Source organism: Podarcis cretensis (assembly GCF_951804945.1).
Source record: "Podarcis cretensis genome assembly, chromosome: 5".
NCBI lineage: Eukaryota > Metazoa > Chordata > Lepidosauria > Squamata > Lacertidae > Podarcis > Podarcis cretensis.
The window spans coordinates 98425201-99527700 of record NC_137174.1 but is presented as its reverse complement, the minus strand read 5'-3'; the positions used below and the strand labels follow the sequence as shown (position 1 = coordinate 99527700).

Genomic DNA, 1102500 nt, shown 5'->3' with positions numbered 1-1102500 from the left:
CATTGACGGCTTAGTGGATTAGCGCTATTAGCGGCTTAGTGGCTTTTAGCGGCTTTTAGCGGCTTAGCGGATCAGCTGATAAGCGGCTTAGCGGCTTAGAAAAAGGAGGGGGGAAGGGGAAAAAACCCACAGGAACTCGCAAGACATTTTCGTCTTGCGAAGCAAGCCCATAGGGAAATTCGTTTTGCAAAGCGCCTCCAAAACGGAAAACCCTTTCGTCTAGCGGGTTTTCCGTCTTGCGAGGCGTTCGTCTTGCGGGGCACCACTGTATAAGCAGGCTGGCTGAACCCTTCAGTTCAGTTCTGTTCTGGCCCGTGAATAAACAAGAGCTGTTTGAAGAATCGCTGTGTCGTCTGATATGTTCACCCACAACTCAACAGCCATCTGCCCTGGATGCTTTAGTTGAGATTCCTGCAATTGCAGGGGGTTGGTCTGGATGACCCTCGGGGTCCCACCCACCTCTACAGTTCTATGGTTTAATGAGTTTGTGAGTCCCTGCCTGCCCTCCTGCATCAGAGAACCATTTCTCCTCTGAACCCTGGGCCTTCCCCCCTTCCCAGCCGCCTCGCCAGTCATTCCCCCTTCCCCAAAGAACCCGGGAGAGACCTCTGACAGAAAACTAAACAGAGGGGTCACGCGGCCTGGTTAATGTGTGCTGCCTCCGCTGAGGACTGTATACTTTTTCATAGATCATTTACATCCCGAGTGCCGGCTGGTAATTAAATCTTGGCTGCTTGTTTGGCGGGATTCCCCTCTGGGGTCATTATGTCGACATGTTCACTAGAGAAGATCTCTCCCTGAGGAGGAGCATCAAATACTGGCTGGAGAGAGAGGGAAATGCGTTGCAAAAACACACAGCCCTCTCAAACAACGGCTGTTTCTCTTGGTTGCCGGATTGAAAACAGCCGTGCCAAGGTTTCTCCTCGTTGTTGGGCCAGTCTGAGTACAGTGGTACCTCAGGTTAAGTACAGTGGTACCTCGGGTTACATACGCTTCAGGTTACAAACTCCGCTACCCCAGAAATAGTACCTCGGGTTAAGTATTTCAGTATGTCAGGAGTTCAGCCTACATTTGAGTAGGACGCTGGCAGAGACACATGCCCAACTGGCATGTTCCCTCCCTCCTAGTTGACCCCCACTCCTCCAGAAAAGGGTGCTTCACTGGCTGCCTGCGGAAAGCAGAGCTGAACTGTGGGTGCCCAGCCCCCACAATTATATTATTGTGGGTGCCCAAGCACCCATGGCCCCCTGGAGTTGAGCAGTGAAAGCAGCGATCCCTCTTGCTGTTCTGGCTTCTGGGATAGCTGCGCAGCCTGCATTTGCTCCATAAGACGCACACACATTTCCCCTTAATTTTTAGGAGGGAAAAAGTGAGTCTTATAGAGCAAAATATACGGTATTTGGCACTTGCTTGGCTGCAAGAGTTGCCGGAAGGAGGCATAGAAGGTGCTATCCAGGTTTGTGTAGCCTTTTCTTCTCCCGAAGATATCCCACAAGGTAGCAGAGGTTTTGGGGTGGGTGAATCTGTCCATTTTTAGTTTCTCATTTTTCCAGTCTTGACTTTAGCTCCAAACATTTCCGCATCAGTCTGAGATTTTTTTTTACAAAGGGACTCATGAAAATTCGCCAGCAACTTTTTCCTAATTTCGCATTGCTATGAAATTTTGCCTACACATTTTTGCAAGCAATTTCCCCTAATATGGTGCAAATTTTGCTGTTATTTTCACATATATGTGCATTCCATACCCACTTTATCCTAGTAAATGCATGTTAGCTGGCTGCAGAACTGCGTTGCAAAATTCAGGGACTGCATTTCGGCCACTGAGTTGCTTCGGGAAGTGTGAATCGGATAGGTCCGCCTTTAACTTCAGGGATAATTCTATTTCTCCCCCATTCCCAGCTGGGATGCAAGGAAACAGTGTAAGGATCTGTTTTCGAAAGTGGTTCCTACAATGTCATGGGAACCCTCTCAATGCCAGCGTTCTTCACTGCTGCCCTGAGGCAGGCAGTCAACGGCGGAGGCCGTCAACCTCTCCCTGGCCTGGCCTGGAATGCGCTAATTGGGTTGATGAAGGGAGGATATAATCCATCCCTTGTAACGTATATATAAACTCCTCATTAAAGCAGCAAAATTCCATTTGCAGGAGTGAAAGCATTCTCGGAAATGGAGTGTCAAGAGAGCAGGCAGGCGGCCAGGAAATTTGTGGTGGTGCTGGTGGACTGAGGAGGATGGCCGTTGTGAGGGTGGGTGGCTTAAATCAATGTGAAACAGCAGGAAACCAAAATGCAAAGGTCCCGATCCAGCAAAGGTTTCTTTTTTTATATAAAAAAATAATAATTGGATATTACAAATTGATGTTTACATTCACACTCCAAAAAAACAAAAAAAAACAAAAACAAAACAAGATTCTTCCTAATTTTTTGACTCCTCCCCCCCCCCCCACCTCTCCATCATAGCTGTCAACTTTTCCCTTTTGTTGCGAGGAATCCTATTCGGAATAAGGGAATTTCCCTTTAAAAAAGGGAAACGTTGACAGCTATGCCCTCCATGGGTTCTTTATTTACTCTTTTCTACTGCATATCATATGTCACCCCAGTTTTCCAGATATCCATTTTGTCCAAAGTCTTTGTTACCTTACAAGAGTTATTTTAAACCTGCTTAAGAGTTCAAGTGTTTACAGCAGTCCTTCAAATATAATATAAATCCCTCCCAATCTTTATTAAAGTTTTCATCTACCTGATTTCTGGTTTTCCTGGTCGTTTTTGCCATTTCTGCATAGTCCAGCAATTTGTTCTGCCATTCCACTCTGGTAGGGGACCATGTCCGTCTTTCCAACTCTGGGGTACCAGAATCCTAGCAGCTGTCAGCATTTTCATTCACACTGATTTCAGTGGAAGAGTTGAGTGCATTCTTTAGTTAAGAACATGGAATCACAGAACTGTAGAGTTGGAAGAAGGGACCCCAAGGATCATCTAGCCCAACCCCCTGTGATGCAGGAAACTACTGAATTAGACCGAAGGCCTAAACTCTGTGAGCCATTGTGGTGTAGTGGTTAAGAGCGGTAGTCTCGTAATCTGGGGAACTGGGTTCGCGTCTCCGCTCCTCCATATGCAGCTGCTGGGTGACCTTGGGCCAGTCACACTTCTTTGAAGTCTCTCAGCCCCACTCACCTCACAGAGTGTTTGTTGTGGGGGAGGAAGGGAAAGGAGAATGTTAGCTGCTTTGAGACTCCTTAAAGGGAGTGAAAGGCAGGATATCAAATCCAAACTCTTCTTCTTCTTCTTCTTCTTCCCAAGGGCTGGTATTCAAAGGCCTCTGAGCTTGGAGGTGGCATCTAGTCATCATGACTAATAGGCATTGGTAGCCTTTATCCTACTGGTTGACCGCCTTGAGAACAGAATGCTGGACTAGAGGAGTCATTGGCCTCATTCAATGGGCTCTCCTTACATTCTTAAAGCCATCACTTTGGTAGCCATTGCCACTGTCAGGAGTTCAACCTACACTCGAGTAGGACCCTGGCAGGGACACATGCCCAACTGGCATGTTCCCTCCCTCCTGGTCGATCGTTCGGGAGCTTCCAAAGCTTTCTTCTGCCCAAACATCACAGTGACAGATGCCAACAGACATTGGCACACTTAGGGATCCGCAGAGTTTGCGCACCTTGCAACTCAGCAACTCAGCATTTTGGCTAATCTACTTTATTTATATATAAACACACGGAGAACTGCAACACGGCTCCGTCTCTCTCTAGCATCAGAGAGCAAAGAGAAAGAACAAAGGGCAATAGTCCCACTTCACGGAACACAGGAACACAAACATCCTATCTCCATCACTTCCCACTCAAAACATACACCATCATGGGATAGACAACAATCCCATGACTGCAATCATGGAGCAGGAATTCTAACAGCCACATCTTATGGCAGGGAATCCCACAATTTAATCACAAGCTGCGTGATGAAGTCCTTTACTTAATCTGTCCTGAATCTCAGAATATTCAGCATCACTGGATAACGCTGAGTCCTAATATTTTTTTGGTGGGGAGCACTGCTCCTATGCATTTACACCACGCGTTATAAACCTCTATCCTGTTTCCTCTCACTCATTTTTTCCCCCTAAACTAAAAAGGCCCAACTCAAAGAGTAATAGAATTGTAGACTTGGAAGGGATTACCATACATGGGTCATCTAGTTCAACCCTTTGCAAAGCAGGAATCTTTTTGCCTAATGTGGGGCTCAAATCCATGACTTTGAGATTAAGAGCCTCATGCTCTACCGACTGAGCTATCACACTGTAACTTTTCTTCATAGGGCATCACTGCCTCCCATTGGAGTGAGTTCCATAGTTTAGCTATGTGCTGCAAGAAGACTTTCTTTCTTTCTTTCTTTCTCCTGTGTCAAACAACTTGCTTGACTGCATTCTGCATCCACAAGGGATCTTGCCATCTGTCTTCCTACCCAGGGCTGGATTTCGGTTTGATGAGGCTCTGAGCTACTGAAGGTATTTGGCCCTCTCTATTTCCAGCTGTCTTTTGTCAACAACAAATTGTCGCTGTTCTTTGTGTTGAATATATGGTATATGGTAATTTATAGACCTAATAGGTATCTTGCTTTTGAATTCTGGTGCTGGAGGAGACTCTTGAGAGTCCCATGGACTGCAAGAAGATCCAACCTCTCCATTCTGAAGGAAATCAGCCCTGAGTGCTCACTGGAAGGACAGATCCTGAAGCTGAGGCTCCAGTACTTTGGCCACCTCATGAGAAGAGAAGACTCCCTGGAGAAGACCCTGATGTTGGGAAAGATGGAGGGCACAAGGAGAAGGGGGCGACAGAGGACGAGATGGTTGGATAGTGTTTTCGAGGTTACCAGCATGAGTCTGACCAAGCTGCGGGGGGTAGTGTAGGATAGGAGTGCCTGGCGTTCTCTGGTCCATGGGGTCACGAAGAGTCGGACACGACTAAACGACTAAACAACAACAACGATAGGTATCTAAAAGGCGAAAGATTTACACGATCTGAGGTGAAACCAGTGTATAGACCTAATAGGTATCTAAAGCCATTTGCACATAACAAAATATGTACACCATAGGAGCCTACACAACACAAAACACTGTTCCTGCATGTAGGTTTTATTTTATTTGTTTTTTATCTTATATTTTGGAAATCTACATCCAGGTTTTTTCCTTTAATTTTTTTGGCGCCTCCAAGAGAGTGGGGCCCTAAGCTATAGCTTGTTTAGCTTATACGTAAATCCGGCACCTGGGATATGGGTGGCGCTGTGGGTTAAACCACAGAGCTTAGGACTTGCCGATCATTAGGTTGGTGGTTCGAATCCCCACAATGGGGTGAGCTCCTGTTGCTCTGTCCCTGCTCCTGCCAACCTAGCAGTTCGAAAGCATGTCAAAGTGCAAGTAGATAAATAGGTACTGCTCCAGTGGGAAGGTAAACGGCGTTTCCGTGCGCTGCTCTGGTTCGCCAGAAGCGGCTTAGTCCTGCTGGCCACATGACCCGGAAGCTGTACGCTGGCTCCCTCGGCCAATAAAGCGAGATGAACGACGCAACCCCAGAGTCATCCGCGACTGGACCTAATGGTCAGGGGCCCCTTTAAAGGTAAAGGTAAAGGTACCCCTGCCCGTACGGGCCAGTCTTGACAGACTCTGGGGTTGTGCGCCCATCTCACTTAAGAGGCCAGGGGCCAGCGCTGTCCGGAGACACTTCCGGGCCACGTGGCCAGCGTGACATCGCTGCTCTGGCGAGCCAGAGCCGCACACGGAAACGCCGTTTACCTTCCCGCTGGTAAGCGGTCCCTATTTATCTACTTGCACCTGGAGGTGCTTTCGAACTGCTAGGTTGGCAGGCGCTGGGACCGAGCAGCGGGAGCGCACCCCGCCGCAGGGATTCGAACCGCCGACCTTTCGATCGGCAAGCCCTAGGCGCTGAGGCTTTAACCCACAGCGCCACCTGCGTCCCCTAGGGGCCCCTTTACCTTTACCTAAATCCGGCACTGTTCCTACCTAACCCTTCTATCTATATTGTGAAATCAAAGCCAGAGGCTTTAATTAAGTACTTACTATGCCATGGAGAAATGAATATTGTTTCAAATTAAACCTTAGACCTTATCAGTTTGCAGATGGGGGCATGCACATTTGTCCATTTGTCCCTCATGAGCAAGTAAATACAGTGGTACCTCGGACTAAGTACTTACGGTAATTTGTTCCGGAGGTCCATTCTTAACCTGAAACTGTTCTTAACCTGAAGCACCACTTTAGCTAATGGGGCCTCCTGCTGCTGCCACGCTGCCAGAGCACAATTTCTGTTCTCATCCTGAAGCAAAGTTCTTACTCCGATGTACTATTTAGCGGAGTCTGTAACCTGAAGCATATGTAACCTGAAGCGTAAGTAACTTGAGGTACCACTGTATGACTGAAAAACCCCGATGGAAATACCCACTGCGGTTTTTAAAACCCTTGCCGCTCTGTTGGCTATAGTAGCTCCAGTTGATTGACACGAACTCTGTCCAGCCATGAGCTCAGCTGCCGAAAGATCATGGAACATCTATGAAAATTCTGACTCAGAAGTTTTTTTTAAAAAAAGTGGTCTGCATGGGATCTGTAAGCCAAGGGTAAAAAGAAGGTAGCGATCCACATTCTCAAAGTGCTTTCCAGATGCTTAGCTGTGTCCATGAATATTTCCTGTGTACAATAAGCGTGGTACGTGAATTACATATGAGAGTCATGTTTGAATAAAGCACCCTGTTTGTGTGTGAGAGAGAGACAAAATTCAAGAGATTATGCAACATGACCAAATGAAGTGAAACTTGACAGAGGATAATATATTACCCAAACGAACAAACCCACCAGCAAATGAATGTGGGTTGCTACTTGCCCATAATTTTTCCTTTCTCTTTTGGGAAAAAATAATGTTTCTAATTATTAGTGATGAAGAGAAGCTTCTGTTTAATCTCCCTGTTGCCTTCCTGCCATTGCTCCCCATTTTGTCACTACCCAAAAGACACATTGTTTTAGATGGGCAAGAGCATTAAAGGGATTTGGGGCAGAGTCCAAGGGGCCAAGTCGGACGCAGGTGGCGCTGTGGGTTAAAGCCTCAGCGCCTAGGACTTGCCGATCGAAAGGTCGGCGGTTCGAATCCCTGCGGCGGGGTGCACTCCCACTGCTCGGTCCCAGTGCCTGCCAACCTAGCAGTTCGAAAGCACCTCCGGGTGCAAGTAGATAAATAGGGACCGCTTACCAGCGGGAAGGTAAACGGCGTTTCCGTGTGCGGCTCTGGCTCTGGCTCTGGCCAGAGCAGCGATGTCACGCTGGCCACGTGACCCGGAAGTGTCTCCGGACAGCGCTGGCCCCTGGCCTCTTAAGTGAGATGGGCGCACAACCCCAGAGTCTGTCAAGACTGGCCCGTACGGGCAGGGGTACCTTTACCTTTACTTTACCAAGGGGCCAAACTTCTTAGTTTCAGGGAAAAGCATGTAAGAGGCAACAGCATGGAAGTTTATAAAAATTATGCATGGCATGTGGAAAGTATCCCGTGGAAAGATTTTTTTTTTCTTCTCTTGATACTAGAATTGCTGCATATCCAATGAAGCTGAATGTTGGGCCTTCTTGGTAGTGGCACCCGCCCTGTGGAAGGCCCTCCTGTCAGATGTCAAGGAAATAAACAACTATCTGATGTTTAGAAGGCAGTCCTGTGTAGGGAAGTTTTTAATGTTTGAAGTTTTATTGTGCTTTTAATATTCTGTTGGGAGCAGCCCAGAGTGGCTGGGGACACCCAGCCAGGCGGGCAGGGTATAAATAAATTATTATTATTATTATTATTATTATTATTATTATTATTATTATTAGACATTTTAGGACAGGGGATAGTAAGTACTTCAAGCAGCGGCTACTTAAACTATGGAACTCCCTCCCACAGCAGGCAGTGATGTCCACAACTTAGATGGCTTTAAAAGAGGACCAAACAAATTCATGGAGGAGAGGGCTATTGGTGGTGACTAGATATTATGGCTACGCTCTGCCTTCCTAGTCAGAGGCAGTCATGTTTCTGAATCTGCCCAGACCATTGTTCTGCCTGGACTCTGAGATCCAGCTGCCAGGGCCTTCTGGCGGTTCCCTCATTTCGAGAAGCAAAGCTACAGGGAACCAGGCAGAGGGCCTTCTCGGTAGTGGCACCCGCCCTGTGGAACGCCCTCCCACCAGATGTCAAAGAGAAGAACAACTACCAAACTTTTAGAAGACATCTGAAGGCAGCCCAGTTCAGGGAAGCTTTTAATGTTTAATAGACCATTGTATTTTAATACTTTGTTGGAAGCCGCCCAGCCAGATGGGTGGCATATAAATAAATTATTATTATTATTATTATTATTATTATTATTATTATTATTATTATCAGTTGCTGGAAAGTGCAGGAGGGGAGATCTGCTCTTGTGTTCGAATTCTGCTTACTGCTTTCCCACAGGCATCTGGCTGGCCACTGTGAGAACAGGATGTTGGAGTCAATGGGCCATTGGCCTGATCCTGCAAGCCCCACCCTACATTGTTATGTTCACCGGCTGCTTTGGGCCACGAGTCTTGTCAGCCCCAACCAGCTTGTGGTCTGCGACTAGTGGAAGTTGTAGATCACCCAACACCTGGTGGTCACACCCAGTTGTGTAAGGTTACCTTGGAGTCTTTAGATTCTCAGCTTGGAGATCCAGTGTGGTGTAGTGGTTAGCGTGTTGGACCTGGAGCTGAGAGACCAGCGTTCAAATCCTACACTGGCCATGAAGCTCACTGGGTGACCTTGGGGACTAGTCGCTGCCTCTCACCCCAACCTTCCTCACAGGGTTGTTGTTGTTGTTTAGTCGTTTAGTCGTGTCCGACTCTTCGTGACCCCCTGGACCAGAGCACGCCAGGCACTCCTGTCTTCCACTGCCTCCCGCAGTTTGGTCAAACTCATGCTGGTAGCTTCAAGAACACTGTCCCACCATCTCGTCCTCCGTCGTCCCCTTCTCCTTGTGCCCTCCCTCTTTCCCAACATCAGGGTCTTTTCCAGGGAGTCTTCTCTTCTCAGGAGGTGGCCAAGGTATTGGAGCTTCAGCTTCAGGATCTGTCCTTCCAGTGAGCACTCAGGGCTGATTTCCTTCAGAATGGATAAGTTTGATCTTATTGCAGTCCATGGGACTCTCAAGAGTCTCCTCCAGCACCAGAATTCAAAAGCATCCTTTCTTCGGTGATCAGCCTTCTTTATGATCCAGCTCTCACTTCTATACATCACTACTGGGAAAACCATAGCTTTTACTATATGGACCTTTGTCGGCAAGGTGATGTCTCTGCTTTTTAAGATGCTGTCTAGGTTTGTCATCGCTTTTCTCCCAAGAAGCAGGCGTCTTTTAATTTCGTGACTGCTGTCACCATCTGCAGTGATCATGGAGCCCAAGAAAGTAAAATCTCTCACTGCCTCCATTTCTTCCCCTTGTATTTGCCAGGAGGTGATGGGACCAGTGGCCATGATCTTCGGGGGTTTTTATGTTGAGCTTCAGACCATATTTTGCGCTCTCCTCTTTCACCCTCATTAAAAGGTTGTTGTAGGGATTAATTAAACGAAGAGGGAGAGAACCACCTTCAGCTCCCTGGAGAAAAAAATTAGACAGAAATGCAGTGAAATAATAAACAATAGATGCAATGAAATACTAAACAAACTTGATATCCCTTTTCTCTGAAGGATGAGAGCTCGGAGACCCACCCATCTAATCTCCCTGGTTTGCCGTGAGAGTTTGAGGTGCTTGCATCTCTGAAATGAAAAGGGCCTCCCTTGCCTCTCTCAAGCCCCCCCCCAAAAAAAGAGAAAGGACATATTCATATTCAAATCATTCCATTAGGAATGCAGACAGGGTCCCTGTCTGGGGAAGGTTATCCCATCCAGACCAAACCTTAGAGGGGACGGAGTCTCTAAGCACTGGGAAGGCATTTGACTAATATAGGGACACTGGTGGGGGGGGGGCAGACGATGGCACCAAGCCAGAAAGTGAAAGAATTTGCACCCAGGATGCCAGGAGGGAGACGGGCCCCTCTGCATTTGTCTCAGGAAATCCCCATTGCTTTCTTTTAAAGGGCTTCAGGGGAAAGCGATGAGGCGAGGGGAGACGGACCCAGCCAACAAGGGGAGCTTTGTCCTCACTGCTGTGGCTGCAACCAGCTACTTAACTTTTTATTTACAATACGCTTTGTGACTGTACAGAACCCAGGAGCGGCAGACTCCCTGCCCAAAGAGATGGCTGCATCACTTTGAGGTTGGGGTCATTTAAAAATGCTGCCATGTGTTGTAAGTTGCCCAGAGTGGATGGGGAAACCTAGCCAGATTGGTGGGGTATAAACAATAAAAATATTTATCTTTACAGTGGTACCTTGGGTTACATATGCTTCAGGTTACATACGTTTCAGGTTGCAGACTCCGCTAACCCAGAAACAGTGCTTCAGGTTAAGAACTTTGCTTCAGGATGAGAACAGAAATTGTGCTCCAGCGGCACGGCAGCAGCAGGAGGCCCCATTAGCTAAAGTGGTGCTTCAGGTTAAGAACAGTTTCAGGTTAAGAACGGACCTCCGGAACGAATTAAGTACTTAACCCGAGGTACCACTGTATTATTATTATTATTATTAATTAAAAATCTTAACTTTATATTTCAGTTTCTAAAAAGGCATTAACCAAATACTCCATAAACCCCCAAGAAACAGTCCGTGCATGTACAGAGCGCAAACGACACAGTCAGAATTAAGTAGATTTGGAAATAGTTTAGAGCTGATTACGTTAGTTAGGCGTCTTGTACTCTGTTATGATTCTATGTCTATTTTGTACGCATTATTTGGGATGGGGAATGGCATTGCAGAATTCAGAAAGGCCTGGATGGATTTCATAGGATTTGCTGTGTTTTGGAAAGTGTGAATTAGGCAGGTTCAGCTCGTTCTGTCCCACCCCTATCATCAGATACCAGAAAAAGTTTCAAATTCAAGAGCTGGCAGCCCTACAGGAGGGGCTGTTTCTTGCTCCACCAGGAATCACATTTCTGTCGGCTCCTTCCAGCACCTTCTCCTTTATCCTTTCTTGCCTTGAAACCGGCATGTGTATTTCTCATGCCCCAATCTAGCCAATCATTGCCCATTTAGGTTGGGACATGATGAACTTTCGTCTAATCCAGGAAAGCAATTTGTGCAAACATGCCAGGAAACAGTTTGTAGAAGCAAGGAGGAGACCGTTGCACTGTGCCTCTAACTGGCTAAAGGTTAAGAACTGTTGCAACATTGGACTTCTGGGTTTCTGCAACATCTTTGGCTTCTGGTCTGCCTGGGACAGAAGCTTCACCTGAGCTGCTCTTTAGTTCTGCCTGTGCTGACAATCCCCGGAAAACAGGAGTGAGACTTTAAAGAAGAGTTTGGATTTGATATCCCGCCTTTCACTCCCCTTCAGGAGTCTCAAAGCGGCTAACATTCCCCTTTCCCTTCCGCCCCCACAACAAACACTCTGTGAGGTGAGTGGGGCTGAGAGACTTCAGAGAAGTGTGACTGGTCCAAGGTCACCCAGCAGCTGCAGGTGGAGGAGCGAAGACGCGAACCCGGTTCACCAGATTACGAAACTACCGCTCTTAACCACTACACCACACTGGCTCTCAAAGTGAGATTGGTAGGGAGAACGTAAGAAAAGTTTGCTTGATCGGGCCAATAGCTCATCGAATCCTGCTACCAGATGCCTCTGAGAAGCCCATCACCAGGACCAAGAGTGCAACAGTGCACCAGTGTGGTGTAGTGGTTCAGAGCGGTGGACTCGTAATCTGGTGAACCGGGTTCGCATCTCCACTCCTCCACATGCAGCTGCTGGGTGACCTTGGGCCAGTCCCACTTCTCTGGAGTCTCTCAGCCCCACTCACCTCACAGAGTGTTTGTTGTGGGGGAGGAAGGGAAAGGAGATTGTTAGCCGCTTTGAGACTCCTTAGGGTAGTGATAAAGACGGATATCAAATCCAAACTTCTTCTTCTCCTCCTCTTTCCCCACTACCAGTGTTGTAAACCAAAATCTGCCCTTTTCACTTATGGGGTATCCAAGAGCCCATATAGAGTCCTTACATAGGTTCCCTATTGGTAGGAGAAAATAACAGAGGCCAACCAGAGAATACACAGGAAAGGAGGAGGAACCCAGAACCAAGGTATGCCCGCCCTTATATAGACATTTTAAATTCCCTGCCCTGGAGCTCAAGACCACCCCTCCATACATCATACATACATCACGGAAAAGGCGGTCTACAGCAGAAATCTGAGTGGGTTACCTGTTAATGCTCACTTGATTGGATACCCTGGGGAGCCTGGCCTGTCTTTTGTAATAATAAATACTTCGTTCCTGAGCCAGGTCACAGGCTCACCCTATTCAAACACAGACATACCCTTAAGACAGGATTTGTGAAGGAAAAGACAATGGGGAGGCTTTTCCATTTTCCTCTGACCTTGCAGAGAAAACATTTGGTCAGTTTGGAATCAAAAAATGGTTTCAGGGCGGTCTTCCTGTGTTGATCTATGTACGTGCTTGGTTGGTACATTTATGAACATTTATTATATATCTAAGACTTTAAAATTCTTTGCAGAGCTTTGAAAAATTAAAAAACAAAGTGCGAGATTGGCTCCATTATTACCAAATAATGGAGGCATATAACTTGGATGAAAAAGTTGGCTTCCAGGTGGAAAAATAAAAATTGGAAACAGAATTGTTAGATCCTAAAATTAAGAATTTGTCAAGAATGTATAACTTGCTGTTGAAATGGAACACTCAGGATGAAACGGTGAAATCTGCTATGATTAAATGGGCACAAGATTATGTTTGTTGACTGGGAACAGTTATGGACCACAGGTATTAAATTCACGGCATGTAATGCCCTAAGAGAGAATTTAATGAAAATGATTTACAGGTGGTACATGACACCAGTCAAGCTTGCAAAAATTTACCATTTGCCCGAAAATAAATGTTGGAAATGTAATGAGACTGAAGGTACATTTTTTCACCTTTGGTGGACATGCCCAAGGATTAAGACATTCTGGGAGATGATTTATAATGAAATGAAAAAGATATTTAAATATACATTTCTGAAGAAACCAGAGGCCTTTCTCCTGGGCACCAGGAATAGTGATTAGAGCATGGGTAGGCAACCTAAGGCCCGGGGGCCGGATCTGGCCCAATCCACTTCTAAATCCAGCCTGTGGACGGTCTGGGAATCAGTGTGTTTGTACATGAGTAGAATGTGTGCTTTTATTTAAAGTGCATCTCTGGGTTATTTGTAGGGCATAGCAATTCATTCATTACTATTTTTTCAAAATATAGTCCAGCCCCCCACAAGGTCTGAGGGACAGTGGACTGGCCCCCCTGCTGAAAACGTTTGCTGACCCCTGGGTTAGAGTGCCACACCTGGGAAACCAGGGTTCAAATCCCTGCTTGGAGATGGAGCTGACTGAGTGACCTTGGGCCAGTCACTGCCAATCAGTCTAACCTACCTGACAAGAACAATAAACAGCACCTTGAGCTCCCCGGAGAAACAGGTGGGATATAAATCTTTAGTTGGAATCTCCTTTCTTTTAACTTGAATCCATTAGGTAGGGACCTCTCCTCTGGAGCAAGAGAAAACTGGCTTGCTCCATCTTCTGTGTGACAGCCCTTTAGCTATCCAAAGATGGCTATCACATCTCTTTTCAGTCTCTTATCCAGGCTCAACATCCCCAGTTTCCTCAACCGTTTCTCATCAGGCTTGGTTTCCAGACCCTTGATCATCTTGGTCGCCCTTCCAGCTTGTCCATATCCTTCTTAAATTGTGATGTCCAGAACTGGACACAGTATTCCAGGCATGGTCTGACCAAAGGTGAATAAAGGTAAAGGTAAAGGGACCCCTGACCACTAGGTCCAGTTGTGACCGACTCTGGGGTTGCGGTGCTCATCTCACTTTATTGACCGAGGGAGCCGGTGTACAGCTTCCAGGTCATGTGGCCAGCATGACTAAGCCGCTTCTGGCGAACCAGAGCAGTGCACGGAAACGCCGTTTACCTTCCCGCTGGAGCGGCACCTATTTTCCTACTTGCACTTTGATGTGCTTTCAAACTTGCTAGGGACCGAGCAATGGGAGCTCACCCCATCATGGGGATTCGAACTGCCAACCTTCTGATCGGCAAGTCCTAGGCTCTGTGGTTTAACCCACAGTGTGGTACTATAAAATAGAGTGGTACTATAATTTCCCTTGATCTGGACACTATACTTCTGTTGATGCAGCCTAGAATTGCATTAGCTTGTTGACTCATGTTAAGCTTGTGGTCCACTAAGACCCCTAGATCCTTTTCACACGTACGCCAGATGTCTCCCATCTTATATTTGTGCAGCTGGTTCTTCCTGCCTAAGTGCCGAACCTTACATTTGTCCCTATTGAAATTCATTTTGTTAGCTTGGGCCCAGTTCTCCAACTGGTTACGGTCATCTAAAATCCCGATTTGGTCTTCTGCAGCAGTAGCTATGCCTCCCAATTCGGTGTCATCTGCAAATTTGACAAGCTTCCCCTCTATTCCTTTATCTAAGTTGTTTAAAAAGATGTTGAACAACAGGCCCAGGACAGAACCCCATGAGCTCTGTAAATAAGTACTTTCTCCGATACCAGATATAAGACTCATTCAGTACCCATCAAAAGCCTTTTCCTCCATGAGGTTCTCTAATCATCTGATATCACACATTGCTTTTGTGAGTCAGAGGTAAAATCAAATAACAAGGGGTATTGCTGAGCATAGTTGTGTTTGGTTTTTGCAAAGAGTGTGGGAATTCTCTGGCGTATGGTTTGTTTCTTTTTCTTTTTCTGTGTCTTTTTGGCCTGACATTTCATGTGACAGATGACAGAATGAGACGGAGACAGCAACAGAAGGGGACTTTGTGAAAATGAAAGCATTTGTGGGTTGAGATGTGAAAGTTTGGTGCAAGCGGGAAAGCGAGTGAATACCAGAGCCCTTTCGGTATAAAATGAAAAACATACTTTGCTGTGAGAGTGCATCTTCTCACACATTTTTAAAATCGTGGTGCTGGAGGAGAGATGCAGAAGGGCTTTGTGCATGTGGGAGAGAAATGGCCATCTCTGGGTCACACTTTACGTGGCTGGGATTGTAAAGCTGTAATTGCAGACATGATAGTATGAAGTGAGAAAGGAAAATCCATATTGGGGACCCAGTGTGTGGTGCAATGGTTAGAGCAGGGCTGGTGAGCCTCAGACTGGGGCCAGGAAAGTGTGTGTCTCTGACTCTCTGCCTGGCCCTCAGAACAGATGGAATAGAAGATTTGTGGAGCTGGAAGGGAACCCAAAGGCCATCCATTCCAGCCCCCTGCAATGCAGGAATCTCAGTTAAATAACCCCTAGCAGATGGCTATCCAACCTCCACTTAAAATCCTCCAAGGATTTTAAAATCCTCCACCACATTCCTAGGTAGTCCATTCCATTGCTGAACAGCTTTCATTCCTGATGTTTCGTCAGAATCTCTTTTCTTGTCATTTGAATTCCTTGGTTCAGCTCCTGCCGTCCGGAACAGCACGAAACAAGCTTGCTCCATCTTCCATATGATATTTGATATTTGAAGACAGCTCACCAACTCCCTCATCCCATCCCCATCAGGCTTGGTTTTCCAGACCCTTTTTCTGTTGACCCGCTAGCAAATTTGCAGCCAGATCAAATTTTGCAAGCAAGGTGTTGCGTGCTGGCAGTAGTTTGACCACACACACAAACTCGCTGGCACCTTCTGCACCAGCCGCAGCCTCCAGACCAGGGGGTCAGCAAACTTTTTCAGCAGGGGGCCGGTCCACTGTCCCTCAAACCTTGTGGGGGGGGCGGGACTATATATTTTTTGGGGGTGGGAATGAACGAATTCCTATGCCCCACAAATAACCCAGAGATGCATTTTAAATAAAAGCACACATTCTACTCATGTAAAAACACCAGGCAGGCTCCACAAATAACCCAGAGATGCATTTTAAATAAAAGGACACATTCTACTCATGTAAAAACACGCTGATTCCTGGACCGTCTGCGGGCTGGATTTAGAAGGTGATTGGACCCCAGGGGCAGCCCCACCTAGAGTTGGCTGGCAACTGTTCTCCTCGCCCGTAAGCAATCTCAGCTCATCTACCTGTGACTCTTTCAAGTGCAGATGGCAGGGTAGGGGGTTGAGCTGGGAAATATGAGCTGCGTCTCCCCCCCCCCCCCCCCCGGTAATAAAGAGGCCTCAAACATACACCTACTCGCCCCCGAATTGTCTCCGTCGACTATTTTGCAAGCCCTCGGCTCCTTGCCGTGCAGCTATTTTTAAAGATAATCTTCCAACGGAGTGGAAACAATTTTTGCCTACATCCTGAGCGCGTTTGTCTTCATCTGTTCCTAAGCTGTGATAATTAAGACAACCTGATGGAAAGTTCCCAGTGGCTGAATGACTTCATGGTCTTTTGGTGCCACAATACACTTGGATTTCGCTCTCCGAGTCTTGTGGCAAAAAGGTTTACATACTTTCTGGAAGGGCAGGGTGTGGCAGAGAGCCTAGGAAGGCTGTGGGCTTGGCGCGTCTCAGAATACGGGTCTGCTTTTTGGAAAAGCTACGCTGCAGATCACCCACATGTTATTGGCCTTGGTGCTGTTTAACTTACCCAGAGAGGATCCTTTCCTTCCAGGAAACTGTAGGGTCCTACTGTGATTGATTAGCTGGACTTGGGGCGCGTTTTGCCTTGTGGGTTCGGGGTGGCTGGCAGTGCTTTGAAAACGATCGCTGTGTATGAAAGCAGGATTTGAAAGCCATCCCGAAAATGCAAAAGAGGTTCCGTCCCTCTTCTGTCATGACTTACAGACCAGCCTGGTTTCCAAACGATGTTCAGACTCCAGGAAGAGGGTTGGGTAGGAGATCAGAGGAGAAAAAACATCGACACCAGCCCTACATTGGTTTGATAATGGATATGTTCCATTTGGCCTGCCTAATTTTGGGGAAAGTTTCAGGCTCCATTCCACACACAAACGCCATCTGGGGCAATTGTGAGCCTCTGTTTCACTGCTGGTGGATGTGGGTGCAAAATGCAGAAATGCAATTTTATTTTTTTAAAAAAAATCCATTCAGGAAGGTGGGTTTATACAGTCATACGCTGTGAGTTAAACCACAGAGCCTAGGACTTGCCGATCAGAAGGTCGGCGGTTCAAATCCCCGCAAAGGGGTGAGCTCCCATTGCTCAGTCCCTGCTCCTGCCAACCTGGCAGTTCGAAAGCACATCAAAGTGCAAGTAGATAAATAGGTACCGCTCCAGCGGGAAGGTAAATGGTGTTTCCATGCACTGCTCTGGTTCACCAGAAGCGGCTTAGTCATGCTGGCCACATGACCTGGAAGCTGTACACCGGCTCCCTCAGCCAGTAAAGCGAGATGAGCGCTGCAACCCCAGAGTCGGCCACGACTGGATCTAATGGTCAGGGGTCCCTTTACCTTTTACCTCATGTTACGTTTGCTTCATGTTACGTTTTTTCAGGTTGCATCCTGCAGCAACCTGGAAGTACCGGAAAGGGTTACTTCCGGGTTTTGCCGCATGCACATGCGCAGACACGCAAAAATGACGTCACGCACATGCACCAAAGCGGCAAATCGCAACCCGCGCATGCATAGACGCGCCGCTGTGGGTTGTATTCCTTTCATGTTGCGAACGGGCCTCCGGAACAGAACCCGTTCACAACCAGAGGTACCACTGTAATTGTGTTTTAACATTGCTGTGTCGTGCATGACGCCTGAACACACAGACAAAAGAATGTCAGACCAATGTTGGATCAGACCAATGAGCCAACCAGATGCCCTGACGGGAAACCAGCAAACAGGATCCGAGCACAAGAGTCCTCTTTCCTCCTGCTGCCAGTTCCAGAAACTGGTGTTCAGAAGCATTGGAGTCAGAGCAGAGCAATTGTGGCTATTAGCCATCGATAGCCCTTTCCTCCTCCCTGAATTTGCCCAATCCTGTTTAAAAGCCACCCAAGCTGGTGGCCGCTGCTGCTTCCTGTCAGAGCAAGTTCCACAATTTATGAGCTGTGCAAAGATGCACTTTCTTTTATCACATACAGCCTGTGCTTGTATTTGTTTTACTGTACTGTATTTGTAAAGGTAAAGGTAAAGGTACCCCTGCCCGTACGGGCCAGTCTTGATAGACTCTGGGGTTGTGCGCCCATCTCACTTAAGAGGCCAGGGGCCAGTGCTGTCCGGAGACACTTCCGGGTCACGTGGCCAGCGTGACATCGCTGCTCTGGCGAGCCAGAGCCGCACACGGAAACGCCGTTTACCTTCCCACTGGTAAGCGGTCCCTATTTATCTACTTGCACCCGGAGGTGCTTTCGAACTGCTAGGTTGGCAGGCGCTGGGACCGAGCAGCGGGAGCGCACCCCGCCGCAGGGATTCGAACCGCCAACCTTTCGATCGGCAAGCCCTAGGCGCTGAGGCTTTAACCCACAGCGCCACCTGCGTCCCACTGTATTTGTACTGTATTGTATATTGTATGGCTCAGGACCACAATACCTCAAGGACTGCCTCTTTCCATATGAACCTACCTGGTCCCTGAGATCATCATCTGATGCCCTCCTTCGTGTGCCTCCTCCTTGAAAGGTCCGGAGAGTGGCAACACGAGAACGGGGCCTTCTCTGCAGTGGCTCCCCATCTGTGGAATGATCTCCCCAGGGAGGCTTGCCTGGCGCCTTCATTGTACACCTTTAGGCACCAGGCAAAAACGTTCCTTTTTAACCAGGAGGCCTTTGGACATCCTATACCCTTTTAAAATGTGGCTCTTTTGGGCGGGGGGCATGTTATTGAGTTGCTGTTTTTATTCTGATTTTATATGTTGTCATCTTTTCTGTGAACCGCCCTGAGACCTCTGGATGTAGGGTGGTATATAAACTCAAAAAATAACAATAATAAATAACAATAGTATTTTTTTCTGTCGATTTTGTTTTTAATTGATAATCAAGTTTAGTGTTTTGTGGATTTGTAAGACACTCTGAAGCATCTTTTTTCTGTAAAAACAACATATTATTATTATTATTATTATTATTATTATTATTATTATTACTATTATTATTATTATTATTATTCCCCCCCCTTCTTCCTCCCCTAACTACTTGGTTTTGACTGTGAATCTTACTGGCGGTATCACCTGCAGTAGAATCACCCTTATTTCCTCTTCTTCTTGTGGAAAAACCAGGTCTGGAAAGGCATGTTGCTGCAACAGACAGTGAAAGAACAATATATTACCCTTATTTCTTACCTGGCAGGCGAGACACCTTGATCATGAAGGAGGTTTTCCCAGGCTGAGGCTCATCCATTGCACTGTGGGTGTGCTGACCCCTTGAATTTCCCCAAATGCGGGAAACTCGACTGCATAATTTGTGGTAGTTCAGGGAAGTTTTTAATGTGTGACATCTTACTACATGGAACTGGCGGAAATGACTGGCAGAATCCGAGACCAGGGAGAAGAGTCGGTGGAAGAAGATTGGAAGGAATTTAAAGATTATCTACAGAAACATTGTAAAATTAAGGAATGTTAGAAGGATGTTGGAATGAAGTTATGTGGTTTTAGCAGAAATGTTATAAAGGAGTATGTAAAAATGGATTGTTAACAGGTGAGAATGTAAAATTATAATATATTAAGATAAATTATTAAGATAAAAACAAAGATGGAAAGGATTTGCTGAATTAACTAACTGAACTAGAATAGAAAAGAGGGAGGTGTGAGAAGGTCAAGGAAATAAGTAAATGAAAGATAAGATATGGAAAAATTGATTTGTTTTTAATTGTTTTTATTTTTTGTATTTTGTATTTTTTGTTTTATTTTTCTTTATTTTTGTAATTTTGTTGAAACTTCAATAAATATTATTTTAAAAAATAATAATGTGTGACATCTTAGTGTATTTTTGGTCTTTGTGGAAGCCGCCCAGTGTGACTGGGGAAACCCAGCCAGATGGGCGGGGAGCAAATAAATTATTGTTGTTGTTGTTGTTGTTGTTGTTGTTGTTGTTGTTGTTGTTTCCTCTTCTTGTCCTGCAAAGCCCAGATCTGGAGATGTATGTATCTGTTGGTGTTGCTGCAACAATATATTTCCACCTTGAAGCTGACGGTTCTTTTTCTTTCCTGTTGGGCCTGGAACAGGTGGAGTCTGAGGACCAAGTCCTGGCAAATTTCTGCGGGAGGGAAGCCACGGACACAGAGCAGACCCCAGGGCAGCAGGCCATTGTCTCCCCGGGGTCTTTCATGAGCCTCACTTTCCGATCGGACTTCTCCAACGAGGAACGTTTCACAGGGTTTGACGCCCATTACACAGCCGTGGGTGAGTAGCTGCTTGGCCACAATATGGGTTGCCCAGGCCACTGGACTCCAAAGTACCTGCAGTTGACAACAGCTAAAATACATCAAAAGTGTGTGTTTTTTAAATACCGTATTTTTTGCTCTATAAGACGCACCAGACCATAAGACACACCTAGTTTTTGGAGGAGGAAAACAAGAAAAAAAAATATTCTGAATCTCAGAAGCCAGAACAGCAAGAGGGATCGCTGTGCAGTGAAAGCAGCAATCCCTCTTGCTGTTCTGGCTTCTGGGATAGCTGCGCAGCCTGCATTCGCTCCATAAGACGCACACACATTTCCCCTTACTTTTTAGGAGGGAAAAAGTGAGTCTTATACAGCAAAAAATATGGTACTACACAACTAAAACCCACAACAAAGCAGTCTAAAACCCAGTGGACTATATGCTGGCAAAAAGGGTGGCGCTAAAGAAACTCTAATTGAAAGGTTTGTTTGTCCCCAGTAAATAGTATTTGTTGCACTTGGATGGGTTTTTTAAAAAAATGATATTGCTGTATAATTTTTTTTCAGTGACTTACACACTTGCTGAAGCCTCTGGACAGTCTCCGGGGGCAGTCACCAATATAGTATGTTGCAGTAGTCAAGCTTTGACGTTGCAGAAGCCACGTCATAAAGGATAGCAGCCAGGTCAAAATGGAAGGGAAACTGAGTGTTTGCTTTAGTAAATGTGTAGCAAACAAGACTCACATGGCATTCTAATAATTCAACAAAAGAGAAAAAAGAATTCGCATGGTCAGGTATAAGATAAAGAGGTTTAAGACAATGAGTGTCTTTTGGGGGGCAGTTATTGGTTTGTTTTTTTCGTTCTTGTGTTCATCATGTATTTTGTGTTTCTATGTTGGAATTTTTGTGTGTGTGAACCACCCTGAGGTCTGTGGATGGAGGGTGGCATACAAATTTAAGAAATAAAATGATGATATAAAGGAAAATGGGAAGGTAAACGTGTACCAAAGAAGACTATTCCAAGTATTATGGCATCTTTCCAAGATAAGCAATAAGCAGCTGATCCAAAAAAATCATACAATAAAAAACGGCGCCATATGAAATAATATTTGGATGGAATTTGCCATCTGTGCAACCATGTCGTTAAACTAGCTACAATAAACCACCGTGCAGATGTAAAGTCCAGCGGGTCAACTTCCCCTCTGAGAGCCCAGAGTTGGTGGGCCAATTTCTCTGGTTTGGCTACAAATAAGGCTTTTAAAAACCAGTTTGTTGTAGAGTACACAGAAGCATCCTTCAATAATAATAATAATAATAATAATAATAATAATAATAATAATTATTATTATTTATACCCTGCCCTCCCCGTCAGGAGCCGGGCTCAGGGCGGCTAACACCAGTAAAATTACAATAAAAACATAATGGGGGGGGGGACCAATTTAAAATACAGGTTAAAATACAATTTAAAATGCAGCCTCATTTTAAAAGTGGCCCATAGATCAAAACCATAAGGGGAGGGAAACATAAGGGTCAGACTGAGTCCAAACTAAAGGCCAGGCGGAACAGCTCTGTCTTGCAGGCCCTATGGAAAGATGTCAAGTCCCGCAGGGCCCTAGTCTCTTGTGAAAAAGCGTTCCACCAAGTCGGGGCCAGTACTGAAAAGGCCCTGACCCTGGATGAGACCATTCTAACCACCTTGTGACTTGAGACCTCCAAAATGTTGTCATTTGTGGACCTTAAGGTCCTCCGTGGGACATACCAGGAGAGGCGGTCCCATAGGTACGTGGGTCCTAGGCCGCATAGGGCTTTAAAGGTCAAAACCAGCACCTAGCCTTCTAGCCTTGAGATGCGACGGAATGGGAAGCTGTTAGCAAATGAGGTATTCGTATCTTGGTCAACTGAAGTTACCTCCCACCAAACTTGGAAAGTAAGCACAACCTGGGGTCCATATAGATCTTTTGCCTGTTGACGGTGCCGAGTTCGAAAACCGCGGAATGCTAAAGGGTTTGCTTTACGAGTCTGCCGCTCCCTCTTGTTCTATAACAGATATCGATGAGTGTCTGGAGAAGAGCGACGAAGAGCTGGCCTGTGACCACCACTGCCACAACTATATTGGCGGGTACTACTGCTCCTGCCGGTTTGGCTACATCCTCCACTCTGACAACAGGACTTGCAAAGGTATTGCCTGTATCGCAGTGCTGGGAGGGAACTGGGCTGGTTGCTCTGAAACTTGAGAGCAGGAGTGGGGAATAGGTGCTTTAAAAAGGTAAAGGTACCCCTGACCGTTAAGTCTAGTCGTGGATGACTCTGGGGTTGTGGCACTCATCTCATTTTACTGGCCGAGGGAGCTGGCATTTGTCTGCAGACAGCTTCCGGGTCATGTGGCCAGCATGACTAAGCTGCTTCTGGCGAACCAGAGCAGCGCACGGAAACACCGTTTACCTTCCCACTGGAGCGGTACCTATTTATCTACTTGTACTTTTATGTGCTTTTGAACTGCTAGGTTGGCAGGAGCAGGGACCGAGCAACGGGAGCTCACCCCGTCGTGGGGATTCAAACCACTGACCTTCCGATCAGCAAGTCCTAGGCTCTGTGGTTTAGACCACAGTGCCACTCGTGTCCTTTAATAGGTGCTTTAGTTCCAAGCTTAGCACTTAGTGCATGGATTCAAAAATAATAGAATATATTAATTTGGGTGACTGTCAGGTTGGTGCCAGTTTCTCCGCCCCCCCTTGGGAGTAGAGAAGTAGAACAAAGCAAAAGGAGTCTCTTACCAGTTAGAAATTTTAATGATCACAGAGGGAGAACAAAGCATTCATTCCTAGGACAAAGATGCTCCCAATTAAGGATTTCTCCCCCACCCCCACCCCCATCACTTCCGTGTCTTACAACCTGAACTCGCAACCACTTTGCTTTCTGTTCTGCCACCTGATCTGCTCGCCTTGACCTTGGATGCTTTCCAGCAAAAGAGAGTCTGTTAACTCTGTCTGTCTGTCTCTCTCTCCCTCCCAGTTCTTCTTCTCCTAGCTGTTCACCACTCAGTTCTTCCCAACTTCTGCCTTCTGAACTATGTCCCTCTGCAAACCACTCTTCCAAATCTATACTGTCCCACTGCTCCTGGGAAGATTCAGGATCCTGATCAGGAGCAGAAGGAGGGGGGGTTCCCACCATTCCTTCTCAGTGCAGCCCTCCTCAGCACGGTCCCTGACAGTTGGGGTGGTTGGCCCAAAATGGCCTTACAGGCCAAATGCAGAGGCTTGGCAGGTGCAATTAGAACCATGGGATTGCGGCGACCAATGCGGGTACACCCACATCCCAATCCCCTGCCCCTCCCACCTCTGCCACTGAAGCTGCTGCCTCACCACAGATTTCTACCCCAACTCGTGTTGTTTCTCCACCAGTTTTGCTACCAGGACCTTGTGTCACGAGGTTGAACCAGGATCTCTCCTGCATGCACTTAGCCCCTGAGCTATTACTGCTCGTCCCCTAGAAACATGGGAAGAAGTGGCCTTCTGTGGAGTCAGACCATTGGCCACGGCAATACTGACCCCGGCAGACACAACGTAGCAAAGGTGTTGTGTGTGCTGGGATGCAGCCAAGGAATCGGGGGCAATTGGCAGGCCCCCAGCAGGCCTCAGCCCACCAGCCGGTGTGCCAGCCGATCTCCAGTCCTTGGATCAGCATGAAACTGCGACCCTAGCTTCAGAAGCCTTCAGAAGCTGGGCACACACACTCAGCATAGTAAATAACGCTGCACAACAGAAGTGGCAAGGAGAGGCTGTGTTGAGCATATTTACAAGCAGTTTATTCAGCATACATCAGGACAAGAGGAAAAAACATGTCTTTTCCCTTTCATGTCCAAGCAAGCAGCATAAGCAAAAACTATACACACAGACGGATGTTCCCAGCAAACTGTGCTGGAGTGTAAACAGACATGTGACCTACAACAGTCTCATGCCTGTCCCTTAAGGTGGAACGGAATATTCTAACAGTGTGTTCACCCTTGTCTCCCTTGCAGTGGAGTGCAGCAACAACCTCTTCACTCAGAGGAATGGGGTGATCAACAGCCCAGACTTCCCCAATTCCTACCCCAAGAGCTCCGATTGCTTGTACCGCATTGAGCTGGAAGAGGGTTTCTTCATTACGCTGGAGTTCAACGACAACTTTGACATTGAAGACCACCCGGAGGTCACCTGCCCATATGACTACATCAAGGTGAGCACATCAAGCTGATCTAGCTCTAGTTCCACGGCAACTGGAAAATACCAGGAGGCCAGGGAGAAATCACACACACACACACCCTTGTGTTTTAAGTACAGTACGGTTGCATTCGACTTGCCTGATTTCAACCAGACACAAATGATGGTCTTGCCTTTTCTCTGCTCCTCCTTTGATTGTGTTCCCTGACAGATCAAAGCCGGGCGTCAGGAGTTTGGGCCTTTTTGTGGAGAGAAATCGCCAGGACGCATCGAAACGAAGAGCAACAGCATTCAGATATTGTTCCACAGTGACAACTCTGGAGAGAATGGAGGGTGGAAGCTTTCCTACACGGCAATAGGTAATCTTCCCCGAGGCGACCCTTCTTAGCCCCCACCTGTTCTATACATTTAGACCAGCAGCATCTCACTCCCAGAGAATCATGGGTACTGTAGTCTGTTCAGAGTGCTGAGAGGCTCTTAGTCCCCGCACAGACCAGACTCTACTAGAGGAGAGAGGGCTCGTTTGCTCACATCCTGATATATATATATAATTTTCAATGCAAAATTACAACAAAAATTACAAACATTGAATCCAAAATAAAACAGTACAAACAAGCAAAACAAAACAAAACAAAACACAAAAGAAAAAAGAACACAAAAAACAAAACAAAAACACACATCTACAAATAAAACGATATCATCATTCTAATCTAATCCTTACATACATATACACATATTGACTTCCTTCCTTTGTTCTAAGACCTCAAAATTTTTACTCTTTCTAAGTTGATGTGTCTAATGTAGATTATCTTTATACTTTTTACACCATTTTTCTCTTTCTTTAACCCTGCAAAGCATCATTCATTATATACCAATATACTTACTCTAGAACAATGTTTGTTTGTTTTTAATTTTTGGTCCGATTGTCCCCTTATGAATGCTGTGAGTCTTGCCAGATTTATATATTCACAAAAATTAATTTGCCATTCTTTCATTGATGGAATTTTTCTCCCTTTCCAATTTTTTTGCTATGAGCAGCCTGGCAGCTGTTGTCGCATAGAGGAATACTTTCCTTTGATTGTCAGGAATATCGTTTGTGATTATACCTAAAAGGAACACCTCCGGTTTTTTACTAAAAGATATTTTAAACATCTTGTTGATTTCTTCATATATTTCATTCCAAAATTGTTTAATAGGTCGGCATTCCCACCACATGTGAAACATTGTTCCTATTTCTTTCTTGCATCTCCAACATGTATTTGATTTTAATTTGTAAATTTTAGCCAATTTTACTGGAGTTAAGTACCATCGGTACACCATTTTCATCAAATTTTCTCTGATTGTGTAACATGCCGTAAATTTGATATCACATTTCCACCATTTCTCCCATTGGTCCAGCCGAATTGCGTAACCTGTATCGCATGCCCATTTACCGCATTTTTCGCTCTATTTGACACACTGGACCATAAGACGCACCTAGTTTTTAGGGGAGGAAAACAAGAAATAAGAAAGCAACGCAAAGCATCCTGAGCTAAGAGGGAGTGCTCCTCCATCTTCGCTCAGGAGGCTTTGTGGTGCTATCCCTGAAGCCAGGAGAGCAAGCAGGATCAGTGCACACCGACCCCTCTTGCCCTCCTGGCTTCAGCGAAAGCAAGCCTACTGGCTTTCCCCCCACCTCCCACAAGAGCCACACGCTCTTTAAAGGGAGCGCTGCTCATGGGGGCTTTTCTGGGAGGTGGGGGAAAGGACAGAGCTGCGCACTCGGTCCCTTCCCCCACCTCCCGCAAAAGCCAGGGATAGCCGCAGGGCTCCCCTTTGCCCTGTGGAGGCTTCGCACTGCTAAGGCAGAAGCTAGAACAGCGAGAGGGAGCGCTGCACAGCTTCCCCCGCCAGCCCCAAAGAGCAGCTCAAGAGCGTGCCACACTCAGGCAATTTAGCTCCAGGGACCACACATTCGCTCCATAAAACGCACAGACATTTCCCCTTAGTTTTTAAGAGGGAAAAAGTGCGTCTTATGGAGCGAAAAATACGGTAGTCATAACTCAGATCCTGCCTCCGGGTTTCCCACAGGCATTTGATTGGCCACCGTAAGAACAAGATGCTGGCCTGATCCAGCCAGCTTTTCTTATGTTCTTAATTCCTAAAGTGGTTTAAAGTCAGTCCCTCTTCCCAGGGAACTCTGCTGCTGTGGGAAAGGAACAGGGGTCTCCAAGAAACTCTCAGCACCCTCCACAAACTACAGTTCCCAGGATTCCTTGGGTGCAGCCAAGAGTGTTTAAAGCAGTGGTTCTCAAACTTTTTTCTCTGAGCCACACTTGCAGAATAAAAATTTGCTCACGGCACACTGAATTTTTTTATTGATAAGAAATACATTGGAAAATAACATTGGAACCAGGCAGAGTGCCTTCTCGGTGGTGGCGTCCGCCCTGTGGAATGCCCTCCCATCAGATGTCAAGGAAATAAACAACTATCCAACTTTTAGAAGACATCTGAAGGCAGCCCTGTTTAGGGAAGTTTCAAATGTTTGAAGTTTTATTCTGTTTTTAATGTTCTGTTGAAAGCTACCCAGAGTGACTGGGGAAACCCAGCCAGATGGGCGGGGTAGAGATAATAAATTATTATTATTATTAAACAAAAAGGGAAAGCTCCTAGCAGTGCTTGATTTATAACATAGAACACAACTGCTTTATGATATGATCATGGGACATCCCAAAAATATAAAGCAATGCAGCTACTTGAATGATTCCCAAAATATAATTATAAACTATACCGTAGGTATGTATACAAACCCAGTGAGAAGTGTGAGCTTGCTTTTGCAGGGGTATCTCATTTATAACAGATCTAATTCGAGACAAACAAACTCTCATCTCCTCATCAACACAAAGAAGCCTTTCTCTTTTCCGATCTTTCATATTTCTTTGTTTATCCTTCAATCTTCCAACCACACTTGCCATTCTCTCTTTTTTTCCCCCCCAAAAAATTTTTTAATTTTATAACACAAATAAACAACACAAACAGAAAAACAAACAATACAAACAGATTCTTGTCTTATCCTTATTTTTTCTAAACATTGTTAGGTGAGCTTCTCCAAGTCCCCCCTATCTGATTTTCATTTTACCTCATCTTTAGCAGTTTCATATATCATAATTTCTAACCATTTTTTTATCACACTTACTTTAACCATAAAAATCTTCACATTTTATCACTTACAAATAATTTGTTGTTGTTTAGTCGTTTAGTCGTGTCCGACTCTTCGTGACCCCCTGGACCAGAGCAGGCCAGGCACTCCTGTCCTCCACTGCCCCCCGCAGCTTGGTCAGACTCATGCTGGTAACCTCGAAAACACTATCCAACCATCTCGTCCTCTGTCGCCCCCTTCTCCTTGTGCCCTCCATCTTTCCCAACATCAGGGTCTTCTCCAGGGAGTCTTCTCTTCTCATGAGGTGGCCAAAGTACTGGAGCCTCAGCTTCACAATCTGTCCTTCCAGTGAGCACTCAGGGCTGATTTCCTTCAGAATGGAGAGGTTTGATCTTCTTGCAGTCCATGGGACTCTCAAGAGTCTCCTCCAGCACCATAATTCAATACGCTATCTTCTACTTCTAACCCTACAGCCTAAATCCACTTCCAAAGCTATTCTAAGATTTAAATATTAACATCTTTTTTCAAATATTCCTTAAACTTCTTCCAATCTTATTCCACCGTCTCTTCTCTCTGGTCTCGGAGTCTTCCAGTCAGTTTGGCAAGTTCCATATACAGTGGTACCTCGGGATGCGAACGGGATCTGTTCCGGAGCCCCGTTCACATCCCGAACGGAACGTAAGACGCAACAGCGCATCTGCGCATGTGCGGGTCGCGTTTTGACGCTTCCGCACGTGCGTGTGACATCATTTTGCGTGTCTGCGCATGCGCAAGCGGCAAAACCCGGAAGTGACGCGCTTCGTCACTTCCTGGTCACCGCAGAGTGCAACCCGAACATGCTCAACCTGAAGCACATTCAACTCGAGGTATGACTGTAGTCCATCATCTTCATCTGCCATTCTTCGATAGTTGGTAAATCTTGTTTCTTCCAATTCTTCACTAGCAATATTCTCACAGCTGTTGTGGCATACAGAAAAAAAATAACATCCTTTTCACACTTGACATTCTGTCCTGCCATGGCACACCCTTTGAGAACCATGGGTTTAAAGCAATATGATACTACTTTCAATGTATGGTCCAGGTGGGACCTTAAGCTTGCATGCAAATAATTATTATTATTATTATTATTATTTATTTATTTATTTATTTATACCCCACCCATTGGGCTGGGTTTCCCCAGCCACTCTTTCAATACATCTTCTGGCACTTTATCTCCAAATAAATACTGCATGGGGGCCCAACTTTCCAAATGAAAATGCATTTATTTATTTTATTTTATTTTATTGAAGCTCATTAAACTGCATGCCCGCTAAAATCAAGATGTTGGTTGCTCATCAGCCTCATCCTTCTGTTGCGTTTGCCCACTCAAATCTGCATCAAATTATGGTCTGGCTGAGCATCAGTTGCCTGAATCAAACACAGAGGAATAATTCCCGACCACTCACCACCAGTGCAGAATGTAAAATGTCAGGACCACCAAGGAAAGTGTAAATTTTACACAACATGCAATTATTTGCAGAATGAACCCAATAATATAATAGCTACTGGGCACAGCTATACAAATTTTTTTTTTAAAAAAAAATGCAGCTTGACGGCTTAACTCAAACATGCAATTCAATTGCCTAACAATTTGGAAAAAATGGCTTCTAAATGGAATAATAAAATGCATAATGTGCGTTGAAAGAAGGAGATAAATGGATAAATTCCCTGTTATGAATAAACAACACTGCTATTTTTAAATATATACATACACCGCATGTTAACTACCAGACTTTTAGAAGACATCTGAAGGCAGCCCTGTTCAGGGATGCTTTTAATGTTTGATGTATCATAGTATTTTAATATTCTTTTGGAAGCCGCCCAGAGTGGCTGGGGAGGCCTAGCCAGATGGGCGGGGTATAAATAATAAATTATTATTATTATTATTATTATTATTATTGTGTCTCAAATTCATTAAATTAATTGCTTTCTGTGAATAATTGCATGTTGTGTGGAATGTGCAGGGGATCCTGATCTTTTATAACCTATGTCTGAGACATCAATTTCTTGGTGAGAAGCCAAGCCAGGCATTTCACTCCAAGAGAAGCACAATTTTGGCACCGGAGGCCCCATATTCATTCTCAAATGGCACCACAACAAGGTCTCCAACATTCCACCTTTCTACAACGTTGTTGTTGTTGTTTAGTCGTTTAGTCATGTCTGACTCTCCATGACTCCATGGACGAGAGCACGCCAGGCACTCCTGTCTTCCACTGCCTCCCGCAGTTTGGTCAAACGCATGCTGGTAGCTTCGAGAACACTGTCCAACCATCTCGTCCTCTGTCGTCCCCTTCTCCTTGTGCCCTCCCTCTTTCCCAACATCAGGGTCTTTTCCAGGGAGTCTTCTCTTCTCATGAGGTGGCCAAAGTCTTGGAGCCTCAGCTTCAGGATCTGTCCTTCCAGGGAGCACTCAGGGCTGATTTCCTCAAGAATGGAGAGGTTGGATCTTCTTGCAGTCCATGGGACTCTCAAGAGTCTCCTCCAGCACCAGAATTCAAAAACATCCCTTCTTCGGCGATCAGCCTTCTTTATGGTCCAGCTCTCACTTCCATACATCACTACTGGGAAAACCATGGCTTTAACTATACGGACCTTTGTTGGCAAGGTGATGTCTCTGCTTTTTAAGATGCTTGTCTAGGTTTGCCATCACCTTTCTCCCAAGGAGCAGGCATCTTTCAATTTCGTGACTGCTGTCACCATCTGCAGTGATCATGGAACCCAAGAAAGTAAAATCTCTCACTGCCTCCATTTCTTCCCCTTCTATTTGCCAGGAGGTGATGGGACCAGTGGCCACGATCTTAGTTTTTTTGATGTTGAGCTTCAGACCATATTTTGCGCTCTCCTGTTTCACCCTCAATAAAAGGTTCTTTAATTCCTCCTCACTTTCTGCCATCAAGGTTGTGCCATCTTGAGTACCCTTACTCAAAAGGAAGCCCCTCTGTGTTCAGCCGGGCTTTCTCCCAGTGGCTTAGAAGCACCACACTTCTGTTCTGGTTCCTGCCCATTGATCCTTTGGCAGATGGTCGCTGCTGCACCTCTCAGCTTTTCCATGCCGAGAAATCAAGAAGCAATTATTCCATTTCCTCCTTGAGCTGAGTCACAGAGAGTGGTTTGGATGCACCAGTGAAAAGGGCACAGAACTCTACATTTTCAGTCCAAGAGGACAGGAGTCGTTCTTTTCCTCTCCAGAAACATTTGCGCACTTTCACAGAATCACAGAATTGCAGGGTTCGTTGTCCAACCCCTTCCAGTGCAGGAACCACAGTTGTTCCCTCTACAGTGCTTAACATTGCAGCTACATCTTCTGGAGCAGCTTAACATTGCAGCTGCATCTTCTAGAGCCGCTTAACATTGCAGCTGCATCTTCTAGAGCCGCTTAACATTGCAGCTGCATCTTCTGGAGCAGCTTAACATTGCAGCTGCATCTTCTGGAGCAGCTTAACATTGCAGCTGCATCTTCTAGAGCCGCTTAACATTGCAGCTGCATCTTCTAGAGCCGCTTAACATTGCAGCTGAATCTTCTGGAGCGGCTTAACATTGCAGCTGCATCTTCTGGAGCCGCTTAACATTGCAGCTGCATCTTCTGGAGCAGCTTAACATTGCAGCTTCATCTTCTGGAGCCGCTTAACATTGCAGCTGAATCTTCTGGAGCCGCTTAACATTGCAGCTTCATCTTCTGGAGCCGCTTAACATTGCAGCTGCATCTTCTGGAGCAGCTTAACATTGCAGCTGCATCTTCTGGAGCAGCTTAACATTGCAGCTGAATCTTCTGGAGCAGCTTAACATTGCAGCTGCATCTTCTGGAGCCGCTTAACATTGCAGCTGCATCTTCTGGAGCCGCTTAACATTGCAGCTGCATCTTCTGGAGCCGCTTAACATTGCAGCTGAATCTTCTGGAGCCGCTTAACATTGCAGCTGAATCTTCTGGAGCAGCTTAACATTGCAGCTGAATCTTCTGGAGCGGCTTAACATTGCAGCTGCATCTTCTGGAGCCGCTTAACATTGCAGCTGCATCTTCTGGAGCCGCTTAACATTGCAGCTGCATCTTCTGGAGCCGCTTAACATTGCAGCTTCATCTTCTGGAGCCGCTTAACATTGCAGCTTCATCTTCTGGAGCCGCTTAACATTGCAGCTGCATCTTCTGGAGCCGCTTAACATTGCAGCTGCATCTTCTGGAGCCGCTTAACATTGCAGCTGAATCTTCTGGAGCCGCTTAACATTGCAGCTTCATCTTCTGGAGCCGCTTAACATTGCAGCTGCATCTTCTGGAGCAGCTTAACATTGCAGCTGCATCTTCTGGAGCCGCTTAACATTGCAGCTGCATCTTCTGGAGCAGCTTAACATTGCAGCTGCATCTTCTGGAGCCGCTTAACATTGCAGCTGCATCTTCTAGAGCCGCTTAACATTGCAGCTGCATCTTCTGGAGCAGCTTAACATTGCAGCTGCATCTTCTGGAGCCGCTTAACATTGCAGCTGCATCTTCTGGAGCAGCTTAACATTGCAGCTGAATCTTCTGGAGCCGCTTAACATTGCAGCTGAATCTTCTGGAGCAGCTTAACATTGCAGCTGAATCTTCTGGAGCGGCTTAACATTGCAGCTGCATCTTCTGGAGCAGCTTAACATTGCAGCTGCATCTTCTAGAGCCGCTTAACATTGCAGCTGCATCTTCTGGAGCCGCTTAACATTGCAGCTGCATCTTCTGGAGCCGCTTAACATTGCAGCTGAATCTTCTGCAGCAGCTTAACATTGCAGCTGAATCTTCTGGAGCAGCTTAACATTGCAGCTGCATCTTCTGGAGCCACTTAACATTGCAGCTGCATCTTCTAGAGCCGCTTAACATTGCAGCTGCATCTTCTGGAGCCGCTTAACATTGCAGCTGCATCTTCTAGAGCCGCTTAACATTGCAGCTGCATCTTCTGGAGCCGCTTAACATTGCAGCTGCATCTTCTAGAGCCGCTTAACATTGCAGCTGCATCTTCTGGAGCCGCTTAACATTGCAGCTGCATCTTCTAGAGCCGCTTAACATTGCAGCTGAATCTTCTGGAGCAGCTTAACATTGCAGCTGAATCTTCTAGAGCAGACTGCAGCAACATGATGCCCTTTAAGCCCATAAGAAGTGTGCTGCCAGATCAGGCCAATGACCCATCTTGTCCAGCAGCCTGTTCTCACAGGGGCCAACCAGATATCTCTTCTGGAAAACCCACAAGCAGGATTCAAGCACAGGAGTAACTCTTCACCCCACCACCCGGGGTTTCAAGCAACTGGGATTCAGAAGCATGGCTGCCTCTGTCCGTGCATTCATTGTGGCTAGTAGCTCTCCATGAATTTGTCTAACCCAGTGTTTCCCAACCTTGGGCCTCCAGCTGTTTTTGAACTACAACTCCCATCATCCCAGACTAGCAAGACCAGTGGCAAGGGATTATGGGAATTGTAGTCCAAAAACAGCTGGAGGCCCAAGGTTGGGAAACACTGGTCTAACCCGCTCTCTGTTTTTAAACTAAATTTATTTATTTGGTTTTTCAAATTTAAGTTTTACAATCACATATCCAACATACAGTGGATGCTCGGGTTGTGAACGTGATTGGTTGCACGTTCGCAACCCGCAGCATTCGCAACCCGCAGCTGCGCGTCTGCGCACGCATGGGTTGTGATTCACTCAGTATCTGTCAGAAATTCTACTTTTTCCACATAAATTTTGATGTATTCCTTCAAGATAGCCCACTCCTTATTCGCTTTTTGTACCATATCTCCTCCTATCCTCCCTGTTAGTTCGGCAATATGGAAGTATTCCATCATTTTAGATAGATGATAGATGATAGATAGATAGATAGATAGATAGATAGATAGATAGATAGATAGTAGATGGTAGATGGTAGATGGTAGATGGTAGATGATAGATAGATAGATAGATAGATAGATAGATAGATGATAGATAGATAGATAGATAGATAGATAGATAGATAGATGATAGATGACAGATAGATAGATAGATATATGATAGATAGACTTTATTCGCATTAGCCAACGGAAATAGCAACATAAAACAAGCTATATATGCAATTAAAAAGACAACAATGGGTAAACATTTTACATAACCAGCCTGTTTTAGTTGGGACACTGCTGCTTTTCCCATTTTTGGCAATCAGTAACCTTGCCGCCGTAGTTGCGTAGTTTATTTCATTTTCAAAATGTTACGGATGCTGTTATGTCGATCATCACCTGGGGGCTCCTCCCTTTTCTTTCTCTCTGCCTGCATGCGCCCCACAGGGGACCCCTGCCCACTTGTGGAGCCTCCTCCCCACGGCAAGATCGAGCCCTCCCAGGCCACATACACCTTCAAGGACCAGGTGGTCGTCAGCTGCAACACTGGATACAACGTCCTAAAGGTACAATGGGGGGGAGGGCTGTGGCGGCACTTAGAGCAACTTCCACCACTGTCCCAAGTTCCCTTGCACATCCTAGAATTACAGAAGGCATTCCGGCTTCTGATTGGATCCCAGAATGTCCTGTTTCCCCCTTCCAGCGCCGCTGAGCTCATGGGGGAGGATGAGTTTGCAGTGGTACCATGATGGTGATTATTTATTTATTTATTTATTTATTTATTTATTTATTTATTTATTTCCCACCCATCTGGCTGGGTTTCCCCAGCCACTCTGGGCGGCTCCCAACAGAATATTAAAAACACGATAAAACTTCAAGCGTTAAAAACTTCCCTAAACAGGGCTGCCTTCAGATGTCTTCTAAAAGTCAGACAGTTGTTTATTTCCTTGACATCTGGTGACAGGGCGTTCCACAGGGTGGGCGCCGCCACCGAGAAGGCCCTCTGTTCCCTGTATTTTTACTTCTCGCAATGAGGGAACTGCCAGATGACCCTCGGCGCTGGACCTCAGTGTCCAGGCAGAACGATGGGGGTGGAGACGCTCCTTCAGATATACAGGACTGAGACTTTTTAGGGCTTTAAAGGTCAACACCAACACTTAAATAGTGCTCGGAAACGTACTGGGAGCCAATGTAGGTCTTTCAGGGCCGGTGTTTCCATGCTTTCTCGCAGCACCAAAAAACACAGCTGCTGACTCGTGCAAGAGAACAGCACCCAAAGACACGCGTCCCAGTTTACTCCAGTGGAATGTTGGAGAGTATGCTACTGGGAGCCCAGCTGAGGGCTCCGTCACATTTGCCTTGTTGGTCCCAAAATTAACCAGTTGGAAAGGGGCGTTGCCCAGTGATAGAGCATCTGCTTTTCATGGAGAATGTCTCAGGTTTGATTCCTGGTATCATCAGTTGGGCTGGAAAGACCCACCCTGAAACCCTGGAGGACTGCTGCCAGCCAGTGCAGACAGTATCAGTTAGCTGGACCAATGGTCTCACTCAGCATATGGAAACTTCCATTGTTCCACTTTCAATGCTATAAAAAGGTAAAGGGACCCCTGACCATTAGGTCCAGTCGTGACCGACTCTGGGGTTGCGGCGCTCATCTCGCTTTATTGGCCGAGGGAGCCGGCGTACAGCTTCCGGGTCATGTGGCCAGCATGACTAAGCCGCTTCTGGCGCACCAGAGCAGCGCACAGAAATGCCGTTTACCTTCCTGCCGGAGTGGTACCTATTTATCTACTTGCACTTTGACGTGCTTTCGAACTGCTAGGTTGGCAGGAGCAGGGACCGAGCAATGGGAGCTCACCCCGTCGTGGGGATTCGAACCGCTGACCTTCTGATCGGCAAGCCCTAGGCTCTGTGGTTTAACCCACGGCGCCACCTGCGTCCCTACTTCAATGCTATACCTTCTTGCTTAAAACATCTTGTTTTGCATTTTTGGTCATTAGCCTCTTTGGACTATGAACTGGAGGAAAGGCAGGGTTTTTTAAACACAAAAACCTAGAAGGGTCATCTAAAGGACTTCTTTATTGACCACCGACCCTGATGAGTTTGCACAATGCCTGCATGGAGTTCAGATTACATTCAGCCTTTATTGAGCATTTGTTTACAGGGCAGTTATACAACAATGGGAAGCTGCTTTTTAATTACAGCTTCTAATTTTGTCTCATATATTTTAATTATTGCTTTTGACTAGTTCATTTTTGTTACTATCTATTTCGAATCGCAACTGGGCCATAACTGACAAGGAGCATCCATCCTGATTTCATCCTGATTTTTTAACAGGGTGTTTAGATTTCACAGAATCATAGAATTCTGTGGGACCCCCAAGGGACATCTAGTCCAAGCCTGCGCAATGCAAGAATCTCAGCTCAAGCATCCAAGACAGGTGGCCACCCATCCTCTGCTTAAAAACCTCCAAGGATGGAGAGTCTACAACCGCTCAAGAGAGTCTGTTCCACTGTCAAACAGCTCTTGTTGTCGGAAAGTTCTTCCTGATATTTAGTTGGAATGTCTTGTGACCTGAAGCCATGGGTTCGAGTCCTATCTTCCGGAACAGGAGAAAACGAGCTTGTTCCGTCTTCCATGGGACAGCCCTTTGGAGATTTGAAAATGTCTTTCCTATCTCCTTTCAGTCCCCTCTTTTCCAGGCTAAACATCCCCAGATCCTCCAGGCTTAGTTTCTTGAGGGTGCTCCCTCCAGAGCATAGCTGTCAACTTACAGATTTGAAAATAAGGGACCAGCAGCCTCGAAAATAAGGGATCAGCAGCCAAAATAAGGGGTTTTAGTCAACCAGCAGCCAAACGAAGCCTCAAGTGGTGGTTCCCACAGCGCAGCAACCCAGCAAAGGGGATGCAGCAAGGAAAGCCACCGTCACCTCTCCGCTTGGAAGTGCTGAGCAAAGGCGAGTCCCCAGGCAACGCGGCCGATTTGATCAGCACAAGGCATGCAAGCTCCACCCCCCAGTCGTTCTTAGACTCCTTATTGGGTGAGCAACGCAGCCAAGCAACACAGCTGGAGCCTCCCTCCTCCCTGGCCGGCAGGGAGGGAGCGAGGGAGAGGAGCTGCTTCCTTTGAAACCCGGGAAATTTAAGGGACATCATCAATAAGGGACAGCAGCGGGACACAGCACTGGGATAAGGGAGTTTCCCGCCAAATAAGGGACGGTTGACAGCTATGCTCCAGAGGTGTGATCAGGAAGCCTTCATAGCAGTTGCATTTTACCCCTCCCTCTTCCACAACGCTCCCTCGTTGCTTCTTTGCAGGATGGCGTGGAGAGCGAGACGTTCCAGATCGAGTGCATGAAGGATGGCTTGTGGAGCAACAAGGTCCCTATCTGCAAAAGTAAGCCCCTCTTTCCATCGTTTCCTAAGCACTGGCGTAAAGGGACGCTCCTCGGATGAGATCAAAACATCCATCAGCATTCTTCGTGTCTGGATTTGGTTGTCTAAACAAAATATGGTTTTAGCCAGTGCCGAAAAGAGCTCAGGGAAGGTGCGTGCCGGGTGTCAATAGGCGGGGAGTTCCAGAGTTCAGGGGCTGCCACACTAAGCGATCAATTTCATACAAATGCAGAGCAGGTTTTACGTATGTGGCACCCGTAACAGATTAAATTGGGCAAGAGGCAGTATGGACTGCGTATTCAGGAGCCTCTTCCCTCCAGCTGATCCTCAGTGAGGTCTCACTCCAGATAATAATAATAATAATAATAATAATAATAATAATAATAATAATAATTTATTATTCATACCCCGCCCATCTGGCTGGGCTTCCCCAGCCACTCTGGGCGGCTTCCAAAAAAATATTAAATTATAGTAATGCATCAAACATTAAAAGCTTCCCTAAATAGGGCTGCCTTCAGGTGTCTTCTAAAAGTCTGGTAGTTGTTGTTCTCTTTGACATCTGGTGGTAGGGCGTTCCACAGGGCGGGTACCACTACCGAGAAGGCCCTCTGCCTGGTTCCCTGTAACTTGGCTTCTCGCAGTGAGGGAACCGCCAGAAGGCCCTAGGCACTGGACGTCAGTGTCCAGGTAGAACGATGGGGGTGGAGACGCTCCTTCAGATATACTGGGCCGAGGCCATTTAGGGCTTTAAAGGTCAGCACCAACACTTTGAACTGTGCTTGGAAACGTACTGGGAGCCAATGTAGGTCTTTCAAGACCGGTGTTATATGGTCTCGGCGGCCGCTCCCAGTCACCAGTCTAGCTGCCGCATTCTGGATTAGTTGTAGTTTCCAAGTCACCTTCAAAGGTAGCCCCACGTAGAGCGCATTGCAGTAGTCCAAGCGGGAGATAACCAGAGCATGCACCACTCTGGCCAGACAGTCTGCACCAGGGAGGGTCTCATCCTGTGTACCAGGTGGAGCTGGTAAACAGCTGCCCTGGACACGGATTTGACCTGTGCCTCCATGGACAGCTGTGAGTCCAAAATGACTCCCAGGCTGCGCACCTGGTCCTTCAGGGGCACAGTTGCCCCATTCAGGACCAGGAAGTCCTCCACACCCACCCGCCCCCTGTCCCCCCCAAAACAGTACTTCTGTCTTGTCAGGATTCAACCTCAATCTGTTAGGCGCCATCCATCCTCCAACCGCCTCCAGACACTCACAACGGACCTTCACCGCCTTCACTGGTTCTGATTTGAAAGAGAGGTAGAGCTGGGTATCATCCGCTTACTGATGAACACCCAGCCCAATGATTAAGGATTCCAGACTAACGAACACACAAGACCCACTCCCCTCCCCCTGGGTACCATTTAGCATGACTGAGTGTGATCAATAACTTAGTGCCTGCCCTCCTCGCTTGGGGAATTGAGGCTGTGCATCCTTTTATGAATGGCTCCTGGTGTTACTGGCTGCCTCCTGCATGCTCTCCCTCTCGCCACCTGACTACTAATTCCTGCTTTCTCTTTCTCCGCTTCCTGCCCTTCCTGGCCCCTCTCTGGACTTTCCTCCCTCCCTTCCTCTTCTGCCTTCGGAACAGTTGCTGGAGCTGAAACAACAGACAACAGGACGGAGATCAAAGAGGAGGTGGAGCGCGTGGCAGACTGACCAAGGTGTCTTGCGCACGGCACCTTTCAGAGAGCAGGTGGTCCAAAGACCTTACATGGGGGCCACTTCTGCCACCACCCCAGTCACCTTTCACGATTTCAGGAGAGGCGCCAGCTCCCCTATTTCTGCATTCATTTTGCCTGGGACCCTCTTCCTGCTCAGACACGCTCTTGACTCTGGGATTGGCGAGAGAGAAGGCATGACATAGGCATCAATGCACGGCGTGAAACAAAAATGCTCTCCGTAATTGGGGGGAGTAACTCCAGCGATGGCTTCCACAGGGGCATGCATGCGCTGCTTGCCTCTGTTCGGTTCTCTGCTTTGGGACACTCCATGCCTGCATCCACACAATGAAAAAAAAATATTTTTCAAGGACTGGCTGAGCTAACTCTGCTTTTCTTGGTGATGGGCTGTCCCCCCCCCCCCCCTTTGCTCAATGTTAACTCATTTCCTGACTTTTACTCCAGCACTGAGATGGAGGGTCCAAGTCTCTCTCTTTTAACATGGTGTTACTTATATCGTTCCTGAATTCAACCGGCTGAAAAGCAAGTCTGGGGTGAGCGGCAGACGCCTTTAGATGCTTCAAATCCAGCAAGCATCAGTAAACGCATGGGGCGATTAGGATCGTAGCGGCAGGCCCCGCCTCCGACTTCCATGCGCTGACCACGTGCACCTTCAGATCAGCTCATGGAAGCCAAAGTGGGTCCTCTATAGGTCCTATTTGTTGAGCGGTCATCTTGATTTGGTTGCACAAAGCTTATGCAGAAGTTAGACTATGGCCCCATCTCCCCTATGCACTTAAAGCACTGTGATGCCACGTTAAACAGTCACGATTTACCCCAGAGAATCCTGGGCAGTGTAATTTGTTAAGGGTGCTGAGAAGTGGTAGGAGGCCTCTTATTCCCCTCCCAGAGCTGCAATTGCTAGAGCGGTTTAAGAATCAATCCATCTTCCAGGGAACTCTGGCACCCTTAAGAAAGTACAGCTACCAGGACTCTATGTATCGATGAAGTGCGCTGCCCACTTTTAAAACTAGTTCCATTTTACTTTTTGCTAATATGCAAAATTATGCTGACTGAACGGCTGGCACCTTTTCTTTCGCATCGTGCTCTGGTGCCTGACAGGCAGAAATCCAGAAGGCGAAGCTTTTCCTAGCATGAAAACGCAGCGTTGGGGAAAGTGGAACCTCTCTGATTTCTGTTTCTTGGGCAACAATTTTATCTGCGTATCTGGTTTGGGGAGGGGGAGTTGTTAAGTTTGGGTGCTTTGGGGGGGATTTTTAAAGCATTTTTTAAAACAAAAAAACCTGCCCTACTTGCCATACATCTGGGTTTTCACAGACACTTTGCCAATTCAGCAAAAATCCGCCCAGACAGCCATAGCAAACAGTGTACACAAAAAGGCGAAAAAAGAGCAGGTCCACTTATTACTCCCCCAGCTTAGAGACCCAAGCAGATGCCTCCCATTCAAAAGATCCAGCTCCTCTAACTCAAAGAGAAGCATGAAGGAAAAGAAGTAAAGTCCCAAGATTGATCTCCACTGTCATGAGGCCAGCATCCAAATAAAAAAAGGAGATTAAATTTCAGAGGGAACGCACCCTCTCGCCACTAATCACACTCCAATTCCAGAAGGTCGAACACATCAGCATACATTGCAAGGTGGCATAGCTACAATTCCTAGACGAGATGCATTGATTAAGGCAAGGTAACTCTGCTCATCTAGACGTTAGGCATATTAGGTTTATTAGCAACTATAGTAATGGAAGAGCCAGTTCACAAGCAAATGTATTTGCTGGCATTGTTTAGACTAGAGGACCCTCAGGGTCCCTTCAAACTCTACAATTCTGTGATTCTATGCTGTTCGGCAGGCACAGCCCATGTGGTGCCCTTTAGGTGTTGCTGAACTACAACTCCCATCATCCTTGGCAGCTGGCCGGGGTGGCTGGGGCTGATGGTCACTGAAGTTCAATAGAATCTGGAGGGCCTCACATTGACTCTCCCTTATGTATGTATTGAGTCACAGGATCGAAAGCAATGCGAATGTTCAGTGATGTATTTAACTTGTTAAGCCAATTGTGTGCAACACTCCAGGCCTGCTGTATTTGCAGGGGTGCACTTTGAATTGTGGATGGGGGATAAACTCAGTTCAGTTCACATTTAAAGGTGAGCGTACCTAATTCACACTTTCTGAAGCAGTGCGAGAGCCGTTGACACAGCCATCCTTCAAAATTCACGCTTTTCCTCATTTTGCAGCGCAGGTCTCCAGCCAAATAATGTAGACATAAATGCATATACCAGGGTAAAGAGGACACAGCAATGCATACATTCGTTAAAAGAACATACAAGAATGCATTGTATTAGAAGAAACTGGTTTTACAAAAAAAAATTGTGTATACGATGCAAAATCACACAGAAAAAATGTGTATATCCCGTGGAATTTGCACTAAAAATGTTGATGGGTTTTCATGAGGATTAGGATTAGGAAATGGGAAGAATCACTTGGAAGATATTGCATTTGTTCCACTTTGTTGGGGGGGGGGGCCTTTGCAGTTCATCTTGGTTTGCATGCATAGCACTCATGCATCTTCCTGTTACTCATTCGTTCATCCCCCACTTTTTTTAAAAAAAACCAATTTTTATTGGTTTTTTCACAGTTTTATACATTTTAACATAACCATTTCAAACATTAAAGTACAAGGTTCCTTTGAACCTTCGGACCTCCTTCCCTCCTTCCATGGGTTCCATGTTTAAGATTAAGTTTGCTGCAACTTTTACCATTATCCATCTATTCAATATCTATAATTATCCTACAAAATTCCACCTTACAAGTGCCATTACATCCCTGCCAGTGATTTTAACTGTTTACAGTGATAAATTACAAATTTGCTCCAGTCTTTAGAAAATACTTGATCTTCCTGGTTTCGGATCTTCCTCGTCAGTTTCGCCATCTCCACATACTCCATCAGTTTCATCTGCCATTTTTCTTTTGTTGATACCTCTCCTTACCTCCATCTCTGGGCTAGGAGCATTCTCCCTGCTGCTGTTGCATACATAAAAAGTCTTTTGTCTTCTCTTGGTAGCTCTTCGCCTGTTATACCTAGTAAAAAGGCTTCTGGTTTTTTAACAAATGCATTTTTAAACATTTTCTGGGAAATGATACATAATGAGCTAAAGTAAATGCACCCCACACTTTTCAAAGCATTTTCCAGCCAGGGGTTGTGGGCCTTTTTAGTGGCCTTTTGCACAAGGTGACAGAGGGTTTTAATCCACTTTCATTTCATGAGCTTGTATGCCCATGAATTTATCCTGCAAAATACTGACAGTCTTGGGGGCAATATGTGTCCCTTGCCCAACAGCACTTGGAGAGGGTCAAATCTCTTCAAAATGCTGGGGGGGGGGGAATGTTTAAAGCCAAAATAGGACAAATTCATCTCGATATCTACTGCAGATTGAGAAAGGTACCACGAGGGTCAAGAGGATGATTAATGAGTCGAATCAAAGAATCCATTAGAGGCAAGAAGGCTTTCTTCGGGGAAATGGAAACATTTGACCAAATTGGGAGAGCAAAAAGGAATACAAACATGGAAAAAAGAAATACAAGCAGACAGTAAAGAGAGTTAAAAGAAAAGAAAAGAAAGTGAGGAACACACTGCTAAAACCTAAAAACTGCACAGGAACAAAATTCTTTAAATGCATCAGTCTTCTTCTTTGGCGATCACTTATAGCCGAGTAAGATTGTCTTCTATAAACACAGTTTTAACAGTTGGGCTGTAAGTGTCTGTGGAGGCCAATTCTGGATCCACACGTCCTTCCACAGTGGGGACGTAGGTTTCCGGGCAGGAGTTGGCCATAGTGCCTTCCTCTTATCGCATTTCTCCCTTTCATCCTGAGTTTGAGCGTTTTCAAAGCCCATGACACCTTTGGTAAAGTCTGTTCTCCAACTGGAGCACTCGCAGGCCAGTGTTTCCCAGTTGTCAGTGTTTATACTACATTTTTTTAGATTTGCCTTGAGACAGTCTTTAAACCTGCCCCCCCCCCCCCCCGGTTGCAACACCACTGGTTGCAGAGCTCAGATGATGCTGGATTTTGGCATCAATGTTGGCCCTTCTGGAAAGATCCAGCAACTGAAAAATGCTTCAGTAACAAGAGATGAGCTAGTGAGGCAGTTGGATGGCAAGGGAATCTAAACTGTGCTGAAGGAGAATAAGGAGTTTGCAGAGAAGCTGAAAGGATTTTTTGCATGTCTTCGCCTACGGCAAAATCCTGTGCCCGAACTAACTTTCACAGGAAAGGAGTCTGAGGAACAGAGTAGGGTTGGCATATGGACATAGCTGGAATACTGCAGTTGGAAGCAGTGTCAGGGCAGAAATCTCTTAGTTTTACCCAAAAAAATCTTCCACTCAGCTGAGAATGCTTGAAGAACTCAAAAGTGAAATTGCTCACCCACTAACAAAAATTACATATGTAACTTGTCCCTGAGATCAGCCTCTGTCCTGGAGCACTGCAAACTGGCCAGTGCAACACTGATGATTTTTTTTTAAGGTTCCAGGGGGATCTCGGATACTATAGGCTAGTTAGGTTAATGTTATTGCTGCCTCCAACTGTGAAGGCAGAACACAGCCGTTGTGGTTGGAAGCCATTGATTGCCCTCTCCTCTCTGAAGTTGTCTAATCCACTTTGAAAGCTATCCTAGTCAGAGACCACCGCTTTCTCCTGTGGTGGGGAGTTCCATAGTTCTAGGTGGTTGGCCACACTGGGAAGAGGATGTGGGACTATGATGGGCAATTGACCCAGAAGCAGATTTGGGGGACTGGTTCTCCCACACTGGGCACTGAGCTAAGTGGGGCACTGCAACGTGTCACAATGATGATGTAGTAAAGGCAAAGGAAAAGGTAAAGGACCCCTGGACGACTATGGGGTTGCGACGCTCATCTCGCTTTCAGGCCGAGGGAGCCGGTGTTTGTCCACAGACAAGCCCTATACGGCCTAGGACCCTCGTACCTATGGGACCGCCTCTCCTGGTATGTCCCACAGAGGAACTTACGGTCTGCAAATAAAAACATCTTGAAGATCCCAGGCCACAGAGAGGTTAGGCTGGCCTCAACTAGAGCCAGGGCCTTTTCGGCCGCGGCTCCAATCTGGTGGAACGCTCTGTCACAAGAGACCAGGGCCCTGCGGGACTTGACATCTTTCCACAGGGCCTGCAAAACAGAGCTGTTCCACCAGGCCTTTGGTCAGGGCACAGCCTGACACCCCTCCTCTGGCAATCTGCACAGAATTTTGCTTATTGGTTGCCATAAATTTGATTTTAATTAATTTTTATAATGAAATGTTTTTAGAATCATTGGATTATTTTGATTGTTGTTAGCCGCCCTGAGCCCAGTTTCGGCTGGGGAGGGCGGGATATAAATAAAAATTATTATTATTATTATTATTATTATTATTATTATTATTCGGGTCATGTGGCCAGCAGGACTAAACCGCTTCTGGTGCAACGGGACACCGTGACGGAAACCAGAGCGCACGGAAATGCCGTTTACGTTCCTGCCACAGCAGTACCTATTTATCTGCTTGCACTGGAGTGCTTTCGAACTGCTAGTTGGCAGGAGCTGGGACCGAGCAACGGGAGCTCACCCCGTCGCGGGGATTCAAACCGCCAACCTTCCAATCGGCAAACCCAAGAGGCTCAGTGGTTTAGACCACAGCGCCACCCACATCCCTTTTTATGATGCACACGCAAAACAGAAGGTGGGAGGCAGAGGGTGAATTTTGGCCTCGCAGAGGATGCCACCAAAATTTGAAAGACCATTGTTTACCCTGGACTAGCCTCATTCCGCAAGGCTCTTCTCCTTCACCAGGTGAAATATACTCGGAGTCGAGTGTGAATTTCATGCTCTTTATTCAGCTCATAGTAGCAATGAATGAAACTTTCTCCAAAACGTCGCTCTATATATACATCATTTACACAATGGGCCCCAAGTGATTGGCTACTTCCGGGCTGCTCCTGCAGGCCAATCAGGTCGCTGATTCACGTCCACCTGGAGCTGGATTGGGTGGCTCCTGTGGACCAATCAGACTGCTGCATTCTGGATCCTATTGTTCTAGGATTCAGCTCAGTACATAACACCACTTCCACTCAAAATGAGTAAAGCATCACATTTGGCAACGTCAATCATGTGTCTCACAGGGGAAGGTTCCCAAATGATGCTCAAGGCAGTTGTGTGATTTCATCCTTCGTATTTTCCACCAGACATCTGGAGGTGGTGGCGGAGGAGAAGGAAGCACAGGCCATCTGCTTGGCCCACTGTGAAAATCTGTCGCCTCCAGGTTGGCAAAGCAAATCTGTCCCTGGGAGAATACTCTGGGGACAACTCTGAGAAGAAAACACTGCCTCCCCAGCCCCAGCCCCAGCCTTCACCACGGCACATAGCAGCCCATCTGTTTCCCTTGGCTGAGTGATGAGAGCAGCCCTTTGCGTCGAGGAATGCAGAGACACTGGGATTACTCAATGACAAGATCTCTGCTCAAGAAAAGGGGTGGAATCAGCTGTCTCATAAGCACGCAGGACGTAAGTGGGGGAATTTTTGGTCCCTTTGCTTGTTTCCATGGCCACCTACTGCTGCCGTTTTACGCTCAATTTCTTTCCTTAAAAAAATAATAATATTGAAGTAAATGAAACGAATGGATACGGTGAAAATAATAGAGGTACAAAAAAGCAGTGCAGCATATTGAGAATAGACGTCACATTTTGCTGTTAGAGTACAAGATGTTATGATAGCCATCTTCAAATATCTGAAGGGCTGTCCCATGGAAGCAAGCTTCTTTTCTCCTGCTCTGGAAGGTAGGACTCGAACCCATGGCTTCAAGTTGCAGGAAAGGAGATTACGATATGATACAATAATCTTTATTGTCATTGTCCCATACAGAACAACGAAATTGAAAAATCTACATCAGACATTCAAAAACCAACAATCCCAGCTATCCCCACCTGGTTAGCCCCCTAAAAACTCTGATACCCCATTTTTAAATACAATACACTCCCACAAAGACTACCTTACACTGCATTTAAAACCAAAATCGCATTTGGATAGCAACTGTTTCTCAGGCGGCTAGTCCTAGTCTTTATAACCCTGTACCTTCTTCCAGAGGGACGCGGGTGGCGCTGTGGGTTAAACCACAGAGCCTAGGACTTGCCAATCAGAAGGTCAGCAGTTCGAATCCCCATGAAGGGGTGAGCTCCCGTTGTTCGGTCCCTTCTCCTGCCAACCTAGCAGTTCGAAAGCACGTCAAAGTGCAAGTAGATAAATAGGTACCGCTCCAGCGGGAAGGTAAACAGCGTTTCCGTGTGCTGCTCTGGTTCGCCAGAAGCGGCTTAGTCCTGCTGGCCACATGACCCGGAAGCTGTACGCCGGCTCCCTCGGCCAATAAAGCAAGATGAGCGCCGCAACCCCAGAGTCGGCCACGACTGGACCTAATGGTCAGGGGTCCCTTTACCTTTTACCTTACCTTCTTCCAGAAGGCATAAACTGAAAGAGATCATTTCCGGGGTGCGCACTATCCTGCACTATCTCTGCCGCTTTCTTATGACACCTGGAAGCATAGATTTGATGAAAGGTGGGAAGAGTGCACCCAATTATTCTCTCCGCAGTCTTTACATTATGACTGAACATTAGGAATAGCTTTCTGGTGTAAAAGCTGTTGGAAAGTGGAACAGACTCCCTTGGGAGGTGGACAGTTCTCCTTCCTTAGAGACTTTTAAGCAGAGGTTGGATGGCCACCTTTCAGAAGATTCTTTACCTGTGATTCCTGCTTTGCAAGGGGTTGGACTAGATGGCCTTTGGGTCCCTTCCAGCCCTACAATTCTATTATTCTATAAATAGGAAAGCCAAATTTCACATTGTACCATGGAGAGGGAGTCCTGGGTGTCTGCATGTGTTGTATATAAGATAAAATCCTACCAAACAGCATAGATCTACTCTCCCCATGTGTTAGAATCATAGAATCATAGAGTTGGAAGAGACCACAAGGCCCATCGAGTCCAACCCCCTGCCAAGCAGGAAACACCATCAGAGCACTCCTGACATATGGTTGTCAAGCCTCTGCTTAAAGACCTCCAAAGAAGGAGACTCCACCACACTCCTTGGCAGCAAATTCCACTGTCGAACAGCTCTTACTGTCAGGAAGTTCTTCCTAATGTTTAGGTGGAATCTTCTTTCTTGTAGTTTGGAACCATTACTCCATGTCTGCTTCTCTGGAGCAGCAGTTGGGAGATGTGGCTTTATCTGCACTTAGGTGGATTAATTTCTTCCCTAATGATGGGATGGTTCAAATTTATCTTTCTTTGCTGAAGTTTGGGGGAGTTGTTTATGAGCCCATTCCAGGAAGTTCTCTAGGTCTCTCCAGCGAGGAGGTCAGGGAAGAAGTAGCTGTGGGATCTCAGAGCAGGTGATCTTCATAAAAGGGGAGGGGGAGGGAAGAGAAGGGAAGGGAAATAAAAGATCAGGCTGAATTCAGATTAAAGGCCAGGCGGGATAGCTCTGTCTTAGAGGCCCGATGGAAGGAGGTTAAATCCTGCAGGGCGCTAGTCTCATGGGACAGAGCAGTCCACCAGGTCGGAGCCATCACTGAGAAGGCCCTGGCCCTGGTGGAGGATAATCTGACTCCCTTAGGGCCTGGGACCTCTAAACTATGGTTATTGATGGACCTTAAGGTCCTCTGTGGGGCAGACCAGGTCCCATAAATACAAGGTCCCTAAGCCACAAAGGGCTTTAAACACACCCTGAAACCAGAATTCTGTGTGAGCCAATGAAAAACTGAACTGTAGAGTTGGAGGGGACCCCCAAGGACCATCTAGTCCCCCCTCCCCGTGGACCAAGGGCATAGTTTAGTGGGAGAGTATCCACTTTGCATACAGAAGGTCCCTGAACGTTGCATCTCTGGTCAGGCTGGGAAGGAGCCCAGTCTGAAACCCTGGAGAGTTGCTGCAAGCCAGAGTAGATGATGATGATGATAATGATGATGATGATGATGATAATAATAATAATAATAATAATAATAATAATAATAAATTTTATTTATATCCCGCCCTCCCCAGCCGAAGCCGGGCTCAGGGCAGCTAACAATAATCAAATAATCAAACAATCAAATAATCACACATTCTAAAAATATTTCATTATAAAAATTAAAATCAAATTAATGGCAACCGATTAAGCAAGATTCTGTGCAGGTTGCCAGAGGGAGTCAGGCTGCGCCCTGACCAAAGGCCTGGTGGAACAACTCTGTCTTGCAGGCCCTGCAGAAAGATGTCAGGTCCCGCAGGGCCCTAGTCTCTTGTGACAGAGCGTTCCACCAGATTGGAGCCGCAGCCGAGAAGGCCCTGGCTCTAGTTGAGGCCAGCCTAACCTCTCTGAGGCCTGGGACCTTGAGGATGTTATTATTTGCAGACCATAGGTTTCTCTGTGGGGCATACCAGGAGAGGCGGTCCCGAAGGTACGAGGGTCCTAGGCCGTATAGGGCTTTAAAGGTTAAAACCAGCACCTTAAACCTGATCCTGTACTCCACCGGGAGCCAGTGCAGCTGGTATAGTACTGGATGAATGTGATCTCGCAGCGAAGACCCCATAAGGAGTCTCGCCGCGGCATTCTGCACCCGCTGGAGTTTCTGGGTCAGTCTCATGATGATACTGCCCTAGGTGGGCCAATATTATGACACAGCTTCCTATGTGCATATGGTCCAGCATTCCTCCCCCCTATCAGCTAGCAGGCATTAGCTGCTCAGCCAGAAATGGGTTAAAGCTCTGGTTTTCCCAGTAGTGATGTGTGGAAGTGAGAGCTGGACCATAAAGAAAGCTCATCGCTGAAGAATGGATGCTTTTGAATTCTGGTGCTGGAGGAGACTCTTGAGAGTCCCATGGACTGCAAGAAGATCAAACCTCTCCATTCTGAAGGAAATCAGCCCTGAGTGCTCACGGGAAGGACAGATCGTGAAGCTGAGGCTCCAATACATTGGCCACCTCATAAGAAGAGAAGACTACCTGGAAAAGACCCTGATGTTGGGAAAGGTTGAGGGCACAAGGAGAAGGGGACGACAGAGGACGAGATGGTTGGACAGTGTTCTTGAAGCTACCAGCATGAGTTTGACCAAACTGTGGGAGGCAGTGGAAGACAGGAGTGCCTGGAGTGCTCTGGTCCAGGGGGTCACGAAGAGGCGGACACGACTAAACAACAACAGAAATGGGTCCATCAGTGGATCAACTCACCTGTTTTCTCCATCCCTTACGCAGAAATTCCCCCTTGCAATGTCTCCTCCAATGCCTGATTTAAATATGCAACTCCAACTGACTAAAAATAGGCCAAGCTTCTTACTGTGGGCGTTCGTTTCCCATTAATTAACATAATTCTTTGCATCTCACCTCTTCCCTTGCAAATTTCTTCTCTCGCAAGTTTACTGAGTTCCTTGCACCTTCCTTCTCCACACACACCCCCCTTCCCAAGTGATTAAAAGCCTTCTTTTCAAAGTTTTCAGCTTCAGGGAAACCTTTTTGCTGCATAGAGTTCTCTCTTCCTCGCTGACCTGAATTCTGGAGGGTAGGACACCACTGAGAGGAAATTGGACGCTTTCGGGACGGCAGATGCTGAATTCAAATGGTACAGGGGCCAGGCCTTCTTTCCTTCCAGCTGCTCTGCCCCCTGGGGCTAATGCCAGGTGTTAAGTTATGGGTGAACATATCAGACAACACAGCGAGTCCTCAAACAGCTCTTGTTTATTCACAAGCCAGAACAGAACTGAACTGAACTGAAGGGTTCAGCCAGCCTGCTTGTATAGAGCTCCACTAGAACGCAACAGTAACCACTTTCTGTAACTATCCAATCACTGAACGTCACTTTCAATCCCTTATTTGCATATGTGGACCTGAGTGAAAACTATCTACAGTATCCCCCTGCTGGCCCAGGGTGAGAACTTCAGTACATAACACCAGGTATGGCCCAGCCTTTGGCACCACGACCCCAGAGGGACCCAATGTCAGGTACTGGCAGGGCTCTGGTGCTGAGGCAAGTGGGCTGGAGACTGAGCCAGGAGAGGGGGGAGAGTGATTTATGATGATACCCAGCTCTACCTCTCTTTGAAATCGGAACCAGTGAAGGCGGTGAAGGTCCTGTGTGAGTGTCTGGAGGCAGTTGGAGGATGAATGGCGGCTGACAGATTGAGGTTGAATCCTGACAAGACAGAAGTACTGTTCTTGGGGGACAGGAGGCGGGTGGGTGTGGACTCCTCCCTGGTCCTGAATGGGGTAACTGTGCCCCTGATGGACCAGGTGCGCAGCCTGGGAGTCATTTTGGACTCACAGCTGTCCATGGAGGTGCAGGTCCATTCTGTGTCCAGGGCAGCTGCCTACCAGCTCCATCTGGTACGCAGGCTGAGACCCTACCTGCCCACAGACTGTCTCGCCAGAGTGGTGCATTCTCCGGTTATCTCCCGCTTGGACTACTGCAATGAGCTCTACATGGGGCTCCCTTTGAAGGTGACCAGGAAACTACAACTAATCCAGAATGTGCAGCCACCGAGACCATATAACGCTGGTCTTGAAAGACCTACACTGGCTCCCAGTACGTTTCCGAGCACAATTCAAAGTGTTGGTGCTGACCTTTCAAGCCCAAAATGGCCTTGGCCCACTATACCTGAAGGAGCGTCTCCACCTCCATTGTTCTGCCCGGACACTGAGGTCCAGCGCCGAGGGACTTCTGGTGGTTCCCTTGCTACGAGAAGCCAAGTTACAGGGAACCAGGCAGAGGGCCTTCTCAGTAGTGGCACCCGCCCTGTGGAACGCCCTCCCACCAGATGTCAAAGAGAAAAACAACTACCAGACTTTTAGAAGACACCTGAAGGCAGCCCTTTTTAGGGAAGCTTTTAATGTTTAATAGGTTATTGTATTTGAGTATTCTGTTGGAAGCCGCCCAGAGTGGCTGGAGAAACCCAGCTAGATGGGCGGGGGTTTATTTAGTCATTTATTTATTTATTTATTTATTTATTTATTTATTTATTTATTTATGGCGTTCAGTGCCAGCCAGGAGCCAGGGCAAGGAGGAGTGGAAGGGGCAGAGCTGTCAATGACAGATAGGAAGGGGGGGCACAGGACCTGTCAGAGGTGGAGGAAGAGACTGATCAGGCAAGGGAGGGCAAATCCCTGCCATCTCCTGCTGGGCCGCTGTATCCTGAAAAAGGAAAACCAACTCTTATCACCTCCAATGTCCCTGAAGGAAGTTGGTGTCTTGCCAAATGCAAGGCCGTTCTTATCTTTGGAATTTAGAAGCAATACAAAACGCAAGTGAGAAAAAGATTTTATTCCTAACTAGCAAGCAATATATAAGGGAAGGTAAATGGTAAAGTGGCACTGTCGGTTAAACCACAGAGCCTAGGACTTGCCGATCAGAAGGTCGGTGGTTCGAATCCCCGCAACGGGGTGAGCTCCTGGTGCTCGGTCCGTGCTCCTGCCAACCTAGCAGTTCGAAAGCACGTCCAAGTGCAAGTAGATAAATAGGTACCGCTCCGGCAGGAAGGTAAACGGCATTTCCGTCCGCTGCTCTGGTTCGCCAGAAGCGGCTTAGTCATGCTGGCCACATGACCCGGAAGCTGTACACCGGCTCCCTCGGCCAATAAAGCGAGATGAGCACCACAACCCCAGAGTCAGCCACGACTGGACCTAATGGTCAGGGGTCCCTTTAACTTTACCTTTACCTAAAAGGTAAAGGGCCGCTGTATGGTTAAGTCCAGTCAAAGGCGACTATGGGGTTGCAGCGCTCATCTCACTTTCAGGCCGAGGGAGCCGGTGTTTGTCCACAGACAGCTTTCCAGGTCATGTGGCCAACAGGACTAAACCGCTTCTGGTGCAATGGAACACCGTGACGGAAACCAGAGCGCATGGAAATGCCGTTTACCTTCCTGCCACAGCAGTACCTATTTATCCGCTTGCACTGGTGTGCTTTTGAACTGCTAGGTTGGCAGGAGCTGTGACAGAGCAACAGGGGCTCACACCGTTGTGGGGATTCAAACTGCCAACCTTCCAATCAGCAAGCCCAAGAGGTTCAGTGGTTTAGACCACAGCACCACCTGCGTCCCCAGCAAGCAATATATATATACATACCAGGACATGCACTTGGAAGTCCCAAAGAAGTGGCGAAGTGACTCTCCGTGGTAGCTTAGATTGGACAGCCCTGCAACTGAGCAGTCTGTGCATGAGCTTCTAAATCACCCTCTCCAAACCATTTGATTTTATAGATAGCCACCTCCTTTCAATGTCCCCCAATAACAATTTCTAACATTAATTAGGACATCAGAGATTAGGACATCAGAGCAGGTCACCAGGGAAAGGGAAGGAACAGAGGCAGGAAGGGTAACCATGTTTGAATCGCTGCCTCCTCGATATACTATTGGTCTTCCGGTTGGGTTTCCCCCTGTGTTCCTAGACATGGATTCTGGATCCTGCAAACAAGGTGGGGAAACGTTGCACAACCAATTTAGAACAAATTATTTTCTTCTGCAAAAAAGAAAAAAGAAAAAGCACAGCGACACTCAAACAGAGACAGCAGATACTCTTGCGTAACTGGAATCAAGGATGCAAGTTAAACCAATTAAATTAAACCTCTCGGTGTTAAATAAGAACAAATTGCGCAACCCTCGTTTGCTTCATTCTTTCAAAGCACAGCACCGGCCTCTCTGGGGAGTGGGGCCTGGGGAAGTTCAAACTTTCTTCTACGCAAACGGACTTTGCTCTACACGAAGGCTCAGAGGCAGTCATAAAACTATCACTCAAGAATGCAGTATGCAAAGTGCAATCATCTGTGCAAAGTGCAATCATTCCAGACTGCAAAAAGTCAGCCCATCGTATCCAGTAAGCTGCAAGGAACTTCCAATCTTATAACTGGCACCCTCCCCGCAGTGGCGGAGGAACCCTCTCCGGCACCCGGGGCAGGACACTGAGGGATGGGGCAGCCCGTACAGAGTGCGCATGTGTGGCATACCGTACGGAGTGCACACACAGTCACCATACGGGCTGCCGCACATGCGCACTCCATACAGGATGCCACACATGTTAAGTTGTGGGTGAACATATCAGACGACACAGCGATTGTTTATTCACAGGCCAGAACAGAACTGAACTGAAGGGTTCAGTCAGCCTGCTTATATAGAGCTCCAGTACAACGCAACTGTAACAATTTTCTAAAACTATCCAATCACTGAACGTCCCTTATTTGCATAACTATCTACAGTATCCCCCTGCTGGCCCAGGGTGAGAACTTCAGTACATAACAACACATGTGCACTCTGTACGGGCTGCCGCTTGTGCACGGCGGCCATACAGGCTGCGCATGTGCGGCATCCCGTACGGACTGCACATTCTCGGCAGCCCATACGGATGGCGCGCAAGCGGCGCCCATAAGGACTGCACACGCCCTAGGCTGCTCTACAGCTGGGGGGAGGCAGGGGCCATCTTGTGGCACCCGAGGCTGACCACCCCCTCCGCCCCCCACTTTGTACGCCCCTGCCTCCCTGTCCCAGTGCAAGCCTGAGGACCGCATTGCATCCTGGGGTGGGTTTTCTTATGTCACAGCTCCCACCCTTAAGCATCAGACCATAAGAAGAAGAGCCCTGGGACTGGATCAGGCCCATGTCAATAAGGTGGGAAGCCTACAAGCAGGCCTTCAGCGCAGTCGCCTTTTCCCATCCATGCTTCCCAAGAGACCAAGAGAAGGAGCGGCTCTGAAGATCCCAAAAGCTGGGCAGGTTCTTGTAAGGGATACAGTCTTTCAGATAGCCTGGACCTATTCCATGTAGGGTTTTGTAGGTTGTGACTAGCATTTTGAATTGTGCCCAGAAACAGGCAGAGGTGGAGCTACCTGCTCTGGCACCCAGAGCGGCTCGGGGGCGGGGCTAGCCAGCCCACAGGGGTGGAGTTAGCCAGCCGCAACAGCAAGCCTTCCTAGCCTAGCGAGCATCAGGGGGGAGCCACCCGCACAGCGAGTGTCCCTAGCAAGCGTCCAGGGGTGCTGCCCGCATGGTGGGGGGGTGCAGCAATGTCACCCCCCTCAGGGATGACACCCGGAGCAGGCCGCACCCCCCTTCCTCCACCAGTGAAAACAGATGGGCACAGCCAACAGAGCCTTGCTATCGTAGCAAGCAAATTGTCTGCTCTCTATAACCAGCCCCTGTCTGCAGTCTGGCTAGTAGCTGCAATTTCCCTCCTTGACCAGCTGGCATTACGGAGGTGGACACTGGACTTTTTTGAAGGGGGCAGTGAGGCTTAGCAAAACAGGGGATCGCTGGAGAGCCACAAGACTTCAAATTAATTCTCAGAGGCTTTTTTTCCAAACCCTCCCCTCTGCTCGGCTTTCCAGTTGCAGACTGCAAGGCGCCACGAGAGCTGGACCACGGCTTCGTCACCTTCTCCACCCGACACAACCTGACCACGTACCAGTCGGCGATCCAGTATTCCTGCCAGCATCCATACTACGAGATGGTCCCCAACGTCACAGGTGAGAGCGGCTGCCCTGCGGTGGGGGGGGGGTGTCCGGTTTGCATGCTGGGTGGGCAGCAGCGACTGGACAAGGGATAAGCAGCATTCACAGAAGACCACAAAGAGCTAGTAAGATGGTCTAGAAATGTAGCTGGCCCAGGAGCCTGTGCTCAAGAGTTGCCTTCTAAAGGCCACTAGGAAGCCCGCAAGCAGAGTACAATGGCTATTTGTCCGCAATAGGTTATCCAATATTTGCAGGTAGAGTGCCACTGTACATGGAGGGTCCACTAGCTGTTGTGGCTCATAGCCATTGGCAAACAGAGGGTGGGGATTTAAGAGCATGTTAAGTTTGTTGTTGTTTAGTTGTTTAGTTGTTTAGTCGAGTCCGCCTCTTTGTGACCCCCTGGACCAGAGCACGCCAGGCACTCCTGTCTTCCACTGCCTCCCGCAGTTTGGTAAAACTCATGCTGGTAGCTTCGAGAACACTGTCCCACCATTTCGTCCTCCGTTGTCCCCTTCTCCTTGTGCCCTCCATCTTTCCCAACATCAGGGTCTTTTCCAGGGAGTCTTTTCTTCTCATGAGCTGGCCAAAGTACTGGAGCCTCAGCTTCAGGATCTGTCCTTCCAGTGAGCACTCAGGGCTGATTTCCTTCAGAATGGATAGGTTTGATCTTCTTGCAGTCCATGGGACTCTCAAGAGTCTCCTCCAGCACCAGAATTCAAAAGCATCAATTCTTCGGCGATCAGCCTTCTTTATGGTCCAGCTCTCACTACCATACACCACTACTGGGAAAACCATAGCTTTCACTATACGGACCTTTGTCGGCAAGGTGATGCCGACATGTTAAGTAGATATGTTCACAGTTCTGAGAGGAGCTCTAGGAGGGGGAATCCAGCAGCATTTTGGTGTAGTAGTTCACTTTGAACTGGCTTCTGTGGGCATGTACTGGTCAATGCCAGTGTTGTCACTGACACTCAAATCCCCAGTGCAGTTTTTCAATTGTCTTCAAAATGGTTCCGGTTCCACTGAGCAGCAAGCTAATCTCACATTCGATTTGCTTATATGTATGTCGCTGCCAGGCGGAATTCAAGCCCTGGCTCAGAAGCCACTGTAACCACCATTGAGAATTCTCCTCCTGTCTTCGGTTTTTGTGTGAGGAAAGGCAGGAGATGCATTGCATTCTTAGGAAATCACCTTCCTTCCCCTTCAGGGCCATTCCAGCCTCCCCTTCTGACAGCAGCGCTGCAAAAGTATTGATTTTGTCTCCGTGCCTCTGCCTAGCAATATCCTGTGTCAGGCCTGTTGCCTGGGGCTGCTTCCTTGCACTCCTAAAACATCTCTTGTTGTCACAGAAGATAAGCCTACCGATGGTTACTAGTGGGGATGGCTGCACGCAAAGCCTTCTTTTTCAAACAGAGGTTCACCCCAGTTTCCAGCCCATCTCTATTCCTTCCCTCCCTCAGCAGTTTTCTCCATCGCTGGCTATAGATCTCAACCACATTTGGAATATTTTGTAGCGTTCTGGTCGCTTCACCTCACAAAGGAGTTTATAGGGTTGGGAGAAGGTTCGGAAGGGAACAACCAAAACAATCAAGAGAATAGAATTTTAGAATCTTGGATTGAAATACTTTATTGTCACTTGTACAATTTGTATACAGTGAGATTACACGAGCACCCGCCACTCAGCAATCTTAATTCCCCTCGTTTACTGACGCACACTCACCAAACCCGAAAGTCAGTTGCCCTGTTGTTATCTTTTCATTCAGCAGCCCACGGATAGAAGCTGTTCTTTACCTTGTTGGTGCGACTAATCCTGCTTCTATATCTTCTGCCTGAGGGCAGGAGATCAAGAAAGTGCCAGCCAGTGTGGGAATCATCCCTGAGAATTTTCCTCATTCTCCTGAGGCAACGTTCTTCCGCGATGTCATCCAGCAGATTCAGGGGACAGCCCATAATATCTTGTGCTGGATTCACCACCCTCTGTAGGCACTTCCTATCAGTTGATGTCAAACCAGCGTACCAGTATGAAAGGACACTTTCTATTTTTGACCAGTAGAAGGAGATCATCAAATGTTGGTTGACATCGTTCTTTCACAATACTCTGAGAAAATGGAGTCTCTGCTGGGCTTTCTTAACCACGTGGGTTGTATTGATTTTCCAAGTAAGGTCTTCACTGAGATAAACTCCTAGGAATTTAAAGGAAGAGACTCTCTCTCCCCGATGTACAGCAGGACTAGTTCTCCTCTCTTCCTCCGAATGTCCAACAACATCTCCTTTGTCTTGCTGATATTAAGGTGCAAGCTGTTCCCTAGAATGGCCGAGTTGGGGACTAGGGTCATCTAGTCCAACCCCCCTGCAGTGCAGGAATATTTTGCCCAATCTGATTTAGGGCAGATTTTAAAAAGGACTTCTTCACACGACACTTATTTAAACTGTGGAACTCCCTCCCACAGGAGGCAGTGGTGGCCCCCACCTTGAATGGCTTTAAAAGAGCTTTCAAGAAATTCATGGAGGAGGAGTAGCAGATTCAACCTCTTATCACCAATGAATACCTGGCAGACTCACTGCCTCCTGTTAAATGTAGTGCACACACCTTACTGTATGCCAATTAATACGGAATTTTACAAATTTACCATGAGAAATCTAACTCTTCTCCCTCAGAAACGGCACATTTTATTCTCTCCCCCAAAGTGCTGCTCCTCCCCCTTCTGTGGCCAGCTGACTTTGCAGCCAATCAGAGAGAGGCTCCAGCCTTCAAGCGGAATTTCAGGGGAGACTCTGGTCTGGCTCTGCTGTCTGTCACAGATGTCTACTAGCCATGATGGCTCTTCCCTGCGTCCACGGTTGGAGGCAGTGATGCATCTGAATCCCAGTTGCTTGCTGGGAACCACGGGAGGGGGAGCGATGCTCTCTTGCTCACATCCTGCTTGCTGGTTTTCCACAGGAGAACAGGATCCTGGACTGGATGGGCTATTGGCCTGATCCAGCAAATTCTCCTTATAGACTGAAGAAAACCGGTAAGACATTACGACAGCACCACCTAGTGGTATGATTCCTGTGCAGAGCTTGTGCTTTGATCTTCCCCAGGTATCTACACCTGTGATGCCAGGGGGCTATGGAGAAGTGCGGAGCTGGGAACGCGCCTGCCGTCTTGTCAACCAGGTACCTAGACTGCACTGAAATGCAACCTTCATGCCAGCTGGCTTCTTTGAGCTTCTCACTCTCTGGTTTTAGATGCAAACCTTTCACACTATGCAGAGCTCCTCGTGTGGCTAAATCAGAATTGGTGGGGTGCAAGAGGGGTCTGCTTTTGTTGCAAATATGGCATATGGTGCTAATTCGCCCCAGGGCAGATCATTGGTACATTCTGCCTTGTCTAGTAGCGTCGCCTCTCCAGGTTTTAGGGGGGAAATCCTGCCAGCCATCATCATCATCATCATCATAATTTATTATTTATACCCCGCCCATCTGGCTGGGTTTCCCCAGCCACTCTGGGCAGCTTCCAACAGAACACTAAAATGCAATAACCTATTAACCATTAAAAGCTTCCCTAAACAGGGCTGCCTTCAGATGTCTTCTAAAAGTCTGGTAGTTGTTTTTCTCTTTGACATCTGGTGGGAGGGCGTTCCACAGGGCGGGTGCCACTACCAAGAAGGCCCTCTGCCTGGTTCCCTGTAACTTGGTTTCTCATAGTGAGGGAACCACCAGAAGGCCCTCAGCGCTGGACCTCAGTGTCCGAGCAGAACAGTGTCCAGCCAAGTTCCTTTTAACTGGAGAACTGAACCTGGGACTGGGTTGCATGTGCAAAGCATGTGTTCTGCCACTAGTACATGAACTCTGTTTAGAGCCATCCATGAGCTCCCCTGTCACTGGTTAAGCCAGGAGCATCTGCCCAGATTTCTCAGTTGCTGGTGTTAATTCTGGCTAGTAGAAGCCAGGATTGCAAGAGCTCAACCAGGCAGGATTGGTTGGGGAGAGCTTGTTGAGGGAGGGAGAAATCAGATTATTCCATTTGCGTTTAAAGTCAAATTACCTAATTTGATTTTTCCGAAACAACGAAGAAGCAGAGCTCGGCCGTCTTTCAAAACACACGCTTCTCCGAATTTTGCAACAGAGTTCTCCAGACAAGTTAATGGGTCCAAAAATGTATAACCTGGAGGGTGAAGTGTCCACATCAACGCAAATATGAGTGAAAATGACAAGGGGAAAAATGCATATGGGGCGGGGGGTTGTTTTGAAAAAAGATGAGCAAAATTGCACACAAACATTAGGAGAGATTCGCACCAAAAGGCTCATGGGGACTTTTCACAAAGAAATTTGCAAATTGATGTGGAAACACGGAAAGCCAAATTTAAGACTGGGAAAACGAGAAATTGGGAGAAACCAAATTTGTCAGGTTTCTCTGTCCCAGGTTCATACCCACCAAGATACAAAGTCGAACAGGGGGATGCACATCTTTTAAAAGTTTTTTTTTTTTTTTGAGCTTTCAGTGTGTTCTAGCATTGTACAAGCTTCCATTCCCTGCCCCCTTTTAAAAGACTGACTGTTTTTTTAAACATGCTCTTTTTTTGTCTGCTTCTGGTCCTGATGGAATCCAGGCGGGCTGGCAAGTCCCAGGGAAAGTTTTCCAGAGGTCAGAGCAAGTTGGCTAAGAGCTGAGAAATCTCTGCGCTTTGCTCCTCTCTCCGTGGAAAGCCAGTTGCCTGTCACTAGAAAACCCCTCTCTCTTCTCTAGCAGATCACTGGCTTCTGCACACAGGCAGAATAAACATTCTGGCAGTGCCCTGTCCCTTTGTCATGGCTTCCACTGCAATCCTGCACCCACTTGGACCAACCGGGGTTTTCCTCCTGGGTAAACATGCCTTGGCTTGAGCTGCGCTATTTTTAGCCTGTTTGTTTACCATACTTTCTCCCACTTAGAAAAGAAAACCAAATACCCAAAATCATTCCATCTATTTAAGAAAATGGTTCCAAAGCATTTTTGGGCCGCTACTCACTTGGTTGCATAAACTTATCCCCAGTACCACCTACTTTAATCATTATTATTATTGTTATTATTGTTATTATTAACAATGATTTGGCAAGATAATAATGCAATAAAAATCAAAACAAGGCAATTTATTCATAATCCAGTTAAAACTACTTAGCTGATGTAATTCAACAAAACTGATGAGCTTTATCCAGTGATACTGGCTTTTCAAAATCCAGTAGTCATTGACACCTCCAGTGCAGCCCCCTTTCCTCTTAGCGCATCGCCCGCCCCCAGCCAGGTAATCCCTTTGAGGTCTTATCCTGCTGCCCACGAAGCCTTTAAACTGCACACAGAGACACACTACACATTTGGCCATGAGTTGGCGAAAGCAGTTGCGTGGCGAGTTCCCACCCCCCCCACAGTGGAAATAAAGACACATGACACAGATATTTAAGCTTAATGGGCTAAATATGGCCACAACTTTATTGGTTACCAGTGATGAGCGGTATTGGCTTAGGCATTGGTCCTAACCGACTATATCCGGCTTCAGCCTGTTCGCTTGAAGTCCGGGAAGCGTTAACCACCAGTTGGAGGAGTCCTGCTGATGCACATCAACTAGGAACACCCCCGGGGTCACCACTAGGGGGCGTGCCTTAGGCCCTCACCTCCCCAGGCTTCGGACAGGGCCACGCCCCCCGGAATCCTTTATCGGACTACCCTTCAATATGTGGGGCAGGTGATGGCGCTTCCTCCCCTCTTCCATCTACATAACAATACCAATGCCTAACCGCCAATACCAAGAAAGTTGTGACGATTTGCTACGAGGTAGGCGAAAAACCAAGTGGCTGGTGCCAATTTGCAGGCGATTGGTGGCAGCCGCGAGCAGGAGATTGTCTGCGGCGATTGGGCAGGTGATTGGTGGCTACTGGCAGCGAGCAGGCAGATGATATTGGTGTCTCCGGTCAGACGGGTGAGCGATTGTCAGCAATTCCGCCCCCCTAAAAAACGCTTAACAACTCTGGGCAATCTCCCCCCATTTCCTTAATTTGGGGTCTCAAAAAACAGGGGCCGTCTTATACACGGGGGTCGTGTTGTGCACGGAAAAATACGGTACCTTTTTCTCTCTTGAAAGGCCCATAGAGCTGGAAGTTGGATGGGTGGCAGTTTTCTACACTTCCTTGTTCTGCTCTAAATGCCTTTCAAGGCTCAGATGAATTCTACTGCATCCAGCTTTGCCAAATATCTTGGAAAAGTGAACTCTTTGTGGGTGAACTGCCATGCTTTCTGTGTCTTGGGTGGGGGAATGGTCTTGGGTGGGGGGAGGAAAGTGAGCAGAAGGAGCGACGGCAACACCCATGGCTCTCGCCCAAGAAGCCGCATGTGCTCCCAGGCCTAAAAACGGCCGGCGGTCCTTGATGAAGAGCATAGAGGGGCAATGTTCTAATTAATTTCCCTTGCTCTGCCATTTTAGCAGAGCTCCTTCCGTCAAGCTTTCTCTGTCCTTGCCAACCCTTTAATCAGTTTCCATTTTAGCAGAGCCCTAATATTGCCTACTGACAGTTAAGCAAAACAAATAAACACACACTTAATGCATTTCAGTACTCTTGGCTGCTGTTCAATTAACTCCAGTGCAATGTAAATTAAAGTAGGAAGGCTGCCAGATGATGTCCTTGTGTTGCTGATTCCAAAGGGTGTGGAAGGGTGGATGAAGGGGGAGAGAGGTGACAATTCTGCCATGAGGGTGTTCTACCTTGGGATGTGCAGAGATCTCTGCTGGCCATGCACCACACTCTTCAAAATGAACTGATTTTTGTCTCCATGCAAACGTTTATTTTGATTTTCATCTAGCAGTGGTTTATTCTGGCTGGGCACCTGTGCCTTTCACAGTTGCAAGACAAGCAGATATTTCACAGGTGAAGTGTTTTGCCGTTCTGCAGCTGCCCTGAATGAACAAAGAACTCATTGTGTTGATCTCACTTGACAGTTCCGCCCCTTGATGTGCAAGCGTTTGCAACAGACAAAGCTCCAGATCAAGCTCTTCACACTTCTCGGGTTTTGCTAAAGTGTTGCAGTGTATGCTGCTGTCACCCATCTATGGGTGGGGGTTTTTTCGGTTAACTGAGGCAGCTTGTCGATTGCCATCCAATGTTAGCTTTCGCTTGAGAAATTCAGCGCTTGTCGTTTGCACTCATTTATGTAACTAGGGGCTCACAGAAACTATGTTTTCTTGACACTATGGTTATGCCCAAATATAATGGGATTCCAGTATGCTTGGGTACTAAATGGGCAATCCCAAACCCTGGTAGGCAGCCAGAGGAAGGGGTATAGCCACCTCCAGAACCAAAGCCCTACCAATTGTACCAGCCAGGGAAGAAGAGGCGAGCAGAGAAAATTACCGTATTTTTCGCTCCATAAGGCGTACCGGACCATAAGGCGCACCTAGTTTTTAGAGGGGGGAAATCAAGGGGGGAAATGTTGCTTTTCCGCCCAGCCCCAAAGAGCAAAGAAGCCAAGACAGTCCACAGGATCCATCCCATTGGCTGTCTTGGCTTCCTCTTTAGCCGCGTGCAACCTCTCCAGCCAGGAGAGGCTGCGTGCAGCTATGGCAATACCCCCACCTCCCGCAAAAGCCCACAGGAGCCGCGCACCCTTTAAAGAGTGTGCGGCTCCTGCGGGCTTTTCTACGAGGAGGGAGAAGGGACTGACTGGCCGTGTCAGTCCCTTCTCCCTCCTGGGGAAAAGCCCGCAAGAGCCGCAATGAGCTTGTGTGCGGCTCTTGGGGGCTTTTCCTGCCGGCCTCCCCCCTGCATTTGCTCCATAAGACACACACACATTTACCCTTACTTTTTAGGAGGGGGAAAGTGCGTCTTATGGAGCGAAAAATACGGTAAACTTGCCTTTGCCCACTCTTGCACTACCAGCCAAACTCCATGTCCCACTTCCCCAAATGCCCCATTTTAGGACTTTCTGATGCCTTCCTCCCACCCAGCATGTGGGCTGAATCAGTTGGGCATGCCTTGCCAGTGGGGCTGCCAGTCCTGGCAGATATGGGTAGTGCCAGGCGAATCAGAGGTCTGGCTTGCTCTCTCAGGCTATGCATGCTATGATGTTGGGATGACGCCTGGCCCTCTGACCCGCCGACCACACCGGCCTCCGTCGAAATCCCGGAAGGCGTTGGCGCTCCAAAAGAACCCTTCCTCCTCCTTTCCCAAGAGACGCTGGCAAGATCCGCCCGACCGGCCTTCCTTCTGTTTCGTTGCCAGCCCTGGACACCTCCGGAGAGCGGGCAACTTGTCCTGGCCGGCTAGCGACTGGCACAGCCGGCTGCCTCCCTTCACCGTGCATGCTGGTGGGGAGCTCGGCAACTTGCTTTCCTGCCCCGCAAAGGTATTCCGGATCTCTGAGGGTGCAATGATGGACAGCACCAGGGTGTGCGAGGGCATCATTGCCTGTAGATTATGCCACGGGTCTCCTTGAGGGAAGATTCTGTACATATCTGCATCGGGCATTTAAAGTGGCATCGTACTGCTTTAAACATTGCAGGCAGTTGGGCAGGACAACCCTTTGGGTCCCCAACAATCCTGTGATTCTCTGAATCGGTCAAGAATCCTGGGAACTGCAGTTTGTTAAGGGAGCTGAGAGTTGTTAGGATGCCCCCATTCCCCGCCACAGAGCTATGTATGAAGAGCCTGCTGGGTCAGGATGAAGGGGACCCCGCGAGCAGGATTCGAACACAACTCTAGTTGAGATTCCTGTATTGCAGGGGTGACCCTCAGGGTCCCTTCCATCATCATCATCATCATCATCATCATTTATTATTTATACCTGCCCATCTGGCTGTGTTTCCCCAGCCACTCTGGGTGGCTTCCAATCGAGTGTTAAAAACAATACAGCATTAAATATCAAAAACTTCCCTAAACAGGGCTGCCTTCAGATGTCTTTTAAAGATAAGATAGCTGCTTATTTCCTTCACACCTGAAGGGAGGGTGTTCCACAGGGCGGGTGCCACCACCGAGAAGGCCCTCTGCCTGGTTCCCTGTAACCTCACTTCTTGCAATGAGGGAACCGCCAGAAGGCCCTCAGCGCTGGATCTCAGCGTCCGGGCAGAACGATGGGGGTGGAGACGCTCCTTCAGGTATACAGGACCGAGGCCATTTAGGGCTTTAAAGGTCAGCACCAACACTTTGAATTGTGCTCGGAGCCAGGACTGGTGTTATGTGGTCCCAGAGGCCACTCCTAGTTAATTGCAGTTTCCGGGTCACCTTCAAAGGTAGCTCCACATAGAGCACATTGCAGTAGTCCAAGCGGGAGATAACCAGAGCATGCACCACTCTGGAGAGACACTCTGCAGGCAAATAGGGTCTCATCCTGCATACCAGATGGAGCTGGTAGACGGCTGCCCTGGACACAGTATTGACCTGCGCCTCCATGGACAGCTGTGAGTCCAGAATGACTCCCAGGCTGCGCACCTGGTCCTTCAGGGGCACAGTTGCCCCATTCAGGACCAGGGAGTCCCCCACCTCTGCCCACCCCCTGACCCCCCAAAACAGTACTTCTGTCTTGTCAGGATTCAACCTCAATCTAACAACTCTCAGCATCCACAACAGACTACAGGTCCCCGGATTCCATGGGGGGCATGCAAAATGTGTGCTCTACCACTGAGACATAGACATAGGCCATAGAACATAGATGCACTTGTCCAGCAGCAATTGAGGGTCTAATTCCAGGAATTATCAACATATATATATATATCAGATATACTGTATGAAGCCCTAGTGTTTTGCCAGTGACATTTGATGGATTTCCATGTGTATATATATAATCTTGACATGGCCCATTGAGGGGAGGTCTTGGCATGTTAAATTCAAAGCCTCGGGACTGAAAATTTGTAATTTCATAATTTAAAACTCTGCTGGTCAATTTGAAATTTCAATTGTTTGAATTGATACAGCTGAATGCTGCCCAGCTCTAAAATGATAAACGATCCAGCGCACCTTTACACAGAGTAGCCCTGTAGGACTTAATATAGGAAACAAAAGTTGGAAGCAAGGCAGGAACTTTTCTGCCACCCCCCAATGGGGAATCCTGGCATAATCTACTTGGAGTCACAGTTTGGCTACTTTTTGGTGACGGATCCAGCCCTGGTCGTCTAACCATCTGCTCTGTTGTTTTCTTTCCCCAGTTTGTGGGCGGCCGACGCGGTCGCTGCCCACCCTGATCAAGCGCATCATCGGCGGGCGAAACGCAGAGCCCGGGTTTTTCCCTTGGCAAGCCCTGATCGTGGTGGAGGACACGTCCCGAGTGCCGAATGACAGGTGGTTTGGCAGTGGGGCCCTGCTCTCCGAGTCGTGGGTGCTGACCGCCGCCCACGTCCTCCGCTCCCAGCGCCGGGACAACACCATCATCCCCGTCTCCAAAGAGCACGTCACCATCTACCTGGGCCTTCACGACGTGAGGAACAAGGTGGACGCCGTCAACCGGACGGTGGAGAAGATCGTCCTCCATGAGGCCTTTGACATCCAGAACTACAACCACGACATTGCCTTGGTGAAGCTGAAGGAGAAGGTGACGCTGGGACCCCATGTCATGCCCATCTGCCTCCCGCAGTATGAACATGAGTTAGAAGGACCTCAACCCAACACGTTGGGCCTGGTGGCCGGCTGGGGCATCTCCAACCCCAACATCACCGTGGACGAGGTCATCAGCTCTGGCATGAGGACCCTCTCTGACGTTCTCCAGTATGTCAAACTACCGGTGGTCCTGCATGCCGAGTGCAAGATGAGCTACGAATCTCGGTCAGGGAACTACAGCGTCACTGAGAACATGTTCTGTGCCGGCTATTACGAAGGCGGAAAGGACACTTGCCTTGGGGACAGCGGGGGAGCCTTCGTCATCCAAGACCTGGAGAGCCGGAGATGGGTGGCCCAAGGACTGGTCTCGTGGGGAGGCCCTGAAGAGTGCGGGAGCAAGCAAGTCTACGGGGTCTACACCAAGGTCTCCAACTATGTGGACTGGCTTCAGGAGAAGACCGAGTGGACATTCAGGGGGGTCGAGAGGAACAGATGAACCTTTTGAGAGCCTTTATGGGCCGTCAGTTGTTGTTTCCCACAAACACACACACACACACACACACACACAGAGAGAGAGAGAGAGAGAGAGAGAGAGAGAGAGAGAGAGAGATTAAATGTGTACAGCTGTTATTAATTGGAAGGAAGGGGGACCATTCCTCTAAGCAGTGCTCCTGTCAAACAAAATCACATTTTCCAAGAGAAGGAACTCAACCTGTCCAAAAGGGAACCAATTCCAGATCACTGTTTGATTCCCCCCAAAAAGAATTGCCTGGTGTCAATGTGATGTCTGGCGATTGACAGGTAGACATCCTCATCAACCAGACAAACTCCCCCCCCCCACCCCGGGGGCACGGGAGATAATAATCTGGCCTGTCCCTGAGTCTCCTTTACCACCCTGCAAAATGCACAGTTTCCCCCACTTCCAGTTTAACACGAAAGCGTGGAATTAAAATCCCAGGAAGTCACCATTTAAATGCAACCTCTAAGTAGTCGACTTTGTCTGATGGCCAATATGTTGCTTAATTGTGTGGCTAAGAGAAAGAGAAGCCCCCCTCTAGTGGTCACTTTCTGCATTTCTTTCTTTCTTTCTTTAAAAAGTATGACTTTATCGGGAATCCCTCCCCTTGAACGTTTAAAACATTGAATTGCAGAGTTCGTGTCTTTCGAATCCGCCCCCAAACTCCAGTTCTGTGATAGTGATGGGGTTTCCTGTATCCATAAATTCAGGCTTTACAGTCAAACATTGCAGATTTCTTTGAAATCCGAGGCTTGCTAAATTCAGTCTGGAATGTTCGAAAGCGATTTGTGGGAATTGGGCGAATTCCATATTCCATATCACTCGTTTCTGCATAACTTCCTTGAATTCTGGATTCACTGTCAGGTTGATGCTGCCTCTCCCACCCTGCCCCATCCCTTGTGCCCAAGAGAAATGTATTTCGAAATCATGGGATCGGAAGGAGACATTCACGTTTGTCCCTTTTAGAGGGAAAAGATGGCATTGGATCTCACCCTTCGGCCCTCGATTAAAACTGCTTCATTTTTTTATGGCAGGCTTCCTCAAACTCGGCCCTCCAGATGTTTTGAGACTACAATTCCCATCATCCCTGACCACTGATCCTGCTAGCTAGGGATCATGGGAGTTGTAGGCCAAAAACATCTGGAGGGCCAAGTTTGTTTGTTGTTCTTGTCATTTAGTCATTTAGCCGTGTCCAACTCTTCGTGGCCCCATGGACCAGAGCACGCCAGGCACTCCTGTCTTCCACTGCCTCCCGCAGTTTGGTCAAACTCATGCTGGTAGCTTTGAAAACACTGTCCCACCATCTCGTCCTCTGTCGTCCCCTTCTCTTTGTGCCCTCCATCTTTCCCAACATCAGGGTCTTTTCCAGGGAGTCTTCTCTTCTCAAGAGATGGCCAAAATATTGGAGCCTCAGCTTTATGATCTGTCCTTCCAGTGAGCACTCAGGGCTGATTTCCTTAAGAATGGAGAGGTTCGATCTTCTTGCAGTCCATGGGACTCTCAAGAGTCTCCTCCAGCACCAGAATTCAAAAGCATCCATTCTTCGGCGATCAGCCTTCTTTATGGTCCAGCTCTCACTTCCATACATCACGGCTGGGAAAACCATACCTTTTACTATACGGACCTTTGTTGGCAAGGTGATGTCTCTGCTTTTTAAGATGCTGTCTAGGTTTGTCATTGCTTTTCTCCTAAGAAGCAGGCGTCTTTTAATTTCGTGGCTGCTGTCACCATCTGCAGTGATCATGGAGCCCATTAAAGTAAAATCTCTCACTGCCTCCATTTCTTCCCCTTCTATTTGCCAGGAGGTGATGGGACCAGTGGCCATGATCTTCGTTTTTTTTTTGATGTTGAGCTTCAAACCATATTTTGCGCTCTCCTCTTTCACCCTCATTAAAAGGTTCTTTAATTCCTCCTCACTTTCTGCCATCAAGGTTGTGTCATCTGCATATCTGAGGTTGTTGATATTTCTTCCGCCAATCTTAATTCCGGCTACGGAGGGAGCCTGTTTTAGAGGGTCAGTTCTTGTTTAATGCTCAAAGCCAGCCTTGAGCAACCTGTTGCCTCTCCAGATGTTCTGGGCAGCAACAGTTGTGCTAGATGAATCATAGAATCATAGAGTTGGAAGAGACCACAAGGGCCATCGAGTCCAACCCCCTGCCAAGCAGGAAACACCATCAGAGCACTCCTTGGCAGCAAATTCCACTGTCAAACAGCTCTTACTGTCAGGAAGTTCTTCCTAATGTTTAGGTGGAATCTTTTTTCTTGTAGTTTAGAACCATTGCTCCGTGTCCGCTTCTCTGGAGCAGCAGAAAACAACCTTTCTCCCTCCTCTATGTGACATCCTTTTATATATTTGAACATGGCTATCATATCACCCCTTAACCTCCTCTTCCCCAGGCTAAACATGCCCAGCTCCCTTAGCCGTTCCTCATAAGGCATCGTTTCCAGGCCTTTGACCATTTTGGTTGCCCTCCTCTGGACACGTTCCAGTTTGTCAGTGTCCTTCTTGAACTGTGGTGCCCAGAACTGGACACAGTACTCCAGGTGAGGTCTGACCAGAGCAGAATACAGTGGCACTATTACTTCCCTTGATCTAGATGCAATACTCCTATTGATGCAGCCCAGAATTGCATTGGCTTTTTTAGCTGCCGCGTCACACTGTTGGTTCATGTCAAGTTTGTGGTCAACCAAGACTCCTAGATCCTTTTCACATGTACTGCTCTCAAGCCAGGTGTCACCCATCTTGTATTTGTGCCTCTCATTTTTTTGGCCCAAGTGCAATACTTTACATTTCTCCCTGTTAAAATTCATCTTGTTTGTTTTGGCCCAGTTCTCTAATCTGTCAAGGTCGTTTTGAAGTGTGATCCTGTCCTCTGGGGTGTTAGCCACCCCTCCCAGTTTGGTGTCATCTGCAAATTTGATCAGGATGCCCTTGAGTCCATCATCCAAGTCATTGATAAAGATGTTGCATAAGACCGGGCCCAAGACAGAACCCTGTGGCACCCCACTAGTCACTCTTCTCCAGGATGAAGAGGAACCATTGATGAGCACCCTTTGGGTTCGGTCAGTCAGCCAGTTACAAATCCACTGAGTGGTAGCATTTTACCAGCTTCTTTACAAGAATATCATGGGGCACCTTGTCAAATGCCTTGCTGAAATCAAGGTAGGCTACATCCACTGCGTTCCCTTCATCTACCAGGCTTGTAATTCTGTCAAAAAACGCGATCAGGTTAGTCTGACATGACTTATTTTTCAGAAATCCATGCTGACTATTGGTGATCACAGTATTCCTTTCTAGATGAAGCTTATGGCAGTCAAAGTCCAAAACATCCCGCGGGCACCAGGTTAGCAAAGGCTTTTCTTAGCCTTCAAGCCAGGTGAGCATCTTTAACGAAAGGAGGGGACACCTGGTTGTGCATGCTAGCAGGAGGCAGCTGCAATGCTTTAATTCGGGACAGCAAATTTGAATATCTTCAAAAGTTTCCCAATGTGAAAAATCAGTACAATGAAAGATGCTGCCCATCACGGTTTTGGATCGCTGGGGTTTTCTCAGCACTGTAAGGTCAAAGGTCTTTTCCTAATTTGAAAACACTCCATAGACTGATAAACTTTGTTTTAGTAAAAAGTAAAACCAGGCCAAACTACTCAGTCATCCGTCAGGAACTTACCTGAGTACAGTGGTACCTCGGGTTACATACGCTTCAGGTTACAGACTCCGCTAACCCAGAAATATTACCTCGGGTTAAGAACTTTGCTTCAGGATGAGAACAGAAATTGTGCTCTGGCGGCATGGCAGCAGCAGGAGGCCCCATTGGCTAAAGTGGTGCTTCAGGTTAAGAACAGTTTCAATTTAAGAACGGACCTCCGGAACAAATTAAGTACTTAACCCGAGGTACCATTGTAGTGGCACTTCACTGAAGGTGCATGTGCACCTTACGTGTAAAGCACATTTGTAGAGCAAGGAAGGAATGCTGGGAATTATAGTTTGCCCCTCACAAAGCTACAATTCCCAGCACCCGTAGCAAACTACAGTTCGCGAGATCATTGGGGGCAGTGCTTTGAATGCATGGTGTAGAGATGCAACTTTTTCCGCACACAAGTTTTGTGAAGGGTTTACATGACGTTACCCTCACCAAAACACACCATTTAATCCAGATATCTCATTTCCATGGTGTGTTTTACTCCTGGATAGGGAAGTTTTTAATGTTTGGTGTTTTATTATGCTTTTATATTTGTTGGAAGCTGCCCAGAGTGGCTGGGGAAACCCAGTCAGATGGTTGGGGTATTATTATTATTATTATTATTATTATTATTATTATTATTATTATTATTTCTGTGTACATGGTAAATCCGGATTAAAGGGGAAATAATACAGGGTGGCATTTTGGGAGGAGGATGTCATATGGATGCTGCAAAAACCTTGGATATGTGAGTTTCACCAAGTCCATAGGGAACTACTGTGTGGAAGCAATGAGGAAACACTGAAAAAAAATCCAAAGAAACATGTTTTATGTTACTATGATACGTGCTTAGAAAAACATTATTGGCTCTGTTACATATTTAAGAGATGTTACGCTGTTTGCTATGGGTTTTGTATTCTGTTTTGTAGCATTTTTACTATTTTGTATTACATTCCTTAGCAGGAAAGAGAATAAAGTTATTGTACCACATACCAAACTCTGCAAATCGAGAATTCCATTCAGGGCACTTCATGTCAGAAATCAGAGTGTTGCACCACTGAGTAATGCATGGGGTTTTCACAGAATCATAAAAAAAAAAAAATCAAATGCTTTTTATTGACTTTTCACAAACATAAATAAAACTTAATCTTTTACAGTCATCATTTTATATCATCTTAAATACACTGTGCAAGTTCACACCCAGACTTCCTTCCTTCCTTCCTTGCTTCCGTTTTCTTAGTTTATATCTTCTCCTCCAAGTTCTTATTTATCTTCTATATACAGCACAGGATTTATGTTAACCCTGCTACAGTTTTTAGATTTCTACAGTTAATTTTTATGTATGCAACAAATTTACTCCACTCTTCTTCAAACTTTGTCCCTTTTTGGTCTCGAATTTTGTAAGTCATTTTAGCCAATTCACAGAATCATAAAACTGTAGAGCTGTAAGGGAGCATGAGGGTCATTTTAACTAAAGCATCCATCACAGGTGACCACCCATAATGTCCCAAGGGAGTCCATTCCACTGCTGAATGGCTCTTACTATCAGAAAGTTCTTTCTGATGTTTAGTCATAACCTCCTTTCTTGTAACTTGAATCCAGGTCCGTTACACTAACCCACGCTAAGTCTCACCCAGGGCCAAATTTAGGTCTGATGAGGCCCTAAGCTACTGAAGGTCATGGGGCTCTTTATATGTCCAGCTGTCCTTTGCCAACAACAAATTGTCGCTGTTTTTTGTGTTGAATATATGTTATATGGTAATTTATGGACCTCATAGGTATCTCAAGCCATTTGCACATAACAAAATAGGAGCCTGTTGTTGTTGTTTAGTCGTGTCCGACTCTTCGTGACCCCATGGACCAGAGCACGCCAGGCACTCCTGTCTTCCACTGCCTCCTGCAGTTTGGTCAGACTCATGCTGGTAGCTTCCAGAACACTGTCCCACCATCTCGTCCTCTGTCGTCCCCTTAATCTTTCCCAACATCAGGGTCTTTTCCAATGAGTCTTCTCTTAAAATAGGAGCCTACACAACACAAAACACTGTTGTTGTATGTAGGTTTTATTTTGTTTGTTTTTTATCTTATATTTTGGAAATGTATATCCAGGTTTTCTTTCCTTTAAATTTTTTGAGGGCCCCCAGGGCCCTAAGCTGTATTGTTTATCTGATATGTAAATCCGGCACTGGTCTCACCAGCAGAACCAAAATGGCACTCCCAACAGCGCAGCAAATTGTCTCACCCCCCCCCCCACTATCCCCACACATGCCAGGATGCGGGAGAAACTCCCTTTGGGGGTTCAATACGAAGCCTGAAATCAGATTCCCAATTAGTCAGACTTTTTATTCAGCAATGCATTACAGGACAAAAGAGACCGAAAGAATCTCTGAGAGCATTGCATTTACACACACCCTATATAGGAAAAAAATTGTGTCCTCTACTCCCCTACTATGGTCTTGACCTTTAAAGCCCTTTGTGGCTTAGGGCCCTCGTATTTACGGGACCGCCTCTCCTGGTCTGCCCCGCAAAGGACCTTAAGGTCCATGAATAACCATAGTTTAGAGGTCCTGGGGCCCTAAGGAAGCCAGACTATCCTTCACCAGGGCCAGGGCCTTCTCAGTGATGGCTCTGACCTGGTGGAATGCTCTGTCCCAGGAGACCAGGGCCCTGCATATCTGAGGTGGATTTATGTCCAATGCACCGTGCTTCACCTGCCGTGAGCAGAGTAGGGGCGTGTGTGATCCTTCACTTCTTGAGGAAGTCAGACTTTCCTCCACCAGGCCTTTTCAGTGATGGCTCCGACCTGGTGGAATGCTCTGTCCCATGAGACAGATCACCCGCTCTGAGACCCCACAGCTAATTCTCCCCTGGCCTCCTCGCTGGCCCAAGTAGGACCAATTCAGCCAGCTAGCCCTGGGGATTATCTAATTGATTTTTGATTTTTATTGTTATTCATGTTTTTATACTGTACGTTATGCTGCTTTTATAGTTAAGTGTTTTAAAGTGTTTTAAATCTGTTGTTGGCCGCCCTGAGCCCGGTTTTTGAACTGGGAAGGGAGGGGTAAAATTATTATTATTATTATTATTATTATTACTATATCTCATCCAACCACAGTCTTCGAAAACACTTACTCAACCCAAGTATTTTTGCCGTACGTGCAGAGCCCTCCTTGCACCTTATCAAGAATTGTTTTTCAGCCCTTAGGCTCCTCCAAAACTGGGGCTTTGCAGAATTCCTACCTCACTGGCCGTTCAGAAACATCCAGAGGGCGGCACCCCAGAGGAGCTACAGATAATACTCCGTGTTGCACTTGCTTCTGCGTTTTGAACACTTGACAGTCCAATTGTTGCTGTTTCCTTCTTAAAGAGCTGGGTTGGCTACCAAAATGCCGGAAATTACCCAGTTTAAGGAAGAAATGTGGTTTGAGGAAAAGAGGGTGGGAAACGGTTGATCACAGGTGCTCTGCAGGTGGGCAGGGAGGGTGAGACCTGGAAGCAACAACCCCCCACCATAGCTGTCAACCGTCCCTTATTTGGCGGGAAACTCCCTTATCCCAGCGCCGTGTCCCGCTGCTGTCCCTTACTGATGATGTCCCTTAAATTTCCCGGGTTTCAAAGGAAGCAGCTCCTCTACCTCCCTCCCTCCCTCCCTGCCGGCCAGGGAGGAGGGAGGCTCCAACTGTGTTGCTTGGCTGCGTTGCTCACCCAATAAGAAGTCTAAGAACGACTGGGGGGTGGAGCTTGCATGCCTTGTGCTGATCAAATCGGCCGCGTTGCCTGGGGACTCGCCTTTGCTCAGCGCTTCCCAGCAGAGAGGTGACGGTGATTTTCCTTGCTGCATCCCCTTTGCCGGGTTGCTGCGCTATGGGAACCACAGCTTAAGGCTTCGTTTGGCTGCTGGCTGGGCTTTCTGCCTTTGGCTCAGAGGGGTTCAGAAGTTGAACATACCTGTGCCCCTTGGAAAATCCCTTATTTTGGCTGCTGATCCCTTATTTTCGAGGCTGCTGGTCCCTTATTTTCAAATCAGTAAGTTGACAGCTATGCCCCCCACCCCAATAATGTTGAGAGGGAGGAATAATTGGGAAATCACAAGAGCGTTCATCACACCAAGAGGCATCCATTGCCAACCAGCCTTGGAGGAAGAGAGAAGTCAGTGCACCGGGACTTACATATTTATTGCAATTATATCCCATCTTTCTTCCAAGGAGCTCAAGGTGGTGTACATGGTTTTCTCTCCTCCCTGCTAGGCTAGGCTGAGAGGCGTTGACTGACCCAAGGTCACCCAAATGAATTTCATGGCTGCGGGGAGACTAGAACCCCAATCTTCCAGGTCTACAACACCATACTGTCTCTTGCTATTCCGGTTGTGATTTTTAAGGGAGGTACCAGCCACTGAATTATCAGGAGATGAGAATCTCATATATATATATATATATATATATATATATATATATATATATAATAATTCTTATTAAGTTTTCCATTTTAACAATCCAATCGCATCACATTAATTATTTCAAATTATACCAATATGTATTATAAAGTCCAAATATTTTGCCAAATTATAAATTTTTTGTTGGGGGTTCCCATGCTTCGAGTTCTGTAGGGTCCAATCATCTCATATTTCTGCTGCTTTTAGTGTTCAGCAGTCCCATCTTTCAATCTTCTTGTTATTATCCTTCTTCTTCATAATAGCCTCTGAGTTATTTCCACAGGCGAGTTAAAGTAAACAATATTATGCTACTGTGTGAACTTTGTATGACTCTCCCTTTTTTTGAAGCTGGTAAGTTTTTTGTTTGCAATAAATCCTCACGCGCTGTTATTTAAGCCGAGTCCATCCAAAGGGCCTCCTCGGGTGGCAGACGCCATCTTTTTCAGTTCTGATGAAATAGAATCTAGGCGTTTGCTCATTAATTTTTCCAGACAAATTGCACCATACATTAACCTTTCCAGGGAAGATTTGCCAAGTCGAACTTAAAATACAAACATGATAAGAAAGTAATGGCTCACCTCCCCCTATGGCTATTAATCTCTGCAACATTGCCTTAAATACTGCGTCACAGGAGAGCCTTTTATTTCTTTCCGGATATTTTGAAAAACAAAGGCTTTGGATGATTTTTTTATTTCCACACAGTTTATTTTCCAATCTCACTCGCTACAGGTTGTATTGATGGTTCTTCTAGAGGGGGGGTTAGGAGATGAGAATCAGGTATGATAACACCAGGATATTTTAATTTTAAAAAGAAGAAGAAGAAGAAGAAGGTATGCAGCCATTTCTCATTACAGTGGCCCAACCGGAACTCCGGGTACCAGCTGGTAATATGGTCTCCACTTCCTTGCATCTGTGCAAGGGTTAAACCTCAGCCGTCTTCCCCCACCCTTGCCCTCTTTGTCGGGTCCCAGAGGGATGGGGTGGCTGCCAACAGATCAGAAAGACATGAGTTGCAAGGGCTTGGACCTTCCAACTCTGCAGTTCTATGATGGTACGATCTTCTCCTCATTAAATCCATCATTTCCCTTCTCTTTCAGTGTGTGGGAAACCCAGGTTCTCCAGGAGTCTGCTTGCTCGAATTGCCAACGGACGCTACGCCCAGAGGGGGATCTCGCCGTGGGTCGCCATGCTGCAGAGGAACGGGCGCCCTTTCTGCGGGGGCTCCCTCCTAGGTAAGGACCTCTGGAGGGGCGTCCACTCTTGCATGTTGAAATATACTCGAAGTCAAGAGTGGATTTCATGCTCTTTATTCAGCTCATAGTGGTGAGGAGGAATGGAAGTTCCCTCAGAATGTCTGCCTTATATACAGTGGTACCTCGGGATGCAAACGGGATCCGTTCCGGAGCCCTGTTCGCATCCTGAATGGAATGCAAGATGCGACGGTGCGTCTGCGCATGTGCGGGTCGCGTTTCACCGCTACCGTGCATGCGAGTGACATCATTTTGAGCGTCTGCACATGTGCGAGCAGCGAAACCCGGAAGTAATGCGCTCCGTTACTTCCGGGTTGCTGCAGAGCCCAACTCGAGCACACTCAACCCGAAGCACATTCAACTCGAGGTATGACTGTACATTATTTACAAAATGGGCCCCACGTGATTGGCTAATTCCGGGATTCTCCTGTAGGTTGCGGATTCCCTTCCACCTGGAGCTGGATTGGGTGGCTCCTGTGGACCAATCAGACTGCTGCATTCTGAATCCTATTGTTCTAGGACCAATCAGACTGCTGCATTCTGAATCCTATTGTTCTAGGACCAATCAGACTGCTGCCTTTTGGATCCTATTCAACTCAGTACATAACACATGTCTAGACCCCGCAACCACCCCCTCGTTGAAGAATAAAACACACCAGGACACAGATATTAGGTTAATGTTATTGGGCAAATTTTGGCCACAACTTTATTGATTACAGAATGCGAGCGGTAATTGGCTTAGGCACTGAATGGACCAGACTATATCTGACTCCTGCCTGTTGCGCAGGGAGTCCGGTAAGGGTAAACCACCAGAAGGGGGAGCCCCATCGATGCAGACCAACTCGAGCTCCCCCAGGTGTTCCCGTCGGGGGTCGTGTCATGGCCCTAGCCCCACCCCGGGCTTCGGACAAGATCCACGCCCCCAGATTCCTTTAACGGAATACCCTTAAGCTTGGAGCGGCAGGTGATGGCCACACGTCCCCTCCCCCATCACAAGGTCAAACAATGCCTAACCGCAACCCTAACAAAGTTGTGACGATTGCTGCGAGGTAGGTGAAAACCAAATGGCCTGTGCCAGTTTTGCCAAGTGGAAAAATTCCCACCAGGCCCCTCAACGGCGACCAACCGAGGTCCATAGCAAGGCCAATGAAAACCTGCAAAAAGGGAGGGAGGGCAGGAGATTGAGGAAGCGAGCCAAGAGGAAGCCCTCCGGCTCGCGCCCTCACTTAAATGGTCCCGGCCACTCTCCCACCAGCCAGCGGATTGGCTGGCTGAGTGTTGGCGTGGCTGGGATCCCCAGGGCAACGCAGGACTTCGTCCCCCGCCCCTGGGGGAATTGGGTGGCCATGCAGTCCGCCACAACTCCTCCCCACCATGAAGTGGAGCAGATATCCACTTCGCCAGAGCGCTTGAGAAACCGGCTTCCAGGTCTGAGACTTCCTACCTCTTCATTGGGAGGAGGCAGGCTAGGAATTGAGGGCGTTGTTAAGTTGTGGGTGAACATATCAGACGACACAGCGATTCTTCAAACAGCTCTTGTTTATTCACAGGCCAGAACAGAACTGAACTGAAGGGTTCAGCCAGCCTGCTTATATAGAGCTCCAGTACAACGTAACTGTAACAACTTTCTGTAACTATCCAATCACTGAACGTCACTTTCAGTCCCTTATTTGCATATGTGGACCTGAACTATCTACAGTATCCCCCTGCTGGCCCAGGGTGAGAACTTCAGTACATAATAGGCATAATATCATAGAATCACACAACAATGATCCATCCATTTTATGATGTAAATGCTATACTGGCATTCAAAGAACCAGAGAAACTGTACAGGTGAAAGCGACCCCAGGTATCATCCAGACCAGCCCTGTGCAATGCAGGAATCACAGCTAAATAATCCCCGAGAACAAAACGTTGGACCTCCGGCCTAAAACTCCAAGAAGAAGTCAAATGAGGTTTCTCCTGGCAGATCAGGACAAAGATATCACTGCTTTAGTAGCTTCGTTTTTAGCCACACTTTTACCTGAAAGGGTTCCCAACGAACCGTCCTTTCGGGGAACAGACAGGGCGAAGCTGAATATATAAGTGCACACAATCACCATGTGACCTTATATGTAAATAAATATATATATATATGGTTCAGAAAAATGGGCTCAGGGTGGCTAACAACAAATTTAAAACACTTAATTGATGCAACAAAAAACAGCATAATATACAGTATAAAACGTGGACAACAATAAATTCAGAATTCAAAAATCAGTTTAGGGGGAAATCTACCCAATAAACCTTAGATGATCACCAGGGCTAGCTGGCTATTTGGGCCAGTGTGGAGACTAGGGGAGAATTAGCTGTGGGGTCTCAGAGCTGGTAATCTTCATAAAAGGGGAGGGGGATGGAAGGAAGGGGAATAAAAGATCAGGCTGAATTCAAATTAAAGGCCAGGTGGAATAGCTCTGTCTTACAAGCCCAACGGGAGGAGGTTAAATCCTGCAGGGCCCTGGTCTCATGGGACAGAGCATTCCATCAGGTCGGAGCTATCACTGAGAAGGCCCTGGCCCTGGTGGAGGTTAATCTGACTTCCTTAGGACCCGGGACCTCTAAACTATGATTATTCATGGACCTTAAGGTCCTCTGCAAGACCCTTGACAGCTTCACCCTTGTTCCTTTCATTATCCCAGTGACCTGAAATGTTTTATACTGTGATGCCAAGAAAGGTATTTGATTTGATTTGAAATTTAATCCCACCCAACCTCTGCTTAAAAACCTCCAACGAAGGAGAGTCTACCACCTCACAAGGGAGTCTGTTCCACTGCCAAACAGCTCTTTGAAGACAACCATCATGTCACCATCTTAGCCCTTTCTTGTTCCCCAGGGAACAGGTGGATCGTGACGGCCGCTCACTGTCTCCACCATGAACTCGACCTGGAGAATCCTGTCCTCCGAAGCTCCGACGTGATCAGCCCTTCGTCGTTCAAGGTGATCCTAGGTAAGCGAGAGGCAGTTGCCCAGGAGACCAGCATGTGTCTCAGAAATCCTATATTATAAGGACATGAAACGAGTCTGCTGAATCAGGCCAATGGCCCAAGTAGTCCAGCATCCTCTCCTCACAGTGGCTAATTAGATGCCTGTGGGAAACCTGCAACCGGGACCCGAACATAAGAGCTGTCCTCTTGGCTTAGGGCCGTTGTATTTAACGGACCACCTTTCCTGGTCTGCCCTGCAGAGGACCTTAAGGTCCATGAATAACCATAGTTTAGAGGTCCCGGGCCCTAAGGAAGTCAGACTATCCTCCACCAGGGCCAGGGCCTTCTCAGTGATGGCTCCGACCTGGTGGAATGCTCTGTCCCATGAGACCAGGGCCCTACAGGATTTCACCTCCTTCTGCAGGGCCTGCAAGACAGAGCTATTCCACCTGGCCTTTAATTTGAATTCAGCCTGATCTTTTATTTCCCTTCCCTTCCCTTCCCCTCCCCTTTTATGAAGATCACCCGCTCTGAGACCCCACAGCTAATTCTCCCCTGGCCTCCTCGCTGGCCCAAGTAGGACCAATTCAACCAGCTAGCCCTGGGGATTATCTAATGCTTATTTCCCCTAAATTGATTTTTGAATTTTATTATTATTCATGTTTTTATACTATATTTTATGCTGCTTTTATAATTAAGTGTTTTAAATTTGTTGTTAGCCACCCTGAGCCTGGTTTTTGAATCGGGAAGTGCAGGATATAAATAAAAAATTATTATTATTATTATTATTATTATTATTATTATTATTATTATTATTATTCCTGCAGTTTCAGGAAGTGTTCAGAAGCATCACACCCTGCAAACACAGAAACCCTGAAACCTCTCACCAAGAGCAATAGCTCAGTGGCAGAGGTTCTGCTTTCCACACAGAAGATGCCAGGTGCAATCCACAGCATCTCCAGGTGGAACTGAGCACCTGCCCCATCTGAAACCCTGGAGAGCCACTGCCAGCCTGTGTTGGCAAAACTAAACTCGATAATAATAATAATTTTTTACTTATACCCTGCCCATCTGGCCAGGCCTCCCCAGCCACTCTGGGCAGCTTCCAACAGGATATTGAAAACACAATAGAACATCAAACATTAAAAAACTTCCCTAAACATGGCTGCCTTCAGATGTCTTCTAAAAGTCAGGTAGTTGTTTATTTCTTTGACATCTGATGGGAGGATGTTCCACAGGGTGGGTGCCACTACCGAGAAGGCCCTCTGCCTGGTTCCCTGTAACCTCACAGGGAGGGAACCGCCAGAAGGCCCTCGGAGCTGGACCTCAGTGTCCGGGTTGGGTGATGGGGATGGAGATGCTCCTTCAGGTCTACTGGGCCAAGGCCATTTCGGGCTTTAAAGGTCAACACCAACACTTTGAATTGTGCTCGGAAAAGTACTAAGAGCCAATGTAGGTACTTCAGGACGGTGTTATTGTCGGAAATCAAGCCTTTATCAGGAGAAACTGACAACTCTCCCAGGCACCCGGCATGATTCCCTGTTGACCTCCCTGGCTGCATTCCCCAGCAAGATCCAGGCTAGGTCGCAATAGGCGATCTTTCTCAGCGTGAGAAGAACACACCCCTCTTTCCTGCCCCCCCCCCCCCGGGCAGGGGAAAGAGATAGACAGAAACATATTTACGTGCCTTTATTTCTGTCTTTGCAGCATTACAAAAAACATGACTGCTCTCTTCAAGCTCCAGTAGTCAAGAGACAAACACTTCCTGGACAGGAACAAACGGAAGAGCTCATATTACACTCTGAGCTAATTCCGGTGATTCGCACTGTGAATTGACTGTCCCTCTGTTTCCCACGGGCAGTTCCAACATTCCCATCATGTTTACTTTTCAAGCTAGCACTTTGCAGCTGCATTGCATCCATATCGTAACATGTGGTCTCGGCGGACTTAGGGTTATGATTCTGTAGAAGACAGCTTCCTGTTCTGGATACGGTCTCTCACACTTCCAGCCTCTCTTTCTGTCTTTCTTTCTACAGGGAAACACAGAACCCAAAGAACAGATGACACAGAGCAGCAGCTGCAGCCCCAAACAATCTCCATCCACCCATCCTACAAGGCGGCCACCTTTGAGTATGACATCGCCCTGGTGGAACTGTCTGAAGAGGCCAGGCTGAATGATTACGTGATGCCTGTTTGCTTTCCAGATAAAGCCTACCCAAAAGGTGATGATATGGCTCCGTCCATTCACAATAATAATAATAATATAATAATAATTTATTATTTGTACCCCACCCATCTGGCTGGGCCTCCCCAGCCACTCTGGGTGGCTTCCAACAAAGATTAAAAATACATTAAAATGTCACACATTAAAAATTTCCCTGAACAGGGCTGCCTTCAGATGTCTTCTAAATGTCAGGTAGTTGTTTATCTCTTTGACATCTGATGGGAGGGCATTCCACAGGGAGGGCGCCACCACCGAGAAGGCCCTCAGGCTGGTTCCCTGTAGCTTTGTTTCTTGCAGTGAAGGAACTGCCAGAAGGCCCTCGACGCTGGACCTCTGTGTCCGGGCAGAAAGATGGGGGTGGAGACGCTCCTTTAGGTATACTGTGTTACAAAAAAGGAGCAATGCAGCGAGCTGGCTGGAAAGCCAAACAGGATGTTGATGTTTGTGACTGTACCGTGGGATCGAAAGGGACAGTCTATTCACTGTACTGAGCACCGGATGTTAGCTCAGAGTGTCACCTGACATGTACTGGAAGTACAGGGGTGGAGTTTATCTCTCTGCTGTTGGTGTTTGGAGAGTGCAGACATGTTTCTCTGTACTGCTGCATAGACAGAAATAAAGGCATGTAAATACATTTCTGTCTGTCTCTTTCCCCCTCCTGGGGAAGACAGGGAGGAGGGAAGAGTGGTGTGTTTTTCTCACGTTTGAGGAGGATCGCCGATAGAGACCCCGACTGTCTCCTGCCGGGAGTCGCTGACAGGGAGGTCAACAAGTAATCTAAGCCGGGTGCCTGGAGAATGGCAAATTCCTCTGACTAGGCTTGAAGATTACAACATACTGGGCCGAGGCCGTTAGGAGACAATGTCGATTGGAGAAGCAGACAGCCAACCCTTTAATCTGGCTCAGAAGCATTGATTAAGGCAGAACTTTAACCAATGCAGAATTACATTCCCATGGATTCTGAAAGAATCCTATCGGCTTGACTGCCTGTTTGCTCCTGAGCTCAGTTCAAGGAGACATAGAATCATAGAGCTGTCGAGTTGGAAGGGACCCAAAGGGTCAACTACTCCAAACCCCTGCGCTGCAAGAAAGTTCTCCATGGCTCTGGACACTAATGCCGATGCAAGGGTATAGGGGTCTGGGGTCGCAGGAGGTCAAAGATTCATTACTATTTCTGCAGCAGGGTCCCAGTCTCTGTGGGAATGCTCAGGGTGGCAGGAGAGGATATATTTATTATTAATATCCTTCCTAGCTTGAACTAGCAAGTGTCTTTAACTTAGCAGCGTTTACATTCCCCTTCTCACGCACAGCAGAAAACCAGTTGCAAACTTGTGTGAGTTTCTTAAGACAATATGCAATTCCATCTGGCTTGTCCAGATTGAAATGTGTTCTAATATTTTCCTGGTAAGACCCCCTTGAATCCCTCCTAAAAGAATAAAGAAACCACAGTCTTATTCATAAGCAAGAAAAAGAAAGTTTACTCACGACCAGGCAGAGCACAGTGTTGATCCCGGAGGGCAGGATTTAGGCTTACAAACGTATAAAATGTAAGAAATGTATAAAACAGGTTTACTCCATAAGGGAGATGACCTGGGCGACTGCTTGGCTGGCAGCCAGCACTTCATTCCAGGAAGTTCGCAGGACAAAAGGAAGATGGAAAAGAGGGAGAGTGGCAGCATGGCTTGTCCTTTTACCAGGACTGTAAAGGTCATGCCCACCCACTAGTCACATGCAAGGAAAGATGCCAGGCCAGGAGGAACAGGAAGTTTCGACTGGCTGGACCAAACATTCCCTTGCATGTCCACTCTAGCAAAACAAGGAATGTTGTACTTGACTGCTCTCAGTGGATTACAGTGGTACCTCAGGTTACATACGCTTCAGGTTACATACGCTTCAGGTTACAGACTCCGCTAACCCAGAAATAGTGCTTCAGGTTAAGAACTTTGCTTCAGGATGAGAACAGAAATCGTGCTCCGGCGGCATGGCAGCAGCAGGAGGCCCCATTAGCTAAAGTGCTGCTTCAGGTTAAGAACAGTTTCAGGTTAAGTACAGACCTCTGGAACAAATTAAGTACTTAACCTGAGGTACCACCTTACATCCCACAGTCTCCTGGAGGTGCACAATCAGCATGAAAGGTGAGCTTTTTAGCCCCTGTATGCTCCAAAACTTAGGAACCCTGAAAAAACAAGGTACTTCAGTTCCAAGGGAATGGCATGCAAGTTCTGTTTTGGACGATCCAACTTCATGGAAAACGCAACTTAAGCCCTTCCAAAAGGAGGTATCAGAGGTGCACAGATGTGGGAGTCATAAAGCCATGGCAGAGGTTTGTAAATACTGCAGGGTACCTCCGGACCTCGTGACCAGCACTCTGAGCTTTACAAGGTATTGGAATGTAATGACCTTATATGGCATGGGTGCAATAAAAGCTTGACCGGATGAGGTAACGTGAGACATTGGAATGCAGCCATGCGGCTGGACAGAACAAAGGAGAATAAATTGGAGAAGGGCAGACAGAGGGGCTGCTCTCTCTTACTATGGAAATATTGCAGGCTTTCCGTGTCTTTATTTTATACTAAACAAGTGCCACTTGTGACGGCTGGCTCCAACAAGTGGTGCCCTCTCTGAGGCTGAATAAAAGGATATGGCTGAGGTTTTTATAAGAGAAAAAAGAAGCAACTGAACGCAAACAGTCTGAGGCAGACTAAGAGGATTTTAAAAGAAACTGTGAGAGGATTTTCAATCCAAGCAGTGGATATCATCGGCTCACTACGTCCGGCAAGGATTGCAAAGCGCTTTACATCTTTAAAAAAAGATCCCGGTGAGTCGATCCCTTTTATATTGATTTTAGAAAAATGGGCAGCTGTCTGTCTTCTCCACAACAGAAATTTTTAAGAGATTTAAAATTTCTCCTCTCCTCCAACAAATTGGAAGTTCCAGAGGGTGATTTGATACAGCTCATTCTGGCCATCGATGAACATTGTCCCTGGTTCCCTTTGGATGGAAAATGGGAAATAAAACATTGGGATACGATCAGGACTCATTTTCATGGACATCCCAGCATAGGAATTCGAATTTTAAATGCTTGGTGTAAAATTCGATATGCTATGGGTTCTTTATCACCAAAAAATATCTCCATGGCTGTATTGCCAGCACAATCTTCAGCTTCTTTAATTCAGCCTGCTGTCCTGCCATGTGTTCCAGCACTTGCTTTGCCAGCACCCCCAGACCCCAAGCCTCCAGACTTCAGTTCCTCACCAGAGGACCCAATCCTGCAAAAATACAGTGGTCTGGCTGGAAATGACCCTGCTCTTTCAGCAGCAGAACCAGCTACCCCTTTTCAACGTGCAGTACTTGCCTGTTCCTTATCACAGGATACCATGGCTTTCCCTGTTATTGTGCCCCCTGCTGGTGCTCCAGCAGGAACTCAAGCCCAGCACCAACCTTTTGACTTTAAAATCTTGAAAGAGCTCCAATTGTCAGTTAGGACAAATGGACTTCAAGCACCATTCACACAGGCTCTTTTAGAAGCCACATTAGCCCAGCTGTTGGTGCCAGATGACATCAAGCTTTTGGCACGTACAGTTTTACCCCCATCAGCTGGTGTATTGTTTGCCCATGAATGGGAAATCGCCTGTCGTGCTTATGCTCCTGCTTTACTGCAACAAGCAAGAGGGAATAATCCTAATCTTACCCTCGCAGATGTGATGGATGCTATGATGGGGCATGGGCCCTTTGATCAGGCTTCAGTGCAAGCCACACTGCTGCAGATCTTATTGAGGGATACTGCTCTTGCTGCTCAACAAGCAATGAGAAAAATCCCAGAACCCACCAGTATCCAGTCTAGATGGGGTTCAATCAGACAAGAGCCAAGAGAATCATATTCCTCCTTCATGGATAGGCTGCTTACAGCAGTGAGTCGCCAAATTGAAAATCCTGAAGCCAAACAAATAATTACCAAACAATTGGCCTTTGAAAATGCGAATGAGGATTGTAAGGTTGCGTTAAGACCGATAATACACAATCCTGCCACAGACACAGCAGTCATGCTTCGCATTTGTCAGTCTGTTGGTACAGCCACCCACAAGGCCCATCTGCTGGTGGCAGCGCAGAATAAAAACCAGCCTGTAGCCACCGATACAACATATTTCCAGCGTGGCAAACCAGGATCACCGATACCCCAGGGTGGGTAGAACAGCATCTACCAAAAGAAAAATCAGCAGCAGCAGCAGCAGCACCAATTCGTTTCTGAACAGCTTATTTCTAAACAATTGACTTTTGGCCACATTGAACCATCTCTATCCCACTGGCTCCAGCAGACAGGGAACGGTTTGCTTTTACATTGCCAGTATATAACAATTCTCAACCCACCCAGCAATATCAGTGGGTTGTCCTGCCTCACAGCATGCGGAACTCCCCTACACTTTGTCAGCATTTTATGGATGAAGCATCGAAACCTTTCCGCATGCGCCACCTAGAGGTGCTGAACACCAGCTGCATCTGGCAGTGTTTGCTACACCATTGTTGCCAACAGGGATCTTATATGCTCAGACGGACAAGAAGAAGACTATCTGCATTATACCCCTCCAAAGAACATTTATTCAGTAATTGAATCCACATCAGACATTGTGATTAAAGGACGTTCACGTGCTATGGCTTTGAGCGGTTTTGATGTTGCATCAATTTATTTGCCTTTTTCACAGACTGAACAGCAGCATTTATTGATCACAAATGCTGCCGTGCAAATTGCTTTGGCTGATTTTATAGGTGTCACCATTTTTAACCCCCCAAAGGATGACCGTTTGACATTTTTGACACAGGTCACCTATGTTTTGGCTACCCCCTTGTCTCTCACACCTCTCCCCTCTGCACTAACCCTTTTCACGGATGGAACAAGAAGTAGGGGAGTAGTGACGTGGGAGGAGGGAGGAAAATGGAAATGTTTATTTACCCCTCCAGTCTTCTGCCCAGCGAGCTGAACTAGCGGCTGTGATTCTTGCCTTTCAATCCTTTCCTACTCAACCTTTCAACCTTATTGTGGATACTCAGCTTTACTTCAGCACAGAGAGTTCCCTTATTATGTTGCACATCTTCGCTCCTACACATCGCACCCAGGGTATTTAGCAGAAGGCAATGCACGAGCAGATGCAGCGTTGAAGAACATTTCTGCCTTTTCTCTATTTTCTGATCCTATACTATGTCATAACACTTTTCATCTCCCTGCGAAAGAATTGGCTAAGCAGTTTTCTATTCCCTTGGCCCAGGCAAGGGATATAGTTTCCCTATGTGCTACTTGTTCTAAATCTCAGCTGGGCGTTCCTTTTGATGCTGTCAATCCTAGGGGCACCTCTGCATTGGCGTGTTGGCAGATGGATGTCACACACACCTGTGTTGGCTCCACTCTCCAAGGTTCACCTCACGGTGGCCACCCACTCTGGATTCATATGGGCTACGCCCATGAGGGGGGAAACAACTCGTCATGTGATTCAGCACACCATTCGCTGTTTCTCAGTCATGGGTAAACCTGCGCGCATCAAAACTGATAATGGTCCAGCATATATTTCTAAAACATTTTCGGAATTTTGTATGTTGTGGAAAGTGAAATTAACTCATGGTATACCCTTTAACTCCACAGGGCAAGCGATAGTGGAAAGAGCGCACCTGACGTTCAAAACACTATTGCTTAAACAGCTTGGCGGCCGAAGCATACCAACAGCGGATATCCCTTCGGCTGTTCACCAAGTTCTTTTTGTGCTTAACCATCTCTTATATCCACATAATAGGACCCATACGCCCGCGGAATTGCATTTTAGGAAGGAGGAGGCACTCCCTCGCCCCTTGGTGGTGTAACGACGCTTGCCTGATCCCGCGTGGCATGGACCTGTCCCGCTGATTACGTGGGGACGAGGATACACGGCAGTGGACGTAGAGGACAAGCCTTTGTGGGTTCCAGCTTGATGCGTGCGGCCATGGCAAGCATCTTCAACCGTGGAAGTGCCTTTCTAACCATTGCCTTGCCTTCCTTTGCTGCACCGTTATACAAGGAAGAGAAGCAGACGACCCAGTCCAGTTGAAACCACCATATTTCACCTTATCAGCTGGCAAGCCGCTGTCATCAGAATCCTACTCTGGCTGGCAGCATCCACGGCTCAGCCACTCTCGAACTATAAGAACAGCTTTGTTGAATAAGACTTTCAGGGGAGAAAATTATCATAAGATATGGAGGAATAATATTTTTGTACAAGATATGATTATGTTTACCAGTTTATTGCATGCTTCTAGATGCTGGCTGTGTATGCACATGCCCCCTTTTGCCAGCCATTCAGGCTTAATGTTTCATGGTGTGCCTGTCAATGGATCCTTTCAATTTACTAATATTATATCCCCTAAGCAAACCTTTTGGCCTCCAGTACAATTGACCCTCCATGAGCCTGCCCCCATTTGTTTTCAAATTAGAGAGGGGAAAGAATCATGGGGCATATATCCAAACTGTCAATATACATTGAAATTCATGTTTAATAGCTCTTGTTCTCTTACAGGAACATACAGTGACCAATCTCAGTGCTATAGAAGTGACACCAGTGCATGGCTAATAAATTAGAAAGGAAGCCTACCATGCAGCTTGGAATCAGAATTCTTATATTCTTGGCTTCTGGATGGAAGTTGGCTTCAACATTTATTGATTTTAGTGATTATTATAGTAGTTATTTGCATTATTTTGTGTTGCTAAATACAATGTATTCCTTCTTTAATTTCTATGTGTACTGCATGGTTCTCCAGTCCGCGGCCCGCTTCCGGTTTCACAAGAGTCGCTTATCGCACTCGATATAACCATATTGGAACGGACATTTATGACTCTTATTAATAAAATAAAGAAAGAGGGCATGTGGGAGTCATAAAGCCATGGCAGAGGTTTGTAAATACTGCAGGGTACCTCCGGACCTCGTGACCAGCACTCTGAGCTTTACAAGGTATTGGAATGTAATGACCTTATATGGCATGGGTGCAATAAAAGCTTGACCGGATGAGGTAACGTGAGACATTGGAATGCAGCCATGCGGCTGGACAGAACAAAGGAGAATAAATTGGAGAAGGGCAGACAGAGGGGCTGCTCTCTCTTACTATGGAAATATTGCAGGCTTTCCGTGTCTTTATTTTATACTAAACAAGTGCCACTTGTGACGGCTGGCTCCAACACACAGAGAAAGCTAGATCTAACTGAAAGGCAACACGTAGAGATCTTCACTGATAATTTTAATGCATCCAGGGGCGCCAACGATGGGTAGCCCAAGGGGGTGAGGGCCCCCCAAAATTTTCAAGGAGTGTGCCGGGCCTCCTCCAAATTTCACAGCAACCATGGATGCACACGGTGTGATGTGCTCACCTCACTTGCGCACACCCCGGGCCGTGCTCATGTCACACACACAAACCGCACAGCACGTGCACGACAGGTCAGCATGTCACACAGCACGCGCAAGGGACATTGGCGCGCCTTGCGGCATGTGTGCACATGGAGGACCAAAAGTGTTCCACATCTGCCACAGGTGTTTTTGAGCAGTGGGAAGGAAAGATCACCCTGGTTCGCTTCATCAGACTGCAAGGAATGACTCATCCTCTCCAGGTCACCTCTCAAAAGGTAATACAATGTCTGTCTTCTTCTTTTCCCCTCCCACTAGACACCATGGTCATCGTCAGCGGATGGGGGAAGCAGTTCCTGCAACGCCTCCCAGATGCCCTGATGGAGGTGATGCTCCTTGTCGTTCATTACTGTATATGTCTGAGAATGGAATGGAATTGCAGTATAATTAGAGAGCAGGCGTAGAAATCTCAGTCTGAAATATACTTGGAGTCGAGTGTGGATTTCATGCCCTTTATTCAGCTCATTGTAGTGAGGAATGGAATGTTTCCCAGAACTGTCTGCTTTATATACATTATTTCCACAATGGGCCCCACATGATTGGCTAATTCCGGGATTCTCCTGTAGGCCAATCAGGTTGTGGATTCACTTCCACCTGGAGTTGGGTTGGGTGGCTCCAACAGACCAATCAGACTGCTGCATTCTGGATCATATTGTTCTAGGACCAATCAGACTGCTGTATTCTGGATCATATTGTTCTAGGACCAATCAGACTGCTGTATTCTGGATCATATTGTTCTAGGACCAATCAGACTGCTGCATTCTGGATCATATTGTTCTAGGACCAATCAGACTGCTGCATTCTGAATCCTATTGTTCTAGGACCAATCAGACTGCTGTATTCTGAATCCTATTGTTCTAGGACCAATCAGACTGCTGCATTCTGAATCCTATTGTTCTAGGACCAATCAGACTGCTGCATTCTGGATCCTATTGTTCTAGGACCAATCAGACTGCGGCATTCTGGATCCTATTGTTCTAGGACAATATTCCTCATATGGCTCAGTTTCCAGACCCCTGGTCATCTCGGTCACCCTCCTCTGCACCCATTGCAGGTTGCCAATATCCTTCTAAAACTGTGATGCTCAGAACTGGACACAGGGTTCCAGGTGTGGCTTGGCCAAGGCAGAATAGAGTGGCACTGGACCAGAATCCTATGAATTATGGGATTAGTGAATCTATGGAGTCTTTGGAGAAGATCCATTGCTCAGGGGAAGAATATCTGCTTTGCACACAGAAGGTCTCAGGTCCAGTCCCTAGCAGGTGGGGCTGGAAGAGATTCCTGCGTGAAACCTTGCTGAGCCACTGCCAGTCTGTGCAGGCCATACTGAACTAAGTGGACCAACAGTCTGACCTGCTAGAAGGCAGTTTTGTGTGTTTCACAAAGGAGGACCATTCAGGCAAATGAGGCCAGACTCGTCTTTATCCAAGGAGTCAATTTTTTTTGTTCTGTATTGCAGATTGAGATCCCACTGACAGATCACTCCGTGTGCAAAGAAGCCTATCACAAGCTGCAGAAAGTCGTGACGGGAGACATGATCTGCGCTGGAGAAAGACAAGGTGATTCTGAATAAATGTGCAATTAATTGCTGCCGTTTTGAATGTTATTGTGTTATTACATTCCTTGGGTCTTTATACTCTTTTAAAATATATTTTTGAATAACCTTTCTGTTTTATATTTTAGAATATTCATTTAAACAACCTTAAAATACTAATGACTTCCCTTCTTCAATGTTCCGTGGCTCATTTTACATACTGTAAATCCTTGCATATTTTACATAAACTAAACCATTCAGTATTCCATTGTTACATCCGTCAAAACTTATTTACACTGTTGAATTTATCTTAATGCTGCTGACGTTTTCAAGTGTACACAACTTCCACCCCCACCCCATATACTCAATAAGTATTTTCCAGTCGTCCCTAAATATGTTCTTCTTGTTCTCTTATTCTATATGTTGGGTCCGCAAGTTGCGCATATTCCATCAGTTTGAGTTGCCATTCTTCTTTGGTTGGGACCTCGCTCGTTTTCCATTTTGGGGCTAGCAAAACACGGGCCTTTCTTGACACCTGGGAATTTCTCTTTTTTAAAAATAATTTTTTATTAGATTTTCCACCGTGATAACACAAACCACAAAGCAAGATGATACACAAAAACAGAAAAGGAAAAAGAAAAAAGAAGAAAGAGGGGGGGAAGGGGGGAACAATAAACAGCTAGACAATAATAACAAACTTAATTCTTCACAAATCCAGCCTTTTAAACATCATGGTTGAGTTCCTCAAATCCCTCCCTTCTGAGTTTCCTTGTAATTAAAAGTAACAGCTTTCCAGTATCATTATTAAACTAAAACAATTTCCAATTATAGTCCATCTTATTCACTTTTCTTAACATTCTGAATCCCATTTATTTAGTTATAACTTAATTTAATCCTTAATTTGTTTCTTTCAAGAAATTTCTAATTTTTTTATATTACAATATTTATTCAAATAGTCCTTGAATTTCCTCCAGTCCTCTTGAAACTCCTCTTCTTTCTGGTTGCAGATTCTTTCAGTCAGGCCAGCTAGCTCCGAAAAGTCCATCATCTTCATCTGCCAATCTTCCACTGTTGGTAGTTCTTGTGTTTTCCAATTTTTAGCAAGTAATATTTGGGCGGCCGTTGTGGCATACAAAAATAATTCAACATGTTTCTTGGGCAATTCTAAACCTGTTATTCCAAGAAGAAAGGCCTCTGGTTTCTTAATAAATGTAAATTTCAACATTTTTTTTCAGTTCGTTATAAATCTTCTCCCAGAAGTCTTTCACCTTGGGACAAATCCACCACATATGGAAAAAAGTACCTTCTTTTTCTTTACATTTCCAGCATAAATTTCAGTCTGGGAATTTCAGTCTGAATTACCCCCAACAAAAAGGACTTTGTTTTCCCCCAAAAAGTACTTTTAAACATTTTTTTCAATTGATTGCAGATCATTTCCCAATACTCTTTTACTCTTTTACCCTTTTACAAGTCCACCAGGGGTCTTTATACCCTAGGCTCTTTATAGGGTTGGGGGTCACTGGGGATGAGTTCATGGAACCAAGGAGAGTCGATGATCACTGTGCCAGTCGTCCCCTTTGGAGCAGGGAGATAAGTGCCAAGATGCAGGTTGGATGCTAGTCTGTCGTGCATGATTTAGTTGAGATCCCTGCAGTGCAGGGGGCTGGACTAGATAACCCTCAGGGTCCCTTCCAACTCTACCATTTTATTATTCTGATTCTAGCTCCTGTTCTGTACCTTTGCAAACTCCACGTAGAACAGGTGGCTTTTCTGGTCTGAAAGATGCCCCAGCCATTATTGTTTCTCTCTTTCTCACGCAGGAGGAAAAGACGCTTGCCAAGGGGACTCCGGTGGCCCCATGGTCACTCTGAACAACCAGACTGGCCAGTGGCAGCTCATAGGGACAGTGTCTTGGGGCGATGGATGCGGCTTGAATGACCGCTATGGAGTGTATTCCAACGTCCTTCTGACTCTGCCCTGGCTGAAGCAGGTCACGGGAGAGCAATACTGAAGTCTCCCAACCGTATGAAGAACCCAAAGCAAAAAAAAAATTGAGCATCTGCCACATTTCAGAATCTTGCTACCTCCAAAAAGTCTCTCCTTGCTCTCCGTCAAAGGGCGCCCCTGGTATTAGACCAGGGAGAAGCTTGCCCGTTGATTTTTGCCTTGGACACGTGGATGAGAAAGGCCTGGTCTGGATTCTACATCCTGCTGAACTGAACTCTGCTCCAATAGCTGATGCTGACCTGCTTCCCTGGGTTATTTGGTGATGGATTTGACTTTACGGGGACCCCAAAAGCTTGGATCAACGTGGTTTGGGGCGGTTTGGTTTGCGAAAACCTTTTAAAATTGTGCATGTGTCTGTTAATAGGAGTCAAAATAAATCTCAGGGGAAATGCATGGCGTGGCAGCTGGAGACCATAGCTGTCAACCGTCCCTTATTTGATGGGAAAGTCCCTTATTCCAGCGCTGTGTCCCGCTGCTGTCTCTTATTGATGATGTCCCTTAAATTTCCTGGGTTTCAAAGGAAGCAGCTCCTCTCCCTCCCTCCCTGCCAGCCAGGGAGGAAGGAGGTTCCAACTGTGTTGCTTGGCTGCGTTGCTCACCCAATAAGGAGTCTAAGAATGACTGAGAGGTGGAGCTTGCATGCCTTGCGCCGATCAAATCGGCCGCGTTGCCTGGGGATTCGCCTTTGCTCAGCACTTCCCAACGGAGAGGTGACGGTGGTTTTCCTTGCTGCATCCCCTTTGCCGGGTTGCTGCGCTGTGGGAACCACCACTTGAGGCTTCGTTTGGCTGCTGGCTGGATTTATGCCTTTGGCTCGGAGGGGCTCAGAAGTTGAACATACCTGTGCTCTGAAAATCCCTTATTTTGGCTGCTGATCCCTTATTTTCGAGGCTGCTGGTTCCTTATTTTCAAATCTGTAACTTGACAGCTATGCTGGAGATGCATTTGTGGTGGGGAGGGATCGCAGCTAAATGAAAGCGCACGTTGTGCACAGGTGATTTTTAATTCAATCCCCATCATTTCTAGCCAAAAGCACCTTGGGTACCAGGCCTGTAGAAGACTCCTCTACCTGAACCCCCAAAGAGCTCCGGTGAATTGGAGCAAACTGGGATAGATTTGCCCAGGGCCTAACTGGAGAGAAGGCATCCATGATGTCACAGATCTGGGGTGGCGAACCTGTAATGCTGTTGGACTCCAACTCCCATCAGCCCAAGCCATCAAGGCCAAAAGTCAAGGATGTTGGGAGCTGGAACCCAGCAAGGTTCTCCGTGCCTGGAGCAGATATAAGAAGAAGGCAGCACACAAAAATCTCAGAGACTTGTTGGAAATGCCACTGTTTTGTTTTGGTTTTGTTTTAAATCTGTTAAGACCTGCTTTTGATTCACTTCTTTTTTTGCACTGAGTACATACATTCTCAGGGCTTTTTGTAATCCTCTCTAAAAAGTAATTAAACTTCTGCAAAAAGATAAACCAAATTTTGCAGCCTCTGCCAATGATGCAGATGGAGAAAACGTCTGCTTTGCCACCCTCTTGAGTCACATAATGTTTACCACATGGCACTGACACCCCACCCTCCAATGTCTGGAAATGGTGCACTGCAATCCTATGCACGTCTGCTCAGGTGTAGACCCCCCCCCCATTAAATTCAATTCCACAGGTAATTGTGTATGCCTGTTGTCTTTGTCCATGGAGTTTTCTTGGCAGGGATACTGGAGTGGCTTGCCAGTTCTTGCTCCAGGTGGATCACGTTTGATCAAAACTCTCCACTATGACCTGTCCATCTTGGGTGGCCCTGCACAGCACAGCTCATAGCTTCTCTGAGTTAATCAAGCCCCTTCGCCATGGCAAGGCAGTGATGACCATAAAGAAGGCTGATCACCGAAGAACTGATGCTTTTGAATTATGGTGCTGGAGGAGACTCTTGAGAGTCCCATGGACTGCAAGAAGATCAAACTAATCCATTCTTAAGGAAATCAGCCCTGAGTGCTCACTGGAAGGACAGATCCTGAAGCTGAGGCTCCAAGTCTTTGGCCACCTCATGAGAAGAGAAGACTCCCTGGAAAAGACCCTGATGTTGGGAAAGATGGAGAGCACAAGGAGAAGGGGACGGCGGAATGGTTGGACAGTGTTCTCAAAGCTACAAATATGAGTTTGACCAAACTGCAGGAGGCAGTGGAAGACAGGAGTGCCTCACGTGCTCTGGTCCATGGGGACACGAAGAGTCGGACACGACTAAATGGCTAAACAACAACAACAATTGTGTATAGAGTTGCCATTTTATTCAACCACGCATGTGGCTTTTTGAGATTTCACATGGTCATTGCTACTGCCACCACACACTTGTAGACAAGTCTTTGCAAGCTTAAAGTGGAGAAAGAGGCTACGAGTATTTTTTTAAAAAGCAAGCTAGACTCCATGCCATCATCACTTTCTGGAACTTTTCTGCGCTCCTGCTGAACCAGCACACGTCCAGCCAGGTTTGAAATGCAAAATGATCCTCAGAGTCCCTTGCAGCTCTACAATCTTTGGATTAGATTATATATATATTTTTCCAAAAAATTATTGATTTTCAAAAAAAAAAAATTAAGCAAACAAACAAACATACATCTTAACTGTACTTAATCCAATCTTAGTAACCTTGGTGAGTGACTTCCTAGAATCCCCCTGGCTGAGTTCCAGAGTATATCATTGTAACAGTTTTCCAAAACCAATTTTCTCATAAAATTAACTTAATCACTTAACATCTTTCTTTCTTTTCATTTTAACTTTAAACATGTTATTCTCTAACATCACATATTTAAATCCTAAGCCTATCTGGTATTTGCAAGTTTTTCCAATTAAGTTATCTTAGCATATTTAACTAAATAGTCTTTGAAGGCAGCCCTGTTCAGGGAAGTTTTTAATATGTGACATTTTAGTGTATCTTTCATCTTTGTTGGAAGCCGCCCAGAGTGGCTGGGGAAACCCAGCCAGATGGGCGGGGTACAAATAATAAATTATTATTATTATTATTATTATTATTATTATTATTATTATCCATTCCTCCTGGTACTCCTCCTCCTTCTGGTGACGGACTCTTCCAGTCAGGTCGGCTAGCTCCGAAAAGTCCATCATCTTCAATTCCTCCACTGTTGGGACTTCTTGTGTTCTCTGATGCTTAGCTAATAAAATTCTAGCTGCAGTTGTGGCATACAAAAACAGTCTAACATCTTTCTTGGGCAATTCCAAACCTGTTATTCCAAGAAGAAAGGCCTCTGGTTTCTTAATAAACTTATATTTCAACATTTTTTTCAATTCATTATAAATCTTCTCCCAGAAGTCTTTCACCACATATGATAAAAGGTACCTTCTTTTTCTTTACATTTCCAGCATAAATTATCATTTTCATAATATTTTCCTTTAACACCGTACAAGCAGTGAACTTGACCCCTTTCCACCATAACCTCTCCCAATCTTCAAACATTATGTTATGTCCCACATCTCTTGCCCAATCTATCATCACAGATTTAACTTGCTCATCCTTTGTATGCCATCCCAACAATAGATTAGATTATCATTTGGCCCAGGTACACCCTGACCCATTTAAGGAAGGGAGACCAGGCCAAACACAGCATTTGCCCTTCCCTTCCTGTGGTCTTTCCACTGCCACCAGGTGGAAGTTTGTTTTCCCTGCCAAAGGTCCCCTGAGTCTTCTTGAGAACACCTTCAGGTAATGTGCCGTTGGGTTTTTCATAGAATTGTAGAGTTGAAAGGGATCCCTAAAGTCATCTAGTCCAACCCCCTGCGGTGCAGAAATCACAGGTATTTATTCTTATTCCAGTAGACAAGGAATACAAAAATCACAATCACAAGAGCAATGAAACAAAAGCAACATTCCCGGCAAAAACTGGGGTCAGTGTGGTTTGCAAATGCTTGATATGTTGGTGTTGCCAAGGAGCTGTGAGTAGTTGAGCTTGCCTTACTCTCCTGCAGACTGGCCGGGAGATATGTTGGTTTTGGGGGTTCCCTGTGATGACCAGAACCTCTAGACCGCCTATAATGTGCATTGTGTATTCCCAGGTGACAAGCTTCACAATGCTCATGCTTATGAGGGCCCCTGTTCTCATGTACCACCTCAAAGAGTCTGCTGTCATCTAAGTGTTCCCCATAGCATTTCTTTCTGATGCTGAGGATCAAGCACTCAACGATATCAGCAACATCCTCCTCGCTGAACTGTGGCTCTTCGTACTTGTCTGAAGAGCACTGGTAGCATCGCTGCCTGAAGGTCCTCATCCTGACCGACCCTTGTTTCTCGTATCGCTCCAGGTGCATGTAGAACAAGATGACAACTTGATGTGAGGACCAGCTGTGGTAGCATCGTGAACATGTAAAGCTAAAAGAGACAAAGGTGGGAGGAATGGAGAATAACGGCAACAGGTTTAGGGACTTCTCTTTGGGGTTATCCTGGAGAAAGTGCCTCCTTTTGATACTTTGAACCTGCAGTTGATAACCCCAGATGGACGATCCCAGTTAGCAGAGGTGAAATATACTTGGAGTTGAGTGTGAATGTCATGCTCCTTATTCAGCTCATAGTAGCAATGAATGAAACTTTCCCCAAAATGTCTAGCTATATATACATTATTTACACAATGGGCCACAAGTGATTGGCTAATTCCGGGCTGCTCCTGTAGGCTAATCAGGTTGCGGATTCACCTCCTCCAGAAGCCTGATTGGCTGCTCCTGCAGGCCAATCAGGTTGCTGATGCACTTCATCCAGGAGCGTGATTGGTTGGTCCTGCAGGCCAATCAGGTCGCTAATTCACTTCTGTTATGTACTGAGTTGAATAGGATCCAAAATGCAGCAGTCTGATTGGTCCTAGAACAATAGGATCCAGAATGAAGCAGTCTGATTGGTCCACAGGAGCCACCCAATCCAGCTCCAGGTGGAAGTGAATCCGCAACCTGATTGGCCTACAGGAAAATCTCGGAATTAGCCAATCACGTGGGGCCCATTGTGTAAATAATGGATATAAAGCAGACATTCTGGGGGAACTTCCATTCCTCCTCACCACTATGAGCTGAAGAAGAAGAAGAAGAAGAAGAGTTTGGATTTGATATCCTGCCTTTCACTCCCTTTAAGGAGTCTCAAAGCGGCTAACATTCTCCTTTCCCTTCCTGCCCCACAACAAACACTCTGTGAGGTGAGTGGGGCTGAGAGACTTCAAAGAAGTGTGACTGGCCCAAGGTCACCCAGCAGCTGCAGGTGGAGGAGCGGAGATGTGAACCCGGTTCCCCAGATTACGAGACTACTGCTCTTAACCACTACACCTCACTGGCTCTGAATAAAGAGCATGAAATCCACTCTCCACTTCAAGTATATTTCAACTTCCACCTGGAGCTGGATTGGGTGGCTCCTGCACACCAATCAGACTGCTGCATTCTGGACCCTATTGTTCTAGGATTCAGCTCAGTACATAACAAAGGGCTCATCCACACTTGACCTGTGTTTTGATTGTATTGTGTCTTTGGGCCCAAGAGCTTTCCTTGCTGTTCTGCAGCTGTGCCTTGCAAAAATTGAATCTTACTACTGAATCAGATCTTAGAAGACAAGTGGAAAACCCAAAGAGGTTTTGTTTAACTGAGCTGCAGTTCAGTGGGTAGGATCGTGTTTTCGCAAGGTACCGCTGTGGAACCATAAGAAATGGTCTCGGACTTGGGGGGACTAATCAGTACACAATATGCTCAGAAACTGGGATGCGGGTGGTGCTGTGGGTTAAACCACAGAGCCTAGGACTTGCTGATCAGAAGGTCGGCGGTTCGAATCCCCGCAACGGGGTGAGCTCCCGTTGTTCGGCCCCTGCTCCTGCCAACCTAGCAGTTCAAAAGCACGTCAAAGTGCAAGTAGATAAATAGGTACCACTCCGGTGGGAAGGTAAACGGCGTTTCCGTGCGCTGCTCTGGTTCACCAGAAGCAGCTTAGTCATGCTGGCCACATGACCCGGAAGCTGTACACTGGCTCCCTCAGCCAATAAAGCGAGATGAGCGCCGCAACCCCAGAGTCGGCCACGACTGGACCTTTACCTTTATGCTCAGAAAACGAATCAAAAGAAACTGTGTATGAGCCTGAAGTCACATGAAATCCCAGAGCTCCTTTCTGCCCTCCTTTCAAGAGAGGAAGCTGTTGTACTGGTTCTCGAAGGGTTTTTTTTTCCTGGGCCACACTTTCAGAATACAAATTTGCTTGTGCCACACTGAATTTTTCATTGATAAGAAAACACAAAGAAACAACTTCTAGAAGTTCTTGATTTATAGCACAAAACACAACTACTTTATAATAGGACTATGGGACACCCAGAAAGTGTAAAACAATGTGGCTACAGAAGAACATGAATCATTTCGCAGATAGAATTATAAATAAACAAGCCTCTTATATGTGTACCTTAAGTATGTATACAAACTTAATTAGAGGTAATCTCAGGTCTCATTTGAGACAAATAAACACCCATCTCTTCATCAACACAAAGAAACCTTTCTCTTTTCTGATCTTTCATATTTGTCAGAGTTGAAAATCCCTGCGCAACACAATATGTCATGGAGAACTGTAGAAGATTAGCCAATGCTCTTGAAGAGAGGCATAGATACTGTTTCTGGTTGTAAATACCCCCCAAAATTATTTTGGTATTATACTATACTATACTATACTATACTATACTATACTATACTATACTATACTATACTATACTAATACCGGAAACTGCAATTAATCCAGAATGCGGCAGCTAGACTGGTGACTGGGAGTGGTCGCCGGGACCACATACCACCGGTTCTGAGAGATTTGCATTGGCTCCCAGTACGTTTTCGAGCACAATTCAAAGTGCTGGTGCTGATCTTTAAAGCCCTAAACGGCCTCGGTCCAGTATACCTGAAGGAGCGTCTCCACCCCCATCATTCAGCCTGGACACTGAGATCCAGTGCCGAGCGCCTTTTGGCAGTTCCCTCCCTGCGAGAAGTGAGGTTACAGGGAACCAGACAGAGGGCCTTCTCGGTAATGGCGCCCACCCTGTGGAACACCCTCCCTTCAGATGTGAAGGAAATAAGCAGCTATCCTATTTTTAAAAGACATCTGAAGGCAGCCCTGTTCAGGGAAGTTTTTAATATTTAACGCTGTACTGTTTTTAACACTTGATTGGGAGCCGCCCAGAGTGGCTGGGGAAACTCAGCCAGATGGGCGGGGTATAAATAATATATTATTATTATTATTATTATTATTATTATTATTATTATTACACTGAAAACAAACTGGCAAGGTTTGGCTCAGGTGCAGTAAAGGTGTGGTGACAAAAAGTTTTGTGTGCAAAGCTGCTATCCATCTCACGATAACCCCCTGTCTGAGGGGACCTCGACAGATCTTTGAAGCCACTGGTGTGCTGGAGCACATTATGGGAAGAGCTGTAGCTCGGGAGAAGAGATCTAGATCAGTCCCCAATGACAACTCTGGGTAGGGTTAGGAGAGAAGAAGAAGAAGAAGAGTTTGGATTTGATATCCCGCCTTTCACTCCCCTTCAGGAGTCTCAAAGCGGCTCACATTCTCCTTTCCCTTCCTCCCCCACAACAAACACTCTGTGAGGTGAGTGGGGCTGAGAGACTTCAGAGAAGTGTGACTGGCCCAAGGTCACCCAGCAGCTGCATGTGGAGGAGCGGGGAAGCGAACCCGGTTCCCCAGATTACGAGTCCACCGCTCTTAACCACTACACCACACTGGCCCTGAATGAAACCCTGGACGCAGGCATGGCCAAACTTGGCCCTCCAGCTGTTTTGGGACTACAACTCCCATCAACCCGACTAACCAGTGGTCAGGGATGATGGGAACTGTAGTCCCCAAACAGCTGAAGGGCCACGTTTGGCCCTGCCTGCTGGAGAATCGCTGTCAGTCAGGGTAGGCAGTACTGAGCGTCTCACACAGCAAAAGGCAGCTTTTTATGGCTCTGTGCATTGCAAAATTATTGGGTATGCAGTAGCAGCTGATGTTTTACCTTCCGTGAGCGTGTTCCTGCAGCGATTTCCTCCATGGAGATGCCACATTATGGAAGTCAAGGCTCTGATCCATTGTTAGTCTCCAGAAATCTCTCGGTTTCACTGCTTCAATCTGCTCCTTGAAAACCGCTCTCCAAAAGTCCATGTTCATCTTCTTCGTGTATATTTTGGGATCGGTCCTGCTTAATATAAAGCCTATTTTGTTTTTTCAGAGGCCCGTATCGGAGTCCAGTGAAACAGTGGGTAGTTCACCTTCTTGCCAGCTTTCTATTTCCTCGCTCACACAAGCTGCCCAGCCCAAACCTTTGAGAAACGAAACTGAAGTGAGACTTACCAGGAAAAGTTTCTTAACAAACAACATCAGAAGTTGAAAGCCTACCCTGATGGCTTTTGGGCAACACCTTTTGTAGCAATACTTCACTGCGGCCCCTTAGGCTTCCCTACTAGGGTAGCGCTGAACACATTGTTTCTACAGATTTCCTACCCCTTTGGCTCCTGAGTAATAAGAACTTTGAGGATTTGGTTCCTAGCACACGATGACTTCACTGTGCCCTTTTTCGTCAGTTTTAATGAAATAATCAAATAACTAAGTGTTTCCGCGCAGTTTGCTCTCCTTACCTTGACGCTTCCAGCAGCTGGGGCTTCCTGTAGCTTGTGGAGCAGAGATATTGCAAGCAAACGTTGGTTCCTGAGATCGAGGAACAGGCTTTGTCTATGTTCGGTTACAACTGGACTCCATCAAGATGGTGGGTGGAGCCTTTCAAAATGGTGCTGAATTTAACCTCTGATTTCAAAACTGCACTGATTTCTCAGAATTCCCGAGCAATGCCAGGATACGAGGCTGATAGTCCACTATATATTGTTATGGGAATGGGGGTTGGTTTGAATTATATTGGTGGAACCCTTCCAGGGCTGTGAGTCTATATTGTGAGAAATGTAAATGTTATCTTTTCAGTTTGCTCCTGCAGAAGAGAAAAATGCTTTTATCGATCATAAAAATCATAGGGCTATAAGAAAATTGCAACTGAGGTGTGTAAGGTAAAGGTAAAGGTACCCCTGCCCGTACGGGCCAGTCTTGACAGACTCTGGGGTTGTGCGCCCATCTCACTTAAGAGGCCAGGGGCCAGCGCTGTCCGGAGACACTTCCGGGTCACGTGGCCAGCGTGACATCGCTGCTCTGGCCAGAGCCAGAGCCAGAGCCAGAGCCGCACACGGAAACGCCGTTTACCTTCCCGCTGGTAAGCGGTCCCTATTTATCTACTTGCACCCGGAGGTGCTTTCGAACTGCTAGGTTGGCAGGCGCTGGGACCGAGCAGCGGGAGCGCACCCCGCCGCAGGGATTCGAACCGCCGACCTTTCGATCGGCAAGTCCTAGGCGCTGAGGCTTTAACCCACAGCGCCACCTGCGTCCCATAGCGCCACCTGCGTCCCATATTTTTAATATGGGACATTGTTAATAATTTGTCTTATTGATAATTTCATTGCTTTATTCTTTTTGTAAACCCCTATGAAGCTTTTTTTTCCAATCAAGCAGATTATAAATTTTATGAAATAAATAAATCCTGTTGCACAAACACTTTTTGCTGGGGATAGGGGAGTTACCTATTTGACTTCCATTGCTAGCACTACTATTCATTATCATTAGGTATTTTGGAAGTATCCATAACAAATACACAGGATCCGAGAGGGTTTTTTTTTTAATGTAATTTATTTTATTCATTTGAAACAGCTTTCTCCTACCCAATCCTTCAATGTCTTAAAATCTCCAGGAACAAGTAATACCTCAGAAAGAAATAACAACAGACCTCTCTTTTTAAGATCAAACAGAACAGGTAATGAATAATAAAATCAGCTGGTAGCAGAAATATGCAGCCCCATTAAAACAAAATATGTTCTTATTTTAAAATCTTAAAACAAAAACTAGTTTGCCATTGCTGCCCCCCAACCAAATGGCAAATGCAACATGGGAAAACTTTGCAAAAAGGCTTAGGAGGTAGAAATCAGGAACTCCTTAATAATTCACTGTATAGTTAACTTGCAGTACAATGGTATACAGTTTTGAGGCACCCATAGTTAGAGTTAGTAAATGTTAGGAATTTCTAAATGCTTGAAGTCTTCACCTGGGGGAGAGATAGTGTTGCAGTGTATAATAGAAAAAATGCAGTTTAAGCTTGTCTGCCAGAGCAGGGCATCGTCGGATGGGGGGTGGGATTGGCAGAGAGCTGTTAAGACGTACAAAGATGTTGATGGTCAACGCATGAAGGAAGACATTTGAATTTGCTGAAATTCAAAGGTTAAGCTTTCTCTAGTATGAAAATGCAATTATGGGGAAAGTTCACCTGTTCACATTCTATCTGTCGGACACTGTATTACGTGGGTGGCCATTAAAAAGGGGGGGGGCTGGCCATCCACTCCACCTGCAAAAGAATTCACTTCTATATCAACTTGTTCATTCCCCAGGTGAGGGACCACCTGCTAAATAAACCACGGAAGCGAATTCAAGTCCCGTATCCAAGAGGGACCCAGCATTTATTAAAATCATTGCAATAGCACAGCCTTGCCAACCAGCTGCTCAGCTGCTTCTCATGACCTGTAACATTTCCTGATGTATGTAGAAGGGTGTTTATGTTTTAAGAATGTTCAGATGTTTTATGACTCTTTGTTTGAACTACTATAAAAGCTGTGTTCTGATTTGCTGATCACACAACTAGCAGCTGATCACACAACGGTATACTTGATTGATTGATTGATTGATTGATTGATTGAACGACATTCTATTCGAGTAGCAAAGAAAGAAAAGGGAAGAAAAGGTAACTCTTACACCGTCACAATTTGCCACTGGTATAATAGTTTCAGAATACAGAAAGGCATATTCAGACATTCGACAGCTTTTGTACAGGAGGCAGCAGGGCTTCTAAAGTCACGGCAAGCAAAGCCAGCAGGAGTGGGTGTCTGAATCTGCATTGCAGTTTAAATTCCCTGCCTGCTCTGCTATCGCTGGAACCAGTTAGGCAACGAAACCATATAGGCAATGAAAATTATAATTGAAATTATAAATACTGCTATAATTAGAATTACAGACCAAATACAGTAATTGCAACTCTGTGTTGGGGCTGAGGACCCTGTGGATGATGGGGATAAAGACCCTGTGATTGATGGGGCTGAGGGCCTTGGGAATGATGGGGCTGAAGACCAGGGGAATGACGGGGCTGAAGACCCTGTGAATGATGGGGCTGAGGGCCTTGGGAATGACGGGGCTGAAGACCCTGTGAATGACGGGGCTGAGGACCTCGGGAATGATGGACTTGGTGTTTCTATCTGTATAATGGTCGCCGGATACCCTGTGATTTGGGGTTTCCCATGGTGCTCTGCTTGCTTCGACCGTCCTTGTTGCCCTTTGTGGATTCCCAGCTGGCACCCTTCACAAAACTCGCGCTTATGCGGACCACCCTCGTGACAGACCACCTTAGAGAGCTGGCTGCGGTCAACCTGCTCCCCATAGCACTTCTCCCTGATGTCAAGAATCAAGTCTTTCAAGATGTCGGCAACGTCGTCCTCAGAGAACTGTGGCTCTTCGTACGTGTCCAGAGAACATTCGTGGCACCGTTGACCAAAGCGCTTCATCTTGACGTGTCCTCGCCTCTCAGAACTCTCCCATTGCATGTGGAACAGGATAAGAACTTGGTGTGAGGACCAGCTGTGCCAGCATCCGGAACAGGTAAATCTAGCAGGGAGAGAGGGAGAGATGATGGGAGGAGAAGCAGGCAGAATTTGGTACTTTTATTGAAGCTCTCCTGAAGAGTGGACCTCAGGAGAACCCTGAGAACCTACATGGAACCCTGGAGAACCACAGCCAGTCAGGGGAGACAGCCCAGTGCTAGATGGACCAATGCTTTGATTCAGGAAATGGCATCTCTCTGTGTTCCTGGGCATTACAAAAATGTTAGCTATCTGGTAGAAGCTTTGTTGTTGTTGTTTTTACCTTCCATGAGCATGCTCCTGAAATGCTTCTGTCCACCCGGGTTCCACGCTGTGGAATTCAATCCTGCGATCCATTGTCAGCCTCCAGATATCATTTGGCTTCACCTCATTCATCTGCTTCTTAAAAACCCGTCTCCAAAAATCCATCGTGAGCCTATTCATGTTTCTTTTCCGATCGGTGTTGCTTAATGACAAAGGTGACTGTGGTCTTTTTTGCAGAGGCCAGAATGGGATGCAGTGAGAAGGTGGGTGCCGTTTGTGATTCCCTGCTTTGCTTTCCTCACTCTCACAAGCTGACCGGTCCGTATGTTTGCAAAACGAAACTCAGCCAAGAGTTAACAACACCAGAGGTTCAAAGTCAACTGTGAGGACTTTGGGACAACTCTTTCTGTAGTTTCCAGGTGGCATGGATAGCCAACAATAGCTTTTATTACCTGTTTAGTTTACTTGCAATACAATAGTATATAGCGTACTTCCGTAGTGGCCAAGGTAACATTTCTAAGCTTCTTCGTATACTATTTTGTGTTTTAGCTAATAGCTCCAATGAACATTACACTTAAAGGTAAAGGTAAAGGTACCCCTACCCGTACGGGCCAGTCTTGACAGACTCTGGGGTTGTGCGCCCATCTCACTTAAGAGGCCAGGGGCCAGCGCTGTCCGGAGACACTTCCGGGTCACGTGGCCAGCGTGACATCGCTGCTCTGGCGAGCCAGAGCCGCACACGGAAACGCCGTTTACCTTCCCGCTGGAAGCGGTCCCTATTTATCTACTTGCACCTGGAGGTGCTTTCGAACTGCTAGGTTGGCAGGCGCTGGGACCGAGCAGCGGGAGCGCACCCCGCCGCAGGGATTCAAACCGCCGACCTTTCGATCGGCAAGTCCTAGGCGTTGAGGCTTTAACCCACAGCGCCACCTGCGTGGGTTTTACACTTACTGTTTGCTAACTGCCTTAATCCTTCCTCCAAAAATTATCAAGCAGTATGTCACTTGTGGTTTCAATTCTTTCTTGTTATTGTGTTTTAAGAGCTGTGATGGTTGAAGAAATTAATGCTTTCGGGTACCAGTACAGTGGTACCTGGGGTTACAGAGGCTTCAGGTTACAGGCGCTTCAGGTTACAGACTCTGCTAACCCAGAAATAGTACCTCGGGTTAAGAACTTTGCTTCAGGATGAGAACAGAAATCATGCTCCGGCTGCGGAAGGCCCCATTAGCTAAAGTGGTATCTCAATTTAAGAACAGTTTCAAGTTAAGAACGGACCTCCAGAATGAATTAAGTTCTTAACCCGAGGTACCACTGTATACCTGGAAAGTGCAGGAGAGGAGACTTCCCTAGGAAGCTCAAGTCCTGCTTCCTGGTTTCCCATTGGGCCCCCTGGTTGACCACTGTGAGAACAGGATCCTGGACTAGAGGGTTACCCATTTTCCAGATCCAGCACGCTCTTTTTTTATGTTTTTATACTCCTTTCTTTTAAAACGTGCTTTTGTTGCCCTGGGGAGACAGAGAACCTTGCTCCATTTTAATTGCGCAAAACTAAACGTCCTGGTTGGGACACGGGTGACAATGTGGGTTAAACCACAGAGCCTAGGACTTGTCGATCAGAAGGTTGGCAGTTCGAAACCCCACGACGGGGTGAGCTCCCATTGCTCAGTCCCTGCTCCTGCCAACCTAGCAGTTCGAAAGCACGTCAAAGTGCAGGTAGATAAACAGGTACTGCTCTGGCGGGAAGGTAAGCGGTGTTTCCGTGCGCTGCTCTGGTTCACCAGAAGCGGCTTAGTCATGCTGGCCACATGACCCAGAAGCTGTACGCCGGCTCCCTCAGCTAATAAAGCGAGATGAGCGCCACAACCCCAGAGTTGGTCACAACTGGACCTAATGGTCAGGGATCCCTTTACCTTTACCTAAACATCCTGGTTATGTGCTTGAATCCCTGCTCCCCAAACCCTTACAAGTCTGGAGAATGTGTCCAGAAAAATATATTCAGGAGGTGGACTCTCCATCCTTGAAGGATTTTAAGCAGAGGTTGGATGGCCATCTGTCCATTGTCCAATCTGTACAATGCTGTACAGTTTTGGGACACCCATAGTTAGAGTTAGTATATGTTAGGAATTACTAAATGCTCGAAGTCTTCACCTGGGGAGAGACAGTGTTGCAGTGTTAAAAAAATGCAGTTTACCAGGTCTACCAGACCAGGGCATCAACAGGACTGGGGGAGGGGAGAGACAGTTGTTAAGACGTACAAAGATGTTGATGGTCACTGATCAACACATGAAGGAAAACCCGTGAATCTGCTGAAATTCAAAGGTAGTATGGAAATGCAATTATGGGGAAAGTTCACCTGTTCACATTCTGTCTGTCAGGCACTACTGTATTACGTGGGTGGCCATTAAAAAAAATTGGGGGGTGACCATCCACTCCACCTGCAAAAGAAGTCACTTCTATATCACCTTGTTGTTTCCCCAGGTGAGGGATCACCTGCTAAATAAACCACGGAAGCGAATTCAAGTCCCGTATCCAAGAGGGACCCAGCATTTATTAAAACTATTGCAATAGTTTTGCCATCCAGCTGCTCAGCTGCTTCTCATGACCTGTAACATTTCCTTATGTTTGTAGAAAGGTGTCTATGTTTTGAGAATGTTCAGATGTTTTATGACTCTTGTTTTGAACTACTATAAAAGCTGTGTTCTGATTTGCCACTAATGAGCAGCTGATCACACAACGGTTGATTGATTGATTGATTGAACGACATTCTATTTGAGTAGCAAAGAATTAAAAGGGAAGAAAAGGCAAAACATCTTCCACCAGAGATGTTCTGATCCATCACAATTTGCCACTGGCGTAATAGTTTCAGAATACAGAAAAGCCTTTGCAGACATTCGGCAGCTTTTGTACAGGAGGCGGCAGGGCTTATAAAGTCACGGCAGGCAAAGCCACCAAGGGGTGGGTGCCTGAATTTCCATTGCAGTTTAACTATACCGCCTGCTCTGCTATCCCCAGTACCAGACAATGAAAATTATAATTAGAATCAGAATTATAAAACAAAGGCAGCAATTGCAACACTGTATAGGGAATGAGGACCCTGTGAATGATGGGGCTGAGGACCTCGGGAATGATGGACTTGGTGTTTCTATCTGTATAATGGTCGCCGGATACCCTGTGCTTTGGGGTTTCCCATGGTGCTTTGCTTTCTTTGACCGCCCGTGTTGCCCTTTGTGGATTCCCAGCTGGCACCCTTCACAAAACTCGCGCTTATGCGGACCACCCTCGTGACAGACCACCTTAGAGAGCTGGCTGCGGTCAACCTGCTCCCCATAGCACTTCTCCCTGATGTCAAGAATCAAGTCTTTCAAGATGTCGGCAACGTCGTCCTCAGAGAACTGTGGCTCTTCGTACGTGTCCAGAGAACATTCGTGGCACCGTTGACCCAAGGGCTTCATCTTGACGTGTCCTCGCCTCTCAGAACTCTCCCATTGCATGTGGAACAGGATAAGAACTTGGTGTGAGGACCAGCTGTGGAGGCATCTGGAACAGGTAAATCTAGCAGGGAGAGAGATGGGGGGGCGGGAAGCAAGCAGAATTTGGTACTTCTGTTGATGCTCTCCTGAAGCGTGGACCTTGCATATTGTACATTGTAACCTTCAGCTAATTGCCCATAGAGAACAATGGTTTTAAAGTACTCAGTGACTCCTCCTCCCAGTGGTTCTTCCCCAGCCATACCCACTTGGGCACCTGATATCAGGTGAGAAGGAAAGGAGAGCAAAGGTGTTGTGATAGAGAGAACATCCACCAAAACATCATATCACATGAGACAAACTGCCCCCCCCCCATGAGCTAATGAGCTTCCACAGCAGATTATAACGGGTTATTTCTACTTACCGTATTTTTCGCTGTATAGGACGCACTTTTCCCCCTCCAAAAATGAAGGGGAAATGTGTGTGCGTCCTATGGAGCGAATGCAGGCTGCGCACCCCGGGTTTCAGGCAGCTATCTGCCGGGCTCTGAAGGCTTGCGGACAGCAGCCTGAAGCCTGAAGCCCAGGGAGCGCAGCGCCAACTCCTGCTGCGCACCCCGGGCTTCAGGCAGCTATCCGCAAGCCTTCAGAGCCTGGCGAGAGCTCCTGCCAGGCTCAGAAGGCTTGCGGATAGCAGCAAGCTCTGGGAGCGAAGGCGAGGTTGCACACAACCTCGTCCCCGCTCCCGATCCCATTCTGGGGGCTGGGGTCAGAGGAAGCTCGGGCTTCCCAAGCCCTGCGGCTAAAAAGGAAGCCAAGACAGCGAACGGGATCCATCCTGCTCGCTGTCTTGGCTTCTGCCAAAGCTGCACGCAGCATCTCCCGGCTGGAGAGGTTGCGCGCGGCTAAAGAGGAAGCCAAGACAGCGAGCGGGATGGATCCCGCTCGCTGTCTTGGCTTCTTTGCTCTTTGGGGCTGGTGGGGAAATTAAAAAAAAATTCTTTATTTCCCTCCCCCCTAAAATCTAGGTGCGCCCTATGGTCCAGTGCGCCCTATAGAGCGAAAAATATGGTAATGGGTTTTCCATGGGAAGAGGAAACTCAGAGAGAGAGAGAGAGAGAGAGAGAGAGAGAGAGAGAGAGATACCTTGGCATTTTGAAGACGTTGACAAGGTACAGATGCTGCAAAAACCCTGTGTGCATAAGCACTATCAATTCCACAAAAAACTCCCAGCTGGGCTCACTCTGCAGGTGTGCTGGAGCACAATATGGGATGAGACGTAGATCAGGAGAAGAGAGTCTGCACACAGAATGTCCCACTTTCAATCCCCAATGGCATTGCAGGGGGTTGGACTAGATGACTTGGGGTCCCTTCCAACTCTAGTATTCCACGATTCTATTTAGGGCCAAGAGAGAACCCGACATGGAACCCTACATGGAACCCTACATGGAACCGCAGCCGGTCAGGGGAGACAGCCCAGTGCTAGATGGACCAATGCTCTGAATCAGGAAAAGGCAGCTCTCTATGTTCCTGCGCATTACAAAAATATTAGCTATCTGGTAGAAGCTTTGTTTGTTTTTTACCTTCCATGAGCATGCTCCTGAAATGTTACCGTCCATCCGGGTTCCACGCTGTGGAAGTCAAGCCTCAGATCCATTGTCAGCTTCCAGGGATCATTTGGCTTCGCCTCATGCATCTGCTTCTTAAAAACCCATCTCCAAAAATCCATCGTGAGCCTTTTCATGCTTCTTTTCCGATTGGTGTTGCTTAATGACAAAGGTGACTGTGGTCTTTTTTGCAGAGGCCAGAATGGGATACAGTGAGAAGGTGGGTGCCGTTTGTGATTCCCTGCTTTGCATTCCTCACTCTCACAAGCTGACCGTTTGCGAAACCAAACTCAGCCAAGAGTTAACAACACCAGAGGTTCAAAGTCAACTGTGAGGACTTTGGGACAAGTCCACTCACCTCTTTATCGGTGGGCGGCATTGCATTGGGTAAGCCTTTGGTTGGCTTGAGGGGAGGTTATTGCCTTCGCCTTCCCCTCCTCAGTAAGGATGTCCTGTTAAAGGGATCTGGGGTGTGAATACTGTCCGAAGCCTGGGCGTGGGCTAGGGCCATGTCACAGCCCCTATTGGGACCCCTCGGGGTGGTGCCACTATCTCATATAAGTCACAGGGCACCCCCTATCTGTTGTTTATCCTTCTGTGGACTCGGTGCAGATGGGCAGGAGTCAAGATATAGCCTAAGACAAACCGCTCACATCTGTAACCAATAAAACTGTGTCCTATTTCAACCCATAAAGCAAAATAATTTGTGTCAGTGTGTTTTATTGTTCTCCTAGGAACTCTGTGGCTCAGGTGCCTTGGCACGCAACTCCTTCTGTAGTTTCCAGATGACATGGACAACCAACAATCGCTTTTATTCCCTGTTTAGTTTACTTGCAATACAATGGTACGTAGGGTACTTCCGCAGTGGCCAAGGTAACATTTCTAAGTTCTTTGTATACTATTTTGTGTTTTAGCTAATACAGTGGTACCTCAAGTTAAGTACTTAATTCGTTCCAGAGGTCTGTACTTAACCTGAAACTGTTCTTAACCTGAAGCACCACTTTAGCTAATGGGGCCTGAAGCACTATTTCTGGGTTAGCAGAGTCTGTAACCTGAAACGTATGTAACCTGAAGCGAATGTAACCTGAGGTACCACTGTAACTCCAATGAACATTACACTTACTGTTTGTTAACTGCCTTGATCCTTCCTCCAAAAATTATCAAGCGGTATGTCACTGGTGGTTTCAATTCTTTCTTGTTATTGTGTTTTAAAAGCTGTGACCGCTGAAGAAACTAATGCTTTGGGATACCAGTACCTGGAAACTGCAGGAGAGTTCCCTGGTTTCCCACTGGGACACCCGGTTGACCACTGTGAGAACAGGATCCTGGACTAGAGGGTTACCCATTTTCCAGATCCAGCACACTCTTTTTTTATGTTTTTATACTCCTTTCTTTTAAAACGTGCTTTTGTTGCCCTGGGGAGACAGAGAACCTTGCTCCACTTTAATTGTGCAAACCCAAATGTCCGGGTTATGTGCTTGAATCCCTCCTCCACAAACCCTTACAAGTCCGGAGAATGTGTCCAGAGAATTATATTCAGGTGGTGGACTCTCATTCCTTGGAGCCTTTTAAGCAGAAGTTAGATGGCCACCTGTCCTGCTTGCTTTAATTGAGATTTCTGCATTGCAGCGGGCTGGACTAGATGACTCTCGTGGCCCCTTCTAAGTCTACGATTCTATGATTCCCCTTGAATTGGAGCCAGAATTGGAGCCAGAAACGATTCCCCTTGAATTGGAGCCAGAAAGTACGATTCACGTTCCAATGCCTTCTTGCTTTCTAAAAGCAAAGCACGTTGTCTGACCCACAAGGAATCTCATTTCCACACCCACTCAAAACCCACACAAGGCCACATTTGCATGGTCAGGCTCTCCTTGCTCAACGACACGCCAGCAGCCACACTTTGCAGGAAATGCGCACAATTTCCTGTGGTGCAACAGAACAACCCCACTTCCGACCACCAATACCTCAGATGCTGATTGGGCGTCACAGCGACACTTAGTCATGCCCGTGCCAAGAGAGCCAGGTGGCTTGTCTGCTCTCGCAGCTCCCGACGACTGAGGTTTGCCTGCATGGAGTGGTTCATAGTTCTGAGAAGCAGCCAGAGGCCTTTTTTCAAGTCAGCATTTTTCTGCTGCCACAGCTGCGCCTGCCTCCAGAAACGTTCGGCTGCACAAACTCTGGAGGCTGCGAAAAGACACCTTTCGAAGCGTGGGAAAGACTGACAGGCTGCAGGACAGGTGGATAGGTAAATAAGCAAGTAGAGGACCTGAATCTGGCAACACATAAAGCCAAGGGCTTTTTTATATACATTAGTACTGATCAGTGGCGTAGCGTGGGGGGTGCAGGGGGGCCGGCCGCACCGGGCGCAACATCTTTTTTTTTTTATACATATTTATTAAAAATTTTTGAATACAAATGCATAAATATTAATCAACATTACTTATCTCATAACATAATTTCGTCACTTCTTTTGGACTCCCTCGCGTCTCCCGCTCGCACTTGCATCGTTACAAAAAGTTTTTCCAAGCAAATTACCCACTTGTTTGCAATCTTATCTCCGCTCATTTAAATAAAATCTAGCAATTCTCCAAAAAGTTTGTATTTTCCTTAATCTCACTTATCGTCAAATTCAGATCTAATTCAGTGGTGGGCAATTATTTATGATCTAGCATCCTTCTTAACATTCAACCAAATTACAATATTTTTGTAAAAAAATCTTGAATTTCCTCCAGACTTCCTCAACCCTCTCCTCTCCCAGGTCTCGGATTCTACCAGTCATCTCGGCCAGTTGCATATAATCCATCAGTTGCATCTGCCACTCTTCCAGTGTGGCACCGGGCGCAACATCTGGGGGGGGGCGCTCGCTGCCTCCGGAGTCGCCGAAGAGCCTTGGGCGCAGGCTGTAGCAGAGCCCCATGTCTCGCGGAACCGACGAGCTGTGCGCACGTCCGGGCTGAAGGCGTCCGGCAGGCAGCGGCTGTCAGCGCTCGCCGCGGTCCCCGCGCGCCAGGGCTGCGGAGGGCGCGCCAGGCAGCCCCTCCTCACAGCCCCGCCGCTGCTGCTGCAGCTGCTGCGCCATGTTGCATTTTCCTCGCCTCTCTGCCCTCCTCCTCCTCCGGGCAAGCGGCGTCGTTTGGGCGGCAGCGCCAGCGGCAACTCGCCTTACCGTAAATACCCCAGCCCAGGCAGCAGCAAGAAGAAGCTGGCAGCGGCGGCAGGTTAGGGGTTAGGGGCGCAAATTACTTGCCTTGCCCCGGGTTAGGGGGCGCAAATTACTTGCCTTGCCCCGGGTGCTGACAACCCATGCTACGCCGCTGGTACTGATTGGGTAAAAGGGGTAATTCATATTTCAGCGCCCTGTCCAAACAATAGTACAGTTTTCAGAAGTTACGTAAAAGCAGGCCTGGGTGGTTACTGCTGAAGGATTGATAGCTCAGACTATTAATCTCAAAGTACTGGTTTTGAGCCCCATGTTGGGCAAAAAGATTCCTGCATTATAGGGGTTGGACCAACTCTACAGTTCTATGAGATGGTTGGACAGTGTTCTCGAAGCTACCAGCATGAGTTTGAACAAACTGCGGGAGGCAGTGGAAGACAGGAGTGCCTGGCGTGCTCTGGTCCAGGGGGTCACGAAGAGGCGGACATGACTAAAGGACTAAACAACAACAACATGATTCTGCTGGTAGCAAATTCTATAGGGCAGGGCCTCAGCCCCAGTGAAGTTCAGCTGGACCTCATGGGTGCAGAAGTTCTTGGAGATCGAGGTAGAGCATAAGAAGTCAGGTCCTTAAACTACTTTGTCCCCAAGTTGTTTAGGACTTTGTGAATCACCACAAGTGCCTTGAAGCTGTCCTGGCAGCAAACCAGCAGATGCATGCTCATGTTCACAATGAAGGGAGTTTAAGTATTTGTTTTTATCTACTGAAATATACTCGGAGTCGAGAGTGGATTTCCTGCTCTTTATTCAGCTCCTAGTGGTGAGGAGGAATGGAAGTTCCCCCAGAATGTCTGCTTTATACACATTATTTACACAATGGGCCCCATGTGATTGGCTAATTCCGGGATTCTCCTGTAGGCCAATCAGGTTGCGGATACACTTCCACCTGGAGCTGGATTGGGTGGTTCCTGTGGACCAATCAGACTGCTGCATTTTGGATCCTATTCAACTCAGTACATAACATCTACCTACCTATCTTTCTCTTTTGTATTGTTTCAATGGGTTCTGAGGTATGGGCTCAAGTCGGTGATAGAATATGGGGGGGGGGGCAGTAATTTAAAATCAAGTCAAGTACAACATTACCTGCTTTGCTAGAGTGGCCGTGCAGGGGATATTTGGTCCAGCCAGTCGTAACTTCCTGTTCCTTCTGGCCTGGAGCATCTTTCCTTGCATGTGACTAGTAGGTGGTGTGACCTTCCCAGCAGGGGCGTGTTACGGTAAAATCTGGGTGCGAGGCTGCTCTGCCACCCAGCTCGTCGGACTAAGTCCGCGGGTCCCTGCGGAGGAAAATGAGCTCAGCCGGTGACAGGAGCAAGCAGCAGAAGATCCAAGTTTATTGCGCAACAGGTTCAAGGCGAGATTGAACAGTGAGAAAGGGGTGACATGAACTTTTGAAACTTCCCTCCATGTCCCAGAAAACAGTGCAAAATACATCATAGTTACATCATGAATACATTAAAGAGAGGTTGGGTTACAGAGATTAACATACCGAGGAGGGAGGGGGAATATGCAGAGCTGGAGATATGCGCGGATAAGCGCTTCCTGAGTATCGGTGATGAGAGGACAATTGTCCAAATATGTAAAGTCTGGCACCTGGTATTGCCCAGAGGAAAGGCTTGGCAGAGTGATTTGACAGGATTAGGGTCTTGACACCTTGCTTGAGGGATTATGGAAGACAGGGGAGGTGTCATGGAGTCCTAGAGAAATTGAGCAAATTGGCACGTTGATTTTCTATGAATTTTATAGATTTTAGTTCCTTTTGACATTGACAATTGGAAATAAATGGATATATTGTAGCGAAGAAGGTGAAGAAGGCATGCCCCCCCTTCCGTATCAGGTGTATGAAGGGGGTGGGTGCGGTGGGTGCGGTCCACCCCGGGTGTCATCCCTGAGGGGTTGACAAAAAGGCACACCGTGGGAGGCGGCACTTACCACGGGGCCCGGTCTGCAGTGCGCCCGAGCCACACATCTTTCCTGGGAGTGTCACGGTGGCTCAGGAACCCGCGCTGCCCGAAATGGCAGCATGGGGCTTGTGTCCGTCAGGTGGACTCAGTGGGCAGCTCGCCACGCCACCCCCCACCCCCTGGGGGGGGTCACCGTGCCACCCGTGTGTGCGGATTGTCATGCCACCCCTGTGGACGGCTTGGCCCCCCTGCCACCGCCACCGCCGCCGCCACTCCGGGTGCTAGAGCGTAAAGCCGGTTGACTCGGCAGGGAGGATGTGCCAATTCCTGTGACCAATAGGACTTTGCAGGATTGGGGCCTTCCTAAGTTTGTTCTGAAGAGGCAAGGCCTGGCCACACAGGTGAGGCCGATTGGTAACTCACAGCACCTGGTGGCAAGAGCCGGGAAGGGATATAAGGTCAGCATTTCCCTTCGGTTCTTTGCCACAGCAACACGTTCCCTGCATTGCTGCGTTTGGCTTCTTGTATCCATGACTGATGGCCATCCAACTTCTACTTTAAAAATCCCAGTGATTCTACCACCTTCCTGCTCTTTATACATTTATGATAACAGCCGTCCCACAGCATAGTTTCCTAGCCCGGAAACTTTTCATGCTCTTCCCCACTTGCTGCTGGCCTGACATTTGTATCCACATGATGCATTGTAACAGATCGGCATTGCCACGTTCAGAGTTCGCCTTGCGCTTGGTGGCGCAGCGTGGACCGCAGACCGCACGGGCAGCAGCGCTTTGGTTCTCAGAGCTTGCAATGGCAGCAGAGTGGGAAATCTGAACAGCACAAGTCACAGTTTCTGCGTAAGTGTGAATAGCATCACAACAGCCTCCCGGGCGCAGTGTGATACAACCTCGCCCTGAACATGCCCAGCTGTTTCAAAAGCAATCTCACAGACACCTCCTGCTCAACGAACCCAGCGAGAAATTACCAAAAATAAATATAAATTCCCCACATGCAAAACTAGGAACACTTCTAAAGGACAGAAAATGCAAGGTGAGAAGAACTTTGGCAAGTTATCAGGCGCTGAAACAACTATAGGGATCTGACCGATTTATTGATAGAAATTTACGTCTTGCCTCCAAGGCAGCTGATAAAATATATACATGTATTTTATTTATGTGCAGATAGATTCCTATAACAATTCCATTTAAAAGGCCTATAGATGATGATTTAAGTATCTGAAGAAGTGTGCATGCACATGAAAGCTCATACCAAGAACGAACTTAGTTGGTCTCTAAGGTGCTACTGGAAGGACTTTTTTTATTAAGAATCACCATTTGCATGTGAATCAAGCGGATTTACAAGCATAGAATTAAAAACAGCTGAAAATAGCATTAAAACAGGAGGAGGAAGAGGCAGTGGCGTAGCGTGGGTTGTCAGCACCCGGGGCAAGGCAAGTAATTTGCGCCCCCTAACCCGTGGATTTGTGCCCCCTAACCCTAACCCCCAGATGTTGCGCCCGGTGCGGCCAGACCCCCCTACACCCCCCACGCTACGCCACTGGGAGGAGGAGGTTTGAAAACAGTACAAAATGAACATCTGACCATGAAAACATCCCATGATGCAGTATTCAGCAGCAATCCGAATACCCCACCACCACACACAAAAAACCCAACCCTTGTATTGACAAAATAGTTTTCTACACTTTTAGAAATAATGGTCGGGCTCTTTCAGGAGTGAGAGGGGTTCCTAGTATCAAACCAAGTATTACAGCCAGAGAATGATTGATTGACTGCTTGCATTTATAACCTTTTCTTTTTCCCCTCCAAGGAGCTCAAAGTGGCATACATGGTTCCCCCGCTTCTAATTTAATCGCCACAACAATCCTGTGAGGTAGGTTAAGGCCAAGAGGCAGTGACTGTCCCAAGGTCACCCAGTGAGCTTCATGGCCAAGTGGAGCATTCGAACCCTGGTCTGTCCCAGGTCCTAGTCTAGTGGCTCTCTCTCTCTCTCTACGCTCCAGCCTCTCCCTCCGTCCCCTTACCTCTTTCATTTAACCCCCTCCCCACCCTGCTCCAGGCAGTGCGTTGGGCAGAGGGACGGGGGTCTTTCCAGGACCCCCAGGTAAATGAAAGCACCAGGAATTGTGCGCCCAACGGCCATGCTTAGCACCAGATTTAATGGCAATTCTTGCATTGCAGGGGGTTGGACTAGATGACCCAAGGGTCCCTTCCAGCTCTGCAGTTATCGGATTCTATGCACACAAGTCCCAGCTCTGTCGGAAAGTTGCCAGTTGCTTTTTCCACCTGGGCAGGCTGAGGGCAGACTTCCGAAACGAATCAGAAATGGGTTTGCTGCAGTCTTTGGAAATCTCCGTGTCATCAAAAGAGACGCACAATTCCCCAGGAAGTGGATGACTTAGTAAGATCGAGTCAGCAGAGCACCCACTTCTCGGCGTGAGTCACTACAAGTCAAGACTGGCACCTGAGGATATAGGCCAGCTTCCCCCAGGAGCCTGGGTTCGGTCTGTTGCAGGAATTTATGTATAGCTTGTGGGGGGGGGGTTGCCCCTCCAGAAGATATCGTGCACATGCAGCCCACTGCCAAAATCAGCACAATCACTTTTGTGACTTTTGTGATTTGTCCCCACAAAACACTTCATCACAGTTTCTTCCTATCTGTTCAAAGGGCCTCTTGCTGCACGATACCAAATGTAAGAATTCACTGATCAATGTATCTATGTACTGGGAAAACTTCAGAAATTCATATAGACATTTGAGCTCAACTACTCAGCAGCCCCTCTGCCTGAGTGATAGTCCCTGGCATCCTGATACCTGAGTGCCAGACAGGTAGCCATTCCAGAAATAACAAACCCAGATGAAGACTAAAGAGTGTAATTAACTTGGCTGGGAAACAGGGAAATGTAAATATCTTTTTTGTTACACTTGATGGGTGTTTGGTGGAGGGCAAGGAAAACCATGGGGCAGGGTCCAGGATGCTCAGATTACTGCCACCAGACCTCCCCTTTCATGATGTAACCACGATGTATTAGTGATGTAGTTTTTTTTGGGGGGGCGGGTAACATGGGGATTAGCAGCAAATAAAAGTTTGGGTTCTCTTTTGTTTGGGGCTTCCATCTTGTTCCATCTGGTGGCAGGTGGGAGTCCTGTCCGACAGTCTTCAATAAAGACCATGCCTACTGGCTGCTGTTTTGCTCTGGTATTCCTGGCTGCTGTCCTTGTTTTTTGTCCAAGGGAGCCCTCAGATTTCTCCGTTAACAGGTCCTATGACAACAGTGCCTCTGAGCATGTGCAGTGTGGCCTGCGTGCTTCTGCAATGCAGTGGCAAGGGTTGTCGTGCAGAAGATGTGGCTTCCAGGCAGCTTTGAGCCCCGGCATGTTCTGACTTTGCAGATGAATTCCCAGTGCTTGCAGTGTGGTCCCGGGACCTTTGAGCAATTGGGAAGAATGCAAAGTTTTAAAGGTTTCGCTTCCGCCCCTTCAGTGCGGCTCCGCTCTGCAGGGGCAGCTCTTCGGTTTCTTAGTCTTTTTGCCTCCTTTGGCAGCGACCGGCTTTTCCGGGGGGAAGATGATGGTGGCATATTCAGTCTGGTCAGAAGCAAAGCACTCGTGGGGGGCTCTCTGAGCGTTGTCTGCTGCCCGGAATTCCAGCACCCCATAATCCACGGTGAAAACGCTCACGGCGGGAGGGCCTTCTTCCTTCAGGTACAGCAAGAGAGGGAGGGTTAAAAAACAGGCCAGTTTGGAGATGGAAAGAAGATTAAAGTCCCAACCAGAGGAGAATGGCTGATGAAGATGATGGACTACGCCAGAATGGCGAAATGGACCGGGAAAATCAGAAACCAGGAAGAGAAGAACTTGAGGAAGGAATGAGGGAAATTTTACAACGTATCATAGAGAACACTGTAAACAACTAAAAACGTTGGCAGGGTTTGAATAATGCTTGTAGTGTACAGTGGACGCTTGGGTTGCGAACGTGATCCGTACAGGACGCACCGCATCGGCTTGCAATTCGGTGCTTCTGCGCATGTGCAAAACGCGATTGCCGAAACCCGGAAGTAATCCGTTCCGGTACTTCAGGGTTTCGGCGGGTGTGTAACCCGAAAAAACGCAACCTCAAGTGGCTGTAACCCGAGATATGACTGTACTAGAAATCAGGGTATTTTTGAGAAAAATAGAGAAAATAAATGAAGCAGTTGAAAAAAGATGGAATATGGTAACCATGGAAGGGCAGAGGGAGTCAAAGCATTCAGGGAATCCTAAATGACGAGGCTCAATGTTTGAATTTAAATTTGTAAAGTAAAACTTAATAAAAAAAGATTTTACCCCCCCAAATGCCAGTTTTTTGTTATTGTTTTTTAAGAAGCTACTCAGTACTAGGAACATAGTGAAACTATGGAACTCACTTCTGCAGTGACAGCCACCAACTTGGGTGGCGTCAAAGGACTAACCATGTCCATTTATATACACCTAAGGAGGCCTGAGGGACGCGGGTGGCGCTGTGGGTTAAACCACAGAGCCTAGGGCTTGCCGATCAGAAGGTTGGTGGTTCGAATCCCCGCAATGGGATGAGCTCCCGTTGCTCGGTCCCTGCTCCTGCCAAACTAGCAGTTCAAAAGCAGGAAGTGCAAGTAGATAAATAGGTACCGCTCTGGCAGGAAGGTATACGGCATTTCCGTGTGCTGCTCTGCTTCGCCAGAAGCGGCTTAGTCATGCTGGCCACATGACCCGGAAGCTGTACGCCGGCTCCCTCGGCCAGTAAAGCAAGATGAGCGCCGCAACCCCAGAGTCGGCCGCTACTGGACCTAATGGTCAGGGGTCTCTTTACCTTTAAGGAGGCCTGTTCATGTCTTTTTCAAAACCAATGAAGTCGCACCAAACTAAAGAGAATTTGTCTTTCTTACTTTGACCCCTAGCTTTAAGACGGCCTGATCCAGCAGCCTCTTCCTGTGATTTTAATATGACAAATGCATGGATCATTAAATGGAGTCTCCACGTTCAAAGGCAATGCATAATCCTGAATAACAGTCCTTCCATGCACTGCTTGTCGGCTCTTGGGGGACTCTGGCTGTGTGCTGCCAGAAAGAGGATGCTAGGCAGATGGGCAACTTGCATTTAAAAAGCTCCCTGCATGTAGAAAACCAGTGCCACAAGAAACATGCTGGAATGTTTCTCCCTGATGCACTAGTTGTCTACTTGCGTGGAGTTTTAAAATGCCGGCTGGTGAGTAGACAAAAGAGCACATTCCCCTCCTTCGGTTTGAAGTGGGGCTGCCCATTTGGCCACCTCAGGATTCTTGCCACCTGGTTCTGCAGCATGTGGAAGAGAGTGATAGGCAGAGTTCACAAATTGCCCCGGCTGCGGCTGCAGGTACTTCCCCTTATAAACAGGAAAAACCCCGCAGGCAGAAAATTAGCATATCAGGGAGGAAAAATTCTCGTTCTCCCGATGTGAAAGTTTACTACAACTGCAAGGAGCTTTTTATGTGCGGAAGCATTCAGACAGATAAACCCTCTCCTGAGCACAGTCTGAAGTGGAGCAGTACAGAGATAGTGATATACGAAGGAAGGTCATACCATTCTCTCCTGCAGCTGGTTCTGGGTGTTCTATCACTCTAGGCAGACCTCAGTATTAGAAATGAGTTGGACTTGAGTGATCAGGGACGGAGGGGGCCTGTTGAAATGCTTGGTTGAAATTCCTACCCACCCTCTGCACTAGTTCTCCAAAAACATTGTTATAGGATTCGAGGGTCAGTCTGGATAGCATCTAGGGGTCCCCTTAGGCAGCCGCCCTTCCTATACTGCTTCAAATGTCTGCTGAAAACATTTTTATTTCAGCAGGCCAACCCAGACACACAATTTAATTGCTTATATTAGTTTGTCACCCATGGAAGCGAAGGCACAGAAAAAACTCAATATGGAGGCCAAATGGCCGAAATATTGGGAAATTTTGGAACAAGATGGAGACAGAGTAAAACTGCAGAGTTTTGAAAAACTAAAAAACAAAGTGCGAGATTGGCTCCATTATTACCAAATAATGGAGGCATATAATTTGGACAAAAAAGTTGGCTTCCAGGTGGAAAAATCAAAATTGGAAACAGAATTGTCAGATCCTAAAATTAAGAATTTGTCAAGAATGTATAACTTGCTGTTGAAATGGAACACTCAGGATGAAACGGTGAAATCTGCTATGATTAAATGGGCACAAGATGCTGGACATAACATAATGATGGCTGACTGGGAACAGTTATGGACCACAGGTATGAAATTTACGGCATGTAATGCCCTAAGAGAGAACTTAATGAAAATGATTTATAGGTGGTACATGACACCAGTCAAGCTTGCAAAAATTTACCATTTGCCCGAAAATAAATGTTGGAAATGTAATGAGACTGAAGGTACATTCTTTCACCTTTGGTGGACATGCCCAAAGATTAAGACATTCTGGGAGATGATTTATAATGAAATGTAAAAGGTATTTAAATATACCTTTCTGAAGAAACCAGAGGCCTTTTTACTGGGCATGGTCGGCCAATTGGTGCTAAAGAAGGACAGAACTTTCTTTATGTATGCAACAACAGCAGCAAGAATACTCATCGCGAAGTACTGGAAGACACAAAATTTACCAACCCGGGAAGAATGGCAGATGAAGCTGATGGACTATATGGAATTGGCGGAAATGACTGGCAGAATCCGAGACCAGGGAGAAGAGTCGGTGGAAGAAGATTGGAAAAAATTTAAAGATTATTTACAGAAATATTGTAAAATTAATGAGCTTTAGAAAAATGGTGGAATGAAGTTATATGGCTTTGGCAGAAATGTTATAAGGAACTAGGTACAGATAGATTGTTAATGTATTAAAGGGAAAAAAATAAGGTTAGAATATGTTAAGATTAATTACAGGACAGAAAACAGAGGGAGATGGAAAGGAATTGCTGAAACAGTTAATTGAAGTGGAATACAAAAAGGGAGGCGTGAGGAAGTCAATGAAACAAGTGAATGAAAGCTAAGATTGAAAATATTGGAAGTGTTTTTAATTGTTTTTGTTTTGATTTGTTAATTCAATGTTTTACGTAGTGTTTTTGTCTTTGTCTTTGTATTGTATTATATTGATTTGTTTTAATTTTCTTTCTTTCTTTTTGTAATCTTTAAATTCTTAATAAATATTATTTTTAAAAAAAGAAAAGCTTTTTTGTTTTGTTTTATCTGTGTTTCAACGACGATAATTCTACGTGGATCCGTTTGCCAGTTTTGGCTGTGTTTTATCTTTCAAGCTGCCGGTGGAAAGTTGTGTGGCTAAAAACACAGAAAAACGAGCATCTCAGGAAGATACAGTCATACCTTGGAAGTTGAATGGAATCTGTTCCGGAAGTCCGTTCAACTTCTAAAAGGTTTGGAAACCAAAGCGTGGCTTCTGATTGGCTGCAGGCTGAAGTTCCTGCAGCCAATCAGAAGCCGCAGAAGCCCCGTCGGACGTTCGGCTTCCAAAAATCATTCACAAACCAGAACAGTCACTTCCGGGAGCCAAAACGTTTGAGAACTAAGCTGTTCGAAAACCAAGGTACGACTGTAAAGGGCTATTTTTCCAGACAAGCTGGTTTTCTATGTGTAGGTCCCAAACATCCTTTTTATTGCACAGTCATTTGTGCTCAGGAGGCCATCAAGGGCCATACACAATCCCGCTTTCAATGCTTCTTTCCACCAGCAAACATTTCAGGGCAGTCAGACTGCTTCATTTCCAATCCGTGCATATCCTGAAACTTCCTGCTTGCTTTTTAAACAATAAATGTTTTGGTTTATTTCTTGCTCCTCATTTGCTAGCTACAGCACCTCTGTAAAGCAACAACGGATCCATATATTTGAGATGTGGCAAATTGTAAAATCCACTTCTATAATTTTTGGACTCATTCCTGTGTTATTTGCAAACAGATTTATTTCTGGAAGCAGATAACAGGGGAAATTGCGCTGTATTCTGCTGTTTCCATAACTGGCTTCTGTGTCGTGTGAAAGCTAAAGAAAAAAAATTATGTGGAAATTACCAGTTAGGGAAGCATCAGGAAAATGGAACAAACTTAGGGCTGCCATACGTCTGGGAGGAATTGGACTTGAAAATGGTGCCAAGGCAGATTTACACTGAATCGGCAAAATGTCCAGGAAAACCCAGATGTATAGCAAGTAGGGTGATTAAAACAAAAATAAAAACACTTTGAAAAGCCCCCCAAAAAATTGGGGGGGAGATGTTCCCCCAAAATGCCCAACAACTTTGATCCCCCCCAAAAAACTGCTTTGTGAATACAGCCCGGTGCGGTGGGGGGGTGCGAGGTGCATGTCGGGGGCGGCCACGATGGTACCCCCCCTCCCCGATGGTGCCGGGGGTGATACACTCCCCTGCCCCCTCTTCCTCCGCCAGTGCGCCCAGTGCATCGCTCCCCCAAATTTGCCTCTGATGGAGCTACAACTCCCAGAGGGGTTTAACAATTAATCCCACATTCCAGGGAGCTCTGGGAATCGTCATGCCCAGAGGGGAATAGGGATCTCCTAGAAGCTCCTATGGAACAACTGATTGGTTCAAAATTGGGAAAGGAATACGACATGGCTGTATATTGTCTCCCTGCTTATTTAACTTATATGCAGAATTCATCATGCGAAAGGCTGGGCTGGATGAATCCCAAGACGGAATTAAGATTGGCGGAAGAAACATCAACAGCCTCAGATATGCAGATGACACAACCTTGATGGCAGAAAGTGAGGAGGAATTAAAGAACCTTTTATTGAGGGTGAAAGAGGAGAGCGCAAAATATGGTCTGAAGCTCAACATCAAAAAAAACGAAGATCATGGCCACTGGTCCCATCACCTCCTGGCAAATAGAAGGGGAAGAAATGGAAGCAGTGAGAGATTTTACTTTCTTGGGCTCCATGATCACTGCAGATGGTGACAGCAGTCACGAAATTAAAAGACGCCTGCTTCTTGGGAGAAAAGCAATGACAAACCTAGACAGCATCTTAAAAAGTAGAGACATCACCTTGCCAACAAAGGTTAGTATAGTTAAAGCTATGGTTTTCCCAGTAGTGATGTATGGAAGTGAGAGCTGGACCATGGAGAAGGCTGATCGCCGAAGAATGGATGCTTTTGAATTCTGGTGCTGGAGGAGACTCTTGAGAGTCCCATGGACTGCAAGAAGATCAAACCTCTCCATTCTGAAGGAAATCAGCCCTGAGTGCTCACTGGAAGGACAGATCCTGAAGCTGAGGCTCCAAGACTTTGGCCATCTCATGAGAAGAGAAGACTCCCTGGAAAAGACCCTGATGATGGGAAAGATGGAGGGTACAAGGAGAAGGGGGCGACAGAGGACGAGATGGTGGGACAGTGTTCTCGAAGCGACCAGCATGAGTTTGACCAAACTGCGGGAGGCAGTGGAAGACAGGAGTGCCTGGCGTGCTCTGGTCCAGGGGGTCATGACTAAACGACTGAGGAACAACAACAAGCAGCTCTCAGCACCCTTAACAAAGTGCATTTCCCATAATCCTTTTGGTACGCAGCCAGCACTATGTTAAGGGGTATCATAGTGCTTTAAATGTCTGTGTCCAAATAAAACATCTTGCAGAATACCCGTGCAACAGAACAGCTGCCTGGTTGGGCCTGTATCTGTACGAAAGAGCGTTGGGGGCCAAACAGGATGTGGTTTGAATTGCATCAGCCAAGTGCCAGCGTCAGAACAGCAAGCGAAGCTCTCTGAGCAAAAGGGAACTTACCAAGGGAGCATTTTCATCCTGCAGTTTTTCTTCCTCTGCAAAAGGATACAAGCGGTTAGAATTCATGTGTTGAGCATGGGGCTACCTTTGAAGGTGACCCGGAAACTACAACTCATCCAGAATATGGTTGCCAGACTGGTGACTGGGAACGGTTGCCGGGACCATATAACACCAGTCCTAAAAGAACTACATTGGCGCCCAGTACGTTTCCGAGCACAATTCAAAGTGTTGGTGCTGACCTTTAAAGCCTGAAACGGCCTCGGTCTAGTATACCTGAAGGAGCATCTCCACCCCCATTGTTCTGCCTGGACACTTAGGTCCAGCTCTGGGGGCCTTCTGGTGGTTCCCTCATTGCGAGAAGTGAGGTTGCAGAGAATCAGGCAGAGGGCCTTCTCAGTAGTGGCACCTGCCCTGTGGAACACCCTCCCGTCAGATGTCAAGGAAATAAACAACTATCTGACTTTTAGAAGACATCTGAAGGCAGCCCTGTTTAGGGAAGTTTTTAATGTTTGATGTTTTATCGTGTTTTTAATACAGTGGTAGTTCTAGTTACAGACTTAATTCGTTCCAGAGTTCCGTTCTTAACCTGAAACTGTTCTTAACTAGAGGCGGGCTTTTGCTAATCGGGCCTCTTGCTGCCTCTGCGCTGCCGGCACACGATTTCCGTTCTCATCCTGGGGCAAAGTTCTCAACTCGAGGTAACTCTTCCAGGTTAGCGGAGTTTGTAACCTGAGGCGTTTGTAACTCGAGGTACTGCTGTATTCTGTTGGGAGCTGCCCAGATGGGCGGGGTATTATTATTATTATTATTATTATTATTATTATTATTATTATTTAACAGGCACGTCCAATGATCTACCGGCAAATTATTATTATTATTATTATTATTATTATTATTATTATTATTATTATTAATTATTATTATTTATACCCCGCCCATCTGGCTGAGTTTCCCCAGCCACTCTGGGCGGCTCCCAATCAAGTATTAAAAACAATACAGCGTTAAATATTAAAAACGTCCCTGAACAGGGCTGCCTTCAGATGATCACTGAACGTCTGTGAGTTCAATAAATTTGGCTCCCCTAAAAAAAGTACCTAAAAAAAATTTCAACAACTTTGACCTGAACCCCCAAAAGGGGGTAGATCACTGCCAGCCTTTGCGAGTAGATCGCAGTCTCTTGGGACTGCTCAGGTCAGACCTCACCTGGAGTACTGTGTCCAGTTCTGGGCACCACAGTTCAAGAAGGACACTGACAAACTGGAAGGTGTCCAGAGGAGGGCAACCAAAATGGTCAAAGGCCTGGAAACGATGCCTTATGAGGAATGGCTAAGGGAGCTGGGCATGTTTAGCCTGGAGAAGAGGAGGTTAAGGGGTGATATGATAGCCATGTTCAAATATATAAAAGGATGTCACATAGAGGAGGGAGAAAGGTTGTTTTCTGCTGCTCCAGAGAAGCGGACACAGAGCAATGGATCCAAACTACAAGAAAGAAGATTCCACCTAAACATTAGGAAGAACTTCCTGACAGGAAGAGCTGTTTGACAGTGGAATTTGCTGCCAAGGAGTGTGGTGGAGTCTCCTTCTTTGGAGGTCTTTAAGCAGAGGCTTGACAACCATATGTCAGGAGTGCTCTGATGGTGTTTCCTGCTTGGCAGGGGGTTGGACTCGATGGCCCTTGTGGTCTCTTCCAACTCTATGATTCTATGATTCTATGATTCTAGTTGGCCACCCCTCTTATATAAGATGCCCGGGAGAGAGGAAATTGGGCCACGCAGGTGAGACGCCCACCTTGCCTTCTCTGGATGAGGTTAAAGAGGTAGTAACACAAAACTGGGAGCACCAGAAACAGCCCAACTCCGACAACAGCAAGGAGGATCTCTCCGTGATCCTCCCTCTCCTCTGATGGCAATCCAGGCTTCGTCTCCTCCGACGGTAGTCCAGCCTCAAGTTGTTTCTCTGAGGGTTGGAAGCAGAAAAGCAAAGTCACTGACTGGCTCCAAAATTTTGGGTCCATCCCAAGGCTAATCCAGGACCATGCTTAGCACTATTGCAAGAGTCATTGCAGAGAGTGTGGGGCTGACTCTCACCCACATAACAGGGACAGTCTGGGAGCAGCCTTAGTTCCAATAATGTTAATATGATTTACTTCTGAGTCTACGTGACTGCGATCAGGCATGAGGTCAAGGCCACTAAAATAATTGCTCCCGTTTGCCATCTTTTCATGTCCTATATTTGTATTTCCGTATTTTTCGCTCTGTAAGACGCACTTTTTCCCCTTCAAAAATGAAGGGGAAATGTGTGCGCGTCTTATGGAGCGAATGCAGGCTCCTTGGCTTCAGCGATAGCAACGCGAAGCCTCCGAAGCGCAGAGGTAGAGCTCCCCCCATGCTCCAAAGGCTTCCCGTTGCTTTCGCTGAAGCCGCCTGAAGCCCCCGGAGCGCAGCGCAAACTCCCGCTGTGCTCCGGGGGCTTCAGGGAGCTATCCACAAGCCTTCCCGCTGCGCTCCGAAGGCTTACGGATAGTGCACACCGATCCCTCTTGCTCTCCAGGCTTCACTTCGCTGGAGAGGCGCTGCACAGTTTTCCCTCTCTGCACAGCACCTCTTCAGTGAAGCGGGAGGAGAAATGGAAGGGGCGCTGAGCAGAGAGGGGGAGAATTTATTTTTTCCTATCCTCCCCCTCCTATGGTCCAGTGCGCCCTATGGTCCGGTGGGTCCTACAGAGCGAAAAATACGGCATATAGGATAAGCCCATAAACTGAGCCAGTTAATCAATCTACTTGGAAGCTAGCAAGAATCTGCAGGTACATCTTCACTGAGCTATCCACAATGACGCCAAAGTCTCATTCCTGATCAGACACTGTCAGTTCAGACCCGCATGGGAAAATAGGATGACTCAATCTTTTGGTGTGGTACAGTGGTACCTCAGGTTAAGTACTTAATTCATTCCGGAGGTCCGTTCTTAACCTGAAACTGTTCTTAACCTGAAGCACCACTTTAGTCAATGGGGCCTCCTGCTGCTACCACGCCGCCAAAGCACGATTTCTGTTCTCACCCTGAAGCAAAGTTCTTAAGCTGAAGCACTATTTCTGGGTTAGCAGAGTCTGTAACCTGAAGCGTCTGTAACCTGAAGCGTATGTAACCCGAGGTACCACTGTATTACCTACCCTTTTGGAAATCCTTGATTATTGATTTCCATGGTACAATTTTCGGTAAAAACATTTTTGTTTAGGTAAGCCAGTTGGACACGACTAAACAACTAAACAGCAACAACCAAGCAGTTTTAAAAGTTGCTTTGAGGTTTAATCTGTAGATCTTTCAACTCTCAGATTATTGTTGCAAATTTTTCTTACTGGTGATTTTATTGTTTCATCGTTTTTTCCGTAAACCGCTTTGAAGTTTTTGCGTCTTACAATGAAGCGGTGCACGAGTTTTGTTTGAAAAATAAATAAATGTTGTGCATTCCCCAACATACATCAGTTCTGCTCCTGCTGACAATGAATCGCATTTGCCACTCTCTCACCCATTCATACCCATAAAGGACTTGTATCAAACCTGTTACTGTGAGGTTGGCCCTGTTGCTTTCTGTCAACTTCAACGAGGGACAGATGAGGCCACAGAAGTAGGTCCCGCTATCGTTCATCTCTAAGTCCGAGATTTTAATTTCAAAGGTTGTTGCGTTCAGCATGGTGGGGCTATACTTCCTTTTTCCAAGGTCCAGTAATTTCGGCTGCTTGTCATCACCCAATTTGTACCAGTTAAGGGAATAATGTTGAACGGTCTCCGACAAGCGACAGGTGAACCTGGCCGTCGCTCCCATTGGTTTATCTAACTGCGATGGACAAAAGGTTGCTGGCAAAAAGAGACCAAAAGCAAAGTGAATAATCAGCACAGCAAGCTTGGCTCGGTTTAACTGGTAAAGGTAAAGGTAAAGGGACCCCTGACCATTAAGTCCAGACTGGGGTTGCGGCGCTCATCTCGCTTTACTGGCCGAGGGAGCTGGCGTTTGTCCGCAGACAGCTTCCCGGTCATGTGGCCAGCATGACTAAGCTGCTTCTGGCAAACCAGAGCAGCGCACGGAAATGTTATTTACCTTCCCACCAGAGTTGTACCTATTTATCTACTTGCACTTCGTGCTTTCGAACTGCTAGGTTGGCAGGAGCAGGGACCGAGCAACGGGAGCTCACCCCGTCGTGGGGATTCGAAGCAAAGTGTATAATTATTATAAATTATTCTATCTTATCTTTAAAAGACATATGAAGGCAGCCCTGTTTAGGGAAGTTTTTAATATTTAATGCTGCATTGTTTTTAACACTTGATTAGGAGCCGCCCAGAGTGGCTGGGGAAACTCAACCAGATGGGTGGGTATAAATAATATTGATTATCGAAGCGGAGCTGAGAAACCCTGATTCAGTTTGGATACTCCAGTTCTGAGCTCCACACTTTAAGAAAGATATTGACAAGCTGGAAGATGTGTAGAGGAGGGGCCTAAGATGATAAAGGGTCTGGTTGGCCATACAGAGGTGGCCACCTGCATTCTGTGGCTGTTAAATTGTGCTGAGAGTAGTGGCGGCAGCAACATCATGGAGCAATGAGTTCCGCAAGATGATTTTCCACTGTGGCAAACCACCCCCTAGCTTGAGTTCATGAATTTTCTACTTTTCTTTTTCCTCTGTTAATTGAGCACATAATAACGACCTTTCTGGTTCAGATCAGAGGCCCATGCACATCTGCTTTCCTTGGTGCACAACCAGACCCCCCTGGGAAGTCTGCAAAAAGAGCTTGTAGTCGACCCCTACAGTTTCTCCCCAAACAACCGGCATTCAGATCATAGACTTCGACGCCATCATGAATAATAATAATAATAATAATAATAATAATAATAATAATAATAATAATAATAATAATTTATTTATACCCCACCCATCTGGCTGGGTTTCCCCAGCCACTCTGGGTGGCTTCCAGCAAAATATTAAAATACAATAATTAATCAAATATTAAAAGCTTCCCTAAAATGGGCTGCCTTCAGAGGTCTTCTAAAAGTCAGATAGTTGTATATTTCCTTGACATCTGTCGGGAGGGTGTTCCACAGGGCAGGCGCCACCACTGAGAAGGCCCTCTGCCTGGTTCCCTGTAACCTCGCTTCTCGCAGGGAGAGAACCGCCAGAAGGCTCTCGGAGCTGGACCTCAGTGTCTGGGCTGAACAATGGGGGTGGAGATGCTCCTTCAGGTCTACTGGGCCAAGGCTGTTTAGGGCTTTAAAGGTCAGCACCAACACTTTGACTTGTGCTCAGAAATGTACTGGGAGCCAATGTAGGTCTTTCAGGACCAGTGTTATATGGTCTCGGCAGCCGCTCCCAGTCACCAGTCTTGCTGCCGCATTCTGAATTGCAGTTTTTGAGTCACCTTCAAAGGCAGCCCCACGTAGAGCGCATTGCAGTAGTCCAAGCGGGAGATAGCTAGAGCATGCACCACTCTGGTGAGACAGTCCGCAGGCAGGTAGGGTCTCATCCGGCGTATCGGATGGAGCTGGGAGACAGCTGCCCTGGACACAGAATTGACCTGCGCCTCCATGGACAGCTGTGAGTCCAAAATGACTCCCAGGCTGCGCACCTGGTCCTTCAGGGGCACAGTTGCCCCATTCAGGACCAGGGAGCCCTTCTGTCCCCCCCCAAAAGCAGTACTTCTGTCTTGTCAGGCTTCAACCTTAATCCGTTAGCCACCATCCATCCTCCAACCACCTCCAGACACTCACACAGGACCTTCACCACCTTCACTGGTTCTGATTTAAAAGAGAGGTAGAGCTGGGTATCATCCGCATACTGATGAACACCCAGCCCAAACCCTCTGATGATCTCTCCCAGCGGCTTCATATAGATATTAAAAAGCATGGGGGAGAGGACGGAACCCTGAGGCACCCCACAAGTGAGAGCCCAGGGGTCTGAACACTCATCCCCCAACACCGCTTTCTGGACACGGCCCAGGAGGAAGGAGCAGAACCACTGTACAGTGGTACCTCGGGTTTAAGTACTTAATTCGTTCTGGAGGTCCGTTCTTAACCTGAAACTGTTCTTAACCTGAGTTACCACTTTAGCTAATGGGGCCTCGTGCTGCCACCGCACAATTTCTGTTCTCATCCTGAAGCAAAGTTCTTAACCTGAAGCACTATTTCTGGGTTAGTGGAGTCTGTAACCTGAAGCATCTGTAACCCGAGGTACCACTGTATAACCGTGCCCCCAGCTCCCAGCCCCTTGAGACGGTCCATAGACCTGCCTCTGTCTCCCCTGAGAATTCACCTCCTGCCCAATCCTTGGGAGTTACAGCAACAGAAGTCTCATTCGGATGAGCACACCGGTTACATACCAGACTGCTTGGCGAGGAGAGCGGACCGGCAGAAAAGCAGGAATAAGACCATTCCAGCCCACTCCACCTGATGCAGGCTCTCCATTGTCCCCTCGGGAAAGCTGGTCGGAGCTGCTCAGAAATCACACCCCGGTCCCAGGATTCAAGCTGCTGGGAGGCAAGAGCATCAGCGGTCTGTTTCCCAGCCCGCCATCCCTGCAGAGTTGGCAATTGTGGCGCCACCGTTGCTCTGGAAGCCACCTGACGGCGCCAGGAGCAGAACTGAACTGTCCCCATCGCCGCCTGCCGCAGAACCCCAAAGCTCCCCCTCCCACCCATTTTTCCCTCTCTGCCTCCTACCACGGCGGGTTTCAAATGCTGGGTAAGCTTTAAAGGAAACGTCAGAGCGCCAAGCACAAAAGGATTTGATGCACGAGACCACAACAAAAGGGCGGCAGAGCGGGCTGAGAGAATAGACATCCTCCCGCACATTTCGAACCCCACACAATTTTTTGTTTGTTTGCAAACTGCTGCGTTGCCAGAAAGTGACGCCACGAGGGAGGAAGCAGCCTCACATAGGAAAGCAGTAGCAAGAAGAAGAGACACATTTTCCCTCTTGCCGTTCCGTCGTGACCAAAAGCTACCAAGACAGCAGGCCAGAAGTGTCCACTTCTCCAGGGTCTCCCTTCTGGAGTGAACGAATTCAGATTAACAAATTCACTGAGGTAGTTCGCAAATCTCTGAATTGCACCTCTTCTTTCCAGGCACAACCGGACACTTTACTCTGCCCCCGCTGCAACAGAACATGTCCCTCCCATTTCAGCCTCTACAGCCACATCAGGCGCCGCAACCTTCCAACAGTTTGACTTCAGCCCCAAAGGCACCCCTCTTCCACTGTCTTCTGAGACAGATGGATGCCAACAAACCATGCCAAACATTTCCAGGTGATCTGAACATACCTTGAGCTCCTTCTGCGGTGAAAGTTTGGGTGATTTTTTAAAATTCAATTCCCTTTTCATTTTAATCCAATGATTTTTCTATATAGGGCTTTCGTTGCACCTAACTTATGTGATTGATTATGGCCATTTTGCATTTGTTTCTCTCGTGGGAAGGGGTGTTAATGTTCCGCGGTTATATTTTACTTACTTTCATGTTTTTATCCTGCATTCCACTCATGATGAAGAGTGTACATAAATCTAATAAATAAAATAAATAAAAGTTCCTTTCAGGGAAGTGAATAGCTGTTTTTATAGGGCAGGGTAAGGGGCACTGTGGATAAGTTAATGCACCAAGGGATAGGTGGGCCAGAAAGGTTTGGGAATTGATCAACAGCTATGATCCATGATGACAGCTGAATGGAACCCCCCATATACAGTTAATAATAATAATAATAATAATAATAATAATAATAATAATAATTTATTATTCATACCCCGCCCATCTGGTTGGGTTTCCCCAGCCACTCTGGGCGGCTTCCAACCGAATATTAAAAACAACACTGCATCAAACATTAAAAACTTAAGTTTACCACATACCACACCCCCCTCCCAAGCATTCTGCTGATAAAAATCAGGGCACAGGTCTCACGCTTCCTTCCCAAAGCCAGTGCCAGGCTTTGGGAAGGAGGCATGATGCCGTGGCAGGGTGCAAGAGCCCTCCGTCCTGTGCCCCAAAGCCCTGTAAGTGCTTGCCAGGTTTGGGAATGTCACAGGAATTTTGTATAACGATTGGGGGGTTGCCCCTCCAGCACACAGTGTGCAACCACCACCCCCCCTTTCGTTCACACACACAATGTCTCCTCAAAGCACCACATAATGCACAACACCACACCATTTCCAACGTTGTTCTGTCCGGGGGGGGGGGAGCTTGGGACATGAGTGAGGGCGGCCATAACCCCAAAAGCGTGAGCTCAGGTACTCAGCAGTTCCTCTGCCTAGCTGATAATCTACCTGAGTGCCAGACAGGTAGCCATTCCAGAAACAGTAGCAAACCCAGATCAAGATGAAAGGGAGTGATTAACTTGGCTGGGAAACAGGGACATGTCAATATCTCTTTTGCATCGCTTGATGGGTGTATGGTGGAGGTCGAGGGAAGGATTGGGGGCAAGCCTTGATCCTCAAGGTTTCTGTCGCCAGACCCTCCCAATTTGTGATCTATTTGTGATGTATGCATGATGTAATTTTAGGGGTGTTGCGGGTATCTTTGTAAAACTGATAAAGGAGGGAGCCATCCTTTGTTCTGGGCTCCTTCCTGATTCTCCCATGTGGTGGGTGGAACTCCTGTTGCAACAGCCTCTGGAATAAAGACCAGGCCTGCAGGCTGCTGTTTTGCTCCTAATTTATTGGCTGGTGTCTTTGTTTGGTAGTTCAAGTGAACCCGGGAAATTTCCTACAACATTAAGAAGGCAGGAGGACTCCAGCTCTTGTGCCCAGGGCAGATTTAGTTTGATGAGGCCCTCAGCTACTGAAGTTACTGGGGCCCTTTGTATGTCCAGCTATCCTTTGTCAACAACAAACTGTCACCGTTTTTTTTTGTGTGTGTTGAATATATGCTATATGGTAATTGATGGACCTCAAAGTTATCTCAAGCCATTTGCACATGTTGCCATGCGACCAGTCCATGCAGAATGTAGGTACCATATATATAGAAAGGAGCAAACCAGTGATATTTGAGCGAGCAGGCGAGCAGGCGGGGCCCATTGCTTACACCATGGGAGCCAATAATAATACTGTAATAATAATAATAATAATAATAATAATAATAATAATAATAATTTATTTATATCCCACCCTCTCCAGCCAAAGCCGGGCTCAGAGCAGCTAACAACAATAAAAGTAACACAATGTTCTAAAATCAATTCATTTAAAAATCAATTCAGAATCAAATTGGGACGCAGGTGGCGCTGTGGGTTAAAGCCTCAGCGCCTAGGGCTTGCCGATCGAAAGGTCGGCGGTTTGAATCCCTGCGGCGGGGTGCGCTCCCGTTGCTCGGTCCCAGCGTCTGCCAACCTAGCAGTTCGAAAGCACCTCCGGGTGCAAGTAGATAAATAGGGACCACTTACTAGTGGGAAGGTAAACGGCGTTTCCGTGTGCGGCTCTGGCTCGCCTCCGTGTGCGGCTCTGGCTCGCCAGGGCAGCTTTGTCACGCTGGCCACGTGACCCGGAAGTGTCTCCGGACAGCGCTGGCCCCTGGCCTCTTAAGTGAGATGGGCGCACAACCCCAGAGTCTGTCAAGACTGGCCCGAACGGGCAGGGGTACCTTTACCTTTACCTTTATTGGGCTAGAGTTCTGTGAGGATTGCCAAAGGAGGGGGTCAGACTGTGCCTTGGTCAAAGGCCTGGTGGAACAGCTCCGTCTTGCAGACCCTATGGAAAGATGTCAAGTCCCGCAGGGCCTTAGTCTCTTGGGACACAGCATTCCACCAGATCGGGGCCACGGCCAAAAAGGCCCTGGCTCTGGTTGAGGCCAGCCTAACCTCCCTGTGGCCCAGGACTTCCAAGATGTTTTTGTTTGAATACCGTAAGGTCCTCCGTGGGACATACCAGGAGAGGCAGTCTGTTGCAGTTTGTAGGTTTTATTTTATTTGTTTTTTATCTTATATTTTGGAAATGTACCTCCGGTGCTTTATTTCCTTTAATATTTAATTTGTTTAGCTTATATGTAAATCCGGCACTGCACATGCCACCTTCCACTGCAGGGACTGTTTCTGCAGCCCCTGTCCGCAGGCTGCACAAAACTGGGGCGCCCCGGGACAGAGGCAGAGAAAGCGTGGCTGTCCCTCTTAAAAGGGGCTGCCTGGGAGGTATGTGACCGGATGCTCTGGCTTTCAGAGTAAAAGCCCCCCCCCCCCGCACCCTGTCTCCCTTTCCCTTTTCAAAACGAAATCTGTTCGTTCAGCAAGAAAAAGCTAATGGTGCGTTTGACAGGAAATGATTCACAGCCTTCGCCCTGTACATTTAATGATTTCTCAGAAATTAGGAGAATTTGCATAATGCTCCGGTACTAATGGCATCAAGAGGTGTTTACACTTTCACATCAGAACTGTTGACACTTTTGTTTGGCTTAAAACCACCCCGCCAAAAAAAATAAAAAGGAAAAAAACGATGGGGTGGGGAGAACATTTTCAGAAACCATCTGCAAATTCATCCACATCTTCAAAATAAATTTAAAAATGCATGCACATGAAAGGTTATACCCAGAACAAACTTGGTTAGTAGGGTGCTACTGGACTATTTTTGTAATTTTTTTATTTATTTTGACGGCTACCTACCTGAATCCACATCTTCAGTTATCCTTGCAGCAATTAAGAACAGCAAACATACTGTTCATTAAAGGTGTATAATGAGAGGCTTGCCTGGTGCCATCATTATATATCTTTAGGCGCCAGGTGGAAAACTTTCCTCTATAATCATGTCTTTGGCCTTTAGCCTTTTAGAAGTGGGCGAGATGTTTTTGGGTATATTTCATCTTCCTTTTGGTTTTAATAGGAAGACTGGGAGATGTCTGTGTGTTTGGCTGTGAGTCACTTTGGGTTGCCCTGGGCTAGACGAAGCAACGATCAAATTTAATAAATAAAAAAATAAGAAAAACCTGCTGGTTCAGTCCAAAGGCCCATCGAGTCCAGATGCCCTAGTATTCAGAAGCATTGCTCCACAGCGGGAGGCAAAGCAGGCATCATATCCATCGATAGCCCTATCCGAAGACATCTGAATGAGGGGTGCCAACTTGAATAAATTATTATTATTATTATTATTATTATTATTATTATTATTAAATAATTATTATTATTTGAATTTATATTCCACCCTATACCCAAAGGTTCACAGAATAAAATCAAAATATAAAACCACAAAATACACAATCAAAATAACAACAACCCAATAGCACCCCCCAAAGAAAACCCAACACATTTTAAAAGGGCATAGGGTGTCCATCAGGCCAACCAAAGGCCTGGTTAAAAAGGAACGTTTTGCCTGGTGCCTAAAGGTGTATAATGAAGGCACCAGGCGAACTTCCCTGGAGAGAGCATTCCACAGATGGGGGGCCACTGCAGAGAAGGCCCTGTTCTCGTGTTGCCACCCTGCGGACCTTTTGAGGAGGGGACATACGAAGGTCATCAGATGATGATCTCAGGGTCTGGGTAGGTTCATAGGGCCATCCTGAGCCGTTTAAGGCTTTATAGGTCAAATGGGGTAACTGTGCCCCTGAAGGACCAGGTGCGCAGCCTGGGAGTCATTCTGGACTCACAGCTGTCCATGGAGGCGCAGGTCAATTCTGTGTCCAGGGCAGCTGTTTATCAGCTCCATCTGGTACACAGGCTGAGACCCTACCTGCCCGCAGACTGTCTTCCTAGAGTGGTGCATCTCTGGTTATCTCCCGCTTGGACTACTGCCATGCGCTCTATGTGGGGCTACTTTTGAAGGTGACCCGGAAACTACAACTAATCCAGAATATGGCAGCTAGACTGGTGACTGAGAGCGGCTGCTGAGACCACATAACGCTGGTCTTGAAAGACCTACATTGGCTCCCAGTATGTTTCCGAGTACAATTCAAAGTGTTGGTGCTGACCTTTAAGCCCGAAATGGCCTCAGTCCAGTATATCCGAAGGAGCGTCTCCACCCCCATCATTCAGCCCGGACACTGAGGTCCAGCACCGAGGGCCTTCTGGTGGTTCCCTCGCTGCGAGAAGTGAAGTTACAGGGAACCAGGCAGAGGGCCTTCTCGGTAGTGGCACCTGCCCTGTGGAACGCTCTCCCACCAGATGTCAAAGAGAACAACTACCAGACTTTTAGAAGACATATGAAGGCAGCCCTGTTTAGGGAAGCTTTTAATGTTTAATAGATTATTGTATTTTAATATTCTGTTGCAAGCAGCCAAGAGTGGCTGGGGAAGCCCATCCAGATGGGCGGGGTATAAAGAATAAATTATTATATATTATTATTATAAAAACTGGACTTTGAATTGGGCCCAGAAACTAATTGGTAGCCAGTGCAGTAGGACCAGGATCAGTATGGGGTGCTCAAACCGTCTTTCTCCAGTGAGCAACCTGGCCACTGAATTCTGCACTAGCTGAAGTTTCTGAACCAGCTTCAGAGGCAGCCCTACGTATAACGCATTGCAGTAATCTAACCTTGAGATTTCCAGAGCATAGACAACAGGAGTTAAGCTATCCCTGTCCAGAGGCAAAGCAAGGGGGTGTGCAGTGGGGGCAGGCCGCCCTGGGTGTCATCCCTGGGGAGGGGGGTGACAAAATCCCAGCCGGGCCCAATCACGCCCCCCAGCTGGGCCACAACAATGGATAGCATCCTCCAGCCGGGCGCGATCGCCCCACTCCCTGGAGTTGTAGCCGGGTGGCTTGTCTGAGCTCCCAGCTGGAGAAGCACAGGCAGGGAGAGGATGGGAAGGAGGCAGGTGAGCAAACAATGGAGAGGGGAGAGAATGGGTGCTGCGCGTCCCGTCCCTCCCTATGGGGGGTTCACCTCGCCCTATGGGCACTGCCACAGGTGCCCAAGGGGGTTCCTCCACCACTGTCCCTGTCCAGATAGGGGCATAGCTGGGTCTGGGAATGTTCAGGGATGCAGGAGAGGATATATTGTTTGATTATATCCTTTTCCAACTTGTGTTAACAAGTTCCACAATTTAGCAGAGTAACATTCCCCCTTTTTAAACTTGCAGCAGATGCATTTCCTCAGGCTTGCTAAAGCCTCTATAATAACTGTTCTGGTATTTTCCCCTTAAAGGTAAAGGTACCCCTGCCCGTACGGGCCAGTCTTGACAGACTCTGGGGTTGTGCGCCCATCTCACTTAAGAGGCCAGGGGCCAGCGCTGTCCGGAGACACTTCCGGGTCACGTGGCCAGCTGGACATCGCTGCTCTGGCCAGAGCCAGAGCCAGAGCCGCACACGGAAACGCCATTTACCTTCCCGCTGGTAAGTGGTCCCTATTTATCTACTTGCACCCGGAGGTGCTTTCGAACTGCTAGGTTGGCAGGCGCTGGGACCGAGCAGCGGGAGTGCACCCCGCCGCAGGGATTCGAACCGCCGACCTTTCGCCTTATTCCCTCATAAAAGATAGGACACGACACAGTCTTCTATAAAAGTATAAAAATGTTTACTCACACATCATTCTGTTCACAATAGGATCCCAGAAGACAGGCTTAGCTTAGAAAAGTAACATACACCTAGAAACTATCTCATAAGGAGACAGTCCCTTTGTCCTCTCCTAGCTGGAGGCCAAGAGAGCATCTTTGGCTAAGCAGATGTTGCTTCTTCGATGCATGTAGTCAAAGAGAGATGGCTGCCCTGCCCTGTGCTTTTGCCGTTACCTGCACAGGTGAGGCCACACCCACCTCTAGTCACATGCAGAGGAAGTCTGTCCCAGCCCAGAAGCAAACAGGAAGTTTACCTGCTGGCTGGACAAACATTCCTCCCCATGTGTAAACATGTTCACTCTAGGAATGTTGTACTTGCCTGCTCTTGTGTTTCACATCCCACACTGGGCCACCAGCAAAAGCTGACGGAAGGTACTCTGGGCTCGGCCTCCTCAAATATTTTATGGTGGGGGGAAGCAAAGGAAGATGGCCCCTAGTATTTGGTTCCTGTGTCTGAAGGCAGCCCTGTATCAGGAAGTTTTTGCTGTGTGGTGTTCTGCTGTGTTTTTGTATATTCTGTTGGGGCACAAAAATAAATCATCATTATCATCTCCATGAATTTGTGCAATCCTCTTTTAAAAACATCCAAGTTGGTAGCCATCACTGGCTCCTGCGGGAAGAAGTTCCACAGTTTATCTATGTGCTGCATGTAGAAGGACTTTATCTCTCCTGAACCTTCCAGCATTCAGCTTCATTGGCCACACGCTTTAAATAATCTTAATCTTCTACAATATTGGCGGCATATGGTCCTTAAAAAAGCCATTTGGTTCTTGTGTATTACTGAGTTTGGAGATATTCTCTATTTCCAGATTCCCAAGTAGATGAAGAAGTCGCTGTCTTGGATGCATTATTTATTATTGTTAGTTAATTGTTTATTAAATGAGGATAAAATCGAACCCCACATTGAAGTCTCTGTGGGGCTGAAGAACACTCCCCTGGAAACATCCATCCAAGTGGGACCGGAAGCCAACAAATCTGTAATGCCCATCTTCTGTTACTTCAAAACTGCTTGTTTGCTTTATTTATATATCAGCGAGACATTGATCTAACTTGCCCAGTCAAAAATGCAAGGAGCTGTTTCCATCTGAGGCTTTGTGAGAACTCAAAAAGATCATGAAAGATCTTCTTACTTAGATGACAGCTGATAGCATCTATCTAGTCAGCATGGTCAAAGCTCATCTTCCCTCCCCCTGACATTTAAAGTAAAAGGAAAGCCAAAATGATCTGTGATGGGCTGAGTGTCTACAGAACATCTGCAAACTCAGTTGAGATTTCTGCCCCTGATAAAGGATACTGTCTACCTGACTCTTTCCATAGAGCATTTCAGAGTGGGTGTCATCGCAAGAAGTTGTTTGCCACGCTGACAGATCACTTATCTTCCTCGAATATTTTCCGCTAAGGGCACACATTAGCTCACTAAAGACTCAGCGGCCCAAATTCAGGCCACAGTCATTTCAGGACCATTTCAGGACTGAACTACAAGATCTCGCACGGTCAATGTTTCTTAGCTAAGCAAATCAGTCTCTTAAGCTTAAACCAAGAAAGAGTATTCTCTGTAAGATTGAATATCAATACTGTATATGGGCAAGCCATGATGGGATAATTTTTCTAGACATTTGGTTCTTCTAGGGGTAAGCAGACTTTGGACTTATGGGATCTACTTGCAGGTAGGTAGCCGTGTTGCTCTGACACAGTCGAAATTAAAAAATTGTCCAGTAGCACCTTTTTTGTTGTTGCTGTTGTTTAGTCGTTTAGTCGTGTCCGACTTTTCATGACCCCATGGACCAGAGCACGCCAGGCCCTCCTGTCTTCCACTGCCTCCCACAGTTTGGTCAAACTCATGCTGGTAGCTTCGAGAACACCATCCAACCATCTCGTCCTCTGTCGTCCCCTTCTCCTTGTGCCAGTGGCGTAGCGTGGGTTGTCAGCACCCGGGGCAAGGCAAGTAATTTGCGCCCCCTAACCCTGTAGGGGCAGAGAGCTGTGAGTGCGAGCGCGCCCCCCCCCCCCCAGATGTTGCGCCCGGTGCGGCCGGCCCCCCCTGCACCCCCCACGCTACGCCACTGCCTTGTGCCCTCCATCTTTCCCAACATCAGGGTCTTTTCCAGGGAGTCTTCTCTTCTCATCAGGTGGCCAAAGTCTTGGAGCCTCAGCTTCAGGATCTGTCCTTCCAGTGAGCACTCAGGGCTGATTTCCTTCAGAATGGAGAGGTTTGATCTTCTTGCAGTCCATGGGACTCCCAAGAGTCTCCTCCAGCACCAGAATTCAAAAGCATTCAAAAAAAATATGAACGAATTCCTATGCCCCACAAATAACCCAGAGATGCATTTTTTAAAAAAAGCACACATTCTACTCATGTAAAAACACCAGGAAGGCCCCACAAACAACCCAGAAATACATTTTAAATAAAAGCACACATTCTACTCATGTAAAAACATGCTGATTCCCAGACCATCCGTGGGCCGGATTGAGAAGGCGAGTGAGCCGGATTCGGCCCCCAGGCCTTAGTTTGCCTACCCATGAATTAGGAGAATGGAATCATTTTATTTTGCTCTTACTGGGAGTCAATAAAACCTTGTCAATCTAGTGCAAATCACTCAGAGATGTAGATGCAACTTGACCTTCTGCTCAAAATACCAATTTTGCCCAAAAGGTTGATGCTGCAGAAACACCCCTGGGGTCCCTTTGGGTGACTATAATGTGCTCTGTGTGGGGTCATCTTTGAAAATTCTCCAGATGCTGCTGCTGCCCAGGCTGAACTTTCTCATGTTTATATTTATTAGATATTTATTTATACCCCACTTTTTTCCCTGACAGCAACTCAAGGCATCTTCCAGATAAAAAATAAAAACATCTAAAAATACAGGGTAGGGGAATCATTAAAAACAAGTAAACATCCATAGCATTAAAACACACACTCTCTCTCTCTCCCTATACACATACAATCTAGTAAAACCATAAAAATAATTACGATATAAAACAGCATGGCTGACTTCTCGGAAATGAAACTTTGTCACCCTCACAGAAAGGATCTGGAAAGAGATTGAAAGTAAAATGGCAGGCGGTGAATCACAAAGCAATTGCCTGCGTTGAAAATATGACTATGTGTGAGACAATACTAAGTACAGTCCTGTATACCTGAAGGAGCATCTCCACCCCCATCGTTCAGCCCGGACACTGAGGTCCAGCGCTGAGGGCCTTCTGGCGGTTCCCTCCCTGCGAGAAGTGAGGTTACAGGGAACCAGGCAGAGGGCCTTCTTGGTAGTAGCACCTGCCCTGTGGAACGCCCTCCCAGCAGATGTCAAGACAACTGAAGGCGGCCCTGTTTAGGGAAGTTTTTAATGTCTGGCGCTGTATTGTTTTTAATATTTGGTTGGAAGCCGCCCAGAGTGGCTGGGGAAACCCAGCCACATGGGCGGGGTATAAATAATAAATTATTATTATATTATTATTATTAGAGTCACAGAATTGTGGACTTGAAAGGGAGCCATCTGGTCCGTGTCCTTGTGATGCAAGAATCTCAGCTAAAGCATCCCTGACAGATGGCCATCCAATCTCTGCTTAAAAACCTCAAAGGAAGGTCCATTCCACTGGCAAACAGCTCTTACTGTCAGAAAGTTCTCCTTAATATGCAGTTGGAATCACCTTTCCTGTAGTTTGAATCAATTGGTGAAGTTGCCTCGTCTCAAAAAGGATATTGGGGAGCTGGAAAAAGTGAACAAAAGGTTAGCAATGAGTACATTTGCACCATCCATTCAGAGTGTGCATCAAAAAGCACAGTTCTTCTCCCAAAGCATCCTGGAAACTGTTGCTTCCCCCTCACAATGCTATAATTCCCAGCGCCATTAACAAACTGTAGTTCCCGTGGTTCTTTGGGTTGTGTTTTAAATGAATGGTGTGGGTGTTTGGCTAAGAGAATTCCAGGTCTTTTCAGGCAGGGACCAAGAACAGAAGGCTGATCGCCGAAGAATTGATGCTTTTGAATTATGGTGCTGGAGGAGACTCTTGAGAGTCCCATGGACTGCAAGAAGATCAAACCTCTCCATTCTTAAGGAAATCAGCCCTGGAAGGACAGATCGTGAAGCTGAGGCTCCAGTACTTTGGGCACCTCATGAGAAGAGAAGACTCCCTCGAAAAGACCCTGATGTTGGGAAAGATGGAGGGCACAAGGAGAAGGGGATGACAGAGGACGAGATGGTTGGACAGTGTTCTTGAAGCTCAACATCAAAAAAACGTAGATCATGGCCACTGGTCCCATCACCTCCTGGCAAATAGAAGGGGAAGAAATGGAGGCAGTGAGAGATTTTACTTTCTTGGGCTTCATGATCACTGCAGATGGTGACAGCAGTCATGAAATTAAAAGACGCCTGCTCCTTGTGAGAAAGGCGATGGCAAACCTAGACAGCGTCTTAAAAAGCAGAGACATCACCTTGCCAACAAAGGTCTGTATAGTTAAAGCTCTGGTTTTCCCAGTAGTGATGTATGGAAGTGAGAGTTGGACCATAAAGAAGGCTGATCGCCGAAGAATTGATGCTTTTGAATTCTGGTGCTGGAGGAGACTCTTGAGAGTCCCATGGACTGCAAGAAGATCAAACCTATCCATTCTTAAGGAAATCAGCCCTGAGTGCTTACTGGAAGGACAGATCCTGAAGCTGAGGCTCCAAGACTTTGGCCACCTCAGGAGAAGAGAAGACTCCCTGGAAAAGACTCTGATGTTGGGAAAGATGGAGGGCACAAGGAGAAGGGGAGGGCAGAGGACGAGATGGTGGGACAGTGTTCTCGAAGCGACCAGCATGAGTCTGACCAAACTGCGGGAGGCAGTGGAAGAAAGAAGTGCCTGGCGTGCTCTCGTCCAGGGAGTCACAAAGAGTAGGACATGACTGACTGAGTTTCCCAGTTATCTCTGAAGCTGTGACTCAGAGATATGACACGAGTCATGTGGCGGACACGAGTAAACGACTAAACAACAACAAATCTCGAGGTCAAAAACTGGCCGCCTCCTTCCTGGGCCGCGGTGGCCTATGGTGGCGTTGCCGCATTTTCCTATTTCGACCATAGCTCGAAAGGGCGCCTTTCCATCCCTCGGAGGACGGGCGCGGGGAAGGCGGGACCGGGGCAGAGACGGGAATAAAAAGGTAAAGGTACCCCTGCCCGTACGGGCCAGTCTTGCCAGACTCTGGGGTTGTGCGCCCATCTCACTTAAGAGGCCAGGGGCCAGCGCTGTCCGGAGACACTTCCGGGTCACGTGGCCAGCGTGACATCGCTGCTCTGGCGAGCCAGAGCCGCACACGGAAACGCCGTTTACCTTCCCGCTGGTAAGCGGTCCCTATTTATCTACTTGCACCCGGAGGTGCTTTCGAACTGCTAGGTTGGCAGGCACTGGGACCGAGCAGCGGGAGCGCACCCCGCCACAGGGATTCGAACCGCCGACCTTTCGATCGGCAAGTCCTAGGCGCTGAGGCTTTAACCCACAGCGCCACCTGCGTCCCGAGAGACGGGAATAGTTCCAATTTAAAACCGGAAGTCGCATGGCTCTGCATTTCTTAATTCTATGACGCAAAAGTCAGAGGAGTCTTCCATCAGAGAGATGCCGAAGTGTCTTGTCGCTGCACTTCTCTGCTCTCATATAAAACCAGAGCCCTGGTTTCGGCACAGAGGTGGCCAAAAGCCCTTCGCCCTCCCTTTCGCCATGGGTTTTTAAAAGAAGTTCCACTCCAGGCGCTGCTCTATAGCTGTCTAGCTCTGTGGTGCCGGAAGCGGAAGTGACGTGGCGTCAAGGTTTACCGTGGAGCTGACCGTATCTGTGCGGCGCCAGGAGCGGAAATAGGCCGTTGTCGAGACTTCTCTAGGAATTTATTTCGCTCTCCGCTGCTCCGAAAACGGAAATGCGTCAAGATCCCTCTAGGAATTCCTTTGGTTCTCTGCAGCGCCGGAAGCGGAAATGGGCCGTCGTCAAGGCGACGCGCGCCGGCTTCTCCCCAGCGGGCGGCGGGAGCTGCCATGGAGGAGTCTCCGGCGCAGACCCCGTCGTCTCCTCGGGAGGCGACCCGGCGGCGCAGTCCCAGGCCCCACAGCGGCTCGGGTCCGGCCCGCACCTACAGCCTGCGGCCCGCCTTCCAGCACAAGTCAGTGGCCGGGAGGGGGAGGGGCCGGCAAAAACAAAACAGACAAGCCCCTCCCCCCATAGGGGGAAATGGGCCCCTTAGTCGCTCCTGCAGGGAGATCAAGGCGACAAGGCGGGGCTTGCTGGGTCCAACGACGTCTGGATCCCACCAGGTTCTGCCTCCCGCTTTGGAGGCCGACACGCATCACTCTTCTAGGGGATACAAATCCCCCTCGATCCCTTTACAGTGGTACCTCGGGTTACAGACGCTTCAGGTTACATACGCTTCAGGTTACAGACTCCGCTAACCCAGAAATAGTACCTCGGGTTAAGAACTTTGCTTCAGGATGAGAACAGAAATCGGGCTCCGGCGGCGCAGCAGCAGCAGGAGGCCCCATTATCTAAAGTGGTGCTTCAGGTTAAGAACAGTTTCAGGTTAAGTACGGACCTCCGGAATGAATTAAGTACTTAACCCGAGGGACCCCTGTACAGGGGTCCCTTCTTTCTCAAACGCCTTGGTACTCAAACAACTTGGAACCCAAACACTGCAAATATGGAAGAAAGTGTGCGAACTTTTTTCAGAAGCCAAACGTGCCGATTTGAGTGTTAAGCTGAGGTCTTTCTGGTTTTGCTATGTATTTTGCATTTTGCAGGCACGCGGGTGGCGCTGTGGGTTAAACCACTGAGCCTAGGGCTTGCCGATCAGAAGGTCGGCGGTTCGAATCCCCACGACGGGGTGAGCTCCTGTTGCTCGGTCCCTGCTCCTGCCAACCTAACGGTTCAAAAGCACGTCAAAGTGCAAGTAGATAAATAGGTAGGAAGGTAAATGGCGTTTCTGTGCACTGCTCTGGTTTTACCAGAAGCGGCTTAGTCATGCTGGCCACATGACCCGGAAGCTGTACGCCGGCTCCCTCGGCCAATAAAGTGAGATGAGCGCCACAAACCCAGAGTCAGCCACGACTGGACCTAATGGTCAGGGGTCCCTTTACCTTTACCTTTACCATGCATTTTTGTTTTTGCGGCTTTTTTGTTTTGTTTTTGTTACTGTGTAGAACCCAGCTCAGCTACTGATTGATTGATTGTGCAACTGCAGTACATTGTTTATTGCTTTCATTTTATGGATCAGTGGTCTCGCTCAACAGTAAAATTCATGTTAAATGGTTGTTTTAGGGGTTGTTTTTAATGGTCTGGAACGGATTAATCCATTTTGCATTACTTTCTATGGGAAAGTGCACCTTGCTATTGGAACTGACTTCCAGAACGGATTAAGTTTGAGAAGCAAGGTACCACTGTATTTTCAAGAACTTTCAGATCCTTTCTTATGTTGACTTGAAGCTGGCATACATTTAGTTCCCAGTCACTGAACTACTGAGCATCAGCACATATCCTGCATCCTAAGCCTTCCAGCCATGACCTGATACCGTATTTTTTGCTCTATAAGACTCACTTTTTCCCTCCTAAAAAGTAAGAAGAAATGTGTGTGCGTTTTATGGAGTGAATGCAGGCTGCGCAGCTATCCCAGAAGCCAGAACAGCAAGAGGGACCGCTGCTTTCGCTGCGCAGCGATCCCTCTTGCTGTTCTGGCTTCTGGGATTCAGAATATTATTATTTTTTTGTTTTCCTCCTCCAGAAATTGGGTGCGTCTTATGGTTTGGTGTATCTTATAGAGCGAAAAATATGGTAGTTGTTTTCCCATGTGCTGGGTGTCTGTTCATTTGTTGTATAGGAATGCCATCAGTCAAGGCCCTTTTTCACACCTGTATTCTCAAGTGGTACAGCCCCTGAAGGCTTAAACCATGTGAAGATGTAAACTGAGTGTGAATCCTCTCAAAGATGTACGCCTGAAGTTTGGGAGTTGTCACAAATCAGACATCCCAGACTCCAGTTATTTGTTATACTGATGGAGGGGAGATATAACTGTACGCCATTCTTTCCTATTAGATTCCGCCCTTCTACGGTGAAAGATTGTATCCATGAGGTGTTAAAAGAGGAGCTGGCCAGTGTGCAGTACAACCCTGAAGAGATCCCACAGCTCACCAAATCCTTATCAGAGACAATCCTGGAAAAGCTAAAAGGTAAGAGCATGTGCTAAGAGTAATTGCCTTTTTCTTCCTATATCTTCCTGCCCAACTCACCCACCCTTTCTCTCTCTTGGGCACGCACACACACACCCTTGCTGATGTTCTTCCATCTGGCCAAACATATGGTGTGACAATATACAGCTGTGAAATCTTTCAATTTTCCCCAATCCTTTTTCTTCCCCATCTTTCTTTCTAGAGAAAGGTTTTCACCGATATAAAATGGTGGTGCAAGTGGTGATCGGAGAACAGAGAGGCGAAGGAGTTAAGTAAGTTAGGCTTCCCTCCCTTCCCACCAAATCATTCACATTTCCTAATATTTTGCACTGTGGGTTGTTGTTGGGTTGTTGGGGTTTTTTTTTTTTTTTGTATGTGTATGCCTTTGTAAATTGTGAAATCTGAGGGTTCATATTTATCCCAAGCATTCTACAATTGACAAATTTACACAATTCCTCTGGGGACTTAATGTATTCTGACTTGCACAGCACACCCCCAACATTCAGAGCAAATTAAACACCTTTGTAGTGATAGCATGTTTGGTGTGGGTAACTCCCCCTTCCTTCACTTCACCTGGAGGGTTTCCATGCCTGTTCTCACTTTTTTGGTCTCCAGATGGTTCTTCTGGGTTTCACCAGCACATATTTGGAGGCATTGGGTTGCCTGCAGAACAGCTTCCACCCACACAACTGAACTTTCCCTCTCCTCCCCCTGCATGCCCCCCAAATCTATTCTGAGGGATCCCTGCAACCCTCCAGAGTAAATTTTGTAGGCATGCAATGGGGAGGAGAGAGAAGAGAAGTTCTATTGCAGAAGCAAATTTGTTCTGCAAGCCCAATGACCTCATTGCGTTCAACCAAATTGTGCTCTTCTTGCTTGGGATCAACCTTCTATCCCTGTTGGTGTCCCCCCCAGAGGGGGGATGAATTTGGGGAAGCATTTTCAACATATCAAGGGAATTAACAGTCTCGAAATGCGGCTGATTGTCACCAACTGATGTTTTTCTTTGTCAATGGACGGTTGCTCATTTGTTTCTTCAGCATGGCTGCACGGTGCTTCTGGGATTCAGACACAGACAACTACGCTCAGGATATTTTCATGAATGTAAGTGATTTTCTGCTTTTGCCATGCATCACCCATTGAAGGCTGCTTAAAAACCGTGTGTCCTGATGTTCTCATGTGTAAAACCTACAAAAATTGCAGAAGAAAATTTCCATCATGCTTGTTACTGCACCAGATTCCCAAAGTCATGAATTTGTTTGCCTCTGAGGTTGTTTTTGCTCACGGAGGTGTTCTCCTTGTCATTTCCGCAGGACACCCTCTTCTGTGTGGTGGTTGCCTTTGGCTGTTTCTTCTACTGACGCTGGTGAAAAGTTCAAAGAAGATCACTGTTTCAAATATATTTTTGAAGATGGACACTCCGGTTTACAAAATACATTTTCTACTTGATGCTTTTATGATGGATTTCTGCTGCTGCTTTGTACATAGCTAGAGTTTTCTGCACAAGCCCCACTGAAAAAAAATGAGATACTTCTCTTACACAGCCTCTGTTCCTTTCAACAAGGTTTGTACTGGAGAATTTCCTGGCAACTTCAACCCTATATTTACTAGCAACATTTTCTCTGCGATTGGTGGCTAATGAGACCCATCTGGTTACAACCATTACAAACAATTGAAATTTCTGGTTGCAGATTCATTGAGTCTGCTGCGAATGCTAAACTCGTGCTGCATCCCAGTCTATTTGAATGAATATGTTAAAATCTCACTGAGAATTGTATAAATGCACTCTATAATTTTACCGTGGAATTCTGCTCCTAAATTTGTCCTGAAAATCCTTATCTTTTTACAACTTCTATTTACATTCTCATTCCACACCTTCGCTTCTTCCACAAGGAACAAATTTTAAGAAACACCATGTTCTCTAGGTCAGGCTTCCTCAGATTTTGTTGGTAGTTTTCCTAACTGTTTGGTTCAGCACACTTGTAGGAAAAGGCTATGGCAGACCAAGACTGCTACCTACCTGTAAGGAGAAGGCTATTTATGACATTTGTCATGCTGTGTCTCTGCAAAGTACACGTAAATAATATTTAGAACTGGGGCTGTCACTTGAATTATGAAATCTTAATCTATTAATTTATTGAATCTGCAGATAGGTGTAATATGTATTAGTACATACACACACAGTTGTGAAGCAAGCTGTGCTGCAGACACCATTCTGGTGAGAGAAAAGGAAGGCGCCTCATTAGCTTTGGTTTTAGATTGAAAACAATGCTACTTCTCCTTAATCTGCTGCCTGGTTGAGGCCCGTTTTGTCGTTAATCAGAAGGTTATATAATTAAGACTGAAATCCTATGAGAACCTCAGAGGTTTCCTCGGAGTAAGCCATGGTGAACTCTGTGAGACTTGCATCTGAGTAGACACTCATAGGAGTGCACTGTAAATTCTGCAGCCCAACTTAGAAACTAAAGGGACCCCCAACCATTAGGTCCAGTCATGGCCAACTCTGGGCTTGCGGCGCTCATCTCGCTTTATTGGTGAGGTAGCCGGTGTACAGCTTCCGGGTCATGTGGCCAGCATGACTAAGCCGCTTCTGGCACACCAGAGCAGCGCACGGAAACGCTGTTTACCTTCCCGTTGGAGTGGTACCTATTTATCTACTAGCGCTTTGATGTGCTATCAAACTGCTAGGTTGGCAGGAGCAGGGACCGAGCAACGGGAGCTGACCCCGTCGCGGGGATTCGAACCGCCGACCTTCTTATCGGCAAGCCCTAGGCTCTGTGGTTTAACCCACAGCGCCACCCGCGTCCCTTAGAAACTACGTGATACTTTTTATGCACCCAAAGAGCTTTGTATGCATGCTTAGCAGCCCTTACAGCACCACTGTAAGGTAGGCTTGTCTATTTTATTGACACCTTTCTAACAGCAGCACAGTCTCCAGGCATCTGTTTGTAAGTGCTGATCTCTATGCAGGACAAAAAAGGCATAGCAGCTGGGCAGACCACTTATCCCTGGTCAGGTGGCAACTCTTCTGTAACATAGTCCAGGATCAAGGGGACTGAGAGGTAACACAGGTGATCTAGCATGCCTTGGTGTGTGGTTAATATCAGCTTTGAACCTGGGAATGCCCAGCGTCCAAGCTTAGCCGTCGTACCACACCAACTTCTGTACCGGCCAAGTACAGCAGCCTTCCCCAGTCAGGCTTCCTCCAGGAGTTTTGGACTACAATTCCCAGCATGCAGAGCCATGTTGACTGAGGCTGATGGGAGTTGTAGTAGGAAACCACCTGCGGGGCACCCAGTTGGGGAAGGATGCCAGAGGGTCACGCGCCTCTTTACAGGCATTGATCTGTCAGGAGCTCATGGTGGCGTATGTGGTCCCTCCTGCTGCCCCACCTTATCCTCACAAAAACCTTAAGAGGTCAGTTAGATCGAAAGTTGGTGATTGCTCCAAGGGCACCAGCTCAGTGCTTAATAGCAGAAGGTGTTTAAACCCGGGTCTCTCTGTTCCCAAGTCCCACACACGACTCTGCATCATCTGTCTCCTTTTGCATATTTTTACCCTGCCTTTTGCACAACGGCTCCTCCCCAGCTTGCAGTAAACACATACAACTAAGAACACAATAAGACAATAAAAGCAGCAGGGGGCAGCATAAAGCTAGCCGGAAAAGCATGACCAGGAACAGATCTCTTCTATTCATTGGAAAGAGAGGTTTCTTGCGACAAGAATGTCTCCATGTGACAGCTAGCAGGAATCCTGCACCCTTAAGAGCAGGCCAGCATAAGAGGCCATCCATTTCAGCTCCCTGAAGCACAAATGGAAGTGAGACGCACTTAAAAATCCCTAATATATCAAAAGATCTGCCCAGGGCGGTGCTGAAACTACTCAATTTGCAGGGTTCATTTGGTCCTCAGTAACTGACAAGGCAAGAGGTGTGTTATGTCATCTTTGGATAAAGGCCTTCTAGAGAAACGACGATCTCACGGTATCAACAGTTAAGAATTTATCTTGGCTGCTTTTGTGTATGAAGTGGCGGTTCGTGCATTTAATACGTATGTGATCAGAAGATGCAGCTTCCCCTTCTGAGATTTAACTCCTTGAGACCGTTCAGAGGGAGATGCAGCCTGAAGAACGACCATTTTCAGCCAACAGAATTTGCCTTTTGAAACCACACAAAAAAACACCTTTAAAAAATCCCATGTTCAAACAGAAAGAACAATTTAACAGGCCAGGTATTAAACACGGGTCAATCCCCGTTAAATAGGAGCAGTTGGCGTGTATCCCAGGGCCATACTTTTGAGTCGAGCTTCCACCTGGTTCTTTAATGCCCGGTTTGTACTTGAAAATATTTTTAAAAGATGCTTATACTGTGTCAGACCTCCGGACCAAGGCTACAAGTCTGCAGAATCGTTCACAGCCTTGCAAGCTTCTGTTATTTTAATCGAAAGATGGCAAGGACTGAGCCTAGGATGTGTGCAAGAGAATCCCCTTTCGCAACAACCCACCCCGCTTTTTGTCACCATTTCCTTTTTTTAAAAAACAAAGAAAAGGCTATTTCTCAGGGTTTTGCTTCGTATACGCAGAGCTGCTCCCTAGGACCTGTGCAATGGGCCTCCAGCCCAGTAGCCCTGAAGCAGCTACTTCTGCAGCTCACTTCTGTGTAGCAGGAAATGTCTTCCTCTGCAAGTGAGCAATGTCACCCTCTTGTGGTCTGCAAAGGGGGTGCAGCGCCAGGAAGTGGGAGGCCGCAGCATGCTTGGCCCCTCCTCCCGCTTCCTCTGCCCTGTTCCCCTCCGGTTGCTCTTCTGCAGCGTGGGCCCCCCCCTTCCACCCTCTGGCCATGGCAGACAAGCCACTCAAGCACAGCAAGAAGTCCAAGCGGTGCCTGCTGTGCGAGGCGCCCTTCTCTGGGGCGGCCGAGGGGGACCTGTGTCCCAGGTGCTCCCTGACCCCCCTGGCCCCCGTGCACACGGCAGAGCCCGGCACGGAGAGCCGGTGGCGAGACACCAGGGCCCCTTCCCCTGCGGGGAGCTGCGGCTCCGGGGACGACACGCAGGGCCAGGAGCAAGAGGAGGACAAGGAGCAGTCAGGACAGCAGCTCCTGGCCGAGTGGGTAAGTCCCAAGTCTCTCTTGTTTTGCTTTGCTTCTGTTTTATTTTAATTTCTGTTTTTGTTTTTCGAGACCTCCAATCTCAGCCGCGTTGGAGCGGCTTATTAAGAAGGGGGTTGTCTCTGAACATGTACAGAGCGCCATTACCTCTGCCCAGAAATGTGGCAAGAAATGGAGAGACTCCTGGATTTCATTAAGAGCCCACCCCTTGAATCAGACCCTCCAAGTGCCCCCATTTCCCCAAGGGCAGTTCTGGATTTACAGCAGCCATCCCGGTTTCTGATCTGATCCCGGAATGTCCCGCTTTTCCTTAGGACTGCCCTATTTTCTTCTGAGAAACGTTGGAGGGTATGGAGTTATGCGACCCCCAAGCCATGGAGATAAGTAACTACAACTTTAGAAGGCACCGGAAGGCAGCAGGAATTTTAAAATGTTTTATTTTGTTTTTATATATGTTGGAAGCTGCCCAGAGTGGCCGGGGCAACCCAGTCAGATGGGCAGGGGAATAATAATAATAATAATAATAATAATAATAATAATAATGGAATTGGACACCCCTATTTTCATCAGAGAAAGTTGTCGGGTATGATAAATCATTGGCGATTCACCCATTGCAAGCATGTCCTAAGTGTTAGGCCTGGATTCTATTGAAAAAGCATTCAGGCTCTGCAGGATCCAAATCTCCCTTTTTCCAGGATGGTTGTGAACCGCCTGAGATCTACAAATAAAGGGCAGAATTCAGTAATAATTTTCATACATTAGCTGGCGCTCTTTGGTGGAGCTGTTTTGCTGAATCAATTTAGTCCCGTTTGCCAAAGGGCCCTGGCTCTCCGGTGGAGCCCATGGAGCATGTGAAAGGTGCCAGGGTTAGGTCCTTGTCCCCACCAATTGAAAATGATCCCTGTAAGCAGGTAGTGGAAGACCTCTCTCTACCTGAAGCCCTGAAGATCTGCTAGCAGTCAGAGCAGACACCAGCACAGGGTAAGATGTACAAAACAGACTGACCTGCTATGAAGCATAGCCATTTAAGTAGATCTGTATCGCTTTCACGCATTAACCAAGGGTATGCGATAGAGCTATTTAGCCAGATTTTTACTATTACCTTAACTTGGGTAGTATGTTCTGTTCCTCTGGAGTGCAGCTGTCGATCCACTTTAAGGCTAACTCTTTTTTATATTAATAAGTGTGTAAGAATTGCCTTAGGGACACGGGTGGCGCTGTGGGTTAAACCACAGAGCCTAGGACTTGCCGATCAGAAGGTTGGTGGTTCGAATCCCCGTCACGGGGTGAGCTCCCGTTGCTCAGTCCCTGCTCCTGCCCACCTAGCAGTTTGAAAGCACATCAAAGTGCAAGTAGATAAATAGGTACCACTCCGGCGGGAAGGTAAACGGCGTTTCCATGTGCTGCTCTGGCATAGCTGTCAACTTACAGATTTGAAAATAAGGGACCAGCAGCCAAAATAAGGGACCTGCAGCCTCACCTGTTCCAGGCACTCCAGTCTTCCTGTTCTCCTGCAGTCTGGTCAAACTCATGCTGGTGGCTTCGAGAACACTGTCCAACCAACCTTGTAACCATAGGTTCAACTGAATAGAATCTGAATCACATGCACCACAAGGCCTATGCAGCCTCAAGATGGCTCCCCAGCATGGCTTTGCACTGCAAAGTTTGCAGCAGCACGTGCAACAAAATGGCACCCAGCATTCAAAACCCCCTCAGCTTGCATTAACTAGCCACACACAAGGCATGCAAGCTCCACTCCCCAGTCGTTCTTAGACTTCTTATTGGGTGAGCAACACAGCCAAGCAACACAGTTGGAGCCTTCCTCCTCCCTGGCCGGCAGGGAGGGAGAGGAGCTGCTTCCTTTGAAATTTAAGGGACATCATTTAAGGGAAATCCATCAATAAGGGACAGCAGCGGGACATGGCGCTGAAATAAGGGACTGTCCCTTCAAATAAGGGACACTTGACAGCTATGTGCTCTGGTTCGCCAGAAGCAGCTTAGTCATGCTGGCCACGTGACCCGGAAGCTGTATGCCGGCTCCCTCGGCCAATAAAGCGAGATGAGCGCCGCAACCCCAGAGTCGGTCACGACTGGACCTAATGGTCAGGGGTCCCTTTACCTTTAAGAATTGCCTTAGCGTGCAGAAGCTGTGGTTTTTTAGCGAGCTCGAGCTCTTGGAAGGCTTGCTGCAGTTGCTAAGACTGTTATTTAATCTCTATGCACCTAAACCAGAGCATTAAGTTCCATTGAACTTGGTGGGATTTGCTTCTGAGCAGAGTTGCATAGATAGGGGCTGTGGTGTAAACAGACCCAGGGGCACATTTACTATGAAACTACGGACGCTTCAGCTTTAGAGTCCCTAATCCCAGAGGGGCCCCAGAATTGACTTCAGTCCACATTGCTTAGGTTTTTTGGGGTCTAGTAGACGAACGACTCAAACCGATTTATTTTTTGTTGTATATATTTCAACAACCCCAAAGTTTGCGAGTTAGCAGCACAGGTGTTGTAAAGGTGTGGTGATCTGCCGTGGAACAACCCCATGGAAGATAACAGTGGTTACACAAACATCGTTGCTGGTTGCAAAGGGGGCCCCATGACAGCTTCAGGGCCCCCAAAATGTAGGTCCACCACAGAACAGACCACAACCAAAGTAAAGTTGAGGATGATTCATTTCAAAGTAAGAGGAATCGGGAACATCCTGTAAATCAGGAGGGTTGGTGAGCCTAGGTAGCAACACGGGGGGGGGGGGGGACTGTTAATGGAATCCTACATTTTAGTACCTCTATGCTTCTCTTTGCCTTTTGTCTCATACCTTTTTGGGAGATAGGAAGTCTTTAAACATTGTACAGCGCCATATACATAGGCACTTTCAGAAATATGAAATGATTATCCGGTTCAGAGACTGACAGTGCAGTCCTATCACCATCTACTTGGAAATAAATCTCATTGAATGTAATGGGGCCTATTTGTTTACTGTACAGTGGTACCTCGGGTTACAGAGGCTTCAGGTTACAGAGTCCGCTAACCCAGAAATAGTGCTTCAGGTTAAGAACTTTGCTTCAGGATAAGAACAGAAATTGTGCCCCGGCAGCACGGCAGCAGCAGGAGGCCCCATTAGCTAAAGTGGTGCTTCAGGTTAAGAACAGTTTCAGGTTAAAAACAGAGGAGGTAGCATTAGATTTAAAAACTACATCCACATGACTGCAAAGTGGAAACTGAACAATGCTATGCATTGTTAGCATTACACAATGAAAGATCACTGCAGTACTGTATTGTAACAACAACACACTGATATCTTAATATTATGCAGTTAGGCTCAAGCGCATGGCTTTTAACCACAGTGGCACAATGCAATATTTGTTTTAGGAGAATGTTTAATTATGCACTGCTGTGCTGCTATGGTTTCGAAAAGCTAGGCAACAGCAGCGTATTACTGTAGGACTCCGTAATGCAAAGTGTTGCCAGCATCCGCGAAATCCTCCCAATGAAGGGCGGTATAGAAATTTAATAAATAAATGAATGAATGAAAAGGGTGCCCAGAAGGGTCTCACCACACAACCACAGAGGTAAAACTACAGGCCCAGAATTCTTTGAGGTTGGGGGGGGGGGAGAGAGAGAATGTGCTTTAAAGGCATGTGTGTACCCAGCCTTAAAATATGAGAGAATGGGACGGGGGCTGAATGCTAAGCTTTGGGCCTGGTGGCAGGGTTTATTTGCAGCACCTACAACATCCCTTTATTAATAATAATAATATCATTATTATTTATTGACTTTGTTAGTCACCTTTTATCTTGCCTAAGGCAGCCCAAAGTGGCTTATGAGCACATGTGTATGCCTACCGATCACAGAGTCGGAAGGGACCCTGAGGGTCATCTAGCCCAACCCGCTAGGGGCACGGGAGGAATCTTTTTGCCCAATGCTGAACTCGAACCCACAACCCTCGGATTAAGAGCCCAGTGCTCTGCTGACTGGGCTATCAAGGCAAAACACGTCGGGGAGGGAGGGAGAACAGGCCGAAGCCCCCACCAAGCACAAGGCCGCGAAAGGTCTGTCGCTTTCCTAGTGTGACTGGGTGTGGATTGCTGTCCGTAGAGCAAAGTAGGCTCTTCATCTCAAGAGTCGTGTGTTCGAGACACACGTTGGGCAAAAAATGGTGGGGGTGGGGTTGGACTAGATCAGGCACCCCCAAACACAGCTGTCAACTTTTCCCTTTTCTTGCGAGGAATACTATTCCGAATAAGGGAATCTCCCTTTTAAAAAGGGAAACATTGACAGCTATGCCCCCAAACTTGGCCCTCCAGACGTTTTGGGACTACAACTCCCATCATCCCTAGCTAGCAGGACCAGTGGTCAGAGATGATGGGAATTGTAGTCCCAAAACACCTGGAGGGCCGAGTTTGGGGGTGCCTGGACTAGATAACCCCCGGGGGTCCCTCCCGACTCTATCATGTAAAGACTGCAGAGAGAATAATTGGGTGCACTCTTCTCACCTTAGATCAAATCTATGCTGCCAGGTGCCATAAGAAAGCGGCAGAGATAGTGCAGGATAGTACGCATCCCGGAAATGATCTCTTTCAGCTTCTGCCTTCTGGAAGAAGGTACAGGGTTATAAAGACCAGGACTAGCCACCTGAGAAACAGTTTCTACACAAATGCAATTCTGGTTCTAAACGCAGCATAAGGGGGTCTCTATAGTATAGTGTCTTTTAAAATGGGGTTTCAGAGTTTTTAGGGGTTTTTGAATGTTTTATGTAGTTTTTCAATTTCATTGTTCTGCATGGGACACTGATAATAAAGATATCGTATATCATATATATCACGCTACGCTATGGTTCTATTTCTCCCATCCCCGGAACCTTCCGCCTCTGGGTGGCGGTTTCCGGGGGGGAGCAGAAAAGAGAACGGACCGTTTCGGCCGGTCCGTCGCCGGGAGGGTCCGGCCGGAAACACTTCCGGCTCGGCCCCGTTGGCGCTTTGCGAAGGGGAGCCGGAGAGCGGAGACCGAGGGAAGCAGGCGGGTAGGTCAGGGCCGCGCCGGTGGGGGCCGGGGGTCATGGTATTGGGGAGGGGGCTTGTGGCGAGGCCCCCTGACTCCCTCCTGGAGGGGAAAAGGGGGGTCCTAAATCCCTTTCCCCCCCCTGCCTGGTGATGTCTCTCGCCTGAAAGGGAAGGCGGTGGGGCTGGTTGTGGGCGGGGGGAATACAGGAGGGGAGGGGGGCGTTGCTGGGTTTTCTTGGGGGGTGCGATCCCACCCACCCACCCCCCCCAAAAAAAATCTGGTGCTGGAGTGACTTCAGAGCAACGCATCGCAATCTCTCGCAGCCCTAAATAGGGTTGCCAAATTTAGGAGAGAGAGGACGCTATGACGGCCCCTCAAAGGAAATAAAGGCAGTTTATTTAACCCCTGAAGAAGAGGACGTTTTCTTGGATAAAGAGGACACACGGCAGCCCCCAGCAGGAGGGTCCCTCTGGGGCTTGTGGCACATGCATGCGCGCACATGCGGATTTATAAATCTGTCTGCGCTTAGCTGCCCAGAGCTTCAGTGCATGGTATTTTGCCATGTATTGTGTTTTTGATTGTATTGTGTTTTTAAATATTCGGTTGGGAGCCATCCAGAGTGGCTGGGGAAACCCAGCCAGGTGGGTGGGGTATAAATAATAAATTATTATTATTATTATTATTATTATTATTATTATTTGACACACGCACAAGCGTTTGGAGAGGACCCGAGAGACAGGTCAAAGCTGTATCGACGTGGCATTTTGCATTGAAACACGGGGCAGTCCTGTATGTACAGGATAGGCGGATTCAAGCGTCTGGTTGTAAGCATTGGCGTTGACAGGGCTTGGGACAGGGTTGCGATACACCTTGGGGGGGGGGTTGAGGAGGTGCTGCTCTGCAGCTTGGTAGGGACCACGACCATTATGGGAAAGTGACCCCAGGGGTCTGTGTGGGAAGGGGAGGAGGGCTAGGCAATTAGCCCTGCTTTAAGAGAATCTTGTACAAATATTGGTGGGGGGGTGTAGCCAGGAGTGTGTTTTTTAAAAAAGAAATACAGACGGAATGGGAATTTTGTATGTATTTCTTTATTAAACCTATTAGGCTTTTGTCACTAGGCCTCCCAGCGACTTACATTAAATAAAAATATATGCACATAGATAATACCATAGAAAAGGGTGGGGTGTTATATAATATTTCCGGATTCCCTCAGAAGGTGCTGGACTCTCCTTCATTGGAGGTTTTTAAATTGGATGGACATCAAGTGAGGATTCTTCAGCTGTGATTCCTGCATTTCAGGGGGTTGGACTAGATGACCCTCAGAGTCCCTTCCAGCTCTACAATTCTATGATTCTATGGTAACATGCAACATATGTAAAAACAAAAGCCCAATGAACAGTAATAAGCAATTCGAGGCATTAGAAATGGGTATTGTGTTTGCTCAGCTGGAAGCAATGCCTTGGGGTGTGGGGGAGAGACTTATTAGAAATGCAAAAAGCTGATGGTGTTGTTTGGTGGTTAGGGGGATTCCCCCTCTCCCCAAGGAACAGCGTATTCAGCTCTGCCATGTAAATACTTGCAGATTTGGTATGTATCAGTGTCACGGTATGACACTGAAGGTTTGACAGGCATTTAGGATGAGCTGTGTGAAGTGCTTTTTGAAGGAAGGTAGTCACTGTTCAACAGGGACGCAGGTGGCGCTGTGGGTAAAACCTCAGCGCCTAGGACTTGCCGATCGTATGGTCGGCGGTTCGAATCCCCGCGGTGGGGTGAGCTCCCGTCATTCGGTCCCAGCTCCTGCCCACCTAGCAGTTCGAAAGCACCCCCAAGTGCAAGTAGATAAATAGGTACTGCTTTATAGCGGGAAGGTAACGGCGTTTCCGTGCGCTGTGCTGGTGCTGGCTCGCCAGAGCAGCTTCATCACCCTGGCCACATAACCCGGAAGTGTCTTCGGACAGCGCTGGCTCCCGGCCTCTCAAGCGAGATGAGCACGCAACCCCAGAGTCGGACACGACAGGCCCGTACGGGCAGGGGTACCTTTACCTTTAGCCACTGTTCAGACTGTGAACTGCATGAGATGTTTCTTAGGTGCAGTGACTGTAGGGAGGAGGCAGCAGGATTGCAGCAGTCCCAAATAAGTTCATATCTACATCTCTATTGTGCTGCCACAATAGTAGCCCTTGTCCAAGATCTATTTTGCTGTTCTAAGTGTGGGGTTTTTTCTGCCTTGGGCTTTCTTTGCAATGGTCTCAAGTTAGTTTTGTGAGGAGACCGCGGTATAATTTAGATCTTGCAGCACTTATATTGACATCTTTGTGCTTCTATATCCATTGCCTTTATGAGAGCCGAATCTCTGAGGTAGCAAGAAATGATGACAAAAGGTTCTGTGGCAATAAATTTTAATGATATATTATGGCATTAGCTTTTGGGGATCAGAGTCGCCTTTATCAGATGTGTGAAGTGATAACTTCAATGGGCAGGTGAATATACTCTTGGGTTGAGAGGGAATGCATTACAGGCCAAGGCCAAAAGGCAAAGAAAATGCAAGATGGAATGGTCTGTGTGTCACATGGAAAGCCTGTGGGAGAGTGGGTTAGATATCATATGCCAGGCATGTCCAACAGGTCGATCGCGATCTGCTGGTCGATCGCAGGGTGTTCCTGGTCCACCCTCTTCCCACTGCCCACACTGTCTGCTTCCAGTGTTTATTTCTTGCAAAACAGCTGCAGAATAGTTCATTGTGTGCTCGCCTGCTAAGTTGCTTTGCATGTTTTCCTTTGGATAATTCTTACCGCCTCCCACTATAATGCATAAAGCATTAGCCTACACTTTTCCATTTCACCACCGCACAATCATAGAGGTAAATCTCTATGGACACAATTTTCTCTTCAGTCCCTTGAACTGTTTCTGAAACAGCTTGTGGGAGGAAGGCATGTAGAGACGGAAGCAGTTCAGCAAGTGAAGGACAAAGGCTGCTGCTGTCTCTCTTCTCCCCACCCATCTGAGTTGTTCTGGAAACTACAGAGAGAACTTTCACCAGAGAAGCAGTGGCTCGCTGACAACCACTTTGTGACTAAGAGGCTTGAACCCTTCTATCCTTAGTTGCAAAATCCATTCCTGAGCCCAGGATCTCAGAACTAAAGTGTCTGTCTCTCATGACTCACTGTGCTGGGTCAAAGCAGTGGTGACCTTGCAAGGCAAAGCGAGTCAGTGCCTCAGAAAAAGAAAGCAACACATTCCTCTAAACTAAGGAGTGAGTATTCACATTGGTCTGCAACAGCAAAAAGTGGACATCCTGAGAAGAGAGAGTAACCCAGATCCAAGTCTCTTTGGTTTTTATTTTTCTTTGTTGGACTATGCTGGCCTTAGGAACTGCCATTGGAGCATTCCAGCCCTTGCAAATAATTTTATAGGGGCTGATCACACATACATCCCTACTTACACCCCAGCGGTTATGTAGTTCACCTTTCTGTTTTTCTTCCATCTTTAAAGGGCTGCACCATATGTGGTGCTGCTGAAATTTGCAACTTGGGCAATTACACGATGGCAGTTGCAACCTGTTCCAGATGAGTAGTGCATTTAGTATCTTAAGTCTCATCAGGTTCTCCTCTGGATAAAAAAAATGGTGACATGAGTTTCAAATGCAAATATATCCCCAAACTTCAAAAGATGTGATCACAGCATAAGGTTTACATTATCAAGCACAAATCACAGCTGCAAGGAGATTATTTTTGGAGACGAGTGACCTAAAATGAATGAGCATTCCCTTTAGACCTCAAAACCTGATTTTCCTATAATTGTGTGGCTGCAGTTGCTGAATGCTCCAATTGTTTTAATTGTGACGTGGATATTGTGCTGCTTGCCAGAGAATATAGCCACGGTTGGACAACTGCCAAGGAAGTATAAGGGTGTGGAGCTCGTGGTGGTCAGAACGACCTGAATTAAAAGCCTGGTTGCTGCTTTGTCTTGACTGTCCTGAAATACTTCCTGGTGTTGCAGAGGGAAGGTTTAGTTTGCTTTTGCTGTGGTTTTTGTGTTAAATAGAACACAAAGGATGGCAAAGACCTGCAGGATGGCAGAGACATGCAGAAACCAGTTTGGAGAATCTTGCTCATTAACCATAAGATGAACATAAATGAATAGGTTCTTCGCCTACATCAGCAAAGGAGAACCTGTAGCCCTGCAGATGCTGTTGAACTCTTGTTATCACCCATCCCTGCCAGCGTGACTACCAGTCAGGGAAAATGAGAGATGATCATAGCCATTGATAGCCTTATTCCCCATGAATTTGTCTAATCCTCTTTTAAAGCCAAGGCGGAGGTCATCGCTGCATCTTCATATCCATATCTATAAGACCGTTCTAGATGGGAGCCTCGTGTTTATTTATTTCATTTTTGAATCGTTCCACATAAAATATCCCAGAGGGATTTAACAATAAAAACAAGTTCAAGTCCAGCATAGATAGGCTGGGATGAAAATCTCCACTTAAAAGACTTAATGGAAAAGGAAGGTCTTCAGTATGTGCCCAAAATATAATAGAGACAGGGCTTCTCTGATATGTTAGACATGGGAAGGGGTGGAGACTTTAAGGCATTTTAAACATTTGTTTATTGGGAGAGGTGCTGACATTGAGTAAGGACTTTCTTCGGTGTGAGGATGTATAAAAATGTTGCTATATTATTTGTCTTTACTTGCCTTAACTATATCCAGTTCTAGGCCTTTATTGGAAAAAGAAATTATCTTGCCTTGGGAATTTCTCCAGTGAACAGCTGGCGGAATGCAAGATTTGGGTGTGGATTTGCTCAGCAGGCGTGTGAGTCAGCGAAAGAGGCATTACAGTATTGGCAGCAAATCATCGTGCCTGGCACTGCTCGGGTGAGCTGATAACTTAGAAATGCAGAACTATCCTGTCTAAGCTCCGCAGGGTATGCAGATTTTGGGGTTTGACTCTCCTACCTCTGCAATTAGGTCTTTGGATAAAGCTCACTTCTGCCCCCATGAAACCTCCCTCCAGGCAGCTGTCTGTAGGCATTTTCCAGAGGGTCTTTTCTTCATCCTTCACCTCCTACTGATAAGTAGCAAGATTTTTCCACCAGGCTTCCTCTGCTTCCCTTATCTGAACCAGATCCTATCCAACCTACTTTGTGTGGAAAGGCGAGCTATTTCCTCATTCCATTGCTTTGTTGGTACTTTCCCCAGAAGGCTGGATTATCAGGCATTGTTAACAGCGTGCAATTTTTTTCTGGGTGTCAAAACCCACTCTCAGTGCAAAGACCAGCAAACTTTCACTCACTTTGAAAGTTTTGAAACCCGTGGCAAGCATTCTTTAGCAATACAAGAAAACATTCCTTTGATTCAAGACCTGTGAAAGGTCTGCACGGGTTCTGCTTTTCAGTCTGGAACCAGTTTCTGCCTCTGTCTTTCAAACCTTCCGTTTCCCTCTGTTCCAAGGTGTGCAAAGCTCTGCTCTTTTCCAGATATGTTGGGCTTCACTCCAGAAGCATGGACAAAGCCCATGGGTTCCATCTTGTCTATGTACTCTTGCATCCCACTTGGTATGAAATGTTGGGGGCTCTGTGGTGTACATTGGCTGCCAGCAGCTCTCCAGGGTTTTAGGTAGGAGTCTCTCCCCCCCCCAGGCAGTGTTAGAAACACATATACAGTGGTGCCCCGCAAGACGAATGCCTCGCAAGACGGAAAACCCGCTAGACGAAAGGGTTTTCCGTTTTGGAGGTGCTTTGCTAAACAAATTTCTCTATGGGGTTGCTTCGCAAGACAAAAAAATCTTGCGAGTTCCTGCGGGTTTTTTCCGCTTCCCCCCCCTTCCTAAGCCGCTAAGCCGCTTATCAGCTGTTCCGCTGATAAGCCGCTTAACAGCTGATCGCTAAAAGCCGCTAGACCGCTAATAGCGCTAATCCGCTAAGCCGTCAATGGGCTTGCTTCGCAAGACGAAAAAACCGCTAGACGAAGAGAATCGCAGAACGGATTCTTTTCATCTTGCGAGGCACCACTGTACTGTATATAAGCTATGTAGGTGCCAAATGGCTCCTCAAACCAAGGTTACAGTCACCAAAATGGAATTTCTAGTTGGCATTTTTGGGCAAGACGGCTCTAAAGTTTTATTTTTCAAATGATGAACCTACTGTGAATCATTCTCAGTTAAACATCTGGCTAGCTCAGATGATAACCTTGAGGTAAGTTAAGAGCTCTGAGAACTTAAAGAAGAAAAGTCACTTTATCTCGGGACAGTCCATATCATGGGTAGGCAAACTAAGGCCTGGGGCCAGATCTGGCCCAATTGCCTTCTCAATCCAGCCCGCGGATGGTCCGGGAATCGGCATGTTTTTACATGAGTAGAATGTGTCCTTTTATTTAAAATGCATCTCTGGGTTACTTGTGGGGCCTGCCTGGTGTTTTTACATGAATAGAATGTGTGCTTTTATTTAAAATGCATCTCTGGGTTATTTGTGGGGCATAGGAATTTGTTCATTTCTCCCCCAAAAATGTAGTCCGGCCCCCCATGAGGTCTGAGGGACAGTGGAAAAAGTTTGCTCAGCCCTGGTCCATATATATATTGGCCTATTCCGACCTATTTAAAATGCATCTCTGGGTTACTTGTGGGGCCTGCCTGGTGTTTTTACATGAATAGAATGTGTGCTTTTATTTAAAATGCATCTCTGGGTTATTTGTGGGGCATAGGAATTTGTTCATTTCTCCCCCAAAAATGTAGTCCGGCCCCCCACGAGGTCTGAGGGACAGTGGAAAAAGTTTGCTCACCCCTGGTCCATATATATATTGGCCTATTCCGACCTCTTTTACTTAATGGCTCCTGCTCCTGCTCAGGCTGTACAGAAAAAGCATTTTGGTTCCAGAAATCCATTCTGATTGTGCAGATAAAATACAACTGATAGAATTCTACAGGGTGGGGCATTAGTGTGTGAAAACAGTCAAGATCCAATGATCCCCAGGCAAACACCTCCAAAAAGTGGAGATGTTGGGTGCTATCCTGGTGCCCAGGCATCATCACTTGGTTGCAAGTAGCCAAGTAGCAGATGCTCTACCACCGAGCTATGGTCCAGTGAGGAGTGTGGCCAGTTCTGGTGACCAGGCAGAGAGAGCCTGAGGTTCCCTGATCCCTGTCTCATAAAGTGAGGAATGCAGGGGGTGGTTGTGTCACAGTCCCATACACAGCACCGTAAACATGAGATCCAGCAAAAAGAAGTTGGCGTGGGTGTGAACCGGTTCCCAAGTGGTTAATGTACTGGCAAACAAGTTAAGTGGTATACATTAAACACCTTAAAGAGAGCTGGGATGGGCCAAGGCAGAGCGAGATGAGCCAGGCTTGTCTTTCCTGTGTTCTTGTATTTAGCCTCACAAAAAGCCCTGTGTGCTGGTTTTACGAGAGACCCATTTTGGGAATATTCTAAAGACGCTTCCTCTGTAAGTTAAAGAGAAAGTGGTCAAAATTTAGCAGTGCCTCAAAGGTCAGGACGAAACCTTCTATACAAATATTCTGCGGTTGAATTGGTGTGGTTTAGTATTCAGATTTGCACCACTGTTTAGGAAATAAATATTTGAAGACATATAATTTGAATAATTTGAAGACATATTATTGCTTGTTAGCTGCCCTGAGCCCAGCCTTGGCTGGAGAGGGCAGGGTATAAATAAAAATTATTATTATTATTATTATTATTATTATTATTATTATTATTGAAAACTCGATTTAAATCAGTTAATTGGCCTTTTTTCCACTGCTGACTTAAATAGTCAGCATGACTGTTGATATTATATTGCTTGGAGTTAAATCAATATTGAGCTACTGTTGAAAACGGGATGCTGGACTTAGAGGGGCAATCTGGTTCTGCAACGATCTGCATAAGATTCTTGGGTCCATTCTCCTTATGACTGAGGTTGGGTTGGTAGCACTGCCAATTTTTGCAGTCGGGGGGTTAACACCTCTTCTGGGTTTTTGACTGAAGCTGAACTCTGATTATCAGGATGCAGCGTGTCTTGACTGATACTGGTCTGGTACAGACATAACACTAAGCCACTGTTTTTTAAGTTATGGTTTATTAAATCATTACGTGTGAACTCTGCCCAGCAGCTCAACTATGGTTTGTTTATTGCCAACATACCATGACCTGAAGCTATGATTTATTGTTGGCTTGTTTTGTTTTAACCTGCAGGTCCTTGACCTTGGTTTGTTCATCCACCCCACGCAAGCCATTGTTTGATCCTGGCATAATTGTTAATTGTTAATTCATGGTTTGTTGCATTATTTGATGTTAACCAGGCTATTGTAAGTTATGCATAGTAATGAATGCAGGATTCAAATGCCCTTAGGCAATAGGGTCACAGGGCTATTAGCCTTTCCTATCTAAAACAATGGTGTGCCTGCAGTTGTTTCTGGTTTTGCCTCTTCCCAACAGCTCACTGCAGAACCTTTGCACAAAATGAGACATTTAATGAGCAGCTCATGGTTATACGGGGCAGGGAAATTTCTGCCAACAGAATCCAGAAGGAGGAAATGGTTGCATCTCCTCATTTTGGAAGTACTGTTGGGAAACTGAACTAATAGCTTCCAATAGCCCTCTCCTCTGTGTGTTTGTCTAATCCTTTTTTAAAGCCATCCAAGTTGGTGGCCGTCACAGCCCCCTCTGGAACAGTGGCGTAGCGTGGGTTGTCAGCACCCGGGGCAAGGCAAGTAATTTGCGCCCCCTAACCCGTGGATTTGCGCCCCCTAACCCTAACCCCCAGATGTTGCGCCCGGTGCGGCCGGGCGCCCCTGCACCCACCACGCTACGCCACTGCTCTGGAAGCAAGTTCCCTAGTCTGACTATGCACTGCATAATGAAGTACAGTGGTACCTTGGTTCTCGAACTTAATCTGTTCCAAGAGTCGTTTCGACTCCTGAAACCTTTCAAAAACCAAGGCGCAGCTTCTGATTGGCTGCAGGAGCTTCCTGAACTCAAACAGAAGCCATGGAAGCCACGTCGGACGTTCGGCTTCTGAAAAAGATTCGCAGACCGGAACACTTACCGTACTTCGGAGTTTGCGGCGTTCGGGAGCCAATTTGTTTGGCAGCTAAGCAATTCGGGAACCAAGGTACCACTGTACTTTCTTTTACCTCTCCTAAATCTTTCAACAACTAATCTTCCAACTTCTATTATTTATTTATTTTTTTAAAAACCACCAATTTTCATTGGTTTTTAAACAAATACAATAACCATTAAACACTTATCCAGCAGTATAGCTAACGGTGTTCGTTTGATCCCTTGTCTCTGGGCATACGTTTACACATTCAACATTCAAGCAGGTTACTTAGCATAACCTCTCCACTGAGACTGTTAAGTGGTTGGTGTAAGAAGGTCTTGATTTTAGCCATTCACATAGTTCAAGAAAGGGGTCCACGTTTCTTGGAAGCTGCCTCTATCCGTTATGCCTTTAATTGCCTTCTTGTGTCTGGTGAGACACTCAGACATTGCTGCGTCCCAGATACTATTTCCCCATAACTTGAGGGGCATTTCAGTCTGGTTCTTCCATTGCTGGTAAAGGTAAAGGTACCCCTGCCCGTACGGGCCAGTCGTGTCCGACTCTGGGGTTGCGTGCTCATCTCGCTCTAGAGGCCGGGAGCCGGCGCCGGCCGAAGACACTTCCGGGTCACGTGACCAGCGTGACGAAGCTGCAGCTGGCGAGTCAGCACCAGCGCCGCACACGGAAGCGCCATTACCTTCCCGCTATAAAGCGGTCCCTATTTATCTACTTGCACTTAAGAGTGCTTTCGAACTGCTAGGTGGGCAGGAGCAGGGACCGCTGAGCTACCGCTAATCGTGCTGCGGTCAATGAGAAGCCTGCTAATTCACTGTGGTCCCAATGTTCCTATGTAGTTCCTATGAGTCTGTGGAAGCCCCCAGGGAATCCTGCAACTGCAGAGGAAGCTGAAAAGGTTGTGCCATGTCGCTGGGACCTTTGGAAGAGACAGGTCCTTGGCTCATTTTGGTTAAGGTCTCTGCTTTGTGTTCCCCCCCCCCCAACAGCTCAATCTTTTGCCCACTGCTTTTAACCGAGTGCTAAAATAAGCCCTGCCACTGAGTTCTCTCTCTCCACACCCCCTTCTCTCTCTGTTCTTGCATTCCTGCTGGGTCATGGGAGAAAGACCTTCCTGGCTGTCAGCTGGTTTTTACTGCCCTCTTGTCACTATGGCAGATAAGAGGCAGCTCAGAGGAGGAATCAAAACATTCCCACCTTGACCTTCTTCCGCTGAAAGCCTGCTGGCTGTTGGCAGCTCAGACGATCTGCTCCTCTGATCAACCCACAACACACAGAGTCCTTTTCTGGCTGCTGGTTTCCCCCCACCCTTCTTTTTTATATTTTTTTAAAGCAACCACGCCTCATTCGCTCCCGCAGGTCTTTCCAGCCGAGCTGCCGGACGCAATTCTCGGGATGGAACCCCAGGGCTCAGCCAGGCTGAATTCCAGGAAAAGGAGAAAAGAAGGGGTGGGCCCCAACGGGGCGGCCGAAGCGGATGGTATCCCCTCCAAAATGCCACGGAACTGCTTGGTAAGTAAAAGAAAAATGGGAAATTCTGGCAGGAAGTTTCTGCTTAATGTTTAACTTAATGACGCATGCTGAGCTCCGGCCCTTTCAGAGCCAAAAGCAGCCCTCCTCAGCTATCTTAACACTTACCAAGGATAGATTTTAAAGAAGAGTTAAAAAAAAAAAAAAAGCAATTTCAAAGTTGTGGGCATTGCTGTTTTGCTTCCTGCTTCTTTTAGCAGCCAGAGCTATGGATTGCACATTGTGCCAAAGTGATTCAAGGTAAAGGTAAAGGGACCTCTGACCATTAGGTCCAGTCGAGGATGACTGGGGTTGCGGCGCTCATCTCACTTTATTGGCCGAGGGAGCCAGCGTACAGCTTCCGGGTCATGTGGCCAGCATGACTAAGCTGCTCCTGGCGAACCAGAGTAGCGCACGGAAACGCCGTTTACCTTCCCGCTGGAGCGGTACCTATTTATCTACTTGCACTTTGACGTGCTTTTGAACTGCTAGGTTGGCAGGAGCAGGGACCGAGCAACGGGAACAGCTCACCGGGGATTCGAACCGCCGACCTTCTGATTGGCAAGCCCTAGGCTCTGTGGTTTAGACCACAGCGCCACCCACATCCACTAGCAAGGTCTAGTGATTCTAGACCTTGCTTAATGTGCATTATGTCGCGTTTGCCAATCCATTGCCCTCCAGATGCTTTGAACCGCAACTCCCGTCAGCCCCAGCTTTCACGGCCACACTCACGCCAGCCTAGGCATGATATGTCCCTGCTGGCAAGGGCTGATAGGAGTTGTAGTCCAAAACATCAGGATGGCACCAGGTTGGCAAAGGCTGCTGTAACATGATGGCTCCCTACTGTTCCTTCTCAAGAGAAGAATCCCTTATTCTAGCAATCATTCTCTCTAGCTGTCATCTCAGATTAGGACTTCTCAGCTGATGCACCCGGTCACCTTCCTTCCTCATATCGGATTGCAGCGCTTTGCCCTTCTCGGCTGTCTCTCCCCTGCTCACTGGCTGTGCCTCTGACCCAAACTAGAAAGCATGGCTGAGAAGTGGTTGTGGAGCTGGAATCTCTCCAAGTGGACTGGTCCAGCCCCACAGGCAGCATCATTCTCCCCCCCCCCCCCAAAAAAAAATGTTAATTGGTTTTCACAACATTATAAACAAACAAACACATAAGACAAACAAACATAAATCATAGCCTTATTGAAAATTACACTGATTACCATTGTTAAGTGACTTCCTCGCTTCCCCTTGGTTGAATTTCATTGCATGTCCTTTTAACGGTTTTCCAAATCACAGTTCTTATCAAATTTAACTTAAACATTAACATCCTTAAATCTTCACATTATGAAATTAAACATATTAATTCATCACTTAACATAAATAAAATCCTGAGCCAATTAAGTATCTGCAAGCTGTTTTCAGTTAATTTAACTTAACATATTTAACTAAGTAATCATTAAATTTAATCCACTCTTCCTGATACTCCTCCTCCTTCTGGTCGCAGACTCTTCCGGTTAGGTCGGCTAGGTCCGAAAAATCCATCATCTTCATCTGCCATTCTTCTATCATTGGTAATTCTTGGGTTTTTAGCTAACAAAATACAAGCAGCGGTTGTGGCATACAAAAATAATTTAACATCTTTCTTGGGCAATTCCAAACCTGTTATTCCAAGAAGAAAGGCCTCTGGTTTCTTTATAAATGTATATTTCAACATTTTTCTCAGTTCATTATAAATCTTGTTCCAGAAGTCTTTCACCTTGGGGCAGGTCCACCACATATGATAAAAGGTTCCTTCCTTTTCTTTACATTTCCAACATAGATTGTCACAGTTATGATATATCTTTGCTAATTTTACAGGAGTCAGATAAAATCTGTACATCATTTTCATTATATTTTCCTTTAACACAGTACATGCAGTGAACTTGACCCCTTTCTTCCACAATCTTTCCCAGGCAGCATCGTTCTTAACAACTAAGTACTGCAACGAAAGGTTGCATTTCATCCCCGGCCCCCAACAGGATGTGTTGCTGTTCCTGAATGTCAGCCTGCTAGCCGTGGCTTTAGAGAAGGGGTGGAGGTAACCAAAATAGGGCGGCGGCGGTGGCAGCAGCAACTGCCAGAGAGTGAAACCCAACTGCAGGGCTGTTGTGTTGCAATTGGGCAAGGAAGGGGGTGTGAGAGGCTCTCTTCAGCATATTTCCCCCATGCTTTCTCCACAGACATCTCCTCCCTTGGGATGCAATAAGCTGTGAGGGGTTTGAGTGAGTCACTTCACTCTCGGCCTCTCAGATTCCCCATTTTCTTTTCCAGCTTAACAATCAAGATTCCATGGCTCCTGGAACCAGTGAGCCTGCTCAGCCCCATTTTAGAGATCTAATTATTATTATTATTATTATTATTATTATTATTATTACCCCGACATTTATACTCCCATCATCCCTAGCAAGCAGGGATAATAATAATAATAATTTTTATTTATACCCTGCCCTCCCCAGCCAAGGCCGGGCTCAGGGCGGCTAACAAGCAATAATAAAAACAAGTTGAATGAATGCAACTTAAAAACAAGATTAAAATACAACAATTAAAATATTGAAACATTAAAATATTAAAATGCAGCCTCATCACAGGAGGAGAAAGAAAAAAGAAAGAGGGGGAGGGAGTCAAATTGGCTCCAAGCCAAAGGCCAGGTGGAACAACTCTGTCTTACAGGCCCTGCGGAAAGAAATCAGATCCTGCAGGGCTCTGGTCTCATGAGGCAGAGTGTTCCACCAGGCCGGAGCCAGTGTTGAAAAGACCCTGGCTCTGGTCGAAGCCAATCTAACTTCCTCAGGGCCCAGGACCACTAGGGTGTTGCTATTTATGGACCTTGAGGCTCTCCGTGGGGCAGACCGGGAGAGGTGGCCCCCGTAGGTACGAGGGTCCTAGGCTGTGACTTCTGTACACTTGGAGGTCCCCACCCCCAACACACACACAGAAAGAAAAATACGTGATTCCTCCCATCTTCTCTCTCATTGGCTCCATTTTTTTACAGCATGGGGGCACTGAAGGATGATAAACACAGCGCCAGAGAGAGGCCCTTGCGGTGGGTTTTGAGGAAGAATTTGTAGAGAAAATGCATATCAAGCTTATATGCCTACAGCTCCTTAGTTTTTTTTTATCATGATTCCAACTCTGAATGCCGGGACAAGAAAGGGGTAGCAGCGGAGAATGGAGAGAGAGAGAGAGAAAAGAGACGAAAGAGGTTCCTTTGTTTGTTCCAGAAAAAGAAGTAATAAGAAAACAGTGGTATATGAAACCTTCGGAATCTCTGGATTTTATGTGGAATTAGTTCCAATGTTCCACAGCAAGAGAAGCTGAATTGCAAATACAGTGGTGCCTCTGTTTTCAAGTGTCTCGGAAGCCGAACGTTTTGGTTTTTGAACGCTGAAAACCCGGAAGTAATTGCTTCCATTTTCAAACACACCTCAGAAGTCGAAAAGCTTTCGTTGCGCATTTTTCAGTTTTTCCAATTGAACTTGCAGCCAACCCTTTACGCCTCTGTTTCTGAACATTTCGGAAGTTGAACGGTCTTCCGGAATGGATTATATTCAAGAGCCGAGGTACCACTGTATATATATAACCCTGCACTTCAGCAAGTTGGGTTACTGGGCCATCTCATCCTGTGCTCAGACTGACAGTGGCTCTTCAAAACATCGGTCAAATGACTTTCCTACTACCCAGGAACAGAAGAGCCCTGTAGCTGAATCAGGCCCCTCTAGTCCAGCATCCTGTTCTCGCAGGGGCCAGTGAGGTGCTTCTGGAAATCCCCCAAGCAGGGCCTGAGTGCAGCAGCAGCAGCTCCACTCTTGTGAGCAACTGGCGTTCAGAGACACGCTGCCTCCTGACGGTGGAGAGAGAAGGCGTCCGTCTTTGACAGCCGTATCTCCCACCAATTTGTCTCATCTTTTAAAGCCATCTAGGTTGGTGGCCATCGTCACATCCTGGTGGGAGTGAGTTCCGTAGGTTAACTGTGCGCTGTGTGAAGAAGGGCTCTCTGATGTCTGTCCTGAATCTCCCTACAGTCACCTTCATCGGATGAAGTGGACGTGGCGTTCTCTGAAAGCGGGAGCTCTGTGACCCCTCCAGACACTCACTTGCTGCAATCCTTCCATAGCCTTGCGCCTGGTGCCCGTTTGGTCTGTTTTCAGGTCTGATTCAGTGCTGAATCAAGATGCCCTTTCGCCCCTCTATGTTGAAGCTCACCTACTTTCTTGATATCCTTTCATAATTTAGGGTCTCCGGGAGCCAGCTCCATTTTCCGATGAGCTTGAAGTGGACTACAGCAAGCCATACATCCGAGTAACGTTTGATGAAGCATTAAGGGGGACGCCATGTAAGTACCGTATTTTTTGCTCCATAGGGCGCACCTAGTTTTTAGAGGTGGGCTTACTCTTTAGCCGCGCGCAACCCCTCCGGCAGGGAGAGGTTGTGCAGGGCTAAAGAGGCCATAGCCGCGTGCAGCCTCTCCCTGCCGGAGGGGCTGCGCGCAGGTATCCCTGAAGCCTTCTGAGCGCAGCATAAGTTCCCGCTGCGCTCCTCAGGCTTCGGGTTCCTTTTGCTGAAGCCGGGAGAGCAAGACTCTCCTGCCTTCAGTGAAAGGAACCTGAAGCCTCCAGAACACAGCGGGAACTTGTGCTGCGCACCGAAGGCCTTCAGGCGGCTATCCCTGATGCCTGGAGAGCGAGAGGGGTCGGTGCGCACCGACGCCTCTCGCTCTCCAGGCTTCAGCGAAAGCAACGGGAAGCCTCCGGAGCACGGAGGGAGCGCTCCCTCTGCGTTTCGGAGGCTTAGCGTTGCTATCGCTGAAGCCAAGGAGCCTGCATTCACTCCATAGGACGCACACACATTCCCCCTTAATTTTTGGAGGGGAAAAAGTGCGTCCTATAGAGCGAAAAATACGGTAATTCTCAAAACGCCCAGTTTTGAGTAAGTGGGGAGAGGGATTTATTTCAGTCCAGCCCCTCTCAGCAGTGACTTGAAGGGATCTGTGGTTTATGGAAATGGTGATGATTATTTACTGCCTTTATGTTCCACCTCCAAGGAGCTCGGGGGGGGGGGGTTACATAGTTCTCTCCCTCCTCAATTAATCCTCACAACAACCCTGTGAGGTAGTTTAGCCTGAGAGGCAGTGACTGGCACCCAAGATCACCCAGCAAGCTTGATGGCTGAGTGGGGTTTTCATAGAATCATAGAGTTGGAAGAGACCACAAGGGCCATCGAGTCCAACCCCCTGCCAAGCAGGAAACACCATCAGAGCACTCCTGACATATGGTTGTCAAGCCTCTGCTTAAAGACCTCCAAAGAAGGAGACTCCACCACACTCCTTGGCAGCAAATTCCACTGTCGAACAGCTCTTACTGTCAGGAAGTTCTTCCTAATGTGGAATCTTCTTTCTTGTAGTTTGGATCCATTGCTCCGTGTCCGCTTCTCTGGAGCAGCAGAAAACAACCTTTCTCCCTCCTCTATGTGACATCCTTTTATATATTTGAACATGGCTATCATATCACCCCTTAACCTCCTCTTCTCCAGGCTAAACATGCCCAGCTCCCTTAGCCGTTCCTCATAAGGCATCGAAACGATGCCTTATGAGGAACGGCTAAGGGAGCTGGGCATGTTTAGCCTGTAGAAGAGGAGGTTAAGGGGTGATATAAACTACCTGTGAGGTAGTTTAGCCTGAGAGGCAGTGACTGGCACCCAAGATCACCCAGCGAGCTTGATGGCTGAGTGGGGTTTTGAACCCTAGTCTCCAAGGTCCTACTCCAGGGGTCAGCAACCTTTGTCAGCCCTGGGCCGGTCCATTGTCCCTCAGACCTTGTGGGGGGCCGGACTATATTTTTTTTTGGGGGGGGAATGATGAACAAGTTCCTATGCCCCACAAATATCCCAGAGATGCATTTTAAATAAAAGCACACATTCTATTCATGTAAAAACACCAGGCAGGCCCCACAAATAACCCAGAGATGCATTTTAAATAAAAGGACACGTTCTACTCATGTAAAAACACGCTGATTGGCCGGATTGAGAAGGCGATTGGGCCACATCCAGCCCCCGGGCCTTAGGTTGCCTGCCCCTGTCCTACTCCAACCCAAACCACTACATTTATTATAATCCCCTCATCTTTCTCCCCATCCCCTTATCAAGGATGCTGTGGTCTCAAAGGGCTATATTTAATTCTTATCGAAACGCCCTTCTGGATCTATCAAAACTGGAGCAGCCTTTAGCAAAATGGGTTTTTTTCTTTCTTTTCTTTTCTCTGCCCTCCCAGCTTCCTTCTCAGCAGAGATTTGCCCTCCTAATCCCCAGTCAAGAGTTCAGGAAGGCAAAGGGAGGGTTTGCCTCTGGGCTTCCTTCTGTTGGCTTGAGTGCGAAGTGCAGAGCCCCACCTCACAATGCAGCTGCAGAATCCCCTTAATCTTTCTGCTAATACCTGCGAAGTCATGGGAGGTGAGGCTGAGCTTGCCCTTTCAGTCTATCAGATCAGAGAGCGGCTTTGTGGCCTCAGCAGGTGGGCGGTGCCCGGCTCCTGTGTATCCGAGAGCAAGGAAAAGGCCAAGGAAGGGGAGAGAAGGCATAAAGGCAGAAGACGATCCCCAGTTGCTCAGAGAAGCAGCAAGGAAACCTTCCGAAAGGTCATGGCTTGACCTGGCCTAGCTTGTTGGTGAAAGGAATGCTAGCTCCGTACAGTTGGATGAGTCCCCCAAAGGCCATCTAGTCCAACCCCCTGCAGTGCAGGAGGCTTCCTTGGCCAGTTTCCCTCCTGCTCTTTTCTTTGGCTGGTTATCTCCCGCTTGGACTACTGCAATGCGCTCTACGTGGAGCTACCTTTGAAGGTGACCCGGAAACTGCAATTAATCCAGAATGTGGCAGCTAGACTGGTGACTAGGAGTGGCCGCAGAGACCCCATAACACCAGTCCTGAGAGATCTGCATTGGCTCCCAGTACGTTTCCGAGCACAATTCAAAGTGCTGGTGCTGACCTTGAAAGCCCTAAACGGCCTCGGTCCAGTATATCTGAAGGAGCGTCTCCACCCCCATCATTCTGCTTGGACACTGAGGTTCAGCGCCGAGGGCCTTCTGGCAGTTCCCTCACTGCAAGAAGCTAAGTTACAGGGAACCAGACAGAGGGCCTTCTTGGTAGTGGCACCCTCCCTGTGGAACGCCCTCCCACCAGATGTCAAGGAAATAAGCAGCTATCTTATCTTTAAAAGACATCTGAAGGCAGCCCTGTTTAGGGAAGTTTTTAATATTTAATGCAGTATTGTTTTTAACACTCAATTGGGAGCTGCCCAGAGTGGCTGGGGAAACTCAGCCAGATGGGCGGGGTATAAATAATAAATAAATTATTATTATTATTATTATTATTATTATTATTATTATTATTATTATTATTATTCGGCCACAGCTGGGCAATGGCGCACAGGGTGAATCCCTGCCTATCACCCCCAAGGTCCCCTGTTCAAGACCATTTGTAGAGCACAGAGTTAATCTTTGGAACTCACTCCCCCAGGAGGCAGAAATGGCCTCGGGTGGCTTTAAAAGGGGACTCGACCAATTCATGGAGGAGGGTGTGGCTCTCGGTGGCTGCTAGTCACAATGGCTCCAGTCCGCCTGCCCTGTGGGGGTGTCATGGCTCAAAATGACATTTGCCCCTGCTCTCGGATCCTGCTTGTGGGCATCACAAAGGAATCTGACTGGCTACTGCCAGAACAAGCTGCTGGACGAAAGGGGCCGCTGGCCTGACACAGCAGACTTCCCTTACGTCCTTATCTGCAGGCTCCAGGCTTGATAAACAGCCCTGATTTAGCCTTGAACTGGGGGTCACAGGCAGTTTGTCGCTTTGGGCGATGTTCATTTGTACAAACATAAGGAGAACCTGCCAGGTCAGGCCAAAGGCTCAACTAGTCCGGCACTCTTCGGACGGTGCCCAGTCGGGCACCCAACCAACGGCCGAGGAAGAACATAGGCATTGTGGCTACTAGCTCTTGGTAGACTTCACTTGCATGCATTTATTTACCATATTTTTTGCTCTATAAGACGCACCGGACCATAAGACACACCTAGTTTTTGGAAGAGGAAAACAAGGAAAAAAATATTCTGAATCCCAGAAGCCAGGACAGCAAGCGGGATTGCTGTGCTGCGATCCCGCTGGCTGTCCTGGCTTATGGGATAGCCGCGCACAGCCTCTCATTCCCTGCCCGGGAGAGGCTGCATGCGGCTAAGGCTCCCCCAAGAGCTGTGCTCCCTTTAAAGAGCTCACAGAGTGTGTGTGCGGCTCTTGGGGACTTTTCCCTGAGGAGGGAGGAGGGCAGAGCCTCCCGCTTGCATTCGCTCCATAAGATGCACACACATATCCCCTTCCTTTTTAGGAGAGGGAAAGTGTGTTTTATAGAGCAAAAAATACGGTAATCCTCATTTACAGCCGGGTGGCTGTCACTGACTCTATAGGAATTTGGTCAGTCTCCCCCATTTCCTCAAGGCATGGGTCCCTCTTGCACAGGGGTCAGCAAACATTTTCAGCAGGGGGCCAGTCCACTGTCCCCCCTTGTGGGGGGCCAGACTATATTTTGGAAAAAAAATATGAACGAATTCCTATGCCCCACAAAAAACCCAGAGATGCATTTTAAATAAAAGCACACATTCTACTCATGTAAAAAACATGCTGATTCCCGGACTGTCCGCGGGTCGGATTTGGAAGGCGATTGGGCCGGATCTGGTCCCCGGGCCTTAGTTTGCCTTCCCATGCTCTTGCACACGGATATCCTTCCTGAGTATGTTGGAGCCGTGAGACACAGCTGCATATGGAAGGGTTTTGGAGGTTGAGTTTACAGCAGGATGGAGTTGCTCACAATTATGCTGGCTCCCAAAATCCTTGTGCCACATTGAACCTGTTTTTCCAGGTGTATTTCATATGCTGAAATTTCCCTGGAAATTGCCTATTTGAGTGGATCTCTTATGACCAGTGAAAATCTAATGGGTGCCAGAAAGTCATTACAGCCAGGGGCTCCTTATTGCTGATGCACCAAGGAGCTGAAGCCGGAGCTGAAGGAAGTCTCCTTGCTCTCCTGCCCTGATTGATTGCTGCTACTTTTGCAAATGCTCTGGGTCTGATTGTGTCATAAAGTTGGAAGGGACCCCGAGGGTCATCTAGTCCAACCCCCCGCAACTGCAGGAATCTCAGCTAAAGCATCCAAGACCATCCAACCTCTGCTTAAGAACTTCCAAGGAAGAAGAGTCCCAAGGGAGACTATTCCACTGTCAAACAGCTCTTGCTCTCCTTGGGAATCTCCTTTCTTGTAACTTGAAGCCATTATCTTTGTGGATTTGCCTGCAACCAGGAACTCTGAGGACTTGAACAAAGGAAGCTGTGCTTCAAGTCGCTGCAAAGAGAGCCACTCTAGCGTAGCAGGCAGAATATTGGATTTGGGGTTGGAACAGGCTCTTGTGGAAGCCTTAAAGCACCTCACTAACAAGCTTTTCATTTTTCCTCTTCTTAGTGGACAGACCAGTCAGGGTTTACGCCGACGGAATATTTGACCTTTTCCACTCTGGGCACGCACGGGCCTTGATGCAGGCGAAAAACCTATTCCCAAACACGTACCTGATTGTAGGGGGTAAGGCAGAGCTCCTTTGACTCCATAAACATTTTGGAGGAAAGCTACCTGGCTGGGGGAACCACGCATGATATGTAAGAAGCAAGTAGAGGGAATTTTTTCCCTTCCTCTCTCATAATGCTAGGACTTGGTTAGATTCAGCCAGGGATCTTGTTTTTTTTTTGTTTGTTTGTTTGTTTTATAAATATTTATTAAGCATTTTTTAAAACAATCAAAGACATAGGTAATAACATAGTATTTTCAAATATCCATGTTTCATGCACCTCCTTGGACTTCCTCACAGCTCTTGCTCCTGCATTCTAGACTTATAAATTTTGCTAGCAAATTATTAAATTAGTTCCATTCATATGATAAAATTTCCCCAAATTAATTCTCAAATTTCGGAATTTAAAATCACACTTATAAAGTACTTAATTATAAAATACTGTTTAACCAAAATTTATCTTTTCTTCCAATTACGCTTAAATTTATGTTTTTTATGTTTGATTTGTTGAAGCCATGTTGTTACTAATCTTACATCTTTCTTAACATTCATACAATTTACAATATTTTTGTAAATAGTCCTTAAATTTGTTGATTCAGCCAGGGATCTTGATTCAGGAGAAGATTCAGAGCAGACAAGAGAAAGTACTTTTTCCCCTGGAGGAAATACATGGCCCAGAAGACAGCCAAGGAGGCTTGTCTAAAACGTAGGAACCCCAGAGAGTGTTAAGTTGAAACTGATCGAACCCACAGCTGATCTGTATGACCTGTGCAGAAAAAACAAACAAGCCAGTATGTGTTCCATTGACTTTTCAGAGCACTTCAGGTTTCATTCCATTAAAGTGTGTCCAATGCAAAAGTGGGCCCCTCTCCAAGTTGGCCATCATGGCAGTCGTGTGTTGGCTATATTGGCCTGTCTTTATATCCTGCTGCCTTTTGTCTGTTCCATCTGGCCAGATGTCACAAGGGAGGCTGTTCCCTCCCTGGGGTCCAGATGCCAAGCAAAGCTTCCCTCTTCCTTTTCCAGGGATACTGTCTTGACTTTGTAGCGTTTTAGCACAGTTTTATTGTGCAGTTAGCTCTCTGTACAGTTTATTTCTGAGTATTTCTTAAAGTAATGCATGCTGCTATTCCGAAAAGTGCCATTCCTTGTGTACAGGCTTGCGGAGATTTCTGAAAAAGCAAAAATCAGCCCTTTGTCCCAAGAAGTGTTGCGGGGAGGGAAGGTGTTGATGTGAGCGTGTGCACTTTGTTTCAGCCAGAGATGTAGTTTAAGGGGTTAAGCCAAAACCATAGAATTGTAGAGCTGGAAGGGACCCTGAGAGTCATCTAGCCCAGTGTTTCCCAACCTTGTGCCTCCAGCTGTTTTTGGACTACAATTCCCATCATCCCTTGCCACTGGTCTTGCTAGTCAGGGATGATGGGAGTTGTAGTTCAAAAACAGCTGGAGGCACAAGGTTGGGAAACACTGATCTAGCCCAACCCCCGGCAATGAAGGCATCTCAGCTAAAGGATCCAAGAGAGATGGCCACCCGGAGACTTCCGGTCGGCGCCAGCGCTTAATGGCGGTCCGAGCCTCGAGCTCCGAGGCAGGACTGCTCCGTTAGTTCGGGTCTTACCCGCTACGGCAAGCGGGGGACCCCTAAAATCACAGGCGCGGAGCCTGTGAACAAAGGAGATTCGGTGGGCACCCTTTGCGCCCCCCGGTACTGTGAGGGAGCCTTTTTAAAGGCTTCTGAGCGGCATCGGGGTAAGCGCGGTGCTGAGAGTCGTCACCCAGCTAGCGGAGTGAAGCCGCGTCGCCATGAGCGGAGAGCGCCGATTCCTTCCTGCAATTGGAATTTGACCACAACACCCGTGAGTAAGATTGGAAAAGTAACGGGACTTTAAAAAAAAAAAAATTGGCTGAAAACGGGAAAGGCAAAAATTAAGGAAGTCTGCCTCCCCGGAACTGCAGAAGGAATAAAGCAACGAAAATCAAGCTGCACTTAAAGGGAACCTTTCTAATTTTTTTAAGCTGTCAAACTGACATCGGACTTAAAACCTCCCCCCAGATTGGCAGGAGAAGGGGGGAAGGGATTGGAACGTTGTTAACCTGCTGGAAAATTAATGGAAAATTAAGACCTTCCATTGCCAAATCCCCTGGGGTCGGGCTGCCCAAACAAGACACCGGGACGTGGACTGTCAAACTTTGAGAAGTGGGGACTTGTTTGCAAAAAAGTTATCGGACCTTAGATGTACTTTGCTGCATTTTGGCCACATAGAAAAATAGAGACATTACAATTTGGACATTGGAAACTTTTGGCTACTGTTATACTTCCTTGCTTCTTTGTTTTCTTCTATCTCTGCCATTTGGATACAATTGAATGCTCCCTCTAGAGGGCACTATCTGAAACTGTTGCACTTGAAAAAGTAACAGTGGGATTTTCCACTTGGGAATCAACTCTGTGAAAACGACCTTGAGGATATGAGTGCCCCTACAGAAGAGATAGTAACAAGGCAGAAAGCAAAACAATCTCACAAGAAAAGGGCCTCTATATCAGGAACTGCAGCTGTGCAGGAAAAAACACCAGCTTCTATGGATCCTATGACTCAGGCTCTACTTAAAATAAATCAATCCCTGGAAGCATTGACAAAACTTTCGACAGAGAATTCTAAAAAATTAACAGAGCTGACAACAAGGTTGGATGTGAATACGGCTAGTGTTGCATCGAACACAGATTCTATAAATAGATTAATTCAGGAAAGTTCAGAAACACGAAAGATTGCAGAAAGTGCAAAAATAACGGCTGAAGAGACAAGGGAAAAATTTGGGCCTATTATTAAAAAAGTGAATGAGCATGATGCAGCCCTCTCCTTATTGGAACTTCAACGTAAAGAGAAGAATTTAAAATTTAGATTGGTGCCTGAAGGGGAAGGGGACAACCTTGTGAAATTTCTCACAGAGAACATCATAACTTTTTGGCAGGAGGAATGGGAGGAAGATGAGGAACTTGAGATAATATCAGCCTTTCGACTGGGTAGAAGGCAGGACAAAAAACCAAGGGACTGCTTAATTACATTGAGATCAAAAGAAGAAAGAGATAGAATATTGAATTTGCATTATCAAAAGGCATTGGTGATCCAAAATTGTCAGATACAGATTTTTAAGGACATTCCTAAATACATTTTAGAGGTGAGAACATATTACAAGAGTTTAGTAGACCTGCTGAAGAAAAACACTATACCATTCAGATGGGAGTTTCCACAAGGATTGTCCTTTAACTTCAATGGAAGGAAGATTAAAATAAAAACAATTCAGGACAAAGAACTATTTCTAGAGAAGTATCTGGAGGATCTGCAGAAAGGAACCGTGGAGGAGAGGGAACCACCCGATATAGCAAATTTGTCATTTGGACTTTCACTACCACCATCGGAGGAAGAGCAGAAGCTTGGAGCAGTTGGAGGAACAGCTACCTAAATACAAAATGTCTCTGCAACTCCTTAGTTGGAACTGTAATGGTTTGAACCTTCCTCGGAAAAGAAGACAGGTTTTTCACATTTTGAAGAAAGAACAATTAGACATAATATGTTTGCAAGAAACCCATATTGCCAGGATACACAGGAAATTATTAATAAATAAGAGACTCGGTCAAGAATTCATCTCATCAGACAAAGTAAAGAAAAGAGGTGTGGTGATCTATGCAAAGGAAAAGTTGGCTCCAAAATTAATATTTAAAGATGAACAAGGAAGATACCTGGCAATTGAAATACAAATTCAAGGAGAAAAGATATTAATTGTGGGAGTTTATGCCCCAAATGAAGGGAAGGCTGAATTTTTTAGGAAGTTGCATGAGACATTAGTTGACTTTTTAGATTATAAAATCCTAATGATGGGAGATATGAATGGAGTTGTCTCAACAAACATGGACAAAGCACAGAGACAAGTGATCTCGAAAGAAGGGAGACTACCAAGGATCTTTTTTGAAATGACTGAAACAATGGACTTGATTGACATTTGGAGAACAAAGAATCCTTTAGAGAGAGAGGGAACTTTCTTCTCAGAAGCAAAAATGACATGGACAAGAATAGACCAAATTTGGATTTCTAGTAGTCTGGCGTCAAGAACAAAAAAAGTAGAAATCTGCCCAAAAACGTGCTCCGACCATAATGCGGTCAAGATGGAGATGAAACTAACAACAACTGGTTCCTTTAGATGGAGAATGAATGACACCCTATTCAAGGACGAAGAGATCCATAAGAAGGCCCTTAAAACATTAAAAGATTACTTTGAGATCAACAGGAAAACAGATGTGGAAAAAAGAATAATTTGGGACGCAAGCAAAGCCGTGATGCGAGGTTTCCTAATTCAACAAAATTCTATTAAGAGGAAGCAACAAAATGAAAAGAAGGAAAAAATTTTAGAAAAAATAAAAGAAGGAGAGAAGAAGTTGAGGTCCAAACCAAAGTCTCATGAGATTTTGAGAGAAATAAAGTTTCATCAGATGCAATACATGGAACTCATGAACCAACAAATAGAATGGAAGATAAAGCAAATGAGACAAAAAACTTTTGAATCAGCGGATAAATGTGGGAAACTTCTGTCATGGCAATTGAAAAAAAGGCAGAAAATGAATACGGTAACAAGTTTAGAAATGGATGGAAAGATTATCCACAAACCCAACGAGATCAACAATTGTTTTCAAAGCTTTTTTAAGAAATTGTATGCACAAGGGCCAACCAACGAGCAAGAAATAGAAGAATTCATCAGAAAATACGGTTTACCAAAAATCTCAGAACAAAGTAAAAGGATCTTAAACGAGGAAATAACAGAACAAGAAATAGAGGGTGCCATTCAAAATATGAAATTGGGAAAATCACCAGGACCAGATGGCCTGACGGCCAAATACTACAAAATGCTGAAAGAATGGCTGATACAACCATTGAAGGAAGTTTGCAATGAAATTTTGAAGGGGAAAAAGGCACCTGAATCGTGGAAAGAGGCTTTCATCTCACTTATACCGAAAACAGAGACTGAGAAGAACCAGGTTAAAAACTACCGCCCTATATCTTTACTCAATGTGGATTACAAAATTTTTGCAGACATTTTGGCAAAAAGATTGAAAAGAGTGTTGGCAGAAGAGATTCATAAGGACCAAACAGGCTTTCTCCCAGGTAGACATATGTCAGACAATGTGAGGAACATTATAGACATTTTGGAGCTGCTGGACGTTGACATTAATAGGAAAGCAGTTTTGATTTTTGTGGACGCGGAGAAAGCCTTTGACAACATTTGTTGGACTTTTATGAAAAAGAATCTCCAAGGGATGGGGGTAGGACAAGGTTTTGAAAACGGTATAGGTGCAATATACTCTCAACAAAAGGCCAAATTAATTGTAAATAACGTGGTAACAGAAGAAATACCTATAGAAAAAGGTACACGACAGGGCTGCCCAATATCCCCTTTGCTTTTTATATCGGTCCTGGAGGTTCTGTTAAACATGATTAGAAAGGACCAGTTGGTTAAAGGAGTTCAGGTCGGAGTTAGACATTATAAATTAAGAGCATTTGCAGATGACCTAGTATTGACTTTGCAACAGCCAGACACTAGTACTAAAAGAGTATTAGAACTAATTGAAACATTTGGTCGAGTAGCAGGTTTTAAATTGAATAGACAAAAAACGAAAGTGTTGGAAAAAAATTTAACAATGGAAGAAAGAGAGAGTTTTCAGAATGAAACAGGTTTGGAAATTACAAAAAGGGTAAAATACCTGGGGGTAAACTTAACATCCAAGAATGTGAACTTATTTAAGGATAATTATGAAAAATGTTGGTCAGAAGTTAAAAAGGATCTGGAAATATGGTCAAGGCTGAAACTTTCCTTGTTAGGCCGAATCGCTACTATTAAGATGAATGTATTGCCTAGAATGCTGTTTTTATTCCAGACGTTGCAGATTGTGGACAAGATGGACTGTTTCAAGAAGTGGCAGAAAGACATATCAAAATTTGTCTGGCAGGGCAAAAAGCCCAGAATTAAATTTAAGATTTTAACTGATGCAAAGGATAGAGGGGGGTTTGCCCTGCCGGACTTAAGACTTTATTATGAATCAGCAGCTTTCTGCTGGTTGAAACACTGGCTACTTCTTGAGAATACTGACATTTTGGATCTGGAAGGGTATGACAATAGTTTTGGTTGGCATGCATATTTATGGTATGACAAGGTAAAGGTGTATAAAAGTTTTAAAAACCATATTGTAAGGAAAGCATTGTACAACGTTTGGATTAGATACAAAGATTTGTTGGAAAGTAAAACCCCTAGGTGGGTGTCACCAATGGAAGCTAGGGAAGTAAAAAAGCTTAATATGGATTCTAAATGGCCAAAATATCATGAGATCATAGAATACGATGGTGAAAGGGTGAAACTTCAGAGTTATGAGAAACTAAAACCTAAGGTTCGAGATTGGTTGCATTACTATCAGATAAATGAGACGTTTAAACAGGACAGGAAAATAGGATTTCAGAAAGAGAAGTCAAAATTAGAAACAGAATTGTTGGAACCCAATACTAAGAATTTATCAAGAATGTATAACTTGCTGTTAAAATGGAATACACAGGATGAAACGGTGAAATCAGCTATGATCAAATGGGCACAAGATATAGGTCATGATATCATGTTTGCTGACTGGGAACAATTATGGACCACCGGTATTAAATTTACTGCATGTAATGCTTTAAAAGAAAATATTATGAAAATGATCTACCGGTGGTACATGACCCCAGTCAAGCTAGCAAAGATTTATCATTTGCCTAATAATAAGTGTTGGAAATGTAATGAGACTGAAGGCACTTTCTACCACCTTTGGTGGACCTGCCCAAAGGTTAAAGCTTTCTGGGAAATGATCTATAATGAAATTAAGAAGGTCCTTAAGTGGACTTTTCCTAAGAAACCAGAGGCTTTCCTTTTGGGTATGGTGGGCCAAGTGGTGTTAAGAAAGGATAGGACTTTCTTTATGTATGCCACTACAGCAGCAAGAATTCTACTGGCAAAGTATTGGAAGACGCAAGAATTACCTACTCTGGAAGAATGGCAAACAAAGGTGATTGATTTTATGGGACTGGCCGAGATGACGGGCAGAATCCGGGACCAGGGGAAAGAGACAGTGGAAGAGGACTGGAAGAATTTCAAAATATATCTTAAAAATAATTGTAAAATCGAGGAATGTTAAGATGTCAGGGGGTAAGAAGTAAAGAATTGCAGCAGTAAACAAAAAAAACTTAAGAAATATTTACGAAAAGGAATTAAGACAATGGACTTAAGGGTTGCTAAAGAATTATTAAACAAGGATGCAGGGATGGGGAGGTATGGGGAAGTCAAAGAAAAAAGGTTATGAACCGATGAGTATGAAGTTATATTGTGTTATATTGCTGTTTATTATCTGTGTGGAAAATTAATAAAAATTATTATAAAAAAAAAAAAAAGAGAGATGGCCACCCGACCTCTGTGGAAAACCTCCAAGGAAGGAGAGTCCACAATCTCCAGATTAAATCCATTCCACTGCCAAACAGCCCTCACTGCCAGAATGTTCTTCTTCTTACAAGAATCTACTTTCTTGTAACTTGAATCCATTAGGTCAGGTCCTATCCTCCAGAGGGGAGAACAAGCTTCCTCCCTCTTCCGTGTGACAGCCCTTTAGATATTTGAAGACGGCTATCATATCTCCTAGGGGACGCAGGTGGCGCTGTGGGTTAAAGCCTCAGCGCCTAGGGCTTGCCGATCGAAAGGTCGGCGGTTCGAATCCCTGCGGCGGGGTGCGCTCCCGCTGCTCGGTCCCAGCGCCTGCCAACCTAGCAGTTCGAAAGCACCTCCGGGTGCAAGTAGATAAATAGGGACCGCTTACCAGCGGGAAGGTAAACGGCGTTTCCGTGTGCGGCTCTGGCTCGCCAGAGCAGCGATGTCACGCTGGCCACGTGACCCGGAAGTGTCTCCGGACAGCGCTGGCCCCTGGCCTCTTGAGTGAGATGGGCGCACAACCCCAGAGTCTGTCAAGACTGGCCCGTACGGGCAGGGGTACCTTTACCTTTTTATCATATCTCCTCTCCGTCTCCTCTTATCCAGGCTAAACATACCCAGGCTCCCTGGGAAGATGCTATATCCTGAATCAGACCTAGTTTTGGCAGAATTCGTATCTTATCTATTCTCCCAAGTAACTCTTTAGATAGCCAAATGGCATCTATACTACTGGCGGATTTATTTGGTTCTGAAAAAATAAGTATAGTCCCTTTCTGTTAAACGTTTAAATCTCCGTGCATCTTTTATATCCATATTTTCTACCAGTTCGGAAAAACTACGTGGCAGCTTTCCTTCTTTTTCCCCTCTCTGTCCTGTTGTTCTGTCCATCTCAGGGTTTGTTACCCCATTTAAATCTCCCTTGAGGATCATTTTTTTCTTCTGTGTATTCCAGCAACCTTTTTCCTAGTTCTTTGAAGAATTCTCCTTTCTTTCCATTGGGTGCATATATTCCAACTGGGATAATTACTTCTCCTTGATTTTTAATTCTAATTATTATTATTCTCCCATTGGAGTCTTTATGTACATATCCTGAATCAGACCTGTGGTCCATCTAACTCAGTACTGCATACACTGACTGGCAGCGGCTCTGTGGGGTTTTTAGTCAGGGGGTCTCTCCCAGCCCCCTGATGTCAGGGCTTGACCCCGGAGCCTTCTGCATGCAGCACAGATGCTCTGTCCCTGAGCTGCAGCCCTTTCCTAGGTGGCGCTGTGACACCACAGGGAGGTGGGAGCTCCGGGGAGGAGGCGCCCCAGCGAGAGTGGACAGGGTTGCTTAAGAGGCCCAGAGCTCACGTTCTCACCCGTTGCCCTTTCCACGATTGCAGTCTGCAGCGACGAGCTGACGCACAACTTCAAGGGCTTCACGGTGATGAACGAGGCCGAGCGTTACGACGCCGTGCAGCACTGCCGCTACGTGGACGAGGTGGTGAGGAACGCCCCGTGGACCCTGACGCCCGAGTTCTTGGCTGAGCACAGGGTAAAAGAGCCTCTGTGAAAGGTGGTTTGGAGGGAAGGGGGCTGGGTCCCTTGTAGCTTTTCCAGTCCTTAGCCTTACAGCCAGGCGGGATTCTCTGAGCCGTGGCAAAAAGCAGAAGAGTTTGGATTTGATATCCCGCTGTATCACTACCCTAAGGAATCTCAAAGCGGCTCACAATCTCCTTTCCCTTCCTCCCCCACAACAAACACTATGTGAGGTGAGTGGGGCTGAGAGACTTCAGAGAAGTGTGACTAGCCCAAGGTCACCCAGTAGCTACATGTGGAGGAGCGGGGAAGCAAACCCGGTTCACCAGATTATGAGTCCACCGCTCTTAACCACTACACCACACTGGAGCCAGTCTCCATTCTTCCTGCCCTCTGATGGGGGGCACCCTAGAGACCTGGCCAGTGGCAGCACAATGGGCTGAAAGGTCTTCCCTGCTCTGTGTCTCTGTGCCAGTCCCTGCTTGGTGCCCTCATCCACCAGGTCATGGGTTGTGCCGCCCCCTCTTCTCTGCTGCCCAGACTCCGCTGTTTTGCTAATGGTTCTTGCTGTCCGATCCCACAGATCGACTTTGTTGCCCATGATGACATCCCCTACTCCTCTGCCGGCAGTGACGATGTCTATAAGCACATAAAAGAAGCAGGTGAGCTTGTGTCTCTGCAGTAGAACCCCCCAGCCCTTCCGCGATGCCCTCTGGGGAGGCTTGGGGCTGGCTCCCCTCCAGGCCAGGGATGTGCAGAGCCTCTTCATTTCCCTACATGCTTCTAGAGCAGGCTTTCCCAATCCCGAGTCTCCAGCTGTTGTTGGACTAAAACTCCCATCATCCCTAGCAAGCAGGGATAATAATAATAATAATTTTTATTTATACCCTGCCCTCCCCAGCCAAGGCCGGGCTCAAGGCGGCTAACAAGCAATAATAAAAACAAGTTGAATGAATACAACTTAAAAGCAAGATTAAAATACAACAATTAAAATATTGAAACATTAAAATATTAAAATGCAGCCTCATCACAGGAGGAGAAAGAAAAAAGAAAGAGGGGGAGGGAGTCAAATTGGCTCCAAGCCTAAGGCCAGGTGGAACAACTCTGTCTTCCAGGCCCTGCGGAAAGAGATCAGATCCTGCAGGGCCCTGGTCTCATGAGGCAGAGCGTTCCACCAGGCCGGAGCCAGTGTTGAAAAGGCCCTGGCTCTGGTTGAGGCTAATCTGACTTTCTTAGGGCCTGGGACCACGAGGGTGCTGCTATTTATGGACCTTGAGGCTCTCTGTGGGGCAGACCGGGAGAGGCGGTCCCGTAGGTACGAGGGCCCTAGGCCGATGATGGGAACTGTAGTCCAAAAACAGCTGGAGACCCAAGTTTTGGAAACTGCTCTAGAGGATAGGACTGTCAGGGGCTGCTAGCCATGAGGTCAGAAGCAGCGATGCTTCTGAATCCCAGTTGCTGGAAACCACAGGAGGGGAGACTCTTGTGCTGGAATCCTGCTTGCAGCTTTCCATGGAAGCGCAGGTTGCAGCCGCAGGAAAGGTGGCATTTTTCCATCTCCGACGTATTAAGCAGTTGGTCCCTTACCTTTCTTGCCCTGATCTGGCCACAGTGATCCATGTGACGGTCACCTCCAGGCTTGATTATTGTAACTCGCTCTACGTGGGGCTGCCCTTGAAGCTGTTCCAGAAACTCCAGCGGGTGCAGAATGCCGCAGTGAGGCTCCTTACGGGGTCCTTGCCGTGGGATCACATTCATCCAGTGCTTTACCAACTGCACTGGCTCCCGGTGGAGTACAGGGTCAGGTTTAAGGTTCTGGTTTTGACCTTTAAAGCCCTATGTGGCCTAGGACCCACGTACCTATGGGACTGCCTCTCCTGGTATGCCCCGCGGAGAACCTTAAGGTCCACAAATGACAACACTTTGGAGGTCCCAGGTCTCAAGGTGGTTAGATTGGTCTCAACTAGGGCCAGGGCCTTTTCAGCACTGGCCCCGACTTGGTGGAATGCTCGGTCACAAGAGACTAGGGCCCTGCGGGATTTGACATCTTTTCACGGGGCCTGCAAGACGGAGCTTTTCCGCCTGGCCTTTGGTTTGGACTCAGTCTGACCCTTCTGTCCCCCCCCCCCCTTATGGTTTTGATTTATGGGCTACTTGTAAAATGAGGCTGCATTTTAAATTGCATTTTAACCTGTATTTTAAATTGGGGGTTTTCCCTATTATGTTTTTATTGTAATTTTACTGGCGTTAGCAGCCGGCTCTGGCTGGGGAGGGCAGGGTATAAATAAAAATTATTATTATTATTATTATTATTATTATTATTATTATTATTATTGGCGTCTGTTTGGCCAGTGCTGGACTAGATGGGCCATTGGAGAGCAGTGAATTCAGGTGGGAGGAGAACACAGGGGCTGGGGGCTGCGTAGCCCAAACCTGCTTCTTCCTCCTTTGTCCCCCCCCCCCTTTCCCTTCCTCCCCACCCCCCATCCCCAGTCTTTCTCATCATGCTAATTACATGCCTCCAAGAAGGGTACAGGGCCTTTCCAGATTGCATCATGTCGCCATGTGCACGGAACCTTCTGGGGTCAACAGACTGCCCACCCAACCATCTCTCCATCTGTTTGCAGGAATGTTCGCACCGACTCAGAGAACCGAAGGGATTTCCACGTCGGATATCATCACTCGCATCGTCCGCGACTACGACGTCTACGCCCGGCGGAACCTGCAGAGAGGCTACACGGCTAAGGAGCTCAACGTCAGCTTCATCAACGTGAGTCCAGGGACCCCCAAATCCCACGAAATCCAGATCTTGCCACCCATGGAAACACATTTCTGCATCTGCTTTGAGTCTGTCACAGAGCGAGGTGTTTTCTGTGTGCAGAATTCGGCCCTTCTGCCCAGTGCTGTCCCCAAGACTGCCGTTTTGCGAGAATCTCCTGATATGATGTTTTCAGAAAGCAGGGGGCAGAGACTGCTCTTTGCTTCTTCCGCTCCTGCCTGACACTGTGTGGAGTCTGTGTGTTATCTATGTAGTGGCCAGATGGCTAAGTGAGAGCTGTAACACTCGTGCAAGTCAGTAGCCTTTTAATTTTAGTTTACAGTAGCTATTAGAAATAAAAGAAGTTATGCTTCACAGCTTTCTTCCATGTTGTTCCGAGCTTGGTACTCACAATGGACAGTTGTGAGTCCAGTGCACTTGGACCTGCTTTCCGGGAGTGGAAGGTCTCTGGAAGTGCTCTAGTCGCCTAGCCCAGTCGGGGCAGAACCAGTTGTTGAGCCCAGTCGCTGGCACCGGCTCAAAGGCATACTGACAATGGCGGCCTCTCTCTTTTATTGCAGGAGAAGAAGTACCACTTGCAAGAGCGTGTGGACAAAGTGAAGAAGAGGGTGAAGGACGTCGAGGAGAAGTCCAAGGAGTTTGTGCAGAAAGTGGAGGAGAAAAGCATCGACCTCATCCAGAAATGGGAAGAGAAGTCACGCGAGTTCATTGGCAACTTCCTGGAGATGTTTGGCCCCGAAGGAGCTCTGGTAAGGAGGCAGCAGCGACAGACGCCTTCCGCTCCTCTGCCTGCCTTGTCTCAGGGCTTGCATCCTCTGCACGTGTGCCTGCACCCTCTGGGCCAAATGCGCTGAACAAAGACTGTATGTCCTACATAGAACTGTAGACCCCAAGGCCGCAGGTGGAGCTCCTCCTCTGCATCCGCAGCAGCCCAGATTTGGTCTTTGGCACTTGAGGATTGAGCAGCATGGAGGAGCCGTGACCAGCCCCTGGTGGGCAGGGCCAGGGGCAAAAGTGGGCAGGGCAACAGGTGTCACTCAAAGCCAGGACGCGTTCCACCCAGGCACAAAGGAGAACCATTAAGGGGGTGTGGTCTGAGGATCGGGGGTGTGCTGGTCCTGCGGGTTACCCGAGAGGCAAGGTCCAAGTCCGGTCCGTGGTCAAAGGTGCAACGAGGAGGCAGTCCATAGCAGCTGAATCTGGGTGCAGGGCAGGGAGCCAGGTGAAGTCAGGAACAGGCTTGCAAGCAGGGAGCCAGGGCAGGTTAGGAGCTCTGGCAGAAAAGCAGGACAGGGTTCAGGCAGGAACTAGCAACCAACAACATTGCTCCCGCAACTTGGGACTGGGGCGGGCCGGCTTTTATCTGCCCCGAGGCATAGGACGGCCCCGATCCTCTGGTGACTCGCCTCTCCTGGCCTGGAGGCGAGCACTCCTCCTGCGGGAACTTAGTTCCCTCCGCCTCTCTGCCCTGAGCCTCTGCAGCTCAGGAGAGGCTGGAGGGTTACCGGACCCAGAGGCAACCACAGCTTCCTCTGACGGGGCTGAGAGTGGAGCACCTGCAGGCAATGGGTCCTCCATCACCTCCGGAGCCAGAGAAGACTCAGCTGATGCCTGCACCTGAGGACCCAGCACAGGTGAGGACCCTTCAGGCTCAAGCCCCAGCCCCAGCTCAGCTGGCTTTGGCGGCGGGGAATCCTGTGCAGGCTGGGATCCCTCAGGTTCAGCATCCGAGTCTGAATCCCAGGCCATCACAGGGGGTCTGGCTTGGCTGTCTTCAGCCTCTGGGACTGAGGCTCCCCGTCTGCCTTAGTTTGAAGGATCTCAGAGGGGAGAGTGCCCTGGTCAGCAGCTGCTAAGTCAGAGCAGACAATACTGAACTGGGTGGGCCCCAGGTGATCCAGCTCGATAAAGGAAGCCTTGTTGCACATGCTAACAGCTAACCCATGTGGTGAGTTCAGACAGGACAATCCTGCGTTGCAGGGGGTTGGACTAGATGACCCGTGGGGTCCCTGCCTCGCACACTGAAAGTCCCAGGTTCAGTCCCCAACATCATCTCCAGCCAAAGGACTCCTGCCTGAACCTCTGGAGAGCTGCAGCCAGTACAGAGCCAGGTGAACTAATGGTTTGATGCCTGGATAAGTGGCATGGGGCAGGCCTGAAACTTGGAGCCGGTGTGAGTCCTCTGCATGGGAAGGACCCAGACCCAGCAGCAGAACACCTGCCTTGCATGCAGAAGGCCCCAGGTGCAGCCCCTGCTAGCATCACCAGGTAGACTTGGCAGAGACCCCTTCTCTGAAACCCTGGAGAGCCACCGCGGCTGGTCAGTGTGCCAGCGTTTCTCAGAGCGGGTCCTCAGCTGCTGTTGAACTGCAACTCCCATCATCCCTGAGCGCTGTTCCTGCTAGCTAGGGATTCTGGGAGTTGTAGTCCAACAGCAGCAGGGCCCACTGCTGAGCTAGGCGGACCACTGGGTCTGATTCACAAGACAGCTTCCTATTCTTAATTCGAGTATTCTGAATGCGAGTTTTGCGGCAGGTTTCTGACCAGCGCTCTGCCTTTCCTCCCCAGAAGCACATGCTGAAGGAGGGCAAGGGGCGTATGCTTCAGGCCATCAGCCCCAAGCAGAGCCCCAGCAGCAGCCCCACCCACGACCGCTCCCCCTCCCCTTCCTTCCGCTGGCCCTTCACTGCCCGGACGCCCCCCTCGTCTCCGGCCAACGTCCCCAGGAACAAGTCAGCGGTGGCTTACGACATCAGCGAGGACGAGGAGGACTAGAGACCCTGGACCCCGCGGGGATTTCTGCAAATGCTGCTTCCTTGATGAGTCCCGCCTCCAGGCATGAAGAGAACCGCTGACGATGAGCTCCAGAGGGCAAGCGCCTCCCCCTCAACCAGCCGCCCGAGGGCTGAGTCTGCCGTGGCAGCCCACCCGGGCAGCGTCCTCCTCCTCCTCTCGCTGAGGACTAGTGCCTTGGGGAGTGGGGCGCATTGTTGCGTTTGAACGCCTTCCCCACTTCCCCTTTCATTGGTTATTTGCTGTCTTGTTTCTTGGGGGAAACGGGGGGAAGGTGGCTCTTATTTTAAAGCAGGCGTATTCCTTTTAAACTTTTAACCGGCCCGAGCCACTCGTGCAAATGAGCGCTCTGGTTGGCGGGGGAATTATGGGGCTGGCAGAGCCGGGAGGCTGCCCTGTAGGCAAGCATCGTTGCCTACCTGCCCCCAAGCCCCAGGGTGCCCCCTGCCTCCTCACAGGCTGTATCCAGTTCAAGGCCCGCAAGGCCCTTGAGCTGGTGTGAAGTCGAAGTAGTGCAGGAAGTAGTTACAGTAGAAAATCTGTAAAGAGAGAGAGAGAGGTGGCGGCTGGCTGTGGAGTCACAAGATGCTTTTTGGGATGCCGGAGCGGCAGTTGGTCACCTTGCAAGCCCTTCTGTTCCCCCAGTTTGCTGGTCCTCAAGAAGATAAGTGGGAGGGGAGGCTGTGCAAAAAAAAGGGGGGGGAGCATGTCTGCAGATTCCCACTGTAACCGCGGTGAGGTTGTTGGGTCGTCTGCTCAGCCGCCTCTTCCTGCTTCTGGCGCACACAATAATAAAAGAAAAACTTCAGTTCGCTTCCCAAATGGGCAAAGTTGGCTTAAAGTTCCTGTGGATTTGCAGCAGGAGTAGCAACCCCCCAAGGCTTCAAAGGCAAGTTGCTTGCTGCCGAATTGGAGGAGAACATCAGGCTAGCATTGTGCGGCCCTCAGGTGGAATGTACGTTGCGTTGCAAAGCCAGAGCAGGGCTGAATGGGTGGCAGTCGTTCTGTAGCGTCCGGAAAAGCGACCCCAATTCTCCCCATTCTGAGACTTGTTGGGCAGCGAAAACAAGGGAACTTGGGAACCTGTTAAAAGCTTAAATTGTTATCTCTTTTGCGTGTTGTGCTTTAAGCAAAGGTTTGTGACCCCTTTCCTGGCGCCGGGTGTTTGGTCTTTGTTGACGTACCCATCTCGCCTTTGTTGACTTACCCATCTCTTCTCAGAACATCCCTACCTGACCCTAACCCCTTCCTGCCTCCCAGCTTCCAAAGTGCACCATGCAGCTCTGTCTGATCCTGCAACTCTGCTCTCCTGCCTGCCTGTGTCTGTCATACATGCCCAGTGGTCAGGGCTTTGCTGCCCACCCCCCACCCCTTCATGGGGAACAGGGGAACCGCCCCGTTGTGCAACTATGGCTGAGTGTGTGTTCTGTGCTCCCAGGAAAGACCTGCAGCGGCACAGATCTTGCTCAGAGGGTGCGACACATTCGTTGCGTCACCTCCAAATCTCCTGGGTGTTCGAGTGCAAACCCTGCCAACTCTCAGCCCTGCCTTGAGTACGGTGCAAATTAATATCACGCAAAACAGCTGCTCTTTCAGTGAACTGCCCGATGTCTGGGGGTGGTCCTCCTGTTGGCTTTTGTTGTTAACTGTGTAATAAATGTTCAGAGTTAACTGTCAGCTCTGCATGGATTTTCCCTGGATTCAGTCCCTACTTCTGATGTTTCCCTGTAAAGAACGATGCCAGCTGCCCCTTGTCCATGGACGACTGCTCGTCTGGGTTATTTCATGAATTAATGTTTTTCTTAAGAGATTGTCTCTTTGTAGGAAAATCAGCTTGTGAAATGTCTCGGGGGGCGGGGAGGAATTGTTCGTGCTCTGAGAATACAGAGCAGGCAGACAGCCTCTGCCACACTCTGTGAGCTCAGCGGGACAGCTTCAAGGCATCCTGGCGCCCACACATGTTCTGACATGAAGATTGTCCCTGGACAGGAACGGAGGTGTTGGTCAGATTGCCACTGTGGTGGTCAGTCTGGGCCGTACACCGTCAGGATTTTTGGTGGGAGCTCACAAAGCAGACAGCGCCATGCTCTCTCTTCCCTGTGAGTTTCCCCTGGTGTCTTAAAAATCTGAAGGAGAATGCATTTCTGTTCCTCAGCCTACCTTCCCATTCCACAGGGAGAGAGGAGAGTCCTGGAAATGCTGGATTGCCCCGTTTTAACTCTTCAAAAGTGTGTTCAGTTGGATTGTTTTGAGACGCACTTCTGAACATTTGCACACAGTATAAAGTTGATTCACAGACGCAGGAACTGAGTTGCCGCAAGGCAGATTTCCCTTCCATGTTATTCATGCGGTAAAATGTGCTTCTGAAAGGTTTCCCCAGTGCTGTAAAATTGCCGTGGTACACATGGCCTCAGGATAATTTGTGTCTTTTCCTTTGAGGGCGCTCTTCCAAAAGATCATTTTGCCATGAAAACAGCGAGTTGGACGGAGACGGCACCTCAGGGTGGTTCTTTTGCCCCAGAAATTGTCTCCCAAACCGGCTCATCTGGAGACTGCTTTTGGGAACAGGAGTGTCAGCGGCCCTAAAGGAATGACACTTATGGAGCCAGCCATTCCAAAACGATACCTTCAAAGGTCACTACAGAAGCAGATAAATTTGTTGGATGACTTTTAAAAAAACAACTGGATTTGGGGTGCTGAAATAGTGACTGCTACATATTGCATTATACCAGTGGTCCCTCTCTCTAAGATGTAGATTTGTAGAGCAACGGTAGCATTGAAAGATCGCCACCTGTGTGCTTGACTCTGTTTTGTGCCCTTTTCAAAAGAAGCCCAAAGGCCAGTACACTTAACAGTACTTCGGCCCTGCGAAATTACTGTACAAAAGTGGGTTTTGGTTAGGGACGGGCACAAATCTCGCACACCTGTACTTGTAAGTGATGGCCCCTACACGGGTGTTGCTACACAAGGTAGGCTCTTCATAGAACAACTTGCTTGCAGCATTTGTGCAGATTTATTTAGTCATGTGTGAAGCATAGTCCTGTTGCCTCTGAATGAACTCACCTGGGCACTGTGTCATGCACCCCTTTTAAGCAATATTTGGAGACTTCCATACTTCCCAGAGTCAGAGGGAGAAAATAGGCAAGGGTTATTAACTTCTTTGCATCCAGAAGCAAATAGTTTTCCAGGGCCACCACATGCATTTAGCCAGAAATTGCATTTCCTTCCTTCGCAGCTGAGGTGGTGGGAATGTCAATGAACTCTTCCACCCATACAGCTACACTCATTATTCATATAACTATTTAGTCCTCAACACAGGTTGCTGTTTGTTTGTTTTTTAAAAAAAGGGTCGTAATTGGGGAGGAACCGCTACACAGGGCAACCTTTGACTGTCCCAAGTTTCCACCCAGAGCAGAGTCCTTCTGCTCTGGCCGATGACAGTATTGTTATGAGTCCCATAATGGATTTGAAAAGCCACATGGTACTTCACATATGCTAGCGGAACATCGTGGGACCCAAGCCATGTTTGGGCAGCTTTCATGCCACTCCAGTAGTATCCAAACTAACCTTGAATTGGCCATGCGAGAGTTGCAGAATTGAGGCACTTTCTGACAGCCCGTTCATCCTGAAAATACCAGCATTGAAGCATCTTGTACATTTGACCACTTGGAAAATGGGCCTTGTGAAACTCCCTTCTTGCATTGTGGGAAACATAATTTCTGTTCCCTATTACAGCTGCTGCGTTTTCCTAAAAGCCATATGAGATCTGGTCCTATCACTGCATTGTTGCAGGGTTTCTAGCCTAAAGGCTGCCCAGTTCAGGCCTTTGAGACCAGCTCAATTCCTCAGTGACCACCCTGCATCGTAAACTTTCATCCAGGCTAGCTCTCCTGCTTCAGAGAGGAGCAAACATGTCTGTAGCAGAAACAGTTACTAGTTTTTTAGCACTAACAAACCGGAAGAATTAAGGGTTTTTTAGTTTCCCCAACCTTCCTTGCTCGTTGGCTTAGCGAAGACCTGGAAGATCTCTCTTTAAGGAGCCAGGTTTTGACACTAGATGGTTTGAGCTGCATGATGTCAAGATTTCCTGTGCTGGGCAAAGGCCATTCATGGTGTCCTTTGCAGGGAAGCCAACGTAAAAACGCCCAAACAGAAATCTTTAGCTGGTTGCCTCAACAGAGCTCTCTCTAGCCACAGAGACTGGTGGTGATGGACTTTTCTCTCCTAGCCATGCCTCTTTCAATCAGTGTTAAGTGTCCCAGTTTCCTGTTGTCTGTGAATTGCAAGCTCCTGGGATGGGGGTTGTTTTGTGCGTTCTTCCTTTTTTCTTCCACTTATGCGTTTTAGCCAAATAAATGTCATTTTACCCCAAATACTTTTGGGTTGTCCTTAATGTTTCAAAAACCAGCTTTCATCTCCCTGCTTCCATATTGTGGTGCCAAGCTCTCATCTCACAAGCCATGCCAGATTTCCACTGCCACAGGTCCCCATAGCGTTGGGTCACAAGGGCGAGGAGGACCACAAAACGCTCAAATGGGAGATTCCTGCATTGTAGGGGGTTGGACTAGATGACCCCAGGGTCCCATCCAACTCTGTGATTCTGTGACTCCAAAAGACACACTGACAGGATCACCTGTCCCCCCCAAAAAACCAGCAGTGCAGAGAATGCAAAAGGGGGTTCTAATCACACAGGTGTCTCTGAAAAATTTTATACATCACTCGGGAAGACAGGCGAACTAATGCCAGTGTACTGCAAGAAGCAAAGATCGCCAGTGTTGAAGCAGTGATTCTTCAACATCAACTTCGTTGGACTGGCCATGTTGTGCGGATGTCTTCCAAAGCGACTACTCTCTTTCCAACACAAGAATGGAAAGTGAAATACTGGTGGACAACAAAAGAGGTTTAAAGATGCTCTCAAGGCAAATCTTTAAAAATGTAACATAAGCACTGATAAGTGGGAAACACTGGCCTCTAAGCGCTCCAACTGGACTTCAAAGGTGCCATAGACTTCGAAGACACTCGAACTCAGGACAAAAGGGAGAAACAAGCTAAGAGGAAGGCACACTTGGCAAACCCTCACCATGATCAACTCCCGCTCAGAAACCCACCGTAGATCCAGAATTGGCCTCCACAGTCACTTACGGATTCACTTTTAGAGCCATGTTCATGGAAAATCTTACTCAGGATTGCCAAAGAAGAAGAAGATACTCTGGGATTGCTTTTCATAGTAGGAGCGGGCTAGGGATTAATAACCAATACAGCATAAAATAGATTTATTCCATGTGCCCCAGGCATTTTTGACAATAGCTGCACAAATTATAGTTGTCCTGAAGTCATTCTTGAACAAAGGGTCATATGTCCATGTGCCCAAGGCAGAATCAGTCCCTTGTCCCTTCCCCCTGCAAGGAAGGCCACATGTTCTTGAAATCCCGGAGCAAATGTTGGCAAGAGGGTTGGGGGCCTCCGATAGCCCAGCTGGGCACTCCTGTTCCTAGGCAGCCGAGAGACCGATTTCTGCTTTGCTCTCTGGCAAACCTCCGGCCGGGCAACAGCCTGGCTTCTCGTCCGGCTTTCTGTAGTACATCCTGGTCAGCACAGCCATGACGAAGGTTTCCAGGACCAGGAGCTGCGCGTGCATCACTGCAAGCAAAGATGGAGGAGAATGAGTGCGGCCCTTTTCCCCGGGGGAAGGTCACTGGCTTCTCCGCTTCCCACAAATGCAGCCTTTGCCCACCTGGTGCCTTCCAGAGGTTTTCGACTACATCCCCAGTCATCCTGGCTGCAGGATGCCCGGGAAGATGCCTGGCATTAAAAGAGAAGGCAACTGCTGACTCTCTAGTCTAGTGGCAGAGAGTTCCGCAGGACCGTGCTGCTAATACTAAAGGCTCGGTTTCTTTGTCCAGCAGCAGCAAGGCCCTAATAATAATAATAATAATAATAATAATAATTTATTATTTATACCCTGCCCATCTGGCTGGGTCCTCCCAGCCACGCTGGGCGGCTTCCAACAAAACACTAAAATACAATAACCTATTAAACATTAAAAGCCTCCCTAAACAGGGCTGCCTTTAGATGTCTTCTAAAAGTTTGGTACAGTAGTTATTTTTCTCTTTGACATCTGGTGGGAGGGCATTCCACAGGGCGGGTGCCACTACCGAGAAGGCCCTCTGCCTGGTTCCCTGTAACTTGGCTTCTCGCAGCGAGGGAACTGCCAAAAGGCCCTCGGAGCTGGACCTCAGAGTCCGGGCAGAACCATGGAGGTGGAGACGCTCCTTCAGATATACTGGACCGAGGCCGTTTAGGGCTTTCAAGGTCAGCACCAACACTTTGAATTGTGCTCAGAAACATACTGGGAGCCAATGTAGGTCTTTCAGGACCGGTGTTATGTGGTCTCGGCGGCCGCTCCCAGTCCCCAGTCTAGCTGCTGCATTCTGGGTTAATTGTAGTTTCCGGGTCACCTTCAAAGGTAGCCCCACATAGAGCACATTGCAGTAGTCCAAGCGGGAGATAACCAGAGCATGCACCACTAGAATTGTAGAGTTGGAAGGGACTCCCTGGTCATCCAGTCCAACCCCCTTCAATATAGGAATCTCAAATGACCTCTTGCCATCTGACCTCTGCTTAAAAGACCTCCAATGAAAGAGAATCCACTGCCTTCTGAGGGATTCCTTTCCTCTGCGGAATGGCTCTAAGCATAATAAAGTTCTTCCTGATGCTTAGTCGGAATTTCCTTTCTCGTGACTTGAGGCCATGGGTTCGAGTCCTACCCTCCGGAGCAGGTGAATCCAAGCTCGCTCGCTCCCTCTTCCGTGGGGCAGCCCTCTAGATACTTGCAGAGAGCTATCCTTAACCGCTTCCCAATTTTCTTCCTCAAGGGCCATTGCTACCACCCCACAACACAGCCTCAGGATGCTTCCTTTCTTTTTGACACCCCCCCCCCAAGAAAACCATCGGGTTTCCACTCACTCTGGGACCGCACTCTGGAGGAGAATGGTGGGGAGCAGGCAATCTGGCCGCCATTGCCCAGGGTGCTGAAGATGGAGGGCTGCAGCGCCGTCAGAATGAGGAGGACCTGAAAGCACAAGCACAGAATAATAAGCCACTCTGGGTGGCTGCCAATCAAGTGTTAAAAACAGTACAGCATTACATATTAAAAACTTCCCTGAACAGGGCTGCCTTCAGATGTCTTCTGAATGTCAGGTCGTTGTTTATTTCCTTGACATCTGGTGGGAGGGCGTTCCACAGGGAGGGTGCCACTACCGAGAAGGCCCTCTGCCTGGTTCCCTGTAGCTTTGCTTCTAGCAATGAGGGAACCAGAAGGCCCTCAGCGCTGGACCTCAGTGTCCGAGCAGAATGATGGGGGTGGAGACGCTCCTTCAGGTCTACTGGGCCGAGGCCATTTAGGGCTTTAAAGGTCAACACCAACACTTGGAATTGTGCTCGGAAATGTACTGGGAGCCAATGCAGATCTCTCAGGACTGGTGTTATGTGGTCCCGGCGGCCACTCCCAGTCACCAGTCTAGCTGCCGCATTCTGGATTAATTACAGAAGGAAGTGTTCTGAAGCAGCGCTGACAATGAGGACCGGAAGCATGAAGGGGCTGGAGAAGCCTCTGGGGCGTCAGCACCCAGGCTGAGTTGGGCATCTCATTTGGAAAGTCGGCTTGTTTGCTTATAATGTATTTTTAAATAAATAAATATATATCACTATTCATATTTTTTAAAAAAATAAAATAAATCAGAGTGGTTTTATTCTGTGAACCGCACTGAGATCTTCAGACAAAGAGCGGTATACAAATTTTAATAACAACAACAATCGATATTGGTGTTATATTTATTAATACCCTGGTGTTTTTTTTACTCAAGGTGGCTTACACAAATTAAAACGACGCAGACACAATGCAGAAGGCTAAAAGCACATTAAAAATAATGGTTAATTGCACTATCATAGAACTTAAAAGTATATTAAAAGTATAAACGGTACACAAAGCCAGACAACAAAAGTTAAAAACAGAAATCGGGTAACTATTGTGGAGATATGTCTTCTTCATTGCCTACATAAGCTTGGCGAAATAAAAAAAAGTTTGTAGCAGGCATTTAAAAGGTGAAACCGGAGGCGCCTGCTGAATTTCTAGTGGCAGTGAGTTCCACAGGACTGGCCTGGTGACACTAAAGGCTGGGTTTCTCCTTGTTATCAAAGAAGCCTCAACAACTCGACCAGATACTGCAGTTGATCTGAGTGACTGAGCTGGGATAAAAGAGTTCATATATACTGACATATATACTGGACCTAAGTTGATCATGACTTTGTAAATTAATGCAAGGACCGCGAACCTGAGAGGAGAGAGAGAGAGACGAGGTTACCTGGAAGCAGGCGAACTTGCAGCCCATGTTCTGCTCCGACAAGTGGGCTCTGGCTTGCCGAAAGAGGACCGCGTTTGCCCACAGAGCAAATAAGGTCGACACTCCCAGGGAGGTGTTGATCCACAGAGCCACGCTTGTGGCTGATATCTAGAAGGCAAGAAGGCGAGAACGTAAGAGGAGCCGACTGCATCAGGCCAGGGGCCCATCTCCTCCAGCACCCAGTTCTCAAAGTGGCCAACCAGGTGTTTGTTGGAAATTCTCAAGCAGGATTCGAACCCAGGGCAACACTCTCCCCTCCTTTTTTAAAAAAATAATATTTATTCAAATTTTGAAAATTACAAAAAGAAACAATAAAAAAGAAAAATAACAAAGACATAAAAAATACAAACAAACAATTAAAAAAAACCCCGATCAGACCTTTACATAGCTTTCTTTCCTTTACTTATTTCCTTGACCTCCTCACACCTCCCTTTTTTGTATTCTAGTTCAGCTAGATGTTTCAGCAAATCCTTTCCAGCTTTGTTTTTAACCTAATAATTTATCTTAATATACTGTAATCCTCGTCTTTCACCAATTAATAAATCAATTTTAACCTAATCCTTTATATCATTTCTGCTAAAACCATATTACTTCATTCCAACAACCTTCTAACATTCCTTAATTTTGCAATGTTTCTGTAGATAAACTTTGAATTTTTTCCAATCTTCTTCCACCAACTCTTCACCTTGGTCACGGATTCTGCCAGTCATTTCCGCCAGTTCCATATAGTCCATCACTTTCATCTGCCATTCTTCCCGGGTGGGCAAATCTTGTGTCTTCCAATACTTCGCGATGAGTATTCTTGCTGCTGTTGTTGTATACATAAAAAAAGTTCTGTCCTTCTTTAACACCAATTGGCCGACCATGCCCAGGAGAAAGGCCTCTGGTTTCTTAAGGAAGGTATACTTAAATACCTTTTTCATTTCATTATAGATCATCTCCCAGAACACTCTCCCCTCCTGTGGTTTTCAGGAAGTGGCATTCAGAAGCATTGCTGCCTCCAGCTATGGAGACACAGCAGAGCTGTCCTGGTCGGTAGCCACTGATCGCTTTATCCTCCATGAATTGATCTTTCCCTCTTCTGAAGCCATCCAAGTTGGTGGCCACCACTGTCTCCTGTGGCAGGTGTAGCGATCAGGTGGGATTACTAGGAGGAATTATGAAATATGGAGCAAGGCACTGTGTCAGCGATGAAAGCACGGAGTTGACTGGGTTTGAGTCATTGACAATCATTTCTGATCAAATCCCACAAGCCTCTGCATCTCTGTCCATTTTCTCTACTGCCCATTTTCTTTCTCTCTGCCTGACAGGCATGTACCTTGGGTTAAGTACTTAATTCATTCCGGAGGTCCGTACTTAACCTTGGGTTAAATATTTAATTCATTCCGGAGGTCCGTACATAACCTGAAACTGTTCTTAACTTGAAGCACCACTTTAGCTAATGGGGCCTCCTGCTGCTGCCGCGCCGCCAGAGCACGATTTCTGTTCTCATCCTGAAGCAAAGTTATTAACCTGAAGCACCATTTCTGGGTTAGCGGAGTCTGTAACCTGAAGCGTATGTAACCTGAAGCGTATGTAACCTGAAGCGTATGTAACCCGAGGTACCACTGTATCAGCGTTCTAAACACAGGCCAGTTGCTTCATCAGGCATCCTGAGACATAAAGATAGAAGGTAGCTTTGATGGAGTTTAATCTTTAGATAGATCTTAAGGGCCAGGAAGAGAGTTCACAAGGAGATGGTATATACTGCCATCCTGTCTCTCCTGTCCTCTGGGGTTTTGCTAAAAGCATTCCTCCTTCCTCCTTGTTTCCTATGTTATTTACTCTGAACTACATATGCATGCTCAAGGAGGAAATAGTTTCTTTGTAGTTAAAAGAATTTCTTCTGATCTGCCATTGTCCCACGTGGGGGTTTTGAAATGCTCAGAGGAAATCTGATTGGTTCTTACGAACACTGTTTAAAAAGTTCTTTTGTGAATAAAACGACCTGGGTCGAGGGGTGGACAGGATTATTAATATTGGCACTCCTCCCCGAGTCTTGCCGGTCAAGCCTCGTGTGTATTTTATTAATCAGAGTCCAATCCTTCCTTGCTTTTTTAACGCTACAGTAGGGAGTTCCATAGTTTAACTACATGCTGCTTGAAAAAGTCCTTCCTTTAACCTGTCCTGAATCTCCCAGCCTTCCTTGCATGTCCAAGATTTCCAGTATTATGGGGGGGGACGACGACTCTTCTCTCCCCACTTTCTGCAGGTCAAGCATCATTTCATAAACACCTATTCCTCGCATTTCTCAAAACTGAAAAGTTCCAAAGGGAGTGTGAAATGCAGGCATTGTGGAATCTGCTGCTACAGTGGCTTAAAGGTAAAGGTAAAAGGACCCCTGACTGTTAGGTCCAGTCACGGCCAACTCTGGGGTTGCGGCGCTCATCTCGCTTTACTGGCCGAGGGAGCCGGCGTACAGCTTCCGGGTCATGTGGCCAGCAGGACTAAGCCGCTTTTGGCGAACCAGAGCAGCGCACGGAAACGCCGTTTACCTTCCCTCCGGAGCGGTACCTATTTATCTACTTGCACTTTGACGTGCTTTTGAACTGCTAGGTGGACAGGAGCAGGGACCGAGCAACGGGAGCTCACCCTGTCGAGGGGATTCGAACCGCCAACCTTCTGATCGGCAAGCCCTAGGCTCTGTGGTTTAACCCACAGCACCACCCGTGTCCCTACAGTGGCTTAAAGGTAAAGGTACCGCTGCCCATACGGGCCAGTCGTGTCCGACTCTAGGGTTGTGCGCCCATCTCACTTAAGAGGCTGGGGGCCAGCGCTGTCCGGAGACACTTCCGGGTCACGTGGCCAGCGTGACGAAGCTGCTCTGGCGAGCCAGCACCAGTGCCGCACACGGAAACGCTGTCTACCTTCCCACTATAAAGCGGTACCTATTTATCTACTTGCACTTCAGGGTGCTTTCGAACTGCTAGGTGGGCAGGAGCTGGGACCGAAAGACGGGAGCTCACCCCGCCGCGGAGATTCTAACCGCTGACCATGCGATCGGCAAGCCCTAGGCACTGAGGTTTTACCCACAGCGCCACCCGCGTCCCTCTACAGTGGCTTAGATGGCTTTAAAAGGAGGATAACACGTTTATGTATGCGACAACAGCCACACGGATGCTTCTAGCCCAGAGATGGAAGGAAGAAATAACCCCGGCCAGAGAAGAATGGCAAACCAAATTGATGGACTACGCTGAAACGGCAAAATTAACCGGGAAGCTCAGAAATCAAGAGGACAAGAACTTTTTAAAAACAATGGGAAAAGTTTACAATTTATTTAAAAGACCATTGTAAGCAGGTTAAAACATGAGCAGGATTTGAACCACACTTGAAAATTAACGGAATGTATGGATAATTTGGAAGGATAAAATCTGGATAGTGTTGATATGCAGTTGTAAATATTATCACTAGGAGCCATGGAAGGGAGGGGGGATGGAAGTCAGGAGATTCAGAGTAATCTCAAAATTTGGATCTTGAATTGTTTTGTTGTTGTTGTTGCATGTTTATATATTTTTTAATCAAATGAAAAAATGATATAAAATAAATAAATAAAAGGAGGATAATAGATCCAAAGAAATGGCTGTAGAATCATAGAGTTGTAAAGGACCCGAGGGTCATTGATAGTCAACCCTCCCTGCTATGCAGGAATCTTGCGCATCCATGACAGATGGTCATTTAACCATCGTGGCTGAGTGGAGCCTCCATGTGCAGGGAGAATATTATTATTATTATTACTTCTACCCCGCTGGGCTTCCCCATGTGACATCTGCTGAGGAGCAATAGTGTGAGGGGCTGTTTTGCCTTCATGCCTTCCACTTGGGCTCCCCAGAGTCATCTAGCCGGCCAGCTGGGAAGCAGCATGGTGCAGTCAGCGGAAATTTGTGGCCTGATCCAGGCGGGACCACTGCTGGGTGAACAGGGGGAGATCCTCTGCTGGGTGTGAGTGTGTGCCTGGCTGTGTCTTAGGAGAAGTTTCATAGGCGCACGAGGGAGAAGGGGCGGGTGTTGTTGTTGTTGTTTAGTCGTTTAGTCGTGTCCGACTCTTCGTGACCCCATGGACCAGAGAACGCCAGGCACTCCTGTCCTCCACTGCCCCCCGCAGCTTGGTCAGACTCATGCTGGTAACCTCGAATACTCTATCCAACCATCTCGTCCTCTGTCGCCCCCTTCTCCTTGTGCCCTCCATCTTTCCCAACATCAGGGTCTTCTCCAAGGAGTCTTCTCTTCTCATGAGGTGGCCAAAGTACTGGAGCCTCAGCTTCACAATCTGTCCTTCCAGTGAGCACTCAGGGCTGATTTCCTTCAGAATGGAGAGGTTTGATCTTCTTGCAGTCCATGGGACTCTCAAGAGTCTCCTCCAGCACCATAATTCAAAAGCATCAATTCTTCGGCGATCAGCCTTCTTTATGGTCCAGCTCTCACTTCCATACATCACTACTGGGAAAACCATAGCTTTAACTATACGGACCTTTGTTGGCAAGGTGATGTCTCTACTTCTCAAGATGCTGTCTAGGCCTGTCATTGCCCTTCTCCCAAGAAGCAGGCGTCTTTTAATTTCGTGGCTGCTGTCACCATCTGCAGTGATCATGGAGCCCAAGAAAGTAAAATCTCTCACTGCCTCCATTTCTTCCCCTTCTATTTGCCAGGAGGTGATGGGACCAGTAGCCATGATCTTCGTTTTTTTGATGTTGAGCTTCAGACCATATTTTGCACTCTCCTCTTTCACCCTCAATAAAAGGTTCTTTAATTCCTCCTCACTTTCTGCCATCAAGGTTGTGTCATCTGCATATCTGAGGTTGTTGATATTTCTTCCGGCAATCTTAATTCCGGCTAGGGATTCATCCAGCCCAGCCTTTCGCATGATGAATTCTGCATATAAGTTAAATAAGCAGGGAAACAAAATGCAGCCTTGTCGTACTCCTTTCCCAATTTTGAACCAGTCAGTTGTTCCATATCCAGTTCTAACTGTAGCTTCTTGTCCCACATAGAGATTTCTCAGGAGACAGATGAGGTGATCAGGCACTCCCATTTCTTTAAGAACTTGCCATAGTTTGCCATGGTCGACACAGTCAAAGGCTTTTGCATAGTCAATGAAGCAGAAGTAAATGTCTTTCTGGAACTCTCTAGCTTTCTCCATAATCCAGCGCATGTTTGCAATTTGGTCTTTGGTTCCTCTGCCTCTTCTGAATCCAGCTTGCACTTCTGGGAGTTCTCGGTATCAAGCAACAATTCCTTCACTGCACCTGGGGTGGGCTGGAGGACCTCACGAGGTCCCTGTCCGACTTCATCTAAATCTTGGAGGGCAAGGCGGCTGCAGGTGCTGGGACTTACCTCAGAGGTGTCGTACAGGCCCTCCGTGGTCAGAACGAGCCCCAAGAAGATGCAGGCTCCCTTGAGGAAGGCATACTGGAAACTCCCCAACATGATCAGCTTCAGTTTTCGCCTGCGGTTAAGAGAGAGGAGGGAGGAGGAGGAGACGGGTGTTTGTGCCCAGGAAAGGCCCACGTCCTGGTCAAAGTTCAAGCAACCTTTCGCTGTGTTGGAAGAAGAGGCAAGGGGGATTCCTCCCTCTCCCAAAACCACCCACCCCGAAACAACACTGGGGAGAGGGCTGTGCGTCTCAGTGGGTAGAGCATATGTTGTGCTTTTTATATTGTAATTGTATGTTCTGGCAGGAGGACCAACAGCAGGTGGCGCCAGAGCCCAAGAGCACACAGACGTTGCAAAGAAGGAGGCAGGCAGGGGTGGGGATTGTGGCTGCAGGATCAGGCCCAAAGCCCCCATAAGTGGGACCTGAGAACCTTCCACTCACTTGGTCATAGTGATGCGAGGGCAGCAGGGGCAGCAGCAGCAGCAGGGCCCCGTGCTGATCACCATCGGGGTGTCCTTCAAGGCCTTGAGCACAGCCTCCGTGCCCCCAAAACCTTCCACCATGATCAGCATCAGCAGGTAGAAGCATACGGCAAAGTACCTGGAAGAGGAACAGGGAAGGCCATGTTAATAATTGCATTTATTGCTCTGTTTACATTATTAGTCGCTTAAGAACAGAAAACAAATTTTTTTTAATGGCAAAAGGTAAAGTAAAGGTAAAGGGACCCCTGACCATTAGGTCCAGTCATGGCCGACTCGGGTTGCGGTGCTCATCTCGCTTTACTGGCCGAGGGAGCCAGCGTACAGCTTCCGGGTCATGTGGCCAGCAGGACTAAGCCGCTTCTGGCGAACCAGAGCAGGAAACGCCATTTACCGTCCCACTGGAGTGGTACCTATTTATCTACTTGCACTTTGACAAGCTTTCGAACTGCTAGGTTGGCAGGAGCAGGGACTGAGCAACGGGAGCTCACCCCGTCGCGGGGATTCGAACCGCCAACCTTCTGATTGGCAAGTCCTAGGCTCTGTGGTTTAACCCACAGCACCACCTGCGTCCCTAAAGGCAAAAGGTGGGGAATGGAAAAAGTTTGCGGGGTCAGTCTGGATGATACCCAGGGGTCCCCTTCCAAACCTGGGATCCTGTATTGACGAGGTTAGAATGTACAAGGGGAAGCTTGCCAAACTAGTTCCTTTGTCAAGATAATAGTTTTGGCAGCTAGTTAAATGCCACAAGCTGGCACAACCAAAGAAGATGCCCTGTGCCATAGAAGCGAAAGGGTGGACCTTGAAAGACACCTGCCTCACTTAGCTGCTAGGTAGGAAGGAGAATAATAGCCAGTGTTGTGTGTGACTGAGATGGAGGCCGGCTGGAAGCAGGAGACACAGAGACTTGCATGCTGTGTGCTGGACTTTGGGGCTTCTACGGAAACCGAACAGAGAAGCAAGCTCCGTTGGGGTGTTGATGCTGTGAGCCCCTGAATTGTACGTATGTTGTTGTTGTTGTTGTTTAGTCGTTTAGTCGTGTCCGCCTCTTCGTGATCCCATGGACCAGAGCACACCAGGCACTCCTGTCTTCCACTGCCTCCCACAGCTTGGTCAAACTCATGCTGGTAACCTCGAAAACACTATCCAACCATCTCGTCCTCTGTCGCCCCCTTCTCCTTGTGCCCTCCATCTTTCCCAACATCAGGGTCTTTTCCAGGGAGTTTTCTCTTCTCATGAGGTGGCCAAAGTATTCAGCTTCAGGATCTGTCCTTCCAGTCAGCACTCAGGGCTGATTTCCTTCAGAATGGAGAAGTTTGATCTTCTTGCAGTCCATGGGACTCTCAAGAGTCTCCTCCAGCACCAGAATTCAAAAGCATCAATTCTTCGGCGGTCAGCCTTCTTTATGGTCCAGCTCTCGCTTCCATACATCACTACTGGGAAAACCAGAGCTTTTAGTATATGGACCTTTGTTGGCAAGGTGATGTCTCTGCTTTTTAAGATGCTGTCTAGGTTTCTCACTGCTTTTCTCCCAAGAAGCAGGTGTCTTTCAATTTCGTGGCTGCTGTCACCATCTGCAGTGATCATGGAGGTATACGTGCCAATTATGCCATATATCCTAAGGGCAGCACAGTCTTCCTTCATTGCAAGGAAACGGAGACCCAGGTAAGTGCTAGGAACCCCTAGAGTCTCTCTCCGCTTGGAGATTGGGGCTTTACAAAACATTGCGATAGAACTCAATCCAAAAACCCATAGAACAGACACAGCAAAACAGCAAAAAACCACTTTCGGTGGAAACCGTATCATCCAGCCAGTCATCACGATCTGTCAAATGCCTGGGAGATGATGTAAAGTTTCAGCAAAGGATGTTAAGAACAGGGCTATTGTTCTGGCCTGTCACCATCCGGTGGAATTCAAATTTTGTCAAATTAAAATTTGGGTGGAATGGGAGGGTCTCCCAGGGAGGTACTCACGCGCCAATGGCCATCTCCACCACATTCAGGGAGCGGGGAACCCAAAGCCCGAAACAGCAGAACACCGAGACCACCTGGCGGAGAAAGGAGGCAAGGCTGAGAATGCAGAAGGAGCAGCAGCAACTGGATCCAGACCCAAGGCGTCCAGTGGGGGCAGAATCCTGCTCTCACTGCCACCAAAGGGAAGCCCGGGAGCAAGACCTGAGTGCAACAGCAGCTGCTCCCCACTCATCGAATCATAAAAGTTGGCAGGGACCCCCAGGGGTCATCTAGTCCAACCCCCCGCTATGCAGGAATCACAGCTGAAGGAATCCCTCACAGGTGGTCACCCAACACCTGCTTAAAAACCCCCCAACCCAGGAGAGTCTGCCATCTTCCTTTTTCCTTCCTTCCTTTCTCAATTTAAATTACACACATATACAAAGAATTTACAATCTCATACTATAAAAAAGAAAATTAAATAAAAAAGAATTAAGAAAAAAGAAAGGAAGAAAATACAGGAAAAAGAAAGAAGAAAAAGCAGATTTACGTGCATAAAAAAACTTAATCTTCCTAATTAATACTTAAATAAACACTTAAATAAAAAGGACTTCTGACAAAACGAGTCTTCCAATTATTCTCATTGTACTGTTTATACTGCTGTGTTTTTCGCACAGTTTTATATTCTTTAATATTGTTCCCGTCTACTCCACAAACGGTATTTGGTGTGTTTACAAGTATCACTCAAGTTCTGCTAATACGGTGTGGTTGGTACAATATGATCTTATATAATCCTATATAAGATATAAGAGTCTGCCATCTTCCAAGGCGCTACTAATTTTGGTCCAGGATCTCCCCAGCCCAGGATCGCACCCGGCCGCAGTTACTGCTCTGTGTACTAAATGTATTTCCCTGGCTGCCACCAAGGGCAGCCCCAGGGATTGTCATTGCAGTAGTCTAGAAGGGGGGGGGTTACCAGAGACAGGGAACCAAGGGACGGGCACTTACGGTGGGCGCAGAGCTGCTCCAGATGAGGGTTTTCATCTTGACGAAGCAGCGGACCTTTCTAGAGAGATACAGGGCGTCTTCAACGAAGATGATGACTGACAGCAGCGTGAGGAAGGTCGCCATGCCAGTGATGGCAAGGTCCACGAGGTTCAGCTCTGCAAGGAACAGTAAGCCAATGTTTGTGGGAGCTCTTCAGAAACATCTCTAGGTAGAGCATGAGACTCACGAGTCACGGGTTCAAACATCACGTTGAGCAAAAGAGACCTACATTGCAGTGGGTTGGAGGAGATCGGCCTTTCTCAGCCTGTGGGTCCCCAGATGTTGTTGAACTACAACTCCCATCACCTCTAGCTAGCAAGGCCAGTGATGTGTGGAAGTGAGAGCTGGACCATAAAGAAGGCTGATCACCGAAGAATGGATGCTTTTGAATTCTGGTGCTGGAGGAGACTCTTGAGAGTCCCATGGACTGCAAGAAGATCAAACCTCTCCATTCTGAAGGAAATCAGCCCTAAGTGCTCACTGGAAGGACAGATCCTGAAGCTGAGGCTCCAAGACTTTGGCCACCTCATGAGAAGAGAAGACTCCCTGGAAAAGACCCTGATGTTGCGAAAGATGGAGGGCACAAGGAGAAGGGGGCGACAGAGGACGAGATGGTCGGATAGTGTTTTCGAGGTTACCAGCATGAGTCTGACCAAGCTGCGGGGGGCAGTGGAGGACAGGAGTGCCTGGCGTGCTCTGGACCATGGGGTCACAAAGAGGCAGACACGACTAAACGACTGTGGGTTAAGTTCAGATCATGTCCAGTTAAGACAGAGGTCGTTAACCTCGGGCCATGGGCCAAATGCAACCCTGCAAGTTTCTCTGTCTGCCTGTCAACATGCTTCCCAGTCTCCACCCCCTCCCAGGCCAGATCAGAAAGGTGTGAGCTTCTCTAGGAGCCTCTGACCTTATGGACGTGTGAGTGACACCTGTCGCTCTTGTTTGTCTCTGGCTCTGCCCACTTCTGTCATGCGGTCCCCAGAAAATCGCCCAAGGATCCAAGTGGCAAAGGGGCCCCCTCTGCCCATCTGAGCTTCTAGGGATGCTCTCTGCCTTTGCGGGCAAAGATGTTGACTCTTTGACAGACCTGAACCACACTTTATCGAGACAAACCATTGCTCCATCTACCTCAATATTGTCTGCACTGGCTGGCAGTGTCTTTCCGGGTGTCAGTCAAGGGAGCCTTTCCCAGCCTATCTGGAGATGACAAAAATTGAGCCTGGGAGATGCTTCTTCACTAAGCTACAACCCTACCCTTAAAAACAGAACAAGATTCCAGTCCTCATTGTTCTGAGCTCCCTTATACCAAGTCAGACCATTGGGTCCAAATAACTCAGTGCTGTCTACACAGACTGCCAGCAGCTCTCCAATATTTCAGCCCTGGGACCTTCTGCATGCAACTCAGGTGGTCTGCCACTTGCCTACTCTGCACCCTGCAATTTCCGGTCCTCTGGCGCCACAAGGAGGCAGCTGACTCTCTTCCGCAGGATTCTACAAGACACTTCATAGGTTCAAACCTCTCCAGCTTTGCCAACTTACGCTGCAGCAGCTGCAAGGCAGTCGGTGGGTGGGAGAAGCAGGCAACCGGGATGCTGAAATTGTGGATTAGCAGGTGGACCAGTTCAGGGGCAAACCTGTGATGGAGATGAAAGAACCCCCCTCTTGCCGTGAGATAAGGGACTTTGAAAGCTCTGCTCCTCTCCAACAAGCCCCAGAGCCAGTGGCGTAGTATGGGTTGTCAGCACCCGGGGCAAGGCAAGTAATTTGCGCCCCCTAACCCATGGATTTGCGCCCCCTAACCCGTGGATTTGCGCCCCCTAACCCTAACCCCCAGATGTTGCGCCCGGTGCGGCCGGCCCCCCCTGCACCCCCCACGCTACGCCACTGCCCAGAGCAGCACTGAGATGCCTTCAGTGGCGTAGCGTGGGTTGTCAGCACCCAGGGCAAGGCAAGTAATTTGCGCCCCCTAACCCTAACCCCCAGATGTTGCGCCTGGTGCAGCTGGCCCCCCCTGCACCCCCCACGCTACGCCACTGGATGCCTTTGCCAGGTAACGTTCAGAGGCTGGTTCATTAATAATAATAATTTATTATTTATACCCCGCCCATCTGGCTGGGCTTCCCCAGCCACTCTGGGCAGCTTCCAACTAAATATTAAAATACAGTAATCCATCAAACATTAAAAGCTTCCCACCCACTAGATTGTGTCCAAAAAGCAAACACGAAAAAGTGATATTACCATTTTATGCACTCTGTGCATGCACACCATTGCTCTTGCTTTATTATTCAAGTAGCGTGAATGAGTGGAGAAGGAAAATTGCATGCTGGGTGTCACTGGGAAAGCAAATGAAAGCAAAACTGCCAATAACATAACAATGTTCTACAAATCTATGGTGGAATACTGTGTACAGTTCTGGTTGCTTCACCCCAAAAAGGATATTATAGGGTTGGAAAAGGTTCAGAAAAGGGCCACCAAAACCATCAGGGGAATGGAGGGACTCCCCATGCAGCATTTGGGACTTTTCAGTTTTGAGAAATGTCAGGAACAGGTGACATGATAGAAGTTTATGAAATGATGCCTGGCATACAGAAAGTGGGCAGAGAATTATTATTTTTTCTCCTTCTCTCATAGTACTAGTTCTTGTGGACATCCAAGGACGCTGAATGTTGGAAGATTCAGGACAGATAAAATGAAGTCCTTCAGTCACACTTCTCTGAAGTCTCTCAGCCCCACTCACCTCACAGAGTGTTTGTTGTGGGGGAGGAAGGGAAAGAAGAATGTTAGCCACTTTGAGACTCCTTAAAGGGAGTGAAAGGTGGGATATCAAGTCCAAACTACTACTACTACTACTACTACTACTACTACTACTACTACTATTCTTCTTCTTCTTCTTCTTCTTCTTCTTCTTCTTCTTCTTCTTCTTCTTCTTCATGCAGCACAGAGTTAAACTATGGAACTCACTGCCACAGGAGGCAGGGAGGGCCACCAACTTAGATGCCTTTAAGGAAGGATTAGATGAATTTATGGAGGGGAGGGTTATTGGGGGCTACCAGCCAGGACAGCCCTGCTCTGCCTCTGCAGTTGGGACCGCTTTAAACAGAGGGACAAAAATTATGGGCACACTGGTTTGCTTTTCATTCTGAGAGCAGTAACCTTCCCTGATTCAATTTGTCATGATTTATCTCGTGCTTCTTTCAGCATCTTGGAAAGATCACAAGGTTTTAGACACAGAGGAAACTATCCTTGAAAATATTTAACTGATGAGCTGACCAACATTTTGTCAGAGACAGATGATTAATGGGCTACAAATTAGGTTGCTGGTTGACAGACCTAGCAGTTACTTCAGATATTGTCTGCGTCCAAGGAACAGGTTCTGGGGCCAAGCCTGTGTGTACAGACCCCTCTCAAATGAGACCTTCCTTGCCCCCATTCTTGACCAATGCACCTCAAAACTCCAGGCATCATCATGGATGGAATAGCCATACCCTCCAATATTTTTCCGATGAAAATAGGGACATTCTATTTAATAATAATAATAATAATAATACTCCACCCATCTGACTGGATTGCCCCAGCTTTTCTGGGCAGCTTCCAGCATATATAAAAACATAATAAAACACTGAACATTAAAAAATACTTCCCTATACAGGGCTGCCTGCAAGTGTCTTGTAAAGGTTGTATAGTTCCTTATCTCCTTAGCTTGGGGGGGTCGCATAACTCCATACTCTCCAACATTTCTCTGATGAAAACAGAGGTGTCCTAAGGATAAGCGGGACTTTCCAGGATCAAATCGGCTTCTGTAAATGCAGGACTGGCGCTGGAAAAAAGGGACACTTGGAGCGCCTGGAACCCAAAGGTGGCTCCACAGAGAACAAGGTCGCTGGCTGCTTACCGTGGGTCTTCCATGAGGTCCAAAGACTCCATGGTTCCTTCCATATGGGGAGCTTCCTCCGGGGGTCCTGTCAATTGTGGATCAGGCAAGCAGCCGACTCCTTCTGATCCCAAGCCCCAGCATAGCCTCTCCTGCGGCTGTGTTTGCAAAGCGAGGTCAGAGTCCCGCTGCTCAAGGCTGCTTTTTGACCGACTCACACCCTTCTCTTTTCCAGTTCTTCCCTGTCATTTGTACGCCCGCAAGTTCATTGACAGAGAGGCCGCGGCACCAGCAAACATGCCACTCCGGGGTTAATGACCCAGGAAGGGGCAGCGGCAAGCGAAAGGTATGTCCAACGTCACACAGGCAATGTGCCAAGGAAACCACATTTCCATAGGACATCTCTCTCTCTCTCTCTCTCTTTCTCTGCCAGCCTTTGATTCCCAGTCTCGTGTCCTTATTAAAAACCAGGTGCTGAGTCAAACCTTGGACAGGACAAGGAATACAGGGCTTCTTCATGCAGCGAATAGTTAGACTACAATAGTAATAATGTTGTTGTTGTTGTTTAGTCATTTAGTCGTGTCCGACTCTTCGTGACCCCCTGGACCAGAGCACGCCAGGCACTCCTGTCTTCCACTGCCTCCCGCAGTTTGGTCAAACTCATGCTGGTAGCTTCGAGAACACTGTCCCACCATCTCGTCCTCTGTCGTCCCCTTCTCCTTGTGCCCTCCATCTTTCCCAACATCAGGGTCTTTTCCAGGGAGGCTTCTCTTCTCATGAGGTGGCCAAAGTCTTGGAGCCTCAGCTTCACGATCTGTCCTTCCAGTGAGCACTCTGGGCCGATTTCCTTCAGAATGGATAGATTTGATCTTGCAGTCCATGGGACTTTCAAGAGTCTCCTCCAGCACCAGAATTCAAAAGCATCCATTCTTCGGTGATCAGCCTTCTTTATGGTCCAGCTCTCACTTCCATACATCACCACTGGGAAAACCATAGCTTTAACTATACAGGCCTTTGTTGGCAAGGTGATGTCTCTGCTTTTTAAGATGCTGTAATAATAAATTTTATTTATACCCCGCCCTCCCCAGCCGAACAGGCTAACAACAGTAAAAATTACAGTAAAAACATAATGGGGGGGGGCAATTTAAAATACAGGTTTAAAATGCAATTTAAAATGCAACCTCATTTTAAAAGTAGCCCATAAATCAAGGCCATAAGGAGAGGGAAAACATAAGGGTCAGAATGCGTCCAAGCCGAAGGCCAGACGGAACAGCTCTGTTTTGCAGGCCCTGCAGAAAGATGTCAAGTCCCACAAGGCCCTAGTCTTTTGGGACAGAGCGTTCCACCAAGTCGGGGCCAGTACTGAAAAGGCCCTAGCCCTAGTTGAGACCAGTCTAACCACCTTGAGACCTGGGACCTCCAAAATGTTGTCATTTGTGGACCTTAAGGTCCTCTGTGGGACATACCAGGAGAGGCGGTCCAGTAGGTATGTGGGTCCTAGGCCGCATAGGGCTTTAAAGGTCAAAACCAGCACCTTAAACCTGATCCTGTACTCCACCGGGAGCCAGTGCAGCTGGTATTGTAGCACCCTGCTTGTGGTTAACGCTTAGCTGGAATGAAATATTCAACGCAGCAATAGAGAAATTAAAATAGTAATTTATTTGTCAGACAAATAAATATGAGGCACAGTGGTATTTGGTTACCAAGCTCTGGCCTGGCCTCTTGCCATTCTGGCCAGCACTTATATTTCCTTAATCCAGCCCCCTTGCTCCTCCTGTGGCTGCCTCTGTCCAATCAGCCTGGTTGAAATTCCTATTGGCTGTTTGCTAGAACCAATCACAAAAGATACACCCATTTCCTCTTGCCCTATTATGGAAATCAAAAAGCTATATATTCTTCTATCTATAAATGACAAATAAGTAGTAATATATCTTACATGTGTCTCAACAAGGAATCTTAATTACCAGCTCACCTCTTGCCCTCCTTGCCCTATTGCCTTCCAAAACAGATAATTAATCTTGAATTTTTATCTTATGCATATGTCAAAGATTGAGTTCACATCAACATTGAGAGATCTCCTTCATTTGAAGGTTTCTAAACAAAAGGCCTGACAACCATATATCAGGAGTGCTCGATTGGCGTCTTCTGTCTGGCAAGGGGCTTGGCTGGTGCCTGACTTAATTTCAGGATAGTTACAACTCTTACAACTATATGAAATAAGAATCTAGCATTTCTTAAATCCTTTGCATAATTATATTTAAACTAATATATTTTTAATACATAAACAACCTTTTAAAAGGAAAAGAAATCTTAAAAGGATCTTAGTTTAAGAAAGAAACAGCTTTAGAAAAGGCTTCCCCAAAAATGCTCCCTTTCTGCCAGCTCTTCTTCTCTTGTTTCTCAGCCTCAAAAATAGAAAGAAAACCTATTTTCTCCAGCCAAGTCAGTTGTCTTTTTCACTGCTCTTGACCTTCTTAACCTTAGGAAGAAGATATGGCTCATTTTACTATTTATCCACTCTTAATTTGTAGGGTCAGTGTAACCTTGGCTGTCAGCCTGTAATTCCCTTTTTACAACTTTGAGAATTGTTTTCTGCTATAAATCAGGGGGGGCCCTTGTCTAGGAGTAAAACATCTTGCCAAGGTTTTTAGGCAGCTGGTCTTTTGCCTGGCATAAAATATTTGAAAATCATTAAGCTTTTTAAGATACAAGCCCTGATTAAACATATAAGCTTTAATAAAAATGCAGGCTTATGATTAGATGCCTCAGTATAGCACGGGATGAATGTGATCTCGAGGCAAGCATAGGCAGTTGACTTGGGTGGCTTTAAAAGAGGATTAGCCAAATTCATGGAGGGGAGGGCTATCAGTGGCGACTAGCCAGGACGGCTGCGCTCTGCCTACACTGTCAGCGGCAGCGATGCTTCTGAATGCCAGTTGCTGGAAACCACAGGAGCTGAGATTGCTCAGATCCCGCTTCCCACTGTTCAGCCCCTGCGAGAACAGGATGCTGGACTGGATGGGCCATTGGCCTGATCCAGCAGGCTCTTTGTACGTTCTCATTTCAATCTTGCCAAAATATTCTGTTCCGTTCTCCTTGCCTTATCTCAGCTAGCCAATCACGTCTACCTCTCTTTAAAATCGGAACCAGTGAAGGCGGTGAAGGTCCTGTGTGAGTATCTGAAGGCGGTTGGAGGATGGATGGCGGCTAACAGATTGAGGCTGAATTCTGACAAGACAGAAGTACTGTTTTGGGGGGACAGGGGGTGGGCAGGTGTGGAGGACTCCCTGGTCCTGAATGGGGTGACTGTGCCCCTGAAGGACCAGGTGCGCAGCCTGGGAGTCATTTTGGACTCACAGCTGTCCATGGAGGTGCAGGTCAATTCTGTGTGCAGGGCAGCTGTCTACCAGCTCCATCTGGTACGCAGGATGAGACCCTCTCTGCCTGCTGTCTGTCTCACAAGAGTGGTGCACGCTCTGGTTATCTCCCACTTGGACTACTGCAATGCACTCTATGTGGGGCTACCTTTGAAGGTGACCTGGAAACTACAACAAATCCAGAATGCAGCAGCTACATTGGTGACTGGGAGCGGCCGCTGAGACCACATAACACCGGTCTTGAAAGACCTACATTGGCTCCCAGTATGTTTTCGAGCACAATTCAAAGTGCTGGTGCTGACCTTGAAAGCCATAAACGGCCTCAGCCCAGTATTCCTGAAGGAGTGTCTCCACCCCCATCGTTCTACCTGGACACTGAGTTTCAGCGCCGAGGGCCTTCTGGCGGTTCCTTCACTGCGAGAAGCCAAGTTACAGGGAACCAGGCAGAGGGCCTTTTCGGTAGTGGCACCCGCCCCGTGGAACGCCCTCCCACCAGATGTCAAAGAGATAAACAACTACCAGACTTTTAGAAGACATCTGAAGGCAGCCCTGTTTAGGGAAGCTTTTAATGTTTGAGGCATTACTGTATTTTAATATTCTGTTGGAAGCCGCCCAGAGTGGCTGGGGAAACCCAGCCAGATGGGCGGGGTATAAATAATAATAAATTATTATTATTATTATTATTATTATTATTATTATTATTATTACCAAGGTGCTGAATTTGAGGGCTTCCTATTGCACTCTGCCACTGAGCTATGGAAGCTCCTTTGTCAATTGCCATAACTCATTCTGGCTTCGAAGACCTGATCCTCCTCTACGGCCTTCCTTTCCCTTCTCCCCCCCTTCTCCCTGTGTGTCTTAGTAATTTGTAAGCTTGGTGGCAGAACTGCCCCCGTCCCACTCACCCACCCGGTTTTTATTGATGTGTGCTGCTTCAAGAGCCAATAATTGTATTTTATGGTTTGCATTGAAATTGTTTGATTGCTATAAGGAAACAACTCCAAGGTCACTTGTAGCAGAAAGCTATTTGGAAATCCGGGACTCTGAAGGACAAAGTGAGAAGCAGTGAATCCTTTCGTGAAGGTCCCGGCATTTTGGTGGCAACTGGAGGCTCCGCCTTTATGGGGAACCCGCAAACAGGATCCGGGCACAAGAGCAAGTGAGTCCCACAGTTGATGAGCTAGCCATTGGGGGCTGAGCGGATCTGGCAGGTTCAATGGCAAACTGACAAAGCACACCGCCCAAAAAGTCAACCCCGGGAATCCAGTCCCTCCCAGGGTGGCTGGCCAAGAAATACATAAACAAAGAGAGTTCTTACCAAGTCTTTTATTCAATATTCACAGAGAGAGGCTTTGAAAAGTGCCTCTCTTGCAATGATGGCATTGCTCCAAATAAACCCCCACCCCTTCCGCCTCTCCCATTACACGTCTTCCCTACGTTGGCTGATCTCTGCCTTCTGCCTCTGAGCTTTCTGTTCTCCTGCTTTCCATGCCCGCTGGGTTCTGGGAGAAGAGGGGATGCTTTCTAAAGACACAGAGTCTGTCAGCTGCCTCTCCCCTGGCGCTTCTTCCTCCTGCTCCTCTCCCAACATTTCCCAGCTTCTCCCCTCTGCAGCCTCTGATCTATGACCTTCTGCAAACCACTGTTGTAAATCTATACTGTCTCCCTCTTCTCTAGGCAAAGGGAGCCCTGACCATTAGGTCCAGTCGTGGCCGACTCTGGGGTTGCGGCACTCATCTCGCTTTATTGGCCGAGGGAGCCGGCGTACAGCTTCCGGGTCATGTGGCCAGCAGGACTAAGCCGCTCCTGGCGAACCAGAGCAGCACACGGAAACGCCGTTTATCTTCCTGCCGGAGTGGTACCTATTTATCGACTTGCACTTTGACGTGCTTTCGAACTGCTAGGTTGGCAGGAGCAGGGACCGAGCAACGGGAGCTCACTCCGTCGCGGGGATTCGAACCGCCAACCTTCTGATCGGCAAGTCCTAGGCTCTTTAACCCACAGTGTCACCCGCGTCCCTTTCCCCCTCTTCTCTAGGAACTGCTTTATTTGTGATGAATAAATGTAACCCCACCCCCCAAAGGTGGTCTTAGGGTGAGTCTTGTAGGGAGCGCTCCCAAATGAGGGCAGCCTCCAATAAGCCACCTGAGAGGCAGGTGTCAACTCCCAGCATCCTTTGCACCGTGGGCCCATTAATGGACTTCTTCCGCCACCATGGCGACATTCCACAACAGGGGAGACCCCCCGCTTCTGTCCTCTATCTCCTTTGCCACATCACAACATCACCCTGGCAACAGACCAGGGGGGGTTCCATCCAGCTTGGGCCCAGCGACTGCTACAACAGCTTTCCCTGGCTCTTCCCCTCGAGACATGGGGTTTGCCCAAGATGGATGCCAATCTCTCACTTCCAGCCTCTTTGCTTCTTTCCACTTCAGCACCCTGATGGGTCTCAGCTGCCTCTTCTTTACTTTCCCGTAAGTAAGAAGGCTGATCTGGGATGCCCGAGTAAAGGAGCAGCAGTTGGCAATGGCACTCGGCTGGCCATTTTGAACTGAACGATCCCGTCTTAGGGTAGGGTAACAGAGGTAAGGGATGCGAGAAGAGGCCTGCTGCATCAGACCCAAAGGGTCAGCCGGTCTCACTAAGGTAAAGGTAAAGGGACCCCTGACCACTAGGTCCAGTTGTGGTCGACTCTGGGGTTGCGGCGCTCATCTCGCTTTATGGCCGAGGGAGCCGGCGTACAGCTTCTGGGTCATGTGGCCAGCATGACTAAGCCGCTTCTGGCGAACCAGAGCAGCGCACGGAAACGCCATTTACCTTCCCGCCGGAGCAGTACCTATTTATCTACTTGCACTTTGAGGTGCTTTCAAACTGCTAGGTTGGCAGGAGCAGGGACTGAGCACAGTGGCATAACGTGGGTTGTCAGCACCCGGGGCAAGGCAAGTAATTTGTGCCCCCTAACCCGTGGATTTGCACCCTCTAACCCGTGGATTTGTGCCCCCTAACCCTAACCCTCAAATGTTGCGCCTGGTACGGCCGGCCCCCCCTGCACCCCCCACACTACGCCACTGACTGAGCAATGGGAGCTCACCCATTGCAGGGATTCGAACCGCCGACCTTCTGATCGGCAAGTCCTAGGCTCTGTAGTTTAGACCACAGCGCCACCCGCGTCTCACTAGATCCCAACAAATGGTATACCTAGAAGTGCTACGAAACACCTTTTCTGCACTTTTAATATCTTAGTCCCTACAATCTGGAGCAGCAGGATACAAGCTTCCTCCATCTTCCATGGGGCAGCCCTTTAGATCAGGGGCCAGCAAAAAATTTTAGCCGCGGGCTGGTCCACTGTCCCTCAGATCTTGTGGTGGGCTAGAGAAGCAGCACTGGAGGGGGGGGAGCTGGAAGAAGAGGTGAGGGGGGCAAGTAGTCCTCCCCCCCCCCCAGCCGCTGCACTTACCTTCCCAGGGACTGCCACTGCCGCCGCCACCGCAGCTTCTCGTGAGTAGGCAGAGCGAGCTCGTCCACTCTACTCTCTGGCCCACAGGAGCACCAAGCCAGCGGTGGCAGAGAGAAGATGAGCAACGCAAAAGGGCTGACTCCGGAGGAGAGGGGCTGCTGAAAATGGCACCCAGCCAACTCGGCCCAGCCCCTTCCTCCTCTAGGCAGGGCAGGGAGAAGCCAGGAGGAGGGAGGGAGGAGCCGCTGCCACAGTGTGTATGGGGGGGGAACGGCGCAGGGGGGAAAATGTTGCAGCCTGAACAAACAGAATCCCCACACTGATCCACGGACAGTCCGCGGGCCAGATCCAGAAGGCAACTAGGCCTGAGTTTACTTGGGCCTGAGTTTACTTGGTTTGCTGACCCCTGCTTTAGATATTTGAAGATGGCTATCCCATCATCTCTCTGTCTCCTCCAGGCTAAACATGCCAAACTCCTTCAACCGTTCCTCATAAGGCTCGGCTTCCCAACCCTTGGTCATCTTGGTTGTCCTCCTCTGAATACATTCCAGCTTGTCAATACAGTGGCACCTCGGGTTAAGAACTTAATTCGTTCTGGAGGTCCGTTCTTAACCTGAAACTGTTCTTAACCTGAGGTACCACTTTAGCTAATGGGGCCTCCCGCTGCCGCCATGCCGCTGCCATGCAATTTCTGTTCTCATCCTGAAGCAAAGTTCTTAACCCGAGGTACTATTTCTGGGTTAGCAGAGTCTGTAACCTGAAGCGTCTGTAACTTGAAGCGTATGTAACCCGAGGTACCACTGTATCTAAAAGGCTGTCACATGGAAGATGGAAGAAGTTTCCTTTCTCATGGAGGGTAGAACCCGAACCAATGGTTTTGAGTTATGAGAAAGAAGATTATGACTTAACATCAGAAGGAACGTTCGGACAGTGAGAGCTGTTTGACAGTGGAACGGTCTCCTTCGGACGGTGGTGGACTCTCCTTCCTTGGAGGTGTTTTAGCAGATGTTGGATGGCCGCCTGTCATGGATGCTTCAGCTGAGATTCCTGCATTCCAGGAAGTTGGAGGAGATGAGCCGCAGGGTCCCTTCCCATTCCAAGATTCTTAAACTGTGGACACGTTATCAAAAGCTTTTTCAGCGTCTACCAACATAATAGCTGCTGGTTTATCAATAGCTGCTGGTTTATTAATATCCAAATATTCTAATACATTAATCACACATCTAATATTGGATTGCATAAATCGTCCGGGAAGAAATCCGGTTTGATCTTTATGAATTATCTCTTTCAGCACCATTTTTAATCTATTTGCAAGAATGTCTGCGAATATCTTGTAATCGGTATTTAGCAGTGCAATGGGTCTGTAATTGGCCATGTTTGAGGCATCTGTTCCCTGCTTATGGATAAGAGTAATAAAGCTGTTCTTCCAGGTTTTCGGAAATTTTCCATTTGCCAGAATATTATTCATTAGGTCTTTCATGGGAAGAAATAATGCTTGTTCTAACTTTTTATAGTAATTAGCTGGAAGACCATCTGAGTCTTTCCTAATTTTGATATCTGTATAGCTTGTTGCACCTCCATAGCTGTTATTGGCGAGTTCAAGATTTCAGTTTTTTCCTTAGGTATTATTGGTAGTTTATTTTTGCCCAAATAATCAATTATTTTTTCTAGAGTCTCTGGACCTTCTTTATATAGTTTTCCGAAAAAACTAGCAAAGTTTTTACTAATTTCCTTCGGTTCTTGAATCCATTTGTCTTCAATGTTAATTTTATTGATAATTCTATCTTCCTTTTTTTTCTTTAATTGCCAGGCCAGAAGTTTACCAGGTTTATTTGCAAACTGCAGGGTCCCTTCCCATTCTAAGATTCTTAAACTGTGGTGGGCACAGGACCTTTTTCTTCCAAGGTTAGCTTCTTCTGTGGGCCGAAGCCAAGGTCTCGCCCCAACCTCCACCTGCTTCCTCCCACAGGTGCAGCTGGCTGGCCCTCCATGTGTCCTGGGCCTTCCCCACCATCTGCGGCCTCCTCTTCATCCCAACCATTATCTACTTCCTCCTCACCAGTTTCACAGACACTGGAATCCTCCACAAAGGTAAGTGTGCAGGGGCTGCTCCCAACCTGCCACCCTCCGGCCAAGCTGCAAGATCTGGACTCTCTCCATGCAGACGGAAGGTCTAAATAGTAAACTGAGTGAGTGACTGCAGTACATTGTTTGTTGCTTTCATTTTATGGATCAGTGGTCTCGTTAGATAGTAAAATTCATGTTAACTTGCTGTTTTAGGGGTTGTTTTTAAAAGTCTGGAACGGATTAATCCGTTTTGCATTACTTTCTGTGGGAAAGCGCGGCTTGGTTTTGGAACGCTTTGGTTTTGGAACGGACTCCCGGAACAGATTAAGTTTGAGAACCAAGGTACCAGTGTATGTACCATATTTCTTTTTTATATATATATAAAATTTTTATTAGGTTTTCACATTTTATACACACACACACAACAAAAACAAAAACAAAACATATATAATTTCATACTCTTACTTTCTTTACCCTCTTTCCTTGACTTCCCCCCACCCCCTCTTCATACATCCCAATTCCAATAATTAATTCAGCAAGTTCTTATCTCTCATCTTTAACATATTATTATTATTTTTAAAACTTAACTCTTTTTACTTATCCACATTTAACTTATCCAATTCTCTTATAAACATTAAATCTTTTTTCTAAGGTCGACCTAATTTCTCTCCCACGAATTTCTCCCTTTATATTTTAATTAATTATATGTCATAATGGCCAAATACAAAAATCATAAAATTTTAAAATTCTGTTCTCCCCTCCCTCCCTACCCCGGTTTCCATCCCTTATGTCCACAGAAACAGTTCCTAGCCCGGATTCCTCACATCCGAGGCCTTCAAGTCTCTGTCAGTCTCTCTCCGCCGATTTTGTTGGTAACCCTTTTTGTTGGTCCTCAGGTCTCGAAGGAGTTCAGTCGCAGTCACACCAAGTTTTCTTCCATCCAAAATACTTAAAAGCAGTTGCTGCAAAAGGTCAGCTGCTCTCCCATACTCAAAGAGGAAGTCCCAATCATATTTCTTTATTCTTTTAAATTCCAGTATTCCAGGTACTCCAGGGACTTCCTCCTTCATCTTTCTCATCTTTCGCAGATTTGTAATCCGAAGATCTTCTTCTTTATTTCCTGACAATATAGGCTTCTGATTGGTATTTTCCTTTTCCGCTCCTTCTTTCCTCTCCACCTGTTCCAAAAATGTCTCTTCTGGTTCAGCTGCAGATTTCTTATTAGTCAAATCCTTTATGCATTCAGCAGAGTTGTTTGTTTTAGAATTCAAGGTCATAAGTTCTTTGTTCATAGCCGTACTCTGCTCTTGCAGGATTCCCACGAGAAAAAACATTTTTTCTATCTTTGCCAGTAATTTTCCCTCTGCAGCCATTGTAATGTCTCTAGTTCCCCCTAGGGGGATTCCAATTACTTGATAGTCCTTTTCCAACAGTCCGTTACTTATTGTTTATAGCTACGTTGTTTCCAACCACCTCAGTTCAAATGCAACACTTTTAATTCAGAGAGTTATTAAGTAACAAAGTTCTTAACTTTAACCGCCCGTTTGACAGCTCCTTTGACAGCTGTCAAACTCCTTATTCTTTTTCCTCCGGCTTACGCACAGGACACTCCCGGGTTCGGGGGGGGGGGGGGTTTACACAAAAGCTTCCAAAATTCCTCACTTTCTCTCCAGCACAAAGACTTCTTCTGTCAAATTCATTGAAGTATCTTTTATCTGACACCAAAAACAATACTCTCCACCTTAGTTCTCCAATCCTTGCTTTAGATCGTTTGTAGGTAGGGGGGTGCGGACTTCCCTTTAGCACATCCCCCGATTGTACCGAATTCAAAGGTATAAATTTTAAAGTCCAGATTCCAATCTACTCACGGGTTGTTTATTTTCCAGTCCAAATTTTGGGAAAAAAGTCAGCGCTCTCTGGCCATGGCGTATGTACCATATTTCTTAAGGCTACGACAGTCTCCGCTGTGCCTCAACCCTCCAAAGGAACGCAGACCCGGCCTGAGTGCCCTAGAACCCCTTGGAATCTTGCAGAGTGAGGGTGGCACCCAACCTTTGTAATACTATTTCTAAAAATGGAGGACTTTGGATCAAAGATCATCAAGTGAATCGGAGAATTATGCATTGGTACCTTGGTTCTCAAACTTAATCTGTTCCAGGAGTCCGTTCCAAAACCAAAGCGTTCCAAAACCAAGGCACACTTTCCCATAGAAAGCAATGCAAAACGGATTAATCTGTTCCAGACTTTTAAAAACAACCCCTAAAACAGCAATTTAACATGAATTTTACTATCTAACAAGACCAGTGATCCATAAAATGAAAGCAATGAACAATGTACTGCAGTGACACTATCAATCAATCAGTAACTGAACTGGGCTCCATACAGTCACAAAAACAAAACAAAAAGAGCCACGAAAACAAAAATGCAAAATAAATAGCAAAAACAGACAGACCTCAGGGTAACACTCAAAACGGAAGTGTAACACTCAAATCAGCACACGATCGACTTCTGAAAAAAGTTCGCAAACCGGAACACTTACTTCTGGGTTTGCAGTGTTTGGGTTCCAATTTGTTTGAGTACCAAGGCATTTGAGAACCAAGGTACCACTGTAGCTCCGTTAGGAAAATGGGGAAGTCTCCTAACAGCTCCCAGAATCCTTTGGGGGAAGCCATGACTGCTTAAAGTGGTATCACGGCGCTTTGAATGTGTCTTCTTCTTTGGCAATCCCTCGTAGCTGAGTAAGATTGTCTTCCATAAACAGGGTTTTAACAATGAGTCCGTAAGTGACTGTGGAGGCCAATTCTGGATCCACACGTCCTTCCACAGTGGGGACATTGGTTTCCGGGCGGGAGTTGATCACGACGAGGGTTTGCCAAGCGTGCCTTCCTCTTAGCATGTTTCTCCCTTTCATCCTGAGTTCAAGTGTCTTCAAAGCCCATGACACCTTTGGTCAAGGCTGTTCTCCAACTGGAGCGCTCGCAGGCCAGTGTTTCCCAGTTGTTGGTGTTTATACAGTGGTGCCTCGCAAGATGAAAAGAATCCGTTCCGCGAGTCTCTTCGTCTAGCGGTTTTTTCGTCTTGCGAAGCAAGCCCATTGACGGATTAGCGGATTAGCGCTATTAGCGGTTTAGCGGCTTTTAGCGGCTTAGCGGATAAGCGGCTTAGCGGCTTAGAAAAAAGGGGGGGAAGGAAAAAAACCCCGCAGGAACTTGAAAGACATTTTCGTCTTGCGAAGCAAGCCCATAGGAAATTCGTTTTGCGAAGCACCTCCGAAACGGAAAACTCTTTCGTCTAGCGAGTTTTCCGTCTTGCGAGGCATTCGTCTTGCGGGGCACCACTGTACTACAGTTTTAAAAATTTGCCTTGAAATCTCTTTCGTTGACCACCAGCATTACGCTTTCCATTTTAAAGTTCGGAATAGAGTCGTCTTTAAATGTGTGCTGTGTGCGAATGGCCTGACTCTGAAGCTGCTTTCTCCCTCCTCTGCTTCCTTCCACGGCCAGGCATTGAAAAAGAGCTGGTGAACCAGGCCTTCACCATGAAAGACCTCAACCAGCACTGGTGCAACAAATGCCAGCTCTACTGCCTGCAGCACACCTTCCACTGCTCCTGGTGCAACACCTGTGTGGAGGTAAAGAACGACAGCGGCCCCTAGGGGTACAGGAGGAGCTCGACTTGGTTCGCATTTAAAGTAAAACCTGTTACCTAGTTTGCACTTTCTGGAGCACAGTGCAAACTGAAATGCAGCCATGATTCAAAATTTGGCACATCTCAGAATTTTGCAGCGCAGTTCAAGCTCTGTGTGCAACAATGCATATACTGCTGCAAGGTGTGCGGATAACATGCAAAAAGGCAATATATCGGGGGGTATTACTTGCTAAAATATGTATGTTAGTGAAGTTCAAAGGGCCCTGGGGTGTTTCCTGAAGTGCTGCGTCCTAACTCTCCGGCCCCACCTACAGGAATTCTTTTGTTTTATTTTATTCATTTTTCTTTTTCGTTCATTACACACATCTCATATTCATAACATTTGCTATACATTCCTGTCAGGGGCTCAGGAGCAGAGGCACAGGGAAGAGAGGAGATGGAGAGCGAAGGGGAAGAATCCGAGGGGAGCGTAGGAGAAGAGGACAGTGGACAGAGGGATTCCATGAGCCTCTCCAGCGAATCGGAAGATTCACAGAAGGGGGCGCCAGTGGCCAGGGGTAGGGGGTTCCCAAGGGGAACGCCCCAGGAGCAAGGGGGCAGCAGGGACTCCCAGAGCAGTAGTTGGAAATCAGGACCAGCTTCCCCACCAGAGCAGAGTGGGGGGGAAGAGTCCCAAAGATCGGGGCCAGTGCATTCCCCACCAGGGAGAGAAGATAAGGCAGGGCTGACACCACCTCCATCGGAGAGTCAGACAACGGAGGGGAGGTCAGATCCGGCCAGTATCCCGGAAGAGGGAAGCAGTGACAGAAGTAGTGTAACGGTCAGGAGGAAGGTCACTGGGTTGGCGCGAGAGGCAAGTTCAAATGTACAGGAGCGCGGGACAGCAGAGAATGAGGATTGGGAACCGGGTCCTAAAGCCCGCCGGAGGCAGGGGGAGGAGTTAAGCGACTCAGCGTCAGAAGAGTCCAGAAAGGGGGATGCCCCAGCGGGCCGGAGGACCCAGAGGAGGAGAGAGCAGCGTAAAAGGTGGAGCAGGGCTAGGATCTTAAACTGGTGTCAGAGGGGAGGAGATTCAGACGGGACTTCGCCGGTCTAGGCTTTAAGACGTAGAGCTGCGCGCTGCGGCTTTGAAATGGAAACTCAATAAAGACTTTTGTACATAACGACAGCCTCGCGTTGGTCCTCTGTGAGCTGGGACCTAGGGGCAGCTCTGACAATTCCTTTCTCCCTCCCCTCCTGGGCTTCCCCCAACTTCTGCTTCCGGTTTGTTTCACCCACTTTGCTGCCTCCTAAAAGAAAAAAATACTAATAATATATTTATACAATAACATCAAACCTAAAAACATAAAAATAACAGTGAATACACCATAGTATTTCTCTATCTTCTACACATTTTCTAATACTAATAATGTGGAGGTTCATTTAAATCCTACCATCAAGTCTATAGACTTTCTTTGTTTCTGCAAGTTTAATATAAATGGTTCCCATTCTTTTTCAAAGTCTCTGTTGTCTTTTCCTCTTAATCTGTCATTTTTTCCAGTTCTGCATAGTTCATCAACTTCTCTTGCCGTTGTTCTTTAGTTAGTATTTCTCCAGTCTTACAATTTTGTGCAATCAACATTCTCGCTGCTGTAGTGGCATACACGAATATAGTCCTTGTTATGTACTGAAGTTCTCACCCTGGGCCAGCAAGGGGATACTGTAGATAGTTTTCACTCAGGTGCACATATGCAAATAAGGGATTGAAAGTGACGTTCAGTGATTGGATAGTTACAGAAAGTGGTTACAGTTGCGTTGTAGTGGAGCTCTATATAAGCAGGCTGGCTGAACCCTTCAGTTCATTCTGTCCTGGCCTGTGAATAAACAAGAGCTGTTTGAAGAATCTCTGTGTCGTCTGATATGTTCACCCACTACTCAACAGTCCTCTTTTCTTTCGGTATATCTTGGCTTAAAATACCTAATAAAAAGGCTTCTGGTTGTTTTTACAAAGGTTATTTTCAACATTTTCTTCAGTTCATTATACTGTATATCACCTGCAGGAATTCGACCACCACTGCATGTGGGTCAACAACTGCATTGGCTACCACAACCTTCGCTTCTTCATCTTCTTTGTGGCCTTCCTGAGTGGCTACGACCTGGCGGTGCTGGCTTCCTGCCTGGTCTACCTGGCATTCAACTCCCAGCAGGCTTTCAGCGTGGAGAAGATCTGCACGTATCCTTCAGAGAGATGTTCCCCTCCCTCTCCTGTAACGCTGGGATTCAAAGAATCCTGGGAGCTGTAGTTTGCTAAGGGTGCTGAGAGCTGTTAGGAGACCCAGATTCCCCTCCCAGAACTACAATTCTCTGCTTCTTCTTTCGTGATCACTCGTAGCCAAGTAAGATTGTCTTCCATAAACACGGTTTTAACAATGAGTCCATAAGTGACTGTGGAGGCCAATTCTGGATCCACACGTCCTTCCACAGTAGGAACAGAGGTTTCTGGGCAGGAGCTGATCACGGTGTGGATTTGCCAAGCGTACCTTCCTCTTAGCACGTTTCTCCCTTGCGTCCTTGAAAGCCCTAAATGGCCTCAGTCCAGTAGACCTGAGGGAGCGTCTCCACCCCCACCGTTCTGCCGGACATTGAGGTCCAGCGCCGAGGGCCTTCTGGCGGTTCCCTCATTGTGAGAAGCAAAGCTACAGGGAACCTGGCAGAGGGCCTTCTCGGTGGTGGCGCCTGCCCTGTGGAACGCCGTCCCACCAGAAGTCAAAGAGAAAAACAACTACCAGACTTTTAGAAGACATCTGAAGGTTTAGGGAAGTTTTTAATGTGTGATATTTTAATGTATTTTTAATCTTTGTTGGAAGCCACCCAGTGTGGCTGGGGAAACCCAGCCAGGTGGGTGGGGTACAAATAAATTATTATTATTATTATTATTATTATTATTATTATTATTATTATTATTAATATTTATTATTATTATTATTATTATTATTATTATTATTATTATTATTATTATTAATATTTATTATTATTATTATTATTATTATTATTATTATTATTATTATTATTATTAATATTTTTTATTATTATTATTATTATTATTATTATTATTATTATTATTGTTGTTATTGTTATTATTATCATCATCATCATCTGTCCGTCTTCCTTGACTCCGGTGCTTTCAGAGTGCTGGTGACCATCCCCACTGCATTCTACTTGGTGCCTCTGCTCCTCCTGGTTTGCACCCAGATCCGCTACATCTTAGCTGCTCATCACAGCTGCAAATTCCAGGTGCCGCATGGAGATGCAGGGGCGAACATGGCGGAGGCGGGAGGAGAGGGACTGCTCCTTGTGCGTGGAGCCGCCTGGTCTGAGTTCCTAGGGATGCAGAGCACCAAAGGATGGCGGCCAGAGCTGTGTGTGCCGCTGTGCACCATCACATGCGGCCAAGACAGGGTCCCCCCAACCTTGGAGAGCTCCCCGAGCCCTTGACCCCGAGCCCAGCAGAGGCTGCCTGTTGCTGCTGCTGCTGCTGCTGCTTTCCTTTCCATCTCTGACCTCCCTCATCTCTCTCCACAGGCTCTGTCCTTCAAGCAACCTTTGGCCTTGAACTGGCAGGACTCGGGGTGGTGCAAGAGGCACAGAACCAAGTGCGTGACTCGGGGCTCAGGGCTTAGCCATCCTTCCTTGGGGGTGACCTCTGGGTGTGGAGGGTTAGGGGCTCCCATCCAGATAGGGGACATCTTTAGCTGGCGGGTGACGGAATCGCATTCCTTGCTTGCTTTTATTACGGTGGTACTCAGGGCCATCTTAAGCATACCCAGTGCTGTGGTGCAAAGCTCCCTTCTGCCCTCCCCCCGTTTCCCATAGTTTTTTAGGGAGGGAGGAAGTCCAACACCATCTCCTTTGTCTTGCTGATATTAAGGTGCAAGTTGTTCCCTAGGCACCATGTGGATATTTTTGGACCTCCCCTCTATACGCTCACGAGGAGTGGGCAGTGTTAAGTTGTGGGTGAACATATCAGACGACACAGCGATTCTTCAACAGCTCTTGTTTATTCACAGGCCAGGACAGAACTGAACTGAAGGGCTCAGTCAGCCTGCTTATATAGAGCTCCAGTACGTTACTGTAGCAACTTTCTAAAACTATCCAATCACTGAACGTCACTTTCGATCCTTCATTTGCATAACTATCTACAGTATCCCCCTGCTGGCCCAGGGTGAGAACTTCAGTACATAACAGGCAGGCATGGAGGAGGAGGCAGCCGTGTGGCGCACTCGGCAGAGGCTGAATTTCAGAAGACGCGCTCAGTAAATACCGGGTGCAATCTAACCGCCTTCACACAAGCTTTGCGCAAGCAAGTAGGGAGGATGCTCAATGAGCAGGTTGCCTGGAGGAGCTCTTAAGTCAGAAAATAGTCCTTCCCACCACAATGACACACCCATACAACCCTGTTTCATCTGCACCTCCCTCCTTTCCATGCTCTTCTTGCAGGTACAGAGTGAGGTCCTCCAGAGCGATGGCCCTGGGGGCCGCTGATGCCGCTGAGCTCTGCCACGTCCCCTGGGTCTCCAGCATGGGTTCAGCCATCCCCGGCTCCTGCCCTCACAGCTGCTCCCAAGACCTTTCCCGCCAGCAGAAGGTGCTCAAGGCTTGGCGCCACTTCCTGTCCGCCATGGGGAGCCTTCTGCACCGAGAGGGTCCCAGGCTGGGAGGAGCGTCGGCGGAAAAGGCAGAGAAGCAGGTGAGCAGGGGGTGGAAAGATATCTCCGTGGGACTGCCTTTTGCCTGGCGCATGGGCCAGTCCACACCTCAGTTTGATGTGGAATAGGTACCCATTGCATGTCCTTTAATTACCAGGTTCAAGGTGCCATTAACAACTTGGGACCAGTTCACCTAAGAGATTGCCTTGCCCCATATATTTCAGTGGAATTTTCAGGTGCCACTCAGCACCTGTTTCACATTCGTAAGAACTCAAACTTGTAGTGTGGCAGCACCTAGCCTTTGGAACTCCCTGCCTTTTGATATCAGGCAGGCGCCTTCGCTGGGCTCTTTTTGGTGCCTGCTAAAAACATTCTTACTTAGACAAGCCTACCCAAATGTTTAGGAACGCGGGTGGCACTGTGGTCTAAACCACAGAGCCTAGGGCTTGCCGATCAGAAGGTTGGCGGTTCAAATCCCCACGACGGGGTGAGCTCTTGTTGTTCGGTCCCAGCTCCTGCCAACCTAGCAATTCAAAAGCACGTTAAAGTGCAAGTAGATAAATAGGTACCACTCTGGCGGGAAGGCAAATGGCGTTCCTGTGCACTACTCTGGTTTCGCCAGAAGCAGCTTAGTCCTGCTGGCCACATGACCCGGAATATGTAAAGCTGTAAAGCCTCGGCCAGTAAAGCGAGATTAGCGCCGCAACCCCAGAGTCGGCCATGACTGGACCTTATGGTAAGGGGACCCTTTACCTTTACCCAGATGTTTAGGAAGCTGGTGCGACTTTTAATCTGTTTTTAGTCTGCTGTTATTTTGGAAAGTTTAAGATGGTTGTTGTTAATTTTCCTTAGGTGCTGGAGCCGGGGTAGAAGGTTTAGGCGATCCCTTGAGGTACCCTGCTCCTAAGTTGTTCAGAGCTTTGCAAATTAATACAAGGACCTTGAACCTGGCTTGGTAGCAGAGGAGCAACCAGTGCAGCTGTTTTAACACTGGTGCCAAAAGTTTTCGGCCAGATGTCCTCGTCCGCAATGTGGCTGCTGCCCTGAGATCTACACATGAGGAACAGTATACAGTGGTGCCTTACAAGACGAAAAGAATCCATTCCACAATTCTCTTCGTCTAGCGGTTTTTTCGTCTTGCGAAGCAAGCCCATTGACGGCTTAGCGGATTAGCGCTATTAGCGGCTTTTAGCAGCTTATCAGCTTAGCGGATAAGCAGATAAGCGGCTTAGCGGCTTAGAAAAAGGGGGGGAGGAAAAAAAAGTCAGAAAAACTCGCAAGACATTTCGTCTTGCGAAGCAAGCCCATAGGGAAATTCGTTTTGCGAAGCGCCTCCAAAACGGAAAACACTTTCGTCTAGCGGGTTTTCCGTCTTGCGAGGTGTTCGTCTTGCGGGGAACCACTGTACTACTACTACTACTACTACTACTAATAATAATAATAATACAAAACACGCCAGCTGGAGTTTCCAAACCACGCCCAAGGGCAGCCTCACAAATAAAGCATTCCAGTAACCTAGCCTCAATTTTACTAATGCATAGGCCACAGGGGTCAGGATGATCAGGATGAGTGCTGAACACGCTGCCTGGAGGAGCCCTGGCTATGGCCTTTGAGAGTTGCAATGTGCCTAACCCCAACCTGGTGCCCTCTGGCTATTTTGAATGGTATCTCTCTCCCATCAGCCTCTGCTAGTGCAGCCTTTGGGAAAGGCTGCAGCAGACAGGATGGGAGAAGGCCTGAGGTCTTGATAACATGAGGAGAAGCTCCTGCAAACCTGCATTGAAGGTTGGACTACACTAGACGGTCCTTTGGGTCACTTCCAACTTTGCAGTTTTGTGATTCTATGATCCAAGCGCAGGGCAAGCAAGGTTGCAGCCCCTTTGTTGGGGCTAGGGACAAACCGAGGAGGCCCAGCAGAAAACAAAGATTGCTGTGCATTGCGGTGCCTTCCCATTCAGCGATGCTCCTACTTCCAGATTTTCCACATCAGTCTTTAACATCAGCAGTCAGGAGCGTTTCAGCCCTGTTTTTGAGTTTGTTTAAAATCTTAAACGGCTTTTCTCGTATTCCTTTGTAAGTTTTTTTGTTAGTATTGTATTGTAAAGGCAATACTAGAGTTTTTACAGCTGAGTCTTCAATTTCCTAGGGACACGGGTGGCGCTGTGGGTTAAACCACAGAGCCTAGGACTTGCTGATCAGAAGGTCGGCGGTTTGAATCCCCCCGACGGGGTGAGCTCCCGTTGCTCGGTCCCTGCTCCTGCCAACCTAGCAGTTCGAAAGCACGTCAAAGTGCAAGTAGATAAATAGGTACCGCTCCGGTGGGAAGGTAAACAGCGTTTCCGTGCGCTGCTCTGGTTCACCAGAAGTGGCTTAGTCATGCTGGCCACATGACCCGGAAGCCGTACGCCGGCTCCCTCGGCCAATAAAGCGAGGTGAGTGCCGCAACCCCAGAGTCGGCCACAACTGGACCTGATGGTCAGGGGTCCCTTTACCTTTGCCTTACTGATTTGCTTTCTTAAATAGGGCTATGTCTAAAACTTGTCATTGAGGTTTTCATGTCTTTTTTGTAAACTCAGGGAAGCGTTTCAGTCCTGCTTAAAATCATTGAAGGTTAAAATTTCTTTATTTCTTTTGGAGGAAACGGATGAGTTCAGTGAAACGAGTTTTGTAGCCGGCATCTCCTTAAGTCTTTGTTTAATTCTAGGTTAATTTTTTCCCTTAAACTTCTTGATTTTTGTTATTTACGGTAGTTTAACTCTATATCCGATTACTTCTCGTTTCAGGGATTTTTGCGGCATTTCATTTGTTTTTGTGTAATTTCTTGGTAAGGGACGTGGGTGACACTGTGGGTTAAACCACAGAGCCTAGGACTTGCCGATCAGAAGGTCGGCGGTTCAAATCCCTGCGACAGGGTGAGCTCCCGTTGCTCAGTCCCTGCTCCTGCCAACCTAGCAGTTCGAAAGCATGTCAAAGTGCAATCTCTTGTGTAATCTCTTGGTTCCGTGACTGTCTTTTTCCCACTGCCTCCTTCCAGGTTGTCAAGAAGAAATCCAACTGGCAAATGAACAGCCAAGAGAGGATGGTGGAAATCCCTAGTGAGTAGATCTCCTGCTGCGGCTGACAAATCCCAGTGGTCCAGCCAGCCTCTGCAGGGGTCCGCTGAGGGTCAGAGAAGGCTGCTGGGGTGGGTGCTGAACAGGTAAGGCATCAACGTGTGCTTACCTGAGACGAGCGCTGTGTCATGTGACCACTTTTATAGGTGAGTCTTAGATCAGTCGCTCCCTGTATTCCCTCAGCAGAGGTCTGCCACAGCTGTTTCTGGCAGCATTTATGTTCCAACAGCGGCCAGGTCTTCACAATTACATGAAGGGAAACCTGGGACCGCTTCATCCTCACCCAGAAAAAAAAACAAGGACAAATAACTATTCCAAAATCATATATGTACCAACACTTTGGACTGCCTGTCTATCCCATTGTATATTCCTTTTTTCACAAATGGATGTACTCTTATAAATAACCTTTTTTGACACCTGGGAATTTCAGTCTGAATTATCCGCAACACAAAGGACTCTGGTTTGTTTTGGGGTTTTTTGGAAAGTACTTTTAATCATTTTTTTTCAATTCATTAAGGATCATTTCCCAGTACTCTTTTTACCCTTTTACAAGTCCACCACATATGAAGGAACGTTCCTCCACCTCTTTGCACTTATCTGATTCGGACTTATACATCTTAGCAAGTCTACTCAGAGTTAAATACCATCTGTTATTTTCTTTCCCTGCCAGTTCCCGACATGCTGGATTCTGTGGAGCTTCTGGATCCAGATCCGGACCTGCACTGGAAATGCCAGATCCACGGGAGCCGACGACCTGCTTCCTCTCCTACAGCCACCCTCCTCTCTGTGTCCGATATCTGAAGGGGGGGGGGTCTCACAGGCTTCTCCTTTTCTTTCCAGTGAACCTAGTTTTGTGAAGCAAAAACTGGATAAAAGCGTTTGTAAATTCGCCATCCTGCGTGCGAGTTCATTTCTTGTTTGTTCAGGTTGGGTTTGTGGGGGCAGCTAAGACGAGCCCTTGCAGGAGGGTGTTATGTACTGAAGTTCTCATCCTGGGCCAGCAGGGGGATACTGTAGATAGTTTTCACTCTGGTCCACATATGCAAATAGGGGATTGAAAGTGATGTTCAGTGATTGGCTAGTTACAGAAAGTTGCTACTGTAGTGTTGTAGTGGAGCTTTATATAAGCAGGCTGGCTGAACCCTTCAGTTCAGTTCTGTTCTGGCCTGTGAATAAACAAGAGCTGTTTGAAGAATCGCTGTGTCGTCTGATATGTTCACCCACGACTTAACAGAGACCAGCAGAAAAAAGACAATCACGGAACCGAGAAATTGCACAAAACAAATGAAGTACCGTGAAAATCCCTGAAACGAGAAGTAATCGACTAGAAATATTATCTTATGGAAATTATCTTATGGAACGTTTAAGGTAAAAATTAGAAAAACCTAAAATTGAATAAAGCCTTAACGGAATACAGGCTACAAACCTCGTTTCACCAAACTATTCAGTTTCTTCAGAAGGAAATAGAAAAATCATGAACCTTAAATGACCAAAATTCAAAAAAAGGGGTAGAACTCCAAAAAATTATGAAGTATTATAAACCTGGCTTGACTGAGGTGAAGCAAAGCGCAGTAATAAAGGGTTGAGGACTCAAAGGTACAGTTTCTAATACTGAATTTACAAAAAAGGGTTTGAAAACCTCAATGGCAAGTTTTAGACAAAGCCCAACTTAAAGAAAGCAAAGCACAGTAATAAAGCGTTGAGGACTCAGCTGTGAAAATTCTAGTGTTGCCTTTACAAAATGGTTTTAAAACCCTAAATGGCACAAATTCAAAGAAAGGAATACAAGGTAAGCTGTTTTAGATTTTAAACAAAATCAAGAACAGGGCTGAAACGCTCCCATGGTCTAGATGTTACTGCTGATGTTAAAGGCTGATCTTCTCCTTTTCATTCCAGTGAACCTAGTTTTCTGAAGCGAAAACTGGATAAAAGCGTTTGTAAAGTTGCCATGAATTCTCCCCCTCCCCCCCCCCGGTGGCTCCCAACAAAATATTAAAAACACAATAAAGCATCATTAAAAGCTTCCCTAAACAGGGCTGCCTTCAGATGTCTTCTAAAAGTCAGGTAGTTGTTTATTTCCTTGACATCTGATGGGAGGGTGTTCCACAGGGCAGGCGCCACCACAGAGAAGGCCCTCTACCTAGTTCCCTTTAACTTCGCTTCTGGTCTGACTCTGTGTGGCTTCCCCTGCACAGTGAATAACCTCATGCTTGTTTGCAGCTCCAGGTAAATGAAACGGGGGGGCCGAGGGCGCCATCAGGCCAGGGGAGCAAGTCATTTTCCTGTGCTTACAGGTAAAACTTGCCTGGCCTTGTTCCCAGAGCACTTTTATTGTCATTTCTAGGTGTGCCTCTAGGTGGCAGCAATACTCCTCTGTTCCTGTTTTGCTACCAGCTCCCTTTTCTGGGTCCACACTCTGGGTCTAACTAGGCACAGTTGCTAAATCATTACTAAGAATCCCTTCACACCCAGGTTTGTTGGTTTTTGTACATTCAGTGTTGTGGGCTCAACGCTATGGCACTGGCCCTGCTACATTCCAGGCGCCGGGTTAAAAGGGTTCAGGAGGTCTTTGCACCATGAATTGCGCCTCTCATGTTTCTATTTCTGATGCCTCCATCTCTGTTTCAGATTTGATGTATATTGGATGTTTGGGAGGTTACAAACCCTAAGCCTGTTTAGGTCAGTCACAAGGCTTCTTAACCTGACGCGAGTTAAGAAAGCAAAAAGGGTGGTTTAAGTCATACTCTGTTTTCAAGGTTTGTGTAGCCATGCTCTTGAATTTGTATGGGGTGTGTGCCAACTTAAAGGTACAACTTGCTCTGGCTTTCCCTGCTTTTAGGACTGCCCCCCTGACCAGCACCATAGCTCAGTCCATAGAGCACGAGACTCTTAATCGCATGGTTGTGGGTTCAAGTCTCATGTCGGGCAAAAGGATTCCTGCATTACAGGGGGTTAGACTGGATGACCCTCGTGGTCCCTTCCAGTTCTTTGCTGGGTACTGCAGGAGGCGAGAGTGCTGTTGCACTTGTGTCCAACATATCTCTGGTGAGAGCAGGTTGCGTGGCGAATTTTCACACCCCCCCAGTGGAAATAATGACTCATGACACAATTATTAAGGTTAATGGGCTAAAAAAGGCCACAACTTTATTGGTTACAGGTGATGAGCGGTATTGGCTTAGGCATTGGTCCTAACTGACTATATCCGACACCAGCCCATCCACTGGAAGTCTGAGAAGGGTTAACCACCAGTAGGGGGCTCCCCCGGGGTCACTGATAGGGGGCGTGCCTTAGGCCCTCACCTCTCTAGGCTTTGGACAGGGCCACGCCCCCCGGAATCTTTTATTGGACTGCCCTTCAATATGCAGGGCAGGTGATGGCGATACCTCCCCTCTTCCATCTACAGAACAATTGTTGTTTAGTCGTTTATTTGTGTCCGGCTCTTCGTGACCCCCTGGACCAGAGCACGCCAGGCACTCCTGTCTTCCACTGCCTCCCGCAGTTTGGTCAAACTCATGCTGGTAGCTTCGAGAACACTGTCCCACCATCTCGTCCTCTGTTGTCCCCTTCTCCTTGTGCCCTCCATCTTTCCCAACATCAGGGTCTTTTCCAGGGAGTCTTCTCTTCTCATGAGGTGGCCAAAGTATTGGAGCCTCAGCTTCATGATCTGTCCTTCCAGTGAGCACTCAGGGCTGATTTCCTTCAGAATGGAGAGGTTTGATCTTGCAGTCCATGGTCCTCCAGCACCATAATTCAAAAGCATCAATTCTTCGGCGATCAGCCTTCTTTATGGTCCAGCTCTCACTTCCATACATCACTACTGGGAAAACCATAGCTTTAACTATACGGACCTTTGTTGGCAAGGTGATGTCTCTGCTTTTTAAGATGCTTGTCTAGGTTTGTCATTGCTTTTCTCCCAAGAAGCAGGCGTCCTTTTAATTTCGGGACTGCTGTCAATACCCAGAACGTTGTGACGATTTGCTTTGAGGTAGGCGAAAGCTGCTGCCAATTTGCCAAATGGGAAAATTCCTACCAGGCCCCTCAACGGCGACAAACCAAGATCCATAGCAAGGTCAAGGAACGAAAACCTTATGGGGTGGGAGGGTGGAAAACCTGAACAACTGGTGAGCGGCAGAAAGGGGGATCCCCAGCCAGAGTCCTGCCTTTATAGAGCAGGCCACGCCCCCTGAGCCAGCTGACTGGCCGGCCAGGGGGTGACGCGGCCGGGATTCCCCCTAATCACGTGGGGGCTGGCCTCCACCCACCGTGCGCATGGTGGGGCCGTGAAGCCCGCAACTCCACCTCCTCGAAAGGGCGGAAGTGGCTGTGCTGGACTAGATGGGCCATTGGCCTGATCCTGCTGCCTCTTCTTACGTTCTTTTTGCAAGCCCTGACATCAAAACCAAGCTGGGTCTGTGCCCTGGAGACAGATTCTGTTTGTTTCTAAGGCGCCAGGCTAGGATAGATCTGTGGGCAGGGAGCAACACACCCACAAAGTCCCAAACAAATCTGGTTATCTGTCCTGTGTCTGGCGCCATCCTCCAAAAGATATGAACATAACCCTTGCCAGAGGCTACTTCGTTAATGGAACAGGGCCAGGTAGTACAACATGCAGCTCAGGGGTGCATCTTTGAGATTGCAACACCTACATGCACACTGGAATAATAATAGAATTGTAGAGTTGGAAGGGACCCCTGGGGTCATCTAGTCCAACCCCAGCAACGCAGGAATCTCAGCTAGAACATCCATGACAGATGGCCACCCAACCTCTGCTTCAAAGGGTCCACCACCTCCCGAGAGAGTTCTCGGGAGACAGCTCTTACTGTCAGACAGCTCTTACTTCCCGGAAGTCCATCACTTGAATCCATGGTTTGGGTCCTACCCTCTGGGAGCAGGAGAAAACAAGCTTGCTCCCTCTTTCTGTGACAGCTGCTTAGATATTTGGAGGTGACTATTTCAGCCTTTCTCAACATGTGAAAAAAGGACCAAGGGGCCTTAGCAGACCACAAGCTTTAAGAGGAGTCGACAGTGAGGCATCAACAAAACTGTACAGTATAGTGTCTCGGTCAAGGGAAGTAATACAGTCCCACTTTATTCTGCCTTGGTCAGACCACACCTGGAATACGGTGTCCAGTTCTTGGCGCCACAGTTTAAGAAGGATATTGACAAGGTGGAAAGTGAGAGATTTAGGTACGTTTCACCTGGAAGAGTAAAGACTGAGAGGAGATATCAGAGCCATCTTAGAATATCCAGAGCGCTGTCACACGGAAGATGGAGCAAGCTTGTTTTTTGCTGCTCCAGCTGGTGAGTGTGATGGCCTGGGACTCGGACTCGGACCCAGAGGAGTCTCAGTCCACACTAGATCCTTTGCCTCAGGCGGCATCTGAACCAAGTCTGGGGCCTGATCCTGAAGAGTCTGCACAGGTTCCCCTGCAACAAGCACCAGCTGGGCCGAGTCAGGGGCCTGATCCTGCCCTGGCTCCAGATGCGGGGATGACCTCGTTGCCTCCAGCTGGGCCATCACTTACAGCTGCTCCACTACCGGTTGGGTCAGGAGAGGCTGAGGCGGCCCCTGGGTCTAGTAACCCACCGACGTCTCCCGAGCTGCAGAGACTCAGGTTTGAGAGAAGGAGAGACCTGAGTACTCGCAGGAGGGGTGCTTGCCTTCGGGCGAAACAGGGAGGTGAGTCGCCGGGGGATCAGGACCGGTCGCTACCCCGACAAAGATGAAAGGCTGTCGGACCCCGCCCCAGGTTGCGGGAGCAACATTCCTGTATGCCAGATCCTGTACCTGTCCTTGCCTGGTTTCCTGCCTTGGCCCTGTGGGACTGACTCCTAGTGGAACCTTCAATTCCTGCACCAGTCCTGGACTGCATTTTTCGGGTTACCCCCGGGGCCTAGCACAGTGGGACCTGAACTAATGGATTCAAGTGGCAAGGGAGGAGATTATAAACATCAGGAAGAACTTTTTGGAGGTAAAAGCTGTTCAACAATGGAATGGACTCCCTTGGAAGGTGGTTTTTAAGCAGATGTTGGATGGTTACCCCTCACGTATGATCTAGTCGAGATTCCTGTGTTGAAGGGAATTGGACTGATGACGCTCAGGGTCTTGTCCAACTCTATGATTCTATGACCATTTGGAGAGCATCATGTTGGCTACCTCTGCATCAAGCCACCATCTTGCTGAAAAACGCAGTCATAACTGGTAGGAAGAAGGAGGCCTCGCTGGCTCCTGCCTTCCACCTCCTGCTGCATCTTTCCTTTGTTTCCGTGTGCTGAGCTCAGTACATGCTCAGAGAGCAGGTCTTCTCTGTGAGTCCAGCCAGTGCTGCTGCAGCAACAAGCCCTGGTACACTAAAACCAAGCTGGGTCTGTGAGCTGGAAAGTGATTTTGTTTGTTTCCAAGGCACCTGGCAGTGATAGCTCAGTGGGCAGCGAATGACCACTGGATCGCAGAACAGATTTGCTAACTGTTCCGCGTCTGGTTCCATCCTTGAAAACTGTTTACTCCAGAAGATATGAGCTGAGCCCTTGCCAGAGTGGTTTTACAATCCCTCTTTTCGTGGAATCGTGAGAATCCCTTTATTCTCGCCAATATATACAATTTAATAACGAACTATCAGGTCCCTCACATGGCCCCTAAAAACATGCAGACACTTGACCCTTTAATTGTAGGGAATATTCATTTGTTTATTTGCTATTTCTTTTAGCTTACTCTTCAGCTGAAAAAAAAAATGCTTCCTAAGCCTTGTGCTACAAAGGGTAATAAGACGGTCCCAACTGTCAGGCTTACAATGTAAAAGACATGACACAAAAGGAAAGGGGCTTGGGAGGGAGGAGGAAAAAAGCAAACTGGTTCTTCCTTGCAAAAGGGCTCCAACCTCTAATCATGCTGGTTGTCCTTTTCTGCACCATTGCAAGGCCTATAGTTTAGTGTCATGGACTGGCTGGAAGCAGAGGAGGGGTGTGAGGCACCAACTGGGGAACCCCCAGGGGAAGATGACTGGGGAAGAGAGCAGTCAAGAAGCAGAAGCAGAGGCTGGAGAGGAAGGGAGTCCCAAAGGCAGAGATGAGTCGCATTGGTGAAGAAGCCAGGGGGTCTCTCCCTCCTGCTGCAACCAGCTCTCCACCACCCACAGTCACACAGGACCAGGAGAGGTATGAAAAGGGCAGGGCAGAGATAGACAAGTCTACGGAGTCTCAGATTGCTTGGGAAGGACTCAGGGGAAGAGGAGACTTAGACAATTAAGGCAGGGACCTTCAGTCCCCACAGCTGCTTCATTGCGACAAGATCTACTGGGAATAGATCTTGTGCTCTCTAGGCCTGGCCTCCTGAGCTGTCTTGCGTCTTTGGAGAAAGAGTTCACTGAAGCCGTGTGAGTTATTGCTGACCTGGTTCTGACACTTAGTAGTAGAACACATGCATTGCATCCTAAGCTCCCGGGTTCAAGCCTCAGCATCTTCAAACAGGGCCTGGAAATACACCTGTAGCACCAACTGCCAATCACAATAGACAATGCTTGGGGAGTACCAAAGGTCTAACTCTGCATAAGGCAGCTCTACATTCCAAGGCACAATAAGGAATAATTAGAAATCAGTCCTCTTCTGGTCTTTCTAAACGTTGAGGGGGCAGAGGGGAGAGGAGGCCTGCGGACCAGTGGTCTGCGAGCTGCACTCAGGTGAGCTATGGCTTGTCTGTAAAAATACTGTTCAAAACACGACAGTGTCTAGCACAGCGCAGTTACTACAGGAGGCAGAAAAAACATTAGGTGGTCTGCCAAGGCCACAAGCTTAAGCCTGAGTCAACAGTGTGATGCAGCAGCAACAACAACAAAGCTAATGCAATTCTAGGTTGCATCAGCAGAACCATAGTGTCTAGAGATCAAGGGAAGTAATTGTCCCACTCTGTTCTGCCTTGGTCACACCACACCTGGAGTCCTGTGTCCAGTTCTGGGCACCACAATTTAGGAAGGATCTTGACAAGCTGGAAGGTATTAAGAGGAGAGCAACCAAGATGATCAAGGGTCAGGAAACCAAGCCTGATGAGGAACAGTTGAGGGAATTGGGTATGTTTATTGATGCTTTTGAATTATGGTGCTGGAGGAGATTCTTGAGAATCCCATGGACTGCAAGAAGATCAAACCTATCCATTCTGAAGGAAATCAGCCCTGAGTGCTCACTGGAAGGACAGATCCTGAAGCTGAGGCTCCAAGACTTTGGCCACCTCATGAGAAGAGAAGACTCCCTGGAAAAGACCCTGATGTTGGGAAAGATGGAGAGCACAAGGAGAAGGGGACGACGGAGGACAAGATGGTTGGACAGTGTTCTTGAAGATACAAACATGAGTTTGACCAAACTGTGGGAGGCAGTGGAAGACAGGAGTGCCTGACGTGCTCTGGTCCAGGGGGTCACGAAGAGGCGGACATGACTAAACAACTAAACAACAACAAAGCGCAGAAGCCATCTTCAAACATCTGAAGGGCTGTCATATGAAAGAGGGAGCGAGCTTGTTTTCTGATTCTGTGTCTGCCTGCAATTGTCAAGCGTTCCAGGGGGCAAATTGACCAGGAACCCCTGGACTTGGGCTTGCTAGGCCCTTTAAATATAAGGGAGGGAGCTTAGCTCCATGAAAGGGCAGATGCACTGCATGCAGAAGGTCCCGGGTTCAACCCTTGGCCTCTACAGTTTAAAGGATCAAAGTAGCAGAGCCCAATCATTGACCGGGTGCTAAAGAACATGTCAGGGATATTACAAGTTGAGTTGTGACCACTGAATCAGGGAGAATCAGAGAGGAAATATCTGGCAGGTTCTAAACCACTTCCTTATTTCTTTTTCTTTTTGCATGAGGTGGCGGAGACTAAACCACTTCATGGAAACTTTTCAGACAGCTGTATTTTAGGAACACAGCAGGCTCATCTGGGTGGTTAGAGCATTGGAGACAGAGACTGCGCTGTTGAGCAGTGCTGACCCCCACCACCACCTACAGTCCAGATGTGCTGGATTCTTTCTTAAGCCTGCACCTGAAACTTAGTTATATAGAGAAACCAGCACTTAGTTATATAGAGAAACCAAGGTATTCTTGCCATTGCCCTTGGCTGCACTCCATTCACTTGTCAAGAAGACCCTGTTTCACAGAATCTTAGAACTGTAGATTTGGAGGTTTCATCTACTCCGGCACCTTGCAATGCAGGAATCTCAACTAGATCATCCATGACAGATGTCCATCCAACCTCTGCTCAAGAGTCCACCAACTTCTGAGACAGTCCGTTCCACAGTTGAATGGCTCTTACTGTCAGAATGTTCTTCCTACTGTTTAGTCAGAATCTCATTTCTTCTCACTTGAACTCATTGGTTTGGGTCCTACCTTCTGGAGCATCAAAGAACATCTTCCATGAGACAGCCCTTCCGATATCTGAAGATGGTTCTCATCAGTGGTTGCTTTAAAAAAAAAAAAATTGAAATAATACAGTAAAAAACACGATAAAACATCAAGCATTAAAAACTTCCCTGAACAGGGCTGCTGTGCTGGTCCAGGGGGGAGGTTACCGTGGGGCGAGGTCCAGGACCTGAGTTGAGGGTCGGCAGACAGTCCTCCTCGGGCGAAGCGGGGTCCACAGCGAGGATCCGGGCAAGGACAGGAACTCGGGGGGAACAGGACTGGATGCTGGCCGAAACAGCTCATCAACGACGTTGCTCCCGCAACCTGGGACCGGGCTGACTGGCCTTTATCTCCTCTGAGGCCAGGGGCGGTCCCAGCCCCCAGGAGACCCGCCTCTCCTGGCCTTAAGGCGAGCATTCCTCCTGGGAGAAACCAGTTCCCTTCGCCTCTCTGCCCTGAGCCTCTGCAGCTCAGGAGAGGCTGAAGGGTTACTGGACCCAGGGGGAGGCTCACCTGCAGGCACTGAGTCCTCAACCACCTCTGGAGCCAGAGTGGAATCACCTGGTGCCTGCTCCTGAGGATCCGGCACAGGTGCAGGCGCTTCAGAATCAAGGCCCTGCCCCAGTTCAGCCGGCCCTGGAGGCGGGGACTCCTGTACAGGCTGGGATTCCTCTGGTTCAGCCTCTGAATCAGATTCCCAGGCCATCACAGCTGCCTTCAGATGTCTTTTAAAGATAAGATAGCTGCTTATTTCCTTCACATCTGAAGGGAGGGCGTTCCACAGGGCGGGTGCCACCACCGAGAAGGCCCTCTGTCTGGTCCCCTGTAACCTCGCTTCTCACAGTGAGGGAACTGCCAGAAGACCCTCGGCGCTGGACCTCAGTGTCCGGGCAGAACGATGGGGGTGGACCTTCAGGTCTACTGGGCTGAGGCCGTTTGGGGCTTTAAAGGTCAGCACCAACACTTTGAATTGTGCTCAGAAACGTACTGGGAGCCAATGTAGGTCTTTCAGGACCGGTGTTACATGGTCTTGGCAGCTGCTCCCAGTCCCCAGTCTAGCTGCCGCATTCTGCATTAATTGCAGTTTTTGAGTCACCTTCAAAGGTAGCCCCACATAGAGCACATTGCAGTAGTCCAAGCGGGAGATAACCAGAGCATGCACCACTCTGGTGAGACAGACAGCGGGCAGGGAGGGTCTCAGCCTGCGTACCAGATGGAGCTGGTAGACAGCTGCCCTGAACACAGAATTGACCTGCGCCTCCATGGACAGCTGTGAGTCCAAAATGGATCTGGGAGACAGTGGTACAGGAGAGGGGGTCGTCCCTGGCCCTTCCCTTCCCTTCCCTTGCCTGTCCTGCCTCTCCCTCCTCTTCTTCCAAACCATCCTGAGCTCCACCCTTCAGCTCTGAAACTTCTCCTGCTTCCAACCCTCACCTCCAGTTCACTGACCGCCACTCTACCGAGTCAGACCCCAGTCCCACTTCCCCAGGGGCACACTCGACAGCGTCCCACCAGTCCCTGACAGCGATGTTTAATTGATGCCTGCTTTTAACTGATTAAATATAGCTTTTATAGTACAGTTTCATGTATAAACTGGTCACTATAAACCACTTTGATATATTAAATATTTTTATAAATAGATACCGTATTTTTCGCTCTATAAGACGCACTTTTTCCTCTCCAAAAATGGAGGGGAAATGTGTGTGTGTCTTATGGAGCGAATGCAGGCTCCTTGGCTTCAGCAGTAGCAATGCGAAGCCTCCAAAGCGCAGAGGGAGAGCTCCCCCCACGCTCCAGAGGCTTCCCGTTGCTTTCGCTGAAGCCACCTGAAGCCCCCGGAGCGCAGGGAACTCCCGCTACGCTCCGGAGGCTTCAGGCAGCTATCTGCAAGCCTTCAGAGTGCAGCAGGAGTTCCCGCTGTGCTCCGAAGGCTTATGGATAGCCGCCTGAAACCTGGAGAGTGAGAGGGGTCGGTGCACACCGATTACTCTTGCTCTCCAGGCTTCGCTTTGCTGGAGAAGTGCTGCACAGTTTTCCCTCTCTGCGCAGCGCCCCTTCAGCGAAGCGGGAGGAGAAATGGAAGGGGCTCCGTTTCTCCTGCCGCTTCGCTGAAGGGGCGCTGAGCAGAAAGTGGGAGAATTTTTTTTTCCCCTGTTCTCCCCCTTCTATGGTCCAGTGCATCCTATAGAGCGAAAAGTACGGTAAATCAATGCAAAAGGGAGGCAAGAGGGGTGAGGTTTGTGAAGAATCCCAAAGGTCTGTCAGAAGAGGCTCAGGGGCTGTATTTGGCAGCTCCACCCTGTGCTCTATGATAAGTCCAAGGCCCAGGGAAAGGGTCCGTCCGAAGGAGGAGGAATTAGGGGCACAGTCGTTTGTGCCCTTCTGCATCTGATGCCACCCAGCTGGCTAGGGCCAAGCATACCTTGAATGCTTTGGTCTCTAACTTGCAGGGACAAGAGGATCCACTAGCAAGCCATAACCTGATCTAAGGTGAGGAGTCGCAGCAGCACCTACCACCGTACAAATATGTGGTTTTAAAAAAGAAAATTAAGAAGCGGGTCCCCAAATAAAGGTAAAGGTAAAGGTACCCCTGCCCGTACGGGCCAGTCTTGACAGACTCTGGGGTTGTGCGCCCATCTCACTTAAGAGGCCAGGGGCCAGCGCTGTCCGGAGACACTTCCGGGTCACGTGGCCAGCATGACATCGCTGCTCTGCTCGCCGTTTACCTTCCCGCTGGTAAGCGGTCCCTATTTATCTACTTGCACCCGGAGGTGCTTTCGAACTGCTAGGTTGGCAGGCGCTGGGACCGAGCAGCGGGAGCGCACCCCGCCGCAGGGATTCAAACCGCCGACCTTTCGATCGGCAAGCCCTAGGCGCTGAGGCTTTAACCCACAGCGCCACCTGCGTCCCCCGGGTCCCCAAATGCCTGCTTGCATTTAAAGGTGGGTTCCGGGTCTGAAAAGGCTGAAGACTACTGCTTTAATGGAAATATTTCACTAACGGGCGGTCTTTGTTTTCATAAACTTTAAACACCTGGGACTCTGCTGAGCGAATGCTAAGCCTCTAACCAAAGGGGCCTTATATTTTAAAACACAAGAGAGCCTTTCTCCTCTTGCCACTTCAAATATTATGTCCCAAGGAAGGCTGTTATTGCTGGCTTTCTGACTGGTGGAATTTTTAAAAACCCCAAAAAACCAAATGGTCTTCTGCTTTGGTTACCGAAAAGAAATTGTGCATACGTTTCGCCACATTGAGAGACCAAATACGAAAAATGTGGGGAGGCTACACTTTAGGCACAAACGTGGGCAATGAAGTTCTAGGAGGTCTGTTTTAAAATGAAAAACAGCATTTATGGGGCCCCGGGATTTCGAACGGAGGGGCAGGCTGGGTGTGGAGAAAGGGGGTACTTAATTAAGAAGATATGAGGAGCCCCCTGGATCAGGCCCATAGCCCGTCTGGTCCAGCATCCTGTTCTCACAGGGGCCAAGCAGATTATGCCTATTATGGGAAACCCACAAGCAGGATTTGAGCAAAGCACAACTCTCCCTTCCTGTGGTTTTCAACAGCTGCTCCTTGGAAGCGTTGTTGTCAATAATAATAATAATAATAATAATAATAATAATAATAATAATTTATTATTTATACCCCACACATCTGGCTGGGCTTCCCCAGCCACTCTGGGCGGCTTCCAAAAAAATATTTAAATACTTTAATACATCAAACATTAAAAGCTTCCCTAAACAGGGCTGCCTTCAGATGTCTTCTAAAAGTCTGGTAGTTGTTGTTTTCTTTGACATCTGGTGGGAATGCACTCCACAGGGCGGGTGCCACTACCGAGAAGACCCTCTGCCTGGTTCCCTGTAACTTGGCTTCTCGCAGCGAGGGAATAGCCAAAAGGCCCTTGGTGCTGGACCTCAGAGTCCAGGTAGAACGATGGGGGTGGAGACGCTCCTTCAGGTCTACTGGGCCGAGGCTGTTTAGGGCTTTCAAGGTCAGCACCAACACTTTGAATTGTGCTTGGAAACGTACTGGGAGCCAATGTAGGTCTTTCAAGACCAGTGTTATATGGTCTCGGTAGCCGCTCCCAGTCACCAGTCTGGCTCCACAAGCTCTCTTCTCCATGAATTTGTCTAATTCTTCTTCCCCCATTGTCAGTTTCCTTCCACAACATTATTTCCAAGCGTCATTCCCCACCGCGCGGTTCCGGAAGCGTAAATCCCTTTGCAAACAGGCACCTGGACTGCTGGGAAATTTTGACCATAATAAATGAAATCAGCATCACTTACCTACCCTTCCTGTCCATTTTCCTTTTAGGCCCTCAATTGCCCATCCCATCAAATGATTTGGGGGAGGGAACAATAATTGCTTAACGTAGTCCCCCTCGGTTGAAGGTCAAGCCCACTTTGAGCAGTTCTCGCTGCCAGAGTGTGCGTCAGAACATAATTAATGGACATTTAGAACCTGTTGAAGGAATTCTGTCCATCTTTGCAGATCTAAGACCGCTTTTAACTAAACCGGGTCAATCATCCAGCAAATTTTGGAAAATTGGGCTGGTATGATAATGAGTGCAGGCGAGCGAAGAAGAATTTGGCTCAACTAACCAGGACGGGTAAGACAGACACAGACAACAGTTAACCTAAAAACATTGGCTTCTTATTGTTCAAATTATAAGGGACCACTTAAGGGGGGCCAGTAGTGATATATGGAAGTGAGAGCTGGACCATAAAGAAGGCTGATCGCCGAAGAATTGATGCTTTTGAGTGATGGTGCTGGAGGAGACTCTTGAGAGTCCCATGGCCTGCAAGAAGATCTAACCTCTCCATTCTGAAGGAAATCAGCCCTGAGTGCTCACTGGAAGGACAGATCCTGAAGCTGAGGCTCCAATACTTTGGCCACCTCATGAGAAGAGAAGACTCCCTGGAAAAGACCCTGATGTTGGGAAAGATGGCGGGCACAAGGAGAAGGGGACGATAGAGGACGAGATGGTGGGACAGTGTTCTCGAAGCTACCAGCATGAGTTTGACCAAACTGCGGGAGGCAGTGGAAGACAGGAGTGCCTGGCGTGCTCTGGTCCATGGGGTCACGAAGAGCTGGACACAACTAAACGACTAAAGAACAACACTTACGGGGGGGGTGGCGGAGATCATTCATGATCACTCAGTGGAAAGAGTTGGCAATGGCAGCATCATGGAGCAAGACTGGTAGGTGAGAGTGCTCTCCTGGGTTGCCAGGGAAAGAGGTCAGGGCTGTGCAAGAGCCAAGCTATTCTTTCTTTGTTTGTTACATTTGTATACCAATTCTTCCTCCGGTTTGTTTAGGGTGCTGCACATAGATTTCCTCTTCCCCATTTGACCCTCGCAACAATCCTGCAAAGTAGGTTAGGCTGAAAGACAGTGGCTGGCCCTTGTGGGAATGTTCTGGGGTGCAAGAGAGGATATATTGACTAATTATATCCTTATCCAACTTGTGCTAACAAGTTCCCAAAATATCAGCAGAGTTTATAGAGTTTATAGACATTCCCCTTTAAGTTCGCAATGGTAGCGCTTGCACAGGTTCGCTAGAATCTCTATAATAATTACTCTGGTAATTTCCCCTTTTGTTCCCTCTTAAAATACAAGACACGACACAGTCTTTATAAAAGTATAAAAGAGTTTACTCACGTTCTGTTCACAATATGATCCCAGAAGGCAGACAGCTTAAAAAGGTTACATACACTTAGAATCTATCTTATGCGAAGATAGTCCTTATTTCCTCTCTTGGCTGGGAGCCAAGAGAGCATCCTTAGACGTTTCCTCATCAAAGGAAAATGGCAGAGAGAGAGGCAAGAGAGAGAATGGCTGCCTGCCCTGTGCTTTTATCATTACCTGCACAGGTGAGGCCACACCCACCTCTGGTCACATGCGGAGGAAGTCTGTCCCCAGGAAGTTTACCTGCTTGCTGGACAGACATCCCTCCCCATGTTCTAACATGTACACTCTAGGAATGTTGTCATTGACTTCTCCTGTGTTTTACATCCCACAGCCCTCGAGGTCACCCAGTGGACATCATCATCATCATCACCATCACCAGATGTGCGTACAGCCCCCTTCATCCAAGGACCCTTTTAACAGCAGGCTCAAAGTTCTGCTCCTCTAACCACAGTCATTGACTCCTGAGTCCATCTCACATGTTTCTAAATTTCAGCCTGGAATCAGAAAAAAAAAGCCAAGCTGCACAGCTGAAGAAACTGCAAAGGTTGGGGGGTGATTTATCTGCTTAATTTGGACTCCCATATGGAAAGACAGTGTGTGTGAGGGTTTGTTTCAGAGGCCTGAGTGGGCATAATGCTTTCCATCATTCTTCACCGCAGAAAAAGCTTTGCTTCAGCACTTGGGGAAACTGTGAACACCGGGGCAGAAGGAAGAAGGAAGAATCGGGTGGAGAGAGCCCTAATGAGACATCTGATGACTTGGGAGATTTATCTGTTTTTAATCCGGTCCTACGCACTTTGCGATCCTCGCTCATGGCATCGTGCATAGCTTGCAAAAGTCACTTTTAGGCAATAAAGGAGGCACTGTTCATCTACCACAGTCTCTGGCATTCATTAAACAGGGTAAACAGGGGAAGTGTAGCTCTTAATGCTGACGACAACCTTGGAGTCGTAGGAGATAGCTCAATAAAGATGTTGACCCAGTGTGCGCCTGCTGTAAAAAAAAAATAAAGGCAGATTCCTTGCAAGGAATTGGCAATAAAGTCGCCGCTGCTGTAATGCCATTATTCAAGCCTATGCTGAGACCATGCTGCATACATTCTGGTGGCCTCACTTCAGAAAGGATATTGTAGTCTTGGAAAAGGTTCAGAAATGGGCCACGAAAATGACCGAGGGGACGATAGAAGTTTGTAAAATTCTGCATAGCACAGAGAATGTGGATAGAGAAAAGGTTTTCTTCCTCTCTCCTAACACTCGTAACTTGTGGATATCCAGTGTGGCTGAACGTAGGAAGATTCAGGATGGATAAAAGCCTTGTTCCTGTAGCACATAGCATAGGGTGGATCTACACACAGGGGGGAAAAACGCTATACATAAGTCAGAAACTAAATTATTAAAATGAAAGGGGTGAAAGCCCTATGTAAAAATCACAGAGAAATTTTGTTTGCTCTCTGGCACCACCTGGTGTTGCATGCTTGTAACACATTCAAAGCGTTGTTTTTTTGACTACTGTAGCTGAGTCCATAGATAAGCTATGGAAATCTCTCCCACGAGAGGCTGTGATGGCCTTCAACCTACATGGCTTTAAAAGAGGATGATTAGACAATTTCATGGAGAAGGAGAGTTGCTCTCGTGCTTGAATCCGGCTTGCAGGCTCCCCACAGGCACTGGGCTGGCCGTTGGACTAGATGGGACACTGGCCTGATCCAGCGGGCTCTTCTCATGTTCTTACATTAAGGTTACAAAGTTTAGGTTGCTGTTGTAAATGCAAAAGGTCTCGCCTGAAAGTTGTAGCTGACAGTGCAGATTAAAGCCACCTAACGTCTAGGCTGCGGAAGCTGGACTGCAAGGTTGTTGCCAGTCAAGAAAAGAGAAATAAAGTAAAAACGAGTTAGCTTTCTTTTAGTAGCATTACTAAGAGTGTGCCTGGCGTGCTCTGGTCCATGGGGTCACGAAGAGTCAGACACAACTAAACAACAGCAACAAGAGTGTGCAAACAGGCCTTCCTCTAAGGCAGGCAAGCATCTTCCCTTTCAAGTGCTTTTGAGTTTCCTGGCTGGCAGTTGTGCTCTAAGGTGTCCTGGGAGTGGTCATTTGGAGTTTGGGGGGCCAGGGGTGTTATGTACTGAAGTTCTCACCCTGGGCCAGCAGGGGGATACTTTAGATAGTTTTCACTCAGGTCCACATATGCAAATAAGGGATTGAAAGTGACGTTCAGTGATTGGATAGTTACAGAAAGTGGTTACAGTTGTGTTGTAGTGGAACTCTATATAAGCAGGTTGGCTGAACCCTTCAGTTCAGTTCTGTTCTGACCTGTGAATAAACAAGAGCTGTTTGAAGAATCGCTGTGTCATCTGATATGTTCACCCACAACTTAACAAGGTGCACCTATAGCCATCTATCTGGAGGGAGGGGTGTGTTGTTCGTCCCTCCCCTCAGCCACTCCTCCCCCCCCCCAGTATTTTTCTTTTCTTTTCTTGGCACGCATGCTATTGTTTCTACACCTGTGCAAACAAGCACACCTTTTTCTAAGAGGAAACAAAATCCCGGGAATTATGCAAGAGCACAAGAGCAAAGGTTGCAGTCCTCATCTCACCTACCTGAGAGTAAGCCCCCAATGAAGTCAATAGGTACACATGGTTAGAAATGTGCTATTGGTGCTGAGCAAAATAGAGGCTTTTGCTTTTTTTGTTTTTGGAAGGTAGGGGAAATATCTGTTTTGTTTCCATTTGGGTTTTTGAATACCGGGGTCTTGTGCAAACTGGATAAAGAGATCCTGCCCAAACCCCCTGTGTATTAAACAACTTCTTCCTTTTTTTAAGCCTGATGTGCAGCGGAGGTTTGCCCAATTGAGCGAATGGGAGAACTGCCCCACCAACCGCAGTCCGCCCTCATCTGGTTTATTTGGGCTCCATAGCAATTTGAAGATGACATTAGTCACAATCCATTATATAATATCATGTAGTTTGAAGCTCAACATCAAAAAACCTAAAATCATGGCCACTGGTCCCATCACCCCCTGGCAAATAGAAGGGGAAGAAATGGAGGCAGTGAGAGATTTTACTTTCTTGGGCTCCATGATCACTGCAGATGGTGACAGCAGCCACAAAATTAAAAGACGCCTGCTTCTTGGGAGAAAAGCAATGACAAACCTAGACAGCATCTTAAAAAGCAGAGACATCACCTTGCCAACAAAGGTCCGTGTAGTTAAAGCTATGGTTTTCCCAGTAGTGATGTATGGAAGTGAGAGCTGGACCATCAAGAAGGCTGATCGTCAAAGAATTGATGCTTTTGAATTTTGGTGCTGGAGGAGACTCTTGAGAGTCCCATGGACTGCAAGAAGATCAAACCTATCCATTCTGAAGGAAATCAGCCCAGAGTGCTCACTGGAAGGACAGATCCTGAAGCTGAGGCTCCAATACTTTGTCCACCTCATGAGAAGAGAAGACTCCCTGGAAAAGACTCTGATGTTGGGAAAGATGGAGGGCACAAGGAGAAGGGGCCGACAGAGGACGAGATGGTGGGACAGTGTTCTCTTTTTTTTTTAAAAAATAAAATTTTTATTAATTTCCAAATTTTTTAACATAAATAAAAACAACATAAAAACAAACACAAAGAATCATATTTTCTTAACCTTATTTCCATAACCCTCTTTTCCCGGACTTCCCCATACCTTTTCCTTTTTGCATCCTTAATTTTAAACCATTATTCAGCAACCCTTCTTAACCAATTAAATGTAAATTCAATCTCCTTTTCAATTCCACCCTAAAATTAAACACAATTTCCCGCTGCAATTCTACGTCTTCTTTTCCCTCAGCATTTTAGCACTCCTCAATTTTATAGTAGTTCTTAAGATACATCTTAAATTTCTTCCAATCTTCTTCCACAGTCTCTTTCTCTTGGTCGCGGATTCTGCCAGTCATTTCTGCCAATCCCATAAAGTCAATCACTTTCGCCTGCCATTCCTCCAGCGTGGGTAGCTCTTGTGTCTTCCAATACTTTGCTAGAAGAATCCTTGCTGTCATAGTAGCGTACAAAAAAAAATTCTTATCCTTCTTCGGCACCAACTGGCCGACCATACCCAAGAGAAATGCCTCTGGTTTCTTGTTAAAGGTGCACTTAAGCACTTTCTTAATTTCATTATAAATCATTTCCCAGAAGGCCTTAATCTTTGGGCAGGTCCACCAAAGGTGGAAGAAGGTACCTTCAGTCTCTTTACATTTCCAACATTTGTTATTGGGCAGATGATAAAGCGTCGCAAGCTTGGCTGGGGTCATGTACCACCTGTAAATCATTTTCATAATGTTTTCTCGTAGGGCATTACATGCCGTGAACTTAATACCTGTGGTCCATAACTGCTCCCAGTCAGCAAACATAATGTCATGACCTATGTCCTGTGCCCATTTAACCATAGCAGACTTCACTGTCTCATCTAATGTATTCCACTTCAACAGCAAGTTGTACATTCTTGATAAATTCTTAGTGTTGGGTTCTAACAGTTCTGTTTCTAGTTTCGATTTCTCCACCTGGAAACCAATTTTCCTGTCTTGTTTATAGGCCTCCATTATTTGAAAATAATGGAGCCAATCTCGTACCTTGGACAATCTCGTACCTTGGGACAGTGTTCTCAAAGCTTCTAGCATGAGTTTGACCAAACTGCGGGAGGCAGTGGAAGACAGGAGTGCCTGGCGTGCTCTGGTCCAGGGGGTCACGAAGAGGCGGACACGACTAAATGACTAAACAACAACAACAACAACAAAGTTTCTTCTGCTCAATGCACCTCCCTTCAAGCCAACTTCCATCCAATCTGAAAATGCAAGCCATGTTCACTTTGCAAAAAAGGTAGTAACACAATAGAATTCAAAACAGTAGCAACTGATTGCACATTTATTCAAAATCCATGATACCGGCTTTTCAGAGACTGACAGTCACTGACACGTTTGCCCTCCCGCCCTGCCACCTGATTGCCTCCTAGCACCCCCTTGGGGAATCCCACCACAGGGGATGGAACCACCAACTTTGGGAACCACTGGGTTAGCGTCGCACGAGGACCTGGGAGACCAGCGTTCATTTTTATTTCTTTGAATATTTATTGAATTTTATAACAAATAATGATACAAATCTCATTCATCGTGTTATTTAAAATTATTCTCCCTCCCCTCCTCTGGACTTCCCTCAACTCCCCCTCTGCTGAGTTATTTCGTTTTATTTATCATATCCTGCTTTTCCTACACAATAATAAAATCCCTTATCATTTCTTTGAAATATCAGTTACTCAAATGAAATTGTGAAAGTTTATTCAAATCCTGCCAGTGAATCCAGTCCATTACAGTTTATTTGTTTCTGCAAATAAACTGTAAATGGTTCCCAGACTCTTTTGAAGTCCTTTTTTGTCCTTCTCTCGTAGTTTGTCTGTTAGCTTAGCCAATTCTGCACATAGTTCATCAACTTTTCTTGCCATTGTTCCTTTGATGGTATTTCTTCCGTGTTCCAAAATTGTGCAATCAAGATTCTTGCCGCTGTTGTAGCATACATAAATAATGTCCATTTTTCTTTTGGTAGTTCTTGATTTGAGATACCTAACAAAAAGGCTTCAGGGTGTTTGACAAAATTCATTTTAAACGTTTTTTTTCAATTCATTGTATATCATTTCCCAATTTTTTAATGCATTTGCATTCCCACCACATGTGATAAAATGTTCCTTCCTTTTCCTTACATCTCCAACATCTGTTATTTTCTTTCCTAAACATCTTTGCCATTTTCACTGGTGTGATATATGTACCATCTAAACATCATTTTCATGTAATTCTCTCTTAACAGTATGCAATCTGTGAATTTTATATGGGAGACCAGGGTTCAAATCCCCACTCGGTCATGAAGTTTGCTGGGTGACCTGGATCACTGCCTCTCAGCCTAACCCACCTCTCATGGTGGTTGTGGGGATTAAATGAGGAGGGAGGAACCATGTACACCACTTTGAGCTCCTTGGAGGAAAAGGTGGGGAAAAACTGCAAGCGATAAATACCATAAATGCTAATAAGTTTATCTAACCTCCACCCACCCTTTCATGGCTACCAGATATCTGCATAAAGGTAAAGGGACCCCTGACCCCTGACCGTTAGGTCCAGTTGTGGCCGACTCTGGGCGCTCATCTCGCTTTATTGGCCGAGGGAGCCGGCGTACAGCTTCCAGGTCATGTGGCCAGCATGACTAAGCCACTTCTGGCGAACCAGAGCAGCGCACGGAAACGCCGTTTACCTTCCCACCGGAGCGGTACCTATTTATCTACTTGCACTTTGACATGCTTTTGAACTGCTAGGTTGGCAGGAGCAGGGACCGAGGAACGGGAGCTCACCCCGTGGTGGGGATTCGAACCGCCGACCTTCAGGTCGGCAAGCCCTAGGCTCTGTGGTTTAACCCACAGCGCCACCCCGTCCCAGATAGCTGCATACTGGCCTGCATTTTCTAGACCAGCTCTTGGTAGAGGTGCAAATTTAGGAGGTTAAACTAGATCAACGAGCAAACTGGGACATCTGGTAATCCCTGAGATCAGCTCTAAAATTCAGAGAGGATAGGACTGCTGTGTGGCAGGTGAAAAGTCCGGCTTCCCCGCTGCTCTTGGGTGTGTTTGCTTAGGTCCCATTTCTAACCGTGCTGCAGCCACGGCCTCTTCGCTTTGCAAGCCTTGCTTCCTGCCGCCAGCTGGGAAATGAAGCAAGCTTCCTCTCCCCACATGCAGACGTGCTGCGGGGAGCGTCAGAAATGGTGCCTGCATAACTACAGTACTTAGCTTCAAGGCAGGAGGAGGAGCTGTGTGACTTCTTAATTGCAAGCTGTTTTTTTTTTGTTTTGTTTTATTTGCAATCTGGGCTATAATGTGTTGGCTGGGGACCCACCTTCCTGTAAAAGGCAGGAAATCACTGCATCTCTCACCACCCTGTGCACATTTTACGAGGCTGCAAAACTGAACAGGTTGCAAGGCCTTCACGAGATGCAAAATTAACGCGGGGGATTTAGTGCCTCATGATGGCTGCTGGCAAGAGGTTTTCTTAAAAGGAAGCAGGAGGCAAACGAGAAAGGCATTTGCTGTTTCAATGTGCTTTTAAATAGAGCTTAGAGGCTTTTGCTGGATTTAAGCTGAACTGCAAATTGTTTAACTTTCTCAGCTAGAAGGAAAGTTTGGAGTTGGAAAGCCTGGAGAGCAGCTGCCAGTCCGTGTAGACAGTATTGAGTTAAATGGACCAATGGTCTCAGTAAAAACTGTCTCAGGAAGGTCTAGCCACAGCACAGTGTAGAACATCTGCATTGCATGCAGAAGGCTCCAGGGTCATAGAATCATAGAATCGTAAAATCAGAAGGGACCCCAAGGATCATCTAGTCCAACCCCCTGCAATGCAGAAAGCCTTTGCCCAACGTGGGGCTTGAACCCACAGCCCTTGGATTAACAGTCTCATGCTCTAGCAAGCAAATCAATCCCTGGCATCTCCCCGTAGGGCTGGGGAAAATCCTGGTCTGAAACCTTTGAGAGCCACGGCCAGTCAGTCAGTACAGACAATACAGTGGTACCTCAGGTTACATACACTTCAGGTTACAGACTCCGCTAACCCAGGAATATTACCTTGGGTTAAGAACTTTGCTTCAAGATGAGAACAGAAATCGTGCTCCGGCGGTGGAGCGGCAGCGGGAGCCCCATTAGCTAAAGTGGTGCTTCAGGTTAAGAACAGTTTCAGGTTAAGTACGGACCTCCGGAACGAATTAAGTACTTAACCTGAGGTAGCACTGTACTGTGGTGACAGCAATCACGAAATTAAAAGACGCCGGCTCCTTGGGAGAAAGGCGATGGCAAACCTAGACAGCATCTTAAAAAGCAGAGACATCACCTTGCCAACAAAGGTCCGTATAGTTAAAGCCATGGTTTTCCCAGTAGTGATGTATGGAAGTGAGAGCTGGACCATAAAGAAGGCTGATCTCCGAAGAATGGATTCTTTTGAATTATGGTGCTGGAGGAGACTCTTGAGAGTCCCATGGACTGCAAGAAGATCAAACCTCTCCATTCTGAAGGAAATCAGCCCTGAGTGCTCACGGGAAGGACAGATCCTGAAGCTGAGGCTCCAAGACTTTGGCCACCTCAGGAGAAGAGAAGACTCCCTGGAAAAAACCCTGATGTTGGGAAGGATGGAGGGCACAAGGAGAAGAGGACGACAGAGGGCGAGATGGTGGGACAGTGTTCTCGAAGCTACCAGCATGAGTTTGACTAAACTGCGGGAGGCAGTGGAAGACAGGAGTGCCTGGTATGCTCTGGTCCAGGGGGCCACGGAGAGCTGGACACAACTAAACAACAACAACAACAACAAACCTTTGAGAGCCACAGCCAGTCAGTCAGTACAGACAAGACTGAAACAACAGTCTGACATGGTGTTTGAGAACATATGAACGGAGTTGAATATTTATCAGTTGTTTTTTTAATAATAAAAAGACAGCAAGGCAACGTACCTCATGCAAAATTACAATAAGATTCTGCATTACAAGGGGTTGGCCCTTGTGGTCACTTCCAACGTTACAATTCTCTGTGAAATGCTAAAGCAGGAGTAGGCAAACTAAGGCCCGGGGGCCGGATGCGGCCCAATCGCCTTCTCAATCCGGTCCGTGGATGGTCCGGCAATCAGCGTGTTTTTACATGAGCAGAATGTGTCCTTTTATTTAAAATGCATCTCTGGGGTTATTAAGAATCTGCGAAAACTGAAAGATTAATATGAAAGCCTGTTGAAGGGAGGGAGGGAAGTCTGTGCTCGTTAGAGCATTGAGAAAATGAGTGGACATACGACTGTAGAATTTTACTGTATTTATTTTGTTTTGTTTATGTTAAAAGAAAATTCAATAAAAAGCATTTTAAAAAATTAAATGCATCTCTGGGTTATTTGTGGGGCATAGGAATTTGTTCATTTACCCCCAAAAAATATAGTCTGGCGCACCACATGGCATAGCTGTCAAGCGTCCCTTATTTGGAGGGACAGTCCCTTATCCCAGTGCTGTGTCCCGCTGCTGTCCCTTATTGATGGATGTCCCTTAAATTTCCCGGGTTTCAAAGGAAGCAGCTCCTCTCCCTCCCTCCCTCCCTGCCGGCCAGGGAGGAGGGAGGCTCCAACTGTGTTGCTTGGATGCCCGGCCTGCCCCCCTCCGGCCTCTTCTCACCAGCCTCGGCCCCCGGGAGCCCCTCCCCGCCTGGACTGGCAGGAGCCTCGGGCCCTTCTGCCGCCATCCTCCTTGCGGCCGCCAAACTGAGCGTCTCTGCCTGGGGCCTCCCCTCTGCCTGTCGCCGCCACTCCCGCTCCCGCTAGGCCATACTATGCCACCGAAGGATCCGGAGAAACCATAGAGAAAGCAGTTCAGAGAGAGGAGGAGGCGGAGGCGGAGGCATGGGCAGGTGTTCCAAGGGCTACAAGGGAAGGACCGCAAGTGCTTCTCCCATAGATTTGTAGTGGTAGACTAGCATACATGGTCTGATCTGCGGGTTTACTTCGGAGGCTATCCCCCCCCCTTCCTCCTGCCCCACCTGATGGAACTGAGAGCTGCAGATGGAGCATGAGAGAAAAGATACAGAACTGCAGCAGCATCTTCGTAGCTTGGACTTCGTTTTGCGCAAAAAGTGGTTGCTGCTTGTAGTTATTTAATTGTAGTGTTTCATCGGTTGGTGTCTGGAGCAGCAACCTCTGGAAACAAAGGGCTAAAAACCAGCATTGCTCTCCAAAATTATCTGGTCCCTTTTAACTTCGTATTTCCGCTGGTTGACTAAAATCCCTTATTTTGGCTGCTGATCCCTTATTTTCAAGGCTGCTGGTCCCTTATTTTCAAATCTGTAAGTTGACAGCTATGCCACACAGTGGCGTAGCATGGGTTGTCAGCACCCGGGGCAAGGCAAGTAATTTGCGCCCCCTAACTCGTGGATTTGCACCCCCTAACCCGTGGATTTGCCCTAACCCCAGATGTTGCGCCCGGTGCGGCCGGCCCCCCCTGCACCCCCCACGCTACGCCACTGATGCCACATGGTCTGAGGGACGGGGGACCGGTCCACAGCTGAAAAAGGTTCCTGACCCTTGGGCTAGACGAGTGCTCTTGGGGCAGCGTGTTTACCTGCATTCCGGCCCCAGACTGGCGGGGAAGCCAGATTGCAAAATGCAAAAACAGCAGAATAGGGCTGGAACAAAAACATATCCATGTATTTGTCAGGTCCGAAGGCTGCGTTTCCTTTTGCACCATTGCGTAACTCCAGTTGGATGGAGTCTGAAGTGCAGCCCCAGCGTGAGCCTGCGGTGGGGGGGGGCAAGGGGGCGGACGGTGCTGGCAAAAGGAGGGCGAGGTTTCTGCAGTGTGTGGAAAGAGGAGATAAGCACCCCCTTTTCCTCCCCCTCCATATAGGGCAGCAGTGCAGAGAAAACTTTCTCTGCACTCCCTGCCCCCTTCTTTGGGGCAAACTGGCCAGGTGCCTAAGCTCTAGTTTCCAAAAAGCGTCTAAATTGGCCATGCCCCATTCTTAGTGATGAGCAGCTCCGGGGAGTCCCCAGCTCTGGCTGAGGGCGGGGTATTGATTTAACCCTTTCCCCTCCTAAGCCCATTTTCGGTCTCAAAACTGTCCCTTGATGCTGCTATCTTGCCCCAGCGATAAAGAATCGTCATAGGAATTCAAATGAATATTTTAAAACGAGGTATAATTTTGAAATAAAACTGGATTTTAATCTGAGACTGAAGAAACCCCAACTAAAGAATCATGGCAAGAAAAATTGATGGAATATGCAGAACTGGCCAAACTGACATATAAGCTACGGGACAAGGATAACTGTGACTTTAAAGATGAATGGGAACCCTTTACAAAGCATTTGAAGACGCAACAAAGCGAACTGGACTCCTTGGCTGGTTTTGAATAAACATTCACAAACTTTTTATTGATAATAATCAGCTAAATAGTTTGAGGATCTATACAACTGTGTAACATGCAAAAAACAACATTTTTAGAGAAATCAAAGACTGGAACTGAGGGAAGTCGGGGGGTGGGGGGGTTCTGTGGGGGAGGGAGGAAAAATGGGGGGAATAAGGATGATATGTTTCTGGATAATATGTCTTGTTTCAATTTTGAATAAAAAGTTATTTTAAAAATTAATCTGTTTTGACTTTTTTAATGTCTTACAAGTATGGTTTTAATTTTTTCTCGGTTTCCCTGTATTATCTTTTTGTAAACCGCTTTGAGGCATAACATTCTGAGCGTAAGTCTTGAAGAGAGAAAGAGGGAGAGAGAGAAGGAAGCACATTAGCAGATCCATGAATGAAATGGAAATGGATGGGACCTTTTCTTGGCAGTGGAAAATGCAGACACAGGCATTTTCTAAATGATTGGGAGCAAATGGCTAAAATCCCCTAACCATGATGCTAGGGTTCCAATCCAGATTTTGCTGGGTGGCAAGGCATACTGGATACATTCAAGCAAACCATGTTTAGGAAAAGAGGAGACTGAGAGGAGATACGACAGCCATCTTCAAATATCTTAAGTGCTGTCCATGGAAGATGGAGAAAGCTTGTTTTCTCCTGCTCCGGCGAGTAGGGTGGAATCTACACACATATAATAAAAACGCTGTGAAAATGCTTTTTTTAAAAAAAGTTTTGAAAAATACATTGACTTTTGCATAGCTCACTGTCGCCATCTAGTGTCAAATTTGTATACTGCACTTTACAATACATTTAAAATGTTTTATTTGTAGCTGTATAGCTGAGTCCTAAGACCAGAACCGACGCTTCTAATTACAAGAAAGGAGATTCCAATTCAGCATCAGGAAGAACTTTCTGAGAGTAAGGGCTGTTTGGCAGTGGAACGGATTTCCTCGGGAGGTGGTGGACTCTCCTTCCTTGGAGGTTTTCCAGCAGAGGTTGGATGCCTATCTCTCTTGGATGATTTAGCTGAGATTCCTTCATTACAGGGGATTGGACTGGATGACCCTCAGGGTCCCTTCCGCTTTACAATTCTATGATTCTATGAAACCTTGCAGCACTTAAGGGTGGAGTCTTAAGTTGCACATTACTCCCCACTTCACATGTGGACAGAGCAAATCTATGCAGACCTGGGTCTACTGCCGTCATGCGTAACTTCAGGCTTGCTTTCTGCTTATGGATGTTTTGTTCCAGGCATTTCATGTTTCATGAGAAACCATGCATTGTTTCAGTTCCTCGCATCCTCTTTGTGTGAACTTTTGAGAGGTCTTCAAGAACAAGAAGTGAAAATGGTACTCCCAGCACACTCCAGCAGGGGAACATGCCTGGACCTTTCCTTTTTAAAAATAGAAGTAGATGGCTGGTTCCTCTCCCAGCCTGACTTGTCAGATGATTTTTAGAAATTATTTGAATTGCCTATATTTAGTGCATTTTTGTGTAAAACAAAACAACTGAGAAGTGCATTGTCTGCTGTCTGAAACGGTTAAAACGAAAATCAACTGAGGGGGTGGTTGGAAAGCAGAACACTCACTGGTAGGTTGGTGGGTGGGGTGTTGAGTAACACACAAACGTGATTCAGATAGTGTGGTGTTTGCCTCCTAGGATGGGTCATAAGGAAAGGGTTAAAATGGGTGTGATGTGATTGGCCACTGAGAATGCAAGGGGGGAATAAAAGTTAGAGTGGTTAGCGCGATCGGTTAATGGCGGATTCCCTCCGAGCTCCGGAGGGAATCGGCTCTGCTGAAGACGGGTCTTACCGCGCCGGCGACACGGGGACCCTTAGAAACCGCAGGCGCGGAAGCCTGCGGACTTGGTGACTCGGCGGGCACCTTTAAGCGCCCTCCCCGACCCACGAAGAGCCTTTTTAAAGGCTACGGAGAGGGTATGGAGAGTGGCGTGGTACTGGGAGTAGACCGCTACTTCAGTGGAGCGAAGCCGCGAGCCATGGCCGGAGAGCGCTGACTTTTTTTCCCAAAATTTGGACTGGAAAACAAACAACCCGTGAGTAAAATGGAATTTGGACTTTAAAAATTTTTTTTACCTTGGAATTTGGCACGACCGGGGGATGCCCTAAAGGGAAGTCCGCACCCCCCCTACCTACAAATGATTTAAAGCAAGAACCGGAGAACTAAGGTGGAAAGATTATTGTTTTTGTGGTGTTAGACAAAGATATTTCCATGAATTTGACAGAAGAAGTTTTTGTGCTGGAGAGAAAGGGAGGACTCTTGGAAGTGTTTGGGTAACCCCCCCCCCCGAACCTGGGAGCGTCCTGTGTGGGTGCCGGAGGAAAAGAATAAGGAGTTTGACAGCTGTCAAAGGAGCTGTCAAACGGGCGGTTAAAGTTAAGAACTTTGCTACTTAATAACTCTCTGAACTAAAGGTGTTACATTTGAATAGAGGTGGTTGGAAACAAAGTAGTAATAAACAACAAAGTGACGGTTTGTTGGAAAAGGACTATTAAGCAATTGGAACCCCCCTAGGGGGAACTAGAGACATTACAATGGCTGCAGAGGGAAAATTACTGGCAGAGATAGAAAAAATGTTTTTTCTCGTGGGAATTTTGCAAGAGCAGAGCACGGCTATGAACAAAGAACTTTTGACCTTGAATTCTAAAACAAACAACTCTGCTGAATGCATAAAGGATTCAACTGATAAAGAATCTGTGGCTGAACCAGAAATGACATCTTTGGAACCGATGGAGAGGAAAGAAGGAGTGGAGAAAGTACAGGCGGGAAATACCAACCAGAAATTTATATTGTCAGAAAAGAAAGAAGAAGATCTTCGGATTATAAATCTGAGAAAGATGAGAAAGATGAAGAAGGAAGTCCCTGGAGTACTTGGAATACTGGAATTTAAAAGAACAAAGAAACATGATTGGGACTTCCTTTTTGAGTATGGGAGAGTAGCTGACCTTTTGCAGCAACTGCTTCTAAATATTTCGGATGGAAGAAAATTTGTTGTGACTGTGACAGAACTCCTTCGAGACCTGAGGACCAACAAAAAGGATTACCAACAAAATCGGCAGAGAGAGACTAACAGAGAGTTGAGGGCCTCGGATGTGAGGAGTCCGGGCTAGGAACTGTTTTTGTGGACATTTGCTTGGGAAGGGACGGAGACCGGGGTAGGGAGGGAGGGGAGAATTGAATTTCAAAATTTTATGATTTTTGTATTTGGCTATTGTGATCTATAATTAGTATAAGAATGGGAGAAATTCATGGAAGGGAAGTTAGGTCGACCTTAAAAAAAAGGATTTAATGTTTATAAGAGAATTGGATAAGTTAAATGTGGACAACTAAAAAGAGCTAAGTTTTAAAAATAATAACAATATGTTTAAGATGATAGACAAGAACTTGCTGAACTAATTATTGGAATTGGGATGTATGAAGAGGGGGTGGGGGGAAGTCCGGGAAAGAGGGTAAAGAAAGTAAGGGTATGAAAATGTATATGTGTTGTCTTTGTCTTTTTATGTGTGTGTGTCTTTATAAAATGTAAAAACCCAATAAATTTTTTTATTAAAAAATAAATAAATAAATAAAATAAAAGTTAGAGTGGGAGGTTTTGAAAGTCAGTTGAGAGTTGAGTTGAGTTGCGGAGTGGAGGTTTGGGAGTTGAAGAAGGAAGAGGGAGGTTTAGGTGTGGGTTGGTAGAATTGTATTGTGAGAGAGTGAGAGGAATTGTTAGGTGGAGCCAGATAGATAGTTGGGAAGGAACTAAGATTAAGAAACTGTCAAGAAAAACTAACTGAAACCATAAGCTTGTTCCTGCATTTAAAAATAAACTTGATTATTTGTTTATGTTAACAACTCACTGGACTCCGTGTGTCCCCGTGAGAAACGGGGTGGTGGCAGCGGAAAAAGCAATCACAGTGGCGGCACAGGGTCAATAGACCGTCAAACGTCCGGGGGCCCTGTGTGTGATCGCCACAGGTAGGTAGCCGTGTTGGTCTGACGCAGTCGAAATAAATAAATAAATAAATAAATAAATAAATAAATAAATATTGCCACTAGCACCTTAGAGACCAACTAAGTTTGTTCTGGGTATAAGCATTTGTGTGCATGCACACTTCTTCAGATACATGAAAGCTTACACCCAGATAAACTTAGTTGACCTCTAAGGGGCTACTGGACAATTTTTAATGTTTTTTTTTAATTACACAAACTTGAATGTCAGGTAAGGTTAGCAGCCTGGCAATGAGTTTTGCCTTTAACAGCATTGTGACCTGCAGAACTTACCAGGTGATAACATGCTCATCTCTGTGCCTGCTGTTAAAAGAACATAGGCTGGCCACTTTTCCCAGTCAACTGGCAACCCCTGGCCTCTCAAGACCAGCCAAGAATGTGGGTGCTGCCAATGGGCAGAGTTGGGCCTAAAGCTGGAGTGTCAGATGGCATCAAGGCAAGCAATAATCAATGTCAGAGCTGGAAGATTTGGTCCAAGCCGGAAGAGGAACAGAGTATCTCAGTTTGTTTGATGGGTAAGGTAAAGGGACCCCTGACCATTAGGTCCAGTCGTGGCCGACTCTGGGGTTGCGGCGCTCATCTCGCTTTACTGGCCGAGGGAGCCGGCGTACAGCTTCCGGGTCGTGTGGCCAGCAGGACTAAGCCGCTTCTGGCGAACCAGAGCAGCACACAGAAACGCCGTTTACCTTCCCGCCGGAGCAGTACCTGTTTATCTACTTGCACTTCATGCTTTCGATACTAGGTTGGCAGGAGCAAGGACTGAGCCACGGGAGCTCACCCCGTCACGGGGATTCAAACCGCCGACTTTCTGATCGGCAAGCCCTAGGCTCTGTGGTTTAACCCACAGCGCCACACACGTCCCGTTTGATGGGTACCATCAAATCAATATATGCCTTACAATTGGCCAGCCAGGATTCATCTTGTGGAAGGCCTGTTGGGTTGCTCTGAATTATAGCAGCTCTCCTGACTCTGTAACGTTGCTCCTTTGCTACTGCAGCCAAAAGTAGAACTTCCATGTTTAGGAACATTACATCTCTAGCTGCTGGAGACAACAAGGTTCTGGACTAAGATGGACCCTCCACCAGAGCAATTGCTGTGTTCTTTGGACCAGCTCTCAATGATCCTTGGTGGCAGAGAGACTCTTGTGGCTCTGAGCTGCCAGTGGAGGAACGTGGGAGATGTTTGGCAGGATCCAAGCGCTGCACACAAGCCTGCCAACAGCCTACAAATTTGAGCTGCAATATGGATAAGCCCAAAGCAAAGGTGCCTTAAACAGGGCAGGATTTGGACCGTACGGTCAGTTATCACTAGAGGAGCAGATCTCCCAGGATGGAAGGAGGGACTTATCTCCGATGCTGCCAGAGGCTTAATTCCTGGAGGTAGAAAGAGGGTGGGATTTGGCTGCTTCTGTGTGGCAAGATAAGGTGCATGTGCAACACAGCTGCCGCCCCCTTTCACCCTGCCCCCCCCAATGCTTTCTCTGCCTTTCTGAAACTAATCCCAGTATAATTAAAACAAATAAATTCTGGTTGTTGCATTAAAAAAAAAAAAAAACTTGGATCAGGAATAAAAGAGGCTAATCCTTTTTCAAAGAAGATACTTATAGTAAAAGGAATAAAGACCTGTAGCACAGGACTTGGAAGGACCCCCACCCCCGCTTCATGTGGGGAAGCGCAAGAGTAGCAGTTCTGACATGAAGGGGGATTCTCAGGACTTTAACAAATAATGGCACCTCCCAGGTAGAGCAACTGCAGTCTGAATGTGGACATGGGCATGATCAGACCACACGCAAGGCTCACTGTTTTTGGCTCATGTGCAGAGGCAAAGACCATGTGCCCAGGTAGAAAGGGAGCAGTGCGCTTTTAGCATCTGCTGTGCTCCTGTCTCCACCTGTGGGGCTCTTGCAGAGCTGTTTGGCTCTGCCAGAGAGTTTGGCTTGCCAGACTTGGCTCAGTAGTTTCTGATAGCTGGCACCGGTGTCTGCCTTTGCCCTCAGCCCCACAGCCCTCAGGAATGCCGCTGCCTTGGCTGCAAGGAACCAACGGTGCGAAGGTGTTTACGCCCTTAGTAAATCTGTTTGGCTTGTCAATTGTGTTGGCTTCTGTGTGAGAGTCAAGAACAATGCGGAGGATATACATGCGCCTAACCCAAGCACTTGGTGAGACGTCGAGTGCTGGGGAATGGTGACCTGGTGAGAGCATGGAAGCTATTCATGGGCACATATAAAAGGTGGATGATACTGCTATCTGTGTGTTATTTCGGGAGCTTTTTTTATTCAGGGTCCTGGGTTTGGGGAGTATGAAAACCTTAATATGAATCAGGATGTGTCTGAGTAGACGGTGGAGGAGAGGAGGCTGGCTGGTGGTGGATTTGCCTGGTTTGGTGAATTGAAGAGGGGCTGAGTCTGAATATTGGGAGGGTTAATCCTGCAGTCATGATCAGACCACTATCTGGGACGTCTGATCTTACAGTGTCAGACCGCCCCCCCCCCATGTGCATGCAGGGGGGGACCTTTTTAGGAAGGTCTGCCCCCATCCTTTGTCAGAAGTGATTTGGGCATGCTTTGGGGGATTTTCTACAAGTCAGAGCCAGCAATCTCATTGAGTCTTTTGTCCTGCTATGGTAAGGCGAGATGTGCTGGGCTCTGATGCAGTTGCTCCTGAGGACCCTCTCTAAGCCTCTACAGCCAAGCTATGAAACAGGTTGGGCGCAAGTGGTGTAAGACTTGATTAAAAGCTGATCAGATACGTGCTGGAGTGCATGGTTGCGCCTATTGCATGGCAGTGGTGAAACATCTCTGAGCAGCCAGCCAAAAGAGCTATTCCATGTGGCGAGAGGACTGCTGATATCTGTCCCTGATAATAGTTTTTAGGCCTGGTGTGAAAAGTTTGCCAGGGAGATTGAGGATAAAATCACTCATCCCTTTGTTCAATGCCACCACTATTACAGAACCAGGAGACATACTATTTCTTGGAAGGCACTGGCAGACAAATGTCTAATTTGTCTAGTGATCTTCTAAAGCCATCCAAGGTGATGGCCATTACTGCCTCCTGTGGGAGCAGGTTCCATCATTTAACAATATACTGTGTGACGAAGGATTTTCCCGGCACTTCCAACATTCAGCTTTATGGAATGTCCAACTGTTCCAGTCTTACGAGAGAGGGACAAAAATAATTCCCTATCCACTGTCCCCATGCCATGCCCGATTTCATAAACTTCTATCATGTTAGCTTTCAACTGTGAGTGAAGTAGAATGTGCCTCTCCCCGCCAACCAGTTCTTAGCGCAGTATATTCGGATTCTGGAAACACAATTGTCCTCTCAACTAGCAAAACCCCAAATCCAATTTGAGCTCAAGGGAGTGAGTGCATGCGTAAATTTCTTGAGCCACCAAGTTATCCAGCTGCAGAGGCTGGTGTTTAGGTTGCCAGCTGTGGCGATCACACAGGGTCCCCGGATGTTTGATAGTCTATTGATCCCTGTGCCACCACTGTGATTGCTTGCCCGCTGCCACCAACCCGTTTCTCTCGGGGTCTCAAGGAGTCCAGACAGTTGTTAACATTAATCTAAATAAACAAGTTTATTCTATAAGCATTAACAAGTTTATGGTTTCAGATAATTTTTCTTGTCAGTTTCTTAATCTTAGTTTCTTTACCGGCCTATAGTAAAGGTAAAGGGACCCCTGACCATTAGGTCTAGTCGTGACCAACTCTGGGGTTGTGGCGCTCATCTCACTTTATTGGCTGAGGGAGCCGGCGTACAGCTTCCGGGTCATGTGGCCAGCATGACTAAGTCGCTTCTGGCAAACCAGAGCAGCGCACCGAAACGCCATTTACCTTCCCGCCGGAGCGGTACCTATTTATCTACTTGCACTTGACGTGCTTTCAAACTGCTAGGTTGGCAGGAGCAGGGACTGAGCAACGGGAGCTCACCCTGTCGCGGGGATTCGAACCACCGACCTTCTAATTGGCAAGTCCTAGGCTCTGTGGTTTAACCCACAGTGCCACCTGCGTCCCTATACCTTCCAAATAACTTCTAACTGATTATCCCAACTGTCTATCTGACTCCTCTTAACAGATTCTCTCACTCTCTCACATCAAACTATCCTAACCCATAGACTTATCCTCCCTCTCTCTTCTCTAACACCCGACTGACTCCTTAACAACACTAACTCTACCTCTAACTCCTCCCCTTGGGTTCCCACTTGCCAATCACTTCACACTCATTTAACCCTTTCCTTGTGACCTAGCATGATGTCACCTAGGAGGACAAACGCCACACCAGCCATGGGCAGAAGCAACTGGTCTATTGCTCATCTCCCTCCAGTCTAACCCAGGCTGTGCTGTTTTGTGGCTCATTGACAGAGCATCTGCTTTGCATGCAGAAAGTCTTGGGCTCAATCCCTGGCAAATCCAGGTAGGGCTGGGAGGGACCAGTGGCGTAGCGTGGGTTGTCAGCACCCGGGGCAAGGCAAGTAATTTGCGCCCCCTAACTCTAACCCCCAGATGTTGCGCCCGGTGCGCCCGGCCCCCCCTGCACCCCCCACGCTACGCCACTGGGAAGGGACCCCTGCCAGTCACTGTAAACCAGCAATGACTTTTAAATTCTAAATCTGCATGTATACATGCATACATTTTATGTAACATTGTGTCTTATTAGCCTGGGCCCCAAATTTTCTGCAAAGCAAGCAAAGCTCCTGGCCTTAGATCTGGCTATCTAGGCTGGTCCTAAAATGTATGCTTCCCGTGAGTACAGCCTGTACTCCACCCCTTGAGTCCATGGCTGTGGGCCATGGACTCTTAAGCAGGAAAGCTATGACAGTGCAAGTTATCTGATTGTTTTGATTCCAGTGGGTGAGCAGGTGCAGAAAACCGGTTGGGCAGGACATTGTGACCTGCTTGGATTTAAAAGCATGAAAGGCATTCCATCATATTGGAAGGAACAGACCCTCATGGCCACAAGCCTTCAATGGCTTTCAAACGGCTTTCTAGTCTGGATTTTATCAGAAGAAGACAATTTATTGTTAGATGGCTTTCCTTACCATTTCCTATAGCAGCCAGCAGGGTATGTTTTTGGGTATGCTTTAGGGCACACTCTCAGTTCATGTGGGACAATGGAAAAGCCCAAGACGCCCAGCAAGCACCCCTTGTGAGAACCTAGTTCAAGGGTGGGGATCCTTGGGTCCGGAAGTCCCAAAGGGTCCTCCAGTCCTCAGAACTTCCCACAGCCACATCCTCAAAGCCCATGCTTAACATCATCCTTGAGTGCTTTAGCCTGCCTGCAATGTCTACTTGAACGGCAATGTAATTCTTCTCGTTTGCCTGGTTAAGAAATAGGGAGAGATGCGTGTGTGCGTATAGAGACTAACAACCCTGATTCCATGCACCCATTTTTTATTTTCAGACATTACTTGTCTGGAGTGTAGCCTTCTGTACATCTGTATCTGGATTTTTTGCCTCTGGCCATATTCACTTTTCCCTCCCACTAACACAGGTGGCGCTGTGGGTTAAACCACAGAGCCTAGGACTTGCCGATCAGAAGGTCGGCAGTTCGAATCCCCGTGATGGGGTGAGCTCCCATTGCTCGGTCCCTGCTCCTGTCAACCTAGCAGTTCAAAAGCACGTCAAAATGCAAGTAGATAAATAGATACCACTCCGGCGGGAAGGTAAACGGCGTTTCCGTGCGCTGCTCTGGTTCGCCAGAAGCGGCTTAGTCCTGCTGGCCACATGACCCGGAAGCTGTACACCGGCTCCCTCGGCCAATAAAGCGAGATGAGCGCCACAACCCCAGAGTCGGCCACGACTGGACCTAATGGTCAGGGGGCCCTTTACCTTTACCACCCAGTAGAATCATAGAATCATAGGATCATAGAGTTGGAAGAGACCACAAGGGCCATCGAGTCCAACCCCCTGCCAAGCAGGAAACACCATCAGAGCACTCCTGACATATGGTTGTCAAGCCTCTGCTTAAAGACCTCCAAAGAAGGAGACTCCACCACACTCCTTGGCAGCAAATTCCACTGTCGAACAGCTCTTACTGTCAGGAAGTTCTTCCTAATGTTTAGGTGGAATCTTCTTTCTTGTAATATGTGGTCCATATCAGAGGTTTTCAACCTTTTTGAGTCCACGGCTGCCTTGACCAACTACCTTCTTTCTGAGGCACCCCTGTGGGGCTCAGGAGCCCAGTTAAGTCACCCCTTGCCTGCAGAATGGGCAGCCTCTCACCCTTTTTCAAACACCCTCCCTCAGCCTCCTCACCTCTCCCCTCTCCTTGGGAGTCCTCTGGGCAGCCACTGCTGCCGTCCCTGGTCTCTGAGCTGCCCACCCCCACCCCAAAGAGAGGTGATTCCTTACACTGCCCCACAGGGGCCTGGGACTTGACTGTCCATTCCCAAGAGCAAGGGCTGGCGGACTGGCTGGCTAAACTCCCTTGCCCGCTTGCTTACCTACCCTGAGGCTGCCTCAGCTCCTGGCAACCAGCACCCCCTGGCCAGCGCTAGAGACGCCATTCACCTGGGGAGCTTGTAGCCACTGCTCTATATCATAGAATCATGGATGTGGCTCTTGGGCTAAGTCCCCACCTCAGAAAAACTCCTACAGAACTGTTTTGGGCTGTTTGGTTTTGCTTTCATGAATGAAGCTCCAGAATTTGACCAGCTGCGCATCCATTTATCTTTGTTGCCTCTTTATCATTTTCGCTGTCATGATGACTAATGTCCGGATAAGTCAGTATCTCCTCTTAGCCAAGGGTACTTTAGAGAAGGCCAGAGTGTTAAAGGACTCAAGATGTCCTTGGTGAGGCATGATAAGTTCTAGCCTTGGGGCTCATCTCAGGAATGCAGAAGAAAAGCTCAGCTTGCAAAGAAGACTTGTTAGTGATATGGCACAGAAAAGTGCTCCTTCACTCTTTGCTCATTTCCCTTTTCTTTTCTTTTTTATAATAATATTTATTAAATTTTATATAACCAATAAAAAACATACATAATAACATAATATTTTCCATTATCCACATTTCATTCTCAACTTTGGACTTCCTCACATCTCTTGTTCCTGCTTTCTAAACATAAATTTTACCAGCAAATTATTAACTTGATTTAATTCATATAATATAATTTTTCCAATATTTAATGTCTCAAATTTTGGGGTTTAACATACTCTTATTGAAGCTTAATCATAAAATATTACTTATCCCAAATTTATCTTTTCATCTTCCAATTGAATTTAAATTTATATTCTTTATAACTAGTTTGTTGAAGCCATGTTTTTGCTAATCTTACATCTTTCTTAACAATCATACAATTTACAATGTTTTTGTAAATAGTCCTTGAATTTCTTCCAGTCTTCCTCCACCAGTTCTTCTCCCAGGTCTGCTCATTTCCCTTTTCATTGAATTAAATTCTATGCAGCTCACTTCCAGCTGAGATCGGACAAGCCCACACCCTACTGAAGTTTTTCTTTCGTTCCAGCAGGCATTTTAATTGAAGCCTGATTTGATAGTTTTAACTGATTTTTATTTTATAGTTAAGCAGTACAGTGGTGCCTCAGGTTACATACGCTTCAGGTTACATACATTTCAGGTTACAGACTCCGCTAACCCAGAAATAGTGCTTCAGGTTAAGAACTTTGCTTCAGGATGAGAACAAAAATTGTGCTCCGGCGGCGTGGCAGCAGCGGGAGGCCCCATGAGCTAAAGTGGTGCTTCAGGTTAAGAACAGTTTCAGGTTAAGAACAGACCTCCAGAACGAATTAAGTACTTAACCCGAGGTACCACTGTATATGAGTTGTTTAAACAAATCAAGGGCAGCCACAGTAAGGAAAAACCTCACATAACAGCTCCAGAGCCATAGATATTTCATCAGAAGCACTGCTTCTGAACTTCTAAGCCCAAAGGTTTCCACATTCTTCTTTCCCTAACAGGGCTTCCCCTAATAGTTGTATGTCAGGCAGAAATCCAACAGGCACAGCTTCTTTTATCCATGCATGCAGCAATTAATGCTTGCCTGCCATTCTAGCCCTTAGGCCAGGGGTCAGCAAGGTTTATCTTACCTGGGCCGGATCAGTCCTGCAGAGATCCCTCCATGGGCCGGATCATGCACACGCACCTGCGATTTTCAATGTCTACACATGCGCAGACGCGATTTTCAGCGTCACAGAAGCGAGTCCCTGCACCACGCCGTGCCAGTTTAGCGCAACACACAAGCACCAGCTTGGGGGCCGGTCAAACAGCCTCCGCGAGCCGTTTCCAGCCCATGGGCCTTTGGTTGCTGACCCCTGCCTTAGGCCGTGTCTGATTTTCAAGTTAGGCACTTGATCTTTGATGCCACATTTGTCTCTGCCATGGCCCACAGGGGGAATGTCTGAACCATAGATCCATCCAAATGCATGAGAGCTACCCTGTACTCATTCCAGAGATGGTAGACACCTTCTTTACCAATACTGTTAATGGCATGGGAGCCAATTCCCTCTGGTGAAAGCCCTTAACCTCGGGTTAAGAACTTAATTCGTTCTGGAGGTCTGTTCTTAACCTGAAACTGTTCTTAACCTGAAGCACCACTTTAGCTAATGGGGCCTCCTGCTGCTGCCGTGCCACCGTCGTGTGATTTCTGTTCTCATCCTAAAGCAAAGTTCTTAACCCGAGGTACTATTTCTGGGTTCACGGAGTCTGTAACCTGAAGCGTCTGTAACCTGAAGCGTCTGTAACCCGAGGTACCACTGTAATATTATGCCAATGCAGTCACTGGGCAGGCAGAACCTCCAGTGCCACCAACGCAGGCAAAGCCTCAGGAAATTAGACACAAGGCGTGTATGCCAAGACTCAGGTCAAATTAATTTCTCCTTTGGTGAAGTAGGAATCTGAACCTCGAGAACATTTATTCTTCTGTTACAAAACTAATCCTCTTTACAATCATGTGTTATGCTAAACTTTCCAGATCCCCCCTTTTGCAAGCCTCTCTACAACTGGTGCTGGGGGAAGCGTTTAAGCTGTGCATCAAAGATTCAAGTCCACATAGACAGATGATTTTTCTTGGAAGTAGGCATTGAATATATTTTTATTATTATTATTTTTTAAAACCCAAACCCTTATAACTTGAACCGCACAGTCTCTATGTTATGAAAGATTATTTCAGGTCACATTTTATGTAAGAAAATTCATAAAGTAGGTTATTCTAATTTTTCTGGAGCCAGTTGTTTTTATAGGACAGCCTCCCTTAACCTGGTGACCTACAGTTATTCTGAACTTCAATTCTTATTCTTATTCTGTGGTCTAAAACAGCTGGAGGGTACCAGGTTGGGGTGGGTTGCAAGGTAAAGAACAGTCAGAGACGATCATAAACAAGGTCCTCTGTAGCCCCATCTTCTATTTATTATTGTTATTGTCATTATTTCATTAAAAGTATATACTGCTTGATTGTAGAAAAAAACCTCAAAGCCGTTTACAAAAAAGATAAAACAAAATTATCACTAAAAATGCACACCATAATATAAAGCATACAGAAGGATAGAACTGCAATAAAATAGACTAAAAAAATTTAAATGCCCACAAACTTTCTAAACATCTGGGCAGATTTGTCTACATAAGAATGTCTTCAGCAGGTGCCAAACCTTAGCCTGGTTTTCAAAGTAGTAAAACAACTTTAGGCAAGTGCTTGGTTAGATTAGTTGATTACTACTAGTTTCTACTTTTACAATCGACATGTTATGTATAATGAAGTGGTAAATGTGGTAGAATTCTGGGCTGGACTACTACATAACCACCACAGATTTAAATAACATTTTAAATCCCAATCCTCCCCCGCCCCTGAATAATTCTGGCAACTGTAGTTTATCCTTTACAGAGCTACAATTCCCAGCACGCAGCACCCTTAACAAACTACATCTTGCAGGATTCCTGGGGGCGAGGAGAGAAATGTGCCTGAAATGTATGTGTGGAGCAGGTGGGATTCTTTAATGCTTTTTCACACATAGTGAAGCTAGCACAGTCTGCTTCCCACAGAGGCCTCTGGGAAACCTATCAGCTCCCCAGCAAATAGTTCCATGTAGTCATCATGATTGATAGCCATTGATAGAGCATCCTTCATGAGTTTGCCTAATCTCCTTTTAAAGCTACCTAAACATGTAGCCAATGGCAAACTGTGTTCATTATCAGAGGGTGAATTCCTCTACCCTGCCCCACTGAGCTGATAAACTAATCCACTGATTTGTCTCTTTTCCTCCTGACCCTACTTAGACTGCCAAGTCCTCACCAATCCACTCCAATGCTCTCCACGGAACAGTTCGTTCTAAAACATTTAAAGTTCATGCTTGTGATTTTAAATATTTATCTCATATATTTCACTGTACTGTATCTGAGTGGTTATAATCTGCTAGAGAGACTATTTAAACCAATTAATTAATTATTTTAAGCACCCATGGGAAACCAATCAAAATCATATCAAAGGAAAGGAGAAGAGCATAAACCAAACTCTGCATTGGAAAGCCTTACAGTGGGGCAGGCAACACAGTACCCTTCCTGCCCGGAAACCAATGTCCCCACTGCGGAAGGACCTGTGGATCCAGAATTGGCCTCCACAGTCACTTACGGACTCATTGTTAAAACCGTGTTTATGGAAGACTCAGTGGATTTGTAACTGGCTGACTGACCGAACCCAAAGGGTGCTCATCAATGGTTCCTCTTCATCCTGGAGAAGAGTGACTAGTGGGGTGCCACAGGGTTCTGTCTTGGGCCCGGTCTTATTCAACATCTTTATCAATGACTTGGATGGTGGACTCAAGGGCATCCTGATCAAATTTGCAGATGACACCAAACTGGGAGGGGTGGCTAACACCCCAGAGGACAGGATCACACTTCAAAACGACCTTGACAGATTAGAGAACTGGGCCAAAACAAACAAGATGAATTTTAACAGGGAGAAGTGTAAAGTATTGCACTTGGGCAAAAGAAATGAGAGGCACAAATACAAAATGGGTGACACCTGGCTTGAGAGCAGTACATGTGAAAAGGATCTAGGAGTCTTGGTTGACCACAAACTTGACATGAGCCAACAGTGTGACGCGGCAGCTAAAAAAGCCAATGCAATTCTGGGCTGCATCAATAGGAGTATAGCATCTAGATCAAGGGAAGTAATAGTGCCACTGTATTCTGCTCTGGTCAGACCTCACCTGGAGTACTGTGTCCAGTTCTGGGCACCACAGTTCAAGAAGGACACTGACAAACTGGAACGTGTCCAGAGGAGGGCAACCAAAATGGTCAAAGGCCTGGAAACGATGCCTTATGAGGAACGGCTAAGGGAGCTGGGCATGTTTAGCCTGGAGAAGAGGAGGTTAAGGGGTGATATGATAGCCATGTTCAAATATATAAAAGGATGTCACATAGAGGAGGGAGAAAGGTTGTTTTCTGCTGCTCCAGAGAAGCGGACACGGAGCAATGAATCCAAACTACAAGAAAGAAGATTCCACCTAAACATTAGGAAGAACTTCCTGACAGTAAGAGCTGTTTGACAGTGGAATTTGCTGCCAAGGAGTGTGGTGGAGTCTCCTTCTTTGGAGGTCTTTAAGCAGAGGCTTGACAACCATATGTCAGGAGTGCTCTGATGGTGTTTCCTGCTTGGCAGGGGGTTGGACTCGATGGCCCTTGTGGTCTCTTCCAACTCTATGATTCTATGATTCTATGAAGACGATCTTACTCGGCTACGAGGGATCGCCAAAGAAGAAGAAGACCCTCCTCCAGATGATATTGGAATACAACTGCCAGCTTCCATGACCATAGGCCATGTAACGCTGGCTGGGGCTGATGGAAGTTGCAGTTCCAGAAGATCTGGAGGACACCATGCTGCCAACCCCTGTGTGAGGTCAAGCCCTCAAATCTGGTGAATCTCAAGGGGTGATGAATTAATCTGGGGAATCTCAGGCTGGCAACAAAGAATGACAATTTTGAAATTCAATCTAACCCTGCAGCAGAGATTCATTGGGGGTTGGTGAGGTACATATGGGAGTTGGTGGTACTCCCTAAGCCAGAGGTTTTCAACCTTTTTTGAGTCCACAGCTCCCTTAACAAACTACATTATTTCTGTGGCTCTCCTGTGGGACTCAGGAGCCCAATTAGGTCACCCCTTGCCTGCAGAGCTGGCAGCCTCTCACACTTTTTTGAACACCTTCCCTTGTGGATAATAATAATAATAATAATAATAATAATAATAATAATAATATATTTATACCCCACCAATATGGCTGGTGCTTTTGAATTCTGGTGCTGGAGGAGACTCTTGAGAGTCCCATGGACTGCAAGAAGATCGAACCTCTCCATTCTGAAGGAAATCAGCCCTGAGTGCTCACTGGAAGGACAGATCCTGAAGCTGAGGCTCCAATACTTTGGCCACCTCATGAGAAGAGAAGACTCCCTTGAAAAGACCCTGATGTTGGGAAAGATGGAGGGCACAAGGAGAAGGGGACGACAGAGGACAAGATGGTAGGACAGTGTTCTCAAAGCTACCAGCATGAGTTTGACCAAACTGCGGGAGGCAGTGGAAGACAGAAGTGCCTGGCGTGCTCTGATCCATGGGGTCACGAAGAGGCAGACACGTCTAAATGACTAAACAATAACAACACAATATGGCTGGGTTTCCCTCAGCCTCCTCTCCTGTCTCCTCTCCTTGGGAGTCCTCAGGGCAGCTCCTGCTGCCATCCCTGGTCTCTGAGCTGCCCCCTGTGCACCAAGGAGAGGTACCTCCCAGAGGCACCATTTGCCTGTGGAGCTTATAGCCAGGGCTGCTGTAATAAACAGCTGTGCAAGCCTTTGGGAGATGCAAAAGGGCATCAGAAAAAGGAAGGGAAGGGATGAGGGACAGAGGCCAGTGTTGTCCGCGGCACACGGGTTGAAAACCACTGCCCTAAGGTATCCCTGAACCAAAATTTAAAGGCAAGAACCAACCCTTGACATGAGCGCAAAAACATACAGTAATGGTAACCAGCAGCTCTTGGAAGTACAGTGGTACCTTGGGTTACATATGCTTCAGGTTACATACACTTCAAGTTACAGACTCCGCTAACCCAGAAATAGTACCTCGGGTTAAGAACTTTGCTTCAGGATGAGAACCGAAATCATTCTCCAGCGGCGCAGCCACAGCGGGAGGCTCCATTAGCTAAAGTGGTGCTTCAGGTTAAGAACAGTTTCAGGTTAAGAACTGACCTCCGGAACGAATTAAGTACTTAACCCGAGGTACCACTGTACTGATGGTATTTGATATTTGACTTGATAACCATACTCAAGGTGAAAACTCCATATGGGCAGAGAAAATACTTATTGGTTAACTATATATGCATTAATGATAAGCTATCCTTCAGTGTGAATATTTCCAGGGATGCTGACAAGCTAATATAATAAAATAAAAGATGTTGTTAACATACTTAACAGCCTAGACTCTAGGCCCCAGAGTTACGCGGTATTTCAGACACACAAGGAGAGAATTTTAAAGAAAAGCTACAAAGAGAAGCAAAGTACCACCGTGAAAATTGGTACAATTAAAGTGGGGATTTCTGCTAGTCTCAGTTTAATGCTATAACTGCTGTTTACTGTTTCTTTGTGGTCACATGGTAGGTGGTTTCCACACAAAAAAAGGTGGGAGGTCTATGCTTTACAGAGCTCACATCTGGCAATGATGGGGGGCTTAATGCCTTGGAAGGGGGAAGTGGCTTCCATCGCTCCCTCAGCAATAGTCTTTTGTCATTCCAGCATGAAAAACCACACCTGGCAAAACTTCCTCTTTGTTTCTGCTGACTTTATCATTGCTATCAGCAGGGACTTTCATTTCACAAATTCATGCTCGAGTTGCATGAACAGGCCGATTCTGCTATGAGCTGCTGCCCATGGGGGGTGGGGAGGATTCCACCTCAGTGATATCCATGGCTTTGCATGCAGAAGATCCTAGGGTTCAATCCTTGGTTCATCCAGGTAGGGCTGAGCACGACCCTTTTCCTGAAACCCTCAAGAGCCGTTGTCGGTCAAGAAAATACTGAACCTAAGCCTAAGATGTATGGAAGTGAGAGCTGGACCATAAAGAAGGCTGATCGTCGAAGAATGGATGCTTTTGAATTCTGGTGCTGGAGGAGACTCTTGAGAGTCCCATGGACTGCAAGAAGATCAAACCTCTCCATTCTGAAGGAAATCAGCCCTGAGTGCTCACTGGAAGGACAGATCCTGAAGCTGAGGCTCCAAGACTTTGGCCAGCTCATGAGAAGAGAAGACTCCCTGGAAAAGACCCTGATGTTGGGAAAGATGGAGGGCACAAGGAGAAGGGGACGACAGAGGACGAGATGGTGGGACAGTGTTCTTGAAGCTACCAGCATGAGTTTGACCAAACTGCGGGAGGCAGTGGAAGACAGGAGGGTCTGGCATGCTCTGGTCCATGGGGTCACGAAGTCGGACATGACTAAATGACTAAACAACAACAAGCCTAAGAATATCTTCAGCAGGCCCTCCTCCCTCATTGCAACCAGCTGCTGCTATTTTTCCAATTGCTACTGTGCTGTTGTGCACCAGTTGCCATAAACTGCAGGAGGGAGGCCTGCTCTTGCACTCAGCTTCCGCTTATGGGTTTCCCACTGGCATTTGGATCCAGAACAGGACGCTAGACTAGATGGGCCGCTGGCCTGATCTGGCAGGCTCTTCTTGTTTTCTCTTCTCCCCCCTCCCCGTTTGCAAGTTGGCAAGCAAATGAGCAGGCTATGGGGACTCTTCCTCAACCTTCCTCAACACCCCTAACTGTTTGCTCAGCCACCCTCCCTGGGCTAGAGGGAAAGTGCAAATGAGAATCAGAAGCTGTGCCACTATCAGCTGTGCCCCCTGTCTGCCAGTGTGTGGGTTTCAGCAGCTGCCCAACCATGCACACCTGTGGTGCTGGCCCCTCCTTGGGGGATGAATCTGTGGGCTTTTAAGATGCCAGCGACATTTCTAGCACTGTCCATGTTTTGACTTGGGAAAGGAGAAAAAAGTAATAGCTAACATTCCATCCCACACCTGTTTAAGAAAAACTCAGGTTGGGGGAAGGAGTTAAGTTGCTCGTGTTTCTAGAATACTGTAAACCAGTAGTTAATTTTGTGTTTCAAATCATCCCCCAGCCAATTTCTGCCCGGCTTTGGCCCTTATACTCATGGATCTGTATTTAAAAAAATAAACAAATGATGTCCAAATGGGTACAGCAAATGTCCAGATGTTTCCATCCAGCTACAGAAAAATGAAAGCTTTCTAGAAAACCAGACAAGCAAAGACATTAAGAATGACGAATAATGTGTCAGACGTTGATCTATAGATCCACATTTTTTTATTATCAAAATAGGCTGCTAAGATACGCCTCAGTAGTGTACCCCCACATACGGCTCTGGGGCTGCAGAAGCATAAATAAAGGTAAAGGTAAAGGTACCCCTGCCCGTATGGGCCAGTCTTGACAGACTCTGGGGTTGTGTGCCCATCTCACTTAAGAGGCCAGGGGCCAGCGCTGTCCGGAGACACTTCCGGGTCACGTGGCCAGCGTGACATCGCTGCTCTGGCGAGCCAGAGCCACACACGGAAACGCCGTTTACCTTCCCGCTGGTAAGCGGTCCCTATTTATCTACTTGCACCCGGAGGTGCTTTCGAACTGCTAGGTTGGCAGGCGCTGGGACCGAGCAGCGGGAGCGCACCCCGCCGCAGGGATTCGAACCGCCGACCTTTCGATCGGCAAGTCCTAGGCGCTGAGGCTTTAACCCACAGCGCCACCTGCGTCCCTTACAGAAGCATAAATAGTAGTCAATGAATTCACCCTTAATGTAGCAATATAGTCTAATAACCTCTTACATGAAATCTACATTGGAAATGTTTTTAGATCTAGGGTCATTTGCTATTTATTTTTGCTTATTTGTGTTGAATTCTCCAATCATGCAGAGAGAAAGGCTTCTCAACCGTCCATATTAGAATCCTGGATTGTAGGGAACTTCCAGATGGGTAGCTCTTAAGAACATATGAAGAACCCCAAAAGTGGCCCATCTAGTCCAGATCCCACAACTTCCCAATGATTGCTTTTCCACTGTATGCCATAAGAGGAACTGCTGTTGACATTACAGGGGGATAAACCATTTTTGGTGTGTACAGTACATCCCATTATGTTTTGTCCACACTAGTGGGTGTGGCATAGTCATGAAGGTGGAAAATTCACCAAAGCATCCATTAATTATTATTTTTTAATCTTAAAAAAAGTTTTAATTTTCACTTGTACAAGTTAAAATGCTACTGCTTAATCAACCCAAACACTTTTTACTTTCTTTTCTTTTTTTCTTTTTTGCAGAAACCTGAAGTGCAAAAGTGGCTCAAACAGCAGCAACGGAAAAGCCTAGACATGTTTTCTTGCTAATTGAAAGATCAATCAAATATAATAAACATTGGGACAACATAATGCCATTGAAAAGGTCATAGTGAAGGTATCCCAAAGTGGCAATCGGTTCACCAACTCAGTGCAGCGCCTGTCAAAACCCTGTGTCTTGAAAGACAGAAGATTAGCACTAAAGACATTGTGCTACTCTTACATTCTTTTCTTAAGTGAGTTTATGTGGTTTGAGAAAAAGATGGAACAACCACACAGAAGAGAATGAGTTGATCATGACGTAGCTACTATAACACTCTGTTAAGATAGTGCAACGTTTTTTCCACTCTGCATGTGTAGGGTGCTCTCTCAGTCATATATGTAAGCAATGTTTGTCACTCAACAACAGTCTTGTGGGCAATTGTTTTCTCAGTGCAGGTAGGTGGCAAATTATGGGGTCAGGGTTCTGCAGCTCCTGTGGACTGTGGTATCTGAAGAGGGAGAGTTTTCTAGAATTTGTTTTATTTTCTGATTAGCAATCTACATGGATCAATATTTTCCTCTACAAGAGGAAACCCACTTTACAGTATGTAGCAGCCATAGTTCTGTACATAGCTCACCTCTCAACCTAACAACTACTTTAAAAGGCTATGGAACTCCTCTCCATTCAATTAATACATGAGGTAAGAAGCAGCTAATAAAAATTATTAATAACCTTGATAGGGAGTCTTGCCTCCTGGGAAGTTTCTCAGCTTGCCTACCCTGTTTTTCCACTGGCTAACTTCCATGCAAGTCAATGGCCTACAATATTTTCAAAGTGCATCTCCATTTGCAATTGAAAATGATCAACTCTTATTTTCCTGGAAGAGATGGAAAGATTGTAATGATCCAGCTGTTCACGGGAAAGTCACAGGAAAGTTCAGAGGAAACTCCCACTGGTAACCCCGATAGGTCTAAAGAAGCTGGTACTGTCATCTCTTGCAGTTGCCCTTTTCCAGTATTAGTATGACTGAAAAACAGATGTACTTATCTTTAGGGGGGGCTGGACAAAATGTGACTGTTTTAAAAAAAAAAAGATTGTTACAGATTTCTAAAAGCAGATTTAGCATATAAATTAATTTAATAATTTATATGGGTTTTCCCCACCCACTTCCTGTTTGGGGTTTTTCTTTTTCAAGCTCGGGGCCAAGTCACATGTGACATAATTTATTTATTTTTTTGCATTTAACATGAAGGTAGGTGATGTTGTTTTTAATGCAAACAGCACCAGCTGTGTGGGGATGAGGTTGATAATTGCTGTAATCACTGCAGGTGGGAAAGGAGAGTGTAACCCTTTCCTCCCCTGCTAAGGAAAATCATTTGTGTGAAAATGGGTAGTTGCTTTCTGGGGAAAGATTTAATTTGCAAAAACTAGCATCAGGGAAGGACTTCTCCTTAGGACCTCAGCAGGATATTACCATTAAATTTAAGGCTCAGTGGTAGAGTTTATGCTTTGCCTGTAGAAGCTCCCAGACTGGAGTGCTGCTGCCAATCAGTGTGGACAATATTGAGCTAGCTGGGAGCTTCTTATATTCTCCACTCAGCGGTCAGCAAACTTTTTCAGCAGGGGGCCGCTCCACTGTCCCTCAGGCCTTGTGGGGGGCCGGATTATATATATATATATATATTTGGGGGGGGGGGATGAACGAATTCCTATGCCCCACAAATAACCCAGAGATGCATTTTAAATAAAAGCACACATTCTACTCATGTAAAAACACACCGATTCCCAGATCGTCCGCAAGCCAGATTGAGAAGGCAATTGGGCCAGATCCGGCCCCCGGGCCTTAGGTTGCTTACCCATGCTCCACCTGCTGCAATCCTGCTAATTATCAGCCCACCCAAAATGCACTACTGTATTTGCATTTTTAAAGAACCTTCATGGTGAATGCAGATACTGTGCTTCACTTCTAGTTTAGCCTACAGCCCCAGTGTTAAACAACAACTACATTTCGGATATACCAAATGTGAATTAAGACAAAACTTGTGTGAGCCAACTTTCTTCCTTCGCGTCTCTCTTCAAAACCTAGCTTTCATGAAGAAGACATTAGAACCTCTTTCTCCCTGAACCCCACCTGTTGCCAAGCATAAGTAAATAAATATAACGTGCTGTATATGCATTCCCCTGTTTTCCCTCTGATTCCATCTCTCTCCCTTGGGTTGAATTTTAAAATTGTAAGCTCCTCGGGGCAACGGCCAGTTCTCTTACACTTTCGTAAAGTGCCAAACGCCCATGCAGTTATGATGTTATATAACTAGCTAGCTAACTCATAACAGCTGCAAGCGAACATATCCAAGATTTGGAAGACGGCAACCTTTTTGTGGCAAAGATTGGAGAGTCAGAATCTGTGGACATGCAAAGACCTGCTTTATTCGGTCTAGTGCTTGTTCCAAGTAGTTGCTTACAAGGAGGAATATGCACCTCACCTGGACTACACTAGGAGAGAAATGGCTGGGAAAGAATTAAGTACCTACGCTTTCTGGCATTCTTTTGAGACTATATAATATATATGTATATGTCCCTGACTATTTTAAGACTACTTATATATATTAATAAGTATATATCCCTGAGTGCCATCTTAATTAATAGGAACCACTTGCTTCCCCAAGACAGAGAAGTCACTTCTCAAAGATGTAAAAGAGGGAAGCTTTCAGACTTTATAGCTAATAATAAGGGTGATCACTTGATGGATAACACAAGGCTGTGGAGTTGGAGTTGTTGTTTTTGCCTTTGAAGGACTTGGCAACCACCTTCCTCCATAACTTCTTCATCTGTGTTCTTTGCCCTTTGGTTACTGGCAAGTAATAAAAGCTGCTGGCTTCCAAATGCCCTTATATAATGTATGTGGTTGCAGAAACAAGTCTTGCGACACCTTAAAGTCTTAACAAAATTATTTTGTCATAGCGATGTACTTTTCTGCACTCTGCAGGGGGAGGGCGGGATATAAATAATTTTAATAATAATAATATTTATGTTTAGGCGAACCTACCCAGATATGTAGAAAGCTGGTAGGTGTTTAATCTTATCTTTGAATGTTTCAAATAGCTGATTTTATTGATGATTTTATTATCTTTTGTAAGCAGCTCTGACATGTTTTCCCCAGCCCTGACGATCAAGCAGTATATAAAAATTTATGTAGTAAATATTTGGGCCACTTTGTCACGTGCAGCAAAGCGAAAGAGGAATGGCGCGTCTTGTGCTCTGGTTTCAGGGGAAAGGCTTAGAAAATGACTATTAAGTGGTTTCCAGCTGTAATGCTTAAGAGATATGAAAAAAAAGGTCTAGAAATAAGTAAAAACCAATGGTGAGGATTTGCTGAACTAACAATTTGAATTGGAATACAAGAAAGGGAGGTATGAGGAGGTCTGGAAAATAAGTTACAAGAAAATAAGTAATGGAAATTCTATGTGTTTTTAATTGTTTTTGTTTTTGTGTTTTTGTTATTTTTTCTTTTTCTTTTATATTGTATTATTTTTTGAAAACTTTAATAAATATTCTATAAAAAAAAATAGAAAATGACTTAAGTGGCAAGAGGATCGGAGCACCTTCGCTGCGCTGCATAAAACCTATGCCAAGTGCCGAGGAAAGGCATGGCAACTTATGTCCCTCAAACTTCTATGACAAACCTAGACAGCATCTTAAAAAGCAGAGACATCACCTTGCCAACAAAGGGGGTACCTCAGGTTAAGTACTTAATTCGTTCCGGAGGTCCGTTCTTAACCTGAAACTGTTCTTAACCTGAAGCACCATTTTAGCTAATGGGGCCTCCTGCTGCTGCGCGATTTCTGTTCTCATCCTGAAGCAAAGTTCTTAACCCGAGGTACTATTTCTGGGTTAGCGGAGTCTGTAACCTGAAGCGTCTGTAACCTGAGGTACCACTGTATAGTTCAAGCTCTGGTTTTCCCAGTAGTGATGCATGGAAGTGAGAGCTGGACCATCAAGAAGGCTGATCGCCGAAGAATGGATGCTTTTGAATTCTGGTGCTGGAGGAGACTCTTGAGAGTCCCCTGGACTGCAAGAAGATCAAACCTCTCCATTCTGAAGGAAATCAGCCCTGAGTGCTCCCTGGAAGGACAGATCCTGAAGCTGAGGCTCCAATACTTTGGCCACCTCAGGAGAAGAGAAGACTCCCTGGAAAAGACCCTGATGCTGGGAAAGATGGAGGGCACAAGGAGAAGGGGACGACAGAGGACGAGATGGTGGGACAGTGTTCTCGAAGCTACAAACAGGAGTTTGACCAAACTGCGGGAGGCAGTGGAGGACAGGAGGGCCTGGCGTGCTCTGGTCCAGGGGGTCACGAAGAGGCGGACACCACTAAGCAACAACAACTTCTATGAGGAGCGAGGCCATTCCTTCCTCTTTCCCGCCCTTCTCAGGCCGCGCATTTTCTTTTTCCCGCCTTTTTCGCGTCCCTCCCCTCCCCTCCCCCACGGCCGTTTAGCTTCGCTTCCCTCAGAAACTCCCTGCGGGCGACCGGCTCCGCCACCGAACCTGAAACCTGTCAGGTGACCGAGATAACATTGAAATAAAAATAAAAATAAAAAAACCCTCCTTTGTTTTCGTCGCTTTAAAGAAAGCTGTGATTCTCTCTCCGGCGCGAGGGGAGAGGCCGCGGACGGACCTTTGCACTTGTAGTAGTAATCGATGCTGATTCTCCCTCAACCCCCCCCCCCCGTTCTCGCGCTTCCTTTCGTGCCTTTTTAAATTAAATTAAATTTAAATTAAAGCTCTGAGGGGACAGCGACCGGGACCCATTTTTTTTCCTCAGCTACGTTTTTGGGGTTTTTTTGGGGTGGGTGGTATTAACGCCGCCCTCCTGCCTCGGAAGCTGCAGCCACAAGCGACGGTTTCTTGAGGGGGGAAGGAGGGTGGCCTGTTGTCATGGAGGGTAAAATGAGAGCTTCGAGGCGCTTTCAAGGCTGTCATAGAATTGTCGCGTTGGAAGGGACCACAAGGGGTCATCTAGCCCAACCCGGCATGACAAGAATCTGCCATAGACCCGTAGAGCGGGCAGGGATTGCATAAACAGGTTCATTACACGGGGCGAGGGGGACGCCATTTCTGTGCGCTGTCAGAGAAGCCCCTCCAAGACCCAAGCAGCAGGTGCTCCGAGTGTTTGTTATCTCCCGCCTCAGGCCAATTACAGACATGACGAGCGACCCGCGTCTTCGCTAAAGGCGCGCCTGAGGCGGAAGCCCCAGCCTCAGAAAACCATCTCCATCGTACTATTTGCTTAAAAGGCGTTTAAAAGGCTGAAAGCCCGTTTAAGCTGCCTGAGGGCCGACAGCCTCGCTCTTTGCCCGAAGGAGAGGACGTTCAGTTTTATTATTTTCTATGTGTTGGGGGGGGGGAGAGAGGTTCCCACCGCTTCCCGTGCGCGTCGGACCCGCGTCTCAGCATTCCCACGTGCAGCGGCGTGTCGGACGCGGCCTCGGGGCGAGCTCCGCCCAGCCGCTCCTTGAAAAGCGGGTCGCGCGCTCACGCCGCCGGTGGGCGGGGCTCCGGGCTGCCCTTTTTACGCGCCTGCGCGCGACGTTCCTGGACGCCCTTTCCTTGTAGACCGAGCTGGTTGCGCTTGCGAGGGCCTGCCTGGGAAAGGTGATGCGCCGGGGGAGGCGGATGCGTGGCCGCGGGGGAGGCCGCGGGGAGAAGGGCTTTTCCCGGGAGGAGGGGGTCTCGCGTGCGGCAGCCAGCCCCAGAGGGCGCGGGCGCGTGCTCCGTCTGGCTGTGGTCCAGGTCCGTGCAAATGCCGCATGGCAGCTGCACCCTTTGCAAGGCGGCTTCGCACAGCCTCGCGCTCCAGGCACGCTCATTCCCTCTCCTCCCATTCATTTGCCTACAGAGCTCGCTGGCGGGCGGGGGGGGGGGGAAGCTTCTGCGCGAGGCTTTGCATTATGCAATGGGAGAGGCTGGCTCTGGCAACTTGGGGCTGGGCATAGCTATCCCCTTTGCATTGCGGCCCTAAAAGGGCTCTTCGCCTAAAAGGGGCCCTTCGCCCTCGCAAGTCCCTTTCCCCCTTTTTCCCCCTTTGTTAAAAGTCTCCGCGCATTTCTTGCGCCGCGGTCGATCTCCTTGTAAGCTTGCCTACGTGACGTTGCTCGGCTTTGACCTTTTCTTTAGGCCGACCAGGGCTGGAGGCGCCCCTTCTCCGCAGAATGGGCGGCGGGGTCAAGTAAGGGCGGGCGGGCGGGCGGGGAAGATCTCCAGGCTAATGGGTTGTTTGAGGCGGGGGGGGGGGGGAATGCAATTTGTGGCCTTTGTGCTTTGTAGAGCAGAGCTGAAATCGTGCTTCTCGACAGGAGGGAATAGGAAAGGCGCTACAGAAGTCTTGGGGGGGTGTTTTACCGTTTACTAGTGGAAAGTATCCGGGGAGAACGTGGGGCATGTATGCTTTTTGTATAGTTGCAGGATCCTGTTGTTAGGGCTAGGAGCCCTTAGGTGAACCTCCATGGGTTTGGCTGGGGAGGGGAGCTCTACATGTGCTTGGAGCGCATGGCTCCATATTTCCTGACCTTGAAGGGATAACATGCTGGGAAAGGAAGGGGTGAGGCAACAAGCCTGCCCATTGGCTGGTACTGCTTCTCCCTCGCGGTTTCTGCCCCAGCATGCTTATATAAAGAATAACGATGGGTTATTACAGGAGACTCATTTTTCTTGATATTTCTGGGCCCAGGGCCTTTTACTCATCTTCGTTTCAATTCTTTGTTCTGCCCACTCATGTGCTTGTCTGCTGGTGCAGTATGACTTGCTGCTTTTCCATTAATTTTCCTCTTCCTGCCCAGTGCGGAGTTGTTGAGGAAGGCTGCCTTGTTAGGCGTAGTGCCAAATAGAGGGAAACCCTTGGTTCATCTAGTTTACATTGACCAGCCATGGCTCTCCAGGATTTCGGACAGGAGATTCCCCCAAATCTCTACCAGCAAGCTTTATTTGGAGAACACTTTAAATGTATAGTGTGTATGCAGTCCAAGTTAAAAGGAGCTTCAGAAACAAATCTTGCCTAGAAGAGCTTCTGTAGAAGCTTGTGTCACCACCCTAAAGTACATCCTTAGGACATGGTTTGCGTTGCTGTGCAAATGTGGCGGACCCTTGCATCACAGGTTAATTGTGCAGTCGGACCGGTTAAGAATAGAGGAGAGATGGAAGGGAAGTAGATGCAATAGTTGAGTGCCTTTAAATCTACCGTGAGTTCCCACAGAATCCCACCACACATGTAGGGCAGAGATGTTTGACCGTTCTGATGACTTTGTGGCAAGTGGCTGCTACTGCATGCTAGAACATTATTTAATTCAACAGGACTTCTTTTAAGAAGGCAACATTAGGATTCTTCTGTTAAACAATTACTTAAATAGTAATGGCAGCGTGATTGAGGTTTTCATGTTTTCCAGGTTTTTTTTTACTGCATATAAATGTGAAGGCGAAGGGAGGTGACACTAACCTTTGATCAGCAGAGTGCTTAGCAGCTGCATCAGCAGCCATTAAGCAGGGGTGGCAAATTGTTTTAGTGCTGGTAGGATCAGGGGTAAAAGGAGGCACTGAGGGGGGCAGCCTATAAGGGGTTGAGCCTTAGTGTGAGTGGCAGAGGGAGCTCTTATTTGTTTTACTAGCTAGAAATCCTGGTGAGGGGGGACAGCCCATGAAGGGAGGGGTGTTGGGCGGGGCCTCGCTGTGAGAGGTGGGTTGGTTTCATATATGCACTCTTAACCACAAACCTCTTACCTCATGGCTTTAATGGGAGTCTGGGGTGAGAGGCTAAACTGAAGGTGATTGAAGCCATCTATTGCCGACAGTGTCTTCCAGAGAGGATTACTGAGAGGTGATTTTGAGCACTTTATAGTAAATGATCAAGCAGCTAGGAACTGTCTGCACTTTTTAACCTATATGAAAAAAAATGTGCACTTCACTAATTTTTTTAAGCATTTGGCATAGTACTGCCATGTGCTGCCTTCTGATTATATTGTAAAATAACTGCATTGGAAATGTTTTGCATATCTGTCTCTGGTTTATTATTTGCTTTAGCTAACGGATATGCTTTAAGTATGTTATAATGAAATGTTATGTCCCTGTTACCAAAATGAATTATTTGGATTCTATACTATGTTTTGAAATGAATTAGCATTTAGATAGTTATAGTTATGATATATTGATTTGCATTTTTTTTGTACTTGAGATATTTTATGCACTGTAGAAAGCAGGCTAGAAATTGAAATAATAAATACATATTTTATAAATAAAAATGGGGTGTATAGTCTGGTTGACAGTAAAGTTACGCTAAACAGATCAATGCTTCCCATGTACATGAAGGTTCAAGGTGAGTTGACTTGTTTTAGGACAGTTTCAACAAGCAGTTTGTGCCACCTAGTCAGTGGTTTTGCTTTCTGGCACACCTTGGGCTCTGCCATTCATGGTGCCCTGCAGATACTGAAATGAAAACTTAGCCACCAATGGAAAGCCTTGGCAGTGAGCTGGTGACACACCTAGTGCTACTGTAAACATTAGTTTGTGAAGTTATAGGTAAAGTATATCTATTACTTTTGTGCCTTGCCGTGAATGAAAATAAGTTCTAAGAGTTCTAGAACTCTTGACTGCTATAATAGTGCAAGGTATGGTAAGATTAAATCAGGCCAAACTGGCTTGTTTGACTCCTTCATAAACTGTTAGAACAAACTGGTAATTCCAGCATATTGCAACTGCAGTGTTTCTGGCAATCCCAGAACCTACTCAAACAAGCTAAATAAGGCAGTGTGCTGAACCAGTTTGTGAATGAAATAGTGAAGAACTTTATTACTTTACGTTCCAGATTCTTACTGGCTCAACTTCCTGTGGCAGAATATTAAGACAGTAGAGCACAAGTGCAATTAAAATATTAATTATGTGGTCCTCCACATGTTGGACTCAACAGCCCCAGCCAGCCTGGGCAGTTGTCAGGGATAATGGGAGTCGCTATCCAACAATATCCAGAGGACTACAGGTTCATCATCACTACTTATGTAGATGCTTGGAATGTGGATGTGTAATAACTTAAAAGTTTAACCTGAGGTTTGCCACTTCTGTAAGCTGTTTCTGGTTTGGTGTTTAATGGAGCTGTGTGCTTGTTGATCCACTTCAGTAGCTGCAAGCATTTAACACCTACCTAACGAGGCCACAGGTGTAAAAGGTGATTCTGTGTACCCTAGTATTCCTGAAGTTGAAGTTTGAAAGGGACATATCAGTTGCCTCCTTCTGTGGAAGACTCATTGCTTTCTACAGAAAGGTGGAGTTCATTTGCTTGCTATCTAGTGCATAGCAGCTTATCCAGTTTTCCTCGAAGCGGTTATCTTCTCTGGCCAGGCTATGGGATCATTTGCTGGTGTGTAATAGCCAGAGATAGATTGTGGCTAAGCTTGGCTCCTGAGCTTCATGTAACTCCAAACACAGTATATATGTATGCTTGGCACATTTTCACAACTAAGAGACTGGCCATTCTGCCATGTATTGGGACTTCTGGGGGCTGCTTCTTGCTTGATGTGTTGGATACAGCATAAAGACATGCACCTTGCATCAGTTCTGAAGGTGAACGTGAACTCATATTGCTATTAGTTCAAACAAGTAAAATAGCTGCTGCCGAAATCTTATACCTTCTATATTTTGCCAAGAAAAGAAGCTGTTTGAAAACACTATTCAGAACTGGTGCTGGCATTTAGAACTTTAGCATCTACCTAAATATAAAATGTCAAGATCTGAGGAAGCTTGGAAAGTCTGTGTTCAGGGACTGATTGAAGATCAAATCTTGTTGTGAGGATTTGAGGTAATAAACTGTAATCTTGAGCAACTTGATCCAACTGAATGAAGAGCTTGGCCTGATAAGGAAAATCTGTTTGGGTGTAGGTTTGAGTCCTTTTACAGGTAATAGAGCTACAGTTTAGTTTTATGTGCACGCTGCCTTTCCACAGTGGATCATCCAATAGGCATCAAAATACATTGAAACTGTTGGAATTCTGCCCCGGTCAGAGGGATGTGCCAGTCTCCAGGCACCGGCTGAATTCCTTTGACCTCCCTCCCGCGACTCCCAGCAGGAAAAACAGATGAGGTCCGTATCGGCGATTTTTCCCAGGCTGTGAGAAAAACACACCACTGCTTCTCCTCCTCCCTGCTCCCCAGGGAGGGGAATTAGACTCAGACAGAAATGTATCTACATGCTTTTATTCCTGTCTTTAGCAGTCATACAGATAAAGATGTCTGCACTCTTTGAACAACAGAGAAAACTCTCAAACTGACTCCACCCGTGTACATCCTGTACAGATCATATGACACACACTGAGCTCACATCCTGTGCTCAATACGGAGAATGGACTGCCCCTTTATTGCCATGGCAACAGTCACAAACATCCTGTCTGGCTTTCCAGCCAGCAGCAGCTGGCTTAGCTGCTGCTTCTTGCTTCTGCATTGCTTCTTTATGGTAACATACTCCCCCTAAAGAACCAATGCGTGCAGCGTGCAATGCCTGATCCAGAGAAGAAAACAAACAGTTGTTATATGTATAACATTCCCCTGTTGTTTCAGTTCCACCCTTGGAACTACCCGCCATTGGTTTCACCAATGTACCTCTCTGGTTGTGTGACTTCCAAGGAATGAGTGCGTCTGCATTACCTTGGTTTCAGTTCCACCCTTGGAACTACCCGCCATTGGTTTCACCAATGTACCTCTCTGATTGTGTGACTTCCAAGGAATGAGTGCGTCTGCATTACCTTGGTTAGCAACTCTCTGTTGTGCCTTTGTCTCTGACTCAGACACAGCTTCAATTTGACCTTGGTCGTTTACAACAGCAACACATGCAATAGCTAGGTTGGCAAACTCCTTTGAATACCTCTTGGGTGGTACACCCTTCGTTGCTCTCTCAGACCTACGTAAGAGGTGCTGCTCTCCCTTGCTTTCTGGTTCAGCCTCTGAACTCTCTGGAGAACCAGTACTAAGCTTAATCAGTGGTTCATCCTCCTCTTCTGAGGGTCTAGTCATTATGTGAGATTTCCTCTCAATGACTGTGACAACTGAGCTGTCTGAGCTATCGCTGTCATCATCAGTACTACTGAATTCAATAAAATCAACATCATCATCATCATCAGAATCATCATCATCTCCTGTGGGAAATGTGTGAACAATCACTCTCTCCTGTTCAGGAGCACTCTCTAGAAATTTTGTGAGAATCACCTGACCAGATTCAGACAAAATTACTCTGTAGAGACCCTTTTCATAACCCACAAAAATGCCTCTGGCATTCTTTACCCCACCTGGAGCTTCTGTTCTCACATGAGACCCAAAAACCTTGAAATGGGCAACAGAAGGTTTTCCGTGGAACAGTTTCTCAAAAGGAGAACTTCCCAACTCTTTTGAAAACTTTCTCAACCACGTATAACAAAACGACATTAGTGACTCAGCCCAGTACTCATGTGGCAGATGTGAACTAAGCAATTGCGCTTCCATTCCCTTTTGCAATTCTTTGTTCACCCTAACACAGACACATCTCTTCCAAGCTTCGTCGGAAGCTGCAATTTTGTGTCTTATCCCTTTCTTCTTCAGGAACCTCTGGAAATCCTGTAAAAGAAAAATTGGCTTCTCATCTGTGCAAAGACAATTTATGTCAGCATCATGCATATTTTTAACCTTGTCACAAAACTCTTTAAACCTTTCTAAGGCGTCTTTCAGTCTCCAAAAGATAAATCCAGACAAAACCTGTGAAAGAATCAACACATATTAGGTAATACTTTGCATTGCCTCTAGATGGTGCTAGAGGACCAATCACATCAGCATACACCCGCTGAAATGCCCTGTTGACCCTCAAGGTGACCTGCTTGGCGTTCTTCTCAGCTACACCTGCAAAAAAGATCATGTTAGAATTACATTTCATGTAATCACTTTGATCAAAAGTCAACAAATACAGTCCATCTTTCTCTTTGGCAGAAAGATACAGCTCTCCATCTTTGTAGATTTCACAGCACTGATCATCATAGGACAGTTTTAGTCCCTTCTTGGCAATCTGCAAAACGCTGAGCAGATTGTACTTCAACTCTGGAACCAAATAAACATTGTTTATAGTCAAGTTCAGACTTTCAAGATACACAGTCCCAATTCCGGTGGCTTCCAGCTCTTGACCGTTGGCTTGTTGTACAACGAAGCTTTGCTTCTTAAACGACGAAAATAGCTGTCTGTTTGGGGACATATGAACCGTCGCACCCGTGTCTATGACAAAAGCGTTCTCCACTTCTGGCTTGGTTCCTTTCGACATCAAGGCCTTTGCAGGCTTCGCCTTTGAGACGGTATGACTTTTGCCTGACGCCTCAGACTTTGTGGAGCTTCCCTTGGCTCCTTTGTTATGACGTGGCTTCTTGCAGTTCCGCTGAAGATGCCCAGTCTGCCCACAATTGAAACATCGGACAACGTTCAAAGCTACAGCATTTTCTCCAGTAGCAACAGCAGTGGGGGTGTTAGAACTCCGTTCTTCCCTCCCCCTGTCCTTGACCTCCAGTGCAGCAAGTCTGTCCTGTTCGTTCAGAACCACGGCAAAGACCCTCTCCGAAGTTAACTCATTCGCTGGGAGGGACCCCAGCTGACTGGCAACCGTTTTGTAAGTCCGATTCAGGCTGTTTATCACCATGAAGCAAAACACTTCCTCATCCAGACGGAAATTGCGTTCCACCGTCTGTTGACGCAGATATTTCATTTCCGTCAGGTGCGCTTGAACATCTCCATCAGGCGCAAGCCTCAAGTTGGTCAGCTTTTCAAAATACAGCAACGCTGAAGAACCTGCATCTCTCTGATGTGTCCTTCTCAGCGTGTCCCAAACATCTTTCGCGTGCTCTAAATCTTGTATATGGATAAGCTGTGAGTCTGACACACACAGAATTATAGCCGTTCTGGCCTTCACATCCTGTGACTCCCAAGCACGCGTTGGTGCTGCAGGAATGGGGTTCTCAATCACCCCAAACAGTCTCTGGTTTTGCAGCAGGGCCTTCATCTTAATAAACCAAGATGCATAATTGTCATTGGTCAGGAGGGGTGGAGAAGGCAAACCTCCCCCCTTCTTGGCATCCATTTTGAGCCCTTACATTAACTCTCAAACACAAGCCTCTAAAATCCAATAGCTGGCTTGTTTACACTCTTGTGCACCTGGCAGCTATAACACTGGCTGCTTGGAAAGTCCCTATCAAGTGTTCGTAAGGGCCTAGTCAAAACATAGGCTGTTTTTGCCTCTCTGAGGCACAGCCTGACTTCCAGCCCTCTCGAGTAACTGGCCAACGTTGCTTAGCAACAGTGCATTCCTTTCCTTGGACAGGAAAAACCACAAGAGTGTCTGGAATGCAGGCCTCTTCTCTCTCGGAGCTGTTTTTCCAAAACGCTGCTCCCTTGAAGCAGAGAATGAATCAATCTGCATTCACACTTCTAAGCCCGAAAATCTCATACCTTTGGGCTCCGTGGCTTGGCTCAGCTTCGTCTGGTCAGCTTCTGGCTGCAGAGGAACAGCCTCCATTTCAGGCTTCCATGAAGAGAGATGAAAACAGCAGCTCTGCTACTATTTCTGCAGACTTCCATGGATCGTAGAAACCATCCTCTGCTACCAATTGTTGGAATTCTGCCCCGGTCAGAGGGATGTGCCAGTCTCCAGGCACCGGCTGAATTCCTTTGACCTCCCTCCCGCGACTCCCAGCAGGAAAAACAGATGAGGTCCGTATCGGCGATTTTTCCCAGGCTGTGAGAAAAACACACCACTGCTTCTCCTCCTCCCTGCTCCCCAGGGAGGGGAATTAGACTCAGACAGAAATGTATCTACATGCTTTTATTCCTGTCTTTAGCAGTCATACAGATAAAGATGTCTGCACTCTTTGAACAACAGAGAAAACTCTCAAACTGACTCCACCCGTGTACATCCTGTACAGATCATATGACACACACTGAGCTCACATCCTGTGCTCAATACGGAGAATGGGCTGCCCCTTTATTGCCATGGCAACAGTCACAAACATCCTGTCTGGCTTTCCAGCCAGCAGCAGCTGGCTTAGCTGCTGCTTCTTGCTTCTGCATTGCTTCTTTATGGTAACAGAAACATCCCATGTCACAACTACATTGTGTATTACAGTGGTACCTCGGTTTACAGACACTTCAGGTTGCAGACTCCGCTAACCCAGAAATAGTACCTCGGGTTAAGAACTTTGCTTCAGGATGAGAACAGAAATTGAGCGGCAGCGGGAGGCCCCATTAGCTAAAGTGGTACCTCAGGTTAAGAACAGACCTCCGGAACAAATTAAGTTCTTAACCCGAGGTACCACTGTATTACAATTATTTATACCGTGCCACTTGTGATACAATCCTTTCAAAGCAGCTTACAAGAATCAAATACATTTAGTGGCTTTTAAAAAGACTTTCCTACAGGATAGTTGGTGGTAGTAGTAAGAAAAAGTCCAGCTGGATAGGCTCTTGAGATTGTTTACTAACCAATTCACACTTTGTAGCAATCCTTTATTTGTAAGCCACTCATCTGACTGTGTTGCCCTAGCCACTCTGGGCCGCTCCCAACAAAAATATTAAAAACTCAAGACATGACACACTAAAAAGGAAAAACCTTTCAACTCAACCATGACTACAGCTGCAGTTATCGCCGACCAAGAAAATTAGCATGCAAAAGCATAGAAGTGGCATGCAGGATAAAGTAGCTGTGTATTGCTGAACACCAGCAAAAGATTACTAGTTAGGGCTTCTGTGAAGATTTTTCATCCTTAAGCTCCCCTTTCCACCCCTAAAATAACTCAGTGAAATATGCACATAGACTTCAGGCCAAGCTTACATAGGAACTCTAAACAACAGTTTCTAAATGTAGATGTGTTAAAGGTCATCTACTCTGTATGTGACAGGTGAAGCCTGTCACAAAGAAAGTCCTTGAAAGTAGCGGGCATGGCTGCAGAACTGAGCTATTCAGGACAAAATTTCCATCCTGCTTTGTGAATTATACTTGTTATAAATATATATGTATATATTATTAATTTTCCAAAAACAACAATACATATTCAAACATAAAGAAAAGAGTTGACTTCCCCTTAGTCCGTCCCATCCCTGGTTCCGTTGTTTATCATCATACTGCATGTCCATTTTTAAATTAAAAAGTGATTGAAATTAATTGTCCATTCATTAAAAGGGACATGGGTGGCGCTGTGGTCTAAACCACAGCCTCTTGGACTTGCCGATCAGGAGGTCAGCAGTTTGAATCCCCGCAACGGGGTGAGATCCCATTGCTCGGTCCCAGCTTCTGCCAACCTAGCAATTCAAAAGCATGCCAAAAAGTGCAGGTAGAGAAATAGGCACCAATCCAGCGGGAAGGTAAACGGCATTTCTGTGCGCTGCTCTGGTTTTGCCAGAAGTGGCTTAGTCATGCTGGCCACATGACCCGGAAAACTGTGGACAAACGCCAGCTCCCTCGGCCTGTAAAGCAAGATGAGCACCACAACCCCAGAGTCGTCCATGACTGGACTTGCCGTATTTTTTGCCCCATAAGACGCACTTTTTTCCTCCTAAAAAGTAAGGGGAAATGTCTGCGTCTTATGGAGTGAATGCCTTTGGATGGCAGTGGAATCCCGCTGCAGTCGCGAGCGGAGGATCCATGACTCCCCTTCCTTCCCTCCTCCGTGGCTCGCTTTGAAGCAGCAAAGTGGGAGAGGAGCCGCTTACATGTGAGGAGGCTGCTGGGGTTCCTGTGTCGGGTCCATCCGGGGGTGTGCTGCCTCCCCATTCATCGCTCCTTGAGCGCGCACGCTAAAGAAACATACAGATCCTGTCCCTTTCACTCTCTGATATACCGGTAGTTTATTAAATAGTTTAGTACAACAGTTGATTCAGAATATTCCCCCCCCCCCCACACACACACACGTTTTTCTCCTCTAAAAACTAGGTGCGTCTTATGGTCAGGTGCATCTTATGGAGCGAAAAATACAGTAACTGTCAGGGGTCCTTTTAATGTCCTTACAAGTACTTGAATTAGACCTGTAATTCCTGAGTTGCATGTTGCAACTTTTAAGTTCAGATGGCACTGTTGCATGGCTTCAATAGTTGCCTGGTGTCCTTTGGCATCTCTGGTAATGGGTGCTAGCTAGGGCCACTGCTTGTGGCAGCTGCCAGCATGTCCTCTTTCTGCAGGAAGAGCATCACTGACAATGGGGAACAGGTGGTAAGTGAGCCAGGTAGCCATGTTGGAAAGCTACCTACTAGCTGGTGTTTATAAATGCCATTTCCTAATACTATGTGGCTCAATAAAGATAGAATGGAGTACAGTGCACCTGTATATCAAAGTGTTGCAGATAATCTGTCCGTGTGTTTGTAGAGGCCTCTAGTGGTGACTGCAGTTTTTAGTTTTGATGGGAAGAGCTCTTGCGCCTTATAGGTGGGGCTTTTACTGTCCTAATGAAGACCTTGCTTTGCTAAAATGTCTTCAAACATCTGTGTTTCAGTTAAGTACCTGAAGGAGTGACCAGCTATGGATCATGCTAGGAAAGCAATATTTAACATGGTAAGGATGATCAAACTGCATTATCGGGTTTACTCAGATAATAAAAATTCCCTGGCCAAAACCTTGATGCACCACTTAGTCCCTGTCTTTACATGTAGCTTGGTCTGCAAAAGCTGTTCCAGCATGCAGAATTGGACCTGAATGGCACTCTTAATTATGGGGATGCTGTTCTGGCCTCCCAGGTGGTGCTAAGCTGTAGTTCCCACCATTCTTGATGATTGGCCATGCAGGCTGGAGATAATGGGGACAGGGGGGCCACTGGCTATCTACCCCACTTTGTCACAAAGAACTGTAGATAGCCAGTTGTTCAATGGAAACAAGTATTTGTGCTTGTACGTGCCTGAGGTAGCTCCTCAACTGCTGAGCTTAAATCTAAGCCTTCCCATGTAGATTGGTCCTTAGACCTAGAGACACATGGGTTAATTAGGACCACAGTTATGAATGAGCAGGGTCATGTCTATGTAAATGCCTTTGATTGATTATGTCATGTTCGTTAATCTCATAAGCCCAGATAGGTTTATGTTCTGCAGCATCTAACTTGAGAACCGAAAATACTGCATGCTGTCCTACCCCCCCCCCCCCCCAATTTTATTTTTAAGCCAAGTATGTGAGACCTTGCTTTGGATGTCATGTTGTTTTATATATTTCTGCCTCCTTTCCTTGATTCAGTCAAGATATACGGTAGGGAAAGAACAGCCAGACTTACTTTTCCTATTCATATGTACCAGATTTTATTCCAATCTCAGATATTCGATTATTACAAATAATTTGCAGCAAGGCTATAATATTAGCAGGCTGCAGCAAAAGCAATCTTGAAAGTTCAGCAAACTTGTTATGGCATAATTTTTTGTGAACGACATTCCTTTTCATCAGATGAAGTCAACCACAGCCTGCAAATTCTTAGGCCATAATAAATGTGTTAGATTTTAAAGTGCCATAAAGCTGTTTTACAGTCTGAAGTTCTAATGGCGTGAGTGGAATTAAAGGCCTCTCTTGGTGTAATCGGTACCAACAAATAAGCTTGACTTTTTGGTGTCTTTAACATTAGCACTCTTCATTTATCTCTGATGAATTCTTTTTTCTATCTAGTTTGGAGGAGAGCCCCTCTCATACACCCGCTTCAGTCTGTCTCGACAGCCAGATGGCGACAACAGTCATGTGGAAATGAAACTGTCTGCTGAAGATGAGGAAGGTATTGAAAATGGAGGAATTGACCATCTTCACACCCGACCAATAAAACCAAGGAACAACAATCGACACCTCTGCTGTGTACTTACCGGGGCAGCTCTCCTTTTCCTTATAGGTAAGATGAATAGGTGAGAAGCAAAGAGCAATTTGTGGGTTTTTTTGGTATCTTCCAAGGCACACTGAATAATGCATTCCCTCCAGTAGGCACAATTCAGCAGTGTTTCCTAGAAAATAAACTTGGTGTATTAACAGTTAAAATGGTGCCACATGGGTATTAGATCTTCTATGGAAGATTTACTTACTTCTATGGAGGATTTTACATATACAGGAGTATCTTCATTACAGGAAAATAAAGAAAAAATGATGCAGCAATGGTATCAAACCACAGGAATAGTCATAGACTTTAAAAAAAACCCACCCTGATCTCTGCTGGAATTGTAAAAAAAGTAAGAGGGGAATTTTGTCCATTGGTGGTACTCCCGGGAACAAGCTAGAAGTTCCCCTGAATTTTGAATTTCTTGGGTTTGCATATGTAAAGCCAGCATCTATTCATCAACTATTTCAATTTTACAAAGTCTGGAATACTGTACAGTTGTACCTTGGTTTTCAAACTTAATCTGTTCCAGAAGTCCATTTGAAAAGCAAGGTGCGGTTTCCCACAGAAAGTGATGCAAAATGGATTAACCCATTCCAGACTTTTAAAAACAACCCATAAAACAGCAATTTAACATGAATTTTTCTATTTAACGAGACCAGTGATCCATAAAATAAAAGCAAACAATGTACTGCAGTCACACAATCAGTCAGTCAGTAGCTGAACTGGGTTCCACACAATCACACACAAAAAAGAGCCACAAAAAGGGCAAAATAAATAGCAAAAACAGACAGACCTCAGCGTAACACTCAAATGGAAGTGTGGCACTCAAATTGTCAGCATAACACTCAAAATGAAAGTGTAACGCTCAGTGGAGCACGTTTGGTTTCTGAAAAGTTCGCAAACTGAAACACTGCAGTGTTTGGGTTCCAAGTTGTTTGAGTACCAAGGCGTTTGAAAACCAAGTTACCACTGTATTTGTGTATACCATATTGCATTTTATTTTGTACAGTGGTACCTTGGGTTACAGACGCTTCAGGTTACAGACTCTTCTAACCCAGAAATAGTACCTCAGGTTAAGAACTTTGCTTCAGGATGAGAACAGAAATTGTGGTGCGGCGGCAGCAGGAGGCCCCATTAGCTAAAGTGGTACCTCAGGTTAAGAACAGTTTCAGGCTAAGAATGGACCTCCGGAACAAATTTACCCGAGGTACCACTGTATTGGTTTTTTATTTGTAAACCACCTTGAGGTTTGTTTGTTTTTAAGAAAGGTGGTATATAAACTAAGTTCATTGAATAAATCTACACAAACAGGATTCCTGATTGGCTATCTGAGTTTCCGTGGAAGGATGCAGGCAATGAAAAGTGAAGACGGTGTTGAAGCATGCCATGGCTATCGATGCTCAACCGAGCCTGAAGATGACACCCCGGAACCAGAACCTGTGCTATACTGGAGTGACCTTAAAAGCAAGTTGTCGTCCAGGCTGCGCCCTGCAAATTTCAGAGATAAATTTGGGTAAGCTTTTTTAGAAACCTTCTCAAAAATCCTTTCTAAAAGAGCATTTCAGTAGACTCAAAATAATGGCTGGCTGCAATGCTTGGCTTCTGGAAACATAACTTAACTGGAATACCTCTGTGTTCAGGTTTGGTCAGAAAGATGCTGGCAGTCCAGGAGATGAGAACCTAGCCAATATCATTCATCAAGAGTTTGAGAAATCCAAGTTGGATAAAGTCTGGAATGATGAGCACTACGTCAGGCTGCAGATCCCAGGGTATGTGCTTCTTCAGTTCTTCATATCAGAGCTCCTCTGGTCGGTCTCAAACATTAGAGCTGATTCTATATGAAGCTGTCAACAAGGTGTTTGCAGTATAACTTGGTTGGCAGATCTTCTGAGAATTAACCCAATGTGGAAAGCCAAAATACAGGAAGTGAATATTCACATATTAGAAAAGAACAGGCTTCCTGTCTAGTGAGGTCCGGGTTCAAATTGATCTTAAGGCTGTGATTTCTGCTGTTGTCCTCCTGGTCCTAGGGTAGTGGTCACAAGGTTAGCTGTAACCAGTAAAAACTAGCACAGGCTTGCATTTCAAAGAGTGATAGTTAGATGGTCCAGGATATGTGCAGCCCTTAGTTGTGTAACTGGGACCAAAAACATTTTAAAATTCTGTGTTAACGCTCTGATTGACTGCTGTTATTCTTCTTTCTTAGATCTCCGAATGTAGTTTCCCTGGAACAGCCAAGTGAAACTGTGGAGACTCCTCAAGCTTATGTAGCATACAGTGAAAGTACAGAGGTTTCTGTAAGTTGGCTTGGCTTGTTAGGTACCTGAAGTTCTGCTTTCAACATAGTGGCATGCTAGTTTGTACATTAAGTAAAACTTGCTTTGGCCAGTAAGCTGGTTTGCAATGGTCTAGACCAGGCATCCCCAACCTTCGGCCCGCCAGATGTTTTGGACTACAGTTCCCATCATACCTGACCACTGGTCCTGTTACCTAGGGATCATAGGAGTTGTAGGCCAAAACATCTGGAGGGCCGCAGGTTGGGGGTGCCTGGTCCAGACCCATGGCTCCCAATGTGGGGCACATGCCCTACAGGGGGGCAGTTTGATTTTTAAGAAGGGCAATTCGAGAATGAGTTATTTACAGTTAATGGCCTTTTAGGCTTCCTCCACGTGAACCATTCACTTTTTGAATAATAAGAATTATATGTTGGGTGGAGGGCATCAGGATTTTAGAGAAGTTTAGGTGGGGCATGGCCAAAAAAAACGTTTTGGGAAACACTGGTCTAGACTTAACTCGGTGTGTTACCTGAAAACAAAACTTCATCTTTAATGTCGCCTATATAAGTCAGTGGGCATGTGTAGCGTGTAGAACACTAGTCCTAACTCGCGTCAAGAAGTGGATACAATCAAGCAAGGTCTCCAGGCTTTAGGAAATATTCCAAGCACACTGTTACTCTTTCTGTTGGGCCAGGGGTTGGACCTTATGCTCTGCTTAGACAATTGGTTGGCTACATTTTCTCAGTCATGCTGCCTGAGATGCTTTAAGATCAGATCTCTGGGGATGAAACAGGAACCGTTCTTCATCATAGCTCAGGAAGGTGTCTCCAATGTGAAATCTTGTGGTCTGGTTGAAAGGAGGTGCAGCAAGATTAGTTTGCCGCTTAATTGCTCTTTTATAGGGAAAACCTGTTTATGCCAACTATGGGCGCAATGAAGACTTCTATCTACTGCTGCAGAAAAATGTCAACTTAACTGGAACAGTGATCCTTGTGAGAGCTGGAGAAATTGCTTTTTCTGAAAAAGTAAGTTTTCTTCTCTTAAGACAGGACCAGTAAAGATGCTGCATGATAAAGGAATTTGTAGGGAGCCCGTGGTGGCTCTTCCAGTTCCCTGTTCAACTCCCATCTCTTTTGCACGTGTCACGGATGCTCAGGACTCACGAGCTGGCACTGTCTCCAGAATGGACATGCAACAGACACCATCCCCTGAGCCAAATTGAACTCTATGATCTACCTGGTGCTTCCCAGGTCGTTCTTGTGCTCTGCAAAAAAAACAGTCTGGCCACTACTCAATAAAAGCATATGTGCCACTGTGGTTGTGAATGGACAAAAGCATGGAAAAATGACTACATGGTGGGCTGTAGAGCTTTTATAGATACTGGGCATTGGTCACAGTGGAATGGCTCTACTAATTGACCAGTTCCATTTAATATTTTACTGTTTTCTTTGGCACAAACCTGCTAATAAATATGCTAAACGCCCCCTCCCAGGTGGCAAATGCCAAGAAGATGGGTGCTGTAGGAGTCTTGATATATCCAGATCCACCTGAATATGAGAAACTTGGAGAGAGCTATTCCCAATTTGGACACGTGAGTGGTTTCCTATACCTCCTTGGGTGAATGTGGGTGCCTCTTCTGCAGGCTTCCTAGATGGATTCTGGAACCTGCCTAGCACAGCAAATGAAAGACAAAGACAAATAGCTTCCTCTTGAGCAAACAGAGGCGTAATCCCACCCTTTTAACTTGTGAATGCCTGTTTGAACTGCTTTTTGGTCTCCATTTTTCATATAATTCTTGGATTTTGCCTTGGCAGGCTCACCTTGGGACAGGAGACCCTTTTACTCCTGGATTTCCGTCTTTCAACCATACTCAGTTTCCCCCAGTTGAATCCTCAGGCCTCCCACGCATTCCAGTACAAACCATTTCAAGCTCTGCTGCAAAAAAAATATTCAGGTAAACAAACTCTCCCTTCAAGCTAACGATAGAGTCAGTACCCTTTCTCAAGAGCTACTGTTACCAGATTTAAGGGTGATACGCCGTTTTTAAAAAACCCAAATCAGAGCAGCAGCCCCCCCCCCCCAAAAAAAACCCCCTCACTTTCAAAAACAGATGGAAGTTTACTGGATTAAAGCTGCTATAATGCCTGGCAAAAATGTGTTTGCCTGGCACCTGAATGATAGCAATGCCACATATTCCCAGCTAGGAATTCCTACAACATAGCAGCATTTGGAGGAGAGGGATAGCCTCCTTCCTGACAAGTTACTCTTTGCACTCTGCTGGGCAGAAGCTGTAATGCTCTATAGCTGGTTGGAAGTAGGTGCCTCCCTATAGTCCAAAGCTGCTGACTGTGATCTGAGGAAGTTTTGTGCTTTTTAGGAGCTATCTCTGGTTACCTCTACCAGTACAGTGGTGCCCCGCAAGACGAACGCCTCGCAAGACGGAAAACCCGCTAGACGAAAGGGTTTTCCGTTTTGGGGGCGCTTCGCAAAACGAATTTCCCTATGGGCTTGCTTCGCAAGACGAAAATGTCTTGCAAGTTCCTGCGGGTTTCCCCCCTTTTTTCCCCCTTTTTCTAAGCAACTAAGCCGCTTATCAGCTGATCCGCTAAGCTGATAAGCCGCTAAAAACCGCTAATAGCGCTAATCCGCTAAGCTGTCAATGGGCTTGCTTCGCAAGACGAAAAAAACACTATACGAAGAGCCTCACGGAACGGATTAATTTCGTCTTGCGAGGCACCACTGTAGAAATAAACAGTGTGTTAGGCCCAGTAAAGCTGCTTGCTGAATTCCTTTTGTGATTTAAATCACCAAGAGTCCAGAATTTGGCTATTAGGACTGTCATTTCAGGAGGACCTTGGTAGGAGGCGCTGTGTGCTTCCAATAACTAGTTTTCCCTCTTTTCAGCGCTATGAATATGCCAGACTGTCCAGATTCATGGAAAGGAAAACTCGGTGTTTACAAGCTTCGGTCAGATTCTCATGGAAGAAGTGTGACGCTGCGGGTGAACAATGAGCTTGTGGAAAAGAAAATCCTAAACATCTTTGGTGTGATCAAAGGCTTTGAGGATCAAGGTAAAAGCTTTGCCAATCTATTGCAGATGTAAAAGGGAAGGATTGGTGTCCCTTAGTTCATTTCTTACCATTTCATGATTCAGAGCTCCCTCACGGCACTGGGAGGGATCTTGATGGGCATTTGGCCTACTCTGCAAATGATCTACAGCGATGCTGTGGGGCAGCATGCCAGAGTGCTTGCCCAGCCTGTATTCAATAACAGAGCACATTCCAGACTCACAGGATGATGATACCTGTAATGGAAATACTGCAAGATGGCTAACATGAAGCAGCCTAGCAAGATGCTCCAATGAATGCATTATGCCTGTTTGGTAGTGAAATAGGTGGCTAAGAGATACTGAAACGCATCCACACATTGCAGTTTGGTGCTGTTGAGCAGAAGAAGGTTGAGCTGCATAATATACTAGGATAATGGCATTGGCTAGTCCCCAAGTCTTCAGCTGAGCTGACTTAGTTGCAAGGAGCTGGTGTGCACCATAACACAGTGTGTGTTAAGCATACCCTTAGTTCTCCATCCTGCGATTCTGATAGAGGCTCGTAACGGTTGATCCCTGTCTTGCAGATCGGTATGTAGTCATTGGAGCCCAGCGTGATTCCTGGGGGCCTGGAGTTGTAAAGGCTGGTGTAGGAACCAGCCTGCTTCTGCAGCTTGCCAAAGCACTCTCTGACATCGTGAAACTTGGTAAGGAGATTGGCACTGAGCATCTACAAAAGGGATTCTTCGGCATGAATCTAGAGCTGGATACAGTAGTTGTCCCCTCTCCTCTTTGCAGATGGGTACAAGCCCCGCCGGAGTATTGTGTTTGCCAGTTGGAGTGCTGGAGCCTTTGGAGCTGTTGGTGCCACAGAATGGCTGGAGGTAAGTTCGGCTCCAATGCATTGGTCAGTTCAGAACAGCCAAATCACGCAAATAGCTAATTGCTGCTGTTCCTTTACTCTCTTCAGGGCTATTCCTCATCTCTCCACATGAAGGCGGTTGCGTATATCAACTTGGATGCAGCAGTTTCGGGTAACTGTCATTAAAGATTGCATGTGATAGAGGACGTTCCCTGTAAATTTAATACCGTAAATGTGATTTGATGATTAAGTTGGATAATATAAACTGGATAAATGTGTACAACAGATTAGTCCAAAACAATCTTAAGAAGGGTGAGTGTGTTTGCGTTACACATAAAAAATAAACAATCCTGGTCATTTTCTAGACTAGACTGGCGCAAAAGACTGAGGGCACTAAACTCTTGGTTTCTTTTGCTCATTGGACTAAAAATGCACTTTGAGGCTAAACCTCCCTTGGAGATCTTTGCCACTTTGATTTACTGAAATTCAGCCACTTGGGGTAGGGGCTGTGGCCTTTAATTGTTGCATAAAACTAACTTCCATAAGAGCCTAAGAAGAGTGTGCTGGATCAGGCCAGTGTCCCATCTAATCCAGCACCCCATGTAGAGAAAATGTAGGTGGAAAAGGCATTGGAAGTTGCTCCTGCTACAACCTCATTATTATGGGAACATCATGCAAAAATACTGTGGGACATGAATCTTGTCCCTTACAGTCACATCAGAGTTGCACCTCCTTACTTCCTTAAGGTATTAGTTGAGAAGCATTTAGTGTCCTTGTTTCTTAGTTTTTTGCAAAAAGGAAAAAAACTCAGCTTCCTTGCACCTGAGGTATGTAACTAGTGCTTGCAGGTAAACACCACCTCTCCATCCCAAAGGCTGATAATGATGATGTACTTCGTTGAAATTAAAATGGAAGTGAATATGTATAGCCAAAGTCCATTGCTGCACTGCAGATCATCAGTCCATCTCAGTAGGCCTTGAACTAATACTTTTAAATTGTACCCCACAGGCTCGAAGGACTTCAGGTTCTCTGCCAGCCCCATGTTGAAAAGGCTGTTGGAAGATGCAGTCACAGGGGTGAGTATCGTCTCTTGAAAGTTCCAGGCAGTGACCTGGAGAAGCTGAACCATAAACTTGGTACTGGGGCCATGTTCTGTTCCCCCGCACAGAGGGTCTTCATCAAGAGCTCGAGAAACACTCCACAGCCATATGTATGAGTCTTGCTACCTCAAGCTCTTTGATGGCAAAAGTGGCTGGGAATACCTGTTGATAACAAAGCATCCCTCAGAATTTTGCAGAACACTCGAGTCTTTAGACTAGTGTTTTTCAACCTTTTTTGGGCAAAGGCACACTTGTTTCATGAAAAAAATCACGAGGCACACCACTATTAGAAAATGTTAAAAAATTTAACTCTGTGCCTATATTGACTATATATAAAGTAATTCTCTAAAATAGGAATCAAATAAACACAAAGAAAGTATTTTATAATTACTTTATTATGAAATAGTAAGTAAACAGAAATATGAAAAATTATAAAATACTTTATTTTAAAATCTTTCGAATTTTTCAATTTTTCCCACAGCACACCAGGCAACATCTCGTTTTTTTTTTTTTAAATATTTTTATTAAATTTTCACATTTTATAAAGACAAACATACACAGACAAAGACAACACATATAAAAATTTCATAACCTTACTTTCCTAACCCCAGTTCTTGACCTCCCCCCATCCCCCCTTCATACATCCTAGTTCAGTTACATTAACTCAGCAAATTCAAATCTCTCATCCATTGCGTATTATTACTATATCTATATATATATTTTTTTTTTGTTTTTTTTAAAAAAAACCATTTACTTAGCCAGATTTTACTTATCCAATTTTCTTATAAAACATTAAAGCCTTTCCTAAGGTCGTCTCGAGTTCCTTCCACGAATTTCCCTTTAATCTTAAAAATAGGTCATAATAATCAAACACAAAAGTCATAAAGATTTAAAAACAAATTCTCCTTTCCCCCCCCCCCAGCCCCGGTTTCTGTCCCTTCCAAATGTCCCCCCATCCATAACAACAGTTTTTAGCCTGGGTTCCTCACATCTGAGGCCTTTAAGTCCTTGTCAGTCTCTCTTTGCCGATCTTGTTGGTAACCCTCCTCATTGGTCCTCAGGTTTCGGGGAAATTTCAGCTCAGTCTCATCAGAATTTCTTCCATCCAAAGTACTTGACACCAGCTGCTGCAGAAGATCAACCAGTCCATACTCAAATAGGAAGCCCCAGTCGTATTTCTTATTTCTTTTAAAATCAGGTATTCCAGATGTTCCAGGGGCTTCCTCCCTCCTCTTTCGCATCTTTCGCAGATTTGTAGTCCAAGGGTCTTCTTCTTTGTATTCTAACAATGTAGGCTTGTGGTTGGTAGTCTCCTTCTGTACTAACCCTTGCTCGCTCTCCCCCTGTTCCAAAGTTATCTCTTCTGATTCAGCTGCAGACTTTTCCACAGTCAAATCCATTGTACCTTCAGCAGAGTCATTTATTTTAGAGTTCAAGGTTATGAGTTGTTTACTCATGACCGTAGTCTGCTCCTCCAGTTTTCCCACAAGAAAAAACATTCTTTCTAGCTCTGCCTGTAGTTTTCCATCTGCAGCCATTGCAATGTTTCAATGTTTCCCCTAGGGGGATTCTAGTTACTTAGTAATCTTTTCCAATAGTCCTTTACTTTGTTATTTCCCTACTTTGTTTCCAACCACTTTAGTTCGAATATAACAAATTAAGTCCAAAAAGTGTTAAATAATAGAGTTTTTCACTTTCGCTGCCCGTTTGACAGCTCCTTTGACAGCTGTCAAACTCCTCGTTCCTTGTTCTCCAGCTCACATAAAAGGACACCCCCGGGTCTGGGGGGGTTCAAAAAAGACAAACTTCTAAAAAATCACTCTTACTCTCCAGCACACATCTTCTTCTGTCAAATTCATGCAAATCTTATCTTTTACAGAACACCAAGGAAAGAACTCTCCACCTTAGTTCTCCGATCTTTGCTTTAAATTTTCTGTAGGCAGGGGGGTGCGGACTTCCCTTTAGCACATCCCCCGATCGTGCCGAATTCAAGGATAAGCTTTTTAAAGTCCAAATTCCAATCTACTCACGGATTAATTAGAGTCCGAATTTCAGGGAAGAAAGTCAGCGGTCTCCGGCCATGGCTCGCGGCTTCGCTCCACTGCAGTAGCGGTCTACTCACAGCACCACGCCACTCCCCGTACCCTCTCCGCAGCCTTTAAAAAGGCTCTTCGTGGGTCGGGGGGGCGCTTTAGGTGCCCGCCGAGTCACCAGGTCCGCAGGCTTCCGCGCCTGCGGTTTCTAAGGGTCCCCGCGTCGCCGTCGCGGTGAGACCCGTTTGCAATGGAGCCGATTCCCTCCGGAGCTCGGAGGGAATCCGCCATTACTCGGATCGCGCTAACCCGGAAGTCCACCAGGCAACATCTCGCGGCACACTAGTGTGCCGCGGAACAGTGGTTGAAAAACACTGCTTTAGACGAAGGGGTGGAAGACTGTACTTTATCTGGAGAAGGTTTTATTGAAATTTATTGAATTTTTATTCACTTTTAGATTACTGTGTCGTCAACTGATCTTCGTTCCACTTTGGCCAGAAAAGAGTAAGTATCGTTACAGACGGGTAGCTGCAGTGGGAAATCCTTTTGTTCCTGGTAGTATAACATAAGGTTACCAGACATCCCCGTTTCCCAGGAACATTCCCCAGATTTACAAATCAGTCCCCATACAAAATCCATTGAAGTTGAAAAGTGTCCCCGGATTCATTGAAAAATATCTGGTAACCTTAGTATAATGACCTGTAGTACCTGCTTTGTTCCATCCGCAGCAGATGGGCATCAGTTTTGCTTCTTCTGCCCATCTCCAAGGCTGCTTTGAGATCTGGCATAAAAAAAGATGTCAATTTAAATCATCAGAACATTGGTCTTACCTTGCCAGTGCTTTTTCTTGGGTAACAGGGCAGGCATATGACAATAACTTGGTTGTCGAATGCTTTGGTACTTGTATCAAACCTGGTACAAGTGAAACCTGGAAGTGAATGTTCGGGTTTTTGAACTTTTTTTGGAAGCCAAATGTCCGATTGGGCTTCCACAATTGTTTCCGGTGCGCCTGCGCAATCGGAAGCTGTGCCTTGGGTTTCCAAACATTTTGGAAGTCAAACAGACTTCCATGACGCATTCTGTTCAAAAACCAAGGTACAACTGTACAAACTTTTGCAACCCAAAAAGCGAGAAATAGGCTCTTACCAAAAGCTAGAAATGTGCTCTCAGCAAAAGCTGAACTGTGTGCCATGTGTACCTTGCAGTGACCTTGGGCCTTGAGTTTGGCTTTTCTAACCTCAGTTGAAGTATATGACTCTTCAGTGCTGAGCACAGCAGCTGAAAACTTCTCCTTTTGCAGGGTCCCGTTTCGTATTGATGACGCAGCCTTTCCTTTTCTGTCCTACTCGGGGATACCATCTATTTCATTCCAGTTCTATAATGTAAGTTGGTTAATGCTGTTCTGCTTTCCTGGCCCAAGCTCATCTATGTGCTACCTCTTGAAAATTATCTATTGGCCACAGCAGGGCACAATACCTGCTCTTGGGAGAATTTGACTGGAGCAGTCAGTTATGCAGAAGGCCCAGTCAGATTTTAAAATGTAAGCCAAATCATGGAGGCAGGTTGTAGCCACCTCCTGAATTTGACCCTTCACTGGCTTGCATCCTAGACCTCGTTTGTTGAGAGCCACCCTGAGGAATTAGGAAAAAAAGTAATTGTTCAGTACTTTGTGACGCGCCGTTGGACCTAATAAAAATACCCTGCCCCCCTGCAGCTTTTCTTTTACTTTTGCAGTGGTACTTCGGGTTACATACGCTTCAGGTTACAGACGCTTCAGTTTACAGACTCCGTTGTCAGAGTCTGTACCTTGGGTTAAGAACTTTGCTTCATGATGAGAACAGAAATTGTGCTCTGGCAGTGCGGCGGCAGCAGGAGGCCCCATTAGCTAAAGTGGTGCTTCAGGTTAAGAACAGTTTCAGGTTAAGAACGGACCTCCAGAACGAATTAAGTTCTTAACCCGAGGTACCACTATAATTTACAAGAACCTGCAATTTTCTGTCTTCTGAATGTGGAAGACTTGCTAGGACAATGTGAAGTATTTCAAATGCATGAGAGAAACCATTTGGGAAGTGTGGAGCACCAGGCAAAGAATCTTACTCTGTTTACTTCTTGCAGAATGGGAAAGAGTATCCCTTCCTTGACACCCAATTAGACAATCTGGGCAACCTGATGAGGAGTTTCAGCGCCCCCTATGAAGCGGAAAATACAATCCGCAAAGCAGCTGAAATCGCTGGCCGTATAGCTCTGAGGATGACGCATGACCACGAACTGTACCTGGACTACGAGAGCTACAATAACAAGCTGCGTGACTTTATAGGGAAGATAATTCCATACCGGAAAGAGATGCAGGTAGTGCAAAATTCCAAGAGGTGCTGGGGAAGTGGGTTTTTGTTTCAGGTTTGCAGTGGCGTGTCTGGTCTTGCGCCAGCGCTTGTGGTGTTCACAGTGGTTTCTTGCAATGTAAATGCTTCTGGCACTGGGTAGGGTTAATGGAGACAAATGTCTATAGGGATAGATGTTCATCTGTAGTGGATCAGTGGGGACCACCAACAGTAGGTTGTATTGTGTACTTATTTGGGCCCTAACAGGAGAGCTGCTATTTAAGACTCCAGCCTGAATTAAGGCCCTTGTAGTGTTCAGCACAGGAGGGGAGGATTCCTAAAGGAGCATAAGGGAGAAAATTGTTCTTTTACCACCATTTCAAATATTGCATAAAAGTCTTGCCTACTGTCTTCGCTTGCAGAATATGGGCTTGGGCCAACAGTGGCTGATGGTTGCCCGTGGAGACTTCAACCGAGCTACAAGCACCCTGACACAAGATATCAGAAACACCGACCTCACCAACAAGGCTGCTTGTCGTGCTTTGAATGACAGGATCATGAAAGTGAGTTGTTTCCCTTCCTCCCCAAAGGGGTGAGAATCTTAAGGGAGCCTTTTCTGAGAGATTTTGTAAACCCTGATGGAGTGAATAGCAGAAGAACCTGATGACCGGTTGGAATCTGATCAGTCCCTGTGCAAATTACAGTGACAAGGCTAAGAGCCCAAATCCGTGATAACCATAAGCTAGGAGTAGTCAACTCTGTACATGGTCCCTCTGGTCTAATCAGCTAGTAGTCTAGAATCCATTAATATTGATCATCTTTCTTTATGTTGTAGAATGTAGGTAGAAATATAGATATATAAAAGAACACAAATTGTCACTGCATCTTTCTGTTGGTTTGCCTAAGAAGGTAGATTTCCAGCGGGGGCACTGAGTAATTTCTTTTCTGAAAAGGAGGCGGTAGGCCAAATGTTGGGAACCTCTGTGTTAGTGGATCTGTACATATGCATCTTTACTTCAAAGACCAGAATAACTGTCTAGAGTACGATAGTAAAAAGGTAAAGGGACCCCTGACCATTAGGTCCAGTCGCGGACGACTCTGGGGTTGCGGCACTCATCTTGCTTTATTGGCCGAGGGAGCTGGCATACAGCTTCCAGGTCATGTGGCCAGCATGACTAAGCCGCTTCAGGCGAACCAGAGCAGCGCACAGAAACGCCATTTCCCTTCCCGCCTGAGTGGTACCTATTTATCTACTTGCACTTTGATATGCTTTCGAACTGCTAGGTGGACAGGAGCAGGGGCCGAGCAACGGGAGCTCACCCCGTCACCGGGATTCGAACCACCGACCTTCTGATCAGCAAGCCCTAGGCTCTGTGGTTTAGACCACAGTGCCGCCCGCGTCTAGAGACAAACACTTTGAACTGTGTGGGAGAGGAGTTTTTCCCTTACCCAGCGACTTGAAAAAGCTGCTCTGCTGGGAGAAGGAAATGTCTGAAGACTCTGCTGGGGCTCCGCATACTCTGCTGGTTTCCACAAGTCACCAGCAATTCAGAGGGTGTTTCCACTCGTCAGGGTTGCCTAATCCCAGAGCGAGCTCTTTTTCACTTGTGTTTCTCTCTCTCTCTCCTTTTAAGGTGGAGTACAACTTCCTCTCCCCGTACCTCTCTCCAAAAGACACTCCTCTCCGGCACATCTTCTTTGGTTCTGGCTCCCATACTCTCCAGGCGTTGCTGGACCACTTGGCTCTCTTGAAGACAAATAGGAGCGCCTTCAATGAAGATTTGTTCCGGAACCAGCTTGCTCTGGCAACCTGGACAATCCAGAGTGCTGCTAATGCCCTTTCTGGTGACATCTGGAACACAGACAATGAGTTTTGAGAAAGTTGAAAGCTACCATTAATTCTGAAGTACAGCAACAGGGAACCCCTTCCTTTTCAACCAGTAGCACATAACAAAGTCCCCTTAGGCCTTCAGAGGATTTTTAGTTGTCCAGGCTGAAACTTGAGCAATTCCAAGCAAGTTAAAATGTCCTGACCCAGAGAACATAGATGTATGTAGATTCACCTTTTAAAATGTGCTGGCCTCTCTAACCCAAAATTTGAGAGGGCTGATCTTGGGCTGAGTAAAGCATTTCTTCCAAGAAAGGCACACAAAGCAACCACAGCACTGAACTCATAAGAATTGTAAGGGCTCTTGGATTCTTATGAATTCAACCTGACCTCCCAGACTCTTCTAACACAAAGTTGCTGTGTGTCTTGTGAGCCTAAAAGCTCCCACGTCTTTAATCCTATTAGGAAGTATCTCCCCTGGGTACAGAAGCTCTTCCATAGACCCCTTGGCCTCTGGGATACAGCCAACACACCTTGACATAAGATCTGTCTAGCAGGGAATGAAAATGAAACCTTTCGCCTTCCCAATAGGAATTGAGAGAGTCCCAGGTGAAATTCTCCTGTGACTTGCTCCTTTCCGTACTAAGGAAGGCCACACCAAAGAAATGAAGGCTATAGTACCTTGAGTGGTCCTGTGGTACTATTTAAAAACTAAAACGATAACCGTTCCTCCTACGAGGAGACTGGTTGTACTCAAGCCCTTGCTGTGAGGCCTTTTCAGTAAACGAGAAGTCTCTTGGCCCAGTCTTAACTTGCAGCACTTGTTTGAGAGACTGACTCTGCAGACTTGGTATCGAGGTATTTATTTATTTATTTATCAGTGGCAGTGTTCACTATAAATGGTATTTGTTTTTTCTACAGAATATAATTATCGGAAGCAGTGACTTCCATAATTATGACAGTTATACTGTCGTTTTTGATAAAGCAGCATCTGCTAGTACAATCCAACCATGATAACTGGAATTTTTGCCACCAAGCCTTCAGTGTTCTGCAACAGCACCATCCCTTCGGAAGATTATTTGGGATTCCGGAGGGTAGGGACATTGTTTCATCTCTTGGAGCATGCAGTCCAAGCAGGTGAGGGGAAGTCCCGGGAAGTGTTACTCTTGCTTTTCACTCTCAGAAGATAGAGCGAAAGCTGTGAGACGCACCTTCTGCCGGACCCTTTCAATGAAAAGCTTCCTTTGATTGGGTGCAACCAGTATGTGATGGGGATTTCCTTCAGTAGATCTGGAACACCATCATTTGGGCTTTCTATCAGTCCTCTGACTCCTGGTTGTGTTTAGGCTGATGCAAACCATTGCAGGCTTGTGTTGAGCTGTGCTTGACTCCAACAGCAGCTCCTGTGCAGAACTTCCAGCACTGCGATGTATCATGAGAACTTGGGTCACATTATCGGGAGCAGTGTCTCCCATAATGTTAAAGAACAAGGTAGTTTTTGCCTACCACAGTGTTGTATCGGAGGCAGTGACCTCCATATGTTGCACTAAGGGTGTCTTAATTATCGGGAACAGTGTTTCCCATAATTTTTTTGTAAATGCTCACCATGCAATAACACCTGCAGAGCATGATCGTTAGTATCTAACATGTATATTCAAACATCTGCAACTGTCTGTCTTTGTCTGGTCTCACTTTGTGCTGGATGCAATAACTACTTTAGTGGCTCTTGCCACGCTGTGGGCAAGGCCAGGGTAGTAATTGGCTGCCACAACTAGTTTTATATTGCTGAGAACCTTGGAGACGACTGAGCAGTGGGCTTTTGCTGACTCTTGGTGAAGCCTGACCCTTCTTTCTCTTCTTTTTTGTTCAAATCTACTTCTAAGACTTCAAGAAATGGCTGGATGAATGTATATAAGAGTTGCTTATGGCTATAAAGAAATCTGTGTTAAAATGTGGGTGTCAGTTGGGAATGCTTCAAGAGCTTGAGTGGATGATTCTGATTAGTTGCTTGCACTGAAATAACTGAATAACTTCACTTTTTTTTACTTGGCTTCTGGTACAAAAATCTGGTTCATACATCTGTGGGAACATCCCCTTAGATATTCCTCAGCAGAAACAAGTTGTGCATTCTGGCTCTCCAAAGACTCGGGCTGATGTTCTCCATACTATTCATAAGTGCTGCTTTTAAGGCTCTTTGCTTAAATGAGCAGCTTCCGCACACTGGGATTTCATGCTTTGTCCTGGAGAAAGCTTGATGAGCTGGGCACAAGGGTGGAAAGTCATGTGTTCTTGTAAAATCTCTTCCACGTTGTAATTCTGTTTACCCCAGCTTTACCCAACTTGGTAGTGCCTGCAGCTCCAGGGACTCATGGGGATTGTAGTTTAAAAACAGCTGGAGGGCAAGAGCAGGTTGGTTAAAGCTGGTGTAGATAAAGTCAATTACATTTCAAACCTTTTGTGTGTGAAAGTGAAAAAAATCTAGCTTGGTAATTTCCCATGCGTGGTTTTCTTTCCTCCGTTTCATGAGGCCTGTGAATGCCAGGTCATCAAAGTAGTGGCGGTCTTCCCATAGCGCTGCATGCATCTTGGGTGGGTAATAAAGCATAGACATAGTTACTGGGGGGAAAATTGGACTGAATCTCAAATATATAAGCTATGTGTATCTCTGAAATTTGTGTTTTGTGCTGTTGTGCTATGAGATTATTTAGAGTTGGGGGTTGTAATCTTGGTGTTATGGCTGATGAGAACTGCAAGACTTGACTGTCAATAAAGAACAAGGAAGACTTGACTGTGAAGTGCTTTATTAAGCTTCGTTAGTGGACATGCAAGTTCCTAGGAAGCTGCTAATTACCAGCCTGTTCTGTGGCCTGCCCAGAAATAAAAAGTGCAGACCACATTTTGAGTGTGCTTGAGATCTCTACCAGTTAGTTAGTTTGATTAGGAGTTTCCTGTCTAGCCCAAACTGTACTAATGGCACTGTGAATCTGAGAATGCCGTTTCAAAGCCAATTCAGTTCCATTTTTATTTGAGTAGAGTCCCATGTATGAAAAGGCATAACCTCACTGCATATTACAAACTTGCATGTACAGCCATACCAACTCCATTATGTAAAGGCCAATCCTCGGGCTCATCCTTGCATAGATTCCCCACCTCATAGCAGCTTAGAGAGGTTTTTGCATTGTGTATCCACCTTATTGGGGGATATATTAGCAGGACAGACACCTCAGGTTGAAAGTGGGGGAATTTCAAATTTACGTTGCGATGAAAACATGTTATTTCATTTGAAAATACCCATTGGTTCAAGGCTAAGATAACCAAGCCTGATGTATGACATTAGGTGTGGAGCAGTTAAAGAGGCAGCTTGGCAAAAGGTTTTTTGTTACACTCCTGCAAACCTCCAAGCCCTGCATTTTGCAAGGCCGAAGTGTCTGTTCAGCAGGCTCAGTTTTTGTAACTGCAGTCAGGATCCTGTCCTCCCAAGCCCAGGCATAAAGAGGTGAGCAAGGCAGGGGCAGGTCTCCCAGGACTGAGAGCCAAGATGCTTTCCAAATTCTCCATCCTGCAGAGGAAGGCGTGTGAGTCAGTTACTCATGTGCCCCTGGGAGCAAGGGCCCCTGTTTACTAGCCAAATGTTTTAGGGCCTGTATGTGGGCTGAGAGTGTCTAAGCAGGGCTAGGATGATGCTCCTGGCAAGCGAAGTGTTTGGCAGACCCACCTTCTCAAGGCAGCGCCATGATCAGGCAGAGGACGACAGGCCCAGTGTTGCACAACGGCTGGTTGTGCAAAGAACAGGACGTGCCCCCTCTGCCTTCCCTACCTCAGCCTTGTCAACGGCAAACTGATTTCTCTTTTGCAACCTCATGCCAAGGCGGTGTTTGGTTGGGTCAACACAACATGTAAACGAAAAGTCCCTTTTCCGGCTTGCAGTGTGACATTTCCCTCCTTTGCACCGGCATCTGGAGCAGCTGTTGCTATAAAAGGAGCTGTGATCCTGTGTCTCGCACACCAGCAGCACAGACTGCACGTACAACCTTCGCAGCTATCGAACAGACGGTGCAGCAGCCCAGAGCCGTCTCCAGCCTCACAGAGCCCCTTCTGGCAGATTTAGGGTAGTTGCGGCCCAATGTGCCAAGCCGTATTGCTCCTCTGTGGCTTGCTCCAAATCTGAGACCCGACAGGCTAGATCACAGGGCATGGAGACGTCAAAAGGGACTCCTTAGGACTGTAGGGAGGCCAGAGGCAACGTGCATTCAACTTGCAGGACTTGGGTCTGGAAGGTAAAACTAGATTTGCCCCAGCTCTCGGTTTTTACCCTTGAGGGGGAAAGGGATTGTGAAATGTTTGGAACGGAAAGACACCAGTTTGCCTTCCACTGCTGCTCTGCCCCACATCCTGGCATAGCTTCTAAGCCAGGCCCATATACTATTGCTATGATTTATTACTCACCCTTCTTCCCCCTAAGGTCCCAGGGCAGGTTAGAACAATTAAAGCACAGTTCAAAACAGTATTAAAATCAGTTCAAAACAACTTACCCAGGAATCGGGTGGCTCCTAAGAACATACACCTCAAGCAGTAATTAGTTGTATCTTCATCATCCTCTAGGAGCTCTGCCAGATCCACCTCTGGCGGGAGGGAGTTCCACGACTTAGGGGTCACCAGACCCAAACTTCTGAGGATGGTGAAACAATCCAGTGTGCTGTAGTAGTTAAGAGTCTCAGGATTCAAACCCACACTTGGCTAGGAAGCTTGCTGTGTGACCTTGGGCTGATCACTGCTGCTCAGGCTAGCCTACCTCTCAGGGTTGTTGGAAGACACCTTGGAGAAGAAGGTGGGATCAAAATAGAATGACTGAATGAAATGGAAATATTTGAGAGGGCACCCTCTGCTGATCTTAGCACCCAAGAGGGTTCTGTAGGGGAGGGGAGAGTCCCGTATTTGGGGCCTGGGTCATTTAATCTAACATGAGCACTTTAAACTGGGCCTGGAAATGAACTGGCAGCCAGAGCAGCTGTTTTAAAATTGGAGTAAACCCATGCTTATTTTTTTTTGCAGTAACCTTACTAAGTTGATGTCTTGCAAACGCTTTGCACTGTAATTCCCACCAACAAGTCTATATCCTGGGAGTTGTAGTCCAAAATATCTGGAGGGTGTCAGTTTCAGGAATGTCGTCTAGTCTGACGGTACTCCTGGCAGCGACACATTTGAGTCTCACAAAGAGATGAAACTTTGAGAAGAGTTGTCTGTGGAGCGGACTAAGAGGGCACCTGATCTAGGGGCTCCTAGTCTGTTTCCCCGGGACGCAGGTGGCGCTGTGGGTTAAAGCCTCAGCGCCTAGGGCTTGCCGATCGAAAGGTCGGCGGTTCGAATCCCTGCGGCGGGGTGCGCTCCCGCTGCTCGGTCCCAGCGCCTGCAAACTTAGCAGTTCGAAAGCACCTCCGGGTGCAAGTAGATAAATAGGGACCGCTTACCAGCGGGAAGGTAAACGGCGTTTCCGTGTGCGGCTCTGGCTCTGGCTCTGGCCAGAGCAGCGATGTCACGCTGGCCACGTGACCCGGAAGTGTCTCCGGACAGCGCTGGCCCCTGGCCTCTTAAGTGAGATGGGCGCACAACCCCAGAGTCTGTCAAGACTGGCCCGTACGGGCAGGGGTACCTTTACCTTTACTTTTAGTCTGTTTCCCCATTGTAGAAGGTGCTTTGTACAGACGAAAGAGAAAAGAATGCCATGTTCTAACACCTTTTGTCCTGTAGATGGCACTGCAGCACTGCTCACGGGAACATTTCCCCACTTCTAGCAAAAAGTTAAGGCATTTGCAAAGGGGAAATGCTTACTTATTATTATTATTATTATTATTATTATTATTATTATTATTATTACATTTGTATGCCACCTTTAACTTCCAAGTATCTCAAGTATCTCAAGTATCTCAAGTATCTCAAGTATCTCAAGTATCTCAAAGTGGCGTACACGGTTCTGTTGCTCCCCATTTCATCTTCACAACAACCTTGTGAGGTTATTTTCTAGGTGAAAATAAATTATCAGTGGTTGGGTTTGCTAGTGGTGCCTTTGACCCCAAGGCATGGGGGGGAGCCTTTTTAAAATCTGAGGGCCTTCTTCCCTTCTGGACAACTTTCTGGGGGCCACATGCTGGGGGAGGGGGCAAAAAGGAAAGACAGACAGAGAAATGAACACGAAGTTTACATTTGTGCAGTAGGATAGTTTCTACACACATCCACACACCCCTCTCTGTTTTGCTTCCAGGCAAACAGGCATTATCAGAGTTTAATAATATTTTCCAGCCAGGCAAAAATTCTCAAGGTGGGTGCAGAGCAGGTTCATTCAGAAAATAATAATACATCTATCCACAATAGTTAGATGATTTCTGATTTTAACTTGTTAATCATATGTACAATTTGCTGTAAACCAGTCTGAGAATTTTTTTTAATGAGAAGTGGCATATAAATAATTTTATAAATAAAAATACGGATGCAGTATAATAAAACAAAGTTAAACCATCCCAAGTAAAAGAGCAATAAATAAGAATAGAATCTTGGCACCAGCTAAACCAGGCCTGAGAGAAAAGGTTTGACCAGGCAACAGGAGCTCACAAGGGTTATAGCCATCCAAGACTCTGGGAGGAGCAGTGGCGTAGCGTGGGGGTGCAGGGGGGGCGACCGCACCGGGCACAACATGGGGGGGGGGCATGCTCGCACTCGTAGCTCTCTGCCCCTACCTGGCTCACTCAGGGTTAGGGGACGCAAATTACTTGCCTTGCCCCGGGTGCTGACAACCCACGCTACGCCACTGGGGAGGACGGCATTCTGCTGTCAGGATGTGACTATGGAGAAGGAACAGAGGAAACTGCCTAATACAGAGTCAGACCATTGATCCATCTAACTCAGCATTGTCTACCGTGCACTGACCGGCAGCAGCTCAGCAGGATTTTAGGCAGGAGCATTTCCAAGCCTTACCTGGAGAGCTCAGGGGGTTGACCTTCTGCCTTCAAAGAGATGCCCTTCCATTATGCTATGACCTGTCCCCTGGCTCACAAAGAGCACTCAAAACAACTTTGTAGGGCTGGGTCCTAATCAAAGTGATCTTCCTGGTTTGGGGCCAAAATATCTGAAGGATTACCTGCCTGTACTTGGATATCACCGCCAGAGCCCTTTTCGGATTACCCGTGCCATCTGAGCTCCAATGGGTGGTTACCAGGGAAAGGGTCTTTTTGGTGGTGGCCCCTGGATTTGGAAAAATCTCCCCGAACAGGCTCACCTGGCACCCACTCTGATGTCTTCCCAGTGCCAGGTGAGGGCTTCTTAAAACCTTTGTCGATCTGTTTTATTCTCTCTTTGCATGCATTATTTTCATGCTGCTTTAAGAGACATGCTGCACTGAATTTATGTTTATTGTTTAGGTGCCCTGAACCAACTTGTTTGAAAGCTGGATCATAAACCTTAGCAACAGGCAGATAACTTGGGGGGGGTTACCCTATGAAACTGAGGAGCGATAAGCACAGAACAGACAGATTGTAAATAATATATCAGACAAAAACCTTTCGTTAATTTAGCTGCGCTGCTGAAATTGCTCGTGTTTAGTTCGCAGCCCATTTTGTCTTTGTCTCTAAAGAGGGGTGCAGGCGCACAGAGGGGTGCATGCATGCAAACCTAGACAGTTGTGTAAGTGCCACCGAGTGATGTCACACAGAAGAGCTAGAAAGCAGAGACAAGGAGGGCAGAGGAGGAATCTGATACCCTGATTTGCAACGCATAATGATTAAGAGTAGGGGGCAGATTTAGGATGTGGAAGAACACCTGCTGTGCCAGTTTAGCAAAAAAAAAAACACCCCTTCAGCACAGGAGGAGGTGCTTTCCAGGGAATTGGACTGAATTGCAGCCAAACTTCTGGAGCAGCGGGACCAGATTAAGTTATTGAACGAGACGGTTCAGGTTCCATCCGTACAGCAGATGCAAGTCTAGGCACAGAAATGAGATCATTCCTGCTCTGTTTTTCTCCCCCTTATGGAGTCAGAGGCTGTTGCAATAAATAAATAAATTTCTCTTTGTGAGAAATTCCATAACAGAGGCAGAGTGCAACACTCAAGGCTTTTCAATCCACCTGCAGTTCTATGGAAAGCCCTATGGCGTATCACTCAGGCTATGTAAACACTAGTGGCTTAAAACGCAGTGCATTTAAAGTTGCATTTGCAGACCAGGGAAAAGAGGCGGCGGAAGAAGACTGGAAGAAGTTTAAAGACTATTTGCAGAAATATTGTAAAATTAAGGAATGTTAGAATGATATTGGATAGAAATTAAGCGGTTTTCAGCTGTAATGTATAAAAGAGATGGAAAATAAGGTTTTGAAATAATTAAAAGAATCAGTGGTGAGGATTTGCTAAACAAACAAATTGAATTAGAATATAAGAAAGGGAGGTATGAGGAAGTCTGGAAAATAAGTTAAATGGAAATAAGTAAATGGAAACTTTATGTGTTTTTAAATTGTTTTTATTTTTCGTATTTTTGTACTTTTGTATTTTTGTTTTTCTTTTCTTTTTGTTTTACAATGTATTATCTTTGAAAACCTTAATAAATATCTTATAAAAAAAATAAAGTTGCATTTGCAAAATGTTATGCACACTGGAGATCGAGACGGGGATGTCTTCACCTGATGCGCGTGACCTGTTTGGTTTCCCCAAACCTGCAACCCCACCATACTCCTATTCATAAAGCCATCATCTAGGCGTGTGCAACAGCACACACCTCGGCTTAACTGCCAAGGGAATGTGGCTTACCTTTTCAACTCAGAGGCAAGCCAGTTTGAATTCTTCAAGCAACTATAGGACTGATGTGGATTACGGAAAATGTCGTGCGTACTTGGCTTCAAACGCCAGTGATTGGAGCACACTGGAAACAATGCAAAAGTTAATGTGCACACAAGCCTAAGGCTGTGAAGTCTGGGATGTTTTTGTAAAAGCGAAATGGGCATGCTCCAATGGGAAGATCACTTGCACAAGCCTAATTAAAATGAATGAGAGCTGTGCGAGAGCACACTAGTCATTCTGTTCAAGTCCCCTTCATTTCAACCAGGACCGGAGAACGTCTGCTGGACTGTGCCAAAAGCTTCTAGTCATTGTGTCTGTAGAGTCCTTTGGAAATGCCTGGAATAAAATTGGCATTATGGGGCAAGATCTTCTAGATCAAGGATGGGTGACCTTTGACCCTTCCAGTGATGGAGGACCATAACCCCCCCACCATTCCTGGCAATTGGCTCATCCAGATGGGGCTGATGGGAGTCTTGAGCGAGCCCAACCACATCTAGAAGGCAAGAGGATGGCTTGTTCAGTGTAGGACTGTTCCCTGAGTTGGCCAGAGATGCTGGTGTTCTTCAGGAATCATCACATGTGAACTGAGACTGACTATCTACCTACCCACCCATCTATCTATCTATCTATCTATCTATCTATCTATCGATCTATCGACTCCCCCTCTCTAAAGACCTCCCCACCCCCACCTTGAAAACTATTCATGTTTGTGAGATGCTAACTGAAACAGATATCTATGTTTATTTAGCAAGGCTGAGATATTTTCCAGGCTGCTACTGGATTGGAATTGTTTTTTAAAAACGTTTTAAAGATATATATTTTTTTAGTTGCTGTTTGCTGCCCTTAGGGTAGGGGAGCACAGGATATAATGTATCAAATAAATAATATAGTGTTCCATGAAAAACAAACAGCCTCTAAGCAGTTTACCTAAAATACAGCAATATAAAATATCAATTTAAAAAACAGCGATTAAAAGCAAGATGTTAAAAACCGTAGATGTAATAAAATACACAGGGCAGGAAAGGTCATCCTGGGTGAATCGAAACTTTTGCTGTCTGACCGTTGGAGGCCGCCGTTTCACGCCTGGATGGAGAGCTCCCCCAGCCCCTGTTAAGATTCACAGCGCGCCCCCAAACCCCTTAAGGTCTCCCTCAGCCTTTGAAATCTGGATCCAAAACCCAAAGAGCCATTAGCTATTGGCGACCAGTCGGCATCATCCTAGGGGTGGGAGTGGGCGCGGGGGGGGGGGGGGCGAGTTGCCCCAAGTGCGCGTCTCGCTGGGGCCGGAGGATGCGGGGATGCAGGAACGGCTGGACCACTCCGGCCTGGCGGCGCCGCCTCCTCCTCCTCCGGGGGCTCGCCCTTCGCCTGTCCCGACGGTCTGCGCAGTCATCGCCGCCTGTTACATAACCCGGGCAGTGACTTAATGAATGGGGGAGGTTTGCCACCCCACCCCCCTCCTTTTGGGCACAAACTCACGTTAACCCCTTCCTTCCAGCTCTCCCCGGGCCGCCTCGGTGCGCCCTGGGCGCAGAAGAGAGGCGCAGAGAGACCCCTTGAGCCAACCCCTCTCCTTCCTCTCCCTGGCCCTCGATGCCCCCACTTTCCGTGATCGGACCCCCCTCCCTTGCCCGCTCGCCCTGCGGCCCCCCACTTTCCCCTTTCCTTTGTTTTGCAGAGCCGAGGCTCCTTTAAGGGAGGCGGAGCGAAGCGCGAAGGGAACCAGGCGAGCCACGCTCCGGGCGACTTTGGCCAGCCGGGCCGGGCCGGGTGGCGCAGAGGCCGCGGCCGGGCGGGGAGGGCGACGCTCGGGCGCGCCCGGAGAGTGAGGAAGGGGCTGCTGGCACAGGCGATCGAGGGGGAAAAGTTAATTTTTAAAAATTTGGGGGTACTTTTTGGGGAGCAGGAAAGCGGGTGTGTTTTTTTGCGGGGGGGACTCTTAGAAGGGGAGCTTGGGGGAGGGAGGAAGGAGGGCGCTTTGCAGGCGTCAAGGTGGAGAGGAGGGCCGGACGGAGCGCCCGGGGGGCCGGTCGGGGAAAGGAAGAGGTTGGGGAGACTTCGGGGCGCAGGTGACAGAGCAGGAGAGGCAGTGTGTGGGGCTGGAGAAGAAGGGGTCAGGTGTCCCAAGGTGACCATTCGGTGGGGTGAGCCGGCTCCCCCTTGAGCCATCCGGCGGCCGGAGGTGCGGGCCAGGCGAGGGCTTTGCTGCCAGCAGGAGGCGCTGGGACTGGGGCAGGGGGTCCAGGAGGCGTGGGGCTTGGCGGTGGGGGTCCAGGAGGAGGCTTTGGGCGCGGGGGTGCAGGAGGAAGTGCTGCGTTGCGGGGTTCAGGAGCAGAGTCAGGCCAGGGGGAGAGGAGAGCCCCTTGGGGGGTGGGCAGGGGGAGGCCCTTGGCTGGGGGGCCTTGGGGCTGAGCAGGAGGAGGGCGAGGAGTGGCTGCAGAGTGGGGTGGGGGAGAGGCGGGTGAGGACCCCCCAGGAGCCACCGGGGCAGGTCCAGTGGGCAGGCGAGAGGCGGCTGGCAAGGGGCGCTGGAGTGCAGGAAGGGTCAGCTGGCCAGCGGCCGGAGCGCTGTGGGGTGGAAGAGGAGCACCCGCCTTTGGGGGAGGTCTGGGAGGAGAAGGGGGAGCAGGAGGAGCTGCTTGGGGGTCCGCGTGGAGCAGGCTTGCTGGAGGAGCAAGGTCTGGGCCAGGCAGGCCAGGAGGAGGAAGGCCCGAGCCTGGGGGGCCGCCAGGAGCAGGAGGGGCGGGCCGGCTTGGGCCAGGAGGTGGGCCTGTGGGGCCAGCACCAGCCCCATGGCGAGAGGGATGTGAGCCCAGCGCCAGGCCTTGAGCCCGAGGGGCAGGAGGTCCGGCAGGCGGTGCAGCACTCGGCCTCGCAGGAAGGGGGCTTGGGCCAGGGGGTGCAGGAGGTGGGGGGGCTGAGGCGGGGGGTGCAGGAGCAGCGGCAGGAGCTGGGCGGCTTGGGCTGGGGGCTGCAGGAAGGGCAAGGGAACGTGGGCAGGCGGCAGCCCCTGCAGGGCTAGGAAGGGGCTGCCAAGGAAAGGCCCCCCCTTCCCAGAAGATCCAGGCCAGCGGACCCTGAAAGCTCAATCAGGGCCGGTTGGAAAACTGAGGGGCTCTCGGCTTTCCCTGCCAAAAGGACCCTGGATCTGCTGCAAAGGGGGCAGAATCCTTTCCCGTTGTGGCACAGGCTGCTGAGAGGTCCTGCCTGGGCTCAATGACCCTTGCCATCCCCTTTCTCTCATCCACAAGTCTCTTTGCGCAGCTTTCCCCGCCGTTCCTGGCCTTCTGTGCATCCTTTCCGCTCCAAGTCCTGGAAGTTTTAACACTGTGTATTGCAAGCTGTTCTGTGTGTGTTTCTTCCTACTTCTGCATGGACTGAACCTACTGCAGGATCATCTTCCCTGCGGAAACACAAATCCCTGCAAATTCCTAGAAGTTGCATGAAGTCTTAAGCCCTTGCGGTGCATCACAAACGCCTTGTTCACCCCTCTGCTTTTATCTGGATTATCCATTAGCTGCCTCTTTCTCCGCCAGAGATCTTGGCTCTGCAAATTCCCAGCAGTGTGCCATGCAAAAGAGAGCAGGGGGGCCTCACGATGGGCCGTAAACCTCAGCCCTGATGTTCAGCATCCCTGTGTGGTCCTTTGGATTGCCGCAGCTGCTCCTGATGTCCTCCTCACATGGAGTTCTGCGCAGTGTGCGAGTTGCCAGCCTGACCATCTAACAGCTGCCTGTGTCTCTGCCTGCTCTGGAACGCCACAACAATGTTATCTCAGTGTTTGCCGGATTACCTGAGCAGCCGCCTTGGCAGCGTGTGACCACGAGAGAGCGCATTGTCCCTGCCAGTGTGCAGCAGCCAAAGCAACCGAGAGAGGTTGCCTGCGTGTGTCAACAACACTCGCTCGGGCCTCCTGGCGTGTAAGATCAGCAGCGGCGGCAGCTGGCCAGCCCAGCAAAACAGCCCAGCCAGAGTGTGTACACTGCAATTTCTGGAATTCGTTCCTCTCTCTGCTGGAGAGCAGATGTGGGATCCCCATGGCAGGACAAGGAGATAAAGGGCCGCAAGGGAAGGCAGAGGCTTTGGTGGGTAAGTGAAATGCCGGTGGGGAGATTCGGGGGGGGGGGGCTGAATGATCCACCCCCTGTTGTGTAGAGTTCCTTGTCTTGTCTGTTCAGGCAACAGGCAATCGCTCACTATACTCTGATCTGAAGGTTGCGTCGGTCAGATCGGACTGACTGAAGCCATATCTACAGCCTGTTGAGGAAGGAAGTGGGTTCCTGTGGGGTGCTTTTAAATGATATTTTATGAAATGTTGGCTCCACGGCTTGCAACACGAGCGCAAAAACTGCAGACCTTGTAAACCACTTGTAAAAGGAGGGTTTGGAAAACTCTCTGAATTTCTGTGGATTATAACAGTACGGAAGAACATCTCATAGTAACAAATAATCTGCAAGGGGGATGAACAGGCCCTGTATCTCCTCCTAACACCCCCCCCCCATACAAACTGCTTCTCTTCTCTCATAAACAGTTCTGTCTTGGAACGGATAATTGTACTGCTTTGTAGAGGCAGATTCGTGGTGTCCACAGAGGGTGTTGCATGGGTAGCAGAAAGCGGACTGGGGGGAAGTCATAGTCAGAAACATCTGAGGTGGGCACCAGGTTGGGGAAGGGGCACCAGGGTGGGCTTCTTCTGGGCAGGCTGGTAGATGAAGACGCTTGTTTCAAACCTGTCAAGAGCTGCACAAACCGGCCCCTGCAGAATTTGGCTTTTGGCATGAGCTTCCATTTGAAACTGGAATGAGAAAAAAGTTGTTGGTCCTCATTATACACAATTTAACATCGGCAACATGTGGCTGCTTTGCTAAGAGAATTTGGCTGTCTCTGGTACAGGTTTCCTTTTCCTTATGTATCTTAGATTTGGGGTGCGCCAGTCCCTAGTACCCTCCCTGTGTGGCATAAAATGCTGTGATTCCCCCGTTGCATTGGACTAGATAACCATTTGGGTGTCTTCCAAATCTGCAATTCTACGATTCTGTGAAATGCTTGCATATTTCCCCCTGAACAGCGTGTGGCTATACCGGTAGCTCCTTGCTCTGTAGCAAAGGAGGATTCTTGGGTACTGATAGCTCCAGAGCACTCAAGCAAGCGAGCCAAACCACAGGGCCAAACTAGGCCTGATTGCTCTCCACCTGCTTTCCCTGTTCTCCTCCCCAGCAGGGCAGTTTGCCTCCTTCTCTCCAGGCTCCCTTTCCAGTATGAAAACCGGAGACTTCTCTCCCTACTTCACGCGTGAACAGGGATGGCGTTTGAAGAAGCGGTGGTGGGCTGCCTTGTCCTGTGTTTGACTGGGCAAATTGGATCAAGAGGCCCGTTTCAACCCTTGCAATTTAGAGGCGGTCTCAAGATTTCATAGAATTGTAGAGGAGTTGGAAGGGAACCCCCTGAAATGCAGGAATCTCAACTAAAGCACCCCAGTCTTTGTCTCTCTTTTATTTTTTCCAGAGGGAGAGAGAGTTGCCTGAACTGTATTTGCACAAAACCCCTGTCAACTGGCAATCGATAAAGGGCAGTTGGCCTCTTGCTCCTGCGGATTTTGGACTTTGGCATAAGCTTCAGGTTGAAATTAGAAAGGGAGAAAAGTCAAGTGGTTAGTCCCCATTGTTTTGTGCAATTAAAATAACAGCAAGAGCACATGGCTGCTTTGCTAAGAGTTGAGAATTTGGTTGTCCCTGGTACAGATTTTATTTTGGTTTTCTTTAAGAGTCTTAGATTTGGGGTGTCCCAGTCCCAGCCACCCTGCTCTTGTGACTTCCAATGTAGCCTGTCTGGGTCCTGCCTGTGGGGAAGTAAGTTCTGTGTGAGCGAAGGTGGGAGCTGGCGTGAGGTCTTCAGAGCCGCTATGCCCTTGTAAGTGGCTTGGCAGTCACGCTGCCGTCCTGAGAGTTCAGTTGTGGGATGGATTAAATTCCTGCATTTAGCTCCCAGGTTGACCCAGCTGCCTGGTCTCTTGAGCTGCCTTGTGCCCTTGGCGGAAAGGGCAAAGGGAGGATTAGGACCTGTGGCTTGGGGAATAGATTCAGAGAACTTGGGAGGGACCCCAAGGGACATCTAGACCAACCCCCTGTAATGCAGGAATCACAGCTGAAGAATCTCTGGCAGACTGCCACCCAGCCAGTGGCGTAGCATGGGTTGTCAGCACCCGGGGCAAGGCAAGTAATTTGCACCCCCTAACCCATGGATTTGCGCCCCCTAACCCTAACCCCTAGATGTTGCGCCCGGTGCGGCTGGCCCCCCCTGCACCCCCCACGCTACGCCACTGCACCCAGCCTCTGCTTAAAACCCCCCGAGGAAGGACAGGCCACCACCTCTCGTGGGAGTCTGTTCCACTGCCAAGCAGCTCTTACGGCCAGAAAGTTCTGAAGTAGTGCATGTACACGAAAGCTCATACCAATAACAAACTTAGTTGGTCTCTAAGGTGACCCACGCGGGTGGCGCTGTGGGTTAAACCACAGAGCCTAGGGCTTGCCGATCAGAAGGTTGGCGGTTCAAACCAGTAGATAAATAGGTACCGCTCCGGCGGGAAGGTAAACGGCGTTTCCGTGCGCTGCTCTGGTTCTCCAGAAGCGGCTTAGTCATGCTTGCCACATGACCCGGAAGCTGTACGCTGGCTCCCTCGGCCAATAAAGCGAGATGAGTGCTGCAACCCCAGAGTCATCTGCGACTGGACCTAATGGTCAGGGGTCCTTTTACCTTTACCTTTAAGGTGCTACTGGAAGGATTTTTTTTTTGTCAGAAAGTTCTTCCTGATGTTTAGTCTGTATCTCCTTCCTTGCAACTTGAAGCCACGGGTTCGAGTCTTATCCTCCAGAGCAGGAGAAAACAAGCTTCCTCCCTCCTCCATGTGACAGCCCTCAAGATATTTGAAGATGTCTATCGTATCTCCTCTCAGTCTCCTCTTTTCCAGGCTAAACATACCCAGCTCCTTCAACCGTTCCTCATATGGCTTGGTTTCCAGACCCTTGATCATCTTGGTTGCCCTCCTCTGCACACCTTCCAGCTTGTCAGCATCTTAAATTGTGGTGCCCAGAATTGGACACAGGACCCCAGACGTGGTCTGACCAAGGCAGAATAGAGTAGTACTATAACTTCCCTTGATCTGGACACTAGACTTCTGTTGATGCAGCCTAGAATAGCATTAGCCTTTTTTGCTGTTGCATCACACTGTTGACTCACGTTAAGCTTGTGGTCCACCAAGACCCCTAGATCCTTTTCACACATTCTTCTGTCTCCCATCCTATACAGTCATACCTCGGGTTACAGACACTTCGGGTAGCGCACCATGCCGAACCTGGAAGTACCGGAATGGGTTACTTCCGGGTTTCGGCAGTTGCGCATGTGCAGAAGCGCTAAATCACACTTTGTGCATGTACAGAAGCGCCGAATAGCAACCCGCACGTGCGCAGATGCGGCGCTGCGGGTTGCGGACGTGCTTCCTGTACGGATTACGTTCACAACTCGAGTGTCCACTGTATTTGCGCACCTGGTCCTTCCTGCCTAAGTGCAGAACCTGGCATGTGTCTGTATTTAAATCCATTTTGTTACTTGTGGACCAATTCTGCAATCTATTAAGGTCATCCTGATCCTGTTTTCTCAGGTAATAATTTGCCAGCCCTCCCAGTTTGGTGTCATCTGCAAATCTGATGGGCTTCCCCTGAATTCCTTCAGTTATATAACAATGTCGAACAACACCCTGCAGCACCCCCACTTCTCACTTTCTCCCCAGGGTGATGAAGACCCCTTGCTGAGCACGCTTTTGGATGGTCAGCCAGCTACAAATCCTCCTAACAGAACCATTGCCTAGCCTGAATTTTACCAGCCTCCCCGCAAAAATATCATGGGCTTTGTCGCATGGCTTGGTTTCCAGAAAGGTTTGCTGGTTTGTGCTGGAATCCCACCCGTGAAATAGTGAGTGTGGGAATGTTCAGGGATGCGGGAGAGGATATATTGTCTGATTATAGCCGTTCCAACTTGTGTAAACAAGTTCACAATTTAGCAGAGTAACATTCCCCTTTTTAAACTCGCAGCGGATGCATTTGCACAGGCTCGCTAAAGCCTCTATAATAACTGTTCTGGTATTTCCCCCTTATTCCATCATAAAAGATAGGACACGACACAGTCTTCTCTAAAAGTATAAAAAGGTTTACTTACACATCATTCTGTTCACAACAGGATCCCAGAAGGCAGACTTAGCTTAGAAAAGTAACATACACCTGGAAACTATCTCATAAGGAGATAGTCCCTTTGTCCTCTCTTGTCTGGGGCCCAAGAGAGCATCTTTGGCTAAGCAGATGTTGCTTCTTCGATGCATGTAGTCAAAGAGATAGAGGTGGCTGCCCTGCCCTGTGCTTTTGTCCTTACCTGCACAGGTGAGGCCACACCCACCTCTAGTCACATGCAGAGGAAGTCTGTCCCAGCCCAGAAGCAAACAGGAAGTTTACCTGCTGGCTGGACAAACATTCCTCCCCATGTGTAAACATGTTCACTCTAGGAATGTTGTACTTGACTGCTCTTGTGTTTCACATCGCACAGTGAGAAGCCTGGAAGCGGCTCTCCTTCCTCGGAGGTTTTTAAGCAGAGCTCGGATGGCAACCTGCCATGAGCTGAGATTCCTTGCATTGTAGGGGGGTTGGACTGGATGACCTTTGGGGGGCCCTTCCCAGCCTACAACTCTATAATTCTAAGCCTGCTTTTCTTCCCCCCACAGCAATGTGTTTTGGCCTCGCACAAGCCCACATCCCACCCAACGTGGCGCCACTGGAACATGTTGTGTGGGGAGGGGGACGCATGGTTCCTGTTGATCAGAGCCCTTCTGTTCTCCTGGGTCTCCAGATGTTGTGCAGATGGTGCCCCAAAGCATTTCCTCTCCATTCTCTTTTCTTTTCCTCCCTTTGTTTCCCCTTCCGTGCTCTGGGCCACATCCAGGCTGGCGGTTGGGGGCGGCTGTGCCTGAAAAAGTGCTGAGCGACTTTGGTGAGCCTCCAAAGAGAGAGGCAAATTGCTGGCAGGGGAGCTTCTCATTTCAGGGATCCAGAAATGGCACAAAGTGGGAGATATTTTGGGTGCCGTTCTGCCAATGAAAAGTGCAATGCAGGAGGAGCTGTCAGGACAGAGGATCACAACTACCGTATTTTTCGCTCCATAGGATGCACCAGACCATAGGAGGGGGAGAACAGGGGAAAAAAATTATCCCCCTCTCTGCTCAGCGCCCCTTCAGCGAAGCGGCAGGAGAAACGGAGCCCCTTCCATTTCTCCTCCCGCTTCGCTGAAGGGGCGCTGCGCAGAGAGGGAAAACTGTGCTGCGCCTCTCCAGCAAAGCCAAGCCTGGAGAGCAAGAGGGATCGGTGTGCACTGACCCCTCTCGCTCTCCAGGCTTCAGGCGGCTATCCGCAAGCCTTCGGAGCGCAGCGGGAGTTCCCTACGCTCCGGGGGCTTCAGGCGGCTTCAGCGAAAGCAACGGGAAGCCTTCGGAGCATGGAGGGAGCTCTCCCTCTGCGTTTTGGAGGCTTCGCGTTGCTATCGCTGAAGCCAAGGAGCCTGCATTCGCTCCATAAGACGCACACACATTTCCCCTTCATTTTTGGAGGGGAAAAGGTGCATCTTATAGAGCGAAAAATACGGTAAGCCCTGCAAAACCAGAACTTGTCTGTTGGGGTTCGACAAAAGATTGTGGGGTGGATTATGATCTGTGCAAAACCGTGCCATTTGCTGCCCTCGGCATAATTCCCGAAGGCCTTGCAAGAATGTAAGAAGTGCCTTTTGGATCAGGCCATTGGCCTACCGAATAGGGCTAGGAAGGACAATAATAATAATAATAATAATAATAATAATAATAATGTAGAATTTGTACCCTGCCCTTCCTGCCAAAGGAGGCCAGGGCAGCAGGAATGGAAAGGCTCTTTTCCAACGGCGCTAGAGAGCTGTGGTTCGTTGGAGGAGACCAACCAGATGTTGCCCTCCAGATGTAGATGGGCATCAGCCAGGCTGGCCAATGGAGAAGGACGATGGGAGCTGCAGCTGAACAACATCTTGGGGGGCACCAGGTTGGGAAGGCTGGTGCAGATGATATTGGGACAGGTGTTTGAGCTGCGCTCTGTTTTGTGACTCCTAACACATTATCTTGAAATTAATGTTATTATTTATTCAATTTATATACCGCCCTTTATCCAAAGATCCCAGGGCATTGTACAACATTACGAACATACAGTGGTACCTCGGGTTACAGACGCTTCAGGTTACAGATGCTTCAGGTTACAGACTCCGCTAACCCAGAAATAGTACCTCGGGTTAAGAACTTTGCTTCAGGATGAGAACAGAAATTGTGCGGCGGCGGCAGCAGGAAACCCCATTAGCTAAAGTGGTGCTTCAGGTTAAGAACAGTTTCAGGTTAAGAACGGACCCTCGGAACGAATTAAGTTCTTAACCGAGGTACCACTGTATTACAGAGCATGGATAATAAAAGCATGGATATAATGTAATAAAAAGCATAGTAGCGGGCAGAATAATAAAAGAATCATAATAACAGCTTTAACAGCCATAGATTATTCAGTAGCCAAAGGCCTGGGCAAAGAGGAATGTTTTTGCCTGGCGCCTAAAGTCATGTAATGATGGCCCCAGGCGAGCTTCTCTGGGGAGAGCATTTCACAGTCAGGGAGCCACCATTGAAAAGGCCCCGTTCTCTGAAACTCTCTGGGATGGGGGTCATTGAGAAGGGCCCCAGATAACAAGCTCAGGGTCTGAGTCGGTTCGTATGGGGAGGGGCAGTCCTTAAGGTATAGTATTGAGATTCTGAGCCATGTTGCATTTTGTTCCCTATGATGTTGTGAGCCACTCATTGTTCAGCTGTGGAAATGGGCACAACAAAGAATTCTTGATGGCACTCTTCTGAAGAGCCTGAGTTTTTGTTTTTGTTTTTTGATAAATAATATTTATTAAAATTTTAAGGGTTACAAAAAGCAAAAATAAGAGTAATAACACCATATTAAACAAAAGCAAAACAACACATCACAGTAAGAGAAAAAGAAAAAAAACCACAAAAACAAAAACAAAAAACACGACTAATCTTCCCAACTTATCTTTCATTTGCTTGTTTCCTTGACCTCCTCACACCTCCCTTTTTTGTATTCTAATTCGATTAACTATTTCAGCAAATCCTTTCCATCTTTTCCAATTTTTGTTCTGTAATTTATCTCAATATAATGTAACTTTACTTTCCCTCCTTTCACCAATTTTTTTTAACCTTATTTTAACATTAAAACTAAAATACTTATATATGCTTAACTCCTTATAACATTTCTGCTAAATACATAAAATATCAATCTGCCATTTTTCTATCACTCATTAATTTTGCGATATTTCTATATATAAACTTTAAATTTCCCAGTCTTCTTCCATCAACTCCTCTCCCTGGTTTCGGATTCTGCCAGTCCTTTCCGTCAATTACTGTACATATAGTCCATCAACCTGGAGATCTTATGTCCGAGGCCTGAAGAGCCTGAGTTAGCCTTCCCCAACCTGGTGCCCTCCCCATGCTCCTGCAGCATGGCTGCTGTTGTCCCTGACCCATTGGCAGCCCCAACATCTAGAGGGCACCCCCCGGCCTGGGAAGGCTGAGCCCCCGCCGGAAAGCTGGCATCCGAGCCTTATCTTCTGCGGTGCCCATTCTGTCCCCGCCTGGCCCGGATGCTTCGAAAAGAAACAATCAGCGAGGGAGGAAGGCCCTGACGATAACGGCATTTGGTTGTTCTGTTCTGTTCTGTTAATCGCTCTCTCCCACTCTCTGCTGATAACCAAAGTTGCAGGAGGCAGCGATTGGGGCTTAGGGTCACCCCTAAGTGGGGATCTGGTACATTGGCTGGGGGGAGGGGATTTGGCATGGATCGTGGCTCACTGGCAGAAGGTCCCAGTTTCAAATCAGAGTTAGAAATCAGCCAGGTGCGTTTTGCGACTGGCACAGGTCCAGTTACACCCGCATGGAAATCTCTGGATGCTGGGTTGGCAAGCGGGGAAAGCAAAAAGAGAAGGATCTGGAATATTCCCCTTGAAGGATTGTTTTATTTGATGTTTTAATGGGTGCTAAACTGCTTTGGATTTCCCCCCTTCAAATATAAGACGGTATAGAAATGAGATGGATAATAATAATAATAATAATCTCCATTGACAAAAAAGGTGCCTAGACATTCCATTGGGGCAACTGTAACCTAAGTTTAAGGTGCTCTTTAGCAATTGGATTACCGGTATATATATATGAGTTTCTAATGCTGGGTTCACTCCCTGGTAGAGCTGGGAGAGACTTTTGTTTGAAATCCCAGACAGCTGCTGCCAGTCAGTGTAGACAGTACTAAGTTAGATGGGCCAATGATCTGACTCGGTATTAGGCAGCTTCCTATGTTCCTATGAGTTAGCATTCACTCGCTTTTCTCCTGCCCTCAGAAATCCAGCAGAAGCCTCTCTTATTTAATCCCCCCTTGTTCCTCCAAGGAACTCGAGACGGCCTGCAAGCTTCTCCTCCAGCCTGTTTTATTCTCACAACCACCCTGTAAGGTAGGCCAGACTGAGAAGCAGTGACTGGTTGCCCAGTGAGCTTCATGGCTGAGTGGCGATTTGAACCCTGATCTTCCAGGTTCTAGTCTGACACTCTAACCACTGGGCCACACTGCTCACCTGAATTTCTGCCTGCAATGCTGAACCGACAATGAAGAACTGGATCAGGCCAGTGGCCGAGTAGAAGCCCATTTAAAATGCTTTCAGGTTGGGGGAATGATTGGGTTGTTCTTGTTTTTATTTTAATTTTTGTATTTTATGTTTTTATATTGTGATTTTATCTTGTGAACCGCCCTGAGACCTGTGGGTATAGGCGGTATACTACTACTACTACTACCACAGTGGTACCTCGGGTTAAGAACTTAATTCGTTCTGGAGGTCCGTTCTTAACCTGAAACTGTTCTTAACCTGAAGCACCACTTTAGCTAATGGGGTTTCCTGCTGCCGCCACCATGCAATTTCTGTTCTCATCCTGAAGCAAAGTTCTTAACCTGAGGTACTATTTCTGGGTTGGCGGAGTCTGTAACCTGAAGCGTATGTAACCTGAGGTACCACTGTAATAGAAAACTCACAAGAGCAACTCTCCCCGATACTCTGGCGACAGGATATACGATTTACTGCCTCATATACAATTAAAGAAAATTTTGTAAAGGTGTTCTATAGGTGGTACTTATCGCCAGTTAACTTGGCAAAGATATATAAATTGAAATCCAACCTCTGTTGGAGATGTGGTGAAGAAATAGGAACAACAATACATATATGGTGGAGGTGTGAGGAAATCAAGAAATTTTGGATAGTAGTACATGAAGAACTAAAGAAGATGTTGAAAATATCAATAGCAAAGAAACCAGAGACATATCTCCTTGGATTGATAGATGAAGAGAGACCATGGGGTGGGGGGAAGAATTTTTCTATATGCAAGTACAGCTGCTAGAATAGTGATTGCTGCTAGGTGGAAGTCACAAACTATACCCACAAAGGAGGAATGGATTTGTAAACTAAACGAATATTTAATTTTGGCAAAATTAACCTCTATAATAAGAAATCAGTCGAATCAAAAATTAAAAAAGGAGTGGAAATGTGTTGATGAATATATGGCAAAACATTGCTCAAAAAAAGGTATGCTAATATGCCTAGATTAAAATGTGAAGTACTGGATGGAAGAAAAATGAGTAAGGAAAGATAATAAGAATATATAGATGATTTGAGAAGATTGTAGAATGCAAAGATTATTGTAAATTGTATAATGTGGAGGAAATCGAGTGGGAGCGGAGGGACGTGGGAGGAAGGAGAAAAGAATAATACGATGGATTGAGGAAATATAAATGTAAATATATGGGGAAGAAATGGTGTTGGCTTTGGTACATCTGTATTGTAATGTAATATGTGAAAACCAATAAAAAAGAAAAAGAAGAAATAATAAATTACAAGAGCAAATCTCCCCTCCTGTGGTTTCTAGAAACCAGCATTCAGAACCATTTCTGCCTCCAACTGTGGACCAGAGCAGAGCCACCATGACTAACAGCCTTTGATAGCCCTCTCCTCCTCTGTGAATTTGTGTACTCCTCTTTTAAAGCTATCGAGGTTGATGGCCTCCTGTGGCAGGGAGTTCCATAGTTTAACTGTGTTCTGCATGAAGAAGTCCTTGCTTTCACGTGTCCCAAATCTTCCAGCATTCAGCTTCATGAGATGTCCCTGATTTGTAGAGTTAGGAGAGAGGGAGAAAAAGTTTTCTGTATCCAGGGTTCGCGAAGGCAGAGCGAGGGAGAAGAGCTGGAGGCAAACTGTGTGCACTCTTCCCACCTTGGACCCAATCTATGCTTCCAGGTGCCATAAGAAAGCTGCAGAGATAGCACAGGATAGTGCGCACCCTGGAAATTACAGTGGTGCCCCGCAAGACGAATGCCTCGCAAGATGAAAAACTCGCTAGACGAAAGAGTTTTCCGTTTTGGAGGTGCTTCGCAAAACGAATTTCCAATGGGCTTGCTTCGCAAGACGAAAATGTCTTGCGAGTTCCTGCGGTTTTTTTTCCCTCCCCCCCCCTTTTTCTAAGCCACTAAAAGCCGCTAAACCGCTAATAGCGCTCATCCGCTAAGCCGTCAATGGGCTTGCTTCGCAAGACGAAAAAACCGCTAGATGAAGAGACTCGCGGAACGGATTCTTTTCGTCTTGCGAGGCACCACTGTATCTCTTTCAGTTTTTGCCTTCTGGAAGAAGGTAATGTAAAAGGTAAAGGGACCCCTGACCATTAGGTCCAGTCATGGCTGACTCTGTGGTTGTGGTGCTCATCTCGCTTTATTGGCCAAGGGAGCCGGCGTACATGTGGCCAGCATGACTAAGCCGCTTCTGGCGAACCAGAGCAGCGCACGGAAACGCTGTTTACCTTCCCACCGGAGCGGTACCTATTTATCTACTTGCACTTTGACGTGCTTTCGAACTGCTAGGTGGGCAGGAGCAGGGACCGAGCAATGGGAGCTCACCCCGCCGCGGGGATTCGAACCGCCGACCTTCTGATCGGCAAGTCCTAGGCCCTGTGGTTTAATCCACAGCGCCACCCGCGTTCCACAGGGTTATAAAGACTAGGACTAGCTGCCTGAGAACAGTTTCTATCCAAATGCGATTTTGGTTTTAAATGCAGTATAAGGAGTCTTTATGGGAGTATATTGTATTTAAAAATGGGGTATCAGAGTTTTTAGGGGGCTAACCAGGTGGGGATAGCTGGGATAGCAGGCTTGTTGGTTTTTGAATGTCTTATGTAGATTTTTTCAATTTCGTTGTTCTGTATGGGACAATGACAATAAAGATTATCATATCGTATCCTATCGCCCTGGGAATAGCTGTTTTTGCTGGGTGTTGTTCAGAGCGGAGTGCTTTTCTGTTCTCAGATCTCCCGAAATGTTCCCAAGCAGAGCTACTGGCCGGCTGGCCGGAGGAGGAAGGGGATGGAGCGATAGGGTGTGGGAAATATGCCCTCCTACAGGTCTGAGCTGCTCTACTCACGAGAAATCACACAGCAGCATCCCCCATTAGCAACAATAACTGTTGTTCTTCGCAGGCCAAGGAAACACTGGCTTTTCCCTTTAGCTGTAGCCAAGTGCAGGGGGAGGAGGGCCGGATCCTGACCTTGCCTGAGAGTTGGCTGGGGAAGACAGTCGCTAGGCTGGGCATCTGTGTGACTAGGATCAGGCCACCCAAATGACTGAGCGCCTCCCCCACGAGGAAACGCTTGCAGCATTTGGGACCTTGCAATGCAGTGAAATGGTTTTCAACCGGCAAATGGGTATGACATGGCCCTTGTAGCAATGCAAGTTCCATGGACCAGAGTGGCTGAGTGGGCACATATCCTAGAATCTCAGAATTGTAGCGTTGGAAGGGACCCTGACAGTCATCTAGCCCAACCCCCTGCAATGCAGGAATCTCAACATGCAGGTCCCCCACCCAGTTTGAAACCACACCAGACCCTGCTTAGCTTCAGTTGCAGGAATCGCAACGAAAGCATCCCTAGAATCATAGAATCATAGAATCATAGAATCCTAGAGTTGGAAGAGAGCACAAGGGCCATCGAGTCCAACCCCCTGCCAAGCAGGAAACACCATCAGAGCACTCCTGACATATGGTTGTCAAGCCTCTGCTTAAAGACCTCCAAAGAAGGAGACTCCACCACACTCCTTGGCAGCAAATTCCACTGTCGAACAGCACTTGCTGCCAGGAAGTTCTTCCTAATGTTTAGGTGGAATCTTCTTTCTTGTAGTTTGGAGCCATTGCTCCATGTCCGCTTCTCTGGAGCAGCAGAAAACAACCTTTCTCCCTCCTCTATGTGACATCCTTTTATATATTTGAACATGGCTATCATATCACCCCTTAACCTCCTCTTCTCCAGGCTAAACATGCCCAGCTCCCTTAGCCGTTCCTCATAAGGCATCGTTTCCAGGCCTTTGGCCATTTTGGTTGCCCTCCTCTGGACACGTTCCAGTTTGTCAGTGTCCTTCTTGAACTGTGGTGCCCAGAACTGGACACAGTACTCCAGGTGAGGTCTGACCAGAGCAGAATACAGTGGCACTATTACTTCCCTTGATCTAGATGCTATACTCCTATTGATGCAGCCCAGAATTGCATTGGCTTTTTTAGCTGCCGCGTCCCTGACAGATGGCCATTTGTCATGGAAGGGGGAAACAGGGGCCAACTTACCTGTGTAGAAAATAGAAACCAAGACTGGGGAAGAATTATTGGGGAAGGAGAAAACGGAGGACTCGAAGCTTTAAAGTGTCACAGAGCACGGCAGAGAGTCAGGCCTCCGATTCTCTTATTTTATTAAATACAAAACTCCATATTTTGCAGAAGCCTCTTCTTGTTCTGCCTCAAACACTTCCAGCTCCAGACAGGAAATCTCTAGTGACTGACGCCTGTCTTCTCTATCCTCTTGCAGTTTGGGTGTGACTCACCTCCATGGACCACCCTGTGATAACTGGGATCCTCTGCCTGAGGGAGACCCTAACCGTCTGAAGCAGCTGGGTGATTAGATGGCCTCCTCTCAGTAGATCTCCTGCTCCAGGTCGATCCTTTCTTGAGGGAGAAGAAGCAAGTGAACCAAAAGACTGACTCTTCTCTTCCAGAGCCTTCTGGAGAGAAAGGAAACGCTGCGATTGGGAGGCAGAAGATGACCCAAATAACACAGCCTCAGGTAGGTAAACAATCATAGGCGAGTTTACTCAGAAGTAAGCCTTGTTGAGCTTCATAGGCTTCTAAGCAGCTGCACATAGGATTGCATGCTTAGGCTGTCCAGCCTAGGACTGATCAACGTTGACTTTCCAGGTTGTACAAAAAAGACCGGCCGCGTTTAAGAAAAGTCCAGACATGGTTACAGTGGAAACGCATCTTCAGGACCTGATACCTATTTTATTTTATTTTATTTTATTTTTTATTTTATTTATTTTTAATTTTTTAATTTAATTTATTTTTATTTATTTTTTATTTATTTTTTATTTTTTATTTATTTTTATTTTTAATTTATTTTTAAAAGCAGGTTCAGGTGATTGAGTGCCTGTTTGTTTAGCAGGGAGAAGGATTGTAGGCTAAATATCTCCCTGGTGTGCTTTGAGGAGGGGTTCCGCCACACACACCACTCACTCTGAAGTTACACAGCCCGGACACAGGATTTCCACCTCGCTGAGAACCAGGAGCTTATTTCCTCCCTCCCGAGGTTTTAGCGCGTCCTCTGAGTTGAGACCATCGAACCTGGAACTGCTAAGTAGCGTCTAGGTTTTTCTTAATAGAAAAATTCTTTCAATGGCTTTTTTGTGGACGGGATCGGATGGTGCGGAGTTAAGACCTCTAAGGTTTTATTTATTTCTTGTTTTAACTGGCGAATAAGTACATAGGCTGGGAGACGTTGGTGGCGCTGTGTTCTAAAGCACAGAGCCTAGGGCCTGCTGATCAGAAGGTTGGCGGTTCGAATCCCCGCAACGGGGTGAGCTCCCATTGCTCGGTCCCTGCTCCTGCCAACCTAGCAGTTTGAAAGCACATCAAAGTGCAAGTAGATAAATAGGTACCGCTCCGGCGGGAAGGTAAACGGCGTTTCTGTGCGCTGCTCTGGTTCACCAGAAGCGGTTTAGTCATGCTGGCCGCATGACCCGGAAGCCGTCTGCGGACAAACGTAGGCTCCATTGGCCTATAGAGCGAAATGCGCCACAACCCCAGAGTCGTCCGCGACTGGACCTAATGGTCAGGGGTACCTTTACCTTTAAGTACATAGGCTGCTGCATATGTTTCTGAGCATGGCATCTAACTGGGTGGTGAATTGCGCAAGTGGCTTCCTGAGTATGCAAGCCGTTTTCAGGAAACCTGTTATTGAGGCTGGCAGAAAACGAAAGTTCCAGCAGGCTTGCGTGTGGCTTGCTCAAGACTTACCGTATTTTTCGCTCTATAAGACGCACCAGACCATAAGACGCACCTAGTTTTTGGAGGAGGAAAACAAGAAAAAAAATATTCTGACTCTCAGAAGCCAGAACAGCAAGAGGGATCGCTGCGCAGTGAAATCAGCAATCCCTCTTGCTGTTCTGGCTTCTGGGATAGCTGCGCAGCCTGCATTCATGCCATAAGACGCACACACAATTCCCCTTACTTTTTAGGAGGAAAAAAGTGAGTCTTATAGAGCAAAAAATACGGTATTTGATCTCTGCCCAGCAGGGGTGGCATTTGAAACCTGGCCTCCCCAGCTCATTGCTCCATCTCTTGGGAACTTAGTAATTATAGAACTGTAGAATTGGAAGGGACCCCAGGGGTCATCTAGCCCAACCCCCCAAAATGAAGGAGGTGCATTATCTGGTACTCAGTGGCTCAGCATTGCCTACATAAAGGGGGAAGACCTATTTTTGGTTTCGCAAGTCAGTTGCTAATTAGGATCAGCATTATGGGCAGAATGCGACAGGTGGGCGGGACCCATATGGCAGTCACATGCCCTCATTATGATGTCACATAATTGACAGGTGGGTGCCCCACCCACCTGTCCAAAATCCCTTGCATGTTGCGCTGCTCAAGGACATTGTTTCCGTCATTTCCCAAAGCACCAAGCATGGAGCTAGCAAACTGTTTCTTTCTCCCCACCCTATGGGGAGGTGAGGACAAAGAAAGGGGCATTTTAGGGGCATCGCTGCTGCGTGCAAGAGACGGCCCCTCAAAAAGCAGGTTTTATCTCCCCATGTTACGAACATCAGTAGAGGGAGAATAATTCCTATAAAACCCAAGATGCATGGCTTGAAAAGTCACTCTTTCTCCCTGCTCAGACTCAACAGCATCAGGCACAAAGGATGAAGAGGGACAGGCTTACAGAGGGTGGGAGAAAAACCCTTTAGCCGGATCAGGCCAATGGCCTTATTACTCCAGCATCCTGTTTTCTCAGTGGCCAACCAGATGCCCCACAGGGAAGCCCCCAAAAGCAGGATTTGAGCACAAAATCGCTGCTGCAGTTTCCAGCAACTGGTATTCAAAACAATTTCCAGGCGGATGTCCTGCACTTGCTGCTCACTCCAGCTTGCCAGTAGTAAAGGGTAAAGGGAGCCCTGACCATTAGGTCCAGTCGCGGACGACTATGGGGTTGCAGTGCTCATCTCGCTTTATTGGCTGAGGGAGCCGGCATACAGCTTCCGGGTCATGTGGCCAGCATGACTAAGCCGCTTCTGGTGAACCAGAACAGTGCACGGAAACGCCGTTTACCTTCCCACCAGAGCGGTACCTATTTATCTACTTGCACTTTGACGTGCTTTCGAACTGCTAGGTTGGCAGGAGCAGGGACTGAGCAACGGGAGCTCACCCCGTCGTGGGGTTTCGAACCGCCGACCTTCTGATCGGCAAGTCCTAGGCTGTGTGGTTTAACCCACAGCGCCACCCACGCCCCTACCCACTTGCCACTAGAGGGCACTATAGGAATACACATGTTCTTTTTCTTCTTTGGTCATCACTGAGTAACTAAGTACTGAGTAGCTGAGTAAGATTGTCTTCCATAAACACGGTTTTAAGACTGAGTCCATAAGTGACTGTGGAGGCCGATTCTGGATCCACACATTCTTCCACAGTGGGGACATAGGTTTCCGGGCAGGAGTTGATCACGACGAGGGTTTGCCAAGCGTGCCTTCCTCTTAGCACGTTTCTCCCTTTCATCCTGAGTTTGAACATCTTCAAAGCCCATGACATCTTTGGTAAAGGCTGTTTTCCAATTAGAGCTCTCACAGGCCAGTGCTTCTCAATTGTCATACACAGACATTCCCTTAAGACAGGATTTGTGAATGAAAAGACAATGGGGAGGCTTTTCCATTTTCCTTCACCTTGCAGAGAAATCATTTGGTCAGTTTGGGAGTCAAAATGGTTTCAGGGCTGTTTTCCTGTGCTGCTTCAGACATGTGGTTTATATATTTATGTACGTGTTTGCTTGGTACATTTGTGAACATTTATTATATATATAAGACCTTCAATTTTTTATTTCACTGCCAAAATATGAACCTGCCTTATACAAACAGTGAATCTTAACTGCACTTAAGCCAGTGATGGGGAACCTGGTACCCCTCAGCTACTCCTCGCCTCATCCCTGGCCAATGGCCATGCCGGCTGCGGATGATGGGAATTGGAGTCCAACAGTGGAGTCTGCTGGGAGGGCCATATGTCCCCCCCCCCCCAATATCTCCCTCTAGCCAAACTCTCTATCCCCTGGCAGCCTGTGTTGTCAGTTTTCTGGGGAAAGTTGACCCGGAATGTTTTCTGGGAGAACTTGCTATGCAAATTAGACCCATTTTTGGGATGCATTGAGTAAAGGAGGCCGAAAGCTACGAAACGGCCAAGCTTGCGTAATATCTGTTTGCAGCTGGCACCCGTTCACCGTAATTAACGGATGAACTTACGAAACGGGAAATTTTCCACGGGAAAACAAAGCGCTGGAAAATTTCCTGCCCCACTTCTCAGCTGGCAGAAACTCTCTGAAAGGTTTCAGCCCTGCTGGCTGAGAGGCTTTGGACGTTAGCTGCTGGGAAGATCTTCTGTCCTTCTGAGCACCCACAGGTGACCTGTTTATTCAGCATTCATCTTGATTTGCACACAACAAACAGATGCAGAGGTGAAACTATGTCTGATCTTTCTTGAGCATTTGTTCTGATCCAAGCGTTGATCCTGATTTGCTTGTGCAGCGTTTACACGGGATCAGAGAACTGTAGAGTTGGAAAGGGACCCCCAGAGTCATCTAGTCTGACCCCCTGCCGTGCAGGAATCACAGCTACGGAATCCCTGGTGGCCAAACAACTTCTGCTTGTAATCCTCTCAGGAAGGAGAGCCCAGAATCTCCCGAGAGAATCCAGTCCCCTGCTGAACAGTTCTTACTGTCAGAAAGTGCTTCCTGATGTTTCTGGCTCACACGTGAATCCCGCTTGCAAAACGGTCTGGGAGGCAAGCTCTCTCGTACAAACACACAAACGCACACCCACTTCAACCATTAAGCTACTGAGCCTCACCTTAAGGCAAGCGGCAGGGCGATGTTGCTAGGCATTTCCTGGTTAGTAGCAGCGCTTGTTGTTTTTATTAGGGATGAGTGGCCTTTGATTTATGCCAGCTTCCTTTGGAAAAATAAGGGGGGGGTTGGATATCTTAAAAATGGGTAGGGGGCTCTTCCCCACCCTCATGGCAGCTGTGAAAATGGGAAAAGGGTACCCACGATGCGAGAAAGGAGGGGGAGAAGTCAAGCTGCAGTCTGAGAGCACGGCTCAGGGTCGCCCAACTCGAGGCAGAACAGGCGCCTGCTGTTTATCTGCCCAAATCCTCCCCCACTGCAGGGTTGGGGTTTCAGCGGCAGTGGAAGACGGTGGAATTGGCATATGGGAGGGATTTGCAGCGGTGAGGGTAAATATAAGAGCCTAAGAACATTCGGAGAGACCCCATGGATCAGACCAAAGTCCCACTCTGCAGCCACTAATGCCCCATAACTATTGGGCTGGGGTTTGTGTGGAAAGAAGTCTATCCATTGTGAGGTCATTACAGTTATACTTCGGGTTAAAGATGCTTCAGGCTGCGTTTTTTCGGGTTACAGACTGCCGAAACCTGGAAGTACTGGAATGGGTTACTTCTGGGTTTCAGCGGTCGTGCATGCGCAGAAGCGCTAAATTGCGCTTTGCACATGCGCAGAAGCCCCGAGTTGCGACCTGCATGTGCGCAGACGCACCGCTGCGGGTTGCGAACGTGCATCGCGCACGAATCACGTTCGCAACCCAAGCGTCCACTGTACTTTCTTCAGTAGGGCCACTGCATATTATTATTATTATTATTATTATTATTATTATTATATCTATTTATAGATATAAATAGATATATCTATGTGCCTTTTCCCCACAGGCTGCTCACACAGACTAAAACTCCAATTAAAGACAAAAAGGTAATAAAATAATTAGTAGTAATAATAATAATAATTTTATAAATTATACCCCACCCATCTGTTTAGCCCAGCTAAAAAGTAATTAAACTACAATAGAATTGAAATGATATTTTTTTAAAAAAACCCACACCACTATTGGAATATAGATAATAAAAGCAGCACAGCACTTCCTTATCGATAACATCTGGCAATAGTTCATCTCTCGTCCATGACCCCTCCAAAGAATTTGAGAATCAGGTGAAGCCCGAAGTCTGCTGGTGCAGGGTGGGCTTTGGGTGCCAGCAGCTGGCATTCCCGATGGCAGGAGGGTCTTCCTGGTGGAGAATCTTCCTGGTGGCTGAACCTGAGGGATGGGAGATGCACCAGATTCACCTTGGAGCGCCTGCCAGACTCTCCGGAATTTACGGGAGCCTGGAGGCTGCGTGTTGCACGATTCCCTTTTCTTCTTCAACTTCTTAATCTGAGGCTGTCAGCGTGACTTTCCAAGGAAGCCAACCACCCGGACCGGTGCGTCTCCCTGGTGAATGGGAGCCTGTCACTGAAACTCTGACGCCACTGCTAATGAGTGAATGGTCACCTTCCTCTCTGCATGCCAGCGTGGGTGAAGTCATGGTCATGTGACTGGCTGGCCAATTGGGAGAGAGGCAGCCTGGCTGGGAGAGAGGGAGGCAGAGAGAGAGAGAGACAGAGCAAAACTCCTGGCCAGATGTTGGCGATGGGCAACCAGCCACCTGAGCCTTAAGGCATCCCTCCGGAAGAGATGCAGGAGGTGAGTACCGACTCCAGAAGCCGCCCCTGATGCCCCCGCTCCCGGCCCTGGCTGATGTGGGAGGCTGGCAGCAGCGCCCGGGAGTTGCTGGAAGTGCAATTTCAAAGCAGCTGGGGCAGGGAACTTTTGTTTTTCAAGCTCTCCGGTGGGCCCCAGGCCTCTTGCAATGAGGTTGAAACCCCTAAGGCGACTAAATGCAGACCCTGAGACTTCACTGCCTGGGCCCAGAAGGCTGCAAAGCCAAATGCCCGTCTTCAGGGAGGGCAAGACTGAGAACAGTCCATTGGGGCTTGCAAAAGCACCGTTTTGTTCCTTAGTGGGAACTGGGTTGTCTTTTTACAGGTCAATAAGATCTATATTGCATGTGTGTATTGGTTCATTAGCGCAGCGAGCAAAAGGGAGGCGTTAAAGCAACGTTTCCTGTGTTTTTGCTACTCACTTGTTGTAATAACTAGGTGGTTTTAGTGACGGGCTGCATGCTTCCAGGATTTGGACCATCTGAAGTGCAGTTTGACGCTTCAAAAAATCTCGTGTGTGTGTTTGTGTAACAGGAAACATGCGTTTTCTGTTTGAGTGAGTGATACTTCTGTGGAAACGTGATTTATCGCTTATTTGACCCGGTTGGCCTTTTGCTTCTTTCTGTGGAATGTTGCTGAAAACGGTCCCTTGGTGTGTAATGCATTTCTTACGCTTCAGCATCGGAAATTGCGTGCGCCCGGGGTTCCCTCATGGCACATGTGACTGACGGGTGTTTGTTTGCACTGAGAAGGGATGAAGATTAGCAGCTACAAATTTCTCAGCTTCTGTTTCAAAGGTTGCTTGCTCCATAGACCTGCTGTGCACCTTTCAGGACTGTGTCTCCCCCTCCTCTCCCCCTGCTCCCCCTCGGCCAAGTGTGTCATAATAATAATAATAATAATAATAATAATAATAATAATAATAATAATTTATTATTTATACCCCGCCCATCTGGCTGGGCCTCCCCAGCCACTCTGGGCGGCTTCCAACAAAACACTAAAATACAATAACCTGTTAAACATTAAAAGCTTCCCTTTAGATGTCTTCGAAAAGTTTGGTAGTTATTTTTCTCTTTGACATCTGGTGGAAGGGCGTTCCACAGGGCAGGTGCCATCACCGAGAAGGCCCTCTGCCTGGTTCCCTGTAACTTGGCTTCTTGCAGGGAGGGAACCGCCAGAAGGCCCTCGGAGCTGGACCTCAGCGTCCAGGCAGAACAATGGGGGTGGAGACGCTCCTTCAGGTCTACTGGACCGAGGCCATTTAGGGCTTTAAAGGTCAGCACTTTGAATTGTGCTTGGAAACGTACGTTATTAAATGTATTACATGCCATTCACTGGCAGGTCAAAATATGGAAGCAATAGAACTGGCGTACCTTACAGGACTGTTGTAAGAATTAATGAAATTATGTCTCTGTGAACTTACTTAGTTTTATCTATGATTAAATGACCTCTCATCAACAAGGATTCTCTGGGTTGCTTTCAAAACGAGAAGTGAAGCAGAATAGTTTTTTAAAGAAATATATTCAAATGCAGCACTTTGAACACTTGAAGTGTGTTCTGTAAATACAACATGGTTCCTAGGTCAATTTGTCAATGAGAAAGCTGGGGAAGATCTGTAGCTCGGTGGAAGAGCCTCTTTTTAATAATAATAATAATAATAATAATAATAATAATAATAATAATTTATTTATACCCCGCCCATCTGATGGGCTTCCCCAGCCACTCTGGGCGGCTTCCAAAAAAATATTAAAATACTGCAATACATCAAACATTAAAAGCTTCCCTAAACAGGGCTGCCTTCAGATGTCTTCTAAAAGTCTGGTAGTTGTTTTTCTTTTTGACATCTGCTGGGAGGGCATTCCACAGGGTGGGTGCCACTACGGAGAAGGCCCTCTGCCTGGTTCCCTGTAACTTGGCTTCTCGCAGGGAGGGAACTGCCAGAAGGCCCTTGGCGCTGGACCTCAGTGTCTGGGCTGAACGATGGGGGTGGAGACGCTCCTTCAGGTATACTGGACCGAGGCCGTTTAGGGCTTTAAAGGTCAGCACCAACACTTTGAATTGTGCTCGGAAACATACTGAAGGCCCCAGGGCCTTCTCTGGGATCTCCTGGTCGGGCTGGGAATGTCCCCTAGGTCTGAAACCTTGGAGAGCCTCTGCCTTTCAGTGTAGACAATACTGAGCTACATGGAACAATGGTCTGGCTCTGTTTAAGGCAGCTTCCTGTGTTCCTGGAGAGTCTGCCAGTCAGTGTAGACATTACCAAGGGACCAATGGTCTGACTCGGAGTAAGATTGCATTATGCAGGCCTGCTCAGCTGTTGCTCCCATGTCAGAAGCCTCATGCCCTGCCATGTGTGTGATGTGATGACAGTAGAGAGTTTTACGGTTTGTTTTGCAACGGGTACAAATGAGCAGCCCTGCCCTATGAGGCCACAGTGCGAATACACACTTGATCTCCACGTGCTTGTCAGGTGTGGTAATTACTCACATGAGAAGCAGCTACTGGATCAGGCCAATGGCCCATCGAGTCCAGCATCCTGTCCTCACAGGGGCAGAACCAGATGCCTCTTGTGGGAAACCAGAAAGCATATAAAGTGGTACCTCGGTTTTCGAACGACTCCGTTGACGAACATTTCGGTTTCCGAACGCCGTACACCCGGAAGTAAATGCTTCAGTTTCCGAACGTGCTTTGGAAGTTGAACATGCCCCACGGCTTCCTCTGAGTGCAGGATCTTGAGGCCTAGCTGTTGGCTATTGAGTTTTCAGTTTTCGAACGTTTCAGAACTCGAACAGTCTTCCGGAACAGATTACGTTAGAAAACTGAGGTACAGTGGTGCCCCGCAAGACGAACGCCTCGCAAGACGGAAAACCCGCTAGACGAAAGGGTTTTCCATTTTGGAGGTGCTTCGCAAAACGAATTTCCCTATGGGCTTGCTTCGCAAGACGAAATGTCTTGCGAGTTTTTCCGACTTTTTTCCCTCCCCCCCCTTTTTCTAAGCCGCTAAGCTGCTTATCAGCTGATCCGCTAAGCCGCTAAGCCGCTAATAGCGCTAATCCACTAAGCCGTCAATGGGCTTGCTTCGCAAGACGAAGAAAGCGCTAGACGAAGAGACTCGCGGAACGGATTAATTTCGTCTTGCGAGGCACCACTGTACCGCTGTACAGTAAAAAGGTAAAGGAACCCCTGACCATTAGATCCAGTCGTGACCGACTCTGGGATTGCGGCGCTCATCTCGCTTTACTGGCCGAGGGAGCCGGCGTACAGCTTCCGGGTCATGTGGCCAGCAGGACTAAGTCTCTGCTGGCGAACCAGAGCAGCGCACGGAAACGCCGTTTGCCTTCCCGCCAGAGCGGTACCTCTTTATCTACTTGCACTTTGACGTGCTTTTGAACTGCTAGGTTGGCAGGAGCAGGGACCGAGCAACGGGAGCTGACCCCGCCGCAGGGATTCGAACCACTGACCTTCTGATCGGCAAGTCCTAGGCTCTGTGGTTTAACCCACAGCACCACCCGCGTCCCTCCACTGTACAGTAGTCGCATACAATTTCTGACATGGTCATTTCACACCTGTGAAGCAAACCTTTTAATTATTTTATTCGTATTTCCATTTCCATGTATGTATGTTTAATACACACGTCTGCCACTTCATACTTCAACAGAAATCCCTAGGCCGCTTACAGAAAGAGCTCAAGCAATACAATGCAAATTCTACATTCCAATCTCTGATACTCACAATTCCTCACTTTAAGTATATGGAAGGGCCTTTTATAAGAGGGATTTTTGTCATGTCTGCAGCAGCTCTGAATGACAGAATCATAGTGGAGCTGGAAGGGACCCTGGGGGTCATCCAGCCCAACCCCTTGCATTGCAGGATCTCAACATGCAGTCCCCCATCCAATTCGAAACCATACTGGACCCTGCTTAGCTTTGCAAATGTGCTAACCGTTTTTTGTCTCCTGGATGTGCATTTCCCTGCCCACTGCCAGGGGCAGACAGTAGCGTGGAGTGCAGGGCAGGGAATATAGGAAACTGCATTATATCTGGAGTCAGACCGTTGGTCCACCCAGCCCAGTGTTGCCAACACGGACCGGCAGCCGCTCTGCAGGTTTTTGAACTGGGTGTCTCTTATCCTCATCTAGAGGTGCCAGGAATTGGACATGGGACCTTCTGTCTGCAAAGCACATCCTCTTCCACTGAGCCACGGCCTCTGCAATGCTCAGTGACATCAGGGTGCAGAGTTATGTTGCCTTCTGCATCATGGAACAGGATGTGGGGGAAAGTCAGCTCATGACCTGCTTTCTTCATCCGGCTCCCAAGGCGTAGTAGCTCTGGCGAGGTCAATGGCTTGGCTTCTCCTAACATTGCACAGGTCTCAGTTTCCCACTTCCGTTTGAGAAGGAGAATCTGAACTGGGGAGCCTCCGTTGAGGTCTGGGGAGGAGGGGCTGCTGACCAGAAACTGAGCATTTGTTGTGGTTTAGTCGGTGGAGGCAGTGAGAGATTTTACCTTCTTAGGCTCCATGATCACTGCAGATGGTGACAGCAGCCACGAAATTAAAAGATGCCTGCTCCTTGGGAGAAAAGCAATGACAAACCTAGACAGCATCCTAAAAAGCAGAGACATCACCTTGCTAACAAAGGTCTGTATAGTTAAAGCTCTGGTTTTCCCAGTAGTGATGTATGGAAGTGAGAGCTGGACCATGAAGAAGGCTGATCGTCGAAGAATGGATGCTTTTGCATTATGGTGCTGGAGGAGACTCTTGAGAGTCCCATGGACTGCAAGAAGATCAAACCGATCCATCCTTAAGGAAATCAGCCCTGAGTGCTCGCTGGAAGGACAGATCCCGAAGCTGAGGCTCCAAGACTTTGGCCACCTCATGAGAAGAGAAGACTCCCTGGAAAAAACCCTGATGTTGGGAAAGATGGAGGGCACAAGGAGAAGGGGACAACAGAGGACGAGATGGTGGGACAGTGTTCTCAAAGCTACCAGCATGAGTTTGACCAAACTGCGGGAGGAACTGGAAGACAGGAGTGCCTGGTGTGCTCTGGTCCAGGGGGTCACGAAGAGTTGGACACAACTAAACAACAACAAGAAGTCGGTCTCCAGAGGATGGGAAGCTGAATCAATACCCTGCGTAGAGCATAATGGCAGACACATATGGAAAGCCAAAGGTGACTTATCCCTGCCTTAGATGAAACACAGCTTTAGCCCCCTACAATTCCATGATTCTTTGACTTCCAGTTTATTTATTCCAGGCTGAGAAACCTCAAGTCCAGCAGAGCAATTTCACGAATGCTTTCCCTTCCCACACAAAGATGTTCTGAGGACTGAGCAGACATTTCTCATTTATTTATTCATCCACGGCACTTGTCTGTTCCTCGTTCCTCCAGGGCTTGGGAGCCTGGAGCTGGCGGCTTTCCCGTCCCTCCATCCCTCACTTCCGCCTGCCAGGGCCTGGCGTGCTTCCTGGATTCCTGCTCTGCCGGTGCGGTGACAGGCGTGGGTGGGCAGGGCCCCTTTCGCGCGTCTGCTGCCTCAGGGCTCTTCCTGCCTCAGCCCATGAGCTGTGCTCTCTGGTATGACGGAGGAGAGCAGGCCTGTCATCTGGGACCTTTGAGGAGGCCCTGCATGGAATTGGATGCGCACACAAGTGTTCCCCGAGAGCACCTGGAGTCGGTGATGCTTTGCCGGCGTGAGCAGATACTGCACCGCGATCATCAAGGACAGACAAATCTCTTACTGCTCTTCCAAGTGTGGAAAGACAACTGTAGGAGCCGAGGGGGTGAAGAAAGGTCTCATTGCCTGGGACTTTTTAATGCAGAGAAAAGTCGACATGATAGAAGCATATAACACTACGAATGGCATGGATAGGGGGAAAACCCCATTTTTCTTTCACTGTCGTAGCAGTACAGCAGTACTACGGATTACAGATGCTTCAGGTTACAGACTCCGCCAACCCAGAAATAGTACCTCGGGTTAAGAACAGAAATCGCACGGTGGCGGCAGTGGGAGGCCCCATTACCTAAAGTGGTACCTCAGGTTAAGAACACTTTCCAGTTAAGAATGGACCTCCAGAACAAATTAAGTTCTTAACCCGAGGTTGTTGTTGTCGTTTAGTCATTTAGACGTGTTCGCCTCTTCGTGACCCCCTGGACCAGAGCACGCCAGGCACTCCTGTCTTCCACTGCCTCCCGCAGTTTGGTCAAACTCATGCTGGTAGCTTCGAGAACACTGTCCCACCATCTCGTCCTCTGTCGTCCCCTTCTCCTTGTGCCCTCCATCTTTCTCAACATCAGGGTCTTTTCCAGGGAGTCTTCTCTTCTCCTGAGGTGGCCAAAGTATTGGAGCCTCAGCTTCAGGATCTGTCCTTCCAGGGAGCACTCAGGGCTGATTTCCTTCAGAATGGAGAGGTTTGGTCTTCTTGCAGTCCATGGGACTCTCAAGAGTCTCCTCCAGCACCAGAATTCAAAAACATCCATTCTTCGGCGATCAGCCTTCTTCATGGTCCAGCTCTCACTTCCATACATCACTACTGGGAAAACCAGAGCTTTAACTATACGGACCTTTGTTGGCAACTTGAGCATGAAGCTGGAAGGTTGGGGACAGATAAAAAGAAAAGGACTTATTCACGCAGTGCCTTGGGAAACTCCCTTTTGTAGGAGTTTGTGGCAGCCACGAACCTGGATGGCTTTAAAAGAGGAGTAGACAAATTCATGGAGGAGAGGCGTTGTTGATGGCTGATAGTCACAGTCGTGATGCTTTGTCTCCATATTCAGATGTATTAATGGGAAAACCAAACAAGGGGAGAGTGCCTTTGTGTTCGATTCCTGGTTGTGGGTTTCCCATTGAGGGCATGTGGTTGGCCACTGTGAGAGCAGGATGGTGGCCTAGGTGGGACATTGGCCTGATCCAGCAGAAGCTCTTCCTCTGTCCTTAAGAGTCACTCCACTGATGTTTTATGGACTGCGCTGCCTGAGGCTTATGGGATCCACATGTTTCACTCTTGGGCTTGGGCCCCAGTGTTCCTTGGGACCCGGTTCCTGCTTTTCCAGCTGGTGCACACAGCGTGCAATGCCAGCCTCTCTCATCATAAAAGCATCTGCTGGATCAGGCCAGTGCCCAGTCTGGTCCAGCGTCCTGTTCTCATGGAAGATGCCCTCAAGCAGGACATGAGTGTCCCAGACCATGCATGGTATGTTGGAAATGGACAGAGAGGTGTTTTTTCCTCCCTTTCTCATAATACTAGAACCCAGTGGAGGTCATTGAATGGGAGATTAAGGGCAGAAGAAGACTCTTCATAGAATCATAGAATTGTAGAGTTGAAAGGGACCTCCAAGGGTCATCTGGTCCACCCCCTGCAATCCAGGAATCTCAGCCAAAGCTGACAGATGGCCACTCAACCTCTGCTTAAAAACCTCCGACCACCTCCCAAGGGAGACCGTTCCACTGTCAAACGGCTCTTGCCCTCAGAAGGTACTTCCTGATGTTTTGTCGGAATCTCCTTTCTTGCTAACTTGAAGCCATGGGTTCGAGTCCTACCCTTGAAGCAGGAGAAAGGCTTGCTCCATCTTCCATGGAGCAGCCCTTGAGATATTTGAAGATGGCGCTGTGGGTTAAACCACAGAGCCTAGGACTTGCCGATAAGAAGGTCAGCAGTTCGGATCCCCATGATGGGTTCAGCTCCCGTTGCTCCGTCCCTGCTCCTGCCAACCTAGCAGTTCGATAGGACGTCAAAGTGCAAGTAGATAAATAGGTACTGCTCCGGTGGGAAGGTAAACGGTGTTTCCATGCGCTGCTCTGGTTCTTCAGAAGCGGCTTAGTCCTGCTGGCCACATGACCCGGAAGCTGTACGCCAGCTCCCTCGGCCAGTAAAGCGAGATGAGCGCCGCAACCCCAGAGTCAGTCACGACTGGACCTAATGGTCGGGGTCCCTTTACCTTTTACTCATATCTCATCTCAGTCTCCTCTAGACTAAACATACCCAGCTCCTTCAACCGTTCCTCATACGGCTTGGTTTGCAGACCCTTGATCATCTTGGCCGCCCTCCTCTGCACACCTTCCAGCTGGTCTTCTACACACACACACACACACACACACACACACACACACACAGAGGAATTTTCTCCCGCAAGAGGCATTGATGGCCACTATTTTCTTAGGCTTTTGCTTAAGAGGAGGATAAGGCCATGAATGAGCGAGAGAAGTGGTCCATACATTCCGTCCTCTGTGGGGCCGGAGGGAGCGTGCCAGGTTGCCAAAGCCTGATCTAGGCAGACGAAGCCCCCTTTGTACTCCCCAACCCCCCCCCCCCCCCCCGCTTTGAAGAACGCAGCTGGGCCAGGTGGTGTGAGCCGGAAAAAGCCCCTCTCCCTCTCTGGGTCCTTGCTGATTGGATCACCAGGGGAAGGGGAGGGGGAGATGCAGCCACTGCAAGGGGAGGGGGAGAGCACAGCTGCAGGCTGGGGATGTGTTTGGGGGGCTGCTCTTGGTTTCTATTCTGAGCAGCATCACTGCCCCGTCCTTTCTGTGCCACCTTGGTTTCGCACCGGGGCTGGATTTTAAGAGAGCCTTTGCCTGGACCAGTTTCCTCCATCACCTCCCTCCTTGCCCAGTTGCCTGGAAAAAGGACGACTGAATCTTCCGAATCTTCGCCTCTTTGCTGGGAATCCTCCCTCCCTCCCACAATCCGCCACATAGGATTAAGCATCCTCTCTGAGAGGCCTCCCTCCATCTCTCTCTCTCTCTCTCTCTCTCTCTCTCTCTCGCCATGGCGACGGGATGCAGGCGCAGGAGGGAGGGGGTTGGCCAGCGGGATGCCTGAGACCTCCAGGAGAATCCACCTGCCACCCACCTCTGGGAAAGGCTGACTCACTCCTGACCAGAGGCTAAGATGGCCCCCTGATCCCTCAGCCAGGTGAGGTGGGGCCGGTCTCCTCCTCGCATTCTGGGACTGCGGCACAGCACGCCTCCTCGCTCTCTTGGCCAGGATCTGGCCTCCGGATTTGGCACAGCTCCGCTCAGCCATGGGGGAGAAGTCGGATTATCAGCGGCTGTCGACTGGGGAGGAGGAGGAGGTGGAGGGGTTTGCGGCAGCCCCAGAACCCCAGCCTCGGGCGCCCAAGCCGGACCTGCTGGTGGTGCCAGGACAGAGGGTCAGTATGGCTTTGGCAAGGAAGGGGAGTGCTGGAGGAGAGAGGGGGTTCCTATGGCACCCCCCCAATTCACCCCTGTGGGGTCTCAGGATCTGACGGATGGGTTGTGGGGAGTGCGAAGTTTGTGGGGGGGGGGCCTTGGGTTTCCCTTTCCATTCGTCTCTGCAGGGGGGAAGCCCCATCACCTCTCTTATTTTTTTTCTTCCAGAAATGAAAGGGCTCCCCATTTAGGGAATCCTCCTTGTATTTGGAAGGGGCTGCAGGTATGGGGGTTCCAGTGCCCCCCCAGCCATGTTGCAAGCTGATATCTCTCCCCCTTGGTGCCCTGTACATTTGTAGCTGTCTCCCAGGAATTACTACTATTGTGATTACTATTGTGATATTATTATTATTATTATTATTATTATTATTATTATTAGCTAAATAAATTTACAAGCCCACACAGTGCCAACTCCCTCAGCCCCCAGTCCTTCCTTAAAAGACATTTGTGAAATCTCAGCCTTAATCCTTCCCACTACTGAAGTGAAGCATGTGTAAATGCATTTACTCATATTCACCCTCTGTTATTCACTCCTGCCTCATTTCCCATCCTCCCAACACTCTCTCAATGATTCAGATTGTATTCTGAGAAGAGGGAATGGCTGTAAAACCGCTCTGAGAATTGTAGCTCTGTGAGGGGAATAAAGGCCTCCTATCTAGAATTTGCACCCTTTATAAACTACAACTCCCAAAGGTCTTTGGGGGAGGCCATGACTCTTTAAAGTGGTATCGCAGGGCTTTAAATGTGTGGTGTTAGAGTGCTGGACTCGGACCTGGGAGAGCAAAAGGTGGGATATAAATGCAATGGAATAAATAAAGCGATGATGACATGCAGATGTGTCTTCCCAAACCTGGGGCCCGCCAGATGTTTTGGGATGCAGTTCCCAAATGCCCCAGTCAGCACAGCTGTATTTCAAAATGTTTGGAGGACACCAGGTTGGGAAAGACTGGTATAGACATTGATAATATTTACGCACCTTTTTAGTGGCACTCCTGTGATTTAATTACAGGAGATAAAACAATTTAAAATCTACCTTTCATCCGTATAGATCCTAATTTTATTTGCTTGCCAGCTTTCCACAGTCCAGACTATGCTCAAGGTGGCTCACAACATGAAAAACCACCCCTCCTGCAACGTAACGACATTACTCATAAACAAAAAATGAAACACTAAAAAATACTTTCACAGAATTTTTCTCCATGCTTCCCCACATCGCTGAGCCTTGTCTGGCGGTTCCCTCCCTGCGAGAAGCCAAGTTACAGGGAACCAGGCAGAGGGCCTTCTCGGTAGTGGCACCTGCCCTGTGGAACACCCTCCCACCAGATGTCAAAGAGAAAAATAACTACCAAACTTTTAGAAGACATCTGAAGGCAGCCCTGTTTAGGGAAGCTTTTAATGGTTAAAAGGTTATTGCATTTTAGTGTTTTGTTGGAAGCCGCCCAGAGTTTCCCCAGCCAGATGGGCAGGGTATAAATATATTATTATTATTATTATTATTATTATTATTATTATTATTATTATTATTATTATCTCCTTGTGCACGGCTGCATTCGGTTTTGCATCCCTTCAGCCACACATCCCTCCTCCTCTCTTGTGCTTTCGCTCTGCCCCTGAGTTTACGGCCGCCGACTCCAGGTGGTATGAAATCCTGCTTTTGAAAAAGAATTGGACCTGGATCCAAATTTGCCCAGAGGAACTCTGCTTGGTCTGCAATTATGCCAGAGCGATGGCAAGGGCTCCGAAACCAAGCACATGTTTTCGTTCCGGGGGGTTGGGCTAGATGACCCTCAGGGTCCCACCCACCCTGACAACCCTTGTGATTCAATCCCTGGACTCTGCAGTTTAAATAGCTCTTGGGTAGCAGAGGTGGAAAAAACTGGTGTGGAACCTGATGCCCTCCAGATGTTATTGGACCCCAACTCCCATAATTCTCAGGCAGGATGAACAATGTCTCAGGGAATTATGGGTGTTGTAGTCCGGAAGGCTGCAGCTCCTTTTTCTCTCTCACACACACACTTGGCTTTAAGCCCTGGAGAGCTGCTGCCAGTCCGAGCAGGTAACACTGCTCTCTGGAGGGACCAGGGACAGGTTCCTGTGCTCAGTCCAAGGCCAAGGGGTCAGGCACGTACCTTTGGCAATCCCGACTGACTCAACAGAAGAACGCAGCCCCAATGCGGACATGTGGGCTGGTTAGTCCGGATTGTCTTTTTAGAAGAAGTGTAAACAGATCAATTGGGGGGAACAGGACCGTCCAGATTCCAAAGTAGCTGACGATCGGAGGGGAAATGGCGGTGTTGTTGATGTTCAGCAAGGGCAATGGAGAGAGAAAGTGCATTTTGGATAGGGGCCACATGCAGGTAAGTAGACATATTCCTATAAAACGGAGGGGGGGGTGTCTCGCTAATCCAGATCTCGTAGGTCGTTGTGTTTGGGGTTGAGAGAATCCGTTCCTTCAGCTCAGAGGTAGCCCAGCCCTGGAGGAGGACGAGGTGAGTCAGTGGCCACGGGGGGCTCAGAAAACAGGCACCAATATGGGGGGCAGCCTGGGACACAAATGCATCAGACCTCGGAGGCCAAACGGCCTGCTCTTCTTGTTCAGCTCTGGTTTGCTGGGGCTCAGGCATGGGACTTTCTTACTGGTTCATGCCCTGTCTCTGTTACTGGGAAGGAGGGTGCCATCTATGCTGAGCAAGTTCTGGTGGATTTGATGGTCTCCGCCAGGGGGTGTTCACCAGGCGGTGCCAGGGGCGAGGAGGGCATTGAAATGTGGCTCAGCTGATTTGCTCTGCATGGACAGGGGTCTCCTCTTGGTGGAGACGGCCTCTGGATTCTGCGATTCCACAACTCCGGGTTTGTTGTTGTTTAGTCGTTTAGTCGTGTCCGACTCTTTGTGACTCCCTGGACCAGAGCACGCCAGGCACTCCTGTCTTCCACTGCCTCCCGCAGTTTGGTCAAACTCATGCTGGTAGCTTCGAGAACACTGTCCCACCATCTCGTCCTCTGTCTCCCCCTTCTCCTTGTGCCCTCCATCTTTCCCAACATCAGGGTCTTTTCCAGGGAGACTTCTCTTCTCATGAGGTGGCCAAAGTCTTGGAGCCTCAGCTTCAGGATCTGTCCTTCCCGTGAGCACTCAGGGCTGGTTTCCTTCAGAATGGAGAGGCTTGATCTTCTTGCAGTCCATGGGACTCTGAAGAGTCTCCTCCAGCACCATAATTCAAAAGCATCAATTCTTCGGCAATCAGCCTTCTTTATGGTCCAGCTCTCACTTCCATACATCACGACTGGGAAAACCAGAGCTTTTAGTATATGGACCTTTGTTGGCAAGGTGATGTCTCTGCTTTTTAAGATGCTAGACAGATAGACAGACAACTGCAGGTTTACAAACCACCATCTGGCTGACCCCTGAGAGAACAGGATGCTGGACTAGGTAGGCCTCACCCAAAAGGCTTTTCTTCTGTTCTGGACCCTGGGAATCTAGACGTAGGATTGCGTCCTGGGAGAGATTTCCCAAACCAGCTTATTCCAGTCGCTGTTGTTTTGGAGGAAACTTCGCGTCTCGTAGCACAGATTTATTTACTGATTTGTTGCATTTAGATCCCACAGTTTTTCTCCATGGAGCTCAATGTGGCATACATGGTTCTCCCCCCACCCCCAATTTAATCCCCACAACAACCCTGAGAGGTTGGTTAATAATAATAATAATAACAATAATAATAAGAATTTATTATTTGTACCCCGCCCATCTGGCTGGGTCTCCCCAGCCACTCTGGGCGGCTTCCAACAAAGATTAAAAATACATTAAAATGGCACACATTAAAAACTTCCCTAAAGCTGAGAGGCAGTGATTGGCCCAAGGCTACACCCAGTGAGTGGGGATTTGAACCCTGGTCTTCAAGCGCCTAGCACAACTCACTGACCATTACACCACATTGCCCCTGTGGGAGCACGAGGTTTCGTTTAAAAACAAGCAAGTTTCTGGCCCTCGGGACTGGAAGGCGGGCTTGGGAATGGGCGAGCCATTCTCTGCCGATGTCTGAGAAGCAAAAATGGGAGTGGGCTCTCCAGGGGTCAGAGTGCAAAGCAAGGGGTTGAATTAGTTGATCTTTGGGGGTCCCTTTCGACTCTACGGTTCTGTGACGGTGCTTCAGTGCCTAGGACTGAAGCGGTGGTGTTCCTCATGGCTAGCAAAACTAGGATGATTTGTGCCAGGAAGTAAACCTGTAAGGGGGTAAAAGGTCACTGGCAATGCTATAATTCCCAAGATGGGCTGTACTGGGTGCCCTTGGAGGAATTTAGCTATGCCTAGTAGTGCCTGGATAGTAGTAGGGACACGGGTGGCGTTGTGGGTTAAGCCACAGAGCCTAGGACTTGCCGATCAGAAGGTTGGCGGTTCGAATCCCCGCGACGGAGTGAGCTCCCGTTGCTCGGTCCCTGCTCCTGCCAACCTAGCAGTTCGAAAGCACGTCAAAGTGCAAGTAGATAAATAGGTACTGCTCCGGTGGGAAGGTAAACGGCGTTTCCGTGCACTGCTCTGGTTTGCCAGAAGCAGCTTAGTCATGCTGGCCACATGACCCGGAAGCTGTGCGCCGGCTCCCTCGGCCAATAAAGCGAGTTGAGTGCCGCAACCCCAGAGTCGGCCACGACTGGACCTAATGGTCAGAGGTCCCTTTACCTTTACCTTAGTAGTGCCTGGCAAGCATCAAACACCCCCCTGCCCGTTTCTTAGCTCTATAGCGTATGCAGATCAGGTCAGCGCTAATTGTTACCGCACATGCCATTGATTCGCCTCATCACTTTGTAATTGTGCACAGTGTAAGACTTGTTCATTCTCTCAAACTCTGCACATGTTCAGATTTCCCTTTGCCCATTCAGGACTAACTCCTCTAGAACAGAAACTGGCCATCCTGGCCATTTCAGATTGATTTATTTCTTTGAGATTTCAAGAGCAACTCTCTAGCTCTTAGCATGGAAAACTGGGCAGCGAATGTCTCAGCGCCTTTTGTTTCTCTTGCAAAAGATCAAACTCCATTAGCAATGCATTATTTAATGTGTTGATTTGCTCTTGCAAAAGGACAAACTCCATTCGTGATGCTCTGATCACTCCCCCTGTAAATTAAAGAACTGTGAGGGGAGGATCAGAGCCCGTGGCTGGCACTGAATGTCGGACTAGGACCCGGGAGACCCAGATTCGAATCCTCACTCGGCCATGAGACTTACTAGAGCATCTTGGGATGGGTGGTCACTCTCAGCCTATTCCACCTTGCAGGGTTGCAGTGGGGATTAATTGAGGAGGAGGAGAACCATGCATATGAATGTGTGGGATATTTTGTTGTTTAGTCGTTTAGTCGTTTAGTCGTGTCCGACTCTTCGTGACCCCATGGATCAGAGTACGCCAGGCACTCCTGTCTTCCACTGCCTCCCGCAGTTTGGTCCAACTCATGCTGGTAGCTTCAAGAACACTGTCCCACCATCTCGTCCTCTGTCGTCCCCTTCTCCTTGTGCCCTCCATCTTTCCCAACATCAGGGTCTTTTCCAGGGAGTCTTCTCTTCTCATGAGGTGGCCAAAGTATTGGAGCCTCAGCTTCACGATCTGTCCTTCCAGTGAGCACTCAGGACTGATTTCCTTCAGAATGGAGAGGTTTGATCTTCTTGCAGTCTATGGGACTCTCAAGAGTCTCCTCCAGCACCAGAATTCAAAAGCATCCATTCTTCGGCGATCAGCCTTCTTTATGGTCCAGCTCTCACTTCCATACATCACTACTGGGAAAACCATGGCTTTAACTTGTCAGCAAGGTGATGTCTCTACTTTTTAAGATGCTGTCTGGGTTTGTCATTGCTTTTCTCCCAAGAAGCAGGCGTCTTTTAATTTTGTGACTGCTGTCACCATCTGCAGTGATCATGGAGCCCAAGAAAGTAAAATCTCTCACTGCCTCCATTTCTTCCCCTTCTATTTGCCAGCTCTCCAGGGAGTCTTTTCTTGGCTACCAAGAGATGACGCCGGGGATCGAAGCTGGGAACCTTCTGCATGCCAAGCACACGCTCTCCCGCTGAGCGATGGGCCTTTGCATGGACGGCTCTGCATATTTGGGGAAAGGGGGCAAGAGGTTGGGGCAAGGACTTCCTCTGCCCAGTTCCCTGCTTCTGGCGCAGTTCCCCATCCTTGTTCAGAACCATTTGTGGGGCTGAGCCCTGCAAGAATTCTGGCTTGAATTAAGCCCCACACGAAGAATCCCTTTCCCTGACTCTTCTCAGAGGCACGGGAGGCTGCAAAAAATTAGAGGGAGGGAAAACTGAGTCGGGGCACGGATTCAGGACACATGTGAGAGAGTACTTCTTCGCACGACACACTTAAAGGGTGGGGTTTGTTGCCACCAGATGTGGCAGCAGACTCCGGCTTGAAAATGGGATTAAAGAAGTCTATGAAGGAGGAGAGGTCTGGCAACAGCTGGTAGATATAGGAAGCCTTCGTGTTCGGGATGAAGACATTTGATACAGAGCCAGGGCACTGGCCCATAGAGCCTATTGCAGCCTCTTCTGGCTGGCAGCATCTCTCCCAAGGGCCGCTTGGCCTATGCTCTTGTAACCTCTCGGTTAGATGACTGCAGCACATTATACGTAGGGCTGCCTCTGAAGGACGGTATGGAAACATCAGCTGGTGCAGAATTTGGCAGCCAAATTGTCACTGGGGCAAGACAGTTTGCACGTATTACTCTGATCCTGTCTCAACTCCACTGGCTGCCCATTAGTTTCTGGGTCCAATTCAAAGTGCTGGTTTTGACCTATAAAGCCTTAAATGGCTCAGGACTGCAATAAGGAGTGTGTGTCCCCATATGAACTGACCTGGGCACTAGGATCATTATCTGAAATCCTTCTTTGTGTGCCTCCTTCACTAGACCTCTGGACGGCGGCAACACAAGAACAGGCTCTTTTCTTTTCTGCACTGGCTCCCCATTCGTGGGATGCTCTGCCCAGGGAGGTTTGCCTGGTACCCTCCTTATATATTTTTAGACGCCGGGTGAAAACGTCCCTCTTCAGCCTGGATAGCTCAGATGGTTAGAGCATGGTGCTGATAATTCCAAGGTTGTAGGTTCGATCCCCGCATGGGACAACTGCAAATTCCTGCATTGCCGGGGGTTGGACTAGATGACCCTCAGGGTCCCTTCCAGCTCTACAATTCTACGGTGACCAGGCCTTTGACTGATTAATATTCCAAGACCTTTCAAATTTGTTTGCGGGGATGTGGTGGTCATTATTCTGTTTTGCTTTAACTATTTATTTTGTGCTCTTATCTTGTGAACGTCTCCAAGATCTTTGGGTGAAGGGGCAGGGTATGCATCTAACAAAGAAATAATAAATAGGTTCATTCTGCTACATCTCCAGTTCAGGATGGATGAGGCCCCTGTCTGAAAGCTAGGGCAGTTGCTGCCAGTCCCTAGGACACGGGCAGACTGTGGCAATGTCTCTTCTGCGTGTGTGTTTTCGTCCCTGCTGCGCAAAGGGAAAGATGGCCCTGCCCACCCCTGCCATGTGGCCCCTGGCAGGCTCCCCAGAAGCGAACATGGCCCTTGGGTTCTCCGTCTTTGGTGTAGGAAAATCCTCAGGTTGATGGACCAATATCTCGGCATGATTTATTTATTTAATAAAATCTCTCTACCGCTTGATTGTTTAAAAACGCCCTCAAAGCAGCTTGCAAAAAATAAAATAAAAAAATGAGACAATAAAATTATTAATAAAAGCAATTAAAATGTTCCAAAAAAAGAGAAGAAGTAATAAGCTAAAAGCACACCAGCGTTCTAGATACCTGGGTAGGCTTCTCGAAACAAAAATATCTTTAGCAGGTGCTGAAAAGGGTACAGTGAAGGTGCCAGCCTGATATCAAGTGGCAGGGAGTTCCAAAGTGTAGATGCCGCCAAGATGGATTTCTTATGGGTGTGGAGTATAAGGCAGTTTCCTGCTACTCCCAGAGTTTTGGGGAGAGATCTTTGCCAGCTCTTCTGCCTGAGATTCCTTTTTAACTGAGGTTGCTTGCGATTGAACCCAAGACCTGAGCTATGGAGAAGTAGCAGCAGAGGTTTGCTGGCCTTTGCACTTTGCTTGCGATCTTCGTGGAAACACCTGGCTGCAGCCAATGAACCCTCCATCCGATCTGGCACAGTGCTTCTTACATTCCTAGTCCAGTTTTGGGGTCAATAAGGACTCCCTGATTCATTTTGAAACTGGCTAAGGAACAGAGGAGAGGGTCAGGGGGTGGCCCTCCCTAGCTGCTTGTGGCTTGGCTCGCTGTCTCGAGTCACCTGGAACTCTTTCCATTGCAGGCCCCTGGTTGCACCTGCTGTTTTGACGTGAGAGGAAGGCAGCCTACGGATCCTATGCAAGTCTGCAATTTGATCAGAAGCCAGCTGCAAAAATAAGCTTTCCCCTCAATCTTCTGCATGGCTCCCCACCTCTTTCCTTTTCAACAAAAATGCATACTTTTTTGCAAAGTGTGATGCTTCAAACGGCACTTGGTGCTTTTTATTATTATTATTAACTGCCTTGAAAGTGTGGGAATCGTTCCAGGCAAATTGGTAAACAGGAAGGCAAGCCTCCCATTCCCCCCGGGATTTTGCTAACCCCCCCCCACCCGGGAAAAACCGAAACCTGTTGTTTCTCCCTCCTCACGCCTTCAGCATCCCTCTGCAGAGAAAATGTTTAGCTCCAGATCCGGCCAGCTGTTCTCCTTGGGGATGTGCTGGAAGACAAGAAAGCAGTGTTAAGGAGCCAGGGCACCGCAAAGGTCGCACTGTTTTCCTCCTGTTTTCCTCCCCGCTTGGACGAGGGACAAGACCCTAACGCTGGAGGAAGCTCCCTGCTCTTTTGCCTCCCCCCGCAGCCTCCCCACCAGCCATCTGTCAGGTGCACAGGCTGGGAAGCCTTAAAGAAAGGGCTCTGCCCCATCCCCAGCAGGCCCAAGGGGGCTTTGGGGCAGGATGAGACCCTTCCCACATCATTCCCCTGCGGCAGGCCTGGGAAGCAGTTTTGCAGAGGAGGCGACTTCGCTGTTTCCTGCAGTTCCAGGTCTCTCGCATCTCCAGCGTTTTTCCAGGCCTGCCGTCAAATTATCCCCTGTAAATAGTGGCTTTTGCCGCTGAGGACATTCCTCCCAGTTTGGCACTTTCTTATGCTCCAGGCTCAAATTAGGTGGGGTTTTTTTTTGGGGGGGGGGGTTGTACACACTGGAGTAGGAGAGGAAAAACAAAGACTGACATTTTTGCATCAGCCCCAAATTCGACACCAAGGAAAGCGTTAACTGCAAATTAGGATAACGAAGGACGCTTCTCCATTTTTGTCCAGTTCTGGGAATCACAGTTTATCGGCAAGGTAGAATGTGTGCAGAGGAGGGCGGCCAAGATGATCAAGGGTCTGGAAATGAAGCCGTATGAGGAACTGGGGGCGTTTGGAGAAAAGAAGACTTGAGAATTCAGATACAGTCATACCTTGGGTTACAGCTGCCTCAGGTTGAGTTTTTTCGGGTTACGCACACGCCAAAACCCGGATGTACAAGAACAGGTTATTTCTGGGTTTCGGCGGTCACGCATGTGCAGAAGCGCTAAATTGTGCTTTGTGCATATGCAGAAGCACCAAATTGCAACCCGCACAGACGCACCGCTGCGGGTTGCGAACGCTGCGGGTTGCGAACATGCATCCCGCACGGATCACGTTCGCAACCTGAGCGTCCACTGTATTTGAAGATACAATAGGTAAAGGGACCCGTAACAGTTAAGTCCAGTCGTGGCCGACTCTGGGGTTGTGGTGCTCATCTCGCTTTATTGGCCAAGGGAGCCAGCGTACAGCTTCCGGGTCGTGTGGCCAGCATGACTAAGCCGCTTCTGGCGAACCAGAGCAGTGCATGGAAACGCCGTTTACCTTCCCGCCAGAGCGGTATCTATTTATCTACTTGCACTTTGACGTGCTTTCGAACTGCTAGGTGGGCAGGAGCAGGGACTGAGCAACGGGAGCTCACCCCGTCGCGGGGATTCGAACCGTCAACTTTCTGATCAGCAAGTCCTAGGCTCTGTGGAAGGACAGTCACATGGAAAAGGGGGCAAGCTTCTTTTCTCCTGCTCCGGATGGCAGGACTCGAACCGACGGATTCAGAGACGAGAAAGGAGATTCCGACTAAACATAAGGAAGAACTTTCAGACGGTGAGAGCCATCTGACTGTGGGGCAGACTCCCTCGATAGCTGGTGGACTCTCCATCGTTGGATGTTTTTAAACAGCTTGGATAACCATCTGCCAGGGATTCTTTAGCTGTGATTACTGCATTTCAGGGGGTTGGACTAGATGGCCCCTGGGGGTCCCTGGCATCTCCGCAATTCTGTGATAATGTTGCCGGGAAACCTGGGTACCCCAGGATGCTCCCTGGCCAGCAGGGTCTGCCAGCAAGGTCTGAGCCAGACGGCTGGAGGAGAGCCTGAGAAGCGATTTGAAATCCCAGGCAGAGGCCCACAGGAAATTGCCTCTCCAGCCCACAGTTAAAGCTGACCTCTTGGCAGCCGGTCAAACTGCGTTCCCTGCGAATACCATAGAGTCTCTGTTCCAGGCTAGCGGGCAGGCGAGGGAGAGATCCCCTTGGGACCGGCCAGAGAGGAGGAAAGGGGAGGAGAGGAGAAAGAAAACAAGCATGCGCGATTGCAGGCGCAGCGCGCACCAGACTCAACAGTGTCCTGTTGTGGAGAGCTGCACAACAAGTTCCCTCCTGCCCTGGCTGCCCAGAGGAACCCAGATCCCAGACCTGTCAGGATTCGGATAACTTTCGGATGCTGGGAAGTTGGAGCCTGAGCTGGTTTGCTGCCTCTTCTTAGCATCAGAAGCTGAGCATGGAGATTTCAGGCAGGCCGGCACAGGCAGTTTTGACACCTACAACCCTTGCTGAAATCTCCGCTTGGTTTTTCCTGGGGAGACACCAAGGCAGCATGGAGGATGCCTCCCCCCGAAAGGTCAGACGCCTCTGAAATTGACTGCCTGGGACTGCATCAATCTCCGTCATCCACAGAAAACCTTCGGATTTCTCCTTGGGCGCATGCAAGTGTTCCCTGAAGCATCTTGAGGACCCTGGATTGATGGATGCCTTTGCCCTCCAATGGAGTCAGCCTTGGTTGAAGTGTGGTGCAACTCTGGTGGTTTGGGGGACTTTTGCTAGTCGCTGACAGTGCAAGGATCCTGCTGCAGCCTCTGGGAAGCTCCCACCCCCTTCTCCTGTTTATGTTGTGGGTCCCTTTCCCAAAGGTGCGTCGGTCATAGCAAGACGGGAGTAAGGCTGTCAGAGAGCATCCTCTCTGGGTAGCAGAGATGCGACGCTTTGAGGCTCTGCGCCGCTCCTTCCCATTTCTGGCCCGCTTCCGCATGTACACGGTAAGAGAACGATGCGCGCAGACCCGTTTGCAACGAGGAAATGCCCTGCCTCCTCTCCCTTTCGGCGTTGGGCTTCCCCTGCTGCTTTCTACGCGAGCGCGCAGCCTGGCTGGCTTACTAGAGCCACCTCTTTAGCTGCTTGCTCTGTAGGTGCCGTTCCGCTACGCTATGGTCTGGGTTACGAAGGTCCATCTCCAGGAAGCTGAAGCAAGGATAGTCCTGCTTTACTTTGGGGTAGGAGGGTGGGTAGGGAACTTGCAGCCTTCCAGCAGGCAGCAGGGCCAGTATTCTGGGATGGCAGGAGCTGGAGTTCAGCAACACCAGGGGCCCCAAAAGGTAGCCACCCCTGGTCTAGAGACATTGCATAAACCCTGCAGTGTTGGCGCACAGCAGAAAGCGTGTCAGAATCTGGACAAAAGGGACCTGGCTTTTAAATCCTTTCTCAATCATAAACTCACAGGAAAAGCTCCTTGCAAGTTTTTTTCTCTGTTGACCTCAGTTTCCCATCCATGCAGTGTTGGGGGAAAACAGTGGTCCTAATTCGTGTGACATCAACACAGACGCGGCGGCTCATCGCAGTCCTTCCTTTCCAGGTTCCAGCTTTTTGCTCTTCTGAATTTTGTCGGCAAAAAGGGGTTCCCTTTTGCTGCATGCCAGCTTCTAAACTTTCTTCTCCGTTGTTTGTGCTGTGAGAAGCAGATTTCAAAACTGTAACCCTAAACAGGCTTCCCCTAAGGGAAAGACACATCTGTGTGAACGCAAACTAAAGGATTACGTAGTTAGCCTGTACATGGTGCTTTTGAGTGCTCAGAACGCTCCACATACATTGGCAGAGATCTTTACTACAACCCTGCAAGGCGAGCCGCTGTCCTTAGTGCCATAATGAGGATTTTTGGAGAGGTGTGATTCAAATCCAGAGCATTAGCTCAGCACAAGCTTTTGCATGTCTACTCAGAAGCAACTCCCACTGATTTCAGCTGGGCTTACTTCCAGGAAGGTGTACATAGGATTGCAGCCTCTGGTCCTGTAGACACTTACTTGGGAGTAAGTCCGATTGAAATCACTGGGCTTTACTTCTGAGTAGACATGTCCTGGACTGCACTCTATCTTAGCCACTGCTACCTCACCTGTCACGGACTTGACCTGTCAGAGAGATGATGGAACAGCCAGATGGGTGGCAGCAATAATAATAATAATAATAATAATAATAATAATAATAATAATAATAATAATATCAGCTTTGCATGCAGAAGGTCTCAGATTCAGTCTCTGGGGGACATCCTGTTCTGAGAACCTTAGAGAGACGCTGCCAGCCAGTGTAGACAATATTACACTATATGGACCAATGGTTGGGCTCAGGATAAAGCAGTTTCATTACTCCAAAACAGTAGCTGCCAGGTTGCAACTTTGTCTAAGCTGTGCAGTTTATGATAATAATTCTACAGGGATAAGGAGTCCAGGGGAAGTTTGCATACTTTGAACAGGGCCAGACAGGGTTACTATTTTATTATTACTACATTTGTATCCCATTTTTATTTCGTTTCACTTTTGATTTGTCTATCACCTTTCCATATTGCTATACACAAGGCGGTTTGCAAGCTGGAGAAGCAACAAAGTTCACACACCGTATAACCATCTGACTCAGTACAAAGAATTCATAATAAAAACATAACTTAAGAATGAACAACTCGTATCAGATAAAGTAATATTCAACAATCCATTAGAACAGCACACAATACAATTAAATACCACGAGATAATAACCGAACAGAAATCCTTTCTTAACAATTACAAGAAGTAATTAGATTCAGGTAGGTAGCCGTGTTGGTCTGACGCAGTCGAAATAAATTAAAATATTAAAATATTGTCCAGTAGCGCCTTAGAGACCAACTGGGGAATAATTACTAAACGATAATCAACAGAAATAACAGCAACACACAATGCATAAAACACCACAGAACAAAACCATGTGAAAGGATCAAATTGTGAAACAAAGAATCATATTATTATTTATATCCCACCCTCCCCAGCGAAAGCCGGGCTTAGAGCGGCTAACAACAATAAAAGAAACACAGCATCCTAAAATCAATTCATTTTAAAAGATGGGACCCCACGGGTCATCTAGTCCAACCCGCCCAAATGCAGGAACAACTCCAAGGAGTTTAAGGTGGCCTGCATACTTCTTCTCTCATTTTTATCCTCACAACAATCCTGTGAGGTACATTAGGCTGAGAGGCAGGGACTGTCTCCAGGTGGCCCAGTCAGCTTCCTAGCCGAGTAAGGATTTGAACCCGGGTCTCACGCCCTGTCTCAATTGCACCAGGCTGCCTCTCAAATAGTCTCCAAACTTGAATGCTTCTTGACCAGAAACTGCAACTCTCTCTTTCCCTTCTTGCAAAAGGGACGTCCACTTTCTCCCACTGGACGCAGCCCCAAATATTTTTAGCCCGGCCTGCACCACAGAGAATCTGTCTTGTCGTGTGGAAGCTTAAAGTGGCTGCAGTCCAAGAATACCAAGGCAGACTCTCCTTTCCCACCCCACTCCGCCTGGGGAAGCAGGGAGGTTCTTGGGAAAGGCGAGCCAGGAAGGCAGGGAGGGGGGCAGAAAAGAATTGGCATGGCTGCGGGAGGCCCATTGGATTGCAAACACACAAGTTTGTTGCTTTTGTGGGTTGCCTTCCTTCATATCCTCCTTTTCGCTAGACTAGAGGCACCTGAGGACGGTCGCTATTTTCAGGTGGGATTCAAGAACAGGCTTGCAAATTCAGGTCCTGCCATCAAAGGGGGGTTGTGGCACTTGGGCTGCTACCCCCCAATTGTTTTTGCAGCAAGGGAAGTTATGCCGCTGGGATAGCTCAGTCGGCAGAGCACGAGAATCTTTCTTTATATGTATATATCAATTTATATAAATTTTCAGCATATTTTCAACAGTAATTAAACATATTTTGACATCTTCTACAATTTTTTTGACTTCCATCAATCTCATCTGAAATTTTTCCAATCTAATCTCTAAATACACTTTTCCCACTTCTTCAATTAATTCATAACTAATATCACTGTTCTTTCTCTAATTTGCAATGCTTCATAGATTTCTCCTTACACAGCTTCTTGTAGTCCTTCTAGCGTAATTTGTTGGTTACAGTTGCTCTTCAAATAGTTCGTATATTTCTTCCAGTCTTCTGTAAATCTCTGTTCCCGCAGCTTTCAAATCCTTCCTGTTCAATTTTGTCCAATTCGGCATAGTCCATTAATTTTGTTTGCCATTCTTCTTTCGTCGGCATCTCCTCTTGCTTCCCATTTCTGGGCGGCAGAGCATGAGACTCTTAATCTCAAGGTCGTGGGTTTGAGCCCCACGTTGGGCGAAATATTCTTGCATTCCTGGGGGGGGGGGTGGACCATATGACCCCTGTGGTCACTTCCAATTCTACAATTCGAGGCAGAAATGTGCTGTGTGACAGTGATTGCTTTGATGCAGTCGCACAATCGAATCGGAAAGGATGCTCACAAAGAGGTCTGGAGGCAGCCAGAGATATATGCCTTATGGTCTCATCCTCATGGCTGTAAGTCCTTTCGCAGGGGCTTGTAAAACAGCGCTTGTAAAATCTATAGCACAATTGGAGTCCCAGGTAAGCGAGCAGCTGTGTGTCTGCCTCCCCAAAGGTGCCGTGGAAAGAGGTGGAACTGGAACCCAAGGCAGCCAATAGGTTCATAGGGAAAACGTCTCTGCAGCTGAATTAGGTCTCTTTCTCCTATCCGGCCAAGTGGAGAAGAGGCTGTTTGAGCTCTTGTGTTCGAATCCTTGCAGGTTTCTTGCAGGCATCTAGGTTGGCCTCTGTGGGAACAGGATGATGGACTAGAGGGGCCATTGGCCGGATCCAGCAGACTCTTACGAATTCTCTCATGTTCTTGTGGTGTGTTTGCAGCTCTTGTCTTTGCCCCAAAGACCCTCCAGTTATGTTTGCTGCAACCGACTTAGGCTGTACGTTGTTGTTGTTGTTGTTGTTGTTATTACAGTGGCACCTCGGGTTAGGAACTTAATTTGTTCCGGAGGTCCGTTCTTAACTTGAAACTGTTCTTAACCTGAAGCACCACTTTAGCTAATGGGGCCTCTCACTGCTGCTGCGCCGCCGCCACACGATTTCTGTTCTCATCCTGGGGCAAAGTTCTTAATCTGAGGTACTATTTCTGGGTTGGCAGAGTCTGTAACCTGAAGCGTATGTAACCTGAAGCGTATGTAACCCAAGGTACCACTGTATTATTATTAGACAAAGTAATAATCTTAAATAAATAAGAAAAAAAAGTGACCCCATCACTGAGACCATTCCATTGTAACTATCCAAGCTCCCAAAATTTCAACACCTCTTGCGATAGTTTGACCCCTTTCCGTTTTAACAGTACAAATTCTACAAGCACCCTCCCTATCTCCTCAAAATCATTTTTTCCTGCATATTCCCCATCTTACCTTAATGGCACATATTAATTTATCATTAATAGCTGTATCCCACACCTCTTTATACCGTTCTTCCATTTTATATTCTGCTTGCCCCTTCCACTTCCTAGCTACAGTGGTACCTCGGTTTACGAACAGCCCTGTTAACGAACTATTTGGTTTACGAACTCCACAAAATCAGAAGTTAGCGAACTTTACATCGGTCTAGCAACGGAAGCCAAACGGTGGAAGGGCACCGGCGGCGGGAGGCCTCATTAGGGAAAGCTCGCCTCGGTTTGAGAACGGTTTTGGTTTAAGAACGGACTTCCGGAACGGATCAAGTTCATAAACCGAGGTACCACTGTATTACAATTCGTGCAGCTGTCAATAAATTTGTGAGCAAGTCTTTCATAGCCACCCCATCCTAAATTGAGGCCGTACATTTAAACCAGGGAGTTGGCATCACTCCCATTGAGTGCAATGGGATTTACTTCTGAGTCAACATGCACTCCATCCCTCCTGGCCTCCATCTCAGCACAGCGACAGAAAATAACCTACGCATCCTCCTTGTGTCAATGGGTCCTTGGTCTCGGGCTGAGAAGGGCTCTCCACTCCAGCAGAGCGAGGGAGCACAGCTGGGATCAGAAAGCCAAACAAATGCCATTGTTGTTGCTTTCCCCTGAAATCAGGGCCAGATGTTTAACTGGGAGGGCAGTTTACCAGCGACTGGACAGCGAGCCAAGAACGGAGGGAGTAGCTTCGTTGCTCCGCTTGCAGATCAAGCCCAGATGGCCTTTTAAAAAGCAGAGCAGAGTGGAGATCCCACAACAGCGAGTGCTGTAAAAAGGAGATGCTACCCAAGAGAAGGAAAATGTACGGTATTTGTTGTACTTATAGCATGTTTCTGGAGCAGGCCACTCCACATTCATTCATCCTGGAGTTTTTGGGGAATCACTGACCCACTTTTAAACCCATTAGAGCAGTCTTCCCCAAACTGGGACCTCCCCAAATGTTTTGGCCCACACCTGGAGTTTCTTATGATTGCTGAGAGGTGTCAGGTGACTCTTGTTGTTGTTGTTGTTGTTGTTTAGTCGGTTAGTCGTGTCCACCTCTTCGTGACCCCCTGGACCAGAGCATGCCAGACCCTCCTGTCTTCCGCTGCCTCCCGCAGTTTGGTCAAACGCATGCTGGCAGCTTCGAGAACACTGTCCCACCATCTCGTCCTCTGCTGTCCCCTTCTCCTTGTGCCCTCCATCTTTCCCAACATCAGGGTCTTTTCCAGGGAGTCTTCTCTTCTCATGAGGTGGCCAAAGTACTGGAGCCTCAGCTTCACAATCTGTCCTTCCAGTGAGCACTCAGGGCTGATTTCCTTCAGAATGGAGAGGTTGGATCTTCTTGCAGTCCATGGGACTCTCAAGAGTCTCCTCCAGCACCAGAATTCAAAAGCATCAATTCTTTGGCGATCAGCCTTCTTGATGGTCCAGCTCTCACTTCCATACATCACTACTGGGAAAACCATGGCTTTAACTATACGGACCTTTGTTGGTAAGGTCCACAAACTGGGACCTCCCCAAATGTTTTGGCCCACACCTATAGTTTCCTATGATTGCTGAGAAGTGTCAGGTGACTCTTAACCAACTCGTGTCAAAGTGGGATAACAGTGCTTTAAATGTAGGGTGTGCCTGTGGACTTTTGCCAATAAGGCACACAAAAGAATTTGGTCCAAAAGGAGCTCCCTGCCAATGGAAACAGAGAAGGTCAGGGAGGAGGCAAGCCTTGTCGTCACCTTGAAGAGCTAGTTTTCTGTGTGCAGGTGGAGCATTCAAATGCGCCCAGCTCAATCCTGCACCTGTTTGCTTGAACGCAAGTCTTGCTGAATTCAATGGGGCAGCCAGGGCTCACCCACACTTTGGCAAACCCAGACACATTTGCGAAAACCCCATCTCACCTGCTGAATTGAAGCTTGGTTCCTCAAAATCTCTCTTTGGATTTTCCACGCATCTGATAGGATTGCCTTACTATGTATTTTAGTTTTTGGGAAACTGCCCAGGACGGCAGCCCAGTCTGATAGGCAGGGTATTATTATTATTATTATTATTATTATTATTATTATTATTATTATACAGTGGTACCTCAGGTTACAGACACTTCAGGTTACAGACTGCGCTAACCCAGAAATAGTACCTCGGCTTAAGAACTTTGCTTCAGGATGAGAACAGAAATTGTGCAGCAGCAGCAGGAGGAGGCCCCATTAGCTAAAGTGGTGCTTCAGGTTTAAGTTCAGTTTCAGGTTGAGAACGGACCTCCAGAACAAATTAAGTTCTTAACCCGAGGTACCACTGTATTCAGTTTTATGTTCTGTTTCTTCGGTTGATGTTTGGCTGTGAAGATGATCAGTGCGTAAAAAGGAAAAGGCCGCTGGATTTTTGCAAGGTACAGCCATGGAACGATGAGCTACCTATAAGGAAACAAGGCATAAGCATGGATTGTGCAAATACAGTTAAGTGTTGGTTGTTTTCTGCTGCTCCAGAGAAGCGGACATGGAGCAATGGTTCCAAACTACAAGAAAGAAGATTCCACCTAAACATTAGGAAGAACTTCCTGACAGTAAGAGCTGTTCGACAGTGGAATTTGCTGCCAAGGAGTGTGGTGGAGTCTCCTTCTTTGGAGGTCTTTAAGCAGAGGCTTGACAACCATATGTCAGGAGTGCTCTGATGGTGTTTCCTGCTTGGCAGGGGGTTGGACTCGATGGCCCTTGTGGTCTCTTCCAACTCTAGGATTCTATGATTCTATGGAGAGGTGTGTGCACAGAAGCCTCATTGCACAGATCCCCTCTTACCTCCAACCTTCCGTGTGCGTTGGGAGGGCAGTCTGCAGAGCGATGCTCAGTGTGCTCACTTGGACATCTGTAAAACACATGATCAGGGGCCTTGATAAAGCAGTTTCAGCATTTGTGTGCTCAGACAAGCCTCTTAGCTTGCCTCCCTAGTCCCACCTCTCAAATGCACGCCTTTCTCGCGTCCTGCTGTCACCTTCAGCCAAACAGGTTCCGCTGCCTTTTGCAAAACCTCGCAACACCCATTTACCCGAGTCCAGTTTAACTCTAGCTACATGCTGCTTTTCCATGGCAAACTATGCGGGAAATGTCCTGCAGTAAACATTAGCGGGTGTTTACTTAGGGACGCGGGTGGCGCTGTGGGTTAAACCACAGAGCCTAGGACTTGCCGATCAGAAGGTTGGCGGTTCGAATCCCCTCGACAGGGTGAGCTCCCGTTGCTTGGTCCCTGCTCCTGCCAACCTAGCATTTTGAAAGCACGTCAAAGTGCAAGTAGATAAATAGGTACTGCTCCGGCGGGAAGGTAAACGGCGTTTCCGTGCACTGCTCTGGTTTGCTAGAAGCGGCTTAGTCATGCTGGCCACATGACCCGGAAGCTGCACGCCGGCTCCCTCGGCCAACAAAGCGAGATGAGCACCGCAACCCCAGAGTCGGCCACGACTGGACCTAATGGTCAGGGGTCCCTTTACCTTTTTAAACATTAGCTTGCCGTCAAAATGCATCTACACCCGTTGATTTGCCTCGCTTATGCCCTGCCTTTCTCCGTGCAAGGCAGCTCACGACGTACATTAACGCGGATTCATCTGAAAACGAACAACAAACAAATCAAAACAATTAAACGAACCTATTGAAAGCAGTGCCGAAATGACTTAGATCCATTTTTAAAACACACACGAAGAACAGCAACCCAGAAGACCCTCTCACAGCAGCCGCTTAGCCACCAAAGCTCTGTTGGAACAAAAAATGTCTTTGCTGGCTGATTTGTGAGAGCAAAGCAGAGAGGGCAAAATGACTCTTGCCCTAGGTTTTTGAGGCTTCACTTTTGCAGAGGCTGGGAGTTCCACTGTCTAGGAGCAGCCACCGAGAAGGCCCTGTCTTGCGTCCTCACCAAACGTGTCTGTGAAGGTGGCAGTGTTGCAGGCAAACAAGCCCATACAGTGGTACCTCAGGTTACATACGCTTCAGGTTACATACGCTTCAGGTTACAGACTCCGCTAACCCAGAAATAATGCTTCAGGTTAAGAACTTTGCTTCAGGATGAGAACAGAAATCGTGCTCCGGCGGCACGGCGACAGCGGGAGGCCCCATTAGCTAAAGTGGTGCTTCAGGTTAGAAACAGTTTCCGGTTAAGAACGGACCTCCGGAACGAATTAAGTACTTAACCTGAGGTACCACTCTAGTTCCTGGGTCTTGCCAAAAAAAACTCAGGAGCCAGGAAGAGATCGAGTCCAATGATTATATTACTTTGCAAAACAATAAGTTCAGCGGGATCACTTGCACAAAGGCTGAACCCCATCCCATGGCCCTGGGGGGGCCTTTACTTGCAGGTTTCTTACACAAAGCGTTAAATTTTTCTCCAATCATGCATAGAAACCTTTCTCATTACCTCATTCAAGGAAGAAAACTAGCTGTTGTTAACCAAAACTCATTTAGATACATTTTACTTCAAGCATAAGTATAAGCATTTGCTTACATAGCTTTAATTCACTGTGTGGCCTTCACTTAAATACATTATGTTGCAAAAGCTGTTGCGCTTTGCGTTGTGTGTGCTGTGAACCTGCGTGTGTAGCAACTTGTGTTCTCGCAATAAGAGTAAAGGCTTTGCCAGCAGTTTCTGAAAGAGCTGTCATTTTTGAGGCCCTTGGGGTCCGTCTGTCCCCCACAGCAGGAGTGAGAAATGGGGCTTCTCCCTTTGGGGGAATGCAGGGCTTCCGATACACCGACATTTATTATAAAAGTGTATTATAATATGAGGTAGACTTGTGGGGTTCTGTGGGGAACAATATCGGGTGGGGAAGGGTCTTTCTCGAAGGGTCGCCTTCTCACCCTGAAAACTAGCAATAATTCCCTCCCTCAGGATGGGACGGCAACCATTCGCTGCTCAAATTCACCATATTTTTTAAAATGACAATTTATTGAATTTCCAAATATAAGAACAAAAACCATAATTTTGATTGAACATTAACCATCATTTTTTGCTCTGTTACTTCGGTCGCTGTTTGGCTGTGAAGATGCTAAGTGTGAGAAAAGAAAAGGCTTATTCCTTGTTTCCTTATAAATAGCACCTCATTGATAGCCTCAGTCAGGAAATGCCTAGAAACCAATATTTTAGCGAGGCACAAAATTACTGTCATTTGAGCTGGTGAAGAGCTTCATAAGAATTATTTATTTTATTTCTTCAGTTATTCGGCAATATGTATTTAGGAGAACTCTGATGGCTTGGTTGGCAGAGCGTGAGACTCTTCATCTCAGGGTTGTGGGTTCGAGATTCCTGCACTGCAGGGGGTTGGGCTGGATGACCCTCAGGGTCCCTTTGAACTCTATGATTCTATGTCTTTTTTCATTGGCAAATTCTAAACGTGTACTGTGCGGCAGAGCATATTGTGGTTCCTCAGCAGCCAGGAGCTCTGCGCATGCTCAGAGATATCATTCTTGTGCAGACGGTGCGAAAAGAAGCCTCAGATTTATTTATTGTGACAGGGTGCAATGTTTTTAATTCCAGGATGCTGTGCAGACACCGTCGCCACACGAGTGTGGCCATCTAGATCAATTTGAAAGGGGGTGGGGAGGAGATAGACTCTGTAATAAATGAAAATCTGCCCTTATTCCCTTATGGGGGACACAAGAGCCCTTATAGAGTCCTTTGTAGGTTCTCCATCGGTTGGAGAAAATAACAGAGGCCAACCAGAGAATATTGAGAAGCAAAGCAGCTAGTAAGCCTGATCTTTATTGATCTGTTGCAACAGGGTGTTCCCCTCACACGCAGGAAAGGAGGAGGACCCAGAACAAAGGTCTGCCTGCCCTTATATAGACATTTTAAATTGCCCGCTCTGGAGTCCAAAACCACCCCCAGAAACATCATACCTACATCACAGAAGGGGTGTAGCTCAAGACCACCACCCCTAGACACATCATACCAACATCACAGAAAGGGCGGTCTACAACAGAAATCTGAGTGCGTTGTTTATCTCCTGTCTGGCAGGTAACCTGTTAATGCTTACTTGATTGGATGCCCTGGGGAGCCTGGCCAGTCTTTTGTAATGACAAATACTTAGTTCCTGAGCCAGGTCACAGGCTCACCCTATTCATACACAGACATACCCTTAAGACAGGATTTGTGAAGGAAAAGACAATGGGGAGGCTTTTCCATTTTCCTTTGACTTTGCAGAGAAAACATTTGGTCAGTTTGGGAGCCAAAATGGCTTCATGGCTGTTTTCCTGTGCTGCTTCAGACATTTGGTTTATATATTTATGTACGTGTTTGCTTGGTACATTGATGAACATTTATTATATATAGAAGACCTTAATTTTTTTAATTTCAATATATACATATGGAATAGTTGTTGATTTCCAAGCGGAGAAATCTTTCATTTTAAAATGCCTGCAAACACTGAAACTTTTAATGGTGCAGAGGAGAAGTCTGGGCGGGGCAACGGAACCCACGGGATGTGGCGTCACCTCCGGGCACCAGCAAGGCATGGCACCGCTGGGTGCACAAACCGGCAGGAAGAGAGGGTCTGATTTAAGCTTCCTCTGCCTGCAACTCTTCGCTGTAACTTTCATTTGTGACGCCACCTGCATTTGCTGGAATTGCAGCGTTTCTGGCAGCTTCCAACCATTTTTCTTCACCTTGAACCCAGGTACAAGCTGTCTCTGTGTGTGTGCCAGGGTTTGTGCCAAAGAGGGTACCCCTGGCTGCTTTAGAAAGCCCGGCTGTTGTGGGCACGGGATGAGGCATCCCTCAAACACTACGTGCAAAAACTCTTTTCTGGGGAGGTCTTTCACCCTCAAGATACTAGTCCTTCGTGTTTTTGTCTGTTTTCAAGACACAGAAAGAAAAAAGAAAAAGAATTAAACATAACAAAACCATACAATACAATAGAAAAACAAAAATATTACATATACATAACAAAAGCAAAACAAAAACAATTAGAAAAAAGAGAAAAAAGAAACACAACCAATACTTTCAATGTTATTAACTTTCTTTTACTTGTTTCAGCGACCTCCTCACACCTCCCTTTTTTTGTATTCAACTTCGATTAATTGTTTCAGCAAATCCTTTCCATCTTCCTCAAATTTCTGTCCTATCATTTAACTTAACAAATTCTGACATTATTTTTTTCCTTTAATCCAATTACAATCTATTATACTTAATTCTTTATAACATTTCTGCTAAAGCCATGTAACTTCATTCCAACATCTTTCTAACATTCAACAATAATTTATTTATATCCCGCCCTTCCCAGCCAAAGCTGGGCTCAGAGCGGCTAATAACAATAAAAGTAACACAAATATAGTATTTCTGGGTGAAATTGTACCACCCTGCTTAAAAAAAAAAGGGGGGGGAGGAATGCAAGATCTGGAAGTGTGCTGGTGGGCTGGGGGTGTTTGGCGATCACAGCACCTTTAATTCCCCGAAGGGCTGTGTGATATGGAAGTCGGAGCAAGGTTTTCTCTGCTGCTCCAGAGGGTGGTACCTGAACCAACATATTCAGATTGCAAGAATGGAGGTTCTGACTCAACATTCGGAAGGGGTTCTGACACTAAGCCATTCAGTTGTGGAAAGGCCTACTGTGGAAGGTGATCGACTCATTTACGGATTACGGAAAGCTGGATGGCCACCTGCCAAGGATTTTTCAGCCGTGATTCCTGCATTAAAGGGGGTTGGACTAGATGTCCCTTGGGGGACCCTTCCATCTCTACAGTACTGTTCCTGAACGTCGCAGCCTTTGCTTCCTTTGTGGCTCCTGCCTCTCCTCCACCTCCACAATCGTACCTGAGCCTCGTCTTCCCTGCCTGCCCTTTTCGGCCACCATTGCTTCTCCAGATGGTCTGCGGAGAGAGAGACCCCCAAAACCACGGCTTCCTCCCCAGCAGCCCCATTTCCCACCAAGCGCGGCTTGCGGGTCTCTTCTTCCTCCCACCTTGTGATGCGAAATCCAGACTCCTTTTGGCGGGGATTCCTTCCGGCCCCCGACTCCGCTGGCAGACTCCCGGGGACCGTGCCGCAAATGTGGAATCATTCAGAGCGAGAACAGAAGGCCTTTCTGTGAGCCACACGTTCCTCTGGGAAGCTGGCCAGGAGACCTATTACTGTCCATTAAGCAGGGCTGGGGGGCTAATGGGGTTTCGGCTGCCCCCTGGGAAAGGCCAGACCCAGGTCTCTGTCCAACCCGCTTGTGACAACAGTGGGAGATAGTTGGGCGAGGAACCTTGACTCTAAGCTGGCTTGTTCCATGCCTCCTGCAAGGGGCTTCTGGTCTTATCCTCCCCCCAGCTCTCTCCCATCCCTGAACAAAGCCACGCTCTGTTTAAATGATTAACTTCCGCACAAAAAAACAGGGGTGTTTAAACTTCCAGATCGCCTTCGGATCCCTGCGGTGGATGCGCCAAGCAGCGCAGGAAGATGCCTTGCATTGTGGCCACCAGACTCGGTTCCCAAACTTTCTGGGGCCACCCCCCCCCTTGCTTGGTCCCCAGGTGCCCCCTCCCTCACCTATGAAAAAGCATTGCTCAGATTTGTGGGTTTGCACAGCCCACGAAGGAAGATCATAATATTTAATAGGTTATTGTATTTTGGTGTTCTGTTGGAAGCCGCCCAGAGTGGCTGGGGAAACCCAGCCGGATGGGCGGGGTATAAATAATAAATTATTATTATTATTATTATTATTATTATTATTATTATTATTATTACTACTACTACTACTACTACACAATAAGGTTCAATTACAGTAGCAGCTGATGGCCCATTTATCCAAAATCCAGTCAAAACTATTTATAGTTCAATTAATTTGACGGTAGCGGTGAACTGGAGGCAGCTTTTCAAAGTCTTATGGTCATTTACACCTCCGGAGCCCCTCTGCCACCTCCTTGCTGCTTGGGGCCCCCCACCCCAGATAATCGCCATTGTGTACTTCCATAAAAGTTCTCTCCTTTTGCGAGATCTGTTGACTTCGCCGTAGCAGTTATTGATAAGCCTGACAGGCTGTAATTCCCGGATTTGAAGTGTTTAGCAACAGGTCGCTTTGCTTTTGAGGTCAAAATGGCGGATCTATGATTCTATGGTTTCTAAAAGGTTTGCGTACGTCCCTTATAGTTTTAACCTAAGTACTGAATATGACATCTCTCCTTTTTGCCCTTGATGGTAAAGATAGATGGTTCACACATACCCGCCTGCCCAAAATCCATAATTCTGGCTCTCCAAATTTCCTGGGCCTCTGCCTGCTCCCCAGCCGAGGAGAAGTTGGGGGGACTGTTTCCTAAAACCAGGACCCCCACCCTTCGCCTGCCTGACTTTGCTTCCTTCCGTTTCCCTGCAGAAGCTGAGCTGTGGCATGCAAGCAGATGAAGGAACGGACTGGCTGCTGGAACTGTTAACCGAGGTCCAGCTTCAGCAGTACTTCCTGCGCATCCGCGACGACCTCAATGTCACGCGCCTCTCGCACTTCGAATATGTCAAGAACGAGGATCTGGAGAAGATTGGCATGGGGAGGCCTGGTAAGCGAGTCCCTGCCACGTAACGCCGACTCAACCGGCAGCAGCATCACGGGATCGGAAGCGAAAGGGAAGGAGGACGCTTTGGAGCAAATCCGGGTGTCCTTTTTATTGTGCGTTGATGACGATTTGTGCTCACGGATGCTTTAGCTGAGACTCCTGCATGGCAGGGGGTTGGGCTGGATGACCCTGGGGTCCCTTCCGACTCTACAAATCTCTGAATCTGTGAAGATCTCAGGGTAGTTATATGGTTATATACAATCCTGCTATTATTATTATTATTATTATTATTATTATTATTATTATTATTATTTTATTTCCAAAACCAAAAAAAGAAAAATTACAAACATCAAATTCAACATCCATATTCATTTTCTAACACAAACCTATTACATAATTAACTAAATTAAAATATACCTAATCACTCTAAATTCTCTTTGCAATCCTGCTTTCAACCGTTTCGAGGCAAACACACTGGTGTTTGCCTCCCGTAACTTTTTGTACCACAAATGTCCGGCTTTATTTTCTGTCCCACTTTGGTTGCTGTCTAGTGCAGGAGGACGTCTCCAGTTGTTAGATGATCATCCACACACCAGATGTGTGGATGATCCGGCATAGGTAAGGTAAAGGTAAAAAGGTAAAGGAACCCCAGGACGTTTAAGTCCAGTCAAAGATGACTTTGAGGTGCAACAATCATCTCACTTTTCAGGCCAAGGTTGCTGGTGTTTGTCCAAAGACAGCTTTCTGGGTCATGTGGCCTGCATGGCTAAACCGCTTCTGGCGTAATGGGACACCGTGACGGAAGCCAGAGTTGACGGAAATGCCATTTTACCTTCCCGCCGCAGTGGTACCTATTTATCTACTTGCACTGGCATGCTTTCGAACTACTGAGTTGGCAGGAGCTTGGTCAGAGCAACAGAAGCTCACCCCGTCATGCGGATTCAAACCACCGACCTTCTGATCGGCAAGCCCAAGAGGCTCAGTGGTTTAGAGCACAGCACTATAAACCAGCCACTAATTATTCTTACTATTTATTAAATTTGCCCGGAAATCACAGGGCAGTTCACAACATAAAAATACAAAACGGAAACATAATGAAACACAAGCAAAACAAACAAACAAACAAACAAACAGAAAACAGCCTCCCACAGACATTTTTAAAAGGTCACAGAATGTTAATGCTGATATCAATAGGCAGGGAGTTCCAAGGTTATGGAAATTTGGTTATAGAACTAGTGAAGTGGAGGCAGAGAATACGCTGAGCCAGAGGCAATGACAGGTGGAGTTCCCGTTTTGCACCTATCCTGCTGCCTGCTGGGTTTCACAAGGGCAAAACATAGAAAGCAGGGTTGTGTATAACCGCCCCGATACCATCATGAGCATAAATCATCTTCAAATCTCCGAAGGGCTGTCACACGGAAGAGGGAGCCAAGCGTGTTTTCCGCTGCTCCATAGGGATTCAAATTGCAGAATGAAGATTCCAACTAAACAGGAGGAAGAACTTTCTGACGGTAAGAACCGCTTGACAGTGGAACCGACTCTCTTGGGGGTTGGACTAGATGCCCCTCAGGGGTCCCTTCCAACTCTCCAATTCTGTGATTCTATTAAAAAAAAAACCATGTCTGGAAGGAACTCTGAGTAGCACAGAACTCAGCCATGTGTAGGATTGCATCGTCCAAGCGCCACATAAATGTGAAGTGCATTATGAATTTTTATTTCCATGTATTTTTAAAACTAGGGACGTGGGTGGCGCTGTGGGTTAAACCACAGAGCCTAGGACTTGCCGATCAGTAGATCAGCGGTTCGATTCCCCGCGACAGGGTGAGCTCCCGTTGCTCGGTCCCTGCTCCTGCCAACCTAGCAGTTCGAAAGCATGTCAAAGTGCAAGTAGATGAATAGGTACCGCTCCGGCGGGAAGATAAACGGCGTTTCCGTGCGCTGCTCTGGTTTGCCAGAAGCGGCTTAGTCCTGCTGGCCACATGACCCGGAAGCTGTACGCCAGCTCCCTCGGCCAATAAAGCGAGATGAGCACCGCAACCCCAGAGTCGGCCACGACTGGACCTAATGGTCAGGGGTCCCTTTACCTTATTTTTAAAACTAATGCATGACACCTTATTTCCCCTTTTGGAGTCAAGGTTATGAAAAGAAAATTGCCTTTATTTTGAAAGAGGCAGGCCTGAACAACGAACCCAGTCCCCTTTTACTTCTTCCCAAAACTAAATAGCCACCTGCAGTTTGGAATGCCTAGCCAGGAATTTGTTGCACAAACCTTTACACGACGAAACATAGGTGACACACAGATGTATGAAATGAAGACTTTCAGGTTTTGTGGGTTGGGTGTTATTTTAAAAAAAGAGAATTAAATAAAAAGCAGTTCTCTTGGGAGCCTGAGATTGAGTGGGAGAAGAGAGAAGGAAAGGAAGGGCTTATCCCTGTCTCTGCCAGGCATTTTCTTGCTCAAAATGAACCCTCGCCCTTTCCCCACTAGCTCCCCTCTCACAGGGTTCTGGATTTGTGTCTGCAAATCTGGAACCTCAGGGTTGCTTTGAGCGGAAAGCTGACTGGCAGGCTAAGAAACCCCCCCTCCCCCCCTCTGAGTTGATCCGCTACTCAAAATGAGAGTTTCCCCACACTGACTTAGCTGGTATTCATTTATGAAAAACACGCAGAGCCATGTTGCAAATGTTTGTAGCGTGTGCTTTGTCCTGTAGTATCTTGGAGCGAGGTGTGTTTCAGCTACAATATTCGGTAAATTCCCTGCCACAATGAAACATCCAGTCTGGGGATGATTTCCTTGTGGGTCACATGCATGCAATGGGGATTGGGGGTGGTGTGTGTGGATATTTCAGGAACTGACCAGTCCACCCCACCCCCCAACTGGCTGACCCTCGCTTTTTGCTTTCGCAGGTCAGAGGCGCCTCTGGGATGCCGTCAAGAGGAGGAAGGCTGTGTGCAAGCGGAAATCTTGGATGAGCAAAGTAAGGGCAGCTGTACTCAAGAGGGCTAGAAACTTAGTTTTTAAAAATCCCCGCTGGATGGTTGTTTCTTAAGGACTGACTAGAGGCACGTTGCTAGTCTCCCATTACCGATTTTTAAGAAAGAAAGAAAGCTTAAACATTAATGTTTGATGTATTATAGTATTTTAATGTTTTTTTGGAAGCTGCCCAGAGTGGCTGGGGAATCCCAGCCAGATGGGCGGGGTATAAATAATAAATTATTATTATTATTATTATTATTATTATTATTAAGCTGAAATGCAGCAGTAGGAGGTTGTAGCTGTAGCTGCATTTTGAGCTTGAAACTAGGAGACGGATCTGTCCCTTTTCCAGCATGGCCTGCGTTATGTTTCAGCCTACATGCTCTGTTTATTTGCCTATTCATTCCTTTAAAAGATGCACACCCAGCTGTGCACCATGGGGTCTCTAAGGTGGCATATTTACAAAATGTGCAACAAAGCAGTGTGGAGTAGTGGTTAGAGCAGCAGGCTAGGGACCTGGGAGTCCAGGATTTGAATCCCTACTCGGCCATGGTGACTCTGGGCGCCTCTCAGCCTAACCTGCCTCACAGGACCAAGGAGGGGATTAAAATGAGGAGCGGGAGACAGCCCTTCAGATATTCAAAGATGGCTGCCGTATCACTTTTGGGATCTGCGACCAGCGGGTTGGGCTAGATGATGCTTGGGGGTCCCTTCCAACTCTACAGTTCTGTGATTCTAGGACTATTAAGCCTTGAGCTCCTTGGAGGAAAAAGGTGGATATAAATGCAATAAATAACTAACTGATGCAAGAACAAAACACAAGCTAAACCAGACTTAAATCACCAGTAATCAAAGAAAGAAATCTGCATTAAGAGCAGATTAAAAAAAACACGCTTGTGGACAGATGCACCATGCAGACCTCTGTCCTCGGAAGGTTAATTTCCCAAGGCACTTAAGCTAATCGATTGCAGTTTACAGGATTAATTGCAAGCTCAAAATAATTAACCGCCTTCGTTTCTGCTGAGCCGTCAGATGGGAGCCAGGCGCTTTTGGTCCCTCTGGCGCCCCCTTCTGGCTGAGGCTTCCTTGGGAGCAAATTTTCATCGCCAGGCTGCGTTGCTACTGGTGGACCGACTCTGCCACTCTGCTGTTATTAACGTCTGTTTGCATAGGGTGCTGCAGTTGGAAGTGGGGTCCCTGCCCCCCCCCCCGCATGCACACAGACCCACGTACAAGCAGCAAGTGGAAGCGATAAATAGCTGCAATTGGCCGTGATGTCTGTGAGCTCAACGGCTGCAAATTGAATTCACAGTAATTATCAGGAGAGTATTGAATTAACCTTCATGGCTGGCTTGGAGCCAGGCATTTAACTGCTTGCAGATCATTGCAGCGAGAAGCCCTCCTTTTGCTGGAGAGGGTGGGGATCTGAAGGGGCACGTCCCCTGGGATGCCTTAGGAAACCAGGATCAGGCCAGAGACCCGTTGAGGTCCAGTCTTCTGCTGCTTATAGTAGCCAGACAGCTGCTTCTAGGAAACTCCTGAGCGAGACATAGAGGCAATAACCCTGCCCAGGTCTCCCTTCAGGCCCTACATTGAGTATTCAGAGGCACCACTGGGACTGCAGCAAAATGTTGCAGCATGCAGCTCTTCTGTTAAGAGTTCCAGCCACTCTGTTGCCTCAGTTTCCCAGTATCCTGTGGTCACCAAACATGCAGCTCCTGGTGTCTTAACAGCAGCTGAAGCAACCGAGGTTGTCTGTGATTAAGTGGCACATGAATGCTGGTAAATAAAGTAAAATGAATTTGTTGCAGCCAGAGCCTTCCGGCTTCCCTTCTTTACAGCACCCCATGTGAGCCGGTTCCCTGATCGAATTCTGGGCACCATGAGAATCTGTTTGGATTTTTTACAGGTAGATGGGGATCATGAGAGAACCGCCCCTCCCACCCGGAGACTGAGGTCCAGCGCCGAGGGCCTTCTGGCGGTTCCCTCACTGTGAGAAGCAAAGCTACAGGGAACCAGGCAGAGGGCCTTCTCAGTGGTGGCGCCCGCCCTGTGGAACGCCCTCCCACCAGATGTCAAAGAGAAAAATAACTACTAAACTTTAAATTATTATTATTATTATTATTATTATTATTACCCAAAACCTCATGGCCAATAGGCCTTCTCTCTTGCTCAGAGACCCGTTGGGTCCCTCACCAGTCCCTGGGAAGTTGAAGTGTTTGGGAATATGCTGTGAAGCTCAGCCTATGGAGACGGGGAAAGGGCCGTCTTCTCAGGCCCTCAGCTACCATCACCCTCATCCATCTCCCTGTGCGTGTCTATATCTTTCTTATTTATTTATAGTCTGCCCTTTGTTTTTTAAAAAACAAAATGTATCTCGAGGTGGTTAATGATCCTTACACGCCTTTGTTTAATTTACTTCGGACGGTTGCATCTCACCCTTCTTAAAAATGCATCCCAGGGCACCCCAATATAATGGCAATTTTTTAAAGAAATGCATTAGAGGAGAAGGAAAAATCTGATCCTAAACCTCCACTGCTTTGCGGCTGTACTTGTTCGTGAGAAAGGCTTTGGGAGCAAACCCTAAGGGAAAGCCCATTGTAAATTTTACAAAACAAATAAATAATTCCTCTCTCCTTCCGTGCAGGTCTTCAGCGGGAAGCGGCCTGACTCTGACTTCCAGCCCCTGGCACAGTGCGGCCTGGGCAAGCAGTCCACCCCGCCCCCCCTGGAAGAGGGTCAGCAGCAGGCCCTGACATGCCTGGTCAGCGAAAAGGACCTGATGCTCTTTGAGAAGCTGGGCGACGGCTCCTTTGGGGTGGTGCGGCGAGGGGAGTGGTGCACGCCCACCGGCAAGTTGGTAAGGGGGCCACATTCCCCCAGCCTTTCCTCTCTCTGGCTTCCTGCTGTGCTGGCAGTAATGGAGGCGACGGGGGAGTTTAGCCAGTACAGTGGTACCTCGGGTTACATACGCTTCAGGTTACAGACTTCACTAACCCAGAAATGGTACCTCAGGTTAAGAACTTTGCTTCAGGATGAGAACAGACATCGTGCAGCGGCAGCGCAGGGGCAGCAGGAGGCCCCATTAGCTAAAGTGGTGCTTCAGGTTAAGAACAGTTTCAGGTTAAGAACGGACCTCTGGAACAAATTAAGTACTTAACCCGAGGTACCACTGTATGGAAAAGGTAAAGGGACCCCTGACCATTAGGTCCAGTCGTGACCGACTCTGGGGTTGCGGCACTCATCTCACTTTATTGGCCGAGGGAGCCGGCATACAGCTTCCAGGTCATGTGGCCAGCATGACTAAGCCGCTTCTGGCGAACCAGAGCAGCGCACAGAAACGCCGTTTATCTTCCCGCCAGAGCGGTACCTATTTATCTACTTGCACTTTGACGTGCTTTCGAACTGCTAGGTTGGCAGGAGCAGGGACCGAGCAATGGGAGCGCACCCCGTCGCTGGGATTCGAACCGCCGACCTTCTGATCAGCAAGTCCTAGGCTCTGTGGTTTAGACCACAGCGTCACCCACGTCCCACCACTGTATGGTGTTGTTGGGTAAATAAGTAAAGGACCTCTGGACAGGTTAAGTCCAGTCAAAGGCAACTATGGGGTTGTGGCACTCATCTCACTTTCTAGGCCAAGGGAGCCGGCGTTTGTCCACAGAGCTTTCTGGGTCATGTGACCAGCAGGACTAAACTACTTCTTGGGCTTGCTGATCAGAAGGTTGGCGGTTCGAATCCCCGCAACAGGGTGAGCTCCCGTTGCTCTGTCCCAGCTCCTGCCAACCTAGCAGTTTGAAAGCACGTCAAAGTGCAAGTAGATAAATAGGGAAGGTAAACGGCGTTTCCGTGCGCGCTGGTTTCCCTCACAGTGTCCCGTTGCGCCAGAAGCGGTTTAATCCTGCTGGCCACATAACCCAGAAAGCTGTCTCTGGACATTCACCAGCTCCCTCAGCCTGAAAGCGAGATGATCATAATCATAATCATAATAAAATTTTATTTATACCCCGCCCTTCCCGGTTCAGAAAACCGGGCTCAGGGCAGCTAACAAATTTAAAACACTTAATTGTAAAAGCAGCATAAAATACAGTATAAAAACATGAATAACAATAAAATTCAAAATTCAGAAATCAATTTGGGGGAAATTCATCTAATAAGCATTAGATAGTCACCAGGGCTAGCTGGCTAATTGGTCCTACTTGGGCCAACGAGGAGGCCAGGGGAGAATTAGCTGTGGGGTCTCAGAGCGGGGAATCTTCATAAAAGGGGAGGGAGAGGGAAGAGAAGGGAAATAAAAGATCAGGTTGAATTCAAATTAAAGTCCAGGCAGAATAGGTCTGTCTTACAGGCCCGACAGAAGGAGGTGAAATCCTGTAGGGCCCTGGTCTCATGGGACAGAGCATTCCACCAGGTCGGAGCCATCACTGAGAAGGCCCTGGTCCTGGTGGAGGATAGTCTGACTTCCTTAGGGCCCGGGACCTCTAAACTATGGTTATTCATGGACCTTAAGGTCCTCTGTGGGGCAGACCAGGAGAGGCGGTCCCTCAACCCTATAGTCGCCTTTGACTGGACTTGACCATCCAGGGGTCCTTTACCTTTTTTACCATTGGGTAAATATTGGGGTTTGATGCACCTGTGGGCTTATCTAGCCAATAGAATCCAGGCACCAGCTGTCAACCGAACAGAACCTTTATGTAGGTTTTGCAAAGCTGGAACGGCACAACTTCAGCCTCGCTTGGTGGCTTCCAGAAATTAACAATTGGTTCTTCTTCTAATGTCATCCGCAACAACCGCGTTGGCTGCCCTCTGGGTTAAGGATTGCGCTGCAACCTGTATGCCCAAAGCTTAACCGGGCACTGCCCTCTCTTGCTTCTTCCGCCAGTTGAACGTGGCTGTCAAATGCCTCAAGACGGACGTGCTGAGCCAACCGGAAGCCCTTGACGACTTCATCCGTGAGGTCAACGCCATGCACTCCTTAGACCACCTGAACCTCATCCGGCTCTACGGTGTGGTACTCTCCAACCCCATGAAGATGGTGAGAACCAGGCTCTCTTCTGGAGAGGCTGAGGACAGATGCCGCTTCTGGGCTCCAGCCACAGAGGGAAAAGCGGTGTTTGGGGCTGCTGGTGGATAATAATAATAATTTATCATTTATACCCTACCCATCTGGCTGGGTTTCCCCAGCCACTCTGGGCAGCTCTCAACAGAATATTAAAAACACTATAAAACATCAGGCATTAAAAACTTCCCTAAACAGGGCTGCCTTCAGATGTCTTCTAAAAGTCAGATAGTTGTTTATTTTTGAAATATAATCAGAGTCGAGAGTGGATTTCATGCTCTTTATTCAGCTCATAGTAGTGAGGAATGGAAGTTCCCCCAGAATGTCTGCTTTATATGTCACATAGAGGAGGGAGAAAGGTTGTTGCTGCTCCAGAGAAGCGGACACGGAGCAATGGATCCAAACTACAAGAAAGAAGATTCCACCTAAACATTAGGAAGAACTTCCTGGCAGTAAGAGCTGTTTGACAGTGGAATTTGCTGCCAAGGAGTGTGGTGGAGTCTCCTTCTTTGGAGGTCTTTAAGCAGAGGCTTGACAACCATATGTCAGGAGTGCTCTGATGGTGTTTCCTGCTTGGCAGGGGGTTGGACTCGATGGCCCTTGTGGTCTCTTCCAACTCTAGGATTCTATGATTCTATGATATACATTATTTACACAATGTGCCCCACGTGATTGGCTAATTCCGGGATTCTTCTGTAGGCCAATCAGGTTGTGGATTCACTTCCACCTGGAGCTGGATTGGGTGGCTTCTGTGGACCAATCAGAATGCTGCATTCCGGATCCTATTGTTTTAGGACCAATCAGACTGCTGCATTCTGAATCCTATTGTTCTAGGACCAATCAGACTGCTGCATTCTGAATCCTATTGTTCTAGCACCAATCAGACTGCTGCATTTTGGATCCTATTCAACTCAGTACATAGAAATGTTTGAGGGGTTTTTTTGGTGTTTGAATATTTTGTTGGAAGCCGCCCAGACTGGCAACCCAGACAGATGGGTGGCAAATTAATTAATTAATTAATTAATTAATTAATTATTAGCCAGAAGGGACCCTGAGGATCATCTAGTCCAACCCCTTTCAGTGCGGGGGGGGGGGGAATGAACACAGAACGTTGCCGTTAACAGCACCACCCTCTAACTCAGAGTAATTCCTGCGGGGTTGGACTTGATGAGCCTTGGGGGTCCCGTCCCGACTCTACCGTTCTATGAATCAGTTCTGGTCCCTGTAACCGGGCAGCGGCCCTTTTGCCAACCCCGAGTCGAGGGTCCCGGCCTCCGCTGCGCGTGACGTCTTTCTGTCCCGCCTCCAAGGTCACGGAGCTGGCCCCTCTGGGCTCCCTGCTGGACCGGCTGCGCAAGAACCAGGGCCACTTCCTCATCGCCACCCTCTGCCAATATGCCATCCAGATTGCCCGTGGCATGGCCTACCTGGAGTCCAAGCGCTTCATCCACCGGGACCTGGCTGCCCGCAACATCCTGCTGGCCACCAATGACCTGGTCAAGATTGGAGACTTTGGGCTCATGAGGGCTTTGCCCAAGAACGACGACCACTACGTCATGCAGGAGCATCGAAAGGTGCCCTTTGCCTGGTGAGTCAACTGCGCACCATCAAGGCTTTGACCTTTAAAGCCCTTTGTGGCTTAGGGCCCTCGCATTTACGGGACCTGGTCTGCCCCACAGAGGACCTTAAGGTCCATGAATAATCACAGTTTAGAGGTCCTGGGCCCTAAGGAAGTTAGATTATCCTCCACCAGGGCCTTCTCATTGATGGCTCCAACCTGGTGGAATGCTCTGTCCCATGAGACCAGGGCCCTGCAGGATTTAACTTACTTCCGTCGGGCCTGTAAAACAGAGCTATTCCGCCTGGCTTTCAATTTGAACTTAGCCTAATCTTTTATTCCCTTTCCTTCCCTCCCTCTCCCTTTTTTATGAAGATTACCCGCTCTGGGATCCCGCAGCTAATTCTCCCCTGGTCTCCATGCTGGCCCAAATAGGACTAATTTAGCCAGCTAGCCCTGGTGATCATCTAATGTTTATTGGATGGATTTCCCCCCTAGATTTTTGATTTTTGATTTTATTGTTATTCACGTTTTATACCGTATTTTATGCTGTTTTGTTTTTGCAGCATCCATTAAGTGTTTTAAATTTGTTGTTAGCCTCCCTGAGCCTGGTTTTCTGAACTGGTAAGGGCACGTATAAATATATATTTTTATTTTTTATTTTTAAAGGCTGGCTTAGCAGAAACACAGGCTAAAAATTGCAGGATACAGTCGAGCAATGCAACACACACACACACACACACACACACACCACATAACCCAGAAAGGAATCCATAATGAATTGAAAAAATGTTTAAAAGTACTTTCCCCCAAAAAACCAACAGAGTCCTTTTTTGTTGGGAATAAGTCAGACGGAAATTCCCAGGTGTCAGAAAAAGTTATTTATGTATGCCGCTACTATGGCCTGTGTTTTGTTAGCCCCAAATTGGAAAACGAGCGAGGTCCCAACTAAAGAAAAATGGCAGCTTAAACCGATGGAATATCTTGCAGACTTAACATATAGAATAAGAGCCACGCGCCCGCGCGCGGCCTCCCGGTGCGGAGAGCCGTCCCCCCGGGGAGCGGAGCGCGGCCGGAAGGGGGCCGCCTCTCGCCCTTGGCGCACTGCACGTTCGTGGGGAACCCGGTGCTAAATCATTCGTAGACGACCTGATTCTGGGTCAGGGTTTCGTACGTAGCAGAGCAGCTCCCTCGCTGCGATCTATTGAAAGTCATCCCTCGACACAAGCTTTTGTAAAAAAAAAAAAAAAAACATATAGAATAAGAGAACAAGAAGAACATACGTTTAGAGAAGGTTGGAAAATCTTTATTGATTATATGGGTGAAAATTGTGTACACTTGGCAGCGTTAAGATGAATTCAACAGTGTAAACAAGTTTTGATGGATGTAATAATGAAATACTGAACGGTGAAATATGCAGGGATTTATGATATGCAGAATGAACCATGGAAAGAGAAGAACGGAAGTCATTGACGTTTTAAGGTTGTTTAAATGAATATTCTAAATTGTAAAACAGAAAATTTAATAAAATTATATACAGAAAGGAAAACGAAGCCAGGCTGAATTAGCAGCAAAAATATTTCCTTGAAAATGTTTTTTTTTGGGGGGGCCTGGTCCCCCAGCTCCCCGAAATGGTACCCCAGAATCAAATAACTATATAATGGGGGTCCTGAGGAGGGTGACCCAAAGAGTGTCTTTGCATCTCATGTTCCAGTTTACCTGTGAGATTGCCATACTATATGGGCCAGAGGTCTGATGCTGTTCTTGCATTCTTAGGAGTGTTCCTAGCTCAACACAACCCATCTCATTCTCTCCCCTTTTATATTAAATATATATATTTAAACATCCTTAAAATATCAGTGACTTCCCTTCTTCTCTTTCCATGGTTCATTTTGCATATCATAGGTAAAGGTAAAGGGACCCCTGACCATTAGGTCCAGTCGTGGCCGACTCTGGGGTTGCGGCGCTCATCTCGCTTTATTGGCCGAGGGAGCCAGCGTACAGCTTCCAGGTCATGTGACCAGCATGACTAAGCCGCTTCTGGCGAACCAGAGCAGCGCACGGAAACGCCGTTTACCTCCCCACCTATTTATCTACTTGCACTTTGACGTGCTTTCGAACTGCTAGGTTGGCAGGAGCAGGGACCGAGCAACGGGAGCTCACCCCATTGCGGGGATTCGAACTGCCGACCTTCTGATCAGCAAGTCCTAGGCTCTGTGGTTTAACCCACAGCGCCACCCGCATCCCCTTGCATATCATAGATCCCTGCATATTTTACAAAAAACTAAACCATGCAGTATTCCATTATTGCATCCATCAAAACTTATTTACACTGCTGAATATTTCTTAATGCTGCCAACATTTTGAAGTGTACACAATCCCGCCCCCCAATTTAGTCAATAAACATTTTCAAATCTTCTTTAAACCTATGTTCTTCTTGTTCACTTATTCTGTATGTTAAGTCTGCAAGCTGCGCATGTTCTGTCAGCTTAAGTTGCCATTCTTCTTTAGCTGAGACCTCGCTCGTTTTCCATCTTGGGGCTAACCAACCCGTCTCATTCTCCACCCAGCATTGTTCTGAATTGCAATTATACCTGCCCCCCCCTTTCAAATTGCACTGACTCACCTCTCTCTTTCCACCTGCAAATACAGGTGCGCCCCTGAGAGCCTGAAGACCCGCACCTTCTCTCACGCCAGCGACACCTGGATGTTCGGTGTGACGTTGTGGGAGATGTTCACCTACGGACAGGAGCCTTGGATTGGCCTCAACGGCAGTCAGGTACAGTTGCAAGGGCCTGATCTGCACGGTGCCTCACCTTGTTGTTGTTTAGTCGTTTAGTTGTGTCCGACTCTTCGTGACCCCCTGGACCAGAGAACGCCAGGCACTCCTGTCTTCCACTGCCTCCCGCAGTTTGGTCAAACTCATGTTCAGATTTCCCTTTGCCCATTCAGGACTAACTCCTCTAGAACAGAAACTGGCCATCCTGGCCATTTCAGATTGATTTATTTCTTTGAGATTTCAAGAGCAACTCTCTAGCTCTTAGCATGGAAAACTGGGCAGCGAATGTCTCAGCGCCTTTTGTTTCTCTTGCAAAAGATCAAACTCCATTAGCAATGCATTATTTAATGTGTTGATTTGCTCTTGCAAAAGGACAAACTCCATTCGTGATGCTCTGATCATTCCCCCTGCAAATTAAAGAACTGTGAGGGGAGGATCAGAGCCCGTGGCTGGCATTGAATGTCGGACTAGGACCCGGGAGACCCAGATTCGAATCCTCACTCAGCCATGAGACTTACTAGAGCATCTTGGGATGGGTGGTCACTCTCAGCCTATCCCACCTTGCAGGGTTGCAGTGGGGATTAATTGAGGAGGAGGAGAACCATGCATATGAATGTGTGGGATATTTTGTTGTTTAGTCATTTAGTCGTGTCCGACTCTTCGTGACCCCCTGGACCAGAGCACGCCAGGCACTCCTGTCTTCCACTGCCTCCCGCAGTTTGGTCAAACTCATGCTGGTAGCTTCGAGAACACTGTCCAACCATCTCGTCCTCTGTCGTCCCCTTCTCTTTGTGCCCTCCATCTTTCCCAACATCAGGGTCTTTTCCAGGGAGTCTTCTCTTCTCATGAGGTGGCCAAAGTCTTGGAGCCTCAGCTTCAGGATCTGTCCTTCCAGTGAGCACTTAGGGCTGATTTCCTTCAGAATGGAGAAGTTTGATCTCCTTGCAGTCCATGCAGTCCATCTTGCCTCACCTTACCTCGTGAGAAGAGAGCTGAAATCCTCACAAACGAGAGGGTGCTGTTGTTTTTAAATGATGTGCACTGGTCCTCCTGCGTCGCTCTCCGCATTGCCACCAAGCTCCTAGTCCTCACCGAGGAGGCTTGCTGGTGGGCTGGTTCCGGCTTGCTTTCCTGAGCCCTGTTTCCTTTGCCTAGATTTTGCACAAGATCGACAAGGAGGGAGAGCGTTTGCCGCGGCCAGAAGACTGTCCACAGGACATCTACAATGTCATGCTGCAATGCTGGGCACACAAGCCGGAAGACCGACCCACATTTGTGGCCCTGCGTGACTTCCTCCTGGAGGTATTTGCGAGAGGCGTTTTGAGGGGTTTTTTTTTTGGGGGGGGAGGAATACAAAATAATAACAGCTGGGAAAATCAGTGTTAACCTGTGCGCCCAAACTAAATCATGTGTGGAGGAATAATAATAATAATAATAATAATAATAATAATAATAATAATAATTTATTTATACAGTGGTACCTCAGGTTAAGTACTTAATTCATTCCGGAGGTCCGTACTTAACCTGAAGCTGTTCTTAACCTGAAGCACCACTTTAGCTAATGGGGCCTCCTGCTGCTGCCGCGCCGCTGGAGCCCGATTTCCGTTCTCAACCTGAAGCAAAGTTCTTAACCTGAAGCACTATTTCTGGGTTAGCAGAGTCTGTAACCTGAAGCGTATGTAACCTGAGGTACGGCTAACAACAGATTTAAAACACTTAATTGATACAACAAACAGCATGAAATACAGTATAAAACGTGAATAACAATGAATTCAGAATTCAAAATCAATTTAGGGGGAAATCCACGGGGAATGGGGAACCTTGGATGTAAGCGAGCAAACTTGTTTTCTGCTGCTGCAGGGGGTAGGCCCCAAACCAATGGCTTCCGACTAAATATCAGGGGAGACGTGAAGGCTCCCCTCAGAAAGAAGGCGGTGGCTTCTCTTTCCTTGGAGGTTTCTAAGCAGAGGTTGGGCGGTTTCTGCATTGCAGGGGTTGGGCTAGATGACCACTGGGGTCCCTCCCAACTCTACAGTTCTATGATTCTATGACTCAGAAACCCTTGGAGGCATCTCTTATTTGGGTGTCCTCTGTGCTGCCACCTAGTGAGAGAGAGAGAGAGAGAGAGAGGCAACAGCCACAGGTTCTATTTTATTTTACAGTGGTATCTTGGTTCTCAAACTTAATCCATTCCGGAAGTCCGTTCTAAAACCGAGGTGCCCTTTCCCATAGAAAGTAATGCAAAACAGGCTAATCTGTTCCAGACTTTTAAAAACAACCTCTAAAACATCAATTTAACATGAATTTTACTATCTAACGAGACCATTGATCCATAAAATGAAAGCAATAGTCAATGTACTGTGTTATAAAACAAATAAGACAGTATGGTAGATGATAAAAATAACAAATTTCTTTTCTTTCTTGCCTGCACTGATGATAGTTATTGTTTGGATGGAGGGCTTTTATCCATTTCCGCAGTCAATCAATCACACACAGTCAATCAATCAATCCACACAGCCACAAAAACAAAATAACCGAAAAAGCCTCAAAAACAAAAACGCGAAATAAATAGCAAAAACAAAAGCACCAAACCTAATCCGTTCCGGAGGTCTGTTTGACTTCCGAAATGTTCAAAAACCAAGGTGCAGCTTCTGGTTGGTGCAGGCGCCCCGGAAACAATAGCCGACAGCCACATTGGACTTTCAGCTTCCAAAAAAATGTTCACCAACCGGAACACTTACTTCTGGGTTTTCGGCATTTGGGAACCAAGGTACCACTGTGTTGCATTTCGTATTTTCACATCTTTATCTCACCTTTCCCCCAAGATGGCATGTGTGGTTCTCAGTTAGGGCTGAGACTTTGACCCAGTGAGCTGATCGGCAGCTAAGTAGAGATTCGAACTCGGGTCCCTCAAGTCCTTGCCTTCGGCGGGGGGCCAGGGCAGTTTCCCTCCCAGTAGATCTGCAAGCTTTTGGCTGGGTGGTCTCTCTGCTGAGCCTTCACGTCTCCCCTGCTTTCCTCCCCCAGGCGCAGCCCACGGATATGCGGGCGCTGCAAGATTTTGACGAGCCAGACAAGCTCCACATCCAGATGAACGACATCATCACGGTCATCGAGGGCAGGTAGCGTGGGGCGAGGGGAGGACTGGGGAAACTTTGAGAGGGACCCAGGCGGGCGAATTCCGACCTCGCCTAAGAAACCTAATGCACCGAGGGCAGTGTGGCCCTATGCGCTTCTACCGAAAAATGCAACTAATTCTGCAAGACGGTCGCCCAAATCACCTGCTTTGCAAAGGCTGTTTCCGGAGGTTGTTGCGGGATAGCTCAGTCGGTCTCTCAGGAGACTCTTGATCCCAGGGTCGCGGGTTCGAGTGTCACGTTGGGCAGAAAGTGTCCCACATCACAGGGGGGTTGGACTAGATGATTTTTGGGGGTACCTTCCAACTCTAAGATTCTGGGATTCCACCTGCCAAAGAGTCCCTGGGAAGAGAGAGTCTGACCAGGGCATTGGCTCGCTGTCTTGCCTTGGCTGAGATGCTTTGCCACGGTTGTGCCCGCCCGATTTTCAGAATTGGTGGCTTTGAGGGCAAACAGAGATTGTCAAACAGCAACAAAAGCTCCCCTGGATCATCATAAAATGTGAAGGATGGGTTCAGGAATCTCATGGGGGTCTGTGCTTTGGGCGGGAGGGGGAATGTAGCAGGCATAGCATCCAATTACATTTGGTTTTTCTTAACTTAGCTGGGAGGGTCTTTCTGCTCCCCCCTGGAGTCAGGGGCAGGGATCCTGGCCAACCCAGATGCTTAGAAACTGGGTGCGAGTTTAAATAGGTTTTTAGTCTAGTGTTAGGGATGCGGGTGGCGCTGTGGGTTAAACCACAGAGTCTAGGACTTGCCGATCAGAAGGTCGGCGGTGAGAAATCCCTGCGACGGGGTGAGCTCCCGTTGCTCGGTCCCTGCTCCTGCCAACCTAGCAGTTTGAAAGCACGTCAAAGTGCAAGTAGATAAATAGGTACCGCTCCGGCGGGAAGGTAAACGCCGTTTTCGTGCGCTGCTCTGGTTTGCCAGAAGCGGCTTAGTCATGCTGGCCACATGACCCGGAAGCTGTACGCCAGCTCCCTCGGCCAGTAAAGCTCCGCAACCCCAGAGTCGTCTGGGACTGGACCTAATGGTCAGGGGTCCCTTTACCTTTGCTAGTCTAGTGTTGCTTTAACTTTTCAAAAGCCTGACATTATCACTGTTAACTTTTTCACATGGACCATCTTATTGCCTTATCTTTTTTCGTAGACAGCTTTCAGCTCTGTGTGTGTGTGTGTGTGTGTGTGTGTGTGTGTGTGTGTCTGTGTGTGTGTGATGATTTACAGTCAGGTGGTACATAAATTTTATGGAATAAATAGAATGAATTAATGCATAAAGCTTTGTGGGCGGGATGCTCAGAAAGTCTTCGTTTGCTAAAGTTCGGTGTGACTGGGATTATTCTATGTGGGGTTCCTCAGAGGCATTTTAGCAGAGATCGGGCGGCCATCTGCCAGGGGTTCCTCACCCATGATTCCTGCATTCCAGCGGGTTGGACTAGATGACCCCATGGGGTGCCTCCCAACCCTACGAGTCCGTGACGGTGCCCTGCCCTTTGCCAGCCTGCGTGCCATGCCAAAGCAGTGCCGCCCGGGCTCTGGAGCGGCCGGCCTCCCTTGCCAGGGCCCCTCTCTGAGTCACTCCTTTCCCCGGAGTGTGTTTTCTGCCTTGGCTTGCGTACCCTCCAGTGCTCGGCGAGCCACGTTCTCTCGCACGCCCCCGCTCTGGCTGCCGCTCCCTGCCACCCACGCTCACCTGATCCTCATGCCCGCAGAGGAGACGGCACCGGCAGGCTGGCTGGCTACCCCGGGTCGGTTTCCCCAGAAGACCTGGCAACCGCAGAAGGGTTTTCCGAAAGAGGTGATTGTCCTGCCCAGGGTGGCAGCAGCCTGGCATGAGAAGAAGCAGGAAGGGGCGAAGGGGGCACCCCTATCCATCTGGGTGCCAGGCGGCCCTGTAGGTGGGTGTCCCACGGGCACCTGAATGGCCATTGTAAGAACAGGATTTTTAGAGAAAAGGACAATGAGAGAGTTGTATAAATACTATGCGGGGGGGGGGGCTTTTGATATATTTGGATTTGTGGGGAGTGGGCTGAGATTTTTTGGGAGGGACCCATCGGATTTCCATTCTCCAGCCCTCGCGGTGTGTACCAGTCCTGGCATCTCCAGATTGATTCATGCGTTGCCAGGGGTTCGACTAGATGACTCTAGGGTTCCCTTCCGAATCTGCTGTTCTGTGATTCAGTGGCAAGGATATCAGGGGGGCAGGACTAAGAACGGGTCTCTTTCTTCCTAATAATAATAATAATAATAATAATTTATTATTTATACCCCGCCCATCTGGCTGAGTTTCCCCAGCTACTCTGGGCAGCTCCCAATCAAATGTTAAAAACAGTACAGTGTTAAATATTAAAAACTTCCTTGAACAGGGCTGCTTTCAGATGTCTTTTAAAGATAGGATAGCTGCTTATTTCCTTCACATCTGGTGGGAGGGCGTTCCACAGGGTGGGCGCCACTACCGAGAAGGCCCTCTGTCTGGTTCCCTGCAACCTCACTTCTCGCAGGGAGGGAACCGCCAGAAGGCCCTTGGAGCTGGACCTCAGTGTCTCGGCAGAACAATGGGGGTGGAGATGCTCCTTCAGGTATACAGTACCGAGGCCGTTTAGGGCTTTAAAGGCCAGCACCAACACTTTGAATTGTGCTCGGAAACGTACTGGGAGCCAGTGTAGGTCTTTCAAGACCGGTGTTATATGGTCTCGGCAGCCACTCCCAGTCACCAGTCTAGCTGCCGCATTCTGGATTAGTTGTAGTTTCCGGGTCACCTTCAAAGGTAGCCCCACGTAGAGTGCATGGCAGTAGTCCAAGCGGGAGATAACTAGACCAAGGGTTTTGTGAGTAGCTAGGGCTGTCTCCTCTGTCAGCTGGAGGAGATGCTCTTGGTCTGGCCCTCCCATCAGCCCCCACTGATGGGATTTGTGGTCCAGCACATCTGCCTTGCTCAGACGCCCACCTGGAGTCCCGTGTCCAGTTCTGGGCGCCACAGTTTAAGGAGGATGTTGACAAGCTGGAAGGTGTGCAGAGCAGGGCCACCAAGATGATCAAGGGTCTGGAAACCGAGCCTGATGAGGAAGAGTTGAAGGAGCTGGGCATGTTTAGCCTGGGAAAGAGGAAACTGAGAGGAGATATGAGAGCCATCTTCAAATATCTCGTGCAAGAGGGAACAAGCTTGTTATCTCCTGCTCCAGAGGGTAGGACTCGATCCCGTGGCTTCAAGTTATAAGAAAGGAGATTCCAACTAAACATCAGGAAGAACTTTCTGACAGCAAGAGCTGTTTGACAGGGGAATGGAATCGGAAGCTGGTAGACTCTCCTTCCTTGGGAGGTTTTTAAGCAGAGGTTGCCAGGAACTCTTTAGCTGTGACCACTGCGTCCTAGCGGGTTGGACTGCATGATCTTTGGGGGGCTCTCCTCCCTTTGGTGTCCCCTCCCTTTAGGGGGACACCAGGCTGGCAACGGAATGCCAGTGGAAGGACGAAACACAGAGGTTGAGCCCCTTTCCTGCCCCTCTGCGGCTGACTCCGTTGCCCAGCTGCAGGCTCGGTCCATCTCCCCCTCGGAGCAGCGGCCGTGGGCCAGGGCGGGACGGTGCGTCTCCAGGGAACAGCTTTCGCTGCCGCCTGCCTCTCCGTGACTCTTGCTCCTGGGCTGGGCAGCCTTAATTGCAGGGAGTTGGCTGGAAACCAGAGCCAGCGACGAGGGCGTAGCGCTGAGCTTTACGTCACGGCCCTGCTGAGTGACAGGGCTGAGCACATAAACAGCCCTTCCTCCCTGCCTCTCTCTCACACTCGGGACGTGGTGGGGAGAGACTCGGGCTTCCCTGCCGGCTGGGAGGCTCGCCTGAGGATCCGGCGTGGATTTCTCCCGGGGATACCCAGCGCAGGTGATGCTTCTGCCAGGGAGGGGAAACCGAGGCCGGTGGGTGGGTTTAACTGCAGTCCACTGCCGGAGGCAGTGAGAGCTGCTGCTCTCGCACTCGGGTCCTGTTTTGGGGCCTTCTGGAGGAGATGGGCTGCCCAGCTTTGGCCAGCCTCTCCTCATGTTCTCAAGGGACTGCACATGCACAAGGTTTCACTGCCGGTTTGCCAGCCGTCGCTTTGCTGGTGGACGTTTCTCTGCAAGGCAGGCGAGCACGCTTTGGAAGCAGGGGTTGCGGGTTCCAGTTCCGCCATGCCGCTTTATTGCTGCCAGCCCTGCCTTGGCTCAACCTATCGTGTTTGTCACCCCAACCCATTGCTCGGGCGGCGGGGAAATGGAGAACTAATTTGTGACACTCAGACCAAATGCTTTAGCTGAGATTCCTGCATTCCAACGGGTTGGACTGGATGACCTTTGGGGGACCCCTCCCAACTCTGCAATTCTCTGATTCAAATGTGAGACGATCTTTGAACGCTTTGTTTTTTCTTTTAAGTGGACTTCCTTTGCATGTTGTTGGTTTAAGACATAGGAAGCTGCCTTATGCTGTGTGTCAGACCATAGGTCAGTATTGCCCACACGGACTGGCAGCAGTTCTCCAGGGCTTCTTTCTCAACCTGACCTGACAATTGGGGATTGAACCTGGGACGTTCTGCATGTAAGGCAGCTGTCCTGCGCCCTGAGTTGCAGCTCTAGGAAGCACAAACTGCGCATGCCCATTTCCACCCTGCCCTGGTCTCCTGCTCGCCTGCGCAGCAAATGCAGGCAAGAGTTGGCTTAAGACTGTCTGAAGCGGGGAAAATAACTATGAGCAGCTCCTCTTCCATTAACTGACCTGGTGCAGAATCTGCCAGAAAGCTCACGTGCCTGTTGCTTAATTTTGGCCAGTCTTGTCCAGAGTTTCCTGTTGGTTTGCGACTCCTGGAGCAGACCTCAGTCTGCTGTCTGCAGTTTGGCTGCCCTTAAGAGCACATAAGGTAAAGGGTAAAGGGACCCCTGACCATTAGGTCCAGTCGTGGCCGACTCTGGGGTTGCGGCGCTCATCTCGCTTTATTGGCCAAGGGAGCTGGCATACAGCTTCCGGGTCATGTGGCCAGCATGATTAAGCCGCTTCTGGCAAACCGGAGCAGCGCACGGAAATGGCGTTTACCTTCCCACCAGAGCGGTACCTATTTATCTACTTGCACTTTGACGTGCTTTCAAACTGCTAGGTTGGCAGGAGCAGGGACCGAGCAACGGGAGCTCACCCCGTCGCGAGGATTCGAACCGCCAGCCTTCTGATTGGCAAGCCCTAGGCTCTGTGGTTTAACCCACAGCGCCACCCGCTTCCCTTTAAGAGCAGATACATCACTTCTTTTGCATTCAGTACTTGGCTGAGCCTTGGGGGCGGCACGATGGGAGAGCTTTTGCTTTTCAGCTAACCAGAGTCCCCCTTGGAAACTTTGCCTAGTTTAAGCTCTGGTTGGTTCAGAATAAGCCAGGATCAAACTGTGGTTGATAGAATCATAGAATAAGTAGCTATCTTATCTTTAAAAGACATCTGAAGGCAGCCCTGTTTAGGGAAGTTTTTATTAATTAATGCTGTTTTGCTTTTAACACTTGATTGGAAGCTGCCCAGAGTGACAGGGGAAACTCAGCCAGATGGGCGGGGTATAAATAAATTATTATATTATTTGTAGAGGGACCCCAGGGGGTCACCTAGGTCAAGGGTTGGCAAGGTTTACCTCGCTTGGGCTGGTTCCGTGCACCAGATCGCGTTCACGCCCGCGATTTCCAGTGTCTGCGATTTTCCAGATGCGATTTCCAGCACCGCGGAAGCGAGTCCCTGCGCCGGTTTAGCGCAGTGCATGGGGACTCACTAAGCAGGCGGCTCGGTTCGGGGGTGGCTTGGGGGCCGGTTAAAGGACCCCCATGGGCCACTTTTGGCCCATGGGCCTTAGGTTGCCGACCCCTGATCTAGCCCAACCCCCTGGAATGCAGGAATAATGATCCTGGCTTGTACATTAACCACCAACCTGGCTTCTACATTCCACCCAGGCCCGGTTGGAAAGTGAAAGGGATGGTTTCTGATTTCCTTGCAGCCCTGCCAGAGGATGACAGATGGGTGCAAAGAGTTCAGGAGTCCGAGGTTTAAGCATATTAAGGCTTAAAAAAAACCATGGTCATCTTGCCGCTGAAGTCATCTTGCCTTGTTTTTGTCTCCTCTGATGGGCAGAGGGGTCTCAAAACACGAATACCCTTTATTTGGAGATGCAGGGAATTGAATATATGAAGCTGCCTGTTGGGTCCATCTAGCTCAGTATAGCCTACCCTGACTGGCAGTATCTCTCCATCTAGAGATGGAGCCTGCTCTACCACCAAACCACGATCCGTCCATCTCTCTCACGCAAACCCCAGAGCCTCACCAAATTCTGCCTTGGTCAGACCCCACCTGGAGTCCTGTTTCCCGTTCTGGGCAGCACAATTTAAGGAGGGTATCGACAAAGTGGAAGGTGTGCAGAGGAGGGCGACCAAGATGATCAAGGGTCTGGAAAGCAAGCCTGATGAGGAGCGGTTGAAGGAAATGGGTATGTTTAGCCTGAAAAGAGGAGACTGAGAGGAGATAGGAGAGCCATATTCACATATCTCAAGGGCTGCCAAATGGAAGATGGGGAAAGCTTGTTTTCTCCTGCTCCGAAAGGTAGGACTCGAACCCATGGCTTCAAGTTACAAGAAAGGAGATTCAGATATGAAACATTAGCAAGATCTTTCTGACTGCAAGAGCCGTTCGAGAGTGGAATAGGCTCCCTCGGAAGATGGTGGGAACTCATCCATTGGAGGTTTTTAAGCAGAGGGAAAACTGCATTTGACCAGGCCTGCCAGTTAGTGGGTATCTGCCTGGAACCCCAGATTTGGAGCCTATTCGGAACTGGTTTCGCAGATGTAGAGATGAGCAGGAGACGCACAAGAGCCCCGGTGATTAATCTGCCCAGTGTATCAGTTCTCGATTATATAATGTGCTTCGGGTCATTGTCTGCCTGACGTGTCTCAATCTGGCTGTGCTCTTAACTTCTCTTGTTCCCTCTTGTCTCAAGCTCTTATTGTTGTTGTTGCAGTTTCTAATTAATCAAATGCGCTTCCTGCCCTGCCTTCTAAGGAACTCAGGGTGCCCCCCCCCTTTCCCAGTCATATCACCTGTACAGTTTAATGCAGAAGCAGGGAGCCTTTCGCCCTTCAAGTGCTTCTACTTGCAGCTCCCATCAACACCTGCCAGCAGGTACGATGGGCACTGAGACATAGCTGTCAACCGTCCCTTATTTGGTGGGAAACTCCCTTATCCCAGTGCCGTGTCCTGCTGCTGTCCCTTATTGATGATGTCCCTTAAATTTCCCGGCTTTCAAAGGAAGCAGCTCCTCTCCCTCCCTCCTTGCCGGCCAGGGAGGAGGGAGGCTCCAACTGTGTTGCTTGGCTGCGTTGCTCACCCAATAAGGAGTCTAAGAATGACTGGGGGGTGGAGCTTGCATGCCTTGTGCTGATCAAATCGGCCGCGTTGCCTGGGGACTCGCCTTTGCTCAGCGCTTCCCAGCGGAGAGGTGACGGTGGTTTTCCTTGCTGCATCCCCTTTGCCGGGTTGCTGCGCTGTGGGAACCACCGCTTGAGGCTTCGTTCGGCTGCTGGCTGGGCTTTCTGCCTTTGGCTCGGAGGGGCTCAGAAGTTGAACGTACCAGTGCTGGGAAAATCCCTTATTTTGGCTGCTGATCCCTTATTTTCGAGGCTGTTGGTCCCTTATTTTCAAATCTGTAAGTTGACAGCTACGCACTGAGATCCTGCAACACCTAGACAAGCAGGTCCTCCCCTCCCACTTTTGTGGCAGACCCCATCGCCCTGCCTGCCAAATTCAGCCCTTTTTGTGGAAGTGACCATAGCTCAGCCGCAGAGCACACCTGCTTTGCATGCAGAAGGTCAACCACTGGCACCGTTTCCAGGTAGGGCTGGGAGAGGCTCGCTGCCTGAAATCCTGGGAGCCGCTGCTGCCAGCCAGTGTGGGCAACACTAGGTGGACCAATGGTCCGAGTCACGGTGCTCACATTTAAACAAAGCGTCCGTGAGGACTAGGATCTTACGTTGTTTTCATAGGAAGGACTGGCGTTCAGAGGTGGGGCAGCTGCTTTTCGTGGGAAGCAGAAGACTCCCTGCCTGCACTCCTCGAAAGCCGCTGCCAGTCAGAGCAGACAGTATTAAGGTAGATGGACCAAGGGTCTGACTCAGTATAAGGCTATTTGGCTCCGGCTATGGCTCTCTCCACTCTCTTTTCCTCCCTTGCAGCCGCAGGGAACAGGGAATGCAGAATTAGCGCCAAAGGGGGCTTGTATAAGCAGTAAAATAAAATAAAGAATCCAAACCTTTCAATAGCCATCTGGGCTCTCCAGCACCTTAAATAAGGAGGATTGCATTGCATTGGAGAGGTTGGGATTTTCCAGCTGTGGTTCCTGCGTTGCAGGGGGTCAGGCTAGATGGCCTTTGGGGTGTCCCCTTCATCTCTACAGCTCTGTGATTTTATGACTACTGAGCAAAGCAACAGTGAGTCTGAGCTTAAGCGGAGAGGCTTAATCAGATTCCCCAGGGGAACTGTGGCATTTTAAGACGGGAACGCATAAAGACTCCGCTGTGAATTACCGTATTTTTCGCTCTATAAGACGCACCAGACCATAAGACGCACCTAGTTTTTGGAGGAGGAAAACAAGAAAAAAATATTCTGAATCTCAGAAGCCAGAACAACAAGAGAGATCGCTGCACAGTGAAAGCAGCAATCCCTCTTGTTGTGCTAGCTTCTGGGATAGCTGCGCAGCCTGCATTCGCTCTATAAGACGCACACACACATTTCCCCTTACTTTTTAGGAGGGAAAAAGGGAGTCTTATAGAGCAAAAAATACAGTAAGTTCAGCATGCTCAGTCGGGCCGTTTGTTCGCGAAAGCGTTCGCCCTCCGCCCTCTCGCAAAATATCGGGGCGGCACACAGCCCAGTGGAAAACGTTGAAGCCCTTTAAAAAAGCAGCACAGAACCGTGTTGGATTGGGCGACTCTTGGGGTTGCCCTGAGCTCGGCTGCTCTCGGTTCATGCTCGTGCGCTCAAAGCCACCCATGCAGAGCAAACTCCCGGTGACTAAGCGCTGCAGGTGACTTTGCACACTTTTCAGGGACCCCTCCTATCAGCCTCTGTGGGCATGAATCACCCTCGGTAACAACGTGACTGCATGCTTAAAAAGCTAACTTCCTCCATGGCAGATTTCCCCCTCGCATAGAAAGGTTTTGAGCATACGATCTAGTTTTAAAACTCTGCATAGTCTCTTGACGTAAATGGCAATGGACCGGACTTGGTTGGTTGTTAGATATATACCCCAGGAGTTCAGGATGGGGGCTATATTGATCTGTCCCTGCTACACCAGCTTCCAGCTTTAGCCTCACAACAACCCTGTGAGGTAGGTAATAATAATAATAATAATAATAATAATAATAATAATAATAATAATATATTTATACCCTGCCCTCCCCAGCCAAGACCGGGCTGAAGGCGGCTAACACCAGGTATAAAAACAATTGATTGAAATACAACTTAAAAACAAGATTAAAATACAACATTAAAATGCAGCCTCATTTCAGTAGAAACTCAAATCAAAAACTTTGGTTATGCTAAGAGGCATTGAGCTTCCTGGCCAAGTGGTGATTTGAACCTGCTGGGTTCCAGCTCAGTATTCCAACCACTAAACCAAACTGGAGATGAATGGGGTTTTTCAAAAGAAGGAAAGAAACCAGACCCAATATTTATTCTAGAAATAGTTGTGTCATAGCTCATGGGAACTTATGGGAGCTGTTCAAGAGCTCGGGTGTGCAGGAGAAGTTCTCTAGCGGGCAGAAGACCATAAGGCGAGCCCTGAAGCAGCAGGATCAGGCCAAAGAAGAGGCCAGGATACTGTTCCCACAGTGACACAATGCTCCTAAAAAAACACGAGAAGTTTAGATAGAGTGCTTCTGGACCTGCAGTTTCCACAAGAACATCAGGAGAGCATCCCGCCCCAATGGGAAGCCGTCCAAGTTGGTGGCCGTTGTGGCAGGGAGTTCCACAGGTTAACACGGCCGCGCTATGCTTTTTGCTGCGGCCGGAACTCCGAGCAGGTGCTCTCTGGCTGCTAACAGTGCAGGCTGGAGGAGGACGGCTGTCTCCTGAAGTTACCTAGTGAGTCACCCTCTTGCAATCAGGGCTGGCTCACCCCCTTTCCTGTTTACCTTCTCGATGAGTCGTCTTTCTGTGCCAACTTATTACTCAGCGTGGAGGACGGGAGGGCGGCAGCGAGAGGCGGGGCCGGCCCCTCCTCCCTTGTGAGCACGGAGCGGCTCGGTTCTGGGGTAACAGTCTCACACTCGGGGCACCGAGGAACTGAGCAAAGGTTTCCCAATCGTCGAGAGGCTGCTTAATCAGGCTGGATTTCATGGCACGCCGAAAGCAAAACATAAGACTGTATGGCTGTGCACACTCCATATAGTTAAAGGACCCCTGACCATTAGGTTCAGTCGTGGCTGACTCTGGGGTTGCGGCGCTCATCTCGCTTTATTGGCCGAGGGAGCCGGCGTACAGCTTCCAGGTCATGTGGCCAGCAGGAATAAGCCTGGCGAACCAGAGCAGCGCACAGAAACCCTGTTCACCTTCCCGCCAGAGTGGGACCTATTTATCTACTTGCACTTTGACGTGCTTTCGAACTGCTAGGTTGGCAGGAGCAGGGACCGAGCAACGGGAGCTCACCCTGTCGCGGGGATTCAAACTGTCGACCTTCTGATCGGCAAGTCCTAGGCTCTGTGGTTTAGAGCACGCTTAAAGCACCTGGAGAAAAATCCTGGAAACTGTAGTTTATCCTCTCTCAGAGCGACAATTCCCCAAACCGTTGTCAAACTACAGTTCCCAGGATTCTTTGGGTTTCGAATCACTGCAAGCTTCTTCAGTGGGGAAGTTTCCAATGTATTTCAAATTTTAAAGCAGCTGCTGATATTTTTCCTGTCCCATCAGTCAGTTAAGAATGCCTATTTCCATAGTACAGTCGTACCTTGGTTCTGGAACGCCTTGTGACTCAGAACGTTTTGGCTCCCGAACGCCGCAAACCCAGAAGTGAGTGTTTCGGTTTACGAATGTTTTTCAGAAGCCAAATTTACGACGCGGCTTCTGATTGGCTTCAGGAAGCTCCTGCAGCCAATCAGAAGCTGCGCCTTGGAATTCTACCGTTTTTGGAAGTCGAACAGACTCCCGGAACGGATTCCGTTCAAGAACCAAGGTAGGACTGTAGTTGATTTCTGATTCTAACTTTGTTCTTTTTTGTCGTATATGGTTTCATGTATAACTGTTGTAAACATCTCTGTGTTGTTGTTTTTAAAAATGAACACCATATATAAATATTTTTGCAATTAAAAAAATAAACTACTTGGTGAGAGCAATGAGGTACATAGAATCGTAGAATTTTAGAGTTGGAAGGGACTTTGAGGGTCATCTAGTCCAACCCCCGGCAATGCAGGAAACTTTCGTCCAACATGGGTCTCGAACCCAAACCCTCTACCAAGTGGGACGTGGGTGGCGCTGTGGGTTAAACCACAGAGCCTAGGACTTGCCGATCAGAAGGTCGGCGGTTTGAATCCCCACAACGGGGTGAGCTCCCATTGCTCGGTCCCTGCTCCTGCCAACCTAGCACTTTGAAAGCACGTCAAAGTGCAAGTAGATAAATAGGTACCACTCCGGCAGGAAGGTAAACGCCGTTTCCATGCGCTGCTCTGTTTCTCCAGAAGCGGCTTAGTCATGCTGGCCACATGACCCGGAAGCTGTACGCCGGCTCCCTCGGCCAATAAAGTGAGATGAGCGCCACAACCCCAGAGTCGGCCACGACTGGACCTAATGGTCAGGGGTCCCTTTACCTTTACTCTACCAACTGAGCTATTCCATCTCATGGCAGAGGGATTATCCCGGTATCTTGAACAGCTTGGCTCTCATACTTTTACCGAAACGTTGTTCCTCTGTTCCTGAGGTGAGTCTGCCATAATAATATATCATTTAAAATTTGGGAGTGGGTCTGAGAAGCTACAACCCTTAGCAGAATACATTTCATTGCCTTGCCATTCAAGTCCTGTAACAAACAGAAAAGAGGAGCGTTATTTGATTTTCACGCTGTCTGCAGATAGTTTGCGAAATATGACTTGCTTAGTCTGTTCACCCTGCTGTGGTATAATGTTGGGTGTATCCTGCATTTAGGGCTCCTAGTGCTTTCTGCTTTCTGACTTTTCTCGCTTTCTGTATGTTCTACATAGCTTAGTAAAAAAAAAAAAAGATATATATATGTTGAGAAAAGGGCTTGAAAAGTGGGGTGAAGAGCCTGCTTTCAGAATATTCAGTGTCAGCTCACAGAAATCATGAAAAGCGTGCCTCCCGCTTGCACTGATTCCCTTGTTCCTGCCCATTCTGGAACTTTCCCCTCGGAAGCACCAGGAAATTCCACCGTGAAAGGCAGCCGATGTCACAGGGTTGCAAGCCGTAAATTTCTTACTGGAATGGTGACTCAGTGAATGGCTTTTTTCTCGGACTATTTGGCTCATTGCCACTCCTGCTTTGAGTCAGGGAGGAATTCCCCCCTGTTCCCCAGCCAGGTGGGGAAGGGATGCAAGTCGCTCAGCGCTGGAGCATCTGTTTGGATGCAGAAACCCCAGGTTTGCAGCATCTCTGGGTAGGGCTGGGAAAGGCTCCCTGCTGCCAGTCAGAGTTAGAAGGATCAGCTGCCTATATTCCTAAGGTCATGTTGGCTAGTGACTCGGTGCATTGTCCCTCTGTAATGTGTGGCTTGGCTTGCTTGCTCGAGCTTTTGCCCTGTAAGCACCTCTTGAGATTGCTTTGGATAGAGAAAAGCTTTCCTCCCTCTCTCCTAATACTAGAACTCATGAGCGAAGCTGAATGTTGGAAGATTCAGGACAGGCAGTGCACAGTTAAACTATGGAACTCCACAAGGGTCAGAGATAGCCACCAACTTGGGTGGCAATAATAATAATAATAATAATAATAATAATAATAATAATAATATTATTTATACCCCACCCATCTGGCTGGGTTTCCCCAGCCACTCTGGGCGCCTTCCAAAAAAATATTAAAATACTGTAATACATCAAACATTAAAAGCTTCCCTAAACAGGGCTGCCTTCAGGTGTCTTCTAAAAGTCTGGTAGTTGTTGTTCTCTTTGACATCTGGTGGGAGGGTGTTTCACAGGGAGGGCGCCACCACCGAGAAGGCCCTCTGCCTGGTTCCCTGTAACTTGGCTTCTCGCAGTGAGGGAACCGCCAGAAGGCCCTCGGAGGTGGACCTCAGTGTCTGGGCTGAACGATGGGGGTGGAGATTCTCCTTCAGATATACTGGACCGAGGCCATTTAGGGCTTTAAAGGTCAGCACCAACACTTTGAATTGTGCTCGGAAACATACTGGGAGCCAATGTAGGTCTTTCAAGACCGGTGTTATACGGTCTCGGCGTCCGCTCCCAGTCAACTAATCCAGTTTAGCAGCCGCATTCTGGATTAGTTGTAGTTTCTGGGTCACCTTCAAAGGTAGCCCCACATAGAGTGCATTGCAGTAGTCCAAGCGGGAGATAACCAGAGCATGCACCACTCTGGCCAGACAGTCTGCGGCAGAGAGGGTCTCATCCTGTGTACCAGGTGGAGCTGGGATTCAGCTGCCCTGGACACAGAATTGACCTGCGCCTCCATGGACAGCTGTGAGTCCAAAATGACTCCCAGGCTGCGCACCTGGTCCTTCAGGGGCACAGTTACCCCATTCAGGACCAGGGAATACTCCAACTCTTGAAGGAGGAGAGGGCTCTTGATGGCTACTGGCCATAACGGCTATGCTCTGCTGCCAAATTTGGAGGCAGCAATGCTTCTGAATATCTTACGCTCTTCTGCTCAGGTCCTGCTTGCAGAATTCCCACTGGGGCATCTGGTAGGACACTGTGAGACCAGGATGCTGGACTAGATGGGACATTGGCCTGATCCAGAAGGCTCCTCTTATGTTCTTGCGTTCACTTGGTTTGCTACAGGAGGTTGCAGTCTGGATGGCTAGCATCCGTCTGTTGTGTGTGATGGGTCCGTCCGAAAATAGGATTCTTCGCTCAGTGTCTTTGCTGCTTCTTCAGATATTGTCCGATGGATGTTGGACATCTGCAGCACTGGGATTGGGTCATAGGATCATAGAGTTGGAAGGGCCTTCTCGGTAGTGGCACCCTCCCTGTGGAACACCATCCCATCAGATGTCAAGGAAAGCAACAACTATCTGACTTTTAGAAGACGTCAGTAGGCAATCCTGTATCAGGAAGTTTTTAATGTCTAATGCACAATTTTTAATGTGCTGTAATCCGCCCAGAGTGGCTGGGGAAACCCAGCCAGATGGACAGGGTATAAATAATAAAATTATTATTAATTAATTAATTAATTAATTAATTAATTAAAAGCCCTATACGGCCTAGGACCCTCGTACCTACAGGACCGCCTCTCCTGGTATGTCCCATGGAGGACCTTATGGTCTTCAAACAAAAACATCTTGGAGGTCCTGGGCCACAGGAAGATAAGGCTGGCCTCAATCAGAGCCAGGGCTTTTTCAGCTGTGGCCCCAATATGGTGGAACGCTCTGCCACAAGAGACTAGGACCTTGCGGAACTTGACATCTTTCTGCGGGGCCTGCAAGACAGAGCTGTTCCACCAGGCCTTTGGCCAGGGCACAGTCTGACCCCCTCCTTCGGTAATCCTCATAGAACGCTAGCCCATTGGTTGCCATTAATTTGACTCTGAACTGATTTTAGAATGAATTGATTTTAGAATGTATTTTAATTAACTGATTGTGTTTTTATGTAAACTGTGTTACTTTTACTGTTGTTAGCTGCTCTGAGCCCAGCTTCGGCTGGGGAGGGCAGGATATAAATAAAATTTTATTATTATTATTTTATTAACTATCTAAGCAGAGGTTGCCTACCTAACCTCTACTTAAAAAGCTCCAAGGATGAAGAGTCCACCACCTCTGTTCCTCTGTCAAACAGCTCTTCCCGTCAGAAAGTTCTTCCTGATGTTTAGTCGGAATCTCCTTTCTATGATTCCCCATCCCATAATGTACAGGTGCTCTGTCTCTGGGGGGGTAAAAACCTGACCTGCTTTCCTCCTAACCTGTCCCACTTTTGTTCCCCAGGGCTGAGAATTACTGGTGGCGGGGTCAGAACAAACGGACCCTGAAGGTGGGCCAGTTCCCGCGCAACACGGTGACGTCGGTGGCAGGGCTCTCCGCCCACGACATCAGCCAGCCCCTCAAAAACAGCTTCATCCACACGGGCCATGGAGACACCAACCCACAACAGTGCTGGGGCTTCCCCGATAAGATTGACGAGTAAGAACTTTTGTTCTTTTCCCTTTCTCCCCAGTTTCCTTTCCCTGCAGCTGTTCGGGGGATTCCCGGAAGGACCGGCCGTGGCCTCGTGGCTGTGGGGGACGTGGCTGGCCCCAAGGCTGCCTGCCCCGTAAACTAATGCCAGTCTTCGGAGCTCCTCTGGAAAAGCATACATGTGCCCACTCACAGGCACTGGCCAAGGCTTCCTGGCTTCTGTGCCAGTGGCCCAAGTCCCCTTTTGATCAAGAAATGGCCTGGGGAGCTGTTTCAGGGCAAGGGAGGGGTCACCAGTTATGGGCCTGATTAGGGCAGATAGGGGGCTGTTGAATTTGCAGTGTCCCAAGCACAGCAGAATGATGAGGAGTACGTGCCACATACTCTATATTACTTTATTTACACTTCAAAGCTGGTAGATAACAGAAAAACATCTTGCCTCTGCCGGAGCAGAGAAAGCATCCTCTCCCCTCTGAAGCACGGAGAGAAAAAAAGTGAAAAACAGGAAACCAGTGTACGTCACATCCAGTCTCCCTTTCCCGTGGGAAAACCCAACAGCAACTGACTGTGGAATGTAAACACCTGTCTCGTGACAAGCACTTCCGCTGCACAGTGAAGAGAGCAGAAACCAACAGGGGCTGCCCCACCAGGCTCAGTCTGCCCTCACCCTTGCACCTTTGTGGCTTTTGTCTTGCCACACAGTCCTGAGGGTAGCCCACCCTGTCTGCTTGCTCCTCCTCAGCCTCTGTGGGGAGGGGAGCAAAACTAGACTGGCTTGGCTAACCCTGTCGTTGGCTCTCTGGTGCCACCTGCTGCCAGGCTCCCAGCCTTCCACCCTACCAGTCCCAATGGACACTGTTTGCCACCGCTGGCAATGGAGATTTCCTTCGGGGGCTTTGGTTCCTGCGAGCCACGTGGCATGCAAGGACCAAGCCGTGGCCACAGCCCAAGCACTGCTCCTGTGGCAGCCATGCGCTGGTTGTGGATGAGTGGCACAGACCTTGTGGGACAGAAATTTGCAGCTGCATCAACTCATATTTGGTCCACACGCCCCCTCTCTGTAGAATTGTTGTCTTTCCAATGCAGATGTGCTCCAAATTTTGCCCACACTGTAAGGACGCCTTGCATTTTAAATCTTCAGAATGGCAATCCCGTGAGACCTGAATCCTAAATGTCAGGCCATTTTTTTAAAAAAAAAGAATTGTTTGTGCATACTAAAGATTCTGCTGCCTGAATGATACTCCCTCCCCCTAAAACAGCGGTTCTCAACCTGTGGGTCCCCAGATGTTGTTGGACTACAACTCCCATCATCCCTGAGCTCTGGCCTTCCTAGCTAGGGGTGATGGGAGTTGTGGTTCAACAATATCTGGGGACCCACAGGTTGAGAAAGGCAAACAACAACAACCGCACCCCCCATAAAAAATGTGCTTCTAGATTCTCACATCCCCCCGCCCCTGAATTTAGATTTTGGCAATTTTATCGCCAGGAAATCCAGAACTTTTCATTGTTTCAGAATGTTCAGATTCCAGTTTGACATCTGAAAATCATGCTTGTTCGAACCCTGATCCTCTCCGATGGGTCACAAGCACCGTTGCCAGGGGCTTTGCAGATGTTGGGGGCCTGTGGGTTTTTGCTGTGCGGCTTGTGCCTTTCAACAGTGTGACGCAGCAGCAAGAAAAAGCGAATGTTATTCTAGGCTGCATCAATAGAAGTCTAGTGTCCAGATCAAGGGAAGTTATAGTCCCACTCTATTCTGCCTTGGTCAGACCACGTCTGGGGTCCTGTGTCCAGTTCTGGCCACCACAGTTTAAGAAGGATGTTGACAAGCTGGAAGGTGTGCAGAGGAGGGTGACCAAGATGATCAAGGGTCTGGAAACCAAGCCTTATGAGGGCGTTGGGTATGTTTAGCCTGGAGAAGGCTGAGGTGTGATACAGCCGTCATCTCCAAATATCACATGGAAGGTGGAACAAGCTTGTCTTCTCCTGCTCTGGAGGGTAGGACCTGAACCAGTGGCTTCAAGCTACAAGAAAGGAGGTTTTGACTAAACATCAGGAAGAACTTTCTGACAGACCTGAGAACATACTATGACGCTGCATGTTTTAGGTGGATCAGAGACTGGATTACATTAGATAATAATGACATTCTAGACTTGGAGGGATGGAACGACAGATAGGGCTGGCATGCCCACTCTACAATTCTACGACTCTAAGCCATGAGTGTTGTGAGTTTGGCTTGGCATCTCCCTCTCTTAACCAACCGTCTGCCCTTAAGCAAGGCAGGCAAGCTTGTGTTCTGCCTGCTGCCAAGCCTCACACTTTGGGCTGGCATCTTTCCCATGCATGAGCCTCCAGGTCCTTCCTGCAGCTCAAAGGCAAAGAAGGGTCGGTCAGATCAGGAAGCGCACCTGCAAAACCCTGCCGTGCCCCATGTTTACGGGTTGCACCCTCTCTTTCCGAGGAACCGTCTCTGAGCTTCGCGTCTGTGTTTCGTCATCTCTTGTGTGGGCGGCAGATGCAGCAGCGCGTTCAGGTTGTGCCAAGCCCGAGATGTTCCCATTGCAGCCGGCAAGGTGTACCAACGCTGCCCTTGCCCTCTGCTGTGCCAGCCACATTCTGCCTGGCCTTCCCTGCTCCCCACGGCGCTGGTTGGATCGAAACTGGGGTGCCCGGCAACACCCAAAGCTTGGGCTGGGCTTAGCAGGACGACCCGTGGGGCAGGGCGGAGCAGGGTTTTTTAAGTGTCCAGGGACAAACTTGGGTTTAAGTGCAGCAGATTCAAACCGCCGCCCCCAGGTAGCTGTTCTTTTATTGGCCTGGCAGAAAACTTTGCTTTTCGTTCCCTGGGCCAATTGTTTGAATTTCCCTCTAGGAAGGCTTCTGCTACGAACATCACAAGGAGATCTGTAAGCCTTCTGTCCTGGGCTGGCTCGATGTAGGGGAGCGGTGCAAGGCACCAGCCAGGGAACCCCCTGGGGAACCCCCAAGGGAAGAAGGCTCAGAGCCTGGGGATTGGCGGCAGAATGGTGACGAGTGGTCAGAGGGTAAAGAAGGAGCAGGCTGGGAGGTGTCAGGAGCAGAAGAGTCAACAGGGTTTAGTGAGCAGGAAGAGGCGGTGGCAGAGGGCAGTGCAGACTCAGAGGCAGGAGAAGAGGGAGACAGAGTAGAGACAGGCTGCTGAAGAATCCAGGGAGTCTCCCCCTTCTGCTGCAACAAGCTCCCATCCCTGCTGGTCTCCTCGAACCCCTGGAGAAATGAAATGAGCAGAGCAGTGGATGTTTCTGGAGAGGAGTCCTAATGGGCACTGGGAAGGTGGGCACCTTCAATCCTTGCAATTGCTTCATCAGGATCTCCTGGGAAGAGTTGCTGAGACCTGAGCTGTGGTTTGTTTCCTGGAATAAAGATTTAGCTGACTTATTGTTTTGGCTGCTGACCTGCACCTGACGCCAGCCCTGGTGGCTTTGGGGGCGCAGACCACCTTGCAGTTGTGTATTCCCTGCAGCTGATAATGCCTTAAGGGTTCAAAAGGGTTCAGCCACTTATTATTGAGGGGAAGTGTGTGGAACAGGTCTCGATGTTTCGATTTCTGGGAATGGAGCTGAGAGATGACCAAACCTGGGGAGAAAACAGCAAAGACCTGATGACGAGAGCACAGCAGAGGGTTATATTTTCTGAGAATCCTCCGGAAAAACAATCTCTCAAAGGACCTGTTGATGGCATTTTACCATTGTACTGTGGAGAGCGTATTAACTTATGGTCTGTGTGTGTGGTTTGGGAGCTGAACAGTCAGGGAAAAAACAATGCTGTCCAGAGTTGTAAAGACTGCGGAGAGAATAATTGGGTGCACTCTTCCCACCTTGGATCAAATCTACGCTTCTAGGTGTCATAAGAAATCTGCAGAGATAGTGCAGGATAGTGCGCACCCCGGAAATGATCTCTTTTAGCTTCTGCCTTCTGGAAGAAGGTCCAGGGTTATAAAGACTAGGACTAGCCGCCTGAGAAACAGTTTCTATCCAAATGCGGTTTTGGTTTTAAATGCAGTGTAAGGAGTCTCTGTTGGAGTATATTGTATTTAATTATGGGGTATCAGAGTTTTTAGGGGGCTAACCAGGCTGGGATAGCAGGCTGGTTGGTTTTTGAATGTCTGATGTAGATTTTTTCAATTTCGTTGTTCTGTATGGGACAGTGACAATAAAGATTATCGTATCGTAAGGGAAAGTTGTGGCAGTGAGACTGCATTTTTTATCAGCCCTGCAGCTCCCAAAGTGGGGCAGTACTGCCCCCTGGGGTGGGGGGTGGGATTACCTAGGAGGTGTAAATGACCATCAGACTGTAAGAAACTGGTATCCCTGGCTCAGGTTTGTCAGTTTTGCTGATTTAATTCAACTAAATGGCTTTAGCTGGGTTTTGAATGAATGTGCAGCTAGTTGTTACTGTTTGGAATTTCGATGTGTTGGTATCTTCCTTAGTGGGTCCTGTAACAAATAATGTGTTTCATAGGGTAGGGGGCCCTGGAGATGTGTTTATGGAACGAACAGGTCAGTGGCTCTAAAAAGGTCAGGTAAAGGTAAAGGGACCCCTGACCATTAGGTCCAGTCGTGACCGACTCTGGGGTTGCGGCGCTCATCTCGCTTTATTGGCTGAGGGAGCCGGCATACAGCTTCCGGGTCATGTGGCCAGCATGATTAAGCCGCTTCTGGCGAACCAGAGCAGTGCATAGAAACACTGTTTACCTTCCCGCTGGAGCGGTACCTATTTATCTACTTGCACTTTGACATGCTTTTGAACTGCTAGGTTGGCAGGAGCAGGGACCGAGCAATGGGAGCTCACCCCGTCGCGGGGATTTGAACCACCGACCTTCTGATCGGCAAGCTCTAGGCTCTGTGGTTTAAAAAGTTCAGGAGCCGCTGGTTTATATGTTTTTCTCCTTTCTGCCCTTCTCTGCAGGCTGTACCTGGGCAACCCTATGGACCCTCCCGATGTCCTAGGAGTCGACTTGAACGCAGCCAGGCCCACGCAGCTCCCTGGAAGAGCGAAAAGTAAGGAGGTCCCTGTGCCCCCCAAACCCAGTCCCTCACCTATCCCCCCACCACTCCTCTTGCCAGTGCTAGGTCCTGCCCCGCTCAGCCTGAGCCTGGCATAGCTGCAGATAGGGATTTGGATGAATGTACTGTAACTCAGAAGAACTACAAGACCCAGCATGCTTGTCTGTGTCATCGCTCCCTGCACTGCATGCTGGGTGTTGTAGTCCGCGTGTGTGATGTTGCAGAAGCCTGGCTTGCTGGAACCTTTTATCCTTTGACACATGGTGACCTGGAAGATTTAGGAAGGTCTCGTGTTTCCAGGAGATCAAACGGTGGTGGTGTCCTCTGGGCTTTGCAATGGCTTCTTGGCTTTCCAACGTTTCTCCTCTTTTTGTTTTTTCTGGCTCCTCTGCTTCATAGATGCCAATTTCAGAAGGGGGTTGTTGTGGAAGTCTCTAGCAGTATTGGGGGGCGGGGTTGCAAAATCTTTAGACACTTGACTACAGAAAGAACGTTTGCATCAGCCTTCACTTCCTGGGGGGTCTTCCAGATATTTTTTTGCTATGAGTCGCATCAGTCCTCCAGCTGGTCATGGCGCTGGCTGGCGCGTGTGGCCAGGCCCCAGGTTGGCCAAGGCAATAGCTGTCAACTTTTCCCTTTTTTAAAGGGAAATTCCCTTTTTCCAAATAGGATTCCTCGCAAGAAAAGGGAAAGGTTGACAGCTATGGCGAAGGCAGATCTGCATCATCAAGTGTGTCATAGCGTTAGAGTGTTGAACTAAGACCTGGGTTCAAATCACCACTCAGCCCCATGAAGCTCACCGGGTGTGACGTTGGGGGCCAGTCACCGCCTTCTCTCAGGCTGACCTACCTCACAGGGTTGTTGTGAGCATAAAACAGGGAGTGGGGAAGAACCCTGTGGGCCACCTTGAGCTCCTTAGAGGGAAGGATGAAATAAACAATAACTAAACGTAATAAACAAATGCAAGGATGTAAGTGGGTAGTCTTAACCCCCTACGTTTAGAACCACTGACTATCTGTAGGCTACAGTGCCAAAATGTGATGCAGTTCCTCTGTTCAATGGGAAGGCATGGGAAATTTGGTTGATCTTGAAAATTCTGAAAAATCAGTTCTGTGATTCCTGCACTGCAGGGGATTGGACTAAACATCCCTTGAAGTCCCTCCCAACTCTTCAATTCTGTGATTCTTTAACCAGATACTCTTATTTTCTACCCCAAAATGGGTGTCAATTGCAGTGACTTTTCTGCCTTAATGGAGCAGCTTTGCACAACTTGGGCATTTCCGCAATATAACCAAACTTTCACATCCCGTTCCTTCCCATCCAGTCCTTTGGAACGGTGCGTACCTGGATTATTTTCTTACGTTTCCTCGGACTTCAGGGCGAATCCCATGAGGCACCTGCAGCAACCGCCTCCTCTCTCCAATCACCTGGTGGCTTTAAACCAGAGGAGAAGAACTAGTGGCTCTCTGGACCTGACCAATGGCCACGCTACCTGGCGCTGATGGGAGCCCCACAACATTTAGGCAGTGTTTCTCAAACGTGGGTCTGCAGCTGTTGTCGGACTACAACTCCCATCATCCCTAAGCTAGCAGGACTGGTAGTCAGGAATGATGGGAGTTGAGAGCCAGTGTGGTGTAGTGGTTAAGAGCGGTAGTCTTGTAATCTGGGGAACCAGGTTCGAGTCTCCGCTCCTCCACCTGCAGCTGCTGGGTGACCTTGGGCCAGTCACACTTCTTTGAAGTCTCTCAGCCCCACTCACCTCACAGAGTGTTTGTTTTGGGGGAGGAAGGGAAAGGAGAATGTGAGCCGCTTTGAGACTCCTGAAGGGGAGTGAAAGGCGGGATATCAAATCCAAACTCTTCTTCTTCTTCTTCTTCTAGTCTGACAAAAGCTGGAGACCCACGTTTGAGAAACGCCAGGTTCAGAACGGCTTGCTTGCACTGCCCCCTTGCCTCTTCTCTAGCTGCTTCTTGCACCGCCTACCACCCCTCTGCCCCACGCATGATGCTCACTCTTTCTCTTCTGTGGGGTCTCTCTGTTTCTCTCTCTCTCTCTCTTTCTCCTGCAGGGGAGCCTCCGCCTCGGCCACCTCAGCCCTCGATCCTCCTAAAGAGTAAGTGGGGGCGCTTCTCAGGCCGCCCTGCCCCCTGCGCCTGCTCTCTGCGCGCTCTCTTAGCCCTTCTCTTCACAGGTACCTGAGTGTGCATGTGTGTGTGTGTGTGTGTGTGTCCCGGTGTGAGCTCTGCATTCAACCACTGGCTGCACACACAGAACTACCGGGGACATGTGGGGGGCTCCAGAGAGGTGCGCAAGCGAGGACACTGAAATACTTCTAGCTAGGGATGAGTCAGCAGTGCGGTGTGGCGCAGCAGCAAAGAAATCTGATGTGATTCTAGGCTGCAACAATAGAAGTCTAGTGCCAAGGGAATAATAATATTTTTTTAAAAAAAATTATTTATATCCCGCCTTCCCCAGCCAAAGCCAGGGTCAGAGCGGCTAACAAGAGTAAAAGTAAACACAGCATTCTAAAATCAATTCATTCTAAAAGGGCTTGTGAGTTACACTGAGCTGGGCTGCGTCCTTGCATCATGTACTAACCTTGTTACCTGGCCGAGGTAAGAACGGGGGTGGGGTGGGGGAGGAAGCTAGGGCAGGTGGGAGGATGCATGGCTGTGTGGAGTGTGCAGGGAGGAAGCAAGGGGGTTGCATTTCAGGGGGTTGGACTAGATGGCCTTTAGGTCCCTTTCCAACCTTACGATTCCATGGCTCTAAGAAGCATGTGTGTGTTCAATGCATGGATGGTGGAGACAGCAAAGCAGAACAGCGAGTAGTTCGGTGGTTGTGGCTTGGGGGGGGGGGGCGCAGGATTGTTATTTTCAGCTGTTTGCTCCAAACAGATCTTTCTTTGTAACAGGGCTGCTCTCTCTAGATCGGTGTTAGTTTGTTGGAGGGGTGTCTCTTCCGCAACATGTCTCTGATGCAACAATAGTACATCAGTGGTGGGTTTATACGGGGCTGTCCACACACATAATTCCACTGTATTGGCTGTTCTGCGACGCTTCCCCAACGTTACCGCATTATTGCCATCTATAAGAGCACTCTTCCCCTATAGCACAAGAAAAGGGGGACAAAAATTAATGAATTGGGACATTAGTTGTTTAAAAGGTTGCAGGATCTCAGCAGGAAACTATGGGACATGCGCCATTTAGGAACAAAGCAGTACTTCTGCCCCAGAACAAGCTGTGTTGCATATCATTGCATCCTGAGCACAAATCACCACAAGGGCACAATAAAAAATGACCTCTGGAGGGGCCCTGTTTTCTCTCTGCTTGTGGAATATTGTGATTTGGACTTCAGTGGCTGATCTGCGCGGGGTCAGGGGATGAGCCATCCCAAACTGCAGTAGCAAGTTATGGTCAATCCCATCCAACTCTCTGATTCTATCACGGTTTGTTTGTGGAACAAAGGGGATTCCCCACCACTGCCCACCAACATCCCCTTAAAACCAGCTGCTGGCAACATGGCACTTGTAGGCCCAGGTGGGCCCATGGAAACCAACCCTGATGCCCACAGGGTCCTGGCTGAAATTTGGCTTGAAAGAAGTGTTCTGTTGTGGTTAATAGGTTTCCATGTGTGCTTGGTTGTGGGAATGTGTGGTGGCTACAACAGTTTCTCAAGTCTGCGCACGGGCCCAGGGCCACCCTTGCTCTGGAAAAAACCAAAGCTAAAAATCATGACCTCAAATGATCACCTACCCCTAAATCCTTTAGGGATACCAAAGCTCTGTATCATATATTCAGATGTTGGTGAAACAAAAGGGTAGAGGAAGGGTTGGGGGTTGATGAGCAGGGGCAGCAATGGGGCAACCATCAAAGTGTTGAGAGTTGTATAGGATATTATGGAGGTATCAAGCAACCTTTGCCAAGCTGGTGCCCTCCAGATGTTTTGGGTGATGGGCATGGTACTCCAAAACATCTAGAGGGCATCCGCTTGGCAAAGACTCAACTAGAGGTTGCCAGGGTTATTGAGATGACCAGGGTTCCCCATAACCCAACCTTGTGAGTTCTGAGTGGCCTTCGTAGCATCAGACGGTATGATATCAGAAGGACGGGGACTCCTCTTCCTAGCTCAGATAGCCCATGAGCATCAGAGCACCCTCTGCCCCCAGGACCTCACCCAGCCCCCTTTTCCCTTCCAGAGCCCTCGTACGATCCTGTGAGCGAAGAGGACAACCCGCTTTCCTTAGGCCTCAAGCACCTCTGCCTGAAGAAGCCCGGCACGGGGCGAGGTCTGCGCCCGGCCAAGCCATCGGCCCGCATCTCTGGCACCAAAGTGGGCGAGAGGCTCCTACTGCCCCGGACCAAGGGAGGCGCTCTGCCCGGCAGCGAGGTAACGCTGATCGACTTCGGGGACGAACCCGTCCCCACCACCCCCTCGCCCGTCGGGGAGCTCTGTGCCCCATCTCTGGCGAAGCTGGCCATGGAAGCCTTCTCCCTATTGGACAAGACACCCCCTCAGAGCCCCACGCAAGCACTGCCCCGGCCCCTCCACCCGACGCCCATCGTGGACTGGGACGCCCGGCCCCTCCCTCCGCCCCCCGCGTACGACGACGTAGCGCAAGACGAAGACGACTTCGAGGTGTGCTCCATCAACAGCGCAGAAGGGCTGGTGGGGGGCCGGGGCGGCTGCAAAAACTGGGAGAAGGGGGAGACCGGGGATGGCTTTGGGTCCAAGGAAGACACTACGGCTCTTCCGCTGGAGGACAACCTCTTCCTGCCGCCCAAGGAGATCAAGCAGCCTAGCCCTGCCCAGACGACAGAGCTCTTCCAAGAACTCCAACAGGAATGCATGAAGCACCTCAACGTGCCCTTGGGAGCTTCCTCTGTGGCCTCCACGCCCAGCCCAGGGGAGGACAAGCCCCAGATCCCACCTCGCGTCCCAATCCTGCCCCGACCAATCCGCCGGAACGAGCACGGGCGCTGGTCCGGGGAGCTGTCGGCGGGCGAGGAGGACCAGCCTCCCCAGATCCCGCCACGAGAACCGTTGTCCCAGCCTGGTTCCAGAACTCCCAGCCCCATGGCTCTGCAAGGGGGGTCCCCACAGCCGAGGACCAACCTGTGCTCCCCGTTGTCCCTGGGGGCGTTCCTGTCCACGTCACCCGGCAAGCAGCCCATGCCCACCACCCAGAGCTTTGCCCTGGACCCCAAGTACGCCACCCCTAAGGTGATCCAAGCGCAAGGGAAGGAGAGCGCCAAGGGGCCCTGCATCCTGCCCATCGTCAAGGACGGCCGGAAGGTCAGCAACACCCACTACTACCTTCTCCCCGAGCGCCCGCCCTACCTGGACAAGTACGAGAAGTTCTTCAAGGAGGCCAAGAACCCCGAGGAAGCCCCGCCTCCGGCCAGGGTGGTCACCACAGCCACCGTCCGACCCATGGTCCAGCAGCAGCCTGACTACAAAGCCAACTTCTCCTCCAACAACAGCAACGTCCCCTTCAAGGCTTCCTGCGGCCTTCAAAAGATCATCTACGACAGCTCCGAGAGCCCCAGGCCCTCGGAGAAAATACGGCTGGTGAGTCGCTTTCTTGGGTTGGGGTTGGGTGGAACATGTGCTAAAAGTAAACCCCCAAATTCTGTGCCGACGTCCTCCAACGGACTCCTGCGGCAACAAGGGTGCAGGAAGGCCCATGGGCCAAAATGTGGCCCTCCAAGATTATCTGACCCTTGGAACCCTCCCCAGGCCCCCCACCTCCTTGCTCCTTGCCCTCCAGAAGAGCTTTTTCCTGGCTAGATTGTTTCCCTAAATGGCAGTAATGCCTAATGGTTGCTTGGGTGAAGGAACGGCTGTGGGCAGAAACCTCTGACTCTTTTCAGTTGGCTGGAATGTCGCCGGGTTTCCAGTGGTAGGAGTCGTATTGGTTGCTCTGCCCCCATTCCGCCACTGGACCCATACCCACCCCACGGCATCACTAGTTATTATGCTCCTCCTTTTCCAAAGTGCCCTTCGTCAGTTCTGACCCCACGGTGTGACTGGGGGTCACTATTTGGTGATCTGAAAGGCCCGAGAGCCATTGCGCTGTGTTGGATGGGCCAATGTTCTGATTCAGCTTCATGTGTACAAACCTGACTCAGATCTCCCCACTAGCCCTCATGTAGCATTCACACGCGCTCCCTACTCCCCCAGCCAGTTCTCCAAACTCCGGCAGGACCCCGAAGGCCGTGAGACAGGCAATCGAATGGGGTTTTCAAAACACAAATTTAAGCAGTAGTTGCTGGCACCACTTCCTTATCCCAGAACAGCCGCCGAAAAGTAACCTAAGGAAGGGAATAACTCTTCAGTTTTTTCCAGACTGCCCCACTCTATGTCACTTTACCGTGACACAGACAGAAATCCAACAGGTGCTCTGGTAGGCGACTAAGTGGATTAGGCACTGGTTCAGCTTCCCCGACAGAAAGGCACAAAATACAAAGGCAGGAAAAAAATCTTTTTCCAAATTTATTAAAAAGAAAGGTTATTCAGAGCATAAAAGTTGGCACATCTCTTACAAATCCCAAACAGAAAATAAAAACATTATTTAATATCACTGACTATACTCACAACAAGAACAGAAGTACAAGCATAACAGTTCAAAGATGTTTCCAACTGGTCCTGCACCTCAGGCACCAAGGCAGGCATTCAGCATAACAAAGCCTCAGCATGATAGGATGCTCTGCTTGGCAAGATGATCTGTTGCAATTTACCGTATTTTTCACCCTATAGGACGCACTTTTTCCCCTCCAAAAATGAAGGGGAAATGTGTGTGCGTCCTATGGGGCGAATGCAGGCTTTTGCTGAAGCCTGGAGAGCGAGAGGCGTCGGTGCGCACCGACACCTCTCGCTCTCCAGGCTCCAGGAAGCTATCCGCAAGCCTTGCGTGCCCCGGGGAACTCCCCCCAGGCGCGCAAGGCTTGCGGGCGGCAGCCTGCAGCGCAGAGCAAGGGACGCCCCGTGCTTGGCGCAGGTGTCCGCAAGCCTTGCGCGCCCGGGGGAACTCCCCCCGGCGCGCAGGGCTTGCAGGTGGCAGCCGGCAGCGCGGAGCACGGGGCGCCTTTGGAGGACGCCCCGTGCTTCGCGCAGGTGTCTGCAGCCTGCCGCCCGGTGGGCGGGACGCCCTGAAGCAGAGTGCCCCGCGCGCCGGACAGACATCGGCCAGCCCCACAAGCTCGGGGGACAGCGGGGAGGTGCAGCACCGCCACCTCACTGTTCCCCGACCTGGTTTTGGGGGGGAAATAAAGGAAAAAATTTTTTCCTTTATTCCCCCCCCCCCAAAAAAAAGTAGGTGCGTCCTATGGGACGGAGCGTCCTATGGGACGAAAAATACGGTACATCTTAGTTTCTTCAGGTTTCATCCTTCTTGAACCCAAATGGATTCAAACTTAGAAACCAATCAGTTCTTTGGATTAATGAACAATTTGCCAATGGATACATGGAGGAACAGGGACGCGGGTGGCACTGCGGGTTAAACCACAGAGCCTAGGACTTGCCGATCAGAAGGTCGGCGGTTCGAATCCCCGTCACGGGGTGAGCTCCCGTTGCTCAGTCCCTGCTCCTGCCAACCTAGCAGTTTGAAAGCACATCAAAGTGCAAATAGATAAATAGGTACCGCTCTGGCGGGAAGGTAAACGGCGTTTCCATGCGCTGCTCTGGTTCGCCAGAAGCGGCTTAGTCATGCTGGCCACATGACCCAGAAGCTGAACGCCAGCTCCCTCGGCCAATAAAGCGAGATGAGCACCGCAATCCCAGAGTCGGCCACGACTGGACCTAATGGTCAGGGTCCCTTTACCTTTACCTTTACATGGAGGAACAATAACTCAGGCTTGTTAGAAGGCTTGACAGGTGAACTCTGTTTATTCAAAAGGGCCTTGAAGATTAAAGCATTCCCAGAGACACACCAGATTCTTTGAGTTGTAAATTAGCCAGATAACCCTCTCACTCTGAATCTACGGCCCGGACACCCAGGTGTCAAGCCCACAAATCAGCTAGAAACTTCCTTTCTGCTAAGGGAAAAAGATAACCCCGCTCACACTTTTAAAGTCAAAAGTCTGTAATTAAGACCCAAATACACATTCCCAACATTCTACGGTCTTTGGTTCTCCCAGAATGCACCTCTTCTACTTGAACCAAAGTTTTTAAACTACTGAGATTTCCCAATATCGCTACACCTCATTTTTTGTGTTTAGGTCAAGAGTGGGAGAGGGCTGCCGCTCAGGGTCAGAGCTCAGAGCTGCTGTCAGTACTTGGTGACCGTAATCAGCTAGATCAGTGGTTTTCATCCAGTGTGCCGTGGCACCCTGGGGTGCCTTGAATGATGGTCAGGGGTGCCGTTGGCAACACTGGCCTCTGTCCCTCTTTCCTTCCCTCCTTCCTCTGATGCCCTCTCACATCTCTGCCTCCCAAAAGCTTGTACAGCTGTTTATTGCAGCAGTCCTGGCTACAAGCTCCCCAGGACAATGGCGCCTCTAGTGCTGGCCAGGTGGTGCTGGTTGCCAGGAGCTGAGGCGGCCTAGGAGTAAGCAAGCATGCGGGTGAGCAAACCCAGCCAGCCAGTGTCACGGTCCGGCCTACGGGCGATCGAAGTCCCAGCTGAGGACGTCGGGACCGGGGGCAAGATGGTGGGGTGGAATCAGGAACGAGGGATCGAAGTCCCAGCTGAGGACGTCGGGACCGGGGGCAAGATGGCGGGGTGGAATCAGGAACGAGGGTCCAGAAGCCAGGGGTCCGAGGGTCAGGAAGCAGGGAGTCACAAAGTCAAGGGTCTGAGGATCAGGAAGCAAGAAGCCAGACGCAGCAAGAAGCCTTCCCAGCTCTAGCCACCAGGTGCAGTGAGTTACCAGTCGGCCTCACCTGTGCGGCCGTGCCTTGCCTCTCCAGAACAAACTTAGGAAGGCCCCTATCCTGCGAAGCCCTACTGGTCAGAGGGCCCGGCTCCTGCACACACTCCTGACAGCCAGTCTGCCAGCCCTTGCTGTTGGGAATGGACAGACAAGTCCCAGGCCCCTGTGGGGCAGTGTAAGGAATCACCTCTCTTTGAGGGGGGGCACTGTAAGTGTCCTTATTTACAGAAGTAAATAATAATAATAATAATAATAATAATAATAATAAACCAGTCTCTTGCTACATTTGTGCTTTTTGCTGCAGGTCCAAGAGACGGTTCACGGCGTCACCACGGAGGAGTGCCACACGGCACTGCAAAACCACAGCTGGAATGTGCAGAAGGCCATTCAGTACCTGAAGGTAAACGGCAGCCAGGGAGGTGTGCTTTGGGTGGGGAGGGCTGTGGCTCAGCCGTAGGGCATCCTCTCTGCATGCAATAGGCCACAGGCCGGGAGAGAGGGTCCTTACCTGAAATCCTGGAGAACCGCGGCTGGTTGGGGGAGACAGAGGGAGGAATAGTCTGGGTACTGTTGTAAACAAAAAGTGCCCTTTTCCCTTATGGGGTATCCAAGAGCCCATATAGAGTCCTTACGTGGGTTCCCTATTGGTAGGAGAAGATAACAGAGCCCAACCAGAGAATATTGAGAAGCAAAGCAGCTAGTTAGCCTGATCTTTATTGAGCTGTTGCAACAGGGTGCTCCCCTCACCCGCAGGAGAGGAGGAGGAACCCCGGAAAATGGCGCGCAAGGCCTTATAAAGACTTTTGAAATTGCCACCCTGTAGATCAAGACCACCCCCAGAAACATCATACATACATCACAGAAGGGGTGTAACCTAAGACCACCCCTCAGATACATCATACCTACATCACAGAAAAGGCGGTCTACAACAGAAATTTGAGTGCGTTGTTTATCTCCTGTCTGGCAGGTTACTTGATTGGATTGCCTGGGGAGCCTGGCCAGTCTTTTGTAATGATAAATACTTAGTTCCTGGGCCAGGTCACAGGCTCACACCCTATTTATATATTAAATGTTCCCTTAAGACAGGATTTGTGAGGTTAGAGACAATGGAAGGTTTCCCACTTTGACCTTGCAGAGAAAACATTTGCTCAGTTTAGCAATCAAAATGGTTCCAGGTCTGTCTTCCTGTGCTGATCTATGTGTGTGCTTGGTTGGTATACTTATGAACATTACCATATATCTAAGACCATAAAATTCCTATCACAGTACAAGGCCGCTTCCTGTGTTCCTTGACATCCCAATATTGCTTGGCAAAATGGGAAGGAGCTCTTCCACCCAAATGCTGCCCGGACAATGTCTCCTTGTTGCACTGGGCTCACCTGAGCCCCCTCCACTGGCCGGGCTGGGCACAGCCCCAGGACGGGAGCCCAGCGCCCATGAGTCTGCTGCTCAGAGCCTTACCTGCCTGCCTCCCCCCAGCTCAGCCTTGTGCCCTGTCCTTCCCCACAGGTGGAGCAGCTCTTCTGCCTGGGCCTCAAGACACGGCTGGAGTGCCACAAAGTCCTGGAGATGTTCGACTGGAACCTGGAGCAGGCCAGCTCTCACTTGCTGGATCCCTACAGCGCCTTCCGGCTCAAGTAAGAGCAGGACAACGCTTTGTGCCACGGCTGTGGCCTGATTTCTTGGTGGCTGCCTTCTCCGTGGGGCAGAGAAGCCAGGGGGGCCTCAGTAGATCACCTAGAGCAGAGAAGTGGTGGGGCAGGGGACCATTTTCCATCCTGGGGCCATGGGCCAGCACAAAAGTGGATGGGGAAGCAGACCTAAATGCTGACCTTAGGAGCCCAAATGCAACCTTACATTTCCATCCATTCATTTTATTATATTTCCATGCAGCTTTTCACTCACACGAGTAAAAAAGCAGCTACCAAACAAAAAATGCCAACACACAACAGAACATCCCCGTGACAACATAAACCGTATGGAGTAATTTACAGATCGCCAACAAAACCATGACAAACCATCAGTAAAGCAAACCACCTTCTATAAAACGCTATTAACGAAACAACTAAAAAATTGAGCTAAACAGCACAACAAAAGTCAGGTTAAGGAATTGCAAAGCATTGCAGCACTCATAATGCACAAAATAGGATTAATGACATTAACAAATTAATTACCAAAAACAAGCTAAGCACTGTTGAAGTCACACACATACATACACTCTCTCCAACCCCATGATGACTACTACTACTACTACTCATTATTATTATTATTATTATTATTATTATTATTATTATTTCAATTTATATTATATACCACCCTTTATCAAAAGATATCAGGGCAGTGTACAACATTAGAAACCCATTAAGGGGTTGGACTAGATGATGCTTGGGGGTCCCCTCCAACCCTACAATTCTATGATTCTCTGATTACAAAACACCAATAACAAAAACGTAATAAAGGCATAGTAAAAAGCATACTGGCAGACAGCCTAATCTTCCACTCCGTTCAGCAAAAGACAGAGGCACATAATACCCGTACCAGAAACTCCATCCTGAAGCCAAGGCAGGTGAAAAAGGCTGTTGCTTACGGTGGGAAAATTCCTTGGCTGGTGCTCAGATGCAGTATCACATGGAGAGAGAGGATTCAATATGGACAGCTACCGTATTTTTCGCTCCATAAGACGCACCAGACCATAAGACACACCTAGTTTTTGGAAGAGGAAAACAGGGGGGGGGGGGATTCTGAATCCCAGAAGCCAGGACAGCCAGCGGGAATGCTACGCAGCCTCTTCCGGGCAAGGGGAGCCTTCATCCCCTGTCCAGGAGAGGCTGCGTGCGGCTAAGGCTCCCCCAAGAGCCATGCTTCCCTTTAAAGAGCGCACAGAGTGTGTGTGCACGGCTCTTGGGGGCTTTTCCCCAAGGAGGGAGGAGGGCAGCCCTTCTCCCTCCTTGGGGAAAAGCCCCGAAGAACCGCACACACGCTCCATGCGGCTCTTTAAAGGGAGCGCTGAGCAGAGCCTCCCGCCTGCATTCGCTCCATAAGACGCACACACATTTCCCCTTACTTTTTTGGAGGGGAAAAGTGTGTCTTATAGAGCGAAAAATACGGTATATCTCTCTCTCTCTCTCTTTCGTTTTTGGGAAGGTTTGGGGGACTCTCTGCTTCCTTAGAGGCCCACTCCACATTTACTGAATTCTTGCTGTCGTCGTCCACTTACTGAATCTTTCACCTTGCAGGCGGTGAGCTGCAGGAGTACCCCAAAACAGGAGAGGTTGACCCGACGTGGGTTCCCGTGGTTGGTGCTGCTCTGAGGAGCCCTTTCTGAGGAGGTGTACGGACCGAGCCTAAGTTGCCCCGAGGCAGAGGACAGCAGAGCAGAGGCACACAAGACTGTAGCTTGGTCCCGCTGGGCCAAACCTACACGCGTTCCCCCCGCACCAGAGACCGGGCAGCTGACCCTTCCCCCTCCGCCGCCCCCAGGCGGCTTCGTGTTTGCTTGTCGTCGTCGTCCCCGTACCCCCGCTTCCGACCATTATTCCCATTGCTTCGTGTCGGATTTATTTTGTAAAGAGAAGTGTTACATTAATATATAAATATACTATTCTATTTTGGAGAGAAAGGAGTGGCGGTCAAATGGCAATTCATGTCCGCGGGCGAATGGGGCGGGCAGGGGGGTGGACAGTTTTTGGGTGAGAACTTTGTGGAAACTGGTCACATTGGAGTCCAGTAGGAGAAGGTGCAAGCCTAAGAATTCTGAAGATTTCTCTTCCTGGAAATGGAAGCGTCCCTTTTTTCATGCAGTTGCCAGCCCTCAATAGCTAGCATAATGGACCCCTGACCATTAGGTCCAGTTGTGACCGACTCCGGGGTTGCGCACTCATCTCGCTCTATAGGCCAAGGGAGCCAGCGTTTGTCCGCAGACAGCTTCTGGGTCATGCGGCCACCATGACTAAGCCGCTTCTGGCAAACCAGAGCAGCACACGGAAACACCGTTTACCTTCCCACCGGAGTGATACCTATTTGTCTACTTGCACTTTGATGGGCTTTTGAACTGCTAGGTTGGCAGAAGCTGGGACCAAGCAACAGGAGCTCACCCTGTTGCGTGGATCCGAATCGCCGACCTTCTGATTGGCAAGTCCTAGGCTTTGTGTTTTAACCCACAGTGCCACCCGCGTCCAATAGCTAGTATAGTTATACTTTATTATGCATAGCAAACCACACATTATCAAACAGACACCGTATACACATTGTGCAAAATACGGTGCAAAGTACATAACAAGGTTTGTCCCAGTCAGATCTTTAACTCCAGAGAAAATCAGTTTGCATAAATAATACAATACAGCACTACCGAATGCCCAATCAATTAAGAACCACTAATTCTCTTTATAATGACCCAGTCTTTCTACATGGACAGCACTCAAAACTTCAGCCACTATTAAAGTAATTTGATCATTCCTGTCCGAAAGCAGGTCCTGAACAGTTGGTAGCATAGAAATCAGCCTATTGAGTTGTGAGGCCTTTAATAATTGTCTTCTGGATAAATGTCAAAATCACAAGAAAATAAAATATGCTCCAAAGGATCAGGTTCCTGTTTACTACATTTGCAGAGCCGCTCTGATTCTGGGAGAACTAACGATCTTCCTCTTACTATCATCGAGGGAAACATATTAAATCTGGCTAACACAAACAGCCTGCACAATTCATGATTCTTCAGATTTGTCATGTATCCATTTTGAAAATCTCTACGCAAAGGGGGATTTAAATAGAGAGGAAAGCAAGCGCTGTGCTTTGCAACCTCGAGAGTAGAGAGAACACTTTTTTCTGTAAGATTCTTCCTGATAATTTCCCAAGTATCTTTGAGGTCAGTATTTCCAAAGTCAGTTAGATTAAGCCCTACCAAGTTCAGTTTTCTCCTACAAATCAATGATAAATTGAAAATTACATTATCACTTAAGAGGTCGTAAAGGAGAGAATTAGGAGATAGAAGCCCTCAATAGCGTGAAAGAAGGCTCTTCTGTTCTCCAGAGAACTACAGCTCCCAGAGTGCTCTGGGTGTCTGCTTGCACTTTGCATTACTCAAATGCCGTGCTCTTCAACTGTCCCTCTCCCAACCTGGCACACTCCAGAACCTTCAACCCCACCCAGCAGGGCCAGTTATCATGGGTGGCAGGAGTTGCAGTCCAAATGATACGGAGGGCACCAGGTTGGCCAAGCCTGCTCTGTTTGTATGTGCTGGAGCGTTTGCATGTCAGCAGCAGCTGCTGCAAAGTCAAGAGGTGAACATGACACTGATGTGCAAATATCCCACACATCTGGATCGTTGGAGGCACTCCACAGTGCTCCCAGTCAAGACAAGGTGACCCATTGCATGAGAAACAAGTTTGGAAAGGTCCCTTGGATCCCCTTCTAACCTGATGAGGTGGTGAAAGCAGCAGGAAAACAAGAAGGATTGCCGTTGCAGTTTCTTGTACTTGGTGCGCCCGGGGCACTCAGCAATTTTCTGAAGTGACATAAATTCTGCTCTTAAACCATCAGGTTTTTTAAAATAGAAATAATAATTAAACATTTACATTATTATTATTATTATTATTATTATTATTATTATTTAAAATTTATTACACATCCCTAACCTGCAGGTCCCAGAACAGGTTACAACAATTTAAGATTCACAGTCCAAAACGGTTAAAGCAGATTACAATCACAGGAATAGGGTATGCCCAGAAAACACACACAAATCTCAGGTGTCAAAGGTCAGGGTAAAGATTTGTCCAAAAATCAGGGGAACGGACACCCAGAACATTTTATACAGAACACGCAGGAGTTCCTGTATCCTAGCCTAACATAACTAGGGACCTCCTCCAGGCTGTCACCATTTAGCAAGAGGAATTCAATGACATGCCGGCAAATTTAGGTTTGCCCAATTGAAGGTGGATTAAAGCACTTTGGCTCCCTCGCAGTGCAGACCCACATGCTCTGGCTCTCTCTCTTTTTAATGACTTTTTGCGGTAAGGAAAGTGACAGCAAGATGCACTCGTACAAATAGGGTTCCATTAAAATTGGGGTGTTGTTTTATATAACCGTTTTATATCTGCACCAGTAACTTTTCATAATTTGAACCTCCATGAAGCTCTCCAGAGGCAAGATCAGCTTAGGAGGGGAACGTCCGTTGGAGCAGAGCGTTTGATTGTCATGTGTCATTGGTTGCCCGGTTGCCCGGCCATTTCCCTGGCCATTATGACATCAATAACTGCCATGGGCACTTGATCTCAACCGCCACCTTGCCTGGTTCAGTTGCTGGCAGTCCTTGGCTCAAGCCAGTAGTGTCCAGAGCACATCTTCAGTTGCGTTGACCACCAACCCTTTCTAAACTCTTTTTCCTTTTATCTGTTGGCGTACTATGGATTTGAAACAGTGAGACTTTTAAGGGTGAAAAACACCTCTCTAGCCACTGTCCCAGGTTGGCAGCGAAATCATTCCCTCATATTTGCTCAGCAGGTAGGATGCAATCATTTCCCCCCTCCTTTTGTTTTCCATTCTTTTTAAAAGATGGAAGATTGTGGGTAAAACTCTGACTGGGTTGGGGTGGCCTCTTGCAAAATGATTCATTATTTACACAGCTCCGTTAGTGTTCGCTGTGTGTTGCATAGTATCATATTGTTATACTGCACCCCAATTTCTGAGAGATATTTCAGGGTTTCCAATGTGCATTTAAGGTAGGTTTCCTTCAAATGACATCATTGGAGGTTTGTGTCTTTTTTTGATATATGGTATTATTTGCCCAGATCTACAGGCTGAGCATAACTTAACTCCAAGAGATGTCCCAAAGTTTACATATTTCAATAATTTCTATATCATTTCATAATTCCCTCTAAGCAGTTTACAGATTAAACAGAACATTACGAAATACAACATTACAAAAGAAGATCAAATATAGAATACAATAAATATCCTAGTCTAAATAAGTATAATGAACAGGAAGACAATATATTTGTGTAAACATAACTTGGGGAGACGAGATGGTTGGACAGTGTTCTCGAAGCTACCAACATGAGTCTGACCAAACTGCAGGAGGCAGTGGAAGACAGGAGTGCCTGGCGTGCTCTGGTCCAGGGAGTCAGTCTCTCTTGATCGCTGATTTTGTGTGTCCAAAATCTGTCACTCTTTCATCCTCTCTCACACGGACATTATAATGATAAAAAAGGTAGGAATGCATCTTCAATCATTGTCTCCTATGGCAACAAATCACCTACACGACCACCTTCATTCAATGAAATTGAATTTTGGAAGAGTTGGGACAGATTAAAGGAGATACTATCTTTACACGGCACACAGTTCAACTACGAAAGTTGCTACTGCAGTTTCTTTCCCCACTTAGGGCCACATTCCCTTCTAGACAACTTTCTAGGGACCACTTATGAGCTGTATTTGTTGCAGGATTTCAACAGGATGCTCTATTGGGAATCTCAGGTGAGATCCACACACAATGGAAGTTGCTCCCAGTACCAGTCACCACACAGAAACGGCTTAAGGTCTGAATAATTTACTGTTGCAGAAGATAAGGCTCACTAAAACAGTTCTGGACATAGATAGACGCAGCTTGTAGGCTATTGCAGATACAGATATGTACAGATATGTACAAGTGCAAAGTATCTCTGTTGCTCCAAATAAACTCCACCAATTCAAGATGTAACGCTGGACAAGTAACACCAACAGACTGATGTCTCACATACTAACTGCAAGCTAACAGATAGATAACTGAGCCGACACGCATTAATCACAGATACAGTTGTGGCACTGGGTGAATGCCCAGTGCCTGGGCTTGCTAGCATACATGAGCCAATATCAACATTCCCCCAGCAGCGCTTCCTGCTAAACGAATCGGAGAATGTTTTGGACACAGTCGTTGCAAGACCTTAGCAGCTGGGAAGGCTCAGTGTCGGCGCCTAAAAATGCAGGTAAGCTTCTCTCGCTGATGACGCAGTCATAGGGTGGTTCCAGAGGTGGTGATCTTCCTTCACAGCTGGAGGCAGCAATGCTTCTGAATACCAGTTGCTGGAAGCTGCAAGAGAGGAGAGGGCGCTTGCGTTCAATTCCTGCTTGAGGGTTTCCTGTTGGTACATCATGTCCTCATTCTTCAGAAAAGGAAGCATGTTTATGAAAATGCTCTTGAGTCTGCTGCCTGGAGAATAAAGGTATAGGGTAAAGGGACCCCTGACCATTAGGTCCAGTCTTGGCTGACTGGGGTTGCGGCGCTCATCTCCCTTTATTGGCCGAGGGAGCCGGCGTACAGCTTCCGGGTCATGTGGCCAGCATGACTAAGCCGCTACTGGCAAACCAGAGCAGCGCACAGAAATGCCGTTTACGTTCCCGCTGGTGTGGTACCTATTTATCTACTTGCACTTTGACGTGCTTTCGAACTGCTAGGTTGGCAGGAGCAGGAACCAAGCAACGGGAGCTCACCCCGTCATGGGGATTCGAACCGCCAACCTTCTGATCGGCAAGCCCTAGGCTCTGTGGTTTAACCCATAGCGCCACCTGTGTTTAACCTGGTTTAACCTGGAGAATAGGTTTGTCTTAATTGCCAGCACAAATCACAGCTTTGCACATGGAGGCTTCCACTACGTTGGGGTGCAGAACCTCCAGCCTGCCAGAGGTCCATTTTGTCTCATCGGGCCATTTTCCCCAGACCAGTACACCTGCCCTTCAGCTGACAAGACTGGTGGCAGCACAGGTGGGAGGATAAGGTTTAGTTCTGTCTCTGGACAGCTCAGCTGCTTAGAGCGTGGTGCTGATGATACCAAGGTCTCAGGTTCAATCCCCATATGTGGCAGCTGCATATTCCTTTAGAACAGGGGTAGGCAACCTAAGGCCTGGGGGCCAGATGCGGCCCAATCGCCTTCTCAATCTGGCCCACGGACGGTCCGGGAATCAGCGTGTTTTTATATGAGTAGAATGCATGCTTTTATTTAAAATGCGTCTCTGGGTTACCGGTATTTGTGGGGCATAGGAATTCGTTCATATTTTTTTTTCAAAATATAGTCCAGCCCCCCACATTGTTCGAGGGTGGACCAACCCACAGCTGAAAAAGGTTGCTGACCCCTGCTTTAGACGTTTGCTGAAAACTTGTCTGTTGTTTAATTGTGTTTCATTGCTTTTAGATGAGTTTAGCAGTTTTTAAATATTTTAAATTTGTTTTCTTTTGTTTATATTTTTTTTAATAATGAAGGGGTTGTTTTTTTTGTTTTTCCTCCTTTGGGCTCCTCTGGGAGGAAAGGAGCAGTATTTACAGTACTTATTAAATTAATAAATCTGCTTCAGATTCACCAAGCTCAGACTCCTCCCAGACAACATTTAGTTCTGCAGCTTCTGAGGGAGACATGAGGGCTGTCATGCACTTCATGCACCAGTTTCTCCACAAAAGTCACCAGGTATCTGCACCCCAACCCTGCCCTCGCTTTCCCTGCTACAACATGAGTTCCTTAAAAATGGAGGGGGTGCGGGCTTCTTCCTCCAGTCACATAATTCGGGAATACTTTGAATTGGGCTCGAACCCAGCAAAGTAGGCACGGCACTGGAGTAAACATTCCCGGCGGCGTAGCGTGGGTTGTCAGCACCCGGGGCAAGGCAAGTAATTTGCGCCTTTAACCCCTAACCTGCCGCCGCTGCCAGCTTCTTCATGCTGCTGCCTGGGCTGGTCGGGTGTGGTTCTCTCCCGCGCTCAGCGCTGCGCTGGGCGGCCGCTGCACTGTCCCTCCCCCAGATAGTCCCTCCCTTGCTCTCTCTCCGCTCCGCACCGCAACGCACGCCTGGCACCCTCCCCCTCCACAGTGGGTGGCGACCCGGCAGCTCGGATCGGATTCGCACAGCCAGCACTGCAGTGAGTGAGAGAGAGTGAGCCAGGTAGGGGCAGAGAGCTGCGAGTGCGCCCCCCCCAAAAAATGTTGCGCCCAGTGCGGCTGGCCCCCCCTGCACCCCCCACGCTATGCCACTGTTTCCGGGGGCAGCCCCGCAGAGAGCATGTTGCGGTAGTCAAGATGGCTTGCCGCTTTTGCTAATCCTTCTTGAACTCATCTTCCTGTCCTTGGTTGGGGAGGCTAGGAATTACCTGAGAAAGTCAAGTTCCTGGAATGCATAGACCTCATCAGCGCAAACCTCGACAGCAGTAAGGTGGGCTACATTGGGCAACGTCACTACAACCCGACCCTGATACGAGAAACTCTCATGGTGAGTAAGCCAACCCATGTACATGTGAGTGCGAACGATGAAAATAGCCCTAAAAAACTTGAGAGCAGTACATGTGAAAAGGATCTAGGAGTCTTGGTTGACCACAAACTTGACATGAGCCAACAGTGTGACGCGGCAGCTAAAAAAGCCAATGCAATTCTGGGCTGCATCAATAGGAGTATAGCATCTAGATCAAGGGAAGTAATAGTGCCACTGTATTCTGCTCTGGTCAGACCTCACCTGGAGTACTGTGTCCAGTTCTGGGCACCACAGTTCAAGAAGGACACTGACAAACTGGAACGTGTCCAGAGGAGGGCAACCAAAATGGTCAAAGGCCTGGAAACGATGCCTTATGAGGAACGGCTAAGGGAGCTGGGCATGTTTAGCCTGGAGAAGAGGAGGTTAAGGGGTGATATGATAGCCATGTTCAAATATATAAAAGGATGTCACATAGAGGAGGGAGAAAGGTTGTTTTCTGCTGCTCTATAGAAGCGGACACAGAGCAATGGCTCCAAACTACAAGAAAGAAGATTCCACCTAAACATTAGGAAGAACTTCCTGACATTAAGAGCTGTTCGACAGTGGAATTTGCTGCCAAGGAGTGTGGTGGAGTCTCCTTCTTTGGAGGTCTTTAAGCAGAGGCTTGACAACCATATGTCAGGAGTGCTCTGATGGTGTTTCCTGCTTGGCAGGGGGTTGGACTCGATGGCCCTTGTGGTCTCTTCCAACTCTATGATTCTATGATTCTAACTCCTCCTAACGGAGCCCAAGGAAAGATGAAAGATGTATAGTGGGAAAGATGGGCAACAGACACAGCTCTTTTAAGCAACAGCTCTTTAGTACAGCACTTAGCACTAAGTCTCTCTGAACAGTGAAGCTGGCTGCCTTATATAATGCTCAATAACCTGTAACAGTAACAAATTCCAACTAGCTACCCAATCGGTGAAAGCAACTCTCAATCCTTCATTTGCATACTGGTGGACCAGAGTGAGAACTGCAGCCAGTCTGAATACATAACAAGAAGCCCACAGCTTTATCGTTTGCCCGTTCTGACCCTGCCTTGGGCTCTTTAAGAATGACTTTGCCTTGGTAATTGTGTCTCTGTTTGGCTGTGGGAAGACCATCGTAGGAAAACCTCAAAAAGGATATCATTGAGATAGGGCAGAAATGGCCTAGACTGGATGGAGCCGCTCCCTTAGGAGGAAAGGTTACATCACTGGGGGCTCCTTAAACATAAGCTGCTAGCTTAGTCGGTAGTACATGAGACACTTAATCTCAAGGTTGCGGGTTCGAGCCCCACGTTGGGCAAAAGATTCCTGCAATGCAGGGGGTGGGACTGGATGACCCTTGTGGTCCCCTCCGACTCTACAGTTCTTTGATAGTATAAGTATAGGGGGAACATGTGCAGCCAAAACAGCACCACCCATTCATAAAAAGAGATGTGTAGCCAAAACAGCACCACCACTCATAAAGAGAGATGTGTAGCCAAAACAGCACCACCCATTCATAAAGAGAGATGGAAAAGCAGAAACCAAAAAACAGAACTCCCTGAGGGGGAGAAACTCCCGAAAACAGCCCAGAAAGGACTGGGCATGCTCGGGGGCTTTGTAATGCTTGCAGACCTTGTGGAGAGAAATTTGGAAGCAGGTTGGAGGGGGAATAGAACAAAATGCCCTAGAGCACTTCACGCTGCAACTCTGGGTTGCAGCTCCCACTTGTGCTCTACAAGAATGCGTCTCATGAAACCTCCATGGATTCTGCTGCAGTACGACATCCTTATTTTGCCGTTCCAGTTCCTTCTTCCTGAAACGGGATCCCCGTTCGTCGAGGAGCGGATCATGGCCTTGTCCAGAATCACCAAGCTGGTCTGCTGCATCACATCCCATTGCACACCCAAAGTGAGGCTCAGTCGCCCATTCCCAGGGCTGGTTTGGTTTAGCAAACTTCGTGGAAGTAGTTCAGAAAACCTCCAAACTACACCTGAAAGTAGTTCCCATAACTGCTGAACAATTCACCTGCAGTTTTTAGGGTTGCCATATTCTGAAGAGCAAAAAAGAGAGGACCCATTTTCAGATTTTTACTTTTAGCTATGGATCGCTATGGCGAATCATGAAAAAGAGGACAGGTCCTGAAAAAAAAAGGACATATGGCAACCCTAAAAACTGCACATATTGAATTTATGTGAATTAAGTTCCTTTTGGAGGAAGACTTTGAATGATTCCTGGTTTGAAGCTCATTCTCTTGCATTTGTTTCTTACTCTTCAGACTGGTGCTTTCATCTGCTGGGGGGGAAATACTGTAAATGGAGCAATTCACTCTCTGCACGTGTTTTAAGATACTTTCTTGCTGTTCTTAGGTACAATTCTATGCTTCTATGATTTTACACTCCAGCCCAGCAACTTTTAACCTTCTGCATGGTTGGGGTTATTTGAACTTGAACTGTTTGTTGAATCATAGAATCACAGAATCGGAGAGTTTGACATGAACTGAATTTGCTCACTTTGTTAAGGGACGGGCATGTCAAAATTGGATTAGAACTAGTTCCCTTTCAGAATGAGCTTTCCCAGCTCAGCTGACACCAGTCATCAGGGGTAAAATGCCCGTCATGATGACTGTCAATCCCGGGGGGTTGGGGGGGGAGGAATTTATATATGTGTAAGGAGTGAGGACTTGTTTAGTGCAAAGATTGCCTGCGGCACTGAGCTGTACCCCCATTAGGACATGCTGTATTTTTTAACTTTCAAATTCCCCAAATGAGGGGTGCTAAAAAATTGTAACACGACTTGGGAAGTCAAAAGATATTTTGGTTAAGTTAATATAATTTAGTTTTGCTCGGTGAGTAAAATTGCATAGAAATCATTAGAAATGATTGCCAAGTTCTTGCAGTTATACTATATATTAATATTGCATTATTATTATTTTTATTAAGCAATGCCTGGCATTTCCAGAAGGTAAAATTAAAATTCTTTGGTTTTCCGAAAGCCGTTTATGTTCTTCATCCTCAAACGTACTCGCCAAGCTAAATGTTGTCCAGTCACAAAAATAATAGATTTGAATTCTTCATACCCAACCCAAAACCATTTTTTAAAAAGATCCCTCACAGAAGGAATCTGCAAAACATAAGTTTCACCCCTGTAAAATAACACCGTCTAGTAGCCCATGTCAGTGTGCCACCTTCACAGGAAAGAGTAAAGGGGTGCATTTAGCAGCAGGGTCCAAATCCATAGGGAGGTTGAATAAGGCCTGATTCTCTTTGCACCCCACTGCAGCCATGGTGGGTGGCACGACACAAAATGGCTGCTGTGGGGTGCATGGATGGCACAAAATGGCTGCCACGGAGTATGTGGTTGACACAAAATGGCTGCTGTGAGGTGTGACACAAAATGGCTGCAATGGTTGCTGTGGTGTGCAAGGGCTGGCACAAAATTACTGGTGTGGTGTGCGTGGGACAGCACAAAATGGCTGCCGTGGGGTGGGTGGCATGACACAAAATGGTTGCCATGGAATGCATGGCACAACACAAAATGGCTGTTGTGGGGTGTATGGCATGGCACAAAATGGCTGCCATGGAGTATGTGGCATGACACAAAATGGCTGCTGTGAGGTGTGAGGTGTGACACAAAATGGCTGCAATGGTTGCTGTGGTGTGCAAGGGCTGGCACAAAATTACTGCTGTGGTGTGCGTGGGACAGCACAAAATGGCTGCTGTGGGGTGGGTGGCATGACACAAAATGGCTGCCACCCTTGAGGAGGAGGAGGAGAAAATGAGGTACAGTAGAATGATTCTCTCCTGCAGGGAATGAAGGACTTCAAGATGGGGAAGCTGGCAGGGCACCTGGCACTTTGCAGCAAGGACTCCAGCGAGAGCGTGTGCCACTGGGCGGCCGACGCACTCCACTGCCTGTACACCCTGATCCTTCACCAGAAGAGTAAGAGCAAGGACCCACTGGATTTCCCCAAGACCGTTCATGGCGGGGAAAGGGAAATAAATGGGTTGGCATGTTGGCAATAGCTGAGAAGCTGGATGTCCCGCCAGAGGAGATAAAGCAAAAAAGGTTCTTCGCTTAGAGCAGTCTTTCTCAACTTGTGGGCCCCCAGATGTTGTTGAACTACGACTCCCATCACCCCTAGCTAGCAAGGCCAGAGCTCAGGGATGATGTGAGTTGTAGTCCAACAACATCTGGGGACCCACAGGTTGAGAACCGCTGGCTTAGAGCGTCTTCAGATTGACAAGGGTGGCTTCGCCTTCTGAGCCTGCCTGGTGGAGGCTTGTTTCATGGCTGCTCCTGCTATTCTCCCAGGCTGTCTGTCAGCCCAACCCTGCCTTTCTGAGGGCCAGGTGGAGAGCCCTGGAGGGCCACCTTCAGGGTCCGGTCTGAGCTTCCCTGCTGGCCGGCCTGAAGGATCTTGGGCGGCCTCTTTTCGCTCCTCCATCCCCTCCCCGCACCCTGCTTAGGGGTGCCCATGGCCCTTGAGCATAGCTGTCAAGTGTCCCTTATTTGAAGGGACAGTCCCTTATCCCAGCGCCGTGTCCCACTGCTGTCCCTTATTGATGGATGTCCCTTAAATGATGTCCCTTAAATTTCAAAGGAAGCAGCTCCTCTCCCTCCCTCCCTGCCGGCCAGGGAGGAGGGAGGCTCCAACTGTGTTGCTTGGCTGCGTTGCTCACCCAATAAGAAGTCTAAGAATGACTGGGGGGTGGAGCTTGCATGCCTTGTGTGTGGCTAGTTAATGCAAGCTGAGGGGTTTTTTGAATGCTGGGTGCCATTTTGTTGCACGTGCTGCTGCAAACTTTGCAGTGCAAAGCCAGGCCGGGGAGCCATCTTAAGTTGAGGCTGCATAGGCCTTGTGGTGCATGTGATTCAGATTCTATTCAGTTGAACCTCTGGTTACAAAGTTGGTTGGAGAGTGTTCTCGAAGCTACCCAGCATGAGTTTGACCAGACTGCAGGAGGACAGGAAGACTGGAGTGCCTGGAACAGGTGAGGCCGCAGGTCCCTTATTTTGGCTGCTGGCCCCTTATTTTCAAGGCTGCTGGTCCCTTATTTTCAAATCTGTAAGTTGACAGCTATGCCCTTGAGCTGACTCCCAACTCCTCCAGCTCCACTTTCCGTTGGGGTGACCCACTGGGGAAATCCGTGTCGCGTGGTCCTTCAAAACCTCCACTGTCCCACTGTCCCACCACTAATACATTTCATGGTGAGTATTGGCACCTATGTGGGGGGGGGTGCAGCACTGTATATCTATATATCTATATGTATCTATATCTCTCTCTATAGGTATACCGTATATATCTGAGTTTCTTTGCATCTATCTACAGCTATAGCTATACAGTGGTACCTCTGGATGTGAACGGGATCCGTTCCGGAGCCCCATTCGCATCCTGAGTAGAACGTAATACGCGACTGTGCGTCTGCGCTTGCGCGGGTCGCATTTCGTCACTTCCGCGCATGTGCGTGGCGTCATTTTGAGCGTCTGCGCATGCGTGAGCAGCGAAACCCGGAAGTAACGCGTTCCGTTACTTCTGGGTCGCCGCGGAGCGTAACTTGAAAACACTCAACCTGAAACATATTTAGCCCGAGGTATGACTGTATCTATATCTATCTTTCTATCTATCTAATCTCTGGTTTCTTTGTACATTTCTTGAGGCCTGATGAAGCCTGAGAACGACACAGAATTTATGGAGCTTATGCAGGACTGGAAAGAGGAAAAGATCTTCTGGCTGGCCTGGTTCTCTGACATCAGCACCACCACCATGGTAAACCTTTCTCACCAGCTCCAACGTGTGTCTTCTTCACACCTGGCAATTTTGGGCGTGGACCTGTTTTACAGGTGCAACTGAAACGAATGTAACCAACACAGGAGTTTGGAAACCCATCCAGTTAATCTAGATTAATAAAATTATGTTTTGTTTTGTTTTTAAAAAGGAAGCACATCCAGTTGCGCACAGGCACAGGCAGAGAGGCAGGACGGGCTGTGTCTTGGTGTTTACCGTGCAGCCAAGGGCACACCTGGGTTTTGAGCTAGTGATCGTATAACTGAGCCCAGGACTGTGTTTGACTGCCAGTGGCTCTTCAAAGGTTCTTCTCTGCCCCACTGCTGTATCTGAGATCGTTTCAATGAGAGAGTTTAAAAAAAGAATGAATGAATATGAAAAATGCCCAGCACTCAGAAAACAGTGATGGTGGGGGCAGCAGGGATAATAAAAAAAAAGTAGAGGGAGAGGGGATGCAATGGAGTATCCAAGAAATGGCTTGGCTGTCTGGCTGTCAGGTAAAAATCCTGAATAGGACCATTTAATGCAGATTTTTAATTCCTAGTCCCAGTCCCCGCTCAGAGGGCTCATCCACACATCCATTTGCCCCACAACTTTCCCCCAAGTAAAATCAATTTTTACTGCAAAGGTCAATTGGTTGGCCTCCATTTTTAGCACTGGTTAGAAGTGTGGATGAGCCCTAACACTGCACTGTTGTCTTTCCTATGCATAAGGAGAGCACTGCAACCTTTTCTGCAGCATCAGAATCATAGAACTGGAAGGGACCACAAGGATCCTCTTGTCCAGGGTTTCCCAAACGTGGGTCTCCAGCTCTTTTTGGAGTACAACTCCCATGATCCTTGAGCACTGGTCCTGCAAGATAAGGAAGATGGAAGCTGTAGTCCAACAAGAGCTGGAGACCCAAGTTTGGGAAACCCCGTTCTAATCCAATCCCCTACAATGCAAGAAGTTTTGGCCCAAAGTGAGACTCGAATCCATGACCATGGGATTAAGAGCCTCATGCTCTACCGACTGATCTTAAGGAGGGTCTCATAGCAAGTCGGCTGATCCCAATATATGATCCCAACCATGGTGGATCCCAGCTCTTTGGTGTAACCGTCAGCAGGCTTTCAAGGGACCCCCTCCGTTTTCAGAAATTCAAAAAATGCCTGCATGCCGACGAGCAGATGGACTTCCTCCTAGCAGCCATCAAGGGCATGAGGGACGACAACCTTTACAACACGAAGGCTGCCATCCTGATGCTGAAAGCCATGCTGAGGGACCCCCAGCCCGTTTTCATAAAGGTACGCTGCCTTGGAGCCTCCTGTTCCCCCTTCTCCTCTCTCCCCAGTCACCTCTTCCCACCTCTCTTCCCCCCGCAGGTGCCCAAAACCACCAGGTTCATGTATTTCAGTCTGGAGCACATTGGAGACCCTCAGGCCCGCCTGGAAGTCTTCAGGTTCCTCTTGCTTCTGGGGAAGAGCCGCCCTCAGGATGTAGTGAAGACTCTCCTGGCCTGCTCTGTCCAGTGTGACAGGTGAGAGGGATGGACAGGGGGATAAAAATTTTTGATTTAAAATCCTTTTCGTACTGGCTAAATCAGTGGTTCTCAAACTTTTTTCTCTGGGCCACACTTTCAGAATACAGTGGTACCTCGGGTTACATACACTTCAGGTTACATACGCTTCAGGTTACAGACTCCGCTAACCCAGAAATATTACCTCGGGTTAAGAACTTTGCTTCAGGATGAGAACAGAAATTGTGCTCCAGCGGCGCGGCGGCAGCAGGAGGCCCCATTAGCTAAAGTGGTGCTTCAGGTTAAGAACAGTTTCAGGTTAAAAACGGACCTCTGGAACGAATTAAGTACTTAACCTGAGGTACCACTGTACAAATTTGCCTACGCCACACCGAATTTTTGTCAATAAAAATATATTGGGAAACAAAAAGTAATAACTCCTAGCAGTGCTTGATTTATAACACAGAACACAACTACTTTGTAATATGATCATGGGATGTCCAGAAAGTATCAAACAATACAGCTATGTAAGAAGGTGAATCATTTCCAAAATGTAATTATAAACGAGCATGAAACTTAAGTATGTGTACAAACTCAGTGAGAGGTTGCTTTTCCCAGGTAATCTCACTTATACCAGGGTGGAATCTAGACACGCATTAAAAAACACTCTGAAAATGCTTTTTTTAAAAAGCGTTTTGAAAAATATATTGAATTTGCCATAAGCTCATCACTGCCATCTAGTGTCATGATTCAGGTAGGTATTCGTGTTGGTCTGACGCAGTAGAAATATATTTTAAAAATTAAAAAAAAAAAATGTCCAGTGGCACCTTAGAGACCAACTAAATTTGTTCTTGGTATGAGCTTTCGTGTGCATGCATCGTATCTGAAGAAGTGTGCATGCACACGAAAGCTCATACCAAGAACAAACTTAGTAGGTCTCTAAGGTGCTACTTGACTTTTTAATATTTTTTATATATAGTTCTATGTATGATGTACTCAAAACGTTATGTTTGCAGCTGTATAGCTGAGTCCTGGGTCTAATTTGAGACAAGCAAACACTCATCTCATCAACGCAGAGACGCCTTTCTCTTTTCCGCTCTCTCATATTCGTCAGAGCTGAACATCCCTGCTCACAACAATAGGTCGTGGAGAACAGTAGAACAGCCAATGCTCTTTTCCTTTTTAAAAAATTGAAAGCACATTTATTCACAAGTTACGCTCCATCTTTCTCCAATCCCACAGAACGATTCCTCCAGTCCTAAGTCCCATATCACTGCCTAGCCAGTGCTCTTGAAGAGAGGGGCACCACACACATACTGGTCTAAATCGCCTTTCTCTCGTTTCGCCGTAATCTGAACGCATTTTGTGCGCCAACCGAAGCCCCTGCTTCTCCCCCCCTCGCAGCACCGCCTCCGCCATGTGGAGCAGCTTAACCTGCTTCTCTGACACTGCGCAGAAGGCCCTGGGCGTGCTGCAGTCCATCCTGCAAGAGCAGCCGATCTACTGGGATGGCCACAGGGTTAAGGCCTCCTTGCGACCCTTGGCTGTAAGTGCTGGCAGGACTCTGGCCCCCAAGAAAGCACCCAAAGAGCAAAGCGGCCCTGTGCGTGACATCGCCATTGCCCATCCCCGGGGCCAGCCTGCCCACGAGGCAGAGGGAAGCGACCTGCCTCGGGCAGCAGATTTCCATGGGGCAGTGCCACTGCAGGCACAGCACCCATCCCTGCCACGGCTGGGTCACGCAGTGGCAGCAGGTTCCAGCTTCCTCTCCCAAAGCCGCCACACGACCCCGGTAAGGGAGGCAAGGGGGGGGGCGGCACCCTTGCCTCAGGCGGCAAAATGAAACAGAGCCCAGAGATGCCCCTTCGGCGTCCGGGTGACCATTTGAGGCACCTAAGGACGTGGCCGGGAAGGGAAGTGGGCGGGAAATTCCTCTCCTTGCTCAGGTACGATCAGGCGCCTTGACCGACCTCCCAGGCCAACGCAGCGTTTTATGAGATCTTGAGGCGCCCGTCCCCAGCCTGCCGGGAGGTGCTGAGAGAGATGTTCACCACGCTGTCGATAGCAGTCCTCTGCCAGATCTCCTTCGCCGTGTACTTTACACCAGAGGAGACGGATGTCTACACGACCGCCTGCATCCGCCAGGAGATCCCCACCACTCCTGCTCCTTTCAGGTGCGCTTCTTTTGGTTCATCCGATTTTCCCTGTTTGTCACAGGCAGGGTTGACTGATACTGCTGTAGCCAGGGCGGCCGGACGCGTGCACGCAGCTCCCTGCCGAGCCGGACTTCGCTCCTCGTCCGGCCCAAGGTTGTTTTTTGGGAAATTGTCTTTTTAATTTGTGACATGACACACAGAGACAGCCTCCAATTGAAGAATGGCAGCTTCTGCATTGTCACGCCAGGCTGTGCTTTCGCAAGTTTCTGGTCCTCAAGGCTGCATGCAGAAAAAAGCCTGAAAATGCATGGGTGTTTTCTTCGAAATGCTTAGCAGAGTGTGGTTCACATGTGAGTGACGGTAGCCAGGATTGCTGTGATCAAGGGAACAACTTCAGCACAAGTTGGTCTCCGCACCCCAACCCCTGTGAGAGCCAGCTATCTTTTACCAGCATAAACTATGAGGCACAATGGCCTACCCAAATCACTGAGGTAATGCATCCCACCTCTTTGAGGAACTGCTGTAAACCCAGCACAAGAAATCCATTCTAATACGGATTTGGCTCTGTGTGCAGGTCTGCTTTGAAAGCTTTCAAAGGCCTCATCAGGCGAGCAGGAGTTGAGGACCTCGTCCTCATCATGAACAAGAGGAGAGGTTCAGAACTCCTGTTGCATCGCAGGACCCACCTGAAAGGTCTCGCTCTCTTTGCCAGGTAAGCACATCGCTGTTAAAAGGAGCAGCGAGATCTGAAGAGTTTCCAGAAATCTTTGGGGAAGATCCCTAAGGCGTGGAACTTCATATCAGCCCCATAAGGGTCTGGATGGCATTGAATGTGGACTAAGGGGGCAGGGGAGAGTGAATGGAACCAAGCACCTTGAAAGGGAGGAGGGAGATAGAGACTCTGAGGTCTAAAACCATTTCATTGTCCACATAGGTAATTTATAATAATAATAATAATAATTTATTATTTATACCCCGCCCATCTGGCTGGGCTTCCCCAGCCACTCTGGGCGGCTTCCAAAAAAATATTAAAATACTGTAATACATCAAACATTAAAAGCTTCCCTAAACAGGGCTGCCTTCAGATGTCTTCTAAAAGTCTGGTAGTTGTTGTTCTCTTTGACATCTGGTGGGAGGGTGTTCCACAGGGAGGGCGCCACTACCAAGAAGGCCCTCTGTCTGGTTCCCTGTAACTTGGCTTCTCGCAGTGAGGGAACCGCCAGAAGGCCCTCGGTGCTGGACCTCAGTGTCCGGATAGAACAATGGGGGTGGAGATGCTCCTTCAGATATACTGGACTGAGGTCGTTTAGGGCTTTAAAGGTCAGCACCAACACTTTGAATTGTGCTCGGAAACATACTGGGAGCCAATGTAGGTCTTTCAAGACCGATGTTATGTGGTCTCAGCGGCCGCTCCCAGTCACCAGTCTAGCTGCCGCATTCTGGATTAGTTGCGGTTTCTGGGTCACCTTCAAAGGTAGCCCCACGTAGAGCCCATTGCAGTAGTTCATTTCTCAGTTCATACCAAGAAGCCGTTTTCAGGTGTCTCCAAAATAGGAGCTGCCCATAAACTTTGATGGAGAAATCAAATAATTAATCATGGCTGGGATTGGGCCACTAGCATGTCCAGTCCTCCCCGTTACCCATTCAGCGAGAATGGAATCCACTCTGCAGCATTTTGTTGCAGGGCCTTTCTTGTGTATCCCAATAGCTAGCTCAGGTGGTGTGTTATGACAGCTCTGTAGTCAAAGCAGGAGGGCTGAGAAGCAAGAGGGCGGTATGCTCCACATGTTCCCCGAAAATGGAACAGAATATCAGGAAAGAAGACATGGCTGGCTGGATCATGGGAGAAGAACACTCCATTTTGCAATGCTTTGGACACCCAGTGTTTCTGTTTTTCAATGACAAGAGAGATAGTCAGGGGCGAGGGAAGCGAAAGGATGTTGCCTTACCTGCTGGAGATTCTGGAAAGCGAGGGATATCCGAAACACATCACTGTGATGCCTTTCTTAATTGAGGTGAGCCTTGTTTTATGGAGGTAGGTGGGTCTGATTAATTGTACAGCTAATCCGCCCCAGCCCCTCTTAGATTCCCATCTGCTTCCCCCAAGAGCATCATAGCCAAAGCCATTCCCCCAACCCACATTTTTGGCAAATCAAGCTGTGCATAGTTGTTTTCAGCGGACTGCAAAGGCTTCCAGAGCTCAGCGCACTGCACCTCCCAAGCCACAAAACTTAGCTGTGGTCACCTGTGCTTTGCGAACCCTGCGTCTCAGCTGCTTGAAGGAGTTTGCAGAGACCAGTGCAGAGAGCTTTGCAAGCCCTGACGCCACATATTTGGCCCTTGTGGGCCAAACAGGGAGGTCTGGCAAGCAGAGCTGGCCCCCCCATAAGGCATGCTGAGGCAGTCGCCTCAAGATGACACATCCAAGGAGCACGCAGCACGCAATAAATAATACATTTATTGTCATTGTACAACCTGTGTACAATGAAATTAAACGAGCTCCCCCCCCCAACACTCAATCTCTTATCGAACAACACACCACCTCGCAAGTCAATTGCACAGTGTCATTTTCTTTTCAACAGCCTAACAGGCCATGGATAGAAGCTATTTTTTAGCCTGTTGGTATGGCTGATTATACTTCTATATCTCCTGCCCAAGGGTAGAAGATTAAACAGGGGATGGCTGGGGTGTGATTCATCCCTGATAATTTTTCTCGCTCTCCTAAGGCAACAATCCCTTGCGATGTCATCTTGCCACCTCCTGGCCTCCTCCTTCTGCTCCTCTTTGGCCTAATCCAGCAGGCTCTTCTCATGTTTTCATGTTCAAGGCCTGCTGCTGCCAGTTCTGCACATTCTTCTTCTGTTTTAGTTCCTTCATAAGGGAGCCTTAGCACCAGCTATGGAAGATAGCATCATTGAGCAGCTGTGCCGGCAGGTGAAGGCCAGCCGGTTGGAGCTCAGATCCCTAGCTCTCGACGGCATGATTTGCTTTTTGGGCCATCAAGAGAAGGTGAGAGACACACACAGTGATCTACCAGTAGACCAATAGGTCTTCCCAGTGGGTGGGGAGCCTACCATCCTCTAGATCTGGGTTTCCAAAACTTAGGTCTCCAGCTGTTTTGGGACTACAACTCCCATCATCCCTAGCTAGCAGGACCAGTAGTCAGGGATGATGGGAATTGTAGTCCCAAAACAGCTGGAAGCCCCCATTTGGGAAACCTTGCTCTAGATATTGCTGGTTGCCTAATTACACCTGCTGGACAGAGGTTGACCACCACTGTTCTGTATTCTCAATATTATTATAATCATCATCATTATCACCAGTTTTCGATTTATTATAGAACCACAAAGATAAATAAACAATAACAAAAATTCAATCAGATATCCAACTAAAGGCAGGGCATGCAAAACCTAAACGAATTGAATAATAACACACAATCTAAGATCATGACAGCCACATTTCTCTAGAGGGCATGGGAATAAGATACCTGTAAGTCTGAAAATATGCTATATGAAATAAAATCCCTCCACACTGAGTACAAATGACCAGAATATTCCTGCCCATTAGAGACCCATAGCTTATGTGTTACTTTTTTCTGCAGTAACTAAATTCCAAATATTTTTATACCATAATGATATTAGTCTTTGGGGTTGTTGTTTTTTTACGATTTCCATTGTTGTGCCATAGGGATCCCAGCAACATCTGTGTCGGATGTTCCTTCCGGCAAAATGTCTTCATGGTACATGTCCACGTATTTAGTAGGGAAAACAGAGGAGAAATCTGAATATGTGTTTTGATAATATCTGGTATCACCTGATGAATTTTGTTCCAGAATAAAAGCAACCTGTGGGCATTCCCAAAAAAATCCCTTTATTCCTGCAAACTCTCCGACAGTTTGGTGAACAGATGTAGAATTCATAAGGAACATCTGCATGTGCAGATGCTTATTTTTAATGGTGTGGAATCCGAATACTTTCTGGTTCATGTCTTCTACGCCACCATTTTAATCTTTTTGACAAGGGAGGGCGGGGAACCAGCCATGAGGTTTTGGTTCTCTGCAAGCCTTTCCCTCTGTGGCATCTGGTGTTCTGTTCAAAGCTACGTACCTGTCTTTGTTGTTTCTCTGGAGATCTGTGACTCAGCCTTTTGTGTCGCGCAGATGAAAAAACTGAAGCCTGCCTTTCCAGATATCATAGCCAGGGTGCGCGAGGCTGACAGAGACATCAACGTGAAGGCTCTCAGGCTCCTGCCAGACCTCCTGAAGTGTGAGAGCAGGGAAGTCAACTCCCTCACCGTCGAGGTGGCCACCAGTGTGATGCCACTTTTTGACGACGTGAGTCAGGCCAGGTGCAAGTGGGGCAGCACCCGTGGGCACAGGGCAGGCCCCAGTGGTTGGGTGTAGAGTTGTTTGTGTGTGTCTACAGCTTTTCCCTGTCATTTTGTACTGCGCTTTCAACCCAGCACTTTGATCAAGATATGAGCACCATCAACTTTGGTTTTTTTACCCCCGAAATGCATATGTATCTCTATTATCTCTATTATCTCTACTTTGGGGGGCTGGGAGTTAAAGGAGATTGAAATATACTCGGAGTCGAGAGTGGATTTCATGCTCTTTATTCAGCTCATAGTGGTGAGGAGGAATGGAAGTTCCCACAGAATGCCTGCTTTATATACATTATTTACACAATGGGCGCCATGTGATTGGCTAATTCCGGGATTCACCTGTAGGCCAATCAGGTTGCGGATTCACTTCCACCTGGAGCTGGATTGGGTGACTCCTGTGGACCAATCAGACTGCTGCATTCTGGACCCTATTGTTCTAGGACCAATCAGACTGCTGCATTCTGAATCCTATTCAACTCAGTACACAACAGAGATGGAACTGGTTGGGAAAAGTATAACCAAGTGTATCTTCAGAAGGGATGGGAGTTATTTCCTGGTGCAATCCTGTGCCTGGCAATGGCACTGAGAATGGCCAGGGTCTGCTCCATCTGTTCTGCTGCTTGGGATGAAAATTTATGACACCCGACTGAGCTGGATAGCTCAGTCGATATAGCAGGCATAGGCAAACTTGGCCCGCCGGATTTTTTGGGACTACAACTCCCATCATCCCTAGCTAACAGGACCAGTGGTCAGGGATGATGGCAGTTGTAGTCCCAAAACGTCTGGAGGGCCGAGTTTGCCTACGCCTGCAGTACAGCATAACTCTTAATCTCAGGTCCATGGATTTGAGCCCCATGTTGGGCAAAAGATTATTGGATTGCAGGAGTTTGGACTAGATGACCCTCGGGGTCCCTTCAAACTCTACAATTCTACGATTCTCTCCCCACCTTTTCCTCCTCCTCCCGCTGTTGTATGCAAGGCAGGATCAACTATTCTTCCTCATAGATTTCCCTCCCGCACCACAATCCTTTTTCTGTGGTCCATACATATTCTAGCCAGGCAAAAACAATGTGAAGCAGGGCCAGTGGGGGGGTGTATGGCCTGTGGAAGGAGGGTGTGGCCTGCAGAGAGTTCCAAGGGCCGGACAGAGCAGCCTGGAGGGCCAGAGTTCAGGGCCTGCGGTTCCTTAGCCCTTCCCTGGAGATCCGGGAGGAATTGTGTTTCCCTCCTGAGGGCACTCACAGTCCTGACCCTGATCGTTTCATGATCCTGGAGAGCTCATTGACTCTGCCGCTGCATCCTAGCTTGGGCTGGCCCTTGAAGGGGACAGCAGCCCTCCACTTTCCCTGACGGCATTTCTCCGCCCTTCTCGGCACAGGCGTCCAACAAAGTGAGACTGGCTGCCATCTCCACCTTCAGCAACCTGTTTGAGATCGTCCGGTGGGGAGGCAAAGAGCAGATGAAGGAGCTCGCTCTCCAGAGCCTGGTCCCCCTGATGGTCCATCTCCAGGACAGTGTCCCAGTGAAGAAGGTAGGCTGATGCAGTTCATCAAAAAGCAGCAAATCTTAGCTAACACGCCACCAATTACATGCCCTTGACAACCTTCAGAAACCTCCTCCTAACAACAAAATAAGGTAAAGGGACCCCTGACCATTAGGTCCAGTCGTGGCCGACTCTGGGGTTGCGGTGCTCATCTCGCTTTATTGGTTGAGGGAGCCGGCGTACAGCTTCCGGGTCATGTGACCAGCATGACTAAGCCGCTTCTGGTGAACCAGAGCAGCCCACAGAAACGCCATTTACCTTCCTGCCAGAGCGGTACCTATTTATCTACTTGCACTTTGACATGCTTTCAAACAGCTAGGTGGGCAGGAGCAGGGACCGAGCAACGGGAGTTCACCCCGTTGCGGGGATTTGAACCACCAACCTTCTGATTGGCAAGTCCTAGGCTCTGTGGTTTAACCCACAGCGCCACCCGCGTCCCATCTCATAACAACAAAGGGACACGGCAAAGGGATGGTATCTGCAATATACAAAATACTACTACAAAATCCCACAAACCCCCTTTGTTGTTGTTGTTGTTTAGTTGTTTAGTCGTGTCCGACTCTTCGTGACCCCCTGGACCAGAGCGCGCCAGGCACTTCTTTCTTCCACTGCCTCCCGCAGTTTGGTCAAACTCATGCTGGTAGTTTCGAGAACACTGTCCAACCATCTCGTCCTCTGCTGTCCCCTTCTCCTTGTGCCCTCCATCTTTCTCAACATCAGGGTCTTTTCCAGGGAGTCTTCTCTTCTCATGAGGTGGCCAAAGTATTGGAGTCTCAGCTTCAGGATCTGTCCTTCCAGTGAGCATTCAGGGCTGATTTGCTTCAGAATGGATCGGTTTGATCTTCTTGCAGTCCATGGGACTCTCAAGAGTCTCCTCCAGCACCAGAATTCAAAAGCATCAATTCTTCGGCGATCAGCCTTCTTAATGGTCCAGCTCTCGCTTCCATACATCACTACTGGGAAAACCATAGTTTTTACTATAGTGACCTTTGTTGACAAGGTGATGTCTCTACCTTTTAAGATGCTGTCTAGGTTTGTCATTGCTTTTCTCCCAAGAAGCAGGCATTTTTAAATTTTGTGGCTGCTGTCGCCATCTGCAGTGATAAGGGAGCCCAAGAAAGTAAAATCTCTCACTGCCTCCATTTCTTCCCTTTCTATTTGCCAGGAGGTGATGGGACCAGTGGCCATGATCTTCGTTTTTTTGATGTTGAGCTTCAGACCATATTTTGCACTCACAAACCCCCTAGACATAATAAAAAATACCGGTAATAATGGGAGGACGACATAGGCTATGAGATTAACCCCACCCAATGGACTAGAATGTGGTCTAAACCTCCCTTCAAATCCATATCAGTGAAAAGGAAAGAACTCACTTTGAAACTCACAGGTGGTACCTAACACCACGGAAACTAACGCTAATACGCCCAGGAGCCTCACCAAAATGCTGGAGAGGATGCACCTCCACAGGCACATATCTCCACATGTGGTGGGAATGTCCCCAAATCCAACTCTTCTGGACAGCAATCATACAAAAGCTATGCAAAATAACTAAGCAGGTATTAGAAGTCACCCCAGAACTGGCCCTACTAAACATCTTCCAAGACAATAATGCCCACTCACAACACAAAGAACTCATAACCTGCCTACTCTCAGCAGCTAGAAGCATCATAACCAGACACTGGAGAGACCTGTCAGGAATAAGCATAGACCAATGGTACCCAGTAGTATGGGAAACAGCCTTATTAGAAAAACTAACCAACAAACTGAAACTGACATGGGGACAAATAGAAGAAGATGCCTTCACCCTGGTATAGCTCCCCTTTATCACATACACAGCCCAACAAGACAATGACACAAATCCACCAACAGCACACAAATCAATCTGGCTAACCTGATTCAAACACACACACACACACACACACACACACACACACACACCCCACTCACACATAAAAACAAATTTCACTACAGCCAATCAAAGACAACCAACCACACCCTAGGCCACCGCCAACCTCTCTCACCACTAAAGCAATACAAGCGAATAGTAAAGAGAACCCACACAAGTGACGCTGACACAAAACCCCACACATACACTAAGTAGAATAGAAGCATTGCCCCCCGACCCCACCCCACCCACTATTCCCCCCTCCACCTCCTTCCCCCTTTTCTTCCTAATGTAACACTAATGTCTCACAACAAATGAAACTGATCTGTAGAAAACGGAACATGAAAAAAGAGACATTGCACATACTTTTGTAAACCAAGAAATCTTTCATAAAAATATATTTTTAAAAAGGGGGGAAAGAAAGCAGCAAGGCCTCTTGGCTAGGATGTCAGAAACTGGTGTTCAAGCCCTCATTCCATTAGCGCAACGATTTAGGCTTGTCAATGGCGGAGCTAGCCACTCGGGGACCCGGAGCAGAGATCCGCCCATGGGGGCAGGCCGATCCACCCTCGGGGGCAATCCGCGAGGTGGCATGATCCGGTGGGGGGCCAATCGCAGTCCGATCCTCCCGGAGGGGGGCTGATCGCAGTGTGGTTGTGCAATCCTCCCGGCAGGGTGTTTTTTTATATATTTTTTTTGTGGTGAACTGCCCCAAGATTTATGGAAGTAGGGCTGTATATTAGTAATTATTATTATTATTATTATTATCCATATTAATTTATTCTTCAATATTCTGCCTGAGTTTTCAGCAGCTGTTACTCCCACCCTCACTTCTTTTACAGATGTGTTGGATCACTCTGAGAAGAGCTGACAAGTTTCTGAAATCCTTCATCCAGTTTTCCATCCAGGAAAACGAAACCTGGAACTTCTGCAAAAGTCTTGTGAGCGCCTCTTGTTTATGTTGTATTTCAGGGAGTGGGCAGCCAGAGAGCGATGGGGAGGAAATTGGGTTTTGATTTTACTGTTGTTGTTACATTGTGTATTTTGTGTTTTTATACTAAAAACCACCCTGTGATCCTTGGTTGGCATATAAATTGAATGAATAAATAAAAATAAAAATGCACATATTGGTGGAAATAGCCTGCACTATACAGCAAAAAAGTGCTTTGGGGAAAATGTTTGTGTGAGGCAAAATTGCATGCAAATATGTGCCTATTTGGGTTTAGGCTGGGTGTTCATCAGTATGCAGATGACACCCAGCTCTACCTCTCTTTTAAATCGGAACCAATGAAGGCGGTGAAGGTCCTGTGTGAGTGCCTGGAGGCGGTTGGAGGATGGATGGCAGCAAACAGATTGAGGTTGAATCCTGACAAGACAGAAGTACTGTTTTGGGGGGTCAGGGGGTGGGCAGGTGTGGAGGACTCCCTGGTCCTGAATGGGGTAACTGTGCCCCTGAAGGACCAGGTGCGCAGCCTGGGAGTCATTTTGGACTCACAGCTGTCCATGGAGGCACAGGTCAATTCTGTGTCCAGGGCAGCTGTTTACCAGCTCCATCTGGTACATAGGCTGAGACCCTCCCTGCCCGCTATCTGTCTCACCAGAGTGGTGCATGCTCTGGTTATCTCCCACTTGGACTACTGTCATGCGCTCTACATGGGACTACCTTTGAAGGTGACCTGGAAATTGCAACTAATCCAGAATGCGGCAGCTAGACTGCTGACTGGGAGTGGTCACCAAGACCATATAACACTGGCCCTAAAATTCAAAGTGTTGGTGCTGACCTTTAAAGCCCTAAATGGCCTCGGCCCAGTATACCTGAAGGAGCGTCCCCACCTCTATCATCCAGCCTGGACACTGAGGTCCAGCTCTGAGGGCCTTCTGGCGGTTCCCTCACCGCAAGAAGTGAGGTTACAGGGAACCAGGCAGAGGGTCTTATCGGTAGTGGCACCCGCCCTGTGGAACAGCCTCCCATCAGAAGTCAAGGAAATAAACAAGTATCTGACTTTCAGAAGACATCTGAAGGCAGCCCTGTTTAGGGAAGTTTTTAATGTTTGATGTTTTATCATGTTTTTAATATTCTGTTGGGAGAGTGGAAGGGGAAACCCAGCCAGATGGGCAGGTTAGAAATAATAAATTGTTGTTGTTGTTGTTGTTGTTGTGAGAAATACGCACAGCAATACTGCTGAATTTTCATGAAGACTTATTAAAATAATAATAATAATAATAATTTTTATTTATATCCCACCCTCCCCAGCCGAAGCCAAGCTCAGGGCGGCTAACAACAATAATAAAATAATAATAATAATAACAAGCAAACAAACAAACAATAAAAAACAGCTAATAATAGTAATTGCAAACTGATGTGGCAGTGTAGAAAACTGAACTTAAGGGTGGAAGATTGGGAGATTGAGAGGAACCAGAACAGGCAAGTCCACCTTTGCCTCCTACTGCATTCCCTTCTCTCTGCAGAAGACTATCCACGCAGTGCATGGTTAAACTATGGAACTGCCTCCCACAGGAGTTAGTAACGGTCACTGACCTGAGTGTCTTCAAAGAGGATTAGAAGAATTCATGGGGGAGATGGCTGTTGATGGCAACCAACCTTGATGGCTGTGCTCTGCCTCCGTGGTTGGAGGCAGCCACACTTCCAAAACCCAGTTGCTGGAACCCACAGGAGGGGAGAGTTGGTCTTGTGTTCAAATCCTGCTTGCGGGTTTCCCAGAAGAGTCATCTGGTCGGCCTCTGTGAGAACACGATGCTGGACTAGATGGACGGCTGGCCTGGTCCAGTACGTTCTACTGATGTTCTTGTGCAAGACTGGTAGGCTTGGGTCGACCCTGCCCAGGCTCCATCCTTGCTCGTGAGGAATGGCATGCATTGGAAGGAAGGGAGAATTTCCTCACACAGCTCCCTTCTCTTTTGGACCTGCCTCCCAGGTGAAGCGCTACAGAGAACAAGGGGAAGCCATTCTTCTGGATCAGGCCTTTGCTTACCTGGAAAACCCCCGAACCCCTTTGAGAGATGGAGCCATCAGGCTGTTAGGCAAGTTATGTTTATTGTGAAATTATTGAGCAATCATTTACATTAGTTATGCACATGGTGCTTCAGACAATGTCTCTGGGAAACAACAGCAGCAGAGGACAGTTCCCTGCCCTTTAAAACTTCCAGATCTCCTGCTTATTAAGCACGCATGGGGAGTGTGTGGCGCTGCCCAGGGAATTTTTTGAAACCCCAAAATACGGTGCTTTTTAAAAATGGATAGTGTGATTTGTGAGATTGGACCCATCGCATCATAAAGCAGGTGAAGTCACACCAAAGTTGGTCTGCCATCTTTGATTCAAAATGGCGCCTGGGATCCCAGTGTCCACAAAAACTGCCACACCTGCCTCAAGAGCTCTCATGGCGAGTTTGGCGGCAATATCTTGAGAGCTGGCCATACTTATGCCAAACAAGGAGGTACAGTCAAGGCAAAGTCACATTTGGGGCTGCCATCTTGATTCAAAATGGTGCCTAGAACCTAAACCCCTCACCTCAGGAATGCTCTTGTCAGGTTTGGTATCCCAAGAGGCGTCAGAATGCCTAGAAAACAGGCAACGTACAAACCATTTTCCAAAACATACAGTAGATTCATCCTGATATATTTGCAGGACGGAGGCTATTTAATAAGTGCTTGTTCTGATTTGTTTGTGAGGTGGTTAGATGACATTGGGTCAACGCAGCTGATCTCCCACACTTTCCAGTTCACTTTTCCTTACTGCAGAAAGTCCAATATTTTGGGGAGGAGCGTTTGTTGCACAAATACTGTAGCTGCACAGCCTGAATTTACCAAGCACCAGAGGATGAAGGGACAGAAAATGCAGTCTCACATTCTTAGCCTTAGGTTTGAGCTGGAGATGAATGATGGAATCGTAGTGTTGGGAGAAGGCAAGGGGTCATTTGGTTCAACCACCTGCAATGCAGGAATCGCAAGGGCAGGACGAAGATGAAAGAACAAGTTTTCCACAGTCATGTACAGTTTTCATTTGCCCTGTCAGTGGCTATCCTAAATGAATCCATGCTGAGCTGAGCCATTAATTTTTCACTTGCCTCTAGAGCGAGTTAGGGGCAGAATGTGCCAGGGAAGTGGGAAAAGCTCTAACTGTGCTGCCATTTCTGAAATGGCGTGGCTAAGCATTGTGACTTCTCCTAACTGAACCCACTCCCTTTGGCCTGTGGAGACATGTGCTCTGCCATTGGGCTATTGCAATTCCCTTGGTAGTGCTGGAATAGGGAGCAAGGAGTCGGCTCGCCTAAACTGCGTTCACCCTGTAAAAAGGTAAAGGTAAAGGGACCCCTGACCATTAGGTCCAGTCGTGAACGACTCTGGGGTTGCGGCGCTCATCACACTTTATTGGCCGATGGAGCCGGCGTACAGCTTCCAGATCATGTGGCCAGCAGGACTAAGCCACTTCTGGTGAACCAGAGCAGCACACGGAAACGCCATTGACCTTCCCGCTGGAGCGGTACCTATTTATCTACTTGCACTTTGACGTGTTTTTAAACTGCTAGGTTGGCAGGAGCAGGGACTGAGCAATGGGAGCTCACCCCATTGTGGGGATTCGAACCGCTGACCTCCTGATCAGCAAGCCCTAGGCTCTGTGGTTTAACCCACAGCGCCACCCGCGCCCCTGCGTTCACCCTGTAGCTCCTGGCAAAACCTGTTGCTGGCATCTCTCCCTGCTTCAACATTTGTTTGTCATTCGGGAAGTGGCAGCCCTTTCTGACCAGGCACACGGCGGGCATTTCTATCCCTAGAAATCATTGCTCAGGAGTCAAAGCACCAAGGAACAGCAAATGCCATTGCGACCGGTGAGTAGGAATGATGTTTGGGTGCCCCTGCCCTGCCCAATTCTGGCTCTGCCGCCTCCTTCTATTGGGTTTCTGACTCTACCTCTTCTTCCTTTTTTTGCATTGGATTTATACTCCACCTTTTTTTCTCCAAGGAGTTCAAGGGGGCGTTTGTGGTGGCCCCCCTCCTCAATTAATCATGACAACGGCCCTGTGAAGTACAGTAGGTTAGGCTGAGAGTGGCTGGCTGGCCCAAGGTCTCTTGAGCAGAAGATTGGGGGGCGATGACATGTACATAATGTGCACAGGATGTGCTCCCTGTTATGTACTGAGTTGGTATATTTCACTCCCCCAAAAAATTGTATTCGGGGGCCCAAAGGAACCTGACCCCTTAGAGTTGGTATCTATCCTTTGTATGCCATGGTCTTCATTGCAGGAAGTTTCCTTATCCACCTTTTCACGACTAGGTCCCAGGATGGGTTACAGCAATGTAACCAATTAGTTATAAATAAAAGGAAAAGTGTTTCAGTTATAAAACTGCATATTTCTTTAGTGTCTTGATGGAATTATTTTATTGTGCATCTTGGTTATGAGTGTATGTGCATATCTATACAGTGGTACCTCTGGATGCAAACGGGATCCGTTCCGGAGCCCCGTTCGCATCCTGAAGCGAACACAACCCATGTCCGCGCGTCTGTGCATGCGTGGGTCACGATTTACCGCTTCCACACATGTGTGCGACATCATTTTGAGCGTCTGCGCATGCGCAAGTGGCGAAACCCGGAAGTAATGCGTTCTGTTACTTCTGGGTCGCCACGGATCGCAACCCGAAAAGCCTTAACCTGAAGGGACTTCAACCCGAAGTATGACTGTATCTAGATAGATATATCATGGCTTAACGCTTGTAAACTGTTTAGAAGCCACCTTGGCAACCAAGATGTGTGTAAATCAGCAAATAATGCTAATAATTCTAAAAATATATTTAAAAAACAAAAACAAAAAAAGGAAGCAGTGAAAGCGTCTCTCTGTGGCTGTTCTCTGTGTTTTCCTTTCCCCCCTCACTTAGTCCTGGATCTTGTGAAAGTGGAAAATAAATCATCCCACCTCAAAATGGCGGTATCCGACATAACGGAGGCCTTGGGGCAGGAGGAGCAGCCTTCAGGAAACTTCCTGGGAACATGCCTCAGCAGACTCAGAAGGATCTGGAAGAGATAGAAGCTTTTCCTCTGGAAAGGGGTGGGGGGAAAGGTAAATTTGGACTAACTGTTGCTGGCAGCCATCTTTTTTAAAATAAAAACCAAAAAATAATTTTTTTTATTGGTCTTTAGACAAACGCAATAACAATAACCATTAAACATCCAGCAAGTGTTTGTTCTAGCCATTGACTTTAGACACAAGCTCACACATTCAGTGGTCAAACCTATTACTTAAAGTAACCTCCCCACAGAGAAGGCTGAGCAGCTGTTATAGTAAGGTCTTGTTATTCCTTTATTTCCTTGATTTTGTTCCCGCCCTTCTTCCCAAAGGAGCCCAGGAGGGCAAACAGAACAATTTAACAAACGAATATTTTAAAAACAGCCTGGCAGACAGCAAGTGATGAATTCCTGAATGAGCTGCGGAGGAGCACCTAGTCTGGCAAACTGCTCATCTTGGTTTTCGCAGCCTCTCCTTCCGCAGACTTTGGGGAGGGAAGGAGCTTTGTAGACTCCAGTGTAGAAGTTCTCCCCTTCTCCCATGCCTTCAGTGTGGGTTAGGCTGGTTTTGCAGACAGTCCCTCTCGAGGGCTGAACCCCATCAGGACCCGCCCACCGTACAGTTTTGACCACCACCTTTCAACCCAAGCATCCCCTCTCCCCTACAATCCCGGCTTCCCAGCAATCGACTCAAATCGCAGGGGAGCTCAAGGTCTGGAGGGGAAGGGACCTAACGTCCCACGGAATGGTCCACATACAATGTCCTTTTCTCCTGTAAACTCAGGTACCTGTGTCTTCTACTCCTGCTCGCCTGCCCCACCAGACCTTGTTCAGCCATGACTTGTCTCCATCTCAACTTTGACTCACCCAAGCTATCTTCCATCCCAGGCCTGCTCCGCCAGAAGCCAGCTCCATCTCAATCCAGTAGCCACCACCACAGGTTTGTTGCTGTTGGTTTGCCAGGACCGATTCCCTGTTTCCACTCCCTGGGCTTTGACCAGGCCAGTTGTTCCTCGTTGCCTGCCTTGGCGCTTGGGTTTGAATCATGCGTCTGATCCTGCCTACGGCGTCCGGATCCACTTCCACCCCAAATTTCTACTGAGTGTTTTAATCTCTGCCTTCTTTGGGTTCCTCTCTCCAACAACACCTCATAAAACTCCCTGACTTTGCTCTACTTACAGAACAGGTGTCTCTTCAGCTAGCCCAGGAGAGAAATCGGCCATTGTTCCCTCTAAGAACTTTGCTCAGTTCCCCCTAATAATCCATTTGTGCGTTTCGTCCTCTGCGGTGTCTCAATTCCAATGAAATTTCTGGGATATGCTTATTGTGAAGACAAAGCTTTTCATCCTCAAATCCCTCCATTATTTTATGTGTTTATGTGTGTATTGCAGTATTGATGCCCTGACTTTCAGTACCAAGACATGTTCAAGGTGGCCTACAAAATAAATGATGTGAAATTAAGCTGAAGTGTAGTCTCTGGTTTTATGTGCTGGCACATCCCAGCATGTGACCTTTATTGCTCCATCTTCACCACCCAGTGGTCTCCTGCAACCTCAGAAGACTGCCCTCCTTCTCTCTCCACGAGGCCCTTGGCACAACCCCTGTAGCAACGCTTAAGGATGTATAGCTGAAATGGTTATGCGTTCTTCCCATTTACTAGGGATAGTGGAGGAATTCGCTTTGGATTTTAACATGAACCACATATTCACCCTCCACAGAATTGTGTGATGTAGTTCTCTAACCAAATATTTTGGAGGGTGGAATGTATATAACAGGAAAGTGTCTCCCAAAATGCATCTATTAGTGAACATCACATATAAAATGTGTCACACAGGGAGAAAATGCTTGCAAAAATGTGTATATTAGGCAACATTGCATTAGAAATATTAGGGGAAATTCACACTAAGATGTGGACTGGAAATCACAAACTGGCCTGGAAAGGTGGAGTTAAGAATCTAAGACTGGAAAGAACGAGAAACCAAAATTGGCCGCTCTGTCCATCCCTATCCTTGCCCCCAGGTTCTCCACTTGCTAAGGGCCTTGATCCTTCCCAGCATTATGACTGGGATAAATAACTGCAGACAGAAGTAATGAGGTGTTGAAGGCATTTTATTCAGCAAAGTTGATCATTTCAGCCTTAACGGATTTGGAAGCCGTTTCCCCATTCAGCTCCTGCATAAAACAGAGGAGCAAAAAGGAGTCCGGTGGGCGAATCATTGACGTTGATCTGCGGCGAAACAAGGTCTGGAGGAGGAGGAGGAGGAGATCTCAATCTGGAAGGTAAAGAAAGTGGGAGCATCATTATCTGCTTCTAAAGAAACGTCAGCATCTCTGCCTTGTGACAGGTAGCTGGAGAAAGGCAAATTGATTCTATTTCTGGTTCTCAGACCTTTTAGGGAAATCTTTGCCTATTCTGCTGTGTGTTGTTGATGACCCTGGTACGTGCCAATTTGCACAGTTTTGGCAAGGTTTACGGTGCCCCCATGAACCCTGGAATGCTCTTCCCTTTGCAAAAGAAGACCAGGAAGCTGTATTTCAAGAAAGTTTCCCCTCCTCACCCCTCTTTTCACCAAAGAACCCCAGACAAAGTTTCTAAGGAATGGAATATAGACCGAGGTGATTATCTGAGAATAACAACCCTGAGATGTCAACCACTGAGTCCTGTGCCCTTTCACAGTGCAAATCTTAGGTTCTTTGGGAACTGATATACAATGAATGGGGGGGGGGAATGTTTAAAACAACATTTGTCAAAAAACCAGAAGCCTTTGTATTAGGAATTACAGGTGCCAACATCCCAAAAGACCAGAAAAGACTGTTCATGTATGCGACAACAGCTTCAAGGATGCTACTAGCCCAAGGATGGAAGGAACCAACAGTACCGACCAAGGAAGAATGGCAAGCCAAACTGCTGGACTACGCAGAAATGGCAAAACTGACTGGGAGACTCAGGAATCAAGAAGATAATGACTTTAAAAGAGAACGGGGGAAATTCACAACTTATTTAGGAGACCATTGTAAACAAATAAAAACGTTAGCTGGACTTTAAAAATAACTTGTAAAGAAACGAAAGACATGGATAATTTAGAGAGATGAAAACTGTGGAAAAGGTAATGATACGTAGTTTTAGGGGGAAAGTATTTTAAGGACCCATGCAGGGGACGGTGGGGAAGTCACGAGATTCAGAGCACCTCATATATGGATATGTTAAAAGCTTTTTCTTTTCAATATTTTAAATTTGTTCTTGCAAAAACCAATAAAAAATATTTCAAATAAAAGGTTCTTAACAAGCCTAGGTAAAAAGGTGCTTTGCCCTTAAATAAGTTGGACTGCTTTGCTTCTCCATGAAAGCTTTTTCTCACTGAGTGCAAACGTTCTGCATACTTGGAAGCAAGAAAAATGCCATACATGAAGCACAGGTTATGTGCAAACATGTGCACGCACACCAAATCCCCTGTATTGCTGCACACCCCACCCATTCTTACCTCTGTTTTCCTCTGATTTGCTGTCCACCTTCTCTTCCGATGAAGTCGCTGCTGTTAAAAAACAAAACAAAACAAAACACTGGTTTACGCCAACGCCATGCAATATATCCACCTGATTTGTATGTTGGTGACAACAGAGGGTTCACCAACAGGAATAAGAATCAGAAGCTCAGCTGGTGCCCAGGCCCCACATATTGGAGAACGCTGGTCTTCTCTGCAGAGCACACCTGCGGCCCAGTTCATTCAGTAGGGCAGGGCTAGCCAGCATAATGGTGCCCTCCAGTCCATTTGGAGGGCGCCATGTTGACTACCCCTGCATTGGGGCCTTCAACTCATGCAGAGAACCATGTCTGGTTTAGAGGTTGCAAATGAAGGATCAACTTGTCCTTCAGCCATAAAAAATCTCCGGCTTTCAGGGAATGGTCTGGATCTGAAGACTGGGGAATGCAGTTGCAGGCAGATCAACTCCACTCAGAAGAGGAGGGGGAATATTTGTGTGCTCCCCACCCCACCCCGCCTCCAGGGTTTTCAGAAGCAGAGAGAGAGGCAGACACAGACTTAGAAGCTGAACAAATTAGGGAGGAGTTACCCAGCTACGAGATAATGACAAGGGATCCAGAAGGGAGGGGGCAGCTAGGAGACACATCAGTTGATAATATGGGGGAACCCCCCCCTCACCACGGACTCGGAGGTCCAAACGTATCAGAGATCAAAAGAGGGGGAGGAACTTCCCGTTGGAGTGCTCCTTGCGTCAGAATGAGGATTCAGAGTAGGCAACTGATCTCCTTGCGGAGGGTTGTCTGTGCTTGCAACATGATGCTGCAATAAAAGGACTATAAATCTATCAACTGCTCGTTAATTCTTATCTGTGAGCTACTGAAGGGAGAGGGGAACTTCCACGCTTGACACCGGCTGACCTTGGGCAGCTCAGAGTCGCTCAGCCTCCTTGGGCTGTCATGAGGACAAAAGAATGTTGTGCATTGACATGCTTTGTTGATATCCTTTATTTTTATGTCATTGTTCATGCTTGTTCTTTGTATTGGTGCAGGAAAACTTTAAAACTATGCATGAGAGAGAGAGAGCTCCCCTCAAAAAAAAATTGCACACATCTAAATGTGATAGGAATTTTGAGGTCTTTGATATATGTTAAATGTTCATAAGTGTACCAACCAAGCACGTACAGTGGTTCCCCGCAAGACGAATGCCTCGCAAGATGAAAAACTCGCTAGACGAAAGAGTTTTCCGTTTTGGAGGTGCTTCGCAAAACGAATTTCCCTATGGGCTTGCTTCGCAAGACGAGGATGTCTTGCGAGTTCCTGCGGGGGTTTTTCCCCTCCCCCCCCCCTTTTCCTAAGCCTGATCCGCTAAAAGCCGCTAAACCGCTAATAGCGCTAATCCGCTAAACTGTCAATGGGCTTGCTTCGCAAGACAAAAAAACCGCTATACGAAGAGCCTCACGGAACGGATTAATTTCGTCTTGCGAGGCACCACTGTACATAGATCAGCACAGGAAAACTGACCTGGAACCATTTTTTATTCCCAAACTGTCCCAAACTGACCAAATGTTTTCTCTGCAAGGTCAAAGGAAAATGGAAAAGCCTCCCCATTGTCTTTTCCTTCACAAATCCTGTCTTAAGGGTATGTCTGTGTTTGAATAGGGTGTGGGCCTGTGACCTGGCCCAGGAACTAAGTATTTATCATTACAAAAGACTGGCCAGGCTCCCCAGGCAATCCAATCAAGTATCCTGCCAGACAGGAGATAAACAACGACAGGAGAAAAACAACGTTCAAATTTCTGTTTTAGACCGCCTTTTCTGTCATGTAGGTACGATGCCACGAAATTAAAAGACGCCTGCTCCTTGGGAGAAATGCGATGGCAAACCTAGACAGCATCTTAAAAAACAGAGACATCACCTTGCCAACAAAGGTCCGTATAGTTAAAGCCATGATTTTCCCACTAGTGATGTATGGAAGTGAGAGCTGGAACATAAAGAAGGCTGATCGCCGAAGAATTGATGCTTTTGAATTATGGTGCTGGAGGAGACTCTTGAGAGTCCCATGGACTGCAAGAAGATCCAACCTCTCCATTCTGAAGGAAATCAGCCCTGAGTGCTCACTGGAAGGACAGATCCTGAAGCTGAGGCTCCAATACTTTGGCCACCTCATGAGAAGAGAAGACTCCCTGGAAAAGACCCTGATGTTGGGAATGATGGTGGGCACAAGAAGAAGGGGATGACAGAGGACGAGATAGTTGGACAGTGTTCTTGGCCTCTGTTATTATCTCCTACCAATAGGGAACCTAAGTAAGGACTCTATATGGGCTCTTGGATACCCCATAAGGGAAAAGGGCCATTTTTGTTTACAACATAAATATGCGTGCAATCCATTTTGCATCCTGTGGATATGGCAGAATGAATGAACGCCATCTGCTATTGATCCCAAGGACTCTGTTCCTGCCTTGCAAAGATTGAGTGCTCACCCCGGATTGGAGGCCTGTATCCGTCACAGCCGATCTTTGGCCTTTTCTGGCTGTACTTATCACAGAACTGGAGGTTTCCGGACTGGTTACAGCACCAGTCATATAATTTCAACTCTTCGTCTGCAAACAGGAATTGCGAGAAAGAAAGGAAAGGAAAGGAAAATTATCAGAGCCTGATTTGGAAATATTTCAGACCAAGAGCCTGACTTGGACAGAAGGTGGGAGATTCTGCTGGGAGATTCATAAGGTTATCAATGACCACTAGTCACAATGGCCGTTTTCCACCTCACAGTCAGAGGCTCTATGCCACACAATATCTTTTGCTGGAAATGGCAAGAGGGAGGAGTGCCCTTGCGCTCAATTCCTGCTTGCTGGTCTCTCACAAAGATCTGGCTGGCCACTGTGAGAACAGGATGCTAGACTACATGGACCATTGGCCAGATCCAGTAGGGCTTGTGTTCTTTCATTGTCTACTAGAGTTAGGGATACAAACACTTGCTGTGTTCTGCTGTGGGATAACCAGCTTCATGTAACCAACTTGCTAGTGCATGAAGGGGTTAATACTATAGAGTAAGCTGTCCTGTCAGGTTTAGCTAAGTCCACTCCCTCTCACCCAGGAAGGAACTAGACAATCAAGCCTTTGTTTCCCTTCCAGTCTCCCTGATGAACTCAGCTCTCTCAAGCCATTATTGTGTTCCTATGCCCATAATTTAGGAACTTTTACCACTTTCTGACTAGGTCAGGTTTTACTGCCTGTGCAACTTTTCTGACTGATGCATGGAAAAGCACATGAACCTGACCTTTGAAGAGTTTGTAAGTAAAACATTTTTTAAACTTACAAAACGTGTGGTCTTTTTCTACGCTGGGGGAAGAAGGAAGTTTTGGAGCTCACAAAGGCATAGTTTAAAGATCTAACAACCTATAGTTCCACACTTTGTGATTTTAAATCTCTGCTGGGGTTCTCTCACCATAAAGTACTTGCCCTAAACCGGGATCTTGTCACCCAGGGAATTCTCCTTTTTTATATATGTATAATACATTTCCCCCTCCTCCTGCACCAACACCTACAACCTCTTGTTAACTTGATAACTTGTGGGTATCTTGTGGGTAACTTGTGGGTATAACCATTGCACAGCCTCCAAAGTACAGCTTACCACTGTTCGGGGAGCTTCTTGAACCCTTCCAGACTCTTTCCTGGCGACCTTCCACAAGCTGGTTCTTGCTGTTATAAAGACACCGGACCCCAGCACCGTACTTGTTTGAGGCAGAGGAATACAGCATGGTTAAGCGAGAGTCCGGCAAACCTGCAAAGGTTAAGGATGTTAGTTCTGTGTTGCAGATCTTCAGGAGGGGGCGGGTGTGCAAGAAAAGAAAGGCACCGTTCTTAAACCCTTCAAATTTCCCCAGCTGAAAAGACCCCTCTTGTACACCTCTGTCCTTACACCATGGATCACTGCTTCAAACACCCCCCAACTCCATTATTACACAACACTGATAGGCCATACCTTCAGGTATATTGGGCCTCAGCCCAGTATACCTGAAGGAGCGTCTCCACCCCCATCGTTCTGCCTGGACGCTGAGGTCCGGCTCTGAGGGCCTTCTGGTGGTTCCCTCATTGCGAGAAACAAAGCTACAGGGAATCTGGCAGAGGGCCTTCTCGGTAGTGGCTCCCGCCCTGTGGAACGCCCTCCCACCAGACGTCAAAGAGAACAACAACTACCAGACTTTTAGAAGACCTCTGAAGGCAACCTTGTTTAGGGAAGTTTTTAATGTTTGATTCTATTTTGAATCTTCTGTTAGGAACCGCCCAGGGTGGCCGGGGAAACCCAGCCAGATGGGCCAGGTTTAAATAATAAATTATTATTATTATTATTATCTACAAGGCAGGAGGACCCATGTAGGGGCATCAGAAATTATGACAATGCAGAGAGAAATTGATGGCTACGCAAAGCTGCCGTAAAGGTAAAGGGACCCCTGACCATTAGGTCCAGTCGTGGCCGAACTAGGGTTGCGGCGCTCATCTCACTTTACTGGCCGAGGGAGCTGGTGTACAGCTTCCGGGTCATGTGGCCAGCAGGACTAAGCCGCTTCTGGCGAACCAGAGCAGCGCACGCAAACGCCGTTTACCTTCCCACCGGAGTGGTACCTATTTATCTACTTGCACTTTGACATTCTTTTGAGCTGCTAGGTTGGCTGCTAGGAGCAGGGACCGAGCAATGGGAACTCACCCCGTCGCGGGGATTCGAACCGCCAACCTTCTGATCGGCAAGTCCTAGGCTCTGTGATTTAACCCACAGTGCCACCCGCGTCCCTAAAGCTGCCTTACACCAAGCCAAAACACTGGTCCATCTCACTCAGCATTGTCTACAGTGGTTCTCCAAGGTTTCTTGCATTTTGCAGGGGTGGACGCTGCACGAAAACGTGCTTCGTCATGGAGCTATGGGGTCAACGTCATTTGAGCCACACAGCAACCGAACTGGAGAGCTGCTTTCGATGCATTCAGTGGTCCGAGATTGGCTTAAATCCAAGCAGTGTGTCCGAGTCACAGGGCTGGCCACGCACCTTTTTTGCTGCGGGAGAAGCGATCGTCCGACAGCCCCTGTTGCAGAGAGCAAGGGCAGGGTGGCAAGTCCTTGTTCCAGGCAGACGGCTGCCCCTCATGGCTAAGCCAGTCGAGGCACCGCTGCCTGTAATTCACCCGGATGCGGCTGTCCAGCTTGTATACCCAGAGACCACGCACACCTGGAAGGAGGGTGCAAGAAAACAGGAGGGAAATCAAGGGCGTGAAGCTTAATTTACTTACCGTATTTTTTGCTCTATAAGACTCACTTTTTCCCTCCTAAAAAGTAAGGGGAAATGTGTGTGCGTCTTATGGAGCGAATGCAGGCTGTGCAGCTATCCCAGAAGCCAGAACAGCAAGAGGGATTGCTGCTTTCACTGCGCAGCGATCCCTCTTGCTGTTCTGGCTTCTGAGATTCAGAAAAATTTTTTTCTTGTTTTCCCCCTCCAAAAACTAGGCGCATCTTGTGGTCTGGTGCGTCTTATAGAGCGGAAAATATGGTACATCCCTAGGAGTGCTAAAATGCTGAGGGAAAGGAAGACGTAGAATTGCAGCGGTAAACTGTGTTTGATTTTAGGGTGGAATTGAAAAGGAGAATGAATTTATATTTAATTGGCTAAGAAGGGCTGCTGAATAATGGTTTATAATTAAGGATGCAAAAAGGGAAAGGTATGGGGAAGTCCGGGAAAAGAGGGCTATGGAAATAAGGTTAAGAAAATATGATTTTTATGTTTGTTTTTATGTTGTTTTTGTTTATGTTAAAAAATTTGGAAATTAATAAAAATTTTATTTAAAAAAAAAGAAAAGAAAATATGGTACATCCCTGCCTAGCTGCCCTAAGTCTATCGAACTCCTTCCAGATCTCTGCCATCATTCTGGTAACGGAATAACGGAATAATCCAAGTGTGTTTTGGGACTCCCGTCCTGACCTGGACCACGAATTTAGTGAGAAGCTTTTAACCGCTCCGAAAAGTTTCAGAAGACGCCAGCCAAAATGATCAAGGGGGTAAGGAATTCCCCTTCGAGGAACAGTTGCAGCATTTGGGGCTTTGCGGTTTAAAGAAAAAGTGAGTGAAAGAAGACAAAATAGAAGTTCACGAAATGGTGCAAAAGTTTTCCCCCCTCTCACACTGCTAAAATTCGTGGGCACCCAAGGAAGCTGAATGTTGGAAGGACAGATAAAGCTCCTTCACGCAGCTTGAGCATTTCCCTTAGGGGCGTCTTTTGTGGATGCTGGACTAGGTGGGCCATTGGCCTGATCCAGCAGGCCCTCCTTGTGTTCTTAAAGGCCAAAGGTTGCAACTCTGCACCCCAATCCTAGAACCAGAAAACAAAACCACATTTGAAAGAGGCTGTTTAGAACAGGGGTCAGCAACCTTTTTCAGCCGTGGGCCAGTCCACCGTCCCTCAGAGCATGTGGTGGGCCAGACTATATTTGGGGGGCGGGGGGGGGGGAATGAAGGACTTCCTATGCCCCACAAATAACCCGGAGATGCATTTTAAATAAAAGCACACATTCTACTCATGTAAAAACACCAGGCAGGCCCCACAAATAACCCAGAGGTGCATTTTCTGCTCATGTAAAAACACGCTGATTCCTGGACCACCCGCCGGCCAGATTGAGAAGGCGATTGGGCCACATCCGGCCCCCGGACCTTAGGTTGCCTACCCCTGGTTTAGAAGCTTCTAATTTTCAGACCCCCTAAGTGTCCCTTTTTTCCAGGGACAGTCCCGGATTTACAGAAGCCGTTCCAGTTTCTGATTTGGTCCCAGAATGACCCGCTTTTCCTTAGGACATCCCTATTTTCATCTGAGAAAAGTCGGAGGGCACGGAGTTACACGACCCCTGAACCAAGGAGATAAATAACTATGCAACCTTTAGAAGACATCAGAAGCCAGCCCTGTATAGGAATGGTTTTTTTTTTTTTTTAATGTTTAATGTTTTATTATGTTTTTATATGTGTTGGAAGCCACCCAGAGGTGGGTGGGACAATCCAGTCAGTTGGGCAGGATATACAGTGGTGCCCCGCAAGACGAACGCCTCGCAAGACGGAAAACCCGCTAGACGAAAGGGTTTTCCGTTTTGGAGGCGCTTCGCAAAACGAATTTCCCTATGGGCTTGCTTCGCAAGACGAAAATGTCTTGCGAGTTCCTGCGGGTTTTTCCCCCTTTCCCCCCTTCCCCCCCCCCTTTTCCTAAGCCGCTAAGCCGCTTATCAGCTGATCCGCTGATAAGCCGCTTAACAGCTGATCGCTAAAAGCCGCTAAACCGCTAATAGCGCTAATCCGCTAAACTGTCAATGGGCTTGTTTCGCAAGACGAAAAAACCGCTATACAAAGAGCCTCACGGAACGGATTAATTTCATCTTGCGAGGCACCACTGTAAATAATAAAATGGCTATGATGATGTTGATGGAATAGAACATCCCTATTTTCATCAGAGAAATGTTGGAGGGTATGAGTTTTGCTTTCTGCGAGCACAAAGCGGCTTTCAGACCCCTGTCAGGATATCGGGGGTGGGGGGAGCTTTCTGAGCAACCTTCATGGTTCCACATGTCAGTTGTGGTCAGTTGTGATTTATCGGCTACTTTAAAATGAGGCTGTGTTTTAAATTGCATTCTAACCTGTATTTTAAATAGTTTTCCCCCCCTCCCTTCTCTTTTCCCCCTGTTATGTTTTTACTGTGATTTTATTGGTGCTAGCCGCCCTGAGCCCAGCTCTGGCCGGGGAGGGGTATAAATAAAATTTATTTTTATTTTTATTATTATTATTATTGGTGGGGCTGGAGGCATAGGTGTGTGGAGCAATGAAAGTATCTTGCTTCTCCTGAACCCCTTTGCAGCCTCGCAGGCGGACAAGAATCTGGTTTGTTTGTGCTAGTGGGTTTCTTGCGATGCGTTGACCGTACCTGTGTTGTAGCCCTCGGTTTGATCTGGCCGGTATTTCTCAGCTGGTGTTTTAGTTATCAGGTCATCGTTTTTAAAATATCCGTCACCACTGTGGGAGAAAAGAAGAAGAAGAAAGCGGATTTTTTAATCTTTCCAAGGATAAACAATATTTTCCCTTCTCAAACCAGGAGATCGTTCAGATCTCAAGTAGCTGAATGCAAAGAGAAGAGACCACATCTCACAGTAGTCATAACCAACTGATCCATCCCCCTTCGCTGTTTGTAAAGGTGTAAAAAGCAGCAGTTGGGATCAGGGCTGGATTTAGGTTTGATGAAGCCCTAAGATACTGAAGGTAATGGGGCCCTTTCTACGTCCAGCTGTCCTTTGTCAACAACAAACTGTCGCTGTTTTTGTGTTGAATATATGCTATATGGTAATTTATGGATCTAATAGGTATCTAAAGCCATTTGCACATAACAAAATATGTATTTTATCAAAGTAATTGTTGAACTTATCTTATATTTTAGAAATGTACATCCAGCTTTTTTCCCCTTTAAATTTTTTGGGGGCCCCCAAGAGAGAGGGGCCCTAAGCTATAGCTTGTTTAGCTTATACGTAAATCTGGCACTGGTTGGGACTTTTGACAAGAAATTGGTGAATATGTAGTTTGGCCCCATGATTTCAAGTCCATGTGCAGGAGCCAAAGTCTCCCTCTTCATCCATATATATATATATATATATATATATATATATATATATATAAAGGGACCCCTGACCATTAGGTCCAGTCATGACCGACTCTGGGGTTGTGGCACTCATCTCGCTTTATTGGCTGAGGGAGCCGGAGTACAGCTTCCGGGTCATGTGGCCAGCAGGACTAAGCCGCTTCTGGCGAACCAGAGCAGCACACGGAAACGCTGTTTACCTTCCCGCCGGAGCGGTACCTGTTTATCTACTTGCACATTGTGTTTTCGAACTGCTAGGTTGGCAGGAGCAGGGACCGAACAATGGGAGCTCACCCTGTCGCGGGGATTTGAACCACCGACTTTCTGATCAGCAAGTCCTAGGCTCTGTGGTTTAACCCACAGTGCCACCTATATATATAGGCAAATCTGCAAATTTTCCATTCAGTCCAATGGAGGAAGCAGTTCCAGGTGTACATTCCTTTGCTCTCTCAAGTGGCTGCCACTATCCAAAACATGCCCATATTTCAACATGTACAGATCTCTGAATCATGGCAACGGGGGTTTGACCATCAGTGACAAAGTCCTCTTATTCCTGGCTCATCCACCCATGTCCATTTGGTTAAGGAACTGCACATACCTGGTCCACCCGATCAGCACATTTGCAGGAGCGATTCTTCTGTAATCCCATTGCATTCCACCGTTTTGATAAAGGAACAGCGTGTATGTTCTGTATCCATCAGTGGTTAGGATGGCTTGGTAAGTGTTGGTCTGGAAGATACATAAATAAGAGGTGAGACAGTTTTCCTGCCATACTATCCAGGTGCACATTCAAGGCTCAGGAAGCACTTTTCATAAAGTGGCGTTTCTTATTCTACCTTCACAAATAAAAAAGGAATAGGGAAGTCTATGCATATTACGCAGCCACCACAAGCCAAATGCAAATTGCTGCTTCAAAAAAAGTTCTCTCCATCTCCTTCCGACATCTGGAGGGCACCATGTTGGCTAATCCTGCTCAAGAATGACTCTTTTTTTTTTTTTTGCAAAATCTCCAAAAAAAAAAAAAAAAAAAGGAAGAATGAGGTTTTGAGCTATTTTTTTAGGAAATTCCCCAAAGAATCAGCATTGGCTGCCATACGACCAGGTTTCCCCAGACATTTTGACCAATTTTTGAAATTTCTTCCTGCTACATCCAGAAAATCCCAGACAAATGGCAGCCCCATGAAATATAAGCGGTGATATGTCCCATGGAAGAGGGAGCAAGCTTGTTTTCTGCTGCTCCAGAGGGCGGGATCTGAACCAAAGGATTCAAATGACAAGGAAGGGAGATTCAGACTCAACAACAGGCAGAATGTTCTGACTGTAAGAGCTGTTGGACATTAGAATGGTCAGTGGAATGGAGTCTCCTTTGTATAGGAGCCAACTCCTAGGGGCCGAGGTCCCTTTGCAACCCCCAATAAAATATTTGAGGGGCTGCTCCCCCAAGTTGATGGGCATCAGCAAGGAGTACTAGTATTATTGTTGTTGTTATTATTGGTTTTTATTGATTTATTGGTTCGTTTGTTGCTTGTATAGGATACCTTGTTTTTTAATGTTTGGTGTTTTGTTGTGTTTTATATGTTGTAAGCCGCCCAAAGTGCCTTGGGGAAACCCAGCCAGATGGGCAGGATATCACATGGGGACATATAACTAAGGGTAAGACAAGTGGCTATGAATTTGCTGAATTAAATTTAAAATGGAATACAAGGAGGGAGGTGAGAGGAAGTCAGGAAAATAAGTTAAAGAATGTTGAGAATTTGAAAGGAGAGATTTTTATTTTTATTTTTCTTATCTTTTTGTTTTCTGTGTGGAATTTTTGATTTTTGATTATTGTAATTTTTCTTTTTCTGTCTCTGATGTTGTTGTTTTTTTTTTTGTTATCTTTGTGGTCTTTATTTTTGAGAAAACTTAATAAAATATTATTAAAAAAAAAAAAAGATGGGCAGGATATAAATTTAAAATTATTGTTATTATTTTTATTTTTATTATTCAAATGGCATACACACCCACCCCCCAATATTTTATTCAAATTGGCACCCTTGCTCCTTCCTTGGAGATTTTAAAGCAAAGGCTGGAGGGATGCTTTAGATGAGATTCCTGCACTGCAGGGGGCTGGGCTGGATGACCCTTGGAGTCCCTCCCAACTCTGCAATTCTAGGATTCTACAAAATAATGAAAGCCACGGAATATATTTGCAAGGCTCCTTAAAATAAGACACTTCATTAAAAAGCGCTACTTGGATCTTTCTTGGAATACCAAAGTACAGTAATAAAGGTAAAGGTACCGCTGCCCGTACGGGCCAGTCGTGTCCGACTCTAGGGTTGTGTGCCCATCTCACTTAAGAGCCCGGGGGCCAGCGCTGTCCGAAGACACTTCCGGGTCACATGGCCAGCGTGACAAAGTTGCTCTGGCGAGCCGGCACCAGCGCAGCACACGGAAACGCCGTTTACCTTCCCGCTATAAAGCAGTACCTATTTATCTACTTGCACTTAAGGGTGCTTTCGAACTGCTAGGTGGGCAGGAGCTGGGACCGAAAGACGGGAGCTCGCCCCGCCGCAGGGATTCGAACAGCCAACCATGCGATCGGCAAGCCCTAGGTGCTGAGGTTTTACCCACAGCGCCACCCAGTACAGTGATAGCAGTTTTCTATTGCTGGAGACAACTCACTCTGCCGTTCTGTCCCTGTGCGGGGTAAGGCTGTGCTTTCACCCAGGTGATCTTCAGTGTCCAGGTAGCTGAATAGGAATACTTCACATATTGCTGAATCTTTGCTTCCACATCACGGACAACGGGGTGTTTTGCAGAGGTCTGGGTAACATATTCCTGCATGCAACAGAGGAGTGTATTACAAATGGGAATCTCACACACACATTTAAACATATGCCATGGAAATAACACACAAGGACACATGTAGCTCCAGAACCATATCTGAAGTTACAGAATACTTATGAGCATCTTAGTACAGTGGTACCTTGGTTTAAGAACAGCTTCGTTTATGAACAACTTGGATTAAGGACGCTGCAAATCTGGAAGTAGGTGTTTTGGTTTGTGAACTTTGCCTTGGATTAAGAACATGTTCCGCTTCCTGTTGAGTGTGTTCCTTTTGTAAACAGAGTCCCTTGCTGCTATGGGAAAGCACGCCTTGGTTTAAGAACGCTTTGGTTTAAGAACAGACTTCCGGAACGGATTAAGTTCGTAAACCAAGGTACCACTGTATAAATATAACAAACCACCCCAAATACTCACCTGGTAAAAGATGGTTCCTTTGCCTCTGGAGAAATCAGCGTTGTCCCAAAACACGGCTATCATCGGCACTTTCTCACGGCCATTAAATCCTTTCGGAGGTGGGTTAGGATAGCTGGAAATATCTTTATCAGAAGCTGGGAAAATTATTTGTCCGTTGTCTGTGAACTAAATGAAGGAGAGGTGGAAATGAAGATGCAGCAAAGTAGATTAAGTTCTGCTTTCAGAATTGGGTTTTTCTGGCAAATTCTAATTGTAAATGTGTCTCAAATGTAAGCTTCTGCTTTCGTTCTGGTTGTTGCTTACATTTTCCCTGTGAAGCACCACGGGCACTTGTGAAAGTTGCCTGATTGTGGCCTAGTTGATCCAAATAGTGTGGATGTATCAAAAGTATTCCATTAACCAGAGCTTGGACCACAGGAAATCTTGCTTATATAAGTTTGTGCTACTGAGACCAGGGATGCACACAAGCAGTTGCAATGCTAAGAAGCATCTCAGCCTAGAATGCCTCGATTTTTGTGTGTGTTTAGTATGTACTAGTGATTGCCAAGTTTATCCAAACTTGGGTCCACAAACCCCCCTGGTGCTACAAAGGTTAAACGGGCAATATATATCTGACAAGGTAAGCAATCTACCACACCCCTTAAAATATTCTGGCAGTCCTTCCAGGTTCCAAGTGGCAGCCAAGCAAATTTGCCAGAGTGCCAAGGAGTGTGGGGTCATCCGGCTTCCCGTCGGCCCATCCAGACCCTCTGCCTCTTTGAAAGACATGGCAGAAATAAATGGGGAGGGTAGGTGTTATGTACTGAGTTGAATAGGATCCAAAATGCAGCAGTCTGATTGGTCCTAGAACAATAGGATTCAGAATGCAGCAGTCTGATTGGTCCTAGAACAATAGGATTCAGAATGCAGCAGTCTGATTGGTCCTAGAACAATAGGGTCCAGAATGCAGCAGTCTGATTGGTCCTAGAACAATAGGATCCAGAATGCAGCAGTCTGATTGGTCCACAGGAGCCACCCAGTCCAGCTCCAGGTGGAAGTGAATCCGCAACCTGATTAGCCTACAGGTGAATCCCGGAATTAGCCAATCACGTGGGGCCCATTGTGTAAACAATGTATATAAAGCAGACATTCTGGCGGAACTTCCATTCCTCCTCACCACTATGAGCTGAATAAAGAGCATGAAATCCACTCTCAACTCCGAGTATATTTCATAAAGACTCACATAGAGGGAGCTGCGCAGTGTTTTCCCCAGTGGGATTCCAATCTCGGGCTTGAACAGAGGTGAATTGAAATCCACTTTCCTTTGAATGTATTCTTTGTCGTTTGCACTTGCTCCGTATGGGAAGAGGGACGCCGCTGCACATCAAAACACAAGAACATTGCAAGGTGGATCTTTCGATGAGTCCTTCCCATCGTTCCAGGATCTACCTGCATCCTGTATTCTGGCCCTCACCTGCGACTACAACTGTGTCTATGTCTCTGAGACTGAACTAGACAATTGGTAATATCACCCAGACTCTGTGAGCGGACTTCTCCTGCTCCCCCCCACAGATCCACAATGAGAGGGGCCCCCAAGATTTGGGGGAGCCGCAGGAGGGACTGTAAAGTGGGGAAAGGATGCGGGTCTCTCCCTCCTATGGATGGTAGTATATCGTGGTGTTTTTATATTTTGTTAGACGCCGCTCAGAGTGGCAGGGTCAACCCGGTCAGATGGGTGGGGTGCAAATAATAAATTCATTATCATTATAAGTAACAAGATGCCACACACTGTAAGAAGCATGGAACTACCACCAGTCGGGGCGGGGGGTCTTTCCTGTCACCTCTGTTATAAAACAATGCATGTTGGTGACACCATTGCACTGGGCATCTCCCCAATTCTGTGAAATGCATTCAACTAAGTCACACAAGGACTTCTAATTAATAATAATAATAATAATAATAATAATAATAATAATAATAATTTTATTTATACCCCGCCCTCGCCGTCCAGAGCCAGGCTCAGGGTGGGTAACACCAATAAAATTACAATAAAATATAATGGGGGGGGATAAACAAACAAACAAAACTCAGTTTATTAAAATACGGGTTAAAATACAATTTAAAATGCAGCCTCATTTTAATAGTAATGGGGCTTTTCACCCCTCTTTTCCTCCGTCTCCTTCTCCCACACACATGCCCCCCCCCCAATTGACTGGAACAGCATATAGGGGGAGGAGAGGGCAGATAGCTCCATCAGCAGATGCTTATACTGGTGAAGTGTTAGCAAATGCTTATACTCTGTTTAGTGCTCTGTTGAATTCCCCCCCCCCAAGTAGGCTGTTTATCAAATACTTTTTTGTGTATTTTTTTTTTTTTTGGATGTGGTTTATTTATTGTTTATGACTTTTGTAATTATGTAAATCTTGTTATGCTGTAAGCCGCCTTGAGCATTGTTTTTTTAACTGTGGAAAGGCGGCATACAAATAAAAAATGATGAATGATGATGATGATAAATCCATTGAAAATGACAGGTGTGACTTGTGCCCATTAATTTTAATGGATGTACTCTGGGTATAACTCTGTTGACTACAACCCTATGCCTCCTGGAGTTCTGGTCTTCAGCTGGTGAGTTGGGTTGCACAGCTGGATCACACAGCCTGACCTAATTCTACCACTGTGCACATGTACAGAAAAATAAATAAATACATGGCATTAAGAAGAGAGTCCCCAAATTCATGGTTGGGCTAAAGACGAGTCCCTGGTCTTGTAAAGGCTGAAGAAAACTGTCTTAGCTCATCACTGTTTGGCAGAGCCAAGTATTTGCAGGAGGTTGGACTAAATGACTACAGTGGTGCCTCGCAAGACGAAAAGAATCCGTTCCGCGAGTCTCTTCGTCTAGCGGTTTTTTCGTCTTGCAAAGCAAGCCCATTGACGGCTTAGCGGATTAGCGCTATTAGCGGCTTAGCGGCTTAGCGGATAAGTGGCTTAGCGGCTTAGAAAAGGGGGGGAGGGGGGAAAAGTCGGAAAAACTCGCAAGACATTTTCGTCTTGCGAAGCAAGCCCATAGGGAAATTTGTCTTGCGAAGCCCCTCCAAAACGGAAAACCCTTTCGTCTAGCGGGTTTTTCGTCTTGCGAGGCGTTCGTCTTGCGGGGAACCATTGTATTGGGCTCCCTTCCAACTCCTCCGTTCTATGAATTTATGATTCCAGTTTATCACAAGGCGATATTAAATTCACTCACCTGGTGATGGTACAGGAACTGGAACTGCAGAGACACGACCTGATTTTGCTGAGTTTCCATTGGCAGTTCCTGCTTTCCCGTCCTTGGAATTCTGGGGTCTTGCATTGGGCTTCTTTGTCTTGCCTTCTGAAGATTTAGTATCTCCTGCAGCGGCAAGGGGGACCTCTGGTTTTCCTTTGCTATTGACAGGTGCGACTTTGCTCACGCCGACAGCTGGCTTACTCTGGGCGGAGGAAGGAGGCAGGGATGAGATGCCGGAACTGGTTGAAGACCCCGACTTCGTGGGCTTAGAAACTGAAGAGCTGCTGCTGGACGTTCCAAGGGCAGAGCTGGGTGCTTCCCCTGAGGAGGAGGGTTCTTTGCTGTTGCCAGATGTGTCTTTGCCCACACCGACAGCTGGCTTACTCTGGGCGGAGGAAGGAGGCAGGGATGAGATGCCGGAACCAGTGGGAGATGATGGCTTCAAGAGTGGTTTTCCTAAAAGTATGGGCTTAACACTTCCTGTGACTTCAGACTTGGAGGACAGAGGAGACGTCCCTCCTTTGATCTCAGGGCCTGATTCTGCCCCAGAAGGCAGTTTCAGGGTATTCGCTGGACTCAGTTGTGTGCTAGACAGGGAAGGACTTGTTCCACCAGCAGTGGATGTGGTGGCTGGACCCTTGTCAGCTGCCAAAACCGAGCTGTCTGCATCACCTCTCCCTTCGGATGCTGTGGAAGAGCTCAAAAGCCCATTGGGTGAGGGTCTGGATTCTTGGGTCTCTGAATCAGAGGGGAAAGAGTCTGTTTTTCCTGCTTCTACGCCAGCTGGTGCCTCCTCTACCTTCTGAGAAGATGAGCCATCAGCAATGACATTTCCTGTGCCTTTGACATACGAGTTGGCGGGTCCAGAGGGCAGTGTGTTAATAGGGGGCGATAAGGCAGATGGAGATTCCTCACTATTCAAGGACCCAAGACCAGTCCCCAAATCTCCTCTTAGAATCTCTGTGCTGACTTCTGCCCCTGGAGAGGAAGAATCTGACCCACCCAGGACATCACTGTTAGAAGGACCGGGCTGTCCACTTACAGACTTTTCTGAACTTCCTGTGTTATCAAGACTTGCCATGTTGTCACTAACATCTCCACTCCCTGGAGGTGGCTGTGAAGAAGATTCTGTGATGCCAGAGACTTGGTTTGCCCCTACATTGGTGGCCAAGCTCTCATCAGAATATGCAGAAGCAGAAGGCAAGGTTCCTCCTGAAGCTTTGTCGATCACAGAAGAGGGTTGAGGGAAAGATTCTGCACCAGTTATTGACCCAGATTTCTCTTCTAGCTGCTCTGCTACGTTTTCTGGGCTCAGGACTGTCTCTGTGGAAGAGGTGGATCCCTTGGTGGCTGTAGATCCCAAACCGGCAGTTTCCACCCCTCCAGTGGGAAGGGAAGACTCTCCGTCACCAAGTCCTCCAGAAAAATCTTCACTTGTCAATGTTCCCAGGGATTGTGATTCTGTGGACAATGCATTAAATGATGCTTCCTTCCCACTCATGTCCTCCTCAGAAGCTCCTGCTGTAGCTGCACTGTCCACAGATGGTTGAGATCCTGCATTTGTTGCTGTCCCCATGCTGGGCGTTTCTACCTCTTCAGTTGACAGAGAGTCTGATGGTGACTCTGCAGCCAATGGAGCTGAGGATGGTTCCTTCTCATTGGACACTATTGTTGCTGCATCATCTAGTGATGGTTGGGATGCCTTGCTTGCTGCTGACTCTGAGCCGGCTGTTTCCGCCCCTTCAGTGGCGAGGGAGGAATCTCTATCACCAAGTCCTTCAGAAACCTCATTGCTTGCAGATGTTCCAGAAGATTGTGAGGCTGTGGGCAATGCATGCAAAGATGGCTCTTTCCCACTCACAGAAGAAATGTCTTCTGATACTCCTCCCTCCTCAGAAGCTACACCCTCTGCTGCACCATCCGGTGATGATTGAGATCCTGTGTTAGTTGCTGAATCCAAAATAGGTGTTTCCACATCTTCAGGGAGGAGGGGGGATTCTCCAAGCCCTCCAGAAACATCTTCACTTGTAGGTGTTCCAGAGGATTGTGAATCTGTTGACAATGGGGCCAAAGAGGATTTCTTTTCACTTATTATGGATTCTCCTCCCTCCTCAGAAGCTACAGCCCCTGTTTCCACATCTTCAGGGAGGGTGGAAGATTCTCCAAGCCCTCCAGAAACTTCTTCACTTGTTCCAGGGGGTTGTATTTCTGTTGATGTTGGGGCCAAAGAGGATTCTTCTCCCTCCTCAGAAGCTACAGCCCCTGCTGTTGCTCCACTATCTACGGATGGTTGAGATCCTGTGTCAGTTGCTGGCCCCAAACTGGGCATTTCCACCCCTTCAGTTGACAGAGAGTCTGACTGTGGCTCTGCAGCCGATGGAGTCGAAGATGGTTCCTCCCCACTGGACACGCTTGCATTAACTAGTAGTGGTTGAGATCCTTCCCCTGCTGCCTTCTCAAAGCTGGCAGGATCCACCCACTCAGTGGAGAGGGAAGGTCTTCCTTCAACAAGTCCTTCAGAAACCTCTTCACCTGCAGATGTTTTCGGTGATTCTCCAACTGATGAACCCAAAGGTGCTTCCTGCTCACTTGCAGCAGAAGAGTTTTCCCACTGTTCTATACCTTCAGAAGCTCCAGGTCCTGCAGAATCTTGAGATGGTTGAGATCCTGCACTGGCTTCTGATTCAGAGATGGCAGTTTCCACGCCTTCGGTGGAGGCAGTTGCTGATTGTAACTCTGTGGCCAATGGAGACAACGATGGTTCCTTTCCACTTTCAGCGGAGGTGTCTTCTGATTCTTCTCCCTCCTCATAAGTGACAGGTCCTGCTCTCACTGCGTCATCTGGAGACAGAGTAGACTCCTCGCTATCGACTGATGGTGATCCATCAATTTGCACCTCTTCAGCGGAAGAAGAGGAAACTGGTGGCTTTGAGGCTGACGGAGCCAAGTATGTTTCCTTGCTGCCGACACTGGGAGAGCCTTCAGATGGTTCTGCTCCCTTATCTGTTGCTGTTGCAGCATCTTCTGGAGAGAGTTGAGACTCCATACTACCTTCCAAGTCTGAGTCAGTACCCACTATCCCATCATTGGAGGGGGAGGCCGATGGTGACCCCATGTCTATTGGAACCAAATCCAATCCTTTCTTACTAAAAGTATCTTCCAATCCCTGGGCCTCCTCAGAAGTTGCAGAGCCTGGATTTAATGCAACATCTGGAGACAGCTGATAGGAGACTGGAGAGCTAGTGGACCCACTAGGATCAGCTCCTGATGGCTCAAAAACAACGGAAGGGGGGGATTTTTCACTTGGGTTGACTAAGGGAGATTCTTCTCCTGAGGCTGTGTTTCCTACTAATGTCTTGCCATCCTCTACAGGTGGTTGACTTGGGGTTTCCCAATCAGCCGCAGCTCCTGGTGGCCCTGCAGGCAGCTCTGATCTTTCAGTGGGGCCAATTTCTGCATCTGAAAGTGGGAGATCCGTTCCAGCTTGGCCCCCGCTGTTGGTTGTCCCAGCTACTTCATTTTCAACCAATCCAGTGCTGCCCTCACCATCCCTGCTACCTTCTAAAACATCAGTGCCTTGGGGGGAAGGACCAAGGTTGTCAGAAGCTGGGCTTGAGGAGGCTTCGCCTTCTTCGTCTTCCACACTGAAGGACCTAGAAGAAGATGCAGAAGAGGGGGTTTTTTCTGATGACTCTTGAGCTTCCATTGAATTTCCACCACTTTCAGGAAGGTGAGTAAGATCTCCAGATTCTGCATCTGTCACCTCTGCAGGGCTTGGTGGACTGTTCTCTGCTGCACTTCCTGGACCTAGCTGTGGCTCTGGGGGCAGAGTGTTGACTTCGTCCGGAAAGCTGCTGCTATCTGAAGGGGATCCCTCTTCAACTGCTGCCTCTGAGGTGGCTCCTACTGTCTCTTCTCTGGAAGGTAAGGCTGATACCTTGCCTAGGTCTTCAGAAACATTTCCATCCTCAGCGGCCTCTGTTTCTGCAGGAGCCAGTTCAGGCTCTGTGATGGACACTGGGGAAAGAGATGCTTCCTCCCTGTTCACAGCAGCAGAATATCCTAGTTCCTCTGGCCCCGTGGTGACCTCTGAGCCTGCCCCCATGTCATTGTCTGGGGGTAGGTGGGAGAAAGGTGGAGAGCCAGGTGGCCCATTTGATGGAGCTTCCATTGCATCTGTAGCAGAGGGACCAGAAGGTGACTCATCAGGAGATGTGGAGGGGAAGGTGGCTTGTCCTCCCAATGGATCTGTTACCACCATGTCCTCTGCAGGTAACTTGGATTCTTCAGTATCCAAGATCTCTGATCTTCCCACAGGTGGGATAAGCTCCATGCTGGAGAGTGGGGAGTCTGTCTCGCTCTGGCCTTCGCTGCTCGTTTGTGCGACTGCATCAATTGTGGCTGATCCTGATGCAACATCTGGTCCTGTAGCTGCCTCATTTCCTTCAGGAGAAGAACCAACCTTTCCAGGTGTTTCGCTGGGGAAGATCTCTCCCTCCTCCTGCTGAGAAGGTGTAACACTGAGAGACATAGGAGAGGTTGTTTCTTCAGACGACCCCTGAGCTTTGGATGCTGTTTCATCCTCCAGGAGAGAAGGAGGGGATGTATTGGTGTCGGGCAAAGTCCCTGGTACCTTCTCTGCTACCCCAGCTGAATTTATGGTGGTCATATCTGAAGAGGGCTCGCTCTGGGTTGATACTGTGAGCTGCTCATTCTCTGCCACCTCTGAACTATCTGTTTCCACACTAGGATTCAAGGGGGAGGCTGCCCCACTGGCAAGGCCTGCAGAAACTTCTTCTCCAGCAGGGACATCTGTTCCTGAAGAAGCTGGTCCTTGCTCTGGAGACACTGAAGCAAAAGATGCTTCCTTGTTGCTGTCTGGGCTTCCAGAACCTTCCTCTGCCTCTTCGTTAGTTGTGGAAGATGCCTGGGTCTCACTATCCTCAGGTAACTGTGAAGCAGAACCCAACACCAATGGGAGTCCAGCAGGAGAAGACACTTCCATCCTCAGTGAAGGTTCAGAGGGAGCATCACTGGGAGATAAAATGCCGGGTGGACTGTCTAGCGTGGACTCATCTACTGGAAGGGAACTGGACGATTCCGCACTCAGCAGGTCTTCTGATTCTCCAACGGGCACATCGGCCGTGTTTTCAGGGCCAACTTCTGGGCCTGCAGAAGAGGGAACAGCAGTTGCCTCTGTATCACTTTCGGGCTCTCCTGCAGACAGAGAACTATCTGCATCACCCCTTCCTTCTCCAGGAGCAGATTCTACATCCAGAGCAGCTTCATCAGCAGAAGGCAGTTGAGTGGAAACTGCAACAAGCTCACCGGGTTCTGATGACTCCGCAGTTGTGTCATCAGACTGCAATGAACCAGATGTGGGCAATTCTGGCGGTGGCGTCACAGCATCTCCCTCTGGAGGTGGTGGAGGAGAACTTACATCAGCAGGAGCAGCTCCTGCTTCTTCTACAGGCAGCTCTTCTGTGTGGCTGGAAGGGTCTGCTCCTGGGTGCGAGGACGGGGCTGCAGCCTCACTGCCAGCATCTGGAGAAAGATCTGGAGTCTCCTCATCTGCTTCTGGGATGATGTTTGGTGTTTCCTCCCCCGAAGCTACGCTGGGGTTGAGCTGGAAACCCACGTCGCTTCCCCCGGTGTCCACGTCCATTGCCTCCTCGTCTCCAGCAGCTGGTGGCGGAAAACTCATTTCGCCAGAAGCAACGCTGTTAGCCCCTTCTTCGGAGGGGGATGCCCGTATCCCTTCACCGCCGGTTGCGCTGAGAAGAGATGTGCTCGTTGTGCTGGGCTCCAACTCCATGAGAAGCTCTGTTCCTCCAGGCTGCTCAGAGGAAGAAGCAGAAAGCAAGATGGGTGCTGTGGATGTTTCTTCAGTCCTCTCCACGGGGGATTCAGCTTCCTCTTCTTCCTTAGAGAGCAAGATCACAGGTGTGGCTGCTTCTTTAGACACCACTGCAGCTGTTTTAGCTTTCCCTTCTTCCAAAGAAGAGTTCGTCCTAGCCGGGAAGACGGCCTTTCCTTCGACATGGACTTCTGTCGTTTCCTTGGCATTCTCTCCTGGGGGTGTGATTCCTGGGTTCTTGGGACCATCGTTGGAAGAAGCCACGTTTCCTGCAAGAGTGGAGGCCGACGGAGAACCTGACCTTTCTTCCTCCACGGGACTGGAAGAGTTCGCTGAGCTAATAGAACTCAGGTTTTCTTCTGGTTTCCCAAGGAGAGGACTAGGTGTATATAATTCTGTGGCTTGGATTTCCTCCATGAAGACAGGCGCCTCTGTGGACGGAAGCATGGTGGGCTCGAAATAGTCACTGTCTGTGCCCCAGGAAAGGCCATCACTGGTGGTGGTGAAGGCTCCCAGGTCTCCTTCTTCCCATTCTGTGGGAACTGGGACGGCAACTGTTTTCCCAGGCGCTGCAAGGAGTTGACAAAAGTAAGATGGAAAGTTACACGTTTGCATCAGCAAAGGACTTGTCTGTCATTCAAGATTGCTTTGTAAAACACTCAGAGGTTCCAGACCCTACAAGTGTCCCTATTTTCCAGGGACCGTCCTGGATTTACAGAAGCCGTTCTGGTTTCTGATTTAATCCTGGAACGTCCCGCTTTTCCTTAGGACGTCCCTATTTTCATCGGAGAAATGGGAGGGGGTATGGAGTTATGTGACCCCTGAGCTAAGGATTTTTTCAATTATAATCCAATGACAGCCTCATTATAACAATGCCAATTTGCAATACAATTACTAATATCAATCATTCCAATACCAAATTATATAGTTTAGATCAGGTGGTTCCCCCATTGATGATTTTCTTTATTGCTTCATTCCAAAATCTTATTGATTTCAATGACATTCCAGTCATAATAATAAGCCCTTATACAACAGCTGCAATATTTATAACTTCTATTAGTGTTGACACATTAAATGATTTGCAAGACTACAAGTGAGGATCTCGTACTGTATCATTATTCTTCCTGTGTATGACATTTATTCTATCCATGATGTTTCTTCCTGTCCTTGTAAAATGTTATGTCTAACTTTTCCTGGTTGTTGCTGTTGTCCGTCATGCCTTGAGCAGGGCTGATATCCATTTATTATGTTTTTATCCATTGGAAGCTGTGCAGTGTTGCTGGAGCAACCAATTCAGATGGGTGAGGTATAATAATAATAATAATAATAATAATAATAATAATAATTAATAATAATAATTTATATATACCCCCGCCCATCTGGCTGGGTTTCCCCAGCCACTCTGGGCGGCTTCCAACAAAATATTAAAATACAGTAGTCCATCAAACATTAAAAGCTTCCCTAAACAAAAGCAACTATAGTCCACATCGCTTAGAATTTTTGGGCCTAGCATACCCAATTTGAATTGCAACTGTTTGCATCAAATTGATTAATTTTTTGGTTGTATATATTTCGACAATCCCCAAATTTGAGAGTCATCAGCACAGATGATGCACAGGTGTGGCGATCTGTCGTGGGACAACCCCATTGAAGAAGATAACAGTGATATCCCAGAGTCCATTTCTGGTTGCGAAGGTCCCCCATGACAGTCCAAGCTTCAGGGTCCCCCAAATGTAGGTGTGTCACTGGCGGTTCCCAGATTTTTTTCAGGTCAACACCCCCTGGGTTCCATACTCAACCCCAATGTCCCCTACCCTATGAAAATAGCATTATTCCAAACAGCAGTTCGCATGTCCCACTGAAGAAGACAATAACACAATAAAATTAAAGAATTAATTGCATGGCTATTTAAAATTCATTCCAAACCACTGAGTGCAATTAATCCAACAAAACAGATGAACTTGATCCAGAGACACCAGCTTTTCAAAATCTGGTAGTCATTTACACCCCTAGGTAATCCCACTTCCCCCTTTGGGAACCACTTGTTGTCAAAGTCATTTAATGTTACATAAAATGGTGTATAATTGTAACTGCATTTAAGTTTCTGTGAAAAACATGATCATATGATGAAGGCTTGTGTTTTTCCATAGCAACGGTGGGATGGGCTAGCTTTTATGACTGAGTCATGGGTTTTTGGATAGGATTCCCAAGGACACAAAACTGTTTTTTTCCAAGGACACACAATCTCCCTGGACACTGGCCAAAATTCAAGCAAGCTGTGAATAATAATAATAATAATAATAATAATAATAATAATAATATTCTGCTCTTCTTCTGAAGATCTCAGGGTGGTGGTTCACAAGATAAAACTACAGGATAAAAAGAAGTGTCAGATTTCTTTTGATTTTTAGCTGGAATACTGGTTTTGGGCAAAGAGATGTTATTGAGGCTCATACTGGGATCAATCTATGTAAGAATGGAAATAAACAACTGAGACAACATATCATTCATTGTTTTTGCAATGCTTAAACCAAGTATCTGCAAGCAAAGCTGTAAAACGCTTTTCTTTTGTTATGAGAATTTTTTTCTGCACAGAAGGTCATGATCCTTAGTGGCTTGTGCAAAGTGCTTTTATGAATAATTTTTGCTATAGGTTAGGTGGCACAAGGGATGTGTTTATGGCAGTGGCTTGAAAATGTTTGGGGACTCCTGGCTTATACTGAATCAGACCCATGGCCTCACTGGCCCAAATAGGACTGATTTAGCCAGCTAGCCCTGGTGATCATCTAATGTTTATTGGATGGATTTTCCCCCTAAATTGATTTTTGAATTCTGAATTTATTGTTATTCACGTTTTATACTGTATTTTATGCTGTTTTTTGTTGCATCAATTAAGTGTTTTAAATTTGTTGTTAGCTGCCCTGAACCCGGTTTTCTGAACCAGGAAGGGCGGGCTATAAATAAAAATATATTATTATTATTTATTATGGACCAACCAGCTCAGTAGTGTATACCGAGTGTATGATTCGTACTTTGCAGGGGGTTGGACTAGATGACCCTCAGGGTCCCAACTCTGCAATTCTATGAAATCACAAATTATGAAAACTAAAACAGCAGGAGAAAAAACAACAACACACAAACACACAAACACACACAATGAGTACCTGAAGCAACACCAGCACCAAACTCACAATCTTGTTCAGAAAGGAAAGTCTCCAATTGCCAGCAAAACACAGATACAGAGGAAGATTGCCTCCTGTTCTTATTACCTTAACATGGTGGGACGTGGTATAACCTTACTTCATTTTATCTTTGCAATAATCTTAGCTTCCCTTCTGACAGCATATCATCGCAAGAGCTGTTTCCCTGAACAAAGTTGGCGATACACATTCATTTTCAGTTAAAACATTAATCGTCAATTAGACTCTTCCGAACCCTGGAATACGGATGGATGAAACCTGCCAATCTCAGCTTCTCATTTTTCCAATCTTGAATTCCGTTCTCCAGACTTCCACAGTGATTCACTTATTTTTTTAAACCTCATGAAAACTCATCAGTGAAGTTTTCCCTGACATATATGTTATATGCATTTCTATGTACGCTTTCCTCTGATATATGTACTTTTGTGCACATCACGTGGTTGGAGGACGGCATTGTGGAAATCGGAGAAGTGTGTATTCCACAAGATAATCGTGTTTCACTTCGCGTCTTGGTTCGAGAAGTGAAGTTTAGGTGCTTTCTTGTTAAAATGCAAACAGAATCAAGTTTCTTCCTCCAACCCTCCCTCGGGAAGCAATCCCTTGCCTGACCTTCTCCCCAGTCCAAGTCTATTTTCTCCACCTATTTCTATATCAAGTTCGCTAAGTAACTCATAAGGAGTTACTTGGGGGAAGGAGTAGAAGAGAGTGTCGTGCTGTTGCTCTTAGGTATCTTCTGTTTACTACACAGCCACTGGGTTGAACAACTTCCATCCAAACCAGTGCTTTTCCACAGTGATGCAGAACACTGAAGCTGTCAAGAGGAACTTGGATTTGGCACACACATTGCCAAAAGAATACAAATTTAGCAGGAATTAATGAAAATAATTCTGAGGTCCTAGTACATCCCCATACCGCAGCTACGTGTTTTTAATGAAAGCTGGATCCAGACTGCTTTGTAGCAGGGATTCAAGCGGAAAGCAAATATGACTTTTTTATTTTTTAAAAAAACAGACTGTTTGCTGGTAGGAAAGTGACAGTGAATGCACTGGAAAGTGTGGGATGGCGAAACGCAAGCAAACCAGGACGAATGCTCAATGCATTGCTGTATAATCACCCCATAAACAAACCAGAATGAATGTGCAGTAAAGATCGGACATAGTCTAGACTCTGTCCCCTGCATAGGCTTTGTGCAAGCGAATCTAGTGGATGCCGAATAAACAGGAGCCCCAAGAAATTTGGGAGAGAAAGCAGGAAAAGGCAGCACCTGTACAGCAGAACCTGTGGCCTGTTTTTGCTGGTGTGTGGATGCAAGCAGAAAGTTCTCCTCTTCGCCCAGAGGAAAAGGTTTCACTCTGCATCACAGCTTAATATCTTAGGCTGGCTGAGCTTGCCTCCACCTCTTGATCCTAATTGGAGCAGATTCACAGAGAGCAGCCAGAAAAAGAATAAACTTACCGCACAGAAGCCATGCCCAGAAACCTGCCAGGGCCCAAAGCATCCCTCTCTGTCTCCCCATTTGCCCAGCAAATCGAATTTGTTAAAGGGGGCCAAGTCGTTTGGCAGGACTTGCGTGGACTGCCTCTCAGGAGATTCCAGTCATTTATAGGATATGCGTGCGTGGGCTGGAAGCCCCTGACCACTCCCATTCCCTCCCCCCCTTTTGCAGGAGGCTGGAAGGGGCTGAAATTAATAAGCCAACCTCCTCCCCCTCAACCCCCCCCCACCTGCAAGACCTTCACTTCCCAGTCATATGCAATGCATATCAACCAAATGACACTGTGCCACAAACAAAGAGCTGGAACAAACCAGGTGCGCCTTGCTAAAGGTGCCTGCAAGAGACGGAATATGTAATATGAAGTCAGACGACTGAAAGGCAATTGCTCTTAACTGCAAGCCCCTGGGAAATGGGGGAGCAGGAGCACCTCTTTAATTTGGCGAGGTGTCTGAGTAATGCCCAAATAGTGTCTTCAGCTAGCATCTTGGTTTTTTTTTAAGAAAAACACATTATTTTATTATTTTCTCACACGTCGTTTAGTCGTTTAGTCGTGTCCGACTCTTCGTGACCCCCTGGACCAGAGCATGCCAGGCCCTCCTATCTTCCACTGCCTCCCGCAGTTTGGTCCAACTCATGCTGGTAGCTTTGAGAACATTGTCCAACCATCTCATCCTCTGTCGTCCCCTTCTCCTTGTGCCCTCCATCTTTTCCAACATCAGGGTCTTTTCCAGGGAGTCTTCTCTTCTTATGAGGTGGCCAAAGTCTTGGAGCCTCAGCTTCAGGATCTGTCCTTCCAGTGAGCACTCAGGGCTGATTTCCTTCAGAATGGAGAGGTTTGATCTTCTTGCAGTCCATGGGGCTCTCAAGAGTCTCCTCCAGCACCAGAATTCAAAAGCATCAATTCTTTGGCCTTCTTTATGGTCCAGCTCTTTCTCACACGTAATGAACATGATTTAAACTACAATAAACAACAACAGTAGCACACCTAGTCCATTTCTTGGGGAAACGCATAACAGCAGCTTCAAGTTAGACCCACATCAAAGACTCTAATCGAGTAAGTTTCTGCAGAAGTTTCTGTGGATCTGGGGAGTCTGCCTTGGTGGCGTGTCGTGTCTCATACGGGAGATGAATGGATGGCAGGTGTTGTAGAAGGGTCGAGGCCCTGTCCTGAACTGGCAGGTCAGTTTCTCGGCCAGAGCAATGGGCCACATCTGAGCACAGGTGAGTCTATTGACGAGCCTGTGGCAGAGCTGGCGTCTTGGGAATTGGCATGGCACATTTCCTTCTCTCCGCGTGGATTTCTAAGTGCCTCAACATGCGTGGGTTAATGCCTGCTGATATAACAACAATTTGCCTCTCAAGAAGGACTTGGAAGCCTCATAATCTCATGAAGAGAAAAAACTATCATGAAGTTGGTGCAAATATAATCCTTTCAGGAATGCATAGAGGCAGCAATGCTTCGAAATGCCCATTGCTGCAGACCACGAGAAGGAAAGAGTTCTTGTGCTCGGATTGGCCTCTGTGAGAACAGGGTGCTGGACTAGGTGGGCCACTGGCCTGATCCTGCAGGATTGTGACAGAGAAGTCAGTCTGCTCATGGTCCATAAGCACCTAGAAGTGGCAAACACATCCCTCGTTGGTTCTGGAGCCTTCTATCACAGACAGTGTCACTTAGGGACTCTTTGTGCTGGCTTGTGTGTCAAGCGTCACAAGAACAAAGGAAGCTGCCTTATATGCAAGCCATAGAATCACAGAATGGTAGACCTGGAAGGGTCCCTGAGGATCATCTAGCGCAACCCCCTCCAATGCAATAATATGCAGTTGCCCAGTACGGGGATCGAACCTGCAACCTTGGCGTTATCAGCACCACACTCTAACCAACTGAGCTATCCAGGAAGGATATAGTCCCGATGCAGCAATAATCTCACCTGATGTAAAGGTGGAGAAGAAAAAGGTTTGCAATAGTTGCAACCCAGCCAGATGGGTGGCATAGAAATAATAAATTTTTATATTATTGTAATGGACAGCTTTTGTAATTCCGGGATGTCCCAGTTGAAACGGGACAGTTGAGATGGGCTTTTGGTTTTATCCAGCTTCCGGGCTTCTCCAGTGCCTATATTATAGAGACATCTGTATTCGCCTCATCTCCCCACTACTCCATCAGTACCCAGGGCACACAGGACAATTCTATACCTCCTTGCTGCTTTGAGATACCATAGAATCATAGAATCATAGAGTTGGAAGAGACCACAAGGGCCATCGAGTCCAACCCCCTGCCAAGCAGGAAACACCATCAGAGCACTCCTGACATATGGTTGTCAAGCCTCTGCTTAAAGACCTCCAAAGAAGGAGACTCCACCACACTCCTTGGCAGCAAATTCCACTGTCAAACAGCTCTTACTGTCAGGAAGTTCTTCCTAATGTTTAGGTGGAATCTTCTTTCTTGTAGTTTGGAACCATTGCTCCGTGTCCGCTTCTCTGGAGCAGCAGAAAACAACCTTTCTCCCTCCTCTATGTGACATCCTTTTATATATTTGAACATGGCTATCATATCACCCCTTAACCTCCTCTTCTCCAGGCTAAACATGACCAGCTCCCTTAGCCGTTCCTCATAAGGCATCGTTTCCAGGCCTTTGACCATTTTGGTTACCCTCCTCTGGACACGTTCCAGTTTGTCAGTGTCCTTCTTGAACTGTGGTGCCCAGAACTGGACACAGTATCCAGGTGAGGTCTGACCAGAGCAGAATACAGTGGCACTATTACTCCCCTTGATCTAGATGCTATACTCCTATTGATGCAGCCCAGAATCCCAGAAAAACCAACCCTGCTACAATGTACAGAGTTGCCAGGTTCTGCTCAGCAATGTTCAAAACTCATTGGCTGATGACCTGCACCACAAACTAGATTTAATGAACAGTCATATTGGAGTGCTTTGTAAATTGATAGCTATAGACTTTTATATATTAACCTTTTATGCTCTTCCACATCCGTTTAATGCTCCTAACCCTTCTTTTCGCTTCTTTTCGCTTCTTTTCTATTCTAACAGTCTTTTATATATACCTTCTGTTTTAATAATCTTAGCTTTCCAAAACGGTTTACAGATTTTAAATGATTGTACCCCAACCTACTTATGCTGGTCTACGACCATAGAAAAGATTTGATTGATTGCTTATTCCCACAATAACTCAGGTTTTTTTATTTCTTTAATATTTTGCGCCCCCTGAGCCCTGCCCTAAATCTGTCGCTGCCACGAGGTGCTTCCAAGCAATCCAGTAGCCAAAGGTCTCCTAAGGTAAAGGGACCCCTGACCGTTAGGTCCAGTCGTGGCCGACTCTGGGGTTGCGGCGCTCATCTCGCTTTATTGGCCAAGGGAGCCGGCGTACAGCTTCCGGGTCATGTGGCCAGCAGGACTAAGCCGCTTCTGGCAAACCGGAGCAGCGCACGGAAACGCCATTTACCTTCCCACCGGAGTGGTACCTATTTATCTACTTGCACTTTGACGTGCTTTCGAACTGCTAGGTTGGCAGGAGCAGGGACTGAGGAACGGGAGCTCAGCCCGTCGCGGGGATTCAAACCGCCAACCTTCTGATCAGCAAGCTAGGGGTTGGCAAAACCAGTGCCCCAGTCAGGGGCACTAAAATCACCTATCAGACTCTGGGTTGTATGGCACATATGCGTACCCCACTATTATTGAAAGGTCGAATGCAGAAGCTTCTCATCCTTCTTACACCACATTACAAAGGTGTGCAATTTTTCCTCCCTTCCTCCTCACCTTACCCTAACCCGGGACGCTTCAAGTACTTGGGTCTCGTAAAATGTAATAATTTCTAATTTGGCTAGTGGGGAAAAGTGATTTTCTGTGTGTGTGTGTGTGTGTGCCGATACAGCTACTTGCCAAGGGACCCTTGGCGCACCTTTGCCGATAACTCGGGATGTGGTTTCCAAACAGCTAGAACAGGTGTCGCATTTTGCTGCGGGACCCTCGAGAATCCCCAAAACGCAGAAGGGGGTCCGGGAAGACGCAGCTTGGCATGCATGCCAGCCGGCACCCGCTCCTGCTTGCAAGCATCGCCCACTCCAAGAGGGCGAGGAATGTTCAATGGCCCTCTGGTCACACTTGAGGAGCCTCGGAGATATAAACATGCTAATTCCGCCAGTGCCCACACAGCCCATTAACTCTGCTGATGAGGTCACAGACCGTGGGTCATTAAGGGCTCTCCGCTCAGCTGGAACAAACGCCTTGGCCGCGTCTTGCGAAGGGAAAGAGAGGGCATTATGTCACCAGCCAGTAAAAGGCTACATCACTGATAACAGGCACACCTTGTGAGCAGGGCAAACATCACAGCAGAACCTCGCTGCTATCAAAAGAATCTTGCAAGTTTTAGATCGATGGAAATTGTTATGTGCTGAGCTGAATCCTAGAACAATAGGATCCAGAATGCAGCAGTCTGATTGGTCCGCAGGAGCCACCCGATCCAGCTCCAGGCGGAAGTGAGTCAGTGACCTGATTGGCTTGCAGGAGCAGCGAATCAGGCTCCTGGATGAAGTGAATCAGCAACCTGAGCAGCCAAACAGGCTTCTGGAGGAGGTGAATCGCTGCGAGAAGCCAAGTTACAGAGAACCAGGCAGAGGGCCTTCTCGGTAGTGGCACCCGCCCCGTGCAACGCCCTCCCACCAGATATCAAATAATAATAATAACAATAATTTTTATTTATACCCCACCCTCCTCAGCCAAGGCCGGGCTCAGGGTGGCTAACAAGCAATAATAAAATCAAGTTGAATGAATACAACTTAAAAACAAGATTAAAATACAACATTAAAATATTGAAAAGAGAAAAACAACTACCAGACTTTTAGAAGACATCTGAAGGCAGCCCCATTTAGGGAAGCTTTTAATGTTTAATGTTTAATAGACTATTGTAGTTTAATATTCTGTTGGAAGCCGCCCAGAGTGGCTGGGGAAACCCAGCCAGATGGGCAGGGTATGTATGTATGTATGTATAAATATTATTTATACCCCGCCCATCTGGCTGGGTTTGCCCAGTCACTCTGGGTGGCCCCCAACAGAATATTGAAAACATGATAAAACATCAATCATAAAAATCTTCCCTAAACAGGGCTGCCTTCAGATGTCTTCTAAGAGTCAGATAGTTATTTATTTCCTTGACATCTGATGGGAGGGCGTTCCACAGGGCGGGTGCCACCACCAGAAGGCCCTCGGAGCTGGACCAGCAGTGTGCATGTTTTAGAGCCAGACCAGAAGGCTGGGAGAATTCTCCTGAAGGATGGCAGAGAAGATTCTTACTAGGGGACACCTTCATTGGTTAAATGCTAGTCTCCAATTTATTTTCACCTAGCGCCAGATTGGTTGATTTGTTTGTCATATTCTAAGTGGGGTGGAGATTCATAACAACTTACAACAGGAAAATGCACCTGAATGCAATTCATAACCAATATGTCATTTTAAAACAGCAATAGCTAAATGTGCCTCTTTTGCTCTCTTTGATAGAATGTAGCTTTCCAAAATTGGTTCATGAAAGAACTGAATAAATAATGATGATGATGATGATGATGATTTTATTATTTGTACCCTGCCCATCTGACTAGGTTTCTCCAGCTACTCTGGGCAGCTTCCATCGTATAGAAAAACATAATAAAATAGCAAATCTTAAAAACGGCTGCTTTCAGATGTTTCCTAAATGTTATATAATTACTCATCTTCTTGCCATCTGGTGGGAGGGCGTTCCACAGGGTGGGTGCCACTACCAAGAAGGCCCTCTGCCTGGTTCACTGTAGCTTCACATCTTACAGTGAGGTTAATGCCAGAAGGCCCTCAGAGCTCGACCTGAGTGTTCGGGCTGAGCGCTGGGGGTGGAGACACTCCTTCAGGTATACAAGGCCCAGGCTGTTTAGGGCTTTAAAGGTCAGCACCAACACTTTGAATTGTGCTTGGAAATGTATGGGGTGGAAAAGACCCCATAGCTGTTGATTGAGACAATGAATCTAGGTCCACAGACCGCAAGCATGAAGAGTGACTAGTGGGGTGCCACAGGGTTCTGTCTTGGGCCCGGTCTTATTCAACATCTTTATCAACGACTTGGATGGTGGACTCAAGGGCATCCTGATCAAATTTAAAGATGACACCAAACTGGGAGGGGTGGCTAACACCCCAGAGGACAGGATCACACTTCAAAACGACCTTGACAGATTAGAGAACTGGGCCAAAACAAACAAGACAAATTTTAACAGGGAGAAATGTAAAGTATTGCACTTGGGCAAAAAAAATGAGAGGCACAAATACAAGATGGGTGACACCTGGCTTGAGAGCAGTACATGTGAAAAGGATCTAGGAGTCTTGGTTGACCACAAACTTGACATGAGCCAACAGTGTGACGCGGCAGCTAAAAAAGCCAATGCAATTCTGGGCTGCATCAATAGGAGTATAGCATCTAGATCAAGGGAAGTAATAGTGCCATTGTATTCTGCTCTGGTCAGACCTCACCTGGAGTACTGTGTCCAGTTCTGGGCACCACAGTTCAAGAAGGACACTGAGAAACTGGAACGTGTCCAGAGGAGGGCAACCAAAATGGTCAAAGGCCTGGAAACGATGCCTTATGAGGAACGGCTAAGGGAGCTGGGCATGTTTAGCCTGGAGAAGAGGAGGTTAAGGGGTGATATGATAGCCATGTTCAAATATATAAAAGGATGTCACATAGAGGAGGGAGAAAGGTTGTTTTCTGCTGCTCCAGAGAAGCGGACACGGAGCAATGGTTCCAAACTACAAGAAAGAAGATTCCACCTAAACATTAGGAAGAACTTCCTGACAGTAAGAGCTGTTTGACAGTGGAATTTGCTGCCAAGGAGTGTGGTGGAGTCTCCTTCTTTGGAGGTCTTTAAGCAGAGGCTTGACAACCATATGTCAGGAGTGCTCTGATGGTGTTTTCTGCTTGGCAGGGGGTTGGACTCGATGGCCCTTGTGGTCTCTTCCAACTCTATGATTCTATTCTATGATTCTATGAGTTTCCCTATGGAAAATATATCCCATGCAAATATTCCCCTGCCTCTTCCCCATGGAAAACCGTAGGCATCCTGTGAGTTGAGGACCTTCTGTGATGACACTCACTGATTCAGTTTGGGAAGCCTCTCTCAGATATCTTCCCTGAGCTTCTTTTCGAAATCTGGAGCTGCCACCAGAAAGAATTTGACTTTCTTCCAAGGTGACATTTAACCAAATTCAGCTGCACAAAGGTTTATTAGCTTGATTTTACCAAGCTGATTAAAGAGTTAATAGGTGACTAAGCTGTTATGCAACCTGGCATTTGGCGAGGGGGGGCACAGGAGCAGAGGATTGCCTTCAAGCCCTCCAAACAGCTTTCCAAATTAATGAACTGGATACTTGCGGTGGCGTCACAGAGTTAGCAAACTCCTGAAGCGTTAAGAAGGACACTAATGGCCTGAGGTGTTAGAAGGATTTCTAATAAGGAAGAAATTACCAGATGGGACACTGAGCTCTTTGCAGTCCCCCTGAGGCGACTCTTGGGTGGGTTAGCTGGTCCACACCTGCAATTGTCACAAAAACATCTCCCCTTGATGGCTTCTAGGGTTGAGGGAAGAGTTCGATTCAGTTTGAATTTCCACGCGAAACTACCTAATTTGCAGTCCCTGAAATGCGGGGCTGAAATGCAGCTGCCTTTCAAAATCTGCACCGCTCCTAAATTCTCAAACAAAAAAATGTGCACTTTTTATTTTTATTTTTTGTCAAAAGTAAGATTCTGGCGTCTGATATGTGAGGCAACATGTGCAGGCGCTATTTTCCTTGTTAGTTTCGCCAGAAACTAGCTTTCCCTCCCGTTTCAGCATTTTGGCCAATGGAAAGAATCACAGCAGTGACTGACATTTAAGAGAAGGGATCTAGTCAATTCGAGATCTAGCCATTTTAGAAAAAGGATCTAGCCAATTTGAGGCAAGGGTGTGGTTGTTTCTGAAGGACCGGCACAACATAGCACCCAAAACAACCAGTACATTAAAGATAAGGGGCTTGCCTCAGGACCCCTGGTGAATTCATGGAAGGAGTGAAATTTGAGCCAACGACCTTCCGGGTATGTAGCTCAGTCTCTTCACTGCAGTGCTATGCCAACCCTCTGGTCCATTTGCAGATAAGCATAAGGAGCAAACTTTGCAAGCAAGGGGTCTGCACTTAGAGATATCCATTCGCATGTGATGGAAAAACAGAATCAGTTCACACTCTTATGTCAGAACTGGAGCTCAGCTGCTACAGAATCTCTCCTTCTCCTTTCGTGGGGCTCATTCTGCCTTCATTTCTGATCAGCCAGCGGCTGCTGTGAGTCCTTTAGAGCTTTACTTCATCTGCTCTATCCATTTCACACTGAAGGCAGCGCAGGGGAAGTTGGCTCTCAAGTCGTGACTCAGCTGGAGAGGAAAGGACAAACACAGGGGTGGGGGTGGGGAAATGAATAAGATATATGAATTCATGTTAAGGATCAAGTCATACCTCATGTTACGTTTGCTTCATGTTATGTTCTTTCAGGTTACGTCCCGCGGCGAACCGGAAGTACCGGAAAGGGTTGCTTTCGGGTTTCGCTGCTTGCGCATGCACGGAAGCACAAAATGACATCACGCGCATGCGCAGAAGCACCGAATCGCAACCCGCGCATGCACAGACGTGCTGCTGCGGGTTGTGCTCTTTCCATGTTGTGAACTGGCCCCTTGAACGGATCCCATTCGCAACCAGAGGTACTACTGTACAGTGGTGCCTCAGGTTACATACGCTTCAGGTTACAGACTCCGCTAACCCAGAAATGGTGCTTCAGGTTAAGAACTTTGCTTTAGAATGAGAACAGAAATCGTGCTCCGGCGGCGCGGTGGCAGCAGGAGGCCCCTTTAGCTAAAGTGGTGCTTCAGGTTAAGAACAGTTTCAGGTTAAGAACGGACCTCCGGAACGTATTAAGTACTTAACCCGAGGTACCACTGTATCAGCATTTAAAGATGACGTGGTGAGTTCAGGGTGGGGTGGGGTTCAGTCTGGATGAGGCCCTGAATTCTTTCCAGTTACTGGGATCCTATAACCAGGCAGGTTACAATCTAACAGAGGAGTTTACTGAATGGGTCAGACAAATTTCTTTGTAAGACAACGAACTTAGCTGGCCACTTACGAGTCCTCATCAGCATCCCAAAAGAATTAGCTAAATTGAGAGAGCTTCAACTAAGGGCTGATCTTCATGCAGGAAGAGAAATGCTATAAATAAGTCAGAAATTAAATCATTGCAACAAAAGGGGGGAAAACGCTATGTAAAAAACACATTAAAATTTTTTTTGCTCTCTGGTGCTATCTGGTTTTGCATGTTTATAACGCATCCAAGACTTTTTTTGACCAATGTAGCTGAGTCCTAAGTGATGGCTTCTGCCAGGCTATTGAGTGGTCCTTTTCTCCACCCTGCTCAGCCAACTGTTAGGTAAGAGGGCAATAGCCAGAGTGGTATGCAAACAGAGCTGGAAGCAGCCTGGAAGCTGGAGAAACAGCAACCTGCTTGCTCAGTGATAGATCCAAAACTGTCACTAATGGCAAAGCAAGCTCTGTTGGGGTGTTAATACTGCGAGCCCCTCTCTCTGATCACCAGTGTCGAAGCAATGGTTCTTCAACATCAACTTTGTTGGACCGGTCACGTTGTTCAGTTGCCTGATTATCGTCTTCCAAAGCAACTGCTCTATTCCAAACTTAAAAACAGAAAACGAAATGCTGGTGGTCAACAAAAGAGGTTTAAAGACTCTAGCAGGACAAATCTAAAAAACTGTAGTATAAACACCAGTAACTGGGAAACACTGGCCTGCGAGTGCTCCAGTTGTAGAACAGCCTTTACCAAAGGTATCATGGGCTTTGAAGACCCTCGAACTCAGGACGAAAGGGAGAAACGCGCTAAGAGGAAGGCACGCTTGGCAAATCCACACCATGATCAATTCCCACCTGGAAACCTATGTCCCCACTATGGAAGGACGTGTGGATCCAGAATTGGCCTCCACAGGAAGACACAATGGCAGATGAAGGTGATGGACTACATGGAACTGGCGGAAATGACTGGCAGAATCCGAGACCAGGGAGAAGAGTCGGTGGAAGAAGATTGGAAAAAATTTAAAGTTTATCTACAGAAACATTGTAAAATTAAGGAATGTTAGAAGGATGTTGGAATGAAGCTATGTGGTTTTAGCAGAAATGTTATAAAGGATTAAGTAAAAATGGATTGGTAATTAGTGAAAGAGGAGAATGTAAAATTATAGTATATCAAGATAAATTTTTAGGATAAAAACAAAGATGGAAAGGATTTGCTGAAATATCTAATTGAACTAGAATACAAAAAAGGCAGGTGTGAGGAGGTCAGGGAAATAAGCAAAGGAAAGAAAGTTATGTAAAGGTTGGGGTTTATTTATTTATTTTATTTATTTATTTTGTGCTTTGTTTGTTTAACTTTTTCTATTTTTCTTTCTGTAACTTTCAAAACTTTAATAAAATCTATTATAAAAAAAAAAACAGAATTGGCCTCCATAGTCACTTACGGACTCATTGTTAAAACCGTGTTCATGGGAGACAATCTTACTCGGCTACGAGGGATCACCAAAGAAAGAAGAATACATCCTGTAATCTTTTGGCTTGGATGTGATCCCTTACTTCAAAATTGCTTACATCCCACAGATATTTTGAGACTGTTTAATAATAATAATGGCAATAAAAAGCCCTACAAAGTCACTGGCCATTGGCCACTCAGATTCAGACTAAATCTTTCAGAAAACATTATCACATTATTACTAAGAGAAGGAATGATGACTGATCCAAACAGAGCTGATATTATGGTTACCAAGCCCTTAAAATCGCTCCATGTTAAATCAGAAGTTGCCTGGAGGACTCCGTATGATAATAATGAACCCTCACCTTGTTCAAAACCATCTCTTGGGTTGTGGGGTCAGAGATATTCAGGGAAGTGGTCAAGCCCATTGACAAGATGACTTGGGTCCCACCTGCCAGAGGAGAAAATCACACACAAACCACATTGGTTCCTTTTCTGCATAAGTTCAGCCACAAGTCCCAGGATTAGCAGACAGGAAGAAAAACCTTTTCTCCACATCATGTGTCTTTGTATAAATGCCTGTCATTTAATTACTTTATTTATTTATGACATTTATATCCTGCTTTTCACGACGGGAGGCATTCAACTACCCCACGTCCCGTCAGGGCAAGGAAGCAGGAAGAGAAATTGCAAAGTCAGGTGAGATTTAGGAAGATGACAAGAGGATGACAAGAGCTTACCTGTATCTGGAGGTAGAGAAGGGCAGGAAGGCATTGGCGGGGGCCTCTTGGTTCCACCTGGAGCTGCGGAAGGAGCTGAAGGAGCCACAAGAACACAAGTCAGCTCTTTCCTTGCAAAAGATCCAGCCCCTCCCACATAGGTTGGCCCCATCACCCAGCCCAGGCCCTGAGACTAGGGAGAGGGGCTGCTTGTGGGGAACATGAGGAGACCCTTCTCTGTGGTACTGCCCCAGTTGTGAGACTCCCTCCCATGCAGAACTAATATTAATGATGATGATGATGATGATGATGTATGTGTTTGTTAATATATTATAAGTTGCTTTGAGTTACTTACCTTGGTATAAAAGATTAATAATAATAATAATAACAACAACAACAATTTTGATAAAAACCAGATGTAGTCTGACCTCTGTTTATGTTCTGTGCAAGGTGAATGTTCAATAAACCCACTTCTTAGGGTTAGGATAATGCGAGCCTTATTTGTTTGTTTGTTAAATTTATATACCGCAGAGTATATATGATCCCAGGGCAGTTATCTCAGCCTACAGATACTTGCATTCCTTCCAGCTCTGCCGCCTAGCTCAAAATGCATATGCTTCAGGTTACAGACGCTTCAGGTTACAGACTCCGCTAACCCAGAAATTGTACCTCAGGTTAAGAACTTTGCTTCAGGATGAGAACAGAAATCGGTGGCAGGGGGAGGCCCCATTAGCTAAAGTGGTACCTCGGGTTAAGAACAGTTTCAGGTAAAGAACGGACCTCCAGAATGAATTAAGTTCTTAACCTGAGGTGCCACTTCACTTGTGTGCCTAGGAGCCAACTCCCAGGGGCTGAAGTCCCTTCACACACACCCCCCAAATGTTTGAGGGGGCTTCCCCTCCCAAGGGTTGACGGTCACTGCCATTCAAATGGTGGGTGTGAGCCACATCATGTGATCAATTCTGTTGGGCAGAACTTAACAGGCCCCAATATTGTATTCAAGTCGGCACCTCTGCTTGTGTGAGTCTTCCCTGTTCAGATGAATGTCAAAGTCAGTATGCTTACCTGGCGCTGAAATTGGACGCTTAATAATTTTGGTCACCTTTGCTGATGATGTGGTGACGCCAGTTGTCCTTGTGACATTTGTGGTTAGTGTGGTAGCTTGCCGTGAGGCGGTGGGTTTCGCTCTGGAATTTGTCTTTGGTGCTACAGTGGTTCTGAGCAGTGAAATGGTGGAAGAAGCAACTGTTGAAGTGACCCTGGCAGTTTTACTGGTGGTAGATGAAGCTTCACCTCTGGAGGTGGTTGCGAAGGTCATCTGTGGTCTTGAGGTGAGGGCAGGGGAACTTCCAGTTGTGGTTGTGAGCTCAGTTGTGGTTGATGTGGTCTGTTTTGGCGATGTGACAACAGGGATGCCACCTTCACCCTTGGTTGCAGCTAGCGATGGGGAGAGGAGTGCTGTCGAAGTGGCTTGATAACTTTGGATAAAAGTTGTGAGCTCAGAGGTGGTTTCACCAGGATGGGAAGAAGGAGCTGTTGTTGGGATGGAGGTTCCTTCTGCAGATGTGGCTTTTTCTGGACTGTGGGATGCCAGCAGTGTTGACCTATTGTCTTCTACTGCAGTGCTGATGAACATAGTTGGTTGTTGGCTGAGTGTTACGTCTGGAACAGTGCTCCTGGACCTCGCTGTTTGACCTGTGATTTCAGTTGATGGGGTGGTGGAAGAGAGGCCTGTTGACGTGGTCTCTTCTAGCGGTGTGCCAGCAGTGGTGGTACTTTCATCCGTGGTCTTAGCTAGTGATTCTGTTGGAGTGACTGCACTTCGTTGGATAAAAGATGTAGGATCAACGCTCATTTCACCAGGATAAGAAGAAAAATGAACTGTTTTTGGGATGGTGGTTCCTTCTGCAAATGTGGCTTTTTCTGGACTGTGGGATGCCAGCAGTGTTGGCCTATTGTCTTCTACTGCAATGCTGATAAACATTGGTTGGTTTTTGGCTGGTTTTTGGCTGAGTGTTACTTCTGGAACAGTGCTCCTGGACGTCGCTGTTTGACCTGCGATTTCAGTTGATGGGGTGGTGGAAGAGAGGCCTGTTGACGTGGTCTCTTCTGGCGGTGTGCCAGGAGTGGTGGTACTTTCATCCGTGGTCTTAGCTAGTGATTCTGTTGGAGTGACTGCACTTCGTTGGGTAAAAGGTGTGGGCTCAGTGCTCGTTTCACCAGGATAGGATGAAAGATGAACTGTTGTTGGGGTGGTGGTTTCTTCTGCAGGGCTGATGGTCACGTCTGAAAAAGCAGTGGTGGTCTCCTCCGTTGAAGTCATTTCTCTACGCTTTGTGGTTTGGAATGTGGTTATGTCTTGAGGAGCTAGCGATTGGGATCTTGAGCTAGTTTCTACTATCATAGTGCTGGTGGCTTCTGGGATTTCAGGTGTAGGCCTGCTAGCCACATCACCTAAAACACCAGGGCTGGTGGTCATTCCAGATGTTGAACTGCCAGCGGCAACTGTCCGAGGTGAGTTGGTGCGGGGCTGCAGGGCTGCAGAAGGGAATGTGGATGGAGGGGGAACAGTTGAGAGTGTGGATGCAAGGGCTGTGGAGGTGACCTCTACACTGGTGCCGAAGATTTGTGGATGTTCTGTGGAAGAGACAGGTGCCTGCATGGATCTTTCTGCTCCAGTGCTGGGGGTGGCAATGCTTTTGGCTGTGGTTATGGTGTGCAAAGTAGCAACAGAGTCTGTGATGGGCGTGGCTTTGTCTTGAGAGGCTGAAGATAGGAGTGTAGGGCTTGTTTCTTCTTCCAAAGTAGTAGAATCCGTGATTCCAGCTTCTGAAGTGCCAGTGATAGCTGTCGAATCATGCAGCGAAGAGAAGAGGAACGTTGGTTGTTGGCTGAGTGTTGGCTCAGTGCTACTGGACCTCGCTGGGGTGGTGTAAGAGAGGCCTGTTGACGTGATCTTTTCTGGCGGTGTGCCAGGAGTGGTGGTAGTTTCATCCGTGGTCTTAGCTAGTGATGGGGAAATGAACTCTGTTGGAGTGACTGCACTTCTTTGGGTAAAAGGTGTGGGCTCAGTGCTCATTTCACCAGGATAGGATGAAAGATGAACTGTTGTTGGGGTGGTGGTTTCTTCTGCAGGGCTGATGGTCACGTCTGAAAAAGCAGTGGTGGTCTCCTCCGTTGAAGTCATTTCTCTACGCTTTGTGGTTTGGAATGTGGTTATGTCTTGAGGAGCTAGCGATTGGGATCTTGAGCTAGTTTCTACTATCATAGTGCTGGTGGCTTCTGGGATTTCAGGTGTAGGGCTGCTAGCCACATCACCTAAAGCACCAGGGCTGGTGGTCATTCCAGATGTTGAACTGCCAGCGGCAACTGTCCGAGGTGAGTTGGTGCGGGGCTGCAGGGCTGCAGAAGGGAATGTGGATGGAGGGGGAACAGTTGAGAGTGTGGATGCAAGGGCTGTGGAGGTGACTTCTACACTGGTGCCGAAGATTTGTGGATGTTCTGTGGAAGACACAGGTGCCTGCATGGATCTTTCTGCTCCAGTGCTGGGGGTGGCAATGCTTTTGGCTGTGGTTATGGTGTGCAAAGTAGCAACAGAGTCTGTGATGGGCGTGGCTTTGTCTTGAGAGGCTGAAGATAGGAGTGTAGGGCTTGTTTCTTCTTCCAAAGTAGTAGAATCCGTGATTCCAGCTTCTGAAGTGCCAGTGATAGCTGTCGAATCATGCAGCGAAGAGAAGAGGAACGTTGGTTGTTGGCTGAGTGTTGGCTCAGTGCTACTGGACCTCGCTGGGGTGGTGTAAGAGAGGCCTGTTGACGTGATCTTTTCTGGCGGTGTGCCAGGAGTGGTGGTAGTTTCATCCGTGGTCTTAGCTAGTGATGGGGAAATGAACTCTGTTGGAGTGACTGCACTTCTTTGGGTAAAAGGTGTGGGCTCAGTGCTCATTTCACCAGGATAGGATGAAAGATGAACTGTTGTTGGGGTGGTGGTTTCTTCTGCAGGGCTGATGGTCACGTCTGAAAAAGCAGTGGTGGTCTCCTCCGTTGAAGTCATTTCTCTACGCTTTGTGGTTTGGAATGTGGTTATGTCTTGAGGAGCTAGCGATTGGGATCTTGAGCTAGTTTCTACTATCATAGTGCTGGTGGCTTCTGGGATTTCAGGTGTAGGGCTGCTAGCCACATCACCTAAAGCACCAGGGCTGGTGGTCATTCCAGATGTTGAACTGCCAGCGGCAACTGTCCGAGGTGAGTTGGTGCGGGGCTGCAGGGCTGCAGAAGGGAATGTGGATGGAGGGGGAACAGTTGAGAGTGTGGATGCAAGGGCTGTGGAGGTGACTTCTACACTGGTGCCGAAGATTTGTGGATGTTCTGTGGAAGACACAGGTGCCTGCATGGATCTTTCTGCTCCAGTGCTGGGGGTGGCAATGCTTTTGGCTGTGGTTATGGTGTGCAAAGTAGCAACAGAGTCTGTGATGGGCGTGGCTTTGTCTTGAGAGGCTGAAGATAGGAGTGTAGGGCTTGTTTCTTCTTCCAAAGTAGTAGAATCCGTGATTCCAGCTTCTGAAGTGCCAGTGATAGCTGTCGAATCATGCAGCGAAGAGAAGAGGAACGTTGGTTGTTGGCTGAGTGTTGGCTCAGTGCTACTGGACCTCGCTGGGGTGGTGGAAGAGAGGCCTGTTGACATGGTCTTTTTTGGCGGTGTGCCAGGAGTGGTGGTAGTTTCATCCGTGGTCTTAGCTAGTGATGGGGAAATGAACTCTGTTGGAGTGACTGCACTTCGTTGGATAAAAGGTGTGGGCTCAGTGCTCGTTTCACCAGGATAGGATGAAGGATGAACTGTTGCTGGGGTGGCGGTTTTTTCTGCAGATGTGGCTTCTTCTGAACTGTAGGATACTGCCGGCGTTGAGCTACTGTCTTCTACTGCAGTGCTGATGGAGGTGGAGGAGTCAGCTACTGTGGTGACATCCGTGGTTGGCAGTGTCCTTAGCAATGGGACAGTGGTGGATTGAGTTGCCGAGCTTGCCTTTGGTGCTGTACTAGTGAGACTGGGGCTTGTTGTGGTTTGTGAAATGGTGGGAGCAACAGAATTGGAAGTGACTTTGGCCGTAGTGCTGAAGGTAGGAGAGCCTTCACCTGCGAAGGTGGAATGAGAAGCTACCAGGGTGAACCTGGATGGCCTAGTATTGGTAGAATAGCTTCCAGTTGTGGGTACAGCTGGTGAGGGGACTGGTAATTCTTCTGTGGACATTTTTGCTTGGGAATGGGTGGTTTCTTCTGCAGGGCTGACGGTCCCTTCTGAAATAGCAGTGGTGGTCTCCTCAGCTGTGATCTGAACAGCGCTTTTACCTGAAGAGGAGGATGGGTCAGGACCTGGGGCAGTCCCTGTTGTTGAGGGGTGTGTAGTGGAACTGCTTAGCAATGGAACGGTGGATTTCTCTGTTGCATTTGTCTGCGGTGTGGAGGTGAGACTGGAGCTCGTTGTGAAGGCAGAGTGAACTGTGGCTGCACCTGGGGAGGAAGAGTAGTGAGATCGAGTTCTGCACTGTGGCACAGAAAGAGCTCACCTTCTCCAGAAACTGAAAATTTCTTTTAGAATTCCATACTTGGCTAGACAGACAAAAATTCTGGCATGGGATATGGCAACATCCTTCACACAGTTTGCACCCCAGCTCAGCAACCTTTTTTAAAAAGATTGTTTTCTTCTGAAAATATTTATGGATTATAAGCATCCCTTTGTGTCTCTCACTGGGCTCCCCTGTAGTTTAGCACCTCTCTCCCTTCCTTCAAAACTCCCCTTAAAACCCACATTTCCCTGCATGACCTTTGGCTTATCCTCAGAATCATGAATCCCTCAGTTTCTCCCCGTTTGTCTGCCTTAAACTGTGAGCTGCTTCTGAGTAGACAGCTGTTTGTGTACTTCCTATGAAACGCTCATGGTTGTATACTGACTTGTTTAATGCTAATAATAAAGATTTCTGCTAGCATAGCTTGGGAACGAGTGCAGCTCAGGGTTACAGCATCCGCTTTGCATTCAAGAGATCCCAGGTTCAATTGCTGGTGTCCCCAGGAAGATCTCCGAGGGATCCCAATCTGCAACCTGGAGAGCCACTGCCAGCCAGTGTAGACAGTATTGAGTCTCATGGATCAATTGCTCTCTTAATATAAAGAAGCCCCCTATGTTCTTAGTTCAGTTGTGCTACAGCTACTATTGTTCTTAGGCCGTTGCTGGATCCCAAGGTCAGCAACCAGGGGCATGGGTGGTGCTGTGGGTTAAACCACAGACCCTAGGACTTGCTGATCAGAAGGTCGGCGGTTCGAATCCCCGCAACGGGGTGAGCTCCCGTTGCTCAGTCCCTGCTCCTGCCAACCTAGCAGTTCGAAAGCACGTCAAGTGCAAGTAGATAAGTAGGTACTGCTCCGGTGGGAAGGTAAACGGCGTTTCCATGCGCTGCTCTGGTTCGCCAGAAGCGGCTTAGTCATGCTGGCTACATGACCCGGAAGCTGTACGCCGGCTCCCTCGGCCAATAAAGCGAGATGAGCGCCGCAACCCCAGAGTTGGTCACGACTGGACCTAATGGTCAGGGGTCCCTTTACCTTTTAGGTCAGCAACCAGCTGAATGCGAGGGACGCTATTAGGAAGGGATGATAGAGAGCCCATGGACTACACCTGGGTTATCCTGCTTGGATTTCTAGCAAATCCTGGTGTCAGTGACTGCTCCATCCACACACCACACTTGTCTTTGCACTGGCAATTGTGCAGCAGGTGGACAAGTGGACACCTCGTGGGGGCAGATTTGGCCCCGAGGCTTCCAGTGGCTGACCCTCAATTTGCATGCCTTCCCTCCTCGCCAGAGTACAACTAGAGAAGAAACCGATACGAAATTGACATGCATCCAACTATTCAAAAGAGATTCCTGAAGCGAGCCTTAGAGGCAACACTCCAGCGTATTTCAACAGCTCCCAGGAAAAGGGAAAAAAATACAACTCTGGTGCTATTCAGTTCCCAAAGTGGCTAAAATCCGTAGGAACCATAGCACAGTGGAAGTAAAATATGCCACAGACAGAACTGAGCCAGGAAGATGGTTCTGTTGCGAACTGGTTTCTTCTCTGCCTATTTTACTCCATGCTGCATTGCTGTCACTGCAGAAGCATTTCATGCCCCTTCTAGCTGAACGTTATGAGCTACTCCTCGTGGTACAATGGACAAGCTCCCTAGTTTTTCGCTGATCTTGAGTAATTCTGCACCCGTGTTTTTACACGAGCCACAAAATCACACGTTTCCATTCCTACGGTTTTTGCTTTCTTTGGCCAAGGGTTATTAACAGCTGATTCACGTATGAACCAACGCTGATTCTGGAACTCCGGCTTTCCTCCAAAGCCACCTTTCTTTCCCCCCCCCCCCAACACGTTGCTATGCATTAGTCAGTGAGACTTGGCAGCAGTCACTCACCATGGGTCCAGGTGCAGCAGAGGAGACACAATAATAAAAGGGGCGCCACAGGGAAATGATAGCAGCCCATTCCGGCAGTGCTTCTTCCTTGCCCTTCCAATCTGGGACCAGCAGCCCGGTCCGCTCTGGGTGTTGTAAGGCCACAAGTGGAGCTTCTAGAAATCATTGCTGTTGGTTTACTTCCTTGGCATGATTTCCTGGTTTGAAAGACAGTTGGAGGGTGGAGTGCCCAAAACCTGCTCCCTTTTTTTCGCTCCAAAGCCTTTGAATAGCTTTCTCACTGTAAGAGCTGTTTGAGAGTGGAACGGACTCCCATGGAAAGTGGGGGACTCTCCTTCATTGGAGGTTTTTAAGCAGGGGGCTGGGCTGGATGATCCTTAGGGGTCTCTGTCCAACTCTACAATTCTGCGATTCTATCGTAGGGAACTGTCATTTTTAATAATAATAATAATAATAATAATAGTAGTAGTAGTAAATTTTATTTATACCCCACCCTCCCCGGCCAGAGCCGGGCTCAGGGCGGCTAACACCAGTAAAATTACAGTAAAAACATAATGGGGGGGGGATTTAAAATACAGGTTAAAATGCAATTTAAAATGCAGCCTCATTTTAAAAGTAGCCCATAGATCACATAAAGGGAGGGAAACATAAGGGTCAGACTGAGTCCAAACCAAAGGCCAGGCGGAACAGCTCTGTTTTGCAGGCTTTGCGGAAAGATGTCAAGTCCCGCAGGGCCCTAGTCTCTTGGGACAGAGCATTCCACCACGTCGGGGCCAGTGCTGAAAAGGCCCTGGCCCTAGCTGAAACCAATCTAACCTCCTTGAGGCTTGGGACCTCCAAAGTGGTGTCATTTGTGGACCTTAAGGTCCTCCGCAGGGCATACCAAGAGAGGCAGTCCCATAGGTATGTGGGTCCTAGGCCAAAAAGGGTTTTAAAGGTCAAAACCTGCACCTTGAACCTGATCCTGTACTCCACCGGGAGACAGTGCAGTTGGTAAAGCACTGGATGAATGTGAACCTGTGGCAAGGACCCCATAAGGAGCCTCACTGTGGCATTCTGCACCCGCTGGAGTTTCTGGGACAGCTTCAAGGGCAGCCCTGCATAGAGCGAGTTACAATAATCAAGCCTGGAGGTGACCATCGCATAGATCACTGTGGCCAGGTCAGGGTGGGAAAGGTAAGGGACCAACTGCTTAATACGGCGGAGATGGAATCCAATTTGAAGATCAAGCACAGCAAATGCCTAGCTTAAGCACAGCCAGAAAACCTCAGAGGTTGTCCTGGTGGAGCAGCTGGTCGCTGAAAAATAGAGACACCAGTGTTCGAGTCTGCCTAAATGCCATATCATCTCACTGGAAGCCAGTCCCCTAAATCCAGATCTGTGTGGAGGGGCATTATTATGTACTGAAGTTCTCACCCTGGGCCAGCAGGGGGATACTGTAGATAGTTTTCACTCAGGTCCATATATGCAAATAAGGGATCGAAAGTGACATTCAGTGATTGGATAGTTACAGAAAGTGGTTACTGTTGCGTTCTAGTGGAGCTCTATATAAGCAGGATGGCTGAACCCTTCAGTTCAGTTCTGTTCTGGCCTGTGAATAAACAAGAGCTGTTTGAAGAATCGCTTTGTCGTCTGATATGTTCACCCACAACTTAAAAGGCATTAGCAGCAGTGGTTGCTTGGTGCTGAGAGGAAATCATTGAAAACCACGCTTAGAAGCCACTTTGCATTGTTTTTCCCGTTTAAGGGCAAAATCTTATAGAATTGCTCACACAAGCAGGGGTGGCGTTTACCGTTTTATTAAGTTTTTTTTTTTCATTGAATGCATACTCCATTTCACAACCACTGTATTAGGGTAAATCATACTGCAAAAAAATATGTACAGTGGTACCTCAGGTTAAGTACTTAATTCATTCCGGAGGTCCGTTCTTAACCTGAAACTGTTCTTAACCTGAAGCACCACTTTAGCTAATGGGGCCTCCCACTGCTGCACGATTTCTGCTCTCATCCTGTAGCAAAGTTCTTAACCTGAAGCACTATTTCTGGGTTAGCAGAGTCTGTAACCTGAAGCGTATGTTACCTGAAGTGTATGTAACCCGAGGTACCACTGTATTAGGCAAAAGCGCATTCAAAAATGTGTATATGAGAAAATAGCACTCCAATGCTGATTAATTTGCATGAGGATTTTTTCTTTCTTTTAACTGATGTCGAAATGTGGAGAACTGGAGATTGGAAAAATGAGAAAACATAAATGCTATAAGGCGTATTGTCCAAATCCAGAGCTCAGACTTGCGTCTTCTGCCGACAGATACATCGGCCCTTCCTCTGCTGGGACCCTCTTTGCCATTTAGCAGGCTCAGCTGATCTTAAGCTCCGAGTTTCAGGAGATTAATTCTTCACATGTCTGCCTGTCACTCAAAAACGGAACCCAAGTCCTTTTTGATTAGAGCAGAGAGATTAGCAGTGATGAATCTCCTGAGCTGGCCTGACAGCAGACAAATCTCTTGAAATCTAACCAGGTCTCCAGGGACAAAATTCCTCACTAAGTTGTCGATAGGAGGAACTGGAGTTTTGGTTCAGAAGAGGGAGTGGGTTGTGGTGTGCATAGAAGGAAAAGCCCCAGTACTGGATCAGACCCAGACCATGCAAATCCTCAGCCCCACCCTCTTTTGTCAAATTGGCAGGTAAAAGCAGACCAAAAGCCTCTGGAAAACAGAGGCTGTTTTGTCGTAAGTCTTTCTAGCTATTACCTGAGAGAGTGCCAGGTTTACTTGGTTGCTGCCATTGACTCAGCTGGTGAGGAGATATGTTCATGGACATTCTAAATTCTCAGAAGTATAAGGGGGGAAATTGTCAATACAGATGGGACATATGGGGCTGGTGCCAGGAAGGAGAGGAGAGAAGATGTTGTTGTTGTTGTTTAGCCGTGTCCGACTCTTCGTGACCCCCTGGACCAGAGCACTCCAGGCACTCCTGTCTTCCACTGCCCCCCGCAGTTTGGTCAAACTCATGCTGGTAGCTTCGAGAACACTGTCCCAACATCTCGTCCTCTGTCACCCCCTTCTCCTTGTGCCCTCCATCTTCCCCAACATCAGGGTCTTTTCCAGGGAGTCTTCTCTTCTCATGAGGTGGCCAAAGTCTTGGAGCCTCAGCTTCACGATCTGTCCTTCCAGTGAGCACTCAGGGCTGATTTCCTTCAGAATGGATAGGTTGGATCTTCTTGCAGTCCATGGGACTCTCAAGAGTCTCCTCCAGCACCAGAATTCAAAAGGATCAATTCTTCAGCGATCAGCCTTGTCTTCCATAAACACAGTTTTAACAATGAGTCCGTAAGTGACTGTGGAGGCCAATTCTGGATCCCCACGTCCTTCCACAGTGGGGACATAGGTTTCCAAGCAAGAGTTGATCATGGTGTGGATTTGCCAAGCATGCCTTCCTCTTAGCACATTTCTCCCTTGTGTTCTGAGTTCAGGTGTCTTCAAAGCCCATGACACCTTTGGGAAAGGCTGTTCTCCAATTGGATGGGCTTTGTGGCTTTAAAGAAACTCTGTGCATCATGAATGTCGGCTACGTTTAGCAGAGGATCAGTAGTCAGGTATTAGTGATATGAAAGGATGTATGTTACGATTCTAGGACGAGATGAGGTTTAGGTAAGATACTTAATGGCCAATAGATACAACTATGTGCTACTCAGAAACGAGCCATGAAAATGAATGGGCCCAACTTAGTCATATTTATTAATTTACATGGGACTACTCTGAGTAAAGGGACACAGGTGGGGCTGTGGGTAAAACCACAGAGCCTAGGACTTGCCAATCAGAAGGTCGGCGGTTTGAATCCCCGTGACGGGGTGAGCTCCCATTGCTTGGTCCCTGCTCCTGCCAACCTAGCAGTTCAAAAGCATGTCAAAGTGCAAGCAGATAAATAGGTACTGCTCCAGCGGGAAGGTAAACGGCATTTCCGTGCACTGCTTTGGTTCGCCAGATGCGGCTTAGTCATGCTGGCCACATGACCCGGAAGCTGTACACTGGCTCCCTCAGCCAGTAAAGCGAGATGAGTGCCGCAACCACAGAGTCAGTCACGACTGGACCCAATGGTCAGGGGTCCCTTTACCTTTACCTTTACTCTGAGTAAAACCCAGTTGCATACTATCCTGTGAATTTCTGCAGGTCCTTAGTCGGTCTGTTATTTATGGTTTAAATGCAGAACAAAACTGACCGAAACACCAGAGTAAAACAAGCAGATATTACAAGCCACAATGTCCCAAGTGGATTTGCTCATCTTTGGGGAAACGGCTTCCCCCAAAAAACTTTCCCAAGCAGACCCAAACAGGAAGGCCCTTTCTATGCAAGGGTGCCACCTTGAATAAAATATGGGGGGCAGGGGGGACCTGCATGATCTGTCACAAGATGTGGTGCAAGCACACACTTTGAATGGCAATGCCCATCAACTTGGGGGGACTGGCCCCTTCAAATATTTTATGGGGGGGGGCACAGGGACCTCAGGCCCAGGAGTTGGCTCCTGTTATCTCTCTGTGTGTCTCTGCTCATGTACCAGTTCCCAATTTCAAAATGGCCATCCAGGTTACACTGTGTTCTCAGCAAGACCTCGGCTGTTAGACTAATGAGCAAAACCTGCACGGCTGGGATTTCCCCTCTATGGAGTTTATTTTTAGAGACCTCACTTCCTCCCCACACTCCCTCCTCCGTTCCAGTTCATGCACAAAAGGCCAACCTTTACTGTAAATCGTGCCCCTATGCCAGGTTCCTCATTCCAAAGATGGGAGGCATGGCTGAATATCCATCTCCTTGCCAGACAGCCTGTTTACAATACTTATTTATCACAGGGGATCAGCAGATCTGTAGAATAATCAACTGATACAATGTCCAACCTTCGAACTCACGCAATTGTACGCCATGTGGTGGCTGTTTAATTGTTTATCTTAGCATGGTTAGCCTCTGACTACACAGTGTGTGTGTGTGTGTGTGTGTGTGTGCGCGCGCCCATGGTTGCCACTCTCCCACAAACACCAATATTCCAGACAACGAGATATGGGGTGGCAACTTGGTTAAAATAAAAAAATAAGGTCTTATATATATAATAAATGTTCATGGATTTGCCAGGCAAACACATACATAAATGTATGGGCCACATGTTTGAGGCAGCACAGAACGGCAGTCCTGGAGCCATTTTGGCTCCCAAACTGACCAAATGTTTTCTTTGCCAGGTCAAAGGAAAGTGGAAAAGCCTCCCCATTGTCTTTTCCTTCACAAAACCTGTCTTAAGGGTATGTCTGTGTATGAATAGGGTGAGCCTGTGACCTGGCTCAGGAACTAAGTGTTTGTAATTACAAAGGACTGGCCAGGCTCCCCAGGGTATCCAATCAAGTGACCATTAACAGGTAACCTGCCAGACAGGAGATAAACAACGCACTCAGATTTCTGTTGTAGACCACCCTTTCTGTGATGTATGTATGTTGTTTCTGGGTGTGGTCTTGAGCTCCAGGGTAGGGAATTTAAAATGTCTATATAAGGGCGAACACACCTGGGTTCTAGGTTCCTCCTCCTTTCCTGCGTGTGGGGGGAGCACCCTGTTGCAACAGATCAATAAAGATCAAGCTTACGAGCTGCTTTGCTTCTCAGTATTCTCTGGTTGGCCTCTGTTATTTTCTCCAACCAATGGAGAACATACAAAGGACTCTACAAGGGCTCTTGTGTACCCCGTAAGGGAATAAGGGCAGATTTTGTTTATTACAATATAAATTATATAATTTTACCTGTGCCCCCCTGGGAATAGCTGGGGAAGGGCAGGGGGCCACGTGGCCCCCGGTTGAGAAACACTGGTGTAGTCTACCCCTTAGCCTTTTGTTCCTGAAGATGCCCTGCGCGTTTTCTGTGGGCTACCGTCCCAGGTGGACATTTGCCCCCTCACTGCTACCGGTAGTCACGGGCCTACTGCCTGGGGGCATGGGTGATTTATGTTGGGGGGGGTTGGCAGGACACCCACCTGACGCCATCCTCTGTCTTGCTCTGCGCAGCAGATTCGGAATGAAATGTCTCAACACAACAACAGCTGTTTTAAATTACTTTCTTTTGACCCCAAGTGCTCAGAAAAATCTGTCAAAATCTTTCTACAATTTTTAATTTTACTTAAGTATTTTTATTTATTTACTTGATGGGGGGGGCAGCTGCCCCTGCCCATGCAGGGGGTGGGGTGGTGAATGGAGGGGGGGGGCCACAAGCCCCGGCAGCCAAGGACCATCAACCCGCTGCTGACTAACCATAAGGACGCCCTCTTTCTTTTTTGGGGGGGAGCTGGAGTGGCGCCCCCCTCCTGCGAGACGCGCCTGTGATAGGAATTTTGAGGTCTTAGATATATGGTAATGTTCATAAGTGTACCAACCAAGCACCTACATAGATCAGCACAGGAAGACAGACCTGGAACCATTTTGATTCCTAAACTGAGCAAATGTTTTCTCTGCAAGGTCAAAGTGGGAAACCTTCCATTGTCTCTTTCTTCACAAATCCTGTCTTAAGGGCACATTTAAGATATGAATAGGGTGTGAGCCTGTGACCTGGCCCAGGAACTAAGTACAGTGGTACCTCGGGTTAAGTACTTAATTCGTTCCGGAGGTCCGTACTTAATCTGAAACTGTTCTTAACATGAAGCACCACTTTAGATAATGGGGCCTCCCGCTGCTGCCGTGCCGCCGGAGCACGATTTCTGTTCTTATCCTGAAGCAAAGTTCTTAACCTGAAGCACTATTTCTGGGTTAGCGGAGTCTGTAACCTGAAGCGTATGTAACCTGAGGTACCACTGTATTTATCATTACAAAAGACTGGCCAGGCTCCCCAGGCAATCCAATCAAGTAACCTGCCAGACAGGAGATAAACGACGAGGAGGAGAAAAACAACGTTCAAAATTTCTGTTTTAGACCGCCTTTTTTTGTGATGTAGGTATGATGTATCTGAGGGGTGGTCTTAGGTTACACCCCTTCTATGATGTATGTATGATGTTTCTGGGGGTGGTCTTGATCTACAGGGGGGCAATTTCAAAAGTCTTTATAAGGCCTTGCGCACCATTTTTCGGGGTTCCTCCTCCTCTCCTGCGGGTGAGGGGAGACCCTGTTGCAACAGATCAATAAAGATCAAGCTTACTATCTGCTTTGCTTCTCAATACTCTCTGGTTGGCCTCTGGTGTTCTCTCCTACCAATAGGGAACCTATGTAAGGACTCTATATGGGCTCTTGGATACCCCATAAGGGAAAGGGGCAATTTTTTGTTTACAGCACAACACAACAACAGCTGTTTCAAATTACTTTCTTTTGACCCCAAGTGCTCAGAAAAACCTGTCAAAATCTTCCTACAATTTTTAATTTTACTTAAGTATTTTTATTTACTTGATTGGGGGGGCAACTGCCCCCTTGCCCCCGCCCATGCCGGGGGGGGGATGAATGGAGGGGGGTGGCGACAAGCCCCGGCGGCCAAGGACCATCAACCCGCTGCAGACTAACCATAAGGCACCCTCTTTCTTTTTTTTTGGGGGGGGGAGCTGGAGTGGCGCCCCCCTCCTGCGAGATGCACCCTTCATTTGGAGGAAAAGCAAGCGAGATTCCGGCGCCCTCCCGCCCCGCCACGTGCTTCGGGCAACAGCGCGTGACGTCAGAGGCCCGCGAGTGTAAAATGTTGCAACGTTCCATCCGCTGGGCGTTGTTGTTGTTTAGTCGTTTAGTCGTGTCCGACTCTTCGTGACCCCCTGGACCAGAGCACGCCAGGCACTCCTGTCCTCCACTGCCCCCCGCAGCTTGGTCAGACTCATGCTGGTAACCTCGAAAACACTATCCAACCATCTCGTCCTCTGTCGTCCCCTTCTCCTTGTGCCCTCCATCTTTCCCAACATCAGGGTCTTCTCCAAGGAGTCTTCTCTTCTCATGAGGTGGCCAAAGTCTTGGAGCCTCAGCTTCACAATCTGTCCTTCCAGTGAGCACTCAGGGCTGATTTCCTTCAGAATGGAGAGGTTTGATCTTCTTGCAGTCCATGGGACTCTCAAGAGTCTCCTCCAGCACCATAATTCAAAAGCATCCATTCTTCGGCGATCAGCCTTCTTTATGGTCCAGCTCTCACTTCCATACATCACTACTGGGAAAACCATAGCTTTTACTATGTGGGCCTTTGTTGGCAAGGTGATGTCTCTACTTCTCAAGATGCTGTCTAGGCCTGTCATTGCCCTTCTCCCAAGAAGCAGGCGTCTTTTAATTTCGTGGCTGCTGTCACCATCTGCAGTGATCATGGAGCCCAAGAAAGTAAAATCTCTCACTGCCTCCATTTCTTCCCCTTCTATTTGCCAGGAGGTGATGGGACCAGTAGCCATGATCTTCGTTTTTTTGATGTTGAGCTTCAGACCATATTTTGCACTCTCCTCTTTCACCCTCAATAAAAGGTTCTTTAATTCCTCCTCACTTTCTGCCATCAAGGTTGTGTCATCTGCATATCTGAGGTTGTTGATATTTCTTCCGGCAATCTTAATTCCGGCTTCGGATTCATCCAGCCCAGCCTTTCGCATGAATCCGCTGGGCGATTCATTCACAAAAAAGTGAGTCTGCCGCCCCGAGCCGGGAAAGCGAGGCTGCGGCGGCCCCTGGCGGGCTTCCGCTTCCCCGATGCTGGGAGGAGGAGGAGGAGGAGGAGGAGAAGCGGCCGCGGGAGGGGCTTCCCGGAGCCCAGCCCGCCTCTCTCCCTGCCCAGCCTCCTCCTCCGCCGCCGCGTTGTGTAAGCGGGGCCTGGCGCGCCAGCGGAGGAAGCCCACGCGGAGAGCTCGGCGCCCGGTGAGTGCCAGAGAGGGGGGGCCGATCGCAGCCCCTGCCCGTGCCCCCATCCCTTGCGCGCCCTTCCCTGGCCGCACAACATAACTTGTCCTGTTGTGACACTACCTTGCCGGGCCGTTGTGCCAATGAAGGGGGCAAGGAAGGCTTGTTCTGTTACCCCCCCCCCCCAAAAAAAAAATAAAGTGTGGTCAGGATAATAGGGGCTTAGCATTCTCCCCTTTCTCCCCCAGCCTCAAATCCAGGGAACTCCCCCCACCCCCGTCAAATCTTACAGGCAAAAAAAAAAAAAAAAAAATATTGAGGAAAAATGACATAGCAAAGGAGGAACTGAAGCATAGCTGTCAACTTTCAGATTTGAAAATAAGGGATCAGCAGCCTCGAAAATAAGGGACCAGCAGCCTCTCCTGTCCCGGGGACAGTCCACGGGATATCTAACAATCCGGGATAGCAGCGGGAAACAACGCTGGAATAAGGGAATTTCCCGCAAAAAAAGGGAAGGTTGACAGCTATGAATTGAAGGGGACAGAGGCAGGGAGCAGGCGAGAGAAAAAGACAGGAAGAAAACAGAGGCGCCTTGCAAAGGATGGGGTGATAACAAGAGTTAAAAATCCTTTGTTTCTTCTCCTTTTTCAGAAGTCTGGTCCATGGGTCAGCCTGCACAAATCATTCGGGTTTCCCAGTTCTCTATCTCTCTAATTCATTGCACAGACCTGGTCTAGCTCTGCTCTAGAATGAGCCTGAGCACAGCAGTCCCGCGAAGTGGCTGAGTGCCGCGTTTTTGCACTCTGCTCTAGAGCAACCTTCACCAAACTGGTGCTTTAAGGTTTGAACACAGGAGCTGCCTTAAGTGCCCAGTATTGCCCACTCAGACTGGCAGCAACTGTGAAGGTGGTTTCTAGGCCAGCTACCTGTGTATCTCTCTCTCTTTTTTAAAGCCAGGATTCTATGTGCAAAACATAGATGACCACCTAGCTAGCTACCAGCCACCAAAGAGCTTAGACAGGGCTGGATTTAGGATCCTGTGGTTCCCGAACACAGGGTGCCAAGCTCAGAGGGCACTAAACAACAACAACATAATTTCTGTTTTTTGTAATAATGCGAAGTTTCAGTGCGCCTGTTAAGAAGATCTATTAAAAGCAACTGTACCAAAAAGAATGATTGTGAAAATAAGGAATATTGAGGGAGGGGGGTGCCAAATCTTCTCTCCACTCAAGGCACCATCTTTCCAAAGTTCACTTCGGCTTGGAGAATTTCTGGCTTTCCAGATGTTGCTGAACTACAACTCCCATGATCCCTACCCTTTGGCCATGCTGGCAGGGGCTGATGGGAGTTGTAGGCAGAAGCTGGGAGGCCGCATGCTGGACAAAACCAGCTATCCCTGAAGCCTTCCGAGCGCAGCGCAAGTTCCCGCTGCTCTCCTCAGGCTTCGGGTTCCTTTTTCTGAAGCCAGGAGAGCCAGACACTCCTGGCATCAGCGAAAGGAACCTGAAGCCTCCAGAACGCAGCGGGAACTCGTGCTGCGCTCCGAAGGCTTAAGGGGGCTATCCCTGAAGCCTGGAGAGCGAGAGGGGTCAGTGCGCACCGACGCCTCTCGCTCTCCAGGCTTCAGCGAAAGCAACACTGAGAAGCGGACACGGAGCAATGGTTCCAAACTACAAGAAAGAAGATTCCACCTAAACATTAGGAAGAACTTCCTGACAGTAAGAGCTGTTTGACAGTGGAATTTGCTGCCAAGGAGTGTGGTGGAGTCTCCTTCTTTGGAGGTCTTTAAGCAGAGGCTTGACAACCATATGTCAGGAGTGCTCTGATGGTGTTTCCTGCTTGGCAGGGGGTTGGACTCGATGGCCCTTGTGGTCTCTTCCAACTCTAGGATTCTATGATTCAACACGAAGCCTCTGGAGCGTGGAGGGAGCACTCCCTCTGCGCTTCAGAGGCTTTGTGTTGCTTTCGCTGAAGCCAAGGAGCCTGCATTCGCTCCATAGGACGCACACACATTCCCCATTAATTTTTGGAGGGGAAAAAGTGCGTCCTATAGAGTGAAAAATACGGTAATCGTTCACTGCAGGGGGGGGGGAGTAAATGGGATTACAGCGTCCTGGTACCCTCCAGAAGTTCTGGAGTTGTTGTCTCAAATACCTGAAGGGCCAGGAATTTATTTATTTTATTGCTGCATTTCTATCCCACATTTTCCCCCTAGGAGCTCCAGGTGCTGCACAGGGTTCTGAGTTTTCTTTTTCAAATCTCTGTGAGGTGGGTCAGGCTGAGAGGAAACGATCTTCGTGGCCGAGTGGGAATTTGAACCCAGGTCTCTCCCAGGTCGTAGTCGGCACTCTTAACCGCCACACCAATATGGACTCTAGTTGGAGACGGCTGGAATGGAGGCCCCCATAGCCTGATCCACCAATGATGTTCTTTTTTTTTTAATATAATTTTTATTGATTTTAACATATAAATTATAAAATGTACCACACAACTTTATCACTTATACAATCTTTTTAGACTTCCATCAACACCTCTGAAAATCCACCGTTGTAATCACTTCTGCATTTTATATTACCTTTAAATCTCTTAACAAATCATCCTCCCCTTTATCCATTTTTGTAATAATTCCAATAATACTCCTCACAAAACTTTTTGCAACCCTACAAACGTCGTCAGATCTTCACAAATACTTTTCAAATATTCCATAAATTTACTCCAGTCTTCCGTGAATTTCTGGTCCCGCCGGTTTCGAATCCTTCCTGTTAATTTATCTAATTCTGCATAATCCATTAACTTCATCCTCCATTCTTCGATCGTCGGTAATTCTTCTTGTTTCCATTTTTGGGCCAATAATATTCTAGCTGCTGTTGTTGCATATAAAAAAAGCTTGCATTCCTTTCTGTTTACATCACTCCCCACAATGCCCAATAAAAATGCTTCTGGTTTCTTTATAAATGTGTATTTCAACATTTTTTTCATCTCATTATATATCATCTCCCAGAAGCTCACTAATGATGTTCTTATGTGCTTGCTTGCAGGCTGCTTCTTCCTTCCAACCTGCTCCCCAGACGGGTCATCACTTGCGTCTCTCCCCATTCCGGCCCCGCCTGGGTCTCGTGGTTGGTGCGCAACCTCTCTGCGGTCCCCGGGGCGCGGCCAGCCATGTCACAGAAGAGGAGAAAGCGGAATTCAGCCGAGTCTAAGCAGGAAGGGGCAGAAGAGGGAGCGCTATTCCCTGATGGGTTGGAGAACAACGGGAGGTTGGCATCTGGGGCACCGCCTGGCACTAAGAAGGCGGCTGGGGAAGGGGATGTGGGCAGCAGAGGCTCTGCCGCCCTGGCCGAGGCCGTCAAGCGAGCCCGCCTGGACGCGGCGCCCTCCGTCGCAGAGTTCAAGTACAATAAGAAGCGCGTCCGTCTCATCTCGCAAGATCCCGATCTCAAGGAAGATGCTCGGGGCATCCTCTACTGGATGTCACGAGATCAGAGAGTGCAAGGTGAGAGCTTGGCTGGTGCTTGGGATCCACAATCTGTCCTGGCTTATTTTTGGGTGGGAAAACCAAACTACAAGAGGTGCATTGATATTTGCAGTTACAGATAAGTAGCCGTGTTGGTCTGCCATAGTCAAAACAAAATAAAAAAAAATCCTTCCAGTAGCACCTTTGTTTTGACTATGGCAGACCAACATGGCTACCTATAATAATAATAATAATAATAATAATAATAATAATAATAATAATAATAATTTATTATTTGTACCCCGCCCATCTGGCTGGGTTTCCCCAGCCACTCTGGGCGGCTTCCAACAAGGATGAAAAATACACTAAAATGTCACATATTAAAAACTTCCCTGAACAGGGCTGCCTTCAGATGTCTTCTGAATGTCAGGTAGTTGTTTATTGCTTTGACATCTGATGGGAGGGCATTCCACAGGGTGGGCGCCACTACCGAGAAGGCCCTCTGCCTGGTTCCCTGTAACTTGACCTCTCGCAGTGAGGGAACCGCCAGAAGGCCCTCGGAGCTGGACCTCAGTGTCCGGGCAGAACGATGGGGAGGAGACGCTCCTTCAGGTATACTGGACCGAGGCCATTTAGGGCTTTAAAGGTCAGCACCAACACTTTGAATTGTGCTCAGAAACGTACTGGGAGCCAATGTAGGTATTTCAAGACTGGTGTTATGTGGTCTTAGTGGCCGCTCCCAGTCACCAGTCTAGCTGCCGCATTCTGGATTAGTTGTAGTTTCCGGGTCACCTTCAAAGGTAGCCCCACGTAGAGTGCATTGCAGTAGTCCAAGCGGGAGATAACCAGAGCATGCACCACTCTGGTGAGACAGTCTGCAGGCAGGTAGGGTCTCAGCCTACGTACCAGATGGAGCTGGTAAACAGCTGCCCTGGACACAGATTTGACCTGTGCCTCCATGGACAGCTGTGAGTCCAAAATGACTCCCAGGCTGCGCACCTGGTCCTTCAGGGGCACAGTTACCCCATTCAGGATCAGGGAATCCTCCACACCTGCCCGCCTCCTGTCCCCCAAAAACAGTACTTCTGTCTTGTCAGGATTCAACCTCAATCTGTTAGCCGCCATCCATCCTATCTGTAACTGGAACTATGGAAGGCACCACACTGAGCCGCATGAAATGGAAGTCCATCAACCTCACCTTAGTTGGTCCTTAAGGTGCTACTGGAAGGAATTTTTTTTATTTTGTATTGATATTTGCAGTAAAATTAGAGCACCAACAGTTCACTACTTGTAGTTGGTTAGACACTGAGGTCCAGCTCCGAGGGCCTTCTGGTGGTTCCCTCCCTGCGAGAAGCGAAGTTACAGGGAACCAGGCAGAGGGCCTTCTCGGTGGTGGCACCCGCCCTGTGGAACGCCCTCCCAGCAGATGTCAAGGCAATAAACAACTATCTGACATTTAGAAGCCATCTGAAGGCAGCCCTGTTTAGGGAAGCTTTTAATGTTTGATGCTTTATTGTATTTTTAATATTTCGTTGGAAGCCACCCAGAGCGGCTGGGGAAATCCGGCCAGATGGGTAGGTTACAAATAAATTATTATTATTATTATTATTATTATTATTATTATTATTATTATGCAGAGCCTAGGACTTGCCGATCAGAAGGTCGGTGGTTCGAATCCCCGCAACGGGGTGAGCTCCCATTGCTCGGTCCCTGCTCCTGCCAACCTAGCAGTTCGAAAGCATGTCAAAGTGCAAGTAGATAAATAGGTACCGTTCTGGTGGGAAGGTAGATGGCATTTCCGTGCGCTGCTCTGGTTCGCCAGAAGCAGCTTAGTCATGCTGGCCGCATGACCCGGAAGCTGTACGCTGGCTTCCTCGGCCAGTAAAGTGAGATGAGCGCTGCAACCCCAGAGTCGGTCACGACTGGACCTAATGGTCAGGGGTCCCTTTACCTTTACCTTTCCCCCACCCCCAGCCCCAGCCTCCTCTTCCCCTCTGTGTAATTGGTGGGATGGAGTGGCTGGGGGTGAAGGCTGGCAAAACACTGGGAAAAAGCATCCTTGCTATGTATAAAGCAATTGCATTGTGGCAAATTCAGAAGTGCCGTCTCGCTTCCTGATACAGCCACACCCCTTCTAAGATTATACAACCTTCCCAAGTTACACAATAATTTTATAATTATGCAATTATACATTAATGACCATTATAGGGGTGCATTGCAGTAATTAATGCAGGTCTCTCTGTGTTGCCTTTCGGCTAGATCTAATTTTTGTGTGTGTGCAAACTGTGTCTTTTTTTGTAAAGTTTGTTTGTTTATTTATTTGTTTTGTTTTATAATGCGTATGAAACACAAGAGAACAACAGATTATCAGGGGCAGCTGATTCAAGGGAGCCTGGCGGTATTTCTTGCTTTCTGGGTGACTTTCCTATGAAGTTCCCTTGTATAGAGCGGACGTTGCACAGAATTCCTTTGAAGCTGAAGCACCCTTCGCTTTCAGTGTTTAGATTGGGAGCATAACTTATGGTCTGTGTGTGTGGTTTTGGAGCTGCACGGTCAGGGAGAAAATAGTGTTGTCCAGGGTTGTAAAGACTGCGGAGAGAATAATTGGGTGCACTCTTCCCACCTTGGATCAAATCTACGCTTCCAGGTGCCATAAGAAATCTGCAGAGATAGTGCAGGATAGTGCGCACCCCGGAAATGATCTCTTTCAGCTTCTGCCTTCTGGAAGAAGGTCCAGGGTTATAAAGACTAGGACTAGCCGCCTGAGAAACAGTTTCTACCCAAATGCGGTTTTGGTTTTAAATGCAGTGTAAAGAGTCTCTGTTGGAGTATATTGTATTTAATTATGGGGTATCAGAGTTTTTAGGGGGCTAACCAGGCTGGGATAGCTGGGATAGAAGGCTGGTTGGTTTTTGAATGTCTGGTGTAGATTTTTTCAATTTCGTTGTTCTGTATGGGACAGTGACAATAGAGATATCGTATTGTATGGTGACTAAAAATATCCCCCATTTATGCTGATTGGGCAGCCCTAGAATGCTGGAGATAGGGACCCTCTGAGACCCTGCTGTAGAAATAGCAACAGGTCTCCAGCCACCTGGGGAGGAAGGGAATCTGTATTTTTATTTATTTATGTGTTGAATTTATATACCGCCCTATACCCGGAAGTATCAGGGCAGTTCACAAAAAAGATCACAGTACATAAAATCAAAATAAAAACAATAACCTAATAACAACCCCCCAAAAGAGCCACATTTTAAAAGGCTATAGGGTGTTGATCAGGTCTGCCAAAGGCCTGGTTAAACAGAACGTTTTTGCCTGGCGCCTAAAGATGTACAGTCGACGCTCGGGTTGCGAACGTGATCCATGTGGGAGGCATGTTCGTAACCCGCAGCAGCACGTCTGTGCACGCGCAGGTTGCGATTCGGTGCTTCTGCACATGCGCAACCGCCAAAACCCAGAAGTAACCCGTTCCAGTACTTCCGGGTTTTGGCGCGTCTTTAACCCGAAGAAACGCAACCTAAAGCAACTGTAACCCGAGGTACGATTGTATAATGAAGGTGCCAGGCGAACCTCCCTGGTGAAAGCATTCCACAGACGAGGAGCCACTGCAGAGAAGGCCCCGCTCTCGTGCTGCCACCCTCCGGACCTCTCGAGGAGGAGGGGGGGCCTCAGAAGATGTTCTCAGGGTCCGGGGAGGTTCATATAGAAAGCGGCGCTCCTTGAGGTATTGCAGTCCTGAGCCACACTGTATACCACCAGGTGCCCTGCCTTGCCTTCAGAACTGGGGCACTTGCGCCCATCAAGCTGGCACAGAGGCTTGGGGAAGCCCAAACGCTGCATGTCTCTTGTGCCCCCTACACTCCCAGCCACTGACCATCTGCTGCAGAGCTGTTCTTTTAAGCTTTTTCCTGCTCTTTTTCTCCCCAGATAATTGGGCCTTTCTCTATGCCCAGCGACTGGCCCTGAAGCAGAAGTTGCCACTTCATGTCTGCTTCTGCCTGGTGCCCAAGTTCCTGGAGGCTACCATCCGCCATTTCGGTTTCCTGATCAGAGGCCTCAAGGAAGTGGCCGAGGTACCGGCGTTGTGTCGGGAAGGTGTTGCATCGGTGTCAGAAGTGGTTGTGGACCCGGGAGAGGTTCTAGTGGGCAAGCCACCTGCAGCATGAATTTGGGCACAGCAGCCTTGCCGCACCAGCTTTTTCCCAAATGCCCATCAACTGCAGACAGCATGCCCTGTGGGCAAGGTTGATGGGAGTCTTTATCCAAAATATCCTGAGGGCACCAGGCTGCTGCCAGCTGTCATAGATTCGCAGCTGCGTGCCGGATGCTGTAAATAGTAACCAAACAATTAAACCCCTATGTTGCAAACAATTATCAGTAATATCCAAGGGAACACGATGACCAAGTACAACAATCTAATATCATAACTTTATGACCACTGCTCCATAGATATTGTTGTTATACAATTCCATTCACCATGTTGTTGTTATTGTTGTTTAGTCATTTAGTCCTGTCCGACTCTTCGTGACCCCCTGGACCAGAGCACGCCAGGCACTTCTGTCTTCCACTGCCTCCCGCAGTTTGGTCAAACTCATGCTGGTAGCTTCCAGAACACTGTCCAACCATCTCGTCCTCTGTCGTCCCCTTCTCCTTGTGCCCTCCATCTTCCCCAACATCAGGGTCTTTTCCAGGGAGTCTTCTCTTCTCATGAGGTGGACAAAGTATTGGAGCCTCAGCTTCAGGATCTGTCCTTCCAGTGAGCACTCAGGGCTGATTTCCTTAAGAATGGAGAGGTTTGATCTTCTTGCAGTCCATGGGACTCTCAAGTCTCCTCCAGCACCATAATTCAAAAGCATCCACTCTTTGGCGATCAGCCTTCTTTATGGTCCAGCTCTCACTTTCATACATCACTACTGGGAAAACCATAGCTTTAACTATACATTCACCATATAGATGGGTTTAACCATAGCTTTAACTATACATTCACCATATAGATGGGTTTATGAAGCATTTCTGTATCCTTCTGCTGTGCTAAAGAAGAATTCTATGAAACAGTGGGTATATCCGGAATCACTGTTCACTACGTCTGTTTGCGGACCACTTCGGCAGCATTAAACGTCATAAAACAAAGCTTTATGGCTTGTTTTCATCAGATAAGAATCTGGCCCCTTGCTTCTCTCAGAGCCTTGCATAGTCTACAAAGACTTTCAGAGACTTATAAGACTTACCGGTATGTTTATTTGGTCCTATGTTTTCAGGAGAATCCATTTTGTGACTTTCAGAGATTTATAAGATTTCTGTTTATTTGGTTTTTCATATCATTCAATGTTCCGTATAGATTATATAAAGAGTTTATATTGATATTGCATTGTTGTACTTGGTCATCGTGTTGCCTTGGATATTACTGGATGCTGTAAATAGCCTGCGAGCCCAAAGCAGCTGTAGGCAGAGGAGTCTTCCCACAACAGCTCTGCATGATGAACTGCTCTGGCCTTTTGTCTTGGGTCTCTGCGTCAGGTGTGACTGGATCGTTCACTTACCCGGCAGAGCAACCCATTCTCCAAAGAAAATTGATTTTTGGGTCAGTGAAAGAGGCAGCACTCTGGGTTTTCGTCTTTCCGGTCGAGGGGAGTACTCAGAACAGAGACTTGTGCAGAAGCGCACGGGTGGGACTCCTCTTGCAGCAGAAATATTTCTGTGCTCTTATTCTTTTGCACGCTAAGTCAGCCTTTTGGTGGGTGTTGGTGAAGTGTGCCAACTTCACTTTTTTGATGGGGCGGGGGGGATGACTTACACTTTCCATCTGGGAAACCTAGGAGAGCTTTGGAAAAGCTGGGGTTTTATTCGGGGGGTGGGGGGGTGGCGCTGTGGGTTAAACCACTGAGCCTAGGACTTGCCGATCAGAAGGTCAGCGGTTCAGATCCCTGCAACGGGGTGAGCTCCCATTGCTCGGTCCCTGCTCCTGCCAACCTAGCAGTTCAAAAGCCCATCAAAGTGCAAGTAGATAAATAGGTACCGTTCCGGCGGGAAGGTAAACGGCTTTTCCTTGCGCTGCTCTGGTTTGCCAGAAGTGGCTTAGTCCTGCTGGCCACATGACCCGGAAGCTGTATGCCGGCTCCCTCGGCCAATAAAGCGAGATGAGCACCGCAACCCCAGAGTCGGTCACGACTGGACCTGATGATCAGGGGTCCCTTTTCCTTTACCTTTACTTGTGTTGCTGGGCCGGTGCATGACTGCGGCAGTGAGACAGACTTAAAAGAAACAATTGGTACCTGAATAGTTGCACTCATAGCCAAGATATGACACAGGCTTGTATTTATGTGTGCAACTAAAAATCTGTACCTGCTGGAACTTTGTTCCTTTTTGATGGACACCATAGTCAGTGGAAGAGCATGTGCTTGGGATGCAGAAGGTCCCAGATTCAAACCCTGGTATCTCCAGGTAGAGTTGGGAATGACCCCTGTTTGAAAACCTAGAGAGTCACTGCCAGTCAGTGTTGACAATACTCGACAAGAGGGACCACTGGTCTAGTATAAGGCAGCTTATAATGTAACCGGCTTCCTATTCAAATTCACCCTTCGTTCAAAACAATGAGGATTAGAAACTTGTATCTTTTAGATACTCAGTGGGGGAGCATATGCGTTGCATGCAGAAGGTTCCAGGTTCAGCCCCCGGCCTCTCCAGGTAGGCCCAGGAGGTGTCCCCTACCTGAAACCTTGGAGAGCTGCTGCCAGCCAGTGTGGTAAATACTGAGTTAGACTAACTGGTAATCTATGAGTCGATATCACGAGCTTTCTGTGTGACCAAATATTCTCTGCTTCCTTTTCGTCTCTCCTAGGAATGCAGGGAACTAAGCATCCCGTTCCACCTGCTCATCGGCTTCGCAAAGGACGTGCTGCCCCCCTTTGTGACGACCCACGGCATTGGCGGGGTGGTGACGGACTTCGCCCCCCTCCGCGTCCCCATGCAGTGGGTGCAAGATGTCCAGGCGAGGCTGCCACCTGATGTGCCCTTTGTCCAGGTAGGGAGGCCTGGAGTCTGGCAGCTGGGGTGTGATCTGGGCAGAGCTGCAGGGCAGTGGGGGGTGTCTCCATGGTGACACAGATGTCGTGGTTCCCTCCTAGGAGCATTCCACCATCTTGCCTGGATTCCTGAGTTCATAACCTCCGTCACGTTCACTGAATCTGACAAAGGAAGCTTAATAATAATACTTTTATTGTCAGTGTACAACCTGTGTACAATGAAATTAATGGATCCTAACTGAGCCTCTCTCCGCGCTCACCCAAACACTCAATTTCATTGCACTCTGTGTGCTTATCGCACAACACACCACCTCGCAAAGTCAATTTTGCTATGTTATTTTCCATTCAACAGCCTAACAGCCCACAGATAGAAGCTAATTTTTAGCCTGTTGGTACGGCTGATTATACTTCTATATCTCCTGCCCAAGGGTAGAAGATTAAAAAGGTTCTGGCCGGGGTGTGAGTCATCCCTGAGAATATTTCTTGCTCTCCTAAGGCAAGGATCCCTTGCGATGTCATCTAGCGGACTCAAGAGAGAGCCCATGATATCATGTGCTGTGTTCACCACCCTCTGTAGAGACTTTCTGTCCGTGGTTGTCAGGCCAGCATACTACGCTGTGATACAATATGAAAGGACACTTTCTATTGTGGACCGTCAAAGGATTTCATCAGTTGTTGTTTAACATTATTCTTTCGTAAGACCCTGATGAAATAGTATCTTTGTTGGGCCTTTCTGATCACCTGAGTTTTGTTGATTTTCCAAATGAAGTCCTCACTAAGGTAAACTCCCAGGAATTTTCTTCACACAACGCCCCCAATATACAATGGGGCAGGTTCCCCTCTCTTCCTCCAAAAGTCCAGCACCATCTCCTTTGTCTTACTAATATTTAGTTGCAAGTTACTCTCTAAGCACCATGTAGATACTTTTTGAACCTCCCCCCTGTACATTGTTTCATCTCCGCCTGCAATTAGACCTATTATGGTAGTATCATCTGCAAACTTAATAATTACTGTGGATGGATCAGATGATATGTGTACAATGAGTACAGGTAGGGACTTAGCACACATCCCTGTGGGGTGCCAGTGCTAAGCTTCAGGGAGGTAGATGTAACAGTCCCAATCCTCACTGTTTGTCTCCGATCCCTCAAAAAGTCTTTAATCCAGTCACAGATGGTAGAAGAAGCAGCTTCATCCCAGAAAAGCTGATGCCACAATTAATTGGTGGCTGTTAAGAGAAGCTATGGACCAACAGCATCTAGAGGGCACCAGATGGGCAAGGACTGCTGTAGAAGTTCCTAGGATCCTTCTTTCCCCTGTCTCTACACGTTAACACAAAGGTCTCGCTATTCAAATACAATGCATTCTCAGGAAATCATTTGTTAGGCAGATGTTTGCATAATGAGTCAATCGTTTCCATTGATTCCTATGGGGAAATTTCTAATCCGTTCCCAACCACGGAATTTTACCCCCAAATGACAAGAAAACCCAGGAAAACCCTCTGAAACTTTGCAAAAGGCAAATAAAGAAGGAAAACGCTGTCTTATTTGTCTGATCTCTCCAGCTCCCTCCCTCCCTCGTATCATGGTTTTTGGCAAAATGGCTGCCATGAAGCAGGAAAACACAAAAAGTAAGGTTTGTTTAAGGCTGCTAATTCGTTTACAGCGCTACATGCAGGTCTGGCTGTTGGATATCTGAATCTGCGGTGTACATAGCAATTCTAGGAGGCTTGGGTATTAATTCCTTGGGTTTGGATAAGTGAATTTTTGTATAGCGAGTGTTAGGATAGTGGGAGCTGTGTGCAATTGCAGTTTCTCTTGCTTTGCTTCTCCAGGTCGATGCTCACAACATTGTGCCCTGCTGGGTGGCCTCCGACAAGCAGGAGTACGGGGCCAGAACTATCCGCCGGAAAATCCACGACCGGCTGGCTGAGTTTCTCACCGAATTCCCACCTGTCATCAGGCACCCTTATCCCACGGAGTTCCAAGCAGAGGTAGCAGTTGATATTGGGAGCAGGGATCTGGGTTGTTTTTTATGGGCTTCTTTTTTTTACATATGTAATTATTGGCAAACTGCTGCAGACATTCCAGCAGGTCTCCCTTAGCCCTTCACTGCAGCTGGGGCAAACTTGGGACAGAAAAGCTGGGGAAAGCCTGTAGCTCAGCAGTAGAGCATCTGGTCGGCATGCAGAGGGTGCCAGGTTCAAATCCAGACATCTCCAGGAAGCGCTGAGAGAGACACCCTGTCTGAAACCCTGGAGAGCTGCTGGCAGTCAGTGTGGACAGTAGTGAGCTATATGGACCAATGGTCTGACTCGGGGTAAGGGAGCATCTTATGGTGTAAGGGAGCCAGTGTGGTGTAGTGGTTAAGAGCAGTAGTCTCGTAATCTGGGGAACTGGGTTCGCGTCTCCGCTCCTCCACCTGCAGCTGCTGGGTGACCTTGGGCCAGTCACACTTCTCTGAAGTCTCTCAGCCCCACTCACCTCACAGAGTGTTTGTTGTGGGGGAGGAAGGGAAAGGAGAATGTTAGCCATTTTGAGACTCCTTAAGAGGAGAGAAAGGTGGGGTATCTAGTCCAAACTCCTCCTCCTCTTTTTCTTCTTCTTCTTCTATGCTCCTTTGACATTTACAGAAGGCCACAGGTATGCAATACTCACCCCACAAATGCGTTTTTATTTTTTACCATCTGTATTTTAATAGATTTGCTTTTATATTGTTTTAACCCTGTTGAAGTTTAATTGCATACTATTGTCTTATATATATGTTTAGCTTTCTTGTATTTTTGTAAGCTGCCTCGAGTCCTGGAGAAAAAGAGACGCCAGAGCTCATCAATGGACTGCTCCCTTGTTCTTTTAGAATAGCAAAAAAAAGCCCTGAATAATAGTATGTATTATTTTTATTCCATAAAATTTACGCGCTGCTTGTTAAAAATCAATCAATCAGTCAGTCAATCAATCAATCAATCCTCAAAGCAGTTTACAAAAGAACAATAAAATTATAGGCAACAACAGTTAAAAACTATTTAAAACATTCAAAGGATTAAAATCAGCAGTAAACTCTATGTGTTTGGGTAAGCATGTCTGGTCATTTTTATTATTTTATTCTTTGTAGACTGCTTCGAGGCCTATAACATTAAAGCGGTGCATGAATTTAAGAAATGAAATAAAAATAAGATAAATGAAAAGCCGAATGATGCCCACGCTCCCGTGAGCTCTGGGATGTTAAGGATTGCTGGAACGTCCTTGGCCTGGATTGCTGCTCCTTGCTGCCGGCTTTTACCCCTCTTCCTTTTCTGACTCTGCAGCCTGTTGACTGGGACGCCTGCTATGCCAGCCTGCAGGTCGACCGCTCCGTGAAGGAGGTGACCTGGGCGCAGCCAGGGACAGCTGCCGGCCTGGCGGTGCTGGAAGAGTTCATCGAGGACCGCCTGAAGTTCTTTGGCACAGACAGGAACAATCCCAACCGGGCGGCTCTGAGCAACCTCTCGCCCTGGTTCCACTTTGGTGAGTGGGGAGCTGGTCCTCTGCAAGGCCTGGGTCAAACCCTTGGGGGGTTCAGGGGTGGCCAAACCCTGAGTGGGTTCCCAATCAGCTGTCCACTCTGCCCAAAAACGTTCAGGGTTGGTAGCAGCCTTTAGAAGAAGCAGTGGAATCTGAAAGAGATCTGCGTTGGTATTAGAAATTGTGCTGTGACGGGAGGAGCAGAGGGGGACTGCAAAACTATTTAGGGTTGTGGCCTTCTAGATGTTTTGATTACTGCAGTGTGCTCCATGTGGGGCTACCCTTGGGCTATGATACGGAGGCTGCTAGGTTGGCTGTGGGGCAAACCACCGCCAGCATGTAACACCTTGCTTGCTAGTTCTATTCTGGCTGCCAGTTTGCTACTGGGCAAATTCAAGGTTTGGGTACCAACATCTGTGGCCCTGTTGCCCTGGTTTGCTGCCCCAAAGGAGGGAGTATTGTGGGAGTATTTGGGAGCAGGGGTACCAAAGAAGGATGTCAAAGATGCCAGAGTGATCCGTTAGAGCAAGCCAGCCTGCCCGTTATCCCAGCCTTTGCAGACATAGAACGGACATGGTAGCAAGGAGATGGCTTGTCCATACCTAAGGAACCCTTCATTCATTCTTTATACACCAAGCAGAATACGTCCCTTTGGCCAGGCCTTCCCATCGCTTCACCTGCCCACATGAGGGCACAGGTGGCAGGTACCCAAATCTTACAGATAATTCTCCTTTCTGGGCTCAGAGCCCAGCACCCCAAACCCCACAGATAAGCAGAACTTTAAAAGCAAGCCAATTAGCTTATATCAATGCACATGAATATAAGCATATATGAGCTCGTCGTTACAACTACCAATTAATAGTGGCATTATCTTGACTACGAAGATGGCAATTGTACAGCTCAAGACCAGGTTACTTGAGAGAGACCCCTTAGGCACCTAGTAATTAATAAATAGAATAAGAATAATGAATTTATTTATACCCCGCCCATCTGGCTGGGTTTCCCCAGCCACTCTGGGCGGCTCCCAACAGAAAATTAAAAACACGATAAAACATCAAGCATTAAAAACTTCCCTAAACAGGGCTGCCTTCAAATGTCTTCTGAAAGTCAGATAGTTGTTTATTTCCTTGACATCTGATGGGAGGGCATTTCACAGGGCAGGCATCACTACCGAGAAGGCCCTCTCTCTGGTTCCCTGCAACCTCACTTCTCGCAGGGAGGGAACCCCCAGAAGATTGCTGTGGCCTGCAGTAGAGTCTCTCTTGCAAGTTCCAAAGATCTCTGAAGCCCACTGAACAGTAACTGCCCTCCCACAGGTCAGATCTCTGTACAGAGAGCGATCCTGGAGGTTCGCAAGCTCCGTAGCCGGTACAAGGAATCGGCAGAAGCCTTCATTGAAGAGGCCGTGGTGCGGAGGGAGCTGGCGGACAATTTCTGCTACTACAACCCAAACTATGACAAGGTGGAAGGTAAATGGGCTCACCTGTTTCGCCTTTCTTTTTTTTAAAAAAAAAATATTTATTAAATTTTAGTTTAACAATAAAATACATAGATAATAACACAATCTTTTCCAATATCCACATTTCATACTCATCTTTGGACTTCCTCACAACCCTTGTTCCTGCTTTCTAAACTCATAAATTTTACCAGCAAATTATTAACTTGGTTTAATTCATATAATATAATTTTCCAATATTAATATCTCAAATTTTGGGGTTTAACATACTCTTATTGAAACTTAATCATAAAATATTACTTATCCAAAATTTATCTTTTCATCTTCCAATTAAATTTAAATTTATATTCTTTATAACTAGTTTGTTGAAGCCATGTTTTTGCTAATCTTACATCTTTCTTAACATTCATACAATTTACAATATTTTTGTAGATAATCCTTAAATTTCTTCCAGTCTTCCTCCACCAGTTCTTCTCCCAGGTCTCGGATTCTGCCAGTCATCTCCGCCAGTTCCATATAGTCTATCAGTTGCATCTGCCATTCTTCCAGTGTGGGTAATTCTTGAGTTTTCCAGCTTTTAGCGATGAGTATCCTTGCTGCTGTTGTAGCATACATAAAAAAGGTTCGATCCTTCTTTTGCACGCTCTGACCAACAATGCCTAAGAGAAAGGCCTCTGGTTTCTTAAGGAAGGTATACTTAAATACCTTTTTCAGTTCATTATAAATCATTTCCCAGAAAACCTTCACTCTAGGGCAAGTCCACCAGAGGTGAAAGAATGTTCCTTCAGCTTCTTTACACTTCCAACATTTATTATCAGACACATGGTATATCTTTGCAAGCTTGACTGGAGTCATGTACCACCTGTATATCATTTTCATAATATTTTCTTTCAAGGCATTACATGCCGTAAATCTCAAACCTGTGGTCCATAACTTTTCCCAGTCAGCAAACATGATGTTGTACCCTATGTCCTGTGCCCATTTTATCATGGCTGATTTGACCGTTTCATCCTGTGTATTCCATTTTAACAGCAAGTTATACATTCTTGAAAGTATCTTAGAGCTGGGTTCTAACAGTTCTGTTTCTAACTTTGATTTTTCCACCTGGAATCCTATCTTTTTGTCCAACTTAAAAACTTCTTTAATCTGAGCATAATGTAGCCAATCTCGCACTTTATCTTTTATTTTCTCCATACTCTGCAACCTCCAGTTATCTCCATCTTTTTCTATTATTTCCCAATATTTTGGCCATTTGGCCTCCATATTGAGTTTTTTCAGGGCCTTAGCCTCCATTGGTGATAACCACCTTGGGGTCTTGTTTTCCAATAAGTCTTTATATTTCAGCCAGACATTAAATACTGCTTTTCTGACAACATGGTTCTTGAAAGTCTTATGTATTTTAGCCTTGTCATACCACAGATATGCATGCCAACCAAACGCATTGTTGAATCCTTCCAAATCTAAAACATCAGTGTTCTCAAGAAGTAGCCAGTCTTTCAACCAGCAGAAAGCTGCTGATTCATAATACAACTTTAGGTCTGGCAGGGCAAAGCCCCCTCTTTCTTTAGCATCAGTTAATATCTTAAACTTAATTCTGGGCTTTTTGCCCTGCCAGACAAATTTTGAAATATCTCTCTGCCACCTCCCAAAACACTCCATTTTGTCCACAATCTGCAAAGTTTGAAACAAAAACAACATTTTTGGCAATACATTCATCTTAATAGCAGCAATACGTCCTGTCAAGGAAAGTTTCAATCTTGACCAAACATCTAGATCCCTTTTAATTTCAGACCAACATTTTTCATAATTGTCTTTAACACCTGTTTCGCCTTTCTCTGCTCTGCAAAGACACCTCTTCTGCGACGCTTGCCTTTATGTGTGATATGATAATGCAGGGACACAGGTGGCGCTGTGGTCTAAACCACTGAGCATCTTGGGCTTGCTGATCAGAAGGTCGGTGGTTTGAATCCGCGCAATGGGGTGAGCTCCCGTTCCTCTGTCCCAGCTTCTGCCAGTTCAAAAGCACGTCAGTGCAAGTAGATAAACAGGTACCGCTGCGGTGGGAAGGTAAACGGCGTTTCTGTGTGCTCTGGCTTCCATCACGGTGTCCTGTTGCACCAGAAGCGGTTTAGTCCTGCTGGCCACATGATTCAGAAAGCTGTCTGTGGACAAACGCCGGCTCCCTTGGCCTGAAAGCAAGATGAGTGCTGCAACCCCATAGCTGCCTTTGACTGGACTTAACCGTCCAGGGGTCCTGTACCTTTTTACCTTTATGATAATACTGCATTTTAATAGGGCTCAATTACTTTTTAACCATAATCTTTTATGCCTTATACCATCCAAAGGGGCTTACGACTGGGCCAAGACTACGCTGAAGCTGCATGCCAAAGACAAGCGACCTTACCTATACACAATGGAACAGCTGGAGGCAGGAAAGACGCACGACCCTCTCTGGAATGCTGCGCAGGTAAACCTAAACTCCAAAGGTGTGTGAGGACCTGTTTTTGGATGGGCATGTGCTGGCTTCCGAGCACGTGTCTGTCGCGTGCTTGGAGATCTGCATCTCCCTCTCCAATAATGCTAAAACTCTTTGGAGCAGCAGCTCGATCGGAATGGAAAAGTTACATGCTACCTTGTTAAGTGGTACAAATCTCTGCCACCGGATGTTGTGATGGCCACTGGATTAGATGGCTTTAAAGGGGGATTAGGGATGGAAATTCCCAGGTGTCAAAAAAAGTTACTTATGTGTGCCACTACTGTGGCGCGTGTTTCGTTAGCCCCAAAATGGAAAACTAGCAAGGTCCCAACTAAAGAAGAATGGCAACTAAAGTTGACAGAACATGCGCAGCTTGCAGATTTTACACACAGAATAAGAGAACAAGAAGAACATACGCTTAGAGAAGATTGGAAAACGTTTAGTGAATATATGGGAAATAATTGTGTACACTTGAAAACGTTGGCAGCATTAATATAAATTCAGCAGTGTAAATAAGTTTTGACGGGTGTAATAATGGAATACTGAAGGGATTTATGATATGTAAAATGAACCATGGAAAGAGAAGAAGGGATGTCGTTGATATTTTAAGGATGTTTAAATGAGTATTTTAAATTCTGAAACAGAAAATTTAATAAAAAATTATATATATATAAATAAAAATAAAGGGGGATTGAAAAAATGTCTGTTTAACCATACTAACTAAACGTTCAGTGGCAGGCTACCTTCTGAAGGGCCATTTCTGAATGTGTACAGTTGTTTTTATTTCCTGCTTGTGGGGTTAAGAGCATAGGGCCCCACTTCATTCCTGTGACTGTCATGAGTTTTAACTCTTTTTGATTCTGAATTTAAAACTGTTGTATCCCACTCTGGAAACTGCTATTGAAGGGTGTGTGAACAATAGTGATGGAGCAGAAAGAGGTGATGAAGAACTTCCTTCTCACCATGGCCAACCAGCTGCCCCTATGGGATACCCATAGAGTCCCCCCTTTACTCACCTTTTATCTAAACCAGTGCGCCCCAGTTTTTTGGGCCACCACCCCTTTGGTTCCATAAACACATTCCCAGCCACTCTGGGTGGCTTCCAAGAACACACCAAAACATCAAAAGCTTCCTGATACAGGAAGTCATATGATGGTTTATCTCTTTGACATCTGATGGGATGGCATTCCGCAGGGCGGGTGGCACTTCCCAAGAAGGCCTCATCCGTAGCTCATCCACCTTTCCATCCCTGTGCTTCAGCTCCAGATGGTTCATGAAGGGAAGATGCACGGCTTCCTGAGGATGTATTGGGCCAAGAAAATATTGGAGTGGACCACTTCGCCAGAAGAGGCCCTGAAATTCTCCATCTACCTTAATGACCGCTATGAACTGGATGGCAGGGACCCCAATGGATACGTAGGTCAGTCATGGGAAGAGGCTGGGTGGTTGTATCATAGAGTCATAGGGTTGCAACGGGCCCCAAGAGCCAATCTAGTCCAACCCCCTGCGGAGCTGGAAACACCAGACCTGTGTCTGTGTCTGTTTCTGCAGAGAAAGGAGGGAGGAAGAATGCAAAAGCAGAGACCCGTTTGTTCTTTTTTCCTCCCATCAGGCTGTATGTGGTCTATCTGTGGGATCCACGACCAAGGCTGGGCAGAGCGGGCTGTGTTTGGCAAGATCCGCTACATGAACTATGCTGGCTGCAAGAGGAAGTTTGACGTGGACCAGTTTGAGCGCAAGTACAGCCCTCAAAAGTTCTCCAAGTAATCCTCAAGTGGCTAAACGGCAAGACTTGACGTTGCCTTTTTCACAGCGGCTGAGGCCAGCCTAACGTTACACAACGGCTGTAGTGCAAAAAGGCAGGTTTTGCTCACCCTTTTAAGATGGTGCGGAACAAGAAGCAACAGTAGGTCAAGCTGCGTTCCTGAAGCCCCGCTCTCTACCTGCTATGCAATCCCAAAGCCGCGTGCCACACAGCAGACAGGTTTTTACCATGTTTCTGCGTGGCAGAATGGTGGGCAGTAGCAGGAGGAGATGGTAGCCCAGCAAAGCCAGAGCCTGGAACCTACGAATGAGGAGGCGTTTCACGTTCGACAGAAACAGAGACTGCAAAAACAGCATGCTTATTAGTGTAGTTTATTATGGACGGCATTTCTGTGGTTAACAGCAGGTGGATATCTGGTTTCAACTCCACCATTAACTCTTTATAAAGAACTTTCACATAGCATTTACAATATGGACAGCAGTCATTCTGCAAAACCGTGGGCATACCAGAAATCTATCACAGCTTCATCAGGGCTGGCCATTTGGCTTCCTAACCATTCCGCTGTGCATTACATTCTCCCTTTGTGTGCTTTCCAGGCACTGCAGAAAGGAGACTGCACAATTATCACGTAAAAGGGGAAAAAAACTCCACAACCTGCCACCCTCCTTTTGGAACTTAGATCAGTGCATCTAGAACAGCTTTTGCCAACTGGTGCCTTCAAGATGTTTTGAGCTAGTCTTTCCTCATCAGCTCCCAGGCAGCAGAACTGCGCTGCCTGTGGCTGATGGAAATTGTAGCCCCATAGCTAGATGGAGAGCACCAGGCTGGCAAAAGTCTGTCCTGGAAAATAACTTTTTTAAAGAGGGCCTTACTGACAAATACAAGAAATGTCATCAACGGAAGTGCTGACAATGATTGATATATATATATATATATATATATATATATATATATATATATATATATATATAAAACCACAAAATTTCTTCTTAACTGTAAAGGATTGCAGTGTGGATTTACAATCTTTTGAGACTGTTCGTGACACAAGGTTGAGGGCTCGCTCACCTTCGTTTGACGATGGTCACATTTAAAATAAGAAAAAGACACTTAGCCAGGCTGCCACCGTTTGAGAGAGGGAAAAAATCACCAGGATTCCATATGACTTTTCTGTTCATGGCACATTTGGGGGCAAATAGTCAGGAGGGTGTGATATTCAATAGAGAAGACAAATGTCCAAAGGCTGGGTGGGCACTGATCTGGGTTGGACGTGTATTTCAGACTGGAGCCCTAAAAACATGCTTCTTTAAGCACATGATTAGCAGCAAGTGTAGTTGGGCCCTGGAATAAGTAAAAACAATTTTTGAAAGGCAGCGAGGATAGCAAGGGGGAGCTCCAATCCATAAAACAGAGCTGTGTACTGTTTTTTGGCAGTCAAGGGAACTGATGTATGTAATCAAGATAAAAGATGTTGTTCTTCAACAGTTATCTATGGGAGAGGCTCTTAACTGAAGTGAGGGCTTCAGAATGCATGAAATACTCTATGCTGCTGCAAACCTGTCGCTGTTGTTTTTTAAAAATCTTAGATCAGGAATTATTTGGGAAGCACTTTCTGTAGAGTTCTGATGGTAACAGGCTACTGTAGGAATTGTGAAGGCACAGGAAATGGGAGGAGTGGTCCCGCAGTTTTCTTTGAGACAGAGCAAATCCTGTCTTTGGGGGTGGGGTGAGGTGGATGGACCGCCCCACTGCCATCAAACACCAAGAACCCTCTCACGATAATACCCAACCCACAAACACCCAAGGCGTTCAGTCAACAGGGTGCTTGTGGTGTGCCCCCATCTCCATCTCGCAAGCATCCACCCTGCTGAGAGAGGTAACCTGTGTTCCCGGCTCCTTGTTCCTTCACTTCAGCTGGTTCAATCGCTCATATTCCAGACTGCTAGTTCACCAAACCACCAACTTTTTCTGAACATACCCGAAGTCAATTATTTCAACATTTCCTTTATAAATTATGGACGTGGGCATATTCTGAGCAAACTACACGTGGAGCTAAAAAAACAACACAGAGATATTTCAGCCTTGCCAAAAGCAGCAGCAAAAGGCTGAGGCTCTAAGCCGGAGGGTGCCACTGAATTAAGCAAGTGGAAGCCACAGAGCTACACCTTCCAAGGCCGTGTCTGAGCAGAAGTGGGCAACTTCCTGACACTGCAAGCACTCAAATCTTGTTCTTAGAAAAAGCAGGTAGAAGGAAGTCTACCTTTATATAGCATTCTTTAAGTAAATCTTCACAGAGCATCACCGTGTTCTTTTACACGCATGTCAACTGTATGTCCTGCTTATCTCGGTCAGGGTTTTTCTAGTGTGTTATGTATAGCTAAAAAAATACAGTAGCTAAAATGACACTGCTATCCATCTTTAGAAAATGGGTCTTGCAGTCTAGGCCAGCACAAAAGGACATATGCTGCCTCCTGCAGGAGATTCTGCTGTGTGCTAGCTGAGTGACCTGTGCCAAAAATGCCACCTCCTCCTTCCTCAGGACATCATGCCATTTCTACCTACAGACCACACTGACCCTCACTAACATCCACAAACCAACTGTCCTTTCAGACTGGGCCACTTCAAATGTCCAAGAACCAGCTGACTTTGAAAGTCTGGTCATATTGCAAGGAATACAATCTCCAGCTTCTAGGCAGCAACACAGGAAAGTACTCTGAAGGACCACACCACACAATGTGCTCTGCTAGGAGGTTGTTACGGAACAGCACCATATACAGAATTGGGTATACTGCCATACAGTAGCATAGGATAGGAGAAGGCTGCTCTCACAGCCATCAGAGGCCCTCCCATTTTGTTCTCCCCCTGCACAGGAACTCCCACATAAAGGAGTCTGGGAGAAGTTTGTGAGCACACACCTAGTCAATAAGGGTGTGAAGTGCTTTCACCATAAGAGGAATACCAGCATCAGCTGTAGCGTAAAATAATCCCGCCACCACACAGCACAGGCCAGATCCCAAGTTTCTCCAACCCTGCAGGCCATTTTGACAAGATGACCCAATGTTGAAAGGGTTCTTTTAAGCGCTCTCAATTGTTTCTTCCTCTGCAGCCTGGCTTTATACCAAAAGCCAGACTGCAAAGGAAAGATCTGTGCCAAAAGCAGGGATTGGCTGCACTGCAGAGTTCTGGATCCTGCAGGACTTGCTGCCAGCAAGCCCCACAGGCCAGAGATTCCCCAATGAAAAAGCCTGGAGATTAAGAGACAAGGTAGACTCTTGGAGATTAAGCAGGGCTGATGAACATCTCTCTGCTGAGGAACAAGGTGCGGGAAGCAAAGTTGGGCAAGAAGGTGCTAGGAGAAAGCGTTGCAAAACAGGAGCAGGGAAGAGACTATAAAGACTAGTTGGTGTGGAAGAACCCTACCTGATTATAAAGCACAGCCACATTTCAAGTACCAAATTAAAGGAATCTGACAAAGAGGCTCACCTATTAATATGAGGAAAGGAAGTTTTGTTTGTTTCTGAATGAACCCAAGCCATATTCAGTGCAACAGGACAGCTAACTCCCCTTCAGCCCCTAATTCTGGTAGAATGGCTGGTGGTTAACAAGAGAGCACCACCTCACCAGCATGCCGGAAGCCTGTCTTCTCCAGTTTAGAACCCCTTCCAGGACTGCAGCTCCCATTGAGCCTAAACATCAGGAGGAGGAAGGCTGCTTTAAGCTCTGCTCCTTGAGACCCTGCCATGCTTCTGCAAGAATGAGGAGATGAACTGCAATCTTCAGCACCATTTTCTGCCCCTCATCCTACTAAATAGTTGCCCCTTTCCAGCCTCATGGTCTGCTTGATCATGAAACATGACCAGTAATAGGAAATCTCCTGTACCCTAAACAACAAAAGGCACCTACCAATTTACCATCAAAGCCAGGTAAGTCCTAGAGGTTAGGTGTCAAGACAGAAACAGCAGAAATATCAGCAGGAGAAGCAAATGCATCGCTGCAAAAGTGTCAGAAATCTTCTCTGATCTAAGAAAGAGCCCAGAGGTTAACTCCCACAATAGGAAAGTCCTATGTAGGCTTTAAACTGGAATCCTTCCCAAATCCAGCATCCTGGAAGGGTACAGTTACTTCTGCAAGCTGCCAACCCACATTTCCCTTGCAAGGAAAAAGACTTTTTAGGCAAATTGGAAGAAACGGTGGTAGGGAAGGAAGCAGGAGCTAGGTCCTCTCTAATAGGGTGTTGGGGTGTGGGGGCAGATTATTCTGAGAAGAGTTGTGGAAACCTTGGGTTTGCCAACTATCGCCCCACCCTCCTCAGCTTCTCCCGCTAGGTACCAGCAGATTTTCTACACCCCCAGTATCTATTGTAGCTAGGCAGCTCCCGACGAAATAAAAGGGCAGGTTGAATGCCCCTTTCGGTTCTCTGGCTTCCTTCAGGCACAAAAAATTAGGGCCAGATAAATGACATTCAGCAGCAAAGTATACAGAGTTATAGGCAGTGGTTTTGGCAAAAGAAAAACATAAAAAGCTGCCTCTTCTGGCACACAGCAGCCAATACAGCAAATAACAAGTTTCCACGTGGGCCGTTTTCCCTTTAGGAGTGTTTTGGAACTTGGCCAGGAGCTCAGCCACATAAGCCCACCAGCATCACCCACCAGCTTCTCCCAAGTGGCATGTGGAGAGAGGTTCAGGCGCTCAAGGCAAAGCCAGCTGCTACTTTCTTTGCGGTGGCAGCAAAGCTGGGCTCCGCAGTGCATCAAAGTTGGTGGCGGAAACAGAAAGCAAGTCTCTCTCTCCCTCGTCCTGTGGCTCAGACAGAAGGGAAGCACCAAAACCTCCAGAGGCAAGTGCAAAATAACCCTTTGAGGGACTCCCCCCCCCCCCAAGGCTCCCATCACGTTGGCTTATTAGCTGTGGAAGAGTCAGTCTGTCAGTTCAGTCCCTGGAGGCAGAGGCCACGCACCAAGCCACAGTCTCTCATCTGTCACGTGGCTGCTCCTTCAACGGCCGCCTCCTGCTCCTGCTCCTCCTCGTAGTCCGAGATGTCAGCCTCCATGCTCTGCTTGGCCAGCAGCTCCCTCCGCGCTTGCAGCCGCTCGCATTTGGGGCAGGGTCCTGAGCGGAAACACACCTTGTGGTAGCAGGCTCTGCATTCTGCAAGGGGAGAGGGAAATGAGCAACTAGCAAAATCAGCGTCTCAAACCCCCAGCCGCAGGGGATGTGGCTCCCGTTCTCACCTTCACACGTCCTGCACTTGTTGAGCTCAAAGGGGAAGAGGATGTCCTCTTCGTTCTGGCAGAACTCGCAGATGAAGCCCTTGGCCTGGCACAGCTGAGGGGGAGAAAAGGAAGAAGCGGAGGGGAGTGAAGGAGAACAGCCCAGCAGAAGCTGCATCCCCACTTCTGAAGGGACAGAGAAGCCCTGGATCTGTAGCATGTGCACACACAGAGAGACACAAACGCCCTGCCAAGGAGTCCTTGCCTCACCCTCAAGCAACCTCCACGGGCATCTGTTTAGCGCTGGGCACGGTAGCTCCACAAAAGTGGCAAGTGATCTCTAACAAGGCTACCTGCCAGCTCATTAACTACCATCGCCAAGGAATCACAAACTCCCCAGTGAAAATCTTGCCTCAGCCATTGAGGGCTTTAGGCAAGCAACTTTGGCCACCCAATCTGCAGCACAGAAATAATTCTGCCGCATCTTAACCAGTTGTTGTGTGTGCCCTTATCTAAGGGTTACAGGTCGTGAAGGTTGGATTACAGCAAGACTGTGTATGTGATTACATACTGTTTTATCCAACAATGGCACTGCACTAGGATTTGCTGTTGTTGCAATCAATCAATTAAATTATAATTTCAATTCACTACCCAGGGTCCAAGGCTGGTCACAACAATTTATAATTCAGTATTTACAACAGCTGAAACAAATTCCAGTCCCAGGAACAGGGTGGATCCTGAAAATACTTCCCATGTGTCAGGAGCTAGGATAAAGAGGAGCACCTTCAGAATGCCACAGAAACCATAGAACGAAGGTGCCCAACACACCTCTGTGGGGAGGGAATTCCAATGCCGTAGAGAATGACTTCTCCTGGGCCACCCCCCAAAAAAATTCTGAGGGTGATGGAACTGAAGAGGGTCACCTCTCCCCATCGTAACACTGGCAGGAAGCATCTCTGCTTATGCAATGCAGGGCCCCCAATCCTCACCAGTTGTCCCATACCTATTACAGTCCTCCACACCCTACTGTTCGGCAGGGTCCCCATGCCAACACTCCCATGGTTCTTGTGGGGGTGAGGGGAGATGTGGGAGAAGCCAGAACAGGTACTGTGTTTCAAATGAACTTCATCCCAGCTTCAATTTAGCAGTGCAGGTGGTTCTCTGTTACAAGAAGTCTACCAAAGTTAACCTCTCCTTTGTGTTCAAGAGCGATCCTAAGTTCCTCCACCGATGTTCCCATAGAGATTGCAGCTCAAGCTGCCTCACTAGGAAGGGTTAAGATCAGCCTCCCTGGCACCCAGACATACAGCCAGAGCACTGCCTGGGAAAATCCAGGTCTCCCTGCATGGCTTTTGTGCGAAACTTGACCCAGGGGAGAAACAAATACAATACAAATTGGGAGGACGGGAAGGGGCTGAAAGGGGGGGAAAGTAAAAAGATTACCCACCATGCATTTCTCAACGTGCTGGGTACCTGCCTTGAGGAGCTCTGTCAAGCAAGGAACAAGCTCCCCCTTCTTGGTGGCACTCAGGTCATTCAAGGAATAGAGGTGGAGGTCCTCTGTCAAATGACCTGGCACGGTGTCAAAGGCATCCAGGAGCCTGCAGGACCAAGTCAGAAATCAGCGCCATGACAAAGCAGCCTTGTTCTGTTCTGAATGCTCCTTGCCCTCACTTAGTGAATATTGCAGCCAGACCAGCTGATGCAAGTGAAGGCTGCTGGCAGAGTTCTTCAAAAGCTCAAGCCTACACATTTCCCACCTAACATCTCACTGCCCTACTGCTCCTTTCCCTTGCAATGGTTATTTTCCATTTACATGTTGTACTGATTTTAATATTTTGTCAGGAGCCGCTCAGAGTGGCTGGGGCAACCGAGATGTGTGGCATATAAATAATAAAATTGCTGGTGCTGCTGCTGTTGTTGCTAAGGTTCATTCCAACAACCCAGCAAGGTCTATGCATCTCTGATGCAGTGTGTGTGTGTGGGGGGGTGTACATTCACATAGTTAGACCCTTGTGTGAATGTCACGCATGACAGTTTGGGCAGCTGAACACTTGCAGGGAATCTGCTGCCGCTCGCAGCTTTCCAACTGGCAAATATAGACAGCTGTGCAATCTTCACACGTGACAAGCAGGCACTGGTACACAGTGCGCACCCCTATGCACAGAAGCAGAGGAAATGATCCCACTGACCAGGTGGAGTCGGGGGACAGTTGCAACAGACATCTTGTCTTGCTTAAGCCCAGGCCTAGAGGTTAGCAAGAAGCAGAAGAATGCGTCTTCTGCTCAACAAAGGGAGGGTGGAGGTGCCTGAAAGACTAAAAGTGAGGTACAGAAGTTCATATGCTGGTGGTGGCAGCCCAGGTTCCTTGTGGTTCAAGAGCATGTCCTATAGACGTTCTGTAGGAGGAGATGCAGCTATCTGGGAGGAGTGCACTGGGAGGAGTCCACTACTGTTTCTGCGCCCCACCCCCACCCCCACCCCATTGCTGGGCTTCTGTCGTTTTGCTTGCATCCCACAGCACTTACGCTTTTGCTAGGCGGCAGGTCTTGAACATGTTCTTCATGTGGTACAGCTGGATTCTCAGCAGCTGGAAAAGACCAAGTGAAATAGTGGTGGAGTGAAGTTACATGGCTTTGGCAGAAATGTTATAAGGAACTAGGTACAGTTAGATTGTTGATGTATTAAAGGGAAAAAATAAGCTTAGAATATGTTAATTACAGGACAGAAAACAGAGGAAGATGGAAAGGAATTGCTGAAACAGTTAATTGAAGTGGAATACAAAAAGGGAGGCGTGAGGAAGTCAATGAAACAAGTGATTGAAAGTTAAGATTGAAAATATTGGAAGTGTTTTTAATTGTCTTTGTTTTGTTTTGTTAATTCAATGTTTCATGTAGTGTTTTTGTTTTTGTTTTTTGTATTTTATTATATTGTCATGTTTAATTCTTTTTCTTTCTTTTGGTAATCTTTAAACTCTTAATAATTTTTTTTTTTAAAAAAAAGACCAAGTGGAATAGAAAACCTCAGGTTGGAAGGCTTCTTTCATTTTAGAAGTATTAGGTATGTGTGTCACAGCAAGGAGTTGAACAGAAACCCAGGACTTGGCCCTGCCTCAAAAGGGACTGTCGTGTTTCCCCAACCCAGTGGGATGCATGGTTAAAGAGGAAGGGGGAAATGAAAAAGGGAAATTAAAAAACAACAACCAGGTGCAAGAGCTAGAAGAAATAACAATAAAACTTGCCCCAGGCAGGTTTGGGTATGCTTTGTTGCTTTAGAAACGCCAGTCTGTGTAAGTGGCATGCAAATTCGCTGCATCTGACAGTTTTGGCTTAGGTTACTCATTTCTGTAGTTCTGGGGTGGAGCAGAGTATTCTGCAGGGCGCTGTAGCTCCACGCCCCAGAAATCCTGTCCTTTCTGTTGCTCTGAGATTTCACCAGGTTTCAACCACACACTTTCAAGGTGATCTGCACAGCCTTAAGGGTTAGAAACTTTATATAAATGTAAAAAAGCACTGAGATTCTGAGGATGCTGAATCCTGTGCTCAGTAACAGTTGCTGCACACACACAGTTCCAGGGGTGGGAAAAGCTACTATAAAAAAGCAATTTACACGAATGGAAGATTTTGAGCAGAGGTTTAAAGAAATAAAATGAAAATGAAGGGCCTCTGCAAATGTGCTTGAGGCAGGATTTCTATGCATAAGGTTGAAGTGAGTGACAGAGGCGCAGGCTCGGCTCAAAAAAATGGAAAAGATGGACCTAGAGGTTTGCACGCTTGGCTCAGATTCAAACAGTAATTTTCTCTCTCAAAAAAAAAAGGGTGGGTGGGTGCAAATTGGCCCCTGCATGTAGAAGAGAATGACGTATTTCCAGATATGGGTGGTGGGGAGTGGGACGTACCCTAAGAACATGTATCTGCTCCTTTCCCACACATATTGGAACCCAGGGAACTGTGGGATTTGCAGTTCTGAATAGGGATATGTAACAGAATTCTTTCCCATTGCACGCAGGCACAGAAAGTGAAAAGATGCTTATGCAATAATGACAAATACAATTCAATATATGCATATTAAACTATTTAGAAGAACCATGTTTCTTTCTTAGGTGCAGGCAAGGAACTTTGCAGGTCCTCGTTTGAAATATAAGCTATAAAGTCACACCGGGTTGCAGAACGTTGTTCTACTTGTTCTTTGTTACAGGATCCCCAAGCTTTCTCACAAATCTACAGTTCCCGAGACAGCTTTGGCAGGAGCCCTGACACTTAAAAGCAGGTATAAAAGCTACACTTGCAGGGTAGGGATGGCCTCACGGGGCACCTCACACTCCGTCTGCCTTACCCTGACTTGGTTGAGCGGCTTGACCTTGCGGTAGAGGGCAGTGTTGATGTCCTGCACATTGAAGAGGGGGTCGCTCCAGATCTTGCTTAGCAGGTCCTTGGAGAAATTGCTGATGCAATATTTGCTGAAGTCCCACTTGCGCAGAATGCGGCTGGGGATGAGCATCTGAGCGTTTTCATGGCAACACTGGCAGAAGTATTTACCCAGGTACTCACAATAGCGCATGCGCTTGATGTAGTCTGAAGGGACAGGGGTTGTGGAGAGGGAGACAGAAAGAGAAAGAAAGAGAGAGAGAGAGAGAGAATGAATGAATGAATGAATGAATGAATGAATGAATGTGTTCAGACTCCTCCTGGGAAAAGGGGCTGAGCCTATCCACAAGTCATCCCGAGAACAAAAGGAAGGTATCTTGCCCAAGGTGCCAGTTTCAACACCCCCAGTGTAGGGCATGTGTACATAAATATATGGAATGTGAATTTCGTCCCTACCAGTTCATGCTTTGAACCACAAAGTTGGTTGATTATATTTTGCTTTTCTGTTCAGAACAAAGTGGCCAACAGTAATTAATACACAGGCGCCCCACTCAAATCAGATTAATACCACCCACCTTTTAAGACAAAATCTTTCAAGGTTCAGGCAGTGTTGAAGAAACTGCACTAGTTGCCAAACAGCTACTGGGCTATGTCCAATGACTTCTTATTATGTGAGAGACTGCCTCCTCCTGCATTCAGTTATAATATCAATTCAGGCCATCTGGGAAAATTCTACACACGCCATTGCACCCTGCAGAAAATCTGAGGGTGCTGACCTGAAAATAAGCATTTTTTGCTATTGTCCCTTATTTTGGAATGCCCTTCCCTCTGTCATATGTGAAACAGCAGCTATCAGTTGCTTCAGATGTCTTGTGAAGATTTACCTTTCACCTGGGCTTCCCCAACCTGCAAGTTCAGATCCTGCATGAAATGCTTTGAATCCTACAATTCCTGTTTTATATGCCCCCATATAGTTGTTTTATTAGTTTTAAACTGTATTTTTAATTTTAAAAATCTTGTACACTGCTTAAGAGATTTCTAAAATATTAAGCTATCTATAAAGTGCTTTTTTAAAAACCAAGTAACATAAAATAACATAAACAGGGCCTCAAGAACTCTGCCAAATCCAGCACTCACCAGGGTCTGTCCTGATGCCACATCCGGCACAGCGATAGTTCTGCTTGGCCACTGCCACCTTTCTCCTGCAGACACACAAAACACGTGCTATGTATGTGTGCAGACAGAGGATAGATAGATCTCAGCCTCCTATCTTGGGGGCAGGGAGTGGGCTGCTAAGGAAAATGTTATGAGGATTTAACATGCAGCATTTGAATATGCAATTAAAAAAACCCTCTACATGGCCATGCAATGTTATTATAAAGGACAAAAGACACTTGTCCATTTCCAAGCCTGTTCTTAAACCACAAGGACCACTAGATTTCTGAGAAAAGGCCTGTGCTTGCAGAATGCCACCACCCACCAGACATGAGCTAGGGAAGAGGCCACGGAGAGGACACTCTCACCAGTCGCTCTATTTTGGCTGGTCATCAAGCAACTCATGAGAAAGCCACCTCCCAGACGCTTTCTCATCCTCTAGTAGATGGTGCAACAGTCTGACTCAGCATAAGGCAGCTTCCTTTGTGAGTAAGGCTTCCATTCTTAAAGACAACTTCTAAGTTTTTATGAAGAGGGGAAAAATCCTCTTGCTGCTGTTGGCAGATTCTAGCAAGGGCATGAATGGGCATATTAGGAAAGAGGAAGGGAAAGACAGAGGACACTGCAGGCTTGAAAACCACCTGTCTCCTTACGTTGGTGCTGGGTGGATATTGAAGATTATCTGTGGCCGGGGAGGCGCCCACTCCAAGTTCCCTCGGACCCGGATACGGAGTTTATAGATGTCCGCGTGTTCCCCATCGTCGGGAGAGATGGGCACAGAATCGGGAATTGGCAAGAGCTGCAGGAGGAGAACAAGACTCACAATGCAAACATGCACCTGGGTCTGGGCACAGAGCTTCCATGGTTAGCCAACAAGCAAGTAGGCAAGATCTGGTTACTGCAGAATCTTCTGGAAATAATTTAAGCACTAAGTCAATGCTGCTATAGCAATCCCGTGGCTATTCCACAATCCAGTGGTAAACTGCTACGTGTGACGGCGTCCTCCATGTTATTTCTGTTGCACAAGTGCAGAATCTCACGTCACGGTCCCCTCCCTGCCCACCACCCTCGCTTTTCATATTTCACGCGTACGTGAAACTTTGTAATCCCAGAGTGCACACAACCTTAACAAGAGGGCACTTTGGAATTCCTGACTGCTGAAAGAAGAGCTTCCTTTTGCCATTACCCAAGAGGAAGTCGACAATCAGTGATCCCTTGTGAACAGAGCCCACTGTCGAACTGAGAGTGTGAAGTGGGGAGTGGGTGGAGAGCAACAACAGCCCCAAAACTACGGCAAACGGAAGAAAGCAGCATCTCGCAGAGCAACTTCGGAGCAGAACCGCAGGTCACCACTGAAGCGCCTTTGTAAAGCCAACGCAGAACTGAACTGCAAGGCGACCAAGGAGCAGAAATGCTTCACTGTCTCCAGCACAGAGTATCAGCGCTGGGTGGGCCCTTACACCCCACTGAAGTATATAAACAGGGCCATTACGCTTGCTGGAATTCCTCCCGGTGTGACTTGCATGACTGCTGCCTCCCTAAAAGGCCTCACGCTCTCACATACAAGCAAAGCCTGTGGTTTGAAATAGACAAAATTAGAAGAGCACACAGAACTTGTTTAAGGAGCGATGCAGAGCTCCGACGTTCCACACCCTGACCACACACTCCTGCACAGCCTTGGTTTAGATTCTGGGATTTCAACCAGCACAGCCCATGTCTACTCAAGTTCTTTATGGCAGCTTTAAGGGCTGGAGGCTTTTTGCTTTTAAAACATACCAAGATTCTCAGGGTGCTGAATTCTGCATCAAAATGCCCTGCTGTGCCCCAGTGCTGTAGGACTGTAAGCATGCCTAAGACACCTTTCTTCCTCTGGCCATTGAATTCCCACAAATCAAGAAGCTGTCAAATGTCAGCAAAATCACAGCTGAGGTGGAGGCTGAGGCATGCAGCCTGGACCCACACGTTTAGGTGGCTACTGATTGGTGCCAGTCACACTGAGCTGGCTTGTATTTGCAGTCTTTTGGCTTCAGGTGTGGCCAGCCCTGATTATAAACCTGATTTTCTACTGAGCAGCCACAACAAACCACTCTAAACCAAAGCCTTCCATGCAGAGAGCGCAGCCACAACACTCACACACCCTGGGCCCCTTCAGACGGGCCATTCATAAAGGCTGTTAGAGCACGCAGTAAACACGACACTCCCTGGGCACACTTCCCATTCGGGACATACCAGCAGCAACTTTTTGCAAAGCTGTCTTTTCTTATACCACTTGGGCCGCTTAAGAAGCCTTTTAAGACACAGTCTTGGGCCCTGAAAACCAACAGCAAATGATCTATCAAGGTCGCTCCCTGAACAAGTCTTCCCTGCTCCTGGGAAGAGAAGCAGGAACAGAGGTGGGCCTGGTGAAAGCTTTTGGAGGCACTTCAGATTGCCACGCTCCTCCTATTGAAACATCTGATCTTTTGCTCCTTTTCTCTGCGTTGGCTGCAGAGCAACCTGTCCCTATGCCACAGCTAAATTTCACAGACCACATAGCTCACTTTTATCAGCCACAGCCCTGGTCAGTGGTCAATGCACATGATAGAAAGGGCAAAACACCAATTCCCAGCCTCCTTCATCCAGAAGTTTCGGATTACAACTCCCATCAGTCCCTTGGCCACGTTGGTTCCTGCTCCCTACCGATCCCAGTGTCAGTAGTATCTCCCACTGTGTTGTGCAAACGTAGGTCTTGTTGCCCTTGCCACCTGAGCCGCTGGATGGGCTGGCCACATCACCTGGCCTTTGCCCTTTTAATCTAGAGTGGTTGTGACCATGCTTAAAAGCCACCACATCCAGCACATTAAGTGTTTGCTGCCCACCGCCATAAAGTGGCTAAGTTTAAACCACCACTAGAGAGGGGAAGGGGGGGGGGCACAGCACAAAATGACTGTGCTGTTCTGGCCCAGGGTAGGCGGGTGCTGAACTCAGGAAGCCTACCTTCTGCGGGGCGTCTTGCTCCGGCACAAGCCATTCCAGTTCGGAAGCTGCGGGGAGCTGCATCCCTTCAAACTGCTTCAGCAGGCCCATGGCCACAGCCTCCGCCGAGTTGGAGTTGAGGAAAGAGTGGAAGCTGTTGGACAAAGCAGCGGAGATTAGCACAGATACAAAGCAGCAGGAAAGGAGGTCTCTCCTGTACATCCCCCCTTAACGTTCATCTTGAAACCCTACAGGTCCCACAAAGCCCTGTGCTTAATTCCTCACTCTTCGTCTCTTACTGCAGGGACAGGAAACCCGTGGCTCCAGAAATTGCTCAACTCCCCAATCCCTTCAGCCCCAGTCAGCATGCCCAACTGGCCCAGGAGCAGTGGAAATTGTCATCCAGCAACGTCTGCAGAGTGAAGATCTGGCTCCCCCTGTTTCTGCCTCACTTAAAAGTGTCCTAAGGACACTTTACTGCACTTTCTCACATCTAGCCCTCATTTGTTATTTCTGCCCATGTCCCAACCAAAATATAGACACGGCCAGTTGGAGGAGCTAAAACAGATGCTCCTATCAGTCGTGCCTCTGCCTGTGGAAGCAGCCTCTTGGTTAGTCTCCACTGAAGACCCAAGCTGGCACCTTTTGACACCTCTCTTGGCACAGAAGCAATAAACCACCATTTCTGGCTCGAACCTAGTTGCTTTTATCTACTTGGAACCTGCCCCTGGAGGCAGTATGCTGCCACCATCCGCGAGACTCAGCCTAGCCAGAACCTCAGTGACCTGCAATCTGGTCCTCAACCATTCCTTCACACTGGAAAGCCAACCCAGATGCAGAGCTTTAAATCCTTGTCATTTCTTGGCCCTGATACTACCAGAAATGGCTCCCAAATGGCACAGATTCTACTTCAGATATATTACTAAGAGAAGAAGCCTGTTTAGAGCTTTCTTAAATTTGTCGCCCAATTGTCCCTTCTTCAACCTTTCAGCCTAAATCTTCCCAGTGTTTCACTGAGCCATCATGGTGTTCTTATGCTACATCAGAGATACATACGTGGAGCCTGAGGAGTGGAAGGACTTCTTGCTGGGAGCTGCACTCCTCTTGATGTCTGCATCTAAATCACAGCACAAATGAAGCGGGGGAAGGTTAGACGTGGCAAAGGCCATGCCGAACAGATTCTGGATGGGTTAACACATATCGCAATTTTACAACAAGGAACTCATCTACAGCAGAGATGGGCAAATTCACCTATGGGCCAAGGCCTTCTCACAATGGACCACTTCAAAGTCTGCCCACTTTCTGCACCATCCACAGAAAGCACGTCAAGAAGGGTGTCAGAGCCTGCGTTCGAGGTTTCTAAGACTAAAGTAAACACAAGCCACATCTGGCATCTAACCCAATTTTATCTGATCCTCTCCACCCCAATTTGTGCCTGGTTGGAAACATGAGGCATTGGTTCGTAGCTGTTTGCATCCTTCCCATTAGGAAGAGAGACGGCTACAGAGACCTCCAAGGTGGCCTCAGTTCCTGAGCCTGTTGGCACATACCAGGAAGGAAGAGACGCTTTGTTCACACAAAACTCCCAAGGCATGACTTGATAGGTGGGTTCTCCCATCAGAACATGAGTAGGTTGCTCCCCAGTTTAAGCCACATATTCCCTCACCTAACATCATCTACCACCCCATTTTGACAGAATTCTGTGGGGGGCTGTTATAACGAATGGCTTTAAAAAGCAACTACACTTTATATAACTAAAAGGCAGTGGCTATTGACGGCCCCCATTTCAGAGAGGAGGAGTTACAGACTGCTAGATATTGTGGGTTATTTATCTATGATGTGGAAGATCACAATCAGGCCCTGCTTGTAAACTTCCACAGGGCACCTAGTTGTCCACCATTGGCAGAAAGGCCATCAATCCAACCTGGTCTGTCAATTCTTAAAAGGTCCCCTAAAAGTTTTGCTAGCCACAGTTGCTCACACTGGCCTAATCCTTCTATCAACACTAGCAAGCAGCTAAGAGAGCGAGAACCGTAGGAAGTGAACAAGACTACCGTGGGGTAAAATGGAAAGCTTATAAGCCATGCAGGGAAGGAGCTGCTAGCTGTTTACCTTACCCGACAAAACACACACACAGGGAAATAAGTTGGTTATGATGTGTTAGTCACTCAAGAATGTGTGTGTGTGTGTGTGTGTGTGTATGAGAGAGAGAGAGAGAGAGAGAGAGAACACAGTTCAAACTGGTCACTATGCCAGTCAAAATATGACAGTTTGCATTTGATATCCCTGCTTTTGTAGCCTTCAGTGGACTGCAAAAGAAAGGGCTCAGGAAGTCCTAGATAGATTGTAACAGAAATGTCCCTCCCACAGTGGGGCCATGGATGTTGTACAACTGATAGGTTTTTGCTGCTTTGTCAAAACCGCCTGGTTTAGACCAGACTTTGGCCCATATGGATTTTGCTTTGTTTTGCTCTCACCTCTGTTTATATTCTTAGCACCAAAAGGTGGAAATATACATTGACTATAGAAGGGAGGAAAGGGACGCAGGTGGCGCTGTGGGTTAAAGCCTCAGCGCCTAGGGCTTGCCGATCGAAAGGTCGGCGGTTCGAATCCCTGTGGCGGGGTGCGCTCCCGCTGCTCGGTCCCAGCGCCTGCCAACCTAGCAGTTCGAAAGCACCTCCGGGTGCAAGTAGATAAATAGGGACCGCTTACCAGCGGGAAGGTAAACGGCGTTTCCGTGTGCGGCTCTGGCTTGCCAGAGCAGCGATGTCACGCTGGCCACATCACCCGGAAGTGTCTCCGGACAGCGCTGGCCCCTGGCCTCTTAAGTGAGATGGGCGCACAACCCCAGAGTCTGTCAAGACTGGCCCGTACGGGCAGGGGTACCTTTACCTTTTATAGAAGGGAGGGAGGGAATTCTGTAACATGCAAACACTACAGGTCAGCACCTAAGGCATGACATGCAATACACCCCAAGGGTGATCTAACTAGTTGTGCCCACGTGACACAGACAGACGGACACACACAGAGCGAAGTTACTACCTGAAAACAAGGAAGCCATTGAGACAGACAGGCCGTTCTTGGATATTTGAGTCAGGTTAGATCCATCGTTACCATCTGCATTATACGGTGATGACAAAATATTGCATGTCAGCGGAAGAAGGGGGGAAAGAGGGTGTAAGCACAACCAGAGCAAGGATAGGAGAGACTCCCAATAGCACAGGGCCCTTCAAACCAGACCAGTGGCTTTCAAATTTTCTACCCTGAGGGAATTCTTTCCATGTCAAATTTGTCTGCCAAGTAACCCTTGCACATCACAAATTATTCTGGAGCATAGCTGTGTGCGCACACACACACACATAGGGTACTGGCCAGGCCCCCACTGTAATCCAAAATGCACCAGATAATGCAATTGACACCCCCTCCTTGCTGGTGCAAGCTGACTTCATTGGGGAGCCTCTAAGAGGCTTCTGGGGAGTCCCAGAATTCCACAGGATAGAGTTTGAAAATCACTGAATTATGGGGTTCAGAAGATCCCACCAACTCTGAGCTCTTGATCCTTTCCCCTCCTCCCTCACCCCAACACACAGTATTCCAAGCACAGCCAGGCCACCCGCACAACTGCTCCTCTGGGTCTTGGCTGCTTAGCTATTCCTTGCTTCAAAGTGAGTTTCCAAGTTTCAAACCAGCAATGTTTTGTGGCTGATGCCCCAAAAAAGGTAGATATTTACTTTTGTTTCTCTGATCTCTCTTAAAAAGTTTGACGGGGAACAAACTTGACTAGGAAGCTTCCACAGGGGTTAGGGAGCATCACCCAGGCTACTCTAGTCAACTTTTGTAAGGCTGTTTGCTGGGCTGGTTTCTCTGCCATGCTCTTCTTTGGCAGGAGCAGGGTAATCATGTACAGACAGAATAAGGATTGCCTCACTTCCCTAATGGCCAAACTCCACACACACTGTGGTCTCCAGCCCTGGTAATATGTGCACTGGGACTGATCCTGCACTCTGCACAACTAGCTTTGGCTGTTCCAAGTGCAAGTACCTCCTCTACACTTCCCATTTTTAAAATTCGGAACTGATCCTTCCTTTCAAAAGCCAGCCCGATTCTGCCATGTGAACATGCCTTTGGAGGGGGTTCAAACAGTAAGTTTCATGTTGGAATAAGCAAGCATGGGCAAGTCTCCCCCCACTGTAACAACAGCCTTCAAATTTGCATTTTCACTGGAAGGACCGATCAGCAAGGACAGTTTCAAGCTGACAGACTAGCAAATGATAATCACAATTATCCTCCCAAGGCCCATAGTGTGTGCTTTTCCATTCCTGTTGGGCCCACTGTTCTGATACTAGAGAACTGTGTCACTCCCATTTTAAGAGCTGGACAATGCAGGCAAAGATTATTGTCTTCAGAGTCGCACACAGAGTCCTGCTGAGAAGGTGCCAGGTTCGGTCCCTGAAATCTGCAGTTAAAAAGGATCTCGGACTTGTGCCTGGAAGCATTTTTGCCAAGGACCTTGGAGAGCTACTGTCAACTTGGGCAAACAATCTTGGGTCAGATGGACCAACTGTCCCAGTATAAGGGAGCTTCGTATGCATAAGGCTCATTATACCAATTACATCTTACCTCTAATCTCATACTCGTCAACCTCTTCTGCTGAACCTGAGTCAGACAAGTGTGTCGAGTCCCGGGAGCTGAAGTGGGATCCACTGTCTGTTGCCATAAGACCTGGGAGAACAGTGGTAGAAAAAGAAAGACTGCAGTGCACATCAGAATCTGTCTGGTTCAGCCTTGGCCAGCCTGGCACCCTCCATGCTTTGGACTACATTTCCCATCACCCCTGGCCAGTACATTAATTCAAGCTGGCCATTAAGCACAGTAAGCAGCAGTACATGACTTCACTTATTTCCTTCTCCGTCCCTTTTGCCTCTTGTACCATGTCTATTAGTTCCTGTAGGCAAGGACTGCCTTCTTTTAAAATCTGTGCACAATGCTCAGTAAAGATGTAGGTGTTTTAAAAAGGAATCATAGAAGTTGCAGGAGAAAGTTCTCTCTCTTCACTCAAGTCACCTCATTGATGAGTTTTGCGTGATCAAAAGGAAAGGAAGTGCCTGTGGGTTAACTAGGAGCTCTCAAATAATTCACAGAACCTCTTATGCTGAGACTATAAATACAGATAAACCAGAAGCACAAAAACTTAGGGCCATCTTTTTAATAAATACCTGCATGTTAATGAAGTATGCTAATGATTTGACACTTGCCCATTTCACAACTGATACACATCCTAATAATCAGGCAGCCCTCAAGACAATAAGCCAAACTAAATACACACACACCCTTAAAGGTAAAGGTAAAGGTACCCCTGCCCGTACGGGCCAGTCTTGACAGACTCTGGGGTTGTGCGCCCATCTCACTTAAGAGGCCAGGGGCCAGCGCTGTCCGGAGACACTTCCGGGTCACGTGGCCAGCGTGACATCGCTGCTCTGGCGAGCCAGAGCCGCACACGGAAACGCCGTTTACCTTCCCGCTGGTAAGCGGTCCCTATTTATCTACTTGCACCCGGAGGTGCTTTCGAACTGCTAGGTTGGCAGGCGCTGGGACCGAGCAGCGGGAGCGCACCCCGCCGCAGGGATTCGAACCGCCGACCTTTCGATCGGCAAGTCCTAGGCGCTGAGGCTTTAACCCACAGCGCCACCCGCGTCCCGACACACACCCTTAGACAACCACATAAGCTCTATTGGTTTGGATCCTGTATACCTTGGTCCTGTATACCTGAAGGAGCGTCTCCACCCCCATCGTTCAGCCCGGACACTGAGATCCAGCGCCGAGGGCCTTCTGGCGGTCCCCTCATTGCGAGAAGTGAGGTTACAGGGAACCAGACAGAGGGCCTTCTCTGTAGTGGCACCCGCCCTGTGGAACTCCATCCCTTCAGATGTGAAGGAAATAAGCAGCTATCTTCTCTTTAAAAGACATCTGAAGGCAGCCCTGTTTAGGGTAGTTTTTAATATTTAATGCTATTTTGTTTTTAACACTCGATTGGAAGCTGCCTAGAGTGGCTGGGGAAACTCAGCCAGATGGGCGGGGTATAAATAATGTATTATTATTATTATCCAAAACAGCTCCTTCTGGGGGTAATCCAGGATACACATGTGGTAAGAATTCACTTCTACACCACTTTGTTTGTTACCCAAGTGCGAAACCACCTTTTAAATAAACCACAGAACTAAGGAAACTATTCTCAAATCCAGCATCCAGGAGGGACCCAATGTTTATTTCTATTGCAACAGGACAGAGCTCAACTTAAGTGCCAGCTGAGTGTAGGGATAAACTTGCAGAGTACAAGATCAGCATGGCCCATGTATAGGTCTTCTTGCTTGCTTGGGTTGACCAGTCCCTTCTGAGTAAGTCCCAGAGAAAAAAGTTCCTCTTTCTGCCTGAAATGCACATAAAGCTTTTTCCATCTTATCAGACTGCCTCCTTTCGTCCTCATTCACATGAATCTGTTACCATGAGCCTCCTTGCTGACTTCTTTAAAAAGGAGATGAAGGAAGCAAGGATGCCCTGAGTGGGGGAGAGTTAGATTTCCAGCAGTCCACTTCCTCCTCCAGCCACTTCCTGCTCCAGCCATTGACTCCTATGACAAAACTAAAAGACAAGGCTAAAACCCTCTAGGTGTTTTGTGATCCTCAGATGCTGCACACACAAACAAAGCCGTAATCTGCACTACACTAGGGTGGAATTTGGTATGGAACATAGACATTAGTCGCCCCCCCCCCTCGCCCCAGGAGTCTCATTTCTATCTCCTTTTCGTTGCCAGCTTCTACCAAGGATAGATCCTGAAAAACAACACCCGGATTGAACCGCACTTCCAGGGGGTCAGGAAGGAAAGCTTCAGTGCAATTCATTCATGCTCTGACATGATAAGAAGCAGAAGGCCATTCATTAATCTTGCTGAATTGGCACAAGAATAAAGGTTTCTTTGGCAAGAGGATATCAAGCTGTGGCACTATCCGGGATCTGCACCCTCGGAAATAGCCTCAGGGATCCACAGTCACTTAAATCCCCAAAGAAGCTTTCAACACAGCAAAAGGAAGAGCTGGAAGGAAGCACCCACTGTCTGAGCTGATCTCCGGGTATGCTGGGTGCAGGTGCCGCGTCCTGATCTGTTGTCGGCGGATGCGGATTTTCTGTTTGAGCTCCTGGATCTCCTTGTCACTGTCCTCCTCCTCCTCTTCCAGCTGCCTGTTCGTCATGTTGCACTTCATCAGCTCAATGGCAGCAATGAGCGACTCGCAGATGCTGAAGTGAGCATTTTCCTGGGGTGAAGGGAAGAGGAGAAGCAGCAGCGTTAAGTTTTGCACAAGACTCAAAAGGAGGGAGAAGTTCTCTCGAGAAAGAGACAATGGGTTTGAGGGGGGTGGGGGGGGGCAGGTAGCATGACAGTCTAAATATCTTTCAATACTCAAGCCCGGTAAAAAAAAAAAAAAAAAAAAAAAACTTTGGCAGCCGTGTGCAAAATCTACACTGTTGTAGAATATGGATGCGCACAGAAATCTGTGGGTTGGTGGAAATGCAGCAAGCAAATATTTTTTTAGCCCTTATGGTTGGGGGAGCGAGTTTTTAAATGTTGCATTAAAAAAAATTGCCAAGGCCAGAACTTGTCTATCAACCGCATTAGTAATCATTTTGCTGTTTAGCTCAATGTCATAACAAAAACAAATGGAACAATCAAAAGTGAGCCACAAAGTTAAGTTTCCTGTCTGCCAATGCAAATTAGGAAACACACAGATCACATAGTTCTCAGAAAACAAACCAACAGAAATAAAATTATTCCCGACATTAAACTCTGAGAAATATTTTTCACGAGGATCCTTAAAAAGAGCGCATGTTTAAAACACTGCTAACTTGGGGGCTAGTGTTGATTATTTTATTGTCAGCCCTTCGCTTAATTGCCTGTATCACATAAATAGATACTTTGGACCACAAAGAAAGTGATCACTATCCTCTCTCTCTAGCTTACATTTCAATACTGCTGGACCTCAGCCCGCTTATCGACCTAACAGGAATAGAAAGGCCTTGGGGATCAGATGACCGAGATGGTCTGCAGCCCTTCCTCACCCTCTCAGGAATCTTATGAGGTGTAAGGAATTGATACTGCCTGAAATAATTGAGTGCCAAAGACATTCCTGTCATCTTAGACAAGCAAGAGACCCCAAGCATATATATGGTTCCCAGGCAGCTACACACCCGCCCAGGCACTGGCCATATAACCTGGGAGTCACTGCTCTCTGTGTTTTTTCTCTCACTATTTCATGCAAGCTCCCTGCTAATCTCACATTTCACTTCTCCTATTGCCTACCTTTTCCAAGTCTGCACAGCTGCCAAAATCTTGCTCTGACAAGTAACTTATCAGGGACTGGCCTTCTGAGGGCCTCCGGAACATCCCTTCCCCAGAGCTTAGATACTGCCCGGTATCTGATGGAGAAAGAAAAGTTAAAGGAAAATTACTGTTCCATTCCTATGAACTTTGTCAAGGGGTGGCTCACGCAGGACTAGGGCAGTCAGAATCCTTTGGGAACGGTGGAAGATGCAAAGTCATTTGGAAAACCTCGCAAGGTCTGTGCTGGCTCTAGCTCCTGCTTCTCTGTCGTCAACAGGCCTTGGGTAGCCAATGTGGTACCTTCCAGATTTTGTTGGACTCCAACTTCCATCAGCTCCAGCCAGCATGGCAAATGGCCAGGGGTGATGGGAGTTGTAGTCTAATGACAAATGGGGGGTGCACCACATTGGCTACCCCTGCTGAAGGCCATTTGAAGCTGGAGGGGCACAGCTCTTAGCAAAAACCTGCATCAAAAACCGGAAAAGGCTCACACACCATGCTGATGCCCAACTCCAACAGGCAAAAAATAACCCAACGAAAGCCCTACAGTGCTCACCGTATTCCATGTAAACAGATCCAGGGGTGCTCATCTGGCTGCTCTGCATTGAGCGGGACATGCTGCCTTGAAACCTGGAAATGTCTCCACTGGACTCTAGGGATAATATAAAGAAAGATGGAGTCAATCGCCATGATCAGAACGAGCCACAGGGCAGGGCATGAACAGAATTAAATGGGACAAAGTGATACATCGTGAAATACATGAAAAAAATAAAGTCAACAAGATGGAAGGTGCGGGAACATTTGGGCAAACAGGAGCCCAGAAGGAACCATTGAAGGCAGGCAGGCTGAGGGGTGAACTTTCATGGACAGTAGCAGAAATCATGCATGTGTTCAAGCAGGGGGGTATTCTAACAAGCTAGTCTAGATCTGTCTTCACAACTGGTGCCAATAGATATCAGGATTGGATCTTGGAGAGAGTCAGGTTCAGTATCCCAATTTAACCTGTGGCCCTCCAGTGTATTTAGGAGACCAGCTTCCATCAGCCTCTGCTAGCCTGATCCATGATTAGGGATGTTGGGAGTTCAGCAGCACCTGACAGGTTCCCCATCCCTCCCCGAGGCAAACATAGGCAAGTTGTTGTCTACTGAGTGCCATAATAAAAGCTTTTCTGTGAGACCACCGTAAAGCACTCTGTTGCAAAGCTTGGCTTGATGATTCTCCAGAAGCTTCAGCTACTTACAGTACTATGAAGGCTGCTCCAAAATATGCACTGAATCCTTGGCGAACAATTAAACTATGCTGTTTTACATCTATAAAGTGCTGAATGGTTTGAGCTCAACTACCAGGGACCACCTTCACCCACATGGCCACGTCACATTACCATTTCTGAAACTAAATGTTCCTGGGGATCACCAGTGCCTACCAGTAATTCCCGCCTCTTGCTACCCTTGGAGACTCAAAGGCAAAGCACAGCTCAAAAGCTCAAGATCTTTTTATCTAGCCTTGGCATTGAGGAGGAGGGTTATGCCAATACAGAAAGAGAAGCGTGACCATCAGTTACATTTCACCTGGATAATTCAGTTTTTTTGGTTTTTTTAATGTAACTATCCTTGTTTCTTAGACTGTTGCACCACTATAAAATCAACTTACATACTATGGTGGTTATCCCTTCTTGAAACATTCCTATGAAGTCACTGCTGAAACTCTGGACCAGGTCACAAGGCCTTGTCCACAGCGGCCGTTCTCCAGCTTCCTGACCACACACAGAAGTCTGTCCTGACCTAGATTTCAAGTTTAGGAACAAGGCAACCTCTGAGAAACAGCTACTATAGGGAAAGGCTTGCATCACTTGGGCCAGAGCGTGGGCTTGACCTCCCCCAACAACTGAAGTTCCAGGGGCAACAAAGGCTGAACGGGACGGCAGCTGGTTTTAGTGCTTTATCCCAGCTGATAATGGCATGGAAAGAAGGTGATGGAGGGAAATCAACATTTGAGAGTGTGTACATCCAGAACATGCAATGGCAAAGGAGAGGGTTGAACAAGGCAAGGGAGACACTGGTGTCAACTTCAATAGCTCAGAAGATCAGGCCCAATTTAGGGCCACTTCATAGGTTATATTCCTGCCCGCCCAGCCCTCAATATGAAATGCACTTCCATGTAGGAAGCAATGCAGAACCCGCATGTGACAGCTATGCAATGTGAAATATCACTGCCCAATATAAGCTACAGGGAAGTCTTCCTCATCTAGGAAAAATACAACAAATGAGGCAGTCCTTGCAGAGCTGTTTAGACTGGATAGAACCACTCTATAAATTGACACTTTTGGCATCATAACCAATTTTGACAAAGCTCCGAATGCAGACCAAAATCTCTTTATCAAAAAGTTTTGCCATATGGGTTGCACCAAGAAGAGGAAAGCCATGATCTTTGCACTTGGACATCTCAGAGCATGCCAAAAAACTGAGCAATGGTGGCTTCTTGGGTCAAAATGGTGAACTGCAAACTCTGCAGGACACAAAACACTCCCCCAAGACCCTTTCACAAGAACCCACACATTGAGTAGCACCAGGTAGCTTCAAATAAGGAAGGCCTGTATGTACATAGTGCCCTGAATTCAGGCCAAAAGCCACCAGGAATGAATCTCCTTCCTACCACACCTTAAAAACTAGGCAGGTAGACCTCTGAGCTTCCTCACCTTTCAGCCCAGTAACCAACAATGGGCCAACAAGAATAGTTTAAAAAAACAACTCTTTTGTCACCCAAAGAACCTTCATTATGGGATGAAAAGAAATGTTACAAATCAAAATGCTCAAGTTGTTGGAGGCTTCTTGAGGTTGACACCAGGGGGTTTCTATTTTACAAAGACCTTGCAGTCAGTGCAGAAGATGCTGATGAAGGGGTTTGCAATGTGCTGGCTCCCAAACCTGCAACAGGATCTTCTATTATAATGCTGATATCTCTGTGCCCCCCTAAGGACAGGCAGCAAAGCAGAAAAGGGAGCGTGAAGGAAGAGAGAGGAAAAGAGAGAGGAAAGTTACTTACCAAGGCAGAATCCTGTCTGCCACACTTTGGAGACGTTGTATTTGTTCTCCCTTTAAAGACCTCCAAAGGTTCTGCCATTGCCCATACCATGAACAATACAACAGAGTAGAGATCCCAAAACAAGGCCCCAAATTTGGGGGGCCCAGGGGCACACTTGAGAATCTAAGAAACTGTTGTGGGTACCTGAATCCCTCCCCAACCAAAACCAGGCAAAACACCTATACCCCCCAAAAAGCAAACTCCCCCACCCCTGCAAAAAAGGCAACTGTCCAAAGCACCATTTAAAACAAAAAGCAAAAACAACAATTAAATCCAGGGAGCCATGGTGCTAAGGAGTGCCTTGTTTGGGACCCCCAACTTTAGAGTCATTTTCTTCACACACACACACACACACACACACACACACACACACGGAGCCTTTCAGTCATTTCAGGTTCACCAAGTTCTTCTGCCCAATTGTAATTCCCTTTTTCTTTGCCGCTTGCTGTGGCTGCTGTTGGCCTCAGAATTATCCTTTTTCCAGCAGCCCCTCACAATCTCACCAATATGCTCATGTAGAATACTATAAAGAAGCACGGTGACCAAGACTGGTGATCTTGCAGCCACTGCAGGAATCGGGTGCATGACACTGGTGGTGGCCTCTAGGGTGGCAAGTCAGGCTCTGTGGGTCCATCTTGCAGAATTTTGAGCAAAGGAGCAGCTAACTAGTGTGGGATTAACACCAATGCTAAGCATAGTACAGGCGTCCCCCTGTACATAGTTCCAGGCCCCTGTGCGCATAAGTGAAATCGCGTAAATTGGACAGCACCCTCTAAAAAGCTTCTAAATGCCTAGTTCCCCCTGGTCTACTGCTCTTTCTCCAATCCAGACCAAAATATCTAGAATTAAAGCTCTGGGGCTGGACGGAGGATGCACAAGAAAGCAGAAGCAGCTGCTGCTGCTGCGCTACCCCACATGTCAGCTATTAAGCGGGGAGGCTGAGCAGCCTAAACAAAGCCCTGCTGCACCTCAGGTCTCTTCAGGGCTTCCTCTGCCCTTATTGACATCCTCTTCAGGCTCTGGGGAGGGTCCCCTCACAAGCCACAAGGACTCTCCAGCTCTCTTCTGCTATTTGCTGGTATGATTTTATTTATTTCCAACGGTCACAGAGCAGGGGTCAAGGAATTGGGCTGCTATCGTGTGTGTAAATTAACTGAGGGTACCATGCCTATGAATGCGTCTTGCTACTTGTAGCAGGAAGCTTTACAATCCCTTTCTCAGCATGATATTCACTGTCTCAAGAAGTGCACTTGTAGATGTGGGCAAAGTTAACATACTACTGGCTGAGTGGGGAAAAGAATAATGGTGTTTTGTGTAGTATGATAGATTTCTGGGGAGGGGTCAGCAGCTCAACAAAAGGCTACCAATGTGACTCTGCATCTCCATGGCTACATCAGCAGCTATATGAATGCTGTGCGGAGAAGGAAGTTTGACATACAATTTGTTATTTCTGCAGCCTAAGTGTACATAGCACTTAGCAGGATTTCCTGAGCAAGTAAGAGGGGCTCTGTCTCCAAGGAGCCTATAATCCAAATGCCGGCCAGAAAGTCAAGAGAGGGAGAGAGAAGAGCAGCAAGCAAATGTGACCAAGTGCAATTACCTGTACTCAGGTGTAGTTGCAACTGAGGCCAGGGATTAAAAGGTTAAAACAAATGTTGCACAGGGGGGATGTGAAAGAAGGGAGAGAGATGGCATCTTGTAGTTGTCCAGAGAGGGACTTCCACAATTGGATGGCTCAGCTGGTTAGAGCATGGTGCTGATAATGCCAAGGTTGCAGGTTCGATCCCCATATGGGACAGCTGCATATTCCTGCATTACAGGTGGTTGGACTAGATGATCCTCAGGGTCCATTCCAGCTCTACAATTCTATGATTCTATTATTCTAACTGAAGGGCGGGAAAGGAGAACAGGCAAAGTTGTGTTGGAAGATCATCACACAGCTGTGGTTAGAAGACCAAAGTCACAGACAGCTCTGTAAAGGAAACCAAGGGAATAGTAAGGCTCCTGCTTTAGAGGCAGGAGAGCCAAGGTATTTCTGCTGGAAATGAAAGGGGATGGGAAGGCAGCCAAGGAAAGCATTTGAGAAGGGGCATCACAGGAGATGAGGGTGACTGGCAGACATGGGCAACAGTGGGTTCATGAAATATGGATTATTCAGCCATGAATTTTGAGCACTTGCTTTGGGAGCTCCCTGTCTGCTTTTCTCTGATAGATAATTATAACAGCTCATCTTCCCAGCTTGATCTCCTTCTACCTGCTCCCCTAAGACCATCTATGAAGTATGTCACAAATCAAAGGGAAAGGTGAGCTAGGTTGACTGACGGGGGCATTTTAGGGGGGGGGGGTTTAAAAGGTATTGAGAAGTGCCACACAGCTGCAACTTTCTGTTCACCAAATTTCTAGCTTTCCCCTCAAGACCTGCTTCTTTAACAAAGCCTTTCAAAACTCAGTTCAGAGTTAGTCTTTAATACAACACCATAGGAAGGGCACCAGTTCAGTGGTACAACCTCTGCTTTGCATGCAGATGTAGGGCTTGGAGAAACCCCCATAAGAAACCCTGGAGAGCTGTCAGTCAGTATGTAGACATTACTGAGCTGGATGGACCAACAGTCTGAGTCAATGTAAGGCAACTTCCTCTGTTCCCATGAAAAGGGCTTCCTATGGTCCACCCACAACATAGATCAATCCAGTTTGGCTCACAAAACCATTTTCCCTCAAGCCACGCACCTCTGCCCATCAGCTGACACCCCTGATGATGTCAGCTGATGGGCAGGAGAACAGGGTTTGATGCTACGTTGGCTGCACACCCTGTTCCAAGTAGGGAACAGGATCCTGCAGCCAAGGAAGCAGGATTTAATCTTCACTGATCAGCTTAGCCTTTTGCTCTTCGGAGCTAGAGCAAAATCCTGCGAGGGATTTTGACGGGTGGGTGGTTCTGAACACCCATCAAATTTGGCCCACAAAGCAGATTCTGATAAGGACCTGGCCCATGGAACCAACCAAAGAGATCTCCCCCCCCCCCACCACCACTGCAAAAGGCTGAGCTATAGCAAGTATGGGTGGGAAGGTAGGTGCTATTCATTCATTGTAACACCTTTCATGCAAATCCTGTCTTTTCTGTTAAGTGGGCAGGGACCATTACAGAAGTTGAAAGTTTTCCCAGAGGCAGCTGAGTCTGTGCTCAACAGCAGCAGTCGTAAGATATCCAACTCTTTTGCCCACACCTTACCGTGAGTTTTCCCAGAGGCCACGTTGGTGTCTGAATGGGAGCGTACATGGCTCCTCTTGAGCCCCCCATAGGAAGCTGCCGTCTGACCCTCTGAGAAGCTGGACCTACGGAAGAGGCTCATCCCTCGGCTGCTGCTGCTGCTACCACCACTTGCTCCCTGCTCTCCCAAGGAGGAAACGGACTCCTGCTTTTGGGAACTGCTGGACGAAAACAGGTTGGAGGTGCTGCTCTCAGCACTGTTGCTAGTGGAAGTGCCGGACTGGGCTGGGCTACCACAAGCCCGACTCTGCCGGCCCAGGTTCCCAATCGCCAGGTATTCTGGCCCGTCTGTGTCATCCTGGCTGGCTGCCCACGAGTCATCATTGGCTGAGGTGCTGGCACTCATCTCGCCAGGAAGGGAGGCATCTTTTGGGGGGGAGACGGTGAGGTGTGGGAGAGGAGGGGCTTGCCACTGGGGGGACCTGCCCTCCGGCTGCCAATGAGATGAGGCACACTGGGAGTTTTCCTGAGGCTGGCTGGTGCCACTGCAAACCCAAGTGTTTGAAGGTCTCCTGTCTGGAAAGAGGTGGGGAAAGAAGGGGAAGCAGGGACTTGAGTATTTTAAGAAACAGAAATGGCAACAGAAAAACACAACCTAAACTACTGCACTTTGAGGTGCTAGAGCTTTCACCTTGAATGCTGGCAGAGGCGGAGTAAAGACCTGAGAAGGAGCCAAAATACCGGTGGGTCGTGCATTCAGCTGGAGGGGTACATATGGATCCAGGAAGCGCTGTGAGACTTTGGCTCTTTGTCACAGGCACAGAGGACTCGCTCTTCCTGGCAAACTGAAAGAAGGACCTAGTTAATGCACAAGGAATACACAAGGAAGTAGAGCTATAGAACCAGAAATGGAAGGAATGCAGTGGATTATCTGAATCAATCCATATTCAAGGAACAGGGTCCACATTTATTTATTTATTTATTTATTTAGCCAGCCCGTGAACCCCAGATCAGCTGCCGTGGAATCCCTGGGTGTTGCAGAGGGCACATTCTAGGGGCACTAACATGTCAGCTGTGCGTCACCAACACTGTTGTCCCATGTTAAGTGTTGCCCTAAGAAAGCTATGTGTTGCAGGGAAAGGTGGGCAAGCAGCGTTTCAGAGAAGTTTGCGAACCGTTGCTGATCATCTTATTGAGGAACTCTCACTTGACTTCTGGCACCATGGAAAGCCACTCATCAAACCCAACATCTGCTCCAAGGTGACATAGCTAAAGCACATTCACTGATCCCTGGGCCAAGCTTCTTTTCAAACCTCCAAGAAAGAAGAGTCACCCACAACTTCCCCAGCAGCTATTTCACTGACAGTTATTCTTTAGAAGTAGCCCAGTAATTTCCTCATGTCTTATCCACTGTGGCTTCAGGAATGGCTCTTTCTGAAAGCAGGCCTGGAAGCTAAGTGGAGCAACTAATAACAAACCCTGAAGCAATGGAGAAAATCCCCCAGGGTCCAGTCTACCTGACAGATGCTTCTGAACCAGCACTGCAGTCTGCCTTCTCGCAGATATAGCTGGCTGAGCAATTTCCTCCTGACCAGCCATTTTGCAGAGCTACAGCAAATGCTCTGGGGCATTTACCTCTGGGGTCAAGCAGTCAAGGTACTTCTTCAAGAGTCCCCTGCTTGCTCCTGAATGAGATATTGTGTGCAGGACAGCAGCAGAGCAGCATCTGGGAGGAGGGAAGCAATGAGCAAAAGGGGAGGGGACACAAACAAGAAGCAAGGAGGACCCTTCTCACCATAGATGCATCTATCTGAGCTAGCAGCCGGGGGTTGTTCTGTTCGACAGCCTCCAAGCACTGTAACATGGCTGTCACATGAGCATCACTGAGCAGGAATGCTGAGTCTGCAAAAAGGAAAAAAAGGAAAAAGGAAACTCAGGCTGATATTATTATTATTATTATTATTATTATTATTATTATTATTATTACCCCACCCATCTGGCTGGGTTTCCCCAGCCATTCTGGGTAGCTTCCAACAGAATATTAAAATACAATAGTATTGGCTTATTGTTCCTTTACATGGTGAAGCATACAGTATGCTACTGAAGACTTTTATAAAAAAAAAGTAGCCCTGAACTACTAAAACTCAAACTTGACTGTCTTACAGTCCTTCTCAGAAAGCATTCAATGCCCAATGAATTCACAGGGAAAAGATTTCTATGGTTGCACAGCAGTCTTCAGAAACGTCTTGCAAGTTATAAATCAGACAGCCACCTAAATGAAGGTGTCGGGACAAGTATCCTCTGCTTTTCACTCACTTAGCACTTCCCAGTTGACATACAATCAGGGAGTTGGCCAGGTGTCATAGAGTCCAAACCCTGCTGATACAGCTTCCCTGCACAGTGGAAACCTATCGTGTCAAGCAGGAGAATTCTAGGCTTGCCTTCTCCACAACTTAGTAGTTTGCACTGCAGTGCAACAGGGATGGGTTCCTGTGTAAATGATTCTCGTGCCACATCTGTCACCAGAGAGTTCCTACAATTAGACACAGCCATGGAAGAAGCCACCTTTGCAGGAACAGTCCCCTAGTATGTTCCTGAACAGTTGCATCACCCATGGACACTCCATCTCAACAGAAGAATTGCAGAAACGGACTCTGCAGCTGTGTTACAACAACAAAGGCCTCTTGAATGTCTCCCTTCATGGCATGCCAATTAGGACAAGGGACCCCCCACCTCCCCAGCCTTCATGGTACAAGCTCTACACACTTAAGGCTTTGTATCAACAGGCTGTGATCATAAGCATGTGGGGGCTGAGGATACAAAAAAGCACCAGCAAGGGTTTGGGAGTTAAGGAATAAGGCCCAAAGGAAAGGGCCCATTACTTAGTAGTAGATCACATGCTTTGAATGCTGAAGGTCCCAGGCTCAGTCCCAGTTAAAAGGATTTCAGATAGTAGGGCAAGGAAAGACTTTTCCAGATGGCCTTGCAAGAGCTGCTCCCAGTCAGAGCAGCTAATTCTGGCCTAGCTGGAGTAATAGTCTGATGTGGTATAAGGCAGTTTCCTTTGTTCCTGGGCATTTATTCTTTCTACTCTTTGCCATAAAAGCAGAGCCCCATAGGCCTAGTTCTCACTTAAGTGGTAAGCCTGCTCCACTTCAGACTGCAGATGAGGGCTCATGCAATGGGAATATCCCTTGCACACTGAAAACCAACATGTCAGGAGAAGGCTAGACTAGAACCCTTGTCTTTGACGCTGTAGTATTCTATGCGGATTTTTGCTCGGTTTTTGGTCTCAAATAGTTACAGCTCAGCAAGAATTAAGCCTGGGTCTCCAACAGAGAAGACTTCCTTCTTGACTGAGATGCAGGCCTTTTTCTAAAGAAATTTAGTTACCTAAAAGTGTTTATCTTTAGCGCAGAGTTTGAGGTTTCCATGTCTATCCTGTACTTGACTTTCAGTGTTATCCATATTACGTGCTCTTATCCATATTACACTAGCTCTTTTTAGGCAATGTGCTGCCTAAATGTGCTGCTATCATTGACTGCAGCTCAACAGCTGAAAGCACAAGACAATACACTGTCCCTACAGCTTGGGAAACTGCTTCCCTTTCCTCTCGCCCCAGGAACCTCAGCACACCCCAGACAGTGAAGAAAGAGAATCTGTTTCAACCTCCCTGCAGGCCACAGGATCAGACCAACCAAAGTACCCAAGAGTAGTGAACAACACATAAGTGTCTATCATGAGAGGTCACTACAGGATTGTTCACACAGTGTGTTCGTACATTCAGATATACCATGGGCTGCCAGAGAAGCTAAGAAGAGCCAGCAAGATCAGGCTAGCAACACATCTAGTCCAATGTTCTGCAACCTGATACTTCTTGGGAAGACGGCAAGAAAGGATATGAGCACAACAGCACTCTTTCCACTGGGGAATCCTAGTAACTGGTTTTAAGAACATATTGATTACGAGAAGGGAGATAGAACACAGCCTTGCCACCCATGAATTGCCTTATCCTCTTTGACTACCTTTTGAGTCACTGGTTAAGCTCTTTATATATATATTTTTAGGCCAGTTATAGTATTTTGGCATTTTCCCATGTTTATTGCTTACTTTTCCAGACATATTTATTAGTTTGCATTTGTATGTGCACATATATAATGTACAGAGTGAAATGAGACATCAAACAAAAATATTAGGCGGAGGATTTGCACTTCAGTAAAACAAATTTAGCCAGGTCATCCATGTTTAAAAAAACATGAATATGAAACACAAAAAGAGGATATGAAAATTGATGAACTGCCAAATAAATAAGGAAGCAGCTTTAATAAAGTGAAAGCAATACAAAAGAACAGCTACAAAAGACATGATGCGAAACAATAGACGAGGCAGCACAGCTCATTGCTTCGTTTTTCCCCCCCAGGGATGAGAAACCTTTTTCAGCCTAAGAGGCACATTCCCTCCTGGGAAACCTCCAGAGGAGCACATGCAAAAAATTCTGAGGAGCAACAGACGTGACTTTTTCCTTTGCCCTTTTATCCAAAGATCCCGGGGCAATAGTAGTATTGTAGTACAATGCCCAGCAGTGGCTCTACAGCAGGGGTCAGCAAACTTTTTCAGCAGGGGGCCGGTCCACTGTCCCTCAGACCTTCTGGGGGGATGGACTATTTTTTTTTGGGGGGGGTGAATGAATGAATTCCTATGCCCCACAAATAACACAGAGATGCATTTTAAATAAAAGGACACATTCCACTCATGAAAAAACATGCTGATTCCCAGACTGTCCACAGGCCGGATTTAGAATGCGATTGGGCCGGATCTGGGCCCCGGGCCTTAGTTTGCCTATCCATGCTCTACAGAGTTTCAGGCCTATGTAGAAATGCTGGGGATTGAAATTGCAATCTTCCACATGCAAAGCAGACAACCTACCAGTGAGCCATGACCTTTCCACATCCTTTAAACAATATTTTCCATCATGGCCAGCCTGGGACTTTAACCTCAATTTTGGGGATGGGGGAGGAAGAGAGAAGCCACCTGTGGCTGTCTGAAAGCTGCCTTTTATTTGTAGGCTGCCAAGTGCTGACCACAGAGTACAAGAAAGAAGAAGAATGGCACGAGAAAGAAGAGGAAGAGCACGGGTTTCATCTTACCTGCGTAGAACTTCCTGGTGTACTGTTTGTTCCCAAGCAGAGGCTTCAGCTGAGCTGACAGGCAATGGAACTGCAGGCTGTGCTGGAGCCACGCCTCTGCAATGGCTCGATCACTGACGCCGTCGGTGTTCCGCTGTCCGTTCTCATACAGGTTGATAAACTGGAAGACAGATGGTACTTCCTCTGAAAAGCTGGCAGAGACTAGCAGGTAATGGACAGCAGCGTCCCAGAAGAGCCCTGATTACATACTCCTCTTAGAATCTCTCTCAATTTGCCACTGTCCCTGAAAGCGTATGCGGGACTGCTGCTTGAGGCACCAGCTGACAAATGAGAGGCAGCATAGCCTAGGCTGCCGGAAAGCCACTCTGTATCAGCATCAGTTCCCCATTCGCACAACAGGGAAAATAATGGCCTCACTTTGCAAGCCTGAGATGTGTTATAACCCTTTGAGAAGGAGGAAGCTGTCTGCCCTTAGCAGACCCCATTTTCTTGCCTGATTATTCTCTAAATGGAGACTGTAGCAGCAGCCCCAATACAACACACCTACATATGCTTTCCACGACAGTCACGCCAATTTCACCGTTTTATATCACGACTCTCGCCATTGATCCAGTGTCAGAACTTGAGCTGCAGCAGACAAAGGGAGCTTGATGGAAATTCAGTTATAGTTCAGTTATAGTTCAGTTGTTATTGTTATTATTATTATTATTATTATTAAACTTTCCTCAGGTCTGAAGCTGCTTGCATTTCCTCACCAACCTTGGGCTGCAGGTAGGAGTTTCCCATCAGCTCCCTCCCACCTGCCATCAGCACTTTTTATTTGAGTTACATACTGGCTTCCTGCAAACAATCCCAGCAAGATTTGCCTTTCAGACCTTCCGTAAAGGTTAAAAACAACAAAGAGGCAAGTGACTTCTTCTCACCTCAACAAACTTGTCCCCCACCCCCTGGCAAAACCAAGATCTTCTTTCCCCAAAACATGAGCTCACCTTTTCAATGTGATGGGCAGCATGTGGGCTCAGCCAGCGGAGGTCCTTCACAAACTGCCAATAATCCCTCTGCCTGCAACACACCTGCCCAGGAAATACATAGAGTTAAAATTCCCCTGGCAGTGCCAGCTCAATATGTGCTCAGAGACCAGATTCATTAAGAGGCAGGCTTAGAAAGGGGAAGGAAATTAACTCCTTTACCGCTGTCAATTATGAACTACGGACCAAAACATGTCAGGTGGTCTTAAGTGCTACTTCTAAAATAATCTCTGTTACAGCTTAATTTGCATCTTCCTTCTCTCAAGCAGTTGCAAAAAGTGAGACAAGAACAGAGTCAAGAATTCAATGCCTTCCTGATATCTGGAACGTGCTGCATTCAGGTTTAGCAAATCAGTCACCTGGTTGGTACATAATGCTAAATCATAGTTTATCAAACGATGCTTTAGTGTTATGTGTGTACCCTGCCCTGCAGCTTACCTATTATTTTCTGCCAAAAACCAATGATTTGAAGTCATGGGTTTTTGCTGGCTTATGAAACTTGGCTTGTTTTAAACATAGCTTAACATTACGTGTAAATTCAATAGTTTTCCTTACCCATGGTTTGTTTGAAAACATACACACCAACACTCACAAAACTACAAAGGCTTGAGGCAAGAGTAACTGTTGTGCCATCAGCATATTGCGGACAATGTACTCAGAAACTCTGGATGACCTCACTGAGCATATGGGATAAAACTGAACCCTGAGGAACCCCACACTGAAAGCTCCACAAGGCTGAAGAGCATTCCCCAGTTATCACCCTCCGGAAATGACCGTCTAAATAGGACTGGAAATACCAAAAAGTAGTGCCACCTACCCTAACTTGGACAGTCACTCCAGAAGGACACCATGATGGAAAGCCGCTGAGAGGTTGAGGCGAATTAATGGGTACACATTTCCCCTGTTTTCCTCTTAACAGAAGTCATACAGGGTGACCAAAGCAGTTTTGTGCCCAAACCGGGCCTAAAACCCGATTGAAATGGATCTAAAAATACCCACTTCCTCCAACAGCGTCTGGATCTGGTCTGTGACTACCTGCTCAAGAACCTTGCCCAAGAATATAACATCTTAATTACATTGTTATGGCTCAACCTTTCCCAGGCAACAAATTATATATTTTTAAAGCGGGAACAGTTATATCCTGTCTTTCTGATTAAAATTATCAAGGGGGCTAAGATACCTTAAGAGCAGCTGTGTGGATGGAGCAGACAATGACTGGTGCAAATACAAATGGAACTAAATTAGGTTAGACAGGAAGGCCCAAGCAAACACCACACCACACCTCCTGACAGCTACAGTTTTATAAACAAGAACACGTTTTCTAGAGCAGCCAACATTAATATAACACTGAACCAAATAAGAATCAGTGTATTTTTGAAGCGGCAATACCAAGGCTTTCAAGATACCAGATTTTGCATGGATGTAGGAACCTTAAGGTGTCTGCATTCGTGCTCTTATTTAACTGTGCCAAAATTCCCAAGATGTTGATTTCTTCTCTCTATGGAGAAAATGCACTGTTCACTAGTAACTTTGGTTACAGCTTATCCACTACAAGCAATGATTGTTCTGTGCATGTTCAAAATATGTTCGACTGTGCACATATGCATCGCCACAACCTAGAAGTGCCCGGAAAAAGGGGCAGGTCGGGGGCATAACAGGGCAGGGGCGTAACAGGGAGGAGAGCACTTACACAAGCTCCACCAATGCGTGCAAGGGTCAGGAATGCAAACCCCGCACAAAACGGGAGTAGTTGCCTGTATTGCAACCAACAGCCTGATTTTATCTCTGGAGGACTGCAAAAGCCCTACAGAACAGATTATTACTAATTATGATCTCAAAAGGACAATATTCCATTCCACAAGATGATAAAGGCAAGTTAATGATTTATTCTTGCAACTACAGTGGCAGAAGAAACTGTTGGTTGTTGCAGGAGGGAAGGTATTAATGCTGTTCGACATTTAATGGCAGCACGGCTAGGGAACTGGATGTCTAGACTAGAGGACTAGACCAATTCATAGAGGACAAGGCTATCAATGCCACAATGGCTATATTCCACCTCCACCACGAGAGGCAACATGCCTTGATTAGCAGCTGCTGGGAATCACAGGTGGGCAGAGTGCCGTTGTGCTCATGTCCTGCTTGCAGGTTTCCCACAGGCATCTGGTCAGCCACTGTGAGAACAGGATGCTGGACTAGGTGGACCATTGGCCTGGTGTTCTTATGTGCATGCTCAGAAGTACCACTACTCTAAAAAATGTGTATGAATGTGCAGGGGTGGCATGATGGAGCTTCGTAAAATCATGAACAGTGTGAAGAGAACAAAACCTTCCAGTTCAGAGACAACCTATTTCTTCAGGAAAAGCAGGAGCTATCACCCTGGAGACAGGAAGGACTGAACACTGAAAATGACTGCAGATGGGGAGACAAAAGGGCTTGCCTAAGGTCACCTAGGAAAGGAAATATGATCCAACTAACTCTTGGATCACAGCTCTACTATACCTGCCCCCCCCTTTTTTTCTTTTTTACAAAAACAAACACTAGTTGGCCCAGGTCTCAGTCTTGCCTCACGTCTTCCTTAGCATCTTGTTCTGTGGATGCAACCCGACTACTAACATTCTTATCTATTCTCGTCCAAGACATGACATCTAGGTCAGATTTTAGACAAGATGATTAAGGGATCCGTTTTATGGCTGTCCCAGGTGAACACCAGTCCAGATAACCACCTGCTAAAGCAGAAATAAGAGCATAAACTCCAGAGAAAACCGAGAAAGCCTACCTTGTCTGGAATGAGCCCATGATACAGAATGCTGTGCATGTCCCTGCAGAGTCGCTCCAAGCCACCATACTTAGACCAGACGTTGGGATTGTTTATAGACACCAAACCTTCCACTGTCGTCTTCAGGTTGCCCAGCAACTTCCAGTGCTCCTTCCTGAAAAATGCAGACCATCAGTTCTGTTGCGCAGGCAAAATTTCCTCGCTGCTTTGTGACCCTTTACAATGTCATCATTGTGGAAAAACAGTAACATAAGCAGGATGTGGTGTCACCAGTTCAAGTTCAACAGAAACCCCATCCATGCTGTTCCAATGCAACTACTTATGCCAGGACAGATGGCGCGACAGCTCCTCTGCTGCAGTCCTGGTAGGAGAGCTTCCTCCCAAGCATTTTCCCTTGTGACAGCCACACTTTAACAGCATTTCTTCTTTTTTAAAGAAAGAACGCTTAAAAGGGTAAATTATGAATTATAAACTTATCATGGTCTAGAGAAAAGCAGACACAGAAATTCCTTTGGGAGGTAGAGCAGGATAGAATCATCAACGTCTCTCACACAGATTCATAGAGTTTGAAGGGGTCACGAGGATCATCTAGTCCAATTCCTTGCAATGCAGGAATCTTTCACCCAATGTGGGGCTCAAACCCAGAGCCCTGAGATTCGAGCCCCACATTGGGCGAAAGATGCTCTACCAACTGAGCTATCCCCATACCCATTGACAGGTAAGAGATTCAGGAGAGTCAGAAACAAGCACTTCTTCACACAGCACATAATTAACTTATAGAATTCGCTCCCATAAGTGGCAGTGGCAAGTAGTTTTAAAGAGGAAGTAGCCAGATTCACAGAGCTTTGGGCTGTCAACGGCTAATAGCCGTAATAGCTAAACAGAACCTTCAGGTTCAGAGGCAGTCTATCTCTGAATACTTGCTGCTGTGCAGGGAGGCCCAAGCCTTCATGACCTGTTTCTGTATTTCCTGGAGACATGAATGAAATGCAAGATGGATCTTTGGTTCCCATTCATCAGAACTTTAGAACCACCATGGGAGAAAATTTCACCGAGTGCATCCTAAAACTGATGAGGATCTTACTTTTAAATAATAATACAAGAGCTGCAATACAGAGAGGCCATTTAAGAACTTGATTATTATATTATTTACTGGTTACGTATAACCATCTGTGTACATGGTGCTTTACAAAGGATGATTTTTATTTTATTTGCAGATCTATAAACTGATTCATAGCCAAAAGCTACAAAGGTGGTGTACAGCAAGATAACAAAGAGATTAAAATACTAACACAGACTCAATGAACACAGTAAAACCAGTTCCTTATTTGTACTGTTAAGATTCCATAAAATGACAGGCTCCCACTTCAAGGAAAGATTTTTTTTAAAAAAAGGTCTTCAATAAATGCCTAAATATCAAGGTGCTAGATGCTTGCTTAAACACAGTAGGCAACCAATTCTAGAAGGCTGGAGCTGCAACACTAAAAGCCCTCTTTCCAATACTTACTAAGTATACCTCCATGGCAGGAGATACTCTCAGCAGTGCCCATGTGAGAAGTGCACTTGCTGAAATAGAGGGTGAGGCAGACCCTCAAGCAAGCTGGCACCAAGTTATTTATGGCTTTAAATGCTAAAAGCAGAGCACTGAACTGTGCCCAGTAACATATTGGCTGCCATTTCAGTTCCCTCAGCAGGAGTGGCGTCAACAGGGTGGGCCAAGCAGCAACCAACCTGCTGCAGTCTGCACCAGCTTGTGGACTAAGCCCAAGGGAAGCCCCACATAAAACACACTGCAGTAAATCATTCCAGAGGTTACCAGTGCCAGGACCACAGTGGCCAAGCTATGGGGAGTGGGGAAAAGCTTGGAGGTGTACCACCATCCAGCTCTCCTAGTGGCTTCCTACTACAGGAGCATCGCAAGGACCATGTTTGCCTTGGGTGGGGGGGCGGAGTGAGAAGCAGTAGCATCTTCTAAAACGAACTACAGTACCGGTAATTGCCTTTTCCTCTTATCATAACTTTTTACAAAAATCTGCTGATTGTGATAAGAATATTATGTAAACCACTTAAGTGCGCCTAATAAGCAGTTAATAAACACCCTTAAATAAATAAATTATTATTATTTTGGTCCAAAAACGGCCACAGCTATCTTACAACGGAAGATAAGCAAGAGTGGTGGTGAATCACTTCTCCAAGCAGCTTATATTCTATGACAGCAGAGCAGAAAGGGGAGGGGTAGCGGCAAAAGTAACATGAAACGAACGTGTTTTTTTTTCTTCCACTGCTTGGTTTGCACTGCGCTCTTTGTGTTTTAATTGTTTTTTAGTCTTATGTGAGTAGATACCGCTGTTGGGTAGAAGGCCAGCATTTCAAATACACAAATACCATTACATTAAATTGGGGTGAGGACTCAAGCAAATTCAGTAATGGAAACTAGGGGGCAGGAAACAAGAGTGAGAGGTCATGCCATGTATGGTGTTCTGGGAGGGTGCCCCAGACAGGGGACCAAAAGTGTTTAAACGAAGCAGGGAGCTTTGGGGCAACTGAGGGTGGTGGAGTTTAGGCTCGAGGGCTTTGTAAGCCAGAGAACAGAAAAAAGGACTCTCAGGCTCTGAGCTAGGATTATATTTAGAAGCCTCCTCCTGTTTTTGTCTGCACCAGAGAACCTGCCTTGCATATTAAGAATAGAACTGGACACCCCTGGACACACACAAAAAACCCAACCGAAGCCCCAAAAACCCCCAGAAGGCTGCCCTAGGACAGGAGCTGCATTTGTTCATTGCTTTTATGAATGCTCATAACACCACAGCACACATGTAAAAGGCTGTAAAGTAACATAACATTATATGTAATAAAGCTGTAATTTAATCGTCATATCAAAAAATTGCAAAGCCCAGTTCCTGATGGCAGTAACATATCATATTACTACTAACCTTCTATATGTATTATTGTCGTAAAGTCCAAGGATTGTCAAGTCTCAGGCTAATGAAAATCAGAGTAAAAACTCAACCACAGGGAAGAGATCATGTCTTCCCTGCAGAGCTATTTAAAAATTGCAAGAGCGTGTTGTGGTAAAAGCTTATGCAGACTCTACCACATCCTGAATGACATGAATGAAGCACTCTGGTAATTTGCTACAGTGGTGCCTCGCAAGACGAAAAGAATCCGTTCCGCGAGTCTCTTCGTCTAGCGGTTTTTTCGTCTTGCGAAGCAAGCCCATTGATGGCTTAGCGGATTAGCATTATTAGCGGTTTAGCGGCTTTTAGCGGCTTAGCAGATAAGCGGCTTAGAAAAAGTGGGGGGGAGGAAAAAAACCCTGCAGGAACTCGCAAGACATTTTCGTCTTGCGAAGCAAGCCCATAGGAAATTCGTTTTGCAAAGCACCTCCAAAACGGAAAACTCTTTCGTCTAGCGAGTTTTCCGTCTTGCGAGGCATTCGTCTTGCGGGGCACCACTGTACTTTCTTATGGCAGATAGGAATTGCTTTTGAATCAGTCTCTTATCTACAAATGCCATACTCTTATGACTTCCTTAACAGTGTTCTCTTTCTCCCCCCCCCCCAAAAAAAAAAAAACACACATGGCCACAACAGGGATAAACTGTAGGAACAGGAGGTAAGTTTGGAGTCCAAATGCTCACAACCACAGTTCTGGGCTGGCTGTGCACATTTCTGCCATACACGAGCTTTATGCAGAATGATCTCAGCCACTCTCCCTTGGAACACCTGAACTTCCTTACAAGAGAGCTGCTGTGTTCCAATTACTGCTACCAATATGTGTTCAAATACTGAGCTGGCAATTATCAGCCCGAGAGCCCAGGACAAATGGTGACGAATCAGGGCAGGGCAGCAAGAGAAGGGAGAAGAGTGGCGGGGGGTGGGGTGGGGTGGGGGAGAGAATCGCTTCCTCAGCAAGTCCTTGCAAAGCTGGCTTAAAGAACAGCAACAGATCTGTCACATTCCTACAAATGAGTCACTCTACTACACTGGAATGCCATTTTTTAAATTTATTTTTTGCTTTTTCAAGAAGGCATCCAATGCCTCACTGAGCCAAAATTGTATTTAATGTTCTCTGTATTTATGAAACCATTGCTACCCTGCATCTTCCACCCAAATTGAGTTCCCAGAATGACTTACAAACCAGGAAAACAACAACAACAACAACAACAACAACAACAACAACAACAAAGAAGCAACCTCAGCAGCAAAACAATACGCACAGAGATGGCACAGAAATGAACAATACACACAGAAATGTGTGTTCAAGCAAAACAGTTGTCACTTGCTGTCCAAATGTGTTCATGTATGAAGAGCACCGAAGTCCTTGGAATTCACTGTGCCAACGTCTGGCTGCTGCAGATGAGAAAACACAATCATGTGCCCCATAAGCTGCATTTCAGAGCAAGAGGGATAAGAAGAGGAGCCTGGAAATGGCTGGAGGGGACAGCCCTGTTGGTGTAGGGTTCTGCTTGCAGGGAGCCCACAGCCATCTGGCTGGCAACTGTGAGAACTGGATGCTGGAAAGATGGGCCTTTGGTCTGATCCAGCAGTAATCTTATGTTCTTGATGCCTGCAATGTGTGGGATACACAAAGTCAGGACATACAGACCAAGTCCACATCCAGAACTTCCCAAGGCCTACGGCTATTTTTGCAGAGAAAAATAACATTATCCTTTTTGGTTCACTTAATTGTTTCTGAAAAGGACTCTCATCCAAAAGTTGCTATTGAGGGACACCCACCAGGAACTCTGAAAGGGCCGTTCCTGCTTGTCTCCCAACTTGAAAAGGTTGCCTGAAAAGCGGAGACTTAAACACAAACCTTTTTGAATGCAAGAGTTTGGTTTCCAAGACAACAAGCAGCAAATTGGCTTATACCATCAAGCCTATTCCTCCCATAAAGCTGGTTCTCCTGGGAAATGGAAACTAAATCTTAAGGCAATGATCTAAGTTGACAGATGACTCACAATCAGCTCACTTTCCTTCCAGCCAAATTGGCGTGGGGAAAGAGAGAGCTGACAGACTGGGAGAAAACAAACCGTAAACCAGCATGCACAATGGCTGTGGCCACAGTCACACATTAGGGCAACTTTCACCTTAATAAAACCCTGATGTTATTAACTATCACAGTCTTTGCAACAGGACAGGAGCTGAAGCAAGGAGGGAGTGGGTGAACAGGGTCCTTTCCTTATGAGATGGGCAACTTATCAGACCTAGTTATCTAGCCCAGCATCCCATTTCCCACATTGGCCAACCAGATGCCTACAGGAAGCCCTCCAGCAGGGACACGCTGGCCACAGCTATCTCTTGCTCTTGTTCTCCAGCAGCTGGAATTTGAAGGTATGCAGCATCTGAACCTGGAGGATGCATTTTGCCATCATTAATAGCAATCATTGTCATGCCACTATTTCAAAAATGTTGGTTTGGAAGAACATTACTAGAGTAGGACAGTTTTCATATTCGCATAGGGCTTCTCTCAGTCATGGGCATGAAAAGATGCAGGGCAAAAGTTCACAAATCAGTCATCGATAGCATCGTCTTCATGATAAAGAACCGGGAAAGGTCTAGAATCAAGCCCCATGTTGGGTGATGCTTACTGCATTGTAGGGGGTTGGACTAGATGACCCTCATGGTCCCTTCCAACTCATGTAGGGAATTGTCACCCCTGTTCTATGAAAGATGGCCACCTTCCGTAACATCCTTCCTACACTCCAAAGGAGAGGCTCTTCTCTGTGTTCCAACACAGGCCAAGGTAAAATTCCTGGGGATGTTCAACAGGGCCTTTTCTGTGGCCATGCCCACTTTGCAGGCACAGAAACCAGACTGATGGTTTTCTTAAGTGTGGCATGGCCACAGAAAAGGCCCTGTTGAACATCCCCAGGAATTTTACCTTGGCCTGTGTTGGAACACAGAGAAGAGCCTCTCCTTTGTACTTTGTGCTGTACATCTTTGTACTTTGTGCTGCCTAGTTTAGACTATTTAAGCAAGTTTTCCACTCACCTATATGCTAGCTATTATGCTGACTGGTTTTTAGTCTGACATGCTGCCTTTTACACCTTTTTTACTTTCACTTGTTTTGGGAGGTTTTTTTACTTGTTTTAATGAAAGAGTTATTCAACACCTCCTATGCTTTTAAAATATATTTTATATCCTGCTGGCCTCAATATTTCACCCCTATTGCCACTAATTGGCCCAGATGAAGAGATAGGTATTTAGCTAGTACTGAATGATGTCGGTGCCAGCTGCAGTTCTGGGAGGAGAGCATGCCATGGTTCCCCCGTTTAAAAAAAATGGTAAGGAAGGATACAAATTATCTTAAAACAATTAAAATATTTCACACACCTGAAGTACGCAAGAGGCATGCATTAGGTTTATCTATAAATTGGATAAATTGGCTAGGTTTATGATTTAGAGATAGGAAAAAATCCAAACTAGTCACTAAAGCTGCAATTCTTTTTACACTTAACTGATCCAGGAGTAAGCGTCACTGAACTCAACAGGGCATAATTCTATGTAAACAATGAATATTGCATTGTAAATTGTCTAAATTGAGCTAACATAGATGCAAAAGGTCTCTGTACAAACAAGTTCTGACGTCTGTCTTCACCTGCACAGATTATGCCAGAGCTTGACAGCATTGGTGTCATGGAGGGTAGATATAAAAGTCATCAAGCTTAGCAATGCAAAGCAGGTGGGTTTCAAGGGAGGAAGGCCCAGCTCTGCCCCACCCCCTTGTCCCTGAAATGCACGAATGACCAGCCAAACTAGGTAACATAACAGCAGCCTTTGATGGGCCTGCCTTCTGTTGGCCTGTAGCCCTGTGCAAAATTTTGAGTTACACATAACTCTAGAGCAAAGTTTTAATTAGGCACCTGTTGAAAATGACTAAACCCTTATCTCTTTTATCAAGATTTAGGAGCGCTTTACATTTTAGTGTATACCTTTGACACGCAGGTGTCAGGGCGGGGAGAGAAACAATCACAGCCATTGAAAGTGCTTCATAGTGTTCTGTATTACTCAAAAGCTGACACCCTATTGGCCTGCTTTTTTCTCTTAAATTCTGAGAAGACAGTTTTCACTAAAAGCTATATTCATACCTTGCAACGTAAGTCTGCTCTTTCCCAAATCAATCTTCTATCTCTCAGAAATATTCCACACACATACTCTACTGATCACCAACCTTGCTTAATGCAGGAGATCCTAACAGAGACTACCCTGAGGTTGTCCATAAAGGTTTTTTTTAATGGTGCCTTTTCAACAAGTTGCCCAAGTCAGAGTACAGTGGTACCTCGGGTTACATATGCTTCAGGTTATAGACTCCGCTAACCCAGAAATACTACCTCGGGTTAAGAACTTTGCTTCAGGATGGGAACAGAAATTTTGCAACAGCGGCGCGGCAGCAGCGGGAGGCCCCATTAGCTAAAGTGGTGCTTCAGGTTAAGAACAGTTTCAGGTTAAGAACGGACCTCTGGAACAAATTAAGTACGTAACCAGAGGTACCACTGTACACCAAATTTCTACCCTTCTGTGTCTTCTTGTGTTCCATTGAATGATTAAGATAGCAAGTTTCTAGTCCTTAAACATGCAGAAAAGCATGAAAAGAAAAGTATCTAGTAAAAGTCAGATGATGAGACTGAATTTCCACTGAGCAGCGAAAGAATACCCTTTGATATTACTTCCCACCCACGTACACACAAACCCTTTGCTAGTTCCTCATATCTATTATTGCCTGGTCCTAATCCCTGTTCCTAAATTCCACTGATCCAAATTGGAAGACCCCACAATTCAGGGGTTAGGCATATGCTTTGCAATTGCTATTATCTCCAGTTAAACAATCTCAGCCTGCAGGGCTTGAAATAACCCCAGTTTGAGATCTGGGAAACCTGATGCCAATCAGAACAGACAATGATGGACCAATGAATCAGTTATCTGACTCTAGGTAGGGCAGAAATATATGTTCAAAGTATCTTTTGCACACTCCTTTAGTGACTTCACCCCTCCCCATGAAAGTCAAGTTCTTTGACAACTCAGCTACCAGAAGCAAAATATTCTGGTCTGCACAATTTATTGTTAATGGCGTGAGATTTCCACAGGAAAATAGTGGTTGCTGTGCAGTATGCAGAAACTCCATTAAACACATATTGGACATTATATAGATGTTAAAATGTACAACAGTAAATAAGCAACATGATTTCTGCCCCCCAAAAGAGTTGCAAATAAACTAAATATTTATGTGACTGATGTTCTTTTGCAATGGGCCTCAGTGGCTGCCCTGTCATCTACATACCCAGTGAACTTCACATCATATGGGAGACATGTGGGAGTTTTAAAGTTCTACAGAACTCTTCTTCAAGCTAGATTCCAACAATCAGCTTTGCTTTGTTTTTTAAAGTGAAATAAAGCATGGTTCTTTACTTACTAGCATGAATCTTGTTTGGCCCCAACAAAGTGTTTTCCCCCTCCTTTACAAAAAATTAAAACATGCAGTCTGATAAAGAGTTCTGTGTAAGAAGCCCTACTCAATTAGGTCAATGGCCCATCTAGTCCAGGACTGTCCTCATAAGCAGCCAATGAGATATCCAAGGATAGCCTGGAAGCAGAATGGGAGCATGACAGCACACTCCCCAACTAAAATTCCTAGCAAATAGAACATAGTCATCAGGGTTAGCAGTCACTGATGACCTTATCCTCCATTAATTTGTCTAATCCTCTTTTGAAGCCATCCAAGTTGGTGGCCATCACTGCCTCCTGTGGCAGTGAGTTCCATAGTTTTAACCAGGCGCCTTGTGAACAAGTAGTTTCTTTTATCTGTCCTGAATCTTCCAACATTCAGCTTCTAGTAATTATTATTATTATTTTATTATTTATACCCCGCCCATCTGGCTGGGTTTCCCCAGCCACTCTGGGCAACTTATAGAATATATAAAGCATCAAACATTAAAAGCTTCCTGATACAGGGCTGCCTTCAGATGTCTTCTAAAAGTTGTATAGTTCTTTATCTCCTTGACATACTAGTGTTCTAGTATTACGAGAGAAGGAAAAAAACCTCTCTTCGCACTTTCTTCACACCATGCATAATTTTATACCTCTCTGTAATGCTTGCCCACCCTCTTTCATTTTCCTTTTCTCTAAACTTGTGAGCTTGCAAGGAAATTCCTGCCTCAGTAAGTGAATCTGGGTCAGCCCTACACAACCTTTCCGTTGTTCAAACATAAAAAGCCCTGCTGAAGAGACTCCGGCACACACCTCCTAGTGACACAACCGAACTCCCTTCTCCATCCTTCTCCTCCCACATCTCCTCCTCCTCCCCATACAATATACAGTGGTACCTCGGGTTAAGAACTTAATTCGTTCTGGAGGTGCGTTCTTAACCTGAAACTGTTCTTAACCTGAAGCACCACTTTAGCTAATGGGGCCTCCTGCTGCTGCCATGCCGCCGGAGCACGATTTCTGTTCTCATCCTGAAGCAAAATTCTTAACCCAAGGTACTATTTCTGGATTAGTGGAGTCTGTAACCTGAAACTTATGTAACCTGAAGCGTATGTAACCCGAGGTACCACTGTATTCACTACAATGTAACATCGAATTCTTTGCCCTTTTCCAAATAAATGTTCGGAGATTAGCATGATAAAGAGCTACGGCTTGTAGCCATGGTCAGCTGTTTACATTTTGAATTTAGAAGGGCAAATTATCCTTTTTAGCTTAGTTTATCTTTATACCATTGATGATGTGACTCTTGGATCACACCACCTCCACCCTTAAAAGGTAAAGGTAAAGGTACCCCTGCCCGTACGGGCCAGTCTTGACAGACTCTGGGGTTGTGCGCCCATCTCACTCAAGAGGCCAGGGGCCAGCGCTGTCCGGAGACACTTCCGGGTCACGTGGCCAGCGTGACATCGCTGCTCTGGCGAGCCAGAGCCGCACACGGAAACGCCGTTTACCTTCCCGCTGGTAAGCGGTCCCTATTTATCTACTTGCACCTGGAGGTGCTTTCGAACTGCTAGGTTGGCAGGCGCTGGGACCAAGCAGCGGGAGCGCACCCCGCCGCAGGGATTCGAACCGCCGACCTTTCGATCGGCAAGTCCTAGGCGCTGAGGCTTTAACCCACAGCGCCACCTGCGTCCTACCTCCACCCTTACTCTTAAGTTAATTCTTATATCTGGTAGGGAGATCCCAGACTATACACAACCTCTTCAAGACGTCCATAGAGGCCTTACGCCTTTTCATCTCCTAATCACTTGAGGCTTACAACTCATGCCCCACTGTCACGCAAGGTCCCATCCCAAAACGGGCTACTTTCCATGGCCACCCTCTCCAGCCTGTAACTCCCCACCCCGCCCGCATTGCCTCAGCCCTCCCCGCCTCAGCAAACTCCCCTCTCCCCACAAATAACCCCACCACCACCATGGGCTCTTTCCCGGCCCCCCAACTCACTCCCCACCCGCAATGCCTCAGCAGACTCCCCTCCCGCCGCCCCATTGCCTCAGCTCCCCCAATAACTACCCACACCCCGCTTAGCGCCCCCATTAACTCCCCGCCCTCCAAATATCTCCCCTCAGCTCTGACCCCCAACTGACTCCCCCCCCCCACTGCATGTCATTTCATTTCCCTCAGCGCTCACACCCCTTTTCAATTAATTAGCTCCCCCACTCCCCGCCCCGTTGCCTCAGCTCCCCCTATAACTACCCACACCCCGCTTAGCGCCCCCATTAACTCCCCGCCCCCCAAATATCTCCCCTCAGCTCTGACCCCCAACTGACTCCCCCCCCCACTGCATGTCATTTCATTTCCCTCAGCTCCCACACCCCTTTTCAATTAATTAGCTCCCCCACTCCCCGCCCCATTGCCTCAGCTCCCCCAATAACTACCCACACCCCGCTTAGCGCCCCCATTAACTCCCCTCCCCCCCAAATATCTCCCCTCAGCTCTGACCCCCAACTGACTCCCCCCCCCACTGTATGTCATTTCATTTCCCTCAGCGCTCACACCCCTCTTCAATTAATTAGCTCCCCCCCATTGCCTCGCCTACTTCCCGCCCCTCAGCGCCCCCCCTTCCCGGCCCTGCTGCCCCCCTTCGCCTTCTGACCTGCTCTCCTCCTGCCCCGCAACCTCCATCCCTCGGAGGGCGAGGCGGCGGTCAGAGCCCGGCGGCCTCACTCCCCGCCTGGACGGCGACACTCCCTCCGAGCGCAGCCCCGTCTCCTCCGGCCATCTCGCCCGGGACAGCGCCGCCTTCTCTCGCCCTCAGAGGCGGGGAACTACAGGTCCCAGCGGCCCCCGCGCGCGCCTCGCCCACGCAACTTCCGGCGCGCTACCTTCCCTGCAGCGCCGCATAGCCAGGCACGCCTCCGGAAGCCCCGCCCACCCCCGGAATCCTTCGGAAACTACGAGTCCCAGCGTGCCCCGCGCTGAACAGCTGCTCCCAATCCTGTTCTCCCTCTCCTTGGATGAGGGCAATTTTGAATGTAGACTTTTTTCCGGGGGGGGGGGGGAAATTCATTTTTATAATGTTTTATAATGTCATACTGTTTTAGTGTTGTTAGCCGCCCTGAGCCCGGCTTTGGCTGGGGAGGGCGGGATATAAATAAAATTTATTATTATTTATTATTAAAGAGGGCAGGCAATAATATGCCTTGATGATGTTGGAATTACCTGCGCGGCAATTGGGCGTGCATGCACTTAATGGCTCCGGTGATTATAAAAAATCTGCCGATATATAACGGCAGCAAGAGTACTACTGCCACAGAAATGGAAACCAGAAGAACTACCGACGAAAGAAGAATGGCAGACGAAATTAATGGACTACGCAGAATTAGATAAAACGACAGGAAGGATTCGAAACCTGCGAGATCAGAGATTCTCAGAGGACTGGATTAAATATGTGAATTATTTGAAAGGCAATTGTAATCAACAGATTACACTAGTAGGACTACAAGAAGTGTTGTAAAGAGGACTATGTGAAATGTTGCAGAGAAAAGCATGAAGAGAATTATTAGTGAAGGACTATTAAAAGTAATAGTGAAATTAATGAAATGCAGAATAGATAAAGACTGAAAATTCTTCAGACGTGGTTGATGGAAGTCCAAAACATTGTAAAAGATAAGAATGTTGTATGTTTTTTTGGAAACTTTACGTAAAAATTAATAAAAATATATTTTAAAAAAGAGAAAAACTCTGCTGATAGGTTATATAAAATGAGCAAGCGTGATGCTGATCAGGTTTACTCAAGAAACAAAGCCGCAGCCCTGATCTCACTTACCTGCAGGTGAACCCTGTTCAATTCTATTTTTTTTTTAAATAATTTTTATTAACTGGCCAATCACATCAAATTAAATCACATCATATAAATTCCGAATTACAAAGCCAAATTTTTAAATTTTGTTGGGGGAACCCATACTTCAAGATCCAAAGGGGAATTCAGATCATCTTCTTATTACTGTGTTAATGTCCAAATCAGTCCCAATCAGTCCAAACAAAGTTCATAATTCTATCCAGTCTTATCTTGGTGTTGCCACATCATATCTTGTTCGTATAATTTCTCTTTTTCCTTTACGATCTCTTCTGTTAGTCTCCTTAAGCCGATAGCAAGTGTAATAATCCTGTGTGGATTTCCCGTTCCTTCACTAAGTCCAGATGGTTTCCATATATCTCCTTCGTAGATAACATCACTTTGTCCATCGTAAATTTTGGCATTTGTCGCTCTTAAGTCCCACCGAGGAGTTGATTCACGATATGTAAACAACTCTATTTCTCTCTTTCTCCTCCCAGACCCAAGAGCTCCCACAATGCCTCACAAAATGGCGAACGGCATTTTTTCCTGACTGCGTCACTCCAAAACTCTTAGCTTTCCAGCTTCATCTTGAAACATTGCTTTGGATCGAAAGTTTATCTCCACACAGCCTTAAATCCATAGCTTAAGTCCTTAATTTCTGACTCATTAGGGGAGGGGGATTCTTGTTAAATCACATAGAACCCTGTTCAATTCTACAGGACCATGAGGAGACATGGTTGGGCTGTGCTGTGAGCTATACCTGTTCCTGCTGCCTTTGCTTTTGCTCTCTCGATTAATGATACCCTCTTTTTGTTTGCAAGCAAAACCTTTTTGTGATTAGCCAGTTTGCACAATGAGCAGAATCAAGAGGGAATGCCTTTCCTGAACTGTGCTACAACAGGTTGCAGATAGGTATGATAAAGTACGTCTTCATGAGGCAGTGATGGCCACCAACCTTGATGGCTTTAAAAGAGGGTCATGGAGGCTATCAATGCTGCTAGCCAGAATGGCTATGCTGTGCCCTCCACAGCTGGAGGAAGCAATGCTTCCAAATACCACTTGCTGGAAACGACAGGAAGGGAGAGTGCTGTTGTGCTTGAATTCTGCTTGCTCGTTTCCAAAGGACATCTGGTTGGCCACTGTAAGAACAGGATGCTGGACTAAATGGGCAGTCCAGCAGGCTCTTCTTATGTGGCTTGCATGTATCAACTTCTGTAGCAGTGGCGTAGCGTGGGTTGTCAGCACCCGGGGCAAGGCAAGTAATTTGCGCCCCCTAACCCTGGATTTGCGCCCCCTAACCCTATCCCTAACCCCCAGATGTTGCGCCCGGTGCGGCCGGCCCCCCCTGCACCCCCCACGCTACGCCACTGTTCTGTAGGGTGGGGGGATCTGTATACAAAACACTACATGGTAAAGGTAAAGGTAAAGGGACCTCTGGCCATTAAGGTCCAGTCGTGACCGACTCTGGGGTTGCAGCGCTCATCTCCCTTTACTGACCAAGGGAGCCGGCGTACAGCTTCCGGGTCATGTGGTCAGCATGACTAAGCCGCTTCTGGTGAACCAGAGCAGCGCACAGAAACACTGTTTACCTTCCTGCCGCAGTGGTACCTATTTATCTACTTGCACTTTGACGTGCTTTCGAACTGCTAGGTGGGCAGGAGCTAGGACTGAGCAACGGGAGCTCACCCCGTTGCGGGGATTTGATCCGCCGACCTTCTGATCGGCAAGTCCTAGGCTCTGTGGTTTAACCCACAGCACCACCCACGTGCCTTACTAACATGTTAGTGAACCTATTAAACTGTTCCAATATTAGCACACTGCAATCTGTATTATTATCACAACAGCAGCCCTTTCTTTCTATCAGTTTTCTATTTTTTTGCAAATGTGTCAGCTGGGGGAAAAGGTTATACTGATTGTTGCTTTATTTCATCATTGACCCTCAAGTGACTTTTGCCATATGGGGGACACCAAAAGGGTGATGCTTAAATAGTTCTTTTAGATGCTGGTATTTGTTACATTTTCCTTTAAAGATGTCCAGTTGCAGGCAGCTGCTTTCTTGGCTTGGATAATAAAAGTTGATGCTGTCTCCTCCACCACCACCATCTGTCTGTGTTTGGTCTGCTTTGCACCTGCTGTCTGGACAAAGAGCATATGCCATCTTTCATTTTATTAAATTGGTTGAGGGATTAAGCAAAAGCATTTTAACCTTTATGTCAGTATGCTGACAATATAAACCGGGGCTCCAAACATCAGCATTTCCCCATATTAGTGCAGGAATCAGGTTTTAAAAACCATCGCAATACATGAGGCACCAAAATTTTATTTGTTATTCAAGCATAAGATGCTGCTTCGAAATAAGATGAGCCATGATGAATTGGTATCTAGCTACCTATACATTTTTTGGGGCGCGGGATAAACCACAGAGCCTATGACTTGCCAATCAGAAGGTTGGCAGTTCAAATCCCTGTGACAGGGTGAGCGCCCGTTTCTTAGTCCCTGCTCCTGCCAACCTAGCAGTTCGAAAACACATCAAAGTGCAAGTAGATAAATAGGTACCGCTCCGGCGGGAAGGTAAACAACGTTTCCGTGCGCTGCTCTGGTTCGCCAGAAGCGGCTTAGTCCTGCTGGTCACATGACCCGGAAGCTGGACGCCGGCTCCCTCGGCCAGTAAAGCGAGATGAACACCACAACCCCAGAGTCGTCTGTGACTGGACCTAATGGTCAGGGGTCCCTTTACCTTCTACATGCCAAACACTCCTACACTGTGACATATTTGTGATGTATCAATGATGCTGTTGAAAAATGTATTATGGGAAATGGGGAGAGGTCTTAAAAGGTCACACAATCCCATGCTTGGGGTTGCTACTGTTTGTGCGTTTGAACCTTGTTGCAACAAATAAAGACCAGGTCTACTGACCGCTGTTTGCTTCTTTAACTTGGCTGGAGACCTCCTCCTTTTGCTGACCAGAGAAACCCGCGGGGAGTGGCACCCCGACAAGCTGGACAGCAGAGTAAATCCGCATCCTAGGATTTTTCCTATTCAGCTTCATTTATATTTTATTTTATATTTTGATCTTTTGCTTTTAACTTGTTCTTATCTCTATAGGATTTCGTAGCTTGCTAGGTTTTATGTTGCGAAGCGCCGCGGAGCACGTTACGGTACCTCCTCCTATGCGCTCAGCTCGGCGATCTACGGTACTCCCCCGAGCGTCGCCGAAGCTGCTCGGCTCGCGCAAGCGCAGCAACGGGCGAAGGCGGACCCCGCCCCATCATCGGCTCTCGCGCCGGGAGGAGGCGTTGGGTTCCGTCACGCGGGAGGAGAGCGCGAGCGTGGCGCATGCGCCCGGCGCGCCCGGCGCATGCCCAGAAAGGGGAAAGAGCGAGGAGGTTCTGTGGTGCCGCTTTCCTCGCTCTCGGTCTTGTGTTTTGGGAGCGGCGGCCATGAGCGGCTTCGGCGCTGGCGGAGCCCCGCTGAGGAGCGTCAGCAGCGAGACGCTGGAGAAAATCGACATGTCGCTGGGTGAGGGAGGCCGGTCAAGGCGGCGGCGAAGGCGGCGAAGGCGGAAAGGGGGGGGGCAAAATGGGGGCGGGGCTTGAGAGCGGGGAGCCGAGCGAGGGATGCTCGGACCGAACCATGTGTGCTCTCTTGGGAGGGGGGAAGAAGAAGAAGAGGGGGCCGAACCAAAGGGAGCAACGAAGGGGGGGAGGCAGTTGGGAGAGTTCGGCGGGCGGGGGAGCCTAAGGAGTTAGGGACCGCAGCTTGGGGGCCGCGGCCGGGGACGGGGGCGGGGCTGAGAGGCGGCGCCGGGGAAGATCGGTGGAACCTCCTGCCGCAGGAGCAGAATCGGTAGTATTGGTATTTATTGGTACCCTGCCTTTCCTCCTGGCAGGGACTCCGGTAAAAATATAAGCAGCTTAAAAACCAGAAAAGCGAGTTGAGAAAAACGATTGAACGTTAAGGTAAAGGTAAAGGTACCCCTGCCCGTACGGGCCAGTCTTGACAGACTCTGGGGTTGTGCGCGCATCTCACTTAAGAGGCCAGGGGCCAGCGCTGTCCGGAGACACTTCCGGGTCACGTGGCCAGCGTGACATCGCTGCTCTGGCGAGCCAGAGCCGCCCACGGAAACGCCGTTTACCTTCCCGCTGGTAAGCGGTCCCTATTTATCTACTTGCACCCGGAGGTGCTTTCGAACTGCTAGGTTGGCAGGCGCTGGGACCGAGCAGCGGGAGCGCACCCCGCCGCAGGGATTCGAACCGCCAACCTTTCGATCGGCAAGCCCTAGGCGCTGAGGCTTAAACCCACAGCGCCACCTGCGTCCCCTCCGGTAAAAATATAAGCAGCTTAAAAACCAGAAAAGCGAGTTGAGAAAAACGATTGAACGTTAATTGAATAATAATAATAATATAATTTATTTATACCCCAACCATCTGGCTGGGACCCCCCAGCCACTCTGGGTGGCTTCCAACAAAACACTAAAATACAATAACCTATTAAACATTAAAAGCATCCCTAAACAAGGCTGCCTTCAGATGTCTTCTAAAAGTTTGGTAGTTATTTTTCTCTTTGACAACTGGTGGGAGGGCGTTCCACAGGGCAGGTGCCACCACCGAGAAGGCCCTCTGCCTGGTTCCCTGTAACTTGGCTTCTCGCAGAGAGGGAACCACCAGAAGGCCCTCGGAGCTGGACCTCAGTGTCCGGGCAGAACGGTGGAGATGGAGACGCTCCTTCAGGTATACTAGACTGGGGCCGTTTAGGTCTTTAAAGGTCAGCACCAACACTTTGAATTGTGCTCGGGAACATACTGGGAGCCAGTGTAGGTCTTTTAAGACTAGTGTTATGTGGTCTCGGCGGCCGCTCCCAGTCACCAGTCTAGCTGCCACATTCTGGATTAATTGTAGTTTCCGGGTCACCTTCAAAGGTAGCCCCATGTAGAGCTCATTGCAGTAGTCCAAACGATATACACTCATATCTCGGGTTAAAGGAGCTTCGGGTTGAGCGTTTTCGAGTTGAGCAGCGACCTGGAAGTAACAGAACACGTTACTTCCCGGTTTTGCCGCTTGAGCATGCGCAGACGCTCAGTATAACAAGCGCATGCGCAGACACGGTAAATCGTGACCTGCGCAGATGCGGGTTGCGTTCGCTTCAGGATGTGAACAGGGCTCCGGAACGGATCCTGTTCGCATCCAGAGGTACCACTGTATGTATGTACCTCTGTGTAATAAATGAGATCTATTAAAAACACAACGGATGGTTACAATAAAAACAGCACAGCGCCAGCACTTCCATTAAAAGCAGTTGGTTCCCCAAAGCCTGTTGGAACCAGAAGGTCTTCACCTGCTGGGAGGAAACCAGTCTAGCTTCTCTAGGCAGGGAGTTCCAAAGTTGTTTGGGAGCAGCCACCCCTCTCCCAAGTCCCCACCAAGAGTGCCTGTGGGGGTGGCAGGAGGGAGAGAACGGCCTCCCCCAAAGATCTCAGAGCCTGGGGACTTTCGTATGAGGAAATGCACTTTCATAGAATTGACCCCAAGGGTCTTCTAGTCCAACCTCTTTATAATGCAGGAATCTAATTTTTAGAATAATACAGTATAATGGTTTCAAATAGGTTGCTGCTGCTGCTATAAGGAGAAGGAGGTACAGTGGTGCCCCGCAAGACGAATGCCTCGCAAGACGGAAAACTCGCTAGACGAAAGAGTTTTCCATTTTGGAGGTGCTTCGCAAAACGAATTTCCTATGGGCTTGCTTCGCAAGACGAAAATGTCTTGCGAGTTCCTGCGGGTTTTTTTCCCCTTCCCCCCCTTTTTCTAAGCCGCTTATCCAGTAAGCCGCTAAACCGCTAATAGCGCTAATCCGCTAAGCCGTCGATGGGCTTGCTTCGCAAGACGAAAAAAACGCTAGACGAAGAGACTCGCGGAACGGATTCTTTTCGTCTTGCGAGGCACCACTGTAGATGAGAAAGTGCCATCTATTGCTGTCATTAGTACTATTCATTGCATGTATATCCTACCTTTTCCTCCAAGGAGCTCAAAGTGGTGTACATGGCTTCCCCCCCCCCCCGCCTCTCCTAATCCCCACAACAACCGCCATGAGAGGTAGGTTGGGCTGAGAAGTCACCCACTGAGCTTCATGGCCAAGCAAGCGTTTGAACCCTGGTCTCCCAGGTCCTAGGTCAACAAGCTAATCACTGCTCCACACTGGCTCTCTATGTGCGTGAAAGTATAAGAAGACAGATCTCTGTCATCAGGCACTTAAAATCTGTAAATCAACACAGGAGGAGATGGTGTTGCGTGTAAGAAGAGAATGTGCTTATTTTGTAGCTGTGTGCTTAAGGGTGTGTGCCAAAGGCTTCGTGGCACATATATTGCATTTTTTAATATAGATTTGTTTGTTTCTTTCCCAGTAATTACTTATTGATGGGCAGCCCTTTAAACATAATAAATAAGAATAATAAAATCTGAGTGCCATTTGCTGGAGGGAGGAACTAGGTGAAGGCTGGCACCTTAAATGCCCCATTTGTATGATTAATAATTACAGATTTATAGGCTTCCTGGAAACACCTGCTTGAAGCTTGTAGCCTGCACTTTAAAATGTAAAGTCAAAATTGGGCCTGGATAGAAAGAGGCAGCCAATGAAAACGATGGAGTCTCTTAAATTGCTGATAGTAATCAGGAAGCAATTGAACTTCCTGGATTGTCTTTAAAGGCAGACCCACGTAAAGAGCATTCTAGCAGTCCAGCCTGGAAGAACCAGGGCATGGATAACTGAGGTGAGGTTTGAGTTCTCCAGTTAAGGCTGCTGCTGGGACATCAGCCAAGTCTGATTAAAAGCATTCCTTGCTATAAACCGCCTGGATATCCAACACTGTATATCTGCTTCTTCAAGGAACAGTATCAACAGCATGATGCCTGACCTTGGGTTGCAAGTTTCCTGACCAAGTACCTCCAAATTGATGACTCCTTCGCCTTCATAGACTCACTTACTGTAACAAATACATAAGGCATTATCAAGCTTTTCCTGTGAGCATATTGGCAAACTGGAGAAGCTGTCACAGGTACCACATGGGCACAAACACACATACACATTGTAACCAAGCACACAGAAGCCACATGCTCCTTTGGCTGCAGTAGAATTCTTCTTACAAGAGTAATTCCAGCGGGAACAGGAAACCCTGTGGGTGCCAGGGAAGGCGATCTGTGATATACTATGTATGTATGATACAACTGTATATTTTTGTATATAATGAGATATCTCCATTGACCATCCTAACCGTAAATCTTTTAATGATGCATGCAAATCTGCAGATTTGTTGCTATGATTTTATTATTATATATTAGGGGAGTTGCATAAGTGCATTGAGTTGATGTTCCACCTCTGTTGACCTAGAACTAAAAGCGGAAGATGCCTTTAAAATACGGCAACATCACTGGCTGTAGTGTCCTGTTGAACAAGTTGCTGACGTGTGATTATATTCCATCACGGCACAATCTCCTGTTCTGCAGCAAGAAGCTGTGCAGGGTCCTCTCACTTCTCACCAGTGTCCCTCTCACTTCATAGGATTACTTTGCTAATGGGCATATCCTGGTTTTTCAGGATGTGTTTCATACTGTAAAGTGTGTTAACAGGAGGTGCAGGGTGGGGATGGGGATGCTGAAAGACACATGGACTTGGAAGTGTGACACTTGCACCAGTGGGGACTTTTAGCTGACGTAGAACCAAGCGCTGCCTTACATGTGTATCCAAACCCTCTGAAGTTTCTGAGTGCCTTCACAAAAATTACACAAAAGAATTTCTTATAAAGACTTAAATGTGATTTTTGTAATAAAGTGCAGCAGCATACATTTATAGTTCTAACACAACCACACTTCTCAGTTAAAGAAATAGAGAGTTCTATTCTAAAGGGGGATTAGCTCTGAAAGTGGAGATAGTTACTCCTGAAATGTTGTGTTTGTAGGTGATAGAAGAGATGGGACCCAGGCATTGAGCTCAGCAGTCTATGCAGTGAGTTCAGATCTTTATTAGTAAAATAGGATCACGGGCATAGACCCTTCACCAAGCCTTGGTTCTGAAGTTTAAAGATGTTCCTGGTGTGTGCAGAATGGTTGCTCAGAGGAAGAGAGAGCAGAGGGGAAACTTCTGACAGCATTGTAGAAGGTGCTCAGGGAGCCTGAACTTTAATAAGTTTGTTTACGTGAGTTGGCATGGTGACCAATGAGAAGGGGTCAAAATGAGGGAATGAGAGTGGATAGGGTAAAATTCAGGTAGGTGTGCTTGGTCATAGGGGAGGAGTTTCCAGAGAAGAAGACCTCAGTAATGTAATAGGGAAGACAAAATAAAAAAATTCCTTCCAGTAGCACCTTAAAGACCAACTAAGTTAGTTCTTGGTATGAGCCAAAAGCGAAGCCTCCTCTCTCTTTCGCATCTGTCAATAGCTTAAACTTTATTCTCGGCTTCTTACCCTGCCATATAAACCTTGAAATTTCTCTTCGCCAATTTTTAAAAATAGCTCCCCTCCTGATTACTGGAACGATTTGGAATAGAAATAGCATCTTAGGTAGCACATTCATTTTTATTAATGCAATTCTTCCCCAAAATGAGAATTTCATTCTTCCCCACACCTCTAAATCTTTTTTAATCTTACCCCAGGTTGGTATGTAGTTGTTCTGATACAAATCAATACTTCTGGGGGTTAACCAAACTCCTAAATATTTAACCTTCTTAACCACTTCTATTTCTAGTTGTTGCTGCACTTTATCAATAGTTTCTCGGTCCATATTTTTACTAATCATTTTTGTCTTTTTCTTATTCAAAATAAATCCCGCTAATTGGCCAAACTGCTCTATTTCATTCAGAACTTCTGTTACAGTGTTTGTCGAATTTTCCAGAGTTAGTACCAAGTCATTAGCAAAGGCCTTAACCTTATATCGTTTACTTCCTACTGTTATCCCTTTTATCTGTTCATTACCTCTTATTGCTCTTAAAAAGACTTCCAGGACCGTGATAAATAACAATGGTGAAAGCAGGCACCCCTGTCTTGTACCTTTGGTTATTTTTATATTTTCTGTTACCACATTGTTCACTATTAATTTTGCTCTTTGATCTCTATATATTGCACTAATACCATTCATAAATCCTTGTCCAATATCCATCATCTCAAAGTTTTTTAACATAAATTCCCAAGAAATATTATCAAAGGCCTTTCCGCATCCACAAATATCAACATAGCTTGCTTGTCATTCCTGGCATTCAAATACTCCAAAATATTAATTACATTCCTAATATTATCTTTCATTTGTCTGCCAGGAAGAAAACCTGCTTGATCTTCATGTATCAAACCCTTCAACACCTTTTTCATCCTATTTGCTAATATGTTAGCAAAGAGTTTATAATCATTATTTAGAAGCGAGATCGGCCTATAATTCTTAACTTGAGATAAATCTGAGTCTTGTTTGGGTATTAAAGTAATATATGCTTCTTTCCAAGTGTCTGGTATTTCTTTTTTTATTAATATATCATTCATTACCTCTCTCAGTGGTACAACTAGGATGTCCTTCATTTCTTTATAATATCTTGCACTAAATCCATCCGGCCCTGGAGTCTTTCCGCTTTTTAATTCTTTAATTGCGTTTCTTATTTCTTCTATTTCTATCCTCTCATTTAGTTTACTTTTCTCTTTCGTCAGAATCTTCTGCACCCCTTTCTCTTTTAAATATTTTTCTATTTTCTTTAAATTGTCTTTCTCCTTCTTCTTATATATTTGTCTGTTACACAGCAGTTTCACTGTAGAAGTTATTGCAATGATGATCCCGCTGCCTGAACTTTGGGAGTCAGTTTCTAATTTTGAAGTTGAATCAAATGCAGACTAACAATGTGTTTAGGGATGAAGTAGGTGGCGCTGTGGGTTAAAGCCTCAGCGCCTAGGACTTGCCGATCGAAAGGTCGGTGGTTCGAATCCCTGCGGCGGGGTGCGCTCCCGCTGCTCGGTCCCAGCGCCTGCCAACCTAGCAGTTCGAAAGCACCTCCGGGTGCAAGTAGATAAATAGGGACCGCTTACCAGCGGGAAGGTAAACGGCGTTTCCGTGTGTGGCTCTGGCTCGCCAGAGCAGCGATGTCACGCTGGCCACGTGACCCGGAAGTGTCTCCGGACAGCGCTGGCCCCTGGCCTCTTAAGTGAGATGGGCGCACAACCCCAGAGTCTGTCAAGACTGGCCCGTATGGGCAGGGGTACCTTTACCTTTACCTTTAATGGTGCTGAATGAATTATAGCAACTCTTGCGAAAAGAAAACTGGGGCATTCTGAATTACTGGCAGAATTCATTATCTTAGTGCTCGTAGGTGCAATATATGTTCAGAGATGTGGAAGGGCTCTTGGTTTAAATTTTAATGGCCATGCTTTTGCAAAGATTTTTATTTATTTGCTGTTAGATTTCTGTCCTGCAACCTTCAGCACTTTCAAGGCAAATGAGGATTCAGAACGGCCTCAAATGGAAGAAATATAAGATTCTATTGTGTCACCCTATAGATTCTGCAGTGTACGCCATGTGTAAATCTCATGGGATTGAAGCAGGCTTCCAAAAGGAGTTCAGTTTATCACAAATATGTGATAAATGCAATTTTCAGAGTGCTATCTGGCTGTGTAGCACTCTGGGCAATACACTGGGCTAAACCAGCAACAGAACTCATCTAACCCCATTTTAAAAAGAGCAGGTGTGAAGAGCAGGGATTACAAGACATATGAAGCAGCCTTTCATTGTCAGGTTGATGACCGTCTGGACCACACTTGACTGGCAACAGCTCTCAGGTCCCCAGAAGAGCATCTTCCTCTACCTGTGAGATGCCAGAGATTGAGCCTGGAAATTTCTGCATGCAAGGAGCATGTGCCGTCACTGTACTGTGGCCACTCTCAGATGGAGAGTGTACTTTCCCACAAGCATCATACATGGCAGTGGACACTACATTGCAGCTAAACCTAATTTTGTATGTATAGAATCATAGAATAGTAGAGTTGGAAGGGACCACGAGGGTCATCTAGCCCAACCCCCTGCAATGCAGAAATATTTTGCCCAACATGGGGCTTGAACCTATAACCCTGAGAGCAAGAGTCTTGTGCGCTACCGACTGAGCTATTTGGCAGGGATAATGTATGTATATAGCACCATCTATGTACATGGCTCTCTACAGGGATGTGGGTGGCGCTGTGGGTTAAACCACAGAGCCTAGGACTTGCTGATCAGAAGGTCGGCGGTTCGAATCCCTGCGACGGGGTGAGCTCCCATTGCTCGGTCCCTGCTCCTGCCCACCTAGCAGTTCAAAAGCACGTCAGAGTGCAAGTAGATAAATAGGTACCGCTCTGGCAGGAAGCTAAACGGTGTTTCCGTGCACTGCTCTGGTTTGCCAGAAGCGGCTTAGTCATGCTAGCCACATGACCCGAAAGCTGTACACCGGCTCCCTCGGCCAATAAAGCGAGATGAGCGCCACAGTCCCAGAGTCGGTCACGACTGGACCTAATGGTCAGGGGTCCCTTTACCTTTGCGCACATTGCTCTCTACAGAGAAGTGTGACAGACCCAGGGCCCTGTTGAAACAAGGGAGGGAGGCTGGCTAAAGACAAGGACTCAGTTAACCCCATTACACAATTCCAGAAAGGTTCTTGATTCCAGAAAAGTTTCTAAAGGTTTGCAGATCTATTCCGGGAGTTTACTTAACAAACGTAAGAGTTTACTTAAGTGAAAACCTGAGGCTTTTCAAAAATAACAAATCATACATGGGTTCCTGTTTTTGTCCCCCACAGTGAGAAGTGTCCAATACTTAAATTCTCGCTATTTGTTTTGCAGATGATATAATTAAACTGAATAAGAAAGAAGAGAGGAAGCAGTATTCTCCCAGAATGAAGAGGGGGCTTCAACAGGCTGGCAAGCGGCAATTCCGGATGAGGAGAACCAAATGGGGAATCCAGGAGTACACAGGTAGGTAGTTTTGCTTGCTTTTTTTCTGAAACACTGGGGACCTATTTTGTATCGGGACAGTAAAATGTCAAGGTTGTTTGAGACCTGCCTCTTTTTTAAAGGCAGGTGATAAATAACATTTTCCTTACTATATACTCAGAAGTAGAACAGCCAGTACAGGTTTATGTGCTAAGTAATACATAATGCATTTTGCCCTCTTAAAAGAGTAAAGTATTTTTTGGAACATTTTTACCCTGTCTTTCAACCAGAGTCTTCCAGAGTGACATGCACTGTTATGTAGTGAAAAACCTCACCTTGGGGCAATATACAGGTACGCCCATCTCCTTTAGCCTTGATCCACAAGTCGCCCCCATCAAGCTAAAGCCACGCCGGGTTCCCTTTGCTCTCAAGGCTAAGGTGGACGAACAACTGGACAAATTGATTGCCCAAGGAGTTTTGGAGCCGGTTGACCACGCCAAGTGGGAAACCCCCATCGTCATGCCTGTCAAGCCAGATGGGTCGGTGAGAATCTGCGCTGACTACAAGTGCACGATCAACAAGGCACTTCAGCAGCACGCTTATCCGGTTCCTGTTGTCCACCCACAACTTAACATGCACCATCACTTAAAACAAGACAGTCTCTTGCCTGCGGGCTTACAATCTGCCCGACACAACCCAAAACAAAAAAGGGATGGTTAGGGAGGAGGAAAAAAGCAGACCCACGCACCAGTTTTTCAAGTTAAATAGAAGTTCTAATAATGATGAACTGGATTAGAAGCAGTGTGGGATCAGGAGGACCCCGATGGAGTTTGTCTTGTTGCTGAACTTACAAAACGGCTCTGCCTCCCATCCCTGTATAAGAATTGTGATGCACTGTCAACCCAAGTTATTTTTTTCAATATTTTTGATACTTGCAGCAGCCAGCCAGATGTTTTACAAAGGTTTACCGGCAAGACTTGAGACATAATCCTCCTTTGGTGTTAAGCCCCAGCATCTGGTATTGGGGAATGGAATCCCTTTGATAATGAAAGCTGTGTTTTTTTGGTGGTGTTGCTATGAGATGTGGATGGAGCTGTTCCCCTGTGTGTCAATTTATCCTCTTCAAGTATCTTTGCTAGGGAGCCACAGACCTCTGTGGCAACGATTTCCATATGCTGACTTGCTCTAGGATATCTGCCTGTGATGCATACAAGTTTAGATCTGCTAAGAAAACAAGGGTTTTTATTAATTTCCTCCCAGATTTTTTCTAAAATAAATATGGAAGGGGAATCCCTCCCCCAAATATATTTCTAAAAGCTCTGCCGGTGTTCTTTTGCTAGCCTTGACCGAGGCATGCTTACTTGCTTCTGTGCCACTGGCTCACTTTTTGTCTCGTATTTATGCCATTTCAGGTTTTGGAAAGAACCGTTTAGGACGCAGAAAACGGGTGGCTGGAAAGAGGCCTCCCTATGGAGTCAAAACCGGGCTAGCAGCAAGGAAAGCCTTGGGCTCTCACAAAGGCATCAGCCCCCTCAACAGATCGCCTCTCAGTGAAAAGGTATGTGCGGCTTTGGGGCGAAAACATACCCATCTTTTTTTCTGGGCAGAATGCCTCCGCCTTGAGGTGGGATCTGGTGGAGTTCCTCCACTCTCAGCACCTCTTTTCCCGAGAGTGCAAGGCTTCATCCATGAATGGAGCAGCTGCATTGAGTCCTATTCCATGTATTCCGCTCTCTTTCTATGGGCAGAGGTGCTCTCACCTCCAGTAACACTCGGAGGCAAGTGACTACTCTTTCCAGCTGAAAGTGTGTGGTTTGCACCAAACTATGAGGGGTTATTTTTGCTGAGCCAAAGGAAATCCAGAGGGGCAAAGGGGAGAGCCAGTTTCCTTTCCTGGAGAGGGGAGGGGATCCTCGCATTAGGTGGTCCACTTGCTCTGCTGGCAGTAAGTTGCAGTTGGGAAGGGGCCGTCTGAATAGGACAACTTCTCCCCAGATTCACTTCCTGATTAGACTGTAGGAAATCAGAGGGGGTCCCAGCCACACTTGGTACTGTAGGGGACCCCTGAGGTGGCTTAAAACAATCATATGCCAAACAGCAAAACAAATAACATTAAAAATCCAATAGAAAAATAAAACAACCCAGGCTGCTGTGTGGTCAGAAAGGCCCTGTGTTGTGTACCCACTGATTTTACCTCTGGTGGGCTAGAGTTGTTCTGACCCTTGCCCTGGCAGGTGGAGTTTTGGAGTCAGGACATTTCTGTCTTCTCTAAGTTGTAGGCAACCAATGAGTAATATGGCAAGCGTGAATAGATGGGCTAGAAAAAGCAATATTGTGCCCTAGCAATTCTTTCGGACTAACTTACAAGGATGGCTTAAGCATGACTTTCACTTTCCTTAGCTTTTGTGAGCTGTTGGAGAATCGTTCACATAGTATGTGTCACGTGACACTTTTATTTTTGGACTTTGACCATGCCGTCCCGCACTTGTTATGAAGTTTACAAATAGTAAAAAGTCGCAGCCAAACCAACATGCCTGGCAGCAGATTAGTAGCAGATGATCTGCAGATTGAGATGCTAAAGCAGCTCTGCTGGCCAGAAGCAGATTTTCGAAAGGCAGACGAAACAAACTTCCATACTTCACCCCAGTATGGAGAAACAGCACATTGAGTGGCTAAACATAAAGGCACAAATATGAATCGACTGTACTTCACCCCATCCAAAACAGAAGAGACCTTCTGTGAAGTCCTATATCCAGATGCCCATTCATTATCTATGAAAGGTGCCTTGCTCAAAATAATGAGGTTTCAGTGACCCAGATGGAGAGCCGAGATGTCCTAAATGCAACTGGAGAAAACTTCAAGCAGGCCTTATGAAATGTGTATATACACATGAAGGGCCATAGGTATGTGTGGGGCATGCGCAGTTCAGGCGCCACCACAGAGAAGGCTCTTTTTTCTGGCCCCGATCTGCTTAATATCCACCATACTTGGGACACAGAGAAGGACCCTCCTCTCAGATATTGGGGCAGAGGTAGGCTGGCAGGGGAGAAGGTGGCATTTTACGCTAACTTTATTACTCCTGTTTCAAGTTACCCTTGTTCAGCTGCTCGGTTTGGATAGTGCAGGGTTTTTTAATTTAATTGTGTTCGCGTTGTGAGCCATCTCAAAGAAAGGTAGGGTATAAATATATTAATGAAACAGAGAACCTGGTACCTTTCAGATGTTGGTTTACAGCTCCCATCAGCCCCAGCCAGCGTGGCAGATACAGTCTGAAACAATTCGTAATGCATTGGGTGGCAGAGACAGTTTTTGGATGAGAGTTAGCATTTGTCCATACTCTGAGTAGACCCGTTGCAGTCAGTGAACGTAATGGCTCTACCCTAGTTGGATATCACACAGAGGCTGCAGTCCTAATCCTGCACACCTGGGAGGAAGCACAATTAATTTCTACAGTGCTTGCTTCTGAGTCGATATGGTTAGGATTGTTAAGATAGTTAAGCAGCTCCTGAACGTCTTGGGTTTTTTGCTGCAACAGACTAACACTGCTGGAAATGTGTGGACCTAATTTTTTAACATATCTCTTCCTGAAGAACATACAGCGGGACTACTCAGTTTTGAAAAGGAAGACCACCGTCCAAAGACAGTCTGAGTTGCAGAGAAAGCAAGGAGCCATTCTCAGGAGACCTACTTTGTTAAACAGAAGGTGAGAGCCATATGCCATTTGCAAAAGTCTTGTGGTGTGCTCTGCATGTGCCTTGAGTGCTTTGCCTCAAACTCTGACCGTGCTGCTTCCTTGCCTGTCAAAATGGAGGGTGGGGGTGGCATGTGGGGAAATGAGCATTGCTTGCTCCATCTGCTTTTGTTCCTGATCCTCCCACCACTGGCATACGGCCCTTGGAAGGTTTCCTGGAACATAATGCGTCCCATCCCTGCTTTAGATTGTGATCTCCTTGGGGCACGGCACTTGCCTGTCCTGGTTGCGTCATCCTGTAATATCGATGGTGCTGACGATTCTTTGCGGATGTTTTACAGAACCAACATACAGTCTCCTTCTACCAGGATCGGGAATAAGCTCTACCAGCAGAAAGACGCACGCCAAGCCACTTTCCTTTTTAAGAGGGGCCTGAAGGTACTGTAGGAGGCAGAGTGAGAGTGCTGTTCTATACCCCTGCACCTCTCTGTTCGACATAATCTGACCATCTGGATAGAGTTTGAAGAAAACTTGGCTAAAATTGTGTGTTTTATATATAGCCATGTTCTCCTTCAGATGCTACTTTTCATTAGATCATAAGGTTTCGGTCATTGGCACTAAAAGAGTTGCGTACATGCCTGTGTGCTATTTGTTGTGACTGAGCCTTCCGATGGCTGTACAGTGGTGCCTCGCAAGACGAAATTAATCCGTTCTGCGAGTCTCTTCGTCTAGCGGTTTTTTCGTCTTGCGAAGCAAGCCCATTGACGGCTTAGCGGATTAGTGCTATTAGCGGCAATTAGCAGATAAGCAGATAAGCAGCTTAGCAGCTTAGAAAAACGGGGGGGGGGGGAGGAAAAAAAACCCTCAGGAACTCGCAAGACATTTTCGTCTTGCGAAGCAAGCCCATAGGAAATTTGTTTCGCGAAGCACCTCAAAAATGGAAAACCCTTTCGTCTTGCGAGGCATTCGTCTTGCGGGGCACCACTGTATTAAAAGCATCGGTGCAGGAAAAACTCGGCCATGAGCTAGTTTGATAGAGAGCAGAAGCCATGTTCTCACTGAATCAGGCATCCAGCTCTGATGATAATGCCGACATACTTCTCCCCAGAGATCGTGACTTGATTTCTATGCTTGTGTGAAGCCAAGGCTAGGAAATGCCTCTATAGAAGCCTGTATAATTTATAGACCTGCAGACTCCACTTTTGTGGGTTCCCCAGCAGTCGCTGTTGTTCTGACCGAGTAAAGCTGTCTACTAACATCACAGAGGTGTGTTTATTGAATAAATCCATCCCAGAGCCTTCTTCAGCCTAAAGGCGTGATGGAATGCCAGAGATACAGTACGAGGACTAAACTTTCACACTCTTTCTGGATGCAAACTTGGAGAGTGCAGGGCGTGCATAGACACGGCTCGCAGTTTAACAAAAGTTCTGAGCCAAAAAAAGGAGTACAAATTGGAGTATGTCTCGTTTCTGCAGTCAGTGAAAGACTTGGAGTTCTCTGGAACGCCAGATAAGTTTGCAACAGGAGTGGCTGTTGAAGGGAGCACAAGTGGTTCTCAGCCTGCCTGCTTGGAACAAAGCTGGAGAATTGTAAAGTGAGGCAGGGGGTCACATGCAGGGAAACGTGAGTGGTTTGAAGAAGCAGTTCAGGCAGGGAGAACGAAGGTGGGGAGGCTCAAAACAGTTTTGGGGCAAGAGAACATCTTAGGCAGTGAGTTACCAGACACACAGCTTAGCTACATATAGGTAAAGGTAAAGGGACCCCTGACCATTAGGTCCAGTCGTGGCCGACTATGGGGTTGTGGCGCTCATCTCGCTTTATTGGCCGAGGGAGCCGGTGTACAGCTTCCAGGCCATGTGGCCAGCATGACTAAGCCGCTTCTGGCGAACCAGCGCAGCGCACGGAAACGCCGTTTACCTTCCCGCTGGAGCGGTACCTATTTATCTACTTGCACTTTTGACGTGCTTTCGAAGTGCTAGGTTGGCAGGAGCAGGGACCGAGCAACGGGAGCTCACCCCATCGCGGGGATTCGAACCGCTGACCTTCTGATCTGCAAGTCCTAGGCTCAGTGGTTTAACCCACAGCGCCACCCGCGTCCCCCTGCTACATATACATGGCTGGAAAGAGCAAGAGCCAGGGATGATGCCAGTCCTGCTGGCTTGCAGAAGGTGGGACCCACAGCGGCTGATGCTGGCCAGTTGGGCATGTTGATTTTTTCCAGCTTTCAAATTCCAAAACTGAGGGGTGCTAAAAAGTTGTAACATGACTTGCAAATTCCAAAAATATTTTGGTTAAATCAGTATATAGTCTTGTGTGGTAAGTAAAATGTGTGTGAAATTGCATAGAAATAAATAAAAATGATTGCCAAGTATGGTACTTGCAGTTATTTTATGCAGTAGTAGTAGTAGTAGTATTTAAGCATTATTTGATATTTTCAGAAGGTAAATTTAAATTTATTTGTTTTTTTTCAAGAGCAGTTTCTTGTACTTTTTAATCAAACATAGATTTACCAAGCTAAATGTTGTCCAGTCACAAAATAATAGCAAATTTGAGTTCCTCACAACCAAAAACGTATTTTCAAGTTCGCTCACTGAAGAAATTTGCAAAAATTGAGTTTCACCCCCTAAAATGACCTGCCCTACTGGCCAGGTTTGGGGGCAGAGTGTAGATAGCACTTGAAGAAGCAGCACTTCAGAATGGGATGGAGTGGGGGGGGGGAAATCTCCCACCAGTTGGCTGACTTTTGGGATCCACTAAGCCTCTTTAAGTGTTCCTTCTGTATGTGTATATTTTGTGTGTCGTTTTATTTTGAAATCTTTATATTGCACTTTTTGCTTGTTATTTGTATTCAAAATGGCTAACATTTGAGTTAATCCTAATTATTATTATTATTATTATTATTATTTTATTTATTTTTATTTTTATTTATACCCCGCCCTTCCCGGTTCAAAAACCAGGCTCAGGGCGGCTAACAACAAATTTAAAACACTTAATTATAAAAGTAGCATCAAATACAGTATAAAAACATGAATAACAATAAAATTCAAAATCACATAAAAGAGACTTAACCCATCATGTCACAGTGCCAACAAGCTTCGTAAATGCCTGTTTGTCATGCAAATCCCTTTATGAATCTCTGCAGAAACACTCACACCCAGAAACCCCAACCCTGTTGGAATGTCTTGGTCAGATTCCAGTGACCTAGACTAAGTCTATAGTTGTCTCCTGAATAACTCTTCTCTCCCCGCCAAAAAAAAATATTCAGCTTTCTCATTTTCTCTACCGGTATTTTCTTTCCTCCTCTGGCAGGTGCAGGCCCAGGTCCATCCAGAAGATGACCTAAGCGCCCAGGTCACAAACAGAACTCGCCCGTAAGTTTTCCGATTCATTTGGCAGAGCAGTTGTGGAGGCAGTAATGCATGTGTGTTGAGACTGTGGCTTTTTAGACCACCGTTGGCCCCTGCAACCAAATATTCATGGGGTGTATCGAGGGCACTGGATGTCTGTCTGATTTAGGAGGCGGCCTTGGGGTGTTGCTGAGCTGGGAGGCAGGAGCAGTGGCCTGCTGCAGTGGTGGCAGGGAGCTTCAGAAAGGGTGGGCTTCTAGTGTAAATTAGGGATGGTCTCATATTCTGAACACGCTGTCATAATATGGTATGTCACCAGTTCTGAAAATGAAACTGTTGTTTTCCTGCCACTTGCTTTCCGAGTGGGGAAGGTTTTGTAGATGTCTTCTGTACGCTTTTACTTGGGAGCAGGCCCCATTGAATTTCTGAAGCATGCATAGGATCAGACAGTGTGCTACTCATCCCCAAATGTTGAATGAACACCCTCTAAACGGCTGTGGAGAGCTTTACAGGTTGGGACCGGGGTGCAGGCATTGAGAAACAGAGCGTTTGTAGGGAGGAAAGTTGGTTGGTTGGGAATTGTAGAAAGCAGAGGTATTTAATGCCCTGGTTTCTTCTCTTACTGCTCTCGGATCTGTAGCATATGTGCTGTAAGCAGCCCAGAGTAGCTGGGAACACCCTGCCAGATGGGTGGGGAATAAGAATAAGAAGTGTTTAATGGGCAGTGTTTTGCTCAGTAACTGGTATGTCTCTCTTAACTAGATGCCTCATACCCAGCCTTGCGGAGGAATTTTAAGAAACAAAAAAATCAGTGCCATTTTGAAATCAGTAGTTTCATTGTGCTTTGTGGTGTACAAGTGAGCAGGTCCCTGCCCCTAGGAGCTTACAATCTATCACTTGCCACAGGACAGGCAACAGAGGAAGGGGAAGGAAGCCACCAGATGTCAAAGAGAAAAATAACTACCAGACTTTTAGAAGACATCTGAAGGCAGCCCTGTTTAGGGAAGCTTTTAATGTTTAATAGGTTATTGTATTTTAGTGTTCTGTTGGAAGCTGCCCAGAGTTGCTGGGGAAACCCAGCCAGATGGGCGGGGTATAAATAATAAATTGTTATTATTATTAGCAGGAGGCAGTTGTCAGTAGGTAGAGAATGTGGAAGGGGTTGGGTCAAACAGTGTCTCTTCTGATGGCAGAAGAAAAAAAGGGAGGGAAGTAATTTCAGTGATGCACCATCTGCTCTGGGAGATCCCCCAAACCCGTAGAGCAGATTTATGGGGGGTCGGAGGCTGCAAGCGTTAGGGGGAAATCACAAAAAAAATATAAAAATGCTTTCTGCCCCATTCCGCTGTTGAAAGCCTTACCATAAGCTGAGCAATGCCACCAAACTCAGCTTGAAGGTTTCTGAACTCCTGATCTTGACTACTAACAGCCTGATCTTGACTACCAACCAGCCTCTTTCGCTCAAATGGTGGTAACTTAAAATTGCAGTCTAATTTGCTTTCTTATAAAACGGGACTTTTTGCTGTGGCTACTTCTGCATTCTGGATGAAGCTACCTTCCTTATTGGACTTGTTTGCTAAGAGGAAACAGGATCTGCTTCCAGAAAAGGAGAGTCCCCAAGTGCTCTGGAGCATGTGCACATGCGTGTGTTTAGGGACAGCAGCCTCCCACACAGGAACAGATGGTGCAGAACTGCAACCTTTTTGAAAGAAGTGTAAGAGCTTGCTGGACCAGGCCAGTGGCCCATCTAGTCCAGCATCCTGTTCTCACAGTGGCCAAGCAGATGCCCCAATGGGAAGCCTGCAAGCGGGATCTGAGTACACACCCTGGCTTGTGATTCACAGTAGCTGGCATTCAGACGCAGGGGGCCTCCAACAGAGAAGGGAGAACATAGTCATCATGGCTAGTCGCCATCATCAGCCTCGTAGCTGTCAATTTCTAGATTTGAAAATAAGGGACCAGCAGCCTTGAAAATAAGGGATCAGCAGCCAAAATAAGGGATTTTAGTCAACCAGCTGAAATGCGAAGTTAAAAGGGACCAGATAATTTGGGAGAGCAGCGTCAGTTTTTAGCCCTTCATTTCCAGAGGTTGCTGCTCAAGACACCAGCTGATGAAACACTGCAATTAAATAACTACAAGCAGCAACCACTTTTCGCGCAAAACGAAGTCTAAGCTACGAAGATGCTGCTGCAGTTCTGTATCTTTTCTCTCGTGCTCCATCTGCAGTTCTCAGTTCCATCAGGCGGGGTGGGAGGCGGGGGTGGGTGGGTTGAATAGCGCCCAAAATAAACACGCAAATCAGACCATCTATGCTAGTCTACCACTACAAATCTATGGGAGAAGCGCTTGCGGTCCTTCCTCTGCTTTTCCCCTCTATGGTTAGCCCTTGGAACACCTGCCTGCGCCTCCGCCTCCTCCTACTCTCTCTGGACTGCTTTCTCTATGGTTGCCCTCGCTCTCCTCTCAAGGCTCCTCAGTCCCGGTGGGGAGGGGCTCCCGGGGCCAAGGCTGGTAAGAGGGGGCCGGAGGGGGGCGGGCCGGGCAGCCAAGCAACACCGTTGGAGCCTCCCTCCTCCCTGGCCAGCAGGGAGGGAGGGAGAGGAGCTGCTTCCTTTGAAACCCGGGAAATTTAAGGGACATCATCAATAAGGGACAGCAGTGGTACACGGCGCTGGGATAAGGGAGTTTCTCGCCAAATAAGGGACGGTTGACAGCTATGCAGCCTTAACTCATTGAATTTGCCTAATCCTTTTTAAAACCCATTCTTTTGAAAACCACTCTGCTTTTAGAAACTGGTGTCCTAGCATTGGTGGTCTGGCTGTTGGGTAAGGAAAGCCCTACATGCTAGGCCAGCTGTCGTCAAATGTTGTCTTGAGGAGCAGCCTCGAGCAAAGGGGAAATTGCTCAGGCCTTTGCTGGTACAGCTTCAGGCAAACTGCTGAGCTCCTGAAAAGGGTGCCCGCATCTGAGCCCAGGGTGGATTGGTTAAGGCAGCCAGGAATGCAAGTAGCCTATAAAAAAAGGCTCTTGCTTGTCCAAGTCTGACCTTTTGCACTATCAATGAATTTATCTAAAGTGGGAATTTGAAGCAAACTGCCTGTACAGCTGGTCTTTTCAGAACACCCTTTAGCTCAGTGCTTGGGAACCTTTGGCCCTCCAGGTGTTGCTGAACTACAACTCCCATCGTGCCCTGCTCATTGGCCATGCCGGTTGGGGCTGATGGGAGTCCAGCAACATTGGAGGGCCACAGATTTCCTCATCCTGCTTTACCTGGGATCATAAAGTTTACGTTATGACCCATAGTTAAAACATCAGCTAGTGAGAAATCAGTGCTTATATAGCTTATGGAAACTGTTTTGAATGATTTTTGACCATCTTCCAAATTAGGACTATCCAGGTACAAGTTTAAAACTAGTTGTTCCTCCAAGCCTTTGGGTCTTTAAAATTGATGCTGATTCTGGAGATTATTATTTTATGGCTCCGATTTGTGCTTATAGTATGTGTATATTCAGTTTTCTGGTGCGTAGTTTATGTTATGAGACACACTGTGCTCCTGTGTTGGATGAAAGGCAGGATAGAAAAACTATGTAATATTAGCAGCGGATTTCCTGGGTCAACTGGGTCTTGTGCTTTCCCAAACAGATGGCAAACATCCACTACAAACGGAGGGATTTTGACTGTATCCATTGACAATCCTGGCGCAGTCCCATCCCCCATGTGAGTAAAAGCAGCTTCACCTTGCGCTAGAATCTCCTGGTTGATGGGAATAGTGGTGGGAGCTAAGGAAAAGTACATGGCTGGTGAGAAACTGTTCATCACCCAGGTCCAGCCTTGCAGCCGTAGCCTTATGTTAATCCTACCCCCTTGCTTGCTGTGTTGTTATTAGCTTGGAAGTAATAGGTAGTGTTTGTCTCCTCTGCTTTTACAGTTTGGTGAAAATTGACATTTCCGTTGACCCTGTTCAGTGTGCCATGTGTTTTTTCCACAGTTCTTTGAAGCCAAGGCTGACCAGCACTCCCGTTCCTCCCTTCCTCTTGAAGAAGGACCAGTCGGAAGAAAAGAAGATTCCCAAAGGGGTCCCGCTGCAGTTTGATATCAACAGTGTCGGAAAGCAGGTTGGTTGCTTCCAGATAAAATGGGTGTGCATTGTTGACAATAAAACGGGCTCCATGGGTTCTTTATTGGACTTTGGATCTTGTCGTGGAATTGCGGAGCAGCTGAGTTCCTGTCTTGGACTGGCTGGATGCAGAGGACTGGTGGGAGGCACCATCCATGGAGCTGGATTGGAGTAAAAAACACTGTTCACTCACTTGGGAGCCCCTGGTTGGAGAGAGGCTGAACAAACTGCCAGTCAGGCCCTGCAGGGTCAAGAGGAGGAGACCATGGGACCTGTTTGGTTCTTCCAGATAGTGACCTGAAGCAGGAATGCGGTGTCTCCTCTGCTGCCTCCTGGGTTCCTCTTTGCGCTTTCTTGCAAACAGTGTTAGAAACTAGGATGGAAGAGCTAGGGGCCAAATGGCTTCTAGGACCTGGGTTGTGGGTGTGAAAGCAGAACATCTAGTCGCCACTGAGGGGTGGGGGCGTTGGCAACACTTTTTATTAATTTGATAAGCATGAACTAATACCTATGCAGTTCACATAAGTGACACATTGTTAATATCACATTTTTAGCAGAAATGGTTAATACATGTTTAGTTTAGTGTTTACTATAAAAATAGTGGTACCATACTTCAGTTTTCAAAACACTCTACAGTCATACCTCAGGTTACAGATGCTTCAGGTTACTTTTTTCGGGTTACGGACCTGCCGAAACCCGGAAGTACCAGAACGGGTTACTTCCGGATTTTAGCAGTCGCTAAATCGCGCTTTGTGCATGCGCAGAAGCGCCAAATCGCAACCCGTGCGTTCGCAGACGTGTTGCTGCGGGTTGCGAACACTGCAGGTTGCGAACGTGCATCCTGCACAGATCATGTTCGCAACCGGAGCGTCCACTGTACACTTTAATGTTAAGCTTCTTAACATATTGTCTATCCTTAACATAAACTTCAATGATTGAAAGTACATAATTTCAGTAATCCTTGAGTGTCAGCCAGGCGCAAAAAACGGCACCCAGACTTTTGGAGGTGCTCGCAAATGGAGAATCTTTAGGTGCAAAATGCGCCTGGCGCCCTGCTAATTTCGAACCCTGCTTGCGAGTGCTCCAAACACCTTCAGACTCTCCACACAATTAGAAGACTACTCTTTAATTTCTATTTTCTCACCTAACCCACCAACCTGTATCTTCTCCAAGGTCCCCCACTGTAGTTGAAGCTTAAATGTGCTAGGGGAACTGGTTGAAATATTAACCAGGCTCCATAATTTTGGCCTGCTTGATGGGTGAATGCTGTACTGATATACATCCTCCTTTGTTCACAGACAAACATGACCCTCAACGAGCGCTTTGGGATCCTGAAGGAGCAGAGAACAGCTCTCTCCCAGAACAAAGGCAGCCGTTTTGTGACTGTGGGCTAGAGGGCCTGTTCAGGGGAACCCTATCTTTCTAAGGAACTGAACTAGCAGTGGGCCGAAAAATAAGTTGGACTTTGTGTCAAGATACTGATAAACTGAATTTTGTTTTTAAACGGCTTCTACTCTGAATAGTTAAAAAGAGAACACCCTCACATGATAGTGGACCATAAAAAGAGAAAATTCAGTGTTGCTTGGAAAACAGCATCCTGTTGTCTGGACTGCAAGGGTCCACATAAGCTCCTGGACGAGGCGGGGGGGCAAAGCCATTTGTTCTTATTTGGGTTTCTTAAGCAGCCGACAGAGGTGGTGATTAATGCAGGGGTCAGTCTTTGCTCCACCCACTCTTGCAAAGCTGTGTCATTTCATTTTGTGCCCCTGGCTGCCGAAATTTGCTTAAAACGTTTGCAGTGGACAGCACTTGGCTGCTGCTGCTGCTTGTCTTTCCGTTACTTTGGCTCACAGATCTTTCTTTCACTCAAGCTCTGCAGTTCATCTGGCACTAGAAGCTAAATTGTTTGGCATCCGAGGCAGCAAGTAAGAATCCAGCTTTTCTTGGCGATGAAAAGGCGTAGCGGTCATTCTCGTCCCCTTAAGTGATAGAACAGGGCCTCACATGAGGCCACAGCAAGAACCTAGTCCACATCCTCGAGAAAGGACCATACAGGGTGCATACAAGCTATTTCCCCCCTCTCTGTTTTTTTAAAGCTGTGAGTTTGCTTCAGATATTCATCGGCTGAAACGATGCTTTGATGACCATTCAATGTTACCAGATCAGTTATTTTGGTTGTCGCTCTGTTGTGTTGTACAAATGTGGCACTTTTGTGACTTGTATACCTAGGGGCAGACCCACCAGGTGAGCATTGTGAGGTTCCAGGCACCTTCCTGTTGCTTCAAGGGATCAAAAGTGGTGACGTCGCCATACACACACACACAAACACACAGACTTCATGTGTGCTGGATTTTGATTTCCACATAATTGCCTGTGAGGACAGCTCCTATTTCCTGGATTTTAAATGTCCATGGTGGGTGTGTTGGGAGGCACACCTAGGTAAAAGGATGCCAGGTTTGCTCAGTCTCAGAAACCTGATATATGTAACTTGACCTTTGTTTTTCTTTGACATTTCTTTTAAAAAATAGTTTATTGTGGAGATCAAAACAAATATTTGGCAGTAGCAAGGCTGCCTTTAGAGCAGTTTTTATGTAGTCATGCCTCCATGACAATTTAATGTTCATCATCTTCTGTTTTTAATTATTTGAAATACCTTCTATACCTTTGCAATGGGAAAAAATGGAATATTAAAGTTCCTCCTTTTGTGTTGTTGTTTTTTACTCGGTTAGTAGGAATTCTGTTGAAGTCCATTAGAAATGAAGTAGATAAACATGCTTATGACCATCCTGTGTTTGGTTTCTACCAGGATGTACTTTAAAAAAAACCCCTTTTGCATCAACATGGATGCAAAACATTGATGCAATGCATCTCAAGAGAGCTAGTTTGTATTTAAGGAGAATATGCTTTAAACTCTACCTTTGGGTATTTTTTTTTTTTTTTTGGAGAAGTTAATACATTTGGATCTATTCTAAAGCTGTTGGACTTTTTAAAAATAAAAGTGTTACAAGTTTGCATTTGTGTGTACTTAAATATGAATTTTGCAGCTCCATATTCTTCAACAAAGGCCAACTTAGTACTTAAATCAGGAATACATGTTTAACGCTCCACTCTTCACAATGATCTTAACTCATAATCTGTGCCAGAAAAATGCAAATATGTTTTAATGACTGGTATACCATAAGCGCCTGCCAACCTAGCAGTTCGAAAGCACCTCCGGGTGCAAGTAGATAAATAGGGACCGCTTACCAGCGGGAAGGTAAACGGCGTTTCCGTGTGCGGCTCTGGCTCTGGCTCTGGCTCTGGCCAGAGCAGCGATGTCACGCTGGCCACGTGACCCGGAAGTGTCTCCGGACAGCGCTGGCCCCTGGCCTCTTAAGTGAGATGGGCGCACAACCCCAGAGTCTGTCAAGACTGGCCCGTACGGGCAGGGGTACCTTTACCTTTTATACCATAAGCATTACTGCTTTCAACTGTCCCCTTATTCTCATAGCGACTGATAAAATTCATGGCACTACCAATGACACCTTTGGGATTTTAACATAAAGCTGAGACCTTAAGATCAAGGAAAGCCCTGCTGGGTTAGGCCAACAGCCCATCTAGCCCCACATCCTGTATGTACTCACAGTGGCCAAACCAGATGCCTGTAAAAAGCCTCCAGGCAGAACTCAGATGCAACAGCACTCTCCCCTTCAGCAGTTCCCAGCAAGTGAAAGTCGAAAGCATTGCTGCCTCAGAAAGTGGAGGTACCTTACTGGTGGCTGGGACTTTAAAGGGGTAAAATCTGCAAAATAACATGTTCCCACCTCCTGATTATTGCAAAGACAAACTTTCATGGAGAGAGGAATACCAGCATCTCTACCCGAAGGCAGCACATTTTAAGCTTGGCCAGTGTGAAAAGCCCTTCGATGTTGTGCAAATTCCCAAAACGAACAGCTAACCAAGGAGGATCATCATGAGAAAAGGCTAAGGGGCAAGGTTGTGCAGGGGTGAGCCAACAGGTTTAGGCCTTTAGCAGGGGAAATCATACAGTTTTTGCTATATCTTTTTTTTTAATATGCTTTTTATTATTAAGTTTTTGTTTTAGATACACCAACATCAACAAACAAATATATCAAGTCTTTTTACATCTATCTTACTTTATGCTCCATAGAGCCATTGACTTCCCTTCCGCAGGTTTTCTTATTCCAATCTTTAATTCACAGTTTCATTAGTAAAAGACTAAACCATGACATAAAATTTATTTCAGTCCTGCTAACGTCTTCAAATTTCTACAGTTCTCACTTATATAGACCATAAATTAAAGTTTTTGCTTTATCGAAGCTAATGTAGAGTTGAATCCCATTTGGAGGGTGACATTCAAATGCAGTAAGGCAGGCTGCTGCTGCCTGACCTTGGCAGAGGGAAAGCAAGCCTTGAAAAGAGTGGTGTCCATAAGTCACTTGACGAAGATGAATGGGTTTAGGGATTCTCTCTGGTCTGACCACTCGGACCTCGTCCCAGTCAGCTGAGCAAGTTACAGTATGCAGAAGTATTTTCAGCAGAGTGAAGGTTGGGGGCTTAATGCAGGCTGAGCCAGAGATCTGCATCCTGGCAGATCTTGCCATTGGTTTGCCCCCTTATCCAATTAAATCCTGCTGACCTAGTAATGCAAGGGGATGCAGCTGTGCCATTCTTGTCACATTTTACACCACTCAGGTTAAGTGGTATAAGCCTTATGATTACGAGGCTTTTTATTCACAGTAACTGTGGATACAGTTTTCTGGATAAGGGTGTCAGGGTTGGAATAGCTGCAGCTTTTTAATATATCCTCCTCAACTGCCGGCCCGCGCTTTGAGGTCAGTGGGGAGGTCCTCTTTGTAGTGCCACTGATGGGCATAGTTCATGCAAAGTAGGGCTTTCTTGGTGGTGGTGCCCCACTGGGGAAGTTTGGTTGGACCCCATTGATCAGGTTCCGTAACTGATCAAAGATGCACTTGTTTGCCCTGGGACATAACTGGAAATAAGGAATTCTTTAAAGTTCCAATATTATTACCTGCTGCATTCAGATTTTTTGTTTTAGGCATTGGTCGGTTATTTTAATTATTGGTTGTTATGACTATGTTTTTATTTTTGTTGTACATTGCTTTGAGCTCCAAAGGGCGGAAAGATGGTTTACAAAAACAAACAATATTTTATGCATTGCAATAAATGAAGGAGAGACGCAAACACAAAACCCCGCCAAATGACACAACTATTTGTACTGTTCAAAATAATACACCACTTCATTCATTGGGGCGAAAAGGTGCGTCAGAACTGGGCAACCTGTATATCTTTTTATGTACTTATTTTATGATTGCATGGAATTGCCATGGCCTTTGGCTATTTAATTTTATTTAATCAAAATTTTTTTAAAAAAAATTATTTATTTATTTGCTTCCCGCCCATCACTGGGTAGGTTTACAGCATGGAAACTCAGTACAAAAACTGCTTTTAAAAATAACTTAAAAGCCAGAAAAATGAGCTTGTGGGACTCCAACTCCCATCAGCCCCAGCGCAGCATGACGGGAGTTGTAGTTCAGCAGAAAGAAAAACCTTCCAGGTTCGGGTCTAACTCCGAAGACGCCCTCGTCACTCGCCCCACCCCTTTCCCTGCAGCCGCAGCCCTTTTTTTGCTCCGCCCAGTTCCTTCCTCCGCGCAGGCGCGTTCCCCTTCCGTGTCGCCCTCAGCGTGCGCTTCCGCCCTCTCCGCCCGGCCCGCCTCCTCTCCCTTTCCCCGGCCGGCGGCTTCCGCGGAGCATGCGCAGTTTGGCGGGGCTCCTGAGGGAGGAGAGCGCGGGGGGTGGGGGAAATGGCGGCCGCGGTGCTGGCGGCGGCGGCGGCGGCGGCGTCGGAGGGCGGCGGCGGCGGCGGCGGCGCGGGCGGAGGAAGCAGCGGGGTCTCCGGGGCGCTCATGCCGGGGGGAGGAGGAGGGGGCCTGGGCTCGGGCGGAGGCGCCGCTGCCTCTTCGGCGGGCCCGTCGTCGTGGACGCGCTCGTTGGAGCGGGCGCTGGAGGAGGCGGCGGCCAGCGGCGCCCTCAGCCTGAGCGGCAGGAAGCTGAGGGACTACCCGCGGGGCAGCGCCGCCAGCCACGACCTCAGCGACACCACGCAGGCCGGTGAGGAGAGGGGAACCCGGGCGGGGAGGGGAGAGGGAGGGCCGCGACCCCCAATAGATGGGAGGAGGAGCCCCCAAGAGCCTCTGGGGCGGGAGGGGGCAAGGGGTGCTCCCCCACCCCTCTGGGTTTGGGGGGCAAGGGGTGCTCCCCCCACCCCTCAGTGTTTGGGGGGAGAGGGGTGCTCCCCCCACCCCTCAGTGTTTGGGGGGAGAGGGGTGCTCCCCCCACCTCTCACTGTTTGGGGGGGCAAGGGGTCCTCCCCCCCACCCCTCTGGGTTTGGGGGGCAAGGGGTGCTCCCCTACCCCATAGTGTTGGGGGGGGGCAAAGGGAGCTCCCCTCACCCCTCAGTGTTTGGGGGCAAGGGGTGCTCCCCCACCCCTCAGTTTTTTGGGGGGCAAGGGGTGCTCCCCACCTCTCAGTGTTTGGGGGGGCAAGGGGTCCTCCCCCCACCCCTCAGTGTTTGGGGGCGAGGGGTGCTCCCCCCACCTCTCAGTGTTTGGGGGGAGAGGGGTGCTCCCCCCACCCCTCAGTGTTTGGGGGGCAAGGGGTGCTCCCCTACCCCATAGTGTTTGGGGGGGCAAAGGGAGCTCCCCCCACCCCTCAGTGTTTGGGGGCAAGGGGTGCTCCCCCCACCCCTCAGTGTTTGGGGGGCAAGGGGTGCTCCCCTACCCCATAGTGTTTGGGGGGGCAAAGGGAGCTCCCCTCACCCCTCAGTGTTTGGGGGGCAAGGGGTGCTCCCCCCACCCCACAGTGTTTGGGGGGAAGGGGTGCTCCCCCCACCCCACAGTGTTTGGGGGGAAGGGGTGCTCCCCCCACCTCTCAGTGTTTGGGGGGAGAGGGGTGCTCCCCCCACCCCTCAGTGTTTGGGGGGCAAGGGGTGCTCCCCCCACCCCTCAGTGTTTGGGGTGGCAAGGGGTGCTCCCCCCACCCCTCAGTGTTTGGGGGGAGAGGGGTGCTCCCCCCACCCCTCAGTGTTTGGGGGGAGAGGGGTGCTCCCCCCACCCCTCAGTGTTTGGGGTGGCAAGGGGTGCTCCCCCCACCCCTCAGTGTTTGGGGGGCAAGGGGTGCTCCCCCCACCCCTCAGTGTTTGGGGGGAGAGGGGTGCTCCCCCCACCCCTCAGTGTTTGGGGTGGCAAGGGGTGCTCCCCCCACCCCTCAGTGTTTGGGGGGGCAAGGGGTGCTCCCCCCACCCCCCAGTGTTTGGGGGGAGGCCAAGAGGGTCGCCTCCAGGGGCGCTGGCCCAAATGGCCCTCTCTGCGCCCCTCCACTTATTTATTTTATTGGCTGGACTGCTTCGTTGGTCGCACTCATAGCCCGCCTTTTAATCCGACGGTGGGCATACATGGTTTCCTCTCCCCGCCCTCCTCCCGCCATCTCCACAACACCCCTGTGAGGTGGGCTAGGCTGAGAGAGGCAGTGGTCCCCCCCCCCCGTGACACTCAGTGAGCTGAGTGGGGGGACGGGACTCGAACCCAGGTCTTCGTTCCATGCGTCGTTGGTTATTCTGGATTTGGCTCCACCTGTTCTCTGCACCACAGATTAGGATCCGTTGTTACAAATATATCCCATATTTTTCCTCCGTGGGTTTCATGATAGGTCAGTCGGGGGTCAGGTTCATTGGTTTGAGTCCCATGTTGGGCAAAAGATTACTGCATTGCAGGGGGTTGGACTAGATGATCCTCGGGACCCCTTCCAGCTTTAGAAGTCTATGATTCTATGACTCAAGGGCAGTGTGTATTGTTTTTCCCCTCTCCGCCTCTTCAGTTAACCCCCAAAACAACCCAGTGGGGGGTGGGGTGGGCAGAGAGAGGCAGTGGCTGGCTGGCATCCAAGGCCACCCAGTGAACTTCATGGCCGAGTGGGGATTTGAACCCTGGTCTCTCCCAGATCCTAGTCTGACACTCCTTAACTACTGCAACCCACTGGCTCTCTTAGTTTTTCTATCCTTTCTTTCCAGTGGGATGCAGCAGCCAAAAAAGCTAATGCGATTTTAGGCTGCATCAACAGAAGTTACAGTGTCCAGATCAAGGGAAGTTACGTATAGTCTTTCTCTATTCAACCTCGGTCAGACCCCACCTGGAGTAACAGTTCTGGCCACCACAGCTTAAGAAGGTTGTTGACAAGCTGCAACATGTGCAAAGGAAGGTGACCGAGATGATCAAGGGTCTGGAAACCAAGCCTTGTAAGAACGGTTAAGGGAGTTGAGTATGTTTAGCCTCAGGGAGAGTAGACAGAGAGGACATATGATAGCCATCTTCAAGTATCTGAAGGGGTCACATGGAACATGGAGCAAAAACATTAGGAAGGACTTTCTGATGGTAGAATCATAGAATCCTAGAGTTGGAAGAGACCACAAGGGCCATCGAGTCCAACCCCCTGCCAAGCAGGAAACACCATCAGAGCACTCCTGACATATGGTTGTCAAGCCTCTGCTTAAAGACCTCCAAAGAAGGAGACTCCACCACACTCCTTGGCAGCAAATTCCACCGTCGAACAGCTCTTACTGTCAGGAAGTTCTTCCTAATGTTTAGGTGGAATCTTCTTTCTTGTAGTTTGGAGCCATTGCTCCGTGTCCGCTTCTCTGGAGCAGCAGAAAACAACATTTCTCCCTCCTCTATGTGACATCCTTTTATATATTTGAGCATGGCTATCATATCACCCCTTAACCTCCTCTTCTCCAGGCTAAACATGCCCAGCTCCCTTAGCCGTTCCTCATAAGGCATCGTTTCCAGGCCTTTGACCTGGAAGAGCTGTTTGACAGTAGAATGGACTCTCTTAGAAGGTGCTGGGTTCTGTTTCCCTGGAGGTTTTTAAGCAGAGGTTGGATGGTCATTTGCCAGGGATTATTTAGCGGTATTGCATCGGGTTGGACTAGATGCCCCTTGAGGTCCTTTCCAATCCTACAATTCTATGATTCCTCCTAGGAGCTCAGTGTGGTGCATAGAGTTCTCCCCTTCCCAATTTTATCCTCAGAGCAATCTTGTGAGGGGGGTCGGACTGAGAGTGACTGGCACCTAAGGTCACTCATTGAGCATCACTGAGTACCCTGGCCTCCCTCCCAGGTCTTCATCCGACACCCTTAACCACGATGCCAGAAAGGCTGCTTTGTAACTCTAACCAGAGCAAGGCAAAGGCTGCCTTCCTTCCTAGTTGGGTTGTGTGTGTGTCTGTGTTGGTGAGCCCCAAGAGCCAAGGATGCTAGAACCCTATCCGCATTTACTGCTAGAACCCTATCCGCATTTACTGGGGAGTATGCCCAATTGATCTCCCTGGGACTTGATTCTAAGTAAACATTGCCCTGCTATTCCACAAAAATTGTGTTGATTAGTGAATTGTTTCATGCCAGTTTGCATGAATTTGGGATGTTTGCAAATAAATGCAGTTACCAGTATTGAGGTTAATTTCAGATAGGTGGTGTTATGATTGCAGTCTTCAAAACACTTACTGGAGAGTAAGCCTCATTTGAAGTCAGTAGACTGATCTCTGAGTAAATAAGCATAAGTTGTGGGCCGCTTATGTGTGGATTGTGTATCTGTAATACAAGCATTTGTATATTACAAACCACCTGCACTGGATGCCAAAGTGGTGTTGAATGTATTATGTGGTGTTATTTATGAAGTATTATACTTCTGGGATCACAGAAAATGAGGAAATGATCCTGCAAAAGTAGAATGGGGGAAAATGTTTGTGTAGCTTAGATATTAGATTTATTAAAAACACTTAGAATCATAGAATTGCAGAGTTGGACGGAACACCAAGGGTCATCTAGTCCAACCCCTGCAATGCAGGAATCTCAGCTAGATCATATATGACATGTGCCCATCCAACCTCTGCTTAAAAATCTGCAAGGAAAGAGAGTCCACAACCTCCTGACGGGGACCGTTCCACTGTCAAATAGCTTTTACTGTCGGAAAGTTTTTCCTGATGTTGGATCAGAATCTCCTTTCTGGTAACCTGAAGCCATTTGTTCGAATCCTACCCTCCAGCAGGGCAGGAAAAAACAAGTTTGTTCCTTCTTCCATGTGACAGCTGTTCTAACCTGCCTTTCTGTTCAAAGGGACCCCCAAGATGGCAACATAGCACCATCAGTTTGGTTGTATGTCCAGAGAGAGAGGAGCAAAAGGCAGGTCCCTGCCCCAAGGATCCTTACAATCTAAACTTGATCGAGGGGAGAAGGAGAGCTTTAGCTGACAAATGATTAATATGAGCAGTTGCACACACAAAGGCTTTGATTCAGCTGAGGACTGTAAAGTTTCCTTCTTTTCTACCGTATGAGTGTGAAATGTGGTGTATAATTGCCACTCCCTCCTCCACAAATCGAAATGATTCAAAATAATTTTGAAAGCGTAATGGGTGGTGGTGAATAATGGTCTTGATCCCTGGAGAATTAGGGAGTCCCTGAGGAATAGGAAAACCCCCACAGTGGAATAGTCCACCATCTGGAACGCTTCCCTGTTCTCCCCCTACCCCGACTTAAGAGGGTATTTCATGAGCCCCTGTAGGCTGGGAGAACCTGCTGGAGAATAGATGGCAGCATTTCAAGGGTGGCATCTAAGGTGGGCACCGGTAGAGCTGGACCCAGGGATCTGTGAGGAATTGAAAAAGCAGGACACTTTTTTATTGTGGGATAGTGAAGACTTGGAGCCTGGGGACTGGGTAGGACCTCTTTCACTCTGCAAAAAATGCTGTCGCATGAATGTGTATTTGTTCGTTGTACGGTTGAAAATTCCACTCTAAATATGGGCTTGACGGCCTGGTAACTGCCAATTTCATAGTACGCTTACACAAGCAAATGGAGCCCAATTGTGGCAGCCTGTATTTAGGATGGGTAGAATAATTCAAAGTAGATTAAGTATTTACAGGTCTGTCTAAATGAGAACAAGCTGTCAAACTGGACTATGTGGGATAAACAGAATGCAGATGAACCCAGATGAATAGTCAAATAGCCAAGAAAGGGGGGGGGGAATTCAGTGAATGGAACTACAGTGTTTATTTTGTATCATTTGACATGTGACTATGTCTAGAAGTGTTTATTATAAATACAAATACTATGAGTCATCATTGTGAAACGTCTTAATCTCCATTGTTAGATGAATTCAGATGTTACCATCTGTGGCTGCAAACTTGATTCTGATACAACTTTTTGCAAAATTTGTGTGGTTTGAAACAGGTTTGCTAGCAGAAAAAGATCAAGTTGAAAGATTTCTGGGTGTGAAACCTGTGGGGCCTGGGTTCAAAAGTCTGCCTGTGGACCTGCAGAGTGATATTGGGATGGGTCAGCGTTAAGTTGTGAATAGTAGGATGTAAGCTGTGAATAATAGGGTGTAGAGACCAGATTTCCTCAGCTGGAATGCTGTACTACATGTTTTCATGTTAAGAATACTGCGGACATTGTGAAGATAGTAGAACCAATCATATATTTGTTGTGGTAAACTTGATTTTTAAGGGATTTTTAAAAACCTGGCTAAAAATAATATTTGAGAAATGTAATACTATTTTTAAAGTACTACAGATCATACTTCTTTGGATAAAAACCAACCGTCCTGCTTTCCTCCAAGCGCTCGGATACATTCTCAGTAATGCCATCAACCCTGTAAGTTGGGGTAGAAGTATTATTCCCCTATTACTGATGAGGGGTGAAGCTGAGAGAGAGTGGCTTGCCTAAGGCCACCTAGTGAGTTGAGCTGGCTGAGCTGTGATTTGATCTGGGGACTTTCCGGTTCATAGCTCATGCTCTTAATGACTACCGCAGTTTCAAAATGGGAATATGGCACATGGCCTCAGAAGCTTAGAAACAAATTAAGTGAGCATACAGCTGTAATCCCTGAGCATGCTTGCTTAAAAGTAAACTTGCTGTATTTAGGCTGGAGGTGTAGATTGTCTGACTTCAGTTATTCTGCTTTCTTAAGATGCTCGGCTGTGGTTTAGCACTTGCGGTTCACAGCACAATGCAGTACAGTTTAAAATCCATTCCTGTCTGTTCTCATCCCTTCATAATCAATAATTGCTTTTTCCATTCTCCATGCTGTTTGGGACAGGCAATAATGTTACATACTCACCCCAGTCCCTTCTCCATATTTAAAATGTCAGCTGTCATTAGTGCTGCCAATTGTGAAGTAAGGCTGGAAACAGCTTTTATTTAGCACCTTTGAGAAGATCGGTGGCATCTAGTCCTTTCACCAGCTTTTGCCCCTTACACTCTTCTGTTAGAAAACCAGAGCTGTGAGGTGCCACACAAAGTGATGCACAGGGCTGATAACATTGTATGTCAGGTGCTTATACTGTATAGATCTGAAGTATAAAGCAGAATATTATTCTGCATGAAAAAAATTAGCTGCTGGAGTAGGAATTGTTTGCTTACAAGATCTAGTTCCAACTTTTCTATTTTTGAGGGTTTTGTAATATTGGAGACTGCAATAAATACATAAATAAATAAATGCTGACAGTGGGATAAAACTAAGGGGGCACATTTAATGAAATGAAACTTTCCTGAGCAGAAATATAAAATGTAAACAAGCCCTTAAGATGCAGTAAAATATAAGGAACAATAGTTAGCTGTGGCATCTGCTCCTTTTAAAAAGTTTATTTGGAGATAGAGTTGAGAGATGTTTAGTTAGATTTAAATGAATAGATGGTCCGAATGTCATCAGACACTTACCTAAAACAACTGTTAATCTAATGCCTTTCCATGCAAAAACGTCTCTTAATTCTATTCCCTGTAAGTTTACATTTAAGCCTCTTACCCTTATTTTTACTACTTCCTTGTCAATCCCTAGCCTCAATCTTTAAAAAGAAAGTTCCCAATGTAGATTGAAACCTTGTTGGTTCTGTATAGTACACTGCATGCAGTAGCAGAAATGCAGGATTCAACATATTGTAGTGAATGAAGTGTTGCATAGTTGCCTCCATTGGATGAAGCCAGAATGCAGGCTTTACTTAAAACATGTATCTGCTTTGAAACCCTTTAGGCAGCTCAAAGCAGTTAGACTGCGCTATAGATCATCTTTGTAAAATGGTTGTTCATGTGGCCACTTATGTGAAGAAAGAATTGCCTTCAGACAGAGACGCTCTAAGAACATAAGAGCCTTGCTGGATCAGGTCCAAGTCCCATATTGTCCAGCATTTTATTCTAGGACCTGAGTGCAACAGCAGTCTCCCCACCATGGTTCCCAACAACTGATGCTCCATGTCATACTGCATATGGCAGTGGAGGTAGAATATAGCCATTATGGCCAGTCTGGTAGCCATTGATAGACTTATGCTCCATGAATTATCTAATCCCCCTTTAAAGCCACCCATATTGGGGGCCTTGACTGCCTCTTGTGGGAGTGAATCCCATAGTTTTAGCTATGCCTCTGTGAAGAGGTCCCTCTTTTTGTCTATCCTGAGTCTCCCAGCATTTAGCTTCATTGGATGAGCCTGAGTTTTAGTTTTATGAGAGAGGGACAGAAACGTTTCCCTATCCACTTCCTCTGCATCATGCATAATCTTGTACACCTCAGTCATGCCCCCTGCCTTCCTTGCCCTTTCTTTTTAAACTAATACGCTCCAAATGTTGTTTCTCATAGGAGAGTTACTCTGTTTTCTGAACCTTTTCCAGCTCTGCAATGTCATTTTTGAAGAGAGGTCTTCCTGGTCAGTCACAGCTGGTTCAGACCCCATATGTGAAATTAGAATTTCTAGCCCCAGTGTGCTTGCCACGTTGGCCTTTTCTAGGCCACAAATGTCTTAACAAATAGGTATGTGTGCTCTAATGAAATCTAGGCATGTTATTTTAGTGGACTTGTTTGCAAGGTTATTGCTGGATAGTACATAGATCAAGCCCAGTAGGGCTGTTACAGTGTGAAGCTATTCAGCTGCATTGCGAGTTAACAAATGGGGAACAAAGTATGTGGCATACATGGACCTTTCATGGACTCTGTTGTTGTTTAGTTGTGTCCGACTCTTCGTGACCCCATGGACCAGAGCACGCCAGGCACTCCTGTCTTCCACTGCCTCCCACAGTTTGGTCAAACTCATGTTAGTAGCTTCGAGAACACTGTCCCATCATCTCGTCCTCTGTCGTCCCCTTCTCTTTGCGCCCTCCATCTTTCCCAACATCAGGGTCTTTTCCAGGGAGTCTTCTCTTCTCATGAGGTGGCCAAAGTAGTGGAGCCTCAGCTTCACGATGGCTGTTTATTGCTGCTGCCACTGTAAGGTTGTAAAAGTGGATAGTACCAAGGTCCTGGAATGACCCTGTTCTACAGTTTTCCTGACTGCAAGAAAGCAGCTGTATGCACAGCTTTATTTTCTAAGCTTTTAATCATTGTTTATGATCATCTGGTTGTGATAAGATGGTATTTGCAGGGAAGCAGATTTTAGCTCAACATTAGGAGAAACATCCTAACAGCAAGAGCAGTTCAGTAAAGGAGCAGACTTCTTCAGAGCTGGTGGGCTGTCCTCCTGCTGCTCTGTCCCAGCTCCTGCCAGCATAGCAGTTCAAAAGCATACCAGCGCGAGTAGATAAATAGGTACCACTATGATGGGAAGATAAATGGCATTTCCATGCGCTCTGGCACTCGTCACAGTGTCCCTTTGTGCCAGAAGTGGTTTAGTCATTCTGGCCACATGTCCTAGAAAAGCTGTCCACAGACAAATGCCATCTCCCTTTGGCCTGAAACTAAGCAGAGATGAGCGCCTCACCCCATAGTCGAATTAGCTGCCCAGGGGTCCTTTACCATTCCTCTTTACCTTCTCCGGAGATATTAAAGCAGAGGCTGGATGGTATCTATCAGTTACGTTCTATTTTGTGCAGGAAGGTTGAACTAGGTGACCTCCAATGTCTCTTCCCCCTCATAGGCTCTTTGCTGATTTCTCATATCAGGTTATTTGACTTAGTTTTTCCTCCACCCTCCAGTCACTGTCCTTTCAGCCTAACCTATTTCACAGGGTTATTGGGAGGATGAAATGAAGTGGCAAGAGCTACAGATGCTGCCTTGAGCTTGTTGGAGGAAAGTTGGATGATAAATAAAGAAAATAAATAATCATAGTAATATTCTAAAAGTAAAAAGATCTTAGTTCATCAGAACCATGTGTTCAGTGTTGTTCTCTGTATTTCCAAGGCAAATATAGCCCTCACTGACCCATGGATGAGTGGATTCAAAACAAGGTTGTGGCTAGGCAGCTACACAGTGCTGTTAACCTGTGTATTGCAGGTTCAGGGAGTCAAGACCCTGTGCCGCCTTACCATAAGATAAATTAAACTGTGGTTACACTCCTTTTACCACTTGGTAAGCATGATTGTTTTCAAAATATGTCATAACATAGCCCTGTCAGGTTAAATACTTAGCAATTAACTTGAGGATATCCCTTTTTGTCTCAGCTGCTGTGTCACAGATAGCTTAACCTTTCTTATCCTAACCATGTAGTTGAAAATGAGAAGACTAAGGTTATTATTAGAATAAAATCAAGATGTAAAACGACAAAATACCTAATAAAAAGAAAAAGAACAACCCAATAGCCGCCACCCCTCCCCGGCCAAAAACAACAACACACATTTTAAAAAGGCATAGGATGTAAATCGGCTCAACCAAAGGCCTGGTTAAAAAAAAGGAACGTTTTTGCTTGGCACCTAAAGGTGTATAATGAAGGTCCCAGGCAAACTTCCCTGGGGAGAGCATTTCACAGACGGGGAGCCACTGCAGAGAAGGCCCTGTTCTCGTGTTGCCATCCTCTGGACCTCAGAAGATAAAATAAGGTTCCAGTTAGGCTTGTGATAGGAATTTTATGGTCTTAGATATATGGCAATGTTCATAACCACACGTACATAGATCAGCACAGGAAAGCCAACCTGGAACCATTTTGATTCCTAAACTGAGCAAATGTTTCTCTGCATGGTCAAAATGGAAAAGCCTCCCCATTGTCTCTTCCTTCACAAATCCTGTCTTAATCTGTGTTTGAATAAGGGTGTGAGCCTTATCATTACAAAAGACTGCCCAGGCTCCCCAAGAAATCCAATCAAGTAACCTGCCAGACAGGAAATAAACAAAGCGACAGGAGAAAACAACATGCAAATGTTCTGTTTTAGATCGCCTTATCTGAGGGGTGGTCTTAGGTTACACCCCTTCTGTGGTGTATGCATAATGTTTCTGGGGGTGGTCTTGATCTAGAGGATGGGAATTTCAGAAGTCTTTATAAGCCCTTGCACAGCAATTTTGGGGGTCCTCTTCCTCTCCTGCGGGTGAGGGGAGCACCCTGTTGCAACAGATCAATAAAGATCAAGCTTACTAGCTGCTTTGCTTCTCAATATTCTCTGGTTGGCCTCTGTTATTTTCTCCTACCCATAGGGAACCTATGTAAGGACTCTATATGGGCTCTTGGATACCCCGTAAGGGAAAAGGGCATATTTTTATTTACAACAGGCTCATATAGAAAGAGGCAGTTCTGGTGGATCTGTGTCTTCCATCATGATTTACTAGAAATGTCCTTGTTTTCACAGGTATTTGTTCCATATCCAACTCCTTTACCCTTCATACCGGCTCTGAAATTGATCTTCATATCAAACAAGGCTACTCTCTTTGGGAAATGTTTCTAGCCTTTATTTTATTTTTAGAATCACCTATACCATGCTTTGGAAGAGCTCTTAAGTGATAACACATAAAATAATATAAAATGATTGTAAAACATACATCAGTAAAGTCAGCCAGAATTTTAAATCAAGCTTGAGCAACTGAATTACATTTCTGGGTATAAAGTTTTTAACAGGCATTTAAAACAGTATAGCAACAAGAAGCAATTCTGAGAGAACACTTCTCATAGGCACATGATAGAAAGCATCTGTATAAAATCCTAATTGCAATGAATGATTAGCTGGTTAGAATGATAAACAATAGTCCATTTGTTCTCTATTGTCTTCATTGAGGCTCATTGTACTTTTACAGTAGTTTGTGGGAATACTAGCTGTCACCCAGTTCCCATCCATTCTAATTGTTCAAGAATTGAACAACATATTGGAGGCAGGAAAAGATTGGCTTATTTAAAATATTTATATTCTTCTTAACAGTCTCCAAGGGAGCTTACAGTAAAAGAGAATTTAAAACACGCTAGGATATTTTTATTTTAAAGTAAAAAGGCTAAGGTAATTGAAAAATATATTGTGTTCCAACTGCTGCTTTTAAAGCGTTTACAGTGAGACATGGGGAAATAGCCATGATCTGCATTTCTAGGCCTAATGTAATATTTTCTGCTTTGATTAAATCACACTTTGCTGTTTAATTCCAAATTGGCAAACTATGGTCTGCAAACCTCAGTTTGATCCTAGTTTAGAGGACTCACTCAAACTACAATTTGTTAATTTGGCGGCAAATTGTGCCTTCATCAAACCAGGAAATAATTCTGTTCACCCCAAGTGCTGCATGAGCACAGGACTTACTCCCAATTCTCCAAGTCATGGCTTGGAAGATTGAAGAACTTGCCAACTTGTTTATGACTGAGCAATGATTTGAACACAGTGTTTTTAGTGAGATCAAATTTTAATCACCTGAGTTGTGATAGCAAGAGGCAAACAGAAATAAACAGAACTAGTAGCAAAGGCAGCTACTATACATGTTGGCAAATATTTACATGGCTGCTCAGCCCATCTTCTGAAAGAGGCAGGCTTAACTAATCAAATCGGTTTGTAATCCGTGATAAATCTCTGCAAGGAGTTGATTGACTCTTTGTGAATTCTTGTTCATTAATTGTCCCAGAATAAAAAGCAGAGGACTGTGAGGATTACTTCAAATAGTTCTTTACTTCATTTTTGAATGGTTAAAATGGTAGTAAAATGTTTCAGGTTGTGTTACAGGCTAGATGACCCTTGAATTCTTTTAATGTTTTAGCTGGGTATCAGTATTTTCATGTTTGCTCAGTGGTAGGTTGTGGGATTTCCAAGTAATAAAATACTGAAAACTGGTTCTCTTTTTTTTCTGCTTGTGAAAGGGTACTTTTTGTCTGAAGTCACATGCATGACTATTAAGATATCATTTGGTGTTGTCTTTTTAGAGAGGCAGTGGTGCTTTCATATCTTTAAAAGCTAGAGCACTGAAGATGTGTTTAGCCTGTTCCTCAGTAGACATTTTTTAAATTGGGCAGAATCTGCACAGATGGTTAAAGGGTGAGGAGGAAGGGCAGCAGTAGCTAAAGCTGTAATCAATTTAGTAATAGATGGTTGGACAAAGTGGATTTGGAAAAGAGATTTGGAAAAGCAAAGGTTTTGGCATATGGCGGGCTGCATTTTAAGCATTGTAATCAGCATTATTTCACACCAAAGTAGGACACCCTGTTTGAAGAACTTTGAAGCCACATTTTATGTGGTCTCTAGTGTCTTTGTGATCCCTTTGAAGAAATGCAGTGCAGTAGACAGGGCAGCCATGTGTAGTCAACAAAAAGTGGGTCTGACAACTCTAAATAAATTGAAAGAGGTTTCTGAATCCTGCAGGAGTTTTCGAAGTGGGTGAACAATTACCCTGTCCTTATGGAGACCATTTGATGGGAATGTCATAATGAGCTCATTTGATCTCTACTACAATTTTGCAGCCTTATTATCATAATTTTCATATATTAATGCATAATGTAAGATTGTTTAAGGCATTTTTACTTGAATGAAAAGACAGTCACTGCTTTCAAACCTCAAGTGACTGCATCTGGTAAAGTGGGAGCAGGGTATTGTCAAAAAATTATGTAACTTGGTTCATTAAGAAAATTCCATTGCTGTTCTGCAGTTTATCTGTTAAAGTTTTTTAGACAACAGGTATCTTAAGTCAGCAAACAATTTTGAAAATCTGATTGAGCCTTGATTCTGTGTGATGGTCTGAAGCTGAAACTAAGAAGGCTTGGGTCTGGTCTGGTCGGGTCTGGTCTAAGATAAGAATGGTGAGGTATAAATGTAAGAAAAATGGGTGTTTCTAACTGAGAGAAGCCAGTGAGCCATTCAAACCAAGACTAATCCTTTCTACTTGGCTTTCTTTATTTTAGTGGGATGCTACTGTCAGTGACAGTATAGCACTAGTAAGACAATTATGATTGTTGAGATTTAAAACGAAGAAATAGGTGTATGGTAGCATTAACAATGAAAAATGTATAATCATGAATATGCTTAATGATTATATTTTATGCTGACCTTTCATAATTACTAACCAAAGAAATGATTAAGGAGTCAGTTTTGTAACACCCATGGAGCCTAGTTGGAGATGTGTCCATAGAAGTATTTTATTATGAAGTATTTTCAAGTTATGGCAGAGGCAAGTAAAAGCAGGGGGAACTGCTAGAAAGAGACTCATTTTGTAGAAAAGTGTCCTTAGAAGTTTCAGCCATGCTGTCTCCTCCCTCTTTAATTTTGCAGCCCTAGAGGTAGGCCATGTCTTCAGTAATTCTTTCATGGTTTGTTCTTGCAAACTATAGTTTTGAAGACGGGTTAATTTAACCTCTATTTTCTGCAAGAGCTTCAATAATATAATCTATCATGGGACTAGATTAAAGTGTGATCTTAACCCAATGATGTTCATCCCACATCAGTTTGACATCTGGAGTTGTTCTTGTAAGTGTTGTGAGCATTTTTGGAAGCCTTCAGTTACAACTTTCTTTCTCTTCAGCTCCCTCTTCAGTTTGGGATTCCTGATCTAAATAACAACTTTCACCTGTAGGGTATGCATGTGTGTGTATTGTCTTTTTTCTCTCATGGGTATATAATGCATGCTCTGGATGAGTGAGAGACTTAGTCTCAGTCAGCACCAGTTGTTAGGGCATCTTGGATAGAAATACCTTTGACTCAAATTCTCAGATGGGGTAGTAAAGCTGTACCTGAACTGTACCACTTCTAGTTACATGAGTCCCAACTGGAATCTCAGTTCTCTTCCATACTCCCCATCCCACACACATAGAAAACTGGCTAAATCAGAACACTTGTCTCTGAAGTACCTGATTTTGCTTTACATACAAGGAACCTCTTCTTTGGATGAGCTTTCAGGCATGTGAGCTCTCACCTGCAGTCTCAGGGTTTTATGGTGTTACTGATTTAGTATACAAATCAAGTTGAAGCAAGCCTTTCTGCTCCACTGTGCAAGGAGAGAAGGGACTCTTTGGCCTTGAGGAGGCATGCAGGATGCAGCAGAGAATCTTAACTGAGGCCACAATACATCCTGATGCCATGATGTCATGCAGCACAAACAGAGCTTAGGATGAAAGTGGGCAAATGGAGTAGCTCACTTACTTTAACCAAAGACGCTGGTCTTCTGATGGAGGCAGAGAGTGATGTCATTGTACATCTTAGCCCGGTGTGGCCTGTCCTTTAAGCAAGGTGGAGCCAATTGTTTCAGGTGCTTCCACAATGCCTTGCCACCAATCCCGCCAGGGCCTTGCCCGCACCGCCATCACAGCCACTGCTGCTGCATTGTGGCAGTAGTGCTGGTGTCGTGGCAGGTGAGGGTACAGTTGTGCTGATGGGGCAGGCAGCAGTAGGGGGCACGGTGGGGACCTGGATTTGCAGGGGGAGGGCATAGAGGGGGCATTTTGGCTGCAGCGGCAAATGCCTTGGGCCATCTTAGGCAACCCTCATTTTAGGCATATATTTTTGTGATGTAATAATTTGTTAAATTTGTATACAATATACAAAACACAAAATATATAATAAAAATAACCAAAGCACAAAATACATAAGAAAAATAATCAAAACATAAAAAATAATCAATACAATTAACAATACTAATGTATACACACTAATAAACAATACACTCCCCAACAAGTGCTCCTAAACAATACTCTAGCTCACAAATACAAAAATCCAAATTAACAGATATCATTTAACAACACTTTAAAACAATCCCAGCCTCCAGATACAACAGCACCCACCAAAGTTAAAACCCCATCTCTGTTAAAACAGTAACTTTCACACAAGGGGGCTGCCCCACGCCCTCGTTCCACCCCCAAAGTGCTGCTACCAAAGGGATGACACCTCTTAACTATCTGTCCAATTTAAAAAGAAGTCTACTGAGGCTAAACACATCTTCAGGCAGTGATCTAGCTCTTAAATATATGAAAGCATCACCGCCTCTCTTAAAAGACAACACTAAATGATATCTTTTCTGTTCTTAAAAGTCTAAACGGCAGTAAAGTTAGCTCAGCGTCTGTCTCTTGATAGTTTGATTACTGTACAAAGTGAATTTTAGCAACTATTACATAGCATTGTAGTTTGGGAAACTTGCCTGCAGCAGTAATAAAACACCTCTTAATCAGATTGAGAAAATATAAAATATTCAAATACATAACAGTTGCTTAAAATTTAAAGGAACTCTGCAAACTATTATTTGTCACCTCTGCCAGAATAATAAGATGTCAGAATAATAAAATTGCTGTAACTTCCTCATTTCCCGCATACTATTCCCTCGCAGTCACAACTAAATCAGATTATTTCCATTTCTGTTTCTTTCTCACACCCCCACCTTCTTAAAGGTGTGTGTGTTTGTGTGCTGCTGCTACTACTTTTCCTGTTTCTTGATATATTCTTCCGTTTTGGTGTTGATAGGTACATCCTGCTTCCTGTTTGCTGATGCTCTGACAACTGGCCCATGTGTTAAATGTTCAAGAGCGAGAAGGGCCTACAGTCACTGTTTTGCTTTTGAAACAGAAGCTTCTTTAGATCTGTCATCTGCAGTTAGAGAAAGATTATTGGTAATTAACGGCTTATCAAGAGGATATCCAATTATTTTGGGTTCATGTGTCCTGCAGTTTTCCTCACCATATGGTAAAATATAGTGGGTCTGGACCAAGAGTGTTTGAAGACCCCCTTCTCCCAAACTGACCAGCCTTTTCATTCAGATATTTGTTGGACTGTTTCTTTTCTGGGGCACCCCCATCCCAGAGCAAATAAACATGGTCCTCATTACATTCTGGCACCAGGCAAGACCTTTCTATTTCCTTTTACCAGTTTGTTCTGCTCTAGTTGATGAGCTGTTTTGAGCATGTTTTGTGGAAAAGTGGGTTGTAAATAAATAATGCTTGACTACTTTTTGCTAGTTTCTCACATATATAAATATAATAATAGCTGTCTCACCTTAATGTACAGTGTGACCTAGCTTTCGATAAACAGATTAAAAGCTGACTAATGTTTGGATGAGTTGACAGCCAAAGTGTTGTAAGACACAGCCTTTGTGAAATTAGGTGCTGCGACTTGTGTTCTTCACTGCTGCTATGAACACAAGACTGTAAGAAAGTGAGAGTACGTATTTTCAGTTAGGGAAGAAATTATAAATGCACATTTTATTGTAGGTCACTTGCAATTCTAGAGCAGATTTAGGAATGAAGTAGAGGTTGCTTGATTCAAAGTACTGCCTTCTCTGCTACCAAAACTATTTTTGTTTATAAGTAAAAAAAAATTTGACGTAACTACTTTCAAGCATAAGCTAATGTTGCTTGTATGGCCTGCAAGAGATGAAAAGCAGCAGAGACAAAAATGTGATGCCTGTTTTAGGCTTTTGGGAAGAGGACTGTTTTATCCAAGAAAATTTGCTTGTTTTCCTTGTGCTCGTCTTTGTTGCTGAGATTGATTTACCAAATAAGTCTTGCCACTTGGCTCTTGGTTCTTTTAAACAGCTATCTGCTGTGCTTATCACACAGACACAAAAATCTGGTTCTGACTAATCCCAGCTCGGATTATGACTTTCTCTCTGTCGGGCACCACCAGCCTCAAAGTCGGTGGGATGCAGTGTTCATCACTTCCTGTTCAACAGATGTTTCAAAAGGCTTCTGTGCTGTTTTCAAAAAGTTGCTTCCAACCTGCACATGATTGCAGTAAAAGGAAGGGGGAAGAGAGTGCAGTGTTTGTACAGAAACATTTCAGTTGAAGTTCCTTATACAAAAATTTGTCCAGCAGATGGTTACACCTCTGTTTGTTTTGCAGCTTGTTTTGGTACTCAGGCCTCCCTTTGGCACACAGTATATGTGGCTGCAAACTTGTTTCTGGGCTGTACCTTCTCAGTCTTCAGGTGTGAGCTTATATGATTCATTGCAACTATGTAGAAAATGAGGGTGTAAGGGAGAAACTGCTGAGCCTAGTCTCCCTAATCTGCTGATTTTTATGTGCACTAAAGATTTTTTGTTTGCAGAGAAGCATTGTGAACCCTTGCTTGCAGTTTGCAGTGATGTCTGCTTTATTATTTTATTCTGCTGTAAGGCTGGATTTAAATTGGCCCTCTGGTTTTGATACATGCTGCGTGAATTGTGGTGGTGATAGTAACAAAGAAAGCTCAGGTAGGTAGCCATGTTGGTCTGACGCAGTCGAAATAAATAAAAAAATTGTCCGGTAGCACCTTAGAGACCAACTAAGTTTGTTCTGGGTATAAGCTTTCGTGTTCATGCACACTTCTTCAGGTACCTTCAGAAAGCTCAGCCACCCTTGTGTTCTATGCTACCACTCAGTGGATTTGTAACTGGCTGGCTGACCGAACCCAAAGGGTGCTCATCAATGATTCCTCTTCATCCTGGAGAAGAGTGACTAGTGGGGTGCCACAGGGTTCTGTTTTGGGCCCGGTCTTATTCAACATCTTTATCAACGACTTGGATGGTGGACTCAAGAGTATCCTGATCAAATTTGCAGATGACACCAAACTGGGAGGGGTGGCTAACACCCCCAGAGGACAGGATCACACTTCAAAACGACCTTGACAGATTAGAGAACTGGGCCAAAACAAACAAGATGAATTTTAACAAGGAGAAATGCACTTGGTATTGCACTTGGGCAAAAAAAAATGAGAGGCACAAATACAAGATGGGTGACACCTGGCTTGAGAGCAGTACATGTGAAAAGGATCTAGGAGTCTTGGTTGACCACAAACTTGACATGAGCCAACAGTGTGACGCGGCAGCTAAAAAAGCCAATGCAATTCTGGGCTGCATCAATAGGAGTATAGCATCTAGATCAAGGGAAGTAATAGTGCCACTGTATTCTGCTCTGGTCAGACCTCACCTGGAGTACTGTGTCCAGTTCTGGGCACCACAGTTCAAGAAGGACACTGACAAACTGGAACGTGTCCAGAGGAGGGCAACCAAAATGGCCAAAGGCCTGGAAACGATGCCTTATGAGGAATGGCTAAGGGAGCTGGGCATGTTTAGCCTGGAGAAGAGGAGGTTAAGGGGCGATATGATAGCCATGTTCAAATATATAAAAGGATGTCACATAGAGGAGGGAGAAAGGTTGTTTTCTGCTGCTCCATAGAAGTGGACACGGAGCAATGGTTCCAAACTACAAGAAAGAAGATTCCACCTAAACATTAGGAAGAACTTCCTGACAGTGAGAGCTGTTCGACAGTGGAATTTGCTGCCAAGGAGTGTGGTGGAGTCTCCTTCTTTGGAGGTCTTTAAGCAGAGGCTTGACAACCATATCTCAGGAGTGCTCTGACGGTGTTTCCTGCTTGGCAGGGGGTTGGACTCGATGGCCCTTGTGGTCTCTTCCAACTCTATGATTCTATTCTATGATTCTATGACCTAGCCATTCATCAGATTTTTCCAAGCAGAGATGAGGCTGGTGGGAACTTCCCTAAACTTGCTGTGACTTCAAGGGCAAAGTCACTCACATCTGGGCTGATCTTGATACAACAATTGGTGCTCATCTTATAGAGAAGGTGTGTAGTTCACAGATGATTTTCGGTGTGTGCTTACATTAGTTCCTTTATATCTGACCTGGTTGTGTTGTGACTCTTTCGTTTTCTCTTTAGGAGCTAAAGCAGCCTCCCTTGTCAACTCACACACCTGTCAGGCTAATAATACTTTTTATGGGTCTGAGAGCAGCTTCCTTTAAATGTTCTGAGCTTAATTTCTATCTGCATGGAGCTTCCCACTGTGCAGGATGTGTGCAAAAGAAAGGAGAGATTTCTTCATAACAAAACTATCCCTCCCCCCAATGCCACATCAGTGAAAATGGGCACATGATCCGTTTTGTTGGTGTTATAAACTATAATGTCTTTTTAAAACATAAATGTGTTAGTCGGAAACTTGGCATCCCCGATTTCACATATGTGCTTTGATATGATGGGGAAGCATCAAGTGGAGAGATAATAGGCCTCAGAGCTCGACTGCGAAGGTGACATAAACAATATATTCTTATATAGTTGCACATCTGATCATAAAGTTGGAAAAGTAGTGTTTTGTTTACAGAACAGATTTGCATTTTTTAAAGGGAGGAATCATCAATAAAGTACACTTAATATGGTTTGAATGTTACGGTCAAAAATACTCAAAGCTTTAGTTGGAAATAATTTTATTGGAATATTTGTAAAATATGACAATTTATAGGATGCACTTTTGTATTATTTACATTTTAAGGGGAGAAAGGAAGGTACAGTACTCACTTTTGCAAGCTCCAGTGAACTGTGCATTAAGCATGTGAACATTTCCTAGGTTTAGTTTATCTGAAATGGAACTAATTACAACGTTGAAACTGCTGGATTTTACTAGAAATGTGAAGACCTGGAGGGGAATGGAAAAGTGGGAGCGGGGCACAGACATACACAGCTCGGGATTTGACTGGTTTTATATCCATTCATTATGTTGTTGATTAATTTTATGAAACAACATATTTTTAGAAATAGTTATTTGCCGCCCCCCCCCCCCCCCCCAATACAGAGCATCAGAAAAATTTCCAGTATGAAAACTTTTTTATTCCACATTACTGTGTTGGGAAAGGTTCATGTAGGGTTCCTGTCTAAGATGAATTTAGTGGGGAGGTTTCTAGTTTCTTTCCAGACCTTCCACTAGATGACCCAAAATACTTGGGATTCTGGTTTACCAGTAATTTAAGACTCACAACAGTTTATACCGAATGGATTTTTATTTATAGATGATTAAGATTAATGTCAAAACATTACTTGCGTACAGCTGTTTTTTAGGCACTGGAAAATGTTTGTCTGAGTTGTAGCATTTGAAAAGCAGATACAGTTTTGAATCAAGCCAAGATACTTGTAGCTATTTAACTAGCCATGCTCCTTTAGTTCCAGCTTAAATTTACCATGTATTCTTCAGTGTGAAGGTGACCTTTTTGACTTGCTGTGTCTAAATTTAAACTTTGGGGAAACTATCTAGTACTTTATTCTTTGGATGGTCTCTTAGACTTGGTTTTCTGAAAGCTTGCGCTGCATTGTTAATTCATGTCTCAACATTGATTTATCTTGTACGGAACCAGAAAGCTGGCACCAGTCCAATTTTTTTGGTAGAAGCCTGCTAATTGTCATATCGAACATGGGAGGGAGGGAGGGTTGACTTTAATGAAATCTATTTGTTAAGAATGATATCAGCAAGAACGATGGAGTTCTTAAAAGAACATTAGACTTCAGTCCACCAATGCTTCTTTTCAATGGATACTGTTCTCTTAAAGACATTACGTAGGGTCTACAGTGCAGCAAAGCAATTTGATGACCTTGCTGTGTCACCATATATTGCTGTATAGAACCATTGTATAATGTTAGGCAATAAAATTTCAGTGTCATCTGCAGCCTGTCTGATCATTTACAGTTTTATGCATCCACATGTTTGAGGAAATGTAGGACTATAAAGCAAGTTTCTTTAGTTTTTGATACCTGAAGCGTTCTTTTTTTTTTATGGTGGTCATGTCTAGATTAAATTTGGAGGCACGCTCATCTCCCCAGCACAATAAGCAAGGCATCACCCTTGCAACTGTGGGATAGCACAGTTGATTTCCTTCCATAGCTCAGGGATGGGATCCTGTTTTGAGGGTAAAAGCAATGCTTCTGGGATTCCCCCTTACCTGTCAACTGTATCGTGGACTGCATCAGAGACTGCTAGTGCATCCTTACTCCTTGCATTGGGATAGTGTTAATTCTTAGGTTTTGATGGGGAAAGCTGGAAACTGAACACGTCTAATTTGTTTAAAGCATAGTTTTGCTTCGTTTTTAAAGGCACACTTAAAGGTAAAGGGACCCCTGACCATTAGGTCCAGTCGTGGCCGACTCGGGTTGCGGCGCTCATCTCGCTTTATTGGCCGAGGGAACCGGCGTACAGCTTCCGGGTCATGTAGCCAGCAGGACTAAGCCGCTTCTGGCGAACCAGAGCAGCGCATGGAAACGCCGTTTACCTTCCCGCTGGAGCGATACCTATTTATTTACTTGCACTTTGACGTGCTTTCGAACTTCTAGGTTGGCAGGAGCAGGGACCGAGCAATGGAAGCTCACCCCGTTGCGGGGATTCAAACCGCCGACCTTCTGATCGGCAGGTCCTAGGCTCTGTGGTTTAACCCACAGCGCCACCCGCATCCCAAAGGCACACTTAAGCCCCACTAAAAAGCACACAATTGTGCCCCTGCATCCAGAAGCCACTGCCCAGGTCAGCCCTCCTGTAAAGTAACAATGCAGGCAGAGTGCTATGAAAGATTTTGATTGGGTTGCTCCCATTGTAACTTCTTAGCCACAACACACACAACATTTTTCCAGCTATAATTATATGTTTCTAGACAGTTCAAGTTGCTCCTCAAACCTAGATGCATGTTATTTAGCATTACAGAATGACTGTGTTCTTACCTTTCAAGGTGATTGCAAGGGCAAATCAATACATACTCTACATTTTGCTTTCTAAATTGTTATATATGTGCAGATGTATATATTTGCTTCCTTGGAATTAAATATAGTTTTCAAGTAGGCATGAAATGTGTTTTTGTGTGTGTGTGTGTGTGTGTGTGTGTGAAGATGCCCTCTTCAGGATGGAAAGGGAATTGAATGATATGATGGGGTAGTAAGCAAAAGGTTAATAAAGTGGGGAAATGATTTTAATTGAGGTTGTGATTCTTTAAATAAAGAGATTTGTGGGTGAGGTTGTGCTTGGGTGTAAGAAGAGAAGTGCAAAAAGTTTGGGGGTTGCCTGGGAGAGGGCATTCTCTGTGGCAGCCCCTAAGTTATGGAACTGCTGCCCCACAGAGGTGCACCTAGCACCTTCATTATAGTGTTCACATCATATGCTGAAGACACACTTCCTTTACCCTGTCATTTGCCACTTGAGATGCATATTTTTAGAACCTGTCCTATTCTTGTGATGTAATTTGCTTTAAACTTTTTAATATGCTGTACCCGCCCTGGGACCTTATGGTGTAGGATAGGTAAGAAATTATCTCTCTCAAAGCAGGTGGAAATAACACTGGGACTGAATATTAACAAGTTCCTGAATATATGCAAACCGTCCATGACATACATTCAACTTTCACAAAAAAAGCCACGATTTATCATCCTGGGAATAAATCACAGTTAGCCTCAGACTCATACACTCTTCATTCCTCCAGTGCAGCTTTTGTTTCCATTGTTTTTATTGACCACAGTTTAGTGTTGCATCCGAACCCTAAACAGTGGCTTGTTTTAACTATGATTGAACAAGCCACCTTTGTGACCCATGTGAGAGAGCTTCTGATCTTGCAGCTGTGCCCACAAAGCACTGAGGCATCTGAAACTAGTTCCTTTCATAATGAACCATAGTCCCTTGTGACATTTGGACTGGCCCAATATAAGGCAGCACAGGGAGGAGGAAGGCAGCCAAAAGCCATGGCCAGCCAGCCTGGGGTCCTGTTGGCCCTGCATTACCCAGACTGACTCTTCATTTTATTTGGCAGTGGTAGCAACAGCACATCTTCAAACCAGGCAGCCATTGCTTCTGGCTGCCTTCCCCCTTCCTCTTGCTGCTCTACCTGCCAGCACCTTACCTGGGTCAACTTTTCATCCTAATTGACGGCAGCAGCAGCAGCTCCCCAGGCTAGCCAGGTAGGAGGAAGGCAGCCAATCGTGGTGCCGGCCACGGCAACTGGATCCTAAGGGCCGAGGAGTCATAGCGGTATGGGCTGGGGGTCTGCTGCAGTCTGTTCTGGCTCACTTGGCCTGCCCATCCACCACCTCTTGTCATGCTGTAGTTCATGGTGCCTTCTGTCTAACCATGTGGATTTCAGTATCATGACATTTAGTGAAAATGTGTATACAGTATATACCGTATTTTTCGTCCCATAGGACGCACCTGGTTTTTTTTTGGGGGGGGGAAATAAAGGAAAAACACCCACACTGTGGATGTCTGTCCGGCACGCGGGGCGCTCTGCTTCAGGGTGCCCTGCGCACCGGGCGGCAGGCTGCTATCCACAGCGTGGGGAGCCCTGCGGGGAACTCCTGCAGGGCTCCCCACGCTGCGGATGTATGCCCAGCGCGAGGGGCGCTCTGCTTCAGGGCGCCTTGCCCGCCGGGCGGCAGGCTGCTATCCGCAGCGTGGGGAGCCCTGCGGGGAACTCCTGCAGGGCTGCCTAGGCTGCGGATGTCTTCCTGAAGCCTGGAGAGCTAGAGGGGTTGGTGCGGACTGACCCCTCTCGCTCTCCAAGCTTCAGCGAAAGCCTGCATTTGCCCCATAGGACGCACCCAGATTTCCCCTTCATTTTTGGAGAGGAAAAAGTGCGTCCTATAGGGCGAAAAATACAGTATGTGGTCACATCTGCAATTGGTGGTTTGTATTCCGTCTGTATAGAATTGCCCTCTTCAACATGTGAACAGACCTTCAACCTAGAGATGTTTAATGTATTGAAGAGATGCTTATTAAACTGCTATACTTCATGAGTAGCGGCTAAGAATATGTCAAAAGTCTATGAGTTTCTTTGGTTAGCTGACTAAGGCTCTTGGCTCTTCCCCTGCCGTTCCTGTTGCTACTGTGAATAACTCATGCATCTTTGCTAATGAGCCCTCACATTTATCCATGTGTAACAATGGCTGCCATATGACACAGCTCACATGGAAATGCCATATTAATTTCATAAGACTGGTTTTTAACAGTGCACACGTACAGTCATGAGCAAAGTGGAAGATGATATGGTGATTAGGACTGGATTGCTAGCAGTTACTGGAAGCAGCAGAAATTTGGTGCAGCTGACGTCTCAAGGGTTATCCTTGGTTGGACATAACCTACCCAACAATTTGATTATGAAATACTGCCCTGCATGTTTACATAGATACCCTGAACTTCCTCTCTAAGAGTCTCTGTTCTCCGAGAAGTTTGCCTCATTCATTTATGAATACAGTTGAACTCATGAGTCACTTCTAAGTAGATTGGACATAGCAGTGGGTGATTCAAGTCCATCCATATGCTTAAAAAAATCCTGTTGCACTTGCACACACATTGAGGTCCTGGGTTATTTTCACGGTATAAGAATTCCTTTTCCTTTTCTGTAGAATTCTTAGCAGTAGCAGAGACTGACTTTAAGCCTGTTCCCTAAAATCATGAGCGCACTCAGTTTTACCAAATCTTGTAAGCCAGCTGAGACGTCTAATTCACTCCTCGGCGTAACTGTCTCGCAACATTTATTTATTTAGTTCAGCTTATTTTAGCCAGCTTGGCTCAGTACTTTCCCCTTGCTTGAAAAAGAAACTTAAGCTGTTGGCAGGGAGCCTGTACTAAAGGGGAAAAATGAAGGATGATTCAACTGTTGTAAGGGAGAGGGGTTTGCTGGAATTTTGCAAAGAGCGGGGGAGAGAGAGAGAATCCTGGAAAGTACTAGGACCCAAGACCAGTTCTAGTATAGACCACACAGGCTTTCTTTCCTGTAACTATTTCTCTTGTGGCATTTTTGTGTTTTGGGGGTGGGGGTAGTTCCATGAAAATATCAATTTACAGGCTCATTTCTAATTTGCATATATAGTTAACATGTTCCTCATCATTTAAAAGATAATTTCCCAAAATTTCATTATCTGGGAACAGTTTTCCAAAATGGTGTTTTACACATGAGTAAAATAAATGTGGATCTCTATCATAGACTCATAGTCTCATAGAATTGTCGAGCTGACAGTGAATTGTCAGATCTTATATTGATCACATTACATTGGTCAGAGGTCATTTGCCAGAACACCTTTTCTCCACCATTTCCAATAAACACTGCTGTTTGAAATTTACCCATGAAACATTTTGTTTTTATGTATTTTGCTGCAGATTGATTTTAGAAATCCATTTCTATAGAGAAAATGCATAGCCAAGTTACAGAAACTTGAGGCTGAAAAACTGTTAAATTAGTCACATATTTTAAAGCACAATAAAAATAAAGCACTTAAACTATCTTTTCATACTTTTTGATTGTACGGAAGACGAAGGCAGTCAACAAATAGTTTCATATTAATTTCAGTTAAATAATTTTAACTAAAAGACAATATATATGATTTAAAGAAACTTACAAATGTTACATCAGGCATAGGCAAACTCCGGCCCTCCAGATGTTTGGGACTACAATTCCCACCGTCCCTGACCACTGGTCCTGTTAGCTAGGGATGATGGGAATTGTAGTCCCAAACATCTGGAGGGCCGGAGTTTGCCTATGCCTGTGTTATATTATTCAACATGGAATCACCTGGGGGTAGAACATCACTTCCGGCCTTCTTCCTAAATTAGGCTTTAAAACTTTGGGCCACGCCCCTTCCTTTTTCATTAAATCAGCCTGAAATTAGGTGTGGGCTGGAAGATGTGGGTCAATTAGTGGTTATTAACCAAGATAACTAAAGGAAACATCAGGTTCAGAGGGCTTGGCCTCACCCCCCATGCCAATATTACCTTTACCTCTTTTAAAATCAATAGGAATTGGATGCCGGTAGCTCTCTGCTGGGTTGCAAATTAAGTCCTGTTATTTCACTTGACATTCATCCATAATTCACTTTAAAACATTCTTGAGGAAAATTTTTGAGATTAAGCACATACTGCTAATGAAGAAATAATTGTGTTGTTATATAGGAGGAATTTTGCAAGTGGAGTTGCTATGAATTCAGCAACACATGACTTGCTTTCTGCTGTAGCAGTAAAAATTGGAAGCCTATTAAAAATAGTCTTTTCCATATAAGGACCACTGTTCATGCTTGCCTGCTCTCGTGATAGCAGACAGAACAACCATACAGCTCCGCAGAGTCCCTCTTTTTGCTTATTTTAACCAGCAGGGATACTTTTATTCTATAAAAAGGAATAGCATTTCCAGAGTTCTTTTGGGAAGTTTGCCCTTTCTAATTTGTGGTATTAATATAGGTGGTCTGGCATGTTAGTCTAAAACAACATTGCGATGTTGTTAAGCTACTGCTTTGCTTCAGATTGCTGCATGCAGTGTGTGACTTGGAATTCTAAGGAATACATAGTCATGACTTCTTAGTCAGGCCTTCAGGTCCACTTGATTTTTCAGGCATTGGTCAGAAGTGGGGTAGGTGAAACTGGACCTTTTAGCTTCCTTAATATATTTGCCACATGGAAACATTATGAGTTGGTCTTGCACTGGAAGTGTGATTTTTGTACACAGGTTTACCAGTTTATGGCCTGCCAGCAGATTTTGTTCTTGAGTTTGCAAACTTGTCACAAATAGGATTTTGGTAAAAGCCTCTTAATTTTCACACTGTGTGTTTCTGAAGTCCATCTGTGTGCTGGGAGTTCTTGCTGAGAATTTCATTTCACAGAGCAGGGCAATGGTGCTAGATACATGCACTTATATGTCTGCTATGACAAGTGGCCATTGATTATTATAATATAATATAATATAATATAATATAATATAATATAATAATACAATACATTTCTATACTGCTTCTTGAATCTAAAACAGTTCCCAAATATTTATTTAATTAATTAATTTGTTAGCTGCCATTCTGAATACAATATTTTCCCGAAGCAACTGAATCACATCTATGATAACAAGTAGTAACGTGTTTCAGATCAGTTGATCAAAGCCAGCCATACCATTATAAGAACAAAAAATGTAGGCTACGATGGTTATTTGATTTAAAATAATCTTCCATTCTTTGTTTTGAAAAATAAATGATAAATAACAAAAACTTTCCATCCAGTTCTCCCAGTGACTGCCTTCATTTCGTGATAAGAGTAATTTAAAAGTTGCACAATAGTAATACACTACTGGCATGGTGTTATATTTATAATATTCAGCCCCAATGTTAATTTATTTTCTGCCCTTTGGTTCTTTGTTTTGCCCTTAGCACTTGCCCTACAACTGTGAATGCATACAAGCTAGGAATGAAGAGAGTTGAAAACTCCTTCTTAAGCCATGCCTTGTGGGCAGGAGAGATGGTATTGTTTCACAGGGGTTGTTGTTGTGATTTTAAAATAAACCAAGTTCAAAAAATGCTCCTGCCGTAGTCGGCAAGGAGGAAGGCATGAGATCATCCTGCCCTCCTGTTTCAGGAAATCCTCCAAGCATGGAACTAGCAGTATTTATTACAAACCTTATTTAAGTGCTTGAAGAGGAAAACATGCAGTCACATCAAATGCTTCCCTGATCGAGCCTGAGATTTGTTAAGAGGCTGATGGTTTAAGTGATTTTATGATGTTGTTCATTATGTTACATGCAAAAACAAGGTAATGGAAAAACATAATAAACAGAAGCATTAAAACAATTATCATAAGTTACATAAACCATTTCTGATGGACAGTATAGTAATCTTTCAGATATAGATTATAGATATAGATACACACAGAGAGACAGAGTGGGGGAAATATTTAATTCCGTTTCACTGGCCTGCCATATCAAGTTCCCAAGATCAGTGGCCGGTGTGATTGGGTTTTTGTTGCAGAATCCAAGCAAAAGCTGCTTTGTAGGCCAGATGTTTTTGGCCTACAGCTCACATGGTCCCTAGCTAGCAGTACCAGTGGTTAAGGATAATGGGAATTGTAGTCTCAAAACATCTGGAGGGCTGAGTTTGAGGAACCTGCTCTTACTCCTCCAGTGTTGTTTTTTAAAAACTCTGTAACATACTTCAAACACCTTTGCCATTGCTCTACTTTTTAAAATGATTTCCCCATGCAATATTTAAGGCTGATGTTAGGGAGAAAGGAATTCAAAGCACTCTTGGACACATTAACCTGGTGAACAGATCTGGGACATGGATGAGGGACAAAGGCTGAAGCATCAGGCAGGTTTAATTATTTAATACCACAAGAATAAGGATCCACAGTGCTTTAAAGAGTTTCAGAAGTTAAAAAAAAGGGGCAGGTCCATGTCTGCAAAAGGGTTATAATTTAAAACAAGAAAATGGGTAGGTAGCACAGCAAAAAGCTGGGAGCGGAGGTAGCAAGGGATGAAAGAGGAATTGAGCTCCACAAATCTAATGCGTGTACTTCACAGATTTCCTCATAAAATTAGGGTGTTTTTGTAGAAATGCAGCAAATGCAGTTGAATTGTCTTGTAAAGGTGACTGCATCAAATTAGTCTAGTTTGGGATTAATTCATTAAATATTTGTGTATACATAGTACAGTGGTACTTTGGGTTACAGATGCTTCAGGTTACAGATGCTTCAGGTTACAGACTCCGCTAACCCAGAAATAGTCCTCGGGTTAAGAACTTTGCTTCAGGATGAGAACAGAAATTGTACTCCGGCGGTGCGGTGGCAACAGGAGGCCCCATTAGCTAAAGTGGCACCTCAGGTTAAGAACAGTTTCAGGTTAAGAACGGACCTCCAGAATGAATTAAGTTCTTAACCCGAGGTACCACTCTATTTTAAAGGTTTTTTGGTGTGTGTTTTAACACAGACAGTTGGCTAGAGACATTTTCTTCTTTTCTTTTACCCATATGATATTCCCTCCATGGATACTGCCGCCCCATTTTTTTCCAGTAAGGCTTAAGTTTTCCTGTAGACTTGTGGAACCCAGTCATTCAGATTCCTGAATGCCAGTCCAGAAGAGCAATTACACTCATTCCCAAATCAGCACCAGTGTGATTTTCATTTGAGCGCCGTTCTTTCATTTTATAGAAAATTATATGCTGCGGAAAACTTGGTTGTAGATTTTTCTTTTTTACGTTAAAACACCCCAAATGTTTGAGGCACGGTGAAGAACCTGCACAGAGACCTGCACAGTCTCCTCCACCCACCAAACTTCCCAGGAAAGCAGGGAATTTCCATCTCTGAGCTCACTTTATTGAAGGTGGAGACTTCAGGGAAGAAAATGGGCAGCCACAAAAGGGGTGTGTAGCGGCTGTACATGCAGAAGATGCTGCAGTGTTGTTTCTTGCTGTTTTCCGCTATCGCTCTCAGATTCCTCTTCCTAAACCCCCATTCACAAAAACAGATTTCATTTGTAATTGTTTTGGCTTGGCTTGGCTTGGCAATTTTTTTTTTTAAACTGGTCTCTGTGATTGCAAAATCTTGATAGTTCAGGGGAAAGGAGTTGAGCTTGCTTGACTTCAAAAGAGCTTGGCAAGTGGCACCACTAGAGAAACCTTTTCCTTTTATTGTCCCTTTTAGCTGCTATTTACAAAATAGCTTATTTTGAGCCACACATAGCTAATAATTTCCAGAAGGGTTGGCCGTGTTAGTCTGTCAATCAGTGGCAGTCTGTTCCATCAAAACCATGAGCTTGATGGCGCCATAATAAAAGAATAGCAAATTTATTAGGATGTAAGCTTTCGTGGACTAGAATCCATATCCTGCATTTTAATTGTTTTAATGTATTTTAATCTTGTTTTTAAGTTGTATTCATTCAACTCATTTTTATTATTGGTTGTTAGCTGCCCTGAGCCCGGCCTTGGCTGGGGAGTGCGGGGTATAAAAATTTATTTATTTATTATTATTATATTATTATTATTATTATTATTATTATTATCCTATATCCACATGTCCTACATTACCTGTGTTCTACAGATAATGGTCACCTGCTTTTTTCCTTATTCATTCAGTCTCATGTTATGTATTGTTTCTGTTTCAGATTTATCGCGGAACAGACTCTCGGAGCTGCCAGCAGAAACTTGTCTCTTTGTTTCCCTTGAGAGCCTTAATTTGTACCAGAATTGCATTCGCTATATTCCAGAAGCCATTCTGAACCTGCAGTCCTTAACGTTCCTGAATATCAGGTAACCGTGATATAAAAGCAGCAGCGCCCAACATTATGCAACTCTTGAAAAGCTCAAGCCAAAGTGACGCAGCGTAGGGAAAAGCGTCTGTGGGGAAAGCAAGCAATTCTTCACATTTCTACCATTCAGTGCTGGGGCCAGACTTGAATAAAAACACTGGCTGTGATTCAGAGAATTCTGCATGCATGTTGGGACTCTCTGGGTTTCCTGTTCTGACAGCATCTCCTTGTACTCAGTTCGAAAGCATGCCACTGCAGGTAGATAAATAGGTACCGCTGTGGCGGGAAGGTAAATGGTGTTTCTATGTGCTCTGGTTTCCGTCACGGTGTTCCGTTGCCCCAGAAGCAGTTTAGTCCTGCTGGCCACATGACCCAGAAAGCTGTCTATGGACAAACACTGGCTCCCTCGGCCTGAAAGCGAGATGAGCACCGCAACCCCATAGTTGCCTTTGACTGGACATAACCACCCAGGGGTCCTTTACCTTTTACCAGAGGGTCCTCTGATTTTTAAGGCCACATTATTTGTAGTAAAAGCTGATTAACATGAAATATTCAAGCGTATGGTAGTAAAAACTTGAATTTCTGCTGACTTGATAGTAATAGGCTATCTTATTCATTGGGTCCTTTGTGTTAAATCAGGAAAAGTGCTTTAACATGTTTGTACAGAGAGATGTTTTTATTCAGGCACGCTTTGGGCTTTATAAGCTGACCTTGTACCCTTTGTAAAGATGTTGCATTCTGGTTAACTGTTGTTTTTATTGGATTTATTGATAGGCAGTGATGTATTCAGTTGTTACCTTTTATATTTTATTCTCTCTCGGACCACTGTTAGCTGCTTTGAGCACCGTTTGGAAAGGCAGGATACAGATTGAACTAGTAAATAAATAAAAGAGTGTAAAAATAAGTAATAGAGTTTGCTTTGGCACTATCCTCTAGCCAATTCAGTTTTGCCTAGCTTCCTTAATTTTTTTACAGTGAGTCTTTTTTTTATTCAAAGGATGTGAGTCAGAGGATAACTTCCCATTGTTGTGCATTTTAAAATATTTATTATGTGCTGCCAATTTATGTTTGACAGTTTATGCTGCTTGAGGAGAGGACTTTTCAGTAGAAAGCTTAGGCTTCATGCATTAAAAATAGCCACCCTTCTCTCTGGGCAAACTAAAGTATTTAGGAGCCACACAGAGTGGAGCAAATGCTTGTCAACAATGCTTGTCCACTGAAAGGAAAGAAACATTGAACTGAGGGTTGATTTTCTTTTGGAAGGAAGGTATCCTGCCCCACCCATCCTGCTTCTAAGTCCTTGCTGTTTAAAGAAGAAGAAGAGATACAGTGGTACCTCTGGTTACGGATTTAATTCTTTTCGGGGTGCTGTGCAGACCCCGAAAAATCTGTAACTAGAGGCGCCACTTCTGCGCACGCGCATGGTGCGATAGAGCACTTCTGTGCATTCGTGAGCAGTGAAACCCGGAAGTATACACTTCTGGGTTTGCTGTGGTCATAACCCAAAGATTCCGTAACTTGGAGGTTACGCAACACGAGGTACCACTGTACTACTCCAGAATCCCACAAGCTCCCTTGACATAGTCAAAAAACAATGGGAGGACGACATAAGCCATGAAATTAACCCTATCCAATGGACTAGAATGTGGTCTAAACCTCCCTTTCAATCCATCTCAGCTAGAAGAAAAGAACTCACCCTGAAACTCTCAGATGGTACCTAACACCACAGAATCTAGCACTGATTCGCCCAGGAGCCTCACCAAAATCCACAGGCACATACCTCCACATGTAGTGGGAATGTCCCAGAATCCAACAAGAATCCACCAACAGCATACAAATCAATCTGGCTAACCTTAAGATGATGGGCAGCATCGAAAGCAGATTGATTATATTCTCTGCAGCCAAAGATGGAGAAGCTCTATACAGTCAGCAAAAACAAGACCTGGAGCTGACGGTGGCTCAGATCATCAGCTTCTTATAGCAAAATTCAAGCTTAAACTGAAGAAAGTAGGAAAAACCACTGGGCTGGTAAGATACAATCTAAATCAAATCCCTTATGAATACACAGTGGAAGTGAGGAACAGGTTTAAGGATTTAGATTTGCTAGATAGAGTGCCTGAAGAACTATGGATGGAGGCTCGCAACATTATACAGGAGGCAGCAACGAAAACCATCCCAATGAAAAGGAAATGCAAGAAAGCAAAGTGGCTGTCCAACGAGGCCTTACAAATAGCAAGGGAGAGAAGGCAAGCAAAATGCAAGGGGGACAGAGAAAGATACAGGAAATTGAATGCAGATTTCCAAAAAATAGCAAGGAGAGACAAGAAGGCCTTCTTAAACGAGCAATGCAAAGAAATAGAGGAAAACAATAGAATGGGAAAAACCAGAGATCTGTTCAAGAAAATTGGAGATATGAAAGGAACATTTCGTACAAAGATTACCATAATATAAAAGACAGAAGTGGAAAGGACCTAACAGAAGCAGAAGACATCAAGAAGAGGTGGCAAGAATACACAGAGGAACTATACCAGGAAGAAATAAATGGCTCGTACACCCCAGGTAGTGTGGTTGCTGACCTTGAGCCAGACATCCTGGAGAGTGAAGTCAAATGGGCCTTAGAAAGCACTGCTAATAACAAGGCCAGTGGAAGTGATGATATTCCAGTTGAACTATTTAAAATTTTAAAAGATGATGCTGTTAAGGTGCTAGCAAGTTTGGAAAACTCAGCAGTGGCCAGAGGATTGGAGAAGATCAGTCTACATCCCAATCCCAAAGAAGGGAAGTGCCAAAGAATGCTCCAACTAGCGCACAATTGCACTAATTTCTCACGCTAGCAAGGTTATGCTTAAAATTCTACAAGGCAGGCTCAAGCAGTATGTGGACCGAGAACTCCCAGAAGTGCAAGCTGGATTTAGAAGAGGCAGAGGAACCAGAGACCAAATTGCAAACATGCGCTGGATTATGGAGAAAGCTAGAGAGTTCCAGAAAGACATCTACTTCTGCTTCATTGACTATGCAAAAGCCTTTGACTGTGTCGACCACAGCAAACTATGGCAAGTTCTTAAAGAAATGGGAGTGCCTGATCACCTCATCTGTCTCCTGAGAAATCTCTATGTGGGACAAGAAGCTACAGTTAGAACTGGATATGGAACAACTGATTGGTTCAAAATTGGGAAAGGAGTACGACAAGGCTGTATTTTGTCTCCCTGTTTATTAAACTTATATGCAGAATTCATCATGCGAAAGGCTGGGCTGGATGAATCCCAAGCCGGAATTAAGATTGCCAGAAGAAATATGAACAACCTTAGATATGCAGATGACACAACCTTGATGGCAGAAAGTGAGGAGGAATTAAAGAACCTCTTAATGAGGGTGAAAGAGGAGAGCGCAAAATATGGTCTGAAGCTCAACATCAAAAAACCTAAGATCATAGCCACTGGTCCCATCACCTCCTGGCAAATAGAAGGGGAAGAAATGGAGGCAGTGAGAGATTTTACTTTCTTGGGCTCCATGATCACTGCAGATAGTGACAGCAGTCACGAAATTAAGAGACGCCTGCTTCTTGGGAGGAAAGCAATGACAAACCTAGACAGCATCTTAAAAAGTAGAGACATCACCTTGCCAACAAAGGTCCGTATAGTAAAAGCTATGGTTTTCCCAGTAGTGATGTATGGAAGTGAGAGCTGGACCATAAAGAAGGCTGATCGCCGAAGAATTGATGCTTTTGAATTCTGGTGCTGGAGGAGACTCTTGAGAGTCCCATGGACTGCAAGAAGATCCAACCTCTCCATTCTGAAGGAAATCAGCCCTGAGTGCTCCCTGGAAGGACAGATCCTGAAGCTGAGGCTCCAAGACTTTGGCCACCTCATGAGAAGACTCCCTGGAAAAGACCCTGATGTTGGGAAAGATGGAGGGCACAAGGAGAAGGGGACGACAGAGGACGAGATGGTGGGACAGTGTTCTCGAAGCTACCAGCATGAGTTTGACCAAACTGCGGGAGGCAGTGGAAGACAGGAGTGCCTGGCGTGCTCTGGTCCAGGGAGTCACAAAGAGTCGGACACGACTAAACAACAACAACGTTAAGATTGCCATACGTCTGGGGGGATTTGATGTGTGGGTGGAATTTCTGAAAGGCGCTGCTTTGTTTCGGATCTTAGGCGATTGAAAAATTGTGGGTTTTTTGGTGTTTTTGTCAAAGAAAGCTCAACAACTTTGGAGTTTTGGGGTCTTACTTAAATTTTAAGACAAATGACAAAGACAACCAACCAGACCAGCCCCAAGGAAATACAACAAGCGAATAGAAAGAGAACAAGTGACGCTGACACAAAACACCACACATACACTAAGTAGAAGAATAGAAGATTACCACCCCACCCCATGCTCCCTCCCCGCCCTTCCCCTCTTCCCCCCTCTTTTCTTCCAAACCTTATACTGCATGCAACACTAATGTCTCACAACAAATTAAACTGATCTGTAGAAAACACAGCCTGAAAAAGAGACAATGCACGTATTTTTGTAAACTACCGTATTTTTCGCCCCATAGGACGCACCTTTTCCCCTCCAAAAATGAAGGGGAAATCTGGGTGCGTCCTATGGGGCGAACGCAGGCTTTCGCTGAAGCTTGGAGAGCGAGAGGGGTCGGTGCGCACTGACCCCTCTCGCTCTCCAGGCTTCAGGAAGACATCCGCAGCCTAGGCAGCCCTGCAGGAGTTCCCCGCAGGGCTCCCCACGCTGCGGATAGCAGCCTGCTTCCCGGAGCATCGGGCGCCCTGAAAGCAGAGCGCCCGGCGCTTCGGGAGCGCATCCGCAGCCTGGGCAGTCCTGTGGGAGTTCCCCGCAGGGCTCCCCACGCTGCGGATAGCAGCCTGCCGCCTGAGGCAGACATTGGCCCGCCCCACAAGCTCGGGGGACAGCAGGGAGGTGCAGCGCCGTTCCTCGACCTGGTTCGGTTTCCCCGACCTGCTTTTGGGGGGGAAATAAAGGAAATTTTTCCCCCCTTTATTTCCCCCCCAAAAAACTAGGTGCGTCCTATGGGACGGAGCGTCCTATGGGACGAAAAATACGGTAATAAAAATCTTCTTCCTCTTCTTCAAAAAAGAACAAGAGTTTTAATCAGTGATAGTTGAAGCCCTTGGGGTGGCCCTCTATATTATCCATTTTTCCTGATTCTGTGAGGCACCTGTGTTTCATGGAAGTCTCCACATTGTAGTGCTGTTTAGCATTGCACTCCTCATGAGATTTGAGGTTTGTAGCATGTTAGAATTCTTTGCTGCAGGACATTCCAAAACTGAGGAGTCTTCTCCCACCAGAAGGCACAAACGCCATTTGTACTGCTTTGCCTTCAGCAGCCGGGAGGAGCAACCCACTGCAGGACTATCTTCTTCTGTTGAAAAGAGCAAACCTTCAAGGCCAGTGTTTCTTTTTCCAGCACTTGAGATCGAGAGCTGTAATCACCCGCCTTCCACTTGCATCTGCTCATTGTAATTACTGTTTGCAAACACAGTATGGTTAACCTACTTCATCGTGCCTGATTCACTTGGTTACTATTTTTCCTTTCATGACAACGAATTTGAACACAGTTTTCCGGTACAAGCCATTCCGTTGCTCCATTGCAGATTTTACATGTGGGTTGTACATCTCTCTTGAACTGTTTATAGTTTGCTTTGTACTTGTGTTTTCTTCTGTTTCACTCTTGGGCGTGCTCCTTTGTGTGGGATTTAGGGTCAAGTTAAATTAATGCTAGAAAGTCCAGCTGCAGTTGACTGTGGTTTCCTTTTTAGATGCTTCACTGTATAAGATCCTCAGGCTGCCAGTTTTAGCCACATGGTTCCCTTCTTTACCCAGACAGGCATAAAGACTGAGATCTTAGATAGTACAGATGCACTTGGTTACCCAGATGACTTATCTCAAAGGAGGAAGATGAGGCAAATATTAGCCAGTTCCCAACAATTTATATCCCGCAACGCCATATAAATCCTTTCCCCATGCTACATAAGCTTTTTCTTCATAGTTAATAAAATGTGTAACAGCTGTGTTCTGATCCGTGGATGACCTGAGGCAATATTGCAACCTATGGATGGAGAACCATTGATTCCAGACTTCAGATTTCTCGATTCCTGTCAGTTGCTGGTTTTCCCTGACTTTTAAAGTCATAATAATAATTTTATTGACTGGGTTGTCCCAGCCACTCTGGGCAGCTCTGAACAAGATATTTAAAAGCACAGTAAAGCACCAACCATTATAAACTGGTTATGCCAGTCTAAAGTTATTTCTTAAGGTTAACTATGTAACATGAAGAGATGGGCATTAATATTCAATGCAGATTCACATACCACAGCTTGAAAAAGAAAATGCAGGTGACTGCCTTTCTGGCCATCTGAGCCTCTTTCCAATATAAAGCTTTCCATTTTTCCTTTCTAAAATCAGGGGATTAAGGAACATCACTAACTTTTTTCTCTGCATGGAGGCCAATCGGATTCCCTCCATACATTTCAGGAAAAGTTATCTAGAAAATATGGCTAGGACTTAACTTTCCCCCCTTTTTGCCTTCACACAAACTACCTTTTCCCATTCCCTAACCTCTGCCATAAGATAGTCTGGACATCAGTTGGAAAGCAGCAAAGGAAACAAGAATTGCTCTAGGCTTTTTCCAATGCTTTTGACAGAAGACTGAAGCATTTTAACTGCATGATATCTATTTTTATTGTGTAACTGAGCTGTATGGAATTAGGGTTGATTCTTGGTTAGCAGGGATCTGTCAGGGAAGAAGAGCCGATGGTGAAATAACTCTCAAGTGATGTGATGGTGGTTTTCTTTATTCAGGGAGGCTAATTTTGACAACTTGGTCCCATAAGTATGGGACTTCAAACAGCTTTTGGGCATTTCTGTCTTGTGGCATAGCAAGCAAATGTGAAAAGCAATAAACTGTTTAATGCATATAAAACAGGACTCTGCAATTCTCTGAATCACAGCTTGGTGCATACACTGGAAGTTCTTCTAGTATTTCCTTTTAATTTCAACCCCAGAATTCAGTTCAGTTTGTCAGAAATGGATCCTGTACAGCCATGATTTTTCTTCATAGTCATTTGACCCTGTGGATATAGCAGGAGATCCCAGCTGTTGATTAATGTGCCCAAACTGCCCTGTTCTTATATTCTGATAACAGTGCATTTTGATTTTCTCATGCTGCACATGAGCTGGTTATATGTTTCATTTAATGTTCTGACTACTTGCCTTTTTGTGTTTGTTTGTTTTTCCTTGTCTTGTTGAAAAGCCGGAATCAGCTTTCAACGTTGCCAGTTCACTTGTGCAGCCTGCCTTTGAAAGTTTTGATAGCAAGCAATAATAAGCTCGTCTCACTACCTGAAGAAATTGGGCAGCTAAGACACCTGATGGAGCTTGTAAGTTTATTTAAATCCTTAATTGTCAATCTTCTATCGAGGAAGCATCAGCTTTCCCCCCAAACTGATTGTTAGATAGACACCTTTTATGAATCAGGGATGTCCAGGGATTGCCACACTCTACTAAACATATGTTGAGTAATCAAGATAAGAATTCCAGTATAAACATCCTGATACATCTTGAAGGTTATCCAAACTCTGATGTGTCCCAGAACACACATTTTAACATGATAGTCATGACTGCAAAAGGAGCAGGGTGAATGCTATTTATGTGCTCTGTTTTTAAGAAAGCTTGATATGCTTTCTTCAACCTTCCTAGAAATGAGTGGGATAGGTGCCAAATTCTTGTGGTTTTCGTTTAGCTTTATGGTGAGCTGCTAAAGAGTGTTGAATTTGTTTAAACAATGAGATGTTGACACATTGAGAGTCACAAGTGATTTTTGTGTGTGTGTGCTTACATCCTTTTGACTGAATCGTTAGAATTATGGAGGTTATCACTGTATTTTCCACTGATAGCCTGTGGCCCTTCTGGTGTGTTTAATTAACGTAGTAGCTATAATTAATTAATATGTTTGTTTCATAAAATTTATACACCGCTTGATTGTAAAAATCCTAAAAGCGGTTTACAAAAATATTAAAACAATAAATTTGAGGAAAATTCACAACCTTACTTTAGAACAACTTTAAAAATTGAACTACTGAAACAGATTAAAATTAAAACAAAATAAAAAAATTCCTTCCAGTAGCACCTTAAAGACCAACTAAGTTAGTTCTAAGAACTAACTTAGTTGGTCTTTAAGGTGCTACTGGAAGGAATTTTTTCATTTTGTTTTGACTATGGCAGACCAACACGGCTACCTATCTGTAGATTAAAATTACCTCGATTTTCTAAGCATCCAGTAGGTTGTCTAAACAATGATGTTTTTAGTAGGTTTTTGTTTTTAGTAGGTTGTCTAAACAAAATTTTTTCATTTTGTTTTGACTATGGCAGACCAACACGGCTACTTATCTGTAGATTAAAATTACCTTGATTTTCTAAGCAATGATGTTTTTAGTAGGTTTTTGTTTTTAGTAGGTTGTCTAAACAATGATGTTTTTAGCAGGTACCGAAAGAGTACCTTGAAGGCGCTTGCTTGATCTCAATAGTCAGGGAGTTCCAAAGTGCAGGTGCTGCCACACTGAACGACTGAGTTCTTACAAATGGGTATTATGTGGCACCTGTAGCAGTGCCAGTCACGCCGATGGAAGCGGACGAGTGGGCACATGTAGGGAGAGGCAATCTTATAGATAAACTGGTTCCAAGTTGTTAAGGGCTTTGTATACTAGGAATAACACCTTACAACCAGTGCAGACCTCTGAGCACAGGTGTTACATGCTGACAAGGCCTCACTCGTGTCAGCAGTTGTGTTGCAGCATCTGCGCTGTGTGAGGGAAGCCCCACGTAGAGCGCATTGCAGCAATCCATTCTTGAAGGGACCAACACATGAACTGCTGCAGCCAGGCTTTCCTGGCCCTAGAATGGCCACAGCTGTCAAACCAGCTGGAGTTGGTCAAAGGCACTTCTAGCCGCTGAGGCTGCCTGAGCCTCTGATGGCACAGCTGGATTCAGAAGCACCCCAAACTGCGAACTTGTTCCTTCAGGGGGAGTGCAGCCCCACCCAGGGTAGGCAACTGACACGGGAGCTACTTGCCCACAGTGCCTCCATCTTGCCAGGCTTCAAGCTCAGCTTGGTTCTCCTCGTCCATTTCACCAAGCTGTCTGAGTGACATTTATTATTTAATCTTTTTCAGTTTTGTATTGGCAGGTGTTTTGGAATGCATTTTTACAAAACTCCTTATTAGCTTTGATGTTTTAATATTACAGGACTGTGCATTTATTACTATATTCCCGATTTGCATTTCTGGGCTGTACGTTCTGCTGTTTCTGAAGTCTGTCTCTAGTAAATGATTAGCATATTTTGGTAGCCTCCTTCTTGCTGTTTTTAATACGCATGTATGCATTCCTGACCTCTGTAATTTGGATATGACATCGGAAGGCAGCCCTGTTTAGGGAAGCTTTTAATGTTTGATGCATTGCTGTATTTTAATATTTTGTTGGAAGCCACCCAGAGTGGCTGGGGAAGCGCAGCCAGATGGGTGGGGTATAAATAAATTATTATTATGTCACCTGTTTTTCTGACTGGTAACAGCACCTTAGATGCTTAGAGGCTGCATACTGAACTATTGTACATTAAAAGGATGCTGTGTATACCATTGAGTTATTGATCCTCTCCAAAGAGGAGGTATTCTGCATGTGTACAATGGGCTTAAATCTCATGACTTTTCATTTACAAGGCAAAGCTTTGAACTACTGAAATGGTGTTTATATCATGGTGCACATTATTAAAATCATTAAACCACAGCTCACTCCTCTTCATGATTTTCTAGGATGTAAGCTGTAATGAAATACAGACAGTTCCATCACAGATCGGCAGTTTATATTCTCTACGGGACCTGAACCTCAGAAGAAATCACCTGGTGCATTTACCTGAAGGTGAGAAATGCAGGGGAGAATTTGTCTACAACTGCTCTTATTTCCAAAATCAATTTTTTTGCTACATGTGAATGTCTCATCTTCTTCTGCAGTTAATTGACTACAGTGTTTTTCATGCGTGTGTCTTTTCTCCTACAGAGCTTGCCGAGTTGCCTTTGATTCGGTTAGATTTCTCCTGCAATAAAATCACAACAATCCCGGTTTGTTACCGTAACCTCAGGCACTTACAGACAATCACCCTAGATAACAACCCACTGCAGTCACCCCCTGCACAGGTAATGTATCATCTAATGTTAGAACACTATTCTCAACCAGAATACACTTTCTCTAAGAGTAGCAAAGAAAACCATGGGAGGAAATCTTTTACTTTTCAACTTAATGCAAGCTTTGCATCAGGATTGCTAGAAGACTGTCCTTGATGTACTCTTTGTCTTTGGATACAATTCACTCTGGAAAATGAAAAATTCTTGGAAACAAATTACACATTCTGTTTAAACCTTAGCGTTGGGAAGCTGACATTCACATGCATTGCTTGATTTTGCTGTTTCTACGCTGACTGATGCACAGTGCACAAGCAAATAATGGTGCAGTAGATAGTGTGTGCAAACCACTACAAAAAAAAGCTGCTTATGTGTATATATACACTGCACCCGCAGTGTAAGAATGCTGGCCAGAAATGATTGCTTATGCCAAAAAAGATAGGACTAAGTTGCATAGGAGAGGACATATAATTCATATGATGTGTGTTTACGGGTTACATATGCTTCAGGTTACAGACTCCGCTAACCCAGAAATAGTGCTTCAGGTTAAGAACTTTGCTTCAGGATGCGAACAGAAATTGTACTCCGGCGGCAGCAGGAGGCCCCATTAGCTAAAGTGGTGCTTCAGGTTAAGAACAATTTCAGGTTAAGAATGGACCTCTGGAATGAATTAAGTATTTAACCCGAGGTACCACTGTACTCATTTGCTGGAGGAGAAATACTAAGCAGACAGCTTCATAACTGCAGAATGGTTCAGCCCAGCTTCGGATGGGGGAGGCGGGCAAGTCACAAGAAAGCTATAAAATCAATGCCAGAACAGCTGCACTGCCTGCACATGAACTTCCAGGATGTATTGAAAGGTGTTGGTTTTATTGTGTGGAGCTATAAATGGCCTGGGAACATCATTACATTGTGAGCCACAGACCTCAGTGCCCTAGCGTGTGTGTTGTGTGTGTACTAAAAGGTTCTTGCATAATTTCCAGAAGACCTTTACAGTTCCTTGCCTCACTCACTGAGGGCGGCATTTCAAATTGACCACAAACTTGACATGAGCCAACAGTGTGACGCGGCAGCTAAAAAAGCCAATGCAGTTCTGGGCTGCATCAATAGGAGTATAGCATCTAGATCAAGGGAAGTAATAGTGCCACTGTATTCTGCTCTGGTCAGACCTCACCTGGTACTGTGTCCAGTTCTGGGCACCACAGTTCAAGAAGGACACTGAGAAACTGGAACGTGTCCAGAGGAGGGCAACCAAAATGGTCAAAGGCCTGGAAACGATGCCTTATGAGGAACGGCTAAGGGAGCTGGGCATGTTTAGCCTGGAGAAGAGGAGGTTAAGGGGTGATATGATAGCCATGTTCAAATATATAAAAGGATGTCACATAGAGGAGGGAGAAAGGTTGTTTTCTGCCGCTCCAGAGAAGCGGACACGGAGCAATGGCTCCAAACTACAAGAAAGAAGATTCCACCTAAACATTAGGAAGAACTTCCTGACAGTAAGAGCTGTTCAGCAGTGGAATTTGCTGCCAAGGAGTGTGGTGGAGTCTCCTTCTTGGGAGGTCTTTAAGCAGAGGCTTGACAACCATATGTCAGGAGTGCTCTGATGGTGTTTCCTGCTTGGCAGGGGGTTGGACTCGATGGCCCTTGTGGTCTCTTCCAACTCTATGATTCTATGATTCTAAATCCTTGGGCAACAGTGGTAACAGCTGATTATTTTAGTTCTCATAGTGAAGGCAGTCAAATCCTGCCCCAACTCTAATTGCAAGAACAGCATGGACTCATATAGGGACAGCTAACCCTTTGTACTCTCATTTAATTGTACTATAATTCTACTATAATCTTCCCCAAAACACCTCCCCCAGAGAAGCCTGCCAGAGCCTGATGCTGCAGTCATCTGAAGGAGGGAAAGCGTTATGGTTAAAACCAACATTGGCCTGGTTCATATGCAACATTCAACCAAAATTAATTTTTATATCTGGTTTAATGTGAATTGAGTGAGCATGTTGGCGTACATTGCACAGACGTTCCCAGTTTCATCCTTCCCTGGCTCTTGTCGCAATGCCAGTTAGGAAACAAACCAAGGGTTGGCTTTCTGCTACATGCAAACCAGCACCTGTGGTTTGCTGCTCTTTAAACAACCCACGAGCTACAGCCAGGCTTCATTCTTGGCTTATTGCTCATGGTTTGTTGAGCGATCTAAAAAATAGGAAGAAGAACTCAAGGTGCGAAAATGTAGTTCGTTTATAAGGGCAATAGGCATTTTGGAAAATTCATTCAAGGACACAGCATAAATAGAATAAGAAATAACAGATACAGAATTTTCTAAAAATTGTCATAATATACAAATAATGAATGTAGACTATTAGTGAATGTATCATCATAAGTTCACAGTAGCCAAATAAAAATCTCCAATTTTCTTTTGGTAATGTTTACCACAAACGTTAAAATATAATGGCATGTATGTTAATCTAACAACCAAATTAAAAATATATTCCTAAATAAAAGATAATCCCCCCAAATACACCCTTTCAAACTGAGAAAAAGCCTGAATAATAAAAAATAGCAATGATAAAAAATATATAACCTAAAGTTCTCTGTAAGAATTCAGAATTATCATGATAACCAACATAGATAAAATGACCATTTTAAGCAATCATTCTTTCACTCGGGGGATATTAACTCCTGTTGCATGAAGGATCCAAAATGAAACTTTTTATATCCACTTGAACCAATTGCCTGTGGAGACATGTGCTGCCAAATAGAGCAGAATTGGAAGGGGGAAATCTTCTTTCACCAGATGAACTGTTAAAGCCTAGTCAAATGAAATGGAAAGAGAACTTTAACCCCTTGCTAGCATAAAAGATCCTGAGCATACATGAAGAGGTAGAATAAAGAATCTGGAAACAGATGGCGAAACAAAACAGAGAACAACGAAAGGGAACTCCTGTGAGTGCACTCACATCAAAGAGAGGAAATCCATTTTCTCATTGAGCCCTTTTGGGATTTGTCTGCGCAGGGCAAGGATCCAATACAGCTCCCTCTTTAAGAACAACCTGACATCATGCTGATGGATCATCTCAATGACCCAGTGTGTTTTCTCTGCTATGCCTCTTTTCAAAGCTCTTATGATCTGGCCAATGCAGATCTTTTCACATGAGCACTTGAAGTTATTGTGTGCATGAACTTCAAAGGGTTTACTCTGAGTGTGACTGGCTGCAATATCTATTGTACTGTTACCCTGCTTTTCCTCTAGAGTACTCAGCTTAATTATGCTTTGTAAACAATCTTTTGGACTGGCAATTTCTTCGGTGTTTAATTTTTTTTTTTTAATATAAAGAAATATAATATATTAGTTGCAATAGATAGCAATTGTTTGTGTATCATTTCCAAATATTCACGATGGTTTTCCCACCCCCTTTTTTAAAAAAAGATATGCATAAAAGGAAAAGTCCACATATTTAAGTATCTGAATATGGAAGCGTGCAAAGTAGCGCCAGATCTTCCAGATTACGACAGGCGGCCAATGGGGTTTGGTTCTTGGTAAGTGCGCACAGATTTCAGATTCACTGTTTTTTAAAAGAATCTTTGTGGATAATTTTTACTTTTCTGTATTAAGATGTTAGTGGGCTTTGTTGTGGGGGCAGAGAAATCTCATCGTGCTGTATGTATTAACCTTCTGTGCATGGTTGTATAAGATCTCTGGTCTAACCGCAGGTGTAAGTGTTGATCTCCTTTCCCATGATAAAGCTGTGTTGGTCTTGGCAGAGTCTCCTTTTGGCTTAGCCGGGCAACATTCATCTCTGAGCGGTCAGCCGCATCATGAGTTGCTAAATTAAGGTGATGGGGGCTAGAATGCAGCTTGTGTTTATATCATGCAGTACTGAGTAATGCAAGTCAATGAAGCAAGGCCCTGGAGGAAGGAGAGAGAGCAGTGAGCACGCTGAACCACAGACAGTTTAAGGCAGGGCATGGAAGTCAATGAAATACAAGTTGGAGAACCATAAATGCATAAATAAGAAGCAGGCTAGTCTGGTTGTGGCCGGGTCTCGGTGAAAAGGGGAACTTGAGCAGCCAGCCAGAGAGTTCCTTCTCTAGTCTGGTCCCTGCATCCAAAAATACGTTTCATTACACAGCTAGTGTGGGCATTTTTGGGTGTTCCGTTTGTTTTTTCAGAGTCTCGGTTTTTAATGTTAAAGCCAGCGTGTGTGAATGAGAGACACAGAGAGAGAGAGACAGAGAGAGAAAAGGAGTGGGGGGGGGGTGTGTGTGTGAGTATATTAATTTACATCAAAATTGCCAGTAGGTTTTCCCAGGGGAATTATCTACCCCTTGCTGAACGGTGCAGCAGTGAAAGGGAGAAGGGGCAGCAGAATGCCCTGTGCCCTGGAAATGGAAACTGTGACCTTACGCTCTAGAAAGGGCAATCCCGGCAGGGGAGCTGAGTGAGTGAGAGACGGGCAGATGTATTTGGCAACATCTGTGTAGTGCTTCCTCTTCCTGCCTGGTGCAGCCTTGCTAGTCAGGCCAGGCGGAGCAGCAGCAGATAAATCAAAGGGAGGAGCAGGAGATGGTGGCAAGATGAGTATGCAGCACTGGCTGCTACAACAATTCTGGCTGCCCCTAAGGTGAATTTCTTGGCCCCGAGACAGTAAAGTGCAGGAAACTCAGCCCTACAGCAGCTGTGCTTGTGGCGGCCTCTGTTTCTGGTTTTTAGTGCAAGGCTTCCTGTGACTGAGAACAAGCTGCCCTCTGCCCCAGCTAGGACTAATAATAATAATAATAATAATAATAATAATAATAATAATAATAAACTGCCCGTAAAACATTAGGATATCCAATGCCAGTGCAGTAAAAATAATAGCAATTAAAGGAAACTGGAGTAGGTCTAAGCAAGTTGTTTATTAAAATCTCTAAAACATTACATTTTCTAGCCTACATATGAAGAGCAATGTATTCCCTTTGCTGAAAAAGCAATAAAAGTGTAGTTGAGTTTTTCTGTTGTTGTTGTTGTTGTTGTTAATTTATTTCTTGTACCCCACCCTTCTGATTGGGTTGTCCCAGCTACTCTAGGTGGCTTCCAACAAAATATAAAGGAACACACCAAAATATCAAACATTAATAGGTTCCCAAAACAGGGCTGCCTTCAGATGTTTGCAAAAAGTCATATGATTGTCTCTTTGACATCTGACGGGAGGGCATTCCACAGGGCGGGCACAACTACCAAGAAGACCCTATACATTATGCCAGTTAAGCAAATGGGCTTACATTTGCATATTTTATGCTTTTGGTAGTCCTGGGAAAGGGGGGGGGGGATTATGCAGGGCACTGAATAACCTCCCATGATTACTTGAAATCTAGTTCAGTGCATCATCTGTCCACCTACTCAAGAAATCAGAATTTCAGCTTTTGAGACTTGACCAGGTATTGCCCACTTGCAGACTTACCTTTGCTCAGAAGTTGCTGTATTCTAAAATGGAAGTGTTGAACTCTGTGTTCTTCAGCAATTGCATGGTGCAGTTGTAGAGTACCCACATCCTACTTAATACAATTGCATGGAGAATCACCCGTAGTAACAGTTGCACAGGCTCAGCTCTGTTGTCATCATTAATCAGGAATACTCTAACACAGGGGTCAGCAACCTTTTTCAGCCGGGGGCCGGTCCACCGTCCCTCAGACCATGTGGTGGGCCGGACTATATTTTGGAAAAAAAATAATGAACGAATTCCTATGCCCCACAAATAACCCAGAGATACATTTTAAATAAAAGCACACATTCTACTCACGTAAAAACACGCTGATTCCCGGACCGTCCGTGGGCCGGATTGAGATGGCGATTGGGCCGGATCCGGCCCACGGGCCTTAGGTTGCCTACCCCTGATCTAGTCCAACTCCCTGCTATGCATTAGGAATCTCAGCTGAAGCATCCATGACAGATGGCCATCCAACCTCTACTTTTAAAACCCTGAGTGATTCTACCACCTTCCTGCTCTTTATACATTTATGACAACAGTTGTCCCACAGCATAGTTTCCTAGCCCGGAAACTTTTCATGCTCTTCCCCACTTGCTGCTGGCCTGACATTTCTATGCACATAATGTATTGTAACAGGTCGGCATTGCCACGTTCAGAGTTCACCTTGCGCTTGGTGGCGCATTGTGGACCGCAGACCGCAGGAGCAGCAGCTCTTTGGTTCTCAGAGCTTGCAAAGGCAGCAGGCCGGATTGAGAAGGCAATTGGGCCACATCCAGCCCCCAGGCCTTAGGTTGCCTATCTTCTCTAACACTACATATATACATGCAGAGAAGAAGTGAGGCATGCCACAGTAGATGCATTAATGGCAACCTGCTGCTTCTGACACATTGGCTGCCGCCTGGCTTGAAGTACTTAATGCCGGCAGTCCTAATGTTTGCAACACACTTCCTGTAAACATCTGTTGTTGCGCTCTGCCCTCTTAGATTGCAGCTCTCTCACAGCGGAGACTCTTCTGCACACACGGTGCCACGTAATTAATAATTACAAGTTGCATTCCAAGCAACTGATTTTCAATGCAAGTGACAACCAGCCGCAGCCTAATCAGCAATTAGCAATGCCTGGGTGGAGCCGTCCGTTTGCTGAACTTCCCATTTGCCCATTATTACTGTCTTGCTGCAGATTTCCCTGGGGCATCTAGTGCCAGTAGGACAGTTGATTCATTGTTAAATGCCCATTTGCAGAGGGCCAGGCGAGCCTCCTTGTTACGTCTCTGCTGTCTGTGGCAGTTTCCATATACTGTGTCTGTGATGGCCGCAGTATTGAACTGTCTAGTCACTATGTACATTTAGAGCAGAGATAACTTACTCTGTGCTCTGTATCCTCTCGTTGAGTTCTTAGTACCATGGATGTCATGCCTGTTTCTGGCAATAAATTAAATGCATAAAAATTTCCCTCAACTTGCTTCAGGGCTGATTTGAAACACATTCAAAATATTGTATGAATTAATAATGGTTAACTTTTTAAAAATGCATTATTTAATATTTTGAGTATAACCATGTTCCAGTTTTTGTAAACCATATTGAGTTCAGACATTTTGGGTTTAATTCAGCATTGCGCTACTACTGACGTTCTGTCTGCACAAGCATATCAGCCTGCCAGATATAATCTTCCTGCCTCTCTGCTCACTGTTTTGGGGGTTCTCTTCGACAGCTCCCCCCCCCCAGTCAGTTTCAAGGGTACATGGGTAGAGGAGACATGGGAAAGCCGTGTTTTGGAGGTGTAAGCCCTTGTGGAGGGTTTCCACCGATGGGGCTCATTAGGCAAAACCCACCGCTATTCACTATGTGAATAACATCTTTTAAAAGTAAAGGGACCCCTGACCGTTAGGTCCAGTTGCGGACGACTCTGGGTTTGCAGCGCTCATCTTGCTTTACTGGCTGAGGGAGCCGGCGTACAGCTTCTGGGTCATGTAGCCAGCATGACTAAGCCGCTTCTGGCAAATCAGAGCAGCACACAGAAATGCTGTTTACCTTCCCGCCGGAGCGATACCTATTTATCTACTTGCACTTTGACATGCTTTCGAACTGCTAGGTTGGCAGGAGCAGGGACCGAGCAACGGGAGCTCACCCTGTTGCGGGGATTCGAACCTCCGATTTGAACCACCGACCTTCTGATCGGCAAGCCCTAGGCTCTGTGGTTTAGACCACAGCGCCACCCATCTCTTATATGCCCTTAAAAGCATTTTATACTGGGTTTCTGCAGGGTATCCCATATAAGTGGCTGCTGCTTACATGGCCTCAGTCCAGTATATCTGAAGGAGCGTCTCTACCCCCATCGTTCTACCCAGACACTGAGGTCCAGCGCCGAGGGCCTTCTGGCGGTTCCCTCACTGTGAGAAGCCAAGTTACAGGGAACCAGGCAGAGGGCCTTCTCGGTAGTGGCACCCACCCTGTGGAACACCCTCCCACCAAATGTCAAAGAGAACAACAACTACCAGACTTTTAGAAGACATCTGAAGGCAGTCCTGTTTAGGGAAACTTTTAATGTTTGATGCATTACTGTATTTTAATATTTTGTTGGAAGCCGCCCAGAGTGGCTGGGGAAGCACAGCCAGATTGGGCGGGGTATAAATAAATTATTATTATTATTATTATTATTATTATTAATTGAAAATGATGGTATACAACATTCTAGCCCATCTCCAACACAAACTAGGGCTGTGTACATGTACCTTGAAGCACAATTTTCCCCTCAAAGAATTCTGGGCATTGTAGTTTACCACTTACAGAGTTACAGATTTTTTTTGAGGGGGGGGGGAAACGTGCATTGAAATGTAGTTGTGTGTTTTTTGGATGGAGCCTTTCAGCTGAAGCACCAGAGCTAACCCCAAATTAGTATCTATGTATATATTTTAATTAAATCCCATTTTTTCTTCTCTTTCGTGAAGCCCAAAGTAACCTTTAAAGGGCTGCTCTTATTTTGATGTTTTTCTCCCCTGTGTTCTGAGTGCTGTGCAGACCATAGGCATGGCCCATATGTTTTCTGCCTGAAGAACATGGCTGCACATTAAAGTTTAGGCAAAGATGACAGTGAAAATGTGCCACAAAAAAGGAGCAGCAAAGGTTCAGCAGTGGCTGGTAGACCTTGGTTTGTAGAGGAGCTACTTTTGCCAGGATGGCAAGTTGTACTCTTTTGCAGTGCTTGAAAATTGTTTTGGTAGTGGCTGAATGCTTTGCAGGCCAAGGCAACTGATCAGCAGCCCAAACAGTTGGCTAGCAGAAAGGAACATTTCTCAGTCTGGAAGAACAAGACCTCTTTAGCTGGATCGCATTATGTATGGAAAAATGCAGTATGACTAACAGGTTGAATATGTCCCCCGGTACTGTCTGGTATCTAATCTTCTCCCCCCCCAAAAAAAAAATCTCGTTTGCTTTTTGCAATAAAATAACGAACATTTTATCTGCTTGACAGCCATGAAGAACTATATTCCAGCCGACCATATGGAGCACTGGATTCTGGCTTCAATAGTGTGGACAGCGGAGACAAAAGGTGGTCAGGAAATGAAGTAAGTATACTTGTTTTGTTTCTGTTTGGTGGATAATTGTAGCTTATGTGAAAAGGAAAAAAATCAGGCAGAACAGCCGTGGAAGACTCAATTGCTAAAATGCATAGGGCTGCAATTTTGCAACGGCTTGTTCTGCAGTCATCCAAGGATTGAGGCCAGTGTGCCATTTCCACATCTGAGATTATTTTCAATCTGATAATGGTGGTGCAGGAAAGGACTTGAAAGCACTGCTCTTTGCTCCACATGTCATTTCAAAACTCTTTAAACTGAAAACAAACTCACAAAAAAGTGTACTTTGTCTACATGTGATTCAGATCACTGGAGTGACTTGAAGGAGGAGCTCTTTCTAACATTATATTGGAGTGCTGCAGATCTTGTTTTCGGAAGCTGGATAAAAGTGGACGTATTTCACAATTTTTGTTTTCTTAATTGTCCGGTGTATTTTTTCAATGAAGCCTACAGATGAATTTTCTGATCTTCCTCTGCGAGTGGCAGAAATCACAAAAGAACAAAGACTGAGAAGAGAGAGTCAGTACCAGGAACACCGAGGGAGCATGGTTGTCACCAACGGTGGAGGTAAATGGCACTCATTTGAGAAAAAAAGCCATCAGTGCATATTTGGTTGCTCCCACGTTGCATGGCAAGATTCTGGTGTGCTTTGTGGAGCATGATCTATGTCCAAGAAGTATCTTTTCAGACCTATTTTATTTTACCCCTTTGTCTTAAAAAGCTCTATATGCAGCTTAACTGGAGGAGCCAAATGGCATTTTTACACAAATGGCGGAATCTTTATTTTAGTTTCTCCTTCAAATGCTGATAAGTGGAATGACTGCAAGTAGCTCCTAGGAGAAGAGAATCCAAATAACATTTGGTTCCACTACCACAAGAAGCTGTAAAAGATTGAGGACCAGGAAACAGTAACCTTTAACTGAGGGAAATTGGGTCTCTTTGAGTTTTATATATCTTCCAGCATAGCACCTTTAAAAAATAATTTTAAAACCTGTTGACTTGCTCCTTGTGTAATTTGCTTCTTATCCGCACTATTCTAAAGGATAATAGTTCGGTCCACAGCCCATCAGGAGCAAGAATCCTTGAGGGATTTTGGATGCTGGGCCGTGCAGTATTTTCATAAGGTTTGCTGCAACAACAACATAGCAAAGCCTTATTGGGCTTACAGAAGCAGTGATGAATAAAAAATGCCCCAGTTAACATAATGAGTGGAGGGATCAATGAGAGCAGACCTTTCTGAGCTTCATGCTCTTGTTGTAGCTTTCATACACTTCTGAATGTGTGTGAGTCATAGCTGTCAACTTACAGATTTGAAAATAAGGGACCAGCAGCCTTCAAAATAAGGGACCAGCAGCCAAAATAAGGGACCTGCAGCCTCACCTGTTCCAGACACTCCAGTCTTCCTGTCCTCCTGCAGTCTGGTCAAACTCATGCTGGGTAGCTTCGAGAACACTGTCCAACCAACTTTGTAACCAGAGGTTCAACTGAATAGAATCTGAATCACATGCACCACAAGGCCTATGCAGCCTCAACTTAAGATGGCTCCCCGGCCTGGCTTTGTACTGCAAAGTTTGCAGCAGCACATGCAACAAAATGGCGTCCAGCATTCAAAAAACCCCTCAGCTTGCATTAACTAGCCACACACAAGGCATGCAAGCTCCACCCCCCAGTCGTTCTTAGACTTCTTATTGGGTGAGCAACACAGCCAAGCAACACAGTTGGAGCCTCCCTCCTCCCTGGCCGGCAGGGAGGGAGGGAGGGAGAGGAGCTGCTTCCTTTAAAATTTAAGGGACATCATTTAAGGGACATCCATCAATAAGGGACAGCAGCGGGACATGGCGCTGGAATAAGGGACTGTCCCTTCAAATAAGGGACACTTGACAGCTAAGGGACCCTTCAAATAAGGGACACTTGACAGCCATTTTATTCCATTTACAATCCCTTCCTCTTAACCTTCTGCTTTCTTAATTTCACATTTTATATGTCAAGGTAGCCAAAATAAAATATAATTGCAGGCTTGACTGCAAGCATCATCTTTGGTGTTTGCAGAATAATCGTAACAAACCAAAAGCTGTTCTAACATGTCATTTTACAGATTCAAGTTGGTCAGAACAGTATTGCTTTGCATGTTAATGTGCATGTCTCACTTACCAATTCACAAAGGTACTTCAGAGGTTTCTGAGTTCGCATATTGATTAGAAGCCAGAAATACCTGTAACTTAAAGCACTTCTTTGGATATGGATAGCAAAAGTCTAAGCAACTTGTGTCTGCAAAATACAACATTAGATAGAATTGGGATGCAAGATGACCTTAACAGATTGGAGAACTTGGCCCAAACTAGCAAAATGAATTTCAACAGGGACAAATATGAGGTTCTGCACATAGGCAGGAAGAACTAACTGCACAAATATAAAATGGGGGACACCTGGTTTGCCAGTAGTACATGTGAAAAGGATTTAGGGGTCATAGAATCATAGAATCATAGAGTTGGAAGAGACCACAAGGGCCATCGAGTCCAACCCCCTGCCAAGCAGGAAACACCATCAGAGCACTCCTGACACATGGTTGTCAAGCCTCTGCTTAAAGACCTCCAAAGAAGGAGACTCCACCACACTCCTTGGCAGCAAATTCCACTGTCAAACAGCTCTTACTGTCAGGAAGTTCTTCCTAATGTTTAGGTGGAATCTTCTTTCTTGTAGTTTGGAACCATTGCTCCGTGTCCGCTTCTCTGGAGCAGCAGAAAACAACCTTTCTCCCTCCTCTATGTGACATCCTTTTATATATTTGAACATGGCTATCATATCACCCCTTAACCTCCTCTTCTCCAGGCTAAACATGCCCAGCTCCCTTAGCCGTTCCTCATAAGGCATCGTTTCCAGGCCTTTGACCATTTTGGTTGCCCTCCTCTGGACACGTTCCAGTTTGTCCGTGTCCTTCTTGAACTGTGGTGCCCAGAACTGGACACAGTATCCAGGTGAGGTCTGACCAGAGCAGAATACAGTGGCACTATTACTTCCCTTGATCTAGATGCTATACTCCTATTGATGCAGCCCAGAATTGCATTGGCTTTTTTAGCTGCCGCGTCACACTGTTGGCTCATGTCAAGTTAGTAGACCACAAGCTTAACATGAGTCAACAGTGTGACGCGGCAGCAAAAAAAAGCTAACACTGTTCTAGGCTGCATCTACAGAAGTATAGTGTGCAGATAAAAGGAAGTAATATTACCACTCTATTCTGCCTTGGTCAGACCACACCTGGAGTACTGTGTTTACTTCTGGGTGCCACAATTTAAGAAGGGTGTTGACAAGCTGGAAGGTGTGCAGAGGAGGGCAACCAAGATAATCAAGGGTCTGGAAACCAAACCTTATGAGAAACTGTTGAGGGAGTTGGGTATGTTTAGCCTAAAAGAGTATACTGAGGAGATATGATAGCCATTTTCAAAGAGCTGTCACATTTGGAAGAGGAATCAAGCTAGGAAGCTGAGACCCGAACCAATGGATTCAAGTTACAATGAAGGAGATTCCAACTAAACATCAGGAAGAACTTTCTGATGGTAAGAGCATCTTCAGCAATGGGACAGACTCCCTTGACAGGTGGTGGACTCTCCTTCCTTTGAGGTTTTTAATCAAAGGTGGGATGGCCATCTCTAGTGAATGCTTTAGTTGAGTTTCCTGCATTGTAGGGAGTTGGACTAACTGACCCTTTGCATTCCTTCCAACTCTACAATTCTACAGTTCTGTAGTCTTGAGAGACTAATATTGCTACTCACCACTAATAGATCATTCTTGGCAAGTAAGCCAAAGTGCAGGTGGAAAAGAGTTTTTCAATTTAATGTGTGTTATGTAAGTGAATTGCTGTAAACTATTCATTTCTGGTTACATTAGTGAGCAATAAAACCCTAGCATGGTGGGATTTTTCTTTGTCTCTAATGCATTCTAAAGTATGAAATGGCTCTTTGTTTAATATTAGTTGGAAATCTCCTCCCAATCAGCAGTTTTTATAAAGAGCTTGATCTATAGTTTGCTCGCTGATTGTATGAGCCACTCTGCAGCAAGAGATTTCTTGAATAAATATGGTCAGACCTGATGGAGCTGCTGCAGTCTTAACTTCTGTTAACTCTCTCTACGCCTCCCCCTCCCCCCAGCTGCTTATCTAATTACGGTCCTTCTCTTTGTATATGCCAAGTGGAACATGATCTGGATCAGATCGACTTTATTGACAGTTGTGTCACCGAAGAGGAGGAGGAAGAGGTGAGGCAATCCAAGTGCATGGAGTCAGACAGCCTCAGCTCACAGTTCATGGCATATATTGAACAACGGCGAATATCTCACGAGGTGGTGCTTCCTTTTAATTTGTGTGTGTGTGCCCCTGTGAAATTCCCTTTTGTTTGTGTTGTTTCTCATCCACAGTGGCTATTATTGGTTGACTTTTAGATCTGGAGATTCAGAGTTTTTGGAGCAGCAGTGCTGTGCTTTCAGCTACTGACTCAAAGCACTGTGCTCTGGGGTTTTGTAGGTGTTCAAGGTGCTAGTTTTGACTGCAGTAGAGTCTCAATTGATATCTGCTCAATTGGCCTTTCTCTCCCATGTGCTAAGTCCATGGTGGTCCGTGCAACAGTCTGGGTGCAGAATCTGAGAAGCATCCAATGGGACGTCGCCTTACTTTCCTCCTCTCTCCACCCCGCCCCTCCTTACGTGCCCAAAAATCTGTTCCAGATTTTGAGTCTGCATGGGTCTGCAGGAGGGAGGAGAGGAAGGTGAAATCCCATTTATGTGAGCAGAAGTCTGTTCTGCTTGCACACAGAGAGTTTTCCAATGCTGTATAGCCTCACCTCCCATTACCACCCCCACCCCTAAATCCAAATTAGGGTGCTGCAAGCAAGGGCTTTTTTCAGAGGTACTTGGATGTGTAATAATAATTATATGGTGCTTTGCTATCCTTTTATTGTAGGCAGTTTTATGCCACTTCATTGTATATATCAAATCCATTCTGATCTGCTTTTAAGAGTTTTCTTTTAGCTAGTCTGCATTTGCATCCTCCTTGGGTGGGTGTACCTCAGATATTGTCTCATCAGCAACCAGAGTGTGGATCCAAGTCCATCCACTAATCTCAGGGGAGGGGGGGTGCAGGCCTCTTGGCCTGTTAGCACAAATCTACCCCTCCCAGTATATTGTCATGGCAATTTCTGATGCCCCAAGGGAAGGCAAAAATAAAGGTCAGGCATCTGTAAAGCATGACTTTTCTGGCTTCCTAAGAAATAAAGACATTCAACAAGTTATGGGATTTATTCTTGGAACATAAGATTGAACAATGTACAGCCTGTGTCCTTAAGCATTGTGCTGTTTTAAATCTGCCCCGTGGTATTTCAACTGAAAGGTTACAATTAAGAAATCCAGGCTCATTTCCTTGTACCAGCATTCTCACTTTAGAGTCTCCAGTTGTTCCAGCCTAAAGGAAGCATCTCTTCCCCATAATGAGAAGAGTAGGGAGATATTTTCTTCATTTCATATAATTAGATGCATAGCTTTACAGAAACAAAAAAATTAGGTCCAGAAAACAGAACTGAATCCCCATTTTTCTGTTATATTGTGCCTTCTGGTTTTTCAAAATTAGACCAGTTTAGTTTTTATGCCACAAAATGGAGCGAGCTTCTTGAATGAATGAGCTCAGCCATTTTGGGACGGCATGCTCCTTGAGATAGCAGTTTTTTTTTTAACCTTCTTTTTGAGCATGCTTTTTATAGGGCCAGTTTGATTACAAACACCAACTCTGAGAGTTACGTGGTTGTTCATTCTGCCATATTCTGCAATAATCCCGAATCAGTATAAACAGGTCTTGGGGGAATGTATACAAGTGCCCTTCTATGCCACTATTAAAGTAACACTGCAGTGGCTACTTCACTTTAAAAAAACGAAAACCAAACACCTCTGGTTGGAAGCAGCTAAATGGCTGCAGTTTATAGGCAGTTAAATGCTGAGGCCAGTTGCCTTGTGTTTAACGCAAAAAAGTGCATCCGTCGTTGCAATTCTGAAAACTTTATAAGATTTCCCTCTTGACTCTGCTCTGCATGTGCCACCTGTAAAGAAAAAGTACAACACATTACATATTTTGTGGCTTCCTGCAGCTATGCAAATCCTCCGAACTAGACATGCCTGTAAGACCTTCTATTCAGGCTGGCTTTTTAATAGATGCAGCTAAGCTGGCACAGGGGCAGTTTGGGATTTTGATGGATTCAATGCTATGTGGGAGAACATGCCAATGTATTTTTGGATGCATGTTTCTAATCTGGAGATATATTTAAATTAATAGAGCTGTTAAAATGCTCTCCAAACTTTAGAGTGTGTGCTTTGTTTAAAGCTGAAATACTTGACTGGTTCAAAGTAAACTTAGCAACCTTTGGAAGGGTACTTAATGGCAGTGCGCAATATAATATTGGCTCTTTTTTTGCGGTCTTAAGTGTCTCCTTTAAAACTAAGGGCAGTGGGGGTAGAATTCACTTTGGTTTTGGCCTTTTAACTGCTGTGGGCATATTGAGGGGCAAAGGACCCCCTCCTGTTACCATCTGGACTGTAGGAAAGGAAGGGCTCTTAATAAGCCTAATATCACTGGGAAATGTTAAAGTAATACATTTACTCCTCCATGGCCTCTAATCTAAACCTTTTCTGCATAAGTCTAATGGGAGGCTTGAAACAGTGGGCTGCATCCCATGTGTGCAGGCAGCCTGCACGGGATAATCTTCTACTTTGCTTAACAAGTAGCCCATTCTGCAATCGGATTACAATCTGTGCCTTCACATATATGTTACAATGCGAAACTGGGTTGAAGTGCATTTTGTTTGGCTTATTGTTGTCCCAGTGATCTCTTCCACTTCATATCCCACGCATACGTACTTGGGGGCCCAACATAACCGCCATTATTCTCTTAAGGCTAAGCGGCAGTGAGACTTGCAGTTCCTTAATTACCGGGATGATCTTCCAATTGAGTGCACTGGGGTTTCCCCGGGGGCTGAATATGCTGCTTTTGTGTACTGTGGGATAATACCGCCATGTCTGTGGGCCAGCTTAATTGCTATTTGTTCAGTGGTTGGCTAAAAAGGTCCTTTATATTTCCCCCCCAATTTCCATTCTTGAAATTGCAGTGGCTCATATTTCTTCTGACCATATATTAGTTCCGCAAGTCCAGTAATGAGACAAGAAGGATCACGTTGCTGCCCAAGGCATAATTCAGGAGAAGACCCGTAGGCTGCTAAAATCCAGAATTCTCTTCAAAGTTAATGAGGGGGCGCCAGCTCTTAGTGAAAAATAAATGTGTATGTGTATGAACTCAAACCACTTTAAATTACAACAGTATTTTGGAAAATAGTACCTAAGAACAAATGGGTCATTTATAGATTTTCTTTCAGTAAATGAGATTGTTAGTTAGAGAATTAGTGGCCTTTAAGATGTCTAGATCAAAATTAATCCATGCGAGAAAAATACCAGACAGGAGGAAGTTAAGGATTTTGCTTTAGGAAAATGGGTTAATTTACATTCAGTGGACGCCTTCAACTGCCCCTGCCGCAATAAAACAGCTCTTTTCAGCCACAGCAGGCCCTGTAATTCTCCAACGGTTTGACTTTACCTCCGATGGCTGACTCTTCCATTGTCTCTCGAGACAGATGGATGCAAACAACCAGTTTAACAATGGTCAGTAGTGGCACTGCCATTATGGAATTTCCTCACCTTTAGGTTCAGCATAGGCTCAACATTGAACTAAGGTCAGGGCTAACTGTGGTTTATTAATCCCAGTTAGGAGTTTAAAAGTAGAATAAAACTGTAGTTTTCCTTGCTGAGGTAATCCCCATCCTTGAAGGGGTGTGCTCAGGAAATTAACAGCTGCTTGTCGCCTTGCAAGCAGAGAGGCAGGAAAACTGTCTTGGTCATGATTTAATCTGTGCAGATGTAGTACTTAGGGCAAGCCATGATTTGGAAACACAAATCCTGGCTTTAGGACAACCCTTAACTGCTGTTTAGGTATTCACACATTTCCTTAAGCCATGGTTAATTGTTTTGTCTAGAGTGGGGCATTAGCAAACCTGTTGAAATTTTGCTGGCATATGAAATTCCATGTCCTTTTACAGTAGTGTACCTCATTAGAATAGTGGGTAATACATTTAAAAATAGCTCTTTTTCATCCCCATGTGAATTGAAGCTGGCAGATTTGAAAATCTAAACAAGACAACACTGAGGTTTATAAAACTGACAAGACCAAATACTAAAACCAAATACTAAAAATTAACCCATTTTCTTACAGCACACTTCCTCTTGTCTAGTATTTTTCTCACACTGATTAATTTCGATCTGGACAACTTAAAAGGCCACTAATTCTCAAACTAGTTTGGTGCGATTGGCAGACTTGCTCTGGCAAAGGGAGGTGACATTTGAACCATCCACAATACACTAGAAATAATTATTTTTGTATCCCATTTCTTCCTTCACTAAGGGGTCGCCAGTAAAATCAACACCCATCCGGGAATTCCACAGGTCAGAAGATGCCAGAAGATACTTGCATCATAATAGGTGAGTACTTTTGTCAAGAGAACAAGCTGGCCATCACAAACACTCTTTTCCAACAACACATCAAGACATCAAGAAGAGGTGGCAAGAATACACATAGGAATTATACCAGAAAGATATGGATGTCTCGTACACCCCAGGTAGTGTGGTTGCTGACCTTGAGCCAGACATCCTGGAGAGTGAAGTCAAATGGGCCTTAGAAAGCATCCGGTGCTATACCAGCTGCACTGGCTCCCGGTGGAGTACAGGATCAGGTTTAAGGTGCTGGTTTTAACCTTCAAAGCCCTATACGGCCTAGGACCCTCGTACCTACGGGACCGCCTCTCCTGGTATGCCCCACAGAGGAACCTACGGTCTGCAAATAAAAACATCTTGAAGGTCCCAGGCCACAGAGAGGTTAGGCTGGCCTCAACTAGAGCCAGGGCTTTTTCGGCTGCGGCTCCAACCTGGTGGAACGCTCTGTCACAAGAGACAAGGGCCCTGCAGGACTTGACATCTTTCCGCAGGGCCTGCAAGACAGAGCTGTTCCACCAGGCCTTTGGTCAGGGCGCAGCCTGACTCCCTCCTTTGGCAATCTTTACAAAATTTTAGTTTATGGTTGCCAACAATTTTGATTTTAATTAATTTTTATAATGTTGCACTGTTTTAGTGTTGTTAGCCGCCCTGAGCCCGGCTTCGGCTGTGGAGGGCGGGATATAAATAAAATGTATTATTATTATTATTATTATTATTATTATTATTATTATTATTAAAGCACTGCTAATAACAAGGCCAGTGGAAGTGATGATATTCCAGCTGAACTATTTAAAATTTTAAAAGATGATGCTGTTAAGGTGCTAGCAAGTTTGGAAAACTCAGCAGCGGCCAAAGGATTGGAGAAGATCAGTCTACATCCCAATCCCAAAGAAGGGCAGTGCCAAAGAATGCTCCAACTAGCGCACAATTGCACTCATTTCACATGCTAGCAAGGTTATGCTTAAAATTCTACAAGGCAGGCTGAAGCAGTATGTGGACCGAGAACTCCCAGAAGTGCAAGCTGGATTTCGAAGGGGCAGAGGAACCAGAGACCAAATTGCAAACATGCGCTGGATTATGGAGAAAGCTAGAGAGTTCCAGAAAGACATTTACTTCTGCTTCATTGACTATGCAAAAGCCTTTGACTGTGTCGACCACAGCAAACTATGGCAAGTTCTTAAAGAAATGGGAGTGCCTGATCACCTCATCTGTCTCCTGAGAAATCTCTATGTGGGACAAGAAGCTACAGTTAGAACTGGATATGGAACAACTGATTGGTTCAAAATTGGGAAAGGAGTACGACAAGGCTGTATTTTGTCTCCCTGTTTATTAAACTTATATGCAGAATTCATCATGTGAAAGGCTGGGTTGGATGAATCCCAAGCCGGAATTAAGATTGCCAGAAGAAATATGAACAACCTTAGATATGCAGATGACACAACCTTGATGGCAGAAAGTGAGGAGGAATTAAAGAACCTCTTAATGAGGGTGAAAGAGGAGAGCACAAAATATGGTCTGAAGCTCAACGTCAAAAAACCTAAGATCATGGCCACTGGTCCCATCACCTCCTGGCAAATAGAAGGGGAAGAAATGGAGGCAGTGAGAGATTTTACTTTCTTGGGCTCCATAATCACTGCAGATGATGACAGCAGCCACGAAATTAAAAGACGCCTGCTTCTTGGGAAAAAAGCAACGACAAACCTAGACAGCATCCTAAAAAGCAGAGACATCATCTTGCCGACAAAGGTCCGTATAGCTAAAGCTATGGTTTTCCCAGTAGTGATGTATGGAAGTGAGAGCTGGACCATAAAGAAGGCTGATCACCAAAGAATTGATGCTTTTGAATTCTGGTGCTGGAGGAGACTCTTGAGAGTCCCATGGACTGCAAGAAGATCCAACCTCTCCATTCTGAAGGAAATCAGCCCTGAGTGCTCATTGGAAGGACAGATCGTGAAGCTGAGGCTCCAATACTTTGGCCACCTCCTGAGAAGAGAAGACTCCCTGTAAAAGACCCTGATGTTGGGAAAGATGGAGGGCACAAGGAGAAGGGGACGACAGAGGACGAGATGGTTGGATAGCGTCTTCGAAGCTACCAGCATGAGTTCGACCAAACTGCGGGAGGCAGTGGAAGACAGGAGTGCCTGGTGTGCTCTGGTCCAGGGGGTCACGAAGAGCGGACACGACTAAATGACTGAACAACAACAACTTTTGTTCCATACGCTCAGAGCTTTAGGAATCAGCAAGGTGAATCATGCTGCAGTGTGAGGAACATGTCACCTGATAAATTGGGTGCCATTTCTTTAGTTTTGTGGCCACAAAGTGTTGCATTTTTAACACAGGGTCCCAGAGTCTTTGCATATATTGCCTTTCTGGGCCAAATGCAAACATAATGTTTCTGTCCTTGTAACCATGGTTGAGAGATCAGGAGCCCCTCAGTGTGAGGGTTTTTATACCCCTTGCCCCCTAACACGTGTGATTCCCCTCCACCATTCCCTTTCCATAGCAGTGTTGCGTCTGCACCTATGTTAGCAATCACCATACTTAGAAGTGGGGGTTGAAAAGTAATTTATTATAACGATGGTTGCCATTAATTTTCAGTGTATACATAATACCAGGTCTGAAAGGGGGAATGGAGGGGGGTACATGCATGAGAAGAAGGAGAGACATATGCAAATATCCATGGTTATGAATCTGATAACATCACGTCTGCACCAGGTTATGGTGTGTTACTGATTATAGTACAATTATTGGTTTGTTGGACGCAGAAGTATTTTGTCCCACATAATACATGATCGGTGTCAGCAGTAAGTCTTCACTGTTCACCATTTATGGCAATAATGCTCCCAGTTTTTCTTAAGCGTAAGCAGTGTTGCTTCATAAATGAAGCTTCGCAGCTTGTAAGGAACCATTTTTTCCAGAACAGAAAGAGGAACCTGCTAGATTATTATTCACCATGGGATGTTACAGAATAATGCTCCTTGAAATCCGAGTCTTTAAAAGGGTTTCCCCTGCCCCTCTCCCGGTTCCATAGCTGATCCGAATGTAGCAGGGATTGCTAAAACAAAGTAAATGTAATTTTTGATGAGTTTGTGTGCTTGGTAGATAAGCTTTTAATTACCTAACCAAAAATGGGCATGATGGCGATGAGCCTGACCTGGAACCCTGGGAGCTTAAATTAGAACAAGGGATCCGAGTGGGATGGTGCCTCAGACTGGCTTATGTTAACAAAATCTCTATTGTTGGTTATCAGGATAAATATAGATCTGGTTAAATTCATGCCAGCAAACTGCCTTATTCATGATATTCCAAACCAAACTTAAGATTCATGGATAGAGAGCAGGAAACGGTTCGTTGGCTGCTGGTTGGGACGCTGCTAATGAATGCTGCTCGCTTTGGGGAGAACTGATGCTGCTTTACAAATTGTCATTGTCCGCCTGGATGTTTGCCTGCTCTGTTCCCCCATGCTCAACTCATCCTTTGTAAATAAGCAGATATTACAGATCACCAAAGTGCGGCGAGTCTCCAGCACACTCTCCCCGTGAGAGAGCTAAAACCCTGTGGAAGACTGACCCTGGCGCTTCCTGGTGCTCAGCGAAGTGGGGGGAGCGCAGGACAATGTAGTTCATTTAATCAGAATGTCATCAGCTGCAGCTAAAGTGAAGGATCTGTCAGCTTTGATAAATCTGTTTCTCCACTTTGCCTCCAGTGGGAGCTTAGTATGCAGGCCTAGAAGAGAATCTCATTTTCTTCAGAGTAGCAAAAAAGAGTATGTCACTAGAAATTTAAAAGCAAGATACCCAAATGAAATTTGATGCTCTGTGGTATACATTCAAAGTGTAAATAAACTTTTAGAGCTGAACTTGATCTTGCCATTTATGTTCTCTCACACCCAACCTGATAATTGTGGTTAAGGGTGATTAACTACATCAGTTTTGTTCAGTTTGAATGTTTTTATTTCTGAAGAAATCCTATCTTTCTTCATCTTTTCAAAATTCCATTGCTCAAGGCAGCTGATTCTGCACTATACTACCCATATTGAATTTAGTTGCTGTTTAGCCCTAAAACATGAACATTTTAGGCCTGGTTATCTTAATTTTACTATTTTCTTAAAAGGGTTTGCTCTGTCTACTCATATGCTGTAACATTTATTCCATTTTCTTTTTTCTCTGGGTCAATTACCACTACCACCCACTGTGTATTTGTGTTTTCAGAGATGGAGATGAATTAAGACGACCTGAAAGTCTGAGCTTGACACATGACAGAGACCGACAGCAACTTCTGAGGAACTGCTTAGACCGAGCGGAAAGGTAAGGCTGCGAGTGATATGTGGTGCCCCTCATTTAAAATGAAGTGCAGGTCTGGCCCATTGTGCAAATAAGCTTTCTTTAAAAGCAAGCTACAGCCGTGGCATCCTATGTAAAATTGACTGCACAGACCATTTACTGTTGCCTGTGGCTTAATCACTGTGTGCATGTTGCCCCAATAAAAATGTTTAGATAATTAGCAAGAGGAGCTTTATTACGTTAACCATCTTTTTAGAGCATTATGCACAGTGAAGGGGAAATACTTATTTTGTATCCAACAATGTTCTGTTTTGCCCCCTCAGAGGTTCTGGCGACTCATCTTGCCTTCTTTTGCTCTCCGGCACCCATAATCAGGTAATTTGTGTTGCACATTGGGAAGTGTGCTGCTTGGTGTGTAGCTCGTGGGTAGGCAAACTATGGCCCGGTGGCCGGATCCGGCCCAATCGCCTTATAGATCTGCCCCATGGACGGCCTGGGAATCAGCGTGTCTTTACATGAGTAGAATGTGTCCTTTTATTTAAAATGCATCTCTGGGAATTCGTTCATATATTTTTTCAAAATATAGTCCGGCCCCCCACAAGGTCTGAGGGACAGTGGACCAGCCCCCTGCTGAAAAAGTTTGCTGACCCCTGGTGTAGCTGGTTGCTTTCTTTCTGATGCACATTCCAAATTAACGTTCTTCCAGGTCTCTCACTCGGATGCAGATCTACACAAAAGGCGCGAGCATTTAGTGGAGCGTACCCGGAGGGAAGCCCAGCTTGCTGCGCTACAATACGAGGAGGAGAAGATGAGGACAAAACAGATCCAAAGGGAGGCCGTCCTCGACTTTGTCAAGGTAGGTCAAGTTAGGTTTTCACTTTTAGTGTGCAATTCTCCAGGGAGAGGTGGTGATGGTCCCTCTCTTGCGACTATATATTTAAAGGCCAGACCTTCTCCCACCCCAGAAGAAAGTTGTAGGGGGTCACCGCTCCAAACATAGCATGGCTAGCTGTGCATGCACACACCTGTACACTGAGCGCAATAGGAACTCTCCACCACTCTGAATTAGTCTGCATGCTGAATAATCCTCTTCTAATTGTTGCACTGGGTCTGGCATTGCTGTTAAGGTCCACATATACTGAGGGTGGGAGACAAGTGGTATTGGCACCATGTTCTGCCCCACCCCTGATTCATTCATCCATACAGGGTTTACCACACCCCTACCCAGGAGCTGAATCTTGCCCAGTTTTTGTTTTTAAGCAGTCTAGCAGCTGGTCACTGTTGATTTGTAGCATCCAAGTGCACAGCGGAATGATGAGGAATACGTGCCAACATGCTCTATATTGCTTTATTTACATTTCAAAGCTGGTAGGTTACAGAAAACCATCTTGTCTCTGCCGGAGCAGAAAACTGCATCCTCTCTCCTCTGAAGCTCAGAGAGAAACACACTGTGTGAGAACAGTGAAAAACAGGAAACCAGTGTACGTCACATCCAGTCTCCTTTTCCCGTGGGAAACACAACAGTAATGCTGTCTGTGGAATGTAAACATTGTCTTGTGACAAGCCTTTCGCTGCACAGTGAAGAGAGCAGAAACCAACATCCTCCCCCTTTCTGTGAACACCACTGGGCAGCGTGTTCGTACAATATCAGTACAAACCCAACTTCTGCACATAGGTACAGTGTTGATCCCTTGATACAATCTTGGACAATACATCAGCAGGAATTTCATTACCTGGCATATAGGACACCGTTACGAGTCCCTTCTGAATACGTTCCCTAGCATGTTGCACCTTCAATTGCAAGTGCTTCGTGCTTTGCTTACAACCGTCAGAATTCAGCAAAGCCAAACATGCTTTGTTGTCCTGGTAAACCTGGATTGGACATTTGACAGGAATTTTCATGTCTTTGCACAATTGTAACAACCATTCACAATCCTTAAGTGAATAAGACAGTGCATTCAGTTCAGCTTCACAAGTACTTAAGCTAACTGTTGTTTGCTTCTTGCATGACCAATCAAAAAGACCCTGATTGTACATGTAGCAAACTCCAGACGTACTTTTCCTGTCTGTAGTGTCACTTCCAAAACTTGCATCTGCAAATATCTCAAGACCACCAGACTTCTGATTGTTAAATCTCAGTCTGTAATGCATAGTGCCTTTCAAATACCGCGCTATGCGTTTCAGAGCTTTCCAATCCTTAACAGTAGGATTGTTGACTTGTCTGCTTAGCAAATTACAGCTAACAGCAATGTCTGGTCTTGAACATCTGGCAATGAAGTTTAGCTTGCCTAGCACACTTCTGTACAGTGTAGTGTCAGAAAATGCTTCTTCAGTGTCATCTACCTGATAACCTGTTGTCATCGGTGTGTCTACAGGGTTAGCATCCATCAGGTTTAGTTTGCCTAACACATCAGCAATTTTCCGTGACTGGTGTACTAGAATGTTACCATCTTGATCTCTTTCTATTTCCAGAGATAGGTAGTTGTTTACCTCACCAAGATCTTTCATGTCAAAGTGCTCTTTCAGTTGAGCTAGGGCGTTATTGTACATTGTGACATCATCCCAAAAGAATAATAAATCATCAACATAAAACAAGCAATACAGTTTCTTTTGCCCCTCCTCTTTGACAAATACACATGGATCAGCTTTCCCTTGCTTAAAACCTAGAGAAAACAATACTTCAGTGAGTTTTGTGTGCCAACACCGTGCACTTTGTTTGAGACCATAAAGGGATTTTTTCAGAGCACAAACAAATCCCTGTTTTACCTGTACGCCATCAGGTGGAAGCATATAAAGTGATTCATCTAGAGATCCGTACAGAAAAGCTGTATTCACATCGTGGTGACTAATGTGTAGATTCTCCTCTGCAGCTAGCTTGAGCATAAGCCTAATGCTCTCATACCTTACTGTGGGTGAGTAGGTCTCGTGATAGTCTTCACCTGGTACCTGTGCAAAACCTCTGGCTACCAATCTGGCTTTGTGTCTGACTATCTTGCCATTTTGATCAGTCTTCGCTTTGAAGACCCATTTGCTTCCAAGCAGTTTCATTCCTGGAACTACTGGAACAAGTTCCCATGTTTTGTTCCTTTCCAAGGAATCAAGCTCAGCCTTCATGGCATTTAACCATGGCTCAGCTTCCTTTGAATCCAAATCCTGGATTTCTTGGAAACTTGAAGGTTCAAATACCTTCTTGGAGCTTTTAACAGCTGTTACTGCTATCTTAGCAAACTCATCAGCAAATCTCTTTGGAGGTCTGCCTTTTGTGGCTCTTTGTGACCTGCGAATTAGCCTTAGGTCTTCAACACTCTCCTCTTCCTTCTTAGGAGAAAAGCGACCTATTGTGAACAATGGTTCCTCCAATTCTTGATCAGAGCTTTCAGAGGGTCGCATAGAGGCTTTCGCACTCTTGAAATCCTCTGAATCACCCGATTCAGTTTCAGACTCAGAATCAGTTTCAGTCTCAGAATCAGAACTTTCATCAGTGGGTGTGGGTGGTTGTGGTTGCTTTTGACTATCCTCAGTCTCATCACTGTCATCAGGATAACATTGGAAAATTCCCACATTCTCCCCCCACTTGGCATTGTACTCAACACTTCTTGTGAGCTTAATTGTCTTAGAGTCAGTCATTCTTATTCTGTAAGAACCTTTCTCATAACCTAGAAAGATACCATGCAAACCACGCTTGTCTAACTTGGAGTTTTGTGGTGAGTGAACCCACATGTCAGAACCAAAAATTCTCATGTGTTTGATGTATGGCTTCTTGCCAAACATCTTCTCATAGGGGGTACAACCAATCGCTGAAGATAACCTGCGATTATAACTGTAAGTGAAACATGAGAGAGCTTCGGCCCAATAACTCTCTGGAAGATTTGCATCATGCAGCAAGGTTTTTAACCCTTGAAGCAATGTCTGATTTGCTCGTTCTGCAAGTCCATTTTGCCATGGCGAGCGAGGACTAGACAAATCGTGTTGAATTCCTTTCTCAGTCAGAAAAGCTTCAAACTGCTGAGAAGTGAATTCCCCCCCGCGATCAGTGAAAAGAGTCTTTACCTTCTTACCATGCACATTTTCCAACCAAGCACAGAATTCCTTGAACCTAGGAAAAGCCTCTGATTTCTGCTTGAGATTGTACACATGAATATACCTGGAAAACGCATCAATGAGAACCATGAAGTACCTATTTCCTCCCAAAGAGGGCGCTAGTGGTCCAACCAAATCAGCATGAACAATTTGGTATGGTTCTGTAGCTTGCCTACTAGACACCTTACCTTTCGCAGCCATTTTCACCTTGTTTGCTGCGCATGCCTTGCACTTCATGTGGTACCTGCAGGCTTTAATAGTCATACCTTCAACCAAGGCAGGCATTTTACAGACTGCCTCAAAACCCAAATGACCAAATTTTCGATGAAAATCATGAATACATTCTGCAATGCAACAAGTGTCATCCTGCACAACATCATCATAATACAAAACATATAAACGATCAACATATTCAGCATACAATACATAATCATTTTTCTTTGTGATGATGCACCTTTTGTTCTTAAAGGAAACGTCAATGTTCCGCTCATTCAGCTGTCCAACGCTGAGCAAATTATGTTTGGCATCCGGCACATAAAGTACATTCTGTATCGATAAGTCCAAACTGTGAAGAACAACAGTTCCGTAGCCTTTACTGGGAATTGTGTGGTCATCCGCCTGGTGAATCGCACCTTCCTGCGGTGTAAAAGACACGAACAGTCGCTTATCGTTGCACATGTGGTGGGTTGCCGCTGAATCAACAACGAAGAAAGATCTAGACGTCTTCTGGACCTCTGCAACTTTTGGAGTGAAGCGTGAGACCATTGCTTTGTGCTGCGTTGTCCTGGACACCGGACCTTTGCCTTTGCTCTGGCCTTTTCCACGCGATGAGCTTTCGCTGCGCTGCTCTGTCTTGGCCCTGGGATATTTGCATTCCCTCTTCATATGGCCTAGACGTCCACACGAGTAGCATTTCACTGCCTTCAAAGCTTTGGCGCCATCTGGTGGTTCCACTGCACTCTGGGATGACGTCTGTGAAGACTCCCCCTTACCCATGCAGCTATCACCCTGGCAATCTGCTTCATTCTGAATCATGGCAGTATCACAGGCTACTCTGAGCTGAGCATGTGGCTGATTGGCATCAGATTCCCCACTTGCATCAGCCAGCCTTCTGCAGCTAGCCATCTTATGCAGCTTGTTAAAATAAAACATGGTAGATTCAGCTTCTGTCCTCAAGTGTGCCTCTCTCAAAGCGTCCCAAATTTCTCTGGCTGAGGTCTTATCACGCAATAGACAGAGCTCTTCTGGGGATACTATCAATGTAAGAGTTCCCCTTGCTTTGGAATCTTTAGCTCTCCATGCATCTGTAACTGGAGCTGGGGGGGTGTCTGTAATAACTTCAAACAGACCCTCTTTCCGCAGAATAGCCTCTGCATAGATAACCCAGTCCGTATAACTTTTCTTGTTGAGCTTGGGAATCCCACAAGCATCCTGAAGGGCCATCATGTCTCTGGCATTAGCCTTCTGCGTCATCTCTGCTGCTTTAAACAAGCTGCTTCATACAAGCTGCATCTCTGCTGCTTCAAGCCTCATTCCAAAGGCAAGTTCAAAACAGCTTTCTCTCTGCCCTAAATCATGCTGCGTCACTGTTATCAGCAGCTGCTTCAGCCCAAAAGTTACTTTCGATTTCCCCAGCATAGGCATAGCCGCTGCCTGTAGCCGGCAAACGGACATAAAAGTTCAAAGTCCAGCCATAAAGCCATTAAATAGAAGCTGGCAGGCTGCCCGGAGCAGTAGCACATACCTCATCAATCATCTTGACGCGCAGATACCGTCCGATCCGTCCCTCTGCATTCCGATCCTTTTTCCGGAATTCCAATGACTGCGTCTTCTGGGCCATAACCATAATGTTGATTTGTAGCATCCAAGTGCACAGCGGAATGATGAGGAATACGTGCCAACATGCTCTATATTGCTTTATTTACATTTCAAAGCTGGTAGGTTACAGAAAACCATCTTGTCTCTGCCGGAGCAGAAAACTGCATCCTCTCTCCTCTGAAGCTCAGAGAGAAACACACTGTGTGAGAACAGTGAAAAACAGGAAACCAGTGTACGTCACATCCAGTCTCCTTTTCCCGTGGGAAACACAACAGTAATGCTGTCTGTGGAATGTAAACATTGTCTTGTGACAAGCCTTTCGCTGCACAGTGAAGAGAGCAGAAACCAACAGTCACATGGTTTGGCAGCAGACGTGTAATAAGATACAGGCTACTTCTTCTGAAACTTGATGGGGAACAAATAGTTCTGAAACAGTTTAAGGTTTTACACGACTGGTTGTTTAATGATAGGCACTGCTTCTTGCTCTGTTTTACTGGAAATTAGATTGCTTTCGTCACCATTGGGGTTTTCATCACCCTCCACACAGTGAGCTCTTTGAGTGGGGCCTTAAAGGACTGTCACCCAGAGCACAGCACAGCTGCATCAGACTGTGGCTGCACATTAGGTGGAAGAAACGTATCACAGAAAGTGGTGAAGATCAGGAATGATTTGGGATATAGTTTGTTTAAAGGGGTCTTCCAACTTCATACTTTTGTAACGGATTTCTTGTCATTATGATGCAATGTAGTGACACACACTGAGATGGAGCAGTTGTAGCCAACCCAGCCTTACAATAGTAGATTTAGGAGAATGCTGATGTATTTGGTTCCAAAACTGAGTTACCTAAGAAACATAATGCCAACTCTAACCTCTTTCTCCTAGGCAGATGGGTTCTGTTCACAGGTCAATAAAATGGTTCAGCTTAGGAACTGCTTATGTTCGTGGAACAGTTCTTGCCCTTCTTGCCACCTTATTTCCTATTTACTTGAGCCTGCGTGCTTTTCCCTAGTAAATTGCTCCTTTTCATTCTTCCAAGCAAAAGGCATCCCAGAGCCCTCAGAAGCAAAGCCCTCTGGATAGCGAGGTAAGAACTAAAGCTATAAACTGCCTTATTGTCATTTCCTAAGCTCTTTATGGGGGGGTCCCACTTTTACAGAGGCTACAATCATGAGTGCACATACTGAGTAAAACTCCACTTGTCACTGGATCTGATTTAAATCTGTTCAGGAATGAAGTGTAAGCGTAGAGTTTAAAGATCACTACTGTGCCACAGCAGAGAGATGTCTCTTGAGTTTGCCTTCTAAACCTTCCCCCCACCCCCACCCCTGTTTTGACGTTGGTTGGACTGTGGATTTGTCCGTGTAGTCTGTGTCTTGTAAATGTGGCAAATGTATGTAGATAGACCTATTTATATCTGTTCCAAGATCTTTTTTTTGAAACAGTAGAGCTGATGTGAGAGCAGATAATATATTGGGAATATTAAAAAGCACTTTTGGAACTGCTGGTCCTTCAGCCACGTCACCATCAATCAAGAACTAAATCCAGCCTGAACTTCCAGGTTGTCATTGAACTGGTGGGTTGGCCACCAGATCCAGGGCTTTTTGCATTGCTTAACACCACTGAACAGTCAAGCTCTGCTTTTGCACACTTTGCTGCTTCTCTGCAAGTGCACTGGCGTCAGAGCACAGGTTGGCTTCACGGCATGCTCTGTTCGCTGAGTTTTAGCAATTGCACCCGTCTTCGCTCGCTGGGCACCCTCCATATGTTTTGGACTACAGCTTCTATCACCTCATCTTAAAAAGATACTGTAAATCTGGAAAAGATTTAGAAAAGGGCAACCAAAATAATGAAGGGGATGGGGGGGAAATCACACTATTTGGGGCATTTTAGTCTAGAGCAAGGGACGCGGGTGGCGCTTAGTGACGCGGGTGGTGCTGTGGGTTAAACCACAGAGCCTAGGACTTGCCAATCAGAAGGTCGGCGGTTCGAATCCCCGCAATGACGGGGTGAGCTCCCGTTGCTCGGTCCCTGCTCCTGCCCACCTAGCAGTTTGAAAGCACGTCAAAGTGCAAGTAGATAAATAGGTACCGCTCCGGCGGGAAGGTAAACGGCGTTTCCGTGTGCTGCTCTGGTTCGCCAGAAGTGGCTTAGTCATGCTGGCCACATGACCCGGAAGCTGTACGCTGGCTCCCTCGGCCAATAAAGCGAGATGAGCGCCGCAACCCCAGAGTCGGCCGCGACCGGGCCTAATGGTCAGGGCTCCCTTTACCTCTACTAGTCTAGAGCAAGGGGAAAACATGACAAAGGTATATAAAATTATACCTGGTGACGAGAAAGTGAGTAGAGAAAGGATTCCCTCTCCCTCTCATAACACTAGAATTTGTACACATCCATTGATACTGAATGTTGGAAGATTCAGGACAAAGGAAAGTCCTTTTTCACCCAACGCATAGTTAAAACTATGGTATTCGCTCCCATAAAAAGTAGTGATGGCCACCAACTTGGATGGCTTTAAAAGAGGAATAGGCAAATTCATGAAGAATACAGCTATCTGTGGCTGCTAGGCATGATGGTTGTGATCTCCCTCCACCGTTGGAGGCAGTCTGCCTCTGATGGCCAGTTGCTGGAACTCCCAAGTGAGTGGGGAGAGGGCTGCTGTGACACACAGGTCTTGCTTGTGGGCTTCCCATTTGGACATCTGGCAAGTCATTGTAAGAACAGGATGCTGGACTGGGTGAGCCACTGGCCTGATCCAGCCAGCGATGGGAGTTGTAGTTCAAAACATCTGGAAGGCGCCAGGTTGGCAAGAGCTGAACTTCATGCTTGTAGGGTAGCCAGCACTCAAGGCTGATATTGGTGCCTTGGAACAGAATTTTGGTTGGTTCTCAGCCTCCCTCAACATTGGCATCTGTCTTTCCCCACAAGAAGGTTTTATACACCACCAGGGCCAATTTTCTTGTTTTGCTAACGGAAAATAGTTTTTACTTCATGATCAGCCTGTCATAAGACACAACACAATAGACCACAAATACATAGGAAAGTGTTTTCCAGTAGTCTGCTTTCTGTGACTCTGGACTGCTTCCAAATAGTTCTGTTCTTTTTATTTGATCTTTGTTTCAGTTCCTCCCAGGCTGTGTGTGTTCTTTCCTTAATATTGCAGTGTTCTCCACTGGAAAGATTCGCATACCAAATCCTGCTCTTTCTTGGACTCGGCAGCTGAAAGCAAAATAGCTCCTGAATCAGTTGCAGATGTTTTTAATGCTGAGATCATTAAGAGACTAATAGGTTTCTTTCCCCTCTCCCCATTGTTTCAGTTATACATTACTGATTACCTCCATGTGCCTTCTGCATTAAGAACCTTGTCAATTCCAGATGTCTGTGTTTGTCTGCATATTTTGTGGTGGTCTCATGTTTCTGATGTTGCCATCTCTCCCGCATCCCCAGTGTCCCTTCCCGTCCAGAAGGTCTCAGCACACTGATGATAGTGCCTTGCTGGTGGTAAGAATCCTGCACGCAATGGCCTGTTTATGTGTCAGCCTCCTAGATCCTAGTTAGCATGTTTTCTATGGTTTGCTGAGATTAGGCAGTTTAGTAGTACTACTAAATAGCATAAAACATGGCTGTCTTCTAATTATAATAGCAATTTTGGTATAAATTGCTACTTTACCCTCCTTTCTTCTGCCTTGGAACGGATTGCAGCTGATGTTCACAGCTTTGTGTTCCTGAACTTCCTGTTCTGATTTAGTCCCTAGAACTCATAAGTGGTTGGTGCAATTCGTGGAAACATTAAAGGTGTGAATAAGCTTTAAGGGGTGAAAGCACCTAAGCAGGTTCTTAGGTTCCTGCCTGGCCGACTCATGGAGTCATCCACACATCAGCTATATAGATAACGCATTCATTACAAGGCCCAGAAGTGTTCCAATAAGTATCAGGTGTTATGTCCAGAGATGGTATCTAAATTTTGCATTTCCATTTCCTTGCTGAACCAGTTCAGTATCATAACATGGAATCATGGATTTTGAAGAGGCATGATGTCACCCAGCCTTGTCTATCCAACTGCAGGATCCCTGTGGCCTAAATCATACATCACAGATACTCATCCATTATTTCCCCTGAAGAACTACTTTTGTAGTTGTTTGGAGCATGGCCCTCTGAATGGATGCTGGTGATCCATTTGAGTATGTTTAGTTAACCATGACTAAACGCTTTGTTTTTGCCCCTCTGTTTAAATCAGTGGAGGGACTTTTACATCTCTCAAGTATGAATTGTCTATTTTTAAAAAAAGTTGTCAGCATTTCATGTAACACCATTTCCATGTTTTATGCTATTTCCTTCCTCTGTTGGTATCTCAAAAATAGCGATTGAAATCCATTTTCATGTTCTTTCCTGGCCTGCTTTGCTCTGCCTGCCTTTGCATGATTTGCATGCCTCCAGTTTATTTTCTCATTTATATTCTCTTCAGTTAAGTGCTGAGGTTTCATAGGTGCAGCCATGTTGCTGGCTGAAGAGCACTGAAACTTCACCTAGGTGTGAAGCAGGGACACCCCCCCAACCCCCCTCCCATCCTGGACATTACATTCAGGCATTTTCCTATTTGTGACATGAGAGTACAGGGAAGGCAGAGGCCAGAAAATGGGTTCAAAAGTGTGGTTGAGAGAGAACTCTGCTTAATGTTTACTATGGTTAACGTTGATGCCAATTTAAACCTTTAAAATGGTGGGAGTAATTCGTGTTGGAGCAGAGATGGGGCACACAGTTCTGCAGCCCATTCCCTTTACTTGTCTTGTTCCTCAGTTCATGTAAGGACAACTGGTGATTAGAAATAGGAAAACTGAGCATTTGACCTTTTCCGACTAGAGAAACCTCTGTCTCTTGAAAATTGTTGTTCAGTAGTAACCAAACTAGTGAGTTGGTAGCAAACGTGGCACACAAGTTGTTTTGTGTCCCTGTTTCCAGGCATTCTTATAGTTGTGGATGCAAACTGTTTCTGTCCCTCTCATTCTAATTTCCATAAACGCCCGGAAAGTGGGATTGATGTGGATGGGTAATTGTCTTGCTTGGTCTAGATTTCGTTCTTGCCCTGTCCCAGGACTTGGAGTGAGCTTGTTATCTCAGGCATACATACTTCCCTGTTTGTTGATTTAGGGCACCATCTGATTTTAATTCTTTTTGACAAATCACTGCTGCGATGAATGGGATTTGGCCAATTCCAGCCATTTCCATCATATGGTTTATGCATCTATTTCTGACTCTCTTGAATTGCACTTGCTTACATGGCGGCAGCTACTCGCACAACATAATAGAATATTGTGTAGAATTCTAACGAAGGCCTTTTGTTCAGCACTTCCCTTATTACATCATAGTGCCTGTTCAGCCAAGACTGCTTTTTTTTCTTTCTCTGAACAATGATGTTAACTCTAGTTTAGGGAAAATGCATGGAAATAGGTCTGACAAACAGGCAGTATGAAATTACCCGTGCCCCTCGCCCTTTTACACTTTTGTTGCTTGCACAAAAGTGGACTTGCAGCCTCCTCCCCCACTGTATGCTTCCAGGTGTGATTAAGTGCTCGCCACCCCCAATTTCTGGAAAGCAGCGTGCTACCACCACCAGTGTGTACTCAACACTAACAGTTTGCATGTTTTCCCTTCAAATGCATGTGTTGAAGGCGAGAGCAATGGAGGTAGGTTTGGGAGGGGCACTGCAGTTGGGCTCTGGGTTGGCTCCAGAGCACAGCCGGCATGGCTGTGTGCAGGCATGGCTAGGGCGGGCACGACACAGTGCTGCCAAGGCCTTCCATCTCAGTGTAAGCTGGCAGTTTAGGAGCCTCCCGCAAACTAGGTGCAGGAGGTGGACACAACTCACTTTCAGAGGAACAAGTGGGCTGCTTATTCCCCTGATTAGATTTCTCATACAGTGGTGCCTCGCAAGACGAAATTAATTCGTTCTGCGAGTTTTTTTGTCTTGCGATTCTTTTCGTCTTGCGAAGCACGGATTTTGGAAAAGCTTCAAAAATCACCAAAGTCTTCAAAAACCTCAAAAAAGGCTACCACACCGCGTGCTATGAGTTGCTCCTCGAAGTCAAGTCGCAGCTGCACCACCACTGAATACACGGTTTCAATAAAAAGGAAACAAACTTGCAAGACAAAGGAAACAAACTTGCAAGACGTTTCCGTCTTGCGAAGCAAGCCCATAGGGAAATCCGTCTTGCGAAGCAACTCAAAAAATGAAAAACTGTTTCGTCTTGCGAGTTTTTCGTCTTACGAGGCATTCGTCTTGCGAGGTACAGTGGTGCCCCGCAAGACAAATGCCTTGCAAGACGGAAAACTTGCTAGACGAAAGAGTTTTCCGTTTTGGAGGTGCTTCGCAAAACGAATTTCCTATGGGCTTGCTTCGCAAGACGAAAATGTCTTGCGAGTTCCTGCAGGTTTTTTTTCCTCCCCCCCCCCTTTTTCTAAGCCGCTTATCCGCTAAGCCGCTAAAAGCCGCTAAACCGCTAATAATGCTAATCCGCTAAGCCGTCAATGGGCTTGCTTCGCAAGACGAAAGAAACGCTAGACGAAGAGAATCGCGGAATGGATTCTTTTTGTCTTGCGAAGCACCACTGTACCACTGTATTTTATATGATTTGTACATCACCTTGAGTCTCTTGAAAAGGGCATCTGGGAAACAACATAGAATCACAGAACTGTAGAGTTGGAAGGGAGCCTGAGAATCATTTAGTCCAACTCCCTGCGATGCAGGAATATGCAGCTGTCCCAAACAGGGATCGAACTTGCAGCCTTGGCATTATCAGCACCACGCTCTAACCAGCTGAGCTATCCAAGCTCAGTAGTAATTACTCAGCTATGCATTACTCAGTAGTAATAATATTTGCTGTGTTGATGAACGCTTAAATTCATGAGCTCCACCCCCTCAAAGTCACTGGACGGCTTTGGAAATAAGTTTAATGATACTTGAAATCATAACATAAAGGTAAAGGTAAAGGTACCCCTGCCCGTACGGGCCAGTCTTGACAGACTCTGGGGTTGTGCGCCCATCTCACTCAAGAGGCCAGGGGCCAGCGCTGTCCGGAGACACTTCCGGGTCACGTGGCCAGCGTGACATCGCTGCTCTGGCGAGCCAGAGCCGCACACGGAAACGCCGTTTACCTTCCCGCTGGTAAGCGGTCCCTATTTATCTACTTGCACCCGGAGGTGCTTTCGAACTGCTAGGTTGGCAGGCGCTGGGACCGAGTAGCGGGAGCGCACCCCGCCGCAGGGATTCAAACCGCCGACCTTTTCGATCGGCAAGTCCTAGGCGCTGAGGCTTTAACCCACAGCGCCACCTGCGTCCCTGAAATCATAACATAGCCAGCATTAACTTCTCTTTGTATTTATTTACTGTTACTGATATCCTAACTTTCAGGATGTAAATCCCTCATATTTGTCTTAGGGTTAGTTACAGATAGGTAGCCGTGTTGGTCTGCCATAGGTTAGTTGGTCTGCCATAGGTTAGTTACAGATAGGTAGCCGTGTTGGTCTGCATGCACACGAAAGCTCATACCAAGAACTAACTTAGTTGGTCTTTAAGGTGCTACTGGAAGGAATTTTTTTATTTTGATTTGTCTTAGGGGAAACTGAAATACATTTTTTAAACTACAGTGAACAATATCAACATACAAAAAAATAAGAATTCAGGATACTCCTCACCAAGCACTTGGTGATGAAATGACAATAGTGAGTAAGTGACAGCCCAACTAGAGCAGGCTCTGAGGTGGTCCTCACCTCCCAGTCTCCCTCCCTCTTCTGGAATCCTTCTCATAGGACAGCTGATAGTAGATGGTTCTGCTGAGAAGTGGCCTTTGCAGAATATCACCCATTTTCCAATGTATTGTTGCAACATGATGACCAATGTGGTGCCCTCCAGAATGTGGACCTGAACTCCCATCAGGCCCAGGCGGCATCGTCTGTGGCCAGCGATGATGAGTTCTAGTCCCGTAGCATCTGGAGAGCACCGCGTTGGCTGCCCCTGGGCCAAGCATGCATGACACTTTACACAATAACAAACGACAGGACCCGGGGATCTAGTACTCTAAATTTCACCAGTTATACATACTTAGGCTTCATTTCAGGTGGGGTGGGGGAATGATGGAGGAAATCTTTGTCAAATCACGGGCCCCACAGAAAAGGAAGGCTTTCATGGATTTGGAGAAAGAGGTTTTTCCTAAATAATCCTCACCCATCATGATTTAAAAATTCACTAAGGATATAAAATCTGTACAGTGACACTTGTTACTGGACCATCTTCTGGGATTGGCACTGTGCCAGTTGCCTTTAAAGCTCACCATAGCAACCAACCGCCGTGTACCTTCTCACATGGCTGCTTTGTCTGCAGTAAGCAGAGTGGCAGGGTATAAACAAATTATTATTATCTGTTACCTTTCTCCTGTGTTTCTCTGCACTTCTGGTCCCTATGTTTGCTTGTCCTCTTTCATCTTCTACTTCAAACTCCTTGGCATGAGATAATTCTAATTTTGCATGCAAGTGTCAGATACAACCCAATGCAGCCCTGGGTGGCCTTGGAATACAAACAAGCGTGGTTGGTTTTTGTTGTGCATAATTTCTGGCATCCTTTACTCTCGTGGACAGCATTTTATTTTAATTTACTATAATGAGTTATTTTACATGATGCTGTTGTTCCTAGTTCGTTACATTCCCAAGTGTTTACTAATTGAGCCTTGAGGACCAAATCTTCACGCAATCCCCATAAACACTGCTTGCTCGGTAAGAGCTAGCAAGGGGGAAATAAGTCAGTGGCTAAGCCCCAGAGAGTTCACTGTATGGGCGCTGCCCTTTGCCAATGTTCCCTGCACCCCCAAAGATGGTAACATCACCACAACATGCAATATGGATGCTGATAATAGGAGGAAATTTTTCCAGACTTGATGGGAAAATTTAACAGGAATTGTTTCAAGAAAGACTGTAGCATTACTTGAAGCAAGTCTTGGTTCAGGTAAAGAGAAGAGGCCATAGCTCAGTGGTACAGCACATGCCTTGCAAGTTGGTTCCATGTTCAGTCCTTGATTATCTGTATTTGGAGGGGTTGTAGTTAGCAGGCCTGAAAGAGACTTCTGCTTGGGACCTTGGAGGGCTGCTGCCAGTAAGGAGAGCCATTGCTGGACTTAGATGAATCCGTGGCCTCACTCTGAGTAAGGCAGCTCCATATGTTGATAGGCCGTTCTGAGACTGTTGTCAAGGGTAGTCTGTTGGATTCTTGTGCTTTGCACCTTCTGCCTTCTTCAGGTGATTTTCTGTCTTCCTCCCTTTCTTCTCCCCCTTCTCTCTTCTCTGCCCTCCCTGACAGAATGGTTTTGAGCCTATCTTAGTGTTTGAGATTGACAGTAATACCAACACCATTAAAAGGAGGCCGGGGACACTCAACCAGGTGAAGAGCATGCAGCGTGTGACTGTCTTGGCTGGATTTACGTTTCCTGCTTACCTGATACTGAGGGCAGCGTTGATCCCTACTCTCGGCCTGTCCTGTCATGAGCTGATTTAAAGTGGAGCCCGAGGGAGAGTTTTCATGTCCATCTAATGGAGCCAAGAACCACCCTTGCTTAATGGATGACTCTGCAGAGAGTTGGTGGTCCATGTGCCTGGACGAGTTAAGCTGGGGGAGGTCACGCCAAATACAATAAACTAAAAATGTAAGATCAGCCTTTCTGGATCAGACTGAGAAGGTCCATTTAATCACAAAGTTGGAAGGGACCACACGGGTCATGTCGTCCAACCCCCTTCAATGCAGGAATTTTTCACCCAAGGTGGGGCTCGAACCCACGACCCTGAGATTAAAAGTCTCATGCTCTACCGACTGAGCTTCCCCAACAGTTGGCAGCCAGTTTCTTCTGTGAGGCCCAAAGCAAGAGGACACAAAAGAAAAGACCTCTGCTGATGTTCTTCCCTCCGCAGTTCAGAAATATGAAGGGTCTGTTTAGCTACCGCAGACCCTCCTCCATGAATGTGTTTAGTCCCATTTCAAGGCTGCGGCAGCAAATTCCATGTGATAACTCTCTGTTGTGTGAGGACGCTCTTTCTCCAGTCTGTCCCGAATCTGCTACCCATCACTGGGTGACTCTTGAGTTCAAGTATTCTGAAAGGGGAGGGGGGGCTCTTTCCACTTTCTCCATAATTGCATGCAACCTTCCGTCATATTTCCCCTTATTTGTCTTTCCCCCCTCTTAACTAAAAAACCCACACATGTTTTAGCTTTTCCTCATAAGGAAGACGCTCCAGCCCCTGAATCATTTTGGTTGCCCTAAGTCATTGCAAAGACCACAGAATTTTGGTTTCTGCATATTAAATCCCATCTGTACCACCAAGAACCACTCCTGGTGCAATTTTCTGGTTTGCCATATGAATGAGCCAGAATAGGCTTGCCAAGTAAACGAGTTGTCAAAGAAAAGCAGTTTTATTCTGACATGATATGATGTCTAACCTGTCTGCAGTAGACGCTGATAATTAGCCTGTAAAACTTTTCTTTTTTGCAGAATATTGAGCAGCAGATAAAGACTGTACTTTCTGACCACTAAAATAAACTGCATATGCACACCCATCACTGTCTGTCACTTTTCGCCTGATGTTTTTGGTGCTTTGCAGACTTCTTTTTGCAGAGGCCATTATGATTTTTCATTGTGAAAATGATCAGGTCCAGTGCTTGCTTAATATTTCATTGGAATCATTTCTGACAAAAGTAAAAATAAATAAAAACGAACATACTCTATTATTATAGAAGATCTGGTTATCTGTCAAGCTGGGGAAAGGGCAGAGACATAGGTGAAGGCAGCCTTTCTTCCGTTCACCCAAACAAGCAGGCCTGACCTAGAAGCCATTGGGGAGGTCAGGGATATCATTTGACTTCCTCGGGCCTGCTGTTGTTAAATTCTTATTGCTGCTCTTGCTGGTTTCTCCTCTTGGTGAGAGCCTGGGTAGTGGAGCACAAGCAGAATCAGTGGCTGACACCCTCCAGGTACCAGAGCGAGACCCTCAAATAGGCTTGTGGGCTGTTCTCTGTAACTTGCTTCTTCTTGGTGACACTTCACACAAGATGGTGATTGTGGGTCACTCGCTTCCACTCATCCAACTCTTCTAAAACCTGGTCCTGTGTTTGGAGCCCACTGTGCCTCCCTCCAATAGCAGAACAAAGAGGAATAGAGGAATATTGGTAGATGGGCCAGTACACTTGCTGTGTGGTGCTTCCTTGTTGTATAAAATGAAGTTTTGCTATCTCTTCAACGTGAACTGAAAAGTCACCCTTTTGTGCTTGCATTCCTTAACAAGTCCACTTCGCTTGATTAGTCTGATTATCTTGTACATACATGCTGGAAATTGTAATCAGTGATAATAAAGAGTCCTCACAGAAATGGCAAAATATGTCTAAGAACCAGAGATACTTATGCAGTTGAATATTCACTTCGTACTAATTAGCCTTTGATTAAAGATCTTTTCTTTACATTTAATCAGTTTCATCTCCTCCTCCTCTCCCCCCCCCATTGGCTAGCTTAATGGCAGCCTTCTTTTTTTGTGGCTCTTGTCCCAAATACATTTAATCCTGGCTGTACTATTCTCCATTATTATAGTCCCAGAAGTGTTATGCTAATTTTCTAAGAGATCCTTTTTATGGCATGTAAATTCCTCCCCCCTATCTTATGCTCCATCTTCCTACCCCTAAAATGATATCCTAGATGTGTATAAAGCTTATTTCTGCTGTGTTCTACTGCTTCATCTTTCTCCTTTATCCACAGAGTGATGACAGATCCACCATCTCGCCAAATTCACCCACAGCTCAAACAGGTAAACTTGGGGGAGAAAGCAAAGGGGGAAACAGATGTATCACTGAGATGCTGAAAAGGTTATCAGCATGCAAGCTAAGCTGACACGGGTCTTGGCCATAACCTGTGGACCAGTGTAGCACCACAACCAAGGGTTGTGCCAACACTGCAAGCCAGTTGTGAGTACAGAAGTGCCTTAAGCAATCCTTTCCACCAGGTAGTTTTATAGGTGTAATAATTGTCATACTTTTGAGTCTTCGGAGGACTTCACACACATTGTAATGACCCTTGATTTGTAGGATTGGCCAGCACCGTTCTTCTCCTTTCCTAGATTTGGGGGTCGGGGGGTGCCGAGATAGCAGTGCCTTCCCTACAGTCACCTAGTGAGTTTATGGCAGAAGCAAAACTTGACCCTGTACCTTCCTGATTCATAGCTCATTTGTTTTACCTCCATGCTACACTAGCTCTCTCTCAATTCTTTGACTCATCAGAGAGATACAGCTCACTTCCACACAAGTAAAGTAAGGCAATAAAAAAGTTTGTCTCCAAATGAAGTGAGGTCCAGAAAATAATCAATTGCCTTGGTTAAGTAATGGCACACGAGCCTTTCTCCCACCGATACATCTTGCCTGTGATGTTGGGCCAAACCAAAATATGACCACAACTGGAGATAAACAGGCTATTATGCTTCAGCTGTGAAAAATCCATTGTACTGGGAGAAAACCATTTTGTATGGGTTCATAAATGCAGGACTATTGTAGCCTGAGCTTCAGTCGCTTTGGGAGGGCTGGGAGCTTCATTGCATTGGGTTTGTTTTTCTGGACTGAGGCTCCTTTGGACGTTCCTCAGGTTGTGAAACTGTAATAAAATAGAGAAGACTTTTTTCCAGAGGGTACTGAGGAATGTTCATAGACATCTAGAATGGGCTGGTCTTCCCCTCATGTCTTTATAACACTCAGCGATAAGTTTGTCAGTTTAAAAACGTGTCCTTCCAATTATTGTTCTGCTGAGCTCACAGCATATTTTGCATGTCCACATTCAGTTCACCTGTCTGCTCCATATCCTGGTCCAGCTGTTGCTGCTGCTCCTCCTTCCTACAGAAATCCTCCCCAGCGTCCTGAGAGCTTCCTTTTTCGAAATGTTGCCAGGGATGAAGTGAGCAAAGGTAGGCTACACAAATTGGACCTGTGAGGGTGTGGCTTGGTGGTCTCTGTTAGCCCCTTGGAGCATAGGAAGCTGACTTAAACCAAGTCAGACCATTGGTCCATCTAGCTCAGTATTGCCTACCCTAACCCGTAGCAGCTCTCCTGGGTTTCAGCCCAGAACCATCATGATAATAGTAATAATTTATTATTTATACGCCGCCCATCTGGCTGAGTTTCCCCAGCCACTCTGGGTGCTTCCAATCAAGTGTTAAAAACAATACAGCATTAAATATTAAAAACTTCCCTAAACGGGGCTGCCTTCAGATGTCTTTTAAAAAGAAGATAGCTGCTTATTTCCTTCACATCTGAAGGGAGGGCGTTCCACAGGGCGGGCGCCACTACCGAGAAGGCCCTCTGTCTGAGACTTCCGGGTTAGCGCCTCCGGTAATGGCTGAATTCCTCTGATCGGGAGGAATTTGCCTCGTGGAAATCTGGGTCTTGCCGCCACGGCGAAGGCGGAGACCCACTAGAAATCACAGGCGGGTGAAGCCTGTGAACGTGGGATTCGGCTGGCACCTTTTGCGCCTCCCCTACTTGCGGGGAAACCCGGTTTCGGGGATCCGGAGCGACGTGGGGTGAGCGGCACGGTGCTTCGAATTGACTGCTTCTTCCACGGAGCAAAGCCGCATAGCTGTCGCCGGAGAGCGCTGACTTTTTCCTGTGGACAATTTGATCTTAAAGCAACTACCCGTGAGTAGAGCGGAGAATTGGATTTTTAAACGTCTTAATTTGGTGCCGAAATAGGGAGGTCTAAAACAGGAAGTCCACCTTCCCCTTTTGTAAATAGATTGAAGCAATGAGGATGCAAGCTGAAGTCTCGGAAAGCCTATTGTAAAGGACTAAATTTTCATCAGTAAAAAATACTTAACCCCCCTTGGTGGCAGGAGAAGAGGGGGGAAGGTTTCGGACTGAGTATACCTGCAGGAGAGAGCGAACAGAGTTAATATACCACCGCTCCGATCCTGGAAACGGGCTGCCAACAGGACTGACCGTGATTAGAACGTTCACTGACAGTTAGTTTAAATAAGAGGAATACATTGTTTCCATGGTCTCCATCTGCATTTAAAAAGGAGTAAAAGTAACAGAAAATTGAAACTAACTTTATTGTTTGAATTGAGTTTTAAAGGACTAATACAAATAGAAACTGTTTCCCTCTAGAGGAACTGTTTCCGTTTAGAGGAAGCCTTTGAAACTGTCACAAGAGTTGAGCTGGGGGAATTTCCAGTTGCAAGATAAAAACCTGTGAGATTCTTGGGACCTTGAATCGGTTAAGAATGTTGACAGAAGAGGCCTTAGTGGTTGTATTATGTAAGATAAGTGACTCACTGGAACAACTTCATAAAAAGGTGGATGTGGTAACTACCAAAATTGACAATTTGGGACAAAAAGTGAACACCAATATAGAAACTATTCAGAAACTGACACAGGAATCTATTTTGACATGGCAAACTGCGGAGAAGGCTAGGGAGAAAGTTATTGCCGTTGAACCTAAAGTAACACAATTGGAGAGAGAGAGAGAGAGTCCCAGCCTTACAGATGCAATTTGATGACCATAAATTGATGCCTGCTATGATTGAATTTAAAGAAAATCAGATTTCGAGGATCAGACCCCTACCTGAACTGGCTACCTATCTGTAACTGGAGAAGGAAAGTTTGATAGATTTCCTCACACAGGAATTTGATGACTTTTGGGACCGGGACTTGGGTCAAGAAGAGATTAAAACTGTGAGGACTTTCGGACTTGGAAGAGGAGGGAAAAAGAGAAGAACAAAATAAGAGACTGTTGGAACTACCAGAGGAACTTAGAAGAACAACAGTCAAGAGTGGAAATTTTGAAAGACGTCCTGAAATACCTTTTGGATCTTAGATTTAACTACGGAGATTTGGTTGCCCTGTCGAGAAGGAATAAAATCATTTTTAGGTGGGAGTTTCCCCGAGATCTACTCTTTAGCCTCAAAGGAAGGAAAAGGAAAATAAGATCAGTGGAAGACAAAGTAAAGTTCATGTATAAATATGAAGAAGACTCGCAGAAGGGACTTGGAAAAGAGTTAAGAGCATCGGACAGAAGATCACCAGGTTGATGGACTATAGGGAATTGGCGGATATGACCGGCAGAATCCGGGACCAGGGAGAAGAGTCGGTGGAAGAAGATTGGAAAAAGTTTAAAGACTATTTATAAAAATAATGTAAAATTAATGAGTGTTAGAAAAATGTTGGAAAGGAGCTATATGGCTTTAGTAGAAATGTTACAAGGAATTAAGTACAAATAGATTATTAGAGTATTAAAGGGAAAATAAGGTTAAAATATGTTAAGACAATTATATATTAAAGGGAAAAATAAGGTTAGAATATGTTAAGATAAATTACAGGACAGAAAACAGAGGCAGATGGAAAGGAATTGCTGAAACAGTTAATTAAAGTGGAATACAAAAAGGGAGGTGTGAGGAGGTCGTTGAAACAAGTAAATGAAAGTTAAGATATTGAACTTATTAGATGTGTTTTAAATTGTGTTTGTTTGGTTTTGTTAATTTAATGTTTTGGGGTTGGCGTTGTGTGGTGTTTTTATTTTTGTATTGTATTGTTTTGTTTAACTCTTTTTTTTCTTTTGTAGTCTTTAAAATGTTAATAAATATTATTTTTTAAAAAAAGAGAGAAGGCCCTCTGTCTGGTTCCCTGTAACCTCACTTCTCGCAGTGAGGGAACCGCCAGAAGGCCCTTGGTGCTGGATCTCAGTGTCTGGGCTGAACGATGGGGGTGGAGACGCTCCTTCAGGTATACAGGACCGAGGCGGTTTAGGGCTTTAAAGGTCAGCACCAACACTTTGAATTGTGCTCGGAAATGTACTGGGAGCCAATGCAGATCTCTCAGGACCGGTGGTATGTGGTCCTGGCGGCCACTCCCAGTCACCAATCTAGCTGCCGCATTCTGGATTAATTGCAGTTTCCGGGTCACCTTCAAAGGTAGCCCCACCTAGAGCGCATTTCAGTAGTCCAAGCGGAAGATAACTAGAGCATGCACCACTCTGGCGAGGCAGTCCGCAGGCAGGTAGGGTCTCATCCTGCATACCAGATGGAGCTGGTAGACAGCCGCCCTGGACACAGAATTAACCTGCGCCTCCATGGACAGCTGTGAGTCCAGAATGACTCCCAGGCTGTGCACCTGGTCCTTCAGGGGCACAGTTACCCCATTCAGGACCAGGGAGTCCTCCACACCAGCCCGCCCCCTGTCCCCCAAAAACAGTACTTCTGTCTTGTCAGGATTCAACCTCAATCCGTTAGCCGCCATCCATCCTCCAACCGCCTCCAGACACTCACACAGGACCTTCACCGCCTTCACTGGTTCTGATTGCAGGACTTGGGATTGAACTTAGGACCTTTTCCATTTAGAGCATGTGCTCTACCACTGACCAGTGGATCTTCCCCTACATTGGAGCCAAGTTGTGTTGCACAGAACAGTTGCTTCATTAACTAGGCTGAAGGGTATGCTCTAACAAGCGGCAGATGAAGCGATTAACCTGTGATTGGGCTTTCCCTCTTGGGAATGCAAAGTGGAGGGGGCAGTGGGGCTTATGTGGCTGAAGGATGGCTCCCACACACTCCATATGGTCCTTTATTCTTTTCTTGTCTTTTCTAGCCGCTTCGTCACTGTCTCCTTCTGCATCAACACCTGCTAATAGCACTGGAGACCATAGTGAAAACCACAGTTCCAAGCTGCAGGAAGAAGAGGTTGAGCTGATAGAGCAACTGCGGAAAGTACGTAGCAAAGTTTTCTCCACTGCTTTGGAAAGATAGGCTTGCTAAAGAAGTTCAAGGCAAATCTATTCCAGGGGTAGCCAACCAAATGACCACCAGATATTGTTGGACTTTAACTCCCATGAGCTCTAGCCAGCATGGAATCCTTAAGGAATGCTAGAGATGTCCGTGGCATTCTGGATTTTAAAAAATCTTGCATGTCACAACTTGTTTATTTGGCAGATCTGCTGCATTTCATTACTGCACTGTGGGCTGCATCCTGTGTTGTTTGTGGTGTTTGTACACAAGAGTGTTTTTGCAAATTAGTCTCATGACTAAAAAGTAATCTGAGAAGGCTTTATAAATGTCTACGCCTGCAGAACCACTCCCAGTTTCTCAGCACACTTCTTTCTGATTTGTTGCAAATCAGGTTCCCAGATAACTTAGTTTAATTGCAGGAGGAAAACATTTGGGAGTAAAGAATGTTGCCCTTGGCTGGATTTGGACAATTGCATCTTGGCTTAATAAGCTGTGGTATGAATGAGCCATGGCACTGCTGTATGCAGCGGTTTTGCAGAAAAGCCAGGGAGTCCAGTTAACTATTGTTTTCCTTTACATTAGAACTGGGAAACTGTGGTTCGTAATTTAGGAGGAAGCCAGGACACGAAACCAGCTTCAAACTATGGCTTCTTATCCTGGCTTGTTCCGAAGCTGTTAATCACAGTTTCCCAGTTCTAATGTAACTGGAAACTATAGTTTGCTTGCTCATGCAGAGTAAGGAGCAAAGTGGCTGCTTGCAGAGCATGAGATTTGCTGGTTATTTTGCTGAGATAATCCGAACACAGCCATATCCTCATCTAAAGATGTCTGTAGGGTGTACTTTACAGATTTCTTGCAACCTGTTTAAAGTTTGTCTCTGGGTAGCATATATTGTGGTGGCGGCAATGAACTTGAAAGTTTCTCTCCTCTTTCCCCTCTTTTTTTCAGAAAATTGAATCACGGTTGAAAGTGTCTTTGCCCAGCGATCTTGGAGCAGCGCTGACTGATGGCGTGGTGCTTTGCCATTTAGCCAATCATGTGCGGCCTCGTTCTGTTCCTAGTATTCACGTCCCGTCGCCAGCTGTTGTAAGTATCCCGTTAAGAGCGCTGTGGCTGCTTGATAGAATCCGTACCTGTTTTTCAAATTTGATTCTGTCTTCTGGCTTGAAAGACCCTCAAGCAATGAAACAGCAGATGACTGCTAAAGATAAGCAAGACGGGCGATAGTGTAAAATGACAAAAGCAGAACAACAGAGCAGTGGTGATAAAATTATTATTCTTGATTTATTTTATTTTTTATTAACTTTGTATACCACCCTTCATCTGAAGATCCCCAGGGTGGTTCACAACAGAAAAATGCAAAATGAGAATACAAAACAAAATAAAAACAAATCAATTTACCCCCTCCCACAAATATATAGGAGCCAGAAGGAAATTAGCTGCACAAAATTCCCAGCATATTCTGGAGAGAAGTTGTCTGCTGCAGGGAAGACCCTGCACCTCGAAGAGGTCAGCCTGACTTCTGATAAGGAAACATGCCCAATCCCAGCCGCAAAGATCTCAGTCTGCAGAGATACTAGTTTCTTCAAATTTCTCTTTAATGTTGCTACAAACAACCCTGGATCTCTGTGTCAATAATATTCAACAAGGGCTGCAAGCACCTATGGCTACTGTGGCAAACACTGCAGTTTTGCATTGTAAGAACCCCCGAATCAGCTGCTTTTGGCATGCAAATATTCCATGCAAATCCAGACCTTCACTAATTTGTCTGGCTGTATAGGCAGCTGCTTTAAATTTAATTTCTGGCTGACCAGGATAGTGGGGTGAGAGTAAGAGAGGAGTTTGGACCTCAGTGAGCAAGAGGTGCACACCTAGAGACAGCAGCAGCAGCAGCAGTAGTAGTAGTAGTAGTTGTTGTAGCAGTAGTAGTAGTAATAATAATACCCCACCCATATGGCTGGGTTTCCCCAGCCACTCTGGGCAGCTTCCAACAAAATATTAAAAATACAATAAAACATCAAACATTAAAAACTTCCCTAAACAGGGCTGCCTTCAGATGTCGTCTAAAAGTCAGATAGTTTCTTATTTCCTTGACATCTGATGGGAGGGTGTTCCACAGGGCAAGCGCCACTACCGTGAAGGCTTGGTTAAGGGACGGCTGGCAGAGAAGTATATGTGGGTACAGCCATGCTGTCATTTGTACTACAGTGGTGCCTCGCAAGACGAAAAGAATCCGTTCCTCGATTCTCTTCGTCTAGCGGTTTTTTCGTCTTGCGAAGCAAGCCCATTGACGGCTTAGCGGATTAGCGCTATTAGCGGCTTTTAGCGGCTTAGCGGATAAGCGGCTTAGCGACTTAGAAAAGGGGGGGGAAGGGGGAAAAAACCGCAGGAACTCGCAAGACATTTTCGTCTTGCGAAGCAAGCCCATAGGAAATTCGTTTTGCGAAGCACCTCCAAAATGGAAAACTCTTTCGTCTAGCGAGTTTTCCGTCTTGCGAGGCATTCGACTTGCGGGGCACCACTGTATTTTTCTTCCTAAGTGAAATTTCTAGGGTCCCACCCACACCATTGACTCCTAGCACAAAAATATCTTTAAGCATTCTGGTTCATCTGTAAGGCACTGCTGAGTTAAGAATGACATGGTCCTCCTTTCTTCTGCAGCCTAAGTTAACCATGGCCAAGTGTAGACGGAATGTGGAAAATTTCCTGGAAGCTTGCCGAAAGATTGGCGTGCCTCAGGTAAAAGAGAAAACCTTCTGTCTTTATTTTGCACTGCATGTATTCATTTTATATTATTGAGAGCCCGACATTTCATAACACCAGTTCCTGCACGGGGTTGGGGGCCACAGTGGAACTAAATGCCTAGAGATGTAACCTGCCATATTGCAGCCGATTAAGCCACTCCAGTAATAAGCACCCTTTGTCCTTTAATAATGCCTATATGCAGACTTGCATTCAGAATAGGATCAGTGGAAAGTGTGTTAATGAAAATGTAGCAAATCAGGAAGTGAAATCATACTCCTGTTTATTCCAGTTCATCTGAGTGCCTAATCAGGGCTTGCCCAGTCTTGCTCAGTGCATTGAGTAAGATGTGAGGTCTTGCGCTAGACATCAGGCTTATTTCTGCTGTTGGCTTCTGTTTATGAAGAAGGACGGCTTAGGCAAACAGAACACTGGTCACAATAAATATAATTGTATCTTACAAGTCTGAGAAGTCTTGTCACTATTCTCATTGGTCTACCTATTTTATACCTTCTGGTACTTGTTCTCGGAGACTGTACTCAGGATGAAAATTCAGCTGTATGAAAGATTTGTACCATTGGCTATTCAAATGGGGTTCTGTGTTCTGAATCATTCCCACGCCCTCAGATATACTTGCCCAAGGAGTTGGAATGCTCCAGAATATCATACTTGATGCTACTACAGGCAGAATTTTTCTGCACTGCGTAGTTGGGGGGGGGGATTTGGTCTGGAGAGAAACTTTGGGGTCACTCCAATGAAAACCATAATCCCAAGATTGACCTACTGTGATGTATGGTATTTGAGAAGAAATGGAAGAACTAGCTGACTGTATTTCACTTAATTTAAAGTGATATGTTTGCAGCTAGATCCTGTGACATTTGACCTGGTCTCTGATGGTAGGTATCCAATAATATATTCCTATATTCAGCAGTTGACATCCTAATCCGGACACTGCGATAACAATTTTTGGACTTGACACTTCATCTTCCCAATTGCGGCAGGTGCTGACTTTAGGCAGAGACTCTTCCAATGCAGCACTGCAGACATTAAGCACTTCCTAGTCCAATTGTCAGCTCCTTTTGCTTCTGGATTCTGCTCATCATCCTTCAGAGAGCAGCCCAGTTGGTGCAAAAACGAGGCTTGACTGTGTGTGCTGCAGGTTTTTAGCACAGATACTTTTCAGTCGTTTGGTTTCATTATATTGCATGTGAAACATTAAGTCTTTAAGTGCTGTAATACTGTTTCTGGTGGCAATGGTCCCCTCTCCACCTCTTGATGATAGCCGAGTCATAATTGCTACAAGCAGCTGCTTTGCAAAGGGATCCCTAGATCTTTACCATGAAGAGCAGTATTGACTGTGTCATTACTTGTCTGTGTGTTTTGAATAACCAGCATTTGGCAGGTGTATTATCGAGATGCCAAAGTCTCACACTCCATAAGCAGCTTATAAAATCCACTAGCCATCACCTGACCATTCCCTGTGAGCAGGACAAGGATGAGTGGAAGCAGGAGCTGTGCTTCAACTAGCCAGGATCTGCAAGCAACTCCCAGGTTGCAGTTTGCCAGTCCCATGTGTTTTGAGTTTGGAACATAGCAGGAATAAATGAGTTGTCTTCTGCTGCCGCCTTCTGTGCATCTTTTCCATATCCCATTTTGCCAGCCGAAACGCCTTCATTCTCATCTTCATAGTAATAGCTCTTGGAGTTGGCTGCCCCTTGGAGTTAACAAAAGGCCAAGTGAAAGAGCTCAGCAGCACTCTCTGCAATCTAACAATTCAAGATGGGTCATGGTGGTGGCTGAGCTGATGAGGCTAGAAGCCATTTTCTTTGCTTGCCTTTTCATTCAAGTTCTTGGGGGAATCTGCTTCAGTTCAGCTTTGGTGCAGACCGGAGAGAAGCAGAAGGTTGTGTAGACCAGGTTGAAGCCGAAAGTGTCAAGTAGGTTCAAGCCAAGGATGTTGCTGGGGCTCAGTGGGTGACCTGAAGGCATTGTTGGTGCTAGCCATCACAAGGAAGAGCAAGAGTCATGCTTGATGGACCCAGGACCATTGAGTAGGAGTCAGGACAGGGGTTGGGGAGATGGGTGGGAGACACCCAGGAGCCAGAGACCAGCCACTTACGCCATTGCTCTGATGTCTGGGAGTTTGTGGGTTGACACCAGTGACCTATCCAGCACTTTGCCCAACTCAGCATAACAATTCAAACTGCTCAAACTGAAGTCTGGCTATTTTGAGAATATATCCCCCAACACTTTTGAGGAAGCTTAATTAAGTATATTTCTTATAACCAAGAATACACATAGGGTGGGATTCAGCACTGCACCCTTCCAATCTTTCCATCAGCACAAGCACTCCAGGTTGCCAGATAGAACAATATCACATCGCCTTCCCCTCTGTCCGCACGCTGTTCTGGGGGTCTTAATGAACACCCAGAGCCAGTGTCAGGGCGGAAATGCCTTTTTGCACAAGTGGAAGTATCGGTGCACAATTTCCTATGACTGGCCTCATGAGGTGAATCCTACCCATAATCTGTGCAAATTTGACATAACTAAGATCCTACACCTAGAGAAATGGGAATCCTTTATCCTTTTAAAATAAAAAAATGCTGCTTCTTATAGTTTATAGGGACTCTGAAGCACATGTAGAGCTCTACGCAAAACAGGATCTGGTCCATACTCTTCACTGTTGGGGAACATGTCAGGCAGTGATGGCAATAAGAGATCCTGCCTGCACCAAGTACCACTTGGTGTCTGTCTGTCTGTCTGTCTGTCTCTCTCTCTCTCTCTCTCTCTCTCTCTCTCTCTCTCTCACACACACACACACACACACACACATGCACACACTGTGTTGGACCTGGGACAGGCATGTGGTGCCTCCTGTTGGGTTTGTGTTGTAGCAGTAATAAAGAGAAAGGTGTCCGCATGGTCCTATGTAGAAATACTTACCTTTTGAGAGGGCAGATAAGATCCCTTTTTAAAGCTGTTCTCTAAAGGTAGCATCTTGCATAGAGCCACATTCCCCTTCTGCCGTGCCCACATGCCCATGTTTAGCTAAGTGATTTAGTGGGCACAGTGTGACAGAAACACATTTGGGGGTTGATGTGCTTTGCACCCTCACAACCATCCACCACCTCTGCCGGGAGAAAAGTGAAAAGTCCAAAAATTGCAAACTTTTTTTAAAAAAAATGAAAATGAAACGTGTTGCATGATGGTACACTGGTTTACCTATGCAGGATACTACACTCAGAGACCAACTTTGCATTCCCAACCAAAAATGGGTGCACTTTTGGGGTGTTTTCCATGCACCACGCTCCCAGTTTAAATAACACCCCTTCCTGAAAAATGAAGGCCTGATTGTGCCAGTATGTTTTATGGCTGTTTTCTTCCAACTGAACAGCAATATGAGAATAGAGGTAAGAACAGTGAAGGACTCTTTTGTGAGAAATGGATGACCCTGGGCTTTCTTGTCTACTTCATGGATTCTTGCATGACTGATGACTGACGCTAATTTTTTTCTGTCTGTTTTCCCTTCCTGCTCACACTTTGGACAGGACAAACTCTGTTCCCCTTCTGACATTCTCCAGCTAAACCTCAGCATTAAAAGGACAGTAGAATCTCTTCTTTCTCTGGGGGCAGATTCAGAAGAACCGAATCTTGTCTCCCTTTCCACCCAGCTGTGTGGCTTTGCGGCATTTTACTGTGCTCTGATGCTAATGCTCTGTGTGTTCTATCGCTGGGTCTTTTTCCTCTAGCTAAAGCTCAAGGGTGCCATGGACTTAACTCCAGCTCTTCCAAGCGGTTGGTAAACGGTCTGTGTTTCAGTCGAGAATTTTGTATGTGTACGTTGTTCCTGATCCACCAGCAATCTGCTCTGTGTGATGTGAAAAACTCTCTTGCTGATAATGACCTAGTCAGGCAGAATTTGCTGTTAGATAAGTGAAAGCTCCCTTACATTGTGTGGCTGGAATACTTTATGCAAAACAGAAGGGGGGTTACACTTTGTAGAAATCTATTTTAATTGCACAACGGTGGATATTTTTGTAGAACAGGAAGTTCACCCACTTCCTTTGGGAGGGAGGGAGGGTTGGTAGAGACAGTGATGGACATTTGATTCTTGGAACTCATGGAACACTTGAAAAACCGGGATACAGTGTTGAAGGGAGACACTCCCTCACCATAAGATTTTTCCATCTAGACCTCCTTTGGTTTCTTAAGGATTAAACAAACAATGAAATGCATCTTCACCTTTTTCTCCAAGTGCTATGAATATCACCATCGTTTTTAAAACAAAAAGTAGCGATTGTTCAGGATTCCTCAGAAACCTCAAGCCTAAGCGTCAGAGGCCTTATTTTCAAGCAGTGCAGATGGGCAATATTCCTTCCTGTCTCTGAGGCACCGCTAGGTTTGCAGAGCAGGCTGTATTGCACAGCAGAATGTGGAGATTGCAGGTTTTTACAGCCAATGCAGGTTTTATTACAGTGGCGTTATCCACCCAAATAGCAGTTTGCACTGATGGTCTACGATGCAGGAGGGGCTCATGAAAAATGGCTTCTCATCTTCTTAGACCAGAAAATCCACAGCATGCCATTTTTTTCTAGTGATCTCTACTCTATTTAGAATACTTACACAAGTTCCTCTTTGCTGTTACATTGCTCAGTCTGAGCAGACCCCTAGTGTGAGCAAATATCTGTACCAGCAAGTCTGCTACCTTAATCCTGTCTGCACCAGCTGTTAGTGTTGTCTTCAGCTACTGGTGATGTGTAGCACTGGGAAAATCCAACCCTTTGCCTTGCATTTTCTCACCTCCTTCTGGGCTCACGTTCATATTTGCACACATGTGTGCCAATGTCACAAATGTATTGACTTGTTTATTTCACTGTTAGGATTTCTCAGTTGATCTCTGCTGTCACAAAGAATTTAAGAGTGAGAGGCCTTCGACTTTCTAGCAAATGCACATGAGCAAGTTGTTGAAATCCTCAGCTTTAATACCAGTCCTGTAGCTTTCCAATAAATAGTGACAGCACTATTAAGGAGCAGCGCCTTATCTGAAATACCGTTCACACTGTTATTGATTAATTAGGTGCTTTCATGTTTATAGACATACTCAGAACAATGTGTAACAGTGTTCAGCAAGCTGGACAGTTCCCATTTGGGGCTGATGGCATTTGTCCTTGTGGTGGTTTGGTGAAGCTGGGGCCCAAATATTTCAGCTGGTGCTCAGCCTTGAAAGGGTCTAGTGGGGTAATAAAACCAGGGATGGAGAAAGTAAGTAATTTAACCCACTGAAACTCTAGCCCCTGGAAGCCCTGCTCAGTCTGGCTTCTAAGATTTTGCCGGACAGTTGCCTGCTCCCACCTCCCAGTTTAACAGCTCCCTCTCCCCAATGATGGAGCACCGAGGCTTCGTTCCACCACCTTCAGCCCGCCTTACAGAATGGCTTCTTGGCTCGTCTTGTTTTGTGTAGCTCAGGTACCAGCCGGGTTGATGCTTCAGCCTTTCTTGCCTATCCATGCACTCTGCTCCTGCCTTTCTCAGGGAGACCTTTGCTCTTAACGTGGATCTCAAAGCACAGGCGTTTGCCCTTCTGCCTTGGGGAGGTGTAACCATTGGAATCGCCTCAGCCTGGCAGTCATCAGTTCACACGTTTTAGGATTTGTCCTGCTCTGGTTGGCTAGGAGCCAAAAGCTCCACAAAGCAAGAACAAATTCAGTTACGTTTTTAAGAATGTGCACATTTAAGTACTGCTGTAACCAAATACAAAGTAGGGGGACATCTTAGGCCTAGAACGAGTGTCAGAGCAGCAAGTTGCTCTCCATATGTGAAAATAAGAATATGAAAGTTGAACACATGCAATTAGGCTCATGAACAGAAACATCATTCTCTAACCTTGTTGCATGCGTTTGAATAGCTTTTGAATTGGCCTCTTCTGTCAATTCATGACTGGCCAGAGTGCTTTATGACTATTGATTCCTAAATGAGAGGGCTCCTAGCAAGCAGAACTCCTGCCTTTGTGAATTCTAGAAGACAGTGTTACCAAAAGACCTTTCTCCACTTTGAATGAATGAGTATTCTTTTTGCGCTCATCCTCCTTGTCTCAAAATGTTTGGTCCATTACTGCAGGTGTAGCCTCTGCCTCACTTTAGGCTAACCTGAGTTAGGTCTGGTTTTTTTTTTTTTTTAACCTTTTTCTGATCCCCTTTAGTCCATGTTTATAGTGGCATTTTGCTGAATTCAGGTAGCGTTGGGGCTGAGTGCCTGGTTTGCCTGCTCTCCTTGCCAGAAATCCCAAGCTTTCTGCATCTCATTGTGTATGTGGAGGAGGCTATCATAGTCACACCAGGTGTGCTGACAGACCACTAAAAGTGCAGGTGCCAAAGCGGGAATGTGTGTGGGATTCAGTGTTGTTCTGTTACAGATCTTCCAGCTGTGCAAGCCTATCAGCCTCCTCCCCTCCTCCGCAATGTTCTGGGGTTCTCCTGACCCCCCCTTAAGCAAATTTTAGGGGACGGGTGGGGGCAGTGAGGAAGAGAAGAAACCCCATGACTTTGGCTGACAGGGTTCATTAGGTGACTTCTGTCTTCTGCGATGAAAATAATTAAAATTCTGCACCCAGAATTCTGCAACCTATATAAAATTGTGCAGATTGGAGAGGCTTGCATAATTTCTTCTGGTTTTGCCAGCCATGGGGAAAGGCAGTGATTTGTACATGGCACTGATGTCTTGCTGACTGAAATCTTACTCGGCCACCTTCAGAGATTTCCAGCAGTCATTTCCCAAAATGTACATCAAGCATATCTTCACAGCCATAAGGGCTAGCAACCTTTTTTAAAAAAATAAGACAAGTTTCTCAAGCAGATACATTCTTTGCTAATGCAAGAGTTGCACATGTGCAGTGATTGCACGCGTCCAGTTTTTGCAAACCACCTGATTGCTGAGATAATCCCTGCTATTCCAAAGGGGTTGTCAGGATTTTCACGGATGGGTCAGCCCATGCAGAACAGTTTTGCATTTAAGCCACCATGCAGCCTTTGCCAACCTGGTGCCCTCCAGATGTTTTGGATTACAACTCGCATCATTCCCAGCCAGCACAGCTGAAGGGCAGCAGCTTGGTGAAGGCTGCCGTAGAGCATTGTATCTTCTTTTTTAGGAGGGATGATGGTGCTCCCATACCTTTTAAAATGGTGCCCTTGACCGTTGATCAGCCAGGATGCTGGTGTTTCAGCTTTAGCCTGCTGAATCACGGCATTTTCCCACAATGAGCTCTTATGTTTTGTGCAATAATCACAGAGCTAGAGGCTCTAAATGTCACGAGCGCTTGGGGTCCCTCCCCGCAAATTCTGCTCTCAGTCACCTCCTATGTGGCACAGGCATCAAGCCTCTTCCACTGCTGCCTTTAAGAGTTTCCTGGGTGCCCACTTCCCCCCACAATGCCTTCCTTTTGCCCCTTCCTAGACTGGGCGGCATCTGCTTAGCAACTGTCACCTCGGCCCTGAGGCTAACGCCTCACCTGTCAGGCTGGGGAATGTGATACTCAAGAGTGGCTTGAGTTTTACACCTGATAGTTACTGTATTTTTCGCCCTATAGGATGCACTTTTCCCCCTCCAAAAATGAAGGGGAAATGTGTGTGCATCCTATGGGGCGAATGCAGGCTTTTGCTGAAGCCTGGAGAACAAGAGGGGTCGGTGCGCACCGACCCCTCTTGCTTTCCAGGCTTCAGGCTGCTATCCGCAAGCCTTGGGAGCCCGGCGGGAGTTCCCGCAGGCTCCCAAGGCTTGCGGATAGCAGCCTGTTCTGGGGTCAGGGGAAGCTCGGACTTCCTCCGCCCCAGCCCCGTGCCTGGGGGGGAAATAATTTTTTTCCTTTATTCCCCCCCCCCCAAAAAAAAACTAGTTGCGCCCTATAGGGCAAAAAATACGGTATAAAGCAGATTGTGTCCTTCAAAAGCTGATACCTCAGTAAATGTTAGTCTCTAAGGTGCTCATGCACTTTCTGCTGCTACAGACTAATGCCCCTGCTCTTCTGGGGTGTGTGTGTGTGTATTTGACCGCACACCTGCAGTGTGTTCTCAGAGGAGTCCCACAGCTTGCCTCTTGACCGCTCTGAAATAGCAGTTTCACAGTCAAGCAAGGAGTAGGGGGTACAGGAATCAACCCTGAATTAGTCAAGGAAACAGAGCGCCTCAGTTACGTGGATAAATGCGTGTTGGAACACTGTAGTTTGTATATTTTTTAAAAGCTGTTTCTACTGGGGGTAGTTTTAGGAATATTTTAAAAGAAATGAGTGCCTGTGAAAATGAATGGGCTGCTCAGTGAAACCGACTTTCTTAGTTGTGAGTTGAGTGAAGGGAATGGGGAGATGTTGCCATGCCGGAAATGCGTAAAGAAAAGCATTCCAAACTCTTGTATTGACTCCCCTCCAGTCTCCCTTGCTTGTTTAGCCATCATCTTTAAACAGGTATTAACTAGTGTGTGAGAAAGGGTTATTTTTTTCCAAATTCCTGCCATCTCTCCTCATTCACATGTTATGCAAACGAAAAGTGCTTCTCTGGCTTGTACTCTTTGTACCAGGTTTTGCATATAAAGTGTACGTCTAATACCATCCGACTTCAGGAAAAAAAAGACTTCCTCTTCCCCTTCATGTTCACCTTTATAATTCTCCTTTTATATATGTGTGTGTCTTGTTTTCAGGGGACGGGGGGCTGATTGTGGGTTGCTTTCCTTTTTAACATGTTGATTAAATAAAGTTCCTGTCCTGGAGTCTGGCTGGCTTGTTGTTCACTGTGTCACACATGCAGCTGTTTGTCCGAACCAGCGGTGGGCAGCTCAGAGATGTGTTTCCTTAGGAATGCATCCTTAAAAGAAGGCTGGCACGCATGCCACATGCCACATTTGCACGTCACTTCCATGTTCATAAAGTACCAAACTACATATTGCATTTCTGCCGGGATAATATTGCTGCCCAGTGATCGCCTTCAGCTTTAAAAAAGAACCAGCCATTTGATTGCCGGGGGGTGGGCAGATGGACAAATATTGTCATACTGGCTGAGAAATTGTGTGCATTAGAAACCACAGTGGTTGCATTTTTCATCCTTTAGTGCTTGGGACCGTTGCGTTTCTCAGGTGTAACCTCGAAGGTCCCAAAATGAAAGTTTAGATTCTAATAAAACCCCACAATTCTCCCCCCAAAAGGCATACTGAGAGCCAGCTTCTTAGTTGCTGCCACAGCTGAGAGGCTTGAACATGTGAAGCTGCCTGAATTCTAATTCAGAGCACTGGTCCATTTTAAGCCGGCTCTGCCTAGGCTGAGCAGCAGAGAAGAGGCTCCTTTAGAAGTAGAAATGCAATGGGCTGGACGTGGGACTTTTTTGCATGCAGACCATGCGCTCCACTGCTGAGCCGCACCACCCTCTCATTTTATAACATTCCATTTTTGGCACACATACACACACACATTTGCTTTAATTTAGTTTCCTTTTTTTTGCGTTGTTTTAGTTTTCATCCCTTTTTTTTCCTTTATGTCTTTTTTGTGTTTTCCCATGTAGGAGCGATTATGTTTGCCTCTGCACATATTAGAAGAGAGAGGGTTGACGCGAGTGGCAGAGACTGTACAGGCACTTCTGGAACGGGCCCCCCCAAAACAGCAGCACCACCAGCAGCAGCAACAGCAGCAGCAGAATCAGCTGGCTGCTGTGTAGTGACCCCCGAGACCTTGTTGCTTTGTCCTTGGCCAAGCCGAAGAATGCCCGGACTTGACTGCTGGGGCAGCGTGTTCAGACACAGGCAACCTTGCGTTCGAAGGAGGAAATCTGTATCCGGGATTCCTGAAGGGAATAATTTTTGCTTCATTTCTCCACTTTTTTTGGAGGTCACAAAAGTTTCCATTGAACTTAAAGAGAAAAGAATTATTTGTAAAGTGAGTTTTGCCTGCACACGTGGGAGGGAACCAGGGGCAGATTTCACCTCCTCTCTGATTCATTTCTCAATAAGGTCACAGTAGAATTGGGGCAGCGGGTGGGAGCCTTTGAAACTACCCCCACCCCCCGAAAAACACCATATGTTTAAAAAACTCTGGGGTGGCTAGTATGTCGTATTCAGATAGGAAATATCTTTTGGTTTTTTTGCAATGCTCTCATTCGTTTCAGCACACAGGGCATTTCTTGTGGATTAGACCCACCTGAACACACATATACTCCTCAGCCAGGACTTTGGAAGCGTACATATAAGAGATAGGTTATGTTCTAGCTTCAACATCACTCCTATTGGACGTATGTATAGGAATGCTTTTTCACGCAGGTTCTTCCTCTGGCATTCTGTGTCCCAGCACAGCGCAAGAAATTAATTGTAGCATCCATCTACTCGTAACTTGGTAACTCGCGGTTTCCTGAAAGAGCAATTCCTGGTACGACTTTTAATTTTCATTGTCAAATCCTACAAAGAAACTGCTGTTTTGAGGTAAAATAGCAGGGCCCTTGACCTGTGCTTTTCAAAAATGATCTGTTAACTGGGTAGGAAAGTGGATTATTGAAGTAAACGGAGACCAGTGGCTCTGTGGCAGAAAGAGAAAAAAGTGCTCTTTGGTGGATTTGAAAGAACAGTTTTTAAGGGTAATTCTTTTCATGAAGTTAATCCAGCATTTCTTTTTCTGCATTCTTCTGCCATCTACCCTTCCCCTTTATTCATTGCTTCTCTCATGTGTTCAAAACCTGTAGGTTTGGAAAGTGTGCAAGGGCAGATGAAAACCATGTTAGCAGTTTCTGAAGACTGGATCTGCCCAGCAAGCACCGTAAAAATGAGCTGAGAAGTGCAGACTCGCAGTTGTGCAGTTCCTGCGTCTTCACTCCTGCCCCAGATGTTGCCTTATCATGGGCAATTTGAGGTTCATGTCTTGTTTCTACAACTGGAATGCCTTTCAGACACTTATCTCCTCCCCCTGAAGCTAACAGATTTCCAGGTGGAGACAGCTGTGGGAGTTGGTGGTCATGTACTGAAGCATTATGCTGATTCTGTGACTGAGAAGGACCGTAGGGAGGGAGCTGGGTAATCAGAATGCAGAAGCAAACCATGTCATCATGTAGGTGAGCAATATTTGGGCAGCGGGGAGCAAGCCTGTGTGCTGGCTTCAGAGCCACACCCTATAGCCCCTTGCAGTATCACAGAGGATTTGGGGGGGAGGGTACTTGGGGGCAGCGAAATCTTTGGCTGCCTCTGTGCAGTCTGTTCTCTTGTGGCGCCCATGCAAGGCACTGCTCTCAGCAGTGATTCCTGGGGAAGAGAGGCCCTCGTGGCCTGTACATGAGGTTCACAAAATAAAGCAGAAAACACTGAATGTAATGATGGATGGCAGGAGGAGGTGATAGAATAGCTCAGCTGGGATGTGTAGACAATGGATTTTGAGGAATCTGGAAAAGAAGCTCAGGCTGGCTGTGTTTTTGTTTTTGACATGCATTTCCTCCCCAAGTGTCCCGGTGGCGCTGTGTTGAAAAAAAGCACAAGTGTCATTTTGGCTATTGCTGTTGGTTTCCCTGGGCTTTAGGTGGACATCGTCCTTTTTGCCATTCTCACACGCCCTCTGCAATCACTTCATTTCTATTTTGATGCCCTTCCTGGTTAATTTTGCCTTGCCAGGCTCTCGTCTCCTTGCAGGCTGCTTAGTTCCTTTTTGCTTCATGACCCTTGGCTCCCAACTCTCCTCTGAAGCACATGAAGAATGTTTTTAGCAAAACAGTAGCATGCGGTTGAAGCAACAGTTTTCTTCTAGCTCGGACAGCCTCAAGTCCTGCAGGGGCTGGTTGGGCTACAGGGCTGCCTGCCTCTTTGCTGATGCTGGGTGTGCCGTGTTTTGTGGGTGTGGTGTTGCCGGCCAGAAGCAGTTCTTGAGGAACTACATCAGATGCAATAGCAGCATTGAAAGCCCTCTCCCGGTTTCCTTTGTGTTTCCGTTTGCCACCTCGCGGACCTCTGATTCAGATGCTTCACCAGTTCTGCTGCTGTGCCTGCCTCACCAATTCTCATCCACTTGTTTTGTACACATCTCTGGGTTTTCTGTTATTTATGCAAGCAGGACCGTCTCAAAGTGGAGGGAAGCAAACTTAGCATAGCGAGGTGGGTAAGAGAGGAGAGATATCATGAAGGTTAGTCTTTCACTCCCACACCTTTTTCTTTTTTTAAAAAAAACATATATAACACTTTGTCGGCTTCAGCCCAGTTACCAAAAATTAGCAAGTTCATCACCATATACTGTAAAAACATCTTCTACCATGTCAAGGTCAATCCTTTATCCAGGCAGCTCAGTCTGTATATTACGGTGGGTTGAGAAACGGTATTACCTGCAACCCGGTTGTGTAGGTCATCTTTAACTGCAGTAGAAAAGCCGCAGTGTTTGGTAGTGCGGCTGAAGCTCCCAGCCCATTCCAGCAGGACATATGCAAGTGGTTGGCCGAAGCCCTTAAGGGCCAGAAATTCTTAGCATGCTTTGCGAGAGGACCCAGAAAAGACTGCATCCTACCAAAGACATGCAGCTGCCCTTGTGTGGGGCTGCAGTGGGTCTGCTGGCAAGCTGGGGGCTCTTCTGCCCGGGCAGTCAGTAATGCCCAGGGGTATAACTGCCAGGAAATAATTAAGCACAATAGGGTGGTATTGCCTCCCACGCAAATCACCACCTATGACCAGGGCTAAAGCATATGACATGCTTTTTTAAAAAAACAAACAAACACAAATGCTCTGTTTTGTGTCGCTACGTCATTTTGTCTCTTCACTTTATTATAATCTCATGATGGCAAGAGTTCCATGAATGGACGTTAACAGCGTGAAGGAAACCCAGGTCCTTTCAGCCAATGGCATGTTTTATGTATTATACCAAAAAGAAAAAAACACTTGAGTTTTCTGTTGCTAGTTTTAAATGGCTTGGGAATTTTTGTGTTTTGTTATATTTATGTGCAATTTTTTCCTTGTATTCAGTGGGAAAAGTTTTTGTTTTTTAAGAAAAGTGTATAGAATTCTATTTTGTGTGTTGAAGCAACAATAGATGGCTGTCCTTTTCTGGGGAATATCAGTGCAAGAGATCCCCCATTCCGGAGATGGTGTTTGCTGTTGGGTTCCTATAAATCCTTCTGTTTTTGTTACCTGTCCACAAGCAGTCCCAGGCAAACGTGACTATTCTGAGAATCAGGTGGTTTTCCATTCCAGAACTGACACTTTTATTTCCATCTTGCAAGGGGTATCATTCATTCAAGGCTGCTCCAGCAAAGGATTGTGCTGTTTGCATAATTTGGTTTCTATTTCCTCCAACAGTGCAAAGTAAGCTTGAAAGCTTTATACACCCCTTGATATTTGGGGACCTATAGATGTTGCATCCACAATCACTTTATCCCAAATGAAGCTGGTTTTCTGAAAGGACCCAGTGAACAATAATTTATGCAGCACACTCAGTGGGCAAGCTAGATCTTTCCTGTTTGTCCTGTGAACACTGGCTATGGAGTGAATCCATCATCCAGTGTTGGCTCCTCCCTTTGCACAGGGTTTCCCAAACTTGGGTCTCCAGCTAGTTTTGGACTACAACTCTCATCATCCCCAACCACTGGCCCTGCTAGCTACGGATGATAGGACTTAAAGTCCAAAAACAGCTGGAGACCCAAGTTTGGGAAACCCTGTGTTAGGGTAAGTGGGGATTGTCCCCCCAACCTCAGTGTGCCCTCCCAATCACCCTGCTTTCTTGTGTCCACTAAGAATTGGCTGGGCATTTCACTGTATCTGTCCCCCCCTACAGTTGGCCTGTCTGTCTCCCACCCTGCCAGGCCAATGGGCACCAACACACATTGTATTAAGTAGACCTTGTCCAGCTTTCTGATTCCTACCACATAGTGACATTCAGATGGGGGTCAAAACTAATTTGCTCCATGGAAGGCAAACTCACCTTGTTGCTCTGAGTAGCCCCTGCAAGTTCTTGCTAGTTAAGGCCCAATAGCCTCTGCCTGTCCTACGGATGGATTGCAGTCTCACCTCTAGGTAGATGGAGAGCATCTGTCTTCCTTTTCGTTGCTGGTTAATCAGAGAAGGCAGACTCGCAGGAAAAGCAAATGCACTGACTTCTGGCGCAGTTCATTAAATGTGCCCAAGAGAACAGCTTCTTGCCAACTCTCCTCTGTGAGGGCTTGTGCAGGAGCTTTTCCTGACAAATCTCTGCCACAAAATATTTAAAGGAATCTTTCCATGACTGTTCAGTAATGTCTGGTGCTATTCTGTCTTGGAATGGTTCTTTTAATTTTGTTTTTTGGGCAGCGGGAGGGATATCCTGTAAATTTGGGTGGGTTTTTTTTTTCCTAAGCATGTTTTGCAGAAGATTTGAAAGCCTCCATTTTCAATGCACTCCAGCTCTCACATATTCATTCTCCTCTAGGCTGGCACTGGGCAGAAAGCCCAGAGGATAAAGACTTCACTCTTGTTGTTTCTCCAGACTGTAAACGTGTAATTAGTAGTATAGCTAAAGGATTTTTTAAGAAGTTCTTTCCTGTATTTGTATGTCTGTAAATACATTCCATAGTTTTCAAAGACTATATAAACATCATAATATCATGTACTTTATTTTAAATTGCCTGTATGCTACCAGTCAATTTCTAGCGCACATGATATTATAAACTTCAAACCTGGGTGATTTGAAATAAAGGCTGAAGCTTTAAAACCTGTGTTTGTGAACAGAAGCATTTATTCTGCAGTGGGTTTGTCCAGTCTCTCACGTGCCCTTGATTGCTTCTCTCCTGGGAGACGGAAGTTGAGCAGCCTTGTTCTTTTGCTTGTTCAGCATGACGACATAAAATGTGTTGCTGCTCCCAAGAGCTCATCAAGTTCCTGTAGGATCAAGTTGGGATCCTATTCTGCATATGCAGCATGTGTGATTATGAGAGTAGTTGTCATATTAATAACTACTTGGTTTTGCTAGTTTTCTAAGGTCTTCATGTACATGTCCAATATAGGAACCACTCCTAGGGTCCAAGGTCCCTTCAGCCCCCCCCCCCAATAAAAAATTTGAGGCAGCTGCCCGCCCCCATTGATGGACATTGCCATTTAAATGGTCTTGTGATTATGTGGGGCATCAATCTCTGCCCCCCTCCAATATTTTATTCAATTTGGCACCCTTGATGTCCGCTTACTACCAGTGACATTCTTCATGGTATGTCTCCATGCAGTTAAAGCTTAAAAAGGCAATTTACACGAGCAATCTTGTGGAGATGACAGACCATTTTTCTTTGCAGCTTTCCTGAGCTCGAGCAGAGGGTGGGGAGACAAGATACAAGATTGCACCATATGGTCCAGGGTAATTAACACAAAATGTTGGTATGGCCTGTTCACTTTCAAAGCAAGAAAAATAGAACCAGCAGCTTCAATGCTCTTCTGCTGACTGGGACCAAAAAGCAAGATATTGCTGCCTCGAGCCGAGTGCTAAAAGCTTTTATTAATTCTGATCCTTTCAGCAAAGACATATACAATTGTCCTCTTCCTTCATCCCACAAAACCGTGCTGCCCAAACTCCTAACGTGGAGATGGCACAGGAGCTGGGCTCTGTTCCCATCACTTTTTCTTCTTCGCTCCAGGTTTCCCTTTGCCCTTCTTTCCCTTCTCTTTGGGCGGCTGCTCTTCTTCCCAGAGTTTTTTGAGGGCCTTGTAAGGGCCAAGGAATCTGCGGACCATCATGCCTCTCCACCAGGCCTGCAGCTGAAAGCAAGGAAGAGGAGAAGGGTTGTGCATGCAGGAAGGAGACACTGGGTGCCCACACTACCTTCCAGCTGCTGCTCAAGCTTTGCCAAAAATGGGCTCCCAGAAATGACTGCTGTGCAACAAGCCCAGTTCCCCTAGGCTGCCCCCCCACCTCTCTAATGAAGCAGGGCTGGCTTGAGTCCAGCATTCCATCTGCTCCAAGTCAGCCACAGCATTTAATGCCCACATTTATCCCATCGCTGCCAGCTCAAGCTGCAGAAAGGCGCAGCCTTGGATACGCTCCAAGAAAGCATCTGAGTGGGAAATAAATGACATCTGTTGCGGAATGTCCCTGGGCAGCCAACATCCAAAGGCACGCTGCTGCTGCTGCTGCTGCTGCACTGAGGAGAGCAAATGGGTGGCTAGGATTGGGATTTGGCTATCCGTGAAGCCAAACACAAGGCTGCTTCTCACTTCTGTGATATGGTCATGCCTAGATGAGCAGATTCTGCACTTGTTCAAATATGCTTCTTAATGTGGTACGGCAAGGTCTGCTATCCATGTAAACAACTGATAAACAAATTATACTTCATGCTGTACCCTAGCTAACTGTTGGCTAGAAAGAGCTACAGAAATGGCTATGGATCCCACAGTGTTTCAGGCCTCACTTAATATTGTTTTCCCGTATACATATTTTTCCCTCTTCCAGGCCAGTCCTGCAGCTGATGGAATTGAAAGTGCTGGTCTCTGCCTAGATAAGACTGTTCTTTGCGACACAATCTGTGGCTGCCTGTTTTACCATACAAGGATGGTCCGGGGAAGACCCTGCTTCATGTTTAGCAGATGATACTTCTCTGAGGAAATGGCTCTCTTAGGTTAGGGAGAAGTGCGCTGGAGGAGGTTGGAGAGAACCTTCAAGCACCCCTACAGAAGCAGATGATTCTGCCACCATGCCCCCCGCTTGGCACATTTTTAATGCACATACAGTGGTGCCCCGCAAGACGAAAAACTCGCTAGACGAAAGAGTTTTCCGTCTTTTGAGGTGCTTCGCAAAACGTATTTCCCTATGTGCTTGCTTCGCAAGACGAAACATCTTGCGATTTCTTGCGAGTTTTTTTCCTCCCCCCCCTTTTTCTAAGCCGCTAATAGCCGCTAAGCTGCTAATAGCCGTGCTTCGCAAGACAAAAAAACCGCAAGACGAAGAGACTCGCGGAACGGATTAATTTCGTCTTGCGAGGCACCACTGTAAAAGGATTAGAGATCTGGAGCCCTGAAAGGGGAAGCCATGAGAAAGAGCAGCCTTCCCCAAACGGGTGCCCCCCAAGCGATTTGCACTGCAACTCTCAGCCCCAGTCAGCATGGCCAGCAAGGGGTGGTTCAGCAACATCGGGGGGGGGGAGCTATACAAAGCAAAGGAGATGATCTGCTCCACATGTTGGGAGAGGGGCAGAAGACATGGTGGAGGAAGAGCTTTTCTCCCCACCCCCGCTTCCAATTTTTAGTCCCAGGACTCCAAAGGTAAGGCTATATTGACTCATCTTACCTTCAGGATACTCTTCAACTCCAGAGCGTCCTGTTCTACCTTCTTCCTTGCATTCTCTTTTTCCTTCCGGTCCTCAATTATAGCTTGTTCGCATATAAGACACTGTAGAATGCAAAGACACCTTTAACTTGAGCTTGGAGGTGGGCTTTCGCTCTCACCTCTCACCCCTGGACTCCTTCCTTAGCTTTCTAAGCTTCCTAACAAATTGGAGCAGCAGTGAGGATGTGTGGATAGAGCGACCCCACATATAGCTGCCGTGGATCACCAACGGACCAAGGAGCCTAACCATCATCTTTGTTCCCTACCTGCTTGGCCAGTTCCTGTAGCGCTGCCTGGTCAGCTGCTCTGGAGGCCTTCAGAGAATTGAGCTCTTGCTGTTTGGCTTCTGTATCCCTCTCATACTTGTCCATCCAGTACTCCAGCTTCTCTTCTATGCTCTGCGACACACACAGGTGGACACTTCACAACACTCCTGACCATTCCGGGGCATGGCTTAAGAGCCCGGCGCCTCATGCAATGACATGATATTGGAGGACTTGCAGAATGAGGTGCTTGGTGGGGATTTGGGGATGATCAGCTTATCACCTTGTCTAACTCTCTGTTGCTGTCGGAACGCTATTTCAGAGCCAAAGCTCTGTGTCATTTCCTGTATGTACACAAAGCAACTGAAGGGAACGGGGATGATCTGTGCATGCAAGGTGGCGCCCTTGTGTGTGTAAGGAGCAGCAATACGGGGGAGAAACAAGAGTCACGGGGAACTGGAATGGGCAATAGGCTGCTGTGTGCAGCACCTTAGATGCTTTCTAAATCTGAAGTTCCCTATGGATTCCATCCCCAAGATATCTTTTGTCTGAGGCCCCTGAGGTGGTCAACTTGTGTGCTGGCAGCTCTATTCCGCTTGCCTGAAAAGATGGGGTACAAAGTAAAGAGGCATCTATTGTGCAGGTGTATTTTGAATGGAAGAGCAATCATATGAGCCACATGCACACACAAACACACCTGCCATGTGCAGTTTAAAGTGGTACAGCTCAGCCTCAGGGTTCTAGGCCTCTGATCTTTAGATACAGTAGTGTCTGGATCCACTTGCTAGCTCAACCCATAGGAAGTGTATGTCAATAGAAAGTAATGATTTGAATTAAGGGTGGGGATCACCTAAACCTCTGAAGAACAAGGAAGTAGATCTAACAGTTGGCTGGAGAATGGATGGCATTACAAAAAGTTATAGCACAAACAGAAGACCTGTAGCCTCTAGATGTTGGACGCCAACTTCCATCAGCCTCGCCAGCATGAACAGTGGTTAGGACATATGGAAGCTGTAATCCAGCAACAGCTGGAGTGCCACAGGTTCCACATCTCTGAGCTAAATGGGGCACCAGAAAGCTTTGTGCCACCTACCTTTTGCTGCTGCTTAAGGAAATTCTCAATGTCCATGTGGACTCTTATCTCCTGCTCAGTTTGATTTCTCAATTTCTGTAATGGGAGAAAGACATTGCATCAAACTTTATTTGGTTCTAAGCAAATGCCAAGAGGGTTCCCCTGAAGACCTGGGGAGTGCATGTACCACATCCCTCTCTGTGCCATGTTGCAGAGTCAGTTTATAGCCCAGGCGTAGTATAGTTGTACAAAAAAAATGGTCAATGATGCCATCCCTAAATTCTGCCCTCGTTTTCACTGCTGTCAGCCCCATGTCATGACTTGGCTAGCCATACAGTGATTGAAGGTTGAAAGAAGACCAATAGAAACTGAGAACACTGGGCAGTTGAACCAGGTTAAGTCAATTGAATGTGAAAACCAAGAAGAATATCCTGTATATGAGGTAGAACATTAAATTTGCATGCAAGAGGCCCCAAATCCCACTCCTTGCCATTTAGGATCAGGTGTGGGATAAACCACAGAGCCTAGGGCTTGCCAATCAGAAGGTTGGCAGTTCGAATCCCCACAACGGGGTGAGCTCCCATTGCTTGGTCCCTGCTCCTGCCAACCTAGCAGTTCGAAAGCACGTCAAAGTGCAAGTAGATAAATAGGTACCGCTCCAGCGGGAAGGTAAACGGCGTTTCCGTGCGCTGCTCTGGTTCGCCAGAAGCGGCTTAGTCATGCTGGCCACATGGCCTGGAAGCTGTATCCCGGCTCCCTAGGCCAATAAAGCGAGGTGAGCGCCGCAACCCCAGAGTCGGCCACGACTGGACCTAATGGTCAGGTGATGGGGAGGACACTGTCCAAGACCTCAGAGAGTCTCTGCCAGTCCGAATGGAGAAGCAGTCTGACCTGATATAATGTACTTTTCTATTAATACCAAGGTTAGCCCTTGACTCGATTGGGAGTTAGATCAACTGCTGCTCACTTAATCTGAACTAAGGTTCAGCACAAGCCTTTTTTCTGGCACCAGGAGGACTCAGCTCTCCAAAATAGTTAGTATTCCTGGGTTGCCTCTGGAGCAACCACACAGCAGTCCTCTTTGGGTTGAGGATGCTCAACCAAAAGTCAGGTTACGCTGCTGAGAAAAGTCTATGCCAGGACTCTGAAGAGTGGTTGCCTCTATGCTGAGGCCACATATGCCATCAAGGCATGCCCCACACTCTACTGCAGACCACCTCCCTACGAATGCATACGGCCCAAGGCAAAGTGCTTACTTCAATTTCATTCTGCAGATCATTCTCGGCCTCAAAGCATTTATTCTTTGTTTGAGCCACCTGGAGGTCTGTGTCCTTCTTGACGTAACGATTCTCCATGTCTGTTTTAGCCTTCATCTCTTGAAGCTGGTCTTTGAGGTATGCAATCATCTCGTTCCGATTCTGTGGAATGAGAGAGTGAGCGGGTGGGTGGGTAGGACTACAAGCAAGGGAGACTTGATGTGCTGGTCTGTGGTCATCCTCAGAGGTGCTGCTTAAGACTGAACTGGCTTCTGCCTTGCCTTGCCTTGCCCAGGGTATGGATGGGCTTGCAACTCAACAGTGTGTCCTATGGAACATTCCAACCTTCTTCTCACTGAAGTAGAAAACATATCTGGACTGTACCACTCCAGATGGGGGTTTACATCACTGAATGCTCCTCTGTACAAAAGATTCCTTTTCTCTGGTGTGCTACTTTTCTACATGCATGGATTTTTCCTTCTATAAAAAATGAGCCCACCCATACATGTTGTAGTCCAGAAACATGTCGACTATCTCGCGGTTATCTAGGCCTTTAAGGATGACTTCTGTTTTGCCACTAAGGTCTGACTCACTGACTACTGTATTTGGGGCTGAAAAATAAACATCCTGTTAGGCAGTTGTAAGTTTTAAAAGAGGAAAACTCAAGATCAGACAGGATCCATTGACTGTACCATGCCTGTTTGAAGTTAGTGCAGGGCAGACTGTTGCAGAATAACCAAATTTTCCATTCAGCAGGCAAAGCCTTCAGCATTATGTTGTGGGTTGAGCTGGGGGAGGGCTTTGGTCTGAGACTAGAGCTGCTAAAAGTACATGGGAAGGAATTCTATCTTGGAAATAGGGGGTTAGCAACTGAGTCCTGCCAGCACAGGAATCCATGTATGTGCCAGCCCCATGATAGTTGTGACCCATGGAGGAGGAGTGTAGCTTTTTAATTAAGGTTCTAGAATTTAGTGCCAGAAACACTTAGACTCTGATGTTAGCAAATGCAAATGAGATCTTAAAAATATAGATCAGACTAAAGGCCCATGGATCCCAGTGCTGGGTATCCAACAGCACCGGACTCAGTTGCCTCTGAGAAACAGCCAAGCACCTTCCCTCCTCAGTTTGTTATCCCTCCTCTATAACACAGCTAGTATTCTGAACATGGAGGTTCTCTTAAGCCTCTCAGGGGGCATTCTGATTGGTTGCTGTAACCCCAATGCCCAACCCTCCCTTTGGATCTGTAGGCAGGGCCAGCATCATGCAACACCATCCCCAAGGCGAGGGCTTGGGCAGCCCTCCAGACCAGCCCTGCCCACTGGCAGGAGACGAGGGCCTTTTCAGACAGCTTCAACAATACCTTGCTATTTTTAAAAACGGCAAGAGGAGGGCCTGTCCCAAAGAACAACAAATCAGAAAAAAACTTTTTAGTGATGACCAATGTCCACTGATAGATCTGAGCCTCCAGGTGTTTTATCTAACCCTTTCTTAAAGCCATCTAAGCCCCAAATCCACAAATAAATGCTTGCATTTATGTGTTCTGCTGCATTCCCTAGATTTGGAAACTTTCTGCTGTGCAGAGCCCATTTTGCAGCCTGAGCTGCACCTGTTGGTGCTAATTTTATTAATTTCATACTGCATTTCAAAGGGGGGTTTAAAGGGCGTGACTGCCTAAAGCTCACCTGTAGCTCAAACTCCTTTTCCTTCTTGACATCACTGAGCTGCTTCTGGAGACTCTTTATCTTCTTCCTTCCCATCTCTTCCCTAGAAGGTGAGAGGGGAGGGAAAGGAAATCCCTGGTTTCCTGGGGCACATCAAGACTTAGGCTGGAAAGGGAACTTTGGGGCATGCACCCAGAGTTCCCTCTGGTCAGTTGGCAGCAAACTGGCAGATGCTTTATCAAACTCAAGAAACAGGCCATGTGATGATGATGATGATGATGATGATGATGATTTATATGCCACCCATCCAACTGGGCGGCCCCAGCCACTCTGGGCGGCTCCCAACAAAATATTAAAAACACATTAAAACATCAAATGTTAAAATTATTATTAAGGTGCTTTATGTGTATCTGATTCATAAACTACAACTAGTGCAGAATGCAGTGGCCAGATGGCTCACAGGAGCAGATTAAATTAAATAAACAGAAGTTACTGGCAGCACGACCCTCTACTGCTGAGAAAGCTGTAATGGTTGCCAATTCACTACTGGGTCAGGTTCAAGGGTCTTGTGTTAATTCACAAATCCCAAAATACCTAAAAGAGCACCTGATCCCTTATGCTCCACCTCGATCACTGACAGCCTCTGATGGGGCACTTCTGGTAGTTCCTTACTCCCTGATATGTGGTTGGCCTTCCCTGGGCGCTGAGCCCTTAGGGTGGCAGGTCCTGCTCTGTGAGACTCTACCAGACACAGTGGTGGAACCACAGCAAATGCCCGTTTATTGTGTGAGGAGCAGCTGTAAGGTGGAGCTTTTTGGCTCATTCTCTCCGTATATTAAGGATTGGCACTAGTGGCTGCTGAGAGGCCCTGCCTGAGCACCTGGAGTGTGACTGTCAGCCAGCGTGGGCAATGTTGCGCTAGTCAGCCTAAGTTCAAAAGAGGCAGCTTCTAAAATAAAACTCCAACCTGAGGACAAGGTTATGGAGGTTCAACTTCTTTTCATTTTCCAGGTCCACAGCTAACTGGAGGGAGTGAAAGGTTCCCAGTGCCAGCATTTCCTCTGTCACGTCTTCAATCACGTCGCTTGTGTATTTCCTGGCAGGAAAGGAAGGAAGTGTTTAGCCCGGTAGGCAAAATGACAGGCGAGATTCCCAGCCATTTAGCGATGGGTCCAACCAGATCGCGTTTCAGGCCCTTTATGACTTAGCACTGGCCATGCACTCAGGCCAGTTGCAGAGGGGAAGTCTCCCATGGCACCCACACCCCAGCTGTGGACCTGAGGGAGCTGCTGCCCACAGGGGGGATAGCCTTGACCTCTGGAGGAAGCCCCACTGCATGCTCAGGGCGAGGGGGAGCAAGGTATGGGGGAAAGCCTTCAAAAAGGCACTCTGTAAACCCTCAAATAAACAGAAAGTTGAAGAATTCCTTGTGAAATCGGAACTCGAAAGTATTGGGTGCAGATAAGCATCCTGTGTCCCATTGACCAAAGGGTCTCACCTGTCCGCCTGGATCTTCTTGAGGTTCTCTGGGGACAATGCACTCTGTTTTGTGGCAATGGTGAAAAGGTAGTTGGCCCTCTTCAGCTCATTGCCTGTGTCCTTCAGCTGCCGCCCAAGTTCCGCAATCTTGCCCAGCTCATTGGGGATCTTGGCCTGACTCTCTGCCCGGGCGTCCATCAGGTGCTTGTACCTCGTGCTCAGCTCCTTCTGGTTTGCAATAACGCCCTGGATCTCTGTATCATTAAGCTGAAGAGCAACAAAAAGAGATCCTTGCAAATAAGGGGCAGAAAAGAGAAAGAAGGAAAGCAGTCATAGCTGTGGGTAAGTGATCAGGAGGAAGCCTAATAAATAATAATAATAATAATAATAATAATAATAATAATAATAATATGCCACCCATCTGACTGGGTTGCCCAATAATAATAATAATAATAATAATAATAATAATAATTTATTATTTGTACCCCGCCCATCTGGCTGGGTTTCCCCAGCCACTCTGGGCGGCTTCCAACTAAGATGAAAGATACACTAAAATGTCACATATTAAAAACTTCCCTGAACAGGGCTGCCTTAAGATGTCTTCTGAATGTCAGGTAGTTGTTTATCGCTTTGACATCTGATGGGAGGGTGTTCCACAGGGTGGGCGCCACTACCGAGAAGGCCCTCTGCCTGGTTCCCTGTAGCTTTGCTTCTCGCAATGAGGGAACCGCCAGAAGGCCCTCGGTGCTGGACCTCAGCGTCCGGGCAGAATGATGGGGGTGGAGATGCTCCTTCAGATATACTGGACCGAGGCCGTTTAGGGCTTTAAAGGTCAGCACCAACACTTTGAATTGTGCTCGGAAACGTACTGGGAGCCAATGTAGGTCTTTCAAGACCGGTGTTATATGGTCTCGGCGGCTGCTCCCAGTCACCAGTCTAGCTGCCGCATTCTGGATTAGTTGTAGTTTCCGGGTCACCTTCAAAGATAGCCCCACATAGAGCGTATTGCAGTAGTCCAAGCGGGCGATAACTAGAGCATGCACCACTCTGGCAAGACAGTCTGCTTTCTCTCCTTGTTGGACTAGTTGCTGCGGGCAAACTGTGGGGAGATCTTGCCTTCCTGCCCTCTTTCTGGGCTTACCAGAAGCCACCATTGAAATTACCCAGATGGAGCCTGGGTTTTGCTAATCGAGGCTCTTCTAGCTGTTCTGGAGCACAAATTTCTCCTTGACTTTTCTCCTGCTTAGGGATTTAGACAGCTGGGGGGGGGGGCAGGGACTTTCAGTCCTGGCAACTGATCCATGGGACAAGACCTACCAGGGATGAGTTGCTGTGCTTGTCAGGCCCAACACTCGACCAAGATCTCGTACAATGAGGGAAATATGGAGCAGTGCTTAATCTGACGAACACAGCCAGAACATCTGTAACATTCAGCAATCATGTGATTCTGCCCTTGCATGAATGCACACCTGAAGCACACTGATTTGCATGGGGAAATGAAGCTGTCACCGGTTTGGAGGTGAGGTGAAAACTCCATAGTAGAGCACATCCTTTGCCCTGCAGAACCCTTGCCAGTCAAAGCAGATTGGGTTGGGGAACATTTTTCATCCAAATCGGGGTTGGTGAGAGTTCTGAGGGCCAGACAGAAAGGCCTGGAAGGCTGCATTTGGCCCCCAAGCTTGAGGTTCTCAACCCCTGGAGAAGATGGGACAGAGCAAGATGCATTATTGGTCTGACTCAATATTATGAGTTTCATGGTTACAGACTCCGCTAACCCAGAAATAGTACCTTATGAGGAACGGCTAAGGGAGCTGGGCATGTTTAGCCTGGAGAAGAGGAGGTTAAGGGGTGATATGATAGCCATGTTCAAATATATAAAAGGATGTCACATAGAGGAGGGAGAAAGGTTGTTTTCTGCTGCTCCAGAGAAGCGGACACGGAGCAATGGTTCCAAACTACAAGAAAGAAGATTCCACCTAAACATTAGGAAGAACTTCCTAACAGTAAGAGCTGTTCAACAGTGGAATTTGCTGCCAAGGAGTGTGGTGGAGTCTCCTTCTTTGGAGGTCTTTAAGCAGAGGCTTGACAACCATATGTCAGGAGTGCTCTGATGGTGTTTCCTGCTTGGCAGGGGGTTGGACTCGATGGCCCTTGTGGTCTCTTCCAACTCTATGATTCTATGTTTTTTGTGAGTTAGCAGTTGAGAAAGATGGCAACGGCAAAGGATAAGGTGGAATGAAGCTTTCGGCTGCCCAAGAGCAGGATGATTTATAACATTATGGGAGATTAACTTCATAAGTGAGAAAGAACCAAAGAATAAATAAAAATAATAAGAGACAACTCCAGAACAGTAGGATGCTAGGCAAAAATTATCAGGCTGATCCTGATAATAGTGGAGGCAGGGGGCAGGGGAAATAGTGTGAATGCATCCTCAGTTTCCCTCTCACAAGTCTGTGATGTACTTACATCGCTGACATCTTTGCGGCCCTCGTAGGAAACTGGCATGATGAAGCCAAGAATGGCAAGCTGGTCAACGCAGTCCTCCAGCAGAGCAGAAAATCGTACTGCATCCAGAGGCAGGAGCCTTGGTGTCTGGATGGTCAATTCCCTAGCCAAACAAGACAGTATTCGCCATTTAGAATGCAAACAGAATACTAGAAGGCAACCATCCCCCAAACTGGTTGCTGCTTTGTGCGCGTGGGCCCTGAACGTTGCACCTTCAAGTTCCACTGCTAGCATCAGCTAGAAAAGCCTCTCTCCCAGACCCGAAGAACAGCCTGCTGCATCAGGCCAATGGCCCGTCCAGTCCAGCATGTGGCCAACCAGACCCCTGTGGGAAGCCTGCAAAGAGGACCTGAGCGCATGAGCCCTTTCTTCCTCCTGTGGCATCCAGTGACTGGTATTCAGCACTACTGCCTCCAACCATGGCTGGTAGACCCTGATAACCTTCATTAAGTTATCTAATTCTCTTTTAAAGCTATCCCAGTTGGTAGCTGTCCCTGCCCTCTGAGTGAGTTCCAGTTGAACTATGTGCTGTGTAAATTACCTGCCCTGAATCTTCCGTTAGAGGGATCCACAAGTTCTAGAGTTGTGATGTTTTAAATAAAATATATGTTTTATTGTTTGCTAAGAAAATTATGTGTCTATGGTTATTCTTGTGTGTATTCGTTGTTTTTTTCTTTTTTTCTTGTTGTATCAATAAAAATCTTTTAAAAAAAACAAGTTCTAGAGTTATGAGCGATGGCCGTGCATACTTTTAAATAACGTATTTTTCACTCCATAAGACGCACTTTTTCCCTCCTAAAAAGTAAGGGGAAATGTGTGTGCATCTTATGGAGCGAATGCAGGCTCCTGGGCTCTGCTCAGCGCTCCCTTTAAAGAGTGTGTGTGCGGCTCTTGCTGGTTTTTCCCTGAGGAGGGAGAAGGGACTGATGGGCTGTCCTCTGTCCCTTCTCCCACCTCCCGGAAAAGCCAGCAAGAGCCGCGTGCTCTTTAAAAAGCCGCGCCTAGCATGTGCACGGCTCTTGGGGGCTTTTCCGGGAGGTGGGAGAAGGGACTGACGGCTGCCCTCTGTCCCTTCCCACACCTCCCAGAAAAGCCAGCAAGAGCCGCTGCCAGGCTCTGCTCAACGCTCCCTTGTAAGGGCTCCCTTTCGTCCCTCATCCCACTTTGCTGGGAAGCCAGCAGTAGAGGCGCTGCACAGCTATCGCTCTTGCTCTGTTGGCTTCAGTGAGAGCTGCGCAGCTTGCTCTGCTGGCTTCTCAGCGAAGCGGGAGGTGGGACGGGAGGGTTTAAAGCAAGAAAAGCGAGAGCCGCTTACATGCTCTGTGCAGAATATTTTTTTTCTTGCTTTCCCCCTCTAAAAACTAGGTGCGTTTTATGGTCAGGTGCATCTTATGGAGCGAAAAATACGGTACTTCTATCATGCCACCTCTCTTACTTGCATTTTCTCTAAACCAGAAAGTCCCAAATGCTGCAGCCTTTCTTCATAGGGGAGTCGCTCCATCCCCATGATCATTTTGGAGGAGCTTTTTGAACTTCTTCTACAATATCCTTTTTGAGGAAGAACTGCACACCGTATTCCTAGTGTGCGCACCAAGACCAGGACCTTGCACTTAGCCTGGTAGCTAATTGGCAGCTCGTTGCAAAGACGATCTAAAAGTAACTGATTATATATACATGAGGATGAGAAGAGCCTTTGGGAATGCAGAACGCTGGGTAGGCAGAGGCTCATATGGGGAGGTATTATAACCACACAAGAGAATCCTTATTCTCATCTCTGGAATGTTGGAGGAGTTGGCTGGCGTTCAAGATTAAACAGGCATTAAGTCATTTTAATTTAACTGGGTGTTTTGTTTTCATTATGCATAAGTTTTGCTTTATGCTTAATGGTTGCCATCCACACTGAGCCCTCTGGAAAAAGGGGATAGGAATTAAACGAAGAAACTCTCTACTTGGGATGCTCTGCTGACTTTTGCTGGCAAAACTTGGGTCTTCTTCCTGCCATGCAAATCCTGTCTTTGTTTTTTGTTTTTTGTTCTGGTGATACTAATTCCAAGACCAGGAAAAACTGGAAGCACTTCAGTTTAACCCACAGTGCCCTCTTTGGGGAAACAGAGAGATTAACAGGGTTTCATTTTATTTAACAAAATTGATATACCACTTCTAAGCGATTTATGAAATTATAAAATAAAACAATCAGTAAAAAAAATGTTTAAAAACATTCCAACATGTCTGGATAGGTCACAAGTTCACTAACAAGTTTTAAGGGGCTATATGTGAGTTTATAGAACATAGCAGGCATACATTCAGTTGGGAATGTACTAAAAATGATAAAGAGCAAAACATTTTCTTTCTTTCTTTTAGTAAATTGAAACAAACATTGTGGAGCACCTAGCTGAGTAGGATTAAATGGAATAAAAAAATTCCTTCCAGTAGCACCTTAAAGACCAACTAAGTTAGTTCTTGGTATGAGCTTTCGTGTGCATGCACACTTCTTCAGTTATCTGAAGATAGTTATCTGAAGAAGTGTGCATGCACACGAAAGCTCATACCAAGAACTAACTTAGTTGGTCTCTAAGGTGCTACTGGAAGGAATTTTTTTATTTTGTTTTGACTATGGCAGACCAACACGGCTACCTATCTGTACTAGGATTAAATGGAACTGTGAGAAGAAGAAGAATCCTGCTGGATCAGACCAAAATCCCATTTAGTCCAACATCCTGTTCTCACAGGGGCTAACCAGATCCCTGTGGGAAACCAGGGAGAGGATACAATTATTATATGATATAATATATATTATTAATATAATTTTATTTAAAATACATGTGCCCCACTCCCAATTCCAGTACAAGAGATGGCTCACAAAGATGTCTAAAAACAGCAACAAGTCACACCCCAGAAAGAGCCCTTTGCCATGTTCATGTCTCAGATGCCCCTCGTCAAGAAGAAAGCCTTGCAGCACTTTGGAAAATTAGATAAATTAACAGGAAGGATTCGAAAGCTGCGGGAGCAAAGATTCTTAGAAGCCTGGAGTAAATATATGAATTATTTGAAAAGCAATTGTAATGAACAGATTACACTAGTAGGACTGCATGAAATTCTGTAAGGAGGATTATCTGAACTATTGCAAGAAAGACTATGAAGAGAATTATTAGTTAATGATAATTAAGAGTAATAGAGAAACTAAGAAATGCAGAATAAGTGATAAAGCACGGAAAATCATCAGAGGTGGTTGACGGACGTCTAAAATATTGTATAAGAAGTTATGTTAAATGAATGTTGGAAATGATATGTATAAAAAAACTAATAAAAATGTATGAAAAAGGAAAAGAAAAAGCAGTTGTCTCTGGCAGACGATGCCATTCCATTTTTTTTTTTAATGAATATTTATTGGCATTTTCAAAAAAGAACAAAAATAGACAAAAGAACAATTACAAAAATACAAAATTTAAAAAACACTTAAAAACACGCAAAATTTCAGTTACTTATTTTCATTTAACTTGTTTCTCAGACCTCCCCTTCTTGTATTCCAATTTAAACTATTAACTCAGCAAATCCTTATTACTTATTTCTCAACTTTAGCTTAATAATTTACTTTAACCTGTTGTTATTTTATTTTTCCTCCTCTTCCATTTTCTCAATTTATTTTTACCAACCTTATTTCCATTTAATTTAAACCATTTTGAGAACCGGTTTTAACTTATCCAATCTTCAGCATGAATGCTTATAGATCGTTCCTCATTCTTAAACATTTTCCTAAAGTCGACCAATATTTCCCTTCCACGGCTTTCCCAATTTCCATATAGTTAGTAAAACAAGAAAATGTAGCACCCTGCTTGTGGTTAACACTTAGCTGGAATGAAATATTCAACGCAGCAATAGAGAAATTAAAATAATAATTTATTTGTCAGACAAATAAATATGAGGCACAGTGGTATATGGTTACCAAGCTCTGGCCTGGCCTCCTGCCATTCTGGCCAGCACTTATATTTCCTTAATCCAGCCCCCTTGCTCCTCCTGTGGCTGCCCCTGTCCAATCAGCCTGGTTGAAATTCCTATTGGCTGTTTGCTAGAACCAATCACAAAAGATACACCCATTTCCTTCTGTCCTTTTATGGGAAACAAAAAGCTATATATTCTTCTATCTATAAATGACAAATAAGTAGTAATATATCTTACATGTGTCTCAACAAGGAACCTTAATTACCAGCTCACCTCGCCCTATTGCCCTCCAAAACAAATGGTTTAATCTCAAATTTTTATCTTAAACAGATGTCAAGGATCATCATTGAAAGATCTCCTTCCTTTGGAGGTCTCTAAACAAAAGCTTGACAAATGCTCTAATGATGTTTCCTGCTTGGCAAGGGGGGCTGGGCTGGTGGCTGATGGCCCCTGTGATCTCTTCCAACTATATGAAATAAGAATCTAGCATAAGGATTTAACATTTCTTAGCTTCTAATTCCTTTGCATAATTACATTTAAGCCAATATATATTTAATACATAACATAAATAACCTTTTAAAAGGAAAAGAAATCTTAAAAGGATCTCAGTTTAAGAAAGAAACAACTTTAGAAAAAGACTTCCCAAAATACTCTCTTCTCCAGCCAAGCCAGTTGCCTTTTTCACTGCTCTTGACCTTTCAACCTTAGGAAAATATGGCTCAAGTTTAATGGGAGGCACATGGTTTTATTTTACTATTTACCCACTCTTAATTATGTTTATCTCTGCTTTTTTTATCTTCTGTAATATGTAGGGTCAGTGTAACCTTGGCTGTCAGCCTGTAATTCCCTTTTTACAACTTTGAGAATTGTTTTCTGCTATAAATCAGGGGGGCCCCTTGTCCAGGAGGAAAAACATTTTGCCAAGGTTCTTAGGCAGCTGGTCTTCTGCCTGGCATGAAACATTTGAAAATCTTTAAGCTCATCTTAAGATACAGGCCCTGATCAAGCCTCAATAAAAATGCAGGCTTATGATTAGATGCCTCAATAAAAACAAAGCTAGTTATAATTATATACCCTTTGGATCAGACGATGCCATTCCAGCAGCCCTGATGCCGCCGCCGCCCCCCATCCCCGGGGGGAACTTCCTAGGCAGTGGAGAATTAAGTGCTGTTGAACCCAATTCGGCACCGCTGAGTCCTTCGAGTCTGACTGAGATCCCCGTACTGCAAAGGGGGTCGGGCTAGATGACCTCTGGGGGTCCCTTCCAACTTCATAAGTAACCAGCGACCTCTTCACTTTTCAAATTGCCCATTGGGCACGGCGCCCCCCCTGAGGAAGCGCTCCGTGGGGCTCCGACCCCCGCCAGGCCTCCCTTCACACGAGACACTCACCCGGCGGCCTCCATGGCGGGACCCGGAGTGGTCGCCATGGTTACCCCTCAAGCGGCAGGAGAGGTCCTCGCCGGGAAGGGCTGGCCTAGTTGACGCCTGCCAGGATGGGGTTTTTTTTTAAGATTTCGGGCTTGTAGCGCGGCGCGGGAGCAGCAAAAACGCCTAGCCCACAAACAAAGCAAACCAATCAGTTTTTGGTCCCAAGAGCCTCGCCTAAACGCCCGACCTGGAGCGATTTCAGACAGGCAAGCGGCGTAGACGCCTCAACAGACGCCGGCCGAGGGGTCCTGGCGGTCCCCTATCCCAGCTCGCCCCGCGGCTGCGCTCGCTCTTTCTCGCCGCCATCTTGGCTGGGTGCTGCTGAGGTGAGAGCGGGGAAGGGGCTCTGCGGGCGGGCGAGGCGGCGGAGGGCGGCGAAGAAGCGGCTCCAGAGGCGGGCGGGCAGGCGCCGCGAGGGCCGGAGAGCCGGGCTGGGTGGGCGTAGCGGGGCACGGCGGCGGGATGGCTCGGATACGGGATGGATGGCGCCGGAGCCCTGAGTTCGGGCCTTGGCCGAGGCCGCCACAGGGACTCTTAGAAGGCCCCAGCTTTGCCCCTTTCAGCTTTTTAGTCGGAGGCCAGGGAGCCCCGGCAGCCCCAGGCGCCTCGGGGGGGGGAATGGTGGGCTGGCCTTTGGCTTAGAACCAGTTTGATTTCCTTTCTCCTCCTGTGAAGAGGCTGCATCCTAATGTTTTAACGTTGTATTTTAACCTTTTATAAATGGTGTCAACACAAGGGGGCTTGTGAAGAAGGCGCAGCAGAGACTGTACTTTCTGAGAATCCTAAGGGAAAACCATCTTCCGCAGAAACTGCTGCTTGCCTTCTATCACTGTGCCATTGAGAGTGTGCTCACTTATGGCTTATGTGTGTGGTACGGAAGCTGTACTACCCAGGACAGGATGGGGTTGTGCAGAGTTGTGAAGGCAGCAGAGAGCATTGTTGGCTGCCCACTCTCCACCTTAGAGCAGATTCATGCCACAAGGTGCCATAGGAAGGCACTGGACATAGTAAAAGATCCATCGCATCCTGGTCACTGTCTCTTCGAGCTCCTGTCGTCGGGACGGAGATACAGGACGATGAAGACAAGAACGAGCCGTCTCAAGAACAGCTTCTTCCCCAGAGCGATCTCGGCCCTGAATGGGAAACCTGGACTTTGAAAGTCATCTAATCTCCCTTGCTGTATTATACTGTATTGTTTTAATTAGTGTTTTTATAGTTGTTCTGATTTTGTGTGGAGTGCCCTACCTGGGTGGATGGAACAGCCAAGTAAATTTCGTTGTCCCCGAGAGGGGGCAATGACAATAAAGATGATGATGATGATGATTATTATTATTATTATTATTTTAATCAACTTGTTTTTATTATTGGTTGTTAGCCGCCCTGAGCCTGGTCTTGGTTGGGGAGAGCGGGGTATAAATAAAAAATTATTATTATTATTATTATTATTGAGGTGAAGCGGTGCCTTTAAGGTTGGCATTAAAAAGAGCCCTGCAGTGTAGGATCAAACAGCCACCTGGTGCAGCGGGCTTGGTGCCCAGCCACGTACCCCTGGGGGGGGGCACAGGGCAGGGAGACCCTCGCAGATTCTCCTTAGCAGCATTTTCAGGGGGTACACTGTCCCTGATCATGGAGGCTCCATTTCGCTGCCGTGCCTGATGGGTTCATCCTCTGTTGTTTTATGCAATTCCGTTGAGCTGAGTTTTCCGTTGATGTGTCTTTTAAGAAAAGACTTCTTTTTGTTTTGGGCTCATCAAGGTGGGTTAAGCTTAAATCTTGCAGGTGCCTAGATCCCCCAGGTCTTTTAAGCTTTGTTCAGGGCGAGGGTGGTATTTGAAGCTGAAAAGGGGTTTTGCAGGCCGAGCAGCCGTAGCCCAGTGATGGAGCACATGCTTTGGAGGTAGGAAGGAGGATTTGAACCCTTTGGATTTGATCCACAGCATCACCAGCGAAATGGATATTGACTGGGAGGGCTAGGAAAGAGCCCGGCCTCTGGGACCTTAGAGACCTGCTGGTGCTGTTGCCTGCTCAAGAGTAGACAATGCTGTAGCTTTTCAGAACAAATAGGAATTACCAGTTCACAGAATGTATTCCTTCACATGGATTTGGCACAGTGTGAGTGTTAATTTATGGAATTCTCTGCCACATGGTCACAGTGGCTGTTTGTTTAGGTGTCTTTAAATTGTAGAGTAGGAAGCGAGAGCCATCTAGCATATTGAAAAAGCAGTTAGTGAGCTATTAGCAGTGATGATCACTAAATAATTTTGCCTTAAGAAGCTGTGTGTACTGTGCTAGGGAGCTAATGCTTTTTCATGGCAGTATCTGGCTAGCCACTGCTGGAAACAAGATGCTGGACCAAGTGCACATTGGACTGATCTCAGGGTTGGTGTTGTGGAAATTGTAATGCTTGTTTGCTGATAGGTTTTTAATGGCCTTAATTATTCTTAGGACATGTGTGCAAGGTGTCTTACAGATCTTTTATGATGGTGCTTAGTAGGGAGGGGACAATGAACTCAAAGCATTTAGACCCCAGAACACAGACATTTGCTGGATGGAGTGAAATCATCTGCAAAGTTCACCTTGATGGTTGAAGATCTGGGTTATCTTGGATGTTCTTTCTTCTCTGTTCTTACTTAAGGAAGTCTAGAATTGCCCACCCCACACACGTTTGTAATTGGGCTGGTGTTTAGCATATCCCAGCTGACAGCTCCTTCTGTTCCTTTCCTTTCTTAGGCCTGCTGGGAACAGGACTTCAAGACAACACCATGACTGGCAGGTAGGAAACTGTTCTTTGGCAATTCTTGCATTTCCTCTGCTGCCTTTACAACCTCGCACGTATGTGTTATCTTTATTATGTTAGTTTTCACTCTGTCACACAGATTAGTGCTTCTACTTAAAAATATCAAAAGGATTGCCTTAAATATTCTGGTTTCATAGAAGCACCTATAGTTTTCTTGCATATTTGATGTCTGTAGCAGACTTTCTGTAATACTGGAGCAGATCTGCTCTGCAGTCTTGTTTTGTGATGCAGTATGCTGGAAAGGCTTAAGATTTAACTTTGTGCGCACTTTCTTCCCTAGGTTGTGGTCCAAGGCCACTTTTGCTGGCTACAAGCGAGGTCTTCGAAACCAGAGAGAGCACACAGCTCTTCTGAAAATTGAGGGAGTTTATTCCCGTAATGAGACAGAATTCTATTTGGGCAAGAAATGCGCCTATGTGTACAAAGCAAAAAAGTGAGTGGTCATTGATAAAGGGGACTAGCACTTTACACTTGGATCTTTTGTATATTCTCATGAGCATGTTGAAGAGCTGAAACCATTTTGAAATTGTTTTCATTTTATGCCATGCTACACAAATTTGGGGCATTGTGGCCTCAGATACTGCTGTGTGAATAATTGAACCAGGAGAGCCAAGACATGGCGTAATGCAAGACTTGGACCTGCTCAGATTTCGGCTCAGCCATAGGCAAATAACTGACTGTACTCATGCAGCAGTACTAAAACCATAGTTTAGTGTGACATGAACAAACAGGAATGAGTAGCACCTCAGACTTGGAACTAGAACCCAGCGGCATCCATTGAAACTGATGAGAATTGAGGCAAAAGAAAGTACTTCCTCACATACAATGTAGAGTTCAATTATGGCATTCACTACCTCAGGATGTAGTGGTGGCCTCCATATTGGATGGCTCTAAAAGGGGATTAGGCACTTTAATCGAAGAGTATAAGGCTATCATGCTTCCGACTATCCCTCACTGGGGAACAATAGCAGGAGAGGGCTATTTCCCTCATGTCCTGCTTACTGGGCATTGTAGGAAACAGAATGATCCAGCAAGGTGCTTGGTTGGCAGAAGCTGGGACAGCAACGGGCACTCACCGCGTCGTGCAGAAGCCCAAGAGGTTCAGTGGTTTAGATCAGTGTTCCCCAACCTTGGGCCTCCAGCTGTTTTTGAACTACAACTCCCATCATCCCTCGCTAGCAAGACCAGTGGTCAAGGATGATGGGAGTTGTAGTCCAAAAACAGCTGGAGGCCCAAGATTGGGGAACACTGGTTTAGACCACAGCACCACGCGTGATAAGATATCACTGAAAGAACTGAAAACTTTCATATTTTCTCATTATCTATTCTCACTGCTTTTCAGCGGGGAATGTTGAGGTGTTCCAAGCTCTGTGTGTGAACGTGAACATTTTGGAGAGCCCTTCTGCATTTGGTCAGTAGTGGGACTTAATGTTTAATCTGTTTCCCTTTGTCAGCAACACCGTGACTCCTGGCGGCAAACCCAACAGGACCAGAGTGATCTGGGGAAAGGTGACCCGTGCCCATGGAAGCAGCGGCATGGTGCGGGCAAAGTTCCGCTCCAACCTACCTGCCAAAGCCATTGGACACAGGATCCGAGTGGTAAGTATGAGCACTGTGAGTGCCCTTGACGGGCCAGAGGCAGATAAAATCTTTTCTATAAGCTACCTTGAGGATTTTTTAAAAAGAAAAATTCTGAACTAAAATTAACCGTGAGCAAATTTTTGTGTGTCAGACCCCTGTGTTAAAATATAGACGAGCGGAACAATATAACACAACACGATGGCCAATAACAATGGCACTAAACACTATTGATTGACTAATACAAATGATCAGAAATTACAGCCAAAGTCTCTAAATCATCTTCACCAGTTGCGGTAGAATAATTCAAAAGTCCGATATATACATACCGGCCCATAGGACGCACCTATTTTTTTGGGGGGGGGGGGGATAAAGGAAAAAAAAAAATTCCCCGCCAGGCGCCAGCCCGAGCTTCCCCCGACCCCAGCCACCAGAACAGGCAGCTCTTCGCAAGAGAGAGAGAGCTTGCGGAGAGCTGCGCGAAGCTAAGCCTGGGCGCGCTGCGCCTCCCCGCTGTCCCCCAGCTTGTGGGGCTGGCGGCAGGGAGAAGCGGGCTTCTCCCCGCCGCCAGCCTCCAAACCAGGTTGGTGGGTAGCACGAAGGCGCGCTCCATTCGCCCCATAGGACGCACACACATTTCCCCTTCATTTTTTGAGGGGGAAAAGTGTGTGCTATAGGGCGAAAAATACGGTAATCTGTCACCAAATATCGCTGGAACCGAGTTTCCGGATAACCAATCTTGTTTCGTTCAATGCTTCATCAGCCATTCTAGATCAATTCTTCATCAGCCAGACTTGTAAGAATTAATATGAGAAGGATGCAGTTCAATACTTAATATGAGAAGGATACAGTGACTACAGAATCATATGAGCACTGATCCAGAGCATATTTTCTACAGTGTTTATATTTGCTTACATGTAAGATTGGCTTGTTAAGAAACTGACCCTGTGGTAAGAGGCTTCCTTGTATGACAAAGTTTTGTTGCCTCTTAGGAATGTAAGCAGATGTGTTTGGGCCAACTCTACTCTCTGTTCTTTCGCAAATAGGAGGGTTATCACCTAGGGCTTGAAAAAAATTGCAAATCTTTCCAGTGTATCCACATAAATGTAGAGCTTGTAAATATCTTGTCAAAATTACTGGGAACATTGAGTGAAATCAATTGTTGGCCATGCTTTCAGAAGACTCCTTGAAATCTGTGGATTTGAGTATAAATTCAGTAATCTCAGTGAGTCTGCTCTGAGTATGACTTAACTTTGATATCCCCAGTGCATTTTTTTTGCACTTCTTGAGGATCCTTCTTGTGTGATTTAAATAATATACAGAAAATATTTTTTGATGTGGGTTTTGTTCCCTAGCGAGATCTTCATAGGGCATGGTTTCTGTTCTTTTCCCTTCCAACTGTGTAACTCTTTTTCTTTTCTTTTTTTACAGATGCTGTATCCATCTAGAGTCTAAATTTAGAGTGAAAATAAAATTAAGACTGTATTCCACTTTTGTATATTTGGTCTTGCCTTGCCTTTTTGTTTCCTGTCCTTGAGGCTCAGTTGCAGGAAAACACTGTTCTACAATCAGAAGATTCTTTCTTGTTTTTAAGGCATTGAAGCAACAGATTATTTTCAAAACAAAGCTGTGGTCCATGTTCCTGGCAACATCCCTGCTCCTCTTTTATAGTAGTGAGCTTTTCTAAAATGCTGAGACCTTACCATTCAGTTGTTTAGCTCAAGTGGAGACTGAAACATGGATTTCTTCACCAGCCCACATGTAACTGTCAGTTTATATAAAACTGAAGTCATAAATGTGTTTCCTTGTCCTCGTGATATTTGCCCCTTAGTAGCCCATCTCTCTTAATCTGATTGGGTCCCAGCTGGGAAGATTCTCTCTGAAGCTGCTACTTATCCCAGCTGCCTCTGCTGCTAGTTTCTTCACCTATCCTCTGAACCTACTGAAGCAAGTGGGACTCTGGTTATGATGCTTTAACTGCATATGGGAGGGGTGGGGCATATTGGACGAATATGTGGCTCAGGCTTTCTGCGGAAAAATTAAGTACCGTAGGCGGCATCTCTAGGTTGCAACCTGGTAAACCCTAGTCAAGAATCACAGGTGATGGTGAAATGTAATGAAATTATTGGCTTCTTGTGATTAGGGCTATGCTCTGTTTACATAGTCTGAAGGCAGTAATGTTTCTGAAAAGCACAGTGTGAGAGAGTGCTCTGGTGCTTGGGTCCTGCTTTGGGTTTCCCACAGGCATTTGGTTGGCAACTGAGAACAGGATGCTGGAATGGATGGGCTATTGGCCTGACCCAGCAGGGCTGCCCTCCTTATGCTCTCCATCTCCTTGTTACAAGCTTAATGGCTTAGTTGTGTGCCCAGAAAGGAAATGAAGGAGCAGTTGGAATAGGGTTTTTAATGACAGTTGACGGTTCTGGGTGTACATAGGATTCCACTGAATATGGCAGGCAGAATGGCCCACTCTAGTCTGCATTAAGTTTTTGCCTCATTGCAGGGGGTTGTACTAGATGGCCCGGGGGGGGGGTCCCTTCCAACTCTGCAATTCTATGATTCTAACAATGTGAAGTTCAACTTGATCTTGTCCTCTTTTGTGCGTACTGAATTTCAGGGCAGTGTACAGTTAACCCTTCCAATGAAAGTGAGACTAGGTGAGAGTAATATCAGAGCTAAAGAAATGTGAACCTCTTATCATAGTAGCCCAAATCCTGCAACACATTTGGGAACCGAGCACAGCTGCCTGTATTTGAAAGCTGAGTCAGAAAGGGCCTTGCAGTGGGGGCTGCAGCTGCAGCTGCAGCAGAGAAAATGGTCGCGGTGTGTTCAGCCCAGATACAGTGCACAGTCCATCTTTTTTGTTGTTGTTTAGTCGTGTCCGACTCTTTGTGAACCCCTGGACCAGAGCCCGCCAATCACTCCTGTCTTCCACAGCCGCCCGCAGTTTGGTCCAACTCATGCTGGTAGCTTAAAGAACACTGTCCCACCATCTCGTCCTCTGCCATCCCCTTCTCCTTCTGCCCTCCATCTTTCCCAACATCAGGGTCTTTTCCAGGGAGTCTTCTCTTCTCATGAGGTGGCCAAAGTATTGGAGCCTCAGTTTCAGTATCTGTCCTTCCAGTGAGCACTCAGGGCTGAATTACTTCAGAATGGAGAGGTCTGATCTTTTTGCAGTCCATGGGACTCTCAAGAGTCTCCTCCAGCACCAGAATTCAAAAGCATCAATTATTCGGCGATCAGCCTTCTTAATGGTCCAGCTCTCACTTCCATAACATCACTACTGGGAAAACCATAGCTTTAACTATACGGACCTTTGTTGGCAAGTCCATCTTTACAGTGAGCCAAAATGGGTTTGACTCCAGGTGCAACAGAAATCTGCCAAAGGTTGCCACACATCTTTGGAATTGAAAGAGTGCATTCTTCATTTGGCTATGTCACCAGCAGAGGGCGCTGATTCAGTTTCCTGCCTTTCCTTTGCTAAGTCAGTTAGACAGCACTCAAATCTGCACCAACCATCGACCTTTAACCTCAACCTGCACTTCACAGCCCATTTTCATATTATTATTTTGACGGGGGGGGGGGGTGAAAAGCTGCTGCTATAAACTGACTCGGGCCATTTGTTCACCTAGCTCAGTATTTCCTCATTGAATGGCAGCGGCACTCAGGATTTCAGGCATTGGCAATTTCTGACCACTTTCCAAAGCCAGCTCCACACACGGCTCGTTGGCATTAATCTAACTTGAGCATTACCAAAGCTTGGATAATGTTCATATTTTGCATTTACTCAATCCTAGAAACCGGTGTGTACAGTGTGGCTTCCCAGCTGCAAACGCAGCTAAAGTCACTTTCTTCCTTGGGCAATTTCCTTCACTGAACAGGAAACTAGTAATCCTATACTTTTATCTGCCCAGCTACATTTCCGCTGCTTGGGGGTGTGTACGCTGGGAGGGTGCTGAGCCTCGGGCTTTTTACTAGACGTGCAGAGCTGCCACTCTGGATGTGCTGTAGCTCCAAGTGAAAGGGGAAGGCAAACCTTGCCCTATTGCCCCAGCAAACATCAGCTAAATCCATAAACCACGCACAGAGATTGGTACAATATTGTTATCAGCTGCAAGTCCTGAGCTGGTTACTGTGTGGCCTGTGATTCTGCATAAGCAACTGAAGCAGCAGTCTCAGTAATGGCCAGTTTTAAAGCATGATTCACCCTTATTCAGACACAAATGGAGCACGTACACACACATCAATTTCCTTTGTTTGGCAGCCAGCTAATTATGCATGACTTTGGAAAGAAAAAATAAATTGTCCTATTTATTTATTACATCTACATACCGCATTTAACTCCCAAGTATCTCAAGGTACATGGGGTATATGGTTGTCCCCATTTCATCACAACAACAGCCTTGCAAGGTAGGTTAGGCTGAGAGATGGTGAGCTTCATGGCTGAGTGGGGATTCAAACCCTGCTCTCGCGGGACCTTCCGCTAGTTGGAGATGACCGGAGGACTGCGGGTTAGCAGAGGGGAGTTGCCTGCAGCATGTAGCTTGGCTGCTTTGTGTGATCTGTGGTCAGATTCCACCTGCTCAGAGTTCTTGGGACTTGGAAGACGTGAGTTGTGCAGGCTGGCATGGGAGATCGGAGGAGGGCAGAGCTGCGGGGTTAAGGGAAGCAAAGATGCAACCTGGAAATCCTGCCTGCTTCCTTACACCAAACTTTGCCCACCTAATGCTGTACAGATGCCAGTATAGGGCTGGTGAGAATTGTAGCCCAAAACATGGAGGTCACCAGTTGCGCTGAAGCTGCTATAAGCCTTAGCAGACAACAAGAAACGCTTTGCCTTTTGCAATGGTCTCCCCCTCTTTCATCTGGCAAAAAGTGGGAGACATCACCTTGCCAACAAAGGTCCGTATAGTTAAAGCTATGGTTTTCCCAGTAGTGATGTATGGAAGTGAGAGCTGGGCCATCAAGAAGGCTGATCGCCGAAGAGAAGACTCCCTGGAAAAGACCCTGATGTTGGGAAAGATGGAGGGCACAAGGAGAAAGGGACGACAGAGGACGAGATGGTTGGACAGTGTTCTCTTCTCATGAGGTGGCCAAAGTCTTGGAGTCTATTTGACCAAATAGTGGGAGGCAGTGGAAGACAGGAGTGCCTGGTGTGCTCTGGTCCATGGGGTCACGAAGAGGTGGACACGACTAAACAACTAAACAACAACACTTGCCCAAGGAAGAGGGAGAAAGGAGAGAGACTGAAGGCAAAATGACTGGAAAACATTTAACTGGATAATAGTATGTGAATATTCTCTGCTTGTTAATTTCCCTCCCCAACGAATGGCCAATTATGAGGAACACTCCATCAACGTGTAACATACACTGTCTTCAAATGGAGGGGGGTCCCCCATCTTACCAAATATATCTGTGACTTGAGCCTTTCCACACACAGCCTTCTAATTTTTAAGTTGTCGTTTCAATGTGCGGATGCTCAGCTCTGTTTTGATGAAGTTAGAACTGGCAGGCCTGGGTCCAGGTTAGTCTAGGGTTAAGTTAGTCTTTGCTCAAGGGGCAAAGTCCCACTGAAAGCGAAACAAACAATAGGTTTGTAAACCAAAGAGCTCTCTGTCCTGTGTAGCTTGGCCCCAAGTCATAACTGACGGAGCAGCTTTAACTCGGAGGCAGTTTTGGAAAAGCCATTCAAAAGGCTTCTGACCCCCTCTGTGCAATGCTAATGCTAACCAGTAAGTCTTAGCACACCACTCTTAACAAAGTTAGCCACTGCTTTTTGAAAATCCTCTCATTAGGGCTGCAGGCAAAATACTCTCATCGGCAAACCGGAAAAGGAAACCTTGGAACCCATCAAGACCTCCTGTTAATCAATGAAGAAAAGGTAAACATGTTTGATGTGTGCTCTGTCTTATGCTCACATTTCAAACTTTTGAAATCTGAAGGTTAGGGTCATAGGTTGTCAGTGGCAGGAAGCCAAGCTGAGAGTAAACATCACGGAAAAGTTCCTCAACAGCAAATGAATCCTCCATGCTGGTTACTGAGATGATGCCATTCCAGATGTTTTGGACTCAGTGGCGGAGGAACCCTCTCGGGCACCCGGGGCGGAGCAGCCCATATGGAGTGCGCATGTGCAGTATCCCATACGGACTGCATGTGCGGCATCCCATATGGATTGTGCATGTGTGGTATCCTGTACGGGCTGTGCATGTGTGGCATCCCGCACATGCGCACTCCATACGGAATGCCGCACATGCGCACTCCATACGGGTTGCCGTGCAAGTGGCAGCCCATGCGGATGCTGTGCAAGTGGCAGCCCGTACGGAGTGTGCATGCGCGGCAGCGCATACAGTCGCCGTGCAAGAGGCAACCTGTACGGACGCCAGTATAGACGGCGTGAGAGCAGCAGCCCATACGGACGCCCTCGGCCACTTTACAGCTGGGGGGAGGCAGGGGCCATCTTGTCTCACACACACACACCCATAAGTGGCACCCGGGGCGGCCTGCCCCCCCTTCCTACGCCCCTGTTTGGACTACAACTCCCATCAGCCACAGCTATCCAGTGATCAAGGTTGATGGTGACTGTAGTCCAAAACCCATGGTGCAGCACACCAGGAAGGCAGCATTGAAATTAATGTTGGCATAACAGCATAAATGGCTTCTATAAATGCATCTTATTCTACTGTCCTGGTCTCATCTGATCTTACTAAAAATTAAGCCCCTTTTATTCATTTGCATGCTAATACCTCATTATTCTGATGCTTTGAAGTACTAATGGTTAATCCCTCCAGGCATCATCAACATTCGTGGATTGACTAGGATTAAAGGCTGGTACACACTTCGGATGTTAGTTAACTCTTCATATGCCAATTGCTGATGCTCAGAAGTAGGTCCACACACACCTCAATCCACATGGATCTTGATTACATTCTCAGGGTCTGATACACATTCTTTACACACAAATGAAACACCTCAAACCCGTTGCATAAACATTGAGACTGTTTTATACAGCAGTTATAACATACAAATTCTAATTAAATCTTAATAGGCTCGTGGTTGGAGCCCATCCAATCCTATGATTTACTAAGCCTAAACATTTAGCACCATAGATCTATTACAATATCTTTTGTGCTCTTCTGGAAGGAACATCAGGCCTTTGAACTGCAACTCGGCTTATGCACAAGATCTGCCACTCAGTTACTCCCTGTTTTGTTTTCAGAAGATCCGGGTCCCAGGTGCAGACGGACCACATTTAACCAACCAAACCTGTTCCTGGCCATGGGCGTAGCCGGGGGGGGGGCATGGGGGCAGCTGCCCCCCCATCTAGTAAAACAATAGAAATACCTAACTAACTGCCCGATCACATTGGTTCTGCCCCCAATGAACTCCTGCCCCCTCCACAACAAAAATCCTGCCTACGCCCATTCTCGTGGTCCAGAATTTGAGGAAATAAAAGGCCAAGAGTAAAAGGAGTGGCCACTTTTGTCCCCGGGTGAGTTTACAAATTCAGTGGGATTTACTCTGAAGTAAATGTGGATTGGATTGCAGAACCTTAATCTCTCAGCCATGTTTCCCCTGTAGAGAAGAGCTCTGAGCAAAAATACTCCTGTGACCCAGACAGGACAGCGGCAAGAGAGTCAGGGTGGATTTGAGGTAAATAATAATAATAATAATAATAATAATAATAATAATAATAATAATTTATACCCCGCCCATCTGGCTGGGTTTCCCCAGCCACTCTGGGTGGCTTCCAACAGAATATTAAAATACAATAACCTATTAAACATTAAAAGCTTCCCTAAACATGAAAGGATGTTCTAAAGGCCATGTTTACAATGGGATTGTGCCAGATTTTACAGTTTCTGGATGCTACATTTTCTGGATTGCAATGGAGATTCTGGAGCCCCCAAATGAAAAAGAGGGGGAAGAGGAGCTAGAGTTTTTTAAGTTGGAAAAAAGGGTGAACTGGGGACGGATGGACACAATCGAGGTGTGTAAATTTATACATGATGTGGAGAAAGCTTTTCTCCCTCATAATACTAGAACCAGCAGCTAGAAATACAGTCGTACCTCATGTTACGTTTGCTTCATGATACATTTTTTCAGGTTGCATCCCGTGGCGATCCGAAAGTACCGGAAAGGGTTACTTCCGGGTTTTGCCGCTCGCGTACGCGCAGATGCGCAAAATGACATCACGCGCATGCGCAGAAGTGGTGAATCGCAACCTGCGCGTGTACAGACCCCGTTCGCAACCAGAGGTCCCACTGTACCATAACTAGACATTGGAAGGGCCTATCAGGGGTGAACATAGGCCACTGGTACCAAAATGTATGGGAAACCCTACCAGAAAAGCTAACCAACCAACAAACGAGGACGGGGTCAGGCTATGGAGGATGCCTTTAGCCCAGTGTGGTTCCCCTTTGTGACATCTGCAGCAGCACAACAGGACAATGAACTATTCCCTCCAACAGCATAGGAATCAATATGGCTCACCCGACCCACAACCAAGCCCCCCTCCCTCACACAAATAAGCCACACCACCATCAACTAAACACAACCAACCAAGCATGGGAAGCCCCCGGCCTCCCTCAGTATCAATAAAAATAAATAAATACACACACACAGGACATACCAATGGGATGCTGACAGAACCCATCCCCTTACACTAAGAATAGGCAATAGAAGGGGGAAGAAACTGTACAGTGCTGCCTCGCAAGACGAAAAGAATCCGTTCCGCGATTCTCTTCGTCTAGCGGTTTTTTCGTCTTGCGAAGCAAGCCTATTGACGGCTTAGCGGATTAGCGCTATTAGCGGCTTATCAGCTTAGCGGATAAGCAGATAAGCAGCTTAGAAAAAGGGGGGGGGAAGGAAAGAAAAGTCGGAAAAACTCGCAAGACATTTCGTCTTGCGAAGCAAGCCCATAGGGAAATTCGTTTTGTGAAGCACCTCCAAAACGGAAAACTCTTTCGTCTAGCGAGTTTTCCGTCTTGCGAGGCGTTCGTCTTGCGGGGCACCACTGTACAGTCATACCTCGGGTTGAAGTAGCTTCAGGATAAGTATTTTCGGGTTGCGCTGCGACCTGGGAGTAACGGAGCGCATTTTTTCTGGGTTTCACCGCTCCCGCATGTGCAGATGCTCAAAATGACGCCACGCGCATGTGCAGAAGCGGCAAATCGCGACCCGCGCACGCGCAGACGTGGGTTGCATTCGCTTCTGGATGCGAACAGGGCTCCGGAACGGATCCTGTTCGCATCCAGAGGTACCACTGTATCGCCACCCCCCCACCCTCCCTTCCCCCAACTGGAATGTGTCTGACAAAACTCTCCCTCCCCAACCTTAAACTCTGAAAAAGACTATGAACTGAAAGTGGAAAGGATAGAATTCAGGGGTCAGCAACCTTTTTCAGCAGGGGGCCGGTCCACTGTTCCCCAGAACTGGTGGGGGGCCGGACTATATATTTTTTTCAATTCATCAGTTAACATAAATAAAATCCTCAGCGAGCACAAAAAGGTGAATTCCTGGCGGCTGGCAGCTTCCTCTTCTTCCTCCTCCTCCTCCGAGAGGCGGTTCCTGCGGCGGCGACTCCAGGCGAGCCTCCTTCCCGGCCGGGGGCTGAGCTGGCGGGCGGGCGGCGCCTCTCTCTCCATGGATCCTCCGCCGGCGCCGCATCTGCGCGAGTTCCAGGCGCTGGTGGATCGCGCGGGCGGGCGCGCGCGGCTGCTGCTGGTGGGCGAGGCGCGCGAGGGCGAGCCTGCGCCGCGGGCGCTGCTGGAGACCTTCGCCCGGGACCTCTTCGCCGAGCCGGAGCCGCCGCGCAAGGAGCCGGAGGCGCAGCCCGATCCTCCGGCCGGAGGGGCGCGCAAGGTCCGCGTGCGCCTGGGCGGCCGAGGCTCGGCGGCGGCGGCGGCGGCGCGCTCCTCGTGCGCGCTGCTCTTCGTGCTCTTCCGCCAGGCGTCGCTGGCGCCGCCGCCGCTGCGCGCGCGCCGGGAGCGGCTCCGCCTGCGCGAGATCCTCCGCGACGTGCGCAGCCGGCTGCCCTCGGCGGCGCGCCCCGGGGTGGTGGGCATAGTGGTGGTGCTGGGCGGCGGCGGCGAGGCCGAGGGCGCCCGGCTGCAGCTCGACGCCTTGCTCCGCCAGGTCTTCCGCAGGAGGCGCCCGGCGGAGCCCGACACCCTGCAAGCCGCATCCTACAGCCCCGGAGCCGGACAGGGCGCCGCCGAAACCCGCGCCGCCGCCTGCCGGGCGCTGAGAGCCGCCCTGAAGCTCCGAGCAGGTGAGCGCGGCGGGGCGGGCAGGCATCGCCCCGATTCAGTGATTTTTGGCATTTATATCCAGCTCTCTTTTGCCCAGGTAGCTCCGCAGGGGACCTGTATTTATTTTTTGCATTTATATCCTGCTCTCTTTTGCCCAGGTAGCTCCGCGGTGGACGTGCCAGATTTACTGTATTTATTTTTTGCATTTATATCCTGCTCTCTTTTGCCCAGGTAGCTCTGCTGTGGACGTGCCGGATTTACTGTATTTATTTTTTGCATTTATATCCAGCTCTCTTTTGCCCAGGTAGCTCCGCGGGGGACGTGCCGGATTTACTGTATTTATTTTTTGCATTTATATCCAGCTCTCTTTTGCCCAGGTAGCTCCGCGGTGGACGTGCCGGATTTACACATAAGCTAACAAGCCCCCCTCTCTCTTGGGGGACCCCCCAAAACTAAAGGGGAAAATAACTGGACGTACATTTCCAAAATAATAATGATGGTGATCAGCGGCGTAGCGTGGGTTGTCAGCACCCGGGGCAAGGCAAGTAATTTGCGCCCCTAACCCCTAACCTGCCACCACTGCCAGCTTCTTCTTGCTGCTGCCTGGGCTGCTGCCATGGGGCTCTGCTACAGCCTGCGCCCGAGGCTCTTCGGCGACTCCGGAGGCGGCGAGCGCGGGCCCCCCCCCGATGTTGCACCCGGTGCGGCTGGCTCCCCTTGCACCCCCCATGCTACGCCACTGATGGTGATGGTTTATTATTTATACCCCACCCATCTGGCCGGGTTTCCCAGCCACTCTGGGTGGCTTCCAACTGAATATCAACTGAATATTAAAAATAATACAGTGTCAGAAACTTCCCTAAACAGGGCTGCCTTGAGTTGTCTTTTAAAAGTAAAATAGTTGTTTATTGCCTTGACATCTGGGAGGGCATTCCACAGGGCGGGCGCCACCACCGAGAAGGCCCTCTGCCTGGTTCCCTGCAACCTCACTTCTCGTAGGGAGGGAACCGCCAGAAGGCCCTCAGAGCTGGACCTCAGTGTCCGGTCTGAACTATGGGGGTGGAGACGCTCCTTCAGGTATACTGGGCCGAGGCTGTTTAGGGCTTTAAACGTCAGCACCAACACTTTGAATTGTGCTTGGAAACGTACTGGGAGCCAATGCAGATCTCTCAGGACCGGTGTTATATGGTCTCGGCGGCCACTCCCAGTCACCAGTCTAGTGGCCGCATTCTGGATTAGTTGCAGTTTCCAGGTCACCTTCAAAGGTAGCCCCACGTAGAGCGCATGCCACTAGTCCAAGTGGGCGATAACCAGAGCATGCACCACTCTGGCGAGACAGTCCGCAGGCAGGTAGAGTCTCATCCTGCGTACCAGATGGAGCTGGGAGAAAGCTCCCCTCTGTCTACCAAAACAATTACTTTGATAAAATTCATATTTTGTTATGTGCAAATAGCTTGAGATATCTATTAGGTCCATCGATGACCGTATAGCATATATTAAACACAAAAAGCAGTGACAATTTGTTGTTGACAAAGGACAGCTGGAGGTATAAAGGGCCCCATTACCTTCAGTAGCTTAGGGCCTCATCAAACCTAAATCCGGCCCTGACAGTGGCCCCCGTGGTTTTGCCCCCCCATTCATTCCTCACAACAACCCTGTGAGGTCTAACCTAAGAGCATTCGCTTAATCTAGCAGGAATATCCCTATGGCCCATCAAGTCCAGCATTCTACTCTCGCGGTGGCCAGCCAGGCCAGCCTGTGGGAAACCAGCATGCAGGATTCGAACACAGGAGCTCTCTCCTTTGGTGAGATGTCTAGCAACTGGGATTCAGAAGCTTTGCTGCCTCTTGATTGCAGAGCACAGCCATCAGTCGACCTCTCCTCGCTGAATTTGTCTAATCTTTTAAAGCCATCTTGGTTTTGGCCATGACTGCCTCATGTGGCAGGGAGTTCCATAGATTAATTATGTGTTGCGTGAAGAAGGACTTGGCCTCAAGCTTCTCAGGGCAGGTTTGCAGTTCCCTTGCTCCGCTAACTGCCTTCCGGCCCCTCCAGCCACATCCTTGGCTGCCAAACTACTCTAATCCTCCAGGACGGAGGCTGGTAATCTCCCAGCCTCTTAAAGGAGACCCTGGGGTCATTCCAGGCCACCTCGGCTGCAAAGAGGAAAGGTATCTTGTTTCTTTCCGCTGCGCCCAAATCCCACGCGTCTTTACTCACTTTCAGTAGCACTTACTCTGAGAGTAGCAGAAGCATGCACCTGTCTGCCTCTTCCCCTCCCCCCAGGTGATGTTTATAGTCTTTTAAAAAAAAGTTAGTCATTTTTCTTTTTCATTCATTACATACATCTCAAATTCTTAACATTTACTATATATTCCTCCCTCCCTCCCCTCCAAGGCTTCCCCTGACTTGCGTTTCTGGTTTGCTTTTATTTTCACCTGCTTTGCTATCTCTCAACAGAAAAAGTTATTAATAACATAACCAAGCCTAAAAACATAAAAATAAAAGTAAATACACCATCATATTTCACTATCTTCTAAGCATTTTCTAATGCTGATAATGTGGATGTTTATTTAAATCCTGCCATCAAGTCTATTGCCTTTCTTTGTTCCTGCAAATATAATATGAATGGTTCCCAGTCTTTTTCAAAGTCTCTGTTGTCTTTTTCTCTTAGTCTGTCTGTCATTTTTGCCAGTTCTGCATAGTTCATCAACTTCTCTTGCCGTTGTTCTTTAGTTGGTATTTCTCCAGTCTTCCAATTTTGTGCAGTCAACATTCTTGCTGCTCTAGTGGCATACATGAAAATAATCCTCTTTTCTTTTGGTATGTCTTGACCTAATACAGTGGTGCCCCGCAAGACGAATGCCTCGCAAGACGAAAAACCCGCTAGACAAAAGGGTTTTCCGTTTTGGAGGCACTTCGCAAAACGAATTTCCCTATGGGCTTGCTTCGCAAGACGAAATGTCTTGCGAGTTTTTCCAACTTTTTTGTCCTCCCCCCCCCCTTTTTCTAAGCTGCTTATCTGCTTATCCGCTAAGCTGATAAGCCGCTAATAGCGCTAATCCGCTAAGCCGTCAATAGGCTTGCTTCGCAAGACGAAAAAACCGCTAGACGAAGAGAATCGTGGAACAGATTCTTTTCGTCTTGTGAGGCACCACTGTATACCTAACAAAAATGCTTCTGAGTTGTTTTTTTACAAAAGTTATTTTCAACATTTTCTTCAATTCATTGTACAGTGGTGCCCCGCAAGACGAACGCCTTGCAAGACGGAAAACCCGCTAGACGAAAGGGTTTTCCGTTTTGGAGGCGCTTCGCAAAACGAATTTCCCTATGGGCTTGCTTCGCAAGACGAAAATGTCTTGCGAGTTCCTGCGGGTTTTTTCCCCTTTTTCCCCCCTTTTCCTAAGCCGCTAAGCCGCTTATCAGCTGATCCGCTGATAAGCCGCTTAACAGCTGATCGCTAAAAGCCGCTAAACCGCTAATAGCGCTAATCCGCTAAGCTGTCAATGGGCTTGCTTCGCAAGACGAAAAAACCACTATACGAAGAGCCTCACGGAACGGATTAATTTCGTCTTGCGAGGCACCATTGTATATCATTTCCCAGTAGGGTTTTACCTTTTTACAATGTTTCTAGTCTTGCTTCCCTCTTCCGGGGATTGTACACAGAGATACAGCTGGCAGCCTCTTTTCTGGGCAGGTTTGCTTTGGGCCCCAGAAGTGGGCACCCAAAATGATCCAAGAGGCTGGGGCAGCTCCCCTATGGGGAAAGGTTACAGCATTTAAGGAGGATGTTGACAAGCTGGAAGGTGTGCAGACCAAGATGATCAAGGGCCTGGAAACCAAGCCTGATGAGGAACGGTTGAAGGAGTTGGGTATGTTTAGCCTGGGAAATAGAAGACTAAGAGGAGATATGAGAGCCATCTCCAAATATCTAAAGGGCCGTCACATGGAGGAGGGAGGAAGCTTGTTTTCTCCTGCTCCGGAGGGTAGGACTCGAACCCGTGGCTTCGAGTTACGAGAAAGGAGAAACATTCTGACGGTGAGAGCTGTTTCAAAGTGGAATGGACGTTGTGGACTCGCCTTCCTTGTAGGTTTTTAAGCAGAGGTTGGATCTGTCAGGGATGCTTTAGCTGAGATTCCTGCAGTGCAGGGGGTTGGACTAGATGACCCTCGGGGTCCCTTCCAGCTCTACAATTATATGATTCTATGATTTGGGGCTGTGGAGAGATAGCCACCTGCCTGGATGGCTTTAAAGGATTAGGCAGCAGGACTTTTTGCAGGGAGGGAGCCAAAGTTGTTGAGCTTCTTTTAGGGGGTCCCCCAAAATTTTTGAGCTTTTTTTTAAGGAGATGCACCTAAGTTGTTCAGCTCCCCCCCCCAACCAACTACTCCCATGAATCCATGCAGCTACAATGGCTGTGCCCTCTCTCCGCTGTTGGAGGCACTGTCCCTGGAATCACAAATGGCTCGTGCACTATAATAATAATAATAATAATAATAATAATAATAATAATAATAATAATAATTTATTTTTTATACCCCGCCCATCTGGCTGGGTTTCTCCAGCCACTCTGGGCAGCTTCCAACTGAATATTAAAAACAATACAGTGTCAAACATTAAAAACTTCTCTATAGGACGCACTTTGCCCCCTCCAAAAATGAAGGGGAAATGTGTGTGCGTCCTATGGGGCGAATGCGCACTGACCTCTCTCGCTCTCCAAGCTTCGCGGACCTCTCAGCAAGCAGCGGGAGCCAGCTCGGGCCTCCCCCACCCCAGCCCCATGCCTGGGGGGGAAATAATTTTTTCCCCTTTATTCCCCCCCCAAAAAAAAAACTAGGTGCGCCTTATGGGACGGTGCGTCCTATAGGGCGAAAAATACGGTAGTTGCTTATTTTCTTGACATCTGGTGGGAGGGTGTTCCACAGGGCAGGCGCCACCACTGGGAAGGCCCTCTGCCTGGTTCCCTGTAACCTCACTTCTCGCAGGGAGGGAACTGCCAGAAGGCCCTCAGCGCTGGATCTTAGTGTCCGGACAGAACGATGGGGGCGGAGACGCTCCTTCAGGGATACAGGACTGAGGCCGTTTAGGGCTTTAAAGCAAACACTCAGTTCCTGCTTTCACCCTCCCCAAGGAGATCTGGCTGGCCGCTGTGAGAGCAGGATGAGCCACTGTCTTCATCCCCCAGGACTCTTCTTGCGCTTCAGGACACCTTCAGGACTGGGTGTCCATCAATATGCAGATGATACCCAGCTCTACCTCTCTTTCAAATCAGAACCAGTGAAGGCGGTGAAGGTCCTGTGTGAGTGCCTGGAGGCGGTTGGAGGATGGATGGCGGCTAATGGATTGAAGTTGAATCCTGACAAGACAGAAGTACTGTTTTTGGGGGACAGGGGGCGGGCTGGTGTGGAGGACTCCCTGGTCCTGAATAGGGTAACTGTGCCCCTGAAGGACCAGGTGCGCAGCCTGGGAGTCATTCTGGACTCACAGCTGTCCATGGAGGCGCAGGTCAATTCTGTGTCCAGGGCAGCTGTTTACCAGCTCCATCTGGTACGAAGGATGAGACCCTACCTGCCCGCGGACTGTCTCGCCAGAGTGGTGCATGTTCTGGTTATCTCCCGCTTGGACTACTGCAATGCCCTCTACGTGGGGCTACCTTTGAAGGTGACTCGGAAACTACAACTAATCCAGAATGCGGCAGCTAGACTGGTGACTGGGGGCGGCCGCCGAGACCATATAACACCGGTCTTGAAAGACCTACATTGGCTTCCAGTACATTTCCGAGCACAATTCAAAGTGTTGGTGCTGACCTTTAAAGCCCTAAACGGCCTCAGCCCAGTATACCTGAAGGAGCGTCTCCACCCCCATCGTTCTGCCCGGACGCTGAGGTCCAGTGCCGAGGGCCTTCTGGCGGTTCCCTCCCTGCGAGAAGCAAGGTTACAGGGAACAAGGCAGAGGGCCTTCTCGGTGGTGGCACCCGCCTGTGGAACGCCCTCCCACCAGATGTCAAAGCGATAAATAACTACCTGACATTCAGAAGACATCTTAAGGCAGCCCTGTTCAGGGAAGTTTTTAATCTGTGATATTTTACTGTATTTTTGGTTTCTATGGAAGCCGCCCAGAGTGGCTGGGGAAACCCAGCCAGATGGGCGGGGTACAAATAAATTATTATTATTATTATTATTATTATTATTATTATTATTATTAACTGCCCTTGGGGGTTCTGGAGTGTTACTCTAGATTTGGCAAAGCAGATCTGCCTGAGCCAGATTATTCCATCTGCCGGGAGGTTTGAGCTTTGTACATCTGGCCTGACCTCTTGCTCTCTTCTACATTCCAAAGACGGGGCAGAAGCCAAGAAGCAGAGGATCCCTGCCTTCCTGCAGTGCATCCCTTGGGCTCGGAGGAGTCGGCGGAAGGAAGGGCGTTCGGACGCAGCACCCAGCAGCTCCAGCGAAGGTCAGGTCTACTTGAGGGCTCTGTGGTGCAGTAGGGGAGGCAGCTCTTGGGATCGGCCAGCTGATCCACCGCAACTTTTGTTACACGGGTGTCATCCCATGTGGAGTCCAGAATTAGATTCCTGATTTTGGTTTGAAAGTCTGTGGCACTGTGGGTTAAACCACAGAGCCTAGGACTTGCAGATCAGAAAGTCGGCAGTTCAAATCCCCATGACGGGGTGAGCTCCCGTTGCTCGGTCCCTGCTCCTGCCAACCTAGCAGTTCAAAAGCATGTCAAAGTGCAAGTAGATCAATAGGTACCACTCCAGCGGGAAGGTAAATGCCATTTCCGTGCGCTGCTCTGGTTTGCCAGAAGCGGCTTAGTCCTGCTGCCCACATGACCCGGAAGCTGTACGCCGGCTCCCTCAGCCAAGAGCCAAGAGTCAAGAGCCAGCGTGGTGTAGTGGTTAAGAGCGGTGGACTCGTAATCTGGGGAACCGGGTTCGATTCCCCGCTCCTCCACATGCAGCTGCTGGGTGACCTTGGGCTAGTCACACTTCTCTGAAGTCTCTCAGCCCCACTCACCTCACAGAGTGTTTGTTGTGGGGGAGGAAGGGGAAGGAGAATGTTAGCCGCTTTGAGACTCCTTAAAGGGAGTGAAAGGCGGGATATCAAATCCAAACTCTTCTTCTTCCAATAAAGTGAGATGAGCGCCGCAACCCCAGAGTCGGCCACGACTGGACCTAATGGTCAGGGCTCCCTTTACCTTTACTAAAGTTCCTAGCCCCCATGGTATCTGGGACTGTGTGCCAATTTAGGTGCTGGTGCTGAGGTTTAAGAAGGATATCTGCAAACAGGAATGTGTATAGAGAGTTTTTTGGGGGAGGAGAGAGTTTGCCAGCAGGGCCGTCTCAAGCATATCCGGCTCTGTGGTGCAAAGATCCCTCCGGCGCCCCCCCCCCCCGGCAACTCCAAAACAAGGGAGGGGGTGGTAGAAAATGTCCTCTGCCTCCCCCACTGCCCCAATCCCTAGTGTGGTGACGGTGATGAAGCAGGAAAACGTGCTGGCGGACATGCTCTCCGGTGTCGGGGAGCCCAAGACGGCAGCCCAGGAAGGCTGTGTGCTGCCTTTTGCCAGGAAGCAGGAGGAGGACAATGACCCCTGCAGGAATCGCTCTCCTCCTGCGGAGGCTTGGGAAGGAAGCTGCATGCCCAACCATATGGCTGGCGGAGCGCAGCTGGCGGGTGTGCAGGGAAAGGGGAGGCTCCCCTAATCGCTGGGTGTCCCTGAGAGGCCGGCGCCCTGGCGCAACGCACCACTAAGCCCTATGGGAAAAACAAAATAAAAAAATTCCTTCCAGTAGCACCTTAAAGACCAACTAAGACCAACTAAGACCAACTTAGTTGGTCTTTAAGGTGCTACTGGAAGGAATTTTTTTTTTATTTTTTTTTTTGACTATGGCAGACCAACACGGCTACCTATCTGTAACTGGAACTATGGGAAAGACGGCTCTGCTTGCCAGACATATTTAGGGGATGCACAGAGGGAGGACGTTCTGCTGATGAAACTGTGCAATTCTGCGTCTTGCTACTTTCTGCGTTCAATTACCCTTCAAGGTCAAGAGTGCAGATAACTGCAACCTACATTTGGCAAACAGCCTGAAATATTTTCTGCGCCACGTTACAATGCTCTCCCTTTCATTTCCTTGGCTTCGTTTTGACTGGAACCCATGATGGTCTTCCCTTTGTAACTGAGACGCTCTAAATCGCTTTTCCTTTCCCCCCCCAACGTAGATGCCTTGCAAGACCCAGAAGAAGGTGTATCTTTGACCAACATGGAACCCAACGGGAACTGTGAAGAGGCCTGTGGAGTCGCAGCCACTTAAGTCCAGGAGGAACCTTCTCTTTGCTGCTATATCGGACTGAAGGAGCTGCCCTTTATAGGAAAAGCATCTTTATAGGAAAAGCCTTGTAGGAAAAGCATCAAGGGCCCATTTTTTGGGGGGGTGGGGAGCATCTGTTGGCTCTTTTAAAGGAGCTACTTCGCCTTTGTTTGATCCCAAGAAACTTCGTAGCAGAAGCCCAGAAGCAGCTCTGCTTAATCTCAGCCAAGTGAAGATGGGTGACCTCTTCAGCCTCAAGAATTACATGGGAACTACCTCAAATCCTTGAGGTTCCTACTCAAAAGGCTGTGTCATTTTCACAGTGGTGGGCATTGTCCTCTAGTCAGTGAGCCTATTGCTATTACTGACAGTGGCTTCTCATTTTTGGGGTAATTGTTTTAATTGCCTTCTTTGGGAAATAACTACATTCAAATGTGAAATGTATGGTGAGGAAGTATTTATGGACTGAGAATTTATTATGCTTGGGAGGAAAAAGAGGAACGACTCTTTTTCAAAAGAGCCAAAACCTTCTCCCTGTTTTCCAGCTTGAACTGTGCTTGCCATCGCAAAGAGGATCTGCCCAGATTCTAAGTGGAGTATGTTGAAATCTGGGCAGCTGTTGCTTGTCTCTTCTCTGTGGTTGTGATAACAGTTGTATTGTATTCTGGATCTAGTACGGTTAGAGTCCAAAGTACATTTGCAGTAAATGGAGCCCAACGTATATATTTTGCATCTACTCTCATCCTGGGAGAGCACTTCCTTTTGGGATCTGTCCTCCTGTTCTACAATTGTCCTACAATTGTCCTACAATTCTCCCAAACCATGGTGTTCTAGTGACTGGCCTGCAGGGGCAGGAAACAGTAGTAGAGCTTAGGCAAACCCCCCCCCCCCCAATGTTCACAAGAATGTGATGGAGCCCCTAAAACCTGTCACCCATGAAATGCTCGAGAATCTTGTTTCTACTGGAAGAAAATTCTCGCCCTCTTCTGCACAAAACAGTTCCATTAGAAAGCTTTGCTGGACTTTCTTTTGCACTGCAAGCACTGACTCTCGTTAGAAAGGCCTTGTTGCTGCAGGCTCCCTGTAACGGGTGCCTTTTCCGACATGGGGGGGTCCAGAGCTGAAAGCACAGCACGGAAGGAGAGAGGAAATAATCAATTATTTTTGCCAATGAAGCTGCTTGATGTGCTTTGCTTGGGATCCTGGATAGACCATTATTCCAGAAGGCAGTTCTTCTCCTGGCCTAACATTTCAAAATACTCTATTCACTGTGAATTGTTTGTATTATAAACATATGGGTGGTTTTTTTTTTTAAATAATCTTGTGAATAGTCTTCAAACAGCAGCAAGACACACTAAAATTCCAAACAGCTGCATCCCATCATATGTGATGTGTACCTTTTAACCTGGTGGGTTCTGCAAGTTTTACAGTGCAAAAGAGCTCAGCGGGCCCTGCTCTGCAGTAAACGTGCATTGCAGCCTAAATATCAAGTTTGACTAATGTTACCCTTTCTGTTTTGCCTTCGTTTCTATTTTGTCTCTCGGGGTTCTCTATAAAACTGATGGGGCTGGAGATTATATCGATTTATGTTAATTAACCTGCAAGGGGGGCTTCCTGGAAAATCTAGAACTGACAAAACTTTCAGGGGAAGCTTTCTTGTGCAACTTAGGCTTAACGCATTGGCACATTTTCAGTTTGTATTGGAACGTTTCCCCCGATGCCCTAGACTAGAGAGTGACCTAATTTAGCGTGTTTGGTCTCCTTGTATTTCGTAAACATAGCTAAAAGCTTTGAAACTGCCAAGCTTGCCTAATGCTAAATGTATTTTCAGCTGGCATCTATTCATTGCTGCTAATGAACTTCACAAAACGGGGAGGGGGAAAACTCTGCAGAAAAGTAAAGCCTCGGAAATTCCTTTGCAGCCAACATCACCCATGTTAACCATTTTTAAACCGATGATGACAGCAGAACAGTGTTCTTTCTCTGACCTCCCTTAGAGACTTCTGAGAGGGAGAGAAACATCACAAAATTGGCGATAGGGTTGCTGGCAATTGTTGGCCAGGCCAAACTCAAGTCGGCCGTTGTGCCCTCTGCCTTACAAGTTCCATGGAGGCGTTGACGACTAGGAGACGCTGATGGGCTGCTGTCCATAGCTATTGGGTCTTTTTATTTGCAAAGCATGCCTTGGGATAGCCAGCTCCAATCTGCAGCCTTCCAGATTTTTTGGACTACAACTGCTTGTTTTGTTTGCTGTTCTTAGGCTGTCCATTTTAAATGGTTAATTTTTGGTTTCAATGTATTATGTCAGGGGTCAGCAACCTAAGGCCATGGGGTTGTTTAACCGGTCCATGGGGTTGTTTAACCGGTCCATGGGGTTGTTTAACCGGCCCATGGACCCCCGCTGCCCACTGGGTCGGCTCCCATGTGCCACGCTAAACCAGCATGGAGCAAAGCGGGGACTGCTTTCTGTGACACTGGCCGGCTTCCCATTGGCTGCAGGAAGCTGTGCACGCCTCCTCCGCACCAGAAGGAGCGCCAGAAATAGCGTTTGTGCATGCGTGCATGCACACTCCGGCTCACTGCGGCGTCTGTGGGACCGTGAACCGGCCCAAGCCACAAAAACTTTTTCGACCCCTGTATTATCTGTCGACCCTAGGACCATCAGGGTGAACAGCAGACTACAAATATTCCTGAATACTTACCTTCACGTTGGCTGTGGTTGATGAGGGTTGTAATTGAAAAAAATAAAAATAAAAAATGAGAGGTACAAATACAAGATGGGTGACACCTGGCTTGAGAGCAGTACATGTGAAAAGGATCTAGGAGTCTTGGTTGACCACAAACTTGACATGAGCCAACAGTGTGACGCGGCAGCTAAAAAAGCCAATGCAATTCTGGGCTGCATCAATAGGAGTATAGCGTCTAGATCAAGGGAAGTAATAGTGCCACTGTATTCTGCTCTGGTCAGACCTCACCTGGAGTACTGTGTCCAGTTCTGGGCACCACAGTTCAAGAAGGACACTGACAAACTGGAACGTGTCCAGAGGAGGGCAACCAAAATGGGCAAAGGCCTGGAAACGATGCCTTATGAGGAACGGCTAAGGGAGCTGGGCATGTTTAGCCTGGAGAAGAGGAGGTTAAGGGGTGATATGATAGCCATGTTCAAATATATAAAAGGATGTCACATAGAGGAGGGAGAAAGGTTGTTTTCTGCTGCTCCAGAGAAGCGGACACAGAGCAATGGTTCCAAACTACAAGAAAGAAGATTCCACCTAAACATTAGGAAGAACTTCCTGACAGTAAGAGCTGTTCAACAGTGGAATTTGCTGCCAAGGAGTGTGGTGGAGTCTCCTTCTTTGGAGGTCTTGAAGCAGAGGCTTGACAACCATATGTCAGGAGTGCTCTGATGGTGTTTCCTGCTTGGCAGGGGGTTGGACTCGATGGCACTTGTGGTCTCTTCCAACTCTAGGATTCTATGATCTGGAAGTCCCTAGGCTGGAATATCTCCCAGTCCTCCAGTGAACAGCAGGAATGCTCAGGAAAGGGGGGAGTCAGGATTTTGAGACAGCCTCTTCTGTCCCTGAATTGCAGGTCTGTCCCTTTGGTTTCCTCTGTACCTCAGTTGTCTTTAAGGTGCTGAAATAGGATAACATTTGCCTACCTCAAGAGGAGGGCAAGTAGTGCAAGTCAGACAGTGCAAGTTGAAATGAGGGAATGTGAAAGGGTGAAGGTGGATTAAGGAGGACCCAAGCCCGGAAAGCTCTCCAATGCATACCTGAGGAATTGAATTCAAACTGAATTGTAGAAGGGTTTTTTTAAAAAAAATTGTTCCTGCACAGCTCAATAGGTCCAGATGCCGAGTGTGCCTGTATGTGTAAGGATTTGGGCGTCACAGCTGAATTTGGCAGGACTCTTCCTGCCTCCAACTGCCATGCAAACAGATACAGAACAAGGCTGCCATGCCCAACAGAGTGCTTCCACCTGCTACCTTCTCACTAACAAGATTCCTGTTTGTCTTACTAGTTGCACGAAGCATGTGCACGCGCAGAAACCAACCAGATAAAACTTCTCCTTGCTTTCCTTAGTGAGGTTTTATTTCTGCCTGTCCTTGCAGGTGTCAAGGGCACAGGAGCCCTGCCAACAAAAAATATGGCAACCACACAACTAGCTCGTTTGAATGGGCTGCTGCTATGCTTCATAATGTAACTGAACTGTCATCAAACTCAAGTGTCCATTCCAAAGGTTTAATCTGCCTGTATGAAAAGAGTCGTGCCATTTTTATTTTTGTCAAACCCCAAAACTTATATGTATTATAAAGCAGATGAAAGCAACTAATGTTTTAGTTGCACTTACCATGAATTAAGTTGTTCCAACCATTAATCTGTTGAATAAAATTCACAGTCGCTACAGATTCTTGTAGCTATTGATCCATATGGAGAAGCTGACTCAAACGCCCTGCAAATCAGGAGTGAGCTCATTGACAAAGTCCTGGTGTGCGTGCGCACACACACTTACTGGCATCAGTTGTGCTGCTTGACCCTGCTGAGGAATTCCACTTTGTGTGTCTCGCCCAGTGTATTTGGCATACACAGGTTTATGCCAGAATAAATTTGCATGTTCCAAATCTAAATAGATTTGAGTGCTAGAAGTATTTAATTCTGATAGGCTACTTATTCATGGTAGGCAAGGAGCACCGTGTTCTTTAAAGGGTTTTGAACAGTGAGTGGGAAAGCATGAATTGCACGATAAGACAAAAGAACGTGGGAAGAAAGGCACGGACTCCTAAAGATACATACAGACCATACATTTAAAGCACTATGATACCACTTCTGTAGCTTCTCCGAAAGATTCCTGGAAGCTGTTGTTTGTTAAGGGTGCTGAGAATTCTGAGGAGACCTGCCTTCACAAGTTAAAATTCTGTTTTCTGGGAAGAGGGATTGTTAAACCACTCTGAAACTGTAGCTCTGTGAAGGAAATAGGGGCCTCCTAGCAACTCTCAAGGGACGCAGGTGGCGCTGTGGGTTAAAGCCTCAGCGCCTAGGGCTTGCCGATCGAAAGGTCGGCGGTTCGAATCCCTGCGGCGGGGTGCGCTCCCGCTGCTCGGTCCCAGCGCCTGCCAACCTAGCAGTTCGAAAGCACCCCCGGGTGCAAGTAGATAAATAGGGACCGCTTACTGGCAGGAAGGTAAACGGTGTTTCCGTGTGCGGCTCTGGCTCGCCAGAGCAGCGATGTCACGCTGGCCACGTGACCCGGAAGTGTCTCCGGACAGCGCTGGCCCCTGGCCTCTTAAGTGAGATGGGCGCACAACCCCAGAGTCTGTCAAGACTGGCCCGTACGGGCAGGGGTACCTTTACCTTTACCTTTAGCAACTCTCAGCATGTTTAACAAACTACAACTCCCAGATTTTTTTGAGGCAAGTCATGCTTGTTTAAGGTATCATAGTGCTTCAGGTTGGCTATATGACTGTTCTGCCTCCCACTCCCTCCCCCCTTTTTAATAATGTGATGATGGCACTAGGTTTCTCTGTTTTGTTTTAGTTTGTCATTGCAGCCAGAGTATCATGTAACATTTAACTTGGTGTGGGGGATTTATATGCAGGAATAATTGATGTAATAAAATTTTTTGATATCTTAAATCCTGTCTCCTGGAAGCTCATTATTTCATTGATATTGATTCATTTTATTAAAGCATATCTTGACCATGTTTTGTATAACAAGGCAGTTTACAGAATAAAGGTTATATGCACATCTCCCCCCCCCAAAACCCCCAAATCCTGATCGAGCTGCAAGGATAAAATGGGGAGGTGGCGTTTACCATCTCGAGCTCCTTGGAGGAAAAGATACACTATAAATGCAATAAATGAACGCCATGCCATGCACATCGACAAACAATATACAGGGTAGTGATATACTGGCACACTACAAAGCCATACAAAAATATATCACCAAAGGCATCAACTCCAGAGTAAGGAGGGATTTATTTGTTTGTCCACACTCCTGACTCTTTACCTTTAATTTTTGTATGATTTTGCAATGCATATTGTAAACAAAAATTGTCCTTTTCCCTTATGGGGTATCCAAGAGCCCATATAGAGTCCTTACATAGGTTCCCCATCGGTAGGAGAGAATAACAGAGGCCAACCAGACAATATTGAGAAGCAAAGCAGCTAGTAAGACTGATCTTTATTGATCTGTTGCAACAGGGTGCTCCCCTCACACGCAGAAGAAGGAGGAGGAACCCCGAAAAATGGTGCGCAAGGCCTTATAAAGACTTTTGAAATGGCCACCCTGTAGATTAAGACCAAGATGAAGCTGTTAAGGTGCTACACTCAATATGCCAGCAAGTTTGGAAAACTCAGCAGTGGCCAGAGGATTGGAGATCAGTCTACATCCCAATCCCAAAGAAGGGCAGTGCTAAAGAATGCTCCAACTACCGCACAATTGCACTCATTTCACACACTAGCAAGGTTATGCTTAAAATTCTACAAGGAAGGCTCAAGCAGTATGTGGACCGAGAACTCCCAGAAGTGCAAGCTGGATTTAGAAGAGGCAGAGGAACCAGAGACCAAATTGCAAACATGCGCTGGATTATGGAGAAAGCTAGACAGCTCCAGAAAAACATCTACTTCTGCTTCATTGACTATGCAAAAGCCTTTGACTGTGTCGACCACACCAAACTATGGCAAGTTCTTAAAGAAATGGGAGTGCCTGATCACCTCATCTGTCTCCTGAGAAATCTCTATGTGGGACAAGAGGCTACAGTTAGAACTGGATATGGAACAACTGATTGGTTCAAAATTGGAAAAGGAGTACGACAAGGTTGTATTTTGTCTCCCTGCTTATTTAACTTATATGCAGAATTCATCATGCGAAAGGCTGGGCTGGATGAATCCCTAGCCGGAATTAAGATTGCTGGAAGAAATATCAACAACCTCAGATATGCAGATGACACAACCTTGATGGCAGAAAGTGAGGAGGAATTAAAGAACCTTTTAATGAGGGTGAAAGAGGAGAGCGCAAAATATGGTCTGAAGCTCAACATCAAAAAAACGAAGATCATGGCCACTGGTCCCATCACCTCCTGGCAAATAGAAGGGGAAGAAATGGAGGCAGTGAGAGATTTTACTTTCTTGGGCTCCATGATCACTGCAGATGGTGACAGTAGTCACAAAATTAAGAAACGCCTGCTTCTTGGGAGGAAAGCAATGACAAACCTAGACAGCATCTTAAAAAGTAGAGACATCACCTTGCCAACAAAGGTCCGTATAGTAAAAGCTATGGTTTTCCCCGTAGTGATGTATGGAAGTGAGAGCTGGACCATAAAGAAGGCTGATCCCCGAAGAATTGATGCTTTTGAATTCTGGTGCTGGAGGAGACTCTTGAGAGTTCCATGGACTGCAAGAAGATCCAACCTCTCCATTCTGAAGGAAATCAGCCCTGAGTGCTCACTGGAAGGACAGATCGTGAAGCTGAGGCTCCAGTACTTTGGCCACCTCATGAGAAGAGAAGACTCCCTGGAGAAGACCCTGATGTTGGGAAAGATGGAGGGCACAAGAAGAAGGGGACGACGGAGGACAAGATGGTGGGACAGTGTTCTCGAAGCTACAAACATGAGTTTGATCAAACTGCGGGAGGCAGTGGAAGACAGGAGTGCCTGGCGTGCTCTGGTCCATGGGGTCACGAAGAGTCGGACACGACTAAACGACTAAACAACAACAACAACAGATCAAGACCACCCCTCAGATACATCACACCTACATCACAGAAAAAGGCGGTCTTAAAACAGAAATTTGAATGTTGTTTTTCTCCTGTCGTTGTTTATCTCCTGTCTGGCAGGTTACTTGATTGGATTTCCTGGGGAGCCTGACTAGTCTCTTGTAATCATAAATACTTAGTTCCTGGGCCAGGTCATAGGCTCACACCCTATTCAAACACAGACATACCCTTAAGAGAGGATTTGTGAAGGAAAAGACAATGGGGAGGCTTTTCCATTTTCCTTTGACCTTGCAGAGAAAACATTTGCTCAGTTTGGGACAGTTTGAAAATCAAAATGGTTCCAGGTCTGTCTTCCTGCGATGATCTATGTATGTGCTTGGTTGGTACACTTATGAACATTTAACATACTGTATATCTAAGACCTCAAAATTCGTATCAAAATATCTGCCGAGAAGGCGAGTTCCATTCTTGAGGGGCCACCACTGACAAAGCCCTGCAACACATTGCGGCCCCTCGGGTGTTGCCCCAGGGCGGCCGTCCCACCAGCCATGCTCTAGGTCCCCTGCGTGGCAGGGGCAGGCAAGGGGGCACCCAAAGGCCCTGGCCGGGTCACGTGGCCACGACCCTCTGACTTCCAGTTCTGAGCAGCAGGTTCTGTTATAAGGAAGGAGGGGTCCTCGGGGAGGCGCTTGGGTGTCTCTGCCGCTGCCTGACCTGCCACAGCGCCCCGATTCCCGCGGTCGCCTTTTCCCTCCTTCCCCATTGCCCTCAGGAAGATCCCCCCCCCTCGGTTCCACAGGCCTCGCCGCCGCCTTTTCTTTCCGAAGCAGGCATTCCGCGCGGGCAGCCCCGTCCGCGGGTTGCCGAGGAGAGCGGGGCCTTCGAAGCCCGGTGGGGCGCGGCAAGAGCCCCGCGGGCTCGCTGTTATCACGTCACTTCCGGGGCGGCTCGAGGACGCGACGGAAGCGGCCAAGGAGCTTGGTCACGGGCTAGCAGGGCAGGCAGCGCCGGTCTCGGAAGGTCTTCCCCCTCACTCCTTTCACCCGCCGTTTCCCGGTTCCCTCAGCGGAGACGCCGGCGGGGGACACGCGACGCCATGATCACCTCGGCCGGTGAGGGAGCGCGCATGCGCGGCGCCGGGAGGAAACAAGAACCCCCCCCCCGCCCCGGCCGCTTCTTTTCAGCTGAGTCAGGCAGGGCCCGAAGCCGCTTCCCGGGAGCCCCGGCCCAGCCCGAGAGTCCACTGCCCGGCTCCTCGTCCCGCTCCTCTCCCTCTTGCCCGCGGCCCTCAGAACCCTAGAACCGCGGGCTCGGGAGGGACCCCCAGAGGTCATCTAGCCCGACCCCCTGCCACGCAGGAGTCCCCCTTCGGAGCGGCCTGCCCCCCTCTGCCTCGCCCCCTTCCTGTCATGACTTGTCGCTTGCGGGCTTGCCGTGAAGCTGAGCGTCGGGAGCTTCAGGGCGGAGGGAAGTTCCTGCGCGTAGTCGTCCGGGGGAACTCACCGCCACAGGAAGGAGGCGGCGGCGGGAGAGAGGAGAGAGAGCTGTCCGTGGCTAATGGGTCGGGTGGCTATGCTCTGCCTCCGCAGACCAAAGCAGAAAGGGTGGAAACCGCAGGAGGGGAGAGTTGCTCTTTCGCTCAGGCTCTGCTTGCGGGTTTCCCACATTGGGCATCTGGTCTGCCGCTGTGAGAGCAGGACTGAATGGGCCATGGGCCTGATCCTGCAGCAGGGCTCTTCCTATGTGGACAACTTATGGTCTGTGTGTGTGTGGTTTGGGAGCTGCAAGGCCAGGGAGAAAACAATGCTGTCCAGGGTTGTAAAGACTGCGGAGGGAATAATTGGGTGCGCTCTTCCCACCTTAGATCAAATCTATGCTTCCAGGTGCAGAGATAGCGCAGGATAGTGCACACCGCGGAAATGATCTCTTTCAGCTTCTGCCTTCTGGAAGAAGGTACAGGGTTATAAAGACCAGGACTAGCCACCTGAGAAACAGTTTCTACGCAAATGCAATTCTGGTTCTAAACACAGCATAAGCAGTCTCTATGGTATATTGTATTTTAAAATGGGGTTTCAGAGTTTTTAGGGGGTTTTGAATGTTTTATGTAGATTTTCAATTTCATTGTTCTGCATGGAACAGTGACAATAAAGGTATCGTATATCTGTTGTGCCAGAGTCACTGCCCCTGTTCTTTTATTGGGGGTGAATGTTGGGTGCCTTTCAGAATGTATATTTTTAAGCAACAACAGAAATCGGGCATGTTGACACACATGGTAGTCTTATTCAGGTGCTTCAGGACCCTGGAAGTTAAAACATCTTTGAGTTCTAGGCTACACACTAGGTGGTAATATGTGTAATTAAGACTCCAGTGGGTGCCTCTGGGCAAAACAGCTGTTGGGAAGGAAGCAATGTGAGGCAGTGGTTGGAGTGTCAGGCTAGACTGCGGGAGACCCATGTTTAAAATGGTTTCCCACGAAGTGCGTTGGGTGATGCTTGGTTGCTATCACTCAGCTCAGTCTACCTCGTAGGGCGGTTGTGAGAATAAAATGGGTGAGGTCAGGACTGTGTGCACAAGTTTGAACTTCTTAAAGGAAAGGTAATGCATATAGTAAATGGGAGGCAGTATACGGCAGAGAAGCGAGGGGGGTGAGGGTGCTTAATTTCCACACTTTAAATTTCCAGAGGTGAGCGGGGGTCCAAATACAAGAGTTGGTATGTGTGCTGTAGTTGTGGGTAGCTGAGTGCACGACCGTTGTGTCTTGACTGTGCATGTGCACATAAAACAGGTCTTGCAGATGTCAAAATGCCTCTGTTTTCAACTGTGAAAAGTTCTAAGGAATGGTTTTATATGGAGAGGGATGTGGGGAAAGAGACATTTCTGAAAAAGAAGTGTAGAAGGAGACATGAGGCGACTTCTCTCACACTTGCTAAATGTTAGCCATGACTGGAGTAGTGTCTGTTTGTAGCCAGGCACTGTTTGTGTTCAGAAACTGCCCCTAGAGATGGGTAGTGGAATGTAGAGGACTGGCCCTCTTGTTTTGAATCTTACCCTTATTTTTTTAATTGTCTCTAGGGATTGGGGGAAAGGGGTAATTAATTGCTAAAGGGGATTTTTGTTTGTTTTTTTAAGAAAATCTCTATAGATGATGAATCACAGAGAACAGTGGATGGGGAGAGGTAGCCATCAATTTCTGCTTTTGCCATGCATTTTCATATCCTACTATCCATTTTTTCTCGGTTGTTCTCTGAGGGAACACATAGAACTCTAAGTGGTCAGAACCCGGCTTATTTGGGACTATATTTTTAATGTGCATTGTGGAATATGCAGTAAGGCTTTTTGGGGGGGGAAGGAAGAGGGGTTTACATTTAACCTTATTTGCTTCCCTCTCTTGTTACTGATTTTACAGTATTTATTTGGAGCCATACACTGAATGACTGCCAAACAGGTTTTCAGACTTCACCCATAGAACTTAGTAGCCCTCCTGATCATATGCCCCGATGGTAGCTGCTTGTGTAGGAAGGAAAACGCAAAACATGCAAGTTTTGTACAGCTGTTTTGCTTGGTTGCAATTCTTTCTTGCCACAGGGAGGAGCTATTTACAACACTTTACCAACAGTTGAAATGTCTTTAGTCATTCATGTTGCTCATGAGAAGCAGCCCCACATAGCAGCCTCAAGGCTCTTGCTTACTTTCCACATTGGGAAATTATTGTTGCAAGACACGTGGTTAGATGGCAATAAATAGAAGTGGAAATACAGCCCCCCTGCCAGATTGTCTCTTACGCCAGTGCCACTGAAATGTCCTCTTTGACACCCCAAAACTAGGTTCCGTGTGGCTTACTCTTATTTAAATGTGCATAGGATGGCAGTCTTAAGTCCAGTGTGCTTTAAGCAGGAGTAGTTTTTAAGACACAAATGCCCTTAATTATTAAAAGGTGAAGCTAATTGTGTTTACCAAAATGGGTTGTATGATGTAGAATCTGCTGTGACAGTTCTGCATTGATTTCTGTGTTGACTAACATAACCTTTCTTTCGTAGCTGGAATTATTTCACTGCTTGATGAGGAAGAGCCAGAACTTAAGGTAAGTGTGTAAGGTTTTGTTTTTACACACTTGTTCATACAGGTATCTGGGTCAAGGATTATCCTTTTATCCAGTTTTTCAGAAAAAGCAATTGAGAAAGTGTTAGGTAAGAGCCATTTTTGCATCCGTTCCATTCTGGAGATGGTAAAACAGAGAATGGGAGAAGCACATACAGTCATACCTTGGATCCCAAACATCTTGGTACTCAGACGTTTTGGCTCCTGAACACTGCAGACCCGGAAGTGAGTGTTCGCTTTGCGAATGTCCAACAGGGCTTCCGCGGCTTATGATTGGCTGCAGGAGCTTCTTGCAGCCAATCAGAAGCTGCAATTTGGTTTTCGGACGTTTTGGAAGTTGAATAGACTTCCGGAATGGATTCCATTCGACTTCCAAGGTACGACTGTAGTTGAAACTTGGCATATAATTGATGCATAGCTGGTCATTAAGGTTGACATAGTTCTTAAAATTCTGTGTTTTTAAAGTTAACATCTGAAGCAGCCATTAGTATCCTCATTGTCAGGTTCCAAGCAGCACTATTAATTTAGATTATATGCAGTACACTGCCATTCTGTTAAACATTGCAATGATTTAGTTGACAGCTCAGCCATTTTTACAGCATGCAGCTTATAACATGGTTAGCCAAAACATAATGATGTCAGGAAAGACAACGCTCACTCAAGAAGAAACAGATGTTGGTGGATTCCAGTGATGTTTGGCCTGCATTGGGTATTTTTAAGCTTTAAGTAAAACCCTAGTCTGAGAAGAAAGCAGGGCTGACCCCGGTCCATGGTGAGCAAGCCGGTCTAAGTAAAAGGAAAGTAGTCATAGCTTTATACTCTCTACTTACTCAGCCACACTGAGTTCACTATTTGGGAGAAGGTAGCTTGGCACTCTGCCTTTTAAGTCAGACGAAGACATGCAAAAGTGGCCTGGAAGTAGTCAAATAATTCTCTGTCACCTGCCTGCATTCCTTTAGAGGGGCCAACTTATCACTGTGCACAGAAGTTTGTTTCTGCATCCTTCTAGACAGATATTACAGAGTAAGCTGGTAAATGTAAGAGTTATTTTGGGAAACTACATGGTAGAGATGGCTATACTTTTAAGACCTATCTATGTAACACAACTCTGCACTTGTGGGATTCTGGGGGCAGAGCTCTAATAATTTAATTCTCGGTTTTCGCAGGAATTTGCTCTTCAGAAACTGAATGCTGTTGTCAATGACTTCTGGGCAGAGATCTCTGAGTCAGTGGACAAAATGTAAGAAAAAAATTATTTCTGGCATTAGGGTGGTTTTTCTGTTCAGAGCACAAGGATGAAATGCACCTGTCTTATCTCTTAGTTAATAGGGGAAAAAATTAGATTCTACATTCCATAAGCTGAATTTCTTGGTTTAGGAATTGCATATCCATAATCCACAGGACGTTAGTTGATATGTGAAATTTGGTTTTTGTTTAAAGGAGTCAGTCATGACAGCTGATGGTTTCTCCCTTGCTTTTGCTGTAGTGAAATCCTGTATGAAGATGTTGGCTTCCGGAGTCGTGAATTTGCTGCTCTGGTGGCTTCAAAGGTGTTTTATCACCTGGGAGCCTTTGAAGAATCACTGAACTATGCGCTGGGAGCAGGCAACCTCTTCAATGTCAATGACAATTCAGAATATGTGGAGACGATCATTGGTAAGTCTGGGATCTGAATCGGAAAACATTCTAGCTGACTACCCTGGCTTAAAAAGGTAAAGGTAAAGGTACCCCTGCCCGTACGGGCCAGTCTTGACAGACTCTGGGGTTGTGCGCCCATCTCACTTAAGAGGCCAGGGGCCAGCGCTGTCCGGAGACACTTCCGGGTCACGTGGCCAGCGTGACATCGCTGCTCTGGCGAGCCAGAGCCGCACACGGAAACGCCGTTTACCTTCCCGCTGGTAAGTGGTCCCTATTTATCTACTTGCACCCGGAGGTGCTTTCGAACTGCTAGGTTGGCAGGCGCTGGGAACGAGCAGCGGGAGCGCACCCCGCCGCAGGGATTCCAACCGCCGACCTTTCGGCTTAGCAAAGTGCTAAATGGAGTATACATATTTGGCAAAGTTCTGGTTTCCAGGATTTGAAAGAGAAGTGTTTGCTTTATTTAAATTTGCTTAATGTGGTGAAACAAACTTGCAGTTTTTACTTGGAATCCAGTTTTAGATTTTATGTCAGTTGGTGCAAGGGGCAGCATATTGTCAGTAATGGACTCTTTGCATGAAGAGTGGAAGGAATGTCTGCGTATAGCAGAAGATTGTTCTGAAGAACATGAGATGTTCAAAGGTAGCTGTGTAGGAAAGAGAAGTGGGACTTTATCCTACAAATAATCTTGCAAGATGAGAAACTTTGTTTTTAATAATGAAAGCTGAGATTGCACAGAATACAACATTTGGACCCAGTACAAAGAAGCACATGCAGAATCTTGCATGGGATGAAACCATGAATGCTTAGCACAGGATTATTGGGGTTTTTTCCTTCAAATCAGAGGACAATAAATGTCTTAGTCCTACACTGCTGTTGAGTTAATAAATGATTTTGTGATGAAAGTTTCTTTGCTTTGATTTGCAGCTGTAACTTGACAGATGTTAGTACTTCATCCTTATTATTATTATCCTTATTATTATTATTCATCCTGAGGATATATTGACAGAGGATATATTGGGCCAGTTGGAGAAGCTTAACACGGAGCATGTGTGTTTCTTTTCCCAGCAAAGTGCATTGACCATTACACCAAACAATGTGTGGAAAATGCCGACCTGGCCGAGGGAGCAAAGAAGGCAGTGGATCCGCGCCTGGAAGGGATTGTCAACAAGATGTTCCAGCGCTGTTTAGATGATCACAAATACAAGCAAGCCATTGGGATTGCGTTGGAGACGCGCAGGCTGGATGTCTTTGAGAAGACCATTTTGGAATCAGTGGGTGAAAGAACAGAACATTATGTTTGACACAGGCACACCCTAAAACAGAAGTCCTGTGCATGCTTACCTGAGAATAGCTTTCGGTGGGACTTGCTCCTCAGCAGACATACAGAGGGCTGGGCTGTTCATCCCCTGCCTTGTATTTGCTCTGTAGTTCCACACAAGGGACAACCCTCTGCACCCCTTGCCTAGCTTCAAGGCCCTCTGAAGCCCATCATAACTGCCCCCTCTGCAGTTCTAGGCTTGGTGCTGGATATCCCAGGATGCTCCTGCACCTGGGACTGAAAAGGCCACCCATTGCTGAGGTGGTCATCTCCTGCTTTCCCCTTTGACTCCTAGAGAACAGACTGAGGCTTCTTTTAGCACTGGATGGTGCAAGAGGTCCTAACCTCAGTCTTCATCTCTAGCTTGAAGCTGGCGAACAAGTCCATAGTTGTGTTGTGTCCTTCAAAACTCAAAAAACAACTGTGTTGCTCAATTCTAGTCTCTTCTCCAACTCCAAGCTAGAGCAAAAGGGGGTGCTCTTCTTGTCACTGTCACCAAGGTTTGGGGAAACACTCGCCATGGCAAAAGTGGCAAATGTATTGTGCCAATTAGAAGTTAGGAGTGGATTATCTAAGGTCACCTAGCAGCCTTTTAGCTGAAATGAGACTTCTTGGCTCATGGTCTTGGGCACTATGCTGCGCCAGTTCTCAAAATGTTGCCTGTCTGTATGTAGGCATTTCAGCAGTGAGATATAGAATGAGGTACACTTTCCAGTAATTTGGATTGTGTTCATGTTTTGCATTCAGTGTTACTGAAGCCAGTTTGGTGAGACTTGCTGGGGTTGATTAGCCAGATTAGTTTTTGTCACATTTGCATTATTTGTTGTCTCTCTCCACCTCACGACCCTCCAAGAAGATAAGAGGTAGGCCTGTTAGACATGGCTAAAAAATAAATTACAATTGTGAAAAATAATTTTACAGCAATATTTTCTTTAATGGCAGAATGATGTTCCTGGAATGCTGGCGTACAGCTTAAAACTCTGCATGTCTTTGATGCAGAATAAGCAATTCCGCAACCAGGTACTGAGAGTTCTGGTTAAAATCTACATGAACCTAGAAAAACCTGACTTCATCAATGTGTGCCAGGTAATGTGCTATGTGTGTACATATGGCTACAGACCACATGCTAGTTTGCCTTGGGAGCAGGGGAAGAGGAGGGTATCTGAGTAATAGTATCTGCCAGATGGTGGCATGCGTACTTCACCCTTTGGAGGAAGGGGGGGGGATGTAAGATGCACATCATCCATGAAAATTGTGGTTGCTAACTCAAATTAACCGGGATACATGCTGGGACCTCCTTGCTTAAATTCTTCCATTTCTTGGCCTGTGGTTCAAGAGAAACTCACAACAACGGATGTAGCTTGGCTCAGCTGAAGCACCCACACTGTTGAGTGCTTTAGAAACACATCAGCTGTTTTGATGTGTTTTGACAACTTGTTTTGGTTGTGAAACTTTCCCCCCTTTTGGTCGTTAATGCTCTTAACGAAGGAGTGCTTGAAAGAAGCCGGAGTGGGATAGTGAAAAGGGTTGGGGTGCAATTAGTGAAGTCACTGCATGAGTGGAATGGCTTCCGCTTCTGCCACGAAACTGGAGGAATGGGGGAACTGTCAGAGCAGATTTGGGAGGGTTCAGGGAAGATGTGGAAGAAGAGAATCTCAGGGAAGTTCCGTTGCACGCTAGGAACATCTTCAACCCTTGGACTCTACATTTTTGCTCAACCACAAAGCTGAAAGGGTGGAACAAAACTATTATCTCTGTGTAGCCTACCTCAGAGTTATTGTGAAGGGGTACAAAGGGGAAAAGAGGAAGGGAGGAAGAATTATTTCAGGAACTTGTTTGGTATATTATAGTGGTTTCAGTGGCATGCAGGAACCACTATAATAATGCCCATAAAAGCGTAGAAATGGGGAACACCCCCCACTCCAAACATTAACATGAGCTCATTGGGATTGGGGTTCAGATACATGTTTCTAGTAAATTTCACATAATGAATGGGTAAGAAGTCATTGGCCTTATGAAACTCCTACTTCCATGCTGAGTCATCCTCTGACTTTTCTTCTGTTCTCTCTCCCGCAGTGCCTCATTTTCTTGGATGACCCGCAGGCCGTGAGCGACATCTTGGAGAAGCTGGTCAAGGAGGACAACCTTCTGATGGCTTACCAGATATGCTTTGACTTGTATGAAAGCGCCAGCCAGCAGTTCCTCTCTTCCGTTATCCAGAACCTCCGCACTGTTGGCACCCCTATTCATTCTGTGCCTGGGTCAACCAACACAGGGACTGTCCCAGGGTCAGAGAAGGAAGGGTAAGGGAGCTTGTGCGAGAAGCATCCAAATGGATGGCATGTGGCTTAAAGGCACAAATACTGTCAGGTGCTGAGCTGCAAGATGAATTGCCCTCCAATGTGGTGTGTGGCAGAGCTAGCCTTGGGATCACAGGGTGAATCATAGAATCATAGAGTTGGAAGAGACCACAAGGGCCATCGAGTCCAACCCCCTGCCAAGCAGGAAACACCATCAGAGCACTCCTGACATATGGTTGTCAAGCCTCTGCTTAAAGACCTCCAAAGAAGGAGACTCCACCACACTCCTTGGCAGCAAATTTCACTGTCGAAAAGCTCTTCCTGTCAGGAAGTTCTTCCTAATGTTTAGGTGGAATCTTCTTTCTTGTAGTTTGGAGCCATTGCTCCGTGTCCGCTTCTCTGGAGCAGCAGAAAACAACCTTTCTCCCTCCTCTATGTGAACATGGCTATCATATCACCCCTTAACCTCCTTCTCCAGGCTAAACATGCCCAGCTCCCTTAGCCGTTCCTCATAAGGCATTGTTTCCAGGCCTTTGACCATTTTGATTGCCCTCCTCTGGACACGTTCCAGTTTCTCAGTGTCCTCCTTGAACTGTGGTACCCAGAACTGGACACAGTACTCCAGGTGAGGTCTGACCAGAGCAGAATACAGTGGCACTATTACTTCCCTTGATCTAAATGCTATACTCCTATTGATGCAGCCCAGAATTGCATTGGCTTTTTTAGCTGCCGCGTCACACTGTTGGCTCATGTCAAGTTTGTGGTCAACCAAGACTCCTAGATCCTTTTCACATGTACTGCTCTCAAGCCAGGTGTCCCCCATCTTGTATTTGTGCCTCTCATTTTTTTTGCCCAAGTGCAATACTTTACATTTCTCCCTGTTAAAATTCATCTTGTTTGTTGTGGCCCAGTTCTCTAATCTGTCAGGGTCGTTTTGAAGTGTGATCCTGTCCTCTGGGGTGTTAGCCACCCCTCCCAGTTTGGTGTCATCTGCAAATTTGATCAGGATGCCCTTGAGTCCATCATCCAAGTCGTTTTGGTTAGATGTCAGGGAATCTGCTTCTTGAACTAAAGAGAAGAGGACCAAGCAGTTGTACATTGTGCACTTTCCTTTTCCCTTGAGTGTATGTAAATACCGTACACACTTCAGTCATTGTATCTACACAACAAAATTGTGCCGCCTCTCCAGCAATAATCTTGGAACTTGTAGTTTGGTTTAAGATACTGAGTCCCGTCCGTCCCCCGGATAGCCATAGATTCCTCCTACAGTTCTATTGAAAAGCAAAGTACTGTAGATCTGACAAGCCCAAAGTCTCCCCACCCCCAGTTATGACTGTGGTTTATGTGTCTCTTAGAAATAAACTTCCAGAGCGCTCGCAGGTCAGTGTTCCCCATTTGTCGGTGTTTATATATACCTCTTTTTTTTAAGGTTCCCTATAGAACAAAGAGCACAGAAGAGAGACGGATTCAGCCTTGCAAAGTTGTACATAAAGGGAAAGGCATACTCCTGCTATTGGGGGTGGGGATTCAAAAAGGTATTCCCACAACTGCAATCTTCAGTGGTCAAGTGCAGAAAAAGCTTCAGCATTTGATTCCGTATTGACTGGTCTCAGTTGTGAACATGAGTTGCCTTTTCTCTCTTGTTTTAAGAGGTGTGGAGACTTGTAGAAGCATTAGGACTGTGAAATGAAATGTTCATTCCCTTATTGATGCCTGTGCCCTTCTCGATAGTTTTGGCATAGGTTACAATGCAAGTTAGACTGTTTTTCTCTCTATTTTCTTATAGTGATACCATGGAGACAGAAGAAAAGACAAATAGTCCTGTTGCTGCAGTGAAGGCTGGCCAAACCGTAAGTGTTGCTGTGTGTAAAGCATCCTTGATGCATAGTTTGTTTATTTCATAAGATTTCTTGACTGCATTTTATCCTGTGAGCTTCAGGGTAATGCACAATATTATCAAAAACACAATATCCTTGCATAAAAGGTAAAGGTAAAGGTACCCCTGCCCGTACGGGCCAGTCTTGACAGACTCTGGGGTTGTGCGCCCATCTCACTCAAGAGGCCAGGGGCCAGCGCTGTCCGGAGACACTTCCGGGTCACGTGGCCAGCGTGACATCGCTGCTCTGGTGAGCCAGAGCCGCACACGGAAACGCCGTTTACCTTCCCGCTGGTAAGCGGTCCCTATTTATCTACTTGCACCCGGAGGTGCTTTCGAACTGCTAGGTTGGCAGGCACTGGGACCGAGCAGCGGGAGCGCACCCCGCCGCAGGGATTTGAACCGCCGACCTTTCGATTGGCAAGCCCTAGGCGCTGAGGCTTTAACCCACAGCGCCACCTGCGTCCCCACATCCTTGCATATCTTGCTATAAAACAGAACCAAATATAAAGCAAGCAGAGGCATTGCACAGTTGTCTCACTGCAGCCTTGAAAGGCTGTGGAGCACGGTGTATATTCTCTTCCCCGAAACACACAATCACAGGGTTATAGTCCTAGATCAACTTGACTTTGGCTGCTGTGATTTTACTACTTTCAGAACCTATACAACAGATCACCCTTAGATAACCGTGACTTCTAGGGATGAGAGAGTTACTAATTCCATATCTTTCGGGGATGGAATGCTTGCTTAATGCAGCGTGTTTTTCCAACAATAAAAGATCAGAGCTGCCCTGTGAAGCCCACGTAAAGATTTATTGCTGTTTTACTGTTCGGTGCATTAGTGTGTGTTATAAAGGTTTGCCCTTGAAAGTAGGAAACAAAATAATGCCTTATTTGGTCATTGATTGCAGTTGTAAATATTTAAGTTGAAAAAGTCGCACTTTGCAGCTGCTTGTGACGCTTGGAGGAGAAAGCACCAAATACAGTAGGGTAAGAAAGGAAAAGAAATTACCCTAAATGTAGGGCTTTTTATGTCGCCTTCCTCTTACAAGAGTCAGTCTTATAAGGGGCTCTCCATCAAGTGTGCGCTGACTTGGTTTCAGTAATTCCTACAGCTGTGGTGCTCCCAGGCCATTTTCTGGGCACAGTATAAATTGCCTCCAAATGTGGAGGTTTTCTCTGTGTTGCTTGTGTGGGTGTTGCAAGGAAATTACCGTATTTTTTGCTCTATAAGATTCACTTTTTCCCTCCTAAAAAGTAAGGGGAAATGTGTGTGTGCGTCTTATGGAGCGAATGCAGGCTGCGCAGCTATCCCAGAAGCCAGAGCAGCAGGAGGGATTGCTGCTTTCACTGCGCAGCAATCCCTCTTGCTGTTCTGGCGTCTGAGATTCAGAATATTTTTTTTCTTGTTTTCCTCTTCCAAAAACTAGGTGCGTCTTGTGGTCTGGTGCGTCTTATAGAGCGAAAAATACGGTAAATGACCTTCAAGCAGATACAAATGTTTAAAAAGTAAAAAAGGCTAGTCTTGAGTGAAGTAGAGATCCCATGCATTGGTGGAGATTCCATGCTGTTTGACTGAGCCTTTGGGAAGAAGTGTGTCTCAAATTGTTTCCTTTGTGAAAAATAAGCGCTGCCAAGGTGAACGCATGCAGAAATTATCCCAGACGTATTCCTCAACTTACTGCTGGAATGCACTTTGAAAAGGCAGAATTGAGAGGGATTAGCTTAAGGTAGGGTTGGTCAGAAAGTAGATTGGGATCTACTAGTAGACCCCTGCAGGATTTGCAGTAGGTGGTGAAGGTTTCCTTGTTCCTGGTTGTTTAGCAATGGAAATAAGAAAACTACTTTTCCTACCTAAATTTGGCTGGTGAAATGAGAAAAGCTAACAGGAATGGAATTCTGAATGCAAGTACTGTGAGCTTAGTTCAGTCTTGTTAGTGAAAGCAAACTCTTCGCCTGAGAACACACACAAGAGATATCCTATTCTCTTAATTCTACCTGTATCTGTTTTGCACCTAGCTCTGTCTTGGGGTTCTAGTGAAAAACAAAGTGCTGTAGATCTGACAAGCCCAAAGTCTCCCCACCCCTAGTTATGGCTGTAGTTTATGAGTCTCATCAGTGGAATGTTTCCTACAGAAATATACAGTCATACCTCTTGTTACATTTGCTTCAGGTTATATTTTTTCAGGTTGCGTCCCACAGCGACGCGGAAGTACCGGAAAGGGTTACTTCCGGGTTTCGCCGCTCACGCATGTGCAGATGTGCAAAATGACATCACGTGCATGCGCAGAAGCGGCGAATCGTGCACGTGCACAGACACAGATCGCGTTTCTTTCAGGTTGCGAACAGGGCTCCAGAACGGATCCCGTTCGCAACCAGAGGTACCACTGTACTTAAATATACATTTATTTATTTTTTTACAATAAATGAATATAGAGGATGAAACATTGAAGGTACTGAACTGCCTGGCCACACCTGTATCTCATGAATATTGATGGAGATGGCAAAATAAATCTAGCTGTACTTGGTAAATGTAAACTTGCCAAAGTGACCATGGCTGATAAGGTGGTACTGGTGTTTTGAGATACTTGTTGGGATTTTGAAAAGTAATCTTTTTTGTCTTTTTCTGCATGTGCATATACGAAGAACCCAGAGTCGAAAGATCAGATCCCAAAAATGATTAAAATATTAAGTGGTGAAATGGCCATTGAGTTACATCTGCAGTTCTTAATACGAAACAACAACACAGACCTCATGATTCTAAAAAACACAAAGGTAAGGCCTATATATGATTTGTGTGAGCTTGCTTATTCAAGCACTGCGAGATAATTTTGGATTCGAGGCTGAATAATGCATCTTGACATTTCGATAGCATTACTTTACCAGCTAGCTATTTAATACACTATAAGGAGTGGTGTCTAGCTCAGTGTTACTTAGAGTAGACCCAATGAAATTATGAACGCGGCAAAGTTAGGTCTGTTAATTCCAACAGGTGTACTCTGAGTAAAAGGTAAAGGAATACAACCCATGAAGGAAGCGTGCCTCTGTGTTCTGCACTGTGGGCTCTGAGCAGATTGATACTGAGAATATTTAAATTAATAAAGACTTGAGCAAAAGGCCTTTTGCCGCCTGCCCTGGTATGTCCCACGGAGGACCTTACGGTCTTCAAATAAAAACATCTTGGAGGTCCCAGGCCACAGAGAGGTTAGGCTGGCCTCAACCACAGCCAGGGCTTTTTTGGGTGTGGCTCCGATCTGGTGGAACGCTCTGTCACAAGAGACTAGGGCCCTGCAGGACTTGACATCTTTCCGCAGGGCCTGCAAGATGGAGCTGTTCCACAAGGCCTTTGGCCCAGTGGCGTAGCGTGGGGGGTGCAGGGGGTGCCGGCCGCACCGGGCGCAACATCTGGGGGTTAGGGATAGGGTTAGGGGGCGCAAATCCAGGGTTAGGGGGCGCAAATTACTTGCCTTGCCCCGGGTGCTGACAACCCACGCTACGCCACTGCTTTGGCCAAGGCACAGCCTTGACCCCCTCTCTCCTTCTGTAATCCTCATAGAACTGTAGCCCAATGGTTGCCATTAATTTGATTCAGAATTGATTTTTGAATGAACTGATTTTAGAATGTATTTCAATTAATTGATTGGGATTTTATCTGAGCCTGGAGAGGGCGGAATATAAATAATATTTTTTTTATTATTAAAAACTAATTTACTTCAAAATTTCAAAGAATATTTGCATATTAGCAAAATGTGGTATGAGAGCATAGTACATAGAGAAAAACACAAAAGAGGTAATTGTAATATGCAAAAGGAGATTTCTTTAAAAAGTTCTACCCCAAATGAGCTGTCCCAGCAGAGAAGATAAGAATCTAAGCTGCAGTAGCAGCAAGGAGGGTTCTCGATCCAAGAGCAAAGGGGGTTCGAGTGGGGGAACTGAGGGCTCCAGTGAAGTCATTCCCTTAGTGCAAGGATCTCTGTTTCCTCCCCTGTCCCTACGCGCTCCTCTTAGGTAAAGGTAAAGGTACCCCTGCCCGTACGGGCCAGTCTTGACAGACTCTAGGGTTGTGCGCCCATCTCACTTAAGAGGCCGAGGGCCAGCGCTGTCCGGAGACACTTCCGGGTCACGTGGCCAGCGTGACAAAGCTGCATCTGGCGAGCCAGCGCAGCACACGGAAACGCCGTTTACCTTCCCGCCAGTAAGCGGTCCCTATTTATCTACTTGCACCCGGGGGTGCTTTCGAACTGCTAGGTTGGCAGGCGCTGGGACCGAGCAGCGGGAGCGCACCCCGCCGCAGGGATTCGAACCGCCGACCTTTCAATCGGCAAGCCTTAGGCGCTGAGGCTTTTACCCACAGCGCCACCTGCGTCCCTCTTAGACCCTCCCCAACTCTGCTCTAAAAGGTTGGAGGAAACCCATAACAGATTTTTATTTTTTTGGGTGGGGGGCATGTGGAGCAGAATGTCTAGTTCTACTGCACAGCCTGAAGTCCTGCGTACGTAAATACAGTACTTTGTTGGATAACATCTTTAAGTTCTTACACAAATTCTCTCCATTTATACTATTCCTGCTGGGCTAGTATGTGACAGTTAACAAAGGAACCAAATTCAGCATTTTTTAACAATGGACATTAGCAGATAATATTCAGCCTTGAATCAACCTCCCTGAAGTTTTAGGCAGTGGCCTATTGTCCATCAGTAGAGGGGGGTGGGTCCTGTTTTATACCCATCAGACTGCGCTTATTATCCTTTAATCTGTCTCTGCATGTATATCCTTCAGCCTTTCCTCGTGAGATTTGTGGTTTTTTTTTTTTTTAAAAAAAAAAAGCTTAGTTCAGAAGTTTTCAGACAAGTCAACAAATTTCCGGCAGCATACTGTAAGAAATACAGATCATATTTGCTTTACAACATGGATTTTGTGATCTGAACAGTCAGAAACAGAAAATGCAAAAGGAAAGTTACCATGCGAGGACCTGAGCACACGGCTACGCATGAGGTTTCTCTATACAGTATACTTGTGTTCCTCTTTGCTTGGTGGTGACTTTTCTGTTTTTCCTCTCCAGGACGCCGTGCGGAACTCTGTCTGTCACACAGCAACAGTCATAGCAAACTCCTTTATGCATTGTGGAACAACCAGTGACCAGTTCCTTAGGTAAAAGCCTTCAGCGGAGCAACATATCACCTCTTGGGGGCATAAATTAATCTGCTACGGTTGGAGGAGAGCAGTCTTTCGCTATCCTTTTCTACAAATGGCATTTGATACTTTTGAGAGTGTGCTTTTGCATTTGGGGGACCTTGGCTGGAAGGCCTGGGACAGACGGGTTTTTTAGAGGCCTGTGGCAAGTCAAGAATCGATCAGGCTTTTCCAACAGCTTGGAAGAGTGGTCTGACTTGACCTAAGGCCATTTCTTGGGTTCATATATTGGTGCACTGAGCCATCAGCAGGAATTTTGTAACTACTTCTATTGTCCCACTATTTAGGTTTTGTTCAGGGAAGTTTGTGTGCAATTTCACAAATGCAAGATAAGGTGCCATTTCTGAAAGTCTGGCATTTATTTATTTATTTATTTATTCATTCAGATTTTCTAGGTTTGAGAATGTTCAAACAACGCCATCAAAGGGCCCTAATATTTAGGACTGAGAACTTTTGGATGGTGTTCAGCTTATTGTCATTCCCTCATATAATGATCTCATAGAATCATAGAATCATAGAGTTGGAAGAGACCACAAGGGCCATCGAGTCCAACCCCCTGCCAAGCAGGAAACACCATCAGAGCACTCCTGACATATGGTTGTCAAGCCTCTGCTTAAAGACCTCCAAAGAAGGAGACTCTACCACACTCCTTGGCAGCAAATTCCACTGTCGAACAGCTCTTACTGTCAGGAAGTTCTTCCTAATGTTTAGGTGGAATCTTTTTTCTTGTAGTTTGGAACCATTGCTCCGTGGCCGCTTCTCTGGAGCAGCAGAAAACAACCTTTCTCCCTCCTCTATGTGACATCCTTTTATATATTTGAACATGGCTATCATATCACCCCTCAACCTCCTCTTCTCCAGGCTAAACATGCCCAGCTCCCTTAGCCGTTCCTCATAAGGCATCGTTTCCAGGCCTTTGACCATTTTGGTTGCCCTCCTCTGGACACGTTCCAGTTTGTCAGTGTCCTCCTTGAACTGTGGTGCCCAGAACTGGACACAGTACTCCAGGTGAGGTCTGACCAGAGCAGAATACAGTGGCACTATTACTTCCCTTGATCTAGATGCAATACTCCTATTGATGCAGCCCAGAATTGCATTGGCTTTTTTAGCTGCCGCGTCACACTGTTGGCTCATGTCAAGTTTGTGGTCAACCAAGACTCCTAGATCCTTTTCACATGTACTGCTCTCAAGCCAGGTGTCCCCCATCTTGTATTTGTGCCTCTCATTTTTTTTGCCCAAGTGCAATACTTTACATTTCTCCCTGTTAAAATTCATCTTGTTTGTTTTGGCCCAGTTCTCTAATCTGTCAAGGTCGTTTTGAAGTGTGATCCTGTCCTCTGGGGTGTTAGCCACCCCTCCCAGTTTGGTGTCATCTGCAAATTTGATCAGGATGCCCTTGAGTCCATCATCCAAGTCGTTGATAAAGATGTTGAATAAGACCGGGCCCAAGACAGAACCCTGTGGCACCCCAGGGTTGTGGGGTGGGCTCTTCCAGTGTGCATTGATTTAGCCACTGGAGAGTCAGAGATGGATCCTTGTTGAGCTAGGAATGACCCTTTGCCCTAGGCAGAGCTCCCTCTTAGAGCTGTGCCAACCTCACATGTTTCTTTTAAAAGCAGTGTAACTCTGATGCTGTGTTCAGGGCAGGAAAACAATAGAAAGAAATACAGTGCTCCTGTCTTGTGCAGACTGACCAAATGGTTGAAAATGAGCACCTTGGAATAATATTCCGAACTGTGCAATTTACTTCGTGTCCAGCAATTTTGTTTCCTTTATGATGAAAGTTTTGGTCCTGGAATACAGTGGTACCTCGGGTTAAGTACTTAATTCGTTCCAGAGGTCCGTTTTTAACCTGAAACTGTTCTTAACCTGAAGCACCACTTTAGCTAATGGGGCCTCCTGCTGCCGCTACGCCACCGGAGCATGATTTCTGTTCTCATCCTGAAGCAAAGTTCTTAACCCGAGGTAATATTTCTGGGTTAGCGGAATCTGTAACCTGAAGCGTATGTAACCCGAGGTACCAATGTACAAAGATATTCCTAGCTTTGAGTCGAACTAGACCAGAGCAGACAAAGTCAAACAAGCAGTCAACTTCTAAACACTCTATTCCTGTGATGTGAAAGTTTGAACACTTCTGAGACTAAGACCAATTCCCAATATTTCTCTCTGCAGAGATAATTTGGAGTGGCTTGCCAGGGCTACCAACTGGGCAAAGTTTACTGCTACAGCCAGCCTCGGTGTCATACATAAGGTAATACTAAAATGTATCACAATGTTTTTTGATAACATCTGAGGTGTTGGTGGGCTTGTCATCTTCAGGATATATTGAGGCCCTCCTGTTTACATTGCAGGTTCTGACCCAGCTTTTAGACGGAGGTGGCATGTGTTCTCCTGTTGCCGGTTTATGTTACACAACTATCAGTAACATTAAACTCTTAGACATAAGAATTTTAAATTTCGCTTTCATTGAACTACTGTATTTACAAGTGCAGTCTTCTCTTACTGGCCCATATTTTATTGTGGATACAAAATAGACTCAGTGCATGTTCCTCACTGTGTGTGTGTGTGTGTGTGTGTGTGTGTGTGTGTGTGTACTACATGTGCGTTCAAAAAGGGATGCAAATTGCTTGTCCATCACTGGGTGCCTGCAAGATGCATGTGCCTGCTAAGGTCATAGTATTGAATCCATAGTAAATTAGTTCAGCTTAGTTCCCATTGGGAGAAAATGGCTGCAGAAGAACGACGTGCCCACCCTTGGGCTGACACATCAAAGCTCTTCATAGTTCTCTATTTTTTCCTTGTGAATTTACAGGGTCATGAGAAGGAAGCTCTTCAGTTAATGGCAACGTATCTGCCGAAAGACACGTCCCCAGGGTCTGCATATCAGGAAGGTGGAGGGCTTTATGCCCTGGGACTCATCCATGCCAATCATGGTGGTGACATCATAGACTATTTGCTGAACCAGCTGAAGAATGCCAGCAATGATGTAAGTATTGTCTCCTGTGAGTCACCTGCACAGGTGATTGAGTGCCTTAGGGATAGCATTGTTGGGATACTGCCAGGGAGATATAGGCCATCACTGCCTCCACGTCCACTCCGGACGTCCATTGATCTCCCGTAGATACAGTATCAGCAATTAGCGACACGAGCTCCAGAAAATAGCTTTCCACATTCCAGAACTGATGCACGCTCTATCAGCAGATAATGCACAGCGAAAGTTGCACTCAGGAGAGCATTATTTACAAGTTTATTCAGCGTTGGTCAGAACAAAGAAAAAAACATGACTGCCTGCTTGCGTGTTCAGGCGCAGAGAGAGAGAGACAACAGCTCTATCAAAACAGAAACATCCTGTGAACAGGAAATACGCAGGCTGTGACACAAACATCCTGCTCCCTTTTAAGGTGGAATGGAAATATCCTAACAAGCATGTGGGTCGCTGGACTTCTCAACACTTAGCTGACGATTACGTTAGCTGCCCCAGAAGTTTTATTGAAGTGTAGGATATAAACGCCATAAATAAAAAAGGTGCAAGGTAAAATGTGGTTGGCTCACATGAAGAATCAATAATGTGTTTCTTTTTCAAATGCTGAAAATTACATCACAGTGAAGGAAGGAAAATTACATCAGGTTACAGACGCTTCTGAGGCTGCGTTTTTTTGGGTTGCGGACCGCCGAAACCCGGAAGTACCGGAATGGGTTACTTCCGGGTTTCGATGGTCGCACATGCGCAGAAGCGCCGAATCGCAACCCACACAGACGCGGGTTGCGAACGCTGTGGGTTGCGAACGTGCATCCTGCACCGATCATGTTCACAACCTGAGCATCCACTGTAATGGAAATGTAATTTTGCATAGAATTGTAGTGTTGGAAGGGACCCACGGGCCATCGAGTTCAACCCCCTGCAATGCAGAATGACTAGAAAAATGACTACCAAGAGCTGAATGTGGAACGAGTTCATGGGTTCTCTGTCTCACTCCAAGAGTGAGGACTGTGTTCTGATCTTCGTAGCCCTCCTGAGAAGTTTTAAGTAGAGTCACAGAGAGAAAAGAAAAATCTCTCTTTTATTGCAGATTGTCCGACATGGGGGCAGCCTGGGACTTGGTTTGGCTGCCATGGGGACGGCCCGCCAGGATGTCTACGACCTTCTCAAAACTAACTTGTACCAAGATGATGCTGTGACAGGTAAGCAACTGCCGTGGACAGAAGTGTGTGTCTTAAACCTACTCCTCCCACCGCAGGCCAACCCATCATCCTGTGTACTCTATTCAGGACGGTAGGCGGAAGCAGTGGTGAAGTCCTGTTGTGCTCCTGTCTTTAGTTTCTTCCTTTTCCCCCTTAAAGGTGAAGCAGCTGGGCTGGCTCTTGGGCTGGTGATGCTTGGGTCTAAAAATGCGCAGGCGATTGAGGACATGGTGGGATATGCCCAAGAAACCCAGCATGAGAAGATCTTGCGGGGCCTGGCAGTTGGCATTGCCTTGGTGATGTATGGCAGAATGGAGGAGGCAGATGCCCTCATAGAGAGCCTCTGCAGAGATAAGGTGAGTGTAGCTCTTCCTGCAAAACTACCCATTCCGCTTCAGCCTTTTTCTTCAGGGTATCTTAATAATACTTGCCTTTTAGCACTTTAGGGTGTCTGTGTAAAATAGTCCACCTTCTAACCCACAACCTGCCTCCCAAGACAGGAATCGGGTAAAAATTAATACATAATGAACTAGAGTAAATGCCATTTTTTTATAGCAGAGGTTCTTCAAAGCCCCATGTTATTATAGGATGCTTGATTAAGGTTGAAGTATAGTGTCTTGCCAAAATTTATCTACTGACTTAATTAGCCACCAGCAAGCTTTCTGGCCCACTCTGTGAACAATTAAATGAGAAAATCTGCTAAATATGGAACGGATTAATTTTGGAAGATCTTTTGGCTGTTGATTGAGACGTAAAGCACGTAGTGTTCTTCAGCCTTCTAAGCTGGGGTGGGCAAACGTGAGATTTGTGAAGTCTACTTTGATTTTACTAGAAACCTGAGTCAGAAATCCTTGCTGATCTACTTTAAATTACTCAGACATCTGTCTTCTGCCTACCTGTGATCTAAAGCAGCATCACACAGAGCAGTACAGACAATATACAGGTTTTTAGCTTTGATTGGCATAAAAGCCATAAGCTTTTCATACTACTGTTCTTGAGTATTTATTTAGCGTAAATGTGTTCTAGATGCTCAGAACCCAAAAGCAAATAAAAAGACTTCAGTGACTGGGGAGGCTGGTTTGCTCAAGAATCTGAATACTGACTGGAGTCTTTAGCTGATTGGTTTTCTAGTAGTAGTTTGGTCAGCTTTTGATAAATTTAAGATTTGCTGGTCATGCATCATATTTCAGCTGGATTTTAGGTTTTTCCTGTAAGTCCTAGGTAGCAGTTTTAATGGAAAATCAGTGCTTGTATTTTTAAAAGAAGCCACTTTCCAACTCAGTAATGGATCACACCACAACTTTTTAAAAATAGAGTTGGAAAGTGAGCTCATAGGAAGCTGTCACTCCGGTGATTCATCTAGCTCAGGAATTCAGAGTCTTTCTCCTTTGATTCCACCCCCCCCACCCCCCGGTATGTAACTGTTTAAATGTTAAAGTGCTCTACCTCTTCCAGGATCCGATCCTCCGCCGTTCAGGGATGTATACTGTTGCAATGGCTTACTGTGGCTCAGGAAACAACAAGGCAATCAGACGTCTGTTGCATGTTGCTGTAAGTATAGCTGGCTCTGGAGCAGACTGTACTTTGAATGGGTCTACTTTGAGAATAACTGAGCCTCTTGGGCTTGCCGATCAGAAGGTTGGCGGTTCCAATCCTCATGACAGGGTGAGCTCCCATTGCTCTGTCCCAGCTCCTGCCAACCTAGCAGTTCGAAAGCATGCCAGTGCAAGTAGATAAATAGGTACAGCTGTGGTGGGAAGGTAAACGGCGTTTCCATACGCTCTGGCTTCCGTCATGGTGTTCCGTTGCGCCAGAAGCAGTTTAGTCATGCTGGCTACGTGACCCAGAAAGCTGTCTAGACAAATGCCGTCTCCCTCGTCCTGAAAGCAAGATGAGCGTTGCAACCCCATAGTCACCTTTGACTGGACGTAACTGTCCAGGGGTCCTTTACCTTTTTATCTTTTACCTATTTCAGCATTAGTACCTTCTAGATATTTCTGTACACTTTAGGTATTTTGCCCTGACTTTTTGCTGTTTTTTCCCTTTTTTATTAGGTGAGTGATGTCAATGATGATGTGAGACGTGCAGCTGTTGAATCACTGGGTTTCATTTTGTTCAGGTACAGTTTCTGTTTCCATCCGTTCTGCGGTCTGCAGTAAGATTTATCTGAAGTTCTAGGAATTCCCTTATACTCTACTTTCTGCGCACTAACTTGGTCTCAGCTGAGCGCTTGCAGAATAGCAATTTGTGGAATGCTTAATGCTGTGTTAGAATGAGAGATAAAGAAGCAACCTGGGAATCTCCTTAATGGGCTGAGGCTTTGAAGCTGCCTTAGAACGTAGGGTGTGGATGGTGGCTTTGTTTGCTGGGTGCGTGTGGCAGAAAGTGCTGCTCCTCAATAAAAATCAAGGTAGTTGCTAGTTGAGGGCTAACAAGCTGAAACTTAATCTGGATAAAACAGAAGTACTGTACTCCATTTGGAAGGCCTGCTAATCTGGAAGGAGGTTTAGATCTGTCTGGATGGGATCACTCTTCCCCTGAAAGGCCTGATACGCAGTCTGGGAGTACTCCTGGGTTCTTTGCTGCCTGTGGAGGCACAGGTGACATTACTAGGAGGGCCAGTTTGACAGCTGGGACCCTAACTAGAGAAGGAAAAGTCTGGCACAGTGGTGCATGGCATGGTTATGTCCAGGTTTGATTATTTCAGTGTGCTCTCCATGGGGTCACCCTTAAAGCAGTGTTTCCCAACCTTGGGCCTCCAGCTGTTTTTGAACTACAATTCCCATCATCCCTGACCACTGGTCTTGCTAGCTAGGGATGATGGGAGTTGTAGTCCAAAAACAGCTGGAGGCCCAAGGTTGGGAAACACTGCCTTAAAGGCTGTTCAGGAACAGCAACTGGTACAGAGCACAGTTGCTTGTGAGAGCTGGTGTTCAGCTCATTTCATGTACACTGTGTCGCTTTCATTTGCCTGCATGTTCATTTCTGAGCCCAATGCAAGGTGCCAACTTGGGTCTTTAAAGTCCTAAAAGGGTTGGGACCACCTACACTTGCCTGATCCTGTCTGAGCATTGAGATAAGTGCCCTTTCCACTGAAGGCTTTTAGGCTGGCAGGTCCTCAGTGGTTGTCCCACACCTTTGGAATCCGCTTCCCAGGGAGACATGTACGGCCTCATCCCTGCTGGGTTTTATTAGACAAAAATTCTAACGGCAAATTTATTCAAGTCTGCGTTTGTCTGAATTGTGCAACTGTCCGTGTGTGTTTTGTAGTAGTATTTTCCCATGCTTGAGCCTTGTAGGTCACCTTGTGAGGCCAGTGTGTTGTGAGAGATGAGCTTTAAAAATCTTTTTAATGAATATACAAATGAAATTTATTAAATATCTTGGGGCTTCCAGAGCAGATTGCCTTCAGACCAATAAAGAAGGCATATGGATAAGTGTGATGCTCTCGGAAGAGACAAATGAATATATTAAGTTCAGCCTTTGTTTAGTGGCGCTGGAGAGGGTTGGATGGAGGTGCTTTTCTGAGAGGCATATGAGACTTGTCTCTGCACTTTCAGTATAACTCTTGTTGAAACTTTCCACGAGGAGTTGCCAAAAGTGGAATTAAGTGCGTGAAGTCCTGTTAAGAGGACATAATATCAATGAAGTGTCTGGGAAGTATCAGATCAAGGATGGATAATATTCAAGCCAGGAATGTTAGTTAACGTTTAAGAAAAATAAATTGCAGTCATTCTTGAGGATGTGGATGTCGGCTTACTAAGTAACTCTTGTACAATGACTCAGTGTTTTAAGAGAGAGAAGTGTTTCCAAATATTCTTGAATTAAACTGCAATGTACATTTTATTTAATTTCAATTTATGGCTAACAGTGTTTAAACAATTCTTTGTAGGATCAAGAAGGAAACTTAGTTTAGTTGCAGAGTACATATATTTGCATGCGGAAGATCTTAAGTTTTATTATATACGCATTGCTGTGCACCACCCTAATATTTCATGAAATGGTAGCATATAAATACTTTAATAAATAAAATAAAGGCCTGAGGTTCAGCCCCTGGGATTGAAAAAAGGGCCATGTCTCAAATGACAGGAAAGGCCCTCTGTCTGAAACTCTGGGAAGCAGCTCCCAGTCGGAGTAGAAAATACTGGCCTAGCATAAATTGATTGATTCTTGGGTTCAGAAGATGGAATTCGGTTTTAATGCTTTCATTAGTTCACAAATTTTAACTCCCCCGCCCTTCTTTTATACTAATGGTAGATTATAAAACTGGACAGTAGGAATTTTCAGAGTCCAATCCACAGCTCTTTCAAGTTAGACCAGTGGTTCTCAAAGAGTACGGCATGTCACACTGACGTAGCAGGAGACGATGGCAAGTACAGCAGGAAGATTCAAGGACAATCAATATTATATTTTGGTAATGCTTCCTGTTCTTACGTTTTATATTTTCTGGATGTCTCTTGATCATATTATGAAATAGTTGAGCTCTAAGTTATAAATCAATTAAAAAAAAACTGGTGTGGCATGAGCAAATTTTTATTCTGAGAGTGTGGCCCAGAGAAAAAAGTTTGAGAACAGCTGCTTAGACAGGGTCCTGGGTAATGTTCATCTGCACTGCGAACACCGACAGCCAATTCTGTCTTCCGTTTGCATTGAATCCAGAATCTGTGCAGAAGGTTTAAAAGTAAGTTCAGCAAGCAGAGGCTGCAAGCAGCTGCCCCCTAGACTTTATACTACCTGACAACCCTAAAGGCTGATGTTTTCACCTTATTCCTTCAGGGGCTTGCAGCTCACACAGCTTTGGAGACTCGGTCCCAGTTCCTGCTGAAAAGGGGAGCTCACATTCCTTATAGTTTTTCTGCAACTTGTACTCCACCAAACCCTGCTTTAATGGGAGAAGTCCTGCTCCCCATTCCACTTACCTAAGATCTAAAGTTTTTTGGTGTCTGCAGTAGGGTTGCCTTGGTAGTAGCACCCCAGTTGAGGAACGATCTCTCTGAAGAAGCCCACCAGATCCCTGTTCTTCTTTTGAAATATTGAGGTTTAACAGTATGGCTTCACTTTTTCCTTTGTATGTTTTATTGATAACCCTTTCTGGATTTCCTTTGGAAAGGAAGAGGAGGGCCAAGATAAGTGCAGTCCTAAATAAATCTGTCATCTGGTCGGTTTTGAGAGACGGGGCCGTCATTTGTAGCTGTGTGTCATCCTGCAGCCATAAATGTGTCTTGCCCACCCCTTTTCCAGAAAGTGCCACGTATAATTTTGCGTGCCACTCCTCCCCTTCCCCTGCGTGGGCAGCAGGTGTCTCTGTGGAGCCGTTGTGCTAAATGTGTGGCACAGCGGCGCGTCTGCCCTCCCCAACAAGCCAAGTGTGGAACAGCCTTTGCCGGAAGGGAACTGGTACTCTTCAGTTGACCTCTGTGTATGTGCTTATACAGAAGGCAAATTCCACACACTCCTTCCATACTTTTCAGTGATTTCCCTCCCCTGCTCCAAACTGGTTCTAATAAAAGAGTTTTAGCTCTCTGATCTTACTGCAGCTCCCCCCGCCCCCCGGCCAAGTATAAAACATAATCTGGAATTGAGAGCTTCCTGCCAAATGGTACTGTTATCTTTTTTTCTGAGTTTATCCATTCGGTTGTGCCTTCTCTGGGCATGGCATGAGTGCTGGAGCTGATCAGTTCCATTCATCCACTAAATCTTTCAGTGGTGCTGAGAAACACTGCTGTCCAGAATGTGTCGTCTGAATTAGCTAGAAATAGCCCAGTCTGTGTTATTCTGATCTGTATCATTTTTACATAATTCCGTTCCATTCCTACTTTTATCTGAGTATATACTATATACATTTAACAACAACAGCAAACCTAGCTTAATGTACCATATTTTTCGCCCTATAAGACGCACCAGACCACAAGACGCACCTAGTTTTTGGAGGAGGAAAACAAGAAAAAAAATATTCTGAATCTCAGAAGCCAGAACAGCAAGAGGGATCGCTGCGCAGTGAAAGCAGCAATCCCTCTTGCTGTTCTGGCTTCTGTGACAGCTGTGCAGCCTGCATTCACTCCATAAGATACACACACACACATTTCCCCTTACTTTTTAGGAGGGAAAAAGTGAGTCTTATAGAGCAAAAAATACGGTATTTAATTGCTTAGAGCTTATGTTGCAAAATTCAGGAAAGTGCAAAATCGGGCAATAGCTATTTCTGATCTGCGATCAGGTCATTTTTTATTGGCATTTGCAAAGACTGAATTCCTCAAGCATTCCTAATTTTAACTCAATCTTCAACACCCTTGTGATGCGGACTGGTGGTATTGGCCCTATATTGCAGATTTGCGGCCCAGGCTGAGAGATCTGTGTGGAGGTAGAAAAGTGAGGGGCAACGCAGGGACAGTTTGTCGATAACTTGTCCCCACTACATTTGCTTGTGCACAACCTCCTAAATAATAGCAATTTATAGCAAAGTTTCAACGTGATTCTAATTGAGTTATTTTAATAGATTGTGTTTTGTACTGTATGACCATGGTGTCCTTTCAGTTACTACATGATGCCGCCTTGGGATCTTCGTTGATGAAGGGTTGCTAATAAATACAATAAATAACAGCAAAACCAAAATAAAATAAAATATGTAAATTGGGAAGAAAAATGGGGAGAGTTCTAAAAGTCGGATAGTTGTTTATTTCGTTGTATATACGCAAGCCATTACATAACTTTAGACACCAGGTGAAAACATTCCTCTTCTCCCATGCCTTTGGCTTATTAAACCCACCCACTGTGGGTGGGTGGGCTGTTGCTATTTTGTTTGTTTTTATGCCATGTACTTTGGTGTTTTTATGCTGTAAATCACCCTGTGGTCCTTGGGTGACGGGTGTTACATATATTTGCTTATTATTGATAATTAAAATAATAGTAAAATAAATAATTTTATTAGTATTATTATTAATAGTAATAATAATACATGCTGCATTGCAGAGCTATCTGTCTCTCTGTGCCCCTCCAATGCTGCCTTATACCAGTCATAAGGAGCTGGGCTGTTGTTACTTATTGGCAAGTGCAATGCATTCTGCCATTGCGCAGAGACGAGGAGACTATTGCTTTGTATTTTTCACATCTGGGCCCTTGCTCTGGAAATGCTTTCCCAGGCCGAGACTTTTCTCACTGATGAGGCATCCCGTTTCTCCCAGGCGGTTGAAATATGCTCCATCTTAAGTGCGGCCTTTGTTCAATGCTTCCATGTGGAGAAAATCTTCCCTGGAAATGGTTCAAAGCCGTGGTGATAAGCTGGGAGCTTACATTTCTCTCTCCCCATAGGCAATCAATATACTGGTTTAAAAGCCAGCATTTGCACACACACATGTTCTCATCGGGTGATGAAATCTTGATATCTTCCTTTGGGTGGGTAGGTGGGGGGGTTGCCGGCAAATCTCTGCAAACAAACTCTCCTGCATGCTGTTGACGGCTAAGCTGCTTGAGAATGTGTGTGTCTCTGCCCTGCAGGTCTCCTGTTCAGATTCTGAGCTCTGACTTCAGAGGAGATGACAAGTATGGCAAGTAACGTTAGAGTAAATAAAAGTTTTAATGAAACCCACAAGAGGAATGGAATACCCTGTGCCAATGCCCTCTCCTCTGACTGTTGTGTTCCATCTATTTGTTGACTTTCCTAAGCTTTGTTGTGTGAATTCCTCAACACATTTCCTTTAAAATAAACTGTTGCAATTTCACTGTGGGTGTTGGTCAGAAAAGTTGGATTGTCCACAGAACTCTGTAAACATAGCAATTCTTAGAAAACTGATCTCAAGGACTTGGTGCCAGTACTGGTTTTAATCTGGTTTTTTTTTTTTTAAAAAAAAAGGGCAAGAGTTTTGGGTTGGGGGTTTCCCCCAGCAGCCTATTGAAGTTGCACCAGGTTGGCTGTTGCAATGAGTTTTACCTTTTTAATTCAAGAATAAGCATGGGCTAACTTTATTCTCATGCCGACATCCTTGCTAACATATCTGTGCTGTTTTGCATTCTAAAACTTGCTGCAGGAGAAGTTGATAATGCTTGACATTAGGCACTTTGCTTATTTATTGCTCATTATCTTAATGTTCCCTGCAAGATGCCCTGTGAGGTAGGTAGTATTAGCTGGGAACAAAGGGAGCTGCCTTGGATAAGGTTGTATTTATCCATCTAGCTCAGAGTTCCTTACAGCGACAGGCAGTGGCCCTCAAGCAGACGTCTCTCATCATCTGCTTTGTGATCCTGTTTAACTGGAGATGACAGACCTTGAATCCAGGACATTCTGTAGGCAGGCCATGCGCTTTTCCACTCGGCTGTGATCCATATATCCTGTATCTAAAATGGGGAAGTGGTAAATTTGGGCTCAGGACTGCAATACCTCTCCCCAGATAAACTGACCAGACTCTGTGATCATCACGAGAGCTCTGGAGGGTGACAACACAAGAATGGGCCTTTTCTGTGGTGGCTCCCTGTTTGTGCAGTGCTCTTCCCAGGAAAGTTCATCTGGCGCCTTCATTGTACATCTTTAGGCACCAGGCGAAAACTTTCCTCTTCAACCAGAAAGGGGTGATATGATAGCCATGTTCAAATATATAAAAGGATGTCACATAGAGGAGGGAGAAAGGTTGTTTTCTGCTGCTCCAGAGAAGCGGACACGGAGCAATGGATCCAAACTACAAGAAGGAAGATTCCACCTAAACATTAGGAAGAACTTCCTGACAGTAAGAGCTGTTCGACAGTGGAATTTGCTGCCAAGGAGTGTGGTGGAGTCTCCTTCTTTGGAGGTCTTTAAGCAGAGACTTGACAGCCATATGTCAGGAGTGCTCTGATGGTGTTTCCTGCTTGGCAGGGGGTTGGACTCGATGGCCCTTGTGGTCTCTTCCAACTCTATGATTCTATGATTCTAGGCCTTGAGCTGATTAATATTCCACAGCCTTTTAAATGTGTTTCTAGGAGGGGGACGTTATTGTTTTGTTTCAGTTTTAACTATTTATTCATGCTTTTATCCTGTATTTTTATCTTGGAAACCTCCCTGAGATCTTCAGATAAAGGGCGGAATATGAATTTAATGAATAATAATAATGAGAGTTGAAGCAGGGGGGCTTTTGGCGCACTGTGGACATTCTTTGCGAATTAATGTGCTGAGCTGTCTCTCAGGTGTGTTGCTCCATCCTGGCTTGCTCACCTGTACGCAGTAAGACCATCACTGCAGAATCAGACCATGGACCACATCTGTTCTGATGGCAAGTTAGATGCATCTGAAAACTGGCCAGTGAGGCATGAGAAGATGATAACCGTTCTCTTTTGTCTCCGATGTTAACTTTATTTTTATGGATACAGTGGTACCTCAGGTTACGTACTTAATTCATTCTGGAGGTCTATTCTTAACCTGAAACTGTTCTTAACCTGAAGCACCACTTTAGCTAATGGGGCCTCTTGCTGCTGTTGTGCCGCCGGTGCCCGATTTCTGATCTTATCCTGAAGCAAAGTTCTTAACCCGCAGCACTATTTCTGGGTTAGCAGAGTCTGTAACCTGAAGCGTATGTAACCTGAAGCGTATGTAACCCGAGGTACCACTGTACAGGTTAATAAGCCCTTTTGAATGTGGGACAAGAAGCTGGAAAAGAGTTAAAAGATGAAATGTAACAGGACCATGTGAATTGTAGGAATTCTTTCTAGCACTCTTTTTAGAAAAGGGTAAATAAGCTTGTGTTGTCTAAACAGTACTTTGGCAGGCATTGCGATTTTGTCTAGGGGGAAAACTGGTGCATGCAAGAGACATCTTAAAATGAAATAAGTTCAAATTGGAGGCATCCTTCGAAGGCACGGGAGACTAGAAAAGTCAGGTGTTGCAGACTGGGCTTTTGGCTACAGTAGTTTTTAAAGCTGTTTACTCCACTTTATCCTTCATGATATAGGCTCTTAGCACAGAGTTGGATCTGGCTGGTAAGTCGCCTCCAGCTCAGTTTCCTCTGCTTTCAGGTAAAAACTGCTTTAGGGCAGAGAAGCTTTTCAGGACTTGTCCACAAATGATCCAACAGATCCTTGTAGGGAGACACACTAAAGCGTTCCGTACATCACCACCACCACAACACAAAACAACAATATATTTATACCCCGCCCATCTGGCTGGGTTTCCCCTGCCACTCTGAGCGGCTCCCAACAGAATACTAAAAACATGATAAAACATTGAAAACTTCCCTAAACAGGGTTGCCTTCAGATGTCTTCTAAAAGTAGGATAGTTCCTTATTTCCTTGACATCTGATGGGAGGCCGTTGCACAGGGCGGGTGCCACTACTGAGAAGGCCCTCTGCCTGGTTCCCTGTAACCTCAGTGTCCGGGCTGCACGATGGGGGGGGGGGGGGGAACGCTCCTAAATGGACCGAGGCCATTTAGGGCTTTCAAGGTCAGCACCAACACTTTGAATTGTGCTCAGAAACGTACTGGGAGCCAATGTAGGTCTTCAGACTGGTGTTATATGGTCTTGGCGGCCACTCCCAGTTACCAGTCTAGCTGCCGCATTCTGGATTAGTTGTAGTTTCCAGCTCACCTTCAAAGGTAGCCCCACATAGAGCGCATTGCAGTAGTCCAAGTGGGAGATAACCAGAGCATGCACCACTCTGGCGAGACAGTCCGCAGGTAGGGAGGGTCTCATCCTGCGTACCAGATGGAGCTGGGAGACAGCTGCCCTGGACACAGAATTGACCTGCGCCTCCATGGACAGCTGTGAGTCCAAAATGACTCCCAGGCTGCGCACCTTGCCCTTCAGGGGCACAGTTACCAGGACCAGGGAGTCCTCCACTCCTGCCTGCCCCCTGCCCCCCCAAAATAGTACTTCTGCCATGTCCTGTCATGTCTGTGAACCAGTCCAAGTTACGACACCCCAGTCCTAGATGATATGAGTGATACATGGAGAATTGAGCTTGCAGACCCGTTCATCCCTGGTTGCAGAGGAAAATAAGGTTTTTTAAGTCTGAATACATCTAGTTGCATAAGTTCTGGGAACTGGGAGAGTCAGAGTGGAAGAGCCAAGTGGGGAGCATCTTGAGTCCCGTGTTTATTTCTAAGCGGCTCTCTGCATCTTTTCCCTTCTGCCACCTTTCCTGCTCACAGCTGTGGACTACAAATCTTGCTCGGCTGCCGACGTTTATGCAATTCTCTTCTACCCTGTTGGCGCAGTTTATACAATATTTATCTCAGTTGTTTGAAAAACACCATTTAAGTGACTTGTGATTTCTTGGTGTTTTGAATTTTAAAACGTCAGTTGCAGGGGAAGGAAAGACTGTGCCCGAAAGCGTCTTTATCTTTCCGGAGTCTTTGTTGTCAGGTTTCAAAGCAAAAGGTCTCTTTCAGTTGCTGTCTTCAGTTTAGCGTTTCTGCTTCAGGAAGCTCAGCTTGGTCGTCCTTCTTCTAATGTTTGGCAAACATTTCAGTGGGCCTTTTTATTATTATTCAGAAGAGAAAAAATATTTTGCAATGTGAAAACAAAGCAAAAATAGGAAAGTGCAGGTTCTTCGCCCCCAAAGCGTTTTGGTATATTCTATAGACATCTGTTTAGTAATCGAAGAATCTCAGCCTTCATTAAGAAACGAGAAAATGCATCCATAGCTGTAGATATTAAGACGTGAGTGCACAGTGCACTGTAATTGAAGCAAATTGTATTTAAAGTGTCATTGCCTTGGGTTTAAATAGTGCCCTTGGTGAGCAGAAGGAATTTCTGCCTGTTGGGGGGGGGTACAACCCAATATTCCCACATAGTTGTGCTGTATCACTCACAATTTGGGAGGGTATCCCCTGACCTTCAGGGGTGACTTTTGGAGGTAAAGGAAAGCCAGGAAATGGTAGAAATAGAACTCCATATTCAGTCATTTTGGATCCAAAGTACCGTAATGTCAGAAGCTGCTTTGCACCAGATAAGAATATTCTGTCATCCAAGACCACAGCTGCTTACTCTGACTTTCAGCAGCCTTTTGGGGCCACATACAGAAGAATATGGTGAAAAAATGTGCAAGCACATATTTGTTTTCTTTGTAACTCGGTTTCAAAAGTGGGCCCTAGGTCCTTTTAGACACACAGATTAGTTGTGTAACCACCAGCCAGGTAAAATTCAGTGTAACAGAATTAAATCAGGGTTTTTTAAGATTACAATACCTAATTCTTATTTGCTGGAAGGCAGTCATAGCGACTGAAATAGATAAATAAATCAATCAGTAAAATGCCTGCTTTCAAGAATTAAATGCACAAATATGGAAGAACAGCAGGGGACAGGCTGACTACTTAATTCCCAGTGTAAAGGTAGGTTCATAAAATACTACATTCTTTCTGGGCATGGGCACAAAAAAGGCTTACAAGGTACTCTTCCTTTTCTAAGCAAGCTGTATTATACATTAGGGAAAACATTCATCTTAACAATATTAATTTCCAGATTCAATAGGTTTGTGTATATTTGTTTTTCATAAATGAACACATTTTAGCGTTCTCATATTTTTATGACTGCTAAATTGTTGAGGAACAAGGCCAGTCTTTTTGTGTGTAGCTACCCCCCCCAAACCCCCACCCTCTCCACCTCTCTTGACAGCTGGCCAGATGAGGGAGTGGCTGGCTGGCTCTCTGCTGCAACCACAAAAGATGGCCATGATGTGCTATTACAGCTGTCAACTTGGCAGGGATCAGGTGGCCCAAGGGGTTATTAGTTGGGTTCCACTTGGTGCAAGGAAGTTGCTGCCTCTCTTTGGGCCTGAACAACATTGGTTACGAATTGGACATTCTGTGTAAGCTTCCAGCTTACCTCCAGGCTGAAGGCGGCAAGAGTCTTGGATATCCAAGGCTAAAACGAAGCAAACATTAAAAGAGAGAATTACACATCATTACTTCTGGAACAGAGACGCAGGTGGCGCTGTGGGTTAAACCACAGAGCCTAGTGCTTGCCGATCAGAAGGTTGGCGGTTCGAATCCCCAACGGGGTGAGCTCCCATTGCTCAGTCCCTGCTCCTGCCAACCTAGCAGTTCGAAAGCACGTCAAAGTGCAAGTAGATAAATAGGTACCGCTCCGGCGGGAAGGTAAACAGCGTTTCCATGTGCTGCTCTGGTTCTCCAGAAGCAGCTTAGTCATGCTGCCACATAACCCGGAAGCTGTACACCGGCTCCCTCGACCAGTAAAGCAAGATGAGCACCGCAACCCCAGAGTCTTCCGTGTCTGGACCTAATGGTCAGGGGTCCCTTTTCCTTTACTTCTGGAACATAAAAACAAGTACTTAAGTAACATTCTGGTTGCTTCTCCAATTCTGTATAGATGATAACCTGGAATCTTCTTGGGCATCTGTTGACATTGAATCTTGTCTATGATAGCACCTCCCATAATACATTCCTTCGCCCATAGCAGCAAACGCAGCAAAAAGTTATGTGGCACCTAGAACAGTCTTTATGGAATATGACACCGAACCTTAGGAATCACGGGAAAGTTGTTTGTTTTATATGGTTTGGCAGAGATGGTGTTTCCGAATTATGTCTGTGAGATGGCTAGTGAGCAACAGCTTCAGAATGGACTCCTCCTGCTTGCTACCAAGGGGGAAAATTTCTGTCAAGGTGACATTATATCAACCACCTCAGTGGATGAAGCCTTTTTCCTTGGCTCTTCGGAAGTCCCCGCTAAACAGCGAGTATTTACATAAGGATTAAACACTGATGATCTTCCAGGAAAGGGAAATCACATTTTCAGGATCTAGTTAACAAAATTATAGTGTCACTATGATTACTGCCCAGATGTTTTTTTCTAATACATATCCAGGAACATATGATGGCGTGGCCTGGAAAGCCCAAGCCTTTGCAAGATTTATTGTGAAGATGGATATGAAATTCCAGAATACAGAAAGTGTGTAGCTGGAGTACTGGAACTGGAGCAGATTTTTGCACATGACACTGAAGACTATGGAACAATCTCACTTAAACTGAAGAATCATTTTGCTTGTTCCCAGGAGTACAAAACCTTTTTCGTTGGGGGCATTTGATTTCCCCCCGTAAAATTGATTTGTCTTAAGTGACTGGCATTTTCTTTTATGATTAAAGCTGTTGATTCTCTTTTTTTTTTTTTATAATAATTTTTATTAATTTTCCACACATAAAATAAAGAACAGTGTAACACAATATAACTTCATACTCATCGGTTCATAGCCTTTTTTCTTTGACTTCCCCATACCTCCCCATCCCTGCATCCTTGTTTAAAAATTCTTTAGCAACCCTTAAGTCCATTGTCTTAGTTCCTTTTCGTAAATATTTCTTAAGTTTTTTTTTTTGTTTACTGCTGCAATTCTTTACTTCTTACCCCCTGACATCTTAACATTCCTCAATTTTACAGTTATTTTTAAGATATATTTTGAAATTCTTCCAGTCCTCTTCCACTGTCTCTTTCCCCTGGTCCCGGATTCTGCCCGTCATCTCAGCCAGTCCCATAAAGTCAATCACCTTTGTTTGCCATTCTTCCAGAGTAGGTAGTTCTTGCGTCTTCCAATACTTTGCCAGTAGAATTCTTGCTGCTGTAGTGGCATACATAAAGAAAGTCCTATCCTTCCTTAACACCACTTGGCCCACCATACCCAAGAGGAAAGCCTCTGGTTTCTTAGGAAAAGTCCACTTAAGGACCTTCTTAATTTCATTATAGATCATTTCCCAGAAAGCTTTAACCTTTGGGCAGGTCCACCAAAGGTGGTAGAAAGTGCCTTCAGTCTCATTACATTTCCAACACTTATTATTAGGCAAATGATAAATTTTTGCTAGCTTGACTGGGGTCATGTACCACCGGTAGATCATTTTCATAATATTTTCTTTTAAAGCATTACATGCAGTAAATTTAATACCGGTGGTCCATAACTGTTCCCAGTCAGCAAACATAATATCATGACCCATATCTTGTGCCCATTTAATCATAGCAGATTTCACCGTTTCATCCTGTGTATTCCATTTTAACAGCAAGTTATACATTCTTGATAAATTCTTAGTATTGGGTTCCAACAATTCTGTTTCTAATTTTGACTTCTCTTTCTGAAATCCTATTTTCCTGTCCTGTTTAAACGTCTCATTTATCTGATAGTAATGCAACCAATCTCGAACCTTAGGTTTTAGTTTCTCATAACTCTGAAGTTTCACCCTTTCCCCATCATAATCTATGATCTCATGATATTTTGGCCATTTAGAATCCATATTAAGCTTTTTTACTTCCCTAGCTTCCATTGGTGACACCCACCTAGGGGTTTTACTTTCCAACAAGTCTTTGTATCTAATCCAAACGTTATACAATGCTTTCCTTACAATATGGTTTTTAAAACTTTTATACACCTTTACCTTGTCATACCATAAATATGCATGCCAACCAAAACTATTGTCATACCCTTCCAGATCCAAAATGTCAGTATTCTCAAGAAGTAGCCAGTGTTTCAACCAGCAGAAAGCTGCTGATTCATAGTAAAGTCTTAAGTCCGGCAGGGCAAACCCCCCTCTATCCTTTGCATCAGTTAAAATCTTAAATTTAATTCTGGGCTTTTTGCCCTGCCAGACAAATTTTGATATGTCTTTCTGCCACTTCTTGAAACAGTCCATCTTGTCCACAATCTGCAACGTCTGGAATAAAAACAGCATTCTAGGCAATACATTCATCTTAATGGTAGCAATTCGGCCTAACAAGGAAAGTTTCAGCCTTGACCATATTTCCAAATCCTTTTTAACTTCTGACCAACATTTTTCATAATTATCCTTAAATAAATTCACATTCTTGGATGTTAAGTTTACCCCCAGGTATTTTACCCTTTTTGTAATTTCCAAACCTGTTTCATTCTGAAAACTCTCTCTTTCTTCCATTGTTAAATTTTTTTCCAACACTTTCGTTTTTTGTCTGTTCAATTTAAAACCTGCTACTCGACCAAATGTTTCAATTAATTCTAATACTCTTTTAGTACTAGTGTCTGGCTGTTGCAAAGTCAATACTAGGTCATCTGCAAATGCTCTTAATTTATAATGTCTAACTCCGACCTGAACTCCTTTAACCAACTGGTCCTTTCTAATCATGTTTAACAAAACCTCCAGGACCGATATAAAAAGCAAAGGGGATATTGGGCAGCCCTGTCGTGTACCTTTTTCTATAGGTATTTCTTCTGTTACCACGTTATTTACAATTAATTTGGCCTTTTGTTGAGAGTATATTGCACCTATACCGTTTTCAAAACCTTGTCCTACCCCCATCCCTTGGAGATTCTTTTTCATAAAAGTCCAACAAATGTTGTCAAAGGCTTTCTCCGCGTCCACAAAAATCAAAACTGCTTTCCTATTAATGTCAACGTCCAGCAGCTCCAAAATGTCTATAATGTTCCTCACATTGTCTGACATATGTCTACCTGGGAGAAAGCCTGTTTGGTCCTTATGAATCTCATCTGCCAACACTCTTTTCAATCTTTTTGCCAAAATGTCTGCAAAAATTTTGTAATCCACATTGAGTAAAGATATAGGGCGGTAGTTTTTAACTTGGTTCTTCTCAGTCTCTGTTTTCGGTATAAGTGAGATGAAAGCCTCTTTCCACGATTCAGGTGCCTTTTTCCCCTTTAAAATTTCATTGCAAACTTCCTTCAATGGTTGTATCAGCCATTCTTTCAGCATTTTGTAGTATTTGGCCGTCAGGCCATCTGGTCCTGGTGATTTTCCCAATTTCATATTTTGAATGGCACCCTCTATTTCTTGTTCTGTTATTTCCTCGTTTAAGATCCTTTTACTTTGTTCTGAGATTTTTGGTAAACCGTATTTTCTAATGAATTCTTCTATATCTTGCTCGTTGGTTGGCCCTTGTGCGTACAATTTCTTAAAAAAGCTTTGAAAACAATTATTGATCTCGTTGGGTTTGTGGATAATCTTTCCATCCATTTCTAAACTTGTTACCGTGTTCATTTTCTGCCTTTTTTTCAATTGCCATGACAGAAGTTTCCCACATTTATCCGCTGATTCAAAAGTTTTTTGTCTCATTTGCTTTATCTTCCATTCTATTTGTTGGTTCATAAGTTCCATGTATTGCATCTGATGAAACTTTATTTCTCTCAAAATCTCATGAGACTTTGGTTTGGACCTCAACTTCTTCTCTCCTTCTTTTATTTTTTCTAAAATTTTTTCCTTCTTTTCATTTTGTTGCTTCCTCTTAATAGAATTTTGTTGAATTAGGAAACCTCGCATCACGGCTTTGCTTGCGTCCCAGATTATTCTTTTTTCCACATCTGTTTTCCTGTTGATCTCAAAATAATCTTTTAATGTTTTAAGGGCCTTCTTATGGATCTCTTCATCCTTGAATAGGGTGTCATTCATTCTCCATCTAAAGGAACCAGTTGTTGTTAGTTTCATCTCCATCTTGACCGCATTGTGGTCGGAGCACGTTTTTGGGCAGATTTCTACTTTTTTTGTTCTTGACGCCAGACTACTAGAAATCCAAATTTGGTCTATTCTTGTCCATGTCATTTTTGCTTCAGAGAAGAAGGTTCCCTCTCTCTCTAGAGGATTCTTTATTCTCCAAATATCAATCAAGTCCATAGTTTCAGTCATTTCGAAAAAGATCTTTGGTAGTCTCCCTTCTTTTGAAATCACTTGTCTCTGTGCTTTATCCATGTTTGTTGAGACAACTCCATTCATGTCTCCCATCATTAGGATTTTATAGTCTAAAAAGTCAACTAATGTCTCATGCAACTTCCTAAAGAATTCGGCCTTCCCTTCATTTGGGGCATAAACTCCCACAATTAATATCTTTTCTCCTTGAATTTGTATTTCAATTGCCAGGTATCTTCCTTGTTCATCTTTAAATATTAATTTTGGAGCCAACTTTTCCTTTGCATAGATCACCACACCTCTTTTCTTTACTTTGTCTGATGAGATGAATTCTTGACCGAGTCTCTTATTTATTAATAATTTCCTGTGTATCCTGGCAATATGGGTTTCTTGCAAACATATTATGTCTAATTGTTCTTTCTTCAAAATGTGAAAAACCTGTCTTCTTTTCCGAGGAAGGTTCAAACCATTACAGTTCCAACTAAGGAGTTGCAGAGACATTTTGTATTTAGGTAGCTGTTCCTCCAACTGCTCCAAGCTTCTGCTCTTCCTCCGATGGTGGTAGTGAAAGTCCAAATGACAAATTTGCAAAGCTGTTGATTCTCTAGTTTAATTGTTTATTGTTGCAAGCCACATTGCACACATACTGGAAAATGAGATATAGATCTTCTAAATAAATGAGTCTGGAAGCCGATTAATGTGGCTTAGCTCATTTGTAAATTGCAGCCAAGTACGTACTGCTTAAAGGACTCTGCTTGATAACTCTGGGGTTTGTACTGTGGATTTTCCAGGGCAGAACCCTCTTTGTAGACTGAGGAAGCTGGGCTGTAAATGTTCCACTGGCCCAGTGCTCTTTCTGGCAGGCCATTCTAGCCCCCAGTGAAGGAGGGTGCACAGGCTTTTCCCATAGCATCTTCTCAGTCTTAAAAGTGCTGGTCTACTAATTCAGATTTTTTAAATTCCGACTAACGCAGCCCCCCTTAAAGCAGCTATGCTTTTAAAGTTTATGATGCTTTCTTAAAGTTAAAATAAGATGCAGAATTTTAACCAATAGAATTTAAGTATGTAGTGCAGCAGCACCTTATTATGATTGCCTCCCAAATTAAAAATAGATCTGCCTGCATTGTATTGGGACAAAGCAGGCTCTTACTATTTTAATTTTTTCTCTCCTGTGGAGCATTTCAGAATGTGTTTGGCAACTGAGATTCTATAGCGAAGCTGGAAAACGGTGAGCTACTTGAGTCATAAAACGTAATTGAGTTGAAAACTTAATTAACATATTTTTGTGGGAGTTGGACACTTGGGGAGTTTATGGTATTTTGCTCAATGCAAGTTTCCCTTCGCATATGTGTTTCAGGAACTTCATACTAGCTCTGATTGCAGTCCCTCTGAAATAAGTGTTCTGGAATAATTTATTCCGTCACAAAGTGCTTCTTGTAGAATAAAATGGCTCTTGGTGTAAATTTGAAGGAACCCATTTACAAGATGTGCACAGTTAACTAAACTGAGTGTTCTAAATGCTAAAAACTGTGTTGCTTTTAGCAGGCAGAGGGGTTGAGTTGTGTGAGCAGTTGAGAACCTGGTGGTGAATTGTTGGAGAAGGGGGCGTGTCTTGTTTTGCCATGGGTGCTGGGGACACAATGTTTTGGAGAAAAGTTGAGTGGTAGGAACAACTCTGATAACTCCTTGCTTAGCTCTTGGGGTGGCTTGGGGGGTCCTTCTAGGGTAGGCTTGATGCTTGCTGTAACATGCAGCAGTGGGCATCACCAGGAGACATTGGACCTCAGGTGTTGGCAATCCAACATGGGTATCAAGTATGAGACAACAGCCTCCTGATTCTTCTGTGTCTACTCCTGCAGAGACTGGAAATATTTTTAGATTCAGGTAGGTAGCCGTGTTGGTCTGACGCAGTCGAAATATATTTAAAAAAAAAAATGCCCAGTAGCACCTTAGAGACTACTAAGTTTGTTCTTGGTATAAGCTTTCGTGTGCATACACACTTCTTCAGATACACGAAAGCTTATACCCAGGACAAACTTAGTTGGTCTCTAAGGTGCTACTGGACAATTTGCTTATACATTTGGAAATATTTTTGTTTAAGAAAAAGTAGGTTGGCCACATGCACTACTAATATATCGCTCTGGGAGGGTGAATATGGTACACACACACAAAAAAAGAATTTAGCTACCCTTGCTATATAGCATACAGTTTTCATCTTGGGGCGAGTTACTTTTGCAGTGCAAGCAGCTGGTCCTGGCTTGATGCAAGGCAGCAGGAGGGAGAAGACACCTTCTCCTCCTTGCCTCTTAACACACTCAAGCAGGCCATCATGATTTTTGCATGATGTCACGGTCCACACCTCTTTGGGTGCGGATGGGGAAAAGAAGTGCAAAAGCCAGAGGTCTGGTATAAAGCGCGAGAGGGAGGCAGGCGCATGTGATTCCTGTCTCTCTTTCCCTTTCAGTAGGAGAAAGGAAGCTCCTGTGTCAAAAAGGCACATGCAGAATTGATTAAAATAAGTGCATCATTCCCTCCAGATTGATTGCCTGTTACTTTCTATTGCTGAATTTTGGTCTCTTTTAAAACTTGTGTCTTTTTGCACTTTTTATTGTCCTTTTCTCTATGGTATTCATCAGAGACCAAAAAAGGGTTAGTGTTAACACTCATGAATGATTACAGTGTTAACCTTTGTAAATTCCCTCTTGGTTTATGTCAGTAACTTTAGCAGCCAGGCGATGAGAATTGCAAAAACACTTCTGGAAATCAGACGAAATGGGTGATGCCAGGGGTAGTTTGGTATTTTTTTGTTTTTTTAAACGAGTGTTTGCTTTTAATAGTGAATGGAATATATTCACAATAGGGCTTGATTACCAAACTCCTGATTTCAACATTCTGATTCTCATCCAGTAATGGTTAAGAACCATTCGTTCAGACAAGTGATCATACTGTAGATAGATAAATAAATAGATGGATCTGTTGTTACCGTGGGTGTTCCGAGATAGCTGGGTTTCTGAATTCATTTTTGGCTCATGAAAATTTGAAAATAAAATTTCATAAAAGCATGAATGACTTCACAAGTGTTCTCTCTACATTTCAGCCCCCTGTTCCCTGATTAGGCATTTATTCAGTAAAGTCAATTTCTCTGGAGACATGAGCACCATTCAAAGCTTCTTTTCTCTTTCCCCTTTGCCCTGGACCAGCCAGCTCTGCTGCGGGATAAATAGTTTTCTTTGATACTTCCAACCTCTCTGCTGCCCGCCCTTAACATATGGATGATGTAACCTCTTGTGAAGTTTTAACCAACCTTGTCTAAAAGGCATTGTGTTCAAGCTATTACAGTTCTCTTCCATAAATAATGAAGGCATTTAAAGGCTAAGTGTTCTGATGGATGTCACACTAATTTCGAACCATTTTTTTAATGCTCTGGGGCCGTCATTATTCTCCCTAATGGACACTTTTGTCATTCTGTACAGGAAACAGCAACAGGGACAGGGTTGACAAGTCTGCAGTTGCAATCATATTTACAACATAGTGTAAATAGAAACCACTTTTATTTGTTCTGAAGTTTGCATGTCTGCCAATCAGGTTATTCAAGTGGTTTCAACTCCCCCCCCCCAACTTTGAGAACCGTTCTTCAAGATGGCAGAAAGATTTTGTAATCCAGTCAGGTCCCATAGCTCAGTGGTTTTGTGTGTGTGTACGTGTGTGTATGCGCTGTGCAAGCAGAGGATCCCTGGATCAAGCCCTGGTATCTACACTTAGAAGGGTCAGGTAGTGGCAGGGTTGAGAGAGACCCCAGTCTTGGAGGGTCTTGGAGGACCATTGCTAGTCAGAGGAGATTGCTGGGCTGCATGGACCAGTAGTATGACCCACCTTGAGAGAGTAATCAGCCCCTTATGTGGCTCATACAGAGTCTTGAACCAATATTTCCCAAATGCCTTGAACTACCGTATTTTTTGCTCTATAAGACTCACTTTTTCCCTCCTAAAAAGTAAGGGGAAATGTGTGTGCGTCTTATGGAGTGAATGCAGGCTGCACAGCTATCACAGAAGCCAGAACAGCAAGAGGGATTGCTGCTTTCACTGTGCAGCGATCCCTCTTGCTTGTCTGGCTTCTGGGATTCAGTGTATTTTTTTCCCTTGTTTTCCTCCTCCAAAAACTAGGTGCGTCTTGTGGTCCGGTGCGTCTTATAGAGCGAAAAATACGGTAGTTCCCATTCTGAATTCACTGTACGTCCCAGGACCTTGCAAGCCCTGCAGCAATAGTCGCTATTGTAGGGTAAAAGTGGAGATTCCTGCAGCACATCCTGCAGCTGCGTATGGCCATCTGTGGGTTGGGGTAGTTGGATATTTTTCCTGCAATGCTTGTGTCCTCTTATGCTCAGCTGAGTGGCAGACATTTCTTCTGAAGGACATGAATGAAACGGCTTCTTTTGCAGGGTCTGTGCCCAGAGCTGAAGTCAGGGGCGGGGGGACTCCGCACAACTGATAGATGTTCACTCCCTGAGTTCTAGAACCCACACATCTCTCCTGGAGGCCCAGACCTAAGTTTCAGAATCTAGACTGCAAACTGTTGACAGCCTCCCTTTTTAACAACTCACTGAAGGTGGAGCTTAAGAAGGGATGAACACTACGGAGTGCTTTTTAAGGGTGGGGTATAACACCTTTCAGATTAGTAAACAGGACATTTCTTAATAATCTCTGTGTCATTTGTCTCTGTGAGTGCTTTTTTCGCGGCTTTTTTCATGTAGAACACAGAGGTGTTCAGACTCTGGTTTGTGGACTATGGTAGTCCTGTGGCTCCGTGCAGATGGTTTGCGGAAAGTCTTGAGTATCTGTACTTGAACTGACACATTATTGATTCTCTCATTACAATGGAGGGTGAGACTGTGATTTTCCAAGTAAGTCCCCTGGTTTTGACAGTGATGCTGATACCCACCCATACCCATGATGTTTAATCCATAAACGGAAGGGGGGGTGTTCTAAAATGTAGAACAAAGTTTCCTACATAGTCTGCTGAGTTCCTCAGCAGTATCGAAGTGAACCGTGGGAGAAAGAAGTTTGAGAACCATTGATACAGACAACTCCGCAACCAAGGGAGTTCTGCACCGAAGTCATCAGGAGCCAGAGAACATGATTGAGCACCTACTAGATCCCGGTTTTGTTTGTTTTAAGGCCATGCTGAGAAGTAAACATTTATACGAGAAATAAAATATGGGTTTAAATATGTTAGGCTGCCTTATTTTGCAGCATTCCACACATAGCTCACACGTTGGGAGCATGGGGAAGCATAGCCCTCCAGGAACAAACTCCCCCCATAGTTTGGCCTTCATCTCAATTCATCAGGAAGAGCCGCCCTAGTTTGAGAAGAGGCTGCAGCAGCCCTCCGGCCATGGAGTGGTTTTTGGGGAAGGACTTGAAGTTTTACAAGTACGCTTGACTTGTCCTTTGAAAACTCACAGAACACTGATGCTATAATCATTTTCCACAACTAGTGACTGAGTCACAATGCTTTTTGGCTCTTTTTGCTGCTGTTGCAGTAAGTCAACAGGCAGGATCTGAAGAACCACAAAAGCTCAATTCAGTGAGCCAAAGTGTGGGTGGGTGTGAGAGAGGGAATTTAGATTTGTTTTTCCTCATTTAGCTTCCTTTTAGCCTCCAAAAAAGTGACTGCATGACAAACTGCTTTTGAAATTGAGGAAAGTTTCAAAAGCAGGTTGTGCTATAGGTGTCAAAGAAATATTAGCCTCTTGTGTGAGTCTAAGCAGCTCTTTCAATCCCAGCCCTTGAATTTCACTATTGGCCTCGGTTGGTCGCTATTATTTCATAGAATTGTAGAGTTGGGAGGGACCCAAGAGTCATCTGGTCCAACCCCTGCAGTGCAAAGCAGAACCCTTTTCTACTGGACTCTTTATGTAAGGCCCTTTAATGTGGCTTTTTCGACTGGGTGCTGTTTGAAACAGAACAATCTAGATGGGCCTTTTCTTTAGACTGATCAAGGTGTTACTGTCACACGATAACTGATTGTGGAAGTCGTGGGATCAGCATGAAATTTCTTAGTGCTATTAGCTGGAAATGAGTCATTGGGAACAAGGAGGCAGAATGAATTATGAAAATTAAACAAATGTGCAGTTTCTTAATTTATTAATATTAATAATTATTATTATTTAAACAATTTATATACCAGTTAACTACAATAGTCTCTAAGCAGTTTGCAAAGATACAATACAAAAAAAATGGTTAAAACTATAAAATCAAACTCCAATGGAAATGCCGGTGGGATTAAAAAAAAAGTTTTCAGTAGGGAGGGCTCCTCTCTGACCTCGACTGGAAGGCAGTTCCATGCATTGAGGTTATTCAAATTGCACCGTTGAGCTTTATTGGATAGGATTGTTTTTGTGGGGGAGTGGGACAATAATAGCTGAGAAGGTTATGATCATGTCCTTTCCAACTAGCTCACATGTAAACAGGCTGTATTCAGTTGGGTGGGGAGGATTCCTAAATGGTCTTGAGTTGTGTACTTTCTTTCCAAGTTTAATCACCCTTTCATGGAAGCCTTGGTAATTCTGCAAACTTGTATATACTTGAGTTTGAAAGTGCAGGCCTCTTCCTTTTAGTGTAAAATGTCGCTCTATAGGATGGTCCTATATAATCCTTATACAGAGACCTCCTAGCAATAATGCACCTTTTGAAGAGACGGAATGGGGAATCCGATGTCTGAGACATGATAGTTACCATAATTGTATTTATTTGAACACCTCTGTTTTGTAAACCACCGTGCTCAAATACTTTTTTTTTTGTAGCAGGATAAATTGCTGATAAATAAGAATAAATGAAGGTGGCCCTTTGAGTGAGAGAAGCCTCTACTCTTAGAGGAGAGCAGTTGATAAAACTATAATTTGGACTTGTATAAATAACAGAGGGGAACCACATATACATACTGGGCATTTATCAGTGAGTTTAGGGTATGGCCTGTCTTTTCTCTTCAGCTATACATAGCTGACTTGTTCTTCTGTTTTACCAACTTCATTCTCTGTGAGTAGCAGTGTATCCAGCAGTATGGCCGACGGGGACTGGATGGGCGAGGTGCGAAGCCGATGGCTTTGGTACATGACTGGATTAATCCCATTCCGCATTCCGTGGTGCATCATGAAAAGTTTGGAGTTCTCTGCCACGGAATTTCTGAACGAGAGCCTGCTGGAGCACTTCCGAATGGCGGATCCAGGCGTTGAGGTCGTGTAATTGCAAGTGATATATCTGCCAAATGCCTCCCTGAATGTCCTGTTGAAGAGGGTATAGACCAGTGGGTTCACGCCTGACGACACATACCCTATCCAGACAAATATCTCCATAAGTGTTTGGATAAACTCCTTGCTGCAGGACGTGCACAGAACGGAAGTGATGTTGGTTATGAAGAACGGGCACCACATCAACAAAAAGAGGAAGAATACAATACCCAAGACCTTGGAGGCCCGCTGTTCATTGGTAATAGTCTGTTCCGACTTCTTCCCGACGGTAGACACCCTGCGCATTAGCAGTTCTTCATTCCCGTTAGGCAAAGGCCTGTCCTTTTTGGAGTTGTCCAACATGGCCACTTTTTCCGGTGATGATCCGGGCGTCATATCCCGCTGGAATACTGTGGAGACCGTGCTCCAGGTAAAGCGCTGGGGCAGTTTGTTGAACAAGTAGGCTTTCTTGCGCAAAACTCTGATGGTCAGGAAGTAAGTGACCACCATGATGGCCAGCGGGACGAAGAAGGCAGCCACCGAACCGTAGAGCATGAAGTCTCCAAAACGTTCTGGTGTCAGCACACAGGTGAAGTTTGGGAAGTTTTCGACACCTTCTTCTATGCCGCGGATCGGGATCGGGATCGCAATGCCTGTAGGGGAAGCAGAAACCTAGTAAGCTTCAACCTGGACGTGGAACTGAAAGCGCCACAGTACATAATAAGGAGCATGTTCTGAGACTGGCTTCCGAACATTGGAGCAAGTCGTGCAAATGAAATTACAGGAGCTTTGCAAGCCCACCGTTAGAGAGAACCTCTTTATTTAATAACATTTATATGCCTCTTGATTGAGCAGAAGCCCTCAAAGCAGTTGACCTGGAAATGTCTCCAAAGCACAACAGATCAAGTAGCTAGATAGTACGTCAAAATAGGAAAGTATCAGGTCGAGGGAGGTGACTCCCATGAGATTAATTCTGCCTCTTGATTCCTTCTAGCCCATGTCTGGAGCAACACTGGCTGTTTTGTGCCCCATCTCCTTTCTTGGGCAACAAATAGAACAAATTTTTCTTGGATCACTTGTGTTTGACATAAAGTGCACGTTGCATTTGCATTGGTGACCCACTTCCCACAAGCCTTCTTTCCACAGGAGGGAGGAGAGCATAGCTGGGGAGCTTCATGCAGCAGAGAGCAATTGTCTCAAAATGGCGGGAAGGATGGGAAATGCTGGCAATTGGTTTTAATTTTTCTGTTCTCCTTCCCTGACCTTCTGCAAGTTGCAAGCACAGGATGCTTTGAGTTCTCTGGCCTAGCGAATCTTCCTGCCTCCTAACAACTGCTGCTGTTGAACATATTTGTGGTTTCTTAAGAGCTGACTTAGCTACCAAGCAAAACTTGGTGCCTTCGGCCCTGCAGCACTCAAGTAATCGGGTCAGCGATGAAGCTTTCACTTTTTAGTGCTGCCGCCACGGCTTTATAAAGTTTAGGGATTTGCTGTACCTTAGGCTATCTCTTCATGTCTTATGTACTGTAGAAATGACAAACATCCTTTTGTTCTCTTGTTTCATAGCAGTGCAGAGGCAATGAAAAGAATCCTGCTGGATTGTTTATTTATTTAATTTCTATGCCACCCTTCAGCTGAGGACCTCAGGGTGGTTCACAGCATAAAAACGCAAGATGAAAACACAAAATACATAATAAAAACAAGAACAAACCAAAGCAATAGACAGTGGGGCCCATCCAGTCCAACATCTTGGTTGCTGCAGTGAGCATCAAGATGCCTTGAAGAGGCCCAACGAAGTCCTATTGCCTCTGAACTTGGAGAGTCCATAGCTAGACATCTGCTAATCAGTTTTTAAGCTCCTCTGAAATTATTGAGAAGATGCAGTTCAGAGTCTGAGTACATTTAATGAGTAATAAGACATGGGATAAGTGCTGCATATGATTGATGCTGCTAAAACCTGGCATTAAAAGGCCACGTTCAAATAGTTTTGCCTCATTAGCCATTTCCTTTTTTTGACTGCAAAAGTTGCCTATTGTTTCCTTTGATTGCGGGAAGCTCTTAAATTTACTAATGTAGGAAGTGGTGTTTTTTAAAAAAAAACCCCGCGGGTGTAGTCATTGATTAAGTGGGTGGTGTATTTTTTCACCTCTCAATTGTTTGCAACATAACTGATTTTAAAATCATTCTTATTCTTGACACTCTTGGGCATATTTTGCAGCGCTTGTTTTACGGTTAATCTATGATGTCTGCTTCCTGTGCTTTGGAGCCATTGCTCGCCAGTAGTTTGGAGTCATTGATTCACTTCCCCCCTGCTCATCATTTGTCTTACATCTGGAGTTGACATTTTGTGTACAAACCAACGAGACATTAACAACGGGCAGTGTGCCTTCAGAGAGTTCAGAATACACGGAGAAGCATAATATAAACTATTCATTTGCACCTCATCTATTATTTTCTGCTTTGCGTACTTTTGACAACACAGTCATAGTTTCCTCTCTTCCTTTACCTCTGGACAGTTAAGTTCCCAATTGGACCCCACCCTCCTGTTCCTCTGTCCTTTTCTTTTTTTGTTTAGTGTGTCTGTCGGTGGGCATTTGACCCAGCTAGTTCACTTCTCTTTTAGATCCAAAAGAATTGGAGGTGGTGTCAGTTTCCCACCCGCAAGGAACCGCTCCTCACTGGGGCTAGTGGTAGTGACTGAATTCAAGCTTCTCTGAGCTTGGGGCATTGTGATTTCTGTTGTAGCAATCCAACTTTTGTGGGACGCAGGTGGCACTGTGGGTTAAACCACAGAGCCTAGGACTTGCCAATCAGAAGGTCGGCGGTTCAAACCCCCGCGACGGCGTGAGCTCCCGTTGCTCGGTCCCTGCTCCTGCCAACCTAACAGTTCAAAAGCACGTCAGAGTGCAAGTAGACAAATAGGTACCGTTCCGGCGGGAAGGTAAACGGCGTTTCCGTGTGCTGCTCTGGTTTGCCAGAAGCGGCTTAGTCCTGCTGGCCACATGACCCGGAAGCTGTACGCCGGCTCCCTTGGCCAATAAAGCGAGATGAGTACCGCTACCCCAGAGTCGGCCACGACTGGACCTAATGGCCAGGGGTCCCTTTACCTTTAATTTTAATCCAACTTTTGCAACTGAAATATGTTAAGCAATTTCCCAACAAACTAATAATGGTGATGTGTTTGTTGGAGGGGAGGTATTATTGGTTTGGGTTCTTTTTTTATGTACTTTGTGTTCTTATTTTTATGTTGCAAACTGCCCTGTGATCTTCAGATCAAGGCAGTATACAAATTATTATTATTATTATTATTATTATTATTATTATTATTATTATTTCCATGCTTTGCTCTGTTGGACAGTATGGTATTGTGTATTTTGATCCCTAACGTATAGGAGTTTGAGTTCAGAGATGCTATCTGAATGGTGTGTTAGGGCTTTGAGCCTTCTTTTGGTACAGAAGGAACATTTGCCCTCAAGACAGGTAATAATAATAATAATAATAATAATTTTTTATTTATACCCGGCCCTCCCCAGCCAAGGCCGGGCTCAGAGCGGCTTGCAAGCAATAATAAAAACAAGTTGAATGATTACAACTTAAAAGCAAAATTAAAATACAACATTAAAATATTACAACATTAAAATAAAATGTAGCCTCAACGCAGGAGGAGAAGGAAAGAAAAAAAGAAAGAGAGGGAGGGAATCAAATTGGCTCCAAGCCAAAGGCCAGGCGGAACAACTCTGTCTTACAGGCCCTGCGGAAAGAAATCAGATCCTGCAGGGCCCTGGTCTCATGAGGCAGAGCGTTCCACCAGGCCGGGGCCAGTATTGAAAAGGCCTGGCTCTGGTTGAGGCTAATCTGACTTCCTTAGGGCCCGGGACCTCTAGGGTGTTGCTGTTTATGGACCTTAAGGTCCTCCATGGGGCATACCGGGAGAGGCGGTCTCATAGGTACGAGGGTCCTAGGCCATGAAGGGCTTTAAAGGTCAAAAGCAGCACCTTAAATCTGACCCTGTACTCTACCGGGAGCCAGTGCAGTTTGAAAAGCACTGGGCGAATATGTTCCCATGGCAGAGACCCCGTGAGGAGCCTCGCTGCAGCATTCTGCACCCGCTGGAGTTTCTGGGACAGCTTCAAGGGCAGCCCCGTGTAGAGCAAATTACAGTAGTCAAGCCTGGAGGTGACTGTTGCATGGATCACTGTGGCCAGGTCGGGGCGGGAAAGGTAAGGGACCAACTGCTTGATGCGGCGAAGGTGGAAAAATGTCGCCTTGCCTGTTGCTGTAACTTGCGCCTCCATGGAAAGGGAGGCGTCAAGGATTACACCCAAACTCTTAACGGAAGGCAATGGCACTAATTGGGCCCCCACAAGAGAAGGGAGTTGGTCCCTCATCCCCATGCCATCCCGACCCAGCCATAGGACCTCTGTCTTTGAAGGATTTAGTTTCAATCGGCTCCCACGAAACCATCTATCCACAGCTTCCAAGCATCTGGTCAGTGTGTTTGGGGCCGAGTCGGTGTGGCCATCCATCAGCAGATAGAGCTGAGTGTCATCAGCATATTGGTGACAGCCCAGCCCAAAGCTCCGGATAATATGGGCAAGGGGGCGCATAAAGATGTTAAAAAGCATCGGGGAGAGAATTGCGCCCTGCGGCACTCCACACACCAAGGAATGGCGCGACGACATTTCCCTCCCTAGTGCCACCCTCTGTCCCCGACCAGAGATAAAAGAGCACAGCCAGTTACAGGCTATGCCCTGTATCCCCACGTCTGCGAGGCGGTGGTCCAGAAGATCATGATCGACCATGTCAGAGGCTGCTGACAAATCTAAAAGGTAGATAGTATGAAATTTCTGGCCAGGCACTGGGAATGGCCACCTTCGGTTAGAGCGTGGTGCTGATAATGCCATGGTTGCAGGTTCGATCCCCATAAGGGATTGCTGCATGTTCCTGCAATGCAGGGGGTCAGATTAGGTGATCCTCAGGTTCTCTTCAAACTCTATGATTATGCCTGTTTTGCTTGAGACCCCAGCTGCACTTCAGTTTTAGAGATTTCATTCGAGGAAGAGAACCAAGGCTAGCTGATGTCCTCATCGGAGGCTGCTCACCATTCACGCAGCGCCACTTTTCTGGCACCCATGCATTCACACCAGCTGTTAGCAAATGAAAAGCACACCCTCCCTTTGATGCTTGCCACGTACCTATTGAGATCAGCCAGACCACTGTGATTTTGATGAGTGTTGTGGCCCGTGAGTTGTACTGACTCGCTTGGATTGGCTTTTTTATGGCAATGTAGCGGTCCAGTGAGATGGCGCACAGATGCATGATGGAGGCTGTGGAAAAGAGGACGTCCAGAAACAGCCAGACAGGGCACAGCTCCCGCGGAAGAGGCCATGCAATCTCTGAAAAAGAGTAGGAAAGGGTTAGGCTTCTTCTTTGGGGGTGTAAATGAATATGCGACACTATAACCCTCTCCAGTTAATCAGGCAGGAGTTTTAAAAAAGATATTTTTAGTACAAGTAATTTTAAAAACTGCAGGAGACATCTTGGAAGAGGCCTTCTTCCACCTCTCCTGCACTGGAGGAGCTACTTTTAAGATGAGTGTTTGCATCGGTAGATGTGGGGTAGGAGCTATTCTGTAGAACCCTTTCTCAGTTGCAAATGTAAGCACATTTAATCTATTGATTAATCAAGGCTTCTTGAACAGGGCAATTGCCCTGTCTTCAATGCCTTTGAGGTAGTGGCCTAAAAATCAGTGGATTGTGGGCTAATTAAGCAAAAAAGGGCAGCAGCAACTGGTGATCTGTTAAGCGTTAGAGGTGTAGTGTTCTGGTTTTGGGGCACAACAATTCTGGTACATACGCTGCTTTGCAATTAGGTACTTTTTCTCCGCTGTGGTGGCGGCGATCAGGTGAAAATACCGCATCTTGTTGCAACACATGGTTTTCCTTTTCATTATTCAGAATCCCGATTTCTAAATAGGGATTCTTCAGCCCTGTGCACCTGCTAATAATAAATTGCCCCCCTTTCATTTTGTCATGTTCAAATCCATCAGCATCACTATTCCTGTAGTAGCCAGCTCCTGTTCCTTACTTAACGGTGCAAGGTTTGGTTTCTAAGCCAGATTTCTTTGTAGAGAGGCCCTTGCTGTGAATTAGCTGTGGCCTTTTGGGGGATTGCGTAATGACTTGTCTTGGATCAATTGCAATAAAAACGGATACGTTTTGGGGGGCATAACTGTTCAAAGGTAAAAATAAAGTGTTTTTTTTACTCTGGGCATAATCTTGAGATTTTGGACCTTGCTGATTGTGCATGCCCTCTTTTCTTAATCTGTGGGGCCAACACAAGTTGCCAGGATTCTCAGCTTTACTACTACTACTACTACTGTTGCTACTACTACTACTACTAATAATAATAATTTATTATTTATACCCTGCCCATCTGGCTGGGCTTCCCCAGCCACTCTGGGCGGCTTCCAATCAAATATTAAAATACAGTAATACATCAAACATTAAAAGCTTCCCTAAACAGGGCTGCCTTCAGATGTCTTCTAAAAGTTTAGTAGTAGTAGTTCTCTTCGACATCTGGTGGGAGGGCGTTCCACAGGGAAGGGGCCGTCACCGAGAAGGCCCTCTGCCTGGTTCCCTGTAACTTGGCTTCTCGCAGCAAGGGAACCGCCCTCGGAGGCTGGACCTCAGTGTCTGGGCAGAACGATGGGGGTGGAGACGCTCCTTCAGATACTAAGGTTGACAAGGATAATGAATCAACTACTACAGGGTCAAACCTAGTTAAGCTACCTATGGCTTTGTTAAGCAGAATACAGCAAAACCAGATCTGAATGCAATACTCCCCACCTTCCTGGCTGCCTTTTCATTTTGGATCCATAAGCAACAACTACTGTCCCACCTCCTCCTTTTCCCAGGTAGCCTGGTTTACCTTGAGGGAGGCTTCCGGTGTGTCTATAGCTTCCCTACACAAGCCATCCAGTTCCTACACAGAAACCATACAGTCCCGACATTGTGGAGAGCATTGTGTGAGTGGCTCTGCACCTGTGTTAAATGGCTGTTTTTTTATTGGAATATGGTGGGATGCTGTGGAGCCCAAACCACGTGGCAGCTGGTTCTTCCTGCAGCAGCCAGCCCTCCGCAGTCGCGAAAGCAAGGGCTTATTTTTAAAGCAGTCCGCTCTGTGGTTTGTGGGGTATTAATAGTAATAGCAGAGGGAAAAACCCTGGAGCGCTTTTTTTGTGTGTTTTGTTTAAAAAGAGAATTGATAACATTTAAAATGAAGTAGAAAGCGGATGCCTTGTTGAATAGACCGTGAAATGTTGAGCAAACCTTTTTAAAGATTTCCTTTGAGTTTTTATTAGCTTTTTAAAAAAATCTCTCGTTCCCAGAGAACAGTCGTGCCAGAAGAAATAAAAGCTTCAAGTAACCAATTAAATTTGTGTGCTTGAAATCCCGAGATTCTATCTAGCAAGGCAAGCGTTTTCCTGCGCCTTGAACTAATGTTGTTGAGACCAAGTAATGTATGGCCTTTTTGTGTGCAGGTGTTCGCTTTACATGTGAAGAGGATGATGGCTCCTGGCTCACTAGATTTCCAATGAATGATTTCAATGTTTTCTCTCCTTTGTGCAGTGCTGCTTAGACGTTACCTCCTTTCTGCTCATTCCTGCAGGGAGAGAATTTTTGCACTGGAGCAAAATAGCCTCTCTCGCCCTCTTACATCAGAGAATGTGGATTTTTCTCCCGCTAAACTTCTGCTTTTTCTTCCTTTTGTGCTCAGTTTTGAGAGAGGTGGCGTGTGTGTTGTGTGTTTCAGAAAAGTGACTTTAAATGCTTGATATTGAGAGTCATGGCTGCAATTTGAGTGTGGGTGTTTCAGTGTTGGGTGGCCCAGTGAATAAGGCATTGGACTGTCTTCAGCCCAGATCACATTGTGGCTGTTGAGTGATCTTCTTGGCCGTGTATAATATTAACTCTTTCCTCTCTGTAAAATGAGAATAATGAAGAGGAGGAGTTACAGGAGGCAGTGGTAGCGGTGTAGCATCTGAGCTGTGAACTGGGAAGTCCCTGGTGCAAATTTCACCTTGGCCATAAATTCAGTAGGCATCCTTTGACAAACTGCATTCTTTTACTTTCAGCACCTCGCCTTGTGATATGCTAACACTGATCTACCTTACGGGATGGTTGCAACAATTTACATGATGGGTTTTGAACATTTTAAAGCACTATATCAATTCTAAGTGATTATACTGCCCCAGTGACGTCTGCTAAGTAGGGGAATGTCTCATTCTCTGGCCCAGGCAAGCCAAACTCCTTGGTGCTATAGATTTCAGCCTGCAAATCCTCCTACTCTTTGTTGATCATGTGCGTTACAAATTGCGTTGCCTAAATTTTCCAATCAGATAGAAGGAAGAAGAAGAGGAGAGTTTGGATTTGATATCCCGCTTTATCACTACCCGAAGGAGTCTCAAAGCGGCTGACATTCTCCTTTCCCTTCCTCCCCCACAACAAACACTCTGTGAGGTGAGTGGGGCTGAGAGACTTCAGAGAAGTGTGACTGGCCCAAGGTCACCCAGCAGCTGCATGTGGAGGAGCGGAGACGCGAACCCGGTTCCCCAGATTATGAGACTACCGCTCTTAACCACTACACACACTGGCTCTCTACACCACACTGGCTCACTCTTCATTGAAATGATGGTAGACTGTCTTTCAAAGACTCCTGCCTACCATTTACTAGTCTCATTTGGGAACTCTTGATAAGTTTATAAAGAACCCCAAAGTTTCCTTGAATGCCCACTGGTCTAGAAGAGTGAATAGAGTCGAGAGGCACACACATTTCCTCTCTTAGATCTTCTGTATCAACTGTCAGAAATGAAAGGAATTGTGTTTGTATGATGTGTTGAGATTCTGTACAGTTGTGGAAGCACAGAAGTCTTAAAAAGCAGGGAGGGGTGGACCTTATTGGCCGACTTGGCCACAGCTGACACTATTTAAACAGTTATCTGGCTAATGGATTTTTAAGGGATTACTAGCCTTCTAGGAGACTCAGCTGTGTTCTTGCTTCAGTACACCCAGCCCAGGGCCTTTTTGTCTTCTAGCAGTTGCTGAGGAAGCAGAAATACACAACTTTTGCGGCTAGGTAGACATCTTATGAAACATACAGGAAATTGAATGCAGATTTCCAAAGAATAGCAAGGAGAGACAAGAAGACCTTCTTAAACAAGCAATGCAAAGAAATAGAGGAAAGCAATAGAATGCGAAGAACCAGAGATCTGTTCAAGAAAATTGGAGATATGAAAGGAACATTTCGTACAAAGATTTCCATAATAAAGGACAAAAGTGGAAAGGACCTAACAGAAGCAGAAGACATCAAGAAGAGGTGGCAAGAATACACAGAGGAATTATACCAGAAAGAAACGGATGTCTCATATACCCCAGGTAGTGTGGTTGCTGACCTTGAGCCAGACATCCTGGAGAGTGAAGTCAAATGGGCCTTAGAAAGCACTGCAAATAACAAGGCCAGTGGAAGTGATGGTATTCCAGCTGAACTATTTAAAATTTTAAAAGATGATGCTGTTAAGGTGCTACACTCAATATGCCAGCAAGTTTGGAAAACTCAGCAGTGGCCAGAAGATTGGAGAAGATCAGTCTACATCCCAATCCCAAAGAAGGGCAGTGCCAAAGAATGCTCCAACTATCGCACAATTGCACTAATTTCTCACGCTAGCAAGGTTATGCTTAAAATTCTACAAGGAAGGCTCAAGCAGTATGTGGACCGAGAACTCCCAGAAGTGCAAGCTGGATTTAGAAGAGGCAGAGGAACCAGAGACCAAATTGCAAACATGCGCTGGATTATGGAGAAAGCTAGAGAGTTCCAGAAAGACATTTACTTCTGCTTCATTGACTATGCAAAAGCCTTTGACTGTGTCGACCATGGCAAACTATGGCAAGTTCTTAAAGAAATGGGAGTGCCTGATCACCTCATGTGTCTCCTGAGAAATCTCTATGTGGGACAAGAAGCTACAGTTAGAACTGGATATGGAACAACTGACTGGTTCAAAATTGGGAAAGGAGTACGACAAGGCTGCATTTTGTCTCCCTGCTTATTTAACTTATATGCAGAATTCATCATGCGAAAGGCTGGGCTGGATGAATCCCTAGCCGGAATTAAGATTGCCGGAAGAAATATCAACAACCTCAGATATGCAGATGACACAACCTTGATGGCAGAAAGTGAGGAGGAATTAAAGAACCTTTTATTGAGGGTGAAAGAGGAGAGTGCAAAATATGGTCTGAAGCTCAACATCAAAAAAACGAAGATCATGGCTACTGGTCCCATCACCTCCTGGCAAATAGAAGGGGAAGAAATGGAGGCAGTGAGAGATTTTACTTTCTTGGGCTCCATGATCACTGCAGATGGTGACAGCAGCCACGAAATTAAAAGACGGCTGCTTCTTGGGAGAAGGGCAATGACAGGCCTAGACAGCATCTTGAGAAGTAGAGACATCACCTTGCCAACAAAGGTCCGTATAGTTAAAGCTATGGTTTTCCCAGTAGTGATGTATGGAAGTGAGAGCTGGACCATAAAGAAGGCTGATCGCCGAAGAATTGATGCTTTTGAATTATGGTGCTGGAGGAGACTCTTGAGAGTCCCATGGACTGCAAGAAGATCAAACCTCTCCATTCTGAAGGAAATCAGCCCTGAGTGCTCACTGGAAGGACAGATTGTGAAGCTGAGGCTCCAGTACTTTGGCCACCTCATGAGAAGAGAAGACTCCCTGGAGAAGACCCTGATGCTGGGAAAGATGGAGGGCACAAGGAGAAGGGGACGACAGAGGACGAGATGGTTGGACAGTGTTTTCGAGGTTACCAGCATGAGTCTGACCAAGCTGCGGGGGGCAGTGGAGGACAGGAGTGCCTGGCGTTCTCTGGTCCATGGGGTCACGAAGAGTCGGACACGACTAAACGACTAAACAACAACAACAACAACAAAGACATCCCTAACTTCCCTCCCTTTTAAGCACCCTGCAACATGAGCTGCCTTTTTGTTGGCTTCTAAATTAAGATTCCTTGCATTTTTTTAAACTTCGGTTTTAGTAGTTTTCACTCAGGATTAATGGAAGATTAAATTTCAATAATAAAAGAAGACGAGAGCAGAAAAGCAAAATTGTTAGGAAGCTTAAGGCCAGGTTAGCCACTCGCACGACTGCTAAATGTATGAATGGCATATTGTGTCGTTTGGCCCTGAGCAAACTTCAGAGGAGAGAGTTTGTAATCCTTTTTCAGTTTTTTGCTGGTCGCTAATCACTTGCTCTTTTACTTCTTCTAACTCTTAGTGCTTACATTTAATGTTGATCAGCTTCACAGCAGTATGGCAAATCCTGCAAGCTATGAAGATCTCTGTAACTCAAGAGACCTGATCATAGGGAAGCTCTCAGAATGCTCACATCTTCTCAAAGATCACCACTACAAAACAAAATGTTATCTCTCTTGTATCTGGATTAGAAGAAAGCAGTCTTGAAGGCGATGGAGCTGGAAGTTCCCATCATCCCTGACCACTGGTCTGATAGCTAGGGATGATGGGAATTGTAGTACAAAAACCGCTGGAGACCCAAGTCCAGGAAACCTTGATTTATAATGACTGCAAGGCCAAGACTTGCTTGTCTGAGTTAGTCCTGCCTCTGTGCATATTTAGTTTGAGTGATGTATTTGCTATGATCTTAGCCAGTGTAATTTAAGTATGCTGGGTAGCAGTAGAAAATATGGCAGTAGCTTCCTATTTAATGTAGGATATATTTGTGTTGCTTCTTCAAAGGTTCCTCCTCATGATTTGCACTCACAGTTACTCCCTTGGGTAGTTTAAGAGACTGTTACAGAAAAGTTCCCGATTTAATTCTTGCCTTCTGCCATGAAGTCATTAACCAGCTTCTCCCAGAACCTCCCCATCCCACCCCATTGATAAGGGGATAATAATACTGGGCTGCCTTTGTCATTTGTAAGGATCATGACAAGGTATCATATGTGAAGGGCATTGAACACTATAAAGTGTTATTTGAACAGTACGTAATTAAATTCAGTTGATCTCCCCAGACAAGGACATGGGGCAAGAATCAACTAACCCATCTTGCTTTTATCTTCCTTGTACCTGGAGGGACATTCGTGCTTTTCCTTCCAAGCATAAGGACTGTTTATGTCTTTATTTTTTATTTCCAGCTTGAAAACTGCGGCCATAATATGTCACTTGGTTCATTTCCTTTGAACTATAGTTTTGTGGGTTTTGTATCCACTCAGTAGATTTTATCGCTTTTCTTTGCTGGATAATAATTCATAGAGGCCAAATTGTCATAGGGCCTTTTTGTGCGTATGTGGAGAGAAAATTGAACTAATGAGACAATACATGCTTTCCGCAATTTGAGCTTTCTGTATCCTGTCCCCTGGCACTGTTTACTGATGTAGCATTGCATTCTAGTCTTCCTGTTGACTCTTGCTACGAATCAGTAGCACATGGGTACAGTTAGGACTATTGAATGTAGGGGCATTTCCACTGGACGAGTGGGGTACCATACCAATGCACACTTGTAATTGTACATTAGATCATTCTGACCAGTTCCCTGCGTTAAATGGACTCTTGTCAATTATTCCAAGCTGCTAATAGAATTTCAAATTCTGTTTGTGATCTCATGGGCTGTGAAACGAGGACTGGAACTAAGGAGATTTAACTGCTGTGCTGGTGACAGAGTAGTCCTGTCTACCACAAGAGTATGTACAAGAAAACACCTTGCATGGGAGCTGATTCACCAAGACCAGGAGTTGAATCAGTCCACATCCCACCTCGTGGCAAGGAGGTGAAGGCCTTCCACTTCACCCCTTAGTTGTGACATATTAGAGAATTCAGACAAACTGCCATCAAAGTATGATCATGGTTTCACAACCTCATCTCAACCGGCTTTGAACCATGCCACTGAACATTTCCCTGACTTTCATTTGTAGATCCATATTTTGTTTTTAGGAGACGCAGAAAAAATATTTTTGGAAATCTAGCAGAATCTGAGGATAAGGAAGACATTACTGAAAATTCCCCATTGAACTGTTTAAATGAATTTCACATAAATCACTAAAATACTGACTTAGAGTCTGTCTTAACTATAGAAAGCAAAAAAAGGCAAACTGATTGCACTCAAATGAACTTTTATTTCCTTGAAGCTGGAGATTAAATGATGTCAGTATCTTATATCACACATATGGTCTGTGTTATGAATCATTGTGTACAGAGGCAGAAAAGGGGCTTTCAATGGATGGAACGATGCCCATTGGTGGCGATCATGATGAATGTTTCTAGTTTATGTAAAAAAATTTTTTAAAAAAAACTTATTCTGATTTTATAGGAACTGTGTATATTTTCATTTAAACTATGAAACTATCATTGCTGTGTGTTATAACATAGCTGCCCACTTGGCAGAAGAGCTATTTCAGAGTGGTGTTCAGTAGTTCTGATTTTCCCTGAGCATTGGTCTGGAAGAATGAAAGAGGTAGAGTAGTTTGCAGCATTTTGCAAAGGGGTTTAAGGCACCAGAAAGCTCTTAATTTGGTCAGTGCTTTAAAATACATACATACATATATATATATATAGAGAGAGAAAGAACATAACTTCAGAGGATCAGAGTCCAGTACTTACCAAACATGATGGTAAGAAGGGCTATAGGCATCACAAACAAACCAACCAGCAAATCGGCCACTGCCAGAGACATGAGGAAGTAGTTGGTGGCATATTGCAACTTTTTCTCCAAGGATACGGCCAGTATGACGAGAATATTCCCCCCAATGGTGGGGATGATGACCATCAGAATGAGCAGAGCTGCCCAGCGCAACATGGTCCCCTCCGCTGTGATTGGCTGTGCAGATCCATTGCCGGATCCAGACATGTTCACAGGCAAGGCCATTTCAGCACCCGGTTGGATTTGTTCGGAGAGCATGTGTTACAGGGACATACTGAAAATTCTAGGAGCTTGGTCTTCCTCTCCGGCCCAGTGCGGTCCTGATGAAAGACCAGCATCGTAAACTACTCATCTGCTACCACATGAGGGTCTTCTCTCTCTTGTGCAATTTTATATTGTGGTCCTTCCTTGGATGCAGGCAAAGAGTATTTAAAAATGAGTATGCTGGCTTGGATCCATCTCTTTATTATAGGTCCCAATGGTCAGACTGTTCCCTAAAGCGAAAAGCTTCAAAAATGAATGTTGAAGAGTTGGGTAATGAATTAGATCCTTGTGCCTCTCCTCCTGTGCTGAAGAGCTCGCCCTACATAATAGAACATACACATGTCATGTTTTTATTTTTGTTGATGGGCTAGAATTGTTACACTGAACTTAGAGATGTACCATCCGAGTTTTGAGTTTTAAAGGTTGTGATGTTGCAAAAAACTTGAAATTGGGGGGGGGGGAACAGCCCCAGAGATAACTATTTATACTGTTTGGGTACAGCTTTGCTCCCCTTCTCAGTAGTTGAGCTATGAGAATAATTCCCAGTTCTTTCTCTCCGTAAATTTCATTTCTTGAGAGAACTACAGCTTGTAAACTGATGCAGGCTTCTTTACTACGTGCCTGCCTGCTTGTTCATCAGGTGGAAGGGCAGATAAAATCAATTTAGGATTTATTTATTTTTTAAGCTAATAGTGCAATCCTATTCATTTTTACTCAGAAGAAACTCGCATTGAGTTAATGGTACTTATTGCAGGTGATTGCAGGCTAGAACTATAGGGGGGTTACTTGCTCAATGGGAAGACAGCAAATAATAATCTTACCGGAGTTACAGTTTGTGAACTATTTGACCAGACAGACTTGACTTCTAAATCCCTTTTGAGAGGAACCTTTACCAATTCCTTCTCTCTAATAAACAAGCAATGAAAGTGGCCCCCTTGGAATTCTGTATTTGCATTCAGTTTTTTTCTATGGCGATTCTCGATATACAAAGGGCACATTACCATTCTTGCCTTTTAACAGTTTTAAAACGACTGACGCCTTACCTTATTTATCCACTCCCTGGATTTTAGCGGAATTTCCCTAGTCCTTGAGCTGGATCCGTTTCCTCGGAGGACGTGTGTTCCTTATTTGCCGCACACTGGATGCTTAGAATGTCTCCCTCTAATTGCATTGCTTTCTTCCAAGCCAGCCACGCACACTTGCGATTGAATTTCCCACCGCAGTCGGGTTCACTTTGCGATTACGCCGTTGATTTCTTTCTCTTGTCAAGCCCAGAGGAGGAGGAGAATGGCTCGAGTCAGTGGCTCCCTCCCTCCTCTGTCATGCTGCCGTTTTCTTTTGGTAATTTTTACATACTTAAGATGTCCCTTGAGCGCTGACCAGCCCTTCCTCTCTGCCTCTCGCCTTCTGTGCAGCTTCCTCTGAACGTGTATGCTCTGCTGGTATCATCTGTTGATTGACTCATTCCAGTGCACCCAGCTCCAAATGCTTAAAACGCAAAGCAACAAATGAGCAGATATTCCTTCCCCTCCCTCTTTTCTTTTGCATCTGGAGAAGAGCCATGCAAGGTTATTTTTCCTCCCACCCCCGCCATCCAGCTTTCCAAACCTGAAGCACACAACTCTCATCCCCAACTCTGAATGGGTTGATCCAGTCAACGTCGGTCCTTTTCACTTGAGCATGTAAAAATACACTGTTCCCTTTCTCACGGCAGTCAAAAGGTGCTCCCTGGTAGTAGGAGCTTTTTAAGTCTTCCATAAATACAGGGGAAACAACACTGTACGACAATTTATCTGTAATCCACATAGTGCTTCAAGTGCACAAGTCGATCACAGGCCGTGCTTTAATAATCTTCCCAGCAGCCCTGTCAGTTGGGCTTCAATTTTACGAATAGGGAACTGAGGCCGGGAGGTGCCTAAAATCTTGGGTGAGTTTATGGCTTTCGTGTGTACTATTGCTTGCAAATGAATCTTACGTGCATTACCTGGAAGTAGGTGAACTAATCAGTGTTTTTGAAGGTGTAAAACTTTGTTTCCCAATAGATGTTGTGTATTAAAGATAAAGTTGTGGCTAATATGTCAAGCAGTCTGGCTCAACCAACTAGGATTTAGTTTGGTGAGCATGTGCAGTTGTTGCGGCATTTTTTGTTCTAGAGAATGGAGTACCAAGTAGATTCTCAAATTATTGCTGTGATTTTGTGAGTCACAAAAACTTTGGTTTGGGGTAGCTACTCTACAAGTGGTGGGTATTTGGCACGGTGCATATGGAAATACATGGGGGGGGGACCTAGTACATTGTAATGGATTAAAACAATAGTAGGCTCCTTCACATAATGCTTAATTTAAGGAATTCACTGCTACAAAATGTGGTGGTTGGTTATTGACTTAGCTGCCTTCCAAATGGGATTACATTCTTGGGGTGCCATTTTGTCTCTGAAGAGCTGCCCATTACTTCAATTTAGTGCATCCTGAACAACAACCAGCAAACTGACATTTCTAAATCACAGAGAACAGCCTTCTTGCAGCCTGGTGCCCTCCAGATGTCTAGGGCTGGTGGGGGTTATACAGTGGTGCCCCGCAAGACGAATGCCTCGCAAGACGAAAAAGCCGCTAGACGAAAGGGTTTTCCGTTTTTCGAGGCGCTTTGCAAGCCGAATTTCCCTATGGGCTTGCTTCGCAAGACGAAAACGTCTTGCGAGCCCCCCCCTTTTTCTAAGCCGCTAATAGCCGCTAATAGCGCTAAGCCGCTAATAGGGATGCTTCGCAAGACGAAAAAACCGCTAGACGAAGAGACTCGCGGAATGGATTATTTTCGTCTTGCGAGGCACCACTGTAGTACAAAACTTATGAAGGTAACCAGTTTGGGGATGTTTTGCATAGGGCCTGTTGCTTGGCCTAGAAAATGGTAGCGTGTGGCGATTTTTTGTTTAGGAAAACCACTTTTGTCTGAGTTACGCCTGGAACATACTTCCAGAATCCTCTGGGGCACAGACAGGTTGCTCATCAGGAGCATTTAAAGGAACCTCTTTCCCAGCCATGCCATCTGCCCATCTAATTCAGATACGACTCCTCAGACTGACAGGGACTCTCCAGGGTCCCGTGCAGAGCAAGAGCCTTCCCCATCACCTGCTGCCGGTTATTTCTCTGAAAGCCAGGAATTGTCAGGTGCACAGGAGTTCATCAGCAGACAACAAAAAGGAAGGTAGAAAGGGTCCCTGAGGAACGGGTGGTCTCTTACATTGAATGTAGAATAGCTGCCTTGGAAGCAGATACACTTAACGATAATGCCGTCCTTGACAGATAACACTACTTTTGTACATTTGGAGTGTTATGGGCTAAAGCTGTCCTTTTTATCTGACATCCTTGTAAAGATCCAGGTTGTGCCGCTGTTGAGACAGCTGCCATTAAGACGCCGTGAGGCTACTGCAAAATAGGTTCTCATCCCTCCATTTCTAATTGTGGCAACAGGAAATTCACCCTTCCTCCTGTGAGGAGTTTGGTATTCTGCAGGTGGCTTTTCAATAAGTACATTTGTTTTGGAAATTTCCATTATCGGTCCTGTGCGTCTGAAGAATAGCTATTTTTAGCATGTGCAGGGGGCTAGATTTCTGGCTGGAGTGAAAATTAAATGTTTGCACCGTGTTTGAAAGTCTGCGGTTGCCTCTTACATGTTGGGGTCAACTCTTTGAATCATAGAATCATAGAGTTGGAAGAGACCACAAGGGCCATCGAGTCCAACCCCCTGCCAAGCAGGAAACACCATCAGAGCACTCCTGACATATGGTTGTCAAGCCTCTGCTTAAAGACCTCCAAAGAAGGAGACTCCACCACACTCCTTGGCAGCAAATTCCACTGTCAAACAGCTCTTACTGTCAGGAAGTTCTTTGCCACTGTGATGCGTGTGGATGTGCTGTTGCTGCCCCCTGTCGAAGTGTTAACTCTTTCACAGAGGAAAAGCTTTGTGCCTTCAATATTTTCAGAAGGCAAATGAGTCCATAGAAGCTTATGCCATAATAAATGCCTTAGCTCAGCGGTTCTCAACCTGTCGGTCCCCAGATGTTGTTGGACTACAACTCCCATCATCCCTGAGCTCTGGCCTTGCTAGCTAGGGGTGATGGGAGTTGTAGTTCAACAACATCTGGGGACCCACAGGTTGAGAAAGGCTGCCTTAGCTGAATGCTGTAAGACTCTGGGGAACTGAGTAGCAAGTGATAGGATTTGATTTGAGAAGTCCCACGGGACGTGTTTGAAATATCACTCCATTCTGGAACGGGGATGCTCACACGACTTTCCAAGAACAAGTGTTCCTTTGAATTAAAGTATAATTCTCTGGAAAACGACAAACATCATGCGCAAATGGTTTCATGATGAAGCAGGGTTTGGGCTAGCTCAGAGTGTGGGGAAGGACGTTCATTTATCAAGGGCAGGACTCAAATTGCTGTTTCCCGCTTCTGAGCAATTATGGTTTAAGAGGAATGGGCACGCTTGTTGATAAAGAAGAGTGACAAAAATGGTGAGGTCCCTGGAGACTCAAATCCTTGTAAGGAGAGAATGGAAAGCGTTTGGCTTGGAGAAGAGACTGCTTCTGTTGGTTCGAGCCTGGTGCTGATAATGCCATGGTTGCAGGTTCAGTTCCCATATGGGACAGCTGCATATTCCTGCATCACAGGGGGTCAGACTAGATGACCCTCAAGATCCCTGCCAGCTCTGTGATTCCATGATTCTGTGAAATAATAGAATGGCAATCTTCAGGTTTGGATTTAAATGATGGATCAATAATGTGCTCCAAAAGGAAGGTAGGGCCCAGACGAGTGGGTTCAAATTTCAAGGAAATGAGTGTAGATGAAATTGATGGGATCAGGCTGCCTCAGAAAGAGGTCAAGTTACCACCTCTTCTTCATCAGCATGGGTTTGAACTAGAAGACCTTTGAGAACCCTTTTGACACCTTAGCATGGCTGATTTCATGACTACAGTGGTACCTCGCAAGACGAATGCCTCGCAAGACGAAAAACGCGCAAGACGAAAGAGTTTTCCGTTTTTTGAGTCGTTCCGCAAGACGAATTTCCCTATGGGCTTGCTTCGCAAGACGAAACGTCTTGCGAGTTCTTGCGAGTTTTTTTCCTTTTTCTTAAAGCCGCTAAGCCGTTAATAGCCGCTTAGCCGCTAATAGCCGTGCTTCGCAAGACGAAAAAACCGCTAGACGAAGAGACTTGCGGAACGGATTAATTTCGTCTTGCGAGGCACCACTGTAGTGTACAGTACTGGGAAAGTGTGGTTGAGGGGATGTTATACTTTGCAAAGTAGCTGGCTTACAGAGTTCCTGATTTTAATGTTTCTTCATTGCTGTAGCCTTCATTGTTCACCTTTTGTTTGTTTTCATAATGCCAAACTTTACATTCCATTTCCACCCTCTTGTAAGAGGTTTTCCTTGAAGACTCCCATTCATAGCTGTCAATGTTTCCCCTTTTCTTAAGGGAAATTCCCTTATTCCGAACAGGATTCCTCGGAAGAAAAGGGAAAAGTTGACGGCTATGCTCCCATTCATTAAAGGACCTGACTGTTTAAAAGTGTGTGTGTGTTTTAATGCAAGCAGATACAGTGGTACCTCGGATTAAGTACTTAATTCGTTCTGGTGGTCCGTACTTAACCTGAAACTGTTCTTAACCTGAAGCACCACTTTAGCTAATGGGGCCTCCTGCTGCTGCCGTGCCGTCGGAGCACGATTTCTGTTCTCATCCTGAAGCAAAGTTCTTAACCTGAAGCACTATTTCTGGGTTAGCAGAGTCTGTAACCTGAAGCGTATGTAACCTGAAGCATATGTAACCCGAGGTACCACTGTACTGATTCTAGGGTGCTGCTGCTCATATACTGGAATAGCCGACTCCCAGTTACTGTATAAAGCACGGACTCTGCTGCAGTTTAGGCACTTGCTGAATACCTTGTTTGCTTTGGCGTTCGATGGCTCATGACTTCAGCTGTTACAATTTTCAGTTTTTGGGCTGCTGTGTATGCCGTACTGTGCGCATTTTGTTTTTGTACATTACATTCTTTTTACTGCTGTAAACCACGGAAATACGTTTCTAATGACAAGTGGTCTACAAATATTTATAATAATTAATAAATTCTGATCTCTTTATGTGTGTTGAACTTGGTTGAATAATTGCTGAAGTAATCGAAAGGCAAATGTAGTTTGTGTCAGGGCCCTAAAAACCTTTACTGTGAATGTTTAGGTTCATTTATTCAAAGCCTTGTCACCCCCTATCTTCAGAGCAGCTCGTTTGATGCCAGCTTTGAGCTGTTGTTTGAGAACAAAGTGACAAATAGCTTTATGTGCGAGGCAGTTTATCGTCCTCAGGCCTGTTCTAGCTTTAGAAAGAATTGCCTGGTACAGCTTGCCTTCACCCTGAACCTCCGTTCCCATCACCTTTTTATTTACATTACTAGTCAAAGTTGCCTCTTGCAGGCAGCAGCAGAATCCAAGCTATGTTTAGCAGAATTAAGTGTTGCTTCCTTTCCCTTTGGTTGCAAGACTTTGCTCAGTACTTTGCAGCTCTAAAGGTGTGATGGACTGATAATATGGACAGATTAGCTACATATGAACAAATTGCATGTCGACGCAAATTAAGAATGGATAAATATGAAGAAATCTGGAAGGAATATTTAAGCGATAAGGCGGATAGTGGTGGGAAGTAGGGGCGGGGAGAGAGGTGGGAAAATATTGTTTAAAAGGTGTAGTGATAGGTATATCAGTGTATTCAAATCTGAAATGTCAAATTGTTATTAGTGTTATTATGGTTTTTGTTGTATGTGTCTTTTGCGTTTGTTGTTTGTATTGAAAAAATGATTAAATATTTTTTTTAAAAGGTGTGGTACTCTTTACACTTCAGTGAAATGTAATTGCTCTCTTTGCTTTTCTCTTTTTTCTCTCTCTCCTTCAGGACTCCTGAACAGTGTCCAAGTGTAGTTTCCTTGTTGTCAGAAAGTTACAACCCCCATGTCCGCTACGGAGCAGCCATGGCCCTAGGAATCTGCTGTGCTGGCACCGGGAACAAGGTAAGGTCAACAGAGCCCAGGCTTACTGCCCTTCCTCTTCCATCGAGGCTGCTACCTATACCTGAAGAATTCATGTTGGAAGCAACCCCAGAAAGTCCACGCTGCCCAATAAGTGCATCATACTGTGTGCTGCACGTAACCGTGATTCCTTGTGTTAGGATTGCAGCATAAGACTTCAGAATACAGTGGTGCCCCGCAAGACGAACGCCTCGCAAGACGGAAAACCCGCTAGACGAAAGGGTTTTCCGTTTTGGAGGCGCTTCACAAAACGAATTTCCCTATGGGCTTGCTTTGCAAGACGAAAATGTCTTGCGAGTTCCTGCGGGGTTTTCCCCCTTTTTCCCCCCTTTTCCTAAGCCGCTAAGCCGCTTATCAGCTGATCCGCTGATAAGCCGCTTAACAGCTGATCGCTAAAAGCCGCTAATAGCGCTAATCCGCTAAGCTGTCAATGGGCTTGCTTCGCAAGACGAAAAAACCGCTATACGAAGAGCCTCACGGAACGGATTAATTTCGTCTTGCGAGGCACCACTGTAGAAAAATGGATCTACCATCTGATTTAAAGTCAATTTAATGTATAATTTTTGAAGAAGAATACCTCCTATCTTTGTTTTTAGGTGATACAGACACCATCTGACCAGTTATTCCTTCCTAGGAGATAAAAGGGAATGGTTCCTAAAAAGGTGCATGTTCTCTGCGGTTTCCCTAAATACCTGTCAGGGGCATTTCCCAGCCAAAGGAATGCACACAGCAGATAGTGAACTCTTTATTGTCAAAGGTAACATTTACAGTCACTTCTACAACTCTGGATACTGACAGACACCAGTTGAGTGTCTAGGCAGCTGTTCCCAGGCCAATAATCTCAAATGGACTTGAACCGAGGGCCTTCATGGGCCACTGCTTTTCCTCTTAGGCCTCCTGCAGACCAGCTCTTCATCTCTCTGTGCCTTTCCACCATGATCAATTACTGGCTTTTCCTGTCTCTGTGTAAGCTACCCCTTCCTGTTTGCAGACTCCCGTATAACAGAGCATCTGCTACATTCAGCTCACGGATTCTGCTCTGTGCTTTTTGCCCTTTCGTATTCCTGTTTTACTTCATCTTCTGAGGATCTCCTCCGCCTTGCCACACTCTCACATGCCCTGCAGAAGCCTGATATACCCAGATTAACTTTCTGGAATTGATTTACTGTCAACGACTGGCAGCACGCTGACATGTGTGCACTGGGCGAAGGGGGGCTGGAGTCTTGACTCGGGAGAGGGGGGCAGCGGTCTGTGGGGACCTGTACCAGCCAGGAGGCAAGAATCAGAGGCAGGAGAAGCGTCCGAGCCGGAGAAAGAGGCAGGCCAGAAAAGTGAAGGGCCAGGTGCCTCCTCACCCTCGTTTGCACCACTGTCTCCCAGAACCAGGAGAGAATTGAAGAGGGAAGAGCAGAGTCTCCTTTCACGCAGGCGTAGTCTCAAGCAATGTGCACGCAGCCCGTTGGGGGAAGGTACATAAACTGGTGGAGAGAGAATGGAATGGTCCCCTGTTGCTGATGGACCTGGGAATAGCTGCCTCGATGCTAGATTGGTGTTTATAGGTCTCCAGAGCTGCAGGAGCAACTGTAAGTGCTCTTTGACAATAACAAGTTCACTCTCTTGACTGGGAAGTGCCCCTGGGATTTCACTTTGCTTCACCACCCCATAGATCCGTTATGCCCCCTTGTTCAGACTCCTTGGTCCATCTCTTGAAGAGGCATTTCCTTTTAAAGATCTGGATCTTCCTCTCCTCCCTGCGCCAGGGCATGCTCTCTCCACCAGACAGTGATGTGGACTAAGCACCTATGTTGCAGGAAGGGTGGAGCAAGCCCCCGTTTTACCCCCTCTTTGTAGTGCAAGCATCTGCCTGTAGTGGACAAAAATGGTCAGCCGTTTGGTATTCGCAGTCTGAGTCTGTTTTATTTCTCAGTTTGTATGGGCAGGATAATAGAACCTGCTTGGCTGCAGCTCTGTACTTTTTTATTGTTTATTTCTAAAATAAAGGATCTTGAGCATCTGTTTATATCAGTGTGTCTTCCAGGGCCTGCATCATCCTATTTTAAAGGCCAAGTTAATATTTTAGAACTAGGGAGATTGGAAACGAAGTTAAGCTTTTTGTTAGGCCAAAGAGGCACTTCCCTCACGCATCCGCTATAAATAGGCATGAACTCACGCAAGGTTACAGATTAGTCCTGGGCCAATAAATGCACAAAAATACAACTCGGCCTTGTAAAAGGCCATATAGTTAGAGCAAAGGTTTTGGAAAGCTTGTGCTGTGAAAGAAACAAAAAGTTCAGAATAATAACCCCTCGTACACGAAACCTGTACTTCATCAGCCTGTCTTTTATTTAAGACATTGCTTCTTCAGGTGATTTTTAAATCTGATTCTATCAAGGATGCTATAGTAGTTGGATTTCCTGTGTCAGCCTGGTGGGTGGGGGGCATTGGACTGCACGCCCTTTGAGGTCTCTTCCACCTCTCTGATTCTAAGTGGGTCATCAGATCCATTTTCCAGCTCTAAAGTGGGTTAGCGAGTAAATTTGGCATGGAATGTATGCATACTCAGCTGCTACTGGGAACCCCCACAATGCTGATTCAGGTGTGTAGGAGGCTGAGGTTCCTACAGCCCATTCTGTGCTAAGAGTATTGCCCTCTGATGCACGTCATCATGTCCTGGGTTTTGAACATCAGATGTAGAAAAAATACTTTTCCAGGCCTTCAACTAGGTTTGCACCGAATTCCAAGTTTCTGTGTGGTGTGAGGTGGTTTTGGGGGGGGGAGTGTGCAAATACCCAATTTTTCTAACAATCTGAAATGCGTTTGAATTACATAATACCACATTTCAGCTTTTAGTCACATGGAGGTACACAATTTTGATACCCCCATAACTGAGGAACTCATCTATGTGTTTTGGCTTATAAAGTATTTCCATACATTTTAGATATTCCCTCCCTTTCCTCACATGCTTTCCCACAACCCAGGTTCTTAAGTTTTTAGAGGTCCAGTTCAGAGACTGCTCCTTTGAGAGAGGTGAAAGTGTGATTGGGGAATAGGATTTTCTCAGTGTGGGCCCTGAGGCACATCAATGGGTCAACTAAAGTGCATTGATGTTCAAGGAGCTCATCAAGGCTGGTACTGGCGAGACAAAACAAAACTCCCCGTTGCCTAAAATAGGCATCATTTATAGCATCAGATAAATTGCTTACCTGTCACACCTAAGCTTCTAACAAACACATATTTCCTTCAGGAAAGTGTTAAATCTCCCTTCTGTTTTTGAGCTTAAATTGAGGAAATGCTTTTTAGAAAACAGTAATCGCTGTTTTCACACCCTTTGCCCTGTTATCCGTGTGGTGGGCAAATATATCAATCTCAATAAAAATAAGCAAAGCTCTATTCCGTGGCCGCCTTGAAGATCCTAATCTGATAATCCTGATGAAAGCTTGGTGTTTAAAAAGTAATACAGTTAATATTATGTGTGCTCTTCTTTTTTTCTCCGAATAGGAAGCAATTAATTTGCTCGAGCCAATGACAAATGATCCTGTGAACTATGTGCGTCAAGGCGCTTTGATTGCGTCTGCCCTTATCATGATCCAGCAGACAGAGATCCTCTGCCCAAAGGTGAGTAATGGATATTCAGCCAGGGAGGTATGCAAGAGAGAAAAGCCCTTGGCTGAAGGAGACAGAAGCTGCTGCAGCCCTGCAATAGCAGTTGCTTTAGCGAGTGGCATTCTTCAAGGAACAAAACTTCATTTTTGTAACGATATTTGAGTTCAGAAAATTGCAAGAGATGCTTGGGCGTGAGTATCATTATATCAAAGTGTGCCATCTCCAAGGAGCTACCTTTCTTGCTGTCCAGGGGACAGAAACCTCACAGAAATGCTCCCCTTTCCCCAGGCAAACCGCTGAGGTCTCAGTTTTAAACTTGGAGCAGTTTTCATTTTACCGCCTGTTTGAGTGGACTATTGGTCTTTCGGTTTGCATTCAGTAGCATGTTTTTTTTTTACCTTTCCCTGGTTTATGACTTGGCCTTCAGTGCAAGGAAAAGCTAAACAGGAGAGTAAAAACTCTTCAGAGACCAAAGCCACAGGCCCAGCACAGGTAGATGACCAGCTGGATTGATCCATTGCACAGTGATGAAAACAGCAGAGCTCTGGAGGCCTTGGGTGCAAATGTGTTGATTTGATGGGGACAATCAGCATATCCAAGGAATGTTTACTTCTTAATGGGTCGTCCATGCAGAGGAATGTGCTGAAGTTCATTTCTAGTCTCCAGTGGCAAGCAGGCAGCCTCTTGGGCCTCTGATTTTGGCTCAGGAGCACATTTCTCTCCCAGTCTAGATCGTGGGATGGCCACCCACAGTCCTTCCCAGGCTAAATGAAGCTTTGGTTCATACCATGCAGCCCGAAAAGGCTGTGACGGAGCATTGTGTTGGTGACTCATTTTTCAGTACGTCGCTTTCTCAAACTTCCTTGGAAGCGCTGCTCTCTGGGATATTGCCCTGCATTTTTTTACTGAATTTGGAGGTTTCTTTCACTTCTGTATAGCAGGGCTGTACGTGGGCCCATGGTCCATACTAATAAATAGCATGTGTGAGCATATCTTGTGTCTGGTACGAAGGTTTTGTAACTTAGCCATACTGGATTTCCTGGAACAGGCCACCATTCTAAATTGTTGTGCAAATTTTTGAAGTGTAACTCTCTTCTTTAAAAATAGCACCTTGTCCTGGGAAACGACATGTTTGGCTTTCTGGAAAAGGCGTCCTGGATTTAAGTTGTTGCAGCAATGTAAAAAAGTAAAATGCCTTCTCGAAACGGCAGTTTAAAACGTAATATTCTTTCTCAGTGTAGGTTGGGGTAGATTCAGTTTAAAACAACCCACCTGTAGCATAAGACATCTGAGAACATCCACATGTAAAAGCCTTCCTGTTTGTACAAAAGTGCTAAGCAAGAGGCCTTGGCAAGCTTCCTACTAGGTTGTTCCAACTCTCTGATGCATGTAATGTCGTTAGTTAATAGATCCGATGTAAAAGCCTCATCCTGTTCCTTTGCATGTTGGACTTGGGAAATTGGGAGGCATCTACTGAACGTGAGCACAGCTCTCTCCCTTTCCTGCTGCTGCTGCTGCGCTCCCCACATATTGTGCCAGTGGTGCGCTATGTGATATGCAAGACGCAGAAGTGAGAAGCTGCCTGTCTAGAGTTCCTGCAGTCTACAGAAGATGGGCAAGAAAGGTGTACTTTGTAATCATTCCTGGGGCTACGATATGGGGGAATAGCGAAGAGCTTCTGTGGTTCAGGAAAGGCTGAGGAAGAAGGCTACCTTGATCATTGGGGTAGTGTGTCTGGCTGTTAACCAGAAGGTTGGTGGTTTGAGTCCAGCCAGGGGCAGCTGTGGGCAGGATTCCTGCGTTGCTGGGGGTTGGACCAGATGATCCATTGGGTCCCTTCCAATTCTATGATTCTAGGGCTGTCTGTAGTCCAAACTTTTTAAAAATAAATGAGTAAACTGTATAAATTATTTAAATCAAGACGAGTTACATGATTTTGCCTATTTTACATTATTCTGACCCACCACAGACTTTTCCCAGGCAGGGGGAGTGGCAAGGAGCTGAAGCTCTGCACTCTGAACATGGGCTCTTTATCCTGCACCTTTCTTGCACCTGGGACATTTGCCCACACTGTGTCAAGCCTGCCACAAAACCCTTAAGGACTGAAAACTTGATTATTTTTTTAAAAAGAGGGGAGCAAGAGATTCTCAGAAAGCTGAACCAGGTATAACATTTTAATGCTTCAGCTTTCCTTGGTTCCTGTGAAGTTGGAGCAACATATGTTCTCGATTAAGTAAAATGCTGCGTTTTGAAATCCTAGGCAGAGATAGAAAGCATCTTCAGATTTCATTGACCAATAAAACACTGAACAAGTGTGGTCAAGATTGAAAGCAAGGCAGTTGTAAGTGCAGTGTAGTCTCTAAACCAGTATACAATTTTTTAAAGTGCACATGTCATACAAACAATATTGGTGTTTGTTCCTTAAGCTTATCCACAGGATTGGCCCTGCTGCTTGTTTTACTGGATGCAATAGGGGTGAAGCCTCGTTGAAAATATATCTGAATTTTTAAGCCAACCTGTACAAAGAACCAGGCAAAATTATTATCCTTGGTCCACCATACCAACAGGCACCACAGCCAAACACAGTGTGCATCATCCCTATCTATTTCTGAACAAAAGGAGAAGGCTCATGAGGCACTATCTCTTTCTGGCACGTGGTTTGTAAAGCAATGCAGAGTTCTTATCAGGTGAAGAAAGCTCACTGAATATGATCAGCTCGGAAGAGCAAGGCCTGCCTTGTTTGCTAATGGTTTTATGCAAGCCGCTTTGGGATCCTTTTCAGCCGTGGAGTAGGGTGTAAATGCTTTACCTAATCGTCTATGAACACAGCTGAGGATGGGGAAAGTGGAAACTGATCTGGATGAGCTCATGGATTACTCTAGAGAGCAAGTAGAGTCAACTGCAGGATAATAAGCCCTCCTGCTAGATGCTATTGTCTTACCAGCTTGCTGCAGAAGAAGGAAAGAGGGTGGGTATTGGTTGATCCGAAGCAGATATCTGTACAGCTCGGAAGACATGGGAGCAATTAGCATCTTTGATTTTCAAAAGATGAACTAGATCGAGTGGAGAGTTAGTCTTAGTGCAGTGGAGCATAATGTTGGACTTGGACGTGGAAGACCTGTGAAGCTGGACTCACTTCAAGGCCCTGGCAGATCCAGACATTCTTGGCACCAGTACCCCATCCATAAAATAGGAATGATGAATTTTCCCTTGAGGTGATGGAAAAACAGAATTAAATGCAGGGCCAGCCCAAGACATTTCTGCACTTGAGGCGGACCCCAAAATGGCTCCCCCCTGCCCACCAGGGAAGAAAGGGTAAGAGAGGATCTACACCTATGATCGGGAACAAGGGAGGAAGCAAATCAGCAGCAAGATCTGCTGGCCCAGTGGATTCTGCCGCCTGAGGCAGTTGCCACGCTGTGCCTCATGGGTGGGCCGGCCCCGATTAAATGTTGTGGGGGGTAGGGTTGTGGCACTGCAGTAAATGCAGCCTGCCGTGGGGGATTCAAACCCAAGCTGCTTTTGCTCTGCATAGCATTACTAAAAGACCTGCATCTAGCCACACAAGTCACATTATTTTGCAATTGGCTGTGTAAATTGAGAAGTTGGGTTGGGTGTTGGATCTGAATCGGGGAGACCTGGCTCCAGCTCCCTGCACATGCATGAAGCCCACTGTGAATGGACCTGGGCAAACCTACCTGGACCCCAAGACGTAAGAGATAACACAAAGCTTTTATATTACGCTGAGCTCAAGCACACACTCTCTGCCTGTGGCTTCCCACACTGCTATTCCTTTGGCTTCTTTTTTGCTTTGGAGCCCCTTCCATGGTGCTGGTTCTAGCCTCCAGAAGACCAGTTACCTGCTCCTATGTAGGGCTGCCTGGGAATTGAGATCAGTGTCAGAAGCCCTTGCTCTCAGCGCCATCTCAGGAGACTCAGCAAGTGAACATGACCCTTCATTGCCCTCCCAGTTGGAACTGACACAGCTCCCTCTTCATGTGGCACCTACCAGAAACAGAACACACCTTTACTTCAATGGGGGCGGGGTTTCTTTGTGAGTGAAACTAGCCAAGTCATATTCTTGCTAATTTTAATGTAGAACATAACCGACTCTTGCAGCTGCCAGGCTTGTGTTTTTGTTTTGTTTTTAAGTTTTTGGTTGCATTTCTTTGCATTTTACTGATCATATTATATCAGTAATATATCCCAATATTCTGTGGTATCCAACGAGTGTGTCCTGTCAACACAAGGATCAACGCTTGCTCAATTAAATAGATGTAAGGGCCGTGCAGTGATTGGGGGAGGGGGGCACTTCCATTGTGCAAGCAGAAATCCTTACACTGATAGGACATGCTAGTTGGATTACCATCCTGTGCTTTCATGGTTTTGTTGTGTGCCACTTTGATTACTTTTAATAAAAGGGCAGGCTATATGTTGATTATTAACCTTCCCTGCAGTAAGTGGCCACAGCGTTGCTGGTTGCTGTTGCCTTGGCTGGTGTTGTGGGGCCTGCCCTCGGTTCACTCAGGGCAACGGGGAGGGCAAGCAAGCCTGGCTGATGCACCCTCAGACATTCCCTGGAATCCCTGCGCTCCTGTGGCAGGTAGCACAGCGTTCCTCGCCAAAAGGATTGACGCGGACTTCGGCAGCCGGAATGCAGAAAATGCAGGAGCCGCTGCTTCTGAGCAACATCACATAGTCCATAAAGCCTGACAGTTGCACAATGGAATGGCAAAAGTGCTTCATTTCCAGGAGCCGCTATGAGCTGTCGAGAATGAGCCTTCCTGACAGTTGGAGCTATAAACTGAGCTGCTGTGTTTGGGGAGCAGCCTTCTGGGCCTGTATTTCATCCCTGGCTCCACTGCAAGTTAGCTGAATATAACCTGAGCGGCAAATTCAGTGGGCAGCTATTGATCACATCCTCTTGCTTCCTCTTATGAGCTTCCTTTTGAAAAGTGGCGCTGATGGACGCTCCACCAAGTATCAGTCCAGCAAGAGCAGGGGCTCTTAAAGACATTTTCAGGCAGCAGTTGGGAAGACCTCCTTTGACCTGCAGTGCATCTCAACCTGGCCTGGGGGAAATAGTGCCCTGGTTTCTCCCTTGCAGCTGCTTACTGTGGTAGCTTAAAGTGGGGGACACGGGTGGTGCTGTGGTGTAAACCACTGAGCCTTGGGCTTGGCGATCGGAAGGTCGGCGGTTCGAAGCCCTGCGACAGGGTGAGCTCCCGTTGTTCGGTCCCAGCTCCTGCCAACCTAGCAGTTCAAAAGCACGCAGTGCAAGTAGATAAATAGGTACCGCTCCGGCGGAAAGGTCAACGGCATTTCCATGCGCTGCTCTGGTTCGCCAGAAGCGGCTTAGTCATGCTGGCCACATGACCTGGAAAAACTGTCTGTGGAAGCGGACAAATGCCGGCTCCCTCGGCCTGTAGAGCAAGATGAGCGCTGCAACCCCAGAGTCGTTCGCGACTGGACTTAACTGTCAGGGGTACCTTTACCTAAAGCAGCAGAGGTCAACCAGGTGCTTAGAGGGTATTTATTTTCTGCATTTATGTCTCACCTTCCTTACATCCCAGAAGCCAAGGGTTCCCAGGCCGTCCACACATCTAGGCACTGACCAGAACTAGACCTGCTTAGCTTCAACAAGCTTGCGGCCTCCTGTGCTTTCAGAACATATCCTCAGGCATGAGGGCTCCCAGAGTTTGTACCACAAAGCCAGCACAAAACTTCACCAGGCGTTGGGAGGAGATAGGACAACACTGGGCTTCAGGTATTCGCTGGGCCCTCTCTCCCAAGTATGTCTGCGTTGCGGTGGCATAAAACCAGGGTTTGCAGCACAAAACCGGCTTGGAATTTTGACATAAGCAACGCTGGTTTATGTGTGTTCAGTAGGATCCTGCTTTTAATGTGTCAGTGCGTACTTATAGGGGGTGCCACAGAATAGAACACATTTTTTATTTTTGAAGGGTTGCCTGGGATTGGACAGTTTGCAATTACAGTGGTACCTCAGGTTAAGTACTTAATTTGTTCCGGAGGTCCGTACTTAACCTGAAACTGTTCTTAACCTGAAGCACCACTTTAGCTAATGGGGCCTCCTGCTGCCGCTGCGCCTCCGGAGCATGATTTCTGTTCTCATCCTGAAGCAAAGTTCTTAACCTGGAGCACTATTTCTGGCTTAGCGGAGTCTGTAACCTGAAGCGTAAGTAACCTGAAGCGTATGTAACCCGAGGTACCACTGTAGCTTGGTTACTTTCTCTAAGGCATTGAGTGGGCTGCTGTTCAGGTCTCAACCAGCCTGTTTAATTTTGACCCCTCAGCAGTAAAGCCTGGCTAGTGGAATTCCTTTTGACTTGAAGGCTTGCTGTAGACGATCCTTGCGCCCGGTGAACTCTAGAGGAAGAGATTGTGGCATTTGCTCTGGAGTGCTGTGAACAAGATAGCCCTGACGGTTTGCTTTAACACTGCAGTTGGTAGCCTTTTTTAAACGCAGGAGCTGAGCTGTTCTGGCTTTCGTCAGCCACTGAGATGGTGAATGGCCTGCCCCAAATGAAGTGGAGTGAATTGCTGCCTGTGTTCCAGCGGTGCCCTGGACGCCACCCAAATGTACCCCAGCAGGCCTTTTTCTAAGGCCGTAAAACTTCAAAGAGCCATGGAGTTCTGTCGAGAGGGTGGAGGGCACGCAACCCACAGACAGGTTTAATACCTTGCTCTAAAAATATCGCCATGTGGCACATCCTTCCCAGTTCTGGTCTTCTGGCCTGGCAGACCTAAAGAGCTGACAGTTAACCACAACGGTCGGGTGTCTAGAATAGATGTGGATGGAAGGAGGGATTTGGAGGTAGTCTTGCTGTGAAGGGAAGTGCTCTTGTGCACCCCCCATTCCTTTCAGGGGGGCTGTGAACTTCAGTCCGCAAGCCACCATCGCAGTGGGCTGCAATCCCTGCTGTTAATTAGAGGAAGGTAAAGGTAAAGGTAAAGGTACCCCTGCCCGTACGGACCAGTCTTGACAGACTCTGGGGTTGTGCGCCCATCTCACTTAAGAGGCCAGGGGCCAGCGCTGTCCGGAGACACTTCCAGGTCACGTGGCCAGCGTGACATCGCTGCTCTGGCAAGCCAGAGCCGCACACGGAAACGCCGTTTACCTTCCCGCTGGTAAGCGGTCCCTATTTATCTACTTGCACCAGGAGGTGCTTTCGAACTGCTAGGTTGGCAGGCGCTGGGACCGAGCAGCGGGAGCGCACCCCGCCGCAGGGATTCGAACCGCCGACCTTTCGATCGGCAAGTCCTAGGCGCTGAGGCTTTAACCCACAGCGCCACCTGCGTCCCTAATTAGAGGAAGAGGGGATACTAAATCATTTAGATTTTTCTCTTTGGGCACCCAGCCCATCTGGGGTTATACTGTAGGATTCACAAGCTAGCAAATGTAGGCTTTATGAACAGGGCCATGTGCATTATGCGCCTGGCATGGCAGGGAGTTGAAATTCTGCACTTGAAATTCAGCACCCGGAGACACTGGGTTCTGCAACAGATATAAATTATTTCACTTGGCAGAATTTATTATCCAGTTTTTACTATTTTGCATATGTTTTGCTCTATTAGTCAAAGGGGAAGGAGTTTTGCCCAAGCCATCTCTGGCTTCTGCGGAGTCTTAGCAGACATTGCCCCATACGTTTCCAAGCACATCTTTGCTGTCCCATGAGGACTTGAAACATGCTGATGGGGGTGTTAAATGCGAAGCCTGAGTTTTTTGGGAAGGTACATTCTGCGTCCAGTATTCTGTGGGCTCCCCTGAAATTTGTGGGTTTAATGTGGAGTTTCCTTCAGGTGCTCCGCAACTGTTTGCTGGAGCAATTGTATCAATAGCCTGGGTCTGAAATATGCCAAAGGATGCAGAGACAACAGCAAAGGTTCTTTTGCAGTCTCTGGCTGCTTTACATGTCAACAGGCCAGCAAGGTACCATCTTTGAGACAGAGTTTCTGCCACACACCTTTCTGTATTTAGTTCTCTGTAGAACTTGCAACATCTATAGCAGTCGAAGGTAGTTTTCAAAAATTCCCCTCTCTCCTTTTTTGGTTTGATTTCCAGACCAAAAGCAGGCAGGCCATTTTTAATGTAGGAAAAGCCTATTTCTGTGGAGAGGGTTAGGATAGTGGTGGGGAACCTGGGGGCCTCAGGATAATGGTTAGACTCCACTTCCCATCAGCCCCAGCCAGTGTGGCCGTTGGTCAGGGATGGTGGAAGTTGTAGTCCAGGGACAGCTAGACAGCATCAGGCTCACATCTCACTTAAAATGCACATACACCCAGAAATGCAAAAGCACGAATCAATGTAGCCCTATGAAACATTTAGTCGGGCCCTCATTGTTAAAAATGAGTCGTGCCTCTAGTTTACTCAGGTCAGTAATTCCCCAGTTGCGTGCCTCGGTGATGTTTGCATGCAGCAAGAAATTGAATAAACGCTGCGATGATGAATCTGAAGGCCTCCGAAAAGGCTGCTTGCTGGGTATGGGTATGATTCATCACAGCTCTAGCCATTCCACTTTTCAGTCAGTCTCCCCTTGCAGGTACAGAGGTAGAAATCTGACACACGTGTGCAGTGAATGTGGTTGGGTGCAGGAAAGCCAGCAGAATTGCCTAACACCTGAGAGGTGGTTGCCTGCTGCATCTCTGTGTGAGAGGCTGTTCTGGAAGGTGCTTTAGATCGGGGACTTGGGCAACCAAAAGGGGGTGGGAGATATGGGATCCTCTGTGGTGTGTGATTCTTCTGTGTTCAGATGACAGGCATGCTTTAGCTCTCAGAACCGACTCTGGCATTGCCATCAATCGCCTCCCAGTCGGATGTGGCTTGCCAGTCCCTGGACTGCATCCTAGAGCATCACTGGTGGCGCTGAATAGCTTCCCTACCCAAGTGCCGTGTCGCAGGGATCCAGCCAGCGCTCCCATCGTATGCAGAGCCCTTTGCTGTCAGACTACAGACGCCAGTGTGAACATTAGCAGATCTGTGGAATGTCTCCCAGCTCTGGCCGTGATCTGTTTCTCTGAAGATTTGATCACGGTGTGGATTCTAGATCATGGCCCGTGTGGCTAGCAACTTTTTTCTTTATCTTTTTTTTATTTTCAGAGTTTATAGCAACTGTCAAGGTCTTATAAACAACATGAGTCCACATGTTCTGGAAGCCACAGGAATGAAGAGGCAGCACCCTGGGCAAAAATCAACCTGGTTTTAATCTGTCTTCCATGTGCTGCAATGCCTTTTGGTTTCTGTCTCTCCCCGCTGACAACCCCCCCCCCCCCCCAGCACAAAGTGTTGAAAGAAGCTCAAGCACAACATCCCCAGCTCTGCTGGAATATTTTAGGCTTTTATGTGTTCCCTCCCTCATAAGCAGAATCTCGTACCGGGGGAAGAATTTGGCACCCTGAGAACTTTAGTTGTTGGGAAGAGCTGTAAAACTTTCCCTTGTTGGGCTGGCATTCAACATCTGGATTAAGCTGGCATGTGTGCAGGAGGGTAACTTTTAATTTCACTGGTGTGGTGGTCTTTTTAAAAATGAATCGTTTGCCCATTCTGAGCCGCCAGGAAGGAATGGAAGAGAGAATCATAGAGTTGGAAGGGACCACACCGGTCATCTAGTCCAACCCCTCTGCAGTGCAGGAATCCTTTGCCCAATATGGAGCTCGAACCCACAACTCTGAGATCAAGAGTCTTGTGCTCTGCTGACTGAGCTATCCCAGGAGGAATGGAACTGTGTAATTTTTAAACCACAAAAAGGTTGTCGTGTGTGTGTGTGTGGTATATGGTGGGAGAAACATGGGAGAAACGTGCTAAGAGGAAGGCACGCTTGGCAAATCCACACTGTGATCAACTCTCACCCAGAACCAATTTCCCCACTGTGGAAGGACGTGTGGATCCAGAATTTGAGTCCACAGTCACTTACGGACTCATTGTTAAAACAGTGTTTATGGAAGACAATCTTACTCGGCTACGAGTGATAGAAGAAGAAGAAGATATGGTGGTGGGGGAGATGTTGTTGTTGTCGTTTAGTCGTATCCGACTCTTCATGACCCCCTGGACCAGAGCACGCCAGGCACTCCTGTCTTCCACCGCCTCCCGCAGTTTGGTCAAACTCATGCTGGTAGCTTCGAGAACACTGTCCCACCATCTCGTCCTCTGTCATCCCCTTCTCCTTGTGCCCTCCATCTTTCCCAACATCAGGGTCTTTTCCAGGGAGTCTTCTCTTCTCATGAGGTGGCCAAAGTCTTGGAGCCTCAGCTTCAGGATCTGTCCTTCCAGTGAGCACTCAGGGCTGATTTCCTTCAGAATGGGGAGAGATAACTTTAGTTAAATTTACTTGTGATTCATATAGAATCATAGAACTGTACAGTTGGAAAGCGACCCCTTGGGTCATCTAGTCCAACCCCCTGCAGTGCAGGAATCTCAACACGCCGTCCCCCATCCAGTTTGAAACCATACTGGACCCTGCTTAGCTTGGCAAATGTGCTATCTGTTTTATTGCTGCACCACTGCTGTTGCCAGTGACAGTCAGCGTTGCAGATGCCTTCTAAAAATGGCGTTGGCATGTGTGCTAGGCTTCTCCAAGGGTGGGACCCTCAGGCCTATAGTTGTTAAATATCTACCTATCAGACACCAATGTTTGTCATGGGACCTTGATGGGCAATTTATGTAGGCAAAGTTACAGTGGGAGGGAGCAGTGGAGCCCCAGAGAATGGCCAGGAGAGCACATGGCTAACCTGCGTTTCTGCATCTAGCCATTCCACCTCCCTGCCACCGGGACATGATACAGGTGCCCTGTTTCTTTTGTACTTGATTTATTTCAGACTGCATCCGACTCCTTCCTAAAGGAGATCTGGAAAGCACTATAAACTTAACAGAAAACAATAGAAAACAGGAACACTCTCAGCAGCTCAGAATAACTAAGAGGGCACAAAAGCCCAATTAACCAGAGTGACACAGGCCCAAGAGGGTATCCTCTTTGCAGAAAACTCGGGGTTGAATTCTTTCTTGTCCCTGTCCTTGTTCTCTGAGACGGAGAAGCTTGTGGAGCTAAGCCCTGTGTAAATGCCCATGGGGGGGAAGGGGGAGCACTTAAAGTCCTCGTTAGTCTTTTAGTCAGTTCGCCCCCACCAACCCGAATTCGTTAAGAGACTTCAAACCCATCCAGGGAAATAAATGCCGAATGCACGTAAAGCAGTTTCCTTGTTTTCTTTCGTCGTGGGCTTTTACGGAAACGCCGCTCCATTCATTACTCTAAAGCAATTCTAAGCATGCGGAGGAATTGGCTTAGGAAGGAATCATATTAGCGGCTTCCATAATTTGGTTTGATTTATTAGAGAAAATTGAGTAACGGGGAGGAATTGCATCCTGCCTTTGGAACATTCTTTCTGCCCTTGTCCAGAAATGTACAGGCTGACTTTGTTGACTCCAGCGCTAGGATTTTCCTGCTTATGGAAGGCAAGAGAGGAATGGCAGCCCCTGCTGCCTAGGAAGATATTACGCCATTATTATTATTATTATTGTTGTTGTTGTTGTTTTTGTTGTTGTTGCTACTGATTCATGCCATCCGGTTCAGATTAGCACTGGGTCAGGTGGTTAAACCCAGGATTCAGTTTGCTACTGAAGGGCAAGGAGAATGGCAGGTGTGTTTTGAACATAGTCTTCCTAGATAAGTGCGATCTGGTGCTTGGAGTCTCAGACCTAGACAAGGACCTGCGAAACCAGGGTTCAGATCCCCACTCAGCCAAGAAAGCCCACTGGGAGACCCTGGGTGCCAGTCACTGCCTCTCTGAGCCTCACCTACCTTGTAGGCTTGTGAGGATGAAATGGAGTGAGGGGAAAGTATGTATGCCACTTTGAGCTCATTGGAGAAAAGGTGGGATATAAATGGAACGGTGAATGAATAAACCAATTTGTTTAAAGGATCACAGAATTGTGTTTGGAATCCCCTGCACCTTGATGGGTTTCCCTTCTGCAGTTTTGTTTTGTTTTATAATTGTGTATTAAACCTTGCCCTCTCTTCTCTCTTGCAGGTCAGCCAGTTCAGGCAGCTCTATTCCAAAGTCATCAACGATAAACACGACGATGTGATGGCCAAGTTTGGAGCAATCCTGGCTCAGGGCATATTGGACGCAGGTGATTTCTGCTGCTGCAAGGAGGTGTTGGGTTCAGTCAATTCCTTTTCATTTTATTGTTCAATTTGCTGAACAAATCAGTTGGAACATGCAGACTTGCACGAAGCCCAGTGTAAGGTTTTTCCTAGCCACGCTGATCTCTCCACTTCCCCCACAGAATGTGTACCTTGCCGCCATCCTTGTTTTCCTTTAAGTACTTTGAATGATTATGAAATTATGGTAATGGGTTTATTTGTATAGTCCTATCAGTATGCACAGGGCTTTACAGATTGCCCATCTTGTGTGCCGTAGCAAAGCAAAGCGAGGCATTGTGTCCTTGGATAGTTGTCTTGAAGCATCTGCGGTCATTACGGACATGTGTCATTTCCAGGTTTAACAGGGCAGCTTTTTTTTTAAGGATCCTGGCCTTTGATGCGCGTAGGGTGCTCCTGGCATGGAGACTAAAAGCTGGCAGATTTGTTAATAGCTAATAATTAGAATTTGCGAAGAGTGTCCACAGTGCTTCATGAGCTCAGTAATTGTTACAGCAGCCCTGCAAGTTAGAGGCTGAGCCCTGTAGCTGGATCAGACCCAAAGGGGGGCACTGTTGAAAAGCAAGATAATATCCTTCTGGATCACACCAAAGGAGCCTCTATTGCAGCTTCCTGGTCTCGCAGTGACCAACTAGATCCCTCTGGGAAGCCCATAGCCAGGACCTGAGTGCAACAGCGCACTCTCCAGCAACTAATGCTCAGAGGCATGCTGCTTCCGACTGGGGGACCAGGGCATAATCACTGTGGCTGGTAGCCATGGATGGCCATACCTTGCATGGATTGGTCCAAGCTCCTTTTAAAGCTGCCCTGGTTGGTTGCCACTCCAGATGATGTTCATCCTCATTTTGCAGAAGCTGAGAGATACTGGCTTGCCTGAGGCTGCCCCACAGAATTCATGGCAGCTTTGAGCGGTCAAATGCATCTGCAAGGGGCAGCAGCAGTCCTTAAGGCTCCTCAGTTTCTATCTTGCATTAAGCTCCTGCACCCAATCTGCAGTCGCCGTCCACCCTGCTTTAGATGTCTTCATCGCACATTAGTCCCCCGAGTTGTTAAAGCACCAGTAGCACATCAGCAACACAAAGAGCCAAATGAGATTCTGTCTTTTGGATTTTATTGCTTGCGTGAATCACTTGGCTGACACGTCCTGAAATTGGACCTGCCTCGGGTTGTTGGTTGTCTGGACAAACAGGGCTGACCTTTCTTCTGAGGGATGCATATCTCAGGTTGTCCCTACATTGTCACAGAAGATTTACAGCTGCCTGCTGATGGGAAGACGTGATTCTCTGTTTGAGGGATGGAGTGATAACATCTCAGGGCTTGGGGACCTTATTTCTCAGCTCCCATAGAGAATTCCCAGGCCACAGAGTTCCATGTGACTTGATCTCCAGACATCCAGATCTTTCTGGGAGAAAGGCATCTATAAATCCCTCTGGCTGTAACTCAGCCTTCTCCAAGCCTCTGCCCTCCAAATGTTTTGAACTGCAATTCCCATCAGTCCCAGCCAGCACGATTTTGGCAGCTAAGCCTTGGTTAAAGGTGAGAAAGGTGGGCAAGCCAGAAAGGATAAGTTGGGATGCTACCAGTGCATGAACCAGTCATGGGGAGGAAAATGCAGGGTGGCAGTTTTGTTTCGTTTTCAAAATTGCCCAGAGTTGAGAATGAATGTGCAGAGCAAAGGAAAGACAGCAAATAAATCAGTTTCCTGCTCCTGAGCAGAGTGCTTTATGAGTTATGTGAACAAGTAGTACAACCCCACATTCTTCACGCATTTAATAATATGCCGAAAAATTGGCTTTGAAAGTGGCAGAATGTGGCTACAGAAAAATCACTCTTTACCAGCTCTGCACAAATTTATCTTGAGTTGGAAGAATTCCTAGAAATCCTGTTTTCTGAATTGCTTCTAAGCCCTGTTTCAAGGGCTTGTCCCTTCAACCCCTGGTGATGCTTCTGAGATGAGCAGCAGAGCAGGATCCCATAACTTTCCTGCTCCCAGACAGGCCCTGAGGACAGGGAGCCAAGAGAAAATTTGGGTGTCATGCAAAGAGAACAGAAACCGTGAGAGTGTGAATGCAATGCTTGAGGGCTGAGGTCACCTCCTCCAGAAATGACAAGATTTTAGGCAGGCGATGTCAAGAGGCAAAATGTTGAAAAATAAAATTCCAAAGTTGTTTAAACCGAAGTCGTGATGGGTTTCAGCAGGGTGTGCTTGGCCCATGAACACAGCCTGAAGCAAGTGTGTGTGTGTGTGTGTGTGTGTGTGTGAGAGAGAGAGAGAGAGAGAGAGAGAGAGAGATATCATTACTCATTAGCAGGGAGCCCCTTCCCAACTTAAGCAGTGCAGAGTGATCCTGTAGAACTCAACTATACTGCACCTTTTTCAGAATACACCTAACAAATTCAGAACTTTCCGGTTGCTCTGGTCATGGTGTTCACTTTCTGGCCAAATCTGGACCATTGTCAGCCTTAGAACTGCACTCCCAGGCCGGTCTGCTACAGGTCTGCTGGCTGAGGAGGGCCTCCATAGTCTCTCCCCCCCCCCCCCCCATGTAAAAGGGCTTGAAGTTTGATTGCATCTTAAATAGATTAGGCCCACTGCCCTCTGCCTCATCAGCAGCAATAAATATGCCGGTGGCCTTCTCCAGCTCCCATCTGCCTAACTGGTTGGAAGCCCTGAAAATCTGATTAACACCTTCCCACTCCCTCTGTGGGCCTAACCTTTCTGTTTGGCTTTGGCTGGGAGCTTCTGCGTTGCATCAACCTGATGAGCTCTCTGATCTCTGCTTTGCAAGGATGAAATCAAGGGGTTTGGTTATCTGGCAGGATTAATTCTGCTGCTGAGATTTATAACCCGTAGGAAGAAGGAAGCAGAATCTGAAGCTGCTTCTGGTCGAGAGGGGGAATGTAATCTCTTGCAGACTTCCCCCTTCTTCCTAGTTTAGTTATTAGGCACAGGAAGATTGGAGGTTTCTGGGTGGGGGGGAAAGGATGGAGAAGTAATTTTGCTTCCAGGCAAGTGGAAATAAGGGAGAAGGAGAGAGAATGGAGCAGAGAGATACTAATTTATTTGTATTTATTATTTTCATTTAGGAAAAAAATATAAACCTCTTAGAAAAAATCTCTGAAGTGGTGTACAGTATATAAATTAATTAGCAACAATACAAAGATGAAATCAGCAAAGCCTACATAGCTGGATTATACCTCTGTATATCAGACATTCTGCCACATACCTTCATGACAGCTGAGTCAAATCTCTGTATTCCGAGCAAGTTACCTCAGAATTCCTGGTGTTGGAGGGGAAATAATAAAGGAGACATGTTATTCTTAAGTTCTGAGAAACATCTGGCTGACCACTGCTTGCAAAGCCCGTCACTAAGCTAGAGCAACAGATGCTTTGATCCTGCAGAGATTCTTTTGCATTCTTAGCTGCTTTCCAAGTGCTCACTGTGGTCGGTTCCTAGAGAGGGATCATAGAATCGTAGAGTTGGAAGGGACCACGGGGGTCATCTAGTCCAACCCCTTGCAATGCAGGAACCCTTTGAGGGGCTCAAACCCACGACCTTGAGATTAACACCCCATGCTCTGCCCCCTGAGTTATCCCAGTGTTTCTAGGAATGACCGGCCACATCAGGCAAATGATGGCTACCGCTCACTCTGAATGAGGATTTGCAAGAATTGTTCTAAGTAGGTGAACAAAAAGCGGTTGGCTTGTTAGCTCTGCGTCAGCCTTCAGCAACCTTGCAGGGACACAGAATTGTAGCCCAAAACAGCTGCTGGGCACCAGATTGGGGAAGCCTGGTTTATACCCACCTCTAGTTGAACTGACACGGGTGGGAGTGAGGAGGGTGAACTCTTTCTACTGTCTTGTTCCTCCCAGTTTGATTTCCTTTTACTCATTGTTTTATTTCAATGTTTGGTATACCATTTATTCGCAAGTCACTTATTGATGAAGAGATCCGCCCGAACCTCATGGAACCGCAGTGGCTCTTCTGGGCCCTTTGTAAATCCAAGCAACCCTCACCTCCCCTGTTTCTTTTGTGCTACCTCCCCAGGCGGCCACAACGTGACTATTTCTCTGCAGTCAAGGACTGGACACACACACATGCCTTCGGTGGTCGGCGTTCTGGTCTTCACCCAGTTCTGGTTCTGGTTTCCTCTCTCTCACTTCCTGTCGCTGGCCTTCACCCCAACCTGCGTCATCGGCCTTAACAAGGACCTCAAGGTACGTCCTTCCGGGGGCTGAAATGGCGTTGCGTCGGTCAGAATGGCCTGGTGGCATTCTGCGTGCTCCAGAGTTGCCTCTTACCTGCCGAACCCAGTGACGAAGAGTTTTAGAAGAGTTTGGTGCTGACCTTTAAAGCCCTAAACGGCCTCAGCCCAGCATACCTGAAGGAGCATCTCCACCCCCATCATTCGGCTGAGGTCCAGCTCCGAGGGTCTTCTGGTGGTTCCCTCTTACTGTGTGAAGTGAAGTTATAGGGAACCAGGCAGAGGGCCTTCTCGGTAATGGCACCTGCCCTGTGGAAAAGAAATAAACTACTATCTGACTTTTAGAAGACATCTGAAGGCAGCCCTGTTCAGGGAAGTTTTTAATGTTTGATGTTTTATCGTGTTCTTAATATTCTGTTGGGAGCTGCCCAGAGTGGCTGGGGAAACCCAGCCAGATGGGTGGGGTATAAATAATAAATTGTTGTTGTTGTTGTTGGTTGTGTAAATAGGTTTGGCCTTGTCATGCCCCTGGGGTTTCTGCTTTCAGCTGTTGAGCATTGTGATTTCCAAGCTGAGCACTGTAGTATACATGCAGGCCTGTAGAGCCAAAGGTCTTGGATCTAATATTTTATCATCTCCTTAAAAAAGGGAATGAATTAATAGGTGATTTGAAAAGCCTTTCCCCTCTTGCCTAAGACCCTGGAGAGGAACTGCTGGTCAGAGCAGGAAACACCAGCCTGGAACGACCAATAATCCTCCTCATTGCATAGCAGCTTCCTTATAATGGACAAGCTGGTGTTTTGCCTGCAGAAGGTAACCTGGTTTATTCCCCAGCATCTCCTGTGAAAGGGACTCTGGGTGGCAGGGCTGGAAAAATACCCTCTTGGGACTTTAGGGAGCAGCAGCTACCTGAAGAAGCCCATCCTAGGCCAGGTGGATCAGTGGTCTGACCTCATCGCAAGTCTGTCCCCAAAACCAAGGCGATTGTTTGGTCCTCTAACATTTTCAGGGGAACCGCCTTCAGATTCTCAGTTTCCGGCTTCTCCTTAAGCCCGAACTGCCGATCTCTCTCCTCTTCAGCATCACCCTTTCAAATAGATTTGTGGGATGCAATTATATTCCCTTTCGTTAAGTTCGGGCGCCGTTTGATTCCTGTGGGCGAAAAGGGGAGCCAGCAGTGAGCACAGCATCACATCGGCGCTCTCAAAGGTTAATCTTTCAAGCTTCGCCCTCTGAGAGGATATTGCGCCCTCAGCTATGGAAAGCATGATGAGAATCTGCATCAGCCAGTAGGCAGGAGAAGAAGGGAGCTGTTTCCTGGCAACGTTAAAGAAAGTGATTGTAAATCGCCAGGGTCGTGGTAGGTAGCTTAAGATTCAGGGTGGAGGGCAGGTTTTGAAGTTGCCCTCCCTCTGGTTAAGGGGGGCAGGGAAAATGCACAGCAAACTGAAGCCGCCTCATTTCTCCTTTGCCACTTCCTGAACACTGCTGGAGACTTTTATCTTAGGGGTGGTTTAGGGAAAATGACTTGCCAGCTTGGAGAGTAGAGATGATTTTATTTCAGACTCTGCTGCTGCCGCCGATTTGCACAGCCCTCTTAACGCCATCCTCAAAATGCAGTCTTTGCTTTTATCTTTTTAACAGGCAGAAGCAGGGCTCTGGGCAGTCCTTGTACTTGCAGCTCCATCACCTTCAGCATCCTGAGAATAACTGTATTTTTTGCTCTATAAGACTCACTTTTTCCCTCCTAAAAAGTAAGGGGAAATGTGTTTGCATCTTATGGAGCGAATGCAGGCTGCGCAGCTATCACAGAAGCCAGAACAGCAAGAGGGATTGCTGCTTTCACTGCACAGCGATCCCTCTTGCTGTTCTGGCTTCTGAGATTCAGAATATTTTTGTTCTTGTTTTCCTCCTCCCAAAATGAGGTGCGTCTTGTGGTCTGGTGCGTCTTATAGAGCGGAAAATACGGTAATTTTTTAAAAGACATTTCTAGGCTGCAAGTAGAAGTTTCAGAATGTGCAAGAAGTGCCTGGTCGGAACCTGGGGGTTTCAGCAAGTGGGAGGAGAACACATTATATTTACAGTACGGATTTCAGGTTGCTTTTCTGCATACTTCTCCAGCTTCTTGCCTTCCAGATGTTTTAAACTCAGCCACGCTGGGTGGTGCTAATAAGAGTTCTAGTCCCAAACCTCTGGAGGGCACCAGGTTGGTGAAGGACTCAGAAAAGCAATTGCATTACTTTATCATGTGAACGTATGGAGCTGTTTTTTACTGAGTTAGACTATTGGTCCTTCTAGTCCAGTATTGTCTACTCTGACTGGCAGGGCTATCCGCAGTCTCTGGAAGAGAGACCATTCCCAAGCCTTGCTTCCTGTATCTGGAGATGCTGTGGAGTGAGACCCAATATCGCCTACTTTGACTGCCAGCATCCCTTCAAGGCGTTTGATGGAAGGTTTCCCAGAATTTTTAACTAGTAATCCCAGGGATTGAACTGATGACCTTCTGCAAGCAGATCATGTGCTCTACCATGGACCTAAGGCCCCCTCTCCCAACTAAGTCCATTGAATCTGTGGTGTGGAGGACTGTAGACATTCCCAGGCAGGCCGGGCTGTGGGGTATGCACTTTCCAAGCTTTCCCGAAGAGGGAGGTGCAGAGAGAATTGCCATGTGAAAATGCCCAGTAAGGCGAGAAGCCTCTTCCCGACTTCTCTCTGCTTGCTGCCCAAATCTGCTTGTTATTGAGTCTGCACAACCGCATCTGTGTCCGTGGCCATGATTCAGAGCAGTTGTGTCCTGGGGAAATCAAACCTGATGGAAATGACGTCTCAGAAGGAACTCGGATTCTGCAACGACAGCAAGCCGAATTCAGCAATGTGTTTTGCAGGCTGGGCACATGCCACCTCTCCGCCCGAATTTCACATACTTCAGACTACCCTTTTATCCCTGCAAATCCGGCAAGATCACCTTGAGCTGAATGATTGGCACAGGCGGCAGAGACAGGTTCTCAGAGACAGACAGATAAGCGGATAAACCTGCTTTCTGCAGTCTCATCTCAGTCTGTGAAGTACAAGATTGAACTCTCCACAATATGTAAAAAAAATATGTCCCTGCGCATAGGGGACTAGCTTATGTGAGATATGGTTGCGTTAAGAGCCTTTTGAGGGTGGAGGGGACCCAGTCACAAAGGCCCCATGTGGTACAGTCCACAAACAGGCTCATCTGCTCTCGGTTATAATTTGGCCTTGGAAGTCAGCGGCCAGTGGCCACACTTACCAAAGGCAGTCTTGCCAGTGTAACTTTAGGTACTTGTGCTTGATCCTAATTTGGGATCTGCATAATGAAGTTTGTAGGATTTTGACAGGCATCACAGCAGGGAAGGAAATGGCATGTGAAATCCCTCAGAAGACTATGTCTTCTACTCCCCCCATCTTCCCTGGCCTTTTTATTTCACTGTAGCCTTTGCAAGATGCTCCTTCCGTCTTTCTCAGCATCCTTCCTCTAGCCTCACAAGGGCTAGAAACTTGGGGCATGTGTGAATGCGAGATTCTCAGGATGCTGAATTCTGAACCTGCCACCAAACCCCACACTTTCTGTTTGCCCGGCCCTGCCTTCAACATCCCTTTTCCAGTCATGGCCGAAATGTGAAAAGCCGGGAGAGAAAGCAAGAGCACAAACAGTGCTCTGTACCGTGTGGGAGCCAGCGAGAGCACAACTGCCTCACCGGGACTAAATTGCCTGGTAATGGAATAATGATGTTTCAGTCCCCTGATGGCTCAGAAGCTTCCGGCGAGTGGCAGAGGCAGCATTTGTGCTTCAGCTGGCTTGTGTGCGTCTCCCAACGAGGGCACCGCACGAGGCTACCACTTTGCTCTCCGGCCTTCCACCATGCCTGTCTGACTTTGCCCTCCAAACGCTCTCTCTATCTTCCTTTTGCAGATGCCAAAAGTGCAGTACAGATCCAACGTCAAGCCCTCCACGTTTGCCTACCCAGCCCCGCTGGAGGTGCCGAAAGAGAAGGAGAAAGAAAAGGTGGGTGAACGGCCTCCCTGTGTCCATGTGGGTTGCTTGAACAAACAGTTGCCCCTGCTGGTGCTGCTGCACTGGGACCCCTTCCCATCTCCCAAGGCTTCTCTGCCCCTGAGATCAAAGCCGAAATTGCCCCTCTGCGCTATTTCACACAATGTGTGGTAGAAAACCTAAGTTTGCCCTGAAACGGTGGGCCTGGCAGGGAGCAGCGGGCAGTCCTGAATCCCTGATGCTTCCCTCCCTCATTTCAAACATGTTTTTATTGGTCATAGATTATGGGTGGAATTCAGGGTAGCGCTAAGGAGATTGGTCAGTCGGTGTGAGCATCTCTGTTTGCACAGTGGGGTGGTCTTCCCTCTCCTCCCCCAGTGTTCTTAGGGGAAAGCCCTCTTGCTCTAGCTTCCACTAATGGCCCAGCAAGAGTTTGGGTGTAATCTTCGATACCTCCCTCTCTATGGAGGCACAGATTACAGCTATAACAAAGGCAGCATTTTTTCATCTCCGCCAAGCTAAGCAGTTGGCTCCTTATCTCTCTCGCCCTGACCTAGCCACTGTGATCCACGCGACGGTCACCTCCAGACTGGATTATTGTAACTCGCTCTACATGGGGCTACCCTTGAGACTGACCCAGAAACTCCAGCGGGTGCAGAATGCCGCGGTGAGGCTCCTTATGGGGTCTTCGCTGCGAGATCACATTCATCCGGTACTATACCAGCTGCACTGGCTCCCGGTGGAGTACAGGATCAGGTTTAAGGTGCTGGTTTTAACCTTTAAAGCCCTATACGGCCTAGGACTCTCGTACCTACGGGACCGCCTCTCCTGGTATGTCCCACAGAGGAACTTACGGTCTGCAAATAAAAACATCTTGAAGATCCCAGGCCACAGAGAAGTTAGGCTGGCCTCAACTAGAGCCAGGGCCTTCTCGGCCGTGGCTCCAATCTGGTGGAACGCTCTGTCACAAGAGACTAGGGCCCTGCGGGACTTGATATCTTTCTGCAGGGCCTGCAAGACAGAGCTGTTCCACCAGGCCTTTGGTCAGGGCGCAGCCTGACCCCCCCTCCTCTGGCAATCTGCACAGAATTTTGCTTAATGGTTGCCATCAATTTGATTTTAATTAATTTTTATAATGAAATGTTTTTAGAATCGTTGGATTATTTTGATTGTTGTTAGCCGCCCTGAGCCCAGCTTCGGCTGGGGAGGGCGGGATATAAATAATAATAATAGTAATAATAATAATAATAATAATAATAATAAATTATTATTATTATTATTATTATTATTATTATTATTATTATTATTATTTTCAGATGTACACTATTAGTATTAATGGGTGTACATGGATCTGTCAAAATGTAATGTGTGAATTAACCCCAAAAGCAGTTCTCAAAGGATGCTGCCTCTGCGTGCTCAGAAAGGATATGAGGCCAACTGGGAGGCTCTTCCTGCTCCAGGGACTCTTTCAGAGAAGCATTGGAAAGCTCCTCAGGAGATTAAGGACTCCTGCTTGCTCACCCTCTGAAAACAAACCTTTTGAGAAGCAAGAATGAACTGGGCCTCCAACTTTGGGGCCCTCTAATCTTGGGGGCTTCGTGGGCCATACAGCTGACCTTCCACCCCTCTCCACACACACACACACACACACACACACTTTCCCCACTCCAGTTGGGGCCTCCTGCCCCGCTGCCATATCTGCGCCTGACCCTCAGAGCACCATTATTGGCTTGTTCTCCTGAAAGCCTTTTGCTGTTCTCACACTCAGGTTTCTACTGCTGTGCTGTCCATCACGGCAAAGGCTAAGAAGAAGGAGAAAGAGAAGGAGAAGGAGAAGAAGGAAGAGGAGAAAATGGAAGTGGTGAGTCTGTAATCTCCCATCCTCCGAATCATCGTCCAGGAATGCTGTTCTGGGGCATTGATCTAGGAAGCAAGGGCTTCTGGAGCCACTTCCTGGTGGTCAAACTCTCTTCTTCTCTGTCAGTGGGTTCCTTAGGCGTCAGTAAGGATCCACCAACTCCATTCAGTGTCAGTCAAGAGGGAGGCAACATTAAATTGACACTGCAGTTGGAAGAGAGAGAAGCAGTGACCTTAGTCTAACATCCCTGTGCTGCAAAGCACTAGTAAGATCTTAGCTATACCCTAAACCCAGCAAACCCTGAATGAATTCAGTCAATGTGGTTTCATCCCGTAGTTAAGTGGCGTTTGCAGTTGCCTTACGGTGGTACCTGAATTGAACAAGTTTATTTGGAGAAACCACCATGTTTTGCCGAACCTTCAGGAAGCTCTCTGGCTTGCAGAGACTGTGGTGTCTGGAGCTGGTCAAGCATGGAGAAGGAGACAGAGGCCTGGCTATGGGCCGTGGGGCAGGGAGGGGCCCTGCTCCCTCTGCCTGGCCCTTATTTGCTCATCCCACTCTCTGGCCTTCAGTTGGGCCCCAGAGAAAGCCCCAAAGGAACGGGAGGCAGGCCGAAGAGGGGCAAAGACGTGATTGCAGCAAGCGGGACAGAGGCAGTCTTATCCAAGCCGACCAGTTTCGGAAGTGGATGAGGAGGCTGCTTCTGAGGAGGGCAGCCTTGCTTCTACTCTGGCCAAGCTAACTTGGAGTGAGTTCTTCAGGAGAGGAGAACAGACATGGGGAAATGCAAAACCGAGTGCTGAGCTACATCAAATGTTCCCATTTTTCAGTGTTCTCTGGGTATCTGGTTGGATTGTCCCAGGGCACTCATTTCTCCCAAAGAGGCTGAAATGTTGCCAGAGAAGGCTCCCTTTTTTTCTCCTAATGTTTGGGATCAGAGAAGAATCTTGCAGTTTCCACCACACCAGGAGCCTCTTCGGGTCTCCACCTTCCTTTGTACAGTGGTGCCCCGCAAGACGAATGCCTCGCAAGACGAAAAACCCGCTAGACGAAAGGGTTTTCCGTTTTTCGAGGCGCTTCGCAAGACGAATTTCCCTATGGGCTTGCTTCGCAAGACGAAAACGTCTTGCGAGTCTTGCGAGTTTTTTCCCTCCCCCCCCCCTTTTTCTAAGCCGCTAATAGCGCTAAGCCGCTAATAGGGATGCTTCGCAAGACGAAAAAACCGCTAGACGAAGAGACTCGCGGAACGGATTATTTTCATCTTGCAAGGCACCACTGTAGCATGTGGCCTGGATCACTTGCTCGAGTCATTTGCTCAGAAGCTGCCTTGGGGTGGTGCTCCCATGTTTCTTCCTCCCACCCCATTTCTCTTTCTGGTAGGTGCAGGGCCAGTGTTGAGAGACTGACCCACACCTCAGCAGAAATCCCTGGCCCCACTGCTCCTTCTGCCCAGGGTGGGTGAGCAGCAAGCTGTGTTCCCTCCCTCCCACCCTGGCTTGTCCTTTGCTTTTGGGGGTGGAGGTGAAATGAACTGGGTCTAGAGGTGAAGGCCCAGCAGTCAAGGGGGCAGTAGGAGCAGTGGGGAGAACTAAAAAATGGAAGCAGGCACTGGGGAAGTTGCTTTGGGCATTTATGTACTGCAGCCCTCCCTAGTAGTTTTGGACTACAACTCCCATCATTCCCTGCAAGTGCGGCCATCACTCTCCAGTTGTAGTCCTGAACATCCAGGGAGGCCGATAGACCACCTGAAGGAGCTTTCATGCACAGCTATCCTTCCATCTGAAGGACAGGACATTCTTTCTTAGTACCCCCACATTGCTGAGCGAGGGGGACAGTGGTTTCCCCAAGACCACCCGGTGAGTTCATAGCCGAGTCAAGAAACTGAAGCTGAAGCTGTTGGGTTGAAATAAACGACAGACGAATGACAAGTGTCACATGGGAGGCATCTCTCGAGCATGTCTCGGGGAGTCCCTTTTATTGAATATTACAGCATTGTCACATATGTGCTTGTTGCTGATTGGTTAACACAAATACAATGCAAGGGTTGCATATAGGCATTAATCATCAATAGATTAAAGGTTGGGAAAGGGAACACAGAATTGGACAGGTATGAAAACCTCCTTATTAAACTATTACTAGTGATTGATATAGCAAGACTTAAAAGAACATAACTATTGCATTCCGTAGATGTGGTTAACCATGCATTGAGAACAGGTCAGGGTACGATGTTTCATGAACTCAATGTGAACTAAACATTCTAGGGTGGGTGAGGAAGAAACGCTTCAGCTTAGAGCGGTTTGCCAGAGTCATGTGCAGAAGCAAAACTTCCCATCATGAAGCCTGTCTGGCTCTTGCCACTCTCCTCTGTCTTCCGCTCCGGCCGCCTTCATCTTTGTGTCCTTTTGGCTCTGGGGTGTCTTCTATTGTCCAGGCAACTTTTCTTCCCAACTCTCTGGGAACTGAAAGCCCTCTTCCTGTGTTTTCCAAACATGTGGCCATACCTGTAAGGGGGGAAAACATGACACAGGCCCAGAGGCATTTTAACAAGGTTGAAGGAAAGCCTTCCCTCTGTTAGCCCACGAGGGCAGCAAAGTGTACCTGAAGTAGCCTCCAGAGAGCTATCAATCCCGGCCGATTTCTCACTGCTGCCATCTTTGGAGACAGCTTTATGGCTCAGAAAAACACCCATCGTTGAGCTTCGGACAGGACAGGATAAAGTTCTGCTTCTTTTTAAAATTTGCAGCCAACCCATTAAGGCTGCCTGGCGTGCCTGGAGTTTGGCTTCATTTTGCTTTCTTATTCATTGACGTGGGGCACGTCTGTGCTGGTACGAAGGCTGGACGATGGGCAGGTTCTGCTGTGGCTCCAGGTCCTGTCCTCTCGTACGTATTTGGCTGTGTGTGTTTTTAACGCCTCCTTCCTCCCATCCCCAAACAGGACGAAACCGAGAAGAAGGATGAGAAGGAGAAGAAAAAAGAGCCTGAGCCGTCCTTCCAGCTCCTTGACAATCCGGCCCGGGTGATGCCCGCCCAGCTCAAGGTCCTCACCATGCCAGAAAGCTGCCGATACCAGCCTTTCAAGACCGTGAGTCGAGCGCATATCTCTCCTCTGATGACCCTCTTCACACCATAAAGCGGGGGGTGGGGGACCTGTGGCACTTTCTGGGTGTTGTTGGACTTGACGACCCATCAGCCCCACCCAGCATGGCTCCTGGGCAGGGGGATGATGGGATTTGTAGTCCAGCAGCATCTGGGGGAGGGGGAAGGCGACAGATTCCTCCCACTCACCATGTCATTGGCTTTGAGCAGGTTAAATCATATTTAACTATAGGACCCTTCACTAGAAGGCTTTGAAACAAGAATAGTCAGATTCATGGAGGGGAGGGCTATCAATGCCTGCTCTCCCCAGACCCTGTGATCATCGTGAGAGGCCCTTCTTCATGTGCCTCCTTCACAAGAGGTCCAGAGGGTGGCAACACGAGAACAGGGCCTTTTCTGCAGTGGCTCCTCGATTGTGAAATGTGCTCCCCAGGGAGGTGTGCCTGATGCCTTCATTATACACAAAATGGCGTGGCATGAGCTGCCAAGGAAATGAAACAACTATCTGACTTTTAGGAGACACCTGAAGGCAGCCCTGTATCGAAATTTTTAGTGTGTGATGTTTTACAATTTTTTATATATGCTGTAAGCCACCCAGAGTGGCTAGGGAAACACAGCCAGATGGGTAGGATAATGGTAATGGTAATGATAACAAATAATTTAATTCTGAAAGTGTAGTGCATTGAAAAAAAGTTTGAGAAGCACTGCCCTAGGCCACCTCTGGCTCCTCTTCATTGCATGATGGCTTGTCCAAGAGACCTTCCTGGTAGATTCTCTTCTCTCTGCTAGGTGAGGGCCAGTGGGCCGTTTCCAGCCAGCCTTAGCTTGAAGAGGCTGGACTTCTTTGTCCCCTCCTGTGTCATGCAGATGTCCCTTTGCTGGGCAGGGTGCCAGAATGGGGGCAGTGATTGTCAGGCGGCTAAATTTAGCTGCAGCTGCAATTAAACAAGGGGGTGAGGCCAGCTCTTGCCCCCTCCCCCTGCTCTGGATTGGCTGGCTTGTGATGCAGCTTCTGCATGGCCCTGACTCGCTGGCCCAGCAGCCTCGGGGAACCTTGAACTCACTTGGTGCTCCTCTTTCTCCAGCTTTCCATTGGGGGCATCATTGTCTTGAGAGACACCAGCGAGGACACAGAAGAGCTGGTGGAGCCCGTGGCTGCGCATGGGCCGAAGATTGAGGAGGAGGAGCAGGAACCGGAGCCTCCGGAGCCTTTTGAATACATTGATGACTAAGACATGGGGGTACGTAAGAGGGAGACGTCCCTGCCTGGGCTGAACCTAACCCAAGACAGCGCCCCTGAGGAAATCACATGTGCAGGGTATGATGGAGCTTGCCATATTCTGATATTCAGAGGTATGCTGCCTTTGGATGTTGAAGCTCCATTACTGTCATTCAGGATCAATAGCCAACAATAAGCCAGTTGACAGCGTCGCCCAATGATAGGGCCGGCCTCGACATTATGTGGCAACAAGCACCGTGGTTAGTCCCGTGTTGAGGAAAGTCTGGCTTTGCTCTTATCCACCTGCTCTCAAAACAACAGGAGCAGTGCGACATTCACTAGCTTTCTAAAATCCAGTACAGTCATACCTTAGGTTGCGAACGCTTTGGGTTGCGCGTTTTCAGGTTACGGACTGCGCCGAACCCGAAAGTACCAGAAAGTGTTACTTCCGGGTTTTGGCACATTCGCAGAAGCGCCGAATTGCATCACACGCATGCGCAGACGCAGCACTGTGGGTTGTGAATGCTGTGGGTTGCGAACGTGCCTCCCGCACGGATCACGTTCACAACCCAAGGTATGACTGTAGATTGAACTGGTTTCTGCACAGAGAGAACTGCACACAAAACTGGTGAATAATTCAGTAGCTGTTGAGAACTGAACCGGACTGGGCAGAGTGCAGAATTTTCAGTTCTGCCTATACCATATGGCTCTGTCATTCCCTGTGCCATTTCATTCCCTTGGCCAGGGCTGTGCCTCTTCTGCAGCCTGGCAGGTCCTGGACGTCAGCTCTGGATTCCTGGACTGGTGTTGAGGGCTCTTGCCAGGCTGGATGGCTCAGAGGGTCAGCTTCGATTTCTGCTTTGACTGGGTCTGCTGAAACCCAAGCCTCACCTTCAGGTTTCTTGTAGAGTCAGCTGTTAATCAGCTGCAGTCTTTGGAGCAGGGGAGTTAGAAGCCCGTTTGCCATATCTCCAGCTGGTCACAGCAGCTTAATCACAAATGATGACCTTGCAGGCAACTTCGTGGCTGAAGAAATCAGACGGTTCGACTTCCCCTCCCAAAAAGCAAGCCATGTTCTGGAAGTGCTGTTGTTTTTCCTGAACCGCTGAAATGATCTGCATGCGTTGCAAGCTAATCTGAAGAACTGGAATGGGTTGCTTAGAAGATGCTTGCTCCAGGAAGCTCCTTGGGCCGGCCGGCTCCTTGGGCCTTCCTCAACCTCTGGCGCCTCACAGGTGTTCTGCACTGCAGTCCAAAACATTTGAGGGTGCCAGCTTGGGGGGAGGCTGGGATAGGTCGCCCACTAAAACATTTCAGAGAATAGCTGTGAAGGGTGGCTGAGACCACCACCGTTTTGCCTTTGGAGCTGAGTGAACCTGGGCCCAGAATCGGAGGAAGGCACCGTGTGGTGGTAGAGCTGTGGTTGCCACTAACTCCTTGCTTTTTTTTGTCTCCGCTGTCCTTTATTTTCCTCCCCCTCCTAGGGCCCTTAAAGGAAGCTTGGTGCGCATTACGTCTGAAATTGAGGAAACGGCCCAGAGGAGGCTCTTGCTGCAGCTCAGTGCATGCTCTGTCGCTTCTGTGCTGACCGACAGAAGGCAGTCCACATTTTATGGGTGACAAAAGGAAAAACCTATGCTCTCTTTAGTGTACTCTTTCACGAGAAACCAGTTTTCAAAATAAATAAATTAAAAAACCCAAGCGGTGGCTTTGTTCTTCGTTATTCCTGGCCTGCAACTTCGGGAAGATGTGAGACGAGTTTCACAGCCTCACTTGCCTTTGTACTGCCATAATGTTTTTGACACCGGGGAAACATTCGGCCTTGATCAGACCTCTGGTCAGACCTCACCTGGAGTACTATGTCCAGTTCTGGGCACCACAGTTCAAGAAGGACACTGACAAACTGGAATGTGTCCAGAGGAGGGCAACCAAAATGGTCAAAGGCCTGGAAACGATGCCTTATGAGGAACGGCTAAGGGAGCTGGGCATGTTTAGCCTGGAGAAGAGGAGGTTAAGGGGTGATATGATAGCCATGCTCAAATATATAAAAGGATGTCACATAGAGGAGGGAGAAAGGTTGTTTTCTGCTGCTCCAGAGAAGCGGACACGGAGCAATGGCTCCAAATTACAAGAAAGAAGATTCCACCTAAACATTAGGAAGAACTTCCTGACAGTGAGAGCTGTTCGACAGTGGAATTTGCTGCCAAGGAGTGTGGTGGAGTCTCCTTCTTTGGAGGTCTTTAAGCAGAGGCTTGACAACCATATGTCAGGAGTGCTCTGATGGTGTTTCCTGCTTGGCAGGGGGTTGGACTCGATGGCCCTTGTGGTCTCTTCCAACTCTATGATTCTATGATTCTTTGAAGAATACATTTTGTCAATGTGTTGATACAGACTCTCCGTCCTGCCCTGGGTAACTTTGGCTGCTGCAACATCCTTTGTTGGGTTCTGACACACTCCCTCAAACATAACTTCATATCCAATGTCCTCTGAGTCTGGGCTGTGGAAAGGCACCCCATGCAGGCTGAGGTCTCAGGGTAAATGCTCAAGCACATGGTATTGTAGGAGTTCAGCCTACACTCGAGTAGGACCCTGGCAGAGACACATGCCCGACTGACATGTTCCCTCCCTCCTGGTCGATCATTTGAGAGCTTCATAAGCTTTCTTCAGCCCAAACATCACAGCGACCAATGCCAACCGACACTGGCACACTTAGGGATCCAGAGAGTCTTTGCAACGTGCGTGACAGACCTCAGCATTTTGGCTAATCTACTTTATTTACATATAAACACACACGGAGCACTGCAACATGGCTCCCTCTCTCTCTAGCATCAGACAGCAAAGAGAGAAAGAACAAAGGACAATAGTCCCACTTGACGGAACACAGTAACACAAACGTCCTGTCTCCGTCACTTCCCACTCTGTGGAGTCAAAACATACACCGTCATGTGAAAGACAACAATCCCATGACTGCAGTCATGGAGCAGGAATTCTAACAGGTATATGTGTGTCTCCAAGAAGCCCTTGGTGGAATATCTTCATCTTGGGCAGCTGCTCAGAGGCCTTTAGCATTGGAAAGGGCCTTAGACTGGCTAGTAAGAGCCAGTGTGTCGTAATGGTTAGAGTACCACACTGGGACCTGGTACTCTGTGGTTGAAATCCCCACTCAGCCAGGAAGAAGAAGAAGAGGAGGAGTTTGGATTTGATATCCCGCTTTATCTCTACCCTAAGGAGTCTCAAAGCGGCTCACATTCTCCTTTCCCTTCCTCCCCCACAACAAACACTCTGTGGGGTGAGTGGGGCTGAGAGACTTCAGAGAAGTGTGACTGGCCCAAGGTCACCCAGCAGCTGCATGTGGAGGAGCGGAGACGCGAACCCGGTTCCCCAGATTACGAGACTACCGCTCTTAACCACTACAGCACACTGGCTCTCTGGGTGACAATGGAGACCAGTCACTGCTTCTCATCCTAACCTACCTCACAGGTAGTGGGGATTAAAGGAAGAGTGACGAGAAGAACCCTGTCCAGCACCTTGAGCTGTCTGAAGGAAAAGGTCGCATATAAATGCAATTAATTAAAAAATAGACAAGGAGAATCCAAGCCATAGGAAGGGCACAACTGGGTCATGCTGTGCTATAAAGCTGCTGTTTGTAACTCCCATTTTAATAAAAGTGATGTCTCGGCAGCATTAAGAGAATCTTTTTTTAAAAAAATAATATTTATTAAAATTTTTAAGAGTTACAAAAAGCAAAAGCAACAACACCACATTAAACAAAAACAAAACAACACATCACATCACAATAAGAAAAAACAAACACAACTAATCTTCCCAACTTATCTTTCATTTGCTTGTTTCCTTGACCACCTCACACCTCCCTTTTTTGTATTCTAATTCGATTAACTATTTCAGCAAATCCTTTCCATCTTTTCCAATTTTTGTTCTGTAATTTATCTCAATATAATGTAACTTTACTTTCCCTCCTTTCACCAATTTTTTTAACCTTATTTTAACATTAAAACTAAAATACTTATATATGCTTAACTCCTTATAACATTTCTGCTAAATCTATAAAATATCAATCCACCATTTTTCTATCACTCATTAATTTTGCGATATTTCTATATATAAACTTTAAATTTTCCAAGCATTAAGAGAATCTTGTGTGAAAACAGTAGAGGGTGTCTGTGTGGTGGAGGAAGGATAAACTTTGCATTCTTTCCCCTCTCTTATCTTCTTGGAATAGGTTTGCTCCAGATGTGGTCATTCCGCTTTGTAGAGAGTTCTTCACATCTTCCCCGCCTGCCTCCTAATTGGGGTCCAACCTTCAGATGGCGGCTGTCTCCTGGAATGTCCCGTTGTCCCAGCAACAGCAACCCTAGAGATGCCTAAAAAATAGAGTCATGGTCTGAAGTTGACAACAGAGATGGATCTGGGTTTTCTTTTCCGTGTCTTGTTTTCCAGGAGATTCTAGATAAAGGGACGAGGTTTTCAGTGCATTATCATTACTTCCAACGTGTAATGGAAATGGCATGAATATTTGAAGGGGGGAACCCCTTCCTGCTCCCTTTCCCCTCTCCTGAGGGTGTGCGACATCAAGACATGAGAGGTGATGATTAGGGAAGGCTTTCTGGGGAAGCAGCGAGACTGTGGTGAACTTTTGCAAGCGATGCTGCAGGGAGGTAAAGGCCACTCCCTGAGAGAGGAAATTAATGAGAATTTCCAGGGGGATCCCTGGGCCTTTAAACACAGAAACCCAGCACATTCCCTGCATGAAGTGGGGCAAGAGATTGCTTCACCTGTTGGATTTTTGCCTGTTGTGCAGCTGTTCCAAGGCGCAGGAGCTCTACTTGGAAAACTAATACTTGGTGTTCGTATTGTTGTTGTTTAGTCATTTAGTCGTCTCCGACTCTTCGTGACCCCATGGACCAGAGCACGCCAGGCACTCCTGTCTTCCATTGCCTCCCGCAGTTTGGTCAAACTCATGCTGGTCGCATCAAGAACACTGTCCAGCCATCTCATCCTCTGTCGTCCCCTTCTCCTTGTGCCCTCCATCTTTCCCAACATCAGAGTCTTTTCCAGGGAGTCTTCTCTTCTCATGAGGTGGCCAAAGTCTTGGAGCCTCAGCTTCAGGACCTGTCCTTCCAGTGAGCACTCAGGGCTGATTTCCTTAAGAATGGATCGGTTTGTTCTTCTTGCAGTCCATGGGACTCTCAAGAGTCTCCTCCAGCACCAGAATTCAAAAGCATCAATTCTTCGGCGATCAGCCTTCTTTATGGTCCAGCTCTCACTTCCATACATCACTACTGGGAAAACCATGGCTTTAACTATACGGACCTTTGTTGGCAAGGTGATGTCTCTGCTTTTTAAGATGCTGTCTAGGTTTGTCATTGCCTTTCTCCCAAGGAGCAGGCATCTTTTAATTTTGTGACTGCTGTCACCATCTGCAGTGATCATGGAGCCCAAGAAAGTAAAATCTCTCACTGGCTCCATTTCTTCCCCTTCTATTTGCCAGGAGGTGATAGGACCAGTGGCCATGATCTTAGTTTTTTTTATGTTGAGCTTCAGACCATATTTTGTGCTCTGGTGTTCGTATTGGAGCATCTCAACTTCTCAAAGAGGTTTTCTCATAATCCTTAACTGCCATGTAATCTAAACCAAAATTATCTGCCCTGCCCCCTCACAAGGTTTGCAGGAAGCTTTAGTTGCCTTGCATGTTTTGTGGCCGAGGTGAGATTTGAACTCGTCTCAGTCCTGGCTCACAGTTCACTCTGCCAACCATTAACACTGAACAGGAGAGCTTGCCAGTCTGCGATAACTCACTGACATGAAAGTCGGATGAAAGGAGCAGTCCTGTACCTACTCAAGAGTAATCCCCATTGAACTCAGTGGGACTTGTTTCTGTGTAGACACATGTAGAATTGCACTATTATTGTGCCTGATCCAGCACCAGGATGAAAAGTTTGGTTATCCAAGTAAAGCCTTTCCTAAAAGGGTTCTCTTGCACAAAAACGAGTTAATTTAAACCCACAATTAGTGTAATTCCAGGGTCTGGGAAATATGTAACTCTGGGGCTCTTTGCCACGCCACCCATCAATAATTCCTCCCTTCTTGGTTTGTATCCTGCCCTTCATTCCAAGCACCCCACAGAAGTAGGTTAGGCTGAGAAATGGTGGCTTGGCCCCAGAACATCCAGTGAGTTTTGCTGCTGAGGGAGAATTTGAACTCTGGATTCCCAGGTCCTGCTCTTAATAACCTAGAAGCTGGAGGTTAACAGCAAGAAGCTTCATTTAAATTATTTCATTTCATAAAATTTAAACACTGCTTGATTGTTTTTTGTTAGAAAGAACCCCCAGCAGTTTACAAAAAGGTAAATCAAGAAAATTACAGCAATAATTTAAAACACATAGAAGTTAAAATACTAAAGCAGATTAAAATTACATTAAATTCACTACCTGGTCGAGGCCAGGTGGGCCTCTGTTCGAAAAATATTAAAAACAAGAGAGAAGGTTTCTATCTAGCCTTCATATTGTTGAGCTACTTTTCTATGTGCAGGGATCTTTAAAAATAAAAATGGGGATGAACTGAATTGTGTGAAACAGCACCTGCAACCTGAAGTGGCCCAGCCCAGACAGGTTCACCATCTCACTAGCATTTTGTGACCACCTTTTAGCCAGAACAGCAAAAAACTTTTTCTTCCATTCTGCACAGGGGCCTCCCCATCCATCTTGCTGCTTGGACAACCCACCCGCTCGTTGCTTTAGGGCACTGGCAATCGTTCCCGCCCCCCCCCAAACCGCTGCCGCCCAGTTTTCCTTTGCTAAATGTTTTTCCAACTTTTTGATTTATTGTCGATGAAGTTACATTTCAGCAAAACAAACCTGACTTCTTGGCAAGACCCGGCGCCTGTTTGGAGGGAGCGCTGAATCTTCCTACATAAATACTGGTGGAAAAGCAGGCACTCCCCCCCAGCGCTGAGAAAAGGCAATGGTTGCAAAACTGGTCCTCCTTCTGCGCTTACAGATTCCAGATCTCTGGCCACTTGAACCCCTAACCAGAAGGCTAATCCTCAAAACCTTTTATAGCCTGGCCAATTTCCTTGGCCATTAATTCTGCTCTTAATGCAGATTTGTGGGTCCTAGCCTCTGGAGTAGCACAAAACGAGATTGTTGGGGGGGGTTGGTTGTTTTTTTTTAAAAAACATATTCAAAATTATAACAAGACATATTATTCAAAAACATATCATCCTTGTTCCCCCCCCCCCATTTTTCCTCCCCCCCCAAAAAAAACCCGCCCCCACCCCACCCCCCGACTTCCCTCAGTTCCAGTCTTTGGTTTCTCTAAGAATGCTGTTTTCTGCATGTTACAAAGTTGTATAGATCCTCAAACTATTTAGCTGATGATTATCAATAAAAAGTTTGTGAATGTTTATTCAAAACCTGCCAAGGAGTCCGGTTCGCTTTGTTGCGTCTTCAGATACTTTGTAAAGGGTTCCCATTCATCCTTAAAGTCACAGTTACCCTTGTCCCGTAGCTTGTATGTCAGTTTGGCCAGTTCTGCATAGTCCATCAATTTTTCTTGCCATGATTCTTTAGTTGGGGCTTCTTCAGTCTTCCATCCTTGTGCTACCAGAACTCTCGCAGCCGTTGTCACATACATGAAGTAGAAGAAGAAGAAGAAGAAGAAGAAGAAGAAGAAGAAGAAGAAGAAGAAGAAGAGTTTGGATTTGATATCCTGCTTTATCACTACCCGAAGGAGTCTCAAAGTGGCTCACAATCTCCTTTCCCTTCCTCCCCCACAACAAACACTCTACGGAAACGCGAACCCGGTTCCCCAGATTACGAGTCTACCGCTCTTAACCACTACACCACACTGGCTCTGAAGATGTTTTTCAGCTTCTTTGGCAGGTCTTTCCCTACAATCCCCAACAAAAATGCCTCGGGTTTTTTAACAAATGTTAAATGGAACATTTTCCTCAATTCGTTGTATATCATTTCCCAATGTTTTTTTAATTACCTTACAATCCCACCACATATGAACGATATTGCTCCTTCTTCCATGTGACAGGCCTTCAGAAATCTGAAGCTGGCTACCACGTTGCCTCTCACAATCTTCTCTGCTTCAGGCTAAGCCTGTCCAACTCCCTGATAAGGCTTGGTCAAGGTTCCTTCAATCCAACTCACCTGGGCAGTGTGTATGGAGGTCCAGGGCTGTCCAGGTGACAAGACCCCCCCCCCCAGTAGGAGTCTCACTGATGTGGTCCAAAGGAAAGCAGAACAAGATGTTTGGCACCACCGTGCCTGCCGGAAGGAGGCGTACAAGGTGCCATCCAGCCGCCTTAGGGACACTTCGCAAAACAAAGTGAAGTAAGAAAAAGCACAGCGCGTTGTTTGTGGGTCAATATGCATAGAAAGAAGACGACAAACCTTTGCTTGGGCTTCTTTCTCTTCGTTTCGGGTTTTCTGGGTGTGCATGCATATTCACCCTAAAATTAGCAAAAGGAAGTGAAGTTCTTTCCTTGTGAATGCATATTCACCCCAAAAACGCAAAGGGAAGTGAAAGAAGCCCAAATAAAGCAAAACAGGTTGTTTTTGGTTCCATATGCATAGAAAGAAGCTGAATAACCTTTGATTGGGCTTCTTTCTCTTTGTTTCGGGTTTTTTGGGTGTGCATGCATATTCACCCAAAAATTAGCAAAATGAAGTGAAGTAAGAAAAAGGACAACACGTTTGTGGGTCAATATGCATAGAAAGAAGACGAATAACCTTTGTTTCGGCTTCTTTCTCTTTGTTTTGTGTTCTTTCGGTGTGCATGCATATTGACCCAATAATCACAAAAGGAAGTGAAGTTCTTTCGGTGTGAATGCATAGTCACTGAGTCTGACTCCGGATTTGTGTAGGGTTTACTCCTTAGCCTTTTCTTCCCCCAAAAGATGTCCCACAAGTCAGCAGGTAGCAGCCTTTGTGGTATGTATAGTTAATAACATCAGAAGAGCCTCCTGGATCCAGCCAGTGGTCCATCAAGCATCTTGTGCTCACAAGTGGCCGACCAAATGTCTCAAGCAGGATTCGAACACAGGAGCGGCTCTCCTCTCCTGCGGTTTCCAGCAAGTGGCATTGAGAAGTTCTGGGCGCCTTGCCTCCCAGGTAGGCAGTGAGGTGGGTTTTAACTTTGGGAAGGCCGCGTACAAATAAAATGATGGGTGGATGGGGAGGTGGTGAGAGAGATGCAGAATGTAAGAGACTGTAAGGCATCCCTCACTAAACTGGTCCCTTCTGGGGGCTGATTAGTGTTGTGGTCCAGAACATCTGGAGGGCACCTGCTTGGCAAAGCCTGCTCAGACTTGGGTGGCTGGTTGCTGTGTATAGCGCTGGTCGTGACATGAAGCCAGCCCTCCTGGTTAGGGCTAATTGTGGAGGAAATGTGAGTCGTCTCCTGGGGCTGCTTGCAGAGAAACCTCCCCTCTGGCTGGTGTGCCAGCGGCTAATTAGTGTGCCTGATGTTTGTCTTCTGCAGGAGCCGGTGGGAACGAGGGAGGGATGGCGGCAGCGGACCCCATGGCAGGAAGGAGCTCTGATCTTCCCTCCTTTCTCACTGATTCTCAGAAGCCTGGGCAGAGCGCCAAGGTTGTTTTCCTGGGGTGAAGATGCTTGCTTGCCTGCCCGCCCGCCCCCCTGCTTGAAAGTTGGAACCCAAAGACCAGGATAAATAAATGCAAAGGCCCCCGAAGACTCCATGCTACGTGGCCAGGTATGCAAAGACATGGCCGGATGACACCCAAATATTTATCAATTAAATTCGATATAATTTAGGTACTGTTTTATGGCAGTAAATCAATAGAATCGCTGCAAAACAATTTAAAACATTTTAAAATAATGGCAGTTGGCAGTAAAAGAGACGAAAGCTCGTTAACATTTGTGTGTCAGGAAAGGGTTATCTAAAGACAGATGTTTTAAGCCTTGCAGGGGTTTGTACTAGTCGACCCTTGAGATCCCAGTCCCAACGCTACAATTCTGTGGTAAAAACAAAAAAGCGATTCTGAACTCCCCACCTACCCCCCCCCCCAAAGATCTTTCCAAACTGGATGAATGGTAAATGTGGTTCACCATGAGCAGAATATAATGGGAGGCTGAGGAAAAGAGAGAGAATGTAAAATGATCTTCACACAAATGCTGGTGGGATCTGAATTGGTGACTGAAAAAGAGATTTTAGGGTTGTGGTGGATCAGTTAATGGAAACGCTGACCCAGTGCCCAGCAGTTGTGGAAAAGGTGGATTCTCTGTCAGGGATCATGACAGAAGGGGTTGAGAACTGAAACAGTCTCTGCGTTGATGCCTTTATGGTTGGTCAGATTAGTTGCCCCACCTCAGAAAAGAGGATGCAGAACTGGGAGAGATGAAGAACGGGGCGACTGAAAGGAACAGGAGGGGATGGCAATGCCTTTATGGGGTTTCTCTCCTTTTCTCAAAATACTAGGAGCCGGGGCTGTGTGTCTCAACGAAGCTAAAGGGTGAGAGATTCAGGACCCAAGAGCTGGTGGGAGCTGGTGTTTAGCGTGTTGAGACTGAACTTGGGCGAGGTCTGAGTTCAAATCCCCACTCTGCCAAGAAGCTCTCACTGGGTGACCTTGGGAGCCAGCCAGTCACTCCCTCTCAGCCCGGCCTATCTCACAGGGTTGTTGTGGGGATTAAATGAGGAGAGGAGGGAGAACCTCATGCGCTGTTGTAAACAAAATCTGCCCTTTTTCCCTTATGGAGTATCCAAGAGCCCATATAGAGTCCTTATGTGGGTTCCCTATCGGTAGGAGAAAATAACATAGGCCAACCAGAGAATATTGAGAAGCAAAGCAGCTAGTAAGCCTGATCTTTATTGAGCTGTTGCAACAGGGTGCTCCCCTCACACGCAGGAAAGGAGGAGGAACCCCAAACAAAGGTGTGCCCGCCCTTATATAGACATTTTAAATTGCTCGCCCTGGAGTCCAAGACCACCCCCAGAAACATCAAACATACATCACAGAAAAGGCGGTCTACAGCAGAAATCTGAGTGCGTTGTTTATCTCCTGTCTGGCAGGTGACCTGTTAATGCTTACTTGATTGGATACCCTGGGGAGCCTGGCTAGTCTTTTGTAGTGATAAATACTTAGTTCCTGAGCCAGGTCACAGGCTCACCCTATTCAAACACAGACAGACATACCCTTAAGACAGGATTTGTGAAGGAAAAGACAATGGGGAGGCTTTTCCATTTTCCTTCAACCTTGCAGAGAAAACATTTGGTCAGTTTGGGAATCAAAATTGGTTTCAGGTCAGTCTTCCTGTGCTGATCTATGTACGTGCTTGGTTGGTACATTTATGAACATTTATTATATATCTAAGACTTTAAAATTCTTATCACAGTGCCGTCTCGGGCTCCTTGGAGGAGAAGTTGGGATAAAAATGCAAGAAATTAAATAAAGGAATCAATAAAGGAAACCTTTCTACACAAGAGTACATAGTTAAACTATGGGCTTCTCCCCCCAATAGTGGCCTTGATGCCCATCGACTTAGTTGGCATAGAAAGAGGGGTAGACAGATCACAGCTATCAGGGACTACTGGCAATCTGTGAACCATGCTCCACTATCAGACGCCACCTGCCTCTGAATGCCAATCCTGGGAAACAGATGGACGGGGGCGGGGAGAGTCTGCTGCTGTGCCCCTGTCCCGCTTGTGGGCTTTTCGCGCAGGTATTAGGTGCTAGACTAGATGGGCCCCCTTTAGTTTGATCTAACAGCCATCCTGTTCTCGTGTTTTTACTCTGGGCTGATCCCAGAACGCCTCTCTATTAAGCAGATGCGAGGGCTGTGTGCAGTTTGCTTGCATTGAAATGGGCTCAGTCTGCAGTGAAAGCAGCATCAAACCAGGAAAGGACTCCTCTAGGATGCTCTCGAGCCTGGAACTAAATCAAAGGCAATTTTGTGTCTCGTTAATTGGTGGATAATGTATTGGGCAGGAGACACTTTATGCTTGGTGCTTCCTGATCGTGGATCCTACGAGGAAATGTTGGAACGAAGGGCAGCCTAACTTACTATGATGCAAAAATGCCCTTCCTCTCTTGCAACCCCCATCACATTTGTATTATTATTATTATTATTATTATTATTATTATTATTAATTAATATGCCAGCTTTTTCCCAGACCGGGATTCAAGGCTTACACAAACTGAAACAAAATAAAAAAAAAACCTTCCAGTAGCACCTTAGAGACCAACTAAGTTTGTTACTGGTATGAGCTTTCGTGTGCATGCACACTTCTTCAGATACCAATAACTCATACTCAAACTCAATAACAAACTTAGTTGGTCTCCAAGGTGCTACTGGAAGGAATTTTTTTATTTTGTTTCAACTACGGCAGACCAACACAGCTACCTACCTGTAACTAGAACAAATTGAAACAATGCAGATAAAATGCAGAAAAGCTAAAAACAGATTAACAAAGAATACTTAAAAAGTAATTAAACAATAGGATTAGAGCAGTATAAAAACAATTCTATTAAAATACAGATAATAAAAATAGCACAGAACTGTTAAAAGCCCTGTTCTCTCTCTCTCTCTCTCTCTCTCTCTCTCTCTCTCTCTCTATCTCTCTCTATCTCTCTCTATCTCTCTCTATCTATCTATATCTATCTATCTATATCTATCTATCTATCTATCTATCTATCTATATCTATCTATCTATCTATCTATCTATCTATCTATCTATCTATCTCTATCTATCTATCATCTATCTATCTATCTATCTATCTATCTATCTATCATCTATCTATCTATCTATCTCTATCTCAAAAGGCCTGTCGGAATAAGGACTTCACCTGCTGGCAGAAGGACAAGGAGAGAGCCAGTCTGGCTTCTCAAGGGAGGGGGTCCCAAAGTCTTGGGGGACCAGCCACTGAGAAGGCCCTCTCCTACGTCCCCACCAAGGATGCTTGTGAGGGTGGCAGAACTGAGAGAAGGGTCTCTCCTGCAGATCTCAGACCCAGGCAGGTTCATATAGGGGGATGCAGTTTTCAGATAACCAGGGCCTGAGCTATATATTCCTAGGATTTTACCTGTCAAATGCCAGTCTGGAAACACGTGTTTGCCAAGGGAGCATGTCAATTCACCTTAAGAAAGGGAGGCAAGTGATTTTTCAAGAGCAGCCAGCTGAACTCCACATCCTGGCTCCCTATCCACCCGCTTGCAGCTGCTGTGTGTGTGTGTGTGTACACACACAAGGCTAACGCCTGTTTACATATTTCCTCTTTGTGTTGGCACCGAGCGGGCGAAAATGAACAGCTGTGGGGTCTATAATGTGCCGCTTGAAGGAAACCGAAGAGGCCAGGAGGGCTTGGGCAGACAATAGGAGCACAGTGAGATCGGCGTTTACTTTAGTCGTTTGTTGATGCGAATCCTGCTGGGCGGCGATGAGGCATGCAGGGAAGAATTCCGTCCTGTAACATTTCTGTGGTTTTACCAGGGCAGGTATTTGCTGGGCTGTGCAGAGAGAGTGAGGGAGAGAGAGCAGCTGCAGCTTGAGGATGATGGTTTGTGCTCGTCCTCTGAATTTTGGTACCCGAGAGGGGTGCCACACACCCTCTCTCCCACTCGCAACAACTGTGGAGAGCTGCCCAGGCACACTGTGCCATTGTGCATGGAGAAGCTCAACTAGGCACCTGAGTGTGCATGCGTTGGCTACCCGGATGAAGCATGCGCACAAGGTGAAAACTACTGCAACTTGTAATGCAAGGTTGCAGCATGGCTCCTGCCTGGATTTCTAGTCACAACACACACAACATAACAGGCTGTGTAACTTCTATATCAAACACAATTCATCATATATTATCTCACAATGTGTAATTCCATAGACGAACACATCATGCAAACAGAAATTAAAGTCCAATGGATGGTCAGGAGATAAAGTTCATTCAGTTCCTAAATTGGCATATTGGCAATAACCACAATACGGTATGCTTATTTTATGGTGTTCCACGTGTCGCTGTTTTGAGGATTCTAACGTTCCTTGTATGTAGATATTGGATCAGATGGAAAACTTGAAGGTAGGGCATATGTAGTAGTGTTTGCACGGATTTCTAGTCAGCCAGTCATGCCACTCTGATTTTGATTTAATATTTGTATTCCGCTTTTCCAGCGACACGTGCGGAGCTCAAAGCACCTCGCAACAATCACAATAGCATTAAAAAAGAATGTTGCTATCACTCTCCTATCAAATACAATACCATATTCCACTCCATGGCTCCCAGTCAGCGTCCTGAGTACATTTGGGCTTCATTTTTGGGAAGTTTCTTTCCTGCTTCGTTCTCCACACCCCTCAGTGTTTTTTTAAACATTAGCAAACTCCAGAGTTTATTTAATTTCTTCCGTCAATGAACCCCAGGGCCCATGAGGCTCCCCTGAGCCTGCTGATACCATCCCCTTGAATTGGATGGTGGTTATGTTTTGACTATGCCAGAATCCACACTTAGAGAATTCACCTGCACTTAATTTAGAGGATGTCGCTGCTGCCCTTGACTCAGAATAAAACCTGGCAAGAAAATCAAACCTCTCCATTCTGAAGGAATCAGCCCTGAGTGCTCACTGGAAGGACAGAGCCTGAAGCTGAGGCTCCAATACTTTGGCCACCTCATGAGAAGAGAAGACTCCCTGGAAAAGACCCTGAGGTTGGGAAAGATGGAGGGCACAAGGAGAAGGGGACAAGATGGTGGGACAGTGTTCTCGAAGCTACCAGCATGAGTTTGACCAAACTGCGGAAGGCAGCGGAAGACAGGAGTGCCTGGCGTGCTCTGGTCCATGATTTCACGAACAGTCGGACACGACTAAACAACTAAACAACAACAACAATTTTTCTAGAAAAAGAGGTGCCGGGACTCACCATGAACACCCCCCTTGTCCTCTTAGAATGGCAAGGGTGCCCACCTGAGAGGTGCTGGAACTGAGTTCCGGCAAGTCCCAGAAGGCAAAAAAGCCCTGGCAACACAACCTCCATCAAACTGGTCCAGAGACTTCAAAAGAAGAATTAGTTGGGCCAGCGTCTTTTTGGTCCATTGGTGATCTTCTTAGGTAAAGGTAAAGGTAAAGGTACCCCTGCCCGTACGGGCCAGTCTTGACAGACTCTGGGGTTGTGCGCCCATCTCACTTAAGAGGCCAGGGGCCAGCGCTGTCCGGAGACACTTCCGGGTCACGTGGCCAGCGTGACATCGCTGCTCTGGCCAGAGCCAGAGCCAGAGCCAGAGCCAGAGCCGCACACGGAAACGCCGTTTACCTTCCCGCTGGTAAGCGGTCCCTATTTATCTACTTGCACCCGGAGGTGCTTTCGAACTGCTAGGTTGGCAGGCGCTGGGACCGAGCAGCGGGAGCGCACCCCGCCGCAGGGATTCGAACCGCCGACCTTTCGATCGGCAAGCCCTAGGCGCTGAGGCTTTAACCCACAGCGCCACCTGCGTCCTGATCTTCTTAGGTAAGGTAAAGGTAAAGGTAAAGGTACCCCTGCCCGTACGGGCCAGTCTTGACAGACTCTGGGGTTGTGCGCCCATCTCACTTAAGAGGCCAGGGGCCAGCGCTGTCCGGAGACACTTCCGGGTCACGTGGCCAGCGTGACATCGCTGCTCTGGCGAGCCAGAGCCGCACACGGAAACGCCGTTTACCTTCCCGCTGGTAAGCGGTCCCTATTTATCTACTTGCACCCGGAGGTGCTTTCGAACTGCTAGGTTGGCAGGCGCTGGGACTGAGCAGCGGGAGCGCACCCCGCCGCAGGGATTCAAACCACCGACCTTTCGATCGGCAAGCCCTAGGCGCTGAGGCTTTAACCCACAGCGCCACCTGCGTCCCTGATCTTCTTAGGTAGACTTTGCCAAATCCTTGCAGGTTTAATTGACATGCCTATTGCAAGTCAAGCTCCCACAGCTTATTTAACAAGCCTTACAGTCTCCCGCAATTGTGCCATTTAACTGGGAGCGATGGGGAACGGACAGAAGGAAGCCACGTTCTCCCCTTTGCATGTGGAACGCAGATTTTTTGCGCCTGCCAGGAGTCCTTGCAGTGAAGCATCATCTTCTGCTACGCCACCCTATTCCTTCCTCTTCAGCCAAGCTGGTGAAAACGAAATGCTGTAGAAACACGCATGATTCCTTTGGACGAGACACGCTGCCTTTTTTATCCCCGGGATGTCGATGACTGACGGCCTGGCTCTGCAGCCTTAGTTACTGGAAAAAGTATTAATATGTGGACGCAGAGCCAGTTTGTGCCTGTGCAAAGTGAGGCTTGGGGAGATCACAGCTTGGTAGGGATTCTGGGCTGAGAAAAATGCCCTTGTGGGTGGGGTGGGTGCCTGCGTGTGGCAGAGAGCAGAGCGCACGCAGGAAGGGCCTGGCTGCTGGATCAGACCAGAAGCCCATCTGCATTGGCTCCCGGTCCGTTTCCGAGCACAATTCAAAGTGTTGGTGCTGACCTTTAAAGCCCTAAATGGCCTCGGTCCGGTATACCTGGAGAAGCATCTCCACCCCCATCGTTCAGTCCGGACACTGAGGTCCAGCTCCGAGGGCCTTCAGCTCCGAGGGCCTTCTGGCAGTTCCTCATTGTGAGAAGTGAGGTTACAGGGAACCAGAGAGAGGGCCTTCTCGGTAGTGGCACCCGCCCTGTGGAACGCCCTCCCACCAGATGTCAAGGAAATAAACAACGACCTGACATTCAGAAGACATCTGAAGGCAGCCCTGTTCAGGGAAGTTTTTAATATTTAACGCTGTACTGTTTTTAACAGTTGATTGGGAGCTGCCCAGAGTGGCTGGGGAAACTCAGCCAGATGGGCAGGGTATAAATATATTATTATTATTATTATTATTATTATTATTATTATTATATCTAGTCTAGCATCTTATTGCCATCGTATGCGACCTGGTGCCTATGGAAAGCTCAAAAGCAGGATTTGAGCACAACAGTACTTTCACCTCCTATGATTTCCAGCATCTGGTATTCAGAGGTTTATTGCATAATAATAATAGTAGTAGTAATAATGATGATAATAATAATAATAAATTATTTATACCCCACCCATCTGGCTGGGTTTCCCCAGCCACTCTGGACGGCTTCCAACTGAATATTAAAAACAATAAAGCATCAGACATTATAAACTTCCCTAAACAGGGCTGCCTTCAGTTGTCTTTTAAAAGTAAAATAGTTGTTTATTTCCTTGACATCTGCTGGGAGGGCGTTCCACAGGACAGGCGCCACTACCAAGAAGGCCCTCTGCCTGGTTCCCTGTAACCTCACTTCTCGCACGGAGGGAACTGCCAGAAGGCCCTCAGAGGCAGACCTCAGTGTCTGGGCTGAACGATGGGGGTGGATACGCTCCTTCAGGTATACTGGACCGAGGCCATTTATCAACAGAAGTCTAGTGTCCAGATCAAGGGAAGGAATAGTGCCACTCTATTCTGCTCTATTCAGACCCCACCTGGAGTCTTGTGTCCAGTTCTGGGCACCACAATTTAAGGAGGATGTTGACAAGCTGGAAGGTGTGCAGAGGAGGGCAACCAAGATGATCAAGGGTCTGGGAAGCAAGCCAGATGAGGAACGGTTGAAGGAGCTGGGTATGTTTAGCCTGAGACTGAGAGGTGATATGATAGCTGTTAAGTTGTGGGCGAACATAGCAGACGACACAGCGATTTCTCCAGAGTAGCTCTTTATTTGTACGCTGGCAGAACTGAACTGCAAACAGCTCAGCCGGCCTGCTTTTATAGGCAGCCGGCTGTCGACATTGTAGCAACAACAACCCAGGGTTTCCCGCCTAAAATAACTGACGTGGACCTGAGTGAAAACTATCTACAGTATCCCCCTGGTGGCCCAGGGTGAGAACTTCAGTACATAACAATAGCCATCTTCAGATATCAAAAGCCCTGTCGCATGGAAGAAGGAACAAGCTTGTTTTCTCCTGCTCTGGAGGGTGGGATTCGAACCAATGGCTTCAAGTTACAAGAAAGGTGTTGAATAGTGGGTAGACATAGCAGACGACACAACGATTTCTCCAAAGCAGCTCTTTATTTGTAAGCTGTCACAGAACTGAACAGCAAACAGCTCAGCCGGCCTGCTTTTATAGGCAGCTGGCTGTCAACATTGTAGCAACAACAACCCAGGGTTTCCTGCCTAAAATAACTGACGTGGACCTGAGTGAAAACTATATACACAATACTCCTGGTGGCCAGGGTGAGAACTTCAATACATAACACCCCTCCCCACCGAGATAAGGCATTAGTTACAATCGTAATGGTTTCCTTATATACAGCACTACACGTAATGGTTCAATTAGGCACAAAGCATATTGGTTACATTTCACATACTTCCATTAGACCAACAGTGTTACATGTCCAACAACATAGTCCTTTAAATACGGTCTACTGGCCTTGTGGATTTCCTGGGCGGAGAGTTCAACAGCTTCTGAGGCCACGGCCTCCTCAGTGGCTTTCTGCAGCGTGAGGTCTGGCTTGGCGAGGAGATGCCGTTGCAGACGGATGTCCCGGACCCCACAGATGATTTGATCCATCAGGGCATCATCTAAGTCTCGGAACTCGCAGTGCATTGCAGCCTGTCGGAGGGTGGTGGTGTAGTTGTTGATTGATTCCCCCTCTGCCTGGTTCCGGTGGTAGAACGCACGGCGGGCAGCAATCTTGGACGGCTTTGGGGCGTAGTGGTTGCAGAGCTTCTCTTGAATCGTGTCCCAAGGTGCTGCCAGGACTGCTAGAGGCGCAACCAATGCTCGGGCCGTCGCGAACACTTCGGGGCCACAAAGGCTGAGGAGAGGCCCCGCTTCTGCTCTACAGACCCTCTTGTCAGCTCATTTGCTTGGAGGTAGCAGTCAAACCGAGCGAGGTAGGAGTCCCAGGATTCAGAGGCTGGGGCAAACGGCGGTAGAGGCACAAGTGAAGCCATGGTTCCGATGCCGACGTGGAGGCGATGGATGGTACACTGTGCTCTAGCCAGAACGGTCAGCTCTGAATTGGTTCTGCTCCGTGATTTCGCTCAGTGTTTCAGCTCCGTGATTCAGCTCATCTCAGAGGGTGGCCGCGTCTGGCTGTGCTCTGATGTCCATCGATCCCATCCTCGTCGCCAGTGTTGAATAGTGGGTAGACATAGCAGACGACACAGCAATTTCTCCAAAGCAGCTCTTTATTTGTAAGCTGTCACAGAACTGAACAGCAAACAGCTCAGCCGGCCTGCTTTTATAGGCAGCTGGCTGTCAACATTGTAGCAACAACAACCCAGGGTTTCCTGCCTAAAATAACTGACGTGGACCTGAGAGAAAACTACATACACAATACTCCTGGTGGCCAGGGTGAGAACTTCAATACATAACAAAAGGAAATTCCGACTAAGAATCAGGAAGACCCTTCTGACAGTAAGAGCTGTTTGGCAGACGAACGGTCTCCCTCGGGAGGTTGTGAATTCTCCTTCCTTGGGGATTTTTAAGCAGAGGCTGGATGGTCATCTGCCAGGGATAATTCAGCAGAGATTCCTGCATTGCGGGGAGTTGGACTAGATGACTCGGTCTAAGACTAAGAGAAAAAGACAAAAGAGACTTTGAAAAAGATTGGGAACCATTCAGTGGTGTAGTGTGGGTTGTCAGCACCCGGGGCAAGGCAAGTAATTTGCACCCCCTAACCCGTGGATTTGCGCCCCCTAACCCGTGGATTTGCGCCCCCTAACCCTAACCCCCAGATGTTGCACCCGGTGCGGCCGGGCCCCACTGCACCCCCCACGCTACGCCACTGGAACCATTCATATTATATTTGCAGAAACAAAGAAAGGCAATAGACTTGATGGCAGGATTTAAATAAACATTTAAAGCAGGATTTAAATAAACATCCACATTATTAGCATCAGAAAATGTTTGGAAGACAGTGAAATAAGATGACATATTTAATTTTATTTTTAAGGTTTGATGTTATGTTATTAATAACTTTTTCTGCTGAGAGATAGCAAAGCGGGTGAAAATAGAAAGAAACGAGAAACGCAAGTTGGGGGAAGCCTTGGAGGGGAGGGAGGGAGGAATATATAGTAAACGTAAAGAATTTGAGATGTATGTAAAGAACGAAAATGAAAAATGAATAATTTTTTTTTTAAAAAAAGGACTAGATGACTCGGGGCCCCTTCCCACTCTACAATTCTATGATTGCCTGTGACAGTGGTGAAGGCAGGAATGGGCCAGTGTGGCTTCAGCCGTCAATACCCTTAATCCTCCATGAAGAAGGAAAAAAGGAAAATAACCCCGAGAGTATTCAAAGGCCAGTGCAGGTTAAAGGACAGCCTAGTGAGCTTGGAGGAGGGGTAGGCAACCTAAGGCTCGGGGGCCGGATCTGGTCCAATTGCCTTCTCAATCCAGCCTGCAGACGGTCCGGGAATCAGCATGTTTTTAGATGAGTAGAATGTGTGTTTTTATTTAAAATGCATCTCTGGGTTATTTGTGGGGCATAGGAATTCGTTCATATTTTTTCCCCAAAATATAGCCCGGCCCCCCACATGGTCTGAGGGATGGTGGGCCGGCCCCCTGCTGAAAAAGTTTGCTGACCCCGTGAAATAAAAAATTTAAGGTCAGATAGATAGATAGATAGATGATATAGATATATAATGTTCCTAACTGCATATATAATCCACATGTCTGAAACCCCACAGAAAAAGTCCTGAAACCATTTTGTCCCTCCCAAATAGACCTCAAATATTTCTCTGCAAGGTTGAAGGAAAATGGAAAAGCTTCCCCATTGTCTTTTCCTTCACAAATCCTGTCTTAAGGGTATGTCTGTGTATGAATAGGGTGAGCCTGTGACCTGGCTCAGGAACTAAGTATTTCTCACTACAAAAGACTGGCCAGGCTCCCCAGGGTATCCAATCAAGTGACCGTTAACAGGTAGCCTGCCAGACAGGAGATAAACAACGCACTCAGATTTCTGTTGTAGACCGCCCTTTCTGTGATGTAGGTATGATGTATCTGGGGGGTGGTCTTGAGCTACACCCCTTCTGTGATGTATGTATGATGTTTCTGGGGGTGGTTTTGGACTCCAGGGCAGGGAATTTAAAATGTCTATATAAGGGCGGGCACACCTTTGTTCTGGGTTCCTCCTTTCCTGCGTGTGAGGGGAGCATCCTGTTGCAACAGAATCAATAAAGATCAGGCTTATGAGCTGCTTTGCTTCTCAATATTCTCTGGTTGGCCTTATTTTCTCTGACCGATGGAGAATCTACAAAGGATTCTATAAGGGCTCTTGGGTTCCCCATAAGGGAATATTTTTTGTTTATTACACCTGGGACTCTAGTGAGCTCGGAGGGTCTTCTCTTTCCTTTATAGACCCGCCAGCCTCCAATACAGGCCGAGCTGCATCCCAAGAATCTCAGTATAGTGTCGCCTGAAGTCTGTCTCTTACTCGACATTGATTTAATCCTGGCGTTTTTTGAAGTGAACTCAGATAACAGCAACTCCTGCCGCTGACTAACCCTGTCTCTCTTTTCCTGCCCGCTGCCTCTTTGGATGAGTTTGCACCGACCTCCTAGAAGCACAAAGCCAGAGATAAGCTTTGCCAGCAGCAAAAATGAGTAGACAGAGCCCATCCTGTCTATGGGTAGCTCCTCATCATCCTGCAAGTTAAATAAACTCCACAAAGAGAAAACACAGGTCGTTATGGCAAAATCTCGTGACGATACCAGCAGCCGTGCGGCTCATCGTGTCTAAAAACCTTCTAGCCTCTAGCTAAAAAGAGGCATTTGTTTAGTACTGGCTTTCAGAGTGGTTTTTATTTTTTGAGCTATAATAAATTGGGGAGGAAAGATAAATACAAATAGAGAGCTTGTAGCTTTGTAGTTTTTTTTTTTCTTTTAAAAAAAGGTACCCAAAACCAGTCGTTTGACATATAGGGCTACTTCTTGTCTCACGAGAGTCTGGTGGAGCCACTGGGATTATTAAAAACTGCAGTGCTGAGATGTTTATGAGATGGCGGGGCCTGAGTTAAATGCTTTTTTTATTCTCCTCGCTGGCAGGACAGCTGGAACCTGTGGCCTGAGACACAGAATGCCACCTTTGGTCTCACAGCCCACAAATTGGGGTGCCCATCTGAGGTTCACCTTTGCCTTAGCCTAGTTTCTTTTTTTGTGGAAGCTTAAACTCTGGTATTAATAGTTCCTGGGCTGATCCTAAACTGGCACGGAAAAAGTCGTGCTTTCTTGGAACCACAACTTCCTCATTCTAGAGGTTTAGGAGCTGATCTATTTACTCGTTTTATTGCATTTATATCCCAACATTTCCTCCAAGGAGCATAAAGTGGTGGACATGGCTCTCAGTCTCCTTAATAAATCCCTGTGAGATACAGTGGTGCCTTGCAAGACAAAATTAATCCGTTCCGCGAGTCTCTTCGTCTTGCGGTTTTTTCGTCTTGCGAAGCGCGGCTATTAGCGGCTTAGCGGCTATTAGCGGCTTAGCGGCTATTAATGGCTTAGCGGCTTTAAGAAAAAGGAAACAAACTCGCAAGAACTCGCAAGACGTTTCGTCTTGCGAAGCAAGCCCATAGGGAAACTCGTCTTGCGAAGGACCTCAAAAAATGGAAAACTCTTTCGTCTAGTGAGTTTTTCGTCTTGCGAGGCACCACTGTACGTTAGGCTGAAAGAAAGTCACCGGCACTCAAAGTCACCCCTTGAGCTTCTTGTCCAAGTGGGGATTCGAATCCTGGTCTCCCAGCTCCTAGTCCGACCATAGTTGTGGTGCGGTGAAGGAAAGGGCACTCTGTTAATGTTCAGGGGCACTTCATTCTTCTCCTCATGCTACACTTCTGAAATAAAAAAATTAAGGTCATATATATATATATATATATATATATATATATATATAAAATGTTCATAAATGTACCAAGCAAACACGTACATAAATATATAAACCAAATGTCTGAAGCAGCACAGGAAAACAGCCATGAAGCCATTTTGACTCCCAAACTGGTCAAATGATTTCTCTGCAAGGTGAAGGAAAATGGAAAAGCTTCCCCATTGTCTTTTCATTCACAAATGCTGGCTTAAGGGTATGTCTGTGTATGAATGGGGTGAGCCTGTGACCTGGCTCAGGAACTAAGTATTTCTCACTACAAAAGACTGGACAGGCTCCCCAGGGTATCCAATCAAGTGACCGTTAACAGGTAACCTGCCAGACAGGAGATAAACAACGCACTCAGATTTCTGTTGTAGACCGCCTATTCTGTGATGTAGGTATGATGTTTCTAGGGGGTGGTCTTGGGTTGCACCCCTTCTGTGATGTATGTATGATGTATGGAGGGGTGGTCTGGAGCTCCATGGCAGGGAATTTAAAATGTCTATATAAGGGCGGACACACCTTGGTTCTGGGTCCTCCTCCATTCCTGCGTGTGAGGGGAGCACCTTGTTGCAACAGTTCAATAAAGATCAGGCTTGCTAGCTGCTTTGTTTCTCAATATTCTCTGGTTGGCCTCTGATATTTTCTCTGACCGATGGAGAACCTACAAAGGACTCTATAAGGGCTCTTGTGTCCCCCATAAGGGAATAAGGACAGATTTTCATTTATTACACTTCCTAGACAAGAAAACAGGTCCTAGGAATGCAGGGAGGTCTTTATCAGGAGCTTTCTCCCAGCCCTAACGGGGGATGCCACCGGGACTGGAACCCGAGACCTCCTTGTGTAAAATAGATGCTCCACCACCGAGCTGAATCCCTTTCCTGAGAGAGAGAAAGCACAGAGTCTGGGGTGGTGGTGGAGTTGGACAGGATACCCGCCATGCAAACATCTTTCCCTCATGTGGTCAATTCTAAAAACATCTCCCTCAGCCTCACTTCAGCTAGCTTTGCATTTCACAGCTTGACAATTTGCTTCACAGTCGGCCGCGGTTTCTCTGGCGTGTGGCTGCCCTTGGGCCGGGCTGCCAAATGCCGCTGATAATTTATATCGCAACTCCAAAGCCATTTCGGGAGCCTCCTGCACTAAGGAACCTGCATGGATATATGCATTTTCCTTTAAATAACAATAATATTTTTATTAATGATTTCAATATAACAAATTACCACAACATATCATCTTCATCACTCCCCCCACCCAATTTCCCCCCTCAGTTCCTCTCTCTGATTTTTCAGCACATGTTGTTCCCTGCATATTATAAAACTGTAAAGATCCTTAAATTGTCTATTATATTAACAGTCAATAAATTTGTGTATGTTTATTCAACACCTGCCAAGGAGTCCAGTTCAATTTGTCGTTTTTTTAAGTAGTTGGTAAAAAGTTCCCATTCTTCTTTAAAGTCACAGTTGTCCTTGTCTCGCAGTTTGTATGTCAATTCCGCCAGTTCTGGATAATCCATCAATTTCTCTTGCCACTGTTCTTCTGTCGGGGTTTCCTCATTCTTCCCTCCTTGTGCTATTAAGACTCTTGCCGCTGTTGTCGCATGCATAAATAAATTCTTTCTTTTCCTTGGCAGGTCTTTTCCTACAATCCCTAACAAAAATGTCTCTGGTTTTTTTACAAATGTTAATTTAAACATTTTATTCGACTCATTATACAGTGGTGCCCCGCAAGACGAACGCCTCGCAAGACGGAAAACCCACTAGACGAAAGGGTTTTCCGTTTTGGAGGCGCTTCGCAAAACGAATTTCCCTATGGGCTTGCTTCGTAAGACGAAAATGTCTTGCGAGTTCCTGCGGGGTTTTTTCCCCTTTCCCCCCCTTTTCCTAAGCCCTAAGCCGCTTATCAGCTGATCCACTAAAAGCCGCTAAACCGCTAATAGCGCTAAGCTGTCAATGGGCTTGCTTCGCAAGACGAAAAAACCGCTATACGAAGAGCCTCACGGAACGGATTAATTTCGTCTTGCGAGGCACCACTGTATATCATTTCCCAGAATTTTTTAATTTCTCCACATTCCCACCACATATGGCAAAATGTCCCTTCTTTTTCTTTACACTTCCAACATAGATTTGACCCAGTTTTATACATTATTGCAATCTGTACTGGAGTTATATACCATCTGTACATCACTTTCATATAGTTTTCTTTCAAAAGGGAACAGTCTGTAATTTTAAATCCGTTCTCCACATTTTTTCCCAATCTTCAAATTATATAATTACCATACTTTTCGCTCTATAAGACGCACCAGACCACAAGACGCACCTCATTTTTGGAGGAGGAAAACAAGAAAAAAAAAATCTGAATCCCAGAAGCCAGAGCAGCAAGAGGGAGCGCTGCGCAGTGAAAGCAGCGATCCCTCTTGCTGTTCTGGCTTCTGGGATAGCTGCGCAGCCTGCATTCGCTCCATAAGATGCACACACATTTCCCCTTACTTTTTAGGAGGGAAAAAGTGAGTCTTATAGAGCAAAAAATACAGTATGTCCTATATCTTGTGCCCATTTGATCATGACCAATTTCACCTCCTCGTCTTTTGTTTCCCATTCCAGTAAAATACTGCATGCACCTTTCAGCAGCTTCACTTTCCCTTTTAGGATATATGCATTTTCCAATTCATCCCCAAGGCTCGGGCCAGGTGACTTGCTGACTGGGCCACTTTTCCACTGTAGTGGAAAGTGTCTAGGCAAGGCCATCCCAAGACATTTTGACATCTGAGACGAACCACAAAATGGAGCTGCCCCTCCCCGCCCGGGAAGAAGGGGGGAGTGAAGATTTCCATCAGGAACAAGGGGGGAAATAAAGATCCACAAGGGGGGGGAGGAGACCAGGAACACTGGGGTGGGGAGTGGGGAGGTTGCCAAAGAGGTGGCAGAGGAGTGCACCACTGCCATTGCTGCCATGTGCCACCAATTACATGCGGCTGTGTTTGTGGACTTTAATTTGTGGGCCCTACCCATGTTTCCTAAGGAGGTTTGGGATAAGTGTTCTTTGGTGACGAAACCCCAGCAGATTGAGAATTTTGGGGAAATGTGCAGCAAAGTAAAGAATGGAAATACAGTGGACGCTCAGGTTGCAAACGTGATCCGTGCAGGATGTGTGATAGGAATTTTGAGGTCTTAGATATATGGTAATGTTCATAAGCGTACCAACCAAGCACCTACATAGATCAGCACAGGAAGACCGACCTGGAACCATTTTGATTCCTAAACTGAGCAAATGTTTTCTCTGCAAGGTTAAAGTGGGAAACCTTCCATTGTCTCTTTCCTCACAAATCCTGTCTTAAGGGAACATTTAAGATATGAATAAGGTATGAGCCTGTGACCTGGTCCAGGAACTAAGTATTTATCATTACAAAAGACTAGCCAGGCTCCCCAGGAAATCCAATCAAGTAACCTGCCAGGCAGGAGATAAACAACGACAGGAGAAAAACAACACTCAAATTTCTGTTTCAGACCACCTTTTTTGTGATGTAGGTATGATGTTTCTGGGGGTGGTCTTGATCTACAGAGTGGCAATTTCAAAAGTCTTTATAAGGCCTTGCGCGCCATTTTTCGGGGTTCCTCCTCTCTCCTGCGGGTGAGGGGAGCACCCTGTTGCAACAGCTCAATAAAGATCAAGCTTACTAGCTGCTTTGCTTCTCAATCTTCTCTGGTTGGCCTCTGTTATCTTCTCCTACCAATAGGGAACCTATGTAAGGACTCTATATGGGCTCTTGGATACCCCATAAGGGAAAAAGGGCAATTTTTGTTTACAACAGATGCACTTTTGCAACCTGCAGTGGTGCGTCTGCGCACACGTGGGTTGCGATTTGGCGCTTCTGCGCATGCACGGCTGCCAAAACCCAGAAGTAACCCATTCCGGTACATCCAGGTTTTGACGGTCTGCAACCTGCAGCGTCTGTAACCCGAGGTATGACTGTATAGGCTATTAAACCTTTAAAATATAATCTTCTAAGTTCATTCGAAAGTTTCCCACTTGCGCTAGCATAGAAATGACGCTAAATTTAGGAAAGTTAAAAATGGTTTACTTATAAACACTTCAAAGGTCAGGTTCATGTGCTTTACCATACAGCATTCAGAAAACACAGGCAGCAAAACTTAGGTTAGTTCCAAAGTGGTGAAAGGTCCTAAATTATTTGATATAGGAACACAAGAATGGCTTTGTAGAAAAGCCATGCAGTTTAAGCTTGGAGCAACCAGCTCAGACCTCTTTGCACATGGACAGACGGAGGGAAACAATAGACTTTCTTTCCTTCCTCCCAAGGTGAGGAAGAGTGACCTAGCCATGCCTGGCAGGACAGCTTACTCTATGGCATTAACCCCTTCATGCATTAGTTGGACTTAAGCATTTTGGTTATATGAGGCTGGTTATCCTACCACCAGAATATTTATTGTTGGGGACTAACAATGGGGAAGATAATTTCCCCTTCATTTTCCTGCTTTTAAGTCATTTGGCTGCCATATGAAAGAAAAGCTGTACCAGATGCGAACCATTGTCCAAGTCTGCTTCTTCATCTTACTTTAAAGATAACCTTGTGCTGTAATTCTTCTCTGCGCTGCAGCTTGAGGACACAAATGGATCACTGCCATCCAGGGCAGCGGCTTCTTTTTCTAAAAATAATTTTCCCAGAAGTCTTTACAATTTATCACACGCTTCTGTGAGAAAACGTCCTCGTACCACTGCTTCTCTTTAAAGTCTCCGCCAATGTCGGCTACATAAAACAAAGCCTTTGGCTTTGTGACTCTCCAAGAAACCAAAAGGTTAGGCAGATTTCTGTGTCTTCAAGAAAAAAGAACCCTGTTTTTGAATAAACAGAAGAGGACAAAGGCTAATGCCCTGTTTGAACAGTCACGCTGTGGCAGAGGTCACAAAGCCCCAAAGCACCATTCAGTCTTTTGTGGCATAGCCAAGGGGAGCCATGACGCTATGTGAAATCAGTATTTTAAAAAAATCCTGTATATACGTACGCAGGATGTTGCTGATTCTCCTAAAATGAGGACGTATGAGAAGAGAGCACAGTGCAATGATAAGAACATAAGAAGAGCCTGCCGAATCAGGTCAGAGGAACATCTACTCCAGCATCCTGTTTTCACAGTGGCCAAACGCCTGTGGAAATCCCCAAAACACTCTCCCCTCTTGTGATTCCCAGGAACTGGAGGCCCAGAGATTTCCCTGGCTACTGTAATAAACATAAATCTGCCCTTATTCCCTTATGGGGGACACAAGAGCACTTATAGAGTCCTTTGTAGGTTCTCCATCGGTCGGAGAAAAGAACAGAGGCCAACCAGAGAATATTGAGAAGCAAAGCAGCTAGTAAGCCTGATCTTTATTGATCTGTTGCAACAGGGTGCTCCCCTCACACGCAGGAAAGGAAGAGGACCCCAAACAAAGGTGTGCCCGCCCTTATATAAACATTTTATATTGCCCGCCTTGGAGTCCAAAACCACCCCCAGAAACATCATACATACATCACAGAAGGGGTGTGGCTCAAGACCACCACCCCAATACATCATACCTACATCACAGAAAAGGTGGTCTACAACAGAAATCTGAGTGCGTTGTTTATCTCCTGTCGTTGTTTACCTCCTGTCTGGCAGGTGACCTGTTAATGCTTACTTGATTGGATACCCTGGGGAGCCTGGCTAGTCTTTTGTAGTGATAAATACTTAGTTCCTGAGCCAGGTCACAGGCTCACCCTATTCAAACACAGATATACCCTTAAGACAGGATTTGTGAACCAAAAGACAATGGGGAGGCTCCACCACCTCCAGTTTGGGAGTGAAAATGGTTTCAGAGCAGTCCTCCTGTACTGCTCCAGACATGTGGTCCACACATTTATGTATGCGCTTGGTTGGTACATTTATGAACATTTAATATATTTTTTATTTCACTACTTTCCTTTAATCACCCAATAAAATAGTTTAAATTGGTCCCAGCCAAGCACGGCTTTAAACAGCTTAATCATTGGAACTGGTGAGATACTCATATTTTAAGGCTGTCAAGCCAGGTTTGTTGAAATGCTCTTTTCCTGCAGATACTGCATTCAAACGCAGTTCATAATGGGCATAAATTAACAATGGCATCAAACCTAACAATACTGCATGGCAATTAAGTTTATTACAAAAAAAAATGCAACTAACTAAAATCTATAAAATAATGGAACAAAGGGAGGAATAATAGAATCATGGAATTGTAGGGTTGGAAATTGTTATAAGAATTTTAAGGTCATATATATATATATATATATATATATATATATATATATATAATGTTCATAACTGTATATATAAACTACATGTCTGAAACCGCACGGGAATTAAGTAGTTATAATAACAAAAGAGTGGCCAAAACCCAGATAATGCAATCAGGTAACTTGCCAGACAGGAGATAAACAACACACTCAGATTTCTGTTGTAGACCACCTTTTCTGTGATGTATTTATGATGTTTCTGGGGGTGGTCTTGGACTCCAGGGTGGGCAATTTAAAATATCTATACAGTCATACCTCATGTTACGTTTGCTTCAGGTTGTGCGTTTTCAGGTTGTGTCCACGGCAACCCGGAAGTACCCGAAAGGGTTACTTCCGGGTTTTGCCACTCATGCATGCGCAGATTCTGGGCACCACAGTTGAAGAAGGACACTGACAATCTGGAACGTGTCCAGAGGAGGGCAACCAAAATGGTCAAAGGCCTGGAAACGATGCCTTATGAGGAACGGCTAAGGGAGCTGGGCATGTTTAGCCTGGAGAAGAGGAGGTTAAGGGGTGATATGATAGCCATGTTCAAATATATAAAAGGATGTCACATAGAGGAGGGAGAAAGGTTGTTTTCTGCTGCTCCAGAGAAGCGGACACGGAGCAATGGATCCAAACTACAAGAAAGAAGATTCCACCTAAACATTAGGAAGAACTTCCTGACAGTAAGAGCTGTTCGACAGTGGAATTTGCTGCCAAGGAGTGTGGTGGAGTCTCCTTCTTTGGAGGTCTTTAAGCAGAGGCTTGACAACCATATGTCAGGAGTGCTCTGATGGTGTTTCCTGCTTGGCAGGGGGTTGGACTCGATGGCCCTTGTGGTCTCTTCCAACTCTATGATTCTATGATTCTAAGATGCGCAAAATGACGTCACGTGCATGCGCAGAAGTGGTGAATCGTGACCCACATGAGCGCAGACGTAGGTTGCGTTCTTTTCAGGTTGCGAATGGGCCTCCGGAACAGATCTCGTTTGCAGCCAGAGGTATCACTGTATAAGGGCTTGCACACATGGCTCTGGGTCCTTCTCCTCTCCTGCGTGTGGGGGAGCACCCTGTTGCAACAGATCAATAAAGATCAGGCTTACTAGCTGCTTTGCTTCTCAATATTCTCTGGTTGGCCTCTGTTATTTTCCCCTACCGATAGAGAACCTACAAAAGGACTCTATATGGGCTCTTGGGTTCCCCATAAGGGAAAAGGAGCAGTTTTTTTTACTTATATCAGAAAGGATCCCTAGTCCAGCCCCCAACAATGTCACACTATGATAGTTCCATCAGAGCAAGCATTTCTCTTCCCTTGCATGCTCTTCTGGGGTTTTTATAGACCCCTCAGGGCTTCTTGGTGGGGAGGAACATTATGACACATGGGGCAGGAGAGCGGGGAATCCCCATTGTGTTAGTGAAACCTGGGCTGGCTCCATCTAGTGCAACTGTTTATATATTATTATTGTTATTTATTACTGTTTATTAACTGCATTTATATCCCACCTTTTCCTCCAAGGAGCTCAAGGTGACGTACATGCTTCCGCTCCCCTCATTTAATCCCCAGGAGAACCTAGGGGAGGAGGCTGTGTGCCTTTCCAATGGTGTGGGGAGCAAATCCCAGTTCTAGTTCAGTGCTTTGCATACACTGATCCAGCGCGTGCCCTGTGAGTGCCCTGTGAGAAGCAAGCGCCACCGAGTTCAGCAAGGCATTTGCTCTCAAGTATTTATTCATTTTATTAATTATTTCATAAAATGTATATTTTAAAAAATGTATACAATTTTTTAAACTGTTAGAATATACAGAGTTAGCAGGGATGACCACTAGAAGAAGAAATCAAAATGATGAAAAATATAAGGACTGGATTTTTTTTAATGAATATATGAAAATGCAAAATAAAAAAATTCCTTCCAGTAGCACCTTAAAGACCAACTAAGTTAGTTCTTGGTATGAGCTTTCGTGTGCATGCACACTTCTTCTGAAAATGCATTATAAACAATGCATTATAAACAAACAATTTAAACAAACATTTAAACAAACATTATAAACAAACATTATAAACAAACAATTAGCCTAGCAGGATGGTAAGATTTTCAGTAGGGTAAGAAAAAACTAATGTGTATTATAAGTAGTTGCAATAGATGGTGTGAACCAAGAAACGTGAGGAAAAGAGGAGGCAAAAGGAACCCAGGAAGGAGAGGATGGGAAATCAGAGGAGGAAAGCTTTCTGGTTTTCAGTTTATTTTTCAATATCTTAAAATTGTTTTTTCCCCCCTATTTCAGAGTTTTCTTCTTTGTGGTCTTTGTATTTTTTCGTTCGTTTCCTAGATATGGAATTGTATTAGAAACGCAAATAAAATAATAATAGTAATAATAATAATAATAATAATAATAATAATAATAATATTTATATAGCAGTTTACAAAATGATAAAACATTAAAATCAAGGAAAGCCAACAGCCACACTCTTAAAACACTCTAAAGTTAAAAGTATCTGTGCCCAAGTGGGAAAATGGCCGCCCCTTCACTGCCCCATCTTTCCCAGAACCTTTTGAGAGGGAATTTCCCATCATGCCCTTCTTCCCCAGCATCCTTGGGAAGAGGCAATTTCCCAGCATCCCTCTGGGGCTTCTGCCTTCGCAGCCTTCTCTTCCCTCCTCCCCCTGAGCCAGCCCGTTGCTAGGACGCTTCTTCCCCCACCTTCTTCCCGACCTCTGTTTGGCTGACAGGCCCACGTGACGGCAGCGCTCCCTTGCCATTGGTTCCGAGAAGCCGCGTGGCTTTCCACCCGCTGGAAGCCCGAAGGGCGGGGCCGGAGCGGGACTGCCGTTGCTAGGCGACGGGGAGAGGGAGCGCGGCCTACTCCTCTCCGAAGCCTCGGGAAGCGGAGCAGGTGAGCCGGGTCTGTGGGTTCCCCTTACCCCGAAGCCCGAGGGAATTGGGAGCAAGAGCAGGAGAGGGTTTCCCGAAAGAAAGCTGCGTCTTGCGGGCTGCAGACCCCGGTGGCTGTGAGGTGGGGGCGGCGGGGCGAGGGAAAGGCACTCTGCACATGCTCAGAGGGGGGTGGGCTTTCCTCAAGGCACCTTCCCCAACCCCCTTCCTCTCGCCTCAAGACTGACTGCTCCACGACGGGCAAGAAATTCAACCGGTGAGGTGTAGCCTCTCTTTCTGCGGAGCAGAGCTTCACCTGTTGGGTTTCTGCCTGTGCAGAAATGGTGCTGCAGCAGCCAAGCTTGGAAAGTCGCAGAGAACCTGCAGCCTGGGAGCAGCTTGCACCCCCTGCAACAGGCAAGGGTGGTGGGTTTTCAAGCTCCACCCTTGGGCTGAAGATCCCTGCATTGCAGGGGTTGGACTAGATGACCCTCGGGGTCCCTTCCAACTCTGCAGCTGGTTCTACGAAACCCGGCCACGGAGGAGTGTGCTGACAGGTGGAGGGGAGAGCTGGTGAACCCGAAGCACATTCTGATACTCCAAACAGTAGCTGGGAGGGTCAGAATGGGTCAGAATGTAATGGCCAGCTCAAGCCGCAATATCAGTCCCCTGGCTATGGTTATGGGACTAGACTTTAATAATAATAATAATAATAATAATAATATCTTTATTGTCATTGCCCCCTCTCAGGGACAATGAAAATTACTTGGCTGCTCCACCCACCCAGGTAGGGCACTCCACACAAAATCAGGGAGAACATGCTCACCCATTGGCACGCATGGTTGGAGGAGGGTCAGCCTGACAATATGAATTGTCAGGAGGATTTTCATAAGGAATGGGGAAATGTATAATCTATCTTAAAAACCATTGTAAAAAGCTAAAATCGTTAGTGGGATCGGAATAACACTTGTAGTTTAATGGTGAATTATGGACAGAATGGAGATGCAAAAGATTTGGATTGTTATAAAAGATGCAGGAGGAAAGGACTAACAATAGGAGCCACAAAGGGGAGGAGGGAAGTCCAGGAGATTCTGTGGAATCTTGTTTCTAACATGTAGATAGGTTATTGTAAAATTTTAATTTGAAAAACCCAAATAAATAGATTTACAAAAATAAAAATAAAGAATTGTCAGGAGCTGCCAGCAGGATGCTGGATTCTGAAACGAGATCATTTTTTATGATTTGGAAAAGCTAATTTTGATTGAAAGCAACGCTTTATTTCTGATGTGCTGTTTTTTATAGCCCAACACATTGTAATTGCAGGTTGCGCTACTACAAGAGTCGTCCGACATTTATGATGGGAGACGTCCTCGCTTACGAAGCGGAGCTACTTGGAATGGTGAAGGAGGTGTGTTTTTCTCTTCGAAGTGACTGCTTGTTTAACATTTGCTGAACTTGTGCAGGGTGGTCCAGAATTGCTGAGATGATTATGATGATGATGATAATTTTATCATTTGTACTCTGCTCACCTGGCTGGGTTGCCAGTCAAAAGCATATTAAAACATCAAACTTTAAAAAGTAAACAGCACAATTTTTGTTTTGTTTTTTTTTAAGAAAAAAAAAGTGATTTTAATTTAAATCATCTACAATATTGTCTTATTTATTTTGTAGTACAGTACATTGGTTATTGCTTTCATTTTATGAATCAATGGTCGCATTAGATAGTAAAATTCACATTAAATCAGCACAATTTTTGTTGATGTGAAATCGTCCAACAACGTCTCTTGAAAAGATAATCAAGATACAAATAACAGAAAATACAGAACTGAACCTCAAAAAGTAGATTTAAGGCAGAAAATTGGGTATGTGGGGGGGTGGGTGTGCAGACCACTACTGCAATATATATAAATATGGAATTTTAATCATTCCCAAAATAGGGACATATATGAGGCCTATAACATATAAATGAAGTCTGAAATGCAGTCATCAAATTCAAAGAACCACAGTAATCCTGAAAACCAAAGCTCTTATGACCAGCAATAATACTGAGAACCAGACGCATTTCAACCCGCTAGGGGTCTTCCTCAGTGGTCAATATACAAACCTCAATGCAGTCACTGGAAGTGAATCATTAGACTGGTTTGTATAGACATCATGCTCTGAACTTAACTTATCCATATAATTTTTGTGCACATACAGAAGTCTGAAAATGTATAGGTTGAAATGGAGGTCATGTTTTTCCAGTGCCCAGGCATGTGTATTGCTAGGGCTTTCTCCAGTTTTCTAGTTATCAAAGGTCAGGCATCCAAACAGGTTTCTGTTCTGTTGCCTTAATCTGTTGTTGCTTATGTGTTTTAATGGGAATTGTTGCAGATTTTCTTATAACTTCTTGTGTTTGCAGTATTTGGAGTTTGCAGAATTTGAAGATACAGTGAAAACATTTACAAAGGAATGCAAAATAAAAGGGAAACCATTACCTAAAACTGGGGGTAGTTCAGTGAAGGACTCCAAGGCTCTGATAATTCAGGTAACATTTCTCTTTTTGGTGAAATTAATGCTTCATCTATATGGGAGCCCTATTGCAGTTGAAATCCAAGTTTTTTTCTGCTCAGGTTTGTCTGTCCACACTTCACCACATTGGTGATCCCTTGGTTCAAAATTGCTTTCCCCTGTCCATGCTGGAAGGGATTCCCATTTGGGATGTCCTCACTCATCACTTAAAGCCCACTCCTTAGTTCTGCCAAGTAGTGAACTGCCCTTCAGGTGGTTTACATATTTAATTAATTAATTAATAATAGTAGTAATAGTAATCGTGAGCATGTACTGTAGGGGTGAGGAACATTTTTGTTAGGTGGTTGACAGGTGGGAGGATCCCGCCCACCTGTCAAGGTTGGCCTTTCTGGGTTGGGTGGGGGAGATACCCAGCAAGATGAGCTCAGGGAAGGGGTTGGCACACCTGAACCAAGCAGAATTGAACTCTGTGCCCATCAGGTGGAGAGCAGTGAGGTCAGCTCTGCTTTGCCCAGGGGTTTCTTAAGTGCCTGTACCACATTGTGCTACCTGTACTATTTGGATTTGGCACAGAAATGGTGCCCTGACTTAGGTGCTCTTGATCAGCCTTTACGCTGTTGAGCAGATTGGTCCATGAAGAATCTCGGAAGGGGATTTTCTGGAATTGAACAGTTTCAGTATAAGTGATTTCATCTTTAACATTGCGTAGGAAGTGAAATATTAAATACTTCTTTCTTTTCTTCTCTTTGGAAGGATCTACTAACGTCCTTCACTGATGGAGACCAGGATGTTTTCTTTGAACTGTGGGAAGAAAATATTCCCTCCTCAATCCGAGACAATGAAGCTGTCGCTCAGAAGCTAGAGTTCTATCTTCACATCCATTTTGCCATCTATCTGTTAAAGCACAGTGTAGGAAAACCTGTATGTTTCTTTTTTTAATAAATTTGTCCTTATAGATTTTTACTCTTATCTTTTCTTAAGTGAGTGGAGAAGGCTGTGATTCAGTCAACAGCTGAGATAAATAACCCAACAGCTGAGATAAATAACCCATTGGTTTCACCCGTTTTCCAGTTTCAGCTAGGCTTGTGGCTTTCGCCTAGTTCTCACTAAGATGGTTAGAGTGTCCAAGCTAGGTCTTCTGACTATGTGCTCCTCTATACAAACAATCAAATTAAAAACCCCTCTGTAGAGAAAATTAGATGTCAAGGAGAAGGGTTCTAGCTAACCCTGACAGCTTGGCTTTCTTTGTTGAGGGATTTTTTATTTTTTTTAGGATCATTCTGTTGGGAGCTCTCACCTGCACTTCATAATGGTTCAGTCCAGATTTAGACTGCATTCAGGAATGAACAACTCCTAGCCACAGGCTTATGGGCTTACTCCTCCCCTTCTTGTGTGTAGGAGAGGAAGAGATTAGAAGCTTCTGCTTCTGGCTACCAACAAATCATAGATAGCCATTAATGTCTAGACGCAACAGATTTCCCAGACTATGGTTTGATCCTGGTGGGGCATGCTGGTTTGTGGATAAGGAGAGAAGCGAGTGCATAGACCTTCGTCTGCATGGTGCCCATTCCTGATCCTCAAAACTATGGGTTTACCATGTGAGTAACAAACAAATCCTGCCAACCTAGCAGTTCGAAAGCACGTTAAAGTGCAAGTAGATAAATAGGTACCGCTCCGGCGGGAAGATAAACGGCGTTTCCGTGCGCTGCTCTGGTTCGCCAGAAGCGGCTTAGTCATGCTGGCCACATGACCTGGAAGCTGTATGCCGGCTCCCTCGGCCAGTAAAGCGAGATGAGCGCCGTAACCCCAGAGTCAGTCACGACTGGACCTAATGGTCAGGGGTCCCTTTACCTTTACCTAACAAACCTTGCGATGCACTCTTAAACACACTAGGGAATAAGCCGCACTGAACACAGTTAGCATGCAAATGATTTCACCGAGTCCTGTCGCCCGTTATGCAAGTGTAAAGTACTTTTGGGTGAGTTGCATTCCCAGATTCTTGCTCCTTCATGCCCTCCCAGATGGCGAGATGGTTAGGTAACTGTGTCTCCACAGGAGTCACTGTTTGCTCAGCAGTGACCAATGGACAGATAAAGTTTTTACCTACTGTTTAGGATTAGTTTGAAAGGAAGCAATATAAGCTTAATAGTACTTGTGTAGCACACAGTAAAAAAAAATTAGGGCAGTCTGTTTTGGCAATAAAGCACCAAAATATCCCAGTGGCTCTGAAGAGTCAGTTTGGATGGCTCAGTAAGATCACCTGCAGGCTGCCTGCAGTATTTAATAGGTGAGAATTGATGTCTTCTAGAAATAGAGAGTCTTGCTGTGTGATCTTTTGCTTTCTCTTTGTTTGGGTCCCTGCTCAATTTAAACTGCTGGGCAGGTGTTATAGTGCTACTGGCTACTCAAAATTGCAGGTATTTAAAGATACTTTGTCAAAAAGCTGGAGAACAAAATACTCACTGCATCTCTACTGCTCCCAGTAGATCTGAAATAATACTAAAAAAATCCCATTGTTGGTTTCTCTGGAAGACTGCTGTGTCGTTTCTGAAACCAGAAAAACGTCAGAGAGTAGAAACTTGATAATAGGCGAAATGCAAGTTGCAGAAGAAAACACAGTAGTTGTGTTTAATAATACTTAGGATTTACATAGTCCTTTAGATTTGTTGAAAAGTACTTAAGCATTAAACAACCCAGAATTTTTGATTAACACTGCATTTGTAGTTGAGGGGACTGAGACTAAGAGAGGGAGACTTACTTAAGTCCACCTAGTGAATTTGTGGTAGATGAGAGAGATTGGCATGGGGGACTTCCTGATTGGTGGCTATGCAGCCATTGTGCTTTAGTAGTGCAATCTGCTTCCTCCATTTCTGCCATCCTGGTTCCATGCACCCTCCTCAAGACATCGCTTATGGGAAAGGGTGACTCGCATAGAATCCAAGCATCTCGTGTGGTGTTTGAGGATAAAATAAGTTTGGGGGCCTCTGCACCAATTGATATATAAAACCAAGATTCCCACCGCAAGTTCCGTCCTGCTGTTTTCCAGGTTGCTGACTTGTGTTTCTTCGTTTTTTTTAGAACAAAGCAGCTTTGGATGAAAGGGTTGCACGTTTTAAAACCTATTTGGAGACCAAAGGGGCAGCACTGAGCCAAACTACAGAATTCCTTCCATTCTATGCCCTACCATTTGTTCCCAACCCTATGATCCACCCATCTTTCAAAGAACTTTTCCAGGTATGTACTGAGTGGCTTCTAGTCATAGTGGCTGAATCCTACCCTCAGGATCAGCAGCAATAGGATTTGGATATTTGTTTATGTTACTCATTTAACAGAAATTCTATACTGCTTAACTGCAGAAAAGCCCAGAATGCTTTAAGGGTTTTCAAAGAATACAAAATATACAAATTTCCAATAAAATCTGCTGCTATGGGTGGATGGGACTGTTGAAGGTTGTTTGCTGCACTTCAGTATAGATAGGTGAAAATATAAATGATTAAAAAATGGTCATGAAAAATCTATAAAATTGTTAAAAATGAGGTTATAAAAAAGCAAAATTAGTAAAATCAATATTCAAATATATATATTCTAAGTGAACATTATAGATCAAAATACATGTCACCTTTACATGTTGGGTATGCTTGCCTAAACAGAAAGGTATCTAGCAGGCAACGAAAGGATTCCAGCGAAGGTGTCTACCAAATGTAAGCAGGCAGGGAGTTCCACAGTGTAGAAGCTGCCACCAGTCCCTGCGAGGAAACATTATGCTGGACTAGGAAGGCCTTTGGTCTAATCTTACATTCCAAATCACAAGGAATGATGAATGATGGCTTCTCTGTCAGGAGTGAGGGATGCAGTATTAATTTTTAGCTCAGCAATGCTTAAAAATTGTAGAATGCTCAAAATTGTTGAAGAACCCCAGATGCCTGATGGATCAAACTATGTTAAAAGAGTTGCCAAACAAGAGAGAAAAACAGCCGGGGTGCAAGCTGACCATTGCCTTTAAAATCTGCTTGCTGAGTCTACTGCAAAAATGGCCACCTCTTCTTGTCAGTATGTCAGAAGGCTAGCTGTTACTGGATGTGAAGGACTTCTCTCTGGAGGGCATTCAGCATCTGGTGTTGTGGCCAGACAGGCCTCTTCCCACATGCTCAACTGTTGCGTCTCAGGACTCACACTTCCTCTTGTCCCACTGCTTTCCTCCAGGGAAAACCGCTCTTCAGCACTCAGTCAGAGCAAATAGCAATTTGGGTTTTCTTCAGATGGACGTTTGCTCCAGTTTAGCACTAAAGAGTGGATTTTCCCTGGGAAAGGAGTGGGGCAAGGTGAAAACTTCTCTGACCCGTGTTTTCTAGGCTTAGGAACATGGACAAGAACTTAAAATTACTGATTTGAATAGCTGGCTAGGTACATATGAGTCCATCTCCTGATTCCAGACTGTTTAGGGTTTGACAGGTTAAAATTAGCACTTTTTGGACTTGCAAACAAATTGGTAACCAGATAAGATTTTTTAATATTGGAGGAATATGTTCAATATGCTTTTTCCCAATTCAAACTCTGACGGGTCTGTTTTGAACCAGTTTCCAAGTATTTTTCAAGGGCAGCCTCACAGAGACCACAATACCCTATCCAAGTTAGCTGTTACTAAGACCTTTAAAGACTGTGACTCATTAGGACACAATCTGCTTAGATTTCGGTATACACTATTGTCACCAAGGTTTTCCTGTGCAAGGGCTTCTGTGCAGCTCTTATCATTTCAACAAAGTTTGCAAAAGAGAATTTCATGGTGGTTTCTGCTCCTACAAAATTGCCCTACTGTAGCTTAAGTAGCCCATCCACATTTGCAATCCTCTTAATAAAACTACCATGGCTTCTTCTACATACCCCAAATTGTCTGCTATTCTTTGCATTTCACCAGGAGCCATGTTTTAAGTGACATATTCCTCGCTTTTTGGCTTGCAGAATGCTGGTATGTGTTGTAGAAAATTGCTGTACATATTTGATAAACAGTTCTGATTTGTGTGTTGCTTTTCTAGGATTCTTGGGAGTCTGATCTAAAAATGAGGTTGGAAGAATTCCTGTCTGCGTCTCTAAAAGCCAGCAATACCCCAAGACTTCTAACTCTCTATGTATCCTTTGCAAAATGCTCTAAAGATAATTCACTGCAATTTAATCCCTTTCAGGGGAGCAGTGAAATTAGTGGAGCTGTCAGCCAGTTAATGATACTCTGCAGCCTGTGTATATTTACTTGGGGAAAAGTTCTGGGATCAGCATTATACTACTTTCAAGTAGGCTGCAATCTGGTGTATTTTTAGATGATTAATTAGATATATTTGTATTGATTAATCATTGCATAAGCTTTTCAGAATCTGGGCCTCATCCATACCTTGAATGCTTTATGAAACACCTGAGGGCAACTTACACAAGGGGTGGGGAAACTTTTTGGCCCAGTGGGTCAGATATTTTATCTCCTTCTGTGGACCAGTGTTGGCAGGTGTGCAGGACCACTTACTGGTTAATCATCTGATGCCATAATGATGCAAGACAGCTGAGATTTGTAAAAGCTTTGCACAGTGCTTCCCAAACACCTAAGCACCAGCTGGTTGTCAGGCCCTTGGGAAGCACATTTGCAAAGCGCCCTGCACATAGCACCTGACATACCTGACAATCAGCTGGCTGCCAAGTGCTTGGGAGGCATTGTGCAAAGTGCTTTGCAGGTACTCGCAGTCAGCAGTGCCTGCAAAACCCCTTTTGGCCAAGCTGAAATATGATGTCTGGTGTAGGGCAGGTGAGCGTGGCTTGACTGAAATGGCCACGCAGTCCAAATCTGGCTCACAGACTGGAGGTTCTCCATCCCTGGTTTAGAGTCAAGCATAGTTCATTTGGAAGGGATTCCATAACCATGGGGCCACCACTGAGAAGGCCTCCTTTTTGTAAAGAAAAAGTTGACCATTCTCTGTCCACCGTAAACCTCTCTGCTATAAATCGTGCCTACTTATCCCTGATTGCACAAGAGGACTGGCAGGTGGCCTTTCAAAGATACAGTGCTGAGGTGGCTTACGTAGTTCCATCCTCAACGACTGCTTAAACTGGCAGAGCTGAATTAAAAGCCTCTGGGACTGCACTGGTGTCTGTCTTCCCTCTCTTTCACCCTCCAAAGAGAAACATGCAGTTAAGGTATATACTTCTGAATCTTTGGCACATACTTATATGCTTGTTTATAGTGGGTTGCCATGATTTAGAATCAAGTGGCTTTTGCCTGAGACAAGTGTCCCTGCATGAACCTTCTGTTGGCTGCTCAGATCCCAGCCATTGTCTGGTGGAATTTTATGAGACAGTTCCCAAGCCTTCAGGCTTGTTTACATACCTAGGAAGAACCAAGGATCCCAATGCATTCCTCATTTTATTATGCAAAGTTTGCTGCATCCTTAAGGAGAGGTTGTCACTCAGCAATGAACCGTATGGAAGGTCCCAATTTGTTTTTTGTTTTAATTTTTTTATTAGGTACTTCAACAAAACATATTAAAACATATCATCCTTAATTTCCCCCCTAATTTTCCCCCTCCCATAAACAACCCGCCCCCCCCCCCCCGACTTCCCTCAGTTCCAATCTCTGGTTTCTCTATAAATACTATTCTCTGCATGTTACAGAATTGTATAAGTCCTTAATTTATCTAACTAATTATTATCAATTAAAAAAATTGTGAGTGTTTATTCAAAGCCTGCCAAGGAGTCCAATTCACTTTGTTGCATCTTTAGGTGCTTTGTAAAATGTTCCCATTCCTCTTCAAAGTCACAGTTATCCTTGTCCCATAGTTTATGTGTCAATTTTGCCAGTTCTGCATAGTCCATCAGTTTCTCTTGCCATAATTCTTTAGTCTGGATTTCCTCAGTCTTCCATCCTTGTGCTATTAAGACTCTCGCTGCTATTGTTGCATACATGAAGATGTTTTTCAGCTTCTTTGGCAGGTCTTTTCCTACAATTCCTAACAAAAATGCTTCAGGTTTTTTAACAAATGTTAGATGGAACATTTTCTTCAATTCATTGTATATAATTTCCCAAAAATTCTTAATTTCATTACAATCCCACCACATATGGTAAAATGTCCCCTCCTTTTTCTTACACTTCCAACATAAATTTGAACAGGTTTTCATTTTTCCTAACTGCACTGGTGTCATATACCATCTATACATCATTTTCATATAATTTTCTTTCAACAAAGAACAATCAGTAAATTTTAAATCAATTTTCCATAACCTTTCCCAATCATAATGTTATGACCTATATCTTGTGCCCATTTGATCATGACTGATTTTACCTCTTCATCTTTTGTCTCCCTTTCTAGCAGTATGCTGTATGCGGCCTTCAATAGTTTCACTTTCCCTTCAATCACTTCTTTTTGAAACCTAGATCTTGTATAGCTGAACCTGGAAGGTCCCAATTTGAATCCCCATCAGAAGAAGGTCTCTAGTGGCAGGGCTGCCTGAGATCAGGGAGAACAGCTGCCAGTCAGAGCAGAGTCTGCCAGGCTAGGTGAACCAGTCAGTGGCCTGGCACAGTGTAAGGCTCCTTGCATTTGTCTGAGTTGTTATTTCTCACACTTAAAAGCAAATTTCTAGCATGTCTTCCATCTGTGTCATACCTCAGCTGCAAGAGCTTGTACCCTTCATGCTTCGTTCTCTGATTTGTCTTAATTTCATTTCATTCATGGGGGCCTATTAGCCAATACTGTCAGGTGGAGATATCATAGCTTACGCTTTGCATGCAGTAGTGGATTCCACTTTCAGTCCCTGGCATCTGTCATTGCAAAGTGGTGAGAAGGCCTTCCTCTTCCTGGAACTCTGGTGACTTGCCTTCACCAACGTGGTGCCCTCCAGATGTTTTGGACTACAGTTCTTGTCAACCCTGGCCAGCATGACCATTGCTGATCAGACTAAAACATCTGGAGAGCAGCAGGTTGGCAAAGTTTGACTTCATGCAAAGGTCCATTAAACTTGCTTGGGTCGACAACACCCACCTCTTATTCCCTGCAAGTTTTCCAGAAGCAGACATCAGACGCTTACAAAAGAATAAGAACGACAAGAGAGTCTGGGGAGACAGATAATTTGAAACTGAGTTGAGCTATAGTGCAACACCTTTCACTTAAGACCAGATGTTGAAAATGTGTGAAGGAGCTGGCGTGGACCAGCGTTCTCGTAGTCTTGCTGAGTCTTGGTTCTCCATCTGTAGGATTTACAGGAGTTTTTTGTCCTTAAAAAGTGCTACGAGATCAACGAGGCACCAGTCCATTTTCTCTCACTGTTCACTGAGCGCTTCTTTTCCTTAGCTCTCATTCTCTCCCACGGCAGAAGGAGAACGCACAGTGCAGCCAAGGTAAATAAGCAGGCTTTCTGGAGATGACATGTATATTCTCTTTTGGAATCAGAATGCCTGTCATATGGCATTAAAATGGTGATTATATTTAGGCTCTGAGCATTTTTACACATGAGGCTAAAATGTTTGGGCGGTATCCAGTTAAAGTGTTCCATCAGCACAAGAATGTACACTTGTGCAATGGACCCCCTCCCCCATTTGCACACCCTGCACATTGCCCAGATCTGCTCCAGACAGCAGAGCCCTGCCTGCCTGCCAGCCAGCCTGCCTGCCTGCCTGCAGGACCCCACCACCCAGCAAATAATGCATTCCCTCCTATTGAGCTTCCAAAAAGAGCACTTACAAAAACATTGCAACTGGGAATTGGTGGGTGAGTTTGCTTTTCCTCCTCCCTCCCAATCCATTTTTCTTTTGCATTGCACCTTTTACATTAATAAGCCTCAGAACAAAATTTGGCTGATGAGCAAAATAAAAATACTATATATAAGCAGTCAAACACAACACTGGACTAAATGGTGGACTCCTAATCCAATGCAGCAGGGAAATCCTTCCATTAATATTTATTAATGTCTGGAGCTGCCCCAACTAAGCCTTTAAACATGTTCAGAAGTGCATTTAATTATTGATGTGTATATGTAATTTTTAATTCTTTGATAACTACTATATGGTGTGACTCTTTCCACGGATAATGTCCCTTCTCATCCAATCTACTGTTAAAATCACATTTTAGTTTTTGTCAATAGTTATAAAAGCCTGAGACACAAAAGAAATCTGGTTTAGAAAGCAGTAGGTTCTTCTGAGCTTTGCCAAGACTACGGGAGCCTGGAAAAATCAAGTTTCTCGGTTGTGTAGGACAAAATACCTGGTAGGCAATTGATGGCTGCGGTTGCATGGTTCATTTTGTTGTCGGAACAAAATCAAAACGAAATGCTTTTCAACTGGGGGGAAAATTTGACTGAAATGTCCTTGGAAATCCTTTTAATTTTTCTGGTCTGCTGAAGCTGATGAAACTAAAACAGCAGAGCTGGGAGTGGAAAGCTGTTTTTGACCTTACTTTAGAGTTTTTTCAGTAGATTTGGAGCTTTAGGAGCTCTCCAGTGCTGTCTCTTATCATTGTCAACAGAAGCAAGATTGAAAACCAGCCTAGTACTGTAAATGATTTCATTTTTGCTTGCCTCTTTTTGCAGCAACTCGAACAGCTGAGAAAGTTTCAGGTTCAGTAATGGTGGGGAAGGCAGAGGCTGAGATTCAGACTGGTCACAGTGGTTTTGTGAGTGGCCACTCAGCTACCTCTAGGGAAGGGGCTCTGTACATTTTCTGGGAAGAAATGCAGGTGTGATGTAGTCTGGCTTTGGGGAGGAATGTTTAAGGCACTTCTTGTATATTCTTGAAATTAAAAGCTCAATTGGTGCCATATATAAGTCATGCTTTTGAATTCTGGTGCTGGAGGAGAAGAAGATCCAACCTCTCCATTCTTAAGGACATCAGCCCTGAGTGTTCACTGGAAGGACAGATCCTGAAGCTGAGACTCCAGGACTTTGGCCACCTCTTGAGAAGAGAGGACTCCCTGGAAAAGACCCTGATGTTGGGAAAGATGGAGGGCACAAGGAGAAGGGGGCGACAGAGGTCGAGATGGTTGGACAGTGTTCTCAAAGCTACCAGCATGAGTTTGACCAAACTGCGGGAGGCAGTGGAAGACAGGAGTGCCTGGCGTGCTCTGGTCCAGGGGGTCACGAAGAGTCGGACACGACTAAACAACAACAAATAACTGAAATGCAGCTCAAGACCCTCCTCAGGGACCCCCTCTCCCCATATAAACCAATGCAGACCCTGCAGTCATCCTCTGGGACCCTTGTTTGTGTGCGACCTCCGCAAGAGGGTGGCGACATGAGAACGGGCCTTTTCAGTGTTGGCTCCCTGATTGTGGAATGCTCTCCCCAGGGAGGCTTGCCAGGTGCCATCATTAAATCTCTTAAGGCACCAGTCAAAAACTTTTCTTTGCAACCAGGCCCTTCAATGCTTAACTATCTGGGGCCTTTTAGAAGTAGGTAGGATGTTTTTAATGTGTTTCCTTTCCCCTACTTGGTTTTCATGTATCTCTGTTTTTTGGGTTGGTTGTATGTCGCTTTGAGTTTCTTTGGGCAAGATAAAATAACTTAACAAATTTAGTAAAAATAGAAGAAAAGAACAAGCATCCCAGAGGGTAGGGATGTGAGTGGATTTGTGATGGTGCAGCTGCCAGACATCTGTGCTGTGCTGTACAATGCTGACTTCTGCTCTCAAATAGCAGAACCGTGGAGAAGATTGTCCATTTGGTAAGGGACAGCGAGTGCTTCCATCAGTCAAGTTGCGTATGTCAGTATGGACCCTAAAGCAGGTTGCAATGCTTCTCTCCCTATTGCCTCCCCCATAAAGGTTAGAACTGCTGGGTGTTTGTTGGAAGAGGCAAACACACATCACTTTTTGGTACTGGGATGGTGATTCCTGATAATATATACGGCTTCAAATGCACCTTCTAAAAGCTGTTCTATATCCTAGCAGAGGAGTTTTCAAGTATTTCCTCATGAAGTGATTCCATCTGGGAAATGAAAACACCAGTTCTGTTTTAATGCTTTGTTGTAAAGTTGATTTCTGTGATTTTCATTTGAATGTTCCCCAGTAAATACTCAGCTCTGTTTACAAGTGCCACCTTAACTATCCTGAGCAATAGTTGCTGAGACAGAATGTTCTAGCAAGACCGTTAAATTGTCTAGTTTTAGAGGCAAATATTCTCTGTCCGCTCTCCTATGTTTTGTTTCAGTGTTAGGGTAGTGATGTAATCTAGAGGTGACAGGACATTCTCCCTCTCCTGGTCTATGTCTTATGACGGTGAGGATATTGTCTGACAATTATACTTGGTGCTGCAAAACTGAGTAAGTGCTCCCTCCTGCTCTTTTGTCACCACGTTGGATTGTTAGCCAAAGTAGGCGCCAACAGCATATTCCGTGTGTCCATGTAAATGTTATATATAGTTTGTTCACTATGCATTTGGAATCTTCTTCAGATACTGTGACCAAATTTTGCATGATGGTTGATGAGATCATGGAGCAAGTCTCTGGCTGTGCTTGGCTACAAATAGGCACCATTTTGGATCGAGATGATGATGAAAATAATAATAATAAATTTTATTAATACCCTGCCCTTCCCGGCCAGAGTCGGGCTCAGGGCGGCTAACACCAGTAAAATTACAGTAAAAACATAATAGGGGGAAAAACCCAATTTAAAATACAGGTTAAAATGCAATTTAAAATGCAGAGATGGCACACTGAACCATTCAAAACAGCACTTATTTTCATCACAGATTTCAAAATTGCACTTTTTTGTTACTCAGAATTCATGATCAACACCATGTGGAAGGCATTGTACGTGTGTGTTTTGCATTAGCCGGAGTGCTATGAAGGAAACAGGACTGTGCCAGTCCTCAGTATGTCAGTGTAGACGGTAAGGGGGAAAGGCTCATAATTTCCCTTTATTCCACAGAAATGCTGCAGCAGCTACATCAGCAGCTGGTGGAGTCTGAACGCAAAACCATGACCTACCTCAAGCGGTTCAACAAAATCCAAGCTGACTACCACAACCTCATTGGGGTGACAGCCGAGCTGGTGGATTCCCTTGAGGCCACAGTCAGTGGCAAAATGGTAAGGGGGAACTTGAGAGCATCCACATTTGGCGGTTGGGATAAACCGCATTTGCATATTGCCAAATACTTCTTATTCAGATCGGTCTGATGAAGGAGGCTCCTGCGTGTGAAGTGCCATGCCTACATAAATTGGAATTAATGCAATTGAGGCCTTAACTGGCAGTGAATGACCAAGAAAGAGACCATGGAGGTTGCAGTGAATAGCTAGATGAGGATGTCATTCCAGTGAGTGGCAGCTGTGAAAAAGACAAATTCCATTTTAGGGATTTAGGAATGAGATTGAAAATCAAACTCCCAGTATTGTGATGACAAATCTGTGCTGTTACTGCACTTGGAATGCTGCGTATGGGTTTGCTCAAAAATGTTCAGAAAAAGGCAGCCAGAATGTTCACGGGGCAGGAAAAACTTCCCTACGAAGAAAGGTTTTGTAGTTTAACGATACACTGTAAGATGCAGTGCTTCCTTTTTGCCTGTCCTGAATCTCCCTCCACTCAGTTTCAGTGGCTAATAATAATAATAACAACAATTTATTATTTATACCCCTCCCATCTGGCTGAGTTTCCCCAGCCACTCTGGGCAGCTCCCAATCAAGTGTTAAAAACAATACAGCATTAATATTAAAAACTTCCCTAAACAGGATAACCGCAAGCTCTAGAGAAAGGGAGAAAATCTTCTCCCTATACACTTTCTCCACACCCTAACTAATTTTAGTTCCTCTCAATTTCTCTTTTTCTAGTCTAAAAAGCCTTGTCTCAAGGGGCTCCAAGAAAATTGAACACCCATTCTTTGCGAATCTGTTTACGGTTTTGTTCTAGTTCTACCAGGTGGTGGCGCTGTTTAGCTGAGCGTTGCATTCAAAGGAGTTTTGGAAATGAGCTGTGAGCTCATCCCACTTTGCATTTTATGATCTTGGATTTCATACACTTATTTCATACAATGATGCAATCACAGTGGCAGAAAAGGCTAAATGAAGACCAGCCCTTCTCCCCTCTTCCCCCACATCCCAAGGTGAGGAAGGCACAGAATTTTATCTTTTGGTGCAGGGTGGTATATATAAATCTAATAATAAATAGAATCTGCATCTCACAGAATCCCACTGACAAGAGAACAGGAATATGCTTCACCAGCACAGTTGGCTTCCAATGACTCAAGCAAGCATATAAACCCCCACTTGCGAGAACGAGAGCTGCCTCCTCACTTCCAAAATCCCAAGGGGTTACTAAGACAGTCAAGTTACAGATAGGTAGCCGTGTTGGTCTGCCATAGTCAAAACAAAATAAAAAGATTCCTTCAAGTAGCACCTTAAAGACCAACTAAGTTAGTTCTTGGTATGAGCTTTCGTGTGCATGCACACTTCTTCAGATACACTGAAACAGAAGTCACCAGACCCTTCTATATAGTGAGAAGGTGGGGAGGGGTATTACTCAGAAGGGTGGTGGGATTGGGTGATTGGCAGATAGCTGTGATGAGCCTGTTGACGACTCTAACGACTTCAATAGGTCTTACAGGAAAAAGCAAGGGGTGAGAAGGTGAAAAATGGCTTTGTCATGTATAATGAGATAAGAATCCAATGTCTTTGTTCAGACCAGGTCTCTCCATGGTTTTAAGTTTGGTAATAAGTTGCAATTCAGCAGCTTCCTGTACAGGCCTGATTTGGCCTGCCAGACTATTTTGTCTGAGCTACACCCCCCTGCCCCACGCATGACATAGATGGTGTCTGGTGTGGGGCAGTCAAGGGGCTTTGCAGGGATCTGCAAAGTATGCAGCACAGTATGGCTGTTCTGCCATACTTTTACTGACATGACGCAAGCATTCCTAGCCTCTCCTCCCCCGTTTTTTGGCCCTCACACCTATAAGAGCAGGGTGGCATTCGGTCCATTTTGGCACCTCTTTGTGCAAATAAGTAGCCAAGGTCAAAAGAAAATGTAATTTCCCACTGACTTGATGTGTTACCTTTTTTGGTAGATCACCCCAGAAGATCTGCAGAGTGTTTGTGTTCGTTTATTTAGCAACCAGATGAGGCAGAGCGTAGCGCATAGCATAGACTTCACAAGGCCTGGAACTGTGAGTATAACCTTTGGCGCTTGTCTTTGTTAAAAGATAAAACCATGACTCTGTGGCCGTACAGTGATGTACCACCTAACCAGTACACTTCCCCAGCATAAGTCTGTGACGGTTTTGTCATGTGCTGATGGCCTTGAGGAAGGCCGTTTCTGCCAGTTCTCCAAAAGCAGAATGTGGTGCACTGGCAGCACTTTTACATGTGCGGAGCACTCTCTAAAGTAACAGTTCCCAAAGACTGTCAGTGGCCCATGAGCGTCACTGAAGTGGTCTGCAGTGGCAGCTCTGCAAAGTGGTGTAGCTTCATGGAGGTGGGGGGCTCAGGTGTGTAGAGCAGTGTTTCCCAACCTTGTGCCTCCAGCTGTTTTTGAACTACAACTCCCATCATCCCTGACTAGCAAGACCAGTGGCAAGGGATGATGGGAATTGTAGTCCAAAAAAACAGCTGGAGGCACAAGGTTAGGAAACACTGGTGTAGAGAATGGTGGGCACAGTGGCCCCTCTGTTGATCTTAGAACCTTGGTGGGTAGGGCAGGCCAGTTGTGATGGGAGGGTGCTCTGCCTTCCCCAGAGGAACAAAGCCATGGCTGGTGTCAGAGGAGAATGCCACAATCACATAGACCAGTAAACACATAGTTCAAAGAGCAAAAACATGACCTTCACAGACTTGGTTGAGTGCCAGGCCGAATGAGCAGAGCAGCTCATTCCTGGTGGTCTTCCTCCATGAAAATTGGTTGCTGAGACTAAAAGTCCCTGCTTCCTCACCAGAGCTTTTTCCAAGCAGTCAGAGATTGCATCTGCATGCAGTCAACCGCTGCTCTTCCCTTTTTATGCCTTTTCTGGTTCTGGGAGACCAGGCAGGAGCGGAGCTTGTCGCAGCAGCAGGCAGAGACACTGACGACTCTTCACCATACTGACTCATCTCTGCCTCTTGGCCTCTCCTGCTTCAGCTTCCGCCTCTGATTCTGGACTTCTCTCTGCCACAGACTCCCCCTGCTCACTGAGCCCTGTTACCTCTTCAGCTTCCGACACCTCTTCTTCCCACTCCTCTCCCTCTGACCACTCATTGTTGTCCTACCACCACACCTCGGACTCTGAGCCTTTTCTTTGGTGGTTTCCCAGCTGGTTCCTCCACCATATTTCTGTATTCAACCAGTTTATGACATCTGGGGAAGCTCCTGAGTGGGGGGGAAATAGGAAAGGAGTGGAAAAGTCAGAGGGAAGGAGCCAAGCTAATGCATGAGCAAGAGAGTGACTCCGAGTGGGAGTTCTCCATTAATAAACAAAAAGGATAGCAGCCTGTTCCTAAAAATATTCATATTGATTTTTAATGGTATATTATTGTATTAAAAAAGAATTCCTAATTTTTTTGAAGAAAAATATTTAATATTTAGCACAGCGCTTTGCAGTGGCTAAACAACAGGCAGAAAAATCATTAAGTGGTCTGCCAAGACCCTTGGTAATTTTCAAGTTGTCCAGGCGCAAGAAGTTTGAGAGCCACTGTAAAGCTTTTAATTTGCTTGCTTATAAAACATGAATGGGAGGTAGGGCACTATTTGTTCTCATTTTTACAGACAGGAAACTGAAGTTGCAAGTGAGTGCTTTAGCAAGGCCATCTGTTGAGTGAGTTTGTGACTCTTCGAACCAGGTCTTCCAAATCCAGCCGGCCCTATCTGGTGGAAATACGGACTGGGTTCTGTGTGCAGTTTGTGATTCTCAGCAAGTGCAGAAAACCTGGAGACTGTAATAATGGGATCAGATTTAAACTTGTCAAGAATCTTGGTTCTAATCCCTTGACCCTGCCTTCCTCCCCCAACTGCCACCCAGTTTTCTTTCTGTCCTTTTCCTCAAAGCTCATGGAGCATGCTGCTTACTCCTGCTGTTCCATTTTTATCTCCTCCAACTCTGTTTTGACCCTTTACAATCTGGCTTCTGCCCCTTGCACTCCACAGAAACTGCTCTCACAGAAGCCACTAGCGACCTTCTCACTGCTAAACCTATGGGCCTGTCCTTGGTCCTCCTTGGCTGGGACCTTTCTGCTGCCTCCGATACAGTTGATCTCTCTCTCCCCTACTTGATTCCCTTTATGCCTCGTGATTCCATCATCAGCCGATTCTCTTCCAACCTGCCTGAATAATTGCTCTTTCAAGGTCTCTGTAGGGGGACAACTCCGGCCTGGAAACCAATGTCCCAACTGTGGAAGGACATGTGGATCCAGAATTGGCCTCCACAGTCACTTACGGACTCATTGTTAAATCCATGTTTTTGGAAGACAATCTTACTTGGCTACGAGGGATCGCCAAAGAGGAAAGAAGAAGAAGAGGGGGACACTCTCTTCCTTTGCTTTCCCTGTCTCCATTGGGCTCTGTGGGTGGCCCTCTCCTATCCTCTGAATATCAGGGGAGGGAAACCTTTGGCCTTTCAGAGATTCACAGCTCCCATCAGCTCCAGCCAAGACTACCAGCGATCAGGAATGAAGGGAGTTGGAGCCCACATAATTTGGAAAGCCACAACTCTCTCTCTCTCTCTCTCTCTCTCTCTCTCTCTCTCTCTCTCTCTCCCTCTCCCCCCCCCCCCACACTCTATATAGACTTTGTCCCTGGATAGCCTCATATTTTCCAGGGGTTTCCAGTACCACTCAAACACTGATTGCGCCCAGCTGCATCTCACATCTTCTGTCTTCTGTCCAATGCTTTCTCCAGCTGCCGCTCAGATGCTTCTGCTGGGATGCTTCACCATCCTTTTGGGTGCCACATGTCAGCGGGAGCTGGGGCCAGAGGGCAAAGCAGTCTGAAGTGAGCTGCTTCAGGGCAGCATCCTAAGAGGATGAGGAGATCAGCCGCTGCCCAAAGTGGCGAGACAAGCAACAGGTTGGTTGGGGGTTGCACCTTCTGCAGCCTCACAGCTGCTGCTGCTGCAGCTGCCGCCGCCACTGCCATAATAATAATAATAATAATAATAATAATAATAATACGCTGCCCTCCTGAATGGGTTGTCCCAAACTCTCTGGGCAGCTTCCAGCATAATAAAATAATAATAATAAATAATAATAAATTTTATTTATACCCCGCCCTCCCCCAGCCAAGACCGGGCTCAGGGCGGCTAACACCAGATATAAAACAATTGATTAAGATACAACTTAAAAACAAGATTAAAATACAACATTAAAATGCAGCCTCATTTCAATAGAAGCTCAAATCAGAAACTTTTTGCAGATCAAAACGTCAACTCTTCACCAAGGCCAACTATTCAGACTGGTCCTACGTGGGCCAGAAAAAAGCCAGGGAAGTCCCCAAATAGGAGTTCCATCACAGAAGGGAAAAGGAAAGAGGGGGAGGGGATCAAGTTGATTCCAAGCCAAAGGCCAGGTGGAACAACTCTTACAGGCCCTGTGGAAAGAAATCAGATCCTGCAGGGCCCTGGTCTCATGAGACAGAGCGTTCCACCAGGCCGGGGCCAGTATTGAAAAGGCCTGGCTCTGGTTGAGGCTAATCTGACTTCCTTAGGGCCCGGGACCACTAGGGTGTTGCTGTTTATGGACCTTAAGGTCCTCCATGGGGCATACCGGGAGAGGCGGTCCCGTAGGTACAGCAAAAACACCAAACATTAGAAACTTCCTTATACAGGGCTCTTTTCAGATGTCTTCAGAAAGTTGTGTAGTTCTTTATCTCTTTGGCATCTGACAGGAGGGCGTTCCACAGGGCGGGCTCCCTGCCGCATAAATATAGGTTTTATTATTAATAATATTATTTTACACCCCCTCGGCTTGGTGCCATGGGGGGGGGGACCGCTTGCACCGCCCTAAATCCGGCGCTGTGGAGGGGGAGTCCTGATCCTGAGGGGCAAAGAGAGAAGCCACATTCAGCCCTGCATCTTAGTCCCGTGTCCCCCCCCCCGCCCGGCTGCTGCTGCTGCTATAGAGGGTGCGGCATCCAATGAAAGCAAAGACAGCCAGTGATGTAAAGACGCTTGCACTGAATGAGTCTTTGACATTCCTAAGTTCCAGAGGCAGTGAAGTGAATGAGATTGTTGGGCCTTGGGAACTTAAAAGGTGTGGCACTCATACTGTCATATGTTGCTTTTGCATTTAAAGGTGCAACTCATGTTGATCTCATATTATTGTATAAACCTCTTAATCTTTTGTTCAAAGGAGCTGGGCGCATTCTTGCGTTGTTTATTTTTTTGTACCTTCTGTTTACTGCAAATGGTTAGAATTCCAATTGTGTGGTAGCCATCCACTTGGAAAACAGTAAGTTTGTCTTTGCTTTGCAATTTAATGAGGAAGCTCCCTTATTTTTGCTTGTCACAGAGACATTTTTATAAGACATTTTAATAAGCAGATGGAAATCACCACCTAATATTTTAGAAACTTTCAGTCTCTCCCCTCCTTACCCCAAATGCAAAGTTCTGAGTTTTTATGATACAGGAGAGTATAAATTTTCAAGTTACACAGAACTCTTCATTAGACAAAATACAGCAGCTTGCCTTGCTCACAGTACATACTGCATCTTTTCAGAAAGCAATATAGCCTTGTTTACATATGCAGCAGAATGAGAGGAAAATGCGATAATAGAATGAATGGGGAAACTTGAGGCTTCAGATGTGAGGTTCCATTTTTTAAAACTGCCTCCAGGTAGAAAACTTAGCACAGCAGGGAGTGAGTTGAGCTACAAATTTCTCCCTGTTCTGCTAGTTTTTTATGTGCATGGAGGTTTTTCACAAGGGGGAAGACTAGGGACGGGCAAATCTACTCAGTGATCTCAGGATTCTACTGCTTCATTCTGCTGAAGCTTGTCACGTATGTCACACAAGCAAAAAGCAGCCCACCAGGTTCTCATAAGAACATAAGAAGAGTCTGCTGGATCAGGCCAGTGGCCCACCTAATCCAGCATCCTGTTCTCACAGTGGCTGAACAGATGCCTCTTGTGGGAAACTTGCAAGCAGGATTTAAGCACAGGAGCAGCACTCTGCCCTCCTCTGGTTTCCAGCAGCTGGCATTCAGATGCATTACTGCCTTGGACCGTCGAGGCAGACCATAGCCATCCTGGCTAGTAGATCTCCCATTCTTGTCATCTCCTTGAGAAGCACTCCTCTGTCAAGTTCCCAACATACCATAATATACAGCTGCATTTGCCTTGGTGGTGCAGGGCTGCTCAGAAGCTGGAGGTGGTTGTCCGAGATGTTCAGTGGGCAGGGTGCTCTGCGCAGTTCCTTGTCCCTCCCTGTCATGATCACAGCCAGAATGGGCTGTGCAGGAAGATTCATTTTTTAGAAATAAGGGAATTCATGTTCACTTTGCATGATTGTTACTGGTTGTAGAATTTAGTGGTTTTGGTGAAGAATTGGCATTGCCTGGCGCAGAGCTCTAATATTTATTTTAGCACAGATTGTGAACAGACTTGCTGTGGTGCCGTCTCTGGAACTAAGCAGGCCTGGATATGGCCATTTCCAGGAACCTTCTTGGACTTCCGCATGATCTTCTCCTTGGACGAAGGATGAGAAGGAAGTGCCATAAAATCAGTGACAATTGCTTTAACAGAAATACCCTCTTCCTGCAGCCTCTCAGATACTGTTTTGGTTTCTGCTTTTTTGCTTTCATGACTGACTAAGCCCACGGGGCGTTCCACATTTTGGGCGTTTAATCCTTTATTGTGGTGCACTTGCAAAGACCTTTTAATTCTAATCAAACCATGTCATCTTAAGACATTTACTCACATGTTTGTTTTTTAAATAGCAATAATCAAATCTTTTATAAATGCATGCATAGGCCCGAGCCTACCTAAACATAAACAGTAGGATTATTATTTGTGGATTTCTAGAGTAGGTTGATATTCTCCCTTGGCATTTATGAAACAACATGAAGTTATGAAGATATTATTTCAAGGAGGGGGGGAACGAAACTGAGAAGACAGTTGCATTGAGTTCAATGGGACTTGCATCTCAGTGAGTGGGTATAGGAGTACAGCCTAACTTGTTTTAAACTAAGAGTGGCATTGAACTGCCTGCCTGCCAAAGGAAGCCTCCAGGAACCAGGAACTTTCCTTGTTAACTGGAGGTGCCAAAGGATATTTGCTCACTGGCTGGCGAGAGGCACATCCTTTCCCAGTTTCTCGCTCTGCAGTTTGAGTGAGGTCAGGCTGTTTGCAAGCGTAAGGTCTGTTTCAATAGCTCCCTCGGTTGCAGCATCTTGCTTCAAATCAAGATAAGTAGTGGCAGAGTTGGCCAAATACATTTTGCTGCTTGAGGCAGAACAGAAAATGGCACCCCCCCCGCCTCCCCATCCTCCTCTGCTACCTATAGAATCATAGAGTTGGAAGAGACCACAAGGGCCATCGAGTCCAACCCCCTGCCAAGCAGGAAACACCATCAGAGCACTCCTGACATATGGTTGTCAAGCCTCTGCTTAAAGACCTCCAAAGAAGGAGACTCCACCACACTCCTTGGCAGCAAATTCCAGTCGAACAGCTCTTACTGTCAGGAAGTTCTTCCTAATGTTTAGGTGGAATCTTCTTTCTTGTAGTTTGGATCCATTGCTCCGTGTCCGCTTCTCTGGAGCAGCAGAAAACAACCTTTCTCCCTCCTCTGTGTGACATCCTTTTATATATTTGAACATGGCTATCATATCATATCTGAGGTGACTGGAGGTTGTCTGGGGAAGCCTGGCATGATGAAGGCAAGTGCAGGAGACAGCGAGCAGCGCACTCCCCAGGGGCCTGGAACTGTTTTCCCTTCCAGCTGTACATAGCCTGCTGCCGCCTGAGGCTACTGCCTTACCAAGGCTAATGGATGGGCCGGCCTTGAATAGTTGGTAACTCACGGATATCTCTTTCTCTCTATCTTTCCCACTACCAATTTCAATTTGGCATTGAAGCATAGCTGTCAACTTTCCCCTTTTCTTTTGAGGAATCCTATTTGGAATAAGGGAATTTCCCTTTAAAAAAGGGAAACGTTACAGCTATGAATTTAAGTCGTCTGTTACACCCTCTTTTCCAGACTTTCCCTGGTCTTTTGTGGATACACACAAGAATATTGTTGGAAATAGCACAGGTTTTAAGATGGTCGAAGCTCAGATGCCTGTCCCTTTCCAAAATCTGTTTTCTCTTACTCCTTAACAAACTTTAATTTTATTGTTATTTTTGTGTGTTGTATTTTTCTTTAAACTGCTGATCATCTCTGTGTGATTTCTGTTAACTTTTCCTCTTCTTTTTCTTCGTCTCTTTTATTTTAATGTGTGCCTGTTTACCCCTAAAGGGATGTTGCTGTATGAGCCCCTGTGATGATGAATATGTAAGTTCCTGCATTTTCTTTTATTATCTTTTCCACATTGCCTTATGCATCCTTTTCCTGTCCTCTCTCCCCTTCACGGGCTCTTTAGCCCATGCTCTTTGCTCTGCTTGTGCACCAGTGACATTTTTGAATGGCAAAAGGTATTGGAATGCTTGCATGAAAATCTGTCGGAATGCTTGCATGGGATAGTGCAGTACAACTACAAGTCACATTAAGCCTGCCTTATAATAAGCAGACTAAGGAGTAAACCCTGCACAAATCCAGAGTGGAGTCCCTAAGGCGGTTGAATGGCGCCCTGTACGCTTCCTTCTGGCAACTTCTGTAGCCAAGCTGGTGCCAAAGGTCGCGAGGAGGGTCTTGTCATCTGGACAGCCCAGGACCTCCATACACGCTGCCCAGCCTTGCGCCCCAGGGAGGTCACTTTGCTGCTGCTGCTGACACAGCAAAAACAACGTGGGAGGCAGCAGTTACAAGTTACCGGTCACTGCAGCCACATCAGGCGCTGTGATTCTCCAGCGGTTAGACTTCACCCTTGGAGGTGTACTCTATTGTCTCTTGAGACAGATGGATGCCAGCAACTAAGACCTCTTAGGGAACAATCGGAAGAATGGAAAGTGTATGTTATGCTGAGTTAAGCAGAACTGGTGCAAAGTGTGCCAGATCCACACTGTTCAGCAGTGGGGCTACCTCTGGCTGAATTGGCCTAAGTCTGATTGAGGGAAAACAAACCTTTAGAATAGAGTTACATCACCCTTCTCCTGACCACAGTCCATTTCAGCACTGCATGGTGTTAACTTGAGCTGGGAGATACAGTGGTACCTCGGCTTAAGAACTTAATTAGTTCTGGAGGTCTGTTCTTAACCTGAAACTGTTCTTAACCTGAAGCTCCACTTTAGCTAATGGGGCCTCCCACTGCCACCACACCGCTGCTGCGCGATTTCTGTTCTCATCCTGAAGCAAAGTTCTTAACCCGAGGTACTATTTCTGGGTTAGCGGAGTCTGTAACCTGAAGCGTATGTAACCTGAGGTACCACTGTACATATTTGTGGCAGATGTAAATGGAGGGATTGAATGGAAAGGAAATGCAGATAAGTACAGGCAGTGATTACATTATTAACACTTGTAGATGGCACGGACATCTGCAACCACCAAAGCATTTCTATATTTACCTGCAACTCTGGACAGTGCTTCATGCATCTGAGTCGGTGAACTGTGGCCCATGAAAGCTCATGTCATAATAAATGTGTTAGTCTTTCAGGTGCCACAAGGCTGTTTGTTTTTGCTGCCGCTGACTAACAAGGCTACCTCTCTGGAAATGATTACAGTAATGGCTATGAGTTCAGGAGTCCATCTTTGCCTGTGCATGATGAGCCAGATGGCATTTTTTGGAAGGAGCAGATTGTCTTAAAGCACATCTTGTTGAGAGGCAGGTTCTGGCTGCACCTTCTGCAGCCCAGATGGCCATTTGCAGGCAGGCCTCCTAGCCAAGAAACCTTTATGACCATTCCAGATTGCCCACAGCCAGTGCATTCTTTGCAGGGAGAGGATATTGGCTTTCTAGGCTTCAGACATAAGCGGAGTTAGGGAATAGGAAAAAACAACAACTGCAGCCCTGTTTAGAATGATCCCAGTCTCCTCCTGAAATGGTCTCTTAAGGCTGTTTCTAGCAGAGACGCTTCATACATTAGGCACAAGCTTTTCCCTATGCTGTGAGGCCTAGAGGAGTTTGTGCAAAGAAAAGGGGGGAGGGAAATCACAGAATGTGGTATTCATGGTGCAGAATTCAGTTTCCTGAGGGTCTCCATTTGCATTGCTGCCCCAAGGAAACCCAAGACCAGTTGATCTCCTCCCTTGTGTATAGAGGAAGTGGATCCCCATGCAAAAGCCCTTCATCTTTCCCTTCCCAGGGAGGGCCAGCATGGTGTAGTGGTTAAGAGCGGTGGACTCGTAATCTGGTGAACCGGGTTCGCTTCCCCGCTCCTCCACATGCAGCTGCTGGGTGACCTTGGGCCAGTCACACTTTTCTGAAGTCTCTCAGCCCCACTCACCTCACAGAATGGATTTCCGGTTAATCCAGGCATCCCCAAACTCAGCCCTCCAGCTGTTTTGGGACTACAGTTCCCATCATCCCTGACCACTTGTCCTGTTAGCTAGGGATGATGGGAGTTGTAGTCCCAAAACAGCTGGAGGGCTGAGTTTGGGGATGCCTGGGTTAATCCTTTTAACTAGTGAAACCAGAGATTGAAGCTGGGACTGTGTTCGTGTGAAACATGCCTTTTGCCATTCCCAAGGATGGGAGCTACTCTGTGTACGTAGGGTACTCTTGCTTTTCAGCACAAATAACATGATTCCATGTGCTGAGTGCTGATGACTATCCAAAGTGGGCCGCATCCGCATGTTTATGGGGACCCACAAGGTTGCTGTATTTTATTTTATTTTTTAAATAATATTTATTCAAGTTTTCAAAAATACAGAAAAAATACAAATAGAAAATAAAAACTTATAAAAACCAAAAAAATACATAGCAGAAAAAGAAAAAAGAAAAGAAAAATACAAATTCAATTTACATCCTCTCATTAGCTTGTTTTTTGGACCTCCTCACACCTCCCTTTTTGTATTCTAATTTATTCATTATTTCAGCAAATTCTTCCCAAGGTTGCTGTATTTTAAAAATATGTATTTAGTGGGGGAAATAAGGAGAAGCCCCCTCCAAACCATCCAATGAGGACTGAGTATGTCCTATGACCACAGGTTGCTGACAGACTGTGTCTTTTATACATACACGTATATACAGATGCGCAAATCTGGGGAAGGGAATGAAAGAAAGTGGCTAGAATCCTGAACAAGAAGCACTCCACACTGCCACATTTTGTTGCAGATCCTACCCGTTATAACTAATCGTATCTTCCAGATGCTTAATCCAGTCTTAAAAAATAAAAATCCACTGACTGGACCAGAATGGTTCTCAGCAATGTCCACAGGCTGCCACATTTGCACTTTATCCTTCACATCTCTCTTTTTGGGTTTTTTTAAGGCTTCAAGCATATATTTTTCAGCATAGGTAACTGCCTAGGATGGAACGAATCAGCATGGTTTCATTGAGTTAGATAGCTTTTGATGGGGGGGGGGCGGCGGCGGTGTCCCATCGAAACAAAAAGACTGCCACCACGAATCAAAAGTCCCTAGGAAAATGAATAAAAATGAGTGCAAGGCAAGTGGATTTAGGTAGAACACAATGCGTCTGGATGCCACTCTTGCTCTGAATGGAAGCCCCTGTACTGTAAGAGAAATGTTTAGTTTTAAGGCTTTTAATTGGCTATTATGTATCATCACTCATTGATTTAAGCATAATATGAAATGACATCCTATGCAGATATACACTTATTCGTTTGTGGCAGAGATGCTCCTTGTGTTACATAGGGCAGCTTTGCAAAATTCCCAAGCACTCGGAAGGTATGTCAAATGGAGTAATACAATCTTCCCCGACATTTCGTGCCCTTTGTCTTCTAAAACTACCCAGCTCAAACTCCTAACAATAGGCGCTGATTATAGAGTCTGCCATGAAAGAAGCCGCAGTTATGAAAGAAGGCCAGTCTTTAAAGGTATTAGTGGGCCTGAAAATGATTTTGCAAAGTGAGGAGTCTTAATTCTAACCAAAAAAAGATGGTGATGAATATTCTGGGAATAAATGGTGCCCATTGACATAGTTGAAATGGGTAATGGGAAGATCTGCGCAGAATATTTTTCCTTCACTTTTGACCGTCTCCAAGTAATCTCAGTGCAGTCCCTACATTGAAACAGATGCATCTTATTAAAACGTGACAAGACATTACTGCTTTTGATGGGCTAAACGGTGTTCGATTTAATGAAGCCTCTTGTCACTAGAAAAAAGTACTGTATCAGTTTGGTTTGGAGGTCAAACGTACCCTAGGAAAGCTGTAAGATTAAACTACAGTCGTACCTTGGTTGACGAACGCCTTGCCAGTTGAACATTTTGGCTGCCGAACGCCGCAAACCTGGAAGTGAGTGCTCTGGTTTGCAAACGTTCTTTGGAACCTGAACATCCGGTGCGGCTTCCAGAGCTTCCTGCAGCCAATCGGAAGCCGCGCCTTGGTTTCCAAACGTTTTGGAAGTTGAATGGACTTCTGGAACAGATTCCGTTCGGCTTCCACGGTACAATAGTACCTGGGAAATGTGTTATGCGTGGCACCATTTGCAAGTGAGAATAATGCCTTTATTGGGAACTTTCTTTTTCCAATAAAACAGTATAGTCTCAAAGAAGAAACTATATTGAGGTCAGCAACACCCATGATGTAAAAGTCCATAATTGTACACGGGCAGCATGTTGGGTGTAACTGCATAACAGGGCAGTAATTGTGCCCTATAACAGCAACTTGAAACTTTATATGTAACTTTATATATATATATAACTTTATATATATATATATAACTTTATATATATATATATAACTTTATATATAACTTTAAACATTATGCTGTTTGATCAACCTATGCACAATCATCACATTTCACAATTGCTTGAATAGAAGAGATAAAATGATTGCACAAAGCATATAGTTCGCTGTGACTTTCTGACTTTGCATTGACTTCAGAGGTTTTAATCAACTCCAGAGCCAGGTCTACTAGGAAGAGGCATCTTTTGGGATATTCACTCTGTTATGGATTGTTCGATTTCAGCAAATTGTTCAACATTTTTTTAAAAACCTACCATTGGCCACTATTTGATCATGCATTGGGATGTGTATGTGGCGATTATCTGGTCACCAGTGCCCATACCACTTTTAATTTTATTCTAATAAAAATGATCTGTAATGGCTTTTAGTCAAACACAATAAGTGATTGATTGATTGATTGATTGAATAAAGAATGATATTGGGCTTGGTGACCCGGAAACTACAACTAATCCAGAATGCAGCAGCTAGACTGGTGACTGGGAGCAGCCACCGAGACCATATAACACCGGTCCTGAAAGACCTACGTTGGCTCCCAGTACATTTCCAAGCACAATTCAAAGTGTTGGTGCTGACCTTTAAAGCCCTAAACGGCCCTGGCCCAGTAGACCTGAAGGAGCGTCTCCACCCCCATCGTTCTGCCCAGACACTGAGGTCCAAATCCGAGGGCCTTCTGGTGGTTCCCTCCCTGCGAGAAGTGAGGTTACAGGGAACCAGGCAAAGGGCCTTCTCGGTAGTGGTGCCCACCCTGTGGAACGCCCTCCCACCAGATGTCAAAGAGATAAACAACTACCTGACATTTAGAAGACATCTGAAGGCAGCCCTGTTTAGGGAAGCTTTTAATGTGTGACATTTTAATGTATTTTAAATCTTTGTTGGAAGCCACCCAGAGTGGCTGGGGAGACCCAGCCAGGTGGGCGGGTTACAAATAATAAATTATTATTATTATTATTATTATTTATTTGTAGTTTGGGATCGCTGCATGTTATGCATTGAAGAAAGGTCCTCCCTTTCTCAGGCACCTAACTTTATAGTCCCAAGTCATCTTAAAACCAGTAATGCTTCTGTTGTCAGTTACGGATTTGTGGGCAAGGTACTCTGGGAGAATTTCTGGTTTGTTTGTGCCAATTGGTCACTTCTTTTTCCTCCTTCTTTCTCTTTACTTGCTCTCCTGCCGTCATTGTCCTGGTGCTTTTCTTTGGCCTAAGCCTTGGGCTCCTTCCATCTTGAATCTCCATCCGTTCTATTTGGATGCTCAGTTTATCCCAAACTTTTCCCTTTCCTGCTTCCAACACTTACACCCCTCTCTCCTCCTTGCAAGTATTTAAACCCCATCTGGAAAAGCTTATCTTTTCTCCTGGACCTTTCTTAACTCTGTTTCCAACCTCTCGTTCCTCAAAATTGTCCTGTTTGATAGATGTTTGTTAAGCCTGTGAGTAGAGTTTGTTCCCTTAATAACCACGCAGGACCTTCAGGATGATCTAGAAGCTTATTCTGTTCAAGCTGTTCCCCAGAACAAGCTGCTGGGATTGTATTACACTTGAGTTCCCAGGGCTTAACAGTTCTCAGTAGAAGTGGTGTCTTTGGCCTTCAGAGTCCTCCATATGATAGAGCAATGAGCATGCATGTGTGGCCTGAGTCTTGTGTGGTCTGCTTATTATTATTTTTCACTTTTTCATAATCTTTTTATTTGAGAATAAACATACCATACTTTTCCGTGTATAAGATGCCCCCTATTTTTGGGGACCCAAATTTGCTGCAGCATCAACCAATCAACACCACCCATTGACGCAGCAACCAATAACACGCACAATACCCGCTAACAGCCGCAGCAGTGACCAATCAAATGCCCACCCCATGCACTACCCATGTATAAGACGACCCCCATTTTTTAGCATGATTTTTAAAGAAAAAAAACCTAGTCTTATACACGGAAAAGTACTGTCAGGGAACTGCCATTGGAGCCAGAAGCGGAGGGAAGGCTCCAGAGCGATGCCGGAGAGGGTCCCAGCAGGGAGAGCGGCAGCCCATCTGCTGGGGAAGGAAATCAGCGTAACACCAGGGGTGAAGGGGGGCAGATGGGGGAATCGGAGAAAAGGCTCCAGGACTCTTCACTGGAGACCAGTGGGGAGAGCACGGGTCCTCCGCTGCCCACACCCTCCCTGCGCAGAAGACTTCCGCGCAGGGAGAGTAGGAGGCGACTGGGCGTCAAAGAACTTCTTTGCTGGAAGAAGTTCAAGAAACACCCACGGACGGATTCTGCCAGCAACTGAGACAGCCACGAGTGCAAGGCTGTCCAGAGAGAAAGGGTTCAACCAGGCAACCTAGCCAGGAGTGGCGGCAATTTACGCATGAGCAACCCCCTTAGAACCATTACAAGTACGGTACCTCAAAAAACATTAGAAAATCCAAATATTGAGATTACTCTGAATCCCCTGACTTCCCCCCATCCCTTCCATGTGTCCTTTTGATTCTGTTTTCAACTGCATATCAATACTTCTCCAATTTTTCATCTTCCTAAATTATCTATACATTCTGTTACATTACAAGTGTATTTAAAATCCTGCTAATGTTTTGACCTGTTTACAGTGATTTTGTATATACATTATAAACATTTCCCATTCTTTAAAAAATTTCTTGTCTTCTTGATTCTTGAGCTTCCCAGTTAATTTTGCCATTTTGGATAGTCCATCAACTTGTTTTGCCATTCTTCTCTGGTCGGGCTGTCTCTTCCTTCCATCTCTGGGCTAGTAATACCCTGGTCTGCTTTTTTGTATATATATATATAGCATCCCTTTGTCCTTAAATTCATAAAACAAGATTGCATACTCAGGATCTCTTAAGGTAAAAGGTAAAGGTACCCCTGCCCGTACGGGCCAGTCTTGACAGACTCTGGGGTTGTGCGCCCATCTCACTCAAGAGGCCAGGGGCCAGCGCTGTCCGGAGACACTTCCGGGTCACGTGGCCAGCGTGACATCGCTGCTCTGGCGAGCCAGAGCCGCACACGGAAACGCCGTTTACCTTCCCGCTGGTAAGCGGTCCCTATTTATCTACTTGCACCCGGAGGTGCTTTCGAACTGCTAGGTTGGCAGGCGCTGGGACCGAGCAGCGGGAGCGCACCCCGCCGCAGGGATTCGAACCGCCGACCTTTCGATCGGCAAGTCCTAGGCGCTGAGGCTTTAACCCACAGCGCCACCTGCGTCCCTTGTCAGGATCTCTTAGCAGACCGTATAATTAATCTGCAGGAAGTAATCTTGAGTGAAATCTTTCTGAGGCCAGATTTGTGGGCAGTGGTGGTGCTAGCATGATGAAATCCCCTCTCCAGACTTTTAGAAACCTCAGCTAGGCTTCTTGTCTTTAGGTCTTTAAAATACCCCCCCCCCAAAAAAAAAACCAACACACCAAACTTTTGGATTATGCTGAGGGTGCCCTCCTTCCTCTCTATTTCATGATAATGATCAATGGTGATTTTTATTGTTTGCTTATTTTACTGATTAGCAGTGCTTTTTTGCAGTGCCTTTATCATCCTAGATCTTTTATGGTGTTTTAAAATTTATCACAACTGCCTTGGATGCAAGCCACATTTTTAATAAAGGTTTCCAAACTGTATTTTGGAAGAGTATTGGTAGCCACGAGAAAAACCCGAGGTTTGGTTTTGCTTTAGTTTCTCTCTCTCTCTCCCTCTCTCCCTCTCTCTCTCTCCTACCAAAGTGATGCAGACACAAAACCCTAAACTAAATAAAAGAATGTAAGTTTTACCACCCCATCCCCCTCTTTTCTTCCTCAACCTTATATTGCATACAGCACTAATGTCTCACAGCAAATGTAATTGATCTGTAGAAAACATGACCTGAAAAAGAGATAATGCACGTACTTTTGTAAACCAAGAAAATCTTGATTTATTTTTTTTTAATCTCCCTTTCTCTCTGTCTCTCTGTTTTTTAACTACAGGCCTCAACAATGTTAAGAGCATCATTAGTTCCCGTGTAAGTAATTTTCTTTTAAATTTGTTATTCCTTTTTAAAAAGTATAGTTTGGGCAGTAACCTGAAATGCACTGAGAAGTCAAAGCTGAAATGGAGACTCCTTTCATTCATCTGACCCTCTTGGAAGTGAACAGGGCTGTCTTAAGCATATGCAGTGCCAGGGTGCAAAGATCCGCCGAGTGGTCCCCCCCCCCAGGTTGCCCAGTCCCAGGCGCGCAAGAGGGTGGAGCCAGCCGGCCGCCTCAGCGTCTTGCTGGCTTGGTTGCCCCCGAACTCGCGGTACAGAGCCGCCCACAGCAGAAGAGCCTGCCACAGCGCTCCGGCCGACGGGTGGGCTCTTCCTCGGACTCAACTCTCGGTCCCCAGACTCTCGGCCTGGCGCCCCTGAGGACCCGGCGCCTGGGTGCCCCGCACCCCTGGCGCCTATGGGTAAGACGGCCCTGGAAGTGAGTGTACTCCACAACTGCCTGCCCTTCTAATCCCACTTGAGTGGAAACCAGTTTAGGGTAACCTGAAAAACTAATTGCAAACTAATTGCAGTGTGGTCATATCCCCTATGACCACCAGCCTTGCAGCATTCTTGCCAAGGTGCTTGAAACAATCAAAATCTTTCAAACACAGTGGGTCGCAGGGCAGAGGATCACGGGACTGTGCTTATCTGTAAAGGAGCAGAGTCTGCATCTTGCGATGGAGCTAACCCTAATGAAAAGATAGGTCTGGGGACATACTGTGCACTAATACAGACAAAAGTGGTAAGCCTCTGTGGACTGTACCACTTCAAAAGGCAGGTGGGCATTCACATAATGGAATATTCCTCCTTGAAAAAAATAAAATTCTTGCACACGGAAAGCTAGCAGGTCATGGAGATGGGTTTTTAGCCGTGCCTTAGAAGAAGAAGAAGAAGAAGAGTTTGTATTTGATATCCCGCTTTATCACTACCCGAAGGAGTCTCAAGGTGGCTAACATTCCCCTTTCCCTTCCTCCCCCACAAAAACACTCTGTGAGGTGAGTGGGGCTGAGAGACTTCAGAGAAGTGTGACTGGCCCAAGGTCACCCAGCAGCTGCATGTGGAAGAGCGGGGAAGCAAACCCGGTTCCCCAGATTACGAGTCCACCGCTCTTAACCACTACACCACACTAGCTACCTTTCCCCTTACTTTTTCTATGTGCAAGAATTCATTTTTTAATATGGAGGTATATTCAGTCACACGAACCCCCACCTTTGGTCTGAAGTGGTGCATTCCTTGCACAGGTTTTCCATCTCCAAACGTCTCACTTGGCTGGGATCAACGTGCAACTTTGAAAGAAGTCACTATGCTTTTCATGAGTACAGTGGTGCCCTGCAAGACGAACGCCTCGCAAGATGGAAAACCCGCTAGACGAAAGGGTTTTCCGTTTTGGAGGTGCTTCGCAAAACGAATTTCCTATGGGCTTGCTTCGCAAGACGAAAATGTCTTGCGAGTTCCTGTGGGGTTTTTTTCCCTCCCCCCCTTTTTCTAAGCCGCTAAGCCGCTTACCTGCTGATCCGCTAAGCCAATAAGCCGCTAATAGTGCTAATCCGCTAAGCCGTCAATGGGCTTGCTTCGCAAGACGAAGAGACTCGCGGAACGGATTCTTTTCGTCTTGTGAGGCACCACTATACATCTTTTCTCATTTTGCCATGCAGGAAAATGCAGGAGGTGCCGCTCTTGCCATCTTTGGATTACGAGAAGCTAAAGAAAGACCTGGTTGAAGGGAGTGACCGCCTGAAAACCTTCTTGCTGCAGGCATTGCGCTGGGTGGGTGAGCTAGAGAAGAGAGAGGTGCATCTCTTGCAAGGACTATGACCTCACCCTATCCTCACCAAAGGATGTTGCAGCATTCCAAGTCCTGGATATTAATTGGTCTCTCTTGCCAAATTTGACTGTCCCAAATTTTGCTTGCTGTTGTCTTTGCCCTCTCTGGGCTGCACTGCCTCACCCTGTTTGACTTTCAGGGTTGAGAATTCACTCTGGCCCCTTTCCAGTCTTTGAACATGCAGAGGGGAAATTTGAATTCCATGTCGAGGAGCTGAAAAGGGAGGTTGGTTAAGGGGGGAAACGGAGAGGCTTCAAGTGACGTAGCACCCACTGAAATTAAGTTTGAGCAGCAGAGAGTGCTGGCTGGTGCAGTGGAAGTGGGAGGGCAGAAGGCGGAGAGACCGGGAGGAGGGGGAGCCAGAGACACGGACAGGCGGAGCCAACTAATTTGAGTTTTGCCCCATCCTGCTCCCTGCTCAGTTTCACAAGAGCAGCACTGAGACTAAGGAAGGGGAGGAAGCTGACAGGCAGGGCCACCCCCTGAACTGGTAACAAATAAGAAGGCAGGCGGGTGTGAACAGGGGCAGAGGAAGGGAGGTGCGGTGGGTGTGGGTCGCCCCGAGTATCATCACTGGGGGGAGGGGGGACAAAATGGCGGGCGGCACTCAGCACATGACCTGCAGCGCGCCTGAGCCACACTGGGAGAGACATGGTGGCTTGGGCATGTGCAGGCTCTGCGCTGCCCAAACGGTCCACCCGCTGCCTCCCCCCCAGCTGCAGGGCGGCTGAGTTGGAGGAGGCCGGCAGGCTCTGGAGGCCCCATGGTGCACCCTGCCCCTACGGCCGACTTGCGCCACCCCAGGCACACTGCCCCAGGTGCCCGAGAGCCAGTGTGGTGTAGTGGTTAAGAGCGGTGGACTCGTAATCTGGGGAACCGGGTTCGCTTCCCCGCTCCTCCACCTGCAGCTGCTGGGTGACCTTGGGCCAGTCACACTTCTCTGAAGTCTCTCAGCCCCACTCACCTCACAGAGTGTTTGTTGTGGGGGAGGAAGGGAAAGGAGATTGTGAGCCACTTTGAGACTCCTTAGAGTAGTGATGAAACGGGATATCAAATCCAAACTCCTCCTCCTCCTCCTCCTCCTCCTCCTCCTCCTCCTTCTTTCTCTGCCGCTGGGTGTGAACTGGGTAAGGGCAGACTGACATCAGTGGGGCAGTGAGCCCTAACGAACCAGCCTCCAGTTGATGCAGGGCTGGTACTGCTTCTTGGAGCACCCATCCTTCCCTTGTGGTTGTTCGACCCAATTGGGAAGGAACAGAGCAATCAAGTTGATGACCTTGGAGGGAAGGTGGACCTTCTCTCAAAATGTTCCTAAGTTGTTGCTGCCTAGACCGTCTCACAAATCTCTCATTTTAGTGTAATTCTGAGTGAGGAGGGCTTGATCTTTCTTAACCAAAATAAGAAGAAAAATCTGTTTCTCTTGATGCTGAATTCTCAGCCCAGTACCAGTTTATGTATTTTTGGTGTAAATGCAGAAGGTCCACACCTTTGGCAAGCTGCATAACTCCTGCTGTTTAGAAGAGTGAGGCAGCTGCCTCAGGTGACAGTAGTTGTGGGTAGGGGCCAAGAGTGGTGGTGAGATGTTGGAGGATAGAGCTGTACGTACCATGCATGGCCTGGCCTGCAACCCACAAGCTAGCTTTCTTCCATAAGATGCAAGGAATGAGGATGCTGCCCTGTTGCCAGCATCGATGTAGGACCGAACTGCAAGCCTGGTTGGCTTCTGTAGGAATTGGGTGTGGGTGCCATCTTGACTTTGGCCTCAGGTAACAAAATGTCTTGAGCCGGTCCCGGAGGATGATTGTTTAGCAGAGAAAGATGATGAGGAGGTGCTGCCTTCTTGTGCCTAAATAATTTCTCTAATTATAGATGATCTAGCTGTGCGCTTGATGCTTGTTCCTCCATACTTATTTTATAGCGCCTGACAACATCCCACCCTGGTGAGCAGAGAGACACCGTTCTCCAGGCTTATATCAACAACGACCTTCTGGACTGCTACAGCAATGTCCAGGTGAGCAGTGGCGAATCTTAACCGAAGTCAGTGGCGGAGCTCACACCTAGCTTTCTGGAAGGTGCTGGCAGTGGAAGCCACCCATCGAAGGCACAAGACACATCAGAACCGGCTTTCTTGGGAAGAAGAGGGTCTGCTTAGAAGCAGAGAAACTTGGTGGCTGGGCTAAATATTGTCACTCTGTCTGGAAGATCAGGCTACACAAATTCCCACTTGAAGACTGCTTATTGTTAGAATAACAGCACAGGCCTTAGCTCAGTGTTCCTGCTTCCTGACCTTTCCTCCTGATCCCTGCTCATGCCCTGCCCTTGGAAAACCCCACACACCTTTGGACTGCTCTCCTGTGTCCTTGGATTTGCCTCACTGATATGGGAACCACCTGCTTTTAGATTGCCTCACTGGGCCTGACCCCAGCTTCTTCATTTCTGGGGTGCCCTGATATCTGACTGCTACCTTAAGCCTCCTGAGTTTAGTCAGCTCCCTGTCCTAGGAATCTAGCTCCCCGCAAGCCAGCATCAGACCAGGGCATGGCACCCATTTGCCTAATAATCAGCAGAGATGCCTCTCTCTAGTTTGTGTATTGTACAACTCAGCTACTTGCGATACAGGCTTTGCTGTTTAGGGAAGTTTTTAATGGTTGGTGTTTTATCATGTTTTTAATATTCTGTTGGGAGCTGCCCAGAGTGGCTGGGGAAACCCAGTCAGATGGGTGGGGTATAAATTATTATTATTATTATTATTATTATTATTATTATTATTATTATTATTAATGAATGGGTTGGGCTATGAGACATGTTTCAGTGACAGATGTCTGGGTCTCTGCATGTCTGGGTCCAGCTCTTGTAGGGATTTTGTGCCGCTGGTTTCATCTGAGTCCAAACAGAAGTGAATAAACTACGAGCAGTTTTAGGTGTTTGTAGCAGACTGAACCAGGAATTTAAAATATGACAGTTCCAGTCCAACCCAAAGTGATTACCAAATATAGGGGTGGTGTTGTTTTTTGTTTTAGATGCAAAAGGTTTCATTAAGTTTGTGCTACATACATTTTAAAAAAACTGTACAGGTTATATATGGAGTGATAACAGAATTTATAGGTTATTAATTTTTTTAAGAACCCAAAAGTTTTGGCAGTATTAGCTTCCAGAATCAAAAGGGACCATAGCTTGGTGACGGGGCACCTTCTATGCATGCAGAAGGTCCTAGGTTCAATTGCTGACCATTCCAGTAAAAGGGGTCAGGAAATTCTAGAAAAGGACGTCTTTCTGCTTGAGACCTGGGAGCAGATGTTTTGACCCAGTTGCCGTGTGAAGTGGGTTTCATATAGTGTTATGATGGTTGTTTGGTCTGCCTTTCGTGTTGAGATATAGATAGATAGATAGATGTAATTTCAAGACTCAAGCACTGAATTGTCTTTTTGTCTCCTGCAGAGAAGCGTGTTAATGCTGATACAATCAAAGAGCGAGGTTGTCCGTCAATATACAGCCAGGCTTATCAATGCATTTGCTTCACTGGCTGAAGGTAAGAAGAGAACGGTTACCAAGGTAGCTGCTTTTCAACTCTGTTGGCTCGTAGTATTTATATGTAAGTGTGCTAATGGGTCGTGTCAGTGCTTAAGGTAAGGTAAATGACCCCTGGGCGGTTAAGTCCAGTCAAAGGCGACTGTGGGGCGTGACACTCATTTTGCTTCAGGCTGAGGGACCCAGTGCTTAAGACCCAGTGCTGGCAAGGAAGTGGAGCACACCAGTCAGTCTGAAGCTATCATAGAAACCCACCATATATTGAATCTGAGCATCAGCCCACCAAGCTCAGTATTGTCTACACCAGAGGTGGCTGTCCTGCAGGCCTTTAGCTGTTGCTTGACTTTTACCCCAGCCAGCCAATAGGTAATGGTCAGGGGCGATGGGAGTTGTGGTCCATCAACATGTGGAGGGGCCACCGGTTAGCCATCCCAGTCTACACAGACAAGCAGCAATGCTCCAGGATCAAAGATGAGGACTTTCGCAGTCTTGGAATTGCATAGCACCCTTTGCATTCAGAGCATGCACCCGCCCACCGAGGTGCCATGCAGAGGTGGTCCCTGTTGGGGATTAATTGCCCAGATAGCAGGTCTTGGGAGCTAAACAGGCAGGGAAGGGGATTGGCTCATAGCTGTCAACCGTCCCTTATTTGGCGGGAAACTCCCGTATCCCAGCGCCGTGTCCCGCTGCTGTCCCTTATTGATGATGTCCCTTAAATTTCCTGGGTTTCAATGGAAGCAGCTCCTCTCCCTCCCTCCTTGCCGGCCAGGGAGGAGGGAGGCTCCAACTGTGTTGCTTGGCTGCGTTGCTCACCCAATAAGGAGTCTAAGAATGACTGGGGGGTGGAGCTTGCATGCCTTGTGCCGATCAAATCGGCCGCATTGCCTGGGGACTCGCCTTTGCTCAGCGCTTCCCAGCGGAGAGGTGACGGTGGTTTCCCTTGCTGCACCCCCTTTGCCGGGATTGCTGCGCTGTGGGAACCATTGCTTGAGGCTTCGTTTGGCTGCTGGCTGGACTTTCTGCCTTTGGCTCGGAAGGGGCTCAGAAGGTGAACATACCTGTGCTGGGAAAATCCCTTATTTTGGCTGTTGATCCCTTATTTTCAAGGCTGCTGGTCCCTTATTTTCAAATCTGTAAGTTGACAGCTATGGATTGGCTTTCTTAAGCTCACGTGGTTTCCAGCCCAGGAGGAGACTTGGCTGTAATGCAGGCTCTCTTCTTCAATAAGTACCTGACTTGCAGGCCTTTTGGATGAGGCCTTTTATTACATGACAAACTCAGAGCGATTTTAGTATCGCTAGAATTGTCACATTCACAATTATTTTCAGCATCCCTAAATTAATACTACTACTACTACTAATGATAATAGGTGGCTTCCAGCACAAACAGAATAAAACACCAGACATTAAGAACTTCCCGATACAGGGTTGCCTTCAGATGTCTTCTAAAAAGTTGTGTAGTTCTTTATCTCCTTGACATCTGATGGCTTCACTTTGTGCCCTTTATGCCTTCTTGTGGGAAACTGGCATAAAGCAGCGAAGGCAGTCTGAGATGGCAGGACATAAGGACGGGCAGCCTGGTGTGGCGCAGTGTCATGCAGAGATATGTGGCATCAAGGTCTGTGGCTGGACTGCGCTGTAGATCCTGCAGTTTGACGGAATGCCATTGCACGGGGCATCTGTCAGCCAGCATCTTGGATGAAACCGTATACAGTGGTACCTCGTGTTACGTACCATCCTCCTTACGAATGCTTCGGGTTACATTCTCCACTAACCTGTAAGTAGATGCCCTTGTTGTGAACTTTGCCCCGGGATGCGAGCGGAAGTCGCATTCCGGCGGCGCGGCAGCAGCGGGAGGCACCATTAGTGAAAGCGCACCTCATGTTACGAGCTGTTTCCAGTTACGAACGGACCTCCAGAACTGATTAAGTACGTAACACGAGGTACCACTGTATTTGCAGCATGGCTACTCTGCCTGCTCAGGCACGCTGTCTCAGTGGCACAGCCGAGAGCAATCCAGGGTTCTGCGGTGCATGTGCACACACGCATACAGATCTTGGCTTGAGATCGGAGCAGAAGCTTAGGATTATGGGGCAGGGTGCTTGTGGGGAAAGAGTCAAAACAACGTTCATTGTTCTTGTGCGTGGAAGTTCATTGTGTGGAAGTTCATCATCTTTTGTCCCTATTGAGGGCTTGTTTAAAGTCCAGCTCCTTGGTGGGTACCCTGAAGGTGTATTGACTGCAGAAGAAGAACTGCAAAGCACGTGAGGCAATGCTTTTATTGGGTCAAAGGACACCAGGAAGTGTTAGAAGCAGGCTTTTAAATTGCACAAAACTTGTTTTCATCACATGTAGGGTTTCCCATAAAACAGAGGGCAGGGAGGTGACGTTGGATGCTGAGGCGGCTGTAAGGCCAATAGAAAGAGAATAAATGTTTAAAGAGAGACTCTTACGTTTGCCCAGGTACAGCTGATTTGCCGTTCTAAATTTTTTATTGCCTTTATGTATGGGCTTTCTGTCAATTCAGCCAAGGTGGCTCACAGTTTTAAAATGATGGTTTACCATTTAATATAGATCTTACGAAAGGGAAAGGGGGCAGTGAGGTTAGAGGAAAGTAATTAAATCTAAGCTCTGTGACCAATGAATGAAACAGTCTTGGGAGGGAAGGATCACATGGCAGCTGGCCTAGCCAGGTGGGTGAAGTGGGGGCTCACTCTCCCAGCTCTCCCTCGGATGCCACCTGGTGGGAATGGCTTCTAGTGGGGATGGTTATTAGACAGAAGGAGACAGATGACACGGTTCTAGCCAAGCCAGTGGAAGAGGCCTTGTAGCCTCACCTCTCCAATGCAACCAAGTGGAATGGCCAAGTAGAGGAGGGGGAAGTTCGTGGAGAAGACTTGGTCCTAGCCAGGCTGTTCCACTTTTCCCTCTCATGCAGCCAAGGTTATCCTCAAGTTCTGGTTGTAGAAATGGTTTGTCCGTTCGCAGCAATGCACAAGAAAGAGAAACAAGATCTAAGGGGGGGGAAACCCAGCAAGAGTAATATAAACAATTTGGGATGAATTTTGCAAGAATCGTTTAGAAACTGTATCTCAGGGGCCTGTTCCTTCCCCAAGATGCTCTCCTCTGTCTCATTCTTCGCCCTGTTTTATCCAGGCCGAATCTACCTTTCCCAGAATCCCCGGTTGCTCCGAATGCTGGAAGAAAGGCTGAAAGCCGAAGACAAGTATTCCCTTACCCGAGAGAACGTCCTGGGGGCTTTGCAGAAACTCAGCCTCAGGTGATGAAAGCAGAGGGGCCCTGCTGGCGGCAGGAAAGGAAATGCAGGCTTGTTAGGTTGCATTCAGGGACGAAAGAAGGCCTGATTTTCATATAACTATCATCAGAGCACTCCAGAGCTGATGACAGGAGCATCGCTTAGAGCTGGAGGAGGGAGAGAGCTCAGAGGGAGCTTGGTTGGCAAAGTGATTTGCCTTTTCCCGCATAATCATACTCAACTTACGCATCCCTTTATCTCATTTTAGTGATCATTGCGCATACTTTTTGATATTTATACAGACAGAACATTAAAACAAACCATATTGGGGAGAAATATGTAAGTGAACCATTCATCCTTATTACACACTTTGGGGAAAATGTATCTATAGATTCCAAACAATAGAGGATTGATTAAAGCAGTAGACTTGTGAAATCAACCTTTTTTAAGCCTTAGAGCAGGCTTCTTCAAACTCAGCCCTCCAGATGTTTTTAGCCTATAACTCCCATGATCCCTAGCTAGCAGGACCAGTGGTCAGGGATGATGGGAATTGTAGTCTCAAAACATCTGGAGGGCCAAGTTTGAGGAAGCCTGCCTTAGAGAGAATCAGTGACATGATATCTAACAAAGAAATAAACATACTTGACTGAACTATTATCTGTTATTCTTAAATATAAAGTGATTATATGATGCAAATCTTACAATCCAGGGAGGGGCTGGATTTGTTGTCTTTTGCACTGAAATGTAGTCTGTTCCACTGTTGAACGTATGTTACTGTCAGAAAGTTATTTCTGATGTTTGGTCGGAATCTCCTTTCTTGTAACTTGAATCCAACAGTTTGGGTCCCAGCCTCTGGAGCGGCAGAAAAAAAGCTTCTACATCTTCCATGTGACAGCCCTTTAGATCAGTTCCTCCTTGTTGGTGAGGCCCAGGTCCAAGATAGAGGATCCCCTTGTTACTTCTTCCACCTTCTGGGAAATGAGCTAGACATGCAGGCCTTTTTGCAAGGGGCCTTCCGCAGCCTAGGAGTGGCCACTGAGAAGGCCCTGCTGTGTATAGTTGAGACAGTGGGGGGCGGCGGAGGAGACCCAACAGGGCCTTCATTCATTTATTGACTCCAAGAGCAGCTTCACATAGAAAGAGGCGGTCCTTTAGGTATCCTGGCAGTAGCAGAGGAAGGAGTGGGGCACACCAGGCCGCACTTACCTTGGGGGCGGCACACCAGACCCAAAGGTGCAGCACCTTCCAGTCCCACGCCTATTGCCTCCCCCTCAGCTGTCCCAGAAAGGCAGCGCGGGGCTGGCATCTGCCCTCTAGCTGGAGGACGCCTGGGAGGGACGCAGCTTTGGTGGCACACCCCGCCCCCAGAATGTCCCACCCTATGGAGTGGCACTTGCGGGCACCCATCCCTGGTGCCACTGGGACTCCCTGCCCCACTGGTCCCGGGCTGTTTGGGGCACTGTGAATCGGATTTGAAAGCCAATTCTGAGCCAGCGTACCTGAAACAGCACTAGGGTGACAATTGTCAAGGGAGGGGGCCGCTTTCCCGAGTCCTCCCTCCAAGCTACTAATCAGTCACACACAGGCACCAAACGGGTTACCAGGCTTTTTTGGCATCTTCTCTGGTGCCAGCTACAGAACATCAAACAGCAAGTCTAAAACACAGTGGGTTTTCTCCCTTCCCCGGCAGGTTAACGCAAAGATTTGTAGGGGCTGGGGAATGCTGGCAACCAGCCAGCTCCTTCGCATGTTCCCACTTTGGGGAGTAATTGTTACCACCTGCCTGACACCCCCCCCCCCAGCATTACTTGCTCACAGGATCACTACTTCATGACAATAACGATCCGACTACCTTCCTCTTTGGCTGCTATGTCTGTGGCAGCTGAAGCTTCCAATCTTTTTGAAATATAGACGGGGCACAAATGTTTGTATCCAGCTTTGGAATCATTGTGTTTGAATGTTTCTCAGCTGCCTCCTCCATTTGTTGGGGGGAATATGCTAGGTCACGTGTGTTCAGATTACATTGAGTTTTGAGTAATTGGCAAGAGTGTCCAGTGGTGGCACCTTACGCCAAGCAGAGTAAGCTGGGTGAGGAAAGAGTTAAATAAGCCAAGGGTCTGTCTGGAGAAAGGAGAAAATAGGCCCCAGCCATATCAGCTGCTGCAATAACCATAAATACATCCCTTCGTTAGCTCTTTTTATGGGTCATGGTTTATTTTAACATTTGAAGAAAGGGGTGAGAGCGACAGAGACATAAAGAAGGGAGTGAAACATTAACTGCCTTGCTATCGGGACTATTTATGGCTTCGTAGCTAGCTTAAAAACAGAAAAAAGCCCCATCTTTCCTTCTGGCTTCCTTCTTCTCACCCTGATAACTGATTTAGGGCTATTTCATGGGACCACTTTGTACACAGTTTAAGACATTACGAGCTGGCTTTTCCTGCAGTTAGCATGCTGAGCAGTCTTGTGAAATTCTTCACTGTGCGATGGGGTCACAATGTGCCACAAATTAGTTATTCCAGGAGATTGTATCTTGCAAATTTTCTCACTGGATGTAAGCTAAGTGGAGGTGATGGATTTGAAGTGGCAGATTTTTGAATGTTAAGAGGAGCCCCTCAGGATCGGGTCAGAGGCCCGCCTACCTCAGCATCCTGTTCTCACAGAGATTATTAATTGATTATTAATAATAATCAACAAACAAACAAAGGTTTGTCGCTGTCTTTGAATTCCCAGGCGGGCTCTGCAGTCGACTATGATCAAAGATGGGCTTATCCTGTGGTTGGTGGAGGCACTAAAAGATACAGACAGCATGTCAGATTATACTTTGGCCTACTCCGTAGCCTTGCTCATGAACCTCTGCCTTCGGAGCTCAGGTATCTTTCAGTTCGTGTAAGGAAATATTATGTGCAGTGGGGATGGGAGACCTTTTTTTAGCCTGGGGACTGCATTTCCCCATGGTGAGCTTTCTGGGGTGGGGTGGGGCACATCCCAGTGGTGAGGAGGCCCAGAGGCAGGAATCTGTGGGGCAAAGGCCTTTCAATCACACCCATGTCAAAGGTAGCCTAATAGGACTTGGGTTAGTTTGCTCAGATGTCTGTTGCGAATTGGTTTGGAAACACAGTGCGGATAAAATGGCTTGTATATTATCCAAATTGGATCGGGTAAGCAGAGAGTGGGAAAGACTCAACCCTAGACAATGCTGACCTAGTGCCAGCACAATAGGTTTTGCTGCCTGAAGCAAATTGCAGTCCTGCTCCCAGTTCCTAATAGCAGCCAACCTCTTTGGCACCTGAGGCAGAAAAACCCAAAAGCTCCTCCCACCTTCCCTGGTGCCTTCTACTGAGTCAGACCATCAGCACATCCAACTCAGTAGCATTTCATAGAATCATAGAATCATGGAGTTGGAAGAGACCACAAGGGCCATCGAGTCCAACCCCCTGCCAAGCAGGAAACACCATCAGAGCACTCCGGACATATGGTTGTCAAGCCTCTGCTTAAAGACCTCCAAAGAAGGAGACTCCACCACACTCCTTGGCAGCAAATTCCACTGTCAAACAGCTCTTCCTGTCAGGAAGTTCTTCCTAATGTTTAGGTGGAATCTTCTTTCTTGTAGTTTGGAGCCATTGCTCCGTGTCCGCTTCTCTGGAGCAGCAGAAAACAACCTTTCTCCCTCCTCTATGTGACATCCTTTTATATATTTGAACATGGCTATCATATCACCCCTTAACCTCCTCTTCTCCAGGCTAAACATGCCCAGCTCCCTTAGCCGTTCCTCATAAGGCATCGTTTCCAGGCCTTTGACCATTTTGGTTGCCCTCCTCTGGACACGTTCCAGTTTGTCAGTGTCCTTCTTGAACTGTGGTGCCCAGAACTGGACACAGTACTCCAGGTGAGGTCTGACCAGAGCAGAATACAGTGGCACTATTACTTCCCTTGATCTAGATGCTATACTCCTATTGATGCAGCCCAGAATTGCATTGGCTTTTTTAGCTGCTGCGTCACACTGTTGGCTCATGTCAACTTTGTGGTCAACCAAGACTCCTAGATCCTTTTCACATGTACTGCTCTCAAGCCAGGTGTCACCCATCTTGTATTTATGCCTCTCATTTTTTTTGCCCAAGTGCAATACTTTACATTTCTCCCTATTAAAATTCATCTTGTTTGTTTTGGCCCAGTTCTCTAATCTGTCAAGGTCGTTTTGAAGTGTGATCCTGTCCTCTGGGGTGTTAGCCACCCCTCCCAGTTTGGTGTCATCTGCAAATTTGATCAGGATGCCCTTGAGTCCATCATCCAAGTCGTTGATAAAGATGTTGAATAAGACCGGGCCCAAGACAGAACCCTGTGGCACCCCACTAGTCACTCTTCTCCAGGATGAAGAGGAACCATTGATGAGCACCCTTTGGGTTCGGTCAGACAGCCAGTTACAAATCCACTGAGTGGTAGCATAGTCAAGTCCGCATTTTACTTCTGTGGTAGCCAAAATGATGTCTTCCAGCTCTTCCTGCAGGTATCTGGTAGATCACTGTGAGAGCAGGATGCTAGGCTAGATGGGTAATAATAATAATAATAATAATAATAATAATAATAATAATGTATTATTTATACCCCACTCATTTGGCTGGGCTTCCCCAGCCACTCTGGGCGGCTTCCAACAAAATATTAAAATACAGTAATGTATTTAGCTTCCCTAAACAGGGCTGCCTTCAGATGTCTTCTAAAAGTCTGGTAGTTGTTGTTCTCTTTGACATCTGGTGGGAGGGCATTCCACAAGGCCGGTGCCACCACCGAGAAGGCCCTCTGCCTGGTTCCCTGTAACTTGGCCTGATCCAGCAGGCTCTTCCTGGTCTAAATCTCAAAAATCCCAAAGGTTGTGCCGTTAATTCTTCCTCTTTGTTTTCTTCTTCTTATATATTTATTTATACCTCCCATTTTTCCATGACAGGGACTCAAGGCAGTTAAGATCTAGAAGGGTAGCCCAGGTCATATTAATGGGTCTGGGGAAAATCAAAATGCCAAAATCAAAATTCTCCTTCTAAGGAATGCTTTTGACTCAATGGAATTTTGTCTCTGTGTTTTGAACCTCCACAGGGAAGAAAATGTGTGTGGACATTGCAAACGAGGTCCTCAAAGTTCTCTCAGATCTCCTTGGCCATGAGAACCACGAGGTAATTTTATAGCTAATACTTGCAGGTATAAAGAAGGAAGGAGGCAAAGATAAAGCACTTTTAGAAATGAAAACAGAACATCTTCTATTTATTGCAAATAAAAACCTGGGTGTGTGACTGTTCCTGAAAATACCTTGGTGGCGAATTGAAGTTCTTCATCTTGGGAAATTATCTGGACTCTGCAAAGGCACTCTTCTTCCCTCCGCCCTCTTTTTAGAATTCTCAAAGGGTAACAGAAAAAGTAAGAAATGTCAGATGGCTGTATCACTCTTACCAAGCCCATTTGGATTCCAGACTGCCAGTTCCTGGAATTATCTTCAAAGTATCTCTCTGACCTTGAGTCACAATGCTCTGTGTCATGCGGTCCTTCTGCAGAAACCCACCTGTTGCTCTCCCGATTCCAGATGTCAGCATCTGGAGATGTCAGGACACAGAGCCACTGGCTTCCGTGGCTTTGGAGGGCAATTTGCAAACTGAAAGTATTGCATTAATAGCAGCAGCGCCTTGGTGGCAGCGGCTGATGGGAACTGCAGTCCAAAACAGCTGGCGGTCTCCGGTTTGGAGAAGGTTGCCTTTGTACCTGGAACTGTACGACTGGAGAACTCTTGTGGAGCAAAGAATTTCACAGCCTGGGTTCAGTGGTGGAAAACCGTATCCTGCCTTCCTTTTTTTTTTTAAAAAAAAATAATATTTATTAAAATTTCCAATAAAAACATACAAAAACAAAACAACTACAATAAAAAACAAACACAAACAAAAGACAACAAGTATAATTTTAAAACTTATTTTCTCAACCTAATTTCCCCGACTTCCTCATACCTCACCGTTTTGTATTCTAGTTTCATTATCCCATCAGCAACTCCATTCCCTTATTTCCCCAAATTTTTTTACAAATTCCATTCCTTTTCTTACTCTAATGTCTCTGAAAACCACAATGTTTTAAAATCCATGTCAATCTAACATTCTTTAATCTTGTAATGTTTGTTAAGATAGTCCTTAAATTTCTTCCAATCTTCTTCCACTGTCTCTTTCTCCTGGTCTCGGATTCTGCCCGTCATCTCTGCGAGTCCCATGTAGTCTGCCATCTTCATCTGCCATTCTTCCAGAGTGGGTAGGTCTGATGTCTTCCAATACTTTGCAATAAGGATCCTTGCTGCTGTTGTTGCATATAAAAACAAAGTTCTGTCCTTCTTTAACACCACATGGCTGACCATACCCAGGAGAAAGGCCTCTGGTTTCTTCAAGAAAGTGTATTTAAACATCTTTTTCATTTCATTATATATCATTTCCCAGAAAGCCTTTATCCTTGGGCACGTCCACCAGAGGTGAAAAAATGAACCTTCACTTTCTTTACACTTCCAACATTTGTTATCTGACAAGTGGTAAATTTTTGCAAGCTTGACTGGGGTCATGTACCACCTATAGATCATTTTCATAATATTTTCTCTCAAGGCGTTACACGCCGTAAATTTCATTCCGGTGGTCCACAACCTTTCCCAGTCAGCAAACATAATGTTATGACCAATATCTTGCGCCCACTTGATCATAGCTGATTTAACTGTTTCATCCTGCGTATTCCATTTCAGCAGCAAGTTATACATTTTTGATAAATTCTTAATATTGGGTTCTAACAATTCTGTTTCCAATTTAGATTTCTTCACCTGGAAGCCAATTTTCTTATCCATCTTATAGACCTCCATTATTTGGTAATAGTGAAGCCAATCTCTCACTTTATCCTTTAATTTCTCAAAGCTCTGCAATTTAAAATTACTACCCTCCTGTTCTAAGAGTTCCCAATATTTCGGCCATATACATTCCATATTAAGTTTTTTCACAGCTTTTGCCTCCATTGGTGAAAGCCGCCTTGGAGTTTTGTTCTCCAGTAGGTCTTTATATCTGATCCACACATTGTACAATGCTTTCCTGACAATATGATTTTTAAAGCCTTTATGAACCTTAACTTTGTCATACCACAAATATGCATGCCACCCAAAAAAGTTATTAAAACCTTCTAAATCTAAAATGTCTGTGTTCTTAAGGAGCAGCCAATCCTTCAACCAGCAGAAAGCTGCTGATTCATAGTAAAGTTTCAATTCTGGCAGGGCAAATCCCCCCCTTTCCTTTGCATCAGTTAAAATCTTAAATTTTATTCTCGGTTTTTTGCCCTGCCAGATAAATTTAGATATATCTCGCTGCCATCCCCTAAAACACTCCATCTTGTCAACAATTTGTAGTGTTTGAAACAGAAATAACATTCTAGGCAATACATTCATCTTAATAGCTGCTATTCGACCAGACAAAGAAAGCTTCAAGTTTGACCAAATTTTTAGCTGTCATATTAATCCCCAAATATTTTACATTAAACTTGTTTCATCCTGAAACCTCTCCTTCTCTCTTACTGTTAGATTTTTCTCTAATACCTTAGTCTTTAATTTATTTAATTTAAATCCTGCCACTTGGCCAAACTCTTGAATTAATTCCAAAACCCTTTTCGTACTAGATTCCGGCTCTTGCAATGTAAGTACCAAATCATCTGCAAATGCTCTCAATTTATATTGTCTCGCTCCGACCTGAACCCCTTTAACCAGCTGGTCTTTTCTTATCATGTTCAGCAACACCTCCAGGACCGAAATAAAAAGTAGTGGGGAAATTGGGCACCCCTGACGTGTCCCTTTTTCTATCCTAAGTTCTTCTGTAATAACATTATTTACAATTAGCTTTGCTTTTTGTTCAGAATAAATTGCGCCTATACCGTTTTCAAAACCTTGGCCTACCCCCATCCCATGGAGATTCTTCTTCATAAAGGTCCAAGAAATATTGTCAAATGCTTTCTCTGCGTCCACAAATATCAAAACAGCTTTTGTATTTATATTTACTTCTAGCATTTCCAAAATGTCTATTATATTCCTTACATTATCTGATAAGTGTCTTCTCGGGAGGAAGCCTGCTTGATCCCCATGAATCTCCCCCATCAAAACTTTTTTCAATCTCTTAGCTAAAATGTCAGCAAAAATTTTGTAATCCACATTTAGTAAAGATATTGGGCGGTAGTTCTTCAATTGAGTCTTTTCGGTCTCTGTCTTCGGTATAAGCATGATATAAGCTTCTTTCCACGTATCAGGTGCCTTTTTCCCCTCAAGAATTTCATTACATACTTCCTTCAGTGGTTGTATTAGCCATTCTTTTAAAGCCTTGTAATATTTAGAAGTCAATCCATCAGGTCCCGGAGATTTGCCTAGTTTCATGTTTTGAATGGCATCTTCTATTTCTTGTTCAGTTATTTTCTGATTCAGAAGCACTTTGTCTTGACATGAGATTTCCTTCATCCCATTTTTCTTCAAGAATTGTTCTATATCAATCTCTTTTTCTGGCCCTTGTGCATACAATTGTTTAAAATATCTCTGGAAGCAGCTTCTGATATCCTGCCTTCCTGTCGACCACACTTTAGACCAGCGGTGGCCAAACTTGGCCCTCCAGCTGTTTTGGGACTACAGTTCCCATCATCCCTGACCGCTGGTCCTGTTAGCTAGGGTTGATGGGAGTTGTAGTCCAACAACTGCTGGAAGGCCAAGTTTGGCCACCACTTCTTTAGATGGTGGCAAGACATGCAGAAGGGCCTCCCCACCTAACTTTAGTGCAGTGGTTCTCAAAGGGTGTGGCGCACCACACTGGTTTGGCAGGAGAAGATGGCGGGAAGATTCAAGGGCAATCAAAGAAAAAATTGATCATTTCAATGACGTATAGTATAGTATCCACGCCATTGGCTATTCTTTTGCAGTTTTCCAGGACATACTGTTGTGAACAGGTACTTTCAACTTTGACAAATGTGAAAGATCAGAAAAGAGAAAGGCCTCTCTGTGTTGATGAGGAGATGAGAGTTTGTTTGTCTCAAACTAGACCTGATATATAAATGAGATTTCCCAGCAAAAGCAAGCTCACACCTTTCATTGCATTTGTGTACATACTTAAGGTGCATACACGTGCTTTGAGAATGATTCCTGTTCTTATGTAGCTAAATTGTTTTATCCTTTCTGGATGTGCTGTGATCATATTATAAAATAGTTGTTTTCTGTGTTATAAATGAAGCACTGCTACCGGGTGTTTCTTTTTGTTTCCCAACATATTTCTTTATCAATAAAAAAAACTGGGTATAGCACAAGCAGATGGTTTTCTGAAAGTGTGGCCCAGAGAAAAAAGTTTGAGAACCACCACCTTAGTGAATGACAAGCGTCAGGTGGTAGTGACAGTCTTTTAAGCATCCTGGTCACAAGCCATTTAGGACTTTGTCGATAAATCAGTTCAATTGCGACAGGAAACATGAATATTTTTTATTGCTGTGTTTTTATGGTGTGTTCACTTTTTATTTAAGCGGCTTTGAGAACACTTGTGTGGAACATCTCATGACTAAAATGGATAGTGTTTCGTATTCAAAGGGTTTCATATTCTTATCTTATTCTTTGTATTCTGATCTTATACACCTTTGCAAGATAGGTCAGGCTTAATCCCTCCAAATTGCACCCTGCGGATAGAGACCCAGAGAGGTTGACTTGCCTAAGGTCTCCAATTGAGTTAATGGTGGAAGTGAAATACCGTATTTTTCACTCTATAAGACGTACCCGACCATAAGACGTACCTAGTTTTTAGAGGAGGAAAACAAGAAAAAAACCATTCTGAATCAAATGTTGTTGAAGAGGCTTTGCGCGGCTATCCCTGAAGCCAGAACAGCAAGAGGGATTGCTGCGCAGCAATCCCTCTTGCAGTTCTGGCTTCAGCGAAAGCAACGCAGCCTGCATTCACTCCATAAGACGCGCACACATTTCCCCTTACTTTTTAGGAGGGAAAAAGTGCGTCTTATAGAGCGAAAAATACGGTATGACCTGGGGATTTCCTGGCTTGAACATTGCACTTTTAGCCATAATACTACATGGTGAGTAAAGGAGGAACAAGTGATGGTCCAGGGCAGCTTGGAAAGGCATTGCTGAAGATGTGGTTCTTGAGGGGAGGTGGGACAGAAGAGGGAGAGGATGAGCATTAGACAGTGTCTCAGATGGTGGGAAATGGGCTTATACATTGCTTTTCATTTGCAGATTCATCCGTACGTGAATGGGGCACTTTACAGCATCCTCGCTATTCCATCCATACGAGAAGAAGCTCGAGCAATGGTGAGAGAGCCCGGGCTGCTGGTTATTTGCTCTAAACAAAGCAAGGGGCTAAGTCAGCAGCAGTGAATGAGAGAAAGCTAGGATTTCCTAATAATTGCCTCACTTTCGATTGCAATACTTCGCTTTCAAGTTGTATTTTTTCCTTTCTTGAAAAGGCCTCATGCCTCAATGGGATACTTGGTTTCTGAAGGAGATCTCAGCCCCCTCCTTCGTGGGTGTGCTGACAGAATGATACTATGCTCCCAGTAGCATGGTTGCTGTGTCCCCATGATGTAATCCCATGCTACTTTTTAAGGGAAATTCAAATTACCTCCATGATAATTTCCAGAGCAACTACTTGGTTAATCCACACATTCTGTATTAAGGTCTCCCTTAATGGGTACCCATTCCCAGTGAATTAGCTATGCTTACTCCGAATCTGTCCTTTCAGAAGGACAGGAGCACTTACTCCAAATCCCAGAGCTCTCCACCTTCTCCCTTTAACATTCAGAATATCTCTGATGATAAGACTGAAGGCCCATCCAGTCCAGCAATCTTTTTTCATGCTGGACATCAAGATGCCTGTGGGAATTTGTTTCCTTCATTTGTTCCTTCAAACTGCAAGTGGACCATCTATTGATAATTAACAGCTCTGTTTTAAGTATATTTACCTAGTAGGGAGTCCCTGTGACTTCATGGTTACTGGGTTTTTCTTCTAAGTATGTGCACATCAGATTGCAACCAAAATAACGCACATCTTCAGGGGTGGGGGGAATGGTCCCACCCTCCAGGTATATGGGCCTTCCCAGGGATGGTAGTTCGTTCAGTAAATGCATAGCAAAATGACAATGCAAGCACACCTGAGTTGGCATTCTGTTTCTCTCTCGCCTTTTTCTGAACACAAGCCATGACCTCAAAGCCTGAGGCCAGCAGTGTTGATCTTCCATGTTCTGGTGCTCTGTCCACTTAGGATCTGAGCGTCTTGCCAGCAGCTGCAGTGCCGCTGAGGACAATGGAGAAAGACCAGTGGGCTTGGACCAAGGCTGAGGTTTGCCAGCTGCTTCCTAAGTAACATTTGCAAGGTCACAGAATGGTGTAGGCTGAATCAGTTCCATCCCTTGCAAGAAGTTATCTGTGTTAAATTAGGGCTTTAATGGAACCGCAGGGCATTGTGAAAGAGGCAGTACGGTATCCTTGTAAGTTGGTCTTGCTGAATGGGAAGAGGTGATGTATTGCCTTCTGCAGAAATGTTTTGGTGGGAGATAACAATACACCACAACTAAACAGCCCAACAAAAGCTGGTATCTGCTCTGATTTGTGCTAGCTCTCACTCTGGGTCTGTGCCATTATGCGAAATCCGTTTTAAGTGTAAGCCTGATGGATGTTTGTCTTCTTGCCTGTGATTCTTATCTTATCTCCCCTAGCCTATTCTAAAAAGCTATCTGTGAACACACTGCAGCAGGGTTTTTAAATTGGTGGATCAAACAGCTTTGTTTTTGAATTGCTACTCACCATCAACTCATCCTGTATCACTTGAGAAGGAAAGATGAAAAAATCTCCCCAGGAGAAGCTTTGACGTTCTTAACTTAGAATCTTATTATTGGCTTGGCAACTTCTAACAGGCAAAAAATGCAAGCAGATATGTTTGGATTTTTCAACCCTAATGGACAAATGGGATGTTGTTGTTGTGGTTTAGTTGTTTAGTTGTGTCCGACTCTTCGTGACCCCCTGGACCAGAGCACGCCAGGCACTCCTGTCTTCCACTGCCTCCCGCAGTTTGGTCAAACTCATGCTGGTAGCTTTGAGAACACTGTCCAACCATCTTGTCCTCTGTCGTCCCCTTCTCCTTGTTGTAGTAGTAGTAGTAGTAGTAGTAGTAATAATAATAATAATAATAATAATAATAATAATAATAATAATAATTTTATTGTCATTGCCCCCTCTCGGGCAATGTGCCCTCCATCTTTCCCAACATCAGGGTCTTTTCCAGGGAGTCTTCTCTTCTCATGAGGTGGCCAAAGTAATGGAGCCTCAGTTTCACGATCTGTCCTTCCAGTGAGCACTCAGGGCTGATTTCCTTCAGAATGGAGAGGTTTGATCTTCTTGTAGTCCATGGGACTCTCAAGAGTCTCCTCCAGCACCAGAATTCAAAAGCATCAATTTTTCGGCGATCGGCCTTCTTTATGGTCCAGCTCTCACTTCCATACATCACTACTGGGAAAACCATAGCTTTAACTATACGGACCTTTATTGGCAATGCGATGTCTCTGATTTTTAAGATGCTGTCTAGGTTTGTCATTGCTTTTCTCCCAAGAAGCAGGCGTCTTTTAATTTCCTAACTGATGTCACCATCTGCAGTGATCATGGAGCCCAGCCTTTCGCATGATGAATTCTGCATATAAGTTTAATAAACAGGGAGACAATATACAGCCTTGTCGTACTCGTTTCCCAATTTTGAACCAACCAGTTGTTCCATATCCAGTTCTAACTGTAGCTTCTTGTCCCACATAGAGATTTCTCATGAGACAGATGAGGTGATCAGGCACTCCCATTTCTTTAAGAACTTGCCATAGTTTGCTGTGGTCAACACAGTCAAAGGCTTTTGCATAGTCAATGAAGCAGAAGTAGATGTTTTTCTGGAACTCTCTAGCTTTCTCCATAATCCAGCACATGTTTGCAATTTGGTCTCTGGTTCCTCTGCCCCTTCGAAATCCAGCTTGCACTTCTGGGAGTTCTCGGTCCACATACTGCTTGAGCCTGCCTTGTAGAATTTTAAATATAACCTTGCTAGCGTGTGAAATGAGTGCAATTGTGTGGTAGTTGGAACATTCTTTGGCACTGCCCTTCTTTGGGATTGGGATGTAGACTGATCTTCTCCAATCTTCTGGCCACTGCTGAGTTTTCCAAACTTGCTGGCATATTGAGTGTAGCACCTTAACAGCATCATCTTTTAAAATTTTAAATAGTTCAGCTAGAATATCATCACTTCCACTGGCCTTGTTATTAGCATTGCTTTCTAAGGCCCATTTGACTTCACTCTCCAGGATGTCTGGCTCAAGGTCAGCAACCACACTACCTGGGGTGTACGAGACATCCATATCTTTCTGGTATAATTCCTCTGTATATTCTTGCCACCTCTTCTTGATGTCTTCTGCTTCTGTTAGGTCCTTTCCACTTGTCTTTTATTATGGTAATCTTTGTAAGAAATGTTCCTTTCATATCTCCAATTTTCTTGAACAGATCTCTGGTTTTTCCCATTCTATTGTTTTCCTCTATTTCTTTGTATTGCTCGTTTAAGAAGGCCCTCTTTCTTCTTGCTATTTTTTGGAAATCTGCATTCAATTTCCTGTATCTTTCACTATCTCCCTTGCATTTTGCTTGCCTTCTCTCCCCCACTGTTTGTAAGACCTCGTTGGACAGCCACTTTGCTTTCTTGCATTTCCTTTTCATTGGGATGGTTTTCGTTGCTGCCTCCTGTATAATGTTACGAGCCTCCATCCATAGTTCTTCAGGCACTCTGTCCACCAAATCTAAATCCTTAAACTTGTTCCTCACTTCCACTGTGTATTCATAAGAGATTTGATTTCGATTGTATCTTACCGGCCCAGTGGTTTTTCCTACTTTCTTCAATTTAAGCTTGAATATTGCTATAAGAAGCTGATGATCTGAGCCACAGTCAGCCCAGGTCTTGTTTTTGCTGACTGTATAGAGCTTCTCCATCTTTGGCTGCAGAGAATATAATCAATCTGATTTTGATGCTGCCCATCTGGTGATGTCCATGTGTCGAGTTGTCTCTTGTGTTGTTGGAAAAGAGTTTTTTTGATGACCAGCTTGTTCTCTTGGCAGAACTCTATTAGCCTTTGCCCTGCTTCGTTTTGAATTCCAAGGCCAAACTTGCCAGTTGTTCCTTTTATCTCTTGACTCCCTACTTTAACATTCCAATCCCCTATAATGAGAACGTCCTTCTTTGGTGTCATTTCTAGAAAGTGTTGTAAGTCTTCATAGAATTGGTCAATTTCAGTTTCTTCAGTACCGGTAGTTGGTGCATAAACTTGGATTACTGTGATGTTAAAAGGTCTGCCTTGGATTCGTATCGAGATCATTCTATCATTTTTGAGATTGCATCCCAGTACAGCTTTCGCCACTCTTTTGTTGACTATGAGGGCCACTCCATTTCTTTTACGGGATTCTTGCCCACAGTAGTAGATATGATGGTCATCCAAACTGAATTTGCCCATTCCCGTCCATTTTAGTTCACTGATGCCCAGGATGTCAATATTTATTCTTGCCATCTCATTTTTGACCACATCCAGCTTACCAAGGTTCATGGTTCTTACATTCCAGGTTCCTATGCAATATTTTTCTTTACAGCATTGGACTTTCCTTTCGCTTCCAGGCATATCTGCAACTGAGTGTCCTTTCGGCTTTGGCCCAGCCGCTTCATCAGCTCTGAATCTACTTGTACTTGTCCTCCGCTCTTCCTCAGTAGCATGTTGGACGCCTTCTGACCTGAGGGGCTCATCTTCCAGTGTCATAACTTTTATATGCCTGTTGTCTTTGTCCATGGAGTTTTCTTGGCAGGGATACTGAAGTGGCTTGCTGGTTCCTGCTCCAGGTGGATCACGTTTGGTCAAAACTCTCCACTATGACCTGTCCATCTTGGATGGCCCTGCACGGCATAGCTCATAGCTTCTCTGAGTTATTCAAGCCCCTTTGCCACGACAAGGCAGTGAGGACAAATGGGATACAATGTTGTTGTTGTTGTTTAGTCGTTTAGTCGTGTCCGACTCTTCGTGACCCCATGGACCAGAGAACGCCAGGCACTCCTGTCCTCCACTGCCCCCCGCAGCTTGGTCAGACTCATGCTGGTAACCTCGAAAACACTGTCCAACCATCTCGTCCTCTGTCGCCCCCTTCTCCTTGTGCCCTCCATCTTTCCCAACATCAGGGTCTTCTCCAGGGAGTCTTCTCTTCTCATGAGGTGGCCAAAGTACTGGAGCCTCAGCTTCACAATCTGTCCTTCCAGTGAGCACTCAGGGCTGATTTCCTTCAGAATGGAGAGGTTTGATCTTCTTGCAGTCCATGGGACTCTCAAGAGTCTCCTCCAGCACCATAATTCAAAAGCATCAATTCTTCGGCGATCAGCCTTCTTTATGGTCCAGCTCTCACTTCCATACATCACTACTGGGAAAACCATAGCTTTAACTATACGGACCTTTGTTGGCAAGGTGATGTCTCTACTTCTCAAGATGCTGTCTAGGCCTGTCATTGCCCTTCTCCCAAGAAGCAGGCGTCTTTTAATTTCGTGGCTGCTGTCACCATCTGCAGTGATCATGGAGCCCAAGAAAGTAAAATCTCTCACTGCCTCCATTTCTTCCCCTTCTATTTGCCAGGAGGTGATGGGACCAGTAGCCATGATCTTCGTTTTTTTGATGTTGAGCTTCAGACCATATTTTGCACTCTCCTCTTTCACCCTCAATAAAAGGTTCTTTAATTCCTCCTCACTTTGGGATACAATACCTAATACTATACTTGTATTAGGAGCAGCTAAAGGCTAACTTGCTACTTGGTGACTTTTAATAAGTTCCTGTATGCAGTGTTATTTTTCTAGAAAAAGAGGTGCCAGAACTCACCATGAACACCTCCCTTGTTCTCTTAGAATGGCAGTGGCACCCACCTGAGAGGTGCCGGAACTGAGTTCTGGTGAGTTCCGGCTGAAAAAAAGCCCTACCCAAAGTGCTATTTGGGTACTGTTCTGGTTTGGCCTCTGCGAGATATGGAAGACTTTGAGAAGCTGTGAACCACATTTGTTTTGAGAGTTTTCACTATTACACATTATGCAGTCGAGTTTCCCGCATTTGGAGAAATTGCAGGGGTCAGCACACCCAGTCTTAAATCATTCTGTGTTTGACTTAGGTGTCAGAAATATGTCTGCTTTTTCCCTCCCATGGCCAGACACTGCTCTGGTGGATGGAGAGAACAGAATGTCTGCAGTTGGGCACAGCTCTCTCACCGCAACGTTCTTTTCTGAAGCTAAACAAACCATGTGCGCTGCCAGTGAAATGACCCTTTGCTGAGGTCACCCGTATGATCCACTGACACTGCTCTGTTTTCCAACCCATCCAGGAAATGGAAGACATTCTGCGCTGCTACATCGAGGAAGGAAACGCTGATATGATCCAGCAGATTGAGTTTATTATCAAGCAGCTTAAATCAGGTCAGAGGGACACACAGTCGCATCTGGGCTGAAAATCTTTATTAAAAAGCTTTTGTTGCTCTCAGGCAAAGGAACAGAAGACGTGAAGGCAGGCTAGGGAGTTTCAGACCGAGAGCATCAATGTTTATATACCACTATTCATTTTTTTAAAATCATAAGTCTTTATAATTTTATGCAAAATCATGCAATAAAAAACATTTAAAATGTTAAGATCAGAAATCAGCTAGCTATTATGGAAATATTATGGAACTTCCCCGGGGACGTTTGTCAGGCACCTTCACTATACACCTTTAGGTGCCAGACAAAAAGGTTCCTTTTTAACCAGGCCTTTGCCTGACCTGATCTACATCCTATAACCTTTTTGAAATGCTGGCTCTTTTTAGGGTTTGTTTGTGTTTTGATTTTATGTATGTGGTCCTTTATGTGAACCGTCCTGAGACCTTCGGGTATAGAAATAAAATAAAATATGTGCTTTTAATTCCTTGCATAGGCCTAATGGAAATAGACTTAAAACAAATGGGTTGTTGGCAACATGTTTCTTAAACTTACCTGATCTTCCCTGGAATAGAAACTTTTTCAGCAGATGTTTTAAAGCTGAAACAGAAGGTGCGTCTTCTAGGATCAATTCACACAACACTTGCAATGATAACCACGTATACATAGAAGTAAACCCCACTGATTTCATTTGGAAAGACTTCCAGACGGTTGCAGCCTGGCAGCATTTTCCTAAACCTGTTCACTTGCAGGTAAACGCCACTGAGTTCATTGGCGCTTACTTCCAAGTAATTGTGCTTATGATTGCAGCCTTACAGCATCGCAGTAATTGTGTTTACTCATGAATAAGGCCCACTTATTTCAGCCAGACTTACTTCTTGGTAAGTGAACTAGGATTGCAGCTTTTAGCATGGCAATTTCATCTCTGTCGCCTTTCAGCCCATCATGAGGCAGTCACGTGATTGTTCTGTGTGGTCAGCTGCAGAGCACGATTCATTTAACATATCAGTGGAAATTTTGCAGCAATGTGCTTGAATACTATAGTTTGGCCACGAGCTAAATAGCCACTAGCTGTGAGCTGAACTGTATTGTGACTCAGCTAGTCATTTCTCAGCTTGCAAATACATTTAGATTACAAATTATGGAGGAGTTAGGTGTCTTTAGAGTACTTCCAGGCAGGATCTTACTGCAATAAACAGGTTGTTGTGTTAATATAAATGCGTTTTTTTTAAACTTAACTGATCTTCCCTGGAAAGTTTACATGCATGTGGAGCACCCTTCCCACAATAAACACTCATCTAGAAGCACACATATAATAGGAACATTAAATAGTAGGAAGAACTTTCTGATGGCATGGGCTGTTTGACAGTGGAATGGACTTTCTTGGAAGGCAGTTGTCAGGGAACTGCCATCAGCTCCGAGACGAGAGGTGGAAGGGCAGTTGTGTTACAGGGAGCCTCTGAAGGTCTTGCAAAGTAGTTCTTCCTCTGGTGAAGAGGGAAGCCACACCTCCAGTGGGGAGGGGGTGCAAGGATCAGAAGATGCTAGGGAGAGCCTCAACTGAGCAAAGCGGAGGGGAGGCGAGTCCCCCTTTGCCAGTGCCCGTTCTGCGCAGTAGTCTTTGGCGCAGAGAGGGGAGGAGAAGGTTAAGGGCCACACGGCTGTTATGCTGGGGAAAGTATAAGGACCGCCCGCTCCCAGATTCTGCTAGCGACTGAGCAGACATGGACTTGCGACACTCTGCACTGTAAATAGTTTGCACAGATAAAGCCTGGAAAAGACAGGTTGGAGTCTTGCCTGTTTGCTCCCGAGCAACCACATCAGCACCTGATAGCAGTGGACTCTCCTTCATTGGAGGTTTTTAAGCAGAGGTTGGATGGTCATCTGGTTGGCAACAATGAGAACAGGATGCTGGACTGGACAGGCCATTGGACTGATCCAACAGGCTCTTCTTATGTTCTTATAAGAAGGGAGCAGAGGGTCAGTCTTTCTCTTACCTGAAAAACTTTGGACAAGAAGCAGCAGCTTGGCAGCATTCCTCCGTGCAAATGCCAGTGTCCAAAAGGGAGCGATGCTTATCATGATTTCAAGTTTTATGTGGCCGTTCTTGGATGTTGTTGTTGTTTTAAACCCTCTCCCCTGGAGGTTTGCCGGGAGGAATGTCACCAAGCTGCTACTCACTGCAGTTCTGCTGTTGCCCCAAGCACTGTTCTGCAAGAGAAAGGTTGCATCTGTCTGCTACCTCACCTCTCCCAACACAAAATGTTACAGCTTTGCCCGGCCCCCCAACCCAATTGCAAAGAACTTCCGAGCCCATTTTAAGGCCACCCCTCTATAAAGTGATGGAAAATGGTTAGGCCAAATGCCTTAACACAGCACTACTTTCATTATGGCTTGTGCAGGGAAATGTCCCCTTTGGAACATGCCCAAAGAGAGTAAAAATATCAGTCAGTGTTGAAAATGAGGGTAGTGGTGGGGGGACAGGGACCCGCTAAATGAAACTTCTGCTGAAGCAAACTGCTGTGCTCATTTTCTCTTATGTTTCATCTTGTTTCCTTCTAGAAGATCCATTGGATGATAGCGCTGAGTCTGATGATGAGGAGAAGGAAGATAATGACGAGGTAAGTTTTATAAGCTGGATTGCCTGAAAGTCTTAAGAGCTCACTATGCCTTATGCGAGGCTGGAATACTTGACCGTCATAATATCTCTGTGCCCCATAACATTTCTGGGTCGCTCAATTTTGGCTAGCCGTGCTGCCAGGTCCTGCCTCCCAGAAGGGCAGGTTCTTGCCTTGGCCTCTTCCTCTACCTGTGGGACACAGCATGACATTAGGCAGGGGGATTTACTGCCCCTCTGTCCACCTGTTGGCTTGAAGCTGCCAAGACTTGGAGGGGTTTTGCAAGCTGGAGGTGGGAAGTGGAGGCAGGTCCACTTGCTCTACCAAGCAAGTCCTGGGGCACCTACATCCTCCAGTTGGAAGCTAGAGATGATGGGAGCTAGAATTGCATCTATTTTCTCCCTCTCTACACCTGATGGCTGCTCAGAGGAGTGAATCTCTGTCTCCTGCTTTCAACTCTGAGCTGCCGTCAGGGAGCAGAGATCCACCGTGGCTCTGCACTTTCACCTGACAATTGCAGAGGCAAAAGAAAACCGAGGCTTCAGCTGAACTTGGTGGCTGGGTTTATTTATTTATAAAAATATTTCTATACCACTGTGTCACACATCACAGTGGTTTTACAGCAATAAAACCAAAACCATACAATATAAGCAGTATAAAAAAAAGACTTAACACTTAACCATTGCAGCTGGATGTATTCTTAATTGCCTGCAAAGGCCTGGCGGACTAGAAAACTTCTCAGCAGATGTTTAAAAGTTGGCACAGAAGGCAGCGTATTCCACAGGACTGGGCCAGTGACACCGGAGGCTCCATTTATGGGCCCAATAAATACGAACTACAAAAGTTGGGATCCTCTGCAAACCGGTGCCAAAGTTTTGCAGGGTTTTTGTTTGTTTGTTTTTTGCAGTGAAAACCCTGTCTTTTGCCACTCACCACAAATGGAGCAATTGCTTCTTAAACCTAGGGTTGATAGCTATGACCCCAGGTTTGAGTAGCAATTGATGAATTGGTGGGGCTCTGCAAAATGGGGTTGTTGTTTTTTGGTGCAAAACACTGCAAAAGTTTGGCACAGATTTGGAGGGGATCCCAATTTGGGGGTTCATAGTGGAGCTTCATCAACTCAGGGAATGACCAGTGATGCTCCTGTGGATTGTTTGAGTGTTTGAGCTGCGGTACAAGGGTTTGGGCGATCCCTGAGGTACCCTGGACCTCCAGAAATGGGCTCATCTCACTCTCCAGAACAAGATGGACAAAACTCTGTACTTTTGCATCTGAGATGCCGAGGGGTGGGGGTGGGGTGAAGAGAAACTTCCCTGAAGCCACAGAGTCAGGATTTGGACCTAGGTGTTTCCCTGTCACCCTGTTCCTCTTCATCCCCTCCCCAAGTCTTCTTCCTGAATATAGTCACATGGCTCATTCCATCCAGTTAGGAATCCTGTATTGAGTGGGATGGCATAGTTTATCAGTTCTGGTGAGGTCACAGCACGAAGTGAAATCACAAAGCATTTTATTAGCCTTGGACGGGTCACTGAAGGCAATTTGGTGAGGGCACGTGAGGGGCAATTCAAATGAATAAATGAGCATGTTGGCAAGGAGTGTTGAAAAATCATCAGAAAGGGGAGGTGTTTTTTGACACTGCCAAAGCATGCACAAAAAAGTGAAACAGTTTTAGCTTGGTCCTAATCCTTGGGCTTGTTATGTGGACGTGCTGACCTGTCTTAATTACCAGGCCAACCTGCGGAGCACGTTTTAAAGAAGATGCTCTGATAATAAGCCTCCATCCGCCCTGCTTGCATTCTTCCACCGCAGCAATATCTGGTGCATCTGTGCCAGCACGATTACAACTGGTGAGAAATTCCTGGGAAAATACTGGGATATAAATAGTGTGAAATTTGTGGGCTTGAAAGGATCATTTGCCAAAGCAAATGTCTCTGTCTCAGAGGCCTCTGTCTCATGTTCAGCAAGGCAAAAAGGACAAGCTCTGCGGGCTATTTAAAGGGAAGATGAGGCTGTAGTTTGTGTCAGCATCGCCCTTGAGCCAGTGTCACCAACTGGACTCATGCACTTCAACCCCGACTGGGCTAGGCGAGCTGGGTAGCACTTCCAGAGACCACCAGGTCAAAGTGCTGTGGACTCACAGCTTAGAGTTGTGAGCACTGGATTCACTTCCACAATACAGTCGTCGCACAGCAGAGTATAGCAGAGTCTGGCAGTGTATAAACAGCTCGGAGAGCAGCTCTGTAGAATATCTTCTTTTATTCTATAACTACAACTATAATACAAAACTATATACAGAGCTAAATAGGTCTAAGCATAAATGAATGCTACACTGCGTGTCTGCAGCTGCTCTTAGCAGCAACCTTATCTCTACACACGATCCCTAACACTCAGTCTCTCTCTCTCTCCGACACACTGACTGACTGACTTGGTGCTGGAGCTGAATAAGTAGAAAGCAAAACACTGCTCCTCCTCTCTGGAGAATCAGCAGACTAGCCAGGAGATTCTTGGATATGGGAGGGGTGAAATCTCCTCAGTTTGGGAATACCTGGAAATATCCGAAAGACTTGGGGCAGAGCCCACCGAGGTCTCCTGCTTAGGGCCCACTGCGACTGATGGGAGGTTGTAAAATATTCCTAAGAGCGCATTCCCGTTTCACCTTCCAAGTTACAGAGCACTTTTCATTCCCAAGAGTGGAAGGCAAGCAATTCTAAGCTTTACAGTTTACTTATTTGTGTAACAGAAGTCACCCCCCACACCCCACACCCCAATTGCTGTGGTTCTATCTCTTTCGCTGTGTAGCAATGGTTGTTTTTCACAGAACTGTAAATAGTATGAATGAAGCATCATTGACTGATGCATGTCAATTTTTTCTTGACCTTTCTGATCTCCAGTCAAGCAGGTTTTGCAGCTTTTTGAAGCACTCTGAAGATCTGCAGAACATGTCTGATTAGCAAACATAGTGAGACAGTTTGGGGGGGGGGCACGGGAACCCCAAACCTGAATGTGTGAAGTATGACTTGCAGACTGCTACAATGACCCAGAATCCTGATTTTCTTTGCTTGCGTTCAGCTAGGCTGCAAGTTTCAGTTCTTTGGTACAGCTTTTAACAGTACTGGACAGGTTGCCTTTTTTGTAGAATGAGGACTAAGACCTTTTTCTGGTTGGGGAGGTGGGAAATGTTCGCCCACAGCTGACCAGCTATTCTGCACATGGGCTGTTTGGCCTTGACTTATGGGTATGACCTGATTCAGGTCCACAGCTCATGTCTAGCATACATAGACCACTGAATCTCTTGCACCTTAATCTCTTGCCTACACAATAGGCCCATGGTGCAACTTGGCTCCTGACAGAGAGATAGTAACTTCATAGCTGAGAAGTGGTTTGAATCCAGATAGAGCACACTGCCCACACTGACTCTTTCCCCTTTGCATGTGTGAAGAGGTGCATGTGTTTGACCTTTGCCCTGTGGGTAATCTGCTTTTGTTGATCAAGGCTTGAGAGTTATTCCTTTTTTTGGAGGGGCAGGGGAGACGTGAGAATTCTTGAGCAGATAGACTTCCGATTGAACCAGCAAGGCTGCCGCTGTCGTCTTCTGTAGTTGAATTATCCATCGGACTATAGCATGCTTGTACACTTCTGCCACTTCTGTGGAGGGCACAAGGAGAAGGGGACGACAGAGGACGAGATGGTGGGACAGTGTTCTTGAAGCGACAAACATGAGTCTGACCAAGCTGCGGGAGGCAGTGGAAGACAGGAGTGCCTGGCGTGCTCTGGTCCAGGGGGTCACGAAGAGTCGGACACGACTAAACGACTAAACAACAACAACAACACACTTCGTTCTGCCCGGACACTGAGGTCCAGCACCGAGGGCCTTCTGGCGGTTCCCTCACTGCGAGAGGCCAAGTTACAGGGAACCAGGCAGAGGGCCTTCTCGGTAGTGGCGCCCGCCCTGTGGAACGCCCTCCCATCAGATGTCAAAGCGATAAACAACTACCTGACATTCAGAAGACATCTGAAGGCAGCCCTGTTCAGGGAAGCTTTTAATGTGTGACATTTTAGTGTATTTTTCATCTTTGTTGGAAGCCGCCCAGAGTGGCTGGGGAAACCCAGCCAGATGGGCCGGGTACAAATAATAAATAATTCTTCTTCTTCTTCTTCTTCTTCTTCTTCTTCTTCTTCTTCTTCTTCTTCTTCCACCACACCCTGATAGCCAGGACCCTCCCAAAGACCCTCCCACCGTGGAGCCACCTCCAGCACTTCCTCCTATCAGTGATGTCCCTGGTGACAGTCCGGATGCCAATTGGGCACGGGAACTATCTCCGCCTCCTAGGTCACAGAGCACCCAATTGCTTGCCCAATCTCAGGACTCCTGTCATTGGCTGCACCAAAGGTTGTGCCCACCCCACACTTCAAAAGGAAGCGGCAGGGTGGCGTGTGGCTTGTTGGATCAACTTCTTAGCTTGCCTCCGGCCATGCAATTCACCTAAGGTGCCTTTTAAGCTTTGCCTCTGCACTGTAATGATTTAAGCATTAACAATTTTGGCAGAGACTGAAATCCGAGTTCTCTCTGTCCAGTTGAGAGCCAGGCCTTTTCTGTTCTTAAGCTTGTAATTCTATTCCTCCGCTTGGGCAGGTTTAATCCTTGGATTGCAAAATGGGTTTGCAGGCCTTGACTTCCTGAACGTCACCAGGGATACTTACCAGCTTCTTGCAGGATATTGTTCCTGGTTTTTAAGCAAATAGTCGTTTGTTGACACACGGTAAGCAGTTGGACCCCTTCTCCTTTCAGAATGCAGGAAGGAATAATCTGCTGTTGTGAGGTGGTGAAATTGTGTAAGGGACTGACCTGTGTCTACCAAGGTCTTAGCCTGCAAGAGGAAGAGTTGTAGAAGCATCCTGAAACCACAAACCTACTCCCTTTGTCATTGTCAAGAAAGGTGTGAGTTTATGTCAACACATTCTTTCCGTAACCCAGGAAACAAAATGCCATCCTCCCAAACTGTGCCAAGGAGGAGGCTTTCTATTCCCGTGATTATTTTTTATTGACGTAACGTTTTCTACCCCTTTCTTCTAGTGCCTGCGCACTGCTTACAGGTGCCTTGGAACAGTTTAAAATCACAATATCCTATAAAAAGATTTATTATTAAAATGCAGTAAAACACAACAGAGTGGCATGGATCAGCTGGGGGAGTCTGCATCAGAGGAAGACCAGGAGAACCTACACCAGGCCCTAGGTCAGGCTTCACCTTTGGGCTGAGGAGCCAGGATCCTGCAACAAGCCCATCTGCACCCCGAGTGAGTTGAGCCTCTGATACTGAGGCTGGACGAGTCCCAGGCCTGTGGGAAAGGCGGTGTCTTAAATGCCAGGTGGTTTGTTTCTGATTCTGCTTTGGAGAGCAAGCACTACCTATGGTGTGCCATTTTGGAATTCATGAAAAACTGTAGTTGTTGCTGAGCAGGAAATGGAGAAATAAGACAGGAGAGAGATAGGAAGGAAGGAAGGGTGGGAGGGAGGGAGGGGACTTCCGGGTTGGTGCCCCCGGCAATGGTGGAGCTCCTCCGATCCGGAGGAACTTGCTCCGTGGAAAGTTGGGTCTGAACCGCCACGGCGAAGGCGGAGACCCATTGAAATCACAGGCGGAAGAAGCTTGTGAACCTGGGATTCGGCTGGCACCTTTTGTGCCTCCCCTACTCACGGGGAAACCCTGTTTTGGGGATCCGGAGCGCCGTTGGGTGAGCGGCGCGGTGCTTTGAATCGACCGCTTCTTTCACGGAGTGAAGCCGCATTGCTGTTGCCGGAGAGCGCTGACTTTTTCTTGTGGGCAATTGGATTTTAAACAACAACCCATGAGTAAAACGGAAAATTGGATCTTTAAATATCTTAATTTGGCATCGAACGGGGAAGGTGAAGGTTCAAAACAGGAAGTCCGCCTTCCCCTTTTGTAAGTAGACTGAAGCAAAGAGCTTACAAGTTAAGGTCTTGGAAAGCCTTATGTAAAGGATTAAACTTCCATCGATTGAAATTATTAGACCCCCCTTGAAAGCAGGAGAAGAGGGGGAAAATTTTGGACTGTGTATCCTGCAGGAGAGAGTGATTAAAATTAAATTACCACTGCTCTGAACCTGGGAACGGGCTCCCAGTGATTGACGTTTCGGGAGAGTTCATTGACAGCGAAGAGAACGGATGTTGACAGTCAGTTAAATAAGAGAAATGTATTGTTTCCATTGTCCGCTTCTGCGTTTAAAAGGGAGGAAAAGTATCTGAAAATTGAAACTATCTTTACTTTTTGATCTGTGTTGGAAAAGATTGATACAAGTGGAGACTGTTCCCCTCTAGAGGGAGCTTTTAAAACTGTTACAAGAGTGGAGCTGGGAAATCTCCAGCTGCTTGATAAGAACTGTGAGAACTAGAGATTGACCTTGGATATTCAAGAATGTCGACAGGAGAAGCCTTATGGACTGCATTTTCTAAGATAAGCCACTTGTTGGAACAGCTTCATAAAAAGATGGATGCTATGACTACTAAAATTGACATTTTGGAACCAAAAGTGAGCACCAATACAGAAATTATTCAGGATTTGGCACAGGAATCTATTTCAACAGGACAAATTGCTGAAAAGGAGAAGGAGAAAGTTGCTGTTGTTGAACCTAAAGTAATACAAGGGGGAGCCTTAGCCTTACAGAGGCAAATTGAGGACTACAAGTTGAGGCCCTTTATGATTGAGACTAGAAAAAGTCAGATTTTGAAGATCGGAGCCTGGCCTGGACTAGAAAAGGAAAGTTGGAAAGATCCCTCTATGTAGGGATTAACTGACTTTTGGAATATGGACATGGGTCAGGAGGAGATTGGAGTTCTGGGGGCCTTTGGATTTGGAGGAATTCTGAAACATGCCCGGAAATACTTTATGGATCCTAGTTTTAATTATGGAAATTTAGCTGACCTGTCGAGAAGGAATAATAGTATCGTTGGATTGGAGTTTCCCAGAGATCTGCTCTTCAGCATCAAAGAATATGAAGAAGACTGGCAGAAGGGACGTGGAAAAGAGTTAAGAGCCTCGGACATAAGATCTCCAGGTTGATGGACTGTATGGAGTTGACGGAAGTGGCTGGTAGAGTCCGAGACTGGGGAGAGGAGATGGTGGAAGAAGATTGGAAATTTAAAGTCTATATATAGAAATATTGTAAAATTAATGAGTGATAGAAAAATGTTGGAAGGAAATTTTATGGCTTTAGCTGAAATGCTATAAGGAGTTAAGCTTAAATAAGTATACTAATTTTAATGGAAATAAGATTAAAAATATGTTAAGACATTTATATGATAGAAAATAGAGAAAGATGGAAAGGAATTGCTGAAACAATTAATGGAAGTGGAATAGAAAGAGGGAGGTGAGAGGAGGTCAAGGGGAATGAAAGATAGAATATGGAAAAGGTATGATGTATGTTTTTAAATTGTTTTGTTTTGTTTGGTTTAGTTTATTGTGTTAGTTTAATGTGTTAAGGTTGTGTTTTGTATTGTTTATGTATTGTATTGTTTTTTTCTCTTTTTTGTTCTTTTTGTTCTTTTGTCTTCTTTCTTCCTTTTCTTTTTTGTAAGCTTTAAAAGTAATAAATATTATTTTTTTTAAAAAAAAAAGGAAGGAAGGAAGGAAGCATGAGCTCACAACATTTTCGTGATCTTCCAAATCACATTTGAGCCGATAGCCTGAATTAAGTTATAATTTTCTTCTTCACATGATCACCCTTGGTTTTGGTTGCCTCCTCCATCTGTCTGTGTCATCTTGCCCTCCCCGCAGTAATTGAACTTAAAATTGTAAGCATCCTGGGGCAGAGACCTGGCAGGTTTTTGCTTATGTAACTCTCTAAAGTGCCACCACATAAATAATAATTGTTATTAATTTTAAAAATGGGTGGAATTCAGCATTACGCCATGACGAACATTCGGTCTACACAAGTGTTTCAGCTTTTCAGACAGAATTACCTCCTTTCCTCTGCTGAGCCAATTTTGGGGCGCAACGGTGGGAAGAAACCCTTTGCTCAAGTGGAAGTCCTTGTGCAGGGCTTCCACTCCTGGGGCACGTTCCTCCTGCTCATTGTTTTAATCGCTGCAGCAGCTGGTGAGTTTAATTCCTCCCACCCCCTGGCCAGAGGGAGACTCACAAGGATGCTGTGTAGTATTTGGTGTAAATCAGGGAATGAAAATCATGGGCTTTGCATGTCTGCTCAATTCCTTCATTGTACAAATAGTCTGCAAACTCTGGGGGCAATTTATTTGACTAATTTCATTTAACTGTTTAGAAAGAACATTTTGTCAGAGCTGCAGCGGAATTGAGTTAGCTTCAGTGGGGATTTCTTTGGCCGGTTTCCCTTGTATGGGTCTCCTATTCTTGTTCCTGCAAAGCTCACCTTCGCAAACAAGCCCCTATTTTCGAAGCCTATACAGAGTTTGGCCTCTGTAGCCCGAAGGGCAGATTTCAGCCCCTCTCCTTGCATCAGCAACGGTTTACTCCCAGTGAACAGTGATACCAGTGTTCTGGGTTTATTTCATCTGGCCTTTGCCACTCTGGAGATGACACTACAGTTTTATTGCTTTCTGCTTCCTTTCAGCATGGATTTGGGCAATCCGTGTAAAAGGCACAGTAAAATCCAAGCATGCCATACTCAGATGTCCGCGGCTGCCTTGATCATTTACAGCGGTGGTTCCCAAAGGGGTCGCATTGCCCCCTGGGGGGGTCGGTGGGATCACCTAGAGGGGTGCTAAGAGACAAGCAAGCAGCAGGGGACCTCTGAAGGGGTCAATGACTATGAAAATCACTAGATCAGGTTCACCTATTTTGCTGAATAGATTAAACTAAATAGTTCTAATTGGATTTTGAACGAATGTGCAATTGTTGCTGAATTTTATTAAGTCATAAGCTTCCTTAGTGGGTCATGCAAACCGCTATTCTGAATAATGCTTTTTGTAGGGTAGGAGGTACTGGAGATGTGTTTATGGAACCAAAGGGGTGGTGGACCAAAAGCGTTTGGGAACCACTGATTTGCAGGCTGTTCCCCTTGCCTGCCAGCTTGCGTTGAGCTGACATAACCCCTGTGTGTTGCTTGTCTGGGTGGCATGGTTGCCCCTACAGTGGTGCCCCGCAAGACGAATGCCTCGCAAGACGGAAAACCCGCTAGACGAAAGGGTTTTCCGTTTTGGAGGTGCTTCGCAAAACGAATTTCCTTTGGGCTTGCTTCGCAAGACGAAAATGTCTTGCGAGTTCCTGCGGGTTTTTTTTTCCTTCTCCCCCCCTTTTTCTAAGCCGCTAAGCTGCTTATCTGCTTATCCGCTAAGCCGATAAGCCGCTAATAGCGCTAATCCGCTAAGCCGTCAATAGGCTTGCTTCGCAAGACGAAAAAACCACTAGACGAAGAGACTCGCGGAACAGATTAATTTCGTCTTGCGAGGCACCACTGTACTTCCATGGCTGCTTCCATGCTGCTTCCGGTAACTTCAGAGAACCAGTGTGGCATAGGGGCTAGGAGCACCCCAGCCCATGCCCTTGCTCCTTCAGAATGAGCTCAGCCCTGCCCAGAACAGGCAACTTCTCCAATGCCCCGGACAAGGGAACCACCTCTCCACAGAGCCTCCACCTTCTTCGGATCCAGTTTCACTTTATTGATCCTGATCAGACACCAGTCCAAAACCTGCACAGCATCTCCCAACTCAGACAACACAGAGAAATAGAGCTGGGTCCCATCAGTGAGCTGTTGGCTCTTTGCCTCAAATCTCCTAATGGCTGTCTTCAGTAATTTAGGGTGATGGATAGCACTGGGGACAGAATGAAACCCTATGGAACACCATAACTTAACTGTTGTGGACTCAAGAGTGGCTACCTGCTTCTGTGCTCTGGAGATGACCCTCTAGGTAGGAGCAGAACCACGGTGACACCTTGCCCGACTCTCAGCTGACAGAGCTGTAATTTTGTGTCTGCTGAGCAGCTTTTGCCTAAAGAAGACACTGCACAGCGTTGGGAGCCATGCACTGCATCTCATTGGCTTTGCCTGTCACATGGTTTATTCCCGTGACCTGAGAACTGTCCCGGCTCTTGGGGGTCCCTGACTCTCTGCTTTCATGTCATGGCAGGAAGACCACAACAGCATGGAGGCCGACCTGGACAAAGACGAAGTGTTGCAGCCTCAACAGGGGGAGTTGTCGGGGGAGAAGCTCCTGACCACGGAATACTTGGGAGTAAGTAGTGGCTTTGGAGACAAGTGTTGGGTATTATACTCACCCAAAAATTGTATCTTGAGTTATGTATCAAAAAGAGAAAAATGACAAACTGAACATCCCTCCCTCCCTTTTACCCAACCTGAAGACACAGTTCAGATTTTAGTAGCAATAGCCTAATAAGCCTTAGAACGTTGCCTTCTTTTTTTTCTTTAAAAAAAGGCACTGATTTGCCTAATAAGCCTTAGAACGTTCCCTCCATGTGTTGGGGGAGGCTGGGGTGGTGGGACATGACTTGACCCTCTTCATCCTCCCCACTGCACCTGGCCTTTGGACAACCACTAACATGGACTCAGGATGCGTCCCCCTCCTGAGGTCTCTGTTTAGTGCAGCTGATTTCTCCTCCTCATTTCAGATCATGACCAACACCCCGAAAGCGAAGAAGAAGCCGACCCCCAGCATCCCGCAAAGCATTGACGAGCCCCTCCAAAGACCTGTGACACCCGGCCACCACAGGGCTGCCTACCCAACGTAAGTCTGGGCAAACAAGCCAAAAGCTGGGAGGCCTTTTGCTTTTCACCTTGGTTCAAAGAAAATGCAATTCAGATTGATGGAAAGATTCTGACAAAATAAAACAGCATTAGACAGGACGTTGCCCTTGCTTTGTTTTTTTAAAGGAGTTTTCACTTAGAGCAGCATATGCCCTTTGTCGGGAAGGGTGGGGTGGCTCTTTGCATCTCCCCATAACTAATAATAATAATAATAATAATAATAATAATAATTTATTATTTGTACCCTGCCCATCTGGCTGGGTTTCCCCAGCCACTCTGGGCGGCTTCCATAAAAACCAAAAATACACTAAAATATCACAGATTAAAAACTTCCCTGAACAGGGCTGCCTTAAGATGTCTTCTGAATGTCAGGTAGTTATTTATCACTTTGACATCTGATGGGAGGGCGTTCCACAGGGCAGGCGCCACTACTGAGAAGGCCCTCTGCCTGGTTCCCTGTAGCTTTGCTTCTCGCAATGAGGGAACCGCCAGAAGGCCCTCGGTGCTGGACCTCAGTGTCCGGGCAGAACAATGGGGGAGGAGACGCTCCTTCAGGTATACTGGGCCGAGGCCATTTAGGGCTTCAAAGGTCAACACCAGCACTTTGAATTGTGCTCGGAAACGTACTGGGAGCCAATGTAGGTCTTTCAAGACCGGTGTTATGTGGTCTCGGCGGCCGCCCCCAGTCACCAGTCTAGCTGCCGCATTCTGGATTAGTTGTAGTTTCTGAGTCACCTTCAAAGGTAGCCCCACGTAGAGCGCATTGCAGTAGTCCAAGCGGGAGATAACCAGAGCATGCACCACTCTGGCGAGACAGTCCGCGGGCAGGTAGGGTCTCAGCCTGAACATAGTAAGAACATAGTAAATCCAGGCGAAGTTATGCAGACACAAGTTGCAGGTTTTTTGCCGTGATATTTGGATTGTCTCTAGATGCAGATTTTTTGAAACAGAGTGGAATAGGCAAAGCCCTGCCTTTGGTGTCGACCTCCATCTTTGCTGTGCATCTTCCTATAAAGACCTTGGGCTAGCCAGGCCCTCCTACGCCCTCCCTGGAGCCGCTTCCTCAAGCTACAGCTCTTAAGAGCCAGTGACTCAGGGAAAGGAGCAGGGGAAATCACAAGGCCTCTCGCCTCCTGTCCTGTGTTTCTTGCCAGATGTTTCTCCTGCCGTCCTCACCTAGCAGCATCTGAAAGGCCACAGGTTCACATCCATGCTGTGTCAATGTTTGTACAAATCTGTATGGAGAAAGAGGCAGAACAAAAGAAACACTTGGAGACAATGCGTAAAGGTCAGGAGGAAGCAGGAAGCGTGCAGAGGGCAAAAGCGCAGAGAGGCTGCTGTTCTGTGAATGCTCCAGTCTTCAGAAAGGTGTTGTAAGGCTGGCAAGATGAGGCAGATAAGCTTTGGACGCGCAAAAATGTGATATGGTATCATCTCAGAAGCATAGAATTGTAGAGCTGGAACAGACCCAAAGGGTCAGCTGGTTCAATCCCTTGCAATGCAGGAATTGCAGCTAAATCTGACCAATATGAACATAGTTGTTCAAAGAAGCCGGTTTTGTTTCTCAGGCTCAACAGCCCTTTTTGCATTATTACCCAAATTAGGGAGCCAGCATGGGAGCCAGCCAGAACCGTTGGGAAGAGCGGCCTGGTTTGCAGGAATGGCTGTCATCTGCTTAGTTTTTTAAGCGCCCTTGCTGGTTTTCTTGTGACATTTCCAGCCAAGGTTGGTGTTTCATCTCAGCGTGCATGGCAGGAAGCTTTTAAACTGCATAAATGTGAAGAAGAGGCATTTGCAAAATAGCAGGCTTCTCATTGCCCTTCCTAGCAGTTGGGGCTTTCTTCGTTTTCTAGGTGTTTTCGGGTACGATAAAATGAGAAGTCCTCCTTATTACAATATGGTGGATTATGCTTCTAAAAATATAGTGAGATCTAAAGCTTTCCACCTGCTGTCACTCCCTCCCTCCCTTTACTTTTTGAACAGCACACAACCACTGCAGAGAGGTAATAGCTTTCACAAACTCTCTGCCGCTTCTCTTTCTTTTCTGCCTAAATTCCCCCCTGCTGTCACCATTTGCAAGACCTAACAGAACTTAGCAACAGAAAGAGCCAGCGTGGAAATAGTGAAGTGGTTAGGTTTAAACAATGCACTGGATAAGTGCCATGAAATTACCCCTCTTTGCTCCTTTTTCTCTCCCCTCTCAATTTTCACTCACAAGGCTGTGAAAACTCAGGGTGGAGGAGAGATGAGATGCAACCGCTCTCAGACCCAGGCGTTGGGAAATGAATAGATGATGAAAGCATTTTCCCTAGCACAATACTGAAATGTAGCCTTTCCCAACCTGGTGCCCTCCAGATATTGCAGGAGTACCACTCTGGTCATCCCTAACCATTGAGCTGGCTGCTGGGAGTCTAAAACAACTCGAAGGCTCCAGCTTACTAAAGGTTGCTATAGTAGTAGTAGTAGTAATGATGATGATAATAATAATACTACTACTACTAATAATAATAATAATGATGATGATGTAATATTCTATGCCAGAGACAGGCTCCCTTGGAGCACACCATGTCACATGCAAACTGGGAAATGGTCAATAATAGCCTAAGGTAGGAACCTGTGCCCATGCTTAAGTCATTGGGCTCCAACTCCCATCAACCTCAGCATGGCAGGGATGATGGGAGATGTAGTCCAGCAACATCTGAAGGGTATCAGCCCCCCCAACCCCTGCCCTAAGGAACAGGAGTGTTGGTGTGCTTCTGTTCCTGCAAGCCATCTGCAGTGTGAAACGAGACTTCCTCGAAGTACCTTATTGGAAGGCTGTTGCCTAAATAATGTCAGCCTTTGCTCTGATCAGGCAGGCCTCTTCCTTGAAGCATTCCAGTGCACTGGTATCAGCCAAGATAGCCAAATGGAACCTCCATGTTTGAGCATGGTTGCTGAGGGAGCAGTGTCAGCCCTCTGGTTGGACAAAATGAGACACTGACCTCAGGTGGCTGATGAGCAAAGACACTCTGCTTCCTGTGCCCTGTTGCTCCTGCCTTCTCTGGATTCCTTTGAGCCAGTTATACCCGATGGCAGGTGGCTCAGAGTCACCTGTTGCCCGTTGTGACACTTGGCACTCGCCTGATGCTACTTCTTCAGATTGGACAGGTGGGCTGCCTCTCCTCATATGAACTGTCCCGGACCCTGCAGTCATCCTCTGAGGCCCTTCTTGATGTGACGCCTCCACATGAGAACTGAGTGGCAACACAAGAGCGAGCCTTATCTTCAGTAGCTCCTCATTTGTGGAATTCTATTCCAAGGGAGGCTCACCTGGCACCTTCATTATACACCTTTAGGCGCCAGCTGAAAATGTTCCTCTTCAACCGGGCCTTTGGTTAATTAAACAATCTGTGGCCTTTAAGACAGTGTGCGGGGCGCTTTAGTTTTGTTTGTTATTACGTTGTGTGTTTTTATACCCTAAACCACCCTGTCATCCTTGGATGAAGGGCGGCATATAAATTTAAATAAAGAAATAAATTTGTGCAGCTTGCTGTGCTCTTGCCACCTGGCAAGCGGAGCCATCCCACTGGTCAGCCTAGCAAGCCCTGCACCTCTTTTTCCATGGCTCCTGGGCCAAACACCCACAAAAGGCGAGGGGAGGGGGGCAGTTTGATTGGTTTGATTGATTGGTTTTGTGCCAGCCCGAGAGTCGGCTGAGGGAATCCCCAGCACACAGGCCCATCACAAGCTGCCCCTCACAGCAGTTGCTACAGCAGATACAACACAAAGCTCTCAGTTGTTCCCACTGTACTGACTGTTGCTCAGCTGGGGAAGAGCAGAGGTGGCAGAGCGGGAGGAGCAGGTTGTGAAGCAGGCACGAGCTACTTTCCATCCACGCTGTGAGCCAGGCAGCCAGCTGAAGGTCCACAAATAACAACACTTTGGTGGTCCCGAGCCTCAAGGAGGTTAGATTGGTTTCAGCTAGGGCCAGGGCCTTTTCAGCACTGGCCCCGACGTGGTGGAACGCTCTGTCACAAGAGACCAGGGCTCTGCAGGACTTGACATCTTTCCGCAGGGCCTGCAAGACGGAGCTGTTCCGCCTGGCCTTTGGTTGGGACTCGGTCTGACTCTTATATTTCCCTCCCCTTATGGTCTTGATTTATCAGCTATTTTAAAATGAGGCTGCATTTTAAATTGCATTTTAACCTGTATTTTAAATTGGGTTTTTTTTTCTCCCTCTCTTTTTCCCCTATTATGTTTCTGCTGTGATTTTATTTTATTGTTGTTAGCCGCCCTGAGCCCGGCTCTGGCTGGGGAGGGCGGGGTATAAATACAATTTATTATTTATTATTATTATTATTACTAAAGGGGCAGCAAAGTACTGGTCCAGAGGAGGGCAACCAAAATGGTCAAAGGCCTGGAAACGATGCCTTATGAGGAACGGCTAAGGGAGCTGGGCATGTTTAGCCTGGAGAAGAGGAGGTTAAGGGGTGATATGATAGCCATGTTCAAATATATAAAAGGATGTCACATAGAGGAGGGAGAAAGGTTGTTTTCTGCTGCTCCAGAGAAGCGGACACGGAGCAATGGCTCCAAACTACAAGAAAGAAGATTCCACCTAAACATTAGGAAGAACTTCCTGACAGTAAGAGCTGTTTGACAGTGGAATTTGCTGCCAAGGAGTGTGGTGGAGTCTCCTTCTTTGGAGGTCTTTAAGCAGAGGCTTGACATCCATATGTCAGGAGTGCTCTGATGGTGTTTCCTGCTTGGCAGGGGGTTGGACTCGATGGCCCTTGTGGTCTCTTCCAGCTCTATGATTCTATGATTCTATGGTGTTAATGTGGATTGGAGGGAAAGAGATTTACACCGTGGCAACTCTGTACCTGTTTACTCAGAGTCTGATTCATGGCTCATTTTGCAATGGGCAATGGAAAACACCCTCAGCTTACTAAGTCCCCTTGTATTCAGTGAAGCATTATTTGTGCACAAGATGCTGCTTCAAAGAGAAGCGTAGAATCATGAATCGTAGAATAGAACAGTTGGAAGGGACCAACAGGGTCATCTAGTCTAACATCCTGCCACACAGGAATCTTTTACCCAACCTGGGGATCGAACCCTTGGCCCTGAGATAAAGAGTCTCATGCTCTGCCGACTGAGCATGAGTGGAATGGAAGGGGAGAGAAAAGAAAGAGATGATGATGATGATGATGATGATGATGATGATAATAACTGGTCCCATCACCTCCTGGCAAATAGAAGGGGAAGAAATGGAGACAGTGAGTGATTTTACATTCTTGGGCTCCATGATCACTGCAGATGGTGACAGCAGCCAGAAAATTAAAAGATGCCTGCTTCTTGGGAGAAGGGCAATGACAGGCCTAGACAGCATCTTGAGAAATAGAGACATCACCTTGCCAACAAAGGTTCGTATAGTTAAAGCCATGGTTTTCCCAGTAGTGATGTATGGAAGTGAGAGCTGGACCATAAAGAAGGCGGATCGCCAAAGAATTGATGCTTTTGAATTCTGGTGCTGGAGGAGACTCTTGAGAGTCCCATGGACTGCAAGAAGATCAAACCTCTCCATTCTTAAGGAAATCAGCCCTGAGTGCTCACTGGAAGGACAGATTGTGAAGCTGAGAAGAGAAGACTCCCTGGAGAAGACCCTGATGTTGGGAAAGATGGAGGGCACAAGGAGAAGGGGGCGACAGAGGACGAGATGGTTGGATAGTGTTTTCGATGTTACCAGCACGAGTCTGACCAAACTGTGGGAGGCAGTGGAGGACAGGAGTGCCTGGCGTGCTCTGGTCCAGGGGGTCACGAAGAGGTGGACACGACTAAACGACTAAACAACAACAATTATTATTATTATTTATTATTTATACCCCACCCATCTGTCTGAGTTTCCCCAGCCACCCTGGGCGGCTCCCAATAAAATGTTAAAAACAGTACAGCATTAAATATTAAAAACGTCCCTGAACAGGGCCGCCTTCAGATGTCTTTTAAAAGTAAAATAGTTGTTTATTGCCTTGACATCTGGGAGGGCATTCCACAGGGCGGGTGCCACCACTGAGAAGGCCCTCTGCCTGGTTCCCTGTAACCTCACTTCTCGCAGGGAGGGAACCGCCAGAAGGCCCTCGGAGCTGGACCTCAGTGTCCGGGCTGAACGATGGGGGTGGAGACGCTCCTTCAGGTATACTGGACCGAGGCCGTTTAGGGCTTTAAAGGTCAGCACCAACACTTTGAATTGTGCTCGGAAACGTACTGGGAGCCAATGAGGATCTCTCAGGACCGGTGTTATGTGGTCCCAGCGGCCAGTCCCAGTCACCAGTCTAGCTGCCGCATTCTGGATTAATTGCAGTTTCCGGGTCACCTTCAAAGGGAGCCCCGTAGAGCGCATTGCAGTAGTCCAAGAGAAGAACGATGACAGGGAGGTGCGGGCGGCAGCGGTTTGAATGGAGCAAAGAAAAAGAAAGTAGGTAAATGAGGGTTGCTACTGTCAGGGGTACTATTCACCTTGATTTTTAAAAAGAAATTATTAAATTATTATGTTTGGGAAGAGACGGACAGGGAGCATTTGCTGCTCTGTCACAAGCTGTGAAACGCCTTGGACCAACCTTGCAAAGTCCTGGAGCAGGAATAGCCAAACAGCAGCTGGTCCAAGCCAGACGGATGGAGTGGCCGTAGTGGACCGCCTCTGCCACAGCTGCTGCAACTGTAGATAACATCACAAGGATTGCGATAATCCCTTGCACAGGCCTTTTGATGCGTCATGTGGGCACCAGCCCCAGCCCCAGGTGCCACTCCTGGGAGCCTCAGATTTCACCTGCCGCTTCCTGCAAGGCACATTTCAGACCTAGCAATTTACCGTATTTTTCGTCCCATAGGACGCTCCGTCTCATAGGGCGAACCTAGTTTTTTGGGGGGAAAATAAAGGGAAAAAAATTTCCTTTATTTCCCCCCCAAAACCAGGTCGGGGAAATCAAACCAGGTCGGGGAACAGAGGGATGGCGGCGCTGCGCCTCCCCGCTGTCCCCCGAGCTTGTGGGGCTGGCCGGTGTCTGCCTGAAGCGCGGGGTGCTCTGCTTCAGTGCGCCCCACACTCTGTGCAGCAGGCTGCTATCCGCAGCCTAGGGAGCCCTGTGGGAACTCCCGCGGGCTCACCAGGCTTGCTGATAAGCTTCCTGAAGCCTGGAGAGCGAGAGAGGTCGGTGTGCACCAACCCCTCTCGCTCTCCAAGCTTCAGCGAAAGCCTGCATTCGCCCCATAGGACGCACCCAGATTTCCCCTTCATTTTTTGAGGGGGAAAAGTGCGTCCTATAGGGCGAAAAATACGGTAATTTGGCATTCTCCAGACCAGGTGGAATCGTGATTTCTTTTTCAGCTGGATTTGAGGAAAGCCTTTGCCATTTGCAAAGGCCCTGTCATCAGAATGCGGCATGTCTGCCATTTACATTGATTTCTCAGTCGCATTTTAATAGCGTGGTAAAAGCAAAGTTCTAGGCGCAAGTGCATTTAAATAGCAGCATGCAAATGTGGAAAAGGTGGAAATCTCCAAAAAAAACCCAAACACCAAGTCTCACGCTTCTTTCACTGTCACCCTCAGGGATTGGAACTGGCAGCCCAGAGACTGTAGCTCAGGAGTAGATCATATGCGTTGGGTGCGGAAGGACCCATGGTCAGTTTCCCACACCTCTGAAATATTGGTGCTGGAAGATTCCTATCCAAATAACAGAGCTGGTACCCATCAGAATGGAGTCCAGCCTTCCCCAGTCTGGTGCCAACCAGAAACCTAGATACAGTGGTGCCCCGCAAGACGAATGCCTCGCAAGACGAAAAACCCGCTAGACGAAAGGGTTTTCCGTTTTGGAGGTGCTTCGCAAAACGAATTTCCTATGGGCTTGCTTTGCAAGATGAAAATGTCTTGCGAGTTCCTGCGGTTTTTCCCCCTCCGCCCCCCTTTTTCTAAGCCGCTAAGCCGCTTATCCGCTCAGCCGCTAAGCCGCTAAAAGCCGCTAAACCGCTAATAGCGCTAAGCCGCTAAGCCGTCAATGGGCTTGCTTCACAAGACGAAAAAACCGCTAGATGAAAAGACTCGCGGAACGGATTCTTTTCGTCTTGTGAGGCACCACTGTAGATAGATAGTTAAACTTTATTTACATTAGCCAACGGCATTAGCAACATAAAACAAGCAATGTATACAATTAAAAAGTCAACATTGGGTAAAAAGGACCATCAAATGACCAAGATTATCGTTCAAGATTATCATTGGGAAAGGCATACCAAGGACAGAAACGTATTTATTTCCTGAAATTTATACACTGGTTGATTTTTGTAGAAAAAACCTAAACATAAAAAACAACATCAAAGTGGTTTACGAGTGGGTTGCTTTTTTATTTTGGTTATGTATTTTGTGGTTTTATATTTTGATTTTATTCTGTGACCTGCCCAGAGATGTCTGGGCATAGGGTGGTATATAAATTAAATTAAATTAAATTAAATTAAATTAAATTAAATTAAATTAAATTAAATTAAAATAAAATAAAATAAAATAAAATAAAATAAAATAAAATAAAATAAAATAAAATAAAATAAAATAAAATAAAATAAAATAAAATAAAATAATTTATTTATTTATTTATTTATACATACATACATACATACATACATACATACCCCACCCATCTGTCTGGGTTTCTCCAGCCACTCCAGCCACTCTATCAATTTATTTTACTTATAAAATAAATACATAAAAACAACTTTTATTATTATTATTTTTTAAGTTTTTATTGTTAAAATTAATACACACATATTGCGAATATACAAACATACATTTCATACGATCCTTAAAAATGTTCAAACATACCTACACTCAATCCCACAGATAATTCCTTTTCCCATCACCATAAAAACAACTTTTAAATAATCAAAAAATAAAGTCAACAATTGACTAAAAACAGATCGAAACATACGTTCACATTCTTCATTTCTGGGCAGGCTTTTGTCTATAAACAACAATGTTCTTAGCAGGCACCCAAAAGAGTACAGGGAATGTGTCTGCTTGGGGTCAGTAGGCAGGAAGTACTGCCACACTTAAAGATTTCTTACAAAGGCGGAATGGGTATTGTGCGCTACCTAAAACTGTGCTATTTCCTTACATGGAAGTGGTCAGGTGGACGTATGTGGAGTAAGACAATCTTGCAGGTAAACTGGTCCCAAGTTGATGAAGGTTTTGTATACTAATAGCAACACCTTGAACCTGGCCCAGTAGCAAATCGGCAACCGGTGCAGATCTCTGGGCATATTGTTGGACAACAGTTCCCATTAGCCCAGCCAACATGACCAGTGGTCAGGATTGTTTGGAGCTGCAGTCCGAAAACCTATGGGAGGGAGCCACCAGATTAGGGAAGCCTAGAGCAGACCGTAATGAGCTAATGGGCCAATGGAAGACTTCCTATACGGCAGGTGCAGGCATTCAGCTTACTATAAAAGGGACAGAATCAAACGGAAATGTAAATCTTGATCTGACACAGTGGAATGAGTTGAGAGAAGGCTTTTGCCCAGCTTTGCTAAGGAGCAGCGTACATAATCCCAGAGTTCTCCTCTGCAAAAATGTCCTGACTTCAGTAAACAAGGGGAAAACTGCACCGCGAGGCTGCTTTGGTGCTGGCAAGCCAGCTTGCGATGCAAAATGCCTCTCTATTACAGGAAATGCAGGAGGCAATAATTCTTGCACGGTAATAGTTTTCAGTTACAAGCATTCACTGTTCTTTGACTTTTCGTTTTCCTTGCCAGGCCAGAAAACGATGCCCTTTCTTCCTGTAGCAGGGATAGCCATCTCCAGTCTGAGCAGAACTCCCGTCCCGCCACCCGCAGCGGCAAGAGACCCAGCCATTCCGAGCTCTGCTTCTCTTCATCGTGTAAGGATTGGATGGAAGTCCGCGAATTTTAGGTTTAAGTCAGCCATTCCGAGTCATATCAATGAGCATGCTGCTCTGGTCTAGATATTACGCTGCTAGCACTCCCCCAATCTGGTGTCATCTCGATTTTTGGACTACAACTCCCATCAGCACCAGACAGCATGATGGGATTTGTAGTCCAAACCCACTGCAGGGCATCAAGTTGGGGGAACGTTATTGCCACAAGAGGGTTTGAAAGATGGGTGGACCAGCAGGCGGGGCACGGGACACGAGATGTGGGCCCAAACATTTGGCAGAAAAAGCACCACCTCCCAAATCTTGAAGCCTTTCTTTTCTAAAACAGCAGTTGAAACTGAAACCTCTGAGGGGTCCCTGGGGTGTCTTGGAATGGTTGGTTCTCCCCCATCAGCTGCTGAGATCCTGACTCTCCAGTCCTTCAATGTTGCCCAGGACAGTGTAGACCGACTGTCAGACAGGTATGTAAGTGTATGGTCTATTGAAAGAGTGGCCTGTAAATTCTTAAGTAGCGTGTTTTAGAATTGCAGAATCATAAAGTCAGAAGGGACCCCAAGGGTCACCTGGCTCAGCCCCCTATTTCTTCTTTATTTTTCTTTGGCGATCACTCATAGCCAAGTAATATTGTCTTCCATGAACACGGTTTTAACATTGAGTCCGTAAGTGACTGTGGAGGCCAGTTCTGGATCCACACGTCCTTCCACAGTGGGGACATTGGTTTCCGGGTGGGAGTTGATCACGGTGAGGGTTTGCCAAGCATGCCTTCCTCTTAGCACGTTTCTCCCTTGCATCTTCAAAACCCACAACACCTTTGGTAAAGGCTTTTCTCCAACTGGAGCGCTCGCAGGCCAGTGTTTCCCAGTTGTCAGTGTTTATACTACATTTTTTTTAGATTTGCCTTGAGAGAGTCTTTAAACCTCTTTTGTTGACCACCAGCATTACGCTTTCCATTTTTAAGTTTGGAATAGAGTAACCCCTTAAATGCGGGAATCACAGGTAAAGAATCCCTAACAGGTGGCTATCTAACATCTGTTTAGAAAACTCCAAAGAAGGGGAGTCCACCACTTTCTGAGGTTGTCTGTTCCTCTAAATGTTCACATTCCACTGTAGCTTTTGTCCATCAATTGCACTTAGCCTTCGGGGCCAAATAATAATTCATAGCGTTTTTCTTTGAATGTGTTTCTTGTGAATGGGGAAGTTCTGAGGCAAATGGGCAGAAGTGACATTTCACGGGTGTGAATCAGTGCCATGGACGTCAGCAGGGCTCTCGGCTGGTCCAGCATCCTGTTCTCGCAGGGGCTAGTCAGATCCCTAAGGGGAGCCCACAAGCCTGGACCCGAGCGCAACAGGACTCTTCCTGCCTGTGATTCCCAGTGATCGGTATTCAGAGTCATATCTCCTCTGGCAAGGAAGGTAGAACATAGCGGTGGTGGCTAGTAGCTGTTGGCAGCTTTTTGCTCCATAAATTTGTCTAAAAACTTTTAAAGCCGTCCAAGTTGGCCAAGGTGTTATTTCACCCATATCTTTTTCTGTGTGTTTACAGAGTCTTTAGTTGCAAAACGTGATTTAAAACTTGTAGGAGCTGCAGTGTACCAAAAGCAAGCCAAGTCTCATAAAGAATCATGACATTAATGGCCCAAATGATTTGGTGTAAGATAGATTTACTTGCTCATAAGTCTTCCAGACGTCTCCCAGTTCCGGGGCAGCAACCGCAGATGTCCTTGACTCGTCCTGGCTGCGGGAACCAGCATCTCCAAGCAGCCAGTCTGGACTTCTGCGCTAAAGAAACAGAAGCCTGTGTTTTGCAGCCCAAAGGCAAAAATCTGTAGCCGCAGTTAATCATTCCATTGCACAATGTGTGTTTTCCCCTTTCAAAGTGGAAGACTAAGAACGTAAGAAAAGCCGGCTGGATCAGGCCAACGGCCCATCTAGGCCAACACCCTGTTCTCACAGTGGCCAACCAGGTGAAATCTGCGGGAAATCTGCAAGCAGGATCCGAGCACAAGAGCACATTCTCTCCCGCTGCCTCCAGCTGTGGAAGCAGAGCAGAGGCAATACCCTTGTGTTCATTGTTTCTTTTATTGTTATTTTTGGGCCACTAATTATGCTTGGTGTTAACGGAGCGTCCCCAAAGAGCAAGCAGCCCTCAGCAGTGGTGAAGAGGAGAGAAGGTTCCTCACCCCCTTTTTGCAAGGGGGCGAATGTGTTTTTGAAGGTGCCATGTAAATCCAACCTGCGTGTATATAGTTCTGGTTGCCTCTCTGCATAGCATGACGTTCACTTTCGGAGGGCTATAAAAGTGTCAGGGTGTCCAAGCGTTGCCCAGAGAGGAGGTTGAGGTGGGAATTGACTTCGCTGAAGTTAGGCCTCTTCTGTTAAACAGCTGTTGTCTTGAAATGGTGCAGATAAACTGCATCAGGAACAAAGAGGGGTTTGTGTGTGTCTTCATTCCTGGTTTGCAAGCTTCTTGGAAGCCACCTGACTTGCTGCTGTTGCAAACAGGGTGCTGAACTAGAGAGATCCATGGTCTCATCCAGCAGAGTGTTAGCCATGGTAGAGAAATGGAACCTCCATGTTTAGTCGCAGTCTAACTCCCAATTCCCACCTGCTGGAGTCAGAACCCCACGGGACGGCCATCACCCTTGTGATGCCTACTTATAAGATTCTTGGAAGCAACTGGCTGGCTGAAAAAAGAAGCAAGGCATTGGGCTAGATCAGGGTTGAGGAGCCAAGGGCCACATTCCCTTGTGCGCAACTTTCCAGGGGCCGCATGCAAATGGTGCGTAGGGACAGAGACAACAAGCAGGTGGGGGCAACGGGGGCAATTCACGCTTTTGCTCTGTAGGCTGCATTCCAGCCCAAACTCAGGTTTTTGCACAAACACCCCTCCAGGCATTTTAAAACACAATGCAGTTCAAGGGTACATTCCAGCTGACCAAAAGCACTTGAAAGAGGGCACGGATCAGGGCCACTGAGGTGGGTGCCCAGACAGAGAGGCCTGGAGAGCTGCATTTGGCCCCTGGGTTCTGGTGAAGAGGGGATTTATTTATTTTACTTGCCTTTCACTCTTCATTTTTGGCAGTTTCCAAGCAGTTTCAGCAGGGCTCCCGCTGGGTTCCCGTTCAGGCACAGCTTAGCATCAGCCCCAACTCTTTGTGTTGCCATCCACTGATGCCCTTGTCTTTTGTGCAGCCGCAACCCACGCAGATGCTCACAGTGGCGAAAGGGAGGAAATGGCAAGAAAATGTGCGGATGCTCTGAAAACGTGGTAGCTCCATAAATGAACCTCCGCGGTGGGCAAATAGTTTTCAGTCTTGCACGACAGCGGAGTTAACAGCTGCACGGGTTCTTGAGCAGGGAAGAAAGTGATCTGGAGAAACCATAAGAACTCATGCCAAGGTCCCATGGTTCTATTTGTGCAGTGTTACTTGGATAGGGAAATCCTTGAAGAACACTCTTTTCCAGGACAGTAAGATACCCGAGTGCCTTGCCTTTGTCCCACAGTCACTTGTAGGAGATGAGTTCAGATAAAAGATAGATAGATAGATAGATAGATAGATAGATAGATAGATAGGGATTGCTTGATCCCGCTGTGCCTCATTAGCAAAGATGGTAGATGTTCTCTTAAGGTTTTATGTGCTGGTGCATCTTTAGATGTTCTTTTTTCTGTGGAGCCATGAGGATTACCTGCTTACACTTTCGTAGAAATGAAGAAACAAACTTTTACTCACTGTAGACCCGCAGAGATTAATGGAACTAAGTTACTCCTGGCCATTAATTCCAGAGGGTCTACTCTGAGCAAAAGTTAGTTGAATACAGCCCTGAGGTTCTTGGGTCCCTGGCATGCTATGTGATTCTCTGGTACGCTGCATTTGGATCCCAGCTAAGTAGTGGTGTGTCCGTCCCCAATGTATATGCCATGCTATACCTGAATGATTCCCTGGTTGTAATATTAGAAAGATAACTAAATGTTTCCTGGCGTGGGTGGGAAGGTGAGAGAACATTGTTCTACTTGCGTTTTATTCTCTCCCCCAACTATTTGTGGCTTATGAGTCACCAGAGCAGAATTTCTTTTCTTTCGCTTGCATGCCTTCAAGGTGGTTTCTCCCAAGAAAGCGAGAGAACACAGAGAGCCAGCAGATAAAGATTTATGTCTCTGTGGTGGATGTCTCACATGCCCCGCTTTCTTCTTCCTGCCAGAGTAGCACCTAGCCGCCGTCGTATTGCGGAAGCCCTGCTCATTCCCATCACCAGCTTGACTGATTTGCCCTCCGGTTGTGGTTGGGTCATGATGTTGCGGTTGGTTAATGCTGACTTGCTTCACATACGGAGATCGAGGGAGATTCTGCAATGCCCTTGTCAGGTGCTTCATATCTGGATGTGATTTGAGGCACTGGTTTGTGTATCCCCAATAAAAACTGTTTTCCCTGAAGGCAAATTCCACGGAGCGTATGTCACATGCATTCCTTGTGTGAGGCTCAAAGATTCAACGCCTGGCACCTGCCGTTGGAGGGCACCAGGCAGGCCGGGGAAGACCAGAGCAGGCAGCACTCGTCAAGGCAGACCAAGACGTAGCGTTCAGAGTGTCAGACTAGCCCCTGGGAGAGACCAGGGTTCAAATCCCTGCTCGGCTGCGAAGCTCGTTGGGTGACCTTGGGCAAATGGCTCCCTCTTTCTCCGCCTAATCGACCTTGCAGGGTTGTTGTGAGGGTAAAATGGCGGAAAGGGAGAACAATGTACAGTGTCATGAGCTCCTTGGAGGAAAGGTGTAATAAATAAATAAGACAGCCCTGTATTCTCCCTCTACTTTGTGAGTTTGAAGACAGGAAGGAAGAGCCACAAGGGCTCGCTGATGGAGCACGTTTTGGCCAGACCAGACGTGACGCAGGATGTCTGAACAGATTGTTCTCTGAGTTTAAGAGGAACCACGAAAGCCCCTGAATGGAATTGGGGCTGGGGGCAGAACGAGCCGGCTGGCTGGCTGGCTGGCTTGAAACCCATTCCCCCTTGTGCCATTTCCACCAGCAACTCCCCCCACCCCCACCCAAGCTGCTAGAGGCAATTCCCAAAATATAGACCAAGGTAATTTAGATGTACTAAGGCTGCTCCATGGCTGATGCTCCCATGGGTTGGGCAAAAGGCCTATCTCATCTCAAACTGAAATTTAAATAGGAGCCGTAAGTTCTTTAGCAAGTGTCCATGTCTGTATACATTCCAGATGTCATCGATAATACCTGTCAGATACCAATAGATCATTGCACAAGAAGTGAGCATCGTGAAAGTTGCGGGGAGGGGGGACCATGTGTTTAGAAATGGCCCACAAGCCATTACAGCCTGTTTTGCTAAACGAAACGTTTAGAATCCGCTCCATTTGGTTCTGGACCCCTCTGAGTTCAGTTTCTAACTATGAGGATTGAGATTCTACCAGATAATGATCTCTGTATTATTATTATTTATTATTTTTGACCAGAGGCTTCCTGCTGGACTGGAAAGGGGGTTTGCAAGATCTTCTGAAAAGATAGCAGAGAGGGCTGTAAAAAGAAGCAAGCAAACAGGGCGGCTGAAAGGCAGTTCAAAGAGAGCTTTTACTGCCTTATTAGCAGGCCTGAGTCATCAATGGCAACAGTTTGCAAGAGCAAAGTCTCAAACAATGGGAGCAATTTGAGGAAATGGAGAAGCTGGGAGGTTGTTAACTCTTACGGCCACCTCTCTGGCAGGTGGCTGTGGAGGAAGCTCTGCAAACTCATCCACATTCCTTTCAAGAGGGAAGAGTCCTGCTTTTTTCAAACCCGTCCCTCACAGTGACTTTCTTTGATGGTGCATCTGTGTTGGCCTGTTTGTGAGAGACCCTTTGAGGTCCCATTTTAATTACTTCTCTATAACTGAGACATCTCAGGAATCTATCACTTTTTACTCCTTTCCTGCACCTGAGTTGCTCCTTGCCTGTCTGGCCACAACCTGGCTATTAAGAGGAAAATTAACCTGGGCCAAAGATTTGCAGTTGGTTTTTTTGCAGCGAAACCCCTGCGTTTTTCAGCACCCCACAAATTGAGAAATCAATATGAAACACAGGGTCTGTACTTAACATTAACTATGAATCCCAAAATTTGGAATCCCCTGCAAACTGTTGAAGTTGTTTTGCAGCGTTGGTTCGTAGTTAATGGGGCCGCTGTTAAGGCAGCCAGAGAACCCTCTTAACAACGGAGTGTTCTGTGCTTAGTTTTAAAAAACCAAATAAACCAAGAAGAGGGGAGGAAAGGCACGAGCACTTCCTTTGCCCAGAAATCGGTTTTTCCTAAGCCCCAAGTCGCAGACAGGCAGTACAGTGGTGCCTCGCAAGACGAAAAGAATCCGTTCCGCGATTCTCTTCGTCTAGCGCTATTAGCGGTCTAGCGGCTTTTAGCGATCAGCTGTTAAGCGGCTTATCAGTGGAACAGCTGATAAGCGGCTTAGCGGCTTAGGAAAGGGGGGGGGAGCGAAAAAAACCCGCGGGAACTCGCAAGATTTTTTCGTCTTGCGAAGCAACCCCATAGAGAAATTCGTTTAGCGAAGCACCTCCAAAACGGAAAACCCTTTCGTCTAGCGGATTTTCCGTCTTGCGAGGCGTTCGTCTTGCGGGGCACCACTGCAGTGTGTGTGTGTGTGTGTGTGTTTTCACTTTGTCCATGCCCAGAGGCAAGTTTTCACATGCGGCTGCATGTAAACTCAGCCTGACACTGAGCTTTTCCCAGCAGTTAAACTAGTTAAACTGTGGAACTCGCTTCTGCAGGAGGCATTGATGGCGACCAACTGGGATGACTTTAAAAGAGACAAATTCATGTAAGAGAGGGCTATCAATGGCTACTGGCCCTGATGGCCACATTTGGAGGCAGCCATGTTTCTGAATCCCAGTTGCTGGAAACCACAGAAGGTGGGCAGAGGGCTTGTGCTCGGATCCTGCTTGCCGGATCCTGCTTTCCGGTTTCCCACAGGAATCTGATTGGCCACTGTGAGAACAGGAGGAAGGACTAGATGGGACATGGGCCTGATGGAGCCAGTTCTTCCTACTTCCTTGTGAAAGGAAGTTTTGGGACTCAGCCCTGAGACAAATGGAAGACCCAGGCTTCCTTTCTGCAGCTTCTCCATAGCTATTAACACCTGCTGTTATATGATGCATCTACTTGAACCATACGTGGAACGAGTCTGCCCCTGCAGCTTGATGGAGGTAGAAACTGTCTCTCATGTCTTGTTATGCTGCCGTTTCTACGGGGATATACACTCTGTATTTATCACTCCTGTTATACAAAAATCTCCAAATGGGTCTGAACTTCAATGTCTAAAACTCCTGGTAGAGGACAAGGATCTAGAGATCACGCTAAGGGCAGCCAAATTCTGTGCGACTGCCATAAAACTTAGGGAACAAGCTGTACTACCAAAATGATTAAGGTTTTAAATGACAATTTTAGGTTATATTTTAGTGATCAAGATTTAATGCGGCAGCTAGACTGGTGACTGGGAGTGGCCACCGAGACCATATAACACCGGTCTTGAAAGACCTACATTGGCTCCCAGTACGTTTCCGAGCACAATTCAAAGTGTTGGTGCTGACCTTTAAAGCCCTAAATGGCCTCGGTCCAGTATACCTGAAGGAGCGTCTCCTCCCCCATCGTTCTGCCCGGACACTGAGGTCCAGCTCCGAGGGCCTTCTGGCGGTTCCCTCACTGCGAGAGGTCAAGTTACAGGGAACCAGGCAGAGGGCCTTCTCGGTAGTGGCGCCCACCCTGTGGAATGCCCTCCCATCAGATGTCAAAGCAATAAACAACTACCTGACATTCAGAAGACATCTGAAGGCAGCCCTGTTCAGGGAAGTTTTTAATATGTGACATTTTAGTGTATTTTTCATCCTTGTTGGAAGCCGCCCAGAGTGGCTGGGGAAACCCAGCCAGATGGGCGGGGTACAAATAATAAATTATTATTATTATTATATTTTAACTGCCGCTATATCTGAATTGTCTCTGTTATACCCAATTGCAATTCAGTGTATTCCTATTGTGTTTTATTATTTTCCTGATACTGTAAGTGAGCTGGCACTGGTCTGTGACCATAATAATAAAATTCAGTTCAATTCGTCTGCTGCTTTACATAGTGCAAGAGGACAGGTCCCTGCCCTGAGGAGGTTACAAATTAGCATTGGACAGCCCCAGAGGAAGGTGGAGAATGTGCATCCACTTCAGTGGCCGTTTACTTAGGCAGCTGCTGCAGCGTCAGGCTCAGGAAGGTTAAGCTAAAGTATTTAATGGGAAATGTGAATTTTGAGGAGGAATTTATGTGGGACTTTTGCCTGAATAAATGGTATGAATGCTGTTCCTTGCCAGCGTGTCAGTTGTTTAACAGGTACTTAACAATTTCGTTACAAGGCTGATGCCAGCCCAAACTAAAGTCTGCCACACCAATTGATGCTAATCTGATACGTTTTCAAAATGTTGTAGGATTCAGAGTCTTTTGCTGCAGAATTCCAGACTCCTTGCAAACTTCTGCTTTGTCTTGTGGTGCTCAGTTGACTTCATTAATTCAGAAGATTAATATCCCATCTTTCTCCAAGTCGCAAAGGCTGCTCTGTCCCCCCTTTTTTAATTCCTTTTCTCCCTCTTGCAGCGACTTCCTTCCTGGCCTCCCCAGCAAACCCAGGCTCCCTTGCTCCCCGGACTTCCCGAGTGCCAGGCCTGGAAGGGGCAAAATCCCAACCATCGCTCCCCAGTTCTCCCAGTCTGGGCCCCAGCAGACCAGCCGCCCTGGCTCTTCTGGATCCTCGTCAAGGAGCAGGCAGAGTAAGAGCAAAATCGCCTTACTTGCATGGTCTGGGCTGGTTCCAGGAAACATCTTTGACCCTGTCTTTTGCCCTCTAAGGGAGGTGTATGTTTTTGGGACTCACCTTCTTTTTATGGTTGTTATTGTAAATTGTTTTTAATGCTGTGCTTTGCTGCTGTAACCTGCTCTGGGGTATCAGGGTGGATAACAGATAAATAATACCTCGTTGCTTGATGGCACACAGCCAGACGGGTTAAGAAAAGGATTGTGTTGGAGAAGTGTGCATGCTTCTCTAGGATAGTTCCTTCCTGGGGCTTCGGGGATAGCTGCACTGGTGCCAACTCTAGGGGCCCTGGGCACCCACACAAAAAAATTGTGGGGGCTCGGACACAACTTCCAGTTTGGTACCGGAAGCTGCGTTGGAGGCCCGAGGCCCTGCAAAATTGGAAGTTGTAACGGAGGTCTTGTGAGGCCTCGGACATGACCTCTGGGGACCCGCACAGCCTTGGAAGCGCTGCTGCAGCACACCTACGCAATGTGACGTCATGACATCATGTTACGTCGCGGGCACCATTGAGCACCCATAGCCTGGGGCCCAAGTCAGCAACCTGAATAGCAGCTGGCATCTTCCTTTGCCATGCAGCAGACAGAAGGACGGGAAAGGGGAAGGATTTTTTTAGTGTTCTCATCCTCATCATTTAAAGCCCTAACCGGCCTCGGTCCAGTATATCTGAAGGAGCGTCTCCACCCCCATCGTTCTGCCCGGACCCTGAGGTCCAGCGCCAAGGGCCTTCTGGTGGTTCCCTCCCTGCGAGAAGCCAAGTTACAGGGAACCAGGCAGAGGGCCTTCTCGGTGGTGGCACCCGCCCTGTGGAACGTCCTCCCATCAGATGTCAAAGAGAACAACAAATACCAGACTTTTAGAAGACATCTGAAGGCAGCCCTGTTCAGGGAAGCTTTTAATGTTTGATGTATTACAGTATTTTTATATTTTTTTGGAAGCCGCCCAGAGTGGCTGGGGAAGCCCAGCCAGATGGGCGGGGTATAAATAATAAATTATTATTATTAAAATTATTATCATCATGTCCACGAAATGAGAAGGTTAGCACAGCTGGTACTAGGAATGAGGAGCTGCTTTCCAGGCAGGTTCGGTGCTTTTTTCTTCTGGCCTCACGCTCTGTCAAGCATTCATTGCTGCCTCCCTGCAGCCCCCCCGCCCCCGGCCCCCCCATCCTCTGTTTACTCCTGTTGCCTCTGCATTCTGTTTCCTGCGATAGGAGCTCTGTCCAGCCTGGATCAAGAGGGCTCTGCTAGCACGCACAGGAGTCCTCGTGCTCTTCCTGCTTCGCTCCTGCCGCTGGCTCATTGTCACGCTGAAAAGGAAGTGTGACTGAAATGCGCAAAGTGTAGACTCACCAAGAAAGCGGGCCCTGAAGCCCACACACTCCCCGCTTTCCAGGGAAAGTGGAACTGAACTTCTGGGCAATGAGTGGAATAGGAAGCCCAAGTCCTCCATACAGTGTCAACTTGAGAGTTTGTGGCGCTCTCATACGCAAACCCACATCATTATAGCTTTTTTAAAGCTATAGCTTACAAGAAAATAGCAGCTGGAGTTTCTTCCTTCCCCCTTCCTTTGCCTGTTAGTGGCATGACTTGGTTTTTGTGGTTGCCCTTCCCAATTTGGGCCACCATTGTCTTAAAGATAACACATTTCTAACCCTTCCATACATTTTAAGCAGTAAGATTTCTTACCTGACTAAGCAAGTCTTGTGCTGGTCATTGATTGATTGGTTTATTACGGCCATTGGCCCATATCTAAAAACAATACATCAAAATTTATCCATAAACAATACAATTTAAACAGTTCCAAGTTAAAACACCCCTATAAAACCAATTTTACTTCAATTAAGTAAACTATACACAATAAGCTCCCTCTATGTCAACCGCAATTCAAATCCCTCAGATTTTGGGGGATATGCGTCTTAGTTCTGGCACTTATTGATGGTTCTTAAGTTTGGCTAAGCTGTCAGAGTCATACAGTGATCCAGCTTGTGCTGGTCAAAGGAGAAAGGCCTGAGCACAGCTTCCTCAAAGGTTTTTGGCTTGCTAGCCCTAAAGAGGGAAATTTCGCTCCAGGATAGAAATTGAATCAGGTGGAAGTGGCCCAGGGATCTCATGGGGCTTTGTGTAGTGTAGTGGTTAAGACCGGTGGACTCGTAATCTGGTGAACCAGGTTCACTTCCCTGCTCCTCCACATGCGGCTACCGGGTGACCTTGGGCCAGTCACACTTCTCTGAAGTCTCTCAGCCCCACTCACCTCACAGAGTGTTTGTTGTGGGGGAGGAAGGGAAAGGAGATTGTGAGCCGCTTTGAGACTCCTTTGGATAGTGATAAAGCGGGATATCAAATCCAAACTCCTCCGCTGCTGCTGCTGCTGCTGCTTCTTCTTCTTCTTCTTCTTCTTCTTCTTCTTCTTCTTCTTCTTCTTCGAAGGCAGCCTTACTCCAAATTTTTGCCTGGTTTTAAAAAATAAGCGGCTCCTGTAGTCATCCTTCATCTGCTGAAGGCTTCACAGACATTGATTAATTCTCAAATTGAGGAGGGCACAGCCCCATTTTGAAGGCAGGAAACTGAGCAAACAATGCAAAGGGGCTAATTTGTTTTCGGGGAGGGGGGCGAGTCCCAGTCTTGAGACAGCAAGGAGCCAGGCAGGGTGGGGTGGGGGCTATGAACTGGAGGAAGGGCAAAGAAGCAGCGGGACCCTTCCCCAACCACGGGACTCTGCCGCTGCTGTTGAGGATCACATGCACAGATGCAAACTTGGGAAGCAGTTTGCAACCCTGCTGCTCCCAGAGAGTTTGCCATAGTGATGGGCAAAGATGTGTTCTTAAGTGTGCAGCCCTTCCCTTTGAGCGTCCAGGATGTCCTTAGCTGGTGAAGAGACTAAGCCATGAATGAGGAAGCAGTAACGTGTAATAAGTAAATAACAAAGTGACTGTGACTCTGTCTTACAGTAAACGGTCCACATTCTCTGGCACCACAGACTCCCTGTTAATCCCCTAGGACGTGGCCATTGTGGGCATAGCCTCACCCCCAATGCTGAGGCGCTCAGTCCTGAATTCTGCTTTAGCTGATAGCTTCCCTCCCTCCCTCCCTCTCTCTCCTCTGCAGGCAGCCAGTCTTCCAGGAAGTGAGGACAGATCCTTTCCTCAGGAATCACCTGTCTGAGCGAGCGCTTAAGGACAGACTCGACCAGGTTCCTGTAACAGGGATCCTTGCTTCTGTAGCAGCCAGCAGAGCCAAGGGGGGGGGGGTTTGTTAGCAGAAGGGCTGTGGATGCACTGAGTTTCAGCCGCTATCTGATGGGACGCACCTTGCCTTGGACCTTGGCTGAAGGATTCTGCCTGGAGGAACGTTTTATTCCTTGGACATCACTGCTTCCAGGCACAAATGCACAGTCAAGGAGTCCCTTGCTTTTTGCCAGAAAACACAGACTGGAAGCCCACCCGGGTGTCCTGAGGGACTTGAGCTTACAGCAAGTAGCCGGTTTGCTACTGTTTGCGTCCTTGGTAGAGACCCTGCAGTCTTACGTCAGTCGTGCATTTACCCAGCCTCCTGCCCTCATAGCTTTCTTTCCGTCCGTCTGCCTGTAACACAGATCCACCTTCAGCCTTTCTCATGACTTTATTTGGGTTTATTGCTTTCCATTCAAACGAATCCCAGCTTACAAACAATAAAGGACAAAAACATAAAGAACATCACAGCATACATCATATAATCAGTGAAGCCATTACTATCCATAAAACACCATTAGCAAAACAGCAACTACAGTGAGGGGGGAAAGTATTTGATCCCCTGCTAAGTCAGCCTCGAAATCTTACTGACTTAGAGAGGATCTGCAAAGAGGAGTGGAACAAAATACCTCCTGAGATGTGTGCAGACCTGGTGGCCGCCTACAAGAAACGTCTGACCTCTGTAATTGCCAACAAGGGTTTTGCCACCAAGTACTAAGTCATCTTTTGCAAAGGGGTCAGATACTTATTTCACTCATTATAATGCACATCCATCTCTGACTTTTGTCTTCTGGGTTTCTGGGAGTTTTCCTGTTGTTATTCTGTCTCTCGCAGCTACAATAAAGGTAAAGGTAAAGGTACCCCTGCCCGTACGGGCCAGTCTTGACAGACTCTGGGGTTGTGCGCCCATCTCACTTAAGAGGCCAGGGGCCAGCGCTGTCCGGAGACACTTCCGGGTCACGTGGCCAGCGTGACATCGCTGCTCTGGCGAGCCAGAGCCGCACACGGAAACGCCGTTTACCTTCCCGCTGGTAAGCGGTCCCTATTTATCTACTTGCACCCGGAGGTGCTTTCGAACTGCTAGGTTGGCAGGCGCTGGGACCGAGCAGCGGGAGCGCACAATAAACCTACCATTAAAATTATGGACAGGTCATTTCTTCGTCAGAGGGCAAACGGGCAAATTTAGCAGGGGATCAAATACTCCCCCCCCCCCCGCTGTAAAAAATAAGTTTAAGCATCACAGTTACAGCATGTGTCATGTTGTTTGATAAACAAATCAAAAAGGCATTTATAATCTGGAAAGCTATTAACAAAATAGCAACTAAAAAATAAGCCAAACGCTATTAAGTTCACACACACAAACTTCTCTCGCCCTCCCCAAGCCTTCATCATCTTTCGGTATGTTCAGTTCATTAAAAGACATGTGCAGCTGCATCACATGGGAGGACCCTGGTCTAATAGAAATATCTGCTGCAACAGAGCGATACTTTAACCTATTAATAATCTCTACCCCTAAATCAAAACCAGAGATTGTTTAGAATGATCTTGCATGAAACTATAGGGCAGCCTTCCCCAACTACAATTCCTGCCTGCCCCAGCCAGGGCAGCCCAGAACCAAGGGCAGATTTTGGACTGTGATTGGTACCCACACACTGCGCTGAGCCAAGCAGGAGTTGTAAGCAAGGCGCTGGCCTTTGGGAAGGTGGCGTGAGGCTCTGACGGGGTCCTTGAGTCCTCGCACTTCCTCCCAGGAAGCCAGGCACCCGTTTTTGGGAAGGCAGGGTGAGGACGGGTAGGGGACAAATTTTGGCCTTGCACAGGGCAGCATGGTACCCACTGCCAGAACATTTGGAGGGCTGAGGTTAGGGAAGGCTGCTGGGCAGCCTCCACTAGTGGAGAGAGCTGGCCTGACTCACCTTTTAGCTGCCCAGTGACATGTGATTGGCCTGTTCCTGACACCTGGAGTTTGGCTGATCCATCTGGCGAGGCGGGAGAGGGGTATAAAGGAGTGTAAAGACTGAGTGGGGGTGGGAGAGAGCGAGAGAGCAGGTGAGCAAGCTAATGCTTGCATTTTGGGCAAGGGAGGAAAGTTGAGTAGGGAAGGAGAAAGGTGATGGGGTGGCTGTTGTTGTTTTAATCCAGAGATACTAGAAATAGTCCCTGGAGCATCTTGAAAGCAAGGCTTTGTGCAGCCTTCAGAAGTCTCCTCCCTTGCCCTTCCATCCCTTTGTAGTCCTCTTCCTGTTTTTGAGAACCCCTCTGGTGCTTTCCCATGAGTGGGCTGTAGACCTGCGTTTCCTCCTCACAAGGAGAAGCCAGGAAGCCCATAGATGCTGCCAGGATCGCTTTGCCCCTGGCACACGACCTCTGAAGCCTGGTTCTTTGATCCCTGCTGCCCCCGGCCCCCTCACTCCCTTTCCCTTCTCATCATACATTGAACAGATCCATCTCCCTGGGGAATCTCAGCATGTTCTCAGAAGTTTTGAAGATGGGAGAACAGATGGGGCTCTTTTGCCAAGTCTACCCTTTCCGTGAGGCCATGGGGAAAAGACACACATGTTGAGGTACCTTTTTGGGGAGCAGCAAATGGACTGTTATTTCACTTTCCTTTATATTTTACACGCAGCGTGGATAAACATATTAATGTCGTAGATTCAGGTAGGTAGCTGTGTTGGTCTGACGCAGCCGAAATAAATAAAGAGGTCTAGGTGGCTGTGAGAATTCAACGTGTCTGAGGGAAATACATCTAAAGGAGGTTTTTAACGTTTGATTATCTTTTTGTATATGCTGGAAGCTGCCCAGGACGGCTGGGGCAACCCAGACACATGGGCAGGGTACAAATAAATTATTATTATTTTATAATTAATTAATTAATTAATTAATTAACCCTACATGGACTAGGGCACGGTGGAGGCTAAAACCAGATTAGCCAGTTGAGAGCTGGACAAAACAGCAGAACAAATAAGCATTGGGGTTGCTGGAACGGGAGTATTGGTTGCCACCAGCCCAGTTCTGCTGCTGCTGCTTCCCTGATCATCTAGCTCAGCCTTCCCCCAACCTGCTGCCCTCCAGCCGCATCTAGCCCAAACAGTCTGTGAGCACCTAGAAAGGAATACTGTGATCACCAATAGTCAGCATGGATTTCTGAAAAATAAGTCATGTCAGACGAACCTGATCTCATTTTTTGACAAAATTACAAGCCTGGTAGATGAAGGGAATGCAGTGGATGTAGCCTACCTTGATTTCAGCAAGGCATTTGACAAGGTGCCCCATGATATTCTTGTAAAGAAGCTGGTAAAATGCGGACTTGACTATGCTACCATTCAGTGGATTTGTAACTGGCTGACTGACCGAACCCAAAGGGTGCTCATCAATGGTTCCTCTTCATCCTGGAGAAGAGTGACTAGTGGGGTGCCACAGGGTTCTGTCTTGGGCCCGGTCTTATTCAACATCTTTATCAACGACTTGGATGATGGACTCAAGGGCATCCTGATCAAATTTGCAGATGACACCAAACTGGGAGGGGTGGCTAACACCCCAGAGGACAGGATCACACTTCAAAACGACCTTGACAGAGAACTGGGCCAAAACAAACAAGATGAATTGGAGTGACTCTGCTTCTCTTCTTTCTCTCTGCCGTGTGCAGTTTTATCCTTCTCGTTCCAGCTACCTCTTTTCTGATTTTGAATTCTCAGTTTTCAGAGGCTCTTGAAAAGGGGAACCTTGCTGATTTAGAACAAGGGTCCGCCTAGTCTCAAGAGTCTGCTACTCACAGTAACCCAGTGCAGACAAGCAGAAGACCTGCCACAGCAATGGAGAGCTCACACACAGGCTGAAAACGATAAAATAGAGAACTGGGCCAAAACAAACAAGATGAATTTTAACAGGGAGAAATGTAAAGTATTGCACTTGGGCAAAAAAAATGAGAGGCACAAATACAAGATGGGTGACACCTGGCTTGAGAGCAGTACATGTGAAAAGGATCTAGGAGTCTTGGTTGACCACAAACTTGACATGAGCCAACAGTGTGACGCGGCAGCTAAAAAAGCCAATGCAATTCTGGGCTGCATCAATAGGAGTATAGCATCTAGATCAAGGGAAGTAATAGTGCCACTGTATTCTGCTCTGGTCAGACCTCACCTGGAGTACTGTGTCCAGTTCTGGGCACCACAGTTCAAGAAGGACACTGAGAAACTGGAACGTGTCCAGAGGAGGGCAACCAAAATGGTCAAAGGCCTGGAAACGATGCTTTATGAGGAACGGCTAAGGGAGCTGGGCATGTTTAGCCTGGAGAAGAGGAGGTTAAGGGGTGATATGATAGCCATGTTCAAATATATAAAAGGATGTCACATAGAGGAGGGAGAAAGGTTGTTTTCTGCTGCTCCAGAGAAGCGGACACGGAGCAATGGTTCCAAACTACAAGAAAGAAGATTCCACCTAAACATTAGGAAGAACTTCCTGACAGTAAGAGCTGTTTGACAGTGGAATTTGCTGCCAAGGAGTGTGGTGGAGTCTCCTTCTTTGGAGGTCTTTAAGCAGAGGCTTGACAACCATATGTCAGGGGTGCTCTGATGGTGTTTCCTGCTTGGCAGGGGGTTGGACTCAATGGCCCTTGTGGTCTCTTCCAACTCTAGGATTCTAGGATTCTATAATGAGCAGCTTTGGAGGATTTGAAAGCTTTTTGGTTGACCTGATAAAGGAATTGCCCCCCAAAGAACTCTGGAGCCCCTTGTGCCATCCAAGGCAGGAGCTGTTGGGAACAGGGAGCAGCTAAGATAACGGCAGATGGCACAAGCACCCGGGTGTCACTGCCCTGTGCCGACAGATGTGGCACGGCACAAGCTAGACTTTATCTGGGGCCTGGCAGGCGCTCTGACCTTGGCAGAGCCTGGGAGCTCCTGGGGAACAAACCTGTGCATTGTGGAGCTTCCCCTGGTGTGTTTCACTGGCTTTCAGCGTTGCTGTTCTCAATAGCAGGAAGCAGCACACTTCAGTGGTGATGAAAGGGGGACCCTCGCACTGCCAAATGCCTTTGCTGGCCTCTCTTCCTGCCTCTTCCTCCTCCCTTTGCAGCAACTTGTTGCCTGTCCCAGCTCATCTTTTTCCAGAGCGTTCATGATGAAAGGGTTTTCTTATTCCCAAGAAATCCGTTCGTTCCTGGAGAATTTGCAGAGCTTAGGAGGTCAGCTGGCTTTAGGCTTTTAATAAGGTAAAGGGACCCCTGACCATTAGGTCCAGTCGTGGCCGACTCTGGGGTTGTGGCGCTCATCTCGCTTTATTGGCCGAGGGAGCTGGCGTACAGCTTCCGGGTCATGTGGCCAGCATGACTAAGCCGCTTCTGGCGAACCAGAGCAGCGCACGGAAACGCCGTTTACCTTCCCGCCAGAGCGGTACCTATTTATCAACTTGCACTTTGACGTGCTTTCGAACTGCTAGGTTGGCAGGAGCTGGGACCGGGCAACGGGAGCTCACCCCGTCGCAGGGATTCGAACCGCCGACCTTCTGATCAGCAAGTCCTAGGCTCTGTGGTTTAATCCACAGCGCCACCTGTGTCCCTCTAGGCTTTTAATAGCCGCTTCTTATTTTTTTTAAAAAAGGCAGGTATAGCTAATAATAATAATAATAATAATAATAATAATAATAATAATTTACTTATATGCCTCCCATCTGATTTGACTGCCCCAGCCACTCTGGGAGGCTTCCAACCCAAAATAGTAAAAAAAACACAATACAGCATCAAACACTAAAAACTTCCCCATTTAATTAATGCCACAATAGCTCTTGGCCCAAAAACAGTTTGCATTGGTTGAGAGCACACTCTGGAGACTTTGGGCATCTCTGTAATACTTGCTTTTATTTACAAGCCGAGCATAGCTGTGCCAAGGTGCTTTTATCCATCTCCCTGCTTTCCCTTTGCCCCTTTGCTCCCTCCTCTTCTAAACTCCCAGCATTGGAATGAATATGTCTAAAGAACGTGCTACCAGGTCACTATAGGGTTTGGGGTTTCAGGTGTGGATGCGCTGCAAACCATGGGTACGCAAACTAAGGCCCAGGGGCTGGATCCAGCCCAATCACCTTCTCAGTCTGGGCTGTGGATGGTCCGGGAATCAGTGTGTTTTTACATGAGTAGAATGTGTGCTTTTATTTAAAATGCATTTCTGGGTTATTTGTGGGGCAAAGGAATTCATTCATTTCCCGCCGCCTCAAAATATAGTCCGGCCCCCCACATGGTCTGAGGGACAGTGGACCGGCCCCCTGCTGAAAAAGTTTGCTTGACCCCTGCTGCAAACCCTCTTTTCCCACCGCAAAGTGGTTTTCTGGGGAAAGAGTTGCTCACCAGTTGCTCTGATTTCCTTCTCTCTGTAAAGAAAGGAGAACTGGGGGGACGCTTGGCAAGACTGCAACTTGTACTCTTGTGGGGAGCAGGTAGAGTTGGCACCCAACCACTCCGGGCAAGCCCTTGGCAAACATTTTCCAGGATGCCCCAATGCTTACGCACTTGGGACCAACCCCACCCTCTGCCCCGAGACCTGCTGCCTTTGCCCTGAATGCCTTGTTGCAATCGTTCTGCTTTATAATCTCCAATTTGTGTGTGTAAAGGGGGCGGGGAGAACTGGTTGGCTCCAGGGTAGGCTCTTTTTGTCAAGCAAGGAGGAAATGCATTAGTAGGCAATAAATTTCCACCGCTGGGAGAAGGGAGTGTAGATTATTTTCCCTGTGACCATCTAGGAAGACAATAAATGGAGATCAGGTGTTTCCGCTCTCTGGCCACGGAATGTGAATTTGCCTTTTGTCCTTCGAGAGATGCTGCTCATTTAGTGAGCGAAACTGACTCTAAGAGGCTGCCCTAAAGTTGAAATTAACCGGGGCAGGAAAGTCTATGGGGCTGCCCAGGTCCAAGCCAAAATTTTGCTGTCGAAGAACTCCCTCACCCCACCCAGGGCCCATAGTAAAATTTCCAAAGATGGCTGGATTAAACCTCCCTGGGGTTAAACCAGCAGCAGTATCAAATTGAATGAGTAACAATACGCTGCTCTTCCATGACACTTGAGGCACTTGGTGGGTAGAACACAGTGAACACACAAATAGGGTAAAGAATAACAAGTTTATTAAAAAGTTCCAAGAAAGTGACAGAGCACTGCAGTTTTATGGCAGGGGTAGGCAAACTAAGGCCTGGGGGCCAGATGTGGCCCAATCGCCTTCTCAGTCCGGCCTGCGGACGGTCTGGGAATCAGCGTGTTTTTACATGAGTAGAATGTGTGCTTTTATTTAAAATGCATCTCTGGGTTATTTGTGGGGCATAGAAATTCGTTCATTTTTTCTCTCCAAAATATAGTCCAACCCACCACATGATCTGAGGGACAGTGGACCAGCCCCCTGCTGAAAAAGGTTGCTGAACCCTGTTTTATGCCTTCTCCATCTCTCCAGCTCTTTCTCTCATAAAAGGTAAAGGACCCCTGACCATTAGGTCCAGTCGTGACCGACTCTGGGGTTGCGGCGCTCATCTCGCTTTACTGGCCGAGGGAGCCGGCGTACAGCTTCCGGGTCATGTGGCCAGCATGACTAAGCCACTTCTGGCGAACCAGAGCAGCGCACAGAAATGCCATTTACCTTCCCGCCGGAGCGGTACCTATTTATCTACTTGCACTTTGACGTGCTTTCGAACTGCTAGGTTGGCAGGAGCAGGGACCGAGCAACGGGAGCTCACCCCGTCGCAGGGATTCAAACCACCGACCTTCTGATCGGCAAATCTTAGGCTCCACAGCGCCACCCATGTCCCTCTTCTTTCTCGCAAAGAATCATATACCGGTAATTCTAGCATTTCCAATGATACACAACTATCTGACATCTGAAGGCAGGCAGCCCTGTTTAGGGAAGTTTTTAATGTGTGACATTTTGTTGTATTTTTAATCTTTGTTGGAAGCTGCCCAAAGTGGCTGGGGAAACCCAGCCAGATGGGCGGGGTAAAAATAAATTATTATTATTATTATTATTATTATTATTATTATTATTAGCATTAGCATTAGCATTAGCATTAGCATTAGCATTATAAGGGACCCGAAGTGTCATCTAGTCCAACTCCCTGCGATGCAGGGGTCGCAGCTGGGAACTCGGTCAGCAATGGGGGTGACTCCAGCTGTAGCTGGTGTACAACACTTTCCAGATAACTCATGCTGAACCTCAAAGAATTCAGGTGTTTTTTGGACCTGTATACTCTGGAAATCACAGCTGGTCCATCCCTACCAGAGCAAAAAACACTGTTGAGGTTACATAAACCATAGCTGGTGTTTGGGTGACCCGTCACTTCCCACCATAACAGGATACCCTCCAACACTCCTCAGACCCTCCTCAAGCCCCCATTTTTTGTATCCCTTCCCCCCCCCCCCGAGCATTTCCCATCAGAAGAAGAGCGAGGGCCACCACCTCTATGGCCAACAGGACACAGGACACACGCCTTCCATTGTCTTAAGAAAACCCCTTGATCCTGATTTTAATCCTGTCGCTTGGGACAAGCTCATCGTTCTCCCTGAGCTCAGCGGCAGCAGCACTGGCAGCAGAAATAAGGACATTCCAGGATCAAATCAGAAGCTGAGATGGCTTTTGTTATTCCAGGACTGCCCCGAGAAAATCCAGACACTAAAATCCAGGGTATGGAATAAAAGACTAACACTTAGCAGGAAATCAATACATAACTCCTAAGACAAATCTGTACTCCCTCTCTAGCAGGTGACAGCATGAGATACGGTCCTTGCGGAAGCTTATCTGGAAAATGTCAGAAACTACCATTTTATGGAATGAACAGATTTAACCACTTAAAGGCCCACAGGCTTCAGGCACTATAATGGACGTTAAAGGCACCCCTCTAATCTCCTTAAAATAACAATAATCTTCTGCAATATGGCAATACAAAGGCTTTAAAGAAAGATTCTGGAGAGGGCTTCCTTTCCAGATTCAGTGTGGCGTTTTTTGAACTTGCCACCTTTTCCTGCCGCTGTGCAGGCTGAGTCGTCCTTTGGTTTTTGGTGTCGCGGCTACGCCAGTCCAATGCCCGACATCATATGACCTCAGTTGATGGACAGGTGGGCGTGGCCTCACCAGCACAGGTTGTTCAGGTATCACAGCATCCTTGGCAACAGATCAAACACAAAACAAAATTTAACAGATCAGATTTTCCACAGAAAGGGCAACTTAGATAAAATTGGGAGGAAATGCAGATTGGCATTTTGATGCTAACACTGTGTGGACGCTGCAAAGAGCATGAGCAGCACTCGTTGTGGAAAGATACCTGATTGGAAGCACCCTTGTGTAATAAACAAAATCTGCCCTTATTCCCTTATGGGAGACACAAGAGCCCTTATAGAGTCCTTTGTAGGTTCTCCATCGGTTGGAGAAAATAACAGAGGCCAACCAGAGAATATTGAGAAGCAAAGCAGCTAGTAAGCCTGATCTTTATTGATCTGTTGCAACAGGGTGTTCCCCTCACACGCAGGAAAGGAGGAGGACCCTGAACAAAGGTCTGCCTGCCCTTATATAGACATTTTAAATTGCCCTCCCTGGACTCCAAGACCACCCCCAGAAACATCATACCTACATCACAGAAAAGGCGGTCTAAAACAGAAATCTGAGTGCCTTGTTTATCTCCTGTCTGGCAGGTTACCTATTAATGGTCACTTGATTGGATTACCTGGGGAGCCTGGCCAGTCTTTTGTAATGATAAATACTTAGTTCCTGAGCCAGGTCACAGGCTCACCCTATTCAAACAGAAAAAATTCCTTCCAGTAGCACCTTAAAGACCAACTAAGTTAGTTCTTGGTATGAGCTTTCGTGTGCATGCACACTTCTTCAGATACACTGAAACAGAAGTTTCGAGACCCTTCTATATAGTGAGAAGGTGGGGAGGGGTATTACTCAGAAGGGTGGTGGGAATGGGTGATTGGCAGATAGCTGTGATGAGCACACGAAAGCTCATACCAAGAACTAACTTAGTTGGTCTTTAAGGTGCTACTGGAAGGAATTTTTTTTGTTTTGACTATGGCAGACCAACACGGCTACCTATCTGTAACTATTCAAACAGCACAGACATACCCTTAAGACAGGATTTGTGATGGAAAAGACAATGGGGAGGATTTTCCATTTTCCTTCGACCTTGCAGAGAAATATTTGAGGTCAATTTGGGAGGGACAAAATGGTTTCAGGACTTTTTCTGTGGGGTTTCAGACATGTGGTTTATATATGCAGTTATGAACATTTATCATGTTCTTATAACAGTAATACAAACTTTGAAGCTGAGTGTTCTTACACTCCGTGGCACTATGGCGGTGGGTGAGGGGTCCCTGATACAGAGACCTGACTTAAACATTTCAGGGATAAGAACCAGTCTTGAATCCATCCTTTGAGACAAAGAGTGCTTGCATTCTGTGAGACTGTGATCTGGCAATAAGAGATTATTAGAAAGGAAGTACATGTCACAGTCACTAACGAAATACTTCCAATCCATAAAGCAATGGATCTGAAACATAATTTACTCATTTCAAGCAAAAAAAGAAGACCCCTTGTTGTTTCTTTGTTTGATAGGTAGGTGTACAACGATTAGCTGTTGGGTAACTGTTCTGGGATGCGGGTGGCGCTGTGGGTTAAACCACAGAGCCTGGGGCCTGCCGATTAGAAGGTTGACAGTTCGAATCCCTGCGATGGGGTGAGCTCCCATTGCTCGGTCCCTGCTCCTGCCAACCTAGCAGTTCGAAAGCACGTCAAAGTGCAAGTAGATAAATAGGTACCGCTCTGGCGGGAAGGTAAACGGCGTTTCCGTGCGCTGCTCTGGTTCGCCAGCAGCGGCTTAGTCCTGCTGGCCACATGACCCGGAAGCTGTACGCCGGCTCCCTCGGCCAGTAAAGCGAGATGAACGCCGCAACCCCAGAGTCGGCCACGACTGGACCTAATGGTCAGGGGTCCCTTTACCTTTACCTTTAACTGTTGTGGCCAGTGGAGTTTCTCCATCTACCAGATTTCCACAGTGACCCTTGAATTCATCCCAGAAAAGGCCAATTTCTGTGAGGCTTGGTTGGTAAATTTATGAACATTTATTATACATATAAGACCTTAAATTTTTTATTACACTTGGTAGCATTTGCAGCTGTTTTAAAGGCGTTCCAAGCCAAACTGCTTTCCTCTGTCCTAACAAGCTTAGTCTTTCACCTTTTAATAAAGCTTTGAGACTGCGCCGTTTCCTTCCTAAACCCTGAATCTCTCTGGAGTCACACTGGGACATTTGTTGCCTCGGGCATATTTATTTTCCCATTTGTAATTACCAAGGGGCAACCAGCTCACGGCAGGGTGGAGTGGAGGTTGTCTTTGCTTATGTGATAACACTTTCTGGAAACTCCTCGCAGCTGCCAGTTTGTTCGCTTTTAGAAAACCAAGAGCATTTTCTTGTTTCAGGGAATAGCGGAGTTTTGTGCAGCACCCAGTCACCTGAAGCAGAGAAAATAGCCAAGCCCTGTTTGAGGAGCTGGGATGCTTGGCAGATAACGAAGAACTGGGAGAAGGCAGGATGGCGACAACAATGGGCTACTTTGGACTTGTACTGTCAAGGGTACGGTGGAACAGACAGGATGCGTGTCAGCATATTTCTGGATTTCGTTGGAAGGTGCTCAGATGCAGATGCTCCAAACCAGTTGGCTGATTGTCCCAGCGCTGATTTCAAACAGAAAAAGGGGGACTGAGGGCTTTGAAGGATAAAGAGCAGCTGTTTGTGGAAGCATCTGCCCCTCCCCTGCAAAGGGAAGCTGCAACACACACACACACACACACACACACACACACACACAAACACACACACTATGCACTCCTTGTGATTTGCTTCAGGGGGGAAAAAGAACCTAGTGTTATCCGAGTGTGCCAGAGAGATCCCAGGGGCATCGAAGCTGTGAAAAGCGCAACAGTGTTCGGAGCCAAGCGCCGCTGAATGGAGGCAGTGTGTGTGTGGATGTTCAAGCTCCTTCTGCAAGACGACTCAAGCAGACGGGCAAAGGCTGCTGCAGGGCAGAGAGAACTGCTGTGTTGGGGTTTGCAGATGCAGGCACACCCAGAAGCCAGAGAGGATGAGGAATTAAGGGCAGGGAAGCACGGGATTAAGAGCTCAAGCAAAGGAGGCACAGTTCTTAAATCACTGCCTGCAAGACGAGCGCATTGCAGGCACTTGGCCCAGCAGATTCACCTTGGTGCTGAGCACCTACCTTCTAAAGGGCGGCTCGGCACAGTATGCAAAAGCTGGCCTGGGTTTCACTCAGCAGAGAGAGGCAGAAGATCACAGCTCCCCTGTATGAACCACATCTGGACACCAGAAGAACAGCCCTGCTGGATCAGACCCAGAGCATCCTCTCTCACAGCTGCCCATCCAGATGGCGCAAGATGAAGCCCTCAAGCAAAATTTGAGCATGAGAACCCTCTCCGCTCCTGGGGTTTCCATTCAGAAGCATAATTGCCTCCGACTGTGGAGGCAGAGCAATAGCCGTCTTGGCTAGTAGACTTTGATAACCCTCTCCTCCTCCGTGAATTTCTCTTATCTTTCAAAGCCATCCTCTGGACATGAGTTCTGCAGTTTAATTGTCTGCTGCATTGGTCACATTTGTTGCTATTTTTAACAGCACACTCTGAATAGCTTAGGTGTGGCGCTGTGGTTTGCCGATCTGAAGGTCTACGGTTCGAATCCCTGCAATGGGGTGAGCTCCTGTTGCTTTGTCCCATCTCTTGCCAACCTAGCAGTTCCAAGGCACGTCAAAGTGCAAGTAGATAAATAGGTACCGCTCCGGTGGAAAGGTAAATGGCGTTTCTGTGCGCCGCTCTGGTTCACCAGAAGCGGCTTAGTCATGCTGGCCACATGACCCAGAAAAAACTGTCTGCGGAAGTGGACAAACACCGGCTCTCTCAGTTTGTAAAGCGAGATGAGCGCCGCGACTGGACTTAACTGTCAGGGGTACCTTTTGTTGTTGTTGAGTCGTTTAGTCGTGTCCGACTCTTCGTGACCCCCTGGACCAGAGCATGCCAGGCACTTCTGTCTTCCACTGCCTCCCGCAGTTTGGTCAAACTCATGCTGGTAGCTTTGAGAACACTGTCCCACCATCTCGTCCTCTGCCATCCCCTTCTCCTTGTGCCCTCCATCTTTCCCAACATCAGGGTCTTTTCCAGGGAGTCTTCTCTTCTCATGAGGTGGCCAAAGTATTGGAGTCTCAGCTTCAGGATCTGTCCTTCCAGTGAGCACTCAGGGCTGATTTCCTTCAGAATGGAGAGGTTTGATCTTCTTGCAGTCCATGGGACTCTCAAGAGTCTCCTCCAGCACCAGAATTCAAAAGCATCAATTCTTCAGCGATCAGCCTTCTTTATGGTCCAGCTCTCACTTCCATACATCACTACTGGGAAAACCATGGCTTTAACTATACGGACCTTTGTTGGCAAGGTGATGTCTCTGCTTTTTAAGATGCTGGGTACATTTACCTTTACCTTTTTACAGCTAAGACAAGCAGGGAAGCTGTGGCAGTCCAGATGTTGTTGGACTCCAGCTCCTATCATCCATTGGCCAGAATGCCTAGGGGCTGGAGGGAGTTGGAGTCCAACAACATCTGGAGGATTCTCTCTCTCTCTCTCTCTCTCTCTCTCTCTCTCTCTCTCACACACACACACACACACACACACACACACAGATAGATATAGATACTGTAGATATAGATAGATAGATAGATGATAGATAGATATAGATATATAATCTGCTTTATACCCCTTTCTCCCCCATCTCTTAAGAATCTGACTTTTTACTATTGCATGCCATGTTTTAAATTTCTGCTCATAATAATTTTTGCAGGAAGCTTTTCAGCGGGTGGGAATTGATGAGGATCTGGAAAGCATAACCAAACACGGCTGCCATCTTTCATTCACACAAAAATTGGCACCTTGAGCTTAGTTTCTCTGAGCGTGGGCAAAGTTCCTTTCCATGAGGTCCAGCAGCAAATACATTTTCCTGGCTGTGAGTACAGAAAGCTGCCCTTTGCTGCCAGGCCACCACTGCACATAAGCCAGTATTGTCTGTTCTGCGTGGAAGTGGCTCTCCAGGACGAAACGCAAAGGACTCCCCCAGATTCTTTACTGATGACGCTGAGGATTAAAACTGAGACCTTACGAATGCAAAGCATGCTTGTGCTACGGGTCAGTGGAAATAAGAGAAATGCAATAAGTTAAGAGGATTAGCATGAGCACGGCTATATGAATGCTTTGAAGAGATCTTACACTGAGCACCTGCTTCTTGGGCGTATGAACTGGCCATGTTGAGAATCGAACACAGTACATTCCGCATACCTGTCCCAGGCACAGGCCCTTCCCTACAGACCCTCTTGTAGATCAGCAGAGGTGGCAGGGGACTTGGCAGTTCCCCCCCCCCCCCAGGACGTGTGTCTGGCTCCTTCACGATAGAGTTTTCTTCGTAAGAATTTACCTTGGCCCTTGACTCTTGAGATATATATATATATATATATATATATATATATATATATATAACAATAATATTTATTATTTTTCATACATAAACATAACGAAAAAAGAAAAAGTTGACAATAATAAAGGAAAAAGAATGAAACAGAAAAAAAGAATATGAAACATACAATACAACAGATCATCACTTGACTATCACTTAATTACTGGTAATTAATCAAAATCCATCTTCATAAACATATTATTTGGCTTCCTCAAATCTCTTCCATCTGAATTTCTTAGTAATTACAGTATATATAGCAGTTTCCAATATCAGTGTTTCAAAAGACCATGTCACAGTGCTAATCATTTTACATAACTTTCCTTATTGTACATTTTCTTATTTATAAATTTAATTCCATTTTTATCCTAGGCCTAACTGTTTCTTTCAAGTGATTACATATCTTTAATATTACAATATTTATTCAAGTAGTCTTTAAATTTCTCCCAGTCTTCTTGGCCGCAGATTCTCCCGGTGAGATCAGCCAGCTCCATAAACTCCATCATCTTAATCTGCCATTCTTCTACCGCTGGTAATTCTTGTGTTTTCCATTTTTTGGCTAATAAAATCCGATTTATATTTTTGAGGAACTATGCTTTTCTTGCGATAGTAAGAATGTAAGAATAAGAGCCTGCGATGCAAAATGCCTCTCTGTTACAGGAAATGCAGGAGGCAATAATTCTTGCATGATAATCGTTTTCAGTTACAAGCATTCACTGTTCTTTGACTTTTCGTTTTCCTTGCCAGGCCAGAAAACGATGCCCTTTCTTCCTGTAGCAGGGATAGCCATCTTCAGTCTGAGCAGAACTCCCGTCCGCCCACCTGCAGCGGCAAGAGACCCAGCCATTCCGAGCTCTGCTTCTCTTCATCGTGTAAGGATTGGATGGAAGTCCGCGAATTTTAGGTTTAAGTCGGCCATTCCGAGGCATATCAATGAACATGCTGCTCTGGTCTAGATGTTGTTGTTGTTGTTGTTGTTGTTGTTAATAATGAAGTTACGTGGTAAGTGCAGTTTAACAGTTACGTTTGTTCCAAGGATCAGGTTGGAATGCTTTTACAAAAAGAGCACCAGGGATGGAGGAAGAAGGTTTGACCTGTAAAGCTGTCTTTTCAGTTATCACTCCATGTCTGAAGTGCCGCTACGCATAAACGCTCCTGTATGTGGTTCTTTGCACTGTTGTCATTTGGGGAATATCGCAGGAACCAACTTCACGCTCGTTTGAAAACCTGCCTGCTTACTTGGTCTTCTCATCGGAGTTCCAGGTACAGGTCATCTCCTTCAATCCAGTGGGTCCAGCCTCTGTTCTTCTTCTCTCCAGTCTGGACACAAACAATCTTGTCGCCGTCCCAGTTAACCACACTCTTGCATTTTCTATTGTCCAAGCCTTTCTGGTCTTCTTCAAACTCCTCTCCAATTCTGAACTCGACTAAATAGCTGCGGAAAGTGCTGGTTGTGCTGATGGAAAACGAGTCCCCATCTTGTTTGAAGACTTTTTGAGGCTTCAGCATTTTGGCTATCTTGTGAGTGGCAAAATCGATACCTAAAGCCACCATGTAGCCTTCAAAGTTGTCACTGCTGACAAGGTTCCAGGTGCCATTGAAATCAACAGGCATGGCTGAAGTAGACAAATAAACCTAATACACCACCAGAGCTAACCGGACCTCTGCAGACCCTAGATATTACGTTTAGATATTAGATATTAGCCTGCTGGATCAGGCCAGTGGTCCATCAAGTCTGGGATCCTGTTCTCACAGTTGCCAACCAGGTCAGTGTGGGAAACCAGCAAGCAAGATTCAAACACAAGAGCAACTCTTTGCTCCTGTGGTTTCCAGCAACTGAGATTCAGAAGAATCGCTGCCTCCAACCGTGGACCAGAGCAGAGCCCTCCAGACTAGAAACAAGGGATAGTCCTCTCCTCCTCCACAAATCTGTCTAATCCTCTTTTTAAAGCCATCCAAGTTGGCCATCACTTCCTCCTGTGGCAGGGAGTTCCACGGTTTTAAAGTTTTTTTTAATGTCATAACATTTTTATTGTAATGAAAGATTAGTTTTCATCCACATTGACAGTCTGTAGGCTTTTCAAAGTGGTAACTGGCACATATGTGACCAGTGTATACAGTTTATTAGGCGAATCCTCGTCTTCATTGCGTTTTCTGGCTAAACGCACAGGGATACGGTAAGGAACATTCCTTACTCCTTTTGCCCAGACAGCCTTGTTCAAGCAGGTGTCAATGCGTACATCAGGAGTCCCCATCTCCCTCATTGCAAATTTACGGATCTCCTTGAGAGCACGAGGAGCCCGCTTCTTGAAGCCCATGCCATGGATCCGTTTGTGAATGTTTATAGTATATTCCCGAGTAACCACTGTTATGTACTGAAGTTCTCACCTGGGCCAGCAGGGGTATACTGTAGATAGTTATGCAAATAAGGGGTCGAAAGTGACGTTCAGTGATTGGATAGTTTTAGAAAATTGTTACAGTTACATTGTACTGGAGCTCTATATAAGCAGGCTGACTGAGCCCTTCAGTTCAGTTCTGGCCTGGCCTGTGAATAAACAAGAGCTGTTTGAAGAATCGCTGTGTCATCTGATATGCTCACCCACAACTTAACACTGGCAACGAGGATGGGATCGATGGACATCAGAGCACAGCCAGATGTGGCCACCCTCTGAGCAGAGCTGAATCACGGAGCTGAATCACAGAGCTGAAACACTGAGCAAAATCACGGAGCAGAACCAATTCAGAGCTGACTGTTCTGGCTAGAGCACTGTGTTCCATCCATCGCCCTTCACGTCGGCATCGGAATCATGGCTTCACTTGTGCCTCTACCGCCGTTTGCGCCAGCCTCTGAATCATGGGACTCCTACCTCGCTCGGTTCAACTGCTACCTCCAAGCCAATGAGCTGACAGGATTATCAAAGAAGCGGAAGCGGGGCCTATTCCTCAGCCTCTGTGGGCCTGAGGTGTTTGAGACGGCCCGAGCATTGGTTGCGCCTGAAGCAGTCCAGGCAACACCGTGGGACACGATCCAAGAGAAGCTCCGCAACCACTATGCAAAGCCGTCCAAGACTGCTGCCCGCCATGCGTTTTACCACCAGAAGCAGGCAGAGGGGGAGTCAATCAACAACTACACCACCGACCTGCGACAGGCTGCAATGCACTGCGAGTTCCGAGACCTAGATGATGCCCTGATGGATCGAATCGTCTGCGGTGTCCGGGACATCCATCTGCAATGACATCTCCTCGCCAAGCCAGACCTCACGCTGCTGAAAGCCACTGAGGAGGCCGTACCACCTCATTGATGGCTGATCTTCTTTTCACCACCTGTCTTTTCAGGAGCAATCCTGCTCAGGACCAGACCAGAAAGCAGGGAGTTCCATAGTTTAGCTACTTAACGGCGTAAAGAACCCCTTTCTTTTATCTGTCCTGGATTTTCCAACATTCATCTTTGTGGAATGTCCACCAAGTTCTAGTGCTATGAGAGAGGGAGAAAAACGTTTCTCTATCCACTTTTGGGTAGATAGTAATTTGCTTTAATCTGTTTTTATGTTGCATTTCAAATTGTTGTCACCCTTCCTGGGGACCTTGGGATGAAGGGCAGATGAAGAAGAAGATGCCCTAAAAGGCTGCTGTTTAAGAATATTGCATACCCTCCAACATTTCTCCGGGGAAAATAGGGATGTCCTATTCCATAATAATCATCATAATTTTATTATTTATTTCCCATCCATCTGGCTGGGTTGCCCTAGACACCCTGGGCAGCCTCCAATGTAAATAAAAACATACTAAAATATTAAACATTTTTTAAAAAAACTTCCACATACAGGGCTGTGTTATAAGAATTTTAAGGTCTTAGGAATATAATAAATGTTCATAAATGTACCAAGCAAACACGTACATAAATATATAAACCACATGTCTGAAACCCATAGGAAAAGTCCTAAAGCCATTTTGACCCTCTCAGTCACCTCAAATATTTCTCTACAAGGTCGAAGGAAATGCTTTGCTTATATCAGCTGCCTTCAGGTGTCTTCTAAAGGTTGCAGAGTCACTTATCTCCTTGGCTCCAGGGTTGCATAACTGCGTAACCCCCAACATTTCTCAGAAGAAAATAAGGCTGTCCTAAGGAAAAGCAGGACATTCTGGGATCAGTTCAGAAATCAAGACGGCTTCTGTAAATCCGGGACTGTCCCTGGAAAATAGGGACACTTGGAGGTCTGATCCTGAGACCAGCAGGAATAGGGCAGTATATAAATTCACTAAATAATAATAATAGTAATAATTGTTGTCAGGCACCCTGTCCTGTTGTGCAGATCATCTGGTACACACAGTAACAGGGAACGTCATGTACTTGACTCTATGAATCAGTTATGTGATTTCCTGCTGTAATAAACAAAATCTGCCCTTATTCCCTTAGGGGGGACACAAGAGCCCTTGTAGAGTCCATTGTAGGTTCTCCATCAGTAGGAGAAAAGAACAGAGGCCAACCAGAGAATATTGAGAAGCAAAGCAGCTAGTAAGCCTGATCTTTATTGATCTGTTGCAACAGGGTGCTCCCCTCTCACGCAGGAAAGGAGGAGGACCCAGAAACAAGGTGTGTCCGCCCTTTTTAAATTCCCTGCCCTGGAGCTCCAGACCACCCCACCATACATCATACATACATCACAGAAGGGATGTAACCCAAGACCACCCCCCACAAACATCATACCTACATCACAGAAAATGTGGTCTACAACAGAAATTTGCATGTAGTTTTTCCTGTCTGCCAGGTTATCTGATAATGCCTTATCTGATTGCCTTTCCTGGTAGTCTGGCCATTCCATTGAGATGGTGATTTCCCAATTCCTGAGACAATGGGGAGGTTCCCTCACCCCCTCCCTCCTTGCAGAGAAAACATTTGGTCAGTCTGGGAGTCAAAATGGTTTCAGGGTGGTCCAGACATGCTGCTCCAGACATGTGGTCCACGCATCTATGTACGCGCTTGGTTGGTACATTTATGAACATTTATTATATATATATAAGACCTTACATTTTTTATTTCACTGCCATTACAGTGATGGTTAAGCTTCCTGGGGTTTGCAGCTGGCTGCATGCCTTTTTCTGAACTTTTCTGCTTTATGCTAACTCTTGGTTGTAAAACAGAAGTTGTGGCGGAGCCTCTCCTCTCCCTCTCAGCTTCCTGCCTTTCAGGGGGTTAGACTAGATGACTCTGGGGGTACCTTCCAACTATAAAATTCTACGATTCTATGCGGATTCCAGACGGCAGACGTTGCTGAACATGTTTGACAAGTCCTCCTCGAATTTGTCTTCGCCCCTTTGCCCATCCACTGAGCTCTGGCCCTTCCTCAACCTGAGGAAGGTAGAGCAGCTGCCTTGAGTGTAGAAGGTCTCAGGTTCAGCTCCATGCAGGGTTGGGAATCTGGGACCTTCTACATACAGAGCAGAGACATCACCTTGCCAACAAAGGTCCGTATAATTAAAGCCATGGTTTTCCCAGTAGTGATGTATGGAAGTGAGAGCTGGACCATAAAGAAGGCTGATCATCAAAGAATTGATGCTTTTGAATTCTGGTGCTGGAGGAGACTCTTGAGAGTCCCATGGACTGCAAGAAGATCAAACTGATCCATTCTGAAGGAAATCAGCCCTGAGTGCTCACTGGAAGGACAGATCCTGAAGTTGAGACTCCAAGACTTTAGCCACCTCATGAGAAGAGAAGACTCCCTGGAAAAGACCCTGATGCTGGGAAAGATGGAGGGCCCAAGGAGAAGGGGACGACAGGACGAGATGGTTGGACAGTGTTCTCAAAGCTACCAGCCTGAGTTTGACTAAACTGCAGGAGGCAGTGGAAGACAGGAGTGCCTGGCGTGCTCTGATCCAGGGGGTCAAGAAGAGTCGGACACGACTACACGACTAAACAACAACAACACATGCAGAGCAGCTGCTGCACCCACTGAGCTGTGTCCCTTCAGTATTAGCCTTCTAGAGAGCACCCTTTTAATCATCTTGTTAAAAAAAATTGCCCCCCAAGGTGAAGGACTTCTGGGAAAAGATTTATAATGAATTGAAAAAATGTTGAAATATACATTTATAAAGAAACCAGAGGCTTTTCTTCTTGGAATAACAGGTTTGAAATTGCCCAAGAAAGATGTTAAATTATTTTTGTATGCCACAACTACTGTTCGAATTTTACTAGCTAAGAACTGGAAGACCCAGGAAATAGCAACAGTGGAAGAATGGCAGATGAAAATGATGGATTTTTCGGAGCTAGCTGACCTGACCGGAAGAGTCCGCGACCAGAAGGAGGAGGAGTTCCAGGAAGAATGGAAGAAATTTAATGACTATTTAGTTAAATATGTTAAGTTAAATTAGTTGGAAAAACCTTGCAAATACCGGACAGGCTTAGGACTACAATATGTATTATGTGATGGATTAATATGTTTCATATGGAATTGGGAAGAAAGAAAGGTGTCAAGATAAAGTTAATTTTATAAGAACACTTATTTGGAAAACCGTTAAAATGATATATATTAAAATCCAACCAGGGGGATACGAGGAAGTCACTAAACTATGTTAATTAAATCAAGGTTTATAAAGACTATGATCTATGTTTGTTTGTTTATATGTGTGTATTTGTTTGCAGAGACATCACCTTACCAACAAAGGTCCGTATAGTTAAAGCCATGCCTTTCCCAGTAGTGATGAATGGAAGTGAGAGCTGGACCATAAAGAAGGCTGATTGCCGAAGAATGGATGCTTTTGAATTATGGTGCTGGAGGAGACTCTTGAGAGTCCCATGGACTGCAAGAAGATCAAACTGATCCATTCTTAAGGAAATCAGCCCTGAGTGCTCACTGGAAGGACAGATCCTGAAGCTGAGACTCCAAGACTTTGGCCACCTCATGAGAAGAGAAGACTCCCTGGAAAAGATGGAGGGCACAAGGAGAAGGGGACGACGGAGGATGAGATCATGGGACAGTGTTCTCAAAGCTACAAATATGAGTTTGACCAAACTGCGGGAGGCAGTGGAAGATAGGAGTGCCTGGCGTGCTCTGGTCCAGGGGGCCACGAAGAGTCGGACACGACTAAACGACTAAACAACATTTGTTTGTTTAAATTTTTGTGAAAAACCAATAATTTTTTTTTTTTAATTGCCTTCTCGGCTTGATATGAGCAAGGAATGTTATGGACTGCATGCAATCACTCTTAAATTACTAAGTGCTTAAGCTGGTGGTAATTAATTCATGGTGTTTCCCGGCAGAGCCCTATGGATATATTTCCCAAGTGTCCTGCTTTCCTAAGGGGCAATCCCTGTTTCCTGGTTTCTCCCCCTGGCAAATCAATCTTATCGGACTCTCTTTTGTCTTTTAAATTTCCAAGCTCAAATGTATACATTGGGAGATTAGCTGGTGCCCATTCACTGCAGATTGAATTTCTGCCTCCCCAGGACATTGTGAAAGGCGCCATTCTCCAATAAAAGGTCTTCAAAAGGAGGTCCGTGGCGAAATTACTGAATGAGAATTAATTAGCAAATATGTTTAGGATTCAGTGGGGATCAAGTGCCTTCTCTCTCTCTCTCTCTCTCTCTCCCCCCCCCGCCCCGCCACTGCAGGCTGCAAATGGGACCACAGCAACAGCTAAGATTTTTATCGCCAATATTTTGTTACCAGTTCCGTGTTTATCTTTTGTATATTTGAACTTTGCAGAAGTTGTCTCAGAGGGCCTAACTCTTGTACTTCATGACTTTGAGCCCATGCATTATTTTAATAGACTGATTGATAACATTTATATAGCATTATATGGTTTACAGAAAGAATCATCCAATCAGTGTATCAGTAACAACAACAAAAAGTTAAAAGCAACTATCTAAAACATTAAGAAAATAATTAAAATTAGCTATAAGCTAAGACCAGATTAAAACACCTGCCATCATTCTACATGTCTGGAGAGGCTTACCTAAACAAAAAATGTTGACAAGCATACAGTGAAGAAGAAGTTTGCCTGGTGTCAAGAGGCAGGGAGTTCCACAGGATGGGTGCTGCCAAGCTAAAAATCTGAATTCTTACAAATACAAACGAGAATTGTGCGGCAGAATTGTGTGGCACCCGTTAGAGTGCTAGTTCCGCCAATCAAAGCAGCTGAGTGGGTGCGTATGGGGTGATAAACAGGTCCCAACCTTTGAAGGTTTGCGTGTACTAGTAGTAACCTGCCAGGGTCTCACTATTGGCAGCAACAGCGCTGCAGCATCCTTCACAAATACAGCTTCCAAACCAACTACAAGGCAAGCTCCGCAAAGAGCACATCGCAGCAATCCAGCCTTGAATCACTTGCCGTTTCCCTCCTTCTCATCTTGTATCTGCACAATGAGGGTAACATTGCTTTGTCCCTTCTGCATGGGAAGAAGAAGAAGAAGAAGAAGAGTTTGGATTTGATATCCCGCCTTTCACTCCCTTTAAGGAGTCTCAAAGCGGCTCACAATCTCCTTTCCCTTCCACCCCCACAACAAACACTCTGTGGGGTGAGTGGGGCTGAGAGACTTCAGAGAAGTGTGACTGGCTCAAGGTCACCCAGCAGCTGCATGTGGAGGAGCGGAGACGCGAACCTGGTTCCCCAGATTACGAGACTACCGCTCTTAACCACTACACCACACTGGGAATATAAGAGAACTAGTGTAGTGGTTAGGGTGTCAGAGCAGGACCTGGGAGACTAAGGTTCGAATCCCCACTCAGCCAGGAAGTTCACCGGGTGACCTTGGGTGCCAGTCACTGCTTTTCCTCTGTTGTAAACAAAAATCTGCCCCCCTTCCCTTATGGCAGTGTTTCCCAACCTTGGGCCTCCAGCTGTTTTTGAACTACAATTCCCATCATCCCTGACCACTGGTCTTGCTAGCTAGGGATGATGGGAGTTGTAGTCCAAAAACAGCTGGAGGCCCAAGGTTGGGAAACACTGCCTTATGGGGTATCCAAGAGCCCATATAGAGTCCTTACATAGGTTCCCCATCGGTAGGAGAAAATAACAGAGGCCAACCAGAGAATATTGAGAAGCAAAACAGCTAGTAAGCCTGGTCTTTATTGATCTGTTGTAACAGGGTCCTCACTCCCCACACGCAGGAGGGAGGAGGAACCCAGAACAATGGCGTGCAAGGCCTTATATAGACATTTTAAATTCCCTACCCTGGAACTCAAGACCCCCCCCCCCAGATACATCATACCTACATCACAGAAAGGGTGGTCTACAGCAGAAATCTGAGTGCTTTGTTTACCTCCTGTCTGCCAGGTTACCTGTTTAATGGTCACTTGATTGGATTGCCTGGGGAGCCTGGCCAGTCTTTTGTAATGATAAATACTTAGTTCCTGAATCACGTCACAGCCTCACACCCTATCATATCTTAAATGTGTCTTTAAGACAGGATTTGTGAAGGAAAAGACAATGGGGAGGCTTTTCCATTTTCCTTTGACCTTGCAGAGAAAACATTTGCTCAGTTTGGGAATCAAAATGGTTTCAGGTCTGTCTTCCTGTGCTGATCTATGTACATGCTTGGTTGGTACATTTATGAACACTTAAGATATATCTAAGACCTCAAAATTCCTATCACACCGCCTAACCTACTTCGCAGGGGATAAAATAGGGAGGAGGAGAACTACGTAAGCCTCCGTGAAGTGGATGATGATAATAATAATAATAATAATAATAATAATAATAATAATAAGTTTTGAAGCAGAGGTTGGGTGGTCAAAGGGACGTGGATGGCGCTGTGGTCTAAACCACTGAGCCTCTTGGGCTTGCTGATCAGAAGGTTGGCGGTTCAAATCCCTGTGATGGAGTGAGCTCCCATTGCTCTGTCCCAGCTTCTGCCAACCTGCCAGTTCAAAAGCACACCAGTGTGAGTAGATAAATAGATACCACTGCAGCGGGAAGGTAAACAGCGATTCCGTGCGCTCTGGTTTTTGTCATGGTGTCCCGTTGTGCCAGAAGAAGTTTAGTCCTGCTGGCCACATGACCTGGAAAGCTGTCTCTTGACAAACACCGGCTCCCTCAGTCTGAAAGCAAGATGAGCGCTGCAACCCCATAGTTGCCTTTGACTGGACTTAACCCGTCCAGGGGTCCTTTACCTTTACCTGAATGGTCACCTGTCAAGGATTTTTACCTGTGATTCCCTTGGGGATCCTTCCAACACGGCAAAACTCTGTTTGTAATAAGGTGGAAACCTTAAAAAAACACTGAAAAATAAAAAACAGGATGTTGCAATGCTCACCTTCCCCCTTTCTGAAAAACAGCAACAGTGAACTGAAGGAGCATTGCAAAAGTAAAATAGATCACCTTGGGCAATATGTGGATCTGCATGACAGCTTTGCATCTCAGGCTTGTAAAAATAATTAGCATTATCTGAAGCTTCATTTAATCTTCCTTGAGAAGATGCATATTGTGAAGACACAAGAATTACCCACCCGAGAAGAATGGCAGACGAAAGTGATGGACTATATGGAATTGGCTGAGATGACTGCCAGAATCCGGGACCAGGGAGAAGAGTCAATGGAAGAAGATTGGAAAAAATTTAAAGTATATCTTCAAAAATATTGTAAAATCAAGGACTGTTAGAAAGATGTTGGAAAAAGAAAACTAGATGGTTTTGGTTGAAATGACATAAAGGACTAAGTAAAGATGAGTTGTTGAAATTGACGAAAGAGAGGACGATAAATTGTAATATATTATATTAAATTACTCAAATGAAAATAAGGTTGGAAGGATTTGCTGAAATAACGATTTGAATTAGAATACAAAACTGGGAGGTGAGAGGAGGTCAAGGAAATAAGTAAAGGAAGAAAGTTATGTAAAGGTTTAATTAGTTTTTTTTTAAGTGGATCTATTTTTTCTCTTTTGGTGTTGTTATTTCATTTTGTACTTTGTATTTTGTATTTTGTATTTTGTATTTTGTATTTTGTATTTTGTATTTTGTATTTTGTATTTTTTTGTATTTTTCTTCTTTTTGTTATTCTTAAATTCTGAATAAATATTATATTAAAAAAAGAGAGAGAGAAGATGCATATTGTGGTCTTCACCCTCAGGAGAAAGGCTATTTCAGATGTCCCAGGCCCTGGCCTCATCTGTATGCATGCCCTTCTTGCAAAAGGAATCCCTTTGTTCCTCTATATCAGGGACTGGCTTTAGCAACTGGGGGGGAATCCTGTGGAATTTCCCATCATCCCCTTCCCCCCCCCTTTATCTTGGGTTCAGCCCGGAATACCTAATTAGTCTTGGAGGAATATCTTACTTTTGGGAACTGATTTATCCCAGGTCGGAGCAGAGATGGAGAAAGAAAAGGGTGCTGGCCCATAATCAGAAAAAAACTGGGCTTTGTTCTACAGTTTCATCAGTCATTTGGCTTCCCCCAAAAATATCCAACCCCCTTTTCAGTCTGGTTCTCCCCACCCTCCGTCTCGGCTTCACAACAACCCTAGGCTGAGATGAAGGGGTTGGGGGGTCCAGGGTCACCCTCTGAGTGGAGAATTTAAAAGAAAACTGCCAGCATCATAACGCCATTAGACAAATCTGTGGTGCAGCCAGGGACGGAGAGCTTTAAAGCGTTAAGATCAGAATGTGGAAAATATGAAAGCAACAAGAAGAGGCAGGAATATTGGAGATATTCTTCACAGGTCCAGACTATGGGGTGCCCGGAAAAATTAGTAATTAACAATTTGGACTGTAATTTGGTTGTTGTTTTTTTATTTTTAGTTTATTGTTTTTAATTGGATTACGAAGTGGATATGTTGATGGGCTGTTTTTACTGGGAAATCAATAAAAATGATTTTTTTAAATAGAAGACAAATCTATGGTACAACTGCAGTTTTGGGATATTGTGTGCCGTTCTGGCTGCCTCACCTGAAAAAGGATATTGTAGATTTGGAAGACGTTCAGAAAAAGGCAACTCAAAGGAGCAAGGAGCAATGAAGAAAAGTTGGAGAGTTGGGGACTTTTTAGAGAAAAGGCAAGGGAGAGACGACACCATAGACGTTTAGAAAGTTATCCGTGGTATAGAGAAAGAGGAGAGCAAATTTTTTTTTCTCCCTCTCTCCTATACAGTGGTACCTCGGGTTACATACGCTTGAGGTTACATACGCTTCAGGTTACAGACTCCGCTAACCCAGAAATAGTACCTTGGGTTAAGAACTTTGCTTCAGAAAAAAAAAGAACTTTGCTTCAGGATGAGAACAGAAATCGTGCTCTGGAGGCATGGCGGCAGCGGGAGGCCCCATTAGCTAAAGTGGTGCTTCAGGTTAAGAACAGTTTCAGGTTAAGAACAGACCTCCAGAATGAATTAAGTTCTTAACCCGAGGTACCACTGTAATGCTAGAACTAGTGGACATTCAATGAAAGGTTGGAAGATTTAGGACAGATGAGAGAAAGCATAGGCAACTCCCCATTCGCATGAGTCTTTTGTTTGGGGTCATTGCGTGCGTCAGTTGTTGTGCATGAGCCCCATTCTGCCCTCTTGTGTGGCTGAAATCAGCCCGGGCATTGGCAGTGGCACATCAATTGGCAGTTGTGCAGCATGGTTGGCGCCTATACTTCATGCAGTGCACAGTTAGACTGTGGAACTCCCTGCCACAGGAGGCCACCAACCTAGACGGCTTTTGAAGAGGATTAGACAAATTTGTGGAGGAGGAGAGGGTTATCGATGGTTGCTAGGCAGGATGGCTCTGGCAGCGGCACTTCTGAATCCCAGTTGATGGAAACCACAGGAGGGGAGGCCTGATCCTGCAACAGGCTCTTCTTCTGTCGGCATGAACGTGGGTCTCTCTCCGCCTGCCCCCTGCCCCATCCTGATCTGACACTTTTACTGCATCACCACTGTTGTAAACAAAAATTGCCCTTTTTCCCTTATGGGGTATCCAAGAGCCCATATAGAGTCCTTGCGTAGGTTCCCTGTTGGTGGGAGAAGATAACAGAGGCCAACCAGAGAATATTGAGAAGCAAAGCAGCTAGTAAACCTGTTCTTTATATACTGCTTGTGTGTAAAAACAAAACCATCGGCCTTGAAGGGATTTGCAAAAAGAATACAATGAATTAAAACCAGTTATAAAACTATTCAAAACATAAAACGTGAAAATCAACAATGAGGTAAAAACCAGTATAAAAGACATTTAAACATTCTGAATGTATGCCTAAACAAAAATGTCTATAGCAGTGAAGGACTCTGCCTGATGTCAATAAGCAGGGAGTGCTGCCACACTGAAATAATTATTTATTAGAACTGTGGAACGCGTATTATTGTGGTTCTAATTGTGGAGGTTTAAGCTGTAATGTTGTGTCATTGGTTTTTATATTTTGTGAGATGCTTAGAAGCCTTTCTGCATAAAACTCCCCCAGCGGTGCTGAACAGGGAGTAATAAAAGAGACAGAACTTGCAAGGAGAAAGCTATTAATTAACATTGCAGTGGGCCTTCTCAGCAAATACCACATTCTCAGCAAATATTCTAATGTCGTTTTTGACCCAAAAGATCACCATGTTTGATCATCCCTCTCGCCGAAGAGATCCCAGGTATGTTTTAATTAATTTTATCATGCTGAATCTCCAGTGGTTTGCCCAGAGAAGCCAACTAAAATAACCTTCTTTCACAAAATGCCACCACCGTAACGCTTGCTTGGCTGCCACTAAACAGACTTCACGCCCGTGGCTCCCAAACTTTTCCGGGTCACCTCCCCCTTTGTTCCGCATCTCTGGTGCCCCCTACCTGACCCTATAAAAAGCAGTATTCAGAAGAGCGGTTTGCACCCCCCCCCCCAAGGAAGATAAAATAAAATTCAAAACTGTAACCATTAATTCCACATTGGTTCAAAACCCAGTTAAAACTACAGTGGTACCTCGGGTTACATACGCTTCAGGTTACATATCTTTCAGGTTACAGACTCCGCTAACCCAGAAATAGTACCTCGGGTTAATAATTTTGCTTCAGGATGAGGACAGAAATTGCACGGCGGCAGCAGGAGGCCCCATTAGCTAAAGTGCTTCAGGTTAAGAACAGTTTCAGGTTAAGAACGGACCTCCAGACATAGCTGTCAACTTAAGATTTGAAAATAAGGGACCAGCAGCCTCAAAAATAAGGGATCAGCAGCCAAAATAAGGGATCAACAATTACTTTGATAAAATACATATTTTGTTGCGTGCAAATGGCTTTAGATACCTATTAGGTCCATAAATTACCATATAGCATATATTCAACGCAAAGAAACAGCAATAATTTGTTGCTGACAAAGGACAGCTGGACATAGAAAGGGCCCCATTACCTTCAGTAGCTTATTTAAGGGACATAAGGGACAGCAGCGGGACATGGCGCTGGAATAAGGGACTGTCCCGCCAAATAAGGGACGCTTGACAGCTATGCCTCCCGAACGAATTAAGTACTTAACCTGAGGTGCCACTGTATTTAGTCTCATCAGTTCAGCAAAGCTGGTGGACTTGATCCAGGGAAATCAGATTTTCAAAGTCTGGTAGTCACTGATCCCGGCTCAACACCCCCTTGCTTCTTAGCGCCCCCCTAGGTCATCCCTGGGGGGTAGCACCACAAACCTTGCGAACCACTTCTTTAGACTTTTAATATTTTTGCTGCAGCTGTGTGTGCCTCTCCCGCTTGCCATTTTGCTGCAAATCATCCTCCACATTCCTCCTCATCTACGAGGGGCTGGGCGTGCTTGGACCCCCCCTCCCCTCCCCAGCACCATCTCCTGAAGTAGCTGCATTCAGGATGCAGCTGTCATAAGCTCACAGAGCCTGGAAACCACTAGTATTCGTGGAAAGAATTTCTTAATAAGTGCAGGCCCTTTTATTTTTACTGCAATAGGAAATGATAACCACGATTTTTACTGCACCGCTGGGGCACTGAGTCTCCCGGACAGCTCTACTGCTCCCAGAGCCCAAAAAGCAGCTCTGTTTGCAGATGTTGACAACGCCCGTCTTCCTAAGGGCATCAGGAGAGCCCAGCGGATCAGGCCAGTGGCCCCATCTAGCACAGCACCCCTTCTCACAGTGGAAAACCGGATGCCCATGGGACACACGCAAAGCGACTGGCATTCCAAAGCGCTGCTGCCTCTGTCTGGAGAAGCAGGGCAGAGCCATCTTGGCTAGGAGCCATCAAGAGCATTCTCCTCCGTGAATTTGTCTAATCCTGTTCTGAAGCCATCTAGGTTGGTGGCCATCGCATGTCATGTGGCAGTGAGTTCCATAGTTTAACAGTGCACTATGTCAAAAAGTATTTTTATTTTTTATTTTTTTACCATTTGAAGTTTATTATCCTTTGTTGTTGTTGTTTAGTCGTTTAGTCGTGTCCGACTCTTCGTGACCCCCTGGACCAGAGCACGCCAGGCACTCCTGTCTTCCACTCCCTCCCTCATGGTCAAACTCATGCTGGCAGCTTCGAGAACACTGTCCCACCATCTCGCCCTCTGTCGTCCCCTTCTCCTTGTGCCCTCCATCTTTCCCAACATCAGGGTCTTTTCCAGGGAGTCTTCTCTTCTCCTGAGGTGCCAAAGTATTGGAGCCTCAGCTTCAGGATCTGTCCTTCCAGTGAGCACTCAGGGCTGATTTCCTTCAGAATGGAGAGGTTGGATCTTCTTGCAGTCCGTGGGACTCTCAAGAGTCTCCTCCAGCACCATAATGACTACCAAATACAGAGGGCATTCAAAACACACCGGGAAAGAGTTATTTACAGCCATCAAGAAGTCTGGCATTGTTTTGAAGGAGCCAAGATAGCCACTTTAGAAGTTAAAGAAGGACAACTTGCTTCCATATTTGGACGTCTGCAACTCGCCTTCAGTTGGTGGGTTTGGTTGTGGACTTTGCCCAGAATGATAGGGATTCTCAGGCAGTGGCCGGTCAGTCTTCACTTTAGTGACCTTTGACAGCTGTCCCAGATCAGGTCTCACCCAGCCCAACTTATCCAGGACGCACTCATCCAGGACCTGCTACTGCTACTTGCGCCACTGGCGAAGCTCTAGCAGGTTATTATAGTCAATGCAAGTCCAGTATTGGGTAAATAGCTCCTCACAGTGTAGCTTAAGCTGCCTGAAGAATTCCATTGCACACTTGTTCACTTCCTTGCCTTCCTTTAAACATTTCCCTGGGTCCTTTTCTTCTCAGCGGCAAAGCATGAACTTGTTGGGCTTGTCACACTCTGAACCAAAATGATGAGCTGCTTCTTTCAGTACGGCTGAGGTTACATTCACCTCTGTAATAGGAATTTCGAGGTCTTAGATATATGGTAATGTTCATAAGCGTACCAACCAAGCACCTACATAGATCAGCACAGGAAGACAGACCTGGAACCATTTTGATTCCTAAATTGAGCAAATGTTTTCTCTGTAAGGTCAAAGTGGGAAACCTCCCCATTGTCTCTTTCCTCACAAATCCTGTCTTAAGGGCACATTTAAGATATGAATAGGGTGTGAGCCTGTGACCTTGCCCAGGAACTATTTATCATTACAAAAGACTAGCCAGGCTCCCCAGGAAATCCAATCAAGGTAACCTGCCAGACAGGAGATAAACAACGCACTCAAATTTCTGTTGTAGACCGCCTTTTCTGTGATGTAGGTATAAAGTATCTGAGGGGTGGTCTTAGGTTACACCCCTTCTGTGATGTATGTATGATGTTTCTGGGGGTGGTCTTGATCTACAGGGTGGCAATTTCAAAAGTCTTTATAAGGCCTTGCGCACCATTTTTCGGGGTTCCTCCTCCTCTCCTGCGTGTGAGGGGAGCACCCTGTTGCAACAGCTCAATAAAGATCAGGCTAACTAGCTGCTTTGCTTCTCAATATTCTCTGGTTGGGCTCTGTTATTCTCTCCTACCAATAGGGAACCTACGTAAGGACTCTATATGGGCTCTTGGATACCCCATAAGGGGAAAAGGGCAATTTTTGTTTACAACAGGAGCCAACTCCAAGTTCCCTGGAGCAAAGCAATCTGCTTCAAATGGACCATGGGCCTTTCCCTGAAATTTCAGGGAAGGTAGAGTTGATGCTTTAAAAATAAAATAAAAATAGTAAAGATCCTTTGTGCTTCCCATTGGCCTCAAAAGCCAACTTCCAAGCAGGTATGGTGCATTTTGCCTGCTAAAGAAAGTAAGGTCCGCTGAGTTTCACCTTTCACCTTTCTATTAAAGGCACAGGACAGGAGCCTTGCCCGAAAAAAGGTTGGCAGCTCAACTGCTTCCTAGTTTCCGATGCACATTTTGAAACTATGCATGCTTTGAAAGCAATAATCCAGAGTATCTGATTAAAATGACACCCAGCAGCCCCTAACATTCCTCACAGAATTAGGTATTAAGCAAAATGGATTTCTGGTTTGATAAGGATCATTTCATTTTATGCTGTTCTCTTGTGTTAACTGTGGGGTTTCAGGTCAGTGTTTTCTGCAGAATTTAGGCAGCAGTCCTGCACCCACTTACCTGGGAGTGAGCGGGACTTACTTCTGAGTAACCAGCCATGCAAGCTAAGCCTGCGAAAGTGAAAATCATAATTTACGAATAAATCTGGTCAGCAGTCTAGAATTAAAATGTTGCCCAGTGTGAGAGATTACCCAGTCTAGATGCTTAAGATGCCAGGGCTACAGGAAGGGGTTAAGAGGATAGATACTTAAAAAACAAATATATATAATGAAATAAAACAGTATGGCTGAGTCGGCTTTCTTTAACAGAAATATATTCAGCAAGTGCTGAGAAAAATACAGCAAAAGCAGGGAGTTTGCAGAGTACAGGCGCTGTCACACTAAAATACTGATTTTTATCATGTGTGAAAAAAACATTCTACGCATTTTACATTCTACTTGCAAAAGTGGCAGCTCTGCACTTTGCTAAATCTGGTCTCCTGCACAAAACTTGGAATAATCTGGTACTTGAAACACATTTAATCACTTTGCAATTGCCCTCCGCATTTGTGTGGGGTGGGGATGCGCTGGGAAAGAAAGGCACTCTGCACAGCCTCAGAGAAACACTTTCTACTATTACTGCACAGAGCAAAAACAAAACAATTTTCGGCACCCAGTCATTTGAAGAACTTTTCCCAGAGGAGCAGGAGGTCTGTCAGAATTATTTATCTGCATATACAAACCATAGAGCCTAGGACTTGCCGATCAGAAGGTCGGCGGTTTGAATCCCTGTGACGGGGTGAGCTCCCGTTGCTCAATCCCTGCTCCTGCCCACTTAGCAGTTCGAAAGCACGTCAAAGTGCAAGTAGATAAATAGGTACCGCTCCAGCTGGAAGGTAAACAGCGTTTCCGTGCGCTGCTCTGCTTCGCCAGAAGCGGCTTAATCATGCTGGCCACATGATCCAGAAGCTGTACGCCGGCTCCCTCAGCCAATAAAGCGAGATGAGCGCCGCAACCCCAGAGTCGGTCACGACTGGACCTAATGGTCAGGGGTCCCTTTACCTTTACTGTCTACCCTGGTCCTGAATTAGGCGAACTCTGTAGAACAGAGCTTTCCAAACTTTTCATACTGGCGACACACTTTTTAGACATGCATCATTTCACGACACAGCAATTCTGTTTTACAGCAAGGGGGAGGTTAAACTAACCCTTTTCCGGGCCCGAGAGGAACTCGTGGAGTGTTCACACGACACAACCACACACTATAGCCGACACACTAATGTATCGCGACACACAGTTTGGGAAGCTCTGCTGTAGAAGTTCTATCAGCAATCGGACCGAGGTCTGAGGCTTTAAATACAGGAACTCTTCCAGGAAAAAACCCTGAGGTTAATTTATTACAAAAGTCCACAGATAAAGAAAGCTAAATCCCCACCCAAATTTCTGATTCCCAACACAATGTTTGCTCATTGCATCATACAACACATATAAATCCTGGTCAGTCACTAATCTTTAAGCAATGTTTCCTGTTACAGATAGGTAGCCGTGTTGGTCTGCCAGAGCCAAAACAAAATAAAAAAATTCCTTCCAGTAGCACCTTAAAGACCAACTAAGTTAGTTCTTGGTATGAGCTTTCGTGTGCATGCACACTTCTTCAGATACCAATGTTTCCTGGTTTGAGTAATAAGACCACAGTTAAAGCTAGATTGATCAGAGACCATTTTAAACAAACTGAGAGACCAGGTTTCTATGCTCTCTTTCTCTCGCTCTCTCATTAAGGATCTCATTAGAACTTTTCCACAGGATCCGATAATGATCTGGCTGCATGTCAGGCTTTGCATATTTCCATTTTCTTTCTGCCTTTCCACATTGGCCAAGGTAGCTAACAAAACGAAAACACAAAACACATATATACAACACACACACACACACACACACACACACACACACACAATCATCGGCCTGTGAAAATGCAGATCATTAAACAACAACCGGCAAATGAGCCCATCAGGCTAAAGGTCTGTTCAAACCAGTAGTTCCCAAAGTTTTTCATGCCTCTGACCCCGTGGTTCCAAAAATTCATCCACAGAGCCCCCTGCCCGACCCTATAAAACGCATTATTCAGAATAGCGGTTTGCATGATGGAAGATGATAACACCATAAAATTCAAAACAGAAATAATTAATTGCACATTGATTGAATTCCAATCAAAACTAGTTCATTTAATCCAACAAAACGGATGAACTTGATCCAGGAATACCAACTTCTCAAAGTCTGATACTCATTTACATCTCCAGGTAATCTCACTGCTGCCCAGGGGGTTGTACCTCTCACTCTGGGAACCAGTGCTTTAAAAGTCCAAGGGAGATCCTGGCTAAAATAACAAAGTTATTTTGTTTTTTTAAAAAATAATGTTTATTATCATTTCTAAAAGATACAAATAGCAAAAATACATACATAAAAAGGAAAAAAAGAAAAAAAGAAGAAAAAAAGAAAAAAAGAAAAAGAAAAAGAGATTCCACCTTTTAAATCCCATTTTCAATAGCTTCTTTTCTGGACTTCCCCACGCCTCCCCTTCTTGTATTCCATTTCCCATATTTGTTCAGCAAGTTTTTACCTTAATATCATCACTTATTTTAGCCATTATTTCAATGTTATTGTTTACTTTAGTCTAATCAATGACACTTAAACTATATACCTTATTCATATATACGAAAGATAAGAGAACAGAAAAAATCAAAAACAAAATAAAAATACTTTTCCTAAGGTTGTCCCTGGTTCCCATCCACGAATTCCCCATTTTATTACTAATGAATGACATAAAAAAAGAAAAGAGGATTTTTACACTACATAGTGAAAATCAGGCCCCTTTCGGGCTCCCAAGCCCTCCTTTTCCATCCCCGGTTTCCACCCCAAACCTAAATCCGTAAGTCTATCTTTTTAGCCCGGTGCCCTTACATCCGAGGCTCTCAAGTCCCCTTCAGTCCCTCTCAGCCGGCTTCTTTGGAAATCTTTTATGTTAAATACCCAAACTCGAAAAAGTACTTTCTCAATACTGTCAGTGATTTTTTCAACCAAGTCAAGTTGTTTAAATGTGAAGCTCCGTCTTTGTTTCTTAAGTTCATACATCCCAGCTAGTCCAACTTTCACTCTGGTCGGGTTTGAAATCATCTTGATAAGTCCTCGGCTCTCATTTGTCTTCTGTATCACTTCGGCCGTCCCTTGTTTAACAAGTGTCTTTTCCTCCTCTTCTTTCTTTAGTTTCATTTCTTGTCCAGCTGCCCGTGTTTTGAGTATCAGGCCCTTTTCCATCTCAGTAGCTATATTTTCTGTAGGTTTCGACTTTGAAGGGCTTGTAGACCAAACATGACCTTGCTCATACGTCTCTTGCAGCTTTCTCATGAGAACGACCAGCTCTTGCAGCTCTGCTCGTATTTCCCGACGTATTTCCATCTTGTAGTGTCCGTGAATCCCCTCTAGAGGGATTCTTGTTACTTAGTATTCCTTTCACTTCCGACCCAAAAGTCAATGTTGTTTGTATCAATCTTCCTTTGCTTTAAGTTACTTTATATCAAAATAACCGGCTAAAGTTAAAACTTTCAGTTCTTTCCAAACTTTGACAGCTAATCTGACAGCTGTCAAAGGCTTCCTGTAAGTCCACCACAGGCTCTTTCACGAGTTACTCCCGGTCTCTAGAAAAGTGGTACTTAATCAAAACATATAAGCTCTTGCCCTCCAGCACGATAACTTGATCTTTTAAAGTCCGTGGAATTAATATCTTTTATCCAATCACCAAAGATAACCGACGACTCTTCTCACAACCTTAGTTGGCAGATCCTTGCTGTTAGACTGTTTACAATGGGGGTGAGGTGGACTTCCTCTTTTCACCTCCCCCCGCTCGTACCAGATCCATAAACGAAATAATTTAAAAAGTTCGGTTCCAAATTACTCACGGGTTGTTGTTCTTAAATTTAAGTCCGAATTTTAGATGGAAGAAGTCAGCGCTGTCCGGCAAATGGCTTGCGGCTTCACTCAGCGGGGGAAGCAGAGGACTCACAGCACCACACCGCTCCCCGGCACCCGTTCCGTAGCCTTTAAAAAGGCTCCTTCGCGGGTCGGGAGGGCGCTAACGGTGCCCGCTGAGTCACCACGTCCCCGGGCATTCACGCCCGTGGTTTTAAAGGGTCCCCGTGTCGCCGGCACGGCAAGACCCAGCCCCCGTTGAGCAGACTCCCTCCGGAGCTCGGAGGGAATCCGCCATTAGCCGATCGCGCTAACCCGGAAGTCCAATAACAATACTCTGGTTTCTCTTCAGATCGTATAAATCTTTCGCCTTTTAATAACAAAGTTATTTTGAGTCATGTATACCGTATTTTTTGCACCATAACACTCACTTTTTTCCTCCTAGAAAGTAAGGGGAAATGTCTGTGCGTGTTATGGAGGGAATGCCTACGGGTGGCATGCCTACGGATTTTCCTCCTCTAAAAACTACGTGCGTGTTATGGTCGGGTGCGTGTTATAGAGCGAAAAATACGGTAACTGCTGCATTTCAGTTTTGCCTGATTCAGATTTCCGAGGATCAAAAAAAATGTGCACACCAAGCTAGACTGGTCCTTTATACATGTATAATTTCAATTTCTGTGTATCCCTGGGACTAAGAAGGTGACGTTGACCTACTGAAACTCTTGGCCTTGGCTCTTATCTCTCATCCATGAGACCAGGAAACCGCTGCAGATATCATCTTTATCAAAAAGTCTGTTCCATACAATATAGGAATCAAGCCTTTAGTGTGGAACTCCCTCCCATATCTCTCTATTGTCATTTATATGTGTTTGTTGAAGACCTTCCTTTTTTCAACAACCCCTTTGAAGTTGGATATTTTATTTGTCCCAATCCATATTTGCATCAGATCAGACCTTGTTTTCACATATGAAATGGCTTTCGATATATGGAATTGTTTTAAGTTGTTTCGACTGTTGACGCTCCATGCAATGCGATTCATAAACAGAACCACTTTTAAAAATAAATAAATAATATTTTGTCTCTTCAGGAACTAAATTCTACGCAGAAAGTATTCATAGCTCAAGCGACCTCCAAGCTCAAGACTGGAATCCAATTTCGGGTTCCTGCATATTTTGACCTTGGAATCTGGCCTTGTTACTGTCTCTCTGTAATTAAATCTATTATGAGGACTCTGGGTGGGAAGAGGGAAGTTTCAAATGCTAATGAGTCAAATGACTTGTTCACAATTCCAACTGTATATGCATATGCTGATTTGACAGCATGTCAATCACCTCCAAGGAACAAGTCTATTTCTGACAGTACCTTTTAAAAACTGCCCTCTTTTTAGAACTTGCAAATTTTGGCATAATATTGCAGGAAATGCACCCCATTCACCCAGAGCTTTTGATGCTGCACCTTGCTTTCATTAACCTGGAAGAACAGGTTGGGTCATCTGTAAAAATGTTTGCTTGGATACATTGCTAGCTGGATCAGACCCAAAGCCCCATCTAGTGCAGCATTCTGTTGTGACAGGGGCCAGCTTTCCCATGCATTAACTATTTTTACACATACGTATTTATTTTAAATGTGAGAGCTGGACCATAAAGAAGGCTGATCGCCAAAGAATGGATGCTTTTGAATTATGGTGTTGGAGGAGACTCTTGAGAGTCCCATGGACTGCAAGAAGATCAAACCGATCCATTCTGAAGGAAATCAGCCCTGAGTGCTCACTGGAAGGACAGATCCTGAAGCTGAGGCTCCAAGTCTTTGGCCACCTCATGAGAAGAGAAGACTCCCTGGAAAAGACCCTGATGTTGGGAAAGATGGAGGGCACAAGGAGAAGGGGACGACAGAGGACGAGATGGTGGGACAGTGTTCTCAAAGCTACCAGCATGAGTTTGACCATGAGGGAGGGAGTGGAAGACAGGAGAGCCTGGCGTGCTCTGGTCCAGGGGGTCACGAAGAGTCGGACACGACTAAATGACTAAACAACAACAATTTATTTTAACTGACTACAGATTGCTTTTCCAACACGGAAAGTGGCATTAGATTAGGAAGAGAACCAGGGCTGATGTTCCTGGACTACAAATCCCATAATCCCTGACCACTGACCCCCACTTGCTGGGGCTGATGGGAGCTGGAGTTCAACATCAAGCAGTTCCCCCCAGGACCCCACTCCAACAAGACAAAATCTTAAAAGAGCAAGCAATATCATAGAATCATAGAATCATAGAGTTGGAAGAGACCACAAGGGCCATTGAGTCCAACCCCCTGCCAAGCAGGAAACACCATCAGAGCACCCCTGACATATGGTTGTCAAGCCTCTGCTTAAAGACCTCCAAAGAAGGAGACTCCACCACACTCCCTGGCAGCAAATTCCACTGTCGAACAGCTCTTACTGTCAGGAAGTTCTTCCTAATGTTTAGGTGGAATCTTCTTTCTTGTAGTTTGGAACCATTGCTCCGTGTCCGCTTCTCTGGAGCAGCAGAAAACAACCTTTCTCCCTCCTCTATGTGACATCCTTTTATATATTTGAACATGGCTATCATATCACCCCTTAACCTCCTCTTCTCCAGGCTAAACATGCCCAGCTCCCTTAGCCGTTCCTCATAAGGCATCGTTTCCAGGCCTTTGACCATTTTGGTTGCCCTCCTCTGGACACGTTCCAGTTTGTCAGTGTCCTTCTTCAACTGTGGTGCCCAGAACTGGACACAGTACTCCAGGTGAGGTCTGACCAGAGCAGAATACAGTGGCACTATTACTTCCCTTGATCTAGATGCTTTACTCCTATTGATGCAGCCCAGAATTGCATTGGCATTTTTAGCTGCCGCATCACACTGTTGGCTCATGTCAAGTTTGTGGCCAACCAAGACTCCTAGATCCTTTTCACATGTACTGCTCTCAAGCCAGGTGTCACCCATCTTGTATATGTGTATATTTTTAAAGTCCTCCACCTCCTAATGCAACCTTTGCCCATATATTTTGGAGTACAACTCCCATTGGCCCCAGAGACACAACTGGAGGGCACTGGGTTGCCCAAGTCTGCAGTAACTCAACCCATTTAGCCGCGATTCCTGCACTGCGAGGGGTTGGCCTAGATGACCTTTGGGTTCCATCCCCACTCTACAGTTCTATGATTACTTTTTTCAACAACAACAAAAAAAGTCTTTGCAATTGTAACCGATGGAACTACCTGCCACTGTAAACTGACTCCCCTTCCCAGGTATCATGGTGATGTAATTTTTTTAAAAAAATCAATTCCAAAACAAGGTCACGATTGCTGGCCATGCAGCCGTCTCCTCCCTGCCGAAGAATGCTGTGTGAGCTGCAAGCTTGCAGCCTGGAAGCAGGGCTGGATTTAAGTTTGATGAGGCCCTAAGCTACTGAAGTTAACGGGGCCCTTTATATGTCCAGCTGTCCTTTGTCAACAACAAATTGTCACTTTTTTTGTGCTGAATATATGCTATATGGTAATTGATGGACCTAACAGGTATCTAAAGCCATTTGCACATAACAAAGTATCTATGTTATCAAAGTATCTGTTGAACTGAAATACAATTAAGAAGAAGTATATTAATAGTGAAATAATTACTAAGCTCTAACTTAAAATGATTATTTGTTCACAACAAACCTAATAATGCAAACACAGGTTTTATTTTATTTGTTTTTTGTTTTATCTTTTGGAAACATACATCCAGTTTTTGTTTCCTTTACATTTTTGGGGTGCCCCCAAGAGCGTGGGGCCCTAAACTAGAGCTTGTTCAGGGAAGTTTTTAATGTGTGACATTTTAATGTATTTTTTATCTTTGTTGGAAGCTGCCCAGAGTGGCTGGGGAAACCCAGCCAGATGGGCGGGGTACAAATAATAAATTATTATAATTAATTAATTAAGGAGCTTCCGGGCAGTGGGGAAGGAGCTTCCAGGCAGTGCCGGATTGACGTACAGTATTAATTAATTACTGTAATTATACTGTATATTTTACTGTATTTTTGGTTTTTATGGAAGCCGCCCAGAGTGGCTGGGGAGGCCCAGCCAGATGGGCGGGGTATAAATAATAAATTATTATTAATTATTATTATTATTATTATTATTATTATTATTATTATTACTGTACGTCAATCCGGCACTGCCTGGAAGTTCCTTCCCCGAGATGCGCTCGCTCGCTCTATTTTTTTTTTTTTATAAATATTTATTGAGATTTTTTTTTAAATACAAAATGCAAAAATGATAAACAATGTAACATGTATCATAACACATTTTTCAAAACTTCTTTGGACTCCCTCACGTCTCCCACTCCCACTTACATCATTGTGACCTTTTTCCAGCAATTTATCATCTTGTTTACATTCTTAAATCTCGTTCAATTAATTTAATCTAATAATTCTCCAAAAATTTTATATTTTCCTCAATCTCACTTATCGTCAAATTCAAATCTAATTCAATGGTAGGCAGTTATTTATGATCTAGCATCCTTCTTAGCCTTCGACCAAATTACAATACTTTTGTAAATAAATCTTGAATTTCTTCCAGTCTTCTTCAACCCTCTCTTCTCCCAGGTCTAGAATTCTTCCAGTCATCTCGGCCAGTTGCATATAGTCCATCAGCTGCATCTGCCACTCTTCCAGGGTGGGTAGATCTTGAGTTTTCCAGCGCGCTCGCTCGCTCTAGCAGCCGCCGGGTGGATGGGCGCGCGCGCGCGCGCACGTGGAGCCCCGCAGCGGCGGAAGGGTTAAGCACCTGCGGGCGAGAGGCGCGCTCCTTGCTGGCTCCACCTTTCGGCCGAGCGAGAGGAGGGTCCGGCGGCGGCGGCGGCAGGGCGCTTCTCCTCGGGCTCAGAAGCTGGTGCCATCCATCCCCATCCCCGCTGCTGCTGCCTGCGCTCCGCGTGGGGACCCCGGGACGCCTCTCTTTGTGCTCCTCCAACCCAGAGAAACTTCTCCGAGGCGTCCAGCATGTTCCAGTGGTGAGTTTTTTCTTTTTCTCAAAAGAAACCTCTTCGATTTGCATCTTTCCCAGCTGTGCGTCGCTCCAACTCCGAGGGTCCTTTTTTGGGCTCTCCAAGACGCGCGTTTAAAGAATCGCCTCTTTCCTTCCCATCTTTCGCTGGCTAAGTTGAGCATCCCAATTCATCCCTTCCTTCTTTTTCAGCGTGAGTTTTTCTCATCCTCCCTCCTTCCTTTGCCTTTCCTGCTAAAACACCATCCTAGGGGTTGTGATTCAGAGCGTGGAGCAGAGTGGTTTTCTTCAACTCCAGCTCTTGTTTTCAGAGTAACCCACCCCAGTACAGTGGTACCTCGGGTTAAGTACTTAATTCGTTCCGGAGGTCGGTTCTTAACCTGAAACTGTTCTTAACCTGAAGCACCACTTTAGCTAATGGAGCCTCCTGCTGCTGCTGTGCCGCTGGAGCACGATTTCTGTTCTCATCCTGAAGCAAAGTTCTTAACCCGAGGTATTATTTCTGGGTTAGCAGAGTCTGTAACCTGAAGCGTATGTAACCTGAAGCGTATGTAACCCGAGGTACCACTGTATTCATCTTTTCTGTGCTTTGCTTCACTCGCCCCCATCCCATTTAATTTTATTTTTTTATGCCCGGGCTTCAGTGTTCTTGTAAAAAACAAAAGGCGACAAGTTATGTGGGCCTGGGGGTGGCTGGATGAAGATGTTGAAACTCTGCAGGGTGTAAAGTTCAAATTCCATACTAGGGGATTTGTTAAGAGGAGAGAGATCCGAATCAGAACTGGCAATATCTTAAGGCTGCTCTAGTGGCGAGACCCGGCTCAGAATTAATTCTGTGTGCATTTCTGGTTCTTGGACCTCGAAAAGGCTATTGTGGAGTTGGGAAAATGTTCAGAAAAGGGCGACGACACCCTCTCCAGAAGGGTTGCAGCGTTTGGGATTTCTTAGTTCAGAGAAAAAGCGAATTAAAGGGTTGGGGAGGACAATGGTAGAGATGTCTGAGATGGTGTCTAGAAAATGGACAGTGAGACGGTTTTCTCCCTCTTTCATAATCCTAGGGTACAGGGTCATCCAGGGAAGCTGGAGGATAGGAGATTCAGGACAGAAATAAAGGGAGTTTTCTAGTGGCTTGCTGGCCACAGCGGAGATGTTCAGTGCGCCTCTGAATGCCGGTTTTTGGAGCCCACTTGCAGGTTCCCTGTGCTGTCTGTCTGTTTGGCCACTGGGAGCACAGGCTGCTGGACTCGATGGGCCCATTGCATTGCTCCGGCAAAGTTCATATTTTCTTTTACTGGCTGGCAGTATATCAATGGGTAGGACTTTCAATGCATTTAGGAAGTTAGGAAATGCAGATCTGAGAGTCATATGCATTGCATATGAGTTGCATTGCTCCGGCAAAGTTCTTCATATTTTCTCTTATTAGCTGACAGTATATCTAGCTGACAGTACAGTGGTACCTCGGGTTAAGTACTTAATTCATTCTGGAGGTCTGTTCTTAACCTGAAGCACCACTTTAGCTAATGGGGCCTCCTGCTGCTGCCGTGCCGCCGGAGCACGATTTCTGTTCTCATCCTGAAGCAAAGTTCTTAACCCGAGGTAAAATTTCTGGGTTAACAGAGTCTGTAACCTGAAGTGTATGTAACCTGAAGCGTATGTAACCCAAGGTACCACTGTATATCAATGGGTAGGACTTTCAATGCATTTAGGGAGTTAGGAAATGCAGATCTGCAGCTGAGAGAGAGAGAGAGAAGTTGGTGGCCAAAGATGCTGGCCAACTGTAGCTTCCTGTAACGGATCCTTCCCAGAAACAACCCTATCTTTCCATTCCAGTCTTGCATTTTTTCGGTTTGAGGTTTTCATCCTGAAATCAAAAGATTACCGAGACCTACGACTTATGGTGTGATCCTGTGTATGATGATTATGCAGAGGTCTTCCTATATTTAGTGGGGCTTACTCCCGAGTAATTGGATCACAGGTGTGTGTGTGGGGGGCTTGTGTTCAAGCCTCTTTTCACCCATAGGGCTCCGTGGATGACTTGGTGCTGAGCGTCACACACTTTCAACCCAACCTGCCTCGCAGAGTTGTCGTAAGGATAGCCCATCCCTTGAGCAACTTGCAAATCAAAATATGATGCTGATGGCGGTGGTTGGAGTGAAGGACAAGTGGTCAAACTCTTATTTATTCCTTCATTATTATTATTATTTTTTAAAAGAGAGAATAGGATACTAGTCAACTGGCGTGTTGCACATCTGCAGAGCCAGGAGTGTGGATCCAGTTTAACAACTGAGCTGCCACTGATTTTCTGCTTGGCGATCCAGAGTATGAAACTCTTGCTTTGAAACATGAGCAGTTGCTTGCTTGATCAAATCAAGGTCCATTTAGGGGGTCTGCTAGAACAGGCTTCCTCAACCTCGGCCCTCCAGATGTTTTTGGCCTACAACTCCCATGATTCCTAGCTAGCAGGACCAGTGGTCAGGGATGATGGGAATTGTAGTCTCAAAACATCTGGAGGGCTGAGGTTGAGGAAGCCTGTGCTAGAACACTGGCCAGTGGTCTGTTCATGAACTACAACAGACCTTCTGTTCATCCTGGCTAAAGATAAGAAGAGACCACTGGCACCAACCTTTTTGCAAGTTCCCTTGCACAGGATAAATTTGGTCCATCAAGTTCAGTATTGTACGTTAGCAATATTAAAAGCAACACGATGGCCAGAAACAATTACAATGTTTTGAATTATTTCATAAAGTTTTTCACGTTGTAATTGTTTCTGGCCATGGTGTTGCTTTTGCTATTACTGGCTCATATTTTGCAACACAGGGGCATATTTGTTTACTCAGTATTGTACATTGACTGCTAACTCTCCAGGGTTTATAGACCTACCAGGAAATGCCAGGGACTCACCATCTTGTGTTATCTGTTGGGAAAGATGGAAGCTGCCTTAGATGTCAGGCTGCTGCTGTATCTTGGCTCCTGGGGGGTTTTAGCTCTAGGTGAATTTGCAGCAAAATCTGTATCTTCCTCCTGTAACAAAGGGGCGAGTTGATTTGGGACAAGTTCGCACAACCTCCAGAAATCGGAAGGAATGAGAGCGGAGCGGAAGAGGATCTCCTTTTCTGCACCATCTCTGTATGGCGCTCCGGAGAAGTTGGTGGCTATTTTTTTTTGGGGGGGGGGGTTCAGTCACCTGCCGCACAGTCAGGTTGCATCATCATCATTATTATTTTTTATTGAATTTTACAAGAAAAGAAAAGGAAAAAGAAACAAAAAAGATACATAGCACTGTAAACACATTTATATACATGTTTTCCAAAATGCAAACTAACAAAGAAAATACTTTTTATAACCAATAATATTACCAAATTCATGCTTCAAGCATTACAATATATAAATCTTAGTTAAAATATTATAAAAGACTTTCAGCACTCGTCTCTTAGTTATCTTGCTCGCCTTTACATCTGTTCTTCAATCATTTCCCTCCCTTAGATTCTTTCATAATCAGTCAAATATTTATGTTCTCTATATTCTTCACAAGGTTAGTCTAGGCACAACCAACCTTCCATATTTGAGCCCTGCTTGTATAAATACTCGTTTAAGCATTCCCATTGTTTCTGAATTATAATTTTTGATTTATACCTTATTGAATACGTCAGTTTTGCTAACTCCAGGTACTCACATAGTTTACTTAACCATAACCCTTTTGTTAGGAAATAATTTCCTTCCCAATGACTGGCTACCAACGTTCTCGCTGCTGTTGCATCATTAAATAGCTGGTTGGGAGTGTCTTGTGCAACAAACCTGCTTCCCCGGAAGATCAGACTTTTTGCGATAAGGAAAGTGAAGATGTGAAAAGGATAAGGGAAAGGGCAGTGCGGAGGGAACGCTTGCTTTTGGAACACTTGCTTTTGACACATCATCCCTCTAACCTCCCCGCAAACATATAAGAATTGTTGCTGTTGAGTCGTTTAGTCGTGTCCGACTCTTCGTGACCCCCTGGACCAGAGCACCCCTGGCACTCCTGTCTTCCACTGCCTCCCACAGTTTGGTCAAACTCATGCTGGAAGCTTCGAGAACACTGTCCAACCATCTCGTCCTCTGCCGTCCCCTTCTCCTTGTGCCCTCCATCTTTCCCAACATCAGGGTCTTTTCCAGGGAGTCTTCTCTTCTCATGAGGTAGCCAAAGTCTTGGAGCCTCACCTTCAGGATATGTCCTTCCAGTGAGCACTCAGGGCTGATTTCCTTCACAATTGATAGGTTATATAGATATAAGAATTAAGGTAAAGGGACCCCTGACCATTAGGTCCAGTCGTGACCGACTCTGGGGTTGCGGTGCTCATCTTGCTTTACTGGCCGAGGGAGCCGGCGTACAGCTTCTGGGTCATGTGGCCAGCATGACTAAGCCGGTTCTGGCGAACCAGAGCAGTGCACGGAAACGCCATTTACCTTCCTGCTGGAGTGGTACCTATTTATCTACTTGCACTTTGACGTGCTTTCAAACTGCTAGGTGGGCAGAAGCAGGGACCGAGCAACGGGAGCTCACCCCGTCGCGGGGATTCAAACTGCCGACCTTCTGATCGGCAAGTCCTAGTTTAACCCACAGTGCAACTGCTCATCAAATAGAACACACAGTCCAATCTCCCTGCAACAAATGAAGATGGGTGCTCAATAACTAGGTTGTCTGGAAGTGTCTTTTGACACCTCCTATTTAATTATTTTACTCCATTTTTATCCCACCTTTTCCTCCAAGGGGTTCAGGGTTAACCCTGTGAGGAAGGTTAGGCTGAGAGGCAGCAACTGGCCAAAGGCGAGACCTTCATGGCCAAGTGGGGATTTGAACCTTCATGTCCCAGGTCTTAGTCTGATGCTCTGACCACTACACCACACTGTCCCTCCTAAATATCTCCTCTAAAGATCTGCTGTCACTTAATTCGGACCGCTGCTGCTTCCACGGATGAGAATCTACAGCCTGTTTTATAGCTGAAAGCTTCTGAGCGGGTGACTTGCGTTTTTTCTGTTTTCTTTTGTTCTTTTTGCATAGAGCAACAGGAAATGGCAGATCTGCCACAGGGGAGATTTTGTGCATTGGGATCTAAACTGCTAGCTGAAAGCAGAGGTTGGAGGGCCATCCGCCATGGATGCTTTAGCCGAGATTCCTGCATTGTAGGGGGTTGGACTAGATGACCCCTTGGGTACCCCCAACTCTACAATTCTATGGTTCTACGAAGGGCTTCTCCTTTCTTATCATAATTTTTATTAAGTTTTCCATATTTCATTACATTTTCATCACACAAATCCATGACTTAAAGCATTGCTCACACAAAGCAATCCTTCCCTCCCTCTTTCTGACTTCCAAACTCTTTTACCAATTCTTCGCATTTCCATAGCCACTTTTTTTACCTTATATCTTCTTTTGACATTCACTTCCTTATATGTAAATCACCTCCTTATTTTCACATTACCAAACATTTCAACTCAGACCTACAAACATTTTCAAACGTTTACAGTTTTCTTTCATATAAGATATAAATTTGCTCCAGTCCTTTTGAAACAGTTTGTCACGCTGATTCTGGATTTTCCCCATCAGCTTTGCCAACTCCATGTATTCAACCATCTTTATCTCCTAATCTTCCAATATAGGAAGTTCCTGCTGCTTCCATTTCTGGGCCAGAAGTATTCTTGCAGCTGTTGTGGCATACATGAACAAATTTACATCTTTTTTAAAAAATTCCTCACCAATTAACCCCAACAAAAAAGCCTCTGTTTTTTTTTTTTACTAAAATTCTACTTAAATACCTTTTTCAATTCATTATATACAACATCCCAGAAGGCTTTCACCTTAGTACAAGTCCACCACATATGGAGGAAATTCCCCTTATGAAGAGCTTTTCCTTATCTTCCCCTTGCACAAGCTTTAACCTTTTTAGGTTTCATTTCATCTTTCCAGGCTGAAGTTTCATTTATTTTGTTCCAAGCATCAGCCGTAACGCATTACGCCTGAGGGTCTCAATTTCACTTTTGATGGAAAGAAAGTGTTAATTTCACAACTGGGGAGAGAGCCACACACCTGCGGCTGGGTCAGGGCAGCAGCCAGGAACTGTATGAGTAAGCTCTAGCTATTTAGCTGCTTGTTCCTCTCGTGTAATTTCCAGGATTGGCAGCATTCAGAAGAGTAATCTAGTAAAGTGCTGGAAAGGTGGATTTCCCCACTGAAATAAAAATAAAAATAATTTATCTTTTGTGTCGTCAGAGCCTGTGTGGTGTTGTGGTTAGAGCATTGGACTAGGATCTGGGAGACCAGGGTTCAAATGCCCACTCAGCCTGTGGGGATAGCTCAGTCGGCAGAGCATGAGACACTTAATCCCAGGGTTGTGGGTTCGAATCCCACATTGAGATTGCAGGGGGTTGGACTAGATGACCCTTGTTCCAACTGCGATTCTGTGAAGCTGCGGTCACATGGGGTGCCCTTGGGCTGCCTTTCTCAGCCTAAGGTACCTCACAGGATTGTTGTGGGAATTAAATGAGGAGGGGGAGAACCTGGGAAATGAAGGAGAGATATAGACGCAGTAAATAAAAGTAGATAAATATACAGAACTGACCTCCCAAATTCTCCACTTGATCAGCTGCAGCAATAAGTACAAATAATGGCAGGTTGGATTTCATAGGGTCACTTAAATGACGCGTTGAAAACAAGACTAACTTGTCTTTGAAAAAAAGTTGGTTAGCTTAGCATACCAGTAAAAAATGACCGCGGACAGTGTTTGCATTAAGACTGGACAAGGAGTCACATGCCACAGATTTAATTGATAAACCAAAGCTGAGTCCAGTTTTTAGAACTATCAAGAGCGGGGCGGTGGTGACTCCTGCGCTGGTTTAAAATAAATTGGCATTCTTACCTTATTTCCAAATGCCAGGCTTTAGATTGTGTGATGTGGAGGGTGCCTCTGACCATGCACAAAATGTTTTTTTTTCATCTCTGCAGAGTATGCTTCCACATCCAGATATTGGGCTTCAGGTCAGGGTATGCAGTTTTGCTGCGTGCTAAAATGCTGGCAGTCACTCCCCCGTTTTTTATTAAAAATCTGTTGCTGCAGGACACGAGTCACAGTTGGCCAAAGAGCTCTTAGGTGCTCCTGGAGAGAGTGGCAGGAGCACAAAGTGTGTTCTCTGTTCTGCCGCAAACTGAATGGGTGCTGGTGATCTACTGTATTTTTCGCTCTCTAAGACACACCAGACCACAAGACGCACCTAGTTTTTGGAGGAGGAAAACAAGAAAAAAAATATTCTGAATCTCAGAAGCCAGAACAGCAAGAGGGATCACTGCGCAGTGAAAGCAGCAATCCCTCTTGCTGTTCTGGCTTCTGGGATAGCTGCGCAGCCTGCATTCACTCCATAAGACACACACACATTTCCCCTTACTTTTTAGAAGGGAAAAAGTGAGTCTTATAGAGCAAAAAATACGGTATTCTCTTGCCCTCAGCTTGTCTTCCGAAACATGGGGATTACAGCATTGGCCTACCTTACAAGGATGTTGAAAAGAGTATTTATTTATTTCATGCAATTTAAATACTGCTCCATTGTAAGAAGAAGAAAAAACCTCGAAGCTCTTTATTGGGATAATGGAACGCGCCGCGTTTTTAAATCCCTGGAAATGTACTACACAAAGGTTCTCTGGAATAAGTTGCCAACTTAAATTAGACAAGAGCTGAGCACCTTGGTATTTGGGACAGTCGCTTTTGTTGCTTTTGTTTAAAAAGGCGACCCCCGAAGGATGTCCCAGGGTGCTTCCAGACTGTCGCTATTCCCATATCTGCAAATCCAGGCTGCACAACTGTGGGTGACAGAGAGGTCTTGCGCAAGAAACCCGCTTCCCTGACAAGATAATACGTTTTGCGATAAGGAAAGTGGTGAGGGAAATTGCCAGTGTGGGAAGAATCAGAGTGACACTTGACCTGACGCAACGCCCATCTAATCTCCCCAGAAGCAACTACCAGAAAAATTCACTGGAAAGTGTAATATAACATTTGCTTAACGCAACACTGTCTTATCTTCCCTTGAAGCAGAGCAGGATGAATGCCAAGCAAACAGGCCACCTGGTTACAGCCACAGACATTTTATTTTTATTTTTTTAATAAATGTTTATTAGCATTTCAATAATACACATAGACACACACAAAAAAAAGAAAAAATAACAGAAAATACAAAAATTTAGAAAAAGAAAACAATTAAAAACAAATGAAATTTCAATTGCTTATTTTCATATAACTTCTTTCTTAGACCTCCTCTCCCCTCCCCTTCTTGTATTCCAGTTCAAGTTATTAGTCCTGCAAATCCTTATTACTTAATTCTCAACCTTAAACTTAATAATTTTGACATACTGTAATTTTACCTTTCCTCATTCTTCCATAAAATTATTATTACATTCCTCATTTTCATTTCCTTTTAACCATTTTAGACACCAATTTTAGCTTATCTAATCTTAAACATCTTATACATCATTTCTTATTCTTTAACATATTTCTTAAAGTCAATATTTCCCTTCCATAGCTTTCCCAACTTCCATACAAATATCAAAACAAATTAAAAGTAAGTAATTAAGAATTCTGTACCCTTTGGATTACCAAACTCCAACCCCCCTTTCCCGGTTTGGTCCCCAATAAATGTTCATCAATCAATACTGTTTAACCTGGAGATCTCACGTCCGAGGCTCTCAAGTCACCCTCAGTTCCTCTCTGCCGGCCTCTTGGATAGTCCTTTAGGTTAAGCCCCAAGGCTCGAAGGGGCTCTGACCCAACAAGATCCATGATTTTTCCAGTTGGCCCTCCATATTTAAGATTAATGCTAATGAGGTGCTCCACTCTCAAATTTGCAATTTCCAACTCAGTCCAAACTTTCCACCTCAAGTTTTTATTCTCCTTTGTTGTCTGCATGCCAGGCCCCAAGCTGTAATTCTCCCTTGACATCTGCAAAATTACCAGTCCACCTTCCTTTTCCTCAAAATCCACAGTCTCGTGACTCTCAAATTCCTCTTGTTGTTGATGTATATAAACTTCCTGCCTCCACTCCCTGTCAGCTTCAGCAATGTTGTTTACTGCCAGGGCCAGGGTGTTCGCATTTGTAGTCAAAACATCTGTCTGATCTTGTAACTTTCCCAGGAGAGCCAGTATTTTGTTGAGTTTAGTCTGATTATTGCTTCTTTCAGCCATTTTTACAGTGTCTCTCAGTTTAAAAACCAGTCAGTAAGTTAATTTGTAGCTGCTCTCCCTTATTTTCTAGAAGTTGCAACAAATATAGCCAGCAGATGCAACAAAGACAAAGTTCCCTTTATCCTTTCCTTTTGACAACTATTTTGACAGCTGTCAAAATCTTCAATAGTTCCTCAACAGGTTCTCTCACGGGGCGCCCCCGGGTTCTGGGGGGGGGTGAAACTTTAGCTCCAAACGTCAAGTTTATCCTCCGGTAAAGTTTATAGCGTCAAGCCATGAAGTTTTTTTTTTTTTTTTTAAAAAAAGTTCTCTCGACCTTAAGTTGCAAGCTCTTTGCGTTAGAATATCTACTCAAAGGGGGGGGGCGACTTCCTTTTTGACCCTTCCCCGCTCGTTCCCAATTCAGGAAAAATTTGTTTAAGATCCAAATTCCATGTTTACTCACGGGTTCTTGTTTTTGAGTCCGAATGTTTCAAGGAAAAAGTCAGCGCTTCTCCGGCAATGGCATGCGGCTTCGCTCCGCAGAAGGAGCAATCGACTCACAGCACCGCGCCGTCCCCCGTCCCCGTTCCTGAGCCTTTAAAAAGGCTCCTTCGCGGTTTGGGGGGGCGCAAATGGTGCCCGCCGAGCCACCACGTTCACAGGCATCCGCGCCTGTGATTTTTAAGGGTCCCCGCGTCGCCGGCGCGGACAAGACCCGATCCTGCGGAGCCGATTCCCTCCGGAGCTCGGAGGGAATCCGCCATTAATCGGCAGCGCTAACCCGGAAGTCCAGCCACAGACATTTTAAGTAATATTGTACAACTGTAGATACAGCTTTATTGCTTTTCGTTTTCTGAGTGCATCACCTTTTGCAGTTTATCTTATTTTTATTGTTTTGCACATCTTATTGTTTGCACATTATAAATCTTCAAAGTGGGGGTGGGGGTGAAACATTGGATAGTACCTCCCTTATGCCTTAGGGCAGATTTTCCTGGGCTTGTAGTTTTCCTTTCCCATTCCTTCTCATTTTGCCAGGCTGCAGCCTAACGTAACGCAGGGCGATGGCCTGATCCAGCCACAGTGAAGCCCCAAGTCTTGTTGAAAACCAGCGGAACTTGACTTTGGCTGCATCACAGACCGTGTCTCTGCAACCTCTGTAATTTTCTTCAGTGGATGAAACATAGTGGTATGTTGTTGTTTTTTCAAAAAATAATATTTTTTTAAAAAAATGTTGGCACAAAGCTTGCTAGTCTAAAGTTGTGCCTTCCATATTCAACTTGTATTTGACGTGCTGCAGCGTACAAGAGTCCCTCTGTTTTAAACTCTTGCATCTAGCTCACAGAGTCTTTTCCCAAGCAGGGATTGCTCGCTCAATGAGAAAAAGTTCAGATTGTGTGAATAGCCCTCCTGCTGAATCAAGGGCCCCTTCAGGCCAGTAGGGTGGGTTTTCCATTTTTTACAGGCGCATTCTGCATTGCGTCATTGATGCAATGGTTGTGCATTGTTGTTGCTGTTTAGTCGTTTAGTCGTGTCCGCCTCTTCGTGACCCCATGGACCAGAGCACGCCAGGCACTCCTGTCTTCCACTGCCTCCCGCAGTTTGGTCAAACTTATGCTGGTGGCTTCGAGAACACTGTCCCACCATCTCGTCCTCTGTCATCCCCTTCTCCTTACGCCCTCCATCTTTCCCAACATCAGGGTCTTTTCCAGGGAGTCTTCTCTTCTCATGAGGTGGCCAAAGTCTTGGAGCCTCAGCTTCAGGATATGTCCTTCCAGTGAGCACTCAGGGCTGATTTCCTTCAGAACGGAGAGGTTTGATCTTCTTGCAGTCCATGGGACTCTCAACAGTCTCCTCCAGCACCATAATTCAAAAGCATCAATTCTTCAGCGATCAGCGGCATTAGCGGTGGATTTATGCTGCACCGTCCACAAGTCAATCTGCTTTATCAGTTGTTCTGTGATGCTGCTGCAACACTGTTGCACGATTGCCGTCTGGAGGGGAGCTCTCGCATGATAGAGCAACAGAAGCAGCACAAAAATTAAGAATAATCCCAGAACGTTTGCTGTAAGAAAATTTGCAGGATTTTAGCAGGAAGTTGCCGTATGTCTGCCCTGAAACTTCTGCAGGTGCAAAAAAAAATTGAAAACAAGGTCATGTGTGGCATAAATGCACGTCTGGAGGGCTCCTAGACTGGCCAGAGGCCTCCCAAAATGCCACAAGAATGACCTAGAATCAAACTCGCTCCATCTTCAGTTTTTTTAAAAAATATTTTATTTATTAAATTTATACGCTGTCCTTCATCAAAAGATCTCATGGTGGTTAACAGAATGAAATACTATGTGACAACCCTTCAGATACTTGATGATGGCTCTCATATCTCCTCTTAGTTTCCTCTTCTCCAGGCTAAACATATCTAGCTCCTTCAAGCATTCCTCATTCGGCTTGGTTTCTAGATCCTTGTTAATCTTGGTCTCACTCTTCTGCACAGGTTCCAGCTTGTCAACACTAACTATATTGTGGTGCCCAGAACTGGACATGTTACTCCAGGTGGGGTCTAACCGAGGTTGAATAGAAAGGACTATAACTTCCCTTGATCTGGACACTTGACTTCTGTTGTAGCAGCCTAGAATAGTATTAGCTTTTTTGGCTGCTGCATCACACTGTGGACTCAAGTTTGTGGTCTGCTAAGACCCCCGTAGGGACGCAGGTGGCGCTGTGGGTTAAAGCCTCAGCGCCTAGGACTTGCCGATCGAAAGGTCGGCGGTTCGAATCCCTGCGGCGGGGTGCGCTCCCGCTGCTCGGTCCCAGCGCCTGCCAACCTAGCAGTTCGAAAGCACCTCCGGGTGCAAGTAGATAAATAGGGACCGCTTACCAGCGGGAAGGTAAACGGCGTTTCCGTGTGCGGCTCTGGCTCGCCAGAGCAGCGATGTCACGCTGGCCACGTGACCCGGAAGTGTCTCCGGACAGCGCTGGCCCCTGGCCTCTTAAGTGAGATGGGCGCACAACCCCAGAGTCTGTCAAGACTGGCCCGTACGGGCAGGGGTACCTTTACCTTTACCTTTTAAGACCCCCGTAGAAGATAAATGACTTATGCTCAGATGACTGCTGCTGCTATCCCTGACCTCTTCTTGCTTCTTCCCAAGTAATGTTCAGTTAGAAGAGTAGCTAGCCATGACAGCTAAATGGAACCTCCATGTTCAGACATGGTGTAGGACAAATCAACGGGGAGGGTCATTGCTTTCCTGTTTTGCTTGTGGGCCTTTGGGAGCACCTCGTTGGCCACTGTTGGAAACAGGATGCTAGAGTAGGTGCTCTCAGGCTCACATTCTAAAAAGTACAGCACAAGACGAAAAGAGGTTGGAGGGAGGAGGAAAAAAGCAAACTCAGGCATTAGTTCTTGGATCCAAAGTTCTTAGAAATGACCAGCTGGAATTGAAACCGACCAGGGAGAGGAGAAATCAGAAGCTGCTGATTTCTCAGCCGAGCTGATGGAGTGACTCTGCTTCTCTTCTTTCTCTCTGCCGTGTGCAGTTTTATCTTTCTCGTTCCAGCTACCTCTTTTCTGATTTTGAATTCTCAGTTTTCAGAGGCTCTTGAAAAGGGGAACCTTGCTGATTTAGAACAAGGGTCCGCCTAGTCTCAAGAGTCTGCTACTCACAGTAACCCAGTGCAGACAAGCAGAAGACCTGCCACAGCAATGGAGAGCTCACACACAGGCTGAAAACGATAAAATAGAGAACTGGGCCAAAACAAACAAGATGAATTTTAACAGGGAGAAATGTAAAGTATTGCACTTGGGCAAAAAAAATGAGAGGCACAAATACAAGATGGGTGACACCTGTCTTGAGAGCAGTACATGTGAAAAGGATCTAGGAGTCTTGGTTGACCACAAACTTGACATGAGCCAACAGTGTGACGCGGCAGCTAAAAAAGCCAATGCAATTCTGGGCTGCATCAATAGGAGTAAAGCATCTAGATCAAGGGAAGTAATAGTGCCACTGTATTCTGCTCTGGTCAGACCTCACCTGGAGTACTGTGTCCAGTTCTGGGCACCACAGTTCAAGAAGGACACTGACAAACTGGAACGTGTCCAGAGGAGGGCAACCAAAATGGTCAAAGGCCTGGAAACGATGCCTTATGAAGAACGGCTAAGGGAGCTGGGCATGTTTAGCCTGGAGAAGAGGAGGTTAAGGGGTGATATGATAGCCATGTTCAAATATATAAAAGGATGTCACATAGAGGAGGGAGAAAGGTTGTTTTCTGCTGCTCCAGAGAAGCGGACACGGAGCAATGGCTCCAAACTACAAGAAAGAAGATTCCACCAAAACATTAGGAAGAACCTCCTGACAGTAAGAGCTGTTTGACAGTGGAATTTGCTGCCAAGGAGTGTGGTGGAGTCTCCTTCTTTGGAGGTCTTTACGCAGAGGCTTGACAACCATATGTCAGGAGTGCTCTGATGGTGTTTCCTGCTTGGCAGGGGGTTGGACTCGATGGCCCTTGTGGTCTTCCAACTCTATGATTCTATGATTCTATGATCCATTTTGAGTTTGCAAATGTTACCTTTAGAGGTGTGGAGAAAGTTGCGAGATAAAATGTTAAGCATGTCCCAAAATAAAGGGGTTGTGATGGCCCAGCATAATTTTGATTTTCCCCTCCCTTTTTCTGCAATTCAAATATTGATAAGGAAAAGGACAGCAGTTGGGGAGCCACTACAGAAAAGGCCACCCTCCAAATCTCTCTGCGATGGGGGACATAAGAGAAGGGTTTCAGATGGCAAGCGCAGGGTCCAGGTCAGTTTATATGGGGAGAGGCGGTCCTTAAGATATTGAGGTCCTGAGCCATATAAGCCTTTTTTTTCCACACGTTTAGAGATATCTCTTCAACACTGAAAAAACCTACCTGCAGTCCTAAGTCTGGATTTTGGAATTGATGGGGGAAGGGTTTCCCCCTAAAGGTGGGGCTTTGTCCTAGATCTTAGAGAAGTCAACTGAATAATCACTTTTCTTGGGTGTTTTTGTAAAAAGTAAAAAAAAAGAGCTCAACAAAAATAAACCTGGTCTATATTGATCCAAGTTTGAGTAAGAGCCAAACTTGATCTTTGCATTTAGGTATTTGCAGTGCTTTTGTTCTAAAAATAAATAAATGCTATGGGGTACTCTCATTTTCCTACTCATATTGAAATACTGTCCCTCAACGAGGCCAAACTTTGATTCACAAAATGTTTAGGGGTAGCGTCCCCCCCAGAAAAAAGCACTGGGTATTTGAAACCTGCAGGTATTTGAGAAATGCAAATTGCAGCAGCTGTTTGGGGAATCCTTGAATCAAAGCAGGTGAGAAATTTAACCCTTTTCTCTCCTGCTGAAGTTCTGGGGAATTATCTCTTCCCTGAAGCTGCTAGTGGAGGAATCCCAAGCACCCCCAGCAAATACTCTACTTCAGGAGAGCACCTAGCAGAGGAAAAAAAGGGTTATATGTCCCTTGACTCAGTCTACAGATCTGTGAGGCGGCTGGCCTTGTGGAGGTTTACAAAGTCTGAGTAGGCCATCAGCTCTTGTTTCAGCCCCACATCATATCGAGGAGGAGAACGATAGGGACACACCTTTATTTATTTCCTGCCCTGCCTTCCAAAGGAGCCCAGGGTGGAAAAAGGCTTCAGTAATCAAAAGATAAAATTGTTTAAATACAATTAAGCGCCATAAAATGTCTGAAGCATGTGGTTGTTTGCCAAGATTAGTAGCAGAATGCACGTCAAGTGCTGAATTATGTATTACATTTGTTTGCTAAGACCAGACCTTCCCCCTGAATTAAATTACGTATTAAATTTGTTTGCTAAGACTAGACCTTCCCCCCTGAACACATGCTGTAGAAGTTTCACTGAGCGCAGTGGCCCAGGTGAGATGCAATGGTTTCTTGGCCTGATATACTCTTCTTTTTCTTCCTCCTTCCTTTTTTTCACCAGGTCTATCAAACCATAGTTTACTTCATATGGAGGTCACACTAAACTCTGGTTCCCTCAAACTGTGGAAGGAAGGAATCTGAAGAGGATGCACAAAGTCCAAAGCCCATTCACAATGCCCAACAGTTTTGTTACAGCACAGGTGGGGAATCTGTGGCTCTCCAGATGTTGCAGGATTGTACCCCCCCCCCACACTCCTGACAATTGGCCAGGTTCACTGGGGCTGTTGAGAGTCAGAGTCTAACAACACCTGAAGAGTCATAGATTCCCCATCCTTGGAGTGTCTTGCACTATCTGAATTGATTTAGTGATCCTCTTAAAAGGCGACTCTTGGAATTCGCAGAGGTGGCAAAACTGATGGCCTTGGTAAAAGATAGACTCTTTTAAAGAAGACTGGAAATTGAAGTGTCAGAAAATAGCAGAGCATATTCAGAAACATGTTAGAGAGGATGTAATTAGATAAGAGGGAACCTTGAAATGCAATTGTATGCAATTTGGGTTATAAACACCAGTGTTGGGTGAGCAGACAAAAGTCACTAGTTTTGTTGAACTGGATTAGAGTTGTTGAGTAACAAATGTAACTTTCTGTCTGGAAAAAAGAATAAAGCATTATTATAAAAAAGGTGACTCTTGGGAACGTGCAACTGCTCTTGTAGCTCCCAGGCCCAATGGATGGAAACTGCCCTTCTGAATTGCACCAGCCACTGGGCAGGGGTCATTTCAGTTCTTGATAAGATAGGATACTAGGCTGATGCCCTCTGGGCACTTGAAATCTAGAGGAGAAATGCTTCGCCTTTGCTCTCCCTGGAAATGTGAATCGAGCCAAACTGGTCTGTCCCGTCCCAACCAGGAGAGCCAGCTTGATGAAATGGTCCCTGTTTTTCTACTGCAAACATTTGCACATTTAATATGTTTCTGAGTGTTAACAGCTTTGCCTAAAGGATCCTGGGAAACGTGGCTTTCAGAGAGGCTGGCTGATGGCTGCTATCCCACACTAACAATAAAAGAAGAATATCAGAGCAGCTTGCCGGATCCGTCCAGCATCCCATACAGTGGTGCCTCGCAAGACGAAAAGAATCCGTTCCGCGAGTCTCTTCGTCTAGCGTTTTTTTCGTCTTGCGAAGCAAGCCCATTGACGGCTTAGCAGATTAGCGCTATTAGCGGTTTAGCGGCTTTTAGCGGCTTATCGTCTTAGCGGATAAGTGGCTTAGCAGCTTAGAAAAGGGGGGGGGAGGAAAAACCCCCCCGCAGGAACTCGCAAGACATTTTTGTCTTGCGAAGCAAGCCCATAGGAAATTCGTTTTGCGAAGCACCTCCAAAATGGAAAACTCTTTCATCTAGCGGGTTTTCCGTCTTGCGAGGCATTCGTCTTGCGGGGCACCACTGTACGTCTTACCCAGGGGTCAGCAAACTTTTTCAGCAGGGGGCCAGTCCAGCAGGGGGGATACAAAAAATGGGGGCTTGAGGAGGGTCTGAGGAGTGTTGGAGGGTATCCTGTTATGGTGGGAACTGACGGGTCACCCAAACACCAGCTATGGTTTATGTAACCTCAACAGTGTTTTTTGCTCTGGTAGGGATGGGCCAGCTGTGATTTCCAGAGTATACAGGTCCAAAGAACACCTGAATTCTTTGAAGTTCAGCATGAGTTATCTGCAAAGTGTTGTACACCAGCTACAGCTGGAGTCACCCCCATTGCTGACCGAGTTCCCAGCTGCGATCCCTGCATCGCAGGGAGTTGGACTAGGTGACACTTCGGGTCCCTTCTAAGGCTAGAATTATATGATTCTATGAGAGAAAGAGTTGGAGAGATGGAGAAGGCATAAAAACAGGGGTCAGCAACCTTTTCCAGCTGTGAACCAGTCCACCTTCCCTCAGACCTTGTGGGGGGGGGCTGGACTATATTTGGGGGGGGGGGGAATGAACAAATTCCTGTGCCCCACAAATAACCCAGAGATGCATTTTAAATAAAAGGACACATTCTACTCATGTAAAAACGTGCTGATTCCCGGACCGTCCGCGGGCCAGATTGAGAAGGCGATTGGGCCGCATCCAGCCCACGGGCCCTTAGGTTGCCTACCCATAGTCTCACCTTTCAAATGATGGACTGATTGAGACTGATCCACAGTTAAACATTCGACTAATTCAGATGACAACCTTGAGCTCAGTCAAGAACTTTGAGAACGTAAAGAAGAAAAGTTCCTTGAGCCAGGGACAGCCCATGTATATACTGGATTATTCCTACCTCTTTTTCTTAAGGTACCATTCATAATGTAACAATATTCTTCACAGGTGTGAGCAGGGCAGTGCGTGGGGGATGTGGAGACAAGCGACAACAATTAACGTTGTTCACTGCTCCTGCTGAGGTTCACAGAAAAAGCATTTCGGTTCCCGAAATTGGTTCTGATCGTGCTGATAAAATATAATGGATAGAATTCTACGGGATGTGGTATTAGTGTGCAAAAACAGTCCAGATCCAATGATCCCTGGATGGCGGAGATGTCAGGTGCTAACCTGACACCCCAGTATGTGGACCGAGAACTCCCAGAAGTGCAAGCTGGATTTAGAAGAGGCAGAGGAACCAGAGACCAAATTGCAAACATGCGCTGGATTATGGAGAAAGCTAGAGAGTTCCAGAAAGACATTTACTTCTGCTTCATTGACTATGCAAAAGCCTTTGACTGTGTCGACCATGGCAAACTATGGCAAGTTCTTAAAGAAATGGGAGTGCCTGATCACCTCATCTGTCTCCTGAGAAATCTCTATGTGGGACAAGAAGCTACAGTTAGAACTGGATATGGAACAACTGACTGGTTCAAAATTGGGAAAGGAGTACGACAAGGCTGCATTTTGTCTCCCTGCTTATTTAACTTATATGCAGAATTCATCATGCGAAAGGCTGGGCTGGATGAATCCCTAGCCGGAATTAAGATTGCTGGAAGAAATATCAACAACCTCAGATATGCAGATGACACAACCTTGATGGCAGAAAGTGAGGAGGAATTAAAGAACCTTTTATTGAGGGTGAAAGAGGAGAGTGCAAAATATGGTCTGAAGCTCAACATCAAAAAAACGAAGATCATGGCTACTGGTCCCATCACCTCCTGGCAAATAGAAGGGGAAGAAATGGAGGCAGTGAGAGATTTTACTTTCTTGGGCTCCATGATCACTGCAGATGGTGACAGCACCCACAAAATTAAAAGACGCCTGCTTCTTGGGAGAAGGGCAATGACAGGCCTAGACAGCATCTTGAGAAGTAGAGACATCACCTTGCCAACAAAGGTCCGTATAGTTAAAGCTATGGTTTTCCCAGTAGTGATGTATGGAAGTGAGAGCTGGACCATAAAGCAGGCTGATCGCCGAAGAATTGATGCTTTTGAATTATGGTGCTGGAGGAGACTCTTGAGAGTCCCATGGACTGCAAGAAGATCAAACCTCTCCATTCTGAAGGAAATCAGCCCTGAGTGCTCACTGGAAGGACAGATCCTGAAGCTGAGGCTCCAGTACTTTGGCCACCTCATGAGAAGAGAAGACTCCCTGGAGAAGACCCTGATGTTGGGAAAGATGGAGGGCACAAGGAGAAGGGGGCGACAGAGGACGAGATGGTTGGATAGTGTTTTCGAGGTTACCAGCATGAGTCTGACCAAGCTGCGGGGGGCAGTGGAGGACAGGAGTGCCTGGCGTTCTCTGGTCCATGGGGTCACGAAGAGTCGGACACGACTAAACGACTAAACAACAACAAATCCTGACACCCGGGCATCTTCACTTGGTCGCAAGTGGCCGGAAGCCAGGGGCCAAATGCAACTTGTTGTTTAGTCGTTTAGTCGTGTCCGTCTTTTCGTGACCCCCTGGACCAGAACACGCCAGGCACTCCTGTCTTCCACTGCCTCCCGCAGTTTGGTCAGACTCATGCTGGTAGCTTCGAGAACAGTATCCAACCATCTCGTCCTCTGTCGTCCCCTTCTCCTTGGGCCCTCCATCTTTCCCAACGTCAGGGTCTTTTCCAGGGAGTCTTCTCTTCTCAGGAGGTGGCCAAAGTCTTGGAGCCTCAGCTTCAGGATCTGTCCTTCCAGGGAACACTCAGGGCTGATTTCCTTAAGAATGGAGAGGTTGGATCTTCTTACAGTCTATGGGACTCTCAAGAGTCTCCTCCAGCACCTTAATTCAAAACCAAATGCAACTGTGGTCCATGATGCCAGCCGAAGTTGTCAGCACAATGTACCCAAACTGGCTTGAAGGTAGCAGGTTGTTCTGCCACTTTTCCAAATCCTTCAGTTGGACATCAGATCTGGGGCTGATCTCACCACACTTGTTGAGTCTGCCTGTGAGATTGACAACAAACTTCCCAGCTCTGTGATCATCAAGGATCTCAAATTCACCTATGTCACCATGCTTCATCATCACGGTTAAGAACCGGATGATAACTTTGGAGCACGGTCTGATGAGAACTTGACGTTTTCTATGCTTCTCAGCATTGTTGACGCTTTTAAGAGCATCTGCCAGAACGTTCATGCGCACCGTTATGCCAGTGCAGCAATATGGCGGAAAAAAGGCTGCACTTTATAAGGCTCAGATCCACACTGTCCCAGCCTGGGCTGGGCACTCCCCCTAACCCCTGCCCCTTTCCCCAGGAAAACCTGCTCTTTAACGCTGAATCGGAACAAACAGCAATTCGGGTTTTCTGCAGATTGCCCTGTTTGGCGGGGGAAAGTGGGTTTTCACGTGGAAAGCGCCAGGCAGAACCGAATGAAGAAGAAAAGAGCTCTAACCCAGACCTGGAAAACCTGGCTCACTGTCTAGAAATGCAGAGTGAAGGTGGGTGTGCATGAGCCCCAGGTTCTAATCTTCCCTTTCTTTGTGTGGGTTCTGCTAGCAATTGCAGGCGTTCCCGTTTAAGCCAGCTTCTGCCGCTGTTGCTGCTTAGGGTGCCGTTATGGGTGTCGCCCTTCCTGGCGTTGTCATTTTCTTGCTGGTGTTTTTAGTCTGGTAGTTTTGTGTCCTCTTGGTTGTGTTTTTGTGTTGTCATTGCCATCTGCAAGTTGTTTTGAGCAACACATTGTGGAGAAAGGATATTGTGCAGCAGAGGAGCCGGGATGTCTGGCAGTGAATGAAGAATCATAATACAGTGGTACCTCGGGTTAAGAACTTAAGTTGTTCCGGAGGCCTGTTCTTAACCTGAAGCACCACTTTAGCTAATTGGGCCTCCCGCTGCTGCTGCCGCCGCGCAATTTCTGTTCTCATCCTGAAGCAAAGTTCTTAACCCGAGGTAATATTTCTGGGTTATGACTGGTAGAATCCGAGACCAGGGAGAAGAGTCGATGGAAGAAGATTGGAAAAAATGTAAAGTATATTTAAAAAAATATTGTAAAATTAATGAATGTTAGAAAGATGCTGGAGTGAATTTACATGGTCTTAGCAGAAAGGTTGTAAAGAATTAAGTTAAATTGGATTGTTAATGGGTTAAAGTGAAAAATTCAAGGTTAAATCGCGTTAAGATAAATTTATGGAACAAAATCTGAGAAAGAGGGAAAGGACTTGCTGAAACAATTATGAATTAGAATACAAAAAGGGTGGCGTGAGGAAGTCAAGGAAATAAGTAAATGAAAGATTAAGATACGAGAATACTGGATGTTAGTGTTTTTTAAATGTTATTGTTTAGTTGTATTGTTTTTCTTTTTTCTTTTTAGTATGGTATCTTCTTTATAGTTCTGAAGTATTGTAAAAAAAAAATCTTTTCTTTTCCCCCCCTTATTATTATTGTCTGTTTTTCTTTTATTGGTAATTGTTAAACCTTAATAAATATCTTAAAAAAAAATAAATATTTCTGGGTTAGCAGAGTCTGTAACTTGAAGCGTCTGTAACCTGAAGCGTATGTAACCCGAGGTACCATTGTACTGTTATACGGAGCTATGGTACGACCACATTTGAAATACAGTTGCGCAGTTCTGGTCACCACACCCAAAAAAGGATATTGCAGAGCCGGATAAGGTTCAGAAAAGGGCCACCAAAATTATTGAGGGGATGGAGTGACCCTCTGCATGAGGAAATATTTGCAGGGCTTGGGACTTTTAAATTCAGAGAAAATGCAAGTGGTGACATGATAGAAGAAGGATATGAAATAATCCATAGCATGGTAAAAGTGGAAAGAGAAAACATTTTTTCCCTTTATTATAACACTCAAATTGCTGGAACTGCTAGCATCCTGTTCTCATAGTAGCCACTCAGATGACTGTGAGAAATCAGCAAGCAGGATTTGAACACAAGAGCAGGATTCGAACTCCCCTCCTGCAATACAGAAGCATTGCTGCCTCCCGACTGTGGAGGCAGAGCAACAGCCATCCTGGCTGGTAGCCGTTGATAGCCCTCTCCACCTCCATGAATTTGTCTAATCCTCTTTTCAAGCTGCCCATGTTGGTGATCATCCCTGCCTCATGTGGCAGGGAGTTCCACGGTTTAAACTGTGCACTGCAAGAACAACTCTCTTTTACAAGAAAGGAGGTTCTGACTAAACATCAGGAAGACCTTTCTGACAGCAAGAGCTGTTCGACAGTGGAACGGACTTCTTCATAAGGTGGTGGACTCTTCTTTCATGCTTTAGTTGCGATTCCTGCATTGTAGAGTTGGACTAGATGACCCTCTGGGTCCCAACTCTACAATTCTAGGATTGGATGTCCATTAAGAGAGGCAGAAAAGCTTACACACACACACACTGTATTTTTCGGTGTATAAGATGTCCCCATGTATAAGACGCCCCCTATTTTTGGGGGGCTAATTTTTAAAGAAAATGAGGGGAGATGGCCCCAAGTTGTTGGGCTTTTTTAAAAGGGGGGATTGCACGCATGCCATCACCCCAGCAGGGCCATTGCTGGGGGTTGGCAAAGTGGGCACCCGCTCTCCCCACCACCACTGAGGACGGGAAGCTCCCTAGACCATGGGCCGCCAACCAGCTGGCTGGCGGCACGCAACTCCCCCCCCCCATGCCACTATCCGTGTATAGGATGATCCTAGTTTTTTGACATGATTTTTGAGTCAAGAAAACCTTATCTAATACATGGAAAGATGTGTGTGTGTGTGTGTGTGTGTGTGTGTGTGTGTGTGTGTGTGTGTTATAATACAGTGGTACTTTGGGTTAAGTACTTAATTCGTTCCGGAGGTCTGTTCTTAAACTGAAACTGTTCTTAACCTGAAGCACCACTTTAGCTAATGGGGCCTCCTGCTGCCGCCGGAGCACGATTTCTGTTCTCATCCTGAAGCAAAGTTCATAACCCGAGGTACTATTTCTGGGTTAGCGGAGTCTGTAATCTGAAGCGTATGTAGCCCCGTTCGCAACATGAGCAGAACACAACCCGCGTCTGCACATGCACATGACCTCATTTTTGAGCGTCTGCGCGAGCAGCGAAACCTGGAAGTAACCCTTTCCGCGGGACACAACCTGAAAAGACGTAACCTGAACCGAACGTAACAAGAGGTACGACTGTAAATTAAAGATTTCTTAGTTTGTGCAATGTCTCTTTTTTTCAAGTTACATTTTCTACAGATATGTTTCATTTGTTGAGACGTTAGTGTTACATTAGGAAGAAAAGGGGGAAAGAGGTGGAGGGGGGAATGGTGAGTGGGGTGGGGTCAGGTGGCAAAGCTTCTATTTTCTATCAGATTGACTCTTGTAATAACAAATTTAAGGTCTTATATATAAAATAAATGCTCACAAATGTACCAACCAAGCACATACATAGATGTGTGGACCACATGTCTGGAGCAGCATGTCTGGACCACCCTGAAACCATTTTGACTCCCAAACAGACCAAATGTTTTCTCTGCAACGAGGGAGGGGGTGAGGGAACCTCCCCATTGTCTCTGGAATTGGGAAATCACAATCTCAAATGAATGGCCGGACTACCAGGAAAGACAATCAGATAAGGCATGATCAGATAACTTGGCAGGCAGGAAAAACAACAACGTTCAAATTTCTGTTGTAGACCGCCTTTTCTGTGATGTACGTATGATGTTTGTGGGGGTGGTCTTGGGGTTACGCCCCTTCTGTGATGTATGTATGATGTATGGAGGGGTGGTCTTGAGCTCCAGGGAATTTGAAATGTCTATATAAGGGCGGACGCACCTTGGTTCTGGTCCTCCTCCTATCCAGCGTGAGAGGGGAGCACCCGGTTGCAACAGTTCTGGGTTAAAGCCTCAGCGCCTAGGACTTGCCGATCGAAAGGTCGGCGGTTCGAATCCCTGCGGCGGGGTGCGCTCCCGCTGCTCGGTCCCAGCGCCTGCCAACCTAGCAGTTCGAAAGCACCTCCGGGTGCAAGCAGATAAATAGGGACCGCTTACCAGCGGGAAGGTAAACAGCGTTTCCATGTGCGGCTCTGGCTTGCCAGAGCAGCAATGTCACGCTGGCCACGTGACCCGGAAGTGTCTCCGGACAGCGCTGGCCCCTGGCCTCTTAAGTGAGATGGGCGCACAACCCCAGAGTCTGTCAAGACTGGCCCGTACGGGCAGGGGTACCTTTACCTTTACCTAGCTGCTTTGCTTCTCAATATTCTCTGGTTGGCCTCTGTTATTTTTGCCTACCGATAGGGAACCCACTTAAGGACTCTATACGAGCGCTTGGATACCCCATAAGGGAAGAAGGGCAGATTTTGTTCACAACACTCTGCAGCAGCCAGCCTCCCCGTCCTCCTTGGTTTAACCTTGCCAGGCGATGCTTTGATTAAGATAGCGGGCAGACGAGAGAGGAGCAGGGGAGCAGGGGAGCGTATGGCAGTTGCAGAGGGAAAACCTCCAGTTCCTGTCTGGCCGAAGTGATGGGAGGCGTGTGCCTCTCTGAACATTGCGCACTTATTCGATGCAACAAGCATCAAAGAGCCCTAATGATGAACTCCGTGTTTCTCTCCCCCCCCCCCGGCCCTTCCCCGCTACGGTCTTGCTTTGAGGGCGAAGAATGTCCTCTGTAGACCCCGAGGCCGGCAAACAGACCTCCTTCTATTCAGGGAAGGCCCCATTCTGCAAACAGAAACTTGACTGCTGCCTTTCCCCCCCTCCCTTTGCCGGTAGCAAACTGATGGAGAGAGCCCAGGTGACTGGAATGTGAGGGATTTAGAAACACAGGGAGGGGTGTGTGTGTGTAAGCCTGCGGAAATTGGACACTGCCCTGGGTAGATGTTCAGTTTTTTGCTAATGGAATAAATTTTGGCTGCTGACGTCTCTGGTGGGATGTCTCAGGTCGGGTGGAAAGTACTGAAAACTTGCAACGATTCCCTAGCGCTTTGGGACCATTTTATTCCATCAGCAAAATCGCACTTAGGTTGTCGGTCCTTTCCTGTTATTTTCTCCTGCTTGGTTTTCATAGCTAAACTTAAATTTCTTCAAACCTGCGTGGAAATGACTGATCAAACCTATCTGTGGCTTCTCTTGGCTTTTCACTCCTGAACTCTGTAAGCCTTTTTGGCTAAAGCTAGGGTTTGGCACTGTGGGTTAAACCACAGAGCCTAGAACTTGCCGATCAGAAGGTGGGTGGTTTGAATCCCTGCGACGGGGTGAGCTTCCATTGTTCGGTCCCTGCTCCTGACAACCTAGCAGTTCAAAAGCACGTCAAAGTGCAAGTAGATAAATAGGTACTGCTCCGTCAGGAAGGTAAACTGTGTTTCCGTGTGCTGCTCTGGTTCGCCAGAAGCGGCTTAGTCCTGCTGGTCACATGACCCAGAAGCTGTACGCCGGCTCCCTCGGCCAGTAAAGCGAGATGAGCGCCGCAACCCCAGAGTCGGTCACGACTGGACCTAATGGTCAGGGGTCCCTTTACCTTTACCTAGGGTTTTGCCAGACATTACCAGGATTTCAAAGGCAGAATTGACGTCCGGGGGGATTTCTGAAATGTGTTGCTTTGTCCTGGATCTCAATCGAAAATTGGTGTTTTTGTAAAAAGAAGCTCAATAACTTTGGGGGTTGTCTAAGAAAAGCACAACAATTTTGGGGTCTTCCTAAAAAACTTTGCAACATTTGGGTTTGTTTGATTTTGAGCCATGTTTCCCAAATTTGGGTCTTCAGTTGTTTTTTGGACTACAACTCCCATCATCCCTAGCTAGCAGGACCAGTGGTCAGGGATGATGGGAAGTGTAGTGAAGAAAAAATAAAATCTGGAGACTCAAGTTTGGGAAACACTGGTTTAGAGAAAAGGTAAGTGAGAAATGACATGACAGAAGTTTATGAGAAAAGCTTTCCTCCCTCTCTCATAACGCCTAGAATGCAGGCACATCCCCTGAAGCTTTCTGTAGGAAGATTCAGAAGACATAAAAGAAAGTCCTATACTAGGGGCAGCAGTTTAGGAGGTCCAGGATGAACAAGGTGGCAAACCGAACTCTTGTCTTCTAGTTGAAGGGATCGGCTTGGGAGAAACAGCCAGGGGTGGGTGGGTGCTGTGTCTGCTCTCAGCACCTGCTGCCTGAAGCAAACTCCTCACTTTGCCCAACAATAGGGCCGGCACATCCCTTCCAACTTACTGCAGCCGCACATGTCTGCCCAGAACACCTGGAAAAGGATATCAATGTACATCAGTGTGAGCAGGGCTCGTAAATAATGATACGACGTCACCATTTTCTTATTTCAAGGATTTTTATAGCCTGCTTCCTAGGCGTAAGCAACTTCACAAAGAGATTTAGGGTAAGATTAAATCAAAGCACCTATCAGGAGCTCACAGGGGACGCAGGTGGCACTGTGGGTTAAAGCCTCAGCGCCTAGGACTTGCCGATCGAAAGGTCGGCGGTTCGAATCCCTGCGGCGGGGTGCGCTCCCGCTGCTCGGTCCCAGCGCCTGCCAACCTAGCAGTTCGAAAGCACCTCCGGGTGCAAGTAGATAAATAGGGACCGCTTACCAGCGGGAAGGTAAACGGCGTTTCCGTGTGCGGCTCTGGCTCGCCAGAGCAGCGATGTCACGCTGGCCACGTGACCCGGAAGTGTCTCCGGACAGCGCTGGCCCCTGGCCTCTTAAGTGAGATGGGCGCACAACCCCAGAGTCTGTCAAGACTGGCCTGTACGGGCAGGGGTACCTTTACCTTTTTATCAGGAGCTCACAGAATAAAGAACAGCAGTGCCTGGTTGCGGAAACTCTTATAAGAGCAGATAAAACCATAGTTATAAGTTAAGGAACAAACAGGATAATTTTGATGCAACACTAAACAAGTAATAGTTTTTGGAAACTTGTCTGGGCTATCTAATCTCCATTAATATCTTTTCTGAGTAAAGTTTTTAACTTGCTTCCCCCCCCCACCTCTTTTTGAAAGCTGTCATTCAAATGAATGTACCTGTGAGCTTGTTAAAAAGAACAGAACAAATCAGGGCTTCTGACACCAACGTTATGTAGGAGAATAGCCAAAGTTTGCCATCTATATGTATTCAGCAGTCAGTTACAGTATTTTAATATTTTTTGGGAAGCCACCCAGAGGGGCTGGGGAAGCCCAGCCAGATGGGCGGGGTATAAATAATAAATAATAAATAAATTATTATTATTATTTTTATCTAATCATATCCTTTCTCCAAGAAGATGACTAGAGTGTGTTAGTATTGTTAGTGCCAAGTGCCTTCTGGTGGTTCCCTCCCTGCGAGAAGTGAGGTTACAGGGAGTCAGGCAGAGGGCCTTCTCGGTGGTGGCACCCACCCTGTGGAATGCCCTCCCATCAGATGTCAAGGAAATTAACAACTATCTGACTTTTAGAAGTCATCTAAAGGCAGCCCTGTTTGGGGAAGTTTTTAATGTTTGGTGTTTTTAATATTCTGTTGGGGGCCACCCAGAGTGACTGGGGAAACCCAGACAGATGGGCGGGGTATAAATAATAAATTATTATTATTATTGTGTTGCCCCCAGCTTTGACCCCTTGCTTTGTTTTTTACCGTAGGAAGAAAACCCTCTACAGAAGCGTCTTCCTCTCCTTCCTGCTGGTGGTGACGGTGACGGTTTTGCAGCGAGGAATGGCGCCCAGCCAGTTGCTCCAGGGCCAGCCGCAAAAAGAACTCGCGGCCCAGGAGTCCGTGAAAGCTCAGAAGCGGGACGGCGTGCTCCCCGTCGCCACCGACTTCTGGAAGAACCAGGGCCCGGCTCTCAAGGCCGCGGAAGTGACGGAGAAGGCGGTGCGGTCTTGGGACGTCACCTCCGTCAACTGCTCTGCCAACCAGAACTTCAGCAAGGAGGACTGGTTCAAAGGCCTGGAGCCCAACTTCCGGCAGTTCATGCTGTACCGCCACTGCCGCTATTTCCCCATGCTGATCAACCACGCGGAGAAGTGCCGCGGAGACACCCACCTGCTGATCGTGGTGAAGTCCATCATCACCCAGCACGACCGGCGAGAGGCCATCCGTAGGACGTGGGGCCAGGAGAGAGAGATGGAGGGCAGGAAGGTGAGAACCCTCTTCCTCCTGGGCGTGGCCGCCAAGGAAGAGGAGCGGGCCAATTACCAGAAGCTCCTCGACTATGAGGATCGCATCTACGGGGACATCTTGCAGTGGGACTTCCTGGACAGCTTCTTCAACCTCACCCTCAAGGAAGTCCACTTCCTCAAGTGGTTCAGCATCTACTGCGACCACGTGAGGTACATCTTCAAGGGCGACGACGACGTCTACGTGAGCCCCAGCAACATCCTGGAGTTCCTGCAGGACCAGAAGGCGGACAACCTGTTTGTGGGGGATGTCCTCTTCAAGGCCCGGCCCATTCGCAAGAAGGAGAACAAGTACTACATCCCCAACGCCTTGTACAACAAGAACACCTACCCGCCTTATGCAGGCGGTGGTGGCTTTGTCATGGATGGCCCTCTAGCCAAGAAGCTCCACAGAGTCTCGGAGAGCCTGGAGCTCTACCCCATCGATGACGTCTTCTTGGGCATGTGCTTGGAGGTCCTCAAGGTGACGCCCGTGGCCCACGCTGGCTTCAAGACGTTTGGCATCGTGAAAAACAAGAACAGCAAGATGAACAAGGAGCCATGCTTCTACCAGAGCATGCTGGTGGTTCATAAACTCCTCCCCTCAGAGCTGCTGGCCATGTGGGATCTGGTTCACAGTAACTTGACGTGCTCCAGAAAGCTCCAGATCCTTTAGCTCTCCCTGTTATCTCTCTCTGAGGGGGAAACGCTTAAGGGGAAGACATTTGTTACTCAGAGCCATGAGCCAACACCCAGCACTGTCTTTTCCAATGGTGTTGAAGGTGGAACCATATATTTTTGGGAAGGGGGTGTTTGAAGGTGGACTGGAATCTCTGAAAAGTTTATTTTGGGGGTATTTTATTCCCCTTTTGGTGGTTTTTTTTGGATGCCTCGGAAGAGAGTTTGACAAAGATGGGCTGCTCAGCCCTGGAGGTTCTTCTACCAGCTTTCTTGCAGAGATACCGGAAGGTTCTCTGTGGTGACCAGACCAAAGTAGGGCAGAGATGCCCCTTTTGTTGCTGTTCGTTTTGCGGCATACTTTTCAGCTGAGGGCTGGTCCCGAAGCTAAGACACAACTCTGTGTGCGCGTTTGTGTATGTGCGAAAGAGTGGACCGTTCAAAAGAGAGTGGAACGTGTTTTTGAACCAACACTTGAAATATGAACTCTTCCTCTCCCTTCCTTGCTGTTTGTTGCGGGAAATTTCAGAGAAAGAACGGTTTGGAAATTGCTCTGCTTGGGGTGGGAGGTGATGTTGCTAACAGGCCAGCGTGCATCTCCTTCGGGCATGGCTGGCTGCAGAAGTGCCTGTGCGTCTTTCTCACAGAAATTCCTTCCCGAGGGAAAGACCAGCCCTCTCTAAGCTGTGTAACACTTGATTGCCATCTTTGCCAACTTGGTGCCCCGATGTGTTGGCACTATAACTCCCAGTGGCACTGGCTGCCTCTGACAGAAATTGTAGTCCAAAACATCTATCGACATGACACCATCTATAAACCGAGGCCAGTTTTGTTTTTTTTTAAGAAAAAAGAAGTGTCACCATGAGGGGAGAGGGATTTTTGTGTGTGTATTTTCTCTCTGTGTGGTAACTTAAAACAAGAAACGCATCCAAAATTGAAAGGAAGAAAACCCATCCAACGACTGTCTTCCAGTTGAGGGGCAAAAGCAAGCCCCCCCCCCCCGGCTGACTGTATCACATGGGGGGGTATATTTAACTTTTAAAAGATAAGTTATGGTTGAATAAGAATGCATTTCTTACCTAGAGTTTTCCCTGTAAAGCAGGGATCTGTCAGTGTGTTCCAGATGCATTTTTATCCTTGTGACCTGTCTGGGCAACAGCCGATCCCAGGACCTCGAGCCGGCTCTATTATTGGGCGGAACGTACATCGGGCACCATGTGCTTCTTTCATAGAAGTTACGAGGTGAGAAACTGCTTCCTCCCAACGCCCTGGTGTGAAACCGGGCAAGTTTTGCACACACAGGTACATTTGTACGCTCTTCCAGCCCCTGGCCACCCACCCACCCACCCTTTAGTCCTATCCCAATCCCATATTTTCAGTCCATACTTAAAAAGGAACAGGCAGAATCCAGAGTAATAAAATAAGATTGATCCAACGATAGGCAGGGGACAAACGCTTCTGACAAATTATAAGAAACTCCAAAATTCAACAAAGGAAGATTATTTAGATAAGGGAAAAGCCACGAGGTGTTTTTGATTGCCTGCCAATTGTAACTTAGCTGTTGCCATTTCGCGCCCAGTATTGACGAGGCCCTAATCAGCCAACCTCTTGCTGTTGAAACTACAATCTCCAATTAAACGCTACCTCGAATTTTGCTGTAATTGACTCTCACCTACTTCACTCCCCTTGATGTCGGGCAGGGGCGGCCCATCCTATTTTGCCACCTGCGGCGAAATGGGAATTGGCAGCTCCTGCCCTGCTTCCTTTTGCATCCCACCACTTCTGCTGCCACCGCCGCACCCTGGTGGGAGCCCCAGTGCTCCCCTGGGGACAGAAAAGATGAGTGGCAATGCCGTGCGCCAGAACAGCTCCCTCGCTGGCAGAGCGCCGCCTCTCGCACTTGTACCGCCTGAGGCAGGCGCTTCCTCCCGGCTCTGATGTTGGGGAACCACCTCATCTTGCTTGGTCCCCTACAAGTGGTAAATTGGGCAAAAGATTCCGCCTCTCCTGTCCTGTCCCATCTCACCCCAGCTGTACCAGATGTTTTGTTCCTGCTGTGGCAGAGTTGGCTATCTTCATTTTAAGAATGTCCTTATCCAATAAGTAAATAATATACATTTCGCAAGCCGGTCCTTAAGACATTTTCAAAGCGTCATCCAATTTCACTTGATTTTAATTAAAGTGCTGAAATTCAGGAATCTTCGTTTTATTTGGAAGGAGTGCGAAGAGATCCTTTGGGCGCGATTTGCTGCGATGCAAAGGGGGCTTGGATGAGTTGGGAGAGGCATGGGGCAATTCTGACCCACATCCCTTCCTGTTGATTGGAGAAGAGTTGGAAAGCTTTAGGATGTGGCCGGTTGCTTGAACAGGTGGAAGGCAGAATGTTTCAAAGAGGAGCTTGAACATGTGTCAACCAGCCCACAGCGTGATGGAGGACTTAATATTGAGCGATGCCACAGCCAGGAACAAAACATCTGGTACAGCTGGGGTGAGATGAGCTTTGCTCATTGGCTGTTCTCTGTAGCCAACTGCATGATGTTTCCCTCTTTCCTTAGTGTAGCAGTTGCATAGAAAAGTTGTTCACGCTCCCCAACGACAGAGCCGGCTCCAGGAAATGGCTTCTTGTGCTGTGGGTCGTTCCAACGGCAAAGACTCCGGTCAGACTTTTGAGTGACGTTTATTACTGTGAAACTTTTAATTTATGATGATTTTTTTTCCAAGGGGGAGGGGAGGAGGGACACTTGCCCCTCCCTCCAAGAAGCAACTGATTTTTTTATTCCTGCTCAGTTTCACTTCCAGTGGGAGCGGCTGGCACGGTATCTCATCCCGGGCTGCGCCTGACGACCATCGCTTGCGGTGGAAATCCTTCTGCAATCTCTATTTATGAGAAGACACACGTGCTATAATTTATATGTGTCTGCAGTGTCTCTGAATGTCTATTATTTATAGCAGGTTCCATTGCACACTCAGAAACATTGTGGATGCTTGCAGATCTTTCTCTCTGTGTGTGTTGCTTCGACATAGTGGAGTTGTACATATGATTGCCATAAGATTTATGGATTTTTTTTGGGTTTCTAAATAAAGGTTTGTGCTAAAAAGAAGAAAGGAGATTGGTTGCAAATGTGAGAGCGCCGGCGTGGAAATGCAAAGCAAGCATGATTCCGCTGGGTGTTTGGAAAGGGGGGTTGTTTATTCATAGCCAAAAGTTCCCTGCAGGTTTTACGCCGCAATTCTGTGTTCGTGTAACAAGAAAACTCATTGGATCTCATAAGACGCATGTAGCAGAATGAGGCAAATAAAACCATGCGCAGCATTTAGGACTGCAGCCAGTCAGTCAGGAGACCTGGTTGAATGCTCCCCCAGCATTAAGTAAATGGACACCCACCCACACCCCTGCCCTACCCCGCAAGTAGAAAACTAGTGTGTCAGTGAGAGAGAGAGAAAGAGAGAGAGAGAGAGAGAGAGAGAGTCTCTATGATTATGATCTGCCAGAACTTTCTGACGGTAAGAGCTGCTTGACTGTGGAACGGACTCCCTTCGGAAAGTGGTGGACTCCCCCTTCTTGCAGGTGTTAAGCAGAGATTTTGTGGCCACCTGTCAGGGATTATTTAGTTGGGATTCCTGCATTGCAAGGAGTTGGGCTAGAGGAATTTTGGAGTTATTTCTAACTTTGCAATTCAATAATAATAATAATCTAAAATTGTATACTGCCCTATGCACGTAGATCTCAGGGTGATTCACAACAAAATCACAACATAAAAAACACAAAATATATAATCAAAATAAGAACAACCCAATAATTCCTTGTTCCACAACACAAAGGGCATGGATGTCAATCAGCCAAAGGCCTGGTTAAAGAGGAGCATTTTCACCTGGTGTGTGATGATATATCAATTATACACCTGGTGTATAATTTGTATATCAAATACAAAGGAGCCCAGGCTAGCAAACATCAAAAGGCTAAAGCAATGCAACTGAAAATAAAACAAAACCTGTTTAAGGGCATGGAAACCATCTGAAACATTTTTTTTAAAAAAATCACACGCCTTCCTTCCCAGTTGCTAATTTCAAGGTTGCGGTGGGCAGCTGTCAAGTGTTTGGTATGAACAGGAAGGTATTGAAATTTCTCCCAAAAATCAGAGAAGAACGTGCCTTACCAGAGAGGGCATCCCACAAATGGGGAGCCACCACCGAGAAAGCCCTGTCAGGGGGTCAGTGGCAACTGGGCAGCACTTTGAGGAGATACCGCCAACAGGGCATAGTTATTTAGCTGGGAGGGGGGACAGTTCAAAGTGGCAAGATCTCCTTCGACTTCATCTACAGGTCAGGAACATGAGATGTTGCCTCCTATGCAGCCTGCCCATTCGTCTATCGCAGGGCGGACTCAGACCAAGTGAACTGCAATAGGACTTGGGCACAGAAGCCGCAGACCACACCCTGAATTAAATTTCCGTGTCATAAAGTGTTCACAGTACATTTAATATACACAGTATATTTAATTAAATACAAGGTGTGACCAGAAAGTTCGGTGAATGGTCACAGAAACAGGACAGCGAGAAATATTCAAACATACACTTGGCGTCGCAAACCCACTAAATGTAACTCGATAGATGGTGTGTGAATAGTTTAAATGTTTCCGTGAAGGGTGGCAAACCATTGAAGATGACCCTCAGTCTGGCAGACCGTCGACGAGCAGAACGGCGGCAAATGTCGACAGAGTCCATGAGTTTGTGGATCGGCGTTTGTCCATCTGAATGATGGCGGAAGAATTGCATAAATCGTTACTGAGGTTACTGAATTGTCCTACCGTCCATATTCACCTGATCTGTTCCAACTGGATTTTTTTCTTTTTCCGAAACGGAAATCTTCACTGAAAGGGCACAGATTTTCCAACATTTCACACGTCCAAGCTGCTGTGACGAGGGAACTGAAAGCAGTACGAAAAGAGGGACTTCAGAAGTTTCCGACAGTTCTACGAACGTTGTCAATGGTGCATTGACTACTTTGAAGGCCTGTAAGGTGTGTATGTTTGAATATTTCTCGCTGTCCGATTTCTGTGGCCATTCATCAAGCTTTCCAGTCACACCTTGTATATAGTGAAATACACATTTAAGAGATTTAATGATTAAACTAAGGCACAAACAGATGTATGCTTGTTAAACGCAGGACACAAACCTTGATTTTAAATGGTTTTTAAGATGTTTTTTCTTGAATGCTGCCGAGGGCCTCCAAAATAGGATTGGACCACCCTGATCTTGTCTGCCCTGACTGGGCGTAGCTGTCAAAGACTTCAGAATGGGTCTCTTCTGCATGCAAAAGAGATGCTCCATCACTGAGCTGAGTCAGGAATGGCAGCTTTATAGCCTCTTAACAGTCTTGCTTGACACTTACATGAAACAGATAAGACTAGAAACCCAACAGGGAAGAAGGTCAACTGAAAAAGGGCAGGGCAGGTAAGGTAACTGACTAACTACACCTGTTCCGGGCTCATGACCTGTTGATGATGCTGATCAAATAACTTCAGGTGGAAGATGGAGGCAGAGAGCAAGCTTGTTTTCTGCTGCTCCAAAGGGGAGGACCCAACCATTCGGATTTTGAGAAAGGAGATTCCCACTGAACCTTAGGAAGGGCTTTCTGACAGAGCTGTATGACAGTGGAACGGTCTCCCTCGGGTTTTTCCTTAGAGGTTTTTAAGCTGAGGTGGGATAGCCATCTCTCAGGAATGCTTTAGCCAAGATTCCTGCATTGCAGGGGGCTGGACTATAATAATAATAATAATAATAATAATAATAATAATAATAATAAAGGTAAAGGCGCCCCTAACCATTAGGTCCAATCACAGACGACTCTGGGGCTGCGGCGCTCATCTCGCTTTAATGGCCAAGGGAGCCGGCGTACAGCTTCCGCGTCATGTGGCCAGCAGGACTAAGCCGCTTCTGACGAACCAGAGCAGTGCACGGAAACGCCATTTACCTTCCTGCCGGAGCGGTACCTGTTTATCTACTTGAACTTTGACGTGCTTTCGAACTGCTAGGTTGGCAGGAGCAGGGACCGAACAACAGGAGCTCACCCCGTCGCGGGGATTCGAACCGCTGACCTTCTGATCGGCAAGCCCTAGGCTCTTTGGTTTAACCCACAGGGCCACCCGTGTCCCTATAATAATAATAATAATAATAATAATTTATTATTTATACCCCACCCATCTGGCTGGGTTTCCACAGCCACTCTGGGCGGCTTCCAACCGAATATTAAAAACAATACAGCATCAGACATTAAAATCTCCCTAAACAGGGCCGCCTTCAGTTGTCTTTTAAAAGTAAAATAGTTGTTTATTGCCTTGGCATCTGCTGGGAGGGCGTCCCCTGAGGAATCTGTTCTGTGGTTCTATGTACATGAATTGAACTGAGACAATCACTCATAGAATCATAGAATCATAGAGTTGGAAGAGACCACAAGGGCCATCGAGTCCAACCCCCTGCCAAGCAGGAAACACCATCAGAGCACTCCTGACATATGGTTGTCAAGTCTCTGCTTAAAGACCTCCAAAGAAGGAGACTCCACCACACTCCTTGGCAGCAAATTCCACTGTCAAACAGCTCTTACTGTCAGGAAGTTCTTCCTAATGTTTAGGTGGAATCTTCTTTCTTGTAGTTTGGAACCATTGCTCCGTGTCCGCTTCTCTGGAGCAGCAGAAAACAACCTTTCTCCCTCCTCTATGTGACATCCTTTTATATATTTGAACATGGCTATCATATCACCCCTTAACCTCCTCTTCTCCAGGCTAAACATGCCCAGCTCCCTTAGCCGTTCCTCATAAGGCATCGTTTCCAGGCCTTTGACCATTTTGGTTGCCCTCCTCTGGACACGTTCCAGTTTGTCAGTGTCCTTCTTGAACTGTGGTGCCCAGAACTGGACACAGTACTCCAGGTGAGGTCTGACCAGAGCAGAATACAGTGGCACTATTACTTCCCTTGATCTAGATGCTATACTCCTATTGATGCAGCCCAGAACTGCATTGGCTTTTTTAGCTGCCGCGTCACACTGTTGGCTCATGTCAAGTTTGTGGTCAACCAAGACTCCTAGATCCTTTTCACATGTACTGCTCTCAAGCCAGGTGTCACCCATCTTGTATTTGTGCCTCTCATTTTTTTGGCCCAAGTGCAATACTTTACATTTCTCCCTGTTAAAATTCATCTTGTTAAAATTCATCATTTTCCTATCCATCCCCGAATAGGAAAGCAGAATGCACGGACTGCACACTGGATTGGTGTAATCCAGAGACATCCAATTCCCAATAGACTGCGATCTACTCACAGTATAAAAAAACTGGCAGTGATCTACACATTGTCGTAAAAAGACTAGCAGTGATCTACCCAAAGTTATGGAGGTTTTTTTTAGGAAGCCAAAGTTTGGGGTTTATTTGTTTTTTGCTCTTTTGTAAGGAGATTACTGAAGGGCCAGAGATTGACCAGGATCTACCCGGAACACCTTGTGATCTACCAGTTGGACATGCCTGGCTGTAACCCAACAGTCCTAGGCTGACCCGTGAACGAGGTGCGGCAGGAATCGCTTGCTGGATTCCTGGACTTGAAAAAGCCGCATGGCCACCAGCAGTGATGTAGGTGTCAAAGTTGTCCCAGATACGTGCCAAGAATACGTTAATCAACTGGAATTTGACCTCCATCCAGGAATAAATATTGAACCACATGAAAGCTCTAGGGCTTGCGTACACAAACCTACCTCGAAGCAATCCCACAAGCGGTGTCTGCATTTTGAGCTCTGCCTTGAATAATTTTGCAGAAGCTCACTGGGTGATATTGGGCCAGTCACAGCCTTTCACCTTAACCTGCCTCGCCAGGTTGTTGTGAAGATGGCATGGAGACGAGGTGGGTGGGGAAGAACCATGAGCTCCTTGTAGGATATCTCTTTGTATCTCTGAGTAAGATTGTCTTCCGTGAACACGGTTTTAACAATGAGTCCGTAAGTGACTGTGGAGGCCAATTCTGGATCCACACGTCCTTCCACAGTGGGGACATAGGTTTCCGGGTGGGAGTTGATCACGGTGTGGATTTGCCAAGCGTGCCTTCCTCTTAGCACGTTTCTCCCTTGCGTCCTGAGTTCGAAATGTCTTCAAAACCCATGACACCTTTGGTCAAGGCTGTTCTCCAACTGGAGCGCTTGCAGGCCAGTGTTTCCCAGTTGTCGGTGTTTATACATTTAAAAAAATTTGTCCTGAGACAGTCTTTAAACCTCTTTTGTTGACCACCGGCATTACACTTTCCATTAAGTTCGGAATATAGTTGCTTTGGAAGACGATCATCAGGCATCCACACAACATGACCAGTTCAGCGAAGTTGATGTTGAAGAATCATTGCTTCAACACTAGTGATCTTTGATTCTTCCAGTACACTGGTATTAGTTCGCCTGTCTTCCCAAGCGATGTGTAAAAATTTTTGCATTTTAAATAAAAGGACACATTCTACTCATGTAAAAACACGCTGATTCCCGGACCGCTTGCGGGCTAAATTGAGGCTATTGGGCCACATCTGGCCCCCGGGCCTTAGGTTGCCTAGCCCAGGCTACTGCCAGCAAACCAGTTCCTTTGGGTACTGCTGCCACCTAGTGCTCAGCCCATAGAACAACACCTTTCCTACCATTTCAAGAGGGTCTCTGCTAACAGCTTCCAAAATGGCTGAGTCTCGCTGCCAGTGCTCTTTGTGCCCATCCACCAACACAAGGTGTGGATCAGAGCTAGGGTCATCTGCTTCCACAGTTATCACTCATACTATTAATGGGTTGGCAGCTGCTTTTTCTAATGAGGCGGTAGAGGGCTGCCCCCAGTGGCATTGGGTTTTGCATGCAGGTCACAGTCACGTTTAATCCCTGGCATCTCCAGAGAAGGGCTGGGAACATCCTGTCTGAAACCCTGGAGGGCCATTCAGCAGCTGATTTAGACCAGGGAACCTTTGAGTCGCCAGGTGTTGAACTACAACTCCCATCAGCCTCAGCAAGTCTGGCCAAGAAGCAGGTCTGGTGGGACTTGAAGACACACTGCTCTGGCTTTCCTAACTTGGACTCTACACCTCCCTCGTCCCTTTCAATCCCTCCTCCCTTATTGCATCCACCTCTTGCACCTGTAAGCTTCCCTTTCCCTCTTAATTCCAAGTTTTAAAGACATTAGCCCCTTCTCTTTCTGGAGAAAAACCACCAGCAGCCCAGACTTTCTCCCTGCTTCCTGTTCCCTCTTCCCCCACACGCAAAATGGTCACAAGAACCATTTTGTTTCTGCCTGCTAAAGCCTTCCTTGTTGCTTTGTCTGATGCCATGGGCTCCCATGGACTACAAAGAAAACACCTAAAATTATCAGGCCATCCAAAGGGCAGAGACGGCATGCTGCATTGAGGCCAACTAGCAGAATTTAACGTGCCAAAAGCCCAAAGCACATTTCTTTAGCTGCTACTGTACTAATGCAGAGTCCAAGGAAATACAGTGGTGCCCCGCAAGACGAAAAACCCGCTACACGAAAGGGTTTTCCGTTTTTCGAGGCGCTTCGCAAGACAAATTCCCCTATGGGCTTGCTTTGCAAGACGAAAACATCTTGTGATTTTTTTTGCTCCTCCCCCCCTTTTTCTAAGCCGCTAATAGTGCTAATCCGCTAATAGGGTTGCTTCGCAAGACGAAAAAAAACGCTAGACCAAGAGACTCGCGGAACGGATTCTTTTCTTCTTGCGAGGCACCACTGTACCTGCACAAAGCAACCAACCCCCTTACTATTTTGCCTCTGAAGAAATTGGGAATATAGATTCTCAACTTTGCAGGGCAACCAGAGCACACACAGTCATCAATAGGTCTTTGTTTGTGCAGGAGTCCACAAGCTTTGAAAGAACACTGGAGTTCAATTATTATTTAAGTGTGATTTTTATCCTGCCTTTTGCAGCTGCACTTCCTCAAGCTCCCCCTGCCCCAAACAATCCTGGGAAAATGGGACTGGCCCAAGGTCATATTATACTTTCTTCATACTCACAAGAGACAAAAAAATACCCATAGCGTTAGGTTTTAATAGGAGCAGCCAACCAGGATTTATAAGCCCCATCTTAGAAAACTCCTACTTGAAAGGCTCTAGCACACAGCTACATCACTAGAGGGCAACACTTTGGTTCTAGAGAAATATAGTTAGGCAAAGAGCAAAGGGTAAAGTTTCCCATTTCAGTTGAGACAACACAATTATGTCTCACTTTGAAGCCACCAAACTTACAACAGAACATTCAACCCCTATCTGGTCCTGCTTAAAGCTGGTTTCCACCCATTTGTGTATGTTGCACCATGCTTGAGAAAAAAGCAAGTAAATTTTCACTTTTGAGAATATTTCTGAGACCTCTGCCACCTGAGAAATTCACAGCATAAAATTATGTGCCCGCTTCGAAAAATGAATTAGGTGTACTAAAGAATCACTGATGGCATCTCTGTCTGTGATGGTAGCTTAAGCACAATTTCAGGTGTTGGGGGTACAAAAGTATCGAGCAGGTAAAGGTACACAGCCGGTTTCTCTCCCCGTTCCCAGCAATCCTTCAAAGCTTTGTGCAAAACCCCATTTGCCTGGCTAGTTTGTGGATTCCCCTGGAACTTTGTTGAGAAACACACAAGAAATCTGTTTAGGCCCTTTAATCTGTCCAAGACAGTGTGCCAAGACACAAATGATAAAACATTTTTGCATTTTTACAGCAAATAAACAAAAAACAAAAAAAAAAAGGAAAAACCCTACAGAAATGTATAAGGAAGTTAATTTTGTACATGGGGTAAAACGTTATAAATTCAGGACAAATGCACTGACACAGGTCAACTCCCACATTTCTTGTTGCTTTTTAAAAGTTCATATGCGTGGCCAGGCAGTCAGATGGCTGTTTCTTCATTGAAAGGAATTTTTCCAAGTAGCTCTTAAGAGGGACTGCAACGCATCTTGGAATGTCCTCAGAAGGCTCCGTCATACTGGTAGTGACAGAATTAAAAACCCGAGTCCTTTCAGATATAGGGACAAGCCACTCAGTCATCAAATTTTATCTTTTTTCCTTGTGGTTTGTGGTCGCCACCTCCTCCTCTGCCTCCCCTGAAGCCGCCGCCTCTGCCTAAAAGAGATAAAGAGGGTGGAGGGGAAAAGAGCAATTTTTAAAAATCCCAGCTCTTCACACACTGCCACTCAAATATGGAAGGTCAAACAGCATCAGCGCAAGTACCTCCAAAGCCTCTGCCGCCACCCCGTCCGCCAAAGCCTCCTCTGCCGCCCCGGCCTCCTCTGCCGCCACGGCCGAAGCCGCCACCGCCACGCGATCCATCACCCTTGGGCTTGGCAAAGTCGAGGGTCACTTTGTTTCCATCGATCTCTCCATCCTCCATGGCTTCCTTTGCTGCTTTGGCTTCTTCTGGGGAGCTGAAGTCCACAAAGCCAAATCTAGGAAAGAGCAGGGGACAGTTTCAACACTCTACCCTGCTGCTGAAGAACAACAACAGATGGAGGGATCTTTAATACCTGCAATCATCATTACAGCTCCCTTTGGAGGAATTATAGGGCCAAATGAGACACAACCAAGCAGTGCGTCACAAAATAATAATAATCTGGGAGCAATACAAGCACAGACACAGCAGGTGCCCTTCTGGGTAGAAAGAGGACAGACTCAGACTGTCCCAAGTTATCTGCAATACACTCCTGAGGCATCTAATTTCCTAGCCCACCTTCCTGCCAAAGGGACTCAAAGGGTGTCAACTAGGTTTCAACAGAACAGCTGCTCTGCACTCCTGAAGTACTTAGCCTGAAAGAAGAGCAGCAAACAAGCCACGTATCAGCTAACTTTCTGCCGTCTAGGAAATGCATACAAAAGGCAGGTCTCCCCTGTAGAGGATGGCCAGATTTGTTTTGAAATGCAGGTAAGCACCAGCTAATAGGGACGCGTGTGGCGCTGTGGGTTAAACCATAGAGCCTAGGACTTGCACGTCAAAGTGCAAGTAGATAAATAGGTACCGTGTTTCCATGCGCTGCTCTGGTTCGCCAGGCTTAGTCATGCTGGCCACGTGACCCAGAAGCTGTCTGCGGACAAATGTCGGCTCCCTTAGCCTATAGGGCAGGATGAGCGCAGCAAACCCAGAGTCGGTCATGACTGGACCTAATGGTCAGTGGTCCCTTTACTTTTAAGTGCCAGCTAAAGTTATGTTCAAAGTCAATTGAACTACAATAAACATTACATTTAATGCTGGTGTGGTAGTTCTGATTTCTGCATGGCTACAAACAATGCTGCTCAAATGCCCTGGCCCTGAAATGAAGGAATATTTCCCCCCTAACGTGGGGCCTCAACCTACAACCTTGAGACTAAGGGTCTCCTGCTCTACTCTCCAAGCTTCTGACTACACTTGTGAAAGCCACATAGATGGGGATTTTGCCCATCCTAGACGTAGATATCCACAAACTTAACTGCAGGTTGCACTGCATGCTATGAATCTGCAGGCAGGCAAGTTGCAGGGTTGTCCCACAGCAATGACTGTCGCTCATCTGAAGCAGACAAGGCACCGAAGGTCAGGGCTGCAGTTTTACTCTTCTTCTCGTGCGAATCCATAGCCTGCCACTGGATTATCAGCAGGAAGGAGCTCATTGAGAAGGCAGGAAGGCTCCTGAGTTTACACAGAGAAGCTCAAAGCAGAGGCCTAGTGGAGGGTGGGATCAAGGGGAGGTCAGCAGCAGTGAGACTTTTGTGCCTGCCATCATGTCAAAACCTCTGGGGCAGAGGGAGCTTTCTACCTACCCTTTGGATGAGCCAGTATCTCTGTCAGTGACTATTCTTGCAGTAACGGAGCCTTCAAACGACTCTTTCAAGGTTTCTTCTGTTGTTTCCTCAGACAAGCCTTTGACAAACAATGTTTTGCTTTGCTCTGAATAAAAAACAAACACAAAATTTTAGCCCTGTTGATACAGCAAGGGCTAATTAAAACACCACCCCCACCCTCAAATGATTTTAAGTTAGGGCACGGAGAAAGACTTACGTCCAAATCCTCCTCTAGCATTGAAATTCCTGTTTTGTCCCCCTGGTGTGCTGAATTCCAGCCTGATTGTCCGGCCTTCAATGTCTGTGTTGTTGAAGGAATTCATTGCTTCTTTTGCATCCTCAGTTGTGGGGAAGTCTATAAATGCGTACCTGCAGAAAGAGAAGCCAGAGTCAAGTTAAGAAACTGAGTCACAGGGGTAGATGGGGAAACAGCTTCAGCCCAAGCCAGTGGTGGGTGCAGCCAGAGGCAAAAGCGAGCCCAACAATGCATGTTATTTCCTTCGTTTAGCAGCCTAGCTTCTAAACCACCCACTCTGTCCTCCAGCTAAACAAGCATCAATCATTATCTGAATCCAAAGACACACTTCAGCCAGGCAAGTCTTAAGGCGTTCTAACTTCCTAGGGAAATGACATTTAATGTTCTGAGGTGTTGCCTAGTCAAGAGAGAGGATTTAATCATCAAGTCGCCACACGCCTGCTCCTACATACCCTTTTGGCCTCCCCTGGTTGTTCTGTGGGATCCTGATTGCTGCCGCTTTCTCAAAGACTTCCTGGAGAGATTCTTCTGTTGCATCATATGAGAGGTTGTTCACAACAAGGGTCTTTGACTCTCCACCTGCAGAAAAGAAAGGCTCATTGTAGGGTCACTCCAATATTTTCCACTAATTCTTATTATTATCATTCTCCTCCATCTATTAACAAGAAACAGAACTGCCTTTGACAAACTGTCAAAGAAGAGAGAACATTTTGGTTAGACTAGTTGCAGGTGGGGTGCAGGTGTTTGTTGTTAGCTTTCCTGGTTGCCCATGCTAAGATGCAATGGCTCTCGTGGAACTTTATGTATGTACGGTTCAGAAAGTGCTGGCAGCTGAGGCTGCAGGAGGCTAAAGAAATGTTTCCAGGAAAGGAAACCACAAACACCCACCCACACTTACATAAGGTAAGCTGAAGCTCCAGGGCAACCAAAATTCTAACGGGTCATCAAAAGGAAGCAGAAACCAACTAAGCCTCTTTTTTCAAGGCAAGATGCCTTTTGAGAATTGGGAGTACAGTGGTACCTCGGGTTAAGAACTTTGCTTCAGGTTGAGAACAGAAATCGTGCTCTGGTGGCACACCTGCAGCAGGAGGCCCCATTAGCTAAAGTGGTGCTTCAGGTTAAGAACAAACCTCCGGAACGAATTAAGTACTTAACCCGAGGTACCACTGTATGTCACTGTAATGACCGCAGCTTCTCTGCAGTCATCTTTCAGTGTTTTGTCATGCCAAGCCAATTCCAACACCAGATAACAACTGAATGCACCAAAGCAGATTACCTGGCTGTCCTCCTTTACTGAATTTTCTGCCATCCACCTGGCTCTTCTCACCAGTGTAGTCAAGCATGATGGCACGGCCCTCAATCTCCATCCCTTGCTTTTCCTCCATCGCTTTCTCTGCGTCTGCCTCGGATTTAAACTCAATGTAGGCAATCCTGAGGGATGGGGAGAACACAAAAATGGCAAGTTTGTTCTGAAAGTCTTGGGGAGAAAATTCTCTAGATGAAAATAGCTAGCAATGATATTCAACACCATCCCAAAGGTACGTTCATTACAATGAACCTTGCAGGGGAGTGAAAAAACTCCGACAGACAGATACAGCCCTGTTGTAGTACAACAAATTTGAAATCATGTTGGGTAGAAGGAGGATCAGAACTTTTAAGATTTCCTGGATAGAAAAGCATATGCAGAGTAGCTGGGGAATTCTGCTGCTGAATGGAAGGGTTCACAACAATGCAGCCCACAACCTCGTGCTAATGGAGCTACATACCCTTTGCTATTTCCATCCTTGGACACCAGCCTGACTTCCAGGGCATTGTCAAAGACTTCTTGCAGGTCTTCTTGGGTTATACTGTAAGAAAGGTTCTTCACAAAGATAGTCCTCGCATCTCTCTCTAAAAAGCAAACACCACAAGAGGTTATAGGCCCAGAGAAAAGTACTTTGAACACGCAGGAACATGTGCAGGCAAAGGCTGCTTTAAAGTCCTTCGTCCATGAGAGCAATAAGAGGGTCCAAGAATATCAAGCTTGTACTAAAAAGAGAGCTTACCCTTCTTGTTCTCTTGGATGCACTCCCTGGTCTTTGCTTTTTCCAGTTTTATTTCCAAGCCCAATAATTTCTTTCCATTTAGCTTAAGTGCTTTATCCACATCAGCTTCCGATGAGAAATCCACATAGCCAAACCTCCTGCAGAACAGAAGGTTTATTTTCAGTGTTCAACCCAAATATCCACAAGGTAACCAAAGTAAACAACAGCCTTAATGTGGCATCTAAAAAATGGCAAGTCTACCCAATGGATACACTAGGCTGAACATGTGTAGTATTTGCAAGGGGACACAGAAACTTTGTCACATTTCAGGTGATGACTGCTTGCAGAGCTTTAAAAGTTAACATGTTTTACAGCAGTCTCATTCAAAATCCAGTTAAAGTATTATCCTTCTGCTACCCACTCTTCTCCTGGAAGAACCACTGTAAGATGCAGCAGTCTCCTTATCTCCGGAACAAATGCTACTTTTTGCACGAGTGTCTAATTCAGGGATGGAGAACATGTGTGTCCCCTCCAGTTGCTGTCAGGCCTCCTAACTCCCACTGGCCCCAAGCAGCATGGCCAGAGATGATAGGAGTTGCTGTCCAACAAAATACAGTGGTGCCTCGCAAGACGAAATTAATCCATTCCGTGAGGCTCTTCGTATAGCGGTTTTTTCGTCGTGCGAAGCAAGCCCATTGACAGCTTAGCGGATTAGCGCTATTAGCGGCTTTTAGCGATCAGCTGATAAGCGGCTTAGAGGCTTAGGAAAAGGGGGGGAAGGGGGGAAAGGGGAAAAAACCCGCAGGAACTCGCAAGACATTTTCGTCTTGCGAAGCAAGCCCATAGGGAAATTCGTTTTGCGAAGCGCCTCCAAAATGGAAAACCCTTTCGTCTAGCGGGTTTTCCGTCTTGCGAGGCACCACTGTATGCTCTTCATCCCTAGACCGAAGAAGCATTCACTTCCTCCTTGCCACAACAGAAAGATGTTTTAAAGTGAAGTTTTTACTTTTAAAGAATTCTTAAGATTTCATAATATACACAAGTAAACTTAGTTCTTACTTTGAGTTTCCAATTCTGACTTCTTGCACTTCAAGATCCTTTTTGGCAAAGAAATCCTTGACGGCAACTTTCAGTTCCTCAAAGTCTTTGTTTCCATTCAGGTTGCCCATGAAGATGGAGAAGGCAGCTTCTAAAAAGTTAATGGGAGATTACATGAGTTATGCAAACACTTCTAGGAAATGACTACAGTAAGGGCTGGTGGAGCCACCTGTGCAAAACTCTTAGTGCACCAAGCCTGGGAATCTCTCAAAATTACCGTATTTTTCGCTCTATAACACGCACCAGACCATAACACGCACGTAGTTTTTAGAGGAGGAAAACAAGAAAAAAAATATTCTAAACGAAATAGTGGATATATTTTTGTGGTTCATGCTGTGGGCACAGACATGTGATCTGACAGTGAGTTTGGAGTAGCCCAATGCAAAAATCCTGAGGATCCATGCTTTGTAACCACGGAGGAGGGAAGGAAGGGGAACCATGGATCCTCTGCTCACGACTGCAGCAAATCCCCACCACCACCCACAGGCATTCGCTCCATAACACGCACAGACATTTCCTCTAACTTTCTAGGAGGAAAAAAGTGATTGTTATGGTGCAAAAAATACGGTAGCTGTCATTTCCACTGGTAACTATGCTGCACAAAGAGTATACTGCACACTCACTGGAGCAGTGCAACAAGGACCTTCCATTCTCCCAAGTGCATACCAAAAGTACTTGCCCTTATTCTTCCTTTACCCACCTCTTCTAGTCTCTTTTCCTCTTAATTCTCATGCTCCATAGCACCCTTTTAAAGCCTCACAGATGTCCATTTTAACAGGCAGCATGCTAATAAGTAAAGGGATCCTTGAAAAAAAGCCACTGTGGGATCCCTGAGATGTGACACAAACAGTATGTGGGCGCTACACTTGGCTTCAGCACCCCAAGAATCAAAGCCTCTCCTACTTGAAGAGGCATATCCTTGGATTTAACTTTTAGGTTAGGTGTTGGAAATTGGCCTTACTCTGCACAGAGGCATTATGGGATAGGTTACCAGGCTTTTTCAAGGGTCAATCAAAAGAAGAAGTGAAAACATGGTGGATTTCTCACCTTCCACTTTCTTTTTCTTGGCATCTGGGGCTCCTTTCTGCTTGGCCATTTCCTTCTTTCTTTTTCCAGACATTTCTTGCACGTTCTCTGTAGTGGGAAGGGAAGCAAAGGAGGTGTCAGAAAGATCCCAGAGGGTGCACGGAGCACACCAGAAGGGGGCAGCTGGATCAGGACTTGACTATCTTCAGAATGTGTTCATATGTGATTGGTACCACATCAGCTCAGCGAGAATTCATCATTTCCAGCTCTAGGACCAAAGCAGAAGGCAAGACAACTGCAGTGTTTTGAGAGCTCTGAGGGACTTCAGAGATGGCCAACTCACCTTCCTCCTCTTCATCGTCCTCTTCGTCATCGTCATCCTCCTCCTCGTCATCATCTTCCTCATCCTCAGAATCTTCTTTGGCGGCTTTAGCAGGTGTGACTTTTACTGGTGCCGTTTTTGCCAGCGCAGCTTTTTTCCCTTTTGCTGGGGTGATCTCCATGGGCTCATCTTCAGATTCTAGAACCACAGGGAGCTCTTTTAGGTAAGACTCACAGTGCATAGCCACTGTATCAAAGAGATGCACTCAAGAACAACTCCTCTTGCTCACTTTGACTCCTTAAAAAAATTATGGTTGTTACTACAAAACTATGCTTATGAACATGAGAGTCACGAGCCTCGGTGATGTCACTGTGCAAGGTCACAGAATCAGACAACTCAAAAAGCAAGAACTGTGCAAACCACAGTTTGGAATGTGAGTCAAGCCTGCCATTTTGATGTGCCAGTGTGTCCAGATTTAAGTTTATTGTGTCTTGATTCAGCTGGGAAGCAGGATTAGTATGCCCCCGCTATGGGCACTGTTTATACATCCAACACATCAGCTCATACTAGAGACATCACAAGATCAGTATTAAGTCCCAATAATCATCATCTGTGCTGGTATCTAGACTCAAACAAGGCAGCAAGTTATCTCAACCTATTCTGCTTTTTCCAACCAACTATTTATTCTGAAACTGTATGACTCAGAATAATCCCTACATATGCTTCTCATAAATGAAAGAGCCTTACCGTCTTCCTCCTCCTCATCTTCGTCATCTTCATCATCCTCAGACTCTTGTTTGGCTGATATGGCAGCTACAGCGGCTACAGGCTTTTTCCCTGCCGCCTGCACGGCTTTCCTTACTGGCACTGCAGGCTCCTCCTCAGATTCATCTGCATGAAGCAATTTATCAGCAGTTGTTGAAAGATCAATACTGGAACATTTATAAAGGCCTACTGAACCTCTAACTGCATGATGAGAACCAGAAACCATGATTCAAGACCTAACTACCTAAAGGATTGAAACGAATCATATGGTTCATGCAAGGCAGCAGACTCCAAATGGTGACCATCTTGTACTATAAAACTCAGTAGCGCACACACACATTATGTGTGTGTGTGTATATATATAGAGAGAGAGAGCGCGCGCACAAGAAATATCATGCTGTTCTCGTGTATTTTTGCTTGCTTTGAATGATTTGCTGCTAAAGCCAGAAACTTTTCTGAATCTGGCAATAGCAATTTCAGTTTACTAAAGTAATTTACCCCACCCAATTCACCTTCCTCCTCTTCGCTATCCTCCTCCTCCTCATCTTCCTCCTCTTCACTCTCTTCTTTCTTGGCATTCTTCCCATTTTTTGCTCCTTTGGCAGGAACCGGTGTCTTCTTCAGTGGAGTAGCAGCTTTCTTTGCTGGGGTAGCCACAGCTTTTTTGGCTGGGGTAGCCACTATCTTCTTACCAGGAGTTGCTGCTTTTTTGTTGGGAGTGGCTACGGCTGCTGCTTTTGCTGGGGTAACTGCTTTCTTCTGGGGAACCATCTGCGGGAAGAGAAATATTCCAGTCAACAAGACACCATGCAATCTAAGATGGATGCAAAACTGAGAATATTGTTATGATTCTTGCTTCCTTACTTGGGAGTAAGCCCACCTGAACACAGCAAGGTTTGTTTCCAAGTCAACATGCAAAGGATTGCATGGTACAACAATCTCTAACCACTAGTTTGCTCCACAAATTAACACAGTTGGATCTCCTTAGGAATTACCACTAAGGACTACTATGAGGTAACATATATAGATGGGACTTAGGAAGAGAAATTAACTTAAGACTTTGACCTTTGCCCCTAGGAGTACCTTCCATTTCATGCAATCTTTTTTTCTCTGCCCAAAACTTGATTTTTCAGCCAATGAGCTACTTTAACCCTAGTAATAGTAATATAAGGTATAAAATATGTATTATTTGTACCCTGGCCATCTGGCTTGGTTTCCCCAGCCACTCTGGGTAGAAACATAAAACATTAAAAACTTCCAGATACAGGTCTGCATTCTTCTAAAAGTCAGATAGTTTGTTTATTTCCTTGACACCTGAAGTGTAAGGATTTAGGCAGGAAAGCAAGATTTGGCTCAACTTCAGGCTAAATATTGACAAGCACCTTAAGACATTGGATTTAAGGTTACACTGACCGGATTCAAGCACTAAAGGCCAAATTCTTACCTCTTCCTCACTGCTCTCCTCCTCTTCTGAAGATTCTTCCTCTTCACTGTCGTCCACATCCTTTGGAGGAGGAGCCATTTTCTTCTGTTTAGGCTGGCTTTTAACGTTCTGGTGGGAGACAGAGTAAGAGTTAGAAGTCTGTTTTTCCCAATGCTCAAAATTGCTGCTATCAGGATACACTTGTAATAAAGTCTCCTTACTTACTGAAAAGCGTGCTACTCCTTTTAACAGTTCGCAGTGAAGCGCAATTGCTTAAACACCCATACCTTAGACCTTCCTCTTTTTCATACAGGAGATCTTCCCATCTGAATGGGAATGCTTAACTAATTAACATTAAACATTCCAGCCTTGCTTCCCTCTTACTACTGCTGCCACAATCCAACCACAGGCAGGCAATGCAAAGCCCCACTGATAACTAGCACATGGCAGTTAAGTCCCACCGATCTCACTGGAACTTAACACCATGTGCTTAGTTATATTAAGAACACCAGCAGGCCTCTGAACTATACTCCATTAATACAGACACATTCCGCCCAACCATATGCAAGCTCACTGTGCTACAGGAGCAAATCCCCCCCCACCACTGAAGCATCACGTACAAGCACTTCAGAGGGCATGTGGGATTCACTCTCTAGGCTATTCAGGAATTATAAAATGTTCTTTGCTCCCGCCCGCTTTACAGCTTTACTCCGTGTTTTTGCGCCTGTCGGGAGATCAATCTGGTTCTGCATGGAGATACCCAATATCCCTACGACAGAGGGGACTCCAAACGGGTCGGCTGCCTCAGGATTCCCGAGAGGAGCCCTCCGAGGTACGAAGACCGGCGAAACCCCCCCCCCCAGTGGCTGCTTCCCCCGGGAGCCTCGTGGGCACCAAAAGCAGTCCCAGCTCCGCTTTCCCCGCCACCAGCCATCGGCTGACCCGTTGCTCGTGTGAGGTTTCCCTCCGCAGCCGCGTGGCCGGAGGGACCAGATCCAGGCGGCTGCGGCGAAGGCCGCAAGGCCCGCGATGCCGCACCACGTGGAACCCCCCCCTGGAGAGCGGCTTCCTTTCCCTTCCCACGTGCTCCGCTACGCACGGACCGGGATCACGTGGCCACGGCGCGACGACGCCGAAGCGCGCGCGCGCGAGGCCCGCTCCTAACGCGCCCCCTCCCTCCCCTCGAAAACCCGCTCGCTCGCGCGCCCGCCAAGCTAGGCTGCGCTAAGCTAAGCTCGGCTGACCCGCGTATGCGCGCGCGCCCCCCCCACCCCGCCCCGCCCCGCCCGTGGGACGTACGTCGAGCGCGTTTAAAAGATTCCGGCTGAGAGGGAGCGGAGGGCGCCTAGAAACTCCTCGTGTGGCGCGCTCGCGCCCGCCCGCCCGCTCTTTCCCTCTCGATCCCGTTGGAAAGGGCGATGGGCCTCTAGAAACCGCCCGACCGCGGCGTGCGCGCGCCGCTTTGAGAGGCCGTTGGTTGGTTGGTTGGGGGGGGTCCTTGAAACCGCAGCATCTTCTTATTCTCTCTCCCACCCGCCGCTTAATTCCCCCTCAGTGAAACCTGCGGGAGGCCTCGAAACCGCCGCGCGCGCGCGCGTCACGCCGCCCTCGTTTCCCCCTCCCTCAGAATCCCGCGCGGGCCAAAGAAAGGGGCCTCCATGTTGTGGGCCTTTCTCTCCCTTCCCACCATGTAGGCCGCGGCGCTCACCTTGGCGAGCTTCACCATAATGGCGGCGGGGTTGTCCGGATGTGTAGAGCGTCGAAAGAAGCCTCCGCTCGCTCCTGGCGCCTCGCTCGAGTCTCGGCCCGAACCGAAAAGAGTGAGGTCGAGGACTAGCTTAACTCTTTCTCCCGCCCCGCGGCGCTGCCTTAACCAATCGGCGCTCGCGGAGCCCACCGCCCGCCCCCTCGCCGAGATGAGGAGCCACTCCTCGGGCTCTTTCGGAGTAGGCGGGGGGAGCCGAGAGCAGCAAGGCCCGCCCCGCCCAATCAGAAACCGCGCCTAATTCGAAGGCGGGTGGAAAGGACGCAGCCAATAGGGCGGCAGCGCTGGTAAGTGCGAGAGCTGCGATAGGCCTGCGCTGACGGGCGGAAGTGGCGGAGTGAAGGAAGAGGAGCACGTGGCGCTGGTCTGTCTTCAACCATGTGGGGCTGCCCATTTTGTGTGCTGGTTTCTCGGGGGGGGGGGGGGGGTTGGGGAAACCGCCTAGCGAGGTGGGAGACAAGGATCCAGCACTGTGCAGACTTACCTGGCAGTAAGCCCCCTAGATCACAGCGCTGTAAAGATGTGTTGGTGGAGAAGCGGGTGCTTTAGGAATTGGGCTTCATCTATGCATGGCTATTAACTGGGTTCAGTGGGGTTTACTTCCCGGAAAGTACGCGCGTGCTTGCAAGCATCTAGGTGAAGCAGAGATTTGGAGAGGCTGGAGGGGGATTAGGGACCCGCTGGGTTGAGGGACGCGTGTGCATTCCTCATCCTCGGTTGGAGAGTCAAAACCGAAGGAGAAGCTAGGTCAAGCCCGGAGACAGGCAACCAGTATTTATTCTGTAGCTATCTGCTGCACGGTTCTATATGGTTCTAGCATACAGTGTTCCGGACTGAGGAGGCTGATCTAGGGTAGTTGGCCAGGTGCAGGAATAAACGGGGTGTGGGTGTGCATGTGTAGTAGATACCATACCTAAGCCCTGGGGGATCCGAAGGCATTGTATTGTATCCTGGCAAAGTATTCAGGCACGTGCGACAAAAAATATGCCTTCTCCATAATGGGTGATCCTTTGGGGGAAGACCATGTGGTAGACCATGTGCTTTGCATGTAAAAAGTTCCAGGTTTGATGCCAAGCGCTTCCAGGTAGGGCTGGAGAAATCCCGTTTAAAAAATTGCCAGTCAGCATAAATAGCACTGAGTTAGAAACCTAAACCGTGACCTGATTTTTCATAAAACTGCTTCCTTTATTCCAACATGTTGGGGAAATATTGTGTATTTAAGGCTGTGTACACGCCATACATTTTAAGCACACACACCCTCCCCAAAGAGTCATTGGAATAGTAGTTTGTTAAGGGTGCTGGGAATTGTAGTGCAGTGAGGGGTAAACTATAGTTCCTGGAAGCCTTTGGGGGTGGTGGGTGGTGAATATGCAGCTTAGGCAATGTGAATTTATTTGGAGATTGTATTAACATATAGGATTTGGGAATTCAGTTTCAATCTCCTTTTTCCTCTTTGAGTCATTAGATGGAATATGGAGTTCTGAGCACCTTTAATTTGATCTGTGCTGAAAATATTCCAAAGCCATCAGCTCATCGGAAATATCTAGGGTGAATGTATTCTGTGTGCTGCTGCTGCTAAAGAATGCTGGGTAGAAAACAAGCAGAATCCGCCTGCTGGAAATTCTACACAGTTTAGCTGACCACACTGTGAAATCTATTTGTCAAGGCAAACATTTCGCTTTGCTAACAGATGGTGTACCTTTTCTCCCTCCTCCCAGCAAGTAAAATAATACCACTTCAGAATTGTTTTAAATGTTTCAACAAGTTTCATTTTCAGTCTTCTTTTAATTGCAACTCTTCTCTCGTCATCTGAAGCTTGCAAAATTGAGATGGTTACTGTTCACTTTTAAAAATGAATCTGAAGTTGCTTCCCTGCCCTTCCCCCCCTCCCCCACCCACATGGGGAACCCTCAGCAAGGCAAAGAAGTTGTTGGGTGATTTTAATAGAATCATATAATTGGAAGGGACCATCAAGTCCAGCCCCCGTCAAGGCAGGAATATTTTGCACAATGTGGGGCTTGAACACACGACCCTGAAATTATTATTTCAGTATCCTATTCAGTGCCGGATTTACGTACTATATAAACTAAAGCTTAGAGCCCCACTCCAAAAAAACCACAAAACCTGGATGTACATTTCCAAAATATAAGATAAAAAGCAAATAAAACCTACATACAGCAACAGTGTTTTGTGTGGTGTAGGCTCCTATGATGTAAGTAATGGGCCTCGCCTGCTAGCCTGCTCCCTAAAACATCACTGGTTTGCTCATTTCTATATACAGTGGTGCCTCGGGTTACGGACGCTTAAGGTTACAGACTCTGCTAACCCAGAAATAGTACCTCGGGTTAAGAACTTTGCTTCAGGTTGAGATCAGAAATCATGTGGTGGGTTAAGAACAGACCTCTGGAACAAATTAAGTTCTTAACCAGAGGTACCGCTGTTTAGGGTGCCTACATTCTGCATTAAGGTCGGCGGTTCGAATCCCCGCGACGGGGTGAGTTCCCGTTGCTCGGTCCCTGCTCCTGCCAACCTAGCAGTTCGAAAGCACATAGTGCAAGTAGATAAATAGGTACCGCTCCAGCGGGAAGGTAAACGGTGTTTGCCGTGTGCTGCTCTGGTTCACCAGAAGCGGCTTAGTCATGCTGGCCACATGACCTGGGAAGCTGTACGCCAGTAAAGTGAGATGAGCGCCTGAACCCCAGAGTTGTCTGCAACTGGACCTAATGATCAGGGGTCCCTTTACTTTACATTCTGCATGGACTTTGCATTCTGCATGGACCTTTCAACAATTACTTTAATAAAATACATGTTTTGTTATGTGCAAATGGCTTGAGATACCTATTAAGTCCATCAATTACAATATAGCATATATTCAACACAAAAAGCAGTGACAATTTGTTGTTGACAAAGGACAGCTGCACGTATAAAGGGCTCCGTTATCACCAGTAGCTTAGGGCCTCATCAAACCTAAATCCGGCCCTGATCCTATAATTAGAGAGTTCAAAGGATTGCATGTGTAAAGTTGTAATTCATGTTCTTAAGAACAGGCAAGGCTTGGCCATTTGATGCTTCCTTATAAGTGGATTGTTTCCAGGCAGGCACATGTGTATATGTATATATTTATCTTTACCTGCTACCTGTTCCTTTTAGCTGTAGATGCCAGATATTGAACCTAGAACCTTCTGTACACAGAGTACTGTACATTATTTATTCCTGAAGTGGGCAGAAGGCAGGTGAGAATCGACTGTCAACTCTGGGTGATTAGAAGCAGGCTGGTGAGGACTTCTGGCTCAAAGCCACACACCGCCACAAACTGGGTGGGTAACTATGGAGAAGTATTCCCAGTCTGTGAATGGGTCAAGCCAGTACCTTGCCTTGGGCTGCAAGCAGAATGGTGTGATGTGCCCCTATAGTCCAGTCCCAGTTAGTTGACTAGCAGCCGTTGACTGTAATGCATGAGGTTTCTATAATGTTTTCAAGGGCAGCCCCATGCACAAAGCACTTAATTTATATATATATATATAAATATTAAGGGGACGCAGGTGGCGCTAAAGGTTAAAGCCTCAGCGCCTAGGACTTGCCGATCGAAAGGTCGGCGGTTCGAATCCCTGCGGCGGGGTGCGCTCCCGCTGCTCGGTCCCAGCGCCTGCCAACCTAGCAGTTCGAAAGCACCTCCGGGTGCAAGTAGATAAATAGGGACCGCTTACCAGCGGGAAGGTAAACGGCGTTTCCGTGTGCGGCTCTGGCCAGAGCAGCGATGTCACGCTGGCCACGTGACCCGGAAGTGTCTCCGGACAGCGCTGGCCCCTGGCCTCTTAAGTGAGATGGGCGCACAACCCCAGAGTCTGTCAAGACTGGCCCGTACGGGCAGGGGTACCTTTACCTTTACCTATATAAATATTTATTAGAGTTTCCAAATTAATACAAAAAAATACACAAAAAATGACAAAAATACAAAAATACAAAATTAAAAAAACCATTAAAACAAATATAATTTCCATTTCTTATTTCCATCAACTTGTTTCCCAGATCTCCTCTCACCTCCCCCTTTTGTATTCCAGTTCAAATTCTTAACTCAGCAAATCCTTATTATAACTTATTATAACTTATTACTCAACCTTTACATTACAGCTGGTAACCACTTAATTTCTGTCCAACATCCCTCTAATGTCCATTGATTTTGCAATGCCGCTGTAAATAGTCTTTAAATTTCTTCCAGTCTTCTTCCGCCGACTCTTTTCCCTGGTCTCGGATTCTGCCGGTCATTTCTGCTAGTCCCATATAGTCTATCACCTTCATCTGCCATTCTTCCAGAGTGGGTAAATCTTGTGTCTTCCAATACTTCGCGATGAGTATTCTTGCTGCTGTTGTTGCATACATAAAAAAAGTTCTATCTTTGTTTGGCACCAATTGGCCGACCATGCCCAGAAGAAAGGCCTCTGGTTTCTTAAGGAAGGTATATTTAAATACCTTTTTCAGTTCATGATAGATCATTTCCCAGAAAGCCTTAATCTTTGGGCACGTCCACCAAAGGTGAAAGAATGTACCTTCAGTCTCTTTACACTTCCAACATTTGTTATCGGGCAAATGATAAATTTTAGCAAGCTTGACTGGGGTCATGTACCACCTGTAAATCATTTTCATGATATTCTCTCCTAAGGCATTACATGCCGTAAGTTTCATACCAGTGGTCCATAACTGTTCCCAGTCAGCCATCATAATATTATGTCCAACATCCTGTGCCCATTTAATCATAGCAGGCTTCACCGTTTCATCCTGAGTGTTCCATTTCAACAGCAAGTTATACATCTTTGACAAAACCTTAGTTTTGGGTTCTAACAATTCTGTTTCTAATTTCGATTTTTCCACCTGGAATCCAATTTTCTTGTCCAATTTATAAGCCTCCATTATCTGATGGTAATGAAGCCAATCTCGCACTTTGTTTTTTAGTTTCTCAAAACTCTGCAATTTCAATTTATCTCCCTCTTGCTCCAAAATTTCCCAATATTTTGGCCATTTGGACTCCATATTAAGCCTTTTAAAGGCTTTCGCTTCCATTGGTGACAACCACCTTGGAGTTTTATTTTCCAATAAATCTTTATATCTTATCCAAACATTGAACAATGCTTTCCTGACAATATAGTTTTTAAATGCTTTATGTACTTTAACCTTGTCGTACCACAAATATGCATGCCCATGCACAAAGCACTTTAGTAGTCAAAAAGGGAGTTTACTATACCAGGGATGGAGAACCGAGGCAAAGCTAACTCTCCTTGCCCAGGTTGGGGCTAATAGCCATGATGGCTAAAACTATGTCCCCACTGGGGAAGGACGTGTGGATCCAGAATAGGCCTCCACTGTCACTACAGACTCGCTGTTAAGACTGTGTTCATGGAAGACCATCTTTCTTGAGCTAGAGCAATAATCTGCCAATGAATTTGGGATGTGGAACTGCAATGCGACGTGAGCCAGAGGAATAAACACCCAGCAATAAAAGAGAATGGGAGAGGATTTACCCCAGCAAATTATCTGTCAAAATTGCAAATACCTAAATACAGACGGTCATTTACCCTTGCTAGATTCAATGTGCTGCCATCTGCCTTATTGAAGGGCAGATTTTTGAGGGTAAATCATACACAAAATGAGTCTGCCCCTGCAGATGGATGGAGGTAGAAACTGTCTCTCATGCCTTGTTATGCTGCTGTTTCTACAGGGATATATGCTCGGTATTTATTCCCCCTACTATGCAAAAATCTCCAAATGAATCTGAACTTCAATGTCTAAAATCCCTGGTAGAGGACAAGGATCCTGAGATCACGTTAAGGTAGCCAAATTCTGTGCGATTGCCATGAAACTTAGGGAACAAGCTGTGCTATCATAATGATTAAGGCCTTAAATGATAATTTTAGGTTATATGTTAGTTTTAATTTATATATTTTTTTAACTGTTGTTATATCTGTATTGTCCTTGTTATACCTAATCGCAAATTCAAATGTATCCCTATTGTGTTTTATGACTTCTTTGATATTGTATGTGGGCTGGAACTGGTCTGTGACTGAAATAATAAATTCATTCACAATCTTTCTTGGCTATGAGTGATCACCGAGGAAGAAGGTCTGCCTCCACGGTGGGGGGCAAAAAAAAAAAAAAAAAGCCTCCGGATACCAGTTGCTGGAAGCCAGAGGAGTGGAGAGGGGCTCTTGTGCTTGGATTCTGCTTGTGATTTCCCCACAGGCTTCTGGAAGGCCACTGTGAGAACAGGATGATGGACTAGAGAGGCCATTCTTCTTAGGTTCTTACAAGCTGCAGAGCAGGAACACGAAAACTGAGCAGGGGGCAGGATAGAATTGTAGAACATGGGGCTGTAGAGCTCGAAAGGGCCCCTGAAATGCATATCCGTTTAAATTAATTAATATTTATTGAATTTTTTGACAAAAAAGAGTTACAAAATCATAACACACACACACACATACACAGAAATACAAACATTCAAAACCAAAAATTTAACATAAAAAGAAAAGGTAAAAAAAAAATACAAAACTAAAAAAAAAAGCCTCTTTAATGATATCTTATCTTCATTTACCTATTTTCCTGACTTCCTCGCACCTCCCTTTTTTGTATTCCAGTTAAAAATTAATTCAGCAAATTCATAACCTCATGTTTTGTCCTTAATTATTTATCCACACAAATTCTAGTTTCACATTTTCATCCAAATCCATCCCTTCTTACATATTCTTATTTTACCTTGTTACTAGAACCACTTCGTTTCATTCCAACGTCATTAACATTCAAAAATTTTACAATGTTTCTGTAGATAGATTTTAAATTTCTTCCAATCTTCTTCCACCAACTCTTCTCCTTGGTCTCGGATTCTGCCAGTCATTTCTGCCAATTCCATATAGTCCATTACTTGCAAGCATATCCGTTTAAATTAAGCAGCCAGGTGCTAGGATCTGAAATTGGACCAGACCTTATGCAGCTTAGGTTTGACAAGAGGCAAGGCCAATCAAGGCCTATATGGGAAAGAATATACGCTTAGGTACATGCAGTGCTTTTTTCTGGGGGGTATGCATACCCCTCAACATTTTGTGAATCTGAGTTTAGCCTAATTGAGGGGCAGTATTTCAATACGAGGGACGCAGGTGGCGCTGTGGGTAAAAGCCTCAGCGCCTAGAGCTTGCCGATCGAAAGGTCGGCGGTTCGAATCCCTGCGGCAGGGTGCGCTCCCGTTGCTCGGTCCCAGCGTCTGCCAACCTAGCAGTTTGAAAGCACCCCCGGGTGCAAGTAGATAAATAGGGACCACTTACTGGCGGGAAGGTAAACGGCGTTTCCGTGTGCTGCGCTGGCTCGCCAGATGCAGCTTTGTCACGCTGGCCACGTGACCCGGAAGTGTCTCCGGACAGTGGTGGCCCTCGGCCTCTTAAGTGAGATGGGCGCACAACCCCAGAGTCTGTCAAGACTGGCCCGTACGGGCAGGGGTACCTTTACCTTTACCTATTTCAATACGAGTAGGAAAATGAGAGTACCCCTAAACAATTTTTTAGAAAAAAAGAGCACTGTGTATATGTACTTAATTTCATTCTTAAAATTGTTCTTCTTAAAGATTTTCCTTGATTGCAAAAGTACATACAGCATCTCTGCTTTCAGTTCATAGAGTTCTTTCTACAGATCATTCATATTCGACGTGAGGCACTAATGTTATAGACAGCATAAAGATGGGGGAGAAAAGAGAAGGGGAGAAAGAGTGAGGGGAGTAAACTTTCATTCTATTCCTCAATTTCATTTGTTGAGGACTTGATTGCAAACCAGACGTCCGGTCGGGAGGGTGACCAAGGATTATGGAGAGAGACACTTGCTCAGTAAAGACTCAGCTGGACCACTGCATATGGGGCTGTGCAGATCAAGCAGTCCCCATCATCAGGGCGGTACTGAGAAAAAACTCTCCACTAGCTCCATCAAGGCTTCCTCTTCATCAAAGGTCACTTGGGAGTTGTTGTTGTTGTTTTGTTGTGTCTGACTCTTTGTGACCTCCTGGACCAGAGCACACCAGGCACTCCTGTCTTCCACTGCCTCCTGCAGTTTGGTCAGACTCATGCTGGTAGCTTCGAGAACACTGTCCAACCATCTCATCCTCTGTCATCCCCTTCTCCTTGTGCCCTCCATCTTTCCCAACATCAGGGTCTTTTCCAGGGAGTCTTCTCATGATGTGGGAGTAGGCATTCCATCCACTTTGCCAAAAGACCCTCTCCACCAGACACCTACCCCTGAACTGTACCAGTTATAAAAGCAACTGTTTACGAATTGGTGCCTGAGTTGTTTTTCCCCCTCTTCCCTTGTGTGCTGTTTCTTGTTTCAAAAAGATAGCCTGCAGGCAGGGACAGTGTTTTTTTAATTTACTGCCTGAACGATATGATAATCTTTATTGTCATTGTCCCATACAGAACAATGAAATTGAAAAATCTACATAGGACATTCAAAAGCCAACAAGCCTGCTAGCCCAGCTATCCCAACCTGGTTAGCCCCCTAAAAACTCATACCCCATAATTAAATACAATATACTCCAACAGAGACTCCTTACACTGCATTTAAAACCAAAATCGCATTTGGATAGAAACTGTTTCTCAGGCGGCTAGTCCAGTCTTTATAACCCCGTACCTTCTTCCAGAAGGCAGAAGCTGAAAGAGATCATTTCCGGGGTGCGCACTATCCTGCGCTATCTCTGCAGATTTCTTATGGCACCTAGAAGCGTAGATTTGATCCAAGGTGGGAAGAGTGAACCCAATTCTTCTCTCCACAGTCTTTACAACCCTGGACAGTATTGTTCCCCCCCCCAAAAAAAAGCTACTCTGGGAGCCTTTTTGCCTGAAGAGTGGGCTAAAATTGCTCTAAAAGAATAGAGGCACGTGTGGGACATCCCAATGAATCTTTGAGCATCCATTCTGTGCTGGCTGGGGCTGATGGGAATTGTAGTCCAACGCACCTGGACGGCTCCCAGTTGGCCAAGGCTGTGTGTGTTTAGCTGTTTAGTTGTGTCCGACTCTTCGTGACCCCCTGGACCAGAGCACCCCAGGCACTCCTGTCTTCCACTGCCTCCCACAGTTTGGTCAGACTCATGCTGGTAGCTTTGAGAACACTGTCCAACCATCTCGTCCTCTGTTGTCCCCTTCTCCTTGTGCCCTCCATCTTTTCAGGGTCTTTTCCAGGGAGTCTTCTCTTCTCATGAGGTGGCCAAAGTCTTGGAGCCTCAGCTTCGGGATCTGTCCTTCCAGTGAGCACCCAGGGCTGATTTCCTTAAGAATGGATGAAATCCTTCATAAAAGGTAAAGGTAAAGGTACCCCTGCCCATACGGGCCAGTCTTGACAGACTCTGGGGTTGTGCGCCCATCTCACTTAAGAGGCCAGGGGCCAGCGCTGTCCGGAGACACTTCCGGGTCACGTGGCCAGCGTGACATCGCTGCTCTGGCGAGCCAGAGCCGCACACGGAAACGCCGTTTACCTTCCCGCTGGTAAGCGGTCCCTATTTATCTACTTGCACCCGGAGGTGCTTTCGAACTGCTAGGTTGGCAGGCGCTGGGACCGAGCAGCGGGAGCGCACCCCGCCGCAGGGATTCGAACCGCCGACCTTTCAATCGGCAAGCCCTAGGCGCTGAGGCTTTAACCCACAGCGCCACCTGCGTCCCACTTCATAATATTCCATTTAAATCTCTTCATAAATCCTTCATAATATTCCATTTAAATCTCTCACCAGGAGTTTCATCAGGCCTGCCACTTTGCGGCACAATGAAGCCAGAACTGGGATGGATGCTTGGTCAGACACCGGAAGGCCTTTGATTCTTCGCTTCCTTTGGTTAGATTTCCAGGTGTTCATTCTTCTTTTCCACTAGGTGGCAACAGGCGGCTGCATTATGACCATTAGCTCAGAGCCTCTGCTGAAGGGGATGTTGGAAGCTACATTGTGAAAACGACAGGTTATTTGAGAAGAAGGAGGAGTGCTGAAAACAAAAGCAAATCAGTTGAATAAACTTAAAAACAAAAGCAAATCAATTGAATAAGCTTTTCAATAGGAGCAGATAGGCAGGTGGGCTTTGTGGAGCAGAGGAGGGGGGCATGTGAGTCAAGCAGATAATGGAATCCTGATTAGTTTACCTGTCAAACATACTGGGAAACTGGCGGTGGGGAAAAAAGGCCGACTGATTTAAAAGGATGTTTATATGCACCTATGCAAAACTGTCTTATCTCTGCATCTGTGGCTTTCAGATTTCTTAGCTTCAGGGATCCCCTCTGCCCAGAAACTCGCAGATACGGGAAGTATTTTGTGGCTGCATTTTAGAGCAGGACTCCTTGGATCTTCTTCGCTTTCTCTTAGAAGAATCCACCCAGCTCCTCCACCCAGAAAGACAGAGCGAAATGGCAAGGCTGCCTCTGAGCACATGCTGAGCCTATGAATTGCTTATCAGTGCTGGAAATGAACTCTAAGGTCACACAAAAGTGTGGGGCAGCACCAGCACTTTGGAACTCCATCCCATTTTGGTTTAGACAGTCTAACCAGATTTGTAGAAAATCAAAGCGATTTTGCCTTTTGCTATTTTATATTTCTAAAAGCCTTAAATAGTTATTAATTCTTATTGATAATTTTATTGCTTTGTCTTTTTGGTAAATCACTTTTGAGGGTTTGTTTTTTTTTTAATAACAAGTGGTGTATAAATTGTATGAAATAAATTAATGGAAGCCCACTCCTGACTCGCGTTCTTCGTGAACAGCCCTTGGCGGGCAGAGAGGAGTACTAGACCAGACCACGCTTGCATAAGTGCGCCTGGTTCCCACGCCCTCAAAAATTGTGTGCCTGGGGCCACAGTCTCCCTGGCACCCCTCAATGCTATGCCCCTGGTCAGACCTTCTGGTCCATCCCACTCAGTACTGCCTACACGGACTGGCAGCAGCTCTCCAGGGTTTCAGACCAGGGACTGTACCTGTCAGTTTGCACTTAGTGCAGAAAGTATTGATCTGATGTGTGATTGATCTTTCCTATTCTAATTAATTCAGGAGGGTTCTGGAAGCTTCTCTGTGTGAAAGAAGCAAGCAGAGGTTCATGATGTTTGGGCTATTCCTTCGGAGAAGCTGAGCGCAGCTGGTTTCAATTGGCTCTGTTATCTCTTTCTGTCAAGGTCATGCTGACTATAATAAGAGGCCAGAAGGAGCCTGGGTTTCACACTTTATCTCTCTTCCTGCTGGTGTAGTATTCTGTACATAGATAGTGTTAAGTTTTAGACTTATTGTAAGTTTAAGTTAAGTCTGCTGCAACTGGATTTCTTATGGATGGTGCCAATCCTGAATGCATTGGATTTGTGACGATCATGCTCATTTGCCTCCAGTAGCATTAAAGCTCTGCCAGATGAAATATCAATTAAAGGTAAAGGTAAAGGTACCCCTGCCCATACGGGCCAGTCTTGACAGACTCTGGGGTTGTGCGCCCATCTCACTCAAGAGGCCGGGGGCCAGCGCTGTCCGGAGACACTTCCGGGTCACGTGGCCAGCGTGACATCGCTGCTCTGGCGAGCCAGAGCCGCACACGGAAACGCCGTTTACCTTCCCGCTGGTAAGCGGTCCCTATTTATCTACTTGCACCCGGAGGTGCTTTCGAACTGCTAGGTTGGCAGGCGCTGGGACCGAGCAGCGGGAGCGCACCCCGCCGCAGGGATTTGAACCGCCGACCTTTCGATCGGCAAGTCCTAGGCGCTGAGGCTTTAACCCGCAGCGCCACCTGCGTCCCGAAATATCAATTGCTTCTGATCTATTTTTGGGGAATCTTGTTTAAGCTTTTACTCTGCTGACTATACGTCGGAATCTGCTCTGGATCAGTATTGAGTAGAATTCCATGATGGTACCATGCACCTATGGCCCATCAAGGAAAAGAATTCGTCTGTGTTTGACTCAGAGCAGACAGACTGAAATGAATTAGTGAGATCCATTAATTTCTGAGAAAAACATGGTTGACTACTACTCTCTATCACTACTGTTTCCTCAAACACCCCTAATTTTGAGAACACCCCACTAGTCTGAGGTTCAGCAACTACTTGAGTGAGCTTTCCCATGTCCTCCAAGCTTTGCACAAATGCGAAAAGGTGGGGGGGCTGAGATCCAAAGGGAGCCAGCACCACACCCCTCTCATCGCTGCAGGCAGAATGAACTCTCAAGTTAACCTTAGCCGACCCCCTTTGTGCGTGGATCTCCGAGGTAAAGCAGCTGCAATTGGGTGCTTGGCCTTTTCACCTGCCCTCAGTTTTCTGCGGGGACCTGGAGACCTCTCCAAATGGATTGGAAGCCAGAAACGTGTCTAACCAGGATGTGAGGCAGTTTTCTTACTTCACAAGTTTCTAAAGTCTTGACAACAGAGAATAAGCGCCCGTCTGTTAGGAATGCGCAAGCAGCAAGTGAATTAACCGTCCTTTGTTCCCATAGCACCTGCCAAAGTTGGACTTAAGAATTTCCCTGCTGGATCTGAGAGTCCCATGGACTGCAAGAAGATCAAACCTCTCCATTCTGAAGGAAATCAGACCTGAGTGCTCACTGGAAGGACAGATCCTGAGCTAAGGCTCCAATACTTTGGCCACCTCAGGAGAAGAGAAGACTCCCTGGAAAAGACACTGGTGTTGGGAAAGATGGAGGGCACAAGGAGAAGGGGACGACAGAGGACGAAATGGTTGGACAGTGTTCTTGAAGCTACGAATGTGAGTTTGACCAAACTGTGGGAGGCAGTGGAAGACAGGAGTGCCTGGCGTGCTCTGGTCCAGGGGGTCACAAAGAGTCTGACACGACTAAACAACAACAACCTAGCATCTTCTTCTTGGGGGGGGGGGGTACCAGATGCCTCTGGGAGGCTTGGCAGCAGCCCCTGAGCAGGGCAGCAGCTCTCCCCAGATTCCTTGCAACTGGTGTTCAGAAGCGAAGTGCCTTATGCTCAGAAGTTTGCAGGTGTGCATGTGGATTGTTGCTGCTGCTGTCTAAATTGCTTAGGCAATTTAAATGCTAAATTAGCCAGAAAGCACATTTGCATTACAAATCCTCTACTTTCCCTTTCCATTCCTCGTGAAGGGCGGGCACAGCATTCTCAAATAGAGGTTCGCCTGCGATTTGAAATTGTGAATGTGTCCTTAGGCTGCTGAGCTGGTGCCACCGCTCATCTTTATTTTAGTTCAGTTTGCCTCTCTTTCTTTTTTTTTATGAAATATTTATTAAAATTTTGCATAAAAAAAACAAGTATTCAACATAAACATTTAAAACACAATACAAGGTATAACGGAAAAAAACAAACAAAAAGAAAAGCATAAAAATCTAGTTTTTTACTAACCATCTTCATAACCCTCTTTCCTGACTTCCTCACATCTCCCTTTTCTGCGTTCCCCTTTACACAATCAAATTCAGCAATTCCTTACCCTCTTTCCAATCTTATTTAGTATTATACATTTCAACCTATTATGTCTTCGATTTTCCTTTTCCCCTTATTTCATTCAGTTTGCCTCTCTTTCACCCAGCATGGCTTCTCTGTGCTTGGTTGTTTTTCTGCAAATTTACATGGCTGGCCCCTGCCCACAGCTCCTTTCAGGTTTTCTAGCAAGGCTCCTGGTCTGCAGGCGAAAACGTTGATGCGAAAAGCTTTGCATGTTCATTTATGCAGACCGAGCTGCTGTTAGAATTAGAGGAGCACATCAGGCATGTGTTTTTCTGGACACTTGGCAACCTGAATTATGCATAGCATCACGGGGCGCCTCCAGACCACCTGCTTATTGAGCATCCTGATTTGTTTGCAGGGAGAAAATGTTGGCTAGTCTATGAACATTCACTCTGATCTGTTTGCCGGAAAGTTAGAAAATTGTGCCATACACTTTGCGGTGTATCTTTCCATCATTTTCCTTATCACAAAACGTCTGATCTTTCGGGAAAGGTTGTTTGCTACACAATACCTCCCGATCAATTGTAGTAGCATAAAATGAATTTTCCAGGGTGGGATTGAATACCTCCTGAACACAGAGACAGTCCAGCAGTGCTCCAAGAGAAAGGTGCACATTTGAAAGCAGAGTCCAGCCTTAAAAAGCACTGCTAGGAAATAATAATAATAATAATAATAATAATAATAATAATAATAATAATTTTATTTATATCCCGCCCTCTCCAGCCGAATCCGGGCTCAAGGCGGCTAACAACAATAAAATAGTACAACATTCTAAAATCATTTCATTATAAAATTAATTCAACTCAAATTGATAGCAACCATTAGGCCAAAGTTCTGTGAAGATTGCCAAAGGAGGGAGTCAGAGTTTGGGGTGAATTAGGAGGTGCACACTTAAGTTTTTGTACATTAACTGTATCACAAACAATATCACAAGTGTTGTGGCATTTGCTTGCGCCTCATAAAACTGAAATGCCCCCGCCCTTCTTTAAAACCATATTTTAAGTAAGACAGATATTACTCACTGATTCCTAGATGAAGTACCAATATGTTCAGAGGTCAAAAGAAAAAGCACCAGAGACGTTAAAAATATTTAGCGTTCATCATATTTCACAATTAAGTAAGCGACCCAATCGGATATCTCAATATAATTATATATGTTCTCTATTGTATTTTTCAAAAGAGTGAAGGAATTTAAGACGTCTCTCAATTGCCCATATCTCCTATCATGCGCTTTCTTTATCAAATCATGTATCCTTTTCTGGGAGAGACTCCTAAACGGCTTGCAATAAATCTGATCAGATTTGATTCAAATAAATTGGTATTTTGATACTCTCAATATTCTTCTGCTGGTGCTCCACAGATCCGCCCCCCCCTTTCTATAGCCCCACTGCTGGTTTCCTTTGCCGCCATCAGAAAGAGATTCAATGTTCCAGATGGTTTCATCAGGATGGTTGATGGCTCAGAGATCAGGTGAGAAGCGTCAGGACCCAGGGTCCAAACGCATCCCTCCAGACCTCTCTCTCTGGCCCTCGGGAGTCTCTACAAGCCACACCTGCCATTGGACTACTCCACGGCGGTGGAACAGGACCGTGATCGTGCCTCTTGCTTGCTTGGTGAAGGATGGAGAGGTGTGTGAGGACAGAAACCCCTGATTTTTGTAGGATGTCCCTATTTTCATTAGAGAAACGTTGGAGGGTATGGGGTTATTCAACCCCTAAGCCAAGAAGATAAGTAACTCTACAGCCTTTAGAAGACATCTGAAGGCAACCCCTATAGGGAAGTTTTTTAATGTTTAATGTTTTATTATGTTTATATAAGGTAAAAAGGTAAAGGACCCCTGGATAGTTAAGTCCAGTCAAAGGGGTGTGGCACTCATCTCGCTTCAGGCCGAGGGAGCTGGCGTTTGTCCACAGACAGTTTTCTGGGTCATGTGACCAGCATGACTAAACTGCTTCTGGCGCAATGGGACACCATGACGGAAACCAGAGCTCACAGAAAAGCCATTTACCTTCCCGCTGCAGTGGTACCTATTTATCTACTTGCGCTGGTGTGCTTTCGAACTGCTAGGTTGGCAGCAGCTGGGACAGAGCAACGCGAGCTCACCCCATCGCGTGGATTTGAACTGCCAACCTTCCGATCAGGAAGCTCAAGAGGTTCAAGTAGTTTAGACCACAGCGCCACCTGTGTCCCTATATATGTTGGAAGCTGCCCTGAATGGCTGGGGCAACCAAGTCGAATGAGAGTTATTCTGAGACCTTGTGAGGGCAGAACTGGAGTGATATTATTATTATTATTATTATTGTCATCATCATCATCACCACCAGAGAATGGTTGAAGGGTATACAAGATTTCAGCCTTCCAGAACTGAATCCAAATGTTTCTCAAGCCTTCTTAAAAGGAATGCTAAACAACTGCAGTCACTGAACACGAATAAGCTGCATGTATGTGTGTTTATGCGGGACGCGGGTGGCGCTGTGGGTTAAACCACAGAGCCTAGGACTTGCTGATCAGAAGGTCAGCAGTTTGAATCCCCGCGATGGGGTGAGCTCCTGTCGCTCAGTCCCTGCTCCTGCCAACCTAGCAGTTCGAAAGTACATCAAAGTGCAAGTAGATAAATAAGTATCGCTCCAGCGGGAAGGTAAACGGCGTTTCCGTGCGCTGCTCTGGTTCACCAGAAGCGGCTTAGTCATGCTGGCCACATGACCCGGAAGCTGTATGCTGGCTCCATCGGCCAATAAAGCGAGATGAGCGCCGCAACCCCAGAGTCGGTCACCACTGGACCTAATGGTCAGGGGTCCCTTTACCTTTACTATGTCTGTATTATTATTATTTATTTTCACCGGAAAATTGTTGAAGGGTATACAAGATTTCAGCCTTCCAGAACTGAATACAAATGTTTCCGAAGCCTTGTTGAAAGGAACTGCAGTCACTGAACACGAATAAGCTGCATGTATGTGTGTTTATTGAAATAATTCCCGCACTAATTTATGCAAAAGCCCTCTAACATAAAACGCTGGTTATTTAGCAGGGAGCAAAAGAGTGTAGGCACCAGAAATATTAATAGTATCATGGCACATGGCCTGCGGTTGGAGATCCACCCCCTTTCTTTATTAATACCATAGATCATTTTCCAGCCCTTTCGTCTCCCTGATTGCCTTTGCTCATTAGCCCTGTGAAAGAGCATCCCGGTGTCAGGCTGTGTGTGCTCACGCCTCCATTTCTGAAGACATAACCGCACATGGAAACGAGATGATGAGTTGTTTTTCATGGAAGTGGCCAGATTTGGGGCGGATTCATTTTCAGGCACCAGGTTGGCGCAGCGGCAGGTGACCCCGACGGCAGGCACCATGGCGACACAGTCACGTATGGTTTCGATTTCCTTGCCCTGGCTGGCGAGAAGTCCTCAGCGAGCCTTCTCAGCAACTTTGGGGAGGAGAGAATGCAGAGGCTTATATAAAGGTAAAGGTAAAGGTACCCCTGCCCGTACGGGCCAGTCTTGACAGACTCTGGGGTTGTGCGCCCATCTCACTCAAGAGGCCAGGGGCCAGCGCTGTCCGGAGACACTTCCGGGTCACGTGGCCAGCGTGACATCGCTGCTCTGGCGAGCCAGAGCCGCACACGGAAACGCCGTTTACCTTCCCGCTGGTAAGCGGTCCCTATTTATCTACTTGCACCCGGAGGTGCTTTCGAACTGCTAGGTTGGCAGGCGCTGGGACCGAGCAGCGGGAGCGCACCCCGCCGCAGGGATTCGAACCGCCGACCTTTCGATCGGCAAGCCCTAGGCGCTGAGGCTTTAACCCACAGCGCCACCTGCGTCCCAGAGGTGTATATATATATATATATATATATATATATAAAATGATATTTTATTAGATTTTAACAAGAAAAAAGCCACAGAACGGCAACCAAAAAAACACAAGAAAAATACAAAAGCCAAAAATTTAACACAGAAAAATAAAATAATAATAATAAAAATCTCTCTTTTCAGTTTCTTACCATTCATTTACTTATTTTCCTGACTTCCTCTCACCTCCCTTTTTGTATTCCATTTAAAAGTTGGTTCAGCAAATTCATATCCTCTTAATTTACCCTTAACTGTTTATCCTCATATGTAATAACTTCAGATTTTCATCTAATATCAGTCCATTCTTACAAGTTCTTATTTTACCTTATAACTAGAACCACTTCATTTCATTTCAACATCATTAACCTTTGAAAATTTTACAATTCAATTTACCATTAATTTCTATAACCTTATCATACCTTCGAAACATTAAAATTTCAAAATTTAAACCGTATTTAAACTTAACTCCTTCAAACCTTTTTGCTAAAGCCAATTAATTCCTTTCCAGCTCATTTTAGTATTTCATTAGTATTACACTAATTAAAAAAAAAAAAGATTTATAAAAAAGAAATTCTCATTCTGGTTTTATCCAATGTCCCTTCTTCCTGGTTTCGGATGATGTCAGTCCTTACACCATTGTGTCCTATCCATCAATCTGGTGTTCTAATATCTGAGGCTCTCAAGTCCCTTCTATGCCCCCTCTGCAGGTTCTCTTGTTCCTGTTTATACTTGCGCACATCCTTGTCCCTTGTTGGATTCTTACATATTTTCTTGAACGCAGAGGCTTCTATAAAGCAGCTTGCAAATTCACAAGCTGGGGATGAACGACACGGACACAGAGTAGCCGGCAGAGGAGAACCTCATGCTAAGTGAAAATATGGAAAGAGACGCAGGAGGCAGCAGAGGTGGCCACCAATTCAGATGGCTTCCCTTCATTTATTTATTTTACAATTTGTTGTTTATTCTTATCTTCAACAGCAACAAATGACAAAAATAATGGACAACTATGGTAAAATGGAGTATGACAGAATTACATAAAATATTAAGTCTGATAATAGTAGTAATATTATTATTATTATTATTATTATTATTATTATTATTATCATCCTGGGCTGCGCTCTGCTGCCCAGGAGGACTCTCCTGTGTGAGTGCCTGAGGGCCCTGCTCCTGCCACTCACCACCTGGCCCAGGGCCTCATAGGGACGGTTGCTGTCACTGCTGCTGCAGCCCAGGGGGATTCGGAGGGGTGCAGAGTTCTTTTTAAAATGTTTTAAAATTTTCCTTTTCCTTTTTATTTTATTTTATTTTTGTATATGCGGGGATGGGGGTGGGATCGATGTTTAGTTGGGAATTTGTTTGATTTTGATGGATTTGTAATTTTTTCAGTTTTTATTTGTATTGGGTTTTTTTTGTTTTCTGGGGTTTCTTTTTGTTTTCTTTTTGTTTTTATTGTTTTAAGGTCTTATTTTGTTCTTAAGGGGAGGGGTCAGGGCTGCCGGGGAGTGGGTCCCAGCCAACAAAATGGCTGGGGCATGTTCCACAGAGGGGGATGCGCTGGGACAACCGATCTCAGTGATCACGGGTAGGAGGAGGAGTTACGCTAAGACCAGACCATGTCATTACAGAGGAGGCAGTCATCTGAGGACTATCCCTGCCTCCGGGTCTGGTCCTGACTGGACGGATACTAGAATCAGCAACGGATACCCACATGACCTGAAGGTGCTGCTGTGCAATGCCAGGTCAATGATTCATAAGACCACTGCCATCCATGACTTGATCATGGATGGAGGATTTGACCTGGCATGTGTAACAGAGACTTGGTTGGATGAAGCAGATGGGCCTGTTCTTGCCACTACTTGTCCACCAAGTTTTCTTACGCACAGCAACCCAGGCCTTGTGGGCGGGGAGGGGGGGTTGCAGTAATTTTTAGGAAGTCATTAGTTTGCACCAGGCGTCCTATTGGGAAGACCCAGTTCTCTGAGTGCATGTTCTGGAAGTTGGGCAATAAGGGCAGTACAGGATTCCTTTTGATGTACCGACCTCCCCGCTGCACCAAGGATTCCCTGCCCGAGCTGCTTCAGGTCGTGGCGAATGTTCTCCTGGAGACACCTACCTCGGTCGTCCTAGGGGATTTTAACATCCATGCCGACACAACCTTACAAGGGGACGCTCAGGACTTCGTGGAAAGCATGGCCTCCATGGGGCTGTCCCTGAATAAGTTTGGCCCAACCCATAGCCGCGGACATGCCTTGGAACTGGTGTTTACCTCTATGGATGTTGGTGATCTGACACTAAGTAAAAGCGAAACGAAAGAAGTGCCATGGTCAGACCACTTCCTGGTGCAACTGGACTTCTCTGCAACCCTTCCCCTCTGCAGGGAGGTGGGACCGATTCGGATGGTCCGCCCCTGCCACTTAATGGATCCAAATGGTTTCCAGAGAGTGGTAGGGGATGCTTTATCCCATGTTGATGGCCTTTCAGCTGATTCCCTGGTGACCCGCTGGAATGTGGAGTTAACCAGAGCTATTGACTGTTTGGCTCCGAAGCGCCCTCTCTGATTGCATGGAGCCCGGACAGCCCCATGGTTTTCCACGGATCTGAGGGCAATGAAACAATCGTTGAGACGGCTAGAGCGCCGGTGGCGGATGACCCATTCTGAAGCTGACCGGACACAGGTTAGAGCTCAATGTCGAGCCTACCAAGTGGCTGTAGCGACGGCGAAGAAGACTTTCTTCACTGCCTCTATTGGATCTGCAGAAAACAGCAAGCAGGAGACTTTTCCAGGTGGTCCGCAATTTAGCGGAACCACCTGTTACATCAGGGCCCAGTATGGGCCACATGATCTCCTGCAATGTTTTTGCAAAGTTTTTTGCAGATAAAGTCACTCAGATTCAGGAAGAGGTAGACGCCACCGTGGGAGCAGGGCCGGGGCGGGAGAGTGCTAGAGACCTGTCTAGTCAAATTGCGTGGGATCAATTCCAATCTGTTACCTCCGAGGATGTGGACAGGCTGCCTGGACGAGTGAAGCCAACCACCTGTCTCCTGGATCCTTGCCCATCCTGGCTTATAAAAGCTAGCTGGGAAGGACTGGGCGATGGGCTTCGTGGGGTGGTGAATGCTTCCCTCCGTGAGGGAGCCTTCCCAGACCCGCTGAAAGAGGCGGTTATTAAACCACTTCTTAAAAAACCATGTTTAGATGCGGCCACGATGGCCAACTATCGCCCAGTCTCAAATCTTCCATTCTTGGGCAAGGTGATTGAGCGAGTGGTTGCTGAACAACTCCAGGCACGCCTGGAAGAAGCGGACCATTTGGATCCCTTCCATTCGGGATTCAGGCCTCATCACGGGACTGAAACTGCCTTGATCGCACTGGTTGATGATCTCTGGCGGGCTAGGGACAAAGGTGAGAGCTGTTTCCTAGTTCTGCTGGATCTCTCAGCGGTGTTTGATATCATCGACCATAACATCCTTCTGGACCATCTTGAGGGGCTGGGAGCTTGGGGGCACTGTCATACAGTGGTTCCGCTCCTTCCTCCTGGGTTGTGTTCAGAAAGTGGTGGTGGGGGGATGAGTGTTCAGACCCCTGGGCTCTCACTTGTGGGGTGCCTCAGGGTTCTGTCCTCTCCCCCATGCTTTTCAACATCTACATGCAGCCGCTGGGAGAGATCATCAGGGGGTTGGGGCTGGGTATTCATCAGTATGCGGATGATACCCAGCTCTACCTCTCTTTCAAATCAGAACCAGTGAAGGCGGTGACGGTCCTGTGTGAGTGTCTGGAGGCAGTTGGAGGATGGATGGCGGCTAACAGATTGAGATTGAATCCTGACAAGACAGAAGTACTGTTTCTGGGGGACAGGAGGCGGACAGGTGTGGAGGATTCCCTGGTCCTGAATGGGGTAACTGTGCCCCTGAAGGACCAGGTGCGCAGCCTGGGAGTCATTTTGGACTCACAGCTGTCCACAGAAGCACAGGTTAAATCCGTGTCCAGGGCAACTGTGTACCAGCTCCATTATTAATTATTATTATTAATAATTTATTATTTATACCCTGCCCATCTGGCTGGGCTTCCCCAGCCACTCTGGGCAGCTTCCAACAAAATATCAAAATACCGTAATACATCAAACATTAAAAGCTTCCCTAAACAGGGCTGCCTTCAGATGTCTCCTAAAAGTCTGGTAGTTGTTGTTCTCTTTGACATCTGGTAGGAGGGCGTTCCACAGGGCGGGCGCCACCACCAAGAAGGCCCTCTGCCTGGTTCCCTGTAACTTGAATTCTTGCAGCGAGGGAACCGCCAGAAGGTCCTCAGAGCTGGACCTCAGTGTCCGGGCAGAATGATGGGGGTGGAGACGCTCCTTCAGGTATACTGGAACCGAGGCTGTTTAGGGCTTTAAAGGTCAGCACCAATACTTTGAATTGTGCTCAGAAACATACTGGGAGCCAATGTAGGTCTTTCAAGACTGGCGTTATGTGGTCTCGGCGGCTGCTCCCAGTCACCAGTCTAGCTGCTGCATTTTGGATTAGTTGTAGTTTGCGGGTCACCTTCAAAGGCAGCCCCACGTAGAGCGCATTGCAGTAGTCCAAGCGGGAGATAACCAGAGCATGCACCACTCTGACAAGACAGTCCGTGGTCAGGGAGGGTCTCAGCCTACGTACCAGATGGAGCTGATAAACAGCTGCCCTGGACACAGAATGGACCTGCGCCTCCATGGACAGCTGTGAGTCCAGAATGACTCCCAGGCTGTGCACCTGGTCCTTCAGGGGCACAGTTACCCCATTCAGGACCAGGGAGTCCTCCACACCTGCCCGCCTCCTGTCCCCCAAGAACAGTACTTCTGTCTTGTCAGGATTCAACCTCAATCTATACCTCCAAAAGCCCAAACTCCATCAAATAACCCTGCCATGAAGATGACTGAATCACTGGAGGCTGTCTAAATCCACGCCCATCCTTAATAAACTTTCAAAAGGGGAGCCATTCTTTGTCAAAGGAATTGAGTTTAGTCTCCCTTGAATTACTTGGAGGTGGTTTGTTAGGGGTTCCAAGAGAGCTACAATCCCTTATGGAGTTATACCACATCTCTTTGTAATATAGTAGATTCTAACTCACACTTGTGTGTACAAAAGGGTTAACCTGAGCCCTGAGCTCAAGTTGCAAGTGGGTGTGGCTTAGCAGGACTCAGTAGCCTCTGCGCCCCCTCCCCCCTCCTCAGTTTTTTTTCTCTTCATGCCTCCTGGAACTAGCAAGGAGCCATGCAGCTATTGGCTCCCAGCTGGAAGAAAAACCAAGTGAACTGAATCTCTCCAAAAGGGAGATTTTAAAGCCTGCATCTTTGCTAGCCTGAATATTGCACAATCCTTTTGTAAGGCACCTACTTCATCTTCATTTTCATGCTGACGGATGGAGACTTGTTTGCTGTAACTTCTGGAAACCCTGTGAATAAAACATTCACTTATTTGCAAATCACTTATTTGCAAATCACAGAGTGTCTGTGATTTGTTCTTGCCTAAGTGAGAAACGTTTGTTTAAACGTGGATGAGGGCCGGTGCAAATCTAACCAAGTTTTAACATGTTTGAAGCAATCACCATTGTGCCGCTGGAGAGCAGCAATCTCTGTCCCTAAGTTCTTCCTCCAACAATCTCTTGTGGCATTGACTCTCGAGATTTCCAGTGGGAGGCTATTTCTTGTCTTGTGGTAAGTAAAGGTAAAGGGACCCTGATCATTAGGTCCAGTCATGGCCAACTCTGGGGTTGTGGCGCTCATCTCGCTTTTATTGGCTGAAGGAGCCGGCGTACAGCTTCCGAGTCATGTGGCCAGCATGACTAAGCCACTTCTGGCGAACCAGAGCAGTGCACGGAAACGCCGTTTACCTTCCCGCCGGAGCAGTACCTATTTATCTACTTGCACTTGATGTGCTTTCGAACTGCTAGGTTGGCAGGAGCAGGGACCGAGCAACGGGAGCTCACCCCGTTGTGGGGATTTGAACTGCCGACCTCGTGATTGGCAAGTCCTAGTCTCTATGGTTTAACCCACAGTGCCACCCGCGTCCCTTGTCTTGTGGTAGCTAATAGCAAGAAGACCAAAGACGAGATTGGGTGTAAAACACAACAAAGATAATTACAAAATTGTATTATTTGTGGATGATATCATTTTATTTATTACAAAACCAGAAGATACAATTCCAAAAATTATGGAGAAAATAAAAACCTTTGGCAGAATATCGGGATATTCTATAAATTGGACAAAATCAGAGATTTTACCAATTGGGCCAAGGGCTACATTGTATAGAAACCATCAATTTCGGATGTACAAAGACTTTATTAAATACCTGGGTATAATGATTTCATCAGATATAGACCAAATTGTAAAATTAAATTTGAATCAAATTATAAATGAGATTTCTTTTGATATTGAAAAGTGGGGACCTCTAAACCTCTCCCTTTGGGGAAAGGTTAATGTCCTCAAAATGAATGTCGTTCCAAAGCTTTTATACATTCTTAGAGGATCAGCTATTTAGATCATGCCTATGGGGTACAAAGCCAGAAAGGTTGCTTTGGTCTCCCAAATCTGGAACCATATCACCAGGCCTACCTGCTGAGTAATACTAATTTTTGGAGAGTTAACCGGAATCCCAATTGGGCTACTCTCGAATATAGTTTCTTTGAACCTCTTGTAGGGTGGACTAAACTCTGCTCCAATTTTATGAAATATCCTATTATCCCGGAGACTATTAAAGCACCTATAAAAATTTGGATGAACATATAAATAAAAATAATAAGGATGACCCCTATCAGCACGAGAAATTAACAATATGGGCCAACCCAAAATTAAAAAAATCGAAATCAAGTAATAATTTGGCAAAATTGGATGAAAAAAGGTATTGTGACATTAAATCCCCTAATTGATGAAAATTACAAATTTGTGGAATAGAAGACTTTGCAAGTAAAATATGGATTAACTAGTGAAACACAATGGCAATACATCCAATTGAAACGTATGTTGGGCTCCCTCTGCAGTCAAATGTTGCGTGTTTCTGAATGCGCTCAGATCCTGGCTGCAGGTTTCTTGTAAGCATCTAGTTGGCCACTGTGAAAAGAGGATGTTGGACTAATGTTCTCATCTGACCTGGGGGGTGGGGAGTATTTTCTAACCTCCCTTTAGAAAATGCTTTTTTTCCATCTGCTTCACTGTGTTATGAATTCCGTTCCCCATTCATTACATGTCTCTATTTCTGTTTCCACAAAGGTAAAGTCAGGCATGAATAATGCTAAACTTTATGAGTGTTGCTGTCATTGGGTTCTATCAATTTTCTGCTTACACCATGGGTGGATGGATCTACTCATTTTGCACTCTCTCTCTCTCTCTCTGTTCAGTTTGCAACATCTGTTTGCAATTTGAAAAGGGAAGATAATTAACCAGCATTTTAGAGCAAATTTATCTTTGCATACTCATTCTCTCAAGGAAATTTCCCTAATTTACTGCATTTTGGTGTGCTATTTTTACCACTCTGAAGGTGGTACCCTGGGACAGTGTGCAAAGCTGGGCTTTGTCAGCATAGAACACCTGTGGCTCAGAGATCTGTACTGGTTGCAAATTTGCTACTGCGCTGAGGTCAAGGTGTTACTATTAGTACTGTATATAAAGCCCTTAACAACTTGGGACCAGTTTACCTACGAGACCGTCTTACTCCACATATACCAACACAACTGCTTTGATTGGCAGAATTGCCATATTGCAGGTGCCACATAATACCCATGCCACCTTTGTAGGAACTTGACTGTTTAGTGTGACAGCAGCTACACTTTGGAACTCCCTGCCACTTGATAGCAATCAGGCGCCTTCAGTGTATTCTTTTCTGCACCTGATAAAAGCATTCTGGTTTAGACAAGCCTACACAGAGAGCTGGTGTGAGTTTTAATTTCTTTCCGTCTATTGTGGCTTTAACTTTTTGTACGTTTTAAATTATTGCTGTAAAAATGAAATTCAGTGAGTATTTTTTGGTTTCATCCGTTTTGGAAACTGCTCCAAGGTTCTTTCTACAATCAAGCGGTATATAAATTTTATCAACCAAACCAACCAACCAACCAGACAGACAGAGAGACAGACAGACAGACTTGATCCTAGTCGCAGCCCTGAGTCACTTGGATGGAAGCTCTGCCTCAGTTCTTCTGTACATGAAATGGGTACAGAATGATACAAGGCTGAAGAATGATAAAAGGAGAGTTGCCAGTTTGCACCTATAAAGTACCATTGAGACTGGGAATTTGACCACAAACTCAAGGTGGTTTCTGAAAGTTAAGAGACTGGGCTGAAAAGTGATATGAGTTGGTCTTGCAGGTCTTTAAGATGTCCAAGTCAGATTCTATTCCACTTTTCACTTTTTAATAGGCTGTTACAGGCCATTACCAAATGAGAAGATTTCACATGAACCTTGGGGAGATTAAAGGGCTGTCGGCTAAGATTTATTCTCTTCTGTTGGAAAAATTGGTAATTGGTAGTTTTGTGAGGTGAAACATTCTCAGCAGAAGAAGACCAGGGATTTAATGGGGGAGGCGCAAAAAGTAACAGCAATTCTCATGGGCTCTTCCTGCATTATTACTATTTTTTAGAAAGCTTGTTGAATCATTATACAGAGCGTATCGCATTTGCCTGCCTTTGAAAAAGTTCCAGATTAATTGAATTCTGGAAGTCAGGGGATTGGAGATGTATTTGGTGGACTTACAAAATCAACAACTAGTCTCTGGGAAAGGATAATGAAGATTAATTATAAACCACTGGAAGTAGATGATCACCTAGTCATCCCGTGTGCTTGATACCCATGCCTCTCCCTCCTCGGCCCAATCTCTGCCTTCTTTTGATTGTATGCGCCCTGAGGCAGGGGCCTAACTTTTGCCCGATGACATTGTTGGCAGTAGTACTGTTTTTTTAAAAAAATAATATTTTATTAGATTTTAACAATAGAGAAATTGTATAACAAGAAATAGAAAAGACACAAGGGAAATACAAAAACACAAAAGTACAAAAATACAAAAATGCAAACACTCAACATAAAGAAAAACAAAAAACAAAAAATCCCTCTTTTTTAATTTCTCATCTTTAGTTAACTTATTTTCCTGACTTCCTCACGCCTTCCTTTTTTGTATTCCATTTAAAAATTTGTTCAGCAAATTCATATTATTTTTCTTCATATATTATAACTTCAGATTTTAACCTGATATCACTCCAGTCTTGCATTTATCTTATTACTAGAACCCCTTCGTTTCATTTCAATGTCATCAACATTCCAAAATTTTACAATATTTCTGTAAGTAGATTTTAAATTTCTTCCAATCTTCTTCCACCAGCTTGTCTCCCTGATCTCGGATTCTGCCCGTCATTTCCGCCATTTCCATGTAGTCCATTACTTGCATCTGCCATTCTTCCAGGGTGGGTAGGTCTTGTGTCTTCCAATGCTTTGCAATGAGTATTCTTGCTGCTGCTGTAGCGTACATAAAGAAAGTTCTGTCCTTCTTTGGCACCAATTGGCCGGCTATGCCCAGGAGAAAGGCCTCTGGATTCTTCAGGAAAGTATATTTAAATACCTTTTTCATTTCATTATAGATCATTTCCCAGAAAGCCTTGATCCTTGGGCACGTCCACCAAAGGTGAGAGAATGTACCATCAGTTTCTTTACATTTCCAACATTTATTATCGGGCAAATGATAGATTTTTGCAAGCTTGACTGGGGTCATGTACCACCTGTACATCATTTTCATAATATTCTCTCTTAGGGCATTACATGCCGTAAATTTAATCCCAGTGGTCCACAACTGCTCCCAGTCAGCAAACATAATATTATGACCTATATCTTGTGCCCATTTTATCATAGCAGATTTTACCGTTTCTTCCTCAGTGTTCCATTTCAACAGCAAATTATACATTCTTGATAGTATCTTAGCACTGGGTTCTAACAGTTCTGTTTCTAATTTTGATTTTTCCACCTGGAAACCAATTTTTTTATCCAAATTGTAAGCCTCTCTTATTTGAAAATAATGCAGCCAGTCTCGCACCTTATCTTTAATTTTCTCATAACTCTGCAATTTCAATTTGTCACCCTCCTGTTCCAAAATTTCCCAATATTTTGGCCATTTTGCCTCCATATTAAGTTTTTTCAAAGCTTTCGCTTCCATGGGTGATAACCACCTTGGGGTTTTACTCTCCAAAAGGTCTTTATATTTTATCCAGACATTAAACAGTGCTTTTCTGACAATATGGTTTTTGAAAGCTCACTCCGTCGCGGGGATTCGAACCACCAACCTTCTGATCAGCAAGTCCTAGGCTCTGTGGTTTAACCCACAGCGCCACCCATGTCCCTCGGACACATGTTTAGCTTGTGGTCTACTAAGACCCTAAGTCCTGTTATTAATCAGCTGATTGTCTATCCTCGCTGTACATCAGGGAGGGCTGTGTGGAGAGAGTCTTTTTCTTTCAATTCCTAGGAGTTTATCTCAGTGAAGACCTTACTTGGAAAATCAATACAACCCAGGTGGTTAAGAAAGCCTAACAGAGACTCCATCTTCTCAGAGTATTGCAAAAGAATGATGTCAATCAACATTTGATGATCTCCTTCTACCGGTCCACAATAGAAAGTGTCCTTTCATACTGCATCACGGTGTGGTACGCTGGTTTGACATCAACTGATAGGAAGTGCCTACAGAGGGTGGGGAATACTGCACAATATATTATGGGCTGTCCCGTGAATCTGCTGGATGAAATAGCGGAAGAATGTTGCCTCAGGAGAATGAGGAAAAATCTCAGGGATGATTATTCACACCCTGGCCGGCACTTTCTTGATCTCCTGCCCTCGGGCAGAAGATACAGAAGCATGATTAGTCGCACCAACAGGGTAAAGAACAGCTTCTATCCGTGGGCTGTTAGGCTGCTGAATGAAAAGATAACAACAGGGCAACTGACTTTCGGGTTTGGTGGGTGTGCGTCAGTAAACGAGGGGAATTAAGACTAAGATTGCTGAGTGGCGGGTGCTCGTGTAATCTCACTGTATACAAGTTGTACAAGAGACAATAAAGTATTTCAATTGTCCCTGCAGCTGGAGCTCTGAGGTAGAGTGCCTCTGAACAGGGAAGCTCCTTTCAACAAGCTCTTAATAAGGCACTTTTCCTCTACAAATCTGTCCGCTCCTTTTTAAAAAAAGAAAAAAGAAAGCCATATGAAGTAGGGGTCATCACCTCCACATCTCATCGTCCTGTAACTACAACCCATAATATATGCAGCTTTACCACACCCCTGGAGGGACGATCAGAAGGTCGGTGGTTCGAATCCCCATGATGGGGTGAGCTCCTGTTGCTCGGTCCCTGCTCCTGCCAACCTAGCAGTTTGAAAGCACGTCAAAGTGCAAGTAGATAAATAGGTACCACTCTGGCGGGAAGGTAAACGGCGTTTCCATGCGCTGCTCTGGTTCGCCAGAAGTGGCTTAGTCATGCTGGCCACATGACCCGGAAGCTGCATGCCGGCTCCCTCAGCCAATAAAGCGAGATGAGTGCCGCAACCCCAGAGTTGGTCACGACTGGACCTGATGGTCAGAGGTCCCTTTACCTTTACCTACCACATCCCTAATCATCATTTCAGTTCTTTTGGCTTTACAAAAGGCTCTCTTTTATCCTACAGTTGAAGCCACGATTAATCTGCCAGAGCTTGCCTGCTCCTTGCTTCCCCTCCCCCTGGATAAAATAAAAAAAAAAATCTCTTCAAACTTCATATTAATTGCCATCCCTGGGGTGGGGCAAGGAAGCATTTTAATATTCTACCAAACTTCCTTCTTCTACTTACATGAAGTCAGAGAGGAGAGACGCTGTTCTGTTCTTCTCTCAAAGTGCCCCCGGAGGATCTGCCTTATGATAATTTCCAGCCCTGCAGAACCAGGGGGCACATTTTGACAGAGCATGTCATCTCCTGGAAGGCGACCCTATTTCAGAGCCAGCGGCTGCTAGCAAACACCCCTCAGCCTGCATTTGTTACCCTCCTGATTTCCATGTTCATTTGCTGAAACCGAACGAGCACTTTGCATTTAAATGTGCCAATGGGTGCAGAGTAGGCCAAAGTGGAGGGGGGAATGGGATGAGAAAATGACTATTAATGCACTATATCTAGTGGTTTTGTTTTTTGAAAAACATTTTGTTCAGTGCAACAGCAACTGTGCCTTCATGGTGCCACCATACTTCTCCCTGTGTTCAAGGTCCAAACTCTCCCTTGTATTTTTAAGGGGTTGATGTATGCAGTAATATAGTTCATGCCTTTTTACTGCATGTCTTGTGCTTTTTGACTTTTGCCGTGGCATTTATTCTTCTTATGCTGTGAAATGTGCTTAAAAACCCAAAACCTTGGCATAGTAAAAGGTAAAGGGACCCCTGACCATTAGGTCCAGTCGTGACCGACTCTGGGGTTGTGGCGCTCATCTCGCTTTACTGGCCAAGGAAGCCGGCGTCCAGCTTCCAGGTCATGTGGCCAGCAGGACTAAGCCGCTTCTGGCGAACCAGAGCAGCACATGGAAATGCTGTTTACCTTCCCGCTGGAGCGGTACCTATTTATCTACTTGCACTTGGATGTGCTTTCGAACTGCTAGGTGGGCAGGAGCAGGGACTGAGCAACGGGAGCTCACCCCGTCGTGGGGATTCGAACCGCCGACCTTCTGATTGACAAGCCCTAGGCTCTGTGGTTTAACACACAGTGCCACCCGCGTCCCTATGCTGTGTATCCCTATGTGCTTAAAAACCCCAAAACCTTGGCATAGTAATCATCGCAATTGAAGAGACTTTATTTAAAAATTATTTCTTAAAGATATTAATAAGAGCCTGTGTGTGTGTGTGTGTGTGTGTGTGTGTGTGTGTTTATTACATCCACAGAGCACCTTTTCTTCAAAGGAGCCCGAGGTGGTGCACATGGCTTTCCTCCTCTCCATTTTCTCCTCACAACAACCCTGTGATGTAGGCTAGGTTGATAGATGGTGACTGGCCCCAGGTCACCCAGTGAGTTTTATGACTGAGTGGGGATTCGAACCCTGCTCCCCCAGGTCCAAATCCAACACTCTGAACCACTACACCACACTGGCTCTTATTTAAATGTTATTTGAATGTTTCAAAGAGTTGGTGTGGTTGTTTTTTTTTTACTATAATTTTATTGCTTTATTCTCTTTGTAAATCGCTTGGAGGCCTGTGTGTGAGTTTTGCAATCAAGCGATGTGTGAATTTTATGAATTAAATAAAATACCTCTTGGGTGGCTTGCAAAGCTGGACTTCCCAAAATCAGCCCCCTGCAGCTGCCCATCGGGGAGCGGAGAAAAGAAGGGGAGACTTGCACCGATGAGTAGACTCTGCTCTTCCCCCTTGGAGGGTGTTGATGTGAAGCACTCTGTGCGTGCTTATGCGCCATGGAAGGCAGAGTTTTAAAGAAAGGCAAGACACATCATTCCCCCCCCCCCTTGCCTTTCATATTCCCAGGTTTGCATGGTCTGTTTTGGTTTTCCTCCTAGTCAATTTCACAGCCCACTTCTTCAGCAGAAGCTTAAAGGGGCTGCAACATCCTTGAGACACAATAGCAGGGTGGCAATGGGAGAGAGAGAATTGTTGGGCTGTGAGCAGAGAAAATTGCCTTTTCATAGTTAAAGGCTGTCTGAGAGCCAGGAAAAAACATATATTATTTTCCTCTCTCTTTACTATAAGTTTTTGGCCTTTTAAATAAATAAACACCAAAAAGAAAGGAACAAGTCTGGTTTTATAAAACCGGAACATGATTTACCGTGAAACTGCTCCGTAGCACTTCATCAGTTAGAGGGCAACAAGTTAATAAGGATGGGGGCGGTGCAAATTGGAGTGGGGTGGGGGAATAATCCCACACATGAGTTGTGAATTGTGGGGAAGGAAGTCTTGAAATCAAAGCAGGAAAATGAAAGCACTGCAGCACCAGGGGACTGTAGAGTTGTAGATATGATAACTAAGCAGTTGGCTCCTCACCTCTTACCTTACCAAAATGGTCAAAGGCCTGGAAACGATGCCTTATGAGGAACGGCTAAGGGAGCTGGGCATGTTTAGCCTGGAGAAGAGGAGGTTAAGGGGTGATATGATAGCCATGTTCAAATATATAAAAGGATGTCACATAGAGGAGGGAGAAAGGTTGTTTTCTGCTGCTCCAGAGAAGCGGACACGGAGCAATGGTTCCAAACTACAAGAAAGAAGATTCCACCTAAACATTAGGAAGAACTTCCTGACAGTAAGAGCTGTTTGACAGTGGAATTTGCTGCCAAGGAGTGTGGTGGAGTCTCCTTCTTTGGAGGTCTTTAAGCAGAGGCTTGACAACCATATGTCAGGAGTGCTCTGATGGTGTTTCCTGCTTGGCAGAGGGTTGGACTCGATGGCCCTTGTGGTCTCTTCCAACTCTAGGATTCTATGATTCTCTCGCCCTGACCTAGCCACTGTGATCCATGCGACGGTCACCTCCAGACTGGATTATTGTAACTCGCTCTACGTGGGGCTGCCCTTGAGACTGACCCAGAAAATCCAGCGGGTGCAGAATGCCATGGTGAGACTCCTTACGGGGTCCTCGCTGCGGGATCACATTCACCCGGTGCTATACTAGCTGCACTGGCTCCCGGTGGAGTACAGGATCAGGTTTAAGGTGCTGGTTTTAACCTTTAAAGCCCTATATGGCCTAGGACCCTCATACCTACGGGACCGCCTCTCCTGGTATGCCCCACAGAGGACCTTACAGTCTTCAAACAAAAACATCTTGGAGATCCCGGGCCACAGGGAGGTTAGGCTGGCCTCAACCAGAGCCAGGGCTTTTTCGGCTGTGGCCCCGATCTGGTGGAATGCTCCATCACAAGAGACTAGGGCCCTGATGGACTTGACATCTTTCCGCAGGGCCTGCAAGACAGAGCTCTTCCACCAGGCCTTTGGCCAAGGCATAGCCTGACCCACTCCTTTGGTAATCCTCACAGAACTCTAGCCCAATGGTTGCCATTAATTTGATTTTGAATTGATTTTAGAATGAATTGATTTTAGAATGCTGTGTTACTTTATCGTTGTTAGCTGCTCTGAGCCCAGCTTCGGCTGGGGAAGGCAGGATATAAATTATTATTATTATTATTATTATTATTATTATTATTATCTGCAGATATCCCAAGGGCTGTCACATGGAAGGTGGAGCAAGCTTGTTTTCTCCTGCTCTGGAGGGTAGGACCTCAACCAATAGATTTATCGAATCAAAGAATTGTAGAGTTGGAAGGGACCCCAAAGGTCATTTATTCCAACCCCCTGCAATGCAGGAATGAAAGCTGAAGAATCCCTGACAGATGGCCATCCAGCTTCTGCTTAAATACCTCCAAGGAAGGAGAGTCTACAACTTCCCAAGGGAGTCTGTTCCGCTTTGCAATGGCTCTTATCATCAGAAAGTTCTTCCTAATGTTTAGTTGAAATTTCTTCTCTTGACATTTGAATGCTTTAGCTGAGATTCCAGTATTACAGGGGGTTGGAATAGATGACTCTGGGAGTCCCTTCAAACTACAGTGGTACCTTGGTACTAGAACGGCTTGGTTCCTGAACAAATTGGCTCCCGAACGCTGCAAACCCTGAAGTGAGTTTTCCCGTTTGCGAACTTTTTTGGGAGCTGAACGTCCGACACAGCTTCCACAGCTTCCGATTGAGTGCAGGAAGCTCCTGCAGCCAATCGGAAGCCACACCTTGGTTTTTGAACTGTTTTGGAAGTCGAACGGACTCCCAGAATGGATTAAGTTTGAGAACCAAGGTACCACTGTATACAATTCTATGAATCCATTGGTCCAGGTCCTCCCTTCTGGAGCAGGAGAAAACAAGCTTGTTCCC

General features: G+C 46.5%; 26 protein-coding genes, 3 long non-coding RNA genes and 1 pseudogene across 64 annotated transcripts in view; 16 read left to right on the top strand and 14 right to left on the bottom strand.

The window, feature by feature from the left end:
• The window catches only part of MASP1 (MBL associated serine protease 1), a 115236-nt gene extending 22860 nt beyond the window's left edge, over positions 1-92376 (top strand). The window contains exons 3-17 of one of the 4 annotated variants that reach the window (XM_079977891.1): positions 20193-20370; positions 22394-22525; positions 24366-24562; positions 24758-24905; positions 33992-34110; positions 36863-36941; positions 54035-54172; positions 57242-57316; positions 64309-64836; positions 74420-74554; positions 77445-77558; positions 79572-79757; positions 87433-87500; positions 88634-88733; positions 90529-92376. In XM_079977891.1, the coding sequence (XP_079834017.1) occupies positions 20193-20370; positions 22394-22525; positions 24366-24562; positions 24758-24905; positions 33992-34110; positions 36863-36941; positions 54035-54172; positions 57242-57316; positions 64309-64836; positions 74420-74554; positions 77445-77558; positions 79572-79757; positions 87433-87500; positions 88634-88733; positions 90529-90719 (2388 nt within the window). In that variant the 3' untranslated portion in view covers positions 90720-92376. Of the gene's footprint in view, positions 1-20192; positions 20371-22393; positions 22526-24365; positions 24563-24757; positions 24906-33991; positions 34111-36862; positions 36942-38575; positions 41844-54034; positions 54173-57241; positions 57317-58752; positions 59047-64308; positions 64837-74419; positions 74555-77444; positions 77559-79571; positions 79758-87432; positions 87501-88633; positions 88734-90528 lie in introns of those variants that run through there. The other 3 variants (XM_079977888.1, XM_079977889.1, XM_079977890.1) reach the window with 3 other exon arrangements.
• LOC307217236 lies at positions 82591-86844 on the bottom strand. Its single transcript, XR_013839472.1, has 2 exons — positions 84375-86844; positions 82591-84302 (listed from the first exon to the last, which is right to left on the bottom strand). It is a non-coding gene; the product is annotated as an uncharacterized lncRNA (long non-coding RNA).
• Positions 92377-94098: 1722 nt separating the features above from the next.
• Positions 94099-103261, bottom strand: LOC307217467 (uncharacterized protein). The gene is made up of 5 exons (XM_079978633.1): positions 102711-103261; positions 101733-102452; positions 99347-99416; positions 98728-98927; positions 94099-95087 (listed from the first exon to the last, which is right to left on the bottom strand). Exons 1-5 carry the CDS (start codon positions 102869-102871, stop codon positions 94511-94513), a joined length of 1728 nt encoding a protein of 575 aa, XP_079834759.1. The 5' UTR covers positions 102872-103261; the 3' UTR covers positions 94099-94510.
• A 1951-nt stretch (positions 103262-105212) lies between these two features.
• Positions 105213-108128, bottom strand: LOC307217151 (receptor-transporting protein 2-like). The gene is made up of 2 exons (XM_079978305.1): positions 107741-108128; positions 105213-106243 (listed from the first exon to the last, which is right to left on the bottom strand). The coding sequence occupies exons 1-2, from the start codon at positions 107899-107901 to the stop codon at positions 105694-105696; spliced, it is 711 nt and encodes a 236-aa protein (XP_079834431.1). The 5' UTR covers positions 107902-108128; the 3' UTR covers positions 105213-105693.
• Positions 108129-115906: 7778 nt separating this feature from the next.
• Positions 115907-129274, bottom strand: PDCD1 (programmed cell death 1). Its single transcript, XM_079978290.1, has 5 exons — positions 129014-129274; positions 126206-126502; positions 124440-124607; positions 122652-122686; positions 115907-116598 (listed from the first exon to the last, which is right to left on the bottom strand). Exons 1-5 carry the CDS (start codon positions 129096-129098, stop codon positions 116380-116382), a joined length of 804 nt encoding a protein of 267 aa, XP_079834416.1. The 5' UTR covers positions 129099-129274; the 3' UTR covers positions 115907-116379.
• Positions 129275-142081: 12807 nt separating this feature from the next.
• PCYT1A (phosphate cytidylyltransferase 1A, choline) lies at positions 142082-192516 on the top strand. 3 transcript variants are annotated; one of them, XM_079978015.1, is made up of 12 exons: positions 142082-142266; positions 144186-144319; positions 144522-144591; positions 145360-145423; positions 164832-164984; positions 169248-169347; positions 174508-174624; positions 183481-183632; positions 184200-184278; positions 186244-186386; positions 186956-187144; positions 188964-192516. In XM_079978015.1, exons 1-12 carry the CDS (start codon positions 142142-142144, stop codon positions 189168-189170), a joined length of 1533 nt encoding a protein of 510 aa, XP_079834141.1. In that variant the 5' UTR covers positions 142082-142141; the 3' UTR covers positions 189171-192516. The 3 variants fall into 3 exon arrangements, with proteins under 3 accessions (XP_079834141.1, XP_079834139.1, XP_079834140.1); XM_079978013.1 differs by lacking the exons at positions 142082-142266; positions 144186-144319; positions 144522-144591; positions 145360-145423 and adding an exon at positions 149087-149429; XM_079978014.1 differs by lacking the exons at positions 142082-142266; positions 144186-144319; positions 144522-144591; positions 145360-145423 and adding an exon at positions 154354-154443.
• A 1928-nt stretch (positions 192517-194444) lies between these two features.
• On the bottom strand, positions 194445-210605 carry SLC51A (solute carrier family 51 member A). The gene is made up of 9 exons (XM_079978224.1): positions 210371-210605; positions 208018-208112; positions 206440-206594; positions 205453-205526; positions 203442-203600; positions 202961-203072; positions 197552-197698; positions 196155-196260; positions 194445-194828 (listed from the first exon to the last, which is right to left on the bottom strand). Exons 1-9 carry the CDS (start codon positions 210412-210414, stop codon positions 194680-194682), a joined length of 1041 nt encoding a protein of 346 aa, XP_079834350.1. The 5' UTR covers positions 210415-210605; the 3' UTR covers positions 194445-194679.
• A 5320-nt stretch (positions 210606-215925) lies between these two features.
• On the top strand, positions 215926-231585 carry ZDHHC19 (zDHHC palmitoyltransferase 19). The gene is made up of 9 exons (XM_079978132.1): positions 215926-216200; positions 219153-219274; positions 222754-222881; positions 224938-225110; positions 226066-226171; positions 226460-226530; positions 227375-227624; positions 230618-230678; positions 231367-231585. The coding sequence occupies exons 1-9, from the start codon at positions 215941-215943 to the stop codon at positions 231495-231497; spliced, it is 1302 nt and encodes a 433-aa protein (XP_079834258.1). The 5' UTR covers positions 215926-215940; the 3' UTR covers positions 231498-231585.
• Positions 231586-282639: 51054 nt separating this feature from the next.
• Positions 282640-311130, top strand: TFRC (transferrin receptor). Of its 2 annotated transcripts, none has more exons than XM_079977843.1 (19): positions 282640-282664; positions 293533-293591; positions 294681-294894; positions 296188-296389; positions 296517-296645; positions 297083-297173; positions 298055-298177; positions 298645-298743; positions 298967-299106; positions 300057-300223; positions 300786-300905; positions 300997-301082; positions 301169-301232; positions 302069-302136; positions 304651-304697; positions 305494-305575; positions 306309-306542; positions 306937-307077; positions 308149-311130. In XM_079977843.1, the coding sequence occupies exons 2-19, from the start codon at positions 293559-293561 to the stop codon at positions 308389-308391; spliced, it is 2283 nt and encodes a 760-aa protein (XP_079833969.1). In that variant the 5' UTR covers positions 282640-282664; positions 293533-293558; the 3' UTR covers positions 308392-311130. The 2 variants fall into 2 exon arrangements, with proteins under 2 accessions (XP_079833969.1, XP_079833968.1); XM_079977842.1 differs by lacking the exon at positions 282640-282664 and adding an exon at positions 284741-284879.
• A 9114-nt stretch (positions 311131-320244) lies between these two features.
• Positions 320245-423383, top strand: TNK2 (tyrosine kinase non receptor 2). Of its 8 annotated transcripts, none has more exons than XM_079977684.1 (17): positions 320245-321243; positions 334188-334442; positions 374844-375021; positions 377926-377996; positions 380643-380855; positions 382875-383027; positions 384362-384639; positions 387262-387388; positions 388544-388690; positions 390416-390510; positions 405661-405855; positions 410794-410885; positions 412960-413004; positions 415090-416462; positions 420069-420164; positions 421274-421401; positions 423001-423383. In XM_079977684.1, the coding sequence occupies exons 2-17, from the start codon at positions 334419-334421 to the stop codon at positions 423005-423007; spliced, it is 3222 nt and encodes a 1073-aa protein (XP_079833810.1). In that variant the 5' UTR covers positions 320245-321243; positions 334188-334418; the 3' UTR covers positions 423008-423383. The 8 variants fall into 8 exon arrangements, with proteins under 8 accessions (XP_079833810.1, XP_079833809.1, XP_079833811.1 ...); XM_079977683.1 differs by having other exon boundaries at positions 320245-321247; XM_079977685.1 differs by lacking the exon at positions 320245-321243 and adding an exon at positions 329744-329761.
• A 2584-nt stretch (positions 423384-425967) lies between these two features.
• On the top strand, positions 425968-454706 carry LOC307216961 (maestro heat-like repeat-containing protein family member 7). Of its 8 annotated transcripts, XM_079977859.1 has the most exons (21): positions 425969-426259; positions 427625-427719; positions 429083-429192; positions 429863-429988; positions 431782-431886; positions 433785-433917; positions 435636-435745; positions 436897-437046; positions 437125-437279; positions 438663-438804; positions 439236-439432; positions 439989-440126; positions 441321-441429; positions 442283-442423; positions 443574-443747; positions 445176-445328; positions 448068-448166; positions 450162-452073; positions 453119-453300; positions 454030-454185; positions 454427-454706. In XM_079977859.1, the coding sequence occupies exons 2-18, from the start codon at positions 427650-427652 to the stop codon at positions 450285-450287; spliced, it is 2238 nt and encodes a 745-aa protein (XP_079833985.1). In that variant the 5' UTR covers positions 425969-426259; positions 427625-427649; the 3' UTR covers positions 450288-452073; positions 453119-453300; positions 454030-454185; positions 454427-454706. The 8 variants fall into 8 exon arrangements, with proteins under 8 accessions (XP_079833986.1, XP_079833984.1, XP_079833985.1 ...); XM_079977860.1 differs by having other exon boundaries at positions 425968-426221; positions 427622-427719; positions 454030-454706; XM_079977858.1 differs by having other exon boundaries at positions 425968-426259; positions 427622-427719; positions 454030-454706.
• Positions 454707-455333: 627 nt separating this feature from the next.
• MUC4 (mucin 4, cell surface associated) lies at positions 455334-474416 on the bottom strand. Of its 2 annotated transcripts, none has more exons than XM_079977668.1 (11): positions 471842-474416; positions 469844-469977; positions 468622-468786; positions 468043-468198; positions 465977-466107; positions 464674-464762; positions 461769-461948; positions 460361-460510; positions 459207-459326; positions 456728-456778; positions 455334-455518 (listed from the first exon to the last, which is right to left on the bottom strand). In XM_079977668.1, the coding sequence occupies exons 1-11, from the start codon at positions 474189-474191 to the stop codon at positions 455514-455516; spliced, it is 3531 nt and encodes a 1176-aa protein (XP_079833794.1). In that variant the 5' UTR covers positions 474192-474416; the 3' UTR covers positions 455334-455513. The 2 variants fall into 2 exon arrangements, with proteins under 2 accessions (XP_079833794.1, XP_079833795.1); XM_079977669.1 differs by having other exon boundaries at positions 456728-456775.
• LOC307217466 (uncharacterized protein) lies at positions 474202-482453 on the bottom strand (the record flags this gene model as incomplete). The annotated part of the gene is made up of 3 exons (XM_079978632.1): positions 482375-482453; positions 474343-478288; positions 474202-474229 (listed from the first exon to the last, which is right to left on the bottom strand). The coding sequence occupies exons 1-3, from the start codon at positions 482433-482435 to the stop codon at positions 474202-474204; spliced, it is 4035 nt and encodes a 1344-aa protein (XP_079834758.1). The 5' UTR covers positions 482436-482453.
• A 7690-nt stretch (positions 482454-490143) lies between these two features.
• LOC307216547 (uncharacterized protein) lies at positions 490144-501343 on the bottom strand. 3 transcript variants are annotated; one of them, XM_079976959.1, is made up of 4 exons: positions 501158-501343; positions 493732-493806; positions 493357-493442; positions 490144-490844 (listed from the first exon to the last, which is right to left on the bottom strand). In XM_079976959.1, exons 1-4 carry the CDS (start codon positions 501321-501323, stop codon positions 490773-490775), a joined length of 399 nt encoding a protein of 132 aa, XP_079833085.1. In that variant the 5' UTR covers positions 501324-501343; the 3' UTR covers positions 490144-490772. The 3 variants fall into 3 exon arrangements, with proteins under 3 accessions (XP_079833085.1, XP_079833083.1, XP_079833084.1); XM_079976957.1 differs by lacking the exon at positions 501158-501343 and adding an exon at positions 494776-496141; XM_079976958.1 differs by lacking the exon at positions 501158-501343 and adding an exon at positions 494776-496138 and having other exon boundaries at positions 493732-493794.
• An 8539-nt stretch (positions 501344-509882) lies between these two features.
• Positions 509883-534125, top strand: LOC307217015 (deoxyribodipyrimidine photo-lyase-like). The gene is made up of 10 exons (XM_079978002.1): positions 509883-509981; positions 513002-513459; positions 517348-517493; positions 520259-520441; positions 522274-522432; positions 523744-523942; positions 525256-525408; positions 527741-527862; positions 529132-529291; positions 529484-534125. Exons 2-10 carry the CDS (start codon positions 513126-513128, stop codon positions 529636-529638), a joined length of 1611 nt encoding a protein of 536 aa, XP_079834128.1. The 5' UTR covers positions 509883-509981; positions 513002-513125; the 3' UTR covers positions 529639-534125.
• Positions 529992-578185, bottom strand: RUBCN (rubicon autophagy regulator). 3 transcript variants are annotated; one of them, XM_079977717.1, is made up of 22 exons: positions 578016-578184; positions 566935-567088; positions 564120-564203; positions 563131-563290; positions 559779-559885; positions 558675-558828; positions 558005-558559; positions 554619-554663; positions 552251-552346; positions 551674-551789; positions 550429-550630; positions 547941-548042; positions 546363-546437; positions 544377-544437; positions 543342-543474; positions 541019-541164; positions 540348-540412; positions 539179-539417; positions 537372-537433; positions 536291-536444; positions 534865-534958; positions 529992-534781 (listed from the first exon to the last, which is right to left on the bottom strand). In XM_079977717.1, exons 1-22 carry the CDS (start codon positions 578042-578044, stop codon positions 534612-534614), a joined length of 3003 nt encoding a protein of 1000 aa, XP_079833843.1. In that variant the 5' UTR covers positions 578045-578184; the 3' UTR covers positions 529992-534611. The 3 variants fall into 3 exon arrangements, with proteins under 3 accessions (XP_079833843.1, XP_079833845.1, XP_079833844.1); XM_079977719.1 differs by lacking the exon at positions 546363-546437 and having other exon boundaries at positions 578016-578185; XM_079977718.1 differs by lacking the exon at positions 554619-554663.
• A 4183-nt stretch (positions 578186-582368) lies between these two features.
• On the top strand, positions 582369-605286 carry FYTTD1 (forty-two-three domain containing 1). The gene is made up of 9 exons (XM_079978167.1): positions 582369-582720; positions 591029-591160; positions 592531-592676; positions 594709-594821; positions 595151-595247; positions 598119-598180; positions 601800-601874; positions 602146-602272; positions 603573-605286. The coding sequence occupies exons 1-9, from the start codon at positions 582372-582374 to the stop codon at positions 603666-603668; spliced, it is 1197 nt and encodes a 398-aa protein (XP_079834293.1). The 5' UTR covers positions 582369-582371; the 3' UTR covers positions 603669-605286.
• Positions 605287-608101: 2815 nt separating this feature from the next.
• Positions 608102-704528, top strand: LRCH3 (leucine rich repeats and calponin homology domain containing 3; the record flags this gene model as incomplete). The annotated part of the gene is made up of 22 exons (XM_079977766.1): positions 608102-608408; positions 638117-638261; positions 645534-645660; positions 648088-648193; positions 648332-648468; positions 651884-651993; positions 657396-657489; positions 657945-658065; positions 661685-661833; positions 665981-666057; positions 670281-670376; positions 670676-670727; positions 671059-671208; positions 677287-677334; positions 679695-679748; positions 685594-685674; positions 688031-688079; positions 689100-689222; positions 692896-693014; positions 693981-694118; positions 695694-695771; positions 699323-704528. The coding sequence occupies 22 exons, from the start codon at positions 608102-608104 to the stop codon at positions 699521-699523; spliced, it is 2562 nt and encodes an 853-aa protein (XP_079833892.1). The 3' UTR covers positions 699524-704528.
• HTR2B (5-hydroxytryptamine receptor 2B) lies at positions 616316-818888 on the bottom strand. Of its 2 annotated transcripts, XR_013839382.1 has the most exons (5): positions 817723-818888; positions 816376-816998; positions 807897-808097; positions 802050-803354; positions 616316-616325 (listed from the first exon to the last, which is right to left on the bottom strand). XR_013839382.1 is itself a non-coding variant. In XM_079978108.1 (4 exons), the coding sequence occupies exons 2-4, from the start codon at positions 816671-816673 to the stop codon at positions 802465-802467; spliced, it is 1389 nt and encodes a 462-aa protein (XP_079834234.1). In that variant the 5' UTR covers positions 816674-816998; positions 817723-818888; the 3' UTR covers positions 801603-802464. The 2 variants fall into 2 exon arrangements, 1 of the variants encoding a protein (XP_079834234.1); XM_079978108.1 differs by lacking the exon at positions 616316-616325 and having other exon boundaries at positions 801603-803354.
• Positions 707941-726742, bottom strand: DRC9 (dynein regulatory complex subunit 9). 2 transcript variants are annotated; one of them, XM_079978144.1, is made up of 10 exons: positions 726610-726742; positions 721241-721382; positions 718794-719041; positions 718263-718391; positions 717317-717398; positions 715635-715796; positions 714400-714474; positions 713310-713441; positions 713005-713106; positions 707941-711479 (listed from the first exon to the last, which is right to left on the bottom strand). In XM_079978144.1, exons 1-10 carry the CDS (start codon positions 726645-726647, stop codon positions 711336-711338), a joined length of 1254 nt encoding a protein of 417 aa, XP_079834270.1. In that variant the 5' UTR covers positions 726648-726742; the 3' UTR covers positions 707941-711335. The 2 variants fall into 2 exon arrangements, with proteins under 2 accessions (XP_079834270.1, XP_079834271.1); XM_079978145.1 differs by lacking the exon at positions 726610-726742 and having other exon boundaries at positions 718794-719064; positions 721241-721377.
• On the top strand, positions 718577-732513 carry RPL35A (ribosomal protein L35a). 3 transcript variants are annotated; one of them, XM_079978352.1, is made up of 5 exons: positions 718577-718587; positions 729377-729421; positions 729726-729878; positions 730900-731044; positions 732455-732513. In XM_079978352.1, exons 2-5 carry the CDS (start codon positions 729411-729413, stop codon positions 732476-732478), a joined length of 333 nt encoding a protein of 110 aa, XP_079834478.1. In that variant the 5' UTR covers positions 718577-718587; positions 729377-729410; the 3' UTR covers positions 732479-732513. The 3 variants fall into 3 exon arrangements, with proteins under 3 accessions (XP_079834478.1, XP_079834479.1, XP_079834480.1); XM_079978353.1 differs by lacking the exon at positions 718577-718587 and adding an exon at positions 726895-726974 and having other exon boundaries at positions 729379-729421; XM_079978354.1 differs by lacking the exon at positions 718577-718587 and adding an exon at positions 727016-727083 and having other exon boundaries at positions 729379-729421.
• On the top strand, positions 740660-750900 carry LOC307217141 (uncharacterized protein C2orf72). The gene is made up of 3 exons (XM_079978287.1): positions 740660-741293; positions 747614-747730; positions 749503-750900. The coding sequence occupies exons 1-3, from the start codon at positions 740666-740668 to the stop codon at positions 749592-749594; spliced, it is 837 nt and encodes a 278-aa protein (XP_079834413.1). The 5' UTR covers positions 740660-740665; the 3' UTR covers positions 749595-750900.
• Positions 758234-855629, top strand: PSMD1 (proteasome 26S subunit, non-ATPase 1). Its single transcript, XM_079977745.1, has 25 exons — positions 758234-758418; positions 761344-761387; positions 762571-762644; positions 762891-763060; positions 764111-764316; positions 765306-765449; positions 766440-766666; positions 768450-768513; positions 771185-771313; positions 773598-773686; positions 775901-775979; positions 776541-776714; positions 777799-777910; positions 778070-778266; positions 779366-779461; positions 779965-780029; positions 823618-823732; positions 827249-827365; positions 839396-839498; positions 843579-843748; positions 847673-847765; positions 849522-849614; positions 852549-852695; positions 853795-853950; positions 855413-855629. Exons 1-24 carry the CDS (start codon positions 758403-758405, stop codon positions 853939-853941), a joined length of 2871 nt encoding a protein of 956 aa, XP_079833871.1. The 5' UTR covers positions 758234-758402; the 3' UTR covers positions 853942-853950; positions 855413-855629.
• A 30192-nt stretch (positions 855630-885821) lies between these two features.
• On the top strand, positions 885822-979639 carry ARMC9 (armadillo repeat containing 9). Of its 6 annotated transcripts, none has more exons than XM_079977804.1 (26): positions 885822-885955; positions 887257-887341; positions 888335-888460; positions 889198-889353; positions 891523-891678; positions 893478-893570; positions 896791-896815; positions 900335-900492; positions 902460-902558; positions 909807-909842; positions 918266-918300; positions 919965-920076; positions 922053-922145; positions 923573-923663; positions 926818-926941; positions 929651-929790; positions 932006-932082; positions 937170-937244; positions 943350-943440; positions 945997-946055; positions 956173-956277; positions 956672-956787; positions 966582-966706; positions 967050-967182; positions 975356-975528; positions 978680-979639. In XM_079977804.1, exons 2-26 carry the CDS (start codon positions 887288-887290, stop codon positions 978700-978702), a joined length of 2475 nt encoding a protein of 824 aa, XP_079833930.1. In that variant the 5' UTR covers positions 885822-885955; positions 887257-887287; the 3' UTR covers positions 978703-979639. The 6 variants fall into 6 exon arrangements, with proteins under 6 accessions (XP_079833930.1, XP_079833931.1, XP_079833927.1 ...); XM_079977805.1 differs by having other exon boundaries at positions 889198-889365; positions 966612-966706; XM_079977801.1 differs by having other exon boundaries at positions 889198-889365.
• A 14722-nt stretch (positions 979640-994361) lies between these two features.
• LOC307216179 (retinoid-binding protein 7-like) lies at positions 994362-994972 on the bottom strand. The gene has a single exon (XM_079976146.1). The coding sequence runs from the start codon at positions 994934-994936 to the stop codon at positions 994571-994573; it is 366 nt and encodes a 121-aa protein (XP_079832272.1). The 5' UTR covers positions 994937-994972; the 3' UTR covers positions 994362-994570.
• Positions 994973-1008970: 13998 nt separating this feature from the next.
• LOC307217422 (NADH dehydrogenase [ubiquinone] 1 alpha subcomplex subunit 8 pseudogene) lies at positions 1008971-1019527 on the bottom strand (annotated as a pseudogene). Its single transcript has 2 exons — positions 1019416-1019527; positions 1008971-1009563 (listed from the first exon to the last, which is right to left on the bottom strand). The product of its transcript is annotated as an NADH dehydrogenase [ubiquinone] 1 alpha subcomplex subunit 8 pseudogene (transcript).
• On the top strand, positions 1019501-1047991 carry B3GNT7 (UDP-GlcNAc:betaGal beta-1,3-N-acetylglucosaminyltransferase 7). The gene is made up of 2 exons (XM_079978166.1): positions 1019501-1019641; positions 1046657-1047991. The coding sequence occupies exons 1-2, from the start codon at positions 1019631-1019633 to the stop codon at positions 1047846-1047848; spliced, it is 1203 nt and encodes a 400-aa protein (XP_079834292.1). The 5' UTR covers positions 1019501-1019630; the 3' UTR covers positions 1047849-1047991.
• Positions 1047992-1049675: 1684 nt separating this feature from the next.
• LOC307217219 lies at positions 1049676-1050955 on the top strand. Its single transcript, XR_013839448.1, has 2 exons — positions 1049676-1050507; positions 1050638-1050955. It is a non-coding gene; the product is annotated as an uncharacterized lncRNA (long non-coding RNA).
• Positions 1050956-1058074: 7119 nt separating this feature from the next.
• Positions 1058075-1058606, top strand: LOC307217232. The gene is made up of 2 exons (XR_013839466.1): positions 1058075-1058374; positions 1058455-1058606. It is a non-coding gene; the product is annotated as an uncharacterized lncRNA (long non-coding RNA).
• Positions 1058498-1069442, bottom strand: NCL (nucleolin). Its single transcript, XM_079977911.1, has 15 exons — positions 1069282-1069442; positions 1067595-1067702; positions 1066663-1066921; positions 1066133-1066276; positions 1065407-1065583; positions 1065085-1065171; positions 1063999-1064128; positions 1062961-1063097; positions 1062682-1062805; positions 1062192-1062346; positions 1061368-1061494; positions 1060877-1061028; positions 1060639-1060765; positions 1059082-1059296; positions 1058498-1058973 (listed from the first exon to the last, which is right to left on the bottom strand). Exons 1-15 carry the CDS (start codon positions 1069297-1069299, stop codon positions 1058891-1058893), a joined length of 2043 nt encoding a protein of 680 aa, XP_079834037.1. The 5' UTR covers positions 1069300-1069442; the 3' UTR covers positions 1058498-1058890.
• Between the last annotated feature and the right edge of the window lie 33058 nt (positions 1069443-1102500).

Excerpts from the sequence above, each read along its gene's own strand:
- NCL (XM_079977911.1), bottom strand. Across the intron at positions 1,065,172-1,065,406 it reads GGACGATGAAGAGGAGGAAG|AGAACGTGCAAGAAATGTCT; the intron begins GTGAGTTGGCCA and ends TTCCCACTACAG. Across the intron at positions 1,060,766-1,060,876 it reads TGCTAGAGGAGGATTTGGAC|AGCAAAGCAAAACATTGTTT; the intron begins GTAAGTCTTTCT and ends TTTTTTATTCAG.
- LOC307217141 (XM_079978287.1), top strand. The coding sequence starts at position 740,666 with ATGGATCCTCCGCCGGCGCCGCATCTGCGCGAGTTCCAGGCGCTGGTG. Across the intron at positions 741,294-747,613 it reads CGCCCTGAAGCTCCGAGCAG|ACGGGGCAGAAGCCAAGAAG; the intron begins GTGAGCGCGGCG and ends TACATTCCAAAG. Across the intron at positions 747,731-749,502 it reads ACCCAGCAGCTCCAGCGAAG|ATGCCTTGCAAGACCCAGAA; the intron begins GTCAGGTCTACT and ends CCCCCAACGTAG.
- LOC307216179 (XM_079976146.1), bottom strand. The coding sequence starts at position 994,936 with ATGCCTGTTGATTTCAATGGCACCTGGAACCTTGTCAGCAGTGACAAC.
- PCYT1A (XM_079978015.1), top strand. The coding sequence starts at position 142,142 with ATGGAGGAGTCTCCGGCGCAGACCCCGTCGTCTCCTCGGGAGGCGACC. Across the intron at positions 144,592-145,359 it reads CAGAGAGGCGAAGGAGTTAA|CATGGCTGCACGGTGCTTCT; the intron begins GTAAGTTAGGCT and ends TTGTTTCTTCAG. Across the intron at positions 187,145-188,963 it reads TTGGCCCCGAAGGAGCTCTG|AAGCACATGCTGAAGGAGGG; the intron begins GTAAGGAGGCAG and ends TTTCCTCCCCAG.
- RUBCN (XM_079977717.1), bottom strand. The coding sequence starts at position 578,044 with ATGGAGGTTGCGGGGCAGGAGGAGAGCAG. Across the intron at positions 559,886-563,130 it reads CACCAGGAAGTTCTACGCAG|ACTCAGCATTCCTGCTCAGT; the intron begins GTAAGATGAAAC and ends TCCTTTTTGCAG. Across the intron at positions 558,560-558,674 it reads CGCCTCTGCCAGCATTCAAG|ACAGGAGACCTTCAAACACT; the intron begins GTGAAAGCTCTA and ends ACCTCTTTCCAG.
- LOC307217015 (XM_079978002.1), top strand. The coding sequence starts at position 513,126 with ATGTCACAGAAGAGGAGAAAGCGGAATTCAGCCGAGTCTAAGCAGGAA. Across the intron at positions 527,863-529,131 it reads CTCTCTGGAATGCTGCGCAG|CTCCAGATGGTTCATGAAGG; the intron begins GTAAACCTAAAC and ends CCTGTGCTTCAG. Across the intron at positions 529,292-529,483 it reads GGACCCCAATGGATACGTAG|GCTGTATGTGGTCTATCTGT; the intron begins GTCAGTCATGGG and ends TCCTCCCATCAG.
- TFRC (XM_079977843.1), top strand. The coding sequence starts at position 293,559 with ATGGATCATGCTAGGAAAGCAATATTTAACATG. Across the intron at positions 300,906-300,996 it reads CTCTGACATCGTGAAACTTG|ATGGGTACAAGCCCCGCCGG; the intron begins GTAAGGAGATTG and ends TCCTCTTTGCAG. Across the intron at positions 306,543-306,936 it reads CATACCGGAAAGAGATGCAG|AATATGGGCTTGGGCCAACA; the intron begins GTAGTGCAAAAT and ends CTTCGCTTGCAG.
- RPL35A (XM_079978352.1), top strand. Across the intron at positions 729,879-730,899 it reads TATGTGTACAAAGCAAAAAA|CAACACCGTGACTCCTGGCG; the intron begins GTGAGTGGTCAT and ends TCCCTTTGTCAG. Across the intron at positions 731,045-732,454 it reads TTGGACACAGGATCCGAGTG|ATGCTGTATCCATCTAGAGT; the intron begins GTAAGTATGAGC and ends CTTTTTTTACAG.
- PSMD1 (XM_079977745.1), top strand. Across the intron at positions 777,911-778,069 it reads CCAAGATGATGCTGTGACAG|GTGAAGCAGCTGGGCTGGCT; the intron begins GTAAGCAACTGC and ends TCCCCCTTAAAG. Across the intron at positions 827,366-839,395 it reads CAGAGATCCTCTGCCCAAAG|GTCAGCCAGTTCAGGCAGCT; the intron begins GTGAGTAATGGA and ends TCTCTCTTGCAG.
- ZDHHC19 (XM_079978132.1), top strand. The coding sequence starts at position 215,941 with ATGGCGACATTCCACAACAGGGGAGACCCCCCGCTTCTGTCCTCTATC. Across the intron at positions 216,201-219,152 it reads TGCCTCTTCTTTACTTTCCC|GTGCAGCTGGCTGGCCCTCC; the intron begins GTAAGTAAGAAG and ends TTCCTCCCACAG. Across the intron at positions 226,172-226,459 it reads ATCACAGCTGCAAATTCCAG|GCTCTGTCCTTCAAGCAACC; the intron begins GTGCCGCATGGA and ends CTCTCTCCACAG.
- SLC51A (XM_079978224.1), bottom strand. The coding sequence starts at position 210,414 with ATGGAAGGAACCATGGAGTCTTTGGACCTCATGGAAGACCCACG. Across the intron at positions 208,113-210,370 it reads GACCTCATGGAAGACCCACG|GTTTGCCCCTGAACTGGTCC; the intron begins GTAAGCAGCCAG and ends TCTCCATCACAG. Across the intron at positions 205,527-206,439 it reads GGAGCAGCTCTGCGCCCACC|GTGGTCTCGGTGTTCTGCTG; the intron begins GTAAGTGCCCGT and ends TTTCTCCGCCAG.
- ARMC9 (XM_079977801.1), top strand. The coding sequence starts at position 887,288 with ATGATGGGAGACGTCCTCGCTTACGAAGCGGAGCTACTTGGAATGGTG. Across the intron at positions 900,493-902,459 it reads CCACAGTCAGTGGCAAAATG|ATCACCCCAGAAGATCTGCA; the intron begins GTAAGGGGGAAC and ends CTTTTTTGGTAG. Across the intron at positions 956,278-956,671 it reads TGACCACGGAATACTTGGGA|ATCATGACCAACACCCCGAA; the intron begins GTAAGTAGTGGC and ends TCCTCATTTCAG.
- TNK2 (XM_079977680.1), top strand. The coding sequence starts at position 349,477 with ATGGGGGAGAAGTCGGATTATCAGCGGCTGTCGACTGGGGAGGAGGAG. Across the intron at positions 410,886-412,959 it reads GCTCCCTGGAAGAGCGAAAA|GGGAGCCTCCGCCTCGGCCA; the intron begins GTAAGGAGGTCC and ends TTTCTCCTGCAG. Across the intron at positions 416,463-420,068 it reads CCTCGGAGAAAATACGGCTG|GTCCAAGAGACGGTTCACGG; the intron begins GTGAGTCGCTTT and ends TTTTTGCTGCAG.
- LOC307217151 (XM_079978305.1), bottom strand. The coding sequence starts at position 107,901 with ATGAAAAGGCTCACGATGGATTTTTGGAGATGGGTTTTTAAGAAGCAG. Across the intron at positions 106,244-107,740 it reads CAGGAGCATGCTCATGGAAG|ATTTACCTGTTCCAGATGCC; the intron begins GTAAAAAACAAA and ends TCTCCCTGCTAG.
- FYTTD1 (XM_079978167.1), top strand. The coding sequence starts at position 582,372 with ATGCGCTCAGCTCGGCGATCTACGGTACTCCCCCGAGCGTCGCCGAAG. Across the intron at positions 591,161-592,530 it reads GGGAATCCAGGAGTACACAG|GTTTTGGAAAGAACCGTTTA; the intron begins GTAGGTAGTTTT and ends ATGCCATTTCAG. Across the intron at positions 598,181-601,799 it reads GTCACAAACAGAACTCGCCC|ATGGCAAACATCCACTACAA; the intron begins GTAAGTTTTCCG and ends TTTCCCAAACAG.
- PDCD1 (XM_079978290.1), bottom strand. The coding sequence starts at position 129,098 with ATGGAGAGCCTGCATCAGGTGGAGTGGGCTGGAATGGTCTTATTCCTG. Across the intron at positions 126,503-129,013 it reads TCTCCTCGCCAAGCAGTCTG|CAACCTTTTGTCCATCGCAG; the intron begins GTATGTAACCGG and ends TCTTTTTGCCAG. Across the intron at positions 116,599-122,651 it reads AGGATGAAAATGCTCCCTTG|GAAGAAGGCCCTCCCGCCGT; the intron begins GTAAGTTCCCTT and ends CTGTACCTGAAG.
- LOC307216961 (XM_079977860.1), top strand. The coding sequence starts at position 427,650 with ATGTTTTGGACACAGTCGTTGCAAGACCTTAGCAGCTGGGAAGGCTCA. Across the intron at positions 431,887-433,784 it reads CATCCCATTGCACACCCAAA|GGAATGAAGGACTTCAAGAT; the intron begins GTGAGGCTCAGT and ends TCTCTCCTGCAG. Across the intron at positions 445,329-448,067 it reads ACAGTGTCCCAGTGAAGAAG|ATGTGTTGGATCACTCTGAG; the intron begins GTAGGCTGATGC and ends CTTCTTTTACAG.
- DRC9 (XM_079978144.1), bottom strand. The coding sequence starts at position 726,647 with ATGGCGACCACTCCGGGTCCCGCCATGGAGGCCGCCGG. Across the intron at positions 721,383-726,609 it reads CCCGCCATGGAGGCCGCCGG|GGAATTGACCATCCAGACAC; the intron begins GTGAGTGTCTCG and ends TTGTTTGGCTAG. Across the intron at positions 718,392-718,793 it reads AAGAAGATCCAGGCGGACAG|GAAATACACAAGCGACGTGA; the intron begins GTGAGACCCTTT and ends CTTTCCTGCCAG.
- MUC4 (XM_079977668.1), bottom strand. The coding sequence starts at position 474,191 with ATGCCCAGTTTGGGGCCAGCAACTGACACAGGATCTCAACCATCCGTA. Across the intron at positions 466,108-468,042 it reads CACAGGGACAGAACGGCAGA|ACCAACACTTACCAAGCCAT; the intron begins GTGAGTTGTCTC and ends TGTATCTTCCAG. Across the intron at positions 460,511-461,768 it reads CTTCTCCCGCAGCAAAAAAG|GTTTGCCGGACTCTCGCTTA; the intron begins GTGCGTGGCCAG and ends TAACCTTTGCAG.
- LOC307216547 (XM_079976957.1), bottom strand. The coding sequence starts at position 496,114 with ATGATAGTAGAAACTAGCTCAAGATCCCAATCGCTAGCTCCTCAAGAC. Across the intron at positions 493,807-494,775 it reads GCGTCCAATTTCAGCGCCAG|CTCCTTCCGCAGCTCCAGGT; the intron begins GTAAGCATACTG and ends TGGCTCCTTCAG. Across the intron at positions 490,845-493,356 it reads AAGAGATGGTTTTGAACAAG|CTGAGTCACGACTTGAGAGC; the intron begins GTGAGGGTTCAT and ends TTTCCTCTCCAG.
- HTR2B (XM_079978108.1), bottom strand. The coding sequence starts at position 816,673 with ATGCTCTCCGAACAAATCCAACCGGGTGCTGAAATGGCCTTGCCTGTG. Across the intron at positions 808,098-816,375 it reads CCTTCTTACCATCATGTTTG|AGATTGCATGGCCTCTTCCG; the intron begins GTAAGTACTGGA and ends ACTCTTTTTCAG. Across the intron at positions 803,355-807,896 it reads GGTCTGGCTGATCTCAATAG|GCATTGCGATCCCGATCCCG; the intron begins GTACGTGGCAAG and ends CTTCCCCTACAG.
- LOC307217467 (XM_079978633.1), bottom strand. The coding sequence starts at position 102,871 with ATGAATAGGCTCACGATGGATTTTTGGAGACGGGTTTTTAAGAAGCAG. Across the intron at positions 99,417-101,732 it reads ATGGTTTCGTTGCCTAACTG|GAACCAACGTTTGCTTGCAA; the intron begins GTTCCAGCGATA and ends CCTCGATCTCAG. Across the intron at positions 95,088-98,727 it reads CAGGAACACGCTCACGGAAG|CTTTACATGTTCACGATGCT; the intron begins GTAAAACATCAG and ends TGTCTCTTTTAG.